Source organism: Canis lupus, chromosome 21 (assembly GCF_011100685.1).
Source record: "Canis lupus familiaris isolate Mischka breed German Shepherd chromosome 21, alternate assembly UU_Cfam_GSD_1.0, whole genome shotgun sequence".
Classification (NCBI taxonomy): Eukaryota; Metazoa; Chordata; class Mammalia; order Carnivora; family Canidae; genus Canis; species Canis lupus.
Genome location: NC_049242.1, coordinates 41977482 through 43065669, shown reverse-complemented (window position 1 = coordinate 43065669; position 1088188 = coordinate 41977482). Strand labels below are relative to the sequence as shown.

At 47.5% G+C, this 1088188-nt stretch overlaps 4 protein-coding genes, 4 long non-coding RNA genes, 3 other non-coding genes and 2 pseudogenes across 29 annotated transcripts; 7 read left to right on the top strand and 6 right to left on the bottom strand.

Annotated features, from left to right (window-relative positions):
• Positions 1–53203: 53203 nt before the first annotated feature.
• LOC119865095 lies at positions 53204–53297 on the bottom strand (annotated as a pseudogene).
• Positions 53298–172890: 119593 nt separating this feature from the next.
• On the top strand, positions 172891–176839 carry DBX1 (developing brain homeobox 1). Its single transcript, XM_038568192.1, has 4 exons — positions 172891–173257; positions 173887–173988; positions 175922–176124; positions 176480–176839. Exons 1-4 carry the CDS (start codon positions 172891–172893, stop codon positions 176837–176839), a joined length of 1032 nt encoding a protein of 343 aa, XP_038424120.1.
• Positions 176840–204029: 27190 nt separating this feature from the next.
• Positions 204030–928110, bottom strand: NAV2 (neuron navigator 2). Of its 9 annotated transcripts, none has more exons than XM_038569252.1 (40): positions 927483–928110; positions 483007–483124; positions 472098–472150; positions 449136–449208; positions 436543–436801; positions 432114–432182; positions 423556–423722; positions 381314–382415; positions 375721–375833; positions 369969–370077; positions 367674–368063; positions 333958–334080; positions 283808–283946; positions 276294–276585; positions 274853–275555; positions 271068–271535; positions 270348–270413; positions 268900–268944; positions 266051–266211; positions 264049–264237; positions 257380–257432; positions 252088–252111; positions 251899–251973; positions 246990–247073; positions 246314–246425; positions 244642–244787; positions 241956–241964; positions 241368–241540; positions 232984–233137; positions 231695–231857; positions 230865–230965; positions 228451–228546; positions 226498–226666; positions 222294–222529; positions 219817–219971; positions 219530–219601; positions 217914–218110; positions 216669–216787; positions 210859–211062; positions 204030–207565 (listed from the first exon to the last, which is right to left on the bottom strand). In XM_038569252.1, exons 1-40 carry the CDS (start codon positions 927555–927557, stop codon positions 207440–207442), a joined length of 7182 nt encoding a protein of 2393 aa, XP_038425180.1. In that variant the 5' UTR covers positions 927558–928110; the 3' UTR covers positions 204030–207439. The 9 variants fall into 9 exon arrangements, with proteins under 9 accessions (XP_038425180.1, XP_038425173.1, XP_038425174.1 ...); XM_038569245.1 differs by lacking the exon at positions 927483–928110 and adding an exon at positions 602938–603313; XM_038569246.1 differs by lacking the exons at positions 241956–241964; positions 927483–928110 and adding an exon at positions 602938–603313.
• On the top strand, positions 292978–331518 carry LOC106560184. The gene is made up of 3 exons (XR_005375835.1): positions 292978–293322; positions 311971–312185; positions 330339–331518. It is a non-coding gene; the product is annotated as an uncharacterized LOC106560184 (long non-coding RNA).
• On the bottom strand, positions 554191–554262 carry LOC119865041. Its single transcript, XR_005375909.1, has one exon. It is a non-coding gene; the product is annotated as a small nucleolar RNA SNORD45 (small nucleolar RNA).
• LOC100686118 lies at positions 662202–662973 on the bottom strand (annotated as a pseudogene).
• On the top strand, positions 682021–688588 carry LOC119865031. The gene is made up of 4 exons (XR_005375836.1): positions 682021–682459; positions 683402–683841; positions 684502–684635; positions 688396–688588. It is a non-coding gene; the product is annotated as an uncharacterized LOC119865031 (long non-coding RNA).
• Positions 708266–708400, top strand: LOC119865049. The gene has a single exon (XR_005375917.1). It is a non-coding gene; the product is annotated as a small nucleolar RNA SNORA1 (small nucleolar RNA).
• LOC119865065 lies at positions 894326–894477 on the top strand. Its single transcript, XR_005375928.1, has one exon. It is a non-coding gene; the product is annotated as a U12 minor spliceosomal RNA (small nuclear RNA).
• Positions 928111–981437: 53327 nt separating the features above from the next.
• On the bottom strand, positions 981438–986832 carry LOC111091578. The gene is made up of 3 exons (XR_005375378.1): positions 986710–986832; positions 985872–985990; positions 981438–981847 (listed from the first exon to the last, which is right to left on the bottom strand). It is a non-coding gene; the product is annotated as an uncharacterized LOC111091578 (long non-coding RNA).
• A 1984-nt stretch (positions 986833–988816) lies between these two features.
• Positions 988817–1028341, bottom strand: LOC102152187. 9 transcript variants are annotated; one of them, XR_005375832.1, is made up of 8 exons: positions 1027627–1027823; positions 1022498–1022803; positions 1020732–1020885; positions 1014074–1014162; positions 1005559–1005886; positions 996274–996439; positions 993566–993700; positions 988817–989132 (listed from the first exon to the last, which is right to left on the bottom strand). It is a non-coding gene; the product is annotated as an uncharacterized LOC102152187 (long non-coding RNA). The 9 variants fall into 9 exon arrangements; XR_005375834.1 differs by lacking the exons at positions 988817–989132; positions 993566–993700; positions 996274–996439; positions 1005559–1005886 and adding exons at positions 1013355–1013536; positions 1020210–1020356 and having other exon boundaries at positions 1014092–1014162; XR_005375831.1 differs by lacking the exons at positions 988817–989132; positions 993566–993700; positions 996274–996439 and having other exon boundaries at positions 1005269–1005886.
• E2F8 (E2F transcription factor 8) lies at positions 1027448–1045005 on the top strand. 3 transcript variants are annotated; one of them, XM_038569243.1, is made up of 13 exons: positions 1027448–1027721; positions 1029471–1029600; positions 1031362–1031640; positions 1032031–1032187; positions 1034327–1034641; positions 1034866–1035027; positions 1036653–1036790; positions 1038551–1038754; positions 1039070–1039157; positions 1039414–1039945; positions 1043355–1043487; positions 1043605–1043993; positions 1044303–1045005. In XM_038569243.1, exons 2-13 carry the CDS (start codon positions 1029586–1029588, stop codon positions 1044483–1044485), a joined length of 2595 nt encoding a protein of 864 aa, XP_038425171.1. In that variant the 5' UTR covers positions 1027448–1027721; positions 1029471–1029585; the 3' UTR covers positions 1044486–1045005. The 3 variants fall into 3 exon arrangements, with proteins under 3 accessions (XP_038425171.1, XP_038425170.1, XP_038425172.1); XM_038569242.1 differs by lacking the exon at positions 1027448–1027721 and adding an exon at positions 1028123–1028285; XM_038569244.1 differs by lacking the exon at positions 1027448–1027721 and adding an exon at positions 1028124–1028273.
• A 21645-nt stretch (positions 1045006–1066650) lies between these two features.
• CSRP3 (cysteine and glycine rich protein 3) lies at positions 1066651–1085203 on the top strand. Its single transcript, XM_038569241.1, has 6 exons — positions 1066651–1066809; positions 1075287–1075426; positions 1080184–1080352; positions 1081998–1082130; positions 1083280–1083373; positions 1084877–1085203. Exons 2-6 carry the CDS (start codon positions 1075315–1075317, stop codon positions 1084951–1084953), a joined length of 585 nt encoding a protein of 194 aa, XP_038425169.1. The 5' UTR covers positions 1066651–1066809; positions 1075287–1075314; the 3' UTR covers positions 1084954–1085203.
• The last annotated feature ends 2985 nt before the right edge of the window (positions 1085204–1088188 follow it).

Here is a 1088188-nt window from a genome sequence, read left to right as displayed (position 1 = left end):
TCTAGAAGCCAAGTGAAATGTTTGTTCCTTCACCCAACTTCTTGGGAATTGTTATATGCAGGTGAGACCTGGGCTCAGCTCATCAGACACTGCTGTCCAGATTTTTTTACTTTTGGATGAGTAATAGGGTGGAAGCCTGAGATAGGGTTGGGCTGGGTGGGGCAAAGGCATACCATAAGGGCATCCCCGATCTGTCAGCCAACTGATGGTGTGATCATTTCTGTATGACCTCCTTAATTCCTGCCTGTTTTCAGAACCTATTCTTTATAGTTTCTGTTATTCTTCCAAAAATTTCGTTTTCTGTTTAACCAGAGCTACTTTCTCTTGCTTACAATAAAAGCCTTGAATGATACAGGGTGATTCATTCCCTGCAGTGGGGAATGAATGCCTAGACCCTTCCCTTTGAGTCCCTAAATCTCTTCTACTAAAATGCAACTTAATATCTTGCCAGCTTAATATCTTGCCAGCTGTCTCAAGAATTCATTCATCAAATCTCTTGCAGAGATTAACTTTCCTGTAGTGCCCTTTCTTCCTTTTTTCTTAGTTATAATTGCTACACAATTTAGTTATAATTGCGACACAATAAGACGCACAGGTCCTAACATTTCAGTTCCATGATTTTAGACAATTGTGTATACACATAGGTAACTTACCTAAAACAAGATACAGAACATTTCTGTCATCCTGCAATCATACCTTCATTCCTCATTCTAGGCAATCCCTCTCCAACCCGGAAGCAACCATTTCTGATCTCTATTAATACAGATTAGGTTTGTCTGTGACAGAACTTCATTAAATAAAATCATACAGCACATACTCTTTCATGCCTCAAGTTTTTCTGCTCAACACAATGCTTTAAAGACTCATCAGTATTATTTGTAGGGCTACATTATGACCTTCACGAACCCTAGTGACTTCATGGACCCCCTCCTTTTTTTTTTGAAAGATTTTATTTATTTATTCATGAGAGACACACACAGAGAGGCAGAGACATAGGCAGAGGGAGGAGAAATAGACTCCCTCCAGGGAGCCCGATGCAGGACTCGATCCCCAGACTCAGGATCATGCCCTGAGCCGAAGGCAGATGCTCAACTGCTGAGCCACCCAAGCATCCCATGGGCCCCTTTATTAATTAAAAAAAAAAGACTTTATATCATATAACCGTGTTACTATAACAGCAAATATATTTGTAATATATATTAGTAACACGTTTTTTTCTTCAGCCTAAAAGTTCTTTTTTTTTTCCTCCTGATTTTAAAGAAATTAGAGTATTGTCATGGGCCTGGGCACTATGCCTGCTGTGCCCAATGGGTAAGCCAGCCCTGGTTGTTTCAGGTATCAGTACTTTGTTCCTCTGTATTGCTGAGGGCATTCCATTGTATGAGTATCCTACAACATGTTTCATCATTCTCCTGTTGATGGACACTTGGTTTGTTTCTTGGTTTTGGCTATTATGAATAAGGCTCCTGTGAAAATTTCTGTACAGTCTTTTTGTGGATACATGTTTTCATTACTCTTAGGTAAATATCTAGGAGAGGAATGACCAAAAAGCTCACTTGGGTGAACGTACCATTTTATTTTCCTGCGTAGTCATTTGGCGAACATTTAATGATCAAATGGCTCCTCGTCTTTCTTTTAGCAATAAAATCCTAAGTTATATCTGACCACATGGCTGTCCATTTAGATTCTATATTTCCCTGTATCACTTGCAGGTCAGTGTGACCGTGTGACAATGTTTTAGTCAATGAGCGACAAGCAGAAATATGTGCTCATTTGAATCATGTTTTATTTTATCTATTTTTGCCTTTATTTTTTAAAGATTTATTTATTAATTTGAGAGAAAAAGAGCATAAGTAGGCAAAAGGAAAGAGAGAGAAAGAAGCCTCAAGCAGACTCCCTGCTGAATGCCAAGCCAATCACAAGTCTCGATCCCATGACTCTGAGATCATGACCTAAGCTGAAATTAAAAGTTGGAGGCCTGGGATGCCTGGGTGGCTCAGCCAGGTAAGTGTCTGCCTTTGGCTCAGGTCATGATCTCTGGGCCCTGGGATTGAGCCCCACATCAGGCTCCCTGCTCAGCGGGGAGTCTGCTTCTTCCTCTCTGTCTGCCCCTGCTTGTGTTTTTTTTTTTCTCTCTCTCTCTCTCAAATAAATAAAATCTTAAAAAAAAAAAAAAAAGTTGGAGGCCTAACCGCCTGAGCAACCCAGGCACCCCTTGAGTCATATTATAATAAGGAAGTTACCTGCTTTCCCTTCACTTTCCCTTTCCTCCTATCATTAGGGCAGAATGTGATTGTGATACACTCTAAGCCAGTGAGCCAGCTAGTGAGCCAGTTATGATTATGGGAACAAAAATACCCTAGAAGATAGCAGAGCAAGAAGTTAGAACCTGAGTCCCTGGATGACTCCCTAGAACAGATACTTACTCTGAACTGCCTGCAATCCTGTGGGCACTGGGAGAGAAATAAACTTCAATCATGTTGGAGCCACCTTAATTTTGTTCCAGCAGCTTAGCCAGCATTTGCCTAATATGAAAGCCTTTTAGTCAATCTTGTCAGTGGATACTTACTGATTTTTTAATGTGAGCTAAATACTGTGCTAGGCACAATAGATTTTTCAAAGATGAATCAGATGCCAGATAAATTTACTCTCGTCTGAAAAGGCAAGTTATGAATACTTGAGGAGCTCAATAAAAGTACATGTTAATATTATTAAGCATCCTCAGGACCTTCATAGGGTTTTGCACATGCTAAATGCCAAGTGAGTATACAGGCAAGAGATGGAAACTCAGAGAAAGACAAACCCATGACTTTCCTTCTCTGACAGTTGGCAAGCATCAAGGCCTTGAGATAATGTGACATGTTCTAGACTACCAGGGCAACAGGGCCACAGGAGTCCATGGCAGATGGGAAGAGAAAAGCATAAGGGAGGGGGGTAAAGGGAACATAGAAATGTCCTGGGCCAGAAGACCTAACTGCCAAGTCCAGGTTTACTTAAACAAAGTTTGTTCATTTATCTCGGCATCCATTTTGTTATCTGTAAAATGGGAACTGTTTTATTATGTTCATTTTGCTCCAAGGAGCAGAGACTCACCCATGCTAACTTGAATAAAGATGGTGAATATGGGGACGTCTGGGTGGCTCATGGGTTGAGCATCTGCCTTAGGCTCACAGCATGATCCCAGAGTTCCGGGATCGAGTCCCGCATCAGGCTCCCTGAGGGGGGCCTGCTTCTCCCTCTGCCTGTGTCTCTTCCCCATTCTCTGTGTCACTCATGAATAAATAAATAAAATCTTTTTTAAAATGGTGAATATTATAAGTATACACATATTGTGTAAGGGAGATAGAATCTTATAAAAACATGAAAATACCATCTACTATAGGATCAGGCCTCAGGGAGACAGAACTGGAAGGTAGTTCTGTGTTTAGGTCAAATGGAGATTCTTTAGGATGGGGGACCCATGCATCTTCACTTTACAGCTGTATTTTTAGTTATACCTTAATTAAGAGTCATTCTGTTTGATGCAACTGAAACACCAACTTAAGATGTTTGGAGCGAAAAAGAAAATAAAGTGGCTTACACAACTGAAAAACTAGTGTATGTGACAGTCTCAGCCATAACCTAAAGTCAGGTCTCAGCCAAAAAGGGCAGGACTTGGTCCCTTTGGCTCCCTTGACTCTGGTCTCCTTCACGTTCATATTCTCTCAGACTCCACAAGATAACCTGAAGGCTGTGAGCAGCTCCAGCCCTTACCCTCTTTTAGCCAGGGTCAAAGATAGGAAAGATAATGGCACTCCAAGTAGCCAGTCTAGGGTAAGTGCACTAAATGGACGGAGTTAAAAAGATCAAAGGTGGGAGAAGGGATAAGTCGCCAAAACTTAGAGAGGACTATCTCACAGGAGCTGTGATCTTCAGTGGAGGAGACCCTAACTGAGAAGTCAGGGGAATAATACTCCAACCTTCCTCTTCTCCCTCCCTGTGGTCTCCTGTTGGTACTCGTAACTGAATGGATTCTACTAAAAGTCAGGGGGAACTTACTGTGCAGATCAGGTTTCTTCAGGGCATAGAGCAGGGGGCAGAAATGAGGAGCATGGATCATTCAAGATATCAAGTTCATCCTCCCAGATTCAAGTCTAGCAGAAAAGGGCACAATTGGAAGCAAAGGTCCCCAGCTGTGTCTCCTGATTCTGATTACTTCGTGACATCACTGGCCAATGGAATGAAGCCTGGATGGGGCCAACTCCTCCCACACATCTGAGAGGAGGTGAAGAGGTAAAGCCCCCAAGGAAAGTAGACATCATCCGAAGTGCCATCCCTCTCCATGTGTTATCCCATTTGTCCATAAATATCTACACTGGATCTTTCTTTCTTTCTTCCTTTCTTTCTTTCTTTCTTTCTTTCTTTCTTTCTTTCTTTCTTTCTTTCTTTCTTTCTTTCTTTCTTTCTTTCTGCTAAGGAGAGCTATAAATAAATGTAGCATGACTGAGACATCCAGTTGGTCATAGAGAGTTTGGATTTGGTGGAGGTATGTTTTTGGAAGAAATTTTGCAATATTCCCATCACAGAACAAATGCAACCAAGAATTGCATTCAACGATCTAGGCAGCTGATTTAGTACATCTATTATGTTCTTGGCAGTAATTATTTTCCCTTTTGAAAGTTGTGGGGGGGGAGAGCTGCTGGCATATGTGCCCACGTTTCCTTCCCTGCCTCCATGAGAAACTGAGTCACGTATCTGCTAAATATTTGATCTAAGACCATAGACTTAAACTTTGGTGTCAGGACAAGAACCTAGTTATCCAGATCAATGACAAAACCTTTAGTGGTACTACTGCAATTCTAGGATCTTTCTCATGAAAGCATAGTTCTTGTTTTTAACCAATTGTTCTATATTTGTTGTGTTACTCAGGTTCCCTGGCATTTTGGATTGTAGTCTGTCAGTGATCTATGTTGAGGGTATGTGATAGGTGGGAGTGTGGCTGAAGTGGAGGGATGAAAGCATGCAGCAGGGGTGGGGCAGAGGCCACTGGAGAGGCAGGTGGGGTCTAGACTATACAGGACCTCATAAGATAAATTAGTATTTATTTTTGAAAGCTTACTGAACTTAAAAAAAAAACAAAAATTAAAAACATTTTTAAAAAGCTTACTAAACTTGATTTCTTTCCAGTGTGTTTTCAATAGTTTTCTTCAATTTAAGGTAGTTGGCATTTACTTTAATTACTATTAGTACATTTATTAATACTCATTACTATCAATACATTTAATACAGTAAGAATGGGAAAATTTTAAAAATTTATTAAATATCTTTTAAATATTAAGAACAAGTGAGTGTGTAGTACATGTGGGATATGATGAATTCACGAAGATAGTATTTAAATGAGTAATATTTGAAAAGCACTGGTGTGCTGGGCATTTTTCATTTGTCCCCTCAGATCTACTTTTCACTGCTGCATCCTTTTCTGTGACACCAGACCTACCTCTAAGGCATGCACCATCTGACCTCCCTTATCCTCTGACTTCTGGTGGAATTTGGCCAGTGGAAAGCATGGGCAGGAGATGGAAAGGAAAGAAGTGTGAAATTAGGGTCTTTATCCTCCCAAATCTCTTCTTAAGGGTTGCTGTGGGTTGGCTCTCTACCAGAGGGCATAACTCCTGCCTGCCCACCCTCCTTGCAGGCACAGGTACTCTCCCAGGTTTTGCTAACCACTTCCTGATGTCACATATTCAGACCCAGGCAAAACCTCCCTGTTGGTGCTGGCATTGGGACACAGCGCCAACCCTTGTTTGGTTTTTCTTAACCTTGTCTACACCCTTGTAAACTTTCTCTTATTAAACTCTCCTCAGTTATACCATTTGAGTACACTATCATCTACTGCCAAAACTATGACTAAGGCACCAGTTATGGTGGAAATCCTGAACTTTGAAGTCAGACAGAAGTAAATCTGAATCCTGGACAGCCTGTCAATAGCTATGTGGCCTTACTCAAGTCCAAGTGGGCAAGCACAGTATCTACCAACCCAAGAAGAGTCTACCCTATGAGGTAAGGCACCACATCTATCTTACCACTATAGCCCCAGCTCTTGGGGCAATGTTTAGCACTTAGTAGGTGCTCGAGAAAACTTCTGGCGTACATAGATTTTACTATACTTATATAGGTGACTTAGGAGAGAAAGAGGTCAACTTGTCTAATACTCTTCTATTACAGATGATGCCCAAGGACCAGGCATGACTTATGTAAGCAGTAAGCTTCAGGTGTACTCTTTAATAGTGACAACACAGGGAAGGGTAAAAAGAGGAGAAAATATGACAAGGAACAAAAATATGGACAAAGGGGCCCTGCCCACACCACCCCATGTCCTTGTAGAGCTGGTCTCCTTCCCTGCATCACACTGCCTCAAAAGACGATTCCCCTCTGAGGGGGAATTCAGTTGGGATAGCATATCTGCTTACCAGTAAATAGGAAGCAACATGGAAGCATTAAGGATCTGAGGGTCCCATACAGAAGGCCATGAAGGAGCATCAGCCTGGAGCAGAGGATTTATTTGAGACATAGGGTTGGATGAGTGAAAAGCCACAGATGTCTCAAGATCTAAAAGTCAAGAAGCGAAGAGATGGCGCACTAGGGTTCTAAGGCTGCCATAACAAATTACCACAAACCGGGTGGCCTGCAACAACAGAAATTTACTCTCTCCCAAATCTGGAGGCCAGAAGTCATTCAAGGTATTAGTAGGGCCATGTTCAGGCTGGAGGATCTAGGGGACAATTGTTCCTTGCTTTCTCCAGCCTCTGGTGGCTCCAGGCATTCTGTGGCTGTGGCTCCAGTATTCTCACTCTGTACATGGCTTTCTCCTGTGTCTGTGTCTTTTCTGTCTTACAAGGATACTTGTCACTGGAATTATGATTACAGCCTGCCCAGATAATCCAAGATGATCTCATCTGGAGATCTTTAACTTAATTATATGTGTAAAGGTCCTTTTTCCAAACAAAGTGACACTGTGAAGGTCCTTTTTCCAAACAAGGTGACATTCACAGGGATTAGGATGTGGACATATCTTTTTGGGGGGCCACCATTCAACCCACTACAGGTGTAAACAGAAAAATGTTAGTCAAATTTAAGCAAGAGTTGCTCAATGAGCTCCACATTTAGTGGTTGAAGATGAAGATGGGTATGTAGACAAGGGATAAAGACAGAAGAGGGCTTGTGGTTGAAGTCCTCCCCAGAGTAACCCATGGGATGAAGGTGTGGACCGAGAATCACTGCAGGAAAGAGGAAGAAATAATGCATATGCGAGGCTTTCTAAAATAACTAATCCTTGGTTATTTAAAGTTCTGTGCAACATAGAAAGAGCATAGGATTTTAAGTTATAAGCCCCTGCTTATACACTGACTAGCTGTACATTTGGTCAAATCTTTACTTATAGTCTCCTCATCTATTAATGGGGGGGGGGCATGGCAAAACCAGCTTACTGCACAGATTTAGGGCAAAGTTCCAGTTAGGTGGAACATGGGAAGGCAATATAGGCTAGTAGTTAAGTGTACATGCCATGGCATCAGCGTACCTGGTTTAAAGTCCCGGCTCTGTCACCAGTTAGCTAAGTGACTTTCAGCAAGTTCCTTAGACTTCATATTCTCTGGTTTTTCCATCTGCAAAGTGTGAATGAGAATATTATCTAACTCATGGAGGTCTTAAATGAGATGATCCAAATAGAGCACTTAGTAAATAGCATATAGCAGGCACTGAATAAATGTCTTATTACAAGGAAGAACTTTGTAAACCTAGTTAAAAAAAAAAAAAAAAAAAAAACCTAAGTGCTATGACAGTGACTTACCATTCTGACTACACTGAAGCACCTCTTAAAGCTTCAGAAAAATGAAGATGAAGATGACTGGGCCTTGCCCTAGACCTACTGAATCAAGAGCCATGGTTTTTAAAGCTTCTCAGGTCACTCTCCTACACAGAGAAATACACCACAGCAGAAAATGTTATTAGGATCCACTTCATAATATCCACAAGGAGAAAAAACAGTCTTTACTTTAAGGAGACCACATAAGTGACCTGAAGCATCCTGAGCTTAACTCCTTCTATTAAAAAAGTGTAGTACTTATTATATGTTAAGTACCTTTACTCACTTTATATGTATTGGCTTATTTAATACCCACAAGATCCTTATGGAGCAGGAATTTTTGGTATTATGGATAAGGAAACTGAGGCACGGAAATGTTAAGCAGGAAACCAGAAGTCACAGTTAGAAAGTGGTAGATAGCACCAGCACTGGAACAACAGTCTTCTGGCTCAAACAATGACACCAAGTGGATTCTCTCAAAACTGTAGTGTCTCTCAAGCATGTAACCTCTCTAAATCTCAGTTTCCCTATTTGCAAAATGAGAATTATAACATGACTTACTTCACAGGGGACTTGTGAAAATTAAGTGAGATGCTGTTTGCAGGTTACTCAGCAATGTATTTAGAACCTACTAGGCACCAAATGAAAGTCAGACATTCTTATTCCTAATTTTAATATATTTTCACTAATTATGTGGTTACGTGGAACTATAATGCAGGTTCCAGCTCAAGTCTAAGAATCTTGTATCTTCCAGCTGTGGGGGCAGGATATCTGGTTCAAGGCAGGGTGGGATCTGTCACTTGCATTTACCTCCTGAGCCAGTTTGTTCCCAGCACTCACATGGGAGGGGCCTATGGTGCTCCTTGACTTGAAGAGCTAAAGGTTCTTTCATTAGCAAAGAAGCACAAACCCTGAAGACCCTGAAGGACAAGCTCCTTTAAGTAAAAAGAAAGAAAGAAAGAAAGAAAGAAAGAAAGAAAGAAAGAAAGAAAGGAAGGAAGGAAGGAAGGAAGGAAGGAAGGAAGGAAAGAAAGAAAGAAAGAAAGAAAGAAAGAAAGAAAGAAAGAAAGAAAGAAAGAAAGAAAGAAAGAAAGAAAGAAAGGGAGAAAGAGAAAGAAAAAGAAAAAAAGAATGGAGGACAGGTGTCTTTGTCCAAAGAGAGATTCCTGCAGCTTCAACTTATCAGGGAATCCAGAGCCTCGGCCTAAGGAAGAGGGAGTGACAGAGAGGCCAGTGAGTGCAATCTTGCCAGATAACACCCATGACACACATTCCCATAAATGCCTTTTACTGGCCTCGTGAATCTCTAGGAAGAGGAGCCGAAGGAAAGTCAAAGTGATGGAGTAGGTCACAGCTTAGGGGGACTAGGGAAGCCCAGGTCACATAGTATTTTACACTTCCTGACACAGGGACTGGTTAGGGCAGCGTGCAGAGAGAGAAAACAAAAGTGTGACCTGTAAGGGAGTGTGTGCACTGTGTAGGAATCAAATGCAGATGCACTTTCGGGCCTCTCAGCTCCCACCAGCATCAGCACCCTTGATTAGTTTCCATCACGAAGCACCAGGGGATGCCAGAGAAGGTGGAACCTTGTTTCCCCGGGACCATCACACGCCCCCCCCCCCCCCACCCGCCCCTGCAGTGTTGGAAAATCCTCTCTGATCTTTATGTAGTATGAGGCTTACTATTAGCTCTTTTATTTTTTTTTTCAATGAAATGACCATGTGCATGAATTTATGGGCTCATACTTTTGGGTGTGAGGTGGGTAGTTCACAAATGAAAAAACTAAGATAATTAAGCAATGTTGGAGAATGCAGAAGTAAAGGAGATTGTTAGCGATGAGTTAATTCATTTGTCAAACACCCATCAGCCGCTGTGTGCCTGCTGGCTACATGCTGTCTGTGCCACGATCAGTGAACACACGATTTTCCACTGAACTCATTAGTAAGTCACAAGTCAAATTGTTCATAATGCTATTTGGAAGTCTCCTTATCCTCTTCCTCTATTCACCATGAACGTCTACTGAGGAAGTCTGTGGAAGGGATAAGCACAAGCACAAGGCCTTGGAGTAAGACAGCTGGGTTCGATTCCTGGTTCTGCCACTTTCTGGCAACTAACCTCCCTGTGCCCCACTTTCCTCCCTTGTAAACCGGGGTGGCTACAGTACCTACCTCGTTGTGTGTTGTGAAGATTCACTGAGATCATTCACACAAAGTGCTTGGAACTGTGTCATATTTAAGAGCTCAGTGTCTATTCATTCTTGTTCAGATGCTACCCATCCTTGGGAGTCCAGCTGAAATCATAGACAGAGAGACTGGGTCCTACGGCATTGTTTCATATAATCATGCAGGCCAATAACTTCTCTTTTGGTTCAATCACTTGCAACTGAAAGAATCCTGACTGATACGGCAGCTATGTTTATTAATTTTTAAGTTTGTGTCAGTTACTGTGCAAAGGACCTTCCGTATCTTTTCTGTTTTATCTTTTAATCTTCATAATAGCTCAATGAGGTAGAGATGAGATAGGTACTGATTCTCCTTGTATAGATGAGAAAACCAGAGTAAAAATCATTAAGCAGCCCATCTAAGGTCACACAACTTATAAATGGAAGAATCAAGATCTGAAACCATTTCTGGTCCTACTCATACTACAAAACAGGTATTCCCAGAAATGATAAAAATATGCACTAGTGTAACATGTTAAGGAAGTATGACCTCACTCATTTGAAGCTCCATGTAACAGACACACTTGGACATCACTAGAACCTTCACTGACTTTTCCTTTCCTTGAGTATTGGTCAAGGTCACTATCAGAGCCCCCAACTTTATCCCTCGATTACCTACTATGCTCTCCTATTTACTGTCTTATTAGAATGAACTGTCCATTACGCTAGGACGTTATGTTGTTCACTGTTACATCCCCAACACCTAGGATGATGCCTGACACAACATAGAAACCAAAGAAACATTTTTTTGGGGGGGGGTGAGTGAATGAACAAATGTGGATTAGCTTCCCTTGACCACAATGGAAAACTTTGGAGACCAGATTACTTGAGAACATTATGCATTTGACAACATTGGTCAGAAATCCCTTTTTGTTTCTTTCTCCCATATCATCACATCGTAGGAGCTAAATGCACACACACACACACACACACACACACACACATTTCCTGATAGATATTTCAACTTTGTCTTTAAAAGGAGCTCCTCTAAAATGGAATATTCCTCAGCCATTAGAAAGGATGAATACAGGGATCCCTGGGTGGCCCAGTGGTTTCACGCCTGCCTGCCTTTGGCCCAGGGTGAGATCCTGGAGTCCCGAGATCGGGTCCTGCATCGGGCTCCGGGCATGGAGCCTGCTTCTCTCTCTGCCTCTGTCTCTCTCTGTGTCTATCATAAATAAATAAAAATAAATCTTAAAAAAAAAAAGAATGAATGAATACCTACTATTTGCTTTGATGGAACTGGAGGGTCTTATGCTGAGTGAAGTAAAGTCAATTGGAGAAGGACAATCATCATATGGTTGCACTCATATGGGGAATATAAAAAATAGTGAAAGGGATTTTAAGGGAAAGGAGGGAAAATGAGTGGAAAAAATTAGAGAGGGTAACAAAACATGAGAGACTCCTAACTCTGGGAAATGAACAAGGGGTAATGGAAGGGGAGGTGGGTGGGGGGATGGGGTGACTGGGTGACAGGCACTGATGAGATGAGCACTGGGTGTTATACTAGATGTTGGCAAATCGAACTTCAATTAAAATAAATAAAATAAATAAAAATAGTCCAAAAAAAAAAAAAAAAAAGAAAAGAAAGGAGCTCCTCTCCTTCAGATTCCACAGCAGAGTGCTTGATTAGTACACTGCTATTGAATGTGAATGGTCCCAACTCTGTTCTAGGCTCCATCCCAAAGAACAAAGCATTTACATTCTTGTCACTGTTGTGATGGAACTGGCCACAGCATAGAGCCTAAAAGATCTGGGGTCTCATCCAAGCCTTGCCACTAATCCTTTAGCCTCACTGAACCTCCATTTGCTCGGGTGTAAGATAGGAATGAACTCTCAGCTTTTTGTGGGGATCAAATTATATGCTTATGAAAAGTCTGAAAAACCAAGAAAGATATACAAAGGAAGACATAAATGTAATACATACATACCATTTCTAAGTAAAAGAGGCTTGAAAAAATCTCATTTTGATGACGGAATTTCTTTCTTTCTTTCTTTCTTTCTTTCTTTCTTTCTTTCTTTCTTTCTTTCTTTCTTTCTTTTTTAAGATTTATTTATTTATTTATTTATTTATTTATTTATTTATTCATGAGAGACTGAGAGAGAAAGGCAAAGACACAGGCAGAGGGAGAAGCAGGTTCCATGCAAGGAGCCCGATGTGGAACTCGATCCTGGGACTTCAGGATCACATCCTGGGCCAAAGGCAGGCGCTAAACTGCTGAGCCAACCAGGGATCCCCGATGACTGAATTTCTTGATTGGCTTGTGAGGGTAACATAGGATTTGGCCAAATGAAAATTGGAAATAATTTAGCCACATATGATTTGGAAGAAAACAATTTGGCTGAAATTAAGTTGGTTCCTAGGACAATTTAGTCAAAACAATGGTTCGGTGAGCAAATTAATTTTTCTCATTTATTAATTTTACATAAATTAGGGTTTTTTTTGGTTTACTTTGGGGAGAGAGGGCTTTGTGTTTTGTTTTGTTTTTAACATCTTTTTTTGTCATTTTGAAGACTTTCTATTTCTTTTCCCATTAAGCCATTTTAAGTATGCTTTTGAGTTGGGGTTTTCATCAGTTTGGCTCTTTGTCAAATGTGTTTCCTCTCAGGAGATCCATTTAATATCGATTAGTTATTTATAATGGGAATTCATAATAGAGTAATTATAAAAATGAATTGTCAGAACACAGTCGACTTAGCTTGATAACTATTGCAGTTTCTCTGTCAAACATCTGAGCTCTTATAAACTGGCTGGTTTGGGGTATTTTTTACCACTTTTCTGCAATTTACTGTTAAGAGAGCAACGAAGGGGAGAAAATGTTGAGTGCAAAGGAAGAAGCATTCAGGATTCCAGTGTGGACAAAGACACCATTATTTACAAAGAGCCTTCGAAAACCTCAATTTGTTTTTTTTGTTTGTTTGTTTTTTGTTTTTTTTTTTTATTTATTTACTTATGATAGTCACAGAGAGAGAGAGAGGCAGAGACACAGGCAGAGGGAGAAGCAGGCTCCATGCACCGGGAGCCCGACGTGGGATTCGATCCCGGGTCTCCAGGATCGCGCCCTGGGCCAAAGGCAGGCGCCAAACCGCTGCGCCACCCAGGGATCCCAGAAAACCTCAATTTGAATGTAAAACTAGCAGGCAACCTCAACTGTTGAAGTGGCAAAGGAAAGACTGGGTGGGAGAAAGGCAGTGAGGGGATTTTACTCATCTAGATGTTGTAAACTCAGAGGAAAGCACAAGAGGGCAGTGCAGTGCTAAGTATCTCCACGCTGACTTTGCAATGACTTGCAGACAAACACGCCATCAGGGAAGGAAAAAAAGTCAAACTCCTAAAAACAGAGAGTGGGATGGCATTTGTCAGGGGCTGGGAGGTAGGGGAAGTGGGGGGAAGTTGGTAAAAGGGTACAAACTTTCTGTAGAATGGATGCCTTGAGACACCGGATTCCTGAGAGGATTAAAGGACAATGCACGGGAAGCGCTGGGGACAAAATAGCTGCGGCATAATGGATTACTCTTATTGCCAAATTCTATTTTCACAACGCTTCCCATTTCTGAACAAGACAAGTGATACACAATCTGATTACAACAGCAGACAGTTCATTTTCCTCCTCATCCTGAGTGAAAAGTGTAATTAGTTTAGGCCTGCCACATTCATTCTCATGTGGCAAAACCATTTAATGACTATGGAGATCAGTATAATATAACTCATTTGAATATAGAAATTAGAGTTCTTGCAGAGACACAGCAGATTAAAGTATCCTATTATAGGTTAAAATGTTAAAGTTTACGAGGGGCACCTGGCTGGCTCAGTCGGTGGAGTGTGTGGGGTTGTGAGTTTGAGCCCCACCTTGGGTGTAGAGATTACTTAAAGATAAAACCTTGACAACAACAACAACAAAGAAAAATTTATGAGTGCAGCTCGGCAAGCCAAGACTTCATAATCCCATTTTTCTCGTCAAATCCCAATATCTGATCTAGTAACAGTAGTAATGATAATAATGTAGTCCTTATTTTTCCAACATAAAAGCTTTAATTGGTGAACAGAATTCACCTGGGCATACAACAGCCACCCTGTCATAATGACAAGCACAGTAAATCACTGTACTATGGATAAATCAGTCAGCAAATAAATGTTGGCTGGTGAGAGCTTAAAGAAAAGGGTACCAAGGACCAGAAGGGGTCACTGAAGCTCCCAGTCCCTACAGATTGTTGCATGGGAGTCTGACATTTAATAGCAGTAACTATTCTGCAGGTTCAGAAAGATTCCTACCATCACTACTGGCCTGGACACATTCGGGTTGAATTAAAGAATTCATTTGGGAATGGAAAAGTAGAAAGATTTGAGTTAATTTCAAATTGTCCAAAAACAAAAAGATGAGTGTAAAGTCAGCTGCTAGTATTTTGGGTTTTTGTTCATTTGAAACAGTCTCTATATACATATTTTTAAAATCTTACTTTTTAACTAAAATGTAGCATCCTGCCTTATATCCTTTTTGGTACAAATCTGGCTTCAAGTAAATGACTGGAATAAATGCAAACATAGTAATTCAATTTTAAGATAAACATGTGCTTGTTATGTTAAAATAATTTTAGATGCTTATTAAGATAAAACATCCAAAAAATAAGCATTTATTTGAAGATAGTTTTGGCAATAGTCTGGTTGTGTTAATCCAACAAAAAATAACCCCCACACATTCATGTTATACTGGAGATGATTCACCACCCTCCTCTGTAACTTCAAAAGCATCTGCTTTAATTCGCTCTACTTATTACAAAATCATCATTCAGTGTTCTAATATTCTACAAAATGGCCATGAAAATTACAATTTTAAATGTATTGTGCTTTTATAATGAAATGTGCACTGAAACTATCTGAGTTGCAAGGACTAGATGTATACAGGAGTATTTGATGAAAACCAAAAAATATATTCTTTGTAGGAAAACCAGCGATTTAAATCAAGAGAGTAATAGTCAGCAACTTGGATAACTATGGTTAGTGGCCACATGAATGACTTCATCTGCCCTTGCATGGCCCTTTCCCTTGGAATTGCGTGGAGGAGATCACACACTTCCGACAGGGCCAACATGAATTCATGTGGTTGGCATTACTCTTGCCCTCGGATAAGAGGGACTGCCAGAGAACATTAGCTCATTCTGCGGTCATGGTTCAAAAGTGAACCTAATTGTTAGTCAAACATGCTAATTGTCAGAAACAGATGCTTTAATACGGGTAGGTCATTCTTGACAATGTAATCAAAGCTCTTGGAATGATGATCTGCCCTTGAAATATGGATCCCAGAATTTCAGGATTTAAGAGTTGGAGGAGTTTTTAAGTCAGTTAGCTCTTCCTGCAGCCTCTGTTGGGATTAAGGTTGGAGACTCTTCTGACCTTGTAAAACTCCCCAAGATCCTATTCCTATCTTACTAATTGATTCTATGCGCTTACTAACACAAATGTTTAAGTCCTTTCCTGGAGTCCAGAGTGAATCTGATATGCTTTGAGAATGAATATTGAATTTGGAATCAAAAGATCTGAACTTGACACTTTCTATTTGACCTTCGGCAAGTCCTTTATCTTTTCTGGGGTTCAGTTTCCTCATCTGTAAAATAAAACTAATAATCCTTGCCTACCTCAAAAGAGATTGTGAGAATCAAATGAGCCAAGGGGTGTGAAAACATGCAATAATTATAAAGCTGCAGACATTTAGGAAGTTTATAAAGAAATAAAGATTTAGAGTTTGGATCTTAAATAATTATGCTACTAGGAATTTTGGTTATGATTATTCTCAGTCTACACTAGACATACCACTCACTAGGGATATGACACCTTGGACTAAATTCTACAGAATTTCCACATCCATCCTTTGCTCTTAGGCTTTTTAAGCAGTTTGTGAACTGCCAGTCATTACACAAATTAAGCTGTTACCAAAATGACTAGTACTAGTATTCTAAGAGCCACTGAGCCACCTGTTTCAGAAAAGCCTGAGGCTAAGTTGTCTAATAAGGCTTGGGCAGAGGAATTTCATCTTGGAACCTATAAAGCATATCCTTTATGAATAAATCTAGCTTCCAATGAATGTGACCATCCAGAGAATCACACAATCCTACCATGCTACTAAACATCCCCAAAGCCAAAGGCCCATAGTAACAAGCAAAGTAGCAGGGAAAGTACCTGCTATTTGCATAGGGCTTTCCAGTTTTCTACACATTTCCATATGCTACAAATCAAATGTGTATACGACTCTCATTATGGGAGCTCTGTCAGTAATTTGAGAAGTGGCAACAAAAAGGAAGGAGGGAAATAGCATGAGTTAAGCCACTTAAATATCTTAAAGCAAAACTGTAAAACAGATTAAATACACAGATGTATACCAAATTGAGCTATGATACTAATATCAGTCAAAATAAAAAGCTGCTTGTATACAAGGGAGTAAAGATTTGTGTCCACTCAGAATTTATCCCCTCTTCCCAGCCCCCAATTTCCTAACTTTCCCTTAGGGAAATGTTACTCATTTTCTAGGATCTATGTACTTTTGGTAGTATTGACCTCATCCTTTGGTCTTGGGGTTGGCCCTGATTGCTCTTTGCCAATCTTCATAATCCTGACCTCTGTCATTATTCAGGAGTACTCCAATCACAAGAAAACTTAGAACTTTTGCTTGATGGCTATGTGAAGGATTTTTTATTCCATAAAAATAAAGAAAGTCCAGAAAGTCCATAGCCCAGCCTACTGCTGGCAGCAATTGTAAAACTAAGAATGAAACCAACCTAATAATAAATACACCTACACAGAAGAGCAGAGGTGTATACAGAAAAGAGATGGAGCCTTAACCATCTCAGGGCTAAATATTCAGTTATGAAAGCCAATACCTTCTCTCTGTATTTAAGCTACTTTGAAATTTCTGTTGCTGCTGCACAAATCATCTGAAATGTTATATTTAATAAAGTACTTTTGCATCATATATTGCATAATTGCACCTTCACAATGACTCAGTGGAGTGGGTTTTAGCGTCATCTCCATTTTACAGAAGAGGGAAGAAGTCTCAGGTTTGTGACCTGCCTCTAGTCCATCCACACCATGTAGGTGTTAGAGCTGGAAACGGAACCAGGTGTGCTAGTCTAAAACAATTGCTTTCTAGTCTACCAGGCCACATTGAAATGCCAAGTTAAGGGCAGATTTTTGAACTTTTATGACTTAGGCAACATATAAGATTTTGTAATTATAATATTACTAACACACAGTAGGCACATATAAAATCTAGAATCTCAGTCTTTGATTCTTAGCAGTGTTGGATTCCTTAAGTTTCTAATTTTTTTGCCATATGGGGCCTACCCTGTGGTCTGAGTATGCTGTAATTTTTATTGAGTGTAATGCATGCAGCACTTGCTGTGTACTGTACAACAAAGCAGAAATACTGATCTTAAATTATGTGAAAGTCGAATTATAAACATCTCATGATTAGTGTTCCTGGCACTGATGCTAAGAGCATCCCATGGAATCTTCAGATTGCTCAAACTCAAAGCATTTGTCAAAGTCAAAGCATTATTCTTTGAAGACAAGATAAGACCCTCTATTAACCTACTGTTTGTTTTTCAGTGTTTGGCTAAAAAGCCCATTCTCCAATGTCATGGACATGGAGTATCATTATAACAGAAAGGCTCAATTGATATTCATTCCTTCATTCAGCAAAAATTTATTAAGGACAAACTATGTGTGAGAAACTACTGGAACTCAGTTACACATTTGAATAAACCAGTTTATTTTACCCTGTGGGTTTACCTGTCCTTTTGTTATAATTCAGTCAGCCAATAATTAGCAATCTTCTAGGTCAGGCATCCTCTAGGGAATGTGAAGGATTCAAGATGTGGTCTTTGTCTTTGAGAAACTTACAATAGAGTTGGAGAAAAAAAGGGAAATACTGAAACATAAAACTATGGAAGAAAAACTAAATTATATGTCTGTGGCAATGAATCTGTTCCAACTGGTAGCCACATAATATCAGACCGGGCCCAATTTTCAGAAAAGACTGCAGGAAGGTAGTAGAATACAAAATCAGTATCAATATGGGCAAAAGTTCTATTTTCCTTAGTAGAGGGTCACTATGCCTCAAGAAGACCTAACTTCATGCATCTGGCTCTAAATTATGCTCAATCTAAGCAAAGATTCCAGCTTTTTAAACTGCTTTCATCATCTGATAATAGCAATAAAACTAAAACCTTCTTCATGGGTGGTTGTGATTAGCCAATCATATGTATGAGATAAAAATATTTCCATACTAGTTAAGATGATTTCAGCTGTAAGTAACAGAAAACCATTTTAATTTTGGCTTAAATAATACAAGCAACGTAGGGGTGCCTGTTAAGCTTCCAACTCTTGATTTCAGCTCAGGTCATATCACAGGGTTGTGAGATCAAGCCCCATGGCAGGCTCTGTGCTCAGCTCCCCTCCCTTCTGCTCCTCCCCCTACTTGTGCTCCCTTTCTCTAAAAAAAATAAATAAAATCTTAAAAATAATACAAGGAATGTATTCTTTCTTAACTCTATATATAGGTGGATTGAGCTTTAGGCACAGCTTGAATAGGGCTCTACCATTGTTTCTGAGTTTCTCTAATTTTTCCTTCTTTGTGTAATGGCTTCATCTTTAGGCTGGCTTCCTGTGTTTTTCAGAGTATAATCCTGAGAGCAGCCTTATCGGAATCTCCTATTGTAGTAGAATCTTGGGATATAGGGTAGGGAGAGGATGTCCAGGATGTTTATATTTGAACAATATTTCAAGTAACTCTTAGGCACACAGAAGATTGGGAACCTTTGGATAGCCCTGAAGGAGGAAGGTTAAAAAGACATAGTCTATTCCAGATTTTCCTATCACAGTTTACAAGGACCATAGGGCTTTAGCTAACTACTTGGTAAAGCACAAGTCCATTTATTCTTATTCTAAAGGTACTCGGAGAGAAACCGAGGTCTGAGACTCTGTAAACATGATATTTAGCTCAGGTTGCTTGCCTGTATCCTTCCCTTTGGACATTGAACGCATATATCATTTACTTCATGTGGGAATCTATAGAGAGAGAGGCAGATGGAAAGTGAACTTACAGACAGTGTCACTGGTATTTTTTATTGCAGCAATGAAAACAGACTCTGGCTATATTAGGGAGAAAAGGAAAGAAGTCCATTAGGTAAACACTAGGTGCTCACAGAACTGACCTTCATCGTGGTGATGGTACCATGGGTATATGCATACATCTAAACTCATCAAATTATATATATTAAATATGTGCAGTTTTTTGTGTATGAATTATATCTCAATAAAGGCATTTTAAAAAGGTAGTGGGACTAATTGCTGGGCAGCCAAATAATGGCAATTGTTCACTACAGGGGTTTCTGCACTAAAGCATTTACAAAGAAAACTGAGCCTGCTATCTGGAAAAGACTCCCCTGGGTTTGAAAGGCAGCATGATTTGGGCAGCCAGACAACACCACTAACGAGCACCAGGAAGGGACCAAATGAAGTTCCAAATTCTCCTTCATCCCATTTATGTGACATGCAGGGTACCTCTGCAGTTCAGGAAAGGTCCAGTGGGGAGGGCTGTTTCTCCTTCCCTATAGTATTTATTTCTGGGATTCACATTTCTTTCCAGTGACACTTAAATTCAGAACTTGGGAGTTTTCATAGGATCCTAGAAACTCCAACCTGTAAAAACCATTAGATTATCAAATAGCACATTGATTTGAAAATAGTTTTGCTTCAGACGCCCTTCTTCAAAGCCTGGTATGTAAAGTAGATAAAAGTATGGCTGCTGTGGTTGGAGTGGGGTGCAGTCCTGAGCCACCTAGGTAGCTTCCCCCACTTCATCCACACACTCCCTACCCACCCCCCTCACCCCCATCCCCGCCAGACAAGCCCCTCGAGGCACCTGTGCCACACTATGTTGATCATCGCTCGCTGTGATAAAACTGCATAATAAACCACTCCCTAAACTCCAGGTTTTGTAACAAAGGGCATTTATTTTATCTTACACTTCTGCAGAATGCATGGGTTCTTGCATGGATTGAGTGAAGAGCGGGTAAGTAATTGTTTAAGAGTTTAAGGGAAGTTTAAGCTGCCTTAGGATATGTTGCAAATCCTTCCATTGATGATACCTTCCTTTGGATCCCCTTCCTCCGCTCCTATTTCAATCAAATTCTACAAATTTATGGGCTGTCTACTCAGTGCTCAGTCCTACACTGGGCACTTGAGAAACAGAATTCAACATATGGTATGAGCTCTTGTCACTAATTTACACTAAAGTATGAATGATTTTTGGTCTGTTCTCCTTATAACTAGTAGGACTTCTAAGCACAGAGAGCACAGATGTCCAGGTGAATGAAGGCAGTAGGGCCCTTTTGGGCAGAAGGGCAGGACACAGAGTTGCTGAGGGCCCCCTTAGCCGACTTTGCAAAGATCTATATCGAATACTTTTTTAAAAACATATTTCCCCAACACAGAGCTGTATATTCAATTCAGTCCATGATCAGTAAATACTTCATTAATTTGTTCATTTGATGAATGAACCTTCGTGCACCTTCTGTGTCCACTAGTTTTAAAAAGGAACAGCATGGCCTGGCCCCGAATGAGATGTGAGACAAGCAGGTTAAAAGAGTTAAAAGAATAACGACCAAAATAAGCTGCTGAAAACAACCCGACAGACGCAAGTCAGAAGACAGGTGATGGAGAGCAGCACCCAGAAGAGGTGACCTAATTCCAAAAACAGGCAGAGACTAGGCTGTTGCTCTACTTACTGAGAAAAGGGGTAAAAAGTATGTAAAATTTTACCCCTGTGCACACAATCACCTAAAAATAAAAACCGCTTCAGCAGAGGGAAAGTAGTTAAAAACTGGCTGTTTGCAGAAAAGGAAAATGACCATTTCCTATCCTGTGCGAAGTGGGCAGCCTGAAAACGGTCTCCCCAAAGCCAGCTGAGCGTGTGCGTGGAGGGCTGGACCGGCCGGCAGTGGCAGGTAGTTTCCTGTCCCTCTACTGAGCCTTTGGCCCAGAGCAATTTTCCAGTGGGAAATTGCCTTTGGTGGGTGATTCCTATTTGTCACTAGCATGGGCTCCCCCAAGAAGTCTTTTTCAGCTGTTTTGCAAGAGATCAGTTGGAACAGATTCCCAGGGAAGGTGACAAGGCCGTCCTATTTCTGCTTGCTAGGGCAGACTCCCCGAAAGTTCCATCCCTTGAAATGTTTGCATCCCAGGCAGCTGCACAGGACCTGCTTTTCAGATAGAGTCCTGGGACCGTCACTTCTCCCAGGGGGATTTGCCCTTTAAGCTGCAGAGCGACAGGCATCAAATGATACCCATCCTGACGCGGGGGAGCCGGGGGAGAATTTTTGCGTTTCACAGCTGAACCAAACTTCACAATGCGCAGGGGGGAAGGATTGGTAAAAGGTTGAGCTAGAGCGACGGTCTTCAAATTGGAATACTAATGATGACCTTTAATGAAGCCTGACAGTACAATCTGTTTCTCATTGTTGCTTAAGTGCCAGCTCCCGAGCACACCCTGGGTTTCAAGGAAGGGACAGACTGGGATAAATGGAGCCTGCTGGTGAGCAGGCCTGAGCACAGCTGATCTTTCAGCCGGGATTAAATTAATTAAAGTGATTCTCTCAGCCAAAGAATTAGTCTTTTTATCTGTCATTATTGTATTGTTTATTAATCTCCAATGGGGGCTAATTGGTATCTGAGCTTTTGGGGACAAGGGATCTTGGAGTGATAGGGATGAAATTGTTCTCGTTTGGAATGGGGAGAACAGGAAGGGTTGTCTTAGTTCTAGATGTGGAATGAGCTTGTTAATTTAAGACCTTCATCAAAAGACTACAACAGCCCAAGGCAAGAACAGTAAGGCAAAATGAACCTATATGGAGAAAGGTTTAGCTGTGTTGGCTTTGCCCCAGATTAGTAATCAATGGAATAGTCACTAAGAAACCTACTGCAACCGTGGCACTGTGCCAGGGAATTAGAGGGACCCATTCATATGCCATGGCTCCTTAAATAGGGTGCACTTTAGTTAATGAGATGCCTGAGTCTCATGCCCCAGAGGAATCTGGGAAAAAAAAACTTTAATACCCATCTAGTTCAAACTCCCAATTTGACAGATAGCAAGGAAATTGCAGTCAGTAGTGACGAAGTTCCTCAAAGCTGGGGTATTTCTTAAAGTGGGGAAAAATGTATCAGGCCAGGTTTGAACATTCAGATGTCAGCTGGGTCCAAAGAGAATATGGTTCGTCCTCCTTCTCTGCTTTCTGTTCTAATCTCAGGGCTGGGATGAACTTGGAGGGACGACCCCAGAGGATATCTTGGGCCTGGGAAGATACGGGAGGGGTATATGCATCTTGAGACATCATAGCCAGGAAAAGAGAGAAACAAACGTCTGTTTGTATTAGTAAAGGCTAAGTTTGCAAGTGATAGAAGCTCTATTGTCCTTTGCCTCATGGCTGCTGCAGGGAGGTATATTCTGGGGGAATTGCTGTTCTGAAGGCTGCACAGCTTCAGCAGTTCTCTCCTAGTATTTTGAGCTCTGGCATCAAGGGGTTGCAAAAGAAGCCAATCCACTTCACGACATTATTGTGCCAGCTTGCAATCTCTCTCTGGCAATGACAAACCTTAAAACCATGGTAGGCTGCTAGACTGTTAGTATTCTGTTAGGGACAGCGGTTGAAGGCCCAAAGCCAAAAATCCTGTTCATGATCCCTGAAGTAGACACTGCCCTTGTGGTTTCTGTCTTTTAGCTACAATATTGCTACTCTATTCCCACTCTGATCACTAGGTGCCGCAGTGGCCTCTGCAAGCAAAATAATAATATTATTTTCTATTCGGTATTCTCCTTCCTTTCTTTGTACTAACCAGAGCGCTGGTAAAGGGTTCAGCTTTTTCAACTCAAGCAGACACAACCATCTTGAATTACTGGCCACAGCAGACAGCGTATCTCAGTAATGACCCTGGTGCTCACTTGGTATATGTTGGAAACTCACAAGGGCTCAGCTCTGTGCTGGGCACCTCTAACCACGCCAGTGGAGCTCACCTGGAAAAGGGGGGGATATTTCAGAAGCTTAACACTCTTTTTTTTTTTTTTTTGGAAGCTTAACACTCTAAGGGGCACTTCCACTGCTGCTGCTGTCACTGAAGAGGAGGGGGGACCTGCTGCTTCCTTGCCGGCTCTCATTCAGAGGAGAAAAGTTAAAAGACTTGTATCCCACCGGACCCCTCCTTCTAGGTCCTCTGGTGACAAAGCATGGGCTTTTCTTAAAGCCTTTCCTCTCTGCCCCTATTTGTAGTTCTAGGTTTTAAGTTGCCCTAGAGCTTTGTGCAGTGGCAGTATCGTAGCCTATGAAGTTTATCCGAGGCATGATTATTCTTAATCAAGGCTGCCCTAGAGCCCAAGACAGGATATCTAGGAGGGGAAAGAGAAGCAATCTAGGAGGTTCACTGTGGGTTGTCCCTCAAACACTAGGTTCCCTGCACAGTCCCCTGCTCCACCTCCCTCCCAGAATCCTCTGATAGTTGCTTTATGCATTCTGTCCAGGGTCTTAGCTGTAGTCAGTGGGAGCAGTGGAGTGAAGTATGCTTGTTCCATATTGATCAAAACCAGAACTCTTCTGTGTCTTTTCAACATGTCTCCCTTATTCTTTGAACACACTCTTGCTTTCTGATTCAACAAGATACTCTGGGCTCATCTTATATCTTCCTTGCACCAGCCCTTGAATTAGTCATTTCTTAAAAGGAGCTCTGGTTCCTTTTAGTAGAGAACAGTATGGAGAAGCCAAGACCTGGGCACTAGATTGTTACTGCTTTTGGGTTTTGATTCTTCCAGGCATTTTCCTGCTCCCAGGTTCTCTCGGTGGTCAGACCTTAAAAGAAGCAGCCATGGAACCACAGATAATAGTACTACCTGGCTATTTAAATGTTACGTCAAAATAAGTAAAATTAGAAATTCAATACTCTAGTTGCACTAAACACATTTTAAGTGCTCAGGAGCTACATGTGGACAGTGACAACCAGATAGAATATTGCTGATAAGGAACATTTCTGTCATTGTAATGCTGATCTAGGTAATTTCAGCAAAAACCATCTGCCTTACCTATACTGATTGTGAAAATAAAGCATAATGTCTATGTCAATGTTTTCATAATATCTAATTATTAGATTAAATACACAACATCACCAAGGGCTGCCTGAGTGGCTCAGTGGTTGAGCATCTGCCTTTGGCTCAGGTCGTGATCCCGGGGTCCTGGGATCATGTCCCACATCAGGTTCCTCACAGGGAGCCTGCTTCTCTCTCTGCCTATGTCTCTGTCTCTCTCTCTGTGCCTCTCATGAATAAATAAATAAAATCTTAAGTTGCTTTTGAGGCTAGCAGTTTATCCATTTAAGTCTTGTTTAGCACTCAAAGAAGACCAGGGATTATAACTGAGCATCTTCTTGAGAATTCAGTCCAACCACTTTCTTACACCAGACACAAAAATAAACTTGAAATGGATTAAAGACCTAAATGTGAGACATGAAACCATGAAGCTCCTAGCAGAAAACACAGTAATTTCTTTGACATTAGCAACATTCTTCCAGATATGTCTCCTCAGGCAAGGGAAATAAATGCAAAAATAAACTATTGGGACTATGTCAAATTAAAGGTTTTGCACAACAAAGCAAACCACCAGCAATACAAAAAGGTAATGTACTGAAGAGGAGAAAATATTCACAAATGATACACCTGATAATGGGTTAATATCCAAAATATATAATGAACCTGTACAACTCATCACCAAAAGACCCAAATAATCTGATTAAAAATGGGTGGAGGACCTGAATAGATATTTGTCAAAATAAGACATACAAATGGCAAAGAGACACATGGAAAGATGGTCAACATCACTAGCCATCAGGGAAATGCAAATCAAAACCACAATAAACTATCACCTTACACATGTCAGAATGGCTAAAATCAGAAAGACAAGATATAATGTGTTGGTGAGGATGTGGAGAAAAAGGAGCCCTCATGCACTGTTAGTGGGAATGTAAATTGGTACAGTCACTGTGGAAAATAATATATAGGTTCTTCAAAAAACTAAAATATAAATACGACACGAGCCAGTAATTTCATTACTGGGTGTTTACTCAAAGAAAATGAGAACACTAATTTGAACACCTATATGCATCCCTATGTTTATTGCAGCATTATTTATAACAGCCAAGATACGGAAGCAGCCCAAGTGTCCAATGATGGGTGGATGGATAAATAAGATGTGATGTATAGATACATGTATTGGAATATTACTCAGCCATAAAAGGAGGAGACCTTGCCACTGGTGACTATATGGACCTAGAGGGCATTATACTAGATGAAATAAGTCAGACAAAGACAAATACCATATAATTTCATTTGTATGCAGAATTTAAAAAACAAAACAAATGAACAAACAAGCAAACAAGCAGAAACAGACCCATAAATACAGAGAACAACCTGGTGGTTGCCGGAGGGAACAGGGATGAGAGGATGGACCAAATGGGTGAAAGGGAGTGGGAGGTACAGGCTTCTAGTTATGGAATGAATAAATCACATGGATAAAATGTACAGCATAGAAAATATAGCTAATGATGTTGTAATGGAGTTGTCTGGTGACAGATGGTAGCTACGCTTGTGAGCAGAGCATAAGGTATGGACTTGTTGAATCACTATGTTGTACACTGGAAACTAATGTAACACTGTGTGTCAACTATGCATTAATAACAAATAATAAAAAAAGGGATCAGTCCAAGATGTATTAGCACTTAAAATGAGACTTTCTTTATTTTCATTCCCCTTGTGCGTATTTTTTTCTACCGTGCCAGTAACTAAGCACAATGCTAACTATGGAAAGCAAGACTTAGCAGTACAGAGTATGATGTTCCTCCTCTCTGAGCACCATAGGATGGGGACTTTGATGTCTTGACGAAAACTGTTGAAGAAACTGACACAGGTCTCACTTTTTCAGCATTCTTACTAAAGTGTCGTAAGTCCAGGCCAGCTGACAGTGATTGGAGAAAAAGAGAAGAAAAAATGATCTAAAAACTGTGTCATAGAATAAAATATGAGATAAATATACCAGATATATATATAAAATCATTATTAAATGAGATAATGCACATACAGAGCTTAGTATAAGACTTGGCACAAATAGCAAGTTCTCATTACATTTTAGCTGTTCTTTTAATTCCTTTTTTTTTAAAATAGAAGTTTAGTTTCTTTTTTAAGATTTATTTATTTGTTTTAGAGAGAGAGCATGAGCAGGGGGAGGAGCAAAGGAAGAGGGTAAGAATCTCAAGCAGACTCCATGTGGGGCGTGGAGCCCCACGCAGGACTCAATCCCAGGGCCCTGAGATCATGACCTGAGCCCAAATCAAGAGCTGGGCACTCAACCAACCTAGCCACCCATGCATTCCTGGAAGTTTAGCTTCTGAGTGCAAGTGTATTTCTCTTCTTTCTCTCATGCTGATGGATAGTAATTCCACAATTATATGGAGCTCTTTTGGTAAGCTTTCTGCACATATTATCTCATTTCAGCCTCAAACAACTCAGTGAGGTAGGTACCATTATTATACCAAGCTCCAGTTATATTAAATAACTTGCCCAGGATAACATAGCTTGCAAGTGGTAGAGGAGAGATTTTGTGCCTGTAGTCTGGCCAAGAGCCAGGACTCCTAATCTCTGTGTAAGAAACTCAAAATGAGTTGCAAAATCCTTTCACATCAATTTATTTTGTGAAAAGGTTCAGAAAATATCGATCCCAAACTATAAAGCCTTGCACATCATAAGACACCCCTTGCACTCTAGTACCTAGTGAAAAGAGAGGTTGAGGACGTAGATTCAGAAACAATATTGTTGGTCAATGATGATGATGATGATAACAAACTCAAATAGTACTTATTTTGTATCAGACACTGTTCCAAGCACTTTGTATATACTAACTCATTCAATTTTCACAATAACACTATAAGATACATACTATTATTATAAATATTTTTTCAGAAGAGGAAATGAAGCAAGGAGGTTTAGTGACTTACCCAAAGCTCCACACAACCAGTAAGTTTTGAATCTAAGATTTGAAATCAGGTTGTCTCCAGACACCACACTCCTGCCCATCATATTATATTGTCCCAAATGTTGCTATCACATAGCTGGTGATGTCTGTTACTGAAGAAATCATCCAACCACAGCTACCACTGCCATGACAAACTTAAAAGTTCCTCAAAATTGAGACTACAAAGTCTGTGGCCTTGTCTGAAGAAAAGCGTACAAACAGAAAATTTAAAAGAGCAAATCCAGTTGCTGTGGGTATTCTGTTCCCATAGGCTACTGGAATTCTTATTCTCTACCACTCCCTCCCACATTTGCTTATTATTTCTTTATCATTCACATAAACACACACACACAGCTCCTTTAGAAAAACTCAACTATTATGTTTGTCTTTCTGAATTATTCTGACTCTTCGCACTTGAGACCTGTAGCTCCTTGAGTTGCAATATGCCTGAAACAAAAGAGGAGATCAGTTGAAAAACATGAGTGGATTTTCTTAGAAAATTGCATGCTTCCATCACAGGGCTGTTGTGAGGATCAAAGTGGGAATGTGCGTGATCTCGCTTTGAAAATTCTGAAGGCCTTCAGAAATGTAAGGGATCGTTATTGTCACCATACTAAAAACAAAACCGCAAGCTCTCGTCCCAAAACAATTCCCCAAACACAGCATCAATGGGAAGGCAGAGTTGTGGTTCACAGTCTTTCTTTTTATTGTGTTGGACTTTAGAGTTTTTGTGGTTTTTTTCATAGCCATTAATATTTGTTTCCCTGGAGTTGCACAAGGCTTGCACAAGCTCATGGAGACTGTGCAGTAAGACTCGTTTATGAATTGGCCAACAGATGACACATCTTTTTTCAAGGAAATTTGCATTTGTCATTGCAATAATTGAATTCAGTGCTCAACACATGAATAAATTCCTCAAAGAAGTCTTTGTGTTGTGCTTGGGATTAAGAGTACTTCTTTTTGTCAAAGCAAGGCAAATTCTGCCTGAAATGAGTTTCTTTTTGCAGCACAAAAAAAGTAAGTTGGTGAAAAGATGTTAAGACGATCCTTTGCATATGATGACCTCAGTTGAACCAACTTGCCCTATGACCCGAGTAAAGTCAGAACATTTTTCTGGACCTTAATTTTCCTAGCTACAGAATGGGGAGGGTGGCCTAGGATTTTGTGATCCCTTCAGACTCTAATATTTTATGATCCTGTGAATCTGAGGTGCCCAAAAGAGTCAGTGTGGCGCACCTAGCTCTAACAATGGAAAAACCTTAATGCTCCAGAAGGAAATGTGAGACTTTGTCCTACCTTCATTACAATCAAAAATATGTACCACTAACTTTATAGTTCACGGAGTGTTTTCACATATATTATTTCATTTGATCCCTACCATAAATCTTCGAAGCAGCGATTTTTATTCCATTTTACAGATGACGAAATTGAAACTCAGACTGAGCTGTTAAAAGTCTCTTCCAAAATTCCACACTTAATAAATGGTGAGTCCAGGACTCAAAATGTAGGTCTGGAGTAGTATAATTTCACCTCCATGATGCCTGACAACTTATTATAGGAGGAGATTTTTATTCCTTCCTTATGGATTGCAGATGTTAGTATTGAAAGTTATGCCAGTGACGCATATATTCTTGCATGAAATGATGATAAGAAACTGGCTGAGCAAGAAAGTTGAAATCTTATTGAACCTATTTCATAAGCATCGTAAAGGCAAAAGTCTCACAAGCAAACTAAATGCTGGATCTCAAGGTTCACTCACTCCTTCATTCATTCATGAATTCAGCACAGATTTTGTAAGCACTTCCTATTGCAAGGCATGGTGCTAGGAGACATAGTACTCAATGAGGCAATGTATAAAATGTATAACATAACAGGAAAAACAGACAAATAGGAATTATTATGAATCTTATGCTAGGAAATATTTAGGGTGCTTTAGGAGCATCGAGAGCAAGCATGTGACTATCTGCAGCCTTCCCAAAGGACATGGTGTTCAAAATGAGAACTGAAGGAAGAGCAGACCACGGCTAACAAAACAAGAGGGAGATGTTCTATGTAGAAATAAGAGCATGTGCAAAGGCAATCCTTGCTTTTACTTTTAAAAAGTTACTGCCTCTCTTAAAAATATGTTTCTAATAAGAGTTTTAAAGTACAAAAATGAGTGTGTGGTGTCAAAGGAAATGATATAAAGGTCTATAAAGAATAAGTTAATATTCTAGCTCCATCCTCATCCCATTTCTACTCAACCAGTGGGAATTGTTCTTGTGTGAACACTCCACCTCCTCCCCATAATGCTGTTAGGATGTAGCTAATTTGTTTCAAAACGCTTGAACCCAGAAAATGGGATATTAGTGTGTGTTAGTCGGTTTAAGTCACAAGCCAAGAAAAGTCAGTTGCCCTAATTCAGATGTGGCCACTATAACTGCATCAGTAATCTTCATTTCTGATCAACACAAAGACATTTTGTTGATTAGTAGAGTCAATGTCAGAAGTGGGTTTTTCAGAGGTGAAATTAGAAGCTTGTTAGCATGACAGACGTTTAAGACGGGTTCATATTGGTGAAATTGGTGATATTCGATTATATAGGACTTATCTAAACTCTTTAAGAGACACTCCACTTTTTTCATGGATAGGGTTTAAAAGTCAAGCAAAGTCTGTAGGCTGCTCCCTTAGGGATGGTGTCTAAGACTTAATCCTAGAGAGTACTGGTTCAGTTTGTTTGGGAGGATTTCTGATGGCCTGATATAGACCATAAGGAGAATAGAATGCTGCCCCTGCCAAATTGTCACATCTGGTTCTGGGAACCTGTCATGCAAGACAGTGAGTAAAACAACTAAAGGATGAGCTGGATTGAGCTTCCAGAACTAGCGATGTGACCTGTGTGTGCTTGGTTGTTATAAATGTTCATATATGTGGTAGGATTGAGTCTCAGACTTGCTAACTAAACCTGCCTAAAAATTTCTTTTTTATTTTTTTAATTATTTTTTTAATTTTTATTTATTTATGATAGTCACAGAGAGAGAGAGAGAGAGAAAAAGAGAGAGAGAGAGAGGCAGAGACATAGGCAGAGGGAGAAGCAGGCTCCATGCACCAGGAGCCCCACGTGGGACTCGATCCCGGGTCTCCAGGATCGCGCCCTGGGCCAAAGGCAGGCTCTAAACCGCTGCGCCACCCAGGGATCCCAAAATTTCTTTTTTAAAAGATATTTTATTTATGTATTTGAGAGAGGGCATGCTTGCTTGAGTGCGGAGGGACTAAGGGGGAGGAACAGGGGGAGGAGCAAGAATCTGAAGCAGATTCTGCACTGTGTACAGAGCCCAGCTGTGGGGCTCCATCCCACGACCAGGAGATCCTGACCTGAGCCAAAACCAAGAGTTGGATTCTTAACCAACTGAGACACCCAAGTGCCCCAAACCTACCTAACATTTTTAAGAGGTTAATATTTACTACTGTGACGCTAGTCATATTTAGTGCATGACTAATTTGGCTTAGAGAAGTTCATAGTACACACAAATAGATTCACATGCGTGCATGTGCACGCGCACACACTTGTAAAATGTTGTAAAGTAAAAATGTATCATACCAGATTCATTTCTCTCTCTCTTTTTTCATTTAATAAATACACGAGATCCATCTAGGTTAAGAGATAAAGATATAATGTAATTTAAGGACTAAAAAATATTCTATAGAGCAGATATACTCATTTATTTTTTCATTTATCAGATACCACTATTAATGAATACTTTGTTTTATTTTTGTTTCTATCATCATAAAAATTGCTAAAATAAGCACCTGTGAACTTAGAAACTTATTTTAATGTTTTTATTTCTATGGAATATATATATTTTTTTGGAATATATTTTTTTTAAGCAGGATTGCTACAGCTAGTGAAAGTTTAATACATTAAAATGAAATACATTTTAATATATATTGCCAGATTACTTTCTGAAAAGCTTGTAGGAATAGACAAATTCCCACATTCCATTGATTTATGGGAATAGCAGTTTTCTAGCATCCTCTCCAATTCACAATGGTATTGCTCTTTCTATGTTTTGCCAATTTGATGAGTCAAAATGTTACCATATTTGCCACCTCCCTGATTGCTGAGATTAAGTCTTTTGTTTTATGTTTCAGAATTTTTGGATTTCCTCTTATGCGAATTTTCTGTTTATATTATTCACCCAATTCTAATGTTTGCCTTTTAAGATTTATGGGAGCATAAAGTATAGTAAAAATATTGTTTTGTTTGCCTTGCATTTCATATATTTTTCTAGGCTACCACTGCTTTTTAATTTTGTCATGGTATATTTGTCACATTAAAAAACATCTTGCTACCATCATGGCTTCAGGGTTTCCTGTGAACAGGAAGGTTTCCTTCATAATAGGTTTCTACATATATTTTTCCAAGTTTTCTAAAATGTTAATTTTATTTTAAAACATTGAAATATTTAATCCATCTGTAATTTTTCAATAAGGTATGAGTTAAGGGGTCTTTCTCTTCCAGGAAGGTAGTCAATACCATTTATAAAATGAAACATCTATTCTTCCTGAAATAGAATGCCACATCTCAAATCTTTTCTTTTTTAAGTAAGCAACATACCCAGCATGTGTTGGAGCCCAACACGGGGCTTGAACTCATGACCCTGAGCTCAAGACCTGAGCAAAGATCCAGAGTCAGATGCTCAACTGACTGAGCCACCCAAGTGTACCACCCATCTCATATCTTAAGTTCTTAAATGCACTAGATCTTTTTTAAAAATATATTTTCCATTTGGCTCTGATGCTTTTTTTTTCCTTTCATTTTTCTACGCTCTTGCCAATCTTACACTGTGAGAACAGTAGACTTAGGGTAAGTCCTACTTTCCTTGGCTGGTTGTTATTTATTAAGAAAAATGAGTGAGTCATGTGAAACAGCAAGTTATTTAAATTTTAAAAGTTTATTATTCAAATGAGAAAGGAAATGGAAAATAGTCAATAAGTCAGGTATACCTAACTAAGTGACTTTGGAAATATCCTTTATTTCCCTCACCATTAGTTTGCTCGTCTGTAAACTTGGCATTTATAACTGCCACTTACTCCACAGGTTTTTTGTGAGTAGGTAAGGAAGTTAGACGTCAAAAATAATTTGTAAATTCTAAATGGTGTTACAAGTGTCAGTTATTGTCCACATATGCTGCAATATGTAGGATAATTTCTTCAGGGACTATGTTTGGATCTGTAAGCATGACGACATCTTATAAAGTGTCATGAGTCTGCTCTCATTTCCCCGGGTCAGAACAGAGGCATGATCTACAAGGCATTAAAATCACATGCGTTTTCAAAGCCCTGGCCAACTAATTGGGAGGAACTATAGAAAACAAATGGCAATGATGAACAATGCAGGGTGGAAAAGCTGCCTCCCCAAATCCCCAGGTTAAATAGACTTAAGAATACCGTGTTGTGGCCTTGCCTGGGGAGGATTCTAAGAGGATCATTCCCTCATGGCAGCCCGGGTAAAGGGTGAAAGGTTAACAGGCCAATCCCAGGACAAGGTGTTGGCCCAAATTAGGTGTTTAGAACATTTGCTGAAGGACTTAAGTCTGCTGAGTTCTTTATTTCCAACAGCAAAAGTATTTAGAGAACAAAAAAAGACTTTTGTAAGGAAGAATTCAAGAAATCTAGTTGGGTCCTCCCTTCTCCGGGGGAACTGAAAATGTTAAAAACCACCCCCCTATTTCAAGGAGATGATTACAAATTAAAAAAAAAAAAAACAATAAAGCTTGTTTTGTGTTCTGAGAATGAACATCAGTTGGTATGGCTCCCTGTTCAACAACTTTCATTTGGAATTACTCTTCCACCAAGACCAAGTAGAACCACCAAGAAGTACCCACGATCGCCTGATACTCTGGCCTCTAAATACTTTCAATATCCTTCCTGCATTTTAGGACAACGAATTCTACAGTGAAATCCAGTTTGGGAGCAAGGGCAGGAAGAAAGAGACAATTTAAGAGCTGGAGGAAAGGAGTGTAATTGGACACCTGCCCCCATCCCAAAACCCCACACACTCCAAAGGCCGGAAAAATTTTCTACAGCCATCCTGCAAAGTATTTAAGCACTGGCTTTGGCTATGTTGTTATTCAAAGATGGAATTCTATAGCAATGAGATCATGTGCCTGCAAAATGACATTTTTGAAGGGAGAGAAAAGTATTTCTTCAGGCATTTGTACCACATACTCTGAAAAGGCGCCTGGCCAATTTCATCCAGCACCGGAACTCTCATATCACCTCTCTGAACTCTGAAGATGTTGGCACAGATAAAACACAAAGAATCACATTAGCAAATTCATGAAACTGGCACCAATCGAATAAGAGTTTACCTCGATTTTGCAACGACAGGCCAGAAAAATGTAAAAAACAAAGTTTTTGTACATGACACTCGCTCCAAACTATATAAATTACAAAATTTAGAAAATTCAGTGTAAAGGGACGCCTGGGTGGCTCAGCAGTTGAGCATCTGGCTTTGGCTCAGGGTGTGATCCCAGAGTCCTGGGATTGAGTCCTGCATCAGGCTCCCTGCATGGAGCCTGCTTCTCCATCTGCCTATGACTCTGCCTCTCTCTCGGTGTCTCTCATGAATAAAAAAATAAAATCTTAAAATAAAAAGAAAATTTAGTGTATAGATCCAAATAAAAGGTAAATGGCAGAGGGGTGGTGGTGGTAGCGATTATTTAGTTTACAGAAGGAACGGTGAATAGAATTCTTTCAGACTGCAAGATGCCTTAATGGATTTAAATATGGTATATAGGGAACAAAAATGTGAATTATGCCCTTCTGTGTAAGACAAAATAAAATGCCTCAAAGGCAAACGACAAGCCTGAAAACCCAACCCTTAGCAACACGAAATCCTTCTCATCTCTGGCCTCTTGTAACCAAGTACACATTTTCAAAAGATGGCTGGTGGAGGTAGAAGATGGAACAAAGCCACCTTTCCTGGAGAGCCATCCCAGATGCTTTCTCCCTTTGTTGCTGCCTACAGTGACCTGCACAGAACACTTCCCTCCCGGGATCCTGCCTTCCTACCCCCAGGGTGGTTTTTGGTCTTTGTTTCCCGGAACCTAGTTGGTCAAGGGCCCGGTACATACTAGTTTTGAAGTACAGAGCTGAAGGGACTCCCCTTTTAGGAAAGTTCCATCTCTGCTGTTTTTCTGCTAGGCCCCATTTACTCATGTTCCATATTTTGCCTCTGAACAAGCCACAGAAGCTATGTTCCCACTTCAAGCAGGAAGCGAGAAAGTTAATCATTCTCTGAGTTTTGTCCTAAGCCCCAAACACCTGGTAACACCTAAGAAGAGGTCAGATCCCAAACATGTACCAAGACTCTAGCTTCAAACAAACCTTAGCTGACACTGACACCAACACCCCTACCTTCAGCAATTTATGAAATAACACCTCACCTTTGATGGGACGCTACCCTAAATCCCCAAAAGGACACATACCCTAGACCCTTTTCCAATATAAATCCCTAACCCCAAACAATAATGAGACTCATTCTTCTCTCCTTTCCCAGTCTCCCACACACCTCGTGCTATTCCCTATCACTCATGCTGTTCAATACACTGCTTCCACTTTCTCTGGCTTGTATTTGATTTCTATCCTGTGTGAAGCCAAGGACCCTGTTGGCTGGTTCTGGGAGACCCTCCCCTGGGTCCTCGGACTGCCCTGCCTGCATCAGTTTGATTAAATTTTGTTAAACAAAGTAAACAAGGAGGAGGAGGCCCTCATTAGCCCTAAAATCTTCAGGAGGCCTGGGAAAGTGGGGGTGCAGGGGCTGCACTTATTCAACAAATATTGGTTAAAGACCTATGACCTGCCAGACACCGCGCTAGGTTCCAGGAATAAAGACGAGTAAAGCACGGTTTCTGCCTTCAGGCAGTTTATAATCCACTAGATTACAGTGAAGCCAACACCAGTTACAGTGGAGATAATGGAGCAATGCAAAGAAGGGGAAGTGCAGCCAGAGAAAGGAGGTTCGAATCCTTCCTCTGTCATTCACAAGCTGGTTAACTTGTTAACCAATTAGTATTAGCGTAGCCTCTACTTATGTCAGGTGATCTCCGTGTCAAAGCCTGACTAATACCCACTTTAACAAGTACCTGTAAGCACCCATAAGAGAAAGGATGCTACAACCTCTAGCAATCTCTGGCGCCCCGCAGGCACTTCGCTAGGTTCATTTTTCTCTTTGCCTTCACGAAAAGTAAGGATAGAATATAAAATTATCTCCATGCTGTGATGACAGCTATGTAATAATCATGCATGCTTTTGGGCCAACATTGAGAGAGACCATAAAAAAATAAGAAGAACTGTGCATAGGGGGATTAGAGGTAATTTTTCTTCCTTTTCTTCTCTCCCCGCCCCCGTTAGGGTTTTTATTAAGTCCCACTGAACCCTGGAAAGTAAAAAAGAGTTACGATTTTTAAAAGTATAACTTAATGTAGGATGAGGAGAATAAGAGATATCCCTTATGATAACAGGCATGTAAATTTACTATTTTCCCAGAAGAGTTTGGAGAAAATCAAATCATAACAGGTAAAGGTCTTTCTTCACTAAGAGAAAATGAGAGAAATCTTAAAGACATCTAAAAATCTCCCAGCCTGATTTCGCTCTTTACACAAACCCTCCTTTTCTTTTGCTGGCAATTCAAAAGCCCTCAGGCCAAAGAGAACCCTTGCAAAGGAGAGGTTCCCAGTTTTGCCCAGTCAAGAGCGTACCTGTGGTTAAGGACCTCACCATCTGCCCTTTGGGGGTGTTCTCAGGTTTACCCCGTCCTCAGGACTAGGAAGATCACAAACATGGGAGTGGGGCAGGGGAGTGTGAGACCACAGGGAAGTGGGGGGAACACTCCAGCTGTCAAATCCTAAACTTTCAAAACGCAGTGCCAGCTAAAGAAAATTTCTGAGGTTGGGCTCTCACTCATCAGCCTTTGGCCCCTGGATAAAATGCCTGGAGCCAGAGTGATCTTTTTAAGTTGTAGATCAGGTCATGGCCCTGCTTAAAGGCTTCCTGTGGTTCCTGGAGGCCACAAAATATGGAGGTTGGGGACAAGGCTCCCACATACTCCTGCAGCTGTGCTTGCCCCATATCTCAAGTCCAGCCATGCTGAATCTTCTATGGAAGCCCAAGTACATTCCTTCTTGGCCTTACACTACACATCTTATCGACCTCTCCCTCCTATCATCTCCATCAAGCAAACTCTGACTCATTCTTCAAGACAAAAAGTAATGTTGCACTAGACTATTGGTTCTCTTTTTTTTTTTTTTTAAGATTTTATTTATTTATTTGAGAGAGAGAGAGAGAGAGAGAGTGGGCAAGCTGGGGGAGTGGCAGAGGGAGACGGAGAAGCAGACTCCCCGCTGAGCAAGGAGTCCAACATGGGGCTCTATCCCAGGACCCCGGGATCACGACCTGAGCTGAGGGCAGACACTTAAGCAACTGAGCCACTCAGGCGCCCCAGACCATTGGTTCTTAAACTTTTGGTCTCGGGATCCCTGTACACTCTTAAAAATTATTGAGACTCCCAAAGGTTCTTGTTTGTAAGGGTTACATCTCTTGATAGGTGCAGCATTAAAAGTTAAAACTGAAAAGTTTTAAAATGTTTATTCATTAAAAAAATATAACACATCCATGGCAAATCATCTTCAATCTCCTATATAATAAAGACTATAAAGAAGTTCATGAAGACGAAGATGCTAAAGAAAATGAGGGTACCCTAAACATATCTTGTTTCTGCACTGACCTCAGTTGACAGTGAGCATCTATGTGGTTTCATAAATGTGTCCACAGTGTCCACAGGCAGAAACTGGCAGTTGGTAGTGTTTTATCCATATTAAAAAAATCATTTTCCTCTTCTGAATGTAAAACTAACCAAATTTGAATGCTAAAACGTTTACAAAAAATAAAAAATAAAGAAAAATAAAACACTTACAAATGGAAATGTGGCAATAAATAATTTTAAAACTGAAGTTTCGGGTTTATTTTTGTATCTCACAAGGTTGTTCCATGATGGTGATATTTGGCTTGAGCCAAATATTGATGTTACACTAGACCTTTTAGTATTTTATATTTGGTTTACCCCATATATTGCTCATCTTTGCTCATAACTGAACTTTCTATAAACATGTATGTTCTTCTGGGCTTGCTTTATTCACTCAACATTATATCTGAGAGTCGTTTGCTTTGCTGTATCGTATTTTATGTATATGCTTCAATTTATCCATTCTGTCAGTAGACATTGGAGTTGTTTTATTTTTTACTATTGTTAATAAAGCTTTTCTGAATATTAAAAATGTAAATAAGAACAACATAAATAGCAAGTTTTTATGAAAAGCAACTCTTTTTCAAAACAAAGCATATTTGGTAAAGAGAGTGACTGAGTTTCACATTTTTGCAAATCCCAATAGTGCCTGGCTTTAGTAGAAGACAGCTGAATTCTTCTATCTACCTCTACACTCAATCTGTTGGGTTATTTTGGTTGAAGTATATGAAGCATATCTGGCCTCACAGATATTAAAATGAGATTTTAATAACCATTTCTGGACAACTGAACTTTATTCTTTAACATATTTAAACTAAACAACTAGTGATTTCTTTTTATTTATTTATTTACTTATTTATTTATTCCTGAGAGACACAGAGAGAGAGGCAGAGACATAGGCAGAGGGAGAAAGAAGCAGGGTCCCTGAGGGGAGCCCGATGTGGGACTCAATTCCAGGACCCTGGGATCATGACCTGAGCCAAAGGCAGACCTCAACCGCTGAGCCACCCAGGCGTCCCAACAACTAGTGATTTCTTAAAGGTTAGTTGCAACATGGAATTCAAAACTATTTTAATGGATTTTCATACTCTGCTACGGTAAAACTCATTGGTCTATCTGGCACTCTGTTTGGATTTTTTTTTTTTTTTTATCCATGCCTGATTTTGTATCATGCACTGGTCGTGTGGAAAATATTGGTTCATACTAGTTATGCAAATCTTCCAAATGTTCACACATTTCATTATATGACATTAAAATACCACTTCCATTAATATCACCACTATTCTCACTGAAAAAGTCTTTATATTGGGATGTGTCAAATTCACAATGTGGGGATACAGCTTTCTAAAGGTCTAATTTTGGCTTAAAATCTCAAATTTTACCATTAGCAACAGATACTGTGAGTTGTTTTTCTTGAAATTACAGGCCCATCTCATTCCTTTGCAAGAAACCGTCTGTCAAATACCCAAGTCTGAATAAACATAGTTTGTTGCTCTTTCAAGTGAAAATGACATTTCATGCAAAAGTTGCTAGTTCAGCTCAGAACTTGAGCAACAACCACACAGTGCTTGTAACCATTATGTTTTTGGTATGAAATGTGCTCCACGTACACTTCCCAGGCCATCTCACAGAATATTAAAAGGACATGTATTCAAGGGTCAGGATTTGATAGAATTAATGATTTTTACTCTTCATTCTTAAGAGAGGCTGGAATTTTTTGGTTTTCCCGTGAGTGGTGCTAAAGAACACACAGATTGTTCTAGCCATGCTGTGTGTTGCTTTGTGCTAAGCCTCCAGTTTTACCACCACTGTTTTTGCACCATCGGGGCAAATGTCAACCTGGGAAAAAAGCTGAACAGCATCTTAGCATAAAGTAAAAATAGTTTTGACCTCACAGACTCACTTCGAATGACTGTGCTAGACTGTGGGTAACATGAGGGCAACACCTGTGTCTGGTGGTTCACCGGAGCCAGCTCATACTGGCTTGCAAGAGCTGATGGTCAATTTTTTTGGAGAATTTTTGCAAGAGGCTTGATGTCACATAAGCTATCTGCCATGATCCATGGTACACGCGTTTACCCCACGGAAATCAGTGGACTTACATATCAGGGTCTTTTTTGTCTTCCAGAGAGCTGATTGTCAAAGGTCTATCAGGGCATCACTGTCTAGGTTCCTATTTCTTTGTGAATCAGGGTAAGCGGTGAAGGATGTTGAGCAAAACTCCCTCTCACTGCTCCCCGGCAGTTTCTCAGGCCCTTCCTCCTGTGGGGAAAGAAGAAAGCCCCTACCGGAGGCCGCTCTCATGTCAGTGTGTATGCCTAAACACCCAATGGCCGGATTTATTAACTTCATATCTTTAGCAAAGAGTTCATGTCAGACCTACCACAGGCCTAAAGATGGCTCCTGCTGGGCCCCCAGGACGAGGACAAATGTTGGGGCTAAGAGTGCCAGCGCAGCATGAATGGGTCTAAATTAGGCCGGGCCTAATAACCCGTTTACTAACACCTGTATTAGTCCTCTACCACTGGGGGTGAACTGCTGTCGGACAAGCCATAATCCCATAAGCTTTTCATTTGCATATCCCTCATTAGCTGATTAAAACCTGAAGAAGGCAGGTTTCTGCAGCTGGTGGGCCCATTCCTTCACACTGGCTGCCTGGGTGGTTTGGGTAATGAAGTCATGTGGGTGGATGTGAGGTTTATATGTATGGAAGGGATTAAGAGCATTAGGATTTGTGTGAGCTGATGTTGCCATATTCTCTCTACTGGAACCCAGTAATTGGATGGGAGGAGAAATGGCAGACCCATTAGTTTTGTCTGTTTACTCAGGAGCAGGGTGCTAGAGATTCAATTTTGCTTTCTTTGGCTCCCTCGCCTTTGTGCGGCGGGCCTGCTTTGTCTCCTCCGGCCCTGAGCACCTCCCAACCCAGCCCGGCTAAGGCGATTCAGCCACAAAGGACAGACGTGGTGGTGCCCAGGGGCCCGAGGACGAGAAAATGCAGCCCGGACTCAAGTACTACTTGAAGGCAGTCCCATCCTGCTAGTCCAATCCTGGGATACAGAGCAAGAGATAATTGAAATTTATCAACACTTCTGGGGCCCTTTTTTGATTATTTTATTAGTTCTCCTCGTTTGGGATTAACAATCCTCAGCATCAAACGCACCGCAGGCTCTTACTTGGGAAATGAATGGTTAGACATTTCGGGAGTCTTAACAAAGCAATTGTTGTATTTGCCGGGTTTGCATAATTTTAATAGACGAAAAATAACACCAAGAAAAAATCCATTTCCTGTGCTGTTTGTACAGCTGGAGACAGAGCTCCTTGTACTTGATGATGTAAGAGATGCGCCATTGTGTCGCCCCTAACCCCAACAATGCGGTCCCACTAATGTCGTTAACAAAACCGGACCGGGCAATTCTGAAAACTTTGAAGCTCAACATTGTCTCCAAAGTGTATGGGGCGCCACAGACAGAACCATGTTTATTCATCAGCAGTGCCGGGGTTTGCAAAGCCAGGAGATGACTTGCACCAGCAAAGAGTGAAGAAGGGAAATGTGGGCGGATCACAAGGCCAGAGTTTGAAGCCAGGGAATCTAGGAGGGAAATGTGGATGAGGAATTTCATTTGTCTTCCGCAGAAATATCGGAGAATATAAGAGAATATTTCAACTTACTTAGATTCTATGAAGGGTTATTTTATATTTTTAGTTTTCTTCATTAAAAGCTACAGCCAAAAAATAAAAAAAATAGCTACAGCCCCTACACAGAGCCCCCCCACCCCACTCCGCCCCCAAATCCTGATGTGAAACTTGCAGTGCAAATACTTTTATCAATTGCTGAAATACCCCATTTCAATTGGGTTTATGCTATTATATGCCTTTACTGAAGGGACACATTAAAATATCCACCAAATGCAAGTCTGAGTGTCTGAGGTGGGTCCCTAACAGGGTTTTTAGTGATAAACTGTTCAGCAAGAGTAAGGGATTCAAATGAGACCCCCATAAGCAACAGAGAATCAGCAATACCAGTCATTATAAAAAGTTTCCCATAGTAAAATCAAACCTTTAAAAACAAGACAGACAGAAAAACAAATAGGTGACTAAAAACACATAATCATCTTATGGGCACGTTTTTTGTGTGTTTTACCAATCTGCAAAACAAGACTCTCCATTTCTATCTCCCTCTGCCTTTATTATTTTAATTATTCTGTCCATTCCTGGTAACATTGTTAGTAAAAGCAGTTGGATGTTCTGGGCTACACGCTCAATTCGAGTTTAAGTTAGAGTTAGCAACACACTCACTCTGGGGCGTCTGGGTGACTCAGTCAGTTAAGCATCTTCCTTTGGCTCAGGTCATGATCTCAGGGTCCTGGGACTGAGCCTTGAGCCCTGTGTCAGCTCTCTGCTCAGCCAGGACTCTGCTTCTCCCTCTTTCCCTACCCCCAACTCATGTTCTCTCTTTTTCTTGTTTGCTCTCTCTATGTCAAATATATAAATGAAATCTCCAAAAAAGAAGAAGGAGGAGGAGAAGGAAGAGGAGGAGGAGGAAAAGGAGGAAGAAAGAAGGAGGAAGGAAGGAGGAAGGGGAGGAGTAGGAGAAGAAGGAGGAGAAGCGCACTCACTCAACAAAGCATGCTACAATCAGGATTACCAGTGTGTCTTCAAGGAAATGTAGTTAGAAAGAGAGTTAAAGAGAAGAGGAAAAAGTTTTAACCTGGCTCAGATGATCCTTGATGCCAGAGATTCATCGAATCTCAAGGAAGAATGAATTTTAAAGGTCCTCAAATCCAACCATGCAACCAACACTAAATCCCCTCTTAGCAAAAATTCAATATACCCCCTTACTTGTTCCAAGCACTTGTGTCCTATTATGTCCTTGCATTTTTGTAATTTTGTAATCCTGACCTACAAATTAATCTTCAAGCCACTTTGCGTCCCACTAAAGCTTATCTTGCATAATATATGTTTCACGGGGAAAATTTTAACATTTTTTGAGCTTCTATTTACCATACAGCATGCCAACATGCACTCTCCTGTGAAGTGGGAACAATCATCTCACTTGTAAATAGTGAAACTGAGGTCAGCGAGGCTAAACAGCCTACCCAAGGACACACACCCTCTAAGCAGATCAACTTCCCGTTATGTAATGAACCACTTCAAACTTCATGTTTTAAAACAACAGCCATTTTATTATTTCTCATGATTCTGTGGTTTGGCTGGGAGGTTATGCTGCTCTGGGCCGGGGTGGCTGGGGCTAGATGGTCTAGGATGGCCTCACTTACAGGTCTGGGCCTCAACTGGAATGACGAGGATATCTGGTCCTCTCTCCACATCACCCTTAAGGAGGCTAATGCTAATTTGTTCAGATGGTGGCAGCCTCTCAAGACAGTGAGAACAGAAGCTCCAAGCTCCTAGACCTCCTGAGGTCTAGACCCAGAACTCAGTTACCTCCCTGTATTCTGTTGATCAAAGCAAGTCACAAAGCCAGTCCAGGCTCAATGGGGGGTGGGGGTGGGGGAATAGATTCTATCTCTTGAGGGGAAGAGCTGTAAGGGATTGTTGGCCATTTGCAATCAAACACAGGGTCTGCGATCTGTGCTCTTAACCCTAGAGCCAGAGAGTCTATGTCTACGTCTTGGCTTTGCTAGGTGTTAGCCTGATGCCTTGGGAAACGTAACTGATCTCTTCCTGTCTGTTTCCTCCTCTGTAAAATGAGGATAATAATAATAGGACTCTCCTAGAAGGGTAGTTACAAGCATTACGTGAGTGGATGTATATATATATATATATATACATATATATATATGTATATATATATAAAGTGCTTAGAATACTGCCTAATACAGAGTCTGTACAAATATTGTTGATGATAATTGTTGTTGTTAATAATCCGCATGTTGTACAGCCTATCTCAATATTTGCTTATGTTCAGTATGTGCTAAGAGCTGGGGACACAAAACAAAGGAGTTGAGTGGGAGAGATTTACTATTTATTTCCCATTTAATATTCATTTCCCACATTGGGTGCTTTACAGAAAGTTTTTCATTTAATCCTGGTAAGAATCTGGTCATTTAAGTGTTATTCTCTCTGGTGTGATGGGTAAACTAAGGTGAATAAGACATGATCTCTTTTCTTAAAAAGCTGAGATTCTAGAGTGAAAATCACTATCAAAAAATGACATTTGCTTGGTTATTTCACAAGACACTGCTGTGCATTACTAACTCCCTGGGGCTCAACAACATTTTGTCACCCCCAGTAAGTAGCTGAAGACACTGGTGTACAGAGAAGTTAAGCCTCAGAGAGGTCCACAGCTAGCACAGAGAGGAGCCTGCACGAGGACTGGTGTTTCTGGCACTCCATTATAAGCTCTTCCACGACATCCCAATGTCTCACTTACTTAGATAAGTAATTGTCATGTGGGGGAAGAAAAAGATGCCCAGAAATTGCTAAGAAAAATTTGGCTAGTTGAAGGGAGAACAACCAAATGAAGCATAGGATGGCTGCCTCTGGTGCCTTCCACTCCCTGGCATAACACGTGCAGTTGTTTGCTGAGATCATGTTTGGAGATGGTACATCTACTGAGCAGATATGACAACATTAATGTGCGCACAAAAGGTGGAAAAAGTTGAGTGCACTCACCACGCGTGAAACCCTCCGGATGGGGTCCTGGGGGTTTCTCGGATCCCGGACGAGCCCCCAAATGTTGTCCCCAAGATAGTGAATCCGAGAAACCACCGAGGAGCCGACACTGATGCAAACACACGAGGGTTTATTTACAAGCTCGAGCTTGGGTCCTAGTATACCCGACACAGCAGAGCAGGGACTTGGACCATGACAACATTAATGGATCATAGCCTTTTCAGGACTAGTCATGGAGCCCAGTTCATAAAGGGAAACAGTTCCATGGCCAGCTTGGTCTGTAATCAGCTCGCAGATGCAAAGCAAATCAAAGACTAGGTTAGTCATAACTAGAACAGCTTTCGAAAAACTGGGGATCGTCCATTTAATTGAGGGTTGCCATAGCTTCTAGTCCAGGACTGGCTGGCACACGTGGGCTCCTTTGCACATTGGAGGGGACCAACACATGCCATCAGAAAGAGCAGGGTTGGAGTCAGACAGACCTGGATTTTGATCTTGGTGGCGTGGCCATGCACCAGGCAAGTCCTTCACCCTGTGAATCTTGATTTCCTCATCAGCAGTAAGAGCACCTGTAGATGGCTGATGTGTGGCGTGTGCGAAGTCCTGCACATAAAGTGCTGAGCATGGTGCCTGGCACATGGTAAACTCTTCTTATTGGTAAAGGAAGAATTGATAATATCAGAATGAGGAACCTAGGCATCACCAATCCTGCCCTGCAATCTCCTTTCCTTCGGAGGGAGCTAACCACATAAGGAACAAAAGCAGATGGAAATCAAAGTGCCCGTTTGGCCTTACCTGCTGGCACACCCTTGTTCTGAGTTCTAGAAAAGCTCTGGTGGAGCACATAGTTTCAGAGGGTGAGAATGAGAGACTTTGCACTCTCCTCTCCTCCCAATCTCAGACTCATCTACCTTCTGGGGGGGTTAAAAGAAAAGGAAGTCAAAAGAAGAGAAAGAAAAAGTTGCCCAGGTTTGGAAAAAAGAGAGGGGGAAACAAAGAAGAGAGAAAGAAAGAGAAAGAAGCAGCAGAGGGAGGATGAGGGGGCAGGGAGAAGAAGAAAAATGGAAGACAGTGAGTGGAGGTAGGCATTGAGGACAAGGTTTGAGACTCACCTACCCTATGGCACCCAGCACACTATAACTATAATCAGCGGTTGCCATTGTTGCATTCCTGTGCTCTAGTGTCCCCACTACCAGGGGAAAAGAAATTAAATTGTAAGGACTAAGGTTCCTTTCAGCTCTGAATTAATTATAGCAATATTTCAGAAAAACTGTAGATAAATAAAAACCTATATAAATCAAAATTCATTTTCTAGGGATACATTGAGAGCTATCATGACAAAAATATCCTACATGGGCATATAATTTAGTCTCTCTGAATCTTAGTCTCCCCATCTTTAAATAAGAATTAATGTTAACTGTCTCTCAAATTTGGGAGAATTAATGAGCTAATGCAGAATAAAGTTTTATAGGTGACCAAGATTCAGACATGGCACTTCATTGTTATTATCAAATATATGGTATAAGAATTTATCATCAATTCATACCTTCATTATGCTATTCAATGTACTCCTATTTTTCATCTTTAGGTTTATCATTCCTTACCCACCACCACCCCATGTCCAAGTGGAGCACTACAGTAGAAGTAGCAACTAACTTAGATTCAGTAAGAACTAGAATTGGACCTGGGCTCTGCAGTTTTAAGGTTTTGTGATTTGGAACAAATCATCTACTTTCTCTGAATTGCTTTCTCACCTAGATGATAATTGTGTGGCAAAACTTCTAGTTGCCAACCCCAGGATCCATACTCTTCCTTTTTATCTGAGTGTATTGCTGCCTGATTAGAAGACTACATTTCCCAGCTTCCTCTGCAGCTGTGTTCACATGACTGAATTTGGGCCATTGATATCTAATTAGAAGTGTTCCAGGCCCTTTAATTTTTCCTATTTCTTAGAACAAAGGCGTGATGGCTGGAACTCAACAACTTCTTGGCCCCTGAGGGTGATTGAACAGAGCTAGAAGAGCCTAAATCCTGAGACAGTGTGGCACCCATGACTACCTCTAAATATCCTTATGACTAATTAAAAATAATCTACCTGTTTAAGCTAATTTTATTTTGAGTTTTCTGTCAACTGTGGCCAAACATACATAAGATAATGAATGTTAAAGTGCTTGGCACATTGTAGGCCCTTGATAATTTTAGTTTCCTTCTCTTATCTTTCCATCAAGTTCATTCCTCTTACAAAAGCTAGAAAGCCTTTCTTAAATTCAAATATTAAACAACAAATTCCACAGATATGCTCATTTCAAAGTCTTTGATGGGGTCATGATGAAGGTCAGATGAAATACTTTTGTAAAAGTACTTTGTACATTGTAAAACTCCATCTAAACAGGAGGCATGGAGACCCTTCTCACTATGGCAGCATCCCCTCCAACCAGCCTTGTTCCTGCTCTCTTCTCCTGTCCATCCTAACCTCTCATTTCAGACATCTCATATTCTAGTTATACCAAACTGAACATCTCATGCATAAGTCTCAACTTTTTCTACTTATGGCAGAGAAGAATAAGCACAAACCCCAGGAATATCTGGGGACAAATCCTGAAGACACCTTATAGAAAAGCCCAGAATTTCTTGGAAGCGTTAGATTTTATCTCAAAAAATTAGTTTGAATTTTTGTTCTCCTTTACTATATACTCATGTTTATGTTAATAAAACTATACAATTTAAATTACTTACCCTTGAATAACCTGTGGTTTTGAGAACTCAGATCCAGATCTGAGAAGGAAGGCCTCATTTGTCATATCTCTGTGTTTTCTGTGCTATTTCTTCTGCCAGAAATGTTTTTCCTTGAACTTTCTCCTTCATAACCTCCTCAGTAAACATGTTCTTGATTTCTTCAAGCAGACTGAGTCACTCTCTGGCATGCTGTACATCCCTCCAGTATAATACTTTAAAGATTATGTCTAAACTGGTTTGGGGGTGGGGTGTTGGGAGTGGGACAGCTGTATCTCTCATTAGTTTATAACATTCTCCAGGGAAATGACTGCAATTTGGCACCATCATCATCATTACAACCATCATACACCCATACCCAATGTGGCCTAGCACTATGCCTAGCATCCGGAATAGATGCTTGTTCAAGAGTAGATGCAATGAAGAAATTGGTGAATGTTCAACAAATAAGTCCAAAGAAGAGGCATCTTTGTGGACATTTGACTTCAAATTTCAACCCCATGCACTATCTAGTTTGGCTTAGATCAAAGCCAGCTGTGACCTCCTCCATGTATATGGCTTAGTACACTTCTAAAACGGACCCTGAACCCTTCCACATGTACAATGGAAAGATAAAGGCAACCATCTCCAACTCAAGTCAGCCCAGTCAGGAAAATCCACTGCCAATGTCCCAGTGGTCTCCGAAATGTCAATACTATGAAGGTTGACGCTAAGCTCCACACACCCCCACATTATCAAATGCCCGTTTGCTTCATGTTTTGTCTGGTCTGTCAGCACCATTTACTGCTGAGCAGGTCCCTTATCTTTATTGATCACTTAATTTATCTTTTCTTAACTTCCCTTGCACCGTCTGGTGCCGTGTGTCCGTCTGTTGAGGCTGTCATGACTGGTTTGCTCTTGAAATAATAGGGGCAGCAGGTGGTGTGACTAAGTCGACCCTTCGCAGAATGGGGGACCATTCCCAGTCCCTGTCTCAACCTGCCAGTGCGTCTACACCCTCCCAGCTGTTCCACATTAAAGCAGTCAACTGTGACTTTACAGTCCGAGTTTTACACAACTGTTTTACAAACCGGGAAGAAGGTCTTTTGTCACAAGTCCTTTGTCAGGCAGTAGAATGGGGGGAGAGAAAGCCAGTTCTGAGACTTGGTGCATTTTAATGACTATGCAGATAGATGCATACTCCTTTGCTTTGGTTAAAGGGGTGTGGGTTGGGGGTGGGAGGCTGGCCGGGAGGAGAGAGCAAACTGACTCCTTGCTCTTGGGACAATTTAGTAAGAGGAGCAACTGCTCTTTCAACATGAGTTTCAACTTCAAACACTACTCCATGAAAACCTTCGTTCCTCTTGTAAAGTGAAAATAAGGGCAATTAGAGCCCTATGTCCCAGGGTCAGTACTCTGGGGGCAAGTGTTTGCAATTGAGAAAACAGCAAGAAAATTATGCCTTTGGGACATGAAAGCCAAGTGCCTTTATGACTTGGGCTTGTAATCACATGTGAGAAGCAATGAGACAAACTGAAAAGAGCACAGAATTTTGAGTCAGACAGATCCCAGCTCCAGAATTCAGTGACTTTAACATATATCACTGTTGACAATATGTCATATTCAAATTCCTACTTCTTAATACAGAAATCTTTGATATGACATTTATCTCTATTAACCAGACGTTGATTAATCCTAACCTTTAAATAATGAAAATCCATGTCTCACTCTTTCTCTCTCTTTGCACACAAGTGCACGTGTACACACATACACGCACACACACACACATACACACACACCTTCACTTTGATTATAAGCTAAAAGGCAAGGGAAAGAGAATCTAAACTTACCACTGCAGGAAGAATATATTAGGTTAAGAGTCAGGAAATCTTTCATTCTCTCTTGTTAACACTGACAAGCTGGTTGAGTTTATGCATGGATAGCACTTAAGCTCTGTGAGTTTAGTTAGGAAACTAACAAATGTAGTTTATGTCTAAGATGAGTGAATCAAGAAAATGGATGGTAATGGGAAAGCGATAAAGAGAGTAGAAACATTGTCTTTCTTTCTCTTTATTTATCTAAGTTTGTAGAACCAGAATTTCTATTTTCTTCTGGATGTTAGAACAACAGTTAGCCCTTCTTTCTAATGACTACTCCCTAAGGTGGAAGAGGGCTTGAGTCTGATTCCTTGCAGCCACTTCTCTCTGTTGGGTGGTATCCAGCATTAAAAGTTGCTGTTTTCACAAGGCCTGTCCTTTTCTCTTTTTGGTTGACTGGCCCACAGGTCACAGGTACTATACTCTTCTTCCAGCCCTCACCTCTGAATCCTTGTGGTGAGCAAACCTGGGTTAGAACCCAGGTCCCATCATCTAAAGCAGAGATATGCAAATGTGACCTGCTGACCAAAATGTTTATGACCAATCCATGATAAGAAATGCAGACACTGTCTAAGCATTTAGAAATCTATAAATTTAGCCTAAGCATGAAGCAAGTCCATTTTTTCACATTAAAAACTAAATATCGATGTTGCCAAGAGGAAAATCTACAGCATTAAATGTTTATACTGGAAACCAAGTAAATTCTTTAATCAATAATCTAAGATTCCATTTATGTAATTTAAAAGAAGAGGTCAAATTAAAACCAAAGCAAGCAAAGGGAAGGACATAGTAAAGGGCAGGAATCAATAAAATTTAAAAAAATAGAGACAAATCAATAAAGTTAAAAGTTATCCTTTGAAAAGATCAATAAAATTGATAAACTTTCTAGCCATGTGGATCAAGAAAAAACAAAGAAGGAAGACATTAATTACCAATATTAATGTAAAAGAGAACATCAAAATAGACCCTACAGAAACTAAGAGGATAATAAGATAATATTATAAACATTTTTATGCCAATGAATTGATAGCTTAGAAGAAGAAATAAACAAAAATCCTTGAAAGATATAAATTACTCAAGAAGAAATAGTCTTAATTGTCCTTTATTACTTTCTGAAAATTCAGGCACAAAACTATCCAGCTTATAGCAAACCTTACATTATATTCTTGGTGTCTCCCACAGCTCTACAATGTCTTAATTATGGAAGGCACTTAGTTATCTATTTAGTAAGTGCCATTTAAAAATTTTTAATTAATTATTTATCTATTTTTCTTAAGTAGACATCATGACTCAGATGGGGCTTGAACTCACAACCTTGAGATCAAGAGTCACATGCTCTACTGACTGATCCAGCCAGGCACCCATCTTTTATTGATTAAAGCTACTGAATTTGTTATCCAAACTTTGCCATAAACAAGACTTCAGGCCTTCATGGGTTCACTGGCAAATTCTACCAAATATTTAAGGAAGAAATGTACCAATTTCATGCAAACACTTACATAAAACAGAAGAGGAGAAAAATTTCCTGAGTCATGTTATGAGGCCAGCATTATCCTGAAAGCAAACCCAGAAAAAGACATTATAGGAAAAGAATCTCATACTAATACAGAAATCCTTAACAAAATTTTGTCAAATTGAATCCATCAATATATAAAAGATTATACATCATGATCAAATAGAGTTTATCCCCAAAATGCAAAGTGATTCAATATCTGAAAGTTAACCAATCATGTCAGCAAATTAAAAACTAAATGCTCTGTACTCATATCAATAGATGCAAAAAAAAAAAAAAAGTATTTGACAAAATCCAACAACCGTTAATGATACGATAACATTTTCAGCAAACTAGGAATAGAAAAGCACTTCCTTAATCTTATAAAAGTTATCCACGAAAACCTATAGCTAACATATTTTGTGGTAAGAAATGGAATGTTCTTCTCACTAAAATCAAGGAAGCAAGGATATTTGTTCTTACTACTCTTATTTGACTTTATACTGGAGATTGTAATCAGTGCAAAGATGCAAAAAAAGAAATAAAACAATGGAAAGGAAGAAATACAACTCTTTATTTGCAGACAACATGATCATCTAAGTAGAAAAGTAGAAAATCCACATAATCTATTTTTAATGGTATTAGAAGTAATGCGAGTTTAGCAATATTGCAATATGCAAGTCAATATGCAAAAATCAATATATAAAATGCAGGGAACAATCAGAAATTAGATTTTTAATGCCATTTGTAATAGCATCAAAAAACATGAAAAAAATAAATCTAACCAAATATGTACAAGATTTATGTGCTGAAAACTATAAAACACTGTTGAGAGAAATTAAATACCTACATAAGTAGATATACCATATTCATGGATTATAAGACTCAATATTGGGAAGATGTTAACTCCCCTCAAATCGATCTATATATTTAATTCAATCTCAATAAAAATCACAGTAGGATATTTTTATCCTTTTTATTTTAGGATACTAAATTATAAATTAAAAGCTTATTCTAGAATTAATATAGAAAACCTTATACCTAAAATAGCCAAAACAACTTTGAAAAAGTAGAATATCAACTGATTTCAAGGAACCCTCATGCACGGTTTGTAGGAATGTAAATTGGTATAGCCACTGTAAAAAAGAGTATTTTTAAATATTAAGAATAGAAATATCATATGACCATAGATATAATAGACCATAGACCATAATTCCACTATTGGATATTCACACAAAGAAAATGAAAACACTAATTTGAAAAGATAAATGCACCTATTTATTTATTTAAAAGATTTTATTTATTCATGAGAGATACAGAGATAGAGAGAGAGAGAGGCAGAGACACAGGCAGAGGGAGAAGCAGGCTCCCTGCAGGGAGCCTGACGTGGGACTCGATCCCAGGTCTCCAGGATTAGGCCCTGGGCTGAAGGTGGGGCTAAACTGCTAAGCCACCCAGGCTGCCCCACTCCTATATTTATTGCAGCATTATTTACAATAGCCAAGATATGGAAGCAACCTAAGTGTCCATCAACAGACAAATGGAAAAGGAAAGCATGGTATATATAAACAATGGCAATGGAATATTATGCAACCATAAAGAGGATGAGACCGAGCCATTTGAAACACCATGGATGGACCTAAAGAGTATTATGCTAAGTGAAATAAGACTGAGAAAGATAAAAACCAAATGATTCCATTCATAAGTGGGATCTAAAAACAATTAAACAAACGAATAAAGAAACAAAAAAAGGCAGAATCAGACCTATAAATACAGAGAACAATCTGATGGTCACCAGAGGTAAAGAGAAGTGGGAGAGTGGGCAAAATAGGGGAAGGATGAGGAAGATATAGCCTTCGTGTAAGGGAATAAATAAGTCACAGGAATACAAGGCACAGTAGAAGGAATACAGTCAATGATATTCTAATAGGGTGTGATGGGACAGATGGTAGCTACATTTAAGATGAATATAACATATGAACTTCTTAAATCTGAAAACTAATGTAACACTGTATGTCAATTATACTTTAAAAAACTTATTATAATGCTACAGTAATAAAGACAGTGAGATAGCCAAGCAAATATAGACATACAGATCAATAAAACAGAATAGAGGGGACGCCTGGATGGCTCAGTGGTTGAGTGGCTGCCTTTGGCTCAGGGTGTGGTCCCAGGTCTGAGGATTGAGTCCCACATCAGACTTCCTGCGTGGAGCCTGCTTCTCCCTCTGCCTGTGTCTCTCCCCGCCCCCCCCATGTCTCTCATGAATAAATAAATGAAATCTTTAAAAAACAAAACAACAACAAAACAGAATAGAGGATCTACATATTTGCCACAGATATAGTCAACTGATTTTTGATAAATCTATCCAGATAATTCAGTGGACAAAGTGCAGTACTTTAAGTAAATGGTACTGGAAAAATGGAGCTTTTATATGCCAATAAAATTAAAATTAAATAAAATCTCAATTTTTATTCACCATATAAACAAAATTTAACCCAAAATGGTCATAGACCCAAATGTAAAGCCTAAGACTACAAAATTCCTAGAATAAACAAGGGAAAATATCTTTATGATTCTGTATTAAGCAAATATTTCTTAAATTTAAGATGCAAAAACCATGAATCACAACAGAAGAAATTGGTTGAATAGGCTTAAAAAAATTTAAGGTTCTATTCTCTAAAAGACATTACTAAGAAAAATTTTAAAAATCAAGGCACAGAGAGAAAATATTTGCAAAAAAATTGATAAAGGACTTACATTCAGAATGTCTAAAGAACTCTTTAAAACTCAATAATAAGAAAAAACAATAATTAGCAAAAAATTTGAACATTCACATCGGCAAAGAAGAGATTTGGATGACTAATAAGCACATGTAAACATATTAACATCATCAGTTACCAAGGAAATGCAAATTAAAACAACAAAGAGATGCTACTTATTGGAATGGCTAAAAGAAAACAATGCTGACAATAGGAAGTGCAAGTGAGGATATGGAGCAAATGGAACTCTCATACATTGCTGGTGAATACATGCAACAGTGCAGTCACTTTGGAAAGCAACTGGACAGCTCATATACAGTTAAAAATGTGTGTATCACATGACCCAGCAATTCCATTCCTAGCTATTACCCAAACGGAAGGAAACCATTCATTCATATAAAACCTATAAGTGACTGTTGCTGCCAACTTCATTCATAGTCATTAAAAGTTAGAAATAACCCATATGTTTATCAACTGGTGAATAGATAACAAAGTTTGTTAAATCCAACCACTCAACAATGAAAAATACTACTCAGCAATGAGAATAAATGAATTACTGATACATGTAACAACCTGATGAATCTCAAAAGCAACATGCTGAGTCAAAGAAATCAGACACAAAGGGCTACATGCTGTATAGGTCCATGTATATGACATTCTATTACTTGTTTCATCATTGTTTCTGTAGATTTTTCTCTATCTCTTTCCTGTCTCTGCCACTTTTGGTCTTTCCTTTCCACTCAGAAAGTCCCCTTTAATATTTACATAACTTTAAAAAAAATAGGAAATGCTTTGCAAATTTCTGTGTCATCCAAGCTAATCTTTCCTGTATCATTCCAATTTTAATATATGTGCTATCAAAACAAGCATTACATGGTATTTTTTAAAAGGTAAAATTATAAGCAACAGGGTCAGAGTTGCCAGGGCCTAGCAGAAGGTAACACTTTGGGAATAATTGGACTATTTTATATCTTGAGTGGTTGGTGGTTATGTGATTGCACATATCACACAATTCATCTAAAAAGGGTGAATTTTAAAAAGAATGTGGGATGCCTGGGTAGCTCAGTGGTTGAGCATCTGCCTCCAGCTCAGGGTGTGATCCCGGGATCCTGGGATCAAGTCCTGCATCAGGCTCCCTATAGGGAGCCTGCTTCTCCCTCTGTCCGTGTCTTTGCCTCTCTCTGTGTGTCTCTCATGAATAAATAAATAAAATCTTTTAAAAATTAAAATTAAAATGTTTGAATGTACACACAATTGTACAATTGCATCCTTTGTAACTGTTAAAATGACATTGTAGAAAAAAAGTATTTTTTTTTTTTTAAAGAGGGAATGGTAGAGGACAGAGGAAGAGGGAGAGAGAGAATCTTAAGCAGCCTCCATACCCAGTATGGAGCCTGACACCAGGCTTGATATCACAACCCTGAGATCACAACCTGAGCTGAAATCAAGTTGGATGCTTAACTGACTGAGACACCCAGGTGCCCTTATTTGAGAATATTTTCAAAAAATGATGTAACATACCTAAATAGGGTTTATTTTTAAATTTCAAAAATGCTTCAACATAATCTGTTAACATACATTCCTGATTTTTAAAAATCTCAATAACAAAAAAAAGCAATAATGTAACTTACTATGCTAATAAAACATAACATTATGAGGAATTATCTGAAATGCTCAGCCAAGAGTCTTCTAAATAATAAAATACCAGAAGAAGAAATAAAATAAAAAATCAGAAGAGAAAGTTATAATTATTTATAGATTATATAATTAGCCATATGGAAAACTCAAGAAAATAAAGTTGAGAAAATCCTGTTACATGTGACAGCACAGATGAACATTGAGAACATTATGCTAAGTGAAATAAGCTGGTTATGAAAAGATAAAAACTGTGTTCTCCCATTTAACGAAGCATCTAAAGTAGTCAAACCAATAAAAAGAGAAATTACTGGGACACCTGGGTGGCTCAGCAGTTGAATATCTGCCTTCAGCTCAGGGCATGATCCTGGGGTCCCAGAATCGAGTCCCACATTGAGCCCCTGCAGGGAAGCTGCTTCTCCCTCTGCCTGTGTCTCTGCCTTTCTCTCTGTGTCTCTCATGAATAAATAAAAAAAATCTTTAAAAAAGAGAAATTACAAGCAAGTAGCTGGGAAGGGGGAAATGGAATTATTACTCAATGGATGTAGAGTTTTAGCTTTGCAAAGTGAGAAAATACTATAAATCTTCTTGCACAACAATATGCATATATTGTTATGAAACAAGCGTAAATATACTGCTGTACTATACATTTAAAATGCTTAAAATTGTACATTTTATCTTATGTGGCTTTTAAAAAAGATTTTATTTTTATTTTATTTTATTTCAGAACCTATTTAAACTAACTATAATTTTCTAGGTATGTCTAGCAACATTTTTCTAGATATGTATCCTTAGGCAAGGGAAAGAAAAACAAAAATAAACTATTGGGACCATATCAAAATAAAAAGCTTCTGTACAATGAAGGAAATGACCAACAAAACTAAAAGGCAGGGATCCCTGAGTGGCGCAGCGGTTTAGCGTCTGCCTTTGGCCCAGGGCGCGATCCTGGAGACCTGGGATCAAATCTCACGTCGGGCTCCCGGTGCATGGAGCCTGCTTCTCCCTCTGCCTATGTCTCTGCCTCTCTCTCTCTCTCTTTCTCTCTGACTATCATAAACAAATAAAAATTAAAAAAACATTGAAAAAAAACTAAAAGGCAATTATGGAATGGGAGACGATATTTGCAAATGACATACTCTTTCTTTTAAAAAGATTTTACTTATTTATTCATGAGAGACACACAGAGAGAGACACAGACACAGGCAGAGAGAGAAGCAGGCTCCCCACAGGGAGCCTAATGTGGGACTTAATCTCAGTACCTGGGATCATGACTTGAGCCAAAGGCAGACGCTCAACCACTGAACCACCCAGGCTTCCTGCAAATGATATATTCAATAAAGGATTAGTATACACAATATATAAAGAGTTTATACAAAACAACACCTAAACGAACAGACATTTTTCCAAAGACATCTGGATGGCCAACAGACAGTGGAAAGTGGCTCAACATCACTCATCATATCACTTCAAACCTGTCAGAATGGCTAAAATCAACAACACAAGAAACACATGTTGGTGAGGATGTGGAGCAAAAGGAACCCTCTTGCACTGCTGGTGGGAATGCAAACTGGTGCAGCCACTGGGGAAAACAGTATGGAGATTCCTCAAAAAGTTAAGCACAGAACTATCCTATGATCTAGTAATTGTGCTATGGGGTATTTATCCAAAAAATACAAAAGCATTAATTCAGAGGCATACACGGACTTCTACGTTTATTGCAGCATAGCCAAATTATGGAAGAGCCCAAGTGTCCATCGATAGATTAATGGATAAAGAAGATGTAGTTACACACACACACACACACACACACACACACACACACACCACGGAATATTACTCAGCCATAAAAAAGAATAAACTCAAGTCATATGCAATGACATGAATGGAACTAGAGAGTACAATGCTAAGTGAAATAACTCAGTCAGAGAAAGATCAAATACCATGTGATTTTACTCATTTGTGTAATTTAAGAAACAACAAATGAGCAGAAAGGAACAAACTCCTAACTATAGAGAACAAACTGATGGTTACTAAGGGGAGGATGGCACAGGGATGGGTTAAATAGGTGATGAGGATTAAGGAGGGCATTTGTGATGAGCACCAGATGTTGTATGTAAATGATGAATCACTAAATTCTACACCTGAGACTAATATAACACTCTATGTTAACTATATGGAAATCAAAACAAAATTAAAAAATTAAATAACTATAAAACTTTACTGAAGAACATAAATAAAAACTTGAATAAATGGTGAGACCCATTCATTTGGGGAATATAAAAAATAGTGAAAGGGAATAAAGGGGAAAGGAGGAAAGATGAATGGGAAATATCAGAAAGGGAGACAGAACATGAGAGACTCCTAACTCTGGGAAACGAACAAGGGGTAGTAGAAAGGGAGGTGGGCGGGGGGTGGGGGTGACTGGGTGACAGGCACTGAGGGGGGCACTTGATGGGATGAGCACTGGGTGTTATTCTGTATGTTGGCAAATTGAACACCAATAAAAATAAATTAAAAAAAATAAAAGAATACCACAAAAAAAAAATAAATAAATAGTGAGACCTGGCATGTCCTTCTGAGATAAGGCTGATTACTATAAAGATGCAAATTCTTCTCAGACTAATCTATAAATTTAATGAAATTTCAATAAAAGTTCCAATTAGATATTTTAAAACTCAAATATAATTTTAAGACATCCAGAACATGAAGGTCTGAGAATAGTCTAGAACATATTTTAGAAGTATTATAAACAGTGCACAGGATACAGAGGTTGTTGTTCTACATGTTAGGTATTAGAACATATTATAAAACTATAGTAATTTTAACAATGTGGCACTGTGCATTTTCATTTTCAGAAAAGACAGGAAATTTTTTGACACGGAATGAAAGTTCAGGAACTTACTTAAGCATATAACAAACTTGATATATGATTCAAGATGCTGAGGAAAAGATCTAAGGTCCATTATCAATAATTTGAGCTGAGACAACTCGCTTATCTTTTGGGGAAAAAGTTAAATCCTTATTCTTTATGACATATCCAAATAAATTCCAAATGCTCCATGTATTTAAGTGTATAAAACAAATATTCAACTACTCATAGAATGGAAGAGGACTTCACAAGGTTGAATTCTGATACAGCTCTATAAGGAAAGGTTGACAAGTTAATATAAAATTAAAACTACGATGAAGAAAACATTAGGAACTTAATGAAAAGAAGCAAATGACAAGAGAAAACACATTTACATTACAATAGATCACCAAAAGGGAAAAAAAACCCTTCTTACAAATAAATGAAATGAACATTTACATAAGGAGAAATTCATAATATAATTCATAGAAATAGAAAATACACATCAGAAAAGATATTCAACTTCACTAGTAACTAAATAAATGCAACTTAAAATCAGAATTTGGGAGCCCCTGGGTGGCTTAATTGGTTAAGTGGTTAAGTATCCAACTCTTGGTTTTGGTTCAGGTCATCATCTCAGGGCCATAAGATGGAGCCCAATAATGGGCTCTGTGGTTAGCATGGAGTCTGCTTGAGAGTCTCTCCTCATCCCTCTGTGCCCCTCCCACTCATGCTCTCTCTCTAAAATTAGTACATCTTTAAAAAAAATCTTACAAAAAATAAAATTGGAATTTGTTTAAATCTTAAAAGCATTATCCACAGTATTCACCTTTGTTATGTTGACGGTAGATATGAATTCATACAACTTTAACAGGAAATCTGATAACACCCACTAAAACATCAGAAATATTTATATCTTTTGACTCAGAAATTTCCATCCAAAAAACTTACCTTAAAGAAAACATTGTTTGGGGATCCCTGGGTGGCTCAGTGGTTTGGCACCTGCCTTCAGCCCAGGGTGTGATCCTGGGGTCCTGGGATCGAGTCCCACATCGGGCTCCCTGCATGGAGCTTGCTTCTCCCTCTGCCTCTCTGTCTCTCATGAATAAATAAATAAAACCTTAAAAAAATAAAGAAAACATTGTTCAAGTGTGCAATCTGCAAGGATGTTCAATAGAGCATCATTTATAATTACAAAAACTTGGAAGCAGCTGAAATATTACATTGGTTTTAAAAATGTTTGAATGTACACACAATTTCATCCTTAGCAACCATTAAAATGACAGTGTAGGAAAGTATTTAATACCATAGAAAGCTGTTTATTTATTTATTTATTTATTTATTTATTTATTTATTATTTTTTAGAAAGCTGTTTAAGGAGAAAAGTAGATGTACTATGTTACCATTTGGAAAAATTAACAAAAAATACAAAGAATGGAAATATACAAGTCAAAATGTTAATAGTGACTTTTTTATATCTGTATTATCTAAATTCTCAAACGTGAAAATTTTCATTTAAAAATGATCTAACTGCATTGCTTACCTTGCCTATGTTGTTCTTATGTTACAGAGTAAATCTAATTATCTTCATGCATATGTGATTTTGTATGTCAAGCTTGGGCTATTTTTCTCATAGTGTATTCCAATTATTTATCTAAATATCTATATCCAGTAGACCATGATGGCCTGCAGACTTATTTATTTTCAGTATGTAATACAATATTCCTTATATGTGATGAATAAATACTTAAATTTGAAAAAAAATGATGCTTCACCAAATAAGAGATGAGGGTGACAAATAAACATGTCAAGATGCTCACTTTCAATAGTTATTTAAAGAAATACAAATTAAAACTAGAATGATATACCGTTTCATAGCTACTAGAATAACTGAAGATTTCTAAAATGACAAAACAGAGTTCTAGTACGATATATGAGAGATCTATGAGAGCTCATTGCTGTCTCATATGTCACTGGTAGGAATGCAAAATGGGAAGCCAGTTCAGAAAACTTTGGCAGTTTCTTATAGGGTTAAATACACAATGCCCATAAGATACAGGTATTTATTCAAGAGATGTGAAAATACGTGTCTGCACAAAGACATGTATGCAAATGTTTATAGCAATTTTATCCATTGTCGACCAAAACTAGAGGTTAGCTCAGATGTCCATCCACTTGTGCATAAATAAGTTGTACTATGCCCCACACAATGGAACATTGCTCAACAATGAAAAGGAATAAATAATAGATACATGCAACAATATGGCTGAATCTCAAAAGCATGTTAAATGATGGAAGATAGACGTATGTTGGCTACATCATATATGGTTCTATCCATATGTCACTTTGGAAAAGTGAAAAATCATAGTATCAGAAATCAGGTCACTGGTTGCCAAGGACTAGAAATAGTGAAAAGGATTTAACTTCAAGAGCACTTTCTGGGATGATGAAATATTCTAGATCTTGTTTGGCCACATAATTGTACATCTTTATTCTTACCAGATGTGTGGCTACAAAAGGGTGAATTCTGCTGTGTGTAAATTATACTTTAATAAACTTGACTTATAAAAACTTGACATACACAAGGTGCACTCGACGTGTGCATATAGGCATTAAATGTGAGGAATTGCTACTTTACTCATTTTTTAATTTTGTTATGATTTAGGAGAGGCAAAAAGTCATGAGTGTAATAGCAATTCTGTATACCAATTGCGTGTAGGCACCCTTTCCATGAACTATATATACAGCTTTGTAATTCTTTTCTTTTACATATGTTGTTTAATTATATTAATAGAAACGTAATTTTATACCTAATAAACATTTCAATTTGTGTTTTACATGTCTTTGCTTTCTTCGTTTCATTTGCCTAGTACTTCATTGTTACTGCATTTGATATATTTATAGGTCTGTTATAGATTGAGAATAAAACAGAAAAACTGGTTCTTCACAGACACTTCTAGAAGCACCATTCTGGAAGCAGGTGTAGAGCCCCATCTGTGTCTGTGTGTGTTGATTCTCTTGCAACTGGCTTGGATCGCTGTCCATCCTGTAGACTCAATCTCCTCTTCATAAGCAGGTAATAATTCTAGAAATTCCACTGCGTCTCAAGCACAAGATTATTTTCCAGTCCAGCTCCACTGGCAATCTCTGACTAATTCTCAACTCTTTCTGAAATTAGTGTTTGTGGGAAGAAGTGGGAATGACTGGACACATCAAACTTTAACATGAAGATCCTTCCAGTGTTGAAACCCTCAGATTTTACCAAGGATTTGTTTAAAACAAACAAAAATAATGCTCAGGGTGTTTGCCAGAGTCAATACACAGAGAAATCTCCTTACCCTAGTCCTTTTCACCAATCCTAGACACTTCCTTCAATCTAGCCAAGAGTTATAGATACTTATTCTTTATTGGGTCCCTGCTCATGTAATAAGTTTATAATAGGGAAGATGAAGAAGGCAAAATCTGTGTCCTCTAAGAATGTAAATTTATGATAAGAATTGTTCTTCAAAACGGTGATTTCAAAGCCAGTAAGATCAATAATTATCAGGAAACATTCAGTTGGGTTTTCTTCCTTAGGCAACAAGCAATTAGATAATTGTTTATTATTTCCCTCCTAATGAAGTCAAGGATGACTTACTAGGTTTCTGGGGGAAAAATTTTTTTTTTAAACAAAAATAAAAAAACTTCACAAACAACTAAAACCAGGTAGTGGGGAATTCTATTCCCCATGAAAATCTTAATGTAAAAATTTGAAAATAGCCTTTAAGAAAAGTTCAAAATAATATTCAAAGTATTTGGGCAACATGAATAATGATCAACATGTTTTCGTAAGGACAGCATAAAAAATTTTAACCAAAACCAAAATCTGGGTTTCAGATTTACCATGGAATACAAGCTTCATTAAAGATGATCCTATTTCCAATATCTCTTATACCCCCTGCAATAGTAACAAAACAATGTGAGCAAGCAACTGAAATGCCTGCCATCACACTCTGAAAGTTGGGCTTTTTCTAAACATCTTCATTTAAAAGTTCTCCAGTTGGTGTTATTTACTGTGGTCAGGCGATCAAATAGCAGGGTCTCTCACCTCGGGGACCCAGGGTGTAAATTAGAGAGAAAGCACAAGTGAACGGAGTTTGGTGGTCACTTGAGACCCTGATGGACATTTGTCTACCTCACAAAAGCCTCCGTACAATTGGGCTCAATTTGTCACAACTGACAGTTTCTGCTCTAAAGAGGCCCAGATCTGGAGTGGCACAGATGTTATAGTTTTTCTCATTCCTCCATTTGGAACATGGATGAAACTCACCCAGCAGAGCTAATCCTTCCAAGAAATCTGCACAACCCCATACAGGCACTTTTTCTATCTCTTTTCTTCCCATCTTCCCTGTGTTCAGATCAGTTTCCTTAGGGAGAGAGAAGCCCCTCCTGCCACTGCCACATCTGAGCAGCAGGAGACCAACAGGACACAATCAGCTCAGGAACCATTAGAAGGGGCTAAAAAATGCAAGCTGAGGAAACATCCCCACAGAAGTCTCTGAGCCGCTGGGAGGCAGACCCCAGCCTATCCATTGCTGTATCCCCTACCACAGTGCCCAACGTGGTTGATCTCAGAATAGGCCCTCCATAAATGTGACTTGGAATTGACAGAGGAGCTTGACATGTCACCTTATATGTCAATGAACCCATCTCATTCAAGTCCCCCTTACCCTAGTTTCAAAGAAAACCCAATTTGTAATCAGATATCTACATCAGGGCCATAAGAAGGTACAAGTGCAATTGTTTCTTGTGGCAAAACTCATCAAACTCCTGTGCTTTTTGTTCCCAGAAAAATGACCAAAGAAAACAAAAATTGTTGTGTAGGCACCTTGCAGTGAGTACAGTTTCCATATAATTGTCTTAAGAGTAATTGAATCTGTCCTTTAACAACTCACAAATTATCTCCTGACAACTTGAAATAATAGACCTTTTTGTTAAAAGGAGAAAGCTTGTGGAGACCAAAGGTTAAACAGGTCTTTTCATCATGATAAATCACTGGTTAATGAGGTCACTATTGTTGGGTATTATGACCATTCCCTTTAATGCCATTACCTCCTGGTTGTAAAGCTGACACTACTAATGGTCTGCTTTCTTTGAACTTCTCCACAATATTGACTGGCTTCTCAGAGCAGATGTTCCTCAGATGAGATGGCAAGACGGACTACAATTCTTAGTCATGGAAAGAGTTTCAACCAAGCTTATGGAATCCAGACGGTCCAGGCATTTGCAGAAGGGCAGTAAGATGTAGCAGAAAAAAAAAAAAAAAAAAAAAGGACACAGCTTTAACTTGGTGATAATAACATCAATTTGCCATGAGGACCCGAGGCGATGTAATGTGAACAACTAGTACCAAGAGCTTAATGGTCATTAATTAGAAGTAAGGTGATAGGAGCAATGAATATTTGTATTACTCCTTACACATCACAGTAGCATACACCATCTCCCTTATCCTTATGAAAACCCTGTACGTTGCATACGCTATTATCACTTTTAGATAAAGAGGCTGAAACTATCTTCCTAGGTCCTGCAGATACCAAATGATAAGGAAACACCGACTTCACACTTCTTGCTCTCCCATAGGGCCGTTGCCACCAGGAGAAGAAACTAACCCGTTGTGCGCCAGACAATGTAGTATTAACATCCACTTCCGAGAGTTCCTTTCCAAATGCCAGTTCCACAATAGAGTAGTTCCTCCTTTGCATTTGATGACTGAACAGAAACACAACCATCTAATTTTCACAATTGAAAGATTTTAGGGATTAATGACATAGGGAACAGAGGCACACAGGCAGGCAACATAGCCACACTTGCAGCCAGGTGACAATGAATGCATCATCAATGTCAAATTTGCAGCAGCGTTCTCAGAGCAGAATGGCCTCCACACTTTTTTGCACTTTTGCACTTTTTGCACTTTTTGAATAGCAAAGTCTCCCTTCCTCTTTGTTGTTGTTGTTGTGTGGTTTTGTTTTGCTTTGTTTACCTGGGTCAAAAAATGAATTAGTAATCCAGATATCTTGTCAAAATGAAGTCAAATACGTGTGATAGCTTCCAAAGACACACGTGATTAGTATTATGTAGGCAAGATGTACAGGTATTTCGGCATCAATTATACATCCTATTCAACACCTACTGTCCACCGCCTTGTGAGAGAAAACAACGGAGCAATGCAATTGCCGCCACCCAAGTGCTAGTAGGCACTCAATAAACAGGAGTGGAGTTAAACTGAAAAATATTTGTATGAATTTATACCATTTTTGTTTCATAAAAACTCGAACCATTGAAATAATTTAAATGTTTTACTCTTTGAGTTGCTAAGAAAGAACTTTTTTTCCCAGGGGAATGAATATGGAATCACCAATGCTTGCTGCTTTTTCTCCTCTAGAAAGTAATTACATTACATCCACCACTTTAGCTGACCTTTATTTCTTCAACCTTGAGTCCAGCCAAAACAGTGTGGGTTTGTGTTGCTTTTGAGAGGACACTGAAGATTCAGAAAGGAAAAAAAAGTGATTAAAAAGAAAGAAGAGGGATGCCTGGGTGGCTCAGTGGTTAAGTGTCTGCCTTTGGCCCAAGGCATGATCCTGGAGTCCTGAGATCGAGTCCTGCATTGGGCTCCCGGCATGGAGCCTCCTTCTCCTCTCTCTGCCTGTGTCTCTGCCTCTCTCTCTGTGTGTCTCTCATGAATAAATAAATAAAATCTTTAAAAAAGAAAAAAAAAAGAATTAAAAAACAAAAGAAAAAGAAAAAGAAAGAAGAGGCAACAGAACCATCTGCATCTAGCATACTGGACTCTCCCTAAAGACAAGAACTATATTTTATTCACTTTTCTACCCAGCAGATAGAAGAAATTCAATACATGTCTGGTGAATTAATTAACACATAAAGACACAAATGCATGAATGAAAACTTCACATACACACTATAGATAATAGCTTAATTACTTTAGACTTTCTTCTCTAAAGTGGGCTCACTTCAAGTGCTTAATATCCATGGGTCAGTAAGGTGGGGAATCATCTTGTCTATTTTGACAGATAAAGAAACAGATCCACAGAGTAGGGAACAAATGACACAAGAGTGAAATGTTCACTTCAACAAGATTTTGTTCTATTTTTTTAAATTGTGAAAGGGAGACCGTTCAAAGTAAAATCGATCAAGTTAATGCAAGAGGCAGTTTCGGTTGTGTGTATTCCCGCAAAGAGGAAAGGGGATTCTGTTCTTGGAAAAAGAGTCAAAATCTTCCCTTTTGCACAACAAAGAATGGAACGTGGTATTGAAACATTAAGTTAATCTCCCAAATGCTTTGTCTCTGCACCACCAAAGACACTGAAATAGGGGAAAACTCTGGATGTCTGGACTCCTATATCAAAGCCCTAATAATTAGCTCTTTTTCACTTTTTTTTTTCCACAACCCTGGAACCACAGGGGGGATTAGGCAAATGTTAATTAGTAGGGCTTAATGTCCAAACCAAAGCTCAGACCAGGCCTTTTCAGCATTCAGATGAAATCCGAAAAAAAGTCAGGAACACTTTGCAATGCTTTGAAATATATGAATATTAAGTCCTGTATTGGTAAAATGGATATTCTGCTTGATTTCATTTTTTCACCACATTTAGGTATCACAGAGAGTCTAAACTGGAGATTACATCCCAGTAATCTTACTTTCACGGTTTGTAGAGCCTCAGTCTCTAATTAAACAAGTGATTCCAAGAAGCTTGGGATGAGTCAGTAGACAGTGATATGCTGGCAGGATGACGATTTACATTTCATTTGAACTCAACAACATTCTTGCATGGTGTTAGATCTGGCTGGTATAGTTATTCCTCTTTTAGATGAAGAAATTGAGGCTCAGAGGTAAAATGAGACTAGGACATACAACTACTAAAGAAAGACCCTCGCCTCTCTGCTTCAATGATTATGCAACTTTTCCAGTCCACAGCTCCATTTGGTGGTCAGCAGAATGGGAATTCCAATGTCTGCTGCCCCTTAAAATACCTCCATCTACTCTGTGTGACAGTATGGAGGGGCCAGATAGCTTCAACTGTAACTCCAAGGATGATCAGCTCATGGGGTATCAAGAATGCACTACCCACGAGTGGTCAGCTAATGCTATCTCAGAAAAGATATACTCCAGGAAAGGCCAAGTCATTCTTTTTTTTTTTTTTTTAGGTCAAGTCATTCTTGATTGATAATTCATACATTGCTACTTGGTATAGGGGGAATCAAACAGGGGGATATTATCAGTGGAATACATATCCTGTTAAATAGTGTCATAAATGTTAGGAAACAGGTTCTCATTGGCACAGTGAGAGGCATTCAAGTTTCAGGGATGGGCTAAAATAGATTAGGGTCCCTCCCCATCCTTCTGTGTACAAAGTATAAGAATCTACTGAGGTTATATCCTGAATCCGTAAGGAATGGTAATCATGGCTTGCCTTCTCCTCACATGATCTATGCTCCCGGGGGCCTCACACACTCAGAGAGGTATTCACACCTGCAGCAGCATCGAGATCCAAGATCCCCATGACACTATTTTCATGTCATGATCTTAAGCACTACTTCTTGCTGCTTAATCCTTTTTCTGAATCTGGTCCCCCCAACTTGCCATCAATTTGTTGAACTACCTTGTTCTTTAAAGCATGTTCCTCTTTGGATTAAGTTTTCCAGAGATCATTTCCTGTGGCTTACAGCCAAGAGCCTAGAATGATTTACCAAACTAAGGCCTTATTTACCAATAAGGGCATCCCTGATGGCCCAGGAACAGAGCAAAATGGAAGAGATCCAAATACCCTGAGAAGCTTGCCTTTGAGGAGGTGTAGAAGACAGGTTTATAATCCATCAGACTTGGTGGCTCACCGCTGTGGTCACCTAGTGCTTACCTTTGGCCATAACATTGCCTCTGTCAACAGGATAAATTCTGATCTTCAAATTCACGGTATTCCCAGCATTTAGCATAGGGCTTGGCAGGGAGGTGGGTTCAATATGTGTTTGCTGAAGAAGTGAATGAGTAAATGAAAGAATATAACACAATGTGTCACTGGGGGGTCAGTCTTCCCTGATATTTCCATGCTGATCTGATCAGAAAAGGCAGGATTGATGCTTTATTCTATCTCTTTATTTATCAGTTTTTAAACTAATGAGTTGGTTCTTCCAAAGATCACAGATGAAGTTTTATTTTTGGAATTTTTTTAAAGGATTTATTTATTTACTCATGAGAAAGATGGAGAGAGAGGCAGAGACATAGAAAGATGGAGAAGCAGGGAACCCTGGGTGGCGCAGCGGTTTAGTGCCTGCCTTTGGCCCAGGGCGCGATCCTGGAGACCTGGGATTGAATCCCACGTCGGGCTCCGGTGCATGGAGCCTGCTTCTCCCTCTGCCTATGTCTCTGCCTCTCTCTCTCTGTGTGACTATCATAAATAAATAAAAAATTAAAAAAAAAAAAAAGAAAGATGGAGAAGCAGGCTCCTCCCAGGGAGCCTGATGTGGGACTCAATCCCCTGACCCGGGATCATGATGTGAGCCTAAGGCAGACGCTCAATCGCTGAGCTACCCAGACATCCCTGTTTTGGAACCTTTTGATTAACATTTTGAATTATGAATTTAATTATATTTAATGTGTTCAACCCATTGCTGTTATTAGTCTTACTGATCCTCAAATCATGTCAGCGTTGGCCAGTAGAACTCTTCAAGACTCTTAGCCTAATTAAGCAACTGCAGACAATTTAAGAATGCATTTGATTGTCAAGGTAAGTTGAGTTTGAGAGTCAGATCAGCAATTGTTTAAAACTTCTTTTTGGTCTTCTGTATTTTTCAACATTAAAGATGCTCTTTTTTCATTTTAAGAAAGTCATAAAAACTGCTCTGTGTTTAGGCTGGTGAATGGTACTCGTAAGTGTCTATATCTGTGTCTACTTTGGCCTAGAGATGAAGGAGGTGCAGACCAGAGCGCCCTCCTCCTGGTGTTTCCAGTTGGAAGTCTGGCTGATGCTGGGTCCCTGGGTTTTTGTGTCACCTGGCCTGCTGCACTCAGGACAGGAAGGGAGAGGGACAGTCTCACCGGCCAGGAGTTTCAGCGTTGTTGTCCTCCTCAGCAGCTGAGACAAAGGAGCAATTTTTTATGCTAATCGGCGTACATGAAATGAGCACTTTTTACAAATTTGACCCTCGCCTAGTAGAGGGTCTTTCCAACACAGTCCTTTGCAGGCCATGGCAACCTGCAAATATTGGGCAGTTCCAAAGCTATATCCATGAAATGACACAAATGACAATCACACAGACACAATGAGACCCTAAGGGAGTGCCACTGAGGTTGAAGGATGGTTAAATTAATTAAACAAGGAGACCATTAGACTCTGGTAGACTCTAATGCTGTGGCAACCTATGCAAGCAAACCAGAACCTAACTCTAAGCCTATAGACGCCTCAGGGTTGTGGCATCAAAACCTAAGGATAACTAATCAGAAACAGTCAACTAGGCTTTGAACTATAGCCAATCAAACAATTTCCTTGCTTTGCTTGCGCCTCCTCCCTGAAAGTCCTTCCTTGGCTCCTGTTGGTGGAGCACTCCTTTTTTAAAATTTAGTTATTATTTTTTATTATTTTTTATTTTTTGGTGAAGCACTCCTAACCACTTCTGGTTTGATGTAGCCCAACTGGAATCACTGTTTTCTCAGATAAACTCTTAACATTTTTATTATGCCTCAGTTTATCTTTGAACAGGAAGGAAAGATCACATCCCTTTCGATAAGGGGGAAATCAGGAAAATCTGGATGGGGGTGGGGGTGGGGGGGACAGTTGACTCAGAACATGAAGCAAATGCGTAAGATTGTGACAGATGATGTAAATAAGGCAGATGAACAAAGGCCACCACAGTGGTAGGGGAGCAACACGGGCAAGGGCAAAGCAGGGAATCTGGTGAGCCCACAGCCTGCTCGGCAGAAGCGTGAGCGCCTGGAAGGCTGGGAGGGGATCTAGGAATTGGTGACACATTGTGAAGGACAGAGAGTACCCACCAGAGTCTGGGTGAGTATTTTGCCTTTTCAAAGGACTTGCCTTATGCTGGAAGCCTTCCCCACATAGTTGTCTCGTGTAGCTCTGGTTAACGTGGGCTCTCTGCCTCTGATTTTGGAGACAACTCCCCTCTACTCCAATATGGATCATTCTCTCCTCAGAAAGGTGAGTGTATTAGTTTCATTCCCACAAAGACAGGGCCTGCTCACAAATGCATAGAGCCCCGAGATGTTGAAGAAGCAACTGAAGAGATCGCCAGGCCAGGTGGGTTTTATCAAGTCCTCCAGCACCTGCACGCAGTTTGGACCAAGGCCCCACCAGCTGGGTGCCTCTACTGAAGAATGTGGCTGTACAGGCTCTGCTCACGTATGGGGTTTCCAAGTGAAAGAAGTAAAATTTGTAAAAAAAAATGCTCATTTCAAGAACGCTGATTAGCATAAAATTGTTCCTTTGTCTCAGCTGCTGAGAAGGACAACAACGCTGAAACTCCTGGCCGGTGAGACTGTCCTTCTCCCTTCCTGTCCTGAGTGCAGCAGGCCAGGTGACACAAAGACCCCAGGGACTCAGCATCAGCCAGACTTCCAACTGGAAACACCAGGAGGAGGGCGCTCTGGTCTGCACCTCCTTCATCTCTAGGTGAAAGTAGAAAACAGGGCCTGGACACCTGGACAAAACAGAAAATACTCCTCCCCAGAGTGCAGCTTCTGCTCTCATTTAGGAGTTGAAGGTTAAGACATCAGATGCTTCATTTACTCATTTTTTCTTTCATTATTTATGCATTGGCTTCTGTGCCCTAGACACTTGCTGAGTGCTGATTTGTCCAGGCTCTTGAGAAAGAGATGGGAAATCACGAATCAAGTCAATGGTTTTTCCAAGAAGAACTTGGAAAAATCCACCAGCCCCATGATGCCAACACCTAAGTACACATATGTGATTCCAAAATGCACAATTTTCCCACATTTTAGTATCACTCAAATAGGGGTAAGTCCTATAACTAGTCACACCTGAAAATAATACATGGCAGGAATTTTTCTTTCTTGGTGGTATATAAAATAATGATGTGTATAGCAATTGAGAGTGTCTTGGATTAGGGGGAAAAAAACCTCACAGTGAAAGTTAATGACAAAACATTTGAAATGGATACACAAAGAAAAAAAAACCTGATGTTGGCAAACTCTGCCCATCTTAAAAGAATCTCTCTCCCCATCTTAACCCACCAAAGAAATATTTTCCAGAAGACAGAAGTTCTTTTTGTCCATCTGAATATGAGACTGTATTTAAAATTCCCTAAGAGCACCTGGATCTAGCAAAACAGCAGGGAAACAGAATCAACTTTGGGCAGACAGACTTGGTACTGAGTTGTATTTCTGATACCTACTATTTGTTTTCCGTTTAGAAGCCCTCTTTCCTGATCTGTTAAAGGTAGATGACAACGTTTCCTTCCCAGAAGTTGTGGGGTTAAGTGAGATAAAGCATGGTACATAGGAGATGCTCAATAAATGCTACTTTTCTTTTTATATAGGATCATTTTTTATACTGGACATACGGCTCAAAAAAAAAACAAAAACAAAAAACACCTCATTCAATCTGCAAACGATGCCCATCAGGTAAGAAACTGGTAACTTGAACAAGGTCACACACCTGGTCAAAGAGACTTGGCCGAGTTTCCAAACAGCCTAGTGCCCTATTTTCCAGGCAGCAGCCAACTCCATCAAAACCCTCATCACAGGCCCCAAGCCCCACACACTCTGGTTCCTGAAGAGCCACAACCTATTCAAAAGACGAAGCTCAGAATAAACAGATCCAAAGAATGACATTAAAATGGCTAGGCTATTTATAAGACATTGATTGATTCTAGTGAACATCTGTGGGAGTTATTGTGTCAAAGATGCTGGGGTCATAATTAGCTCTGATATGATCCCATGCCTGTGACCCTCTTCCTCTGACATCCTCTGGGGGCCACCAGTCCTGGCCCGACACAGCTGCTCTGCAACCCCAGTTTGCAGCTATATTGACACAGCCATTTTCATGGTAGGCCTGTTGTAAATTTGTTGCTACATGGTGCGTCTGCCCCAAATTGCACGGTGTACGTAAATTTTTGTGTGTGTGGCGGGCCTGGCACGGGGGTTGGGGGGGTACCGGGGCTGAATGGAGCGTGTGATGGGGCAACCCGCAGGAGACCTAACCCTGATAAATTGTTTACTTGTTAGCGATGGGGCTCAAGAGTGGGCCGGGGGCTGCAGGCTCAGCGGGACAGACGTAGAAGGTGGACCCACGCCAATTACCAGCCATTGTGGCGTCCCACCCCATGATTGACACCAATGTCTCCCCTCTCACCATGGGTCCTTTTACTATCCCGGACCCAACACAAGCCCCACTGTGCTAATACCATGGTGTCTTCAATTTCCTCTGCTGCCAGCAAAAATTAACCTAGGCCTCCGGTCTGTAGAAAACCTGAGGCCTTTATTTTATCATGCATTTTCCCCCAGTTTTTCAAGGATGAGTTAAAAAATAGAGGTTGCTAAGGCCAGTTGGGCAACAAAGGAAGCAAAGGGACAAACATTATCTTTGGATGACTGACTTCAAAGTTAATGATCTTCCCCACTGAATCGCGCCCTCCTCTCCTCAATGAGGTCTATGCCATCAGATAAAGAAGCGCTTCTTTAATCCACTAACACTTCTTTGTCCCTTTGTGGCAAAATGATCATTTCATCAGTTTCGGGTACTCTCTGCCCGGAGAGTTTTTAGCCTGAGTGATTCAGAGCAGGAGAGACAGAGAAGGGTATTTCTCTACTTCATTTTTCCTCAAGTGACGGCTGAATAACTATGCAAAAAAATTAAGGCATAATGACCCAGCAACAGTGACAAAACCTAATTAGTCACGGAGGCCACTGGGTAATGAGCCGCAAAACCCGGCTCTTGAGTGTGTAATAACTGTATTTTTCTCCATTTCTTCCCCTTTAGTCACAGCCTTGTGTGGCATTTTTAACAAACTAAAATGGCACCAGATGCAACAGGGTTCAGACATTTTAACTTGAATTAAGAAACCATATGTTCCGATAAGTCATGGTCTCTTCTTTCCCACAGACTAGGTCCTCCATCTGTGAGGTAACACTCCGGTGGCGAGGGAACGATGGCCATTGGGATGATAACCCCACGAAGATGACTGGGTCTTGGGGTTGGGAGTGGGGCCTCCAGAACCCTCTCTAGACAGAGGTTCTGGCTCCTGCAGGCGGCCTGCACATTCCAGACGTGGGGCAGACACAGCCCGGAGCACAGTTAGACTGAGAAGCTTAAGTAGGAAGAGAAGGTGGGAAGGAGCAGAGGTGGGAAGGACCCTGTGTCCAAACAGCAGAGCCCGGAAGGCTGAGCATTGCCTACAACCATTTATGACAACATTATCCACTTTCGAGTGGTTTAAGGCAAACATAAACCACGTCTGAGACTCCTAAGAACCCTGGGGTGTAGGACAGGCCTTATCACTTCCATCTTTTTGAGGTGAGGCAACCAAGGATCAGTGACATTCGCAAATGGCCTTAACATCCGGTTAGAAATGAAGACCTCAAGATAGGAAGCCACATCCATAGTCATTATCCCAGTATGTTTCCTATGTTTGCTGTCATTATTGTATTATTGTATTGTATTGTATTATTGTCATAATAATTTCCTCTTAAAATCAGAAAATGTTTAAAGGGTAGAAAGTTCACATATCTCAGAGTGTGGCATGATATCTCTCTTTGCCCCACCCCCCATGCCCCTAGATCCAAAGTCACCTAGATAAAATGTCATTAATACATAATCTTAATTTTGAGCAGGGCATCATCCAGGGTGTGCCCCTGGCCCCACTCTGGGTTTAGTACAGGAGCCTTCCAATCCCAGTCCAGCGAGACACTGCTCCACAGTGTCAATATGTGTTTCTCCTTGGCTTTCTGCAAATGTCATCTTATTTCTGGCTGTCACCAACTATGGCACTGCAATTGGGCTTATGAAACAGCAGGTATTATGATCTTTGTTCTCTGAGAGACAGGAAGGCTGACTTTTCTTTTGTCACTCTCCATATCTAGCGGACCAAGAAAAAGTCTCCCGAGAATGAAGCCAACTCCTCCTAGACGTCAGGAAGGACCTCATTTCCTCCGGAACCTCTGACCAGGGAGTCACATGAGAGCATCTTGAATGCGGAATCCCATGTGGAATATGGGGTATAGAATTAACCAGAGAGTGCAGACACAGGTTTGAACAAAGACCACTACTTCTTTGGGGTATTTTAAAACAGCATGCATTAAAAAAGAAAATCCAGCATCAGTTTTCTCCCTATAACAGGAAGAACACATAAAATGAACAAAACAAACACAAACAAAACAAAACAAAAATTCCAGGACTGGCTATACCAGTCATGGATTTATAAAATATAAATTATACTTTTAACTCCCCATATAATTCTGACACAGCAAGGCCTGGTGTCTGGGACTGTGTAATGTGACAACTCTTGGTCTCTTTAATCTGGGACCAGCTGTATAATTCGCTAGGCCCAGGGCAAGATAAAAATGTGGGGTCCCCTGTTCAAATATTCTGAATTTCAAGTTGGCTAGAGCAGGGCATTCAACCAAGTGCAGGGCCCTTTCGAGCACAGGGTCCTGTGTGACTGCACGGGGCACACACCCTTTAAGCCGGCCCCGCAGAGAGCTGATGCGTAGGGATCATGTAGGAAAGGCATACATTCGACCACCGTGAACAGAGAAGGCCGCCCAGCATTATTCCAACTTCTCACTCATAACTGCTCAAAGTTGACTCTTTCTTCTCTAAACTTTGAACTTGAGAAAGTCTACTTTGGCATCTCAGAAGTACTGTATGGAAAACGGGGGGTCTCACCATGCAGACAATGCCATTTCTTCTTGACTCTTCTCCAAACTTTCATCTATTCTCGTCCCGGCAAGCTTGGCTGCTCTGTTCATTGGGCCTTTTCCTGCACTCAAGTCAAGTCATTATCCTCTTTTTATATACTGCACTTCGTGCCCTTGTGAACCTGTTGAAAAATACTGAAAGAGAGTTGAAAAGTACCACTGGCTCCTAAAAATAGTGCTGACTAGGAGGCAGAAAGGGGGAACTCCGGTTTTATTCAGTGCTAAAGATAACACCACCAGAATGATAGACTCCTCCGAATTGTTTGTCCCCACTGGCCATTGTCCCCTGAGCACTGAATGAGCCTCTTAGCAGCTCATGAGGGCCTGTCACAGGTAGGCACCCAACAGGGATAATTCCCAGCCTATGCTTGACTGCCCCTTTATAGACACTCACTCATGGTTCTGAAAGGGCTCAGACACTGTTGAATAAACTCCTACTCGCTTCCATAAACTTTTTCTCCCACTGAATTTTCCGGGGATGTGAGCAGCTTCCCAGCCTCGCCGGAGGATGCTTCTGAATGCACTCCTGTTCTGAATCAAAGCCTGACAGCCAAGCCTCTTTCCAAAACCAGAGAAAAAAACGGGGCCGTCCATCCCCAGCACGAATCTGTGCTTTCTTCTGCAGGTGAAGGCCAACTCCTGGCGCCTCAGGCCTTCTTCCTCTTCTTCTTATGGGTTTATTTATTTGGGTTGGAGGAGACTCTTTTTTGCTCTCTGGGGGGAAAAAGCCTCTGTTTGTTGTCTGAGCCCTGTCTCTTTTGGTTTTGAAAAAGAAGGGCATCCCTACAGGGCATAGAGACCCGGAGGCATGTTTGTCTTCAGAATGTCCTAGAACAGCATGAGCTTTAGAGCTGTATGAAGCTGGATCTGAGTCCAAGCTCTACCTCCTACTAACACGTGGGGCCTTGGGCACGTCACTTGCCTTTCTGAGCCACAGTTTTCTCAACTATAACACACAGCTAATAATCGGCTATCTCACAGGCTCTTTTCTTTCAAAGGCTAAAACAGATCATGTATGTATTTAGTAAGATGCTCAGTAGGAAACAGAGGTCAATAGAAAGATAGATTTTATTATGATATTATTCCTCTGTTTTTCTTATGGTGTTCTTCAGATTTACCAGACTCTTGGGAGCCCTTTTAAGCCAGACACTGGATTCTGAAGGACATTCACCCACCTGCCGTTCAGAGCCCTCTAAATTGACTTCTAATTAAAGGAGATAATACTTCTTTCTTAATACTTATAACCCAACTCCTTAAAGTGTCCTAGATAGATGCATGTTGTTATATTTCTGTCTTAAAGTCACTAAGGAAACAGGCAGGAGAATACTTGGAAAGGAAATCATATGAGACTTTTATTTTTATTCTTTTGATTCTGTAGTCCTTGCTCATCTTCTATTTCATTGGGTGAAATAAACAAAGTGAATGCTTTGCCCTCCTCTTCCAAAAAGATAGAGAGATTCTTTTAGTTAGAAAGAGGAAGATGAGCCCAAGAGTAATGGAAGCATCCTCGTCCTTCCCTTCCCCCAGCATTTCCCTAGAACATCACTGATAGACAATATGCAAACTTCAAGGAGATCAATCTCTGAGATCTCAGTGTTTAAATACTAAGCACTTCCTTGATTAAACCAGAGGGGGTTTAATCTACATGCTGATTGGTGTGTGGATCTTCAAAAATCAGTAGGGTTGGGAGCGAGAGAGGGGGCTGCCCCACTGGGCCCATTAGCATTCTTTTTCTAATAAGAATAAACACATTTGTGCAGGATTCTCCCTGGGGCAAAGTACTACCTGGATTTCTGGGAAGTCAAACCAGCATGAAACTTGGTCCTTGTCCTCCCAGGGGTCACAGCCCTGCTTCTCGGTTGTCTTCTCTCACAACGCTATAATGTTAACATCCCCTTTATTTTGAAATATAGGTATTATCATACATGATAAAATCTACCTACATATATAATTTTTAAAAAATAATGATGCCCTATCAGTAATATAAAGGAGAAATAAAAATAAAATAATTTGTAATAAAACAACATATATTTTAATATGTGAATACTAAAGGTATGTTATGCTACTGCCTAAGAGAGGTTAGAAGTTTTCATCTACATATAGAATCATCATAGATGTAATTGGTATAAAAGCTGACTGTAATGTAATAGCTGCATTTGTTGGAGACTCCAATACCATAAGCAACACTGCCATCAGTAGATGTAATTTTCCGAAATGTTGAAAAGTTCTTGGCCAAAGACCAGGCTAAACAAAGCATAATCATCTTTTTCTTCCCCTTGTTAAACAATGGTCATTGTACTCCTGGAAAATTCTCCACATGTTAAAACTGTGCAGAGATCGCTACATGTCTATATTTAAAGCAGAGTTAGGTTTGAACCTTATGGATAATTATAAACAAGTGTTTAACTTTCGATGTCTACCGGAACATAGAAGAGTCTTGTGGGTTATGGGGTAATTTTTCATTGCCTGGAACTGTTTGTGCATTGCCCCTGCACAGGAAATAACGGTAATTCTCTTCAATCAATGTGATGATGATCAATCTCCACATGCATAAGTTTCCAAAATGCCTCCTAGGGACAGAGCCACACCCACTGAAAACTGTTAGCTTAGAGTTCAGTTGAGGGGGGAAGTTCACACCCCAAAAAACGATCAGTAGTATAAGTAAGCATCTGTTAAGTGTCAAATTAGTCATTCAGAATAGACATCAGGTACCATTCAAAGGAGGGCAAGAAATCCATGGGTTCAAGTCATCAGGAAATCCTTTACAACCAAGCATGGTTTCAGAAAAAGTATAGATTTTGAAGTCAGTCGCCCTGGGTTCAGAATCCCAACTTTGACATTTACTCCCTGGGCGAATATGAGTTGGTAATTTAATTTCTCCTGTAATTTAACTTCTTCTCCTACTGTAATAACTACAATAATTTAACTGTAGAATGAGAGTAATAATACCTCCTTTGAAATATACGGAGAAAGAATTAAATAAGATTGTATATATATGTAAAGTATCCAGGAGACTACCTAGTTCATGGCTGATGCCAAAAAAATATTAGCTGTCATTGGTATAAAGAAAGAGTCACTTCAGCTGTTGTCTGAAGGATGGTAGGAGTGAGGGAAAGGCAAGGTAGGCACAGCATGAGAAAGGCCTGGAATTTGTAGGATGGGTTTTGCAGCAAAGTAAATACTTTAGTCAGGCTGGCAAAGACAGTGAGAGTGGGAGGCAAGATTGGCAAGGTGGACACAATTAAGAGTGTGAAGCCTTGAATGCTTGGCTAAAGAGGTTGTCATTTGTTCTTGTTGGCTGAGAGAGCCAGTAAATGTGGACCAGGCTGAGACACAACTGGGGTGACAGCCAATAGCAGACAAGCCCAGCAAGAGCCACAGCCCCTCTGCTCTAAACAGGCCTATTCTGTACCACATACTCTACATGAACTGACATGAACTAAGGTGGATTTGGACTTGAGGGCAGCCTGTCCGTGACCATGGACCATGGACCATGACTTATGCTGTAAAAGTCTGCTAGTGAAATTGAGTTGAGCTCATCAGATTCTTCTTGAATCTTCCCAGTCCCTGAAGACTGGGAATTTGAAAAGAAAACAGGAGCAGAGAAATCTCAAAGCACACCTGAGGCCGGGGTATCCACCCGGACCATTGGCAGACTGAAGTCAGAAGGAAGCCAGGTGACAGACAGCTAGGAGACTGGCTCAGATATAAACAGAAGAGGCAACGTCATTACGAGAAGCCACATGGCCCGTAAGAGAGATGCAGAGAACAGATACCTGTGCTACAGGTAGTTTTCCGGTTCTAATTTCAGTTTAGGTGCATCCTTACAAAAATTCCCCTTTCCTTAAGATTAGTCCAGTGGGTTTATGATCCTAGATGCCCAAACTTCTCTAAGCACAGTAGTATTTATTTCTTCTGGAGGTTCCTGGAAAAATTGATTCCAATCCCTTTAAAAGTCTTATGCACATTAATACCTCAACTTTGGATGCAGTCCAGTTGTAGAGGGATATGCCAGGGTATAATCTATGACACCATAGAAAGAAAAAGAATGGATTCTGACCAAAGAACATGATAGTAAGCCTTAAGTTTAACTTCCGCTTTTGCAACAAAAATTTACTAAAATTATCAAAGAAAATCAACTGTTATGAGGAAAAATCCATTTTCTCAGTGGAAACTAGGGAGTGGGGCTGTTCATGTGTCAACAACTTTAAGGAATTTCTTCAGATTCCTCCATATTTCTGGAGGGACCAATGATACGCCATGTGGGAAAAAAAAGACTGTCAGAGTTGTAAAGGAAGAGACCTCCTCTATGGAGCCCAGATAACAATCCCGAGCATGCAGCATTTCTTGCAGAAGTCAAAAAAGGGACAAGTTTTGAGTTTTTTTAAAGCTATAAAAGAGCAGAGTGCTATAATCCAAAAGGGATCAGGATCCTTCCATAAGAGACCATACCTGATATGGATGGATGGTCTCTTGAAACACACAGAAGAGTCTGTTAAAGGTAGTTCTTGTAAGTAAGAGAAAAAAATGTGATGAGGTTCATTTAGACAACTCCATCCAAGGAAGAAACAACTCACACACAAAAGTAAATATCCCTGCTTTGTTTGGCACCTCTGGTGGCTGTGTCCTTCTGCTCCATGAGGTGATCAGTGAAGACAGAGATTATGGGTTGCCCTTCATAGCCATTCTCCTCCTCTTCCTAGGTAGTGAAATGTTTAGTAGGGTTTATTGCTGCTTAGAATAAAAATAGAATTTCTAGCCTTCCTTCAGTTAGGATTCAGTCATGTGATTAAGTTCTGGCCAATGGGATATAAGTAGAAGTATCACACGGCAGCTTCCATAAACCACCTTTAGTGTCTTTTATCACCTTTCCTCCCTTTTGCTACTGGGAATGTAGGTGTGATGGCTACAACTCTACAGTGGGCCATGGAAATAAGGAATACACCTTTATAGTGACAAAGCTACAAGGAGCCTGTGTCCCTGAAGCCTTTCCAGTCTTAGACTGGTTATATCCAGATTTTTACATAAGACAGAAACAAATTTCTGTCTCATTTAAAATACTGTTATTTCATGTGTTTGACTCCGACAAACCTAATTCTAACTGATTCAAAGAGTAAAACTATGTAAGTCAGGACTGTGAGCTTTCTCCTTCATCTGAGCTTAAAGAGCTATTATAAAGGTTACACATAATTAATCAGGGAACTTTCAGTACTGGACACAACTTTCCACTATAAAGGTGAGCAAAAGAAGAGAGCTCCTTGCATTCACAGGAATATTCAGCAGTTCAAAAGAAAGAATCAGGGGATCCCTGGGTGGCTCAGTGGTTTAGCATCTGCCTCCGGCTCAGGTCGTGATCCTGGAGTTCCAGGATCGAGTCCCGTGTCGGGCTCTCTGCATGGAGCCTGCTTCTCCCTCTGCCTGTGTCTCTGCCTCTCTCTCTGTGTCTCTTAAGAATAAGTAAATAAAATCTTAAAAAAAAGAAAGAAAGAGCCAGTAAAAAGGAATGAGAAAATATGGAGGACCAAGAAACAAAGGAGAACTACAGGAACGACTCCAACCTGTACTGTCAATAAGCTCTAGAAGCTCTTGCATCTATAAGACAGGACAAAATCCACAAAAAAAGAAAAAGAATCTACATGGAGGAAAGTTCTCTTAAATGAAAGTATCACTAATGGATTTTAGAACATGTGGAAGGCAATAAACCACAGGTTTGGAACTGCAGAAACCTGGGTGTGCCTGTGTTGTACATCCTAAGCTTTTAATTCTTCAGGTTTCCACAGGCATCCCACTCTTCCCAGCATCTGACTTCACCTATTTCATGAAGAATATTAAATCTATTAGGTGTGAAATCTCTCCAGCTTTTCTCTACACACCTACACCCAATTCCTATCTACCTGTACTCTCACCTAAAAACCCTCAAATCTGAGAGGAAAGTGAGCAGGAACCTTCCTGCTTCAGGGCCAGTCTTTCATCTCTACCCCCTTCTCTGATTTCTCTAAGATTACAACCTTGCTCTTCCTCTGTCTTCTACCTCATTACCCTTTCATTCTTTGCCAAGTCCTTCTGTGCAGACTGTGGTAAGGTTCAAATCATCCATCTTTTTCATAATCCTGCAATTCTTCTTTTTCTTTTTTTTTTAAGTAATCTCTCCACCCAATGTGGGGTTTGAACTCATGACCCTGAGATCATGTGACTCTTGATTATGTGAATCTACTGACTGAGCCAACCAGATGTCCCCCAAATCCTGCAATTTTTCATCCTCTACTAGTATCATCTATCACCTCCTAGCCCAGACATGGTCCCCAAAGGAATAGGTGACACTGCTTCTATTTTCTCACTTCCTAAGCACTGTTCCCTAAATAAGTTGTTAAATAAATTGGTTTTCCCTGTTATGAAATATGTTAATTATAGAAAATTTGAAAAATGTAGAATGATACATTAAATAAAAATCATCCATTGATTTGTGACTCAACAATTACTGTGGCTATTTTGGAGATTTTTCTATGCATCCAGTCTTTATATAGTAGAATATTAAATCAGATCCTTCCTGTAATTACAGTTTTGTAGGCCTTTTCTCACTTTATGTAATACTTTGTAATTTTTCCATGCCATCTAATTTTCTACAAAAATATATTCACTTAAAGACTTGTACAAACATGTTCATAGCAGCACTATTCACCACAGCCTAAAAAAGATAAATAACTCAAATATTCATCAACTGATGAAAGGATAAACAAAATGTGTTCTAGCCATACAATGGAATATTCTTCATCCATAAAAGGGAATGACATACTGATGATATATGACACAACACGGATAAATCTTGAAAACATTACATTAAGTGAAAGAAACCAGGCACAAATAGCTCCACATATTATATGATTCTAAATACATGAAATGCCCAGAATAGGAAATCCAAGACAGAAAGTAGGTTTCTGGTTGCCAGGGGCTGGAGGGAATAGGGATGGGGAGTAATGTTTAATGGAGTAGAGAGTTTTCTTTTGGGATAATGAAAATATTCTGGAACTGGATGATGGTAATGATGGCACAACATTGTGAATGTAATAAATTCCATTGAATTATACATCTCAAAATGGCCTTAAAATAGTCCATTTTTGGATGCCTGGATGGCTCAGTGGTTGAGCATCTGCCTTCGGCTTAGGGCATGATCCTGGAGTCCCAGGATCGAGTCCCACATCAGGCTCCCCTCGAGGAGCCTGCTTCTCCCTCTGCCTGTGTCTCTGCCTCTCTCTGTGTCTCCCATGAACAAATAAATAAATGAATAAATCTTTAAAAAAAATAAAATAGTCCATTTTAAGGTAATATGTATTTTACCAAAATTTTAAAAATGATACTCGATGGCTACAAATGATTACCTTGCATGGCCACACCATAATTTATTTAACGATTCTTTTATTGTAAACTATTTAAGTTTTGCTTTTAACTCAATATTACACTAAAGTTATTCTATCATTAATCTGACTCAGAATGTTATAAATGACAGCTGGCTGGATATGCATTTTTAAAATTAGGTTACAGAAGTGTTAATCTACTCCTAGTATTCCAGGCATTTTAATCAGAAATAAGTCCTCAGTTTATCAAGTATCTTTTTGACCTTCAGTGACTTAGATTATCATACTTTTTTCTTGTTTGGCCGTAATATATTTTACTTATGTATTTTCTTATAGCAGACTATTCTTGCATTCCTGTTATACAGCTTACTGGGCCAAAAGGTGCAGTTGAATTCTGTGTACTAGCATTTTCAAAAAAATTATTCCACCCATATTCATAAATGAGGAGGTCCACAGCAGTGTTTCCACGCTGGTGTCTTAGAGTATCTGCAGAACATCAAACACATTTGGAAAACATTTGGGGAAATGCCTTCAACAGGGTCTGTTTATAGCAGAGAGCCTCAGAACCTTTAATATGCAAACATGCATTGTGAATCTCCCAGGGAAAGATATGAGAATTTCCCACATTTATCTGACTACAGGACACATTTTTCAGCTTGTACGTATTACTAGAACTGTGTTCCATAATGTGGAAGTGTGTTGCATGCAATACCGTTGGGAAATTCCAGCTGTATTTTTCTTGAGGGCTAAATTTGAGCATATTAATACTTTGTTTACTTCATAAAGTTGGGCACCGCTTTATCTTTTCCTGTGCTTTGAAACATATGTATTCTCACTCTGTCTCTCTCTCAATCTGACTTTACAAAGGCTTGTCTTTTTTATTGATTTTATCCAAGAACAGTTACTGCTTGATAACTGTAAATTCAGTCTCTGTCTTCTCTGATCCGGTGACTTGTGTTTTCATCTGCATTATTTCCTCCTATATCATCTAGTAGCCTACCCGGAAAATAGAAACCACAACAGTTTATGCAAACAGAGAGAATGTATCATAAGGAATCTGTAAAATAAGGATGCAAAGACTCACAGGGCAGGGGGTGGCCTCTGGGATGGCACAGTGCCGGGAAGTACAAACACAGCTGCCAGGCCCGGAGAGCAGAGGTGGACTTCGAGGTTTTAGAAGCTGGCACCCTAGAGGACGCAGCTCTGGGAAATTAGGGCCTAGTCTCTGAGGAGGGGCTGCTCAGAGGATCTTGGAGGGGGTATGATGATGTGGGCTCTGGGAGTAAGGATGGAAGCAGGAAACCGGCCACAACACAGCTGCCCGGTGTAGGACCTCGGTGAGGTGACAGGGAGAGAAGCAGCGAGCAACAGGGGACGCACATCACTCCCTCCTCCTCCTCCAGCTTTCCAATCTCCCCCCAAGTCCTCCTTATAGGCGCCCACTAGCAAAAGGGGAATGTGGTTTCCAAAATCCAGGTCCAGCATCACAAAGCAGGGCATAGAAGGATGAGCGTGGAGCAGAGACGGGACCTTAATGGCCAGTGCCCCTTCCTTTGCTCCCCTGTCTGAAAGCTGTCTCTTCTCCTCCTCTTCCTTCCTTGCATATTTTGTTATTAAGATATAGTTCACACGCCATATAATTCACTGCCCTCTTTTCCCACCCACCTTCCCTCTGGCAACCGCCAGTGCATTGCATTCTCTGTATTTAAGAGTCTATTTTCTTTGGTCTCTCTTTGGCTTATTCATTTGGTTTCTTTCTCAAATTCCACATATAACTGAAATCATATGGTATTTGTCTTTCTCTGACTGGCTGACTTCACTTAGCACTATCCCCTCTGGGTCCATCCATGTTGCAAATAGCAAGATCTCATTCTTTTTTTATGGCTTAGTAATATTCCATTATCTATCATCTATCTATCTATCTATCTATCTATCTATCTATCTATCTATCTATCTATATCTATCTACCTACCTACCTACCTAACTCACATCTTCTTTATCTGTTCATCTATTGATGGATACTCGGGTTGCTTCCATGTCAGAGACAAATATCTCCTAAAGGAAAGGGAGATGGAAAGACAGCTATCTGATCAATTCCCAGTTTCTATGGAGCTTAGTTGTACTTTCTATATTTTGTTACTGTGAGATTTCCTTGCCTCCTTTTTATAAACTTCCTTTAACTTTCATTAGTTTTGGTGGCCTTCTGTTTCTTGGATGAGCTCTGATTAAAATGGGGCCCAGAATAGATGCATATTTATCTGTAGCAGAATGGATTTTCCAAAGAGGGAATGGCAATATCTCCTATACCATACACTCTTCTGGAACCTTGCTATTCTCAGTTAAAGGCTGAAATCTATGTCCTCTCCCACTCAGTATGGGTGGGTCTTGGTGACTGCTTCAACCAGTACTATGCTATGGAAGTGACACTACGTGAATTCCAAGGTTAGGTCGTAAAAATGTCTTGTCTTCTTGAAACCCAATTCCACACTGTAAAGAAGCTGAAGCAATTAGCAGAGAGGCCCATGGAGAGGAAAGCTGAAGGCCCCAGGCCACAGCCCCAGCTGCACTCCCCCCTGACAATCAGCATCAACTGACCAGCCAAGTGAAAGAGTCATTTTGAAAGTGGATCTTCCAGTCCTGAGTGAAGTTGCTCCAGCTGATACTTGAAGCATAGACGGAGCTGTTCCTACTAAGACTTGCCCTAATTGAAGATTCTTGAGAAAATAAATGATCATTGTTAAGCCAAAAAGTATGGGGCTTTTTCCTCCCCTTACGAATAGATAAGTGACACAAATAACACATTAGACCATAGTTATTCATTATTGCATAGTTACTCCTTAGCAGGGACCTAACAAACTGGACATGGAGAAAGAGGCTGTAGGATGAGAAGGCAGAGAACAAACAAAGAGACAAAAAGCCGCGTTATGGTTGTCCAGAGAGTGCATTTTGACACCTAAAAGGCAGTTTAACAAATAAATGGATGGAAAGGGGATAAAGATTAGAAAAGAGGAGGACTGTGGTTTACTTCCCTACGTTCATCAGCAGACATCCATGAGTGGCTTGGAGGAGATGAAGGAGGTGGTGATGGGAAGTACGAGACACTGGCTTGAACTATAAACCCCTACAGAGTATGCCCCCTGCCTTTTTCATACATTATTGTATCCACAGAGAATGGCACAATGTCACTGACATAGAGGTGTTCAATAAATGTTTTAAATTAAATTTACAAAAAGGAAATTTCTTAGTGCCCTAGTCATAATACTTGCTTGTAAAGAACAGAGATCTCACCAAATTAATTTAAGTCTAGGTGAGTTCAGTGTGAGGATAAAGGGGGGATAAATTGCTATAATCAAATTGCAGACATACAGCAGGGTCTCATGAAAACAGAAAAAAATATCCGCTGTTTCCCCATTATCTGGAGCCATGCGGATCTCTCACCTTGGCTTCTCTGTCCATATCTCATCTACTCTTCTATAAATTACTTTCCTCTGTCAAGCTTTTAGTTTCTATTCTTCCCAAATACCACTTGCATGAGGTTTTGAATAGTCATATAGGCTCCCTGACACGCCTACAGCTCCAACGACCAACAATGAAGACTGGCTCAATCTCTGCCTAAATTTCAACTCCCAGGAGAGAGACTCTAAACAGGTAATCTTGGGCCAGGTGTCTAAGCAGTTGTGACCAGACTGGATTTATGCAGTTCTTTGGGCTTCCTCTTCTAAACTGTGAGTGAGCCAGATTTCCTAAGGTGGGGTATTGGTGGAGGGGAAACGGTGATGCTGTGACATGGATAAGCACAGAATTAAGGGGATTGCTTTTCACCCTTCAAAGCTTTGGGCCACAGTCCATAGTCCTATGAAAATGGGTTTAGTATCTAAAACCAAAATATCCATAGAAATACCATCAGTAAGCTTCTATTAATTGGCATCACCTCTACACTACCCATTGTCACTCCCAGACTATTAGGGCCTACAGTCAGACAATGATCAAGATTGAAGTCTCTCTCTGATGGAGAAGTGCAATTAGCAATCCCCTTTCTGAACTTTCCAGGACTCCAACCTTCTAACAACATGCATAGAAGGACATAGGAACCAGTGTGTTAATTTGGATTACTCTGCCTTGTTGAAGAAGAAAAGAGAAGAGTAGCTTTCTGCAGCGTACTCATCTAAGGCTCATGGTCTGGAAGGGGCTTCAGACTCTGCACGGGTCCCCTAGTGGCCTGAAGGGAGCAAAGCTACCTCTCATGCCCCATCTTATTCTTGAAGACTAGCTCACAACAAAGAAAATCTGGTTAATTATTTTTTACTATTTGAGCCACAAGTGAAAGAACACATAAGTTACAAAGTTAGATCCAGAAAAAGAATGACCTAAAAATAATATATTTTAATCGTCGCTTACATATATTGTTCTGATGAAGGGTGATCAACAGTCAAGTTGAATAGTTTTTAAAGATCGTACTTCTTTCATTCTGGTATTCTGTTGTGTGTTTTAATTAGTGTGATGATAAAAACCTCAAAAGCCATAATGTGGACTAAATTTACAAAATGATTTATTAGTGAAAGCTCCTGAATGCCAAATTTATATCAGATAGTTTTCAAAAATGTCTATAGCTAATGTATCATTTTTTTCTTAAAAAACAAAACCAAAAAAAAAAAAAAAAAAAAAAAACCACCAGAAACTCCGGTTCTTGCATCAAAATACTTTTAAAAAAATCTTTTTTAAATCTTTAAAGATCCAGGCTGTTGGTTAACTGAGAGAGTGCCTGGGTTGATTGACAGTATCTGTCAGAGGCAATGAACTCCACTTCAACGTTGCCTTTATGCTGGTGTGTCAAGTTGTTCAACTGTGACCCTTCCATCTGTTCCAGCTAATCTGAAAGTCATTTAGACCCGCTTCCCCATTCATTTGAAACACAGCACATTCTCCTGTTAACACACATATGCAAAGTTGTCTGCTGTCAGCAACCTATGGGTTTTTTTGAAAAGTCTCACTTACAACATCTGTATAAACATTTACACAACAGAAAATCCATTTATTGACTATTACTGCCTCCCTAACTTAATTTTTTCAGACATTTCTAAGTATAGGGTCATTCGGAACAGACATTTAGGAGTTTACTTCCTCAATTTACTTTTTAAGCAGGAATGATCACTTGCCTTTGACATGTCAAAAAAAATGTTTCTGTGTTATATCTTAAGACTTCTTAAGAATTCATAGTCTTATTTGAAACGGAAAATGCTTGCATATTCTCTGTTTTTAAACAAGTTTGGAAGGATGTAGTGAAGTTCATCTGGTCTACTGAATAGGAATCTCTGGGGTGGGGCTCTGGGAATCTGTATATTCAAAAAGTCCTCCAAGTGATTTTGAGAATCAACAGGTCTGGTTAGAATCAACACTTTACTAAGATGCCTTATACTGCATGATTCTGCTTTCTTATTTGTATGACTCATGATCCTATTAAATAAAGTACTTAATGGAAGGTAAAAAAAAAAAAAACAAAGAAAACAGAAAAGCTTATTGATTTACATGGATGTTTCTTCGCATTATTTGTAAATTGGAACTGCATTTAGATGCGACACAACAGGAATACTCATGTTATGCTAAATGAATTGAGACTTCCTTTGGTCCAGAACTTTAAATTTGCTTTGCTTTGCTTTAAACTGGCTTCTCTGTCCAGATCTCTACTGTATTTTTCAGGTCTGGCCTCTACCGTGACATTGAATCTCTATGTGACCTTGAATAAGTTAGCCCTGAGATGCAGTTTGTATGCAGTTAAAGATAATCTCTGAAGTCCCTTCCAGCTCTGGCATTCTCTAGGCATCTTAAACAAGTTCTATAAATCCTTTTCCTTTCTGACAAAATCACCTCCAGCCCAGAATATTCATTATCTCCAACCATACGCAATGGGAGCCCACAAAGATACAAGCTGATTAGGGTATTTTTGGAAAGTACTTCTGAGGTATAATTGCTTAAAGAACCACTGTTGATGAAATAGTCCTAAGATTTATTTTTTATTATTTTTTATTTTTTAAATAAGATTCATTTGTTTACTTTGAGGGGGGAGGGACAGAGAGAGAGAGAAAAAGAGGGAATGGGAGAGAAGCAGACTCCCCTGCGGAGCACAGGGCCCCAACATGGGACTCAATCTCAGGACCCTGAGATCACGACCTGAGCCGAAATCAAGAGTCAGATACTTAACTGACTAAGCCACCTACACGCCCCTTTCTAAATTTTAAAAAATAAGATTTTTTTATTTTTAAAGAGAGAGAGGGCACCTGGGTGGCTCAGTCAGGCCATGATTCTGGGGACCTAGGATTGACTCCCACATCAGGCTTCCTGCAGGGAGCCTGCTTCTCCCTCTGCCTATGTCTCTGTCTCTCTCTGTGCCTTTCATGAAGAAATATATAAAATCTTTAAAAGAGAGAGAGAGAGAAAGAGAATGAGAATGTTCCTAGAATTTAAATTTATACCTCTAGCTCTAATAGTTTTTTTTTAATTGATCTACACACAAAATATTCCATTGTCTCCTCTGAGGTTGTAGTTCCAATTTTCAAAGGTCATTTTTATTACATTCATTGTCTTTGTCCATTTCACCATCTCTTGTTTATTTTTGTATTTTCTTAAAGATTTATTTATTTATTCATGATAGACAGAGAGAGAGAGAGAGAGAGAGGCAGAGACACAGGAGGAGGGAGAAGCAGGCTCCATGCCGGGAGCCCGACGCGAGACTCGACCCCAAGACACCAGGATCGCGCCCTGGGCCAAAAGCAGGCGCTAAACCGCTGAGCCACCCAGGGATCCCTCTTGTTTATTTTTTTATTTTCAAATTCTGTTATTGAGATCTATTGACAAATATCATTATATTGGTTTCAGGTGTACAACATACTGCATATATCATGAAATGGCCATAATAAGTCTAGTTGACTCCATCACTACACATAGATATTGACAAATTTTTGTTTTATGATGAGAACTTTCAAAATTTACTCTCCTGTTCATTTTTGTATCTGATCCTCTTGCTGTAGTTAAAGATCATGTAAGCCTTCTGATGAGTTACATGATCTTGAACAAATCACTTAATCTTCTCCAGCTTTAGGTTTTTCATTTGTAAAACTGAAATCACATCTGCTTGAGTAGAAAAGGAAATAAGTTTCAAGAACAAAAGGAGGTGAGGCATGACTTTTAGTTGTAGAGATGCCATTACTACTGTCTTTGTCATAATTATTAACACTGCTGCTGCTCACAAGTTTGTCCTTTTCTGTATCACTTTCATAAATAAAATACCCATCTAATAAATTACTGTTTGGGACACCTATGAAGAAAAATGAAAGGGTATTGTAGACATGTGTATCAATAGCTTCAAAAACAACTTTTGGCACAATAATTTTACTTTTTTTTTTTTTTTTAGATAGAGTATCTGCACATAAGCTGGAGGGGAGAGAGGTAGAGGGAGAAGGAGGAAGAGAATCTCAAGCAAAACCCTAGCATGGAGCTCCACATGGGGCTCGATATCATGACCTAAGCTGAAATCAAGAGTCAGACTCTCAACCAACTGAGGCACCTAGGCAACCCACAATAATTTTTCCTCTAAGAATGTATCAAAATACACATCCTATATGTTGTAGAAGGGTGTCCATCAAAGCACTGTTTGTAACAGTCTATATTAAAACCAATCCAATGCCCATGAGAATCCAATGCCACAGTTATTTTCTAGTCATCACTGAAATACTTTGTAGCCAATCAAAAATGGTGTTTTGGCAAAGTATTTAATGACTTAGAAAATGCTCATATACTACACAGGAGCAAAAATAAGGTAAGATGCAGACTTGCATTACAGTACGATTTTAGTGTTATGGCAAAACACATTGTCTAAACAGATCTCAAAGAAAAGATATATTGATGTATTTACAGCATTTGTCAAAATTGGGAGCATAGATAACTTACATTTTCTACTTGTCTTTGTTTTCTAAGCTTTCTTTTTTAAAATGCATTATTTTTGCAAAACTAGAGTACATCCTCCCCTCCCAAGTTTCAAATTATGTATTCAATCACCCATCAAACACCTATTGAGTATCTCCTGTGTGTCTTTGCCTTCTGTTGGACATTATGGAGACAAGAAAGTATATAGCGTGGTCATAGGCTTTAAGGAGCTTATAGTCTAGAAGGAGAAATTGTTTCTTATACAGAGAAAGGCAGTAATGAGAAATGGGTCTTTAGAATAGCACAAGTGAATTGCTATAGAAATGAAGAGAAGTTTCTCTGCAGATATAACAGATAAACTTTAATAAGTCCTGCAAGGACTGTTATTGAGGTAATAAGCAGGTCACAGGAATATTTTGATCTGATTAGAGTCTCACAGACTATATCTTCCCAAGGAAACGGAATATTTTAGTTTAGTTTTTAACTACTCTAATGCTCTTGTCAAATTAAGTCCCAGCCCATTTTGCCTAAATAATAGATAAAATTTAATTCATCAGCTATCCATTGTTTGTTGGTGAGATACCCAGGAAAGAATGTGAAAAATCTTCAAATAGCATGAGGCCACCAAAACCATATGAGGGCATCTGGAGTCATCTAGTTACTCTTACTGAGTCCCCTAAACTCAGGAGTACAACTCCAAATAGAAAGGAGCTAATGTGAGGAGAAAAAGAACATTTTTTTATCCAGTCCAGTATCCTCTACCTAAGGGGGACAATAAATAAAATATAGTTGGAGCCTGTAACATTGGATCTATAATAGAAATACAAATAAAATTGTTCAGAGCTGTCTACCTTCTATCTTCCACAGCATCATCTTCTTATGATTAGACTGGGGCTAGAATATTCCATTTGGATGAGCATGTCTAAGTTTAAAGCATAAGGGTGATGAACTTCAGTTCCTTACAGAGGCCAAGCAGGTCATGTAGATATGTGGACTGGACAGACACAAGACACTAATGTGGAGATGCCCCAATAAATTGGAGAGTATGTGTCTCACCTAAAGGTATACAATTGAATATAAAAGGCACCATGCCGGCCCAATAATTTTACATCTGTAGGCTAGATTTATCTCCTTATCCTGCAGCTAGTTTGTCCCCTGCATAGAAGGGCCCATGGAGAAGCACATCCATTAGCCCATTATTCATGGTTCTAGATAGGGGCTATTGTTTTCCCACCAATTCCAGTTTCAGTTTTTGGAAATGATTCCTCCTCAGTGAGGAGCCTGGAATAAAGAGAAGCTGAGAGAGAGCCCCATGTTACCAGAGAGTCAGACAGGGCATAAGCCTTCATCAAGGAATATAAATAATGAGGGAAATCACACCAAACCATCAAAGGACTGAGCAGGAGTCATTGGTCTCTTTCTGGTGTCTCCAGATCATGAGACAAATTGCTCCATGCCACTGGCTCTGACTTGGGACAACTGTGCCCCCAGGGGCCATTGGGCAATGTCTAGAGACATTTTTGATGGTCACAACCTTGGATGAGGGCTGGGCGTGGCATGTGACTGGCATCTAGTCAGTAGAGACCAGGGATGCTGCTAAACATCACACAGTGCACAGGACAGTCCCCTACAACAACAACAAAAAATGTTAGCAGTGTGGAATATAAAGTGAGGGGCCTCTTTAAAGTGAGTGGTCAGGAAAGATATCTGAGGAGGTTACATTTGGGGTGAAATCTGATCCAGAAGAATAATCTTCCCCAGAAAGATCTGGGGGCAGAGTAGACAAGCAAGGGAAGCAGTAGGAGCAAAGATGCTAGGTGGGAACAAGCTCAGTATAGTTGAGGACAGAAATCCAACTGTTTCCCCTTGCCTTGTTTGCCATGGAATTTGCTGGACATAAAAATTAACTGAAACACAAATTTTAAATTCTTAATAGTATCTTAGCAATCATTTTATAAATGGAGAAACTGAGGCTCAGAGCATCAAAGTAAGGTCACAGAACAAATCAGTGGCAGAGAACATAGATCTGACTTCCATTTTTGCATCCTTCCGGGGCATGGTGGTTTCAACCATCCCCGATTTTGTTTTCTCTCCTCTTTCTACATAACATTTCTCTAAATAAAACTTAATATGCAAGTACTTTATGTATTCTTTTAAAAATGTGCTATCTTATAAAAGTGTACTGAAGTCTCTAATCATCACCATGATGCCCTAAAAGAGATATGAGTATCCCTGTTTTTACAGATGGTAACTTGGAGATTCAGAGAAGTGAGCATCTAGTCCAAGAGGACAGAGTTCATGAGCAGAAACAAGATGTAACCCAAATCTGGCTGGCTTTGAGTTCCTCTCCTGTGCAATAGGACATCTTGCAAATGTCAGCCAAGTGGTTAGCCAGGGAAGATCTTCTGGAACTGTGGGCAGAAGAAAGGGGACTCACAGCTGACCATCAGGAGCACTCCATGATGCCATGTAGAAAGAAACTGTTTTTCAAAGGTTAAGTAGCCAGGGCCTCATGGGGTGTGATCCCCATCCCTCAGGTTTATTGAGGTATAGCTGACAAAATTGAATATATCAAATATATACAACATGATTTAATATACGTATACATTGTGAAATGATTTCCACAACCAAGTTATTTAACACATCCATGACCTCTCATAGTACTGTGTGTGTGTGTGTGTGTGTGTGTGTGTGTGTCTGTGTGGTGGGAACATTTAAGATTACCCTCTGAGCAATACACTATTACTTACTGTGGTCACCATGTTGTATGTTGGATTCCCAGAACTTACACATCTTATAACTGGAAGTTTATATCCTCGGACTAACATCTCTCCACTTCCCCTACCATCCAGCCCTTGGCAACTACCATTCCATCCTCTGGTTTTGAGTTCAATTTTTTAGATTCTTCACATAACTGAGGCCAGACAACATTTCTCTTTCTCTATTTGGCTTATTTCACTCAGCACACTGTCCTCCAGTTTCATCCGTATTCCCCAAATGGCAGGATTTCCTTCCTTTTATGACTGAATAATATTCCATTGTGTATATATCACATTTTCTTTATGCATGTATCTGTTGACACTTAGGTTATTTCCATATTTAGCTATTGTGAATGATGCTGTAATGAATATGGAAATGCAGATACCTCTTCGTGAAACTGATTTCATCTCCTCTGGATATATAACCAGGAATGAAACTGCTAGATCACATGGTAATTCTATTTTTAACTTCTTATATTTCTCCACACTGTTTTCCATAATTGCTATACCAACTTGTCTCCCGACCAACAGTGTACAAGAGTTCCTTTTCTCCATATCTTCATTAATACTTGATAGATATCTCTTGTCTTCTTGATAATAGTCGACCTAACCAGTATGAAATGATATCTCATTGTGGTTTTGATTTGCATTTTCCTGATAATTAGTGATGTTGAGGATTTATTTTTAAAGATTTTACTTATTTATTCATGAGAGACACAGAGAGAAAGAGAGGCAGAGACACAAGCAGAGGGAGAAGCAGGCTCCATGCAGGGAGCCTGATGTGGGACTCGATCCCAGGTCTCCAGGGTCATGCCCTGGGCCAAAGGCAGGGGCTAAACCGCTGAGCCACCTAGGGATCCTGATATTGAGGATCTTTTCATGAACCTGTTAGCCATCTGTATTTCTTCTTTTAGAAAAATGTCTGTTCAAGCCCTTTGCCTACTTTTTAATTGAGTTGTTTGTTTTTGGCTATTGAATTATATGAGTTTGTTATATATTTTATATGTTAACCTCTTATCAGATATATAGTTTACAAATATTTTCTCCTAGTTTGTAGGTTGCCTTCTATTTTGTCGATTAGTTCTTTTGCTATACAGAAGCTTTTTGATTTAATGTAGTCCCATTTGTTTATTTTTGCTTTTGTTGCCTGTGCTTTTGGTGTCATATCCAAAAAAATCATTGTTAAGATTGATGTCAAGGAGCTTTCCCCCTATGTTTTCTTCTAGGAGTTTTATTGTTTCAGGTATTACATTTAAGTCTTTAATTCTTCTCAAGTTAATTCTTGTGTATGGTGTAAGATAAGGGTCCAATTTCATTCATTTGCATGTGGATCTCTGGGAATGCAAGGATAGTTTAACATATGCAAGCCAACAAATGTGATACATCATATTAACAGAATGGAGGATAAAAACCATATGATTATCTCAATTGATGCAGAAAAAGCATTTGACAAAATTCAACATCCCTTCATAATAAAACTCTCAACAAATTAAGTATAGAAGAAACATACCTCCATATAATAAAGGCCGTATATACAAGTTCACAGCTAATATCATTTTCAATAGCAAAAAGCTGAAACCTTTTCTTCTAAGATCAGGAACAAGACAAGGGTGCGCACTTTTATCAATTCTATTCAACGTTGTACTAGCAGTCCTAGCCAGAGCAATTAGGCAAGAAAAAGAGGTAAAAGGCATAATATTTGGAAAGGAAGTTAAATTGTCTTCGTTTGCAGATGAAGTGATCTAACATTTGGAAAATCCTAAAGATCCCACTAAAAATTTGTTAGAACTAACAAACAAATTAGGTAAAGTTACAGAACACAAACTCAACATATAAAATCAGCTGTATTTCTAGACACTAACAACAAACTAACTGAAAAAGAGATTAAGAAAAAATATCCCACTAATGGCTATATCAAAAACAATAAAATAGGGCAGCCCGGGTGGCTCAGTGGTTTAGCGCTACCTTCAGCCCAGGGTGTGATCCTGGAGACCCAGGATTGAGTCCCACGTCGGGCTCCCTGCATGGAGCCTGCTTCTCCCTCTGCCTGTGTCTCTGCCTCTCTCTCTCTGTCTCTCATGAATAAATAAATAAAATCTTAAAAAAAAAAACCCACCACAACAATAAAATAGTTAGGAATTAATTGAGCCAGAGTTCACAAAAGATATATACATTGAAAACAGTGTAAAGACTTTGATGAAAGAAATTGAAGAAGACACAAATAAGTGAAAAGGCTCTGTATTCCCAGATTAGAATAATTAATATTATTCAAATGTCCACACTACTCAAAGTGATCTACAGATCCAATATAATCCCTATCAAAACTCCCACAGCATTTTTCACAGAAATAGAAAAAAACTACCCTAAAATTCATATGGACCCAGAAAGACCTCAAAAGCCAAAGCAATCTTGAGAAAGAAAAACAAAGATGGAGTCATCACACTTCCTAATTCCAAACTATATTAAAAAGCTATAGTAATCCACACATCATGGTACTGGCACAAAACTGGACACACAGACCAATGGAACAGAACAGAGAGCCCAGAAATAAACCCACACCTATATGGTCAACTAATATTTGACAAGGGTTCCAAGAACACTCATTGGTGAAAGTATGGTCCCTAATAAATGACTGGGGAAACTGAGGTGTGATCTTAAGGGCCAGGGAAGGACTCATCACATCCATCTCAAACTCACCACACCCGTGTACGCACTCATACTTTGAATTCCTTAGCTTGAACCAGAGTCAGGTATTCTAGAACAAAAGAGTCAGCTTTAAATCTATGTCTCTGAGAGACTTAACCATAGAGGTTTTTCATTCTAATGCTGAAGAACAAGATAGACGGGTACACTTCTGCCAGCAGACAGGGTTTGATGAGCTAAGGAAAGAGAGAGTATGGAGCTGCTAATGCTGACATGGACACCGGGATGCCTGGGGGGCTCAGCAGTTGTGCATCTGCCTTTGGCTCAGGGCATGATCCTGGGATCCAGGATCGAGTCCCGCATTGGGCTCCTTGTGGGGAGCCTGCTTCTCCCTCCGCCTGTGTCTCTGCCCTTCTGTCTCTCATGAATGAATAAATAAAATCTAAAAAAAAAAAGCTGGCATGGACATCAAATTCATCCCACTTCACCTCCCTGCCCCAGAGCCAGCACAGTAAAGGCTCTATCAACACTGGCTGAGCTGAGTGGAATTGCATTGGATTTACTCACCAAAAGATAATTACACGTCAGAGAGTTACTGGGACAGGCCTGACTTATGCCTGTTGTCCCGGCATAATTATTCATAGCAGCCCCTTTACGCTCACACTGTCCCAAGTAGGATAATACATCATATGCTCAGGAGGCTCTAGGGCCTGTGTCACACAGGAGCAGGGCAGCCCAGGGAATGTGAAGGGTGGCATCTGACTCAGTCTCAGCCTCTCTCCACCTAGACTCTGCCTATGGGGCAGTGAGCCAGCCAGAAAAACAGAACAGCAGTCAGCCAGGCGGAAGAAAGTTCTACTCATTATTTCCCACCATGTCCCTAATATAGCCATTGGGGACATTTATTGCTTTTCTCTTTCATTCCCACACCTTCTGGGAATGCTCCTTGACTGTGCTTAGGAAACCCCACTCCCATCACTATGAAGCCATGGGGACTCAGGCATGAACATGTGACCCAGGCTGGTCAATCATAGCATTTCAAATCCTCCATCACAGTGTTTGGTTCAAGAATAGGACTGGAAAAAAAAAAAAAAAAAAAAAGAATAGGACTGAAACCCAAGCCTGGCCAATTACAGTTCAACGCTGGATTGCTCACATTGGAAAAAAAAATTATCAGCTACAGGATGCCAGATAACCCCAAAAAAGCAGAAGCTGGTCTGACTGCTGAGAAGTTAAGTGAGAGCCTGGTGTCACTGGCAACAAAATTTCCATCGCCAGAGGAAATCCTGCCCAAGAATGGGGTCAACACAGGTGAAAGGCGGAACAGAGCACAGGAGAGAAAGAGATGAACTGTTAAGACAGTTTTTTAATTCCAGCATCCAGTGGGGCCCAAAGCTAGCATTACCCTAAGTTTCTTTCTTTCTTTTTTTTTAATTTAAAGATTTTATTTATTCATTCATGAGAGACACAGAGAGAGGCAGAAACACAGGCAGAGGGAGAAGCAGGAAGCCCAGTGTGGGACTCGATCCCAGGACTCCAGGATCATTCCCTGAGCCACCCAGGCATCCTGCCCTAAGTTTCTTAGGAGTGGTAAACTAGTAATTTCTTCCCCACCCCCCTTAATCCAATATAAACTGGATTTCTATCTCATGGAAAACAACGACAATCCTGGCTAATATCAATGCACCTTTATGACTTAAGAAACTTGAGAACAGATGCCAAGCAAGAGGAGTCACAGATTCCCAGCCTTGAGACATGATCGTAGCAGTTCATTCTGAGCTGAGCAATGGGCTCACTCCTGACCAGAGCTGCCCACGCTGCTTGAACTCTTCCTGTGATGCGAAACTCGCTTCCTGAAGCGCCCTCATCCGTGGCTGGCGGACTCAAGACACTCCACCTGAGCTGAAATCTTTCCCCCTGCACCTTCTACAAACAGCTTCTGAGTCAGTCCACTGCAGCCACCGAACACGCCTGCTTGCTTTTCCTTATGCAATGCTTCGGATATCTGAAGACAGATCTCTTGTTCCCCAGAGACAGCCACTCCCACAAGCCATGGTTCCAGAGCCTCCATCAGGTGTTTGGACTCCTTGGAGGTCTCAGAGAATGCACTCCCACCCTATAATCATAACCATTATCGTAAGAGCCAAGATAGATTAAGCATGTATTATTAGCCAGGCATTGTGCTCAATTTTTGCCACAAGCTTTATCTCAGTTAATGCTCACAACCACCCTAGAAAATGGAACCTAGGAGAACTGAATTCAGACTACACTCACCACGACACAACACGGCTTTTATGACCTGTGGCAAGGGGCCTTATGTTGCACATAGGAACTTGGGTAATGACTCTGCATCGTATTGCATGTGTACAGATAGCTATGTAATGCCAATACAGTATCTATGGGAAAACACCTAATACTGCTTTAAAGCCACCAAATTCGTGGCAATTTGTTATAGTGGCCACAGGAAGCTCACACAACTGCTAAGTAGTTTTGGATACTAATTGATTAAACCAATGATTAAACTGTATCACCCAATATTTGGCTGTAATATTAAAAAAATGTAAAAAAAAAAAAAAGCCCCAAAACACACCCTCTGCATGTAACCTCTAACATGTAGACCAAACACAGGATTCATCTATGTCATTGTCAGAGCGGGACTCTGGTTTCACAATAGCTATTACCAGACAAAGGGCTCCGTGGTTCAGTAAGGAAGTTTGGGAAATTGTGAGTTGAAAATATTTTTTAAAGCTTTTCTACCACAGGACTTCTCAGAACCTTTAACACGCTAATGGACACTGTGAGTGTCCAAGTAGGATGTGGTCTTTATCAAGCTTAGTTGATTATAATCATTCCAACCCTCAGGAACACACTTCTGAGGACGAGTGTTGAAAAGACCACAGTTAGAAGGAAAATGTGTAGCCCGACCACCTCATGGCCCTGATTATAACACTGAAGTCCAGGGCAGTTGCTTTGCCAAAGTCCTACTGCAGGTAGAGGCACCTGCAGAGCTCTAACCCAGGCCGCCTAACGTCCTGCCCAGTATTCCTCCTACAAAACATGCTGAACGTCTGAAAAGGAAGTGCTAAATGTTATCTTTAAAATAAAGGGAGGAGGGTTCTCCAAAGACGACTCTATTGAAAGGGACATTTTCTGCAATGAGTTAGCAGCTTATAGAATGCAGCAATGAGATATGAGGAAAGGTGGATTTTTTCCTGTCTTTTGTTATTGGCATTGACCCTGAAGGCCCTTAGTCCTCCCCAGAAGCTTAAGGGGCTTAGATCAAGGGCAGATTTTGAAATTGAATTTATTCAGATTAAGCAAAACCACCAGTGAGAGGATTTACTCCCCACAAGCTGTTGCCAAGTTGGGGCTGGTGGGGCCAGGCCCATTTTCCTGAGCCACAGTCGACTCATTCCCAGGTTGCTGGCAGCCAGTTTCCTGGGACATTAAACATTCAGTTTCCTCGGGCTCCTGGGTCCTTCTCCGTTTCTCTGATATTTTCAAGCAGGGTTCTGGTAGGCTGCAGATTTTCTAACAATTGTACAAGGAGCTGATCCCAGGGAACACAGCCAGAGACTCAGAGTCTAGAACAATACTCCTTCCTTATCGGTTAGCATCTGACAAATCACAGTGAGCTCGTTCCTGGCGGGGACGTTTTGCCATAACACTCAGTCCCGGACACAGGGGAGCAGTCAGGAGCCCTGGGTTATAAGAAGCTGTTTGGGGGTTTTCTTTTAATGTCTCACACCTCTAGTTTGCCAGATGCTCCTTTTACTCCCCAAATCTGAGAAATTGTCACTGATTTTGAGACATGGATGTGGCTGGGCTAACAGCTGCAAGGCTACCTCTCGAAGTGGGGGTTCTACTCCCAGGACTCAGCATGATCCCCCCCTCTGTGTGCTCTGCCCTGGACACTGAGTTTCTCTCAGCATTGGGGAGGCCTCAAGTCTCAACTTCTCTTTTGTGTCTGTGTTGTTAAAAATAGCTTTTATGGGGTTTTTTCCTTCTAAAAAGTAATATATGTATTTTTAGAAATGTGAACATACAGGAAAAACATAAAGAAGAAAATAAAAATCCCCTATAGTCTCATCACTAAGAGATAGAGGGCATTAACATTTTAGGCTTCAAGTCCTTTTTTTTTTATTTTTTTAAGATTTTATTTATTTATTCATGAGAGACACAGAGAGAATTTCACTTCTCTATATGCTCTACATCCTCAGCAGGACTTGGATTTGATTGTGATTTTTGAGAGTTTTTTAATTTTTTAAAATTTTATTTATTTATTCATGAGAGAGACAGAGAAAGAGGCAGAGACACAGGCAGAGGGAGAAGCAGGCTCCCTGCAGGGAGCCCAGTACGGGACTCGATCCCAGGACCCCAGGATCACGCCCTGAGCCGAAAGGAGACCGTCAACCACTGAGCCCCCCAGGCGTCCATTAAACTTCTTGACAGGGTGTTGGTGAGTACAAATGTTGAGGTTAGTCCCTCTAATCCCCGAAAGATGGAAGGCAGCCTGTACGGTTCAGGGCTGCATCAAGTACAAAGAGAACTGACAACAGTGTATTGAGCTACTATTTCCAGAAAAATCTTTGTCAATCTGGATAGGGTCTGAGAACCCCACGGAACAGGTGAGAAAACTGAGTGCTGGAGGGTAACCGCCTTCCCCATAACACCCGGCATCCCACAGGGAACGTGGGGACCAAGAAAACCATCTTCTGCTTCTCAATTTAGTGCTTTCTCCCCTCACTGTAACAGTTGTCTCACTATCGAAGGAATTATAGTAATAAAATTCAATTTGAGTAAGAACATTTGGCTACGCCGAAAACTCAAAGCATGAGGAATTTTTATGTAGTAATTATTTGGCATTATGGACAAAGGGTCACATAAATAAAAATTTCCAAACTACTAACAGCCAGCTTTTTAGGCACAGAGACTTTGAGCTTAATTTTAACCAATTTCAATGGAAATTATTCTCAATATGCCATTTTAAAGACAGGCACATTTAATAACACTTAATCTCCTCTTGATTCGAAGTCATAATTATGAGCATCGGTTTCTAGTCTATGCTGTAATACAGTGAGACCTTCTGGGGTTGATAAATTGTAAAACCCTGAATGGCTCCAGACCGCTAAGCTTTCATCGTTTTATGTTTGCTTTATATGGATTTTCTGTCTCCCCCTTCACAATCAAGCTGTCAGCTATTATTTCTTGCTGTTCCCAATATGTCTGAGACCCTCTCTTCATTTGTTTCCCATCTGCTATGCTGCTTTTAATCTCTCATGTGCTGGGTAGCAGACACCCGTGTTTGTTAGCAGTATTTGTAATATAAGAGTAAATAGGCTCTGAGTGAGTAGTGAAGGGCTCTCAGTCATGAAGTTAGTGAGCAGACTTAGGGACATATATTTTGATTGCTCGGAAGCCTTTTTAAGTTTGCTTTCTCTTTAGATTGGCAAATAAATCATGATACAGTACAGCACTTAAAAAAAATAGAAACAGATGTGAGGAATTCGGATACCTTTTGCTTATTCTACGCACATCGGTCTCTGCACCTAAATCTCTAAGCAATAGAGTGGGTTCTGGGTTCTTACGTTATTTCTTTCATTTCTTTTAAACTCCTAAAATCACTTTCCAATATAAAATTGGTCTTTTCTAAACTCCGGTGGAGAGCAAATGGGAATACAGCCGTGAGGGCCTGGCAAGTAGCGAGGACAAGGCCTGGGTCAGGGCTGCTTCTCCCCAGCAGCTGCAGTCCTCAACGAACCTTGCCAACACTGTCGCTTCTTCACTTGTCGCTTGCGTGTTTTGGGGAGGATTAAAACAAATTTCCAAAAAAACACAAAAATTTCCCCTTTTCCAAACTTTTACCATTCTTTTACACACTCAAGAAGGAGGATTTTTCCTCCTCTGTCACAATGTTTTCTTCCAGATTCTAGATTTCTAAGAATACGCTCACCAAGACTAGACAATTACGTGAGGCCGACTAGTAAACAGCCAACATCCAAGCCCACGGGATTCTGAAATCATTTTTTAAAGCCCCCATTAGAAATGGTGCTGTGGGAGCAGCAAGGGCTGGAAAAGCCAAGCGATTTGCAAACTTATGCCAAGATGGGGCATTTCTCAATGCCAACACCTGCTACGGAGCGATTATCAAATTATCCACAGCGTAACTATGACCCTGCGAGTTGACTTTCCTTTTCCCCCCACTCCACGGTCGTTTGTATTTACCAGTAAACACCCGCAAGCCCCACACGCTGGTAAACCAAAAGGCCACATTGAGCAACTCACACGGGAGCTAATGAGGGGCTGTAATGAGACCACCAGGCCGGCAACGTTGGAAGGGGGCATGACCACCTGCGCGGGACCTCCACACACAGGATCTCGCCTGTGGCTGGAAATCACTGCACAGGAAGGCTGTTCCCTGGGAGAGGGGCCCTACCAATGAGTTTTCCCCCCAAATGTGTGACACTATCAAATAAAAAGTGAGGTTCAACTATAGGCCTAAAGTTCCCTTCCATTTCATCCCACCTTCCCCCCCCCCCCCCCCCCGCCACCACCTTTCTTTCCAGCTGTCAGTTTTTAAAGTGTATGTTTTAATTTTCCACGGTTGACCACATCCAAAGCTGTTTTAAGGGGCATGGGATTCTATTCTTCTCTAAAATCTATATGCAGCCGTGGATTACCACAGCTGGCTCTGGTAACATTTGCAAATTCTAACTTACTATCTAAGACTATTTCTAAGGCTATTGTGAATGACATTAGGCCCGCTTCTGGCAAGAAATCCTCTAGTTGTAATGTATACCATCTTAAATGGTCTTTTTGTGATCATGGTCTCTACCCTTAAACAAATGCGGGGCATATTTTCCCTGATGGGTGTCCCAAGGAGAGCTTGGGAAGAAATGATCATTATCAAGGCGGTTCACCCAGACACACAGACTTGCTTGTTACCGTATTTAAAGAAGTGGCCACAAAGAAATAGTCATTGGATTTACAATAGGGGAAACCTAGTATGCATTTCCAAGGAATCACATTTTGGGGAGAATTACAGAATAATTACACATATGCTTAGATCACGAGCATTCAATGAAGCGGACAGTATTTTGAGGATTTAAGATGTTGGTGTTGTGGTCGTCTCTAAGAAACCGGGATAATTCAGACATTCAAATGCAAAACCGCACCATTTGGAGAGTGTAATGCGGTCTGTTCTGGTCACTGTTACAAATTCGGAAAGGATTCCCTGGCTGCAGACATTAGAGGCACTTAATACTTAAATCTGTTTCCAAATGTAAAGCATAGAACAAAAGTGCTGGGCATTAATGAAACGTATCCTAACACTGGTGTGCTGACACATTTCATTAAAGTGTCACTTTGGGAGAGTAAAAAATAATGACAAGAGCTTTGCTGTGTGCAACTCGATAAGGTCCTCAGATAAAATATCATTAACTAATAACACATTAAACATCCATTTTAACACTATCAGGGTTTTCAGATCGGGCATGAATGAATTTCATGCCTAGGATGTTGACTATAACCAATTACTAGAAATGAATCTCTTTTATGGGCCTAAATACTAATTGTTTATTCATGTTAGTTTTATTTTGACTGCCGGGAAATTGGGTATTATTGGAAATTATTGCAATTATCTTAAGAAAAATACTTTAAAATATCAAATGTCCTGTTTACATTTCAGAACAGCCATTGGTTATTTTCTGAAGGAGTATCTTGCATTTTAAAAAATACAGACTTTTCCCATTTTTTTGAATGACTGGCAAAATACTTGTCCACTAAACTCTAAAAAGTTCTAAGTGTTCTTCTAAGCTCCAAACAGTTTCTCTTCTTTAGACAAAAAAAGGTAGATAAAAGTAAGATTTCAACAAATTCAGACCAAAACTCAATATTTCATCATGTTGTCTAACAAAAAGACCTGCAATTTGATGTTCCAGTTTTAAAGCTAAGTAGTTTTCCATTCAGGAAAATTTTCCATGTGTAAATATATGTAATTCGTATTTTCAGTAAATTTTTGAAACTTCCCCCTCAAAGACCTTGTGTTCAAGGTATCAAAATAATAAGAACTTTGCTATTTTGGTTAACTACGTCAATACTCTTAACTGACAGATTTCTGTTGGATGCTTTCCAACATTTATAGATTTGTTTGATTTTGTGCACAAGAGTCATTCTATAAAATGTAGCAAGGCAAGAAATTCTCTCAAGCTGGGCCTCTGCAGCCAAGAATCGAGTTGCAAAATAACACAAAACAGAAGAGATGAAATAGAGAAATTAATCTAAAGCAAAACAAGAGAACTGCCCAAGAAACTTGGAGCTGGCAATCTCGCAATGTGAAAGGTTAATCACAAGATTTAAAATCTAATCTTGCTTTCAAAGGCAGCTCATGTAATTGCATACATTGTAAAGGGACATGAGAACAGTGGGAACAGAAAAAAAAAATTTAAACAAGCAGGCTTGATATAAGCCGTAAATTTAATATGGAGAAAAGCAGAAAATTAGCAAGAGCAGGCGCAGACCTCAGTAAAGGGTCAGCCAGGGAACTGGGACGGTAGGAATGGCCCCCACTAGACACGTCTAAAGAAAAGGGAACTTTAGTTTTGGATAAGTATGTATTTGAATGGAATACTCTCTAAAGATGTTTTAGATTAAATTGCACTCGTTCATGTTGTCCAACAAGTATTTATAGGGGGCCTGTCCCGTGCTGATACTGTAGGAATGCAAAAATAAATTGGACACCAGAGGAAGAAAGTCATAGATAGCTCCCTGGAACACAAAGCAGAAAGTACTAAGTGAGAGTTGAGAGGTGGGAGATGTCACTCCGTAAAGAGGATGCCATGTAAACGCTATCTGGAAGGATGGGCAGAGCTTGGCCATATGCAGGTGGGAAAGCGTGGAGGATGTGCAGGGGCCAGAAATGGTTCAGGCTGACTGGTAGCAAGGTCTACTACGCACAGGAGCACGGTGTGCTGGAAAGGGACGTGTGGTAGAAGGCAGAGGACCTGGAGGTCCTGATGACTTCTCCGGAAAGTGAGAAACTTTTTAAAGTTGTTGAATCCCAGGAAAAGTGAGATGCTAACGGTGTTGGAGAAGGTTAACCTGGAGGAGGTTGGGGTGGGGGGAATCTAAAGGAGGAAGGAGAAAATGTAATCTCAGCAGGATATATTTCAGGACAGCAAAAATGAGAAGTTTGTATTCTTGGGCTAGAAAGTGTGGAAAGGATATGAGTTAGGTGTTTCTAAATTTCAAGACTGTCATTTCTCGCTAATTGGAAAAGCACTGAGGGATATACAGTTTATCAAAGAACCGTGGAAGCCCCTGGCTGGTGCGTATTCCTCAGGCCAAATCTGCTGGTTTCCCCAGAGAGAGAGGCAAGATCTGGGGTGCACGTCAAATGCCAGGGACTGAACAGATAATATACCCCCAAGGGTATATGTAATTCCTTATCAGATCAGAAATTAGGGTGAATCTCAGGCCCAACCATAACATACAACTGCTAGCCAATGTATAAGCAGCCTGCATGTGGAAGTGTGCTAACCAGGACAGAAACTTCATGAACACCAGGAAAGGGAAGCAGGCCTCACCACGTCAGCAAACATACTGAAAAGCTTTCAATTATAACCCTGTGGTGTTGGAGTTGAGGAGAGACATTACTAAAGCAGATAGTGTACCAGTGAGCAAAAAAAAAAAAAAAAAAAAGGTTTTTTTGGTTTTCATAGGGGCATTTGAAAAAAGTCTGTTATGTATTTCTTTATACTTTTCAAACTGACTTTTAAAGTATCATTTAAAATGATACTATTTCATTTCCCCTCAATAACCCCATTATTTTCATTTTACAGAAAGAGTTACAGAAACCCTGAGAGGTTGTGTGGTTTTCCCACAGACCTCACAACCACTCAGTAAAGGAGTGAACACCCAGGACACAGGTCTCTTGAATCTCCCTCCACTTCAACACCTGGCCCCCTCCTAATTACAATCAACAGACGTTTATTGGGCATCTATTCCACAGAAGCCATGCTTCTAAGTCTGAGGAAAGCCTCATGGTTTCCCGAGAGTTTCAACAGAAAAATCCTAGCAAGGTTTTGGGTGCTGAATGAAAACCTGGCTCTCTTCCCAGCATTAGGGCCCCCTGGTGGCAGGTAAAATAAGAGTTACAAGTTAGTATGTCTTGAGAAGCTTTTGGAACTAGACATTTTGAGAAGTTTTTAGGCTATGACTTTACGGAAGGATAAGAACACTGAAATATAGAAAATAATTTTTAGGACTTGTCTAATCCTGTCTCTCACATGACATATTAAAAAAATGATGTCCAGAGAGATTGAGCAATGTGTTCATGGCAGCACAGTAACCTAAGCTAGCGCTTCTTTCCAGTAAGAAAGGCACCCCTTGGCATCTTCCTTATTCACATTTCTCTTGGGGATTAACATTCATGTTACAGAAGAAACACTCTCCTTAGGAAGTACGACACAAAAAGTATAAGCTCCTGCTATTTGCCCAAATAATTATACAGATGGACACCTCCTGGCTCCTGCTTTTAATAGTTGCATGATCCATATGACTTCAACCTCCTCATGCCACTCTGAGCCTCAGTTTCCTCATTTGTAAAGTAGGAGTAGAGATAGTTCCCAGCAGATAGGATTGGTTTAAGGATTAAATGAAATAATGCAAGTGACACACTTAGCCCAAGCCTGGCATATAGTAAAGCTTTGATATACAGTTATTATTATTATTATTATTATTATTATTATTATTGTTACTATTGATTTAATTAAGATGAACTCTAATTTATATGTATATAAGAAAAGAATATCAATAGTTATCAATAGAATGCTTACTTGTACATTTGATGTTTAATTTATAAATGATAATAGCTGCTTTTTTTGAATGCCTCGATATTTTGCAAATATTATGAAATTAACTGACAAGAAACTAATAGGTCACTATTTACAGATGAAGCCTTTGAAGTTGAAGTAGGTACCATAACTTACTGACAGCCTTATTTCAAATCACTGGCAAAACCTAGTTCTTCAAGTTAAATCCAGCATTCTTTTCACTGTGTGACTAATAACTATGTCATTAAGAGATTTTTGTTTGTCTTTATGTCTTTTGGGATTGTTATATGGAACAATCCCGAATTTCACATGTGAAAAATTGAACATAACATCACCTGATGGGCACTTCACTTAGCCCGTAACTTTATATCCCTTCTGAGTCTCACATTTTTTGAAATACAGTAGGAAAAATAAGATCCTTCCCAAATAAAACTATTGGAAGTTTTCAAGATTCTTTAGAGAATTCAATCAAAGAAACGTGGTGGATATATGTTTTTCTAATAAATGCCTTGGCCCTGAATTTCTGTTCTATATCCAGAAGCTACATTAACTGATCTTGACAGAGGCATTTAAAAGAATGTTTGCTGTATCCACGTTCACAGTCTCAGGAGCCTATGGAACCTACAACAGAATGTGAACCTCTTACGTCCATGTAATTAATTATTAAGAGCACTCTCTTTTACTCTCAAAAGGTTGAAGGTTTAGACAGTAAATTATACAGCCATCCTACCAATAAAGCATTGAGTAAAGACAATTTCCTATCTTCTTTGAAATTAAAAAATGTAAGGAGAGGGGCATCTGGGTGGCACAGTCAGTTAAGTGTTTGCCTTCAGCTCAGGTTGTAATCTGGAGTCCCAGGATCAAGTCCCAGGATTGAGTTTTGGGATCAATTCCCCTGCTTGGCAGGGAGTCTACTACTCCCTCTGCCCCTGCCCCACTTGTGCTTGCTCTCTCTCTCTCTCAAATAAGTAAATAAAATTGTTTTTTAAAAAAGAACATTTAAAAACGAAATAAATGGAAGGAGAATTTGGACTAGCCCTTTTATCATAAACTATCATGAAAACTGGACAAAATATATGAAACAAGTACTTTCAGACATTGAACAACAGTCAGCTCAGGATTATGAGGTAAGCACTACGATTGTCCCAGATTTCTTCCCATAGGCATTTTCTAAACTTCAGTGCAGATACAGAGAATCAAAGCAGAGCACAATAGTCTCACTGAACAAAGGGGACAGAGGCCAGATTTCAGATAGGCTGAGACAACCAGAATTTGAGGGGGAAAAGTATGGGAAAGAAGCAAGGTACATAGTAGAAGATCCCTATAAATCTGTATGAGGTCCCATGGAGCTCTGACTCAATATTAAACTGCACATACATAGGGCAAGACACCACAGTCCAAGCAAAGAACAACTGCTGGAGTGCTGTAAGCTGAACAATACAGCACAGGGTTGAGAGTTGAGTTCTCCAGAGTGGTGAGACCTGATAGAACACCAAGGACATTACAGAGAGATTCCAAAAAGATCACTACTTAAAAGTAGGATTAAATTAATCTATAGGTAAAGGTTTTTCTAGTCTCACCCTAATAAAGCCTCACTTAAAAAAAGAAAAAAAAAGATCTTTACAGAATAAATCTGATCTTCCAGAAAAATAAGTACCTGAAAGAATAAAATTGAACATGCTTTAAAGGAAGACCACAAGATCCAGAATCTCAAAGATGTAGCATCCACAATGTCTAGAATATAATTTTAAAATTACTAGCCTATGCAGAGTCAGGAAAATACAATACATAACCTGTTAAAAAGTAAATCATTTAAACAGACTCAGAAATAAGAGAAAAGATGGAAGAAGTAGAAAAAGATCTTCAAACATCTATTGCAAACAAGTTCAAGAACTTAAAGGAAAACATCAACACAATGAGGAGGCGGATGGAAACTATAAAAGTGAAGTAAAAGGAAACTCTAGACTTTAAAAAGGTAATTTCTGAAATGAAAAAAAAAATTCACTGGATAGACTTACTAGAAGATTAGATACTGCAGAAGAAAATACTAGTGAATTTATCATGGCATCCTAAATTATCAAAACTACTGCAATAGAGAAAAAAGGCTTAGAAATTTAACAGTGCTTCAGTGAACTGTGAAACATCAAGCAGTAATTGAATTTCCAGAAGGAGAGAAGATGGAGTGGTGGAAAAGGATAAAATTTGATGAATTGTGGCTGGAAATGTTCAAGGTTTAATTAAAATATATTAATCTACACACCCATAAAGCACAATGAATTCCAAAAAGAACACAAAAACACACAAGGCATATCTTAATCAAATTGCTGAAAAATAATTATAAAAAGACTACCTTAAGAGCAGTTGTGGGAGAGGGGAAAGACAATGCATATACAAGAATGAAGAGAAGGATAATCATTGATTTCACAATATAAACTATGCAAACCAAAAGATAATGGAATGACATTTTTTTAAATGCTGAAAGGAAAGGAAAAATGATGTTAAATCTGTATTACTAATATCACAAAAGCATCAAAAATATGAAAACCCAGGGATAAGTTTAACACAAAGGATCAATCAGCACAGTAAAAACAAAAAACCTCCGAATAATGGTAAAAATTAAAGAAGCCCCAAATGTTTATGGATCGGTAGACTCAGTATTACTAAAATGTCCATTTTTCATAGATCTATATATTCAAAGCAAATCAAATGAGCAGGTTTTTTTTTTAAGAAACTGAAAAGCTGATTCAAAAATGTATGTGGAAATGCAAAATAACAAGAACAATTATGACAATTTTAAAAAAGAAGAGTTAGAGGGCTTTAGTACCTGACTTTGACTCATAAAATTACAGCAATCAAGACGGTGTGCTAGTTGAGTAAGGATTGACATAAACAGAGAAGAAGAAAGAGGGTTCACCTGATTTTCAAAAATGGTATCAATAATATAATTCAATGGAAAAGAAAGGAATTCATTTCAACTAATGATTAATGGTGCTGGTACAACCGGATACCCCCAAGAAAATGAACTTTAACCACTACCTCTTACCTATACAAAAACAAACTCAAAATGGATTATAGGTTTAAATGTAAAAACTGAAACTATAAAATATCTAAAAGAAACAGAAGAAAATCTTCACCTTCTTGTGATAGGCAAAGATTTCTTTAACACAATACAAAACCACTAGCAATAAGAGAAAAATATTAACAAGTTGGATTTCACCAAAATTTAAAAGTCCGATTTTCCAAAAACACAAAAAAGAAATATCAGTCTTCATACTAGGGAAAAAATATCCATGATACATTTTTTGACAAAGGACTTGTGTCCAGAAAAAATACGAAGAACAGTTACAACTCAATAAGAAGAAAACCTACTTTAAAATTGGCAAACGAGAGACACCTGGGTGGCTCAGTGGTTGAGTGTCTGCCTTTGGCTCAGGTCATGATCCCAGGGTCCTGGGATCAAGTTCTGCATCGGGCTCCCTATAGGAAGCCTGCTTCTCTCTCTGCCTGTGTCTCTGCCTCTTTCTCTGTCTCTCTCATGAATAAATAAATAAAATTTTTAAAAAATTTAAAAACCTCAAAAATCACAATCAAATCTGAGTCCTGTTGAGGATGTAGAGCAAGTGAAACTCTCATACATTGTGAGTGGTACAACCACTCTGGAAAATAATTTGGCAGGATATTATAAAGTTGAACATACACTCTACATATAACACAACAATTTCACTCTTAGATGTTTCCTCAAGAGAAAAGAAAACATGTCCAGAAAAAAATTTACATATGCATGTCCATGGCAGCTTCATTCATAAAATTCATAATATCAACAAAGTGGAAATAACCCAAATGTTGTCAAAATCCAAATAATGTTATTATCAGATAAATGGATAAACCAATTCTGGTATATTCATATCGCAGAACACTGCTCAACCATAAAAAGGAGCATAGATCTCAAAAATATGACATTGAGCAAAAGTACTCAGCTGTACTCAGTATGATCCTAATATATGGCATTCTAGAACAGGAAAACTGAATCTAAAGTTATAGAAATTAGATTAGTGGTTGCTTGGAGGGGGATGGGGTGAGATGAGTAATTGACTTGGATACTTATGAGGGAATTTCCGGAGGTAATAAAAATGTTCTTAGCCTTGATTGGTGGGTTAATCAAAACTCAATGAATAGCACATTTTTAAATGAGTGCATTTTATTATACCTTAATTATGATACAATAGTCATTTTTTTTATAAAGGGGAAGGAAAGAGGGGGAAAAGCTATGGAACATTATGCAGCTATTAGAAAATATGGTATATAAATATTTTGGAATGTAAAGATATAATATTAAGTGAAAAATGAAAGTTGTTGGATAGTACCATCGATCACTGACCATTGATTTTGTGTGTTTATATTGTATATATCACATTTTGTTTATCCATTCATGCATCCATGGGCACTTGGCTTCCTTCCATCCTTTGGCCATTGTGAATATGCCACTATGAACACTGTTGTACAAACATCTGGCCAAATTGCTGTTTTCTATTCTTTTGGGCATATACCTACAAGTAGAATGCTGACTCATGTGGATCATATAATTCTATGTTTAATTTTTCCCCCTCTTCTGTAAAATAGGTATGATAATCTCTGTTCTGTCCAAACCCTTGGGCTACTGGAACCAAATATAAAACCCCTTTATAAGTTGTTAAACATCAAATTCATGTAAGAGATTATGAGAAAGTACTTATGAGGAAGAGTACAACCCTAAAAATATGTGTCATATTTTTAATAAAAATTAAGAATAACTGTCATATTTTTAATAAAAATTAAGAATAACATTTTACTAAATAAATGTTAATAAATTAACATTTATTGAGTGCTTACATGTGCCAAGCACTGATCTAACCATTTTACAGGTCTTAGAAAACTTAAACCTCATAATAATCTTTTGAAGCAGGCATTCCTTTTATCATTTAAGATGTGAGAAAACCAAGGCACAGAAAAGCTACAATAACTTGCCCAGAGTCATACATACAGCTGATAAGTAGAAGACTGAGAAACAACTTCAAGGAGCAACGAATTTTCCCCACATGTCCGAGTTCTTTCAATATTCAGTAGGTTTTATCATACTTTACAATGACAAATTTTAAACTTTTTTTTAAAATAAATTTTTATTTATTTATGATAGTCACACAGGGAGAGAGAGACAGAGCAGAGACACAGGCAGAGGGAGAAGCAGGCTCCATGCACCAGGAGCCCAATGTGGGATTCGATCCCGGGTCTCCCGGATCGCACCCTGGGCCAAAGGCAGGCGCCAAACCACTGCGCCACCCAGGGATCCCAAATTTTAAAAGAATAAGTGCATTTATCTCATCCCAAAGCCACATGAGTAGTCTAGGAAATGCAGAGATAAATAAATCCGTTATTATAAATGCTACTTAAGTTTCCCCATCCATGGCTTCAACTTCGATTCTGGAAGGAAAGAAGAATCCAGATTTTTGAAGCTGACATTGTAGGGCAAAAAAAAAAAAAAAAAAAAAGGCTTTGGAGAAGATTTCAGCTTCCTTGTTACCTGAGGAGAGTGGGCCAGGGGAATGGGTGGGTGGAGCGTGGAAGGTGGGGGGTAAGTCTGTCCCTGACATCAACACAAAAGAAAGAAAGCAAAGGGAAGTCTACACCCAGAGGCATGTTCAGGCCAACAGGAGACACACCATATTTCTGATGAGGTCTTCGCGCCTTACTTGTCTTCAAGTGAAAACTGGAGCCATGAAATCCCCGTTTTGTTAACACGAAGATATGGTAATGCCAAGCATTCATGACCATAAGCATGGAAAATTGATGAAATTACAGTCTGTTCGGGGAAGTAATATGGGGATGAGAGAGAAATCCTTGCCTGTGTCAGAATCCTCATGGCAGCTTTTTTTAAAACAGGTGAACATTTTCTTCCTCCCTCTCTGCTGGAAAACATCCCTTTGTACAATATGCCAAGTGGCTGCTCATGGAAAAAGGCCAAAGGAAAAAAGAAAATGACACAAATAATTGAGATATTTTTACGGGCATGTAAGTCAGTGAGCATTTCATTAGTATCTTTGCAGCAATTTTCTGCTCTCAAAGAAGTAGCCAAATTGAAATTCTAGCCTACTACTTACTTAATGAGCAAAAGAATGTGATTATGTTGCCATAACATTAAGATTCGAGACGGTCATGTGACAGGCATGAAGAAAGTCAGGGTTAAAGAATCGAAGTAAAATTAACCCGGCCTTTTCCCATGAACGCTTCTCAACAGAATTCGTCAAAAAGTCATCAGTTTTTCATGAGCTACTAACAGCCAGCCACAAAGCAATGTTCAGAGCAACGCATTTCTAGCATATGCTGTACTGAAGTCTCAAGCAATTGAAAAGTGTTGCTATAGGTAATCACAGAGCACTCTGCTTCCATCTTAGGTATTATTTCTCAAGGTTCAAGGCTACCTCAAGGCTAGTTATGGCTGTTTACTAAGTCAACCCCAAATTGTGTAGCTTAAACAATTTTAGTTCTCATGAGTTACATTGCTGTGGATGAGATGTGGCTGATCTCAGGTTCACTCATAATGTCCATTGTGGGTTGACTGGTCTACCTACAATGCCTTTGGCCGGTCTGGTAGGACTTTGCCCCGCCCTTACATAGTGAGACATCCTCCAACTGGCTAGGCCAAGCTTTTGTTTAAGGCAATGGCAAAGTTCTGAGAAATAAGAATAAAAGCAAACAAGGCTTCTTGACATGTAGCCTCAGAACTGACACAAGGTCAGTTTACCACCCTCTATTGGCCCCAAATAAGACATAGGCCAGATTCAAAATGTAGAGAAACAGAGTCCATCTCTGGATGTGAGAAACTGCAAAATAACATTGCCAAGGGGAAGAATAGAAGCCACTATAATAATCCACTTGGAGGGGTGCCTGAGTGGCTCAGTGGGTTAAGTGACCAACTCTTGATTTGGCTCAGGTCATGATCTCAAGGTTGTGAGATACAGCCCTGCCTTGGGCTCCATGCTTGGCATGGACCCTGTTTGAGATTTTCTCTCTCCTTCTCCCTCTCTGACCCAGGTGTATGTGCTCACCCTCTCTCTCTCTCGTTTTCTCTCTCTCTAAAAAACAAACAAAAATAAAAACTATTTGGGAAAGGGTTGCCACAAATTGATAAATAGATTGGAATCCAGAAGTACACTGATACTCTATTATTTGACCCTTGGGATGCATATCCCTGAGATAACAAATGCTGAGTTAGGTTCCCAAGTTAATCAACAAGTCTACTATTACGTAAGGCTGAAGAAACAACTATGCATTGTCAATGTAATCTAAAAATAGATAATGTAGTTGGTAGTAAAATCTTTCACAAAGATGAAATTAGCATGAAATCAGAAATTGCATTTTATTTCTTGGATAAAGGTGCCTTAGGAGAGCAAGTTGTGTTAGAGGAGGATGACTATACAGATATTTGGAACCACTGAGATAGTAAGTGACCTCTGAGAAAATTAGGAGTGTCTTGTCTCCAATCCTTTCTTCACCATCTACTACCCTCACCGTTCTGTACCCAACAGACAGAAGTAGTTGGGTCCTAAGCCCCCATCCCACTCCAATCTCATTTTTGTACTTAACTCCTGAGAAATGCAGGTAACTGGAATAATGCTTAGGCTGGAAGCCTTGAGCCCAATGAAAATTTTTTGTGATGATTCCGAGGAGAACTTCTATTCACTTTCAAGTGATCAGAACTTAATGTCGCTTATTCCTTTCTTAAAATTTATTTATGTTTCAAACATAGGGAAAAATACAGAGAATCCCATAATAAACACTCCCATATCTACTGTCCAGCTCTACACAATCCTAAAATTGTTGTCATGCTTGCTTTATATTTCTTTTGAAGAAATAAAGCATTACTGACACAGTTGTCCCTGTGTTTCCCTCCCTGATCACAGTCCTCCCTCCTTCCTCTCTCTCCCTTCTTCCTCAGAAGTAACCAGTAACTTGAATTTTTTTTATCATTTATCAATCCAATGAATATTTTATACTTCTCCCTCTCTGTGTATTCATAAATACTAGTATATAGCTTTGTCTTATAAGTTTTAAGCTTATAGTTGCTATCATATTGTACCTATAGATCTATATCTTGCTTTATTCACTCAACATTTTTATTTTTCTTATTTTTTTATTTAAGTAATCTCTACACCCAACATGCAGCTCCAACTCATGACCTGGAGATCAAGAGTCACATGTTCTTCCAACTGAGCCAGCCAGGCGCCCCTCACGCAACATTTTTACTTTTATTTGTATTTATTTATTTGTCTTTAGAGAGAGAAAGAAAGGAGGAGGACAGGCAGAGAGACAGGAAGAGAGAGAATCTTAAGCAAGCTCCACACCCAGCACAGAGCCTGACACTGGGCTCAATCTCGCAACCCTGAGATCATGACCTGAGCTAAAATTAAGAGTCAGACGCTTAACTAACTGAGCCACCCAGGTGCCCCTTAACATTTTTAAAGGACTTTCCCATGTTGATGAACAACACTCGTTTACTAATTTTCAATGTTGAAGAGTTTTCAATTGCATGGGCTATGCCAGATGTGTTTTTCCATTCTCCTACTGACGGACATTAGGTTGCCTGCCATTTTCTCTGCTATAAACAATATTTTAATTAATATTCTTGTGCAGAATTTTGTATAATATGTACAAGAATTTATCTGGCATATATGCCTAGAAGTGGAACTTCTATATCTTAGTGTGGATCTTCAGCTCTATTAAACATTACCAAATTACTACCACCAGCCGTGTTTGGGAGTTCTTGCTAACTCAGGTCTAGGATTGTAGAATTGACAGTTTTTCATGTTTTGCAACTTGATGAGTATGGTACTGTATCTCAGTTTCTGAATTTTCCTCATTACTATGGAGATGAAATTTTTTTATGTTTATTGAACTCCTTATTCGTGAATCACCTGTTCATATCTCTTGTCCATTTGTTATTGTGTCATTTTTTCCCCTGTGGCTTTGTAATCCTTTCAATGTGAATATCATTAACCATTTGTCACATATTTAACCATTTGTCACATAAATTGCAAATACTTTTTCCTTCTCTCACATTTAGCCTTTAACCAAGTTTATGGTGTTTTTGTTTTACAGAAACCTTTGTATTCCAGTGCACCAAAGTCTTCCCTAATGTTAATCAAGTGCCATTTTCCTTCCCGTCCCTTCCATCTTCACTACTCAAAATGTGCTCCACAGACCAGCAGCATCAATATCATCTGAGAATCACTGCTTGAGTAGCACCGTTCCAGTTCTCTCCCCTCTGACCCCCTCCAGGATGATACTCCTTCAGTTATTCCCTCTTTCTCTTGCATCATCTGGATCTTTGTCTCTATCTTTCCTGTTAGGATACAAGTATGCTCCAGTATACGCAGTCTCACACATTCCTTGTTCCAAATTCTCCTCCAGCTGCTGCTTCATTTTTTTGCTCCCTTTTTGGCAAAGCTTTTCCTACCAGCTGTCCAGATGCACGGTCCCCCCTTGATCAGATCTTGATCTCTCTCTAGCTACTTCTATCTGGCTTCTGCCTCCATCACTCCACTGAAACTGACTGTCAAAGTCAACAGCAAGATCCCAACTGAAGAATCCAAAGGTCATTTTTCAATCACCTTAGATGATCTTTGAGCAGCAGTGGACCCCACTCTGCTTAAAAAATATTTCTCTCTTTGCTTCTGTGAAACCAGACTCCTGATTTTCCTCCTACTTCACTGGCTGTTCTTTCTATGCTTCCTTTTCTGGTTTATCTTACTTTCCCTAACTCCTTACATGTCAGAATGTGGCAAGGTTTGGTCCTAGTCCTTTTTCTCCAGATGCATGTTCCTCCAAGGTTGCTTCAGCCATTCCCATGGCTTAAAATTGGAGGCATAACCAGGACAAGGCAGTAGGTGCTGCTCCTCTCTGGTACAAGCAATAAGAGAATGCATGGTCTATAGAGATTTTCAAAACAATATGCCAATTATGCATGGGTCTGATTTTTAGTATCACCAATTCCAGATAGCATCAGTCATAAAATACTCCTTTTTTGAGGGAATGCTGTCTTTTATTGATGTATGTTCTAAACACTGGTTTAATTACTGTTGAGTTTTGATAAAAATATGAAACTTCAAATATTTGCATTACTTTTCTTTAGCAACTAGGTATTCTCCATGGAGTTTGGGGGAAAAAAAAACATTTATATAGTCAGCCCTTCTCTTCTCCCATAGAATACCTGCAGACTCAGTTGCGTGAATTCATATCAAGAGAGGTTCATAATACTTTGAAGTTATTCAATCTTTTGTCAGATACAGTTCATGTCTCTTACCCCTGGAGTATCACAGGAATATGTGGTAGGGAGTAGATTCAAAATAAGCAATGACAGCAAAGTGACTATAAAAATGACAAAATCAAATCAGTTATTTCATCTGTCATTGTATGTGAACATTCAGAATATTTGTCTTCCAAATTTAAAACATTAAAACTGAGTGTGAACTACAAAGTGTAATACTTTTGTTGGTAAGTGTAAAATAAAATTCATAAATATTTTACTGACTTTGGAGAATATCTTTAACATGAAAATGCAGTCTTGTCATTTTAATTGTTAACTTTTTATCTTAAAGCTAAAGACAAATCAAGAAAATGTGAGTATCGCCCATTATTATAGGATTATTGTGAAAAAATATTTTTGTCATATAAAGGAGGGAGTGTTAAAAAATGATCCACTCTGGGTATCAAGCAAATTATGTGTGCCACCACTTGACATACTGATCTATGCAAGCATTCCAAATTTCTGTGTCTAGCCTAGATGACTCCTAACAGCTCCAAATTAATGTATCCAAGTGACTGCCTAATAACTCTATCTGGATATTCTACAGACATTTCAAAATTAGTCCTCTAAATGGACCTGTTAGATTTTATTCCCATCCCATCACCCCAGCCTGTACCCCCTTCCAGGCTTTACAGTAAATGATACCACAATGACCTACCCAATTATTAAAGCCAAATTCCAGAGGACATTGTTGATTCTTCCCTTTCCCTCATATCCAAGTAATCCCCAAGGGAATTATACCAGTATCATCAGAGTTCTACAGATCTTCCTCAACTTACATTCCAATAAACCTACTGCAGGTTGAAAATATCATAAGTTGAATATGAATCTAACATAACTAACCTACTGAACAAAAGAGTTTAATCGTGCCTACCTTAAACGTGCTCAAAACACTTACATTAGGGATCCCTGGGTGGCGCAGTGGTTTGGCGCCTGCCTTTGGCCCAGGGCGCGATCCTGGAGACCCGGGATCGAATCCCACGTCGGGCTCCCGGTGCATGGAGCCTGCTTCTCCCTCTGCCTTTGTCTCTGCCTCTCTCTCTCTCTCTGTGACTATCATAAATAAATAAAAAAATTAAAAAAAAAAAAAAAGACCAACACATTTAAAAAAAAAAAAAAAAAAAAAACACTTACATTAGGCCACAGTTGGGCCAAATCATCTAACGTAAAGCCTATTTTGTAGTAAAGCAGTGAATGTCTGACATAATTTATTGAATACTGTACTGAAAGTGGAAGACAGAATGGAAGGAAGTATATGGGTGTCTAGCCATGTGACTGCAGGGATGACCAGAGCTGTGGCTCGCTGCCACTGCCCAGCATTATGGGGGAGGATCCTACTGCATATCACTAGCCCACAGAAAGATCAAAATCCACACTTCGAAAATACAGTTTCTATGGAATGCACATTGCTTTCACACCATCGTAGAGCTGGGAAATTGTAAGTTGAACCATCGTTAATTGTGGACCATCTGTAAGCCCAAAGCTCCCAGACCCTCAACTTTGGCACCTACCTGTCCAATCCATGCCTCCCATACAACCCCTGGACCTGGTGATGCTGATGCCTCTCAAAACTTTCAGTGACCTCCCATTGCTGAGTGTCATTACTGTGTCCTGCGAGCATTTCCTGTCCGCTTTCACCCTCACTCACTCTGTCACTCAAAGGGCTTGCCTTGGATTCCCAGACACCCCAATCCTTCCCCCACAAGTCAGAGCCTTTGCACTTGATCTCTCCTGGTCCCAGAGAAGCCTGGGATGATTTTATTCTACTCTTACAAGGGCTCATTCATTGTCATCCTTCACTTGTAGTTTTGTTTTTTTTTTTTAAGATTTTATTTCTATATTCATGAGAGACACAGAGAGAGAGGCAGAGACATAGGCAGAGGGAGACGGCAGACTCCATGCAGGGAGCCTGATGCAGGACTTGTTCCTGGGACTCGGGGATCATGCCCTGAGCCAAAGGCAGATGCCCAACCACTGAGCCACCTAGGTGTCCCTTTACTTGTAGTTTAAATGCCACTTCTTCAGAAGCAGCTTTCTTCCACCTTATATATACCCATTATCAACTTAATACTGCTTATATGAAGCCAAAATATGAAAAGACCCCATATGTCCATCGACAAATGAATGGCTAAAGAAGATGTGGTGTATATTACTCACCCATCAAAAAGATTTAAATCTTGCCATTTGGAATGATGTGGACGGAACTAAAGTGCATTATGCTAAGAGAAATAAGTCAGAGAAAGACAAATATATGATTTCACTCATATGTGGAATTTTGAAACAAAACAGGTGAACATAGGGAAAGAGAAAGAAAAATAAGATGGTAACAGAGAGAGGGAAAAGCCTACAGTTCTTTCAACTCAGTGATAAAACTTTCTTACTATTGGGGATCCCTGGGCAGCTCAGCGATTTAGCGCCTGCCTTTGGCCCAGGGCAGGATTCTGGAGTCCCGGGATCGAGTCCCATATCAGGCTTCTGCATGGAGCCTGCTTCTCCCTCTGCCTGTGTCTCTGCCTCTGTGTGTGTGTGTGTGTGTGTGTCTCATGAATAAATAAAATCTTAAAAAAAAAAACTTTCCTATTGTCAACAGAAGTCCTGATTGACAGTTACTCTTTGATGAACTAAACCACAAGAGAACTTAATGAAATGAAAAAAAATGAAAAAAAACACAAGAGACTCTTAACTCTAGGAAATAAATGGAGGCTTGTTGGAGGGGAGGTGGAAGGGGGGATGGCATAGCTGGGTCACAGGCATTAACGGGGCACATGATGGAATGAGCACTGGGTGCTATATGCAAATGAGTCACTAAATTCTATCCCTGAAGCTAAGAATACACTATGTGTTAAATAAGTTGAATTTAAATTTTAAAATTACTGTTTATTTGGCTCCTAGTGAGTGGTTTCTCTCCGTCATTATAATACAAGCTTCAAGAGTGCAGGTCTGCTTGTTCACCACCATCTCTCCAGTGTCTAGCACAATGTGGACACACATTTGGCACAGGGTACACCCTTGTAAGAGCCAATTAATGAGCCCTCCTTCCTACTTACATCTATATGATTGTTGCAGAAGTTGCCATGCTTTTATGTGATTTTCCCCACTGGTCCAGGACGGACTATCTGGCTCCCACTGAAACACTGAATCTCTGCCTCAGGAATTTTGAAAATGGGATTGTAAGAGTCTTTCAATCCCTCTCAGGTAGATAAAGTTGCACCACAAAAACCCAGGGCCTCTCAATGGCTTTTTTTTTTTTCACTGTGTAAGCCAGAAAAACAAAGGCAACAAACTGGCAGAGAAATTAGTAAAGCAGATACGCATAGAACAGGAAATGCAAAAGACAGAGAGTGTCCTAATGCCATTCGTGTGCCTGGTCCTAGGTACTCTGAGGCTGCTGCAGCCCTGTCCTTGGCATCCACTAGATATAGCAGAAGCTACACACTAAAGACCCCTTTGCTTATGTTTGTTCAGATTGCGTTGCTCTCACTTGGAACCTTAAGAATACCATAAAAGCATACATTTTTCATCAAGAAGTCACATGGATAAATGATGGCTATAAATTGCTGTGCTCATCAAGTGAGCAAGTCGAGAAGGTAAGGTTAAGTAGGTGGACATAAGTCAATGTCATTCTGAAAAAAAGGCATTAGCGATCTGACTGGCATTTACCAGCCAAAACAGACAGCAAGAAAATAAATGATCAAAGGACGCACTGGGAAGAGTCTGGTCTAATGGGCAGGAGGATGATGGCAGCAAGTAAGAAGGCATCCTCAGGAAGGAGCCAACGGCGGGGGGTGGGTGGTGATTACAGCACATGCCCTTTGGTAGACTTGGTGTAACAATGATGAAACTAGGTGATCTCACATCCTAGAGGACATTCATCCATCAGATATTCATCCATTAGATATTCACCCAGTCTCTCCTGTATGCAGAGTATTAGTAGGTCTGCATAGCTGGTTTGGAATGCAGTCTGCAGTGAACAAAAAGTGGGTAGGAGTGGTGATCCAAAATCCAGGCCGCAGCTTTCCAACTGTGAGCTTGTAGGAGCTGCCCAGAGGGGCCCCTGTTTAAAGTTCACACAAAGAACAGTAGAGGCCCTGAGGCCCAAAACTTCTTGAGAATGATCAAGGACAGGTCTCGCCTTTAGAGCACTCTTGCACTAAATCCATATGTTTTATATTGCAAAAGTCTTCCCCAGTAAGGGTCCTTTGGGCTAAATCTTGAACTATTTCAGGAAGCCAGGCAAGAGGGCTATGCATTTTGAGCAAGGGGACATCATGTATAAAAAACCATGACACGGGATGGTTTGTGTCAGGTTCTACAATCAAGTCAGAAAAGCTAGAGAAGTGGGTGCAGAGAAGAAATGGACAGGAACGATGCTAGAAAGGAAAGAATCCATCAGGAAGGGCCTTGTGTTCAATACTAAGGAGTCTGGTCTTTATCTTCTAGTCCACAGAGGCACGGAGGGGATGTAAGCCAGAAAGTGACCCGGATGGGGATGGTGGATGAATTAGAGAAGACTAGGCCTGGAAGCTGGGAGAGTAGGCTGGTATAACAGTCCAGGTCAGGGCTGATGGGGGCCAAACCAAAGCAGCGGCAAAGGCAACTGAAGGAGGAAACTGGCTGAGTGACATTTAAGGAGCATAATGGAGATAATTTGGATACCTTAGGTTCCCAGTTTGCCTAAGAAGTTTCAATTTATCTGTTGTCCTGGCCTAATTATTAACAGTACTCCCTTAGATTTACAAAAGTGTTTTGATTTGCGGGTTAAATTACATGCTTTCCCTAGGTATAGGACACAAAGGAGAGAGAGGAGAGTCTAGGCTGCCCATTGGGATCTGTCCTAGACAGCCCTGACCTTCATCATTCTAGTTAGTATTGTGGGGAATTGAAAAAAGAGCAAGTTTGGGCCAGAAAATACAAGATGATCATATACGGGCTTTAAGACGCTAGTAAGACACCCTGGGTGGCTCAGCAGTTTGGTGCCTGCCTTCAGCCCAGGGTGTGATCCTAGAGCCCCAGGATCGAGTCCCATGTCAGGCTTCTTGCATGGAGCCTGCTTCTCCCTCTGCCTGTGTCTCTGCCTCTCTCTCTCTCTGTCTCTCATGAGTAAATAAATAAAATCTTTAAAAAATTTTAAAAAAAGAAAGAGAAACTAAGGTTTCTCTTACATACATACATACATAATGTTTCCTCCCAAATACCAAGTAAATAGCTTTAAGTGTACTAAAATATAGTCTATAGAATGCCGTAACTCGGAAGACCGAAAGAGACTGAGACCATCTGTCTTGGTTACGCAATTCTTTCCCCTTAAATCTTCCTCTAATCCTCAAATGTATGAAGTCCTACATCAGAAATCAAAATCAAAATCACTGGTGAAAGTTGAGGGTACACCCACAACACACGGAGAGCAAAACCAATGGATTTCACCAATGGATACTGACAAAGAAATTCGGTTTCTCCTACCAAATCTTTTCCCAGTGGAAACCTTCCTACCTTGGATAGAAACGTTTTATAGAAATGTCAGTGTGCCCAAGCTCCCAGAGAAGGGATTTAAATTATATACCATAAGTCAATAAAGAAACTTTTCATGGAGTCATTTGAAGCTAAAACATAAAGGTGAAATGTTCACAGACTGCAATTAAAAAGTACTTTCCGCATTCTGGATTAAAATAAAATGAGGGCAGCCTGGGTGGCTCAGCGGTTTAGCGCCACCTTCAGCACAGGGCATGATCCTGGAGACCTGGGATCGAGTCCCACATCAGGCTCCCTGCATGGAGCCTGCTTCTCCCTCTGCCTGTGTCTCTGCCTCTATCTCTCTCTCTGTCTCTCATGAATAAATAAATAAATAATCTTTAAAATAAAATAAAATGAGAGGACTAACATAAGATAAGCTAAGAACTGGTTCCTTTTATGACCTTCACCACACACTCTACGGCTTCCTAAAATTTAGCACACTTCCTTAAGCAATCCCCACTCCCCCAAATACACACACACACACACCACTGATATGTGGGATGAACTTCAGGATAGAAACAATTTGTCACAGCACCAGCTAAAACTGGAAGTGTCAGCAAATTGATTAGACTCATTACTACAGGCTCCAGCACCCATCAGAACCATGATGACTGTGCCTTCTTACAACATGGACTGGGGAGCAATAACCAGGAGAACCGGGGATCCCTGGGTGGCGCAGCGGTTTAGCGCCTGCCTTTGGCCCAGGGCGCGATCCTGGAGACCCGGGATCGAATCCCACGTCGGGCTCCCGGTGCATGGAGCCTGCTTCTCCCTCTGCCTGTGTCTCTGCCTCTCTCTCTCTCTCTCTGTGTGTGACTATCATAAATAAATAAAAATTTAAAAAAAAAAAATAACCAGGAGAACCTGAAGGCCATGCAGGCCGACAGCCCTCACTCATGGCTGGACCACTGGATACGGCCCAGCCCAGCCCCCACCAACCTCTTCTTCTGACATGACCACTCTGCCCATCTTGCCCTCCCTATTACCCGCCTCATCAGACTCTATTTGCACCTGTACAATCCAAACCTTACACAGCAGTACCATCATGATCAATGAAGGAGAGTAGAGAGTACCAGAGAGTAGTTTTGCTCAATGAAATGCTTTTGAATTCCAGTGGTATATCTCCAACAAGGAGGGCAGAGAGTCCTAGATGTGCCCACTTCTCTCTTGCCTTTAATTAGTTATGGTTTAGAGAGGAAAGAAATTAGGGGCGGAGGATGAGAAGAGGGACTGAAAGATAATCTGGTTGAGCCCCTCAACTGACAAATGAGGAGATGCTAGCAAGAAAAATTGGTATAAACAGGTTTGGGAATAAACAAGTCACTCTCCGAAAGCATACAGCTCACGTGATGAGGGTAGAGTGCTCGGCAGGCCAAGAGTGTTCATGGGGCTGTATATTTAATAAAGAGAATGGAAGAGAGAATAAAGAGAGTGTTTTTTCAGAATTAGAGAAGTGATAGTAGTTTAAGAGTGCTTCTGTAGGGGCCCTTTCCAGCAACATCATTCTACCATCCTCTTCCGCCTTGACCTTCAAAACTGATTTTTCAATGAAGGCAATGTCCACACATAGACCAGATTATTTAAGAAAGAGAAAATAAGGGATCCCTGGGTGGCTCAGTGGTTTGGCGCCTGCCTTCAGCCCAGGGTGTGATCCTGGAGTCCCAGATTCGAGTCCCACGTTGAGGTCCTTCTTCTCCCTTTGCCTGTGTCTCTGCCTCTCTCTCTCTCTCTCTCTCTCTGTCTCTCATGAATAAATAAATAAAATCTTTAAAAAATTAAAAAAAAAAGAGAAACTAAGGTCATACATAATGTTTCCTCCCAAATTCCAGGGGATTAGAGATCCTGAATCAAAAGTGAGGCTCAGAGGTTGGGGGCCTCTCAGTGTCGGTAATGGTTAGTTTTATGTGCCACCTTAGCTAGGTATCACACTGAGTTATTTAATCAAATGCCAATCTAGGTGTTGCTGTGAAGGTGTTCTGAAGAAGTGGCTAACGCCTAAATCAGCTTTCCTTAAGGAAAAGGAGATGACACTTGACAATGTGGGTGGGTATCATTTAACCAGTTGAAAGTTCTAAGAGAAAAAATGGGGGTTTTTCTGAAAAAGGAATTGTATCTCCAAATTGCAGCATCAATTTTTGCATGAGTTTCTAGCCTGCCAGCCTGTCCTATGACTGCAGATTTGTTAGGTGCCAAGATTCTCTACTATATATAGTATATATAGTAGAATATATATGTATAGAATATATAGACATATAGAATATATGTCTATTCATGTATATATAAATATATGTACACACACGCATATATACATAAATGTGTGTATATTTGCACGTGTGTGTGTGTGTGTATGTGTGTGTATCCTATGGGTCTGTTTTCCTGGAAACCCGTGGTGCATAAGAGGTTAGCAGGGAATAGGAGGAAGTTGATAATGTCCATTCTCGTTACAGGCTTAGTTTCTATCTCAGAAAGTAGCAAAAAAAGTAGACCAGGGGCTTTGACTTTAAAATTCTGTAGGGTTTAGGGCAGCCTGGGTGGCTCAGTGTTTTAGCGCCGCCTTTGGCCCAGGGTGTGATCCTGGAGTCCGGGGATCAAGTCCCATGTCAGGCTCCCTGCATGGAGCCTGATTCTCCCTCAACCTGTGTCTCTGCCTCTCTCTGTGTCTCTTATGAATGAATAAATAAATAAGATCTTTAAGAAAAAATTTAAAATTATGTAGGGTTTAAATTCTCTGCAACATCCTCAAGTTGGCTACTTTTGTTATTTCCTGCCTGCTTTCCACATTATCAGTCATAAAATAGGTCGGTGCCAAAATGTCACAGCTAGTTTCAGATGTGGCATACAAGGGCAGGAGGCACCCTGCCTCCAAAAGCAGGAGGCACCCTGGTCTCTAGCTGCACTTATCAAGGAGAGAATTGCAACGGAGGAGAGTTCAGGGGGAGCACCTCAAGTCACAAGAGCAGGGGGGAGAAAACCATGACAAGGGGGAGCAAAGCATACAGGAAGGCAAACCGATGCCAGGTTCTAAGGCTTAGTGGCAGAGAGGCCCCGGATGTCTCCCCTTCCTCAAGAGTCCACGATCTCCAGCACTGGTGAGGGGGCGTATAGACATCATCTGAATGTCTTACTCTATCTCAAGTTTCTGTGCTGACTTACTGCACTGACTTGTAGGATATTAAGCATCTTGCAGCAAAAATCTACAAACGAGGCTGACAGGTGCGCCCACAACAAATTTAAGCTTTCTCAGGCATTCAGGCTAAGAAAGCATTTATGTGTTGGGGCCAAAGGGACATCTTCAGCTGGTGACCCTTTCATTTTCTACTAATTCAATTTGTGTAGAAATAAGCATAGCTCATTGACTAAATCTGCCTTTCTTTTGGAGAGGAACTTGATATGGCTTGAAATTGCTAATTTAATTCTCATCTCCTCTTACAATCAGGAAGCTATATTTTTACTTGATTAAAATGAAGAAATCTGAGATCTGGAAAGGACTGTAGAATACATCAAGTTTAGCCTCTCCATTAATGGGGAGGCTCTGGAAGAGCGCAGAGGAACACCCGCAGAAGACATGGCAGGGAACGAGTGGCGGGATCAGAACCTATAGAGCGAGAGCAATCTAAGGTGCCCTGATGGACTGTCTATGCTGTGCAGGGTCAGGTGAAGGTGAAGATGGATGTTGGGGGTGACAGGGTGGATGCCCCATCTGCCAGCAGGAATGGCCCTCTGGTGGTCAGGTGCACGCTCTCCTGGGAAGCCCTTAGCACTCTCTCCAGCCTCTGCTTAAATACTTCTGGTTGATGGGGGGGGGGGGGGGGGGGTCTCACCATTTTGTTAGGCAGATCCCAAACAAAAGTTTGTTTTTGTCTTTCCCAGGTAGAATTGAATCTGTTTCCTTGAAATGTCATACCCGTTCCCTCAGTGGTTCTCACCTGGGCTGACATTTAGGCTTACCTGCAGAACTTCTTAAAAAATTTCGGCTACACACGAGGCCAGTCAAATCAGAATTCCTGAGGGTTGAACCCAGGCTAATGGCTATTACCTACAGCTCCTCAGAGGGTCCCATCTGGAAGCCAACTTTGAAAACCTCTGCATATGGCCCAGTTCCTATGTCTGACTGCTAGGGCTGCCATCACCAAATGCTGTAGACTCCATGGCTTAACCAATAGAAATTAATTTTCTCACAAGTACAGAGGCTGGAAGTCTAAGATCAAGGTGGGGGCCTCCCTCGTTGGCTTATAGATGGCTGTCTTCTCACTGTGTCCTCATGTGGCCTCACATGGCCTTTCCTCTATGTGTATCCCCGATGTCTGTCTCTCTCTCTTCCAACCATGCCCACCCTATTATCTCATTTAACCTTAATCACCCCCATAAAGACCCTGCCTCCAAGCACAAGTCATGTTGGAGGGCAGGGCTTCGCAAATGAATGTAGGGGGATGGAGGACACAATTCTGTCCATAACAGTTTTGCTCGCTGACCAGAACTAAGTGAGAGCACTTACACAGTGCCACAGCACCCCAGTGTGCCATGTCAGCATGTGGGGTGGCCAGTTGGATTCTGGGGCCATCAAGGGCACTGTGCAGCACCCATGCATCCTCTGAAAGAAGCACCACTGAGCAGGGCCAGATGCCATGACCAGCAGTCTCATGAACCCCCAAACCAGTCAACAAAATGAGCTGGTTTGGTCCTTGGATTGAGCCAAGACTCTCTCCCTTGGCAGAAGAGCACCTACAGAGTTCCAGGTGACCAAAGAGCATAGAACACAGGACAAAGCAGGGACAGAGGCCACATAGGTGTGGTTCCAGGTGGTGGCTTCTACCCTCAACCTTCACATATATCAGAGGACATATTGTGACAGACGAGCTAGTGGCAGACAAGCAGATTCTGCAAATTAGAGCTTCATTGTTATTTTGAAATACTAGCTATTTAGGTGCCTAGAACAGTACCTGCCCTTAGCAAGCCTCAATAAATAGTTGTTCAATGAACAAACAGATAAATGGAAATATTCTATTGGATTTTATCATTTTTTTAAAGATTTTATTTATTTATTCATGAGAGACACAGAGAAAGAGACAGAGACACAGGCAGAGGGAGAAGCAGGCTCCATGCAGGGAGCCTAATGTGGGACTCGATCCCAGGACTCCAGGATCACACCCTGGGCTGAAGGCAGAGATTAACCACTGAGCCACCCAGGGATTCCCTCTATTGGATTTAAATCCACTAGAAATACTATAAGAGATTTCAATAAAGACCTTAAAAGCCCTTAAGTTTCATTTTAACTCTGAAAATGTTTGAATGGTTTGGAAAATATTTCTAGTTTTATCTCCTTTGTGAAAAGGTTTTATTGTCGTAATTCTTAAGAATTTGAAGAGCCTGTCATTAAAGTCTTTAAAAAAAATTTTATTTATTTATTTATTTATTTATTTATTTATTTATTTATTTGGGAGAGGGAGTGAGTGAGACAGAGAGAGAGAGAGACAGAGCACAAGCTGGGGGAGAGGCAGAGGGAGAGGGGTAAGCCAACTCCCCGTTGAGTGGGGAGACCGACGTGGGGCTCGATCCCAGGACCTTGGGATCATGACCTGAGCCAAAGAAAAATGCTTAACCAATTGATCCACTCAGGCACCCTTCATTAAACAATCTTGATCAGAAATGTGTATAGCTACTTCAAGTTTAAAACCTGATACAAAAAAAAAGTCATGTTCACTGAGGTGACATAGCTCATTGTTTCCAAGTAGTGTTCTTTTTTTTTTTTTTTAGATTTTATTTATTTATTCATGAGAGAGAGAGAGAGAGAGACAGGCAGAGAGAGAAGCAGGCTCCATAGGGAGCCCAACGTGGGACTCCATCCCGGGACCCCAGGATCACACCCTGGGCCAAAGGCAGGTGCTAAACTGCTGAGCCACCCAGGGATCCCCATCCAAGTCGTGTTCTAAAGCAAATTCCTCATTATATTTTTTAAAAAGAATTTATTGGAGAGGTATTTTTAAACATATTTGCTATATCCTCCTTAATACTTTGTATTTTATTTTTCTTACCATAATTACATGATATAAAAGAAATATAATGAAAAATTTCACTAAACTTCACATAGACATCGGCAAATCTCCTCTAGTTTTCTCACTGTATCTTACAAATGTTATTTTTTACGTGTTATAACATGAGGAAAAGTAAGGAGCCACTGCCTTTTACTTCTACTAGGAAATGATACCGCCATCGAAATTACTAATCTTAACTGGGAGTTACCTGATTTCTCTTTTTCCTTCATGTTCTAACTCAAATCCTCCAGCGAGGCCAGTTTTGGCTACTTTTAAAACTGTCCCTTCTTTATCCACTTCTGTCTCCAAGGCTTCTACTTGGACTAGGCCACCATCATTTCTTGTCTGGATTTATTGCAAAAGATTTTTTTAAAGATTTATTTATTTATTTGAAGGGGGTGGAGGCACAAAGGGAGGAGAGAGAAACTCAAGCAGACTCTGAGCTGAGCGTGGAGCCCACCACAGGGCTCGATCTCATGACCCTGAGATCATGACCTGAGCTGAAACCAAAAATCAGATGCTTAACCGACTGTGCCACCCAGGCGCCCCTGGATTATTGTAAAAGATTATTTTTAAAAAAAATTATTTATTTATTCATGAGAGACAGAGAGGCAGAGACACAGGCAGATGGAGAAGCAGGCTCCACGCAGGAAGCCCAACGTGGGACTCGATCCCGGGTCTCCAGGATCACACCCTGGGCTGAAGGCGGCACTAAACTGCTGAGCCACCCAGGCTGCTCATTGTAAAAGATTCTTAACTGAGCTTCCATTTTCTGTATTTCTCGCCTTTCTCCAATTCCTTCTCCACATGGCAGCTAGAGTGTTCTTTTAATGTCTTAGTTAGATCAGATAGACTAGACTCCTTCCCATGCCCTAAAGGCCCTCAAGATCTGGCCTTTGCCTTCCTCTCCAACCTTGTCTTTAGAGGCCTCCCACTCTTGCATGATTTGCTCCAACCACACTGGCCTTCTTTCTGATATGTAGGGAGAGAACATTCTGGGCTAAAAGGTCAAGGCCAAGGGAAGATACTAAGCAAGCAATTAGATGGATGAAGAATCTAGAGTTCTGGGAACATCTGAGCTGGAGCTATAACTTTGGGAGTCTCATAGGAAGCCACAAGGTAGAGGAGACCACCAAGGAAGTGAGTTTAGAAAGAGAGAGTACTAAAGACTGGTCCATGTCCACAGCAGTCAGACAACAAAAAGGAATAAAAGGCATCCAACTGGGTAAGGAAGAAGTAAGACTTTGCACTTTTTTCGCAAATGACATACTATATATAGAATATCCAAAAGACTCCACCAAAGAAATTACCAGAACTGATAAATGAATTCAGTAAAGTCACAGGATACAAAATCATCATACAGACATCTGTTGCATTTCTCTACACCGATAGTGAAGTGGCAGAAAGAGAAATAAGAAAATAATCCCATTTACAACTGCACCAAAAATAAGATAAGAATAAACCTAACCAAAGAGGTGAATGATCTTGCACTCTGAAAACTATAAAACACTGATGAAAGAAGTTCAAGACGACACAAAAACATGGAAACACATTCCATGCTCATGGGTTGGAAGAACAAATATTGTCAAACTGTCTGTACTACCCAAAGCAATCTACACATTCAATGCAATCCCTATCAAAACACCAACAGCAATTTTTGAAAGAACTAGAACAATCTGCATGGAACCACAAAAAACCCCAAATAGCCACAGCAACCTTGAAAAAGAAAAGCAAAGCTGGAGGCATCACAATTCCAGACTTCCAAGTTGTATCACAAAGCTGCAGTAATGAAAACAGTACTAGTACAAAAACAGACACATCGATCAATAGAACAGAATAGAAAACTCACAAGTGAGTTTTATTATGGTCAACTATATATGGTCACAATTATATGGTCAACTAATCTTCGACAAAGCAAGAAAGAACATCCAGTGGGAAAAAGTCTCTTCAACAAACGGTGTTGGGAAACCAGAAAGTGACATGCCAAAGAATGAAACTGCACCACTTTCTGACACCATACACAAAAATAAATTCAAAATGGACTAAAGAGCTAAATGTGAGACCTGAAACCATAAAAATCCTAGAAGAGAGCCCACACAGTAACTTCTTTGGAGTTAGATGTAGCAATTTTTTTCTAGGGCCCCTGAGGCAAGGGAAACAAAAGTAAAAATCAACTATTGGGAATACATCAAAATACAAAGTTTCTGCACAGCGAAGGAAATAATGAACAAAACTAAAAGGCAACCCATGGAAAGGAAGAAGATATCTGAAATGACATATCCAGTAAAGGCTTAGTATCCAAAATATAAAAAGAGCTTATAAAACCCAATGGCCCAAACCAAATAATCCAAATTTTAAAATGTCCATGTCCCAATCCACGAACATTTCTCCAAAGAAGACATACAGAAAAAAAAAAAAGAAGAAGAAGAAGACATACAGATAACCAACAGACACATGAGAAGACGCTCCTTACCACCTACCATCAGGGAAATGCCAATCAAAGCTACAATGAGGCATCACCTCACACCTGTCAGAATGGCTAAAGTCAACAATACAAGAAACAGCAACTGTTGGTGAGGATGTGCCAGCAATCGAACCCTCCTGTGCTGTTGGTAGGAATGCAAGCTGGTGCAGCCTCTGTGGAAAACTGCACGAAGGATCCTCAAACAGTTAAACATACAACTACCCTATGATTACCCCAGTAATCACACTACTTGGTATTTACCCAAAGAATAAGAAAACACTAATTCAAAGGGGTACATGTTTATAGCAACATTATTTACAATAGCCAAATTATGGAAGGAGCCCAAGTGTCCACTGGTCGGAATAGATCAAGAAGAGGTGGTGTATGTGCATGTGTGTGGGGGGAGTGTTATTCAGCTATAAAAAAGAATGAAATCTTGCCATTAGCAATGACATGCATGGACTTAAAGAGCATAATGCTAAGTAAAATAAGTCCGACAATTCCACTCATGTGGAATTTCAAAAACAAACAAGCCAAGGGGAAAAAAAGAAAGACAAATCAAGAAACAGACTCTTCACTATAGAGAACAAACTGGTGGTCACCAGAGGGGAAGGGGGGGGGCGATGGGGGAAATAGGTGATGGGGATGAAGGAGTGCGCTTGCTGTGATGAGCACTGGCTGATGTATGGAGGTGCGGAGTCACTCTGCTGTACATCTGAGACTTATGTAAGACTGTTAACTAACTGGGATTAAAATAAATCTTTAAAAAAAAAAAAAAAAAGGGAAGACTGAGCCACGGTGTTTTCTCATCCTTTAAAGGTAAGGGAGAGGGATCCCTGGGTGGTTCAGCGGTTTAGCGCCACCTTCAGCCCAGGGTGTGATCCTGGAGACACGGGATCAAGTCCCACGTCGGGCTCCTGCATGGAGCCTGCTTCTCCCTCTGCCTGTGTCTCTGCCTCTCTTTCTCATGAATAAATAAAAATAAATAAATAAAAGTCAGGGAGAGGGAAAGGAACCTGCGAGAGAGAGAGAGAGAGAGAGAGAGAGAGAGAGAGAGAGAGAGAAAGAGAGAGAGAAGTAGTAACTCGGGGCCTAGGGGGAAACCCAGGAGCCTTGGGAGCTCTCTGAGAAGCCTGTTAGATATATGCATTTTCAGAAATATCCATTAGAGTTTTCAGTACAAAGATGGACACCCAAAGTCTGGGTTTTTTGTTTTGTTTTAAAGCAAGCACTCCCAGTCTTGCTCCCATCAGAGAAGCCTAGGAAGCGCTGCCCCAGAGCCTGGCCCAATGGGAAGAATCACCTTGGGGGGGCGGGGGGGGGGCGGGTACGCTTTTCAAGCATTTACCTTTCAGGGACCTCACCCCCAAATACAAGGAATCTGAATCTCCAAGGGACTTAGAATTTGGAAGTTCATCATCCGAACGTTTTAATTTCTTCCTGGGACCTGCTCTAAAACAACCCACACAGCTTGGCTTTTGAAGCAAGGAATCGGTAGTTCTCTCTCTTCATTTACAAGGACTGATGTACCATCCGCACCCCCTCCTGCGCGGGAGATGCGCTCCCTAAGCCACGTGGAACGAGCCCGGCCTACGGCGTAGGTTCAGGGCCTGGCAAGGCCTCAGGGGCTTGAGCTGGAATTAAAGCCAACAACCAAACAAGTGGGAATCCCCGCCGGCCGAGCCAACTACCAGGGTAGCTCTCCACTCAAATTTCCGGGCTGGCTTGGCTCGGGGCAGCGCACAGCTCACGCCCTGCAGCTTCTGGAGCTTCTGGAGCGTTCTGGGGCTGGCCGGGCCGCGGTGGGTCTCGCACCACCCGGGCCCCGGTGTCTGCAGCCCAACCTGCTCCACGTGGCTTTCGGAATTCCGTGAGCAGAGGCTCTTCCTCAATGTCCCTCCTCGGTTAAAGACCCTCCCCGACCACTTGATCGAAATGGGAACTTTCTGCCCTCCCCGACTGAAAGCATCGGTGTCGGCCACCTGATGGGTCCTGGGGGTTAATTAGAAAATCCCCATCAGGGGTTCAGAGGCCACTATCAGCTGTCAAAGTCCCGCATTCCGGGCTCTCCCCTCTTTCAAGTGCAAAACAACCTGCGTCTGAAGATGCGCCGGGATGAAAGGGCGCGCGGGGCGCGGGCTCCGGCGGCCCCAGGCGCGGCCCCAGGCGCCCCCCGGCTCCGCCCCGCCGCCCTGAATGCGGCCGAGCCCCACATGAAAGTCCTAATCTCCCCACCGCATTCAGCCTAAAGAGAAAAGGGCTTCCTTTTAACCTCCCCCCCCCTTTGTGTTAGGACGATCCTGAGAGCCGCGGAGGCTCCCCTCGCGCCCGGGAGGCCTCGACGGCACAGCGAGCGGCTGCGGGGGCGCCTCGGGCCTGGGCGCGGGAAGGAGCCTCGCGGCCCCTCGGCTTCCACCCCAGACCGGAGCGCGGTGCTCCCCGCCCCTCTGCGGGCACCTCGGCCGGCGTCCCCGGGGGGTGGGGGCTCCGGGCCGCGGCTCCAGGCCGGGCGCAGGCTCGGGCCCCGGCGCGCGTCTCCGGCGACCCCTGCGCGTGGGAAACCCGCGGCCCAGCCCCTCCACTCCTCTAGGGGGAAAGTCTAACAGGCACGACCGCCCCTTGTGTATTTCCTCCAAAGGGCCGCCCCGGAGGTCCGCGGTGAGCACCCGCGGCCCCTCCAAGGGCGCAGTTCGGAGCCCCACGCGCTGGGGGCCTGGGGTCGGCGCCTCGGTCTGGGGCCGCCCTCGCCCACGGGTTTCCGTCCGGCGGCAGGAGCTCCACGGGGCCTCGGGGCGCAGGGGGGAGGGGGGGAGCGGGGGAGCGGGGGAGAGGGGGCTGGAGGGAGGCGCGCACGGAGAAGGGGGAGGCGCATGGGGGGAGGGGGGAGGCTCACTCGGGGAGGGGAGGCGCGTGGGCGTGGGGGGTGTATGAGGGAGGCGAGGGTGGGTGGAGGAAGGCACGTGCAGAGGAGAGGGAAGGGGGAGGCAGGGGGCAGGGGTAGGGTCACGCGGGGAGGAGAGGCGTGCGGGGGCGGGGGGGGGGAGTATGGGGAGACGAGGGGGGAGGCGCCCGGGGGGATGGGGGAGGCGGGGGGGGGGAGGCAGGGGGGAGGCTCACGCGGGGAGGGGAAGCGCGGGGGAGCGGTGGGGGGAGGCTCACTCGGGGATGGAAGGTGGGGGGGCGCGGGGGGATGGGGAGGCGAGGGGCGGTGGAGGGAGGCACTTGCAGGGGGAAGGGGAGGCTGGGGGGAGCAGGGGGAGGCTCACGCGGGGAGGGGAGGCGTGGGGGGGGGTGATGGGGAGACGGGAGGGGCGGGAGGCGCGCAGGGGGGCCCCCGAGCTGCGCCTGCGGTGCCTGGTGCCTGGTCCCTGGTCCCTGCGGGGTCCCGGCCGCCTGTCCCGCCCCCTCCCCGACGCTGGTCCGCCCAGCCTGGCAGAGACATGTCCCTGTCCGCGGCAAAACGGGCTTTCCTGTGACGTGTCTCTTTCACAGACCTGCCTGTACACCGCCTCCTTCGCTCGCGGACTAGTCCTTCCTGCGGTGGGGTGGTCCCCAGGACGGGGACAGGCGGGGTGGGGGTTTACAAAGGGGTCTCAAATTGGTAAGTCTGAAAACACAGCCTCCAGCAGGGGTGGGGTGGAGGCGAGCAAAGGCCACATAGCACTTAAAATTATCACACGGACTCTGGTTGAGTGGCCTGCAGTAAGATGAGAAGCACATCCAGCGACTGGAAGCTTCCTTCCTTCTCATTTGCCGCTGGCAGAAGGCAGGTGTGGAGAAGGCTCCCCGCATCCGGTTCAGGCTGCGCAGGTACCGGCGCTGAGGGAGAGCGGGCTCCGCTGAAAATGCGGATGAGCCTTCCCCATCTGCATCCTAACCACGGTCCATATTAAAGAACGGAATGGATACGTGCCTCATTGAAGGTCTCTAAATTCTTTTCCAGTTCTAATCTACAAATAACGTTATTATGTCATTTTCCTAGTAATTCAAGTGAAACTATCTTTTTTAATAATCATAACTATCTGGATAAGTACACGAATGCAATAAAATTTGAGTACCAAGTTTAACACTTCTGAAAAGTTCTGTTTGTGCAAAATCACACTGCAAACGCACAAAAAAAATGCTGCATTTAAAAGAACGCTAGTGCACATTATTCTATAAAGTGAATAAGATCTTTCTAAAGGGAATGAATGCCCCCCCCATTGATCTGTTTTGTATGTCTGATTTTTCATACATCAGAGTTTTTTGAAAACCAAACATAGATTTCTCATACACAAATGTGGCTAAATTCATAAAATACTCAAATTAACAGTTTTTCAGAACCAAAGACAAACTGAATAGGTTGGTTGGCATTTCTTTTTTTGTAAGCAAGAACAAGGGGAGTCTAAATGTCATTTTTCTGATTCTGTCATAAATTTTAAATCATGTTGGTTTTAAAGACACTTGACATTTTCTCTCATTAAGGAAAATGACAAGAAATATAAAACCTAAGGATCTCTCTCCCGCCACTCCTTCCCCAGGATATATCTTGAGCAATGAAAGAAAAGTCACTCAGCAAAAATAAAGCTCTTTTGAACTCCTTCACAAAATATGTGTCAAATTTACATCTTCATGAGGAGGAAATAATCAAATTTAAGTATCCTATATTGTAGCTGAACTACGAGTAATATACCTTTTACATAGGTCGACTTAATGCGGCTCTTTGAGGAAAAGTTTTCATTTGATTTTGATGCTTTCTCCAGAAGTTTTAGAAAAGGGATAAAGGAAAAATAACAAATGCAGTTGCCTCTAAATTTCAATTAAAGCAAGGTGCAAGAAGAACAAAGTCGCAGGATATGCTGATATCCAAGCTTTGTCAGAATGATATCAGAACTCAGCAATTTGAAAATTAATTTGTGAATCTTGTCACAAATTGGAATGGTATTCCTCATCTAAACATTTTCTGCTTAAGAGAAAATGTGACCTGGTATAAGTCACCTGTTGTGCTACCTACCCAAGTCCAATTAGGCAAGTCTTTGGCCTTTGTGGGAATAATTATCCACATGAGTCATTAGTTTCAACTAACCGAATCTGAAAACCTCAGTCAGAGTGGTCTTTTCATGCTCACAGAGTCAGCAGGCATCTTGCCTCTCATAAAGCCTAAAATCTAGTAAGCACATGCAGAATAATTCACATCACTGCCCCCGAAACCCTTTGAAGCAAATAAACAGAAAAGAAAAGAAAAAGAAAAAGATTAAGATTTGATCTCAATTTAAACATGTTAACAGCAACCCTATATTATTCCAGATTTTACCCAGCTGTTTTGGATCTTTAGTGAATTTGAACAAGAGAGCCAACCTGTTTTAAGGATTAGAGGACATAAAGGTTCAAAAAGAGTCGAACCCTTTTCTGAACTACACGTCTCCTACCCTGCCTTCTCGCTTGGCAGACTTTTAGGATTCAGCATCATTGATTTGTTTCTCACTTTCTTTTGCTGCCATATAATTACTTCCCAAACCAGATCTCCCATATTCTTAAAAACCATAAACATTATGGGTCACACAGGGTGGCCTCGAAATCATTTGTCTCACGGGCACTGGGATTTATCTCTGAAGGCATTCATAATCATCTATGTCAAGTGCAATGAAAGAGAGCTTAGTTAGTTTTACTCCTTTTTTAGGAGTAAAACATGAGAAAGAAAAAAACTAAATATGACCACATTTGGGATAAAGTTGCAACCACTTGTCAACTAATCACTTCCCTAAAAAGAATGAATTTACTTAGTTTTCCCAGAAGTGTAGCAAAAAAGACATTCTCATGTACAAGAAAAGTTAATGTTTCGTAGAAGCTGATTCTGCAGATTGGGTTCACATGGAAAGCAAAAGGCAACTAAGTGTAACAGCAGGTAAAGAAGTTTGAAGATGAGTGACTGGAAGGGAACTCTTTGTATGAAGGATCAATCACTGTAACTTTGCTGATCAGAAGGGAGTTTGTCATTCCAAATGGATTAATCAAACTCCATAAAAGATACTTCAGGAGCTCCAGTGAAGGGTCATTCTCAAGCGTCCTTAATTTTGGGGTGAGAGATGAAGTGCCTGGCTAGATACACTTCATTAGTTTGGGAAAGGGAGAAATAAGGGTTTGGGGATAGAAGTGTACAGAAATATTTATTGAAGAATCCTACTATGCAGGTGATCATTACAAGAATTTTCTCTGACCCCTGTTTTTACACATGAGTAAAATGAGTTTGGAAAGTCTAAGTTGTGTTTTTTTTTTTTAAGATTTATCTATTTATTTATGATAGACATAGAGACAGAGGCAGAGACACAGGAGGAGGGAGAAGCAGGCTCCATGCCAGGAGCCCGACATGGGACTCCATCCCGGGACTCCAGGATCCTGCCCTGGGCCAAAGGCAGGCGCTAAACCGCTGAGCCACCCATGGATCCCCAAAGTCTAAGTTTTTTGAACAAGGAGGATAGCGCCTACTTGGTGAGGCTGAAATTCTGACTCGGGGCTACTCTTTCCAAAATACCATGCTGCCGAAAAATATAAATAAATTACCATGCTGCCACTCTAATCAAGAATAAGGAGACACATATTAAGTGTTCATGGAAAGTAGTATATAGGATGCCTGGATGGCTCAGTCAATGAAGAGTCTGCCTTTGGCTCAGGTCATGACCCCTGGGTCCTGGGATTGAGCCCCACATCGGGCTCCCTGCTTAGTGGGGAGTCTGCTTCTCCCTCTACCTCTGCTCCTCCCCTGCTTGTGCTCTCTCTCACTCACTCTCTGAAATAAATTATATATATAATAATAATAATACTATATTACTACTACTACTATACTACTACTCCTACTATATATATAGTAGTATATAGAGAATTAGGTATTGCAGCTTCTTTTTCTGTTACCTGTTCTTGCATCATGCATTTCAGCAAGTTAATAAATATTCATTAAGCATCTTTTACTTTCCACTACTCCCAAAAGATATTTGGTAAAGGCTATATGCCTTGCCCACAGGTTCACAGAACCCAGGCAGTCAAACTAGAGTCCAAGCCCTTAATTAAGCATCATTCTTGACTGCTACTGTCGTAATCTTGCAAAATAAGTGATCTAGCCAAAGAAGGGGAGAACCTTGCACCAAGTGGAAATGATAAGAGGATGTGTACTTCCTAACTCAATGGGAAAGATGCCATTTGGGCAGGATTCTAGAGTGGCAAGAATAAATAATTGATAATAGCAAGGACGATGGAGACATCCAGGAAAACGGGATTGATTTCCTACAAAGCAAAAACAATAACATTAGTACTTCCCGGTTAGATTAAGAATAAGTGGAAAACTATGACACATGCAAAGAAACAAATAACATTTGGAAAATTTAGAAAATATAGAAAAATTGTAAGTTGAAAAGAAAAATAATCCATAGTCCTGTCACTCAGATTTTTGGTAACATACATATATATCTAGATATGTAGTCTACATGTATAGGTGCATTTTTTTATTTTTTTTAAGATTTTATTTATTTATTCACGAGAGACACAGAGAGAGAGAGAGAAAGAGAGGCAGAGACACAGGCAGAGGGAGGAGCAGGCTCCATACAGGGAGCCCGACGTGGGACTCAATCCCGGGACTCCAGGACCACACCCTGAGCCGAAGGCAGGCGCTCAACCGCTGAGCCACCCTATAGGTGCATTTTAAATGGAATATCTTATACACAATCTTAAAATTGACTTTTTCATCACTAATAATTATGTCAGATGCATTCTCTCATCCCATTGAAAAGCCTTTGGAAACATTCTTCTTTTAAAAAAAAAAGATTTATTTACTTATTTGAGAGAAACAGAGAGCACATGAGCGGGAGCGGCAGAGGGGGAGAGAACCTCAAGCAGACTCCGGGGTGAGGGCTGAGTGTGGAACCTCATGCAGGGCTCCATCACACGATGCCAAGATCAGGACCTGCGCCAAAACCAAGTGTCAGTCACTCAACCAACTGTGCCACCCAGGCACCCCTAGAAAAATTACATGTCATAATTTATCAAACCAGAATTCCTAGGTGTATAGTTGGACACCTAGTAACTCTATTTTTTGCTACTCTAAGTTGTTTCATGTTGCACCAGTGTTTTGTATCTTTGTGGATATCTCTGATGATTTCATCAAGACTAAATAACACTTTTCAGGCTCCTGATACATACTGTCATAGTGTCTTCTAAAATGGTTGAGTCCATTTACCCTCCATGAACAAGATACAAGAACAATTTTTTTCAGTACTAGGGAATGATATATTTCTTTAAAAAATATTTTATTTATTTGTTCATGAGGGACACAGAGAGAGAAAGAGGCAGAGACACAGGCAGAGGGAGAAGTAGGCTCCCTGCGGGGAGCCTGAAGCCGGACTCGATCCCAGGACTCCGGGATCACGCCTTGAGCCAAAGGCAGATTCTCAACCGCTGAGCCACCCAGGAATCCCAGAAATGATATATTTCTTAAAATGTTTACAAACTGAATGGAGAAGAGAGAACATGTTATTACTTGAAGTTCCTTCATTATTAGGTTGAATATTTTAACTGGTTTCTTGATATTTTTGTCTTTTATGCATAATCTTTAGGTCCTTTGCCTTTTCTCTAATTGGAATATTTGACTTGTTGATTTTAAAGAGCTCTTTGCATATTAGGAATATTAAATAATTACCAAAAAAAGAATGTTAAATAATTGCATAGAACTACATTCTGACCTGTTTTTCAAGGCCCAGACCAAATTATGCATGTTTCATTGTGCCTTTCCGGACTCCTTCAACCCTAACTCCAATCTCCTGCTGCTGAAATCCCCATACAATATTCAATACCAAATTATACACTATTTACAATCCTTTAGAGCTTTTGCCTTTGTCCTCCATAAGAACCTTCCAGAGGAGAGTTTGTCTTCTAATAACTACAAAGATGACCAACTTGACATCTCTGAGTTCTCAGTGTCATTAGCTATGACACTTGTAATTTAACAGAAGGTGGAACTGCAGGTTAGCTCATACCATCAGCTACTACATGGTTATCCTAAGTATTTGACCAGACGTTCTGATTCTTCCTGCAGTGCGCCTCCCAATTTTCACGTTAGGATGTTTAAATTGAGATAAAAACCTAACCTTATTTTGGGGCACTTGGGTGGCTCAGTCAGTTAAGTGTCTGCCTTTGGCTCAGGTCATGATCTCAGGGTCCTGGGATTGAGCCCTGAGTAGGGCTCCCTGCTCCGTAGCAAGTCTGCTTCTCCCTCTCCCTATGCTTCTCCCGTAAGTTTTTGCCCTCTCTCTCTTGCTCACTCTCTCTCTCAAATAAATAAATAAAATCTTTTTAAAAATCCAAACCTTGGGCAGCCCGGGTGGCTCAGCGGTTTAGCGCCGCCTTCAGCCCAGGGCATGATCCTGGGGTCCCGAGATCCAGTCCCACGTCAGGCTCCCCACATGGAGCCTGCTTCTCTCTCTGCCTGTGTCTCTGCCTCTCTCTGTGTGTCTCGCATGAATAAATAAATAATAAAAATCATTCTCTCTGTATTTACAATAGCCAAATTATGGAAGGAGCCCAAGTGCCCATCAATCGATAGATAAAGTCAATGTGGTATATATGTATAATGGATTATTACTCAATCTTTAAAAAGAATGAAATCTTATCATTTGCAACAACATGGATGGAGCTAGAGTATAATGCTAAGTGAAATAAGACAAAGACAAATACCGTATGATTTCACGCATATGTGGAACTTAAGAAACAAAACAAATGAATGAAGGGGAAGGGGGAAAGAGAGTGAGATAAACCAAGAAACAGACTCTTAACTATAGAGAACACACTGATGGTTACCAGAGGGGAGGTGGTGGTGGGATGGGTGAAATAGGTGAAGGGGATTAAGAACTACATTTATCATGATGGGCACTGAGTAATATATAGAATTGTTGAATCACTGTATTGTACACTTTTCACGAATATTACACTGGATGTTAACTACACTGGAATTAAAATTCTTTTTAAATAAGAATTTTTTTAAATAAATAAAATAAAAATCACTCTCTCTGAAGTGGAGAAGACTCCAAGGATGGCTTAGAATCTAGAGAGGAATCTGAAAAGTCATTTCTTACTGTATGTGGTGGGGAGGTGGGGAGATAAAGAGGATCATACTCCATTTATGCACAAGGTATTATTTTCATGTAATCCAACGTGACCTAGCTAGGGAGAAAATGAATAAGGAGAAAGAAAAGGCCATTAGAAAAGATGAAATTCATGCCTCCTTTCTGGCGTTGGGCAGGTACGTGTTTTAGAAAGGCCTCCAAGGTTCTTCTAGAGAAAAGGCCTGATTTGAATGTTATTAACATGGCTGGACTTCCAGGCCTTCTAAAATGGTCTTTCATTTCCATGTGAATATTGGAAAATGCCCTTCTTGGGAGTGGGGAGTGTGGGCAGGGGGGACCAGACCTCTTTGCCTACATCTTGGCTAATTTACATGCTCTCCAATGGAGGTCATATCCATATGAGACCCAACCTCTGTCAGTTTTGCGGGTCCCTTAACGTGAGAGCCTTGAAGCCCATTGAGAGCTATTCATACTTGGCAGATTGATTTCTTTAGTCATTTTGTCATAGTAACTGACAATTCACTGCCATCCAAGTGTATCTGGGAGCACAATGCCCACATAAATATTGTTGGCAATTCTCAGCATATCCCTTTGTGGAAATAGTAGGTTAATTTACTTCTGCTGCTCGACTTTCTATAGCCATGTGTCAGAAGATCATTTCCTCTGCAACCATATAGCTGACAGACCTAGTAGGGTTGTTTCAAAGAAGTAGAGAGTTCAGAATCCTCCATCAGTGACTAATAAAATGAACCAAAACTCCCAACCCAGGTTAATCAGGAAGAGGAGACAGGAGGTCAACAAGAACACAAAACCTTTGATGAGAATCAGGTGCAGCCCAAGTCCTAAAGCTATTCTGGAGCATTTAGAGAACAGAAATACTAAACAGGAAAATATCTTTACTTAAAAAAAAATTGCTTGAAAGACAAAGGGTTGTGCATCCTTAATCACACCAGCTGATTTGAAAAGTGTGTTCTGGACTCTGCTGACGCTCAGGGCAGGTGGGACACTTCCCGAGAGCAGTGCAAAGAGCTCCAGGGTGGTCTTGGTCTACAGAGGATTTTCTTATTGCTGCCCTCGCTGTTAACCCAACCATCTCTGAACGGAGAGGTGGCTGCAGGTATGACACGGCAGAAAGAGCAAGGGTTTTGGCAGTAGACATTCCTGGATTTGATACCTGGCTCCACTGCTTAGCCAAGGAGACCTAAGTCCCTTAACCTTTCTGAACCCAGTTTCACCACCTGCAAAATGGGACTACAAAGGTACCCACTTGATGAGGTGGTCATAGGATTAAATGAGAAAGATTATTCGCTTGATAAATCTTTCCTGAGTTCCTTCTCTGCGTTAGGACTGGGAATTGAAAATATTGGAGTGGGCTGGCCTCTTTCTTTGATTTTAGTGCATCCAATCAGAATGGAAAATAAAACTGCTTCAACATAAGAATTGACTTTCAGGGTTGTCTTGGAAAAGTCAGGGAGGACTTCTCAGAGAAGACAGCTCTGGAGATTTGAAAGTAGAGAAGTCTGCCAAGGAGACTGGCAGAAAGGAGACACCACAGGCAGACATGAGGGCGATACCGCTCTTATTGTTGCTGGAGTATCATGTGCAAGAAGCATGTGACAAAAGACAAGGCTGGGCAGGGAGAGGACCAAATCATAAAAAGCTTGTGTGCCCAATGCAGAAAAGTTCAGGGTTTTTTTTTTTTTAAGATTTTATTTATTTATTCATGAAAGACAGAGAGAGAGAGGCAGAGACACAGGCAGAGGGAGAAGCAGGCTCCCTGCGGCGAACCCAATGCGGACTCGATCCCAGGACCTCAAGATCATGACCTGAGCTAAAGATAGATGCTCAACCCCTGAGCCACCCTGGCACCCGGCGAAGTTCAGTTTTTATCCTGCAGTCACAAGGAGCCTTGGAAACACGCCTGCCCCGTTGAGCACTGACACTGTCCCATGTGCGGTGCTCAATCACTGCGATACTCCTTGTCCTTGTCAAAGCTGAGGTCACCATGGGAGTGGATTTTTCCACTTAGTTCCTGGCGATGAAAATAGTGAACCAAGTTCATGTGCGGATGTGTGGGAAGGAGGGTGGCAGATAAACCCTTTGAAAACTTCTAAGAGGCGTGGCTCCACGTCCAGCTGCTTTCTTTACCTCTCTGAACCTTTCTCTGTCTCTGCTATGTAACACCTGCCAAGCTTCAGTGTAGACCTTTTACAGCGTAAGGGATTGCCTGCACCTTGAAAAATTAAATGCTACCTAAGGCTACAATCTGCTCCAATTTTCTCCTTCCTGTCTCCGGACTGTGTGACCAGGACACTTGAGTATCTGAAGAAGCCCAAGCTCTAAGAGAAGGGAGCCCCAAGCCTCCCAAGCCCAATCAAGCAGGATGTAAAATTCCCCAGAGAGAGATGGTTGCAGCCCCTAGTTCTGAGGCCCATGTAAGGAGATTCAGGACTCTTTGGGTACAAGGAAGACAAATCCCAGAAATCCAGACCTTGGCAAAGTCACATAACCACTGGCAGCTCCCGCTTCCTGACCTCAAACAAGGGCATCAGTGCTAATATTCGCCCGCTTGCTGCACATCACACATCACAAGGTGTGTGATGACCGGGTGTCCGCGTTATCTACTGCTGCAGGACAATCACTCCGAAACATGAGGTCTTTAAACCACAGATTATTTTTTTCCCACCTATCTGCAGCCTGGACAGGGCTCAGTGGAGACCACTTATCTCTGCTCCACGTGGCTGTGCCTCTAGGGCCACTGCATGGCTGGGGCTGGGATCTCAGGGGGTCACAGGCTCAGTGCGGACCGTCGTCTGTCCCAGTGCTACCTCGTGGTAGCAGGTTAGAGGACGAGTGTCTGCGACCGGAGGAGCACCCGGCCCAGCACACCGTCCTAGGATCTGGCCTCTGGTCAAGTAGCATCGCTTGCTGCCATGTTGCATTAGTCACGACAGTCACAAGTCCCGCTGGGGTTCAAGGAGACGGGCACAGGCCCCACCTCTCCACAGGGGGAGTGCCGGGGACACTGCAGGCCTGGGATACAAGAGATGTTTGGAAAATACCATCTGCCAGGCTGTATAGAGGAACCAGCTTCGTTAAGGATAAAGCAGCATATGGATGGGGTTGCTGATACTCAAGCCTTCCCCTCCAGGGCTGTTTCACATATTTAACAAGTACTATTATTATTAGACTCTTTGTCTAATATCTATTGATATCTACTAAATGCAGGCACTGTCGAAAATGCTTTCAGGGGCACCTGGGTGGCTCAGTGGCTGACCATCTGTCTTTGGCTCAGGGCATGATCCCAGGGTCCTGGGATCGAGTCTCGCGTCGGGCTCCCTGCATGGAGCCTGCTTCTCCCTCTGCCTGTGTCTCTGCCTCTCTGTGTCTCTCATGAATAAATCAATAAAATCTTTAAAAAAAAAAGATGCTTTCAGGTGTGGGGCTTTGTTTCACCCACATGACAAGCATGAGAAGTAGGATTCATGATCTCTATTTTAGAGTATAGTGGGACTCAGGGCGTTTAAGTGACAGCTTTCATTTGTTCACTCAGTAAACAGGTATTAAACATCTACTTTCTGTCAAGCAACATGCTTAGAGGGAAATAACAGTAAACAAAAGAGACATGATCTCTGCCTCATCTAATGGAGGAAAAAAAAATACAAAACCAAATAATCGTAAAATAAGTTGACTCTCATTGTGATCAACACTATAGTGGCGAGACACCCATGTAGACTGGAATTCAGGGAAAGCTTCCCTAAAAAATAACATTTTAAAAGACACCTGAAGAATGAATGAAATGAGATAGGCGTGGGGGTGTAGGAGAGCTTTCCAGATAGGGGGAGCAGGCCATGCAAGGGCCCTGTGGTAGAGATAAAGAGATACAGCTCGAGTAGAGACATGAGAATGAGCTTGCTTTAAGATGCAACCAGATGGATAAACAGACAAAACAAAACAAACAAAAAGCCACAACAGGGAGCACCTGGGTGACTCAGTCGGTTAAGCATCTGCCTTCAGCTCTGGTCATGATCCCAGGGTCCTGGGATGGACCCCACGTTGGGCTCCCTGCTCAATGGGGAGTCTGCTTCTCCCTGTGCCCCTACCCACCGCCCTCCTCCCCCCCGCTCATGCTTGTGTGCACTCTCTCTCCTCTCCTCTGAAATAAATAAAATCTTAAAAAATAAAAAAATAAAAAAAGCCACAACAGCATGCTGAGCCTTGTCCAGTCATATGCCAAAATCTGCAGACTCGGGTCCTGATCCTAGGGCTTCTGAGCACCCACGAAAGGGCTACCTCTAACCAGGACAACTGCCCGAATTGCATTAGGCAGAGAGCCACCATCCTGCCATCTCTAACAGATTATTATCCAGGTTGGGATAAGCCACATGTTTTCTCACTCAGGTGATAGGTGTTGAAGGGCTACATGTTCTTCCCCTGTGATCAGTCTCTGTATAGTACTGAAGCGTGGAGACTCAACAGACAATAAGTGCTTATTACTCAGCTAATTATTCCCAGCATGATAACGAATGATGCAAACCCCCTCATAGCAAACCCCCCAAAAGGCAGATACCCAGGGACTGATCTAAGAACAAGGAGGCTCCCTAGAATCTGGATGGCACCTTGGGGGGTGGGAATGAGAAAGAAGAATCTTTTCAAAGCCTCAATTTTACCTTTTGTGAAATGTGGGGGATTTTACTCAATTACTTCCTGTCTGGTTTATTAAAAATTAATTGCCCTGAATCTAATACAATTAGCTGAGTGCTGCATCCCCATGCAGGGACAACAGTCTGCTGTTTTTGTAGAAGAACCAGTAGGGTGAGGAGGGTAGCTCGGCAGGACTCCAGGGAGAGAGAGTCTCAGTGCAGAGTTGGACAGTCAGAACAGGATGTTTGCAGATTAAAACAGTACATATATATTTTTACAAAATATATTTTATATATTTTATTTTATATATTTTTACATGCTTCCCGTCAGCCTTCTGGCTCTCCTGCCCAGAGGCTAGAATTGTTTCCAAAAAGTTCTGTTTAGGCTTTTGAAAGAAAACAGCCTGGTTTCTCCTGGCAGCTGTTTAGGCTACTAGCGGCTTAGAAGTAAAAAAAAAAAATTTCTCCTTCTTTCTTTAGCAGAAGATAGGTGACTGGGTACTCAGCTACTACGAGAAAAATGTTTTTTGGCTTTTTTGTTTGGAGATGGGCACTATGTACAAAGCATTCTGATTCACACTATCATTCATAATTATCAGGTTGGTTTTACTGTGGTTTCAAGTAATAGAATGATTAAACTATGATCCTCTATATAAATCTCTCCCCATGTGTTTATTCATAATTTAAAAAACCCAACTCAAATGACAGGCTTAGAATTACTCACTGAAGCCTGATAAAGCGAGCTTTACAGAGTTAAACAGAAAGGCCACCGCTTCCCGGATCGATTTCAGCAAACGGCTGAAAGTTTCATATAGTAACTGGGTCATTCTTCTGGGAACGAGCCCATAACTGTTTTCATCTTAAGCAGCTATTATTGACAAGCTACACCTGGAACTGCCAGGCACTCATAAGGATATTGTCATAACCTCACCACAAATTGCTCATCTGAGATAAAATCTGGTGAAATGATCCCCAACTCCCAAACCATCCAAATCGCCCCAGAGATGAAAGTAGGCTAGAAATAAGAAGGCAGTCAGGAAAAGAGATGCTATTTGGGCAAAATATCCTCACTGTGGTCTTCCCTTTAGTGATCCTTTCACTGCACGGGGGACCTTGAACCCAGAAGCACCTGCTGATGTACTTCTGTCTACGACATTTCACACCACAGCCACCTAGCTTTTCTGGACATGCATCTGAATTCCCTATCAAGCTTAAGCACCAAAGTAGGTTATGCTTAAGTGTCATAAGGTGCTAATAAACTATCGTGAAAGGCTTAAAAAAGAAAGTGCATAAACAGATCTGATGCAGTGGTTAACTTGCTGTTTATAACTGAAAATACCAGAGAATGTAATTATGTTACATTGTTACCAGCATATTGAAATTTCCTGATATTTTCAGACTAACCTGTGTAACAGCTGTCGAACCAATCAATCAACACGCTGTTGACCCGATCTTCTAACTGGGAATTATAAATCACACATGTGGCAGCCCCGGCTGAGGTACGAACTTTATGGGAAATAGGGGGGAAATCCAGTGAAGGCCAGATGATCCCGGAGAGACTTCCATTAGCTGGTCCTAAGCAAAGGGCCTAAAAACCCTGTAGTCTATGGCCCTTGCTGTTTCGGAGACTACCTCTGACCATAAGCCAATCCTGTGATTACATTTTAACCAGCCCTCAGGGGCACCTGGGTGGCTCAGTCGGCTAAGCAATTGCCTTCAGCTCAGGTCATGATCCCAAGGTCCTAGGATCGAGCTCCGTGTAGGGCTCCTTGCTCAATGGGAAGTCTGCTTCTCCCTCTCCCTCTGCCCCCTGGCTCCTGCTCTCTCTGTCTCTCACTCTCTATCTAAATTAATAAATAAAATCTTACAAAAATAACCCAACCTTCACTTGGTTACAAATGAATAAATAATTACAATGTGAAAAAGTCATATGTCATAAAAATAATTATTTCCCATGGGGATGTAAATAAGAACTTAAGTATTATACTCATGGGACTAACATCTATACTTGGGCAAAACATCCATTCACCTATTTATTCTACCGTGACTTATCAGCCACAGGCTTGGGCTCTGGAGAGAAAGTAATAATCAAGATAGACACCATCACTGCCTCCATCATGGAACTAGATCCTGGGAGGAATGAATTCAGTGCACTTGTAAATTTAAGTGTGATATGTATTCTGAAAGAGAAATGCTGGATGCCATAGGACCAAATTTTTCTAGTGAGTGCAATTAGGTAAGGTTTCCTAGGAGAAATGGCATTGAAGCATCTGATGTTACCAAGAGGAGGTGGGGTAGTAGCGGGTCCCAGGCAGAGAGACCAGCATATATAACAGCCCCATGCGGAGAAAATGCCTTCTAAAACTGTTGGGAGAAACTGAAGGTGGTAGATGATATCCCACACTGCAAGAGTGTTGGGGGTAGGGAGGAGATGAAAGATGAATCTGGAGAAATTACCAGCCCCCCCCCAAAAAAAACGTGCAAAATTGCAGGCCAGGTAAAGGCATTTGGATTTTGTCCTAATTTCAATGGGAAGTCATTGAGTGTTTTTAAATAGAAGAGTGACAAGAGCAGATCTGCATTTCTATTCACTTTAAAGATTTTATTATTTTTAAATAACCTCTATGCCCAACATGGGGCTCAAACTCACAACCTCGAGATCAAGAGTCATATGCTCTACCAACTGAGCCAGCCAGGGACCTCCAACAGATCTGCATTTTTAAAAGACCCCTCTGTCTACTGAAGAATGGAAAAGGGTTGGATCTGGGCCAGAGAGGATGGGGAGTAACCCTACAGAGGCTGTAGGGATAGCACAGGTAAGAGACAATGCTGATATAGACTAGGGCAGTGGCATTTGTTCTATTTATTTCTCCAGACTAATATAAACCACAATCTTCATGTTTTTATCTCATTATATAGCTTAATCAAACTATAGTAGACAAGTTTGACTAAATATTTTCATAGAATTCAATCCAACTATATTAAATGGATACAAACCAAGTGCTAAAATATCTAGATTTATAGAGACTTCTATGAAAATGGAGAAAAAACATTTAGAGAACTAGGGGTATATTACCTTGGTTCAATTATATCTACTCCTGAATCTAAAATTGTATGTATTCTAAATAGTAATGAATGAGAACACCTTCTGTAGCCTTTCTTTTCTTCCTTTTTCTTTCTTTTTTTTTTAACCCTATTACTGCCTTAGTAATGCTTGTTACTCACATGACATCCCAAGCTTGGGTGGAGCCAAAAGTCTTTACCTTCAAAAAAAGCCAGTGTAGGGTTCTCTGGATCTGATTCAATCGGTGAAGATTAAAAAAGTAATTAAAAAAAAAACAAAAAACAGGAGACAGGATTACAAGAGAAAGCTTCTCTAAACCCACCACTGGGCAAATGATTCAGAAGTAGTCCAAATAGCTAAAAGAATTGATGCTGGATTTAAGGTAGGGCACTAAGAGTATCATGTTTCCTATCAGATTGTGTTTAAATGTTGTATATGTTCAAATGGACTATTTCCTATTAAAACCCTAAACAAGAACAGTCATCAAACTACCTTCGTTCAGTCAAAATACTCACTATCTACCATGCACACGACAAGTTTTTACAGGAGTGATGATGTGAAATCCATTATTCTACATATTAACATCTATAACAGATTACAAAGTAAAAGGAATCTTAAAAGAGATTTTAAAGAAACGGGCTTCTTAAATCACAGCTATGATGAAGCTCAGCAGTTTTGAATACTAGGAATGGACAAAAAAGAGCTGAAAATTTAAAAAGTCATAACTCAATACTTCTTATTAAAATTTGGGAGTGTTGATAACCAAAGATGATTCTAGAAATACTTACACGAAATTAAATATGTACTTTAAGGGAAAGGCTTGGAAAGTGTATGCAACATTATTAGGGAAATAAAAATATAGGCCAATATATCAAATTTAGTGTTAATTCAGAATGTTAACTTTCATACAAAATAGATCACCTCAGCAAACCAAATAGAATCTATAAAAATATAAATATTGCACCCTGTGGCCTAATTTCAAAATAACCTTTGTGGACTATAAACTTCTCAAGGGCAAAGTTGAGGTCTTATTTATACTTTTGTCTCTAGATTCGGGAAAAACCTTGGGTAAATTACTAAATCTTTAAAAGGTTGAAATACACCTAGTCTGGGAGTTCATTTATACTTAGCTATACCTATTACTTAAAACGATTGTTATGAAAGTTAGGAATGAGGAAAAAGCATAAATATATTTTCAAGATGAAAATGTCTTAAGAACCATTCAATCTTCAGAGCTCAAATGATAAAAAGTACTTTGAATTCCTGACCAAGTCCAGATCATCTGGTCTCAACATTCAAGGGTATTGATTCTTTGTTTTTTTTTGTTGGATACACAGTCTTCTTCCTAGAACATCTAAATCATATAATTTAAGGTCTGACTATCCAATTTGTAAATGATCAAAATCCATTTCCTGTCCTCATCTCTCCCCCACCCCCCGCCTCGTCGCCACTTTTCTGTACCTTTGTTTATCTATCTTCTTTTCTCCAGACTGGCATAGTAAAGGAAATTCAACTCAGTCAGCCATTCTCCTTCTACCTCTTGCTTTCTCTCTCTTTTCCTCTCCTTTTACCATTTTTGTTCATGTTTATTTATATCAAAGTAGTATGTGCACAAAACTGTAAGCATTCAACGGTACTACACAGCTTACATAATAATCCTCAGCCCCCTCCCATCCCATTCACTCTCCACCCTCTTTACTTACTCCCTAGATAGAACTATTTCCATATATTTTTAAGCAATTTCTTTTGGTATTTGCCTCCATGTGTCTAGACAGTTCACTTCTAGTTCTATTAATTGATTTGCACATTTTAGACATCATCTGTTGGATTTCTGTAATGGACGATGAAGGTTCACCCTTCTTGCTCAATGCTTCCCACCCATTCTCCTACAATAATTATGTCACTATTTTTGGTGCAATCACCATTACATGTTTGCTTTACTACAAGTGTGCAAATAGTGTGCATTGTTGAGCTAGTATTAGACTATAGTTAATTGCCTTTATTGTGCAACTTTTTATTTTTCCTATAGCTAATAATTTATTCTTTCTACTTTATATAGTTCTCTGAGCTATCAGTATGCTCTTCTAAAACTCTCCCTCCAAATTACAAAACACCTCTAAATACTGTCCTCTTGTTCACAGAGTCCAATGAATCAGATGATCATCAGTTCCCTGACTTCTCCTGGGCCCTTGCACCCACATGCTTCTCTCTATATCCTAGTCCTGCTGCCCCAGACCTCTCTTTGTTTCTCTCCTTGGTTGGATCCTTTATTTCTAGGACCCTATATCTTCTTCCTTGGTTTATCCCCCTTTGATAAAGCATCTTCTTCTGAAGCTTCCAGAGAAAAATCAAAAGGAAAGTCTTCTCACTGTTAAGAATCCCACTTCTCATTTCTGAGAATCTTGCTCCGTCGCAAGCTCCTTTAAGGCAGAGACCACGTGCTATTTTTCTTCTTCTTCTTTTTTTATTTTTGTTTTTTTTTTTTTCTATTTTTCTTTTTAATCTCCCAGGTGGTACGCTATCTTTCCCCTTCTGTCATTACTCATCACTGGACCCTGAATTATCTTGGTCATTTATCTTTTTACTAATTTATCATTGTTCTGCCTTGTGTTCCTTATTTAACCAATGTGTCCTTAGTTCATGGTATCTGCCCACCCCATTCATACATAAATGAATAAAAATGTGCAGAAAGGGCATGAGTTTGAGAGTTGGACAGACTTGTACTCAAATATTAGCTTTGTACCTTAGTTCCGAGACTCAGAAATTTACTTGACATTTCCATTTTCTCATTTGTCAAATAAAAGTAACTACTTCTCATTTGTCAAATCAGTGATGATGCTAATGTATTTAGGGTTGAAATATGATAATATAACTTCCTTTCAAATGGTTCAGCTTCCTCCTCCCCAAGTACATGTATATACACAGAACAGATGGGACAAAATGGTAAAAATTAGGGAACACAGGTAAAGACTACACATTGTACTTTCAACTTTTCTCTAGGTTTTACATTTTTCAAAATACAAAGTTAAGAGGAGAAAAAAAAGCACAGATATCTCAGAGGGGCTTTATTAGAATTAAATAAATCTGATAATAAAGCACTTAGCACTGTGCCTGGCACTACCAGATGCCCAATAAATGTTAATGTGCTTTATTCTCTGGAACTAATCCTGACCACCTACAGTGGGCCTCCTTTGACTTCACAACCCAACTCCAGAAACTTCTCACTCAACTTCAGTCCAAATTGGTAAGCTGAAAAATGTGCCTCCCCACCATGTATCTGTTAAATACTTGGAGACTGTGAATGTTACTTCATTTGATAAAAGGCTCTTTATAGATGTACTTAAGTTATAAACCTTGAGATGAGATCATTTTGGATTATCTGAGTGGACTTTAAATCCAGTGACAAGTCTCCTTACAAGAGATACACTCAGGAAAAAAAGAAGAGAAGGGGGCAATATGAAGACAGAGGCAGAGATTGGAGGGATGTAGCCACAAGCCATGAAGCCAAGGGATGCTGACAACCACTGGTAGCTGGAAGAGGCAAAGAACGTGTCTTTCCCTTAGAGTCTCTAGAGAGAGCGTAGCTGTCCAGCACCATGGGCTTGGACCTGTGGGCCCCAGAACTATGAGAGAAGACATTTCTGTTATTTTAAGCCACCACCTTTTTGGTAATCTGTGATGGCAGCCCTAGGAAATGCATACACTCTCCCTGACCAAGTTCTCAACATGTGTTCCTATTCAGGCAGCCAGGCTCCTTTGTTTCTCTTCTGCTCCCCTGACAGCACCTCTGTCAGCTGTTGGCTGCAAGATCTCTCTGATGCCAGCTACCTGCTTGTCTCTCTTTGCATGGGACTTAGCCTTCTCTCAAGCCTCATTCTGTGAGGTCTAGTTCCGTGGCCCCTGGGGTCTAATCATCTCTGATCTAATTAACTCTATCAACTACCATGCCCCAGATTTGACATCTTTAATATTCAAAAATAATGAGCATAATAATCTATGGTGAAAAAAATGAAACAGTGGTTGCCTTTGAGGTGGGAATGCAAAGTAAGGAGGGAAGGGGTACAAGAGAACTTATCAAGGGTTATAGAAATAGTACAGATATTGATAAGAATCTGGGTTACATGGATGCTGGCATTTGCCAAAAGTGATCAAACTCTAACACTTAAGATCTGCATATTTCACTACCTGCAAATTATTCCTCAACAAAAAATAAAAAATTAAAAAGAAAAAGAACAAACCTGGAGTACCTGTGTGGCTCAGTTGGTTAAGTGGCTGCCTTTGGCTCAGGTCACGATCTCAGGGTCCTGAGACTGAGCCCCGCATCAGGCTCTCTGCTCCGTGGGGGTGTTTGCTTCTCCTTTTCCCTCTGCCTCCTCCCTGCTGCTCATGCTCTGTCTCTGTCTCTCTCAAATAAATAAATAATAGACTTAGAAGAAAATGAGGGTCATTAGTTTAGTTCAGGGTTCCTCACCTTTGGCACTACTGACATTCTGGGTTAGACAATGCTTTGCGGATGGGTCCTACGCACCAAATAGCAATATCCCTGGCCTCTCCTACTAGTTGCCAACAGCATTCTCCTGAGATCTACCCCCACAAGATTTGCAGCAACTAAACATGTCTCCAGGTCTTGCAAATGTCCCCTGGACATTGAGAATCACTGGGTCAGTTAATATGTCATATGTGACCGCAGCCATTCCATGCAGAGTGACTTGTGTCCAATATGATAAACTTGGGAGGGCCAAGTGAGTGACCTGCCGAAGAGTCTTTCCCTGAAAGGAAAAAAAAAATTGGTTGCCAAGGATGTGAGCATGATCTGATATTTCTGTGCTTTTCAGTTCTGGTTGTAAAAAGTAGAAAGATGACTATAGAATAAGAATAACCAAAATGGTAGTACAGCACCAGTTATTTTAGTAATTGTCGTGGGGGTGGTGACATAAAACCAACGATAACTAATATTTACATGTAGTATATGTTTTTAACTCCTAAGCAATTTATGTTTTAAAAGGTCACTGTCCCTGCTAGGTTGAGACTAGGTGGATTGGAGAGGGAACAATTAGAAAAGTCCTATTTATTTTCAGCCAAATATGGATGCCTCTACTGGCCCCAGTTCTACTTGCTTGGGGCCAGGTGGAATGGGCCTGGGTTCCTTCTGCGGGATTTTGCAGTCTTCAGAACCCCTCTCCACTTTCTTCTGTGCCTCTCCCATGCAGTTATCCAGGACTGAGTGCAGTGTCACAGCTGAGACCCACCCACAACAAAACCACAGTGTTCCAGGTTCCATGCCTGAAGCCTGAGATCCATTCCTAAGCCTGAGCAGCAGCTAGGATGAGCCTCTGCATGCTGCTGCTGCTCACAGGGCTTCATGCCCTGTCCAGCCTCAGGGACTTCTCCTTATCCCATCAGTTTCACCAAGCGAGCCCCACAACCATTTTGGGTCCCCCAGTCATAAGAGCTTCCCAGTAATGCTCAACCGGTCAGAATACAAGGATATGGGTGGGAATGCATTCCTTTTGTTTCCCTGATATGTAAGAAGATGTTGAAGGGAATGAGAATTGGTTCACTTCTCTCTCTGTGTAGCAAGTATAATTTTATATGTAGAAATTTACCAAAAATAAATAAATAAATAAATAAATAAATAAATAAGAAATTTACCAAGCGGCAGCTGGGTGGCTCAGTTGGTTAAACGTCTGACTCTTGGTTTTGGCTCAGTTCATGACCTCAGGATGCTCACCCTGGAACCTGCTTGAGGGTTCTCTCGCTCTCTCTGCCCCTACCCCCATGCCCTTGCTCTCTTTCTCCCAAATAAATAATATTTTTTAAAAAACTTACCAATACTTCTCTTTCAGAAGTAAGTATATCTTTTGACTTGTATCAGGGAAATGCAGATTAAAACAACAAGATACAACTACATACCTATTAGAATGAACAAAATCTGGAATCTTGACAACACCAAACACTGCTAAGAATCTGGCACAGGGCAGCTCCGGTGGCGCAGTGGTTTGGCGCCGCCTGCAGCCTGGGGTGTGATCCTGGAGACCCAGGATCGAGTCCCATGTTGGGCTCCCGGCATGGAACCTGCTTCTTCCTCTGCCTGTCTCTCTCTCTCTCTCAATAAATAAATAAAATCTTTAAAAAAAAATAAGAATCGGGCACAATAGGAACTCTCATACATTGCTGGTGGGAATATAAAATGATACAAGCCCTTAGGAAGACATTTTGGCGGTTTCTTACAAAACTAAACATATTCTTACAATACAATCCAGCAACTGTATTCCTTATAACTTACCCCAAAGGAGTTGAACACTTGTGTTCATAAAAACTTACACACAGATGTTTATAGCAGATTTATTCATAATTGTCCAAATTTGGAAACAATCAAGAGGTCCTTCTGTAGGGAAATGGATAAACTGTGGTACATCCAGACAATGGAATATTATTCAGTACCAAAAAGAGATGAGCTATCAAGCCATGAAAAGACATGGAGGAACTTTAAATGCATGTTACTTACTAAGTGAAAGAAACCAATCTATATGATTTCAACCACATGGCATTCTAGAAAAGGCAAAATTTACAGAGACAGTAAGAAGATCAATGGTTGCCAGGGATGGGTGGAGAAAGAGATAAATAGGGAGAGGATTTTTAGGGTAGTGAAAATATTCTGGGTGATATTATGATGATGGATATATGTCATCATACATTTGTCCAAGCCCATAGAATGTGCATCACCAACAACAGTGAACCCTAAGGCAAACTGTAGCTCTTGGGTAACTGTGATGTGTCAGTGTAGGTTTATCCCTGGAAAAAATGTATAATTCTGAAAAATAATGTTGGTAATGGGGGAGACTATGCATATGTGGGAACAGGGATATATGGGAAATCTCTGTACTTTCTTCTCAATTTTGTTGTAAATCTAGGATTGCTCTAAAAAAAAAAAGTCTCTTTTTTTAAAGAGGTTCACCCAGGGTGAGCTCAGTTAACTGAACATCCAACTCTTGATTTCAGGTCAGGTCATGATCTCAAGGTTGTGAGATTGAGCCCTGTGTTGGGCTCCATATTCATTGGGGAATCTGCTTGAGATGCCCCCCTCTTTCTCTCTGCCGCTGTCCTCCTTCATGCACACTTTCTAAATAAACGAATTAAATATTTTTTTTAAAAAGAGGCTCACCATTGTTAATAGGAAATGGTGGATTAAAAATCCTAAAGAAAGGGGGTCCTATGCGGGGTGGAATTGTGTGAAACAGCCTTTCCCTCTTTGTTATATTAAGCTCTTGTTCCTTGATATTCCTATGTAACAAAAGCATTTGCTAATTGTCATCCTGGATGTATTTAAATAAAGACAAAGTGAAAGAAATATTTGTTGAGCATCTCACCATCGGCATTTCTTTTAGAGCATGAGGTTTTTATGATAAAATTTGGAATTAATCATGCAATCAATTAGAGAAAATAAGATTTGCCGTGCTAGTGTTTTTAAAGTATCTACATCTGGAACTTGTAGAAATAGAAGCATTTTGAGCCAACATGGCAGCTTCATTTGAATGGCTTTGGTGCTTTATTTGTCACAACAATAGATGATGAGGGAATAAAGGTAGTAAGAATGAGTAAGAAATACTAGAGATAGTATCTGTAGTCCTATGAAAAGAAAGCTCTTTATTCTTGAGCAAAGGCTGGAAGTGATCAAAGCTGGATTTGCAAAGTAATGTTTATAGCAATATTTAAAATTTCTTTCCTATTACTGAAATGTCTGGAGGAAAAATAACTTTGATATTGAAAATGTGAAACTCATGAATCCTTAGCCTCCTTTCTTCCATTCTGTTTTTATAATGTAGTTTCCTAAAATAATAGCACTGATCCCATTGGCACACCCACCATCACATACTGAGCCGGGCTGTGCTAAGCAGGTACTTACTAAACAAATGTACCGAGTCAAAATAGGTCATGAGTGGCCTGACTTTTATAAACCAAATTACTTTGTTTCTCTCTGGGATGGCAAATAGGCCTGAAATTCTTTTCAGAAATACCAGTGAAACTGAGTAAGTCAAAACTGAACCTGTCTGTATGTTTTCTGAAACTATGTCCTTCCTTCGACCAGAACCTGAACCCATGGGATATTTCACTCGGGGCAGACTGCCTCTTCCCCCCTCTGAACCTGATACTCCCATATGGGCCTAGAGCCAAGTCCCCCAAAACAAGTACCAGAAAAGGGCCTCAGAAGGAGGTGCTTCATCCTGGGAAGAGTTAAACTTCTTGCACGAATGGGCCTTGCTTCGACTCCAGAACACAGCTCTGGGAGCCCCAGAGGGGGCTTTTGCTGCTCTGACTTCTCACACACTCTTCTTTCAAATGAATTTAAACCTTTTCTTGTCCAAATCCCTACAGAAGAAAAAAAAAAAAAAAGTAACGACTCTGCAGTTTTTCTACTATTATGCAAATAAATTAATCAGGCAATGCTCCTGTGAGAATTAATTTATATTTGAATCCAATGAGGCCTGGATGCTTGCTAACTGAACCCCCAGGCCAAAGCCTCAGCTAGGTAGCACCTCATATTATTCCTTTGACGAAATGTGAACTGACATAAATACTATGGCCCCCTTTCAATCCGATTACCCCGTTACTTCACATCAATGCTACCCCAGCCATCAGATTCTGGCGTCTTTCCTTTCACCGGCTCCAGGAACAACAGACAACCCCTCCTTGATAAACAAGCACCCACGCTGCCACCTCGTACCCCCACTCTTAACCCATCATCCTCACTCAATGGGCTCTATTCGACAAGGTATTTTATTTTGTTTGTAGGAATCAAGGACTGAAAAACAGTTCAAAATCAGGCCTGGCTGAGGCTGTTCATTCAAAGCTGCCCTTTCACACAATCACTAAGAGCCTGTGGAAATAACACCCCTGAAGTATCCACCCTTTAATGGACGTCATTCCCTTGGGACGCTCCCCCCTCACACCCAACGGACTTCATCTCCCTCCATTACGTCTTATGGGCTCTTTTTAAAACACACAAAAAACAAACAGCAGCACAGGTTTCCCTTGGCTTGCGTGACCTGAAGCTCAGTCAAAATGAACCTACATTTTAAACCATACCTTTGTACTAAACTCATGTTGACAACCACTAAATTCTTTCCGTTGCTCTGCATAGAAACATAAAAAAAAAAAAAAAAGATTCATTTCGCTCCCCACCCACCCCCCTAAATCTGCCCATTTAAAAAGCTTGGCTAAGTAATCCACCAGGTGGGGGGAAAGCTTTTCTATGGGGGCAGCTCAGTTTCTGGAGCCCCTACCTTGGTAATTAGATTAACAGGCAAATGTGAACAGCGGCAACCAAACACAGTCCCCACTCTTCATTCTTTATGCCATTTATTGCATGTAACTGATAGCAAAATATCTTGAATGGTGGCAGAAAAAAATATGGATTTGTGAACTGCTCTGTGCTGAAAGTGGAAAAGAAAGAAAGAATACAAAGCAAGCTTTATTTAAAAAAAAAAAAAAAACTTAAAGTAATTGTGATACTTGGTTTTTTTGTTTTTGTTTTTGTTTTGAGAAAAGGGCAGAAGTCATAAACTCCCCAGCTCATAAGCTACAGCTGTTGGTATGTTTGTTAGCTTGGCAGTTAATTAGTTTAAATATTTCGGTGCCTCCCTCTAGCACAGTCTGACATAGAGGACAGTGACCCCAGAGGCAAGACTGGTCTTTGGCCAACTACCTTCTGTAAGCACAATCCTTCGGCAGGCTCGGGATTTGAGAAACCCTTTAAAACATATTCTTTTTTTTTTTTCTTTAAAACATATTCTAACTAAATGTGTATACTAAGAAGCCATTCACTTTTTAGAAATAAGACAAAGCAAAATAAGTAAAAGAATTGAAACATATGAACACTCACTCAGCAACCTACACAGAAAGTTATGGTTTTACCAAATGCCTTTCATATTTTTTTCAAAGCAACTTGCTTTCTGCTGTGTGAGGGGAGAACGTCTCTGTTTTCATACAGAGTAGACTTCTCTTCAAAAGAAAAGGAGGCACTGTGTGAATTTATTAGATTTGGTGATGAATTGTCACTAAAAGTGACACTCTCTTTTCCTTTCCCCCTAGCCCTGGTGCCTTTGCCCGAACATCTAAAATTTGCTGCCTGGGATCTGCCAAGTACAGGTTTAGAGGCTACTCAAGGATATACTCAAGAATATATACCATACTCTTACTCAAAAATAAGTGCAGCTGCTTTCTTCCCTTCCCTTGGCCTGGCCGTTCACTATTCGTTCAACAAACACTCCTTCCGTATCTCCTGATTGCTAGATGTAGCCACGGCGGCAGGCTCTCTTGCACTTAGGATGCTCAGGGTGGTAAAATCCTCACTCCACATCCTTCCTTTACCTACAATTTGGGGCTCCAGGAGTCTTCTGCTGCAAGCTCAGCCCTACTCAGTCCAGTCCCTTAACAGGAAACATCTAGAAGACCTAACTCATGAGCTTAGGGGATTCAGCATTTAGTCACCCTCCTTGTTGTTGCCTTCTTCATGTAACAGATGTCCCCAGACTACCGATATTGACCCCTTGCCCCCCTACGTGCCTGTACCGACCCTTTGTCTTCTTGTTCTTCAGTCCTTGCCCAGATCACCTACCTGTCCAGAATCAGAATCATTGCAGATACAGGGCCTGCCCTCCTCTAACTCCGTGGTCCTCAACCAGGCCCACTTCAGACTCCATGGAGGCATTTGGTTGTCATGACTCAGGGGGTGGCCCTAGCATCTCGTGGGGAGAGGTCACTGCTAAACATCCTACAGTGACCACATGGCACCCCAAACAAAAACTGAAGTTGAGAAACCTTGCTATCATCAGTCCCCTCCCCAATCTCATAGGCAGTGAAGGCTACTGAGTAGGAACGTGAACACGGAGTCAAATCTGCCTCTGCCACAACACTAACTACATGATGCCCGGCAGGCTACTGTCTGAGTCTCAAGTTCCTTTGTCTGTAAAATGGACTTGTTATGAGGAGACAAAGAAATTATACATCTATGAAGCACTAGCACAGCACTCACTAAATAGAAGCCATAATTATTGTTGAAACTATATTATCATCCCTAGAAATGTACCCCAAGATCCAATCCCCTGAGTCCTGTTACCTCCTATGAGCTTTCTCCCCACTGCCGACAGCTCTCACAGATGCTCTCTGGAGGCATGGATCTACCACTCTTGGCTCCACAGTCCTGGAGGCATTGTTAATTAGTAGCAGAATATTTTTCCACAAAACCCAGAATTGGTTTTAGAATCCTTCACTACACAGTACTTTATTTTTTATTTTTATTTTTTAGAGGCAGGGAAGGGCAGAGGGAGAGAGAATTTTAAGCAGGCTCTATACTCAGTACAGAGCCTGACAAGGGGCTCGATCTCACGACCCTGAGATTATGACCTGAGCTGAAATCAAGCTTAACCGACTGAGCCACTGAGTCCCCTCTATGTAGTGCGTTAGATGCAACTGCCATCTGTGAGATTTGGCACATGAACTGAAGTTTATTTGCCATTCTTAATTCATATGTTATCTCTTACTAATTAGAGGATATCTCTTGCTAGAAATACAGTGTACCCTATCACTGAAAGTGCTTCAGTAAGGCTACACGAAAGGGATTTCATTTTTAATATACATGGGATTTCATGGATATTAGGATAACCATCTTGGCAGCATGAGACATACATATCTGCAATCCATATGTTCACAATACAAGGTATGAGGGAGATGATTTTGATGAGCACATTAGTCAAGACAGGATAAATTCTCTGATAACCCCAAAATATTATAATAAAAACTTCTTTCTTATCTACGTCACAGTCCAATACAAGATAGATGGTTCCCCTCCAAGCCATGACTCAGGGATCTGCATTCATTATGCACTGTACCTCTCCCACTCCAATGTGGGACCTCCATGTCCCAACGGAAGAAAAGAGAAAAAGAATTGTATATTAATTGTGTATGAGATTTCATATGCCAAGCCTGGAAATAATGCACATTACTTCTGTCCACACTCCATTGCCCAGAACTGAATCTATGGCTCCATCTAAGTATGAGGAAATCTAGGGAATGCTGTCTGTATGTCCATAATGAGGAGACAAATGGGTATCGGTGAGCATTAGCAGTATCTGCAATAATCATTAAAAATGTTTATATAACAAGGGTGCCTGAGTGGCTCAGTTAGTTAAACATTCAGCTCTTCCCTCTCTCTCTCTCTTTCTCTCTCAATCTCTCTCAAAAAAAGGGGGGGGGTGAGGTGCCTGGGTGGCACAGGCAGCTGAGCTTCTGACTCTTGGTTTCTGCTCACATCATGATCTCAGGGTCCTGAGATCAAGCCCCGAGTTGGGCTCCTCACTCAGCACAGAGTCTGCTTGAGACTTTCTTTCCCTCTCCCTCTGCTCCTCCCTGCTGTACTCTCTCTTTCTCTCTCTCTCAAATAAATAAATAAACCTTTAAAAATATTATGAAACAGGAGTCAGACAGTAGTAAAGAGCAGCTACTAGGACTCAGTCATGAGTCTAACTTTGGGTAAGGCATATTTCATGCACTATGCTTCAACATATAGTAATAGACACTATTGCACAGCTAAAGTCACATCCCTTTACCTTTGCTATTAGGGATCTTTTCTGATCAGAAACCCAATACTGGGATGTCTGGGTGGCTCAATGGTTGAGTGTCTGCCTTTGGCTCAGGTCGTGATCCCGGGGTCCTGGGGTTGAGTGCCGCACTAGGGTCCCTGAGGGGAGCCTACTTCTCCCTCCACCTATGTCTCTGCCTCTCTCTGTGCCTCTCATGAATAAATAAATAAATAATCTTAAAAAAAAGAAACCCAATACCTATATAATCTCCAAAAAAAAAAAAAAAAAAAAAGAAACCCAATACCTATATAATCTCCCCCCCCCAAAAAAAAGAAACCCAGTACCTATATAATCTCCAGGAAACTGACACTTTATTTATTTAATTACAAATGGCAATTCCATTTTCCTTACCAACAAATGGCTTAGACATGAGCAACTGGCACTATTCTGGCCAATGAGACAGGAGTAGACATCTTCCAGGCAGGCTTCTGGAGAAGACTTTTTCTCTGCTAATAAAAAGGAGAGAGAAGACAATTCACCGACTCTCCTTCTACTGAATGTTATCATTTGCATGTGATGCCTGGAGCTGGGGCAGCCATTAGAGACCACAAGGGAGCCTGCCGCAGAGGACAAGTCAACATATTAAGGATAGCAGAGCAGGGAGACAGAAGGAAACTTGATTTTTAAAAAGAATGTATTTTGAGAGAGAGAGCAGGAGTAGGGAGAGGAACAGAGGGAGAGGGAGAAGTAGACTACCCACTGAGCAGGGAGCCTGACGTGGGGATCAATCCTAGGACCCTGAGATCGTGACCTGAGATCGTGACCTGTGCTGAAGGCAGACATTTGACCAACTGAGCCACCCGGGTGCCCCCAAGAACCCTGGTTTTTGATACCAGCAAGACAATGAAATAACGAACTCTGGTCCTGTTGTGCTTCTGGAATTCTTGCTTCTCGTTGTAGTTTCCTCTATTTTTGAATAGGTGTTTTGCTAATGCAGCCAGAAGTATCCCGGCTGACAGATATGCGTGAGACACATTAGATATAAGCTCTCCAAAATGGAGCCAACCCGGACCATTTATATATAAATGGTTCATATATATCTACCTCAGAGCAGGGATAAGAGCTCCCCTAACTCTGGGCCCCTTGCCCCCACAAAGTTCACTCTTTAAAAATCTAATACCTAATAAAGTAGGTGTTTGAAATACTGCTTCTATTTCTTAAGATTATTGTGAAGATCAAATGACTTGATAGAGAAGCACTTAGAACAGCACCTGAAATTCAGTAAAGGCTAATATATACTCATATCATTATTACTAGTCGTAGTAGAAGTAGAATTTTTGATTTTTATAAACTAAGGTAAATTGTATCAGTTGCTGAATGCCCTTTCATCGTCAGTTTGGCCTATGAGCAAAATGACTTCTTAATCCCCACAGTACTTCAAAACAGAAGAAGAGGGCTCCAGACCTAGACTTTAAAGAACAGATTAGTTTCTTCAATCTGCAAAATCCCAACACTTTCTTCAGAGGTCGGTTCTGAGTCTGTACAGAATAAGGGCTATGAACATAGGTCCTTGGGTCAGATCGAGTTCCAAGCCTCGGCTCTGGTATTAACCGTGCGTCAGGATCTAATCAAAGAAGCAGAACCAGTAAGCACTCTAGCATATATATCAGATATGTATCAAGAGCAGGCTGGGATCCACAAACACAAGCTGGAACCCCACAAGAACAGGCTGGAATCTACGTCAGTCCCTGCTGCGTCTGACCCTGTGGGTGTGGATGTCCTGCAAAAGCCAGTGCCCTTCTCCAGGGGGGTTAACACACACACCTGGCTCAGGAGTCCAACAATCCAGAGAAGGTGGAGCACCTGCTGCCCCGCTGCTGCCTCACACCAATGAGGTGAGCCAGCGGGATGGCTACTGCTCTCCATCCACCCTCCAGACTGCTCAAGACTGTTTTGTGGCCCGTCCTGACTGGGACCATGTGGGAAAGGGAACTCTGAAAACTGGATTTCCGCCTAGTCAGGGTGACACGATGCAAAGCCCACACAGTTACGTGATTAAATTTTTCCAAGCTTCTGTGTCTTCTCTTGTAGATCCATGAGGATGATAATAGGATTCACCTCATAAGGCAGTTTTGAAGATTATTTTAAATAATGCACGGAAAATACTTAATACAGTACTAGGCATATTGTAAGTTCTCAAGAAAGCAAACTATGACTGTCATTATCATTATGCTGCTGTCATTGTTGTTTGGTGAAATGTCCTTCACTGACATTTAAGAGAAAATCAGGCACAGGATTAGGATATATAGTTTCCTGAGAGGAAAGGGCACTAAATTCCTTATGTATATAAATATTGGCCAGTCACTGTTCTAAGCGACATTTTAGAGAAGTATTATTATATCCATTTTAGATGAGGCAGTTGAAAAAAACTGAAGAATAAAAGAATAAAAAGGTTAGGTAACCAGGCCCAAGCTAGCAAAGTGATAATGGATGCGCTCTCACTCTCTCTCTCTCTTTCTCTCTCTCTCACGCCAAGAAGAAAAAATGGTCAGGTAATCAAAACTGAGGGATGAGAAAGTAGCATTTAAACTGCAATCTGAAAAAATAAAAATAAAAAAAATAAACTGCAATCTGGGGGATGCCTGGGTGGCTCTGCAGTTGGGCGTCTGCCTTCAGCTCAGGGTATGATCCTGGAGTCCTGAGATTGAGTCCCGTTGTCGGGCTCCTTGCATGGAGCCTGCTTCTCCCTCTGCCTCTCTCTCTGTGTCTCTCATGAATAAATAAATAAAATTTAAAAAAAAAACAAAACAAGTTTTGCAATCTGAAGGATGAGCAGGGGTTAACCAAATGAATCAAGCAGAGAGAAAAATACATGCAAAGGTACACTGATAAGAAAGAGTCTGGCATCTTAGAGGAGGGAAGAGAAGGGGGAGGCAAAACTGTGGTAGAGGAAGGGAGGGGAGGGGAGAGTCCCCTTCCTACTTCATCCTAAGTGGAATGGGAAGATTCGGGATGGCACCAGCTGTGTCTGTCTTGTTCACTCCAGTATTTCCAAACCTCGAATCATGCCTGCTGGTACACAGTGGAATTTCAGTAAATGTTTGTTGATTGAAGGAGAGGATGGGGTGATAGATATGATTTATACGTTAAAATCTCTAGTTGCTGTAAAGCATGCACCCTCCCTCTCTCTGGTTCCTTCTAGTAACACAAACTGGCTACTTATTTTCTTTCTCTTGGCAGCCCTTCAAATACTTGAATATGGCAGTCATATCCCTGGAGTCTCCATTCCCCCGAGCCAACAGCCTCAGCTTCTTGACATCAGTTTCCCATATTCAGGAGCTCTAGTCACTGCTGTCCAAAGAACTTGTGCAATGATGGAAATATTCTATTTATCGGTGCCATCCAATATGGTAGCCACTAGTCACAAGTGGCTACCGAGCATGTGAATGGTGGCTAATGTGACCAGGGAACTATACGCTAAATTTTATTTATTTTTAAGCTTTTAACTTATATTATTTAATTTTTGTTTATTTAACTAATTTCTATTTGAATAGTCCCATGTGGCTAATGGCTACTGAATTGGACAGCACAGCTTTAGCTCTACACTCTGACTCTTTTTCTGATAATAAGATGGACATCTCTATATTTTCTCTGAGCTTCCCATTTTCTTTACCTTCCTTTCTACCAGAATTAGCCAATTCTGATACCCCATGCCCTATAATGGGCTTCTGACTCATGTCAGCTGGTTTAGTACCCAAGGCCCAAAGATAAGCTGGAACCCCCTTTTTTGGGGAGGGGGGGAACACCAGTTATCGGAGTAGCAACTGTTTGCTTTCTGGGTCACATAATTTCTCTTAGTGAAGAGTTCATTAAGATACATGTTTATACATATAGTTTCTGTCTAAGAACTTAAGTGGGGGTTGGGTAGGGGTCTACCAGTAGATTAATTCATTACACCATAAAAATTGAGCATTTTTTTCATCTAACGCTGTGAGACCAGTAGTTAGTATATATGTGTTACCCTGCGTGTGGTTCCTATGCTATGGAATTAGCTCTCTACTAAACATATTTGATCAACTAAGCATATTCATTGGGAATATCCACTAATGGCCAACAATACCAACTGAAATCATCACCTAATCATTCAAATCAGCAAAGAGGACCTAGGAGATACGAGTGAAAATCAGTCTTTTGGTAAGATCTGGAGCTTCCTAACTACCATTCAAAGAACCAAACAGTATAAAATGAAGAGCTATGAATGATAAGACCTTAGAAGAGGTTAGAAGAGGGATCAGTGAATACACTACACTGAACTTTGGAGCAGGAAAGGTCCTTTTAGGTGAGACAAGACAGACTGTTCCCAGAACTCGAAGGATTCATCACTCTGTATATATTCTCTGAATGCACGTCAGATACCAGGCACTTGGACACAGAGTCAAAGGATACAGTGTCCATCCTCAATGAGTCTATGGTCTACAGGGAGAAACAAATATGTAAATTATTCCAATAGGTACAGTTGCCAGATTTAGCAAATAAAAATACAGAATATCCTGTTAAATTTAAATTTCTGACAAATAATACATAGCTTTTTTTGGTATAGGTTTATCCCACATAATTTTGGGACATACTTACATGAAAAATAATATTTATTTGTTTGAAATTCAAATGTAACTGTGCATTCAATATTTCATCTGGCAACTCTAAATACAAGGTAATAGATGCAATGATTAAAGGGGGTACTAGGTACTTACTACAAGAAAATATCCAAGGGGTGCAGACCTCAGAGTACATGTAAGAGGAAGGTTACAGAGAAAGTAAGTCTTAAATCAAATCTTTTCCAACCAGCAGAAGTTAGCCAGGCAAAGAGAGTACAGAAGAAGTAATGTGCACAAAGGCATGGGAGTTTGAGAGAGCAGGGCACACTTGGGAAAGAGTAAGTAGCTCAACAGGGATAGAATAAATAATGGGTTATAATCTCAATTAACTAGAACAAAAGCCAAAGTCAGAATCCCGAAGAATTTCACAAGCTAAGGAATAAACAGAGAAAAGAGAGTTCATGAAGATAGCGAGAAGCATTCTAAGAAGGAAAAAGAAAACCGTGAGGCCAAGAAAGAGAGAGAAGTGCAGTGACAAATGCTACAGGCAGGCCAAGTAAGATTCGTTCATTGACTATGCCAACAGGGATGCCATCAGTGACACTGACAAAAGCCATTTCAGTGGGAGGTGATGGTGGCAGGTTGAGAAAGGTCATGGAGGTGGTTTGAATAAGAGAAGCCATGGTAGATGTTGTATTGAAAAGGTCTGACTGAAAAGAGTACCAGGCTTAAACATGGACAAGCAAGGAAGCTGTCTGGGCCTTGAACTTTAAAGAGGGCCCAGTCTGTCTCCTCTTCGGGTCCAGCTATGTTCACATGGCTGAGGGGACATGCTCACCTAGAGCCTGTTCACTCCCTTTTAGGCCTTGGATTTCTTACTCAAATGCAACCAAGTCTGTTATCAAAGACTACAAAAACCTCTTCCTAGGTCTCTCTTTCCAAGAGTCAGTCATGGCCCTAACATGTTCATCCTTAAAACTGAGGCACAGATCAGGGGCTACTATTAGGCATGGAAGGATATGGAGGGATCTTGGACATGTGCATTAAATGTCCACACTCACGGATGCATGATCATTTGTGATATAGGATGGAGTGAGCATGGGAAGTGAAGTAGAGTGTGTTACAGGCTTCTACCTTCCATCTTATCTCAGGCCTTACAGAAGTTAGAGGAAACATGTATGAAGGACTTGTTAGTGATGGACATAAGGCCAAGAGAGCATGCTTTGGGAAATGAGCACTGTTTGATGTTTTGTTTTGTTTAAAGTAAACTCTATGGCCAATGTGGGGCTTGAACTCACGACCCTGAGATCCAGTCACATGCTCTACCAACTGAGCCAGGCAGGTGATCCCAAAATGAGCACTATTTGAAGGAATCTGTGGTAAAGGAGATACAGAAGCTATAGATAGAATAATGAAAAACAAGGTCCTTGCATCAGTGAGAAGTTCAGCAGCAAATGTTTCCAAGAAAGAAACCAATGACAGAAGTGTGAACAGGGTTAAGGGACTAAAGGAAGAGATGTTAATGCACCCAAAGACTAGCAACTGTGAGACACCATTATGTCCCCTTATATCTCTAGGCCTGAAAGGGCAATAGATTGGCAAGATAATATTGCCAGAGCCTAGGCAGCTTGGGAGCTGTGGCTATAGTCACCTGTAGAAATTCAGTAAAGCAAGAAGAAAACAAGAGCAATACATACCCAACCTTTCTCTCCTTGGTGGCCATTGCCTCCCATGGACTGAAACCAACCAGAAGAAATCAGCCGGCAACGTATCCTGGGGTCAATGCATTCCCTAGAGGCCAGCTTCTTAATGCAAAAGCAGGTGGAGAAGGAAGTAGATTAGGAAGGGCAAATAAATAACTAATATTGTCCCGAAGGAGGCAGGAGAGCCCGAACTGAGTGGAAACGTGAATAGAATGGAGAGCAGGTTGGCAGGAAGGAAATGGTAGGCATTTCTGTCGAATAACCATCTCTTTTTCTCTCTGCAGTTAGAGAGGATGAGGGTAGGCAGGCAAGGGAATATTTGGGATCAACTCTCACAGATGGCAGTTGGCTTAAGGCCTTTGGGTACGACAGGTAATACCCTAAGGCTTTTTGCCCATCCTTTCTCAGTGTGAGAGGGATGTCATTCTCCTATGCCTTCCTCTCCTTCCCCTACACGAAGCAGAGTCACAGAGCAGATAAAGTCATGGGGGATTTTTTCCTTCTCTCTTTCCTGAAATAACCCCTAGCACCACCTCACCCTGGGGACCACAGACCTCCAGCAACCTAGAAGCCCACACGCTTCAGAACACTTCCTTCTCAAACTGTGATTCATGATTCAAAACTGCCTTCCTGTCCAATAGGATTCTCCTCTGACCAACAAGACTCCCTATCTGTTAGAAGAAAAATAGTGTTTAAAACTAATTTTCATCACGTTGTAAACAACTAGTAGTCTTACCTCTAATCCTCCCATGGGTATCTATCTGGATTTGAAAAATACTTCTTTGTCCCCAAAGAGCAATCTCTAAATTTCAAACAGAAAAAATGAGCTGAAGAATTTGGGATGTTTAGAAACAAGGATATTTCTCTTTCTACCCTCTCCAACCCACTGTCCGTAAAGCTCCAAGTGACTCCTCATCTGTGTTTCAATACACACCATCTGGGGCACCTGGGTGGCTCAGTGGAGCATCCGCTTCTGCTCAGGTAATGATCCCAGGGTCCTGGAATGGAGTCCCCCATCGGGCTCCCTGCATGGAGCCTGCTTCTCCCTCTGCCTAAGTCTCTGTCTCTGTGTGTCTCTCATGAATAAATAAGCAAAATCTTTAAAAATAATAATAATAAAACACACTTTTTTAACATATAGAAAGGAAAAGGAGAAGGTGAAGAAAGATTCTGTTTCTGAGATTCTGAGAAGGGTGTCTCCGGGCGTAGGCAAACATCTTTATTCCCTTGCAGGCTCTTAAATGTTGGACAAGATGGGGATTAATAGCAAGACAACACGCCCAGGGTGGATGGGGAGGGGGGGCAGCTTGAAGATTGATATAAACCTGGCAACATCACTTCTCACACCCGCTCACAGTAAACTAGACCAGTGTTCCCGGGAGCCCCCTGCCCCTGAAGCTGTGGGTGGCAGTGGGGGCTCCGGGATCTGTCACCCGGACCGCCCAGTCCCCGCACCCCGCACCCCGGGGGCCACCTGCACCCCAGCACAGAGCCAGCCTCGCTGGGAGGAGTCTGCTCCCCATCCCGGAGTCCTTGGGGCATGGAAAGAAGAGACATGCAAACTGTCTCTCCCGCCTCGACAGAAGGGGCCCTTTCAGGCGCGGACAAGGGTCCTGGGTGCCCCACCCAGCGCCCCACCCAGCCTCACCTCCATCCAAGCGTCTTTACGCAGAAGGACCCCGGGCCGGGAGTCCACAGCTTCAGCTTGAGGCGAGGGCAAGGGCGTTGGGGCGGCGGCGAGGAAGGGGTTCAAGGAGGAGCCCCTGGGAGGCGCCGCCCAGGACCAGGGAGCGAGTCGGGGAGGATCACCTGTTGGACACCTGGCGGCCAGCCACACCTGGCGGCGGGCCCTGCGCGGAGAGGAGCGCGCTGGCGGGGCGCTGCGGGGCTGGCCCCAGCCCCGGTGGCCCCAGGCCTCTGCTCTCGGCACCTAGTGGATCCCGGGACCAGGCGCAGTCCTCCGGGGCTGGCCGCTCCCTCCCTCCCCTGGCCGCGTGCGCCCCGGGCACCCAGACAGGGCCTTTCCAGGGGTCTGATGGGGCCAGTCGCTGGGAGCAGTGGGGCCCGCGGTGGGGCGGCAGAGAGCGGAGCCTTCAAACTTCAGAAGGTCAGCTCTGAAAGGGCCTCCGGAGAGCTCGCCGGGGCGATCGCTCTTTCCACTCAGAGACCCAGGAGACAAGGACTGTCTCTAAGGACACCCAGTAAAACGAAATGGATCCACATGTGAGTTCAAAGGATATTGAACCCCGAAGGCTGAGGAGAACTGGTCCAGCCAGGAGAAGCGAAGGCAATCTAGTTGTAAGGCGAGAGAGTGGGAAACATTAACTTTGCAAAGAAACAATACAAAATTGATTTTCCAGACAAGGGGGTGAAGGGGTGGTGGGGAGCTGATGGAGAAGAAAAGTGCTCAAGGCCCGGCTCATCTCAATTTAATTTTGGTGGTTTTGAATAGGCCGGGGTGGCCTGGGCCGCCGCCTCACCGGGTTGGTATCGCTGGGCCGCGGTGTCCAAGGCCAGAGTTAAACTCCCGCCAGGCGGCCACTGCTCGGAGCTGCTCTACAGAGATCCTCTTTCTTCGGGTTAAAAAAGAAGAAGAAGAAAAAGAAAACACAAAAAACCCACAAAAAAACACAACACACAGTTAACCACCTGTCAGGGCTGAGGATACAATGAGGCTCCTCGAAAAAGAGCTTTTCATGCATGCGTAATATATTTGTTCAGCTATTCACTTAATGAAGCTGATAAATGTGATGCAAGACAATAGTCAAGTTAATCTATTTAGTAAAATGTTTTGAGACTTTCAGGCTACGTTAAGGAGGGGAGCGTTTGGCGACATTTTCATTTAAATGCGCTCATCTCCTCTCTTAGGCTGCACAAGGGGGTTCAGGCAATCTATGTGAATATAATTTCTTATAAATGTGTCTTTAATGGGTTTAATTCACCCTTGCCAGCTGTTTTGGGGGCTATTTTGTAAGAGCAAAACAAACGTTTCAGGCTTGGAAAGCTAGTTAAAATTAGTTTCGGTCAGCGAGGCCAAGCTATATTTCCTGCAAACCATCTGCTTGATTGGCACAATAGACGGATTTTCAAGGAAGGGGGGGCTGGTGAGTGTGAAAGGAATGAGGGGTGGGGGAGATGCTAGAAAGGGCTGGGGAGGCCGGTAGTTCCTTGTGGTCTATTCTGAAGGTGAACCCCTTAGAGGTGTCTTAATAGAGCGGCTTGCCCGGAGGGCTGGGGCGGCTAGAAGGCTCTTTCAGCCCACACCTCGTCGCACTCCTCCTGCGCCCCGCCGGTCAGCTCCCCCTTTTTCCGCAGGACCCAAGCAGCCAGGCGCCCGTTCCTCCTGCCGGGGCTGCCCCGCGTCCTGCCAAACCTTCGGGCGAGGCGAGCTCCACCCGGTGGGCAGCTCCAGCCCAGAGCGCCGCGGCTGGGGGGTTTGAACCCTTGCAAAGTGCCACCTAGGGGTCCCAATGTCCCCGAACCTAACGCTTCTTAACTTTTTGGAAGGCCCGAAGTCCTAAGCCACACTCTCTAGGAGAGCTTGGCGCGTGGGCCTGGGGCTGGGGGACAGGGGAGGGGGGGATGACAGTAATGAAGGACCCAGCTTCTATTGAACCTGATACCTTTAAGTGACATGTTGGATACTTGCATCTAAAGGGAACCTGGAAGACTGCCTATATCTCTTTCATAGTGACTTTCATCACCAAAGTTCCCAAAATCTGTGCACAAGTTCCCAAAACAACAATGTGCCTTTAGAAAAAAAAAAAATCTTCAGGCCTTCTCTGCCTCAGGTACTGTTGTAGGCACTTGGGTGGACACAGACAGTAGATAGGAAACATAAACACATAAATGACACTGTTCTACAATTTTTAATTATTTCAAGCTCCCAAAATGATGCCAACCAGTTCACAAAAACTCCTTGGACTTTCACATCAGCTTGCCTTGTCCGAGCTGGCTCTGGCACATCAGGACATGAGGAACGAGGCAAGAATGATACGGACGGCACAGAGGAAAGGAGGCAAGAATGATGCGGATAGCACAAGGGCACAATTCATATTGTGAATCTCATGGACAGGATGTGGGATGTGGGACAGGGAGAAATCCAGGATGACTCCAAGGTGGATGGTCCACATAAGCAGAAGTGGAATAAAGAAGTCTATCATGGAACACTGGGGTGGAGGGGAATCATTATGTTTCCGTAAGTTAGATTTGAGATGTCCATCAGACACAGAAGTGAAAAGACAACACCGAAGGGTTGAGCGGTCCGAGAGCGCACCCTGCGGCCCCAGGGAGGCTCTGAGGCTGCGGCCTCCTAGGCCCCCCGAGTCCGGGCGGTTTCAGCCCGGGCTCCCCCTGCGAGCAGCAGGGCCGGGGGCGCAGGCGAGGACCTTGACGCCGGCCCGGGCCTCGGGCTCGCACTTTTCCACCCGCGTTGTTTCCCTTGAAAGAGAAAATAGGCAACCCGGCTCTGGGAGAGAGGACGTGAGTGACTCCTTTGAAATACACTTGAAGATAACGACATTACCATGAATGGCAGGACGCACAAAACCCCATGGGCTCAGGTCAAACGGCATTAGTCACAGGTCTTAGCCGCAGCCGCGCGCCGCGCAGCCCCTTAGGCTATCGAGGGGTTTGAACAGACGCGTCCAAGGAGATCACTTAGAGTAAGATCCTTTCGTCCGATTTCTTGCTTCCTTAGGATTTATTTTGCCTTTTCACGGGGCGGCCAAGCCCTCGCCCCCGCCCTCACTTGTCCTCTCTGCGCCTTAGGAATGCTTCAGGGGGCTCAGCGGACAGACCGCTGGAGGCAGGGTCCACGTGGTTCGCAGCAAGGGGTTGCTTCCAAAAAGTCAGGGCCCCCTTTTTAAAAGCAGAGGAGTTAGCAGCAGTTAGTCTCTAGTAAGGCAGAACGAAGGGGAGGGAGGGAGGGAGGGAGGGAGGGAGGGAGAGAGGGGGGTGTGCGCGCCGTAGTGGTGGGGGGGGCACGGAGCGTGTCGGTGGGCAGGATAACAACTAAAAACTACACCCAGAGAAATGCCCCAGGAGGAGAAGAGGCCTAGGGAAGAGGATGGCGCTAGGAGGGCTCCAGGCTGGCTTTGCGTTCTTAGCGCTCCTCCTTTCCCCTGCAAAAAAAGCCAGCAGACGGAGGCGCTACTCCGATCCTCCGGAAGACTGGGCCGGAGCTTCCTTGGTGGGTAATTCAACACCTGTTGTCACCACCTTCTGCTCCCGGTGGGAGCAGGAAAGAGGGAGGGAGAGAACGTAGCGGGAGGAGGAGGAGAATCGGAGATGAGAAGAGATGGAGGGAGAGAGTGCAAAAACCAGAGCCAGTCTTCCAGCTTCCAGAAGGCAGTCGGGGACAGGGCTAGTGGGGAACTGATTGCGATGGAAAACTTTGTCTTGTGGCAAGATTAGAATGCAGGTGTTCAAACAGTTGAGACTTTGCTCCCCTGTTTTATTGCAAAACTTCAAAAAGAGAAACTTTCTCGAAGCTCTCCACAGAGGTCCCTCGGTGGTTTCTGGGGACTCCAATTAACCCGAGCAATGCATTTCGCATATTTAAAATAGCCGCTTATTTAAAAGTTGTTCCTTTCCTTAGAGGTTTTCCACCGCCTGCCGCCCCATGCGCCTCCATAAGCGTCTTGGGCTCAGAAACTCCATACTTGCGTCATCTTTGAGCATTATAATTCGGCTCCAGAGCCCGGCCCTAAATAACTTTTTAATTTGAATCAAGGGAGAGCTTTAGCGGGCTCCGTTTCTGGTTTAATGTGATATAAATCGCAGATGCACTTTTATTGAATGGTTAAAGCAGCGACATGGAGATCATCAACACAAAACGCCCCGAACAAAACCATCGAGAGAAATAAAGCTGGTTAATAAGATTTTTGAGAAAGCTTTGTGTTAAAAAGCAAAAAGGAAAACCAGCTGAAGGTGACAGTTAGTTCATGGTTAATAGGATCAGGGCGGCCTGGCGGGGCTGCACACTTCTCTTTGGGGAGGTTCAGCCACACCAAAGAAATGAATGGGACGTTTAACACATCTGTTATCTCGCCGAACAGAGAAACGGGGGAATCGAGGCTCAGCGCCACCCCAGCCCCAACCCAGAGTAAAGCGCAGCACCGTCTCCAGGAAGAGTCTTGTTTGAGGCCCCAGATTAAGCATAGGCGCTCCCGTGGGCCAGCATCCTTGGGAACGGCGGTCTCCGTGCTGCTTCCCCGCGCTCGTAGGCTGCATGCAGTTCATTAAGAGGCTGCAAAACTTTGGCCGAGTTCAGCGCCCCGCATCGGGCAGAAGCTCAACTTTCGCGGCTGTGGTTTGAAAGTCCAGGCTGTAAGTTTCAAAGGCAACTGCTGAAGGCTCCTGGAGGTTGGAAGGGGGCCAGCGTAGCGTCCCGGCGTTCAGGTGGCCTGGCCCGAGGCTGCTTCCCGCAGGAGTAAACCCCCGGGGGAGTGGGATACCACCGCCCAGCCCCGGTGCCTTGTAGCTCTCCGATCCTCCACCACGCGAGCTCCCCAGTGCTCCTTGGCGACACTTCTAGAGAAACGTCGCTGAAAATCGTTCTCCAGGTTGCTGGGAGTTTGCAGAAGGAGACGCCTTCTTATCCTTCAGGTACCTACCAACTCTCTCAAACTCCATTAGTTCCCCCGACACGAAATAAAGCCAAGACTTCCCCCTCCATCCTGATGGACCCACATCCAATAATCCCAAAGCATGAATTCCAGGCTCCCAGTGTTGCTCGAATGGCACCCCACAAACTCTGATTTTCCCCACCCCTCACATCTGCTTTATGCCTCAGCTGGAGTAACAGAGCGTATAGGGCTAGAGACCCAAGAAGGGAGTATATTTTCGTGTTCACTGACTTCAAATTTTCCATTGCCCACCCCACAAGGGGGAGGGTTATTTTACTGATTGCCTGGAGATGAATTTCTATGAATATTTATTGATTTATTTTCCAGGCTCAGCAGGGGAGCTGCAAATAAATTTAGTGCGTTCTTTAAATAATTCCTTTTCTATGAGGCAAGATGTCATCTGAAACTTCTAAATAGGCATTTAATTAGCTCGGGTGTTGCTTCGGAACAAAAACTCCCGGCGAGAGCTTTGGGGGCACACTGTATTGCAAAGAGGCGGTCGATATGCAGAATTGATGCGCGCCAGCCTTTGTTGCCGGCCCATTGTGCGGGCCATGCTTATGAAGACTAATCCAATCATAAATTGCACCCCTGCGCCAATCAGAGCGCCCAGAGCCTCCGGCGAATGAAGCTCGAGTGGAGAACTTTGTTGAACTTCATTGTCAGAGCTGTCACTTTTCAAAGCGCTTTAACGGGCGCGCCACTATAAAACCATCACCTCGACGGGAGGACCACGGAGGACTCGCAGACGCCCAAGTGGGATCTTTACTTGGAGACGTTTGCCCAAGAGAGAGGGCACCGCGGGGGCGGGAGGGGCGGGAAGCGAGGCATTTACCCTCCGGCCACTGGAAGAAGGGTTATTCTGCCCGCCCCGCGCCTAACATGATGTTCCCCGGCCTCCTCGCACCCCCCGCCGGGTACCCCAGCCTCCTTCGTCCCACGCCCACCTTAACGCTGCCCCAGTCCCTGCAGTCGGCGTTTTCTGGCCACTCGAGCTTCCTGGTGGAGGACCTGATCCGCATCAGCCGGCCTCCCTCTTACCTGCCTCGCAGCTTACCCACGGCCAGCATGTCACCCCCTAGGCAGGGGGCCCCCGCGACTCTCACAGACACCGGGACCTCAGACCTGGGCTCCCCGGGTGCGGGAAGCCGACCGGATGGTTCACCGCAGACAGCCGCCTCCCCTGCCACCGAGCCCACGTTTCTGAAGTTTGGGGTGAATGCCATCCTCTCCTCTGCGCCCAGAACCGGTAAGTGAGCGCAGAGCGCCGACGGGTGGTCCAGGTGCGAGTCCTTCTGGCTTCGGGCACCCACTCACACATGGGCGCACACCCCTCCGCAAGATCCCCGAAGCCCCACGTCGTGCAGTAGGAGACTTAGGTCCAGCCAATTCCCGGGAAGGAAAGCTCCAGGTTCGCGCCACCCTCATAATGAACTTGAGCACCTGTAGTGGGAGAGAGCGCCCGCCCCTAGGTGTCTGTGTTTCTGCCCTCCAACTTCTGGAAGCCAGTTTTTAAAACCCAAGACAATATATTTACTAGCTTAGCTAGCATTACGGACCTGCAGTTCTTTTCTTCCCCGCCCCAATACCATCTATCTTGTTAGTGCCCAGGATGAGATTGGGAACAGGGGGCCCGGGACTCTGAGATGGGTGGGGGGAGTGGGGTGACGGGGGCGATGAGTGGAAGGATTTCCACAGATGGCGCAGTGTTAGGAAAAGATGTCTTTTACTCTGCCAAAACACTGAGGAAGATGCCTATGAAGGCCGCTGAAGGGTTAATCATATCATGTTTCCAATGTTCTGTACAATAATCAAGTACCTAATCAAATTCCCTTTCTGCTTCCCTCCTCTTTTCCTTCCTCCTTTATTCTCTGCCAGAAACATCCCCCGCCTTGCTCCAGAGCGTTCCTCCCAAGACCTTCGCCTTTCCCTACTTTGAAGGCTCCTTCCAGCCTTTCATCAGATCTTCTTATTTCCCAGGTAGGTCTCGACCCCCTTCCTGGGGGGCGGCGCCCCAGCCCCAGCCCGTCGCTCTCCCTGCTCCGAAGCCATATTTCTCCGTCCACCCCTCGGGGTTATGCTCTGGTTCAGAGGTTGCGAGGCGTACAACATTCACGAATCCGTCGCGCCAATTTGATGCCCTATTTAGCACAAGCAGTGACTGCTTGACACTTTGCACCAATTCCCTGCTCTACAAATTAGCAGGAATTGTCATGGTCCCAATTTGAGGCGGTTCCCTTCCCGGCGAGGAGCTGTTGGCATCCCTTCACGCCGCCGTTTTCCCACAGAGTCAGTGCACTTGGCCACGATTCCCCACAAAGGTTTCAGCACCATGACCAATTGGTCAGCTCCTCCGGGCAGCCACACACAGATCGGCCCTCGCCCCTCCAGCCGCCCAGAGACACCTACCAGCCGGGGCTAATTTCTCTTTAAGACCCATTCAGGGCTTCGGGCTTTTCACAAGACCACATGGGGTGCCCTCTTGTGTGGGATGCCTGGGGTCGCCCAGGGGGAGGGGGACTAGATCCTCCCACAACCCCAACCTTCTACTTCCAACTTGATTTCCCAACCTCTTCTCTGATACCCTTCCCCCACCGCCTTATCTTTTCAAAGACCTTGAGCTCGCAAAAAAACGAGAAGTCTGAGGGAAGGCCCTGTAACCGGGTCCCAGTCTAAAGGAGAAACACCTTAAACAGTGTACTGTAGGTTTCCATGCTGGGATCCCAGTGGTGGCGACTCAAAACTATTGCTCAAAGACTCTGCAACCGGTCAAGACTCGGGAGGCAGAGGAGAGCCTATAAAGAGAAGAGAGACTGGGCATGGGTGGTGGGGGATGGGTAAAACCACAACTCTCCCAAAAATCAGCAAAAGAAACAAGCAATTGATTTTTAAAAGGTGGAGAGTGAATTCACCAACAGCCCCCCACCACCATTCATGCTGCTGCTGATAATGGAATTTGCTCCCTTTCTCCCTCATCTCAATGCTCTAACAAAAACAACCCGAGCTTTATAAATAGCTTTTCATGTCCATTTAATGAAAATGATTCCGGGAAGAGAAGCCTCTGCCATCAGTATTCTCCCAATGGTCTTGGCCTGCAGTTGTGTTTAGTTTGAAAGTGTAAATCTCTTTTGTCCCAGTAATATATGGCTTTCGCTGCTTGTCCTCAGTCTTTTTCTGTTAGTTCATTACTACACAATTACCATTCACGCTTCATTAGAGTCTCTGTTTCTTTTTGGGTTTTTTCTTTCCCTCCCTTAAAGCAAAACTCTCCCCCTTTTTATCATGCCAATACCCATTGGGGAGCGGTCAATGTGCTAATTAGCTGCCACTTTTCATGTATTCTGGCCGAATTCTTTACGTTTTGTGGGGGAGGGGAGGAAAGATTAATATGAAAAAGATGAATGCTGATTGGATTTTTCAAAAAAAAAAAAATCCAAAGCGGATTTTCTTCTGTCAAATCAGTAAAGCACCTCATTTTCATCTACAGAATGTAAACGCCTCCAAGGTGATAAAAGCTGAAGGGGGAACCCCAGCGGCCTCAGCTGTACATTTTATTTTTATTTTTAATTTTTTGTAATTTATGTTTTTCTGTTGCTATTTTAGCCGATTTACGCAGCTGAGACTGTCCTCCTGAGCCCGTTGAATGGAAAAAAACGAAACAGGCTATTGTGGGGGCTGTTTTCTGTGTTTCCGTGGTTTTACCTAATCCGGGTTTGCTTGGTTGAAAGGCAAAGTTATTTGGGCGGAAAGCGCCTTTCACTCTCGCAGGTTTGTAGGTTCCTGGCCTATTCTCCAAGGGGAGAAAGAGGGGAGCTTTAAAGAGATGAAGGGATCAGAGAGAAAAACCGAGGGAGGCCCCTAGGGAGGGGCAGAGGCTGCGGCCCACTCACCCCCCCCCCCCCGCCCCCCGCAGCATCCTCCAGCGTCGTGCCCATCCCGGGGACCTTCTCCTGGCCGCTGGCGGCCCGCGGCAAGCCTCGCCGGGGCATGCTGCGCCGGGCCGTGTTCTCCGACGTGCAGCGCAAGGCGCTCGAGAAGATGTTCCAGAAGCAGAAGTACATCAGCAAGCCCGACCGCAAGAAGCTGGCGGCCAAGCTGGGCTTGAAAGACTCACAAGTGAGGGCGATGTCCCCCCCCCCCCACAGCCCCAGTCCCCACGCTTCACCCCTCCGCCGCGCACCTACACCTGCGGGGGTGGGGGTGGGGGGTGGCTTCTGAAACCGGCTAGGTCCCATTGTGCGGATGGGGAAAAGTGAGGTCTAGAGAGGGAATGCGTGCACCTGCCGGCTTCCTCGGGGCCCCGGGTCCGCCCCCTGCACCCCCTGCACCCCCCTGCACCCCCCACCCCGCGGCCCTGCGGGTCAGGTGCAGGAGGAGCGGCGGGGGGGTGTCGGGGGGTGCCTTAGGCGCTCTGCCTGCGCTCGCCTCACCTCTGCTTGCCTCCTTCCCCCCCCCCCCCCCCCCGCCCCAGGTGAAAATCTGGTTCCAGAACCGACGCATGAAGTGGCGGAACTCCAAGGAGCGCGAGCTCCTGTCCAGCGGGGGCTGCCGCGAGCAGACCCTTCCCACCAAGCTGAACCCGCACCCGGACCTGAGCGACGTGGGCCAGAAGGGCGCGGGCGAGGACGAGGAGGCCGAGCGCCCCCGCAGCCCCCGCCGCCCCGCGCCCCCCGCGCCCCCCGCGGCGCCCCCGCCGCCCCTGCGCGCCCCGCGGCTGGACCGGCCGCCGCCCGCCTCGCCCGCGCCCTCGGGCAGCCCCGGCAAACCCTCGGACTTCTCGGACTCCGAGGACGAGGAGGAGGGCGAGGACGAGGAGATCACCGTGTCCTAGGAGCCCCCGCGCCCCGCTACTGCCGAGAAGCGCTCGGGGCCGACAGCGGGGGCCCGCCCAGCCCCCCTGCAGGGCCGGGCCGGGGCGGGGGCGCCCCCGTGGCCTTCCTGTCCCCCACACCTCCGCCCACAGCTCTGTGGTCCTCGCAAGGCAAGTCTAGCTCCTGGTCTCGGCCTTCGCTTTGCACCCGAGCGCAGGCCTGTCTGGCTGGTTGCAGGCTAGTCCAGACCCAGTGGGGTGTTCCCCGGCGAGCCAGGCCCCGGAGGGCTTTAGCAGCGAGCACGCAGCAAGGGAGGAAACCCTTCACCGCAGGGGAAACGCAGTTAGGAGTCACGACATCAAATACGGGAGCTGTGAGCTCGGAGGCCGCTGACTTCCTCGGTGGCTCCACCTCCCTGTCCTAGGTGGGAGGGCCTCCTCTCCAGGGGCTCCGGTAACCCAGTCTTTCCTAGGCGGCTCCCTCAGGAATGTCAAGTATGTTTTAAAAATTTACACACACACACACACACACACACACACACACACACACACACACACAAACACCTCTTCGGGTCTAAGGCACAACACGAATATTGAATCCTTTCTGTCATATTCCAAATGCTCCCTGGGCCAAGAAGGGAGTTGCTGAGGGAAGAGGCTGTCTCTGTTTCTGTATGCATGTCCTAAAGCTTTTCCTTAATAATTTCCATATCCATAGTATATGCACCAAGCACTCTACCTTGTGCCCTTTTATTATTTCTGGGGAGATTTCACTGACCTGCAAGGCTCTTGAGCACTGGACATGATGTGTGCAGAGAGAGAGAGAACCCACAAGCCTCTTTGATTTTGTTTTGTTTTGTTTGTTTTGTTTTGTTTTGTTTTACTGAACTTTGCTGTCTTTGCACAGCTTTTACGAACTGTACACTGTTTTGTACACATGTGTTGTATGGATATTTTATACCAATGTTATTGTGAATGACTATAAAGGACTTGACTAGACTTTCTCTCTCTCTCTCTCTCTGCAATGGCTTTTAAACTTTAAAAAGGTAGCTGTTTAATTGCATAACTTATAAAGAAATACCTATTTTGTATTTTACCTTGTACAGATTTTTATATATGTATATATGTATCAAATGAACAAATGCCAAATAAAAAGTAGAATGGACACAGTGGTCAAGTGATCTCATTAATTCACAGAATGTCAGAGCTCAAAGGGATAGAGCTTCTAGTCCAAGTGCTACTGGAATTTATGGAAGGTAAGCTGATATTCAAGAGGGGTTGACACATGTCTAAAGCCACCCAGCTGCTTCGTGGCCAAGCTGGAACTAGAACCCATCTCTGACTCTCAGGCCAGTGCCTTTTCCGCTTGCCTGTACCATAAATAACCATATTTGCTATGGTTACAAGTAAATAGCTCCAGTAAAGTGGTACTAAGTTGAGTCTGCAGTAATCCTTCTCCTCTTCTCTAAGGACTGAAATGATGGACTAAAAGAAATCAGCAAAAGGCAGTTCAAGCGGTTCAAGTTATAATACTTTTCCTTTCCCTCCTTAAAGGCTGTAGAGTTCCAGGAAAGCTCAAAGTTGCTCCTGACTTTTGTGTATAAACTGATTTTCTTAGGAATGTCATCTATAGCCATGACTTGGGAGCCCAGGTACAGACTCTGGGGTGCTCATGTGAAACTAAATTCCTTTAAAAACTGGCTTTCAACAGAAACCATTCATTTAACCAGCAACTGAGGAGTAAGGAACATCAAGTAGAACCCTGGTAAGGGTTTCTGTGTGCTTTAAGAGATTGGTCTCTTATTAGCCACAGAGACTCACATTTCTTTATTATCCTAACCCATACCCCAACAGTCGGGGGGGGCGGGGAAGTTAAGCTTAAATTTCAGTAGTTCATATCATCTTTGAGGTTTGAATTTTTCTATTCTCAGTGTAATTCTCTTTCCAAAGAACGCAAGGCCTCCCTCCACATAAGGGTTCTGCTGTGTTCCCCTGGCGGGCCTGTTCCTGACACTGGTGATCACTGTTTTCATTATTGTTTACACATGATCTTGGGAACTTGGAAAAAAAAATCTCCTCATTGTCGTAATTACCTTAATCCAGGAAATATTCCATGTTTTTTCCCCAATACATATGAAAGTACCTAGCATGACATTCTGTGCATGGTAGGCATATAACATTTTAGACAAGAAACTCTCTACTCTGAGTAATTCGGGAGGTTTTCTCCTTCCCCCCTGCTCTTGCCTGGACTTCCAGAGATGGGATTCTGACCAGAAGTGGCCCACTTTTAACCTCCCTTCTAGCTCAAGCCCACATTTCTTATTTACAGTCAAGAACTATTTTCAGGCATGGGGATGGATTAGTGTCTACATTTGGAGTCAAAGTACTTTGGAGGCACGCTCATGTTCATTGCAGCATTATTCACAATAGCCAAGAGGTATTCACATTCACGTCATTCACATTATGCACAATAGCTTCTGTAACCCAAATGTCCATCGATGGATGAGTGAATAAAGAAAATGTGGTATATACACACAATGGATTATTATTCAGCTTTACGGAAAGAAATCTTGTCACATGCTCAACGTGAATGAAACTTGAGGGCATTATGCTAAGTGAAATAAGCTAATAATAAAAAGACAAATACTATATGATTCCACTTATATTAGGTATCTAACACAGTCAAATTTATATAAACAGAAAGTAGAATTGTGGTTGCCAAGGCCTGGGGTGAGGGGGAAATGGAATTGTGCAGTGGGTACAGAGTTTCAGTTTTACAAGATGAAAAAGTTCTAGGAATTTGTTGTGCAACGATGTGAATATGGCTAATATTATTAACTTTAAATTAAAAATGATTAAGGTGGAAAATCTTTATATGTGTTTTTAAATATCAATCAAAAAATATATATATATATTTTTAATTTAAGTACATTGGAAAATGTACTTAATCTTTATATGTGTTTTTAAATATCAATCAAAAAATATATATATATTTTTAATTTAAGTACATTGGAAAAACAACTCACATGTTAGAAGAGTTAAAAATCCAGCAATGGGGATCCCTGGGTGGCGCAGCGGTTTAGCGCCTGCCTTTGGCCCAGGGCGCGATCCTGGAGACCCGGGATCGAATCCCACGTCGGGCTCCCGGTGCATGGAGCCTGCTTCTCCCTCTGCCTATGTCTCTGCCTCTCTCTCTCTCTGTGACTACCATAAATAAATAAAAAAATTAAAAAAAAACAATAATTAAAAAAATATCCAGCAATGGTCAAAATTAGGACCAAATGAAAAAAATTGTGATAAATAATATTATCATAATACAATGTTGAATTCAAGGCAAGAAGCATTCTATGATGTAAATAAAGTTTTTCTATATTAAGAAAAGTTAATGGGGGACCTGGCTGGCTCAGTCAGTAGAGCATGCAACTCTTGGTCTCCAGGTGGTGAGTTCAGGCCCTGTGTTGGGGGTAGAGTTTGTGTGAAAAAAAAAAAGAAAGAGAGAACTTCCTCTTTTCCACAGCTGGCATCATGGAGGGTACAGAAGAGAAGAAAATAGGTTCCTGCTGTGAGAAAACCCTTAAAAATAAAAGCAAAGGGATTTCACAGAATTGAAGATAAAGTATCTGAGAAAGAAGTTTGCCCAAAAGATGCTTCAAATGGCAGGGAGGGGGCTTATCTATAAATCAGCTAAGCATTACCACAAGGAATTTAAGCAGAGTCTCAGAACTGAGATTCAAATGGGTAAGATGGCAAGAAAAGCTGGCAACTTCTACGTACCTGAAGAACCCAGACTGGCATTTGTCATCAGGAACAGAGCCAAAAGGTTTGAAAGGTGTTGCAGCTTCTTCATCTTTGCCAAATCATCAATTTTTTGTTGTTGTTGTTGTTAGGTTCTCCAAGGTGTCGATTAAGGATTGTGGAACCATATAGAGCATGAGGGGACCCAAACCTGAAGTTGGTGAATGAATTGATCTACAAGCTTGGTTATGGAAAAATCAACAAGAAGCAGATCGCCCTGTAAGAGAACGCATTGATTGCTCCATCTCTTGGCAAATACAGCATCATCTGCATGAAGGATCTGATACCTGAGATCTATTCGGTTGAAAAACATGTCAAAGAAGCAAATAACTTCTTATGGCCTTTCAGTGATCTTCTCCACAAGGAGGCATGAAGAAAAACATCATCCATTTTGTAGGAGTTGGAGATGCTGGAAAGAGGGAAAACCAGATCAGTGGGCTTATTAGAAGGATGAGGAAGGTATCCATCATGATTACTTTTTAAAGTCTGGTTAATAAACAACTACTTTCCGGTAGCCCGGGTGGCTCAGTGGTTTAGCTTCGCCTTCAGCCCAGGGCATGATCCTGGAGACCCTGGAATGAGTCCCATGTCAGGCTCCCTGCTTGGAGCCTGCTTCTGTCTCTGTCTCTGTCTCTGTCTCTGTCTCTCTCTCTCCCTCCCTCCCCCACCCTGTATCTCTCATGAATAAATAAATAAAATATAAAAAAAATAAATAACTACTTTCAAATTGGGAAAAAAAAGAAAGAGGGGGGGTAAGAGAGGTTAGAAAAACTCAGAAAAGGCAAAGCTACTCTGTAGGTTTTTTTTTAAAAAAGTGTATGTTACTCCCTGATATCCACAAAGCTTTACGTCTTGAGAACTACCTGTGCCACATTTCGGCTCATTATAGTGTCTCTTTTAGCTGAGTGTCACAAGTATGAGGACCATGTCCATTTTGGATACTCTTTCCCTAGTGGCATGCATAGTCACTAATGCATACTGGGTGGTTGATTTGTGTTGAGTAAATAAGTAAATTAAAAGGAGAGACAGAGACACTCTAGAGTCTAGACCATAGTCTGGGGATTACAGATCTTTCAGATGAGTTGAAGGATAACTTAGGTCAATGATTAAGAAAAAGAGACCAAATAAACTAGTCAAATGTGTTTTTCCACGTCAAACCAATTACTTTAGTCCCAAAGACTTAAACAGTTGTTATCTATCACCTGAAGAATAATAAATCAATACTAAACCATGTGGCAGGCAGGCAGTCTGCTGGGTAGGAATCTCACCAAAATGCCGACCATGATTCAGAGCTCTGATGTGCAGCATTGCTAACCGCCTGTTGGTTCATGGAACATACTTTAAGTAGCAAAGACTCACATGAATTGTAGTCTTACAGGAACCTGTCTAAGGTAGATGCTATTATCCCCACATACAGATGCCAAAACTAAGGCTGGGAGTTTGGGTGATTTCGCATGGTTACCTCAGCCGGAATTCAAATTCAGGTTCATCTAACTCTACTACGCCATCCTGCTCCCTTGACTAAACCCGCAAAAACTCACTTAACTAAGCCCCAAACGATAAGAACTCTTTCTCATAGAGCTTTATGCTTTTTGATATTCTGAAGTTACAAGAAAATAAAAAATCAATGGCTCTTTAAAACTATTATTATGCTCTTAAGTCTCCCACTCTACCACCGGCCTTTCTCTCTGTGGCCTAAACCAGTGATCCTCGAACTGTTATTAAAATCGCTTTATACGCTCAAACATCTAAAAGACTTTTTGTAACTATGGGTTTTATCTATCGATATATTCCGTATAAGAGATTGAGGCTGAGAAAAATAAAATATTTGTCACTTCATCTGAAAATAATTTAATCAAATAACAATATAAATGCCATGCTTTAAGAAAAGTATATATCACGAAATAAAAAAGAAATAAAAGAGTACCATTTGTTTTACATTTTGGCTAATCTCTATAATGGTTGGTTTAAGAAAAGACAGCTGGATTCTTTTATCTATTTCTTCCATCTGTTGTGATATGAAGGAAATTTGTCTTCATATAGATATGCAATTGGAGAGGGAGGAGTATTTGTACAGCTTTCTTTGGTAAGTGCGGCTATTCTTTGATGCAACAGCAAAACGTGACAAGCGATAGTTTTTTGTTTTTTGGGGTTTTTTTATGCGATAGTTTTTTTAAAGAATAGTTGCAAATTGGAATCTAAAATCCTATCGATGAACTTTCCAACTCTGATACACTACAATTTATCGGTCTATCTTGCATTTTGTTTGTTTTTTGTTTTTTGTTTTCTATCTTGCATTTTGAATGGCTGTTTTGCCCATGTATGATTTTATAACATCATGCATTGGCCATTTGGAAAATATTGGTTCACTGAGTTATGCAAATATTCTAACTGTTGACACTTTCATGTATTATCAAATAGCACATTTGTTCATTTTGCCTCCCGTCTCCTCATCAAAGTCTTTTAGTATTGAGAAGCTGTCATGTTCATGCTGGTAGATACGAAGTTTCCAACATTTAAATTTTTATCTGAAAGCCCAACTTTTATTTTTGAGCAACAGTGGTTTTTTTTTCATATGAAAGTCTCACTTCATTAATTTTTGAGAAAATACCTATGAGATATTATTGTCAGTCACTCTTTCAAGTAAAAATGGAGTTCTGTGAAAAATGCGGCTAGTTCAAACAATTGCACAAGTGCTAGTCCTTGAAAAAATCATCACACTTCAGCATGCTGCAGAAGTGCTTTATGCACACTTCTCATTTCATCATGCATATTAAAAAATCATATATCTTATACCTATTGAAATTTAATGACAATAATTTTTACTGCCCCAACCTTATTCTTAAAACTGGCCCTCAATGGGGGGAGGGCAGTAGAGAATGTAGTGGCCACTAGAATAGTTTAGCACCATTTCCTTGATTTATGCTAAGGTGTCAGCAGTTTTACTGACAACTGCTTTTGCACAATCAATAAAATGTCAGTATAGTTGTTCCAGGATAAAGCAAGAGATTCAGAAAGGCATTCCACACTTTAAATATTTCAGGAACACTTATGTTTGCTGTCAAGAATTCATGTAACTTCACTGATTATTTGTTGTTGTGGATACTAGACAAAGATAAGCAGAAAAGAAAGTCCAGGCACTTCTGAAGATTTGTCCCTTTCCTAAGCAAAAGTACAATTTTGCAGATCATTTGTTAACTCAGTCTCAGATGAGTTACTCTGTCACTGGAATGTGGCACTGTCATCATTTCTTTAACTGACTTTTCACCCAGCAGTGTCAAGTGTACAGGGTTTTAATTAGTCTCCCAGCTACTGAGTGTATACTTCCTTAGATAATGCAACATGCGAACTTACTCTGTAAGGTGCTTCAGTGGCCTTTTTGCTGTAACAAACAATTTCTAGTTCTCTCTCTCTCTCTCTCTTTTTTAAAGATTTTATTTATTTATTCATGAGAGACACAGAGAGAGGCAGAGACATAGGCAGAGGGAGAAGCAGGCTCCCTCAGGTCCTCCCAGGACCTGAGGATCATGACCTGAGTCAAAGGTGGACGCTCAACCACTGAGCCACCCAGGGACCCCTTTAGTCCATGTCTTAAAAATTCAATTCTTTTCTTTAAACTCTGAATGGTTGGTTTTGAAATGATAGTGTGATTTCATTGGAACCATGATACTATCCCAAAATGGTCTCTTGTGTAAGACAATAAAAGTAAATTACTGACATCCATAAAGCTGAGAGGAAGAATAACTTTTGATATATTTTCTTTCTTATTTACAGTTGCATCCATTTTGGGGGGATTTCTTTGGGGGTATTTTCTCCTTTCTGTGAGTTAGGGAAACCCCTGATATGTCACTGTCATCTGTTTTATGTCTTTGGAAGTAGACAGTGCAGCTGTAGGTTGAGAAAGGGAGTCAGTCTTCTAGTCTCCCTTTCAAAAGCCAACAATTCAACCTTAAGCATAAGAAAAATATATGACAAACACATTTTCTTTTACTTTAAAATGAAATATAAAACTCTAAAACAACAGTGGTTTTTAGTAAAATCTTGCAGTGTAGGACATTTTCAAAAAAATTAAAATAATTATTGCTAAACAAGACAACAAAGTGTGCTCACTTCTTGTGTTTTGGCATAAACTCAAATGAAACTTGGGGTTTCAAGACAACAGTAACTGGAAGATAGTGAGGTTACTGATGCGACAGCAGGTATAACTGAAGAGGGTAAGCAAGAGCATAGTAGAAGTACTGAGGAAAAAACAGTTAATCACTAAAAATGCACATCAGGGGCACCCGGGTGGCTCAGTGGTTTAGCGCCGCCTTCAGCCCAGGGCATGATCCTGGAGACCCTGGATTGAGTCCCACCTTGGACTCCCTGTGTGGAGCCTGCTTCTCCCTCTGCCTGTGTCTCTGCCTCTCTCTCTCTCTTTCTCTGTGTCTCTCATGAATAAATAAATAAAATATTTAAAAAAAATAAAAAATAAAAATGCACATCAACCTAAATCCATCTTAGAAAATTCTCAGATACACGGAATCTACAAGCACATGTTCCCTCAGCCACCAGAAGGAGACACCACGGCACGCGTAACCTCTGGAAAGTCCCAGTGTACAGCTACGGGAGGGTCCTGGGGACTCCCGAGGTTCCCCAGATCACACTCTGAGAACCACTTCCTCAAACAGACAAAGTGCTTAGTGAGGAGGGAGGGCAGAAAAAGATGAGGTCCCTACCGCCCCATGTAGGAGCTCATCTCTAGCCACACCCAGGCTTTCCACACATCCTCATTTCACCCCGTCCTCTGTCAGCACTTCTTCCTGAAGGAACCCCTTCTCCATTGGCGTTCAGCCCATCTTTCTCATTGGCACCTTTCTATAAGCACTTAAAGATTTATTTATCTGTTTTAGAGAAAGAGCATGTGAGTGTGGGGAGGGGCAGAGGGCTGGGGAGAAGCCCAAGCAGACTGCCAGCTGAGTGAGGAGCCCACGGGGGGGGGGGGGGGGGCTTCTCATGACCCTGAGACAAAACCAAGAGTCAGATGCTTAACCAACTGAGCCACTCAGGTGCCCCTCTACGAGCATTTAAACATGACCAAGCCTATACCTTCCCCCAAACATACTCTAAAACCTCTCTTTGCCCCATTTCCCTCTCACCACTGCCAGATGTCTCTCAGCCCCTGGAGCGAGCCCGCGGAGCCTCATTCTGGGACTCTTCACCTCTGCATTTCCCTGAACTGTCGATGTTCCTCAAAAGTTCTACCCTTAGCCCTTGCTGCTTCTACCTGTACAAGCGATGCTGGTGATCTTCTCTCCCCTCTGGATCCAGCAGACCTCTGTCTGACGATGAGTCCCAGTCTCAAAGATCTCTCTCCTCAGCTCCAGACCTAGATAGTCAACAAAGTTTGGTTACCTGGCCTTCCCAAGGACTTGTTTGATTCTACATGCCCAGGACTAAGCGCTGTGTCTTCTAGTTGCAACACTCCATTCAAACAAAGCAAAGCCAAACAAAACACTCTTGCCCCCAACTCCATGGACGCCTTCATCTCTCTTGCTCAAAAAACTTGCTGGAAAACCCAAGTGCTGTTCCTGATACCTCCTTTCTTGTCCACTCCATACAAAGAATCAACCACTAAGGCCCGTCCCTTAAGTCTTTAATAGATTTTCTACTCTTCTTTTCATTGTTAATGGTATTATCTAAAAGAAAAGCTATTTTATTTTTATTTTTATGTGCTAGATGCAGATTGGCATTTTATATATATAAAGTTCCTTTAATCTACACTATGACTTTTTAATCCCATCTTGCAGATGAGGAACCAGACTCAGAGATCTTCCTTATTACCCCCTTTCTCCAGTGCTGAGAGCATCCAGAGAGGCTTCATGGAGAAATTTGACCAGAGCCTTGAGGGATGGTATGTTTTTTTATGGGATAGGAAGAGAAAACCGCATGCCATACCGGTTCAAGAAGGATTTATAAGAAAAAGCAGAGGGAGGAATGTTTCTGGAATGTGTTTGCAGACATGCATGTTGTAAGGAGATAGTTCTACTTAAAGGCAATGAGTTAAAACAAGCAGCTGTGAAGCAAAACATTTCCAAAATGCCTCTTTGCCTTTCTTTTATTTATTTATTTATTTATTTATTTATTTATTTATTTATTTATTTATTTATGATAGTCACACAGAGAGAGAGGCAGAGACACAGGCAGAGGGAGAAGCAGGCTCCATGCACCAGGAGCCCGACGTGGGACTCGATCCCGGGTGTCCAGGATCTGCCCTGGGCCAAAGGCAGGCGCCAAACTGCTGCGCCACCCAGGGATCCCATGCCTTTTTTAATATAAAAGACTAACAACAATTAGGCTATCAAGTCCTAGCGTGCTGGGCATAACGCTAAAGCTTTCATTTACTTTGCATGTAACCTTTTCTACTATCTTTGCTACTGCCTGCTTGGGAGTATCAATATCTTCATGTGACAGAATGGGAAACTGAGGCTGAGTTACTTCCCGGCAGCTATCCAGATGGCAGAGATTCAAGCACGTTTCCCTTAGTGAAAACTAAGGGCAGAGGCATCATAGAACCCAAATCCCCACCCCTTCCCCCACCAAGGCCTGCCTCTACCTGGGGCCCTTTCGGTAAATATTTACTCCTTTTCCTTTAAAAAGGTGTCTTTAGTTGGAGCCTCAAGATCCGAATTTGGAAAGACAGTAATAACTAGCACTGGAAATGGTTTTCCTGGCAAAGCCTGACATAAAGTCTGCGACTTTACACTCTTCAGAAAGAAAAACGTGTCCCTGATTTTAAGTTGATGGCTTAACTTGAAAAGAAAAAAAAAAGACTTAAAAAAAAAAAAAAAAAGAAAAAAGAAAAAAAAGACTTTTTGGTGTTGGTGCAAAAACAAGCCCAGTTAAATGCAGCATGGTGTCCCAGTTGGATGCCGGAACAGAAAAAAGACGTTGGGTAAAAACTAAGGTCATTGGAATAAAGCACTGACGTTAGTTAATAATAATGTATCGATATTGGTCATGAATTGTGACAAACACGCCCCAGAAAGGTAAAGTGTCAGCACTAGGGAAAATGAGTGTCCAGCATAGGGGAACTCTCTGTACCATTTGTGCAGCTTTTTCTGTAAATCTAAAATTATCCCCAAGTAACATTTGTAAAAAAAAAAAATCTAAATCTGTTTGCATAGATGTGTTGATAAGGAGAAAACATGGCCACATTCTACATAGTTTAAACGGCAAAAATACTGTCTGAATCCAATGCTCATAAAAAGGAAAAGTGGAGTTTCCATTCATTCTTTGGTAATCCAAAGCAACAAAAGTGTGCACTCCACCCCCTGCCTGAACTCCGTGGGGCTGATGATTCTATTATTTAACCCACTCATCCTTACTCACCCCCCCACACACCCCCCACCACCAGGATAATGCCTCCTGGAATTCTTTTTGGCACAAACATCTTGTTTTAGTACCATGTTTAGACTGTGATGGAAAGAGGATTATTTACACCACGTAGGCATCCCCAACGTGAAAGGACAGGCCACCCCCTACACTTTACTCAACTTTTCTGTAAATACCACACCCCAGCAATCACTAACAAACTAAGCAAAACAGATCAAGGGGTGAGAAAGCTGAGTTTTTTTTTTATCGTTCTTAGCCAAAAGTTTCATTTCAGCTAACAGCTGTCACTAAACTCCTCATTCTCAAGTCAAAAGGACTTTTTTTTTACTGGGATTGATGATTAAGTGGTGCTAAGGTTTGTATTGCAAGAAAACTCGCCGTTTAAAGCTGTAGTGATGGGAGGGGGGGAGGTGACCAGGAAGGAACAATGATTATTGACAAGGCCTTGGACAGACTAATTTACAGAGGCCTGTTTTATGTACAAGTATTTGAGAAAGTAGGTTCTCATACAAAGTTCTCACTCAAGATTTCCTTGCCCCAATAGTAAACTACCCCGCACGTTTGTTCAGAGCTTTAAAATTTTACCTCACATCATCTCATTTGATTTTTACAATAAAAAGTTGTAAAAATCTTACGAGATAATCAGGACAGGATTTATTCCCCCCATGTTCCATAGAGGCTCAGAATGGTTGACTGATTTCCCCAAGATGGCACAGCCTTTATATAATAAGGATGGTACTTGAACCAAGATTTCTGAACTGTCAGTCAGGGCTCCTTCATTTCACAAGTATTTATCTATTGATCTATTGATTGCCTCCTCTGTGTCTAGATGTCTGGTTGTTCCTGAGGATAGAGCAGTACTCAAAGTAAACACGGATCTTGGTCTCCGCACGCTCACAGTCCAGTGGAAGAGGAAGAGAATAACAAGTCAGTGAACAGTTGCGTATATAATGACAGATTGTGATAAAGGCCACCAAGAAAATAGGGGGCAACGCTAACCAGAGAACGTCTCTTTAAAGAGGTGGCACTTAAAAAAATAAAAAAGTAAAGAGGTGGCACTTTAGCCGAGACCACAAGGAACCAGTGGGGTGTGTATGGCAGAAAGAATGTTCCAGACTTCTGGTTACAAAGGCTGCAAAAGGCTTGACGAGGTGGAAAATGCTTGCAAGGAGCTAAGAAATGGGATGTGGTTAAAGAGAAAGATGGCATGGACCGAAATGGAGGTGGGGAAATGGGCAAAGAGGGAAGCCCGCAGAGCTTTATGGGCCCATGAAGGGGCTTAAATTTCATTCTACTTGGGTCAAGAAAGTACAGAGGGTTTTAAGTTTGGATTGACATGACTGTATGTGTGTATGTGTGTGTGTGTGTGTGTGTTTTAAGTCATCGGTGGGCAGCCCGGGTGGCTCAGCGGTTTAGCGCCTGCCTTCAGCCCAGGGCCTGATCCTGGAGACCCAGGATGGAGTCCCACGTCGGGCTCCCTGCATGGAGCCTGCTTCTCCCTCTGCCTGTGTCTCTACCTCTCTCTCTCTCTCTGTGTCTCTCATGAATAAATAAAATCTTTAAAAAAAAAATTGTCCTGAATACTAGGTGAAGAAAGGATTGAAGACTGATCTAGTTCTATCTATAGGCAAGAGTAGAAGAAAAAGGATCAGTTGGCATTAGTTAGGAATTAGGGTGGCCTGGACTAGGGGAGTGCAGAGAGGGTGGAGAGAGACTGGAGGCTAAAAGGAGAACCAACAGACTTTAGGAGTGGATTAAATGCAGGAGGGGAGGGAGCCAGAGGAATGTATTATTCAGAAAAAAAGCCAGCCACAGACCATACACGGATTCATTTATGAAAAAGAAAAGATGTATTTGTCAACAAAGATCCTAAAGAATATATAGCCTGAGTTCATAAGTCAGTTTTAAGTGTAAGAAAGAGACAAATCCCAAATGATAATGGTTTACAAAAATATGCGTATTTCTCTTCTATATACAAATATAGCGCTGGAATGGTGGCTCCAAGCTCATCAGCGTCTCAGGCCTTCTGGATCTTTCCGCCTTCCTCAATACCCAGTTCCCACCTTGGGGTCTGTGATATTGTGATTTATAATAAGAAATATGTATTTGGTTTTCAGCCCAGAACTCCTAAAATCCTTGCAATTTCCTAAGTGATTAGGACGGTAAAGGTCTTTACACTAATGAGGTGACTTTTGGAAAGCAACTAAAGATGAGAGCTGGTTGTCCAGGATGCCAACCATGTGATTAGAGGTTTGGAATGTTCAGTCCCACCTCATATCTGGGGGAGGGGTGAGAGGCCAGAGACTGAGTTTAATTTCCCATGATTTAATCAGTTGTGTTTACATAATGAAGCCTCCATAAAACCCCAGAAGGATGGGGTTTGGAGAGTTATGGGTTGGCGAGCATGTGGAGATTTGGGAGAGGGGTGAACTCAGAGACAGCACCCCCCACACACATACCTTGCCCTATGCACCTCTTCCACCTGGCTCTTCCTGAGTTATATCCTTTTGTAACACACTAGTAATGCAGCAAGTAAACTGGTCTCCTGAGTTCTGTGAGCCACTCTAACACGTTAATGGAGGGGGCTGGGGGAAGCTCCAACTTAGAGCCAATCAGTCAGAAGCACAGGTCACAGTGTAGACCTGCAGTTGGTATCTGAAGTAGGCATAGTCTCACAGGACTGAGCCCTTTACCTGTGGGATGTGACGCTGTCTCCAGATAGTATGAGAATTGAGTTGAATCGTAGGGTACCCAACTAGTGTCATGGAGAAGCTCCCCCCATATTGGAGGGGCCCAGTGGCTGCTCTGACTCTGGCCATCAAGCTGTTGAAGGGAGGGGCGCCTGTGTGGCTCAGTCCATTAGTGGCCTGGCCAACTTGCGATTTCAGCTCAGGTCATGATCTCATGGGTTGTGGGATTGAGCCCCACAGGGGGCTCCGTGCTCAGGGGGGAGTCTGCTTGGGATTCTCTCTCTCCCTCTCCTTCTGCCCCTCTCCTTATTCTCATATGCGCATACTCCTCTCTCTCTCTCTCTCTCTCTCTCTCTCTCTCAAATAAATAAATACATCTTTTTAAAAAGTGGAAGGGAGAGGGGCCCCTGGGTGGCCCAGCGGTTGAGTGTCCGCCTTTGGCCCAGGGCATGATCCTGGAGTCCCGAGAACGAGTGCCACACTGGGCTTCCCGCAGGGTGCCTGCTTCTCCCTCTGCCTATGTCTCTGCCTCTCCCTATGTGTGTCTCTCATGAATAAATAAATAAAATCCTTTTTTAAAAAAAGTAGAAGTGAGGAAGGAGAAAGGCATGTCCTTTCCCTCAAAGAAGAGTCCCTGCATTTGTACCCACCAATCCCACTTCTCCACCGGGAGCCAGAACTCACTCACAGAACTGCATAGAGCTGCAAGGGGTGGATGTATAATCCAGCTTCGAGGTGGTTCTGTGACAGAAGATGAAGGGGAGATTAGGTATTGGGGCAACTCTCATTCTCTGCTCCACATACCCAACTGTCTACAGTGCCTCTGTTCAGAAAGCAGGTGGTGGACGGGGATGGAAGGAGATTTCATGTTTCCCCTTATGGCTAGGCCTTGCTTCATTTGTCCACTTTGTGTTATTTGTGCACTTTGTTTTTTTTAAAGCCAAAGAAGGGCTGGAGAAGGATAAGGGGCAAGGCACCTGGCTGGCTCATTGGTTGAGCATCTGCCTTTGGCTCAGGTCGTGATCCCGGGGTCCTGGGATCGAGTCCCGCATCGGGCTCCCTGCATGGAGCCTGCTTCTCCCTCTGCCTGTGTCTCTGCCTCTCTCTCTCTCTCTCTGTGTCTCTCATGAATAAATAAATAAAATCTTTTTTTAAAAAAAGGAGAAGAAGCTTGTGCCAGCACCAGGTAAAATAGAAGGCACCAGCAAAGGAGATGGAAAGGAGGCAGCCCTCTAGCTGGGAAGGAGATATGTTGTCAGAGAGGCAAAAGGGAGAGAGGTTTCAAGTAGGGGCCTGCCAATTCTCCTGAAATTTCTGAAACAGCAACAAAGATGAGAATAGAAAGTGCTAGACTAGATAGAAATCATCAGAGATCCTGAGAGCAGAACCAGGTTTGCTTGACACATGGGGGTGTAAGCCAAGTGGAAGGGACTTGAGTAAGAGATGACCCAGAAATAGCCAAATGTACATGAAACCTTGCTGTTTGATAGAAAAGGTGTTTCAGATCCACGAAGAGAAGATGTGCACCTCCTTAAAGTGTGTTGGGATGACTGGCTCTCCAAAATGGTGCATATTTCTGACCCTTTGCATTCTATGCAGAAATTCACTCCAAAAGAATAAAAAACCTGAAAACTCAAAGGTGAAATGCAAAATGTTCAAATGATTGGGAAAATACATCTATTGTGGGTGCACATGGATTTAGTAAAAGTCTAAGACCACAGCCAGGATATGTATATACCCAGTTCTTGCCTCAAAAGCAGCAGGAAGAGAAATGAAACAAAACAGAGAGCAGATAGGAGACGTGAATTTTGTCTTTTTTTTTTAAGATCTGAAGGACATTTGACAGTGTTGACATTGTGAATTCTAAATGGTGACAACAAGGTTTATCATACTTTTCTCAGACCAGTGTTTTAAGACACGGAGACATTTCCTAATTCTGAAAAATTCAGTAAGAGAAGAGGAAGTGGGATAAAATTATAGGCCAGTGTCTTAGTTTGTTCAGATGGTTGCATCAAAAATACCATAGATGGGGGAGGGCTTATGAAGAACAGGCATGCAGTTCTCGAGTTCTGGAGGCTGCAAGTCCGAGGTCAGGGTGCTAGGGGTTGTCAGGTGAAGCCCACTGCCTGGTGCAGAAACAGCTGTTTTCTCAATCAGGAAGACAGCTTCCTCACAGGGAGGAGGCAGCAAGGGAACTTTCTGAGGCTCCTGTCAGAAGGGCACTAATCCCATTCACGAGAGCTTCACCCTCATGACACGATCACCCCACAAAGGCCCCACCTCCAAATATCATCACGCTGGGGTTTAGTTCTCAACCTATGAATTTGTTGAGGGCAGGGAAGCTGGACACCTCGTCCATAGCCTACAGACATGCAGTTGATAGCAGCCGGGTTCTTAAAAAATAAAACAGCAGAACACAGCATAGAACGGGATCGAGAATCTCAGTGTAAATCTCAACGAGCAATGCTTTATGAAATGCTTGTTTCAGATGCATAGTGTGTGTGTGTGTGTGTGTGTGTGTGTGTGTGTGTGTGACTCCGTGCCCGCAGGTACATGTGCGTGACGGGTGTGCTTACCCAGTAAGGGTGTGCGTGGCTTCGTTGAACAGATTTCTTTGGGTTATAGTCAAAGGAATCTGAACGCCCCTGTGATGAGTGTAGACAAGTTTTCAAGCAGAGCAATGGAACAGCAGCTGAAAGGTGTTGTTCAACAGGGGAGGTTTTTGTTTTTGTTTTTTTCCTCTATATCTTAAGTCTGTAGATTCTGGAGCATATTTGTGAGTTGATGAGAGAGAAGTCAGTAGAGAAGCAGCGTTTGGGAATCAGGTTGGGGTGGTGGGTGGGAGTGAGGAGGAGAGTGGGGTGTGTGGTTGGACAGTGAGAGGTGTACACCCAGCAGCTCTGCTGGGCACTGCCCACACACACGGGGGAGTGTGTGTGTGTGTGTGTGCGAGGATGCAGAGAAAGACGGACACATTCCCATGCCCTGTAGCCCATGCCGTGGCTGACAGTCTGTGATGAGGCAAAGCAGCCGCACAGAGCAGGCTGGCCGGTAGGCAGGACAGAGCTCTGATGGCAGGTGCTTCGGGGGTTTAGGAAAGGCGAGAGATGAAAGTGACCTAGGAGGTGAGCCTTCTCAGGGGCTGTGGACCTTGGGGTAGACTCAGGGATAGATGCTGAATAGGGCAGGAAGCAAAGGGGCATTGGGGAAATGGGATTTCCTGCAGAGGGAAGTGGGGAGAAAAAGGAAGTGCGTTGCTTTGGCAAAGGAGAACAGAGGAGAGACAGGCACAGGGCTTTAAATTCCAGTGTGGAGGTGGGGACCGGGACCTGGCACCTGGCACTCTCCTACTCAAGGTCAAGTTACAGGTAGACAGGGACGCCTGGGTGGCTCAGCGGTTGAGCGTCTGCCTCTGGCTCAGGTCGTGACCCCGGGATCCTGGGATAGAGTCCCACGTCGGGCTCCCTGCAGGGAGCCTGCTTCTCCCTCTGCCTGTGTCTCTGGCCCTCTCTCTCTCTGTGTCTCTCATGAATAAATAAATAAAATCTTTAAAAAAAAAGTTATAGGTAGACAGGGTAATAACATCTACATGCCTCTTATTGCCTAGTAGGTACTAGTCTACCAATCATACATTTGTTTCTTATTCATCTGAACAACCCTAAGTGGTAGGTTTTAGTTAAAAAAAATTGTTTTACATTTACAGGTAGTGAAACTGAGGTGCAAAGTGTTAAGAAGCTTGCTGGAGGTCACACAACTAGCAAGCGGTAAAGCGGAGCTTCAGGTCTAAGCAATCCTGCCCCAGAGGCCATGTTCTTAACCATCACCAGTCTATACCCGCCTCCGACAGTTAGCTGCTCTGGGGCAGATGGCACATAGTTATTAGGGACACGACTGGATCACAGAAGGAAAGGCATCATTTGGAAAATAACAGAAGAGTCCCTTCCCCCATCTTTGTCCTATTGTGCCTCAAACGTTTGTTATTTGGCCTAAACTACACCCACAGGTCATTTGTTGAGCACGCGCTGTGTGCTGGGCACGCTATGGAAACTGGCTAGGGCATTGCCCGTGAACCCCGTGTTAAGCACGCTCGTATTTCCTGATTGGGAAGCAGAGCAAGACTTCCTTGATCTTGGACTAATTTTTAAGCTAAGATGTATCCTCAAAGAGGCAATACGTTACATGAGTGAGAAGACAGAGATCTTGGTTCACATCTCATCTCTGCCGTTTATTGCTGTGTGTACCTTGGCTAAGATACTCATTTTTTTTAGACCTCAGGGTTTCCATAATTAACATGGAAGATTATTGGCAGGGGCCCAGGAAAAAGAAAGAGAGAAAAAAGATCAGCTTGCTTAATTGGCTCTAAATGGTCTTATTTTGAACCATCAATTAGCATTGAGTAGGATTACACATTTCTGTTGAAGTAAGAAATGAATACAAACCAACAAGTCACCGGGCAGCTCACCTAGGATGGAAAGGCCTGTGGTCAATGCCGTGGTTCTTCATCAGGTGACCACGCCTGAAACCTGAGTCCGCTGGCGTGGTGTCCATGCTCTGCAGGTAGATGATTGCATACTAATAACTATTTCATACTCTCTTACCACTTTGCATCATCAACCTCTCTCATATTTTAAGGTTCCCTATCATTGGGAAAAAGGAGGTTTTCCTCCTAAATTCTTTCCAGCGGTCTGCATGGCAGTGGAACTACTATGGCCCTCCTACCACTGCAGCTGGTCATCACTCATTTCTTGGCTCACGGCCACTTAGGACTCTTGGACTCCTCTTCTCAGTAAGACACCCCCACCTCTCCATGGGCGCCGACGGAGGAGCACAGTGGACCGTGCTTCCGTGACTGCCCTGTCCCTGGGTACTGCACACCCCGACACCTGGAGTCAGTACAGGGGAAGGCATCCAGCTGTACAGCAACCAGGATGCCCCCTTGTCCACGGGAAAAGCAGCTGTACTAGCTAGGAGTGCTTTGGGATGCAAATCTCACTAACAGTGGCTTCAGTGGTAGGAACACTTATTATTGCCACACAAGAAAATCAGATACAGGGTGTGTTTGTGTTGAGTCAAGGCCCATCTTCTGTTTTGCCTCCTACTCAACCTTCCTCAGCATGTTGGCTTTTGAGGTATCTTTTTTTAAAATTGAAAAGTAGTTGACATATTAAGTTTCAGGGGTACATCATCGTGACTCATCAACGGTACACATTATGCAGTGCTCACCACGGTAAGTGCGGTTACCACCTGTCACCCTACAAAGTTGTTTCAAGATCGACCATGTGCCTTAAGCTGTTCTCTTCATCCCCAGGACTTATTTATAACTTATTTCATAGCTGGAAATTTGTACCTTTTAATCCCCTTCACCTATGTCACCCATCCCGTACCCACTTCCCCTTTGACAACCACTTGTTTGTTCTCTATGATTCTCTTTTGTTATTGTTGTTTGTTTTTTAGGTTTCATATATAAGTGAAGTCACGAGCTATCTGTGTTTCTCTGACTTACTTCACTTAGTATAATACCCTCTAGGCCCATCCATGTGGTCATGAATAATGGCAAGATCTCATTCTTTTTATGGCTGAGTAATATTCCATTGTGTGTGTGCGTTTCACATTTTCTTTATCCAATCATCTGTTGATGGACACTTGGTTGCTTCCGTATCTTGGCTGTTGTAAATAACGCCACAATAAACATATGGGTGTATATGTCTTTCTGAATTGGTGTTTTTGTTTTCTTCTGAAAAATACCCAGTGGAATAACTGGATCATATAGTATTTCAGCTTTTAGTTCTTTTCCATACTGTTTTCCATAGTGGTTGTACCAATTTGCATTTCCACCAGTAGTGCACATGGGTTCCTTTCTCTTCACATCCTCACCAACACTTATTATTTATCTTTTTGGTACTTTTTGGTACCATTGACTAGTGTGAGGCAATAGCTCATTGTGGTTTTGACATGCATTTCTTTGATAATTAGTGATGTTGAGCACCTTTTCATCTATCTGTCAGCCACCTGTATGTCTTCTTTTGGAAAAATGAAATGTCTATTCAGGTCCTCTGCCCATTTTTTAAGCAGGTTTTTAATGTTTTGTTTTTGTTTTGTGTGTGTGTGTGTGTGTGTGTGTGTGTTGAGTTGTATAAATTCTTTTATGTATTTTGGATTCTAATCCCTTATCAGATATTTCATCTGCAAATATTTTCTTCCAGTCAGTAGGTTGTCTTTTTGTTTTGTTGGTTTCCTTTGCTGTGCAGGAGCTTTTTATTTTGGTATAGTCCTGATTGCTTAATTTTGCTTTTGTTTCTTTTGCCTCAGGGGACATATCTAGAAAGACATTGCTAAGGCCGATCCTAAGAGATTATTGCCTGTGTTTTCCTTTCAGGAATTTTATAGTCTCAGGACTTACATTTAGGTTTTAATCCATTTGGAGTCTATTTCTGGGTATGGTGTCTACCCAAACCCAAAGAAAGAAAGAAAGTGGTCAGTTTTATTCTGTTGCATGTAGCTGCCCAGTTTTCCCAGCACCATTTGTTGAGGAGACTTTCCCTGTTGTTTGTTCTTGTCTTGTTTCTCACAGAGGAGCTGACCATGTAAGCATGGGCTTGAATTTTTTTTTTTTTTTAATGGTGGGAATGTGTTTGTTGCAGCTCCAAGCATCGCTTCACACAACAGCTTTCATAATAGAAAACAAGAGGGACTATGGCCAAGAGAACTTTTTTCCGCTCACACGAATCTCTTTTACCTCAGTGGAAGGTCCATCCCAGAATCCTCCAGAGAACATCTTATGACCCGCTGGACAGAACTGGACCGTGTCCACGCCTACCTCGTCCACACCATGCCCATCACAGGCACAGGAGCTGCCAGCATGGCTTTGGCCACTTGGGATCACTGTCTCTGGTTGAGCACATTGTTCCTGAATGAAACCGGGGTTCTGTTAGTCAGAAGGGTAGGGTAACTATCGGGTTGACAACCACCAGGCTCTTCTGCAGCATTGAAGAACTTAACTCCTTCTCTCTGCTCTTAACCTTGCCCCTAACTCTACCTCATTATTATATTAGGTCTCTCCTCACAAAGCCTCCCTCTAGGAGCCCCTGGGTGGCTCCGTGGGTTAAGCATCCAACGCTTTGACTCTTTGCTTTGGCTCAGGTCAGGATCTCAGGGTTGTGAGATGGAGCCCGGCATCTGCATCTGCTCGACTCAGTGCAGAGTCTGCTTGAGATTCTTTCCCCCTCCCTCCCCCATCCCCTCTGCTCCCCACCCACCTCTGCGGGTGTGCACGTACTCTCTCTTAAATAAATAACATCTTTAAAAAAAAAAAAAGCCTCTCTCTTCACACATGGATCAGAAAGCTTCTTTTGAATTTTTGCAAAATTACTCCTTACCCTTAGGGAATGTTCTTCACTTCTAGGGGCTTCTCCAGTTTTATAGGACAATCCCCTCCCATCACCTGGAAGGAGGTAGAGAAGAGGCATCTGCCTGACAAATTGGGGAGGGGTGACTGGCCACTCCAGGTCCCTGAAGGGGGGGTTGCGGGGGAGAGAACTTTGATGCTCTCGATTTTTCTGTGACGTCCAGGAAGAGTCCCTCCAAATGTAGTTTCTGCAAGTGGGAGCTCACCTCTTCATTTTCTCAATTCTGTTAAGAAATGTTGAATCCACTACTGTCGCTCACACACACACATGTGTCTCCTAAAGACGGACACCACCTCTCAGGGGCGGTGACAGACATCAGGGCAGGGGGGCTGGGCTGCGGGGGACTGCGGGGGGCTGGGGACTGCAGCACCCATTGAGCGGGCTCCAGCTCATGGTTCCCACGTGGACTTGCAGCTCAGACTGCCTGCCTCATAAGAGAACCTGGGAATCTAGTATTTAAGTGCAATTTCCTAGTTGAAAAAAAAATGCTTAGCAAACATATCTGTAGGCTATTGCAGGATTGTAAGCCACTGGTCGTGGAAGCCTTGTCCAGTTCACAGGAAGGAAGAGAAATTATCTTCTCATCTGGCCACTCATCCTGCCTCTGTGGAGTCTCTACTTCGTGACACTGTAGAACTGTACGCTTCCTCTCCTTTTCCGCAGCTTCTTTGAAATGGTCCCTTTCATGCTCATCTGGCAAAAAGAAAGGCCTAGGGCTGAGCCCTACGCGTCCGAGCATCATGCCCCTAGCCTTCTGGGATCTAAAGGGACTCCCAGACGCCGGTTTCATTCAGTCATGTCATAGTTCATCGCCACTGGCATTTCTCCTGGGGCTCCGTTTTCTCCCATTACCAGCAGGAGCTCCTTGGAGGCAGCTCTAGTGTCCCTTCGCTAGGTGTCCAGGGGCCGGAGCCCTCCTGGGCTTCCCCGCACAGCGCATCAGGGCTCACCTTGTCCTTTTTCTGCCCTCCGCCTGGGATCAGCCACTTTTCCAGGTTTATTTTTTCTGAGTGGAGAATCGTATTTAGAAATAAAAGATCTGGCTGCCAAGTCAGCCTCGTTGTACTATAACATCATCACTTCTGAAGGCAGAGGGAGAGTTTTGCCAAGAGAAGTGGGGCCAGGTGAAGGACTGGCATTGCGTGGGCTTGGCTGCCCTCTCGTGGCCACCGTGGGGCATGAGAGGCGGCCCACGCGGAGGAAGGGCTGGAAGGAGGGAGGTGGGTCCCCCAGACCTCAGGGGAAGCCCGGGGCAGTTTTTGTCATGCTTTCTGGGCTGGCGGTGATGAGCCACACTGGAAGGCCGCTGAGCTGCTCCAACCTTTCATTAGACAAATGGGAACACCGTGGCCCTGAGAGTAGGCCACAGGACATCTCAAAGGCGGGCGGTCACTCAGGTCCCCAGACTCCAACACTCTTTCCACCGTGTCCTGCCTGAAGCAGCCCCACCAGGCAAGCTCGACTCCAGACACTACCTGGACTCACCTGCCAACCCGGGGAGGGGATCCCTCTGCTGCTACTGTATCAGGTGGTCCTCCCGCCTTCGCTTGGACTCCCACCCGGTTCCATCCTCTGAGGTCCCCCCAGCTCCAGCTTCTGCTGCAGCAGACCTTGCACGGCCCAGAGAAGCCGAAGCTGGGAGGACAAGGACAGTGGAGGAAGCACGTCCCTGGATCTGTGAGGCCGGTGTTAGCCCCATTTCACTCGAGGCGGCTTGAGGCACAGGGAGGCGGCCTTAACGTGTCCAGGCCCACACATCAGTAAATGTCGGGGTGCGTGGAAACCGTGCCTTTGATTTACAGGTTGAGGAATCGACTTCTGAGAATTCAAACCAGGAGCTAGTGGTGGGATCAGGGTCAAAACCTTAATCTGGGGCAGCCCCTGTGGCTCAGCAGTTTAGCACTACCTTCAGCCCAGGGCGTGATCCTGGGGTCCTGGGATCGAGTCCCACGTTGGGCTCCCTGCATGGAGCCTGCTTCCCCCTCTGCCTGTGTCTCTGCCTCTCTCTCTCATGAATAAATAAATAAAATATTTAAAAAAACCCCACAAAACCTTAATCTGTTCGTTTTCAAGAACTGCATTCACAGGATGCAGTGGCCAGGAGGGCAGCCTGGGCTAGCGTCTACTTTCTCTAAACCTTATTATGAAGCACAACTTAGAAGAAAGTGCCCCAAAAGCAAAGGCACATGCAGCTCAATGATCTCTTACAAAGCAAGTGCTTGTGTGATCACCATCCAAGTCATCAAATAGGATGATGTTGACAACCCAGGGCCCTTTAATTCTCCTGACCGCTGCCCCTGCTCCATAGCTTACCGTCTATGCAGACACCCACCCCGGGTGGTGTAGCGTGCACTTTGTAATCATACTTTTGGCAGCCTTTCCTGTCTGTCTGGTCCTCTCAACATGCACCCAATATCTACCCACAGGTCTTTTTCTGCTGTGTGACACTGACCTATCACAATCTTATTTGTCCTTCCACGGTCGGCAGATGTGTGGGTTGTCTTTTGTTATAATGAACACAAGAACTGCTACGAACCACCGTGTACCTATTTCTTGGTAGGTGAGAACTTCAGCATATCCTTTTAGGGGGACACAATTCGATCCATAATAATAATTAAGAGTGGAATTGCTGAGTTGTCTTATCAGGTCCTGAGAAAGGACTTGAGTGTGGCCGGCTAATCTGTGCTGTGGTGTCAGGAAGCACGACTGAGGGCAGCACTGGGACCAGGGCGAGGTAAGTGAGGTGTCAGGGGTACAAAATTTAAGGCAGACTCACTCTCGGGGGTGTGTCCTCACAGCAGCTCTGAGGGCAGGAGTAGACGAGATGTGACAAGGAAGGGAGAAAGCTGATAAAGAGCTTCTTAATTGTCATGATGGGCGATCGGGGCTCAGTCCCATTGGGAGCCTCTGAAGAGCCCTGTCGCCCGCTTGTCCCACAGAGGAATGGGAATGCCGGGCACTCTTCCACTGACTCCTGGGCCTTCCTGGTCATAGATCATCCCTCAGGGCACTAAAACTCCTGTGGGCTGCTGTGCCCTGGGGCTGAGGGAGCTTCAGGGGCGCCGGGGAAAGGTCTCAGGCAGGGCAGCAGGACACACGGGGGCTCGCAGTGGCATGCTGTCAGCACGCCAGGTGCCCACGGCAGGCTCAGATGGATCGAGGCATCAACAGCATCTGCTACAGCCCACACCTTGCAACGCTCAGGCCGCTCATTTGGTGCATCGAGTCCATCGTGCTACAGACCTACGTGCCCCTGCACCCATTGTGCAGCCCGATGCGGGGCTGGATCCCAGGACCCTGAGATCATGACCTGAGCCGAGGATAGATGCTTAACTGACGGAGCCACCCAGGTGCCCAGGTGCCCCTGTATTAAGTCTTGATATCTGGTAGAGAAATCCCTCTTGGCTTTCTTCTTCATTGGCTATGCTTCGCCATTTGCATTTCTAAATAGATTTAAAGCCATCTTGTCAATTCCATAAAACTGTGTTGGTCTTTTGAGTGGGATTGCATCAAATCTATAGTTCGTTTTGGAAAAACTGATATCTTTCTAACATTGACTCTTCTAATCCACAAACATAATCTCCCCTTTTCTTTGGGTTTTCCTCAATTTCTTCCCAACTTTTTATATATTTCTGTATAGAAGGCTTGCGCATCTTACATTTCATTTATTCCCAAGTATTAGATATTTTTGACGCTCTTAAGTACCTTTTAAATTCTTAAACTTGGGGATCACTGGGTGGCTCAGCGGTTTAGCGCCTGCCTTCAGCCCAGGGCCTGATCCTGGAGACCCGGGATCAAGTCCCACGTCAGGCTCCCTGCATGGAGCCTGCTTCTCCCTCTGCCTGTCTCTCTCTCTCTCTCTCTCATGAATAAATAAAATCTTAATAAATAAATAAATTCTTAAACTTATGGCTGCATATAGATGTTGATTATTTTAATTTTTTTTTCAAGTAGGCTCTACCTCTAATGTGGTGCTTGAACTCACAACCCTGAGACCAAGAGTCACGTGCTCTACTGACTGAGCCAGTCAGGTGCCCCAGTTCAGCTGGTTTTCATGCATTGATTTTGTAGCCCACTAAAGTACTCAACTCATTATTTCTAATTATCTATCTGTGAATTCTTTTGGATTCTCTAAGTACATAATGTTACAACAATCTGTGAATAAAAAGTTTAATTTTTCCTTTCCAATCCTCTTGCTTCACTCCACTGGTTAAGGGTCTCTTACTGTGATGCTAAGTGGTGACAGGTGTCATCTTTACCTGCCTCCTAACCTAAATAAAGAATATTTTACATTTTATCATAAAATATGAGGCTTTCTGGGGAGCCTGCAACTCTTGGTCTCGGGGTTGTGAGTTTGAGCCCCACACACTGGTGTAGAGATTACTTAATAAAATAAAAGATGCTCTCTATAGTTCCTACTTCTATATATTCCTTGTAAATATTTAAGACCTGCTGATTGCAGCCTTGTGAGAAACTCCAAGTCAGACGACCCAGCTAAACCACATCCAGGCTACTGCTTCACACGAACTGAGAGAAAACGTTTGTTGTTTTAAACTAAACTTGGAGAGTTACACGGCAGTAGGTAATGGGTGCATAGACCTCCCCTCCCACCTAAGGAGACTGCAGCATCATGTGGCAGAAGGGGCGTGGGTTTTAGAACCCAATACAATGGTTTTGAAGTCATCGTACCCTTTACATATGCTGATCCTATTACCTAGAAAACATCAGAACAGATTGTGTAGCAATGGGTGGAATATTTGACATGGGAAATCTTAGAAATTCAGGATATCTGGTTGCTGAACCATTGTACCAGCAACCCTTCATTTTTTTTTTTTAAAAGATTTTATGTACTTGTGAGTAAGAGAGAACAGGAATGAGGTGGGCAGAGGTACAGAGGGAGAAGCAGACTCCCCATTAAGGGGAGGACTCGACCCCAGGACCCTCAGGTCATGACCTGAGCTGAAGGCAGGCACTTAACCGACTGAGTCACCCAGGTGCCCCTTCCCCTTCATTTTTTTTTTTTTTTTTTGGCAGGCACTAAAAACTGCCTGTGTTGAACATCTGGATTCTCTCTCTCCCAGTGGTTGGGCCACTGCGGTGCATTATGGGGGTTGTACCTTATGAGTTCGACCTCTCACGTCACCGGCAGTTGAGTTAGCTGTGGAGAAATTATTTCCCATCGAGCCCACAGGCCTCACTTCAAGCCTTTAAAATCTTTGTGGCTGCTGTTAAAAGCAACTGCTAAGAGGTGATATCATCTCCCACCGCCTATGCCCTGCAACGGATGCCAGCTGCTCTGTGGAACGGGGCCCCTAAGATTAGAGGCAGCCCGGTGAGGCAGGATTTGGATTTGGAAGATGGGGCTGGAACTCCACCTCCTCTCCCTCTTAGCTGACAAGTGGTTTTCTCTGGGCCTGTTTTGTTCACTTGTAAGATGGAAGTAAGAATATTTATCTCCTTGGGGTCCTTTTGCAGATTATACTGGAGCATTTGGGAAAGCAATTTGGCTATTAATAGATATTCAATATTTTTTTTTTTTAAAAACACCTTTCATGTGCCAAAGCTGGACACTGATACAGCTTGCTGCTCCCAGCGTGGGTCATGTAGGGCCCAGAGCACGGGCATTGCCTGCACGTTGGTGAGACATCAAGACTCTGGCCACACCCTGGACCAATCAAGTCAGAATCTGCATTTCCGTAATATCCCCAGTGATTCATAAACTTGGAGAGGAATCCAAAGTTGTGCATTTCCAGGAAGCTCCACACAAGTAGCCACAAGTCAGATGAGAAGAAGGAGGAGGGATACAGATGGTCTAGTGACAAAGACAGGTTTGCTAGGGTTTGGGCCTCTCCCTGTTTACTGTATCCAAGGAAGAACGGCTCGCTGTTGGCGTGAAACTCAACTCCCACAAAGACTTGCTCTAGCACAGAAAAGCCAAACCACTAATCTGAATAAATAAGCATCAATTTTATTGAATCATGAATAATTTAAGACTGGTACAATCATCAGCTTTATTCTCTATGACGTGGGGCATGATCTCCAGTAGATCGATGGCAGATCCAAAAACCTCATGACAAATGAAAATTAAATAGGGAGGACGGGAGGGAAGGAGGAAGGAAACATACCGTACACAAAATACTCAATTCCTAGTTTTCTCTTTAAAAATGGCTAGAAAAAATTCATCAAAATGCAGCACTTTAATCGATTATTTACAATTTCTATGTTACAGTGAAAAAATGTACATCTTATAGGACATATTTCATAAACTGCTCCACTGGAAACAACTAGATTAAAACAGCAAACCTTCCATTTAATATCCACAAAGTTGGATTGTTTTTTTTTTTTCCTTTTGAAGTAGATTTACCACCATCAGATCTGAGTACACGGAATTCCGAAGTTGAAGCATCAACAGTAAAATAAAAAATGTCCCCAAGACACAACAAAGGTCTAGGCAAGTCTCGTTCCTTGTCCCACCCCTACCCCACCCCCAAACTTAAATTAAAAGATATTCCCATCTCATTTATGGCCTGTATAATTCTTGGCAGTTTGGGAAGAAGACTTTTGGCTTCCACTGGTAACTCAACGTAAGTGTTGCATAGAATTTCATATATTTTCAGAAAGTAGCCTAACTGTAGAAAAAGGCAAAATGGAAGCATTTCGGAACAGAGCCCTAAATGAGCACAAAGTCACTTTGTCAAAGGTGAGCGACACTAACGTAAAATATGACCGAAAGAAGAAATGTGCGTATCAGACAACCCTGCTTCCCGAAACTTGAGGAAGGACACGGAGTTGTGAATCACACGAGGGCTACGCGACTTCAAATCAACTGGTCACTAGTCAGGCAGCAGCAGAGACAAGAGGTCTCGGTTCTGAGCCTGGACCTGGTGGGAGGGAAGTCTGTAGGATAGGAGAGGGGAGGAGACAGAGAAGGTGTCCTAAAAACAAAAACAACAAAACAAAACAAAAAAAGGGTTTCAAATGATATTGGCAGGTGTCTACTCACAAGGTGACTGGGAAAACTGCCCCCAAGGAGAGGTCTATTTTACCTCCTCCCAAATTCACAGTATGAGCGTGTAAGGTCATCGCTGGGAAACAGATTGAGAAGGACCACTCTGTAGGTTTACCAGAAGGCTCAGGCTGTGGCCCGTGGTCACAGGCTAAATCCATGGTTGAAAATTTTTTTATGGAAAAAACAAAACAAAACAGGACAAGACACACTCACACACCCAGATGGCTAATGAAGGCTGCACGCGATAGCGTCTGAGTTTATGGAGATTAAATGAGCAAGGACAGCACGGAGAGGTCGTCCGTTCACCAGCTAGTGGGGTACATCCTCCTTTTTCCTTTGAGGAGGAAGAAAATGGGTGTCATCCAACGTCATGCGAGCAGTTTCAGGTCAAGTTCTCGTGGTGAGAAAAATGAGACAAAGTGTACAGAGATGGACCTTCAGGAATAGAAATGTGGAAGTTGGAATAATAAAAAACCCTGATCGTGAACAGAGACACCCCCACTGGGGTCCAGTAGATTCTCCCTGTAAAGCAGAAACAAACCAACTTACAGATTTACCACTACTCTCTGTAAAGAAACTACCAGTATGTTGAAGACACGTGCTAGCAGGGTATGTATCAGCAAGGTCATGCGGACTTGTAGGAACTTTTGCCTTTTTCTGCATCAGACAGATCGCTGTCCAGTCAGAGTGTTAGCTGGAGACCGATAAGAACCTAAAAAAAAAATTCATCTTTTTTTTTTTTTCCTTTTTCTTTTACCCTTGGTCACGCATCCACACAAATGAGTCTTTCGGATGAGAAAAGTCACCGCAACTTGAGTTCGCCTAACGAGTAGATGACTTTTTTTTAGCCCTGTTTGCTCTGATGGGGAAAACAAAAGAAAACAAAACAAAACAAAACAAAACAAAAAAAATCATGGACCCCAGGCAGGCACAACACTCATAAATGAACACGGTTAGTACAAAACCAGTAAGGCATCGCTTTGGGAAGGTCAGCACCGAAGAGGTCAGGCAAGACTCGTCCGGACGGAGGCCGGGGCTTCTGGAAGGGAGCGGCCTCCGGCCCCTCGTGGAGTTGCGTCACGTTGGTTCTGAGGAAAAGTGCAAGTCTTGTGCGAGGGGACCTCAGCACCCCACCTGAGGTTGGGGCTCGCACGCCTGAGGTGTCGATGTGCGTTCTGAAGCCTCGAGGACGAGAAGGCAAGGCCAGGTCCCGGCTCACCCGCGCGTGCAGGGTGGGGTCCTGGTCCACGAGAGGGGCCACGGCCACCCCCGGCCCCAGCAGGCCGTGGCGAGGGGCACAGCCGTGAGCGTGGACGCCCGGACAACCAGGACTCGGCAGGACCAAACCGAGACTCAACTCCTGCGGTTCTTTCTTTCACCAAAGGACTGATTCTGACCAAAGGTGGGGTGGGGGGCAGGGGGGTGGAGGGGGGGCGGTCTTCCAAATCAAAGAGTCAGGAAAGGGAGAAACTCCCCCTCATCTGCAAGGGGGTAAACCAGTTCTCCGAACAGACCAGCTCCCGCTGTCCGCGGTGCTCGGGGGAGAAACACCTGCTCGGCCGCTCGCGCACCCCACTCACGCTCAGCTCAGCAACCGGCTGGAGGCCGACGGCCCCGAAAGGTGCGGCCGAGCTGGAACAGGTGAGGATACCTCTCGGGCAAGGAGAGCACCATTTAGAAGGCAAACCCGACCGGCGAGCGTGCTGGGTGTTGCCCTAAGGGTCGCCCCGCGCGCGGGCAGCTCTGGGGTCTGGCGGGGGTGACCGAGCGGCGCCCCAAGTTAGCACCAGCTCGCCCGGGGGGCCGGCTGGGTGGCAGAGGGGGCGTGGGGGGCGCTGGCGGCGAGACCGGCCTGGAGGGTCGGTGCCGAGGGGCGGCTGGGAGGCCCGCCGGTGGGCTTGGTGGGCTCCGGCCTCCTCCGCTCCGGGAGGCTCACGGCAGGATGCGCTTTGCTTTCAGGGCTTCACGTGGCTTCTTGGGGTGGTTTTGTTTTTTGTCTGCTTGTTTGTGTTCTTTGTCCCCTTTTCATCTCAACGGTGATGATGCTTCCCCGAGAAGTGTTCTTCAGTGTCTTAGGGAGGTCACAGCAACAAGGCAAACGATAAGGGAAATGAACAGAAGGTAGTGCAGGTTCTCACTGTGGAAGGAAGTGGGGCCGAGGCGGCGGCCTGGGAGGCCCGCACCCAGGTCGAGGCTGGCGGGTGAGGGGTTCCGGGGAGCCCTGCGGCTCTCGTCGAGCTGCGGCCGGGGGCTGGCTCAGGAGGGCATCGTTGGGATGGGGCAGGGCACGCAGGTGGAGCAGGGCCAGGGGTGGGGGGAGGCGGGCCGGCGCCACGGCTGGCCCCTGTCACAGAGTAGACTCCAGGGACGAGTCCAGGATGTCGTCATGATGGCTGTTGCTGTTGGAGTCGCTGTCATAGCTCTGGGGGCTGGAGTAGTTGGCGGCCTCCTGCAGCCTCATCAGCATGTTCATCTGGGGACAGGGAGAGAGGGGGAGAGGGAGAGCGTGAGCGGCCTCCAGGCTGCCAGCCCTCCACCTTGGGCCTTCTCCAAGCTCGCGCTCCATCCTCCGGACTCCCCCTGGGTTGCAGCCCACAACGGAGGCCGTGGACACAACACCCGTGGCCTCTGGGCCCGGCTTCCAGGGTCCAAATCCTGCCTCTGCCATGTATGAGCCGTCTAACCTTGGGGAAGTTACTTTTTCTTTTTTCTTTTAATATTGTCTTTATTTATTCATGAGAGACACAGCGAGAGAAGCGGAGACACAGGCAGAGGGAGAAGCAGGCTCCCCACGGAGGAGCCTGATGCAGGACTCGATCCCAGGACCCGGGGATCAGGCCCCGAGCTGAAGGCAGACGCTCAACCACTGAGCCACCCAGGCGTCCCCAAATGCCCTCCTTGGGTAAGTTACTTAATCTTTTTGTGCCTTAGCTTCTTTGTTGGCCACGTGTGAATAATTGTACTTGTCCTACGACGTGGTGGGGGTGGACTGAATTAACATACGCAGAGCACAGAACACAAAATAGGAAGTCTTCTGTGAATACAATATTTATTTTTTATTTGGAAACAACACACTCTACCCAAGTGCGGCCCTCAAATGGGGTAAAGATGCCCCGAGCGTCCCTGCTGCTGGAACAGGTGCATTTAGTGCTGCTGCCATGGAGGCACATGGCTCCCCCTTTGGGGTACACCCAACCCGTGGGTACTTCTGGCTCTGGCCAGAGGGCGGCCTGGAGCCGGCTAGGCAGGGCCACCACGGGGGAGGCAAAGGACGGCACCAGTCACAAGCAGAGCCTCCAGGCACACAGAGGCCTAGATTTCAAGGAGGGAAACTCCGGGCCAATGACCTACGATCTCTGAGCCCCCAGACCCTCATCTGCAGAGCACCTGGATCTCCCAGGGCTGAAGTAGGGAATGAAATGACAGGATGCGCCTCAGAGCCTCAGCATAGGGCCTGGCGTGTCGCGTAGTAAGTGCTCAATAAATGAGATCTGCTGTTGTCCTCACCGTTGGACTTAAAGAGTTTAAAGAGTGTTCTTAAACCTTCCCTGTCTACAGTCTGTTGGTTATTTGCAAGTGAAAGGGGGGAACGAGGAACTAATTTTATTTGCAACGGTAAATTGTGTATTTTATGTGGCAAGGAAGCTAGAAAGTAGAGTCTCTCTGAGCGAAGGCCATGGAATCCAGCTGCTTCCTAGCCAGCTGCCCCTCAGATGCTGTGCGGTCTCCTGGGTGAGCCAAGGCACAGAACCACCATCGGGGGTGCCTACCTGCACCGCCACGACCGGGGGAGAGGTGGAGCCAGAGTACAGCGGGCGATCCTTTGCGGCTGCGATCGTTCACTCATCAAACGGCCCCAGTGTCCTTACGTACGTGTTCTCGAACAAGAACGAGTCAGTCCTATTTTCCTGGAGGCCTCAGTCTCATGAGCGAGAGAGAGGCCAGTAACCAAGAGAGCTATTCTAACAGAGGGACTTCTGGCCCTGGGCAGGGACAAACCCCAAGTATCTATTTGATAAGTGGCACAGCTCGCTTCTGGGGACCTGGGGTTGGAGGGCGAGTTCTGTGTGACTATCTCAAGAGCTTCAGGTTTTACCTAAACGCCCTTAAGTTGGGTCAGTGACACAAATACTCCTGAGTAAGAAAAGAAGGCCTGGGGATGAGGGAGTCCTTCTTCCCTCTAGGTATCTCCTAAATTTTATTTCTATGTAAGGAAAGAGCTCTTGAGCTTGCGGCCATAAGAATGTCTCCAGGACTCTGGTTTTAGCCATAATTAATGTTAGACATGGGCTTTTTAAAGTCTGATCCTTTTTATCTGCAAAACCATTGCCGTAAATACTATGCATTAGGTTGTGCGTAGTAACACATAACAACTCCCATTTGAAATATAGTCCCTGTTTGGGACGCCTGGGTGGCTGGCTCAGTGGTTGGGTGCCCGCCTTCAGCCCGGGGCGTGATCTTGGAGACCCGAGATCGAGTCCCACGTCGGGTTCCCTGCATGGAGCCTGCTTCTCCCTCTGCCTGTGTCTCTGCACCTCCCTCCCCACCTCTCTCTCATGAATAAATAAATAAAATCTTTTTTAAAAATGTAAGATACTTGGGCAGCCAGGTGGCTCAGCAGTTAAGTGCTTGCCTTTGGCCCAGGGCATGATCCTGGAGTCCCAGGATTGAGCCCTGCATTGGGCTCCCTGCATGGAGCCTGCTTCTCCCACTGCCTGTGTCTCTGCTTCTCTCTGTGTATGTCTCTCATGAATGAATAAATAAAATCTTTAAAAATAAATTAAGTTAAACATTGTTCCTGTTTAAAAAAAGAAATCTCCACAGGACCACAGCTCCTGCCTGCCACTCAGGAGGATGGCAGACAAGCCAAAGCAGTGATGATGATGATGATGATGATGATGATGACTATTATTATCTAGCAAATCAATTAGTCATTAAGGACAGAACAAGTCAGCTCTCTTTGCATCCTGCTGCATCCCTTATGAATACGTTCTTTCATCAAGTAATGCCAAGTTAACATTTTCTGCTGTGTTTTTCCTCTTGCCTTGGCTGCCAAGGGAGCTCAAGGGTAACGTGAAGGCATGATAATGGTCACTTATGTAAGGGAGGCTCTGGGAGTTGTGCTTCCACCTTCTTTAATAGAGCTTTTGATTTATTAGGCTTAATTTTGCAGTATGACCGTGTGTGGGTCTCAGGCAGGTGGAGAAGGCCGTAATGACGGTGTCACCGTCCCTAGTCCAGATTCTCCTCAGAGGGCCTCTACCTGCTTTCACCGCCACGGTGGGGTAAACAGCAAGCTCAGGCAGTGTGCAAGGCTTTACTCCCGTCAAGGACCTGGGGACCCGTACTCAGGCTTCCCTGTCCTCGAACCTCTCCTGGCCTGTGCCCCCCGTCAGCTGGCTTGGGCTTCTGCTCCGCAGCCATCGCAGCCTCTGCTTTTACCAGTGGGAGAGATCAGTGGGGCAGGACAGTGCCTGACAGGGGTGGCACTCAAAGCAGACGGGACGTTTAGGTCGGGGAAAAACCCGCATCTGTGACCTTTCACCTTATACGATAACAAGCTTCAGAGGGTCAGAGGCTGGAGCAAAAAACCGACACCATGGACGATACTACTGGCCGAAATGTGACTACCCTGGGGATGGGCCCCGCCTTCCAAAGCATGACCCTGGCTCAGTCCCATCTGTACTCCCAGCATGCCTTGTGTCATGACCAATATATAGTAAGTGCTCAGTGAATGCTGAGCTGCCCTGGGGGCTGAGGACTCACCAGCGGGTCCCCTTCAGCATCGCTGGGTGGCATCTGCTTGCTTGCAGACCCTTCCCGAGGCATGGAGTAGCCGTCGAAGCCGACATCCTCAGGCCGGAGCTGCAGCAGGGGAGGCCACTCGTGCTGCTGTGGGCTGGCGGCCCAGGGGTAGGTGTCCATCACCCACTTGGCGGGATCCTCCCAGGGGGCCCGCCTTCCATAGAGCTGAAAACAGGCAAAGAAGGAATAGTCGGGGAGTGGCCCGACACCTCTTCCGCAGCCCCGGCTTTGCAGCTTTCTGAGGAACTCCACAAGCCCAGCATCACGCCTTCTGTGACGGGAGGAAATCCACTCCCAGAATTCCAAGGAAGGAAGTCACCCAAGCTACACACCGCTTGGCGTGCTAAGACTGAAGCCGACACGCCCGAGGGGTCACAGGTGCTGGCTTGGAGTGAGGCTGACCTGGGCCCGCATCTTAGCCCTGCCACTGCCCCGCCGTGTCACTCTCAACTCTCAGCGTTGCTGACCCAACCTGAAAAGTGGCCTCCACGGGGCGGGGTGGGGGGACCCCGTGTGATTCGAGGCGGTTGCCAACTCCTGTGGTGTAAATACTCCTACTATGGCCAAACTACCCGTGTGGAATCGCTGGACTTGGAGCTGGAAGGGGGTGCTGACTGCGAAGACGACCTCCCACACAGGCGGAGCGCTGGGCATCCACACCGCAGCGGTTACCAGCGGCCCCGGTGCGACGAGAGCCCATTTCTGGAAGCAGCTCGGACTCTCAGGGCCCCTCCAGCAGCTCTGGGCACTTTGAAAGCAGCGCACTGTTCAGAGGGTATGCGCGGGTGTCGGAATTTTAAGTCTCTCCCTCTCTCTAGTATTATCCTTCAAAACTGGCCATGACAACTAACAGAAAACTACTTTATCACTTAATTTAAGGCCTTTTCTTAAGCCTTAAATATTTAATGACGAAATTATTCCAGTGACTTTTACTATCAATGCCAGGAAACCCGTACCCTCTTTCGGGGACAGAAACCCCGGCTGCAGCACCTCCCCAGGCGGGGCTCTGTAGGAGACAGCCAGGCGTGTCTTCGTCCTCTCCCTCTCCGAATGCCACCACTGCACCCACATCTTAGAGCTGACGGGGTGTCTGCAGGGCTTTACAAATATCACGTCTACCTACCAGCTGACTCCAAGGGGAAGTACTACTACCCGAGTCCCCCAGGTGAGGGGACAGGCCCAGGGAGGAAAGGCTGCAGAACGGGAATCCGAGTCTGTCCCGCTCCTCGCGCCACTGAGTCTGAGACGTGGGAGGTGTGCTGGCTGTGGCTCTGGGAGGCACCCCCTCTACAGGGCGCCGCGGGGTATAAAGAGCAAAGACTCCCAGACCACAATGTCGGCTCCTTCTGCCCTCCCACGACTCCTACAGGTGAGAGACGAGAGGGGACTTGCTGAGAGAACACAGCTGAGCTCTGACTGTCCGGACAAACCACACCTATCCAGGTCAGAGGCTGCCCCAGCTGGAAGGAACTGGGGTCACCTGGCCTCACCTACCAGGTGGGGTTGTCAGGGCCTAAGCAGAAGCGCCAGGCATGAAAGGTTATGGAGAAGAGCTGGATTCAAACCCAGGACCTCAGCTTCCTTCTCTGGGCCTTTCTTTCCCGCTCCACCCCTCCTGACCGAGTCCACTTGGTATCTGCAAGAGCCTCACGACTCCGCCAAAACCAGAGCCGGGAGATGCAGACCAGGCTGTCCACCAGGTAAGGATGTGTCAACGTGGCTGACTCACGATCGCCCACGGCACCTCTGACCTTTATGTATGATTTGTTGGGGAAGCCTCCCACCCTGGCGGCCTGGCACACGGGCTTACCCACCGCTCCCCCATTAGCGACCGGCTCCTGCTGCACTCAAGACGCACGCAGCCTATGACCTCACTGCTTTCTCAGACACTTGCACCCCTCCCGTCTAGCACCCCGGCCCTGTCTGCCACTAAATCTTCCTTATCCTGGGGCAGTGGTGAGCTTCAGGCCTGAGAATTCAGTCTGGTGTTCTAAAGGCAATTCACAGTCTGGGCGAGAATGGATGACGTGAAGGTGTGCGTGTGTGCACATGTGGCTGTGCCAGGAGGGAGAGGACACACAAGCACTAGGGGGAGATTCAGAACGGAGGAAGGCTGTCCTCGATTAGAAATATTTTTGCAGTTTTAGAAGTTTCTCTCTCCAAAGGGAGGATTGGGCCACTTTTCCCAGGCCAGATCTCACGTGTGAGGCTGAACCAGGGTCTGACTTCTGGAGCCAGTCTGGAGGAGGAGAGGCTCAGGGCTGCAGAGCAAGAGGCTGAGACGTGGAGCTCGTCAAGTCCTTAGACATAATATGGCCCATCATATTTTTAAATACTGTCTCTTCCCCTGACCCTACCACTGAGTAGCCGGAGGACCTTCGGGGCTCCGCAGAAGCCAGCCGGAGAAAACACTCTTCTAGTCTAAGCTTTTCAGATCACAGGGAACCTGAGGCCTGTAGACAGGAGACCTGCCCAGGGTCTCAGGTCGGGTCATCTGATTCATGGCCCAATGCTCTCTCCTTCCAGCAGGGGAACACAGGTCTCTGGAGTTGCTCCAGACTTTAGACACTTTAGACTAAATGTTTATAGTGATAGCTCCAAGGGGGAGCAGGACTGGAAACTGAGTCATAAGACAAATGTACGTCAGGCACACGTGAACATCATCTGCAAGAACAGAAAATATTTTTACAAGCCTCCACACTTGCCACTCGACATGTTCGAGACTGGGTGATGAATGGCTGGGTAAGTACCGTGGCAAGCAGAGGAATGATCATAAAAGCTCCCCCGCCCCATCGCGGAGCCCTGAGGCAGCTCTGCGGAGCACCGGAGACAGCTGGACAGAGACAGACAGATGGGACATTCACTTTCCCCTAGGCAGGGAGGGGCCTGGCATGCCCACTGACTCAGGGCTCAGACAATGAGAACTAAAACCTGGGCCTCTGTGAGCCTTCTGACTCCACAGAATGTACGGAGCTGCCAGGGGGACATGCCTACCGGCCCTGAGCCACAGTGCGTGGTCCTCATGGGCCCTGCACGCACATGTCAGGAGTCAAGGACCCTGCACATAATGAGCATGGACTCAGAGTAACCCAGGAGCAGTGGGGAATCAGACATTTTTTTTTTTTTTTTTTAAAAGAGGAATCCTTTTGTTAAATGAAATCTGATGTGGAGAACCACTCTACAGAATACAATACTTTGTTCCCTGAGCTACCTGAGGCTTCTGGGAGTGATGGGGTTCCTCGGGGCAGCCTGAAAATCACAGAAGTAATGGAGTAGTCACCAGACCTGGCTCCAACGATGGCTCATCACACCCCACTGAGTGAACTTGGATAATCACCGAAAACTCTCATGAGCCTGGTCTTCTCATCTATGAGCCACTGAGTACTCACTGGGCCGTTAGAACTAAATGAGATCAAGCACATCGCAGCGTCCAGCAAGTAGCAGGCCCTCGGTAAGTGCCAGCAGACGTTCCTTCAAAGCCAGCGGCCTGAAGAACTCACCAGGTTTCCTCAGGAATCAGTAGATTCTGGGGTTTTCCTGGGCTTCTCGGGATCGTGAGGTCACAGGTTAGGGCAAGGTGGCTCACCTTTGAGCAACGTGGTACAGCGCTAACTCTGGCTGCCTCCCCTGCTTGATCCCACACTCTTGAAAGATGGTCTTTCAAAGGACCTCACAGCAAAGGGAAGCAATGACTTCTTGCCTCACGTTGAACTGGTAAGTCCCATGAGATGTGGCAGGTCTCTGTTCCCTGCCCCCAATGGCCTGTTCTACAGCCATCCCCAAATCCTGTCAACCTGTTGCCTCCTCCCTCTTGGTGGGAAAGAGGCCCAATGCTCCTTTGCCGTGAACTCCAGGAAGGGCAGCTTAGACTCCACCTTTATAGCCGTGCCCCGAAGGCCGCCTTTGAAATTCAGGCCCAAAGGAGCAGGGTCTTGGCGCGTCCATCCTTGGTGAGGACCAACAAGGGGCCAGTTGATGCGTAGTTCAAGGCTGGAGCACAGTCCGTCTCCACTCCCGGCTTGTGCCTCACTGTGCATGGGAGGCCCTTGTGCAACAGAGCCCACGGCTTCTTCCAGGCACACCCTGAGGTCACTCCCTATCCCTCATCACAAGATAAATTCGGAGCAAAGCAGCAGCAGATGAACAAATGAAAGGTAAGGCAGAAATAAGAGGAAATGGAGGAAATGGTGCGCTTCCACCCCTAATTCCCTCTAATTGCGAGCCGTGTGGGGGTCTCCCGGGGAAGCCGGGCACACCGCAGCCCCTGGAAGTCAGTAATAGAGAGGAGAGGGGCTTCTGAAATGAAACAGACTTCCAGAATCCAGCATGTGGGAGATGCTTTCAGTGGCCTAAGAAGAGGAGTGACTGCATGGCTGCTGAGGTTTGTGGCCTCACAGATCATCTGACTAAAGACTAACTTGGGGTCTGTCGACCCAGGTCCCTGAATTTACCCACCCAGGGAGGTTCAAAGATCTGAAACCCCTCAGACCTCTCTTCATGAAAGCTACATGACGCAGGAGAAATGCTACCATCAGTGAATGAGCTTCACACACGGCTAACCAAGGACTTGGGGCTGACCAAGTGACCGCCTAATTTCTTGCTACGTCGCCTTCACTACGCACTTCTACTTCTACACAGTGGCCTGCATTTGCAGGACCCGTGCTCCCATTCAATGAAACAGCAGTCACAGAAAGCAGAGTACGTTCTTTGCCCAGGTCTTCACGTCCCGAGCGCCTCTGAAACCATCGGCGCGGCTGCCTGTCACGTAGCAGTTGCATATTCACCAGGCTTGGCCGGACGTACACAAATGACGAATAGAGACTGCAGCCATTCCCGGGCTCCACCCTACACGCATGTAGGTGTGCCCCCTCCTGTGTCCCGCACCGGCCCACGGCAGCCTCTTGTCTCTCCAACTGCCCAGGAGCCCCTGGGAACCGGGCTGCTTCCTGGATTCTTCAGCTGCGCCCATCGCCTGCTCCAGCTGCCTGAAGGCTCCACAGCGACACTGTCGCAAGCTCCAATTTAGTGCTAAGCCTCTGTCATTCAACGCTGGGCTGAATGAGAAATGAAGGATGCTGCCCTTCCAGTTGCAGGGCAGGGACATGCAGCCTCGTGGGCCCCAGGGGCATATGGGTGGGGGAGAGGTGGGGTGGGCACGGGTGTCCTGGTGGCAAGTGCTGAGTGCAATGGGGCTGAGGCCTCAGAACCTGGAATCCAAGCTAGAGGCCCGGACTCAAATCCCAGATTCCTTAAAGTGTCACTTTTATGACCTTGGGCGAGTCACTTACTCTCTTGGAGTCTTAATTTTCCCCTCCTGAAAAATGGAGGAAAAAAAAAAAAATCTCTGCTCAAGACCCAGGATTGATGCAGGGCTTGAGCTGACCTGCAGACAGGAGAGTATTTTGCAAACTGTACGCTTCCATTTCTTGGGCACTCACTGTGCTGAGCACTGCGTGGCCGGGCCTGCATCTAACCCTCGCAATCACGCCTCGCGGTGGAGACCGCTGGCCTCCTCTCCCAGCAGCGAGGGCGCCGCGCACAGAGAGGCTGAACCGCTTGCCTGCGGTCACACGTAACAGTGGCAGAGCCAGGATTTGCATCTGTCCTACTCTGTGCTAGCCTGATGGCCTCCCCGCGGAGGGGTAGTCACGCCATGTCGGTCAGAAGTCTGCAGGAGAAGGTAACGGCAGCTCCTCTGGTCCCCAGGACAGTCCCGGCCCCCCACCCGGCCTCCCAATTTTGAGGAGGCTGCTAGCAAGTGTGCTGCTCACCTGGAGTCCTTCTCTGACGGCTTCCAGGAGATAGGGGATAATGGAGTAGTTCCACAAATCAGTGAACCATACCCTCGAGCCATCCACATCGATGGGGCACGACAGGAAGAGCCGGGGGCCTGGGGACCACAGGGAAAATCAGTCAGAGCCGAAGTTGGGGGTTAAGAGAAGCCATGGTCCGAACAGACCCCGCAGGAGGGACCCCATGATTTTCCAGATGATGGCACAAGTACCAGCTGCCGGGTGGTGGGCACAGGGCAGGACACCTGGAACCCGTCACCCCACCCTCGGATCTCTCTCCCCCAGAAAGTCATCCAAAAGAGAGGAGGGGCTTTATGGAGGAAGGTGTTCACCGCAACAGGATTAACCCTGACCGCTGGCAAGAGAAGCGCACTCCGTGTCCGAGAGAAGAGAAACGGTTTACGCAAATGGTGTACAGCCCCATTCGATTATCCTGCAGCCTTTGAGAGGGACTGTGAAAACGGAGCAGCAGCACAGTTGCTCAGGAGACAACGTGAGATAAAAAAGAGCATCCTGGGCAGCCCGGGGGGTGCAGCGGTTTAGTGCTGCCTTCGGCCCAGGGCCTGATCCTGGAGACCCAGGATCGAGTCCCACATCGGGTTCCCTGCATGGAGCCTGCTTCTCCCTCTGCCTGTGTCTCTGCCTCTCTGTGTCTCTCATGAATAAATAAATAAAATCTTCCAAAAAAAAAAAAAAAAAAAGGCATCTTGTGTGCATGCTATGTTTGCCACCACACAAAGCATATGCTTCTGGACGAGGGCAGAGAACAGAAGCTCAAATTAAAGCTAAGATGGTGGGATGATCGTCGTCTTTCCTTCTCTGAACCCTAAGCTTCAGGAATGTTGATAGCATTTTATTTTTAAAGTGGAGCCAATGTCGCCGGGTGGTTTGCGCTCGGGGGAGCCTCGTGGTGGGGGCTCCTCGCCCAGCCGGCAGTGTTTACATCAGCCCGGGCGGGATGCGGGTCTGTGCTGCTGATGAGCCCCGGTGCACTGGGCAAAGAGGGGGACAGAGACACAGCACCCAGGGTAGACGACCGGCAGTCCGGGGTCTGCCTCGGGCTGTGATCCTCCCTCTGTCCCCTTCTCATCCATGGCGACAGTGCGGCCTCTGGCTGACTTGCACCTGCCAGTGCTGTCCTGGCCAGGGCCCCGAGGACACTCATCTGAGGTGGCCGGAGTGCCAGGAGCAGTGCCTGTCCCCCCACCCCAGCCTCCCACCTACCTATGGTGACATCTGAGGAGCTGTGAGCCTCCAGGAAGCGGTTGAGGTGATGCCAGACCTTGGGAATCCAGTCGATGATTTTCACCAGCTCCATGTTCCGCACCCGCCCACTGATCTCTGTTTCCATGAGCTTCCGCCTCAGGAACCGGCCTAGGAAGCCCTTCACGGGCTCCGTGTGGTTGGCACAAAGCACCCACCTGCAGGAGAGTCAGCAATGCTTTTCAATGATGAGGACTGACAAAAACGATCCCAGCCTCCCCAAAGCTCAGCTCCTCAGATCCGGAAGGCGTCTATGTTACTAGGACAGGCTTTACTGTGCACCCAACACTGCTCTGAAGGCTGCACACACAGCGGCCCTGTGATGGAGCTGTGACCGCCATCCCCCTTTCACAGACGGAGATGCTGAGGCACAGACAGGTTGCACCACTTATCCAGGACCAAAGGGCTACTTAATAGAAGGGCTAAGATCAGAACCAAGATGGTGCAGCTCCAGAGTCGGAGCTCTAACCACTGAGCCTGCTGCCTCTCGTGCTGGAAGTCAGGCCCTGGGCTGGCCTCTGGAGCTGCAACAAAGACTAAGACACAGTCCGGTTCCCCAGAAGCACACGGTCTAGTGGAGGAAGTAGATAAAGCAAACAGAGGAAGGAAACGTGGCAAAACCGGGCAATCAGAGAAGACTCTCAGAGGAGGGGAGGTCTGAGACCAGAGGGGTTTGGGGTGGGGGCAGAGACCATGCTGTGGCATCTGCACAGGCGCATGGGTATTTGGGGAAACTTCCAGAGAGTCAGCGTGACCAGTGTCATTCAGTGTTCAGACTTGACCCGCCAACCTAAGGAGTCTGATTCCATTTTGGAGGCAATAGGGAGCCACTGAAGGGCCTCAAGCATGAGGGTTTTACGATCAGATTTGAATTCTAGAATGCTCACTCAGCTGCCGCTGGCACAGCAGATGGCCTGGAGGGAGCCAAGTGCGGGCAGGCGTGGGGGTTACCCCAACAGCCTGCTGGGAGCTGTGGCGGTGGGGCGGGAGGAGAAAGCATGACGAGACAGGCCAGCCTGGATGCAGAGGTGGCCATGATCTCAGGCCTGGGGGAGTCGACGTTTCTAATGATCACAATTCAGGTCCACTTTCAATAGATTTCCCTGAGAGATGCCTGCAGAGTGGCCAGGGGCCTACCACAGAGCGGCTTCTCAGCCGCATCCAAGGGCCCAGGCAGGAGAGGGGGGTGGTGCGGTCACCTGGGAGTCGGTGCAGGGCGTCCAGCCACAGCAAAGCAAATGGCAACGCGACTTTGTACCACGGAGCTGGACAGTCCTTCCCCATCCCCGCAGGAGGGCAGCCCGGCAGAGAGCTGGGCCACAGACCCAGCTCTGAGGGGACATTCATAAGTGACGGCCTCCACTGCTCTGACCCCCTGGGGCGGAGAGTCAGGGACACCTGGGCTCCAGTCTCAGCTCTCCACTGACCCTCCCACGTGAGTCAATTCTCTCAGCCTGCCTGTCCCCATTTGCAAAATAAATCTAACTGCTTGCGGCTGTCCAGGGAATTAAAGGAGCTGGCTGGGGAAAATGCTCAGCACGCTGCCCATCGCCGGCGCTCGAAAAGCAGTCCCTTACCTGAAGTTGTGATGAAGCTGCAGGTTGGGAGTAGAAGAGGTAGCCTGGTTCATTGTGCCAATTATGTAAGGGCTGTGGGGACACGGAGGACAAGAAGGCTCTGTGAGTCAAAGGCAAGCCAGACAAGGTGCTCACGGAAGCCCACGACACCCGCATGTCCACGCAGATAGCTGTTTGCCTCCCCCGCCCCCCACGCTGACCCCGGGCTGCACGTGCACCGTGCCCGCACCCCCACATCACATGGCTGCCGTCCTCTGGGGGCCATGAGGTCCGGAGCTGCCCTTTACCATTTATGGTCCTTGCAGTTAAGCAGCCCGTTGAAGATCTCGCCCAGGGAGCTGACGTGATGCAGGTTGTCCAGGATGATGACGAGGGGCATGTCCGCAGCATTGTTCTCACTGGTGCACTGGTCAGCAAGGTTGGACAGGTACTGGCGCAATTCCTGTGAACGAATAAAGTGGGTGAATGCACCCCAATAAAGATGTACATGCTCAGAGCCTTCACTTGGCGGGTCCCACAGCTGCGGAGGCCCTGCAGGAGGCCGTGTGGTGAACGTGTGCTGAGTGCCCCTCTGCTATGCAGCATCTATCTGGGGGCTCAGGAGACGTGGGGTGGGCAGGGGGTGAGGAAGGCCTGGGTCCTGCCTCCTGGAATTCACTAGGTAATAGAAAACCTGCCTTGGGCAAGAGCGCGGTGGGGTGCCCAGGCATGGTTTTGTATTCCTGCTCTATCGCTTCTCCAGAACTGTTCTTTCTTTTTGGGGGGAAGATTTTACTGATTTATTTGAGAGAGAGAGCAAGGGTGCACATGTGCTTGCACAAAGTGATAGGGGAGGGGCTGGGGGAGAAGCAGGCTCGATCCCCCTCGATCCTGAGATCATGACCTGAGCTGAAGGCAGATGCTTAACCGACTAAGCCACGCAGGTGCCCCAAGAAGGGTCATTTTTCTTGATTTTGCTTATGATGCGCACCTTCCAGTAAGCTCCCAAGGGCAGGTGCCTCATACGCTTCTGTACTTCCCCTGCACCTTCCTGAGAGCCAGAAGCCGTTGGTGGATCAATACAGCAAAGGACCCCTCCCCACTCACAGGCAAGCACTGCTGATTAGTGCCATCACAGACGGACAACCAACAGTGCAGGGGAGAGGGTCTACATGCAGAGGGGGCTCTGGAAGGTCTGGGTCAAAGGGTAAGCTCCGGGCTGCACTGTGGAGAAGAGGTAGGGGATTGGCTGGAGTTGGATGCAGCCCAGCACGGCTGGGGCGAGGGGTGTGTGTCAGAAGAGAAAGGGAAGGAAGATAGTGCAAAAGGAGAAAGGCTGAAATGGCGAGCGGAGGACCGGCCAGGGACCAGCATGCCTGCCTGCTAGTATGACCGTCACAGCAATAGCGCCCAGGGACTTGGAGCCTCACGTACAGAATTTCCGTAGCCCCACAGTGAGCTTCTTGGGTGGGCCCTGGGATTATCTCCATTTTACCAATGAGGAGGCTTGGGCACATCAAAATCAGGTGCCGGCCTGAGGTTGCACACACCGAGGGGAAGCAGCAGGGCTGGCTCCAGACTCAGGGCTTGCCTCCATGTGTGCCTCCCTTCTAAGTCAAAATGTGGCTTGCTAGCATCGGAAAAAGCCCCACTATTTATGCTACTAGTAATTTCTTCCTTTAGCCTCCTTTCCACAGAGGGCTCCTGGCTTCGGGCCCCTGACAAGCACAGAGCTTCCAGAGCTTTCCTTCCCCTACTCAGGCTCGTGGGGTACGGTTGGTGAGCTGGACTCTGCAGAGGGTGCTGGTCAAGGGGCAGGTGAGAGGGGGCTGAAGTCTAGCCTGGGCTCGACCCCCAGCCACGTGCCTGGGGTCCTCCTCTCACTGGCCCCAGGAGGGGGTGCCTTCCCTTAGCAGAATCCCACAGAGACTCTGGGGACCGGTACTCCGACAACTTCTCTCTATCCTACCCCTCCGTCAAAATCACCCAGCAATCCTGTGAACGGCACAGATTCCCAGCTCACCCGGGAAAAGCGATCATCTGGGAATGAGGTCTAGGAATCTGTCTCTTCGGGCACGCCAGGTGATTCGGAGGGCGGGAGAGTCATCTCCCAATCACCTTTGGCTCACCGGTCCCCTTGCTGGGGGCCAGCCAGAGCGCATGGTCCATCACCTCCCCACGTGTGAACAGTGAACGGGCTGAGAAAGCACTTGAGGATCTCGGCCCGGGACGTAGGACCAAACGTCTCTGCTGGTCCCCGTGAAGCAGGAGTGAATCTCTGTGCTGCCTCTGGAGTCCACCGCTCTGGACCACGTGAGCGGTCCTAGGCACGTGGCCACCTGCCTCGAGCCCAGGTCCCTCTTCTGTGACATGAGGGTAGCAACACCCTCTCCCTTGAGGCTGTCAGGAGGCCGTGCGCTGGTCATGGGCAAGCGGGTCTGTGAGGCGGGCTAGGATCATTAGTGTCATTGCTGTTCCTCAAGAGCATGTTTCATTTGGGAGAAACAACAGCACCAGGTAGGCACATGACAAATTCTTGGTAAACGGATACGGGTGCTTCTGGGGCGATCCTAAGCGTCAGAGCCAGCTCGTAGCGGGCAAGTGAGAAATGAACGAGCTCGCCTTACAGAGGGCACTCGGCGCGGGAAGTTGTGGGCTAGAGCCTTCCCTCCGCCACCCCACCCTGACGTCCTTCACCAGGCTCTCACGACCCCAAGGGAGAGCACGTGGGCAAGGCTGCTCTCCCATTGGGGCGCCGGTGGCATCCTCCGGACGACCCCCTCACCTTGCTGGACTTGTGGTCCACGTTGAAGGTGGCGATGACACCGTCTGTCAGCTCCCGCCCCTCCCGAAGCACCAAGTACTCGGACAGCCGGTTGGCCAGGTAGGTTTTCCCGGTGCCGCTGGGGCCGGAGAGGATGATCCGCCGGTGCTCCACCAGCAGGGAGACATAGCGCTGCAGGATGGGCTTGGGGATCAGAGACTCGAACACCAGGGAGTCCAGGCTGTTCTCCGCGAGCCCTGCATTGGAGAGGGACAGGAAGGGTTTGGAGCCACCTCTGTGCGTGCCACCCGGGACTGCCTGTCTCTTTCCATGGTGGCCACTCCTCTGAGACTGCTGCCCACCCAGGTATATGGGAGGCTGGGCGCTCGGCTCACGGGCACCGTGTGGGCTAGCACCTGGCTAGGCCGCCGAGGCTGACTTGCCCAGACTCAGACTCAACTTCAACACCCAGGCCCTCGGGCGCTGTCTGTTTTCTGCAGAATTCCTAAGACTCTGGGCTCTGCTTGCCTGTCTGGATTCACCAGGCTGCTGGGGTCTGCCCAAACCAGACCTGAGCCTCCCGTGTCTGCCAAGACCCTGGGGTCGCCCTGTCACCCTGTTCTCTCTTGTGGGCCACGGACCACTGCTGCCCACGCTCAGATATGCCATGAAGGTAGCAACACTTTCATCTTTATTTTATTTTTTTATAAGATTTTATTTATTTATTCATGAGACACACAGAGGCAGAGGGAGAAGCAGGCTCCCTGCAGGGAGCCCGATGCAGGACTCAATCCTGGGACTATAGGATCATGCCCTGGGCTGAAGGCAGAGGCTCAACTGCTAAGCCACCCAGGTGTCCCCACTTTCATCTTTAAAACAAAGAAATGTAATTGATCTCAGGGATATGAGGACTATAGGTGAAGGCTGAGATGCCACCCACCAAGGGCTCAGAGCCTCAACAATGTCAAGAGGAAATGTAGCTTTCCCCTTTCCTACCTGAGACAACTCCACCAGTCAGGGCTGCTGGCTTTTTTATTTTAATTTTTTAACATTTGTTTAGTCATTTTTAATGAGACAATGTGCACACGTGCATGTGGGGGTAAGGCCAGAGGGAGACGGAGAGAAAGAGAACCTCTCCTTTTCTGCTGAGTGCTGGGCTGGACCCCACAACCTGAGATCATGACCTGAGCCGAAATCAAGAGTCAGGATGCTTAACTGAGCCACCCAGGTGCCCTGGCTGTTGGCTTTTTTATAAGAATTATTTTCTTGACATCATTCTCAAGAGAAGATCCATCCAAGGTTACTTGTCTGAAACCTAAGATAATTCTGTTAAAACTCACCTTAAGAAAACTAGTATATGTAGGTAAAAAAATAAAAAGCACTTATTCTATTTTTTTTAAAGATTTCATTTTTAAGTAATCTCTATAACCAACACGGGGCCTGAACTTACATGCCCGGGATCAAGAGTCTCATGCTCCACTGAGTGAGCCAGCCAGGTGCCCCTATTTATTCTGCTTTATAAGGGCGTATTATAATTTGACATAATTACTCACTTTGACTAATTATTCACTGCAAACAACCCCTCAAATGCATTTATATGCTTGTATCTAATCCTCCCCCCACCCCCACCAAGAATGGCCACTATATGCGAGAGAGTATTCCAGAATGACCATGATGAAGGTTTCTAAATGACTTATCTTCTGGGTACAGGCCTCTCCTGGCACTGAGCTAAGTGTAGCTTACACTGGTTGAAACTTGATGCAAAGTACGTAAGGCAGGGTCTCTTGTCTAAACCTAATAATAAGAGAGGGGAAAACCCACAAAAACATCCCTCTCTACATATGTGCTGCTTTTTTAGCCTTTTGCCCTAAAACCCCCTGGGAGTGACTGCGCTGCTGATGAACTCACTTCAGGGCATGCCCAGTCACACCCCCGCCCCAACCCCGGGGGACCCTGGAGGGGACCATCCACAGCCCATGGATCTCTCAGCTCAAACTCTTGCATTGTTTACAGTGTCCTGAAGGCCTAAGTTTCAAGCACTGCCAGAAAATAGAAGTCAGGTGTTGCTTAAAAATAAACCTGAGCTGATCCCTCGAGATGCCGCACCACCTGACATGCTGACGGTTGCAGATCGGGCTCTGGGGGAGCGGGGAGGGTGGCACATTCCCCCTTGACAGACCACCTTGTCACGGTTCCTACAGAGGTCTGGTGTCTGCAACAGAGGGCTCCTTTCACCCCTCAGGATCTGCAGCTGCACCTACAAGTGACAATGCATGCTCCCCGGCGTGGACCAAATGCAGTCTGAACCTGTGACGTGTTCAGGCTTTCCCTGAAGGGTTCTTGTAGTGCAGCCCTGTTTTGGTGTGCCTGGTACCCCTTCCTCCTGCCCCTCATAGTCTGACTCTTCCTTCTTAAGGGGAGGTTATCCCAGGTGGTTCAAGAGGCGCTGACCCAGCACCTGCAGCCACCCAAGGTGCGGGCTTGCAGCCAGGCTTGGGCCAAACCCTCTCCCTACTCGTAATGACCGGGTCAGTGACGGCCATTTGTCTCAGGTGGGCCCAGAATCATCTTGAAGAACTTTCTGTCACACTTTTCCAGAAGGACTTTCTCTCTCTTTTAGTTGCCAAGCCAGAAGGATAAAGCAGGGCTACCAGGGCTGTTTCGGCAGCCGTGTGCAAAGAGCTCAGAAAATACACAAGGCGGAGGCAGGCCTGGTTCTCACGTACTGTCGGGATGCCCGGATCCAGCAGTGTTTGAAGTGTATTCCTGCATTTTCCAGGTGCATTTAGAATTTCCGCTAAAGTTAATTTGGGGTAGGTGCCTGTCCCCTGCAGCCTGAGGCCACAGCTGTGCAATTTCACAGAAGGCTGTGCGTGAGGCTCGACTGGTAACATTAGACTTGTCACTGGCAGAGCCGGGTGGAAACTGCTGCTCCTAAAGAATGGTGGGGTGCTTCTGGAAAACCTTGCAACCAGGAAACAAGGTTTGCATCAAACAACCCCAATAGCACGCTGTTAAAACTCTAGTCCAGAGCTGCGCCTTATGGGGAAGTAAGAAACGGGACAACCTGAAGGTTGAGCTTCGTGCAGTGTTTATTAATCTATATTTTTGCAGGGGAGTTCATAAAATATAGGGGAAAAAGGAGTTCTGCAGTCAAATACATTTATGTCAGATTAAACAGCCTTCTTTTTTTTTTTTTTTTTAAGATTTTATTTGGGCGGCCTGGGTGGCTCAGTGGTTTAGTGCCGCCATCAGCCCAGAGTGTGATCCTGGAGACCTGGGATTGAGTCCCACGTCGGGCTCCCTGCATGGAGCCTGCTTCTCCCTCTGCCTGTGTCTCTGCCTCTCTCTCTCAATCTGTGTCTCTCATGAATAAATAAATAAAATCTTAAAAAAAGGAGATTTTATTTATTTATTTGATAGAGAGCCAGAGAGCAGACGTGGAGGGAATGGCAGAGGGAGAGGGAGAAGAAGGTTCCCTGTCAAGCGGCGGCCTGATGCGGGGCTCGATTGCCTGATCCCGGGATCATGACCTGAGCTGAAGGCAGACACCCAACTGATTGAGCCACCCAGGTGCCCCTTAAACAGCCTTCTTAATGGCAGGAGTTGGCATATCTGGGGACGGAGTTGGTGCATCAATACACTCCTGTCTTCCTGTCCCCTACACACAGTTGGGTCTAATGATGTAGTTTTCTAGACTTATTTGGCCAGGAAACTTTTTCTCACCCCCTATCCCCCCACCCCCCCAAGATACGTTGTGGGCCTTGAGTTCTTTGGAACACACTTTGGCCTGGGGCCTCACATCCCTGCGTGATGAGGCAATCGGAAGCACCAGCAGCACGGTGCGTGGGCAAGAGAAGCTCCCACCTGTAGGACGCAAGCACATCCAAGGCCGGTTGGCAAGAATAACCCACTGGTCTCCGTGGAGCCCTGTTTCATCAGAGTTATTAGGATTCCAACATCTCAGAGTCATAAGGCTAATGGGACCTTTTGTTATATAATTTCAGCAATAAACTAAACCTGTTTGCTTCCGGTGGTGGTTGAAAAAGCTAAAGACCGTTGAACTTGCTTAGGTAAGAATGACTGTGGTTGCAGGGGGGAGAGAAACCAACCCACGCACATGTGGGCAAACAAAACTGTGGCCACGGTTTGCTACGCCAAGTCACAAAACAAAAACTGCAATTCCTGAAAACTCCGACCGACCTCCGCCATCCGCCGGATTTACCTTTGACGGTCACGGAGATGGTCGTGTTCTCGCCCACCAGATAGCCACAGGGCAGAAGCTCGGGGGTCTCGGAGGTGTTGCTGCGCTGGATCTCCCCGATGCTGTAGCCCAGAACACTGTCTGAGTTCAGCCCCAGCTGACTCACGGGGTCGACGTGGATGATGTATTCCTGGGAAGAGTAAAATCAAGACCCCATCAAAGACGTGGCTAGAAATCCGCCCGTGACTCATGTTTTCTTTGGGTGATTTATGACCATCTTCTTTCCCAGTTGATGCCTGGGTTGAAACCTGTGGAACGAGGGGAGGGAGGAGCTGACTTTCTACGGGGAGGATGCCCGAGGATTGCAGGCCTCTTCAAGTACAGATTTATTTGGTTAGTGACGTGGAGGGGAGCCCTGACACAATCGTGGACGTTTAGTCTGGATGAACCAGGCACGGAGAAGTGAGGCTGCTTTTCCTGAGTTCAGCTGAAGTCCTGAAGACACCAGGGCCTGTGACCAGTGCTCGAAAACTCACGAGAAAGTAATTCTGACGCCAAATCTCTCCACCAGCCCCTTCTCTTGGCCCAGAGCAAAGACCACGTTGATGACGACAAAGGGAGCAAACCCCAGGGAAAAAAAAAGGAGTTCTGCAGTCAGATACATTTATGTATTTGACTCCAGGACTGCACGAAAGAAGCAGCAGGAAAAATTGTGTTTAATTTGGAAAGTGTGCCCTCTGAGGTGAGTGACCAAAAGGTTTTAGGGGTCAGTGACCTTGGACCGAAGGTCTGTGGGCAGGAGGTGGCTGGAAGATGATGACGTGGAATATTGGTTAACAGCCTCTCTCCCTTTAATGGTCTCACTTCCTCACATGTGACGCCCCACAGGCTGTCTCCAGCCCAAACTGTTGTCTTTTTAAGCCAAGGATGTCCCGACTGCCCATCAGCAGACTCGAGGTTTTGGGTCCAGGCAGCGGGATTGGTCTGCCCTCAGCCATTCCCATCTCTTGCCCGGTCACATTTCCACAGCCCTCCAAGATGGGGAATGACCTTTGGCCAGAGAACAGGGCTTCCCGCGTGTGAAGCCACCAGCATCGAGATGCTAGAGATTGCACTTGTTAACTCGGGTTTTAAAGTCAGACCAATAGAACTAGACCAGCAGGGCTGAGTTCTGGCTCTGTGACCTTGGGCAAGTGACCTGCTCTGAGTCCTGCTTTTCCTCTAAATGTGAAAATAATAGGGCCTTCCTCACAGGCTTGGAGATAAACTGGGATCACGTTAGCAGGGTCTCTGGCACCAAAAATGCAGGGTACGAATACTGCTCAGGAGACATGATTAGCGAGCACTTATGACTGTAGACTCACTTAGGGACAGCAGAAAAGAAAGGTACGAAAAGCTTCTTCCCGAACACCTTGCGCTTGCAGGTTCATCTCCGTACTCCTTAGTTATTCCTCCTGTGATCAACACCCACCCACTCCGGTGATGTGATTAGAACAAATGCAAGAATAACTTCAGTACCATCTTGGACTCTGGCCCCTGAACAGATGTTACTGTCGTGTGAAGCACAAATCACAGGCTCTGTGAGGTGTTGGCCAAGTTGGATCAAATGAAGAATGGAAATTTGCGGTCTTCGCCCTGCTCACAGGGCACTCACTCCAAAGCATATTCAATAGGACACAACTCTAAGGTGAGGGGAGGATTTGGACATGAGCAGCTCACCACGCGAGGCTCAAATAATTGCTCAGGGCCAGGGAAACGGCTCTCACTGGCTGGCCCATCACTGGTCTGTACTCACCAACCTCCTGTTACCTAAGTGGCCTGGGGACAAGTCCCAGCAACGCGAGGACAGGGGTGGGGAGCAGGCCCAAGGAGAGGCCCCGGTCAGGACACAAACTGCCCCCCCCCTCCCTCCCTCCCTTCCGCCCCAGGCCCCACTTTGGGCAGACCACTGCAGCCAGCCTCTCAGACACTTACTTTGAACAGTCGTCTAACCACCCCATCGAGCACATCCCACTTCGTCTTGCCACTAACTCCAATGCAGCCAATAAGAAAGAGGTGTGGTCTGGAATCCTAAAGGTAAGGAAATGCATGCAGGTGAAAACCAGGCGGATCCTTTCTGACACAGGTTAGCAAGGACTCAGATTGCCTTAGAACTCCACCAATGGTTTGAGAGGGGAATAAAAGTTCTATTTGTTACAACACCAGATACAACGTAGCTGGAATACAATAGTCTTTAAAAAAAAAACAAAAACAAAACTTTCCCTGCTGTCTTGGAAAAACAGCAATCCGTGGGTCAGGAAGAGAGGACCTCCTCTCTGGAATCTAGAAGCGTCTACTAGAGGTGTACCTTGGAGAGTGCACAGATCACATCGCTTGCCTGGAATGCTTCTCCCCTCTCCTGCCATCTCTCCTTTTCCAAACCTTGCTTGCAGGCTCACCTCTTCCAGGAAGCCTTCAGTGATTAACCCACCAGGCTCACGGTGCCCACTGCTTCACTGGTTCTACATATAACCTATCAACGTATTCTGTACTTGTTTACTTTTAGGTATTTAGGTCTATCTGTAAACCAAGTTTATCTCCTTGCTAGATCTTAAACTCCTTCAGGAGAGAATACATTCCTTTTTTTTTTTTCCTTAAACAACGCTGATTGCTTTTCTGCTAATTAAAGGTTAAATCATACTCAATTTAGAAAACAAGTAAAACTCTGAGAAGTTCACAATAAAGTATCTTTTTCCTACTTCTTTTCAACTTCGCCCAATAGGGCTCTCTGCACAAGGGGGGCAGGGGAGGAGATAACTAATCACAATGATTAAAGAAAAACTAATAGAACATTCCATCTTGTTGGATTTTAAAATCTCAGATCTGATGTGCTCATAAGGATACGGAATTGGAAGGGTGGGTGCAGGGAGTGCGGGCGGGGGTGTATGTGGCAGGTAAGTAAAAGCAGCCGAGAAAAGAGCACCAGTCTTGCCATCAGAAGACCCGGCCTCACCAGTTGCCCTGTCACCTGGGCGCCAGGTTCCTCAGTTACAAAACAGAGGTAACCTGGTCTGCTGGACCGATTCCTCTGGATGCTGTGGTGATCCAGAACAACACAATTTTTAAAAGGGACTCAAACTTTTATAAAACGTGACATCTATCTGTTCCTATTGAGGATCCCTAGAACAATGCACATCCCCAGGAACCCCCACCTGAATTTTTTATAAGGATGTTCTAAGGATGAATTTTTCCCCTTGATAGTCTTATCACTCCACTAGGTAAAGCTCTGAAAATGGATCTCTTGGGACGTCTGGGTGGCTCTTGAATGTCTGCCTTCAGCCCAGGGCGTGATCCCAGGGTCCCAGGATCGAGTCCCACGTCGGGCTCCCTGCATGGAGCCTGCTTCTCCTTCTGCCTGTGTCTCTGCCTCTCTGTGTGTGTGTCTCTCATGAATAAATAAATAAAATCTTTAAAAAAAAGAAAATGAATCTCTTCATATTTATTTTTATATATAAAAAAATATATATATTTTTAGGCTAGATGAGGAGGAAATCATGGGCGGCTCCAAAACCTGGGTCTACCCCCTTCGACAAGAAGAGAGAGCCAGCCCTACTGTGGAATCCTCCTGCCAAGAGTCTGGCTGTAGATGCTCCGTTGCGGTGGGCACTGCGGGTCCCCCCAGGACTCCTAGACCACAGGCAGCGGGTCGGCACGGATGCTGGGAAACAACAAACAAGAGACTGAAGGGGACTTGAAGTAACGACTCGGGAAGTCTTTCCCCGCTTCTCTGAGAGAGGGTCACTACAGCATCAGGTGGATTTAATCAATGACTAAAGATTGTGCCAACCCCCTACCCCAAAAAAGCCCCTGGGGTGGGTGTGGCGTGACCTTCCTAGACCCCAGCAGGGAACAGGAACGACACAGAAAACTCAAGATTCCTCAGTCTCGGGGAGTCAGGAAGCCCCGCCAGGATGCTTCCCCTTAGCCACCCGCGGGGCCTGGTCCCCTCGGCCTCCCACCTCGTCGGCGGCCTCTGAACACTGGACAAAACTGGTGCTCCTGGTCGGCTGAATTGGGGCAGCTTGCTTCTGTGCGAAGTGCTTTTGCAACACGTTAGATTCAGAAAAGCCATTCCTGACGGAGGTTAGCGCTTAGTTCCGCGAAAGCGCGGCACGGGGATATTTTTAGTACTTTATTAGACTTTCCAAATGCAAGAGGGAGGGAGGGTCATCTGGTCACTCTCGTCGTGTCAAACGCTGCCGGGGATGACGGGGAGTTAAGGGAAGCGTTAGGAGAACCCCCGAATCACCTCGGGCGCTCAGGTGACTCGGTCTGATGATGACATCGCTACGCTAGGCAGTTCTACCTGCAGAGGGGACACGCAGAGCAGGGAAAGGCATCCAACTAACCTCCTTCCACTTCATTTCCTCCTGAAAGCTGACAACTATCTTAACATGCCTGCCTCCTTCCTTCCGAGCCGAGCATTCACCAGTGTCATCCAGCAACATGTCTGCGAATGGAAAACATCAACAGCCTTAGGCACATGGGGACAGCAAAGCCGGCTTCCTGACACCCCCGCTGCTTGCTGGCACAGCAGCGGGACAAACCAGGTGTCGGGGTGCGGGGGGGGCGGGTAGGGGAAGGGCAGAGGGCAGAATGGAGAATGCAACCACAGAAACCGATGGTGGACCGACCAAGAACCAGCAGGCTGACGATGTCCCTTGCCAAATGGAAGTGCGAGGCAGAGGCTCAACCAAAACGACAGCAACGCGGCATCATGGATAAGAAATCAAAGCGTCGGCCTCGATATGCTTACAAAGAAAACCTAGACCGTGTTCGCTCATTACTGTGCTGGCCTGGACTCTGTCCCGAAGGCAGGAAGACCACAGAGCGAGCCACCGCCCCAACTGGGACCCGCTGCTGTGGGGTTTCTATGCAGCATTCAGCTTGCAGGTCAGCCTCTTAAAAATGGACCAAACAGAACTCAGCAAGGTGGACAAGAGGATCCAAGCTCATGGCCCGGAGAAGTGGGGGCACTGGAGCAAAGCATGACAGCAGTCTAACGGCTGAGCTCATGTCGGTAGCAGACGCACACCCAGACACACACGCACCCCACGTGCACGCACGCCTGTTGCCTCTCCGTTTGATCTGTTCATCTGCTTATCTCGGGGCTCGTGCTTGGAGACTGGAGAGCCCGCTGCAGGCCCTGACCTGCGCCCAGCCCGGTGATGCCACTCACCCAGGCTGGTTGACTCGGTGAGGTTCAAGCTGTGCTGCGAGAGGCCCATGGACTGCCTAGGGGAGGCAGAGAGGGACACCTGGGAGGGTGCCCGGCTGCAGCCACTGCCTTGAGACTCTGACTTCAGCCGGTCATTCTCGGCTTTCAGCTTCTCTATTTCACTCTGCAAAGAGGAAGGGAGAGGCTCCCTTACTAGGTGGATGTAACGCGAACAGGTGTTTACCGCAGGAGGGACCAGAGAGCCCCCCACCGCCATCAAGTTGGGTATCCCAGCCGAGGCCCGGTCAGTCACACCATCGGAGAGCTTTGGCCGTGCTTGCTGCTCTTGGGTGCATACGAGACCTGTCCGGCAGGGCGAGGGCCATCGTTTTGGAGAGCTGGCCTTCGGAAAGACCTCAGCAATGTTTCCCACAGCCTGCTGCCTGAGTCTTAGCTGAAAAAGAGCCTTAGCATTCAAGGAGTTTGAGAGACTCTGGGCTTGACGGGTTTCATTCCTGCAAGACTTAGAGCCCTTAAGAACTGCTCTGCCTTGTGGGCCTTGCAGGGGGCACAGAGTGCAGAGCCTTCCTAAACAGTGGTGATCCAGGAGCTCTCCCTCCACAGAGCCTCTCGTGGAACATGTGTTCTGTGGCACCTCCTTTGGGAAATGCTGGTTCTCCAGCGAGGACCCATTTGGCAGGGCCCACAGGGCTCTTTCATCCTTACAGATATTTAGGGAAGACCTACCATGTGCAAAGCCCTGGGACTACCTCCAGAGAAAGGGATGCAAAAAAAAAAAAAAAAAGAAAAAGAAAAATGAAAAATGAAAAAAGAAAGAAATAGCCAGAAGATGCAGATGCCTTCCAATCCAGGGTGGAAGGTGAGGGGCTGTGAGAACACATCTAGAGGAATTCAGTTGAGAGCACTAACTCTTCCAGAGGCGGGATCTGGAAAAGCTTTGCAGAAGGTGAGGCTAACCCTGGGGGAAGGGTCTGATTCGGCTGGGCAGGTCATCCCCTCGGAGGGAACGTTAGGAAACAGAAATTCCTGGTGCAAAGGGAGCAGTGAGGGGCTCCCTCTGACTGATGAGTCTGGGAGGTGAAACTGGGAGGCCTCAAGGGCCAGGCGAAGGAGACTGCTGCTCGCAGGAGGCGATGGCAGGGCCCCGGGAAGTCAGAGGCGGAGAGGCTTGGGCAATACCTGGGAGGGCACGGAAAGAGAAGGAGCCTTGCTCCTTTTGGAAAAGCAAGAGGAAAACGAAGGACCAGAGGAGAGCGGGGAGCTGTGAGCAAGGGGGGGCCCGGGCTCACCTGCATCCTGTTCATGGCCTCCCGCAGCTGGTCGAGCTGGTGCGCGGAGCTGAGCGCTTCCAGGCGGATGTCGGTCAGCTTCATCTCCTTGTCCCTCAGCTCGTTCCGGAGCTGCATGACCGTCTCGGCCTCACTGTCGATGCACTCGGAGATGCTGCGGGGAGAGGCGCTGCTGAGGAGAGCAGCTCGGAGCTCGCGGCTTCAGGCCTCCCTGGCCGCCAGCCTGTGTCCCCCGCGTTCCCTGGCAGGTTTGTGCGCCCGTCACCCTGTCTGAGCAGCCGGCCAGCGCCTCCCGGGGCGCCAATGCCAAGGCCCCCGAAATCCAGACTGTGTTGCTTCTCTATGCTCTTTGCAGCGCGCTGGCAATCAGGGTGGCTTTGGCGTGCCCCTCAGCCAAATTCCAATAATCTGGGATAAACAGGAGCCGGCAAAAGACAGCGGGAACCTTCCGGGTTTAAAACCGCCCCTTCGGTCCCAATGTGTACACAGCTGGGCCTCTATGGGGACACCGCATGGCCCTTGAGAGCTAAACCCACTCAGGGAAGGAAGGTCAACTGTCTGTTTTAAAGATTAGACACTCTAAGGTCAGACAGCTGAGGGGTGATTTTTATTTGCCCTAAAGTGAAAGTAACTGAAAGATTTGGGTGGAAGAGGTTATTTATTTTTGGTCACATTCTAAAGCCTTATCATTTCTTTTCTTTCTGATGGAGGTAGGGGGGAGGGAGGTAGGAGTGGGGAGGGAGGAGGGGGGAAGGAAGGAGAGCGGAAGGAGGGAAGGAAGGAAGGAAGGAGGAAGGACGGAAGGAGGGAACGTGAGAGGCGGGAGGTATGGGTAGGGTATGAGTTCTCGTGGTGAATGAAGTCTTGCGACGTACTGAATGCAGTGCTTCCGTCTTCTTTACTGTCCTTCTCTTCTTTCTTTTCTTTCTTTCTTTCTTTTTGTCTTCTTTCTTTCTTTCTTTCTTTCTTTCTTTCTTTCTTTCTTTCTTTCTTTCTTTCTTTCTTTCTTTCTTTCTTTCTTTCTTGATTTTATTTATTGGGTGCCTGGGTGGCTCAGTGGTTGAGCATCTGCCTTCGGCTCAGATTGTGATGCCTGGGTCCTGGGATCGAGTCCTGCAGGGAACCTGCTTCTCTCTCTGCCATGTCTCTACCTTTCTCTCTGCGTCTCTCATGAAAAAACAAAATCTTAAAAAAAAAAAATTATTTATTTGAGAGAGAGAGCATGAGCTGAGGGTGGGGAGGGTCAGAGGTAGAGGGAGAAGCAGACTTCCTGCTGAACAGGGAGCCCCATGTGAGGTTCGATCCCAGGACCTCGGGATCATGACCCGAGCTGAAGGCAGATGCTTAACTGACTGAGTCACCCAGGCTACCCCTATAACTCTATCTTTTAAAAGTGTCTTAAAAAAGCAACATTCTTTCCTTCCCCTACCTGCCCACACTGCTTAATAAGCTCACAGCAAGAAAGAGAAACATGTCAGATCATAAGAGAGCAGACAGGGTGATATGACAAAGTCACAGATTTATGTGAAAATTGTACAACAGGGTGGCTCAGTGTCTACCTCTCCAGCCGCATGTCAGATCTTTGTCTTAAGAGGTGGCCCCTCTAGGCTGGGTTCCTTAGGTGATCAGTTAGTTTTGATGTTCAGATACCTGGCGAGTCAGCACTAAGTGGAAGATCATCAAAGTCATGATGAATTGCCATGTTAGACAAGAGGACTTTCTTAAAAAAAAAAAAAAAAGTCTGTTGATTTCAAAGATCATTGGATCTGGTGTCAGGGGTGATCCAGAATAAGCAGGTTTGACATTTCTTGGACTGAAGATAGAAAAAATGAAAAAGAAAAAAAAAACCCACGTTCATAAAGTTACAAAGCTGAAGCTGATTATCTCCGAACGACATGGTGAGCACGTGGTCTCTGCAGAAATAATCGCGCAGCCCACTCTTCCAACACCAAGCCCTAGATTTGAGGCCAAGAAAAGCCTGACCTGTAAAACTGGTTGAGGGTGTGGAAATGTTCACTGCCAGAGGGAAACCATTTATAATTGTTAAAAGAGATGTAATTGTATTTTGGGGGCAGAAAGGACTAGAAGAAAAATTTAACACCCGAGTGGCCAAATCGTTTCGTTGTGATTTTCTCGACCTGCCCCTGAATGGCTTCAAGAGATGCACAGAGTAGAAAGCTACTCCATTTTTTAAAAGTTGTTGGCAGCCAAGGAAATGTCTCAGCTACAAAATCTTCCAAAACCCTTTAACAAATTCCTGAAAATCTTCTGGGTATCTCCACTCTATGCCTAGGGCAAACTGAGGCTAACAGATCTGGGATAAGAGGCTAGAAAATGTCTTGAGAATTCAGATCCTCCTCCCTTGGCCCTCCTCTCTCTGTGCTTTGACTAGCCTATGGTTTGTAGGGTTTAGCTACCTGGTCATGCCTTTTCTGGTCTGCAAGGTTTGCAGTGGGGGCTCGCAAACACTGGTTTCTTTTTGAGAGAGGAGTATGGTTTCCTGGCTTAAGTGGAGTGTAAAGTCTGAACAAAATTCCATCGTGACACTCCAGTCTTTGCTAAACCATGCCCTGCACAGACCTCGAAGGCTCCAATTCATTGCAGGGACTAGTTAGCTTGGATTCACACCATCAGTCTGCTGTATCGGGCCCTCTGGGGCAGACGTTTTGCCCCAGTCACCTTCACATGGTCTGCACCTTTTCCCCAGAGAGCTTTCGCAATCAAAGAGACACAAGACTTCCTGAGCACCTACTTTGTGGGATATATCACACGGGTGACTTTGCAGAGCTTGGCCAGTGACTTTACATAGAGAAGCAAACTAATAAAGTCTGTGTTGAGAATAAGTCCTCCAGGAGTACTGTGCTCCCCCCAAAATAGCCCTGTTCTCAGGAACACACAACCGCAAGGTCACACAGGAGGGATGTCCTACCCAATACAGAGATGACGTTGAAAATCAGGTTAAGATTTAATTTTTCAGCAATCTTGACACCCAGTGTGGGGCTTGAACCCACAACCCCAAGATCAAGAGCCACATGCTCCACTGACTGAGCCAGCCAGGTTTCCCGAAAATCAAGTTCCTCTGCAGCAGGCCCGGCTAAGTTTTAGTCTCTATTCCTAGTGCCCAAGGCAGCACCTTTCCCTTGGTCCCTTCTGCACTAGGGTTCGGTTGTCTTCTTCAGGTCTCCTGCATGGCTGCCGGCTGCTCCGGGACCCGGGTTCTCTGCATCATTTCTGGAGCCTGATCACACTGATCGGCACATAACAGGTGCTCAGCAAATGCTGACTGCCTACACGGACGACTGCGCCAGGCATCTGAACCTTACTAGTAATTTACTCCATCCACTACTAACTCCACGGAGATGTGATGTAATTATCTCCTTTTAAAAGGGGGGAGGCTGGGCAGCCCCGGTGGTGCAGTGGTTTGGCACCGCCTGTAGCCCAGGGCGTGATCCTGGGGACCCTGGATCGAGTCCCACGTCAGGCTCTCTGTATGATGCCTGCTTCTCCCTCTGCCTGTGTCTCTGCCTCTCTCTGTGTCTCTCATGAATGAATAAATAAAATCTTTAAAAAAAATTAAAAAAATAAAAAATAAAAGGGGGGAGGCTGAGTCCAACAGAGATGAACATGCCCATCATTAAAAAAAAGAAAGAAAGAAAATAATAAGGACAGAACCCGGGGGGGGGGGGGGTGTACTTAACTCTAGAGCTCATGCACCTGAACTGTATCCAGCAGGCACTCAATACGTGCTCATCCGCTTCGTGGGCTACTTATTGAGGCAACCTGATGGAGGTTTTCTGCTACTCAGTCCCTAACGTGTTACTCCCCAATTTCCACTGTCTGGGCTGGTGGCATACCTAATTTCAAACGTCTCGAGGGTGGGAAACACTGCCTTCCCACACCACCATTCCTTTCGCCCACAGGGTAGGAACTTTTCTGGGCCCCCGACTCCTCTGCCTTGGGTTACTTCTTTGAACTTCCTCTCACATCTAGATTTGCACATTCTTACAAACCCTTCAAGGTTGGAAAGAAGCATTTGCCCTCTGCCCACCCTCTGGAAAGCCAGACCCAAAACAAACATCTCCAGTGTGCACAGATGCTGTGGAATGTCAGAGAAGGGCAGCGGAGCCCAGAGTCGGCCCCACCCGATCCCTACGGGGAGAGCGGTTTGGAGGGAGCGTTCTCGCAATGGCCGCTGGGAATGCTGCTCAGCCAAGTGCCTCATCCACTCTCCCTCATCCTCCCCGGCTGCCCTGCAGCACTTGGCCCAGCTACCACCCCCCTCCCAGCAGTTTCTTTTCTCTGCTCCCAATTTCCTCCCACCTCCTCCCATCTCACTGGCTGCTCCTCCTTTCTCTTCAGAGCTCCCGGAGCTCAGCCCTTGGCCCTCTGGCTCCTCTCCATCTCTCTTCAACCCTGCGGAGAATCCTCTAGTTTCCCATATCCCAGTACCATCTGTGAGCCCACGTCTCCTGGATCTCTGTCTCTAGGAGTCCCAGGCTGGTTGGCATCTCCACAGGGATGTCTCCTGAGAAACTGGGCCTTAACATAGTCCAGCCAGAGCTCCTGATGTCCACCGTGCCCTGCAGATCTCAGCTGGCATGTCACCTCCTTTCCTGACCACCCGGTCCCTCCCACCCATTCCAGAAGCAATGCTTCCATATACTCAGGTACTCAAGTTGCAAATCTAGGAATATTCAAGGATTACTCTTCCCTTTCCCTCACACTTTATATCACCTTGTGCTGTCAGCGTGCTTCTAGAACACATCTTAAATCCATCCAGGGCTCACTACGACCATAAGTCACCATTTGTTTCACCTAGTATTTGAATGTCTGCAAATCCAGCAGTATCTACCTCCATGTAGCTTATCCTGCATGTTTTTTTGGGGTGGGGGTGGGGGGTCGGAGAACAAATAACTTGAGGAAATCTGCATGTCAGGTGGTGATGTGTGCCATGGTGAAAAATAAAACAGCGGAAAGGGGGATGATGGGGAGTGCGGGCTGTGGTGGGGGTGTTATTTTATGCAAAGTGCACAGGCAAGGCATTAGTGAGAACTAGAGCAGGGACTTGAAGGAAGAGCACATCTGAGGGAAGGTGCACCGGACAGAGGGCACAGAAAGGGCAAAGGCCTGGGGGTGTGTGAATAGAGTGTTCAAAGGACAGGAAACAGGCCAGAGTGGGGTGGACGGCGCTGCGGGAGGTACTCTTAGCTTCTTGTGTGGTTGCCTTACTTCCATTCCTGTTCCCCTGAGTGCCTTATCTGCAGAAAGGAGACTGATCTTTGTGAAACAGGAGTTCAGATGATCTTCTATTCCTGCCTAAAACTCTCCAAGGATGGGGCACCTGGCTGGCTCAGTCAGTAGCGCATGTGGCTCTTGATCCTCAGGTCATGAGTTTGAGCCCCACATCAGGTGCAAAGATTACTTAAATAAATCAAGCTAAAAGCAAAACACCTCTCTCCATGGGGTACCTGAGGGGCTCAGTCAGTTAGGCGTCCAACTCTTGATGTTGGTTCAAGTGAGATGGAGACTGAGCTCCGCGTCAGGCTCTGCACTCAGCAGGGGAGTCTGCTCAAGATTCTCTCTCTCCCTCTCCCCCTCCACCCCTATCCTGCACTGTCTGTCTCTAAAACAAAGAAATCTTAAAGACAAAACAAAAACAAAACCCTCTCCCATCACGCATAGAAACAGATGCAAATTTATTTTGACTTCAAAGATGCCCATGTTCTGGGCCTTACCTCCATGGCCTCCTTTCCTGCCACTTTCCTACTTCCCATCATGTGGCAGCCATGCTGGCCACATGCTGGCCATCCCTCCTTCCCAGACGCCCCCAGCCTGTCTGTTCCCCACAGTCTATTTCCTTTCCCTCCTGGTGCAGACGTGTCACTTATTCCCTTGTGGGTGGGACGGCCCCACTTGGCGGACTGTCTCCTCCAGGCCTGACCCATAAAACTCTCCTGCACTCTCTCCCCTCTCCCCCCGCCCCACCTGCTGGCTAGACACAGAGTACTCAGCAGAGGAGTCAGGACCTGTGGGATGGCTGGCGCACAAGGTGGAAGGAGCCTTTCACGGCAGGCCACCTGCTGATTGATGGACAAGGAATATCTGTGTCGAGTTCAGTGTGAACCAGAGATAAACAGTCATATGTCAACCCGCTGAGCTCTGGGACTGCATATGTTATAGCAGCCAGTGTTACCAACCAGAACTAACCAGTGGTCTCTCTTAGCATGCAGATCTCAGCTGGCATGTCACCTTTCCTGGCCACCCCGTCCACGGTGGCGACTCTGTATCCCAACACACTATTTTAATTCCGAGCATTAACCCTTAGCTGATCGTTTTCTAGTTTATTTGGATTTGTTTAATGTCTGCCTTTCGCCGGGGCATACAGGGTCTACCAGAATAGGAACCTCATCCGTACACGGTTGTAACCAGGGCCTGGCATGGAGCAGGAGCAGGAGCTCAGAAGTGAAATGAGCTATACTATGTTGTGTTCCCACTGATTCCTAATCCTAAGGGGTGGGACACTGCTTAACATCGACTTTGGTCTCTACAGAACACGGGTTGTGACAGCCAATGTTTAAATCCACAAATAATCAGTGAGGAGTCCCTTTTTCTCCTGGTCAGAGGAACTGAGATGTTGTGGGATGGCATGTTGTGAGTCATAGGCCACCTTTCCCCTATTTACCTCTTAGGCACCCAGCAGGTCAAATAGGGCTCACACTTTAGGGGATTTACCTAATTCTTTACACAAGAACACAGACCTGGGGCAGGCATCGCAGGGACGCACTGCAAGCCCATCCTCCACAGCATTCCACCCACCCTGGTTTGCACCTCGCTCACACAGGAAGCACACATCCCCCACGGCCACCCTCTCACCAGTGCTCCTAGAGAGAAGAGGAGCTATTAAACTAATGAAGTAAAATAGCGGCCCCCAGCAGAGCCATGCTTCACGGGTTGCTGAGAAGTTGAGGTTCTGTGCTGTTTCCTGGCTTCCACTTCCTGTCCCCTGTGCTGTCCAGGCAGCTGCTGGGCTGCAAAGACCCAGCCAAGCTCCTTGCCCACACTGCCCGCACCCGTCTGGCAAGCCAGCCTTGGGACATGTGTATGGCTGCTGTCTTCAGCAGGATGGCCTGCTGGCTAAGTGGACTTAGGGACAGCTCCATACACTTGGCCTCCTGAGACTGAAGGAGGAAGAGAGGAAGGAGGTCCTTCATGCACAGTATCTGAGAGGGACCTCACAAGTATCCAGGGAAGTAGATGTAATTAATCTCATTTTCACCAGTGACAAAACTGAGGTGTTTACAACCACCTTCTGTCTTGTCCAACTCCAGCCACACTGGCTCTCTTCTGGGCACCATCCCATCTCACTAACTGTCCCACCTGAGCTCCAGTTCTTGTTTCACTCTTGGCCTGGTATACGGTGGTCTCCAAGGGAATTCAGTCCTATGGGGGCAGGGGCAATCTTTCTCACTGCTACAGGGAGCTAGCCGTGCCATCCTCTAGCTGACGCCTGGGTCCCCACCTGTCCATCTCAAGCCATTCCTGAGGTGCTCCTGCCTCTACAGTCTGGGCTTTCTGTTCTTTAGATGAGGCACATGACTGTCTCCCTACACCCCTGATGATGCAATGATCAGTGGGGGGCTCACAGAAATCATGGGAGGTTGGCTGGGCAAGAGAAGATGACTCTTTCCATCTACGTACTTAGTTGCCAAGGAGAAGAGCACCTAAGCCAATGTCACATGAGCAAACACCTGTCTGACTTAACAGAAGCAGCTGTGTTCCTGAAGAGCTCTTTACAAATTGACTCCTTTAAAATTTACTAGAGGAGCCCCTGGTGATGAATCATTTTACCAAATACAGAACCCTTCGATAAAGAGAATTATCAGAGTCTTCTCCATTTTTTAAACTTCCGGTTGCTGAGTGCTGACCTTGGAGAAAGAGTCAACATCAAATTCTGATCAGAGAATAGTGTAATCCCTAAGTCTTGTCACGAAAATGAACTGGAATGTCAGCAAAAACTGTTAACACTCATCATGCTATCCTCTCCCAGCAAGATGGTTGTAGCTCTTTCCCATCCATTTATCTCATCCGATCCTCAGGATAGGATAAGTAGCCAACACCCAATTTGACAAGTAAAAAAATGGAAACAGAGAGGTTAAGCACTTGCCCATGGCCACCCACAGTGATGTTCCAGAACAACAGTGGAAGATTCCTCTCTTTCAACCTCTCTAGTCCTAAAACATTGGAAGAACGTGCCCAATCCCATGAAAGCAAGATGAACAAAACCCCAGGGAGCAGATGTATACTAACAGGACACCTAGCCTGGAGGGTTCCTAGGGGCCAAAGGCATCGTCTGGCCAGTGAGCATCCCACACAGACAGACTTACAGGGAGTTGGAGTGGGAGCCCCTCAGCAGTGGAGTGGAACCCGTGGAACCGTTGTGTGGTAACTTTGGTGAGGAAGGCAGTGAAGAATCTGTCATCTCCTCGATGTCGGAATGAGAGGATGCAGACTTGGGGGACTTCTTCTTCCCAAAGGCTTGCTTGAAGGAGCTGCGTAACTGAACACATGACACTGTCAGCCTGGCCAGGGCTGCAACCGACCCTCAGGCCTTGGCAAAACAGAGACATGCAGACAAAAGAGCAATTAATTCTCCCCCCCACCAACCCCCCGTCCCCCCACCAACGACAAAGGTTCCCAACAGCTCTCTGGAATCAGTGCAGTAAGGGAAGAAGAGTTATCTGGTGCTGACAGCTCAAAGGACTGGACCTGTGGGTGACATTCCATGCCTACTCCTGCTTCGAGGCTAGATGCCAACAGCAAGACAGAGCCTGGCTCAGCGGATGGATGTCGAGAGGGTGAGGTTATGCAGCAACAAAGCAGGGTGCTCAGACACGGTGACGGATGCAGAGGGGATTAGTCAGATCAATGGATGGGTTAGCTTGGTATCTGACATTAGCGTTGGTCTTGCTTACCTCATTGACCTGCCAGGGAAAACGCAAGCAAAAAAATGGGGAAGGGGAAGGAAAAAAGACAATTTTTAACAGAGAAAGCCAGTGACAGGGAAAGCCTCGGACTTTTCAGACACGACATGGCTCATATATAAACACCACACACAGAGGAGTTTTCCAGGAGGAACACGAATCTTCCAGAGCGTTAGAAGCATCTTCCTTCAATTAGGAAAGGAAAGGAATAGTGCTTCTGGAAGTCCCTAGGATCCGAGTTCTTCCAGCTTCTTTGGCTGGCTGAAATGACTGCCCCCAACCTTCCTGTGCTTCTCACCCTTGTGTCTCTTATCAGCCATCTCTCTGTCCCTTAACTTTTTTTGGGGGGGAGGGGGGTATGTATGTGTCTTCTATTCGCAGCAAAAATAGCTTCACTGCTGCACTAGTCCCAACACGGCCGTACAGCCCTCTGATAGATCTACTTAGGAGTTCCTGCTGTACTTGCCTACACCCAAGATGATAGAATAAGCAGGGAATTAGTCACCTCACTTGTGACTCAAAAAGTAAGCGCTGGTAAGAAATTCATTAACTATATCGGGAAAACGGAATTGGAATATGACAAATTCCCCAAATCATGGGACAGATCTACAAACGCTAATGAGGAAAGAAGGAATTAAAGTGCAGGGTCTTCTCTGAAAGCCGTGATAAGCACATATTTTTCTAGACCAAAAAAATTAAGTTTTGTCTTGAGATAAGGTCTTTTAAAAAGTGATTTCCCGGGGGATCCCTGGGTGGCTCAGCGGTTTGGCACCTGCCTTCGGCCCAGGGCGTGATCCTGGAGACCCGGGATCGAGTCCCGCATCGAGTCCGCATCGGGATCCCCGCATGGAGCCTGCTTCTCCCTCTGCCTGTGTTCTCTGCTTCTTTCTCTCACTCTGTGTGTGTCTCATGAATAAATAAATAAAATCTTTTAAAAAAAGAAGTGATTTCTTTTTTTTGTAAAAATCTTTCTTTCCTTCTGAAAACATCCTGGGGGTTTTCTTAGCCATTAAGAAATTTTGAAACAGGCCACTCTGACATAATTAATGGGATTTTTTTTTTTTTTTTTTAACCATCAGTATTACATCTATAAGGAATGGCATGTCCAACATGTGGTTGATTGATTGAGATCCCATTTCCTACTTTTCATCCTATTTCCACTTCCAGAAACAGAAGGACCTGGCACATAAACCATCAACCTAAATCCTTGCACCTACCTCTGGTACAGGGCCAGGTAGAAGAGGAGATTACAAAGATTAGATAGAAGTAAGCTTTGGGATCGTCTGAGAATGCCAATTATCCATCTTCCCCAATTCTACCGATAACCAAGATCTGTCTTCATGCAAGTAAGTTTTATTTCTTGAATTGGAGAAAATGGGTAAGCACTGTTTTTCATACAAAATAATTCTCTCTCATCACTTTGATAATCAAGTCAGACCATATTTTGCCAACAGTATATTAGAATCAGCAACATATGTTAATGCTCTTTAAGGCATAGCCAATGAGTTGACTGCAAGTCATTAGCAACAAAGGAAAAACTTGGTCAGAATAATGAGAGGGCCACACTGAACTGGCCTACGGTCTTCCAGTGCAAGTCATCAGGAACCGGAATTACTCCAACCTCAACTGCTCTATTGCTAGACCTCGCCACCCATCCAAGATAACACAAAATGAGGGAGAAGGGTATGGAATGGATGAGGACATTGAAGCTACTATGAAAACACGATGTCGTCAGCACTGATGGATGGGGCCCTTTGAGCACTAGCCCACTTCAGATCAACCTGGGATATCCCTGCACTGAACACAGGGAGCAGCAAATGTCAATCCTCAGCCCAAAGTGAACTAAAAATAAGTTCGAGGGAGAGGGTGGGTGGTGGTGGTGCCGGGGAGCGGGTCCTGGCTGGCTCAGTCGGCACAGCACGCCACTCTTGATCTCGGGGTTGTGAGTTCAAGTCCCACATTGGGCACAGAACCTACTTGAAAAAGACTTGGGTGGGTGGGTGTAATATCCCCAGGAAAATAGGAAAAAAAACTGCTCAAGACACCACTGTACAGAAATTCAAGAGGCTCACTGGGATTATGGAAATGTGGAGAAACAATGCATTGGAGACTGGGTCTATTAAATTTGCCATTTTGAAGTACAACGCCCCAGTTTAACACCTTTCACTAACACCTAATATCTACATGATGAAACTTTTACTTATAGGACACGGTCAAAAAGTGTTCAAAGAAAATTGGTTTCATGCTATCATTGGCAACTGTGTAAATAAACAGATAAGGGTCATGGATAACGATGGGATAACTAGTAATACCCACTCCCCCCCCCCCCCAAATAACTAAGAAGAAACCACTCAAGAGTAACTTGGCTCTATTACCTGGCACTTTGTGGCTGACATATGAGGAGGACGAAATGACACATATATGAAATGAAAGAGGAGTATGTCACATAAAGTCTCATGAAACAGAAAAGCTATCAGGTGGTGGTAATTTCCTAGGTCCTGGTGTTTGGCTGAGCACAACACTGAATTTGGTAGAAAAAGATCCACAAGCTTCTTTGGATCCACTCGCAAAGCTCTATGCTCTGGAGTTAAGAGCTGGCCTGGGGGCTCCTTCTGGGCTGGGGAGAGGGGGACTCAGGCCTGTTAGCACCCACCAAAGTCTTTGGATGTACACTCACCCAATTCTTTCTCTTCTTTTTCTTGGAATCACTCTCGATGTTGCTGCCCACACTGGAGTGGCTGGTGGCACTGTTGATGCTGGAGACGCTGTCAGAGGAGTGCTGTCTGCGGATGCGGAGGTCTGCAGACTGGGAGGTACCGTTTCCTGGGGACCCAGGCCAGGACATCAGCAGCTGTGGCCTTGAGCCCGTTCCTCTGTCCCCGGGAATGACTCTTACACCTGGATCCAACACACCTGAGGACTCCTAGGCCTTTCTTATTGGACAGCACCTTCTGCTCTCAGCTGCTGGTTTTATGATCCTGGAGCAGGTGCACGGTATGCTCTTTTTACTTAATTAAATGAGGGCCCATTTTACCCACTTCACCAAACAGAAGTCAGAAGAAGCTCTGAGAAAGAGAACTCCCCTCCCTGACCTCCTCCTACACCCTGACACCAGCTCTCTTAAGCCTAAGATAGGCACCCGATTATGTTTTAGGGGGACTGTGGCACAGTCACCTGTGTTGTCTGGCTGCCCCTGCCCCAGTCCTCTCTACTCTCCTGCCTCACGAGCCTTTCTTGGCCCCTTGGAAATGCCGAGCCCATCTCATCTCAGAGCCTTAACGTGTTAATGTGCATTAGTCCCTCTTCCTTGAACGCTCTCTTCGCTTACTCAGGCTGGCCAGCTCTTGCTCATCCCTCCCATTTCAACTCGGTCATCACTTTTCAGAGGGCCTGGTATCCGAAGTAATGGTGATGCCAAATAAAGGTTGCGGCCGGTTTTCCACACAAAGGCGCAGCCTACTCTTTAAGAGCACGGGGTTTAGGGCAGCCCGGGTGGTTCAGTGGTTTGGTGCCACCTTCAGCTCAGGGTGTGATCCCAGGGTCCTGGGATTGAGTCCCATGTCAGGCTCCCTGCATGGAGCCTGCTTCTCCCTCTGCCTGTGTCTCTGCCTCTCTCTCTGTGTCTCTCATGAATAAATAAATAAAATTAAAAAAAAAAAAAAAAAGCATGGGTTCCAGAGAGACCCACGGCTAGTCCCACTTCTGCATCTTACTAATCTGCATCCTCTGGACGGGAATCTCCTCCCTGCAACTCAGGGTTCTCATCAGTGCACTGTGGAGAGGACCAGCACCACACTCAGGAGGTTGTCATGGGAGGAAAATGAGATCATGAACAACCGACAACATTGAGCAGCGTGCTTACAACACAATGAGTGTTCCACAAACGCTAGCTGTCACTGGGCCTTCTACCATTACCGTTAATATCGCTACAGCGGGAGGGAACTCGTCCTCACGGTTCCATTCCCGCCCCAGGTTAGGACGCATGAGCACAAAGCAATTTACTCAGAAGTTCCTCCCTGGACAAACATGGGATGCTCACTCCAGCTCAGCCCATGTCCACGTATCAGAGCGTAATAAGGGCACAAGTGAAGTGAAGTGAAACACTTTTGATACTTTGCCAATAGAAACAGATTTTCGTCCATTTTTGAGATACATCAGGGAAGAGGCTGAGCCAGGAGAGCGGTCTTCCCAGAGGCCTGGAGTTAAGGATTAAAAGTGTTTGCCTCCCAGGCCCTGTGTGACTGCCACACACACACGCACCCCTGGGCAGGGAGGCTGCACTGCATGTTGTTGGGGGACGGCTCTAAGGGCAGGAAGGTCATTGGTCTGGAGGCTGCTCCTTCCTTTACCTTTGCAATTGAGCTCCGGCGTGTTAATGACCCCATTAATGGCAGCCTGGGCAGCTGCATTCTGTTTCTTCAGCAGCTCGATGGTTTTTCTTAACTCATTCAGTTCTGAATCCTGAGGAACAGAAAGAAATACTGGTTATCCTACAATCATTCTGTACAGAATTCAAATGAAGGACAATTCAGTTTCAGCCCAGGAGCTTAGGGCACGAAGTAGTTCCACAAACCCTGTCCCATACATTAGGGTGGATCAATTTTCAATGGGCACAGAAGCACATCAAAGCAGCAGAAATGGGGGGGGGGGGCGTCTGGGTGGTGCAGTTGGTTAAGCATCTGTCTTAGGCTCAAGTCATGATCTCAGGGTCTTGGGATCGAGCCCTGCATCAGGCTCCCTGCTCAGTGGGGAGCCTGCTTCTCCCTCTGCTCTGTGCTCGTTCTCTCTCTCAAATAAATAAAATCTTAAATGTAAAAAAAAGTAGGAAATAGGATTGCGAGGTTTGTCACTGGTGCTGCTGCGATCTGGGTCATATCTGCACTCAGAAGAGTACAACTCTTTATGATTTGATTCCAATAGCTCATACACACCAAAATCTATACCATTCTCTAGAACAAAAGAGAGTATTATTTTGAGGTTATTCATTCCAAGCAGGGAGGAGAAAAGCATCCTTTCTCGCTTTACCTTTTGCTCAGCTGTCATGGTCAAACTCTGGAGCCTGATTGTCATGTTTCCAAGACTCTGCTCAAAGGCTGCCACCAGGTGAGCCTGGGGGAGGAAAGACACAGTCTTAGTGACATGACCTTGCAAGGGAAGAGGGCCGGATGGGCGCTGGGTCTTAAAGGCTAAAACCCTCATGGGGGCCAAGTGAGCGAGCAGCCATCTAATTCTTCAGCCCCGGAGCCCCACTCCCCACCTCTCGTTGGGATCCAGTCATTCCAGCTTATCATGTCCTTAAAGATCCTGTGCTTCTTCCCACTTTACACATGCTTTTCCCTCTGCCTGGAATGCTCTTCCCCACCCCCACGTCCTTGTCTGATTCTACACATCCTTCTCAAGAGATCTCGGCTTGGGGCACCTGGGTGGCTCAGTGGTTGAGCATCTGCCTTTGCTCAGGGTGTGATCCCGGGGTCTTGGGACCGAGTCCCACATCAGGCTTCCCAGAGGGAGCCTGCTTCTCCCTCTGCTGTGTCTCTACCTCTCTCTGCATCTCTTATAAATAAATAAAATCTAAAAAAAAATATAGAGATCTCGGCTCACGTCTTCATGACACCCCCAGACAGGTTGGTTCCCTCATGGTCACTCTCAAAAGGACGTGGACTGCTGGTCTACGTGCACTCTGGTATCACACTTAGAGACACATGTGCTCTCACAACTGCTGCTTCACGTCTGTCTCCTCTGCTCCACTGTGCTTTGTTCACCAAGTGCCAAGCTCACAGCAGAGGCTCATATTGAGCGTGTTTGTAGAACGGATGAACAAAGTGGTTGGCATATTTTGCTTGTTATAATCCTGGTTAATAAAAAGCCACTGAAAGGCCCATCTGCTACCTCCTTGGAGAAACCTTCCCCTGTTCCTCCAGGGAGTTAGGACTTTCCCCCAAGGCCGCTCTCTACTTTTATATACCTCTCTTAGAACACGACATCAGACGCACCATTATTTTATACAGCACGAAGACATCCTGAGAAATGCTGCCAATTACAATCAAAATATGCATCCCACTTTCAGAAATGTTTAAAATGTAGGGGAAAAAAAAAACGTGTATCTTAGAATTGAGCAATGCGATGTTTTCCTGTCTGCCCCTTTCTCTGCAACCCTCTTGGAGGACAAGATGCAACCTGTGTCCTAACATGAAGCCTCCCCCTTCCTCCACAGAGCAGCAGGTGCTATATTGGTTGGTTGACTGAGGATGTTGATAATATGGTTGAAACCAAGACAAAGAAGGGGCAAGTGAGCTAATCCTCCTGACTGCAGTTTCTCCATCTATAAAATGGGTGCAATATCCATTTTCCTCCCAGGGTTATTGTGAGCAGTAAGTGAAACAGTATTGGTGAATGCAGGTCTATGAACACAGGAGTGAACGGACACTTTGGGGACGGGGGGAAGGAAAGGAAGAGGTTTGGAATTGGGAAAGTGACGAAAGATAGGATGAGAACACAGATGGGGAGAGACCAGGAGAGGGTTCTAGGAACAGGGTGGGCAGGTATAGGAGAAGAGCTGGCAAAGGAAATGTCTTGGGAGAATGGAGAAGTGAGATCTGATCATATGGTATGAACATTTTAGAGGAAAAGAGGACTGACGATGTACTCCGTGAAGAATCAAAAGTGAGGTAACGGCCAGCGTATGGGTGGGACATCGGCCTGGGTCGTGAGGAGGGTCAGCAGACATTTCAATTTAAAGAGGAGAGCTCAGAGAAGTGAGTCCGAGGCCCCTGTCACTAGACTTCATCAAACAGGAACAGTTGAGGATACAACAGGTCTAGCATTCACCATTGGGCCTTTTTTTCCGACAGCGGCAGGAGTCAGCAGAGCAGGACTGCTTGTAACAGAAATGTGAAGTGGGCTGGCCAGTTTCTTTCTAATGGAGTGCCCTCTCCCTATTAAAAATTGAGAAAATGCTGTTGCATTTTAAAATTAAGAGATGGGGGCACCTGGGTGGCTCAGTGGTGGAGCAATTGCCTTTGGCTCCGGTCATATTCCCAGAGTCCTGGGATCGAGTCCCACATCGGCCTCCCCAGAGGGAGCCTGCTTTTCCCTCTGCCTGGGTCTCTGCCTCTCTCTGTGTCTCTCATGAATAAATAAATAAAATCTTTAAAAAATAATAAAATCAAGAGATATGCTTTAGTTTAGCTTGCCCGGGAGACTATGACAGAACAAAAGCTAAACAATTCAAGACAGTTTACACAGTCCATGAAGGATACAAGGTCAGGGCAGGAGGATGCTGAGAATTACTGCTAACCTTGCATTTCAAAGGAACGCCAAGGTCAAATCTAAATGGCCAAATTTTCATTTTCTTCAATTGTTTGATTGCCACCCCGAATTCTCTTTGTGGGGACTCATGCTTTCTATTCACTTAAAAACAAAAGCCTGACCCCAAGAAGACTGCTACTGGGGAAGTGTGTTTGCAAACTCAAGAAGCCATGTTTTCTCTGAAACAAAACAAAACAAAAAAACAGAGGTTCACATTTTGCTGTCGAGAGAAAGGACAGACTCTGGGTCACGAGCAACTGTGAAAACACGGGCCGAGAGGCAGTCGGGAGCCTCGTTCGGAGCCACACAACAGACTCCTTACCGAGTGCCATTCTCACATTCCCAGGAAAACAAACACGGATGGTATAAAAACACCCAGAGAAGGTGGCTTTGAGTAGTTTGTCCTAGAAAAACAAACACAGCTTGGCCTGTGAGAAAGATGGCAGACAATAAAACACGTTAGCACTGCCTGCGGTGTGTGGTGAGACTAAATATTTACTTTAAAACAATACTGGATTCAGTGGCTTTTGTGAGGAGCAAAACACACTTTTGGAATAATAATAATGTAAGGGAATCTCACTCTGACTCTTCTGGAACAGGGGGTAGAGTTCCACACGGCCCCCTGTAAGGTCTTTGGGGCAGCACGAGTTCACTGGAGGAACTAACCCAAGTTTTTTGACTATTTTTTTGAGCACTGAGCAGTAAGGGACACCAGCTGACAGCAGTAATTCTTAAGAGGGGGTGGAGTAGCTCTAAATCACCTGGGACAGGGGCTGCTGTCAACCTCACATTTGGATTATATCCAGATTGGCCCATTGGGTCTGGGGTTGGTCTTGGATTCGAATGGTACCCAGATGAAGGCTACTTACTGAAGAATTCCTCTGGATTTGCTTTTTTTTTTTTTTTTAAATAAGAACTAAGCTTCAAAATTCAGATCTCACATCAAGTTTTGATGTTCTTTGATAGCATCACTGACGGCAGAAGAAGCAAAGAGAATTAAAAAGGATAATGAAACATACAGAGGCCTGATGTGTGAGGGTGTGGAAAAAATTCAAAGACTCCCAGAAATGTGAGAGAACTCAGGAGAATGAATCGCAGTGAGAGAAGTTACGACGAGTTACTGAGCTTGTAATTAAGGTCAAGTGCTGCACGGGGCACTCCGTGTGCGGACTTTAGAGAGAAACGGTTTCCTTGGGTGGACTCGGGCTTAAGCCAGGAATTACCTGGGCAAAACCCCCAGGTAAATGATTAAGTCGAGCACTGACTCAGCTTCCTGGCCCCGGGAAGACAACCTTTTGAAGTTGCCTTTCATCTGAACAGCACGCTAAGGGGGTAGTGCGGGCTGCTTTCGGACAGGCTCGCACGCAAGTGTCTGTGGTCTCAGCCCGGCGTGCGCTCCCGGCAGGAGGCCTTGCTTCAGGGGCATCTCCACACCTTCTGCAAATCTCAGGCTCTGCCTTCGGAGCCTCAGCCCTCACCGGCTCACAGCTCTGCCGCAGGTCTCCTTTGCAGACCAGGAGTCTCCACCTCCATGCTGACCCCCTAATCATCTAACCACACCATGGTCAGGTCAGGAAGCTTCGGGAAGAGCAAACCGAACCGCCTCTCCTCTGCTTCAAAGGCACTGATGGGGCTCCACTACCTTCAGTGGGAAGCCCAAACTCTCCCCTTAAGAGCCGAGAGCCTCCGTGATGTGAGCATGATGTGACCTGCCCCTCGTTCTTCTTCGATGCCTCTCTTCCCCTCTAACCTGGCCTCTTCCCCCCATCCAAGCCGGAGATTCTAATTACATGGAGCTACTTACAGTTCCTAAAGGCACCAAGATCTGCACCCTGGGCTTTTGCACAAAAACACGTTTTTGCACAGTGGTTAGAATGCTGCCCTTCTCATGCATCCTCCCCTACGCAGCATCCCTCAGATGTCACCTCCTCCCCCAGAAGGCCTTTCCTGACCTCTCCCCCACACCACAAGACTGACTGAGGTGCTCCTCCTTACATATTCCCACAACCTTCTCCCTTTATCCCTCTCTTAACGGTCACCATGTCATAGCAAAACTGTTTTGTCTCTCTGCTGTGCCAGAGAAAGAACACTAAGATGACAGGGACTGGGCTTGCTTTGCTGTTGAACCCACAGTGCCCGGGGCAGAGCTGGCACTCAAACAGTTGTTGAATTGAATGCTGGTTGGCAGCACTTCCTTAACACGTAATTGTGTATATTATAATTATAGAACAGTCAGCTATTTATTCGGAGCCTTAGATTTCTTTTGCCTCGCTCCCCCCCACTCCCAACCTCTAAGATGAAAAGTTTCAGAAAGAGGAAGAAAAGGGAAATGAACAGTGCTGAGCACTTAACATGTTCCAGTACTGACCACATGACAACCCAGAGAGCTAAGCGTTACCATCCACCGTCGTACAGATGAGCGAATGCAGGCTCGGAGGTTAGGGAATTTTCCCCGAAGCACAGGGCCGAGAAGTGCCAGGGCTGACGCTCATGCTCACGATGCTAAAGCCATGCTCGCGGAGGGGGACAGGCAGCCGTGACATAACGACTGTCAAAGGCAGCAGAGGCTGCCCCCCACGACCCCCCCCCCCATGGCTACACCCCCCCCCCCCATATCTGTACTCACATTTGCGGTCAGCTGCGTGGTCAAAGCTGAAACCTTTTCCTGGGAGGCATCCAGCTCCCGCCGCAGTTTGCGAATCTAAAGATGGCAAGGGACAGAGTTACTTGCTCTAAGAGCCCATCCTCAGGTTGAGCGGGGTAAAGTGAGTGATGACAGGGAAGGAGGAAATCCACCCAGCAAACTGTTCCTTACCTCTGACTGGCATTTTTCTTCTGGCTGTAAAGAAATCATAAGGGAAATTAGACCAGTTGAGGAACAGAGAACGGTGCAGATGTAGCCTGTGGGGGACACCAGAGATTTGAATGCTTACAGCAGACCTGAAGACTCATTAGTTTCTTTCCGGGTGTATTTTTTCTGGATAAACTGGTTCAGTGAATTTGACCAATGAGAAAGGCCAAATACGAACAGCATATTATTATGAGAAATTAGGAGGAATGAGAACGATACTCCAATTATTTTGGCTGTGAGGAGCCCCCCCCCCCCCTTCCCTGCTCCCTTGTGGAGATGCTAAGGTCAGGTGTGCTCAGAAGGTGTGATGAGGAGGGATGAGCCAGGGTCGGGACGCCCAAATGTAGCAAATAAAAATACAGGTTTAAGTACATCCCATAGGTACAAGGCACTGGGCACAACTTATACTAAACAATTATGAGTCGTTTGTGTGAATTTTGTTATTTGACTACTGGGTGTTCTGTAGTAAATCTGGCGATGCCAGCTGGGGGCAGGGAGGGCTGCCCATGGGTTAACCACCCGTTGTATCCCTCCTTATCTTCTCTCAGAAGCGCCACCCCAGGAGCAGCGGCAGGGCAGGAAGGCCTCCAAGGTGGGGGAGGCGGGGAGCCCCGTCAGCCAGCCTGGCGACTCCCCAGGCTCTGAGCACCTTCCTGCTGCCCCACCTCAAGGCCTGCAGTTACCTGTGACTCTGGGAAGGAAGGGTAAGGCCTGGGAGGGTCTTCCAGACTGGGCCCTGTGTCTGTGGATGGCCCAGCTATGTGCCAGCCAGAGACCTCAGGGCCACCCCACCCCGACCCCTCCTCTCCCACAAGGGGAAATCACAGTGGAGGGACCCTTTTGTTCTCCGTAGGTTCTCATGGCGGGTGGTCCATAAAACACAGTCCACATTCTGGGCAATGGTTGGAAGTGTTCCTACCTTCTGTCCACCCCATCATTTGCTCTTCCCTGGGGGTGGGGCAGTGACTGGGGAGCCAGGAAGGCAAGTGGAAATCAGTAAAGACTCTGTTTTGTCCTTGAGTCCTAGATGCATGTCCCATCTAATTCTACTAGTGATAAACCTGCCATTTAAAAAAAATCAGCAGAAAAAAAAATAAAAATAAAATAAAAAAATCAGCAGGATGCCTGGGTGGCTCAGTGGTTGGGCATCTGCCTTTGGCTCAGGGTGTGATCCCAGTTGGGGATCAAGTCCCACATCGGGCTCCCTGTTAAGGACCCTGCTTCTCACTGCCTGTGTCTGCCTCTCTGTGTGTCTCTCATGAATAAATAAATAAAATTTAAAAAAAAAATCAGCATCTGACTCTGACTCTGGTGTCTACTTCTCTGTTAGCTCAGAATGCAGAGCGGTATGATTGGTTAGACCCTGCAGACCCTACGTCCATCAGCCGTGGTAGGTGGGGAGCTGGTTCCTGTCTGATGTCTCTTGGCCCCCTGCTCCCGACCCCACTGCCCTGACTCCTAATCCTGCCCAGGAGGGCCCTCCCTCCAGCTGGCTTCTAACAATGGCAACTGGTTTTTAGGACTATTGGGGCCAAACCATTTAATCCTTGCAATAAGCCAACAAAGTAGGTCTGTATTCCTTTTGAGACACAGAGAGGTTATAGCTTGCCTAAAGTCACAAGCTGGACAATCTCCTCATCTAAGGAATGCTTTCAGGGGATGCCTAGGTGGGTCACTGGTTGAGCATCTGCCTTTGGCTCAGGGTGTGATCCCAGAGTCCTGGGACTGAGTCCACTTCAGGCTCCCGATAGGGAGCCTGCTTCTCCCTCTGCCTATGTCTCTGCCTCTCAGTGTCCTCCATGAATAAATAGATAAAATCTTGAAAAAAAAAAAAAAAGAAGAAATGTTTTCAGGAGGACACTGGGAGATGTCTTCAGGGCTTACTCTTCCTTCTCTGAGACTATTCACCCTCTTTGTCTATCTGTTCATCCACTCAGGCCCACTACCACCACCTATCACACAATTATAGATTTCCTACCATGTGCCAGGCACAGTTTTAAGAACGTGGGTTACAGCTGTGAACATGACCACCGAGCCCCTCACCTCATGTTGCTTACCTTCCGGTAATAAGTGACTAAGCCCTTTCCACTCATTATTCATTGACTTCTCATAACACCCCCTTGAGTAGGTACTAATACTATTCACGTGTATTTTCCAAATGAGGAAACTGAGGCCCAGGGAGGTTGCCTAATTTGCCCATGGTCACAGCTGTTAAAAGGTGGAGCTGGGAGTGGACCCAAGGTAGTCTGGCTCTAGAGTTGATGATCTTAATGGGCACATTCTCCTGCTCTTTTACTACAGCCCCAATCTCATGGAGGCCTTCCAGAAATAAGGCCCCTGACTTCTGAGTCTGATCCAAAGAAGAAAGTTAATGGTGAGAATGTCACAGCTATCTAACATCTGGGAGGCTACTGGAGGTCTGTCAGCAGGCTGAACCACCCATATAGGAGGAGCCCTACTCCTCAGCACTTCTGTCCACGAGCCTCCTATTCCTTCCCCATCCCTGGGCCGCTGTCACTCAGCCCACCTGTCTTTAGGCTTGGGCTCCAGTTTTCAACCGCAGCCTGAAAAAAAATCTGGTGCTTTGCATCTTACTCCCCAGCTGCTGCTCTTCTGTGTACCTGGGAACTCTAAGCGAGGCTGGGAGCCTCTCTCCATTTAGCAGTTCCCCTGGGAACTCAACTGCTGCCCCCCTACCATCCAAGAAAGCCAGCCTAATGCCAAATGCAGCCTCTTGGAGTTTCTCTATCCAAGGGCTGGCAGTGACTTCTCCATGGCAGTTGCTTACCATCATGTTGCCTTTTCTTTCCTTTGTAACTAAAATTACAGGCAATTTTTAGCCAGAATGAGAATTCTTGAATATCCATGAATTACAGAGATTTCAGGGGATAAAACCCATGAACATTGAACAAGAGCCTTTAAGACACTCAGCCTTTAAACAGGCTCTTTGGTCTGGGTTGGTAGCAACGTAGGAAATCCCAACAATCTCCTTTTAGACAACAAATAGGAACTTGTTCACCTTAACATTTACAGAAGTGTCTGAGTTTCAGAATTCTACTATTTCCAAGTGGCCAATAATAGATAAAGGACCACACATTCATGCTTGATGTGATGCCAGATACAATCTGGAATTAGCAGACTACTCAAGCACAAAAACATTTAAATGTTAGGAGCACCTGAGTGGCTCAATTGGTTAAGCATCTGCTTTTGACTCAGGTCATGATCCCAGGGGCCTGGGATCGAGCCCTGCACTTGGCTCCCTGCTCAGCAGAGAGTCCACTTCTCCCTCTGCCCCTCCCCTTGCTCGTGCTTTCTCTCCCTCTTAAATAACAAAACTTAAAAAAAAAAATTAAAAAACCATTCAAATGTTAGACTATTTTTTTTTTATAAGAGTCTGCAAAAAGTAACCTATATGTTCAGAGAAGGCACAGATAAAGGACAGTAAAGGAGAGCCTTCGACATGGTCAGTGTCAGAAGTTGTGGGCACCCCGAGACCACCCGGCTCCCTGATTGCAAGGACAAAACTGACAGGTACCTGGAATAATGAGGTCATTTGTACAAAGTCATACAGTGAGAAAAAACGAAGATAGGTTGTGGGTCTCTTGCTATCTAGTTAAACATGGAATTAAGGATCATTCTTAGGTCCTTGGTAATGAGCATACTGCTATCAACTCAGAAAGAATAATTTGAAATTTCCTGTCCACACACCCAGAACGAGAGCTACTGAGAGACCCCTGACTAGGTGATCTTGCTCGAAGACAGCGGAGCCAGGAAACGCGAGGGACGTTCCTACACCTGAACTCTCATGGTGGGAGAAGCTCATGGTCTTTCCCTCCAAGGCTGGCCGATGCAGCCCAGCCCCTGTTTTTCACTCTTCCAAAAAGAATCTAATCTACCCTCTCTGTGTTAACAGGAAACTTTGGCATTTCCACCAGGCACGGTGATGTCTGCAGTAGCTACTCTGCACCAACCCGGGGAAAGCGGAGTCCCCCCAACCCTGGGTGTCCTTGGTGCCTCTGGTTTTCTCCTTCAGCTGCAGGCTCCTCTCTCTACCTACATCCTGTCCTTGGGGCTTAGCCCAGAGCCTGACAAATGCATAGGACCAGGAAATCTTGTTGGAGAAGTAAATCTAGGTTTCAAAGTATCATCTTGGCACCCATGGCACAGATTTTCCCTCTTGAGGAAAGGACTTAATGTATGTACTAGTTGACAAAATGTCCTCTCTATGCTTTCTCAGTAGACAAAGGCTTTAATACTTCCCCTCTCTAAAGTCACTATATGCAAAGCCTTTAAAATGAAAAACAGGGTTCTGTGATGACATTTCAGACAAGATGACTGGCCAAAGAATGAGGTGTTTTGGAGGTGGGGGGGGGCAAGGTGGGTAGGAGCAGAAGGGATCATTTCAAGGTCCTTCAAATCAGACCACGTCAACAATCACTAAGGTCTATGTGCTCGCCATAGGCCTAAGAAAGAACAGTCAGGCCCTGGTCTCTTTCACTCGATTCCAGGGTGGCCTTTAACCTATAAGGGCCATACACAGTTTGTCCTGCTCCATATATGTAGCCCAGGAACCGGGCATTGCCAAAAAGTGAATTACCAAAACATCTGTCCTCCACAGATTTAAAGGGTTAAAGGATTTCCAATTCTCAATTAATAAAATTACTTTTTCTTATAGGAATTCCCAAAGTTTTTAAGATCAACAATATTACACACATAGCTATAAAAAAGCAAGCACCCCTGAACAAATCCAGAACCATATCTGATTACATGTGGCTTTTGTTCAATAGACCACTCATTGATGATAGCCAACACTTGTGAGCTTGCTCTGTGCACTATATTCAATCCTACGTGCATTTTCTTATCTCATTCGAGCCTATTTTTTGAGCACCTACTATGTGCTAGGCTTTGTTCTAAGCGCCAGGAATAAAAACAGAAAAAGTCCTTGTCCTCAAAGGGCTTATATTGTAGTGAAATGTCATCTTCCTAACACTGGATCCTTATTATAGCTCCACAAGGTAGTGGCTGCTCTTCTCTCTACTTCACAGATAAAGAGTCAGTTCCTGATTTACTGGTTGATACATTATAATCAATAGCTGTTTGCGAATTTCAAATCTTGTTCCCTAATTAATCGAGCTCCTTCCATCAGAGATACTTTCTCTAGGAGAAGCGATTTTTTTTTTATCTTATTCTCAACCCTCTTGATAAAGGAGCCCCAGTTCTCATGCTCACAGCCACACAGCACTGATTTATACTCACTGTAGAATAAATTGATGACGTGCTGGAAACCAAGGAGAGCGAGGATCCGTGAACTATTAAAACAAAACAAAAAGAAGGTGAATTGCAGAGCTAGCTTCGATGGAGCCAAAAAGGGAGAGAGGAGGAGAAAGTCAGCGTTATAGGACACGACCAGGCAATTTAATCTCACCTTGACCCAACTTTTCCTGGTCTGGCAATAGGTCAGGGTCAAATACGGAATAATTTGCTAAGGGAATCTCTTTTCCTTTACCCCACACCCTCACTTTGCTCCCCTGCAAACTCTAAATCCCTTTTTCCCCCTGTGAAAATAATACATGATTACTAAATACAAGTTTTCAAGTACAGAGACGTGTTAAGAAAACATACTCCCTGCCACAACCTACACAGCTCAGAATTCTATTACCCACAGGCAACCTGTTACCCGCTCCATTCCAGCACATTTTACTCCCTTCTTTGTTTCTAGTGTATTCCTTTAGGCTTGAGACTGTGTTGCATAGATGTCGTATACCCTGCTAGCATCCGCCACTCGTGTATGCACAAAGATGAGCCGATTATTATGAACACAGGAGGCTGGCTGTGGGCCACAGTGCACTAAACTCATTCTAGATGATCACTTGGTTAGAAAACATTATCTACCGAAATAGAGATTTTTTTTCTTTTGGTTTCTACACAAACAAGCAGTGTCCTCTTTCCTGTGTCTGACTGGGACTTTTGACTTAGAACCACAACCACCGTCATACCCTCTTCACGCCCCTTCCTGCCCCCAGCCCAGTGGAGACATTCCACTGTCTTTATATAATTTTAAGTCACGGTCTTTTCCAGGACTAAGTATATTCTAACTGACTTCTCTTTCTGGAAACCAGATTCTTTAATGATCTTTTCCCTTAGTAATCTCTCAACAACTTTTTGAAAGACAAGAATATGCCCGTGGAGACATCAGAGACGTTTAATTGGGCACAGCTTTCCTGACCACGAGTGGAATGCTCTACCCCCCACACTTAGCCATCCCCGGTGGACCAGCTATCCCCTGTGGTCTGAGACTGGGAGGCTTGGGAGTAACATTCCCCGAGTGCTAAACGGCTTGCACTTACCACCCAAGAAGTGAACTCAACTTGGATCAGCATTCGGCAGAAGCTACCTGCCCACAAGATACCCGACAAACAGCTCAGCCCACGCCCCGCCCCACCCACGGTCCCAGGGGCCTCCGTGCTGTCTCCCTATAAACCTCCTGACCTGCTCCTCCTTTCTGTGCTCCTATCATGTTCGGAATCCTGCACTTCTCTCCCGAGCAGGCCCTGCATAGCACTTGGCTGCCTCGGAGTCTCCGCCTGTACAGTGCTGTTGGTTTAGGATGCTTCTCATTTCAGCTCGTTCTTGACCTGCCTGTCTGGCCCTCTTCTCTCTTACTTAGAAGATGCCTGCTTTTCTGAGGCGATCCCTACGCCATTACTCACATCCACCTTCCTTAGCAATGCCAAGGGTTCTAGATCTCTTCCTCCATTCTGCCATCCATGACTTCTCTGGCCCATGCACCATAAGGAATCAGTTTATGGTGTCAATGGCCAATAATGGCTTTCAGTGTTAACATGTAGACACATTAGCAGCCGCCGCTCATGCCCCAACCTAGTGGCCTGATATTCTAAAGCGGTTAATTTATGTTAGCCCATGAGACGGGCAAGTAGGGGCTACTTTGGATTATATTGGAGGCCCATGGGGGAAGAGACGGGGTAACACGTAGCCACCCTTAAGCTACACCTTTCCATCACACCACCTGCTCAGCTGGCACAGGCTGCCACATAGAACTAGGCTGCCCAAAGATGGAAGTTTGTCTCTTCTATCTGTCCAGCCCGTACACACACACTTACGGACGCTGCCTTCAGCAAAATCCTGATGCAAGCCCCGGGCTGCAGGCAAACGGTGTATCTGGCAGGCTTCAGTGGAGGTAATTATTTTTCTCTGTAATTAACTCCTCTCACTTGGTAAATAGCAAGAGCAAGGCTGTGGTCCAAAGAAAGATTCCTTGATTTCCAGAGTCAACACTACACTGAATGTGGCTTGCCCAAACCATGGCAGTTGGCCTTGCTCCAGCTGAGCTGAACCAAATCAGAGCCCGAGTTACGTGGCTTGGATACTCTTGGACAGCAAAATGCACGTGAGACTTACAAAGACAGAACAGCAAAAGCACACCATGTCTTTTTGCCCTATACCTGTGCCTCTAAAATTCTGAAGCCAAGAGGAACACAGAGACTTGTCTAGGCCATCTCTGCCCCTGAGGAATTTGAAATCCAGAGAGGTCGGGTAGCCCAGGTGGCTCAGCGGTTTAGCACCGCCTTCAGGCCAGGGCGTCTCCCTCTGCCTGTGTCTCTGCCTCTGTGTCTCTCATGAATAAATAAATAAAATAAAAAAAAAAAAAAATCCAGAGAGGTCAAACGGCCTATTTAAGGTCACACAGCATTCAGAAACAGGATCTGCTGACCAGAAGTCTGCAGACTGGGGGGGATCCCTGGGTGGCTCAGTGGTTTGGCACCTGCCTTCAGCCCAGGGTGTGATCCTGGAGTCCCGGGATCAAGTCCCACATCGGGCTTCTTGCATGGAGCCTGCTTCTCTCTCTGCCTGTGTCTCTACCTCTCTCTCTCTCTCTGTGTCTCTCATGAATAAATAAAATCTTAAAAAAAAAAAAAGAAGTCTGCAGACCGTTTTGCCCTTAAGAGACCTGATTTATGGGTTTCTGAAAGGTGGTTGTTGTTGCTTTTTATTTTTTTGGTAAAGGCTTTTGGTGTGTTTTAGAATGGTTTCCCCAGCCCCTCATCCAATCTACACAGATATAAACTCGGACCAAATGAGCAAGAAACACATGTCTGAGAAAATCATGATTTCACCCCTGCCTAGAGCACAGGTGATTACACGTCCACTCTGAAGACAGAACAAAACAACTGGGCATAGCATAGCCAGTAAAGCAATCAAATGCCCCTGATGCCACACTTGGTATCTCACATGTATCTTCAGCTTCATACCAATCAAAGCACTTTCTCATTTATAACTATTGCTTGAAGCGACCCTCAATATCAGAGAATTTGTAGGTAATATTCCCAGACAGGGCAGGAGTTTCTATCACTAATACACAAGTGATGTGGCCCAGCACACACAGCTAGTTAGGAGCGGAGTCTGCGCATCTAGCCACTGTATCCTTGTTCTTGCTCCACTGCTGGTACTATCAGTATGACCAGGGAGAAGTAGACACAGTTCTGATGCTAACAGGCCACCCCCTGAACCAGCAAAGGAAACCAAACTAAAATCTGAAAACACGCTGATGAAGGATCAGAGTCCACCTCACACCGGTAAGAAAGCCCAGCTGTGACCAAGGCAGAGCCAAAGGTAAGGTAAGACTGAACAGGAGAACAGAGGGCTGAAAATCAAGAGTTTAGGACCTAGTCCTGGTGACACAAAGTCCCCAAAGCACTTCTTCTGGCTTCAATTTTGCCAGAAACAAAGCAGAGATGTAATGGCCCTTGGGGAGAAGGATAAAACAAAACACGACAATTATAACAATGGGTACCATTGACTGAGCCCTTACTGTAAACCTCTTTCCAAGTCGTTTTGCATTAGATGCTTTCCGGGATTTATCTCACCTAATCTTCACTTCAAATCCTCTAAAGCAGGCTCAATTATTTTCTGCCGTTTAGTGAAAAGGAAATAGGCTGAACAGAGTCAAGTCCCTTTCCCAAAGTCTCTTTGCTAGCAGTAGACATGTCAGGATTTCAATCACAAGTAGAACTCTGGGGCTGGAATCCCAAGTGAGTTGCAAAAAAAAGAGATTTATTTATTAATAAGCTCCTCTGTTCCTATGGATTCCATATGAACTGCTTTATTTATTTATCTATCAATCAATCAATCAATCAATCATCCATATGAACTGCTTTAGATTACACTAGCAATTAGGGATGATTAGTAAAGTCCCTGGGCAAAGACCTCCATTTTAAAAATGCCTCAAGCATCTCCCTGAATGTATACTATTAAAGTTGACTTTAAGATTGCATAATGCATCTGATGGAAATTAATTTACCTGAAATAACTTTGAAAGGGTGCATGTGGGCCATGCCTGTATCTAATCTACATATTTATGACTCCCACTTCCTTCAAAATGGAAAGTGCTAATTAAATCCCACAAAAACCTCACACAAGTACTTGTGCTAATTCTTCTTAAATTTCTATCCTGCTTTCTGGCATATGATATACCCAACTGACTCTTACAAGGAGGTTCTGTTTGGTCCAAACAGTAGATGTAAAATTTTCCCCCAACTGTCTCTACAACACTGGGGTTTATAAATTCAAAAGGTGGGAGGAGCCTTTACCCAATGGAATTAAAAACACCTAATTGCACAAGCTCGATTTTGTTTTCATAACGTAATACCCCTGGAAGAAATAAAATCAATTTGATGCACAATTTCCCAAAAGATAAAAATGTTACGTGTTCCTAGCATATTGACAGCGGTTCCTACCTCCTAACCCCTCAATTTGATTTCCACCTCTGCCCTTCAGTTCCACGTCACCATGAATCATTAGGGTTTACAAAAGTCTAGACACTGCTTGTGGGCAAGCATTTTTTATCAATGTCACTTTGACATCCCAGATATTCCACAGTTGTGCTGCCTGACAGCTTGATTCCAGATGGAATAAATAAAAGCTCTCTGATGATGATACTGTAATGGTCCTGGATCTTTATGAGGCGAAGTGTGCTTGTTTGGACAAGTTTCAGTACTGAACACGGTTCACTCAGGTACACACTCCATATGTGAGTTGTCACCAGGAGGGCTGGGGAATGCTCTGTGGCCATGCTTGGCTAGCACACTAACTAGACGAAAGTTCAAGGCAGACCTGCCTACGCCTTCACCTTGGGGTCCCTGTGCCCACCACCATGACTGCCCTGGGTGGTTACAGCACTCATTCCTAGCTCTTAAACCCAGTAAGGGACGCCTGGGTGGCTCAGCGGTTGAGCATCTGCCTTTGGCCCAGGGTGTGGTTCTGGAGACCCAGGATTGAGTCCCGCATCACGCTCCGTGCATGGATCCTGCTTCTCTCTGCCTGTGTGTCTGTCTGTCTGTCTCTGTCTCTCATGAATAAATAAATAAAATCTTAAAAAAAAAAAATCAACCCAGTAAGACCCTGTCAAAGGACCTCGGGCCCCAGCCCTCCGAAATCCTCTGTCCCAGCAGGTTCCCATATATGGATTTGCAGACTTGCTTGCTGTCGCTCACTGGATGTCTCTGGATGCAAGTGACATAAATCAGGGTGAAGGGGTGAAGTGGCTAGGAAGATGAACCAGGGGGCAAGCGCCCTGTCACTAAACTCTTCACAATTTTTGTGAACAAGTATGCTGGGCAAAAGCAGAAGGCTTTATTCTGTGTTTCTGTCCCTCTCAACTTGTTTAGGGATTTCTTAAACAAGACAAGCTTGTTCTCTCCTCTCAGGAGGATGCTGGGCTTATATTTTTCTCCCAGGGGCTGAGAGCAGAGGGAAGCACTCAGGGCTCCCTTCTCTCCCACCTTCTCTTCTGTTACTGGCAAAAAAAAAAAAAAAAAAAGGCACTGGTTGTGGGCTAAGGGCTATGGCCTTAGCCTGGACTCCAATTGCTCTGAGAGTACCCATCCCCTATCTGGGGAGCCCCAGGTGCCAGGACATCACTGCTGACGCAGAGTCTACAGGCTAGGACATGTTATAACATTTTCAGGTTAACATTCATACCTATCGTTGAATTCTCCTAATTCCATGAGCTGGGTACTAGTATCATTCTCATTTTGTCAGTAAGAACACAGAAGCACAGAGAGGTGAAGTCGTCCAAGATCACATACCAAAGAAATGGGTGAGCTGGAATTCAAACCCTGGTAGCCTTGCTCCACATTTTTTAACCACCACTCAATGAGTACTGACACCAATCTTTGGGAAGCTTTTCGGGGGTGTGGGGCTGTCCCCCCATAGCATTATGACTGCTTGCTTCCCTAACTCACACCTTGAGTAAAGGAACAAGGGGAAAGAGAGATGAACTAAGTGAGGAAGATGGCTGGGAAAGATGTCCACAGCTACTTTCTCTCAAAATTCTGATTAAAATAAACAAAGCACAAAAATCCAATCCAAAATATTCACAGTTAGTGAGCAAAGAAGGAAAAAGGGCATACATGAAGGGAAAGGGTATAACCCAATAAATTAAAAAAAAAAAATTGGTGTGCTTGAGAAATAGAAAATTCTGGAGTAAAAAGAAAAAAAAAAAAGAAAATTCTGGAGTGCAATGGAGAGGCTGGCTGCCCACAGTCCTCAGAGCCACATGGGTACGTTAGCACAGGGAAATGAACTAACTCTCTCTGCCAGGATGGTGAGCCAGCAGCCGAACCTCAAGATGGAGGCCCATGCCAAGAAGTTGTGGCCCAAGTCCAAGACGGAGAAGCTGAGAGTGAGGCTCGGTCAGCGCCAAGTTCACTCATGTTTCTTTAGCAAGCTTACCTTTAGTCCTGAGAGGTGAATGAAGAGCCAGACCCTGCTATCCAGAGTTCCCCAGCCCCAACCCCCAGAGCGAGAGAGCTAGAAACACGGACAGGTGGGCTCCCGGGTCGTGAGCTCGGTAGGCAGGGCCACCGACACCGAGGGTGACCTGAGATGGTAAACCTCCCTGCTTACCTTCTTCAAATCCATCCCGGAAGGAGCCTGAGCGGCTCATGGTTCTGCTCTTCTCATCCAGTGACATGGAGCTATTCCGGAATCGGCTATCGGTGTAGGGGTCATACTGCCCGTCGGCATTGGAGAGGCTGTGAGTCCTCAGCATGGTTGGGTTGGACAAGCTCATCTGGGTGACAGTGGTGGGACTCGCTGGAAAGAAAGGAAGGGAATTGAAAGGTTGGAAAAATTCATGCCTCTGTTCAAATCCCGGATGGGGACGACAAGGGGACTGCTTAGTATCGGCCATATCAGTTCCCGCCAACTTCCCTCCCTTGTCTGTTTGCAAGAAGGTTGTCACATCAGCATCTGAATAACACGCTGAGAGCTAAAAATAAGGGAGGAAAGGTGGGTCACTTCCAAAGCAAGGCTCTCAGCCTCAGCTTTCCAACTTGGCACGTTCTGACAAGCTGGTGTCACCTTCCAGGCATGAGCTAATTACTCCCTGGGCTCATCTGGGACAACTCCCTCTAAAGGCAAAGCCTAAAATAGTCCAACGGGGCTTTTGATCAAATGGGAAGCATTTGTGCATGACAAGAAACTCCTGCCTCAAAGAGCTACGGCTGGGAAAGAACAATGTGAACACAGGTCGCACGGCCTCCAATGGTTCATGCTTGGTGACAGTGCCTAAAGAGGTCCAGCGCCAAGGGGCACGTCCGCCGTGGCCCGAATAGGCTTTTTAATGACAACCTTGTCCATTTCAGTAACATACAGTATTCCCAACAGTATCCACTGAGTTAATTAAAAAGGCAAAGTTAAGCCTTGATTACAAGTCACACCTGTCCTTACAGATCTCCTGTTCAGGGGCACCTGGGTGGCTCAGTGGTTGAGAGTCTGCCTTTGGCTCAGATCATGATCCCGAGGTCTTGGGATCGAGTCCCCCATTGGGCTCCCTGCTGGGAGCCTGGCTCTCCCTCTGCCTGTGTCTCTGCCTCTCTCTCTGTGTCTCTCATGAGTAAATAAATAAGTAAATCTTAAAAAAAAATTAAAAAAAGACCTCCCGCTTATTATTGACAATATTCAGAAAAGGCTGCCCCTCTAAAGAGAAAGATGAGAGTGAGCACGGTTTTGTTCCCCTGCATTAGTCTTTGGAGGCGCAGTGCCCATCCTTCCCGGTGATGCTAGCCAGGAACGAGCTTTCCTTTTTCCAAATACATAGAGTACTCAGTACCTGACTGTTGTCGGTTTTTAACGTGGTTTCATATAAAGCTTTGGATTGTTCTCGCTCACCCTGTTTATGAGTCTGTGTGGGTGTGTTTGTGTCTCTGAAAGAGAATCCATTAACATGTCAGCAGCAGCTGTGTTACAAACTCTTTTCCTTTCCCCACTGTGCCAGCCAAAGCATCATGTCAGTAGGAGGCATTTCCAAGAATACTTGTTCACTCACAACCTGATCTCTGTTTTCCAGCTTAATGGAGCAATGCGGGTGACCAGACATGGGATATGCTACTACTCTGTCAGATGTGAACCTACGTCTTCAGAGGTCCTAGAAACAGAATACATTCCTCTCAAAAATGGAGTGGTTTAGGGACGCCTGGGTGGCTCAGCGGTTGAGCGTCTGCCTTCAGCCCAGGGTGTGATCCTGGGGTCCAGGGATCGAGTCCTGCATCAGATTCCCCGCAGGGAGCCTGCTTCTCCCTCTGCCTGTATCTCTGCCTCTCTCTGTGTGCCTCTCATGAATAAATAAAAAAGATCTTAAAGGAAAAAAAAAATGGAGTGGTTGGCTCTTCGCAGTAACCCTACCTGTATCAACCACGTACATAAATTACTGATTAGAGTACCAAAATCTTTTCTACTTTCTCTCTTTCCTTTGCTGTCAATCTCCTATAATTATATTACATTGCTAAGGGCTGATCAGATCCTGAGTGACGGGACCACATGTGGATGGCCAAAGGCCTCCTTCAGGTTAACCTCTGCCTGTGGAGCTGATGCACACAGCTATAGCTAACGATCGGTGGCTACTCACCAAGCTGGGAAAAGTTGAATCTTGTTCCGGAGGGAGACGTCACGCTGGAGCCAGAGGAAAAGGGGGAATTGGCGGCGGTGTCCTGCAAGCCTCCCGCGGAGTGGGACCGTAACCATTCTTTTGCGTCTTCTTGTGTGCGAAGCTGGGAGGTGGGCGCATACCTGCACGGGCAGAAATGACGCTGGGATTAACTATGCACAGCGCGTATGAAAATGAACTCCGTGGAGCTGATGATCAATAGACAAAAAAATATATGTATATAATACAGATCCAAAGATGATGTTAAAAAATAATAATAATAATCACATCACTACACATCCTGAAACTTAGGAAGTTTCTCCAAACCCTTGTTTTGCTACTTGGGCCGCCTTTGGGGAAAACTGCAATTGCTTTCAGTTTGGAAGGAATACATAAAGGGAGCAAGATCGGTAAATGCTCAAAGGAGCCGTCCCTGGGCGTTTCTGGAACATGTTGATTCATGACAGTGTCATTTCAAAGCCCCCATCTTGACAGGACTGAAGCAACAAAGGAGCTGCTGTCAGAGCTTTGAGGAAGTTTTCATTAGATAGCTCAGGGCATCTGCATCCTCGAGCGCAACTAAGTGGCCGTGGGTATCCCAGCATATCAGAAACCAGATGTGACCAAAGGCGTGAGGACACCGATGCCTACAGTGTTTGCTGTAATGTTAGCATCAGTAAGTCTCCACAAAAAGAGCCCTGCATCTGGGCGCCACAGAAGTCACGGGGCCCACCTCCTCACTGAGTGTGTAACATGTCTGGTAATGATGTACTGAATGTCTCCAATGTGCTGGGTGCCTTCCCAGACCTCTCGCCAACACCTCCCACCCCCCCAGCAACGCAGAGGCTGTTATTCCCATTTTCCATAAAGAAGGGGAGGGTCTGCCTCAAATCACGTGCTGAGATTTCAACCCGTTTTGTGTCAGATTCCAAAATCCATGCTCTTCTCATCGCGCCCGCAGGCAGCATCTCAAATTTCCCAAGTGTGCAGTGGCCAGAGTGCCCTTGGACTTATACACAGATCACCGTGGGGCGACTACTGATTATGGAGACAGAGGGATTCTTTTGACTCAAGAAAGAGCTGTTGGCGTCGTGGCATAGGACCTGAATGTGTCGGGGAGCTAGAAGGGAGAGGCAGAGGGAGGGGGGCAAAAAAATTTGGCTACAGGTGATGGACAGACAACTTTCTAGGCCACATCAGTTGCATAAAGATAGCCTAGCATGTATCTCTATTCTGAAATTTCAAAAAACAATTTTAAAACGCCAGAGCTATGGGATGCCTGGGTGGCTCAGCGGTTGAACGTCTGCCTTTGACTCAGGGTGTGGTCCCAGTCCAGGGATCGAGTCCCACATCCGGCTCCCTATGAGGAGCCTGCTTCTCCCTCTATGTCTCTGCCGCTCTCTCTGTGTGTCTCTTTGAATAAATAAATAAATAAATAAATAAAATCTTAAAAAAGAAAGAAAAGCCAGGGCTACATCATTTTGATAGAACAGATCTACTGCAAAAATTAAATATGTGTGTGTGTGTGTGTGTATATACATACATATATATGAAATTGCAAAATGTTACTATTTAGAGGGGTTAGTTAACTTCCTCTCAGGAAGCAGGGCGGCAGTGTCAAACTCATCGTGAGAGTGGCCATGATCTAAGGATTAGCATGGGTGCTGACAAGAAGCCGTCACAGGCATGAAGAAAACTGTTAGCACAAAAGGCCTTGCCAACTCCCCCCTTCTATGGCCACAGTACTGAACTTCCTCCCATAGGACGTCTTGTTGGGGGATTTCAATACTTTTATTCTTAGATTCTCAGAATTGGCTTTACTCGAGTTCCTACTGAAAGGCAGCATTGATACCTACCTCGCATTACGGTTCAAAACACTCTCAGCCTTAAGAGCTGCAAATTATTAACTACAGACACACATGACAGCAATGATACATTTCATTCCAAGTTTTTGTTTTGTTTTGGTTTGGTTTTTTTTTTGCAAAAGCACTTAATGCTCGGTGCAGGGTGAAGCAAATGCTACAAAGAACGAGGTGTCTCAAGAGCAGGAGAAATGACAGCTGCAGCCTTCATACAGTAGGACCATGGGGCAGGCGTTAGAACCGGAGTGCCTCTGGTTGGCAAAGTGAAGGAGATGGCATGAGCAATGGTCACTTACAGCATCTTGTTTAACCAGGACTTGCACCGAAAAAAAAAAATGAGCCATGACTTAACGAGGATGAATGGAAGGACCTTCCTTCCTGGTGGTCTTTTCTTCCTTTACACCAAAGCCAATCACACCCATGTCTTGTCAGCCACCTAAAACCGACGTGGTTTTCGATGAGAGTATTTAGGACGTGCAAAGCATCTGCCTTTAGCAATTTTCAGTGGCCCGAAAAGTTAAACATTTCCCAATTTGGGGGAAATATTTCTCCCCTTTGCCCTTGTCCTGGCTAACCAACATGCTGTAGGTCATGTCCTTTCTTTAGAAGACAGCCATGAACAGGATGGTCATAGTGAAGTGAAGAGCTCATCGATTAAAGCCGCTGGCCCCAGGAGTAGCAGTAACCGCTCGCTGGGCTTGCCCAGGGGTATTCTTCATGAGATGGTTTTCACCACAGTAAGCCTGAGAAAGCACAGCCTCTGCTCAAGCAAAAAAGCCAACAGATGGAGCAATGAGAATGAGAGGGTGCCGGGGGCGGGGGGAGCCATCGTTCAGAGGGTCCTGCTGCGGTGGCCAAAGCGGGGACCCCAGCCCAGCCCAGCCCGAACCCCCACCAGCCATGAGAGTCACGCAGCCAAGCCCCAAAGCCACACCAGATGGCACGGATGGAAGGAGGAAACGCAGATACCTGAGTCCTTTTTTAGGCAAAGTGTTCCTATCAAGGTGCGGGTCACTGTAGGAAAGTCAAAACAAAAATGAGAACTTGAGAGAAGCACAGGGAAAGCAGGCAAGGTAAGGCGGGAAAGGCTGAGGGGCCGGAGACCTGGAGCAAGAGACTCACTGCACCAGGGAGTGCGCCCCTACCCAGCTGCGCATGCAACACATCCATATCCACGGAAAACAGGAGGGACCTGATCCTGGGCCTGGCTGGCGCCAGTGCCTACCTTAGCCCGAGTACCAGGAGGCCTCAGCCATCCACTGGGCCCCAACTCTTCCTCCTCCCTTGCCACGGGGGCAAAGGAAAAACTCAGGGGCTGCCCCAGGTCAAAGCAGAGCCCACACCTTCTGCTGCCCGGCCACCCACCCTCGTACCAACACCGCTGCTCCTCGGAGAGGGCGAGGCCAGGTTCCCTGCACCCCCAACTCTGGCCTATCCCCAAATGCCACTGACGATGACTTCAAGTGAGAGAAGGGACTTGTTGGAGGGTTTCAAGAGGCCAGCACCCTGCATATTTGGAATTCATCTGTAACAAAGCGAATTCCAGGTCCCTTAGTTTGGTGTAGCCAGGAGCTGAGCCCTGGGCCCGAGTCGGGGCACGTTACAACTTGCTGGCTGATAAAGTCAAGGCATCTGGATTTCCAAAGAACAAGGGTTGAAAGGGTTGGTCTGTGAATCTGACAAAACCAGAGTTTTTGCTGTTGACGGGGTGAAGAGGATTTTCATTAATTTTTTTTTTTTCTTAGCATGAGACAACATCTGGTTATTATGTTTGGCCAAGCTGTGGCTCCCCGACCAACTGAAGGTCAGGCTCCATCTCTGAGGCCCACCTACAGGGCAGCTAGGGGCAAGCAAGACTCTTAATCTCTGAAGCCTCAACACTCCACATAACCTTTTCCATTAGCGTTACAGGAAATGGGCACATGGAACACAACAGCCCGCAAGACGCAACAGCCAAACTGCAGGAAAGGACTCTGGATGGGAAAAGAGCCAGCTGCGTGGGGAGCAGGGGTGGGGGAGACAAAGGTGAGGGCCAGGCACCGCACAGTGGGTGGCAGGTGGGTTCTGGGCCGGGAGGGAGAGGGGAGAGATGGGGGGGAGCGGTGGGAAGCCGGGGAGCAGGAGCATGCCACAGGAAGGCAGAGATGCAAGTGAGGGCCCCCGCATCCCAGTGCAAGCGGCTGAGCTTCCTTCCCACGCTGGGGAGGGCGAGGCCGGCCCGACGCCACCGCTCCCAGGGCTTCAGCGGACAGTGGCACAAGACCCTCACTGGCATGTCTGGGGTCACAGGGTACACCAGAGCCACGAACACAAGCAGAAGCCTCAGGCCGACAGCCTCACACAAGACGTCTGGCTCGACACGGATGGGCAGAGGAACCCAGAGGCTCGGTGGGGTCCCCGGCCTGCGACGTCATTACCTGTCCTGTTTCCTGGGCAGAGTACTTCTGCAGAACTTAGGGCTAGCAGCAGGGGAAGAGAGAGGGCTAGAAGTCCAGGCAGGTAGGAAATAAGAAAAGGAACATTAAATGGGAAGCAAGGGGAGGTGTCGTCACACACAACGATTAGAACATTTTGCTCATTCCCAGTGCGGATCCCGGCGTTCTCGCCTACGTGGAGAAACTAGACACGGACCACGCTGCGGTGAAATCGGAGGCTGCTTTCGGTTCCTCGATGTCCCATCACTCTGGCTGGCGGCCCTTCCGTAGGAGGGGGTCTGCCCTGGTGACCACCGAGTCTACCTGGCTTTCTAAAAGCTCTCCTGCCTCCCCCTCCGGGGCCCCGGCCGGCCACCTACTCTGCCCGCACCGTGACGGGGGGAAGGGAAGCAAGCAGCTGGTGAGCCAACAGGATAAAACGGAAGGACCTCAGAGGAGGAAGGCCAGTTCCGATGGAAGGATTGCATCCGCCCCCCCAGGAGACCTCCAGCAGCTCCAAGCGCGAGAATAACCACACTGGAAGAGGTCAACGGGGAGGAGAGCCGAGCCGGATCCCACCCCAAACTGGCTTCCCCGCGGAAAGAGGCCAGAGAGAGCGAGCCATCTCCCAGGCAGAGGTGGATGAACACCTGGGACGCCTAACGTGACCCTCGGCCTTCTGGAAGGCGGCCTCTCTGGGAGGTCCAAGCGCGCGGCACCAACCTTTCCGACAGTGTGGTCTTCACGCTGTTGGTCCTGACGAAGGGAGTCAGGGAGTCGTCTTTAGAGGAGGTGATGAGGCCCGTGGAGGAATTGTGGCTCAGCCCCCCTCCGCTGCTGAGGGAGATGTCAATGGACTCGCAGCTGGTGTGCAGGCTGCTGACGGACTGGAAGCCCAAGCCGTCCTTGCTGACGGCGGACGAGCTGCTGGCGTTGGTGCCCCACGTGAGGCTGTTGGAAGGGCCCGAGTGGGCGGAGCTGGGGCTGGAGGCTAGAGGAGACTGGTTCATCTCCACATTCTTACTGTAGAGAGGGCTGCTGCTCCCGCTGCTCAGGACGCCGCTGCCCGAGGGGGACTCTAGGTTACCTTGCTGGGTCGAGGCGGCGTGCGGATTGGAGATCACCACGGAGTTTTTCATGCTTTCTGCTGTGGCAATGGGCACTTGCTTGTTAGGCTTCCCACCAAAGAGTCTGTGAAGAGACAAAGGGTTGGGCAAGTTGAACGGCCGGCGATGAGACGTGTGGAGCTGTTACAGTATCGGGGGGGGGGGGGGGCAGGTACAGGTGCGCTGGGAATCCTGGGGACGGGGCATGTAATGGGGCTCCACTGGGGACGGCCGCCAGGCAGGGGCCCGCACAGCGGCGTATCACAAGGCTCCAGCGCCAAGTTCTAGGCTGCAGCCGAGACCCCGGGGGCAGCGCGGATTAATTTTCTATAGGCCTAGCCATGGTGGTCCCAGATCTTGCCTCCCTTTATTTCCATAAATAGAGTAACCAGAAAATTGACCCGGCCTGGGAAACATCTAGAGGAAGAAAGAGCTATCTTAATCATCTTTGTATCTGAAACCCCGGGGCGTGAAGCAGTTTATGACAGTTCAATCCCAAGGGTTTTGGCTGCTTTGGTCCCTAAGGAGGACATGAACAATCGAGAACATGAGTCTAGGTCTGGATGGGGCCTGGGAAAAGTTAGCGTTCACAGATTTCTCCTCCAGTGAATGCCCACCTACCTGAAAGATGGGAGGCTAGTGCTAATCGAGGATCTACACAGAAATCCTGCTGGGGTCACAAGACGTTAAGAGTAGACACCTTGCGGGACTACTCAGTGGTTGAGCATCTGCCTTCGGCTCAGGGAGTGATCCTGGGGTCCTGGGATCGAGTCTCACCTCGGGCTCCCCCAGGGAGCCTGCTTCTCCCTCTGCCTGTGTCTCTGCCTCTGTCTCTCTGTGTCTCTCATGAATAAATAAATAAAATCTTAAAAAAAAATAGAGTCCTTGGGTCTTGGGAACAGAAATGTCATTCCATGTCATCGCCCCCTGCCGATGACCAAAACCAGATGATGTCAAAAATCAGAGAATGACCCACGTGTCTCTCTCTTCCTTTGGCCACAGGGCTCTCTAGAACAGCAGAATGGTCTAAAAGTCAAAGGGCGGGTACACGCTCTCGTAATGCAAGTGATCCCCTCCACCAAGGCCTCGTGGAACGTCTATCTCTGCAGTGATGAAATGACTACATATTATGGCAGGCAGGCTGCCTTGCACCAGCTACTTGACGGCATGGTTTTCTCTGGAGGGTCCTTACGAATCCCAATATCGTAAGAACGAACACACACATGATCAATCCTCACTACAATATCTGGTGAGAGATTAGAAAACGTTTTTTGCCTGATGACAACCAGAGAATGAGATATCCCCTCGTATACTCTTGGCTCTGGCATGCTTGCATACTTCCAGTAACAGGAACCTCACCACTTGTGAGGGCGACTTACTCCATCATCAAGCACTTCCAATCATTGGGAAACCAAAATCTGATCTCCCCTCTTCATTTTTACTCGTCCCCCCTAATTCTCTTTCGTGTAATTACACAGAAAAAAGACCAATGTTTTGTCTACTGGTCCTTCAAATCATTTGAGGAGAGCTATCCCTTCCTCTAATGTTTCTCTTCTCTGTACTAATGCAGAGAGAAGATTGAGAAAACCTCTTAATGATTTAGGAAAAATGTAATTAACAGGAATTGGCCAAAAGTTTGCTCAATGTCGAGCCTAAGAATCTGCATGCATTTTCAAGTATCCTATTATAGTAGCCTGAGGGTCTAGTAAAATACCTTTGTAGTTACTAAAGGAAATCTATAATACCAAAGAGAGAATATTACATATCATACTCGAGGCAAGAAGCAGAGAAAATGTTCATTTACAAGGCAATCTGTTAAAATAACAAAGAGCAGCCCAAGAGGACCTTTCCCTGAAAAAATAATCATTACTGAAATTCTAATAATCAAGTCTAGACAAAGAACAGTGAACCGCTTCATTACACCTTTCACATGGCATGCTTCTTCTGAAGTTTTTTCAGACATTCCTATTCACCCCCAAATATGTACGTGTGCACATAATTTTTATTTTTCACTACTTAATTTTCTATCCAGGACTTACATTCTTTCCTAAGATAAGATATTTCCTGGGGGCACCTGGGTGGCTCTGTGGTTGACCGTCTGCCTTTGGCTCAGGTAGTGATCCCAGAGTCCTGGGATCGAGTCTCCCTCTGCCTGTGTCTCTACCTCTCTCTCTGTGTCTCTCATGAATAAATAAATAAAATCTTAAAAAAAAAAAAAAAAAAGACACTTCCTGGGAAGGTAAGATAAGCTCTGTCCTATGCAGCTGGAAGTTTGAGGATGGTCCAGCAGATATTATAATGAGATAGGAGGAACAAGCAAAACTCATGCACATTTAAAAAGGAACTGTTTAAAAAATTATAATATTTTCACATACAAATTTCCATTCAGTGTGGAAGTGTGGGAAAGTGCCTTTTTACAGAATAAGAAATTAATTTCTCTTTTTTCAGAAACACTTCTGCTTTAAAAGGTATGTGTGTGGGGGGGTAAAAGAAGCTAAAATTTCAGAAACAAACTTGGAATTAAACATGTAATATTGGACACCTGGGTGGCTCAGTGGTTGAGCGTCTGCCTTCGGCTCAGGTCGTGATCCTGGGATTCGAGATCGAGTCCCACATTGGGCTCCCTGCGAAGAGCCTGCTTCTCCCTCTGTCTCTGCTTCTCTCTCTGTGTCTCTCATGAATAAATAAATAAATCTTTATAAAAAAAAAAAAGCCAAAACCATGTAATATAAAGAAGTATGTGGGAGTATAGTGGGCCAAGTTCCCTGGCTGGCATAATGATAAAGAATCTCAGCCACAGGGATCCCCAGGTGGCTCAGCAGTTTAGTACCTGCCTTCAGCCCAGGGCATGATCCCAGGGTTTTGGGATCGAGTTCCGCATCAGCCTCCCTGCATGGAGCCTGTTTCTCCCTCTGCTTGTGTCTCTGCCTCTCTCTCTGTGTCTCTCATGAATTAATAAATAAAATCTTAAAAAAAATAAAAAATAAAAAAAAAGAATCTCAGCCACAGAACTAATAAGATAAGGAGGGGAAAAAAAATCCTGTCTTCCCCTCATATACCCACCCGGGTCTAGGGGTATATTAACATCTCATCTTGGATGGTAGCTAACTTAGATGAGCACCTGCTACGGGTCAGATATGGAAACCGAAACAGAATTGTTAAGAAAGATACACGGCGGCTAATTAAGGTGGACCCAGGATTCGAACTCAGGGTGACTGATTCAGACACTTAGGTTTCTCATCCCAACTTGGGAAGAGAATCAGCTGACTACAAAATTGCTGGCAGGGTCTGACCAAACAGAAGTGGAGAGAAACAGAGGCTGTTTTCACCAAGGAGCAAAAATTTAGCTCAGGATGTCATTCCACGTACGCCAGTTGTGCTCGGCACCATCTACGCACTCACCTGCGGAGCGTGGGAGAGGCCACATCGGGGTACTTAGCCCCTGGCTGCAGAGTAGCTTGGGCCGCACTGGACATGGGCTGGGCAGCCGGGTTCACCTTCACAGAGTTACAGGAAGCCACGCTCTCGTTGTCGGAAGAGATGCCTTTCTCCTTATCCGTCTGGTTGACCAGACCAGGCAGAGAGCTGCCCAGGGCCGTCTTGGAAGGCTCCCTCAGCTTGGGCACCGGCAGGCCCGCCGACTTACTGCTGATGTTGGAATCTATGCTGCTGGTACTCGATCTGTTCCCAGCCCCGTTCCGGCTGGTGGACTTACTGGGCCTTGGCAAACTCCGGTACTGCAGGTTTGTCCGGGAGCTGAGAGCCAGATACCCATCATCCTGATTCTGAGCCCCGTCCATGCTCGTCTTCCGGCCAGTAGACCGACCGACCAGCGCAGATGACTTTGGGATTTTGCCCAGCGTGGCTGACCTGCTGGTGACAGTGGCCCCACTGGCTGTGATCATGGCCAGCCCAGCGGCCGAGCCACTCTGCTTCTTGAACCCAAAACTGTTGGCATTGGCAGAGGGTGTCCTGGAACTGCTGGAGAGGGGCTTTTTGGACTCGTCGCCACTGCTGCGGCCTGCGTCTGACGGGGAGCGCTTCACCTGGGAGGCTTTGGGAGACAGCCTTCCTTTCTCAGACACCTTTGCATCATCTGTTTTTCCTGAGAGAGAAAGCAGCAAGGTTAGCCTGCAAACCAAGAAGCCAGCTCGTACAGCTCCATCTGCTTAAAATCCTCCCCTCCTCCAAAGAGGTGGTTCACTTTTTATCCTTGGGGAAAGCAGTAGCTCTGGGAGGCAAAGGAGAGAGCTTTTTATAAAGATAATCCCGTCTACTACTGTCACCGTGAGCCTTCTAGGAGATGTCAGTGATTCCACTTACTCATTTGCAAAGCAGTCTCAATTTACCCAGAACAAAGCAAAGCCAGCCAATCACGGAAAAGTTTGGAAAAGAGATCCTGCCTTTTACTGCCCTTTTTTCCTCCTCTGTCCACTAAAAAGCTGTCCTTAACATTTTCAGGGGGCACCCCTGCCTTCCTGCAAAAACGCTACCCTTGCTCACACGCATCCCTAAATCGTGGACCACGTTAACTCGACATAAAGGCAGCTTGTAAACTCGTGTCCTTAAAACGCCTGCACGCAGGTGCGCTGGCTCTTCCTCAGCCCACGGTCAAAGCAACGCAGGTCCTCGGCCCCTGAACCATCCTCAAATCCGAGGTCTGCACCCTCATTCCCGGCTGGGAAAAGGTAGGGAGGGGAGCCTTTCCGAAAGCTAGTTAGGAGCAGAGTGCAAACTCCAAGTAGAGAGGTATCTGAGGGGACTTAAGGGGACTTAAGTCCCTGTGGGTTTTGGTCTGCAGACCGACAAATGCGGACGCGAGGCGGCGCAGCCTCTTACTCACCGGTTCCTGGGGTCTTGAGTGCACCTGCTGGGGCAGCCGCCTTGGTCCTCGGCATGGTGATGCCCACCTGAGCTGTCATGCCTCGCCGCCACGAGCCCGTCTGCGAGATGACCGAATTCTTCTTGCCCGACGTGCTTTTGTCAGACTCGTCGGACACGTCCGAGGGATTCCGTCTCCACTTAGACCCTGGCTCCATCTTTATGCCGCTGTCTGAGCCTCCGTCTGACTTCTTGACGTCATCGCCCGACCACAGGGAACCCCTCTCCACCTGTGAGTGCTTCTCAGCGTCGGTCTGCGGATGAGACTCTGGATTAGTCCTTTCGGAGTCCCAGGCCCGGGGCCCCGCAGCCCAGGCCGGGAACGCCGATTCGATGACAGGTAACTACTCGCAAAACGTCTGGGCCTCTACGGGCTGCTGATCTTGCAAGAAAGCCGGAGTTTTCTGGTTCAAGGCAAGTACAGAGTATAAGCGGGTCCTGGAAGGGAGGGAGGGTGGGGTGGGAGAGAGCAGGAGGGGCCAGGGCACAAAGGGGGACAGAGCCCCTGGGTGGGCGGGGTGGGGAGAAACGTGAGCAGAGGTGGCAAGAATTCAGCCACCAGCTCTCCGCCACTTGGCCACAAGCGTCTCTAACTCCGGAGACCTGTCTTCATCCAGCCTCCAGCCTCCTGGCCTGTTCCCCTTTGTTCTGCTGTCTTCCTATCACTCCACCCGCAGCAAGATCTTTGAATATAGCACAGCGCCCCAGTCTAACACACCGACCGACCCACCGAGCAAGCAAGCGAGGGTGGCTGCTAGTTCCACGGTGATCAGGGAGGGAGGGAGGACGGGAGGGAGGGAGGGAAGGAGAAAGAGAGAGAGGCTGGCAGGAAACAAATCCTCAAAAGCCACGTCCCCCCCAGGGCTAAAGCCAGAGGTGCCTGCTTCCACCCCGCTCCATTTATATGCCACTGCATTCGTTGCTCCTCTTGTGGGATTTTGTTCAGACAAGGGATATAATTAGCTAGCTTTCTTTGGAAGAGCCCTGACCTGCAGGCCGTGGAACCCAGGAGGGGACAGAAGCATGATGTTAATGATTCACTGCAGTGAAAAGGCACAAAGCTAACCAGAATGCTTTGGGGGCCTCCCCAGGGGGTTGGGGCCCCATGTGAGGGGATGCCAATTGTGTGAGGGGATGCCAATCGGGAGAACCGGTGCAGTGAGTGTGGTGGGTGGGAGTCAGCAACACTTTAGGGCGGCCACGCGGAGTTTCAAGTCCTGTATTTGCTGACCTAACTACCAACAGCGGGCAATGCCAGCAGGGCAAGAAACCAGAGTGATTACCGGGCAAGAATGGAGCCTGATGCCTTTCACCCAAGAGTTAGCAGGACCTATGCCTTCCTCTGTGGGTATACCGCCGAATGGGACAAAGCTGAACGCAGACAAGCAGCCCCAGTGGAATAACCTGTCGCCACCATGGCCTCTCTCTCCTTCTAAATTCCACTCTTCCATCGCAGCCCCCTAATGGGTGACTTCGCTTGTGTGGTCATTCAAACACAGAGTTCCCTCGGGGGATGAGGCACCAGAAATAGGATGGGGACAAAGCACTCCCCGACTGGGGGAAGCTCCCCCATTCAGGTCTGGCAAGGGACACAGGCAGGGTGTCCCCCCCCATCTGAACACAGAGCAGGAGCCCCCTCAAGGCTTGATGCGTAAAGGAGGGAACCAATGAACACATGCCTTTCAAGCTACAGCGCGCTTCAGCAAGATGATCTCTGATCCTGACCACTCTGGTCAAGGAGCCTAACGACAATCTCGGGTTCACAGATGAGCTGAGGCTAGTTAGCCACTCCCTGTCCCAACCAGAATCTCCTCGAAGCCCCCTGTCTGCCAGGCGCCATGCTGGAAGGTCTCAGGATCTGCAGGTGAGATGAAGTCCCATCCCTTTTGGGGTTTACGATCCGGTGAAAGAGGCAGAGGTTGGATAAATAAATACAAATAAATGCATAATTGTGAATTATGAAGAATTCTTGAAGAATAAGGATAAGGGGTAGGAGAAAGAAATACATTGATGTAATTTAGCTGATGAGGAGGAGGATGGGGGACGGTGGTCAGGTAAGGAAGGCCTTTTTGAGGAAGTGCCCTGAAGAGTGAGAAGAAACTTAGTGTGGAGAGTTTAGGGAAGAGCATATGCAAAGGCCCTGAAGCAGGAAAGAGATCGGCTTTATTTACTGGGTGCTCCTATATGCCAGGCAGACTTATGGGGGGGCTGGGAATACTATAATGAATAGGAACAAGTACAAGTCACTACCTTCCTGGAGCTTATGTTCAAGCACATTCTGACACATTCCAACACACTCCAGGAGTACGGGAAACTTAGCACGCCACCACATTCCGGGTTCCTGTATTAGCTATTCTTCGCATGTTCCCATACCTTATTTTCCCTAATCAAACTGTAGTGATGCTAAGAGTAGTGGCAATGACAACTAGCGTTACTAAGCACTTACTATGTGCTAGGTACTGGGCCAAAGGAAGTGCTTTTCACGGATCCTTTAATCCTCACCAAAAATCCATGAGGAAGTTAGAGTTCATAGACTCCATTTTACATAAGAAAACTGAGGCACAGAATATATTAAACAGGGAATGCCTGGGTGGCTGAGCAGTTGAGCATCTTCCTTCAGCTCAGGGTGTGATCCCAGGGTCCCGGGATCGAGTCCCACATTGGGCTCCGTGAATGGAGCCTGCTTCTCCCTCTGCCTGTGTCTCTGCCTCTCTCTCTGTGTCTCTCATGAATAAATCAAATCTTTGAAAAAAAAATAGAAGCCAGGACACTGCCCTCTTCGTGCCCACATGCCCTGCAGATCAAGAAGCTAAACTGGCTCAAGTGTCAACTGCAGTCATCACAGAAGTGACTATCGGCATCAGCATCATCACCTGCCACTTCTCTTGCTAGGGAGGCGCCGTGTCCTGCACACATTACTGGATCATCTAACCCTCTGAGCTTGTACTATAATCCATACTTTAGAGACCAGGAAAGTACAGGGGTGAAGAAGGAAAGTAAGTTGCCTAATGTCACAAGCAGCAGCACCGGACGGAGCAGGTGAGCAGAAGGGGCGCCCCTCCCTGCCCGCAGCCAAACCCTAACCCTGCATCAGCCCAATATCCAGGGAACATCTAGAGAGCTCCAGGCTCCCCCGAGGCCACACAGGACGGGAATCCTTGCCACAGGATTCAGAAATTTGCTTGAGTAAGCAAAAATTAAACTCACATGGAATGTGCGTTTCTCACTCCTCCCCCTGTATATTATAAACTTCACAGGCAGTGAAAATGAAAGGAATTTTGATATATGCTTCTCTGTACCTTGGCACCTGGAATGGAATCTTCCACAGACTAAAAGGAAATACTGAATGACCAAGGACATGAATGGATAGATGATGACGTGGGGGAGAGAGAGGTGTTTAAGTCCTCTGGCACTAACACACTGCCCTAGAAATAAAATGCTGCAAAATATAAAATGAGCTGCAAAATACATTAAGAACAGTCAAGCCTTGGTTACTGACATGAATGGAGGAAGGAGGCAGAGGGACTGGTAATCCAGAGGGAGGGAGGGAGGGAGGGAGGGAGGAAGGGAGGGAGGGAGGAAGAGAGAAAAAAAGAAACTTGTGAGCACCTACTGGGAATGAGACACTGTGAGAGCACATTCAGGTAATGTGTTTCCACGTCACTACCACACTCATCCTTCCAGACACCTCTAATTCCCATGATTTTACGGACTAGGAGGCAGAAGCTTGAAGAGGCTGATTGGCTTATCCAAGGATGCCACAGAACCAGGAGCTCAACCCCAACCTCATTTTTTTTTTAAAGATTTTATTTATTTATTCACTAGACACAGAGAGAGAGGCAGAGACACAGGCAGAGGGAGAAACAGGCTCCCTGCGGGGAGACTGATGCAGGACTCGATCCCGGGACCCCGGGGTCAAGACCTGAGCCAAAGGCAGGTGCTCAACCGCTGAGCCCCCCAGGGATCCCCTCCACCCCGACTTCATTCAGAGTCTTCACCTTCTCCCTGCCTCCCTGCCTCCCTGGCGTGGCCGCCCAACTCCCAGTCCCCAAGGGGGGTCCGGCAAGGGGCCATCGCACCTCCTGCAGGGACATCCTCTGCCCAGCGGAGGAGCAGTGATCGGAGGCCAGATGCCAGAGCCCTGGGCACGGGTGTCCCCCCGGAGGGCACCCTCAGCGCCCCTCAACACCCTGGGGGAGGACAGTCACTCACAGACAAAGGGGACTTTCACCCCTGGAGGACCGCTCCTCTGCCAGCCGCTCGGCTCACCAGGCTGCTCCTTAGGCTTCGGGACCACAACCCCCCGGTCCTTGGAGGGGTTTCCTCTTAGCTGATCCTCAGCAGCTTTTCCAGAACGCCAACCTGGCCAGGCTACCTGTCCTCAACTGCTCTCAGGGCAGCTGCGCCAGGCCAGGTGCTCTGGTCTGGGACGTGCCACCTGCCACCCAGCGGATCAGGGGAAACCAGTGTGACAGAAACGTGAACGAGCCTTGGGGAATGATGGCAGAGCACATCTTCCCGTTGCCTGGTGCTGCTCCTGCTCCGAGAGGAGTAATGGCCCTTAGCCTTCCTCGGAGTGGTAGGAGGGGAGGGGAGGGAGGGAGGGGGGAGGAGGGGAGGAGGCTGCCATTTACACGGATTCAAATATTTGGAGATACTCCCTGGACAGGAACAAAGGGATGCCCGAGAAACCACCTCCCTAGGAAACTCAGTTAACTATTGGTGCGAGTCTGCATTTATCTTATTCCAAGACCTACTTGCTTAGTTTTTATTTAACTATTTTCAACTCAGGTGGTTTTATAGCAAAAAAAATAAATAAATGCACCAAAAAATAAACCACAACCCAATGAATATTAAACTCCTTACATGCCTTGAAATTAACCTCCTGAACCTGATCAAAAGACATGTTTGTGGAGCCTTCTTGAACCTTTTCTGACGTGCCATTTTCTAGATGAAAGCAAAGAGCTGGTCAAGGAGGAAGGGGTTCTGGCGTTGACCCAATCTGAGTATATCAGATAGGAAGTCATCTGTAAATCCCAGATGCTTGCTCTGTATCAATGTGGAGAACAGATGCCAGTTCCAGCTTTGTGGGAGGGAAAGAAAGACAAGGAGATTTTCTAACACTGTGTTGTTGGCTCAACCTGCTTTGAGAAAAAAAAAAAAAATCGAGAGGCTTCCTACCTCGAAAGTAAACAAAAGAGAAACCTAAAGATTTACTCCTCTCTCCCTCCCTCCCCACCTTCTTCCTCCCTCTCTCTCCACCCCTCTCCAACCCTGTCTATGGGTCTCTCTCCTGCCTTCCCTCCCCACCTTAGTATCTAAGGAGAGTCTAAAAGTTTGGTGGTTATTAGTCTTAGAAATTAGAAAGACTCTCAGAAAAAAAAAAAAAAAAAAAAAAGATTCATGTCCACAGACGATAGGAAGGCTGGTGACTCTCCTGACAGTTGGCGGGGGGGGGGGGGGGGGGGGGGGGGGGGGGGGCAGGTGGCAGGGACACAGGCCGGCTGGCCATTTCTAACTGGAGTCTCATCATGGGTCCAGCAGTGATCACTCTCAGGTCACGTGGCTTAGGTGATTTTCTTTCTGTCTTAAACACCCTTGCATTTACTTATTTTTTAATCTAATGTATATGTTTATTTATATGGTGGCATGCATGTATGCTTCCTCATAATTGGGTTAACTCCTTAATTAAATCGATAATCATGTTTCCTTTTCCTCCTTATAGTCCCTAGCAGCTGGTAAAATATTATGCGGTAGCTCTTAAAAACATCTTTTTTTTTTTTTTTCTTGGCTTAATCACCCTTTTAAGTTGAGGTATAGCATTCATATGCTATGTGCACAACCTTCAGTATGTTTTCTAAAATTAATACCCTTCCATAACTATCACTCAGATCAAGATACAGAAAGTCATCAGCACCCCCAAAGTCTTGCGCCTCCTTCTTTCGGGTAGTGTTTTTTCTTCCACCACCAGCATCAGCACCACAATTCGACTCTCCCTCAACAACAGTTAAAAATTCTGGCGAAAGGGCAGCTCGGGTGGCTCAGCGGTTTAGCGCCGCCTTCGGCCCAGAATGTGATCCTGGAGTCCCAGGTTCGAGTCCCACGTTGGGCTCCCTGCATGGAGCCTGCTTCTCCCTCTGCCTGTGTCTCTGCCTCTCTCTTTGTGTCTCTCATGAATAAATAAAATCTTAAAAAAAAAATTCCGGCGAAAGCACAAATTTTCAAGAAGTCACAGGCAATCCCAGAGGTGACACCCAACGTATTTCCTCAGGCAGCCAGATGCCCACATTTCTGGTGGGACACGAGTACTCCCACACTCTGACGCATTCTTTATTTAGCTCTGTCCTCAAACAACAAACAACGGCAAAAGATACCTTGGAAAGCACAGAAATTTCCAAAGACTGCTCCTCTCTTCGCAGAGAAACAACTGAGAAAGGAAGCGGGTGTGGAAAAGATCCCATGCCACAGGAGCCAGCGCCACCACGGCTGACCAGTCCTCGGGCCCGCCGGTCCCAGCCTGGGGCCTGCCTAGGCGGGTGGCACCTCCCTCTTCCACTAGTGAAGTGGGCTTGCTAGAACCAGCCCCTCTGGCCACCCAGGAACGCTGTGAGGGGGAGCGAAAGCACCCACATGAAATGACTTCAGAAGCAAAGAGAAAGTAGCACGGTATCCGGACAGGAGATCTCAAGAGTGTTGAACACTCAAACCCCTCGGGGGCTGGCAGGTACGCGGAGGGTGCAGCTGGCCAGGAGCAGCGGTGGCACTCTGGGGCAAGGGCTCCCTGTCTGAAGGGGACAGACACTTGGATACGTGGTGGCTGTGGCCACGTGGAGAATGTAGGCTCGAGAGAGCAATATATTCTGATTTTTTTAGGGGAACCACAATCTCATTTTCATGTGAAATAATGTGATTTTTAAATTTGACCAAGGAATCTGGTCTGAAAAAAGAATGCTGCCATAAGCCAAAGGACAAATATCAGCACGAGGACGCGAGATTCAGACCAACAGTTCCCAACCTCCGGTCAGGACATGCTGGTCTCCCGGGCAGGGTTCTCAAGGTGTGCTCCCACCCCATCACTCTGGAGAGATCGGCATGTGCCCTGGACAGCAGTGTCTCGCTGTGGCTAGGAGGGGACACACACTCCAGGCGAAGAATGACCGAGTCCAGCCTCCTCTTTAAAACAAAACAATCCCCAAAACCAAAAAACAGATTCTGAAGCTGAGGTCCAGCAAGGAAATAGGGCTTTATCAAGGCCTTCACAGAGACAACGAGCACTCCCCATCCCCATCTCCAGGGCCCCATTGCCTGACCGCCCCCCTTCCTCAGCAGGCAGAGGTCGGGGCTAGTGAGATAAGAGCACAGGCCTCACTCATCTCGTGTACCTGGGGATGTTCCTCTCCCCTAAGGGGCCCCCTTGGTCCACCAGGCCAAGGCTCCCTGCTGGCAGGGGCACCGCGGGAGGAGCCCATCGCTTACCTGCACATCCAGGTTTTTGCGAGAGGAAGCAGGGGTGTTGGCATAGGAACTGATGGAGGAGCTGGTGTTGATGTCATCGGTGCTGAGGTTGTCTATGGTGTCGCTGATCCCGCTGCTGACGGAGCTGCTGTCATCCCAGCTGCCGAGACAAACACACCCTGAGCACTGGAACCACACGCTGGGTCAGCTCAAGCCAACAATACGGACCAGTGCATGCCATCCCCGAAGGCACCTTGTGTCACAAAGCCCCAGCCGGGGCCCTTTTGCCCCCAGTGTGACTCATCTCAAGGGCACCATCCATCCTTGTTCTGGACTGGCAGCTGGATGAAGAGGCTGAGACCCACATTACCCTCTAACAGAGGGTGCTCTCTTGAGCAGAGGGGGCTGCAGACTCTACGTACCTCCTACCCCATCCTCAATGCCATCCTGGGAACTCTGTGGAAGCCAAGGGCTATTTCCCAGACCTAGTGGCACAGTGGTGGGTGTGGGGACTACGGCTGGAAGCACTGCGGAGCCTCAAGAGCAGCACGCTCCCCGGGGGCACGGGAAAGATGAGCTGCTGGATGAAATTCTCAGGACTCCACTCCTGGAGTGGAATGCCAAGGGAAGGAAAGCTACCCAAGCCGGCAGAAACCTGTCAAGGCCCTTAGCACTTCTAACTCGCAGAGCACCCCAGGGTACACCTAAAATAGAGTTTATGTCCCTACCCACAAATCCAGAGACCACCCCTGCCCCTCAACTCAAATCTCCAAGCAATGGTTTTTCTTCTTTCTCTTCCTCGTCTCCCACCACCACCAAGTCCTTCAACCCATCACCTGGTCCTAAGCACCTCTACCTGAAAAATGTACCCCCCCCCCCATGCACTGGCCACCACCTCTGCTGGTGCCCCGTGCTTCCAGCTGCTCCCAGGTCTGCCTGGGTTACTGCAAAGAGGCCACTGGGCTCCAAGCCCACTTCTCCCTACCAATCCATTCTCCTCACAGCAGCCAGGACCATCTTACTGAAACACGAATCACATCCTATAGCTCCACTGCTTAATACCCTCCAGGGGCTTGGCAGACACTTAAAGCCCAAGCTCCTGACTCTGGCACTTAAGACCCTCTGATCTAGCCTCCCTCCTCAGTCCTGCCTCCTGCCCACCTCTTCATCGCCGGCTGGCTCTAGTCGCATGGGCTCCTGCTCCTTCTATGCCAGCAGGGTTATTGTGTTCAAGACTCTACAGCCGGTGTCCCTCTTCCTGGACACTTGCCCTTGGCTCCTACTCAAGTGTCACCAGCTCAGAAAGGCCTCCCCTGGTCCCAGTATCTACAAGCCCAACCTCCCCATCCCAACCAAACCTGCTACATTTTCTCATTTGTTTGGCTGCAGGGTGGCAGGTATATAGCAGGTGCTCAGAAGATACTTGTGCATTTAAACTCAGGGAGCGAGGGGCACCTGGCTGCATCAGTCAGTTGGGCGTCTGCCTTCAGCTCAAGTCATGATCTGGGGGGATTGAGCCTCACAACAGGTTCCCTGCCATGTGGGAAGTCTGCTTCTCCCTCTGCCCTTCCCCTGCACGTGCTCCCTCCTCCCCTCTTTCTCAAAGATAAATTAAAAAACCTTTTTAAAAAAACCTCAAGGGAGTGAATAATTGAGTACAGTACAAAGTAAGCTTCCAACATAAATGTAACTTGATCTACTGGATCCAGTGGGGAAAAAAGTAAGTATTCTCGCTTATCTATTGTACAGGTGGAAATGCTAAGGCTTAGAAAAGTAGGAAAGGCAGGGTGCCTGGGTAGCTCGGTTGGTTGGGCGCCCGACTCTTAGTTCCAGCTCAGGCCGTGGTCTTGGGTCGTGGGATCGAGCCAGGGTCATCTGTGTACTGAGTGCCTGAGATTCTTCTCCCCTCCCTCTCCCTCTGCTCCCCCCACCCCCACGTGTGTGTACTATCTCTCTCTCTCTAAAATTAAAAAAAAAAAAAAAAAAAAAAAAAGGTTAGAAAGGCAAAGTTGCACTAGACCAGACAGCCAGTAAAAGGTGGAATAGGACCGGGATCCAGCCGTTCTGACCCCAGAGCCACCTTCTTTACTGTGATGCCAAACAGCTTTCCATTATGTCAACTTCCAGAACAGACATGGCTCACTTTCTCAGGAGGAAGCCGAGGTTTGGAGGGCCTCCCCACAACGGCCAACTGCACATTCCTGTCTCCTGCTGCACAGTGATGCTGCAGCAGTGTCGACCTCACTTTGTGGGCCATGTCCCCTCCACTTTCAGGCACACAGTGCATGCTTATTAGACTCCTCTGGACCGAACTCATGTGGAGAGGAAAGACAGGTGACAGACAAAAAGTCACCCCCAGCTGTGGGCTCTGAGCTCAGCCCCCTCCCCCAGCTCATTCTTGGACAAGTCTCAACATCTATACCTCAGCTTCTTCGTAGGTGACGTGTGGATCATACCCCTAGGCTGGGAATCGTGTAAAGCTCAGAGAGCATGACCCAACAGATGGAAAAGGACCCAAATCTGTTCTCACGATTACCAAGAAGAAAAAAAAAAAGTCACAGGAGTCTTTAATTGCATCTGCTCTCTGGGGTTAGCAATTTAATACATCTAAAATGTCCTATAATCCAGGGAAGAAGAAAGGGGATTGAAGAGAGGAGTGTGGCTGGCAGGGAGGAAGGCGGGAAGTTAGCAACAGATGCCCATGAATCCAAGCCCTAGAGTTTTTGCTTTGAAATTGTACCCGTTCCTCCCGTATGGCCTTTCAACACCAAGCTGTTATTGCAGAGGGGCATGTGGCACTTATTGTACACACGATTCTTCTCACATCGGTGCCCGGAGCATCTTGGGGCTGCCCTGACTGAGCAGGCCCAGACGGGGAGAAGCCAGTGATTGACGCCATGGAAGGTGGGAGTGGGGACGCCAGTGATGAGGACGGAGGGGCAGTGACACCGAGGTGGCCCCGGCTGAGCAAGAGCTGTCTCTGTGCCAGACACCAGCTGTCCCCGCATTCGGAGAACCAGCCATGTCTCCCTCATTTCTGCATCTCTTGGGATACTGGCAAGTCCATTTAGATATAAAAATCGGTTACTCCGAACTTGTCCTTTCCCCCACATTTGGGGTGTAAGTACTTTTCTACGGAGCACTTAGTACTGAAAGTACTTCAGGAGATGCTCTGGGATAACAATGCTGCCCTCACAAGGGAATGTGGGCCAGATGCTGGCTCTTCTGTGCCCCTCTTAGACAGTTGTCCATAAACCTCTTCACAGCTGTCAAGGGCTGGAATAATCTCTAACTTGGCCTCAAATTATATTCCCTCAACCTGTGTGACCACACAGGAGAGCTGAGAAGAATAAAGTGCAACTCTGGAAGAGATGCGGATGGGGCTTGAACCTCCAGGGGCCACTTCATCCTCACGTGCCTGGGAAGGCAGCTAGTACAGAGAGAAGCAGAGTCAAGAGGAATGATGTCATGTGAGCACCCATATCCAGCCGTACCTGAGGCCCTGGGAAGCCAGAAGCACCTCTCGGAGGCTAAAAGTGAGAATCAATAAATTCCTTTCTTTTGCTCAAAACTAGTTTGCTTCGGTTTCTGTCACTTGGTATACTGGTGCTACTAAGGGGGAACTGCCATTTGTCTGTAAAATGACTCCAGACAAGTGGCTGAAAAGTCAGCCGGGAGAAATGTAGAAAGTATGCAGAATTCATTCAGGCAGTAAGAACATTAGTGCATCCAATCAAGTGGCAAAGGAAGTTAGGTACAACCTGCACCCGGGGTACCAAAGTCCAATGACCCAGGTCCGGGTGAGCAATGTCGAAAAGGGTTACAGACATGGATTACAAGGGAAATGCGAAAGGAACACAGAGGATCTGTGTTTGCTGTGTGGTGAAACGAGATTCCAGCCAAGAGGCTCCAGGGACCCGGGTGACGCAGCAGAAAGAACTACAGTGTATTCAGCTACGGCTCTGGAACCATCATTCTGGAATACGACGTGACCATCCTTGCATCTTGCTCTTGAATCCAAATGAGAAACACCGTATGATGATAAGCCTATTCCCTTTCGTTGGGATCAAATGGCTTTAAATCCTCGGGAAGTTTTTAAAAAGAGGAAAGGAGATGAGGAAGTAAATCATAACATGAATACTTAAGTACAGGATGAAATCTCTGTGATCACTAGGATAAATCTCTGTATATTTATAATACTTAGAAGAATATGGGGCATATTAAAGAAGCTAAATAAAAACAGTCCTCTGATTTCAATTGTAAATGAGTCCTGATTTCTGATCTGAGATTTTTAAGATGAAAGGTTTAAGGATTGGGAGAGAGCCTGTAAAAAAGAATTACAGTGTTTGAGAAAACTTAATTTATGACATTTTAACTTTAGTTTATTTGATTTGCCAGAGTTAAGTGCTTACAAAGATTTTGCTTGTTAGGCTGGTAAGTCCACCCTGTCAGATGTTTGAAGAGCTTGAGGAAACCAAGCATGTTAAACTTATGAATGCACTCTAAAATATTTAAGGAAACTTAATTACCCAAGTTTCCAAACAGCACTAATTGTCAAAATTCAATTTGTTCAATCTAAATTAACAAAGTACTAATCAAACAACAAGTGGAAATCATCTTAATTGTTTTACAAAAATACTTGATTTATAGATGAGATGTGTAAGGAAACCTAGGTTTAAAAATCAAAGCTTTAGGGACACCTGGGTGGCTCAGTGGTTGAGCATCTGCCTTCGGCCCAGAGTGTGATCCTGGAGTCCCGGGATCGAGTCCCACATTGGGCTTCCTGCAGGGAGCCTGCTTCTCCCTCTGCCTGTGTCTCTGTCTTTCATGAATTAAAAAAAAAAAAAAAAAAAATCAAAGCTTTAATAAATGGAATAGTAAAACCTAATGAATTCTAAGATGTTCTTTTGAGGCACAAAAGCACTCCTTAGACATTTAGAAAACTATTAGAGGAGGGGCACCTGGGTGGCTCAGTTGGTTAAGCATCTGCCTTTGGCTCAGGTCATGATCTGGGGGTCCTGGGATGGAGCCCATGGGCTCCCTGCTCATTGGGGAGCCTGTTTTTCCCTCTACCTCTGCCCCTTCCCCTGCTCATGCTTTTCTCTTTCTGTCTCTCTCAAATAAACACATAAAATCTTAAAAAAAAAAAAAAAAGCTATTAGAGATTTCCTTTTGAGAATGAATTAATGATTTTTATAAGATTGACCAGAAGAATAAGTGAGCCCAAGAGAGCACACCTCCTCTCTTTACTAATTTTTCCCACTCATGTTCACCTTTGCTCTACATTGCAAGACTTCTAAAGCTACTCCAAAGCTGCTCCCAAAATCTCAGGGGGAACACTGTATTCGACATCCTTGGGAGATGAGCAGAGCCCAGCAGAAGCTCAGGCTCTCCTCCTGCCTCACAGGCTATATGGTAGGAAATTGAGAGGAACATGGGATATAGACCTTGGATGGTCCCCCCCCCCCTTTTTTTTTTTAAATTTCAAGACAGCATATTATGTTTATGTCCTATAAATTTTTTGGCAGAGACAGCTAGAAGATGCCTCCACTGATTCCTCAGAACCATCAATGCAAACACACTGCTTCCCTGCCAGATGAGGCACGCCCCTTTTTCTGTACTCCATGAAATGCCCCCATCGGTGCAGTCATACAATGACACAACTGAAGTTACAAGTGATCAGATATGAAAACCTTCACCTACTTGGAGCCAGTGGGTGGGTGGAAGGATGCCATCAAACATTTGCCATTGTCCTTCAAGACTCTTCAACTCAGTATTTTTGGATTCTGAGCCAGGGACCTTGGATTCATTTGTTCATCTTACCCAGTCGGCCAGTACCTCTATGTGTCGGGCATCATGTGAGGCACCGTAGGGTACAGCGATGACACCCAGTTGTCCCCACCCCTGACAGCGAGGGCAGTGGATGTGACACACACACAGACACAAGCCCAAACACAAATGTAAATGTAAAGCAGGGAGAAGAGCAAAGGGTACAACTAGAAACTGCGCAGGTTCCACACATTTCTACAGCCTCTGATATCTCCTCAAGCCCCCAGCCAGGTGCCAGCACAGGCAATAGGAACAGTCTGCAGCGTGCTGGATCCCAGGCCCACCAACGCTCTCTGCTACGCCACAATCTCTTCAAGGCACGGAAGTGGCAAGAGCAAGGGACCAGGGGAGCCAGGCCCTGACCGCAGCCCTCCCCAGAACTACTACAGAGTTTGGGTACCTCATTTTCTCTGTAGGCCCCAGACTTCCATATAATGAGGGAGCTGGGTGCAGCCATCCCAAAGGTCACTTTCTAACTGACATCCTAAGAGTTTAAGCTCAGAGAAAAAGTTAGTACGGTGGCAAATGGGCACATGGAAGGTGCCTATGGTGGGGCGCCTGGGTGGCTCAGGTGATTGAGCATCTGCCTTCAGTTCAGGTCATGATCCCAGAGTCTTAGGATCAGGGTTCCCCCCACTACATTGGGCTCCCCACGGGGGGCCTGCTTCTCCCTCTGTCTCTACCTCTCTCATGAATAAATAAATAAAATATTAAAAAAAAAAAAAAAGAAATCGCCTGCTAGCCAACCTAATCACAAAAGAATCTCCACCAGCTGACAGCAATCAGGTGCATCAAGAAGAGACCCTATTTTGGCCAAAACCAAGGCCTCAACTGTTTGCCACTTCTAAAAATTCGGATGTGAAAAGAGCCTTGAACAGCAACCAGAAAATCCATTCAAAAATGGAAAGATCCCTAAAGCCAGGAGGCTCCTGTTTCAGTCTTACAAGACATGCTGACATCACCTTGTCAGGAATTCAAATGCCACTCAAAAGGCTTAAAGCACAATTTTAACAACCAAACACAAGCTATCTGCTATGAAGAACGCAGGTGAAAGCATCATAAATTATTTTAGCTCCTCACACTCCCTGTTCTCCTCCCTGTCGTGGGGAGTGCACATTCCACAGAACCAAGGAGAGAAACCTGCCTCCTCCAGTGCACCCCCTCCCTGAAAAACCACCTCTAAATCTGGACCCATTTGTAATAACAAGCTCTTCCGGGCAGTATCCAAACTGCAGCAGGAATTTGTAATGGTCCTGAATTACTGTGATTTCATAACTTCATCTCCCATGAAGCAAAAAAGCAAAAACGGAATCCCAGGGTTAGAGGGATGATTGAACGGATTTTTCCACTAGGATTTACACACCCATGCGTGAGGAATCCTGGGTTTCAGCAAAAGACTCCAACTCTGAGGAATTACCGAAGGTTCTGGAGGGTCATTACACTCCTCGAACGGACGCCCTGTGAGATAATGTTGTTGACTCAAGGGAAAGACATGCTAACCAATGTGGTAAAAGAAAAGAAAAGGAAAAATCAATCCCGTTGCAGATACAGAGGTGTTCTCTGCTCACTGATAAACCACAGCAGGTTAGCAGAGAGGAAGTACTGGCACTGTGGTTCTCAAAAGCAGTCTTCACAAGCAGCAGCTCCTAACAACCCTACCCCCAAGCCCCAAGACTGGGTCCACTTCCAGAAGGCCCCCAGCGCCCTGAGGCGCAGTCTGGGCCAGCCCCTGCCCCCCCTTCCAGCCTCTCTCCCGGGGGCTGAACGCACGCTGCAGAGCCACCTTGCAGCAGTGTCCCGGCCTTACCTGCTTACTTTTCAAGTTCTGCCCCAGAATCACAGCAGAGCTCCTTTCCCGGCCCCGTGCCCCCCGCCAGACAGCTGTATTCAGTTGCAAAAGCCCAGACTGGTGGAACTCGTTTTCTGGCTATTGTTCAAGGCAATTGTTCCCGTGAAACCCCAGGGCCCAAGCGGAATGAGATCCTTTGGTGTGGATGAGTGAGCAAGCCCAACTGGAGGCTTAGTAGTAACCCCTGGGGAAGGGAAAGGTTTTGGCTACCTTCATTTCCCACTAGACAGGTATGTTAACTATTTCCTTCCCGGGAGGTATTCTCAAGAGCATCACCTCCTCCGGCCACTGCAGGAGGGCCTACTAAGAAAATCCACCTTCAAAGAATGCAAAGAGCACTCCTGCGGAACCCCGCCTTTCTTTGCCAATCTGGGAATGATAATAAGAGAAGCAGCAACTTGGAAGTTCAAAGTTGTGCCAGACCTCATGCTAATTACATGCATTATTTCACTTAATCCTCACAACTCCGTGATACAAATAACACTCACTGATGGCTTGTTTATGTGCCAGGCCCTGTTACTTACATTTTCTCTGGGTACTAACACTATACCCATTTTAGAGATGAGACTATTGAGGCTTGGAAAGAAAGGCCCAAAGGTCATAAACTGCGAATGTTTACAGATCCAAGAGTGCGCAACCACCTTGTTCATTTATTCATCTGACTCACTTTACTCCACACCCATCAGGTGTACTGTAATGACTTCAATGTTTTCCACAAAAACGTTGCAAAAGCCCAGACTGTATCCCCAAAAAAAGGGATACAGTTACTCGAAAAAAGCCACAAGCAAGCCTCTTCTCTCTAGATTTCACCTTCTGAAATCAGCCTACAATGGTTTGCAAAATGGCCCAGAACTTGAGTTTGAATGAGAGTACGGGTAGAAACAAATCCCAGTAAATTTAGTCTCCTCTAGCAGCGGGACAGGGGCCACGAAGCCCTGGAGGCTCCCAAGGGAGGCAGCACAGCTCTAGAGAGAAAAGAAAGCAGATTTATTTGAACCTTGGCTCTACCATTTAGTTGGTCGGAGCACCCTCCCCCCCTCCCCCCCCCCCCCCCCACTCTCGCTTCTGCTCCTCAGGAAACCCAGGCTGCCTTCTGTGTGATCCGGTGCTAACACCAGGCCTCATGAGCTTCTTGTGGGGACCAAATCAGATCTGCAGGCACTCAGGAGATAACCAGCTCATGTCAGCTGCAGCACAGAAGCTGGGGAGCCTGAAAAGAGCCGCAGGAAGGAGATACAGGCCCAGGTTACGAAATCGATGATAAAGTACTAGGGCAAGAACTTGCTGTGGCCACTGTGTCCCAGGGGAGAGAAGCAAGCTTCTACAGACGGTGCCAGGTGCAAGGCCAATCATTTGGGGGGGAGAAAGAGAGAGAGAAACAAGAGCCCCATAAAGAGGGCTGTGAGGGGATTTAGCAGCATTCAGAATGCCAGGGGTTGAGTTTCACCCCACAGCACCTTTGTCCCGTTTTGGTAACTCATTCCCCCGGAGCAAGTAGGTGGTCCCCTGAGTAAGCGTGAAATTCCTCCCTTTGGCTCCAGGGGCTGGTGGGGCTGGAAACCCCAGAGGGATGCCTTATGGCCTCATTGTTACAATAGGCACCGGCGTGTCTGCTGACCTCAGCTACACAAAGCCCTCTCTCCTCCAAGGCTCCTCCAGAGAGGGCTGCTGACGCTTGGTCCACTGCCGGCCAGCTTTTGCCAAGAGACCGCAGCAAACCCATCCTGGTGTTCTCTTTACCAGAAGATGTGTGCTCCCCAAACACGAACAGACTTCAGCACGGGAGATATAGCTAAGGCAAATCATAGCCAACACTTACACAGAGTGACAACTCCCATCGTGGGATCTGGGCACCTCGGTAAGTACTCTACACACACTATTCACGCGCTCCTCTCTCTTACCCTATGAGGCACAAACTAGGAATGTTCCCTTTTCGTAAGTGTGGAAACTGAGGATTCTAGAGGCTAGGCAATCTGCCCAAGGTGCCAGAGCTAATAAATGCAGCTGGACGGCAACTTAGATCTGCCTGACTCTAAAACTCAAGCTCTTCATAACCACATTAATTCGACCAAAGAGCAGAGGGAAGGATACTTTAAAGTGGATCCCAGTCCTATAAGAATTTACAACTCCCACGTGGTACCCAAAAAGCCCAGGACACTTTTTAATGCAATCACATTATTATTAAAACATCTCCAAGAAGGCAAAGAAAAGGAGGAAGAGGCAAATCCCAGACAGGGCATTGGCTGGCTGCCTTAGGTCTGAAGTCGGTGGAGAGGGAAGTGGAATCCCACCATTCCCATTTCCTACCCCACCACACACACTCACACACACACACACACACACACACACACACACACACACAATGCTTAGTTCCCTACACATCTTAAGAGGTCTGGGAACCTGAATGCACAAAACAACTATAACCACCTTGGGGCGGCTGAGAGAGGCGGCTGGCCCCCAGAACCAATCCAGCCTCATTTTGCAGTTTGTCAGGGGCCTCTTCTGGGGTAATGGGGAAGGGAAGAGAAACACTTCCCACTCGGGGCGCCTGGCTGGTTCAGTCTGAAGAGCATGCGACTCTTGATTTCAGGGTCGTGAGTTTGAACCCTATACTGGGTGTAGAAATTATGGAAAATACAAACTAAAAACTAAAAAAAAAAAAAAAAAAAAAAAAAAAACCGAACCAGAAATAACCACTCAAAATCAGCTTTGCAACCCAAAAGCAGTTCAGACCTAGCTAATTAGCCAAGCCCAGCACACATGTGAGCTGCTAGTGCCAAGCTTGGGTCAGCATTAACATGCCGGGTGAACAACTCTCCCTCCAGGACTCAATAAATCCAGCCTCTCGGGAGGCAGTCGGAGTTCCAGGGCACAGTCCCAGCAGCCCAAGGCCAGCTCCGAGGCCATCAGCTGTCCCAGATTTGACTTCTACTTGGGCTCCTGCCTTGCTGACCCAGGTACAAGCACAAATCCAGTCACAGGTCCATCCACCAGCCCAGAAGCCTCAAAGAGATCAGAGAACTCCCAGGTGGGTCCTGCTGCAAAGCAGAGCTGCTTCTTAAAATACCCCCCACACCCTCTCAGAAACAAGCAGAATCTGAAAAGCTCAGGAAGGCCACGCTTGCCAGGATCATGTACACTTTGGTGAGTCCTCTGCAACAAAAAGTGCCCTTCATTCAGCTGAACCCACGTTTAAACTTGTAGATTAAGCCATGCTGAGCCATCTGCCAAGCCCAACAAGGAAGGCAGAGTGGTGGGTAAACCTAGGTTCCCATGCCAGCTTCGCCTCTTATTAGCTGGGTGACCTTGAGCGAGTTATTTAACCTCTCTTAGCTCCCACTGCCATGCCTCAAAATCGAAGTAATATCGCTGGCTTTGCAAAGAAAATTAAATGAGACCATGTCTGTGAGATGCTTGGCTAGCACTAGGCGATAATGAACATTGTTTTCTCTTCCCCTTGTCTGGCTTAAAAATAGAAACGTTTCTCTTTGGGCAGCTTTTATAGCAGCCCTAGCGAACAAGAAAAGTACTCATACTTAAATCTCCCATGCTCTCTCTCCTGGAGCCCAGTTTCCAGAAAAAAACCCACCCAGTAATTTGCAGTATTAGTAAACACAACCGCAAGTTCACCCGGCTTCTTAGATTCCAAACAAAACCTCCAACTGCTAGGCATTTTCATCAGGGCCCTCCGAACCACCGCAGCCCTTGCCGGGGCCCACACCGCCTCTCTCCAGCTCTGCCTCCGCCCTAACTGAAAGGTCTCCCTCCAAAAGCCTGGAGTAAGGATTTAAGGCAGCTGGGTGATCACCAACCGGTTTTTCAGTCTCAACAGCCTAAGATTTGATAAGACGGTCTGGAAAAGATTGACATTACTCAAACGTCCAGGTGGACCAAGGACATTTATTTGGGTTAATGCTCTGGGCTGCCCCAGAGCTATCAAGGCTAGAATGAAAGGAGCCGTGGTGGCTGAGAAAAGGATGCTGGATGCTGGATTCCTGGCCTGTGGCTCCCCCACCACAGAGCAACCCACTCCGCACCACCCCCCCCCCCCCAGGATTTTGGCAGCTACACCACTGGTTGCCCTGCTGGGTTTCCAGTATCATCCAAGGAACGGTAAGGCTGGACACACAGCACAACCCGCCCCAGGCCCCAGAAATTTTAGGAAATCATCCTACCTGGTCAGGTTCCCAGGCCAGAGCATTTCACTACATTGTGGTCCTTAGAGAAAGCGGACAAAGAAGCCGAATGAATCCCCCGGTGGCAACTCAACCCGCCAGCCAGCAGCCAGCAGCCAGCAGCCCGCCAGCCCACGTTGGGCCAGGGAATCCCGGGCACCCAGCAACTCCGCTACGAAAGGACCAGTCAGACAGGGATCACTGTTCCCCAGCCCGGGAAAGAAATCCGATCCACCAACAAAATTAACCCCTTAAGTGCCGAAGGAGCGAGAGGTCAGGCCCCAGCGCTGGTATCAAGTCAGCTGTGAAAAGTTTCAGCGAAGCAAAAGCTAACACCGAACTCCGAAACCATTACCGTAAAGCACCTAGTGGGAGGGCCTTCGCCGTGGTCCCTGGGGAATCTGCAACAATGGGTCAAGCTGAGTAACATCTAAATGTGAAAAAAAAATTTTTTTTTTAAATCCCCGTGGACTGTGCCAAAACGTTGGGGAGAAAAATTTTTTTTCAGCCAAAAGTGCTACTATCAACAATGACACAAAATCACTGATAACACTTCTTAGCTTATTCCACTGACAATTGAAAGGGAAGCATTTGATTGAAATGATCAGCCTACGAAGATAACTTCTGAACCTGAAAGGGAAAAGATACCTATCTGTACAGTAAGGGATGACGTATATAATTCCCGGAGATGTCAATTTTGATGCAGTGCCAACAAAAATACGCATTAATTCCTGATGCTACTTTTATTTTCAAAGGAAGCTCCGTCTATGCATCGCTGCTTTAAACATTACGGTACGAAGGCTGAGGGGAGGTGGGATGGGAGAGAGTCCCAGTTCTGGGATGGGAAGGGGTTGCACCGACTAATCCCTATTAAAACCTGTAATCAAGGAATTCAGAAGGAACTAAGTAAACAGATGCCGTGAACAATGAACAACTGTTTTACTCTTGAAAATTCAAAAGCGAAATTATGTTATATCCACAAGCTTTTATTTTAAAATGAAGAAGGATTAAGATGCTCTCCAAAACTCCAACTCCCTCTCCAAAAATCCTACCAGTTGGCTCCTGGCAGCTTTCAAAGACTTTCACGAAGAAAGGCTCCCTTCCCACCCCCACCCCTTGGCTTGGGCAGCCTCTCCAGAAGGATGGGGGCGTAGAGGACTGTGTGTGTGCGCGCGCCTGTGTGTGTGCACGCGCACTGGGGGGGCCGGGTAGTAATAATAGTGGCTCCAAGCAGGGTCTTGTGTGGTTAGAGTTTGCTCAGCAAACAGAAGCCTTTCAAAGGGGAACGAAGAGCCATTCCTCCCCCAACCAAGAGGGAGGGAATAAAGGGTCAGCTTGGAGAGGAAACAGGGTCTAGTGGGGCTTCCCAGGTGAATGCAAAGGCAAACGTGTCCAGGAGCATAGATTGTAATCTCGAAGGGGTCCCAACTGAAGTTAATCATTCACATCTCATCTCTCAGGGTCCTCCCCCGCTTGGAAAAAATGTTGCCAGCATCTGCAGTGGGGAGTGGGAGGCAGAGGCGAAGGGGTGGGGGAAGGATGAATTTGGGAGGCGGTGTGGTTCAGATTTATTGAGACAAAAAGTGAGGATGGATCCAAGCTCTGGCTGACAAAGATGTTTTAAACCATTTCGCGTATCTTCTGCATCGTCCCTGGAACTGGATGTATCTTCGTAACATGGCTTGAGAATCTGGCTGACCAATGTGTTAATTTGGGTGGAATGGGATGCTGACTATATACGTGGAGACCAATATATATGTATATATACGTACACATACAAAAGATTTCCACTGTTAGCTGTACTTGTTCCTTGTCCTTATTTTGGGCAAATATATGTAAAAATCCAGATTAACCACCAACACCAACATAAATTAAGGGCAGCCTATCCATTCAGTCATTCATTCAACTAACAGATATTTATTGAGCATGTGGTATATGCCAAATCACTGTTCTAACTGCTGAGGATACCATAGTCAAAAAATATATATAGACAAAAAATTCCCTATATTAATGGAACTTACCTTTTATTTTTATTTATTTATTTTTAAAAGATTTTATTTATTTATTCATGAGAAACAGAGAGGCAGAGACACAGACAGAGGGAGAAGCAGGCTCCATGCAGGGAACCCGGACATGGGACTCGATCCTGGTCTCCAGGATCACGCCTTAGGCTGAAGGCAGGCGCTAAACCGCTGAGCCACCTGGGCTTCCCTGGAACTTAACCTTTTAGTGGTAGAACTATAAATGAGAGAAAATATAAATTACACAGTATATTAGTGATAAATGCTAAGAAGAAAAAGTAATATAAGGAAGATGATGTGATTTGGGCGGGGGGGTGTTGTCTGAAATTTATCATAGGATAGTAAGGGAAAGCCTGCGGGGGGAGGGGGGGATGATTGTTACTACAGACCTGAATGAAGTATGTTAGTTGGTTATGTGAGTATCTGGGGGTAGCCCTTCCAAGAGAGGAAATGGTCAGTGCAAAGGTCCTGAGACAAGATACAACTTGCACATTCATTCCAAGAACCCAGAGCCAGGTGTGGCTAGAGCAGAGAGGAGAGTGAAGCAAGGGGAACCTAGGAGATCAGGTCAGAGGGGCCAAGCGAGAGGGAGATAGACACGAAGAGAAAAGGATGCTTAAGGAGAGCCTGGTGAGTTGCTGTAAGCATCTTGGCTTTTCCACTCACAGAGGAAAAAAAATTTTTTTAAGAAATCTTTTTTTTTTTTTTAAGATTTTATTTATTTATTCATGAGAGAGACAGAGAGAGAGGCAGAGGGAGAAGCAGGCTCCTGGCAGGGAACTCCCAGGCCCCAGGATCAAGACCTGAGCCGAAGGCAGACGCTCAGCCACTGAGCCACCCAGATGTCCCATCACAGAGGAAACTTTTTACAAGGTCAAGTTTATCACACAAGATGATGTACTGGGTGTGTGTGGGGTCATTTCTCAGTCCTCTTTCTGTGGTTAAAAGATTCACATCTTCAACACCAAACCCTCTAAATTCTTTGTAGCTAGAGGTTCAAATTTAGCCAGGGCTTTCCCAGGCTATGAGAGATACTAATCAGTGAGGTTAAGAGATCCAACCACAGAGGGAGGGGGAAAATCAGAAGGTGGGTCATCCACCTCCTTGAGAGCGGATGCCCTTTGGCGCTTTTCAAAGAGCCAATCCTCCTGTCACTTCTGACCCTGACTTCTAAACAGGGCAAATCCCAAAGACCTTCAAGAACTCACAGCCTTTTTCTCCACAGAAACAATGTTATCAATGCAGCCAAGGTTCCCAGGTTAATTCATAGGGCCATGTTGTAAACCAAAAAGGCGCTGATAAACCCTGCCCAGGTACTGGAGAGTAGAAGGAAATATTATGTAATGAGAGAAAACAAAACCACTGAAGTAAATCTAAAAAGCCGCTCACTTAGGTCTAACGAGTATTTTATTAAAGCAACAGTAAATCAGGGTACCTTGCTCATCTCCTCAACATCATCAGTTTTGCCCTTATTAGCTCTCTCCCACTGGCCGACTCACCAAACCAAACACAAATCCGCTTCAACCCCATGTCCCAGGGACGCCAGGGTGACTCAGTGGTTGAGCGTCTGCCTTCGGCTCAGGACGTGGTCCCAGAGTTTCAGGATCGAGTCCTGCATCGGGCTCCTGCAGGGAACCTGCTTCTCCCTCTGCCTGTGTCTCTGCCTCTTTCTGTGTGTCGCTCATGAATAAATTCTTTAAAATCTTAAAAAATAATAATAATAACCCCATGTCCCAATTCTCCTCCTGGACCACACCAGTCTTTGCTCCATGTTCCAACAAAACACGCTGTCGGTACTCCGGCTCCTGTGGCCTGTTCCCCCTCCAGTCACACTCGGTCCCCACCACTGCAATGGAAAAATGTTTTCTTTCTCCCGAGCGCCGATTGCTTCATTCCTGCCAAAGCCCGCGGCCTACACCCTGCTGGAGTTTTCAGAAGCACGTAGCGTAGTGGGCAGCTTGCTCCTCCTTGACTGGGTGCCCTGGGGGCTCCCCCGCCTGCATGGGCACCTGGTTTCTTTCTCCCTCACTGCCTGTGCCTCGGTCTCCTTTGCTCACCTCTTCTCCTCTCCAGATCTCGAGGGTTCTGGCCCTCGGCCCCTCTCTTCTCTACCCGGTTTTTTCCTAGGGGATCTCACCAAGGGCTTCACATTCTAGACACAGACGGGCAAGTCCCAAGTTTGATTCTCCAGCCTGGCCCTCTTGGGGTACGTGATGCATCTCTAATCTATCGCCCCTTGTACAAAACTCTTGCTTCCAAATGCCAGCTTGTCCGCACTCCCTCTCCCAGAGTCCTCCCGTCTCAGCCAACGTACAATTGTCCTTAGCCATCCTCAGTTCTCTCTTCCCTTACTGCCTTCTATATAATCCATTAACAAGTCCTTTTGGCTCAATTCCTCCCCAGTACCCCATGAACCTGGTCATTAGTCAGTATCTACGGGAAGAAAGCTGTGGTCCACGCCACCTCCCTGATCACTCAGCCTTCCCTCCTGCCCTGCTGGGCTCCATCCTCCACACAGCAGCAACGGGCACGTTCTTCAAGTGTACATCATGTTGGGTCGCCTTCTGCTCAAAGCCCTCCAGTAGTTTCCCAGGGAACTTGGAATAAAATCCAAATTCACTTAAAAGGTTCTACATAATCTGGCTCCTGTCTGCTCCCTCTGCCTCTCTGCCCCTCTCCTTCATTATGTGCAAATAATACAGGGCCTGGGCCTTCCAATGTACCACCTTCTTCCCATTTTAGAGGCCCTGCGCTGGGGCTCCTTCCTCCTGGAACGCCCTCCTCGTCCTCTCCGCAGGGCTGCCTCCTTCTTGTGGTTCAGGTCTTGATTGGGGGGTCTCTTCCTCAGGGATATCTCCCTAGACTCTGGCCCAGTTACTTTCTACCCCATGATACTTCCTGGGGCTTACCAGTTAGCACATTATCTTCTTTGTTGAGGAGGGATGTTTGTATTTTTTCAAAAGTAAGCTCCTCGAGGACAGGAGTGAGGCCTGCTTTTGTTCTGAGGGATCTCCTCCCGGTGCCAGTGGAACCACTGATGTGGTCTTGGACCAACTGGGTACAGGAGGATTAAACAGGGCACTGAACACTCTGTGCGGTCTCCTGGGGACTCCTGGTATTTTCAAGGACTTTAGCTTCATGGTTCTTAATGTTTTATTTGGCCAAAGACCCCATTTAAGAATATGATAGAGGAGGGGCACCTGGGTGGCTCAGTGGTTGAGCATCTGCCTTTGTCTCAGGTCTTGATCCCGGGGTCCTGGGGTCAAGTCCTGCATCAGGCCCCCTGCAGGGAGCCTGCTACTCTCTCTGCCTGTGCCTCTGCCTTTCTGTGTCCCTGGTGAACGAATAAATAAAATCTTAAAAAAAAAAAAAAGAATCTGATAGAGGGGTACGGGAGGGGTGCAGCAGTTGCTTAAGCATCTGACTGTTGGTTTCAGCTCAGGGGTCATGGGATTGAGCCCCATGTTGGGCTCTGCACTCAGTGTGGAGCCTGCTTGATTTTCTCATTCTGCCCCTTCCCTGCTCTAAAATGAATAAATAAATCTTAAAGAAAAAGAATCTGATAGAAGCAGTCTCTATCCTGTTACAGGTCAGCCTCTCTGTAACAAAAATGCATACAGACGTCCCTTTGCACTTAATTTCAGGGGATTCACTGACCCCCTGAGGCCTGTCCATAAACCCCAGGTTAAGAGCAACTGCTTCTGAGTTTTATGGCACTGACTTCACACAAGGTCCAGTCCCACTTTTATCCTATGCTTGTTTCCTTCTTTCAGGAGCTAGTCTTAGACTCACTTGTGTCACTTTCCACTGGCTTGCTAATAACAAAACAAAAAGAGAAGGCAGGCAGGCTCTCCTGGGTGGATGAAAAGAAGGGGAAGAGGTTAAAAGATCCATGCACACAAGAAGCATCTCATTCCTGCTGTGGAATTTTACGGAGTGTGATGGGCCCTAGATGATGGGAAGCGGAGAAATACTCTGGGGGGCTTTAGCCTTCAAAGCACAGGAGTTAAATTGGGAGTTTATGATTTTAACAAAAGTCATAAGAAACTAGGTAGCTTTGGGATAGAAAAAGAACAGCATTCAACAAATAGCCACCGAGTATCTAACCTGCACCAGACCAGACTTTAGGAAAAAGAGGGCAAGTGAAAGAAAATGTGGCAGCTCTGATGGGGCCACAGACTCAGAGGAGACAGACCAGGAAAATCATTCTGGATGTTATGGTAAAAGCGATGAAGGAAAGAAACAGGGTGCTGGGAGACGGAGCCACAGGAGGCGGCTCCTGGAAACAGAGCGGTCAGGAAGGCATCTCAGGAAGTGATATTTAAGCTAAGATGTGAAAGATGAGGGGGAGCCAGCCAGCCAGCCATGCCGAGGAGGGAAGCCAGGTGTTCCAGGAGGAGGGGACGTCAAGTGCGAAGGCCAGCGAAGGCCAGCAGGAGGGAAGAACTGTGTGTCTGAGGGACCGAAGGGCGGCTAGCATGTTTAGAGCATGGGTGGGGAGGTGTTAATGGACAAGCAAGGTCAGCCCCTGCAGAACTCCAAACCCATTAGTAACAAGTGATCCCAGCGAGGCATCAACAGAGAACTTTGGAGATGTGGTCAGTGTGCCGCTGCCCCTCCAGCCTTCTTTCTCCACTTCCTCAGTTCCTTTCTGGGGTGCAGAATCTGCAGCATAACTAAGAAATCTGCCTTTCCCGTGGAGGTGCTTGTGCAGACTCTCTGCTTCCCCTTGTTCCTGGGCCCAGCGGACTCTTTGCACATACGTGCAGTAGGGTCCTGCCCTATTTCTCCAGTGGGGAGCTGATACTGCCCTCCAGTCTCATTACGGAGGGAGTGAGCTGCATTTCAGCTGCAAATCTTTCATCTTGTGGACTTGGAGTTTCTGTCACCTTCCACTGGTTAATTCTTGAGATTGTCTAGAGCCCACACTTGTGGGTCCTCACATGTAAAAGTAAACATACTCCTCGTCTTTAAACAAAAGGCTTGGGCAGCACCAATGGCCCAGCGGTTTAGCGCCGCCTTCAGCCCAGGGTGTGATCCTGAAGACCCGGGATCGAGTCCCACGTCGGGCTCCCTGCATGGAGCCTGCTTCCCTCTCTGCCTCTCTCTCTCTCTCTCTCTCTCTCTCTCATGAATAAATAAAAATCTTAAAAAATAAATAAACAAAAGGCTTTATTCATCAGGAAGAGTAAGTATCCAGTCTGTTCTTCCTGTTTACTCCCCTCCCATTCCAAATCTGAAACCCAAGGCTTGTTAACAAATCTTGGACAGGGAGGCCTGGGGGATGTGAACATTGGTTTCTCCATCTTTGGCCTAAAATCGAAATGCAGACATGCCATCCTCCATCCTCCATCCGAGGTGCCTTTTCTGACAAGATGTCTGTTGGTCAACTACAAATCAATTCCAAAATGATGGCTTTTCCAACAGAGGACACGAGGCCCAAGTTATTTTCAGTGACAACAATAATTCAAATGTATAGACTTTACCACCTACAGATCTCCCCTCATTTAATTCTCACAGCTATGCTAACATGTATCATTATCCACAAATCAGAGAAAAACAGACTGGAACTCAGAAAATTGACTCATAGTCATACAACTGCTAAGAGACAGATTGAAGACCATATCTTCAGATGCTTCGAATCTTGTTTGGCCGCCAGGACACCACATTGCTTAGGGTAGTGAACATTTCCAACAGATCCCACTAACACATTTAGTCGGCCAGGGCCACTGACAGGTTATCCCAAAGTCCTTCAGCCGCTTCTAAACACTCTTGGGCTTGGTCTGATTTAGATCTACTCTTACCAAATTCCATGATATCATGGCTTCTGCTGTATTTGAGGGGGCCATTCTCTTTAAGATACTGGCTGGATGTTGACTTTTATGTGCCAGGCATTGTGCCGGGTTAAGAGGGGTATGCAAAAGAGAGGAGGCCTGTCTCCTTGTCCTCATGAAGCTTATAGTCTGGTATGGGTGGGAGTGTCAGGCAGCCAAGTAAAAAACATACACATTTCACTGCAAACCATGAGGTATGCCATGAAAGAAGAGTAAAGCTGTGAGAGCATCTGACGGGAAAAGAGATTACTGTCTGTAAAGTCAGAAAAAATGTGTGCCTAGGCTGCCTGTAGAGGAATGCTGGAAGTTGACTCTCTGTGAAAATGTCCACATTTGTGCCTAGATAGCGCTTTCTATCCGGTAAAAATCCAGATTATCTCATAAAACCCCATCCAAACACCGCTGGCAACCAACAGCGGCCACAAAGATTCCTGTATCATTGTGCCCGTGGCTGATAGGAATAAGAGCAGGTTAGAAAGTTAGTTCCTCTAGTGTTTAGGAAACAGTTCAGAGCTAAGGCTTTCCTGTAACTTTGGTAATAAATGTGGTTATTTAGAAAAAAACATGAAAAAAACAGAAGCCCAAAGGGGCAAATCCATGCAGCAATTTGTTCTTTTAATAAACAGAAAAATTAAAGGAAATTTAAAATCATGTCATTGGCTATAAGGAACTATATTTCTATAATGGTGTTATAGGTACATAGGGAAAATCCCAAGACTTCAAATACTTATTTTTGCAGCTGCAAGATTCTCTCTATTAGAATGGATGGGTAATGAATACAATATTTGTAAAGTCACCTTTTGGCTTTTTCTAACGTGGCTCCAGCTACAAGGACATCCTTGAATGTGTCTGTGGCAGGGGGAGATAATGAGGGAGAGGGGTAGGCGGGACTGGGAAGGAGACTGGAAAGGAAACGTGGAGGGTAATGATCACGGGCAGCCTTGAGCAGACTGTGATGTAAGCCCCCCCGCCCTTGACCGTGGCAGCCCTCACATGTGGAGGGGACCGCAGAGCAGTGGAGAAAACACCACACAGGGGCTGGGTTTGACCAAATCACTTCCTGATGGTAGCCCTCAGACTGCTTGCCGGTTCAATGAGCTGGCTGTCCTCCCGAGGCCACCCCGAGGTTCTGGAAGATCCCTCCCCAAGCACCCACATTCTGCAAGTCTATATCCCTAGTCTCCCACTGGAATTCCTTTTCAAAAGAAAGTTCTTTTGCCTCGTGGATTTGAAGGACTGACCTCCCATCTGTCCCCTGCTGGGGACAACCGCCCTTGAACTTACTGCAGACCTTCTGGGTGTCAGGTGTTGCATCAAATGATAAAAACCTCATCCCACAGAACCCTTCCGACAACACCATTAGGTAGTCCCTCCCTTGTAAGAAAACCTGTTCTAGACTTTAGCTTTGGTATTTCATTGTTTCCTTTGTGAGTTTATAGGGGCTATAAAATAAGTTCACAAAACCTTTCACGATCTCTAAACCACAATCTTGTCTAAATCAAAGGGGGAAAAAAAAGTGAGTTTGGCAAAGAGCCCAGCTCATTCTAGGTATTTGCCTAGTCGTGACACTGGCTGAAAAGTTACAGACTGCTTAAGAATTAAACTCCTTCTGTTTGACCACGAGTTTCTGAGAGAAAAACTGTCCCGAGTGAGGGAAATAAAATAAAACAGAGTGACCAGCACATAGTAACTGCTTACAAATTTTGCTATGGGTACTGAAAACCAGCTGTGTGCCAGGGATTATACAGTGCTGATACTAAAAACTCACAATACCCCAGTAAGATAGATTTTATTATCTCTGATGATCCACAACTCTGAGAGCTGAGGTATGTTGTTCAAAGTCATGCAGCTAGGGACACCTGGGTGGCTCAGTGGTTGAGCAACTCCCTTCGGCTCAGGAAGGGTCCCGGATCGAGTCCCACATCGGGCTCCTTGCAGGGAGCCTGCTTCTCCCTCTGCCTGTGTCTCTGCCTCTCTCTCTTTGTGTCTCTCATGAATAGATAAATAAAATCTTAAAAAAAAAAAAAGGTCACGTAGCTAAGAAGGGCTAAAGAACAAGTCTATCTGATTCATAAATCCGTATCCTTTAGGATTTTATTTTGAGCTCTCGTTTTCATTGAGTTCTTATTACGGAGGTTACTGTGTTAAATTCTCTGGTCTTGTTTAATCCTTCTACCATTCCCTATGGAGTAGGTATTACCATCACCAGTCTACATGAGGAGATGAAGAAGCAGTGGGCTAGATAACTTACCCCAGGCCCCACTGCTGGTAAGAACCCACTAAGCAGAGTCCATCACTGAGACACCCCCCCCCCCCCCCCATTATCTCTGAATTGTTGCCTTGCACCAGGTATTTGGCACACTGGAGACAATTTTCATGATCTCACCAAAGCCACTTTGCTGGTGGAGCATTAAGAATGCATCGACAACCTTTACCCCTTGGTGCCCTCCCCTTCCTCGGTCTCTACGGAAGTAGGTGACTCCATGGGTAGGTAGCATCACAGTCCTAGTTCCCGACTTTCATTAAGTTCAGAGAAAAAGATAAAAACTCTCATTCAGTTCAGAGCCCAGTGCCAACTGATGCTACATTTGTAGGTTCAGCTGCGGGCAGCTAGCTGGCCTTAAACAGAAACTCCATTCTCCAGGCAACCTTCTCTCTCAAACATGGTACCAGGAACAATGGAGTATGGATACAAAAAGCGTGTGAATGGTTCAGGGCAGCCCTGTCACTAGTAGCCAGAACATACTTGAGCCTATGTTCTCCTACAATGCCTCAAGAGCCTCATCTGCACACACAAATGTCAGAATTATTAGGAAAATATAGAATACAGGCTTTATTTGCAGCCCAAGCTAGTGTGCATCCATTTAGTCCCAAGAATGGTCTTTGCATTGTTATTTATCTGAACAAAAGGAGTGGAACGTTATGAACATCTATCAGGAGGGAAAGAGTTAATCCAACTGTGGCTCCTTTAGAGAACAGAATGCTGTGGGGCCATTAAAAATGATATTGATAATCCTGATATAAAAAGATGTCCACGCTGTAGTGTCAAATTATAAAAGTAGATTATGAAACACTTCTCCTCTTTCAGAGGTTGTGTGGTGCAACTATTACAATTAAAGACTACAGAGGCATGCTTCCTGGCTCTGCACTCCTGGCTGGCTGACTCTGGACATGTTCCTTAAGCAGCGTCCATATCTGTTTCATCATCTGTACAATGGGTTCTTACTCCTAGAGTTACTGGAAAAATGGAATCAATATATGTAAAGAGCTTAGGACAGTGTCTGGCTCATAGCAATTGCCTGGCTCATAGCAAGTACTAAAGAGATTTTTTTTGATTCTTTAAAAAAAATAAAATGATGGGCAGCCCCGGTGGCTCAGTGGTGCAGCGCCGCCGTCAGCCCAGGGTGTGATCCTGGAGACCCGGGATCGAGTCTGTCAGGCTCCCTGCATGGAGCCTGCTTCTCCCTCTACCTGTGTCTCTGCCTCTCTCTCTCTGTGTCTCTCATGAAAAAATAAAATCTTTTTTTTTTAAAAATAAATAAATAGAATAGAATAGAATAGAATAAAATAAAATAAAATAAAATAAAATAAAATAAAATAAAATAAAATAAAATAAAATAAAATAAAATAAAATAAAATGTGTAAGTGCTAACACGAAGAGAAAATTGTCTGGGAGGCACTAAGGTGCTAACAGTGGTCACAGCATATCACTTCATCATATGATATTATGACCTTGTATATTTCCCCCCTGTTTGCATATCTCTATTTTCTATTTTCCCATAATAAAACAGAAGCTCATTTTTTTTCTAATAAGAAAGAAAATCACATTTAAATTTTTTTTTTAATCCTAAGCTTTCATGAGAAACAGAAACTTCACACAAACTTGTGTTTTAGAAAAGCCGTGGGTCAGGCTGGGTAATGCAAGACCTGGAGTCTTTGCAAAACTGCATGGTGTTTCCTGGTCCTTTCTAATTTGGTGCCCTAATAGCAAGAAAGAATTTGCACCCTAGCACCTTGGGCCTGAATATGCACAGGCGGGGCTGGGGAGAGGAAGAGAGCAGAGAGAGCAGAGACCGGGAAAGCCCGATTTCATTTAAAGCAATCCACTTAGTTTAAAATGTCAGGAAGTTTAGTGGATTAAGGGTATTACGGCCGCTATTCATGAAGGTGTTTTGTTAGAACTTCCAAATAGCAATCTGATGAAATAAGACTTGCACAGCCTTAAAATGAAAGCCTGTTACAGTACTTAAAGTTTCCTAGAGAAGAAAAAAAGAGAAGAAAAAAGACCCCCAGGTATTAATTTACCTAAAGAGCAGCTGCCTGGAAGATACTGTAATGTATCCTATGCAGCCAAGCTATAAAAGAGGTTATCCGTCACAGAACTAGGAGGTGGGAGCCCAGATCACCCAGTGGTGGAACCGCAATTAACAGTAATGAGAGGTACGTCTGCACTCTGATAAGAGCCGCAGCTGTACACATATTACTGGGTCCCTTAGAAAATCCAAGGACATTTAAAGCTGCTGGAATCCAAGAGGCAGAAAGTGTGCTTGGTTTCAAAATTCAGTTTTTGTTTTTTAAAAAGTGGCCCACACACTTATCTCACGAGTGCAACTGGGATGGGAATGTGGTGGCAAATTCTAGGGATAAAATAAAAAGAGACTCACTTACTGAGCCCCCATCACACGGCGCGCCCCGCTAAGTCAATGGGCTAAGTCCTCCGTCTCACATACATGGGGCAAACAGTCTTGTCCACAGGGCTCTGAATCACATGATAGAAAAATTCTGTTTTTCCCCACTGTTTCTTATGAGATCACACGAGGTACCAAGGGACAAGGCTCCGTCACAATCGGGGGAAGGTCAGGTGAAGGTAAGAGCTTTTAAAGAGCATAGGAAATATAGGAAACGGGGGAGGGAGGTTGGAGATATGCAGACTTGGGGGTGCATTCTGGCTCTGCAGACAAACAGTGGTGTGAATGAGCTCCTCTACCTGTCTGAGCAGTTTCCCCATATAGCCTGAGTATTGAGAATACATTGGTGATAGGACAGGTCCTTGCTCTCAAGATGCTTCAAGTATAGACGAAGTGGCAGGGGAGCAGCAGACATTAATAATATGTGTTTGGCGCTATGATGAAGAAGAATTCAGGAGACTACAAAAGCAAAGAGGAGGGGTGCCCGGGTGGCTCAGTTAGTTAAGCATCTGCCTTCAGCTCAGGATCTCCAGGTCCTGGGATCCAGGCCTGTATGGGGCTTTCTGCTCAGCAGGGAGTCTGCTTCTCTTTCTCCCTCTCTCTCTGCCCCTCCCTACCACTCATTCTCTCTCAAATAAATAACTAAAATCTTAAAAAAAAAAAAGCAAGAGGAGGTCACCCAACCTGGTCTTGGGGATTGGGGTGGTTAGGGAAGACTTCCTAGAGGAGATAACATTTAATGTGAGCACTGAAGGATAAGAGCCACGCTGTGGGTGAGATGGGGTAAAGGTGGAGAAAATATTTTATGTAGAGGGAACAGCTTCCGCAAAGGCTGTGAATGGAGACAGAGGACACTATTTTGGGAAACGGCAAGTAGTTCAGGGTGGTTGGAGAGAGGAGAAGAAGGGCTAAGAAGAAATAATGGGGCCAGATATCACAGTAAGCCTCGTAAGGGAGTTTAAACTTCATCCTGAGGGAGACCTGGGGAGCTAGGATGCATTCATTGCTTCTGGAAAAGCCTGGAGAAGCAGGGATGCAAGTATACAAAGGAAAATCACCCCACCTCTGTTTCCCAGGTCAGAAATCTCCCTCTACTGCTCGCATCTTGTTCTTTTGGCAACCTCAGCATTTTTCAACTACATCCACCCCATGGAAAGCTCCAAGTCACAGCACTATCTCAGAGCTCATTTGCTGTAGAATCTCGAGTCTGCATTCTTGATCTCAACAAGCACCCACCTCCATGCAATTTATTTTCAATCATCAGATCTCAAATCTTAAGCAGGGATGGATATCTGGTAACTTGAGGTGACCCTAGAAGTTCAGATCTGAAGGGAAAATGTAGGAGCCACTGGGCTCTACTCCTGCATTTCATGAGTGAGAGCAAGTACCTTGCATGAGGTCACAGAGTTTAGTGGTAGATCCAAAGTCAGACCTCAGATTTCCAAGCCCTGACTCATGCTTTACTCACCTCCCACTTCTCGCTCCGTTTAGACCAGAGACGCCAAATTCCCATCCCAAAGTCAGAGAGGTCTCACGCACACCTGTGCAGCCAGGCGGGGACATGAAATCCCATTTGCCAGTAAACACCCGGGAAGGAACGGAAAAGATGGTTGAACAGGATGGAAATGATAAGAAGGGAAGCTGGTTAGAGTGATCTTATCCACTAAAAAAAAAAAAAGGAAACAGTAACATCACAGCAGTTGAGGAAAAGAATCAATTCCATTTACGCCGAGCGCTTTAAGGTAATGAAAAGTGCTTCCAGCATTACCCTATTTCAAGACATTTATCAGATGCCAGGGAAATTAAGCATGTGCAGGCATACACACCATTCTGTGCAAACGGTTTATCTAGCAAAATAACCAGGGGGAAGAATAGATCTGAGGAACTTCAATTTTCAAAGGCCAAGTGGATCAAAGCAGCAGAAAAAGAAATACTAAATTTAGTCATCCCCCACGCCGGGTAATTTCTTTTCCAGGTCTGAGTTGGCTGCTGCACGGACACAGCCATGGTGTGAATGATCATCTGAGCCCCTCTTTATCTTTGCCTGAGCAGAGTCCAAAGGGTCAAGCTGGAGGTGCTGATTGCAAGCAAGCTTTGCTTGTGCCCCTGAAATCTCTGTTGGCTATTGGGTGGGGGCGTGTTGGGGGGAAGGCGAGAAAGCTCTGGAAGTTTTTGGACCTCAAGAAGTAGCTGAGGAAAGGATAATAAAGGTGAGAGAGAAAAAGCGAATAGACAGATGCAGACAGACACACACACACCCATTTTAGTGAAGCTGAACATTCACTATGAGAGAACATTAGAAATGTTAATACAAATTTAAGTAAAAAAAAAAAAAAGAAAGAAAGAAAGGGGGGGTGGGTGACAGGCACTGAGGGGGGCACTTGATGGGATGAGCACTGGGTGTTATTCTGTATGTTGGCAAATTGAACACCAATAAAAAATAAATGTATTTAAAAACAAACAAACAAACAAGAACAAGACGAAAGAAAAGAAAGAAAAGAAAGAAAAGAAAGAAAAAGAAAGAAAGAAAGAAAGAAAAGAAAGAAAGAAAGAAAGAAAGAAAGAAAGAAAGAAAGAAAGAAAGAAAGAAAGAAAGAAAGAGAAAGAACGGGGCGCCTGGGTGGCTCCGTGGTTGAGCGTCTGCCTTTGCAGGGCGTGATCCCGGGATCTGGGATCAAGTCCCACATCGGGCTCCCTGCATGGAGCCTGCTTTTTCCTCTGCCTGGGTCTCTGCCTCTCTCTCTCTCTCTGTCTCTCTATGTCTCTCATGAATAAATAAATAAATGTTTTTTTTTCTAAAGATTTTATTTATTTATTTAACGAGACACAAAGAGAGAGAGGTAGAGACCCAGGCAGAGGGAGAAGCAGGCTCCATGTAGAGGGAGCCCAATGTGGGACTCGATCCTGGGTCTCTAGGATCAGGCCCTGGGCTGAAGGCAGCGCTATACTGCTGAGTCACCCGGGCTGCCCCAATAAATAAATCTTAAAAAAAAAAAAAAAAAAAGAAAAGAAAAGAAAGAAAAAGATCTAGTAATGGAAAAGCAGAGTGACTGATTCAAGCTGAGATCCTGGAACACTTGGGTTCTGCTCCCCTGCCTGCACAAGACACGGCTCCTGCGTTGGACGGTCTCGTAGGACATGCACAAGGTGTAAAGCACAACGACCTTCTCCCATTCTGTGGACATAAAATCGTTTGACGAATTCTAAACAGCACCGTAAAACGAAGAACCCCAGGTGCGCAGCGGGGTGCAGGGGTTCTGCTGCTGGCTGACCTTGGGGGAGGCTCACAGCAGAGGTGCCGGCCAGTGACGGTTCTGCCTCCGGGTGGCCGGCACCCTGCGCACCTGCTGCGGCGGCCACCGCGCCAGGCTCCACGGAGAGACGGCCTGGCCTGCCTTTCAGAGGAGAACCGCTTTCTCTTCCAGGACTGGCTTTTGTCCTCCAGCCAACCTGTCAAACCTATCTTTCTCCTGGTGACCACGGATACACCGCGCTAAATTTAGACTCTGAGAACATTTTCAAACCTATCATCTCACTCCAGAGAAGCGCAGATCAGTTTCTTTCCTGGAAATAATACAGCCACCCAACCAGTGGGGGGTGGGGGGGGGGGGGGGGGGGGGGGAGGCGAGGCCCCAGGGCGGCCCCGGCGTCCTCTCATCTTCACCCTACACCTCCAGAAGAAATTCCTTCCATGCATCCTGGGTATATGGACAGTGAGCTTCATTTTGAAGATTTCTGGGACAGGAAGTGCCGCCATTTTACTTAACAACTGAATTCTTCTGTTTCAGAAACCTCATGGCTACCAAGTCCTTACTAATGCTTTCTGGGAGACAACAAGAAAGTGATCTTTGGAGACCGGGGTACCAGCCTCAGCCGCACCTCTAGCTGTGTGCAAATGATTTCACCTCTTTGTCCCTCAGTCCTTCATGTGTAAAATGAGCCTATCTCACCGGGTTGTCAAGAGGATTAAACGAGCAGATTTGGGGGAAGTGCCCGGCTCGTGGTAAGTACCATGTTGACGTCGTTGGTTGCCGTTACCACCGCTCTGACCACCGCCACTGCTGTTGCTGTGGCGTCAGGCAAGCTCACCTCTCAGAGCCTCGCCTTCGTTTCCTGACTTGAAAAGTGAAGGTTGCATGGAGTTCGCAGGAAGGGGCCTTGCAGGATGAGAGGAGGTAAAGTCCTCGGAGCGTTTCGCCCACTTCCAGGCACAGGGAGTGCTCAAAAATGTCGGTGGTCTTTGCCTGTGAAAACCTCTCTTGTTCCAGGTGGGAACATTTCCTCCTGTCATGTTGTTAAATAATGATTCCAAAATAAGCAGAACCACTTGGGATTGAACCTATTCACATTTACTGGGTTTCTAGTATGTGATGCTTTGAAAGTGTTTGGACAGCCAGCCAGGGTCTCTATTGCCAGAGGGCTTAGCATCTGGTGAGAATAAATCAGGAGACACTTCTGTTCCTGCCCTACCCCGGAGCTGAATCTTCCTTTAGAATAATAGCTACCATTTATTGGGTTTATCACAGGTAGGGCTCACACCTACCCCACCAAGAGGGACCTCTATTATCTGCATTCACTACCTCTAAGTCATTGAGTGAGTAAGTTGCTGAGCTGAGATTTGGTTATCCCAACCAAATTACTGGGGTAGGGCCTCAAGGTCTTGCATCAAAAAAGCATGAAAAGAAAAAGAAAGGCAGATGAAAAACTCAGACTCTGACAGCCCGGGTGGCTCAGCGGTTTAGCACCGCCTTCGGCCCAGGGAGTGATCCTGGGGACCCAGGATCGAGTCCTGCATTGGCTCCCTGCATGGAGCCTGCTTCTCCCTCTGCCTGTGTCTCTGCCTCTCTCTCTCTCTCTCTCTCTCTCTCTCTCTCCCTGCCTCTCGAATGAATAAATAAAATCTTAAAAAAAACAAAAACAAAAAAACCCTGACTCCCCAAAGCCCATCTGGTAGCTTCTGGAACAAGGGTCACCACCAGTACCAGCTGGGACTGGGGCTAATGCTTGGAATTTGAAAAGCAACTCAGCGGATCCAGCAGCTACCTTCCTTCAGCACCCCATCACGTTGCACGGAGAGGGAATTTGGGAGAACAGCAAGGCCTAGCTTGTCAGGGAAGGAGGTTCTGAAAGAATTAACTGTAACCTGATTAGAACATCAAAACGGCCCAGCATTGAAGCCCAGGGCTCTGTGTTCCATTACGTCTCACCATTTCCTCAGGGGCAGGAGGGTGGTCTGGCCAGGACCCTGCATTTGCAATGCTGCCTGTCTCCTAGGGGTACAGCAAGCTTCATGGGAGGGGAAAGGCCAGGACTTCTGTGCCCATTTCACAGAAGGAGAAACTAAAGCACCAAAAAGGTGTGAATTACACTAGAAACACAGATTCTGAAACTCAAGGTACTTCTTCAGAACATTTCAGCCTGGTAGGCTCCCCCTTTGACACGTAACACAGAGGGTACTAATTCAGCCTTTCCAGGTGCCATGGAGGAGACTGTAGGGCCAGCGCGGGAACAAGAGCAACTGGGAATTCCAGGTGAGCTTCTGGATGGCCAACAGGTGTCTCCACCATTGCACTTCAAAGAGCCCTGGTGTTTCAGAACCAAGTCTCAAGGATTCCTGGGGTTTGCCAACAAGCAAAGTTGCCAACTCACTTACACTAGATAGAATTCCAGGTGCTTTTTTTTTTTTTTTTAATTTTAAAAGATTTTATTTATTCATGAGACACACACACACACACACAGAGGCAGAGACACAGGCAGAGGGAGAAGCAGGCTCCATGCAGGGAGCCCAATGTGGGACACGATCCCAGGACCCCAGGATCACACCCTGAGCTGAAGGCAGGTGCTCAACTGCTGAGCCACCCAGGGATCCCAAGATTTTATTTATTTTAGAGAGAGAGAGAGACTACACGAGCAGGGGGAGGGGCAGAAGAGGAGTAGAAGCAAACTCCCTGCTGAGTGCAGAGCCCAACATGGAGCCAAATCCCAGGACCCTGAGATCACAGCCTGAGCTGAAACCAAGAGTCAGATGCTCAACCAACTGAGCCACCCAGGAGCCCCAGGTCTAGCCCTTCTAAGCCATCAGGAAAAGAAATGGGCGGGTAGGTAGACATGAACCCCTCACCTTTCCTACCTGTAGGGCCTGGTGGCCTCCTTCTTGGAGGCAGCAGGCAGAAGCAGGTGTGATTCTTCTACCAGTTGGACTTAAGTGCAGTTAGCTTAAAGACGGAGGAAGTGGTTATAGATAGAGTAGGAAAGGGATCCCTGGGTGGCACAGTGGTTTAGCGCCTGCCTTTGGCCCAGAGCGCGATCCTGGAGACCGGGGATCGATTCCCACGTCGGGCTCCCGGTGCATGGAGCCTGCTTCTCCCTCTGCCTGTGTCTCTGCCTCTCTCTCTCTCTCTCTCTCTCTCTCTCTCTGTGACTATCATAAAAAAAAAAAAAAAAAAAAAAAAAAAAAAAGATAGAGTAGGAAAGACAATGTCCCACATCTTGTACTTGGAGTCGCCTGACCCTGGGGATGGCCCAGGGCAAAGAGGAATCATTGGAGACAATGCAGAAGCTTCTGTTAGGGGGTCAGACAACTGGGTCCTAGTCCTGCTTACTGTGGGACTCCAGACAAATGACGTAGTCTGAATCAGTTACATCATCTAACTTGAGGATGGTGGTGACAGCTTTCCCCTCATAGATGGGTATGCAGATGAAATGGAGCAGCAATACAGATCTTGTTTGAATCGAGGCCCATCAATTACTAGTTCTATTTACCCAACTATAAGCTCAAATCTACCAGGCTCTGGTGGATACTAAGGCACTGCATATTTCAAGCACCTGGCATAGGGGATGGGAGGAAGGCAGTCGTTTTTTTCCACTCTCTATGACCTCAGAACCCCAACTCTTTCCTCCCTGACCTCCCTCCTAGTTGCATAAAGGTCTGGATCTGTTCTTTCGGTGCCTGCTAGAGGATTTGTTGCTTAGGGCAGAAAGCATTTCTCCACCCTCACTTCCTCCCAGCTCACAGGACAGCTGCTCCCACCCTGGTTTACGACCCATTTATGGTGGGACACCCTGGTCCTTGGGTGTTTGTGTAGTGTTTAATCATTAGGAGGTGGCCAGCTCTGACACCGTGAGCCGCAGAACATCTACAAATAAGTCAGCTATTTGCTTCAGTCCCTCAGTATCTGTTTTCAGGAGGCTTCTCTTGAAGGACACAGGCATGACCCCTGATGCAGCCGGGAGCTGGGGGAGGTACTCCGGAAGGGTGCAGTGGGACACGACTACCAGGCCTTTAAGTGTCAGACTGAAGCACCCGCCAGCCTGGGAAAACAGTCAGCTTTCAGAGATGGGACTTCGTCTCCCAGAGATGAAATTCCTAGGCATTCCTCCTTCTCCGTGTCCCACTTCTCTCCCTGCCAAACCTGGATTGCTCTTTCTCCTCAACACTCACAAAGCCCAGCTGTTTTCCAAGATGCACCTAGAAGTTCCCTCCTCCAGGAATCCTTTTCCGTCTGCCCTTTGCTGTAGTGCTCTCGTTCTGAACTCTGAACCAAAAAGCACCGATATTCCACTGTTGGCACTACACACTCCCTCAGCTGCCCATGACCTGGTCTTTGAGACAAGGGAAAAGGTTGGTATCTTTAAAGAAGGCTCTGCTCCAGATCTCGGTGTCCCTACAGCACTAGCACAGCACCCCATACACAGTTTTTGGCAAGTGCCGTGCCAGCTGGGCAGGCCAGCCACACCCAAGTCGTCTTGTCAGACTTGCGTCTGATCCTCATGAAGATCTCTGTGCCAACCAGTGCTAAGATGAGAAATACAAGGGTGTTCGTAATGAAAAAGCTGGGGAAACATGGCTCATCTGGTCAAAACTGGGGTTCAGCTCAACAAGTATTGACCATGGACTACTACATGCTGGACATTGTATTATCAGGTCCTAAAACCCAGAGATAAATAAGATAATCCCTGCTTTCAAGCTTACTGTAGAGAAAAATAGAAAAAAAAAAAAGTCAAGATTTTGTTAGAAGTTAAAGGATTGCATGAGGTCCTTTGGGAGCACCAAGGAAGGAAACTTATTAAGTCTGAGAGGCCCAGCTGGGGGTCTTCAGAAGTGAATGCAGATAGAAGCCTATGTGTCAGTCTGGCAAAGTAGGGTCAGGAGAGGGCATTCCATGGGCAGAGACTCAAAACACCATGGAGTATGCTGGCGAGCGCTAAGAGTCTGGTGCTGTGGATTATGACGTGGGCAGTGAGGCTGGGGTGGCAGCAAGGGCCAAGGCTGGGTGGATCTCTGGAGGCTGGCACTCTGTCCTGTCTGTGATGTGGGGCCACAGAGGATTTTAAGCAGCCAAGTGATGCACACAGTCAGATCGCTGTGTCTATGCTGGGGACGATGTGCCAAGTAAGAGGACAGTGGCCCAGAGCAGATGGACCGTGCCAGGATTCACAGCACATGAGAAGATGCCAGGAAATGTGTGTGTGTGTGGTGGGGGGAGGTTTGGTGATGAGGGACAGAGAAAGAGTCCCAGCACTCTGGCTTCCACTTTGGTGGAGTTCAAATCTGCAATCTGGAAGCTGACCTCAGTGGCACCAGAGTGGCTGAGTCATTAGCATGACAAGTGCTGCTTGTGGACACAGGAGCTCTGCTACAGACTTCCTGCCGGGACATTCAAGGCCAGGGCTGCATTAGCCCCACCAGCTTGCTGGCTGTGCTCTCTACCCCTTTATTCCAGATCATTAAGAGCACAGCCCTCTGGGAGGCTACCTCGGGCCTCTGTTTAAAGTGAGAAGCAAGGGCATTTAATTGCCACGGCTAGACACCCTACTTGACTCTCTTCCCCCCTCCCCAACATACCCCCTGCCCAGCTCAGTACCCCAGACCCTCCCACAACAGCTTCATCATCCCACAGCATGTGTCTTGAAACATAATCAGAGCAGGATCCAAGGCCCTCCTCAAATTATGGCTCTGATCTTTACTTCCAAAAGCGAGCGGGAATTATAGCTTGGCTCAGAGAGATGTTCAAATCCACAGGGTCATAAATCCTTTCATGTTCTGTTTCAAGAGCTTTGCTGGGGATTTTTACAGGTTTGCACCTCTGATGTTGTTACATGGTGGTTAGTCTGCTGGTTCCAAAGACTGGGACTTCCTGCCAGGATGCGGTGTGCTACTTTGGCTCCTGCCACGTACCCATTGGGGTCTCAGGCCTTAGATGGCATCTTCTGCTTTTTCTCCTGACAGAGCATCCCAAGTACAGGAGAAGCAGGGGGACCAGAGCTGAATGAGCAGAATCATAAAGACAAGGGTACACTGAGGGATAGAGGGGCTGATGGCCGTGGTGCTGGACCTGGGGCTGCAAGGATTCCTACTTCCATCCTGGCTCCCCAATTTAGGCACGTGTACCTTTCTGTGACTCCCTTTCCTCACCTGAGCAACTGGCGTTCGAATTCCTTGCTACATAAAGCTTGCTGTCATCCATCGAGGGTGCGGACTGGGCCCAGCCACTATGTGACACTGTCCCTGCATTACCCCCATTCATGCTTCAACAGTTCCATGAAGTGGGCTCATTATTTTTTATTTTTCAGATGAGGTCACAGAGGCTTAGGATGGCTGAGTTAACTAACCTCTCATGTAGCTGAGAAGTCACGCAGCTGAGATGTGGAAAAGCTGGAATCTAAACATGTCAGGGGGTCAAAGGTTTGAGATCATTTTTCCTAAAAAGGTAGTAGACCAGGTCAAACCATTCAGTCTTCCGCAGGAGAAGCTGCTGGATACCAACAAACCCAGTTTTTGAAGGCTGGCTGGGGCCACAGTTAACTTATTCTGAGGCCTGGATGAGGACTCAGTGGGAGGGTTCACCATAAGCCAGAGAGCCCCAAGGCTAATTTTGTGCCATCATGAGTTGTTTGCTACTGCTAAGGCCTGATTGGCCAGTGCCTTGGTCTGGTTGGTCAGTCAGTGCCTTATTCTGGTTAGAGGATGCCTGTATCACATGGTTTTAAATATCTTGCATATTAGCCTGAGAGCTGGACAGTCATTCGCCCACTCATACATAGCACATGTAATGAGCAGCCCTCTGAGCCAGGCACCGTGCTAGGAAGGAGATGCCCTTGCCAAAAGAAGTTTGTTTTACTAATGCTTATGGTCATATGGGGAGTCATAATATACAAATAAAAATACGGGATGTGAAACACACTGAATGCCCTAAAAGACACTAACAGCGGAGACCTTTGTGAGATCGAGTGGTCAGGGACAGCACCTCTGTAAGGAGGGTGATGTGTGAGTTGAGACCTGAAGGATCCGATGATGAGTCAGCCTTAGTAGAGGCGAAGGAAGAGGGGTGGGAAGCACAGGCCAGAGGGAGGGAACCGCCTATGCAAAGGGTTTGGCAAATTCAAGGAACTGGATGGAGGTATGAATGAGGGAGGGGAAAGTGGGAGCAGGTGAGGCCAGAGAGATGGGCAGGAGCTAGAACATGTCCTATTTGGAGGCCATAGTAAGGAGTCTGGGTGTTTTTTTTTTTTTTTTTAAGATTTTATTTATTTATTCATGAGAGACACAGAGCACTAGAGGCAGAGACACAGGCAGAGGGAGAAGCAGGCTCCATGCAGGGAGCCTGACATGGGACTTGATCCTGGGTCTCCAGGATCAGGCCCTGGGCTGAAGGCAGGTGCTAAACCGCTGAGCCACCCAGGCTGCCCAGGAGTCTGGGTTTTATTCTCTGTGCAGTAGGAGTCCACTGAGGCTAAGTTTTAGGGAGGGGGCAGAGGGGATCTGACATATGTGTTAAGAAGATCCCAGTGGCTAGAGAATGTACTACATGGAGGCCACAGAGAAGACAACAAACCCAGTCAAGAGGCCACGGTGGGAGCTCAATGAGAGATAAGGGCAGCCTGGACCCATGGGATAGTAGATGGGTGGGGGGGATGGAGAGGGAGAGAAGGAGAGGGAGAGAAAGAGAGGGAGAAAGGGAGAGAGAGAGAGATTTGAGAGCATTTGGAGGGACTATGCCCAAGATTTGCCAATGGATGAGATGGAAAAGGAGAAGGCGTTTAAATATTCAGTAAGTCTTATTAATGATCCTTAGGATAATTTTTTAAAAAAAATATTTTATTTATTTATTCATGAGAGACACACAGAGAGAGGCAGAGACACAGGTAGAGGGAGAAGCAGGCTCCTCACAGGGAACCCAATGCAGGATTCCGTCCTAGGGCCCCAGGATCACACCCTGAGCCGAAGGTAGATGTTCAACTGCTGAGCCACGCAGGTGCCCCTGGTTCCTCTCTCTTAATTTGGCAGGGGAAACCACACTCCACAAAGCATATATTTTTTAAGTAAGCTCTATACCCACCATGGGGCTCGACCCCAAGATCAAGAGTCACATGCTCTACTGACTGAGCCAGCCAGGTGCCCCAGGGGAGACCACATTGCAAAGGCATGTTTCATGCTACTAGAGGTGAGGGGGAGAACCCAAGGGTATGAGAGACACCCAAAGGGACCTGTTTGGGGTGATGGGAGGAGGGGAGACGGCAGCCCAGGGAAGGTTGGAGCCAGTCTTGGAGCATGAGTGGAGGTTAATTGTGTAGAAACCTGGAGGTTATTCTTTCTCTTTTTCTTTCTTTCTTTTTTTTTTTTTTAAGAGGAGGAGGAGGGGAAGGTAGAAGGGGAGAGGGAGAGGGAGAGGGAGGGGTGGAGGGAGAGAATCTTAAGCACGCTCCATGCCCAGCATAGAGCCTGACATGGGGCTCGATCTCACAACCTTAGATCATGACCTAAGGTGAAATCTAGAGTTAGATGCTTAACCAGCTGAGCCACCAGGCCAGCCCTCAGAGGTTATTCCTGATTATTCCAAGAGAGAGCTATATTCTTGGACTAATTGTCATTGGCACGCCCCCACACCCACCTCATTTTAGAGACAGACATCATGATGCCCTGGAGAGAATATTGGCTTTGAAGTCAGACAGGCCTGGGTTGGAATTCAAGACTGCCTGTGTGCCCCTGGGCAAGTCACGTATGCTCGCTGACCCAGACTCCTCAGCTGTGAAATAAGGATGACTCCTGTCCTGTTGGGTCCCTTGGGATGTTAAAGCAAATACAGAAACCATCTGAGAGAAAACCTGGAACACAGCAGGTGCTCGGTGAGTGGGGGCTGTTGCTGCTAATGAGACTCAGAGCACAGACTGCAAACTGCGCAGACTCCCAAGGAACCTCCCTCCCAGGTATACCCAGAGCTCCTGTGGGTTGTTTCCATGCTGACTGTGGAGAAATGGATCCCTTCTCCCCACAGCAACTCCTACAGTACAAGTCCACCCTCCTCTGCCCCCACGGCACTCAGGCAGCGGAGCCAGCTCTGGCAGACCGGAGGACACCAGAGGGGCCCCAGTACTGGCCCCTAGTCCACTTGAGCACCCTGCAAAAGGCAACACAACAGACCCATTGCAACCCACATGCCCTGTGGCCCTGCTGCACGTCTTCATCTATTGCTTGCTCATCTACAGCAAGCACGTCATGAGAGCCCAAAGCAGAGGCCAGAGGGGACTGTTTTTCAAGCCCCAAGTCGCCACTGAGTCACACTCAGGGTAAGCTGAAGGAAAGACGGGGGTCCATGCCCACCGAGCCATGCAACCACCTCATTTCCCTCAGCCCCCTTTAATCTCCTCCGCGCAATCTTGCAACATCCCTCAAAATGTCAGTCTCCCTTCAGATCTCCTGTCAGGCAATTTTACAGTGCCGAGCATCACAGATTAATTAGGGAGATAAATCAAAGCGCACAGTGGACAAGGGCTGCCTCGGAGCAGACAAAGCCGGCCTCCTCTCCCCGCAGTAGAGACACAACAAAGCCACAGGGGTCTGCGGCTCAAGGCAGACCCTGCAGGTCCAGGTGTGATCGCTGTGACAAAGGCAACTCTGAGGGCTCTGCTGGACGTTTTGGCATCCCTAAAATCCTCCCAAGCAAGGGACAGAGCTCCCTCAGCAGTTGCAGAGCCTGGCCTGACGCCGAGCTGCACTCTGGGTGTTCCTCTTGCTGCGCTGTCCGATGGGGGAAAACAAGACCTGGGAAAAAGATGGTCTTTCAGGTCAGCAGCCCAGAGGCTGCCACCTGTGCAAGTACCTGGACTGGTGCTAGGCACCGAGAAGATGCCCAGCGATTGCTCATGTAGCTCCAAGGGAGGTTCACCTCTGGAGGGCTGGAAACCCGGCCTTTGAACAGAGGAAGAGGCAAACACGATGACTGAAAGCAAAGGCTTTGTGCCCGGAGAGACCTGAATTCAGATCCCAAAGTTGCCCCTAATAGCCCTGGGACTATGGCGAAGGAATGTCACCTTTTGGAGCCTGTTCCCTTATGTAAAACCCAGTTTTCTCGTGGGAACCCACTCCAAGTGCTGCTCGGCTCTCTGGGACTCTGGCGTACATCGCGGAGCCTGCCAACTGGATGAACAATCACAGTACAGGGAAGTCACTCCAAGTCCCCGACACCGCCCGATCCCAAGGCTGACTGCCCCCACTCTGGACGGGCAGCTCCCACTCTTTGTGCTGATTTAGGGAACAACGTACATCCAAGACAAATTAAATCCTAAGTCAAAACACCCACCCAACCAAATACAATTCACTACTTAATCAGTCACTTGGGATTTTATCTCAAAGAAAATAAGACCACAATCCCCTAAGCTTCAACTCCTAATATGATTTTGGGGATGCTCCAAGTTAGAGCAAAATCCATTGCAGCGTACGACAGCAGAATTCCTCCAAAGTGCCAGAAAGGTCCACGGCCCCACAACTCTCATCCACAGCTCTGGCCACCCCATACTCCCCCCCCCCCCCGCCCCCTCTGGAAGATTTCATTCTGGCCATCAACTTTGGGCATTCCTCTGTATCTGCCATCGGCAACAACCACCCTCCTCTCTCATTCCTCGAAGTAAAGTGCGTGGCAGCTTAGTAGAGGCTTAGCTTTGAAGTGTGGTGAAGACAGACGCCTTGAGGCTTTCTCTTCTCTGGAAGAGGTCTGCTAGCAGAAGTGGGGGCGGAGGGGTGGCCCACAGCCCACTGGGTCTGCACACACCAGAGGCCTCAGGCAAGAGCCACACTCTTCATTGACATACCACCACACGATGACACCTGTCATCATGACTACCCGAGATGAAAAGTTCCTGGGGTCCCTGCCTGTGCAGATGAGCTACACTCATGAGTCATTCTGTTAACCCTGCCCTTCAAGTGATAAACATGAACAGTGACTCACAGGAGCCTGGGGACCTTAGGATCAGCCGGTCTGAAGGCACACAAAGAACCATGGGTGCGTAGGAGAAGCATCTTGCGCAAGATGTTCAGAGGTGGCAGAGCCACATCTAGGATGAGGTCTTCTGGTTCCTAGAGCACTCCTTCCCTTCCTGCATGGGCTCCGTTCATCAACATCATCAAACAGATAATGTGCTTTCAGTAGAGTTACTCTCCAGTTCATCCTTCCCAAACTCCCACTGAGATGAACCTGTTCCCTAAAGCTTGGAGGACAGAGTGGTCACTGGGTCACTAACGATTTCCCTGAGCCTCAGTTTCCTCTGGCAAAGGAAGAGGATTACAAATGGGGACTCTGACGGTCTCCTCCCTCCCGCCCCCCAACTTTGCTCTGTAAGATCTACTCAACTAGGCCTGGCTTGGGAGAGGCAGCCTGGAAAAAACACATTTACATGCAAGGTAACCTTGGGTAAAAATTCTGAGCTGGCACAGCCGTCCAGCGTGACCAGAGTAAAGTTCACATCATAATCAGGGACATTTCACAAGTGAATGTAAGGACAGCCTATCCACAGGGCTTATTGAAATCAGCTCTTGCATTTCAGTAACAGAAGTCAAGGCTAGGTTGCTCTTCAAAAATGACAAGGGACATTAAAGGAAACAAGCCAAAAAAGAAATCTCAAACAGATGATGAGATAAGCGGGCCTCTCTTGACACTTAGGATCTTCCAAATCAACACCAGCAAGAAAAGAAACCTCCTCCAGTGTTTTATTATGATAACAAGTTTAGGATGACGTGTAGCCCCCAGGAATATTCCTGGTCCTTCCTGCTCCCATACTGCTGGCACTTGGCACAGTTAGCTGTGATGGCTTATTTGGCTTCTTTTTCTTTTTTTTTTTTAGATTTTATTTATTTATTCATGAGAGAGGGGGGAGGGTGCACAGAGACATAGGCAGAGAGACATAGGCAGGGAGACATAGGCAGGGAGAAACAGGCTCCATGCAGGGAGCCTGATGTGGGACTCGATCTCAGGTCTCCAGGATCACGCCCTGGGCTAAAGGCGTTGCTAAACCGCTAAGCCACCCAGGCTGCCCTTTTTTGGCTTCTCACCCCTCTACTTGATCACAAGCTTCTTGAGGGCAGAGAGCGGTAGACCATGTCCTACTCATCTTGAACCCCCAGGGCCTGGTACACAGTAGGTGCTCAGTTAATATTAAATAATCACTGGCATTCTCTATAAGCTGTCACATATCAAAACACAGTCCAAATACTCTGTTGAGATGCAACTGAGTCCTCACTATGGCAGCACATATCCTAAAACTGGAAATGCAACTGACCCATAGCATTGGTTGCCTTAACCAGCTCCATCATCATACACCTCATCTACGTGCTCACTCTTCCCAGAGAGGAGCTACTGAATGCCATGGGTAGTACTGGGTGGCACACTGCCTGGCAATGCATAGGTATAAAATATATCATGAGGGGATCCCTGGGTGGCTCAGCGGTTTAGCGCCTGCCTTTGACCCAGGGTGTGGTCCTGGAGTTATGGGATAGAGTCCCGCATCAGGCTTCTGGCATGGAGCCTGCTTCTCCCTCTGCCTGTGTCTCTGCCTCTCTCTCTATGTCTATCATGAATAAATAAATAAATAAAATCTTAAAAAACATATATATATAATGAACTGCATGATACAGAACTGGTTAAATAATGAGGAGGGGGTAGTACTGAGCTAGGACTGTTACTTACATGTAATAAAACAATGATAGTCACCAGTACCATTCACCATATGTCTTCTGTTCTCATAAGCACATAGTAGAATTGTGCTTTTATCCACCTTTTTTTTAATAAATTTATTTTTTATTGGTGTTCAATTTACCAACATACAGAATAACACCCAGTGCTCATCCCGTCAAGTGCCCCCCTCAGTGCCTGTCACCCATTCACCCCACCCCCCCACCCCCCTCCCCTTCCACCACCCCTAGTTCATTTCCCAGAGTTAGGAGTCTTTATGTTCTGTCTCCCTTTCTGATATTTCCCACACATTTCTTCTCCCTTCCCTTATATTCCCTTTCACTATTATTTATATTCCCCAAATGAATGAGAACATACACTGTTTGTCCTTCTTTGATTGACTTACTTCACTCAGCTTTTATCCACCTCTGAATTTAAGTGTAGCCTTGTGACATCTGGGGCCAACAACAAACCAGTGCAAGTTACCACAGGCCATTTCTGGGCAGAAGCTTTAAGAGATAGTGTATGGCTCACCACACTCTCCTTCTTGCCATGGTTTGCCAGTGCTTGAAATGATTAGTGCTCTGGCACCCTGGGCCCCAGAGTGACAGTCATGTACAACATCGCCTCCTACTGAGCAGCAATGACCAGACTGGAGTTGCTTGTTACACAGCACAAACGATCCTAGGCTGACTAAGGCACAGACTTGCTCAAGTACCTGGATTAAAACACACGATGCCATTTTCTGTTGCAGGGCACAGATGTAGCCAGATTCTGACTTAGGGATGTGGGCCTAAGCTCTGGGTTGCTAAGGGAGTAAGCACAGTAGAAGGTGCCCCATTTTGGCTTTTCTCTTTGACTTCCCATTCTTGCTTTCCTATGCTTCTAGAGGTCTTCTCATACTTGGAACGACCACCAGGTCTACAGATTACCTGTAAACAAATACTGAAAAGGTACCAGTTTGGGGAAACATACTTGGGGAGAATGGCCATGCTCCCCACCCCAACGCACACACATGCACAGTCAGTGTGCTTCTGCCCAGTGTAACCTGGAACATGCTTACAAAGTTGGACAACGCTGGGAGTAAAGAGTAAACAATTCTCATGGGGCCACTATACTGCCCTTTTTTTTTTTTTTTAAGTGAAAACACCGCATGTATGTGAAATGCTACCCCACAGACTATTCATTCTCTTCTCTGTACAATCCCTCTGGGAGAATTCCTTTGTGGCTTAAAGTGCAGATGGTTTGCTTCCTGTCAGCACCACCCTTCTGCTCAGCACAGGTGGCCCCTGCCCACCCATTCCACAAGCAGCAGCTCTTACTTAAAAAGGAAGCCAGTGGCACCAGCAGCAAAGAGGCCTTTGGGAAAAGCCAATGCAGTAATTACTACCCTGTTACCACGGAAATAGAGATTTGCCTCTAAGGCTCCTTTTATGAGCTTTAAAATGAATGGGACTCTCACTCTCTCCTACTTTGTCTCCCTTCGCTGTCCACAGCAGGAGAGAATGGGAAGAGGGATACAAAGGAGATGCAGAGAGGATCATGGATGTTGGGTGCTGTGCTAGAGGCACTGTCTTGTCCCCAGAAGAGGAGCAGAAGCCTTAAATGCAGACCTAACACAATGCTCAGGGGCTCTAGTAGGTGTAACAGGCTGTCAAAAGAGGGAAGGAAAGATAGGAAAGACAGAGGAAGAGATGGAGGAGAGTGAGAGACCAGCTGGTCAACCCAAGCAAGGAAAGAAAGATCAAGGCAAAACAGTCTGGGCAAAGTCAGAAGGGAAGGGGAAGCAAGAGAGAGTTCACTCCACTTAGGCTGCTAGGAAGCTTGGTGCTAACTACCACTAGAATGTGCAACCACCTAGGACCTTATGGTGAATTTATCTGTATTCTCAGTTCTCTCCTCCCTCCCCTGCATGTCCTATTCTAACTCACCTCCCCACCCCACGCCCCACATCCCAACTCCATTCCCTAGTGCATCACTGCTTGAATCTACAATTGCACTTCTAGTATATGTGGTTACTCTATGTTGTCAGCAAAGAAGAGGGCTTAATTTTTTTTAGAAGAGGGCTTAATTACTAGTTAATTAATTAATAAAGAGAAAAGAGAGATGTGCCTGGGTGGCTCAGTCAGCTAAGCATCTGACTCCTTTTTTTTTTTTTTTTAAGATTTTATTTACTTATTCATGAGAGACACACAGAGAGGCAGAGACACAGGCAGAGGGAGAAGCAGGTTCCCTGCGGGGAGCCCAATGTGGGACTTGATCCTGGAATCCCAGGGTCATGTCCTGGGCTGAAGGCAGATGCCCAACCACTGAGCCACCCAGGCATCCCAGCATCTGACTCTTGATTTCAGCTCACGTCATGATCTCAGGGTTTTATGATCAAGCCTGCGTTGGGCTCCACACTCAGCACAAAGTCTGCTTGGGATTCCCTTTCTCCCTCTGCCCCTCCCCCGACTCACACTCAAATTAATTAATTAATTAATTCTTTAAAAAAAAAAGAGAGAGAGAGAGTTGCACAGAGATAGTCCAGCTTGCTGAGTGGTTTGCAGGACGGAGGAATCCTCAAGAGTATCTATCTTTGCTTGGTACTTTACCACCACTTCCGCCACCTTCACCTCGTGTATTCCTCACAACCGTCCTGGGGGACCCCTGTGAGTACCGTCTTTATGTTATAGAGACAAACCCCCAAACCTCAGAGAGCTAAGGGACTTGTGTGGGAGTGAGGATGGGAACAAGGGTCTCCTTTCAGCCAACCCCGCCTCTTCCCTTCACTCCAGGGCTGCCACAACAGGGTGGTTTCTATAAAGTGCTGTCAAAAGCACCTTCTACAATGATGGAGATGTCCTGTCTACACTGCCTGGTGGGGTAGCCACGAACCACATGGGGCTTGAGAGCACTTGAAATGTGTGACTAGTGTGACTAAGAAACCCTGCTTTTAATTTTTGTTCATTTTACATTTCAATGGCCACATTTCATTGGTGGCTCTTATATTGGGCAGTGCTGATCTACATTCTCTCACTCCCAGCACATGACTGTAGGGGAAATGGAGTTCAAACGCAGACACCTTGAGATGGCATGAAGTGGGATTAAGAGTAAAAGAAGGAAAAATTCCCCCTTGCCTTACTGGTGAGGCATTAGGAACTCACAGTGCGGGGCAGACACAGAGGGGAGACAGTGAGTAGGGAGGGAGGAAGAACTGGGGGGACTTCTTAAATTATGGCCTAGCCATGGAAGCCTGTCAACCCCCAAGCTCTGGGTAGAGGAACTCCAGCAATGCCTCAGGGACCACAGAGTGGTTAGCCAGGACCAGGAAAGGGAACTTTTCAATGACTGCAGAATCCCTGCAGATGCTGGGGACCCCTGGATTTCTTGGATCACTAAAGGGAGGTCCTTACCCAGGGTCTTGAAACTGTGGGTTCCTCCCCTGGCCAACAACACAAGTTTATAGGAGATCAGAATTTAAGAAATGAACACCTCTGGTCCAAACCCTCAAGGAGGCCACGATAAACTGGCTCAGTTCTGCATAAGAAAAGGCCTTTTTCCTTGAGGTCTGAGACCAGTGATGGGAAAAACTGTGAGAGCAAGCCCACCTGCAGTGTCTAGGTGCCAAAAGTCTGGGATGAGGGGAGAGGAGTCATAAAATATCCCCCATTTCTCTCTTTCTCTCTTTTTATTTTTATTTATTTTTAAAGATTTTATTTATTTATTCATAGACACAGAGAGAGAGAGAGAGAGGCAGAGACACAGGCAGAGGGAGAACCAGGCTCCATGCAGGGAGCCCGATGTGGGACTCGATCCCAGGTCTCCAGGATCACAGCCCAGGCTGCAGGCGGCACCAAACCGCTGCGCCACTGGGGCTGCCCTCTCTCTCTTTTTAAAGCTTTTACTTATTTATTTGAACTAGAGAGAGGGAGAGAGAGAAAGAGAGTGCATACATTGGGGGAGGAGCAGACTCCCTGCTGAGCAGAGATCCTGACACAGGGCTCCATCCCAGGTCCCTGAGATCTTGACCTGAGCCAAAGTCAGATGTGTAATTAATGGACTGAGCCACCCAGGTGCTCCCCTTCCTCTCTTTATGAAAATTGTTTTGCATGGTTCCCCAAGGTTCTAGTCCTTGCATTTTTATTTTTAAAAAAGATTTGAGAGGCTCACAGAAAGAGAGTGCATGTATGCACACAGGCTTGAGCAGGGGGGAGGAGCAGAGGGAGAGAAGTAGACTCCCCGCTGAGCGCTGAGCTGAACTCCAGGCTGTATCTCAGGACCCTGACATCAGGACCCAAGTTGAAATCAAGAGTGGGACACTCAACTGACTGAGCCACCCAGGCATCCCATGTGCTTGCATTTTTAATGACTAGAGGCTCATTTAAAAAGATGACACCAGGATAAGGGCCCAGAGCCAGGGATAGAAAAACCTCTGTCCTGAGGACTCCCTTAAGAGGCAGTTGTGTGAAGTGGTTAGAACATCTGGGAGGGCCTGGTGGGCCTGGGGTCAAATCCAGGTGGACACCTGCCAGGTATGTATGTGACCTTCAGCATGTCTACTGACCAGACCTGCCCAGAGCACCACTGCTTCAAGCCTATGAAGCCAGGATGATACCTCGTCTCATAGCAGTAGGGTTAGGAGGAAACGACATTATATTTGTAAGGTTCTTGGCACAGTTCCTAGCAGACAGGGGTCCATCAGGAAATGGTGACTATTTTGGTTTTTATAATTTTCTGGTCTGTAGTAGTTTCCTATTGCTGCTGTAACAAATTACTATAAATGTGGTAACAGAAACAATAAAAATGCACTATCAGTTCTGAGGGGCAGAAATCCAAGCTGAGGGGTGCCTGGGTGGCTCAGTGGTTGAGCGTCTGCCTTTGGCTCAGGGTGTGATCCCGGGGTCCTGGGATCGAGTTCCCCCACTAGGTTCCCCGCAGGGAGCCTGCTTCTCCCTCTGCCTATGTCTCTGCCTTTCTCTGTATAAAATCTTTAAAAAAAAAAAAAAAAGAAAAGAAAGAAATCCGAGCTGAGTCTCATGGACTACGAGCACAGGTGTTGGCAGGACTGTGCTCACTTCGGTGGCTCTAAAAAGTCTGTTCACCTGCCTTTTCCCCCTTTATTTTTTATTATTATTTTTTTCCTTTTCTCCTTTAGAGAGGCCATGTGCACCCTTTGGCTGGGGCCCCTACCTGTCTCCAGAGCCAGCAACTGGCAAGTGGAGTCCTTCTTAACAGCTCATGGCTCTGCTTCCTCCCCCACCCACCTCTTTTACTTTTAAGGACCTTGTGATCACACTGGGCCCACCAAGATAATCCAGGCTAATCTATGCAAACATTGGCTGATAAGCAACCATAATTCCTCCTGTCCACGTGGTATAACATATCCACAGGCTCTGGGGATTACGCTGTGGGCACTGTGGGGCCATCACCCTGCCTTCCATGGGCTTGGAAGGGAGGGCAAGGGAGTCGTTGCCATTTCTGCTTCCTGTCATCTGCACAAAGCAGGGGTTTTGTCTAAGAAACACCTGGGTTGGGGACCTACCACCACCTGGTAAGGGCTCCCACCAATTTCATCTGCTGGCCGGGGACCCCTGGCTGGATTCAACTCCTCTCTGCAAGTCAGGCCTGAATCTGTGAATACACTGCTTGGTGCCAGGAGGCTGCCTTGTTGCACACAAATCACAGAGCCCAGCGGTGCCCGGGGCTCTTGCGGGGAGCTTGTGACCTTCCCGGTGAGGAGGAGGACTGGGCTTGGCAGGCTGGTGAAATACCAGGTTGCATAGTTACATCCTCACACTGTGGGACTCTCAATTCAAGCTGAAACTGGGGCAGCTCCGAGCACCGCGGTCACGGCCCCAGCGGCAAACGGTGAAGTTTGTGCGGTGACCCCGAATCCTAATTGAAAGTGCAATCTCGATACCTAAAACATTCAGAGTTTGGAGGGCAATGAAAACCCTGCAACCAGAAGGAACAGAAACAGTTGCTTTTTCCTGCTTGGTTTCTTGGCATGACATCAGAGGGCAACTGTCATTTTGTTCAAGTCTCAGGTTGACATTTTACGGCCCAGCACTCGTGTTGTGCTATTTTTTTATTACTGCTTCAGTTAATAAGGGCCAGTGGGGCCCCATAAATATTCTAATGGTTTAGAAGAAAATTACCAAGTCATTCTGAAGCCCTCCTGCCGACCTAAAGGTGCACAAGGAGCCTGATTTCTGTCCTCTCGCCCTCAGGGACACTGGCACGAGCGGGGGACACCACTTAGAAGCACGGCCTGGTGGGGAGGCCAGCAAGGGCCCGAGCGGCACAGCGATGCTTCGGAGGGACGCCGAACGGTTCTTGGGAGTGGAAACTGCCAGGGCTAAGCTTGAAGCTCTGAAAGCACTCAGCTCTCGGGAGTTCAAGAACTTTTGATGGGTTCCAAGGGGACAGCACACGGGAGCTGGCAGGAGCTCCACAAACCATCTGATGGTCTGTGAGGCCGCTGCCCTGGCTCCCCGGGTCCTATTTCTTCTTCCCCCCAGGCTGCCAGCTCAGGGACCTCCATCCAACTCCTCTTTATTTGCCTGTTATCGGGGGCCCGTGACTTGAAACAAGCCACCTCTGTGTGTCCCCTTTGATCCTGCCCCCTCGGCCGGCGGGCTCTAGTTTGCTGAAGTGGCCACTGATGACTATCAGGTAAAAGCTGAAGTCCCAGGAGTGGCACCCCCACAGAGCGACAGGAGCTCAAGGGCAGACTTGGCATCGTGGACTCACTATCATCCTTTCTGACTCCTCCGACCCTGGCTGGTGACACACAAGACTCCCAAACAGACACGGTCCCTATCTCCCAGGCTCCGAAGGTACATATTCCTAATCAGTTACTTTTAATAGCCTTGAAGATACCCCAGCCACATCCTGTTGCAAACAGCCACGGGGTGTCTGGGAGGTCAGCGGCCTCCCGCCCGCTCCGAGCTGCTCTGCTGTGCTCTGGATGCTTCTCCTGCGGGCGCCGTGAGGCGAGGGGCCCTCCTTACACGCCTCTCCTCTCGGCTGCCGTCTAACCAGGCCTCGTCCCTCAGTACTTTTCCTCTTTCCTTCGTAGAAGTCATGCAGTCTGCTTCCGCTGCCTGTGTGCGAACCCTTCAGGACTGGGCTGTCTTTTTATAAAGAGTTTCCTAGAAATATCTCAGCTCTGGGACCTTCTTTTTTCAGGTTAAAAGGGAAGAATTCTGGAAAGGTGGTGTATTTTTTTTTTTTTTGGTCCATATTCTTTCACTTGTCTAATTTAAATAACTTAAAGAACATATTTCTCATTATAGGGATAAGAATACAATTACCTTGACCACAGCCATTTGCTTGCTTGCTTTTTTTTTTTTTAAAAAGAAAACAAACATAACCTGCACACCATCTGTGATATTATTCCTTGATATTTCACGTTAAATTGTCTAATGCCGACATTCATCTTTACCCTAAACAGTACTTGCAAAATCTTGGGTTTGATGTATTAGTTATAAATTTTTTTAATAACACAGTTAAAACGTAAAAGAAATATTTCCCTATCTACTGTCTAAAATTATTTCCCATACCACTGATGTTAGTTAGCCTCCCACTTTGGGAAACACTCATCTAGAATATAGTTTTTGGAAGAGATTTACCTGAAGAATTTAGAGCAACAAATGTGCTACTACTTCAACTTAGCCAAAGATGAAGCAATTCTACGGTCTATTTACAGTAACTTTAAAGATGAATGAAATTTCACATATTCTAGAATAATGTAAAAATATCTCACTGCCTACAGGTCAAAACTTACATGAAATAGGAGATTCGTAAGCATTATTAGATCCCACTTAAAAAAAAAAAAAGCCACTTGAATTCTATCTCTAAAAGCTGGTCAGTTATCCTTTCAGTCTTAAATGATCACATCTGAGCATTCCAGTCTGGGGAGAACCAGAAGACACTGTGTTATCCAGTTGGTCCCATCAAAGAGGCTGAGCTGGACAGGATACCATACACTCTCTATCTTTCCAGATCCCACCCCAATCCTCCATTTCCCAAAGCAGGAACAAGCTCAGCTGTGATCTATAATAATTTCATTAACCCTGCAATGAAGCATTAAATTAAACTGCCTAGTGCACATTCTTCTTTTGCTACAAGGGAAATTGTACCTTGTAAATACTGAATTTCATGCTAATAGATTTACTAACCAGCTACATGTTTACAGGAGACTACAAATAAGCAAAATAACTAGGCAAATTGTGAAATCTCCAGTGGGGGTGTTACAACAACAGATTTTCTCCCTGATAATATGTCCTTTAAAGAGTTTAGTTATGGAGCGTTTTAGCCTTCAGAAGAACAGTTCTCTAGGGCACCTGGGTGGCTCAGTTGGCGAAGTGTCTGTCTCTCAGGTCATGATCTCAGAGTTGTGAAGTTGAGCCCCGTGTCAGGCTCCGTACTGGGCGTGGAGCCTGCCTGAGATTCTCTCTCTCCCTCTCCCTCTAACCCTCCCTGTCCTCCCTCCCTAAAAACAAAAAAATAAAAAACAAATTAAAAAGAAAAAAAAGAAGAGCAGTATTTAAAAAAAGAAAGAGCAGTTCTCAAAGGGTTCACCTTTCTATGGAATTTCCAAACCAATACTTTTAAACAAATTAATTACAGGAAGAAAGCTGACTTGAGTTGGCACTGTGGTGAAGAGCCTTTGTTATCCCTGGCATAAATCACCACCCTGGACACTGGGAGACTCTCAGAAGGGCATATTCAAGTTAGTGGCAGAGCCTGGGCCAGATCCCAAGTTCCTGACAACTGATTCAGTGTTCTCTACACCAGCCCAGGCTTCTCAGCCTTCCTGGACAGAAGGATCCTCTTGAGCAAATCCCATTCCTGGGGGTGACTTCAGCGTCTTTCTCCTTAGTGTACTGCCCTATTTCTCTTAAGCCACAGAACCGCAGACATCACTTAGCTCTTAGTAAAAAGTATATCCAGCTAAGAGGCCAGGAAGAAGCTGGGTTTGTGCTACAAGTGTGTGTGTTTCTGGTATACAAGGATGAACACCCCAAAATGTATGGCGACTTCAAACACCTGCATCTAAATTCCACGTTTTGTCTCATCAACACACATGGGGAAAGAGGTCAAGTAAGCCAGTAAAAATCCTTTGTGATCAGGTCATTAAAGGGTATCGAAATCTAGAAATACAGCATGTCAGAGCTGGAAGGGATCCTGGAGATCATCCAGTCCAAACCCTTTCTTTGATAGATTGCTCAAAGCCATAGAATCTGTTGTGTGTCAGAGTAAGGATTACCAAATAGTCTTCCGAAGCTCTTTTCTTGTCTGATGGTGGCTGCAGCCAAGACCAGTCAAGGGCTGTAGTGTCAGCTCCTCGGCATGTGGTGCATATACTACACCCTTGACCTTTGCTGCCTATTTCCAGGCCACAGGAGACTCACAGTGAAGCCAGCTCAGCCAAGGCCAGGAGTGCTCCCTCCTGCACACAGGCCTTCTGTGTGTCACCAGGGACTCTGTTCCAAGGTACAGTACCTCGAAAGCTGGCTAACAGGGAGTAAAGCAGGTCCCTGGGGCCTGAGAAACCGACAAAGATGCAATAGCAACAGTCAAAACAACCCAAACCACCTGAGCCTGAGCTCCCTCTATTCTTCCTGTGAGAAGCAACTTAACCAGAAGCAGGACCTGAGAAGACTTCGGCAGTGCTCTCCTACCTGCTGCACCAGCTCCTCACCCCAGGAACGCTTTCAAAGGCTCCCAACCCCTTCATGGGGCACGGCAGGTGCCTGTCTGCTCTCAGTAGCACACCCTTGCTTCTCAGGACACTCTGGAATGATCTCTGCACCTGGACAGTCCCAAGTGGAGCAAACTCACCTGTCGGCATCTCCAAGGCCCAGGGAGGTATTTCTTTGCAGGGTCTCCCGCACCACAGCCATCCCATCAGGGAGCCGGTTCAGGCGACGAGTGTAGAGGCCAAGTCCACCATCAGTCATGTACCTTTAACAGAAGCAGAGGATGATGCAGAGATATGGTCAAGGGCAATTCAGGCACAGTCTTGTTCACATCCAGAATCATTGCATGGCCATCCTGTGCTCAAAGGGGGAAGGAACTGAAGCTTTCTCGATGCTCTGTCACTGATCACAGCCCAGGAATAACTCAGCTGTTGATTCAACTCAAAGGATCACCCACTTGCTAGCAAAAATAGAGCTCGACTTAATTAACCCAAACTCATAGGAACCTATGAAGCAGAAGGGAACTAGTGAATAAAATTAACTGTCAGATGTATTCATGACCTCTTTTTTAATTTGGCAATTATACAAGCAGGTGTTTCACCTAAGTAATGTGAACAGAACTGATAATCGTTAGCAAATCATATGGAAAAAATATTACAGTACGGTACAGTGGAGAAAGTAGGCAAGCTTTTAAAAGAGATGGAAAGAAAACAGAGGACAGATGAGCCACCTTTGCCGTCATGGGCAAGTTGCTTCTCTGGGACTCTCATCTGAACTATGGGAATATCACAGCCTTCCTACATCCCAAGGCAGACATGAGAATTAGCCAGATAAGGCATAAGAAAGTGCTCTGCAATTCGTGTAACACCATATACATGGGGTTGTCATCATCTTGAGGCATCTACAAAGGTGAATTTCACCTTTGATATCGATGCCTTAAGAGTGTTGTCACAACTCTCCAAACAACACTCATACTAATTAAGTCTTCCAGTTTTCTCGGTGAGTCCATAAAGCTATCTTCTGACGGAGTCAGTACTATCAGAGGAGGGGGGTCCCCGGGATTTCTTCTGTATAGATAGCCATCTGCTACCCAGACCAGGTCCTGAGAGCTTAGCCACCAGTAGGAGGCAGCGCGGGTACAAAGCAGCTTTACTTCATCTACCCTGCCTCCTTCACAACATCCCATAAGGGATATTGCTTGTGCCATCACCCCCATCTTCAGAGGAGAACAGGAAGGCAAAACAAAACCTGGGCAGAGCAAGAAACTAAACCCAGATCCCTTTAATTCCTCCATGGGCCCCATCAGATAGACCTGTAAGCTGTCTGAAAATGTAGGTGTCTTACATTTCAAGTGAAATGACATGTATTAAGAAGATCACCAAGTGGTGATTTTCCTGAAATGGTGAACTGAGCTACATCACAGAATGTTTCACTGCATTTGGTCTTTTAGCTTTAGAATACATGAGGCATGAGGTAAATCCTAAGGGTTGTCAACTCTTGACTTTCTTCTACTTCTAGTTTGGGATCTTTTGCGGATATATTCTTAGAAAAGTGGAATTACAGGATGCTGTGGAGGTTGCCCACCACCAGTAAGTTTTAGTTAGGGGCAGAGAAAAAAGTTCTCACTGGAGCATAGTGGGGTAAAAAGCTTCCATAAGAGTTAAAAGAATTCTCCCTTAGGGCAGCTTCCAGGACACCAGGGCTAAGTGGAACTTCTCTGACCTCCTCCCCCCCATCCCTGCTTTATGACACTGATGATCACAAACAATGCAATGCCAATGTAATGTAAAGTTTGAGTTGTCAAGGCAATTGTTTGTGGTTGTGCCAACAAAATGACAACAGATTAGACTGAATTGTTCACTCTACTGTGTCATCTGAAAAAACAAACAAAAATTCTGTGAAAATACGAAAAACCACTCCATTATACACTTTTATTTATTTTTTATTTTATTTTAAATATTTTATTTATTTACTCATGAGAGACACACAGAGAGAGGCAGAGACACAGGCAGAGGGAGAAGCAGGCTCCATGCAGGGAGCCCAACATGGGATTCCATCTGGGGTCTCGAGGATTACGCCCTGGGCGGAAGGCAGACCTAAACTGCTGAGCCACCAGGGCTGCTCCATTATACACTTTTAAAAGGGTGGATTTTATGAATCGTATCTCAATAAAACAAAAAACCTAGAGATTACAGCTTATAGTTAAATAATTATTTGTATAATTACCTTTTAGTGCTTATTTCCTACACTAGACAGTAAATTCCTTGAAGGCAGGCACTATTTTTACTATATCCCATGTGCCTAACACATATTAGGTGCTTACCACAAATTGTTTTTGTTGAATGAAGACCAAAGACACAGCCATAGGATGGGATTTAGCAAAATCTTTTCAGGAGGACACCAATTACAGGTTTGCTTTCTGCTTTTTATATTATTTGATTTTTTAAGATTTGATTTTTTAAAATAATATCTACACCCAATGTGAGGGTAGAACTCATGACCCAAGATAAAGAGTCACATGCTCCACCAAATGAGCCATTCAGGTGCCACTTCCTCTTTTTTTTTCCCAAAAATAAAGCAATTCTTTTTTTCTTTTGAACATTTGGTTTTTGTTTTTGTTTTTTTTTTGGTTTTGTTTTTTTTAGTAATCTCTACCCCAAACATGGGGCTCACAATCATGACCCCAAGATCAAGAGTTACATGCTCCAGTGACTGAGCCAGCCAGGCGCCCCACCCAGCTTTTCCTTCCTCTTAAATGTCACCAAACATGAACCTAAGATATATGGAAAGGCAAATTAAACTTTATCTGCTGGTTTACCCATCCATCTGTCCATCCAACCACCCACCCATTCAAGGTGACCCAGAGTCCAGTGGTAGGCACCGTGTACACATCCTAAGCCAGCACAAGGAGAAAAAACCCATTTACATCAAGATGCAGTGACTTTGCCAGAGGCTAAGACTTTCTATTTCAAATGTCCTTTCGAGGAGAATTCAGGGGAAGCTCTTCAAAACACAGTCTGTTGCACCATTAAGTAAGGCAGTTAATTTTGATTTCAGCAAAGCCCATCCAGCCATATAAACTAAAACTTTTCAACTGCAGGGATCTTGTCAAAGGACAAACAAATTCATTTTAGCATTCATTTCCCTGCTGGATTCTTATTGCTAGTGAAACAACACACACAGTTAGGCAATTAGACGCACCCAGGCGTGTAGATGAGGCCCACATGTACACAGCCTTCGCTTTCTGTGGAGGCGCAGGGCAGGGCCTAGAGAGTATTCCACAGACGAATGCCCAGACGTGCCGCAGCCTCCAACCCTGTAATATCCCAGCACAATGTGGTTTTGTCAAAAATGAAAACCAACAGCGGTGGGAAGGCCCTGGAGAGATGGGACTGGATGTGTCACCCTGGCCTGCCAACTGCTGCAGGAAATTCTGATTTTGTTTAGGGCAAAGAGGAGGGAAAAGGCAAGGATAAATCAAATCCTCTGCCCTCCCAAATGCACAGAGAACTGAAGAGCCAGGTAGCTGAATGCTGCTAATCTGACCGTGATCAAGCTTCATTTCAATTATTTCATTCACTGTGTGTGAGAGCAGCTGGGGCATGGGTGGGGGGGTGGGGAGTGGGTAAAAATGGTGAGGAAATGGGGAATGTACATCTTTTCCCAGACATTTGTAAAAACACATATCCAATCATATATTTTAAAAATAATATTCTTAAAAATTAATTGTTTTATGCCCTCTCACTAGGAGACAGCATAGCATTGGAGATAGTTGTCACTACAGCAGGCTCACACTCAAGGATCTAATTTATTTATTTAAAAAGATTTTTTAATTTATTTATTCATGAGAGACAGAGAGAGAGAGAGAGGCAGAGACACAGGCAGAGGGAGAAGCAGGCTCCACGCAGGGAGCCCAATGTGGGACTCGATCCTGGGACTCCAGGATCGTGCCCTGGGCCAAAGGCAGGCGCTAAACCGCTGGGCCACCCAGGGATCCCCCTCAAGGATCTCAAGGATCTAATTTAAAATATTTATTTCTATGAGCAGCCCAGGTGGCTCAGCGGTTTAGTGCCGCCTTCAGCCCACGGTGTGATCTCCAGACCCAGGATCGAGTCCCACGCCAGGCTCCCTGCATGGAGCCTGCTTCTCTGTCTGCCTGTGTCTGTTCCTCTCTCTGTGTCTGTCTCTCATGAATAAATAAATAAAAATCTTTAAAAAAATAAATATTTATTTCTAAATTATTACCCACTGATTCCAATAGTCTCATTTACAAAAAGCTCCCTATATATTTTTATTTTTATTTTTATTTTATTTTTTTTTTTTTTTAATTTTTTTTTTTTTTTTTATTTATTTATGATAGGCACACAGTGAGAGAGAGAGAGAGGCAGAGACACAGGCAGAGGGAGAAGCAGGCTCCATACACCGGGAGCCTGACGTGGGATTTGATCCTGGGTCTCCAGGATCGCGCCCTGGGCCAAAGGCAGGCGCTAAACCGCTGCGCCACACAGGGATCCCTATATATTTTTAAATAAGCTTCTACGCTCAATGAAAAACAGAATTTTGGTTTGACCCACATTTGCGTAGAACGGGCTACTGACTACATTAACACAGACTGCCTTCATCAAGTCAATCCCTTACAAAAGCATCATTACAGGTGAAACAGTCACTGGTGTGTCCACCTGAGTCGCTGGCCCTCGTCCAGCAGTGATTAGAAGGCTTGTGCTCAGGACGGCAGGGGTGGAGGTGAGGAAGTGGTGGCCGCCTGCCATCTCTGGGAGCTTTAGCAAGGCTCACACTGGGTAGAGATGAAAGGACTTGCCTGAGGTCACAAGGAGAGGAAGCAACAGATCCAGGGACTGGATCTTCCAGCACCAACACTGTAAGGTTCCTTCTCCTTGTGGAAATAAATAATTGATGCTGGAGCCTAATGATGTGCTGGTCATATCCTAATGTTTGCCTAATGTTTGCCTCCTGGGGTCCTGACTAAGCCAACAAGCAAATCAACAATTTCTACATTATCCTCTCGAGTTCTGCAGTGATGGGTGCAGGGGCTCTGCCTCCAGCTTCCACGGCCTTCCTAGAGGCCCCGGATGGAGCCTGGGCTAATACATAAGTTGTGTGGAAAATGTTTCCTTTTCTAGGCTGGGGATCCCTGGGCTGGCCCAGGAGCATAGGAACAAGCAATAGGGCTCTCTTGTTACGGAGACCTGGGTTTGGGCGCTGGAGCGGCTCGGTTGGTTAAGCATCTGCCTTCAGCTCAGGTCATGATCTCAGGGTCCTGGAATCGAGCCCTGCATTGGGCTCCTTGCTCAGCAGAGTCTGCTGCTCCTTCTCTCTCTCTCCCTGCTTATGCTTGCGTGCTCTCTCTGTCAAATAAATAAAATCTAAAAAAATAAAAAATAAGAGAGCAAGCGATAGAGACCTGGGTTCAAATGTCTCCTCTGCCCCTGGCCAGCTGGGGGACCCTGTGTGCATCATTATTAATAAGAACTAATGATTATGGAGGCTGAGTACTGTGCTAAGTGCTTCCCATAAGTCATGACATGGTATCTTCAAGGCTCTCATCAAGTGTATTATCTGTTTTTCAGAAGAGGAAAATGAGATTGTGGTCAAGATCACAGTGCAGGTAGGTGGGTTCAAATTCCAGCTTTGTCACACTTCGTTGTGTAATTCGTTTGAGTTTCATTTCCTCAGCTACAAGATGGGTGAAAATATTGATTAACCTCATAGGGCTTCGGTGGGTTAAGGGCGCCAGTGCATACAAAGCCCAGTGCCTGGTGTGTCAGGAGCACTTCAAGCTTATTAGCTGCCGTGATTATCAACAGCAGCGACTGCCCGTATCACGGAGTAGTGACCGCACATCCCCTTCTTTTTTTTTTTTTTTTTTTTAAATATTTTATTTTATTTATTTATGATAGTCACAGAGAGAGAGACAGAGACACAGGCAGAGGGAGAAGCAGGCTCCATGCACCGGGAGCCCGACGTGGGATTCGATCCCAGGTCTCCAGGATCGCGCCCTGGGCCAAAGGCAGGCGCCAAACCGCTGCGCCACCCAGGGATCCCCCGCACATCCCCTTCTTACTTCTTAATTGCACAACTGTTAGGTACCAGGCTCTGTACCAGGCTTGGGGTTACAGAGGTGGAAAGACCTAGATCCTGCCCTTGGGGAAGCTCAAAATCTACAAGGGACTCTGACATTGAAAAGATAATTCTACTACTACATGGAGAGTGGTATTATGGATGGATATAGGATAGGCTCAGAGCACACCAGGGGAGGAATCACAGAGGAGCTATGTAAGCTGGCCCTTGAAGGGTGCATAGGCATTTGCCAGCCACAGGACAAGGATCCATCTGGGCACATGGGTATCTCGTACAGAAGCAGAGAGAAATGGAGAGGCGGGTTCAGTTAGGAGAATGGCAAGTAGGTCACTGTGGCTGGAGCATCAGGAATAGACCGGAGCCGGGCAGCATGTGAACTGGGGCTCAGTCAGGCTGCGTTGTGACCTGTGGCTTTGAGCCAAGGAAGCAATGAAGGTACTGAGCAGATGACTCGCAGGCTCTGGCTTCTGTGTCCCAGAGAACACGGGCTCTTCACAACTTCTACCATTCAATGCTCCAGTTTGGGTGAGCATTTTCTCATCAATATTCCCTTCTACAGACTTCTCAAAATGCTCCTCCTGTCTGAATCCTGTCTGTGTCATCGCAGACCTCTGGGGTAATGACCAGGCTTGCGGGGTAGACTCACCATCCCTCAGGCCAAAAGAGACCTGTGAACACCACATGCCTATTAGGAGGAACTTTCTAGACAAAGTAGGTGCAGTCTACGTAACTGACACTACCTACGAAAGCGCTTTGGAATCTAATAGAACCTGTTAGAACAAATACACCAGATCTTGAATCCAAAGTTTAGTCAACAGATCTCTTCCTGAAACATAACGAGACAACAACGTGGAAGAAGCGAAAGTGGCTTTGTGAATCACCTTCGGAAGGAGGGCACGGCTCCTCATTCCCCTAGTTCACAGTTCAACACAACCTGAATAAGTAACACAGACTGACTTCCACTAATCGTGAAAGAAATCACCTTCTGTCAAGGACTGGGGGAGGGCAGAGTGGACAGGAAGGGGAAGAAATATATACTGACCTGATCTGGCTCAGTGCATTTCTAACGGAGCATGGTGTGAAAAGGCAAAACAAAACTACAACAGAAATACTCCGATGTAAGAAATGAAAGTAGTACAAAATGGGGGGGAAGGGGGGAATCCAGCCTAGGTGATTATTTTTTCTTCAAAGACGTGTCAACGGGATCCCTGGGTGGCTCAGTGGTTTGGCTCCTGCCTTCGGCCCGGGGCGTGATCCTGGAGTCCCGGGATCGAGTCCCACATCAGGCTCCCTGCATGGGACCTGCTTCTCCCTCTGCCTGTATCTCTGCCTCTCTCTCTCTCTCTCTGTGTCTCTCATCAATAAATAAATAAAATCTTAAAAAAAAAAAAAAAAGACGTGTCAACCTGCCTATGTGTTTTGGATGCACTTTTAAGTGGAAATTGCAAAAAAATAAAAATAAAAAAATGGAAGATTGCAAAAAAAATGGAATAAAAGAAAAAAATATATATTCACATACATTTACAATTCCCTGCCAATACCAATAAAGCTATGTGAGCGTGTATGCAACACACACTTTGTTGCATACGGTTAAAGGAAAATGATGCGGGCTGATGTCAAGTCCCTGCAGATGAGCATCTCACCAGGGTCCAGGACCCCCAGAGCACAGGCTTTCACAGCGCCCCTCTGCTCCACAGCAATGCAGCACCACGTGTACTCTGGGGGTTTATTAGCATGTAAGTTGAGTTTCTGGACAAACCTGTAAAAGGATGCCTTTAGTTTAGGGCCTCCTAGAAGTCAGATGAATAAACCTCACTCGGGGTCACAGAAGGACAAACCAGTCTAACAGAGCTGCCCATGCCCTTTTGAAGAAAGCCGATCTCTAGGACAGAAAAAAAGCTGTTCCATTTGACTTAAGGGGAGAGGAGAATGCATTTGCAATGCAAAAATAGAATTTTTTTTTGGGGGGGGGGGGAGTGGGCTTAATTTTTTTCAGCGCTATTTTTAAAAACTGTAGTACTAAAATTTAAGCAGACTTAAGATTCTACTGAAGAAACATTCGGAAACCACTCTGCCCTCAAAGTTTTTAGACACCAAAGCTGAGTCAAATGTGGTTTACTTCATTTATCCACTACCACCCTACTGCCACCCTGCACCCCAAATGGCAACTACAGAGACATGTTGACTCTAACACCTTCCTCATGACATATCTTTAATATTTTATTTTTTCATTTTTTAAAGATTTTTGCATATTTAAGTCATCTCTACACCTAACGTGGGGCTCAAACTTACAACCCTGAGATCAAGAGTTGCATGCTCTACTGACCAAGCTAGCCAGGCACCCCATCTTTAATATTTTATTAAGATTTTATTTATTTGGCAGAGAGAAGAGAAGAGAGAGAGCACAAGCAGCGGCAGGCAGAGAGGGAGAAGCGCACTCCCCTTGGAGCAGGGAGCCTGACATGGGACCCTGGGACCATGACCCAAGCCCAGGGCAGATGATTAACCAACTGAGCCACCCAGATGCTCCTATCTTTAATATTTTAAAATCAAATAAGTGAGCTCTAATCAAAGCACATGGTGCAGCTTCTCTATCATGGGTCATCTTAAACCACGCACAAGGAAACAAAGCCAACAGCTGCCTCTGGAGAAAGTCTAAGGGTCTGCATGTCTTTCTCAGTTAGGGTTCCCTATAACGACAGAACTTTAGCTATAAACAATCTGGACTAGACAATGCAAGTAATCAAGAAGCATTTCTTTGGCTTTCATGGCTTTTGGGGAACCCCTCCAATGACTCTGTTAGCACAAGTAGAGGGGAGATGTGGGCCCAGGGAACGGTTTCCTACCTTTCTGCTGGATGCAGAGTCGGGGTTACCTTTTAGCACCATTCCCCACTGTGCTGCACACCTGCGGGCTCTTCAGGACATCACCAAGATGGTATATTGATCTTTTTAGGAGGATGTGGGAGTTCACTTCTCGTCTCTAGCACAATCTTCCCCTATTTCGTTCAAGCCTGGAGCAGCTACCCAAGGCCATAGCAAGAGCCACCTCAGCTCAGAGCACAGAACACGACCTGAGCCACCAACTGGGAATACCTGCAGCTCAATGGGCACTGGCCCCTTCCCTGGCTCATCTGCATTTCACTTCCATTGCACCCAGTCCTGGCTGTAAGGCGAGCCGGACGACAGTATTATACGCTGGCTGGTGAGGACTCTCCGATCCTGGTGCGGCAGGAAGTCCTGCCTGCTGCAGAAGTGAGTCGGGCTCCGGAGGAGGCTAGCCTAGTCACCAGAGCAGGCCTCTCTGGGGACCACTAGGGAGACGTTGCTAAGCTAGTCAGACAAGAACTCAGCTTCAGCAGGCTATGGGGACAGGGGCAGGAGCAGGAAAAGGCAGGCCTGAGCAAAGGAGGAGACAAAGGGTCCCAGGGGTCCCCTTGAAGCCTCACCAGGAAATATGGGTACCAGAGTCTTTATCTCCTAAAGCTAGGTGCTACGAAGCTGCGTGAAGGGAACAGAAGGCCCGCACTGTGGAGGCTCCTGCAACAAAACTCAACCCGTGCCTCACCCTACCTGCTGCTCCTAATAGGGGCCGTGGACCAGCAGCTTCAGAGTCACCCCAGCAACTTTTTAGAACTGCGGTATCCCAGACCTCCTGAATCAGACTCTAGTTCAGGAAGACGCTCGGGTGGCTCTAACGCACATTACAGAGGGGGAGCCCTGGTCTCAGGCAGCGGGCCCTGCGGTGAGGAACATAAGGCGACCCATATGAGCAAAAACTAAAGGGCTTCTATTTGTATGCATTCCTTATCGTGTCCCTCCTAATCCCTATGTTTTGTGCAGGTTTTATAGTGTATACAAGATTTCAGTGACGTGTTTCAATAAAAACAAGCACAAGGTCTCATGCAGGAAGAAGCTCTTCTTTTACACAATTAAGGACAATCTAGAGAACACTGTCTTGCTAAAGCAGAGATTCTGGGCAGCCCAGGTGGCTCAGCAGTTTAGTGCCGCCATCAGCCCAGGGCGTGATCCTGGAGACTCAGGATGGAGTCCCACGTCAGGCTCCCTGCATGGAGCCTGCTTCTCCCTCTGCCTGTGTCTTTGCCTCTCTCTCTGTCTCTCATGAATAAATAAAATTATTAAAAAAAAAATAAAGCAGAGATTCCTAAATCTTCTTACATCATGCATGCCATCTCACACCGTGTACCCAGTGGGGCCAGCTCAAATGTCCCTGCCAGGTCCCATGCAATCAGTCCCTTGGAGTCGGGGCAGAAGGGGACCCTGGCTGAGTCAGCCCCTTCAGCATATCCTGCAAGTGTTCACACAGCAAGACTTTTGCTTGTGCTCGCCATAAGTGGACTCAGCCGCAGCACATGGCATGGCTGTAATGCACACGTCACCCTGAATTTTAGCACACAGACTCGAGCTCACCACTGCATAGGGCTGGTGCTTGCTCTCACCAAACTCCTAGCAGGAGTGATCGATCAAGTGGGAAAATTCTTGCAGGATGAAGAAACATGCTGCCAAGATCCTTGCGTCTTCTGTAAAATGCAATGTGAATATTCACAAGTTTGACAAAATTACATCTCGTGTGCATTTTCAGAGTATTTTGGGTAGCTTACTTAGGATGCAAAAAAATCCATAATTTGCTAATAAAATACATTCGATCCCACAGCAAGCTGGGGATTTTAACGGTGGATTTGTCACCCATATGTAAAGTTTTCACTATAATCCCTCACTATGCTTGCTTAAAATGGGGGTTGGCAGGGCATCTTTCTGAAGAAAGGCTCCACACTTTGGAAATCTGACAGTCCCTGCCTGTGTCTGGAATCTGGTCTGGCCTGAGTTATCTTTATTGTGTGGTTCAAGTGTCAGGGTGGGATTGTAACAAGTATCTCTAGATTGGCAGGAAGCTTTTTGTCCACCTACTGAAAGATGACACACACTCTCACACACAGGACACAGTTCTCTAGACAAAGCCCCTTTAAGCTCTTTCTTGGAACGAAACAGATGGTGAGAGGAGACTGACTTATAATTCAGGAATTCTCCGACCTTAAAATCCACCTATATCACCTGGGGAACCAAAAATAGTGGAGATTCCAAGGCCTTAGCTTCACAAATGCAGGATGTCAATCCTGGGACTGAAACCTTGCATTTTTAAATAGACTTTTTTTTTTAAAAAAAAGAGCATTTTGGGATCCCTGGGTGGCGCAGCGGTTTGGCGCCTGCCTTTGGCCCAGGGCGCGATCCTGGAGACCCGGGATCGAATCCCACGTTGGGCTCCCGGTGCATGGAGCCTGCTTCTCCCTCTGCCTGTGTCTCTGCCCCCCCCCTCTTTCTCTCTCTCTGTGACTATCAAAAATAAATAAAAAATTAAAAAAAAATAAAAAATAAAAAAAAAAAAATAAAAAAAGAGCATTTTGTGGTTTACAGAGAACTTGCACAGAAAGCACAGTCCCCATATATCCCCTTTCCCTATTACTGACGCTCTGTATTAGTGTGGTCCGCTTGGTACAACTGAGGCACCAATACGGATGTACTATTATTAACCAAACTCCAGAGTTCACCTCAGGTCCACTCCATGTTGCATGGCTCTATAGGCTTTGGCAAGTGCGTAATTATCATGTTTCCTGCATTACAGTATCATACGGAATAGTGTTACTGCCTCCCAAGTGCTCTACGTTACCCCTATTCATCCCTCCCCCCAAGCCTGCATTTTTAACAGATATGTAAGTAATTCTCTAGCAGGTAGTCAGGGTCAGACAGTGAGAAATGCTGCCTTAAATCCTGAGGCTTGGAGGGAGGAGCTGTGAGCTAGACGGGCCTCAGTTTCCCTAAGAGAGCGTCGCCACAGTGTGACTACAATATAGTGATAACTTACATTTCAAATCCTCTTAATAACTAGTCTTGGCCCTCAGTACTAAGGGGACAGTGTCCATGTTCATAGCACCTGATCCCTGGTGCGCACTCCGTCTCAGATCAAAGCTAGGTAAGAGCTGTTAGAACTTGAACCTCTACTAAAGTACCAATTAACTCATGGCCTTGGACTTAGAGGTCTGCAGACCTCAGAATTTTGTAACTGTGGAAGCCCAGGCTAGGAGGGGATGGGAGGGGGAGGAAGGGGGTGGTGTCAGGCATGTGAGTACAGAGGACCACGGGCAATATGCAGGTGGCTCAGTGGAGGTGCCGTAATTCCATGTCTCTACCCTGGAAAAGCCTTCTGCTTTGCCTAGAGAATCCTTCCTCCCAGGCACTTCTTGTATGCTGGGGGCAGCATGTCTGTGAATCCTCTGGATGCTGCTACACCTTATCATCCTTATGATTTTTCTTTCTTTCTTTTTTTTTTTTTTAAAGATTTATTTATTTGAGAGAGAGAATGAGCACATGTGACCAGGGAAAGGGGCAGAGGGAGAGAATCTCAGGCAGACAGACCCCCAGCCGAGTGTGGAACCTGACATGGGGCTTGATCTCGCGACCCTGGGATCATGACCTGAGGTGAAATTAAAGAGCCAGATGCTCAACCGACTGAGCCACCTTGGTGCCCCATCATTCTTGGGATTTCCGATAGGACTCCCGAACCCCGAAGTGCTCTATGACACAAGCTCACCTTACACGTTAGGTCAGAGGAACTCATGTAGGCATTCAGGATGGCGGGACCCCTTCTGAAGAGGACTGGAACCCCAGGGTGGAATCAGACATCCAGTGTCTCTCTTCTGGTTTCACGAGTCAGCCCCAGGTAATAACCACAGTCATTACCAGACCAGGGAGAGGCCAGCTGGTGCTTTGGTTCAGGTTTGTGCAAGTTTTGCCCTGTCTTATTGAGACTACAGCTAAAAGCAACGTCAGGGTGTGTGAGAATAGATGGAGGAAGAAGGTGACCAACTTGCCAGTGGGAGGAAGACCCCTGCTGCAGCATGAGGCATGATGGAGCTCTGGGAAACGCCACCCAACATCTGCAAACAACCTGGATTCTGGAAGCACGTGAGGTTTGCAGGAAGCACTGCTGTCGAGTCACATGCAGGCTGTTGCTCTAGAGACGGCCCCCACTTTGAGGTGTGGCCATTTGTAAGACCCATTTACGCAGCCTCTACTGTGAGGCGGGCACTGGCCTGGGTGCGAGGGATGCAAGAATCAGACTTAGTCCTTGGACCGCAAAAGGCTTGGTGCAGATGTGCTAAGTTTGCATGGGGTTCAGCAAAGGCCAGACCTGGAGGGGGCTGAAAAGGCTTCTTAGAGCAAGAAATATGCAAGTGGCATCCCAAAGGATGAGAAGGGATTTGCCAGGCAGCCTTGAGTCAGGGCAAGGAAATTAGTTCACAGAGATACACATGTGCAAGTACAAAGGATCTAAAAAGGTACAGGGAATTCATTGTGCGGCTTAGATGTTAAAGTTCTATCAGGTAGCATTTTCATTAAAAAAAAAAAAAAAAAATCATTTGGGGCAGCCCGGGTAGCTCGGCAGTTTTACGCCACCTTCAGCTTAGGGCGTGATCCTCGAGACCCCAGATTGAGTCCGACGTCAGGCTCCCTGCAGGGAGCCTGCTTCTCCCTTTGCCTGTGTCTCTGCTTCTCCCTCTCCCTCTGTCTCTCATGAATAAGTAAATAAAGTCTTTAAAAAAAAAATCATTTGGGATGCCTGCACGGCTTAGTGGTTGAGTGTCTGCCTTTGGCTCAGGTTATGATCCTGGGGTCCTGGGATTGAGTCCTGCATTGGGCTCCATGCCTCTGCCTATGTCTCTCTGCCTTTCTATGTCTCTCATGAATAAATAAATGAAATCTTAAAAAAAAAAATCATTACTCTGGGAGCCCCTTGGTGGCTCAGTCGGTTAAGCATCTGACTATTGATTTCGGCTCAGGCCATGATCTCAAGGTCAAGAGATGGAGCCCCATGTCTGGCTCTACACTGAGTGTGGAGCCTGCTTACGAGTCTCTCTCTCTCCCCCTCTGCCTCTGGTCCTCCTTGCTCCTCTCTCTATCCCCCCCTCAAAAAAAAAAAAAAATCATCCGGGCACTCATTCTAGATGGGATTCAGTAAATGTATTCCCATTCAAAGAAACAGATATGCAGGGTCTCTGGCCTTCAAGGGTAGGGATTAAGCCCAAACTGGGTGACCGCAGGGTGCTCAAGTTACCTGCCACTAAATCCAGCGAGACCAGGAGACACAACAGCTGACACACAGATGCCTGGCCCCGTTCACTCTTCCATGTGCCCGCATGCCCTGGGTGACCTTCAGACACGGCACCCAGGCGTCCCGGAACCCTGTGGGAGCGGGTGCATCTCGGGGGCAGGGTGGGAGTTTGAAAGTGCATATTTAATGTTACAGATTCACCATTTTACATGAATAAAAACACCACTGTTTTTTTTTTTTTTAATTTTTGTTTTTGTTTTTTGTAATTTATTCTGTATGTAGGTAAAATTTGACAAAATCCCGGCGGGGGGGGGGGGAGGGGGGCGGTGTCAGTGGCTCAGTCGATTAAGTATCTCTCAGTTTCAGCTCAAATCTTGATCTAAGGGTCGTAAGATGGGGCCCCATGTTGGGCTCTGCCCTCAGCGGGGAGCCTGCACGTAATGGTCTTCCTTTCCCTCTGTGCCTCTCCCTGCACGTGCGGCCCCCTCTGTACTCTCTCTCTCTCAAATAAATAAATAAATCTTAAAAAAAAAATCCTGGTTGGTGTGGAGCTGTTAAAGATACATTGATTCTCAAAAGTCACACCTAGTCTTACACTTGCTACACCTCAAAAAAAAAAAAAATCAGTGTGAGGTCTTTATGCTACTCAGTAAGGGATTAAAGATTTTATTTATTTATTCAAGAGAGACACAGAGAGAGGGAGGCAGAGACACAGGCAGAGGGAGAAGCAGGCTCCATGCAGGGAGCCCAACGCGGGACTCGATCCCAGGTCCTCAGGATCAGGCCCTGGGCTGAAGGCGGCCCTAAACCGCTGAGCCACCCGGGCTGCCCCTCAATAAGGGATTAAAACAAACTTTCCAAGGTTTGGAAAACAGTGAGTTCAAATGTGTGAGCACGAGAACCAGCCATTTTCCCTCCTAGAGCTCAGACTTTGAACTAATACCTAAGCAGCAGGCCCCAGCCTACTAAGAGGCTCTCCAAAAACGTGTCGCACCTCCACGGATGGGGCACAGGCTCTCTTCCCGAGGAGGGCAGGGACTGTGGCTGGGAGTGCAGAGGGGCACACTCACGTCGGCCGATCTCACACCTGCCACGTTGGGGCCCCAACGCCCTCAAAGAGCTGCCCTGCATCATCCTGGTAAAATAAGCCATGGTAGAAATTCCAAAGATCTTAAAAATACAACAAAATCCTCAAGTGAAAAGGCATTCTACGCAAACCAGTGACCAGTAGAAAACAGCCCAGCCACAGGCTAGGCACATCCGGAGAAACGCCTGAGTTCTTAGGTGAACTGTAGAAAAAATCCCCTTTTTCTGCCAAGGCCGGTAAAAGTGTGTCCTACTCGAAGGAGTGCCTGTGGGGGCTGACGTGGTACAGACTCCTACTACACACAGGTGACGCGCTCCGCAGCGCCGGAGCATCGTGCCCACCTGCCCCGACGTGGGGCGTCCTCAGGCCCCGGGCTCTGTGTCACCACGCACGTTAGTGCCGAACCACAGAATGCCTCCGGAGACCACGTCCCCCACCCAGGATAAGGTCGTAGCTCTCAAACTTCACCTTCAGTGCAACTGGGCATTACACAAAACACCCACAATACGCAGGCTCCCGGGACGACAGAATATTGGTTCTGGGGGGAGATCCAATATTGGATCTCAAGATATTCTCAAAGATAAATGATTTGTCTGATGCAGGACTGAGATTCACGGAGTTTAAGGGATGTGCTCAGGGACACGCAGCTAGAGCGCAGACGCTGATGTGGTTTCATTCTAACGTGTTTTTGTGTTCAATCAATTCACCGGGCTCAACAGATCTATCTTTTATGATAAAATAGAAGTTTTGCTCCTTTATTTTACATTTTAGTATAACTGCTTATCCATCTCCTTGTGCTCCAGCCTCTCGCCCATCAAGTTCAATAATGGTAAGATCATTGTTGTTGTCATTATTATTTTAGGATCAGTACTTTTGCTTCGATATCCTAGTCCTTCGAGCTGTGCCCAGGACTTTTTTTTTTTTTTTTTGAGATTTTATTTATTTATTCATGAGAGACACAGAGAGAGAGACATAGGCAGAGGGAGAAGCAGGCTCCCTGCGGGGAGCCCGATGTGGGACTTGAGACCCGATGTGGGACCTGAGCCAAAGGCAGGCGCCAAACCGCTGAGTCCCCCAGGGATCCCCAGCACTCTTGAGATAGGTACCTGAGAACATGTTTTTGGTGGACTGAAAAAATAAATAACCACCAAGAATGTAATTGCTTTTACATCGAACATTCATGTTGAGCATCTGGGGGATGGAAAACTAAAACCTCCTCATGTCTGTTTAGAGATAAGCCAGACACTATTGACAATAGTGGGCTAGGTGACTCCAAAGGCTCCAAGGAAGACCCCTAGGAAGATGGGGGCCTTCCAGGCAGAGGAGGCGAGGAAGAAAAGACACAGAGGGAGGAGTCGCAGGTCCCATTCAAGGGACGGCACAGCTGGAGCCGAGTCTAGCACGCAGGGAGCGCTGTCAGCCGCCCTGGGTGGCATCTTGGGTGCCAGCCGATGGCAATCTCGTTGCCCGTGGCTGAAATCCTCCAGGTCCATGGTGTTTAAAGAGGGAGTGAGAATGAAAATCAGCGGGGCAGGGAGTTCAGTCTGAAAAGCAAAAACTGTTTCCCCCTAGAGTTCAACGTGTATGGGCCTGGATGGTGCCACAGGCATGTTCGTAGGAGGGACAGGTGTGGCGCACACCGTTGGCCAGCGTGACTCTGTGTGTAGCAAGGTGGCTGCTGGGGCTCTGCGGGTAACGGGGGGCATGACACCCCGCAGGCCAGCCTGCAGACCCGGAGCGGCCGGGAACCCCCCCAGAGGCAGCTGAAGCAGGAGGGAAGGCGGGCTATGAGCACACCCGCGTGCAGGGCAGTGACCTCCAGAGTAGGAATGAAGCAAGGCTGTTGCCTATAGGATTAGGATGCTCGGGTTACCTTCCATCACGCGGCCCAACAGCTGCCTGCTGTCACAAAGACAAAAGAACAGGGCCCCAGACTTTTTCTCCGTCTTCGTCTTATTCCAGTGCTTTCACAAGAACAGCAGACGGGTCAGCTGAAGCAGTTGCTCAAACGGGGCAGGGGCAAGGCCAAGTTCCCTAGACCTGCCAAGTCAGAGTGAGCATATCCAGTATTCTAACGCTCGTACGCTCTCAAGACCTGCAGGTTTCATGACACGAGTTATAGATGGCAACATTCACTAACATCTGAGCTAGGGTGCACATCCCTGGCTTATGGCGATTCCCAGCAGCCCGGGTCCTCTCCGTCTCCGATCCCCCACCCACGTCACCCAGATCAGAGCCTGGGGCGGGGGAAGGAGGCATGCACGGACTTGTGTGTTTATTAGAAGCAGGGTGAGGGGGAGAAATTTTTCAGAAAAAGCAACCTCAGTACTACTCCCCCCCCCCCACCCCCCACAGGCTGGGTGTGCAAACCCAGATGGCCAAAGAGACCTCTTCCTCTGCAACACAGCACCCAGCTGGGCTCCATCTATAATAGGTCCTCAGTTTCTCCTGTGGGGCCCTGGGCACCCTGGGCCTTAGGCCTGAAAGAACCTGTAAAGGTCTTCCCTCTCAGCTTCTCACCTCACACCAGAACCCCCTCTGCAACACGTGGACACGGTTTTCCACATCCTGCTTGATTACTCTCAGGAACAGGAGGCTCACGCCTTTGCAAAAGGGCCCACCCACTCTTTCGCAGGTCTCATGTTCAGCATGTTTTCTTTCCTAACACATGAATGGTTGCCATGGTGGGTAGAGAATGAAAATTAGAAGACCAACTTCCAACTACAGTGCAAGTATGGTCCTCTGGAACCTGCTGCTTTTTCTAAGTATTTCCCATGCCAAAAATATCTAGTTTCTACAAATATTTCTATTATGTTTTGGATTTTGAACTCTTAGCCTTCCTGGTTACCCTTTCCTAAACAAACCTCTGCCAGATTCTGAACCCTTTAAAGCCTACCACCGAGAACAAAGCAGGCACTGCCTACCTCACAGTTACTCTATTGCTTCCTACATGACCATTCTATCAATCCAGGTGAGGGTTAGGCTTATACGGAGCTCTCTAAAACGTGGGAAACTCTTGGGGTCTCAGAGCCTAAAGCCTAGCAGGTGGCAGCACCAAAAGGGAAGAGATCTGGATCTCGAAGGCTAAGGGCTCAAGCTTCCCCAAATTGGCTGTACTCTTTAGCAGCTGTATGGCCTAGGACAGGTGACTTCTCTCATTTCCACTGGGGAAACCTGGCTTGCCAAAGGCTGGACTCCCACTGACTTCTCTCTCAATTTGCACATCCATAAAATGGGGATAATAACATGTTATAGGCCCTCTAGGATTTCTCTAAGAATTCAAAGAGATAATACCTGAAAAGGGCCTGCGCCATGTGGAAAAACACTCTATGAATAATGGCTCCCATTAGTACTATTAATAATTACTATTACTGGGATGCCTGAGTGGCTCGGCGGTTAAGCCTTTGCTCAGGGTGTGATCCTGGAATTCCAGGATCACGTCCCACATCGGGCTCCCTGCATGGGACCTGCTTCTCCCTCTGTCTCTGCCTCTCTCTCTCCCTCTCTCTCTTTCCTCTCTGTGTATTCTCATGAATAAATAAAATTTTTTATTATTTTTTTGAATAAATAAAATCTTAAAAAAAAAAAAGAATGGATTCACGCAAAGGCACAGAGGTATAAGAGCTTGGGGCCATTCGGGGATCCCTGGGTGGCGCAGGGGTTTGGCGCCTGCCTTTGGCCCAGGGCACGATCCTGGAGACCCGGGATCGAGTCCCACGTCGGGCTCCCGGTGCATGGAGCCTGCTTCTCCCTCTGCCTGTGTGTCTGCCTCTCTCTCTCTCTGTGTGACTATCATAAATAAATCAAAATTTGAAAAAAAAAAAAAAAAAAAAAGAGCTTGGGGCCATGAGAAAATGCTCATGGTCCAGGACTAGTATGTAAATTAGGGAGAAGGGCGGGCAGTGAAGAGGAGATGAAAGGGAATGGGGCTGGGCAAGCAGATCCCTCATTAGCAGCCCAGATGTAAAGGAGGGCCTACTATGCACCATGCTGTGCTCGGAACAAGAGACCCACAGTAAGACAGACTAGGTCTGTGCCTCCACAACACTTACACTCCAGGGTGAGGACCACGGAGGGCCTTGTATGCCATGCTGGGCACTAGAGGGGGTAGGATGTGGCAGGCCATACTTTCCAGAAATGACCATAGCAACATCCCCGACCCCCACGGGCTCTTCTTCCTTGCCACCTTTCCACTGAGGGAGGACATCTATGTTCGCTTCTTTCCTCTTGAATCTGGAGGGCTAGGGCTGCTCTGACCAGTACAGTCTGGTAAAAGCGACTCCCAAGAGTAGTGCATAAAAGGTGATGCGGCTTTGCTTTGCTTCATCGTACCACCTGCCCTTGGAGCCTTAAATATCCAGGGGAAAAAGTCTGCCAATCATGTGAGGAAGCTACGCCACATGGAGAGGCCGTGTTTGTCCTAACCTTCCAGTCTCCCCAGCCCAAGTGTTAGATGTACGAGGGAATGGGCTTCGGAACAGCATGGATCCCCACTATCAATCGGCTCCAGCCCTGGAGGCCTTGCAGCTGAGACTCCAGACACCATGGAGCAGAGGCAAGCTATCCCACTGGCCCTTGCAGCAATTCCTCATGCAGAGACCCCACGAGCATCATAAAATAGTGGTTTCAGGCAGCTAGATTCTGGAGGCATTTGTCTTATAGCAACAGAAACTTACACACTAAATCTCCCCAGCAGGCAACCTGGGGCCACTGAGGAGTTCCAAGCAGGTGACAGTGTAGCCAGATATGGGCTCTAGAAAGATTTTTCTCACTCAAGTGTAGCATGGCTGTGTTGGATGGGCCTTGGGGTCAGAGGTAAGGAAAGCCACCAAGGGATGTGTGGGGGGACACGGGAGCCGTGAGCCTAGAGAGGACCACGGCATGGGATACTGCAGAGAGAATCCACCACGCTTAGCGACCGGTGTTCCAGAAATGAGGAACTGAAGAGCCTGAGATTCTTTGTGGGTTCTGGCTGTGGAAGGGAATGGATGTGGAAACACAGGAGGAGAAACAGGGTCGGGGGGAAGAAGAGGAGTCAGAGTTCCAACGTTTGCACGGCTCCTGTGAAAGGCCTGGAACACCGGGGCTGTGTTCCTGTTCTGTGGTCGGGCTGTGTGCCGCGGAGTCTGGGCTCCCGAATTCACCAGCTCTGTGACCTTGGGCGTGCTGCCGATGCCCTTTAAGGTCCCACCTCCTCATCGGGGGGATGGGAAGAAGAGCGCATGGACTAAAGAGAGGGTGAAATGAGGTAAAGCATACAAAGTGCTGCACACAGCACCTGGCATTCGGAAATGCTCCGTGAGTGGCAGTTGCTCTTGTTATCACAATGATCGTGATTATTTTCTTAAAATAGATTTTATTTACTTATTTGAGAGAGCATACGCAAGGGAGAAGCAGAGGGAAAAGGAGAAGCAGACTCCTTGCTGAGCAGGGAGCCAGACGCGGGACTCGATCCTAGGACCCTGGGATCATGATATGAGCCAAAGGCAGACCTGAGCCACGCCGGTGACCCGCAATGATCATGATTTTTTTTTTTTAAAGATTTTATTTATTTAATCATGAGAGACACAGACACACAGAGAGAGAAAGAGAGATGCAGAAACACAGGCAGAGGGAGAAGCAGGCTCCATGCAGGGAACTTGACGTGGGACTCGATCCCGGGTCTCCAGGATCAGGCCCTGAGCTGAAAGCGGCGCTAAACCACTGAGCCACCCGGGCTGCCCAATGATCATGGTTATTAACTGTTACGCGTACTTGGCCATTTTCTGCAGGGCAGTAAATGAAAGCTGTTCCCAGGGAACCTCATACACGTCTCTGGCGAGCGGTTTGTTCAACCGTCAAGTCCACGTCAACTTCTAAAATAGCTACACCGCCTGCCAAGGAGGAAAGCGTGTGAGCTGTCCCTCATCTCGGTCTCCCTTCCTCTTCCCAACTCAATGGTTGAGTGGTTTTAATTAACAACTCCCACAGAGTAAGGCAAAAGTCCCTCGATTAATAAAGCTCTACCTTGCCGTGCGTGGTTCTGAGGCCTCCGGGTGGTGTGGGCTTTGTAATCGTGTTTTGTTTGGGGTCACAGCAGGCGGGGGGGGGGGGGGGGGGGGGCTGCAGGAGGAGGATTTCCTTGGAGGAATTCAGGTATCACACTGACAAGGGCTGGAAACTGGAGGTGAGTGAAATGCCCATCTGTGCCCACACCTAAAAAGTCCGCTAAATCTTCCCGCAAAACCGACTCCAGGTCTGGACCTTCCTGCCTCTGCCCAGCTCCTTAGGTCTCCCTTTCCAGTGTGCACAGAACCAGTCTGCACAGGCACCTGGCAAATGTTGACACGAGTGTTTCCAATGCTTCAGTAGAGGCCTGAGACATTGAAAAGAAATGAAACTCGTAATAATGCTTCTGGAAGCAAAGAAAGGGATCTGCCTTTGCCCCTGCCCCAGCCAGCACCATGGTTCTCACTCCAGCACTCGCCAAGTATTTGCAAGTCCCCATGCAACTCGGCCCTCTGAGCCTGACCCTTCTTCTTCCTTTTTTAAAGATTTATTTATTTGACAGCGAGCGAGCATGCACAAACGGGGGGGTGGTGGTAGGTAGTGGGAGAGGAAGAACCAGGCTCCCCATGGAGCAGGGAGCCCAATGTGGGGCTCCATCCCAGGACCCTGAGATCATGACCTGAGCCGAAGGCAGGTGCTTAACCGACTGACCCACCCAGGCACCCCTGAGCCTGACCCTTCTGAACCCCATCTCCCATCTCTCTTTCTCGTTCCCTGAAATAGCGCAGGGTAGGTATTCGGGGCTTCCCCTGCCCCTGGGGCACCCATGCTCCTTTTTCGGTCTTGCTTCCCATCTGATCATCTGATCAGAGCGTGGGATCTAGCCACAACCAAAGCCATGCTGCAGGGTTCTTGGAACAAGGGCTTTGAATTCAGCCCTTTCAAATACCTGGTTCCAGGAGTTACTACCCATGCGATCTGTTCAAGAAATTTAACCTCCCTGAGCTTGGGCTCCGTCACTGTAGAAAGAGGATGAAAAACAGACCCTCTCTCTCAAAGAACTGATGTGAAGAATGAGTGAGACAATGCACGGAAAGAACTCAGCTCAGAGCCCAGCACATCAAAGAGCCGCAGAGCGAGTCCAGCTTCAGGAACTCGCGCACCGGCACCGCCGCTGCGGGACCAGCAGAAGGACTGGTGGTGGCAGGCCCCAGAGGCGACTCCTCTGGCCGCCGCCCCCTTCTCTGCAGAGCCAACACCACGTTTACTCTGTCCCATGCTGCTGACAACTTGAGTTGACTTTACCCAACTTCACTGTCCACGTATGTGAGATTTCTCATTTCAAAACAGAGGACTGGGCGGTCACGGGCTCCAAGCTCTGGGACCTGGGAGCGGGACGGGGTGAGGCAGCAGAGAACCAAGACGCCCTCTGTCCCTTGTCCGAAGATCGAGAAGTGAATGCGGGCTTGATTTAGGGCTGGAAGACTCTGGAGACACACCTGACCCTCTCCTTCATCTTGGAATTTTATTCTGCTTTGGTGGGGGGGGATGTCTCAAAAATTTTCAGCTCTCCAGAAGCATCCTTGCCAGGGCATCTGCCTCACTCCACAGTGATTTCAGGACTTTTTAAAGATTTTATTTATTTATTCATGAGAGACACAGAGAAAGAGGCAGAGGGAGGAGAAGCAGGCTCCATGCAGGGAGCCGGACCTGGGACCTGATCCTGGATCTCTAAGATCATGCCCCAGGCCAAAGGCGGTGCTAAACCACTGAGCCTCCCGGGCTGCCCTGATTTCAGGATTAAGAGGAAAGGTCAAGCCCTCCATTTCTCAGGGAGATTTTTTTTTCCAAGATTTTATTTATTTTTTTCATGAGAGACACACACACACACAGAGGCAGAGACACAGGCAGAAGGAGAAGCAGGCTCCATGCAGGGAGCCCGATGTGGGATTCGATCCTGGGAATCTGGGATCACACCCTGAGCCAAAGGCAGACGCTCAACCACTAAGCCACCCAGGCGTCCCTGGGATTTTTTTTTTTTTTTTTTTACCCTGGGGATTCCAGAAGGGATGCACTGATTCTTCCAAGGCATGCACAGACTCTTGATTTGTGGTCATACCCCAGGCAGGACGCGTTAGTCTCGAGTCCTCACAGATGTTTCTACAACTGATGTGTTGCTGTCTCTGGGCCACAGGTAGCTGCCTCCGGCCCCCAGATGACTCACCCCCACTGATCCTACAAGGGCTGCTTGCAGACCATGCTGCTTAGTTTCCACGTCAACCTGGACCATCATACCAGATATCGAGGCAAACACCAGACTAGACGTTGCTCTAAAGGTACTTTTTAGAGGAGGATTAACATGGAAACCAATATAGACTTCCAGGAAAGCAGATTACCCTCCATAGCAGTGGTGTGCTTCATCGAAGCAGTTGAAAAAAAGAGAGGAAAAAAAAAAAAAAAGGCTGATATTCCCCAAGAAGGAGGAATTTCTGCGTCTAGACATCCTGTGGACTTGAACTGCCACACCAACTTTTTTTTGTGGAGGACACTAATACACAGATCAACTCTGACACAGCAAGCTGAAATGTGATCACTGCTCTCAAGAATAAGAAACGAAAAAAAAGAAAAGGAAAGGCAGGAGATCATCTTAGCAAGAATATTCTCAGTAGGAGAAAAAAAATGAGTGAGGCAGATAAATGCAACTAGTCTGAGAAGACTATAGGGAACCACCATCCCGTGTGTCAAACATTTTACACACAGTCTCTCTCTTTCCTTCCCACCACACACCTAAATGGTAGGCTGCCACCTAACAGATGGGAAGAGGCGCAGAGAATGAAGCGACCGCCCTGAGGTCACACAACTGGCAAGCAAAGAACATGAAGTCAGGTCCTCGGAGTCCAAAGCCTGAAGTTTCTTCCATCATACCATGCCTCCAGAGCAGCAGGATGAGAGGATCGTGAATTCCCAAGAAAACTTCAGTTTCTTATCTTGATCTGAGTAAAGGCACATATGGCTTTTTTTTTTTTTTTTTTTTTTTTTGAGTCTTTCAACATGGGTTTACTGACTTAGGGCCAAAATACTCCCAACCTCTCATCCAAATGTTTCTTTTCATATTCACCTCAACTCGAACTTCGTATTCTCCAACCTCACCATCATAAATCTATTGAGCCACTCTGTAGCTGCTGGCCCCTGAAAACTAACTGGGAAGGGTATTTTCAGGGATCTATATGCTTATGATAAAAATAAACATGGACTGGGTTCTCTAGACCTAGAGAGCTGTACCAAAGCTTAACAGGAAAACTAGGGGACCTTGGGGTCTGTGACACCTCGATGCTCTCCATTCAAGGTACGTTAGGGGCTTACAGACCAGTGCACTTCGGCAAGGAGGGTGCATCATCCCGAAGGATGCAGGACCGAATAACCAACCACAGCAAAGCAACAAAGGTGCCAAAATCACTCTGAGATCCCAGCACACAGAGGGAAAGAAACAGTAAGATATGAGGCCATCTTTTTCATCTCTTCCATGGGCTTAAAACAATTAAGTAACAATATCCTCTTGTGTCTTCGTTTTCCTTAATTGTAAAATGAAAATATCATGTAAAGCCTGAGTCTGGGGGATAACGTAAGATACTCAGCATTCAGAGAGAGAGAGAGAGCAATACGTGTCAGCCCCTACCCTATCCCCTGTCATCTACTGAGAGCTTCGGAGTTGGAACACGTTTTTCCTGTAAGTACCCCTTGGTCCATGTGAGTTCATGGGTCCCAGGTTTACCCTGAGAAGGGCCTACAGTGATCAAAAGGGAGTCCCCCAAATACAGAGTACCCAATAGTCCAGGCCTGAGAACAAATCCTGCTGGGCATACGCCAGAGCACAGCCAGGGAAGGAGGTGGAACTTGCTCAAGATTTGTCAACTTGAGGGATCCGTGGGTGGCTCAGTGGTTTGGCGCCTGCCTTTGGCCCATGGCGCGATCCCGGAGTCCCAGGATCAATTCCCACATGGGGCTCCCTGCATGGAGCCTGCTTCTCCCTCTGCCTGTGTCTCTGCCCCCCCCCCCTTTCTCTCTGTGTGTGTCTCTCATGAACGAATAAATAAAATCTTAAAAAAAAAAAAAAAAGATTTGTCAACTTGAGAAAAATGCAGAGTCTCTTCATAGCGCTGATGAATGGACCCCAGGTGGAAGTTCCCTTGGTTAAGCACCTGGGGCCAATCTGAGTAATACCCAGAAGCTGCTGTAGGTTTTGTTGACGCTGCTTACCAACGAAGGGCCTTGTGAAGGGCGGGAAGTCTATTCCGACCAGACAGCAGATAGTCCAGGTGGTGGGAAGGAAAGGAAGGAGCACCTTGCTCGGCCTGATTCATCACAGCACAGTGCTCTAACCTGACACGCGGGCTGTCGGCTGGAGTGTTTAGGGGTAGTGACATTTCCCACATGAGCATCAGTTATGGTCCTGCCCCAAACCCCATGCATCAAGAGGTCTCCCTGGGATTTGAGGATACGGAAAGATGGAAGAGAATGAAACACAGTGAACACTTTTACCCTGCACCAGACACTGAACTAGGTATTATATGTACATCGTATCCCACTGAACCTCACCAACATCATCCCTAAGAGGATGATCCGGAAGGATTCACAATGCCCAGACACCATACCAGCATTCCTCGTGCGTTACCTCATTCGATCCATGGCAGGCAGCTCCTGGGCATGACTATTCTCATTTGCAGATGAGAAAAGCTGCCTTCCCCAAGGATAAGGACCCCTACAGGGCCTGCTCCATTCTCAGATCCTACTAGGAGCCCCCACACTTTGCTTCTCGATGCTAGCACAGATCACCACTTGCCTTGGGTTAGAATTAAGTGTTGACCAACGGGGCAACCTCCCCCACTGGGCCCTGAGCTATTTCAGGGCAAGGATTGGAAGGCTATGGGGTTGGAGTTTTCTTAAAACCCCTAGAGGTGCATTCTGTAGGCTGCCTTGTACTCTGCTTAAACACTCAGCCAGGGGCACCTGGGTGGTTCAGCGGTTGAACAACTGCCTTTGGCTCAGGGTGTGACCCTGGGGTCCTGGGATCGAGTCCCACATTGGGCTCCCTGCAGGGAGCCTGCTTCTCCCTTTGCCTGTGTCTCTGCCTCTGTGTATCTCACATAAAAAAAATTAATAAAATTTAAAAAAAATCATTTAAAACACTCAGCCAGCCCTGATTTGGAGCTGGCTTGGAGCTAGCTTGGAGCTGGCTTGGGGACTGATGCAATGTGAGGGCCCTGGGTGGGTGCCCACATGCAAGAGGGAATTCTGGGATGGAGGGTATTAAGGACAAATGTCAACTTTTTTCCCAGCCACTTCCAACACAGGCTCAAACCTAGAAGTCGCCCTGGCGCCTTCACACCCTTTGCCCAACCACATCAGGCTGATTTCAATGTGAAACTCTTGGGTCCTTCTGCACGTCTCTTGCCACAGCCTCGGCCGTACCCAGAGCCGTATCACTGCTCTCTGGACTCTCACAGCTTCTGACCAGAGCCCAGCAATTCCTGTCTTCAATCTCTAACCCATCATAAAAACACTTGGGGCATCTGGCTGGCTCAGCCATTAAGCATCTACCTTTGGCTCAGGTCATGATCCTGGGGTCCTGGGATTGAGCCCCACATCGGGCTCCCTGCTCAGTGAGGAGTCTGCTTCTCCTTCTCCCTGTACCCCTCCACCCCACTTGTGCTCTCAAATAAATAAAAAATATTTAAAAAAAAAAAAAAAAAAACACACCCATGCCCATATGTCTTCATGCCCTTGCTCTTGACTTTGGTCTGCTGCTTCTTTATCCTTTAAGACCCAGCTCACATGTCCTGAAGGTGCTGCAGCTGCTGGGTGCCATGGTAGTGAACGTCCCCTGGGTCCTCTGCTCGAGGACCCACATCTAAGGGTGCTGGAGCCAGGCACAGCATCCAGGCAGGACTGCACAGCCCACGCTCTGCCTGCCGCCCCTACCTCCCAGTCCTCTCTGCATCCCCCATGAGTGGTCCCCACAGAGCTCACTGCTTCCCTGCTGGGTCTCGAGGGCTCTCCATCTAATGACGTATGCACTTCCCTGTGCCATGAGCCTCTCTCTGTGACAGCAGGATCCAGGGGACTGGGTCTTGCTCATTTCTCTTGACCTCAGAGCCTTTAGCATAGTCTCTAATCCATAAACAAATCCAATAAACACATTTAAATAGAATTTTACTGTCTTTTACCTAGAGGCTCCTCGGAAGGCAGGCCTAAGGGGGCTTTCGTTTCCAACTTGACGAAAGCCCATGCTTTGGGACCCGTGCTGGTAAGAGTGACAGAGCAGGTGGTCAGAGCCCCTTCAAGGACCCTTCAAGGAGGCCTGAGGTATGGCTTTCTCCTCCCAAAGCACCCGGTTTTATTCCCTTTTCCCTCTCCTTTCCTGCAGAAAGGTGTAGGGAGGGGAGCGAGGGGAGTGAGGGGGAAGGTAGGAAGGGATTCAAATCCCAAAGCAAGCTAGGAAATTCTCAAGAAGTCAGGGCCTGGTTTCCTGAGAAGACAAGACATGCCCCCCCCCCTCCCCTCTCTTCCCCATAAATTATGAGGCCAACATTTGTTATTAGTTATGAGTGGAGGTCTCGGCTGCCCATGCCGAAGCTGGACCACACGTCATTTCATGGAGCTGTTCCCAGTAAATCTTTCTTAAATCCTGGTCTCTGCCCCCTCCATCTATCGTCACCCACAGTGGCTGAAGTAGGCTCAGGAATTCTGGGGACTTTCTCCACTTTCAGGCTGTTGTCGGCTCGACTGTTCTTTCTTCTCTGATAAAACTGCCTACCCAGCTGCCAATAAGGGCTGATAGATTTCCCACACTCAGTAAATCAAGAGGGTCGACCATGGATGGAAGGAGGACCCAGCTAAAGCCTCCCCGGCCCTCAGGGACAACTGATCTTGGTAGCCAGGGCCATCCATCCATCAAAGCGCCCACGTCAGATGACCTCACAACCAGGCAGGGGAAGCTGTCACTTGTTCTGCAACACTTGGGGAAATTAATCCTGCCCCCTGCACGACACTCTGTGCTCGCTTACTCTGAAGAGAGCTTCTTATGAAACAGGGGCCACTGTACTTGCCCGGGATATTTAACACCAGGGAAAATATCAGACAGGGCAAAGGGATTTATGGTTTCTGTGAATTCATACACCATTAAGACCTGTCAGCGAGGAAATGCTGAGGGAAGCAGAGAAGAATGAAAAGACCCCAACACTGGGACCTGGCCCAGCTCCGTCGACAGCCTACTGGGCTACTCTGGGCTTGTGGCTTCATGCTGGAGCTCCGCTGATGGTTTATAAGTGGGTGTGTGTCCGTGTGCATGTGGAGGCACGTGCACGTTAAGAGGATGGTGGTGCATGGGGAACAAGGGACTTGCCCAAGGTCTGTCTACGGAGCTGAGTCTACATTTCCAAGACAGCAAGACACTTTGAACCCCAGCAGAACCTGCCCAGGGGCTGACCGGCAACCTGGTCTTGCTGTGCCTTCTAAGGACCTTATGAATCGGCAAGATCGTTGCAGAGGGATCAACCCAGAGAAACAAGAGCCCGTCCTTTCCACATCCCAGAGGCGCCTGCCATACCCTGCGACGACCCAGGGCCTTTCAGGACAGCCTCACCTAAACTCATTTGTCTTGGCTCCAGGGTGCATTTTGGCTCCAAGGGGTATTTTGGCTTCCTCTCCTATCACTTTGCCAGGAACAACAGCCTAGCAAGGTCACTTCAGGTCTGGTCTGGACAGACCATGAGAACCATTTACCAGATAAGAAAGAGCCTTTCACGATACTGGTGCTGTCTTTTTGACTCATGGCCCCGTCTGCTGTGATCTACGCTGGCCTGGAGAGAAATATCTCCCACTTCTGTCCATGACGGTCATTGAGGAAGGAAGAGGAGAACAGGACCTCCACCTCCACAATCCCCCAGCGTGTGCCCTCGTGTGGTGGGCGGTCTCCTTTTCCTGTACCGTCAAGGTCCAGCTCACTGTGATGGAGGTGGCCAGAGGTGTGGAATGACAGCACAAGATAGGGCCAAGGAGAGGACAGATGCCAAGGCTGGGCCTGAAGCTCAAGGGGCTTTGATCTCAAGCCACTCCTCCAGGGCCATGGGACTGGGCTCACACTGCTGACGGCCCGGTGTAGCATTCACTCAACGAGCACTTACTGACTACTTACTATTGAACAGGCATCGTGCCGACTGATGAAGATACAGGAACATCTACGACAGATCTGACTTTCACCTTTAAGAGCTTGTAACAGGTATGGGTTCTGTACTTTCTTCACAATCGACACACTGAAACAGTCTAAAAAATACTTTGGGGGCGTCTGGGTAGTTCAGCCAGTGAAGCATCCGCCTTCGGCTCAGGTCATGACCCCAGGGTCCTGGGATCAAGTCCCACGTCGGGCTCCCTGTTCAGCAGGGAGTCTGCTTCTCCCTTTCCCTCTCCCTCTCCCCTCTGTGCTCCCTCGTGCTTGCTCGCTCACTCTCAAATAAATAAAATCTTTAAAAACATAAAAAAAAATAGAATAAAAAATATATTTTGTGTCTTGTTTGATTTGATACACATACACACATTTATAGTAATTCTGAGGTAGTATTGTCAGCTCTATTATGGATAAGTCAAGTTCAGAGGAAAGAACCACCACCTGAGCTTAGACAGGAATCATGGAAAGCTTCTGGGAAGAGGTGACGGGGCAGTAATGATGGAAAAAGCAATCTAAACGCAGGTGTTGCGTGTGCAAATGATGTATGCAAGCATGGAACCCCTGTTACAGATTACGCGTGTGGCTCTGTAACTCCTGCCAATTCATATGTTTGTATGTTGTTCACATGTTGGATTACGCCTGGGGGGTAAGTGGGTTTAATGAGGTCACGGAAAGGGTGGAGCCCTCAGGATGGGGTTTGTGTCCTTATAAGAGGAGGAGGACACTGCAAAGCCTCCTCTGCTGCCACGTGAGGACAGAGCGAGCCAGGAAGGGGGCTCACCAGAACCCACGCAGGCTGGCCCTCCGATCTGGGACTGAGAGCCTCCAGGGCTGTGAGAAATACATGTCTGTGGCTTAAGCCCCCGGCCTGTGGTGTTTTGCTCGAGCAGCCTGAACTAAGACACACTCTGATGTATTTATGGAGCTCTGAGCGATCCAGCAGGGGTGGGCGCCTCTCCTCCTGAAGCGAGAGCCCCAGCAGGTGCCAGTGCACAGGCACTATCTGTTGATGGAGAAATCCCTGACACCTAAACGGGGAAGACCGCGGCCGTCACGAAGCCAGCTCGGAGGACCACCCAGCTCACAGCCCCGCATTCTCTCCCACGCTGCACTCCAGGTCAAGCCACATTGGAAAGCAAACCAACTGCTACATGTGCCCCTTCCTCTGCCCCGGGGAACACCAGCCCTCAGTCCTGAGCCAACAGAAGACAAGAATTAAACAGCCCTCACAACCACAGCATCGCATCTCACGCTGGCCACTAGATGGGGCATGCATCACACTAAAAAGACACCAGGGGTGAAGCAGATTTTTCTCCAAGTTGTGTAGATAGAATCACTGAGTTTCACAGCTGGTGGGGGCAAGCTCCACAAGCCCCAGGTCCTGCGAGGGTGGTGGAGCACAGACATTCATCAAATACCTACTTGTAAGTCTCTGAGTTCAGAAAAGTAAGGGGCACTGCCTGCCTTCCAGGAGCTTCACCTTTGGGGGAGGACAGAGAGACAGGCACAGACTGCGAAACACACAGACAGAGGTAACTCTGGCTGGGGACTTCAGGAGCACATCACGGAGGAGGTGTTTCTTTTATTATTATGTTTTTGGAGGTGTTTATTTTTTCAGATCAGTCAGATGGGCTCGAGGGGAAAGGAACACCATCATGGAGAAAGAGCCACGTCCTGAAGCACCAAGCGTTACACATGCAGGACACAGCCTCTGGTACTGATCAGAGCAGTGATGAGCATGGGGCACGTGAGGTGGGATGTGGCCAGCGCTAAGGCAGGGCGGGCAGATGATGAAAAGACCATAAAGAGCCTCCCACGTTCAGTTGAGATCTGTTCCCACCAGAAATGGGAAGCCATCAAAGGTTCTTGGAAAAATTTCTGACATTAAATTTAAATGATCATTTTTTCCCCCCTAGGAAGGGATGTATGCTTTGGAACAGGATACAACTCAGTGCCTCCTTTGAAAAGAAAAAAAAAAAAATCATCTTTCCAAACATATGGATGCTAAGTCTGTCCCTTTAATTTTATTCTATACCATATGGCACTTTGAATTTTTAGAAGATCAGTAAATGGATTGACTTCACAGATCAAAACTTAGCAAGAGACATCTTCGTCTGTTATTTTAATTTCTTTTCCATTAAGTACAGCCAAAGCCCGATTTATCAGTCTAATAAAAGGAAGTGGTGAGGTCCGGCGACAACTTGTGAAGTACTCAGACATGCCTAGGGCATACCAAATGCAATGGAAGAGTTTAATAAATACCCACTCAAAAAGACAAAGGGCATTTGCTATTAGGTTCTTAGCAAAACTCAACAGAAATAAAGTAATTTCAGCCCCATCTTAGGGAGAACTGAACGATGCACACGGGTGCACTTGCACACGTAGCCAGTGGAGACAATGAACTAGAGACGGGGGGAAAAACAGCTGCTAAATACCAAGCTGGGGTCCAATGTATCATTTAAACTAAAAAAAAACAAAAACAAAAACAAAAAAACACCAAGGTCATAGGTTTTCAGAAACTAGAATTTAACTTCCACGTCAGGCACTCTAAATAAACTCACTGTAAACTTTCACAAAAACTTTCCTTAAAGTGTCCCCAAAGGGATTTATGTATTACTCATACATCAAGGCTGTTCCCACTAAGCCAAACAAGCATCTGGATGAAAACTTTAATCATCTCACTGTTTTCAAGTGTCTGGATGTTTGAGGTTGATAAGACATCTAGACCGTGTCTGAAACTCTGTGTCTTCATCAGATACCTGCCATTAATCAGATACAACCTCAGAGAGAAAGATCTAATTGTGGAAGGTTAAAGACCGTATTAATTGCAGCGCTGCAAGGCTCAGGGGCAGTGAAGTGATGCACCGAATGTCGCGGCGCTTGCAAGGGGCAGAGCAGGGCTCCAGCTTGGTTCGACGTCTCAGTCTGTTTTCTTTCCACCACATCAACTGCTTCAGGGGTAGGACTTAACTCAGCAGATCTCCCCAAGCACAGAAGAAGAGCCCAGTCCTTCAAGGACTACGTGTTGTCGTGTGTATAAGAGGAAGAAGAAATGAGCACGAAGGGCATTAAAGCTGCCCTGGACCCAGTATATGAAGGGAAACGGGTAACTTGGCCCCAAAGCAGAAACTCGCATGCATTTCCATGGAGTGTTCCAGAGTGTTACAACTCAACGGAGCATTCGATACCATCTGGGCTTCCGCCCTCCTCATCTTGAAGAAGTTCTTACATTAAAAGAAATGGGGAAGAAAAACCAGACCAGAGTTCTCCAATTTCAATAATTGGGTGGTTTGCTTACATTTCTGTACTTTTATCTACACTTGCTCTGAGCATATCTCACTTGCTAAAAGTGTACGGCTTCCCGAGGCAGGAACTGCAATGTAAACACTTGTGCTGTTTCCCTGGGATAAAGGCTCACCGTTGAGGCGCTAACTGGGACGTCCCGGGATGCCGCTAAGGTTCCGCGGACAGCGTTTCAACGTCTCCACCTTGTGGAAACTGTCAATACTGCATCAAGACCAGACCCCACCTATTAAGGGTTAAGACTGGCTTGACAATAAAATCAACTCTTACAAAAAAATTAAAAAATAAAATAAAAAAATAAAAATAAAGCAACTCTTACAGGATCACACACACACACACACACACACACACACCACACACACAAAATCTCAAAATAGCTCAAAAATACTTCGGGAGCATAGTACAGTGGGAATTGATGGTGATAATCTTGAGGCCATGCTGGATACCAAAAGTCTTCCAGATAATAATAAAAAGGTTAAAGTGCAATGCAGTTTGAGTTTAGTAACAGGTATATGTGATTATGGTTTGTGCTTATAGAAAACCAGAAACACAGGGACGCCTGGGTGGCTCAGCAGTTGAGCGTCTGCCTTCAGCTTAGGGCGTGATCCCGGGATCCTGGGATCGAGTCCCGCATCGGGCTCCCTGCATGGAGCCTGCTTCTCCCTCTGCCTGTGTCTCTGCCTCTCTGTCATTCATGAATAAATACATAAAATCTTAAAAAAAATAATAATAAATAAAATAAAGGACCAGCATCATAGATTTGTTTCCACAAGTCACTCTGGCTGCTGGTGGAGCCTTGCTAGGACCCCTCGGCTGGTCACCGGCGAAAGCCTGGCCTGCAGCCCGCGTCTGGTGACTCGCAGCCCAGAAGGGTCCCCTCCGCCCCACACGGCCTCTGACAGAGCAGAAAGTGAAGTAGACAGCTTGATCTCCGTCGGAGAACTTTAAACAAAGCCCTACAAAAGAGGAACCAGCTGCCGAGCCTCCGCGCGCCCCGCGGAAGAGAGCGCGGCCCAGCCCGGGTACTCACCCGCTTGTGATGTCGTCCGTGCGGATGTTCTTGCTCAGGACGTCCCCGTCACTCATGTAGCCGGGGGCGTCCATGCGGATGCCTTCCAGGTCCATCTCCTCGGCGGCCTTGTCGGACACGTCCACGTGGCACACGCTGCTTCCCCTGGAGGCCAGCTGCCTCCTCAGAGGGGCAGAGTACACGTAGCGGCCCGACTCGGTGTTGATGAACCGGCTGGCGTTGGCTCGAGGTGGGTACCCGTTGCCCATAGAGGGGGCGTCGCCCGCCTGGAGCCGAGGGCTGGACTGGCCGAGTCTCCAGGACAGCGGGGTGGGTCTGCCCGTCAAGCTGAGGATGCTGCGCCCGCTTATCTCCGTGGTGACGTTGGTGTCAAATGTGGTTTCCAACGTGCTGAAAACATAAAACCGGCCTTGGCTTAGACCCCCACGGGCTTCGTATCCTTTGCGGTTTACAGGCTCTTGAAATTCTTTTTGGAATTATGAACTATTTCCCATCTACAAAATAGGATCAAATAACAGCCACGCATGTACCACGCGGCGTGTGTCCTCTGTGAAAAACGCAAAGATGCTGGTGCACATCTGCGGAACACTGCCAAGGCCAGCAGAGACTTTCCCCCTCAGACATGGTACGAGATAACCCACTACCAGTTTCTTTGATTAAATGGTCTTAACTATTGGAGCCCAAGAAAGACAAGAGAAAATGATGAAACGACAACGAGAGGCCCTAAAGTCCCCAAGGGCGTGCATGTTCTCAGACACTGTGTCGCAGCTCCCGCTTCTACTCCGGAGCTCCCAGTGTCACCTGTCACACGCTCAGCTCCCTCTGGACCAAGCAGGTGGGAAGAACCCTGATTTCCTAACTCTAAGCAAAATTTCCTCCACTCTTTGGCTTCTCCCCCATTTTATCCTAAAGGACAAATACACTCTGAGGGTAAAAGGCTGGGAGAGTAGTCAATACCCCGGCTTGAGGTCCACTGAGGATGCCTGAATTACAAGCACCCGCATCTGCCAGGAGACTGAGCTCATCCCTGGCCCTTGGAAACCCTCCCGTACCCACTCTTTCCAGCCCTGCAGCTCTTGTGGTACAAGCACGCTGGTCGGTGTACCTCCAAAGAGCGTGCTGGGGTCTCCCGACTGAGCAGAGACGGTATTTCCTGCAGAAAAACCACTGAAGGTCCCCCCACTGTCATCATCACCATCCTAGCCCATCCCAAGAAAGCCATTGAACAGTCACATCCCCCAGCAAGTCACTTTTGGTGATTAGGGTGGAGAGAGGATGTTTCGTCCTCCAAAGAGGATCACAGAGGCACAGGGTCCAGTGGGTGGCTCCATGCCATCACATACCTAAAGGTTTGGTGGGGAGGGGCCACCACAGTACCACCCCCTAAGTGTACCATCCTCCGGAAGAACGAGTTTGGTGCCTCAACTGTTTTTGTTTCCCTTCGATCCTAGAAACGGCCTTCCTATCCTCCTACTTAGGGGACCCCCAAGGTTCAGGCCCGTCTTCTTTAAGACAGAACTCACAGTCCTTCATCCCGATTTGCCAAAGCTGCCGGGAGTGCGGAAGCCCTGCTGTCCCCTTGCTCTCTTCGTTTATCAAAGAGACTGAAATCGGAGACACACAGGAGACACCCTGGGAGTTCACTGGGATAACCAGGACTTCGCCTTCATTATCAAAGCCCAACACCAACCGTAAAGCTTGGTTCTGCCAAAATCCACCAAGGGGTGTCTGAGGGTTGCATCCTCTTCAGCTTCTTGCTCAACCATGAAAACAACCTGATGAATGTTTCCAATGTAATCCTAGATTTCATCCAACTAAATCATAGTTTAAACACAATCATAGGTTCTTATAAATATTTCCTTACGTGATCTACATGCGGGCATGACTAACAACATTACAGAGTGTTGTGTATCAGAGGACTCGGTAGGAATTTAAGTTATTTGCTTTATCACGCAGGTCAAATACAGTTCACCTGCTCATTTGAACAGCACACTACAGGCTTGGAAAATGCAAGGAAAGCGAAACTTAAATGGAACCGGTCTACAATATCCACCGTCGAGCGGATTAATCACCTTCTGCTTTGGGGAGGAACTAGTCTACACTAATTTTTGCTCCTGACAGTTCTCTTCTGCACGTCGTATGGCATTCTCTGTGAGTTCCAGCACATCTGGGGATCAAAGGTATCTACTCCATTATTAGCCAAACCGCCCTGCTAGTGGCATGCACACACACGGGAGAAGCTGCGTGAAAACCAGGCAGCCTGCAATTTGGCGAAGAAATTCACGCTTTCGGTACCTGTGCGTGACCTGAGTCCCCCGTAAACTAGACATGGTCTCCTCCAAATTCTGCCGCAGGTCAGCGATGTTCTTCACCGTTCGCAGACGCCGAGCCTCAGGATCTTCCCCTGGAAAGAGGAGGGTCAAGACTTTAAATTCTCTGATTGATCATGAGCTCCATGAAACGCAGTGTGTTCCAGGCTCAGGGCCTGGCTCACTGTGGGCGCTTAAGGATTTGAGAACGAATGGGAGGATGGACGACCAAGTGAGTTGTTAAATCTAAGAAGTCTTTCTTCTCCTTCCAGGTCTCTCCTGAAGTAGCTTCTAGCTAGTTACTTCTGAAGTAACGTCTAGCTTGTAGGAGAAGCAAGGCACCTAGTCTGGGGTACATTTTTGAACCATCTCCAATAAAGGAACACACGTAATTTAGGTCTAAGCACTCCCTGCAAATCATTTCCTGCCCATGCCAAAGTGTGGGTGAGGCATTTTATTTGCTCATCCATTGGTGATAACACACTGCTATCTACTAGCCCTACTTCATGACTGGGATGTGCACAGTGGCTGAAAGATCTTTATTTCCTAGTCACAAGTATTTCTACAGAGAGGCTTGCCTCTTCCTGTTAGATTTACTGTGTCACCTCAAATTCTGGTTCCTCTGAATCACTGGCTGTGTGATTGTGGGGAAGGTGCTGACCCTTTCCGTGCTTCAGATTCCATGGTACTAAAATGAGGACAGCAAGAGTACCCAGCTCATAGGGCAGCTGTGGGGACTCGGTGGGAGAGGGCCTGGGGAGCCCCTGAGCACAGCGCCCACCTCGAGCACCAACTCATACCAGCTGCTGCTGCGGAGCGGGAAGCCAGCAAGAAGGCCGAAGGCTTTTCTTCGGAGGGGACAAGAGACTTCCATTCTCTGGGCAAGATTTTCTGCAGGACACCTGGCCAGGTGGAGGTTGAGCTGGCCCAAGTGTTCCCAGCAGAAACAGGCCACACACAAGCTAGGAAACCACGTGCCCTCAAGAGCCACCTGCTCTGGGTTCACTGGCTCTTGTGCTTTGTTTGGGCTTAGATGGCGCAGAGGAGATGGGGAGTAAGTATAAGAATGATGAAAGGAAGCAGGTACCTTTCACTCGGAGTAATTCCAAGGAGGGCCAAGAAGACCACAGAACCATAGTCAATGCTCTTTAAAAGCCTGTGACTGGGAAGCCTACGTGGCTCAGCCGTTGAGCATCTGCCTTCGGCTCAGGGCGGGATCCAGGATCGAGTCCCACATCGGGCTTCTTGCAGGGAGCCTGCTTCTCCCTCTGCCTGTGTCTCTGCCCAACCCCCCATGAATAAATAAATAAAATCTTTAAAAAAAAAAAAAAAAAGCCCGTGACTATCTCAAGCGTCGAGCAACATTTTGAAAGAAATTTCCGCGTCAAACGCAGTACACAGGGGCAGTGGCGAGTGGGAGTTACATCAGATGCTAAGTAAAACTCCCAGCGGTTGTCATTAATAAGGCAACAGGCAGCTAAGAAACGTCATAGAACCGACTTCCTTCCTGAGACGGAACAGCTTCCATAGGGTTGTTCTCGACACGGTGGTGCCTGGAGGCTGGCTGATGGACCGAACAATACGTGTGTGATTTTATGGAGGAAATTTGTTCTAGCCAACTCTCTTGTCCTTGCAAATGCCAAGTGGTTTCAATTTTCTCCCCCTTTTGAACCAAGAGAAAGTTGCAAGGCATTTTTCTCTTATCTGGAAAGTGGTCCAGCTTGCATTTCCCACCCGATTATTTAGAAATACATCTACGTGTGTGTTTTGAAATGAAAGCAGGGATGAATGTCTACTTACCTTCCCCGTGTGGCCCTGGAAAAATGTACCTGTGTCCGTCTCCTGCGGCCATCAGGTAAGTATCGTTTGCTGACAGTTCGGCCGCATCCTAGCTATGGCCAAAGGCCGAAAAGGTATTGAGCCTTTGGACAGCTCTAGCCTCCGCAGCACACATGTATTTACCAAAGCTAAATCTAGGCACACGCTTTCAAATTAATGTGTTAACTTAATCACATACCAAAGTATCATAATTATACTTATTTCTCCAAGTCTCTCCTAATTGACATGTCTGCCCGCTAACTCTCCTTTAGACATTCAAAGATCTTCGAGATGGGATGGTATCTCACCCTTACTCTTAGTAACCGTCACACAAATCCATAGATGCCTGAGACGTATTTATTGTCTAAAAATGTGTGGTCAGCGCAGAGTCAAAGATAAAGCACAGACTCTCTGCATTTCAACAGATAAAGGCCTGAATCCTGGCACTGCTGCTGATTAGCCACTTGACTTTGAGTAAGTCACTTATCTTTCTGAATGCCATCTGTAAAATGGGAACAAAAACCTTCCCTGAAAGGGTCGGTTGGAGGATCAAATGAAGATGCATATGATATGCCTGGCACAAAATGATATACCTGGCTTGTTGGACTTGAGTTTCCTGTTTCCCTCGGGCCAGGGGTAGGGTGCGGGGGGTTCTGCTGGGAAATGTCTGCTCCCCTCAGAGCTCTACACACACCAGATTCCAAGAGCAAAGCAGATAAGGCAAACCAGTAACACACCTGCCTTGCTTAGGTGATGGCATCCTGTTGTCAATTGTGCCTCCTTAGACGATGTGAGACTCCCCTACCAACTCACAGCCTGAACAAAATAAAAACACAGCCGTGCTCCGATGGAAATAGAGGCCACTTCTGCTCATACACAGAGATCTGGAGCTATTCCGTGTCTCTCTGTGGCTCTCCCATATCTGCAAGGTCAGCCCTCCCTTAGGCCACTGGCCGTGATGGATACAACGCCCCATTCTAATCACGTAGGCCTGAATTTGGAGGATGTCAGGGTGTTATAAGATGAACCTGGGAGGAACCTGTCTGAAGGAAGAAGCCGTTGTATGACAAAAGATGGAAATTATCCATGGGCTACAGGAAGATGGCTTATATCCAGTGATTAGAAAGGAAGGAATAAAGAATTCTGTTACTAAAGTCAACAAAAAAGTGGAAGGGCTGCCTCATGAAGAAATAACCTCCTGTCACAAATATTCAGGCAGAGACTGAAAGACATTTTTCATCAGTGACGGACAGAAGGGATCCATGGACCAGATAATAAACAGGTGTGCGTGCTCCCTTCTAACCTCACGACCCAAGATGCAGGGCTCAGCTGTAACGCACAGCACCATGTAGATGACAGAGCACCATGGGGAAACATGGAAATCCATCTGATTCCCCACCTTAGGAGGGGAAGAACAGAGCAATTGGTCAAATAGTCTCCTAAATGTTCATTTCCTTTTTTTCCGTTTTCTTTTTTTGAGAGAGAATGTGAGTGGGGGCAGGGGAGAAGAAGGAGGAGAGAAAGACTATTAAGCAGGCTCCACGTGCTCAGCGCAGAGCCTAAAGCAGGGCTCGATCTCAGCACCATGAGACACGACCTGAGCCCAAATCAAGAGTCAGATGCTCAACCCACGGAGTCATCCAAACGCCCCCTGAATGTTTGCAAATAAACCTACTACTCATTGTCATTTCCAGGGATCAGCTGTGGATAAGTTAATTTAACCTTGTCCTACTATTCATGGTCTCCATAAAATAATTCCCAGTACAGTCACACATGTGATTTCTACTGCTTCAGTGCAGACAGGCTACTCTGATTCCGATCAGAAAAAGAGAGAGAGAGAGAGAGAGAAAGAAAGGAAAAAGGAAAAACAAAATTCCCAGCAGCAACCCATGCCACCAGACTTCATAGAAAGCAGAGTGCTTGATCAGGCAAGACTGGCTGCACAGATCTGTCCCCCAAACCAACTGCAGCACCTCAGGTTCTCTGTGCAACTCCTTGGCCGCACAGGCCTGTTGCAGAGGAGACACATGGAGAAAGAGAAAAACTGGTGAAAGATCACAGGCTGTAATCTGTCACTCTGAAATGTAAGTGTGATGTGGAATGTTCTCTGGCTGATGCTTCTGCTTTTCAAATGTGAATTTTGCCGAGCCTCAGCGTCTGACACGAATCCCCGCTACTCCGCGGGACACACATCTGATACATGCCGGGCTCTGGGAGCACTGGCCCAGCTCCTTTGATGTGTGCACATAAGAACACGGTCTGGAATGCGTGCGGAGACCTGAGCAGTCACCGAACGCCACGCCCTGCTCGTAGCGGGGCTTTTGCTGGAACTATTCATGTCCTCAGATGCAAGGGGGCTACAAAGCTTGGAGAGAAGGAAGTGCAAAATCAATCCCAAATGTGGGGCCCTGAGCCACTTGCAAGATGGATCACTTGTAAATGGCTTGCAAAGTTGGCCCCGTCACTGTGCCCGGCCGGCAGAACCAGAAGGAAACAGTTAAATCGCTCAGATCCTCTGAAATGAATACTCGGAGTTAATGGTGAGATGGGTATGATTCCATCACGTGGGCTGCAGACCAATTCCCCAGCTGTAATGTGGCTATTAAAATGGTGTGGTCATGGGTATTTAGTCTAATAAGTGGATTTTAAACATGGATTCAATTTTTAACCCAACTCTGGAAGTGGTAAGATATGCGAGGAATAACACAACCTCTGCTAAATATGTGGTTTACCACTTACTTCCCTGATTAGAAGTTGCTGGAACAGAGGGTACAGAGCTGGGGACCAGGGAAGACAGAGGAGGTGGTAACTCAAAATGTGCCACAGTAGGAATGAGGACATGTTAACTTTTCTCCTTTAAGACTGTGACAGTGTAAGGTTAATAAATCGATACCTGTGGAGGTCACTACATGATAACTGTGGAGTTTATGTTTTCCCATGATACCCCTAAAATCAGCATCATCTAGGTTATACTTAAGTAAAATTTAGATTTGCTTGTTTCTTTTTTTGGTAAAATAGGCATGCTGTATTCTTCTTTCCGATTAATGGAGGAAGCCAAGAATGCATTTTCAATCAGCGCTTCCACACGAGAAAGAAAAAAAAAAAAAAAAAGACAGTATTTTATAGTTCTAGATCCTGTTTGAAAGTGACTTTATCTGAGGAGTAAACAAGGAGGTTCAAGATCTTTAAAAAAAATTTTTTTTTTAAGATTTTATTTATTTATTTGAAAGAGAGAGAGACAGAGCACAAGCCAGGTGAGAGGCAGAAGGAGAAGCAGACTCCTGATGTGGGGCTCGATCCCGGGACCCTGGGATCATGACCCGAGCCAAAGGCAGATGCTTAGCCTACTGCACCACCCAGGCAAACAAGAAAACAAGAAAATTCAAGGTTAAGTGTCACAGCAGCCCAGATGCCCTATGCACATGAACAAAATAGAATAGATATTAGGGATCCCTGGGTGGCGCAGCGGTTTGGCGCCTGCCTTTGGCCCAGGGCGCGATCCTGGAGACCCCGGATCGAATCCCACGTCGGGCTCCCGGTGCATGGAGCCTGCTTCTCCCTCTGCCTGTGTCTCTGCCTCTCTCTCTCTCTCTCTGTGTGTGACTATCATAAATAAATAAAAATTAAAAAAAAATAGAATAGATATTAAAATAGGATTTTCTAATCAGTAAGAGACTTATTTGCAATTCTGGGGACAAGGGAGTGGATTGTGTGAGAGAGGATAGGGCAAAAAAGAAGAGAAGGAAAATAATAAAAAAAAAAAAAGAGAGAGAGAGAGAAAAAGAAAAGTTTGTTTGGCTCATCCATCAATGCAACAGTAAACGAACTTCGAATCAAGCTGGGTCCGTGCCCTCCAGCAGGTGGTCACACGGGAGGTCCCATCACCAGCAGACACAGACTTTCTGGGGCTCCATACTCACCAGTGAGTTCTTCCAAAGCAGGCTGTCCACTCTTGGTGTAGTGGCTGGGCTCCATGCTTACACCCGCGGAGCTGGATTCAGCAGTAACATTCCCTTCGGTGTCCGTCTGGGACCTTCACACATAAGCGAAAGCAGACACACTTGTCACGAGCAGTAGCTACCCCATCTGGACCACCGTGCTCTGACCACAGCACCCACCATCACTCCCTTCAACAAGAAGCTTTAGAACAGAGCAGACCAGCAGACTAACTCTAAATAATTCATCAGTGCACGTGGCGCTATGTCCCAGAAACAGAGAGAGCCACCGAACTGTAAAAGATGAAATATTCATTGCCCAAATGGAGGGTCTGCAATCCTTCACCGGGGATTGCTCCTCTGAATCCCCATCAGGGAGCCAGGTCTAGCCAGAAAAACGCTGGAGAGTACCGTGTGGTTTGGATCATTTAACCTCTGCCAAAGAGCAACTTCTAAGTACTCAGCAATGCCAGCAAGTCAAGCATAAAGATGACTCCATTAACAGCCCTGCGGCCCTCCCCAGATCTTCCTGACATGGCTCTCTCTGAAAAGGTGACTATAAAACCAGTCAGGAGTGGGTGCCAAGCAGGTGTGTTTGCCCTCTGCGTCTCCTGATTCAGGGCTCAGATCTTCTGAGATGAAAGGTCTCATTGATCATTATTTCAACACTTGACTGAAATCTGTACTTCCCCAGACCTTCTCCGTGCCCTTGTTTGTCGAGCAAATCAAGGCAACCGCCTCGTGCAATGCGTTCTTGCCACAACTACCTCTGCTGACTTGGGCACGGCATGCAAATGTGTGGTTACACTCAGATGCATGACCCTGGGTGAAGCATTATTAATTCATTAGCATCCTGCACTCATTCGGCCAGATTTCACTCTCTATGAAGAAAGCGTTTGCCAAGAATGTGAACTGTCTTAAATGTGGGGGATGTACTGAGAAACCTCAAGTCATCCATCCCGCCCCGCCTTACTGCCTTCCAAAGGAAGCCATGGGTTCCAAGTTCCTGCAGTCTCCACCTTTGAGGATTTCTGGACCCCCAACTGCTCCTCTTGACCCACCCCTGCTGCCCCGGCCAGAGTCCAGGCTCTCGCCACCTCCGCCCCGCAAGCACTGCATAAGCAGGTTCACTGCCTCCAGCCTGGAGGTGGCAAGTGGCAGCCGCGGTTTGGAACCAACCCACAGATTCCTCCTCTCAGTGTAGTATTTTAAGATGCTTTGAATTCATGTCCACATTTTAAAATGGGGAGATTTTGCAAGAAATATCTGGGCTTCTGCCTCTTTCTTTCTTTCTTTCTTTCTTTCTTTCTTTCTTTCTTTCTTTCTTTCTTTCTTTCCTTTCTTTCTTCTTAAAATTTATTTATGATAGACATAGAGGCAGAGACACAGGAGGAAGGAGAAGCAGGCTCCATGCTGGGAGCCCGACATGGGACTCGATCCTAGGACTCCAGGATCGTGCCCTGGGCCAAAGGCAGGCACCAAACCGCTGAGCCACCCAGGGATCCCCCTTTCTCTGCTTTCACTTTCAGGACAAACAAGAGTTTTTCCCAACGGACATTCTTGCAGGGTGACACCTGCTGGTTGGTGCCCAGTGATGGCTGCTTCCCCCAGAGAGCCCAGGGCTCCCTCTGCCAGCCCCTTTACCCCAAGCCGCTCATTTATACTACACCTTTTGGGTCTGAATCGGGCATCTGATCTGGGACCTCTACTCTAGACTGTTCGTAGGTCTGGTCTACTTCCCACACCATCCTCCACGGTCTACTTCCCACACCATCCTCCACGGATCTGATGATACTGATGTGATCACATATCTGATCAAAGGCCTCTCGGATAGTTTCCATGGCCTACAGAGGAAGCCCTTAAGTCCTTACTGTGGGGGACACTGTCCCACGTGGGCACGTCTTCATTCACCTCCAGCCCTGTCTCCTGCCACTCCTGCCCTTACGCAGAGCCCTGCCCTACGTTCCAACGGCGTCTTCTCTCTGTTGAGATCACATCATGCCCTGAGCAGGTTTGTCTTTGTAGTGATTGTGACCTGTGCCCGAAGGCTCTTTTTCCTCCTGCTCCCTCACTTTGCTCCTAATCTCCCTTGAACACGCGGTTCCCATGTCACAGAGGCCAGGAAGCCTCCCCGGACTGCGCTAGCTGGTTGCTCCACCTTGTGTTTCTACAGCGCTCGTACTCGCCTGCTGCGGATCTATCACAACGGGACCCAGCTGATACACCTTTCCTCGCCCAGAGAGCTCTCTGAAAGCAAAGACTGGCTTTTTCGATGTGTATGTACAAGAACTCGAGCTGATCAAGTTCACATGTAGAGCAGACACTTAGGCCGGCGTGGAAAACGGACAAATGAGAAATGTTTAAGTCTAGGGACGCCTGGGTGGCTCAGTGGTCGAGCGTCTGCCTTCGGCTCAGGGAGTGACCCTGGGGTCCTGGGATCGAGTCCCGCATCAGGCTCCTGCAGGCAGCCTGCTTCTCCCTCTGCCTGTGTCTCTGCCTCTGTCTCTCTCTGTCTCTCATGAATAAAGAAATAACATCTTAAAGAAAAATAAAAGGAATTTTTAAGTCTAGAAAGATGCTGGCTACAAGAAGGAGCCTTAGACTCGAAGCCCGAACCCTAAGAGCCATAGGAGTGTGGCTGGCTGTAGGGAGCCACGTAGGTCTGGGACGTCACCTCCCGCCTCTGCCCCGCAGGCCCCCATCTGTACAGCAGGGCTTACGACAGCGACCTTCTCTGGCTGCTGCAAGAATCACATGTGATAGATAGGACACAGAAGCATGCAGTCAAGCGGAAAGTGATCGATGTTACTTCTGAATTGATATATAGAACTCATCCAGAGTGACTTTACAAGATGATTTATCTTTCTTTTATGCCTTGATAACATCACTAATATGGACAGTTCTCAGGGGGTGGAGGGGAGAGCACTGCAAATTATCTGCAGTGAGCCATGAACTTGAGTGAATTTTAGAGCACAAGGGGAGGCTAAACCATTTAATTAAAAAAATTTTTTTTAAGATTTTATTTATTTATTCATGAGAGACACATACAGAGAGGCAGAGACATAGGCAGAGGGAGAAGCAGGCTCCATGCAGGGAGCCTGAAGAGGGACTCGATCCCAGGACCCTGGGATCACGCCCTGAGCCAAAGGCAGATACACTCAACCACTAAGCCACCCAGGCGCCCCGAGACTAACCCATTAAAAAAAAAAAATCCTCTCATTTCACCCAATCTCTGTACAGATTCGGACGAGGTTCAGAGAGATGCAGTGATTTAGAGTCAAGACTGTTTCGTGCTTAAGAACTTGGTCCCTCTCATTAGTCAGACTCAGGTTTAAACACAAGCTCTTCTCGCTATTAGCTCTGGACTTGGGTACAAGCTACCTAATTACTCTGAGCCTCAGAGTGCTTACCGGCAGGATGGGGATTTCAAAAGCAGCCAGCTCATGGAGTCTCGGGCATGATCACAGGGGCCAAGGCACGAGAAGCCCTTAGCTGGTCTCTGCATGGACCTGGCGCACATTCCACAGCTGACCCTGCAGGCAGGGCCCCCGACTACACGGCTTGGCACAAGCCAGTGAAAGGCCTCAGAGCCCAGGCACCCCGATTCCCATCCTGGCTCACCTCAGACAGGAAGGCCCGTCACAGGGGCCAGAAGGGCTTCGCATGGGTGAATGAGAACGTGGAAATGTAGCCTGACAGATACCATGACATTTTCTCATTCCTCCCGGATGTCAGACATTTGCGCTTTTGTTAAGAGTTTTCCTCTCACAGAAAAGCTTAAAATTTTAAGAGGTTAAATGTTTTACAATCTTTCAAATGATTATAGAAAAAGAGAAAGAGGGAGTGAAATGGATGGTGACCAAAGACTGTCATATATTTTAATTTCAAATATGCAAATCAAGGATCTGGGTGCAGCAGGCTTGAATATGCATGACCTCCGGACTATTAGCGTTATTGGAACGATAAAAATTTCATGGGGAGCAATTCAGTTGCCTCCATGGCTCAGAGAACAACTGTATTCCAAGCCGGGCATGGAGACGAGCGCTGAGTCATTATCCAAGCCCTGGCACCCTTCTCCAACGGTTAGCTGAGCTGATGACTTGATGGAATACAAAGAGGACCTTCCAACTAAGAAGTCTGGGCATGACCCCTGCTGAAGGGGGAGGGTGAGCCCAAGAGAAGGAAAGAGACAGGAGGAGAGGCCTGGCTTCCCCTCCCTGGCGGGACCTGCCTGGCTTTACTCTGAATCACTCAGGCCAGCGTCTCTCCGGCCGCTGTTGGCAGGAAGAGTAACAGGGCCTACCCGAGAGCAACCCAGGCAGGGGGAGAGGGGCTATCCAATTCTCAGAGGAACCACAGAAACACAGGGAGCTGAAAGTGTGGGCGTGCACCAGTCGACGCACCCGAACAGGGAAACATAAATACAAATGTGCGTATGCGCACTAGCATTTTATAAAGAAATGTGAACTTGTGTCCATACTTGTTGCTGGCAACGTATGTCCCTGCCTCTAGGTGTACAGGTGTGCGTGTCCAGAGTATGGGTGTACACACTCAGGGCAGAAGCTGTGCAGTAAGTGCCTAGAACATGGCCTTCAGTCTTCGGTCCCCTCTCGCTATGCAGGGGTATTGTTAACATTTAGCTGTGCAGAGTGGCCAAAGGTATGGCACGTCTCAAGGACAGGCCCGCTGAGCACTCTGCAAAGCTTCGGGATTCCCTTAAAAGTGGTGCTAGGGGAGCTTCCACCTGCTGGAGAGGACTCATCCACGTGTGTCAAGCACCACCCAGAGCCAGTGTCCTCCATTCCACAAAGGTGCATGGCACAGGCGGAGCAACCGGAGGCTCTCGCGGGCTACGGGCACACCTAGCAGGCAGCGTCCTATGGATGTGCCATTAGGGACAGAGAGGGACCCGGGGGACAGATAACGGAAGGACAGAGTCAGACAAGCAAATGTCTGGGCCTGTCTCAATCGAATCTGGTCCTCTTGTTCTTCCAGAACCGGTTCCTTCTCCTCCTTGTCCCACTGTCCTCTCAAAACAGTCTAGCACACAGCAAGGACTGAAAAAAAAAAATACTTCATACGTGTGATGGAGTAAGAAACTGTGAGCATCTGGAAGTTCAAGACCAACCCCTCCGAGAAGGGTCAGTTATTCAGCAAGGTGGCTTTTGCGTTTTTCACTTATGGAAGCACAATCAGGATCCTATAGGGCTACTGCTGGGGCCACTCCTGTTGAGCAATACCAAGGCACCTGACTCATGTCTGCTTGGGCTACGTCTGCTCCTGTAAATGCCCCTGGGTCCCCCCATGCCTGGCCAGCTCCTCCTCATCCTGGGGACCAATTTTGCCTCCTCTCTTTAGCCTTCTCTCACCACCCCCTCCGCCCCCCACCCGACCGTGTTGTATTTGCTGTGCCCTCACACACCCATGGGTAGCTCTACTAGGCACGGATCGAGGGGTACCCGGGCTGGTGGCTTTCACGCTCCTGGAAGGCAGGCCCGACTCCTGCCCTCAAAGACCTCGAAGCTACCAGAGCGGCTCTGGGGTCCGCGGCCCATGGCAGGCGGGCGGCCGCACCTACCTGTACAGGAAAGGCGCGACGGTGGCAGTGTTGGGGTGGTTATATTGCTGCTGGGGCTGAGGTAGCTGAACACTGACGGTATTGCTTCCCGTGGTCTGCGTGGTCCCGACGGACCCGCTGACGGTCTGGCTGCTGATGCTGTGGTTCAGGGTGGTCCCTCCGGGGCCTTTTCCCTCTGAGGACGCCAGGCTGGAGGAGGAGCTGGAGTGTCTGCCATCCAGCTGGGGCTTCTGCTGGGGGAGCCCCGAGCTCGGCTTCCCACCCCGGCTCCGCTCCACCTCCTTGGAAGGGGCAGGGGCACTTGGGGATTTTCCGGGCATGCTCTTCATTCCGGGTTTGGGGATCCCACTGTGGGAAGGGGCGGCAGCCTCTTTCTTGGCACTGTTGAGCTTCCCCCCTTTGGGGATGAAGCTGGCGATCTTGGAGGACTTTTTTGGCACCTCGGTCACCACCGCCACACTGGGGTCTTCTTTTGGCGCCTCTCTGAGCTCCGGCCTTTCTGTCACAGAGGCTCTCTTGGCGAGGTCCTTGCTTTTCTCCTTTTCCTTCTCCCGCTGTTGTTTCTCCTTCTCCTTGTCGCTGCCTTTTGGGGAACTCTTCTTGTTGGTCAGCGCCCGGCTGAAAGTTCTCTGGGCGATGCCCTTGAGCGCAATCTTGGGGCTGTTGGACGCAGGACCCGCCACGGACAGCGAGCGCCCAGTGGCCTCCATCTCCTCGCTCTCTTCGAAGGTGGGAAGGATCTCGAGCCGCTCACAGCTCGTGTCCCGCGACCCTGGGCCCTCGCCTGCCTTGGAAGCCCCTTTGCTGTTGAAAAGCTTTAGTTTTTCCAGCATGGACTTCTGATTGTTGGGGGCCGGCTTCATGGCTTCGGGGGTGGGCCTGGGGGTCTCGGGCACGGGCTGCTTGACGGAGAGCATGGACGACGTGGCGCTGTGCTTCACGCTGACCGACTTACTGCGCCAGGGCTTGGAGGCAGCGCCGGGCTGGGGGATGGCCGAGGAGGCGCTGCTGTTAGCGGGGGTGGAAGTGCCGCCACTCTCCAGAGGAGCAGGTGCATTTTCGCTCATTCCGGGGTGGGAGGATGCTGGGCTCGCCAATGGCTCTGCGGAGATGGGGAAGAGAAGGAAAGGCGAGTTATGCCCACGGACCTGCACCGAGGGGGAGGGAGAGGGAGGGCCCAGCACTCTCAACCCAGATGCCAGATGGCTCCGTCACCCGCCTCGTGCACTACCTGTGGTTAAGTTTTAAGTCCTACCTTCCTTCTGCTCTCCCATCACACACCGTTCACCTCCGCCGTCACATTCCGCGCAAGGCACACCGATCTTAACGTCAACGTGTGCAACGCACAATCAAGCATACGTTTATGGAAAAACCAACAGAAACCTGCATCAGCACTACGGGGTGGAGGGAAGTCGTAGGAAACGCCTACTGCCTTGAATCATTCAACCCACAACCCAAGTTCCCAGTTATGCGAAATAATTGGGAATTAGCCAACTTTATGAAAATGCAGGAGAGACATTAAAACAGGACAAAAGAAAGAGAGAAAGAGAGAAAGAGAGAGAGAGAGAGAGAGAGAGAGAAACCAAGCAAAATCTTTGAAGAATGATTACCCGAGGAAGTTGCTAGGTCCTATCAAAGCATAGATGTTTTTCCTATGCAGACACTTTGAAAGAGGTACAGACATGATTCAGGCAAGTCTTAAAAAAAGAAGAATTTTCAGCTCAAGAGTATCAACTGCACAAGGCTTCACCGTAGGCATGAAAACACACAGGTCATCTGAAAGTCAAGGCTTCCCCCTTGGCGCTCGGGGAGGCTTTCCCCAGCCAGACTCTTTTCTCAGAAAAGCCGCAAGCCATTTCCAAGCTAGGATCAGAACGCTGCCGAGCAGGCTGGGTTCCGAACCGGAGTTCGGCTCCCGACCAAGGCGGCCCGTGTTCCAGAACCGGGGCCCGCGACGGCCTCCTCGGGGGGCACGGAGACCCACGCAGCCCGTCGCCCACCTTGGGGCAGCTGCCCGCCGGCTGCACGGGGGCAGACAGGAGGCGCCGCTCCAGCCCCCCACGGGCACGTCCGCGTCTGCAAAGTCACCGTGACGGGACTTACCTAGCAGCGGCCACTTTCTCCCGCAACGGTTCCCCAGGAAAAATTCTCCAACCGGAGAGGCTGCTCTTCCAATTGTCACAAGTGTTTTCAGTTAAACTGCTCATGTTTCTAATTAACTTTTGTCATCCGCAACTGCTCCAGTGCCCAGAAGCCTGGCGGGATTAACGGCTGCTTCTTCTGCCTTTTTTTTTTTTTTTAATACCTAGGTTCCGCTGCCTTCTAGCAACAGAGTAAACTGTGTATAGAGCGGCTTTTTATGATTTAAAAGTCAACGGCCGCCAAAGCCGAGTGCAGGGAGCCCCCGCGTGGGACCCGCGCACCGAGCCCAGAGCGCTCCCGGCAGAGGAACCCTTCCCTCCTCTCGCTCCCAGCTGCTCCGGGAAGCCACAGCTCCAGGGTGATCCAAAGCAGACCTCCCAATGTTTTAAAACACATACATCTTCCTGACTTACTGGGGATTTGGGTTGGGAGCGGGGGGTGCTGCACAATCCTCCCTAACAAAACTCACGGGGCGTTGTTGGATCTTTTCCTGGGGAGAGCCGGAGACTGGCTTGGAAACAGGCTCATGAACCCACCCACACAGCCTGCCTGTCAGAGGGTCTCCACAGGCCTGACGCTGCCTCCGGAGGGCCTCCTGGTAACAGGAGGCGCGGTGCTAGGCACACAGCGAAGAGGGGTTCAGTGCCTCCCTCTTAGGAGTAAGGAAACTGAGGCTCAAAGGAAGGCTAACAGCTGCCCTGAAAACCCATAGCTGGACGTGGACACTGCTGGGACTTGAGCCCAAGTCTCCTGACACAGTGCTCTCGGGACTGCATCATCACACCTACCTCCTTTGATGAAGGACGTATTTCAACAAGGGCCCCTTGAGAGTGCTTTTTAGGTATCAACTTTCCCGCTGCTCAGGTACCTTCACGACAGCCTCGGCGGGGCACAAACCAGCCCAGCCCCTGGAAAGGAGGCACCTACCCTGCAGAGGCCGGCTCTCTGGAGGAAATACCAGTGATCTCCAATTCCGAGTTCCAGTTCTCTTAGGACAACAGGTCTTCCCCTTTACCTGGGCTCAGATCACTCGTGCCAACATTCATTCATTCAGTGCGTATGTCAGACACTGTTCTCGGTACTTGGGATAGATACATCAGTGCAAAACAACACGGCCCCTGCCTTCATGGAGTTTACGTTCCAGCAGAGAGGAACAGGTGATAATTTTTTTTAAAGATTTTATTTATTTATTCATGAGAGACGCAGAGAGAGAGGCAGAGACACAGGCAGACGGAGGAGGAGCAGGCTCCCTGCGGGGACCCTGATGTGTGACTCAATCCCGAGACCCCAGGATCACACCCTGAGCCACCCAGGTATCCAGGAACAGATGATAATTAACGTAGATAATACATTTTATCATTTGTTGGAAAATAAGTGCTAAACAAAAGGGGGCCTTCGGGGGGCAGGTTGTGACAATGTCCTCACAGGAACTACATCACACTCAGAGGTGCGCCCCTCTTCCCTGAAGAAGTCTTAGGCACGTTCCACTGAGCGTATGTACATGGATCAGTACGACTTCTCTGCTCCCACACATTCCTTGGAACTTCTATAAAGCCTACTTGAGATGGTTTTGACAAATGCCCCTACCTAGCATGTCTGTGTATTTGTAACACTAACATACACGGCTAGGAATTAACCTAGGACTCACTAGCTAACGACTGATCCAGATGTAAAGAGACACCTGGTTCCCCTACGTGATATGTACAGACCAAGCTGAAGGAAAGGGCTCACAGGCCGTAGGCATGACGAATACTCACACTGTCCCTTCTCAGGCTGTGCCACAACGGCCCCCCTGAAACTCCCACTTGTCTTTTAAACCCCTGCTCAAATGCCTTCTCTGTGACGGTGAGACCCTACAGCTGAATGAATCACTTGGTTTATATCACATGGCATTTTTCCCTACTCTTTATTTTCCTCAGACATTGTTCATACCTTCCCATAAATGGATTGTAGAGGTCCACCTATTTACACTAGGTTCTGGGAATACAGGGGGATAAAACACAGCTCCTGCCCTCAAGGAACTCACTGTCCAAAGAGGCAACAAGCCTCAAACACAGAACAGACAATACAAAGGACTGTAGACGGCTGTACGATGTACCACGAGGCCTAAGGGTCGGGATCCATCAATTCTCCCATTTGGGAAACCTTCATGGAGCCAAGGACCTCTGAATTGTCATACCGTATTTCTGCTCTAGGTTGGCTGGCTATCCCCCTGTGTCCACTCTCCCTGGCTCATCTTTGTGTGCTATAGCCTGTCAGAGCATAGGAAACACTCGTGACTTTGGGGTTTTTTTGTTTTTGTTTTTAAAGATTTTATTTATTTATTCATGAGAGACACACAGAGAGAGGCAGAGACATAGGCAGAGGGAGAAGCAGGCTCCATGCAGGGAGCCCGATGTGGGACTCGATCCCAGGACTCCGGGATCACAACCCAAGCAGGAGGCAGATGCTCAATCACTGAGCCACCCAGGCATCCCCATATGTGGCTTTTGAATTATAGGTTGGTAGTTTTGGCTTTTGCTATTCACATTTAAGGCAACAGAGACACAGCCTTAGAGTCATTAGAGTTTTATCATAACTTTTTAGCCTAAACTCCGGCAAAAACAAAAAACAAGATCAGGACTCAGAGCTTCAGGATTCCTACTTGGTATTTAGCTTGGGCTCCCCTGGTTATGGAATCATGGGGACATGTCAAGGCTACTCGTCATAGCTGGAAAAGGTAGAGATGATCTGAATTTGGTTTCTAGAACAGGAGTCTCCTGAGTAGGGCAACAGGACACCAGAGCACCTGAGGATAAGACCACCTACACTTTGCACTTAGGTCATGGCTAGAAATCCCCTTAATCCTGAGAGGATCTCCAGGTCATGAGTGGTCTTGACATGTTCCCATCATTCTGAAGGTATCACATCAGTGACGTTGGCTGAAGAGGCTGTTTGGGGGCTGTTCCTCTTTCTTTGGAAAGCAGCCATTTCTAATGCCAGGATTTTGTGATTCCTAGCACAAGACTGTCCCTACCATGCTTCTGAGATAGTGAAATAAATATGAGAGATGTGGGTAGGTGAGCCAAGCCTTAAGCCTTGTCACCAACCAACACTGTGACCCTAGCTGTGCCATTTTGCCCTTCTGGGCCTCAGTCGCCCCATTTGTAAGAAAGAGGATGAGCTATTTCTCTAGAGCCTTTTCAGCTCTGCTTCCATTTACATCTCAGTGAGTCTCCAAAGGCCCAGTGAGGCTGGGGCCAGAGAACGCAGCCCTCCCTAAGTTTTGTCATTACTCCGTGCTCTGACATAACAGGTGTTTCTTTACCTTCAAGCATTCCACCTCCATGGTTCTCTTAAGATGTTTACTAGTGAATGTTAGAGAAAACTGGCTGGGTCAAGGAAGAGTCAGCTTTGAATGAGGAGCTTGTGAATTCAGAAATGCTAGTATTCTATGAAAACAAGCCTGGGGGAGGGAATGTGGGGAGAGGTCTTTAAAATCAAGAGGACTTCTCTCCCTAATAAGGACCAGCTCTAGTTTCTGTTCTCATGTATACAAACCTTTGTTAGAGCAAAGGAATCTAAGAGGGAGAAAAGAGAGAAGCATAAAAGAATGTTCTGAATATCAGCATTTCTCCAGCAATGGTATGTGGGCCACGGAAAGTAGGGGAGACTATTTTCAATGGCACATGGATAAATATATTTTTTTAAATTTTGTATTTGAACTCATTTTAATTAACATATACTGTATTATTAGTTTCAGAGGCAGAGGAGTATTTTTTTGTTTTGTTTTCAAGAATTTTTTTTTAATAATAAATTTAATTTTTTTATTGGTGTTCAATTTGCCAACATACAGAATAACACCCAGTGCTCATCCCGTCAAGTGCCCCCAGAGGAGTATTTTTATATTATAAAAGCCGTACTTATTTTATTGCAGCATTAGAAGAAATAATTAGAGTTCATATATAAATTAACAGTTTCATGGATATTAGATGTAGATTTAAAATTTGAGTCGATTTAAGGAAAATATAAAACAAAAATATGAGCAGTTCACAAATTTGGCAAAACTCACTCAAGTTTGTGAAAGACTGAAGTTGGGGAAACACTTTTCCATTAAATCAAGAAATACTTATTTTATGTATACATATTTAATAAATATAAGTACCTCCTTATTTGAAATCCACTGTTTTTGGAAAATGTAATCAACAAACTAGAAATCAAATCAGAAGTCCCAAATTAGAACTAGTCAGGTTCAAACTAATCCGAAATGGTTACTTTTTAGAGTTTTATTTATTTGTATTTGTTTAGCACCCATTCTGCTGAGAATGGCAAACATGACCAGGCCTTGTTTAGCCAAAGAAAATTTAAAGAATAACGGCTTTAACAAGTTTTAACTACCAAACAGTTAAGAATGGCACATTATGGGACGCCCAGGGGACTCAGAGGTTAAGCGCCTGCCTTCCGCCCAGGGCATGATCCTGGGGTCCAGGATCGAGTCCCACATCGGGCACCCCGCCTGCTTCTCCCTCTACCTATGTCTCTGCCTCTCTGTGTCTCCCATGAATAAACAAATAAAATCTTAAAAAAAAAAAAAAAAGTGACACATTACATCACATCCAACAAACATTCAAACATGCACACGCAAAACTGAAAAATATCAAGACACACTCTTTTTACATGCAATAAACTCTAATATACTCTACCCTAATTCATTTTTTTAAATGCCTATCACAGAGCCCCTGAACAGATTTTATGAGCCTAGAGGGGATTGCTCCCTGCAGCCTGAACATCTCATTTCTAAAAGACCAGCTTCCAAGGTTCACCCACCACCAACTGACAAACCACCACAAGAAGGAAAAGTCTCATTTGAAACACTCCAGACAGGATGTCTTTGAAGAAGAGAAAAGGCTTTTTTTTTTTTTTTTTTTTTAAGGGTTTAGGGAGAACATTAATCCTCCTGTGGGGAGGGGGAAAGTTTGGTTTTTCTGGCATCCAGCCTTAACCTTCCCTGACAGTAACCAAAATACTTTCTAAATGAAAATACTGTCTAAGGCAGATAAATAAGCATTTCTTCCTCTCTCCCTCCAGGAGGGCCAACACTGGCCCCCAGTCCCTTCTGTCCCCAGCCTCCCAGTTAGGGAGACGTTGGTGGTCCGGTCCTGATGCCAGCAGGGGCACAGGGAATGTGTTCTAGGCAGGCTGATCCCAGCTCCTGTCACCCCCACTGTGATTTTAAACCTGCCCTGGGGACGTTTCCCGCCTAAATCCTCCCAATACTCTTCAAGAAAAGACCTGATAATTGGGTCTGGGAAAATGTTTGTAATTCCCTGTAATTTGTCAAGGTGTCAATCTTGAGCATTCAAATTTGTTAGAATAATTGAAACCAGTTTTTTCTGTTTTTTCTTTCTTTTTTTTTTTTTTTTTTTTTTGGAAAGTCCATGGACTCTAGCCACACAAGCTGGAGATGGTTTTCAATGTTGCTCAGTTCAATTTCTCTACAATTTTGTTAGTCAGTCACTAGACCACAGAGGGACACAGGAGCCTCGCTCAATCCATTAAGTGGTTCTGACCTTGAACCTGACCAGGGAGCATTCTCAGCAATGCTATGATCAATGTCTAATATTAAGGGGATGGGCTTAAATATAGTTTTCTGTTCAATCCTTCTTGCAGAGGATCATTGCAGATACAGAAAGAGAAAGGGGGCATGAGAACCACCAAGGAAAATGGGCAGGAAAATACCAGGATATAGAGTAAGAAGAAGCTAGCTTTGGGACCCAAACTCTAAGAACCTTCTTCTGTCTACAATTCCATAGACTCTGAGAACATCCAAGTTAGAATAAGGATGATGATCTACATAAATATTTTTAGAAAGTTGCACTATTAACGCAGTCCCTATCAACAATAATCTGATGGAAAAATGGGCAAATGGACATTTCTCCAAAGAAGATATACAAATGGCCAATTTGCACAGGGAAAGATGTTCAATATCACTAATCATCATGGAATACAAGTCAGAAATACACTAAGATAGCACTTCACACCCACTAGGGTGGCTATTATTAAAAAAAGAAAAAGAAAAGTCTTCGTAGAAGACATTGAGAAATTAGAACTCTTGCGTGCTACTGTGGGGATATAAGATGGGACGGCCACTGTGGAAAACAAAATGGCAGTTTCTCAAAAAAATAAACATGAAATACAACCCAGCAATTCCACTTCTAGGTATATACCCAAAAGAAGTGAAAGCAGGAGCTTAAACAGATATCTGTACACCTATGTTCACAGCAGCATTATTCATAATAGTCAAAAGGTAGAAGCGATCCAAGCATCCATCAGAGGTTAAACAATGGATAGCGTTTGGATAAATAAATGGATAAACTAAATATAGCATGGACACGCAATGAAATATTATTTCAGTCTTCAAAAGGAAGAATATTCTGACACACGGTACAACATAGATGAACCCTGAAGACATTATGCCAAGCAAAATCAACCAGTCACGAAAGGACAAACGCTGTATGAGTCCACTTGCAAGAAGTCCCTGGGGTGATCAAATTTCATAGATAGGAAAGTAGAAGGATGAGGGCCAGGAGCTGACAGGAGGAGGGAATAACGAGTATACAGTTTCAGTTGGGGAGGACGAAAAGTTCTGGAGATGGGGGTCGTGGTTGCACGACAGCGTGAATGTACTTAATGTCATGGAACTAAACATTTTAAAAATGTTCATGGAACTGAAAATCTTTTAAAAAGATTTATTTATTCACTTGAAATATAGAGAGAGTGAGCGAGCATGAGCCAGGGGAGAGGGAGAAGCAGGCTCCTCGCTGAGCAGAGAGCCCAATGCAGGACTCGATCCCAGGATCGAGATCATGACCTAATCTGAAGGCAGACACTGGAACTGTACATTTTTTAAATGGTTAAAATGATAAATATTATAGTAGGTGTATTTTAACCACAATGAAAACAATCAGACTGTTACTTGGCCGCAAGTGACACACTATTCTGGCCATCATGACCTAAACCTTATTCCCAGTTCTTAGCATGGGACTGGCACACACTGAAATCTCAATAAATGTTTGCTAAATTTCTTTTTAAAGATTTGCATTTATTTATTCATGAGAGACACAGAGAGAGAGAGGCAGAGACACAGGCAGAGGGAGAAGCAGGCTCCATGCAGGGAGCCCAACGTGGGACTCGATCCCGGGACCCTGGGATCATGCCCTGGGCCAAAGGCAGACGCTCAACCGCTGAGCCACCCAGGGGTCCCAATGTTCGCTAAATTAAAGAAAAAGCATCTCTGCTAGTTAACGAATCGCATGAGATTGTATAGTTTAGACTATTACTTCATTAGTATTCTTTTACCCTAGCTTGAAAACAATTTCTGCTTCAAAGGAATAAGGATCCTCTTTAATAGACTCTAGAAGGCAAGCAAATTACACCACTTGAATTCTTCTTCCTTAAACTGGCCATCACCAGCTCTGTGGTCAAGCTGTTTGCGACGAGGACTGGCATGCCTTGTCATCCTCGTCGCCCCCCTTGCCCCCAACACACCCACCCTCAGCCCCTGCTTTACCTTCCATACCTCCCATTCCAGGAAACCTCCAGAGTCCCCAAACCAGAGGCCATCGCTTTCTATTGGAAGAGCCTTACGACTCTGTTGAGGCTTCTCTGGGGTCCCTGGCACTGGCCTGCGGGCACTGTGGTGAGCAGCTGCACTTAGCTTACTTGGGAGAACGGCTGATGTGCTAGTGGGTGCCCAGAAATGGTCGCTGGAAAAACCAACAAACAAATAAAAACTCTTCCCCATGCTCAATCCCTCCATGTGGCTCAAAATTAAAAGCAGGTGCGCCTCGCTTTCGCCTCTTGGCTCATTATGCCAGTTTGTTCCCCTTAGAGCTAAGTGAACCGTAAAGATTAGAAACTTCGGTGATGCTTTTAGTGGTTTTTTGCTTCTACGTGTGGTGGAAATTTTGCTGCCACAGGTCACTGAAAAGGTCAGGTCCAAATACTCCAGTGTCCTGTGAGGGTGTGGCCAGAAAGAAATGTGCAGAATGCGGAAGTGTATTATCCTGCTAGACGGCAGCCAGCTCTTCCCCGTGAGCCACAGGCTTCCCGGTCCTCCTCGGTGACTTTTCCACCCCAGAGGAAGGGGAAGAAGGGGCTCTCAACAGCTGGAACAACTGCAGTTGCTTTTTTAATATATGACAAGGTCATTCTTTTCCTTCGGTGGCTTATTTTGGGTAAAACAGGTGTGAGACCATGGGTCACGAAATCAATTGTTTCTCTCCTGGTAGTGAAAAGGCCGCGGACGAAAATAACCGTGGTCCTACACAGCGTTCACTACGTTGTCTCCAGTTTTACAAGGTACTTCTCTTCCAATCACCCTTCATGCCATAAAGAGCTGGGAAAGCTAAACAAAGGTTAACCTCCTGGAAATACCACTATCCAGTTGCGCTTACATCTGACCTTGTAGTAAAGTCTTATGAGAGAATTCTTAAAAATCTCTCCCTCCCTCCCCCATATACTTGATATATCACAAGGTGTCCTGCACATATTTTTAAAAGCCTCCCATCTCGGCTGGATAAGGAGGCAAATCATTTTCTGACAGCTGAAGGAAGATACCTTTGAAAATAAACTGTTCCTCTTCTTTATCTTTGTTTTGTGAAGGCACATCACCCTCACAACACCCCCTTCCCCTCTCTTGAACTCTTTGCTCGAAATCCCAAGTAATAGGTTTCAGGAGAAAGCTTTTGTTTTAATTGGTCAAGCCATTTCTCTGTCTTGTACCATATATGGCTATGAGAAAGCACAAAACTGGACGCAGAAAACGGTCTCCCTTGTGTTAAGGGTGTATGAAATTTCAGAGAGATTATAAATAGTTTACAAGGGGCAAATCCTATTCTTGCAAGAGGTCACTGTCCACAGCTAACAGCTCTTTGGCAGAGCACGATGGTTGTATGCTATTGTAAATACATCCCTCTAAGAGTGAGTTAAGGAATTCTGCAGGCTTTCTCCCCTAAGATGCCAGCCCAATCTTCCTGCTTTCTCTTGGGGCAGAAGGTGGGCACTTAAAATAGGAGCCTTCAAACCAGTGTTAGGCCAGAAAGCTTTCCGATGAACAATGGAAACAGGCATTTATAGAGAGAAGGGGTTCCAAGGTCAGGTACGCTTGGAAAATGGAGGGCTCAGTAGTGGTCAGTTTCCTTGCATTGCAGGACTTTTTTTTTTTAATTAAAGATTTTATTCATCCATTAGAGAGAGAGAGAGAGAGAGAGAGAAAGACAGAAGGAGCAGAGGGAGGGGCAGATTCCCTGCTGTTCAGGGAGCCCAACATGGGGCTCGATCCCCCAATTCCAGGATCATGACCTGAGCTGAAGGCAGATGCCCAACTGACTGAGCCACCCGGGTGCTCCACCTTGCAGGACTTCTAAGATTCTTTACTAGGCTTACTTGCACTAGGCAAATCCAAAATGATAACACAATAGTTATCATTTCTTTTTTTTTTTTTTAAGATTTTATTTATTTATTCATGGACACACACACACAGAGAGGTGGAGACACAGGTAGAGGGAGAAGCAGGCTCCATGCAGGGAGCCCGACATGGGACTCGATCCTAGGTCTCTAGGATCATACCCCAGGCTGCAAGCGGCGCCAAATCGCTGCGCCACTGGGGCTGCCTTGGTTATGATTTCTGAATGTGTTTTGCCCTAAACTGATTTTATGGGATAGTTTAAGGTAATAGCATATCATGGCATGCATTTTGGTAAACACGGTGTTAATGGAGAGAGCCAAAAATGGGCACCCCACCTAAGTCAGTTAAGACAGCTGTCCAATAGGTAAGAGTCTAACCAGAAAAACTATACAAGGGAGAGGATGTACCCGCTTTCCCCCTGTGAAGTTACAATCTCGTAGATCTCAGAATACTTTCATGATACGCATTCTGAGCATTAACTACCCTTAATGTGTAATCTTCTCCCTTTTATTTCAAGAAGATTCATCTAAGGCTCTGCACTAACACCAAAAGACCGCATGAAAACGAAGCAGGCATAACAGCTGCACCGTGGCATGCCTGAAGATTTCTCTCAACAGTTAGGCTCACTGTAACGCAGTCCTACAACACGACCGCGACGGAAACGGATGCGATCTTGGCCTGTGTTAATACGAGAATGACATTCAGAACAAGAGAGGTGAGGATCTTGCCCTGTGGCACCCAGCTCAGACCAGGGCTAGAACGATGCAATCCTCAAAATGTTGGACCTGGGAAGAGATCCGCTACTTCAGTCATTCATTTCCCAGGAAGGGAACGGACCTCTGGGGGCAGGTAATGACTTCTCCAAGGTCTCACAGTTGGTCAGTGAACGACACAGCTGTGGATGAACTCAGGGCTCTGAAATAAAGTCGCTTGGCTGGCACTGCTCCCAAACCTGGTTATTCGGCATCCCTGGGGATGGACCCGAGCAGCTGGACCTTTAACTGGCTCCTCGGGTGACTGCCGTCCACATGAGCTTGGAAGACCACGTGCTAAAGAATGCGAACCTGGGCACCTGGGTGGCTCTGTGGTTGAGCATCTACCTTTGGCTCAGGGTGTGATCCTGGGGTCCTGGGATGGAGTCCCACACCGGGGTCCCCACAGGGAGCCTGCTTCTCCCTCTGCCTGTGTCTCTGCTTCTCTCATGAATGAATGGATGGGATCTTTAAAAAAAGAAAGACATTCTCTGAAGAATGTGAGCCTTACTACTTCACACCAAGGAACGGCAGCTCTCCCCACATAAGGGATAGAATCTGAGGACGACTGTAAACCACTTCCACAAGGAAAGGCTGAAAGTGACGGAGACACTCAATTTGGTCAAGAGAGGACTTAGAAGCAGGCAAGAGCAGAAGAGCTCTTACTAGCAAGGTGGCTGGCTTCTCCCTTTGACCTTCCTGCCCCCAACACTGAACAGCAGGAAAAAAAGGGTTAAAGCTACACCTGTCAGACAGGCCCATGACTCAGGTGGGCTCTGAACAAGAGTGTATGTGGTCTGCGAAAGGCCAAGGACCCTTTAGAGCACTGAGGGTGCAGAGCCCGAGGTCCACAGAGCAGCTCAGGGGGCGGCCAGGGGGTGAGAGGGGGGATGCTGAAAGCAATTATGGAAAGAGGGATTTGGGCCAACCTCCTTTTATATGTTCTCTGCTCTGCTCCTACCAGAGCAGCTCGCTTTACATGTAAGATTTTATTTGACAAAAGGTTTCTATGGAAAAAACCCCTCTAACAATATTAATAATCATATATTAATAACAGCCAACATCTACGGAGCTTACACTTTGATACCGTGCCAGAAAGCTTTTTTTTATTATACCTTCTCTTTTTTATTTGCAGGATAAATCCAATGAGGTAGGTAATAATGACTCCATTTCACCAATGAGGAAACTGAGGCACCGAGCTTGAGAAGGTCACCGAAGATCAAACACGTTACTGCCAAGCACCTTCTGTTTTTTGTTTTTTTTTTTATTTTTTAGAGATTTTACTTATTTATTCATGAGAGACATAGACATAGGCAGAGGGAGAAGCAGACTCCCCGTGGGGGAGCCTGATGCAGAACTCGGTCCCAGGACCCTGGGATCACGCCCTGAGCTGAAGGCAGACGCTCAACCACTGAGCCACGCAAGCATCCCACCAAGCACCTTTTATCTCGAGGTCCACATAGGTTAGCCACACGCCCAGTGACCCTACCCCAAGAAGAGACAATGAACTGACTCTCAAAGTACATGCTCCTTTCTTGGTACACGATATACAGTATTTTCATCAAGTCTCTGTCAACAGCTTGCAGAGACTCTACAGCAAAGTTCCCTGACCCTGTAACTTCTTTCCTGAGGAAAAAGAGCATTTTTCCCTCCAGGAAGGTTTTTTTTTTTTTTTTTTTTTTTTTTTTTTTTTTTAAATGGGACCGTCAAATGACTGAGCAATAATTTGAGTATGGTTCTTGTTCTTCAAAATTTAGGATGCTGGCAAAACGTAATCTTTCTGCTGTTATTTTTTCTGCCAATCAAAATCAGAAGCCAACCAAAGAACCAGCTTATTGTATTTCTCTGGGGGAAATCAGCGCAGAGGCCGAGAGCTGAATTGGACTATTATTCACCATCTATGACTGTATTATGCCAAATGTGCAGGAACAGAAGGAAAAAAAGCAGTCATTTATTCTGATTCTGCCAAATATGCAGACACGTGGTATCAGATAGATCAAATAATTTCAGGGCTTCACGGATGTCACTGATCCACACAGACTTCTGAGCCTTTTCGCCTGACGGTTGTCTCCTTAATGAAAAGACAGGATTTTTCTTCTGAAACAAATGAAATACGCTGAGGTAGAAAATGCCCCCAGAGACTGCTCACCGGCTTTACTCACCCAAATCAGGAAGCAATTTCCTCCAGGTGCCTCTGTTTTGTTTTATACAACAGCCTCGGCTGTGACAAGTTGGGGGTAGATTAAATTTTTGTAACCAGAGCGCTCATTCAGATGGATCCCAGTAACTCTTCTGTGAGGCTAAGGTATCATTTAAAAACAAAGATAATCCTGATGAGCTGGAAAAGAATGCCACGGTAGAGGTCTTATGCTGCTCTGTGCTCGTCGTCCCACCTGGAGAATTCTGGAATCACAGAACTCTGTGGATGGGTTCAAGTCCAACTTAATAGCTTGGTAACCTGGAGTTACTTGCTTAGCCTGCCTGAGCTTCAGGTTGTACTCAGAAGTAATAATAAAACCAACACCAATAACTACCATTTGCTGAGCACCAACCATGCACCCGGTACTGTACGAAGCAGTTTAAAAATTCCATCTAACCAATCCACTTCATGATTTCATGAGTTCATGCATAAGCATCTTATGAAGTGGATTTACTGCAGCTCCGAGATGTCATTATGGCTGGGAAATGGTAGAGCAAGAGTTTAAACGCTGAAGCCCATGTTCTCAATCCATGGACTCCAGTGAACGAAAATGGTGACCAAAGCTTGCTTTCTTTGCCAAGAGCAGCAAAGGCATAAAGACAGAAGAGCATCCTGCAAGAAGTTCTGCATACAGATTCATCATCTTCCCCCCTGCTAACACCGGGCTCAGAGCGAGGTACAGCTGTGCCAATTACGGTGCCACTTCCCTCGCTGGACTGGCACCGGCGGGTACCCCAGCAGCCCTATCTGACCTGGCTCTATGGAGAAGACAGAACTGCCCTTCTGAGGCCCCATGCGTTTGAAAGCTCCCACCTTTTGCAAATAGCTCCCTACGGCCCCACCCAGGCCAGCTGCAGGTTGTGGGAAGCTCCCCCTTTGTCTCTCTCCAAACCAGGGCCGGGTGCGAGGCAAGCTTTGGCCCGTGTGCCTCATCCACCTCACCAGGCTTGCTGGAGGCAGCCCAGTGAACACACAGCTCTCACTGTCTGGTGAGATGACTCAGACACTCCTGGCAACATCTGCTCTGTTTCTGTAAGACTCAGAGGGCTCTTCACATGAATGACGGTGAAAAGGGATCCAAGGAGCTTCTCACCCGTCTGCAGGGCTGTGAGATATAATGTGGAAACCAGGCCGCTCACGGACCAGCTTGGAGGTTTTAATGCACACTTATGCATGCCAAAGCTTATTAAATGTTGTTCCAGGGGATCTTTGTCATCTTGAATAATGAATTCTGGAGGTACAGTAACCAGGGATAGGATTGGGGCTCAAAGTTATTTGGCGATGTTTCTCCTTGGAATCCTGAAACCACCTCAACGTTGAGTGTTTGGTCCTCCATCGGTCCTATCTCATCCCATCATTCCAATATTTTTGACACTTCTGTTCCAGGTCCCTCCCCAGGTGTTGGAGGTATAGCTACACAGAGAACACAGGAGGTTTTCTATGCCTTTAAGAAGTTCTAAGTCTCGTAGCTGAGACTGATCATAAAGCAGAAGTAACAAGTATGAACTGTGTGATAAGGGAATGTTTATGGACCTGTGGATCACAAAGGGGGTCACCTAACCTAGAGCGGGAACAAGGTGGGGGATGAAGAAAGCCTTTCAAGCCAGGTTTTACCACCCCTGCATAAAGCTTTTAGAACATGATTCCTTACAAAGTATTAAAAGGAAAGAAGGATCTAGTGATTCAAATCAAGTGCACAAGGACAAAATTATATAGATTCTCTGCTTGATCGGGGTAATATCTGGTCAGCCAAATGCATTCGTGATCCTAATCATATCCTGGCATATCCATTGCACCCAGGCATAATGAAAAATGGGACATATAACTCAATCAGAATGTGATTCTTCCCTGCTCACCCCACACGCACATACTCTTCACTCAGTGCACGTACTGAATTTATTTCCACAGTGACGGATCCCTTACAAGCCACCTCCTGGAAAAAAAAAAAAACAGGCATGCAGACTCTTTTCTTTCACTCTTTTCTGAACCTTGATGACAAGCTGAAAGCAAAGCTGATGTTTTCAAATAATATAAATCAGAGCACTGATCTAGTCACTTTGCACTGTCAATCCAGACACCACAAGTTCAAGGCTAACCTTCCTCTATCAAGAGACATCTATCACAGTAATGAAAAAGTAAATGAGTGACAGAGACCCAGTTTTATATTCCCAATTTGGGACCTAACGGAGGAAATGGAGGCAGGAAAAGACAATCAGCATTAACCTCCACCAACTAGGATTCAGTGGGGCAGCCGGGTGCTCTTCCTGAATCTTTGAAAATACCCCCGAGGAGGGTGGCACCAAGCCCATGACTCAGGCTTAGGGAGGCTGAGTCACTGGCCTGATATCACACAGCTGGTGACTGCAAAGGTGAGACTGAAGCCAAGGTCTCTCCACCAGGTTATAGCTTGTGGCCTTAGCCTCATTCTCTGTAATAGACCTATGAGAGCAAAGCTGTAACCATGGGGGGTGGAGCAGGGAGGGGGAGGATTGTGGAATGAGAACAGGTAGCAAAATATTTGTGGAAGCCACTGTGTGTTAGGGTAATGAGAGGACCAGAGTTTCTGTTGGGATGGGAGAGAGGTCTCCAGTAGGACAACCACTTGATCCACTTGATCAACCACTTGGGCTGGAAGCTGAAGCCCTAGACAGCGCACCTGTGTTGCAGTACAAGGAGTAAATTGCCTGGTTACATCAAACAGAGAGAAAAGAGGTAAAGGAAGTGAGTGGGACAAGCAAGCCAGGGGCTGTGATATGCAGCATTTCTGTCCCTGTGACATCACAATAAACCATCACAAAAGTTACTGAACGATAGGAAACGCTGGCTTCTGGATCAGGATGCTGGGGTGGAATGGAGACAAGTTTCACAGAGATTGGCTGCGGGAAAGCAGCCTATGGGAACCCGCAGAAATCCAGAGGTAGGGTCTCGACCGGTCAGTAAGATCTCCCAGGAGCGGGAAGGTCTTTGCGAGTATCTGGCCTGGTTGGTGCAGCTCCAGGACCAGCGGAGATCTCTTAGCTACACCAGTTTCTGCAACAGGGGCCAACCCTGCAGCTCCTCCTCCTGGCCTTCGTTAGCTGTCCTCTGCCTCATACAGCACCGCCACTTCCCTAAGCTCTTCCCCCTGTGAGGGTCACGGCCCCACTCAGCCTCTTCTCATCAACCATCCTCTGTCCCTTACAGGTCTTAGCCCTTGGTGCTTACTGCTAGCCCGGTGCAGACTCAGCTCACTTTAAGTACTCCTCCTCTGGTAGAGAGGTCAGCAACTAGGGCCTGAAGGCCAAACGTGGCCTACCATCTACTTTCGTAAATAAAGTTTTATTGTAACAGTCATGCTCATTCATTGACATCGTGTCTATGGCTGCTTTCTCACTACAGTGGAAGAACTGAGTTACTGCGACAGAGACTCCATGGCCCGCAGAGCCTTAAATACCTACCATCTGGCCATATAAGGGAGAATTTGCTAAGCCTCACTCCTGAATATTAATTCCTTGATGCCAGGGGTTCTGTTTCATCTTATCTCCAGTACCTGATACCAGATAAATGCTGCTTGACTAAGTGGGCGAATGCCTGCAGGAGGGATAAACATCATGAAGTCAGGAGCCTAATAGAGTGGTTACCGCAAAGACGCTAATTAAAAATGCTTTAAACCACTAAAAAGAGATATTCTGGTTATCTGTACTTTCTAGTTAATAGCAACAAGATTTTTCATGTTTTACCATACATTGATTTGTTTTGTTTGTATGTTATTCCATTTCTCTTCCTTACTAAACGTGGGTTTAATTGAGAACCCTCTGTGACGGCACCAGGGTGCATTTCTGAGTATTAGTATCCACGACTGAAAAATCACAGACACAGGTCTAGATGTTATTTGGAAATAGGATAATTAAAAAGGAAATAAGATAATTAGTCTTCCAGTTAAATACTGGAAGTTACTGCTTTTTGGTACATACACCAAAAATATCAGCTTATCTCCTTATTTGCTCTTCTAATTTCAATCATTACATACGATTAATCATTAACAATAACTTACTGAGCACATACTGTGTAAAAGTCACTGTGCTAAGTGCTTTACTTGCGTTGCCTAATCTAACTCTTCACAACAACCCTGAGAAGTAAATATTTACACATCCCCATTTTACAGATGAGAAAACTGAAGCCTGGAAAGATTAAGTAGCTTGCTCCATATCAAATGACAGGTACATAGCTGCTGGCTCCCATGTCTGAGCTGCAAATAATTACTCTCTGGCTCATCCACACATTTATTCACTCTCCCGGCAAATATTTATCTTATGTCTCTGTATACCATGTTCTACGATGGAAATAGAGAATAAGGTTCAGTCCCGCATCTCAAGGAGCCAATCTGCCAGTGAAGTACTGGCAGGATAACCACAGATATGAGTGAGTTGCTGTGGGCTCTCGGAGAAGGGGTCTCAAACTCAGTCTCAGGAGTCAGGAAAGGCTTTCTGGAGGGAACAGAATCTAACCTGAAATATTCAAAAGATGTGGTGGGAAGGAGGAGGAATGAGGAGCGTGAGCATTTCCAACAGAGGGCAGCACTGGCGGACTGGATGGGAGAACCCCCCCTCCCACTGTTCTATGCACTCTGCAGGGAGCCGTGTGGGAAAGCAGCCAGCTCACAGGGGTTTCCTAGGCTATGGTGATGGGACTGCACCCTCCAAATGGTCCAGCGCAGAGCAGAAATGGTAACTCAGTGTTCCAAGGTTCACCTTCTACAGGGTCACTGGACTCTAAGATTCCCCCTTCTCAACAAATGTCATTCTCTTCTTTAGGAAAATCAGGTAACTTCTGACTGGGGATTCCACGCCCCCTCCCCATATCCCCCACCCTCCCCCAATACTAAGCCCCTGATGAACTCCATCACACATTCATGGCAGGTGGAAACTCACCACTCCATAAATGTGCGCCAAGTGAATGTGCTGGATTGGTGTGGCAAAGCTGTGTATCAACCTTGAGTTAAAATGAATTAACTGGAGGCAGGCAGCAACTGAGCTTTGGAGATGGGGGAATGAGAAAAAAAAAAAGATTTTACCAGCTGATAATCAGAGGTCCTCTTAGGAGCTGTAGTTAAGAAATGCCCTCGACAGCCCAGGTGGCTCAGCGATTTAGCGCCGCCTTTGACTCAAGGTGTGATCCTGGAGTCCCGGGATCAAGTCCCACGTTGGGCTCCCTGCATGGAGCCTGCTTCTCCCTCTGCCTGTGTCTCTGCCTCTCTCTCTCTCTGTCTCTCATGAATAAATAAATAAAATCTTAAAAAAAAAAAAAAAAAAAAGAACGGGAGAGGGTGAGAAGGGCAGCTGATCAACACAGGAGGCAGGAATCTTAAAGACAATATGGCCACTGAGAAATTCCCGGTGGCAGGGAAGCTGAAGGACTCTTAAGAATAGGAACATCCAATATTCAATGTTAAGCTGTTTGCATTGGAACACTGTAACCCCTCCATGGCCTTAAACTTTCAGGAAAAATCTATGCCCAAAGCTCCTCATCACTCTTTTGAGGAGAGAATGAGTTGGGGCAGTCGCAGTGGGTAAGAGGGGGATATTGCACATAGAAGGGTAAGATATTTGATCTACAAGCTCAAGTATTTCAGTTTTAAAAAATATTTTATTTATTCCTGAGAGACACAGAGAGAGAGGCAGAGACACAGGCAGAGGGAGGAGGCTCCCTGCGGGGAGCCCGATGTGGGACTCCATCTGGGACTCTGGGATCACGCCCTGAGCCTAAGGCAGATGCTCAACCACTCAGCCACCCAGGCATCTCAAGCTCAAGTATTTCAGCAAAACAGCAACAGGAAGAAATACTGACCCACAGTAATGTAACCCCATCCTCATCCCAGCAAAACAAAATACTCCCAGAAAGATCTGAAAGGACACTGAGTCTTCTTCCACCTGTTACAGTTGGCGGATCAACTTCATTTGCCTCTCAGTGGTAGGCTGGTGAGTGTCTAACAACTGATTCTCTAAAGAAAAACAAGAAAAGTTGTCCTTTATAGTTTGCTCAATTCTGTGGTGTAAATACTCCCACCAGGGAAGATTTCAAACTACCAACATGGATGGCATCAACAGTCTTGGGAAACTCCTAAACATTTCTAAATTGGCTCTCGTGAGCCAGCACAAGCTGGCGCAGCCTATGTTGGCTTGGCGAGTCCGCAGCTGGTATCTAGGTTAAAGGAAGTTTCCAAGGATTAAGTCCTTGTTTTGGCTTTGGCAAGAACAAGTTTCATCCAGAGTTACGTTAGCTTTTGGAGACTGGGCAATACCTATAGGAGAGTAAGGAAGGCAAAGGGCTGAGAAAGGCATAGAAATGGGCACCATGCATCAGGGAGCCATTGAGTGATCAATGTACATTAGAGCTGAAAGGAAACACGGTGGTGGGGGTGGGGTTGGGGGGGTAGTGCCTGGCTGCTTAACAGGTAGAGTGGACTTTTGATCTCAGGATCCTGAGTTGTGAGTTCAAGCCCCATGTTCGACGTGGAGCTTATTTCAAAATAAATAAATAAATAAATAAAAAGAACATTCAGGTCAGTCAGTGCGATGCCCCTTCTGAGAGAGAAGGAATCCGAGACCCAGAGAGCACGAATACTACTCAGGATCACTCCTTGAATTAGCAGCAGACCTAGAACTAGAGTGAGGGCTGCCAGCCAGAGAAAGGCAGGTGTGAGCGCCGCTTGAGCCTGGGTGGGGGCATGCACAGGCTTACCATTTGGAGAACTTCTGACTCTGTGAAGGGCAAGAGCACTGTCAGAGATCTGGGTGAGCTTAAGAAAACCAGCCAGAGACCCAGCAGACAGCAAGAGGGGCCCAAGTGGGGTGGGGTGGGGTGGGCCAGCAGCAAAGGAGTGAATGGACCAGCTTCTCCAAGAATTTCCAGTGGGTGGAAGCAGTGGGTTGAGGGGATATCCCTGATGGTGAAAGGGCCCCCCCCACTCCCACGCTGATTAGCAGGAACCAGGAGGGGCAGAAAAGGGAGGTCCTTGGATGTTCCTCATCAACCTCCACACACAAAATGTACCAGGCAATGCCTCCCTCTCAATGAAAAGATTCAAATGATTTCTGGCCTGGTTATGTTACAGAAAACAGGGCAGGGTGATTCAAACCTGCTGTCAATACAGAGTGCAGGGGAGAAAAAATGCCAGCTATTTTGCAGCTGTCCGGCCGGGGTCCTGGAGGAACGGCTTTCACGACCACTCTGATGCGCAGAAACAAGCCAACTTCCAGAGCAGGAGTTAAACCAAATAAACCTGAAGGATATCAGTTTAGAAGGAGAGTCTTAAAATAGCAGCCAGGAATGCATGGATTCCCTTGGACAACTCCGAATACATGCCCTGTCTCTGCCTTTAGTAAAACTGCACCCAAAGTGTCGGTCTCAATAGTTTCTCTCTCAGCTGGCAGTAAGTTTTCAGCCCACAGAAATCAGCGTGGAGGCAAACAGGCCGGGCGAGCAAATGTCTGACAAAGGGATCCTCCCTGGAAGGGTGCGTCGGGCACCGAGAGTGGGAAGGCCGGGTCCCCAGGAAACTTATTCAAGGGTTGGAAAGAGACACACCCCCAGGGCCATGTTCCCAAGGGTGAAGATCGCCAGTTGGACTAATGAGATGGTCCTTCGTGAAGGCGGGTGTGTGATGTGGACTCTGCAGGATGGATTCTTTCACTTAATGAGTGTCTACTCCACGCCACGTTATGAGGACCCAAAGATCAGTAGTCGCCAGTCTCGTGGGGTGGACAAGGAGTCAGGCATCCTAAAAAATTACATTTAAACACTTTTTCTTCTGTTTCCTTTATTTAACATTTTAGGAACCAGCAGCGCGGACGTTGAAGTCCAAATGTGTTTAAGTAGAAGATAAACATTTGCTCAAAGTTGCGGGTGTTTGAAAGCAAAGCAGCCTTGGTCAAGAAATGCAGGCTTTTTGGGGTACTTTTTCTACAAGTGAAGAAGCAAAAATGTCCTAGGGTCCAGATAAAAATTCCATTTCCACTTTTTACATTAGCTCCTCTTGCCTTTGACAGTTCATTAATTTTTATTTAATGAGGGAAAGTTAAAGAATTACCACCACAGACGTTTTGCTTAAAAATTAGAGCATAAGCACCAAAAGAAGTTACTCAGCGGAGACCGTTCCTAGCAGACGCTCAATGATGAATCCCCGCCACCTATCATCCCAGCAGTTAGAACGGCCGCCCTGGCTGTCCAGGTCACCACACACGCTCATGGGGGCAGGGCTGCCTTTTGCTAACAGACACTGAAACTTACTGGGATTTAAGTGGCCCAGGACTTCATCACCACAGAGATGTACGTCCACAAATAAACCTGCCACCAGATCTGATGTCCCTTCCTTTCTTACCGTAAGCCCACCAGGGCCACAAAGCCCCTTGCACAGAACTTTTGAGTTTCTCCATCCCTGCTGCAGCTCTGCCCCCGGGATTTCTTACTCTAGTGCTATGAAAATGGGCCATGACTGGCCTGTGTAAGCATACTAGGCCATTACAAGCATTCGGGGAGATGGTAGGGGTGGGAGAGGGAGGGTAGGGGTAGGTGGCATCCCCACATGCCCAAGCAATTCTCCTACACCAACTGGGTGTCCTCCAATTCCACTCAGTTCTGACATTATTTACCCAGATCTAGCATCAGATCCCATGGGTTAAGGGCTCAGTCCCATAACACTGTCCCCTCCCAACCCCCTGACACTTGAGACGCCAGTCGGAAAGCACAAGTTGACACCTGTGCTTCTGAACAACTGGCTATAGATTGGAGGTACCCAAGACCCCTCTTTGGGTTTGACTAATTTGCTAGAGCAGCTCACAGAACTCAGAGAAATGTTTTACTTACTAGATTACTGGACTATTAGGGCCAGATGTAACTCAGGAATAGCCAGACGGGACAAATGCATAGGGAAAGGCAGGAGGAAGGGCATGGCGCTTCCATGACACCACTCTCCCCACATTTCCATGTGTACACCAACCTAAGCTATCTAAATCCTGTCCTTTGGGTTTTTATGGAGACTTCATTACTTAGGCATGGCTGATGGCATCACTGGCCACTAGTGATTGAACTCAATCCCCAGCCCCTCACTTCTACCCTGAGGTTAAGGGGTGAGACTGTGGGTTTCAACCCTTCAGTCTCATGGCTGGCTCCACCGGCAAACCAGCTCCCATCCCCAGGTGTGGTGCCCAGCGCCTCATTAGCGTAAAGACAGACACCTTGATCGCACTCATCACTTAGGAAGTTCCAAGAGTTGTAGGAGCTCTGTGCTGGAAATGGGGAGGAAGACCAAAAACATACATTTTTTTTTATTATTATTATAAATCCCAATACTACAGGCATCCACTGTCCAAGGCCAACTCGCAATTGTCCAAGGGTTCCCTAAGTGATGTCACCGGCCAGAATGCTAAACAGATTCAGGAGACCTGGGTTCTAATCCCATGTTGGCTACCTTTCATTCTTTCAGCAAGCGTTTCTTGGACGTGACAGCTTGCTCCCTGCCCTCACAGAACTGTGCTAGCACTGATTTGTGGAGTGGAACTGAGGAAGTCATTTTGCCTGCTTCAGACAGACACGTACACACATTTCGTTTCCTTGATCATGCCATACTCTTCCCTTATCCCCTCGTCTCGGGGCACGCTATTCTGTCTAGAATATTCTTCCCTTCTTCTGTGTAGTTAATCCACCACTCATCTGGCCCTTACTGGTTTTGGTCATTGCTTGCACTGATTTGCAAATTAACTCCTGACACAAAAAGGAGCTCAATGATTAGTGAGTTTAGTCGAAGCTGGCTTGTGGGATCGTATGATGGTTAACAGCAAAATACCAGCTTCAGAATCATGCAGATCCTCGTTCAAATCTCAGCTCTGGCCTTATCAGCTGCACGATGGAGGCAACTGATTTAACCTTGAGCCTCAGTTTCTGCATCTGTAAAATGGAGAAGATACTACAGACACTCCTTGGTGTGAGGGATTAAATGAGGCCAGCATGCAAAGTACCTAAAGTAACTCTAGGCACAAACGAATACCTAGTAACCAGCAGGTACCACTGCCATCGTTTCATTGTCAGAGTGGCCCTTTCACAGCCCATCATCCCCTGACCTACATTAAGTAAGTAGGCCCTAAAGTTATTTATAAGGCAGGCATTTGTAACATCCCCGTGTCGACACACTACAGGCTTTGCGATAGCAAAGAAGAGGAGGACAACGATAATAGTAACAATTACTTCCTCCAATGTCACTGATTTGTGACCCTTTGACGGGCCTTTGTTTTCGAAAGCCCCTATGAGGAGTGGGAGAGGAAACAGACCAGCTCAAGCCTGCTCCTGAAGAATGTACTTCCCAGAAATTCCACAGGATCCCCTAAACCACAAACTGTGAAAAACTGGAAGACATTTTATAACCAGGAATCTCCTCCTTGCCCCCTGGGAATCTGCTTGCGGAGGGTATGGAAAGCCATTTCTGTGCATTCGATCAATTGACAGCGCAAAGCTACAAATCTTTTTATCTGGATCAAAGGCAAAAAGATAAATATCTTAGCTGTTACCTAAAATTCCTAGACCAGCACCAAAGGCTCTTTGCACCATGGTTCCGGAGGGAATGGACAGAGCAGAGCGGTCTGCTCACTCCCTGCTCAAAGCTCTGTCTGCTGCCTGGGGCTCTCCTGGAACCGGGTTCCCAGAAAAATGGGGTGCATTCTCTATCCCCAGGACCATACAACCTGACCTGGGCTAAAGTTAAAATGATGCAAGGAAAGGAAGACCACAAGTTTTCTTCTTTGCTACCACCCTTGAGGCAAAGGGAATATTTTATCTAAGGGAATATTATCTTATCTAAGGGAAACCGAGGCCCAGGGAAGGGTAGGTACTTAGCCACACACACTACCAGGTAGGAACAGAGCTAGAGTCAGAACATCTACTTGGATATGGCAGGAAAGCAGACTATTAAAAAAAAAAAAACAACAACCAAAAATCCTGAGATAGAATTCACATACTGTAACACTTGTCCATGTTAAGCGTGTGACTCAATTCTTTCTAGTATTTTAGTGAAGTTGTGCCACCATCGCCACAATCTAATTTTAAAAGACTTTATTACGGCCAAAAGAAACTCTATAGCCATTAGCAGTCACCCCCTCTGCAGCCCACCCTGACCCCCAGCCCTGGCAACCACTACTCAACCTTCCATCACTAGAGATTGGCCTAGTCTGGAGATTTCATATAAATGGAATCAAGCAATATTTGGTCTTTCCTGTTGAGGAAGCCATTTTTAAATGGCCTTTTTTTTTTTTTTTTTTTTAAAGTAGGCTCCACACCCAGCATGGTACCCAATATGGGGCTTGAACTCATGATCCTGAGATCAAGAGTCAGATGCTTCACTGAATGAGCCAACCAGGGGCCCCTAAATGACAGACTTTATTCAGAGATACTGTCAAATACTGTAGCCACTAGCCACATGTGACTATCTAGATGAATTAAAATTGAATACATTAAAAATTTGGTCCTGCGTTCTCACCAGCCACATTTCAAGTGTCTTATGGCCCTGTGTAGCTGGTGGCTAGCCTACCAGCACAGATACAGAGTATTAGCATCACTGAAGAAAGGTCTGTTGGACAGTCTGGCCTAAAGCATACAGAGGCATTTGTCATTGACCCAGACTCGCTCTCTGGGAAACGTCTGCTCTTCCTGGTGTTGGGAAGTTACCCCCTCAGATGGGAGAGTGACAGCAAGAACAGCTTCAAGGAGGAGAAAGAGGGGCACCTGGATGTCTCAGCTGGCAAAGCGTCTGCCTTCCACTCAGGTCATGATCCTGGGGTTCTGGGATCGAGCCCCCAGTCGGCCTGCTGCTCAGCAAGGAGTCTGCTTCTCCCTCTCCCTCTGCTCATTCTCTCTCTCTCTCTCTCTCTCTCTCAAATAAATACAGTCTTTAAAAAAAAAAAAAAAAAAGGAAGAGAAGGGAGGGAGTCAGCAGTGGGCCAGGAAGAGCCAACTCCCTCTTCCCACCCTTCCTCCGGCCTCCTCACTGTGAGTCCCAGGGCCCGGGGTGTTCCTGCCACTCAGACACCAGACCTGAAAAGCTCTCCGTTTAGTTAGGCTCATCCAAATGGCAGCTATGCCAAAGCCTTTGGAAGCACTTCAAGGAATCCAGCTTCAACCTCAGCTGTTTGATGGTTTCTGGAGCGTTTCATGCCAGGAGGTGATCTGAGGGGCGCCTTAACGAAACTGAACAGTCCTGGTCAGCTTCCGGCCAGCAGGGGCTACTCTGGTTGCCCAGCCGTGACCGCAAAGGCTGACCAGCACCCCAAGGCCAGAGCCACGGCATCCTCGTACGCTCAGGCATGGCCGCACTCAGGGCTGGCACCCCAACCTCTTCCTTGGACCGTTCATTAGCTCAGCTACACTGTCTCTCCTTTCATTGCCCAAAGATGCTCCAGTCGCCACTCCCAGGAGTGGGGCAGCAGGTTATTTTCAACTGTGGGTTTGGATGCATTAAGAAGATCAGAGAACGTGGACTGAAGGATGATGGACAAACAGAAGGAAAAACAGAATCACATTCTGGGGGGAGGGAAAAAAAAAAAAACCCTTTACTAATCAAAGGGGCCTTTGTTCCAAAATACTGTGCAAAAACCATCAATCATGACCTTTAACGTTGCTTTAGGAGTATAATCAAGTTGGCTAATATCCTTTTGTTTAAAAATATCCTTTTGTTCAAAACCCTGCTGAAAGATGTGTCTTCTTTCTTCCACTCCAGTGGCCAATTTATGAAAAATAAAAACGGCAACCTAACAAATGCTTCTTCCATTATGTTAGCCTGTCTAAATCAATACTTTTATCCTGAATCCCCCTCCCTCAATGAGTGGCTATTGGGGGGGGATTTTGAAAATCAATAGGTTACTCACTTCTAAGATAACCAAGCTATGGCAAGTGTTCATTTGCTAAGAAGCTGCTTTTTCAGTGAAAGTCACTCTGGGTTTCTTGGTCCCTTTGTTTTTTGTTTTTTTTTTTTTGTTTTTTTTGTAATTTTAAAGATTTTATTTATTTATTCATGAGACACATAGGCAGAGGGAGAAGCAGGCTCCATGCAGGGAGTCCCATGCAGGACTCGATCCCGGGACCCTGGGATCACACCCTGGGCTGAAGGCAGACACTCAATCACTGAGCCACCCAGGCGTCCCCTCTTAGGTTTTCAAAAGCAGCCTTCACCATAGTTTATCCACGAGAGACATAGCTTGGCAAGATGTGGTGATCTGGGCACTTTAGACTTTTGATCTGAAGCAAAAGACAAGGAGTAGAGAACTGGCTGGAGGAGAGTCCAGCTGCTGCGGTTACTCTGCCCGTAAGAAGCCATTTTAGACTGTGCACACTCATGATTTAATTCATGCATATGACATACAAAATTCAGACTTTTCCCCCATGTTTCATCTCATGTAATCCTCGTGTTGACTTTATGAGGTTGGTGCTCTTCTCACTTCCATTTTAGAGCCAAGGAATTGGAAGCTCAGAGATTATAAAGACCTACCATCAAAGTCACATGGTCATCAAGTGGAATTGCTAGGAAGAGACCCCTGGTGTCCCAAACCCCAGTATGGCACCTGGACCTTCATCATACAACTTGTACCAGTTAGTACAGAAAAGAGAAAGCAGAGGAGCATGGGTATCTGAAGACCAAGGACCCCAGAGACCCGAGAACAGGCTGACACGGGGCCAGTCAGGTTCTGCAGGGTGCCACTGTGGCTCTGCAGCTCCTCCCTCACTTGGTACAGGAGGATTCCCAACCCCATGTACTTGGCCGGGCTGTGTGACTTGCTCTGGCCAACAGAATGCAGCAGAAAGAGAACCAATATCCCTTTCTGGAGCACAGGCTTCAATGGGCTGTGCACTTTGGGCTTGGAACTCGTCCACCATGAGGATGGCCTTGGACTGGCCTGCTGGAGGATCAAAGATAGAAAAGGGAAGCAGGGGCATCTCTGCTGAGAGCCAGCATCCAGCCAACACCCAGAGGACCACAATGCGTGAGCCAACCCACATCACTCGAGCCTGGCACAGCTCCACTGAACTGTCCTGTCAATCTGTAGGCTTGTGTCTACATGGCTATTATTTGAAGCCATAATTTCTAGGGCCTGGGGAGATGGGGATCAAGAAGTCACAACCTGCTGGACCAACTCTCTCAAGGCTAGAGGATCCAGAAAAAGGTTCACTCCCACAAGTTTCACTATCATTTACGATTTCCTGGGCAATAACAGGTTTGGAGCAGTTCTGGGGGAAATAGTCACTATTTCTTTTCTTTTTTTTTAAGATTTTATTTACTTATTCATGAGAGACACACAGAGAGAAGCAGAGACATAGGCAAAGGGAGAAGCAGGCTCCCTGCGGGGAGTCCGATGCAGGACTCGATCTCAGGACCCCAGGGTCACCCCCTGAGCCTAAGGCAGATGCTCCACTGAGCCACCCAGGCGTCCCAGAGTCACTATTTCTGACTGGAGGGTGAGTAGACTGCAATGGCTCAGAACATGGCTAAAGACCACAAGCTGGGTGTTGGATGATCTGGGAAGGAATCTGCACCTTGGCACATACATCCCATGTGGAAAAGTCACTCTCCCTCACAGATGCTCACTGGTATAGACTCCACACAAGAAAAATTACGTATGAGGCAAGGGGATCCTGGGCCCCTAAGGAGTGTTATCACCAAAGAGCCAGAAGCTCATCCATTTATATGAATAACAGAACAGAACAAGCACCTCTGGTGCACAGAGATCTTTACAAACAGGGCCAAGTTTCTTCCCTATAAGGTCTAAAAAATTCCTCTCTTCCAAGGGCCGTTCCCTGGCTTTCCCTAATGAATGCTGCCCCCTACAGCATGTATGTAAAATCGATTTTTAGAAATAATTCTGCCTGTAGGTATTTTTCTATCTGGCTCTTCTCAGGAGAGGACAAGGAAACGAATCCAAGCGTTAAATGATTGAAACCATCCATGAACAACTTCTCAGCCAGGAGCCACGACTTCTTTTACACAGCAGAAATCCTTGCCTGTGGCCTCCCTGATGGCTTCAGAGTAGCAGCAAGTCCTAAGACAACTTACCTGAAGTTACGGGAGACATCTTCCCCAACTACGTGAATGGAAGAAGATAAGTCATCACAAACTGTACCCAGGCCATTATCTACATAAAATGCAACTTTTTTGTTCAGTACAGAAGTAAATCCTGGAATGGAAGCAGCACCATCTGGAATAAGGTGCATTTCTGCAATGAAAGAATACCTTCAAAGGAACCAATCCAATGGTAAGCCTTTGGGAACTCGGGTCAACTATGAGGGATATGTGTCATCATCAGGCCTTTCCAGAACCCAATAAAATCCTACCAACTCTACCCTTAGCCAAGGATAATCAAATACTCTATCTGCAAGGGATTTTAGAGAATATCCAACCCAGTCTACTTTGCTAATATAGGAAACCCCACCTTTAGTGACCTCCACGAGTGACGACCTAGCTTCTGTTTCTGTTGCTGTGAGGTCAGGAAACCCCCTACTCCCGTGAGGCCCCGTTCAACTGTGGGAAGGCAAATGTGAATACATTCTTTTTTTTTTAATAGGCAGGGAAAGTTTGAGTCCCTGTAATTTTTTAGTTCTCTTGTGATCAGAGAGGAGGGGAAAAAAAAAAAAAAAGCTAGCCCAGGATACAGATTTTCATTTCCAAAGGAAACTGATCTCTCTCTACAAAACGGTTTCCTAAAACATCCTTTGTTTCTGGCCACTATGGGACAGAGTGAGTGTTCTGTGCAAAACGGTCTCCTGAAGACTTTGTCTCTGGGTCTCACGCCGATGAGCATCTACCTAACCCACGGAACTGGTTCCATCTCTCGTTTATGCTCCCTCATAGCACCTAATATTCTTCTTGAAAGCAGTTAACACAAAAGGTCATGAGATTATCTGTGGTTTAATATCAGTGTCTTCCACTAGACTTTAAGTTCCTCGAGGGCAAAGATCATTATCGATTTTTTCACTTTTGAGTACTTAGTGTGACTCGCATGATGCCAGAAATATAGAAGGCACCCGATAACGTGCTAAATAGATGAAAGACTGAGTTCCAAGCACATGCATGCATAATAAGAAGGGAGACGCACGTACTCCATACTGTACAGTCTGGTTGGAATGATTAAAAATAAAGCCAAATCTAGCAGAACTTTTCTTGTAGCAAAAAAAAAAAAAATCAACCAGTGCCTTCACAGATCCTTATTCTTAGGACTAAACCAGATTCTTCAATCCACCAGCTGGTGGCTGCTGAAGGGAGGGGGTGGACGGCCCTGCAGAGATGATTCTAGCTCAGGCCTGCTGTCAGACCTTCACCATGCCACATGAACCCCGTCATACCCACAATGTGGATTTTCTTCCATCCACATGCAATTCTCTCAAGCCGAGGAAACAAATGTGGGGAGACTCTGGAAGAAAACACTGGGACAATCTCAAGTCATTATCCTCCCAAACTGAGTGCCCTGAGAGCGCCAGGTTAGAAACCAAGTCTACCCAGAGACCCAATATATAAAACCTGGGCAGTAGGGGGCAGCAGAGACTCAATGTCTGCACCATCCTGAGCCAGTCTTTTTTTTTTTTTTTTTTTAACTGCTTTACCCCTGGTGAGTTATTATAGGTCACTGATGCCCTGACTCCATTTCACATTTCATAAAATGCTTTGATTCTCTCATTTTGAAAAAAAAAACAAAGGGAGCATATTGAGGCACCTTCTTTACCTTTGCTCTTAGGACAGAAGTAGGCCAAGCCACAGATTTCCATCAGCAGCTTAGTCGCAGCTAGTACCTGTGGAACATCCGCAAAGTTCAGGGGGCCTTGTTAATCACCTGAATCAGCATGACTGCAGCCAAGGATTCATGACAGGAGCTCCTAGGACACTAAGAATGTAAACTGTGATCCTAGTGCCTTGGCACAAACCACTCGGCGGCATGACCGTCAACTCGGCCCAACGCCTGCCAACAGCCCATGCATCAGTCTTACCATGATGTGGTTGTCTTGTGACCGTTATCTTGGAAACACATGTTCTCCGTGGGACCCCCTCATTTTTCATTATCATCAGGAGAAGACAGATTCCCTGGCACAGGCGTTATGTGCTGGTATCCTAACCAAGTACACACTGACAGAGTGGTCAAGGCACACAGTGGAGAAACAGGCATTTTCTCCATTAGGGTCAGGTAAGCCTGAGAATGCCCAGTCTTCAACACAGAGAGGAGCCACGCGTGCATGCACAAGCAACTCCCTGTCGAGTTGCTGCAGCTACACTCGCTGTCGGGTTTTATTGCTCAGGAGCTCTCCCCTTGTTCTGACCAGCATTCTCTTCTTGTCCATTTGAACAAAACGGTGTTCGTTCCGTGCATTGTCATTATGGGCCATACGTGCTCAGAGAAAAGGTAATTGCATTTTATCCCAAAATGTATTTATCTTCTGTGCTAATAAACTGTCAAATACTTAAAGGAAAAAAAAAAAACACATTTAGATGAATGACAACTAATCCTTGACTGCAGATGACACCTGGATAAAAATGATGAAAGCATCCAGAAACATAAATACTTTCCCCTACCAATGATCCTTGAAATTAGATTGAATTCATGTACATGTGACCCTTTCCACATAGCAGATGGAAGCAAAAGAAATGGTGAGATTTATCCCCTGAAGATGGGGTGAACAGCAAACAAGGCATTTTCTATTCCTGACACAAACTAATCAAATAGGTCTTTTACCTTCTGAAATGATTTATTTTCTCTCTACTTTTCTCTATTCATTCTTCTTCTTACAAAAAGCCAGGTTTATCGTATTTTAGAAACAGGATACACAGCAGAATCATAAGCTCACCCGCTGGCTTTGAAACACATACATATGTAGAGGAAAGTAAACATGGTTATATCCTTCTTATTTCTGTGAAAAAGGATGTCCTTAGCATTAAAGGCTGTTTCCCACACAAGAAGGACTGACCCATCTCCTTCTCTGAAGGCTCTTCTGAATTACAGAGTAGATCAAGCAAATGGCTTCCAAAGGTGGCCAGAGGGACTATATCAGATAGGATTCCTTTCACCTTCATGACTGACTTTAATTTAATGCTACAGGTTAAGGACACAACAGCTAAGATGGAGTACGGCTAGGAAGCTTTATGAGGGATCATCCGTCCTCCAAAAAAGATAGCGCTCTGATAAAGTAACGTCAAGCTCTTCAAGTGCCAAGCAGAGAGAGTCATCTTCGAGATGATTTTCCAATCAGAGAAAGGTAGCTGACTTTTCCCTTCAAGCACCTCCTTGCACCACATTACCTTTGCTACGGTATCTAGACCCTACAAGCGATGCTATCTTTTTCATACTTCCAGGCTAAGTATGAGATCAGAGTCCTTTTCCCTGCTTTCTATTAGCTCAATTGAAATGAGGTAATATTGGGACGCCTGGGTGGCTCAGCCGTTGAGTGTCTGCCTTTGGCTCAGGGCGTGATCTTGGAGTCTTGTCTTTCGTGAATAAATAAATAAAATCTTTAAAAATAAAGGAAATGAGGTAATATTGAAATTTTAAAGAAATCACAATAAGAAGGGCTCAGTTGGTTAAGCATCTGACTCTTGATTTCAGCGCAGGTCATGATCTCAGGGTCATGAGATCAAGACCCATGTCAGGCTCGGTGCTGGGCATGGAGCCTGCTTAAAATTCTCCATCTCTCTCTGCCCCTCCCTGGCCTCTCTTTAAAAAAAAAAAAAGAAGAAAGAAGAAAGAAGAAAGAAGAAAGAAGAAAGAAGAAAGAAGAAAGAAGAAAGAAGAAAGAAGAAAGAAGAAGAAAGAAGAAGAAAGAAGAAAGAAGAAGAAGAAAAAAAGAAGTTACAATAAGAATTTCACTGAAGATTAGAGAGACAACAGAATGGAGCCAAAATAAAATACGAAGATCTACACAAATATGGAAGTCTACCCAGTATAAGTTACTGGCTCTGAGAAGAATTTTAAATATATGTACAACAAAATGTATATGCAAATTTAAATGGTTTCCCATTTACTGAGCTCCTGCTGTATGCCAGGCATTAGTCTGGGTGTCTTAACGACATTATCTCCGTTCCCCATAATGACACACTAACAAAGTGGTTGCTGCAAATGGAAGGGCAACCAGAAGGCAGCATGCTCTTTCAAAGGTGACCCAGAAGTCCTTCTAGGAGAGATCTCAGACTTCAGTGGTCTAAGCATATCAGGGGTGCAAACTGTAGATTTCCAGGTTCTCATTCAGAAGGACTCACTTAGAAGGACTAGGTCTACAAAGTCTCGGGATTTGTGTTTCTAGCAATTACTGCAAAGGATGCTGGTAGCCATGGTCTATTACTCATACCTTGAGAAACAACAGTCTAGAGTTTTGAGTCTACTGTCCCACCAGAGCATGGGACTTGAGCTGTATGCTCTAGGCTTAATAGAGACTCACCAGGCTGCCCTTTCTTGGAATGTTCGTGGGCAACCTGCATACACTGTGCCTGAGTGGAACAATGTTAATGGCTTGAGGCATTATTTGAGAGACCTGAAACCATGTGTTTTAGGACTATCTTTTCATTTAGATCGTGTCAAAACGTTGTTTAGAACAAAAGGAAACTGGTGTAAAATGAAAACGGAGAAAATGAAACTTGCCTTTACTGCAGAAGCTGTTAACCTCCACCTGCCCACTTGTGAAAGGGCACCATGAACAGAGAGCAAATGAGCTGACTGTACAATATTTTGAAAAATCAGAACTTGGCAATTTTTTTCACCCCGTGCAAATGAAACCCACGCTGTCAATGAGCTCCAGCTATCAGGAAACAAGAAGTCATAATATTCCATAGTGATATCCACACTCAGTAGAAGCAACAAGGACAGAACATATGAATTGTGCTACAGAAAAAAATATTAGAGACAGTGCTTCTCATCTGACTTGCCACCATCATTTGGGCTAGGGCAGCCTGATGCCACTTCACAGATAAATACACTGAATCTCTGAGCGGTGAGCTGACCTACTGTTGGAAAAGGATTAACAAAATCTTTTCCCTTTCTGCATGAGAATTTAGCCTTTGGTTAACCTTGTGACTGTGTTCCCCTGGAAACTTGATAAAGATAGAATGTCAGCTATGTTACCAAGCAACATTGCTCATGGTAAAAATGACCCTTGATAGTTAAACCACATCTGGACTGGAAGAGCTATAAATGAAGTATTGTCCCTCTTGGGGGACACCATCATTTTGGGTTTCTCCAAGTACTGTGACTACTAATCAGACCTAATCCTTGTGGGAACCCTAGGAGTTATGCATTTGGAGCTTTTGCAAGAGATATTGACTCCCACAGGATAGGTGCTTTTAAGCTAGAGTGACTCTTGCACCTGCCTTGTGTGAGTCTTACATCCTCACACCTGAGTGGTCCCTTAGGTGGGAGGGGGCAGTGACAGCACCTGGATGACCATGTGGACTGCTATAACCACTGCTACAGGACCATGCCCATGGAAGAGAAACACTTTCACTGCCCTGCCAGCCACCTGCAGTGCCAAATGTGGCTTATGATGGTCCTCTGAGGGTGACCCTGAGCAGATGCCCTGGTGAGCACTGCACTTGCCCCAAAGGCCACACTTCTGGGAAGCGGCAAGGCCAGAACTCTAATGCAGTTGCCTGCTTGAGTGTAAACACTTTCTCTTTAATTGTAGGGCCCTCAACATTTCTTCCCCAGGTAACTATATTCTGGTCCAAGAAACCACTGCAACTTCTCAAACGCTTGCTAGGCTGTTTTTTTTTTCTTTCTAGTGCCATGTGTGACATCTCTAAGTTTGGTAGCTTTTAATTCATCCTGCCTATCTAGCTTCAAAGGCTGACCTAATAGTTCACTGAACTTCATTTCTAGATGATCCCCCAAAGACTCCTTTAATTTTTTTTTATTTTTATTTATTTATTTATTTATTTTTTATTTTATTTTTTGGCAGGTGAGACACAAGAATCTGTGTTTTTTGTTTTTTAAGATTTTATTTGTTCATGAGAGACACAGAGAGAGAAGCAGAGACACAGGCAGAGGAAGAAGCAGCCTCCATGCAGGGAGCCTAACGTGGGACTTGATCCTGGGTCTCCAGGATCAGGCCCTGGGCCAAAGACAGTGCTAAACCACTGAGCCACCCAGGCTGCCCTCCTTTAATTTTTTTAAAAAGATTTTATTTATTTATTTGAGAGAGAGAGAGACAGAGCATGAGCAGGAGGGAGGAGACAGAGGGGAAGGGAGAAGCAGCCTCCCCACTGAGCAGGAAACCTTATGTGGGCTCAGGACCCTGAGATCACAACCTGAGCCAAAAGCAGATGTTTAAGTGACTTAGCCACCCAGGCGTCCCTCCCAGACAGTCCTTTAAAACCAGTGATGCCTCCTTGGTTCAAATCCTTAAGCTGGCTTTTTAAGCTCGCAGACATTTATGGCTTCTGCTTGGAGGCTCAAGGCAACTTCACAGCCGATTCTCTAACAGAGATGATTACCACCTACCCAGCACGGACAACAAGCACCTGAGCTGTCGGCCCAGGATAACAGCTCTGGAATGGCAGGGGTCTCCTTATGGCCAAGGGAGGCTCTACCCAACCTCTTAAATGATCTTGTACAAGTTTCCCCTCTACAGGTCCTCCATAGGACATGAGTGTCTTAACACAGAGACCGCAGCAGATATCCTGTCAGATTCACACCTGGACCCAAACAGCAGGATGAGTCAATCCTTTCCAGCCTTCCCTTCTCTCTCTCCACAAAAATATGGAGCTGAAAACCACTGCAAATGCTGTCACTCCTCTCAAGTCCCCTCTGGAGTCTTCCTGGCTAAGTCTATCTTTTTTGTCACGACTTTGAGCATTTCTCTCTCATAAGACTTGTGAGCATCGCCCCTCCCCTGAGGCTGACAGCCCCAGAAAGCAGAGTCTGTGTGTCTCAGTCTCAAAATGGACAAATAAGAGAAACAACTTGAAACAGAGGCACCCAACCGTATTCTTTTCTGTGTGACTTGGACCACTGAGTTAATCCCATCTGATCTATAATTTTATGTCAGGATCCTGGTTAATGGTGGGCCATGGGCAACTTCTTCACAGTCAGCTCTCCCAATCATTAACTCAGATAAATAACTTGCTTCACCAACCATAAAGTGACAAGTTTACAGAGATTCTAAATCAATGGCTCTAATGTTGCTCAGACAGGACATGGCGCTGAAGGCTGTAAAACTCTGTCTCCACCCACGTCTGGCTCTTCTTTTTTACCCAGGATGGGCTGGAGTGAACAAGAGGAAGTAAATGACACAGGATGAAGACCAGGCGGGGAGCCTATCAGAAAGCGCTCATGGGGCTCCCATCAGACAAGACCAAAGGGCCAGGGAAAATAAGCATTCACGCCTCACAGTGGCTTGGTGACGGACGACCTCAGAATGACTTTACAGAAGGGGAAACTGAGGCCCAGAGAAATTAAGTGTCTTGAGTGAGATCACGCCAGCTGGCAGACTGCTTGCTCTCAAGCCCAAGTGCTTTGTGTGCCATGCCAAAGCCACTAGCTGTAACTCATAGCAAAGCATCAGTAAAAAGTGCCAATTTTTAGCAAATGATCTTGTTATTTCAGCTTCTTAAAATAATTTGCCTCATTTCAAAGACAGGGTATTTTTTTGCCCAGGAGAGTAAAAACAGAAGTGGTGTCAAGGGTGTAGGGAAACTAGCCTCTCACACATTGTTGATGGGAACAGACATAGGTATAAGCCTTCTGGAAGCAAAATTTGGCAATGTTAAAACGGCCATAAAATGTGTATACCCTATAACGTAGCAATTCCACTGAAATGGTGTATACATGCAAAAAAGATACGAGCGTGTTAATTTTAACACTAACAATAAAAAAAAAAAAACAGAAGCAACCAAAAAGAAAGTCATTAAAAATATTAAGGTAAATTCATGCAATGGAGTACTCTGCATCTATTAGAGAGAAAAACCTATAAAAAGGCTGGCCATGATCTGTTGATTTTATTTATAAGTTTTTTTTTTAGTTTTTTTTTATTCATTTATGATAGTCACACAAAGAGAGAGAGAGAGAGAGAGGCAGAGACACAGGCAGAGGGAGAAGCAGGCTCCATGCACCGGGAGCCCGACGTGGGATTCGATCCTGGGTCTCCAGGATCGTGCTCTGGGCCAAAGGCAGGTGCCAAACCGCTGCGCCACCCAGGGATCCCTATTTATAAGTTTTTAAGTCCCATACAATGTGTGTGCGTGTACGTGGGAGTGGGTATGTACAGAGCTCCTGTGAGAATTATTACTTATAAAACCCGTAGAACAGTGCTTGACAAACACTAAACATTAGGAAAAATTTATCAAAATATGATAGTATAAAAAATATGGTAGTATAGGCATAAAGAAAATGCAGAAGAATACAAACTAAGTGATAAACTTAATGAGAGGTGAGGTTACATAGGGCTCCTTTTCTTTCAATACATTTGTGTTTGACATTTTTTTACAGGATGATTTTTATCATGTATAATAAAGATACGCTTTCTCCCAAGTGAAGAAAACCCAATTATTCATGAGAGAACATCTTTCATTTGCATAGAATGTAGGGTAGGAATACTAAACATTTCAAAGTCATATATGATGGACCAAACACTTTAGAAATGTAGGAGATTTCTGGCAGGGCTAACCCATTCAGAGGATGGAAGTAAAGGGATGGAAGGAAAAGATAATGTCACAAATGTTGAATATGACAGCTATTTCCTCTCCCTTGAAAATCTGTGATTCTGGTCTGGAGCCTGAGGGCCACTCAGAGCCAACAGAGGAAGTGAGGGGCCGTCGGGCTTCCAGGCCATCCCTTGACAGACAGATGTTTTGCGGAGGATCCTGCTCACAACATCCCGCAGGCCTTAAGGTAAGGAGGCACCTGACTGCTGCCCACAGGAGTGAGAGGATGAAGCCAAAGTCAAACCCGACCACGCTAGTGACAACTACACAGCAATTAGCAGGTTTTCCTAAAGGCGAAGGATCTGTAGCTTTTCTCTAAACCTCACAGGCAAAAATCTGAGACGTGAGTCTTTAGGGAAATTAAAATAGGTTATGTTGCTGTACAGGGATATTCTTGAGTTTTATAAGTCAACCATGTACTTGGTCACCTCACTGAAAGGAGCTAGTAAATTGTGTGTGTGTGTGTGTCCCCGTCCCTAGGCTTTTTCTGTGACCTATTTCATATATCTATTACTTTTCTTCTGTTTCACATCTCAGTTCAGTGTGATCAGAACTAAATTCAGTCATGGCAGGAGGGCATGATTGGACGTGATTTTAAGAGGAATCTTTTAGTATTTCCTCACAAGGAATTAAGTGCTCTGGAGCTTTGGAAAAGTTACCTTTTATAAAATTTCCTTTTACTCCTCTTTATCCTTTTGGAAAAAAAAAAAAATCAGGGCTCGGTGTTGAAATACTTTTGTCATTTATGGAGAGAATACTGAACTTCTCATCCCCCTTACTGGTGGGATCAGTTCCTAAAAGGAGAATTCCTGGCCCAGGGGGTCACATACACAAGCCTATGGATTGGTTTACCTGAGAGTGAAATGCCAGCACGTGATACTACCGGGGCCTGGCTGACTTGCAAGAAAGCTTCGAGAAGGACAGGTCATGGGATTATATCATGGACTTTAACTCATCTGAAAGCAGTCTTTACCTCAACCATAGCACCAACCTCGCTGAGCTACAATTTCTCTGCTCGCTGGCTTGCATCTCTCCAAGACTTCTCAAGGTGTGGGGGATGCCATCTTAGACACCCAGGAATCTGCTGTGCCTCCCACATGGCCAGGTGGTGGAGCTACTTCTCTCCCTGCATACTGGCCGTTGGGTGGATCTGGCTACCTCACAGGGGCAATCAGCAGGGAACACAGGGACAGTGAGCAAGGAGGAGGACATACCAAAGCCTCTGAAGGTAAAATTGCAATGTCCCTTTACCTCAGGAGGGTGGGAAAGTATTAGTATAAAAAATAGCCAGGTCCAGGGATACCTGGGTGGCTCAGTGGTTGAGGATCTGCCTTCAGCCCAGGCCGTGATCCTGGGGTCCTGGGATCGAGTCCCACATCGGGCTCTCGCAGGGAGCCTGCTTCTCCCTCTGCCCGTGTCTCTGCCTCTCTCTCGGTGTCTCTCATGAATAAATAAAATCTTAAAAAAAAAAAAAAATACCCCAGTCTGCCTCAAGTCTGCTTTACCGAAGCTCTCCAGGATTGGAGAAGAAAAATCAATGCACTCCCCTTCCATGCACCTGGAACCGGGCTCGGTTATTTTTTATCATTCTAAAAGCGAATCCTTAGTGGATTTTATGAGAGTCAGAGCTCACAAAACATTCTCACACTACCTCACTTGATCCTCGCTGCAGACCTCCCAGGGACAGGACAGAGCCAGAGTTCAAATCCAGGAGTCAAACCTTGATAGGAATTCCAGTGCTCAATTACCAGGGCAGGCAAGTGACTAAGTCTCAATTAGCCTCACTTATCTGTAAAACTGGGTTAATAATATTTACCATACAGAACATTTGTGAAGATCAAGTAACACAGAGTAAATCAAAGCCTCTGGCAAATAATATCTGCTCAGTAAATAAGCAGGACTTCTCTTTCTTCTGATCCCACAGTCCTTCCCTGGGGCGATGACTGTTAGAACTCAAGCCACCGTCCTTTCACAGGACTGTGGCTCTCGAGCTGCTCTGTGTGCACATGGCAGCCCCTGCCCAGGACAGGGGCAGACTGGTGACTGTCCTAGCACCCAGGGGGCTGCCCGAGGGGCTCTGCATCTGGGGTGGGCTCTGGGACGAGGTTCCAGCTGCCAACGCTTCATCCTCCCCTATCTGTTCTACCCATGGGCAACTTTTCTTTCCTTCCTCAATCTTTTGGATATAGGTCTCACATCCATCCTTCAGACTTTTTGTTGACAGCTCCTCCCCAGATGACCATGGGACAAGGGCAGGCTGGCCCAGCAGAGGGCCATGCACAGGTTGCCCCCCCAGGTCTTCTTAGCTCCTCTTGCTCGACTTGCACGTCTCCAGACTTCAATGGGCCAGGATCTGAGAATTTTTTTTTCCACTTGCTGGAAAAGCACAGTATTAACCATGCTGGAACCAAGGTACCTGGGTTTAGATCCAACTCCACCTCTCACCATCTCTGCTGTGGACTCAGCAAGGGTTTAACCTCCCTTTGCCTTAATCTCATGCCTTGTAAGATGGGGATAACAACATAGCTTGTGGGGGGATTCAATGAGGCACATAGTAGGTACTCAATAAAATGTAGCTTTTATTTATATAAAAACCACCTTTCTATATATACTGTGCATGTGTGAGTGTGTGTAAAAGTACTGTGAAATTAGTTCCAGAAGAATATACATAGGATGGTTTATATTAGTATCCTTCGGGGAGCATGCAAAGGAGAACTTTTATTTGACATGTACTTATACTATTTTACAAGCATATGTTATTTTTGCAGTTAAAACACTTTTAAAAAGAATACACTTTGGAAAAGAACACACTTTTGAAAAGACCACATTTGGGTATGGTTGAAGAAAAGAAAAAAGGAGGAGAGGGGAGGGGGGAGGAGAAAAGAAGATGAAGAAAAAGGAGTTTAAGGCACAAGCCAAGGGCTGGATCACAAAGAATCCTGACTGGTGGACACATCCTATGCCAGTTGCAGAGTTTCTAATGCCCTGTAGGCAAAACCCTCTGCCATATATACGTCAGCCATATAAAAATTTCCTCCATGTTTTTTCAAGTATTCTAGGTGGGAGTAGGGAAGAAACCCAGCTCCACTGAACCAGGTCATCCTGGACTGCAGGGGTAGGCTGGGGAGGCTCTGATCTCGTTCACAGTGGGAGGACTGTCCAGGCTCCTGGACCACTGTAGGGAGTGGGAGGGCAGCTCTCCTGGGTCTGGGGGAAGTTGAGGGACACATCTAGGGCAAATCCTACCAAACAGAAAATGCTTCCAAGAGATCTGAGCATGTTCTTCCCACTCCCCACCAAGAAGTCTAAACCACTGAGTCTGGGAGGAATAAAGGAGGGCTCATCCTCTTACTGTAGAATCTTCTAAGCTGACTCAGACTGAAGCAAGCAAAGGTTTGTTTCACTACCTTCTGTGCAATAACCCCCATAAGGTTATTTACCATTTCCCCCATCCTAAAATCTCAGGGCTATGTATAGCAAAAAATCATATCCTCTTTTGGTGAAAGTTACATCATCAAAACACCAAGATTAATGTTGCATATTCCTTACATGTATCCAAGATATTCATCTGGCCAACCCTCATGTCTTTTACAAAGGGTGAAAAACCCCTTGTTTTTAACTCCCCTCATAGCCCTTCTGATGGGTAAGAACCTTATCAGTTCACACAATGCACACTCCAAGAAGCTTGCATTTCTGAAAACCATCTACTATACAGAACATGTTCTATGAAAGTTTATTTTCAAATTGTAAATGTTATATTGCTTCTCTCTGTAGTCAGGCGTCTTCTGGACCCCCACTGAAACAAACACAGGTATCCCTGCCAGCAACCATTAACATATTTCCCCCACTTTATTAATGCCTCTGATAACAAAGTTCCTGCCAGCCAAGTATGTCCTGTGGCCCATGCCCACCATCCTATTAGCACCCTGCTCCCAACCCTGACCACACTCACCCAAAGGAACTGGATCTGCTATAAAGAAGATACCAAAAAGGACCCTCAAGAAGTCGACTTACCTTTCTCATGGCTGCTTGGTGGTGGTGGTGGAAGTGGGGAGGTGACTGGTTTGGACTTGTCATAGTTGTTAAAGCTCTGGCTGCGTCGGTTGTTAGCAGTGGCTGACCCTCCACGTGTTTTGGCTTCGCTGCCTGCAGCGGATACCCTTGCAGTAGGACCTGGAAGCCTAAAATGCAAAAGCAACAGAATAATGGATTCGGTCTAAGGAGAATAGCAGTGTCTCAGAAGAAGGAACTGCAACCATGCAGGAGGTAAAGGAAACCATTCAAGACATTGGGTCTGTGGACGTTTGCCAATCAAAAGATTTAGTGGAACACTACAAACGTCTAGGCTACTAATGACCCCTGCGAAGTCCAACAGCAAAATCTGAGTTTGCCTTTGAGCAAAGAGAAATTCTGAAGGAAGAGTAAACCAATATGTTTGCTGAGTGCAGCCTGGTGGCTCAGCGGTTTAGTGCCACCTTCGGCCCAGGGCATGATCCTGGAGACCCGGGATCGAGTCCCACGTCGGGCTCCCTACCTGAAGTCTGCTTCTCCCTCCACTTGTGCCTCTGCCTCTCTGTGTCTCTCATGAATAAATAAATAAATCTTAAAAAAAATTCTAAACTTTTTTTACCTTATTATGTGTGTACTCTTCTGGCAGGTATTAATATGGTGTTTGTCATAATTCAGGATTGCAGAATCAAGAAAATTATGTAATTATCATGGTCAGAAAGAGAACTGCTAGCACTCAGAACCCAATACATCTACAATGAAAAAACTTATGGCCTGGATGAAAACACGTGTTCAGATATGCATTTTCCTTCAACACCTGACAACTTGTCTCCATAGGCATTACTTAGAGGCTGAAGCCCAGTTTCTCTGCACAGTAGATGGATAAAATCAGATGTTCTTTCTGTAGAACCATCAGGAAACTATTAACCTAAAGACAAACATACACTTTCTCTTTAAATAAAGTACCTCATTTGGGGTGGTTTGGGAAATAAAGTTAGCAGACATCTTTGTAATATGTCTAAAGATATTATGGCCTCCTCCCCAAAGAGTTAAGGCTAAGACTCCCCAGATCAGAATTTTGGTTCAAACACTACTAAGCAGGCTGTTTCTAATCATTAAAAGTTGAAAGATGAATAAATAATGAAATAGTTATAACTTTCAGCTAAAACCCACTTAACTGTGTTTAAAAGCCACTGGAACCTCTGCTGACTAGCATTAGATCTAGTGATAAGCCTGAACTTTCAACTCATAAAGCTTTCAACTTTCTCTTTCCACACAAATCTGTAAGCACCAAAGAAGTCTGCAGTCTGGAAGCATTTTAGATATAAGCAGGCAATCACTTTAAACTTTTTCTTGCTGGCTGAGCAAGAAAGATGGTTGTAGAGTAAACAGAACATGAGCTGGTGTGAGAGGACTGTAAAATTTATACAGCTAAGAAGAAGGTGGCCCAATTCCCTGAGTAGGAACTAGGAGAGAAGGAAGGGGTTGAGTTCTCCCCCACCAAGGTGACAGAGGGTAGTACACTTCCCAGTGCACTAGGAGGATTTGTCCCTTGTTAATTTACCCCATCTTGTTTGGAGAAAATATTCACCCCACAAGGACAGACACAGAGTAGGGTATAAAACCAGAAGTGCCAGGGTCTATATATGGGTATCAGACACGGTCACCACAACTGAATATGCAGGTCCAGCAATGGGATGTGGTACCTCTTGGTTCTGCTTTGCAAACAAACAGCATCTAGTATGTCCTCCAAAGTCAGTTTTAGCAGAGTATGCACAGCCAATGGTAGAGCTTCTGCAGGTGCAGACATGGGGTCCTTTGGGCCGGACTCCTTTAACCCAGCTATAGTTTACAGGAGTCTTATTCCAAGATGATGTCACAGCAATGGTGTAAAGTGGTATAGGGTAAAAGGCCACAGCATTCTACTTCGGTAGGGAATTTTGTAAGGAGGAGGGAAGCAAAAAGCAACAAGAAGAAAAAACATACATTCCTTCCAGAGATGCTGAGGAGCCTCCACTGCCCTGACCCAGGGATGGACCACAGATTTTTCAGGGCAGTCAGGGCCTTTACAGAAAGATGATCAAAGCATGGGATGGGATGAGTACAATCTTGAACTGGGTAGGCAAATCTAGTCCTCTGTGAGGCAGTGTGGGATAATGGATAAAATATGGCCTTTTCCATACACATGACACTGGACCAGTATTATGAGCTAAGATTCATGTTCCAGATCAGTTAACTTTGGAATAATAATAAACTCTCCAATAGGACAGTTATTTGTTTGGAATGGGGCTTAATGTCTGGCCTATTGTATGAACTCAATGCATGTTAATTCCCCTTCCTATCCTCTCTGCTGAGCATAAATTCATAAATGAATTTGGCATTATAATAAAGGAAACATGCTTTGGTACAAAAAGGAATCAAATAATAAAGCAAATCAATGAATCTAGATGAAATTATCAGAAGAGAACAGACAAAAATCAACACAGAAGAGTCTGAGATCTACATTTTCAAAGAGGCAAGCCAGGCTTTGGCAGATGGTCCTCATTTCCCTAAGAAACATTCCAGAAGAGAAATAGCTTCATCCAAGTATCTGTGACTGAGACCTTATACTGAGGGTACCTCGGAGCCATCTGTAGGCTCCGATCCCCACAGTGAAACATTCCTGTTCTTGGAGCAACTAAGACAATTCTGGTTTCCTATGGGTGGTCATCATCAGATTCTCTGCACTAAGTCAGGATCTAGAGGAAGTGGCATAGCCTTCAAGTGGCTACAGGGTTGTGTCTTTCTAAGAAATTTAGAAGAAATGGAGAAGGAATTCTTGAAGGCCTTGAGGGCAGCTGACATGAAAAAAAAATGGTTGGCACATATTTAGGCACCAAAAGCCACCCCAAAGCTCAAGGCAATTCATGTCACCTTCTACCCCCATCACTGTTAACACCCTAGTCAGGACTGCTCCTTCAACTTGACCAAATGGGAAGACTAGGTGGAGACCAAATAATTGCCTTCAAGTTTCAGAGGGTGTCTAGGACAACTCAAGGCCTTAAAACTTGGGTTTTGTTGTGAATGAGCTTGAATAGTTGCTTGCTCCAAAGCCAGCCCTCCTCTATCCCTCTGAAATTTTCAGCAAAGTCTACCTCACATACAAAGGACATGAATGAATATGTGGTGGGTAGGAAGTAAGGAAAAAGGCTTGTTTGGATCTACCCGTGAGGGAACCCAAACATTCTTTGGGATAATCAGTTCACCTGAATTAATTCAAAGCGAATTAGAAGATTTCAAATGTAGTATTTCAAAGACAAAGGTGACCCTGAGGACCTAAGGTACATGAGCAACCATGGGGAAGGCACTGGACTTTCTGCAAATTAAAGAGTTTTCTATGGTGTGAATGTTTCTGACCCCACCTCAAATTCATATGTGGGAATCCAATTGCTCGGTATGATGGCATTAGGAGGTGGGGCCTTTGGGGGGTGATTAGGCCATTACACAGAACCCTCATGAATGACATTAATGTCCTAATAAAAGACGATGTAGAATGCTAGCTGGCCCCTGCCACCATGTGAGGACAGAGTGAGAAAGCCATCAGCAGCCTAGAAGGCAGTGCTCACGAGAACCCAACAAGGCTGGCATCCCGATCTTGGACTTCTAGCTTCAAGAAATGTGAGCAATAAAGGTCTGCTGTTTACCAGCCATTGAGTTTGTGGTATTTTACTATGGCAGCCCTAACAGACTAAGACAGGGCTCTAATTCAATCTCATCTAGATCTTTAGGGGCGGATTTATTTCAGATGACACTTAAATTATACACATATTGATAAAAAAAAAAATATGCAAAGGCCAGAAGTCCTTGAAAGAAGGAAAATGATAACCTTAGAGGTTGACAGGATGGTCAGGGAGGGTTCCAAATAGATGTGACGATCCCAGAGCAAGATGTAGCACGTGGAACGGAAATGTGAGTGGAGGGTAAGAGAGTATGGAGTCATGGTGAGAGGGAGAGGTCTTTTGCAGAGGAAGGGAGGAAGGGCTGGTGTGTGCGGAGGAGTGGGGGACAGGCTGGGAGGAAATAGAGCTGGAGAATCAGGCAGGGCCAGAGTAGAGAGGGCCTCGGATGCCACAGTATGAATCTGGACTTTGTCCTGCCCTCCAGCTATGAGGCATTCTTTAGGGAGGCTGAGAGCAGGGCTAGAGTGGAAAAGCAGAGTATCCTCTAGTTCACAGCAACACAGACCCTCGGCCTCCAGCTCACATTCTCATTACTATTAACATCGTCGTGCATCACAAGAACTTCTATCAAGTCCCAGTCTGGAAACAGTCACTGCCTGAACATCAGCATCCCTCTCCACAGAAGAATGAATGGGGTCTTGCTCACGTGGAACAGCCATGGGTACCACGACAGATGCTGCCCAAGGTGCCTGCCTCACTGAAGAAAAGCAGGGAGAGGGGCGCACATCAAGTCAACACTGGGTCATTTATGGTGCCAGAAAGTTCCAAGGACTCCTCTGCAAGAACAACTCTACTTCTTGAGATCGTGCCAGGTTCCAAAACAGAGTTACAAAAGGACAGAGGGCACAGATGGGTTCTTTGAAACACACACGTTGCCTTTTTTTGTTTTTTTAAATAAGTTTAAAGGAAGTGGTGTAAAAAAAGAGGTAGACAAGAACTTCTCCTGCTGTTGGAGCCATTGGTCAATGTCTTCACCACGCGCAGAGCCAAGCAGGCAGGGTGGTAAACTGTCATTCCTTCCTGGCATATAACCCGTGAGCACATCCCGGCTCCAAGCGCTCTGCGTGCTGATGGGAAGAAAGCAGTATTCCCTGCCACCCTCCCCCCCTTCCCCGCCCCCCCCCTCCCCCCGGCAAAGCCACTTCAAAGGTGGGGAGAAGATGACCCTTCCAGGAAGGATGACAGCTGTGTGCACATGCTTGGGACCTCAGATGGCAGGTGTTGTGATCGGAGAGGCTTTTAGCCAGAGATCATTAAATGCTAAGTCTCTCACACCTCTCACCTCCATGGCCTCTGCTTTCCAGCAGCTGGACAAAGAGAATAGAAGTATTAGCCCTACCGCTTCCCCTCCACAAGATGGTCGTGTAGATCAACTCCGTCGGGCTTTGCGAGTGCTGGCCTGGTGGCCCTAGCTGGCCCAGATCAACCCCCAACACCAACATCACTGTATAGGCTGGTTACGGTGCACTCATTATAGACCAGATATTAAAGGACTGGAAATGACTTTATTTGACCCACATAACACTGGGAATGAGGCAGTGCTACCCCATTTTGCCAGTGAGGAAACACAGGCTTCTAGAGAATAATCTGCCCAGGTGACATGGTTAAGTGGTAAACATGGGCTTTCACTAGGTTTGACCAGCTGCACTCAGAGCCGCCGTGCTTCCTTGCCTCCGCAGATGGAGCACGCCTACATACCCGGGGCCTACCGGGGTTGCCAAGGGACGATCATTGTAGTCAGAGGCAGAAATTCATGGAAATCCTTCGTCCCTGTGCTGCTTCCCTCTCTAAGCCTCTTCTCTGCATCCAGACTCACGAGTGAGGCTTCCCACCCTGTTCGACATCCCTGGTACCTATCAAGGTGTTTGACTCTGGCCGATGTTCAAGGTTTGCAGTTGAGTAAAAGACCTATTTCCAGGGCTCTGGGAGGGGTGTCTGGCTCCGTCAGCAGGGGTAAGGCTATTTCTTTTGGCAGCTAACTTTACTGCTACATCTGGTGATGCCTGGATCAGCTAAAATGCTTATCAGAATTGTGCTCAAGGCTGGGGGTGGGAAATGCAGGGGGGTTAGGGACCACAAGGAGGAGCATTAGGCAAATAATGAAACAAAGAACATCCTTTTCACTGGCCTCAGCAGAGACAAAAATGTATCCAAAAGAAACTCGAGGTGAGAGATGTGGCCCTGAACGGAAGCCAGACCTTGACTTTCAATCAGCTTGGAATTCTGTACCCGGCACACCCTGGGGGCCAGGGGCAGACATGGCCTCACCCTCCAGCCCTTCCTTTCTTCCCACTGCCTCCCAGCCACAGCCTCCTTCCATCATCGGGGACTGATAACAAACCGCGCTCGGGATGGGCATGGGCCTCCAAGTAGATATTTTCCCAGCTAGCTCCTGTTTGCTTTATCTTCTAGAACCAAGCACATCGTGGGAACAAACGCTGGATTTCGGGTTCCCTCCAAGCTTACTCCCCTCCTTTCCTTTCATCTGTGAAAGAATTTCAATCTACAACAGACCTGGAGAGGAGGAAATGGAGGATCTCATGCCCGTGTCCTCAGAAGAACAGCACTTAAGAACGGAGAGTCTGATTTCCCATAAATGTCTGACTTACAGAATATAGAAACTTATCAAAAAAAAAAAAAAAAAAAAAAAAGAAACTTATCTCCTGACCAGTGAATATCTGCCAAGAATCCCTCTCCAGCCTCAAACTGAAGAACTTACTGCTTGGACTCTGGGGGCACTTGCCCCTCTTGCACTCCAGGTGCATCAATACAGCACACCCCAAGCCCTCAAAAGACTCACTTGTTTCTTGCTCTGGCATGCATTTCTCAAACTGCACTTCCTCTGCTATTTCCAAATAAACTCAATTTGAGTCTGGCAATTTGAGCTCACCTCCATTTACCTCCTTATTTAGGTTGACACCTAAATCTGCACAACATTGGAAGATCTGGGAACCCCGTGTGCCCTGCAGTGAGTATCCAAGTCGGACCCCATGTTATTTTTCAGGGGAAGCAGGTGCTCTCTCGCATAGTGTTATGAATTGTGTATTTATGTCCCACCTGCCCCTGCCCCTATTCAGGTGTCATAACCCTAATCCCTAGGGACAGTATCTGGAAATGGGGCTTATGGGAGGCACTTAGGTCATGAGGTTAAAGATCTCATAATGGGATTAGTGCCTCATAAGAAGAAAATGGAGAGGGCTTGCTTCCTCTCTCGCTGCTTGCCATGGGAGGACATAGCAGGAACACGGCCATCTGGAAACCAGGAACAGGGCTCTCCTTAGAACCCCACTGTGCTGGCATCTCAGACTTCCCAGCTTCCAGAACCATAAGGAAAACATTTCTGTGGTTTAAATCACTCCGTTTATGGTGATCTGTTCTAGCAGCCCAAACCGACAAAGACACAGGATTCTGAGAACCGCTGATACACGTGGGTGCCCTCCTGTTCCCCAAAATCAAGTCTGGGCAACATATGGACTTGTTCTACAGAGAAGCAACTGCCCTGTGCCTTCTCCCCATCAGCCAGGTAGACTCCGAGTTGGGTCTATGTGTAGCCTTTTAGAAAAGAAAAAGGGAACACTGGCTAGCAAAGGCACCTAGAGCTTGACAGCGTAGGGCAACAGGCAGACATGCAGTATGGATTTTCGTCACACGGATACAGATACAAATGTAGTGTGGGTATCCCGTTAGAATTCAATGAAAATGAAGAGATTCCACCCCAGCATCAGGTTCTGGGGTGCTGGGATGGTGCACAGGGCAGGGTGAGGCAAAAGACTGAGAGTAAGGGCTGAAATCTAAGAGTTTTAAAAGCAGCCTCAACAATCCCATAAGGACGAGATTTCAAGGGGAAGGAAGAGGAGAGTAACACAGCTGTTAAGGTGAGGGGCCTGGAGTCAGATCACCTGGGCTCAAATCCTGATTTTTTTCCCCCCACTTTTTTGGGTAACTTACCTAACTTCCTGGATTTTAGTTCTCTCATCTGTAAAATGGGGGTAATGAGGTCACCTGCTGCATGAAGACTGCCGGGAGGATTAAATTAGGATAATGCATTCCAATTGGTACATTATGAGCATTCAGTGAATATTAGCTATTGCCACTTTCACAGTAACAGTAGATCCCAAAGATATGACTGGCATTTTCCATACCCTGGAATGGGTTCTCATAGGAGGCAGTAGATGCCAAACTCTATGTCAAGTTAGTGAGCAAGGCTAATTTGTATTTTTAGGTAACCGAGGCAATCTCTCCAAGGTACAAAAAAGCATCCAGAAACGAAAATGAGACATAGCTGCCTTGCTGCTTTGTCTCCTCGGACCAATTGGATTCATGCTTTAGGTCTTTATCATTCAAAAGAAAACTAATCCCACATTAGTAATTTTAGCAATAACAGCAACAATAAGAAGCACCACACACACACACACACACACACACACACACACAAGGAGATGCAGGTGAGGCGGGAGGATCAGGGCCAGGCCAGAGCAGGGAGCCAAACTCATCATAAAACCACTACAAAATCTACCTAGAAACTTACCTCTCCCTAAATCAAAACAGGATTCTGATGGCCGAGCAACCAAAACCCAAATCAGTGAAATGCAGAAGCAGTATGTACACCCTCATGTCACGTACACTCTGACACACACATAAACACTCCTTTTCAGTGAAGCTCCTCCCCCTCCTCCCCACACTCTCAAAACTCTCCAACATTGGATCATTAGCCAAAGCATGTTTGGTTTTCTCAAACTGCAAACATGAAATGAGGAAAGGGACCCAAAGGAAACTTAGCCAGGACAGAGGGATCAATGAGTTGGGTTGAAACCATGCTTTGCAGGACACAGAGAAAAGTCTAACCTAGAGATCTTTTTCTGACCCAGAGTGAAGCGGATGATTTTGCTTTGAGATGAGTCCTTGGATGATGCACTGCATGACGGGAAAGAAAAAAAAGTGGAAGAGATGAGTGAGGGGAGAGAAGATATGTTAGATGCACGCATGACTAACAGGCGTCTATGACAAGGGGGATGCGCCTGGTTGGCCCTCTGCCCACATTTCCTACAATACACAGTCTTCCTTCCAGGTCTAACTTTTCTGACATGACAAAATTCCAATACAAAGAAATTGCTATCAAGATTATCTAAGAACTTTCATTATTTTTTTTTAATCACCTAAGAGTATCTAGATACTTCTATTTGCTTATTCTACTAGGGTGCTTTTCAGAGAAAGGTGCCATAAAATGCTGACCCAAAACAAGGGTATAGAGGTTGGCAAGTTTCGCTGGTGTTGGGAATACTTGCTCTCAATGGTATAGAGATGCTCATTTAAGGGGCACCTGGGTGGCAGTCAGTTAAGCATCTGACTCTTGGTTCGGCTCAAGTTGTGATCTCAGGATGGTGGGATCAAGACTCACATCAGGGTCCATGCTCCGCTCAGAGTCTGCTTAAGATTCTCTCTCTCTCCCTCTCTTTCCATCCCTTCCCCCCAGCCCCTGAGCTTGCTCTCTTTCTTGCTCTCTCTCAAATAAATTAACCTTTTTTTTTTTTTTAAAGAAATGTTCAATTAAAGTCTTCTGAACTTCCTAAATTCTAGGTTTTGGATGAAAAATTTGTACATGTGAAGAATCTTGATTGGGCTTAATTGAAAGGTAAACTTGTTTACTGCCTTATAAAAAGGTAGAACTATTTACCTTTCTCGTATCCATACACCCTACACCCTGTTGATCCTGTGCCAACATGTGTTTCTCAACATGCGTTGTTTGGAACCCTATGCAGTGATCTGAGGTGGGAAAGACAATGCTGGAAGTGAAGGAGGAGACAGGAGAGAACGCAGAAGAAAAAAAATGAAGCAATTGTCTGAATTTTTCCTCAACAGCCAAATATTGATAGTATGTAAGGTAGACACAGATGGAGAAGAAAGGGAGTCTTGGGGACTGTGCTCCTCTCCTGGACTCTGCACTGGTGAGGGATTTCATGAGGCAAAATATGGAGCCAGTTCTTAGCCTCACAGAAATTAATAAGAGCTGAAGTGAAGAGGTAAACGTGAGTCTCCACTGGGCCATCATGGAGGAGTCGCTCTGATTAACTCATGCCGGCTGCGCAAATTTCCTTTGCCAGCTTCCATGACTCCTTTCTTAACAAATTTCATGGAAAAGCTGCCAGGTTTTAGTGTTTCCTACCCCAACAGGTACAGTGTTCAGGCATTTCTGTATCTGGCAAAGTTGTAACAGAGGACTAAGATACCCAGCATCCAGGGCTTGGCTTGCGTCAACACTCAACACTGATGATCAAGGTCCAAGCCATGACCCTTGGGACTCTGGTTATCAAAGCCAAAATGCGGGGTAGAAATACAATGGGACTAAGCCAGTGATGCCATTTTAACTAGACTTATATTTACAGCCAGAGTGTAAGCATGGGATAGCAGATCCCTAAAACTTTGAGAATAAGATTGCCTTCTGGAAATAGAATTAGAAAGAATCAGTATAAAATGTGTGAAACCAGTCATCTGCAGAAGTAACCCAATCTGGGCCAGATAAAGGACAAGAGAGGACATAGAGCAACTCCAAAGGCCACTCCATGGCACCGCAGCACAGAGTCAGGGGGCCTTGATGGCAGGAATCTCTCTGGAATAAATGGTTATAAAAACCTGGCTCAAGTAAGTTTGGCTCTTCTTTAGGTAAAGCATTTATTAATAGTAGGATGTTTTTCCTTACTGGGAGATGGGTGTCCTGACTGGAACATCTGGTTCTTGTAAGAAAACAAACGCCTTCCATGGAAATGGGTGCCTCGGGCTAGCATAGCTTAGTGACACAAGCCCAGGGTTGCTCAACACATGTTCCTTGCAATCCTATGTGCAGTGAGATGCTCTACGAAGGAAGTTCTGTGGCGAAGTTTGAGGAATGCTTTCTGCGTCCTCTTCAGAAGACTCCATGCACCCGTGTTCCTCTCCCAGGTGCCCTCATCTCAACGACTGGCACCATTTACCACTGCTCAGGCCAGAAATCTGAACTTTATCTGGAATTCTCTCCCTCACTCCAGATAGTCCATCTATTCATAGTCCTGTTGGCGTGTAAAGTGGCCCATCAACAGGTCTGCTCTACCTTGGTCCAAGCCACTGTCACCTGGAGGACTCCAAACGCCTCTTACCTGGGGTCCTGCCTTTCATCTCTACCACCCCAGAGAAGCCAAGATTTTTTTTTTAAACTAAATCAAATCAAGTTTCTCTCTTGATCAAGAAGACCCCCCTCCCCCCCAGTGGCTTCCTGTTACCTATAAAATGAAATGCAAACTCTTTACCCAGTTTAGCTAGTGCTCTGTGACTGGACCTCAGGGCCGCAGGACCATGCAACCCCAGGGACCACCGGTCATACTGTCTTGCATGTAAACGGAGGCTTTGCTTACAGGTACCTTACTTTATCATTTTCCAACTCCCCTCACCCACTGAGCTCCAGCCACACCAGCCCTCTTTCTGGTCCTCCAACCTGCCAGGCTTACTCTTACACCACAGGACCTTTGTACCAGCTGCTCTCACTGGCTGATCTATTCTACGCCTAAACTTTGCCCGGCCTGCTCCATGTCCTTCCTCTCTCCACTCTGGTGTCCTGTCCCCAGAGAGAATTTCTTATCAACCCAACCTATCAACCTAACCCTTCTGAATCCCCTCATCTTATTGTACTCTGAGCGTTATCTTCCTACTTGCCTGCCTCCTCCAGGAAAATGCAAAGAATGAGCACACTGGGGGTCTCATTCATCTGTGAACTCCAAGTGCCTAGAACAGTGCCTGGCACATGGAAGGCATTCAAGCTACATAACTACATTTTGGCAGATTCGAGGATGAGTAAGAACAGTTTTAACAACTCAACCCAGATTTACCAACTTTCCCCACTATAGAACCCTTCCCTTGCCAGTTACCATCCAGGAAATAAGCTCTCTATAGAATACAGTAGGAAATGATATCCTGGTCATTCAATCATCCAGGGCTGCCAGGGACCTCCGATCAGAGGATGGCTCTCACTCAGGTGGTTCTTCAGGTCAGGGTACAGAAGCTCGCTGCCTGTTCCCCATTACTAGTCCGGGCATTTCGGCTAGCCTACATATTTCCATAATGTAAGTTGGATATAATTAGATAATTAATTAGGGATCTGATTTACAGCACATCCATCACTGCAGGATTTTAACACCATCACAAACGGGAAGTAGCACTTCTCATGGGAAGGAAAAAGCTGTAACCGTCTATAAGGCACCTGTTGTGTCTGGATTGATTTGTGCTTTGTCCAACTACACCGGGCTGCTGAAGGCATGAACGTGAGCGAGAAGCCCAGCCCTATGATTATTAATGCTGATGCTTTTGGGGAACCAGAAAAGCCATTACTCTTTGGCAAACATTAAATGAAATCTAGCAATTTAATTAGTGACATTCAGAGGATTTGATAATTAAGGGTTTATAGCTTTAAGCAACAATTATTGTGGACTTTTCTCTAGAATTTTACCATGAGTCAAAAACTTCCTAGCTCCTAATCCCCTTCCCTTTCCCTCTCTTTGCCATTAAAATTAATGTTTTACAAGGTGATCTTCTGCAGAGTCGTTTAAGAATGCCAACTACTCCCATAGTGACACAGTAGATGGTAACTGCCCTGGAGCTCTGAGTGCACATCATTCTATGGCCATGATGGGGCCATCATTCCCACTGGCACCATCAGTCCCTCTGGGAGCATCAGCAAGATCTAAGCCCTAATCCCACACAACAGAGGACCACGGCTGGGGCCGCTACCAACTCCCCAAGGTTAACAAAACCTAGCCTGTGGTCCCCTCAGGGAAAGTGGCCGCCCCCTTCCTTGCTAAGGATTTCCCATCTTTCTTCTGCACTCTGGATATTTCTCTTCTGCTAAAGCAGAGGCATCTACAGCATAACTTTAGCCTACAGTAAGTAAAATGACTCACACATATAACACTGAACACTCAGCTCCTAGGCAAACATGCCAAACAAGTCTGGGGTCTATTTTTGGGGCTGTTTATGGCAAAGGAGCATGTGCATAATAGGCCAGCGCTAAGGCAAGAGCAGCTAATTAGCTTTGGCTGCTGGCCATCATGACCCATAAAAGTACACATCTCCGCCAGGCACAGGAGGCAGCCCCTCTGCATCCACTTCAAGGTCATGCTAATCCCCCACTAGCAGTGGTTCTCGCACTGAAGAGGCCCAAGCGACAACACGCTCGGCCCAGGCTACCGTTTGGCCCGTGTGGAGGATGCCCCACGAAACACAGGATTATCACTCGGCAAGGAGTCCCCACCTGGACTGCATTTCAGCTTGTGCTTTTGACTGCTGATGCGGCGCCGGCTGGAGAGGCTGGCCCGGGGCTTGGGGAGTGGCTGGCACCTGTTGCTGAGGAGTGCCAGCCTGGCACTGGGGGGGCGCCCCGGCCGCCTGGGCCACGGCAGGCGGCGGCGGTGCAGAAAGGTGCTGCTTCTGGGGCTGCTGCTGCTGCTGCTTGTAGCGGGAGAGGCTGAAGAAGAGGCCTAGGATGGCCTTGAGGTTACCATTCCTGATTTCTGCAAGACAATAAAGAGATTCTTTTAGAGGAGGAGGCCCGCCTTGGGAGCCCTTTCTTGCTCAGGAGCTTCATTTCTCTAGGACAGGCCAGACTTCCCCAACACGTGGTTGGAATCACACCGTCAATTAAAGTCAGGCCTCAGCCGCAGAGAAGCGAGCTGATCCTCCCCCGTGGGGATGCGAGCGGATCCGTGAGGCAAGTTGCGACTGGATGTCTGGCAAGTGCCGGGAGGAAATTCTCAGCAAGGACACAACCAGAAAAAGTCAGGCTCCTGAGCAAGACCGTGCTTGTCCTCAGGCAGAGCAGCCAATCCGGGACAGAGGTGCTCTCGGGCGCCGGGGGGGAAACCCCGCTCTCCGCTTCCAGCCACTTCGTGCATGCCAAGTGGCCCCCACCCCACTCCCAAGTCCTCACCTTGCTCTATCCCACCAGCCTTCCCTCAAACACATGGCTCTGTGTCTCCCTTGCCTACTAAATCACTAACTTTAATTTGGGATGGGTGTGGGGACAAGCCATAGGACTCGCTTTCATAAAGAACTCACACAAAAATTCTGTATTAAAAAAAAAATGCGAACAGAGTTGAGAGATTCAAAACAATCTCTTAGACGTTAAAATGCATTTGCCAAAAAATAAAAATAAAAAATAAAATAAAATGCATTTGCCTCGAGGCATGCATAAAAAGCTGCAGAGAAAGAATAAAATATTGATGCATAGGCCGAGGCTATGGATCGAGGGTGTTTCTCCCTGGGGAATCCTTCCTTGTATGTTCTCAACACCAGACGCGAAGGCCTGGGCCTGCGCTGACCCCAAGGGTGAAGTACTACGGCCACCCAGCTTGAAGGACAGGAAGATGGAATTTTGGGGGCTCCCTCTGCTTTGCTTCCACCTGAGGCTGGATTTCCTTCTCTGAACTGGCAAGGGGAGCATCTCCTGTGTGGAGAACGTCCACGTCCAGGTTAGCCCCGGGCCGGGAAGAGACTGCTCATAGAGGAGCCAGAGCTTCCTCCAGGACCAGTCGCAGCGCAGAGGCTATGAATGGGGTCCTTTCAGAGACAAGCCCCATTCCCTGAACGCCTGCCAGTGTCCTGGGCGTGATCTGACAAGGCCGGGCTGAGTGACTGCCAGCCCTGAAGAAACGGAGATGACAATACAGACAGGGGTTCCTGTCTGTACTCCGGCAGGTGCTAGCTGTGCAACTCCAGGCAAGTCACTTGATCTCTCCGGGCCTCGCTGGCAATATTGACTCAGTTTCCCCATCACACAAGGTTGTTTCTGCTGGTCCAGTAAAAGCATACCTGTGAAAGCACAGCGTGAATGGGGCTGTACTCCCCAGGCTCGGCTATTCATCACCGTAGCCCCCAGAATCCTGTAGGAGATTCCCATACAGGTCCAGGTTCGTGCCTTAGAAACAGTTTTTATTGTGGTCAGCGTAGGACTTCTCTTGCAAACCGTGATACTTCTGAGCGTGAAAGCGGGGAGCTTTTAATGATGCCAGGTGGACAGGTGTAAACGAGGACAGGCCCAGACAAAGGAAGATGCTTATAAACCATTCTGGGCAACACGAGGAGCAAAGAAAGCCGCCCAGAGCTGGCTGAGGCCCCCCGTTTCTGGCTCTAGCCCTGCATCTCTGCTTCCTTCTCCATCCTACGGAAACCAAAAGGGCAGCACACGCACTCCTGTGGTTTTGTTCCATTTCTGCTTCTAAATGTTCTTACAGGCACATCAGAGTCACAGATTGTAAGGTTGGGATGGAGGAGTGTCAGCTGGCTCTGGAGCGTGAAGGGACGCACCCGTGGTCACCCAGCTGGGCCCCGCAGGCATTTGGGACAGAATCAAAAGCTGGCATGCTGGGCACCTGTTAAGGAACTCGGGAAACCACGCCCCCTCAAAATTGACTTCACCGGAGGGAGAAAGTAGAGCTAATCATGTGGACTGGTGAAATCTATGTAAGATTTATTTTTTCGTGCCTTTTATAGCTATCGGGTTATATGGTTTACAAGAACAGGGACTACTACTAATTAGTATGTATCAGGTTAAGCTCTTAATGAGCATGATCTCATTCAGTCCCTACAACTTTGGAAGTGAGTATTAATGTCTCTCTTTTAAAGAAAAACAGCAGCTCAGAATGGTTTTATGACCTCTCCAAGAGAGTACGTGATGGAGTTGGGATTTGGGATTTCAACTTAGGTTTGTCCAGCTCCAAGCCGGGTCTCCCAACCCGGTGTAACTCGGGTTACTTGTATACCCATCATGTGTGGCAAATTTAAAAGCACACCAAATGAGGTTTTATTTATTAAGCTAGCTGGTGGGCATATATGTATTCTTTAGTCTTCTCGAAGTATTCTATTATTATGGAATGTTGGCACATTCCATGCTACATTTTTTTTTTTTTTTTTGGAACCACGTAAGAAAAACAAAAAAGGGAGGAACTAAAAATTTGGCATACCCAAGGGCGGACTGGTTGTCCACAGCAAGAGGCAGGCATGTCTGCTTCAGCACCTCGTGGCAGCCCAAGCCAGGGCAAACAGAGACAGCTTTGTCATATGCTCTACCCACCGTGGTTGCTAAGTCACTTACTGTTCATGACTCAGCATCGGTCCCTAAGGCATCATTTTCTCTGTCCAGGAGCACAGTCTTCTCAAAAACATACTTCTTAAGCAGGTAGTATTTTTATTATAAAGATCACAGATTCTTTGAGCCAGAAAGACCTGGGTTTGAATCTCTACAGTTCGTCCTGGATAGACTGGGTTTTCAGAAGACTCCATCTCTCTAGGCCTCTGTTTTCCTTCTTAAAATGGGCATATGCCCCACTGCAGCTTCCCTACAGGCTTGTTACGAGAATTCAGTGAAGGTTGAATAGAAAATGAGGGCAAAACACCCAGGACACTGCCTGACTCTACTTCCAATTTTGGTTCAGAAAATATGGCCACGCCCCCTCCAGCCTCCTCAGACCTCCCACCAAGGGCTCTGCACCTAAAGGAAACCTAAGAAGCTCCCATTCTCCATCCTCCTTCCCACTTTTGCCCCAGTCACAGGCATCAAGAAGGAAACGAATGACAAATGATCTCAAATTAGACAAATGTCAATGGTGAGCTTCTGGGTTTTTGTGTTTGAGAGAGAGCGCATGCGTGAGTGAGCAGGCTGGGGGCCAAGGGGCAGAGGGAGAAGGAGAGAGAATCTCAAGCAGACACCACACCCAGCACAGAGCCTGACGTGGGAATCGATCTCATGACCCTGGGATCACAACCCGAGCTGCAATCAAGAGTCAGATGCTAAACTGACTGTACTACCCAGGCGGCCCCCGCCCCCCGCCATCCGCAAAATTTCTTTTTTAAACAGCTTTTCCCCAAGTGTAATTTGCATCCAGAAAATTCAGTGCACAATGATTTTCAGTAAATTCTAATCTTACACCATTTCCATCACCCTAAAAAGAGTCCTCACGCTCACTGGCAGTCATCCCCAAACCCGTTCCCAGGCAATGTTGAATCTGCTTTCTGTTTCTACAATGTCTGTCTCTGCTGGACACCTCCTCTAAGTGGAGCCATGGAATATGTGGCCTTTTGCATGTAGCTTCTTTCACTAAGCATGTTTTTAAGGCTGACCCACTTTAGAGCATGTATCATTCGTCTGTGTCTCCCTATTGCTGAGTAACAGCCCATTGTATGGATATACCACATCTTGTTTACCCACCCACCAGTTGGCGGGGGTCTGGGCTGCTTCATTTTCTTTTCAGAGCACAGAAACTAGAGAGTGGCAGATGCTCTGTTTGGGGTTGGAAGCCACACAGTTTCTGCCATGGGTGGTCCATAACAGACAGTATCCAAAATAGCTAGAACTGTATTCTTTCCACATTTCCAAGTGGCATGTGTCTGTGTTCCATGAGGCTTGGTAAGCCGGCGGCACCAACGGGCTAGAAACAAAATCCATCAGCCCACAAAAATGTTACCCTCATGACATTTCCCAAGGTTTGGAAAAAGAGCATCGTTTAGTGTCTAATCAACTATCCTCACTCTCTTGATTTCTAGACAAAGAAGATGAAGAAAACACATAGACCTCGCTAGAATGGACACTAGCTAGCTGGCACCTAAACCTGCAGGAGACCCGGACTGCCCTTCTCTACCTGTGCCCACACCCATGAATAATGAACAAAGTACCGAGGCCAATTTTTCAATTTCCATTAGAATTCAGTATTGCCAGGGCACCTGGATGGCTCAGTTGGTTAAGCATCTGCCTCCAGCTTAGGGCATGATCTCAGGGTCCTCAGCTCAGCAGGGAGTCTGTTCCTCCCCTTACCCCTCTGCCCCCTCCCTACTCCTGTTCTCTCTCTCATGCACGCGCTCTCTCTCTCCTTCCTCTCAAATAAATAAATCTTAAAAAAAAGAAAAAAAAAGAATTCAGTATTGCCTTGACTCTTAATTCCCTTGGATTCTGATTTCTTTGCTCCCACTGGCTGGTATGAATCTGCACAGATGCTGTACAGGATGTTGGGCATGAAGGTTAGGAAAAACAGTTCTTTTCTTTCAGCATTATTTCAGAGAAACCTCAGGCCTGGTTTACAAAGGCACAAACACTGGAACAATCTAATGCAAAGAAAGCTGCTTCGTAGGGAAGAAGGGACGGGGCGGGGGGTGAGGCACAGAGGGAGGGCTAGCCCAGATCAGACCGCAGAGTCAGAATTCCTAGGCGGTTCCCTTAGCCCAGGGCACCATACAGCTCACCCAGCTGACTCGGGACTGTGGATTCCAGAGCACTGTGCCTCCAGATGGGCCATCTACATAACCTACATTCACCACATAACTTCCCACCCCATTCCTGCAGCCCTTCTAGGTCCTGCTCATCAAAACAGTCAATGACTGTACCCACAGGGGACATGGGACAGATGAGGGGTGTGAGAGCCTACAGGGCCCCTTTTGGTAACAGAATCAGGTCCACACTGCCAAAGAGGTGATGTGGGTAGGAGGAAATGGAAACAATCCGCCTGCTGCTTTTCTTCTAATGGTCTGCTCTCTGGCTTAGAATAAAAGGGGAAGAAGCTCAGCATCTAGGTTTCTGGCCAAGCCAGGTCTGAGCTCATCAAGTCGGCAACCAACTTCATTCCTTCCTGGAGGCACCTGGAAGGCTCTTCCTGCCTCTGTCCCTCTAATCCTCAAGGTTGACAAAGACATAGTCTTTGCTCCTGTCATATTATCTATATGCCTCGTCTTTGGTCTAGATTTCCCACGGCCTCCCTTTCCTGTTTGGTGAATGCCTGATTTACCCTGTCAAACCCAGGGGAAACATCACTGCCTCCAGAAAGCCCCCAACTGCCCAGGCAAAGCCAGTCACTGCCTTTCTTTGGCCACCACTGCGTACATACCACTAGTACAGCTCTTTTACTAACTGAAATTAAACCTAATTTTGCATGACTGATATACTATGCCTGGTATACAGGATGTGCCCAGGAAATGTTTGCTGAATTAAAATAGGATATGCCTCACCCCCTAGACTTGCACTTCTCCATGACAGGAGGATGGGCTCAGGGCTAGGTGTTCTCAGAACTCCCAAGGATACAGGCCATCCTTCCTCACAGGACAGGTGTACAGATGGTCGAGACAGGTGGAGTGTGTCAGGGAGGGGTTGAAGGGACCTTGAAAATCACCCAGGCTGGGGTGAGGCCCAAGCTCACTTGACAATGGATAGGTCCAACCTTCTGGAACACAGAGGGGACGGGAAGACCTAGTCCAGGGGAAGTGCCCCAAACCAGTAGCGTCTGCATGGGGCTCATCTGGGCCTGCAGCCTCTACCCTGGAACAAAGGCTCTCTGTGGTCCTCTGGCAGGCAGGTTGGGGCAGGGCACGATCTGCTGCAATGTTTCAAAGACAGGTGCATACACCCTCCTGGGGTTCCAAACCCTGCTTTAGTCATTGAAAAAGGCAGACAAGTACCTGTGGGGCTTTCCAACCACTGATGTTTTTCATCAGAGGAGAAGCCTCGGGGCACTCAATCATCTTCAAAAGGAAAACAAAAAGCATTAAAACTACATTATTTCTTTAAACACAATAATGCTTTTCTAGTAATTAGGCAGGTGGTTAGAAGTGTAAACGGTGGGGAGAGACAGAAAATACCAGGCCTCTGAAACAGGCATGAGTAGCTTAGCCACAGCAGATCTTGTAGACCTCCCATGTGGGACTTAATCTCTCTGGGCCTTAGTTTCCTCATCTGTATGATGAGGATAATATGAATACTGGTCTCAAAAGGTTGCTGGGGCGGGGGGGGGGACGGACACCTGGGTGGCTCAGCAGATGGGCGTCTGTCTGCCTTTGGCTCGGGGCGTGATCCTGGGTCCGGGCATCAAGTCCCACATTGGGCTCCCTAAGGGGAGCCTGGTTCTCTCTTTGCCTATGTCTCTCTCTCTCATGAATAAATTAATTAAAAAACAAACAAAAAAAACAAAAAAAAATTTTTAAAAGGTTGCTGAGGGGGGGATTAAATAAGATATAAAACACATACAGCCCTTAGGTGGCAGGCACTGAGCTAGGTTCTCCAAAAATGGCTCCTATCCTACAATTTAAACAGTATGCCAAGTGAGAGGGCTCTTGTAACCCTGAAATTGAATAAAGTGAATAAAGCCTATTTGAGTATAAAAGTCTCTATGTACTTTTCCTCTGTAAGTTCTGGGAGTTGACAAAACTCAGGGCCAGGCACCTTCCCACAAGACTGCACTAGTCCAGAACCAGTCTTACTATATCAAACACCATCATCACCCCCTACCCCAAAAAGTCAAGGTAAGAAGATCTAGAGGACTCTTTCTGCCATCTTTCCGTGCCACTGTAATGTGATTTCCCATGAACTCCACATTAACGTCCTGAAAGATGCTCCAAGAGCTTTAACAAGGCCGAAAAGAGAGGCAAACACCAGGCTCTTATTCAGCCATGCTCCAAAGTTATCCTTCAGTTTCTATATGTGACAATGAAGCACAGTTACATCGGCAATTTGAAATCCCTGATGAACACAGAGCTGGGAAAATCGTTGTGAACCTCATGGGCAGGTTAAACAAGTATGGAGGGATCAGCCCCAGACTGGATATACAACTCAAAGATTAAGAAAAATGGCAGGATAATCTGCTCCTGTCCCACCAGTTTGGTTTCATTGTACGGACAACCTCAGCTGGCACCACGGACCATGACGATGCAAGGTGAAAACACACAGGAGGGAAAATCCTGGGATTCCTTTTCTCGGGATGTAATACATACTTGCAAATAAAATGCCTCAATGGATGAAAGACAACAACAAACCAACGAAAACAAAGAACACAGAACATCCAGGTGAAAAAGTGTCACAGAGCAGGGAGCGTGGTCATGTCTGACGATCACAGAGTCTGCATATTTTGCCCCCTCACCAAGGAAAAGAAGGTGGAGTCCTTGCGCTCCTCGAAGATAAAAGAGTAGAGGCGCCAAGAGAATCACTCCAAGTCGGGTGCTGGCATTCCAGGCCCTGGATGGATATCTACTCAGCTCAGACTTGGCAGGTCTGCCTCTTGGCCACCTATGTCGGGGAGGGACAAGCTGGAGAGAAGCTGTGTGGAGGGGGCTTCCAGGTGACAGAAGATGGAGCCCACACATTCCTGCCAGTTCTGTAGCGGATAATGCAGGGATGAGCAGACGAAAGTCTGCTAGGACCACCTTACGTGGGGACCACGAGGGCCCCGAGTCAGGGAGTGCCTGATATAAATGCTACCCACTGAGGGAGAGCCAGGATTGCTGGACAATGTCTCGAAAGACTACAAATGTCCTGGGAGCATCATGGGAGGAAGTCCATGGGCAGTGGGGCAGGCAGAGACTCCCGCTCGGGGACAGCAGCCATTCTGGCCACCTAAGAGGCCAGCAACATCACTAGCAGTAGCATTATGCTTGCTGTATCTGCCCCAGGCCTAGGGGCTCTGGCAAAGGGAGGGGGGTGGGCAGAGGTCATTAGGCCCCATCTCTCTTCAATCTCCTTCCTTTTTTCCTTCTATTTTTTTAAATCAATTTTTCTTTTGAAAGAGGGGAAAAGAGAGGAGAGAGAGAGAGAGAGAGTGCATGGGTGCATGCATGAGCTGGGAAGGGGCGGGGAAGAGAAATGCAAGGCTTGATCCAGGACCTTGAGATCATGACCTGAGCCGAGACAGAGTTGGATGCTTAACCGACTGAGCCACCCAGCTCCACCACCTTCAATCTTCTAAAGCCATTTGCTCTGGGGCATATGGGTGAAAAAGAGCTCTTTGAGCAGCATTTGAAAGTGAAGTTTAAAAACAAGACCAAAACTAAAAGGCAACCAACCTACAGAATGGGAGAATATATTTGCAAATGTCTAATCAGATAAAGGGCTAGCATTCAAAATCTATAAAGGACTGATCAAACTCAACACCCAAAAAAACAATCCAGTCAAGAAATGGGCAGAAGACATGAACAGACACTACTCCAGAGAAGACATACACATGGCCAAACAGACATAAAAAAAAATGCTCCACATCACTCGGCATCAGGGAAATACCAACCAAAACCACAACGAGATACCACCTCACACTAGTCAGAGTGACTAAAATTAACAACTCAGGAAACAACCAATGTTGGTGAGGATGTAGAGGAAGGAGAGCCCTTTTGCACTGCTGGTGGGAATGCAAGCTGGTGCAGCCACTCTGGAAAACAGTGTGGAGGTTGCTCAAAAACTTAAAAATAGAGCCACCCTATGACCCAGCAATTGCACCACTATGGTATATTTATTCAAAGGATACAAACATAGTGATTCGAAAGGGCACCTGCATCTCATGTAATAGCAGCAATGTCCACAGTAGCCAAACTATGGAAAGAGCCCAGATGTCCATTGACAGATGAATGGATAAAGAAGATATGTGGTGGATGTGTGTGTATGGTATATGTAAAAATTTTTGTATATGTGTGTATATATATGGCATACATACACACACACACACACACACACACAATGGAATACTACTCAGCCATCAGAAAGAATGAAATCTTGCCATTTGCAATGATGTGGATGGAACTAGGGGGTATTATGTTAAGCAAAATAAGTCAGAGAAAAACAAATACCATATGATCTCACTCATATGTGGAATTTAAGAAACCAGACAGATGAACATAGGGGAAAGGAAGGAAAAATAAAGCAAGACAGAAACAGGGTGAACAAACCACAAGAGATTCTAACTGTAGGAAACAAACTGAGGGTTGCTGGAGCGGAGGTGGGTGGGGGGATGGGGTAACTGGGTGATGGCCACGAAGGAGGGCACTTGATGTGATGAGCATTGGGTGTTACATGCAACTGATGAATCACTAAATTCTACCCCTGAAACTAATAATACGCTATGTGTTAATTAAATTGAATTTAAAGAAAAAATTAAAAAACAAAACTGTTGTAAACATTAGCATAAAACTGTTCTAATCACTGACCACGACTGACGAGTTATGCATTCTGGCCAAGACATCAATCAGGAAGTGAGTCTCTACTCAGCAGGGAAGATGGGTGGGTTCAACAACATGGGGCAAGGTGGGAGGCCAGTTACTGAAACAGCATGAAGCCTCTTCACAGTTGTGCCCCATGATGGATACCTCACTGGTTCAGTGCCCCCTCCAGGGCCACATCCTAATCTTCTGTGCACAGAGACCCTTCAAGGCCACATCCTAACATGGATGAGGCTGGGGCTGAGCGTCTGCACGATATGCCTCTGTGGGCTGCACGACATCCTCTGAGACAGTGTTCCAGCCAACAGAGTTCTAAATCGTTTCTGGTTTCTTTCACCTGTACGTGACACACCTCGATTTCATCCACCTGCTGTCCCAAAAGACACCACAAATACAAGTTCTGAAATCACAGAGGCCTGGGTTCAGCTCTGGCTCTGCTGCTCACTAGGTACAGGCTTTGAGGAGGTCACTCATAACCTCTTGAAGCCAAGCTTTTCTCCTCTGTAAACTCAAGCTATTATAAATTCCCACCTCAGTTGTGAATGCTGGAGCTGCTACACATAAAAACCTTTTTAAAAAGCACAGGTGGAAAAAAAATTAAAAAAGTAAAAATAAAATAAAATAAAAAGCACAGGTTGGGGGAATCCCTGGGTGGCTCAGCGGTTTAGCGCCTGCCTTCAGCCCAGGGCATGACCCTGGATCAAATCTTCCTGGGATCAAATCCTGCATCAGGCTCCCTGCGTGGAGCCTGCTTCTCTCTCTCTCTCTCTCTCTCTCTCTCTCATTAAAAAAGAAAAAAAAAAAAAAGCGCAGGTGGTTTATTCAAAAGTATTTACTGGGATCCCTGGATGGCGCAGCGGTTTGGCACCTGCCTTTGGCCCAGGGCGCGATCCTGGAGACCCGGGATCAAATCCCACATCGGGCTCCCGGTGCATGGAGCCTGCTTCTCCCTCTGCCTATGTCTCTGCCTCTCTCTCTCTCTCTCTGTGTGACTATCATAAAAATTAAAAAAAAAAAAAAATGTTAAAAAAAAGTATTTACTGAAAAACCTATGCCTTAAGGTATAAAGAGTTGGGGGAGGGATGGCGCCTGGGTGGCTCAGTTTGTTAAATGTCTGCCTTCAGCTCAGATCATGATTCTGGGGTGCTGGGATCGAGCCCCACATTGGGCTCCCTGCTCAGTGGGGAGTCTGCTTCTCCCTCTGCCTGCCGCTCTCCCTGCTTGTGCTGTTAAACACATAGAATCTCAAAAAAAAAAAAAAGATGGGGTAGGTGTAGGGGAGCAAGGCAGAAGGCAAGAGAACGCTTAGATAGATGGCAGTGTGGCCAGGTGTCACCTCCAGGCCACATGGGGTGAAGCTGACCTACACAGAGTCCACATTCCCCAGAGTCCTTTGTGCTGAGCAGGACTCTGTGAAAGTCCCTACTGATGGCCTGCCAGGGTGCACAGGCCTGGGGCCTGACGACTTCCCAGAAACCCGAGGCGTGTGTGCCTGTCACCCACCAGCCAGCGCAGGAACTCCGCCAGAAGGAAATGATGCTCCTCGAATGGGAATTTGCACCTCCCTACCTATGTGTGGAAACACCACACCAACCCCCCCACCCCCCCCCCCCCACCCCAGCAATGTGCGTTCCATATGTCATTCAGCCCAGATCTCAGCTCCACAGTGGAGGGCCCCTCCCCAAGGGCAAAGGATTCCTCAAAGGACCTCCCCTCCCAGAGCGGGACTATCCAGCAACAGCCAAGGAAACCTCTGGAAGCGGTGTGTCCAGCCCCGACCTGGGACAGGCCCGGCACCTGAGAGGTCACCGCATTCAGACGTGACACGCCTACGAGGCACCAACGGTAGCCACCCGCCCCCAGTACCGTCCACACAGCCAGGAACACCAAGCTTTCGCCCCATAGCAGGGCAGCGGCGAGGAACGGGCCCCAGGCGGGCCGCACTGGCCCACTTACCTGTTCCGCTGGGCTGTTTCCTCCCTCACTGGCCCCCCGGCCCCCCTGACCACCTGAGTCGCTACTAATAGGCATCTTTTCAACAAGCAGCCTCGCTAGGGAAAGGTGGTGTCATGTGAGGCCCAAACTGCTTTACCTGTTCTGGGACAACTGGAGGCAGGTGCAGCCTAATGAGCCTGGGAGGATGCCGAGGCCTGTGGCAGCTCCTGAGCTGGCAGCTGCTGGTATTTACAAACAGGAGAGAGCACAGAAGATTCCAGGGCGAGATGTTGCCTGAGGCGGCTGAGAATTCGGACCAGCCATCTCCAGACCAATACTTAATTGAATAGCAAACCACCAGCACACGCTAATGTGCTAATTAGCCACCCAATTGGAGTTAATTAAAAACTAATCAGGATGTCAAAACGTAGCCTCTCATTAATATATCACGTGTTTTCTTTCTTTTTATTTATTTTTTTTTTCTTTTTGAGCTAGGAGAAGTGCTGCTTCTTCTAATAAAAGTAAGAGATAAGGATTCGGCATTTTTCCCTGGGAACTGTACAACTTAAATATGTGCTGTGGCTAAGCGTTCTCTCTCCCACAGATAAGGCCTGGCTTGATAATTAACTGAATTGCTAGCCGGGTGAATCGAATCAGCATTGTTTGATTAAGGTCTCCTCCAGAGCAGCAGCTCCATTTCCAGGACTCTCTCCCTCAGTCTCTCGCAGACATGGCCAGCATGGTTGAACCTACATTCCTGGAGTGATTCTTTAGGTGTCAGAAAGTTGGCATCCTCGAGTCTAGACAGGCCTCGAGCAGCCTTAAAACCAGGAAGAAAACAAAACCAGAAGAGCCCACCAGCACCCCTGGGCTTAACTGTATTAAAGGCATCAGTAAGGAACAGGTGGGCATTTCTAACGATGAAAAGGCAGCTTTATGACAAGTGTTCTGACTCACCTTCTGCAGACAGCCCCTGGATGTTTATTCCCTTAGCTGCCAGGAAATTCAAGCAGGCATCTATGTTTTCAATCTAGGAAAAGAAAAAAAAAACAACAACAACAACAACATACACTCAATCAATGTTCAGCCTTCTCCAGAGCCACCTTTTATCAGGAACAAAGGGCGATGTCAGAGAGAGGGTTCATTGTGCATTTGCTAAGGTTCCCAACGACGAAAAAGGACGTGTGAACGGCAGATGGATGGATGGATGGGTGCAGGTCAGGACTCTTTGTCTGTACTTGCACAGGAAAAAGTTACCTAATATCCCAACCACACAGCTCCAGAAGTCAAGGCCCTGGCTTGCTCATGGCTGCCAAAAATAACCAGAGTGGAATGAGAGAGCCTATGTGCACCACTGTCACTAGAACTATCCTGAAAATTTGAGCAGCTGCCAGAAAAATGGAGGTGGGGACGAAGGGGACAGTAGACCCACCCGACCACTGGCAGCTGGGAGAAATTTCCAGTACCAAGGAGGCACGCCATCAAACGTGAGACAGCGAACGGGGGTTTCAGCAGGGCTCTGGGCCGCATTTTCTCACAAAATTCTCAGGAAGGCAGGCACTGCAGATGACGAGGGAGGGCTGTGGCCTCAACGAGCCCCTCTGCCCTTTTTGTTTTCTGCGACAACAAGGAACCCACCTGCCAGAGTCTGGGAGGCCTCCGGGCTTGCCAGGGCTGATGCCACGGCCAAGGGCAAGCAAATGTCCAGCCCTCGGGAAAGAACAATTAGGTCATTCCCAAAGGTCTGATTTGACTTCACTTGTCAGGACTAATGATTTTTTGGTCTACAGGAAGATGTTCAGGCTCGATTAATGTCAACGGTGACCATAAATAAAAGAAACTGCTTTTGACCTGGCACAAGGATCTTTGAAGTTCACACGGTTTGCATTTCACAGGGGAGACCCCCCTCCACCGCCCACCTGCCTTCCTAGGCTCTAGTCAGCATTCTTAGAAACTCAGACTGTGTTTAACCCTGAGACCACGCTCCGTCCCTCTCCCCAGGGGATATTCCGAAGAAGGCTACTTCCCAGCCACAGAGCAAAGCATCTACTGTGTGAGACCTCTAATTTGAGTCCAGTCTGGCTCCGAAGCAGGCTTCCCGAAATGCATGTCCTCCTCCCCCATGTCGGGCATTCGCCTTCCCTGCTCCCAGTCTTCAGACCTCCCAAACACGAAGTTAGGCTGTGGGACACCCGAATAAAACTGGTCTCCTATTATAAGACCCTCCTCCACGCTGAGCCTGAGGTTGCTCCATCCTTGCAGCTTTCAGCACAGGTTCCCGCCTCTCTCCCAGCCTCCAGCTCACCCTCAAAGATGGGCATCCGGGAGACGTCTCCCCCCATCTCTAGGAAAAGGGGCAAAATGCAATTTCCTGCAAACTAAAGAAATGCTGATGTTATGAGTTATGCCTGCCACCATCGCAGAAAATCATTTCTTATAAAAAGGGAGGCAAGGGGCACCTGGGTGGCTCAGTGGTTGAGTATCTGCCTTTGTCCCAGGTCATGATCCCAGGTTCCCAGGATCAAGCTCCCCGCAGGGAGCCTGCTTCTCCCTCTGCCTGTGTCTCTGCCTCTCTCTCTCTCTAATAAATAAGTAAAATCTTAAAAAAAAAAGGGGGGGGGGCAATCTTGTTTTGCTCCTCCCATCCCCACTTTTTTTTTTTTTTTTTTTTTTTTAAGATTTTACTTATTTATTCCTGAGAGACACAGAGAGGCAGAGACACAGGCAGAGGAAGAAGCAGGCGCCACACAGGGAGCCCGACATGGGACTCGATCCTGGGACTCCAGGATCACGCCCTGCACCGAAGGCAGGCTCCAAACCGCTGAGCCATCCAGGCTGCCCACAAGATTGCTTTTTAAGTCTTCCTTCCTTCCAAGCCAGAATGACTGACAGGGACAATCAGGTGCCACCAACATGGAAGGAAGGGGGAGGGGAAAGGAGGAAGAGAATGGCAGGAAGGGCCCCCCACACACACTTCGTGGAAAGTGTTGCAAAGCAATCTGCTTACATTTGTAAGTAATCAAAATTACATCTCTAAATACTATTTCCCCCTGTTACAAAATCCCGCTTTGGAGAAAGAGAACTTTGAGTCCTGATTTCCTCTACTGTACACAACGGCAATGTACCCAAACCACACAAAAGCTTTGTTGCCTCCACAAAGAGGCACTGATACTTAAATCATGATAAAATTATAAAAATCTTCTACCCACCCCCCCTTTTTTTTTCTTTGAATAGTCCTATCCTGCTTCTTCAGTAGATCTTGCACATGGCTGATAAGGGAGGTTTCGGCAATTACATCCCCGTGGGAATTGAGATAAAAAGCTGACCGCCCGGAATCTGTTAATGTAAAATCAAAAATAGTACACTTGGTATCTATCCTGGCAAGCGTCATGGAGGTGTGCTGACGTGGGTAGGTTAAGTTTTTTTCAACAGTGCAGCAGAGGGACATGGATTAAAAAAGAAAAAAAAAAAAGACATCCACCAACATATTTAAGAAAAGCTCTGCTTCTACTACAACATTGTAATTCTATAGAGATTCCTTCCAAGAAGCATAGTGCACATTCACTTGGCACATTCATGGGACATTCAATGCATATAGTATCATTTAAAGAACATGGTCATTTCTTCCTGCAAGGCCAGCCCTTGGTTCCTTTCAATTTGGTCATCTACTGGGTTTTCTTTTAATGTTAAATTCTATTAAAGGAATAATTATAAATAGGTTGCCTAGACTACTTCTTCCTCCTGTTGCTTTTTTAAATCCCTATCATTCTTTCAAAGAATTTCATAATTTAGATCAGTTCTCCACAGGGCAGGGAGGGTGGGAGAGAAGGGGTAATGATCTTGCCACCCCAGGGGACACCTGGCTGGTGACATTCTGTGTTATCACAATGTTGGGAGGGCGTGCTACTGGCATCTAGCAGCTAGAGAGGCCAAGGATGATGCTGAACATCCTATGATGCACAGGACTGCCCTCCCCCTGCCCCAATAACAACGAAAAATCCTACCCAAAAGGTCAATAGTGCCAAGGTTGAGAAACCTGCGATTCTTTTCACCAATCAATATAACTGTGGAGATGTCAGCTCTGTTCCAGGCACCGTGCTTGATTCTTCTGACCGTGCTGGTGCAGAGTCCTCCTTCCTGTCCAGGAGCCCACATTTATATAACCCTTCTCCTTAGGGTCCACAGAGCCAACTGACACGCACACCAATCCCCAGGCATTTCAGGGAGAATCAGAGCATTAAGCAAAGAAACATCAGGATATTCCTTCATTAAGTGAAGAGAGAAGGCCTAAGGGCACCAAGAATGCTTTCTCCTAAAGAGGAGATGAAACAGGGAGCAGTATCTGGATGGTCAGATTGCACTCCTGGAATATGTTAAAACCAAAAATAAGACCTTGGGTCATCATTTAAGAGACGATTCATAAGCCCATCAAGCGCCTTGAATTTTTTTCCTCTACTATGATTTCTCTGCTCACAGAAGGAGTTCAAAAAACATTCCTCAAGTCTCAAATCCACTCTTTAATAATGTTCCATTAAGGTTAAAAATCACTCCTGACAAGGCTGCTGAGACCCACGCTCTTTTCATCTGCACCCCGGGAAGAGAGCAGGGCTGGGAAGCAGAATAGGGTCAGATGTGGATTCCAACCTCCTGGCTTCACTTGGAATGAGATCAGAAGGGGAGAATGTTTCTTTGATCCAGCCTCTCTTGTGATCGAAATTCACCTTAAGGTTTTCTTCTAAGTACCATACAGGTGAACAATCAATCCGTCCCCCTGCACTGCTAAAACTGCCAACTGCCACCACGCCCGGTGAGGGGAATGGCCGGGCCCCCATTACAGCACAAGAGTGTCCTCATGTCCATCTTTAATGAGGCCCATGGCTCATGTGCTATCCAGACACACAGTGCGAGAGGCGGATCTGATTAAAGCTGGGAATGCAGAGTGATGGGAAAGGCTCTTAACCAGCAAAGTATGTAAATACGACCAAAGTTGTTCATTAACACATAGCAGCCAATATAAACTACTTTCCAAAATTAGCCGAAAAAAATCTGTGCAAAGCCTGACATTCCAGTGTTGCCGAGGGGTGGTGGGAGCTGTACTTTGAGCTGGGGGAGAAAGCTGTTCCAGTAGTTGCTGCCACAGAAATGGGTCCAAGAGCTTGGAGGGAGTTCTCGGAGTTTCAGCTGGGCGGGGTGGGGGGAAGCCCAGAGGTGGGACCACCATGTGGCATGGCTTGGGGTCCCTGGGAGCAGAACGGGGCTGCATGAAGGCATGGGTGGAGTAAGGGGACCAACCAAGATCAAGGCGCACTTCCGTCGTCTTCCCTTGGTTTGGGGCCACGTGTGGCTTCCACCGTGCACAGTCAGTGATGATCCAGGAGGAAAAGGCAACAGTGAAGGCTCTCTCCCAGTCTCAGCTGAGATCTCCATCCCAAAGTTGGATGGTTTCTCAACAATCTCTGAACTTGAGACTAGGAGGGCAACTTCCACCAACTGTGTGTGTTGTAGTCTTTGCTTCCCACATCCAAGAGCACATCTCCACCCCAGGACAACCAGAAAGCAAGGAAAATCAAAACAAACGCCAAACAACTGGAAAGAGAATGGGAGGGATGGGAGGCAAATGGAAAACTTCACATTTCAACCACGATTAAGGCTGGACTGGGTCGCATGATAAAGTAAAATATGCAAACCTCGGAAGAACGGCTGTATATCTCCTCTGTAGCTTAGAGACTGATCAAATACCATCTGTTGTGGCAGTTGTCATGGCAGCATTTTTCTCTGAATACCAGTGTAGCTGAGTGCAAAGCACACAAAAATGATTAATACAAATTAAGGCCACCTCTATGGGCGGTACCTGGGCCAAGGGGAAGATGGGGCTCCAGGCAAGCAGGTAAATGGGGTGCTAGTTTTCATGAGTTAAGACTTTCTCACCAAGTCCCTTGGAGATCTCCATCCCGGGAGGAAAGGCAAACAGTCGCTGCAGTAAAGTCAGGCACAGCTACAACCTTTTTTTTTTTTAAATGATACCTAAAGAGATACCTAAAGCCTCAGCAATGGTGGACCCAGACCCCGGACAAGGCTGACCAAGAACGTGCGAGTTCTGCGCACTGTAAAAGCACAGTGCAGCTTCTTCGTGAGCCTCATACATCAGTTCAAACAACTTCCATCCAGGAGTGTGACCCTCATGCCTGATACTGCTACTTGTCAACAAAAATCATCATTCATTCATTCTTTTACCCATTCCTTGACCCATATCAACTGAGCACCTGCTGGGTACACGGTGGTGTTTAATCCCTAACCTCACAGAAGGGGACAGTTTAACACTGGGGACTGGGCATAAGTCAATAATGCACAAGGGAGGACAGACAACATCTGTCAGGTACTAGTCCTGATCTAGCCAGGGGATTGCAGGAGGAGGGGGTTGGATAAATGTGGTTTTTTAAAAAAAGATTTTATTTATTTATTTATGAGAGACACAGAGAGAGAGGCAGAGACATAGGCAGAGGGAGAAGCAGGCTCCATGCAGGGAGCCTGATGTGGGACTCGATCCCAGGACCCCGGGGTCATGCCCTGAGCTGAAGGCAGACGCTCAACCGCTGAGCCACCCAGGCTTCCCCCCACCCCCCATTTTATTTTTTAAGGATGGATAAAAATTTCTTAAGGAAGAGAGAGCATGCTGGTTCAAAGAGGCAGGGCTTTTGGTTCACCTATTCACTGATATAGCCCCAGCTATGTACTCCTCACTGGACACTCAACATTTGTTGCCTGAAGGGGAATTTGAGCTGAGACCTAAGAGTTAGCTGGATACTGAAAGTGGGGAGAAAAAAGTACACCCAACCTAGTAAACCTAAAGCATAAAAGATTCCACGCAGCATGTAGCATACAACGTTCTGGCAACCAAGAGAGAGTCAAAAAGGTGGGAGGACAGCAGGCAGAGAAGACGTGCTAGGAGATAGGATGCTGAGCAAGAGCAGAGGGCTGGCCACACCAGGCCACATCCAAGAGCTCACAGCAGAGAAAAGGCAGCGGTCCTTCCAGCTCTTATGGAGGAACAGTACTACCTCCCCAACCATCACCAGGACGACCGTAGTCAGGCCAAACCCTTCCAAGCTGAAAGCTTGAGGACAGGCTATTTTGTGTCAGGGATGGCTCAAGAGGGGTCCTTGAAGTGGGGGCTTCAATGACCACTGGGCTGGGCATGGAGACAGGGAGGGATGGGAAGGGGAAGTCAGCATCGGTGGTCACATGCACTAGGAACATCTGCTTGCTAACCAACAGGCCTCCATGCCTTTCTTACTCCTTCCTCTGCCCCTTTCCAAAAATAAAAATAGAAAAGGGGGGGGGGGGGGGTCGGAGAGGAGGGGAAGAAGTCCAATCATGAAACCAAACCAAAAAGCAAAATGAACTCTGGAGAAATGCCCTCCTAAATGCCTGTCTCATCTGTGTTGTCTCTTTCCTCTGCGTTCCTAGGCCATGACCTGGTGCAGGATTTGTCCAGCTGACTATTTTTTTTGGACACCTCTATCAGTGTTGGAGTCCAGTATCATCTCATGATCCCATGGCTCATGGGCCACAGCGTGGTTCTGGAGACACAGTCCCATGGAACTAAGCTGGTGGGGCCTGGCCATCATCTTAGGATACTCCAGAAACAAGGGATGCCTGGGTGGCTCAGTGGTTGAACATCTGTCTTTCGCTCAGGTCATGATCCTGGAATCCCAGGATTGAGTCCTGCATTGGGCTCCCTGGAGGGAGGTTGCTTCTCCTCCCTCTGCCTATGTCTCTGCCTCTCTCTCTGTGTCTCTCATGAATAAATAAATAACATCTAAAAAAAAAAAAAAAACCCCACCCCAGAAGATACTCCAGAAACGAGGGAAATCTATATGGTGGCACATCAACTTCTCTTAGGTGGGGAGTTATTTAAGAGCATCTCTCCCTGTGAACCCTGTAAGTTGCCGCTTGCTTGGTTGATGCACGATGCCCTCCTAGCCCAGTAGCACAAGGGGTTCCAGACCCTCTGTCCCATCTTTGGCCCTTCAGCACATCAGCTTTAGCTTTCGTGGCAGCTGTGAAACAGAAAGCTGAAGAATGTAGAACTCAGGGGCTGCATGGGGCTTCGGTCCCTGTGTCTGTTTCTCTTGCTGCTTCAACGCCTTGCCCCGCCTCTTCTTTTGATTTGGCAACTTTATCCACCTTATTGTATATGATATTTATAACTTCAGCTTTCCAAGATGTTGTCAAGTGTTCTAAAAAAAAAAAAAAACTTTATAGGAGTCTCTCTGCTGCTATAGCAATTGGGTAAGTCCATATGGATTAAAAAAAAAAAAAAAAAAAACTCTTGCTGGAGGAGAAAAAAAATTGAAAACAAGAATCTCAAATTCCTCCAGTGACTATGTTTTTCCACTTTGCTTCCAAATGCTTAGAATATTTCATTTCCCTATTATATTCTGACTTCTCAATTTTTCCCTCGAGACAAAGAGAAATCTGGAAAGAGAGGGGTAGCTAAAGTTCTAGAAATCAGTCCTTACTCTGGAGGCTCCCATAATGGACCCTTCACAGTTGAGCTCTGTGGAGTATCCCCTTTGAGAGAGGATGGGGAAGTTCTACTGTGGATCTGCAAGGTCAGAAAGGCCCAGCGGATGCCCCTGTGCGCATCCCTTCAGCATGCCGTCGCTAACATCATTTCCCCACTACAGTTTCAGAGTCATGCTGCCTAGCTTCCCAGTGCTCCCCACAAAGGGTCTGTTCCAAGTTGAGGCCTCCAAGTTAGGAGCTGGATACAAGTGCTACAGGGGAACAGATTAGGGCTAAGGAGTGGCATTCAGGGACAAACACAGGCTTTGGAGTCAGACAAATCCGGGTTCCAATCCTGATTCTGCCGTTGACTAAATTATGATCTGCATTAGGTTACCTCAGGGGCCTGACCTGTGGAACGGGCACTGCACCACCTATCACACAGGGTGGTGGTGGTCATTACGTGAGAGGATGCTTTATGTGTGGTGCTTCGCAAGTGCCCAATAACTGGCAGTGTTTGTTCCCGTGTTGCCATTTTTGACATGACGTCCCTGGGCTATACTTCTGAGGCCACGACATGCCCAAAGCTACGTCTGGAGTTGGCCCCTGGCAAAGAGTTTGACGAGCTTACCTGGGCCGCCTTGCATTTGCTCCTGGCTTTCCCCTCAAGCCCGGCTATCCAGGGCTCTGGGTGCTCTTCATCCCCTAACGTCGGGCCTATGTCTCAGCAGGCCCGCTCTTGAAGAGATGGCAGTACACTAAATCACACCAGGGCAGAAGGACCACTACTGGCTTCCCAAGGGTCACCTCTCCCACGGGTACCTATATTCTATCACAATTATTGGGCGACAGTTATCTGTCAAAAGAATATGGGCTCTGGACTCCTCTCCATTGGATTCTGGTTCCCACAGACTACCCATAAGACCCAAGCAAAATTAGTAACCGCTTCGAGCCTCCAATTCATCTGGAACATAGGGATGTGGATACCTATCTCAACAGAGATACTGAGGCATAGATGGGTTGACCTGGGTCAAGAGTCTGGAACTTCACGTGGCCAGAATTTTAAAAGACTCCTTCTTCATATAATTCCGTAAACCGCAGAATAAGAGCGATCACCGGCCTCTCCTGCAAGTGAGGGATCATGTTGGAGTTGTGAGACACTCTGAGGCTCGCTGCATTACACGACACTAGCACGGCCTCTCTATGAATGGGTTCCTTAGAGCTAGAATTAATTCACTTCAACTCTGCTAGAATCAGCACTTTCTGTCCCAAAAGATTTCTGGTCAAAATCTCTTTTACTTAGTTACATAAAAAAAAACCCGAAGAAAACAGACAGTTTCTTAAGAAGGAGCAAGGGTCTTCTGCAGAAAACCCTGGCTTTTCCTACAGAGAAGGCTACTGACTCGGATGCCAACTTCAACAAGGAAGCCCTGCCTTCTGGACCGCAAATGTGTGGCTGCCTCTTGAACCAACAGAGGAGAGCAGTGCCGTGGACACTTGCTAGAGAATTTCACCCAAGGAACTAACTACAACTTGGTAGCCCCAACCATTCTTTGATGAATAATGACCAATTACTCTCGTGCAGTCTTTCTCTGCTCTAGGGGAAGGGGAAAGCGAGGTGGGAAGCCAGCATGGTCCTTCCTCACGCGGCACACAGCCTCTTACACAAAAGCAGACTTGAAGCAAGTATCTCCCCACTCGACACAGGTCACAAACGTGGTAAGGGTTAACTCACACCTCTCACTATTTTTAATCTAGTTCTTTTTTGCATCTTTGCCATATCTACATCCTTAAACCCATAAACCAACCACAAAGTCTTCAAGAGGCAGAACAGAAACATAATACGAAACAAACCAGCAGATCCTTCATATACTTCTTGAATGCAGCAAATCCTCAGTTTTGGAAATGCCACTAGAATAGATCATTTTACCTGCAAAGCAAGTACATGTAAACAAATAGGGAAACGGGATCATTTGCAGACGAAGGGCAAGAGCCACACTTGTCCACCAGTGCGGGGGCCGGTTCCCTTGTACCAGCCTGTGAAGGCAGCTCTGCGGTGCAGCCAGTTCCCCGCGATCTGTAGCTAGGGTTCTTCTGGGTTGCTCGTGAGCAGTCAGTCGGTGGGTTTCGACCCTGCAACTCCAAGGATAGCCTGCACGCAAGTGCAAGACACACCCTGGCAGCACCACCAGCCAAGAAAGCAAAGCCAAGCACAGTGCCTTACTACTCAGTTCAGAATCCTGCAAGACTTTGCCCTCCCGCCAGTGAAGGCTGCGATGAAGGCATCTGCTCTGTCGTCCTGTGCCTGCATCTATCACCCTGTAGTGCTCTTTTCTGCGGGAGATGTAATTCAAAACTTGCCCTTCCCTGTCCACTCCAAGTCCAGATGCTGCTAGCAATTAGTGGGTTATTATTATATATATATTATATATATATAATATTATATGCCAGGCACACTACTATATAGCACCTTTTGTATGTATACATTACCTCAATCTATTTCTTTTTTTTTTTTTTTAATTTTAAAAAGCTATTAGGTATGGCTACAGATGGAGCCTGAACTCTAGACTGCCCTGGTGATGATTAACACATAATTTGGGAGCTTTTGCAAGTGGTACACAAAATATACCAAGAACCTAGATTTGATTAATAGTTACAGATTCTAAAATTTGTGACCTAAGCAAAGTGCCACATGCCAACCTACCAGAAATCATGTTATCCAAAATTACAAATGCTATGAATAATTAAAATAATTCTCAACTCTGTTCACTGCCATAGGCAGAATGTCAGAGACGCAAAGCCCACCGGAAGAAGAGAACAGACTAGACAAGGAAGGTCTCTATTACAGGATATCCTTGAGCTTTCCAAGGCTACAAGATATCTAATGCACCTGGGAAGAAACAGTGGACAATTTTTAACTTGTCATATAATGCTAATCTCTGTTACTATTTCTGTCCTTGTCAAGTATTCCATTGAACCGGATAGGATTGCAATTTTTGGAGGTAAAAGAAAAGGTTAAATATTGGGCCTTTCAAACAATTCTATCTATATTATTAGGAAAATACACTCCCCCTGAAGGTTAAAATTAAACTGTTGGGTGACTATAAAAATAGAGCACTTTAGAGCTAGTCATAAATAAAGTACCAGTACATCTGAAGCTCAGAATAAAATCTCCACAAGTCTCTCTGAAAGGAGTCGCACAAGACAGGGGGGTAAACATCAAGTCAAAAGAAACACGCCAGCTGCAGGCTAACCCTTAAAAGGCACTTTGCTTTAGAGCTTCTTCCGCTGCAGGATCCCCTTTGAGAAGCAGAACAGGGCCCGGGAAAGGCTTTAATTCCCATTTGATTTCTCTCAAAATCTCCCAGGAAAGGGAGCTAGTTACCCTTCACAACAGGGAAGGGAATCCAGGCTGCATGTCCTCCTCCTCTCGTATTCCTCCTCCTTCAGAGGAAATGTGTGAGACAGAGGAGGTTTTTGCCACCAGCTTCCATCTTCTCCTGCAGATAAAGCTCATGTCAAAGTGTTGTCATCTGCATCGTGACTGGAGCCATTACTAAGAGGAGATTTTACCCTCCCAGAGAGAGGGATTAGGGATGGCACAGAACCAGAGGGGAAGCCTGTGGATTTCTCAGCTCCTTGGCTCTCCCAGGGTAAGGCCCTTGACTTCCCTAAGCTTCAGTTTTCCTTTCAGAGAAATAGGGATAATTATCCCTTTCCCAAAAGCCTGACAGAGTACCTTCCAAGAAACCGATACCTACATGTTTAGAAAACGTGAAACACTGGGATAAATTCTTTGGCAGACATTATTATTTCAGTTCATTTTCACCAGTAGGTGAGGTAAACACTATCACTGTTTTCCAAACGGGGAAATGGAGGCACAGGGTACTAAAGTGACCTCCGAAAACTGTAGTTACTAAATAAATGGTAGAGGTGGAATTGGAACAACTTAATGGAAAGAGGTTTAAAGCTGTGAAGCCCTCTACAAACATGGAAGTTAACCACCAAATGGCAAGAGCTTCACTATTGTTCTGGACCACTCTGTTTGGTCACCTCCCCTACCCTGGGGGCTTAGGCTGACCCTGTGACCATGTGACCAGGCGAATAATGGGTCCCTCCAAACCAAATCCCATCTTCCTATCAGAAGGACAAAGGGGGGATCCCTGGGTGGCGCAGGGGTTTGGCGCCTGCCTTTGGCCCAGGGCGCGATCCTGGAGACCCGGGATCGAATCCCACGTCGGGCTCCCGGTGCATGGAGTCTGCTTCTCGCTCTGCTTCTCTCTCTCTCTCTCTCTCTGTGACTCTCATGAATAAATAAATAAAATCTTTAAAAAAAAAAAAAAAGGACAAAGGGCACTTCATAGAGGAAGGAGCTGGCTTTTCCCACTTTCTCCTGTACATGTTTTGTGAGAGATATTTATGCCCTTTTCTAGTGTTTGAAATCTTCAGGAGCAGAAATGATTCATATAAACATTGATGGGCATTATTTTGAAGTCAAAATGCTCCCCCAACAAGGATCTTTCAAAGCCCCCTAGGCCAGTGCTTAGGATCCCTGAGGAAGTTCATGACAATCATAAGAATACAATAGTTGGAGGATCACAAACCTCAAATGCGTGTAATGAATGAATAACAAAAGCTGCGTGTAAGACTAGAGGGAATGGTGAGGAATAGGACAAATGCAGCCCACACCCACCTCGAGGGGGCGGCTGCTGGCTGTTTTAGCCAATTGTGGCCTGAGGAGTGCCAACCCAGCACTAACAGATCATCAGGTCTTTTCTGAAAGGAAGGAAGGCAGAAAGGAAGAAAGAGAGAGTGAGGGAGAGAGGAAGAAGAAAGAAGAAAGACTAAAGGAAAGACAAAGAAAGAACGAAAGAAAGAAAGAAATAAAGAAAGAAAGAAAAGAAAGAAAGAAAAGAAGAAAGACAGCCACGAAAAAAGAAAGCAAGAACTCCTCTCCACACGCCCCCGTACTCCCAACCACCCCTCCCGCCGCAACCACTCCTCCCCCCCCCTCCCTAAAAAGAAAAAAAAGAAAAAAGCTGGAAGATCAGTTTTTATGAAGTACATTGATTTTCATCTATTGGCATTGACTCAGTTTTTATTCTAGTTTTAAAAGGTCTTCTGGGACCTGACCTGAGCTTGTTGGCAAGCGACCTCCTCCCCTTGCTGGGGTTGAGCACACTGGCATGCACCTACTGACCAGTCCCCAACTCGAGGCTGACCGGGCTTTAACCAAGTACAGAGAGGGAGTCCTTGCTCTGTTCTGCTTCTGGGGAAAAAACAACAACAACAACAAACAAACACACATACAAAAACACCCCTTTGATGCTAGGCTGAAACATAAGAACCGCATGAAGACATATGCAAGGAGGTGGATCCAAGCATGAGGCCCAGATGGCTGTTCCATAAACCACAATCTACATGGTTATAAATCACCATCCGATTTCTCTTTTAGCTCAGGAAGATGTGTAGCTATTCTCCCTCCGCTTATGCTCACGTTTGCTAAGTTCCTTAACCTTACTGAGCACCGCCAGTGCCTCGCTCCCAAGGCAGGTGTGCTGAGCGCTTCTTTAGTGAATACGCACGGAGCATCTACCAGGTGCCAGGCCATATGGGCACAGCGACAGATGCAACATCGCCCTCAAAGACGTTAATGTCTACTGAGATACAGGCAGCGAAGGACAATGTGCTAAAGGATTATCGCTTCAATTTTTCAATAGAGGAACACACGGGTCACACAGGTTAAGTGAGCTAGAAGGGACACAGAACACATTAGCAGACTCCAAGACCATGGCCATGTGCACGATTCAGATCTTATCCACTCAGAGCTCACTACAGTTCTCGGGCAGGAGGATGTCTAAAGCATCTTAACCTTCCCAAAAAGGCAAACCGACTCATTCAAAATCCTTAAATTTAAATAAACCCTTCAGAGATCCTGTTAATTTTTAAAATTTTAAACAACTTTGCCAGCTAATTTATGTTTACCTGCCTGTTTTCACAGGCAGAGCCTGAAAGAGGCTTTTTGTACTTGGCTTGAAGACAACCTTTGACAGAGTGTGGTCACCAGACCAGCAGCATCGGCATCCCCACCCAAGATTTGCTCGTGAAAAATGCAAATACTCCAGCTCCACCCCAGGCCTACTGAATCAGCAGCTCTGGAAGTGGGGCCCAGCACTGTTGGGACAAGCTCTCCAGGTGACTCCCCTGTGCACTCAGAAGCGAGCAGCACTGCCCTGGGAGGCCTTGCCAAACCAAACACTGCTTCCTTCATCAAATAAAAATAACCTGCTATAAGGGGGTCTTTTCGACATGCCTTTGTAACTCAGTTAAAATATAAAATAGTGAGAGAAGATTCGAGAGAATTTCTTGGCTGAGGACCACTCTAGTTTCTTTATAGCGTTGAAAAATACAAAAGACATATCCCATATGTGACATATTAAAATTTGAGGGGTAACATCACCCTCACTCTCTGGGAAAGCTCCTGACCAGTTGGGCCATTAATTGTTTAGCTCATCCATCTAAGAAACATGAGCCGAGGGATCCCTGGGTGGCGCAGTGGTTTGGCGCCTGCCTTTGGCCCAGGGCGCGATCCTGGAGACCCGGGATCGAGTCCCACGTCGGGCTCCCGGTGCATGGAGCCTGCTCTCCCTCTGCCTGTGTCTCTGCCTCTCTCTCTCTCTCTGTGTGACTATCATAAATAAATAAAAATTAAAAAAAAAAAAAAAAGAAAAGAAACATGAGCCGAGCACTTCCAATGTACCTAGCACCATGCCAGGTGCTGGGAACACGGAGATTTTTATTGAACCCAAAAGTGAAACACACACTATACATATTACAAAGCTTTGATGTTAATAAAATATGATAAATATCTCAATATTTGTTTAAACATATTAGTAACAAGACAGACACGCATCAGTTGGGGAACGCAGTCCCTACTCATCAGTGTATGTTCACGAAGAGGTCAGGAATACCTGGAGCCCAACTTGTGATTGGCACCTGTGGCTCCCGAGACAACTTAGTGCCTGAAGTGACCCGTGATATGGCTGCACGGTGCTGGAAACTTACTGTGGGGCTCCCTTCTCCCCCTACCTCCCTACAGTAGTCTGCTTCGAATTTAGCACAAACTTCATTCTCAAGTGTCCTAATGATGGAAGCAACTTCCGGTCAACTCCGAAATCCAAGGGGCTTGTAGGAGCAGCATGAGCCTCCGCTAGAAACTACAACAGCTTAATGCAGCAGGAATTATTTTGGTTGAATCCCAGAGAGTATTAGTTTCCTACTTCGGCTGTCACAAGTGACCAAAATGTAGTGGCTTAAAGCAATCTGAAATTATCTTGTAGTTCCAGAGGAAAATCAGTCTCGGGGAGCTACAATAAATGAGTTGGCCAGCTGTACCCATTCTGGAGGCTCTAGGGAAGAATCGGTTTCCTTCTCTTTTCTAGCTTGTAGAGGCCACCTGCGTGCCTTGGTTCACGGCCCCTTCTAACATCTTCAGAGCCAGAGAACAACATCTTCCAATCTCTTGCCTCCCACTCCCGCAGTCACATGTCCTCAACTCACCTTGTCGCCCTTAGAAGGATTCTGGTGATCCCACTGGGCCTGCCCAGATAATCCAGGATAAGCTTCCTATCTCAAAACCCTTAATTTAGTCACACCTGCACAGGCCCTTTTGTTACATAAGATAACATACTCACACAAGTTTGTAAGATTAGTATGTGGACACCTTTGGTGGGTCCACTGCTCAGCCTACCACACTGGGTGCCTACTTTGAGTATGAAAAAAACCTTTCGATGCACAATAGTTAGGATATACATGACTCATAAACAGAGAAGGGAATGAACAGCTAATGTGCTATGAGCCAGTATGATACCAGGTGCTTATTATGCCATAGCTCACCGATCCCCGGCAGGGACCCTGGGAGGCAGCTTCCAGTATAATCTCCCTCTCACAACTGAGGGAAGGCTCAGATTGAGTAACCTGCCCAACACACATGGCCCGGGGTCGGGAGACCCAGGTCTGGCCGATTCTAGTCGTCATCTTCTTCCTCAAACCAAATCTCCTTCCCAGGAAGGAAGGCCTCATCCCCAAGCTCCACCCACAGTGTAGAAGGGCCAGTATTACAGATATAATGCTTGTACCTCCAGGTCACAGTCCATCTCTTCTCTTCTTTAGTTTCCTTATACATAGAGGAGCCTAGCAGTTAAGGGAATAGACTCCAGAGCCAGACTTCATATCCCAGCTTGTCGCTTATTAGTTGTCTGACCTCATGCTCATTACTAAACCTCTGTTTCCTCATCTGTGAAATGGAAATAAAGGTAACTGCTCTCCCAGGATTTTATGAAGATAAAAATCTGTCATTGCAGGTGTCTAAAGCATCACCCGGTTATAAGTCTATGAGATATGTGCTTGCTATTCTTCCGTAAGACTGAGTCTGAGACAAAGGCAATAACCCCAGGCTCTACAGCGTGAGGGGAAGAGGAGAGATTCTCTAACATGACTTATATTTAGCCCCTAGCAGAGCGCAGCAAATGGCATCAGGCTCTAAGGTCTCCATACCATTCATTCAATGGAATGAACAAGATCTACTTCTCTTTCTATGAGAATAAAAGGAGTTAAAACTTGTAAAGCACTTTTTTTTTTTTTTAGATTTTTATTTATGGATTTACTTAGAGAGAGACAGAGAGAGAGACCTTGAGCAGGGGGTTAAAGCAGAGGGAGAGGGAGAAGCAGACTCCCTGCTGAACAGCTAACCTGATGCGGGGCTCAATCCCAGGACCCCAAGATCTTGACCTGACCCCAATGTGGACACTTAACTGACCAAGCCATCCAGGTGCCCCAAGCACTTAACCATTTTTACTATCAATGTCAGTAATCTCTGGTGGTTGTAAGGATGCTTAAAAATGCTTATCTCAAGCAACATTAAAGAACTCAGTAAACTAAAAATCAACTACACTGACTAGGGTTCTCTGGATAAACCAAGAAAAAAAGGAATTAAGAGAAGGAAAGATACTCCTAGGAAAATGCTAAGGAACTTCCAGTACCCAATCACAGACATAGATAAGATGTGACAATGTATACTACAGTCCTGTAGTCACATAGATAAGTCCAGGCCAGCTCCCTTCTTGGTCCTTCTTGGTCCTTCCAGCCATCCGTCTGCCCATCCATCCCACATTTATTAAACACCTACTAGGTGCCAGTCATCTAAGTATACCCTATGTTAGGATACTCAGGTGAAAGACATGGCATCTCCCTCAAGAAGACAGTTGAGCAGACAACCACAAGGGAGTGCTATGAGAAACGCAAACACAGAATATCAGGGGAAACAGAAGACAACAGGTACCTAATTATCTCAACCACTTGAGATGACAATTGACCTGAAGATGAAAGGTCACATTATCCAGGTGGGACAATCATCAGCTCTTCCAGGCAGCCTGGACAGCATGTAGCTAAGTACAGAGACAGGAGTGCACAGCCTCTTTGGGGGTCCCCCATGTTCCAGTATGCCTGGGGTATAGAGTGGCCCAGCGGCCAAGAAATGATGGTAACTGGGTTGTGAAGGACCTTTGAGTGAGTGTTCAAGAGTATGGAAAGGGAAGTGTATAGCCCACAACAGTTTAAACAGGGGTGTGACCAAAGAGGCAGAGAGATAGACATGGGTGTTGCCTCCGTGTTGAAAGAGGCTATGGGCCCAACCATAAGCAGTGACAGGGGATGTGGCCCTGAGAGGGAAGTAGTGGATGCTTCCTGCTGATCTCGGCTCTGGACTCTTTCCACTTTGCTTTAAATTCTAAGTGGCCTGTGGACTTTTTCCTCATTCCTTCTTGGTTCTGTAACATGTGTGTGCCCTTAGGGTGGTATAAAAATAGGCCCAGGGGCCTAGGGAAGAGGCTACTCAGCTGCCCAAGGATCTCAGGCACTCCCGAGGCATGTGGCCTGCTCTCTCTCAGCTGTTGGGAGGGCTCAAGGTCACTGGGCCTGGAAACCTGATTCTGTTGCAGATGGCCTTTCCTTGGCCCAGGAAGCTCTGTGGAGAACACAGTGGGAGGTACCTGGCACCAGGGCTGTCCAGGGCCATCTCAAGAGGCTGCCTCTCACTAGGGGCCTCCCGCTCCTTTTTCAGCTCTTGAGGTTCCATCAACAGGTCAACTCAGGCCCTTTCCAGAAATACTCAGTCTCCTCCCTTCTGCAGATTCTGCTATATCCACAAAGGAAAAACAAGAGCAGGGGTTGGGGAGGTAGAGACTATTTTTATTACACCCCTTCTCTGTCACAGAAGTGAACACCACAGGCTCTTAAACTAGACAGGCCTGGGTTCGAGCTGCACGTCTGCTTCCTACGTTGAGTAATCTGGGACAAAAAAAGAGACGTTGTAAAGCCTCAGTCCCCGTGTGCAATTTTTTAGGGCAGGGAAAAAAGGGATTCTGCTCATAGAATGTAAGTGTGAAAATCACTGCTCAGCCCTTCTCGTCTACAAGCAAACTCCTATTGTTTGGGGAACTCAGGAGCTCCCACGTCCCTGGGGACTCCTGGAAGGGCAGGGTAGGGGGCAGAGCTGTGCCCTAAGCAGCAGGGGTGCTGAACTTTGGGTCTCTGAAGCCCCAGGGGACTCATAACCTAGTCAGGCTGTGTGCAAAATTCTGGGTGTGCATGATCTGGGGAGGAAAGGAAGGGCTGGGCTGCACTTAGCCTGGCACCTGGCACAACACAAACACTCGACAGGCCCTAGCTGTACTTTACCATTGTAATCAGTACTATCCATTCTTATCCCTTTCGTTGGCTCATTAGTACTACAAAAACTTTATGAGCTATGTATTATCAACCCCACTCTATAGAACAGGAAATAGAGCCCTCACAAAGTTAAATAACCAGCTCACAGCCACAGAATAGCAGAAAACGAAATTGAACTTAGCCTACATGGTTCCCAAGCCCAGCTGGCCCTCAATCTAGAAGCACTGCAGGAAGGGGGCACCTGGGTGGCTCAGTAGGTTGAGCATCCGACTCTTGGTTTCAGTTCAGGCCATGGTCTCAGGGTCGTGAGATCGAGCTCCACCTTGGGCTCCACGCTCAGCTGGGAGTCTGCTTGAGGTTCTCCCCCTCCCCACTCCACCCCCTGTTCTCTTGCTCTCTAAAAATAAATAAATAAAATCTTTAATATAAAAAATAAAAGATAAAAAAAATAGAAGCACAAGGGAAGAGGGCAGGGCGCTCGGAGAGCTCAGAAGTGGCTGTGCGCTGGGAGGCCTCAGATGACCCCGGGCCTGAGACCAGGGACCAGAGGGATAAACAGGCCCGGGGCTTTCCACTGAAAGGGCCAGCAGGCCTTGCTAACTTTGCACCTTCCTAACGGCCACCAGAAAGCCAAGCCGTGTAAAATAACAATGATCAAAAAAGAAAACCAGCCCCTGCAGCAGCCATTCATCAGCTCCAAAGTGAGGCAACGTCTCGGAGCCCAGGGGTTCAGAGGAGAGGCAGTGCCCTCGGGCCAGGCCCCGGGCTAGGTTTCTCCTTCCAAACCAATGCACAACTCTGCTGAACACAGCACTTGAAAGCCAGAAAGATGCCCCTGGGTTGCCATGGCAATGCCTAACAGACAAAACATCTGAACCAGCTCTAACGCACACACACAAACTCATTTAAAGGGCCAGATGGACGGATGGTGGGTGAGAGGGGGCGGGAGCGTTTCTATGCCCCTTCTCCAAGGCCAGGGACCCAAAAGTGTCTAGGGCAGCCTGAAGCTGGCCAAAGGACTCCTTCAACTGAGGCCAGCTCGCTAGGGAAAGGAAAGTCGCTGCCATGCCTCTCTGCCTCGTGCTCATGGTCACAGTCCGGTCCTAGGGCCACCAGGGGGTCACAGTATATGCTAATGGTTCTGCTCCACCTCTCCCTGGGACCACCCTCCACCACCTGGCACTTGCTTGGGGAAAGAGGGACGGGTTATGCGGGCCCACAGCAGCATCAGGAGGATGGGATATGCCCCTAAGTATGAAGGGGCTCACAAACCTTGCGGCACCGAGCAGAGATAAGTCAGACCTAATAATAAAATCACCATCATTTCTTACTATGTGGCCTCAGTTCCCAGATCCCATGACTGAACTTCCCTCTACAGGGCTGGATGACCATGGGTATTTTCCTTTAAAAAAAACAAACAAACAAACACTTCCACTCCAGGGCCCAGTAGGGGGTCGCTCTCCAAAATGTGGCAACCTGGGTAGTGATGAAGAATGCAGAAGACTTGTCCCAGACCTGAAGACCCCCGTGCCTATGGGGTCTGTTGTACTGTGGGCTCTTCATGCCCCACTCCTTATCGCAGAAGAGGAGTCTCAGCAGATACAGCTCATGGCACTTCGGGAAGATCCTAAGCAAATGCTGCAAAACCTGCCTTTGCAGAGTCCAGGACTAGCTGCAGTAAAGAGATGCTCCAGGAATGTGAATCCTTTTCCACCCATCACTCCCCTATGGCAAACCCTCTTGCCTTTCAGACTCACCCTTAGGAATTACTCTTAAATCTCCCTTGTTCTCAGGTGGAATGAGCCCCCACTGCACTACGCACAGATGTTTGTGTAACCGCTGTGCTATTCTTCTCTGGTCTCCTGCCCGCTCATCACAGAGTTCCTGGAGGGCAGGGATCACATCTTGTTCACCTGAGCATTCACCTGGCCCACCCCAGTGCCCGGCATTAGTGAGCACTCTGCAAATGTTTGCCGATCGCACTGTGCATCAGTGCCCTTGGGATTTTCTAGTGCCTGTGCCAGAGCTAACTGCTCTCACTTCCCCATCCTCCTGGGAAAGAACATTTGAAGCAGAGCCCGGAGTGCAGGGATTTGAGACCTGAGCCACTGGGCAGCCTGGTGGGTCAGGAGAAGTGAGGGGGCTGTGCCTCCCCCTCCCCCACAAAAATCAAAGCTCTTGGCCCTACTCACAGATTAGCTGATGGACTGAACTTACCCCTTGAAAACCAGAACAGCACCCATTCCTCCTTCTCTAAAACAGGATTGCTTTACTCTGGCTCCTTCATTCAAGGCTCCCAAAGGGGTTCTGTTACTCTAGGGAGCGAGGACATCAACTCTGCTGGTTATTTTCAAGGGATAGACAGTTATCCTCTGAACAGGTGCACTCCCCAAGTTCTTGCCTCATTGCGTGTCATCCTCCTCTTACCAACATGGTGCTCCCCGCATGCCTTCCCCTCTGTCCCCTCCAACTAGGCAATTTTTAGCAAACAGCAGCAAATCTCTATCATGGACTACCCTCGGTAAAGCCTAATTGGGAGTCTGACCTTCTAGGAATCTATGTGCCACCCACTGTGCCATATTCCCAAAGTATGCTTCCTAGGAGTAGAAATGCATTAACCATGTATATGCTCGTACAGGTGCATGTCGGTGCACCCGCACACACGCGCTCAGGGGTCCTAGTAGATGGGACAATGTCTGTGCTTGTCTAAGAAGCACTTCCTGTGTGCTCTGGGTAAGGTTCTGTCTTATGGATTTGTCACAGTTTGTGATGTAGGGCTAACAACAATGGCCCTGTTGTCTTTATCATCCTTCTCATTTCCTACAGAATGGAATGGCTGTGGCAGAGGTTTTCACATTTTCCTAGACTCACATCCTGTATGCTGAACTATTCTCTGCTACGTTTGCCACCAGACCGTGTCTGCCTCCCCGCCCCTAAGCTGGAACTAATTATCACAGACAATTATAGGATTTCATATTCCTGTGTTCTAAAAAAAAAAAAAAAAAAAACACCCACAGGCCACGAAAAGAAAAAAAAGAAAACAATACTTTCACAGCTGAAAGAGTTAGAGAAACCACAAAATTGCATTGGTGCCATTGGTAGCATTTATAAATAACATTTGGCATATTGAACTAAATTTGCACCAAAGAATCTGAGGTGACATTATTATTTCACAATCTTGAAAGTGGACTTTGACACCTCCAACAGAAAGTGCAGAAAATACAAAACTGCCAAATAGAATAAAAGGTTCATTACCTTCAAATGTCAGGTCTACATACGCATTATAATGGGCTGGGACAAATGCATCGGTATCTTTCCCAAGGGGAAGTCCTGCATCTCTTTCATGTAAAGATATGACTGCATGTGTAAAATGCTTGCACTAAATTAAGTCTTCTATCTTCCAAATTTTCTCAATTATTAATACACTAGACAGCTGCAGTAGCTCGAGCAAAAATAGCAGCCAAGCTTTCCCAAAAGTCAAAGCAGCCATGAGATGTCTGCATGGGGACTTTCCTATGTAAGGAGTGATTGCTTTCTAGATCAAACAAAAAGAAACAAAAATCTCCAGTGAAATGACAAAAAAAGAGAAACTTGTTTCAGAATGTAAACTGAAGGACTCCCTACCACACACACACACTCCTCTTTAAAATAAAAAATGTGTTTTTATGCATGAAAAGTAAACTTGACCGAAGAGGTTATCTGTCCAAATCATTAGGATAACAAACACTTGGGAAAATTAAAAGGGAAAACCAAGGAATGCCAATCGCTTTGATATGTTCTGGAATGACACTGTCAAATTGTGTCAACTCAAAAGGAGTAGGGGAAGGTCAGAGAAAAACAGATTATGCCTTTTTCTTAGGTTTCTGAAAGCAAATTAACAACCTGCAAAAATAAAAAGTTGTCACCTTCGTATTTAAACAGGTAGTATTTTAAACAGTCTGATATATACATACTTGGTGTAAAGATTGCTTGAAAAGCATGTTGAAGGGAAAAACCAGGTACTTAGGGCATCACAATTGAATGTTTTCTGAACTCGATAGTGATCGTGAATTTTAATTCAAAGATTATGCACAGGACATATAAAAAGAACAGATGTTAAAAGATTTGTTTTTGGTTTTTTTTTTTTTTTAAAAGCTCAAGTATCAGAGCTTAAGCGTTATCACACCAGGGAGACTACCGCTTGCGAAGGTTAAGAATGGTTTGGATACGATTATACATTTCACGTCTCCTGTCACCATTGTGATTTCGCATCATTCTAACCTTTAAAGGCAATCAGACCACATGCCCCGATTTCTGAGTAAGATACCATGACCTCATCTGTGCCTCAGCGCCACACACAAACAGAGATCGTCGTGTGTCTTTGAGAAAGCGGAATGAGTCACAATGGTCCAAATTCTCAACAAGTGCATGTTTGCACCAGGTCTGCATAATTTGTTTCTGAAAGAAAGGGCAGTATTCCATATTCCCTGTCTCGCCATCTACGTAAAAATCACGGCCACGTTTCAGTAAATGCCAACAAATGTCAGAGAAGCCGACCACGGCTACTTGGAAATAGCTGTTAGTTTATTACTACGATCCCCTAGAGGAAAGCCTATGGTGTGAATGTTTTCAGGATGGTCAGTACCATTGAGAGGCAGGACGTACTTCCACCACGCAAACCCTCGCCAGCCGTGTACCACTTACCATTTGCGATCTGTTCTTCGGACAGCCATTAATGTCTTCAATCTTCTCGTTTGCTGAAAAAGGAAACACGAGTCAGAAAAAAAAATTCACCCCCAGACACTTTGAGTAGTGATGCTCAGGACCCTTGAGGCCAACCAAGTCCTAAGGCCCATCCTGGGGTCCGTCCAATCAGCGCAGCCCCGCGAAATGCCGAGACGCAGCTAGCAAGCTTCAGGACTTACTCATCGAGCCGCCGTCCTCCAGGGACAGCTGGGGCAAGGTCATCGGCATCTAAAGCAGAGACAACTGCACTGACGACAGTCCCGGAGTGATGGGGCATCATAGAAACGTGCGGAGACTGAGAAATAGACTGAGCTGTGACTCTGCTTGAGGCTCCTCTTAGGAAGGCAATTAGGACCCCCACTCCCCCAAATACACACACACACACACACACACACAAGATGGGATGGTTCAGAATGGATCGGTCCAGCCACAGTTCCACTCCTGGGGATGGAAGGCATAGATGGTAGCATCTCACCTCGTCTTTTTCTTTTTGTTAATTTTTTTTAAAAAAAATTTTAATTCCAGTGTAGTTAATGTACAGTGTGATGTTAGTTTCAGGGGTACAATATAGCAATTCAACAGTTCTATACATGACTCAGCGCTCATCACAAGTACAGTCCTCAATCCCCATCACCTATTTCCCCCGTCCCCCATCCATCTTCCCTCTAGTCACCATCAGTTTGTTCTCTGGAGTTTAGAGTCCAGTTTTTCATCTGTCTCTTGTGTTTCCCTTTGTTTGCTTTGTTTCTGAAATTCCACAAGTGAAGTCATCCGGTATTTGTCTTTCTCTGATTTATTTCACCTAGTAGTATATTCTCTAGCTCCATCCATATTGTTGCAAATGGCGAGACTTCATTCTTTTTTATGGCTGGATAATATTACACACACACACACACACACACACACACACACCTTCTTTATCCATTCATGTATCGATAAAGACTTGGGCTGCTTCCATAGTTTGGCTATTGTATATAATGATGCCATAAACAGGTGCCTGTATCCCTTTGAGTTAGTGGTTTTTGTATTCTTTGGGTAAATATCCAGTAATGGAATTACTGGATCATATGGTAATCCTATTTTTAACTTTTTGAGGAACCTGTTTTCCATAGTGGCTGCACCAGTTTGCATTCCCACCAACAGTGCACAAGGATTCCTTCTTCTCCACGTCCTCGCCAACACTTGTTTCTGGTGTTTTTGATATTAGCTAGTCCAACAGGTGTGAAGTGATTTCACTGTGGTTTTGATTTGCATTTCCCTGATGAGTAGAGCACCACTTCATGTGTCTGTTGGCCATCTCACCTCATCTTTAGCCAGAAATGCTAATATTGCTTAATGCCAATAGGATGAATAATAATCCTATTCCCAAAGTGGCAGCACACAGAGAAAATAAGAGAGTGAGGTTTTTTTTAAGATTTTATTTATTCACAAGAGACACACAGAGAGAGGCAGAGACACAGGCAGAGGGAGAAGCAGGCTCCCTGCAGGGACCCCAATGTGGGACTCCATCCCGGGTCTCCAGGGTCATGCCCTGAGCTGAAGGCAGACACTCAACCACTGAGCCCCCCAGGCATCCCGAAAGAGTGAGATTTAAAAATGGCTTATCCAAAGCCACAGAGTAAGTCCAAGTTAGCTCTGAAACACACTCTTGGGAGTCATAATCTCACCTAGCTCCTTAGAGAGGTGGGAAAAAAAGGTTTTGTTGAATTAACTAGAAATCAATACCAGTGACAAGGGGCAAAGGTTCTCACGGTAAAGTATCGGGGAATCCCTGTAAGATAACAGCCTAAGTTATCTCTGGGGGGTGGAGGGGTTGAGTTTGCCACAGCAGCACCACAAAAAGGCAATATATGTAGAGGTCAGGGCACTGCCTTTGGAGGCAAAGACACCCCAGTTTGAATCTCAGCTCTACAGCTTCTTAGCTGTGTGATCTTCACCGTGTCACTCAACCTCTCTGGGCTACAGTTTCTTCATCTACAAGGTGGAGCTAATACTACCTGGGATCACACCCTGGGCTGCAGGCAGACGCTCAACCACGAAGCCACCCAGGTGTCCCACTCTGTGAAGCCTTCATAACTTCCTTCCCTGTCTGCTGTCCTTCCACCCCCCCACCCCCACTGACCCAGGTGGAGAAACACCTGCAGGTCTCTCTTCACTCAGCACAGGTGTACCTATCTCTGCTTTGCTCTTAATCATCTAAGGTGAAAAGAAAAAAAAAATCATCTAAGGTGTAACTCCTTTTCTCATCTCCCCCACCTATGCTGTTCACGGCCTGGCAGACATGGAGATTTTGGTTTTCACATCTGTGTCCTCAGGGCTCAAGAAATGCTTATAAACCTGAATTAAAAAAAAAAAAAAAAACTATTACACCAGATTTTAACAAATACGATGCCAAAAACTTCCATGAAAAGATATTAAAAACTATCTGAAAAGGATAACAGAATCAAAGTGTCCAAGCCTCCATTTTATAACACCTGACTCTACATATAGCTCACCATTACCTCAATGGGGCTTCTTTTTTCTCTAGCGTTTCTACCTTGAGAGAGAAGGGAGAAATAAGACAGCAAGCTAGGGGTAAGAAAATCTTTAAAATCACCACTATATGTTGGCAAATTGAACTTAATTTTTTTTATGTAAAAATAAATAAATAAATAAATAAATAAATAAATAAATAAATAAATAAATAAATAAATCTAATCACCATGAGTCAGTCCAGTTAGTATATAGTCAGTCTAACCTACACCTTTAGAATTTGTGCAGAATAATAGATACTGAGTCTTATGCTCCACCTCTGAAGATACCAATCTTCAGAGATTCGACTCTTAAGCACACTAGGACAGACATTTGAGGAAGCTTTTTCCACCTGCTTCCCTTACTCCCAAAAGAGGTACCATAGAGCCTTTAAAAAACATGTTAAGAAATGTCCCATGGATGGGATGACTCTCAGATATTTGTTCTTTAGTTCGCTAGAGAATGCCAAAATTACGATCACCCGGAACAGATCACTAGTGCGTAAACTCCAGCAGAACACGTTCTATCACTTGCTCTTTCCCACTGTAACCCCAGAGCTGGTGATAGCGCCTCACACACAGTAGCCACTCAAATATTTTTTGAGAGGAACTAAGGAATGAGTATTCTGAACATTTCAAAGAATCAAAGTTTTATGTCTATTTTGAGGCAGTTGTCCTTTCACTTGTCAATATACACATACATACTTAAGTTGGAGAAAAAAAAAAGATCCTTGACAAATGGCACTTCTTCAAGGGAAATTATATCAGGCCTGCACTCAGACCTTGGGTTTTGATATAGAACACTGGAGAATAAATATGTGGCTTTTGAGAATTCAGGCCATTCAAGGTATCTTCCAACTGGATACTCATGATGGCCAAAGTCATAAGTCATCAGATTTCAATCAATACCCAATTCAGCATTAGGTCATTAATGCTCATTAAAGTGAAGGATGGAACTGTGATCCTAAGAAATCATTTTAAAGATTCTTTATATACCATCTGGATAAAAAAAAAACCCAAAGGGCTTGGACTAATTACTAATACTAATTACTAATTACTACTCTACTTCCTTTTCACGGTCAGTCACCTAAACTACAGTCAGGTACCACCTGAATTCAAATATCTCAGCTCCTATAAGCTTCATGCCATTTTACAACATTCAAAATAAGCCAATGGAGTGGAGCCTATGGATGACTACCCTAAAGATATACAGGAAGAGATAAATCAAATGCTCAAACCCAAACTCACATGCTTAATAAAAATGCAAAACAAATCTTGAACCTCCTAGTTTCCAGTTTCATGTAACTTAAATACTTCTCCTTTGCTTAAATTCTCAAGAATTTCTATGGCTGTCATAAATACTTAGAGCAGTAACAGCAGCTCTGATTCTGTTGATAAGAAGGAAGAAGAGCTTGGTCTTCTGAACCGAATTTATTAACTTGTCGTAGGGGGTCTTTGGCTGCAACCCAAAAGCAGATAACCGAAGAAGCAGAGGCATTTGTCCCTGAAGTCCTCAACTATGATTAAAACTGGCATCCCTAAGTGCCAGGGCTAATTTATTTATTCCAGCATGCTCAAGACATTCTCAGCACACGAATACAGTAACCTGCCTGCACACAAGGTGACAAGTTAGTAATCGGAAAGCTTTTTAAGTAAGAAGAGTGGCACCAAGCTCACTGCTTTCCAAAGGAAAGGGTTGAGAGCATTTCACCAGCCCATGCATCTATGCCTGGGGCAGTCGGCAGCCCTGCCAACAGGAAGAGAGAGAAACTGGATGCCCAGAAGGGCAGAGGACTTACCCAAAGGTGCACAATGGTAGTAGGTCATCAATGGAAAAGGGCACAGTCCTGGGTCTGAATTCCCGGCTGATCAGAGGCAGCCCACATGGTGGTGGAAAAGGAGCTGTTATCAGCTCTCTTCACTTCTAATAGGAAAGCTCTTCCCCTATCTTCTGTCCTTGCTCCTCCTCAATCCTCTTTTGTTCATTCTGTTTCCCTCCTTTCTCTCTCTATCCTTTCCTCCCTGCCTCCCACCCCTTCTCTCCCTCCAACCCCTTCTGGCACTCTCCCTGAGTGACAGCAATGTAAGCAGGAGGAGGGAGGCCTGTCTCTCCCTCTTGATTCATGCTGTTTATCCTGGCCTCGTAAACCTTTCTAATAACTCATGGCAATGGCACTGTGATGGGCTGGCAGGCAACTGCCGGCTTCGGGCAGCTCATGACTCAGGGAGATAATCACACTAATAAGAGGTTCGATGGAGACCGGACCCTCGGTCATGAAAGGCAAGAGGTCCGTTTCTGCCTCACAGGCAGAAGGCAATGGTAGAAGAGTGTGGGCCCCACAACATGCCACCATCTGAGAAGCCCAAATCCTGGGACAGACAGATGGACTCTAGAATTGATCTATCTCGGGTAGCTGAAGACTCAGGATCAGTGTCTGTGCTCTAACCACTGAAGGCTTGCCTTCAAGCCACACATCTGATCATGGCACTGCCCGACGTGAAAAGTCAACTCTTCAGCCACTAGCCTTCACGCTTAGGCAAAGCCCATAATCCACTGCCCTGTGTCTGGTAGCCTGGTCTCATGTTGCCTTGTTGACCCTTTGGCTCTCTAGCCTCCCAGCCTCTCTGCACGCTATTTTCTCTGCCAGGAATGCCCTCCTGACTGCTTCACCTAGCCAACTGCAAGTTTCAGGTCTTGGCTTGAAGGTAAATACATTCCTCGAGGAGCCCTTCCTTGATTCTACCTCCTAGAATCAGGCTTTTATGGTCTCACAGCACCACTGGTCCTCAATCAGGATGTGCTACATTTCTCCCAGGACTCAAAAGGAATGGTCCCCTCAAAAGGGACAATCTCCCTGACTGCAAGTTTCAAGGGTCCTTCATTTAGATATGTTAACTACTTTGAAATAACTTCATACGGGGGTGCCTGAGTGGCTTAGTCAGTTAGGCACCCGACTCTTGATTTTGGCTCAGGTCCTGATCTCGGAGTCATGAGATCGGGCCCCATGTCAGGCTCCGTGCTTGGTGAGGAGTCTGCTTGAGACTCTGTCTCTCCCTCTACCCTTCTCCTGGGCTCACATGCTCACTCTCCCTAAAATATATAAATAAAACCTTAAAAAAAAAAAAAAACCTTCAAATGGACAGAAAAGCCCCAGGAATAATACAGAGGATTCCCACACACTATCCTTTCTCTTTTTCTCCCCCCATCTCTGTACAGGTATACAGATTTTTTTTTTCTGAATCATTTTCATGTGGACTACATAGATCACGTCCTTTATCCCTTAGATTTAGTATGCATTTATGAAGAACAAGAAAATTATCCCCTGGTTACAATTATAAAATTCAAAAAAACTTAACATTGATATAATCCCAATTTTGGCAATAGACTCAAAAATGTCCTTTGCAGCATTTTATTCCCTGACATAGGATCCAGTCCAGGATCTTGTAGTACATTTAGTTGTCACATCTCTTTAATCTCCTCTATTCTGGAACAATTTCTCAGCCTTGGTCTTTCAGAGAGCTGACATTTTTGAACAATACAGGCCAGTTGTTTTTTTTTTTTTTTCTTTTGTTTTTGTTTTTAAATAGAATGTTCCACGATTTGAATTTGTCTATAATTCTTCATGATTAGTTTCAGGTTTTCGTTCCCTGCCTGGAATTCAGCATAAGCGATGTTATGTTCTTCTCGGGTATCACACATCAGCAAGCACGATACCCATTTACCCCTTGCCAGTGACAGAATTTTGATCTCCTGGTCATGACATGATTCTCCCTCATGCAGATACACTTCCCCCCTTGCAACTAATAAGCAATCAGTGAAGAGACACTTTGAGGCCATGCAAATAGCTTGCTCCTCAAACTCTCTCCTCCAGATGTCAGCATCCATTGCTTCTCGCCTTAACTGATCTTCACCGTCATGGTTGCAACTCCCTCTCCATTTGTCAGTCTGTGTTCTCCAATACAGTGGAGTTCTTTCTTCTCCACTGAGGGATGTAGCTGTCGGTGCAGACTTGTAGATTCCTATTTTATTCCAGAGTTATGATCTACAACTTTCCTCAATTTTGAAGCTCTTGTGGTCTCAGATTATGGTCATTCTTTGTCGCCACGGAGGGCAGAAGGAGTACTCATCGGGAGATACTACCAAGGAGGTAGGGGCAGATTTTTGACCTAGTGAAAGGAAAGCTTCGGGAGGATTCCAACTCCCCATCATTAGAAATAGCTAACTAGAGAAGCAGTAAGCTGCCCATCACGGGAAGTATTTAACAGTCTATTGACTACTCTTCATAAAAGAAATGCATGCATCAGGTTGGGGCTTTTAGAGGTCCTTTCCAAACCTTTGAGTTGAGACCTGCAACAGAATCCTGGAAAGGAGGAGAGTGTGGCATCCAGTTTAGATGCATGTTCAGGAAATACTAACTGCTGAGAAGGGGAAAATCCAGTAGGCCACCTGTCGGAAACAATCCAACCAGGCTTGCAGATTTTTCTCGAACATCATTGCTCACCAACCACCATGCTAAGTGTTATATGCCAAAAAAGAAAGACAACTCAGCCCCAGGGTTCATACAGAAGCCAGTGGAATGACAGAGGAGGGTCCCTCCAGCGCTGCAGTGGGGGGAGCTAGGAAAGATGTGGTCTTTTCCAGATGAATGGGGGCTCGTCAGCCAAAGAACAATTGCAACACTAAAATTCTGTCCCGCACATGGTGGACTCCAATTCTTGGAAAATTTTAGATAGACCAATAGAGGCACATACACATGTATATGTATATGTCAAACACATGTACACATACAAATGTATCTTTTTAGGTTTTATTTTAAAGGACACGTGTGGGAGAAAGCACGGGCTTCAAAGCAAAACGTACAATCGGTCAATAGTTCAACAGCTTGGTCAGAAAATGCTGCTCTCTCTCCCTCACCAAGAGATGTGTCTTCACAAGATACTCTAAATGCTCTGAATGGGCTGAGAAACAATCTAGAGAAGTAGTTGTGCAGGATTCCTACGTGTCGCTACCTTTTCAGCCCTCATTTTCTGGGTCTCTTTTCTCCACAGCCAGAGCAGAGGGTGTGAGCCCAGCACAGTCAAGGACAGAGACAGGTGCTAACATCTGGTCTTATTCTTTTTTTTTTTTTTAATTCTTTTTTTTTTAATTTTTTAAAATTTATTTATGATAGTCACACAGAGAGAGAGAGAGAGAGAGAGAGGCAGAGACATAGGCAGAGGGAGAAGCAGGCTCCATGCACTGGGAGCCCAACGTGGGACTCGATCCTGGGTCTCCAGGATCGTGCCCTGGGCCAAAGGCAGGCGCTAAACCGCTGCACCACCCAGGGATCCCTGGTCTTATTCTATTACTAGATTCCCCAGCCTCTCTCAGAGGGCTAAGGGAGAGCAAGCTGGGGCCTCAGGCACTGGCACTGGTAGCCAGGCACTGGTTCTAACTTGAGGCCCTGAGATCAGTCCAGTAGCTCAGGCCCAGCAAGGCCACTGTCATCTAGGGAGGTTCATGTCATCCAAACAGATTCAGGATAACATCATCCTGAGCAAGGATAAAAACTGTGCTGGCTACATTCTGTAGCACTGTGCATAGTAAATTCATGGCATACATGCAAAGTTCATTTATTTTGAGCCCATGACAGACATAATGAATCTATCATGATACCCCCTAACATGGATATCAAGGCCCTGTCATCCTCGTACTCGTACCTTTCTAGGAGGTGGCTACCAAGTGCTATCTGAGAACACTTTAGATTCCAAATACATGTCATGTTTGCTACCTACCTTCCATTTCCTAAGACTGCCACAAATACCAGGCTGTGCCCATTTTAAAGACAGAGAAACAGGGGGAGCAGAGGAAAAGGACTCTGAGGTCCCACGGTTGGGAACAATGAAGCAGGGATGAGAGCAAGGCCTCTCGGTTCCATCCTTTCCCACTTTCTCTCTTGTCCCTGGTGCTGAAACCTGAGAAGGTCCTGGTAGAAATACTGCACAGCCCCAAGATTCAGTGATAGTAGTACCTAACGTGACACTGCTGATGTGGAGATCAAAACTCAGCCCAAGTGCAAGTCCTCTCTTCTATGAAGACCTCACTAAGAAGATGCTACTCCTTCGTCCAAGGTCACAGGCCTTGCACACTTATCTCTTTATTCCTAGCTTGGAGCACAATGCTGGCACATAGTCAGTGCTCCACAAATGGCTACTGAACTAAAGTGACGGGGGGCAGATCCTTGTACTGAGTTCCGTGACTCTGGTTTGAGAGGGGGTATAATAAAGCAGGGCAAAGAACAGAGGCTTTAGAAGCAAACTAACCCAGGTCAGAATCCCCTTGCAGACTAATTGTGTGATATTGAGCTACTGAGATTCGCTGAACCTCAGCTTCTATGGGTATAAAATGGGGCAAGTGTCACCTACTTCATAGGGATGTTGAGGAAATGGAGAGAAATTTGCAGAAGACTGGTGAGAGTGATAAAGAGTAGGAGGAAGAGAAATAGGTTCTAGTCCAAGATGTCTACGTAGGAAGAGGAAGGGGGTAGGGGGGAGTAGGCAAAATGGGTGAAAGGGAGTGGGAGACACAGGCTTCCAGTTTCAGAATGGTTAAGTCATGGAGATGAAAGGCACAGCACAGGGAGTTAAGCCAATGATGCTGTAATAGCGCTTCATGGTGACAGATGGCAGCTATACTTGTAGTGAGCAAAGCATCGTGGATAGAAATGGTGCATCACTATGTTGTACACCTGAAACCAATGTAACATTGGGTGTCAGCCATGGTTTCTAGAACCATGAAAGTTCTAAAAACTTCCATCCTGAGAAGAGCTGGAGAAAAAAAAAAAAGTAGAAAGAGGAAGAGGAGGAAAAGGAAGTATAGCAGACAGACTTCTAGGTCACCCCCAACGATCCTCCTGGTTGATTCTAAGCCCTTGTACCACCACCACCACCCCCAGCCCCGTTGAGTATGATGGATCCAAGGATTTGCTTGTAACCAACAACATGTGGCAAAGGCGATGGGATGGTACCCCCCCAGTCATGTTACACAGCAGAAGATGACAACTTGCTAGCCGATTCGTTCTAGAAACTTTCTCCCTTGCTGCTCAATCAAAGCAACTACACTGGAAGATCCACATGGCAAGGAGCAGAGAGGGGCTTCTAAGAGCTAAGACCTCCAGCCAATAGTCAGTGAGAAGTCAGGGCTCACCACCTCCTACAATAGCAAGGAAATGAATCTGCCAACGCAGAGTGAACCCGGCCCCTTCCCCAGTCAAGCCTCCACGTGAGGACTCAGCCGAGCCAACATCCTAACTGCAGCCTTGCAGAGACACCAGCTAAGCCATGCCTGCACGTCGGACACCCAGAAGCTATGAGATAATACGTACATGCTAAGTCTGTGGCAATGACTTATACAGCAACAGACAACTAACACAGGGTGGAAAGAAAGACAAAGAAGGGGAGCCAGCACAAGCCCGTCTTCAGAAATCAATCTTAGGACAGCAGGGATACCTGGATCTGAGTGGCAGCGGCAGTCCAAAAGTTTCCAGCTAAGGCCAACTCAACTTGCCTGTGTTTTCAGGTACAATCTCCACAGATGTGAGCGAGGCTACAACTCTAAAAAGCCACTTTTTTCCGACTTGAAAGATAAATAACTTTCCCACAATAACGCACACCCAAGGGGCTGGGGCTTCTGTCCTTGTGCCTTTTCCTTTGGCGTGAGGCCGCCACCATAGCTGCCAGCGACAACAATCAGCCTAATGCCATCTAATTGACCTCCTGCCTCCTCTGTCTGAGCTCTCGGGCAGGGCTGCGGGGGACGCTTCCCTTAAGTCTTAAGGCTCAAGGCAGAGCTGTGTCCAGCCTGTGCCCACCTGCCTTCCCGGGATGAACCCACTCTTCCCGGCACACGGCCCCCAAATCCCTTCCCCCAGTGTTAAAACCAGAGCCGACCCTCTGTGAAGTTTGATCCTTTGATTTCTCGGACCCAGTTAGAGTTGGCAGGACTAAACCACTCCTGTGGTACATTTTTTTGGTTTGTTTTTGGTAAATATTTCCAAAGTAATCCACAAAAAAAATGTAACATCAGACGGGGGAAAGGAGAGCCAGAAAGACAGGAGGCAAGAAAGGGGCAGAGAGCCCTCCTCAGACTTCCCTCTAACCCTTCTGCTGAGAGCATCAAGAGGGTCCTCTTACCAGGAAAAGCAAGCTGGTACCCATGCTCCCCAAGCACGGGACATTATCAAATAAACCGTCATCACATGCAACAGAAACGCTGTATCCTCCTGGGAGATTTCGGGGTTCCAGGCCCTGTGTCCAGCCCCGTCCCCTTCTGGGTCTCCACTGTAACTCCTCGATCCCAGAGTCAAACCCACTCTTACCCACAACCTGGATAATCTGAGCCAGGAGGACGCCGTCCGTCACATCTTGCTGGAGGTCCTTGATGAGGCGTTTGTGGCCTGATTTGGCTAAATAATGATTGGCCCAGTCCGTGTAGATCTGCAAAAGAAAAGCAAACAGGCAACTTTAGGAACAGACTCAGACCCTGGCTCTGTGTCGGAGGCAGCCGCGGGGGGCTGTGCAGTCACCCCCGTCCCGCCAGCGCACTGTCCTGGGCCAGCCAGTGCCATTAACATGCAGAGCCCGGTGCAGAGGGACCATTCAGCTCCCCAGGCTGGGCTTTTGCCTATTGAGAGATCTGCCATCAAGACGCAGGGAAAAGCTAAAGAAAGCTTCAAAGCATGCAAAGGCCTGAATGGGACGGGGACACAGAACTAAACAGCCTGCTCCAGACGGCTTTGAGAGGCTGTGGCTCGAAATGCAAGAGGAGCCTCCCCCAGCCCGCTGCTGCCACCACCCCACCCCTTCCCATCTTTTTCTCTTTATTGAGAAAACGTATGGGGAGGTTACCACCCAACAGGCCTCTTTTAATGGGCCGTTTCAGGGTAAGGAGGGCTATTGAGCTAGCGGAGCTCTCAGGGGCCTGGGTCCCTTGTAAAGAAGCCAAGTTCACCAACACAGAGCCCTTCAATTACTCGTGTGTGAGTGGCGTTATTGATGACCTCGCAATCAGCTCAAATGTAATCTGTTTAATTTAAAAGCATCATTTTCACTGTTGGGATTCTAGGACTATTAAGAATTTTAAAAACCCGGCAAATTCCAACATATTTAAACACAGCATGGGGGGCACCTGTGTGGCTCAGTGGGCTCGGGGCGTGATCCCGGGGTCCTGGGATCGAGTCCCACAACAGGTTCCCTGAAAGGAGCCTGCTTCTCCCTCTGCCCATGTCTCTGCCTCTCCCTCTGTGCCTCTCATGAATAAATAAATAAAAATCTTAAAACAAAACAAAAACACAGCATGGGTGTGGACAGCAGCCTGAAAGGCAGAGGCTGGGCCACCTGTGGGATCAGGAGAGCAGATCCCTTTAGGGGACACGGGATGTGCTCCTCTGTCACAGACCTGCTCCTCTCTGTCCGCACAAGAGGATCTTTTACTTTCAAAACAGGCCTATAGTGATGCACAAGAAAACTCACCTGGAAACTTTCTCCCTAACTGAAATAAGCCAAAACACAAACAGAATTAGAAGCCTCATCGACTGTGAGTGCTAGGTTCTAGGACAGGTTTGTGAGTCTGCGGAGGGACGTGCAGGCCCTACACGTCAGCACCTCTCCCCACCCCTACAGTGATAGGAACAAATGACGGCTCTAAGGGAACATGCCACCTCGACTCTCCACAAACTAGTAGCAAGAAGTTCATATACTAACGCATACGATGTCTCCACCAAAATGATGGAGGTGATCGTTTCTCTCCAGCAGGCCTGCTCTGAGACCTTGTGTGTGACTCCCAGAGCAGTGGGAGGCCTACCCTCATCAGGGCCCTCCTCCACTCTGTCCTTCCGACAAGCCCAGAGTAATCTCACACAAGGGGCGCTACCCCCCACCCCCACCCGCCGCCAGGGATCACAGAATGGGGACAGCAGGCCAGGGGCTGGCCTCGCGGAGTAGGACCCTTCTGGGAGGCAGCACCCCTGGCTATTCCACCTGGGATGGCGAGAGCCTCATCGGGTCAAGGTGGGCTGCACTTTCCACTTCATCAAGAGCTGAGAATAGACACTGCCCCCCGTCCCGGAGGCTTCATCCACACCTCATTCTCGGTCTTCCACTGTAGAGACCCACTGCCGAAGAGGCACACCGCAGGATGGGTCTATTTCCCAGCTGAGTCCAAGGTATCTAATCCTGAAATCCATGTTACTTTCCTTCCCTAGGATTCCCAAGTTGTCAGAGATCAAAAGTCTAGCAAAGCACCATCATTTTCAATTTTGTAAGCACTGAGAAAGCTGAGGAAGTGGGGCACCATTTTGGTCATTAAATGGCCAATCCTAAATGGCAATGATTATTGAATTGTTATAAAAGGAAGAGAAAAAAAAAACATTAAAAGGAAAAAAGGCAGACTTGGGTTCAAGTCCCAGTTCTGGAGGTTCCACGGGGTAGGGATTTAGACCTGTTTTGTTCTGTGATGTATCCAAGGTGCCTACAGCATTAACACATTAGTCCGCGATACGTATCTGTGGATGAGTGGATGTAGGACCTCGGCCAAGCTATTTAACTTTGCTGAGGCTAGGTTTTCTTATCTGTGAAATTGGGATCAATAACATCTACTTGTCCCTTATTATGAGGACTGAGTGATGAAACATTTGGAAAAGAAAAGGGGACCTGGGTGGCTCAGTCGGTTGATCATCTGACTCTTGATTTCAGCTCACATCAAGATCTCAGGGTTGTGGGTATCAAGGCCCACATGAAGGTAGGGCTCCGCATTCAGCACAGAGTCTGCTTCCCCCTACTCTTCCCCCGCCACCATCTCTCCTCAAATAAATAAAATCTTTAAAAAAATTTTTTTGGAAAAAAGGGCCTTATACAGAGTAGAAACTTAATATCCAACATAGAGTGCCTACTACGTGCCAGACACTGGTATAAACATTTCACATGTATTCATTTAATCCTCATTCTATGAGGTAGATACTACTAGCGTGTCTGTTTTTCAGAGGAGAAATTTGAAATGTAGAGAGGTAAAGCCACTTGTCCAAGACCATAAGTAAGTGGCAGAGCCAGGATTTGAACTCGGGCTGACTCTAGAATCCCTCAGATGTCCCACTCTGCTGCTTCTCTGAATACAAATACCAATGTTACTCAAATCAGTTACTTTCTCCAGGACACCCTCCTATCCTAGGCTCATTCTTCTATTCAGTTATGTTCTTACTGAAAGAATTTAAAAATAAGTAAAAACCCAAAACCTAGTTCTATCCCTTGCTGCCTCAATGCCCTTGGGCAAATTACATAACTTTTCTGAGTTTCACTTTATTCAGCTGTAAAATGGGCATAATAAGGCCTACTTCAAAAGGTGGTTGGGAAGACTTAGAAGCCCCGAGCCTAACCCACAATGGGGGTTAGGAGGTGGAGACAGTGGAGTGAGATGGTAAAGAAGGGAGCTTTGGAATCAACACACTTGCTTTAAATCTTAGCTGTCATGATGCCATTTACCTCTGTACTTTTTGGCCCAGTGTTTTTGTTTGTACGATGTGGATAATACTACCTACATCATCGGGCTATTATGAAAATAAAATGAGCTCATATATATAAAGAACACAGAATGCACCACATGCTAAGTGTTCAGTAAATAAAATAATTACAGATTTGTAATGATTATACTATGCATTATAAAATGGGGCATAACAAAACCAGCCCAGCCTCTACCTTGGACCTCCAGGACATAAATGACTCAAGGACTCACTCTCTTTCTCCTTCACAAGGTATAATTTCAGGAGTCAAGCACCCGCCTTTTGGAATCACAAACTATGGTAGACAAAGAAAGGCAGGTCAGAAACTTGCCAGGCTGGTTCAAAGAGCAAGGTTTCCTTTCCTTGCTAGGAGAGGCACCCACAATGCCCTCAAGCCCTGCAGGGATCCCACAAGCTATGTCTCAGGGACTGTGAAAACATTCCAAAGCTTACAGCCACCTGCTCCAAGACCATCAGCTGAGGGGAGAAGGGGATCATGGATAAGGACACTACTGAGTGGAAGGAGATGCTGGTACCCCTGCTCATTGTCCTCCTGGAGGTTAAAGGTATTTCAAAATAGATCTACTCTCTAAAACCAGTCCTCTCTGTGTCCACACAATCCAAAGGAAACGAACGTTAAGCAACCTTCTTTCAATAAATACTCGTACGTACACGCACGGACACACATACACACACCTTGGAGCCATGGTAAGGCCCTGTGGGCATCTGTTTAAAGTTCTACTGGGGTCAGAAATGGCTTCGCCAAAGAACTGAACTTCCCTACTCCAAACTATTGATTTTTATTTATTTATTTATTTATTTAACTCCAAACTATTTAAAAAAAGAGCCCTTCCTTCAACTTCAGCCTACCTACACACGACTGCCAACTTAGTCTCCCCAGAGCACAGCTCTAATCCTATCACTTGCTCAAAAAATCATCAACGGCTCCACACTTTCCACTGAATTAAAGTCAGACTTTTTGCACTGCGATTCACGGCAGTCTAATCCACCCACTCTTCCCCAGACCGTGTCCAACCCTCATGGGGGAAGATAGTGTACGTGGAGGCTAAGAGGATGGGCTTTGGAAACGACCATGTCAAGTTGGCTCTCGGCTCTGGACAAGCAAGTTTCTATGAACCTTTCTGTATCTCAGTCTTACCTTCCATAAAATGGGGATTATATCAAATGCATAATAAAACAGACTGGTAACCCGTGACCCAGGCCCAATCCGTTGACCATATGTTTTTGTAAACGAAGCTCTGTTGGAACACAGCCACACTCACTTGTCATCTTTAGCTGCTTTCCTGCCACAGGAGCACAGCTGAGTAGTTGTGACAGAGAGCTTTTGGCCCACAAAGCTCCAAATATTTACTATCCGGCTCTTTACAGAAAAGACCTGCCAGTCTGTTGGGAGGACGGAATGAGATAACAGGCCTACCGTACCAAATGCTCAGGAGCAATAATCGAGATTGCCTTCAGGAAGACTCAACCTTGCACTTGCCCACCTCTGAATTCATGCCACCTTGCCTGCCTGAGTCCCTCCACCTGGGGTCACTCACCAAGGCTCCACTCCTAGATCAGTCCCTCCACCAAGTCACTCTGGATTTCCCAAGTGTATCCTGAGCTGCCCGTGATGCAGAGATTGCAGATACCGTGCACACTGCCACCACCTTCCCACTCTTCCCACCAGATGTGGGTGGAGACCAGGTCCCACCCGTCCTTGCTGCTCAGTAGCACCTCCCCAGGTAGGGACACTGGGCCACAGGGAAGGATGCAGTTGCCAGGTTGAGCTGAACAGAGAGCAAGAGGGCAAATCTCTGGGAAACTGATAACATTTGAGATAAATAATAATGGAGGCTGTCAGCAAATCCTCACACTGGAATCTCAAATCTCCTTATTGATTCAAAGAGGAAGGGACAGAGAAAATAAATCACTCCATGGCCCAAGCTCATTAATCAGGACCCATCCAACGAGAATCATTAACTATCTGGAGTTTCCCCTCCCCTCTCCTCTCGACTTCTTAAAGAAGTCACGAGAAAACACCTGCATTTATTGGGAGGATCTGTTTTCAGAGGCTATGCTAAGCCTGGGCATAATTCAGCCCCATCTTTCTCACTTGCTCTTTCAGTGGCTCATGCAGTGAGTGCCAATCTTTCGGGAGGCATCCTTGGAAAATCAACTCACAATATCTGTAATCAGGGACTCCATCAGAGCAGGCAACTTGCAAAAATGCAGCAGTGTGCATTTCCAAGATTCTAAGCAAGGGCTAAAGCATGCAGATCTTCCTGTCCAGTTTTCTGGTTTCTAGAATCCATTGCTCCAGAGCCTCACCATCCCCCCCAAGTTCTTGAGGCTTGAGGTTGCTGATGCTCCTACCCTGACACCCACTGATCCTTGTTCTGAGCTTCTTAGTAGCAACAGACAAGAAAAAGAACTCCAGGCGCCTGGAGGGCTCAGTGGTTGAGAGTCTGCCTTTTGCTCAGGACCCTGCGTGATCCCAGGGTCCTGGGATCGAGTCCCGTATTGGGCTCCCCGCATGGAGCCTGCTTCTCCCTCTGCCTGTGTCTCTGCCACTCTCTCTCTCTCTCTGTGTGTGTCTCTCATGAATAAATAAAATCTTAAAAAAAAAAAAAAAGGAAAGGAAAGATAAAGAATTGCACAGTAGGAAAGAATACAACGACCAGTCTCACCTCCAGGGCCAAAGTTCTAGAATAACTTCACACCAGTATCTGAGGAGCCTTTTCCGCTCTGCTTCCTTCATCTCACTGTCTGCCCCCCCCAAACCCCCTGCAACAGGGGAGCCAGCACTCCAAAAGCTGCTGTCAGAGGCCTGAAGAGATAAAAGGGGGAAGGAAGGCAGTGACAGCTGATGAGCAAATTCGTTTTGATTCACTTATTACCCCTGACAGATTTTCAAGGGCTGCGTCATTTGTTTGCTTAGAACTCCACATCACTCTGTATCGCAGAGGCTGGAATCAAAGAGGGAGACTTTTGACAGATCAATTGAAGTAAAAAAAAAACCTGATTATTAGCTGTAACAAGAAAACCAATAATAATTGCACTGTGTTACATCAACGGGAAGAAGACTGTTGCTAAATTTATACTGCAATTAGCCCTCAGTGAAGGGGTGGGGGAAGCCCTCTAGGAAACCCAAGAACAACTTCAGAGAGCAACACACCAAAAGTCGGTACCATTAGCCACGGAGCTGTAGACCCAGACCAACCTGCCGGACAGCCTGATGGCCCCCGAAGGCGGCGGATGGCACGAGGGTAGCCTTTCCAGGAGGAAGAGAATAAAATGTATCCCTTGGACACGGAAGTGCCAGCGTGGAGGTTAGAGCACACCAGTCATGCAGCATCAGAGGCAGTGTGTAGTCCATCAGAAAGGAACCACCGTCGGGCCTCCACCCAGGGGGTCTGGCTCCAGACGTCGGCCGCAGTATTTCCACGACTAGGCGGTATGTGGTGACGCACGCGACTTAGTTCTGATGGCTCTGAAGTCTAACATGATACTGGGGCAGCCCCGGTGGCACAGCGGTTTAGCACCTGCCTTCAGCCCAGGGCGTGATCCTGGAGACCCGGGAATGAGTCCCCCGTCGGGCTCCCTGCATGGAGCCTGCTTCTCCCTCTGCCTGTGTCTCTGCCTCTCTGTGTGTGTCTCTCATGAATAAATAAATAAAATCTTAAAAAATAAAAATAATAAAATAATAAACATGATACTGCACCAGATGGAACGTCCCTCAGTACCTGAATACCGCAAGGAAGGACTGTTCGATTACTAGCAATTTGAAGAAAACCAAAATGCACCAAGGGCAAAGCTGGAAACAGTCACTGCACATCTCCAGCATCTTGCAAGGAGCACGGCACCAACTCCACAGGTGTAGCCACAGGTCCACGGAACCCTTTGGCCGCTTGGGATGGGTCATGGGCTTTGTCAAAGTAGCTGCCGGCTTTTCCCCCCACTTCCCCTCTCTCAATGTAGATGCCTGCTTTCATTTAAAACCACTGCCTTGGGATCCCTGGGTGGCACAGTGGTTTAGCACCTCCCTTTGGCCCAGGGCGCGATCCTGGAGACCCGGGATCGAATCCCACGTCGGGCTCCCGGTGCATGGAGCCTGCTTCTCCCTCTGCCTATGTCTCTGCCTCTCTCTCTCTGTGTGTGTGTGACCATCATAAATAAATAAAAATTTAAAAAAAATAAAAAATAAAAAAATAAATAAAACCACTGCCTAGAAAAGCTCCAATGGGTGAAATGGACCCATTTCAAATGGTCCCTACACATTAGAGAAAGGGGTGGAGCACAGAGAACTCAATCTTTTTTTCTCAAGATCACACAGCAGAGCAGGGGCCCAGCCAGGCCACCAGCCCCGCTCCCTGGTTTTCCTGCAGAAGAGTCCAGGTCTGCTCAGCGTCCTTGGTGCCCACCAGATGCCCACCCTGAAGGGCAAGGACTCTCCTTCCACCCCCATCTTTGCCATCTGATGCATTACACAGGTCATTTGTGGATTTTCCATCAACTGCAGTCATCACAAGGGCAGTGTGTCTACAGTCCCAGGAGCTGGCACGGACCAGGGCAGGGATCTGGCTCTGCCTCTTACCAGCTGGGTGGCCTTGGTGAGTCATGCCCCCGCCGAGCATCCGTGTCCCTCACTTGTGCAGCCGTGATGTACGGGGTTGCTTTATGAACTAAATGAGAGCACGTATGTAAGTGGTTAGCCCAGTGTCTGGCACATGGAATGAAATAAGGGGTGGTTATTAGTATTCAAATTAATGAACACTTGGCCAAGTTTGAGGGGAATAAGTCATTCTAGATTGCTGAGAGTTTATATTTCGGAAAGCCATACATATTTAGCTATTCCATTGGGAATTTTTCCCACATGGGTTATTATGATCCGTGCTTTTTAAATTAATCTAATTTTACTTCTTCTTGAAGGCCCACAGAATTACTATGAATAATAGTGTTTTGATGCATATAAGGATGCCTTCAGGGCCTATTGAACCTTCCTTAAAAGATCCAGAATCCTTTAAAATGGAATATAAAGTTACTGTTCATGCAAGAATCCCAAAGAGACTTCTCCGACAGATACACAGGAGTAGAAGGATTCTGTGGCACACCTGTGAGCTGCTCCAAGGTTCAGAAGGGAAGGCTTTTTGGCCAGTCTCCAGACCAGTAAGGATGCTTTAAAAAAAAAGCTGGGTTCTGGGAGCACTGAGTGAGACGTGCCTGGGTTTTCCATTCCCTACCCGAGCACATTGCAGAATGGTCCTGCCAGCTCAACTCTCAACATACCTCTTGTAACGTGGGTCACATGAACTTATTTATATGCATCCCTCTCCAGAGCCAGAAGATAGGAGCGTTGGGAGGGAGGAGCCCAGTGCTGGATTTCATCACTCAGGATTTCCACCTTCCTTCATATCCTGGCACCATCTTTACTCCTACTTGAGCTCTGACTAGCAAGTCAAGCTCAGTTGCTTAGGAGCCACGTGCACCCCTGGACGCATTAAGCCAACACTGTCTGAGCACCCACCTGCACTGGGTTCTGCTCATGCTGTAGTCTTGTGTAGGACAGCAACTCCCATCAGTCAAATGTCTACGACGAATCAAGTAAAAGAACAACTTCTAGGGTCAACCTGCCTTAGTTCCAGCCACGCCTTGACCACTTCCCAGCAGAATAATCCTAGGCAAGTGACTTAAACTATCTGAGCTAAATTTCCTCCTTTGTAAAATGGATCAACCACCTATTCAGGTTATTCTGAGATGGAAATGAGAGGGTCTAACAATGCCTGGCACATCGTAAGAGTGCTGGCCAGGATCCCAATTACCCTGAAGACCATCACCCACAACGTGAGCACTTTGCAAACAATGGACTCCTGTAGTGCCCCACTGGCTTGTGAGCAAGATATAATTTCCCCCACTCCACAGGTGAAAAAGTTGAGGCTAGGCGAGCTGAAATGACTCTTCCAATGTCACCCGAAATATATGCAGGGTTTAAAAGCAGTGACTCTGGCTCCTAGGAATGCTAGACCTCTGCTGCTACAGAGAGGTCCACACAGGAACCACAATTCACAGAAGGTCAACGGTCCTGGCAGTGTGGGAAAAGCAGCAAGAGGGCAAGGCTGATTGCATCATGGCCATTACAGTGTCACCGTCTCCTGCCCCTGGAAACAGAGCTGGCCGCTTCTCACTCAGGACTCGCAGCTCTAAGGGGGAGCTGACACCTCCCCATGTCACCCAAGCACAAAGCAAACATGATTTCACAGCAGCATCACTACGGTAAAAACTGAAATGCCAATAGAACACGAGTTACCACTGCATGGCTGTCTGTGCATCGGGCAATGCTCAGGAGGTTAGGTGCCCCAGTTCTTCTGGTCTGGAGCCGGGCAAGGTTGGCCCGGGACTCTGCGCAGCAGATCCAAGGGCTAGGCCTGGGAACAGGCCCACAGCCATACAACGGTGGCATTGTCTGTCAGAAGCACCGGCCAGCCACAGGTGGGCGTGCACAGCAACACCAGAGGTTTTGAAACTGTGCCTTCAGAAAAATAAACCAGGCTGGTGGTGAACAAGCTGGGATGGACTGGTGAGATCTCAAGGATGAGCACACAGGTTCCTGCTTATCCCACTCCATGGAGGAATGCCTACAGCCCCCTTCCTTGCCCCTCTGTTCTCCTGGACCAGGCGATGTTCCGCACCACACTTCTCGGGACACACAGCACTGTCCCCTTCACTTCCTCCTATCCAGAGGGGGTGTGTGTTTGTGTTGAGGGCCTGCTGGGTGCCAAGTGTCTCATCCCTGTGATCTCATCTACAATCTCTCCCCACTGGAGTGGGAGATCCCAGAGGACAGGAATTCTTATCTGTTCTCCTCACCTCATTTCCCCGAACATCTAGCGGAGTGTCTAGCACATAGTAGGTGCTTCCTAAGTATATTTATTGAATAAATGAATGACCATCTCCACATCACACACTGGAAAACACAAGCTCTACAAGGTTAAGTCACACAGCTAATAGAAGGGGACACTCCACTCGACCCAGGAGGCCCAGCCCCACAGCACCTCTCACAACAGCAAAATGTGTATCCGAGTCTCCCTCTGTCCTCCCTGGAAAGTCAAGCAAGGCCACCTAAGGATCGGGGCTGGAATGCTTCCTGGGTGCTTCAGAACCAAAGTGGGCACCCCCCTGCAATACTTCCTCTCACCCACTGCAGACTTCGGAGCAGGACCAGAACCACATTCAACCACAGGTCTGGTGGCCCCAAGAAAACCAAAGGTCTGAGCCCACCTGAAAGTTCTCGAGTATTTTCTCTCCCTATGTGCGTTAGCTACTAACTACATGTGTGCTTCCGCTATGGCTAGGAGGGGAATCAGGCCCTTCCCGGAGGCAGGGGCCACTGACACAAACACCCTTTTTGACACCAAACATCCCAAAACTCCACGAGAGCTTTTCAGCGATGCCTGGCACGGCAGCTACACCTAAGGCACGGACGACAACCTGAGTGACAATTCGGGCCTCTCTCCAGGCTGTTGGTAAACACACCTTTCACATAGTAGCCTCCATCCGCCTCCAAACCTCTGCAGCACCCCCTTCACTCTGCAGACTGCGGGTAAAGGGGTACCAGTGATGGTGTTTCCCAGCCACCCCATCCAGACCAAAGGCCTCAGCTCAGCTCAATAGGTGCAGCACCCCCATCCCACCCCCACTCCCCCAGGAGTTTCGGCCCCACCAGGCCCAAGACCTCGGAGTCCTGCGTGATCTCTGACACCTCCGTTTCCTCTTCACAGGGTCGAGTGGATAGAAGACCTCAAAAATGTTTAGACACAGAGCACACCAGGGCTCTGTGACCATGGGCAAACCACTTCTCTCCGAGCCTCAGCTTCAACTTCTGGAAAATGGGCTATTCATCTGTTATCTACTGAAAGGACTATTGTACCTATTGTGAGAACTGACCTGTTTCTAACGTGCTTAGCACAGTGCCTGGCACACACATGGTACCTTTAAAATGTTTCTTTCTTTCCTGCCTTGTCTGCATGCCCCCAACTACAGATCCCCTGGTCCATGGCTCACACTACAGGCTCCGTGCTGTATTAACCTTCAGTCCCCACTGGTGGGTTAGGTTTCACTGTTCTGACGTGTCCTCCCTCATCCCCTCCACTTGGGAGGATGTCCCCTTCTCCCAGAAACCAAACCCGATCACCAGCCTTCTCTCCCTTTTCGGAAATCCTGGGGTCCTCACACTTCCCACATCCTGTGTGCTGGCTCCCCGAGCCCTATACCCTTGCGCACAGTCTTCTCTGCTAGCAGTGCCACCACTACCCCACTGCCTGGGGTGGTGTCTTAAAACCCGGCCCAAGGGTCAACCCCTATAAGGCCATTCCCAACCCACTTTTCACCCCTAACACAGAGTTACTGCTTCCTTCTTCTTGGATCCAAAAGCACTTTGCATCCGATTTTTATCGTGGCTACTCTAAAAGAACAAATTTTTTAACATCTTTGAAACACTAGCACAATGCCTGGTGCACAGCAGGGGCTTCATAAACAAATACGCATTGACTTAATGAGGGTAAATGGGTGGGTGAGTGGAAGCAAAATAAAGGAACAGACGGGTGAATGTTCAGATGGGTGGACATATGGATGGGTAGGTGGGAGAAAGGATAGGTGAATGATTACATGGGGAGAGGAGTGGACAGATGGGTAGAAGCAATGGGTGAATAAATCTGTTCCCCTTCACTGCCTAGATTATAAAGTCCATGAAATCACCATGGTGTTTCCTCTATCTTTCAGACCAGTCAGAGCACAAGGTACAGAATGAGAACTGGTAGGGGACATTCTGCTGAGACAATTTCCAGGAGCGTAGAAGCAGGACCCACTTGATGGTGGGTGTTTAAGTGCTATTTCCCAAGATACAAACATACACACACAAAATACACAATGGTCCCCTACAGTAGGCTCGTACTGCCTCAGGAGAGTTGATGGCTCATTTTTAGGGGACTCTGCAACCTGGTTGTTAAAGGTAGCCCTTACTTGTAAGGAAAACAATGCCATTTACCATTGCATCAAAAAGAACAAAATACTTGGGGATAAACATAACCACCAAGGTAAAAAGACCTGTATACTGAAAACTACAAGACATTAGTGAAAGAAGTTGAAAGAGAGAGGCGCCCGGGTGGCTCAGTCAGTTAAGCATCTGACTCCTGGTTTGGGCTCAGGTCATGATCTCGGGGTTGTGGGACCCAGCTCGCATCAAGGTTCCCTGCTGGGCATGGAGTCCACTTGAGATTCTTTTGCCCTTCCTCTTCCTCCCCCTCTGCTCTTCCTCTGCCCCTAGTGCTCTTTCTAAATAAATAAAATGTTAAGAAATTGAAAGAGACACAAATGGAAAGATATTCCATGCTCATGGATTGGAAAGACACCATTAAGACGTCCATACTACCCAATACGCATTCAATGCCATCACTGTCAAAATTGCAATGATGTTTTTCACTTTAGAAAGAGAACAATGTTGAAATTTGTATGGAGCCACACAAGAACCTGAATAGCCAAGGCAGTCTTGAGAAAGAACAAAGCTGGAGGCATCACTCAGTCTGATTTCAAACTGTATCACAAAGCTAGAGTAATCAAAACAGTATGGTATCCGCGTAAAAACATTTGACATTTGACAGCCGCATGCGAACGAATGAAACTGGACCACTGCACAGCATACCCAAAAAGTACCTCAAAATGGATTAAAGACTTGAATGTAAGACCTGAAACCATAAAAGTCTTAGAAGAAAACAAGGAGGTCAGCTCCCTGCCACAGGTCTTGGCAATGATCTATAGAATCAGACACCAAAAGCAATGGCAAAAAAAAAAGCAAAAACAAACGATTGGTGGTTGCCAGAGGTAAAGGGGGAAGAGGGTGAACAGGTGAAGGAGGATCAAGAAATACAAACTTCCACTTAAAGAAGTCAGGAGGGGTAAGGTACAGCATGAGGGATACAGTCAGTAATAGCGTATTAACTTTGCGTGCTGTTGTATCCCCGGGCTTACTGTGGTGACGGTTTTGCAATGTACACAAATACTGAATCACTGTCTGTCGTCCACCCGAAACTAATATTGTACGTGAATTACACCTCGATTAAAAAAATAAACAAGTGGACTGCATTAAACTAAAAGGCTTCTGCACAAAGAAAATCATCAACAAAAAAAAAGGCAACTCCCTGAATGGGAGAAAATTTTTGCTTACAAATCATGTATCTCATTAAGGGGCTAATATCCACAATCTATTAGGAACTCCTACAACTCAATAACAAAAAAGTGAATCTGATTAAACACTAGGCAGGAGGTCTGAACAGACGTTTTTCCAAAGACAGCATACAGATGGCCAACAGGTACTCGAAAAGGTCCTCATCATCATGAAGCGTCAGGGGAATGCAAATCAAAACCACCATGAGAGTTCACCTCACACCTGTGAGAACTTTTATCAAAACATAAGAAATAACAAGGATTTGGGAGGATGTGGAGAAAAGGGAACCCTCATGCTCTGTTGGTGGGAATGTAAATCGGTGCAGCCCCTATGGAAAGCCGTGTGGAGGTGCCTCGAAAAATTAAAAATAGAATGACCCTATGGTCCAGCAATTCCACATCTGGGGATTTATCTGAACAAAACAAAAACACTAACTTGAAATGATATCTGAGCCCTCATGTCCACTGCAGCATTATTTACAATAGCCAAGATATGGAAGCGAACTAAGGGTTCATCACTGGATAAATGGATAAAGAAACAGATACACACATAGGAGTATTATTCAGCAACTGAAAGGAATGAAATCTTGCCATTTGTTATAACATGGATGGGCCTGGAGGGAATATGCTTAAGTAAAATAAGTCAGAGAAAGACAAATACCAGATCATCTCTCCTATATGTGGAATCTTAAATAAGCTCATAGAAAGAATGGATTGGTGGGGATGGGGGGAATGGGTGAACTAGTTTTGTTTAAATAAAGAATAAAATATTAGACAAAGACTGGGTTTTCATCGTTGAGCGGTTTTTCAGTTGTTCAACTTCGCATTACCAAATTGACCTAAAATCATTCAAAATAGTCTCTGAAAGGAGTAATATGATCTGTGTGAGTAGATATTCCTAATCTCCCTCCAGTGTTCTTTTATGGGGTGATCCTGAATCCCTAAAGACCACTTTATCCACAATTACAGAATCGGTGATAAAAGAACCTGTGGTGATCTGATACAATTCTAAATTTATAGTGGAAATGAGGCCAATAGAAATGGAATTATTTTTATATTATCTCCAACCCTAAATATACAGCAATGTGTGTTCCTAAAAATAAATATGCAGGCAAATAATTCATCCCTTTGCAGCACCTAATGGGGGATTTGCCATGTATTTTAAAAATGCATGAAGCCAAAATGTAGCTCTTATGTACCTTTAAGCTTAACTTAGAAAGATGAACAGTCTGAAAAACATTTAAAATTGTTTAATTAAAATTCCTTTTCCATGTTTACTGAGATTTAATTGACGTACCACAACCTGCATATATTTGAAATGCACAAGTGGATGAGTTCTAACCTACATACACCCATAAAACCATCACCGCAGTCAAGGTGAGAGGCATTTCTCCCAAGCCCAAGAACTTTCTTGAAGCCTTTTATAATCTATCCCTCACTTTACTGCAGTTGCAAAGCCCACTGATCTGCTCTGTGTCATTCAGGCTTTCTAAAATTGTATATGTTTCTGAAAGATTATATAAAACAAATTTTCTAAAGGTGATACTACTCAAAACTCATCGCTTATTCCATGACATTTTGCTGTTGTTTATGATCCTGAGGTTATTTTTACCTATTAGCTCTGTATGAAGGAAACAGGATATAATGGGGTACTATAGTACCTCTCTCCCCAACTCTATTCAGAAAGGTCATGTTGGTAGATTAAAGTCAGCCTTGGTAGAAGGAATTACCCCCGAAGTCCCAAGGGCTAAGCATCAGGATTTTTTTCCTTGAAAAATCAATTGTTAAATGCCACTGGGTATACACAGGTGAGACTTGGGAAAAATTATGTTACTTACTCCCACACCCCCTCCCCCAAGGAGGTTTCTTTGTTATGCAGAATGACCAGCCAGATGATGCAAACGTAGGGGAGTGGAGACAGAGCTGAAATGCTTTGCATGAGAAAAAGGGAATTCAAGAAGAGGAAGAGGAGGTCTGGAACCTGGGAGCTCGGGAAGTAAGAGATGCTGTGGAGTGGGAGGAGAAAGAAGCCCTGGAGGCAAAATCTGGAGGCATTTAAGGAAGCTGTACACAATCTGAACGCTCCCCTCTGAAATCTTCAATAAAATCTATGCTCTTACCCGTGCTTTCTAGGGCGAGTGGAATCCTTCCGAGGAAGGCCAAGAGATGCCAAGTCCTGCCTCCCAGTGGGTGAAGGGACGGGACAGAGTGAGCCACAGCCAAGGTTAGGTTACTCCAGGTAAAGGGAGTGAGGTTTATCCACAGGGCCAAGTGGGTAAGTGGTGAGTTCATGGTGTCCCACTACAGCACCTAATGGGGAACTTGTCATGGGGCACTTGCTCAAGGAATACTGGCTGAAAGGTTCTCTTGGCTGCCTCATCCCTCCTCCCACACAGGCCTCTTGGGTTTTTGGCGAAGGTTTCCCTAACATTTATGGTGCACAGCTGCCTGGCTCTTCCTGGCTCCCCACACTGACTCCACCTCCCTACCCCCGCTGCCGAAGATGTCCCAACCGGCCAGCCCTGCTCACCCTTCCCAGACTTCAGGCCTGACCCATCTCAGCCTGACCCAGGTGCCCAAAACTCACCTTCCTCACTCACTCTCCTTCCGCTCCATCAGGCTTGCTAGGTCCCAGGCAGGCAGCACTGCCAGGGACCGCCTGGTGAGAGTCACTGTTCCCAGCTAACATTTACATCTCCAGTGGAATCCTGATGCTTTAAAGGCCAGAGACAGGTGAGTTAATGTAATCACTCTGGCAAGCTAGCAAGAGAGTTTTGATTTTTTTTTTTTTTTAATGCTAAAAAGGTCTGTTGTTTTGGTTGGGGTTTCTTAGGGCCAATCCTGGACCACTGCGGGTGAGTGGCTATGTAACCTGTAGATTGCTTATTACAATTTACAACTCCCGATACAAACCATGTGCATGCTTGTTGATGATTTGAGGATACTCCCTTGCCCAGGAAGCCTGAGTAGTGGGTGATAGTTTAAGGATTAACCCTGGGTCAGGTTTCTTGAGAAGATTATAGAGCAGCCTGATTTACCTGGGAGAAGCCACCCAGAGAGGACCCCAAGCATTGGGTGCGGACAGTCCCCTTTCCTGCAGGAGGGGCTGTGATCGAAGGCAAAGCAAAAAAAGCAAGGTGGTGGGGTCCTCCTGTAGTTTCACTTAGAAAGAGGGAGGTGGAAGACCTTAGGAAGGGGTCCTGGGAAGTAAATGGAGCAGCAGGTCTCCTTATCCTCCCACCGCCAAGCAGGTTTATGGTTGGCACATCAAGGATAACTTCCATAAACGTCTCTGTATTCTGTGACAAGGAAAAAATGTTGTCCAGTGGTTGCAAGCGTGAAGTCAGATCAAACCCGTGTTGAAAACAAGACAATGGGCCCCCAAACGGAGTCACTTATGCTAAGCCCCACATCACCAAACTGAGACTTAATTACAGTTTTGCCTCTCCCAGAAAGGCATCTTAAACCAGCCAGTCAGGAATCACCTGGTGAGTACTAGTTAGTAACCTGCCTGATAAACTCCCTTGACCGCACTCCCTTCTGCCTATAAAAGTCTTTCATTTTGTAAAGCTCCCGTGGAACCCTTTCCATCGGCTAGATTGGACACAGTCCGATTCTAAGATGTTTAAAAGGCCTCAGTTGATCTTTTAATACCCTGGCTTCTCCTTTTAAGGTATACAGGTCCAGGTAAATCACTTAGACTCAAGCTTGGTATTCTTCATCTGCAAAATGGAGATAATAGAACCTCACCCACACGTCTACTCATCAAAGGAGGAAAAAATGTGAAGCACTGTGAGCATGCACAGGTACTCAATGAAGGCTAAAGGCGGCCTAGGCACTCAAAGCCACCAGGCCCAGGGGTGCTGTAGAAGGTCTGACATCCTCATAAATGGTCAGAGAGCTACAGCCCAATGGGTAGAGTGCAGGCCACAGACTCTGCTGTGCCACTGGTGGTTAAGAAATACAGGCTTTAGTTAAAAATAGATCTGCCCTACGACCCAGCAATTGCACTGCTGGGGATTTACCCCAAAGATACAGATGCAGTGAAATGCCGGGACACCTGCACCCCGATGTTTATAGCAGCAATGTCCACAATAGCCAGACTGTGGAAGGAGCCTCGGTGTCCACCGACAGATGATGGATAAAGAAGCTGTGGTCTATGTATGCAATGAAATATTCCTCAGCCATTAGAAACGACAAATACCCACCATTTGCTTCGACGTGGATGGAACTGGAGGGTATTATGCTGAGTGAAGTAAGTCAATCGGAAAAGGACAAACATTATATGGTCTCATTCATTTGGGGAATATAAAAATTAGTGAAAAGGAATAAAGGGAAAGGAGAGAAAATGAGTGAAAGTATCAATGAGGGTGACAAAACATGAGACTCCTAACTCTGGGAAATGAACAAGGGGTAATGGAAGGGGAGGTGGTGGAGGGATGGGGTGACAGGGTGATGGGCACTTGGCGGGATGAGCACTGGGTGTTATGCTATATGTTGGCAAATTGAACTCCAATTAAAAAAAAGAAATAAAGAAAGAAAAGAAATACAGGCTTTAAAATATCTGGAGGGCCGGCAGTTCCCAGCAGTGGCTGGCATTGCCCTGCCCTAGGAAACGCTGCCCTGCTCCTTCCCTACTCAGCAACTTTATGGCCAAGAGACTTGGCCACAGTAGAAATGGCCGTTGTGCCTCGGGCCCTTCTCCAAGCCCAGAAGTCAGAGCTCTCAGGCCTGGGGCATGTCAGGTTTCTTGTGTTTTGTATTTTTATAATAGGCCTTCACTAGCAGGACTCCCAGATACCAAGCTGGCACCCAGGAAAGAAGGGGCGTCTCCCCTACCCCGGGGGACAACCTGGCCCAGAGCACAAAGATACTATTTATTCTATAAGGTCCTGGAAGAAAGCCCGATTGATTCATCTCAAGAATAATAAAGTTCTAACAACAGAAGGGCCTCAGCCTGCCATCTGCAGTCAGTGCTTACAACTGGAATGGCTCTTTCATGAACACAACATAATCTGAGCCACACGTTCTTCCCATTTTACAGATGGAGAAAGGGAGACCTCAGCTGGATACAATTTTAGCATCAGCACTTGCAGCCCAGCTACTCAAACTCAGTCCGGCCATCTCGGGCAGGAGGGCTGGGGTCACACAGCAGTTATAAAAACCAGGGCAGGGCGCTGGACAGCCAGGATAGTGGGGGAGTTCTAGGATGTAACTGGAGAGTCTTCTCTTCCAGAGAAAATAGAAACTGGAGGTCGGTGTCTATCCAGGTTCAGCAGGAGACGGAAATCCCCGTGCAGTCTGTGAGATGTGTTCATCAAAGCTCGGAACAACATACCGTAGCTCCCTCCTAGGAGATGTCTATTTTTAACACCTTACCTCAAAAGGAATCTCTTCTGCAGGGCAGTGAGTCTAGATCCTGGAGCGAAAAAAATAATAACCATCCAAGACATCCCCATTAATCGTGCCTCGCCTGGGTAGTGTTAGCCACACCAGTGTCCAGTATCCCAGCAGCCTTCCACCTTCTATGAGCCAACAAGGTGGAGGAGGGAGGCCACAAGGCGATGGAAATACTTAGCTCAGCAGAGTGGTTCACCTGGGAAATGGCCTCAAAAACGCGTCAAAAGGTAGCTTTCTGCAGTGAGTTTTCCTGTGTCGTTCCGACCAACACCATTCAGATACACGGAATATCTGCTCACCTAAGCAAATGCTTTGGGGGCTTAGATGTTTTATAGTGACCCATTCTAAAGTCAGTTACACAGCAATCACTGAGCCAATCGGAGAAGCGCACTGTACCCCAGAAACTAAGCCCTTACTGAGCCTCATAACGTGAATGTCACCTAGGACTTTGGATTAGGTGTGGGGGGAAGAGGGACAAACTACCTCGTTTCTGCAAACCACACCAAAGTGACCAGTCTGGTGATCAAGCCAGAGTGCCACTCCACCACAAGCAGCAGGACTATGGTTAGCCCCAGGATTACGTGAACCCCAGGGCTGAAGGGCAAGGAGGCGTAAAAGAAATCCTGCCTTTGGGCCGAGTACTGCAAGCTCTCACACCGATCCCCGCCCCGAGTGGCAAGCCACGGAGGCAGCGACTAGCTGGCTTGAAAGAGGCCCCGGCCTGGGTGCGGGGGGCAGCAGCGCCCCTCCTGGGCCCCGCAGAATGAGAGGTCGCTTCCAGTTGCCCCGGAACACACCCCCTACAGCAGAGGCCTCCAGAATACACCCCTCTGTCCCCAAGCCCCTACCAGAGGTCAGTCGCTCACCCCATTTGCACCTGCCCAGGCCCACAGGTGACGAAACACACCCCACCTGTCGGCCTCTGCGATTGTATTTAAGGCCGTCGACAACTTCCGGACAAACCCCTCGACCTGCTCTGAAAATGCACCCCCGCACCCCCGCCCCCCCCCCCCAGGGCAGCTGGCTGGGCGAAGGGGCGTCCGGACAAGGGCAAGGCTCCAGGCCGGGAGCTGCCAGCTGGGCAGGGCCCTTTCGCTCGGTAACGGTCGCGGGAGCCCCGCGCTGGCCCCGCGGGCGGAGGCAATGGGCACGGCCGACCCGCAGCCGCAGCCCGCAGCGTGGCCCGGCGCCTAGTTCCGTGGAGGCGCGTGCGGCCCGGGGTTAGGTTTAGCTGAAGTCCCCTCCCGCGGGTCGGATTCCCTGCCCCGGGCACCCCCCCAAGAGCAGCCGCTTCTGGTCCCCGGCCCGCCGGCGGCCCTCAGCCCCGACAAGAGGGCCACGCTCCCCCCAGGTCCCCTCCAAAATAACCGGACTCTCCGTGCTTACATTTTCATGACACACTCGAGGGAAAGGAGTCACGGTTCCTTTGGCTGGGCCGGGCAAGCAGACCCAAGCGGACCGGGGGTGGCTCCCCGCGCCCAGGCTTGGCAGAGGCCGAGCAAGGCGGCACGGCCGGCGGGGGCCACACAGGAGCGAACCCCGGGCGCCTTCGCCTCCTGCCGCGGGGCTCCGACCACCCCTGCCTGGGCCTGGCGCCCACGCGGTCTCCCAGAGAGGCGCACAGCCGCGCCTGTCCTTGGGTTCCCGGAGAGGCTGATGGAGGGGAGGAATCTGCATGTTGCCACCCAAAGGTCTCACTCCTGCAAAGCTCAAAGAGAGTGTGAGCCCCCGCGTGACCTTGCAGAGGTTTGGAAAAGGCTATCCGGGCACCCCCACGGCCGTGGGTTCCAGATCTTAGTGGGTGGACGAGTGTAGACAGCGTATACGGGAAGAAGGTCAACAGGAGCAGCCGGTTTCAGACCCTGTGTCCTGCCAAGCTCGGTGATCGGGACCTGGCAACTTAGCGACCAGCCTAGGTGCTCAAGGGTTGGCTGCCTGCCTGAGGGATTTCTGATCTGCCCTGGGGATGGCCTTTTCCCATGCGGACAGGACCACGGGAAGGCTATGCAACAATTAAACAAATCCAAAGTGATGGGTTTGTTAAACACACCTGTGCCAGGACCCGTGTCTTGAGGTTGATTTAGATGCTCATTTGGGGCCTGGGCATCTGTATTTTAGTAAGCTAGATAGACTGAATATCTATTTGTTGTGATCTCCCAACAAATCGCACAGCTTCTACCCTTGCAAGCAAAGCGCCGGTGTGCAGTGTTTGCCGTAGGTGTTACGGCCACACCCAGAAACCGCTCCGTGTAGGATGCAGTGGAATGTCTTTACCCCACCTGAGGTCTACCTGTTTCACTCCCATGGCCTCCTTCGTCTCTCCTCTGTAACACTCCTTATGCTTGTGAGGACTTCATTTATTCAAGTACTTACTGAGTGTGTACTCTGTAGCAGGTACTTTTCTAGACTAAGAGGGAAAGTGCTCTCCTGTACCTTTAATTCTATTGAGGATGAGAGGTGGGAGAGAGAGACGGAATGGCAATAAGCTGACAAGCCAGCTAATACCAGAGACTGTTAAATACTATGAAGAAAATGCGATAGAGACTGCATGGCAAAGGGTGGAGGGATATGATGTAGGGAAATCAAGAATGGCCTCTAAGGAGGGGACATGTAGAGATCTAACTGGTAAGAGGAGGGAAACCACGCAAAGACAAAGGGCAGTGGTTCTCCCAGAGCAGTGTCAGCATCACAGGAACCGGTTAGACATGCAGATTCCCAGGATTCAGTCCAGACCTCCTGAATCCCAAACTCTGAGAGCCGGCCCCGGCAGTCTGGGTTTGAACAAACTCTCTGGATGATTCTTATACACACTACAGTTTGGGACCCACTGATGTCAGGGAAGAACATTCCAGGTGGAGGACTCTATGCACAACAGGGATCTATGGTTTTGCTCACCGCTAGAATCCCCAGCCACATGTCCTACCACATGGCAGGAAGCCAATATATAATTCTGCTTGCTCTTAGAAATAATTCCCAGCCCCTAGAACCCAGATAAAAATCACAGAAAGATATAAATTGCAAAAATGTTATGTTCAGGGGCACCTGGGTGGCACAGTTGGTTAAGTGTCTGACTCTTGGTTTCGGCTCAGGTCGTGATCTCAGGGTCGTGAGATGGAGCCCCATGTTGCAGAGTCTGCTTGAGATTCTTTCTCTCTCTCCCTCTGCCCCTCCTGCTCCCTCTCAAATAAATTTAAAAAAATCTTTTCTTAAAATGTTATATTCCTCAAACTTCAGCAAAAGCACCCACCAAGGAAGTGAGGAAGGTCATTTTGAATCCAGGTGGCCAGAACTTCTCAGAAAGTGAGAAGCTTTCTGTAGTGCCTGAAAACTGCCAGCCGCTAACACTGACTTTTCCCAATCTAATAAAACTTGGCATCACAAAGTTGGCAATTAGATTTCCTGTAAAAGGCTAAATGCGGTGGCCTTCTGCTTCCTGATTCTGAAACTCAGTAAGAAAGGCATTAGTGTGTGGCAGCTGGGATAATCATTTAATTGATCTTTTCCACCCATAGAAGCCTCCCTTCTCTGCTCCAACCCACTGAATTGTAAATCAATGTCACCTTCATTGTGAGCATGAAAAGGAAGGAAAAAACACAGCTCTCCCCAAACCAAATTGGAGTCAATTTCCTAATGGGGCCTCGGTAAGACTCTAAATGGGTGCTGCCATTTCTCCCCCTCTGGCCTCCTCCTGGGCCACCCACACAGCTCCATCAGGGCCAGTGGCAGTTCCAGTGACATGCAAAGCAGGAAACGGGGCTTCCTATGGTAGGATCTCCATAACAGAAAGGGCCTGGATTCTGTTGTCAGCCAGGCAGGATTCAAATCCCCAAACTGGACAGTATTTCGAAAGCATCTAGAAAGGTGTTGGGAAATGTAGGAAGGGGTCTATAAATCATGTTTCTTCTCCTTTCCCTCATTATTGCTGTATATAATTTCATTCACGGGTCTAACAAATATTTACAGTGCCTGTGCACTATGGGCCCTCACTGGGGGATACAGAGTGATGAGCGTCACAGACATGGAGCTTACTGTCTTGAGGGAGTGACAGACATTAATCATATAAGGATGTCAAATAAAGACATAAAAAGATGTCAGAGGGCAATTGTGACAAAAAGCTGTAAAGATGAGTACCTGGCACCGTGAGCCTATAATGGGGTTATTCAATCTATCTAGTTTATTAAAATACAGATGCCCAGGCCCCAAATGAGCATCTAAATCAACCTCAAGACATGGGCCCTGGCACAGGTGTGTTTAACAAACTTCACAGACGTTTCTCACTGTTGGGAGTTGGGGTTACAGGCAAGTGGCAGGCAGGGTTGGGGCAGAATGATCCATGTGGTAAGTGATGGAGTTGGAAACACTATATAAATTATAAGCTAAGTTTATAAACTAAACGATGATATAGTTTAGCGGTATAGACTATATACTAGTTTATCTTGATATAATATTTGTAGATATGGGTATATACATCGATTAGTATGCACACCTTTATCTCTTCATTTTGCCAACTGTAAAGATCTAAAAACAATGACACCCACTAGGAACAAGCACATTCAGTGGCCGTATCTTGGTTTCTAATACCAATCTCCAATATAAGGAACCAGGGATCCTCAGAGAAACGGATTCTTGGACTGAGATGGGAAATATTCAAAATGAGTCTGGAGCACTTATGGTGCCAGAGAGTAAAGATGTGTGCCCATGCCCAACATTGATGGCAGTATGTCAAGGAAACACAGGAGCTATCTGAAAGAGCTCCCAATGGCCAAAGCTAGAACAATTTAGGCAACAAAGTGGTATTGGATTAAAACCCCAAATCTGAAACAGATATTCATGAGTTCATACTGGTACAGGTTAAGTGACTGACTGAGTGAATGAATGGATGAATAGATAAATAAATAGAATTAAAAGATTTCCAAATAATTTATGTAGATATTCTGTTCTTAAGGAAGTAGAGTATGAACTGCCACTCTTTGAGTGTGGGCTGCCCAGAGAACAGTATGGGAAGGCGGCAAAGGGTAACTTTGTAGGAGTGAAACCGGACAAATCCCATGTCAGCCAGATGGGTCCAGATGAACCTCACCATAGATAAGTCATGTGGATGGCATGCGCCCCTGATAAGGTGCATTTTGCGTCTGTGGTTCTTCCCTCCAAAACCCACAGTCCCAGTCTACTCACGAGAAAAGCACGAGACAAATCTCAGGGCGGGGAGCGGGGGTTGGCATTCTACAAAATACCTGACCAATACTCCTCAAAACTGTCCCAAAGCATCAAAACAAGGGATGTTTGAGAGACTATCACAGCCAAGAGGAACCTAAGGAGATAGAACAACTAAACCTAACGTGGCATCCTGGATGAGATCCTGGAACAAAGTTCCTTAGATTAGAAAAGACTAAGGGGATCTAAGTAAACCATACACTTCAGTTCATGATAATTTTTAAATTTTGGTTCATTAATTGTGGCGAAAGTACCACAGTAAAAGAAGTTAACAGGAAGAGAAACTGGATGTGGGATGAACGGGAGCTTTCTGTACTATCTTCACAACGTCTCCGTAAATTTAAATCTATTGTAAAGTTGCAAGTCTACTTGAGATGACCAAATGCAAAGCTCCTCAATTGAGGAGTACCGGGTCTGAACTCTTAAATGCCCCGCAGGTAGCACGTAGATTTGGCCATTCCGAGGGGAGAATGTCTTGCCTGAAGTTAGATTTGAGATCACAAGACTCCAGAAACAGCATTCACTTGTATACACACACACACAACACACATGGACATATGCATAACGTTTATACTCTAGTTACATGCACCCGAAGCTCTTCCAGCTTGGGTGAATTTGCTGGAATGCTCATTAGTAACTGTGAAGGATAAAAGGACTTAACAAAAGAGAAGCCATTCAAAACTCCAGGTTTTGCTTTGATCCTTTCAAAAGAGCCATGAAAAGAACTATTTGTGACCAAAGAGTAAGTGTCCGGAATCTCCCAGTTAACAACCTCCGGAGCCCTATCTCAAAAGATCCTATTTGTTTCTAAGGATTTTGCTTTTGATTCTTCCTCACCTTTAAGAGAAGGAATCAAAATGCCCGAGGCTCCCCCAAATGAACCAGATCAAAGGTGATGGGAGACACTGTAATTAACAAGGTAAGTTAGAAAACACCAGATTCCAAGAACTTTAGTGGAGTAAAAACGTCTCCAAAATGAATTTAATACTCAATGGCCCACGGTCTGAAGATGTTTTTTCAGGAAAATTTCAAAGATCCTCCATGTGCTTGGAAACCTAAGCCAGCTTTTACCAGCAATAGGTGGCAGCATTTCTGTTCTCTTGGCCACATTCTACATAATTTACTATTAATAGACAATTAGAATACAAAGGTTTTTCAAGGTCCTAGCACCTCTCTTGCTTTCCATTAAAGGAGAAATTTTCTCTACAAATTGCTTTTACCAGAGACAAAATCACATCTTTTAAGAAAAAAAAAAAAAAAAAAAGAACAAAAAATAAAGTGACAAATTAATTTCCCCAAACGTAATAAAACTAATTTCATCATCTTGTCCCAGCCATCTGCTTCGTAGACGCAAATCTATGCCTGATAACGTGCTTAATTCAGTTAGTTAGCTCCTGTGACCCTGCTTTTGTGAACAGTCCTCCAGGAGACCTTCCCCTGGTGACTTCTACGTAAGGAACCGGCTGAGCCAGAAGAGTGTTGCTCCGTGGAGCTGCGGCGACGCAGCCCCTGTCCAGCTGGCTGTCCACCCGTGAGTGAAGTTTTAACGAAGCCAGCTATGATGTCTAGAGCCTTAGCTGGGCTGGGTTGGGGAATGGGTACCATGGATCACCTCCTGGGTGTCAGGCACAAAGCCCTTTATGGGCACCTGTCGCATTGAACCCTCACAACCTCAGATTTAGTTTCCCTGACTGGTCCCATGGTACTCCTGAGAAATCAGAGGTCCACACAGGTTAAACCGCTTGCTTAAGGTTCTCCAAACCAACCCCATCTGACCCAGCAGTCTCAGCCTTTGGCCCCTATTCAGGTAACAGTGAAGACAGAGCGAGCCGCTTCTAAGCCTGGGCTTCAACAGAAGCACCAAGGTAAGTGTGAGACAAATGTGCAAAATGCAGGATTTCAAGGGAATATCAGAAAGCCGGTTTCAAGACATTTCCTGCTCTATCAGATGGAGGCTATAAAGAGAGGAAAGTGTGGTGAGAGAGGATTCTTTGAGGAGGAGAACTCCGTGCTGTAAGCCACTCCTCTACCCACCTGCCCAAACCTGGTACTTCAGGGGGGTCATAGTGGGGCTTGAGATGAACACTCCTGTCCTGGTGCAGGAGGCTGTGGTCCTGGATCTGCCTCCTGCCCAGGGAATCTTGAGGGGGAGAGAGGGCATGGCTGCTGGTTCCAGGGGTGGAGCCAGAGACCATTATAGGATGGGATTGGTCTGTAGCCTCCACTGTTGGGGCAAGAAAATTGAGTGTTTCCTTGGAGAGATGGCACCTGGCAGTTCATCTCAGGTTCTAGAAAAGAGCCCTTGAGGTGCCCCACAAAAGAAAACCAGAGCTTCCAAGAGAGCAGGAAACCAGCTTAGGTACCACCCCAACAGGCATCTTTCTGGGTGCATAGCTCCCTGGGAGTAGAAGGGGAAGGCCGACTACTTTTACTCTCCCTCTACAGGGTCCTGATCAGAATTCAAATTCTGGGCTTTGATTAGTATTATAGGGAAAGATATTCTAATTCCTCATTTGAGACTACCTTTGCAAATTATTGTGACCACAGGGCTTTCTATGAATGAGCAGAAAGGCCATGGGCTTGGACAACCTTAGTCTCGTGGCAGGGAAAAAAACCCAAGAGGCTTTGTCCACAATCCACACATCATACTTGCCTAATTTGCTGGTTATCCTAGTCTCAAATCTCGCTGCCTGTCAGATTCCCCTGGGGAGCTTTTACAAAACATAGATGTCAAAGAAAAAAAAATAGATGTCTAGGCCCCACCTTTGAAGAATAATTCAGTAGGTCTGAATGACCCACACGTCTGCCCTTTCTCTCTCCCTCTCTTTCTCTCCTCTCTCTCTCTTTTCAAAGTTGTCTAGAGAATTCTGAAGCCCAGGCAGGGTTAAGAATGATCATCTCGGGGATCCCTGGGTGGCTCAGCAGTTTAGTGCCTGCCTATAGCCTGGGACGTGACCCTGGGGTCCCGGGATCGAGTCCCATGTCAGGCTCCCTGCATGGAGCCTGCTTCTCCCTCTGCCTGTGTCTCTGCCTCTCTGTGTGTGTGTGTGTGTGTGTGTGTCTCTCTCATGAATAAATAAACACGATCTTTAAAAAAAAAAAAGAAGAAGAAGAAGTACACTGAAAATTCAGCCACCTACAAAATACATTAGACTATCAAGCCTGAAGGGATCTTGTCTGACATCTTAGGGCTTTGTTTATTTTCCTGGAAGGTTGTGGGCAAGAAGCTGTGTAAGGATGGCGCACTGTGACCACTGAGGCAAATCCAGGATGAATGAGCTTCTAAAAAAAACGCACGTGCAATCGACTACTGAGCTCCGGGTGAACGAGACGTGAGGGGACAAAATAAATAAATAAAACCCTCTGTAGTGACATTCCAGGTGCAGAAATCAGACACGCATGGTTTCGTGAAAATTACCCCGGCTTTGATTCCAGATGGTAGTCGGTTTGAACTCTGGCTCTGTCACTTACCAACTGACCCGGTGACTCTGAGTAAGCCATTTAGCCTTTGGAAAATCCCCGCAGCCAGGACACAGGAGTCCCTCAAGATGTCATTGCTCATCTTTTTTAAGAACCTCGACCAACCTGGTTACATATTTCAAACAAATGGAAAGAGACAGCCCGATAAGGCAAGGCAGCTTCACTGCACATGAAAATTTAACGTCAGTGACAGCTCAGGTTTGGCCCTAGTCAATAGGAAGCATAAATAGCTGTCACCTAATGGCCAGGTCCTCTTGAAAACGGGTTATTCATCTAAGCCCATCTCCCAGGGGACAGCTGCAAATACCATCAATAGTGGCACTAAGCAACGGCCTTATTTATAGCCAAGGAACAGATTCCAAAGATAGAAGAGGTCATGGAGGCCGAAGCCCCTTCTCCAAACTCCCAGATTCCTAGCCGGTTAAGAAGGGAGGCGGGAAAACAGGTCTTACAGGATTGTCTGAAGACAGTGGGAAAACTGTGGATAAAAGTGAGACAAACTGAAAAGGAGAGGTGTGAAAAGAAAGAAGCCACGAGAGGAGGAGACGTAGGTGGTGTTCTATCTGCTGCTGCTGCTGCATCGGGCACCACCCCGCAGTGAGACTAACCCATCTTTCAGCGAATACCTAATCTCTGTGAAGTAGAAGGCTCCTCAAAATCTTTCAGCAGGCATTCAGGTTCAAGTGAGGGCCCCCCAGGTTCCTTGGCCACACCTGCCAGGTAGGCATTCTCTGATGCCTACAGAATCAAGTCCCAGATCCTTAACTTGACTTGCAAGAGCTGCTGCTGCCATAGATGCCCCTAACGGCCCACTCTTCCCCTCGCTTCAGCCCAGTGTGCTACTGGCGATTCCTCATACAGAACTGCCTCTTGCCAGCCCTCAAGGCCTTCACTCCCACTGTAAGAAGGCACAGTCTTCACAAACGGGGATCCTGCCTATTTCTCAAAGAGCAGTGGTTCAAATACCACTCTTTGCTCTCCCACCAACCTCAAATTTTTTCCTTGAGTTTCTTCATCCAGGTACTTAAGTGTCTTGATTTCTATTTTTCATTTTAAGGTCTCTAGGGACAGGATCTAGGATCATTACCTCCATACCCCTTGCAGGGTAGTGCCAACTCAAGTGCCAAGAGGTGTTTGTTGGATAGATGGATGGATGGATGGAAAGAAGGACAGGAAGAATGGATGGATTGGATGGATTATAAAGAAACCAGCAGGGAACACATTATTCACCTTGTCACTGCCATCCTATAAAGCCAGCAAATAGGGCAGCCTGGATAGCTCAGCGGTTTAGCAGGGTGTGATCCTGGAGACTCAGGATCCAGTCCCACGTTGGGTTCCCTGCTGGAGCCTGCTTCTCCCTCTGCCTGTCTCTCTCTCTCTCTCTCTCTCTCTGTGTCTCTCATGAATAAATAAATAAATCTTAAAAAAAAAAAAAAGCCAGCAAATGGAAGGTCCCGGTTATCACAATATCCTGATGAATCCGGTGCTCCTTCCACAACACCATTCACAGACTAGACCACTGGTAACTATCCCATGACTGGAATAAAATCTACCTTACACTTCAAATGGAAGAAACAAGACTGTCTTTGGTTGACGATTCCCAAAGCACTTGGATATCTTCCAAGACTCAGGGTGGGGGTTCTCACAATTGCTGCCGTACTGTGGCGTGCGAGAGGGATGGTTTGCAGAACACTCATTAAAAGCATCATAGGTAACTAGACATAAGGCTGGTGAAAACACAACTGAAAGTACATACTTTCTCTATATTCCCTTCTTCAGTGGAGTCTTAGAAAACTCGGATGAACATTATATAAACTTTTAACTAGATGACACTACAAATCAGCAGAGGCACGGGACACACACACACACACACACACACACACACACACACCCCAAACGGCAGGCGGTCTGGCTCTTCCCACTCCGACCCAATCAGCAGACCTGAATTCACAACGTCAAGAGTAGAGGTCATTAAGCACACTGGCCAGAGATCACATTATAACATCCCTCTCCTGTCTCCTCCTTAATCCCAGACCTCTCCTGCCTTCAAGCTCCTCTCACCCCGGTCAAATGTCCCTACACCCAGCCCAGGACCACTTCCCAAAGCTACCAGCCACAGATGGGGTGAGGTGGAGGCAACACACATCCAAGTCAGGCCGCTGTTATTTTTAACGTTGCTCCTTTGTGCTCAATGGGTAGAACCAGTTCTGTTGGACACAGCTTCTCTGTCACCGAAGCAGGGAGATGAGCGAGGGCCTCCCTGGCTTGTACCTTATCCTCCACGCCAAGGTTCCCAGCAGCTCCCTACCCTAAGCACGCTCCTGTGTCACAGCACTCTGCTTTCTCTCAATCAGAGATGGCATCTCAATGAATCGGCACATCTTCTGAGGCAGGGACTGCTACCCCCTCATACAGAGGAGAGAACTGACACTCGAGAGATAAGTGACTCACCTCAGCTGCACGGGATTTGAACCCCCATCTGCCCTCACCATTAAGCTAGGCTCCCACATCTCAGCAGGTAACGCGGAAGGATACAGCATTCCAGGCTGCTACGTGCTCTCGTCCTCTGCCCCTGTCCCCAACTGAGTAGCCGTGACAGCCTCTGTAGCTAGAGAGGGACGTGAAAGGTGAGCTGAACTCACCGGAGGAAGTGTCCCCTGGCCTGATTCCCAGGGCAAAGCTGACACACTGGCTACAATCAGAGGCTCCGTCCGAGTTAAACAGATGCGCTGGTGGTGATTCCCCTGTATGGTTTTGATACATGGCCCCAAGCACAATATGCCCACCTGGGAGCTTTTCGGTGCCAAGAACAAACAGAAGGGAATGCATTGCAGAAATATTAACCTTGGCAGTCTCCTGCCACAGTAAACCGCTGGTTGAGCTTTAATGAAATCTTGCACAAGAGCAGAAACATCTGTATCGCTGGTAAAAATAAACCCCAGTCGGGAACACATGACCTTCTTTGCACAGGGACGTGACAAACCTGGAGAGGAATGGAAGGGAAGGAAGCCTTTCTCTGTGAACAGAATGATTGTTTATAACAAACAGAGAGGACAGGGCTCCTCCCCTCTACCTGTGTCCTCTGGTTAGGCCCGCGGGCTCCTGTCCTCATGAAGACACATCCTAAGTTTGTGCAACTCAGGCTTTCCTAGCCACCTTCTTGGTATGAGAGAGCAGAAGTCCTGCAAACTGTCAGTCCCCACTGACTTGTTCTTGTCCCCACAAAACCATTCACCAGGATGAATAAACACGGACATACTACTTTGAGCCTGGCCCACAATGAGGGCTAACTGCTTGAAGTATCCTGAATTAATCATTCAGCCAAGCCAAGCATAAGAGCAGGGACACTGTCCCCTGTAAAAGATGTAACAAGGAGAAGCCAGTTCTCAGACCACAGGTGGTCAGGGCAAGGCCAAATAATCACATAGTCAACATCACTGTATAAGCAGGGAGTGTGGCACCTTCAGCTAAGTGGCTTTCCCTAAAAAACAAACAGTGTGCAGACTCCAGAGAGTCCCCTTAACCTCTCTCCCTCCTCCTTGATGCACAAATCCCCTATACAAGCCCCATGCCAAGTTTCCCAAAAATCCCAAAATGATTTGCTCCTAAGGGAGCCATCTCACACTACCTTAAAAAGCTCTTCCTTCCACTAAGTTAAATTTTGGTCTTGGTTTGGTGCGAAGAAGCCCAGAGCTGAACCCTTCCAGCCCTTCAGCATCATGTCTCCTCCATGACTCTTCATATGATAAAAGTGTTGCACTTTCCTGTGAATACTCTTCATAGGACAAGGCTTTGGTCCTCTCACTCCCTGGCTGTTTTTCACCAAACAGGGTGACGATGAATAATGATGACAACGATGATGATGAAAATAAAAACAAGGATATTAGCTCTTCTTCATTAGGCACGTACTCTACGGCATACGCTACACTCAGCATTTTATAGGCATTTCTAATGCAATACTCACAGCAACCCTGGCAGTTCACAACTATCATTCTGGTCATGTTACTTACACTTTGGAGAAATGGAAGCTTATATGCAACATAACTTGCCCAGGGTCCCAGAGTTAGTAAGTGATGGTGTTGGCAATGGAACTGAGACTCACTCTGGAGACTGCCCTCGTCACCGCCCTGCCGGAACAAGGGCCTCTTCCAACTCAGCCACATCCTGCTAAAATGGTCCTTGAAATGGCCAGCCCACTTCATATACGCAGCACTGCCAATGTCCATGTACTTAACACCATACCAGCTCTGGGGGACCCCCAAACTGCCTTCCTCTTACTGGGAAGACACAGATCTTGCACAACCACGGTGGCGCTCTTCGTCTCGATAGAAGCAAACGTGAAAGAGGGTCCAGCAAACAAAAGCGGAAGACAGATTGTCTATCGTTTGACGGTCTGGAGAGAAGCTGGGCCTGCAGAAGACACAGCGAAGGTAGAGGTGTCCGTGCGTGCAGAAAGGCGCATCCCTGTGGCAGGAGGGGGCTGGCCAAGGAAGCTGCTTCGCGGGAGCCCCAGCGGGGGGCGTGGGGAGAGGGGGTGGTCACGGGCTGGCTGACTCCGTGCCCACCAGTCTCCACTCCCCACGCTGGGACGGGCCCCTGCTGTTGCCAAACTGGTTGGACTAAGTCACAGACAGTAAAAATGACCTGTCTGGCTGCCATATCCCTGATCAAAGCGGACTCGTTTCAAAGGCGAACTGTCAGCGACCAGGGAGATTGCAATCAGACAAGGAAAAATAAACGATAAGGTTACCTCAGGGGTTAAAAAAAAGAAAAAAGAAAAAGAAAAAGAAACTCCCTGAAAAAATAAAGTTCCCCTTTGTGCTTCTGAAATTCTCAGTCCTCGTAACTCCGTGAGGAAACACAGACACTAATTATGGGATATGTGTGGGTGCTGGGTGAGACTCTAATGTTCACTTGGCCCCGTGCTTTGTCTAAGGCGGGGAAATTTTCTGAAGCCGAGAGCTTAAATAGCCCCTACCCAACACGAGACATCAGCCTGGGATGCCAGCTGTGTGGACAGCCCAGCTTTTCTCCCACACACCCTCTTGTGCTCCTTGCCGTACAGTGAATGCACAAAAGATTCCCAAGGACACGTACACACACACGAATGCACGTATACACACACGCACGCAGACACACACAGACATCTGTTCTCCTTCCTTTTCACCCTCTTACGTAAGACAAGGAACCTCCAAGCCACCAAGCTAGAGTCACACTAAACTTACACCCCAGGATAGCTGGGTTTCAGATCAGGTCAGGGCCCGGACTTTCAGAGTAAAACAATTTGGTCAGGAAAGGACTTGACTGGGCCGGTCTCAGGGTGTCTCTGTAGAAATGGGAAGAAGAGCTACTTTACATGTGATTCGGGACTTCATCTTGAGGGCAATGGGATGCCTTGATACACGTGTGTGTCTACGTGCATTCGTGTGTGGGTATGTGTTTTCACAGGAGAGTGACATGAATCCACTTTAGCAGTTATTCATGGCCTGCTCAGTGGCAGAGAGGTGCTAGTCCCCGTCCCCTTCCTGGTGGTGGATTGAAAGCATTCTTATGCACACGGGAACTCTCAGAGAGTCCACTGTTAGGCCGTGAGCTTAGTGTGTGCAGAAAGGCTCATCCTTTCTGGGGGAGGTAGAAAATGGAAACTTCTCTTGCTTCTCAAGCCCTGGGGACTTGCTAACACCTATAAAACCTACAGGTGTGCCCAGCAAGGGGGCAGCTTTGCCTGGAAACCAACTGCAGTCTTCTTTTTCCCTTGCGGAGCTGTGGGCACCCCCAAGTGCTGAGACATCCAGAGGACACACACAGCCCAGGCTTATCGCAAGTGGGCCCAGCACCACACTCTGTACAGAACTGCCAGTGAGGACAGTACACCTGATTCTGGGGCGGGGGGGGGGGGGGACTTCAGTCTCGCTGTGGGGAGGACGGAGGTGCAGCAGGGGTGATGGTGGTGGTTGGGGGGGAAGCACTATAAAACCATCGCTAAGGTCACATCTGCAATAATGAAACAAAGTGTGTCAGTTTAGCAAAAGATGAGGGGCTCCCCTGGGCTCCGGGAAGCTGCCAAGATATGCTCTTTTATCCAAGTTTGAGGCTCTGGGCTGAAACCCAGGGGCAGGCAGTGAAAACAATTTCTCCATCAAATTACTCTCCTGAAAAGGAGCATGTTCCGGCCTCCTCTTGGCTGCTGAAAGTCACATGGGTCCGCACAAAGTAGAGTCTCTCGGGGCTCTGGTGCTCTCGCCAATATATGTGGAATAAAGCATGGAGAAGGCAAAGGAAGGGGCCTGAACAGCACCCACACACCTGCCCTCTCTCCTTGCTGCTGGCGCTGCTGCAGTGTCTGGGACTCCAGTCCCTTCGCAGTTTGCAGAAGCTCTGTAGGAGAACAAGCAAATGCTGGGCTGTCCTGGCAGAGGCAGGCCATAGGCTTTCTGAAGCTCAAGGGATTCCCCTAGCCCCCCGCTCCCCACACCAGTACAGCAGATGTCCTGGCCAGCTGCTGCCCAGCACGCAAGGTGGCCAGTCTTGGCAGGCACCAGATTCACTGCAAAGGGCCACTGATTCCAAATCGCACACTGCCCACACTGAGACCCACTGGCTGGTTCGCTCCAACCGCCTGGGGTTGCTGCTTCATGGCAGGGTTTTGGGGACAGGGACACAGCAGTCTGGGTATTTACAGAACGGATTCAGTGAAGATCTGTAATCTGGAATGTCCTCTGTACTCTTCGTCACCTTTCTAGATGCCATAAAAATATTCCATACTGGCAGGTTCCCCCCACCAGGGGGCTTAGGATCCCTGGGGTCCTTGCAGGCCTAACAGTGGACTCTCTGAGAGTTCCCATGTGCATAAGAATGCTTTCAGTGGTGATGACCAGGAAGGGGACAGGGACTAGCACCTCTCTGCCACTGAGCAGGCCATGAATAACTGCTAAAGTGGATTCATGTCACTTTCCTGTGAAAACACATACCCAGACATGAATGCACGTAGACACACACGTGTATCAAGGCATCCCATTGCCCTCAAGGCATCCCATTGCCCTCAAGATGAAGTCCCAACTACTCCTAAGCCCTTGGCAAAGTCAAGGCCCAGGTTGTGCTCACCCCTCCTGCCTTAACCTCTATCCACCCAGGTAGTCCCCATGTTCCAGATCTATGGATTTGGGGGTTTTGCTTCCGTAAATTAATGGGAGGCAGACAGGTATACTGGAAAATCCCCTCTCCACCTCCCATTCGGTAATCTCAGGCAAGTCACTTAAAAGATCTGAACCTCAGCGTTTCTCTCCCTAGACAATGGGTGTCATGGGAAGGGAACGGAGGGATAACGTAGGTAAAGCACCCACCACAGTGCTTGGCACAGTGCGAGTCTGCGATCCCAAAGCCCCGGCGGGGGCTTCCAAAGCAGAGTTACCCTAAAGCAGGGCTTGATCCGCAGTCAGAAACAAGTGCCACCTGGCCATGCACAGCCTCCCTCCCAGCAGGCCCCGTGCACTCTCGGGTCATCCCCACACACGCACAAACCGGCCTCTCCCTGTGTCTCTTTCAAGCCATTTTCCCACAGCAGATGAGACTGGCAGTGATGATTTCAAACCAGATTTATGAAAACCCATAACTGGAAGATTAAAATTCCGAATGTCATCTGGCTAAGGCAGGCCAGATGCTTGGAGAACTGCAAAAGCCTCAAGCTCTTTGCACTGGCAGAGAGGTGGGAGTGGTCAAGGAGCTCCCGGCCCAAGGTTTCGCTCAACTGAGAAGGGAGAGCACATTGTCTATGACAGGAAATAAGAGACACATTGTAAGTGGGCCGAGTGGATACGGTGCACCTGCTAGATGAACTCAAACACCATTGACTGGCGTTTGCTGTGGGCTCCTATTCACCGGGAGGTAGCAATGTTGCAGGGTTGGCTCACCAGCCCTTCTCCTGGGTGGGTCTGGAACATATCTGTCTACCCTAGGGCCTGTGCCAGGACCCGATGAAGGGAATCAGGGCAGGACCACTAAATAGGAGAGGAAAGCCCTAGCGGCTAAATCATTAGGACCAGGTTCACACCAACTGGCTTTCAGCTGGTCAGAACCACCTCCCACAAGTCCCAGAAAGCTGAAAGGGAAGGTGACAACTATTTCCAGAACTCTACCATATCCAAGCCCACACATGGCCTCACCTGACAACAACCAGGTGAGGGTCAGCACTGTTATCCTGACTCCGCACAGGAGCAGACAGGTGCTCAGAGAAGCTCAGCAAGTCTCCCAAATACCATAAGCACCAAACACAAAGTAGCAGAGTAGGCATCTGAACCAGGTATTTTTTTTTAAGATTTACTTATTTGAGTGGGAGAAGGAGAAAGCATATGAGTGGGAGGAGCAGAGGGAGAGGAAGAGATCTCAAGCAGACCCCACACTGAGTGTGGAGCCTGACGTGGGGCTCGATCTCACAACCCTGAGATCATGCCCTGAGCTGAAGCCAGGAGTCGGACATAGGACTATGGTGTAAGAATGATGATGTTTGAGTGACACAGACTTAAATCTTACAAAATATATTTCCCAGGGAATTTCAAATATCTAATCTACTTGGCTTATCAGGATAGTATGAGAAAGCTCGGAGAATGTTTGCAATTCATTTTAAATACTGTTCTGTCCCACTTCTCTTTGGGAGCTCTTAGAGGAAGACGGTTGGATGAAGTGAGGAATTTCGATAGCCATTTGCAGACGGAGGGGCAGGTGAGTGAACCTCATTTGCTTCACCCCGTGCCCAGGGAAAGGCAGCCAGTGAACCTGCCTGCTTCCTCCACAGGGTACTGAGGAGGGCAGATGGAAGCACGACACCATCTAAATTAAATCATTCATTTTTTTTTCTTTTTTTTTTTTTTTTTTAATTTATGATAGTCACATACAGAGAGAGAGAGAGAGGCAGAGACACAGGCAGAGGGAGAAGCAGGCTCCATGCACCGGGAGCCCAAAGTGGGATTTGATCCCGGGTCTCCAGGATCGCGCCCTGGGCCAAAGGCAGGCGCTAAACCGCTGCGCCACCCAGGGATCCCTAAATCATTCATTTCAATGGTTGTTTTTAGTTGAACTTACTTCTCTAAATGCAGTGTGTGTGTGTGTGTGTGTGTGTTTTCCTAGAGTTGGGGGGAGGAAAAAGATATGCAATAAATTATTTGAATGGGACACCTGGGTGGCTCAGTGGTTGAGCGTCTGCCCTTGGCCCAGGGCATGATCCCGGAGTCCCAGGATCGAGTCCCGCATTGGGCTCCCTGCGGGGAGCCTGACTCTCCCTCTGCCTGTGTCTCTGCCTCTCTCTCTGTCTAATGAATAAATAAATAGAATCTTTAAAAAAATAAAATAAATTATTCGAATAAATGAATGTTAACAGTGAAACATGGGTATCTGGATATACTCTTTTTAGAAATACCTACACCTAAAAAAATAAATAAAAAATAAAAAATAAAAATACCTACACCTGTTGGAGTCCTTATGAATAATCATAAACATAAATGACACTGAGGCTGAAACATACAGCCTCCTGCCTTTCCTTCTAGTATAGAGAGGGGGATCAGAAGTTTCTGGGCAATTCTCTGACTCATGGGCTTCTCCAGTTCCTACCAGATGTGACAAAACGAAGGAGAGATACACACACACATACACACACACTAAAGCTGAAATGGGGGTGCCCATCGTGGAATGCAAATGGACTAGCTCTCTTTTTAGGATGTGGCTTCCAAAGAAGTCAGGAAACAATAGCTGTGTTAGCATGTGGTTGGCACTAAACAGAAGTAGTACTAGGCGATGGCCGACTTCCTTAGCCACAGTTATGGCTGTGGAGCTAAGGGAGCTCCAGGATGCAGATTCACAATCATAAAAGGGAAAGGAAGTGGGTGACTTTCCCTGCATGGGAAGCCATGCCATGAAGATGCTACTGGCAACTAGGGTCCCCCCCAATTCAGCATAAGAGGGAATAAGAGAAAACGCTAGAAACAATGCCAAGGAAGTGACTCACCACCAACAGCGCAGGATAAGACCAAATTCCTTGTGGGTCTACCACAGTCATTTTTAGCAGAGATGTCACAAATCACATCCTAGAATATGTTTGGATCAGGGAAAATGTCTTCCGGAGAAATAGCTGCTATCCTCCCTATAAATAACACCTTGGCTCACCATGAATTTTTGGAGGGCAGGGCCACACCTGCTACAGACAGCAACTGAGTTGGGCTCTTCAGCAGCCACAAAGCCTATCCACAAAACTAGGACCTCAGAAAGCACGCGAGAAACACAATATCAGAAAGATACCGCAACCCAATATAACCAACGTAACCACAGTATACCTGGTGTAGGATCCTAACAGTCGGTAGGGGGAGGAAGCCTTGCTGGCTTGGGGGAGGTAAGAAGGAAGCCTCCTTCAACTCCAAACACAGGTGTTCCATTTCAGAAGACCCTGCTCAAGTAGTTTGCCTGCTTGTTCAGTTATTTGACAAATATTTTGGGGCCCCACCTCTGGACCAGATATCGCACTAGGTACCAGGAATTCAGGAGGAAATCAGACATGTCCCTCAAGTCATGGAACTTACCTACAAGTTGTGTGAGATGGATGATCAACAGGCTAAGGCCTTTATAAAAGACCATTTCAGTGTACATGGAGTGTTATGAGGGAAGGACAGAGAGTGATATGAGGTAGTGGATGAGTGATTAGGGGGTCAGGGAGACTTTTCTGAAGATAAGATGAGAAGGAAGCATCATGTGAAGAGCTAGGTGAGAATATTCAGGGCAAGGGAACAGCCAAGGGAAAGGCTTGGAGGTAGCAAAGAGCCAGGAATTGTGAAAATTCCTGGAAAGGAAAGGAAAGGAAAGGAAAGGAAAGGAAAGGAAAGGAAAAAAGAGAAGAAGAAAAAAAAAAAAAAAAGAAGAACAGAAAGGAATCCCCGGTGCCTGCCCACAAAGAAAAAAAGGTAAGATGGGACAACATCAGGTGGCAGGTAGGGGCTAGATGACGTGGGCCCTCCCAAGCCGTGATGGTGCGGTTGGAGTTTGGTCTACATGCAATGGGCAGTCCCGGGAAGGTTTAAACAGGGAGCAACCATGATCTAAGTTTTCAAAAGGTCACTCTGGCCACCCGTGGGAAGACTGGATGGAGGGTTGGGGTCAGGACTGGATGCAGGCAGCCCAGGTACTTGGCTAGTGGAACAGTCCAGGTGCAAGAGGACTTGGGCCAGGTGATGGTAGTGGAGACCACAGAAAGTGAGAAAAAACAACCAGGAAAGACTGGGCACACTTGCGCATGGAATCAAAGCTTCCTGAAAGAATAAATTAGGACTCCGCTGAGTTGGTCGCCTTTCCTAAACTCAATCATCGTGAGAGGGAAATGGAATAGACATACAGCCACTAATTCTGGAAGCAGAGATGAACAACATACGCCTTCACGTGTAGCAATCACCGATTGGCATATAAGACATGCATTCGGACAAGCTCAAGGCAGCATCTCCATCCTTATCCAAGAAAAACGGCTCACTCAGAAATAAGCACCCTGTCTTCCTCTGCCTCCCCCCCCACCATAACCTGAGCCCAGTCCAACTCTGTGGTTTCAAAGTCAAGAGCCTGAAACCTCCCCAGAACAAACTGTAACTTCCAGGGAGGAATGTGCTCTGGCATTATGCTTCAGTAAACCCAGAAGGCGTGCTGAGATAAGAGTATTAAAGGTACCTATTAATGAGGCCGGAAGTCCTGAATAAAGAAGAGATGTCCCAAAGGGAGACATAAACCAGAGCCCGCATCCCGACAGAGGCTGAGTTCCATAGCAGCTGGCAAGCTTGCAGAGAAGGCCTTTGCTTCCCAGCTTCCTCAGAGAGCAGCAGAGGGGTGGCAGCAAGGAGGAGCGGAGGCTTTATTTACTCCATCCTTCCTGACGCCTGGCGTGCATGCCAGACGGTAGAGCTTGAGTCTTTGGTGGTCCTAGAAAAGGGACCACTGTTCTTATTTAAAAGGAGTGCTGTTGGGATGCCTGGGTGGCTCAGCAGTTGAGCATCTGCCTTGGGCCCAGGGCATAACCCCGGGGTCCTGGGATCAAGTCCCACATCAGGCTCCCTGCATGGAGCATGCTTCTCCCTCTGCCTCTGTCTCTGCCTCTCTCTGTGTGTCTTTCATGAATGAATAAATAAAATATTTAAAATAAATCATAAATAAATAAATATAAACGGACTGCTGCCCCCTGCAGCAGACCACAGGATTGGGCTTGGCACCAAGATGGAACCATGCCCTCCATGGCTTCAAACCAAATCCCCCCGGGAGCAAGGGCTTGGACTTCCAGAGGAAAGGAGAGAGGCTGAGGGCAGACAGAAGTGTCAGGACTTAGGTGTTCCTCAAGCCTGAGACCTGGACCTAAGTATGTGTGTGTTAGGGAGACCGGCAGGAAAGGAGGCTCTCCCTTCATTCTCTGAATTGAATCACCTCCTGCCACCATTTAGGTCTACGAATTAGCCATGTGTACATGTGAAAAACAGGTCCCCCCACCCCATGCCCATGGTGGTCCTTCCCTCATGGGGGCCCAGCAGCAGGGCTATACAGAGAAGGCAGGAGAGGACGAACACCTGCAAAGCATCTCCTATGGGCTCAGCACCGTGTTAGCATCTCTGCTCACATAAGGCCTTTCCAGAACTCCACGAGAAATCATAGGTGGGAAGGACTGGCCATCTCCATTCTAGAGGAGAGGGAATGAGGCCCAGATCCAGGTAATCGGCGCACAGCAGAGATGAAACGTGGAGTCGATCCCATTTCCCATATGCTTGCCACACCTACCAAGCACCGCCACAGCTCTGCTCTTCCCAGCCCTACTCTCCTCCAGGAGGCCTGGGGGCCTGCTCTCTGGATGGACGCAGCCCCAGCTTCTATCCCAACCACTTGGCTTGCCCCCAAACACTTACCGAGCTTAAGAAAGGTGACGAGTCACGGATGTTCTCACTCAGAAACTCTTTCTAAGGGAAAGAAAGAACTCTACAGCATCCCCAACTCTGCTACTGTGTGCATTCACCAACCGCAAAGGGATGGGGTCTCTCTGCAGATTAAGGTGGTCCTTTGAGAGGCTCCAGGCACCGCTTCCTGCTGCCTAGTGCGGGGTGTGGAGACCTGCCATGCCAACATCGGCTTCCCACGAGCTCTGCACCTGGCCAGGAAGGGAACTTGGCGGGCTTGACACGCTCACAGGCTGCAGCAGATTGGTGCACGCAGTGTGTGGGGTGGGGTGGGAAGGCAAGGGGAGGGGTTCCTTTGCCATGCCCTCTTCATCTGGCAGCCGGTGAGGTGGTAATGGTTAACCCGGGAGGGGTGCTCCATCCTCCTCTGGTGTCGTTGGTATGAGTACCGTCAACCCCTGCAGGCCTCATCTGCCACCAGGGCCTGGCACGGTTCCTAGCAGTGAGTGGTGAAGGGTACAGATTTTTCAGTCCAGATTGATCCGGGGTCAATCATTGTGGCTCCCCTTCTCACTAGGGATGGGACTCAGGGTAAGTCACTATCTTTGGGGATTCAGTATCTTTATGTATACAGTGTGGATAACAACAGCACTGATGTCACTGAGCTGTCGTGCAGAGTAAATGAGATGATGCATGTAAAGGAACAGTTAACAGGACTTGCCGCCTCGCAAGTGCTCAGAGCCTGTTCACTCATAGAAAATAGAAGTACTTTTTAAACAAATGTCACTGAAGTCAAAGGGCTTCCTTGGAAGCAGCAGCAGATCCAACTCTAATAGCCCCTCTCTTTCACAAACAGAAAAAGGAGCAATTTAGGCACCCACCCGGTGGCAGACGCTGTGAGGACCACCCACAAGCTCAGCATCCTCACCCCTAGGGAAGCAGTAAGAGATCCGGCCCTTGATCAGCACCTCCTATACGGGCCGGTGCCTTCATATGTGCGACCTCAAATCTACTGACCAATCCTGCGGAGCCAGAATTATTCCTACGGAGGGGGAATCTGAGCCTCTTGAGATGTCAGATAACTTGCCCAGGGTCACACAGTCAGCGTGCGGCTGGGATTCACACGGTGACAAGAATATTTTGTGGCCCTTACACTGTGCCAAGTGTTTTTCTGAGACCTTAGGTATATTAATCCATTTACTCCTCAGCACACGGGGCAGTACACAATATCACAATTATCCCTATTTCACAGAGGAGAATGACTGAGGTCCAGATGGGTTACGCAAGGTCACATGGTCAACAGCTAGGCTGGAACAGGAGCCAAGGCAGGCCTTGCTTTAACCATTGCCCAAAGTGCCCTAATTACCTCCCAAAAGACAAAACAAAACAAAACAAAACAAAAAAAACAAAAAAGAAAAACCAACCCTTGTTCTGCTCACTACACCATCCTGCCCCTAAGAATGAAACTCGTGGGTGCTGAGAACACTTTTCTAATAAGAGACAACTGTGTTGGAATCAAAAACGCACTGGGCTGGAAGTCAGGAGACTTTGGGCTGTGACCTTAGGCAAATCACTTTTCCTCTCTGGATTTCAGTTGGCCCAAGTATAAAGGATTGGTTTGGATTAGAACTTTGCCCTGAAGACTTACAGCTTTAACAGTATATGGTTCTCTGGAATGGGCCTTCCCCCCTTCCTGAGGAAGACCATGAGGTCCATGGAAATGTGGGCTGAGGTTGCTGACAGGCCCTTCCCAGAGCAGCCAAAGCACGTCTGATGGAAGGAGCCGGCAAGCGGCCGCGTGTATGAGGGCCGGCCCACAAGTGAGCATCTGAGGCTGGGAGATCCTGGGCAATTTACCAGACTCTTGGTTTTTCCCCTTTGGCAAAGACAGGGAAATAACTTGCCTTAGTGGGTTGCTTTGAGGTCATAAAAATGGCCATAAAGCATTTTCCCAGATTCAAAGTCCGGGTTTGCAAAATGCTCTTGAACTCAGCCATGAGAAGAGTAATCAGAGAAGAAGTCGGGACTTTGCAGGATTCCCAGAAAGCAGTCTGAGAATGTAAAGAATCTTCATTACTTCTCCATGCTTCTTACGGCTGAGAGTCTGGTCCAGAAAGAAGAGAAAAAAGCCCTAATACTAATTCAAAGCAACTCAGAAGATACTCAAAATAGTACTTTGCTGCTTAGTAGATGTATATGCTATCCTGTTCTCCAAAGTCTGCATCTCTCTCCCCTTGGATAGTAAACTCTCAGGGATATGAAATTTGCCTGGCTCTCATCAAGACCTGCTGAGTTCCTGATTTGTTTCCAAGGCAAGACATAAGTACGCCTCCCTATATAAAAACTCACCTAATTCTCTTCTCTTTTTCGTCAGTGCCTCGATGATTCAACTCAAGTCAACAAACACGCATTGATCATGTACTAGGGGCCAGGTAGTATGCCATTTGTACACTCTGGCTGAATAATGCCTGAAAATAGCCTCAGTGCCTTAGACTTGCAGCTAGGCATGAGGATGGGGGATCAAACCTTCCCTATAGAGGTCTGAGAAGGTCGAAGAATGACCTTGGGGTTTCGACTACTTGCTTAAAGTCTGTTTATGTTCATCATTACGTATTCACGTGACATTTATTACATAAATGCTTCATGTAAGAATGAGTGATTGATTCACTTATTCAAAGATTATTTCTTTGGCAGTTACTCTTTATCAGGCATTTGCTGACAGTCCTGAGAGGTTCCAAGAAGAAAACTGGCATATTACTTATTTTATCAGAAGTCTAATTCCAGAGATGTGCTGTTACCAATTTTAAACTAGATTAATGGCATCTCTGGACGCCTGGGTGGCTCAGTGGATGAACATCTGCCTTCGGCTCAGGGCGTGATCCCGGGGTCCTGGGATCCAGGCTGCACTGGGTTCCCCACAGGGAGCCTGCTTCTCCCCCTGCTTCTGTCTCTGCCTCTCTCTGTGTGTCTCTCGTGAATAATTTTTTTATAAGATCAATGGCATCTCTCTTTCTTAATTCGTTTATTTAGTCAGCACATATTGGGCACCTATCTTGTGCCTGGTAGTGGAGACATGTTCAAAAGCAGTTAAGCAGGATTCTTGCCTTCATGGGGGCCAGCAATCTGATGAAGGAGAGATGTTTGAAGGAAAAAACAAGGGACTGAGATTTTGGAGAAGACACTCCTACATGAGACAGCTGGACAAGCCAGGGAGGGTCTCTATGAAGGAGCTCCACTAGGTTGGGTTCTAACGGATGGGAAAGAGCCAGTCATATGAAAAGTGGGAAGAGCACTCAGGCCAAGGTGATAGTCTAGGTGCACTCCTAGGAGGGAAGGGAAAGATTTGGTGAGTTCAAGGCAAGACGGTGCAGCTGGAGGCTGGCGAGCAAGCTAAGAGGATACAGAAGAGAGAGGAGAAGAGGCAAAGGAGATAGTATAGGGTCTTCTAACCCACGGCGAAGAGTTAGGGTTTTATTCTTTGTGGAAAGTGAAGCCACTGAAATGTACTTGAAGCAGGAACGCCAAGTGGCGCCTTTTCTATTTTTGTCACCCCTCGGGTACTCCACAGACATTGGACTAAAAGCAGACAATAGTGAGACTATGAGGACTTGTTAGGAGACCACCGAAGCTCTCTGAGGTTGAAGATGATGGTGTCCTGTCCCAGAGAAAACGAGAAGTGGTCCAGCTTGAGACCCGCTGGGGAGGTGCAAACAGAAGTACCACCTACTGGAACGAAGGTGTGTAGGAAAAGGAGGAATCGAGGAGTCCAGGGAGAGACGCAGCTCTGGCTTGAGCAGCTGGGAAATGGCAAGGCTCGTTGCTGCAGTGGTTCTAACATGCAGTGATTTTGCCCCCTAAGGGGACATCCGGAAACTCAGGGAATCACTTCTGATCATCCCCACTAGAGGCCTACTAAATATTCTATAATATTCTATAATATTCTGTAATATTTAGTAGGGATGAAGAAGCCAGGGATGCTGCTAAACATCCCACAATGCCCAGAACAGCCCCCAATGACAAATACTTACTGGGCCCCACATGTGCACGGCGCGGAGGCTGAGAACGCCTGGCTTACAGAAGTGCAAAGAGCGAGGTACGGAGATGGTCGGAGGGGCTTACTCAGCCCCACATCTGGGACATATTAAATTTGAAATATTCGTGTTAAATCGTCCTTGGAACCGCACTGCTCAGAATGGAGAAGGTAAAAAAGCGAGACCAGTATCCTGGGTCCTTTGAGGAGAAGACAGCAAGGACTCTATCTCTGAGCTCAGAGAACCAGGTGGTCTTATTCATAATCCTCTCTCCTGCTAACTTGTGAGAGAAATTTCATAAAATCAAGAAAATGTGAGTCTTTACACTTGCCACTCACCCTATTGGCAACCCTTCCTTTCTCCTGCTCCAAATCCTGCTCATTCTGCAAGCCCAGCACCAGGTCCGAGATGTGCGAGGCTCCCCTAAGGACGCCCACCCTGGCCGTGTCTGAAGTCAGGGAAGTCCGACTTTTCCAGCACTTGCTACGTGCCAGCCCTTCTGTAGGTATGCCGTCATGTTATCACACACATAGCTCTTTAAGATTTCTGACATTCTTGGCAAGAAAAGATTCCACCAACCTTCCAGACACAGAAACTGAAGCCTAGGCGAGTCAAGTAATGATCTGGACCAAGTTCTTTTGGTTTCCAGAATCCAGGCACGATCCAGGCTGTCTCCCTCTGATCTCCTGGAGCACTTCATCTACACCCTCTGGAGGATCACTAGGTCCCGCCTCAGACCACAGCTCCCCGGAACACAGCCTCCCTGTGCATGCGAGTAGCTGGCACACAGCTCTGGCTCGATGATTTGTACAAGTGTTCCCCCTGTGTCAGTCCGGCCTCCCCGGCTGGTCTGTTAAGAACTTGAAGGCAGGGAGCCTGTTGAGGACCTTCTCCATCTTCCCTCTTTCCCAAGACCCCTCTTGGATTCCCCGAAGAAGGAAGCACCCTCTGTGTTTCTGGCTTCCCTCTCCACCCGCCATGGGAGATGCGGCATCTAATCTGACCTGGCAAAGATCAGTACTCTTAAGCGGGGTTCAAAGGCAGGAATTAGAGCAAAGGCTCCTTGCAGTCTCCTTCACTTCTGGAGCGTAGGTACCCCCGGCCCTCTTTTCTTCTCTGTTTAGCACGTCCACCTGGGAGCCCAGGTGGCAGGTGACATTAGCTCGACCTTGTGACCCATGCGTGGGAGAGAAGGCAGGAAGCCTTCCTTTGGACTCGGACCTGAGTCATATTCTCTAAAATTTATCACAAGTGCTGGAGTTGGGGAGTTATAAGGTGCTTCATGAGGTGAATAAAGGCCACTTGTCTCTGTCCCCAGGAAAGAGAAGGGATGAGGGCTCAGTTTTGATTTATGTCGCATTCCCATCCTCCTGCATGGGTTGGACCACAGTTTAGATGAGCATTCAGTAAAACCTGAAAAATGATATAAATAAGTTCTAGCATGGTCCTGCCAAACCAACCCGTAATGTCTCAATCCCCTGTCTTTCCAACCTGGTCCTCCTGGCTCTCTGGCTCCTCTCAGTGACACTGCCGCAGTCCAAATTCCCCAGGCTAGGGGAATCTCCGGAAGCTTTAAACCCCACTCCTTGTTTGTGACCATCAGTGGGCCAGCCCTGTCGACTCTGCCTCCACAAGACTCCTGCCCAAAGAATGCCTCTCCCATGCCAACACCTTAGCTTTGACTTACTCTATCGAGAGAAGCCCACCAAAGCATAAACCCTAGGAGGAAAGCTAGGACATCTCCATCATCTCTGCATTCCTCAGAACTGAACCCAGCACCTAGGACACACCAAAAGCTGACAACCTGGAGCAACTGTGAAACCACCACTCCAACAGTCTCAGGCCATGAAATTGAAACAGGGACAGGTGGAATGGGCTGCAGTGTTTCTTCTTCCTAATGCAACATTAACTATCAGAATCAATCAGACCCCCACACTCCTCTGCTGCCAAAGCACAGCTATACCTCACATATAGTACCTCACCTTCAATCAGTAACTACGAGCCGGGGACACACAGTAAAAGCCAGAGATAGTTGACAGTAGCTTGACTTCATGATAGCTTGACTTCCAATATTAAAGGCCTGGTTATTTGCTCCAGACCTCAGTCCAGAACCCCAGTTTCTGATGACAGTAAGTCAAGATCTTGTGTTATGTGCATGTGTGTGTCTGTGTGTGTGCATCATAAAGGAGGGTGGAGGGGAAGGAAGGGGAGACAGGGAAACGACCACTCTCTCCTCCTTGGAAGGTACAAGGCGGATCTCCACATCCCTTGTATTTCCCGGGCCCAATCTACCTGGGGAGCCACCCAGGAGCCAGCACAGCGGGGAAACTCCTAGAATAACTGCCACTGCCTTAGACATCCCAAGCAGCTACAAACGCAGAAACACTCAACCAACACTGGATCTGGAGTGGACCTCTACTGCCAGGGAGCCAGACTGCACCTTGAACCAACACCGAGAGACCCCTGCCAGTGACTGCTCAGACCCACTCGAGTTATTTCATTAACCTTACAACAAACAACCCAGCATTTTAGGTGATTCAACTTTCCATTATGTTGACACATCAGAATGGTGAGATTAGAACTGCCCCATTCGCTGAACACACAATGTGTGCCAGGTGCTGTGGTGGGGATGATGGAGAGTCAATTGCTGTCCCTCCACCACCATCCTCCCACCTGCCAACCAGGGCTTATGCTTTAATGGGTGTCTGCAGAGAGTCAAGGTAGGCTGAAAGCAAGGGGGTAGCATGGAAAGTGGGATTGTTTATCCACAGCAGCTACTGTGAAGACAAAATCAATAGGGCTTAGCTCCTGAAACATCCTGGAACTGCACCATAGATGGTCTCCTTAGTGTTCTCCAACAGCCTCCTTGAAGAAGCCTATTTGACTCATAAATCAATCTCCATAGTCTTATAATACTGGAAACTTCCAGGAATTAAGTGAAAGGATAATGCACCAAACTCCAAATTCCTAACATTATCTAATTATACTCATGCTCTTTTTCTTTTCTTGACCAACTTGCTGTCCAAGAGTGTCCATGGATGAGAACTTTTCTCCTCCTTACCTGGCGTAAGGCAGGAAGGCAGCCATCCTTTACAGAGTCATAAGCATCTTGGGAAGGCAGGAGAGAAGAGAGAACATGGCACGTACTCAAGAAGTACAACGGGAAACAAACCTACTTGGTCCCCAAATTGTCCTGGGTCCAGAAATCAATTAATTCAGAAGGGGTCCTCCTTGAACCATAATGTGGCTCAATTTGCAAGAGGGCGTAACAAGGGAGGCAGTGAGGCAACCTCTAAAAACTGAAGGCTACTGTGTCTACAGCTCCCCGCTCCTCCCCATACAGCAGCCAGACATTACTTGGCAGAGAGAACACTTACTATGGCAGTTAGCATTTAAAAATAAAATTAAAAAAAAAAAAAAAAAAGCCAACCGATGCAATAAACTCAGTTCATTTAATTTCAAAACATGAACTCACTGCTATCTCAGGAAATATCACCTTACTCTTTGGATGAAAAGTTAGCCCAAGTCTAGGAGGCATTCAACAGTGAGAAAGTAACGTACTTTAGTTGGCTTCCCCAGGCTTAAGTTTCACCAAAACAAGTTTCGTACCAAGATTAGCCGAGTACCGGGTAATGGGATACGGCAAGGTTACGTCATCTGTGGCCCATTTCCAGAGAAACATGGCTTTTCCAGGTGGAATTCTAAGTGCTCCCCTCTTGCTCTGTACAATCTTGGCTACAGCCGTTTGCAGGGTGGGTAATGGCAGACGCATTAAAACCGGTTACAGGCGAGGAGACCTTGGGCAGGTCATTTCATCTCTCTGGGTCCCTGTTTCCTCCATTGTGAAGTGGATTGTTGGGGGCCACTGGTCGTGGGCCCCTTCCTGAAGTAACTTCCCAAGATTGTTAGTCCTGGATTGGACAGACTGTCTAATTCTTCCCGTGGCTGCCCCCGCATGCTGTCCCCTATCTGAGCTTGGAGTCAAACACCCAAGCGCTTGTGAGTCTTACTTTCTACGAGTATGGATGGAAGCAACTATTTGGCAGGTCAAGTCAGCTCACCTCCCAAGGGCACTGCTTAGCTGAATTTCCAACCCCTGCGTTAATGAATCCACCTTGCACATCCCTAACCCCTTCCCAGGCACAGCAAAAGGTACGAGGAAGAACAATTTTTGCCCTTGGGGATGACAATGATGGTAGTGAATTTTTATTGACAGCCTGTGAGGTGTCAGGTCCTACACTGAATGCTTTACTTGCATTCCCTCATTTAATTCTCACTAAAACCCTATTACATATGCATAACAGATGAGGGAACCGACATGTAAAGAGATGAAAGGAGTCACCCAAGACCTCACAGCTAGAATGTAGCGGAGCCCAGGATGTGAATCTAGGTCTGTCTGACACCACACGATCTTTTAAGTCAATCTCTATATTTGGAATAAGGAAGTTTACGTACCAAGGCATCTCACTTTGCCCAGGACAGGCCCAGTTTACACCCATATCCCACTGCAATTATTGATAGCGCCCCCTTCCACTCAGAGAAGTATCCTGGCTTGGATAATCAATTATACGGGCACATACTTACAACATCTCCCTGAGGAGTAATAGTAATGATTACAGTCACGTCACAATTGCAGCAAATCCCTCCTTGACTACACTATGTAAAATAGTGACCGCCCCCAGACTCCCTACCCTCTTACCCTGATGTATTTTTCTCCATAGCACTTAGCACCGTAGAAAAGGAATATATATTTTATCATTTGATTCTTTCACTAAAATACAGATATTTTAAAATACTTCTAGGGAGTTCCTATTATGCCACCTTACTGTTATGAAACACCTACATTGATACTTGTTTTCACCAACCAAAACAACATGAGAAGGGGATCTTCATTTTTACAAAAAAAAAAAAAAAAGGGGGGAAAAACTGAAAATAGCATTCTGCATTTGTTTTGCAGGAAGCCCTGACAGAGGCGGTGCCTCTCCCGAGGAGCGAGTGGTGCCACCGAGCTCCCTACCCGGGAACTAAGCGTTTCAGCATCAAGCCCACAGCTCTGAACTGTGTCTGTGAGCATCTGTGCTCTCTCTCGATTTATTTTGTGTCTCTATTAGCAAGATAGATGTCCTCAGGTATCAGAAAAGCCTAAGAGAACGCTGTCTTTTGGATCTGGGAATACTCAAAAAATTTCCATACAAATTAATGATAATTGCTTCTTCGCTTTTTTCTTTTTTCTTTTTTGTCTTACGAAAGGTTTCATAGGAATACTCTACTTTCAGATAGAGCGGGGAGCCTGTATAAATGCCAGGCAGGCAAAAATTTCTTTTTGTTTAGCAGCATCTCCCCTGGTATGCAGTAAATGTTTCATCATTAATTATATCAATGCTTGCTGGCTGAATGAATGAATGTAGCAGCAGCATCATAACAAAAGCTGACATTTATTGAGCATTTACTATGTGCTGGGTGCTGCTCAAAAGACCTATTTTATCAAGCAACCCCCAACAGGCCCAAGTTTGGAACAGTTATCACCATCGCAAAGAAAAAGCCTCAGAGAAATGAGGAAGTAGCCCGCTCAAGGGCCCAGTGCGGGAGGTGGTGGAGCTGGGAGGAGACTGAGGCTGGCTGCTTATACTCCTAACCTGGCTCTGGCAGCACAGCTCGGGAGTTAGGGCCCTGTGCGACGGAACGCGGGCCAGCAGTGCTGCCGGCCAGGGGGTGGGGTGGTCAGGCAGGGCTTCCCGGAGGGCAGGGGACTTGATCTGAGCTTCGGAAGATAGGATGGTACATGGACGAGTGGAAGAAGCATTCAGTCCCAGGGAGCGGTGAAGGCGCGAAGTCCCAGGGCCCACCACGCTGATTGCACTGAACAACCTCCACCTGGAGGCCCGGCGCGGTAAGATTCAGGGCGCTGCTGTCACCTCGAGGGCCCCGTATCCCTGGAGGGGTCAGACTTCATCCACTAGTGAGCAGGATTCCACAAAAGCTTTCTGACCCGGAACAAGTTAGTCTGCAGTCTGAATTCTGGAAACTTCCTAACAATGCCAGAGAAGCTGCCAGGAGCTGCGGCTGAGGACCAAGCCCCAGCCCCGGACCGGCTGCAGACAGGGCACACACTGGAGCTGGCAAGAATCCCCATAAGAAGCACCTGCCTATGGATTCAGGTGTGTTTAGGATCCTGCCCTGGTCCCCGTGAGCACGCAGTCCTTCTCTCCGTGACCAAGACCCCGTCTCACGCAGGGGCTAGCTCCTGTCCCACGCCACAGCATCACAACCACAGGCCATTTGCATCTTCGGTGGCAAGGACAACCGTCTCCTACAGCCCAGGCTTCCCAACTCTCTCCACCACTTTCTTGTTTCCCTGGTTAATCAGCCCCTGTCGACTCATTCTAACCCCTCACCTCGTTTCACGGCCTCTCCGTCTCCCTGGCTGCATCTCCTAGAACGTCACATCTGCCACACCTGAGTCAAAAAGAACCACCCCTGGGAACAGCCCATGTGGCACCAGCCAGGAGCATCAGGCAGTCTGGTCCCCACGTCCTGGACAACCCAACAAGCCGAGAGACCTAAGGCTTAGCCACACACGCCTTCTGGGTGGTTGGCAATATATGACAGAAGCCAGAAACAAAACCGAGGAAAGGAAAAAGAGAAATTTTCTTTCTGAGTCCACGCAAGACAGCTGCGTCACCAGAGAAACCAATTATAAACCTCTGTGTCTCCATTAACACCAAAATGAAGGAAAATGATCCCTCAAAATGCCATCTAAAGGAAGCCACTTACTACTTTCAGGGTTTTTCTTTCTTCCCTTCCCAATATTTAAGTCCTTATTTTCCCAGTAATTAACCAGACCCAAACCTTCCTTATATGCTTTGGTTTCAATTCCAAAAAGTGTATCAAGGTTATGATGGCTCATTACCCACCGCAGAAATACACGTGGAAACATTCCTGTGTATTTTAACCTGGTTTCTCCAGGAAAGAACAGAATTTCTTCTCTTGAGACTTTTTTTGCAATTAACAGAAAATGGACATGATTTCAGTACCTGGGAGATGGATAAAACCTACGCCAGTCATAATTAATGGAAAGCAGGAGAAAGTTCTCCAAGTCCCTGAGAGTACAAACGACCGATATTTTCCAGCAGAAGAGGGGAGCACCTCCAGATGAGAGGTAAACGAGCTTTATGCAGAAAAAAACCTAGAAGTTGTTAAGAGAATCAGTTTCTGCACAGAAAGATGAGGAAGAGCTGTAAGACCACTGATGTTAAACACGGACCCGGGAGCCCAGGACCCGCAGAGTCCATGGCATCCTTGCCTTTGGGAGGGAGCAATGTAACTGCAGAAAGGCAGCCAGGGCCCTTTAACCCACTGACCTCTTTTAATCTGCTTGTTAGCCTGGCTTCGGGACAGGCCCAGGGGGTCTTTGACCAACCTCAGGGGGGAAAGGTCAAAGGTCAGAGGCACATTCCCTGATCATCATTATTCTCAATTATTCTTCATTCTGAGCCACTCTCTCCTTCATTTTGAGGAAGGGCCCCATTAAGTGTTTTCCAGGACACTGAGGGGCAATGATCCAACCCAGGTCTGCTCACTGCATTCCCTTTTCCTTTCCACTTCAATCACAGCATCTCCCTGGGCAAAGAGGGGACACAGGGGGTAGCAACTGATAGAGGCACCCAGCCCTGTACAGCATAGGCATACTCATATCTCATATACAGAGCTCAGCAGAAGCCCCAGCCGCTCTCCAGGATGTACCCAGGCTATTACAATAGAAGAATTCGAAGCACAGACTTTGCCATCAGACAACGCAGAGGTTCTACAAGTTTCTGTTCCTGGAAATTTAGGCAACTCACTTAACTCTCTGAGCCTTAACGTCCTCATCTGAATAATGGGGTTAATAATAGCTTCTACTTCACAGGATTATGGTGACGATGAAGTGGAATAAAGCTTAAAGTAAAGGCTCAGCATATGTTAGCTATTAATAGGATTATTTTTAGCAGTAACATTTTTTATCTTTCCTTGATAAATACAATGTATGGTTATTGGCTAAATCTGGAAAATGAGGAAAAGTATGGGCCAAAAAAAAAAAAAAATCCCTGGTAATCTCCCCCAAGAGTTCAGCACTGTTAATTAACACCGGGAGTATTTCTGTTGTGTCTTTAATCCATGGAGACGTGCAACACTACTTGGCCATCTTTCAATCCTGAGAGTGACCATGCACCGCCTGTCAAATACACTTCTTCCCAATTCTCACAGTAGGAGGCTATGCAACTGGCCCAGTCACAGGATAGCACTTCCTGAGCAGAGCTGTGACTGCAGGTCTCTCTGGCTGGAACACTTAGCTCTGTTCCCAGGGCAGGTAAGGCTGCTAGGGTGGCCGCTCTCAGGGCCTGTTCTCTCCCCATTCTTTGGCTCTGCTGCTTCTCAGATATAAGCTGTTCCAGAAGGGGCCTCACTGCTTCTCCTTGCCCCTCCCAAGCTGGAAGGATCTAAAAGAAAGGGACCTGAAAAGGATGTCAGAACCACCCATGTCATGCTCTGGGGGTATGCCCCGAGCTTACCCCTCCCAGTGGGTGTTTTAGGTCTGAGCAGTCAGCCCCTCTCATTTCTGTCAAAGGCCCAGTTGACCCTGTCAGGTGGGATTTGGGCAGATGTAAGATCTGCTGGCTACTGCCTTCTACGCTAGGTGGGCAGGTGCATTTCTGACATTCCCCTGCAGAGATAAGACACCAAGATTCAAGTTTTGCCTCTAATTACTCTTGGCCTTATTTTGATCCAATTAGCCTTAAAATAGAAGATAAAGCAAAACCTTTGGTTCCATTATTCAATCAGAATGGTGAATTTTCTCAAGCTGTGGGTTAACTGACTTCATGTTTACTGAACTGCAGCAGTGATAAAAGTTCAGACACTCACCTCTGGCCCCCGGCTGCATTCTGGGACGCTTATTCACACACAATTGACTTCCAAGATGTTCCCAAAAAGCTCCTTCCTACTGAGGGCCACTCATGATTCAAAGGTAAGAAAGGTTTCTTTTCCCCAAGCTCATTAGAAGACCAAACCATTCACCCAACAGCACAATGGAGGGAAAATAATAATAATAAGCAAACAACAGCTGTTCCCAGTACAGACACCCCTGTCTCAACAGACTCTGCTGGATCCTGTTTCTGTATTCTCATTTCATCTTTTCACAACCTGGGAAAGAGGAAAACTGATTCAAAGATTAGTAAGTGACCAGACTGGAATTCGAACCAAGGATCATCGGAGAGCGAAGCCTTCCCCCACCCGCCCCCAGGAGCACAGCTTCCCAGCACCGCCGGGCTCTGCGCACAGTAAGTACATGAATTACAGATTATTGGCAAATCGTCCAGCCAGTCAGTGACCAAACGAGAGGCAAACTAACCATGTGTCATCTAATGGTGTGGCCATGCTCTCCAGGATTCTGCAGAAAAGCAGAGGCCTCAGCGTGAGGCTCTGTGAATGCAGAGACGCAGCCATCACCTTTCCTGCCTGGGGGCTGGGGACACCAGGACAGTACGGGCTGCCCTACCAGAGCTTCCTGGTACAACTTGGAGTGGGCCCCTCCCCCACGGGCTAGAGGAGTAGTCTGGTGGACCTCGACTACCCTTGGGTGGTCCTCACAGTTAATTTGAAAAGTGAGACTCAGGTCTAAAGACCCAGACAGACCCAATAAAGGCTGACCTTTGACCCACACTGGGGAAAGCTCCCTCCATAGGGTAAAAAGGAGGCTATATTGAAGCAATGAGGACACATCCCGGCCCTTGCCACAGCCACCTGCCACCAAGCTCTGTCCCCCGGGCTGCTCCACATTTCCCCTGCCTGCCAAGTCATTCTTCTCTTCCTCAGAAGCATCTGGATCTGGCAGCCCAAGGCTAGCTAGTCCACCCTGGGCCCCACCTTTCCCCTTGCTACCGTCTAGAGTAGCATCTCAGGTGTGGCTCGGAGAGAAAATGCGTAAAACTCTGGGTTCTCCCACAACAGTCTGGTTGGAAAAAGATTCCAGGAAAGGATTAGGCAACTGGAGTCCTGACATAGTGCAGCAAAGGTGCATAACGTCTGCTAATGTTACAGCACATTAAAAGAAGCTGTAAAATAGTAGCTTTAAGTTAGGCAGGCCAAACATAACACAAGAAGTATGAAAAGCAAGGTGCCATTTTTCCAACAAATAAGTTCATTATACGAAAAACCAGCTGAGCTTGTTTTTGCATCTTGATATTCAATGTAGCGGCTTGTGACTTTTTTGGTAGCATCATTAAAGAGCACAATCAGTATGAATTCCAGCTTATTAATGATAACCTATTCCTTACTGAGCTCTCATTACGTGCCAGGAAAATTTCAAATACGGTTTCTTATCCTCACACCCGCGGCAATACAAGGTGAGAACGTGCCCCATTTTCCTCAGGAGGAAGCCGACATCCGAGTGGGTAGCTAACTTGGCCGGAGCACTGGCGGACTTCAATGGGGAATTAGGGTCCTCTTGAGACCATCAGATTAAAAAAAAAAAATCACAAAAGCAAAACCCAGAGAAGAGCCTTCTGATTACATTTGGGCTGGAGAAACAAGTCAGGCTTCCTGGAGCAGAGAGAGGAAGGCTGCTCTCCTAAGCCCTCCCAGGAGCGGTGAGCGGTTATTTTTGAAAACGGAGGAGGGAAAAGTACCTGCAGCCTGATGGTTCTTGCACGCTGGAGAGAAAACTAAGCCATTGTGAGAGGCGGGAGAACAGGACTCAGATGCTTATTCAAGCTGGGCTCCCGGGTTCCACCCCCCCCCCCCAAACCCCAAACAAGCCAGAGGGCAAGAGGCATCAACACCGGCCTGCATCCCCAAGTATCCCACACAATGGGGCCCGGGACGGGTGGGGATGGCGCAGACCTCCTCGCAGGACGCCCTCCCCGAGCGCAGCCCAGGGCACCCCCGGGGATCTGGAGGTGGAAGGGACCCGGGAAACTGCACCCGTCCCCACCCCCCACCCCCCCCCACACACACACACACATGCACACATCGACTTTCCCGGTTTAAAAAAAAGCCTCAAATCCAGCTTCCAAACAATAAGGGAAGCAACAAGCACGAAATGCATTTCAGGGGCTTTCCACGGTGGGAGGCAGTTCCCGGGGTGGGGGGGGGGGGGAACCAGTGTCCCCCGGGGCGAGGGGTCTGCAGTGCACCTTACCAGCTTCATGGTGGTGTTATTCTGCTCCCAGCGCCACAGCATCACGCTCATCTTACTTCAGGGCGAGGAGGGAGGGGGAAGCAGGAGGGCACGGGAGGGCGGCGAAGCACCTGCCCGCGCGCCCCGCAGGTCCGGCCGGCCCGTCCGCGCAGGTCCCCGCGCGCCCGGCCGCGCATCCCCGCCCGCCCCGGCGGCCGAGCGCGCTGCGGATGGGGCCCCGCGCCCCGGCCCCGGCCCCGGCCCCCCGCCCCGGCCCCCGCCCCGGCCCCCGCCCCGCCTCCGCCAAATCCAACAACTCCCCCTGCGGCCGAGCGCCCGCGCCTCGCCGCGCGGAGGCCAATGGGGCCGCGCCGGGGCGGGGGCCGGGGCGGGGGCGGGGCGGGGGCGGGAGTCGCGGCCCCGGGCTCCCCGCCCCCTCGCCGGCCCGCGGGCCGCCCGCCGAGGCCCCCGGCGCAGCGCTGGGGCGGGGAGGGCCCGAGGGCTGCAGGGGAGCCGCTTAACTCTTTCGGGGACGCGCGCGCCCAGGGTCCCCGGGGTCCGTGCGCGGCCGGGGGTGCGCGCTCCGCGGCTGCCGGGTCCGCAGCCCGCGCCTCTCCCCGCGCGCCCCGCCGCGCCCGCCCAACTCCCCCAAGCTGCGTGGCAGGAGCCGCTCGGGGACCCCCCCCGGCCCCCCACCCCCGCACCTGCCCCGGCCCGGCCCCCTTCCTGCTACGTGAAGGATGGGGCTCGAGTGTTCTCCAACACACCTGGCCGCTGCCACGGGGAGGACATCCGTGGCCCTCGGGGAGGAGGGGGGCAGGTGATGACAGGGGAGGCAGCCAGGGGAAGAGGCTGTGTGGCCTTTGTTTCCTCTTCTGCGCGCCCCACCTGCTGCACGCTCTTTCTCCGAGGGGGGGCTGCCCCTGTACCCCTGTGGCTTCCTCTGAGACTGTAGGGGCCCCTCACCTTCCAGTCCAACCCTTGGCAGGGGGGAGGGGGTCCCCCACCCCCACCCCCACCCCCACCCCGGCCACTTTCAGGATGGTGAAGAGGCTCAGGAATCAAGGCAAGATGGCACAGGCTGCCCAGACCTGAGTGCTGGTGTCTGACTTGGGCAACCGTGACATTTTAGGATGGGCACCTGCTGTCCCCCAATGGAGAGCAATGATGAGAATTCACGGAATTGCTTTATTTCACATTCATTCCAGTATTCGAAACCGTTCCAGGTGAGGGGAGGTGGTAAAATGGGTCCTGACCCTTTGAAAGTGATCTTCCAAACATGCCAACTAGATCGAAATGTTGCTCTGCCTAAAGCTGTCAGGATTTGGTTTCCCTTCATAGATGAAAAATCCCATCCGTGTTTTATGACCTACAACTTCATCCCCCACCCTCTTCCCTTAGCCTATAGTGCTCTAACCACAGTGGCTGTCTTTCTTCTTCTCTAACATTCCACTGAAATCCTTCCCACCTCAGGACCTTTGCACCTGACAGTGCCTCTCCCTGGAGCGCTGATCCCCCTAGACCTGCCTATGGTCTCATTTCTCATGTCACCTCCTCAAAGGGACTTTTGACTTTTAATGGAGTGACCTTCTCCTTCCCACACTCTTCTATTACTGCTTTCCTTTGTCCTGTTCACTGTGTGACCATAGTTTACTTGTATTCTTTTCTTTTTTTTTCTTTTTTTGAGATTTTATTTATTTATTCATGGGCGATGCAGAGACGCAGGCGGAGGGAGAAGCAGGCTCCCTGTGGGGAGCTCGCTTTGGGACTCAATCCTGAGATCCCAGGATCACCACATGAGCCTAAGGCAGGTGCTCAACCACTGAGCCCCCCAGGTGTCCCACTAACTTGTATTCTTGTTTATTTTCTGCCTTGTCCCAGTGGACTATAAATTCCAGGAGAGCAGGGGCCTTGTCTCTTTTGCTCCCACATGGTATCTCCAAGTGCCTGGAACAGTGTAGCACATAGTGGGAGCTCAGTAGAATGTTTCCCAAATGAAAGTCTGTTGACAACGTCCTAAATTCCTGCAGCTTCCTCTGCAACAGGACAGAGCCAGACCAGGGCAGCACATCCCACATCCTGCCTGGGCCCTGACCTATACTGACTGACTGCAAAAGACCCTGTTATGTCCATCTCCCCACATATTTCTGGAGAGGGAAACATGGGCAGGGATATATGCTACTTAAACAGACGGGGCACATCCTAGGGAAACGCAGAAGGGGGACAGCATATGTCATGTGAGAAAGCGTATTCCGTAGTGAAGTATACCTATGGCTTTGGAAAACGATATTTTAAAATAACCATTTTTTTTCCTCTGAAAATAAAGCTGGACAAAATCTTGTTGGCGAAGAGAGCAAAACATGAGTTATCTCTCACAGCTGTGTTAAGCCAGGGGCTCTTGGAGCTGGGTGGGAGGATGTGCAGTCCAGGAACCTTTTCATTGTAGGAAAATGCTAGGACACTGGGCATTTATGCTTTCTGAGGAAGCATCTATAGGTGTAGCATGTTCTCTAGGATGCCCCAAAAACTTCAAAAAATGACACATCCCCAGAAAAAAAAGTCATTGAATGAGCAGTTAGTTCCCGATCAAAATCTTTGCTGGTCAGAGGTGGAAAACACTACTCATGGTACAAGGAAGCAGCAGGGGGTGGAGGTAGAGAGGGTAATGAGCTCTAATGAAAAAGAATGAATCCTGTGGCCTTGCCTTTCAGATCTCATAGACCATAGGTATCCTGACTCATTTGGCAAACATTCCTTGAACATCTACCATATGCGTGTACCCAGCTCTGTGCTGGGTATTGAGAATCAGAGGGGAGTCCCTACTACACACACACATGGTCTATTGAACGATGGACACACACACCGACGGTTGCAGGGCCATGTGGCAGGTGCGACGAAGGGGGCTGTATGCCTGTATGCCAGACAAATGGGCCATAAAAAAAAAGGTATAAACAAGACTGGGGAGCATAGAATAACTTCACAGACATGACACTGACCTGCATCTGAAAGGATGCAGGAAGGTTCAACAAGAGGAAAGCATCCCAGGAAGGTGGAGCAGCACGTGTAAGGGTAGAAAGTGGTGAAAAAGTGTGGCAGGTGCTGTGTGATCAGGAGGAGAAGATCAAGGGGCAGGAAATGGGGCTATTTGTAAGGCTGGAGCAGGTTAGGTCCCTGTAAAGGAGATCCTACCCTTCCTCCTTATAAACCAGAGGAATGATTTGACTGGTTTCCCATTTTAGGAGACACCTCTCTAGTAGCAGCAAGAAGGTAAGTTTGGAAAGTTTGAGGCTGGAGGGAGGGAGACCGGTTAGAAGGCTGTTGAAATCACACAGGGGATAGAGAATGAGGACCTGGGTAAGGAGTGGTGTAGAGAAAATGCCACTGACAGCACCAGCAATCTGCTGATGCAGCGGGTGGCTCCAAGGGGTCTCATGGCTTTGAGTTCACCCAAGCAGGTGTCAGGACCCTGCAGATTTTCAGAATACAAGCAGCCCCTTAAAACCTCCTACACCTTGGAGAGCTTTTCATCCTGCCCCACGCTGCCTCTCCCAGCACCCTTCTTCTCCTTCCTCCTATTTCTGTGATCTTCCACCAAGTCCTTTGATGTGAATTAAGGGAAAGAGATCAGCCCGTGCTGACCACATGGGCCAAAGCCAGGGGAACAATGCTTGTGAAGGTCTACCCTGAATGTGTGGTCTTGTCCCTCTGAATGGTTGGCCTCTTTTTTCAGCTCATGGCTTTCAGATCCATTTCTTGGACCTGACTGTTCAGTGCTGACACTTGCAGGCAGTGACCCCTAGCTGAGCCCAGATCCCTGATGGTGACCTCTCTTGTACTCTCATGGTAGCCACAAGGTAGAGCCCTAGGTCCCAGTACTGCACAACCCTTGGTGGTAGTCACCCCCCAGAGGCCGGATCTGCCCTTTGCTGACAGTATCCTGTTCCAGACCTTCCCTTCCCCAGCATCCAAGGGATGTGCCCCACATGGCCCAGCACTTGCTTACTTCCGCGTCTGTCTTGCCCACTCTCACATTTCTCTGAATTCTCGGCGCCTCCTCAGCTAGGGGAGGCATGTGACAGGTATCTCCTGAATGAAAGCTGGAGGGTCTATCTTGTTCCTCAAGGCAGAAGGAAGAGGGGAAGAGATTCAGGCCAGAAGGTGAAGTTTGGGGCCAGGCATCCACCAAACCTGCTCATTCCCAGACCTCCTTTCCCTCACCTCTAAAACGATGATCTGTAAAGTTCCTTTTCCCTCCTACATTCTGCAAGCCCAGCCCCCGTCTGATAAACTAATTTGTGTCCAGCTGTTAATGGCTTAATGTGTTTCCCAGATAACGTATTCCAGTTTAACAGGGGTCTTCCACTCTTTGAGCCAAAGCAGTGACGAATGGGGAAAGTTCAGACGCTGCGGGGGCCAGCCCCGGGGAACATCAGACGGAATGGGCTCTCTAGAATGCCCCAAACGAACGTGGGCTGATCCCTTTCCGCCCACACAAGAGGCTCACTGTGGACAGTTGTCTGCTTTTACATGGCACAAGGATGACAAAGGAAAGACCAGGAACAGTGTGCCACCTCAGGGGGAGGGAATACTCTAATAGCTTACCATAGGGAGCCCATGATATTTTTTTCCCCAAATAACTGGGCATGAGTAGTAAAATAGCACAGAAGAGTTTAGCATCCTCTGTCAAGGGAAAATCCTAGCCCTATTAGCGGCTATTTATCAAGCAGCGCACAGGGCACCTTTCACTTACTCATCACCGCAATGCTAAGAGAAGTGATTTTTCTCATTTTGCAGACACAGGCTCAGAGAAGGAGAGTGACTGGCTCTGTTCAGTCAGCTCCAAAACCGCCAAACAGGAGCATCCCTGGGGGGGAGGGGGGAGGCCTGCCCACCCCCCAGCTCTGCAGTGTCCACATTATTGTCATACTATACACAGGAAAGGAAGTCTCAGAAATGCCATCCCCGGGAGGATGAAGACAATCTGCAAACAGACATTTTGGCAAATGGCTTTCAGGCTTATTTTAAGTCTCCTTCCCTTTCTGGGAGGGCCTGGAGCGGTTGGATATGGAGGAAGATATATAAAAGTGCAAATAAAAGACTCCTGGACGTACACAGCTGGCAGGCCTTTTAGGAATTGGGAGTCAGATTTAAGCAAAGCACTAATCCTTCCTGGAGAAGAAAGCTGGGACAAGGAGGGTGAGCCCGGGAGGTGCCATCTCCCCTCTGGCAGCCTTGGAGGCGAGTGAGCCTCCCCGGCCAAAAGGTCACTGGGAACACTGGGGTCTGCAGGGGGTCCCAGGCGATTGGAGAGTTTGAAAGTAAGATGTATGGCTCTCTGGAGGGCAGACACAATGTCACACTGACAAGCCCGCAAATGAATGAATCCGCCCCTAGAAAGGGCTGGGCTGGGCTGGCAAAGGATTTCTCTCCCTCCCCCACCCGTTTTCTTTTTTCCTTTGGATAAAGAATTATGTAAAGGCATCTCGCCTCCAGTGTGTTCCCTGGACGGGGTTGAATGTGTTGCTTTCTGGCTCCCCCCTCCCCAATGCACTTTCTTCCCTCCAGTGATGGGGGTCAGTGTCTGAGGGGCACAGGGTCTCCCGTCCCTGTGGGCTGCTCACTCTCCCTTGCACACCTTTGTTCAGACTGTTCCCCGTGCATGGAAGTGCTCTTCCCTCCATTCTCTACTAAATGATATTGTGCAGGTCTGTCGGGTCCAAAGCAAAATTAACTTAGTTGGTGAACTTGTCTTGGATCCCTCCCCTTTGAGAACTCCCCCTCACCTCTAGGGTTTCCAGCTCTTTGTTTCTCGCCTTCTTGCCAGCCTTTGTAATCCTCCTGCGGGGGGTGGGGTGGGGGGGTATCATCGGCTGTTAGATGCGTTAGTATTGATAGGAGTATTATTACTACTGAATTACAAATCGCTTAGGAACAGGCACTCTGTCTTATTCATCCTTGTACACTCAGAATAGTGTTTGGCTTAGTGTTGGTATTATCAACCGGAGTGAATATATTCAGATGGTCAGGACTATAGGGGGCTTAACGTTCATCCAATCCTGCCTCCAACCCCCCATTATTGTCCAGAAAAATCCAGGTCCCCTCTATGGAACGCCTTCCACTGTACTGTGTGAAATGCACTGAAAAGAAACCCGACGGAACTGGGAAGCTGGAGACAGGGCAGGATGGCATCTCGGGGAGGCTCTCAGAAATCCACGGTGACCCTGCCAGGCTAAAGATTCACTTGCTCGCTGGGCATCTGGAGACCGCACATTTCCTTCTAAGCATTACCAGAAGAAGAGCTTTTGGAGAGTGAGGATTAGGCCTTATTTTTCTCCATAGCCTCCCAAACACTGCTGAACACAGAAGGAGCTCAGGGTAAAAAATAAGTTTCAGGAAGAATGAATGCTTAAAGACCAACTTTAAAGCTCTGGAGTAAGAGGCTTTCGACTTATACAAAGCAGCGGGACTGGTCCCAAGCAGCCTAGGACACGGTTTGGAAGAGCGGTTTGGAAGAGCAGCCGTGCTTCTCCCTCCCCAGATCCCAGGGTTGCCAGGTGCCCCTGGTATTTATTTGCTCTATTCAACATCCTAGGCCCAGGGGCTCCTCCTCCAGCCCCCTCCACTCCTGCTACTTCAGTGAAGCAGATAAGGGTGGAAATTGTGCAATCTCTGGGTGACCTCTGACCCCCCTTTGAAGGGCCTCCCTGCTGCCAGGCCTCCCTCCTCCCTCATCCTCCTACCCTCTGAGCCCAGCTCCTGCTCTGACCCACTGCTCTGACCCACGAGGTGTGTTTTGGAGGTTGCCTAAAGACCTATTTAGGCTTCTCCAGGCCTCTCAGTTAGGCCAGGGGTTCACATGAGGTGAAGTAAAACTGTTCAAAGCAATAATAATAATAATAATAATAATAATAATAATAGTAAAATAACAAATGTTTTCAAAGATTCCACCACCGAACTATGGGCACAGAGACATGGGGAGCTTTTGTCAAAACACTTAAGAAAGATAAATGGCTTCTAATTTTTGTCTTCTGTTCTGGTTTTGCGACCGAATGATTCAGAGATGGGGTCTGGAAGGGAGTCGTCCTCAAACTCTCCCCGGGCTGCGCGTTGGTTTGTTTTGTTTTCAGTGGTTGTGGTTTGGTGGGGGAGAGGGTGGTGTGGTTTTGTTTATTTTATTGTCCCTGTGGGATCAGCCCTTTCATCCTGGGCCAGTCCTGGTCACCAGGGATGACGGTTAGCTTAGCCGAGTAAGAGGCAGCATCTTTCCCCAGGGGCTGCGCTCTCCGCTTCCCGGGCACCGTGGAGGAACTCAGCGCCTCCCTCATAAACCTGTAGGAAAGGCCACTGCTTTCTTTTATGTGTGTTTGTGTGTGTGTGTGTGTGTGTGTGTGTGTGTGTGTTTAAGGCCACTGCTTTCATGACTGAGAGATGAAAGGAACACACATGCCCTCGAAGTGGGTTAAATATTATTCCCCGATGGGGGCTCTGGAGGCCAGCTTTTCCCTTGGAACAAAAGCCGCAGGTAAATTGATTCCGCTTTTGTTAGGCATCCTGATCTCACAGGAGATTGCCACACACACACACACACACACACACACACACACCCCTCTGAGGGCCTCCTCCCTCTCCCCCACACCCCCCACAACCCCGGGCCCAGGACAGGGCACCCTGATGATTGCCCCTGGGGAGGTGAGGGAGGCTCAGGGCTGGCCCTGGGGGTCTGGCACACAGGGCAGGAGATGAGGGTAAACAGGAGGAAACAGATGCCTGAGATGCACCGGCCCAGACAGTGTGTGCAGACAACCCCCCTCTATTCCAAAGTCAACAAGGACAACCCGGGAAATCCCAGAATGAGGGCACCATTGTTTAGCAAAGGAAAACTCTCAGCACTGCTAATGACTGGCTTCTGGCTCCCGAGCAGGCCCATGACACTGCCAGCCTTGATCACTGGGCCTCGGCACTTCTGGGCACCTCCCAGACCCCAGAGCACCACCCTGAGAGCGGTGCTTCCTCCCTGCGCAGCTCCAGTCGCTCGGGGACGCGGGGGACTCAGGGTGGCCTAGGTTTATGTCTATCAAAGGGCTTCCACAGCACCCGTCCAGGTGGTTATTCTTAGAACCATTCTGTGAGTGGGGCTAGTTGGCTGGCGTGATCCCATTTTCCGAGGCACACACTGAGGCACAGAGAGGCTTAGTGAGCAGGCCAAGGTGAGTCTCAGGCCTACGGGCTCCGACGTAAACACCCGTGGGTTCTCAAGACAAGTGGGCTTCACGTAGTATTCTTATCATTAACCAAAGTAACAGCAGCAACAATAGCGGATACTTGCAGAAGCGAGTCTTCTGCGTCGGGTGCCATTCTGAGACGTCTGCGTGTGGCATCTCATTGGATCATCATAGAAACCTTATGACACAGGTGTGAAGATCACATTTCACAGAGGGGAAACCAGGCCCAGAAAAGTTCAATCACTTGCCCAAGGTCACAGAGTCAGCAGGTGACACTGCTTGGATTCAGATTCAAACACCGTCTAGCGAAGAATCTACGTTCTTAACCTGTGTTGTCCCGTCTCTCTGTGTAGTGACATCGTAACCATAAGGTGGGCCCAAGGTCAAAAGTAAAATAAATACACTTCACTGAAAGGGTTAATAGGTGCCATGCCCAGTTAGTGGGTTTTTGGGGAAGGGGGGAGGTTGGTTTTTTTTTTTTTTTTTTTTTTTGCTTATTTTTTAGTTTTGTTTGGTTTTAATGATTGTGGCCACTACAAATAAACTTCCATCATATGGAGGAATTCTTTACCAGATCATGCAATTGTAGAGGGTATTTTACACAGCCCTGTGACCCGGGGCAGGTTGTAAACCTCTCTGCATCTCAGCCTCCTCTTTGTAAAATAGGCATGGTCATACTTACCTCTTAGGATTATTTTGAAAATCAGGTGAGATATTATACATGAAGTCCCCTGAAAAATCATAAATTCCTAGAACTGGTTTCCCCAAATTAATTGATGGGAAACAAACTTGAGGATGTTCAACAGCCTTACTGTTGCTGTGTCTTATCTGGAGGACATTCGGGAAGCTTCCTTAGGCTAGTGAGCACTCTGGAGCTCTAAGCAGGCAGTTGGAAATGGAGTACTTCCCAAGTTTATTTGACTGCAGAACCCTTTGGGTAGAGCACTTCTCAAGCTATTACTCCAAGGAACCCACTTCAGGGGCAGCACCCTACAAGGCTGAACCTGGCATGAATTTTCCCTGCAGGTCTCCCTCTTTGGCAACATTCAAAGCAGCCTGAGTCCATCTGAAGCCACCCCTAGATTTGCTCACTTAATTTTGAGACCCTGCAAGCAGGAGACTCAAGCCCGCACTCCTGTCATTACAACTATCAGGCCAAAGACCACAGGATATGAGTGATGAGACAATGGGGGCCTTGGGGCTCCAACAGAAACATGACAAGAGAACTCAGATGACCCCACCCCTGTGTCCTACACACAATCTGGTTTCTATCAGGCAGGCTTTATGCAGAGTCACACTGAAAGCCAGTCATTCAGAATGTGTGGCTGGCCCCTGACACAAAACCGAGATTTGAAGGATGGCCTTAGTGATAATGAATCCTCATCCTTGCAGCATGGAGCAGATGGTAAGGAATAACAATGGGATGGGCCCTACACCGGGGGCACAGTGGGAGGAGGATGTGTGCCTTTGCTCCGTCACCACTGTCCTACAGAGGTAGACGTAGAGTGTCTGAAATAGCCATCATCTTATTCTGATAATAAGAATTGCTGATATTTATTGAGTATTTGGATACTCGGCATGACCCAGACACTAAGCTATGTATATAAATCACCATCATCAATCCTCACAACAGACCTCTGCAAGTAGTACCATCACCAGTATCCAGAGCAGGTAACAGAAGCACAGAGATGTTAGGGAAATTACCTATGGTCGCACAGCTCATAAATGGTGGGATTCCAACAGGGGTCGTCTGAATCCATAGCCTTGTACCCATGGTCATGGGCCTTAGAGATCTTCTGGAGCGGTGGCTCTCAAAGTGTGGAACCCGGACCTACAGCATCAGTGACACCTGGGAACTTGTTACATAGGCAAATTCTTGGGCACCACCACAGAACTACTGAAGGAGACTCTGGTAGGACCCAGCAGTCTGTGCTTTGTTGCTGTTGTTTCATTAGGCCTGTAGCTCATTCTGATGCCCACTAAAGATTGAGAACCACTGCTCCAGGAGAAACAGCCTTGTACCCAGGCCGAGGCATCGCGTCACTTGAGAAAGCCCCAGAATGAGTCACCTGGCCCACTCTCCAGGAGCGTCACCCAGCAACAAGCAGGGCACAGAAGGGCAGGGTGTGGGGCCAGTAGTTATCCTAGGAGGAAAAAGTAATAGTGAGGCCTGGCAGTCGCAGGGCAGGAGGGCCGACACAGAACCAGGAGGGAGAGCGGAGGTCCAGTGAGAAGGTGGGAGAGGCCAGCCTGACGCACGTCTGCACTGCATATGCCAGGCCGTTCCCATCCCACGTCCCCTGCCCCTTTTCAGGGCCACAGGTTTATAGAGGGCTGGGCAGGCCTCTCCCTACCAGTGCACACACCCCTACTTTAGCAAGGCCCCTGCCAAGAGGGTCTCCTGCCTCTGCCTGAACCCCTGCAGTGACCGAGAGCTCAGCGGCCCCAGGGCAGTTCTTTTTCCTTCTGTGGGGATTTCTGGTTCTTTCAATAATTCCTCTTCTACCTGTTTTCATGTCCTTTCACAGTCCCAGTCCATCTGAAAAGGCTCCCGAGGTATTCTCAGGGAGGGATGCCCAGAAGCCCCTATGGACCACTCTCCCTTGGCCGGACTCCACAAAGTCCAAGGAACAGCATGACATCAGGCAAGCTGAGCAAACGGCCCTGGGCCGCCCGCCTGGCCACACTGTCTGGAACGAGGGGCCCGGGGAAGGGGACGCTGACTGCCTTTCCTTCTCTTCTTCCTGCTGAGGGCATGGAAAGCACCAGCTGTCCTTCAGAGATTTCCTAGAGGAAGCAGAGGCAGGGAGGCAATGTTTCTCCAAGACCCACTCACTGTGCAGCGAGGGAGGCCTATCCTGGACGGAGAAGTAGTCCCCCCACGCACCTCCTCAGCAGAATCCAGGGGAGCCCCTGCTCCCTGGCATCTGCCCCTCCTCCTCCCGAGGATTGGCAGGGCTCCACCATTTCCACTGGAACCCTTGGCTCTTGGAAGGGGTAAACATCAGGACCCGCACTCTCTCCGCGGTTGGCAGGGATTGACCTCTCTGCAAGGAAGAGATAGTGATGGGTCTATTTTCCCTGGACGGACTTGTGGTTATCTTCCTGGAGGAAGCCAAGAGGGGGGTGGGGGGTGGGGGTGGGCTGCTGGGTTGGGAGCCCGGAGATCTGGGTTACAGGCCCTCAAGGTTCTGGTGCACACTCCCAGGGTGTCCTCCAGAGACCAGCTGCTTAAATTCAGAGTCTCGTCCCCCTGGTTCGTGGTGTGACCTGGGGCAGGTTATTTAACTTCTTCGAATCTGAGGACCTCATCTCTTCATGGAAATGATAACAGTGCCAGTGTCTCAACAGCGAGGCCCATGTGACACATGCATGTGGTAGCTGGCACCTGGTCCATGCTCATTGGATGTTAGTTGCTGCTCTTGGCATACCGCTCTCTACACTTGGTTAGGGATCAAGTTATACATGACTAGAGCCTTTCTAGCTTCACAAAGACTTTATTCTCTTGTTTGATTCCAATAACTCATGAGATGGCAACGTCAAGTTGTACCATTACCACTGTGTACCTGAAAATACTGAAGCCCAGAAAGGTCAAGTGACTAGTCCAAGGTCATACAGCAGACCCATCGACAGATCCCAGACCATCGGACCTTCTGCCTTGGGCTCCTGAGACGTGGCTAGACAGTTTGATTTATCCTACCAGTGTGTTTCCGCTCATATTATACAGCTGTCTTATTTTCTAAATCAAGGGTTAGACTTGTGGTCTTGGACATAAAACCCCCCATCTGAACAGTACACAGGCTCCCCTGTCCTGCGCCTCCCACTTTCTATCCTAAAGGGTGTCCAAGGAAGACATTCCTCTGTCTCTTCACCCCCAGACCCAGCTCCTGGGCCAGGACTCTCTAGGCCCTGCCTATGTAAGTTTACAGCCAGGCACACTGCCCAATCTGAGGCTCACTGACCGTGCGCTAGACCTTGAAGGTGCACACCACCAAGCCCTCTGGAGACCTCCACAGGATGCCCCATGCAGTGCACCTCCTGAGCAGCCTCCTGCAATGCCCCCAGGATGGGGCCCAGACTCACTTTTGCAATGACACCCATCCAAGCCCATTTCTCCTAAGGTTTCTACGCTGGAGCACAGCGGCGGGGGGTGGGGTGGGTGGGTATAGAAGAAGAGTATACCCTTCTGGCTGCTCCAGATGCACCCCTCTAGCTTGCCAATCCCACAGCCCCGAGAAGGAGATTCTGGGAGATTTGTGCCTAGGGCTGGGAGTCGCCAGGTTCTCTTCAGTGGCTCCAGAAATACCAGATTTTTTCCACCATGTCCCATCTGGGCCCAACAAGCACCATCCCTTCCGTGTTTCCACTAAGTGGTTTGCAGACTGTCTTGGTGGTGTGTCCCTGGGAAGGACAATTTATCTCCATGCTCTTCCTCTGATTCTATGAGATGCTTCTCTCCCTCAAGAGAAATCAGGCATGGGCTCCACGGAGCACTTATCACCCAGGGACGCTCCATCGACATCAGTTGCTGCGAGCTGGGCAGTTCCCCTCACCTTGGAGCCTGGCTTTGCTCCCCTTCCTCCCCCCTGCGCCTCCCCACACCCATGTTCACACTTGGATTCATCCTGCAGACCCCGACGGCACATGGAAGTGGGTTCTCATGGTCCCCACTGTCACTCAGAGCACAGCGTGGTGCTGTTACCAGACAGCCAACGGGGCTGAGAATTTATATAGAGGTCCGCCTCGTTGCAGATGAGTGGTATTGCAGGGGCTGAAAATGAGCCCCAGGACGGAATTGTTCTTACATTTATTAATGCATGCAGCAAATATTTCTTGAGCGGCCACTAAGTGCCCCATTCTTTTCTGGGCGTCGGGGAGACAGAGTGTTGAACAGGACAGAGGAGATTACACACAAGGGCCTCAAAAGTGACAGGCAAGTAACATACAGTAAGTACTTCCAGAAGAATAGCCAGGTGAGGGACAGCATGTGCCTGGGGTTGGGGTGGGGGATGAGAGCTGTAGAAAGTCAGCTCAGAGAGGCTTCCCCAGGAGGCACCTACCAGCAGAGATGCAAACGAAGGAAGGGAGTCCGTGGCAGACCTGAGCCACAGCATCAGGGCAGAGGGACAGGAGGGCAGGCCCCCCAGGGAGAACGCAGCAGGTGCTCAGGGACAGCAGGAAGGCCCCTGAGGCTGGAGCACAGCGAGCAGGGCAGAGGCCGAGGGCAGGCGAGCTGGAGAGGAGTCGCCGGCAGTGCACGAAGCTCAAGAGTCCGCAAACCAGGGCCCGGGCGCGCTCCGCAGCCCCTGAGCTAGCAACAGTGTCTGCGTTTTGAAAGGGTCAGAAGAAGAAGGAAACAGATGGAGACGGAAATGAAGACAAAGAAGGAGAAGATGATGGCGGTGCGACAGACTTCTAGGTGGCCTGCGAGACCTGAACCGCTTACGGCCTGGCCCTTTCCAGAAGAGGTCGGCTTATGCCCCAGACAGAGCCCCAAGGACAGTGAACCACCGGGCTCTTCCTGAGCAAGGAGGTGGCACAGCCCGAGGGGCGCATGTCAGCGCTCACTTGGGCTCCCCCGTGGAGAGCTGGCCAGGGGATCGGGGTGCCGGGTGCAGTAGGTAGTGAGAGGCCGGTGGCTTTGTCTGGCATGGGGGGCAGTGGCTGTCAAAAGAAGGGGCTGGTGGGGACTCCTGGGTGGCTCGGCGGTTTGGCACCTGCCTTCAGCCCAGGGTGTGATCCTGGAGACCCAGGATTGATTCCCGCATCAGGCTCCCTGCATGGAGCTGCTTCTCCTCCCTCTGCCTGTGTCTCTGTCTCTGTCTCTCTCTCTGTCTCTCATCCAGAAATAAATACAATCTTTAAGAAAAAAACAAACAAACCAGAGAAGAGGCTAATTTTGAGACCGATCAGCATTGTTGTCACACTGGGTATAGGTCATGATGGAAAGAGGAGCAAAGGAGGACTCTCAGGATTTGAGGATTGAGGTGGAACCCCTAGGGGAGCGTTGGCCCCATTTACCCAAGTGCAGGACACTAGGGGAGGAGTGGCTGGCGGGATGGGTTTGCGGAATCAAGAGCTCTCCTTTGGCCACAATCGGGTTGAGATGATGATTCGACATCAAAGTGCAGACATTTGCATATACATTTATATATACACGCACGTGCAAAAGGCACGCACATATACCGTAAAGGATGACGACGTCACTGATGCTATTGGGAATACAAAGAAGATAAGAATGCGTGGAAGACTTACTGTGACGTGTGAAGGATTTGGTACTCATTCCCACAACTATCTGTAAGGAAAAGTCTCTCCACTTGTCTCTCCCACTTTACTGATGAGAAACCTGGGGCTGGAATAGGTTGAGCAATGTTCCCAAAGTTGCACAGGGAGCTGGGTAGTGGGGGTGCTGGGAGATGCAGCCAGGAGTCCCCATTCCTAACCCCACATCTACCAAACAGAACAGCACATCCGAGCCCACTCAGGGGTGCAGCCTTCCTTTCTTGGTGCCTGTGTTTAGGCATTTTTATTATGGACAAATTGAGCTCTCCCAGTTTCCCAGAACGGACTCTACAGACCAGACATAATAAAATGTGCTTGTTTCCTACCTCTGAATTTAGCAAAATGGAATAAACACATTTTTATTACAATATTTTTTCTTATTTGGCCATTTTTGTTTGTTTTTAAAAAGATTTTATTTATTTATTCACGAGAGGCACACAGAGAGAGGCAGAGACACAGACAGAGGGAGAAGCAGGCTCCCTGCGGGGAACCCAGTGTAGGACTCGATCCCAGGACCCCGGGATCACGACCTGAGCTGAAGGCAGATGCTCAACCACTGAGCCACCCAGGGGTCCCATTATTCGGTCCTTTTTAAATGATGAAGTGACACATGCTTATTAATTGAAATTAAAAATATGGAAAAATTGGAAGGGAGGAAATTAGTAATATCCCCAATCCTTAAATAAAGCCATGATTGAATATTCCTGGGGCTTCTTAGAGGCTGCACTTGACCACTATATAGTTAGCAAGTTAGTTTCTGGGGTTCAGGACTGTGGGCTCAGAAAAAGAAGAGGACCCTGAAGGAACCAACACACTATAGGGCAGGGGAGCCAGGTAAGAATAAAAATGCCTGCCTTTTATGAAAACAACAGGTAGGTGTGTGCCAAGAATTGTGCCACGTGCTCTAACTGCATGACCTCCTTTAATTCTCACACCCCATTTTACAGTTGAAGACACTGAGGCTTTTGTCACCCCCAAGCAGCAGACTTGAGAGGTTAACCTCGGGTTCATGAATCCCAGAGCAGGAGCTCTTCAATCTCGTGTCATTCTACGTCTAGACAACAAGACGTAGAAGGCTAAGATGAATCTTGCTTTTTTTTTTTCCACCCAAGGTTTTCGTGTAATTTTAGAATTTACATCAACTTTGGATTCAGCTAACACAGGCCATCACATTGCTGACCTCGACAAATATCTTGAACAACAACAATAAAAACCCCTAAAATCTGATTAAATCCAGAACAAAATGAAGAAGAGGAAGACAGAGTGAAGCGGGGCAACCCAGAACAGACTAATTGATTCAACCATTCAATGAGTATTTATTGAGTATCTACTATGGGTCAAGCACTGAGCTAGACACTGGGGACCAGTGGTGGACACAGACAGACTAAAATCCTGGCCTCGTGGTGGGTTGTAGTGGATGGATCACCAGGGTTGGTGGCTCAGTGGGTGAAGCATTTGCCTTTGGCTCGGGTCATGATCCTGGGGTCCTAGGATCGAGCCCCACGTCGGGCTCCCTGCTCAGTGGGGAGCCTGCTTCTCCCTCTCCCTCTGCCTCCCACCCTTGCTCCCCTCTTGTGCTCTCTCTCAAATAAATAAATAAAATCTTTTAAAAATCAATCAATCAATTTGGGGAAGTACTCAGAGCGGCTTCCCCTCGGCGCCCAGAGGTCTGCCTTATTTGACTCTGGTGCAACTGGTCGCCCTGTGCCAACCACATTGTTCTACAAAGCAAAGACCTTCAGGAACACAAAATCCTAATTACAGAGTGCCTCCATTGTATTCCTTAGACCAGACGTCGTCTACCTTGTGCTCCCATGTCATCTCTGCCTAGCTTATTTCTGCTTGACTTCCAACCGGACCCACTCACTGGAATTTGTAACCCGAGGCTACGGCGCTCTGGGGGTCTCAGTGGACGAGAGGACATTATACGGATATGTATTTTGCAGAGGGTCAAGGGGCACGAACCATGAACGGGAGCAAGGGTCTGATGCCACTGTCAGATTTTCAAAGGGGCACATAACCTCAAAAACGTAAAAATCCATGGCTCTCCTCTTTTTCCACGTCAGTGGTATTTCCCATAGTCTGCAAATGTTGACTCCTTTTCCCTGCAGCTCTCCTAGAGCTGAGACTGAGTGGCATTTGGGGTTTGCTTACAGAAACGAGGCGAGTGCAGCGCTGGTATTTTTCCAGGCACGGCATAAAACGGAACTTAATTCATTCACTTCCACATTGACACAAGGGGGAATGTTCCAATTCCTCAGCCGCTGAGAAAGGCAATGTCCCCCACCAGGCTTCACACAACCCTCTTCCACTTGATTATTATTTGAGTCTCACCCCTGGCCCCGGCTCCACACTGCGGGTCTACACCGTTTCCCTGAGTACACAGAGTCTTCGACTCCTTTGGGCCAAAGAAAATAACACTGTTCTGATAGTCGAAGGCAAGAACAGGCTTCCTAAGCAGGTTGTCCATCTGCCAGAGTTCCTGCTTGCTATGCTTATTCTCGAACTCCAGATATCAATCACCATCTCTATAGGGTAGAGAAATGGAACAGAAAATACAGACGGTCTCCTGTTATTTCACTTCATTGAAAGCAAGTAGCACTTGCAAGCGGGACACGTGAGAGTCGAGGTCTTTGGGAGCACTCATTCCTTCACTGCTTCCGCAAATACGTATCAGGTGTCTACAGAACGGCAGACACTTTCCAAGTGCTGAGGACCCAGGAATGGACAGGCCAGGCGTGGTTCCCGCCCTCCTGGAGCTCATGGACTGGTGCAGGGAAGAGGCATCACAAATAAACAGCAGCGTGTTGAGAGCCGTGACAATAAACATGACGTGCTACTGGGAACACGCAACCAAAGACCCTCCGTAGTATCGCAGCATGGACGAACAAGGAAGACAGCCCTGCTGAAAGTAACAGATATGCCGAGGCCTGAGCAGGAGCTGCTGAGGCCAGGGTGTATGGATGGAGAAGACAAGAAGAGCCCCTGAGGTCTGTGCAAAGGCCCTGAGGCCAAAACCAGTACAGCCTATTGAAGGAACTGAAGAAAGCCTATGTAGCCAGAGCACAAAGTAGAGCCACAGTGGCTGGAAACAAGAAGAAACAAGGGTTCTGTATACATAGGGCCCTGCATTTCATTGTGGGGGTTTGGGTCCTAATCCTGACAGCCATGGGGGAGTCATGGAAAAGTATGGAGGAGGTGTGCAGGACATGATTAGAGCTGAGGTTTTATTTTGTTTCAAAGCTTTTCTTTTCAAGTAATCTCCATACCCACCGGGTATGTGGGGCCTGAACTCATGCCCTCAGAGATCAAGAGTCACATGCTCCCCCGACTGAGCTTGCCAGGCACCCCTAGATCTGAGGTTTTAAGTGATCATTCTGACCACAGTGTGGAGAACAGACCAGGGATGGGCAAGACCATGCATGAGGAGCCAGTTTCAGAGGCTTTTCCAGCAGACCTGGGGAGAGATGCCAGTGGTTTGAACCAGGGTGAAGGCGGTGGACATGAAGAGAAAGGGACTTCCTAAGAGAAAACAGGGAGCATGAGCCCACAGACTTGATGGTGGGCTCGATGTGGAGGTGAGGAGGATGGAATCAATCATTCCTCTAATCAATCGTTTTTCCTTGTCTCCAAAGCAGCTCGAGACACTCCTTCCTACCCTGCCTCCAGGAGGTGGCTCTCTGAGTGGACTCTGCAGTTGGGGTGACAGCACGCCAGGGGTGAATCTGGAAGGAGCCACAAATTCATGAGGCTCCAGAGACACTGGCCATTGTTGTGTGCGTTGAAAGAACCACAGCTGGGCAGCCCGGGTGGCTCAGGGGTTTAGCGCCGCCTTCAGCCCAGGGTGTGACCTGGAGACCCGGGATGGAGTCCCTCATCAGGCTCCCTACATGGAGCCTGCTTCTCCCTCTGCCTGTGTCTCTGCCTCTCTCTCTCTCTCTCTCTCTCTCTCTGTGTGTGTCTCTCGTGAATAGATAAATAAAATCTTAAAAAAAAAAAAAAAAAGAGCAAGCCACAGCTGTCCCCAGCCACAGCCCTTGTGTTGGTGAGTCCACCCCATGGATCAGGCTCGCCTGGTCTTCCCACAGCTGGTGCTTCAGACCTAACGTGGTCTAACATCACCCCCAGTCGCTCTTGAACACATTGCCCTGCTCTACTGTCTCCACAGCACTTGCTACTCTTTGAAAGAAACTTCTTAATTTGCTTCCCTGTGTTTTGTCTGTATCTCCCCACAAGACGGTGAGTTCCACGACGACAGAAACCCTGCTCTTCTGGTTCACGTGCCTAGAACAGTGCCTGGTACACAGCAGGTGCTCAGTACCAAGAAGACAGAGGAGTAAACAACTCCCCAAAGGCCAAAGACCTTCCCTCCTCCCACACCAAGTGCCCTCTCCCTGGGCCATGTGGACCTCCTTGGCTCCGGGCCGTGCCACAGACTGAGCAGCCCTTGTGCTCAGATGCCCCACGAGTCCTGGGCACACTCACTCTGAGCCTTCATCTGGGCCTAGGGCTCCAGGTGAGTAACGGTTTTCCAAGAAACAGCGCTCTCATGGGAATTTCCTTCGCTTTATTCCCCCAAGCAGAAGAACTGCCAGGGCTGGTATTTTTCCAAATTCCACACCTTGGGGCATGAAACAAACTCCGCAGGACCCCGGGACAGAATTATGTATTCACGCACACGACTAAAAGAGCTCACAAGCAAACATCGCTGGTGCTGCTGATTCATTACTATTTCTTTTTCTAGTTTTCCCTACAGATCTCAGGGCCAAAGTCAACTGCATTTGTACTTGGGAGCTGGTTCTTTTTAACCCAGGATATTAGACAGGATTTGGTTCTCCTAGCTAAATTCCTTCTTGGAAAGGGTTCTTCATTCTTCTTACTCTTCTAATTTTATTTAAAATTAAAAAAAAATGCTTCCTAACATGAAGATGGGAACTGCATTCAGCAGAGGGGAAAGAAACAGGACATGGTGAGGCCCGGCCAGGCTCCTGCAGAGCCCACCAAAGGGACGAGTCAACGCTGAGTCACCATGAATGGTCAGTTCTCGGAGCCTGAGTCAGTGGCTGCTGGGCATAGGGCTTCTGATCCCTTCCACGTGCCTACAGTCTCCTCCCAGGCCAGGAGGGAAATGACTAATAACACCTCATGGTCCAGTGATGCTTTCACCTGATATCATAACAGGATACCTGTGGGATAGGGTGAGCTGTCATCTTACAAATGTTCCATATTGCCCTGACATTGGGTTGAGGTGGGACAAAGGATGGGGTCCTACTACTGTGGGTGAGGCCAGGTACTGTTCTCCAACCTGCCCCTCACGGCAGCGGTGTCTAGGCTCACACATTGGCAGAGGTACTGGGGCTGCAGGCAAAATCAAGTCAAAACTCAGTTGTAAAACTCTAATTCACACACCAGAAGTCTCACCAACTAGGGAATATTTTCTCTTAGAAATTGCCTTTTAGGAAACAGAGGCAAATGGTAAGATCAACTTTGGTGGTGGTGGGCGGGGGGGGGCATTAATAAAAATCAACTCTGAGGAATGTTATGGAGGCTTGAGCTCAAGAGAACAGCAGCGCCATGTGTAGGCCAGCCTGCCATTCCCCAGCATTTATTTTTTAAAGATTTTTATTTATTTATTCATGAGAGACACAGAGAGAGAGGAAGAAACACAGGCAGAGGGAGAAGCAGGCTCCCTGTGGGGAGCCCAATGTGGGACTCGATCCTAGGACCCCAGGATCACGCCTGGAGCTGAAGGCAGATGCTCAATTGCTGAGCCAGCCAGGCAGCCCTCCTCTTTAGAATATATGCCAGCAATTCTCTATAGAGAGTGGGATTCCTACAAAATCCCCAGAGGAGATTATTAATAAGATGGACACTCTCCCTGGCAGGAGAGTGTAAGAAGGTGGGCAGTAGAAGCTGCCCTGCCTTCCTGGGAAGATCTTGCTCCCACTTTGGCAGCCAGCTGGGTCCAGTCATGGGGTGATGACCAGCCGTGCCAATTCCTGGATGGGTGACTAGCCCGTGTGTGTGTGGAGGGAAGCCCCCTGGCCAGCCACCTGCTTGCCCTGCAGCAAAGCAGCGAGGGTTCCACAGGCTCCAAGCTGGAGCCCACCCGCCAAGCCAAGGACACTACTCACCAGCCCACGTTGCCCTGCCCGGGCCTGGGCCTTGCCCGGGCCATCAGCCCTCACCGGGCACGTGGCTGACAACACGGCAACACAGGTACTCCGAGGAATTGGTGTCAGCGAGAGAGGGTCCTGGGCCTCACTGCCTCTTGTAAGAGTCACCTCTTATTCAGAAGACCCCCTAGCACATATTGCGTCCTCCGCAAATGTAAGCTATTAACCACGTACCAGACCGAGGGGTCGCATTTTCTGTTACACCCTCCCGCTGCACACCCTGCACCTGCAAAGCACTTTCACAGAAACCCTCTCACTCGTGCTTCTGAAACCCGCGGAGGGCCGGGAATTACCCACTCTATCTCCCAGGCTCAGAGCAGCTTGCCTGAGATCGCACAGCTCAGGAGCAGAGGACAGAAAGCCTCCGATGGAGGAGTCCCAACTCTCTTCTTGTCACCACGCTACCTACGCTTGCTTCTTCGCCCAACCTGCAGCCCCAGACAGCATCTGAAGACGTGGTTAGGCCCAGTATGGAGACACCCTGCCATGCGGCTTGGGTGTCCCTGCTCAGAACAGATGGAAGCCCCGGGCCTCTGCACACTCCGGGGGCCAACCGTGCCTCTTCCAAGCCCGCTCTCGTAGGCCAGTTGAGGGTTTGGCAAGGCCACCAAGGCGAGGGAGCCTGTGGCTTCCGCCACTAGAGCAGGCCCAGAGTGCTAGGGCTCTCCCAGCATCAAGGCACATCAAAATAGCCCGGGGCTCCTGGGGGTAGGAGTGGGTCAGGGCGGGACACTGAAGAGGTCACCCGAGGCTTTTTCAGCTGCTTCCAGCTGGCATGGGGTATTCTCTGAACATGGGGCCTTTCCTGCGAATCAGCCAGCCTCGCCACCCCTCCTGCTCTGACCCCCTGGCCTGCCTTAGCCCCTGGCCGTGTCCTCGGAAAGGTTTTCAGGGGTGCCCTGCCTTGCCCTTGGCCACTCCGCCCGCATCAGGGACAACTCAGGAAAGGGACTTGAGGCCTGAGGTCCAAGGAATCTAAAAGACTCCGTGCAAATGACGTGAGGGGCAAAACAAACTTCGCTTACAGAAAAGAAGCTGGCGCCCTGTTCAGTCTTTTCAACTCCCAGTGGGAGCAGGTTTGTTGTGACTAATGCATCAGGCTTGAAATCGCTTCAAGCAGCATACTGATTAGCCCAAGGCACAACAGAGGCAAGTGCAAAGTACCTCCCAAAGTGCAATGGTTCCAACAGAAAGAAAAGGCTGCCACTCTCAGGAAACAACTCACCTGCTAGCAGACCCCACCCTCCCCACCCCCCCACCCCCGCCCACTACTCAGTTTGATTCCTTAGCAAAGCACCAAGGCCTAAGGAGCTCTGGTGGGCAGCAACTCAGACAGAGCCAGATTTGAGGGGAGGGATTTTTGGCTGGATCCTGCCATCCTCCTCCCCCTCCTCCTTCTCCTCCTCCTCCTCCTCCTCCTCCTCCTCCTCCTAAACCTTCATGATTTTTCCCTGCCCACAGCCTACACTACTCAGCATTACTCTCTAGGACCCTTATGAACTGGCCCTTATGAACGCTGGGTTGAATGGTGTCGCATCAAAACTCTCTATCCTCCTGGAACCTCAGAGTGTGACCTTAATTGGAAGTAGGGTTTTGGCAGATGTAATCAGTTAAAATGAGCTCATAAGGGATGAGGATGGGCCCGAAATCCAATGGCCGGTATCCTCATAACAAGGCCGTGTCTTCGAAGACACAGAGACACACAGAGAGAAGAACGCCGGCTGAAAACGAGGACAGAGTTCTGAGCACCGCATCTACATGCCAAGAATCGCCAGCAACCGCCAGCAGGTAAGAAAGAGGCATGAAGCAGATTCTCCCTCAAAAGGAAGGCTCCTGGAGAAACCCTCCAGAAGGAACCAACCTCACTCATGCCCTGATTTTGGACTCCTAGCCTCCAAAACTATGAGAGAATACATTTCTATTGTTTGAAGCCACTCTGTTGTGGTATTTTCTTTTTTTTTTTTTTTTTTATGGCAGCCCCAGGAACCTAACACAGGTCCCAATGCACTTGTCTAGCCCTATCCTATCAAAGTCATCCTCCTCACATCCCCTGTGTAAGAGGTGGCTGTTATACATTTAAAACAAGTAATAGAGTTCAGGTCTCATCTTTGCCTTGTTGGCCGCCGTGTGACTTTGGGCAAACCAATTCACTTCTCTTATTTTCAGTTGTCTAATCTATACCATGAAGATAATAGAAGGGCAGTTGTGGGAGTTGGAAAGAGAAAATATGTGTGTAACAAGAGGGAGACTAGATCAGCCACAGAATTTCTCTTGGGGGAGGCATTACACTGGTTCAGAAAATAGAGCCAAATAAACCTCCTCGCAGGAGGGTGGATCCCAAGGGCTAAGATCAAGAAATTGGGGGGCCCTGTTGACTAACATGATGTATTGGTATAAGTTGGGTGGTAGTTGGCTAAAGAATGAGAAAGGTAAAGTTCACAGGGAAGAATCCAGGAGACATAAAGGGCCAATAAGAGCGAAACTGAGGGAAGGAGGGAGCGAGACCTCTCCACACCCCCGTGTGGCTAGGGAGTTTGGGGGGGTGGGGTGTGGATAGAAACATCTGATGGATATTTCTAGTTGTTCATGGTGAAGCATACAAGATAAGCCCAGACCTCCATCTCTTCTACAAAATATGCAGTGAACTCTAAATTGGGTTCTAACATTTTTATGATCACAGATTCTTTGCATTTGATTTTGGAGGCTGGGTTGTCATGGGGGTACAGTGAAGAGAGCCCACACCGACACATGAGCTGGAGAACCAGGGGGGCCTGGGGGCATCTGGTTTACCAAGTGGGCAGCACTTTATGAACATTATGCATAAATGTTTGCCTCGGCCTCATTCCTCACCTTCCTGACCATCACTTGCTCCTGCCTGAGCTGGCGATGACTTCTCCCCTTCCTCTACCACTTCTCCAGCTATCCGAATCCTACCCACCCTTCCAGCATCAGCTGCCTCCTGCGTGAAGCTTTCACCACCTTCCCAGCTGGAGGGACGATCGTCCAGCTCTCAGCTCTGTGCAGTGGGTATTCCCATGGAACAGGTACCATCTTCCTTCTGGAGTTAGAGCAGAGCAGTAAAAAACAAGACAAAAAGTCCTGCAGAGGCAGATAAGGGAAGGTGAACACAGAACAAAGAGAAAGACCCAGAAGGGAGTGGGGGGAGGGGAGAAGGTGGGAGGAGGAAACTCTAAAAAGCTCTCCCGGCCCAATTCACTCCCAGTCACTGTATCAGGGCGGGGTTGCAGGGCCACTGGGAAATGTGATATCTCCAGCAGGCCCTTTTGTAAAGCTGAAATTCAAGCATTTCCCCTGAGTCTTGAGTGTCATTGTGAGGCACCCTGAATACAACTGCTACGATGGTAACTGGTTTCTTGCAAGCTCTCTATAGCCATGAAGGCATGAATTATCCCAACTTCCGCCTGCTAAGCTTTCTCCCCACCCTCCCTCAGAGCAAATAAATATACCCACCTGGATGGGCATTAACCTCAAAGGGTGGGCAGGTGAAATGCTCCGACCTACACACAAAGGGCTCCCCATGGCCTGGAACGAGGAAATAACTCCATTTACCCATTCAGTGGGGAAGGAAGCAATCACCTACCCCTTGCCCTCCGCACCTAACCTGGAGCCCAGGCTACTGAGCCTCTGGGAGCTGGTTATATAGGAACAAAAAATACATGTTTGCTGTTCTCAGGAAGGTCCTTGTCCAGAGGGAGACAAATGAGCCAGCAAGTGCCATGCAGTGTGAGGGCTGCAAGGAGAAGGTGGCCCAAGGGTTACAATAACTCAGGAATTACTATCTGGGCTCTACTGTGCTTTAAAGGGTGAAAAAAGAATTATGTCTACAACTCTACAACTACTACCACAAATCCACACATTGGCTGTTAGATTCATCACCTTTCTAAATATTAAAATGTAAGGAAATGTATGACTTAGGACAACAGGAAGAACCTATGATAATCAGACTAAGAAGCCTAGAAAGGGTCATTCCCAAGGAGAGGGAATATGCAAAGGTCCAGAGGTATAAAGTCATGGTTGCCATATAGACACCATTCTAGTAACTATTTGTGGAAGATTCAGTGAAGTAGCTATTCTAACAATGCCCAGAGGCTGGATGGCTTAGACAACAGACATTTATTTCTCACAGTTCTGGAGGCTGCGTGCCAACGTGGTGGGGTTCTTGGTGAGGGCTCTCTTCTTGGTTGATGGATGGCTGTTTTCTCACTGTATCTTCAATGGTGGAGAGAGCAAGCTCAGGTCCCTTTATCTCCTTATAAGGAGATACAACTAACGCCATCATGGGGCTCCACTCTCATGACCTTATCTAAATCTAATTATCTCCAAAGGGCCCACTTCCTAATACCAATATGTTGGGGATCAAGACTTCAACACATGCACTCGGGGTAGGAGGCGGCACAAACATCCAGTCCATAGACTGAGTTTGCAGTAATTAACATCAATGGACTATGAGAATAATCACTATTTGTCCAAGACGTACCAACTTGAAATTCTATCCCAGTATTAATAATGTAGAGTTGGAAACAACATAAGTGCCCAACGGTTAGGGATGCATGAAATAAATTACTTGCATACAACTAAATATGCTACAGCTAGTAAAAGCAGCTGGGTAGAAACATACTAATCACATGGAAAGATGTCCATGATGTATGATGTTTTTAAAAATGTAGGTCAGAAAATATATAGATGTTAATCAATAGGGAAAATAAGACTGGGAAAGAAAAACTGACCTGGGATGCCTGGGTGGCTCAGTGCTTGAGCATCTGCCTTGGCTCAGAGCGTGATCCCAGTCCTGGGATCCAGTTCTGCATCAGGCTCCCCGTGGGGAGCCTGCTTCTCCCTCTGTCTGTGTCTCTGCCTCTCTCTCTGTGTCTCTCATGAATAAATAAAATCTTAAAAAAAATAAAACTGACCCAAATATTCACAACTCATCTAGAGGTGAGATTTACAAGCAGTTTTTAACTGTTCTTTTACCCTGGTTGTATATTCTAAAATTTCTACAATAAATATGCAAGATGTTCGTGTGTGAGAGTGATTGTGTATTTACTGCCAGACATGACCCAGGAAATGGGAGAAAGGGCATCAGTATCACCCTGCAGGTCAGAGTGAGTGCATACACCCAGCCCAGAATCCCTGCAGCCACTCCCATTGTGGACTATTACCTGAATCCCTTCACATTTTCTTCTCAAAGGTCACCTCAATCAGCCCCAACCATCCTCTTGGTCAGTTTCCATGGCATAGCCACATGTACCTTCCAAGATAGAAATGTAATTAGCTCTTGGAGTCAAAAGACTGGGTGGCCTGGGTGGCTCAGACAGTTGGGCATCTGCTTCGGCATGGGCCAGGATCTCAGGGTTCCGGGATCGAGCCCCATGTCGTTGGGCATCGTGCCCAGAAGGGAGTCTGCTGGAGATTCTCCGCGTCTCCCTCTGCCCTTCTCCCCCTCTCTCTCTCTAAAAAAAAAAGTTTAATAATTATTTATCAGCAAATACACATTGACAGATGTGAATGTTGGCCTATTTTGGGGAGTGGGGTGGGAATAAGAAAGAAGCAGCTCCAAGGTAGATGGAAAGTGGTTGTAGATTTTGAAGAGCCCATGAGGTCAGAGGGCCAAAGAGAAAGCCCTTTGCCTTTATAAGTGAATAGCTAAGCTAGTAGTTGACCACCTAAGGCATAGCTAAGAAAGACAAGTGGAAGAGAGTAACAGCTGAGATTTATTATTTCATCCATCCCATCCCACCCTTTTCTACACTCTGACACTATACTGTGAGCACAACACAGTTCTAACCCTCGTGGAGCTTGCATGCCACCAGAGAGAAAGATGGAAAGGAAAGGCATCGTGCTGTGAAGACAGGCAGCGATAAGTACTATGAACATAAACTACAGGAAGTGAACAAAGACCGCGGCGGTGCTATTTTAGATGGGTTGGTCAAGGAAGAGCACGGCCAAGGAGGACGTGAGGGGGCAAGCTCTGCGTTTACCTGTGGAAAGGCATTAGGGCCGTGGGAACAGCAAAAGAGGTCCTGAGTTGCAAGTGTGATTGGAAAACTTAAAAACAGGAAGGAAGCCTGTGCATTGGAGCAGAGTGAGGTCTGGGAAATGCAACCAGGTGTGCTCCCTCTGGATACGGGTATCTCTGCTACCATCCTAGGTTTCAGACCCAAAGAAGCTGCTTCTATCCCACCGCCTCCAGTCACAGGGGGACTGAGTCTCTGAAAACCTGGCTTAGTTGACTCACAGTATAGGGAGATGGTTAAGAGCTCAGGCTTTGAAGTCAGACACCTGTGGGTGAAGGTCCCAGCTCCTTCCCATCCCTGCTGTGTGTCCCCACGCAAGCTGCTTTGCTGATACGAAGCCCAGGGGTGTGCTGGTAAGTCGGATCTCCTGGGGTAGAGGGTGCAGGACATGGAGAAAAGCCTCAGTTTGTAGCATTTGCCAATTTCTGTGGTAGAAATACATCCACTGCGGCCAATTTCAGCTAGCAACACGGAATCGCCGAACACAGAATTAGGAAGAGACACACACACACACACACAACGGGCTCTCAAGAGCCAGGACCAACCAGCTCCAGCACATCATCAGCTCAGTTTCTTTCATCTGTGAAAACAGATTTCGCCTCATGCAGTACTTGGTGAGAATTACATGAGGTGTATATAAAAAGCACTTAGCATAATGCATGGTGTGTAGCTAATGCTCCATAAGTGAGAGCTGTGATTCTTGCTCATTAAGGACGTGGGATTCTGGTCTGGCACTTGCACGCAGAAATGAATTCTCAAAGGACAGAGCAAAGGGTCACCGGGAGGGCTGGGGCCTTATTCTGACTCTGTCTCTGCCTCCTGTGTGACTCGGGGCAAGTTGCTTTCCCTCTCTGGGCTTCCGTTACTCTATCCGAAGTGAGGCACAGAACGAGTTACAGAGTTCCTTCCAGACTGGACATTCTGCAACTTCCTACTTTGGGGACTGTTCTGGAAGCCCCCATGGAAAGAATGGGTGGGTACAGGTTACCAAGGCATCATTAGGGGTGAGATGGAGTTCCCTGGATTCTTGCCAATCTTAAAAGCTACCTGGACAGATGTGTGCAGAGTCTAGGACAGAAAGCCTGAGTGAGTTCTCTCCTGGCAAAGACCACAGAACTGTTCAAAAAATCAAGAGAGGGGAATCCCTGGGTGGCTCAGCGGTTTAGCTCCTGCCTTTGGCCCAGGACGCAATCCTGGAGTCGCGGGATTGAGTCCCACGTCAGGCTCCCGGTGCATGGAGCCTGCTTCTCCTTCTGCCTGTGTCTCTGCCTCTCTCTCTCTCTCTCTATGTCTATCATAAATAAATAAATAAACAAATCTTAAAAAAAAAAATCAAGAGAAAAACACCTAAACGAGAGGGAAGGGGGTAGGGGGGACACTGGGTGGCTCAGCAGTTGAGCATCTGCCTTTGGCTCAGGGCGTGACCCTGGGGTCCTGGGATCAAGTTCCGCATCGGGCTTCCTTGAGGAGCCTGCTTCTCCCTCTGCCTGTGTCTCTGCCTCTCTCTGTGTGTCTCTTGTGAATAAATAAATAAAATCTAAAAAAAAAAAAGAGAGAGAGAGAGAGGCATATACATGACAGTGGGGAGAGAAAAAAGAGATCTAAGGGAGTAGTTTGAGGATTAATAGGTTCTCAGAAAATGTCTTCAATACACATTTTAGGAAGGAAGGCCCTGTGTGCCAAAGCTTTCATGTAAAGGGAGAAAGGAGCCATAGACATAATGTGGGGTGAGATGAGCGTAGCAGAGGCAAAGGGGGGGGACCACAGGTGAGGATGACCAGGCCCTGTGACAGGGGAGCAAGCGGCGGGCTGGAGAGGCCAGGCCATGCCAGCTTCTCGGGATGGCAGCCGGGATCTGCACAGCCCAGTTCCTTGTGCCTCCAACGTCCTCATTAGAATCCCTTTGAAGTACATCAGACTATAATTTTCAGGAGTCAAGAGCAAAGCTCCCTGTAGCCTTTGGCTCGCTCGGACCGTCAGCGGGAGGGAGCGCAGTGTCTGACGCAGCCCCCTCAAGGCCACAGACGCGAGGCAGGCCTGCCCGCAGAGGACAGGCGGCCCCAAAGATTTTGCGGACTTTGCACGTTTGGCAGTCAGCGTCTCTGGACTGGCCCACATCCCTTCTCGGGGGACGAATGGGGCCCCAGCCCCGGGGCCCCCAGCGCCGCAATCGCCTCCCTGGCTGGCAGCTCCGTTTTCCTCCCCGGGAAGTACTTTGCTCGAGCAGCCCGGGCACTCTGGGCGCTGCCTCGGTCGCGACAAGTGGGTGACTTCACTGAATGACCATCTCGGTCGTCCCCGATCCATTTTTGGGTCACCTATTGTTCCCCTAAGGAGCTTAGTTCCGACGCCTCGACACCCAGGGACATGAAAGGCGCTGGTTGGAGCGCACGTTTCCCTGCAACTGGAGCTAAACCCTGACAGGTGAGCTTAATTACTGGCTGCCTCCAGCTCCTCGGCAGCCGGCTTGGACGGAAAGAAGAAAGTCATAGTAAAAACGTCATGACATTCTAGTCAAGCCGGGGACCACGGCCCCACAGCCGGTGACTTGCGGTGGCACAGCCGAGGCCCAAGAGAGGTGGGGACGAGCCTGGGCCAGGGGCGCCCCGCCCATGCCCACCTCTTAACGAGGACACCCGGAGTCCCAGGCCCGGGTCGGGAGCCGCAAAGGCGGCGTTGATTCCGCCCATAAACGATGATCAACCACAGCCTTTAAGCTTATTAAAAATAAGCCGAGCAAGGACTCAATCATCATCAAATGCTCAGTGTGAGGTTGCTTCTAAAAATAAGAGTCCATCTGAAATTCTAACAGCATCTTACGGTGGATGGCTACACAATCTGTTGGCAAAATGCAAACGAGCAAAAGAAACCTCAGAATCGCCCAGAAATGACACTCTGGGAGCTGGGGGGGCCCCGGGTTCCAATCCCGCCTTTCGCCGTCCGCTGTGCCCTGCCATCCCCTTGACCTCGTTTGCCCGTGGAAGATCCACCAGCCTCGGACGCCAGCCCAGGGCCGCCCTGGCTGCCCATGCAGGTGGCACCGGCCCCCCGTGCTCCCCACGGGCCCCCAACCGCGTGTTTTCCCCGCGCGCCGCCGCTGGTGCTCACGGCCACGCTCCGTCCTTTCCCCGGCGTTCAGTGCCACGGGCGCGGCGGCAGGCGGGACACCGGGCAGGCCCGGGGAGCGGTGTGACCATATGCCCACTGTCCAGGGTAGGGCACCGAGGCCCAGGAAAGGCCGAAGAGCGGGAAGCGGCAGAGCTGGGATGCGAAGGCCCGGCTCCCTCTGCCTGAGCACGTGAGAAAGATGCTGGCTGAACTGACTCCTCCCGCCTTGGGCCCCTGGTGTCAAATGCGGGCGAGGAGGGGGGCTGGGCGGGGGCAGCTATGTGATGCGAGGTGCTGTGCTCCTGTGCTCCGTGGGAAATGCACCCCCAGCTCACGCTGCTGCTCAGCTCTGCCCCCCGGGCGACCCGGGCACAGTCCTCCCCGCAAAGCTCCCGGCAGGTCCTGCCCTCCCTGGCCCGTGGATCCTGCAGGTGCCACCGCCCTGGGGCCAGCCACGCCCTCCCTGTCGCCAGCCAGCGGGGCTCGCCTGAGCAGTGAGTTCCCGGTCCCCAGATGGGCTCCCGGGTCCTTCCTGGGGGAGATCAGTGCTGAGGGAAAGCAATCTGTGAACAGTCCACACCAACTCCACCTTGATTTGCAGTTTTAAAAGAGCAGACGACCGAGATCAGATCAATACGACTGCCTGGAGGCGGTCAGGGGGAAGCGAAGAGGGCCGGGCACTGGACAAAGTTGACTGGCCTCCCTCCAAGGGCAGCTCGGGCACCGGATGGCCCAAGCACGGAGGTTCGGCGCTTGCCCTAGGTCCCGTCCGCTCCTGGTCGTTTAGTTGGGCTTGCCTTATGGAGCCCTTTCTTTTTTTTTTTCTTTTTTTAAGATTTTATTTATTTATTCATGAGAGAGGCAGAGACACAGGCAGAGGGAGAAGCAGGCTCCATGCAGGGAGCCCGATGTGGAACTCGATCCTGGGACTCCAGGATCAGGCCCGGGGCCAAAGGCGCCGCTATAAGCAGCCCTTTCTGACTGCTGGCCTGTCTGAGAATGGCACAGTGTGATGGAAGGGGATTAGTTTGAGTCCTCTATCTGTGCTGTGTGACTTCAAACCACTGACTCGACCTCTCGGAGCCTCAAGTTTCACACCTATCAACTGGGTATAATTATTCCTGCCCCAACGTGTTATTGGAAGGTAAAATAATACGAGTGATGACACGGTAAGTGTTCAATACAAGGCGGACAATAATGGTAATAATCACAATGGCTTTTTTAAGAGGGGAAGACACGGTGAGAGCCTCGCCTTAGCAACCTTAACCTGCGGTCACCCTCAGTCTCGTGAATGCAGATTGTGGGGAGCATCCCAGAGGTGGATATGACTGACACTGTGCACAGGACAACAGGAGAGAATGGAAGCAGGATTCCTAGGAGACACACGGAGGGGGCAGGTGGCAAAGGGGATAGATAAATCAGGAGAATGCGGAAATGAGGTGAACTATGAATAAAAAAGAAACCCACTTCTAATTTTGCTATCCACAATGACTTATTAAATCCACCTTCTTTTGATTAATTGTCCTTCCACGTCCTTCCAGCATCCTCCTCGTTAACAACAGCAAACGCATTCCATAAATAAAACCACAGTCGAGAGGTAATTAATGCTGAGCCATCTAATTCCGAATTTCAAATCATGCTCTACTTACATTAAAATAAGATTGCAGGCATGTGTGACAATCAATTTTACTCTAATTTAAAAAAAAAAAAAACATACACACACAAACTGAAGTCAGTTATTTAGGGAGAGACTTGGGAAGCATGGCTGCAATTGGCTTCCATATGTCGCCCAAATATGTGGAGCTGAGCTTGGGCGCCTGTCGGGACGTGGCACTGTCACTGCCTTGTCTTCTGCAAAGTCACACACGTGACCAGGTTCAAAGGACATGTATCCTGGTACCTGGGTTGAGCCAGGCCAGCAGCAGAGAGCTGGCCGGGCAGGAGGGTGTGAAGCGGGCCAAGGCTGCAGTTTCTAGAACTCTATTTCTTAACTGACTCTATGTCTTGGACAAGACACCTCCCTTTTCTCTATCTCACTGTCCCCACTTCCTAATCTGTAAAACGGGCGTAATATTTTAAGATAGCCGCGTGGGCGAGATACTCTGGAAACTGCAATTTTCTGCTGCTGTGAGTGGTTATTATCAGCCCTGACCTGGTCCAAATGTTACTCTGTGCTTTCTGGATGGCCAGTTATAGTCAAGTGGCCTGAATTTCATGTCTTTCCAGTGTCAAAGCCAAGGCGAAGGAAGAAGACAACAGGTCAACAGGTAGGGAAGCAGGTGCGTGGAGGGCTAACCCGGGGAACAAGTTAAGGGCTACGTGATCCATTAGGCACAGTGCTTAGGGCCTATGATATTTGTAGAATGCATGGAAATGTTTTAATTTCTCTTTTTTGTAACCAGAAGGAACAATGAATACAATTCAGCCTGGATTATGCTTGTTTTATACCAAGGCAGTCATTAAATAAACTTTTCAATCTCTCTCTCTCTCTCTCTCTCTCTCTCTCTCTCTCTCTCTCTTTTTAATGGAGGAAGAGGTCTACAAAGCCAGAAATTCCAAGGGCTCATGAAAATCATGGCCCTGACCAAGCCCACTGCTTACGAATGCAGCAGGCTTTCCTTGCTACCCTTCCCAGAGCCCAGATCAGTTCCTCTGGAGCTGAGATGTCTCCTCCTAGACATCTGAGCCCTCTGGAGACAATACCAGGAGGTAATGCCAATTCCAGGTCAAGGAGTGGGTAAGAGTTCCTGACAGCATGGCAGGCCAGAAGGGAAGAGTCTTGAAGAGGGTAGGGGGAGTGGTTCCTGGGTACCCCTGGAATCATGCCTTCTACACCAGTGTCCAAACTCACTACTGGACTGACTCATCTTCCAGGTGGAGATACTTACTCCTCCCGCTATCGGTGGGAGTACAACCTGGTACACACTTGCCAGAGAGCCATTTGGCGGTGTTTAGCAACATCTGAAAGTATGGACTTTGACCCAACAATTCTGCTTCCAGGAATGCATCTCATAGTTCTTCCTGTGAGATGGTACAAAGATAAAGGTATAATGATGTTCATGATGGTAAAAACCCAGGATGGCCAAAACGTCCGCCAGGAGGGCAACAGCCAATAAATTGCGTAGAGCCAACAGCCATACAAGAGTCTGTAATGGAGAAGTTAAACAGAGGGCATCTGATCTGTGTGTCAAGAGATGGTGAAGAGTGAAGAAAGACCTCTGTGAGCATGGAGAGATTCCAACTGGGGGAGGAGAGATGTATGCTGGTTTTTGTGCAAAAATTTCTGGAATGATGCACAAGCAACTATTCTCAGAAGTGATTGCTAGGATAGTGGGAATGAGGTTGGTTGGGAGGGCAGGCCCTTGCCCGGGTGAGGGTGGCAGGGGTGCATTTCAGGCAGTCTCTGGCAAAGTACGTCGTCATCGGGATCCTCTCCTCTACTCAGTGAAGCCTGGGACTCACCCCTAGTTTAGGCCTTCATTCTAGTTCTCGTTCTGGAAGGTCTTTGCATTCTTAGATGGCATCAAGACAAGCAAGCAAAAAGTTTGAGCTGAAAACCCAGCTCCCACTTTACTAACTGCATGGCAATCTCTGGAAGCCTCAGTTTCTTCCTCTGTAGCAGATGAACTACCTTAAGGAAGAAATGAGACAGTATTTGTGGTAATATTCAACACAACGTCTAGCACATATTAGATACTCAATAAACACTGATTGCCCCTGAAGCCAGTGGAAGGGAGGGGGATGCAATGTGCAGGGGAGCACATCAACCAGAAGAGGACCCTGATGGCCTGAGGATGGGGATGGCCCTAGCCTGACCCAAACCCTCCACGGCTAATGGGGCAACCAGACAGTCCAGGCTTCCCAGGCTGGTTCAGTCCAGACAGCTGCCGCAGCAGGACAGCAAGCAACTTCTGGGATGACTGGCTGACCGGGGGGCCCTGTGTCCTTCAGCAGGAAGGGATGAGCTGGTACTTCGTGATCAGGTCCAGATACCACCTCATTCCCAGTGCTGAGTCCAGCCCACCTCGGCCTCATTCCGGAGTGCTGTGTCTTATCCCTCATTCAGACTCAGATTTTGTCCTTGGGGGAAACCCAGCCACAAACTCGATTCCTAGAACTGAGAACTGCAGGCTCTAGGCATTCTCCACCTGTAGCTGCCTCTAGGTGAGGAGGCCACAGGCAAGGCCCAGGAGGGGAAAAGGCCTGGTGCACATGGCCAGGGTGAAAGACGTCAGTGTGTCCCCTGCCCCTAAAGTTATGCTGGGCCAGCAAAGAGGGAGGGCCCACATCCAGTCCTGCTCCTGTCTAACCACTCAGCTGGGGTGGTCCGTGGTCCCTCCCAACTGGGTTGAGGGAGATGTTCGGCCTGAAGCCCGACTCCCAAGCTCAGGAGCAGTGACATGGCTTTGCAGCAGCAACCTCAGAACCACCACCTTCCCTACTTCTCCCCCTTGCAAAGTGCTTTGAAGTGTACGGAGTCCTTCACAGGGGCCTCACAACGCCCTTGTGGGGAGATGTGGATTTTCACCACGTTTTAGGTAAGAAACAGACTCCTACCAGTTCAGTCGTTTGTCCGAAATCCCACTTAGGGGAGTTGGGATGTGAACCTAGGGCGCACGACCCCTCCCGCAGAACTCCTTCTCCTGAACCTCTGGCCCTCTGGATCCCAGCTTTGTCCTCGTCCTGTGAACAGACTGAAGTGGGTCTTTACTGTCCAGGCTGCCCTGAGCTCCGGGCCCTGGAAGGAGACTGCCCACGTCCCTGTGCATGTGATGCTGCGACACACCACCAGGTGGCAACAGCAGCCAGGGCTTCCCGGGCGGCGGCCGAGGCAGCGGGGAGCGCGGGTTGGTGCGAGGCCCACAAGGTTCGGGCCCTAGAGCTGCAGCTTCTACTGCACACCGGGCGGCTTCTTGCCTCCCTGCCTGTCTGGGCACCGAGACCACAGGAAGGCTGCTCCCACTATCTAGACACTGGCAGGGCTGACCCCAGGCCAGGCCCCAGGAGGGGCGCGAACCAGCAGTAGTAAGCCTCCTGGCACCGGGGCCCCATCTATGTGCACAGGCACCCCGCGGAGCAAGGGCGCATCAGCTGTCAGCGTCTGGCCCGGCCTGGAGCACCGCACATGGAGGAGAGCCCTCAGTTCACCAGCCCTGGCTCAGACCACACCCCACTCTTGCCAGTCCCGCACCTACGCGATGGCCGCTTGTGGAATGATTTCTGTGCGCCACAGTCCGACATCCCTCGTGCTGCTGTTGGAAAGAGCACTGGACCGAGGTTAGGAGCACGGGCCCTGGGCCAGACCGCCGGTCTCACTAGCTAGCTGAGCCTGGATGGGACCCTGAGCTCTTTGCGTCGGCTTACTCATCTTCAGACGTGACAACAAGTGTCCACCCCATATGCGCTTGCTGAGGATCAGAGGAGGTGATATATGTGTAACGTGCTTTTAACCTCCCCCGGGTATATAGTAAGTGCTCCATAAACGCTTGCTACTATCAATGAAGGGCCTACCAAAGCAAGTATCGTCTGCTGCTTGCTTCTCTGGTCGTGCTCCACCCTTCCATATCTTCCAGAACATCAGTGACTCCCCTTCCCTGAATGCCTCGCATGATTTCTGACCTCTGTGCCTCGGCGCGTCATATTCTCTCTACCTGGAAAGCCCCTTACCCTACCTCTTTTGAACACACCCCTCCAAATTTCAGGCCCACCACAAATTAGTAGTCTGCCTTGAATTAGTTCTTTATGAGTTTTATTGTCCCTAGATGCATGCAGGGATCCCTCCCAGAATTCCACACAGTACTTCGTTCATAGGAGGTGCCCCCAAAAGCGTACAGTACAAATAACACCTTGCCAAAGGCTGGAAGGCTACAAGGTGTGCCTGCTTGGAGCACTGACATATATATGGGAGAACTTTTCTTTTCCTCTCCAAGGACAGGATAAAGCATTTCCCCCTGCACTGTCCTCTTCAGATATACTATGAAACTTGAATTCACGACAGCTGACTTTTGAGCATAAAAGTAAACCTAAGGCCTCAGGTGTTCCTCAACACTCTCAAGTCTGGGACAGCTAGCAGCCCTTCTCCCCTCTTAACAGGGAAAAAGAGAGCGTTCTCTTCCAAGGACACTTGTCAATCCCCGACTCAAGCAAGAGAAAGGTTTGGCCAACTGTTCATTCAAATTCCTAAAGGGGCAAGCAGCTGACTAGGCATAAGACAACGGGGAGTGGTGCGGCCTGTGGCAAATAGAAAACACAACCTAAGGTCATCCCTCAAATTTTTAAACCACCGTACCAAATGAACAAATGCATCCACAGACATCAGTTAGCCTGAGGGATGTCAGCTTGCCAACTTTACCTTAAACATCTGCCACTGACCCTCCAAATAGGGGGCTCCAGGGAACTCGGCGTAAGCTCTGAATAATGAAAGGGGACAAGACCTGAGAGTGAATCCCTGCTCTGTCGCTTCCTAGCTGTGTGACCTTGGACATCATACCTTCTCTTTGCCCATTTTCTCATCATTAAAGTAGGTATAAAAGGAGAACCTACCTCGTGGGGTTGCCCCAGTGATTAAATGAAAACATAAGTAGACTAACAGAGAACCTGATGTATGTGAAGGTCAATAAATGACTTTAAATTTTCCTGACCAAGTGGGAGGATTATAAGTGAAGGGGGTAAGATCTGTGTGTTTCTAAGCACACTGCACCTGCTGGTACTAGCTGTGTGCTCTCCCAGCTACTGCCTCTCCTCCCGACAGGTGCCACCGTGCGGCCCAGGGGACGGGCCCTAACTGGCCAAGCTCCAGCATACAGCTCTGCACTGCTCTAGGCAGCCAGGCATTGCGGCAGCAGAAGCCTTCCACCTGCAGGAGTAAAATGCCTTCAAAGGGCTGTCGTAGAGCCCACACACTCAAAGCTATGTGACCTCTGCTACGGGGGAGAGTCTCATCACAGTAGCCAGGAATGTCCTCCCTGGTCTCCCCGAACCAACAAGCTCCATCTGCCAACTTCACCCACCACGTCAAGGGGTAGCATATCAGGTTTAGGTGTCTACGTTAGCTGTGAACACCTTCTCTCCACTTGAAAACTCGGCCACAAGTTTCCCACTAGGAAAGGCCACCATCCACTTATCGTGGTCTCCGTACTTTCTCCAGAACCAAACAGACAGAGTTGTCTTTTCATCTCCCGGATGGGCCTCTCCCACATCTGTCACCCACATTTAAGATCTACATCTCTAAAACTGGAGATCCGGCCCAGACAAGGCTGACAGGCTCCGGATGGCTCCTCCGCAGACCTACGTCTAAGGGCTCCTATTCTCTGCGTTGGGCCCGGACCACAGGGCGTGGAAAGCATAACTGGTACCGAAACCTTTATTTTTATTTATTTATTTATTTATAATTTATGATAGTCACACAGAGAGAGAGAGAGAGAGAGAGAGAGAGAGAGAGGCAGAGACACAGGCAGAGGGAGAAGCAGGCTCCGTGCACCGGGAGCCTGACGTGGGATTCGATCCCAGGTCTCCAGGATGGCACCCTGGGTGAAAGGCAGGCGCCAAACCACTGCGCCACCCAGGGATCCCCCGAAACCTTTATCTTAGCGTTCTATATTATACATTCTCATCTTCCCAAACATCAGAGTGCATTGAACGGAAGTTTACCTCTTCTTCATGACCCAGGAAGCATCAAAACCATCATCAATCGCTCCAAGGACGACTGATAAGACTGTGGATTTTTTGGTCCCCTCTTCCTTTGCTGTCAAGCTGTCAGCGGTTTCACTGTGTGCTGTTGACTGGGCTGTCAGAGCACCTACTTATCCCAACCCTTCTAATCAGCTGCTTTGGACCTGCTTGGGTCCTGAGACATCAGAGGATGACTAGTAAAAGCCACCATTCACTGGGCGCTGCATGTGTGACAGACTTCCTGCTAAATGCTTTCCAAGAGCAACTTCACTGGACAACCCCCAAGCACCCGGGGAAGTGGAAATCTTATCCTCGTCTTTCAGATGAGGAAACTAAGCTTTGAGTTGAATAGAAAGGAGCAAAGACGGTTCCTGAATCCAGTCTCTTTGACCCCAAAGGCTGTGATCATAATATACCGCCTTCCACCATGTTACCCCGCTTTGGAATTGCCTATTGGGACAGTCGGGCCCCCTTCCTCCCTCCCCATCTCCTTGGGATGATGTGATTCCCACAGCAGGCTGTAAGGCCCATGAAAGCCTGAATTCTATCCTTCTTGTCTACCCTGCACCACCCTCTCCCTCCCCATGCTGCCAAACACTGGACCAGGCACACAGAAGAGGTCTAATACATAGCATCACTCCCTTCTTCCTTTCTTTCCCTCATATTTTCTTACTCACGACTATCCTTAAAACCAGGCTCTGGATTGCCTTACTAGAACTTTTCAGTCTCCTTCCGGGGGCTGGGAGTGGCTACGGTACCCCAACTCTAACCTGAAATCGTCGGGGGGCCTGTCCCCAGTTCTCCCATCAGGACCCCCTCTGAACATCCATCCATTCATGGTGCCACGCAGAGGCCCCAAAGAGCTCCAGCAATGACCCCAATGGCATTGCCTTGGGCTCCATGGCTGGGCCTTGATTCCAGAAGACCAAGAATATGCTCCTTTTGGCTGGCACTCAAGTTCTTTCATGGGACTATGCGAGGTCGGCCTGTCTAAATGATTGCTGGCACAGAGTTTTCACAAAAAAACTGCTTTGTCATAGGTAGGGAATCCCTCAACAATATTTGTCAGGGGCCCTAAATATCCTAGGAGGAGCTGTTTCCCTGCTAGCCCTAAAGGAAGACCCCACCGATATGTTTATAGTGATGAGATCTGTGTGAAGAGACACCCAGGGCAGCTGGAATCAGCCTCCAGAACAGCAGAGCTGGGGGAGGTGTCCTGCAAGTCTGGACTTCAGAGAAAGCAGATGTGAGTTCCAATCCCAGCTCTGCCATTTGCCAGCTGAGTGGACCCTGGACCAGTCCCTTCCCACCTGCCTGTGGACTCAAGCACTTTGGTGTAGGAGCTTTATGATAGCTTTTTTTTCAAGTCCCAAATCTTGGGGTGCTTGGGTGGCTCAGCTGGTCAAGCGTCTGCCTTCAGCTCAGGTCACCATCACAGGGTCCTGGGATCCAGCCCTGGGTCAGGCTCCCTGCTCCGTGGGGAGCCTGCTTTTCCCTCTGCCTCCACTGCTCCTCACCCCTCTTGTACTCTCTCTTTCTCTCACTAAAATAAATAAAATCTTTTAAAAAAAGGTCCCAAATCTTTCCAAATTACAGTTGACCTTGGACATGGTTTTGAACTGCATGACTTCACTTATATGTGGACTTTTTTTGATAAATACGATATTGTAAATGTGTTTTTTCTCCCTTATGATTTTCTTAATAACATTTTCTTTCATCTGGTTTACTCGAAGCCAGCATATAATATATATACACAGTACATGTTAATCAACTGTTTATGTTATCGGTGAGGCTTCTGGGCAACAGTAGGCTATTAGTTAAGTTTGGGGGGAGTCACAGTTATACATGGGTTTTCAACTCTTCAGAGGGCTGGTGCCCCTAACTCCCACGTTGTCCACTGGGCTCACATTTCCAGATGGCTGAGGAGAGCAAGCTGGCAAAGCGATGATGAGTGTGGACACCTGGTCCAAATCCCAGCTCTTCCACCAGCTAGTTCTCCGATCCTTAGCAAGTCAATTATAAAAAGTAACTCTCGGTTATCCCTTCTGCAAAATGGACATTATTTCCTTATAAGCTAATTAGGAGCATGACATGAGAAACCTTATATATTAAAAAAAAAAAAAAAAAAAAAAAACCACAAACCTCAGCCCATGATAAGCATTTGAAAAATTATGGTTATTAAATTTGAACCTGACCTTCGAGTCAATCAAGATTTTATTTAGCACGTACCTAACACAGATGCTAGGTGCCCCAGGAAACCCAAGCCTAAAGACCAGATACTCCCTGAGAAGGATTAGAATGTTTCCCTGAATGTTTAATGCTGAAAACTATTCTCACGGAAGCTCAGCAGATCAAGTTCTATTAAATATGCCGGGTAAGGCTTTGCTCTTGTCCTTTGACCTTCCGCTTCGGCGAAGCTCCAGAGCCTGGGATAGCCAGGGAGGTCCTCCTAATTGTCCCCTGTGCCCACCAGTCCTGGAATCCAGTGAGAGGTGGCCCAGAAGGCAGAATGACAGTGAGTAGCTCCAGTTTTCCTAAAAGGAAGCTATTTTTAATCCTCACGGCAATGGAAACTGCATATATTAACATAATCTCAACCCCACCAACTACTTCCAGTCTTTCATTTTTTTAAAACAGGCTTCGTGATCAAAAAAGCCATGCCCAGTTTGTGTCTGGAGCTGGTTGATATAAGGACAGAGGCGGATATGGTCACTGCTGCACGCTATGAACGGACAACAGGTTTGGAAGCGGCACCCCGCCCCGCCCCCCCACCTCCTCCCATGGACCTCTCTCTGCCCCTGGAGCTGCCTTGGGCCTAAGGCTCTTTGGAAGAGCCTCTGTTCCTGAAGGCTGGTGCTGGGGGCTGGACAAGTGCCGGCAGGTCAGGCTGATGTTGCCCTCGAGTTGGGCAGATGGCAGCAGACGGGCAGGTGGCCACCCCCCACACTCAAGCTCCTTCCTCCCCACAATGTCAGCCTCCCCGCAAGCTCCATTTGTTCTCCCATCCTGGAAGGTTATTTTTACCACGGGGGAAAAAAAAGTGATGCTATTTCTCTGCATTCTACCCTGAAACAAGTCACACCAGCTCCCTCAAAAAAAGCACCCAACAGATGGCTCTGGTCCCCTGTGCTCAGAGAAACAGCAAACCTCCTGGGCTGTTGGCAGGTTATTAAAATCTCATGCATCGTGCAGAAGTAATGGCTTGAAACTCCTCGGCCCGGAACAGCATAGAGGTTAGGAGTTTGAGTCCTACCTCTGGTTTTGGCTATCCGACTCCAAGCACTAGCAAGTGACTGAGCCGCGCTGTGCCTCTGTTTCCTCCTGTGTAAAATGGGAATCACAAGAATGTTTATTTTACAGAATGGTTGTGAGGACTGAATTAATCAGTCCAGTGCCAGGCACCCAGGAGCTGCTCTATGAGTAACGGCTAGAAGTACTATGACCTCTGGTGTAAATCTTCATGGGGCTAGAAGAGGCAACATTGACCCCCCAGGACTCCACGTATAGTCACAGAGAGAGCCACGGAGAACAGGCCCAGGCTGAGCTCACGGCTGCCCTGCAACCAGTGGCACTGAGCTGCCAGGTACCCGGCTTAGTGACAACGCCCATGGAGAAGTCGTAGATCTTCTAGAGAGGTTCCAAGCGGGTGCAGGCAACAGGGCAGCTTACACTTAGTGAACACTTAGTAGGTGCAGGGCCTGGGATCAGCACACTATAGGGCTTCTCTGGTCTCATCCTCTCAACACCATAAGGAAAGTACGATCATTATCCCCATTTTGCAAATGAGACAACTAAGGTCACCCAGGAAGTAAGCACACGAGGCCAGGACCCAACTCTGGCCCAGCTGACTGGAGAGCCCACGCTTGCAATGACTACATCCCACCCGGGTGGGACTGGAGGGTGAGGGCTGCTTTCTACGCCAGCCTGAAAGGGGGATCATGGGCCTGGCCCCACCTTCCATGGCTGAGTGTGCGGTGCATGACTTTACTGGGGATCTGGATTCCAGGCACCGCTGGTGTGAAGCACACGCAGAGACTCCAGCTCTCTCACTCTCCAGTATTTAGGGGAGTGGCAGGGAGGGAATGCGTAAATCTCTCCTCCCCCTGCCCCTGCCCAGCTCACAGCGATTGCTCCCATCACAGCCTCCATCAGCCAAACTTCTGAAAGTCTGTTAAGATGCCAACGTGCGACCTGGGAGGAGGGATTACTAACCCCGCGTTGGCTGTAAACGCTTGAGCGTGAGTTGCTTTGCGTCAGGCTGAGTGTGAGTGGGAAGGAAGGGCAAGAGGGTCAAGAGAAAGGGACCCAAGGCAGTCAGGTGTTGAGGTGGCACGCCCTCCTGGAAGACGCTGGCTGGCACAAGTCTTCTCAAAAGTGACCCCCCTGGAGTCCCCTTGTCGTAAGCTGTCCTCCCTCTACTGAAGCTGAAGATCTTACTCATGTTGAGGTGTCTGTGTCGGCCGCTGATTTATTATAGTCTCCCTTTTGAATATCTCATTTACCTTTTAACACAGGCGTTAAGGAAATTGCTACCTTGCCTCTCTGCCGGCCAGGTGGTAACTTCACCAATAACTACCGCCAGCATATGGGCACCTATAAAAATGCAAGAGCTTACTGTAGGAGTCACTACAGGGCACCACGTCCTGCACTCATCCTCCCTTTGATGGTCTTAGATCTACTTGTTCCCCTTCAGCCTCACTGCCCACCCCTATTCTGGGCCTTTACTGTCGGTGGGTGCCACGGTCACTTCATCTATAGAAAGGTGCTGATAGTTCCTTCCTTTTAAGACTATTGCAATGATTAAATACGTGAACACACGTAGAATTCTTAAAATAGCACCCAGCACAGAGTAAACACTCATCAAACGTTGGCCGTCACCACCATCATCAGTAGTAGTCCCGGGATTACCGATGATCCCCGCTCAGGCCTGCCTCCAGGATCCATCCTGTTCAGTGTCCTGAGGCGAATCCCTTATATACTATTTTCAGCCTGCCTTTCCCTATTTGGAATCCCATCAGGGTTCCCACTTTCTGGGATTGAGACCAGATGTCCCTGACTGTCTCCAAGGCCCTCATTCTCCAGCGTCCAGCCTGCCTTGCGCCATCACTTTCCCGTACCGACGCAGTCAGAGCAGGTCTCCTCATATCATCCCTCGCTGCACGATGCTCCCTGTCCTCAGAAATCCTTCTCTTCTCCCTCCACGTATTCAAAATCTTTTATCCTCTTTAAGAAAAGAGGGGAGATCAGAATGCAGCCCTTGTCCTGTCTCTCCCTGTCTTCCGTTCTGAAGCTGGGTACCATTGGTGCCAGGTGGCCCCACACCCATCGTGTGGCAGGTGGGGCACCTTATGTCCTTAGCGGAAACCTTGCAGGTGAGCTGGGGGCATGGGTGCACGGGTGATAGCAAAGCAGGGACTCCCCAGCCACCCCTGATCTCAAAAGCTGGGGCTCCCATTTACCAGCCAATTGACTTGGATCAAACCAACCAGCCTCTCTAGTTCATGTTACTTATCTGCAAACTGGATCGAAGGCCTAACCCCGGAGGGTAGTTGGGGCACCTAGTCAGACGCTGTAGAAGCCCCACCACAGTGCTGCTCGCAGTGAGTGCTCAGTAAAGGGCAGCTCGCTTCTCCTTCCCTTCAAGGAACAATCAGGAACATTAATGGGTTGTTGATTATCATTCTATTAGAAACCAGAGCACCGCCCAAAGGAGCAGTTTAATGCACCTGCTCCCACGGGGGGGGGGGGGGGGGGGGGGGGGGGGGGGGGGGACGTGGTCGGCGGAAGTTTGCCTTCTGCCCTGAGAGGCCCACATCCAGCCTCTCCCCAGAAATGCCCCCTCTTCTCAAAGCTGCTTTTGTGCTCAAGACAATAAAACTAGCATCCATGCCAACAACATAATTGTGCGGGCATCAGTTAACAAAAAGGTTTAAGAGGGTAATAAAAACGCCCACAGCTCAGACTTCAAGCCCAGCAAAGGAAGAATGGATATGTGAGGGCATAAATCCTCAGATTCCTAAAGGATGCTCTTTCTCCCCGCCTCCCAGGAGGCTGGACAGGGCGAGGCTTAACACAAATGGGCGTGCCAGGATCTCCAGAAGACACCCAGAGCACCACCGGGTGAGGGAGCCTGAGGGTGGCCAGACCCTGGAAGGGCCAGGGTCTGAGAGCTGGAGGCACAGTCTCCTGAACACTAGCTAACTAAAGGCCTCCTCCGAAGCCCGGGGTTTATTCTCTCCACAGCCACCCCTTCTGGCTGTGCCTCTCTGGGCTGGTTACCTAACCTCTCTGAGCTTCGTTCGCCACCTGACAATTACAATATCTCGCAAGGTTGTTATCATAAAAAAAAAAAAAAAAAAAAAAAAAAAAAAAAAAAAAAAAAAAAAAACCTCTTAACAGTTTGCTCACTTCTGGGGCATTTGCTTCGTGCCGGGGTCCAGGCTAAGCACTTTATGTGAATGATTTCTTTTCATCCTCTCAACCATGCCATGAGGCTCCATTTTACAGACGAGCGAACCAAGGCACCGAGGTTAACTAAGGTTAAGTCCTTACCTGAGGTCACAGAGTAGAGACAGGGTTTGAACCCAGGCCTGTGTGCATCCCCAACCATGCTCTTAAACACTGTGCTTTGCCAACAATAAAACACTGTGTAAACCCCTGGTATCACTGTTATTCACCTGAGACGGACGGAAAATGTTACACAAGGCTGACAATAAGGCCCAGAGACGTAAGTAGAGGCACAGAACTCGCGTCCTGAGGGGGATGGTATGCAGAGGCATGGGGCAGGCATGGGACCCAAGCGTTCCTACCCACCCCTACACCCCTGTTCCTACCTACCCTCCTCAACTCCTACCTCCATTCACCGACACGCACGCATGTTCCATCCAGAACCACACTGTGGGCAGTACAAGTTCACATTCATCACAATACTTGGAACCTCACAGTGGTCCCTGGAGGCAAGGCATAGTGTTTCCACCTTATAAATGAGGAAGACGTTGAATGACATGCCCAGGGCCACACAGGTCAGCCCTGTGACCTAGCCCAGCATGTCAGCTTGGATCTTCTACTTGAAGGCCCATTCTCTGTGCTAGTCCAGCCCTGCAGGTGTGGGTGAGATGTCCTTCTGGGATTTCAGAGCCCCTCTGGGACTCCCTCCTCCCACCCACCCACAGTGTTTAAGGTTTGCCGAATTCATGGCTGCTTTTCGTTCACTGCTGTCTCCCCTACTGGCCTGTAAGCTCTTTTCAGAGCAGAGACCAGGTGTGGCGCGCCCACCGTTAAGTCAACAGGGTTTAGCCAATGTGAAATCGGAGGCTCAATACAGAATCACCAACTGGAAACACACTTCAAAGCTTCCCTTCTCACCACGGGAGTTGGGGGAAAGAGATCCGGCTCCTGGAAGTGGGGGGTGGAAAACAAGGGGACAATAGTGTCCTGAAAGGTGATGCATTTTATGTCTGGGAAGTAGGACGTGGGTATCGGGGCCGGGAGAGGCTTCTTCTCCCATGCCCAGCTCGGAGGCATCCCAGAAAAACTCGCTGAGTCCTAGTGACCCCACATATATGCCCATATGGCTCCTTTTGGCTCGGGTTATCAGATTTAGCAACTGAAAATAGAGGATACCCAGTTCAATTGAAATTTCAGATAAACAACCAATAATTCTTTGTTGTTGTTGTTTTCAGATTTTATTTTATTTATTCATGAGAGACAGAGACAGAGAGAGAGAGAGAGAGAGAGGCAGAGACACAGGCAGAGAGAGAAGCAGGCTCCATGCAGGGAGTCTGCTGTGGGACTCAATCCCAGGACCCCAGGATCACAACCTGAGCCAAAGGCAGATGCTCAACCACTAAGCCACCCAGGTGCCCCAACAACCAATAATTCTTTGTGTCCCATGACACACCAAATGGACCTGTATCTTGGTTCAGCTTTTATCATTCATTAATATTTGTTACAAATGGAAACATTATTATTTATCTGACATCCAGATTGAACTGCATTTTATCTTGCAACCCCAGCTGAGGGTGCCCTGAGTTGTTGGAAGGGATGTTATTTCTCCAAAGGAGCTGAGAAAGATGCCCCTGAGAACCACAGGGACACTGGGAAGGGCCAACCTCAGGCCCCAGGATCAAAGAAGCAGGGCCCATCCCAGAGGGAGGTGAGCAGGGAAAAAGCTGAGGCCCGGCCATGGCCTAGGGAACGGGGTTCACGCGGTCTTCCTGGCATGGGGAGGAATGTGGAGCCCGCCCCAGCTGCTCCCCATTAAGCAGAGCTGGCATTTCAGAGCACGTCAGAGGCGCTGGCTCACAGCCCTGGAAGTCAGCATCTGGCCTCTGAGCCAGCGCTGCCTGGCCAGCCCCAGCCCTCTCACCTCAGTGGACCCTGACTGAGGGCCCCAACAGGCCCATTGTCATCCTGTCCAGCCTCAATGGGGCCATTCAGGGGCTCTGCAACCGGCCCCTCTGGAGGCCACTTCCTCCTCCTTCTAGAGTGCCCTTGGCCACAGCCTTCGCCTGTGTGGGTGGGGGGCCTGGCTGTGGTGAGAGCAGCCGGCAGCCAGGGCAATAGTACTGAGGACTGGATTGTTGACAGAGGGCACGGAACAGAGTCCCCACATGTCACGGGACTCCAGGGCACTCTGCCCACACTGTAGCCCTCCCCCAGCTGAGGCCGCCGGGCTCCCCGGGGGCCGGCACCTGCAGACGGGGCAGCAGGGCCTCCCCTGCACATGCACTGAGAAGCTGAGGGGATTCGCTGGAGCCACATATAGCAAGGCCAAGCCCAGGCTTTGCCAAGTCCTAGATGCGCAGCTCAGGCAAGTTGCTTCACCTCTCTGGGCCTTTCCTTCTCATCTATAAAGTGAGACTGACAATACCTACCGCCTAAGGTGGACGTGGGAGGAGACCTAAGTGTGGAGCCTGGAGCCTGGCACCTTCCCCTCTATGCCTTCTTAACTCTAGCTCTTTTTGATCTACCGAAGACCCCAGAAAATGTGCTCTCCCACGACTGGCAGATCCAAAGGCCACTGATGGGGGGTATCTTGATTCAGACTTTATCAAGGGGACACTGGCCCTTTGTAGACCTGGGACTCCAGCCGAGGCCCCTCGCAGCTCAAGGAGCCCTGGCATCCAAACGCCATCTCCTCCTCTCCTCCCTGCTGCTCCTTCGGCCTCCCCTCTCTGGCGGCCTGAGTATCTCATATCCACTTCATGCTTCCAGATCTCCTGCCCCAGGTTTCTCGCACGCTCTGATTGCTGAATGAGCACACAGAGCAACAGATGCTGAAATCTCTGGGCACTGCCAAGCAACTTAAAGAGAGCCGGCTTGGGCCTTAAACAGAGGACAAAGGGACATACACTCTGGGTTTGTCACCCCTCCCCAGGCGTCCTGGCTAACCCTGCCCAGTGGCTGCCATCCTAGTGTGCCACCCGCCCCACATGGCAATGCTAGCCGCTGGTGGCAGGGACAAGAGCCAGAGCTCCATGTTCACCAGAGCCCTCTGCCATCTGCTCACCACACCAAGTCCAAAATACGCTACCCTGTTGTCTCCAAATCCTGCATGTGTGCACTCAATCCTCAGCTCCTCTCACTTCGTCTAGGACCCCATTCTTGCCTGGCCACTCCAACCCAGCTCCCCCTTCTCTTAGTCACCCAATGTGATCTCTTACTCAGGACCAGCCTTTGTCAGAGCAGGGGCTGCAGACCGTCTCCTGCACATTCGCGTGGTCTGACCTGTCAAAAATACAAATTCACGGGCCTTGCCCAGATCTGCAAAATCGGAGGCTCTGAGGCCAGGGGCAGGGCTCAGGTTTGTGCCTATTTAACAAGTAGCCAGGCAATACGGATGCACAGTGAAGTTTAAGAATCACTATCGTGAGGGATCCCTGGGTGGCGCAGCAGTTTGGCGCCTGCCTTTGGCCCAGGGCGCGATCCTGGAGACCCGGGATCGAATCCCACATCGGGCTCCCGGTGCATGGAGCCTGCTTCTCCCTCTGCCTGTGTCTCTGCCTCTCTCTCTCTCTGTGTGTGTGACTATCATAAATAAATAAAAATTAAAAAAAAAAAAAAGAATCACTATCGTGGAGCAAGAGAGGCACACTTGGCCGCTCCCTCTGGCCCCATTTGACCTTTCTTTGTACCCTCCCTTGCCTATTAGTAACTATGACAAGGAATGCATGCACTGGTTTCCTTATTGCCAAATTACACAAATATAACTGAACACTGCCATCTCGTTTCCCTACTGCATTCCACCTTGGACTTATTGGAGCATCTTCCATCCATATATTAGGGTACAGCGAAAAATACACAACACACACACACACACACACACACACACACACCTGAGACCTAACATTTATGGAGCTTGCTACATGCTTCATATATTTTGTGGCATTTAATGCTCAGAGCCCTGTGAGGTCACTAATCTCATGCCCCTAGAGCAGATGAGGAAGCAGGGGCAAATCTAGCAACTCACCTAAGGCTGTATCCTATGTGGACAGGGCCAGGATCCAAACCCTGGTCTGTGTGGCCATGACCACCTGCTCTTATTCACTTAATTCTCTTGTCTTCTCTGAGGGAGCTGGTCTCAAAGCCAGGAAATCTTACCCCAAAGTGTGCCTTGGGGTCTGCTGCAGAACCCTAAGAAATACAGATGCTGAAGCCTCCCCCCAGGCCTGCATCTGCAAGGGAGACGTCTGGACATGTGTACTATTGTAATAACTCCACATGCTCCTGGCAAAGAACCAATGGACATGTGTCTGGGTCATGCAGCTTGTTAAAGGAAGGTCTAGAAAGAGAACTCCAGTTTCTTGACTCCAAGCACAGTGCTCTTTCAGCCGCCCCACACTGCCTCACTGCTATGGTGCTGCCAGGGGTTAAAATAGATATCCTACAGCCTCTCAAAGAGCATCTGGACACACACATGCACACACATGCACACATGCCTGTGCACACACACACAGCAAATGTGCCTTTGCACACACGTCTGCATGCACACACAAGCACTCACACGCATATATGCACCTATGCATGCACACACAAACACTTATTCGGTATCAGGTTCATCATCTTTCAGGCATAGGGCAGTTTCCCTGTCCCCACCCAGGGCCAGGTATGGACTTGAGAGTGGCTGGAGATGCCCTCCTCCACGTGGCTGGGATGGGGTTATGTAAGAGTCTAGGGGAGCTGGGGATGGGGAGAAAGCCCCCTTTGATTCCCTCCGCCACCTTCCTTCCTCCTGCAGACTGCCAAGAGGTGACCAAGCTTCTTCCTCCTGCAGTGGTCCTGCAGTGGTCCACGCCTGCAGTGGTCCACGCCTGACTGAGACGAGTGTGCACAAAGACCACGTGACCAGTGACTCTATGAGCAGCTTTCAAATAGTCCCGATTTACACAGAATGCAGCAAAAAAGCTCCAACATCAGCATTACACAATAATTTCACCATGATTCAGAGGCTGAGTTAATCTGCTCTTATCAATGGGCTTTCCCCAAATCAATACACAGCCGCAGCATGATTGAAAGAAATGCCTCAGCAGGTAGGCGGACTGCAGACTGAGAAGGCTTCCCTCCGCAGAGTGGGAGGACTGGGAAGACGCAGCGCGCCACTGCAGCAGGCCCCTCCCCTTGGTGCTCAGAGGATGCATTCTGCTCCTTCCCCACCACATGCTGCAGTCCTGCAATGCAATTCCCAACTGCAATTCAAGGAGAATGGGAAGGAGATTTCCAAGCAGCAAGGGACTGTGGGAGCTGGGCTCTGTTCAGCCGTGGGAATGGCTGTCTCCCTTTGCTGAAGAGTCTAGAAAGGATCTCACAGCCCATCTGTGAGAAGGGCTGGGAGGGAACTGCCTCCAGCTCCTGGGAGATGCCATCTCAGTCAGCCCAGAGCACACTCAGCAGGGTGGAGAGCTGGGGCCCTCAAATTCTGAGCTCCCATGTAAAGGCCAGAACTCCCCTCCTTCTGCAGTTACCAGACAGATTACAGTCTCCTTTCATGTTGACCAAACATTAGCTGCAAAGTCCAATGCACAGGTAAGACAGAGCAATGTAAGAAACGGAGCCGGGACGGATTCTAGAAGTCTCTTTAATGATACCTTCTTCCTCTAGGGCTGTCCTGTCTATCCCTCCCATCGCTATTCATGGCATAAAATAATTAGAGGTGAGGGGGCCTGTACCTCTAGACAGAGGTGGCAACTGAATACTTTAAATAAGAGGGCTTTTCTTAAGTGCTGTTCCTCTCCTTCTTAAACTTTAATTTATCTGTGATCTGGAGGTCTTGCTAAAGTGCAAATCTAATTAAGAAGGCTGGGTCTAGGCCCAAGATTCCTCATTTCTACCAAGCTTCCAGTGATGCCATTGCTGCTGGCCCACAGTCCATACTGTTACTAACAGAGATTAAAGCACAATAAGAGGAAGGAAGGAAGGAAGGAAGGAAGGAAGGAAGGAGGGAGGGAGGGAGGGAGGGAGGGAGGGAGGGAGGGAGGGAGGGAGGGAGGGAAGGAAGGAAGGAAGGAAGGAAGGAAGGAAGGAAGGAAGGAAAGAAGGGAAACTGAAGACAAAATGGAACCAGTGCATGTTGGCAAACCCAATTCTTACTCCCACATTCTACTGTGGGCATCTCAGAGCCAGCCCTAAACTTGGATAAAGTAAGAATCTGCTCACAGGGTAAGGATTCCCCAACCTGGCAAACATATTACCCTTTCCTGGCCAACCTAACTCACCTCATCCTTATGTTAAGACATTGACTTTTGTGCTAAGACACTCGCCCACCCTTTGAACTAAGAGGCCCCGTGAAAGAAGCAAAACTGCCCAAAGGATGATATTTAGACCTATTAGCATCTTAAGGGACACACCGTAGATTTCTTAGTGGGGTCTGAAGAAATAGCGTAAGAGCCCTAGGCTGGGAGTCATACCTGGATGCTAGTCTTCACTAAAAGACTGAAATCTTGCATGAGTCCCTGCCACTTATTCACTAAATATTTAGTAAGCACTTAGCCTGTGCTGAGGATACAGCTGTGAACAAGCTGAACAAATCCCTTGTTCCCATGGAGCTGAAAGTCTAGTAGAGGAAAGCACATGATAAACACGAAACACGTCAGAAGACTGCTCGGGTTCTGGAGAAAAATAAAGCAAGGCAAGGCGACATAAGAGGACAGATTGCTATTTTATATAGGGTGGTCAGAAAAGGTACCTTTGATAAAGTGACTTCTGAGCAGAGACCAAAGGTAAAGGAGTGAGTCATGTCCATATCTGGGAAGACATTTCAGGCAGAAAGAACAGCAAGTGCAAAGGCCCTGAGGTTCAGCTTTCTCATCTACAAAATCAAGGGCTAAGAAAACAGGGTCTTTGTGATATAGCTCTAGGGTTCCCAAGTCTGCCCATCAGGAGCAGGAGAGGCTTTGATGGTTGGGGAAAAGACCTACTCTGTGTGCGAGAGTCAGGGTGGTAAAACCAAGAGGACATCTCCCCAGTCTCTCCTTTTTTTTTTTTTTTTTAATAGTCCTATACATTTCTATTTCCAGCTCTGTTTCGAGGAGCAAACTACCAGTTGTTTTTAAGAAACAAAAATAATCTGCCCTGTTAAGGGCGAGATATTTTAAAATCACTGAATGGATTTTTCCTTCCCCGTTTTTTTTTTTTTATTATTATTATTGATACATCTCCTCTCCTTCCAGTTCTAAAATAAGCACCCTGTCTGCCCATACACGAGTCCAAAGGCAACACACCACAGATGGCGTGGGCCTGGGGAGAGCCAGATGGAGGTCGCCTGGAAGGCACTAGACCTGGAGAATACACCGAGGCAGCCTGGCCAGGCTGGCCTCACCCATGGCCTGCTTCCTCTGAATCCAGGTGACGAGACGCTCTTAAAAACAGCAGTGGAATGTGGTGAGAGTTGGCATTTGCAAATGACAAATTTCTGACCGAATTCCAGTTCTTTGGAATGGAAAACCAGCAGCTTCCTGTTACAAAATGTACCAACAGTTCATGCCTAATACATGGGTGTGGGCAATTCATATATTTCGAATCTAAGTTTGGCTAAAAATATCACAAAGCCGGCATATTTTTAGCCAGGTAAACATTTCTAGGGACTAGGTCAAATTTATATTGGTTTCTGCTCTGCAATCCAGAGAAGGAATGATTCCAAATGAGTGAGAAGCAGGGGCCCAAGGGGAAAGTCACACAGTCCACCAGGCAGTTGGGAGTACTGATTCTTGGTGACGGCGTCTGGTCTGGGACAGCTTCCTGGGGCAAAATCGTTTGTCCCTTCCCCTTAGAGAGGCAGCGCCTTTTAAAGAACTAAGGCCCACGCTACTGTAGAAGGCAAGTCTTTCTTGGGTTTTATTACTTTTCACCCCGGAGAGCCTTAGGCAAGTCACTTCCCCTGCATGTGCCCTCAGTTGCCCGAGTCTCTCTTCCCCAGCCTCAGCTAGATGCGAGCTTAGTGAGAAGCAGCACAGAGGGAGGACCATGCAATGGCTGAAGATTCAGGCTCTGCAGGTTCTGCTTGAGTTTCAGGCCTGGCCCTTCCACTTTAGGTGGGGGACCCTGGGCAAGTAGCTGAGGCTGTAATGCCTATAATTCATCTATAAAGCGGAGACGATCACTAAAGTGCCTACCTCAGAGGTTATTGCTTTGGTGATGATGAAGCTGCAAAATCCACAGAAAATGCTTAGAAGACTGCCCAGCACATAGTAAGTGCTCAGTAAATACCAGCATCTACCCCACACCAGGCATTTTTACGCATGCTAATTGCTTTAATCCGAGTGACCCACTGAAATGCTGCACTTGCCCTGGGGAAACTCAGGCGAGGTGGAAGTGCCTTGTCTAAGCTGCGGTTCGACAACTATTTATCAGGCCTACGGTGTCCCAGGCCCCACGCTAACACTGGGGAAGTTGGCCGCCTGGGCGATAAATGGGGAGGCAAGATTTTTAACCCAGGTCTCTCTGACTTCTAGCTTCGGAGGAGACGGGGGCTCTAAGAGGGTGGACAGAAAGAGTAGGGACACAAATCAGAGTGCTTAAGTAAGATGATGTATATAAAGTGTCTGGCCCACGGGAGGTGTTCAGTGGTGGTGTCCTGATACAGTGACACCATCCACATAGAGGTCCTGGCTTTCTGATCCATTGAGTCAAATGCAAAAGCTTTCTGATAGGAAGGGATTAAGAGTACTTTACCACTTGGTAAAAGGAGGAGGAAAAAACAGAGTTTAGGGCTGGATCCACTTCTTTAAACCACCAGGTCATTCATTCAGAGTGGACCCTCTGGCCGCCAAGAGTGGGGTGGAAAGGATACTGGGGCCAGAAGATGGGAGGCCTAGGTTCCAGTTTTGCTCTGGCCTTGTTGCCTGGCTGTGGGCAAGTCACACCCCTCTCTGGGCCATGGTTTCCCCATCCGTACAGTGGAGCTGTGAGAATAGGTGGCCTCCAAGGGCTACACTGGCTCAGATGTCTCAAGTGTCTAGTCCGGAGAGGCACAGATCACTAAGCAGACATCCTAAGTAAGCCTGGTTATTTTAAAGCTGGTTTTGTCACCTAAATCGTGCTTTCCACCCCCCAGAGCTATCTTCTTCTGTCCAGAGGCAGCTAACAACCAAAGTTTCCACACCGGAAGGTCTAACAGCTCTGGAATACTTGTGGCTCACACATTCTGACGTAAACATGCGTCACTCCCAGGTCTGAAAAGAATCAAAGCAAATCAGCATGAAATGGGGACTGTCTGCAGAGCTGCGCCAAGCGGCCTATGGCAGGAGGACAGGAAGGGAAGTCCTGCCAGCTGTTAAGCACATGGACCCCGCTGGGCCCTGCAACACAGGGGTGACCTGGGGGGGGGGTAGAGGGGGAGGCAGCCACGGCAGTGAGAGAACAAAATCGTGCCCAGATTGCAGCAGTGTGTGGGCAAAAGCCAAAGGGGCCCCTCACTCGATAAACACGGAGCCTCCAGAGACAGGCTGGGACAGGCACAGGAGGCCAAGGCCAGGGAGGTGGGGAACAGGCTCCCAGGAGAAGAGGGTTTGGACATTTGGTTGTCTAAAGCTACATCTCAGCACGGGACTCAGGCCTCCTCCGGTTACTGGCAGAAGAAGGCAGTGGTTAAGAGGTTTTGAGCTTAAGAGACACCCAAGTTTGAATCCTGTCACCGTCCATAGCAGTCGTGCGGCTTGAGGAAGTTCCAGGACCCCTCTCCGGCTGGTCTCCCTAGTGACTCCTCATGCATCTCCTTGCTGGTAAAACAGGATCAATACTGAGTCAGAAGGTTTGTGTGAGGACTGAATGAGATTACATATGGAAATGGCACGTAAACGATTGCTGTCCTCATTACTCCTGGCAGGCTGTCCCATCCTGGGACTCTCTGAGCCCTCCCCTTTTCTTCACCAGCTAAAATCCTTCAGAACCCATGTCAGGTCCCCCTTCCTGTGTGTGTGCGTGCATGCGTGCATGCATGTGTAGGCCAAAGCCCTCCAAAGCCCCTGGTGTTCTCTCCCCCTCAACCCCTCCAGCCGATCGTACAGTCACTGTCACATCCTGATAGATCTTCCACTGGAGCAGCAGACCATTGGGACGTTATAAACAGCCTTGCATAAGGGACTCGGCCTCCTCCTTCTATCCAGCCAGCCCACGCGTGCTTCCCTAAGAGCCCGGGTCGCAGAGCTTTGAGGCTGGCCTTAGCCAAGGTTCAGGTCGTCCCGTGTCTCCGACACTTGGCCACCCACCGTCACGTGATCTGCACAGTTCACATGCCAGGAGGGAGTTCTGCAGAACACATGGCTTCATGAACACAGCTGGTGTTCCATATCTACTTACTCCTGTTTTTCAATTCCTTCTTTCATCTTCCCCCTCCCATCCCTCTTTTTGTCTGCAAATATCAACCAGGAACCTACTATGTGCTGACCCTGTCTCAGCAGAGATAAAAAAAGACACATCCCTGACCACATGGAAGCCATGGTCTGGCTAAGTAAGCAATCCCAGGCCAAGCCATGGGGGCTCTACGGCAGGCTGGGAGCATCTAGTAGAGACGCTACCCTGGTGATGGCGGAAGGCGTATTGGAAGAGGTCACATTAGGCCTGAGCTTGAATGGGTAGGATGGGGAGGATTTAGGCAGGCAAAGGAGCCCGAAGCAGTGGGTAAGGAAAAAGCGTTGAAGCAGAGAAAGGAGCTTGCTTCCACCCATGCTCCTCACCTTCTCACTGCCTAGATGAGGAGGACTCAACCAGGGGTTTTAATATTTTTAAATTTTTCCTCATTAAAAGCAATTTCTTTTATATCTTCGACTTTGGAAACATCCTAGATTTTTACAAGAGATGCTCAAATCAACTCGGATCTTGTGATTGCACCAAAATGTCAGCAACGATTCTCATGAAAGAATAGGAATTAAGCCAAGATTCTCACACTACACCAGAAAGGAGATAAGGACTCCAGATCCGAAACCCAGGGAAATAAACTTGGCCAGGCTATTTATTGTCAGTACACACACACACAAACACACACACACACACACACACTCCTATCTCATTTATGTTCTCGTGGGTGTACTCTAGATGTCAAGGGGAACTGCTAACCTATACTCGTTAGCCAGGGTTTGGTATTGTTTCTCAACATTTTATTTTGGAAAATTTCAAACAGAAACATTGAAAGAATTGCACACGTATCTTTACCTGATTTACCAGTTGTTAACGTTTTGTGACATTTACTTTCTCCTCTCTGCAGACATACTAACCTTTCCCCCTCGAACTCTTTAAGTTAGTTGCTGACACCAATACACTTTATCTCTAAATATCTCCGCATGTATCTCCCAAAGAAAAAGGACATTTTCTTACATAACCCCAATACTGTAAACATCAATAGAATAATACTATCTAATACACCATCTGAATTCAAATCTCTCTAATCGTCCCCAAAAGGAACTTTTCAGAATTTGTAGTTTTGCTTATCCAGGTTCCAGTCAAGGATCGCTCCCTGGATTTGGTCATCATAGCTCTTCGGTCTATTTTTCTCCATCTACCTTTTAAAACGTTTTGTCTTTCTTGACATTGTCAGTTTTGAAGATACCAGGACTATTGTCTTAAAGATTGATCCATAATCTGAATTTATCTGATTGTTTCCTCATGCCAACAAAGGATTCAAAACAAATCCCCCATTTTTTTCAGATTTAATTTTTCATTTATTTATTTATAGCAAGCACATGCACAGAGGGAGAGGTAAAGGAAGAGGGAGGGGAGAGAATCTAAAGCAGACTCTTCACTGAGTGCTGAGTGCAGAGCCCAGTGTGGGGCTGGATCTCACAACCCTGAGATCATGACCTGAGTCAAAACCAAGAGTCAGTCACCTAACTGACTGAGCCACCAAAACTCCCCTCAAATTCCCCATTTTTCCCTTCTTCTCTCCAGGATCAGCCCTGCCAGCTACACAGTGATGACATTTAGTGGACCTTGCGGCCTCAGAGCACTTGGAATTTTACAAATCCCAGAGAAGTTTAACTGCTATTATTGAGCAACTAATATTTATTTAATATCTAAAGAATATTTTCAATGTCTCCAAACCTTTGGGGCAAAAGGGAGGAGTCAAACATCATATGTAACAACCCAAAGGAAATTTTATAGCAATTTACAATTTACTTTGATTTGTATTAACAATGTCTTTTCAGATTTTTTTTTTTCAAAGTGCTTTTACACGTGCTATTTAAAAACTTTGACTTTGGGTTAAGGGGTACCCAGCCGGCTCAATTAGTAAAGTGTGCAACTCTTGATCTCGGGATTGTAACTGTAAGCCCCTTGTTGGGTGCAGATTACCTAAAAATAAAATCTTTGGGAAAAGAAAAGAATTTTGACTTCAGAGTCAATCAGATATGGGCTCTAAGTCTAGGTCTACCACTTACTAGCCGTGTTACTTGGAAAAGTAGCTAACCTCTCTCAGCCTTGGTTTCCTTAAAGGGTATTTATGGTGTAAGGCGCCTCAACCACTGTCTCCGTCCTAATAATTGCTTCTGTTGAGCTTCACAAGAACCCTTCAAAAAAGAGAGAGCAAGAATTATCCTCTCCATTTTATAGGTCAGGTAACTGAGGCTTGAAAGACAATGTGATTTGTTGAAGATCATGCAGCAAAGCATCCAAAGAGACAGAACTAGAACCGAAGTTGCTGACTCTCAGAGCTGTCCCTTCCATTTCTCTTCCTCAGGGGATGTCGTGAGGATTAAATGACATGATACGTGTCTGGTGCCATGCACTATACAGGTATGGAGGCTTTGCCCAGTCAGTGTCAGAGAGTCTCAGCATCATTATTTTTCCTTTGTCACACCTCTGTGAGTAACTGATTTTGTTCAGAGGCCCTAAAAGAACTCTGGGAGCCAGGCTCATAATTATCTTGACTCCTACCACGACGGGAAAGGGGTTGGAACAACCTAAAATTCACTGAAGGTACTAGTGTTTCACTTGGAAGGAAAGACAAAATATTCTGAGGCTATGGGGCCAGTGTTTGCAAAACATAAGAGAGGGTCTGTTTTCCTTGGGAAAGAGACACTAAATCATGAGTCATTCTTTAGGTTCTGTGTGGGTGACTTGAGGTTCCTGAGAAAACTTCTGTGTCACTCACTATTGTGAGTGTGGACTGAAACACAAAAAGCCTGACCCAGTTTTATTCCTCAAATCACATGACCCATTCTGCCCAAGACATTCTAGGAACACATTGTCCATCTCCTTGAACAATGCGACCAAGAGACAGAGCAGCCATTGAAATTGGCTCTGAGGCAATTAGTAAAACACCGTTGGGCAGCTGGCCATGCCTTGGGGCACCTCAATGACCAAACTGATCACAAGGCCCGGCTCCCACCATAATCATGCCAGCCTAATGGAAGAGGGCTTTCCTTCTGCCCTCAAAACAATAAGTAGCCATTCAGAAGCCCAACCAATGGGACTGTCCCTTCGTCATAATGGCAAGGCCATTATATTGTCCAGTGACTACAGTGCTAGCTCAGACGAGGTCTTACCAAGAAGGCTTCCCATAAGTTTGGTTTGCAATGGATCCCTTGGCTTGGTTGGTGCTATAGGGATGACACGTCTGGAACCAAAATGTGGGGGTTTCATTTCACAACTCTGGATATGACTCATTTAGTGGACATTATTCTTAATTTACCCTTGCTCCCCATTCAATCTAACCAAAGTCCTGCTATGTTTTCTGCTTTCATGATGCTATTCATCTGCTGTTCCATGTAATCAACCGTGCACCTGGGAGGCAATTGGGAGAGGGGCAGGGTGGAAAGAACATGAGCTTGTTATGAGGCAGATCTGGTTTCCAAACTTGGCTCTGATCTTGTGGAATAAAAATAGGCAATATCACATATTCCTTGCTTATGACATGCCAGACACCATGCCCAGTAACCTACCTGTATACCAACTTCTACTTTACTGGTGAAGATGCAATATTGGGAGATATTAAGTGACTTGCCTGAAGCTTGGATTCAAACTCTGGTCTATCTCTCAGTGAAGCCTGACCTACCTACTGTGTAAAACTGCCTCCAAGTGCAAACTCCCTTTGCTCTCAGCTTCCTCATATAAAATGCATAGACTGCTTTACATTTTACCCACTTCTTGTGTCTCAAATTATACATAAATAAATATATATACCAATATATAAAACAAATATGTATATCAAGTCATATATATATGTACACACAAAACATATATATATGTGTATATTTTATACATATATAGCAGCAGAGACTACCTGGCACATAGCAGATGCTCCATAGATGTTCCCTTCCCCGCTGTTTAAGCAGATTCTAAGAAAGAAGAATCTCTCTGACCTCAAGCCAAAATCTCCCTGGGTGGTTCGGCTTTTTCAGACTAGCTGCAGGGGATTCACTAAGTCTTAATTAAAACACCTCCCTCAGGGTGCCTGGGTGGCTCAGTGAGTTAGGCATCTGCCTTCTCAGCTCTCTGGTCGGGATCCCAAGATTCTGGACCTTGTGCTCAGTGGGGAGTCTGCTTCCCCCCGCCCCCCGCCTGTCTCTCTCTCTCTCTCTCTCTCACTCTCTCAAATAAATAAATAAATGAAATCTTAAAAATAAATAAAACCCCTCTCTCAAGGCCACATCTCTTCTGTCTTCTAAGTAGGTAACACGGACACCAAGATTTAGTGCTTTGGTCTTGGTCACAGAGGAAGCGAGTGTGAGAAGTGGGAAGCACGTCGAGCTATTCTGAAGGCTGGAAGTTGGGCTGTAATTCCGCCAGCCTTGGCCTTTGATGTGTGTGCGCTTACATGTGCTCATTACTTTAAGCTGTTCCATGTGTATATATTTGTATATGTGTGTGCGTGTGTATGCGTGTATATACACACACCCTGAAGTAGATGGCTTTATATACATACATATATACACACCCGTAATGATATCCTAAATAAGCCACCCGTCCCACCTTTCAAGTGTCTTCAGAAAATTAACCCGTGGAATAAGCAATAATATGCGAAATATAAACATTCTTGCATGTTGGCGGATAACCATGCTATACATTCCCCTCTAAGAACGGAGAAAGAGAAGAGAGGCAATAACACAATAGCAGAAAAATGCACTAATCAAATCCATAATCAACTCTGATGATGGAGCAAGGATTCTAATCAAAACACAATGGGGCAAAGTTGCAACAGGTTGTAAGCTTAGAGCTGCACTCTCTTCCCAAGGGCCTCGCCTGCTCTTTCTTTTTAAACATCTAAAACACCCACAGAGGATTTCAATCACTTCTAATTACTTTTTTAAAGAAATGAGTTGCAAGTTGAACACCAGGCTCCTAAAAACAGGAAATATCAAAGTATTATATATATAATTTTTTTTTTCCTGCAGCTGCTTCTTAAAAATAAGCTAACCTCTCCTCAAATAGCTCATGCGCATTCCTTATCTGAAGGTCGACTGGCCAGGGTTTCTGAACTAACGCAGAGCATGCCTCTGAAACAATTCTTTGCATATGGTCATAATTTATACACCACGTTAACAGAGCAGATGCTATAAATGTTCACTCTTGGGGGAAGGCCCAGGTATCCCAGCACGAGGAAGGGAATTCGGGAGGGATGTGCTGCTGCAGAGCACAGCAAACCCCACCCCCACCCCGCCCCCCCAGTTAGGGTAGAGCCCAGCTGTAGGTTTGTGGGAGAGGTTCAAGGTGAGGGGCCGGGGGAGTTGACAGTGGGCCTAAGCTTTTTTGACCTAAAGCTTTTTTGCTGGCTACCTTAGGTCTTTTCACACTTGATGGACATGGAGAACAGGCTTGGGGGGACAGGGCTGGACTGGCTGAACACAGCTGCTGCATAATAAAAGAAGCCGTGAGAACCACCTCCCTTCCCCTGTAACTACCATGTTGAATATTCTCAACCTCAAGCTAATAACAATAATGACTGTCATTTTCCCAAGGGTCTGTTATGAACCAGGTCTTTATGGACACCACTTCCCACCTTCTCCTAAGAAGCCTGCATGCCCAGAATTCTTATCCACCAGCCAGCAGGCAGAGCCAAGCCTTCAACTGCGAGATGCTTTTGTTCGGCTCCCTGCCTTTTAAAAGGAAGATGCTATTTTTTAATATTTATATTTATATTTATATTAAAAATAAATAAATATAAAAAAAGGAAATAAAGGGGAAAGGAGAAAAAATGAGTGGGAAATATCAGAAAAGGAGACAGAACATGAGAGACTCCTAACTCTGGGAAACAAACTAGGGGTGGTGGGAAGGGGAGGTGGGCGGGGGGTGGGGGTGACTGGGTGACAGGCACTGAGCGGGGCACTTGATGGGATGAGCACTGGGTGTTATTCTGTATGTTGGCAAGTTGAACACCAATAAAAAATAGATTTATTAAAATAAAAAAATAAAAGGAAGATGCTAGATACAGAGCAATTACCCGTTGCGTGAAAGTGCAGCTTCCCTGTGGTGACATCATCTTCTGCTTTGTACCACAGCATGGCCTGCTCCTCATCCTTCCCTCTCATGCTCTTCTCACCTCCTCTTCTCCCCACAAAGCCAGTCCTGCCCATTTCTGAAGCCCAGCCTCCTCCAGGAGGCTGTCTGGTTTTCTCCAGCCATGGTGGCCCTTCCCTTCCTTTGGACCCCAAGCATACCTTTCAGCCCTCTCTGTATTGTGTCCTGTTGCCCTTGGTACATCAGTGAAACCTCCCAACTAGACTATACAATCCCCAAGGGCCCAGGCCATGTCTTATTTACCCCATGCTCCTGCCAGGGTAAATGATGGAGGGAGGCAGCTATGAAGGCTGTGAAGACCACCAGCCTTGAAGCTAGACCAACCTGAGCTGGACTCTGTTCCATCACACTGAAGCAGGATGACCTGGAGCAAGTTACTCTACCTTGTTGAACCTCACTTCACTCTTCCAGCTCAATGGTTAGAGCAGGGGTCTTACCAGGGCAAGTAAGCCAGAAGCCTCTGTGGTTATCTCTGTAGAGCCCAGCAGTTGAGGGCATGGAATCCAGAGCCAGACTGTCCAAGTTCTAAGTCTACTTCAGCTACTCACAAGCTTACCAACCCAGTCTTTGCCTCAGTTTCCTCATGTGCAAAGTGGGAATAATAACACGTATATCATATGGTTTGTCAGATAAATCAAATGAGGTTTTTTACATATAGTCTTTAGAACAATTCCTGGCATGTAGGAAGTGATTTTATATTTGATTTGCCATTATTATATTATTCATTTGTCATTATTATATTATTTAACTTGCCATTATTATATTATTTGATTGCCATTATTATATTATTATAGAAAATTATTGCTATAGAAATTGTTGTCATGTCTGCTTTTAAGTGGTACTGTGAGGACGAAATAATGTCAAATGTAAAGAGCCAGGCACTAAACAAGTGGCTGTGCCCTTCATCTTCTGGCCATGCCTGGTACTGATTGATGCTCTATAAATTCTTTTTTTCTTTAAGATTTTATTTATTTATTCATGATCGACAGCGAGCGAGAGAGAGAGAGAGAGAGGCAGAGACACAGGCAGAGGGAGAAGCAGGCTCCATGCCAGGAGCCTGATGTGGGACTCGATCCCGGGACTCCAGGATCGCGCCCTAGGCCAAAGGCAGGCGCCAAACCGCTGAGCCACCCAGGGTTCCCCTGATGCTCTATAAATTCTTATAAACCGATTAATACCTTTTCAAGGGCTAGAGAGATAACCTATGCCTTTTCTCACTTAGAGGCTAGTAGATCCAGGTTCTACATGCCTTATCTCTTGGTTCAGCAATATAAATAGCTGATTATATTAAGTGTTCCTTATTTGCCAGATACTGGGTTAAACACCTCACATGTTATTCTTCTTAATCCTTACAATTTCTGTGGTTGTTTATGCCCATTTTTACAGAGGGAAACACTGAGGCCCAGAAAAGTTAATTGACTAGGTCATCCACCTAGGCAGAGACTTCAAAACCTCTGCTAGTGACCACTGCACAGCCCAGCCCTCCACCAAAAACTCCTTGAATAAAAGGGAGTCAGAGGCCCCAAGATATCATCTGCCATGTAACTCATCCTTTCCAGACTATCTTCTTTTTTTTTTTTTTAAAGATTTTATTTATTCATTCATGACAGAGAGAGAGAGGCAGAGACACAGGCAGAGGGAGAAGCAGGCTCCATGCAGGGAGCCTGACGCAGGACTCGATCCCGGGTCTCCAGGATCATACCCCGGGCTGAAGGCAGCGCTAAACCGCTGGGCCACCAGGGCTGCCCACCTGACTATCTTCTAGTGATAAACAGCAGGTTTTGGATTAGGGACTACAGACATCAAGCCAGACAGTTCTCAAGCCATCATAGAGAGGCTTTCCTGGATGGTGAATGGGCACCATGTTAGGTAGAATGAAGGGAAGCCCTGTCCAAAGAAGGGAAAACTGCCTTTGCCAAGGTCACTTTGATGCCAAGGTGGGCCAGTGAGAACAAGAATCTGCCACCTGCCACAGAGAAGAACCCTCAGGATGCCCCAACACGGACAAGGAAAGAGCAGGCTGGTAAAACATAGGAGAGCCCATCAGGAAGTAGCCAATGTCCTTAGCAGTCCATCCAAACCATCCTCTGATTAGCACACAAGGCCCCACCGAGGGTAAGTCAGGTGCAGTGGGGGCATCCTGGGGATGTGGGCCAAGAGTAAGAAAGGAAAGCAAAGCTTTGAGGGACTAGGACCCTGCCAGCTGGAAAACATTTCTTTTTTAGAAAAGAGGGTGATGAATCACCTTTCCAGAACCTGCTCACGGCAAGTCCTCAACAATGTGTGTTAAATATAGGGTCAAATGGACAAAGGCCAGAAACAATCTCAGTGTCTACTTTCCCTCTCATTCCTCAGGTCCTCCTCATCAGGCTGGAAGGTGTGTGTCACAGCCCAGAGTCACTGCTCTGGCCTCCCACATACCACCCACCATACCTCATAAACCTCAGCTCCAAGGATGGATAGGAAAACCTCACCAGAATGTACCCTTGAGCCCATTCCCATTTCGGAGCCCACTGGACAAATCCCGTGGCTAATGACAGAAAAAACGAGAACAGAACACAAAACCGTAGCAGAGACAGCCCCCCCCCCCAACCAGGGGGAAATCTTGCCTTCCTCCCACACGCCATCACTCAAATCTGTCAGCTTCCAAAAATGTTTAGCAAGTGCAGCAGCAAGGGGCATGCTTATCAGCCTGGTGTGGGAGCTTAATCTGCTTGGAGGGCCTTCTCCAGCCCAGAGTTCCAAAAGTCTGCTTACGATTAGCTCCCAGCTCCAGTTCCTCCATCGGAAAGGCTAGCAACGTGTTGAGTTCTAGCCTCTGATCAGAGAAAGCTCCAGGAGAAGGTGGAGACAGTGTCAGCAGAGAAGAAAGTGCCAAAAAGGTCAGCTGGTCTGTTGCCACTTCCCTGACACCAGCCCCAAACCACCTCCCCCTCTGGCTTCCCGCCTCTCCTGACTGGGACAGTCACATCCGTCAGGTCAGCCTGTCCCCAAAAGTCCCTGCTGACCGACTGCCAAGGAAAAAAAAAAAAAAGAAAAACCAGCATGCCCCGGCTCCCTCCTAGCAGATGGGGGTGGGGGGGAGGAGCAGGGAAGGCAGGAAGCCAAGAGAACCTGATTGGCCCTTGCTGATTTCCTTAAAAGAGATTGCAGGGCCGGGGCCTGTCACCCAGCCCAACTGGGTGATGCGGACTGTCTGGAAAGGTAAAAGTCCCCAGTTCTCTTCAAGCCCAAGGCATCCCCCATCCCCAGACCCAGTCACTCGGGCTAGTAGCGCCGGGATCTACTACCAGGGAAGGAGGGGCTTCGTTTGGAGGCAGCCACCCCACCGCCACCGCCACCGCCACCGCCACCCCCACCCCCGCCGCAACAGGCAGCCAGGACGCCAGGAGTCTCAGCTGGTGCACCGGGCGGTCCTATGGGGGTCCTAGCACAGTGCCTGGCGTCCTTGGGGCCGAGGGACCGGCAGGGGCAGGCCGTCGTCAAGCCGACGGGAGCCGGTGGATTGCAACTCCCGGACCCCCTTTCCCGAGGTCCTGCGGCCAGCCCGGGGGCATCGCGCCCAGGGAGGCCTCAGGCCCTTCCTTGGCAGAGACAGATCTCTGCACACCCGACAAACGGCCGGCCGTCGCAGCAGACCCTGCCTTCCCGAGGCCGAGCTCTCAGCAGGCAGGACCTGCCATTTCCAGGGCTGCTGCACGGTCTTCGCGCCTTGGTGGCCGCGCCCCCCCTGCCCCGGGTCTCGGCGGCTCCCTAAGGCCTCGGGCGCCGGCCACACCCACCCGGGCCGGCCCCCTCTCCTCGCGCAGCTCAGACCTGCCAGCCCGAGCGGGCCGGCCCTTCCCCCTCCAGCCGTCCACCTGCCCCCCGGCAACCGGGCGCCCGCCCTCCCGACAGTGCCCCGCCGCACGCCGCCTCTCACCTGGGTATCGAACCCGTTTTCCACGGAGCCGCTCTTCCGCAGCGGGAGCCCCTCCCCCGCCGGCTCCTGCAGCGCCTGGGACTTCAGGGGGATCTGGCTGGGGTAGGTGGTCTTGCTCACCTCCACCTTGCTTCCTAACTTGAGGTAGCAGGGCTGGGGGCCGGCCCGGGCCGGGGGCACGTGCAGGATGGGCGCGGCGCTGTGCACGGGTTTGGGCAGCCCCGACTTCATTTTGGAGGCGACCAGGATGGCCGGCATCTTCTCCCGGGGCTTCGGCTTTCCCAGCACGTCCCTGGCAGAGGCGGCGGCGGCAACCGCTAACGGCAGCGCGGGGAGCAGAGCAGGCGCCGGGCCTCGGCCCGCAGGCGCCCACCACCAGCAGAGGGGGGGAAAAAAAGAAGAAGAAGAAGAAGGAAAAAAAAAAATTCCCGGGGTCGGGGAGCCCGCGGCAGCCCGGGGTGCGGGGTGGAGCGAGGCGGGTCGCGGCGCTCCGCGGCGCCCACCTGGACGGATGCTGCAGGCGCCTTCACGCCCCCCCGGGCGGCCTGCTCAGGGGACCTGGGCGTTCAGGGGCTGCTCCCTCCTCGGCGTCTCCTCCTGGGAACCCGAGGCGTGCACGCCCATAGTCACTTGTCACTGCATCTCCGGAGTGAGGAGGCCCCTCTGCAGGAGGAACGGCGGGGACCGCGGCTCCGGCTCGGCTCCGGCTCGGCTCCGGCTGGGCTCCGGGGGCTGCGGCTGTGCGCCGGCGAGGGAAGGAGCGAGCCGCGGGGGGGCGGGGGGCAGGAGCGGGCGGAGCAGGAGGGAGGGCGAGGACGCCCGCACCGACGGAGCCGCTGCCCCGATGGCGAGCACCGCAGTGCCCCCCGCGACGCACAGGCGCGGCCACAGCCCCCGCGAGGGCCCTGCAGGCGTGACAGTCGGCGCCGCTCCCAGGCCCCCCGGGCAGGCAGCTCCGCGCCGGCAGGTCTGCACGCGCTCCGTGAGCTCCCGCGCAGCGAGGCCGTGGCGTGGGGCGCGGGCGCCCGGACGCGCGGCGGGCGGGCTGGGCAGGGCTGGCTCGCGAGCGGCGGCCGCTTCCCGGGCAGGCGGCGCGGGCTGCGGGGCTCCGGGCAGGGGAGGACGCGGCGGCCGGCGCGGCTGCGGCTGCGGCGCGCGCTGACAGCCCGGGCCGCCCCGGCGCGCCCATTGGTCCGCGGCCGGCCAATCAGCGCCCGCCGTTCTCCTGCAAAGGGGGCGTGGCCTCGAGGCCCTGGGCCGCGGCGCTCGGTCCCGGGGTCCCCAGGCGGCCGGCGGCGGCTCCGCGCTGCAGCGGGCCCCGCGCGCTCCCCGTCCCCGCCCGGGCCGCCCGCGCCGCCGAGACGCGCTTTTGAAAAATGCCCTTTCGAATGCAAAGCCCGCCTCGGGGCCCCGCGGGCCAGGCCGGGGGGCGGGCGCGGGGGCGCGGAGGGGCTGGGGAGGGAGTTCGTTTCCTTTTTCAAATTGCTCTGGTCACCTTAACGGTTTGAATCTTCCGGAATCGCGCCCGCCGCCCCGCGGCCCCCATCTGGACTGGGCAGGGCTCTTCCTCGGCTCCGGCGCTAAGGCCCCGCCAGCCATTTCCCCGCCTTTCTGCCCGCACGTCCAGGCGGGCCGGGGTGGGGGCCTCCCAGGAGCTTCCTCTCCGGCTTTCAAAGGCTGCACTTTTCACTGGACTATTTGAAGGGTTTGCAGGCAAACGCACGCACCCCGGGAGGCCTCCCTTCCCGGGCCCCCCTTCCCCCACCCCGGCCACCCAGCACGGACCCCGCCGTTAGCAGCGGGGGGCGGGGGGAGCCGGGAGGGGCCCCGCTGCGATTCAAGGAGCAGCCCCTCCCTGTCCGCCCTCGGACGCGCTGGCCTCGCAGGTTCCTCGACTTTGATGCGCGCGAGGATCCCTCTCCTCTCTGTTGCTCCTGGGGTTCCTCGCTGACGCACAGTGTATGAGAAGTGCAAAGCATGATCCAGGCAGGCCCAAAGCCTCGCGGTGCGCGGACGAGGAGCCCCCGCGCTGGACAACTGCCTGGATCTGAGCTGGGCGAGTTAGTTCTAGAATCGTACCTGCACCCTTACAGAGCCGCGGTGTGCCCGTGGAGTCGGGAGGAGGCCTGACCACAGGGGTATCATGCGCCCTTGTCTGGGTTAAATGAGATAGCGCATGACAGTTGTTAAGCATGAGTACCTGTCAGTGTAAGGGGTCATAGAAGTTGGGCATTATTATCCTTATTATCAAATTACTGCTACTTCCCCCCCCCCTCCTTCATCTCTGCTTATAAGCTGCTTGTCTTTTTTCTGTGTCTCTAAGATAACAGGCTTTCCCTGTATGTCCACCCTGGAGCATGATTTACAACGCTGATATAGTACTGATTTATCATGATCCAGACCAAAGGAAAACTGAAAGTTTTAAAACAACCCCTGAAAGCAGCATTAAGAAAAGAGAAGGTGCCTTCTTACCCTGGCCTGCTTCCTCCCCCACCTTATCTTCCACAGGCTCTCTGATAGACTTTCTACACTGGCTAGGCTGAAACACATAGTCTTATATATATAATTCCAGGTAGTTTCCCTCTCTCTGAAATTATTATTATTTTTTAAAGATTTTATTTTATTTATTCATGAGAGACACACAGAGAAAGAGAGAGATATAGGCAGAGGGAGAAGCAGGCTCCATGCAAGGAGCCCGATGTGGGGCTTGATCCTGGGACTCAAGGATCACGCCCTGGGCAGAAGACAGGCACTAAACTGCTGAGCGACCCAGGAATCCCCCCTTCTCTCTGAAATTAAATCATACATGGTCTGTGCCACTTACTTAGCACTCAGCCCTTTGCCATCTGATGCTACCTTGTTATTTATCATTCTGTGTTTATTTTCTTCTTAGAAGATAAGCCTCATGAAATTAGGAACTGCAGTTTTAACTTCCATTTGAGTTTCTCGGCAGCAAGTATAATGCTGTGGACAGAACAGCTACCCAGATGGTCACTGCATAAATGAGTGAATGACGTTAGTAGGGATCCTCCAGGAGGAGAACCTTTTAGAGTCAAGTACATAGTGTCATAAGGAATGTTATACTATATTAAGCCTTAGGACTCCCTTACCCAGAACCCTTGTTCATACAGATACACCAAGAGTCATGGAGAGATATTTGCAGTCTTCGACTTTAAAGTTCACAGAGCTACTCCGAAGCAGTTCCATGGCAGTGGTTCTCAAAGTATGGTTCCCAGACCAGTAGCAGCAGCAGCAGCACCTGAACACTTGTTTGAAAACCCCACCCCGACCAACTCAACCAGAAGCTCTGGAGGTGGGGCCCAGCAATCTAGGTTGAACAAGTGCTTAAGTCAGGGATTCTGATGCAGGCTGAAGTTTGAGAGCTTCCACCCTAATGAATACTGTCCTGCACTTACTGCTCTTCCAGGGCCTCCTAAACCTTAATGTGCATAGGAATTACTGGAGATTTGGCTAAAATGCAGATTCTGATTCAGTAGGTCTGGAAGAGGCCTGAGATTCTGCTTTCAGAATAAGCAGCTCCATGATGCCTGTGCTGGTTGGTGGTTTGGAGATCACACTTTGAGAAGTAAGGCTGAACCATAGGTAACAAAAGGCTCTCATTGCAAGGGTCATCTGGAAGTAAGTGATTTTCTGTCACACTGTGCATCCATCTAGTTTAGTTGAAAACAGCAACCTAATCAATTAGTAATGTCTGTTATGGGCACAGAAAAGAAATAGTGATAGTCATGCTAAGTATTTGCCATCTTTGATCTCCTGTTTAAATCGTATTTGCTGCCCGGGTCATTTTTGGGGTTCTTGGACCCTCAACTATGTGCAAATATGAAAAACAGTCCATTCTTTTTGAACCTCTTACCTAATCCTCTAGATTTGGTAAACATACGAGCATCCACCTTAACCCTTTCTGAGTTTTATGACTAAAGACTGCTAATTTGTCATCTGCCTTGATGGAAGATGAGTGACCCTTTTAGTCTATTTTCAATTTCTTTTCCTCATCCTTTAATAATGTTATGTGCTCTTTCCAGGAACATTTTTTTATCTTCCTTTATATCTTTCCTGTTATCCCTCATTTTCCTTATTTAAAGCAAAACAATTTATCTTCAGAACCAGACAAGGAGGGGAAAGCTTTCCCCCCCCCCCCCCGGGGCAAAAGAAGTAATTGCAAGATTCCTCCTTAAGTAGGATCATCTCAAATTATAAAAATGCCCTCTAAAGTTACTCCTTCCATATGTATGCTGTTAACATGAAAGAAATCACTTTAAATCAATATGTTTGGCAAGCCCTGGTAGCTAAAGTAGTTACTGGTTCAGATAATGGCAAACTGCTTTGGAAAGAACAAACCGCCTGGGTTTCAAAAAAAAATTTTTTTTTTAAATTGGATGCATTGTGGACAGCCCACCATTTAAAATCTTAACGTTGACAGCCCTCCTCTCTTCTTCTTTTGTCTAACTTTAAACTTTCAAACTCACCCACATGTCAGTGATGGGCCAATTTGAAACTTATTACCGAAGTGCTCAGGATCACTGGATCATCCTGAGTTCAGAGTTCCCTGGTTCTAAGAGCCATCCTCACATCAGAATGGGCCAGCTGCTTTGCTTTCTGATCCTTCACATCAGCCACCAGTGATTAGTTGAGTGCGAATTGGGCTTCAGAGCTGACCTGCCAGTGACCAGCCCCATCAACCCATCCTTCAACTGAGTGAAAGACCCCTGACTGTGCCTGACCTCCCAAGAAGACAGTCCTGTGAAGAACCTGAAACATCTAAACTCGAGCCTATCACAAAAAAAAAAATAAAATAAAATAAAAAAAAGGAAGGATCTTAAGAAAAAGTCAGCAGCCTCTTGGAAACCCTTGACTAGAAACGATGAAGGGAAATGTTGCAAGTCTCTGGAATAATATGAAAAGCATTCATGAGTTTATTTGGGCGTAAAAAAAAAAAATCACACTAGTTTATTTTCAAAAACACACTTCTTGTTAGTTTTCTATGACATGGGTTGATAACCTATGACACATATCTCAGAGATGGCACAAATGCCCATGTTTTGGTAACAGCCGAATAGAGAGCCTATCCATCTCAGACTGCAGAGAAGCCAGGGTACAAACCTCAGCAGAGCTCTTTAGAGAGACTGCTCACTCTGCCCCCCACTCACTTCTAACCTACCTTCCAGACGGCTCTGTGTGCAGATCAATACGCACAATGATAAAACTGTGGGCTCTCCCCCCTGCACATGCTGGAGTTTGAGAAGCATGTGTGAATGAATATGTGTGTGTGCGTGCATGCACACATCAGCCAAATAGGGAGTGGCTCAATCATTAATTCCATGAATAAATTGTTGAAAGCCATTTATGTGCCAGGCTTTGGGCATTATGACAGCAAATAAGAATAAATTCTTGTTCCGTGCTCTCAAGGTTCAAAGAATGATGCACCTGCTGTTTCCCAGCCAGAGCATCACCCTTTATCACAACTGAAAAACTGAAAGAACTCACACAGGGAAATAAATGACAAGTTGTAAAACGAATAATAGAAGTGGGGCAAAATATAGTGCAATAAATGAGGCACCAAAGGAGAATCAACTATCCATGAGGTTAGCAGCTGCTTTGATTAACGCAACTTTCTTTTTTCCAATGAATTGTATTCTTTGTTATTAAGGGTGGTGGAAACAAAATATACACAGCCAATTCCTCACCATTTGTTACTCCTTACACTTAAAAGTAAATTTTCTGTTAAAAAAATAATAGATTATCAATCTCCCCTGAAGGATTTCAGAAAACCTTCATATTAAAAAGGCATTGATCTGCTAAAGAAGGAATTTTTTTTTTCTGTAGCTTTAATGAAACTACAGAAAACTTTCTAACCAAAAAAAAAAAAAAAAAAAAAAAAACAGAAGGAGAGTGGAAAGAAATCTCCTCCTCAATGGTTAGTGTTGAAACTCTAGGACATATTGGTCCATTCTCCCATCTTTGTAAGTGAAGTCTAGAAAATATTCTTTTGTTGACATCTTGCCTCATTCCACAAAGAATTTGAGGAAAACCCACATTCGGTGAAATAATGACTAAATAAGAATAAATGTGATAGAAGAAAAACATTCTTATTTAAAACCTGACTGTGATGGCTTTTGCCTTTGGTAGGTAGGGGGAGGATGTGTAAATAAACCATAGCAGTGGGAATATAAATTGCACATCACTGCCAAATTGAGGCAATATATTCAATAGGCAAATCTGAAATCCCCAAAGCAGCCAGTTCCCGGGCTACTCAAGAAAGAGCCTCCGACCATGTGGTCTGAGAGATGACATTAGTGATCACTTGAATATGCAAAGGCCAGCACAGAGCCCAGGAGTCAAGCTATATGATTGTCCATGGAGAGAGAGATTCAGTTTCCTGGGAGAGGTTTTGGGTGAAGGACCCCCCAAAAACCAGTAGCCAGAGCACTGGGAAGAGACTCCTGACAGAACAGAAAAAGCAGAGCAGAGAGGCATAAGAAAACCCTTTATTTTCCCCAAAATAGCAAGCAATAAAGCCCACTATGCTACCAAATGCTTGAGTGCTGAGATTTTTCTTTTGAAGGGGGGAGAATTATTCTTAAAAAAGAGCTGAGTTTTGAATCTGGGTTCTTTTTGAAGCAGAAGAGAGAGAATAGAGGGAAGAGTGAGATTCTGAGTTTAATGGAAGCAGAAATTCAGAGTCAGGAATACCATGAGAATGAGAACTGCCTCCCTGGCCATCTTTACCCTGCTCCCCAACTCAGTGATTTGCAGAACTCTGGGGAGGATTGTCAAACACATTTCAATAAGAATATCTCCGACTTGGGGAGCCTGAGGTGTTCCATCAGTTAGGCCTCTGACTCTTGATTTCAGCTCAGCTCATGATCTCAGGGTCCTGAGATCGAGCCCCACATTGAGTCCCGTCCCTCACCGGGCTCCACACTGAGCATGGAGCCTGTTTTGGATTCTCTCTCTCCCTCTCCCTCTGCCCTTCCCTTGCTCTCTCTCTCCCTCCAAAATTAAAGAAAAGAAAAGAATGTCTCCTGGCAAAGAGATGGTACCAGGGGAAATGTAAATAAAAGATGAATATTGAGATTGTATGTGTGGGCAAAGAGGTAAAGTAGGAGAAGAGAATGAAAATGTCTGGATTCTCTAGTCCATGCCACTGGCTATAGCCACCTCAGTACTAGCGGCTTCGTTCAAATCTTCCTGTACTGTGGAGTGAGCACCACCGAGGACTAATACCTACAGGTAGTAAAGGTGAAGGGCACTGAGCTGAATATGTCTGGATTATAGCTGGATCCTACCTTTAAGCTTTTTGGTTTGCTTGTTACTTGTAATCGTCTTCATTTTTTCACTATCGCAGATTAAAAATACATAGTGATTGAAAGATCTGGTTAATCGAGTTTCAAGCTGACCTTTTAAAAAAATTATATTCCTCGTTTTGTATTACCCATTGTTCATCCCACAGATTAGACCAGACAGTCAGAGTTGACACAACAATAATGATGACGCTGATAAGAACTATAGTTCATGAGGTTATTCTTGCTATGTGCCAGGGACTACGATAAGCATTTACATACTTCAGCTCTGATTCTCGTAACCATCCCACGAGGTGGATCATTATTGTCATTTCCTTTATACAGAAGAGAAAACCAAGACCCAGAAAGAGGGCTCGGTATCTTATCTAAGTCCCCACAGTTAATTAAGCAAAAAAGTTGGATTTGAACCCAGGAACTCAAACTCAAGAGCCTGGACTCTGAACACCCAACAGTCTACTGTCCACAGACCACCTTCATAACACTAACAGTGGAGCATTCCTATATGGTGGCACAACTGCTCCATTTTGCAGCTGGGGAAACAGACGAAAGGTGTGGTAACCACCCAGGTTGTGAATGATGGTGGTCTTAGTATCCAGGCAAAGAATGAGCTCCGGGCCAGTTATGGGAGCCTGTTTGCATGATGCTCGGGTTCTGAGACAGAGCTGCCTGCTGGTGTCCACGGGGAGGCAAAGACAACGGGACCAGTGGTAATCACCAAGGGTGCCTGTTAAAAGGGCAGATCCCTAAACACCCCTTCCCTCCAAAAAGCCCCTAGAATGCCGAATCCATGAATTCACATTTTAAAGGTTGAGTCTGAATCAGCCAGTCCTCACTCTTTGCTTTGCAGCCCTGTCCGTCCTTGAAAGTCACCTGGGGAATTCATAAAGGAAGGCTGCCCAGGCCCCACCCCGGACCAGCTAAATCAGGCTCTCTGGGAATGGGGCCCAGACATTTGCATGTTAATAAAGCTCTGCAGGTGTAGGCAAATTGAAAAGCACTGCTTTAAGAAATGCTACAGAGGCTTTGTGCTCACAATGCTTTAGAGTGGAGGATTATTATTACGGCAATAACGTGGGTAGTTCTAATCAATAACAGCCAATCTGGAAAGACTCGAGCCCTTCTACTGCTTTCCGAGCTGGATTTTCTTTCTGAGAGACCCACTCGGCCAGGTCAGCTCCCTGTAACCCCAGTGCAGCTGGGCTAGGTGCCCAAATGCTGCCTGGAGTCAGCTCGCCAGCTGCTCGGTGTGGGCCTCGGGGCGCTGAGCTGCGCGCCTTCCCGCCGCTCCCTCTGCCGCATTTCCTCTTTTGGTGACTGCGATCACCCTGGGAGCCCTCGTGCCTACCCTCTGGCTCTGCCCCAGGCCCGGAGCCCGGTGAGCATCCGCTGGGAGGTTAGCAGAGGCGCTCCTGGCTGCTCTCGGGCCCAAGGCCGCGGGGCCCAGGGCCCAGGGCTCTCAGAGCAAGGCCTGGAGCACACTTAACTCTTGCAGGCCCGTGCTCCTAAAAGGGCGTGCTGGTGGGAAAAATCCTGGCAGTGGATAACTTAAAAAAGAAACCACTTAGAGCTTTGGTATGCACTTTGTGATTTTTTTTTTTAATTTAAAATGTATTCTCAGTGGGGGTATTTTATTTACATGTATGTTTCACTACTATTAAAGTTTACACATATATTTGTGTGTTTGCATTACAAATCCATAAATATGTTTATAAAGAAGGAAAAGGAAGGAATCCCATTAAACTGTCAAGAGAGGGACACCTGGGTGGCTCAGCGGTTGGGCGTCTCTGCCTTTGGCTCGGGGCATGGTTCTGGGGTCCCGGGATCCAGTCCCATGTCGGGCTCCTCGCAAGGAGCCTGCTTCTCCCTGTCTGTGTCTCTGCCTCTCTCTCTCTCTCATGAATAAATAAACAAAATTAAAAAAAAAAAAACTGTCAAGAGAAGTTATTTCTGAGGGGCAGTTTAGAGACCAGTAATTTCTTCTTATTGTATATCATTGTTTCAAAGGGTTGGAATTGGGACTCCCGGGTGGCTCAGTGGTTGAGCATCTGCCTTCGGCTCAGGGATGTCCCGGGGTCCTGCGATCGAGTCCCGCATCCGGCTCCCTGCATGGAGGCTGCTTCTCCCTCTGCCTGTGTCTCTGCCTCTCTCTCTGAGTCTCTCATAAATAAATAAATAGAATCTTAAAAAATAAAATAAAGGGTTGGAATTGTGATTTTTAGCATCCTTTTCCATGGCATTTTCTGTATGTTTGAATAAACATACTTGTTTTAACCTTTTATTTACTCAGGAAACACTTATTCACCTGTAGTGACCCAAGCGCTGTGCCAAACGTTCACAATAGGGAAGTTAGCTAGTGTATCTTCAACTCTGCCCTCTGCCTTTGCAGGCAAGTGAAGAGGACCCTTCTCCACAACAAACAAAAAAACCCCAAATGCTCTGTTAGCTGTCAAAGATTAAGAATCCAGGCTTAGGGCAGCCTGGGTGGCTCAGTGGTTTAGCGCTGCCTTCAGCCGAGGGTGTGATCATCAGACCTAGGATCGAGTCCCACGTCGGGCTCCCTGCATGGGGCCTGCTTCTCCCTCTGCCTGTGTCTCTGCCTCTTTCTGTCTGTATGTCTCTCATGAATAAATAAATGAAATCTTAAAAAAAAAAGAATCCAGGCTTAATGAAAAATTATCTATGTATGTATAACAAAGTCACTGAAAACAGGGTTCTCTCCTTCTAAGAAAACCAGGACCTGTTACCCCAGAGACCCCAAGTAGCCTCCCTTCCTTCCAAGGAAGCAGCTCCGCACAGAATCATCCTCTACAGAAGTGCCAAGACCACCCCCGAGCAGAGGGACTAAGAAACCGATTCCTTGCTGCCGCTCCTACCAAGCTACCTCTATAACCAGCAATGCTGAAGACAGAGTCCTGCTCCTGCACAAAGAGACCTGAGGAACCCGGGCCGGTATGGCTAAAACAAACTCAGCCAGGCACTTGTAAAAGGGAATTCTAGTTCACGCTACCCTTGGCTGAGCTTAAAGCTGGTCTAAAAACTGTCAACAAAGCAGAGACACCCATGAGGATCTTTTGCGCCCTGAGATCATTCGAAGCCACTAAACATAAACAGCTGTGTGGATTTCCGCTCATTCTCCAAACCCCAGGCAAATAAAACCTCAAAGCTCAAGATGGGTGGAAAACAGCAAAATACACAGGGATTTTCTTTTTATTTTTTTGGCTTAGGAATATGTTATTTTACAAACAGTGGGTCAAGACACCATTAAATCTCACACACAAAAAAAAAAAATTTTTTTTTTTTTTTTTTTTTGGCCTGGCAACTTTCTTGAAGCTCCATGTTATGCAAGAATTTTAGACATTCACTGATAAATATATCAGAATGTTCTCCTCAAGGCAGTCTGGACATGCTTCAAATGTGAATCTAACAAAGTTAGTCTCTCTAAAGACTGCATCTGAGATTGTCAAGCATGGTCTTCCTGGTTTCCACAAACACCATCTTCTCAAACTTCGGGATGTTGAATGAACTCCCATTCAGAATCATTTGCTTGTTAGGGTTTTATCCTTCCCGAAGGGGGAGGAGGGCATAAAGGGTTGGGTCTAGAGATGGAGAATCCAGCGTTCAAAGGCATCTGGCCTGCAAAGCTGACTTCCTGCTGAGTTATCAAAGACAGGTTTCTAGAACCCCCCTCCCATGGCCATTTTAGTTCTTTCCTTGCCTTTGATCCTTTATTCTTGACTTTCATTCCTGTCTGATCACCACAACCCCATTTTCTTCTGTTTTTTTACCCAGAGGAGGAAATTTGGCAGAGCCCCTTTATCACGATCCCTTGTTTCCAGTTTCCTTTTTGATAAAGAAAACAGAGGGGGTGGAGTCAGGCAGGCCTGGGTGTGAATCCTGACTTCACCTGGGATTGACTAAGCCAGGATCACTTCGCTTTTCCGACTCTGTTTAACAGTAAAATGGACATGACGATGACTATTTCACAGGGTTGTTGCAACGATTTGAGATAATGGAGGCAGAGGGCCTGGTGTGAGTCTAGGATCTTACAGGTGCTATACTCATTCATTCATTTAAATAGTATTTTAGTGCTACTGAATGCCAGACACCATGCTAATCGCTGGTGATATAATATTAGTAAGAACCAAAGTTCTTTTCTCATAGAGCTTATAATGCAATCAGGGAAATGGACAATAATTGCATAATCACATGAGTGAATTGTATAATTACCAAGTGAGGCAAGTGCTATGTTGTCAGATAAGGAACCCAGACCCCTTCAGACTGTCAAGGCCCCAAGGCTTCCCTGGAGAAGTGATGTTTGGGGTGAGGTGGGAATGAGTTCTGAATGGTAAAGAGGGTAGCCAGGCAAGAATGGGGGTTTTTATGCCTGCCTGCCAGTGTCACCAGCTAGACCTCAAGAGCTCATCTTTATTCCTCACCTGCTTGTACCCACAGAAACTTTGTCCCACATTGTCCTTTAAGCTCTTCTTCCCAGCTCATCTCTTCACTCAGGCAAAAGACCCGAGGGACCTCACATCCTGTGAGGCACCGAAACTACCCCTTCAGCAGTAATGACTGCCTGGACAGGAGCTGTGTCAGCCCAGGTGGCCCAGACCAGTTTGAGCTCAACCTCTGACTCACACCTGTGCAGATGGACCAGGGAGTGACCAATAGTTACCTGCACCTCATTACGATACTGAAATCTCCACCCAAGGAGCAGCACAAGCCTCCTTTACATAACATACAACGTACATATGAGCAGGTTTCCTTAGGGCGCACATGCAACCTTTGCCCACCTCTACATACCTCTATATGACAAGGCTCCCCTATCTAAATATGCATCCTGACTGTAAATAAAAGAAACCCATTCATCCTTGCTCGAGTAGTCACAGCTTTGGAAATTATTCCCCGTGATCTCCTTATTTGCTGCAAATAGGTCTCCCTTGTGCGACAGCTCACCTGGTGTAGCTCCTCTCTGTGGCTCACCAAGGAGCAAACTCACATTAGCTGGGTTACACCAGTGTGCTTGGGGTAAGAGGTTTGGACTGGGTCCAGCCACTCCCACCCCCATATTCTCCTCCCTTTTACCCTTGGAATAAGTAAGACTCAATGTCAAGGTTTCAGTTGCTCCTTTGGAAGCCCCTCAGTGAACTGGAAAGAGCCTGATAGATGTGCACAGACATTTAACTGGTTGTGTGATCTCGGCCGAGTCATTTAAACTCTCTGAGCCTCAGTTTCCCCACCTATGTCATTAGTGAGATATATCTCCTGAGACTTTGGGGGAAAATTAAATGTGAGGCAGTGAAGCAGGAGAGAGTGGTTAAAACGATGACAGCTTTGGAGTTTGCCTGAGTTTGACCACATGGTTTGGAGCTCTGCCAATTACTAGCAGTGAAACCTTGAACAAATGACTTAACCTCTCTGTAGCTCGGGTTTCTCACCTGTAAAATGGGGCTAATAACATTATCTCCCTCACAGGGTTGAAGGAAGGATTAAATGAATTAATATGTATAAAGCACTAAATCAGTGCTTGATACTTGGCCATTGCCAATGCCACCATGGTTATCATTGTTCCTGGCACACAGTAAGTGTTCAGGCCACAGCTCCTTTCCTACCCCATGACCCCTTGTTGTACGTATATCCACGTGTGGAAATCTCTGTTGCTAAGACATTGAGGGAAGATCCAGAACCTGAGGCTATGAGCCTAATGGGGAACGATGCCTCTCTGAGCAGAGCTGAGGCACCATCCAGCATCCTGGGGAAGGGATCTGTGTCCCCAGAACTGAGCATCCAGACTGGACCAGGCAGGGAAGAGAAGCTAGAGAGAGGGTGATGGAAGCTCTCTGTAAGCACTTCCCTTGCGATCCGCAGGCCACAAGAGGCACCACTTCTCTCATGGCAGTCTGGGCTCACACCTGGCCACTCCTCACCTGGCCTCCTGCCAGACTGAGTTAGTAAAGATGTACATGATCTGAGCATATCTGTTTCCTCTGAGACATTTCTTCAGGGTGCCATGCCTTTCTTCCTCCATGGGGTATCAAATGCAGGTGTCTCGCCATCATACCAATGGCCTGAGGTCATCATCCCCAGGGGATATGCCTCTGCTTGGGAGACAGGCTTGTTTTCAGCAACCACCCTCTTCATCCTGGCATTGTTGGACTTGTCCAAATCCACAATTACAATCAACACATCATGGCCCAGCCACCAAAGTAATCCAGTGCAGAAGGCCATTGGGATGGTGGCAAGGTTTGGGGTAGCAATGAAAACAGCTATGTTTCAGACTTCGTCTCACTTAATGTCTCCAAATAGTACCTGGGAGTAATATTTCTTCCTTTTACAGATGAAGAAACAGAGGCACAGACAGGCAAAGTAGGAATTTTGCTGTGACCACATAGCTAGGTAGCAGTAGGACTGGGATTTGAACCCTAAATTGTCTAATTCCACATCCACACTTTCTCCATGACACCTTATTTGACACCAGCAACTTGAGACTGAGTCCCTGACTCTGCTGCTTGGTTGCTCAAGTTGGGGCAAATCACTGCCCCTCAGCAGTGTGAAACTGATTTGCTGTGGGCCACAGAGTGGGGAGCCTGGGCCAGGCACCTTTGCTCACACCTTCCTCCAGCAGGTGGCTGCAAGTGGGACGCAGAGGACCTGCGGAGGAAGAGAGCATTTCTGTGTGCACCATAGTGCAGGGGGGGCTAAGCCACAGGGCACATGAGCTCAGTATGGAAATAGTCTCTGGAAAATCCAAAGTCTCCATGTGCTCTTTTCCCTACTCCTCCCTTTCCTTACTTCTCTCTCTCCCTCTCTCTCTCTCTCTCTCTCTCTCTCTCACACACACACACACACACACATATGCACGCACACACTGTCCTCATGCAACTTGCATCTGGCAGGGAGGCATGCCAACTGAGGTGTTGAAATCCGTGGAGAGTCATGATTTGGCACCTATGGAGTACTTTTCAGCACCCTGGAATGACAGCTTATTCGTCCACACAACCCTTCCAGAAAGGTCGTAGCTGTGCTGTCATGGAGGGGGAAATCAGAGCAAAGGCTGTCAGTGATTGCAGCCGAGCTGGAATGGAACTTCTCACCCCTTGCTCAGTGAGGCCTCCCACAGGTACTTCTTGCTCCTGGTTCTGCTGTTCAAATTGCAGGTGACCTTGGAAAAGCCACTGGTCCCTTTCAGGCCTCAGTTTTCTCAGCTGCAAATAAGGGGGTTGTTCAGTGGCTCTCAGTCTGAGCTGTTTGGACCCACAGGGCCTTCGGATGTGGCAATGGCACATTCATCAGGCATGATAACAGCTGCCATTGATGGAGGGCCCTAGACACGTCTATTAGGTATCTTATGACTGTCTCCAATTCTTAAAACAAACCTGCAAGGTAGGAATTGCCACCTCATTTTATAGATGAAAAAATTGATCTTCATAGAGATGAATGACTTGCCCAAAGTTGCACAGTGAGCAGTAGAGCTGGGATTTGAACCCAGACTTACTTGTGCAAATATTACCACCTAATGCTTCCCAGGGAGTAGCTTCTCTCCTGGCTTAGGTAATGGGCAAGGACGTGGGTTTCCAGCAGGGCCGCCTCCTCAGCACTCAGTCCTGTGCCCTGTGATGATCCGGCCCTGGACAATGACATGGAAGGCTCTGGTGGGCTTGATGAGCAGAGTGGGTATAGGCACTGGGTAGATAGCGTGGCTTCCAGGGAAGGAAGGCATGGAGCCAGCTGCCCTGGGGCTGCCCCCAGAGGTGCGAGTAACGTGTGGAAGCAAGAGTTCAGTGGGGCAAGGGGAGGGAGGCCTTTCTTGTATCCCTCCCTACTCAGCACGGAGCTCCTGTCAGAACCAATTGCCATCACAGAGTGCCTGTACCTCACAGCTCTCTTCCAAAGACACTGACCTACTTTTTGTTGTGTAGACATGCATCCCAAACCCCCCAGCTACTGCCTTCTTACTCTAGGTCAGAGCTATACTGATCATCCACTGGATAAAACCCCACCTTTGAGTCTGGGTTCCCAAAGCCCTTCCTGCCCTGCTCTTGTCCACATCTCCAGCTCCTTCTTCTAGTTTTTCCTGCCATGTTTGGACACCCTGCCTCACTCGTGCTGCCACTCATGAAGAGGCTGGATGCTTCAGAGCTACACTGAGCTCTCGGAAGGCAGATGGCCTGTGGTCTTGTTCTACTTCTGTGATGCTGTGTACCCGTGCCTCAGTTTCCTCCTCTACAAAATGAGTACAATAGCAGCATCTATTTTGTAGGATTATTGTGAGGATTAAAAGAAAATGCATGTAAAGAGTACTTTTTAAAAGCCCCACGGTGATTCCACTGTGCAGTCAGGGTGAGAGACCCTTTAGTATCAGAATAATCTTTAAGAGAGGAGAGAAGAAGGCAGCCTGTGTGGCTCAGCGGTTTAGCACTGCCTTCAGCCCAGGGCCTGATCCTGGAGTCCTGGGATCGAGTGCCACGTCGAGTTCCCTGCATGGAGCCTGCTTCTCTCTCTGCCTGTGTCCCTGCCTCTGTGTGTGTGTGTGTGTCTCTCATGAATAAATAAATAAAACCTTAAAAAAAAAAAAAAAAAGGAAAGGAAAGGAAAGTTAAAAAAAGAAGGGGGGGAGAAGACATCTCACTGTGTGTACTGCAAGGCCGACGTGCTTCAGGGCACAGTGCCTTGCACAAGACCAGCCTCCTAGAAATAGTTTTGTTTTGTTTTGTTTTTTAAGATTTATTTATTTATTTATTCATGAGAGACACAGAGAGAGACACAGAGACACAGGCAGAAGGAGAAGCAGGCTCCCTGCAGGTAGCCCGATGCGGGACTCGATCCTGAGACCCAAGGATCATGCCCTGAGCTAAAGGCAGATGCTCAACTACTGTGCCACCCAGGTGTCCCTAGAAACAGATTTTTGAATGAAATGGATGATTCTATTTATTTGGAAGATTGAAGAGTGACAATCTTTGCCCCAAAGTCGGATGTCCAATCACTACCGAAACCCAGTTTCAGCCTGAAACCAGCAGACCATGGTCTTGATCATGAAAAGGTCCTGCTGGTTGAGGGTGCTGCTATGTGAGATGCTCAGCTGACAGGGCCCCGTCCCAGGAAGTAAAGTAGATCTGCAAAACTGACACCTGGACACACTAAGGAGAACAAACTAAATGAGCTCCACATAACACACAAGAGAGAAGACTTTCCCCATGAGACCGGGTTTTGGTAAGCCACCACTTGGATGTTTAGGTTTCTTGTTTTTGTGTCAGGCTTCCAGGTTTTAGGGATCATGTCAGCTTCAGACTTGAAATGGACAAATGCATTTTCTGAATCCTCATACCTAATTCCAGATGGAAATACTGGGAAGTAAGTGGTTCTGACCAGCTTGGCTGCCGGTATAGAAGTTATTCTTAGCACAATGGTGTGGGTGGCAAAGGAGGTTTTTTTTTTTTTTCCTTATGTGACTGATGTTCAATTAGGCTGCTGAAAACTGGGGCAGCATTTCTATGTATGGGGGATAAGGGTGGAGTGGGGCATGACCCAGCATCTCAGTGTCATGTAGCATTTTGCTTTTTCTCTTGTGGTATGCTGTCCAAAAGGGCCTCGTGGGGAGCTATTAACATATGGAGTATAATGAAATTCAGTGAAGAAGGCCAGGTGCTAGCTTTGCATTAGTCAAGATCGATGGAAAAAAAAAAGCAGGCCATCCAGTGTTCTTTGATAGAACAGTAACCCAGAAAGGACAAAACCTTTCAAAACACAGGACAATAAAGGACACACTTCTCTAGCTTGTACCCTGCACCCAATTAAGACCAGGGCTGCTAGGCTGTATTAAATGCATATAGTAACCCAAAGTTAAGACAGATGATGTGACAGGAAACAATGCCCACATAGCCTAGAAAAAAGAAAAAAAAAAAAAAGCCTGGGACCAAACATTGCTAATGCCCACTCTGTGGTAGGCACTTACAGATAACATCTCATTTCATCTTTGCAGGGTAGAGTACTGTCATTTCCTGTTTAGATAACAGAATTGACATATGAAGAAATGAAATAACCACTTTAGTTAGTACGTGACCATGAACTTGGATCCCAGCCTCTGGAGTCTATATCCTTCCTTCTTGAGCAGAAGGTTCTGACTCAGCTCCCTCAGGAAGGCCATCTTTGGCTGCCAAATAAGGCAGGTGGCTGCACCTGGCTGGGGGAGTGCAGCAGCGGGTGGTGATCCTCTCACCAGGTGTCCTGGTGTCAGTGTGTCCCTTGGCCTTGTTCAGCTGGGAGTGAGCTCCTCACCCAAGAGCAAGAAGCCTCTCAGGCATTGGCATTGGAGGGCTCTTTGGCCACAGCCATGGAGAGTAGAAGGTCATACTTGCCTGTGCCGAGGGGCACTTGAGTGGGAGGACAAGCTCCAGGGATAGTGGGGGAACATATCAGTAGATCTCACAGAGCTGGGGACAGGAAAGGGCCCCTTCCTAACCTAAAGAGGTATAAGGGAGAGCTTAGACAAGCTATGGTTGCTGGGGTGGCCCCTCCAAATTCATCGGCATGAGCGAAGTGGGCTCTAAAATCTCATTCTAAGGGAAGGAGGAGCCAGGTACGACCAGCTTGACTCCAGAGACCAAGGACATTGGAGGTGACACTGAGAATATATGTTAGTGGCCAATTCAGGATAACAGAGCTCTGGTTCTACTTCTTTGTGATCAGTGCGGAATTACCTTGACTCTTCTGAATCTCAGTTGCTTCATGTGCAAAAATGGTGATAAAACTAACATCTGTCTCCAGTGGACTCCCAAGATGCTCTGTCAAGGCCCATGGCCATCTCTTAGCATTTCCATGGGCCTCCTTCCCACAGCTGCTATGTGCTTGGCCCCTAGTGGACAGCACTGTAGTCTTGCTCAGAGGCCTGCCTTCAGGCTCCTAGAGTCTTCACCCAGGCATGCGAAGAGCTGCATGATCTGAGTGTCTACGCCCTGGGGGAGGTTCATGGCCAGTGAAGGACTGCAGGCTCATGAGAGCCCGGCTTGATGTCTTGAGGTGGGACAAATGCCGAGGTGTAACTGAAGCTCCAGAGATCCCGGCAGGATGAGGCTGAGACTGAGACCTTGCCTGATGGTCTCCCTCCCTTGGCTTCGTCCCTATCTCTGTCTTGCTCTTGTCCTAGGAGCAAGTCTCTAATAAATCACGAATCCTCATCTTAGAATCTACTTTCAGGGACTGAGCCTAAGATGCCACTCCGCTGGGTTCCTGTGGACACTGAACAATAGAATTCCTGTAAAGCGCTTAGCTCAATGCCTGCTACACAGCCAGTGATCAATAAATGGTAATTGCTCTTTATTTTTAGATGGATACCAGATGAAATTGCCAATACTGTTTTTGATTAAAAAATGATAATTCTATGGATCAACCTAATGATATTTTATAGTCCTGTCTCCTAGCATTCTCCCGTCAGCTACAATGAGAATGTTTTTCTAACGAGGACTGTAGCCAGTCCTGGTGGATTCCCAACTCAGTGCATTTTGGCTCTGTTCTATTCTCCCTAGAATAGAGCTGGCCTCAAATATCTCCCTCGTTGCTAGCATTTGGGCTTTACTGGGCTGGGGCTGGGCCCAGATGCACTTGTTATTTCACCAGACAACCATGTGAATTGGAGCCCCACCCAATTCACCCAAAACAGGAGAAAGGGCAGGGGTGTGGGTAGGGGAGAGTAATCAATATTTGTGAAGCAGAAAAGAGCAGATCATAAATAGGAAAAATGTTTTCAACTTCCCCTAAGAGTAATATTTTGTAAATATATTTTTATTTTATTTTCCTGAAAAGATGACTTTGGTGGCTAGCCACTGTAGACCAAAGCTTTGAACGGCCATGGTGTACTGGTGGTACATTTTAACTTCAAACCCTGGACAAATGAGGACTGTGTTCACGTCAGCATGGCACTCCTGGCTGACAGAGACATAAAAAGTGCATGGAAAATTGTTGTTTATATTTCCTCTAGCTATCGCTGCTCCAACCTCATGACGCTAGGGAAAGTTTACGGCACAAACAACCCCTCTGCTATCTCACCCCAAACACAGCATCCCCTCCCTTCCCATCATGAGAGGACTCTGTGGAGGTGAGAGTCACCCACAGTCATGGCTTCAAACACAGGAAACTAAGGGCTGGGCAGAGACAGGCTGGTGGCAAGTAAGTGAAAGAGGGACATGAATCTGAAAACATGGGGGGAGGAGGACACCAAATGACCTGCTTAATTGGCAAGTCCCAGCCACTGGTAAACAGGGAGCTCTTGGGCATGGAAAGAAGGTCTTGGGCAGGCAGCGAAACCTGCCTTGGTGGTGGTGGTGGAGGAGGGGGCGGGGGATGTGCAGTCTGTTGTCTGGGAACCTTGTCTGTTCCGTGACCTCAGTTCGGAGTCCGCCAAGCGTATGCGGTGCACAGTATACTTTCCACCTGGTATAATCTGTGCACTACTCGCCTGTTAATTGTCCATCCCTGTCCCTCCCCTCACAGCGACACATATGAGCACATTTGGAGATATGCCCCAGAAGGGCAGAGATGTTTTCCTGATGCACCCCCAGAGCCTAGACCAACATCTGGCACATGACGGGCACTCAGTACGTATCTGTTGATTGAATGAATGAAATATGATTGCCTGTAGGGTCAATACACAAAAATGACTGTGGAGGGAACTGATGATACTGAAGCAACAGACAACATCTTGCTCATTATACTCTGCTTCCTAAGGCAGGAAAAACTCAATCCAAGTTTAGAAGGACTTGCAACAATAAGAAGTGAAGCAGGAACAGTTTTTGCCTTACCAGAAAATGCCATTAACGAGAACATCCCTATGTGGATGTTTTGTCTGTAGAGCACAGCGTATTTAGATGTTTCCAGATATTCATATGTTTAGCATTAGGTAGCACCAGGCTAAGAGTTTTCTCAAACAAAAGCAAGCAAAAGCAAACATTTGGTTGAGGAGCCAAACGACCAGTTTCTCAGACGTGGGTTTCCAGGGGGTACGAGTGAACGGAAGTGCCTGCTGAGTTACCTGCAGGTCACAGATTGGGGAAGAAGCTTGTAGTTTTGCTTCTGGCTTAGACAAGACAAGCCCCCGAGCCCCCACAGTGAGACCCTGAGCAGGTGTGGGGATTTCTCCCAGTGAGTCTGTGAGCGCGGCTAGAGCTGTCGATGGTCCCACTGACGTCCCTCTGGCAGGAGAGCTTCACCCGAAGTCACAGAGGGCCAACAGATGTCACGCTGGCACCCTGCCATGGAATCACGGCCTATGTCTCTGGCCATCATGGTTGGCCCCATACAAAACCCTTCAAGCTACCAGGCCAGTCAGTGGCAGGGCCTGAGCCATGTGGAAAGTATTCTCAGTCCCCCTTCCCTAATTGAGAGCAGAGTGCACAGGCTTTCAAGCATTTGATGGTATATTCCAACTCCACGGTGCCAGTCAGACAGAAGCCTTTTGGCTCAGATAAACCAAGGGTTACCCAGAAATAAAGGACGGAAGGTGGGTTTGGGCCTTCCTTGCCCTTATCTCTATCCAGGCTATTGCATTCCCAGGAAGCTGGGGTCGAGTGGGAGTCAGGGCTGCTGTTGTTCCTCATGGCTTAGGGCTGGAGTAGACCTCACCCATGACTGGGGCACAAGAGTAGGCTAGGTAGGTCTGCCACGGTGGGAAAAGCCAGAGGAAGACCAAGAAGATTGTCTCATGTGGCTGGTGTAGAGGATGGGGGAAGGGGGCTGGAGTCCCCTGAGTGGGTGCCAGACCTGCCCTAGAGCCACTAGCCACATGTGGCAACTTCATAATTGAATGTGGCAAGTCCAAATGGAGATGCCCTCTAAGTGTTAAATGCATATGGGATTTTGAAGAGTTTCGTATGAAAAAAAAAAAGAATGTCAAGTATCTCGATAATTTTTATGTTAATTATATGTTGAAATGAGAATATTTTGGATATGTTAGATGACATGAAATATATTAAAGTGACTGTCATCTGTTTCTTCTTTCATGTTGCTACTACAAAATTTAACTACAGATGTGGCTCATATGCTATTTCTATTGGACAGCACTGGCCTAGAGCCTTGTTATTCTTTTTTTTTGTTTTGTTTTGGTTTTGTTTTGTTTAAGATTTTTTTAAAAATGTAATCTCTACATCCAACATAGGGCTTGAACCTCAAGCCCCAAGATCAAGAGTCACATGCATTACGGACTGAGCCAGCCACATGTGCCCCCAGAGCCTTGTTATTCTAAGTGTGACTCTCCGGGAGCGGTAGCAGTTTCCCCTGGGAGCTTGTCAGAAATGCAGATTCTCAGGCTCCACCCTAGAGCTATTGAAAGAGAATTTACATTTTTAACGATGATTGATTGATTGATTGATTGATTGATTTAGAGCGCAGGCAGGCACAGGGGGAAATGGAGAAGTAGACTCCTTGGTGAGCAGGGAGCCTGACGCGGGGCTTGATCCCAGAACCCAGAAATCATGACCTGAGCCAAAGGCAGATAGATGCTGAATCAACTGAGCTACCCAGGCACCCTTGGAATTTACATTTTTAACAAAACGATCCAGGTGATGTGTTTGCACAGTGAAGTTCAAGAAGCTCTAGCTTAGGTCATTCCTTGGGATTCTTGACTTAGTCACCATGGGTGGTTGGGACAGCTTTGAGGACCAGGGCAGAACAGACCCCAAGAGAGCAACTTCTGGTCTGTGCAGTATTATGGCCGTCGTTCGAAGTCATGGATCTCGGTTCTATTCCTGGCTCTGCCTTGAGATTGCTATATGACTTTGGGTGAGTCACTGCCCCTGTGGGGCCAGTTCCTCATTCTGCAAATGTAGAACCTGGAGTAGAAGAAGACCTTCAAAGCTCCTGCAAGAGTTTCCCCTCGCACCAGCTGGTGTGACTGGAACGCCCTCCTTTTACCAAGGTTCCAAGACAAATCCCTGGCAGGGTTTTGATTTCACCTTGGCTTTTGTATCCATCCCGGTCAGAATGGTCACATACAATGGGGAACTGATACGTATGTTCTAGGAAGTCCTTCTTTGGGTCTTGAGAACTTTATTGTAATTAATTAATATTTTTGTTACAATATGTTGAGCAGATGCTATGTGCTGGGACTGATTCTAAATGCTTTACATGTGTTATCTCTCTTTTTAAAGATTTTATTTATTTTTTTGAGAGACAGAGACAGATCCTGAGCAAAGGGGAGGAAATAAGAGCGCGCTCTCTCTCTCTTTAGATTTTATTTATTTGACACAGAGAGAAAGAGTAAGCAAGAATAAGCAGGGAGACAGTGAGAGGGAGAAGCAAACTCCCCACTGGACAGGGAGCCTGTTATGGGGTTTGATCCCAGGACCCTGGGATCATGACCTGACTCAAAGGCAGATGCTTAACCGGCTGAGCCACCCAGGCGCCCCGTGTTATCTCTTTTAATACCTTGCAATGACCTCAAGAGATAGGGTTCTGTATAACTTCTTTATGTATGAGTCAAAGAACAAAGAGGTCATTTACGTTGCCCAAGATCATACAGCTGGTAGGTATGTCAAATCCAGATTTTATTCCAGGTAAGCCCAACACTTCATTCTTGACCAAAACAATAGACTCTCTTTGGGCTATTCTGAAACTCCTCGGACGTGTTTTCAGCCCCCAGCCTGCCAGGGATGCCTATTCTCAACTTGCCCCATTTGCTTCTAGTTTCCAGGCTCCAAAATCTAGCCCCCTCCCCCCTCCCCCGCGACATCACTGACATCAACGCCCCAGAGGACATCATCCTCGTTAGTTGTCCCCTCAACCTCCCGGCCCCCATCTGAATGAGATGAGCCTCCCGGCCCCCATCTCACTGTGTCCCGGGAGCAAGCCCTCCACCCAGTGTTGATCGCTGACCAGGGCTCCCAGCCTCGAGCCATGTGGTCATGACTGGCGAGGCGAGGAGCAGCCTGAGACTGTGGGGTGGCAAAAAGAGGAATGAGAAAAGGAAGCATTAAAATAGATGTCCGTGAATCCAGCCCGGGCACAAGAGCAAGGTCGCCCGGTTCCTTCTGCAGCACTGGCTCAATCCTCAGCGAGGGCCAACACCGTGCACCTGGCAACCCTGGCGATGTCCCTATTTCAACCTGGTGCCCCCAGCACAGAAGCCTCACGGGAAAGACACTGCCCGGCGGCTGCTGTGACACCCGGTACCCACACTCTGGCAAGCTTCGTTCCAATACATGGGCCGGGCTGATTAACTTGTCCCCAAGGAAATGATCTGAAAAGGGTGCAGGCTAAAATAGCCCCTTCCTTTTTTAAGATCCCTGTCTTCTCTCATGAATAATTTTTTTTTCTATAAAAATAACTACATGTAAGTTCATCACAGCGACGCACCGAAGCCAGAAGCCGAGGGGCACTCGGGTTGGCCGAGTGTGACTGGGCTCGATGCCTACGCCCCAGCCAGGCCGCACCTCCTCACGCCAGCCCTCAGCCGCTGGGACTGTCCCAGCCCTGGCCAGCTCCGCCTGAGCCCTGCTGCCCACACCCTGCTGCCCCCACCTCAGACCACGCTTCCCACCCTGGTCCCCCCACTCCTGGCTGCGGGTTTCTGGTCTCATCTGGCGAGGTCTTGGTACTCATCTCTTGGAACGGACACATCATTTTGATTTTGGAATGCCAGCCTCACCGACTACACTGTGCCTTGTTCCCGGGAACCATCCCTCCCTGGCTGCTCAGGGACTGGCCCTGGCTGACTGTCCCAGCATTGTCACATGCCCTTTAGCCAGAGCAAGTTTGCCTTGACCAAGGGGGCCCAGAAGGGACCACTGAGAGTGACCATATCAGGACTCTTCCTCCTTCTAGATCCCCAAAGTCTCCAGGAGCTCTTCCAGGGCTGGGGCACACAGGGCTCTCCCTTGATTTATTTTTTTTTTAAAGATTTTACTTATTTATTCATGAGACACACACGCACACACACACACAGAGGCAGAGACACAGGCAGAGGGAGACACAGGCTCCCTGTGGGGACCCTGATGCGGGACTCAATCCTGGGACTCTGGGATCACACCCAGGACCAAAGGTAGACGCTCAACCGCTGAGCCACCCAGGCATCCCAAGGCCCTCCCTTTACTGAGTTACTTCCAGCCAGATACTGTGCTTCCAGGCCTCCTCCTCTGGTCTTCCTGGGTTTTCATAGCTAAAAAGACCATATGATTTTTCATTCGAATTGGGCTCTTTTGGCAGTAGAAGAAGATGCTATTAATAATGATGTCTGGGCAACAGGCACAAACAGGGACCGTCCCAGGCTAACTGGAGTGTAAAGTACCCTTACTCACAGCTCAACTTTCTTCTCAGCCATAAAGCCTGAGAATAACTATATCCCTCTGCTGTGTAATACATAGCGATTACTTCTCTGTCTAGTATCACTCAGACTGGTTCACAAAAGTACCCTTTTAGCAGAGGAGAGCTCCCATGTATTCCCTCTGGGCGACAGGTCCATAGTACGAAGGGACCACCAAAAGCCTCTCGACAGCACAGCTTTTCTCTGAAGTCTCAAAAGGGCATACGAATTTTGTGATTCTACTTTACTAATATATTCCTGTTTCCTCTCTTTAAAAAATCATATATATATATATGTACACAAATATACTATATATAAATATATTATAAATATTATAATATTTATATATAAATATTATATATATTATAAATATAAATTTATATATATATTTGTCTCAGAATTTAAAGTGAAATTGATGTCCAGGAAGAGGCCTGCCCCATGGTTTTGTGTACCTTCTGGTCTACACTGCCATCTGGAAAACAAAGAACATGACATGACAATAGCCGCTCACTCAGTGGCGGTGGGTAAGCGGGCAGGGCACAGCTCACACTCCGCACATCTGAAGCATTTGTTGGAATGAATGAGAATTCCACAGATCAAGGTGTAGCTCAGAGTCTACGCTTGTCTGAGCACAGACTTTCCCCTCTACTGAGTCCTTCTGTTCTGCTATGTACAGCACATATAAGGCCAATAAACCCCCTTTGAGAGTCTTAAGAGGCTTCCTGATACACTCAAGGCCCGAGATGGGCTTCTTCGTCCTTCATGTAGAGATCCTTGAGCTTGCCAACAGGCCAACTCTGTAGGAGACCCTCTCCAAAAGGGAGGTGATTGTGTGGGCCCCGTTTCTTCTTCCATCCTGTTCCATAGTTTCTGGAGAAACCCAAGGACAGCTCCCCCCACAGGCATACCTGCTGGAATCTGCAACCCTTTCATCGGGATGGAGGACGGGGGCCAGGCTGGGGCACAGAGGCACTGGGTCAAATCTAGACTCAGCCAAGCATGGCCTTCCTAGTGAGACCTGACCTTGCTCTGTAGATAGGGTGAAGCACTCATCTTCTGTGACACCACAGTCTCCCTGTGCACCCCTCCTACCTAGCAATGTCCTACACCGCACGCACACACACGCGCACGCACACAGGGTCTGGTCCAAGAACGTCAAGTCTCTCCTCCTTTTTTCTGGCACCTGCAGCCCTTTGCCATATCTGAGGGTTTAGTACAGCTTAGGTTGAGTTCCTCCCCTCCTCCACCTCATTCCTACAGACTTACAAGTCCCCCTGGAGATGAAAGGATAATTTGAAAATTAACTTCTTATTTTCAGCCTTTCTCCACAGCTCCAGGGAATAGTCTCAGATCAAAACGCACAGGGGCTGGAAGGTAATGATTAGGAGGGGGCACGATGGAGGCTCTGGGTTGCCGGTAATGTTCTGTGCCTTGACCTGGGTGGTGGCTACACGGGTGTGTTCATTTCGAGACGATTTGTTCAGCTGTGTATATATACTATGTGCTCTTTTCTGAATGCATGTGCTACGCAATGAAAATTGAAATCGAAAAACAAGGACAGAAAGACGAAAAGAAAGAAAAAGAAAAGAAAGGAAAAGAAAAACAAGGACAGGGCCTAGTCGTAGCTGAAAGGGAAGGCCGTAACCTGGAGACCTGCTATCTGGGTAGGAGATATTTCTAGCTCTATTCTGTTTCTCCCGTGTGAACGCAGCCCGCAGCTGCTGGAGTCCTTCCAGGGCCGCCAGAGCTCCAACGTTCCTTCAGGCCTGCACTGTCTCCCTGCTTCCAGGGAGGAAGCTGCATGAGGAGCGTACTGGTCTTAGGCCTCACACGGCCCCTTCTGAGGCTCTGGGCCGATTCACACTCCTAAGATAATGAGTCAGGAGGTCCTTAGAGGCGAGGCAAAATGGTTAAGAGCTGAGCATCTGGAGTCAAGCAGATGAAACTGTGTCCAAACCCTGGTTCTACCACTTTCTAGCCATGTGACCTTGGGAAAGTTCTATAAGCTTTCTAATCTTCAGCTTTCCCATCTGTAAAATGGGGCTAATAACAGTGCCTGCCCCATATGGTCGCGGTGGGAGTTACTTGTACTGCACATAAAGACGTTAGCCCAGGGCCTGGCAAAAATGTAAGTGCTCATTAAAGACTCAATGTTATAATTGAGAGCAACCCCCTCACTTTATATGAGGAAACCAAGCCCCTGAGAAGGGAGCATCTGCTGAAGGTCCCAGAGCCAGGATGGGACAATGACAAGGACCAGTGTGTTGCCTTTTGCCCACACTGGGGGACCCGAGCAGGACCCTGCTGCCATACTGGACTCGGGAGGCACTGTGGTTTCCCCTGCAGGACACGCAACTTGTAGACAGGGGCCTGGGGTGAGAGCAGTTTTGCTGGTGGGCAGACCCCCAGGATGAGGAGAGCTGGGGGGTTGGTGAGCACCACGACAGGAGGGCTTCGCTGTGAGCCACAGCCTGACACTAAGCAGCAGGAGAGTTCAGGGGGCCAGCGAGCCTCGTCTAGTAAACGTGGAGGGTCTGCATGGTGGCCAGACCAGGTGCTGGGGATGACATGCAGGGCAAGAAGGGCCCTGCCTTCCTGGAGCTCACGGTCTGGAAGGGGGTGGGCAGACAGACGGGGATGCCAAGAGATGGGTTAGTTACTCAAAGGAAAACCAAAGGAACATATCACACGGGTGGGGTGCCTAAGAGAAATGAAGAGGGCAGAGAAGAACCTGCGGGAAGCCACTGGGGCAGGGCGGGTGTGGGCATGAAGAATTGGAGAATAAAGGGCTGGCGTTGCATGAGCACGGGGGGCCAGGGAGAGTGTGTGAGACCTCCTGAGCCATGCCGGGAATTCTGGACTTTATCCTACGGGATGTGAAAAGCCGCCACAGGGTTTTAAGTTGGGAAGTGACCTGAAGAGAGCTGCCTTTCAGAAAATCCCTGAGCCCTGAGAGTCAGCCCCGTCCAAAGGCACCAGCTGGTGCAGTTCCCAGGGTCACAGCAGCAGGGACGTGTAGGGACTGATGCGTTTGCCTTTGACAGAAGGGGAAACTGAGGACCAGAGTGACTTATCTAGGGTCACTCAGCAACTGAGAGGCAGGACAGGTGTAGTTCCCAGGTCTCCAGGCGCAGTCCCTGTTGCACTTGAAGCCAGGCCCCTGCCTTGCATGGCTGCTCCCTCGCTAGATTGTGTGGAAGGCTTGCAACTCCAGATGGACCGACAGGCTCCATTAAGGAGCAGGGGCATTTCCTTCCATTTAGAGGCACTAAACACATCTCTGCAGAATGAAGGAATTTAAGTGCATGACCTTTGATGTGGACCCGGGATCTTCTCCCCTTCCCTCCATTCTTCCTTCCTCCTCTTCTTTACAGTATCCTGGGGCCTGCAGAGCCTGATGCCCCAGCCTGGCCACACCTGCAGGCCTGTCCAAGTAGAGACTGGGAAGAGTGTGGCCATGGGGCCGGTTCCAGCGGCGCTGCCTGAAGCCTGATTCCCTCCACCCCACTGCTGGCATCTGGAAATTCCCAAGGCTTTTGGTCCCCACTGACAGATGATATCATGGACCTTTGAAATAAGAGGAAACCTCCCACTAGGCTGGAAATTAAGGTGATGTAAAGCCAGATGGCAGAGCTTCTGAACAGAGAGGGCAGGACAAGTCATCCAAACATCCCAAGCTGAGAGGCCGGCTGGGCTTTCTGGAAGGAAGGTGTTGGGGTTGTGGTGGAGGCAGGGCCGGGGCCTGGGGGTGGGGGTGGGGGTGGGGGAGGAGCTTCATGGGCCTCCTCTCAGGGTCAGGACCAGGGTCAGCATTTGCACCTTGCTCCCATCCCGCCCCAAACCCACGTTAACCACAGGTAGACTCTGGCTTTTCCTGAGGGAGATTCCCCGGTCCATCCCAGGCCTACCTGAACCTGTGCTCTCACGGAGTGAAGGACTCCCAACGGGAAGAGGGGAAAGCAAGACTCGCCAGCATCTTCGATGTGCCAGGCACTGTGCTGAGGAGCCCTGGGTGACAATGACCTCAATAGCGGCCCTCTGGCCACAGGGACAAGATCAGCCCTAAACGTAGGGGAGGGCTCTCCCCTGGGAAGGAGTGGTGCTCCCATAGTTGTCCTTCCTGGAAGGAGCAGGAAATGCGAGGAGCCCTTAGGCCCAGGGGAGGGAGACCTGTACTCCTCCCTGGGGCACCTGTGGGACCTGCAGGCTACGTGCAATTTGTCCAGGGCCCCGGGCAGCACCTTGCTGCCGCCGTGCACCCTGGTGGGAGCAGCAGCAGCTCAAAGAAGCGGCACATTTTGGTGATAATCAGCATTTAGGCAACACTCCAGGGGCGTGTCTGTGTGCCTGCCCCTCTTCTGGGTGGAGAGAGCTACCGGGACTGACCCTTGGATGGCCTCCGGGGCCTCAGAGACAGCCAGGGCGGTGACACCTGGGCCAGCCAAGTGGTGACCTCACACGGGCATTGAAAACCTGACGGTGGTGTAGGGACAAGAGGGACACCATGGAACAGAAAGGCCTCAAGGGACACCTGGGTGGCTCAGTGGCTGAGCGTCTGCCTTCGACTCAGGGCATGATCCTGGGGTCCCGGGATCGAGTCCCGCATCAGGGTCCCTGCATGGAGCCTGCTTCTCCCTCTGCCTATGTCTCTGTCTCTCTCTGTGTGTCTCGCATGAATAAATAAATAAAATCAAAAGAAAGAAGAAGAAAGAAAGAAAGAAAGAAAGAAAGAAAGAAAGAAAGAAAGAAAGAAAGAAAGAAAGAGAAAGAAAGAAAAGAAAGAAAGAAAGAAAGAAAGAAAGAAAAGAAAAGAAAAGAAAAGAAAAGAAAAGAAAAGAAAAGAAAAGAAAGAAAAGAAAAGAAAAGAAAGAAAAGAAAAGAAAGAAATGAAAGAAAGACCATCCTCAGGGCTGTCTCTGGAGCACACGTGAGCCAATGAAACTGAGAGAACTCTCAGAAATGGAGGGAGAGGGGGACATGGTGACAAGGCTGTCATAGTTGGCATGAAAAGGAAATATACTTCTACTGAGCTCAGGAACATAGATTACATAGTACCTCACTTTTTTTTTAAGATTTTATTTATTTATTTGAGAGAGAGAACAAGCAAGAGGAGGGAGAGGGAGAAGCAGACTCTCCGCTGAGCAGGGAGGCCAACATGGGGCTGGACCCCACCACCCCAGGTCATGACCCGAGCCGAAGGCAGACGCTTAACTGACTGAGCCGCCCAGGCGCCCCTTACCTCACTTATCAAGGGAAATGGCACTAATTATTATTCCCAACTTGCAGATGAAGAAACTAGTATTCGGGGAAGCTATGTCAGGGATTTCCAGTTTTTAGAGTTCACAAATAAGCAGGTTAAAAAACATCAGGGAGGAGACGTAGGTTGGTAACTTTAATTTTTCTCAGAAATGAGAAAACCCCACTCCGCTACGTTTATGTTTGCCATCACTTTTTGGTAAAAGAAAAGGTGTTTTCATGTCAAAAACCTAGAGGCCGGGATCCCTGGGTGATGCAGCGGTTTAGCACCTGCCTTTGGCCCAGGGCGTGATCCTGGAGTCCCAGGATCGAGTCCCACGTCGGGCTCCCCGCATGGAGCCTGCTTCTCCCTCTGCCTGTGTCTCTGCCTCTCTCTCTCTCTCTCTCTGTCTCTCATGAATAAATAAATAAAATCTTAAAAAAAAAAAAAACCTAGAGGCCATCAATCCAAATAAAGGTTGATCATTTAATAAACTTATATTGTTGAAGGCTCAATGGAATGTCCTTATTTTTCTCACCACCCTGGGGACCCACAAGGCGTGGCCTTGCCCTTGTGCTGGTTTGTGGAGGTTGGGACCCCAAGCGCTGAGTGACTTGCCCCACCGGAAAGGGGCAGAGCTAGGTCATGCCAGACCTGACTCAGCCGGGCCCTTCCGGGTGCCCCACAAGCTGAGCTCCGCTGTGCCAGGGCGAGGAGCCCCACGGCCCACCCAGGTGCTCTCCAGGGTGCTGCAGGAGCGTCTGCGACGTGTCTGTCCTGCCCACAGGCCTCTTCAGTGGGCTCAGCCAGCCATTCGGAATCACCTAGTAGCCACAGAGGACTTGACTGAACGCATGGTTTCCACCGCATCAAATAGCAGCCCACAGAAATTCAGCCCTCGCCGGGACACAAGCAGCCACAGAGGAAGACAGTCCGACTCACCCTTTCCTCTTCTAGGAAAACACGTCCCTGAACCTGCATTCCCAAGCTGCTGCCATGAGGCTTTCTGCTTCCCGGACAACCTGCCTGGAGGTTTGAAACACAAAACTGTGCTTTCTCCCCGGCCTTCCCACGTCCAACGGGCATAGAAGGGTCCCAGAACCAGGAGTGTTTCCAAACTCCAGGTCATTCTTGCTTCCTCAGAGGATCACACGCTATTAGCACCGCAAGGAGCCTGAAGGATTATTTAATCCACACCCGCATTTTATACTCGAGGCAAAGCTGCCATGAAAACCCAGGCCTTCCAGCATCTAGCCAGAGCCAGGGTGGCCGAGCTGGCAATCCACGGAGAAATTTAGGTCTGAGACTAGGTGTCCCTCATCCTAGCTGTGTGGCCTGGGACAAACCTTCGCTCCTCCGAACCTCAGGGTTTCCATCTGGAAGGTAGACAGGATAAGTACCGGCCTCCCAGGGTTCTCACGGGGCTTGGTTAGGCCACGCATGGCTGGGCATGTTGTCCACACCGCCATCAGTCCATGTTTCCTGCTGGGCATGTTACTAACATCTCTAAGGCTCAATACCCCTGCCTGTTAAGTGGGGATGATGATTGGATTACAGGACCTAATGAACGTGTGTAAAAGGGTTAGCCCCGTGCTCAGCGCATAACAGGCCCGTGGGAGCAATTATTATTAGCTTTATTATCACCAGCAGCTCCTCTTCTCCTTCCCCCTCTCGAGTCTCCCAGTCCTGGATGCAGAGAGGTGAAAAAGGCACCAAGTAAGATGTACCAAGAGTAAGTACATCGTAGGGTGGGGTCAGGGGTCAAGGGGAGTGGGCTGACTGGTCGGCCTGAGGCTCTGGCGGGGGCAGCAGCCCTGGAGTCCCCCAGGGTGAACTCCCCAGGCTCGCACGTCCCGAATCCTGTGTGAGGCTGTCGGCCACCTGACACATCCCATCTCCACAGGAATTCCACTCAGATGTGCTGTGGGGTCTCTCGGCAGCATCCCGAAGCGGCTTCCTGACCATCTGGTCTGGAGGAAATGCTCCCTAGACACTGGTGAGAGGCTCTGGACACTGCAGACACCTCCTGTGCAAAGGGGATTGCAGGGCTCCAAACCGTCCCTCTCTGGGGGCTGGTCAGATCCTCCGGGAGCCCACAGACCATTGGCCTGGAGACCCCAGCGGGGAGCTGTTGCTGGAGCCCATCGGACTGGTCTCTTGTCTGGGCGCGGGGGCGGGGGGAGCTGTAGGCAGGCCAGGGGGTCATTAGGGACGAGCAGTCGCTTCAGCCAGCTTCCAAAGCACGACACCAACCTGCTGCCAGCCCAAGTCACTCATTTCACCCAGACTGTGAGGCCCGCTTGGGTTCGAGCGCCGACTCCGCCACTGAGTGACTCTGTTTCCTCCCTGCTCAAAACCTCAACTTCTCATCGGTAAAGTGAAGGCCATCAAAACCGTCTTTACGAAGTGCCGTGGATGGTTGAACGGAAAGGTGGGGGTGCTCAGGACGGTGCCTGCCACACTGTGGGTATGTGACGATGATCCACTTAGGCCCGGCACGTCCCCGCGAGGCTCCTGCTGCCGTGCGTGACTCTGTCTCCCGAAGGCAGATCGTCTCTAGTCAAACCCTGGCTCTGCCTCTCTGTCTAGCAGGCCGGTTTCTGGGCCTCAGTTTCTCTGTATGGCAATGCGGATGATAAAAATGCCTGCTTTCACAGGGGCTTATGATGATTACTTTCTCAATGCAAGAAGCTTCGGCCAGCACCTGGCACACGGGAAGCGCTTGGTGATGTTGCTGTCCCCACCGGAACCCCACGAGTGGCCGGCGACCTGAAGTAAACTCCCCCGGCAGCAGCCTCCGGCAGCCCATTATTGTTCTGCCTTTCTGAAAAGGCAGGTGGGCAGAAGCCCGAGACCCACGCCTGCCTGAGCTCCTTCCTCAGCAGAGGAGCTCACCTTTTTGACCATTAGTACCATTCCTAGGGCGCCTGCCACGAGCCCCTTGGCCTTACAGGCTGCCTCCAATCCTCCTCATAGCCCCCGAGACCGGCGTCCTTAGCCCTATTTTACAGATAAGGAGGGTAGCCCTGGTGGCGCAGCGGTTTAGCGCCGCCTGCAGCCCGGGGTCTGATCCTGGAGACCTGGGATCGAGTCCCACATCGGGCTCCCTGCGTGGAGCCTGCTTCTCCCTCTGTCGCTCTCTCTGAATGAATAAATGAATAAATCTTAAAAAAAAATAAATAAATACAGATAAGGAGGCCGAGGTGCAGAGAGCCCGATGTGGGACTCAACCTCAGGACCTCAGGATCATGACCTGAGCCAAAGGCAGATGCTCAGCCACTGAGCCACCCAGGCATTCTGATGTTTGGGGTTTTTTTGAAATGTATCTGAAAGAAATGTATCTGTCTATACAGATAGAAATTCACAGAGAGGCTCACCTGGGTGGCTCAGTCAGTTGAGTGTCCAACTCTTGATTTTGGCTCAGGTCATGATCTCAGGGTTGTGGGATCAAGCCCCATGAGTCAGCGTGAGATTCTCTCTTCCTCTGCCTCTCTCTCTGACTCGCATGCACTTGCTCTCTCTCTCTCTCTCTCTCTCTCATAAATAAATAAATAAATAAATAAATAAATAAATAAATAAATCTTTTTTTAAAAAAAGAAGAAATACAAAGAGAAAGAAGGAATCAATCCATAATTTTAATAAGATTTAGGGGGCTATTATTTTGCTTTGTTTTTTCTTCCCTTTTCTCCTTTTTTGTACAATAAACAGAGGGGCGAAGCGACTGGCTCCAGGGAGCCCAGCGGGCAGGGGTGGACGCGGGCTTCAGACCCCAGCTTCACCTGGCTCCGTCGGCCGGGCGCCCCGCTTCCCCGAACACAACGGGGCTCCGTGGCCCGCATGTGTGTGGGTGTGTCCCGCAGCTCTGCTGGCCCGGCTGAGGCGGTTGATATTTAAAAACTGGACGGTAGGGGAAAAAAAACCCCAAAAACAATAAACGGTGATTCAGACTGAGTCTTTACTCAGGCAGTTACGGGAAGCCGGCGGGAAGTGACAGCCTTAGTCACTGAGGAATGGCTGAGCCCCTGAGTCATGGGCAGCAGGTCACGCTGCTCGGGACAGAAGCCAGCAGCGCACTCAGTGCCAAGGAGGCAGGAATAAGGCGGGGGGAGGGGGGGGATTGGATGGAATGATGACCTGGGCCAGAGCGGCTTCTACAAGTGAGGGGCCAGGCTTTCCCTGGTTCCAGAAACAAGGTCCAGCTCCCATGTTTGCTGGCCTGGCCTGTCCGTAGCTGCCCTCGCCTCTTTCGACCAGTATCTCTCTGTTCTCATCCAAACAGACGGGACACTCCACCGTGCCAGGGATGCACCCTGGCTCCCTTTCCCTCCTGGAATGTCCTTACCCCTTGTTCCAGGTGTCTCACCCCCCGCTCTTGGGCCGGCTGTGTGTGCGGCCTCCACTGGGCCCCCGCCTGCCTTCAGCTTGGAATTTGGTCCCCCCATTCCTCAAATATTCAATGGAGCACATCCCATGAGTTAAGTTCTGTGGTAGCTGCTGGAAGTACTAAGGTGGGGACAGTGTCTAGTATACCTAGATAACTGGACAATAACCTCCCCCAAGAAGGGCTCTGATGGAGGGAGCATAGAGCACTCCAGGGGTGGGGGGCGGGGGTGCTCTGACTCACTCTGGGAACTGGGGAGTTTCCCTGGAGGAGGTGATGTTTGGGTTGAATCTTGAAGAGTGGGATTTTGGAGATGGTGGATTGGGGAAGAATACAATCACTCTCAAAAAAAAAAAAAAAAGGACTTAGGCAAATAATAGAAGTTTATTGTACAAAAAAGGAGAAAAGGGAAGAAAAAACAAAGCAAAATAATAGCCCCCTAAATCTTATTAAAATTATGGATTGATTCCTTCTTTCTCTTTGTATTTCTTCTTTTTTTTAAAAAAAGATTTATTACCACAATGAGATACCACCTCACACCAGTGAGAATGGGGAAAATTAACAAGGCAGGAAACAACAAATGTTGGAGAGGATGTGGAGAAAAGGGAACCCTCTTACACTGTTGGTGGGAATGTGAACTGGTGCAGCCACTCTGGAAAACTGTGTGGAGGTTCCTCAAACAGTTAAAAATAGACCTGCCCTACGACCCAGCAATTGCACTGTTGGGGATTTACCCCAAAGATACAAATGCAATGAAACGCCGGGACACCTGCACCCCGATGTTTCTAGCAGCAATGGCCACGATAGCCAAACTGTGGAAGGAGCCTCGGTGTCCAACGAAAGATGAATGGATAAAGAAGATGTGGTTTATGTATACAATGGAATATTACTCAGCTATTAGAAATGACAAATACCCACCATTTGCTTCAACGTGGATGGAACTGGAGGGTATTATGCTGAGTGAAGTAAGTCAGTCGGAGAAGGACAAACATTATATGTTCTCATTCATTTGGGGAATATAAATAATAGTGAAAGGGAAAATAAGGGAAGGGAGAAGAAATGTGTGGGAAATATCAGAAAGGGAGACAGAACGTAAAGACTGCTAACTCTGGGAAACGAACTAGGGGTGGTAGAAGGGGAGGAGGGCGGGGGGTGGGAGTGAATGGGTGACGGGCACTGGGTGTTATTCTGTATGTTAGTAAATTGAACACCAATAAAAAAAAAAAAGATTTATTTATTTATTTATTTATTTGAGAGAGAGAGAGAGAGAGAGAGAGCAAGTGCATGCGAGTCAGAGAGAGAGGCAGAGGAAGAGAGAATCTCACGCTGACTCATGGGGCTTGATCCCACAACCCTGAGATCATGACCTGAGCCAAAATCAAGAGTTGGACACTCAACTGACTGAGCCACCCAGGTGAGCCTCTCTGTGAATTTCTATCTGTATAGACAGATACATTTCTTTCAGATACATTTCAAAAAAACCCCAAACATCAGAATGCCTGGGTGGCTCAGTAGCTGAGCATCTGCCTTTGGCTCAGGTCATGATCCTGAGGTCCTGAGGTTGAGTCCCACATCGGGCTCCCTGCATGGAGCCTGCTTCTCCCTCTGCCTGATTCTCTGTCTCTCTGTCTCTCTCTCTGTCTCTCATGAATAAATAAATAAAATCTTAAAAAATAACCCATGATGATGTGACTGTTTTTTTACAATATATTATGGACTCCTTCCATGTCAGTAAATAATAGTCACAGCTTATCTGGCCCGAGAGGAGTTTCGATTGGCCCTTGGGGGTGCTGGAAAATCCTGCATGTGAACATCTAGCACTGGAGAACGTGCTAGCCAGTTCTCCGCAGACCCCACCTTCCCTTGCTGTCTTACACAAACGAGACCTGCTTCTTTGTTGACAACACCTGCCTGGCTGATCCAGGCACTGGCCTCCTGGCCCCTGATCCCAAACACTTAAGTGGCTCTTTGGTATTCCAGAACACGACACACCTTGATTTTCCTGACCGCCTACTCGTGCTTCTCTTTTGACACGGCCAGTTTCTACTACAGATCGTGATTAATCATCCACAAGTCACATTCGATTATCCCAGGCACCCAGGGACAACTCCTCTGCTGAGTGCAAGGTGGCAGGTAGGCTGGGTGTGGTGTCACCCAGTTTGTCTTGGAGGCTCCAGGGAAGTGGAGCTTCCCCCTCTACGAGGCCAACCTGAGCGCCCGGCCTCGCAGCCTGTACTGTGCCCCTCAGAGGCACTGCCCTCACTCCCGGCATGGTTCACATGCACGCACCCTCACACACACACGCACATGACCACAGGACATTCTTGTGGTCTTTACGTCTTATGTTTCAAAGATCTAAGAAGAGTCAGGAAGCTCTCCAGACCCAACCAAATGCTGCTTTTATCCCCATTAAAAAAAAAAAAAAAAAAAAAGAAGGCCAGCTGCTCTGGCCTGACCCACAGTGAAGCCGGCCTTTAGAAGATGAATAGAGTCACTGGTGGGGAACCAAGCATCCTTGTGGCCTGACCACTAAGGGACAGGCTTGGGGTAGCCTCAGTGCACTGGGAGCCCAGGTGCCAATGACAACGATACCAGCATCAGCCTGGGCAGTTGTACCCAGCAGATGCCTCCACCCCACAGAATGCATGACTCCCATATCTTCCCTGGGGTATTGGAATAACAAAGGCTGTGTCCCAGCACTATTGTACAGCCCGGGAAGGCCGGAAACCAAGCTGCAGGAAACTGGTTGCTATGGTTTCCTTCAGTGTAATGCCATAGAAATTGCTTTCTTAAAAAAAAAAAAATTTTTTTTTAAAGATTTCTGTTGCTTTTTTTCAGGGAGAGGTGGGGAGGGAAACGTTTATTTCAGTATTTACTATAAGCCAAGCGTTGAGATAGGTTCTAAGTCCTCATAGCAAACCACTATGCTTAGTGATATTATCTCCACCGTGCAAATAAAAATCTAGAAGCCCAGAGAGGCTGAGACACCTGCTCACAGACACACAGCTAGAAGGTGCCAGAGCCAGTTTTGAACTCCATGTTGTCATACTCCACCGCCTGCTTTTTTTCTAATCCATATACCAGGGTTCGGGAGATCCTGCAACCCAGATTAGTCCTATCATGAGGCGAGGGCCTGGAGCAGGGAGTGGGATAGAGGAGCAAGGGCCCAGGGAAGGAGCTCAATAGGAAATGAGAGAGCAGAGGAATGAGGACCCTGCTAGCTTCTGATGTACCAGTGCCAGGTTCTCAGGGTAGATGGAAAGATCACAGGATTTGGCACCAAAGGGCCCGAGGATGAGGTCCGTTTTCCCTGTTCCCGGTCTAGGTCTCAGTTCCCCCTTCTATAAAGTGGTGTGACAGCCCTATCTGCCTCGTGGAGTCGTAAGTATTAAGGGAAACCATACACGTCGAACGTCTGGCACGGAGCAAGCACTCTGCAGATGTTAGCATTCCGACCACTGTTACCATGAATGTTTGTGAAAACTTGTAAATTCCGAATTGCTGGGCAAACAGCAAACATCAATTAATTTAAGAGGGTCTTGGGCAACTTTGGGGAGGGACTCCGGGACTAGCCACGCTGGGGGTATGCTGACCACCCAGAGTGGCCCCAGTCTATCGGAGGACATGAGGAAGCTCCCCAGCACGCGTCCCCCAAGAACAGCGAGGACAGCGAGGCATGCACCAGTCCCACAGGCTTTTACTGAGCATCTAGCAGGTGCCGTGTCCTGTGCCAGGAGGAATCCAGGGAGAGGGCACGGCCCCTCTCCAGAGCTCAAGGCTGTGAAGGAGACAGAAGAGGCGCACACGCTGGCTGTTCATTCAGGGTGATGCCTCATATGGGGGTCTGGGGGGGCACACCCTACAGGGAGTGTGTGTGTGTGCGTGTGTGTGCATGTGTGTAACGGTGGGCAGGGAAGGCTCATCTGAGAAGGGGGCATTTACATTAGGCCTTGCAAGATACAGAAGGGTTTATTAAGTGAGAAGCGGGAGAGAGCTGACCAGGAGCAAGGCACCTACAAGGACAGTGGGGCACTATGGGAACAAGAGATGAGTTTCCAGAGCATGGACATGGCGGAGAGTTGGAGAAGCTGGAGGAACAGGGAGGGTGAGAGATGAAATGCTGAAGAGGGCCAGGGCCGAGTGGCGTAGGCCCCTTACACTGGGCTGTTGAGACAAGAGAAGGAGGCAGTGATGGGGAAGGGACTGGCCAGGCTCTGGGGGGGTTGGCGTCAGAGCCTGAGGCTAAGGGAAGAGCCACCCTAGTTCTGGGGCCCTGATTCTCTGCGGGGCACCCTGCTGAGCTCTTTCCAAGGACTCCCTCCTTTCATCCTTGCCTCAACTCCACTACGTGGTCCAACTATTCTCGCATTTTGCAGATGAGGAAACAGGCTTGGCAAGGGCCTACCCCAGATCTGAACCTAGGCCGGCTGGCTCTTTCCCCCCAATCCTGGCTTCTGAGTTCTCCTGCAGATGGGGAGCACATTCCCAAGAGGCCGGGAGAGAAGCATGGTGTCTGAAGGAGGGCAGCAGGCCTGGGGGCAGGGGGACTGAGGGTGGAAAGCCTGACCCTCCAGGCAGAGAAGGGAAGACATAACAGTGAGCCTGACGCTCAGGAAAGCCTGCCTGTCCATGTGACCTCAGTTGCAGAAACTTCTAGCTGTCACCACATATCCCCTGAGATTCCTTCCTGGGCCTGCGCCCACTTTTCCCTGGGAGAAGGTAAGCTGGGCCTGGGACAACGTCTCTGAGAACAACCCTGCAGCTCCAGAGCTGCAGGAAGGGAGCAGGGAATTCAACTTTCCCCGCTGGTTGCTTGTGATGTGCCATTGAGGAAAATCGCTGGCTGGGAGCTGCAGCCATTCCTGCCTGTCAGGGTGGCTCTTGGGCCCAAGGACGGCACCCAGAAGGGTTGTCTTCCTGGGCAATAAGATGCATGCATATGCTCCCCCCCCCCCCCCCCGAGCTGGTCCTCACATCCCTCTTATGCAAAAGTCACCACAGAGTGGACATGGTAGGAACATCTGGGGTCTGGTGGTCCTCGGGCCAGGCTCGGGAGGTTTCTAGGTAGCTCAGGGAAGAAGTGGCTTCACATGTTCCCGATGAGAGGGGACAGGGAAGGTGAGCCAGGAGCTGCAGGAGAGAGGGCCGAGGAAGAGCTTGACACCGAGCCAGGAGCTCCCTTCACAGCCCCGGCCAGAGGCACTTGGCTCTGTGGCCCAGGCCTGATGACGACCAGAGCTGCTCTCCAAGTGCCCCTGCGCTGCTGTTACTTAATTAGCTCCATGGCCATAAAAGGCTGGCTCAGCTCAGAGGAGGCACCCAGGGCCCGAGAGGCAGCAAACTGAAGTGTCATAAAAACACAGGCCCAAGAAGGGGAAAGGGCCGGGCCGGGTCGTAGATTCAAATCATCCCAGGTATGTTGTTGCAAACAGTTGCTGCCCACCCCGGCCTGAAAGGATGCTGGGTCCTGGCCCCTGAGCCCCGCTGTGCCCAGGCTGAGCTCGTCCCGAAAGGAAGGTGACAGGTCCCCGGGGGTGAAAGACATGGGCCAAGGGCTTCGGTCCATGTGTCTTTTATCAAAACCAAAGACAATGAACAAAAACTTTCACCCTCCATCTAAAACCAATTCTAAGCTTTCTGGAAAATTGCCTACCATGTCATTCAATGTCCCCTTCTCCCCCTAGTTAAGACTCCACGTGAGAAATTTCTTACAGAATTTAGCTGTTCTCAGAGAAGTTGCTTTCACAAGGTGGTGAAAGAGGAGGTTTAGAAGCAAACTCTTCTGGGTCTGAATCTCGCCGTGAGCACCTACTAGCTGTGTGATGCTGAGGAAATCACTTCACCTCTCTGATCTTCATTGGTTTCCTCATCTGTTAAATGAGGAAACAATAAATATAACATCTATTTCTGAGAATGGTGAAAAGAATGAACATTCTGTGTGTGAGACGTCCAGCACGCTGCCGGCCACATGGTGGATACTCAATAGACACAGGCACCCAGGAGTATATTTTTAAAGCACCACGTAGCCTCTCTCACTTCTTGGTCCTAAAGATGGAAACAGTAATACTGATCATCATGGGACTGCCGCATGCAAATGCCCTCCGGGACAGTGGTGCTCACATATTCTCAGCATTAGCTCCTGTTCTTTCCCTTGCCTCTGCTTATGCCTCAGCTGCTCAGAGATCCTGAGCTAAATCCAATGTTTAATCCAGCTCCTGGGCGATGGCTGGTCCTCCCTTCTCCGGCCGTCACACCGTATGCATGTCGTTTGTGGCAACCTGTCTCAGATTCCTTTTTGGGAAGGGCCAGGAGCAAATAAACATACAAACACTCACAAATCTACATTCTGCACCATAAGCACATTTTCTGTCCCTCTGTCTGCCTCTCTAGGACAAATCCTTTTGCTTGGAAGGTGCCACAGCTGCTGGCAGGGAGCTGCACAGGCCCCTGGTCCCTGCAGGGCCCTGAGGCAGAGGGCACTCTGCCTTGTGTGCAGGCCCATCCTGATCCTGGCTGGCGCGGGATGTGTCAGCTCTCTGCTTCTCTTAGGCATCTTCCCCATGCGTGCCCTCTGCCGCCGGATCTGTGCATCCCTCTTGCCCGAATGCTGGTCACCATTTGCAACTAACTCCTCAAAGCATGTCCAAGCGGCAGGCCTCATCATCATGCCCACCTGCAGGTAGAAAGTTAACACTTCAGAGCCAGAATAACTTGTTCAGTCGAGGTCAGTTTAGTGAAGAGCTAGGAATAGAACCCAGGGCCAACGGTGCCCCTCTGGGTTGCACTGATACCCAGGTGGACCTGCCTCACAGCTTAGGATCAGATGGAGACTCAGGCTCTGCGCCTTTATGAAAATAAAAGAAACTGCGAAGAAAAACAAGCACACACCAGGCTCAGGACTGGTGTTGAGCTGGAGACTGATGGGGGCCGCTCAGTGCAGCGCCCGTTCTTTGAGCACTTACTGTGTGCCAGCTTCTGTGCTTAGCACCCTCCACCTGGAGTTCCCAGGACACGCAGTGCTGGTTCAAGCCTCCATGCCCTTGCTCTGCTCTTCCCTCTGCCTTGTTTTCATTCCTCCTCCTTTCCATTTCATTCCAAGATGATCAGTCTCACTCAACAATCTCCCCAGACAGTCTGCATTCCCACACTCATCTTGTGGCACCCATCACGCCGTGGCCTATTGATGGATGTCTCTCCTTCCAGGCAGCGTCTTCCCTGTGGACACGGGTTGTGCTTGGTACATCCTTGTATTTCTCACACACAGAATCATGCTAAGCACACAGCAGCGGTGCCTACAGGTTTGTTTACCTAAATCAGGAGTTGGCAAACTGTGCCCCATGGGCCAAATCTAGCCTTTTGGCCTGGTTTTGTATGACCCCTGAGCTAAGAATGAGTTTTATATTTTCACAAAGTCGTAAACAAACAAAAACGAAAATATGCAACAGAGACCATATGAGGCCCTGCAAAAACCCCAAATATTTACTATCTGGCCCTTTACAGAAAAAAAATTACCAATCCCTGCTCTAAACTGTTGAAATTCAATCTCGAGGGGCAAGTGGAACAGTGGAGCTACTGGGATGAGTGGGTTCAGTCTGACCCTCCAGGAGTTTATCTGACTGCGGGAGAGGACAGGAGGCAGAAGGAACAGGGGACGGAGTGAATAATGTCAGCACGCAGCCGGAGCAGGCAGTGTCCGAGAGAGATTTCACGTAGCAAGCTGAGTTCAAAGGGTGAATACTATTTCCAAAATCACCATGAATAAGAGGTATTCCCAGCGGAAGGATAGGACATAAAAGCAAAAGGAAATAAGAGGCCCTGTATAAAGAAGATGATACCCAGGCAATCACACCATATCCATGGAGGGATGTATCTATGAAGGTGTGTACACGTGTGTTAGAGACTGTTCAGTACGTGTAATGAGTTTTTAGAGCACATGCAAGTTGTTGGTGGGACAAGAACAGAGCAAAAAATCCAAAACAAGGCGGATCACAAGAACTAGATCAGAGATACAGAGCAAAGGGCATTCACTGTCCACCACCCTCTTTTATAATAGGCTTACATGCTTCTCACCCCAAGCTCCAGCCCCCTCGGCCCATTTGGAGTTGAGGCATGAGACGTAACCTACTTGGCGTCCCCAGACTCGTCACAGCAAGGGCTTTGAGGATAGGAGTCAAGAGGGCTGACCTAGCCAGGGTGACACGAGGGCGGAGGGGAGCTGGACGGACGCGCAGGGCTCCTCCATTAGCTGCCCTGGCACTCCAAGGGGGCCGGATGAACCAGATTGTGGCTAGAAAGTGCTTAGGCCAGGCTGTCAGGGAAGACAGGGTGTCATTATTTATCCACACAAAGTGCTCCGCGGTTGTTATTTCTTTATTAATAATTTCCTGTGGGCTCAGAGGTGCCCATGGCCATGGCATCACCTCATTGGCTGCTCCCACCCCCTCCGTGGCCCAGCTGCAGCTTCAAAGGCTGGGCCTTTCTTTGGGTGTGGAGGGACCAGGCAATTAGCACCCGCCTCCTCCCTCCTCTGCTCAGTGAGTCAGAGAGATGCTTGGTCAGCAGCCCCTTTCTGCTGGCCTGGCCCCTGAGGACTCCATACATCCTCAGTGCGGAGCTGTGGACAGCCTGGGGTGAGGAGCCATAGCGCAGCTGTAGCGTCTCCTTGGAATGCCATGGAAGAGCGCACACTGTCCCCTCTCTGCAGAGCTCCTGAAGCAATGCAAAGGCAGGCACCTCATCCCATGGGTACTCACTGAGCCCACCCTGTATAGAGTCACAGCAGAGACATCAGGGACACGGCAATGAAGAGGAAAGGCCTGTGCCTTTCCTCCTGGAGCTCACTGGGAATCCAGCAAGCCCGAGACTTACCCAGTGAGTTCAGGATTAGGCAAGGAGGCAGCACACTCAGACTTTGGGGGTTGAGACTTGCTGGAGGAGGTGAGGCCCAACCAGAGACATAATGCAGCAAGGGAAGTTACTGGAGGTGAATTTGGGGATGTGGGTGTACGGTACTCAAGGCAGAGGGAGTGTGTGTATAAGCGGGGGTCAGACAAAGCGTGCGTCCCCTGAGGGACTGAGGTTCAGAGAGACTAGGTCATAGAGTGCAAGGTGGGCATGATAAGGAAGAGCTGGAGTCCCTAATCTATGTGGGCAGGAACTAAATCACATGGGACTGTGTGACTAGCCGAAAGCATTAGGACTTTTTCCTGAGTTTATCAGCGGTCAAATGCAGGGAAGTGGTGTGATTAGATTAGCACTTTAGAGAAACTTAAAATCTGGATGCCAAGTAGGATTCCATGTCTGACCTACAAGGCATCACCCAACACAAGAGAGGAAGGAGTCTCACTCACTGTGAGCCATCATGGACACCCGAAAGTCAACTTGTGAGTACCTGGACTTAACAGTATGTTGAATGACATGGAATTTATTAAAAGAAAAGGGAATAGGATAGGGTAGGATCCTCTAATCAAGCTCTAAACCCTCAGCCAGGTTGAGGAACAACAAGGATAGGTTAATTAAATCAGGAGCTGGTTGCTTAAAAAAGATAAACAAAATTGACGATCTTTAGGCAGACTCATCAAGAAAAAAGAGAGAGTAGGCAAATAAATAAAATCAGAAGTAAAGGAGGAGAAATAACAACCAACACCACGAAAATATAAAGGATTCTAAGAGGATATTATGAAAAATGATATGTCAACAATGGAACCACCATTGGTTATAGAAGAAATATATACCTTTCAAAACGGAATCAGGAAGAAACAGAAAATCTGAGCAGACCAATCTGAACACTAATAGAATTGAATCAGTAACCAAAAAAAACTCCCAACAGAGGTCCAGGGTTAGATGGCTTCACAACTGAATTCTACCAAACATTTAAAGAGGACTTAATACCTAGTCTTCTCAAACTATGTAGTATCAAAGACACTACAAAAATCAGCAAACAAACAAACAAACAAATAAAACTACAGGCCAATATTTTTGATGAGCATAGATGCAAAAATCCTCAACAAAATATTAGCAAACCAAATCCAACAATACATTTAAAAGTATCATTCACCACGATCAAGCGGCATTTATTCCAGGGATGCAAGAGTAGTTCAAAATTTCCAAGTCAATCCACATGATGTATCACATTAACAAGAGAAAGGAAAAACCACATCCATTTATGATAAAATCCTCAACAAAGTAGCTATAGAGGAAAAATACCCCAACATAATTAAGCTCATATATGAAAAACCAAGAGCCAACATCATACTCAATGGTAAATAATTGAGAGCCTTCCCCTAAGATCAGGAAAAAGACAAGGATGTTCACTCTCACTATTTTCATTCAACATAATACTAGAAGTCCTTGCTACAGCAGTCAGACAAGAAAAAGATATAAAACCACCCAAATTGGTAAGAGAGAAGTAAAACTTTCACTATTTGCAGATGAAAAGCTACTATATATAGAAAATCCTAGAAATCCCACCAAAGAAACCTACTAGAACTGGTAGATAAATTCAGTAAAGTCACAGGATACAAAATAATATGCAAAAATCTGTTGCACCTTTATACATTAACAGTGAAGTAGCAGAAAGAGAAATTAAGAAAACAATCCCATTTTGGGTCCCATTTTTAGTCAGTTGAGCGTCCTGCTCTTGATTTTGGCTCAGGTCATGATCTCAGGGTGGTGGGACTGAGACCTATGTTGGGCTTCGTGCTCAGTGGGGAGTCTGCTTGAGGATTCTCTCCCTCTGCCCCTCACCCACTTGCTCTCTCTCTCTCTCTCTCTCAAATAAATTTAAAAAAATTTAAAAGAATCCCATTTACAATTGTACCAAAAAGAATAAAATACTTAGGAATAAACTTAATCAAGAAGATGAAAGCCCTGTACTCTAAAAACTGTAAAACGCTGATGAAAGAAATTGAAGATGACACAAGCAAATGGAAAGATAGTCCATGCTCATGGATTGGAGGAAACAATATTGTTAAAATGTCTATACTACCCAATGAAATCTACAGATTTAATGCAATCTCTAAAAAGTACCAACAACATTTTTCACAGAAGTAGAACAAATTGTCCTAAAATGTGTATGGAACCACAAAAAAGACCCTGAATAGCCAAAGCAATCTTGAGAAAGATTGCATCACAATCCCAGATTTCAAGACATACTCTAGAGCTGTAGTAATGAAAACAGTGTGGTACTGGTACAAAAATAGACACATAGATCAATAGAACAGACTAGAGAATCCAGAAATAAACCCATGCATATATGGTCAATTAATCTATAACAAAGGAGGCAAGAATATACAATGGGAAAAAGCCTCTTCAATGAATGGTGCTAGGAAAACTGGACAGTTGCATGCACAAGAATGGAAGTGAACCTTTTTCTTATACCATACATGGAAATAAACTCAAAATGGATTAAGACCTAAATGTGAGATCTGAAGCCATAAAATCGCTAGAAGAAAGCATAGGCAGTAATTTCTTTGACATCAGCTGTAGAAAAATTTTTCTAGATGTGTCTCCTCAGGCAAAGGAAATAAAAACAAAATCAAACTATTAGGACTACATCAAAATAAGTGCAAAAACTTGCACAGTGAAGAAAACTATCAACAAAATTTAAAAAGACAACCTACTGAATGGGACAAGATATTCACTAATCATATATCTGCCCAGGGGCTAATATAAAAAATATATAAAAACTTATACAACTCAATACCAAAACAATGAATAATCTAATTAAAAATGGGCAGGAGGAAAAAAAGTGGTATGCAACCATAGAAAATTTACTATTATAAGGGGCTCCTGGCTTGTTTAGTTGGTAGAGCATGTGGCTCTCAATCTTGGGGTCGTGAGCTCAAGCCCCACATTGGGCATAGAGCCTACTTTAAAAAAAATGGACAGAGGACCTAAATAGACATTTTTTTCCAAAGAAGACCTACACATGGCCAACAGACACATGAAAAGATGCTCAACAACACTAATCAGGGAAATGGCAATCAAAACCACAATCACCTTACACCTGTCGGAAGGGCTAAAGTCAAAAACACAAGAAATAACAAGTGTTGGCAAGGATATAGAGAAAAGGGAGCCCCCATGCCCTGTTGGTGGGAATGCAAACTGGTACAACCGCTGTGGAAAGCAGGATGGAGCTCCCTCAAAAATTAAGAATAGAACTACCATCTGCTCCAGTAACTCCACTCCTGGGTATTTACCCAAAGAAAACAAAAACATTAATTTGAAAAGATCGACACATCCCTATGTTTATTGGAGCATTGTTTACAATAGCCAAGATATGGAAGCCGCCCAAGTGTCCATCCAAAGATGGATGGATAAAGATGTGATGTGTATGTGTTTTACGGGATATTACTCAGCCATAAAAATGAAGGAGATCTTGCCATTTGCAACAACATGGATGCACCTAGAAGGTATAATGCTAAGTGAAATAAGAAAAATAAAAGGAGGGGGTGTTGAATGACCTGCAGTTTGCTAAGAGAAAAGGGAACAGGATAGGGTAGGACCCTGTGACCCAGCTCAAACCCCTCAGCCAGACACCCCTGGCTCAAAGCCACAAGTACTGAACTACATCACAGGCAGGAAATCACCAGTGAAGGAAGAGGAGGAAGGCTGGGAACCACACGGCGCCCAATTCCTGGCACTTAGTAGGTGCTCTATCCAGGCAGCACTTACACGGAACACACTGTGCGCCATGCATTGTGCTTTACATATACTAACTCATTCTATCCCCCCAAGTCGCTATGAGAGAGGTGCTATTGTTATCCACATTTTACGGGTGGTGACAGTGAGGCCCACAGAGGATAAGTAGTTTGTCCAAAGCTGTACAATCCACCACTTACTACATAACCAAGTAAGTGGAGAAACCATTTTAAATGAAAAAAAGTGAAAGAAGGAAGAAAGGAACAAGAAAGGTCGTTGGGGGCTGAGGAATAGGAAAGCGAGATGAAGAGCCAAGAAGATGGCAGTGCGTGGAGGCTCTGGCGTGTCTGGAGCTGTGGGGACATGGACCGCGGAGCCCACCGGCGATGTCTTGTGCAACTCAACGGCCTTTCCTCGAATGGCCCCGTGCAGCTTCTGACACCACGGAGCAGCTCACTACATCTTGGCCGCTGGCTGCACCTGTCTTTGCAGCAGGTGCATCGGCTGGAGCTACTCGCCTCTCTAGCTGCTGTGCGTGCTGGTCACCTGTCCATCTCTCCGTTCGCCCACCTGTCCACCGGCTCGTCCTTCATTTTACCAGTCCCCCAAGAGGAGGCACCATAGATAAAACCCCAAGGTTTCCTAATTGTCTCCCATGGGCCTCAAGTGTAGAGGGAATCCCTGATGAGGATTCTGCTCGGCTACAAGAGTTCTGCCTCCCCAGGAGCCCATGTAATACCCCAGGGAGGGAGTCCGGGAGCCGGCAAGTGTCCCCTCTGATCCAGGGAGCAGATGAGTTGACAGGAAAGAGCCTGAGTTCTGGGCAGCTGGGTGAGGTGGCTCAGTGCCCCTCTCCTCTTCTCAGCCTCAAAACAGGGCTAAATCAAGGCCTGAAAGAGGAGGGAGGGAAAGAGGGGGATCACACCCTGGCCTGAAATGATGTGAGCACCCACAGAACTGCGGACATACTTCAGATCTCTGGATTTGAGAAGACAAGGTTACTTTTTGAGGCGACTGATGGAAATAGTGGTTCACATGGGAGGCGCAAGCCTTATTTACAGGTGATAAAAACGTTCCCCTTCCTTCTCTGCTGCTCAGATGCCCTCCTGCCTCTGTCCTCTCTCCTCCTGGGTGGTGTCCTCTGGATGCGGGAGGACAGGGAGAGGGGGGACGATCAGGGGGCCCGGGGGCCCAGGCTGGGGGACTGGGCAGGCTCTGGCTACGACGGGCTCCAAGGGCTCTGAGAGGGACGAGGGCCGTGGATGGGAGTGTTGAGATCAGCCGACAGGCACCTCCGCGGGTTTTACGTCTCTTCCGCCGTGTTTGGGAGATACAAACCAAGGACCTGAGTAATGTTGAAGTTTCTTTTGGCTTCTGAAATGTTCTTTCCATCATGACACTGCTCCAGGCCTGAAGGCCGTGGGTCACTGTTTTACAAACTGCGTTCTTTTAACTAAATCTCACGGCAAAGAAATCTAAAAAACACACCTTGACACGTGCCCAGTAGAGCTCTCCTGTTCCTGAGACTAGACCTGCCTCATTCTATCATGTATGCATCAATTTGCTCAACAAGCTCTCCTCAGGCACCCAGCAAGTTCCTCCCCCGGCCCCCTGCTCCTCCCCTGCTCTAGTCCCGGGCCCCATAACTCACCAACTGGGCTGCCTCCTCATTTTTACTCTCCTTCCCCACGTCCGGGTACCCTCAAGGCACAACCACAGGTGTCCTGACTGGGTCCTCAGGCCTGAAGGCAGCGCCCACCCTCCATCTGTGCCTCTGGTCAGATGCTGCATCATAGTAACTTGTTCACACGTCTGTCTTCCCTGCCTGACTTGGAACATCTCAAGGTCAAGGGCCATGTTGTACTCAGCCTTACATCCCTAGAGCCCAGCACAGGATCTGGCACCGAGCAGCCATCAGTGAGGAGCTGTAGAATTTCAGAATATCTGTTTGGTCCCATTCCATCGGCTAGTCAATCAGAACAGGGACATCCTTAGGTACATACACGGCACACACAGTCCCTCTGCCCAAGAGCTAACAGCTTCTGGGGACACTGACTGGCTTCTAGTCTGTGGGTGGGGGTGTCGAGGTAGCCTTGGAGGTACACTGAGGAAGGGCTTCTGCAGGAGGTGACATTTGAATCCAGTGGAACTCACTAGAATCAGCAATTTCCAATACTAGTTGCATGTAAAAAAACCAAACCCTGAAGACCAACATAAAAATACTGGTGACAGGGCCTCACTCCCAGAAATTCTAATTCAGTTGGTCTAGAGTGAGGCCTGAACATCATCTTTTTTGTTTTGTTATAGTTAATTAATTAAAATTTTAAGTCCCCCTAACTATTCTAATGTGGAGGCCAGGGTGGAGCCTCATTAAGCGCCATGAAGGGGGAGTGGAGGTAGCTGCGTGCAGTGAGCAAGAAGAACCTTCTAGGGCAGCATCTGTGAGGGTCCTGAGCTGAAAAAAGAGCTCGGCATAGTCCAGGAAGGCAAAGAAGCATGGTGAGGAGGCGGTGAAGACCAAGAGGGAGGCAACATCTCAGACCAGGGCCCACATCAGGATGCCAGAAATTCTGCAAGCTGCCTGGGAGGCTGCAGGGGAAAAGCACACTTTCTGGGCTGTAGCCTCCCAGGTGCAAGGCCGTCACCCCAGATCGCTCTTGATGATAGCCATGATAGCCATACTCAGTGGTGGCTATTTTCTGCTGCATACAGGCTGCTGGCGAAGGCATTGTGAAGGACACCTGGCCAGGTGGGGGCTGTGCCAAGGCCATCAGCGGTGACCAGGGCAGGTGGGGGCTGTGCCGAGGCCACGAGCAGCAACCAGCAGTTTCTGCAAAGGTTTAAGGTGGCCTTTCTACAACGTCCCGGGTACTGCTGGAAGGGACCCTGGCTTCTATTGTATGTGTTGGGCCCCAACCCAGACCCCCTGAATCAGAAACCCTGCTGGTGGGGCCGGTGAAAAACACACACAAAATACTGGAAGCCGGCTGATACAGTAGGGAAAGCATGTGCTTTTAGAATCAGAGAGAACGAGGTTTAAATTCTAGCCCCGAGACTTTGCCATTTGAAGTTACACGGTTATGTAACGTCTCAAAGAAGACCCAGTTTTCTTTGAGTTGCAAAAGGAAAGGAGATTGACGGTCTTCACTTGTAGGCACGTGGGGGATTTGAGAATAACAACGCGGAGGGTCCAATTCCTTAGATGGAAGATTGTCATAGTGGTGATGGTGATGGTGACGATGACGGAGGTGATGCTGTTTCATTCTTTGAAATTATGTTGTGATTCATAACCGTGGAGTGAAGTAATCTTCAATTATGCTGTAATTGATTATAAATATCATATTCACATTTCACACTTAGGCTGATTAAAAAAAGCTCTTTATATGAAAAGTGATAAGAACACTCTGCCAAATGTTTCATTATTAAATCGATTCTTTCATGCTTTTCTGCTCTTCCCAGAGAAGATGATAAGTATTTTTGATGGTGAGAAGTCTGAGATATATTTATCCCCAAATCTATATCTTAATGAATCAGAAATCAAGAGATAATAACAGTTTAAAGGCGATGGAGTGTCTGTAATCTCCTAAGGCTTTTACATATATTGATTTTTATATAAGCAACAACCTTTCCAGGTAAATTTTAATACCTCCATTTTATAAAAGGGTCAGTTCCTTAGAATGAATAAGCCACAACACAAGCCTCTCCCTGGGCTAGGCTTCTGGAACGGAGCGACCGTGAGGACAACGAGAGTCTAGAGAGCTCTGAGCAGGGGTCTTAGGCAGCCGGCCCCTAGATCTTGCCCCATCTGCTTCATGCATCCACCCCCTTCTCATCCCCATCCAGCCTTAGAAACAGCATCTGCTCCAGAGGCCCAAAGGGCTGCTGGGTCATCATGAGCTGGGGAAGAAAGGGGACCCCTGCTGGTCATTTGCAGCCCAGGGAGCTCTGGGAGCTGCTGTCCCTGGAGTGGAAAACAAGCGTGCCTCTTGTTTTCCTGGGTTTGAGCGGTCATTGCTGTTCTTCTTAGTGCTGGTCTCCACAATGGCTTTCTCTGTGCTCAGTTCTTTAGCTCAGCCTCTCCGGCCTGGGGCTGCCTCTCCCCGGGAGACCCCACAGGAAATAGAGGTGATAAGCTCCTCAACTGGCTTTCGACTTTCCCAGTGCATTCACGAGGATCTAAATTCCAGGTCTGCTACTCACCAGCTGGGTGGCTTGTGCAAATTACTTACTTTCTCTGAGTCCTAGGTTTTTCTTCTGTGAGGGGAGAGACCATCAATCCCTCATGCAACTATTCTGAGGTTTGAACGTGAGAATGGATATAAATATGTCTTGCATATTACAAGCACATCGTTGGTGCTCAATAAATGTTCATCCATACCCCTTCCTTCTTTGGGCAGGTGGAGGTCAACATTCTCCTCCACGGCAAGAGCTTCCCTTGAAGCCCTTAGGATGCAGCTACTGGTTCAAACACAAGCAAGCTGAAGCTCAAGAATTGGGTGATGTCTGGATCTCGGTTTCTGCTGAGATTCAGAGTTCTAAAATTCACCCCATTTTCAGAGCTTGCCAACAGCTCTAAGGATGGCAGACCCAGTCTCCTCCGGGAGACTCACTTCTCTGGTCAACACTGTCACCATCCCATTGACTTGGGGAAGGGGGTGCTTCTCTAAATGGTTCTCAATTAAGCTTGGACTCGTGACCATCAATGTCTTGCCAATCAGTCATAACCGACACGCAACATGACTGCTACAGGTTCAGACGTAGCAACAGGGAGACGAGGCAGTGCTAAGAAATCGGCAAATCTGGCTTGTCTCCAGCTTGGAGTCCTCAACAGCTGCCTCCAGGCCCAGCTGTGAGACCCGCATCCATGTGACAAGGAGTCAACCTTCTTTTCTCACTCAAGAGAGCCTTTGACCCAAACAGATGAGGCTGAAGAGAGAGGCCAGAGAAAGGATGTGAGGGCCAGTAGAAGGCCCATCTTTTAAGTCTGGTCTCCTCCAGTCACTGAGGTTGGGTTTCACCTTTCCCTTCAAAGGGCGGTCTGGTCTCATTTCTGTAGAGTCATGGCTTCACCCGATGGGAGGGAAGGAAGGAAGAAGGTTTCATTTCATCAACTGGCCAGATGGGTTGGCAGTGGCTTTCTTTCTTTCTGGTGCTCCGTGCTGTGGATACTGAAGCTGCGTGGGCTCCGCAGAAAGGAGTGCTGTCATTAATTAGTCCTGTCTGCCACGGGTACAGGAGCGGGGAGTGGCAGCCACATGCCACACACTTGTCATCCCAAGGAGTGCTGTCATTAATTAGTTATATCTGCCACGGGTATGGGAGCGGGGAGTGGCAGCCACATGCCACACACTTGTGTATTGTAAGATGAGTCCACACCCCTAACCTCAAAGGTGTGTGGATGTGATTATACATGAGGCCATCTGTTCTGCCGAGAACTCTGATGGAATCCGAGTTAGAAGAGGAGGTTGGGAGCAAAGGGCTGGGGAGGCTAGAATTGTTCTGAACGATAGAAGGAGAAAATATTGGAGTTTCCACACTCATCCAGAAGGAAGGAGATGAGCATAAGGATTGAGGATGGGGAGAGAAGAGAATCAGAATCTGTAACTAGACTGGTGTAGGGCTGGGGGGCTACATGGCCAAGCAGACAGTGAAAGATCCAAGCCAGTCAAGGTGGGAGGCTAGGGACCACAGGAGTAGTTGGGGGACAGGCTTGGAGCCAGACTGCCTGAGTTCAACCTCTCAGCCCTGCTACGTCCCAGCTGTGTAACCTTGAACAAGTTTCTTATCCCCTCTAAGCCTCCGTTTCATTCGTAAATGAGACATAACAATAGTGTCTAATTCGTAGGGTCATGGGGACAATCAAATCAGATAATGTAAATATAGTGCGCAGCACAATGCCTACTATATAATAAGCACCCCGTAAACACCAGCTTTGGTTCTTTTTATTTATCACACACACGGTACTAATATTCAGTCGGAAATTAATCCATTTCTGAAATACATACCCCCTCTTTGTCTCACCCGCAAATCTTTAGTATGCTCTACACATAAACACGTGGTTTTACGCAAAGGGGATGGGGTTTTCCAACCCGGGAAATGTGATGCAGAATCAACACGGGCACCTGCGAAAAGGACCATCCAGCTAAGGAGGCAACAGTGTGGGACATGAGCAGACTGTGCCAATGGCTTTCTTACCAGGACCCCAGCCAGGAATTGATGGAAATTGTGAAGAGCTTTGGATTTCCATGGGGGCATGGAATGTGGGCTCAAGCTAATGGTGCGTGGGCCTGTGAATCAGGAGGGCTCTGGCCGGCTTCAGGTCACATATCCACAAAAATCAGGTAGCAGTGCAGCAAGAGGTGGGCACACCAGGCCAGGGAAGATACAAAATGCATAGGGCACTTGCCACTGGGCCTGGGGTCTGAGTGTCTCAGGCACGGCTGTGCCGCTGCAGGAACCTCCTGTGAACCAATGGCACAGCTTCAGCACCAGAAAGTGGCTGCATGGGAAGGAGGCTCAAAGGCAGGCCTGTGTGGAGCCACTAGGGTGCCAAGGGTGCAGGGTCACACAACGTCCTTCAGCTACTTGGCTCCTTGGTGGTTAGCAGGAAGGACACACAGGGGATGAGGCCCACTTGAAATCTGAAAGGTTGAAAGGCAGGTGGAAGGAAAATCGGCATTCTTTCCCCAAGAACACAGGAATCTGCTCTTAAATGCAATGGATCTTGCCCGTCAGTCTCTATCATGATCCCACTGCCTGGCTCTGGGGCCATCCTTGAAGTGTGGGCAGGACGTGAGGCCTCCTTGGGAAGGCTGCCTCTTTACTCGGAAGCCCAGAGGCGCTCTGACAACAGCAAGTACCCTTTCTGGTGTGGGATCCGCCGCCAGTCATAATATTGTTTTTAGAAGCTTTGGACAAGAACCTTCTGGTCTTTGATGGTAGGCAACTAGAAATCTAACATTTACGTAATCATTTTTCTCTATTATCTTTGCAATAAACATGTTTCTAAAAACACGCGGCAGAGGTTCCTTCTTTTCAAAAGTTTGAAGGACAATCCTTTCTAAAATACTGTACACCGTAATCTAGGCCCGGGGTAGCAGATACGTATGGGGCTGCCAGGTCCCTCTGTCCCGTTCCCATACCCGGGGCAGCCATTGCTAATCAAGCACAACACTCTTCCACCGCATTCCAGGCAGCCCCTGGCAAGCGCTTGGGGTTTGGCATATAGTGTGCTTTGCTTCCTGATTATCCCTTATCTGAAAAACAGGAGAACTGGGTTCTAATCTGACCGTGGCCATTAATTAACTGAGTGTTTTAGTTTCCTTACCCATGATTATTATTTTTTTTAACTATTTTTATTTTTTATTTATTCATGAGAGACACAGAGAGAGAGAGAGGCAGAGACACAGGCCGAGGGACAAGCAGGCTCCATGCCCGGAGCCTGACGTGGGACTCGATCCTGGGACCCCAGGACCGCGCCCTGGGCCAAAGGCAGGCGCCAAACCGCTGAGCCACCCAGGGATCCCCTAAAAAAAGCTGATACTGTTTAAAATCTCCATTTCCCCTCAGTTGTTAGAAATTTGCACAGAAATAGCGATTATTATTACTACTATTGTCATCAGAAGGCAGTTCTTCGTTCTCAACTGGGGCCACGCCACCTTCACGCTCATGTTCATGATCAATTTAGAATTGTAGAGTAGATACATATTCAATATTGTAGTTTGTTTATTACAGAGAGAGAGAGAGAGAGAGAGAGAGAGAGAGGTGAAGTGGGGAGGGAGAGAGAGAATCCCAGGCAGGCTCCACACCCAGCGTGGAGCCTGACACCAGCCTTGATTTCACAACCCTGAGATCATGAGCTGAAACCAAGAGTCGGACGCTTAACCGACTGTACCACCCAGGTGCCCCTCAGTACTGCGGTTTTATGTTTAGAAAGCAAACAGAGTTACCTAGTCCTTGTGTAATATGCCCATTCCGAATCTCCCAGGCCGCTGGGCCATAGGGCCAGAGGGCTGAGAAACCTTGAGTCAAGACGTCGGAAGCTGGAGGCGGCTGGGAATCTCAGCTTCTGTTAGGATCTGCTGTCCCTTCCCATTCTTTCCTTTCTCTCCACCCCAGGGTCCTGCAGACCTCCAATTACTCCTGACATAGCCTAGTATTACTGTCCCCCACTGCCCACTGGGTTGCTTTCTTCACGACCCCACCTCTTGTGGCTGCCTGGATGTCAAGTTCAAGAGCCTGTGAATCATAATGTCCAGGCTAGGAAGTGGTGAGTGATAGTGGTGACTCACCCCACGCCACACCAGAAAAGGGACCAGACAGCCCAGGTGATGAGGTTGCAGACAGAGGCCCCACCTGCCGGGGTGGTCCACCCTGCTGGGGCAGCCCCTGGGACGCAGTGACCTGGCAAGGTCAGCACAAAGCGAACCTGTTTCCTCCTGTCCAGCAGGGGTGTGTGTCTGGCCTTTGCTGTGCTGCCTAACCTGATATTTTCTGGGGCACTGGACCTGTGTTTATTTTGAACAGCTTCGCCTGCCAAACTCATGCAGGGGAAGGGAACACAAACAGAGGACGCCTGCGGTATTCCCTCCAGAACATTTTCTTTCCAAACAAGAGTTGTTTGCCTTCAAAGACTCAATCTCTTGATGGCAGACAGAGAAATCATCAATAGACTAATCAAAATGGCAAGCGTTCCTTTTTTTTGGTTTGGTGCTCACTAAATGCAGGTATTATACTAAGCACTTGATACAAAAGAACTCGTTGAAACATCACAGCAACCCCGTGCAGAAGAACTCTATCTTACTGTTGGGGAAACAGAGGCCCGTGGAGGTTGAGTCACTTGCCGGGGCTACAGGGCTGGTAAGGGGTATGTTCTCTCCATTTGAACTCAGGGAGTCGGGTTCAGGCCTCTCGTCTTCAAGGTCTCAAGGAAACTGAGCCCTAGATGAGGGATACATCCTTCGTCCTCCCCTCTCTCTTGCCTTAAAGGCCGCATTAACCTGTCAGCTTGTTCTATTGACTCTACTCCTAAAATAGATCTCAAATGTGTCTCCCTCTAGTCCAGGCCACCATCATCTCTGGCCTGAATTCCCCCAATTCCCTCTTAAGAGATCTCTCTGCTTCTGCTCTGACCACTCTCCTGCCAGTTCACGTTCCATGCCCATGCCAAAGTCACCTTTCATTATCAGAGGTCGAAACATGTTTCCACCCCCGACCCCGCTAACTCCCATGTGAAACCATCTCCAAAAGCTTCCCGCTGCACCACACCCCTTCCCATGGCCCACAGGACCTCATCTACTCACATCTTGTGCTCCTTTGCTCCCTTGCCCACCACCCACTGCACCTGAACTGGCCTCCAATGTTTGCCACGCTTCTTCCCAGCACTTGACCTTCACATGCCTTCTTCCATCTCCTGGGTCTTGCTGGCTTCTTTTCATCCCGAAGATCTCTGGTTTAAAGGTCCACCCCTTACAGTCTATCTTCCTTACCTCCTTATACAATTAGATTCTCCTCTGTCTCCTTCATAATGTCACAACTTGAAAATGCACAAACACACACACACATTTACATATATATGTTTTTGTTATCTATCTTACCCACTGGACTGTAAGGCTCACAAGATCATAGATAAGTCTACTAAAGTCACTGATAGGGGCGCCTGAGCGGCTCAGTCCATTGAGTGTCTGCCTTCAGCTCAGGTCATGATCCTGAGGTCCTAAGATCAAGCCCCACATCAGGCTCCCTGTTCAGCAGAGAGTCTGCTTCCCCCTCTGCCCCTCCCATGCTTGTGCTCTTTCTAGCTTGTGTGCTCATTCTCTCTCTCTCTCTCTCTTTCTCTCTAGTAAATAAATAAAATCTTTAAAGAAATAAATAAGGGGCACTGGGTGGCTCAGACAGTTAGGTGTCTGCCTTTCAGCTCAGGTCATGATCCCAGGGTCCTGGGATCGAGCCCCATGTTGGGCTCCGTGCTCAGCAGGGAGTCGCTTCTCCCTCTCCCTCTGCTCCTCCCCCTGCTTGTGCTCTCTCTCTGCCTCACTATCTCTCTCTCAAATAAACAAAATACCCTTAATCTGGGGTACTTTAAAAGAAAGAAATAAAAATACAGTTACTGATACATTTCCAGGGCCTAATCCCATGACAGTAGGGCATACTTGAGCTGCTAAGCATGCATTTGCAGAATGTCTTTGCTGATTTCCATCTCCCCAAGGCCCGTGGAGAGATGTACCTGGTTTTCTGATTCCACAACCTTCCTCTGGCGCCAACAGAGTGCACTTGATTGCAAATGTCAGCTCGAGTCTAATCAGTGGTATTCTGGTACCCGAGAAAAAAAATAATCCCTGATTTGTAGCACTTGCTGATTTCCATGGTGTGATCACTCCCACTGTAGCTAATTTCAAGCAACCAACGTGATGTCAGTGAAAGCAGAGCTGGAAAGAATGTGTGCAGGATTAGCTCTCGGGAGCCAACGAGCCTGGTTCTGCACAGCGCTGGGCTCCTCGGGTTTCGGGCCCATCTGACTCTCAGTAAGGGATTCAAGGACTTTGACCTCCGCACTCAAAGGGCTCAGTGTGAAGCCCCCCCCTTGCCAGCTCCACCGTTGGCCACGTGGCACGGATCTGGTGCCACAGCTGGTGGTTCAACGTTTGGACGTCGGTATCTGTAATCCAGCTCCCCTGCCTCCCAGCTACTTGGCCTCAAACGGGTCACACAGCCTCTCCTAAGATGCACTTTCCTCCTATGTCAAGTGGAGATAGTAATGGTACCTACGTGGTTGCCATGACGATGGAGTGAGTTTCTATGTGTCAAGGGCTTACTACAGAGTAGGGATTAAAAGCCTAAAATCCAGAGCCAGACAGCCTAGGTTCAAATCCTGGTTCTGCCTCTCATTAGCTGTGTGACCTTGGGCAGGTTAAACTTTGTGTCTCAGGTTCTGAGGTTGTAAAATGGAATAATAATAGTACCTGCCTCATAGACTCGTGAAGATTGAGTTCGTAAATGTATAATGTCTAGTAGAGTAAAAGCTACCGTTGTTGGGGACTACATGTCATAGTCCATATGCGAGTCCTCAGCACAGTACCTGGCACACAGGAAGTGCTTGATAAAGAGGAGGAGCTTTCATGATTAATAACGCCTGATGTCGGGCCGTGTCCCCAACCCAAGTCCTCAGCTGCGCCCCAGATCTAATACGGGTCACTCAGAGCTTCTGTCTTCATCCAATGATGTGTCCACAAAAGCTGCTCTCATCTGTCACCCCCGGCTTCTCTTCCTGGGGCGGTCTCATTGCTTGGAAACTGCTGTTTGTCCAGACCTCGCGGGACACCCAGCTCCCTGTCTCACTTCCCGCCTGCATAGGGCCCTGGAGCCCCAGGGCAGCAGATGAGCCTCGCTTGGGTGGTGAGCGACACGAGCACAGTCCTTCACCCAAGGTCCTCCCCATCTGGTCCAACCTGTCTGCTGTCACTAACTCATGTCTTCCTGGCCTTCTCAGGATGTAGGGTGGGAGTGCTTTCAAAGAGCTTAAGGAAGTAGGCAGCACAGGATGTGGAAAATGGGCAACATTTCAGACATAGGCACATTTCTCTAATATACAGAATCGACTAGAAGATCAGCCGCGGGTGGGGCATAATCCAAAGAACACAGACATTGAAAGTTGACCTGAGTTCAAATCTTCGGCACCATTCCTACCCTCTCTGAACCACAGACTTTTTCTGTACTTTTTTGGGGTATATTAGATATGTAAAACATCTAATAGGGCTGCTGCTCAGTTGTATTCAGAAGTACAGACAAATCAAAATCACACTTACGTACCTGCCATAGGTTATATGTTCAAATAGGAGTAGCCATGATGGGAGCCTTCCTAGGCTACCCTAGACTCTCCTGCTTTCTCCGACTCTAAATAGTGGAAGGCCAGGTTGAGCTCGTGGCCTTACTCTATTCCACTCACACTAGTTAGAATTTCCCGTGGATTTTTATTGTCAGGTTTATATCCCCAGCCCTGACCCTTGCCCTCAACTCTGAATCTGTAGAGCCAATGGCACCACTTGAAAGTCTAGAGGGCATCTCAAACGTATCACAATCAAGACGCAACTCAGGTGTCCCCCTCCTCGCCATGGGCCTTCCCTCCAGGCCTTCTCCATCTTGAGTAAATAACTGATGCCTCCATTCACCTAGTGGTTTAGGCTGAAATGGGCTTTTGACCTAGGGGTGAGAGCCTTTGATTCTTTTGTCAGACACCCCCACACCCAAATTATTAGCAAACATTGTCAGCTCTACCTTTATTTTATTTTTTTTAGTAGTCCCGCAGCACAATTTTAATAGTTTTACTGGTAACTGAACAATTTATTCAATATGGCAGGGATATGACAAGCATGGTTGTAAAGTAGCTGGTCTTATAGGTCAGGAGCTATGATCCTGGACCCACTGCTCAATCCACTTCAGTATCTGTGATGTTATCTTCTAGATCTTTTGGTTTATTGCTGGGCAACTGATGTACTATTTCTTCTTTGTAAGATGCTAATGCTTCCTCATAAAGAATTTGAAAAATTTCACACTGAATATTGTCTTTTGGTTTCTTCTCATTATAACCCCTTGTTTCGAGTCTTTTGTACAATACACTGTTATCTGCTTGCAGCACAAAAACTATATGGAACCAGCGTTCCGGGAAGAAATCACAACCATGGTAATCAACAATAACTCCACCTTCACTCATTTGGTTTTCTAATTCATCAACTACTCTGTCTTCATCTAAAATGGGGCAATCATACTCTTCATCGTAGCCATCATATAATTGCCTTTCTTGAGCTAAATCACCCACATTAATGTATTTCAGTCCTGATCTCGATGCATGTTCTTTGCCCTAGTGTGGTTTTTCCAACCCCCGGGGTACCGGTGAGCAGGATGTTCAGAAGCAACATGGTCCTCGGCACACTGGCTCCCAGCTCTACCCTTAAAATATATCCTGAATCTGACCACTTCTTAGCCTCCCCACCATCCCCAACTTAGTCCAGGGACCATCACCTCTCTTGAGAGTGGTTCTTCTTGAAGGGATCACCTGAGGATGTAGATTCTGAGTCAGTGGGTCTGGGTGAAGCCTGAGGGTCCGCATTTCTAGCACATTCCCAGGTGATGTGGGAGCCACAGTGAGAAGCACTGATGCCTCTGACAAGCCACCCCGCTTCCACTCTTGCCCGCTTCCTCCTGGGCAGCCAGCAGCATAATATTAAAATGTGAAGCAGATAATATCGATCCCCCTTACCCAACCCCTCTCCCAACTAATTTCTTCCCTTCCAACTTGGAGGGAAATCCCAACCCGCAAGTCTCAGCACAGTCTGGCTCCAGGCTCCCCTCTCCAACCTCCTGTCTGCTACCTCTCCCTTGCTCACAGCACTTTAGCCTCCTTTCTATTCCTCAAGCACAGCAAGCTGCCTCCAGTCTCAGGGGCCTTTTCTGGTCCTTCCGCTAGACTAATGCTGAGCTGGAGAGCCCGGTATGGTGCAAAGATCTATGAAAACAGGTGAAATGGACTTATTCCTGAGATGGGGATGGGCCTCTGCCCCCAGAGAGCTGATCCTACAGCTCCTGCAGCCTTTCTCCCCAGAAATGCGAAATGTGTCGCCTCCTCACAATCCCTCTGTGCTCTGCATTTTGTCATTTGGTTGCTATTTAGAGAGAAACTTAGCTGGAAGCCGTGATGTGAGATAACCACAGCGCAGCAAGGCCGCTGACTCGCTGAGCCCCTACTCAGAACATTCTCAAGGCAAACCCTCTGTGCCCCCCATCAGACTCCTGGCTCCTTGGAAACCAAGAGAGCAGCTGGACAATCTTCCTTCTCCAACCAGTGGCCCAGAGGAGTGCGAAGCTGGGTGATCTTTGCAGTCACCCCTAAGGTTCTGTCCCGTAGGGTTATCCAGGCAAGAAGCAAGAAGGTACAGTGGCTCTGCCTAGGGGGCCTGGGCTAGCCTGCTTGGGGTCGAGTCCCAGCTCTGCAGCTAGGACTGCGTTACCACAGGCCAGTTACAAGAGATCTCCAAGCCTGTGCTCCTTGTCTGTAAAGTGGGCGTAACAGGGGTTCCCTCCTCACCTGCTCATAACCGTGTTCATATGTCTTGTGAGCTTGGCACCCAGTGAGAGCCCAGTAAGTGCCAGCTATTATCCTCAGGCTTCATTATCCCCCATGTCTTCCAATAACGCAGCAACTGGGGCGGCGGAGTCAATGGGAAGAGCATGAGTTTTTGATGCCAGGCACGTCTGGCTGTGAAGCCCAGCCCTGCCGGTCTGCACGTCCCTGGGTGGGTGGCCGACCTCAGTCTGGTCATCTGCAGAATGAGGAGACCACGGCAACGTCCTGAGTGCACATGGGGGCATTAATCGCAAACATCTGGCACTTAGTGGGGGCCTCATAAATGTTCCTGCTCCCCCCTTGCCCCCCTTTACCTCCCTCTGCAGCTCGCCTCTGCATTCACAGTACTTCCCCCTTTTACTGTCACACTGAAGAAGTGAATACATGAGGTCAGCGCCAGCAGGTGCTCGAAGAATCCAGGCTGGTGCATTTCCCAGGTCGCACCGCCATCCGTCACGAAACACTATCAAGAGCCAGGAAGTGGCTCAAAGAGACACAGCGGGACTCCTCGTGGCCCTTCCGTTCTTGTGCCCAGTGTCACAGGTCAGTAGGCCGAGGGCCCGAGAGGCTGGGTGAGGGGGAGCCCGAAGCAGAGCACGGAAACAGGATGATGGCCGAGAAGCTCCCCGTGGGGCGAGCTAGGGTTCCATGCCGGGCAGCCTCCCGCCCTCTCTCGAGCTTTGCAAGTAAAAACCAACGCTTTGTAGTCTCAAAAAAAGGTGGCAACGGCATAAATACTCATCAGCAGGAAGCCAGTTAAAGAAATTATAGTCCATGCAAAGTATGAAATGCTTTGCCTCCATTAGAAGGGAAGAAGTGAATTTATAGGGGCTGCCGTGGAAAGCTGCCAAGCGAAAAGGCAAGGCGGAGAATGCTCGGTACGGGATGGTTCCACTTATGCTAACAAAGCTCTAGAGTGGGGTATGGACATAAACGCATGTAAATGCATGAGCTGCGCACCAAACCGTTCACTGTGGTTACCTCCAGGCAGGGGGAAGGGCACTCCGGGCAAGCATGAAGGTGGAAGCCCTGCTCTTGCTTTATGCCACCTACACTTCCGTGCTACTGGTTGCTGTACACATGCAGGACTTGGGGAGTTCAGGAAGAAAAAGAAAAAAAGAAAGGAGAGGAAAGCCGATCATTCTCTGTCCACAAATCCAAGCGCGTCCAGGGGAGGATGCTGAGCGTCTGTGGGAAGCCTTGGCCTCTCACTCGAGTCATGGCTGATTCAGAGCAATGTCCAGGCAACCACATCCCTCGCTGCCGATCCTGGGCCTGCTTCTTCGGCGCCTCTTACAGAGGGGCTGGGGTTGGGGCTGCCTTGACCCAGGGCTCTACCCGAAACCCATCCTGTGGCTCAGCCGTGCCCGCTCAGGCCAGAGCAGCCCTAGGAGGAAGCTGGTCCTAAGGGTGCTGGTGCTAAGCCAAGATCCCTCTGCGCACTCCTGCCCAGAGCCCCCAGCTCTGATATAGACTCCAGGTGACGGCTCCTGTGAGCTATGCTCATAGGGACACAGACTGTATTTTTCCCAGTAAGATTGATTTAATTGGTTAATATCCTAGATTCATCTTCGTCAGGTCACGCTTTGCTCCAGGATGTTCTCTGGTCCTCGATTACAACACAGGACGTGGAACACAGCACGAACTCCTTACCCTGGCACTCAAGGTCCCCCAGGGTCTGGCCCAACGAGATACTCATCCTTCTAGGTCAGAAAGAAGGCATATCCTGTTACGCTTTGTGACTCATCTTGCCAGAAATGGTTTTCAGAAACAGATGCCACCTGTCAAAGCTGCCATCTGCCCTGTCTTTGCTCTGAAGTCTAAGGTGGATAACCACCGGGCCTACCCACCTCACTTTTTCACTTGAATCATCCGCAGACTCTTAAATGAAGCAGGATGGGTAAGAATAATTCAAATGATAAAACAAGCTCCCACACATCGAGCTTTTACCTTGTGCTCCGACGCGCTAAGCGCTTCATGTATATGATTGCGCTTCTTTCTCAGCAAAATTTCAAAGCAATATCATGCGCTCCTTTTACAGATGATGAAACTGAGGCCCAGCAAGCATCAGGTGAAAGGGGTTCTTGACCACTCAGCAGTACTGCCTCTCAGCAGTACTCTTCAGCGGGAGCTCACGGATACGTGGGCACCTCTGCAGTCACGGTGGCCTGCTGAGGTGTGCAGAGGAGGATATTCCACGGAGCACGGCCCGCGGACTTGCCACGCCGCGTGTCCCACTGTGCAGTACACGTCCCGGCGTTCCCGCCCCTCTGTCCCACGGGGAAGTGCACCTGGGCCTCTCTTCCCCGCGCGGGGCCTGGCAGGTTGAAAATGCTTGAGTCAAGCTCTTACTTAATCTCTGTGCTCTTACAGGACCCTTGAGAGAAGACATCCTCCCTGATGAGCTGTGAAGAATGCCTTCCAGGGAAAAGCTCTTCAAGTGTGTCAAGAGGGTCTGCGTAGCACACCTAAGGGCTTTGCACGGCAACCCCGGTGGGATGGTTTTTTTCCTCCCAAGAGCTGTCTTGAACTGAGACTCAGATAATGGCACTCACATTCTTTCTTGGCCATCAGAACTGTGTGACCCTGGGCAAACAGCTCTCCCATTTCAGGCCAACTTTATTGAGAAATAGCTTACGTACAGAGAATAAAATGCGCCCACTTGAAGTGTTCAGTTCAATGAGTTTTTTAAATGTGACATTGTAACCACCACCCCACTCAGGATAGAGCCATTTCCATCACTAAAAGCTCCACCTTCTGCTTTTGGTCATTAGGGATTAAATGTGTCTTTTCCAGTATTTCACATGGATGGAATTATTCTCTACGGCGTCTTTCTGTTTGGCTTCTATCATCCTGCATGTTTCTGAGGTTGGTTCATGTTGGCACACGCACTGGTAGTTCGTTCCTTTTAATTGGTGGCTAGTGTTCTATTGTATGGCTGTAACACAATTTGCATATCCATCACTTGTTGGCTATTTGGACTGTTTCTAGTTTGGAGCTATTACGAATAAAGCTGCTACGCTCATATGTAGAGAAGTCTTTTGTGTGACTCCGTATTTTCATTTCTCTTAGTTAAATACCTAGGCAGGGAAGTTCTGGGTCACATGTGTATCTACTTTCCTAGGACTGTCGAATAAAGTACCACCAACTGGGTGGCTTAAAACAACAGAAATCTATTGTCTCGCGGTGCTGTAGGTTGGAAATCCGAAATCCAGGTGTTGGCAAGGCCCTGCTCCCTAAGGACCCTCTGGAAGAGAGTCATTCTTGCCTCATCCAGTTTCTGGCAGCCTCAGCTCCAGTCCCTGGCTTGTGGCAGCAAAACTCCAGCCTCTGCCTGTTTTCACGGGGCCACCTTCCCTCTTTGTCTGTGTCTTCACTTCGCATGCTCTTCTGTGCGTCTGTGTCTACGTTTCGCTTCCTATAGAAGGACCCTTGGGATTAGGGCCACCCTAATGACCTCATCTTAACTGGAGGATGTCTGAAAAGAGCCTGTTTCCAAATAAGGTCCCATTCACAGGTGCCAGGGGTTAGGACTTCAACATAGTTTTTTGTTGTTGTTGTTTTTGTTTTGTTTTGTTTTGCTTTTTAGGGGGTGGATACAATTCAACCCATAACACACGATGAATATATGTTTAACTCGGCAAGAACTGCTAAACTATTTTGGAGAGTGGTGGCATCATTTCACATTCCTACCAGCAACAGAAAAAAGTTCTAGTTGCTTCACATCCTTGCCAGTATTCATCATGCTGTTGTGGTTTAGTGTTCCAATGGGTATGTAGAGGTAGCTCGTTATGGTTTTATTTTGCATTTCCCTGGTTATCAGTGGTGTTGAGTGTCCTTTTAGGTGCTTATTTGCCACTCAAACATCTTCTTTGGTCAAGTGTCTGTTCAAATCCTTTGTTCAATTTTTAACTATTGTTTATCTTCTTATTATTGAGCTATAGATGTTCTTTTAAAAATTATCATATAGTATATTATTAGTTTCAGAGTGGAGGTCAGTGAATCATCGTTTGCATACAACACCCAGTGCTCATTGCATCACGTGCCTTCCTTAATACCCATCACCCAGTTACCCCATCCCCTGACCCACCTCCCATCCAGCAACCCTCAGTTTCTTTCCTAGAGCTAACCCTCTCTAATGGTTTGTCTCCTAAACCATCTAATTTCGTCCTATTTTATTTTTCCTTCCCTTCCCCTGAGTTCATCTGTTTTGTTTCTTAGAGTTATTAAGTGTCCATTACAATCTATTCTCTCCAGACCATAAAAACAGGAGTGATAGTCTCATTCTAAAATTTTTTAGACTGCTTTGTTTCAATCTCAGATTAAGTGGTGGAAGTAGAGGGAACATTTAACCCACTGACCAGATGCAGATATGGAAGTGTATTATACCCTTGAACACAGCAATCTTACTCTAGAGAATTTATCCAGAGGAAACAGACTAGGATTCATTGGAAGAATATTCCTTTCTGGCACGGAAAAACAGGAATAAACCTAACTGCTCCAAAATAGGAGGCATCCATAGTCTATATGATAGAACACTATACGGCCACTGAAATAAAAAAAAAATTAACATGAGAAGATGCTTCTAATGTTGAATGAAGAAAAGGCCAGTTACAAAACTTATGGATAATATTATCCTTCAAGAGGGTTCACAAACAAGGTAGGAAGATAGGTAGGTGATCATTCCTAGACGGTGGAAATTTGGGTAATTCTTACTTCCTTTTGACTTATCTGTACTCTCTGACTTCCCTACTCTTAGTAATTGTACAAGTGTTGACTTGTGTTGCTGCCAGGGTGTGATAGTCAGAGGTCAAAGGTGTGACATGGCCTTGTTACCCTAAAGGCCGACCGGAGCGGAGTGGAAAGAGCACGGCCTGGTGCTGTCTCAGGGGTCCCCATCAGCGGGCACTCTCCAGGACTGGTCCCGCCGAGCACATCTTTGCTCCACCGGCAGCGACAGTGAGACAGAGCTCGCTGCCCAGCCAGGCGAAGGGCCGTCCTCCCTGGGGACTGAGCTACCAGACTCATGACCCTGGGCCCCTTTCCCCCGGATTACCGGGCTGTCCTGAAACATGCCACAGTCGAGGCCTATCAGGCAAGACTGTGCAGATAAATGTTAAACAGCTGGCTGTCCAGGAAAAAGAAAACCAGCCCTGATTTGGAGTGTCTGCTTCTTTCTGTGGTATAAATACCCACACATGGCCCATTTCCAGCTACCGATGGGACATCTTTGAATGTGGCGTTGGGAAGGGATGTGCGGAACTAGCCATCATAGAGAACGTTTTAAATAGCATCTCCATCACCGTGAAACAGCAGATGTAAATAACCGCAAGTGCAAACAGGGGATTAAAGTTATTAAGAAAGTGATGAAAGTGATGGGTTTTGAGTTATCGCCTTCGTTTTTAATACAGTGCACTTCACTGTCAGGTTATATAATTTAATTTTTAATCACGACCGTCTTGAACACAGAGCTCACAAAATTCCTGAGACTTTAGCCACTGCTCAGGTGCGCAGGCACCGGCCAGCCCTCGCAGACACGCTCTGCCCCACGCGCGCTCCGGAAGCTCGTAAACTGCCTCAGCCGCTCAGTGTCCTCATTTTTCTGTAAGAGAGACTAATACTCTAACTCGTGGCCATGGGGTGGGGTGGGGTGGAGTGGGGGGGATTAACGTGAAAGTCCTACACTGTGTCTGGCACACAATAGATGTTCCGTGACCATTCCTTCCCAGGCATTCCCTGAAGCAGGTGCGGGATGCAGAGCTCGCCCCAGCTCTGCCCCCCCAGGACCCACCTCCTCTGTCCCCTTCTGCTCCCCCACTTCAGGAAAGGGTGTGTCGGGCGGCCTGACTCTGCATCCATTCCACCTTAGTCAGGGGTCAGGGCACAGCCCCTAAGAGGGACTGGCCACAGGGACAGAAAGGTGTGGAGGGGGCATCTGGGGTTGAGAGCTGGAACATCTGGATGCAGGTGCTGGTGCTGCCACTTGCTTGTTGCAGACACGAGTTATCTAACTTTCCCGAGCCTCAGTTTCCTTGTCTGTGGAAGGGGCTGTGTCTGTGTGAGGCTGCCTGCCTCACAGTCAGAATGACGATGGAGGATGGTTCCAGAGCTGCTGGTGAGGGCGGAGACCAACTGCCCAGCAGATGCTCATTTCGTATTGAAGTTAGGTTTCTGAATTTCCAGGCTTGGTGGGGATCAAGGGGGCAGGGGCATTTCAACGAGCAGAGGGTATCTTTGGCCCTAGGTCTGACCCGAGGACTGTTCTGCACGCTTCCAGGGAGGCACCAACTGATGCACGGTGCCCGCATCTCCATGACTGCTGGGAGCCCAACGACAGAGCCCAACCGGAATCTGCAACAGTGGACAGACACACACGTGTGCAGGCATGTGTATGCTCAGCCCCAGCCCCAGCCCCATCAGGGCTGTGGTTTTTCCATGTGCTGGGGGGCAGTTTGCTGCAGGAGCTGTATCGGGGCCGTCCAGACCACAGACCAGGGGGAGACAGCTACAGCAGTTCAAGCCAGAGAGACCTGGAGGGAAAGCAGCACCTCCTACCCTGCCTCTGCTTTGTGCAGAAGAGGCTGGCAATGCCTGGCCCCCTGGCCCCTGCCTGCCGTGGAACCTTTAGAAATTCTTGAGGCTCGGGCTTGAAGGGGTCAGTGTTCTCCTGCAATACTTGAGGAGACGTGGCTATAGAGTAAGTCACAGCTTAGCTCAAGTCCTGGCTTTGCCACATTCAAGCTGTGTGATTTTGTACAAGCTACTTGACCTTTCTGGGCCTCCTGTTCCATATCTGTAAACCGGGGAAATGGATAATACATACCTGATGGTGTTGTTGCTAGGATTCATGACTTTATATATAAAGCACCTAGCATAGTGCCTAGGTCTCTGAAAATTGCTGTATGATTCCTTCTAAATATTGGTCCTGTCACAGTTGCCCCTGGCCAGCACCCTGGCCCTAAAATACATTCCAGCATGACCTGACCCTTGTAAGCTCCCCAGGCCCTGCACCCTCCTGACCCTGAGCCCACCCTCCCTTCTGCCCTCTGCCCTCTGGCCAGTCTGGGGGTACATGGCACATACCACCTGCTCAGATGGGGCCATACAGCCACATCCCTGCCTGCCACGGGTGACCGTCCAGCACTGCACAAAAGACAAAAAGCAGGAGGAAGCCAGCCTGCTTGCCTCTTCTGCTCCATTTCGAACAGTTCTGATGCACTGATTAGAATATTTGTATTAAAAACAAAACAAAAAAGCAACCAGAGCTCCCACTCCACACCTCCATTTTTTTCTCAGCCAGCTTCACTCCACAGCCCCTCAAGGTCGGTAATAAAGACATTTGGAACGCAAACCACGTTCAGGCAAAGTCACACTCAGAGATGCTGGGTGTGCACTTCCTGACATTTGCAAGGGAGGCCATTAGCATTTCTGCTGATAGGGCCGAAGCCCCCAGCCCTGGCCTCTCACTCAACCCCACTTGCCAAGCTGGGGGATAATCTGCAAGGTGGGCACGGCTCCAGAGAAGAGCTCCGTGTCAGGCAGTGTCATCGATCCAGGGCAGCTCCACTGCCTGTGCAGCCAGCTCCATTCTAAAGGAGATTGTGGCCCCAGCAGAAGCTGCTCCATCCTCTGCCTCGGCCAGGGTGCAAAGGTTTTGCATTTCTCCCTTGTCATTTGCCAGCTGGGTGACGTTGGGTGAGCCACATGACCTCCCTGGCCTTTGGTTTTCTCTGCTGTAAAATACTAGTTACCTGTTCATCCAAAGAGTTGTGATGCTAACGAATGGGACATGCCTCTGAGTCACATAGCAGGTGCCTGGTGTAGAGTGAAGGCTCGATAAATGTCAGTCCCTTTTTTCTCCTGTCTCCTGCCTTACCCCACCTGCCTGTCAATGTCCCTTATCCAACTCTACCTGTAACCAGGTACCAGATCAGGGATGGGGAGTGCCTGGTATTCGTATCCCCCCAAACTCCTATGAGGGCCCTGGCAGACATTACTAATCTGTCCCTACTGTAGTAGGCAGGATTGTGGCCCCTCAACGATGTCCAGACAGTAACCTCTGAGCTCTGTGACTGCTGTAGGTGCCACGGCAAGAGGAAATCTGCAGATGTGACTATTATCAGGATCTCGAGATAGATGATACGGATGACCTGGGTGGGCCCAACATAATCACAAAGGTCCTCGTACGTGCGAGAGGGAGATAGGAGAGCTGCTATCGGGGAGATGCGGCATGAGCAAACCCAACTGGCCAGTGAAGACGGAGGAAGGGGCCACAGGCCGAGAAATATGACCAGCGGCTAGAATCTGAAACGGGCAAGGAGACAGTCGGCCCCCACCCCACCCCACCCCACCAGGGCCTCCAGAAGGAATGCGGCCCTCCTGACACCTTGATCTTACCGCAGTGAGACCTATGTTGGACTTCTGACTTTCAGAATTGGAAGAGACCACATTTGCGTGTTACAAGCCACCAGATTTCTGTCATTGGTTATAGGAGGAACAGGAAACTGATCTACCCATCCTCATCCTTCCTTGGCCTGAGAGTTCTTCTTCTCAATATAGCGCTCCAGGAAAGTACCACTGAGAAATAGCAGGTGTGACCCTCAGCCAACCCCCCTCCCCCCACCCCCACACGCCCGCTCCGGGCACACATAATGCCACTAACTGGTTCATCTTGCAGTGCTCTGATTATAGTCCTCCCTGGCCTGATGGCGCATCTGTCGGATTTGGGACCTTTTCAGGTCCTCCCTCTGGTACCTACTCTCCCCTTAGCTTAAAACCCAACCACTCCAACCATCTCTGGACCTCTTCCTAGAAGCTCAGAACCCCTTTAGGGCCCTAGAAAAAAAGACTACTCCCTCCCAGGGCTTTATTCTCTAGTTCTAGTGAAGGTCTAGCCTCCACGGCTCCTGTGACCCAGAGCTGGGGGATCCTCTGAGCAAAGGAACGCACACGAATGGCTGGATCCTAAGGAATGTTAGACCACAGCCTGCCTCCCAGCTCCCACATCTCTCGGCATCAGTACAAAAGCCTTAAGCACAAGGGGTTATATTAGATGCATAAATTCATATCCATTGGCCTGTGGCCACCATAGGAACAAAGGCTTCTTGGAGCAACACCCAGCTCGCACAGAGGAATGCTTCCTATGGAGGAACAAAGGGTCTCCAAGAGAGATGGGTATTTTTTCCACTTATGAATGCGGAGGAGCTATAGACGAGGGCCAAGCTCCCAGGGGATGGGCACCGAAGGGAAGACAATAATAACTTACAGTTCAAAATGCCCTGACATCAGACACCTTTTTCCCCAGTGTTCATTTCTGGATTTCACCCCTTGCAAATGTAACGCACGTGCATTCTCCTGTTGGTGCATATACCAGCCCCCTCCAGGATCCCAACCCAGCAGAAGACAGCCAGTGTACACGTGCATGTGTGCACACCACCCAACGTGCCAACCCATGGATACCTGTGTGCACGCACACAGCCCCAAGCATTGACGGGCTCATCCCTGTGATGAGAGAGCACGCACGAAGGCATCGCAGCGCGTAAATACAGGGTGGCTGCATGTAGGCACATCGCTAAACACATAGTTTAACACGTAGTTAAACATCTATGTGTTTATGCAGAAGTGGTTGAATCCCAACTTTGCGGGAAGCCTGTGCCCAAATACGTCACGGCACTTAGACACCTAGACCCATCCATGCTGGGGCCCTCACGCAACTGCAGGTGGGATCGGTACCTCAAAACCATGGTGATTCCCACTCCATGCACAAACCCGAGGCCCACACCAGATGGACGGACATGCAGAATGCAACCTGGCACACAGTCTCCAAATGTCTTAGTGAAAACAAGTGAAAGCCAAGTAAATAGAAGCAAAGGCCTTTGATGTTTTTGTTTCTCCAACAGAACTGCCTCTTGATTCGAGGCGCTGACTGCTGCAGGCTGCCCACCCGCTCTCAGCAGGCAGCCGCCGCGAGCACAGAGCTGGTGCACACTGGTGGCATGGTAATCGTCTCCCGGGGGCCTTGGGTGCCCATATTAACAGGGGTGTGTGCTCGTGCACACACACACACACACACACACACACACACACACACACCCCTGACTGTTTGCAGCTGCCTTGCCTTTTCTTTTTAAATCTCTCATATAATGCACTTTGCAATCCAGCCCCCCTCCTGCTCGGCTGGGCTAAACTATTTTGGGAATTGGCGCAGATGCTGAGAGCAAAGATATTATTCCGAGATGCTCAACAGAGATCAAAGCTGCTTAATCAAAGCCGTCAACTCCGTGCACAGCGCCTTGGCGCATCCAGGGCCCAGGTGGAGAGGAAGCAGTCGGAGCGACCGGTTAGGAGTCAGGGAGAGCCCAGCAGCGCAGCTCCAGGTCTGACACCTGAGGTCATCTACGTCTCTAAGCTCCTCTCGCTTGCCATCTCCAGACAGAAGTCCGCTCCACACAGCCCCAGAAGGATGAGAGTCTCTCTGCTTAAAAGGCCCTCCAGGAAGGAAGATTTCCTAACCCTGTGCTGAGCAATTCTCACACGAGGAAAGGGCTCTGTGTCTCGGCGCAGGGCTGATGAAACAGTCCAGAACTTTCGAGGACCAGCCCTCTCCGGGGAGTGCTGCTGGGTGGGGCTGGATGACACTGGAAGGCGGTGGCGGGAATGGGAAAGCCACCACCAAGGGTGCAGCTCCTGTGGGAAAGTGGGCACAGAGGGGGCTCCAGGGGATTCCTCGGGGCCTTCTATTTGCCACCACACTGCTCTCTCTGAGAATACAGCACAAACAAAGCAAAGTCTCTGCCTCTAGGGAGCTCACATTTTAGATGGAAACCGGAGGGAGGGATGGGGGAGACAGGTCAGGCTGTAAGTAAACAGAACTTGTATTTTAGATTGTTTTAAGTGGTAGGAAGGAAACAAAGTGCTCTGAAAAACAGAGAGAGCAGCTGCATGCTGTGGGGATGGAAGGCTGTGTTCCCCTAGAGAGGGTGACGTGTGAGCCCAAACCTGAAGGGTGAGAAGGACCAGCCACCAGCCACGTGAGGAGCACAGGGAGCTGTGTCTCACACAGCAGGTGCACACGCCGGCAGGGGGTGGGAGCCTGCTGCTGTGTCTGCTCGGGGAAGGCTTTGTGGGTCACGGGGAGGACTGTGCCCTTCTTCCAAGAGGCTGAAGTCCCTGATTGTTGTGAGGCACAGTTTAAAAGAAGACAAGAGGGGATCCCTGGGTGGCTCAGCGGTTTAGCACCTGTCTTTGGCCCAGGGCGCGATCCTGGGGTCCCGGGATGGAGTCCAATGTTGGGCTCCCGGCATGGAGCTTGCTTCTCCCTCCTCCTGTGTCTCTGCCTCTCTCTCTCTATGTCTATCATGAATAAATAAATAAATCTTTAAAAAAATAAATAAAAAAAATTAAAGAGGACAAGAGTTGAAGCAGACAGACCAGCTCAGAGGTCCCTGCAGTGCTCCAGACAGAAGATGACGGCCACCTGGACTAGCACAGCACCAGGAGAGGTAGATCCATAAGGGTGGGTTGGAGAGTCACCTGTAGGTAGAAATGAGGGGCTTGCCGATGGGTTGAATGTTAGCAGGTAAGGGGACCGGGGAATGTTGCTGCCGGTCAATTTTACAGAGTTGAACCACCGATACTCAGAAGTCCCGGGGCTGGGGGCACCTGGGTGGCTCAGTGGTTGAGGGTCCTGGGATGGAGACCCGCACTGGGCTCCCTGCAGGGAGCCTGCTTCTCCCTCTGCCTGTGTCTCTGCCTCTCTCTGTCTCTCATGAATAAATAAATAACATCTTAAAAAAAAAAAAAAAAAAGACATCCCAGGGCTGGGAGAGACTTTGGAGATCACTTCTCACTCAGAGTTTAAACAGCCCCCCGGCCCCCCAGGAGGACATCAGCCCCTGCTTGCACAGGATGGTGAGCTGACCAGCTAGAGGGCCCATCTATCTACCTGATAGACAGCAGGGATCCCGGGAGAGCTGTCCCTCGGGTGTGCTGAACTCCGTTGGTGCCACAAGATCCCTTTACAAGAGCAGCACCTGGCTGTGGGTGTCAGACTTCAGCACAACCAGGTTTTAGAGAATCCCTAAAGGGCCCAAAGCCGGTACGTCATCTTTCTGGAGCCCTACATTTGTATCCCTTAGCTCACAACCCAGCCACTTGGCCCAGAAAACTGGGCTGGCTAAAGCCCGTCCCTATTCTCTTAGGCCTTGGAGATGGGGTGACACCATCTGAAACTGTTTCCTAAAGTAGGCCCTGAAACGATGGTCCCATAAGATACTGCATAGCAGGAGATCCTCGGGTGAATAGGTCTGGGCAATGCTGTGTATTATGGACAGTATCATACATAGGTTATTTGTATTTATATATATATACGTATACCGCAAACTTCTCTTAGGGTTTCACAATGCACATGCGCAGGCTCTGACAAGTCCCGCAGTAAAGATACCCACTCAACTCTGTTGACTCGTACGTTACCCAAACTTATTGACCAAAGCCACGTCTCTTCCCAGAACACCTACTATTAATAGCTCCGCTTCGGGAAATACCATTCCAGATGACCGAGCTATGAGATGGAATTTGTTAAATGGGTAACTTCAGCCCCAAGTCGCACTTTGCTCTGAACCATTTAGATGTTTTAAAGCCCAAATGGTGTTTTCGAAGTCAATAACCTGCTGCGTGGGTTCTGTCTTTTTTGTTGGCACCTGTAGACCCGGCTTCATTTACACATACACACTGATTTTGATGAACAAGCAGGAGGCTATTAGTTGCCTTTCCTCCTTCCTCTCAGCCCCGCTGAATTCAAATACGCCATCCCATGGCTGACAACCAAGTTTTAGATAGAACTGATTGTCTACACTCTGTTGCCCATTCCTAGGAGGGGATCCAGGGGTTGGGCCCTTTCTCCACGCTTCCCCACTTCCTACTCCACCTTCCTGAGCACACACAAGGCTGGCCTGTCAGCGCAGGGTCCTGTGGCTTCACCACTGTGCCCGGCCCTGCCACCAGGCCTCATTCCACCCTGGGCCGCCCGTGAGACACCCAGAAAATCTCTTTCCTCTGGGCCACCATTTCCTCCTCTGAGAAGGAAGCAGGAGACCATGAAGGCCTCCACCAGCAACAGGCTTCTTTCTGCTACTCGACACCAGTGGGCCTGTGGTGCTCAGTTTCCCAGAAAAGCAACCTAAAAATACAGCAGCGGAAAGTGTCCTCCCCACGCACAACCTTATTAAAAACTGGAAAACCTCTTGAAATAAATACTTCCTCTGTTGATAAAATATCTAGAAATACTTTGCCATTCTCCATAGGATGCCAGTCCTAGAGTACAATTATCAGAGGAGTAAAAATAGTCATGGTGGTGGCGGTGGAAGGGCTCCAGGGGCCTCTGCTTGCAGGCTGTGCCCTCCCTATGGGGCCGGTCACAGAAGGTCTCTTCTGTAGGCGCTGCTGGTGGCTAAACCCTCCCCAAGCAGTGAATCGAATTCATCCTCTCCTTCATGCAACAAAGCCGCAGTAGAGATGGGTCAGGAGTCCTCAAGCAAAAGCCATGTTGTTTGCACAAATGTTTTAGGCATGGTGAACCACCTTTCCCTTATCAAGGAATAGAGGGGTCCCTCCAGGAATCCACCAGACAAAGGCCAACGTTCAGAAGGTCAGCAGTCTCAGCCTGCTGTGCTAACTCTTCTCTGCACCAGGGCCAGTACTCTCCCTATTTCCAGGTGGGTAGGTTAAGGCTTAAGAGATGCATCTGACCGCCTGTGTACATTCAGGCACGTCAACTCTGCTGGGCCTTTGCGTCCTTGTGGGTAAAAGTGTCCTTGTGGGATAACGGAAACTACCTTCTGTCCTTAAGAGGACAAATGCAGAGTGCATATAAGTCCACGTTTGGAGGAATGCCTGGTAGGTAGCAAGGACTTAATAAGTGTTCGATAATATGAGTGTTAATAGTATCAGTCCAAGCCACACGGTTAGTCACTGGCAAAGCAAAGCTCCAAAGCCCGGTCTGTCTCACATCTATCTTACTCTACCACATTATTGCTTCCAGAAAGTTCTGTTTTCTCAAGCCCAAGGCTTGTTTTTTTGGTTCATGCAGTAGAAAGCATGGCTATGGAAGGTCCCTGTGTTTCACTCATTACTGTCCAGACACTGAGAGAGAGACTGATCTCCTCTCAGTCCCAGTACCAAACTTCCCAGGGAAGGGAACAACTGGCTCTGCCTTTTTCCACTGCTCACTCTGGGATCACTCATGTGGGCGCAAGGGGTGGGTCACACAGAAACCAGGTAGTTCCTGCTGAAACCATACAGATTTGCAGAAGGAGCTTCCAGAAAAGGGGGCTTGAAGCACACAATCCTTTAAGTGTCCCTTATAAGCCGGGTAACGATATGTACCCCCCCAGGATTACCGTGAGGGCTTGATAGGATGACATGTGTAGCGTGTTTAGCATCACCCCGTAAGTGTTCAATAAATGATAACTACAGCTATTCTTATTTTGCCACAAATTTGTAACTGAAATAAAAGTAATTCACTAGCCTGGCTTAAGAAGTCTCCTGGAAATGAAGAGAACAAAACCCTCACTAGTTGCAAAGGACCCCAGATCACCTTACAGGTGTCGGCATTGACAGGCAGGTTGGGAAAGGGAACAGCGTCAGGGGTCATGAGCACAGAGGTAAGCTGGGACTAGTGCAGAGTCTGAAGGCAGACACAAGGCCGGTAGCCAGGGAATACAGAAGCTAGAAGTCATGGCCCTTCATGTCGCCAGGAGAACAAACCCCAACTCCTGAATGGACAGAAACAAGAAGGTTTAGAAGTCCTTTCACCTGTACCTCCAAGAAGCCATACTTTCGAACCGATGAGCTGTACTAGGACCACATTTGACCCATTTGAATATTTTCAGCTCCCAGCGCTGAAGCTCCCTTTTCTCGAGAGGAAACTCATGATCGCATTTCACAAGGTATGAGTCTATACCAAGTGGCTCTGGACCGACCAGGTCTTTTATCTTAACCTGGAAAGTGTGGACAACCTGAAGTTTCAGCATCCTTCAGGGTGAGTAAAAGACTCAAAGATTTCAAGAAAAAAACTACTTGCAGGGACTTGGATCTCTTCTTTCTTCCAGCATGAAGCAAGTGGCCCAGCCTCCCAGACTCAAGAACTGTGGGCAACAGGGCCCCTTCTTGGTGAGTGTCCCTGAGTTAGAGGGAGCCTTCTGGAGAATAGAGAGCCATGGACCCAGAACCCTTTCCAAGGGCAAGCAAACCTCCATCTTCCTACAGATACTCAGAGGCAAGTCCTTGCTTCTCTAGGGGGAGACAAAGGTATTGAGAAACTGACCTAGAGAACAGAGCATGACCCAGAAAGAAAGACACAGATGTTCAGAGAACAACACAAACATGTCTGATGCCTTCAAAAGCTAGCAAATGTGTTGTCCAAATCTATTGACCGCATCCCTAACAGATGAGATTCAGGCTGGTGGAAACAGCACTCAAACAAGCTGCTCTGTATTGACTATAATTTCATGAGCATGAGGTTCAATTAGCCATTGAACTAGATACGGACCTGAAAGCTATTTGAAGCTTTGCCCCGATGCAGATGCCAATCGATGACCCAGACTGCCTCCTAGGATGACTTCCAATCCCCGCGCTTCTTTGCAACCCCCATCTGCCCGCTATCCTTATGGCAGGACGGCCTGGATCACCAGAGTACCTATCTCACTGGTTCCACTCCCCCCAGTCTCTCTCCTCCACACTGCAGCTGGAGTAATTAGTCTAAAAAGCAAAATCTGATGTGTCACTCCCTGCTTAAAAATTTCTGGTGACTCTGCACTACTCTCAGGATAAAATCCAGACTCCTCAGCTTGGCTTATCTCACCTGCACGCTCTGGTCTTCCTCCTAAGTACAACTGCATCTCTCGCCACTCTGTTGCGTAACTTCTTCCAACTTTCCCCAGCTCCTGGAAATTTTTCACATGGGCTGATGGATACGACTCTGTACTCACTAAAAGGCCCTTCATTTTCTTCCTGGGGACATGGCTAGCAGTGGTAGATTCTGAGGCTCTAAAGGATAGCAGAGTCATGGACAGGAGGTGCCTGGGTCCCTGGATCATTGTTTGGAAGAGAGCATCTAGAACCACCCAGTTAACTGGGAACACCAGTACTGGACCTTTCCCATGAGCGAGAAACATAGTTTTATTGTATGACATCACTTGGGGACATTTGTTATGGTAGGTGGCAAATTCTAACTAGTACATATGCACATGTTCTTGGGAGCCCAAAGGCCTTTGTATGTTCTCTTTAGAAAGTACCTGGTTATCCCTTAATACTCTGGCAGCACCTCTTCTGGGAAGCCTACCTTGGTTCTCCAGGGTGAGTGTGGAGCCTCATCTCTGAAGTATTCCATAAATCTGTACTTCTCCCAATGTACCTCACCCAGGAATCTTCTCTCTTCACGCGTCCATCTGCTCCAGCAACTAGATTCTGGGCAGAGACTGTGTCTTGTTCATGTCTGCATTCCTGGGATCCCTTCCCAGGGTAAAAGTGAGTAAATGTTTTATGAACGAATGGATGGACGCATGGAGTAGGCCAATACGTAGATTTGTTATTGGGCTGCTTCCTGATAAGAGCCTGTGTGTTCACATAATGCCGCCTCCCTCACTTGTGTGTGCTGAGGACAATGCGGGGGCAATCAGGTGCAGCAGGCCAGACTGTAGGGAAGCCTACGTAGCAAACTTGCTGTACCGTGGCTGGTTTAGAAGCAGGAGCTCTGGGTTCTCTGCACCCTGTGGACACAAGTGAGAGGCAAGAGAAAGTCTGGAAACCTTGGTGTGATGGGCAAGGAGAAAGGAATGTACCTTTATTGAGCATCTACTATGTGCTAGGCAATTTGAACACATTATTTCACCCTGTAAGTTTGCTATTATTAACACCATTTGGCAAATAAGGACACAGGCTCAGAGAAGTTAAGTGACTCACCCCAGGCCACACCACTGGTAAGTGTCAGCTGGAATCCAAGCCAGGCCTGTCTGTCTTCTGAGCAGGGGCTCTTCCCAATGCATCTCAACAGACAAAGGTGGAAACCAGACATGCTTAGCTTCTCCGTGACACCCAGGGCTTGGGCCCCGCATAGGTATGAGGCCCGTGCATCAGTCCTGGTCCCAGCAAAAACACACAGAAGGCTTCCCGTGTCAGCAGCCTGTTGAACATGGACTGGAGGCGAGGGTAAAGAACAGGCCGCTTTTCCCTGGGCCCAGGCCCTGTCAGGCAGGCCTGATTTGTATGGCTGCTCCAGACACTGCAGAAACAAACACGAGGCTGTTGGGTCAGGTTCCGTTGTTTCTCAGATGAAGGAGCCAGACTGGAGCCAGCACATTTCTCAACCCCCAGGCAACCAGCGACCAGGCCTCCTGGGCTCTGTCTCCACTGGCAGCTGTGAGTGGCGCAGCCTCTTGGCGGGCTGAGCGGCCCCCGGCCCTGCTGGCAGGTAAGGCCAGGGTCCTGCCTGCCAGGGACCTCCCCCTCTGTCTGGGAAGACGGATCCAGGAGCTCGGCCAGGAGCCCCAGGCCCCGGTCAAGACTTCGCTTGCCTCAACAACCTGGCAGCTGAGCAGAGGCCCCTGAATTTCTGGCAGGCGGATCAGGAAGGCAGAGGTCCTTCTGGGATGTGACTAGGAGGGGAGGCTAGCGCGGAGAGACTGGGAGGAGTCTGGGCCCCAGAATGCGCTATCTCAGTGGTCAGCGTCTGAGGAGGGGGCTTCTGCTGGGCACTAGGGTGAAAAGAGCTGGCTCCTGCCCCCGAGGAGCTCAGACCTGGAAGGGGAGGTGGACGCAGGGCAGACAACCTCAGTACAGTGTCAAAGGGACGCAGCTTCTTCAGGCTTGCACAGCTCACCAGCTCTGTGGCCTTGGGCAAGTGACAAACTCTCTGGGCCTCAGTTTTCTCAGGTGTGAAGTAGGACTAATAATATCCACTTAAAAGCATGTGAGCCTAAGTGCTCTGCTCCCAGAATGGTGCTTGCTATGGGGTCTCTGCCCTCCTGATCCGATGGATTCTGTGGACGTCCGGGACCTGAGCTTCTATTTCTTTTACAGCACCCCCGGTCTCTTACTTATTTTCCCAAGTAAGTCAGAGGTTGAATGAGTATCCCAAAGGGAGAGAAACAACCGCCATCAATGATAACCTCAGGGTGCAAGTCTATCCCTACTGGGCTTGCTCCAGGGAATCAGCCTCTTTGAACTGACCAAGATGAAAACCACAAAACAGGCCACAGCAGGCAGGAAGGGGTTGGCCGGTCTAATAATCTCATAATAATGAGTCTGCACAATCCAAACTTGATAAAACCTTGAATAATTGAGGACAGACTGCAATTATGAGAATTACTCCTATCTGGACAGCACTTCCAGTCTGCAGAGCTCTACCATGGGCATCATTTCATCTGGGGGACCCGGTAAATATGTGTTGAAGGACCGACCTTGCAACAGTCTCTTGGATCCTGGTTTACCTGCTGAGGAAGCCGAGGCTCCGAGAGGTGAATGAAATTGCTAGACAAAGGTGGGTCCTGTTCGATGCCAAACTTAGTGCCCTTCACACCACACCACACCTTCCCTACAACCAGATGGTACAAGGGGGTAATGCAGTCCCTGGCCCTCCCCTGAGCCAGACGGGAGCTCCAACCAATACAGCAGCTCTCAGCGTGCTGGTCTTGGAGATGGGTCTTTGAAGCAACATGTCAAAGTTATCCCCTGCACCCTCACCCTGCCTGCCAGCAGGCAAGTTCCCTGGTGGGTGGGAACCGTGGGAAGACGAGAAGGGGGCAATTGGCACAGCTGGAATGCAAACAAACAATGAGGCTGGTGAAAGATTGGCCCGGGTCTTTTTTGCTGATGGAGGGTGTATAAAATATGGAAATAAAAATTACACAACTGAGCTGTCTCCTGGGAAGACGATGGCTAATTAGATGTCTCACAGCACACTGGTTCCTAATCATGGAGCAATCTTTACCTCCGGGTTGCAAACCCCAGCCACGAGCCAGGCGTGATGCCCAGGGAGGCTCCTGGGGCTGCAGTGGTCGCCGAAGCCACCGCTCAGAGCACACTTTCCGGGTGCCATGCTCTGTGCTGGGGATTTGCATCACTCACTGAATACAAGTCTCCTTAAAAACCCCAAGAGTGGAAAAAAAAAAACAAACCAAAACAAAACCCCAAGAGTGAAGTGCTCAAGCATCCTCATTTGGAGATGAGGAAGTCCAGGCAAGGGGAGGTTAGAGGACCCCCCTAGTCTTGGTGGGGGGGGGGTGTGTGAAAGGTGACTGACTTTCAGAAACAAAAGGAAAGATATCCCTAAATCCATAAAGAAAGAATTATTTTTGTTTTCTCTTTGCATGGGCATCTTATGGGGTGACCCAGATGACAAATCCTGGCTTGTCAGGGCTGGAAAGGCCCTCTCAAAGCATGTAGGCCAGGGTTTTACAAAGTTTTCTTTTTCCTTTTTTAGCAGCAGGACCCTTTGTCAGAAGGTAATCCTGTGTGGAACCGCAGTTGATAAAACCGAGCAAGGAGGAGCTGCCCTCGCAGCAGAGGGCCCCACCCAGCAGCCATCACCTCTTCCCTTCTCGCCTTTGCTCTCTCCGTCATCTCTTTCTGCAACCCTACGGTTCCTCAGAATCCAGTTTGAAAAACCACTGTCCTTGTTCAACTCCTGTCTCTCCTTATTCCACGTGAAAAAACAGAGATCTGGAGAAGCTAAGTGATGTGTCCAGTGTCAAAAAAGCCAACGAGTGATAGAGGCAGAACCAAGAATCAGGCTTCCTGTTGTGCAGGTCAAGGACTTTGGCTGGGCCAGGGCAGCCCTCCCTGCTCTGAACTATACTCTGCAGATGGTCTGCAGATGATGTAGATATTATCACGTACAGATCCAGAGAAATGAAGATAAAGGTACATAATTTATTGAGTGTTCCTTGTGCCAGGCTATGAGGGGGCCCGAGGTTGGGGGAACACAGGCCTTATTCCTCAGGAGCTGCCCCTCAAACTGGAAGGTGGAGGAAATCTTACCCAAAGTGCCCATAACCGCCCATGCGGGGTGCCGAGAGGGAGAGAGTCCTTCTGGACTGACACAGGGGTGAGGGCTTTCGAAAAGCGGGTACTTGGACCAGCAGAGTTGGGAGCATTGATGGGACCATAACAGGGAGGGGTGCCGAGAGCAAAGGCAGGAGAGTGCCAGGCGTGATGGCCGATCCACTGGCACCGTCCAGAACAGACCAGCTCAGCCTCCGCCCTGTCCCCTTGGCTAACAGGATTTGTCCTTCCCACCCGAGCCCACCTTGCCTTTCTGGGATCTGTGTGCACCCTCTTCCCTTCCAGCAACTGTCCTGAGGATGGGAGGGAGAAGAGGGGGAGAGCAAGAAAAGAGAAAATTAATTCTCCAAGACGGCTGTGTGAGTGTGAGTGTGAGTGTAGGTAAGAAAAAACGCCAGTGACAGCCAACACCCCCTGAAGCTACTTCTCCCTGCTTTCAGACAGAGGCACAATCACCTTTGGGGGAGTTGCTCCAACATGGCTCAATTATCAACATTACTGTTCTTCTTCTTCTTCTAGGAAAATGCCGTGACGGCCCCTCTGGTCCCCCTGGCCTGGCAGGGGAAGGAGAAACACCGGAGAAGGGTACATCGCTCTGCCTAGGAGGACGTTTGAGCTCTGCTCCCCGGAACCCCGCGCCCGAGGGAGGCTGGGTGGGTGCGGGCTGGGCAGTGGGGCTGGGCGCCGGGGCTCAGAGGAGGAGGGAGAGAGGAGGGCGACAAGGGAAAGGGACACGGAGCCCCAAACCAGAGCAGGAGGCACGTACGGAAAGGGAGACAGGGAAGGCCCACCCTGTTTCCGAGAAGGTAGAGCTGGTTTTGCCTACTCCTGTATTTCCAGCGGACGTCTGGTGGGAATAGAGGCCATGTCACGTTGGGGGCACAGGTGAGGAGGGTGCTGAGAGCCAGGTCAGGAGACCGATGCCCCCGGGATGGAGCAGAAGAACGCCTGGGAGTGCTGGGGGGACAGGGCGTGTGCTGTGTTATCTGGAGACTATAGCGATGGATGCTTCCAGAAGGCTAACCGGTGAGGGGGTTTGGTGTACCTGGTTATGTGGGTGTGTGTGCATGGGATGCAGATTTATGTAAGTGTGCTCGTGAGTGCCCGTCCCCGTGTGGGGACCCGTGAGTCGGGGTAAGCACACGGGGATGGAGAAATGCCCCCCGTGTGTGTGAGTATGTGCATAGGGCCCCACCGCTCCCCCCCCTCGGCTTCGGACGTGCGAGGGACGTGGGTGCAAACGAATACAGATGAAGCCTGGCCATGTGCGTGTGGGTGTGGGTGTGAGTGCAGATTTGTGTCACCGCGTGTGTTGGACCATGGGGACATGTGCAAATGCGGGAGGCCCACACCCCGTGTGCGCAGGGCCCCCTCTCTGGCCAGCGGGGAAGGGCCGAGACGGCGGGCCGCTTGCCCCACTTGCCCCGCAGCCCTGCTCCCTGCCCGGGAACATCCCCACTCCCATTCCTGGGAAGGAACATAATGTCCACTGGCTCGGCTCCTGCCTGACGAGTCCAACTCCCTTGTCTTGGGCGGCGAGGCGCTTCCTGACCAGGACAGGGAGCATCCAGGGAGCCAAACCCCGGGGGCAGCGTGGGCGGGAGACGCACCGGCTCCCGGGGTGTCAGCAACGGGAGATCTTCCCGGGGAGATTAAGGTCGCGCGGCATTTACTGGGCCTTTGCCATGCGCCAGCCCCGCGTGCAGCGTTTCGCGTGAATCGGCTCACCTAAGCCTCCCCCCAGCCGTGGTTGCTGGGGGCTCCCGCGACCTCCTGTTGGCAGATGAGGACACTGAGGCTCAGGTTAGGGAACTCGTACAATGTGGTACAGGCAAGAGCTGGGATGGGGCCCAAGCTCTCGATCCTGCAGGCAGGACCAGGACCTCCCGTCCAGCGGCACCCCCTGCTCCGAATGCTCAGCCGGGGGTCACCAGGGGCTGCCTCCCTCTCTGGGCTGTCCTCCAGGAGGTCCTGGACACGGATGGGCTGGCACCGCCGCAGGGAGCCTTGGAGACCCCACCTTGGAGGGTGATCAACCTCCCCAGGCGGGAAGGGCCACATGTGAGAGTCCAGGGCTCCCCTTTGCTGGGAGGGCGCAGGTGCGAAGTGTGCGCTCCCACAGCCAGCACGGCCCCCCAGCCCCGGCCCAGCACAGCAGGCACCGAGCTTGTGGCCCCAACCGATCCTACACGCCTCAGCCAGCCTCACCTTTTCCAAATGTCCTCTTGGCCCCTGCAGGCCCCTGAGGGCCAGGCCACGGGCTGAGCCCTTTCATAGCATAAACGACACATACTACACTCTCCCCGGTTGTCTCATCTCATCTTCCGGACCTGTACTATAAGGCGGATGCGATTCCCATTGACCATGAAAGAAGCCGAGGAACAGAGAGGTCACGTCACTTTCCCAAGGATACACAGCTTGTAAAAGCCGGACCCAGAATTTTGAACTTGAGCCTGACTCCAAAGCCTGTTGTTGTTGTTTTTTTTTAAACAATTAGATTGTTGCATTTCAGCCCTACGATACACTCATGAAGGAGGGAATATTCGGCCCAAGCTCAGAGACAGGGCACAGAACCGTTAGGTAACTTGCTCAAGGATACATACTGAGTAAGGAGCAGAGACAGGACAGGAACCCAGGCCTGTGGGAACAGCAATGCTCTCCTGTAGCCAGACATCTGAGACTGCATTAGAAGAACGTGGTCAGGTGTGGGGGGTGGGGGTGGGGGTGGGGGTGGGGATCTTTCCATCCTCTTCCTGCCACTCCGGCCCCTCAGCTCTAGCCAAGATGGATCTCTCTCCTCTGGGTCCCAGGGAGCCCATCCTCCTCCTCACTGTGCTCGTCTCTGTCCCTCTCGCACCCCTAACTCTCTCCCCTTCTCACATTTCTCATGGTCCTCAGACCACGTAACTCCCCTCGGAGCCCTGTTCTCTTCAACCCGACGCAAGTTTTTTCAGCTGGTTTTTCTTTGTCCTATCCCATCTCTGTGTCAGATCTGATGGGTGTCCCCATCACCATAGCTTAGCATAGGGCTAGGCCCATGGTAGAGACTCAGACGGTACTCACTGCTTCTCCTGATGACAAAGGTGAGCCTTGAGTTACCAGGGACCCATCTCTCCAACCATCCATCCATCCATCAATCCATCCAACAAATATTTATTAAATAACTACTATACCCCAGGTGCAGTCCTAGGTACTTGTTAACATCAAAGAATAAAACAAAAATAAGACCAAAAAACCCCCACCCTTATGGGCCTTATAGGAGGGAGAGAACGACAAATGATAAATAAGTAAAGAGTACGTTGGAAGATGATGACTATGGGAAAAAAATAGCACAGGGTAAGGGAGGATCCAGAGCCCATGGAGAAGGAGATCTTTAAGGAAGACTTCACAGAGGGAGTGAGTTAGCCACGTGCTATCCATGAGAATATGCTCTGGGTAGAATGGACTGCAAGTGCAAAGGCCCTGAGGTAGGTGTGTGCCAGGATGGCTGGAGTGGCATGACTGGGGGAAAGTCATAGAGAAGCAAGTCAGAGGGTGCAGGGACTTGACAGCCACTGTGAGGACTTGGCCCTGACTCTGAAGAAGAGGAGGGCTTTAGAAGCTCCCCCTCCCCAGATCTTCGTTTTGCTGTCTTTTTATCATTCAGGTTGCACCAAAGCTATCGCCTCAGGACCTGTCCTAGGACCACCTTATCCAAGTGGAACCCCGCATCTCACCACTCACTCTTCACCAACAACCACCATATTTAGTCTTTTTCATAGCACTCGCTGTTCTGGAAACTAGCCAATGTGGATTTTCTTGGTTCCTGTGTTTATCTCGTGTCTTCATCCACCAGGGTGCCAGGGTCTGGAGGGCAGGGCTTACACCTGTCTTGTTACTGGGAAGGCCCACGGCCTAGAACAGCTCCTCCCAGCACCAGAGTGCTGCACGGCGACGCACCAAGTCGCCTGTCACCCCGGCTCCCAGTGCATGAACTCGCGTGACGTTCCCCAGGGGGGCTGGTTACCAGCTCATCAACCTGGCTCCTGTTGGGAAGGCAGGTGCATGCCTTCTGCAGGAACTCCATCCTGCCCCTCCTCCAGCTGCCACCTTCCTCCTAAAATGCCCTCCCAACACCCACTAAAATCCAATGTCAGAGTTTAAACTCAAGTTACAGTAAGTCCAAAGAAGCCATTTGCAAAGCTGAGCCTCCCTTCTCTGCCCCTCAACTAGGTCATCAGAAATAAACAGCTCTCTTCCTAGAGATCCACGGCATTGCCCTGCTGGTCCAGTCATAAAGCTGTTACCCCGAGAATTCCACAACAAAAGGGGGGGCAAGAAGTCATAGAGAACCTACTAAGTGCTTTCCATAGAGTTCATCACGTAGGCTCCTGAACGAGTCTGAGATGTGGTATGTTTACACCTATTTTCCAGATAAGGAAATCGAGGCTCAGACCTTTAGCAACTGTCCCTGTCCCAAGATCATGGGTCCATTAACAACAGAACCAGCTTTCAGTCTTAGCTCCGCCAAACACCTGCCGCCTTCAGTACATGCTGACGCCAGCCCAGCTTCAATTCTGCCCAGAAATCTATTCTTCAGAGGACTAAAAAGAACCAAGAAAAGGAAAAGAAGGAAGGTAAGGCACCTGTCTCAACGGGAGCGGGGTTGGCTCGGAGCCGGCCCGGTACTCATGCCAGGGGAGCTGCCCTGAGCCCAGCCCGGCCCAGGCAGGAGGTCCCGTGCCTCGGGGAGCCCCGTCTCCCCCATGGTCCAGGGCCCTGGGAGCAGCCCTGGGCCGCGCGCCCTCCTGGGTCCTCCACAGGGAGTCTCGGCTGCGGCCTGCCTGCCAGACTAAACATTCCTCTCCCAGCCACCCCGCCCCGCCGGCCCGAGTGTCCTGGGACAGGGCGACAGCAGAAGAGAGGGATAGTTTACACGTGTCTGTGGACACCCTTGGGAGAGAGGTGGGCATGCACCCAGCCTTCCAAACACACACGCACGGGGATGAGTGTGCCCTTGGACACTGCTGGAGGAGGCAGGCCGGCCCACAGACCCACAGTGACCACACACACACACACACACACACACACACACACACAGAGGCAGAAATGGTTATCTCTGAATACTGATAAAGAGAGGTGGGCACTAAACACACACACGTAAATACCCAGACGCCACGTGCTCCGGGCCTCTGGCCCCCCAGCGGGGGCGTGCAAGACTAAATGTGGACACATACACAGTGTACAGGGCTATATTTTGGAAAATAGGGGAAAGGACCCTGCCAATGTTTCCACTGTGTGCCGCTTATAAAAATTCTGCAGCCAGGGGAGATGCCCCCAGAGCTGTGCAGCTACGTGTGGACTGTCAGATAAAGTGGGGATCATGCAAACAAACGGCTCCGAGGGCACGTGGGGTGGGGGCAGGACGGCACTTTGCTGACAGGGTTGGGGCAAGGGCTGCATGACAGCAGGGTCCCCCCAGTGGCTGATACAGAGGCAGCTGGAGCCTCCAGCTGAAAGGCTTATGGCTTCAATTTCCTGAAAGGAAAAAAAAAACAAAAACAAAAAAAACACAAAAACCCACAAGCCTTCCCTGATGGTTGCTTTGGGAAGAGTCACTGGAATCACCTTTGAGGCACTGCGCCCAGCACATTATAGGCCCTGCATACATGAAAGCTGTGAGTGTGATGAAGCTCACAATCCCACAGGTGATAAGGACATGGATCATTCCACTGTCACCTTTGATGCTGTCCCTTTTTGAGCAGATTCCTTATAGCTTTGTATGTCTCAGAAGTATTTTATATAACGGTTATGTGTATGAGATGCATTTCTAATAGCAAATCCGTACAAAACCGACCACCAATATGTACTGAATAGTCACTCAGTGCCAGGCATTGTCCTGAGCGCTTTCTATGTGCTCTCATGTTTGACTTTCACAACAACCACAGGAGGAGGTACTATTTTATACCCATTTTACAGATGAGGAAATTTTCCCAAGAGGAGTTTGAATATGAATGTAAATCCACCTAAGTGCTGAAACTCTGTGTGTGTGTGCATGTGTGTGCATGTCGAGGACATACTCATGGTCCAGGAGGTCAACCAGAACAATCAAGTGAGCACTGACAATCCCAGCCTCTCAGGCAATGAATTCTGAGCTTTCCTCAGTTTAGGGACATGCAGCCCTTCTGGTGACTCTATTACAGTTCTCTTTTGGATGTGATTTCGAGCACGAAGACATGGTACAGGAGGCAGTCCAGAAGTCATGAAGGAGAGGACCATGCTGGATGTTAAAAATGAGAACTTTGTGGTGGCCAGAGGGGTCTTTAAGGAAAACTTCCAAAAAACAGAGGGCACACTGGGAATGGGGAAAGTTCTGATCCTAATTCTCACTGTGGCCTGGAGAGCTTGGCCATCCGTCATATAAAAGGAGCCAAGGGAAATTCCAGACAGAGGCTCTGAGAACAGGACAGCCATAGGCACCTCTACTTAGCATGACCTCTGCCTTCTGGCCCACAGGGCTGGGGGCCTAGGGCCCCTAGCGTTCAGACATGTACCCACTATACCAATGGGATGTATGTTTAAAGGCAATGGGGTACCAAGACTGAACCCTAATGGAAATGATGCACTTTCGGTGATAATGCACCACGCTGGTGCAGAAAGTTGATAGCATGGAAGGCTGCCTATATGTGGGGACACGGGTATATGGGAGCATATGGGAACACTCTGTACTTCCTCTCATTTTTGCTATAAAAGTAAAGCTGCTCTAAAAATAGACTTTATTAATTAAGAAAGGAGAGAGAGGAAATGAAAGAGAGAGAGAGAGAGAGATGTCTGTGGAGCCCAAAGAAAGACATAAGCCACGCCAGGTCCAAGGGTTTCAACCGGGTTCTAAGTAGCCAAGGGGTTTCTGGGCCCCAGGGCTGGGGATGGAGCAGAGAGCAACAGCGCCAGCAGGGGAGCAGGATGCAGCCCCTTGCTATGTCTCCCTCCTACCCAAGCAGCCAGAGCTGCCCTATTTTTGTTTGTTTATTCAACTGGAGTTCTGCATAAACTCCAATGGAAGAAGGGTTGTGCTGCTGGTGGAGTTTTCAAGAGCTCTGCTTCAGAGGCTCCAATGCGGGTGAGACCACACCCCTTCCTCTGATCTGTACAACCTGACATCTGCAAAGCCCTCTACCAGATGGCCCCAAAGGCAGGCAGCTCACCTCTAGGACCTCGGGCCAGGTAGGGGCACATAGAAAGTGTTCAATAATTATTTATTGCATGAATGAATGGCTCATTTGAGTTTTACAGCAAATTTAAGAGGTGGGCAAGGCAATTTGGGGCACTTTTTTTTTTTTTACCCATCTTATGTCACATTTATTGAGTTGCTGACATTAGGCCAGGCACTGTGTTGATCGCTCCACATCAATTAATTCATTTAATCCTCATTACCAACCTGTGAGGTAAGATTATTATTGGTAAAACAAGGGCACAGCAAAGTTCACTGATTTGCCAAAGGTCACACAGCCAGTAAACTGCAGGGATTCCAACTCCGGCAGCTTGGCTCTTAACTACCACGAAAAGTTGTTTTTCAACCCAGCAAAACCTGGGCTGGGAGAGTGGTAGTGGACCCGCAGGTCCAAGTGAAGGTTATTGGTGAGGCCCAGGCTTGGATCCCGAGAACAGTTCAGATGTCCTCTCACCACAACATGACGCTGTGGCTACAGCCCGGGCAGGGCAGGGGATGGCCAGCTCCCCACCACCTAGTAAACAACAGGACACGCCAAGCCTGGGAGGCCACGGGCGGCGCTTTCCAGGAGATCCACCCATACCCAAGGCCTGTCTGATGCAGCAACAAGCTGGGAAAAGAAACAGGAAGACATATTCAGAACAATAATAAAAGAAGAAAAATTAAAAACACATCTCTTTTCCTAAAGCTTCCCATCCCATCCACAGCCTCAGCTCAGACACTGGGTGGACCTCAGTCACTTGTGGGATTTGCTGGGTAGGTCCCTCTGATCTGGGAGGGGGCTGATCTGAGCCCAGAGGGAGATGAGGTGGTCTTAACGTCCAGGCACGTAGGCAGGGAGACCTAGGCTCCTACACTGCATCCATCCATCCGTCTGTCCATCCATCCATCCATCCATCCATCCACCCATTCAGCTGATGGAACTACAGATGTAAGTGCCAATGTCTGTTCTTAAGCTGGTTGATCTCTGGGCCTCCTCTCTAAGACCATAGGCCGCCATTTGAGAACTGGATGTAGCCAGGCTATGACAAAGCTCTCCACAGGATGCGGCATTTTACCTGTGTGAGGTTATGTTATGTACATTTTATAAAGCAATAGGAGGAGGTTTCTGGAACTTTGAAGGGAGTTTATCTTATGGAAAGCTCAGAGCCACAATTAGAGCCCACATCCATGCAGCATGGTTGAGCCTATGAGCACTCATTGCCTTGGAAACAATTTCCTGATTTCCTCTCTCTTTATTTTCCTCCAATACTCTGACTTTCTTGACTGCATATAGGTTATTACCATGCCTTAAGCTTATATATTTTAAGCTTCCTCCCATCCCTTTTGGAATAAAGTTGAATCATGAAAGAGAGAAAATGACTGAATTAAATTCATGCAGATGGAATAAAGAAGGGATTTATTTCAAGAAGTGAGATGCGCTCCCCGGCAAAAACCCCCAAATGGAGATTTCAACATTCCCTGTTACCCTTGTAACTTGTGTCCCTGAGGACATAACTGCTGTCACATGAAGGATGGCCTCTTGCTGGCCAAGGGATGGCAGCCTGTCAAAAGCAACAGTCAGAGACGTGACTGCGGGCATCTGAGGAGGAGGCCCCTGCCTCAGTGGTCTCACTGTGAAATGGGGATTCTAGTAGTTGCCGGCCCACAGGACTGCTGGGAAGAAGAAGTGGCAAGAGCTGTGTAAGGGCTAATTGTTATAGCCGGTGGGTTTCAGCTGACCATGACCCTTTAAGCCAAGTATAAATCTTTGCACCAGAGCCCATGTGTACAGTCTGAGCATCGCCTTCTCCCTTCCACTCGGGCTTTGAAAGTAGAGCAGGAGTAGAATCTTTGAGAGCTCAGAGGCTCACATGGGCAAGAACCAATTGTTCAATCAGTCCTAGATAGTGAATGGTAACAGCTTCCCTGGCAAAGGCTGGAGGAGGCTTGCAGGGGTCGGGCTGCCTGCTAAGCCCTCGGGGGCACACAGAAGTCAAGACATGGTCCCTGCTCTCAAAGAGCTCAGTGTCTGCAGAGGGAGACCAACCTGCAAACCACCAGCCCCAGCCCCAGGAGGACCGAGCTGTCTGGGGGGCTCCACTTGGCCTTTAGGCCTTTGCCCCATGCGTCCCCTCCACTTCTAACACCGTCCCTCTACTCTCCCTTCAAATCTCTCTCCTCTGCAAGTCTTCCTTAACTTGTGCTTCTACACACCTGTTCTTGATGTACTGTGCGATGCTTTCCTCTTTCTCCTCTCCTTTCCGTTCTGCCAACTATTTGTCCCAATTTTATATTTGGAATTGGTTACTGTCCTTTTGGTGGTCACGCAAATGGCTAAAACACGCCTGCATTTTATGAATTCATTGATCCGTCTCATGTGTTATCTGCTTGTACAAAAGCCTATGCTGGTGTGGGAGGCAAAAGCAACGGCCCTCTGAGGTCCCCACGACCTGCTTCCCTGAACCTGGGAAGATGTTATTTTATAGGACAAAAGAAATTTTGCAGATGTGATTAAGGATCTTGATATAGGGAGAAAATCCTGGATTATCCAGGTGGACCCAGTGTAATCACAAGGGTCCTCGAAGATGGAAGAGAGAGGTGGGAGGAGCCGTGACAACACAGGTCCCCCTGATAGGCTGGATTGCAGGCCGAGGACCCCTGAAGAGGGATGTGGGGAGCCTCAGGACTCTGGGAAAGGCGAGGAAAGAGTCTCCCCTACAGCCTCCCAAAGCCCTGTTGACGTCTTGATTTTAGACTCTGACATCTAGAATAAATTCGTGTCGCTTTAAGCCACAAAGTTAGTGGTGGTTCGTCACAGTAGCCGTCGGAAACCCATACAGCTGCTTCAGAAGAGAGATGAAGACTGTTTCTCACAGGACAGTTCATACGTCCTAGTGTCAGTACAACCAGGCTGTGTGCATGTGCGTTGTGTGATGGGACTTGCCCATGTGGCATAAGGACATCTTTTCTCCCCCAGATCGCGGGTGACACAATACAGGTTTCCTCAAAATAAAGGGAAGCTCTCATCTCAATCGAACCTTTGTGTGCGAGGGGCTCACACGCTGAAGTGGATTTGGCCTGCACACCCCTTCCCCTGAAAAACGTCAAGGGCATCATTGTGTTCACGCACTAATAAGCACTGCCGGGCAGTTGGCTTTGCTCGTCTTGTGCTTTCTTTTCGCAGTGACATCTGCGGGTCTTCAGCTGGCATCCCGGGAACCGTGCAAGAGAGGGCATGAGGGTGGGCGCGGTGGGGGCCCGAGGAGAGGCAGCGGTCCCAGTGGCATTTTACCCATTCCTAAACGTACCTGCATTTTCACTGCTAAAACCCGCCTTCCACAAGAAGGACCCCAGATCTCTTATTTGATAAGTGGAATTCTGAAAAGTCCTAAAATAGCCCATTTTCTTTGTTGGGATGCAGAATGTAGTAGAGCATGGTGATGCAGAAGGGTGCCAACAGCTGGATTTGAATACTGGCTCCTACTCGCCGTGGCCCCTGGGGTTGTCCCTGTTCTTTCCTCACCTGTGCAATGTGAGAACAGGGTGGTAGGGGGCACACAAGGACAAGCTGCTGCATTTATGTGGATAGCGCAGCCCGCCTCCCGCCGGGTGAAATAGCTCAGTACATGGTGCCTCCCGCACTTGGTCCCCTGATCTGGTGTCAAAATGAAGGATGGTAAAGAAGTAAGACGAGGGTTCTCTGGGCAGGTATCCTGGTGGAGCAATCTCTGCTGAAAGGCTTCCGAAAGGCAGGAAATATTTTTTCCTTGGTTCCTTCTAGGCATGAAGTATCTCTTCCATGCTGTGATTAGAAGCCTGTAATCGGAGCTTCCCATCCTGCATCCTGCTCAGTGGGCCTGTTTTCTCTCTCACCCCCCAACAGTGTTCTCAGGCCAGCTGTACCCCTCCATCAGAGGCTCTGAGGCCCATAAGGGAAAGGGCTGAGCCATGAGTGGAGAAGTCAGCCTGCAAGAAGTAGCCACTTCCTCTTGCCTTTGGAGCAAGAAGTACAATCTGCCACCCGCCGGGGCAGGAAACCTTTCGGGATGAGGTCAAGTAGTGGCAGAAATATTTAAATGCAGTGTCCTTCATCCCTGGGCCGCAACCTCAAATGGCAGCTGTCCCAGCTCTGCCTAGAAAGGCAACGAAGGCCTCTGCGCTCACCAGGTGGAGCTGCCTTGCAGAACTGGTCCCCGTGCCTCGCTCAGAGGCAGCAGGAAAGCTGAGAAGAATCATCCTGTTTCTGCTCTGGGCCAGGAAGGCTCCTGGATCCAAGGCCGGACAAGAGGGAGATCTGTGAAAGAAGTCAGGATTAGGGGTCATGCTCATCCCCAGGGGCCCCTCTGAGCAAAAGCTAAAGGGCTGTGAGGCTGGGGTCATGCCCCCACTGTGCCCTCACCAGATGCCAAGGGTCACAAAACAAGTGAGGGCCTCTAACCTGCAAGGAGGGGAATAGAGCCTAGCTGTGGGCCAAGCTCTGCTCCCTCCCCTGGTCTGGGGCTGACCGCATGTGGATGCGAAGGCAGTAAGTACACCAGCTAGAGCAGCTCCCCTCTAGCTGCAGGGCGTATGCTCTGAATCACTCAGGGTCTTGCTAAAATGCAGATTCTTTCTAAGTGGATCCCCGCAGAGGTAATTTAGAGGGCTCTCACTTCTCCTGGCCTTTGGGGCTCCCGATATGTTATTCTAGAGAGAGAGGAGGGCCAGGGCAGTGCTCAGGGATTTGGATTTGGATTTGACTCACATCAGGTACCTGCTGGGAGCAGCTCCAGGGGCAGAGACGGGGGCTGGGAGGGTGGTGGTGGGAGGGAGAAAAGAGAGAGAAAGGTGCAAAGGACAGAGGTGCTACGGTGGGGTCACGGAGGAACACTGGGGTCTGACCCTCAGCAGCTGTGACCCCTGGGGTAGGCTGACTCTCTGAGCCTCAGTTTCCTCATCTTTATGAGTGAATCATAAAGACTTAGACTTCAGGATTAGAACAAGGATTAAATAAAGCAACAAATGTGAAAGTAGCCAGCGAATTGCCTGGCCCATAATAGTATCCAATATCCAATACATTGTGAAATAAAAAGCAAATAAGCCCATGCAGGATCTTGACAGCCAAACAAAGGAGCTTGGCTTGTGCTGCCAAGAAGGCAGTCACAAATTATTCCCAACTCTTCAATAAAGCTAGCCAGCCCCCCTCCTTCATCCCTGCTGAACTGCCTCTGAGCAATTATGAGTACTTAAATGGAACTCAAACAGATAAAATTATAGAATTCAAAACCAGTCCTGAATGCAGACCTCTCGCTAATTCTCATTAATCTTTTGCTTTGGTCTGTCTGCCTTGGTGTGATTTCCACAGACCCCGATTTCCTGGAACAATCGGCCAGCCCTCTCAGCTAACAGCCTCCCAGATGAGCAGCGGGTTGCAGGAGATGGCACAGGAACAGGGCATCCTGGGGACAGAGCACAGCCTGGGCCCTGGGCCTTGAATCTGAAATCCGAGGAAGCTAAAGAAAGAAATGACCCATTTTGCAGGGTCCTCAGAAAAAGGCAGCCTCCAGAATGCACCCCTTTCCAGTCAAACACATAAAGCAAAGGAGGCAGCGCTGCCAGGAAGGAGGTTGTCTCGAGGCCTCCTCTCTGCTCTCCCAGCCTCAGCCGCTCGGTTGCTCAGGCCTCCCGAGCTAGGCAGAGGGTCAGCCACTTTTCATTATTCTTTTCTTTTTTAAAAATAATATTTAGAAAGGGCTTTGGACCCGGAAACTTAAACATTTCCACCGAGTCATTTTTCCCGCCCCTGCGGTGTATTTTTTTTTTTTTTAAAGTAGAGAGAAACAAAGCCAGCATTTCACAAACAGAATACGAGGGAATGATGATAAATACACTTAAAATCAGCACAGAGGAATGCTCCTTTACCCTCCTTGTGAGAGAATCTTAGATGGGGCTGGGATGCAGGGTCAGGAGTTTCTCCCGAAGATGGAAAGATCTAGATGAGAACCGGGGGGCGGGGGATGCAGGGAGGCTGGGTGTAGGCCTATCAGCACCTCCTCCTCAGGCCGTGTTTCTGCCAAATATCCCTTGCCCTGGACAGCCCCGGTGGCTCCGCGGTTTAGCGCCTGCCTTCGGCCCAGGGCGTGATCCTGGAGACCCGGGATCAAGTCCCACATCGGGCTGCCTGCGTGGAGCCTGCTTCTCCCTCTGCCTGTGTCTCTGCCTCTGTGTGTGTGTCTCTCATGCATAAACAAATAAAATCTTAAAAAAGAAAATTATCCCTTGCCCTCCCTCCTCCCCTGGGCCTCTCAAAAAAAAAAAACAGTGGCAGCCCTGTGTAGTGGTCGGGAACTTCTCTGGGCTCACTTCTCTGTGCCCCAGTGTCCTCACCAGTAAGTGGGGGCATCTTGCTGGAGGAGGCATGGAACTGCCACCTCCCCAGAACCTTCATGGGGGGCAGGACCCTGCCAACACCTTGATTTTGGACTTCTGGCCTCCACAACTGTGAGAGGCTAGGCTGTCATTTTAAGGCACCAAGTTTGTGGTCATCTGCTATGACAGCCCCAGGAAATTAATATACTCCCTTTCCAAACCGTTGTAGAGATGCAGTCCTTGCCTCCCAGCCCAGCAGGGTTTGAGGTGACACTTTTGTACTTAGGTGCCCCTGCCTCCCGGGCCAAAGCTGCTAGACCGAGGATGGACAGGTGGCCCAGGCTGGGCTGGTCAGTGTCACCAGCATTGGGAACCGTGCGGTGAGGCCCCAGGGTGCTGGTGAGTGAGGGACGGTCATACAGGCTCAGAGCGGGGCCACGTGGGGTCGTGCGGGGGAAAGGGAGCCGAGCAGAGAAGAGCAGGATGGACACACAGCAGAGGAAGCCAAGGGTCCTGACCGCTCTCTGGCTCCCACAGAGCAAGTCCTGCTCTTTGCTTCCAGAAGATTCCCTTGTATTTCTCCAATAGCCATTCTCCCTCTGCCCTACTTTTCCTTGACCTGGCTTTGCCTTGAGAAGCCTGCTTTTCCTTGCAGCCAAATCCACCCTGAAGGAACAGCTGAGCTCCAGTGTCACCTCTGTGAAGGCTTCCCTGACTCCACCACATGGGGACAGAGGCCTAGACTCCTGCACCCTCAGCTCTGTGTCCCCACCGACACTCACTGTCATGGTTAGTGATGTCTCCCTGCCATTCTCCCTGCAGGCTGGGCTCCTCTGGTCAGGGAATGATCTTATTGTGTGTGTCCCAATTTCCCAATTAATTACCCAACAGGGTACAGTGGTTGGTACCGCAATGGATGGACAGACAAACAAAGGAATGAATGCTACTCAGCTCTGTCCCCAAACTTGGGCTGAGGGTGGGGAGTGAGCAGGGCCTGGGGGGCATGTGATGGGGTACACATGGGAGTGGGGGTGGGAGCAAGTTGAGGGACGCTCTGAGCCCAGAGGGTGGTCGGGGCAGGGTGGGCGGTCAGTGCTGGGGGTCACAAGGGAAAGGAGAAACTGTGGGGGCGATGGCATGGGTGACAATGGCCACTGGAGGGGCCAGAAGGCAGTGGGGAGCAGGGAGGACTTCTGACGGCGGGGGGGTGGCAGGGGGCAGAAGGATCTGGGAGGAGGGAGAGGCAGCACTGGAGGCAAGTGGCAGAGAGGGCCTGACTTGAGCAGAAGTCCTAAGGTGGGAGCTCTGACGGGGGCGGGGGTGGGGTGTCAGGGAGGCCCATCCTGGGGCCTCCAGCAACCCATCCACTTAGCTGGCGTCCAGCCAGGCTCTGTGCCCAGTGCCAGCTATGGAGCGGTGACAAAAAGCAGAATTCAAACACCAGACTGGAGCTCTTAAGAGAACAAGACTGTATCTGCTGTTACAAGGACCAGGACATAGCACACAACCAAAGCCTTTGTGGAGCACTTTACAGTTTATAAAGTGCTTTCCCACATTATTAATGAATACGTCACAGTGGCGCAGTGGAAAAGTGGTGCCTGTTGCTGCAGAGAGCCCGAGGTAAGGTCTTGCGTCCACCATTTGGTGGCTGTGGAGGCTTCAGCGTACGATAGCCCACTGGAGCTTCCCTTTCCTAGTCTGTAGACTGCCACCAACGGCTAGCATTTATTGAACACCTAATGTATGCCGGCTACTGTTGTAAGTGCGTTTTTGTGCACCAGCTAACTTTATCTTTATCTTTTTTTTTTTTTTTTTTTGCACCAGCTATCTTGATCATCAAAACAACCTATAAAATCTAGGGACTATTGTTACCTCCATTTTGCAGGTGTCAACCCTGAGGCCCCAAGAGGCTAAGTAACTTGCCTGAGTCACACAGCTGCTCAGCCAAAGAGATTTGAGCCCATTTATTCCGCTTCCAGAATCGGTGTCCTCAGCTGCAGTGCTACACAGCCCTACCTCCAAGGCTTTGGGGGATCGGTCAGATTAATGCACTCAGAACTAGTTAGAGGTTAGACCTAACTACTGGCCATGGTTGTTCTTTCATCCCATGTGCGTGGTGGCATCAGACCCTTTGGTTGCTTGAGCAGACACCCTGACCCCTGGCATCACTGACCCAACGCCTAGGCCCGCAGTCACTCGCTCGGGGCATTCCTGGAACTCTGGGACATGAGCATAGAATGGGCATCAAATACGCACAAATAAGCTCTGCATGTGTAAGTAAACTGAGGCCCGGCTTCATGTGGATGTTTTCTTTTCTCCCCACCCACCCACACTCCTCCGCTCAAAGGCCACGCTTGTTTGCTTACATCCTTAATCCCAAACCCTCTGCACCTTCAAAGGGCCCCTTTGTGCCTGGGATGAAGCGGAGCATTCCTGCCTTGCCTACGTGGTTTTCCAAATGAACTTCCAAACACAGAAGAGCCCAGATTATTAACAATAGGCTTGCACCAGGATCCGGGCTGGTGGATTAAACGAACAGGAGGCAAGAGGAGGCATTTTCAGCAGGTTCCTCCAGAGGAACAGTTTGCACTTTCACTGGAAAGGATGCTCAGGAGGAAAGAGACCAAAGGGCATGGTGGGGAGGAAAGCAAACTACTGGCTCAGCAATGTGGCTTCTTCCCTTGACAAGATGGTCGTGAGGGAACAGGGATGGGACACATTGAAGGGGGCTGAGAGCTGGCCAGCATGACGGGGAAGGCGACTGTCACCCCACAGTGAAGGCGGCTTGAGTCCCAGCCCCTGGGCTAAATCCAAAAGGTTCATCACTGAAGCTGCAGAAACACTGGGAACAGAGGGTATCCGGCTGGAACATCCCTGCAAGGTCCACATGGGGAGAAGCTTTCAGAGAACATAGCTGGAGTGAAAAAATCAGCACAAGAATTAAAAAAAGAAGAAAGAAAGAAAGAAAGAAAGAAAGAAAGAAAGAAAGAAAGAAAGAAAGAAAGGAAGGAAGGAAGGAAGGAAGGAAGGAAGGAAGGAAGGAAGGAAGGAAGGAAGGAAGAAAATCTGGCCATGAAAGAAAATATTTTTTTTTGAAAGAAAATATTATTCAGAACTGACCAAAAAGTGAGATCCCCGGGTGGCTCAGCGGGTTTAACGTCTGCCTTCGGCCCAGGGCGTGATCCTAGAAACCCGGGATCGAGTCCTGCATGGGGCTCCCTGCATGGAGCCTGCTTCTCCCTCTGCCTGTGTCTCCGCCTCTTGCTCTCTCTGTGTGTCTCTCATGAATGAATAAATAAAATCTTAAAAAAAAAAAAAGAACTGACCAAAGAAAACTCAGGGTGAGGATATTACCCCTTCCCCAGTGGCTCCCATTCTTCCAATAGGAGGCAGGATTACCTAGTGGGCAGGAGCTTGGCTGTGGGGTCAAACCGCCTGGAAAGGAGTCCCCAGCTGTGCCACTGATGTGCTAGGTGACCTTGGGCAAATGCCTGACTTTTCTGTGTGTTTTCGTTTCTGTATTTGCAAATCGGGGCTGATGATCATAAATGTACTTACTCCAGAGAGTTACCTGTGAGGATTCAATGAGCGAGTCTGCCAAAAGCCCCGCCACAAGGAGCGGACAGACGAGAAGCACCTGCTGCGGGCTAGCTGTCACTACCACCCGGTCCCGGTAGACGGTGGCCCCTGGGCCCCACAGTACTCTCACACGTGCAACAGAATAAAAGTCTCAAAAAGGCAAAGCGGCACTAGAGCAGGTCAGACCAAAGCAGGATTCCGGGAAGCTAGAGACAAAGCCGCAGACGACGGCCTTACCTGCTCGCAACCCCGAGGGAGCACGGGCGGCGGGTCCCTATGCAGGCTGCGGGTGCAAGGGGGGCTGGGAGGGCTCCCCGGCATTTCTAAGTTCTCGCGGCGGCAGAAAGGCCGAGTCAGGCTGCAGATCGGGAGTGTGGCCCGGCCCGGGGCTCTGTCCCCGCAGCGGACACTGTCCTCCTTGCCCGGGACGGCAGCTCTGCCATCGGGCTGTGCTGTCGCTGTTAGCATCCCGGGCCCGGGGGCGGCAGAGGGGCAGGGCGCAGGCACGGTTCCCAGCCGGAGGCCAGCAGCTCCCTGGTCTCCCTGCGTGGCCGGTGACCTGGCTCGGGCCCGGGCGCCCCTGGAGCAAACCCCGGCTCCATCCTTCGCGGAGATCAAGCCCCCGGGCTCTTCCCCGCGGGGCGACCTTCAGGGGCGATGAGTGGCCGTTGCAGACAGACGCGCGCACCCCAGCTAAAGCCACGGTTCTGTGCAATCATTCCTCACGCCCCCCCCGAACCCCAATTCTTTTCATCGAGCCTGATGTAGCTTGAGAACGAAGCTGGAATTGAACAAAGACCAAGGGCCACGACCAGTAATTATGTCTGAAGTAACGAGCAACTAATTGGGACTCACTGTCATTAAAACCCTATACTGCGGGCGGTAATTACACTGCGGCTCACGGGGGGCTCCGCACCGGCTCCGCGGCCACCGCCCCGCTGCCCTCGGCTCCGGCGCAGGGGTCTGTAGTTAGAGGACAGATGAATGGCCTCTTCATAGTCCTCCACGAGATTTGAGTCATCCCAGGGATTTCTGCCGGGGGAGTCAGCGTGGCCGGGCAGCGGGTGGGACTGAAGCAGGGGTGAGAAGCCTAGGAGCACACGGAGGCTTGTAGCTGGGCTGTCATCCCTCTCAGGATGATGACATCATGCCTTTGGGAGATGGCTGCAGGGTCCTATCAAGTCAGTGGGAAAAGAGCCGAATTGGCCCTTTTATAAATAGATTTATTGAGCACCTCTAACGGATCAGGAGCTCCAAGAGCTGCATTTATACACATCAATTCATTCGCTCCCCTAACTGCCTTAGGAAGGAGGTGCCTCTAGGAACTGCTTCATAGGTGAGGGCACTTGGCTCAGAGAGGCGATGTCACCTGGCCGCGACACAGAGGGAAGCCAGGGTTGGAACCCAGAAGGAAGGGGAACACGGCGGTGTGAGGCAGGTGTAGAGTGAGTGGGGACAGCTGGCTGTGACCACTTTCTCGTCGAGCCACCCAAACATTCCATGCCTTAGTCTCTGCATCTGCAGAGCGGGGATAATCGTGCCTCTCTAGGGGGTTTGCGGTAAAGACCACACAACATGCTGCATATAATGCATTCAGCACAGTGCTTAGTGCAGGATAAGTGTTCAATAAACGTCAGCTGTATTATAGGTGCTGCTCAGAATCTCTCCAAAGCAGCACTGAGCGCTGGATGAAACGCATCCTCTGAGCGTGGCGGAGCTTTTGCACTAGTGGAGGCCACGGAGGTCCTAGTAGAGTGTCTGTCTGCCTCTGTCTCTTGGGAAGGGGGCAGACAAACCCAGAGGGCTGGCTCTGCTCTGAGGCCACTGCCCTGGTGTTCGGGGCAGCGGGAAGCTGGCCAAGCTCCCAGACAGCCTGTCTCGGGCCGGGAGCACAGAGCCGTTGCCTCACCAGCTTGTAATGAGCTGCGTCTCCATCCTGATTAGGGGAACAATCTTCACTCAGAAAGACTCAGGGGAAGGAAGTGACAGCGTCGTGGGGACAGGGCATAACCTTGCCTCCCAAGGAGGGCTTGGCTTCTGGAAAGCTGGTGACTTGAAGGTCACAGCCCAGGACGGTGCCCATCTCCAGGGAGGGGGCTGCGCAGACCCCACCGGAGCAAGCCTGGGTCAGAGCGGGAGACACACTGGGGCCAACACTGGGGCCAGCCCAAGCCTCTGTCTGCAAGCCTGGGAGGCAGCTGCTCGCAAGCTCTGGTGTGCCAGGAAGGCAAGCAAGGAAACCAACATTCTCTGGGCACCTTCTGGGCACCAGGCCCGATGCCAGCCTTATGACATCACCACTGCCATCAACATTGTCCTCGTAAATAGAACGTTAGGGCACCGTCTTTTCCAACACTGTGGATTGCAGCCCATTACTGGGTTATGAAAACAGTTTAGTGGGTGACAAATAGCATTTTAAAAATAACATGATAAAAAAGAAACGGGGGGAAAAAAAGCCCAGGAAATTTCAGAGTGCACTGCACAGAGTGAGGATTAGTATTTTCCTGCAGAAGCTGCATTTCTTTAGTGGGTGTGTGTTTGGGGACTGTGTTGTAATGGGGATGGAAATCATGCCCATTTCATAGAATTGTGGTAGGGGCTGAACGAGTTAATGCTCTAAGTGGTTGAAGCAGTGGAGTGGAGGCTGCACCGTCCGTGTCCCCCTGGAGACAGTCCAGTTTCCCCGTGCGCACCAACAGCATCCTGAGTCTCTCTCTTTCTCTCTCGAAGGTGCTCTCTGGCTGTGGGATACACTCAGCCCAAGCACGGGGCAGGTAAAAGTGTGGTGGAGTAGATACCCCAGGAGCAGCTCTCAGCCTCTGAGGACGGGGAGATGGTGGATGAACACCTCCCCCTGCACTGATTCTGAGCGTCCCCCTCCCAGTCTCTTAGAGGGTGTGCAGTGGGGCTGAGTCCCCGTGGCCCACAGGAGCACTCCCTTCCTTGTCTCCCTGCCCCTCACTCACTCTGCTTCCTGGGGTCCCCTCCCAAATCCATTTCTTACATCTATATCCTTGTCTGGTGAGTAATCTTATCTTGGATGAACCTAACTTAAGACAAGCAGATCTGGTACAAAGCAAGTGCTCAAAAAAAAAAAATTAGTTTGTATGAATCCTGCTCATCTTGTGATAGGATCTGTGTAAATATTTGATAGGCATCATCTCATCTTGAACCCTATAAGGTAGAAACTGTGATTGTCCCCATTTTCCAGATAAGGAAACTGAGGCTTAGAAAACTTAGGCTCCTTGATCAAGGTTACATAGAAACCTTCCAGAGGAATCCACAGAAAGAGGAGAGCTCCATTCCGAACTCATGAGTGTTACCAAAGCCCTCGTTCTCAACCTCTGCCCTCCATTTAATCTGCACAACCAGGCTGCCAGTTAATGCCATTGCTTCTCCCATTTGACAGATGTGCAGGTGTGAAGTCCAGGGAAGAGAAGCAGTTGGTTCCCACACTAGTCACTGCCAGGCCGGGGCCAGCGCTGGGCATTCTGACCCTTGGCCCTGTGCTTCCCATGACAGCAGGCTGCCTCCCAGCACCCTGGGAAGGGCAGGCTTGGGAGAAATCCCCTTCCTTATAAACAGGACCTGAGGTGGAAACTGGCCAGCTGTCCATTAAACCTGCAGTTCAGGAGAGAGGTAGGGTGCAGATGAAAAGAAAAATCTTAGCAGGTTTACTGGGATTTCCAGACAGATTTCCAGAGAAGCCTGTTCTAATGCTCATACCTCAATGTTTCAGCCTGATCCGTGGGGCTCATGGGCAGGTATCATGGCCTCCACTCACTGCTGGCTTCTACTTGCATCTTCTTATCCTTATCTCCAGCAGCCCCACCACTTCCACCAAAGTACCAGGAGTGTATGTGCCTTCGGTGTGGCTCCACCCGCGTAAAGCTCCCCATGATTATTTGCTAGACATCTGCTGTGTGCTGGGCATCATGCTAACCTCTCAGTGCCTCAACTGCCTCTTCTAGTAAATTGAAATAACCTTAGTAACCTCTTCATGAGAATGTTATGAGGTCTACCTGAGCAGATTGTGCAAACCACATCTGTAGCAGAGGACTCCTATCGAGTACATATAAGGACTTCCAAAATTCTGCACTAAAAGAACCAACAATTCATTAGAATGTGAGCAAATGACATCAAAGACGAAGCGGATTTTACCAAAGAGGAAGTATAGTGGAAAATAAGCACACAAAAAGGTATGCAGCATCACTAGCTATTGGGGAAATGCAAAATAAGACCATGGTGAGATGCTACTAGTAGAACCAGCTGAAATTTAAAAAAAAAAAAATAGTGATAACACCAAATGCTGGTGAAGATGTGAGGAAACTCAATCAGTCACACAGTGCTGGTGGAAATGTAAAATGGCACAGCCACTCTGGGAACCATTTGACTGTTTCTCAGAAACTAAACATACACTCACCAAAAAAACCCAAGAACTGTACTCCTGGGCATTTATCCTTGAGAAATGAAGACTTATGTTCAAGTAACACCTAGATATGAATGTTTATAGCAGCTTTATTTGTAATAGCCCCACACTGGAAACAACCCAGATGTCTTTCAGTGGTTGAACTGTGGTACATCCATATACCACAGAATATTACTCAGCGACAACCCAAGAATGAACCATTGATCTACACACAACAACTTGGCTAGATGATGCTGAGTGGGAAAAGTCCAATCTTACAAGGTCACATAGGGCGTCATTCCATTCAGATAACACTGTGGAAATGAGAAAAGTCTAGGATGGAGAATCTACTAACGGTTGCCAGGCGTTAAGGATGGTAGAGGGGAGACGGCTGAGTATTTCTATCAAGGGGTAGCACACGGGAGGTCTTTTTTTTTTTTAATTTTTATTTATTTACTTATGATAGTCACAGAGAGAGAGAGAGGCAGAGACACAGGCAGAGGGAGAAGCAGGCTCCATGCACTGGGAGTCCGACATGGGATTCGATCCCGGGTCTCCAGGATCGCGCCCTGGGCCAAAGGCAGGCGCCAAACCGCTGCGCCACCCAGGGATCCCCACGGGAGGTCTTTATCAAGATAAAATAGATCTGCATCTTGATGTGGTGGTGGTGACACGAGTCTACACAAGGGAGGAAACCACACATAACTACACGCACACGTCATCATCACACATCAGTTTCCTAGTTTTGATACTGAGCTACAAAGATAAGATGTAACCATCGCAGAAAACTGCTGAAGGGATGAGGGATGTCTCTGCATGATTTTGCCATGTCCTGCAAATCTATGATTTTTTTTAAATGTTTTTTAAAAAATAGATTTTGTTTATTTATCTGAGAGAAAGAGAGAGAGTGAGAAAGGGCACAAGCAGGGGCAGGGGAGTGGCAGAGGGAGAAACAGACTCCCTGCCAAGCAGAGAGCCTGACACGGGGCTCAATCTCAGGACCCCCAGATTGTGACTCGAGCCGAAGGCAGGTGCCCAACCAACTGAGCCACCCGAGTGCCCTGCAAATCTATGTTTTAAGTGAGTAGTAAAGAGTTTAGATCAGTGCCTAAGTGAGTACTTAATCAATATTAGCTTTCTCGGGCAGCCCCAGTGGCTCAGTGGTTTAGCGCCGCCTTCAGCCCAGGACGTGATCCTGGAGACCCGGGATCGAGTCCCATGTCAGGCTCCCTGCATGGAGCCTGCTTCTCCCTCTGCCTGTGTCTCTGCCTCTCTCTTTCTCTCTCTATGTCTATCATAAATAATAAATAAAAAAATATTTAGAAAACTTGTTCAAGTTCACATACCCAGAAAGACCTGGAAATTAAAGCTGAAATCCACAGACTTCCCATATACATATGGGTCCAAAGGCCAGTAAGATAAAAATCTTTGCTCTAGTCAAGCTTATAATACAGGACTGACATAAGAGATATAATTCAAACCCAAGCAGAATGTCATACAGTCTGTGTGAGTTCTGTGGGAGGATAGGAGGTGGAGGAGAGAAAAAAAATCCAAGAAGAGATCTAGGAAGGCTACCTGAAGGAGGCGGCATATGGGATTGTTTTGAAAAATGAGTAGGAGCTCAGTAGGTGTGGAAGGGAGTGGTGGTGCAGGAACAGTCATGTCAAGCAGAAAGAACCCGATCGTTAAGGCGTGGGAGTGCTTGGAGAAGAGCAACAAGCCCAAGGTAGCTAAGGCAGCTGGCATGTGACCAGCGTCAGATGCAGATTAAGGAAATGCAGGGAGGAGTCGACGAAAATGACCTCTGAATGATAGGCGGGGGACTGGGCTTGTTTTCCCAGCTCTGGTTCACTGTAAGCTCCAAAGTCTGCAGTGGACATTGAAGAGGCATTTATTTTATTTTATTATTTTTAAAGATTTTATTTATCTATTCATGAGAGACACAGAGAGAGAGAGAGAGAGAGAGAGAGAGGCAGAGACACAGGCAGAGGGAGAAGCAGGCTCCATGCAGGGAGCCCAATGTGGGACTCGATCCCGGGTCTCCAGGATCACGCCCTGGGCCAAAGGCAGGAGCTCAACCGCTGAGCGATCCAGGCGTCCCAAGAAAGAAGCGTTTAATGTGCAGTTAAAACAATGTACACAACACGGGGCCAGGCTTCTGGTTGTGTTGAAACAGTCAGGCCGAGCTACACAAGGGGTTCTGGGCTCCCAGGAAGCAAGGGGGTCCTTCAGATCTATTTAAGGACCTCAGGATAAAGTTTTCCCAGGTCCCTCCGAGGCCCGGCCCCAGTAGATCCTGATGACAACCTCTGCATCTTGTGTGTCCTGGGGCCCCACGACAGTTACCCTGGGCTTGGGAATTTCATTTCTTAACCGTAAGTTAGGAACCCTATCCCACTTGGACTCATTTATCTTTCTTCTCTGGCAGTAACTTCTGTGCGGTCAGGATCCGAGACTATCTGTGTCGTCGTTGAGCCCCGCTTGGAGTTGACTGCCTAGCGGTGTCCAGATTCGATTCCATTCAATTGATCCAGCGTTGATTTATCAGGCACCTGCTAAACGCAGAGACTGCGCTAGGGATTGGAGTCAAAGAACAAAACGCAGTCCCTTGGCGGAGAAGAGACAACTGTGGTGCACCACGCACTGGGCCGTGTCAGTGCCAGTGGTCTAGTGGCAAAGGGACAGGAAACTATCCAAACTGTGACCAGGGAAGACAGTCACATCTGCACAACTTATCTTTTAAAATGTGGAGGTGAAGCCTCATTTTCCACGAGAATGGGCACTTCTGGTTGCGTGTCACGGAATTCCTAATGTGGCTAAACTGAGACCATAGACCATGTTTCCAGCTCAGGAAATGTACTGCAAGGGTGACGATGAGACCTGTAATTTTTTTTTTTTTTGCTCAGGTTGTGAGTGAAATTTGGAAGTAACATGACCTCCATATTAGAAACGTGTGAAGGAACAATGCATTTTAGATCATTAGCCAAAATAGCGATACTTCCTGCAATCCGGCTTCCAGAGCTCTAAGGTGAGTCATTTGAAGAAACTGGAGTTCAAAGACTCTAGGTGGGAAACTGATGAAGTTGTCGTCACTATGTCCACATTCAAGTGGAGAGAAAAGAAGCTCAGCTAAGAGAACCGTGACAAGGCTGCCTGACAATGTCGGGGGAAGCACGAGCTCTTTCGGAAAGGCCTACCTTGAAGACAAGTTGACTCAGCCTTTGCAGGAGCTAAGGTGACTTTGATGGGTAATGGAATGAATCATAACATGTACGAATAAGAATAATTTTTAAATAAAAATGTACTGAGTTAAAAAATAACTCAATGGAGTGGAGCTGGTACCTGGTTGTCTGTGGGTGTTTGCAGGCAGGATTGTTGTCCGAATGTCCACTTTGCTCTGCCTTTACTGGACTATTCCTGGGGCCCGGCTCAGCTGATGCTTTTGGAAAATAATTTTGAGCTGTATGGATAGCTTTTCCCGATGCACACTCAAGCTACAGAAGGAAGAATTAAATTAAAAAGGAGCAGCTGACAGGGACCTCAAAGATCCCCCAGGACAACTGCTTTCGACCTTGGTTTTCTGGAGCCTCAGGGTTCCAGGTGGGCTGGGAGCTCTGGGCAAGGGGATGCTGAGGGCCTGGGCTCAGGGTCTCCTGCCTCAACCCAAACAGCTCAGTGTAACCTTTTTTGCACATTGACGTTCCAAATAGGTTGAAAGAAAGGTTCCGTGGTTTAAGGTTCAAACCCCACTAAGTTAGTCCTGCACAACCACCACCACCATCATTACCATCACCACCATGTCTGCCAATAGCGGATTTGGGGCATGCCATGTGTGCCAGATGCCATTAAAAGTGCTTCGCATGCCTTATCTATAACCCTCACAGCAACTCTAAAAGGTAGGTACCACTATTACCGCATTCTACATAGAAGACTTAGCCTGGAGGGTATGGGATTTGGCCAAAGGACACAAATCATAAGCAATGGAGCCCAGCTCTGAACCCATGCAACTTGCTCCTGCACCCCCACGGTTTTCCTCTACCCGGTATGAGGAACGTGGGGTCCAGACAGAGGCAGGGACTTGTCCCAAACCCCACAGTGTGCTCAGCGGGGGCAGAGCCATTCCCACTCAGAGCTTCTTCCCCCTGACATGCTCCTTCTCTGTCTCCCTTTTCATCCTCAGGGCGCCTTCTAGAACTAACTCACAAGTGGCTTTAAATAGACCATCTCCTGGTTGCCATGCATCTGTGCTCCCATTCTGGGAGCGGCTGACGGAGAGGAGCTGCGATGGCTGGTCTGCTTCAGGGAACAGGGCTGGGGCTTTCTCCCTCTTGGCCTGTGGCTTCATTTCTCACCCTCTGCTCTAAATGAAGTAGGCTTCGGGCATGGCCTTCCAGGCACTTCACAAGCTGCTTTGTCCATCCTCACCTCTGCTTGCTCTTCTACACACACTGTAGCCATTGCAGTTAAGTCTATACCCTGCCCCTTTGCCGGTGCTATTCCCTCTGCTGAGAATACCCTCCCTGACTTGTTGGCCTGGTGTACTCCTTCTCAGATGTCCCCTCTCTAGTGTCCTGACCTCCCGCGAAGGCGGAAACAATCACAACCCCCCAATGCCCTCCCTGTAACAGCACACGCCACCTGGCATTCTAACCATGGACTGACTCCACGTCCTTGATTCAAAGACATGCAGGTGATCTCATTTTTACTTTACTAAAATCAGGAAGGCTCTGACAATCCATGCTTCTCATTAATTTGGGGGTGTTTATTGCCTCCTGAACACCATGGTTGAATCGATAATGTATTTTGGAATCAGTGCCATCTTAGGATCTGGGGAACACAGGGCTTCTCTTTCTCCCTCCAGACTGAGCTCACCTGGGTTGGGGTCATAACCCTTGTGTTTCTGGATCCCCCCCAGCAGGCAGCACAGGGAGGGACAGAGGAGGGAGCGTTGGTGGTGAGGTGTGGTGACTTTGTGTCTAGGTCACCATGGGATGCCTGCAGGGCTTTAAACTCCAGCCATTTGCCCATTGCCCATTGAGTTCACGCAACTCCCTTGTGGTACATGCCCTAGCGAGAAAGACAGGCAAGAACAGCAGACTTCATTTCCCCGTTGTGTTAGCTTGCTAGGGCTGCCATAACAAAGTACCACAGACTTGGTGGCTTGAACAACAGAAGCTTCTTTTCTCACAATTCTGGAGGCTGGAAATCTAAGACTGAGGTGTCAACAGAGTTAGTCTCTTCTGAGGCGTCTTTCCTTGGCTTGTAGATGGCCGTCTACTCCTTGCATCTTCACGTGGTCTTCCCTCTGTTCCTTCATCTGCGTCCTAATCTCCTCTTCGTGTAAGGACACTAGGCATATTAGACTAGACTCCACTCCAATGACCTCATTTTAACTTAATTACCTCTTCAAAGACCCTATCTCAGAACACAGTCATGTTCTAAGGTACTGGATGCTAGGACTTCAACATATGAATTTGAGGGATACAGTTTGGACCGTAACAGCCCCCCTAAGGTTGATCAAGCTCAGTAGGAAGCCTGTCAGCCGCAAGATCCAAACTATGCCTCACCCTGTGCTCTGCCTCCACTTTTCTCTCTCAGAAGTAGCCACCATAGACCAGTCCCTCACCCTTGGCTCCCCTAAATTTCCAAGAGGACTTTCCAACATACCTTCTTCTGATCTCTGTTATCATCTATTTAGTTCCTGGCTCTAATTACCTCCTCATCCAGGCTTTCAGATGGAAATCTCCAAAGGCAGCTGCCCACCATTTCTCCTCTTGAGCCTCCCCCCTATATATAAATTATGGAGATCTTAGGCTTGATAGGACTTCTCAAAAATTTAGCTTTCCATTGGCCTTCCCCTTGCCTGTAGTACATATCACTAGTCAATCCCAGCATATTTTCCTGCAGAATCTAATGTCAGGCAGCCACTGCCAAGTGCGTTAGCTTGTGAGTTGGGTCATATCTGCAGTTATAGGTCTAGATGTCCTTGAAGGGATCTTCTAATCAGAAATCCTGTGGATCCTTGGGTAGACCATCCATACACTAGATCTTGTAGGATAGTCCCAAATGTATATGATTTTTACTCTCCTCAGTAAAAGCACCTTATAGAGTATTGAATAAGTAACTGTAAGTGTCTGGGTTCTTTGGGGGGCAATATTTGGCCAACCCTTACACTCCAGGCCCAATAGGTACACCCTCAATGGATCCAGTTGACCAGGAATCTGACCTTTCTATTAGATGGCCCAAGCTAGGTAACAAAGGAATAGAATTGGTAGGACATTCATCTACTCACTTATTCCTTTCACAGACATTTACTGAGCATCTACGACCTGCTTGGCACTGCTCTAAGGGATGGGGATTCACAAAGATAGTTATGGTCTTCACTGTTGGCCAGGTGCTAGACCCGATGGCATCCTATCTATATTTGATCTTTTATGGCCTCAATTTTGATACATTTCCTTTCTATAGCAAACATTGCTCAGTGTCCACTAAAATTCATGTACTCTGTTCCATTGCACATATTTGTCCATGTGAAGGGGTTTCCCAGCAAGCAACATCAGGCTCCGGCCCCCTTGGCATCTAGGTGTAGCCACGTCCTTCACTGATGGAATATAAGATGTGACGAGAGTCACTTTTCGGCTGAGGTTTATATGAAGGGGGTGATCCTGTCCCGAGTTCATTTTCACCTTCCATTGGCTAGATGCAGATTACTTCAAGGCTCTAGAGAGGATGGTGAGGCCATAAGGTAAAAGGAGCCAGGATTCCTAAATCACTGGGTGGATGAAAGCCACCCACTGTGATCAGATATATCAGTCTTGGACTATGATCTGAACAAGAAATCAATTTCTATTGCATTTGAGCCTTTATATATTTTGGAATCTTTTTGTTATAGAAACTTATGTTACCCTAACCAACACAACTGTTAAGTGAAGTCAGTCTCACTGCTACACCAACTGAGACATATTTTTATAGCTCCATTGACTACCTTCAAAAGAGCTCTTGGATGCAGGCACCCAAGGAAACGTCCCTCAGCCAGGAATCAGCTTTTGACGCAGACTATGAGTGTTTTCTATGCAAGGGGCTTAAGCAGCTTGAGGAAAAACAAGCTTTCAAAATTTAAGAGTGAACTGTAAAGCTTCCCTGAGAAATTCCCAAGCACCATATTCCTTTGCCTGGGAAATCAGTCTGGAGCCTGGACAATTTTTTAAGCAGCCAGAAACCCGTTCCTGGGTCTCCGGACCCACTGGCTGTGGCTCACTGAGGGAGCAGGCAAAGGAAGGACCACCTGGCAGAGAGGAAGGAGCGAGTAATGGAAGCCCAGCCCCGCCACTGAATCAACAGCATGAGTCAGAGTGCTACAGAAATAAAGAAATCCCATTCATAAATTTTCTCTCACCCCAGCTTAAGAGCTTTCGAAGTCATAAAGTCTACATAAAGCCAGAAGACCTACAATTGTCCAATTAGAGGTTTTATCCAGGAAAAGACACATTTTAAAGTCACTATTTGGTCCCCATGTCAGGAGTGTAGTGGGCTGCTTTGGCGTGCGGTGCCTCTGGGTTTTATAGAACTTTCCACTTCAGTGAGACAACACAGAGGACTTCTCAGAGAGACTCTCACCCCCGAGGTGTCATCCACCAGGGGCCTAGAGACACCCACAGCCACCATTCTTGGGAGAACTGGGGAAAAGCTGGACCCGACTTGAAGCAGCTCACCTGGGAGCAGAGGAACAAGTGAGGGCCGACTGTTAGCTATTCTGGCGTGCCAGGTCCTCTCCTGAATACACGGCACACATTACTGCATCTAATCTTTATTACTACCCTGCAAGGAAGGGTCTGTTTTCCCCTCCACCTTTCAGGTAAAGAAAGTGAGGCTCGGAAAGGTCAACCAACACGCTGAAGGTCATGTGGCTCAGTGAGTAACAAGGCCAAGATCTGAACTACTGCTTCTAAAGCACTTCAACCCCGACGTCCTGTTGCCACTCCCGATCCCAGGACCCTTACTCTCTCTGTCCCCATGCAAGCTGCACAGGAAGGACATTCAGACAGAGGCCAGGGTACAGCATGTCATTACCAGTGAGAGCTCCACTGAAAAGTGTGACCAATGAGAGGAGCCAGGACTGGAGAGGGAGAGCTCCCAATATTTGTCGGGCACTGTCCTGGCATTTTACTTAGATTAAATGCTAAACCCTCGTCACGGTCCTACAAAAGAAATATTATTACACCCATGTCAAACTGATGCTCAGAAAAGTGAAGTGCTTTCCTGGAGCCACATGGCTAGGGCATGGTACAGGGTCTACCTGAATAGAGACCTTGCTCAGGGCCGTTATGCTGCACACTGAGTTTACCCACCTCTGCATCAAATGGCTTTTATTCTTGGGAGGGATTTCTCTCTTAGCAAATTCCAACTCTACCTGTGCACATTTCATTGAGAAGACCCCTGAAGGTCCAAGATATTGAGGCACATTCATTTTTACCTTTAGGCCACTTCCCGGCTGAGTAATCTTGAAAGTGTTCCTAAACCTTTCGTGGGATTCACCAGATAGACCAAAGGTTGGTAGCTTTTTCCTTTAAAGAGCCAAAGAGTCAATATTTTAGGTTTTAGGGTCCAGCCAACCTCTGCGTGGCCACTGCTTAGCTCTGCCACTGAATTGTGAGCCACAAACCCTACAGAAATAGATGCATAGTTGGCTGGGCCAACTCTGGCCATGATCTACATGGCCAAAGGATCCCACAAATAAGCGCTAAATTCCCACTGTGTAAGTGCTCCAGAGAAGAGGGAGCACTGAGCTCTGAGAGCTTCTTCTCCGGGAGCCCGTCTCAGGGTGGGATGAGGTTGGATGAGGGCACTCTGTGAGTGCACCCAGGGCTAAGACAGGGGTCCAGGGGTCCTGCTCTTCCCTTGGGACTCCCCCTGGCGCCCGTGGCCTCCCTGGCCATCGGGGAGTCTCCTCTGGAAGCTGAGGCCCGGCCTGCAAGTCCCTGCCGGGGGCAGGGGGGTGGCAGGCTCCCCGGAGAGCAGCTAGGGATCTCTGCAAAGGCTGGCATAGCCTGGGCCCAGGGGCAAACTGCCGCCTCATTTCCCTCCGGCGGGCCCGGCCCTCCCGGAACCTTCTGGATTGCTGTCACAGCAGCTGCAGCAGGCTCGCCCTGGTGCTAATTTAAGAAAAGCCGGGCCTGGAAAGCCGGGCGCAGGGCGCAGGGCGCAGGGCGCAGGAGCGGAGGATGGAGGAGGAGGCCGGGCTGGCCGCCCAGGCTCAAGGCCCTTCGCCCCTCCCGCAGCCGCAGCCGCAGCCGCAGCCGCAGGAGCAAGTGCTGGCGAGGACTCCGAGAGGCGGTGGTCGGTGGGGGCCGCCGCCGGAGTCAATGGCGAGAATCCGAGTCGTTTGTCTTATTGTAAAAAAGATGTGTGTTTGGACGCAGAGACGCTCTGGATCCCTTCTTTCCCCTCCAGGCATGAGAAGCTGCAGAGAACAAAGCGCTGCTGGCCCCGAGGCTATTTCGGGCGCCTGTCGCTGGTCGCCCGCTCCGAGGCCCTGGCACACGCCGCCGTCTCGGAGGACGGTTTTCGACCAGCTGCAACGGGGCCTGAACGAGCAGCTTGCCGCCCCCCGCCCCCCGGGCCGCGCCCCAGGTGCCCGCCGCCGGCCTCCTGCCCGCGCCCAGCCTGCAGGCGCCGAGCTGCGCCGCCCAGCCCGTGCCAGGGAGCTGGTGACCCAAGGAAATAGCTCTGATAAGGCCGTAAAAATAGCCCGCGGCGCTGGAAAACCTTCTGTGGAGAGGTCTGTTGACAAGAGGGGAAACGGAGCTGCGAAAAAGATAGGCGGGAAGGACGCGGGCGGGACGCGGAGCCCACGGCGCCGGCCGGGCACCCGGGAGCGGCAGGGACCGAGCCCCACGACCGCACGGCCGCTGGCGGCCCGACTGCGCTGGCCCTCGGTGGCCCCCGGCCTGTGCCGTGTCACCCGGCCTCCGGGCCATTCTGCTCACGGAGGACGGCCGGCGGAGGCCGCGGGTCCCAAGTGCAGCCCCACGGGGACGCAGGTAGAGAACGGGGGCCGGGCTAAACCCCACTGACCCACGCGGGGACCGTGGGCCTCAGTCCCCTGCTGTGATAAACACAGTGTTCGACCCGGGTCACGGGGCCGTGCCGCCCTTACCTGCGTTCTAAGTGCCAGGGCTGCAGCCCTGGGATCATTTAGACTCTCACAAACGTGGACTGGGGACATCCTGTGTGCCGGGCACGGTGCTGCGAGCCGGGGACACTTCGATGCGGAAGATAAAGCCCCACTGTGAGGTATTTCAGTTCCTTAGGGGACACAGCAGAGAACAGAGAGCCCTCCTTTGGAATATAGAACCAGCACTGCTTGCCCTGAAACAGCTGAAATGAAGAGCCCCAGAACACCGTTTTGGGGCCACAGAGACATTCCTTCCAACTCTACATATGCATTATGTCCTGGAGAAAGAATAACAGAAAGTCTCGGTTTGTCCTTTTAAAACAGCAGGTGAACAGATACATGTCATTGGGCACAAAAAGGGCCATAAGAGAGTTAAGTTTAAGAAAGCACTGTGAACACTGGGAGCAGCAGGGAAGGCCTCACGGAGGAGGTGACATGGGCCAACTCTTGAAGGACGTGCAGGAGCTGGCCAGGCAGAAAGGAGAGGAAAGCATTCCCATGAGAAGGAACAGACAGCATAGTGTTTCTGAGAACAGTGTCTGTAGCTGGAGATGGCTGGTGTGCACGATACAAGGACTGGCGATACTCAAAACATTCTCAAATTGCCATGGCAAGGGACCAACCAGGCAACAGGTGCTGGCCACAGTGCTGGAGAACACGGTCCTAGAGCCCGTCCGTGTGCGCGGACCAGCCCCACTGGCTGCTGGACTGCTGAGAGGTCTAGGGCGCTGTGGCAGGGGCTGGGTGGTTGGAGGCTATTGAGCAGGAAGGCAGGTAGAGGGCTCAGGACAGAAGATGCCACCAACTGGTTGGGATGTGTTATACCGATGTGTGCCAGCCAAGTGTCTGCCCCCAAATGGAGGAAGAAGTAGAGGGAGAGGAACCCTAAGGATGGGTACAGGGTCTCCTGAACCCACTGGGAGATAATGGGGCAGAGATTTGGGACCCCCCACTATGACTTTTGCCAAAACAAAATATAAACCTTGACAGAGAACCTGTTTATAGGTGGATCTCCCATTCCAGATTTCACCTAGAGGAAGCATTTTGATGTTAAAAAGATGACTCGTGCAACATAGATTCTGTTCTTTGTTGAGCATATTGGACATCTGAATGGCCTCCCGCAGCCTTTGCCACCATGCCGTGGAAGGGTGTATCTCAAAAGGCTCTAAAGTCATTCTTTCTTCTTCATTCCCACGGCAACTGCCCCAGTTCAGGCCTCGTCAGCTCTTCTCTGGACCAGCACAATTATTTTCTCCTTGCGGTGAGCCTTCCTCTTCCCTGTCCTGCCTCCTTCAATCCATGCTCCAAGCGATGGCCAAAGTGATCTTCCAAAAATATGCATCTGATTGCACCGCTGCCCCCCAAGAGTTCCCCTGGCTTTCAGAAGAAAATACAACTTCCTTAGTCTGACATCCAAGGTTCTTCATGGCCAAGTGTCACTTTAAAGTGTATCCCATGTCAACCATCCCTGCCGGGTTGAGGCGGGATGGCCTCATCAAGGCAAGACTTGTGTCTGGGTCAGTTACAGCACGCGGACTCTGTCCATCCAAGAGGGGCTAGGGGTTGTTATGGGCTGGATTATGTCCCCCCAGAAACTCATTAACCTGAATCCTGTCCTTCTAAGAAGAGGAAATGAGGACACACAGGGAGACATCAGGGGGCATGATGTGAAGAGGCAGGGAGAGGTCAGCCATCTACGCGCCAAGGAGAGGGGACTCGGGGGAAACCAAGTGTGCCAGCACCTTCATCTTAGACTTCCAGCCTCCAGAATGGAGACAACACAAACTTTTATTGGCTAAGCCATTCTATTTCTGGTGTATTGTTATGGCAGCCCTTGAAAATTAATACAAGCGACAATAAAAGCCTAAAGGAAGAGTAGCGAGCTTGTCACCTTGTCAGACTGCCTTAGCCCGATTCCATTAAGAATTTTGGGTTTAGAATTCCTATGGTCTGATTCCACGCCCAGCCAGCAGCCTTCTGATTATATTTAGCTTCCCACACTGCTGTTCTATGCGGCGTGAATTCACTGATGAAGCCAAGCTCCAAAGGGAGCTTTCCAGACCCTGCAATGGTTACATTTCTCCCTGTGTGACAGACACAGAGATGCATGGCTCAAATCCTCCTGCAAAAAAGGACCTGATGGCCAGCGGCAGGGAGTGTGGTGTGATTTCGGGCGTGCTTTCCTCTGGGCAGCCCTGACCAGTCCCTGAGCAAGGCGAAACCGGGGCCCAGCTACTGTTGTCCAATGTGGGACCCCTGTGGTGGCAACCTCTGCTGGGGCACTTGCTTTGTCCCGGGCTGTCAGAGGCTTTGTCCCATCTGCAGCACAATCCAGGCTCCCCCTGCACAAGCATGCTTTCTGTCCTTTCCTTTTCAACGTGTCACACCCTGGGACACCATTTACACCTCCTATCCCATCTCAATCTGCAGAATCCAGCATGCAACACCCTGCAGATCAATGTCTGCAGTATCGACTGGTTTGTGGGAGGTGGTTGGTATGAGTCACTTCTGAGCCCTACGAGCTGAGGGTCAGGCCAAGGCTGCCGTAATCGTGACAAGAGATCTATTTTGGGAGGCCTTGTGGCCGGCAGCCAATAATGGGTATCTCCTGGGGACTCCACAACCTCAGATCCTATTTCTTTCTTTCAACTGCTGTGACTGGTAGAGCTCTTAGCTAGCTGATCTTCTGCGGCCCTTCCCCTCCTCTGAACGTTGAGGTCTCGCAGCAACCAGAGAAGCATCCGGAATATAGGGATAAGCCCACTCCCTGTGAGTCTTCCAGGGGCTGGTCTAGGGTTTGGTCCATCAGAGGGCTTGATAAAGAAATGATGGTGGCACCCAGTGGATGGCCATTCAGTCATCCCTGCTTGGCCATCTCTAAGGGCAACATGGGTGTTCTCTCTGAGGCTTCTGATAAGGCCACAGAGACTGTGATAGGGAGAAAGAACATACACCCTGAAAGCAGGCCGACTAGGAGTTCAGTCCCAGGCCCAGTCCATCCTAGCTCCATGCTCTTGGTCACAGGGCTTACTGGTCTTGCCTCATTGATTTTATTTTATTTTTTCTTTTTGAAATCTGTAAAATGGAAATAAGAACAATAATCCTCTGATGGGTCACCATCAGGATAAGTGAGAGAGCGTCTGTTTTATCACATGGGTTTTGGTCTTGCCTTGTCAGTATGACGAGTGTTAGTTACAGCCGGGCACACAGTAGCTGTGCAATCTGAGCCAGTTCTTTCCCTCTTTCTTTCTTTGAGATTTCCAGGCACTAGAGTGTGCAAATCTTTACAAGCTAAATATAAAAGTCCATCATATTCATGTATTTGCATAAATTAAGAAGCAGGAATTATGTATTGTAGCAACTTCTATATAAAATCCCAAAATAACTATCTCAATACACCAATACATTAACAATGGTTATTTCGAGATAGTGAAATTATGGGCAATTTGTCTTTTCTCCCCAAATTTTCTACAATTAGTATGCATTATTTTGAAATAAGGGGGGAAAAAAAAAGCAATAACCGCGAGTAAGAATAAAGCTGTCCCACAATCCCCTGTGGTGGGAAATCTGTTCGCTGGCCTTGGATTCTGCTGACAGTCTCTGTGACTCCAAGGACCTGGTGAGTCATCAAGAGTTTGAAGTAGCTTGGAAATAGAAGATTTTGCAGTGGAATGTGGCAAGGCTGCCCAGGCTTTGGGCAAGTGGGCCCAATACTTTCCCATATTACTCTGTGGAGCAAGAGCAGATAGGAGTGTGCTAACTTGGAGGTGTACAGAGGAGGGGAGCCCACTGGGGTCCCGATGTAGGCCCATGGGTGCTAGTCATCACTTGCTCTGAGAAGCCTTCCCGGGCACCCCTTACAAGAGCATGCACCCTGATGTGCTCAGGCCTCTGTGTTACAACGGTCTCCTAGTGGCCTGTCCCTGGTTCTAGGCTTGGAACAGCTGAAGAACAAGGGGCATGCTCTGCCCCCGGCTGTTTCCCCTCCGCCTCTCGTGGTGCCTGGTACAGAGTAAACCCTCAGTAAGCATTTGCAGAACGAATGACTGAATGACCCGTGAGCCTGTGCATGGCCCAGGACCAGCAGAGATGCACACCTAGAGACCCCGCCCTCGAGGCGCTCACACTGTAAGTGGAACTCAGTCTCCCCCACTCGACTGACACTATGGCCAATGCCCCACTCAATTGATACTATGGCTAATGTCTTAGGGGCATATGAGAAACTAGGAGAATTTGAGCAGAGCCCAGAAAAATGAGTAGACCCTCCCCTGTGAGGACAGAAGGCAAAGTAGGCAAAGGCACCGAGCCAGGGAGGAGGGTGCACACAGAGAGGAAGGATCAGGGGCAAGGTGGGGGCCAAGCACACAGTGCCTCGGATGGGAGGCCGGCTTTCCGGCTGCAGCAGGGAGCCCGACTGGCTTAGCAGGGGGAGGTTGATGGGGTCTGACTTGCTTCTCCCTGGACTGGCAGGACCAGGCATCGCTCACCTGCACTAGATGATGCCAGGCTCGGCCAGCATTCTTTCACCTGCCCATTACGAAGGCTCGGAAACAGGACCAGTTTGGAATCCAGTCTTGAACAAACAATCCCTCTAATTTAAACCAGCATCTGTGAGAAGGGCGGGCCTTGGCACAGGCCCCGAGAAACGTGAACATGATTAACCTCTGCCAGTTGCAGCAAATTAGCTGCAGAAAGGACATCCTGGGAGCAGGATCTTAAGTGTGGCCAACACTTAAAGATGAAGCCCGCCTGCCTTGCCTGAGCTGGAGGAGCAGGGTTGCAGCTGCATTTTGGGCCCACCGTTCCCACTCAAAAAGCACATCCCTCCCCAGGGCCTTTGTGCGTGCTGCTCCTGCAGCCTGAAACCCCTCCTCCCAATGTTGAGCATGGTTGGCTTATCTGATCTTTCAGGTCTTGGTTCAAATATTGCTCCCTTAGTGATCCCTTTCCTGGTTCCCCACTTAAAGGAGGTTTACTATCCCCTCTTCATCAGCTGCTAGTATATGCTTCTATTTTCTGCTTTCATAATGCTTATTTTTATTTTCTTGTACATTTATTTACTTTTTTCCCCCTTATCGGATCCCAAGTAGACTTAAGTTCCATGATAGCAGGGATCTTGTCTTGCTCACAGCACCTAGCACAGTGCCTGACACTTAGTAGGTACTCAGTAAAAAAAATGATTTGAGAAGAAGGAAGAAAGGGGGGGGGGGGAAGGAGGGGAGAGAGAAAAGAAGGAAGAAGGAGGGGGCTTCTAACACAATAGTCCTAAAATACCCATCCCAGCTCCCAGCCACACTGCTCTGAGGAGATGGCCCATCAACCACGAGCCCACAGAACACCTCCAGCAGGGCCAGGGGTGTCACATCTCCAGGGGAAATATAGGTCTGGAACTTGGTGCTGAAGGACAGGAAGGGGAAGACGAAGGGGATTGACTTTTATTTAGCACCTACTGTGTGCCGGGCCTATTCTGCTGAACAAAACCTTTCATTTTACGTTTTACGGGTAAGGAGGCGGCAGCTTGCAACAAATAAACACAAAATAGCTACCATTTATTTTGCATAGGTAAGCCTGCTACCTGTATGGTCTCATGGATCATCCCCACAAGCTTGGGAGGTACACACGGACTCCTGCTGAGACCGTATGAGTTGGGGGTGGGGAGATGCAGGGATAGTCAGTCAACGTAGTCAGTTTTACACAACTAGTCAGTGGCAGAGCCAAGATCAGAACCCAGATCTTTCTAACTCTTGTCTAATATCTTCCTTTGGCAGAAAACACCCTTCATGCTCTCGTGCTGCCTGTCCTGGCCTGGCCTGGCCTGGCCATGGTTCTCAGCAGACTTTTCAGACAATCCCCAGTGCATCCACCGGCTGCTCCTGGAGCTGATAATTAGCCTGCCACCTCCAACTGCTGAAAGCTGCTTGGGCCACCTGACTCCGCGCACATGCCAAAAGCGCCTACGCATACAGACAGGTGAGGAGGGATGGGCCTTCTGGCCCGGCAAAGCAGCCAGCTCAGAAACCACCCAGGGAGGCCTCCCCCACAAGCTGGGGTGCAGGGAAGGGCCAAGGCATTGCTTTCTGCCCAGGATGGAAGGGCACAGTCCTTCGGCTCTGTTGCTCAGTGACAGATAAGTTTCTTAATCTCTCCAAGCCCCAACCTTCTGCTGCATAAGGCTAATGTGAAGATGGAATGAACTGACATATGTCAAGCACTGCCCAAGGCTGGCCCGGAGAGACAGCTCAGCAAAGATTGGTTTTCTCTATTAAGCATAGACCCACACCAGGTGAGTTCTAAATTCAGGACCTGCCAATAAATCCTCCTTCCCAGCTGTACGCTCAAACACGTAACAAACATGCACGGAACCCATGCTCTGTGCCTGGCATGTTCTGGGCACTGGAGAAAAGGCAAAGAGCAAAGTGGCAAAAAAAGTCCTTGACTTCAAAGCCCTTACCATGTAGTTCGGGGGCTGAAGAAGGAGAGGGGACAATCAACAAGATAAAGAAATAGATAATACGGTGTGTCAGATAATGTGCCGAGAAGGAAAAAGCACAGCTGAGAGGGTGGATAGGAAGCAGAGCGGAGGCAGCTGGAATTTCAGCGAGGGTACTCAGGGATGACCCCCTGAGAAGGTGACTCCTGGGAAGAGAAGTAGAGGCAGTGATGAAGGCGGTCTCAGACTTCAGTGTGGAGGGGGAGTGGGGGTACTTTCCAGAGAGTGGAGGCAGCAGGTGCACACCTGAAGGAAAGGGGATTGTCTCCTGAGCCCAAGCGCCAAGGCATTGTCCTCACTGGGTTTCAAAGACCAGGCGTTGCCCAAACAAACAAACAAACAAACAAAAAAAATCAAGGAGAAAATTAGATTTTGCAAAATGCGATTTGTGGCCGGCTCTTCAAAAGGAATAATGTTGTCCCCTGTTGCTTCGGTGGTTTGCTGTTTCTGGGAGGGAAACTGTTCTTGGCAAGCCTCGGCATGTTCGTGTAGGCTTCCCCAGGTGGTTACACTAATTAAGATCATGGCGAGACTTTTAACGGAATCACTGTCATTTATTAAGGCCTTAGCACGTGCCAGGCATGGTGCGGGAAGCTTTGGTGTGCGCCATTACCACCTCCCCTTTATAGATGAGGAAACTGAGGCACAGAGAGACGAGCCCTTTAACCAGACACACACTGATTGTTAGGCGTGAAGCATGGGGGTGGGTGCGTCAGGCCGAGGAACCACGGGGGCAAATGAGTACAGAGACTTACTCCCTCGCTTGCTCACTCACACCGTCGTCCACTCAGTGTTTGCTGAGCACCTCCTAGGGGTCCGGCCCTGCGTCCGTGCTGGGGTTGCGGCTGTAAGGAAGGCCCTGCCCTCAGAGAGCTCACAGGGGGGATCAGAAAAGGAAATAAGAACTCACATTAAGTGTGATCAGAGGTAGGATGAGGAGCAGGGTTTGTGCAGGAGTGAGACAGAGGGCAGGGTATGTGTACAAGGGGGGCAGGTGGATCAGTGCTAGGAGACCCCTCAAAGTCAGGCCCTTTAAGCTGAGCATGACTGCAAGAAGGTTCCATGAAGACTTTTTTTTTTTTTTTTTTTTCAGAGAGGATACCACGAAAAAGAGAATCCCAGGCTACAGGAGCAGCCTGTGCAAGATCTAAAGACAAGGAAGAGTGTTTGTTGGAGGGACCGACAAACAGCATGGCCAGAGCAGAGAGGGCCACAGGGAGAAGCCCAAGGATGAGCCCTGGGACAAGGGCAGGCACAGCTCACCAAGGGCCTTAGGATTATAGAGCAGTGGCAAGGCCATCCCTTGGGGGAGGGGGTGGCAGAAAGGCAGAGCTCCCCAGTTGTGTGGCCTTGGGCAAGCCAGTCAACCTTCCGAGAGGTGCTGATGAGGCAGGAGAGAAGGGAACGGAGGGCGGCACCTTATAGTAGTAAGTGTGCAAGCCGACGCCGGAGGACCGTGTGCCTTGACCCCCCAGCGTGGCTCTCGGGCAGCTGAGCCTTCTTCCCCCAGGATTCCCACGGGGGACCAACCTGATGCCTCCCCAGGGCTGGACCCGGTGGGGTCACCCATTGCCCTTTCTTCCTTGGGCTGCAAGAAGTCCACAGTCAAAAGCGAAAAGAGCCAGTTGTGCCTGGCCATGCTGTGGCCGGCAAAGGCGAAATGCTCGGGAGGAAAGAAAAAAGCAGTATCTGTGAAGCTGTCAACTGGGAAATTCTGGACTGATGGAGACAGAAATATTTACTTTGCAGGGATAAATATTTCAGAAACAACCTTCCGTCGTCCAGTCTCTGGTCTGACGTAGCTTTCCCTCCCCAGGAGGGCGTTCCCGCTGCCTGCAGGAATGACGGCAACAGAAGCCTGGGACCCTTTCCATAGAACAAATGGAGACACCTCTGGGATACTTGGCAAATTCCATCTCACGGGCGGTAGTGAAAAATGCATGGATTGGAGTTAGACCTACCTCGGTTTGCTCCTGGAACCTTCCTGGGCTACTCAGGTGCCCACAGACTCATAACTGTGCCTCCGTAGGCCTCAGTTTCCCTGCATCTGATATGTAGATGGAGCTTATACAAATGTCTTCAGGATGTGACTATAAGGATGGGGCGCCCAGAATAACGTCTGGAGTAAGTCCTCTTCCTCTGCTCTTCTTCCTCTCTGCCACATGAACTTCCTATGTGACCCTGGGCACTACCAAGGCTGGGCCATTTGCCACCAGCGGCCGGGGCTCCCGGTCTCTCCGGCACAGGGGTGGCTGTCACGATGAGAGGAAGAATCTTGTAACCGAGCCAGATGGTGTTCCCAGAACTCGAGTTTACAGATAAACTTGCCCCAGACCCCTGTGGATTCACAGAGGTCATTCATTACAGACCAGAGTCTGTGTTCCCGCCGGTAACACCTGCAAATGATAATGACCACCTTGGGGAGCCCTCGGAGGGGACGAGGGCACCGCCTCCGTGGACCAACGTCAGGGCTCACCAGCGTGAACTGGAGCAAGCCCAGCAGCCCAGGAGGGGAAACCAAGGCCCCGAGCCCCTTCCCTCCAGCTGCCATCACACATCAGGCCACAGCTGGCGTCGCCGGTGGATGGAGACCACCGGGAGGAAAACTGAAAACGTCTGGTGGCTACCTCGCTGCCGCCCCTGCAAAAAACACATCTCGGGGGCAGCTCGCAAAGGCAAGCACGTCTGCTCGCGACGCAGGCTGTCTGGGTGGAGCGTTCACGGCAGCGGGCGCCGGGCGGTCCTGCGCTGCAGGAACTACTGCGAAACTAGGAGGACTGTCAACCGATCACCGTAGTCACTCCCGCTGGAGCCCACGCCAGAGAGCCAGGAGACGGGGGCACCAGGAAACGGGCTTCTCGGGCCATAAAGTAGCCCCTTCTCAAGATGCTCTGACTTGTGGGCTTCGGGGGGCAGAGCTGAGCAAGGAATTGGCACTTTCAAGACTAGGGATTTCAGGCAAAGCGAACACTGGGAATAGGATGAGGCCCCATTGCCACTCTCACCAACGTACTCTTGGGTAAGAGAGAAGAGGGGACTTTAAATTGTGGGACAAATGGGGATTTTAGTAATTTGAAAGACTGGAGACTTGGGAGTCCATTGAAGGGTTTCAAGGCAGTGTGGAGTCGAGGCCAGAACAGGGGCTTTAGGGTTCACAGACACCGGGGTTTGCAAATGTGGCTGTTGCAGGACTGGACGTATGTGATGTGACTGCCACCAAGCCCCCAATCTGTGAGTCTCTCTAGACCCTCACACGCCCACCCCACTCTTCACCCCCGCTCTGAGGTGCAGGAAGGTTGCTAAGTATGGTGAGCCACCCCACACGCTTGCGCTCCTTCAGATGGAAAAAAGAACCCGAGGCCCAGATCACTGCTCTGCCAAGAGTCTCCTTAGAGAGGCGCCGCGGCCAGCACTCTGCGGCGGGCCTGCCAGGGCCAGACTGGGTGGTGAAAATAAAATCAACAGCTAAGGAGGTGCTTTCTGAAGCCTCGGGGGAGAGACCCAGCATCAAGCCAGCTTGAGATCTCACTGTCCCAGCAGCAAGAGGAAAAGCAGCACCTGGTCTTGCGAATAGTCCTCTCTGCAGTGGGAGGAAGATTCTAGAAAACACACTGGTCCCAGCTTCAGCCCGTTCCCCTCAGGGATTCCCGCCGGCGGAGCGCTGAAATGTGGGTGTGTGGCTCCCCCTGCAGGTGTCCATTGTCACTGCACCCACCAAGACCCTGGCCACAGAGTTGGGTGCTGGGTGGGCAGTGGGGGGCGGGGGGGGGGTGTTTTCAAGACTTCTTGCACTAGCACATCTCCCCTGAGAGGGGTGGAGTAGGATAGAGTGAAGGACTGGCTCTTGAGACCCCCAGGACCCCCATGTGGCCTCCAGATGGACAGCTGAAAACAGGGACTAGTTTAATAAGTGCCAGTAGCAGCTAGTACTTATTAAGCACGTTCTAGACGCCAAGCACTTGATCTGCTTTACCTCCCTGAACTCTCTCAATAAGCCCATGTGGTAATCAGGATTACTATCCCCTCATGTTACAGGTGAGGATCCCAAAGCTCACGGGGTGCTGAGGCCACACATTTGGTAATTGACAGAGCTGGGGTTAGAACCCAGGGACGCTGGACTCCAGGGCTTGTGTCCCATCACAGTGATGATTCTCCAACTTTGGGGCGGAAGCAGATCACTTAAGGTGCGTGTCAAAATGCCAGTTCCAGGGTCTCATCCCCATAGATCAGGATTCAGAGGGTCTTGGGGGGAAAATCCAAGAGTTTGCATTTTTTAATGAGCACATTGGTGAATTCCGGGCGGGGGGGCGGGGATTCATAGACCCTACTTCAAGGTCTACTGCAGGGCGTGGGGCTCCCTCACTGTCCCAGGGCTTGACCAGCAACCAAGGTGGTTATTTTATTATTTTATTTTATTTTATTTTATTTTATTTTATTTTATTTTATTTTATTTTATTTTGATTGATTGATTGATTTATGATAGACATAGAGAGAGAGAGAGAGACACAGGAGGAGGGAGAAGCAGGCTCCATGCCGGGAGCACAACGTGGGACTCGATTCCAGGACTCCAGGATCGCACCCTGGGCCAAAGGCAGGCGCCAAACTGCTGAGCCACCCAGGGATCCCCGGTTATTTTAATTTATGGTTGTTACGGGCAGAGAAATGGACTGTGGTCTCTAAAGGTCCCTCGGTGTCAGAAGGGGACAATGAGTAAATTCCACCTTCGGCCTCCATGTCTATCTATAGAATCTACCCAGACTGTGCTGGGACTCTGCTGCTAGAGTCCTGCCCACCCCCTCCACCCCACTCAGTGATCCACCAGGAAGGCAGCCCCTGAGGGGCGAGACTGAGAAAGTAATAGAGAGCAGCCCCCACAACCGGGTAGTTGTGGAAAAGGCACTTCTCCTCCTGGTCTTGGTTTATCCATCTAAGCAATAAGAGGATTTGAGATCTCTAGGTTTTGAAAATTCTATATGCCCACATTCCAAGCCTTTGCATTTCTTTTGGCATCCTGCCAGTTCTTGGAGCAATCACAGTTAGCTGTCCAATGTCTCAGTTTCTGCTTCCTGATGGGTCCAGATGCTAAGTTAATTAGGGCTTTGCCGTTAATACCTTCGCTGGGTAGGTAAGGCATCTTAGCAGGACCCACGCCAAGTTTTAAGGGTGATGTTATTTCAGAATCCAGGGTGAACTCATTGGATTAGATCAGTGGTCAAGGGAGTGGAAGGATGGCCAGTGACTCCTTGATATCCCACCAATCGCACCACCAACCATACGGTTGGCTTTGAGTGGAAACGGGATTACGAAGCGGCCTTGTCTTCTGGCTCTGAGTGAAGCAGGTGGATATACCAGGAGATAGACAACCTGAGCTCCCGCCCAGAACTACTGCTGTGGTGCTGGGTGAACCTCCACCGAGTTAGGCCTTCCTTTCCCTTCTTTGTAAATGAGGCACTGGGCTTTGTTTCACATGGTCCCTTCCTTCCTTCCTGGGTTCTGAGATTACATTGGCTAGCTCTACGCAGACCTAATCCCTATTCAAACATCTTAGAATCCTCTCCTGTTGCTGATTTAGTGCCCCACCCCCATTCAGCTCCAGGGCCACCAAAACCTGAAATGGAAAAAAGGGAAGGTGGGGGACAACTCCAAACCAACAAGGGTCAAAGAGGTTAAGTGAAGACTTAGCCCATGTCTCAAAGAGGATGGTTATTGTAAAGGTTTGGGTTTCCCTAAAGGACACCTGATACCCCCCCCCCCCCCCCCGAGATGTCCCAAAAGCTTGTATGGAACCATCGGGGGTTACTCTGATTGTCCACAAGGCTTGCTGCCCTCCAGGAAGAGATCTGGCCCCAAAGTGTTGGGAGTTGGGCCTAACTTGGTCACTGTCATGCTAAATCTGCTCACTAGGAAGTGCTGTGTTTCCTGTAAAGGGGCAGGAGGAGAAATGAGACAATATAGATTAACACTCGGTACACAAGTCAGAGCGCCCTAAACGTCAGCTGTGGCGGTATTTTTGTTATTTTTACTAGTTAAACTGTTTGATGGTAATAATAATGGCATCCTCTGCTTTTCGAAAGTTTGCATTACACCGCTTTGCTTTCACAAAAGACTTCCATTAGTACCTCTTCGGGCTAACTGAAAGAAATCTGAGGTGGGTTTTTGCTTTTACGAAAAAAGACGGAAAGCGAAAACAGCATTCAGCATCTCCTTTGCAGGCAGCCCTCACAGAGGCATTGAACGCTGCCGCCAGCAAGAGCTGCGCCACCAGGCCCCTTCCCCGGGAACTCGGCGCCGCATCTCGGCATCCAGCCCCAGAGCTCTGAACTGTGTCCTCAAGCATCTGTGCTCTCTCTCTCGATTTATTTCGTGCAGCCATTACCAAGCTGTGCCCTAAGCTATCAGAAAAGCCTAAGAGAGGTGATTTGGGGGTCTGGGAATGCTGAGAAATGTTTCTTTATAAATTATGTTTATATATATATATATAAATTATATATGTTTATATATATATAAATTATATATGTTTCCTTATAAATTAATGCTAATCGCTTCTTTGCTTTGCCCCATTTTGGCTCGGGGAGGGTCTCCCAGGAGCGCTTTACTTTGGGATTGCAGGGGCCACCTGTATTACCACTGCCAGGGTAATGGCTGGGATATTAAACGAAACAAAGTATGAAGGCACGAGGTTATCCCCTTCGGGGAGGCTCGATGCCTGCATCTCTGGATGGGGAGCACCCCGGCCCAGGTGAGGGCAGAAGGGAAGGGAAGAATGGAGTGGAGCCGTGTCAGAGACCTGAGCTCACATCTCCAGGAGCCTCCCCCAGGGATGGCGGCCTGGGGTGGTGGAGAAGCCTCTCAGGTTAGGCCCGGCTCGGCGCCAAAGCTGACTCAGCCTGACCTACCTACGGGCTGTGGGATCTCAGCCAAGTCTCAGACCCAAGGAGGTTAAAAGAGGGTTCAGGGCAGAGGTCCCACTCCACCCAGTGTCCAAGAGGTATAAGAAGCAGAAATCTTGGGAAGGCCATTAGCTGCGTGTAGGCTATGGAATTTGAGGTTCAGAGCAATTTAACTGAGATCCCAGGGACTCCCCCACCATATATCTGAATTCAACAAGCTGATGAAAGCGATGAAGTAACTTTGGGATGCCTAGTAATAGTGGGTGCTTATAAGTTGTTCACTGATTTACTTTTCCTCTTTGACTCAAGGGGAGACACTGAGTCAAAGCATTAGTGCAATAAAAGCAAAAGTCAGCCTCAAATGGCCTTTGGCGCAGGCCTCGGATTTCTGAACCCCACCCTTGTTGTGCCAACGTTGAGCCCAGCACCTACTAAGCTCAGGTGATTGCTGGATTTCCCTGAAGAACAGATGGGCCCCAGCACCCTGCCCCCATCCTGGCCTCCCACCCGACTCCCCCCATGACTGTCTCCGATGGAAGCTCAGTTGGGATCATCTCCAGCCAGACATGTCTTCACCGATAGCTGGCCACACCAAGCTCTCCTGTCATATGAGTAGCATTAGTCGTAATTTTGGTGAAAATCAACACTAAGAGGGAAAAACCCACACTTCCTGCCATTTATCATCTAGGAGAAATTCCTCTTTCTGGCCATACAGACCCAAGCAAAATCGAGGGCTGGCCAAACGTCAGAATTGGAAGGGATGGTTGAGATGAGGCGGGGAACTTGCCGGATGCATTCAGTAGAACTCTAGTCTTGGTGGGAAAAGGGGTCTGCGGTCAGAGAAGCCTGGAAAACACTACACACATCTGCTCTCCTTCCGTTAGTCACTGCGCAGGCGAGATTTCCAAGGTTTAGAGGAGTCCTATAGAGATACCTGTTCTGGGACGCCTGGGTGGCTCAGCAGTGGAGCACCTGGGGCTCAGGGCATGATCCTGGGGTCCTGGGATCGAGTCCTGCATCAGGGTCCCTGCATGGAGCCTGCTTCTCCCTCTGCCTGTGTCTCTGCCTCTCTCTGTGGGTCTCTCATGAACAAATAAGATAAAATCTAATTTAAAAAAAGATACCTGTTCAATTTTGTTTACTTCAGAGTTTCCCAAACTTAGTTGACTTTGGAACTTTTTCTCCTATGTGCCCCCCCCCTTTTTAAATAGTAATATCTATTAACATAACATTTCTTCTACTGGCTGCACTTTACTCACTTCTAGAACTTCCCTGCCTGTCAAAGGCAACTGAGTTGGCGACCCGTTATCTAGCCCAGATATCTGGAAAGCTAAAGTGAGCTACCCAAGGCCATGCAGCTAATTATTCTTAATAGTAATAAAAACCAGTGTTTGCATAGTGCTTTCGAGTTTCCCCTGCACTCATACCACTTTTTCACGGTATTTCATTTTATCCTCAGAATGTAATAAGAGTTGTCAGTGTTGAGGGCGTTCTCCGGGGCAGGGCTTTTACAGGTAGGACCTCTGTCGAGCTACACAGCGGACCTCGGAAGTATGTGCTTATCTTTCTCATTGTAAAGATGAAGGCACTGAGGCCCAGAGAATCTGATTGATGTGCCCGAGATCACACAGCTAGGAGAGAGCAGAGCCAAGGTTTGAACCCAGAAGGTCTGTAAAGCCCAACCCCCAGGGTCCCCCACCCCAGCCCAGCCCAAGGAGAGGTTGTTGTCCTGTGTGCAGGAAGCAGATGTCTGCACTGCTGATAACCTGGGAATACCAGGGTTTTTCCAAAGCTGTGATGAGTTATCAGATGTCTCAGGAAGCATATCCTTGCTCTTTTATTCTTTTCAAATGGGGGCAATAATCAAAGGAGGCCAAATCATCAAGAAAGCAGGGGCTATTTTACCACTGATTCTGAGTGAAGCAACGAAAAACAGCTTCAGCGAAGAGCTAATTAGGAAGTCCTAGCTTGGAAAACCACCAAATGCAATTTTGATGAGGATGAAATTTAATAAAAGCACAGCTTCTGGTTCCTGCAGCTACCACAGAGCGGGCACGTGAGGTGCATGGCTAACACAGAGGCCATTCAAGACCTGGAGACTCCAGGTAGACCGGGCAAGGCTGGAGGGCCACTCGTCTGTCCGCCCTCCAAAGAGCAGAAGGGCCCGGGGCACAGGGTCGGCTGACAAGGAGGCTCTGGAGACTCACCAGGCGAGATGCTACAAAAACCAGACTGGCCTTGGGAAAGAGAAAAGGCCAGAGGCTTCACAGGAAAGCAACTTCCTGTCTCCAGACTCATCTTCCATATCAAGAGGTTCTTGAGAACTTCCTAACCAAACAGATCCGAGCCACCGGTAATTACATTCGTGTCAACGGCTGCCTCCCAAAGGCTTGGGGATGCCCACTGCTCGTGCACTAAGCAGCGTACCCCACCACTGCCGTCCACCCTCACTCACCCCGGTTTCACTGCTCCTGTCAAGGAAGGTCAACATGAATCCAGATCCTACCAGCAAGAGACAAATTCGGATGTATGAGGTTCAGAGGAAAATCTTAAAATAACACAGGCCCCTGCAGTGCTTCAGAGCGCATCAGGTGCTTTCTTGAGCGTGCCTTGCTTTAGTCTTTACGATAGTTTTAGGAGGTGGCTGTCTTTACTATATCCAGCTGACATCACATGAAGAAAAAGCGGCTCAGAGAGGTTAAGTGACTTGGCCAAAGGCACAGAGCTTGTATGCATGATGTGGTTAAGTGAATGTGCTTTGGATTCAGAAAGGCCTGGGTTTAAATTCCAGTTCTACCCTTCCCAGCTGTGTGACCTTGGGAAAAATCTCTGAAGTGTCCCTCAGCCTTGGCCTGCTCAGCGGCAACAGCGGCCACTGTCTATGGCGCGCTGCCTCTGTGCCAGGCACTGTTCTAAGTACCTGTGCTGGATTGTTTGTGGAGATGGCCACCAAGATTTCTTCCCGTCGCTGAAGTGTAAGTCACTACTCCCAGCAAGCAACGGAGCCCCTGTCTCTTCTCCTTGAATCTGGGCTGGTCTCGTAACTTGCTTGACTTACAGAATCTGGTGCAAGTGCCTCTGGGCTGGCTCCTCGTCTAGGCCTTAGGAGGGTGGCAGCTTTCGTACTCCTACCGCTGGAGTCCTGAGGCATCACGTAAACACACACCCTGCTGGAAAGAGAGGCCCCCAAGGCCCTAGCTGAGGTGCCATAGTTTGAGGAAGGCCTCTTGCCTCATCCAGCCCCGCTGGAGCTGTCCCCGCCAACCCTGTGTGGCAATGACGGTGGTGCCCCACAGACCTCTGCCCTGGTTGCAGAACCGTGAGCACATAAATAGTTGCTGTTTCACGTGGTTTGTTTGCAAAAGTAGACAAATAAAACAGTGCCTAATTTGTAATATTCCTCTCATCTTCATAGCTACCCTATGGAGAAACTGAGGCACAGAAAGTCTGAGTAACTTGCCTAGAGCTACACACCCAATAGATGGCAGAGCTGTGTTTAAACCCAGGCAGGTTAACTCCACCGTCCACGTGTGTGAGCACAGCTTCCTATGCCTCTTTGTAGAAAGGACAGGGCAATATACACGTTTAATGCAATCCCTATCAAAATACCATGGACTTTCTTCAGAGAGTTAGAACAAATTATTTTAAGATTTGTGTGGAATCAGAAAAGACCCCGAATAGCCCGGGGAATTTTAAAAAAGAAAACCATATCTGGGGGCATCACAATGCCAGATTTCAGGTTGTACTACAAAGCTGTGGTCATCAAGACAGTGTGGTACTGGCACAAAAACAGACACATAGATCAGTGGAACAGAATAGAGAATCCAGAAGTGGACCCTCAACTTTATGGTCAACTAATATTCGACAAAGGAGGAAAGACTATCCATTGGAAGAAAGACAGTCTCTTCAATAAATGGTGCTGGGAAAATTGGACATCCACATGCAGAAGAATGAAACTAGACCACTCTCTTTCACCAGACACAAAGATAAACTCAAAATGGATGAAAGATCTAAATGTGAGACAAGATTCCATCAAAATCCTAGAGAAGAACACAGGCAACACCCTTTTTGAACTCGGCCACAGTAACTTCTTGCAAGATACATCCACGAAGGCAAAAGAAACAAAAGCAAAAATGAACTATTGGGACTTCATCAAGATAAGAAGCTTTTGCACAGCAAAGGATACAGTCAACAAAACTCAAAGACAACCTACAGAATGGGAGAAGATATTTGCAAATGACATATCAGATAAAGGGCTAGTTTCCAAGATCTATAAAGAACTTATTAAACTCAACACCAAAGAAACAAACAATCCAATCATGAAATGGGCAAAAGACATGAACAGAAATCTCACAGAGGAAGACATAGACATGGCCAACATGCATATGAGAAAATGCTCTGCATCACTTGCCATCAGGGAAATACAAATCAAAACTACAATGAGATACCACCTCACACCAGTGAGAATGGGGAAAATTAACAAGGCAGGAAACAACAAATGTTGGAGAGGATGAGGAGAAAGGGGAACCCTCTTACACTGTTGGTGGGAATGTGAACTGGTGCAGCCACTCTGGAAAACTGTGTGGAGGTTCCTCAAACAGTTAAAAATAGACCTGCCCTACGACCCAGCAATTGCACTGTTGGGGATTTACCCCAAAGATACAAATGCAATGAAACGCCGGGACACCTGCACCCCGATGTTTCTAGCAGCAATGGCCACGATAGCCAAACTGTGGAAGGAGCCTCGGTGTCCAACGAAAGATGAATGGATAAAGAAGATGTGGTTTATGTATACAATGGAATATTACTCAGCTATTAGAAATGACAAATACCCACCATTTGCTTCAACGTGGATGGAACTGGAGGGTCTTATGCTGAGTGAAGTAAGTCAGTCGGAGAAGGACAAACATTATATGTTCTCATTCATTTGGGGAATATAAATAATAGTGAAAGGGAAAACAAGGGAAGGGAGAAGAAATGTGTGGGAAATATCAGAAAGGGAGACAGAACGTAAAGACTGCTAACTCTGGGAAACGAACTAGGGGTGGTAGAAGGGGAGGAGGGCGGGGGGTGGGAGTGAATGGGTGACGGGCACTGGGTGTTATTCTGTATGTTAGTAAATTGAACACCAATTAAAAAAAAAAAAAAAAAAAAAAAAAAAAAAGGACAAACCTTACAGAGGCATTAAAGACTGTCCGTCCCCAGGGTGGCCCCAGGGGCGTCCCCGCCTCCCAGAGGAAGCTCCCCACGAGCTCCTGGGTTAACCAGGCCGAGAGCGCCCCGATTCCCGACTCGATGCTGCCCTCCAGTGGCCCCGCGAGCTAAAGAAGGCAGTTTCAAGAATCCGTCATTCTTTCTGGAACCCGCTTGACCCCACCCCATCCTTTCCAACTGGAGCTGCAGCTCCCTTCTGTTCTGTTTGGATCTTGCTTTAGCCACGGCTTGTCATGTTCACTGCTCAGAAGAAAGCATCGCACCTGAAGCTCAAGCCAAGGTGCCTCTGGACTCCTTCCTACGGGAGGTCTGATAGAGCCTTTGAGGCACGAGAATGCCCCCTACTCAACTCATCAGCAGTTTGAAGCCCCCTTAGTTTTCTTATTCCAAACCCAGAGTACCATCAGCTGTCCAGGAATTGCAGAGACAACTTTCGATCAAAGGGAGCTGTGTGTACACGGGAGACGTTCACGTTGAAATCATCGGCTACGATAAGTCAAACACAAATGCAGCATTCAACTTGCTCATCATTAGCTGCGACTGTAAGATTCAGTAGATTCTCACAGCTAAAAGTCTGGACTCTTGGAAGACAGACGGGGGTTCAAGTTCTGGTTCCATCATCTGGTTGTGCGACCTTGGACAAGTCCCTCAACCTCCCTTGGCTTCGAAGTCTTCATCCGCCAAATGGCTATATGGATGGCATCGCTCTCACAGAGCAAATCGGGGAGTAGATGATATGACACCTGAGAACACAAGTGACTGAGAGGTCTGGACCATATTTGCTTTGTTCATTTGCTTATTTAGTTCTAATTTTCCCCCGAATATTTTACATTATAGAAGTAATGCATGTTTATTACATAAAATTTGGAAAATGAAAGAGAGAGGGAGGGGGAGAGAGAGAGAGAGGAAGAGAGGGGGAAAGGAAAGAAGGAAGGAAGGAAGGAAGGCAATGCCGGAAGGCAGGACTTCGTCCATCACCCTACCTCCCGCATCACCGCAACCTCGTCTCGCTCAGCCTCCCTCCCGTCCTCCCCTCCATCCGCCCTCCTCCCTCCCTCCTCCCTACCTCCCTACCTCCTCACACCTACTCCCTCCCCATCCCCCCCTAAATCCCTCAATAACCAGAAAGAAAGAAAGAAAGAAAGAAAGAGAGAGGAAGGAAAGACTCCATTGGATGGGTTTGAAAATCAGGATCCATTCAGAGGCACGTGAACGAGGATGGGAAAAGTGACATAGGTATTTCATCAGGCTCTAACTCGAATGCAGCCTTTCCATCCATTATGAATACAGGCATCAGATCACAGTGAGTCTTAGCTATACGAGCTGCACTGTCTTTGATAGAAATCTCAGGCATTTTTATGCCACATTTTCATCTTTGCAGGTACCTGAAATCCTATTTGCCTTCCTCAGCTCCTTCATCCCTGTGGTAGTTATTTGACCTCCTGCTAGATAATCCTTATTATTCAAGGTAGCAAAAAGAAGTGCACACATTACTAAACTGCAAGTTTGTTTTAATATTTTGATACTCGTCTTTCAATATCATTGGTGTCCTTCAGATTCTCTGTTTTATATTTCATGCATTTAAAAACATGCTGAGGGACGCCAGGGTGGCTCAATGGTTGAGCATCTGTCTTTGGCTCGGGGTGTGATCCTGGTCCTGGGATCGAGTCCCACATCGGGCTCCCTGCAGGGAGCCTACTTCTCCCTCTGCCTCTCTCTCTGCCTCTCTCTGTGTTTCTCATGAATAAATAAATAAAATCTTAAAAATAAGATAAGATAAATAATAAAATAAAATAAAGTAAAATAAATAAAAAAATAAAATAAAATAAAATAAATAAAATAATGCTGAGAGGGACCCACAGGCTCACCAAGCAGCCAAAAGGACTTTTTGTGGCATAGAGAGTTAAGACCCACCTGCTATGGTGCCTCCACCCAAGCCCATGAAGAGTTTAGGTTCACCTCCCAGTCTTTAACTGTTACTTATTTCATATTGTTGTGATCTGGTTGTGTAATACAATTCTGCAGCCTGCATTGTTAACCACAAATATGTTTTCATGATATTTCTTGCCATATAATTTTTAATAGTCTAATAGTCCATTTTGTTGATGCACCATAACACACCATTCCCCTATAGTTTGCTGCCATCAGGATGGTTTGAGTCTGTCACTTATAAATGATCGGAATGAGCATCTTCCTGCATAAAGGATCTTCCATTTTTTAGATTGTTTCCCTCGGCAAGTTTTCCAGTAGTGGCAAAGTAACATTTTCAAAGCCTTGACATTCTCCCTGGATCCCAGGGAGCCGAACGCACAGACATTCAGGAGGAAGGGAGATGAGAGAAGGCTTTGAAAGGTAGAGGAAAGGGAGGCCAGGGCTGCATGGACAGGTGTGCAGCCTGTGCCCTGATCAAGGGTGTCTGATCCAAGTGATAAGCATGGGCTGAGCTCCACTCGGTCTCCGCTACAAGCTATGTAATGGGGCTGGGGCTGGCAGCCCAGAGGAAGGCACATTTTCCCAAAGACATCATGGGAACAGAAGCAGACCTACTGGAGGAATCCACCATTGCTCCCTGGTGGTGGCATCTCCTTAGGCTTTCTGGTTTATCAAAACCACATCCTCAGAGAATGCTAGAAAGGAGGAATCATATTTCCAGCCTGGGGTCCTTGGGCCTATCGTATCTGGGAAAGCAAAAATGTGGGCTCATGAGCATGTTTTACTTCCAAAGCATCGAATAAAAATTAATTAAATTAGGCCTTATGTGTACATCTTCTATAGGTTATAGGTCATGCTGCCTCTTGCTGCTTAGGAACATACAGTTGTAGTGGATCTTACACTGTGCTGCCCAGAGCCCGACCCAGGACAGAGGTGCTCATGTCCCCAGCTCCACTGATGGCCCAAATCTCCCCAGGAATTGTGGCGGCCTGAAGGGACCTGTCTTACCCAAGCTTGCGACCCTTGCCTGATTGATGTTGGGTCCACAGGCCTGACGCCTCACCCAGCGGAGGCAGCTCTGCAGCCCCTCAGCTCAACACTGCATGCGGATGGGCTGAGGCCTTCATTTTATTTATTTATTTTTAAGATGTTATTTATTTGTTCATGAGAGACACACAGGGGGGCAGAGACACAGGCAGAGGGAGAAGCAGGCTCCATGCAGGGAGCCCGACGTGGGACTCGATCCCAGATCCTGGGATCACGGCCTGGGCCAAAGGCAGGCGCTCAACCGCTGAGTCACCCAGGCATCCCTGGGGTCTTTGTTTTAAGCGTGTCTCATCCGACTCTTGGGCCCTCTCCCACTGCCGTCCCTTACTCCCTCATGGATGGATGGCTTGCCAGGGCCAGCCCCAAATTCCTGTGTTCTCTGCAAACCCCATCTAAGACAGTTACAGATCTTTATTTAATTAAAATGAGAGAAGGAATAAATTATTACAACACATATTGGTAGAGAAGATTTTTTTTTCAAAACATGGTGTCCATGAAGTAGAGAATCTTTTTTTTTTTTTTTTTTTTTTTTTTAAGAAATGCAATGGGTGGGGTGTGCAGAGGAAGAAAAGATCTCAAGCAGACTGTACTAAGCATAGAGCTCAATGCAGGGCTTAATCCCACAACCCTGAGATCATGACCTGAGCCAAAATCAAAGTCAGATGCTTAACTGATTGAACCACCCAGGTGCCCCAAAGTAGAAAATCATTTTTAGAAAGGTCCTTGCTGGTTAAAACAACAGTATCTTATTCCAGGCCTCACCCAGTCCCTCATTTATAGATAAAAAAACAGAATGCCAGAAGACAAGGGACTCGAAGGTCACGTGGCCTATACACATCAGAGCTAGGACTCAAAGCCAGGCTGGCGGTGCTTCTGTCCCACAAGGCTGCCTCTCACTCGCTTTGTTCAAAATAACCCATTATCTAGACAGAAGTTTATTCCATCAGTGGGGAGAAGCAGGGCCCTGCAGCCTTGTGTCTCCCCGAAAGGATGTAGCATCTCCCCTGCCCTCACCCCAACATCCAGAGAGAAATACTATCCTGTAAGGTGGTCCTCGTGTGGGCATTGGTATCAGACACTCTGACCTCAGCCCTGCTCTGCTCCTTGCTAGCTGGGTGTCTTCAGGACAGTTTAGTTACTTCACTGAGCCAAACGTTACAATAAAATCCTCTATGCAGGTTTTTCAGAACTTCCAGACGCTCAGAGGGCACGACCCAGCCTTAGTTTCCTTGGGCGCCCCCCTCCCCATCTTGCATGACCTCCTAGGCACGGAGCAAAAGGAGGGAACACTCGCAGCCTCTCAGGAGGCAGTTAGAGCAAATGCTCTGGCCCCTCTCTCGTTTCTGGGGGAAGGCAGCCTCCCTGTATTGGGAGGGCAAGGCCCGCGGAGCCCAGGAGGGGCAGTGACTTAGCTCAGACTCGCCAGCAGAGGGCACCCCCACTCTGCCGAAAGCCCAGAGGAGTTGCCACCCCTGCCTCCACCATCTGATTGCATCCCAGACTCCCACAGAGAGCTTGGGTCAGCCCCGAACCCCTCGTTCCGCGGAGCCGAGCCGCTATGTGGCGTGTCTCCAGCAGCCGAGGCTGGATTTGACCTGCCAGGCCAAAGTGTGCCTGAGTGTGCCCTTCCGTTAAACACATCCGTTTGTTACGGACAGTGCAGCCCGGCCGTGGAGATCCAAAGCCGACTGAGGCCACCAGCAGCCCCAGCTCAGGCCTTCCTGGGCATCTGGCATCCTGGCGGTCAATGGCTTTGCTCAGCCATCCTAGGGGCGGGGGGTGAGGGAGTGACAAAGTGTGTGTGCGTGTGAGTGCACGCTTTGTCTTCATGTGAGCATACCGATGCGGGGCAGGCCATGAGCCCCGAGTGGAAGGCACCAGGAGGGAGCAGGGCGTGAAGCAGGCGCGCCCCCCAACCCTTTCTTCCTCCTTCCACAGGGAATTTGGACAAACTCTGCAGCAGAGCCCTCACATTCCCCGAAGAGAGGAGAGTCCTGCTCAGGTCGGTGCAATTAATAAGTGAGAAGCCCCGAGCTGGGGAGGGAGGGCATGGTGACTTCCTGTAGCTCAGGTTCTAGGGGTGGCGGGAAGGTTTGGGGGACCTTCTAGGAAGAGGCTCTGGCTGAGGGGCCTTTTGGGCTGGGCCAGGGCCAAGCAACCCAGAGTGCTGCCCCCCTCGAGAATCCATGTGAGCAGGGCTCTTTCAAGGGACAGGGCCAGCCTCCCCCTCACCCTGTGACATTGTCCTGTACCGTGTGTCCATGGAGAGCATCTCATACGGCCTTGCAGAGGGCAGAGGCAGGGCTGCCAAAATGTGCCTTCTTTTTCACTCCACTGATGCGGCGGACAGGAAGAATTTCTGCTTACACATTAATTTTGCCATCCCGAGTAGAACACACACACTCTCTCTCTCTCTCTCTCACACACACACACACACACACGCACAGGCACACGCACACCCACAATCCACAATGCAACATTAACGCTAAAGGAGTAAGCAAATTCTTCCTTGGGTGGAACTGCTGCCCAGGAAACAGCTCCTCGGAGAAAGCTACTTTCAGGCAGAAAATCCTCGCAGCACGCTGGCCAATGAATGCGGTTCGGCTCTTTCAGACTACAGTGCTGAAATCATCTTTTTTCCCCCCACTTTCTCTCCAAAATGCTGATAATACCCGCAGGACTGAATAATTGACGGTTCTGCTTGTCCTTCATGCCACAAAGTGGTTCCAGGTCATGTTGTTCCACGGCCTTGTGACACATGGAGCCTCCTCTTGGTTCTTTGACCCAAGTGGGAATCTGGCTGCGGAGGCCGAGGCCCCGCTGTGGCCGGGGGGGGGGGGGGGGGGGGGGGGGGGGGGGGGGAGCAGGGGGGGGGGAAGCAGGGGGGGGGGCTGGGGAGCTGGGGGGGCTGGGGAGCTGGGGCTCACACCTCCTGAGCGCCGCAGCCCAAGGCCCGGGAAGGCAGGCCCCCGCTTCCAGAACCGCCTAGCCCTGACGGTGCAGCCCCTGGGTTTCTAAGAATCGGCTCAGGGAAGCAGAAGTGGGGTGCAGTGAGCACGCTGACACTCCGTGGCTGTAAACGGTGGATTCCTCATAGATGCATCCCGTACCCCCTGCCCTCCCCCGGCTCCCTCATCCCTGGATGCCCAGTTACCCCAGGTGACCCAACCAGAAAACCATGGGTGACGACCACTTTCCCCCTGGCCAGCCCCTGCCATACGCACCCCGCGGGCTCCCCAGCTCCAGGGGCCTGGGCCTCCACACTGCGGAGCCTCATCAATTATTCACCAGCCTCCCCTCTGCTCCTCAGACAAAGAGAAGGGGAATCTGCAGGCCTGCGAAGGCCCTGGAACCCGGGGTGGTGGAGTCAGGAGGCCCAAGTCCTCTCCAAGGGAGGGGAGAGGTGGGGAGAGCCAGGAGAGAGAGAGAGAGAGAGAGAGAGAGAGAGAGAGAGAGAGAGAGAGAGAGAGAGAGAGGGTGCGGGGGAGGGGGTGCAGGGAGGAGGAAGGAAGGGTGAGGAAGGGCAGGCAAGGCCACCGACCCGGAATAGGGTTCCGGGAACGTACCCTCCCCAGGGACCAAAGCACATTTCCCCCCACTGCTGTTTTCCCCCAGAAACGAGAGGAAGCAGGACACGGCTGGGTTTCACAGACTATTTCTTCACAGTTTCTTATTCTGTTTTGACAGGACATCTGCTCCAGCTACTAGTCGGAGCCCGCGCAGCGAGCCGCGCCAGCCCTGCCAAGTCCAATGTGGTGCAGCCGAGCGCAGGGCAGCTGACGGCGGGCACACCTGGCGGCTGCCCGGGGGAGGGGGGCCACCCGGGGGGCTGCCCGGGTCCTCAGCTGCGCAGGGGGGACACCCCACTGACGGGGGCGGGGAGGGCAGGTCCTGCAACCTGTCAGGCTCAGCCTGGCCTCCCACCCTCCTGGGGGTGACAGTAAGGGGTCCCGGCGTCAGGGGGCACGTGCTCTGTGCACCCCCCCCCCCGCAGCACGAAGAGCCCGGATCACAAGCACGAATGAGCCTGCCACCCGCATGGCCTTGTGCAAGTTGCAGAAAGGAGGACACGGGAGCTGCTCCGAGTGCCCACCGGGCCGCTCTAAGCACCTACCTGCCGAGCACCCACGAGAAGTCAGAGCAGTGAGCGCGCCTACGGAGCTCCTGCCTGTGTGGGGGGCCAGTCCCGTGGACCTGCCCTCAGGAGAGTCGCCCGACCCCTAGGGCTCTGTCTCCTTATCTATGAAACAGAGGTTGTGAATTGTGAAGCCCAAACCCGTGGGACTGTTGGGAGGATGGGGGGGGGGGGTGTTGTAGGACCAGGGTTCTAGCATTTAGTGCCTGCATTCAGTAAGTGGTTAATGGATGTGCATCCTCTGCTCCTCACTCCTATTACAAGGAAGAGGTCTTGAGGGGCTGTGGAAGGACGTACAGAGCCTCTCATTGATGGCCTTCATGTGGCCCGTTATTAAACGAAGCAGGAAGAGCTTTATCCTTCTCTCCCTTCAGATATTGCCCTGTCCAATTTCCCTTCCTCGTCACCGACAGTATCTCAAGCAGGTCCCACGGTTTTTCTGGTCACCTCTGGGTATTTGAACAATCTCATTTTCAGGTAATAAAAAGTCTAGTGCAAGCTAAATCAAAACGTGGCTCCTTTCCCCACTCTGGGTGTCCTCCGTCCCCAGCTGAGGTGTCAGCTGTGGATCCAGACAGCAGAAGAAGGCAGAAGAGGGGTCTACTGCTCTGCTTTCCGAGTCCCATCTCCCCTCCGCTTGCCTTCCTGGTTCTGCCCCCCCCCCCCCCCCAGGGCTGGGGGCGAGGGGATGGGAGACCATGGGGAAGGGCAGATTCTGACACTGTCATCTGGCTCAGGGAGCCCTGAGATGACCTAGCGCTCACGGGGTGAGGTGGGGGGGGTGGGGGGGCTCCCCTGGGGCCTCCACATCCTGTGCGGTGGCCTCTCACGCCCCCTGGGAGCCTGCCCTCAGCACTCCCCGGAAATGCTACTCCTAGAGCCTCCTCTCCCCCCATGGGCAGCCCTCCCTCCAGGGCAGGGTCCTGAAATATGACTCAGCCTGGCTACCACTCGCTGTCCACCTGCCACAGGATTAAGGAAAGATCACACTCACTCATATTTCCTGTCCCCCCAGCTCTGGAGGCAGGGGCATCTCTTCTTGTCAAGGTGAACCTCCAAGCTCTTGAGGACATTTGACCTTCAATCCCAAGAGACAGCACAAGGTGGAGATTTGACACTGAGTATCCATGAGGCCTGGCCGTCATCTGGCTGGGAATAAGATGCCAGTCTCTCTTCTTGAAGGCAACCTCCACCTCTCTGAGTGGTTCCAGAGGACCTCCCTTATTACTCACCCCAGGCTGCCTTTATTCACCCTGGGGTAGAAGCTCCATGGGTGGCACTAGTCCCCTTTAAGCCAGTCCAGTGAGGACAGCTCAGTCCCTGCTTTACGAAGTGTAGACACCTGGCCTCAGCTCAGGAGCCTCAGACAAGACTCCAAGAGAATAAGAAACATCCTTCTTAATATCCCTTCATGTTCACAAAGAGAAGAATGACTTTGGGTCCCAAAAGCTGAGACATTCACCTGCGTGGGGGCCCAGAAGGCCTCTGAACCCTCCTTGCTTGGGGCACCGGTCATTTTGAGAGAGAGGCCGTCTCACCTCTCTGGTCTGTCACCCTGGCTCAGACCAGAAGGGGGTATGAAGACAGTCACCTCTACTTAACACAAAGGATCTCATCTTCGAGGAGCTTACACATGTTTCAACACTCTCCTTTAGAATGTTTTTGAATTTTCTATTACTCACGGTTGGCAGCTAATTGGCGAAGGGCACCCTCTTTGGTTACAAGGGCAAACTGTAGCCCGAGACAATATGAGTCCGTGAAGCCCCACTCTTCCACTGTCAGCGTGGCCTTGGGACAATGACTCGACATCTCTCTCCCTCCGCTAGCACATCTGCAAGACGGAGAAGAAAACGGGTCCCACCTCCTGGGGCAGAGGAGGCCACATCACTCAGAATTAGACCTGGCACCCCGGATGCACTGCAAGGGGGGGGTTGCTGGTGGGAGCAAAGGGCAGCAACTGAATTTCCCCTTCATCTGCCTTCCCTTTGATTGCTCACGTTTGCGGGTTCAGGGTTTCACTGTATTGTTATGCCCTTTGCTTAAGTTTCTTTCCTTTTTCTTCCTGGGGAACAGCTCCTCCAGATCCTCCTTACAGCCAGCCACGGGATCGTCAAGTACAGACGGCAGGGCTAACGCCACCCTGTGAACACAGGACCTGGGGGAGGACCGATGGCAGCCAGACCTGGCACCCCAGATCTCAGACGTTTCTTACGGACCCACCAAGTTGCAGACACTGAAAGGTTACTCTCCAGGCTCCCTTGCTTGTTTTAATCAGCAATGGATCGGAGGCCAGAAACATCTCGGCCAGCCCAGTCCTGCCGTGAAAGTGAGTTCTCACGCCCTTTGCTATTCCTTTACCATCATCATCATCATCATCATCATCACCATCCTGGCTAGCCCGAAAGCAAGGATGGGCAAGCCTTGGAGCCAGGGAGAACGTGCGGGGTGGGGTCCTCCTTCTCCCTCCTGCCTCTCAGCCCCCACCATTTCCTTATAAAGGGCCCCAAAGGAAGGCAAGAAGAAAGAAAAACCTGGGAAGCCACAGAAGAGGGAGAGAAGACGGGAACTGCCCATGCCTGACTGCCCGGCCTGCAAAGCGAGAACACCCTACAGCCACGGCCCCCAAGGGGGACACTGGGAGAGCCCTGGTGGGAGAGGGACACAGGCAGGGAAACCAGCTCCGAGCACTCATCCAGAGTCCGCAGTCAGAAGAAGCAGAAGGAAGCTCTTTTCATGTCAGAGTAGTGTGTTTCATGGTGAAGTGCCGCTTTGATTTGGCGTTACATGGGAGGTGGGCCAGGGGGCTCAAGTGTTTCCAGCCTCTTTTGAGCCTCCCATCTGCCGGGCCTCCTTCTGGCCCTCCCTGGGCTCCACAGATGGCTTCACGGGCCTCGCCTACCTTTAATTATCAACGGCTCCCCAACCTGAGGGTTGGCCTCCAAAGTCACAGTAGGATCACCAGCCCCCAGGGCAGCATGCAGGATACAGTCTCGGTGCACCCACCCCTGATTCTTTACAGTCCATTCAGAAGGAAGGTACAAAGGCTAAGCTAAGCTTCTAGAATCCAGGTATCAACTATGGCCCACATTTCAACTGATTTCCCAGACCCTGACCTAAAAATGAGTCAGAGGTTGTATGGCTAGAGGGGACCCAGAGGCTGCTCATTGTATAGATGGGGAGAAGTTTGCACCTGGGGGTTAGAAAGTGAGATGTGTTAGGACTAGAGCTTCCCGTTGCAAGGAGAAAAATGGAGAAAAAATGAGTTTACATGGTCACATTTACTTTGGGGGAACTTGAGAGAGAGAGAGAGAGAGGAGATTGCTCAAAACCTGGGAAATAAGAGCTTTTCTACATTCCCCAAGGCTATTTAAATTATAGAAAACACCTCCAAATAGCCCAGGGTAATTAACACTGGAGTTTGGACAACAGAGGGTGGTTACCATGGGAACCAACCCCTCCTTTGGTGCATCCCCCTCCCCCCATTCTCGCAAAGTCAGCCCACCCTGCAGGTGGCTTTGGAGAGCCTGGGATTCTGAGCAGAGGCAGTCGGGCAGGCTCCACTCCCCAGCTGCCAGGCTGTCCTCCTACCTGCCCCCAGCGGCTCAGCCTTCGCCACCCAGGCCCCATACCCAGGGCCCCCAGCATGGGCCACCACAGGGCTTGCATTAGTCACGGCAGCCGGACCCCCACCGGTAGCCAGGCTGTCCCGCCCTCAGTATGGCCTCAGTTATAAAACAGCCCAGCTTGAAAGAGGAGGAAGTGGCTGAGCTGGGGCTCAGCCTCCTCTGTCATCTGCTCTTCAGAAACCCGTCGGGCCTTGTTAGAGACTCCAAATTAAGACCAAATGGGGATGAGATTTCTTTTCAAGAAAACGTCTATTTGTTTCCATGCCTGCTTGAACACAGTTTGGTGTGGCTGCGTGGAGAAGGACTTTCATTGGTTTTGAAACAGAGCTCCATGGAATTCTAGGTTTCTCTGGAAGCACCTGTTGGGAACTTCTCAGCGGAGGGGAGATGCCCAACCCACCTGGAGCTGCTCTGCCTTCAGTTGCGGCACAGATTTGTACACCGTGACGACTGCATACCATTTTATTTGGGGACAAACAACAGAAGGCTTCTTCTGCTTAAAAAGGGTAACAACTATTAGATCATTTCCACCAAATGTTTAGTACCTTCAAGGGGAAAAAAAAATGGCACTTTGGCCTATTCATTCTAAGCTAAACTGACAAGGAACTGACTCCTGGCTCTTCACTGCCGCCCCTCCTGGTCCAGGCAGGAGCTCCACTGCGAAGGTGACACCACTGCCAGGACCTTCTTCCTTGGACCATCCACATGGTGGTGCAGGTGTCCTGTAGGAAGGAACTCTGTCCCTGGAGGCCACACCCAGCACAAAGGTCAGTCGTTACAGCAAACAAGAGTCTCCGAGGGAGGGAAAGAGATTAAGATAAAGCACACCTGCAGCAAATAATTCCGCAGGCTGCCATGCCCAAACCGAGGTCCCCGGAGGCAGTGTTGAGACACCCATTTGCCCACCTTATGACACCTTACGACAGCTGCCAGTTAGGGCCGGGCAGCAGCTTGGCCCCCTGGGAGCTCCCAATAATAAATGCCCACCTTAGCTGAGAGGGCCAGGCATCAGGGCTCTCTAAGCCCTCGAGAAAATAAACGATGGATGAGAACCATCAGAGCAGCTTCACTTGGAGGAAAGGGTCTGAACATGGTGACTTCTCCAGCCTGAATTGGCTTCGCAGCCTCCTGTGCTGAAAGCAGGGTGGAGAGGTGGAGAACCTAGCATTGACTACCGTCTAGGCATGTGCTAGGTGCTCTGCACATGTGGACACGAGTCGTCCTTGCAAACTTTTGATGAGGCAGGCATTAGGATTTCCATTCCCGTCCCTTTACTTTGAGTCATTTGCAAGGCATTAAGGCTGAGGGAGAGGTTGGAAGATTTGCCTGTGGTCTTGCAGCTAGCAGGTGGCAAAGCCAGGCTCCCTGTAGCTCTGCCTGGCTCCAAAGCCAGGGCTCACCCTGCTGCACTCAATTCCCCGCTCTGGCTTCCCATGCTTTGTTGTCTCCAGGAAGATAAAGTGGCCAGGTAAGTGGTACCTCCCATAAGACACGGCCCACCCAACTCCTGACCGGCTTCGACTTCCCATGTGTGGAATGGTGACTCCCGGGAGACAGAACCCAGCCAAAGCCTCAATGGTCACTCGAAACATTCGGTTTCCAACACAGCCTAACTAGGGCCCCAGAACCCGTGAGCACTGGGGATGACAGATTTGAACCTGGCCTTTATGGTGACCTCTGTCTACACTGTCACCCTTGAAACCTGTGGCTGGCTTACATCATGGATCCCATTCTGCTCACATTGGAAACTCACAGTAGAAAGAAGTCAAGAGTTAGAGGGTCTAAAACCAAAGTCTTTCTCCTTGTCACATCCCTTAAGTCACCTAGGTTAGATGGCAGCCGGCTCTGCCCATGTCACTGCTACCTTGAAGAAGCAGTAATGCATTCATTCACTTATTCAGCAAGCACTTACTATATACCAGGCAGGTACCAATCACTACACACCTCCAAGATACTCAAGAAATATGATCTGAATTGATCTGAATGCACAGTGCAAATCATATTGCTATACCAATGTACTTAATTCACAAGAGTTGGCCTGGAAGGACAAAAGAAGTGGTTTACATTGGACCCATACTTTTTTATAAGACTATAAAGTACACTGGTGTCCAATATAACACTTGATAGATTATTCTTCAGCTCAAACTGAGAGTGTAAGCCTGGAAACACAAGAGGAAGCGCAGGTGACAAATGGTATTTCATGCCACTGCGAGGTCAGCCCCAGAGTTAGCCAAAGTAAGAGGGCAGAGGGTGAGGAATAGAAAGAGAAATAATGTTTTGCTACTACTTTAAATATGTCTTTAACCCTGAATGACTCTCGTTTGGGGAGGCAGGCCCAGCCAGGCTAACTGACTTGTATGACATCATACACCCCAAGATGGCAAAAACACTTGACTCCAAGGCCCGTAGATTTTAACTCCTACAGTTAAAGGGCCGAGCCTTTCATAAAAGAGGAGGCCTTAGGCAAACCCCTGAATTTCCCGAGTCTCGGTTTCTAGAAGAGCAGCACTATAGCTTTTGACAGTGGCTCTGCTGGTGACCTTGGTTGAATCACAGTCTCTGGGCACTTCAGTCCTTATTTCTAAAACGGGTGTGCTACGGACTACCTGACAGCCTGTTACAATGAAAGGGGACCGTATGGAGGGAATACCTCAACACACGACCTGCCTCCTAGCACACGCTCGGTGCCCATCCGCTCTTCTTACCCAAGGCTGAAAGCAAAGTGTGTAAGAGCCCTGGGACGATCCTTCCTGAATTTACCAGCCCCATCACGTACTGCCTGAGGGACCCTGAACAACTTCCTTAACCCTCTGTGACTTGTTTTACTCACTCTTCAAAATGGGGATAATGAGAGTATCTGCCCTAGAGGGTTATTATGAAGATTAAATAAGACATGCATATGAATTGCCTAGCATAGTCTGGTAGGTGGTGAGTGTTCCTTAAAGAGCACAATGATTAACTCCAATGGGGTCAAAGTTACTGAGAAGTTGGCCAACAGCAGGTAGGTCTGCACAGTGAGGGAGTGAGCTCCCTGTCGGTGGTGGTGCTCAGCCAGGGGCTAAAGACCATCTGCCGAGGGTTAGGTGGAAGGGATTCCCATACGAGGTCAACGGCGGGCCTCGCTGACCTCTGAAACCCTGCCTGTCGCTCCCATGCTGTGACTCTCAGTTTGAATTAATAGAGAAGACACCGACCCATCAGTCCAACAAATCCGAAGTGGAGAAATCACTTCCTGGCTTAGTTTTAAAAATCAAAGCCCCCTTTTCAGCCAAAGGCAATTACAGAGTGATCCACAGTAAGGGAGAAGCATATTTCAATTGAAAAATGGCATCTTCCTAGCTGTTGCCATATGGAGTCAGGACACCAGGTGGCCCAGGGCTGAGACCAATCACAGGGTCCAATTGGAACTAAATAAAATGACCCCCTGGAGGAAATGGCTCCAGCGAGGCCCACAAATCCCCATGACATGTCATCTTGGCATGTCCCACGTCAGCCCGGACCTCGTGCTCTGCCTGACGCCGGAGGCTCCGTCCCTTCCCTCCGGTGGGACAAAGAGATGCGGGGCCTCAGCTGTGAGTGCCTCCCAGTGTAGAGGGGGAGCCCCCGGGCACAGCGGAGGAGCCCCGGCCTCAGCCTGCTGCTGTCAAGAGCCCAGGGACAGCCGGGCCCACCTGGGACTCCGCTGTGGGCCACCAGCCCAGAGGGGGACCACAGGACCCAACGCTGTCATCTGCAGGACAACTCTGGCCCCGGTGAATTTTAGCTCCTTCTCAGGGACGTGAAGTCTCGGGACAACCTCTATCTCTCCGCCCTTGTATTCTGGAACAATTTGCCTCTGCTCCGTTATGGGAAAGCAGGTCACGTGTTGGGTGTACAGGGTGGGACAGTAGATGCTGGAAGGAGGAGCTTTGTGCACTCCCAGAGCGTCGTGAGGGGACGTGGCTGTGCTGCCCTCGTCAGCCCCACAAACCCAAAGCATCAGGCGGCAGCTCTGCCTCCATTGCTGGCTTAGGAAGGCTCTGAGGGCAAGAGCGGGACCCAGCTAGAACTTCCTCTGGCTGGCCTCCCTGCATGAAGACAGTGTGGGCCAGCGCTTGACCAAGGGTGATCGGGGTTGTGCAAAAAAAGGGATATGTACCTGGTATATGATGAGTTCAGCAAGCTCACAGGTTTCCTTCTTGCAGGACTTCCAGAACTTTTAAGAAACGAAAGTGCACTGGGAATCTCCAAGAAAGCGACTGGGGCACAGCGAGCAGGTCTCTTGCAGAGCCTTTCTCAAACTTTGTCTCAGAGTGTCTTGAGGGAAACACTAGCAGAATGCGGAGTAGCATTTGGACACTGAGTGGCCCTGGGGGTTTGAAACAGTCCGACAACCTACCAGATACCTGGCTTACCTGCGGCTCTGTTCTACCTTGTGTAATGGGAACAACTGTATTTACCCTGCAGATTACCAGGAGCATTTGTAGCTAAATGCGTCAATGTATATAAAACGCTTAGTGCCCGGGCTAATAATAAGTGCTCAATAAATGGTTGCGATTCCTATTGTTGATACTGGTAGGATTTCATTGTGAAAGCAAACTAAAAAAGGGTCTTTGGTTTTGTCTTTAGAAAGAGTGAGAAGCAAGGAGGACAGGGGGTGGGAGGACTTCCTGCAACTAGTCTTGGCTGTAACTTCTGGAGATGCCCCAGAGACAGGTGGCCCCTGGAGGTGAGGGGTGGCAGCCTCTGAAGAAGGCAGGCCACGTCCTCCATCCTTCAGCTCTGCAGCCTAACAAAGAAAGGGCTTTGGGGGCTAAGCCGGGCCCTTCATGGATGGTGGCTGGGAATAGCCAATCGTGTTTACCCTCTCAGTTGCTGGGAACAATTGTCCCTCTCAGACGGCCTATTGTCTCCAGTAACACAAGCACATAACTCCCATTGGCGCTGATGGGATTATGCGTTCCTATCGGGCAAGAAACAGAGCCCAGGCTTGGATAAGGGATGGGGGTGCAGTGGGTCCCCCCTGCGACCTATCTCAATGTAGCCATTCGTTTGATTATCAGCTGAACACAGTGAGGCCTCTTTCAAGAGAACTATTCAACCCTGAGCATTTGTAGCCTGGCTGCTTCTTGATAACTTCTCAGGGAGTAGACTAATTGCATCAAATTTGGGATGCAGTAAAAATGCTTCAAAATGCCAATGACATTAAATCTCGAATCAAAATGGCAGCTGATAATGGCTTTCCAAATGGCTGTGTTGTGTCAGTAGTCTTCAATCTTTTTGCTCCCGTTCCCCATACAAGAATGTTGAAAAAAAAAAGTGTGAATTATTAGACTGATTATCTAAAAGTTGTCATCATTCATGTACACAGGTTTACTTTGTGTGAATAGGAAGGAGAAAATAGTATGTGTTTTATAAGATGAAAACAGAAGTAGGTATAATTGGAATAAGTATTTCGGGTTGTGACAAAAAAAAGTAAGTTTGAATAACCCTAACAGAATAAAGCACATCAAATAGGAAAGAGATCACGTATACTTTTATCCATGGATTTTACCATTATAGCTTAAAAGAAAATGGTAGTCTTGAAAAACATCCAAGCACCTGGAGAAGATCAATACTACCAACCTGTACTGCTTTGTGTGTTCTGGATTCAAAGCATCTCAACACAAGCTCAAAGACCTCTATTTCCAGCACTATGCTTTGCCTACAACAGGAATGTGCACAGTTCAGGGAAAGACAGGAAGCTCTGATTAACTAATATTAAGTATTGGTATTACTAATACTAATACTTAACTGTGTATTAACACACTTAACTGTGTATTAACTACTTAGTATTAGTATTACCAATGGTTTGAAATCCAAGGGCAAAACATCCTAGTAAGATTTGGGACGAGAGAGGTCTACTTTTTGTCAAGCGGGAGAAGAGCCTCCATGAACCCTTCTTGGTAGGTCTCCTTCTTGGGCAGATCAGTCTCGGAAGAGTAGAAAAAACAAGCTGAGTACCTGGCAGTTGATGCCCTTCAAGCGATCTGTGCATACTTACCCCTGGAAAAATCTTTACCCCAGCCTGAAGACTAACTATCACAATGAGACTCAGCACACAGAACTTAGAGAAACTTGTGACTTTTCAGAGGTAAGGCTGCCTGGGTATCACAGAGGAGACACTTAAAGACTGAGGGGAGAGAAGGAACAGATGAAGAATGACACAGGGCTCTTGCGTTACATTTTTAAATTCATATAGTTAGTTAGCAAACGTTTACTAATACCCTTCTGCATGTCAGGCACGGTTCCAGATGTTGAGAATATTGTTCTGAACAAGTCAAAATCACTGATGCAATGGCCTTATTTGCTAAGGGAAAGAAAATTTTTAAAAGATTTATTTGGGAGAGCGAGCGTGCACAAGCAGAAGGGGCAGAGGGAGAGGGACAGACTCTCCTCTATGCGGGGCTCAATCTCAAGACACGGAGATCATGACCTGAGCTGAAAACCAAGAGTCAGATGCTTAACCAACTGCATCACCCAGGTGCCCCAGAAAGATATTCTTTTTTTAAAAAAAAATACGCAATGTCAGCATCTTAGTTTTGATTTTACACTACAATTTTGCATGTTTTGAGCATTGGGGGACGCTGGATAAAGGGCAAAGAGGACCTCTCTGCATTATTTCTTAGAGCAGCATGTGAATTATTTCAAAATAACAAGTTTAAAAAAGATAGACATTAAATAAATAAAACGTTATGACATGAAGCATAAAAGTATAAATAAGAAAGCTGTAATTGGAAAATAAAACAGAGGCCTGTATTAGGATGGGAACAGTGAGCTTCCAAAGATTGATTAGCCAGAGGAGACCTCTCAGGAAAGGTCACAGTTAAGCTGAAAGATAGATGAGAGCCATCCAGGCCAGGCCACTCTCAAGAAGTCGCAGCTTGGCTGGGTCACTGGACCTCACCTGGGCCCTTCCAATGTCAATGATATTTAAAGACAATGGGAACGAAAAAGCAAAGCAGGATTCTCCAACCGGCTGAGCTGCTTTCTGTATGGCATTTTCACATCAAACCCACAGCGGAGCACAAGTGTTACAGAAGGTGCTATAAGGTAAGGGCCCCAGGTCCGGGCTCTGGCCCCTCCTCTGAGGAGCCTCATAACCTTGCCAAGTTGCTCCTTTCTCTGGAACTCATGTGCTTTCCCAGCAAAATGCAAACCCCAGGCCAATTCTTTCACATATTTTACCTCTCAATCCTCATAGCACCCCTGAGGGAGGTGCTCTCATTATTTCCATACTTCCATAGACAGAGAAGTAACTCGCTGAGGCCACACCAAAAAATGGCAAAGCCAGGACTTGAACTCAGGTTGATTTGACTTGAAAAAGGCACCTGCGGACTAGATCTGATACAGCTGTGAGTTTGTCCAGAACTCGAGAAAGTCAACCTGGAAATGGATAGTAAAGGTGACCACATCCAGAATTCACATAAGAGCGGGAGGGAAAAGACAGAGTCTGCTCGGTGGCTGCTGGCACATGGCCAATTCTAAAGCCCCAATCCTGAAACACTGAAATGTGACTGTCAGCCTCAATGGCATGGCCAACAGAAGCCAAGCGGCAGGAGGGGCAGGGTGCTGTGGAAACAAAGGACACTTGGAGCCCGCCTGGGGGGCTCAGCAGTTAAGAAGGAAGGAAGGAAGGAAGGAAGGAAGGAAGGAAGGAAGGAAGGAAGGAAGGACGGACACTTGGGAGAAGTGTGTGAGTCGGGGCTCCACTATTTATCAGGTCAGGTGCCTTGGGCAAGTCACTTACTCTCCCTGAGTCCCCCTTTCCTCAGCTGTAAAATGGGGGTGATAAACAGACCTAATTACAGACCTTCCTCATAAAGTTTTAGGAAGCTGGCTTAGAACATCAGCTGCCCAGAATGGGCAGTTTCCTCATGTTGGATGCTATTATTACTATTAATATTACATGTTGCTGTTATTACAGGGTCGGTGAGAATTAAATAAATACTGCATGTGGCAGCACCCATACCAGCATTCTCCTGTGGTTCTGTGGGCTTTCTTTTTTTTTTAACTTGAAATTTCTCATTTTATTTTTCTAGCCTTATTGAGCTAAAATGGACAAACACCATTATATAAGTTTAAAGTGTATGATGTAATTATTTGATATCCATATGTATTGCAACATGATTACCGGGATAGGTCTAGTTAGCATATCCATCATCTCAGGTAGTTATATTTTGCATGTGTGTGGTGGGAGCTTTTAAGATCTACTGTCTTAGCAGCTGTCTACTATACGATATACCACATGGTTAACTGTGGTCACCACCCTGTCCATTACATCCCCAGGACTTATTCATCTTAGAACTAGAAGTTTGTACCCTTTGATCACCTTCACTCACTCCCTCCCTCCCTCCATCCCCCATTTCCCACTCCCTACGTCTGCTAACTACCAGTCTGTTCTCTATGTGTTTGATTTCTTCAGATCCCACACATAAGTGAGATCATATAGCATTTGTCTTTGTCTGATTTATTTTACATAATATAATGCTCTCAAGATCCATCCACAGTGTTACAAATGGCAGATTCCCTTCTCTTTTATGGCCAAATAATATTCCAGTGTGTGTTTGTGTCTGTGTGTGTGTGTGTGTGTGTGTGTGTCTTTATCCACTCATCCATCAATAAGCATTTGGTTGTATATTGTAAATAGTGCTGTAGTGAATATGGGAGTGCAGATATCTTTTCACGTCAATGTCTTCTATTCCCTTTGAATAAATATCCAGGAGTGGAATCACTCAATCATATGTTAGTTCTAGTTCCAACTTTTCGAGGAACTTCCATACTGTTTTCTATAGTGGCCATACCAGTTGACATCCCCATCAATAGTGCACAAGGGTTCCCTATTCTCCACATGCTTCCCGGTGCTTGTTATCTCTTGTCTTTTTGATAATAGCCATTTTAACAGATGTGACATAATACCTCATTGTGGCTTTGATTTGCATTTGGCCTGATGGTTAGTGAAGTTGGTCCACTGGCTTTCTTCTTCAACACAAATGAGAAGTTGTTACTAGACCCCTAGAGACTCCTTTTATAAAAATCTCCTTCCCACTATGAACCTTGCAATTTGAAAGCCATTGTCTCCTATAACAAGTCAATTTTTGGAAGGTAATTAACTAATATTTCCATTTTTCATTAATCAAGGATATACGATGGCCAATTCAAACTCCTGCTCTCCAGGGAATAACCTGTTTCCATGCTGGCCAGTTATAATTCTTGCCAAAAGCAAAGACATTTATCGCCCAAGTTTATGTCCCTACAATCTGACTAGGATAAAGTAGAAGATACCAGTTGGGCTTTGGGGAATGCCAGAGATGGTTTCAAGTAGCCACTGCCTTCATCCTGAAGCCCAAGGACACCAACCTAAAAATATGGGATAATCTTAGACCTTAACTTCTAGAATCCAGTTCAGGGCCAAGGTTAGGGACCACATCTGGATTCTGACACTAACTGCATCAAAGACCTGGGAGAGGTCGCCTAACTTTTCCATGTTTGTTCAGCTGGAATAACACTGACCTTGGAAGGCTCATGAGGGTTTAGTAGTAGGTACCAAACAAATATCAAATCTCCAATTTGTTTCCCAAACTTTAGTGAATATTGGAACTACCTGAGGATCTTGTAAAATGCAGATTCTTTACATGTTTGGGTTGGGGACAGAGATTCTGCATTTGTAACATGAACCCAAGTGAGCTGATGGCACTGGTCCCTGGGCCACAGCTTTGGTAGCAAGGGTCCCATATACTTCCAGATAGGGTCTTAAAAGACAGGTCAGTGGGGTTCAATCCAGGAGATCCTGGTTCTAATTCAGACAGCATAGTGCAGTCAACAGAGAGAGAGGTCTTTGAGATTGGACAGACCTTGATTTTAATACCAGTAGAACTCTTGCCAGTTGGGTAACATTAGGGAAGTTGGTTAATTTCACCAAGACTTGGTTTTCTCTCTTGGAGACTGGAGACAAAACTATCTACACCTCATTAGATGGCTTGGAAGAGTCCCAGGGACCATGTACATAAAGCCCTTAACATAGGACTTGGCACATAGTAGATGCCCAAGGAAATGTTAGTCTCTATTGAATCCCTAACCTTCGACTCCCTGCATTTGCAACCTGAATCAGGTTACTTAACCTTTCTTGGCCTGGGGTTGAAGCCTGTGAGCTATGCCACAGCTTCTCTGCTTCTCTGCTTCTCTGCTTCTGTTTTCCTAGCTATGGTCCTGGGTCCTAATACACCTATGGCTACAGCCTCAGGCCTATCTCCCTAATTTAGGTACTTCCTCAAAAGGTCTGCCCCGAAGGAGCCCACGCTCTTGACCTCAGAGGCACATATGCCCTATGCTCACCTGGGGCCCTACTGGGCAGCAAGAAGATGGATCTCTGCGTTGTTGGGAGCTGAGTTGAGAACCCTAATTTTCAAACCCCTAGTTTGGGCCTGTTACACCCTAAATGTCAACATGGAATGGAGTTCAGCTCAGAAATGATGAGACTCTGTGATCAAAGGAGGTGGATGAAACTACTGACATATAATTTATTAATAAGAGATAAAGAGAATGCTAATTAGGGCAGAGCTTGCAAGAAGGCGAATTCCCACAGTAAAACTTTAAGGAATGCTCAAATGATTACCATTTTAATTAAAAGTATATCACCCATGCAAACGGCAAGCCACCCCTTCTCCGGTGAGAACTGTCTGAAGTGCAGGGCTGGCTGCGTCTTCCAGGCACGCAGAGGCCATCAGCTGCCCACATCGGGCCGAGCAGCAGTCCCCACCTGGTCCTCACCGAGGTGTCCATTAAACTGAGGTCAGAAGTGGGGGCTCCTCCTCTACCCTGCGCCCTTCCTTTGAGGGGCAAAGTATGGCCATACCTCATGCCCCAGTAGATATTCCAGGTCCTAAGGGGCCCCATGCCCCCTCCCCAGCCTCCCTTTCCATTCCAGCAAGCTCCTAACTGTTCTCCCCGCTTCCATCTCACCTGCTGTTCCCGTGGCTGCCTGAGCGATCTTGCTAACGTGCTAATCTAGCACATCTCTCGTCTGTCTGGAAAACCTCTAGTATCTCCTTGTTAACCACACCGGTAGGAATAGCAATGAGTTCCTGAGTACTCTGTATGAGCCAGGCACTGTACTAAGCACTCATTTCATATTCACAACAACCTAACAAGATAAATGTTAATCCCATTTCAAAAATGAGAAAATTGAGGTTAAAAGGTGTGACATTTCTGGGACAGTCACGCAGTTCGGTAGTGTCAGAGTAAGGACTTGAACCAAGATCTGAAATGAACTTCAAAGCCTACCTTCTTAACCATTAGCCTATGCTGTCTCTGTGGCTGCTTTTTGCTATGGGGTAAAGTCACAGTTTCCTCATATGCGAGTCCAGGCCTCTCACAGTTGGCCTCACATGCTCCACACCCTCACCTCCTGTGGGTCAGACATTGCCTGGTGCTCCTGCAGCACAGAGCTGTGGGCTATGCTCCTGCCCTGTGGCCTCGGTGTCATCCATGACCCCCCATATCTCCAGGACTGTGCAGATGCTCTGCATTCCCACTTTCCCCCTAACTTCCTCCCCAGAGATCTTTCCTCACCTTCCAGGCAGGTTTACCCTTTCCCTTTCCATGCTCCTATACTACCCTACCCTCACTCCCTGCACAGCTCTCCCTCCACAAGGCGCAGAGTTCCCAGGAGGCAGGGACTGTGCTATGCACCTTGGCATTCTCGGCCCCTAGCCCAGTGCCCGGTACCGAGTAGGTGCTCTGTAAGTGTTCACCAAAATCGTTCAACCAACAATTAGCCATGCACTGCAGCTGGCACTGTGGATACAGCAAGGAACGGACTAGACCAGGTCTCTGTCCTTGGGCAGCTTACCAGACAGTGGGAGGAGGAATGCAAGAGACAAATAAGCAGATTAATGAACAAGATGATACCAGAGGATGGAAAATGCTCTGTAGGAGGTCAAGCAGAGAAATACAATAAATTGTAACCAGAATAATAACCAAGAAGGGACCACAAGATGGTGCAATGTAAGTAAGAGACCTGAACGATGAGAAGGAGACACACAGCAGGGGGGGGATCTACAAGTGCAAACGTCCTGGGGTGGGAACACATTTGGTGGGCCTGAGGATAAGAAGAAGGTACCTGATAGGGATAGAGAAGAGGGAGAGAAAGCACCTGTCCCAGAGAAGGTTCCACTGTGAGCTGGTTCCAGGGAACAATTATCAAGAGGATAGAGAGAACCTGGTTATATTGAAGTCCAGCTTTCTCTCAGCCCTGTGGTCACATGCCACACGGAGAATTCCCAGTAAGTCCCCGGGACATGCAAGGAAGCGGTTAGCTGATGACCTTCTTAGGAAGGTGAGGAAATTGTTCACACCAATGGTTCTCAAGCCTGGGGAAGGGGTTGGTTCCTCAGGGAACACTTGGCAATGTCTCGAGATATTTTTTTGTTCTCTCACCTGGGTTTGTGGGTAAAGTGCAGAGATGCTGCTAAACATCCTACAATGTACAGGACAGTCCCCAGTGCCAAGAGTTACACTACAGCCTTAACTCACTGAAGGGCTCACAGCAACGGACTCTGGTCAGCTCTGTGACTAGGCCTGGGCCAATAGCCAGCTCTGTCCCATCACTCAAACTCCCTCAAATTCACTTTTTCCTCCCACCTCCTGCTCAAGAAGTCTTCTCATGGTAACAGAGAAGACCAGACAACCTTTGCCAGCCCCTCTCTGATCAAGGGAACTCCATTTAGCACCACTCTGGGTGGACACCAGCCCTTGACATGCAAAAATGTGGTCTAAGAGATCACTGGACTCTGAGTCCACAGGATTGGGTATGAGTTACCTCCACACCCAATGTCAGAGGTCTCTCTTCCTATTGACCTATCCAGGGGCCACTCCATTTCCCATAAGAGCATAGGAGACCCTGAAACAAATTATCTTCCTCATTTATGAAGGGCAACATGATTCGTCATATTATGGGAAGGGGTTGCCCTGGTGCTCTTGAGTTCAAGAAGTTGCCTGCAGTGCTACTACTAAGTTTAGTTCAAGAATTACACATCAGGGCAGCCCTGGTGGCTCAGGGGTTTAGCACCGCCTTCAGCCCAGGGCAGGATCCTGGAGACCCGGGATCGAGTCCCATGTCGGGCTCCCTGCACGGAGCCTGCTTCTCCCTCTGCCTGTGTCTTTGCCTCTCTCTCTAGGTCTATCATGAATAAATAAATAAATCTTAAAAAAAAAAAAAAGAATTACACATCAGTGCTAGCAGGGAGGCAGGGGGTTTGGAATCCAGAGCTCTTGCCTTTATTTTTTTTTTTAAGATTTTATTTATTTATTTGAGAGAGAGAGAGAGAGAGAGAGAAGCAGACCCCCCACTGAGAGGGGGAGCCCTACCTGGGGCTCCATCTCAAGACCCCGGGATTATGACCTGAGCCCAAGGCAGAGGCTAAACCAACTGAGCCACCAGGTGCCTCTGGAGCCCCGGGCTTGAGATAGCTTGCTTTGCAACCTGGTGCTTCTCAACCTCAGCTACTTCATTTGTGAAATGAGACTAATAATATATCCTGAATGCCCCCCTCCCTTTTTTTTTAGTGTAAAAGAGTAAAACATTTTTATTGTATTTTTTTTTCCTCTGAGAAAAACAGATGTGTGATAAAGGCTGTGTGTGGCAAAGTCTTGAAGGGATCAAAACTGGGCAGGGTTTTTCCAAGCCAGCATGCTCCAGTTTTGTAGAACAGCTTGAGAACAGCAGCCACCCTTGAAGATTGCATTAATACCCACCAGACAGATTGCAGCCAGCATTGCACACCTGGATCGTAGCATTTCAGGCCTTCCAGCCCTGAGAGGGAGCCTCGGAGGGAGGGAGCCAGTGCATCTGGACATGCAGCGAAGCAGGATAGGGGAAAGTGGGAGGAGAGAGAGCAAGTGCTAACTCTGATGGGGACACAGGGTAAGGGGGGCCCACGCATCGTCGGGGCTACTCAGGCGGAGTGCAGGCACTTGTAGGCTCATATGCTGCCCGGCAATGAACTGAGTGTTCATCTGTTTCTCTCAAAGGAAAAAAAAATACAATAAAAATGTTTTACTCTTTCACTCTGTCCAACAGCTTCATTTTGTTGGTGCAGGAATGGAGGCCCAGAAAAAGAAGAAACGGGCTTGTTTTCTGGGTTTGAGGAGGGTAGGGCAGATGTTATATGCATGTAGCACGGGTAAGGAAACCGAGGCCAAGCCTGACCCCAGGGGAGCCTTCCTGGATGACACCACGTCGTAGCAGGTGCCAGGTGATGTCGTGCGTGGTACCGCGGGCCCTGACCCTGAGCTCCACATTCTGGGGCTGAAACCTCTCTCAGGGAGGGATGCAATGGGATCTGCCTGTGAAGAGGAGCTTTAGCTGCCCAACTTGGCCTTTGGCTGGAAGGGGGCCACGCTCACGCCGGCTTGGAACGTGGCTGTCCAGTGGGCGGAGCCTTCATATTTCCATTTCTGGTCTCTCTGGGCTCCATCCCTCCCTTGGTGACTCCATTCCCTCCCACCACCTTTAGTTCCACCTCTATACTGGAAACTCCCAAACTGACTATATCCTGTTGATTCTGAGACACATTCTAATATCTTTGAAGTTGGGATGTGCCTCAGTTCAACTAGCAGTGCTCTTTCATAGGAGTCCGTAACATACTGGTGGTCCCACAGTCAGCGGCGTCTTATATGTGATGAAATGTGGTGCATATTGACTGCAGATCGCCGTCTGCACTCCAGACTCATAAATCACGGTGGCTTTTCAACATCTCCCCTTGCATGGGGAATAAACACCTCAAACACAAATAATAAGATTGAATTCCTGACCTGCTGGCCTTGCCCATCTCAACAACCGGTAATTCCATCCCTACAGTCATTCAGGCCAAAATCTGGGAGTCACCCTTGACCTCTCACTTTCTTTCCCAATCTACCTCCAATCCATCAACGAGTCTTACTGAGTCACTTCAAAATAAATCCTGAATCCGCCCACCTCTCACCGATTCACCTCCGACCGCCCTGATCAAGCCACGCCCGTCCCTTACCTGGATTCTGGCAATCGCCTCTGTCCGGGACCATGTCCAGTCTCCACTCAGTGAGCAACCAGAGGGGGCCTACAGTTAAGACAGCGCCCCCCACCCCACAACCTCCCCAGCTCTGTGCCACCTTCACCCCTGTCTCGTTACTCTGTGTAATTTTTAACATCATTAGCTGAGATTGCACAAAGTCATTGTTTTTTGCATTTACTATTTTTTCCATCAGAATGTGAGCTCCACAAAGATGAGGATTTTGTCTCCCTTGTTTAGTGCCTAATCTCTACCCTCTGAAACAGTGCCTGGCATGTAGCAGGTGTTCTATAAAGATTGCTTGAATGAACTGTTTCTCACAGGATGATGCTTTCGAGGGAGCACTGAAGTCAGACCAACCCGGGTTCAAATTCTGAACCTACCGCTCTGTGACTGTGGGACTTGGGCGATTCATTCGGACTCTGAGCCTGTTTCTCACCTGCATGACGGGGATGAGAATACGGACCTCTCAGGGCCGACGTGAGGATTAACTGAGTTAATGTTCACAAAGCATCTGCACAGGGCCTGACGCTCAGCAGGCACCCCCTTGTCATTTATTACCAGTATTACTATTGTTATTCCAACCTCTAGAGCTGGAGCACTGGGGCTTGTCACCAAACCAGGGCACATCTTAGGGGGAGGTGAGCCCGGAGGTGTGCGTGCCCTGAGTGGGAGGGAGGGAGGGCAGGCTGGGATTCGGGTCCCCACGATGTCATACATCAGCAGCGTGACCTCGGGGGAGCTGTCTCGCCCCTCTGAGCTTCGGTGTTCTCACGCATGAAGAGGAGATAATGACCGCATCTATTTTCTCCGATTGTTACGAGCATCGCTGGTGCACGCACGCAGCACATGGCAAATTCTAAGCAAACATTTACTCACATTATTACCATCTAACCAGCTTCTCCCACAAACACAGAGCCCGCTCCCTGGAACCTGATGCCCAGGGCGGGGCTCTGACCTCCCCGTCAGCCTGCCTTCCTGGACCTCCCACGGTAGAAGGAGCCTGCGGTCACTTTTCTGTAGCTACAGCAATCCCCCGAGAGACAACCTCCCCGGCCCCAGGCCCCCCCCATACAGAGGCAGCCCCCACACCTGCCTCCTTGCCAGGGTGGCAGGGATGCGAATACTGGGCTCTGGTCCTCCTGCCTGCGACCTCCCCCACCATTTCCGGCAGCAGCCTGGTGAGGGTGGTCCCCCTGCTGCCACCAGCGTGCTTCGCTGGGCTCCCCGACTTCCTCCGGAGGAAGGGCAGTGGGGAGCCTCTGAGTTTTCCATTCTAAATTATTCCCCATGACCTTCCAGCAACCTCTACACCCTCAGCAAAGGAGCTAAATGGCAGAAAGCAGATCCCCCCCACCCCTTCATCTAAAGAAACACTATTGTTCCAAATTATTTTCCTCACTGGAACTCCAATGACTCAGAAACCAAGTCAGACATTTAAAGGAGAGTGTCTCCCAACCTCCTCACCTGACCACTGGGTGATTGGAGGAGGTTGTGCACAGTGTGAGACCCAGGGGACTGGAGCCCTGCATCCCAAGCCGTGCCCCAACCCCAGGATCCCACCCTCCCCCAACCACCCTAGGGGAGCCTCCCCCTTGGAGCCCCCCCCCCTTCCTCTGCAAGGGAGCTCCAGCGGTGAGTCAGGCAAGAAAGATTCGTGCACTCCTGGGGCTTACATTCTAGAGAGCAGGGATGGGCCACAAAGGAAGACACAAAGACATAAACAAAGAAATGTCCACGAAGGCAAGAGCTCTGATGAAAAACAACAAAGGTGACATGTTAGAGAATGACTGGGAATGGTGAGGGGTGAGGGGCTCAGCTGCCACTCTGCGTGGGGGGGTCTGGGAGGGCCTCCCTAAGGAGGTGACATTTCCATATCCGTCACTTAAGTGCGCACTCCCTCGAGGTCAGGGAGCCAGGTGTGTCCCCGCGCCGGCCCAGGGCCCAGCGAGAACCAGGCAGTCCACGCCCGCATGTTAAACATTGACGTCAGTAAATTGAGCGAGAAGCAGCTGTTTGCAAACCTGACTACACTTAACCTAGTGACGAATGTAGCAACTCCAGCTCGTGCTTTCCAAGCTTTAATCCAAGAACAGGCTCCAGGGAAGTCTTAACGTGTCGCCAACAAAATGAGAAAAGTAAGGACAGTGGTGGGAGTTCTCACACAAAAACCTAAATTCTACTTAGCGTAAAGGGCTGTTGTTTGCTCTGAGACTAGGTTCCTTCCTCCTTGGTGTCCGAGCGTGTGTGTGCATGTGTACGTGTGTGTGTTCTAAGATGCCCTTTCTTATATGAAATGATGGTGCTAGGAAATGGTCATTTTTAAGGCTTCTTTTTTCTTCGATGTCCTTGGTTGGCAAAATAAGTTTCCTTCCCGTTCTTAAAAAAATTTATGGGTCTGTGAAATCCAAAGACAGGGGAACCCCCGCCCTCCTAGCCCTTCTCCTTGGCAGCCTCAAGGTTAGAGGAAACAGGCTCCATTCTGGACGGCGACGGTGAAGGCTCCTGGATGCCTCTGCGCACCTGCCAGATTTGTCCCTGGCTTGGGGCCGGGCCGCTGGGGCTGCAGGCCTGTGACGGCAGCCGGTGCACGTGAGAGGTACAGTCCTCTGCGGGCTGAGCAAAACACTCCTCATCGTTCCCCAGCACGGGGCAGGGTGACACGCCGAGTCCCCCAGGCAGATTTATAGGGGGCTCATGCCAAAGGTCTTCCTCTAAAGCACCCCCTTCTTGTTTTCTCGTTCTGTCATTGCTTTATCACTCCCTTTGCCGCTCCCTGGCCCCCTCCTAGATCAGAAAAGTGCAGCTGGGGGTGTGGGGGGGCAGGCAGTAGAGCGTGCTGCGTGCTGTTTCCTTGATGCCAAAGTTCCTGACCCTTCAGGGCTGCCACCGTGCCACGGAGCAGCGAGTGGCCACGGTTCGCTTTCACCGAGCTCCTGCAGACATGCCCCATCCGTGCGCCAACCATCTGTGAAGAGCAACAACTGTGGCCCGATCCTCAGGACGATGCCCAGGACAGGGACGTGGGGGTCGTCTCCTGTGCCCCGGCTGCTCAGCCTCCTCTCCCCTCAGAGGAGACTTCAGGGAGCCTGAGGAGGTCTCCACTGTGGGCGTTCTGGTCCCACCGGCCCAGCCCAGGGACTGGGGGCACACTTCAGCCAAGACCCCAAGACAGACGAAAAGACAGCATGTATTTTGCGCAGTGCGGTGAAGGCCAAGATGCAGACGTTCGTGGTCAGCGTCTGAGGACTTCCAGAGGGTCCTGGATTCGGGGAGAGCTGCGGGGCAGGCGGAGGGCGCCCTGGCCTCACGCTTGGGGAAAGCAGCTGGAATGTGCTGGAGAGCCCGCAGTGTGTCCAGCCAGTGGGGACTGGAGGCTCACGGGGCTGGTGCCTGATGCAGGCCGTTCGAGAGAACTGAAGGCAAGGGGGCAGGGTTGTCAGCAGAGACAGACAGACAGACAGAGATGCTGCTGCTGCATGCAGCGAAACCCAACTGTCCGTCCCGCAGCGGTCAAGGAGGCACGAACCTCAGGGACCAGCTAGACCGAGGGGGAGTCCCTGCAGCTCTCCTCCCACGGTGGGTGGGTACAAACCCGGCTGCGACCTCAGCAGAAAGGAGGCTTCAGGCTTGCCGTCGGGCGCCGGGCCAGCAGGGACCTCGGGGTCAGTGCAGGCCGCCTGGGCCAGGAGCACTGGAGCAGGAGCAACCCCGGGGGCAGTGAGAGCCAGCAGGCGCCCCCCGGCTGGTGGGGGCTCAAGTGTGGGCCCGCGGAGGAGCCGGAGCCGCTGCCACCCACAGCAGCTTGCCTGCTTGCTTGCTTGTTTGCTCATTTATTCATTCATTCATTCATCAGAGGCACAGAGAGAGGCAGAGAAACAGGCCGAGGGAGAAGCAGGCTCCCTGCAGGGAGCCCAGCTCAGGACTCGGTCCCAGGACCCCGGGGTCACGCCCTGGGCCCAAGGCAGCCGTTCAACCGCTGAGCCCCCCAGGTACCCCCAGCCCTCGGCAGTTTAGCGAGAACTTTCCCTGCTCCTGCCCCTCCTGGAGCTGGCGGTCAGTAGACCGAGGCCAAAGGAAGAAGAGAGAGAAATGTGACCTCCCCACGGCCCACGACGAGGCTGCGCCGGGGGAAGGCGACGCCTACCTGGACCCCGGGGCCGCGTGCCCCCAACGCACGGCTATTCTTTGTGACACTCGAGGGAAGGAGAAAGGCGGGGTCGAGACAAAAATGAAGCTGCTCCGTTCATCCCAAGGGCTGTGCTTGAGGAGGAGCGTCCCGCCGGCTGTCCCGCGGCGGCCGTGACAGTGGCCCGGCCCAGGCTGCCCTTGCGAGGTGGTCGTGCAAACCGCTACGATCGGGGACCCTGTGGGAGCCCCGGCAGGCACCTGGCAGGGCCTGGCCACCCCCTGGCTCTCCCCTGCCTGCCCTCCCCAAGCCTGGCAGGTCCACGGGCTCCCTCAAATCCTATCAATGAATTCATTTCCTTATCGCGGCAGGAGCACTTTCTGTGTCTTGTTGTCGGGAACCCTGACCAGCGTGCCCTTCCTCCCCAGCTCCTCTACACCTGCCCCCGGAGCCGGTCTCAAGTCCTCCTCCAGCACCCCCAGCCATCTGTCTTGCTTTCCTCCAGCTGGAGACCCCAGATCTCACCTTTACCCAGGCTGGAGCTTTGCTTAGGCGACTCTGGCCCGGATCCCACCTCTGGCCCTTCCTGTCCCGGTGACCATGTCACACAAAGACAATGAGGCAAGAACTCTTCCCCATCTGTACAGTGGGCACACCAATCCTCCAAAGGATAATGTCAGGACTAGAAGGAAGTACGACATTTCAAGCACAGAGCACACGGCCTGGCACACAGCATAGGCAATGAATGCGAGCGAGGAATAGCAGCAGTCGCCGTGGCAGAGCGGTGCAGTAGTGGTGGTGGTTGTAAAGGGAGACATCTCTGGGCTCTCACATCAAAGAAAACTCAACTTCTGTTCTGTTTAAACCACTGGTTTTAGGGTTTCTTTGTTAAACAAAGTAACAAAAGCTTGTTCTGAGCCCTGATAGAGCATGCAAGTGAATTTTCTAAATTTTAAAGATACAAAAAGGTTATATTTCTATTACAGTTAGAATTATGTGAAATATATATGCCCACGAAAGACAAGAAGGACAAACTGTTACGATAAGATGGCAGGCGGGGTTATAGGAGAAATATTTTTCCCATTGAAATTTCCTCCTGTTACCTATATATTTTGATTAAAAAACTGTCTGCAAAGAAGAAAAAAAAAAAAAAAAAAAGAAAGTGTCCCTGAGACTGGATACATTTTGATCACGTTCCCTAAGAGGGAAACATGTGTCTGAACCCTCCTTCTACTGCAGCACCCTGGGACAAATTTTTAAGAAGAAAAAGACCAAAAAAATTAAATTAAATTAAATACAGAAAGACCAAGAGAGGGGCATCTGGCTGGCTCATTTGGTAGGGCATGTGACTCTTGATCTTGGGGTTGTGAGTTCAAGCCCCATGCTGAGTATAGAGATGACTTAAAAAAATTTTTTTAGGTTAAGAAAAATAAAATAAAAAATAAAAAGACAAAAATAGGAAGGACAGGTGTGTCCCGGTGACAACTGGAAATGGGGCCGTGGACACTCTTAGCATGAGTGAGAGAATGAACTCTTCTTTCCAGGCCAACATTCTACAATGCCCACCTAAGCCTTGGCATCCTCTGACAGGCAGGTGGGCAACATTAGCAGGAGAGGTGGGACCTGTCCATGGGTCACCGAGACCACGTGGACCTTAGCTCTCAGACATTCATCGCAGGAATCCCTTCTTCTCTGCCCTGGTGACCAGTTACACGTAAGCCTCAAGATGCAGGAGGACCAAGATTCCTGCTCACAGTGACCTCAGCAGGTCATCACATAAACACCTCGGATTACAGATCAACGAGGGAGGAAGGTGAGACCTCCTACAGAGCACAGGAAGCGTAGGAAGGTTCTCTCTGCGGAGCCGGTCCGCTGGGTAAGAAGAGGCAGGTCAAGGGCAGGTTATTACACCATGTGTATTTCTCCTCCTGGCACTGAGGGGAACCAGGCCCCCATCTGCCTGCAGGCCCCCACCCAAGAGAAGTGCCAAACTGCCAAGGCTTCCCACCAGGGGACTTCTCAACCTTAGCTCACATTCTTCTCCAGCGGGGCTCCTTGTCAACACTTCTCAAAACAAGATGTGGGGTTTCTGCATGGCTAATAACAGACCACAGCCTGCCTCAGTCTACACCCTCCCCTCTTTCACTCACACTCAGTTTGTTGACGGACCATGAAGGAAGCATAGCCTGTACCTGTTCAAGAATTTCTGCTAGAGTGGTTTGGGGTTGGCACATGGCAAAGCTTGACAGCATTTCTGATGATCTGGAACATGGTGTAGGGAAGAGGTTCCAGCTGGCCACTAGCTTGCTGGGTGCTCCTGGACAAATGAATGGACCTGTCTGGGTCCTAGTTTCCCCGTGTGTGGGGTTTGGACAAGAAGATTTTTCTAGCTCTATATCTTGGGATAGCAGGATAACACTGAGATGGATTCCAGTTCTGTGAAATCTACTCTGGTTTAGGACATTGCACTCGGGCTTGAATTTACGACCAAGACAGCCATTTGAATGCCAATTTGATATTTCTTTCATGGAGAAATGAATATCATTTACAAGGTAATAACCCCTGAGCCAATTCAAAGCAGGGATTAACAGGAAGAAAAAAATTCTCTCCCCATAGCCGCTTAAATATAATTGTGTTTACACAAACACAGGCCTTACACGATTCTGAAACACTAAATTCTAAGTGTCTGTTACTTAAGCCAAGGGGCCTGGTCATTACAATTCTACATAATAATTGTAGAAAGCCCAGAAGCTTCTAAGGAATAGGAAAGGGACACCAACATCTGGAGAATTTCCTAGAGCTACGTGGCTTAAGAAAATTTAGGGGTGCTGTGCGAGGGCTTCCAAATATGAAATTCAGATCTTAAAAAAATAAGTCCTAGGATTAGAATGGAAGCAGGACACCCTCCCTAACCTTTCCAAGTGCTAGTTCCAAGGCCTGGCCCTTTTAGGCCCAGCCCCCACCAATGCCGAGGCTGACGTCAGCTCCCTGTCTCCACAGCCGGCAGCCCTGGGAGCTCAGACTTGCTAGATCAATGAAAACATCAACCTTGCCAGACGTGTCTGCCCCACTCCAAGCCCACCGTGCAGCCAGGGGTTCAGGCACGCAGCCGGACCATCTGTCATTAGGCACTGCTGTTAATTGCCGTGCTAATGAACAAGGTTTGAATTGGAAGCACGAAATGCACATGCAGATTTAGACACAGTTCCACAGTTCTGGGTCCTGTCCCCTAACAGCCTGGCACAGTCTCCAGGATGCAAAGGCAAAAGTGGCCGAGTCACATCATAGGCACAGACGCTGTATAACTCAGTCAGCACATACTTCAAAGAGCAAGTGTTGAGAATTTTTGAGCCCGGCACTTATCCGACCATTCATCCATCTATCCACTCAACAACCACTGGCTTTATGGTGAACACTGCATCAAATGCATAGTTCTGTGACCTAGTCCCTGCCCCCAGGGGATATAGCCTAGCAGTCAAGATAGACCACTGGACAAATACAGGAAATGCGTTGTGACAAAGCTAGGAGAGGTCAGCAGAGGAGCTAGGGGAATATGGAAGAGGGGTCTCTAACCAGCCTGGAATAGCAGGGAAGACTTCCTGGAGGAGGAGAGAAAGTCTGAGCCAAATCTCAAAGGAGGAGCAAAAGTTACCCAGGAAAAGGAGAGAGGAGGTTAATACAGACAGAAGGAGTAGGAGGTAGGAGAGAACACTGATGTCTGAGGAAGCACAGGCAGTTGGCCATGGTGGGGCACAGGTGTGCGATGGGGGAGTGCAGGGTGAAGACACCGGGGGTGCAGAGTGAGAGTGCTGAGGGAGAGAAGGCATAGGTGGCAAAGAACCCCGAAGAGCAATCACTCCACAAATCCTGAGCTTGAGAATAGAATTAGGTCAATGTTGTCCTCTGCCTTCGAGGGAGAGGATGAGCAAGGGACAGGGTGTTGGCACAGAGTGGGGTGGAAGAGGAAATGTCAACAGACAGCATTACGGTGAAGTTCTCAGGGTAGTGGATGCCAGAACCAGGCATCCAGCGCTAGGCAGAACTTGGACAGGGGGGGTCAGTGTCACCATCCAGATGCTTTGCGAAAGTTGACTCATGGAATCAAGGAGGTCATGCCATGCTCCCATTTTCCAGGTGGAGAAACTCAGGTCCAGGGAGCTGAAATAGTTGGGAGCTGGGAAGCGGTATGGCCAGAATCCCAGTCCGTGGTGTGCCTGACTCTAGAGCCTGTGCCCTGCCCGTTACACCATGCTGCTTCCCAAGGACTTCCTGGTAGAGGAACAGCATGAGCTGGCTTGAGGGAAGCTGGCGGAAGGCACACGGGAGACCACGGGAGTCAAGAGAAGGAAGAAAAGATTGGGGCCGTGGATGTAGGGGTGATGGTCACGCAGAGTGACCCAGGCTTGAGCTCTGGAGTCCAACAGCCTCTGGACTTGGCCTCCCTTGGCCTCAGTCTCCTCACTGGAGAATGGGGACCTAACCTCTACTTCCTGTGGTTGACCTTAGCATTCAGTGAGGTAACACAAGTAAAGCACTTCGGAGGTTGCCTCTAGCCCCGTGAGTCCTCAAACGTGGACGATTATGTCAATCAACAGTCACCATTATTCCCCATAATAATAATAACTGGCAGCACAACCTCAGAGGTAGGTCGGGGTACGTGGGGAATATTGAGTGCCAGCGCCGGCACGTGGTCTTGATCCTGTTGATGTGGGGGGACCGCGGGGGAAGGTCTTTAGCACAGACATGAAACCACAAGGGTACTAGCACATTTTCTCCTCTCCTGCAGGATGACACAGCAATCCCTGCTTCAGAAGTTCATGATTTTTCTCCAACGTGGAAAGATTGCGCTGCAGTGAAGAAAGGCCCTTTTGATACCTGCAAACGCAGGCCATATGGTGCCAGCGGAGGGTTGGTGGCTGTCTGGGTGCATACCACAGGGAGCACGAGAAGGGCTGGGGGGGGCTCCTGTGGGGGTTGGGGGCTCGGGTGCCCCCAACTGGTGATAAAGGGAAGGAGGAGGCATCTCCATGTCCCTTGGCCAACTGGCCCACTCTGTGAGCCTCGTAAGGGTGTCAGGCACCCTCCCCTTGGCCACTCATCACCAAATCAGAAGCCTCCAGAGGCCTCGCTCCTGTAACCATAGAAACAGGTGCTCTCTGGACCACCCCTCTCTCTATTAAAAAGGGTAAGATGCTGTGTCCTCGGAATGGAGATGGTTGATGAAGGGCAGGCCTTTGTGAGGGGCCCTCTCTGGCTTCATGTCCAGTCTGCCCCCAGCCCTCCTCATGGCCTGCAGAGGCGGCTCTGTGGAGAACTCCAAGCTGCACAGCTGCCCCTGAGGAAAAGCTGGCATCTCTCCGGGCCCTAGCACATCTTTGAATTCTTCTGCTCCCTTGTGACCTCTCTGTGAGGCAGACCTTATCTTCATTTTACAAATAGGGAAGTGTGATCCAAAGAGGGCAAATGACTGTCTGAGCCATGTAGCTAGGAAGAGCTGGGCTGGATCCAAGCCCCCAGCTGTCTGAACTCCAAAGCCCTGGTTTAACTCCTGCTGCATTCCACCTATCAGAGCAGGGGGTGGACAGATAACGTTGGCTAGAGCTCTTCAGAAAAAGAACCAGATGATAGTGGCCCAAGAGTAAGGAAGGATCCAGCTGACCTCTGGTTCCAAGCCGGGCAGAGGGACAGTCCCAGGTTTGCACCTTCCTGAGTGACCTTGGACAGGTTACTTACCCTCCCTGATTCCTGGATCCTCATCTGGAAAATGGATCTCAGAGGACCTACCTGCAGGGTGTTGGCAATGATCAGAGGTATGTTCTGTAAGCTCTGGCCTTCAAAAAGTGCTCCCTAATGGCAGCTCTGACAAATGGTTAGTAGTGCGGAGCTGCAGATAGGATGGGGGCTCCTCAAACAGCCTCACTAACATGCAACACAAGCCAAGAATGGAACTGTGAGCTGAGCAGGGCGGGAGAACCTTCTCCCCCCCACACACAACGGGCTCTTGGAAGCCATCCTTTATTGCTAAGCACCTAGGCACATTATGGAATTTCATCTTCCCCACAACCCAGGGAGGCAAGGATTACTCTCATGTTACAAATGACGAAACTGAGATTTGGAGATGAAGTGACCTGTCACTCAAAGCTACCTGCTCCTGCTTGTCAGGCTCCTGAGCCTGTGCTCCTCCGAGCCCCACTGCCTGCTGCTGTGGCTCCCCGTGGCCACCCAGCACCTGGGGACTGGCCTCTGGGCCCATGGTCTCCAGAAGGGAAGTCCCTTCTCTGCCCTCGGTCCTACACTCTCCTCTGGATGGTTAGCTCAGCAGCCACACGTGACCCAACCATTCTTCTGAGCCCAGTAGGAACCACTGACCGCCCGATGTGAATGATCCAAGCTGCCGATTTCACTAAGACGTGGGAGAAGCACGATTTGACCTGGAATCTGTGGGTCCCCACCCTCCCTGCCTCATCACCAAATGGTTACAGGACCCAGACTCAGGCCTGCAGGACCCAAATGAACCAGCCAGGCAGACACATGGGCATCTTGAAGGGATTCCCAGGCCGGCCTTCCTTCCCCCCCCCCCCCATCAAAGCACTGCCACGGCTCCCAATGAGGGCCGGGGGAGCTGTAAAATCCCCATTTGCCACAATTAGCAGATGAGTAATGAAATGGCAGTGGCAGCTGGCAGTGGCCTCTGCTCTCCCGAGGCCCACAGCCCTGCCTCCTGTGAATGCCAGATCGTGACAGAAAGCAGCAGAATGTCTGGTACCCAGAGATACCTAGACACACACCACTGGGCCATCCTGCTCTTCCTCCTGGAAATCCAGACCATGTTTCACGGGGAACTCCTGTTCTTTGCAAGAGGCCTGCACTCAGGATCACCAAAGACAGAGTGAAAGAGGGGAGGGGAGCCCCAAAGGAGGAGAAAGGAGGAAGCAAGGAGGTGGAAGGAACAGTGTTTGCAAGGACCCTGGGCCAGAAGGGAGCCGGCATGAGAACAGAATGCATGCAGTGTGGGTGGAGCTCCGGTTACCCTCCGGTAGGAGGATGGGGAAAGGGCTGGCTGTGTGGGGGAGGCAGTCGGGGAGCCCACGGGCCACGGGGAGCATTTTGCCATGCCACAGGCGTCCCGTGGCTTGTTCCTTTCTGCCCCAGCAAGTCCTTTAATGCTTTTCTAGGTTTCAGCAACATTTTTAACTTATAGCAACATTTTAACTTAACATCTATAGATGGCCATGCTTGCCTGAAAACAGCATGCATGGCGTTGGCTTCTGGGCCATCGTCCGGTAAAATTGCCATGTGTGTTCATTTACAGGCGCGTGGCACATAGAGAGGTTAGAGGCATCCGTCACCCCAGTGGTCCCTAAAGCCAAGGGCTGCCTGAGCGGCAGGAGGGCCCAGCTCCAGGTGCCCCGCCAGAAACCCTCTGCCTTCTCAGGTCCAGGAAAGAAAGGACCTCAGGGCCCTCAGGCCCAAAGAGAGTTAAAGGAAGTCTCAGCCAGAGAGAAAGAGCTATTTCCTCAAACTGCTCCTGTCCAGCTCAGTTCATCAAATCTCCTTTATGTAGCACAAAATAAACACAACCCTAATTAGCAGGTTTGTGTTGCAGCTGAATTTTCAAAAGTGCATCCAGCTTCCAGCCTCAGCATCCCCAGAGAAGGCGCAGCGGCTCCCCAAGAGGCTGGCCGGTGTTTGTGGAATCATCAGTCTTCTGGCGTTCACACAGTTTGCCTCATTTCCTCCAAAGAGTTATTAGCTGAAAGGCATCTCCTCCAGGTCTGAGCTCAATGAACTCCCAGGCCCTGGCCACGTCTGGTTAGACAGGAGGAATAATACGGGGCGTCAACGTGCTGAGCTGGATCACTAGCAAGTGCAGGTAGAGGCAGGGAAAGCCCTGAAGGCCAGAACTGGAAAGGGGCATCCTTGCGTTCCCTCCTTCATTGAGCAAATATTTATGGAGTGGCCACGATCTTTTAGGTGGTGGGAGGCAGCAGGGTGTACAATCACTGCTGGCGTTTCTAGAGCTACATGGTCAGAGTTCAAATCCTAATTCTATCACCCACTTATAACCAAATTACTTTCTCCCCTGGACCCTAATTGGTTTCCTCACCTGTGAAAGGTACTGGGCATACCAGGGTGGGGGCCATGGAACCCCGATTGAGAACTACTCCTTTAGCCACTTCACCTGTTAGGTATGTCTTTGGGTCCCGTGCTACTTCTGGATAAGCCTGGTCAAGAGCCTCATCCAGCTCTGTGGCTTGACCTGGAATTTGGAATGACTCCCAGGCCTTTGGTGCTCAACCACCCCCTCCTTGTAGGTTTAAAAATAGTCACTGGCAGGCAAGATAGACGTGAGTTTGGAGTGCATGATACCAAACTGAACACCAGGCACTGATGAGCCATTCGTGGGCACCGTTTTATTTCCCTCTTCTAGACACTGAGACTGGAAGAGATTTGGTGATTTGCCCAAGGACATGCGAGTGCCCAGGATCAGAACCAGGAAGTGTGGAATGAAGGAAGAGATCCTACAGAAGAGCCCCCACCAAAGACATGCTCACAGCCAGGGCCCCTCCGGGCTAGCGCTCGGGTGGCCGTGCATTTCTGCAAGATGCAAGTCTGAGATGACCATCCAACAACCGAGAAAGTGGCCTGTGGGGCCAAAGGAAAGGAATGAGCAATTATTCCTTCTGTCCCTTTCTCACCAACCCAAATTCATTCTGCTGGGTGCCAGACACTGTGCAACGTGCCTTCTAAATATGCTCACATTTATTCTTCACACTAGCGGTCCCAGGTTTGGTGTAACTTGCCCCACTGCCACTGTGCAATTTGCCCAGAAGCACAGGGCTGGTCATGCTCAGAGCTGGTGGTCAAGCCCCAAAGTCCACGCACTTCACTGCTATTTTCTTACTCCACGAAGTCAGGAGTTTAGTGGCAGTGGAGAACCTAAGTTCCCAAGCTCCCCACTCAGCTTGTCCCATTTTAAAACAGAAGGTGGGTATGCTCGGAGGCCCCTCAACTCTTGTTTTCCGGGCCTGGCCTCAGCCTGTCACACAGCCGGGGCCAGCCGGGGCCTGCCCAGGCCACACCGCCCGCTCTGATCCGGCTCCTGAGTCCAGAGCTTCTCCTCATAAAAGCAGCAGCTGCTACAAGGAAGGCTTCCAGAGAGCATGGAGCTCTGCTGAGGATGGCCAACCAGCCAACCGGCCTGGGAGGCAGAGTTCGCCCCAGGCAGCCCTACCTGCTACCCAGAATCCTCTCTTCAGTGATTCTGTCCCAGGCGGTGAATGCATAGTTGATTTAGGGAGCGTCTCCTAGGGTTAGATGTCGAGTACACCTTCAAATCAAACATCAGCTGCTCTCTCTGAGATGAGGAAAAAGTGGACTCTGGTCCCATCAGCAGCTTCTAGGCTACGTGGGAGGGAGCCACACCTGAGGGACTCATGTGGCCTGATGGAGAGAACTGGGTGGGGGGGGACAAAGAATTTCACCTAAAATGTCTTTTAAAAAAGTAAGGTTAACAGCCTGCTTCTCCCTCTGCCTTGTGTCTCTGCCTCTCTCTCTGGGTCTCTTATGAATAAATAAATAAAATCTTAAAAAAAAAACAGCAATGTTAAGGCATCGTCTAGCTGATGAAAGAAGGTAAGTTAAACCCTGGGGGACCTGAATTGTCCTAGTTCTGAGGACAACAGTCCCACCTTGGAGCTTGAAGTTGAGCAAATTAACATTTCCCTGCTCCAGGCACCCACGAAACCAGCACAGCGGGGACCGGCGCAGAGCGCAGAGCACCACAAAACCATCTTGAGAAAGAATGGCCCGCAGGCCTGGGGGCCCGGATGCTGACCTCAGTGCAGGTATTAGAATTTTTAAAGAAAAAATACAGGTCAGGCTGCAAGGGTGGGGTCGTGGTGGGAGCCTGCGTATTAGTGTTCGGGGCCACTGTAACAAGGTATACTACCTGGGTGGCTTCCAGCAACGTTTATTGTCTTAACAGCTCTGGAGGCCAGAAATCCCAAAGCAAGGCGTCGGCAGGCGGTGCTCCCTCTGGGACTCTGGGTGGAATCCTCCCTTGTCTGATCCCGGCTTCTGGCGGTGGCCAGCAGCCCTGACATTCCTTGGCTGGCAGCCGCACCACTCCGACGTCTGCCTCCAACGTCACATGGCAGTCTGCTCCCCGTGTGTCTCTCCTCTTCTTATAAGGGCACAAGTCATACTGGATCAAGGGCCCATTCTTTTTTTTTTTTTTTTTAAGATTTTATTTATTTATTCTTGAGAGACACAGAGAGGCAGAGACACAGGCAGAGGGAGACGCAGGCTCCCCACGAAGGAGCCCGATGCGGAACTCGATCCTAGGACCAAAGGCAGACAGATGCTCACCGCTGAGCCACCCAAGTGCCCCAAGGGCCCATCCTATTCCAATATGACCTCATGTGAATGAATTCCATCTTGCAATGACCCTACATCCCAAGCAGGTTGCATTCTGAGGTCGTGAGAGTTAGGACTTCAACCTATCTTTGGGGGGATGTAATTCAACCCATAATAAGTGGCCACCGAAGAAATAAAATAATGGGAGCCTGAGGGCAGGGCATGTGTACAACGTGCATCGCGGTGCCCTGGCCCGTCCGCCGGAGCCCCGGTCTGCAGCCTGGCCCAGGAATGTCTGGCCGCCCCCCTTCACAGAGACACCCCCTTGCTGCTGCTCAATGACGGGAGCGTGTGGCAGCCACCTCTCACCCTCCCTAGGGGACCCTGGCCCTCACCACATAGTTTTCCATACAAACAGCTGACTTGAGATGATTAGGGTCTTCCTTCCATTTGCTCTTTGATGCTGCTGGGTCCCAACTTTTTGGGGTTGAGAATAACGCCCCTTCAAATACAAAAGCTGTGGATGACACACTCCTTGTAAGGGAGAGAAAGATGTGAAGCATCGTCAGCTGAGCTGGTGATAATTGCATGGATGCTGCTGCAACACAACCAAGTCTCCCCCTTCCTGTAGAGGTGCCCCGTCATCCCCCTTGTCACGCAGGGGCTGTCACGCAGCCTGACTCGCCGTGGCGGAGAGGAGTCCTTTGGTGCCCTTTCCGTGCTCTCCTCCGGAGGAGTGTCCAAGCCAAGTTCTCGCATCGCTCTCAAGTCACTCGTGACCACTAACTTTCCACTTCTTACTCACAGCAGGTCGCACCCCCCCCTTCTTTGTAGCAAGGCCCAAACCAGTGGGAACTGGTCCATGGGTCCCCTTATTGCAAACATCAGCTTCCCTTGTGGATCTGATCTACATGCGGTGGACACGCCTGCGAAGGGATGTGTAGGGCCGGACACGGAGACACGCTGCTGGAAAGCCACGCAAGGCCGACAAGCAGGAGATGAGGAGAACCCCTAAACTCTTTTCCAGCAAAGCTTGAACACGGAGAAATAGTTTCTGCCTGAGTTAGCTAGCAATTCAAATGAGCCGTTCTGCCCCGTCCTGAGGAGCCGAGCCTCTACTGCGAGGCCTGCGGTCCGATGTGAGCTGTGCAGGCTGCAGCTACCCTGGGATGCGAGCCCAGCATCCGCGGAGGGGACTCGCTCTTTCCCTCTGCCCTCCGCTCCTGGCTCCCCAGACACTGGACCACTTGGCAGTTGGCCCCTCCGACCACTTCGCATAGCTCCCTCCCCTCTCAGCCTTCCCTCCTACCTGCATCTCTAATTAAGTCCCAGCGCCTGTGCTCCGGCTGCCCAGGAGAGGAAGCTGCCAGCTATGGGTTTCAGTTACAACGAATGAAAGAGCCTATTTTCCCCAGAGACAAAGTCAGAGGAGTCTGCAAAGGACCACCCAGCCCCTTCTCCGCGGCCTCCAGCTCTCAGCGTTGGCCGGACACCCCCACCTCCCCCCCATCCTCAGAGGAAGATGCACCTAAGGGTCCCAGCAGAACCTCCTGGGTGGAGCGCTCCCCAGGGAATGGGGTGATTTCCTGATGGGAATCCAGAAAATAGAGTTTGTCTATTTCCCTTGGAATCTGTCCAGGCCGAGCAATGTCAAAGCCTGGGCTGGGGTACAAAAGGCATTAGGCAGGGCCCCCAGAGGACGGCGTGCAGAATTCTGGCCATCAGACACCAGAATGTGTTGTTACTGGCTACATCCACTCCTACTTGGCAAATGCAGTTTTTGGATAGGACTTTGTTTTTCAGTCTGGGTTGGATGTGCAAAGTGCCCTGGGTCAGAAGGGAAAGGCTGGGCCAGATGGCAAGGCCTGAGGCCAGGGACAGGCTATCGGGCTCTCCGGGGCCCCAGGCAAGGGCACAGGCCCCATGGGGTGGTCCCAGGGCACTAGGCCTGGGTGATGAGGGCAGCGATCCCCTCCAGCATCACCTCCCGGGCCTGAGCAGAAGGGTGATGGAGACTGGCAGAGAAACAGCAATTGTTCGACGAGAAGTCCACAGTGTCTGCTTCTGGAGGCTTTATGGACCCGAAAGGCTGCAGGCCAATCCCACTCTCAGCCTGGCACTGCTCACCTACCTGCCCTCCTGCTCCACACCCCCAAATGCCTTCCTCGTGTTTGTTTAGATAACAGCAGCTCTACTGATAGCATCACGCTCATGCAATTCATCCAATGAAGGTGTACAACTCAGTGGTTTTTAGTACATTCAGAGTTGTGTAACCATCGCCATGACCAATTTTAGAACATTTTCACCCCCTGTAAGGAAAAAACAAAAGAAAATAAAAAAAACCCACATCCCCTAGCAGTTACTCCTGTCCCCGCCCATTCTTCCCCAACTCTGGGCCACCATGAACCTACTTTCTGTTTCTATACTTGCTTGCTCTGGGTGTTTCATGGAAGTGGAATCTGACTTCCCTCACTTTTTAAGGCCCCCCCCCCCGCCCCCCGGGACTTGGTTCAAGCATCCTGGAGCCAGGGCCTGACAAGACCCACAGACCTGGAGCCAGGAAATATGGGTGCAGGGACATTGCCATTTCCTGACTGTGAGACCCTGATAAAGCCTCCTGGACCTGCCTCTCGGCAGCAAACTAAGATCAATAAATAAATGCCCCACAGCCTCGCCGTGAGGACACACCAAGACGTGGTGTGTGAACACACACATCGTACATGATAAAGCACATCACGTCCAAATAAATGCAGCACAATCCCAGCTCCTTTTGAGTTTATAAACAAAGTAAAGAGCTGGTCTTCCTACCCCGATAATTCTAAGTCCTCTCCGCCAGCGCCCACCTTTATTCTTCTGTGTTCTTTGCTCTGTGTGCCTAGGACACAGCTGCCAAGGAAAACTCGAGAGAGGAAAAGAAGAAGCCCACTTCTCAGTGCTCTTTGGTGAGAAAACAAAAGGATTAGTCCTCGCTGGGCAGGGGGTCACACAGAAGGTGCTGTGTGGTGACCAAGAGCAGGATAGTACTGGCCCTTAGGGCTGGGTCTGTTCTATCACCTGTGGCAGCCCAATTAATCTCCTCTCACCTGTCCCCTCACCTGTACAATCTGGAATAAAAATAGGTTCATCTGGGGCAGCCCAGGTGGCTCAGAGGTTTAGCTCCGCCTTCGGCCCAAGGCGTGATCCTGGAGACCCCGGGATCGAGTCCTGCATCGGGCTCCCGGTCCATGGAGCCTGCTTCTCCCTCTGCCTGTGTCTCTGCCTCTCTCTCTCTCTGTCTCTCTCTCTCTGTCTCTCATGAATAAATAAATAAAATCTTTAACAAAACATAGGTTCATCCTCCTGGGGTGTGTGCTAGGATTCCCTGAGATAGGACTTAGCCCAGAGCAGGGCTCATGGTCAACAGTAAATTGTGGCCACCACTGTCAGTACCATCATGGTCGTACTCACCACTGCCATTATCAGAGGGTAAATCTAGCTATCTGGTGAAGAGCGCTGGCTCCTACCTCTTTTTGCCTCAGTTTCCTCATGTTTAAAATGGACACATACAGTATCAAACTCATAGTGTAACTGTGAGGGTCGGCGGGCTCATCCACACAGTGTGCTTGGAGCAGTGCCTGGCATACTGCGCTATGGGGGATTAGTTACTTACTATTACTTCCTAAAAAGGTTTTCCTCGTTCCCTCACAGGCCAACAACAACTCCTGGGTATCCTTCTCACACTTTCTCCCTGTACCCCTTTCTCTAAAGTGTCCTTCCAGTATTTTCCCAACTTGTAAAATAGCCTCTGTTTTTCCAGTGTAACGGTCTGTTTGCACGACTGAAGTCAAGGAACTAAACTCACTAGATAGCTCCTCCTGGAAAATGCTAATGCCCAGAGGAAAAAACACCCCCAGAAAGGAGAAAAGGCCCTCTGACCCATTCCCTGGGATGTAAGGTCTGTAAGATCTAGCTCATTACATTTCTGGCTGAATGTTCTGGGCCAGATTAAAGCAATTCCAGCAAATATCAAGGGTTTAATAGTCCAGCCTCCAGAATAAAATTCCATTTCTTCCTTGGAGTTCTAGGGGCAGCAAATCAGTGGCTCACAGAGGTAAACACTGATGAAATCCAGAGAACCAGCAAAAAAAAAAAAAAAAAAAAAAAAAGGTGGGACAACTGAGTCTCTTCCCATCTTGCCTCTGCTGATTGCATTATCATTTATCACAGCTCAGCAGGAAAAAGCTAGGAAAAGCATCTGATGATCTTGGGTTGGCTAAATATTCCAACTATCAGGCCTGGGAATACAAGCCTGATTCAGCCAAATCTTAAATGCATTTGCCTCTCATCCCTTTAGCATCCTTCCCATGGCGTGGTATAAAAGCTGGACAAGACACTCCAGCCTTCCCAGGCTGCACAGGACATGGACACTCCCACCCGAACCTTGGGACATCATTATCCAAGGCTGGGTGCTCCTCTGGGAGCTTGCAGCCCCGGCACTCATGCCAGACAGTGTTCCTGTCCCAGATGATTCTGTGTCCTTACACCCTCACGCACGTACACAGATCCACATCAGGGGACTAAACCTCAGTCGGAGGAGGACCGAGTTGGAAGGGATCTTTAGGGCTGCCTCAGCCACCTATCCCCCCTTCATGCTACAGGATGGGACACTGGGCTCCAGAGTAAGGATTGACGTGCCCTAATTCATGCTGTGTTCTCTCTTCTGTTTCCTCATTTGCCAAACGCAGATCATTTCCCTATATCGCCCGGGTTACAAGGCCTAAATTAGAAATGCAATCGATGCTTAGTAATTTTACCTTTCCCTTCCTTCCCACAACTGACCTGCTACGTGATGGATTTTGTTTTATTTGTTTCCTCTTGAACACTTAGAAGGACCATAGTCAACCTACCAGATACTGAGGAAGCTGGGAGAGCGACGACGACGTTCCCACTTCACAAGGCACAAGCTTCCCTGCCGCCGCACCCCCCCCCCCCGCAGTGCAGCTAGTGGGGCTTTGGACATTATTATCCATTCATCTATTTATTCAGCAAATTCAGAGCCAGCCATTGTTATAAGCATTCAGGGATACAATAGTAATAAAAGATTTATTGAGAAAGACAGATCTTAATCAAATCATTATACTCATAATTAATTAAACTTAGGATAAATGCTACAAAAGGCAGACAGGTGGCTGTAGTAGTGTGACAAGAGGACTTAACAGAGCCTGGGGTGGGGGTAGTCAGGGAAGGCTTCCCTGAGGAAGTAACGTTTCCCTCAGATATGAAGGATGGTTAGGAATTTGTGGAACAATGAGTGGGGCTAGGAGGGAAGGCTGAGGGGAGCAGCTCAAGAAGCAAGAGCAACGTGTGTAAAGGTGTTGGGGAGAGTACCTGCCATATTTGGGGAAGCAGGGTTACAGAGAAGTCCGAGAGGCTGGTTTTGTGCTTGAATATTTATTTGTTTGGAGGAAGACGAAGATCAGCAGCCCCAGAGCCCTGGGGTGGGGTGGGGGGCAGGCGGGGAAGGACCATTAGAGGGGGAAGACAGTGAGTCAGCCCACGGATCCTAACTCTGATCCTAACCCGTAATTAGGACCAGGGTAGGAGTTGCTGCAACTCCAGAGGAACAGGTGCGACGGTCCTAGGAAGAGATGTTTGAACCCCTGGGACCGAGCAAGGCTGGTGCACAGAGCAGCCCCCACCAGTAGACGCCTATTCAAGCACCCTCCTCCCCCACTCTTGCATCACCATTGCCTTTGCCATAGAAAGAGATGTATTCCCTGGTTCCCTATTTCCTTAAGAACCAATCTTCCAGAAGCAACTTGAAATCTAGAAGACTGTTTATCTTTCAGCATTTTGGGGGGTTTCATGTCTTTACTAGTCCCCGTCCCAGGGGCACTGTGTTTAGCACTTAAGAGATTGGGCTCTGTAGTTAGACTGCAGGGGTTTGAATCCTGACATTGTCATTTACCAGCTGTGTGACTTCAGGCAAGTCTCTTAACCTCTCTGTATCCTCATCTATAAAATGAAGATAACAATTTACTTACTTATAGGGTTGCTATAAAAATTAAATGAAATAGAGGGACTCCTGGGTGGCTCAGTGTTTAAGCATCTGCCTCTGGCTCAGGGCGTGACCCTGGAGTCCTGGGATCGAGTCCCACATCAGGTTCCCCTTGAAAAGCCTGCTTCTCTCTCTCTGCCTGTGTCTCTGCCTCTCTCTCTGTCTCTCATGAGTAAATAAATAAAATCTTTTTAAAAAATTAAATGAAATAAAGATTAAATGAAATAATGCAGATATTCATTGGGATACATTGGTGGAAATACTCAGGAAATGGAAACTTTATTATTATTATTATTAATCATTTCATTAATATCACCACCATAGCAACTATATAATACGTGTCCACAATATTCCAGAAACTGAACGAAGTATTTCATATACTTTATTTTGAATGCTCCCATAGTTTTTGGTATAACGATCCTGATTTTCTAAATGGGGAACTGAGGCTCAGAGGAAGCTGAGAATAGCTGAAGAATAGCTGAGCCACTCGCCTATTAAGTGACAAGTGAGGATTCAGAGCCAGGCTCCCAAAGCAGCCCACTCTCTACGTTGCTATCCCAAATTGGTCACTTCTCCTCAACACGCTGTACGATCCTGTTAATTACAACTAATGAGAATGAGGTTCTATGCACTACCTGTTCGTTGATTTGCAGATTTTTAATATCATTCCTTGCCCCAGGAGGACTCTCCAGGGGACCATCATTACCATACAATTCTTTGGGGGAAATGAAACAACAGCTGGCCCTGCCAATCACCATGGCAACACTCCTGTAAGTACATAGAATGGCATCAACAGAATAAAAATGTCTATATGTGTCTATGTTCTATATTCGCCCTTTAATGCTCTATGTTATACATTGACTTGCTGACGACAGCATCAGGGACTCAGGTGGAGGCATTTTCAATCAGCTCCAAAATCTCTCCCCCTCCTGGGATGTTTCCAAGACCCCATCAAGCTGACCCAGGCGGGGAGCGAGGTTGCTAGGGAAAAGAGCTCACTGCCAAGCTCTGGCCCAGCAGCACATGCTTCACCCTGACAGTGTGGAAATGCGGGGACAGGGCTGGTGTCGCGGACGTGTGACCTACGTAGTGGGATAGGGCTCTGCACTCAGAAGGGCCCCACAATTGCTTTAATGCTCTGCTCGTGCCATCTTCAAAATCTTAACACTTCTTTAAACAAGGGGCCCCGCGTTGTCCATTTTGCAGTGATCCCCACGAATCATGTGGCAGGTCCCATGCGAGGAATGAGCAATAGGCAGATACTTTATGAATTTCCTTTCCGGCTGGCATTTTCTCCCTCTTTTTGCCTCTCTCTCTCAGACCTGCCGATCCGCCCGATATTCTAGCTCAAGAGGTTATCAAAATTCATGGGAATGCAGCCATGTGAATGTGACCAGAACTGAGCAATTCCTGACCCTACAAATAATGGTTGCTCTCTATTTCGGGCTGGCTGGGTGCCAGGCACCCAGGGGGAACTGATACGACTTCTGATCTGGAAGATGGGTGGGTGCTATCAAACCCATTTTGCAGTTGAGGACACGGAGGCTCCGAGAAGTGCAGGGACTTCCCAAAGTCACACAGCACCTGGGACATAGGTCTTATGAACGCACCCAAAGGTCTCCTTGGGGGCTGCTCCCCCTGCCTCGGCTGCTTCGGCGCCTGGTGTGGGCCCGGGCCGTTGGGCCGTGGGCGGCCCACCCCTCATCAGTCCTAGGAGCGTGGCCCGGCCCGGCCACACGCACTCTCCTCCCTCCCCCATCCAAGGACGGCTTCACGACGGCCTCTCCTGGCCACCAGTCCACGAGGTCCCTTGTGGGAGCCACGAGATCTCGTGTGGTGACCTGTGGTGTTTCTCCGTGGCTCTCTGTGAGGCAGTAGCCATCAAGCTAACATGCCACTGAGCATCCTTTCACGTCCTCTCACCTCATTTCCCTTTTGTCTGACCTTTGCCACCTGGGTGTGTGACCACTCCCCCCTCCAAAGGAAGCATCTAAGGCTGAATCCTTGCCTCAGGCTCTGTATTCTGGAAAGCTGGTCTAAAACACACTTGTAGGCAGATTGCCTTCTCACTCAGCCTACGGGGTTGAACTTGGAAGTGAGATGTGATCTGTGGCTCTGTGGTCCTGCCCTGAGCCATGGGAATGGCCCCCCCGCTAAGAGATCCAGGTGCTCATCTTCCTTCTTGTCCCCCTGCCCACTCCATCCTACTCGTACAGGGACCCTCCTGCCCACCCCCAAGCCATGGTTAATCGGTCCCCTGGGGACACCTGATCCAAGCCAAACCAACAAATACCTCCCTTCCTTGGGATTTTTTTTTAAGCTTGGGACTAAGTGATTCTGTCTTTCTTTACACCCACTCTCCAAAACTCACACCTCCATTGTCTACAGCTGGACGTAAAAAGTCTTGGGAATGGTTAGTGGCCATGCTTTCTGCCACCTAGATAAGGTCGGTCCTCAGCATGAAAGAATTTCACCAACATACAGGGAGATACCAAGGCAGGAGCTACACAAAGAGCCCTACTGGCTGTCCCAGGCATGGCTTCCTTCCTGTGTTTCTTTAGCTCCACTGCCCTTTTATTTCCCTTGGGGTTTACTTGCTCTACGTGCTTCTCTAGTACCTTCCACCTAATGCCCCTTGTTGCCTGATGCCATCCTGAGTTTCTGTCATGTGTCACCAAAGGAAGCCCAGTTAGCACAGTATACTCCCACTGAGGGGAATGGAACACAGAAGTGGGAAGAGGCTGAGTTTTGGAACCCTATAAGCCTGGGTATGAATCTTGAACTCCATTGCAAGTAATTTAATCTCTCTGTGCCTCAGTTTCCTCCTCTAAGAAATCAGGAGAACAATACCATCTTCCTACCAAGGCAGGTGTGAGAGCTTAATCATACTTAACACAGCTCCCATTCCCCAATATCTGCTCAAAATGCTGATTCCCTTTTCCTGTCTTCCTTGTTGGTGGTGGGGACTATCTGTGGAGGCAGGTTTTGCTTCAGTCCCCAGCCCCATTGGGTATAGTTACAAAGCCCTGTGAGTCATTCCAAACTGTCCTCATTCCTAGCACTCTGGACTGAGAAAACAAGACCTAGAGGCGTTCCCCAGAAATCAAAGATTCATAAACATTTCCAAAGTATGCCCCACAGGTCACATAGCTTCACCTTTCACATTGGCCCACTTTGAACATCTTTAAGGAGTGATCGTTTAGCTTAGACCTGAATATCTTTAGTGATGGGACCCTCACTCCCTCACAAAGGTAGACATTCCTTTTTTACATAGCTCTGGCGTGAACAAAACATTTAGCTTGCCTCCTCCGTCAGGCTTACAATCGTTGACAGGTTGGAAGCTCCAGATTTCTATAACACAGTGGGATCCAAGCCCGGAAGCTCCTATATCTATGTTACCATCATGAGCCTAGATGAGATCTTTGAAAAAGACAACAGATAGCTCACTTCAACAAGCACCATGTTACACAGTACTTTGTATCCACACACCATGATCCTAAGGCCAGAATCGGATTAAAGGTTGCAAACTTTTTGACAAACCTCTCATCCAGAGGTGAAGTCTATGTCCTAATCCCTTGAATCTGGGTGGGCTTCTATTTTCACTCTGACCAACAGAATGATACAGAAGTGACACTGCACTGGTTCCCAAAGCCAGAATTTAGGAAGGTGACAGCTCCCATCCTCTGTCATTTGGAACACTGTCTCTGGAGCATCGAACTTCAAACCCTAAAGCTACCACATTGATGCAATGACATATAAGTGCTCCAGCTGAGAGGTCCACCCAGCCCAGCTGCCGGGGCAGCTCTCCAGCCAGGCACCATACATGGGAGTGAAACCACCTGTACTCCCCAGATGAGCTCATCACTGGTTAAATTCCACAAGTGACCTTAGTCCACATGATGCCACGTGCAAGCAAAGGATCACTCACCAGAGCCCTGTCCGGATTCCTGACCCAAAAAGTTGTAACTTATAATAAAATGGTTGTCATTTTAAGGTACTAAATTTGGGGGTGATTTGTGTTTTATGTATATATTAATATAACTGGAACAATCATTATCCCATCTGACAGATGAGGAAACAGAGGCAGAGGTAGGTAAATGAATTATCTAGACATTTGGGCAAGACTGAAATCCAAGACTTCTCATTTGTAGTCTTATTTTTCTACTTTATCTTGATGACACTGTGAATACCAAAACCATCATCAGCAAAGAGCACTCACCATTCATTATAATCTTAGCTAAAGTAACTTTCTCTGGCACTTTCATAGCCTGTGTCAGTAGAGCTCTTTGGCTTGGTTCCATATGCTGTATTCCCATTTACTCATTTAATCGTCACAACAACCCTATGAGGTGTTATTATAATCTCTAATCTGTAGATGGGGAAACTGAGGCACAGAATGACTAAGTGACTTGCCGAAGGTCATGTGGCCAGAGAAGAACAGAGGAGGGATTTGAACACAGATACTCGGCTCCTGAGACCCATGTTCCTAACTAACCACTGAAAACACTGTCATTCAAAAGAGCCAGGCCATCTTAGGTCAAGTCAGAGGTGATCTGAACTCATGGCCGTGATATGTGGCTCAATGCCATATTGACTTCCACCCCAAGCTCTCAATCCTAAAAGGTTTTCAGAAGCTTTTAGACTTGAGACCCACCCATTGTTCACTTACAATATGGAGCAAAGCTATTAAGGACATGGATGTTTTATATCCAGTTGGGTGAAGGGAAGCATCTTTGTGTCTGCCTGAAACCCTGACAGAGAAGCCGGGGCCACCCAATGAATGCCACAATTAATTTCCCAGTGCGCATTATTGCCTGTGGGGAGAGGAGGCACCGGTTCATTTCTTATTCATGAAGTCACACTGCCAAGCTTCATTTGCATGAAGTAATTTCTGCTGCTGCTACCCCGCCATAAAATAAATCCGTTTCTCCTACAGGATCTGGTCTCTTTACACCAAGAGAGATGAGTAAGCAATAAATGCTGAAGGAACACACCCTTTGGATCATTTTAATCAGAAACATGTCTGCAGCTAACAATAAGTGATTTTATAGGAATATAAAATACCTTGGACTCAAAGTACTTGAATGCAACTCTGCCTCAAGATCTGTTTTGGGGAAAGTGTTTAGCATTTTTGTCTGCTTGGCCAAACACTGAGATTTTATAACCAGTAGAGATGAGGGACTATGGTTGTCCAGGAAAAAAAAAAAAAAGAAAGAAAGAAAGAAAGAAAGAAAAGAAAAGAAAAGAAAAGAAAAGAAAAGAAAAGAAAAGAAAAGAAAAGAAAAGAAGAAGAAGAAGAAGAAGAAGAAGAAGAAGAAGAAGAAGAAGAAGAAGAAAGGGAGAGAGGTTGATAACCTGCCAAAACCTGAGGAGATGAGAGACTGGAAATGACCCTTTGTATGGCAGGCAAAACAGAGGTCCTGCAAAGGTGTCCACCTCCTAGCTTCTGGCATCTGTGAGTCTCTTACTTCACCTGCAGGCAAGACTTTGCAAAATGGAAGACCTTGACACGGGGAGAGAATTCTGGATTACCAGGTGAGCCCAATGTAGTCACATGAATCCTTAAAAGTGGAGGAACTTTCTTGACTGTCGTCAGAGAAATATGACCACAGATGAATGGTCAGAGAAGTGCAACATTGCTGGCTTTGATGACGGAGGAAGGGAACCAGGAACCAAGGAACGTGGGCCAGAAAAATCAAGGGAACAGATTTACTCTTGGATCCTCCAGAAAACAAACAAACAAACACATAGCCTTCCAGAAATCTTGATTTCAAGACCTTTTCAGACTTCTAGCCTAAAGAATAGTAAAATAATAAATTTGTGTTCTTTTAAACCTCTGTTTGTGACAATTTGTTACAGCAGCCATAGAAAGCGAATAGAGAACTCTTGTAATCCTACTCATTGGCTGTATGACTCTGCCCTGGGTCACCTCGCCTAACAGAAATAGGGAAAGTTTTATATGGCTTCAAGTGCATTGTGGAGGTAAGATTTTTAATATCATTAATATTATTATTCCAGCTGACTACCCTCTATGCAATAGACAGCCCTACAGGGATGTCTGGGACTTCCTAATTAAAAATCATTTAAGCAATTAATGCCAGCTTTCTCCTGACCAAATATTTTACCAGGCGTGATTTTTAAAAATGACAAGAAGTGTTTCATTATTTCTCCTGGCCACTTTTGAAGATCCATCTCAGATATTAATTAGGGAGGCTTGTATCCCGCTATCTATTGCCACAATAATGCTATGTAATAAAATACCTGAGAAGTCTGCTGCTGAAAATGGGAAGCATTTATTTCCTTTATGAGCCTGTGGGTCTGTGATTTAGGCTGGGCTTGGCTGGGCAGTGGCTTAGCTCATGCCCGTGACTGGTGGTCAGATGGCTGTTGGATGACCCAGTTCTTCTCTTCATGCCTCTCACCCTCCACCAGGCTACCATGAGCATCTTCTTGTGGCAACAGAATTGGAGCAAGAGAAGAGAGGTGCCAATGTCTCCTCAAGCCTCTGCATCTGTCACATTCTCACTGTAACTTCTCATTGGCCAAAGCATGTCACATGTCCAGTCTTAGAGCCAAGTAAGTGGTTCTTTATTGAAAGAAAACGCAGACACATAGCAAAGGGCATGGATATAGTGGTGTGTGTGTATGTGTGTGTGTGAGTGTGTGTATGCATGCACACGCGTGTGAAGAATTGGAGCCATTGATACAGTTAACCTACCACAGAGAAGAAAGGCAAAGAGAACTGGTTCATCTTTTTTTAAAAAAATATTTTATTTATTCATGAGAGACACACACAGAGAGAAAGAGAGAGAGAGGCAGAGACACAGGCAGAGGGAGAAGCAGGCTCCATGCAGGGAGCCTGACGTGGGACTCGATCCTGGGTCTCCAAGATCATACCCTGGGCTGAAGGTGGCACTAAACAGATGAGCCACCGGGGCTGCCCAAGAGCTGGCTCATCTTATTTGAGATTAAGCACCTACTATAAGCCAGAAACTCATCTAAAAGACACAGAGGTAAACAAAACCTATTCTGTGGAGGGCACTTACATTCCCATGGGCTAAGATGAGTGCTTCAGTAGCAAAAGGTCAGGCCAAGGGACGCCTGGGTGGCTCAGTGGTTGAGCAGCTGCCTTCAGCTCAGAATGTGATCCTGGGATCTGGGATCGAGTCCCACATCGGGCTCCCTGTGAGGAGCCTGCTTCTCCCTCTGTCTGTGTCTCTGCCTCTCTCTCTCTGTCTCTCACGAATATATAAAAAAAACCTTAAAAAAAAAAAAAGGCCAGGCCAATCACTGGGGACACAGCTGTGAACATTATGTTATCTCACTGACTCTACACAGTAGCTCTGAAAGGTGCTCACTATGCTCATTCCTATGAGGCATAGGCAGGGAAGTCAAAGCTGAGCAAGGTAAAGCTGTGTATATACCCAAGTTCAAGATACTGAGCTTCATCTACTTCATTCTGAAACCCAGATTCATGCTACTCTACTCTGAAAAGCATTCTTTCTTTGGCTCAAAAGGTATTCATTTTTCTTTAAAGATTTTATTTATTTACTCATGAGAGACACAGAGAGAGAGAGGCAGAGACAGGCAGAGGGAGAAGCAGGCTCCATGCAGGGAGCCCGACGTGGGACTCGATCCCGGGTCTCCAGGATGAGGCCCTGGGCCAAAGGCAGGCACTACACCGCTGAGCCAACCAGGCTGCCCTCAACAGATATTTAAATGCCAAGTACTGTTTATATCTCCTTAGAAAAAAAAAAAAGAAATGACTCAGGACCCTTTTCCCTCCCAGCATCTACCAGACATCACCAACTGCAAAGAGAATCCCTACCTTCTCTCATCTTTACCCTGATGTGGGGTCATCATGGTTGAGAGATGCTAACTACCTCCTTTAACACACACACACACACACACACACACACACACACACACCAATAAAAACCTTCTAGGAGAAACAATTCATCATCATTACCGCAACCTCTGGTTCACTTCAATCTTAGGTTCCCCGCCTTTTATTTATAGTGCCTTCAAAGAGGTTCCACGTCATTAATTGCTCACCATTTAGACCAATTAGATGAGGTGAGCACTGCTAGAGAAATCACACTACCCAGGTGGCAAAGGCAGCTGTGCCTGCCTGGGGTGTTGGCTCTGCCCTCTAGGAAATATATATATAACAGCCCAGAGGTGGTCTGAGCACGTTGGCTGGACCGCATGGTTCAAACAAAATGAATGAGCTATAGACAAACGTCGACTGTGGATTTATTTCAACAACACAGATTTGAACATGATGAGAGGTTAAACTAATGGTTTAACCATAGTACCTTGCTACTAAGTGAGGAAAAACCTTGGGGAAAAGCTACTTTAATAACAGAGCTGTCAACCTAGTGAATTAAACCTGACTGAGCAAGGCTTTGTACATCTGATCGTGATGCGACACTCAACAGCACATGCCGAGCCCAGATTAGGAACTGCTTGAGAACAAGGACCTTCGTCTTCCCATCTTTGGAAGACAGCAGACGGTAAGAGCTACATCAGTATTTGAGTGAATGAATGTGCAGATGGGCAAATGGGTGGACAGGAGGAGGATGGCCAGGCAGATGGATGGATGAATGAATGTAACAGGATAAATCTGGGCATCAACGGGTAGCAGTAAATGTTTACGGAATAAATCAATGGGTTTTGATTTTTTTTTAAGCAGAGCTCCACAATATTTATGGGGTTGGGTGGGAACAAGAAGAAAACATTTACTGAGTACCTTGTGTGTATCAACATGATATATATTTTTTTCTCATTCAGTTCTAACTGCACATATGCCCCCCCACCCCCCTCCACCCTGCTCCCCGTAGATAGCTTAATAATCCTCTGTATATAGAAAAGGACACTGAGGCTCAGAAAGGTGACTCAGGGACCTGGCCAAAGAAGCCAGGGTTCAAACCTAAGTCTGCCAATTCCTACATCCTGTGCCCTGCTCACCGGGAGTTGGGAGGACATTGAGGGATCTGGTTTTGTAGTTGAGGAAACTGAGGCAGGGGGAGGCACAACAATTTGACCACAGCCACCAGCAGGCCAGCATCTAATAAGAACCAGGGAACTGCCTGGGTCTGATGTCCTCTTCTCCAGAGGAGCCATATGGTGCATGGGGACAGCCCGGAGAGACTGGAGCCACCAGGGTAGCATATAGAGAGCCTGGAGTCTGGGCTCTGGAGTCAGGCTGCCTGTGTTTGAATCCCAGCTCTCTCTCTTCCCAAGTGTGTGTTCTTATGCAAGCTACTGAACTTCTTGCTGCCTCAGTTTCCTTATCTGTAAAATTAAGACAATGATAAAATGACCTCAGGATGACTATGAACACTAAAACGAGCCCTGATAGTATCTGGCTGAGACTAAACAAGCCACGGACATGAGCGACTTCTCTCAGAGTCAGCTGCTCCCACCCTGACAACCCCCAGCTCGATATTTGAGCAGAAAGGGCCTTGTGGGGGAATCTTCTGCTAGTTGATGGTTAGGAGCAAGACATTCTGAAAGGGAACTGCATTTTCTCTCTGTGGCTTTCAGGTCACAAGTTCATGTGATGGGCTCACCTCCTGGTTAGCAAAATTCATTCACTCCCACCCCATGATTAATGACTCCTGGATGCTCAGAGCCATGTGGACCCTGGGGCCTGGGCTTGCAGCTGTTTGTCTAACTGTGGAAAAATAAGGATGAAATTTTAAACTAGGAAGAGAGCCTGGAAAATGTGAGGCTGTGAAAAGCCAAGGAATAGCAAACATGTTAGACCACTGCAAGGAGGCTCCCATCTCATATAATAAAGATGCCCACTCAACCAGGAGAATGAACCTTTTTTTTTTTTCCTAGTATGTTCTGGTAGCTTCACAGGGCAAAAGTCTAGATGGAGGGGAGAGAGTTACCCATTATTAAACACCTACTATACACAAAGACTATTTTCTTTCACAAATACTCATATAGCACTTAGGACGTGTCAGACACAGTGCTAGGCACTTCATAAAAATGCTCATTCAATCCTCCTAACAATCCCATAAAGCAGAGACTATGATTATTGCCATTTTACAGAAGTGGAGAGGCAAAAAGAAGCTTTCTCAGAGTCAAATGGCCCATATCTGCTACCCACCAGGATTCCACCCTTTACCTTCTACACACGGGGATGGGTATTGCTCCCTGTTAGTCCTAAGAGCAACCAGGAAAGTGGCTATTATTACTCTCCCTTTGGATAAAGTGAGGGATCCAAGGCACAGGAAGATTAAGTAATATGTCCATGCACCACAAGTGAAATTCTGAATTAACCCTAAATTTGGATGAACTCAAAGCCTGTCCCCCCTCTTTTGTCATTAGGAGCCCACATGTTCTGAAGCAATAATAGTTAAGCAGAATGAGATTTTAGGGTTTTTTTTTTTTTTTGGATGACTTATCAGAAATTTCCTAGAATAATACTAATTTCATGTCATTTTAAAAACATATTTTTCTTAGTTGCCCATTTTGGGAGCCAGTCTCCAAGACAGCCCCCAGGGAGCCTTGTCTCCTGGTAGTCACACCCTTCTGTAGCTTTCTCCCACACTGAACAGGACTGAGCTGTGTAATAAATACTATGCTATAGATCTGACGTTCCATGGCTTCTGAGGCTAGATCACAAAATACATGAGGGTTTCTGTCTTGTTCCTTCTTGAGTCACTTGCTTTGGACAAAGTCAATCGCCATGTTGTCAGGACATTCAAGCAGCCCTTTGGAGAGGTCCACCTGACACGGACCTTCTCCAACCATCACCACCAACATGTCAGGCATGTGGCTGAATCATCTTAGAGGGGGAGCCTCTGGCCCCGGTCGAGCCTTCAGATCAACACAGCCCTGTCCAACATCTCTGCTGCAACTTCCCGAGAGTTGCTCCGTTACAACCACCCAGCCAGGCAGCTCCCAGATTCCTGGCCCTCAGAAACTGTGAGATAACAAATGTTTATAGTTTTAAGTCACTAAATTTTTGAGTAATTTATTGCACAGGAACAGACTACTAAGCACATATTTAAACATGGGTTTTTAACCCTTTGAAAAGCGCTTTTTTTTAATCAGAAATTTTCTGATTAACATATCAATATTTTATTTGGAAAAAAAAAATCACATCGTGACTCTGATTTTCACCCAATGCCATAGCCCCCAGTCTTTCTCTATCCCTGATCTGGGGAGAAGCTCCCTCTTCATTTTTTCTATTCCTAAAGCACCCCCCTTTGGGTCTGAGCTGTACCCACTGTGTTAGATGAGAAGTGGGGACAACGTAATCTCTAAATCCAATAGTAGACCAGCCCCCTTCATTCTCTCTCCTCTCTCTCCTCTTCTCCTCTCTGTCTCAGTGGCCCTCCCTCACCCCTGCTTAAATATCACCTTATCAGAGAAGCCTTGACAGCAATGTCTACCACTGCCCCTCCCCCAGCACTGCCTATTCTCCTTCCTAGGTTTACCTTTTTTTCTATAAGTCTGATTACCATCACACACACACACACACACACACACACACACACACACACATTATTTAAATGTATCATATCCCTGCATTTAAGCTTTGAGGACAGAGACACAGCTATGCCTAAAATAGTTCCTGGAACATGTGGGTTCACGTGGGTTCACCTCCTGGTTAGCAAAATTCATTCACTCCCACTCCATGATTAATGACTCCCTTTGCAAATGTTTGCAGAATGAATAAAAGGCAGCTTGTTTATGTTTAAGTACTCCTATATGTTCTGCAATATAGATGTTATTCGGTATACCTAACAAGCTGCACGTCACTAGCCAGTGGCACCTCCTCCAGGCAGCTTCCCCTTTGCCAGTCTTAATTGCAACCCCCACCCCCACCCCCGTGTTCTTATATTTGCTTCCATTTCTCATAGCAGAAAACACAGCAGACCACATAGTGGTCTGTTTATAGTCCGTCATGCCCATTTGAGTCTGTGCATCGGGACTCTGCTTCATTTCTGGCTGCTTTAAGGGACGGCCTGGTGCTCCCTTGCTAAATGAAGAAGACAGGCAAAGTGAGATAAGAAAAGAACAAACAGAGAACAAGAGAATTCAGCTGTCACGGGCTGAGCAGACAGCTGGGTTCACATTGTGACCTGGGACTGACGAGTGTTCCCCTCCCAACTCCCCAGCCACAGGGTTACCCCCAGGTCCCCGGGAGACCAGGGCCCCAGAAAGTCAGCATGAATTTCCCTGCCAGGCAGCCCAGATCCATTCCCACAACTCTCCTCTAAGGGACAAAGATGAGACTCAGCAGAAGCAGGGGGAAAATGGGGTGCAGTGGTCCTGATTAGCAGCCCCAGCACCAGTTAGCCCAGCGGTCAGCCGGGGCCTGCAGGAGGCTAACCAGGAGTGGGGAGAGAAGGACTTGGAAAGGGGATGGCAGGGCCCTGAGCACCAGCTCAGCTACGTACTCCACAGTCACCATGGTCTCTTATGCTCAGGGCCCCAGCCTCTGTAGGATCGAGTGGACTGAGCCATGCAGGGCAGAGCCACTCAGGGTTCTGGGGCTCCCTGGTGACCATCAGCCAGGCTGCACATTACATCATGTGCAAGACAGTGATTCAGGAAACCGGGGATGGGGCCCTGCACTCTCTATAATTAACAAGCTCCTCGGGTGACTCCGACGTGTGACCCAGGCTGAGCCCTCCACATTTTGAGCACAAGCTTTGCTCAAACCCTGGTTCGGCTACTAATGATCTGTGCAGTATTAACTCTCTGAGCCTTACTTTCCTCATCTGGCAAATGGGGACAACTTGCAAACAACCTACATTTGCAAACAAGCCAACGTAGGTTGCATCCAATGTAGGAAGATATGAGGAGTAAATGACATATTGACATTGCCTGGTAAAGAGCACGGATTTATTAAGTGTACGGTAAGTACCAGGACATGGTAACTCAAGGAAAAATGGTTTGGGAAAAAGAGGAACCTATAAGCCAAACTGCTGCCACCTATGAGCCAGAAGATCCCAGATCCTAGAGGGCCTAGCCTGAGTCCCTGGGCAATTAAAGTGAATAACAACTTTAACAACAGGAGGCCCCCAGTCGGTGGGTGCTCCTGCCCACAGCGGCCCAGCTGGGCCCCTCCGCTGCCCTGCTTCTATCTCACTCAGCTGTGCTGTCTTCTGTTCTCCAAGGCAGTCAAACTAGGGACTTAAACACCATGGCACCTGGGTCAGCTGCTCATCTGCCAGGGGCCCATGGCCCAAAGGCCATTCCTCGGTGGCTTTCGGCTGGGTCTGCAGGGGCCAGGCCAGCATCTGCCAGCACCGCAGCTGCAGACCCAGCCAGAGGGGAGATAAAACAATTCCCTACTAAGAGGATTTGCAAAATACCCAGCACATTAACTTAAGCATATGTAGTTAGTGGGCTAACGTCCTGCTTTCTTTCCTGCCTTTTTCTTTTTCTTTTCTTTTTTTTTTCTTTTTTTGGCAAATAACTTTTCTTCCTCATAGAGAACAGAGAATTGAACTCCACTCTCTGGCTGGCATTCAGTAGGTGCAGGAGCCCTTCCTCCAGGTCAGAGAAGAGGCTGGAAGGGAATGCTCAGAAAGGATGATAGGGAAAGTAGCAGTTTTCCCTGGCAGCTGTACCTAGAGACCTGTCCCTCCAAGCCCTCCTGCCACCTGCCCTACCATGAAGGCTCCATCTGGCCCGAGAGGACCAGTCAGCCACCTGGGGGCTTCCTACGCACCAGCCCCCTACAGAACCAGCTCCTCTAAGGCTTGGGATGGCCAGGGATGCCTGGCTTTTTAATTTATTATTATTCTTCTTTAAAGATTTTATTTATTTATTTATTCATGAGCGATACACAGAGAGAGGCAAAGACACAGGCAGAGGGAGAAGCAGGCTCCATGCAGGGAGCCTGATGTGGGACTTGATCCCAGGACCTCAGGATCTCGCCCTGAGCCTAAGGCAGATGCTTGATCACTTGAGCCACCCAGGTGTCCTTCCTGGCTTTTTTTTTTTAATAATAGGGAAATAATAAGTTATGTTTAATGATAAATCGTGCCAATATTTCATCTCCATTGTCATAATGTAGACATTACAGAGAGCCTGAAAGAACAAGGGAAAATCACTAAAATCCACATCTTAGAGATGAGCACTGTGGGTGTTTCCTTCCAGACTTTTCTACAGATACATACACACTTCTAGAATCATGCTGTACAAGTATGTGTGCAATGTGCTTTCTAATTTCCAGTAAAATATCTTTTGATCATCTTTACTGTGTTAGTAGAAGTGGTGGTGGTGTAACTACCAGGATCATACCCCACTGGGGGAGAAGGGAAATGGAGGAGGAGAATAGAGGGGAGGGAGAGGAGAGAAGGACTGCTGGCTTTTACCCAATGATTACACCAAGTTAGGCGCTATGCTAATGCTCTACATTATTTTATTTTATCCTTCTGACAACATTGTAGACCCACCCTCTTATTATCAGCCTGCATCATAAATCAGCAAAAAACTCACAGAGGTGAAGTAGAAGTGGCTCCAGTCACAGAGCCTGTAAGGGGCCGGGGTGAGGATCAGACCCAGGTCTCTAACCCCTTAACTCTCAGCCCCTGCTCTATTATGTACCGTGTTCCCGCTAACCTCTCCTCTACCGGTGGAAATATAGGTTGCATCCATTCCTTTTGTAATAATAAAAAAAATAATTATACTGAGTATCCTTTTCCACATGGCTTTAAGCATTGTCTCATTATGCCTTTTGGATAAATTCCTGGAAGACAAGGACTTTAACCCTTTTGGAAAACAGAGCTTTTCTATCTGTATCTATCTTGGGATGAGGTTTTTTGCTACATATAACAGAGAAGTAAACATAGAAGTGGTTTAAGTGAAGCAGGGGTTTATTCTTACATAAAGAAGTCTGAAGATAGACATTGTATGCTGGCACATGAGGGAGTCAGGCTCCTTCCACCCCACCATCTGCCCACCCGCACCCCCCACCCTGGGTATGAATTTTATCCTCATCGTCCAAAATGGCTGTGAGAGCTGCAGCCATCACATCCAAATTCCAGGCAGCTGGATGACATGCCAAGAAGAGTGTGGCCCATATCTTTAAACATCTACTGGTATATAACTTAGTAAACCTAGTAACATGTCCATGTTTTGCTGCAGAGGAAGCTGAGAAGTATAGTGTTTCCCAGGGTGGGAATATGAGCCCAGATAAATATTAAGAGTTCTGGGACTGTGGGAGGAAAAAGAATGTCTTTTCCAGCGTTCCTGCAGATCGCATGGCGGTGTCCTTCTCAGGAGACAGTGGGAAAATCGTGGACCTAGAAGTCAGGCATGAATTGGGGGAAGAAAGCTATCTTCCTAAGAAACATCATAACCGTGATAGTTAGCACTTACCCAGAACCTAGATACGTCCCAACACTCCCCAAGAGACAGTTCTCACATCATTTCTGATTTCCCAGGACACAGCTGAGAATCAGGCTCAGTGCTTCTCCATCATTCACGGAGCACCTACTCTGTGCATCTCATTTTAACTCCTGACATCCAGGCTGCTGCTTTGCCTCTCAGCGTGTCCTCCTGCCAGCCTGGGACTGGACTCCCGTTCACGGATGGAGACTGGAGATGCAGAGACGTAAAGGTTCCCCAGACAGCCTGCGGCTGCTGAAGCTAGGATTAAACACCACGGTGCTGGAAACCAGAATCTCTGACTTTTCCAGTAATGCAGAGTATTGCTTTCTTTTCAAAGAAACATATGATTAGACGTGACAGCAGAGGAAGAAAGCACCACGATTTTCAGACTACAGAATACCTTCCTTCCCCGCCCGCCCCTCCTGGGGCTTAAGACTGTCGGGTCCTTGGAGTTCAGGTGATTTGCAGGTGGCGTTTCACCTCGGGTATGGATCTCTGGGGAAGGGATGGGAGCCTTGGATCTTCCCAGCCCTAGAGAGACCACCCACCACCCTCCTCAGCTGAGACAGTTCACCCCCTCTGCTGGGGCTGGGGACACCTCTGGACAGGACCCAGGGAGAAACAGATCCTTGGAGGGCAGAAGAGATGCAGGATCCTGGGCCCAGGAAACACTTGTGCGACAGACTCCTGAGAGCATGTCCCATAGAGGGTGGCCTGTCCAAGTGACCCAAAGCCTTCCAGAAAACTGTCTGCTTTACCCCCAAATAGAGGAGGACCAGCAGGGCCACCCTCCAGACTGGAAGTCCTATAGGGTGGCATCTGAGATACTACACCAAGAGTTTGGCCCCAGGCCTTGCACGTAGTAAACACTCAATAAATTGCTGCTATTTGTACATTAGTATGTCAATAATGATGCAAAGATAAATGCTCGTTGTTTGAGTCATTACCAGCACTATCCAGCTGCTAACTTCGTTCTGTGTATTACCTAATTTAATTCTTATCGCAACACTGGATGGTGAGTGTTAATGATCCCCACTTCAGAGAGGATGAAGTGGCACATGGCCGAGAAGGAGCAGACCTGGGAATGTGAACCCCAGGCCGACAGCACTGTCCTCACCCTCACCTTCACTTTGCCACCTGTATACTTGTGCCATTGAGTCCCAAATGGCCTGACTTCGTTGTTCTCAACAAGAACACCCTCCAGCCTTCGTCATTCCCTGCCCAGCAACGCCTACAGGTTGAATCAGTAAAAGGGATGACAGATCCTCAAATATTTGGAAGTGCTGTTGTGACTAATAATGCTGGTCAGCAGCACTGCGGGATTTAGAGCAGCGTCTTGTCATTTTTTGGTCATCTTTTCCATCAATGGAAATGGGAAGCAAAGTTATTAAGGTGGAGGAAGGCGAAGTTCCCTGAAATGTTGAAGTTGTGTTTCACCAAGATCATCGTGCTAACCCACCCCCGTCTTTTACACATGGAGAAACTGAGGCAGGAAAGGGGCAGTGCCATGTCTGAGATCACTTAGTGACACCATATGATGTTCTCTTGACTTCTCTGAAGTTGGAGAAGGAACTTCCTAATTTTTAGGCTCTCTCGGTTTTAGGGCTTCCACCCATGGCTCCCTAAAACTCTGGGAGCATGTATTAGTTATCTATCCTGTAACAAATTATCCCCAAACTTAAGTGGCTTGAAACAATTTCCACGGGTCAGTAATCCATGCACAAATTAACAGGGTCCTCTACTGTGGTGTCTCCTACAGGCTTCAAGCCAGGGGCCAGCTGAGTGGCTGCCATGTCAGAGGTCAACTGGGGAAGGATGTACTTAGAAGTTCCCTCACACGGCTGTTGGCATGATTAGTTCCTGGAACACGATTGAACTAAGAGCCTTAGCTTCTCACTGGCAGTTGGCCAGAGGCTGCCCCCAGTTCTTGCCACTTGGGCCTTTCCAATATGGTGGTTTGCTCCACCAAAGCAAGAACGCTGCGAAACCAAATAAGGGAATCCAGCAAGACAGAGGTCACAGGTTTTTGTAACCTGATATGAATGTGGTATCTCTACATCATTGTCATCTTCTACTTTCTAGAAGCAAGTCACAAGGGAGGGGAACCACAACAGGCAGTGAATCCCAGAAGGCAGGGGTCACCGGGAACATGTTGGAAGCTACCCAGAGCAGAGCACCACCGGCGATCCCCATTTTGTGAAGCTGTTTCTTTTCCTTAGGAGGAAGATCTTAAACGGGGATGCCTCTCTGCATTGAATCAACGGCATCGCTTCTGGTGTCCAATCAAACGGCACCTGGCAGGTGTCAAATCTTTGCATTTTAAAACCACTATGTCAGCCTCTCCCCTGCTTTAGGATGCAGGCTCCAGGAGCAGCACAGCTGGAAGGGGTCCCAACGTCCTCTAGGCATTTTCTAGATAAAGGCACCCAGAAGGGGAAGCAATTTACCCAGGGAATGTGCCTAAGCCCTATCCTTGGGTCTTTGAGCCCAGGACCACTCTGAGTAGGGTGCGTCCACCCTAATCCTGATCACCCTCTCAGGTCCAGGAGAGAACTTGCAGCTTGCAACTAATTGATTGCAATTTTCCCTAGGCATCCTGTGGGGCCTCCAGGAGCTCTCTGAGGCTGCAGGATCCTAGAAAGTGCTTTGTTAGATTGAGGATCATTCTAGATCTGAGGAACTATGCACATTCATTCCTTCACTCACTCACTGGCAGGAGGCTTCAGAGAGAAGAGCCTGAGCTGAGTCTCGCAGGATGAGAGGCAGGGAAGGCCACTGAGACAGAAGAACTTGTACGACCTCAGGCCTAAGGATTGAGAGAATGGTGGGGAAGCCCATTAGCGGCAGCTTCGGAGACATGGGGTCCCAGGGGGAGCTCCTTTCCCCGGCCCTGCAGCCTGGCTCAGGCCTGCCGTGCACAGCGCAGTTCCACAGGGCCTACTGTTGGCACAATTAGGAACCGGAGCATCTCCACGCTACAGCATTGCCCCTGCACACTCTGCGCCTTAACACTCAAACCATCCCCTGACCCCACAAAATGAGAGCAGGCAGTTAGGACGCACGACAGGACGGACAGGGGGAAAGCAAGAGGAGAGGGAGGGGGGGGGGGGGGGGGAGGCGTGAGGGAGGAGGGGGAGGGAGGGAGGGATGGAGGAGGGAGGTCGGGAGGTGCGGCGGAGGGGGATGCGTTGTGCTGATGTGATGGAGGTAGGGATGGTCTTTGACTTTCTTTCTTCTGCTTCTCCTGTCTTCTGTCCTTTCCTTTCCTTTCCTTTCCTTTCCTTTCCTTTCCTTTCCTTTCTTTCTTCTCCTTCTTTCCTTCTCTCTCTCTCTTCCATAACAGGATAAGAATAAAATTAATTCCACCCATGTAGTCCTTCAAGAGTCTGCTGCAAAAAAAAAAAAAAAAAAAAAGTCTGCTTCACAGGAAACAAATTCAATCTGTTGGTAGTTAATGAGTGGGAGTGAGTTTATTCAACTCACTTCCCAAGTACCATATTTAAATGTTGGCAGGTGATTCTGGATACCACATGTCCCCCAAAGAGTGACCGTAGTTGTTGAATTAACTGGGGTGGAGGAGATACTGGAGGTGGATGGGCCTTTCGACGTCTCCCAAATCAAGCCCAGTATGGCGGTAGCATTCCAGTAGTCTGATCCCAGGCAGAAGGGAGGGCAGAGACAGATGAAGTGGCCTTATTTTCCTCTACTCTCTCACTTCCCACTTAAACTTGATCCCCAGGGGAAATCTCGAGTCGGTGAGTTCTGGCAATAAAAAGCCAGGACCAGAAAAAGCCTTGGATACCCACCTGGCCTCAAGACTCGTCCAGAAGCCCACACATGCCCTTGGTGGATGGGAAGATCAGTACCCAAGCCGGGGAAGTGACTTGCCTAAGGTCACATAGCAAGTGTGTAGCAAAGCGAGGATCCTGGGACTCTGGAATCCCAGGCCTGTGCCTCGTCCAATGCACCATGCTGATTTCCAGAGGGGCCCATGGGAGGTGCCTGTGAGAAATTCTAAGGCAGAGCTGAAGTGGGATATCAGACAACTGGGTTTGCAGACCAGGCCTCCAGTACACAGGAAGGACTGAAGGCATCCTAAGAAGCAGGGATTTCTCCTGGCCTTGGGCGCAGAGCCGTCTCATCACCCCATATGCAGGTCCCCTCCCAGCCCTGTCTGGATGGGTGCTGGGTGGGGCAGGAACGTGGGCAGGAGAGCAGACAGATGAAAGCCGGGCCCCCGGGCAGCTGCCGGAGACTCAACAGTGAGCGGTCTTCCTCGCACCTGCTGGCTCATCCATCAGCCCTTTGCCTGCCTGACCCCAGCAGCCGGCAGCTGTGGAGCTGGCGAGGGTGTGGGCTGCAGGGTCGATGGCTCCGGCGCTGGCAGGCCCATGAGGGAGGAGTTGGGGTCAGGATGGACAAAGCCTATTGCCGCCTCCTTCCAGAAAAGAAAAAAGACCAGAAGCTGGAACTTCCCCCAAGGGGGCCCACCTTTGGGAACAGGGAACAATCACAGCCCAAGGTCTGAAAGAATAGACACTTCAGGTTCTGAAAGAATAGACACTTCAGGCTCCAAGCAAAGGCTTCTCAGGGTCAAGAGCTAGAGTGTCCCTTCCTCTTCACAGAAAAACGCCAGTGGGCTGAACTGCTCATCTGGGCCAAGGTTTTCCAGGGGACTGTGATGGTTCCCTAGGGAGAGATGCCTTCTAACAGCCAGGGCTTTGCAACAGTGGAAGCAGCAGGGACCTCCCCGTCATCAGAGGGGTACAGAAGTAGTTGGAGCAGTATCTGAGGATCCTGAGGAGGTAACCAACCGCAAAGTACCCCTAATGTCTCGAAGCAAGGGGTCTACACAGCGTGCAAGGGAAAGAGCCAGCCTTTACCTAATATATTCATTCTTCAAGGGAGTGTGTGTGTGTGTGTGTGTGTGTGTGTGTGTGTGTGTGTACATGAAGAGCAGTCACAAATCCAAGGTCATGCAGGGCAGGGAGGGGAGAGAGAACAGCATAACTAGACTCAGAGGCAAAAGAGGCAGTACTTTATTTAGCAACAAGGTGCTTGAAGCCCACCTCACAGTGGCCTACTGTCACCCAGACAGGTGGGACCCCGTGGATAAGAGCTGCTGAGTACGAAGCCTGGGCTTCAGAATCAGGAGACTTCGGTGTGAATTCTGGCCCTCCTACTTCTTGGGCAAGTTGCTTCCACCTTTTCTTCTGAAAACCAATTCGGATCACAGTATCGACTCACCTCCAACAGGTGGCTCAGGGGCTGGTTGGATGAGAGGCGGCCTCAAAGGCTTGCACAATGCCCGGCACACAGTCAGCTGGGCTCAGTAAATGGAAGCAGGGTGTTTATGCGAGGGCATGGGTGCGGGGCCTAGCAGGGGCGCACGGTAGCAAAGAGAGGCATGGCGGGGAACATTAGCTGCTACCCCTGCACCAGCCCCTCCCCAAGAAAACCCAAACACACAGGCACTCGTGCACACATACTCACACTCACGCATGTGTGCACACATGACTCCCCGGAACACTTAGGGAGAGGCTGACGTTTATCCCACATGCCTGAAAGACGATACTCAGTAGCCCTGTGATGAACAGCAGTAAGATATGCTGGGTGCTGCTCAGCTGGTCCTGGCCGGGATTCCAGGTCCCCAGCCGCCTGGCCAGCCCAGGCTGACCCCCGAGCCTCTCAGGGCCTTGCCCGGCCTATGCCAACAGCCCTGGCTTACAAAGGAGAGGACTGTGCTGAGTGGTCACAGTGGCTCACGTCATCTAAGGGTCAATGACCCTTCCTGGTCACCGACATCAACACACCAGCTCCATTCAGAGTGAGTTTACACACGCCTGTGAGTACTGCTTCACCCATGGCCTGACTCATGGAAAACTGCCTCCTTATCCCACAGGCAGCAATAACCCAGGGGTCCTGAGGGCCTTCCATCCTGGTCCAGACCGTTGAGTTTAGATGGGGACGGCTCCGTTAACAGGTTACTAACTCAGCAGCACATTCTCATGACTGGAGGCTTCATACAGAATCGAGAGGCTAACCACGGAGCAGCAGAGAACGTGTAGAGGAAATTCATCTTGGAGTTGATTGTGGAGCCGATGTCATCCTCTTTCCAGTGACCACGTAGATGGCCTTTAGTTTCATCATCCGTAAAATGGGGATGATAATGGCACTTGCCTTCTGGGGCTATTGTGACATATCCTTCGATTACAGTGAAGTTCTGGGCAGAGTGCTCATACAGAGCAGGTTTTCAATAAATGAAAAATAAATTTCAAATTACAAAGGTGACATATTTTTCTTTTTCAATGATCTGTCTCTACGGAAAGCATTAAGAATTTTCCCCCTGGGCCAGATCTTTTGATTATTTTGCCCAGGATTCTTTCTTTGAAAGCAACAGAGGGACATGCTATCAGTGATACTATGAAAGCCACCTATCATTGACCACTGACTCTTAAAGTGACCGGTGTTCAGTCAGTGCCCCTCCCCACCTTTGTGGGATGCCCCTGAGACCCACTATTGATATTCAATAGCCTTCCAGCGCTTCAGTAGACATGCCATATTAATATAATCTACCACAGGTTGCGTCTTAAGGCATACCTGGCATAGAATAAAAAATTTATCATTAAGAGCAGCCTCAATGTATTGACCATTTACTTTGTGCCAGGCACTGTTCTAGATGCTTCACATGTATTATTTCATTTAACTTTCCAAATAAGTTCATGGACAAGGCTGTTACTATGACCCCATTTCATAGATGGTAAAGCAGAGGTTTCAAGGGGTTAAGTAACTTGCCCGAGGTCACCCAATTATTAATTGGAAAAGATAGAACTTGAACCCAGGTCCTTCTGCCTTCAGAACTCCATCTCTTAACCACTCTTAACCACAGCTCTTAACCACCCTTCAGGTATTTAGCAAGAAATAGCTACAAGACAAAAATGAGGCTTCAGGACTCTACAGATCGGTGGTACAGATCCACACTTGAGGTCTCACCAAGCTGTCAGAAACAGCTCTTGCAAGAACTTCCTCTTTTCCATGGAGCCTTGAACTGGTTTTCAAGCTAGAGTTCATAGGTCCAGCCCAGGGGCCAGGTCCCCATCTCACTCCTGGCTCTTCTACCGGTCAGAAGCCACTGCTGCCCTTATCTATCCAGTACAGATGCCAGGAGCTAGAGATTTTCCAGGACCCCTTGGGGAATATTTGAGAGTGTAGCTCTCTTGAGGATACGGGAGGTCCGATTCAGTAGTGGACCAACGATTGCAAACGGCCCTATGGTCCATCTCTACAAACCATCCACTGGTCACCAGTCTGCACTGCAGGAGCTGGAGACCCCCATGGCTGAGGTCTCAAGACTTGACTTCCAGGCCGCCTATCTGTTCACCCCCACACCACTGTCCCTTTTGGGTAGGCTCCATCTGCGGAGGGCATGGCTGACCAGTGAGCAGCTCCAAAGAGGATTCTAGAGAGGGAAAGCGTGAGTGGGAAAAGAAAGACAGACAGACAAAGAGCTCAGCGGCAGCTGGTCGGGGAGGCTGGATTCGCACCTCTAATCTGCTTCTGCAGATTATGCTTCATGCAGTCAATAGGGGAGAAATGCCACGATTTACATGACAAGAACCAAAGGAGAGAATTATAGCAAATCAATTCTGCATGAGGAGATAAAGCCCCATATTTAATGTATGCAGTGAAAGGTAGAAATTCAATTCTCATAATGTCAGATGATACTGATTAAACCTGACATTCATTATTAGTAGGATGATTTTTCCTTCTCTTCTTGGGCTTGAAGAACAAACAGGCCACATAAAGACAGGGTTGTAGAACATCATTGTAATCGAACAGCTGAATGAGGAAGAGGCTGCTCCGGCCACCACCGCGGACGACCCCCTCAGGAGAAGGAGCCCCTGGAACTGCACCAATCACTCTGACCGAAGCTGCCAAAGGGCGAACGGTACAGCACAGCCTTGGGAAACTCTTGGGATGGAAATCAGGTCCTGGCGCAGACACCCACAAGTTGCATGCCTTTGGGCCACTTCTTCTCTCCGAGCCCCTCTTTTCCTTGACCAAATGACAGATCAGTCTCCAGCAACGTTTCCCAAAGCTCAAGGATGCCTCATGGAAAGGGGGTCCTCTAGTCAAATAGGTCAGGACTTGCTACATCCTGTGTAGTATATGGCCTTCTCTCGGACCTTCGCAACGCCTGATGGGTCGTGCAACAAAGAAACCTATTTAATTTTGCATCGCCCTGGGTTCCTCGCATCAGGGTAGACAAACTTTTTGTGAACAGGGTCAGACAGTAAATGTTTTAGGCTCGGCAGGCCATCCCGACTGTAATAACTCTTCAACTCTGCTGTTACAGTGGGAAGCAGCCATAGACAATACGTAAACAGAAAGGTGTGCCCGCGTTCCAATAAAACTTTATTTAAAATACAGCTGGTGGGTCGGTCTGCTAATCTTTGCCCTAGAACATGAACTACCCCAGCCCCAGCCTTCTTTTCTAGGCAAGACCTACTAGAAGGTCAAATAACACAGCAGGTGAGAGTTTAGGTCCAAACCCCAGTTTCTGCCAGTTAGTGATTCTGAATCTCTGGTGAATGACTTAGGTCTGTGACAGCTCCGGGCGTACAGATGGGGAGTCAACATGACAGTTTATTGAAAGACTATAAAGCACTTGGCATAGCCACTGGCACGTAAGCGCTCACTGATTTATTCATGTCGTTGGTGACAGCTTTAGTTGTTATTATTAATATTATTGCCCAGCAGTGGAGTGTTCTTTGAAACACCCAGAAGAAACAATCTCCAAAGAGGCCCCCTGGGTGCTCGCATTCTGTTAGAAGGTGAGGAGCGGGGAGGACTAGCTACCGGTATGCCACCAGAACCGTGGACGCAAAGCCCTCTCGTGGAGTTTCCAGACTCTCATCATTAATTTCCCATCAGAGTTCATCCTTTTCTGACCTCCCTGTCAGAGAAGTTTCTTTAGCCTCCTTTCAGCTCAGTTAATTATACCCTGACACAGTGACCCGGCCACCAAATGAACTACGGCTTGCCTCACAGCTGCCCTCTAGACTCAGCCCCACCCAGTTGGCTGGGACAACCTGGTGAAAAAGCCCACCCACCTCTGGAGGCCCAGTCCAGACTGCCAACGTCACGGGCCACCTCCGGAAGCTGGGAACTATGCTACAAATGTACACCTGTCTCAGGTGATGGAAAACAGTTCCTCGGGTGCCTGGCAAAGCCTCCTTTTTAATTATCCCATTATGGGATAAGCCTTGTTTCCTTAGTAGACATTGTATGTGCATCAGAATTTCAGACCTGACAAGTAAGGGGCCTTGCCTTGGGGCAGAGGAGGGATGCCCGGTAATGTTTCTGGAAGCCAGCAGGAACAGGAGATGGAGATGTGTGTGCAATGTGCACGCGTGAGTGTGATCGTGCACATGTGCGTGCGTAGAGCAGAGGGGCCAGGGCACAGGCAAGACCACGGCTCTCCTCTTGGGCGGTGGGGGCGTGCATTGGGCCCTGTCATCTTGTACCATTATCTCAGTCCTGGCAGCAGTAAATACCAAGCCTGACACACAGTAGGTGCTTAATAAATTTTTGTTGACTGATTGACTGAAATATTTGATTATTAATTAGTTAATAAGCCCCTCTTTTTCTCTTCTACTTTGGTCTGCGAGGCCCTGGCTGTTCTCCTCCTCAGTGAACTCCCAACCTGTCTGCTCTTCCATCGCCTTGACATTGACTCCTGCAAACCCCCACCCATTCCTCTCCCATCCCCTCGCACTGAAAGCTCTCCATCAGCGGTTCTTGCAGGCACCTGGCTCCGGATGTGGCTGTCCAGTCACCCTGAATGACCCAGACTCCCCTCTGCTTTGCTGATGCAGAGCTTTGTTCTCATGGTTTCCTCTGTCCTTCCCCCCTGCTGCGCCCCCATGTGAACCCCACCTCCCAGAGGGGGCTCTCGCTCCTGTGCCTACCCTCTCCCCGCCCCTGACACGCACACACCCTCTCTAGTTGATCTTGACCACTTTCTACCTGATAAAACTCTTTGTAATGGACACAGGTTATTATCCCTACAAAGGCTATTCGAGGTCAGGGCTCTAGGACGCCTTTCTAGGAAAGATCCTTGCTCATAGCAATACATGCGGAGTCTGGCACGACAACAGTACACCAGCCTGTGTGCTAAATGGTGTTTGCATCTGGCAAAGCACTGTCACACGGCAGCGGGTGCTGTGCTAGAGGCCACCCAGAATGTAGAATAGAAGGTCTGAACTTTAAATCTTGGTTTCCCACTATCCTCTTGGCTGAGAAACCTCTGGCAAGGACTTAGACCTCTCTGAGCTTCCATTTCCTCATTTGTAAAACACAGATGGTCCCGATCCTGGCCTCACCTACCTCAGGGAGAATGCAGTAAGATGATGTACATGAAAGAAGCCTCTAGCAAACCTTCAGCCATCACGACAACCGCAATCTCCTCTAGCCTGCTACGTGCCAGGCTCTGTGCTGGGAATCCTCGCGAAGGCTGTGACGGTGCCAGTCGGATCCCCCATTTGACAGATGCGAAAACTGAGGCTCAGAGAGAAGTGATGGGATGGGACTCTGATTGCAGGGTCTGCAGCTTCCACCCTGCCAGGCGGTGGGCATTTTGCTATTTGTGACTCGAAGGTGGGAGCCTACACCTGAGGGGCCAGCCACCCCACTCAACACATCCTTCTTGATTAGCTGTTTGAATGCACAGGCTATCATAAATAATGCAAATAAAATCAATGCAGCTCCCTGCCCTCCAGGACTTCTGGTGTATCGCAAGCAGCCAACACGGTAGGAGACAGAGAACAGCAGAGTCCGACAGAAAGGGCCACAAACAAGACGAGTTTTACACGCTTTGCAATTTTTTCTTACCAATGCCCTCACCAGTGTTCATCTGCCAACATCAGTGAAGGGCCGTGTGAGCGCCCGATTCACCTTGGGAAACGTCTAAATAGCCTTATCCAAGAGGGTCGTCCAGCTTCACCCAAGACTGTCCACTTTTATCCTACTGTGGCGCAGAGTGGGAGCGAAGGCCCCTGAGGAACGCGGCTTGATGGGAGGGTGAGGATTTCTACCTTCCAGACTCCCTGATGGCCACTGGGAAACCGGGAGCAGGACGATGGAAGCTACGCGGCCTGCTGGTCCCGGGCAGGGTGCCCTGATGTTGGCCGAGGCCCGGGCGAGCCAAACCCGGGCACCGAGCCTCCCTGCCCGGCAGGCCCTTGGCCATCCTCCTTCCCATGGCTAGGCTCCAAGCCGCAGAACTCTCGTGACCCAGGGTGCTCCAAGCACCCAAGGGTGCTTCCGAGGTCAGTTCATTTGGGAAACTGATGCACATCACGGCGTTCAGAGCTCTGGAAAGGCCCGTGTCTGGGGACTCACCGAACTTACTTTGTCTAACAGCACTTCCCAGTACACTGGGTCACGGAACCCTATTTATGTCCCACAGAGCTAATGCTACTTGGAAGGCAGTTCCATCCAGTTTGGGATGCTCTTTCTTTTTACATACGGGGACACTGGAACCCAAAGTGGGGGAGCAGAGAGGCTGCTTGCCTGCGATCAGCTGGTGAAGAACTTAGCCCGATGTCCAGGCCTAGCGGCTTCCGCAGTAGCTCAGTACCCCTCGGGCAACGCAAGCACCCGTGGGGTAAAGCGGGCTATGAGACAAAGGCCTCCGGACGGTCTAACTCACACCACCTCACATTTTAGCATGCCATGGGCTTGCCTAAATAAATATTTGAGGCAACAATGATAAATCACAGCACAAGAGTGATATGCTCGGAATGGCAGCTGGCATTCACCTGAGGGCTGGGGAGTAAAGGGGAGTGGTAGAGACTGCGGCTAACACGAATGCCCTGGCCTCAGGTACAGCCACGCTTGGGCTCCTGTGATACGGCCACGCGAGAGCGTGGGTCAACTGTTGGTGCTGTCCTGATTTCTCAAGAGAACCAGGATAGACAGACTTACACGGTATGATTTCCTTTGCAGGCTGATTTTTTTTTTTTTTTTTTTTTTTTTTGCCCATCGGTCCCCAGTTTGTCTGAGCTGGAGCCTTCTCCTCCCGTCTCCGTCCCTGTCGCCGCGCAGACAGCACTAGACATCTCTAGCACTCGGGCAGCGTGGGCAGAGCCAGGCGGGTCAGCAGGAGGCAAGGGTTTCCCTTGCCAGCTTGCTTTGCTTGGAGGGATTCCCCACGGAGATAAACGGGGACAACAGTACTCGGCAAGCAGCAGTTTTCAACATAAATATTGCCAGGTTTGAGCTAATGTAATATCGGCCCGGCCTGTAATCCAAACAAAATAGATCATTGTCCTGTGATTATTTTTCCTGGGGACAAAAGGCTCTGAGCACTTGGTTTCCCATTTTGTAACCTCTGTATTTATGGGCCATGTTAATTTAATTCAGCAGCTCCGCCTTCAACACGGTTCAAAAGCAGCCAGAATTTGCATTTCATGATTTCAAAGCCTTTCTGGTCTGCTGGGCTTCGCTGAGAGGGAGGCTTTGTCCTCTTCGTTCTGAGAAAGAAGAGCACAGAAAAACCACCCGAACCCTTTGACATAATACAAAATACATCCTCGGCAGCTACACAAGCCGCTGCTCATACCCCAGAAACCGAGGCCCAGTCCCAGAACACCTGGAGCGTTCTGGAACAGTCTGTGGCGGCTGCGAGCAGGGAAGGCAGCCCTCCCGGTACCCGTGGCTGCTGCCCCAGGGCCCAGCGGAACGTCGTCTACGCCGCTGGCCACTGGCCACTCGGGCTGGGCCAGCCCGTTGTGCATTTGGCCAGCCTGATCCTCTGTCAAGAACGGCCAGGCTGCTCTCTCCAGACGCAGGGCGCTCCCTGCTTGAAGTCTGTTGGCTCCTTCTTCACGGTGTGCACTAACGGCTTCCTAAATACCACCTTCCTCGACCTTGCAACCTAGGAGAGGAGGCTTGTGGCTGCCGTTTCACAGATGGGGAAACTGAGGCTACAGAGGTACAGTGATTTAGCCCACCGTCTCAAGGCCTCTTGAAATGAAAATAAAGGATTTTCTTTGGAAAGCAAAGCTGGCTTTTTCTCATCAGTCCTCAGGAGATGACTTGGACTGTGATCCTCATGACTGAGGATGGATTTCTTTTTATTTTTTTATATATGAATTTCTTTCTTTTTAATTTTTTAAAGATTTTATTTATTTATTCATGAGAGACACACAGAGAGAGGCAGAGGCACAGGCAGAGGGAGAAGCAGGCTCCATGCAGGGAGCCCGACGTGGGACTCGATCCTAGGTCTCCAGGATCACGCCCTGGGCTAAAGGCAGACACTCAACTGCTGAGCCACCCAGGTGCCCCTAAATATGAATTTCTAACAAAACCGGGACACCTGGGTGGCTCAGATGGCTTTGGCTCAGATCATGACCCCGGGGTCCTGGGATCGAGCCCTGCATCGGGCTCCCAGCTCAGCAGGCAGTCAGCTTGGCCCTCTCCCGCTGCCCACCCCCCTTCACTTGTGCTCTCTCACTCGCTATCTTTCTCTCAAATAAACAGAATCTTTAAAATATTCTAATGAAATAAATAAGCCATGTATGTATGCTAATGTATTCTTTTTACAAAACACGACAGATAAAGCTTAAAGCTCCTTACGTCACCCTACTCCATCTCCTCACCCCGCCCCTACACTCACACACGCGACTCTCTCCTCTCCTTCCCAAAGTCAACCACTCCGAGAAGCTTCTACGGTAATCTTCCACTGTTTTTCTGAACATTTATAATTCCATGGCTACGCATTTGTGTAGTGTGTGTCATTTTTTTAATAAAATGATAATCATATTGTGTGTATATATTTCCACAATTTACTTCTTATACTCAATAAACTCTTGGGGAATATAGAATGCAGCAAATCTAGAACTTTCTCAGTCTCCTTAACACGCTCCATAGTACAGCTATGCCGGGATTCGTTAGCTGTTCACTGATTTTGCTCTCACCAACCACACTGTGTTGCTTCCTGGGGCTCATTTGCAAGTATTTTTTTTTCAGAGCTGATGTGAGAAGTGGGATTGTAGCAGGTGACAAGGACTACTTGCTGCTGACATCCTTCCACCTCTCATATGGTTTAAAACACAGATTTCTTAATTTGGGTTCCCTGAAACTGTCTCTGGTGTAGGTTACTGCCCTGGGATGTGCTCTAGGGAGGGCCATCTGTAGGAAGTGAGGAGGGTGAGACTGGGCCTGCGGTGCCCTTTCAACTGGGCCCCTGTGGACCCCGACAGGTCCTCTGGAGCTGGAAGGAAGGACCCTCCAGAGTTATCAAGGAGGCCAGAACCTTTTATGCCTGCATAATCAAATTATTGGCAAAATAGCCTCCCTTTTTCGAAGGGGTAAAATCTTGGGCAAGATGGTTCCCTGCAACTCTGGGCAATGACCAGAGAGACACCACTGGGTACCATCAGTCCCCGACACTCGCAGCAGCTGGGGAAGGCTATGTCAGCCCTGGCAAGGGGACCCGGGCCATAGAGCCTCCACCGTGTCCACTTCTAGAACAGCAATTCCATTTCTCAGGTCTGAGCACAGCTAAGTGCAAGCGACCAGGTTTTGGCCAACAGGACCCAGCAGGTCCACCCATAAAGGGATCATTTCAGACTTTTGTAGGAAAGAAAAGTGAACATGAGTGCTATTTAGATCCATTTTATTTGAAGTTTCTCTGAAAAACAGCTTAAAGTATATATTAAGGTACAAAGTCATTGGGTAGGCACTTTTAAACAAGTTTAAAATAAGTTTAATAGCTATAGTACTATTTGGCCGCACCCCCTTCACCCATGCCTGTGCCAATTTATACACCTCTCTGCAGAGTATGAGCATGTCCACTTCACAGAAATGACTTTCAACTGAGCTCTCTGTACCCTCCAACCTGGGCCCATTTCTGACCTATCTGCAAGAATTCTAGCAATGGTTAAAGATTCGGTCAGATGCATAAACAAAGCAAGCCTAACTTGGCAGGAAATAGACCCACCAAGCCACATTAGCTTGCAGATTCAGCTGGCTCTGATCTCAAAAAACATAGCCCGGAGAATCAGGACCAAAGATGCAAATATGGGTCTGAGCCAGAACACCAAACTCTGAAAGCTTGGCTCCAATCCCAGCTAGGATGCTCCCTCGGGAGCCCTGGGAAGATTTCCATGAGTCCTAGGTCTTCTCATCTGGAAAATGGAGGCTACTGCCCTGCAGCACAAAGGGCGGGCCCTGCACCCAGACCTGGAAAGCCTCCGGTTATCTGTGGTGCTTGTGTGAGCCACACAGCCGAGCTGCTGGGGGGCCCCACATCAGGGGGCCCCAGGCTCGGCTGCCTCAAGGATAGTTTCACCATTGAAACTTCAGGCAGAGCTTCAACTGCCCTGCAGGAACCACTGAGTTTATGAACACCACAGCCTCAGCTGACTGAGAAGCAAGGGCCTTGGAGAAAGCGTCATGGGAGGGAGGTGGCAGTACTGACTGAAGCCCTATTATGAGCCAGACACTCACAAATAACATCCTATTTACTCTTCCTGACACTCTGTGAGACCTAGGTCTGACCATGGATAGGGATATCGGGTTCCAGAGTGATTGATGAGTTTGCTGGGGCTGACCGAGTGAGGCTCCAGGTCAGTCCTATGTGGCCCTGGACTCAATAATAACAGTGGTATTACGATTACTAACATCAATAGCTCACACTTACATGCTGCATCTATGTTAGGTATTATATTAAGCACTTTGCATATATCAGCTACTGAATTTTCAGGATGACACTATAAGGTAAATGTTCCAATTACCCCCCACTTTACAGATAAGGAAACTAAGCACTGAGAGCACAGAGCAAGTACAGTTGGAGCTGAGATCTGACTCAAAAGCCTGGCTTTGGAATCCGTGTGCTTATCTACTATGCCATCTGGCCTCACTGCCTCCCATTTCTCATCCACACTCTCAGCTTGCCATAGAATGTTGGAGCTGAAGGGGCTAGCACAGAACATAGGCCAATGCCCCCATTCTATAGACAGACAAATCGAGAACCAGAGATGAAAAGAGACTTGCCCACCACACACGGATGAGAACCACGCCGGGAGCAGAGCCAAGATCTAGGAAAGGGGGAGGAATTCAAGATTAAGTTTAAAAGCAAAGCACTCTTTACCCCTTGAACTTCATTTTTTATTTCAACAGATACGGGAATCTGGCAGGTCTAACTGGTATTCAGTGAAGGTACCTGTAGGAGGGAGGATCTGAGGACAGCACCTATGGGAAGAGAAGCAGAATGAAGGTGGCAGTGGAAAAGCTTCTAGTAACTCTGGAAGCCAGATAGATGGGTACCAGGGCAGCCCCCACCAGGCACAGCAAAGGCTATAATACTACCAGGTTCACTCACTGAGCTTAGCAATGCCCTCCTCATGCTAACTGTTTGCTAATTGAAAAATCAAAGGTGAATACCTAGTGAGGATGAGGATGGTTATGTATTCACTATTGAGAAGCAGCAGAGGGTAAGGGTTTTTGTTTTGTTTTGTTTTGTTTTTTAAATTCATGAGAAACATCGAGAGAGGCAGAGAAGTAGGCAGAGGGAGAAGCAGGTGAGCCTGATGCAAGACTCAATCCCAGGACCCTGGGATCATGACCTGAGCTGAAGGCAGACACTCAACCACTGCGCTACCCAGGCGCCCTCAGGGTAAGGGTTATAAGAATAAAGTCCTGAGGTCAGCTTTCTCATTTCCTCTCAGCATGACTACGGACAGCTGCTTAATCTCTACCCCTCACGTCCTGCATGGATAAAGTCGTGATGGAAAGAGGCCCTCGTCCACCAGAGAGAACTCAATCCACAGATGGTCCTCAAGTCCATAGCATATGCCCAGTACAGAGTAAGTGCTCAAGAAATAGTTGTTGCTGTTGCCAACTATTAATGCTGCTACTTGACGGGCACTGACCACATGCCAGGCACTGGCTGAGGGCATTATAAACATTTCCTCATCCCAACCACCTGCAGCGGAAGGTAGCACTATCTCCAATCTACAGACAAACGGCGACTTGGAAAGGTTAAGTGACTTGCACAGAGGAACCAACTGACTCCTTGGTGTGAGTGCTTTGCACGGAGCCCTATCGCTCCCATAGAGCAGTGTTCAAAAGGACACTGATATCACGAGGAGGCAGCCATGGGTGCTAGGAAAGTCATCCAGAGAAAGGCCAAGGGGAAAGAGAGATACGAGGCAAGTTTCAAAGCAAGGGCAAATGACATTCATTAAAACCAGAGACTTTGGGGTGAGGGGTGGTGGCTGATTTTCTCCTTTGCCCCGCCACCCCCACCCGATCCAGTCTGCACCTGCCTAGTTTGGTGGTTCAGGAGACTGCAGACTGCCTTACCCAGTCTCCCTCGCCCTCTAGGTCAGTGAGAAGCACCGACTAACATGAGAAGAGGGAGAGAAGAGACCAAGGAGTTATTCCCCAGCTCCCTCCTTGCCGAGCTGTCTCCTACTCCTGCCCAAGGCTAGGGATGCTCTGGGGCAGCCCCTGCCCAGGGCTAGAGATCTCTCCCCTCAATTCCCTCCTAGAGGCTAGAATAGCTCCTGCTTTTTTGGTTCCTGTTGGTTCCCTTATCCCTACCCAGGCCTTTGTAAACAGCCCCTCAGTTAAGCCCCCTCCAATCACTCCTTCCCAGTGTGCCGCCCCCTTCCTACAGGAACCCTCATTGACGCTTCCAAGACTGCAGGGAGTTTATAGCACAGAAACATCACTGGAGTCATTCTGACTTTCCTGGAGGCTGTCTAGGGAACAGTCCAGAAACCTCCAGGAGGTCATCACAGCAACCAACAGCTCTTGGAAGCCCCATGGCTCGGCCAACACTGATTCATTGGCCCCTCTGGGTCTGTCACCCCTACCTCCACTCAAGGGGGACAGGAAATGTCTGCAGAAACAAACCCCCATAAACCCCTGTAAGGGCTGCCTGGTATGGCCTGGGCTGACCCTCTAGCCAGAGGCAAGCTCAGTGTCAAGCTACCTCGAGGTCATCTGGCAACCCTCCTCTCTTAGCGTTAATAAAGATACTGAGGTGACAGACAAGGCACAGGGCCTGCCTTATTTTGCATTCGTGCCTCCTTCTAAAAAGACAGAGAACCAAAGTAAGAGCCTCTCAGAGGGCTTTAGCACAGCTGGCCAGAGTTGCCTAGTCGGAAAAATTCAATATGGCAAGAAAAAAAATATAACTAAAAGTGGTCTCATAAGAAGGTATAGAACAGGTTGAATGCAGGACAGCCAGAAACAAATGTGGCCGGATCAGGAAAATAGCTTTTGGATCTCCACGGTTTTCTTCCTTTTTTCACCTATTCTTTCTAGTGCCTGCCAAGTGTGCCAAAAAAAGGCCGGCCAGGATCCTGCAAGCAGGTGGCAGTCCACCCGGTAAGGTGAGATGAGAGGTGCTGGAGATGAGAGAACACAGGAACCAACACCACTGGCCACATGAGGTTGACCAGATGGCTTTATTAGCAGGGTCAGTGGAACTGGGCCCTAGGAATGGTGGGTCTTTCCTGCCCAGTCTGGAAGAGATAGCAGCGAACACTCAGTCCTCTGGAAGCCAGAGGCCAATCTTTTAAGCCCTGTGCTATCTTTCACCCCACCCTCATGAAGTTGATAGAAAAGGCCCTAGACCATATTCTGAAGAGAAGGCCTCCCCACCTCTTTTGCCTCATCCTGGATATGGAGGGGCCTGCCTCAGCTTTTTCTGGACTCACATTCACACACAGGCATCCTTGGGACCAAAACCAGAACCAGAGCCAGGGGAACAGTCACCAATTTTGGGGATGCAGTGGGTTCCCTGGAAAGGGTGAAAGTTGGACATTGCACTTGTCTGGGGTGTGTGGTCCCAGCTCTGCCACTTGAACAAAATGACTACCAGCTTTTGAGTACTTTCCACATGCCAGGGACTATGCTAGGAGCATTACGTGAAGTTCTCTCATTTGAGCCTCAGGGGAACTCATGACCAGCCTACAGTCAAGTTTGATCATCCCTGTTATGCTGCTCCAAGGTCACTGACATCGTATGTGAACATTCAAACTGCAGCTCTTTGCCTCCTCAATCTCTGCATCCAACCATTACAGGATCTGTATCTCACATCACCTCTTTGCACCTCAATTTCCTCTTCAAAAAAGGGGGGACAAATAGCTACCCCAAAATGCAATAACAACAGAGATAGGCCTAGCTACACGGCAACAGGAATCACAGCTTCCAATGATGGCTTCCAATTTTTTCGCTTTACTGCAGCCTGCCACTGGACTATGAGTTTTATGTCAACTCAGTCCTCCTAACCAACCTGTAATGGGTTAAATTGTGTCCCCAAAAAAGACGTGCTGAGGAGAGAATATAGGACTTCTGTGTTAAACCTCTAGAAGTGAGCACTTTTCCATTAAATATATTATGAAAGGTGTTCCTCTACTTATTTTGGATAATAGGTAGAGAATCCCAAACACAGAAAACACCTGTCATTGCTAAAATACCATGAGGTCCTAAACCCCAGTATCTCAGAATATGACCTTATTTGGAAATAGGGTCATTGTAGCTATAATCAGTTAAGATGTGGGTATTTTGGAGGTGGATGTGCCCTCAGTGGATGGTGGCTTTCTAAGAAGAGGAGAGAGAGATCCAGAGAGGAAAGGGACACGTGAAGACACAGGGACGTCCAGAGAGAGGGCAGAGGCAGATCGAAGTTATGCTGTCACAGGCCATGAAGGGCCTGGAATCCCAGAAACTGGAAGAGGGAAGGAAAGATCCTCCCTGAGAGGCTTCAGAGGGAGCATGGCCCTACCAACTCCTTGATGTGGGACCTCTAGTCTCCAGAATGAATTTCCATTGTTTTGAGTCGCCGAGCTAATTGTTATAGCAGTCCTGGGAAACTAATGTACAACCCTAGGCAACTTTCTTCCCCTATTTTTTAGAAAAGATTTTATTTATTTATTCATGAAAGACACACAGAGAGAGGCAGAGACACAGGCAGAGGGAGAAGCAGGCTCCCTGTGGGGATCCTGGTGCGGGACTCGATCCCGGGATCACGCCCTGAGCCAAAGGCAGATGCTCAACCACTGAGCCACCCAGGCGCCCCCTTTCCCCCCCCTATTTTTATAGATAAGAAACATGAGGAGGCTCAGAGGAGTTAACTAACTTGTCCAAGATCACACAGAGAGTGAGTAGTGGAGTGGAGGTTCTGGAGGCTGCTCCACCACCAAGCCCACAGCCCATCTGTAGGAGGAGCTCAGCACCTGCTAACTCCCTTCCATGCACCTCTGCCCTCACAGTTCCTGCAGCCCACCCCAAGGTGCCTTTGCTCCATGGCCCACCTCCTCTTGGAAGGCCTCCCTGTTGACTCTTGCCCCCCGCTGGCCTCTTCCTGCTTGGAGTTCCCATGCCTCCACCAAGCATGCATGGCCATGTGGCACCTTTCTTTATGCCATCCTCATCGGCAGGCCCTCTTCAGTTTGGGGCGAGCCTGAGCTCCATCATTAGACCAAAAGCTCTTTTGGGCGAGGACCAGGGGAGATCTGCTGCTGCTCTGCCCAGAGCTAAGGGCAAGGAGTTCAGGCTCACCCAGCACTTGCCCATCCAGGGGCAGGTGCCGAGTCTGGAGGCAAGAAGTCATTCTGATCCACTCAAAGATCTGAGAGATTTGCAGATGCTCATGAGAAACAAAATATTTCCCATGTGTCTTGGGCAACTGGACGTCAGGTCTCTCCCTTCAACTTACTCTAAATTCAACGCTGTTTCTTCAGGAAAAAATCTGTGTCCCTCTTGGGTACAATGAAACAAGTTCGTTGACCCTAAAGGAAATGTAAATTGGTACGAATTTCCTGGAAAGCAAGTCAGCCACGAGTATCACAAGTGGCTTTTTTTCTTTCTTTGAAGTTCATAGTTTTTACCCACTTCTAAAAATCTTCCCTAAGAACATGATCAGAAATGCCAACTGAGATTTGTGTTCAAAGATGCTTACTGAAACACTATTATTTTGAAAACAGCCTAAATGTCTGACAAAAGGGAATGGTTTAAACTGTGGTATATTCATAGAATATTACGCCTTTCTGATTTAAAAAATTCTTAACAATTAAGCCTCCAACCTGGCATATTAAAATTGTGAGTGCTGAAGACAATGCAATATCATGGGATAATATGGATGCTGTATGGCTAAGTGAAAATATTAAGCTACCAAGTTGTACATACAATATGACCCCAATTTGGGCTATAGGAAGGAAAGAAAGAGAAAGAAAGAAAAACAAATAGATGGGGGATAAGAGGGGTGAAGGACAGAGAGACTTTCTCAGATGTACAAAGGAAATACATTGAAAAAAATCCTTTTGAGTAGCGGACTAGAAGTGAATGTCTTCTCCTCTCTGTAATTTTCTGCATTTTCTAAGCTCTGTACAATGTTTTATAACTGGAGGGGAAGCAGCGAAGTGGCATCTCTGCCCAGTGCAATGTCTCCAGATAACCAGCCTTTGCCCTCCCTGCTCTAACTGGCGGATTACGCGGGGCTCCACCCATGGCTCATTCAGAGCCACGTGGAGCTTAGGCTAAGCAAACGCCAATGCATTCAAGAGTCAAAGAGTGGGCATAGTGAATGGACAATTTTCCGGTGAATCTCTCTGTACCACACGAACAATTCATCAGCTGGGACGATTTCCAAGAAAAGGCTCATCTGCTCTGAGCAGCAGCTGGCTCCGGCACCTGCACACCTCTTACCTTGTTCTCAGACATAAAGAAACAAAAGCTAGGAGGGACTGCGGGCAAGCCCATTCACCCCCGAACTGGTAACCGGCCCTCCCAAGTGTGTCACCACCAGCCACGCATCTCAGGGACGAGCACCATAGAGGCACTTGGTGGGAGAAACAAGGGATTGTAGACGAGTGCAAATGCATTTTCCCCAGCGAGGTCACAGGAGGAGAAATCCCACCAATACAGACAAAATGAATCATCTAACTCATTGCTTTGGCCTATCACCCAGGGCAGCAACGAGGCTTTTATGAATGCTGCCTGTCTTCCCATCTGGCACGTTGCTATAAAAATTTAAATCAAATGCCAAACACACATAGCACCAATATTATCATCATCATCACTCTCTCATGGAAACAAGAAATTCAACTAAATGAACTCTCCACTGTGAACTACATTTTAATGATGCTCACATTCACGTGCATCCCCGGACCTCTGGGTTTCTCCAGGAAGCACCACACATCACAGGGACCAGTTGGTGCTCTTCCAACAAGGGCATTGACTGTTTAATTTTCCCTCTACTGATTACCTTCTGGGTTCATTCCTTAGGACAAAGCCCATTTCTAATTCTAAAATACTAGAAAGAGTCAAGGAATCGGGCAGCCAGGTTGGAATTGCAGCTCCACCACGAATGAGCTAAACCTCAATTTCCCCAACTATAAAACACCTACATCACAGGGTGGCTCTGAGGAGAAAATGAAATAATAAGTGTAAATTGTGGCTGGCCCACAGCACATCCTCAAATGAGTATGTTTTACGCTCTACCACCTTCTATCCTTCGAGTTTGGTCACTTTCTCAAAAGCCCTACACATGGGACTTTCTCTCAAGTTCCTCTTCTCACAGCTTTCCAACACATAAAAAGTCCAGAGTTCCTTTCTTAGTCTTTTATTACAAATCTGAAATTTTCATTCATCTAATAACAATTAAAATCTTTTGGAAAGATAATGGGTATTTAATAGAAAAAAAAAGCTCTTTTATTTTTTGAAACAATTACCATCTTTGATTCTACTCTGCCTGTAGGTACAGACAAATCTTGAAATAGAAATGTTGGCTTTTGGGCAGCCCGGGTGGCTCAGCGGTTTAGTGCCGCCTTCAGCCCAGGGCGTGATCCTGGAGACCCAGGATCGAGTCCCACGTCGGGCTCCCCCATGCAGCCTGCTTCTCCCTCTGCCTCTCTCTCTCTTTCATAAATAAATAAATAAAATCTTTTTAAAAAAAAAATAGAAATGTTGGCTTTTGTGGCTACCACAGCAGGCCAGTCCTCCCTCCAACAGGGAGCTCCCTTCTCTTTGGGCAATGAGAAGCACTCAAACCTTGTCACCACAGTTGACATGTCTGTAGGAGAAAATATATAGGCCCTACACACACACACACACACACACACACACTCCCCCACCCCTATGTCCTCTTACCCCAAGGGAAGTAGAAAATGCTATTTTATAGATGCTTTCCTGGGCCTGCCTATAAGATGGTTTCATTCCCAAGCCAGCCTGTCAAAATCAACACTATTCCAAACCCATCCAAAGAAACGGACTAGTCCATAGACGCCCCATCAAAACAGTACTATTCCAGGCTAGTTATGAAAGAGCCTGGCTCCAGGCTACTCCACAGAAATGGTTTTATTATCAGCTTAGTCACATAAAACTAATATTATGTTATTATGTTAGTTCCACTAAAGGCTAAAGAGGGGTTTGAGTGTGTTTCTTTCCTTTCTTTTCTTTATTTCTTTATTTTTTTTTTTTTTTTGGTAGGTTGGCCAAGAAAGTTACCTCCAAGTTGAATATTCCCTGGAAAGTGCATTCTGAGTTTGACCTAAGAGACCCAAACACCGACTGTAGGAGCACAGCGCACGTTTCGGCCGGGACCTGCCAGCAGTGGCTAACCTTCTCGCACCACACAGTTTGCTTGTGATCACAGCAGCAGATGTGGGCTGAGGCGAGCTCGCTGTATGCATCCCTCTGTCTGATGGATGAGGACCGACAGAGCCTGGAAACTTTGCTGACCAAACTCCCTATGAACCAAATCTCCCAGGCAATTGCTGTCTAAACGAGGAACATTATAGACAGCAGGAAACATAGACAGTACGATTGCAACTTCTCTGTCCTGCAGGTGGAAAACTGAGGCCCAGGGAAGGGAGGGGTCTTGCTCAGGGTCCGGCAGGCGTGAGTCCGAATGCCAGACGGAGAGGAGTGCTGTCTCTTTGCATCACTCTGCTCTAGCCAGCGGATATCTCCCTACATCCACTCACTTCCTTTCTACTCCCTCAACCCTAAAAAGCTTATTAACCAGAAAGCTCTGCAGCCAAAATTCAAAGGCAATCACCCCCAAGGGTGGGCCTTGAATATTTTTTCCAGCCCTGTCCCCTCACAGTAGCAACAGAGCTTTTGGGCTCCATGAGAATGACATTCTTTTCCAGCAGGGATGGTATTTTTTTTTTTTTAAACAAACAATCCCATTAGAGTGTAGCCTGCAGTCAGCTCGTGATGGAAACGGGTGCTCTGGGCTGCTTTGGCCCAGCACTAATCAGGTTCCATGCTTGATCCGGAGGGACCTGGATTACTACCATATGAAATAGAGAAATGCCTCCATTATCCCTTAAATCTTCTCACTGGATTCAGGGGTTTTCACACAGAGCAGGAATATTTCTAGCCTGTTGGCTTCTTTTCTGCAGGTTAATCCGCATCGGTTCAGCTTGCTCCCCTAACGCAGCATAGCCGGGGCCACTGGGCAGCCTCGCGGGGAGCTGGGGACACTCACCAGCTGGCGTCCAGGGGCACAGAGGTGGTCCACAGGTGGCCCCTCCTTGCTGCCCCCATCTTAAGAGCACTCTCTCCTCCCTCTCCATCCTTTCCGGTCCCCAAACGCTTGCCTCCAAGAACTGTTTGTTCTTCTTGTTCCTGCTTGCCTCCAGAACGAGGATGTGGAATAGGGAGATAGGTATCTGCCTGCCTGTCTGTCTGTTTTGTGTGTAGAAATGAGCGAGTGCTGTCCTCCCTTCTCTCTGACTACCACCCCTCCTTCAAACCTCATAAGCTCCTATTTGTCCTTCCAGACTTCAGTCCTTCTGGAAGCCTTGCACATCATGCTCCCCCCGGGGGAATTAAGCAACCATCACCCAGCTCCTGGAGAACCTCTGTACTCTCCCAGTGACATTTTCACACATCCCATAAATTGTCCACTTCTAGGTCTCACTCACTAATCTAAGGAAGGCAGAGAAAGCGCTGGCTTATGCCCACTCCATCTGCTGGGTAGCACTGCCCAAACTGTCGTGTCGAGACTGATGCTAAGGCTGCACGTGGAGCTGTGACAGGATACAACAATCAGTTAACCCACGGGCCCAGGGTTCAGAGACTGGAGCCAGATGTGCCAGGTGACATTACCCTGGGAGCTGCCTAAAGGCAGGGGTAGGGCCATGTTCAGCTTTGTGGCTTTGGCACACATAGGACGGTGTGTGAAACGGAGTAGGTGCTCAAGAAACATTTGCCAGTGGTCTAAGACCATCTGCTATACCAATTCACTCCCCCATTCTGGGTATTAAGGCGCTCATCTAAATGATGAGGGGGTTGGGCTTGCAAATGCCATGTTTGTTCTATCTTAGGCTATTTATATGGGACTTAGAAAATGCAAACGCACACAAAATATACGGAGAGGAATTCTTGCCAGATCCTAATCACTGAAGACGGATTATTTCCAAACCCAAAGTAAGGACAGCACGGTTTACCGTTTTGGGGTCCTGCAGATTGGGTCTGCATCCTAGCTCTTAACTGTACCAACTGTGGACCATGGTGGGTGACTGACTTTCTCTGAATTTCAGCCTCCTCTCTCACCTTACGAGATGGGGATAATTAGGCCAGTAACTTGGCATGAGCAGCAGAGCAGCACCTGAAAACATGTTAACAAATTTTTAGGCCCCACTCAGGCCTATTTAATCAGAAATGATAGGGATAGGATGGAGCATGCCGCTTTAGCAGGCCCCCAGGAGATTCTGACGTACACGAAAGCTTGAGAAGCACTAGAATAGGCCCATTACGTTCACACTTTTCTCACCCAGCCCCCAGTAAAAAATGTATTTGCCGTCATAACCTAGTACTCGAACACGCACACGTTATATTCATAACTGAGACACAAGTTTCACGTAACATTCTTCCCCTTGCTACTTGCAATGCTTTCTGATATTTGCCCTTCTGCTTCCTATCATTTTGCTCCATTTCATTTTTTAAATTGCTGGTTCCAGTCCTTTAGATTGATTTCATGACCCATGAGTGGATCTCCAGCTACGGTTTGAAAAGAAACAATGATCCAAGCAGTCCCTTCCAAGCTGTGCTGCTCAGAAGAGATGTTTGTGAAATACCCGCCACATTGCCTGTTGCACGGGTTCTCCTTTACTGGTAGCTCTCCTCCTCCTCCTCATCATCATCATTAACAAAGTGCACCAGGTAGACAATTACGAACTATTTTATGCGAAGTGAAATTCATGTTCGCGTCTAAAACCACATAAAATGCTCAAATCCCAAACCTCTTCCTTCATATGTGCTTATGCATAAATCTGAGTGCATCTTTTCCTAGGAAATCCCTCCGAAAGTTATAATTACTCTGCTTCCTGGCAATAAAATAATCATAGCGCTAGAAAATCCCCACGCAGGGGTGTTGGCGATGGACCAGGGAGGGGGGAGGCCAGGTCGGAGATGATCATTCTGTGGGGGCTAAGAAAGGCAATCTCCTGGCGCCCTGAGCTCTGACGGGTGAATTTCGACTTTCCCGTGGCATTTACTCAGCACGGTAGTTGCCAACAAAACAGATCTCCACTAAAGGGACCAGATGGCTGCGAGGGAGCCAAATGGGAAGGTGCTGGTTACAAATTAAAATCACAGCACCTGAACTCTGCAGACGGAAGCCGCTGCAGTTGCTAATCGCCCCCTCCTGGAAAATCAGACCCGAATTTAATTCTAAGGACCCGAAATTATGAATCCCATCCGAAGAACGCTGCAAGTCTCAAATCCCTCTGTTGCACGTGGAAGGAAATGAAGAGCGTCAAGAACTCCGCCCGTCGAACAACCGGGAGTCTCTCCGGTAGGGCGGCCAGGTGGGATGCTCACATTCCTAGTAAGCTCATCTTTGCTCTCCCTGCCCAGCAATTGTTTTAAAAGATGATTTCTAACCACTGCTATCTGGGGGTCACCCACTACGTGCCAGGCAGGCAGCACGCTGAGCTCTCTTTGTTGTGAATTAAGTTTCCAGATGAGGACAGAGGCTCAGAGAGGTCGACCCATTGGCCGCGGCCCCACAGCTGGTAAACAGGGAGGCTGCTGACCTAAACAGGTCCAGGCCGCTGGCTTCGAAGCCCAAGCGTACACTCTAGGTCGGTACCTGCTTCCTCAAACTCCTCGGCCTAATCGATCACAGGAAGAGGAAGAGGGGAGAGAAAAGAAACCAGTATTTGCTGCATGCTGGCGGCGTGCAGTGCTCCGTGCCAGGTGCTTGCAGAAATTTGGCAAATCACGATATTCTGTTCAGATCGAGGTTTTATCTCATTTTCCAGGTAAGAAAACTGAAGGAAAGGAAGGGTGAGCATTTGGCCCAGGGTCACACAGCTTAAAAGTGGAGGAGCCAGACTTTAATCCCACTCTCTGAGCCTTCTCTTGCTTTCTCTACTACACCACCCGGATCAGAATGTTGGAAGGTCTTCCCCTTCCCACTTCCAACCCGCCCTCTAGGTTATGTGGTTTTCATCATTCTAAAGCACAAGTCAGGCTATCGCCCTCTCTTGCTCAAAAGCATTCTATGGCTCCCGAGCACTTAGAGAATGATGCCTAAAAACCTCAGCCTGGCTTCAGGCTCTCCTCAGCCTAGACGCAAACAGTATTTCCAACATTCATACCCAACAGGGCTCTCAAGCACAAGAAGATTCCCACCCGCCCCGCCCGGCCCCGCCATCTCCCTGCCCCGGCCCATTTTCATGCCACCATCAAAGCGATCTTTCTAAAATATTTCTTGATTTCACCACTCGTTTGCTTGAACAAGGCTGTCTGGAGACATCTGTTGTATTTGCTGCCGTCATTTGTCCTTCTCCTGGTAATAGAGGTGGCTGTCCTGCCCCCTCGGGGTGAGCCTGTGACCGGGCCTGGCCAACCAGAGCACCACACCCCGCAAGCCACAGCGACAGGTTCAGGTATGGGCGAGTTACCTAAACCACGCCAATCCCAGCCCCAGAGCTAACCCAGGACCGGGCTCAGGCAAAAGCCTTCTCTGTTCTTGGTAATTTTAAGGACAGGGCCATTGACAGTTCCCTTGTCACCCCAGGGGAGACTGTGTAAGACAGTGCAGCCTGCGGAGAGGAAGATGCACACTCTTGATGACACGGTGTGTCACCTCTGGATCTAGCCTGGCCTGAAACTCCTTTATCCCTGGATATTTCTCCTTATGCTGAAGCTAGTTTGGGTTGGACTTTCTCATAACTGATAACTGGAAGCCTCCTTAGAAACTGGGAGCTAAGATTGACGTGGCTCTTCTCTGCCTTTAGCATGAAATTCCATCTCAGAGGGACCCTGAAGACGGAATGAAGGGAGCCCGGCCTACCTTTCCAGGCTCTTTGCCTATGGCTCCCCGTCCCCCCTGTGGCACCAGTGTCATCACCTGTATTCACACACTCCAGCCTCTCCCTGCCAAAGGCCAAGCTGCCCTCTGCCCGAGTAACCTGCCCCTCCCCTCACCCCGGCACCCCGCTAGCGAGGCACCCCCCTAGGGAGGCTAGGTCAGGACTTGAATCTGCACTCCTGCATCTCGGCATCTGAATGCATAAAACCACCCACTGTGTGGAAGATTGCCTTTCAGAGGTGGGAGATGTGACTGGAAGGTGGCATGAGGGACCAAGGAGCACAGAGTAGCACCAAGAGAGGACTCTGGGCTCTATTCTTCATTTGCTGTGCATAGAGAACTAGTGTAGCTAGTGTACATGGGGGCTCGGGCGCAGACTTCTTGGGTTTAAATCCTGACTCTGCCTCTTAGTAGCTGTGGGACTTAAACATCTTAACCACTCTGTGCCTTGGTTTCCTGTTCTATAAATCAGTGGTGACAACAGATTCTACTTTAAAGGCTCGTTGTAAGGATTAAATAAGTTAACAGACACAAGCACTTAGCACAATGCTTGATACATACCAAGTGCAATCTATGTCTCGTCTGCAGGACACAGGGAGCCATGAAATGTTCCCGGGCAGGTTTCAGGGGCATGCGCAGGTACAGGAAGGCTTTGGTGAATTCTGTGCACAAGTGGAGGCCCCCCACCATTCGGACCTGACTTCCACAGGAAGGGGCCTTGAGAGCAGCCACAGCTGCTGGTCACCTGCACGTCCCCTCGACTCCTCAGCATAAACACCCTCTGCTCCCAGCTGCATGCTTTAGGAGCAGGGCATGAGCCACTCCTTGGATGACAGCCACAGGCACCAGGCCCGAAGGCCACCGCAGGGCCTCCTCTTCCTCCCGGGTGCTCTCATCTGGCTGGGCTTGCAGACTGGACGAGAGCAGGATGCCTGGCACGCAGGTGCCATACCTGTCACCAAACCATCAGGGAGACAGGAGACCAGACAGGAGCTGTGGGGCCAGAAAGGAGCAGAGAGGAGGCAAGTGGGCCTGGAAGGGAAGACTCCCTGCCTGCCTGCCTGCCTGCCTGCCTTCCTTCTCTAATTCCTCACTCACCTGTGGACTATTTATTCCATGCTCCCCACCACCCACTCCTGCGTTTCCTTCTCTTCAATTCTGTATCATTATTTCATGGGGATAAAACACAAGTTGCAACTGGTCTGTACGGTCCTTTAGGGCAGGAGCCTCATCACACCCTTCTCTGTTCCCCCCACTGCCCAGTACACTCCTGCCCTAGAAGTTATCATAAAATCCGTCTTCTCTCCACATTGCCTGTTGTACCCTGGCTGGGGGCATCTCCTGCAGGGATGACTGGCCTTCCTGCCCCCACCCACACCCCCACCCCCTATAATTTCTCCTTCCTGTGGTAGCCCAAGTGACCTTTTAAAAATGCAAATCAGAGGGTGTCATTCGCTGCTTTTAAATCTCTCAAATGGCCTCCAATCCTAATTAAAATGAAACCCAAACTCACCAGAGCCAACAAGGCCTTCCAGGAGCTGGCTCTGTCCATCTCCTCCCTCACTCTTCCCAGTGATATGACTACTGCTTCCGGCCTCCTACTCAGCCAGCCTCAGAGCATCGACCCTTGCTCCTCCTCTGCCTGGCACCTAGGTCTTCACAGTACTGGCTGCTTCTTGCCTCCTAGAGACAGGCTTCCCCTCCACCCAGTCCCAGGCAGCCCCCACCCCACACAGCCTTTCCTATCATGTCCTCTGACTTTGGTTTCTCCCCGGGGTTTAGCATTACTCCCCAGAACGATGGGGGCGGGGGGACAGCACTGTTTTCCTTCTCTTCCATCTTATTCACCTTTTGCTTATACTCCTCCCGTATAGGAACATGAATTCTATGAGAGCTGAGATGTTATCTGTTTCATGTCCCCCTCTAATCCCCAGAGCTTTGAACAGGGTCTAGCACATAGTAGAAGCTCCACAACTATTTTTGATAAATGAAAGGACCTAATAAGTCTCCTGAGCAACCCCTGCCTTGATCACATTTTACAGAAGAGCTGAGTCCTGGAGAAGCGACAAGAGAAAGGGCACATCAGAGGACAGGACGACAGGCACTTTGGTCTGAAAGGTCTTGAGTTCATCTCTGACTCTCCTCCCGTCTCTGGCCTGGAGAGATCACGGAAGCAGGCCGGCCAAGCCATCCCAGAAGACTGCCCGGAGGGGAGGGCTTGGGGTGGAGCAGGGAGCGGCGCTCTGTTGCGGGGCAGAGCAGGTCTCTCTCCGATACTTCCACCTGAGAGGCCAGGTAGGCTCCTCCTCTGCTCTCCAGCCCCAGGAACCTTGTCTGCGGTGTAACAGCTACTTTACAAGTTGTTGCGCACAATCGATGTTACTTATTTATAATCATTATTAGTACCTCTCAAAGGTATTGGAGGATGAAATAGTGCCAGTAGACCCACTGTGGCACCTGGGACACGGTAGGTGCTCTTAACTAGCTGATGTGACTTGTGATCCCATTAGGGAATAGCCCAGCAACACCCGGGATGTCACATGTATCCTTGAAATGCATGTTGTTTTACTTTCCTTTTTCTTCCTACAGCAGCAGACCTTCTGATTGTGATCTCCAGAGCTGGGCCCTCACCTGGTTGGGAGGAGCTGACAGGAGCATCCAGGTTGCTCAAATCACCCCAGCACACTTCTGAGTACTCCAGCCCTGGCCATCAGGAGCTGCTGGCACTGCTGCCTGTCTGGGCCTCCTCCCTTCCCCCTCTGCAGGGCCGGCCCCACCATGAATATGCACACTCAGGCCTCAGCCGCAGCCCCGAGGATGCCTCTGCCTTCAATAGGTCAAACACCATGGCAACCCGGCAGGCCCCCAAATATCCCGGCCTTTTGATGTTGTGGCTCTGGTGCAGTTGCTGGAAGCTGAGAACCGTTCTCAGAGGACTGTTTTCACCCGCACAGACATTACCCTGGAATTCTACTGGTGATTGTTCTGAAGCGGCACAAAGGTAAAAGGACAAAGGAGGGAGGAGTTAACATAGTCCTGAAGAGCTTGGCTTCAGAATCGAGCCTACGCCTCGGGCTCTGGGAGGAAGACAACTTACTTACCCTTTATAATGTTTCACCTCTTGCAAAATGGGAATAATATTAGGGCCCGTTCATAGTGATGCTGCGGTGACATTCGCTTACTCATTTGACAAATATTCCTCTGTGCCTGGTACCGGTTCTGGCCTTGTAGAAACCACAGCAGAGCAGCAGAGACATACCAACAATTATGCACAAAGTCACTCACTTCCAAATGTGGCAAATGCTCAGAATGGAACTACAGGATGCCCTGCGAGGAGTAGCAGTCTACACCGTGATCATTCCGTCAATAAAGATTTCCTAAACATCTATCCACATTGCCTGTTGTGGAAAGGCAATGTTCTAGGTGCTAGGGATAGTGGTCAACGGCCTCCTGCCCGGTCTCCCATCTCCCCTTGTCTGCACCCCCTACCCCTCCATCACTTCCCCACACAGCAGCCAGAGGAATTGAAAATTAAAGATCACATCGTGTGGTCCGAGTGCTGAAGATCCTTCGGGGACTCTCTAGAACTTAACAGCTAAAGGTGCTGTGGTCCCTCCCCTGGCCGTCCCAGAGGTCACTGCTCACTACGCCCCAGCCCAGTGGGCTCCTGACCCTGACGTGTGTCACGGTCACCCAGAGGGCTGGCTGGGCCCCACCCCCTGACTCGGTGGGCCTGAGAATCTGCATTTCTAGCCTGTTCTCTGGCGATACTGATGCTGCGGGTCTACGGGTCCACTGAGAGCTGCTGCTGCAGCCGCCAGCCTTCATCGTATTCCTTGAATAAAGGTCTGTTGCATCCCAGGCCCTGCTCGCGCTCCCCGCTCAGTCTGGCCCCCCACCCCCAGCTCTCCCTCCCTGGCCGCCCCTTCTCATGAGGTGCCCCCTCCCCAGAAGTGTCCTCTCCAGCCATCGGCCTCCCTCACTGCTTCCAGCTCTGCGGCCGGTAGCTCCTGGTCCGGCCTGTTCCCGAGCCGTTCCCTTGGGTTACCCCAAGCGGCCCTATGGGCCTCGCCCCGCCGCAAGGGGCTCAGTGAGGGCACAAGGGTGACGGGAAGGCGACGGCGGCTCCGACGGGCTCCCGCTGCCCCCGTCCACAGAGCTGCCTCTGGCCTTGAGCACGAGACAAAACCTTAGAGGAGTCATTTTTTAAAAAAGAAAGGGTTTCTCCGTGAGAGGCTTAGGCTCCCGGCTGGCAGGAGGAGGTGGAGGAGAGGGCAGCCGAGGGGTGGGGGCCCCGCTCTGAGGCCCAGGGGTGCGGGAGGCCCCGGCGGCCCCGGCCAGCTCCGCCACAGGCTCTGCGCAGCCCCTCGGCCACCACTGTGAGCTGTTTTCAGAGCAAGTTCTTTAGCCGGGGAGGGGACAGGTCCAGAGGCAGCTGGAGCCCTCGGGGTGCCGGGAGGAGGGCCCTTCGGGGAAGGAAGGGCCTCCCGGATGGGGCCACAGAGCTCAGCAGCAGGTGGCCATGTGCCTGGGCCTGGCTGTGGCATCCGCTGCGCAGCCTCCAGGCCACGCCGAAAAGCCGTCGAGAGGACATGCAGCCCGTGGGGGTCTCCAGAGCCCGTCTGGAGGACACATCCACACGCCAAAAAATGTTAGTAAGGTCAAGGATCCTCCAAGTACCCCTCTAATATCCAGATTAAGACTAATTATCGGGGCTCAGGGGTCGAGCATCTGCCTTCGGCTCAGGGTGTGATCCCGGGGACCCAGGATCGAGTCCCGCATCGGGCTCCCTGCATGGAGCCTGCTTCTCCCTCTGCCCGTGTCTCTGCCTCTCTGTGTCTCTCATGAATGAATAAAATCTTTTTAAAAAATGCTATTTTCCTGAACTAATCTAAATCTCTCCGGCCAGCAGAACTTTGTCAAGTCTCGACCACAGTCCTCCTTAGGGACCTCCTCAGGGGCCTCCCAGCCCGAGAGGTTTGCTGTCCTTTGGGGCCCCAGATCTGTTGACCAGGATCTTACTTTGCCTTTATCTGCAATCGGCAAGTCTCTGCATGTTTATTTTAAACACTTGTGACGCACCAGGTACCACACCAAGTGCTGGGGATCTAGAGGAACAAAGTAGACGTGGTGTCTAATGTCAACATACAGAAGGGAATTCAGAGCAGGAAACAGTTGAATACAGGCAATGCGCTGTCACAGTTACGTCCCGCCTCTGGACTCAGACTGTCTGGGGTCAAACCCCAGCTCTGACACTCGCCAGCCATACGACTTTGGGTTCATATGAAACAGACCAAATTGCTTCATGTCTCTGTGCCTCAGTTTCAACATCTATAAAATGGGGATGACAAGTGCCTTTGTCACGGGGTTGTTCTGAGGGCTGAGTTAATACATGAAAACCCCGTACCATCCGGGAACCACTGCGTAAGCGCTTGTTAACTCGTTGCTACTGTCCAAGTGGAAACACACAGGACTGTGGAAGAGGGAGCATTTGGCATCCAGACAGCTTAGAGGAGGGGACTGGGGAAAGAACATGTTCTGGGGCAGCGGGTAACATTTTTGGAAGAGAGGGAGGGACACCCTGACTTCTGTTGTGGTCATTTGTTCGTGGTCCTTTCCCCTCCCTGTGTGCTGTGTCCTCATCATTGGTCTCCATATCTCAGGGCCCGGCGTGGCCTGGAGTGTGGCAGGTGCTCAGTAACTATTTAGCATCTTATGTGAGTTTTTAGAAAGGATTTCTTTAAATTTGCCTTTGGTTGGGCTGATTTTTGGAGGGTTATCCACTCAGATGGAAGGAATAGAAAGGAAATGAGAAGGGGATCTTTGGCTTCACACACATACACAGTTTTAACCTAACAGCACTGACCAGGCACTCTTGCATATCACAGGACAGCGGAACCATGTAATGAGGACGGAGGCTGATACCACAGTTACGGGGATACGTTATGGGAAGATACTTCCTTTCTCAACCCTCTCCAGTGACCCCTCTCTTTTAGGATAAAGACCCCTGCCCTCGGTCTGGCCTGCAGGGTTGTGCTACTCTGGTCCTTGCCAACCTCGGCAGCTGTTGCCCATCCCTCAGCCTCCAGGCTCCAGCCAAGTCCTGACTTGGCTTACCTCCTTCCTGCCTCAAGGACTTGGAACAAGCTGGAAAGCTATTCCTTTCTTTGGAGCTTTGTTCCTCTCCCCTTTCTTCCATCCAGGAAACTCCAGCCTATCCTCCACCTTAGCAGGAATATCCTCAGGGCAGGGAAAACTCAGATTCCCCAGCCAGCATCACTGACACTGGTGGCTCTGGCATCCTGCGCCTCTCCACAGCAGTCATGTCACCTGTAAGGTTCACGTGGGCACGTTGGCTGTGTTACCTCCCTCTCCACCCCAGAGTATGGGCTCCACTGCTGTGTTCTTATAGCCCAGTGCAGAGCAGACCAGTAGCAGGTACTCACTAGATAAACTGTAGGAAGGAAGGAAGGAAGGAAGGAAGGAAGGAAGGAAGGAAGGAAGGAAGGAAGGAAGGAAGGAAGGAAGGAAGGAAGGAAGGAAGGAAGGAAGGAAGGAAGGAAGGAAGGAAGGAAGGAAGGAAGGAAGGAAGGAAGGAAAAACATGTATCATTTAGAGAGAGGTGTAGACAGACAATGAGTCCATCAGAAAAGGATATGCTTTCCCTTCTGGGGTGTCACGCTTCTGCGCTGCTAGGGGGACAGTGGTAGATCTCTAGGAATACCTGGGAGTTAAAGAAAGGAAGAGTTGGGGAGGGCCAGGGAACGGAGAAGAGAGGGAGACAGTACACAGCAGCCTTGGGACTCCATTCTGGAGCAAGAGGAAGAAGGCCGCAGACACAATTAAGGGCCAGACAAAGCTACTAGATCTCTTTGTCCTATCAGCTCCTTCCATGCTTCCAGATGGAGTTGATTTGGGGTGAGCTAAAGCTTCTGTCCCTGTGTATTCTGGGAGAGTAACTGGAGGAGTCCCTACTACGTGATTATTTACTAGGTGGCCACTCCTATCAGAGGCCTCCAAGTTGTTCTCTCTGACCTTAAGCCCAAACCTTATTCAGAAATTGCTATAAAACTCTACCCCACCCAGCAGGCCCAAATAATCCCCTGCCAGCTGGCACCCACAGTGCTCGGGTGGCCCAGACTAGGGAGCTCACATACACTGAGTACAGCCAGTCCACACATGATGACCTTGATCCTGAGAAAAAAGAATCGATGCTACTTGGTGGAAACTGTGCTTGGCCACGTTCCTACCTCAAACAAAACCGATGAAGCCAATCTAGCTGTAGGATTTTGCCACGAACGATGAAGTTGCATAAGTGACTTGGACAAATCTTATTCACTCAACACTCAGGAGACCAGACCTTCAATTCAAAAGTCAAAAGGAGACTACGGATGTGACAGTTTCTGATATTTTTATTAATAGGGCATTTCTGTCAGCTGGGAAACAGCACAAGTTTTTATTTATGTGCTGCTTGGAGTAAGCTATTAACAGATTAGGAGAGAGTTTTGTTTTGATTTATGGGGTGTTGTTTGGTTTGGTTTTGCTATGTATGCAAATGGACAGAGCAAATGTCTTCAGGGTTTAGAACCAATGATTCGCCTGGGCCGGCTTTGGCCAAAAAAATGACAGACTAAGCCATTTTTCTGCAACCGGAGGGGTTTCCTCTAGTGCTTCGTAACTCAGAGGAGCTGGTCTGTGGACACTGACTGATAAAGCAGGAAATGAAAGGGGAAAGAAATCAGGGGATCCTGCAGCTCTGAATGCTGCTGATTGCAAGTGACCATCTGCCATCAAGGGGTTGAATCACTGGCTGCTACGCAGGGAAATTGCCTGCTGCTTGACTTCCGATGTGCCTCAGAAGGGGATTTTTGAAAATCCATATATACCAGGCCTGCTCACTCCGGCACCTCCTCTGTATGGCACTAAATGGACTTCTAAGTTGCTTGGCCAGATCCTCACTGTCACCATTGAAGGTCTTCTTTTCCCCATTCCAAACACTTAGGCAGTTCATTTTTTTTTAATGAAGTCCCAGTGGTGAGTTGAAAATGATATGATTTTCAGGTCAGCAGCCCTTCCTGTCATGCCTTTCCTCAGAAAAGCAAATAAGGCTCTTTGCTGCTCTCTGCTCTGGATGTCTGGTTAGTTCTCACCATAACAGGATGAAGCCACAAGTCTTCAAGGTTGAGGGCAGGATGCAAGAGAAGATTGCAGAAGGAAGAGGGGCCACTGGAGCCCACAATTGTTTTCTTAACACCACCATTGACTTGCTCTGGGCCAGACCCTGCGCCGGGTCTCAGGGATGTGGAAGACACTGCTATGGTCCAGCCCTGCCCTCAAGGACCACACAGCCTGGCAGGGGAGGCAGACAGGGAAACAGACTAATGGTAAAAGCGCACCCCACCGCATGTTCTTACCTCTGCCCACCCACACACACATTCCACATTAGCTTCCCCTTTGTCCTCAGTGAAGAGGGAGGAGGATCAGCTGGGAGAGGTGGAAAAGATGGAAGCAGTATCCATAGGCAGCGAAGTGCATCCCCTGAGCTCACGGCCCTCCCTGCAGGGCTGGCACCCATACAGTCTGCATGATGGTTACTTCTCAACTCCCACATTTCAAACCAGCCCTCCATGCTCCTCAGAAGACTCCCTTAGGGAGTGTTTCAAGAGTTCCCCCCACCCCCACATACACCACCATGGACAAAGCCATGTGTGTGTCCTTCCTCAGCACAGAGCCCACCTAGCTGGGTCCAGCTCCCCACACTGGAGCCAAAGCCCAGGATGGCTTATCAGATGCAGGGGCTGAGGCTAGGGCTGGGAAGGAGGGGGTAGGGAGAGGTAAAAATAATCACTCAGTTTCAGGCTTGCTCCAGGCTAAGTGAATTTAATAATCCATAGATCATGTTATACAAATTGCATTTCACAGTTTGAAAAAAAAATAATCCCATACTGTGTACAATCCTGGGTGGTTTATTTTACAAATAAATAACTGCACTCTAAACAGCTCTATTTCCTTAGCTATCACTCTTAGCAGATTGACTCTCTGGCTCCCCTCTCTCTCGCCTTCACAGACTCTAATTTCATTGCCAAAGAGGCTTTATTTATACAACTAATCATTACATGAACAAAACAGAAAACAGACAGTTCCTGTGGAGTGCTCACTATATGCTAGGTAACATGCAGCACGTGTACATGCATTATTACATTTAATGCTCTTAATACGAAGTAAGGATTTTTGTCTCATTTTACAGATCAAGAAAGTGAGGATCACCAAGGTCAGGCAACTTACTCAAGTTTACATAATCAATACTCATAGCCCAGAGCACAAAACACAATGTCCCCGTGCAAAATTGTCCAGATAAATAGCAAATGGCCTTCTCCAGGAGAATCATGTACCAGGATCCAGCATAAAATGGACTTGCAGTGGGGTAAGGATCCAGAACTCCAAGGGTGTCCCGGCCCCAGGCGCCCTTGCCATCTTGCTCTCTGGGGAAAAGGGACATGACCACCACCTCTGAGTATATTGCTTATCTTCCAATCCATGCAATGAGACACCCAAGCCTGGGGAGGGCAGGGGGGTACTAAGGAGCACCCAGGCCACATTGATCACCTTCAACCATTTCCCATCACTTGTGATGGGCAAATAGTTCAGGCTAAACCAGGGTGCAGGAATGTTTGGTCCAAAGAAAGGGAAAGAAGGTGGGATGGTGTGGATTCATGTGTTCTGAATTGTACCTCACCTTTCATGCCTCCCTGCAAGAGCCCAGCAGGACTGGCTCATTGAACATCAAGGATAAGAAGACAGAAGTCCTTCTGGGACATCTTCACAAATCAACCCAAGTTCCTACTTGGTCCAGAAATTGACCTCCTGTGACTTTCTCTAAGTGAAAGGAGATAGGTTGTCTGGCCATGAGGCAAGCTTGTATTTGAAGTCAAGGATACATGCTATTTCTCTTAATAACTCATAGATTATTACCTCATAGTTCATAGTAGTGTAAGAATTATTTATAGTGATAATAACAGCAGCGAAGTAGATGCTAAACCCCGAGCTTAATGCTTTAAAGGCATCCTCTCATTTCATCTTCCCCCAAACCCCTGTGAGATAGGAATTACTATCTCCACGGTGCCGATCAGGAAGCCAAGGCTGAGCACATGGGTCCTGGTGTCTCGGCCAGGAAGTGGGGGAGCTGGGCTGGACCCACCCCGTCAGATTCCAGAGCCCAGGCTCTGACCCTCCTCCCTGCACACACTGCTCCAACGAGGATAAGTGAGAGTGCTTTGAAAACCATGAAGCAAGATACGAATGCCACCGGTCACTCGGGTCTCCACAGGACAGTCTGCTGGAAAATCTACCAGCTACGCTTTGAAAAGAGCCAACCCACTCAGCTTCAGGGAAGCCACGAGTGAGCGAAAAAGAGACTGCCAGTGTCTTGTTTGCAACTGGTTTGTCCATCTGGAAAAGGCTTTCAGGTTAGGATCAGAAGGGAGAGAACCCTCTCTGACCTCAGGGTACTCCGAGGTACCTGAGTGGATCTTGGTACCTCAAATTGTACGACGAGTGGGTGCAAACCCACCTAGGTTCTGAGAAGAGAATGCACAGAACTCCCTTCTGGCCCAACTGGCAGCAGCATAACCTCACTGGCTCACACTGTGCTCTTTTTCTCACTATTGATTTCCTCTCTTTGGTGAGAAATTGAATCACACTTGCCTGAAGGACTCTTAGGACATTTGAGGGCCTGGGCTGACACTGGTTGTCTTGCTCCACTGGGCCCAGGATATATCAACATGTGTTCCACACAGATCCATGTCTGGAAGCCGTGGGACCCCAGTCTGTAGATGCAGATGGCCATATTCCATGGGTACCCTTCCAATGCCCCAGTTCTCTCTCTCGTTTCCATGCACCCAAGAGCCCTGAGCAGCTCAGCAGTTCAGCTGCTTGTATTAATGATGACTCGGGCGGGCGGGTGGCACACTGTGAGATGCGGTCCCCACTCTTGTTATCAAATCCCCTAAAGCGATCGCTGACACCCTGCTATCACCTGGCAGCCCCAAGCAGCTCATTAAGAGGCAGAAAACTTCCTGCTCAAGTCCAAAAACTCCATTCCCTGGAGATCTGTCCGCTGAAGCAGACACATCCCCAAGTTGCATCTACTTTCTCTTAAATCCGAACAACTCCTGGTCCTGTTCTCTGTGCTCGGTGGGCCTTGGTCAATGACACAAAACACACACAGTAGAAGATGAGGGTTGGGTGGTAGTGGAAGGGCATGAATTAGCAATGAAATTGAAATTCTGAGTCCCCATCCTTAAAGAAATAGAGGAAGCTCAGTGCCCACAGCTAGGATGCGGGCAGGGCAGCAGCAGGAAGAGAGGGGTTCGCAGCCAGAAGAACCAAGACCCCTGGCCCTGTGCTTCAAATGGGGCTACTTGGCTCTGCTTCCATGATCTTAGGCTTATTCAAGTTTCTGGTTTCCTTGAAGTTCTGCAAAAAGAAGACTGAGTCAATTAAAAGCTGAAGTCTTGAAGTCACGCAATGTTGGGCGGGGGGTGGGGGGGTGGGGGGGCACAATAACCTGGGACTTCCGGCCACCAAAACATTGTTGACACACATGCCGAGGAGGTTGGCTATGCCACAGGGGTTTGGGAAGTGACTTAATCTCTCTTTGGGTCTCAGTTTTCCATCAACATCACCTACCTTGTAAATGTTGGAAGGATAATGGGTTAGTTATGTCCTCAAAGAAACCAGTGTGGCACCTGACACATGTGGCTTCTCTTCATAGCTTTTTCCCTCTTATTAAAAAAAAAATGCATCAGAGACAATAAAGTGACTTGTTAAATGCCACAGTGTCAGCTACTGGTAAAGATAAAGCAAGTACGTGGCTACCGACATTCCTTGCCTTTCCCCAGCAACCTTCTGAAATTCTGCTGGATTTGCTTTGGCAAATGGATGTGCTCAAGAGACTAGTACAGTCTCTACCCAGTTAAGATTCAAATCTCAACTCCACAATTTACCATGTGATTCTGGGCAAGTCCCATGGAGGCCTGTGCATCAGCTTCCTCATTCGCAAAATGGGCATCTTAGCTACTTCATGAGGTTTGGTGGAGTAACCACACCCAGTCCCAGGCCCGGTGTACTCTGGGTGCTTGGAGTCCTCCTTCACGCCTTCCTCTTCTCCTCCGCATCTCCCACAGTGCCCAGAGCCGTGCTCCATCCACAGCAGGCTCTCAGAAGACGCTTATCGCCCAGTAGGACTAATACCTCTTCCAGAAGACCGTGGCCTGCTCCTCACCAAATTGTGAAGTGGGCCCTGTCTGTCTTCAGAACTGTATCACCTCATCTTCCCGCTGCTCCACGGCCTTTCTCAAAGTTTTGAATCTTCATGCCCCTCTTCAACCCGAGGGCCAGACTATGGACCCATTTACTCAGCCCCCAATCCACTGGCAAGTGACAACGGTGGTGGTGGCGAGGATGGTGACGATGTTAACTTTTATTGAAGTCATTCTCTGCCAGAAACTGTCCTATTCGTCATATAGGTTTCCTTATCCAATTCTCACAACACCCTACGACCCACCTTATAAAGCAATTTGGCTCAGAAGTAGCACAGCAAGGAGAGTGATGAAGCTGGAGCTCACCTGCAGGCGTTCTAATGCTAGAGACCACATCCCTGATCACGAGGAAGGCCTTTAGAGCCTCCTAGAGAAGGGGGAGAAAGCCTTACTCTGTATAATAACAAATGACAGCCACAGCGGCAACAACAGTGTAATTAGAGTGACTCTATCCGCTACAACAGATAAGATCCAAAACCTGGTAGCTCAACACAAAAGGAATTCATTTCTTGCTCAGCAAAGCCCAACGGCGGAGGGGTGAACAGGAGGGCCCCGCTCTGCAGCCATTCGGGGCTCCGGGTGATGGATACTCTGCTGACTTCAGCACATGGTTCAACCGTAGCAAGAAAGAACATTTTATGGGCCAGGCCTGGGTGAGGCATTACATCACCTCGCCCCACATTCCACTGACTAGAACTCAGGAACGTGGCTTTCCTGAGATTCAAGGAAGGCTGAAGAATGACATCCCTGATTGGACAGGGCTTCTGAGCAGTAACTCTTCATTGTGGAAGGGGTCTTTGGGGGACAGCTAGCCATTTCTGTTACCAACAACAACAATGGCAATAATGAAGACAATAAAAGAAGCCGTCTTGAATTGAGCGCTCACTATGCATACACACCAGGCTCTGTGCAAAGCCCTTATATACATTACAGCTACTTTTCACACTCTAAAAGGTAGAGGGTATTATCCCTATTCTGTAGCAAAGAAAATTGACAATGTAGGAGATTGGGAGATCTCAAATCTCACCCCATGAGAGAACATCTTTCTCCCCACAGTGGAAGGAGCAGCTGAAATCACAATATTAGGAACACAGGTCAGTCTACCTGTGAAGCTTCTTTGGTCAAGGGAAATGAGCCACCCACCTGAAAATGGTGGTTGAGAGTGACAGGGTGATCCTTTTGATGTAGCCCATTGTCACGCCCATCTTAAAGACTGGAACTCTGAGACCAGGGGCAGCAAAAGGGCATCTTGTCCAAGTTCATGCAGCCAATTGGTGGCAGGGTGGAACCAGAGCTCTGGGCCTTTTCTATGATGCCACCATCTCCCGAACTCTGTGGGCTTCTGCAGACCACCACTGCCCTGACCCTAACTTCGGCCAGCCCTACAACGCCCGGACTCCCCAAGCAGGAGCAGAGAATGGTCATCTCCCCACATTGAGAAATGTACCTCCTTTCATACACAACTTACCACAGGATATGAGTCATTTTCTTTGGGGAAAGCCCTCCTCTGAGGTGAAATACCTTTGGTTTTGAGGGATTCCAAACCCACATACATAATTATCCCTGTTGATCAGCTGGCCTAATCCCAAAAAGGCAGCAGCTTGTCCATGCTGCCCACAAAACGCAGATAGGAGCGAAGGGCCTGCTTTGAAGACAAGAAGCAAGAAAGGAGAAACAAGAGTGGCAGCCCAGCCTCCCACGTGAGCCCCCTTCCCTCAACCCATTAGCGTTCCCTGGAGGGCCTCTGGGGAGACCAGGAGCAGGGGGCACCCAGATGGGGTTGGCTGCGGTTTCCCCACAACAGCGCCCTGGCCCTCGGAGCTCCACTCCATTTCAGCTGTGACAGTCCCTGTTTGTGAAACTGGAGCTTTCTTAAGAGAAGGGAAGGCAGGCCCAAATGGGTAGTTGCGAGCTGCCGCTCCCCCTGCCAGGCCATTAGGAGGCGGATTGAGATGATGGGGCGTCGGGGCCGCCACAATTAGGCCAGCACATCACTATCTCTGCAAATGGCATGAGCAGTGTGATTTAACAGCTCATTATTAACGGGAAAAATGAGATAAGGACCAGGTTCGGTGTCCAAGGGGAGCTCCTCTACCAAATTGAATACGTGCTAATGCTCACTCTCTAGCCAACGCTGACACGGGGGTGAATTCCACTGCTGTCCAACTTTTACACCCCCAGCCCGGGCCCTCCCCGCACACCAAGGGAGGAAATGGGCCCTGATAAGAGCACATTATCTGCTGTGACCCACAAGGTCTCCCTGAGAGTAACAACTGCATGGGGAGTGCGGTCTCCCTCGGTTCACGGAATTGGTTAAAAACTAAATAGCAAGTAGCAGCCCTCTTTCCAGGGGCAGCTTCAATGCAGGATGAGGAGCTGGGTCACTTCAGAAAGACCACAAAGAAGAAATGTGGAGATTTCAGGCCCCTGTTCACCAGAGCTCCGGCTGGGGCCCCTACGGCTCGCTGTACTCGAGTCCGTCAGACAGGCTGGAGGCTGTGTGTGTGTGCATATGTGTGTGCGTGGTGATGAGCGTGTGAAAGGGAGTGCGTCCGTGTGTGCACTTATGAGTGTGTGAGAGTGAGGTGCGTGAATGCGTCTGAGTGTCCTTCCTGGCTCCCCTCCAATCTGATTGCCACACAGCAGCCAGTGTCACTGATCACGTCTCTCCCCTAAACCTCCCAAGTGGTTCCCAGTTCTCTTAGGCCAAGGATCAAAATCTCTAACCTGGCTGAGCTTCCGCCTCGGGTTCCAGCCCATCCCCACCCTGGGTCCAGCGACACCGGCCTTGCGTCGTGTCCTTGAACACGCTCTGCTCTTCCCTGTCTTGGAGACCTTGCATCCACTCCTCCTTCTGCCTGAGACATTCTTCCCACCTTGATTTGCCCCCTCAGAGTCTCAAGCAAACAGCAATTTCTAAGAAAGCTTTTCTTGGCCCTTTTATGGACCTTTACATCATCCCGTACATCTTCTTTGTATCGTGTGTCACCATTTTAATTACATAATTATTTGTGTGCCTGGTTATTTAATGCCCATCTTCCTCCTTCCACTGTGAGCTCCATGGCAGCAAGGTCAAACTGCATTTTCTCTGTGCTGATTTCCAGAATGCTCTATGGGAGGATTGGCCTACATGGCGATGAGGTAGAGGTGTTTCCAGATGTGTATGCAGCACAGACTAACGGGAACAGCTCGAATAGCTACTGAGTAAAGAGAGTTGAACCATTTTCCCCCATTCCCTCATTTGTTAAGTCACCACATGCTCACCAAATGCCCACTTGGCGCCAGGGGATGTTGCGTGCTGTGCCCTCAGCGTCCATCGGCTAACAACATAGGCAAGGACCACGCGCAAGGCACAGTTCATATGTCCTGTCCTCTCCAGAGTCATTCTTGAGACTTTTACCTCCCAAGTTGAATTATGGCTCCTTCCTTAATGATCTCTCTATGATCTGTGCCCGTCTCTTACCCCTACCATGTTTGACTACACCAACATGACTCTGTTCCCCACTGAGTGTGGGAATCCTCCAGCCATCCTGGTGCCAAATAAATGGCCAATGAAACAATGTAAGGATGAATGACTAGAGCCCCACAAGCCTCTCTTAGAGAGTCAGGAGCATGACCTGGCCCTTCTTCTCTACCCTTTCTCAATCCCCCTGGAACTCCCATTCTCTGTTCTGACCACCCTGACCCCAGCACTCTGGACAACCCTAGGTGCACTCTTGCACAGGCTGTGTCTCACACATAGAAAATCTTACTTTTTGGGATCCCTGGGTGGCGCAGTGGTTTGGCGCCTGCCTTTGGCTCAGGGCGTGATCCTGGAGACCCGGGATCGAATCCCACGTCGGGCTCCCGGTGCATGGAGCCTGCTTCTCCCTCTGCCTATGTCTCTGCCTCTCTCTCTCTCTCTCTCTCTCTCTCTCTCTCTCTCTCTCTGGGTGACTATCATAAATAAATAAAAATTAAAAAAAAAAAGAAAATCTTACTTTTGTCTGGCTCCAACTCATCCTGAAGCTCACTTCACCTAAGCATCACTTCCTGCAGAATGCCATCCCTGTCCTGATCATCACCACCTTCACGCTTGCCAGTCACCAAGCCCAGACTAGGTAGGAACTCCTGACATGGCTTCCCATAGTTCCCAGAACATCTCCTACCAATCGTCTGTCTTCCCCTCTTCATGAAGACAGCAACCACATCTATGCATCTCATCACCATCCCATTGCCTGACACATAGTAGGCTCTGAATGAATGATTGTACAAATACATGAGTAGCAATTACATATAAAACATGCTTCTAATATCTTGCCTTCAATGATATAACTGCAAATATACAGGCATTTTGCTGAAGGTCTTAAAGTTCACATTTGGAATTAATTTTTTTTTAACCAATTTGCATGTTATTCTCAATATCCTACATCATTCTTGGCTATACCTGCAGGCCTCGGTAATGAGGACTGATGTTCAGAATGAATCAAAGATTAAATCATGCTCACTGCATGTAAGAAAAATGGGTTCTGACATTTTCTAAGTATTTTTAACAAGGGTTGGAACAAAAGAGGATTTCTAATTAACCCTCAGTTACCTAGGAAATTATATCCATCATGGCGTTCATTCACAAAACTATATTTCTTGATCATGTACTGTGTGAATGATTAAAGGCCAAATATGTGAGTGAGCATATGTGGGGGCAGGAAGTAAACATGGCAGTATGTTGAGCCTGTTACATAAATTACCCCACCTAAACCTCACAACCTCTCTGTGAGGTCAATTATTATTGCCATCACTTCTAAACTAGGGAAACCGACGCAGAAAAATTGAATAATTCTCCCAGGATCACACAGCCAATAAAGGCTGGAGACAGGATTTTAATTTAGGTCCGTGTGAATTCAGACCTGAGCTCTTCCTAACCCTCTGACTTTGCACACGTCATGGCTGAGGTCATGTCAACAAGGTCATGTCAGCAATCCTAACACAGCACAGAGGGTATAAGCAGGCAGGCAAACACGGTTCAAACCCTGACCCATCACTAACTGTGATTCAGACACATGAACCTCTGGAAGGCTCAGTTTCTACAACTGTAAACTGGGATGATGAAGGCACCGTTCTCAAAGGGTTGCTGTAAGGATCAACGAGATCAGCCACGTAGGGAGTGGTGTACGGTAAAGCCAATGATGATGCCTCAGCAAAGGACTCTTTTAACCCCACAAATCAAATGCTTAGGAGATAAAGGATGGGGAGAATCAGAAGTAAGTGAAGCAGGAGTCAAAAGTAGACTCACTCTACATAATTGCCAAGGCAGCAGAAAGGCCCGGCACCGATGGGTTTTCATTTTAAGAATTCGTTTCAGAAAAAAAAAAAAAAGAATTCGTTTCAGAAACATGAAACCACCAGTGCTTATGTTGACATTGCCAGAGAACGATATTCTGTGGGAAAACACACATATGGATTACTCAAAAAGTAATTCGGAAATCTCAGGCTCTAATTGGAGACATTTTTGGAATCTCATACTCAATTTATCTTGCCTATGTCTTTTTTATGTGAGCACGGGAGCGATATGATAGAAAGCTATGTCTAATTAAATATAAGAGAACTCTCTCAGTAAGTAGAAACATTCTAAGTGATGAGAATGCATCGTGTCATGGTTTAATTGGCAGTCAATTTTTTTCTGAGTGGCACATAAAACTGCTGTGAATTCTACAACCAATGGTGTTTGAGATTTGATGAAACTCAATAACTCAGAGACATTTGGTATATGACCCATTTGCAAGGTTTAGCTGCCAGAAAAATGGGAATTCACCCTAAAGTATAAAGGACTGCTCTCCTTTATGTCTCCAATACTCCCCATAGTTAATTTGGCTGGAAAAGGAGGGAGCTATAAAGATGAAAGAAGGAAAGGGATAGAAAAGAAAGATGAGCAGCAGAGTGTACGGTGGTGTCAGAGGCAAATGTTGTATAATTATCACCTGTATACAGGGCCAAACCTAACAGGAATCAATATTTAGAAGACTGACCCCAAGATACTGAAATTCTCAGTTTTCAAGCAAAGATTCTATCACATTTACCACATATGTTTGGAAAAGAAAGTGGATTTAGAGTTACTGACAAGCTTGCAAGGACTGGAAGCAAGACTTTTCTTGTTAGCCTCAGATACCCAGAAATATATGAATCTTGGGCATTCCAGTTAAATGAGAGTTGAGGATGGTAGTAGCTTCAGCTCATGAGTGGTCCCTGTCTCCTTTGTGACAGACCACATGTTCTAGAACACCCTGCTGTCCCTTCTGCACTCCACTTGCCTCATTCTCCCACTGACAGGTTGGCACCTTCAAGATTTAAGAGAACCGGGGTCAGTTGAAAAGTCAAAACAGATTTGGGGAGCATGAAGAACTTGTTACCTTCTCTGGAAAGAACCTTGGCAAAAGTCCCCCACAGGCTTTTGTTTCTTTCCTGTGCTTCGTTTGACCATAGAAGTATGAGAGATTAGGGGCACCTGGCTGGCTCAGTCAGTTAAGCTCCCGACTTGATTTTGGTGCAGGTCGTGATCTCAGGGTCATGAGTTCAAGCCCTGAGTTGGGTTCTGCGCTGGGTGTGGAGCCTGCTTATGATTCTTTCCTCCCTCTCTCTTTGCCCCTCCCTACTCTCTCTCTCCCCCTCTTAGAAAAAAAAAATAAGGTATGAGAGATTCAAATTACGATATTTCCATGTATATGTCAATGAACATATTTTTTGATATTTGAAGGCTCATTTATAACAAAGCCAAGGTGCTAGCTTCCACCTCCCAGCCTAGAATAATTTGATTGCAGAAGACAGGAAAATACCTTGAGACCTGTTAAAGACAGTACTTTAACCTCCTGAAGAAGCTAAAGAAGAAATATGTAATAAGAGTCCTTGTGGTTTTAGAACAGGTGATAAAATGCACATAGAACTTACACACAAATGAGTACAGGTTTAGGAGGAGGAGGAGGGAAAAGAAGAAATGAGCTCCAAACACGGGGATTAACCACTGTGGATCCACTCATGGCAACTCCATGCAAAGCCCAGGAAGGCAGCTGCTCACTCAGTTATGGATTCCATGCTTCCACTGGGGCCTGAGCTCCTTCCTGCTTCCCAAGGCTGCACTGCAAAACTACCCTCCCTCCCTTCCTTCTCTCCTGGTTCTTAATTCCTCTTTTTCTAATTATTGATAATAAAACATTGGCCATTCTGACATATTATTTCTTCTCTGAAAAGTGCTTCATTCCTTCATCACTACATTGTACAGAAACGACCCTCAATACCACTTCCTCCCTTCAGAGACCAAGATGGCGCACAATCTTTAATGTCCACATCATCAACAGCCACCGATCACCGACCCTGTGTAAAATCAGATGCTTGGCTCCAGTTTCACTGATAAATCTGTAACATCCATCTCTTGAGTCATATCCTCTGTTTCTTATGAGAGACTGCTGGTATTTACCAAAATTCATGTTATCCTTTCTTCTTTGGCCTATTTCCCAGGCCCCTTTTTTCAAGTGAGGCCATGTGATTATTTTGCACAAGTGGAGCATGGGCAAAGGGACTAACACCACTTCCAGCCTGGTACCTAAACCTCCTGCATAATCATTACGCTTTCTCTTCTGTAGCCTATTGGCCAGATGCTAAAGATCTAGTAGATTATCCTGGAGAGGGATCAGTAAGGTCAACAATAGTTTCGTGGCATGGAGGGTGCTAACAGGCCCTGGGTGATGTATGTGGTAGGTGAGCGCTGGGTTGGAAGAATGTTCCTTGAATGTTCCTATGGAGCACAGCCCCTTACTGATCTACTTGAAACCATGGCGTGAATGAGAAATATACCTTTATTTTGTTAAGGTATTGAGATTGTTAAGGTTTATCTGTTATAGCAGCTAACACTATTTACTCTAACATAATTCTATTTTTTTTGAGAACTCTTTTCTAACGTAGATTTTGTGTGTTTTATTTGTGCTTAAACATTTCAATTGGATTTGAGGTTTGTTGTTATTGTTGTTGTTGTTTTGAAAAGCAATGATCTGCCTTCGAGTTGGGGGAAATGCAATTTGCCAACGGCGGTCACACTAGCAAGGAGTTAATATAAAGCTCCCAACTAGATTCTGGAGCCTAATCAGGCAGTCCCTGGGTAGCTAACATCCTTCAACAGGCAACTGTGCTGCCAGTTCATAGAACGCTTGGTCCATACCACTGCCTTTCACTTGAGCAGATGGGGGTTTTGATATAAATTGTGCTGGCATTTGCTGCTCTGAAAATAGATCTGGTTGTGCCTGCTTCCGAACTCAGTTTTAAAAAGCAACAGTCAACACGTCCCATTCCCTCCCTCAAGGCAGGTCAGCAGGATTAGACCTGTTTTCTATTAAAAAGCACAGGAATAAAGAATCTAAGCATCTCAGACTTGTGAGGACTCTTGGGCTTCATCTTATTGCCCAATCAATGCAGAAATGCCCTCTCGAGCATTTCAGATGGAGCACCCAACCTGTGTTTGCTTTCCCTCACTGATGGGGAGCTCACCACGCAGTGAGGAAGCACGCTCTAGCACTGAAGACCACTGCAACTGGAAAGCTGAAGTGGCCACCACAGTTTCATTCTTCAGTCCCATATCTGCCCTTTAGAGGTATACCCCCTCAAAAAAATGCAATGCCAGCTCTACAACTTGGCCATATTAACTCTTCATGCATGTGAAGACAGAATTGAGCACTGAACACTTATCTTTTTCTTATCTCTGTCCCCAAGTCCTCTCTTCTCCATACAGCACAATGTCTAGGACCCTTCCTCAGAACATACTCCAGCTCTTCAATATCCTGTGAGAACAGGTGCCAGCAAGAGCCACGAGGCTGACAGATATGGAGAGGTATGGGGGTGTCATCCAAGGTGTTCCAAACACCATGGTTCTGAGTGAGGCAGCTCTTCTGATTGAGTATGAACGGCATCAATGCACAGCAAGACTCTCCTCAGCAGTAAAGTCCACTGGGAAGATAAAAATGAAGATGAAGAAGCAAGAGCTTGGAGCTCATGGAAACCCTGGAATGGATTAGCACCAGGATATGCTTTGAAAGTACAGGGTAACTCGGAATGATGCCTTCTTACTGCACAGATGCCTGAGGGGCTCCTCAGGGGCCCCAGCCCCAGCCTGTCCCACCTGCCTGCTGCTCCTGAACCCGTCCACCAACTCCTTCACCCTCCACTTCTCAGGTCTGCTCCCATCTGCTTACTCCTGGCTGACACCCGCTCACGCCCATGATGGCTCTTAGCTTCTCCCGCCCGCCTCTTCTGTGTGTGGGTGGCCTGTGGTCTTTCCCAACATGTTCTCTGTGACTTAAAACTTCCACAGGGAGAGAACTTGATATTTTCACTTAATCACCATCAACCCAGTCGTGCCCAGTTTTAGCAGCAGGCCGCCCTATCACCTGCCAACCGGCCTCAAATACTCTCCTCTAACCCACCAATGTAGAGAGGGGCGGGTGACTTTTATACAAGGAACTCCGTGAGGGTCTTAGCAAAATGGACCTAACCTGGCTCACCCTGCCATATACCACGTTCATGAATCCAGGCGGATCAACACTCTGGACAGCCCCGGTGCCCTCTAAGCCTCCCAGAAAACCCTGCAGTTATGCCTTTACCAGCTGCTGCTAAGCCACGATTCTTCACCCTGCACCTATGTGTGCAAATCTTACAATTTGCCTTCATAGATTCTGCTCAAGATCCCAGGCCTGCAAGTTCTCTCTTCCTCTGGACTCTGTCTTGACACTGGGCTTTTTATCTCTGTCCCATAAACCCCAAAGGCTCCCAAGAGCCATGAAGGAACCATGAAGGAAGGAGACAGAATGAGAGGGCTGGAGTCGGCACCCAGCCCCACCCCTACATTGGCCAGAAATACTGTTGATCACAATTAAATTCCAGCTAAGAGTTTGTAGGAACGGTGGTGTCTGAAATAAAAACAAAACTTGAAAACCACGCAGGCCAGGCCCCTCCTGGGCTTCTGTGCTCGGTGGCTGGTGTCATTTTTCAGCGCACGCACAATCCTCCAGGCCCCCTCCTGGGCAAGCTGAAGCCAGCGGGGACACTCCATCTCCCTGTTGCAGCTCCAGCAGTCATTACATGCAGCAAAGAGTTGGAAAAATGACTGCTGCCCTGCGTGCTCCAGGAAGCAGGGCCCGCTGCGCTGCTTCGCACTCTAGGCCTTAACCAGCACCGACCCAGCCCAGCTCGAACAGAGGAGCCTTCATATCCGGCACCATCGGACTACCAGGGGCAGAGGGCCAGCAGGTGAAACTGGCTGTTGGCAACTCCCAGGTGGGAGATGAGATGCCTCTCTGCCTGCACTTCCACATTGCCTTTCATCAAGCTAAAAATAAGCCAGGTACCCATTGTAAAGGCTTCACAGGCTATAGAAGGGGGCTTTTTCCTGTTGTGTCCAAATCTTGGTTAAAGCCTCAAACTAAAGGTGATGTTCTAGAGAGCTGCTTGATACACCTCAGCAGCACTTACTGAGAGATGGCAAAGCTAGCTCTGAGGTCCCTTCTCCACTCAGGCTGTGTGAGAGGAGGCTGGAGATTCAGTGAGGAGCAGATCTTTCTATTTATCTATCTATAAATAGAATCTATCTATCTACAAATTATCTATCTATAAATCTCTCTGAGAGAGAGAGCAAGAGAGCGTGCACGCACACACACACAAGTGTGAGGTAGGGGGAGAAGCAGAGGGAGAGGGAGAAAGAGAAACTCAAGCAGATTCCATGCTGAGCATGGAGCCGGATGCAGGGCTCTGGATCTCACGACCCTGAGATCACAACCTGAGCCAACACCCAAGAGCTGGATACTTCACTGACTGCACCATCCAGGCACTCTGGGAGCAGAGGCTGGAGGACACTTGTAGAGGAGTGGGAAGGGAGAGAACGGTGGTGCTTCCTACCCTCACCCCTCATTGGCCAGCTGAGGGAGGCCCAGAAGAGCCATACGGAGATGGAGGATCCACGCAGGAGGGGGAGAATGGCTTCTCCCCTCCTTAAATGGATGTGTGCTGAAACTTGTGAAAACAAATCCTGGGCGTTAATGGAGCGGACAGACGTAATAAAGTATCTGGGAACTCAGCAAGCCGGCAGGAGTCTGGAAGTGTGCATAAAGTGAAAGCTGCTGCCACGGGCTGAGCTTGAGGCTGCCGTGACGGCAGGGCAAGGGCACCAGCGGGTAGGCTGCTCATTCACTTTTCAGCCCAGCAAGGATGCGCTGTGCCCATGGGACAGAGAACACTGGTGAAGGCCATCTGGGCTTGAATTGTCTCAGAATCTCCTGCCCCAAAGCCAATCTTTTTTCTACTAAGCCCTTGGACATTTCCATAATAGCTCAGTGAAGATCTATTGATTTATTAATTGACTGAGTGATTGAAAAGTAACCAGAGGCCTGACCCCCTTGGCAGGGCCACCAGCTGCCGAATAAATGAATGCACTGGTGCAAGTTTTTGATCACCCAGCAAACCTTTACCAAGCACCAGCCCTGTGCCAGGAACTGTGAGTGGGGCTGATACGAATCTGGAAACCACTGTCTCTATTCTAATTGAGCTCCCAACGCCACTGATGGAGGCAGAAGACTCTCAGTATACCTGGGGGATTCTAGAAAGTCTTCACAGAGGGGTTCGTGAGCTTGTGCGATGGACAGAAAAGAAGAGAGTTCCATTCAGGATCTTCCCTGGTCCCCTCCTCCCCAGGACACCTCTCTTTCAGGGAATCCAATTTTGGTTTCACCAGCTCCATGATCAGACAGGCAGAAAGTCCTCTCTCCTCTTACTTTTGCTTCCACATACCTTAAGGCCCTGCACAGAAGTCAAGGTTCTTAAGCAAGAGCTTTCTTGATTCAGATGAAGGGAGAATCACATGGGAAAGTGTTTGCCAACAATTAGTTTGTACATCTCCACTCATTTCATACCTTAACAGCCCTCCTAAGCAGCCCTTCTCTTCTTAGCCTGATTCCCTGCTTATAAATTTTACAACAGGAGATGACTGAGTGGTGGTGAGAAAAGGTGACTGTAAGACCCGGGACTTCCCTGAAGAAGGCAAAGAGAATAGAGCCGAAGGTTTAGTTCCTGGTCAGGGTATTGAACTTCACGTTTGAATAGCACCATTTGCCCAGTGATCTCAAAGCTTAGGGGAAAGGGGAATCAGGTCATCCAAACCTGAATTCAGGGTCCACATAAGTAATACCAGTGATAATCACTTACTTCTCTGGGTGCAAAACCAATGACATAGAGCCAAGGCAGTACAGTGGCTGCATGTGTCAAGGAGATAATTCCCAGCGATGCCTAATCGGATTAGCCCCTATCTGCAGCTGGCAAAACTTTCAGTGGCTGTCACAGCTCAATACTGGCCAGTAGACAAACCCTCTAAGCCAAAGGCACTGTAGACAGACCAAAGGCTTCCATACAAATTGGGAAATGACCAGAAAGACACCGTGGAAATGAAGATGTACTTTAGCAATAGCACACCTAGAGGTGCCCAGTTATTTGACATTTTCCAGCAGGATGACAGTCTGGTCTCAAACCAGAGACTACAGATCTGGGGTCCATAGGCCAAATCCAGCCCATGTATATGTTTTGTTAGGCCAATATAACATGTGTATATGTTATTCGAGTTAAGTTGCCAATATTAACAACAAGAATATTTAACCAAAAAAATCTGACTTCTGGGGTTAATTAAAAACTTGGAAGAACTCAAGGATTTGAAAGTATAAAAGGAAACCATTATAATATAATAAGAAATCATTGGAGAATTCTATTGTAACCTCGAGATAAAGAAGGCTTTCCTAAGGAAAGTTTCTAGAAGTAATAAAAAAATGATTGATAAATTTGACTACATAAGAATCAAAACCACCATAAACAAAGTCAAAAAGACAACAGATTAGGGGAAAACTGCAGCTCGTATTCCACAGGTAGACCTCTCTAATACCAAATGCTTCAAGAAATCGATAAGTAAAAGATCAACAACCCAGTAAGAAATAAGTAAATGATATAAACTGACACTTCACAGATAATGATATACTAGTGGCTCTTAAATGTAAAAACGATGTTCAGCTCCACTCATAATTTAAAGAAAAAAAGTTAAATTACATTAAGATGCCACTTTTCACATTTTCGAATGGCAAATATCCAAATCTTTGATATTACCCACTGCTGGCAGGGGTGTGGGAGACTCAACTCCTCCTCCCGACAATTAAACGACACAACTATTTTGTGCCACAGTCCAGAAACCATCTGACTTTTAATCGTGTGAGCCAATGATGAGATGCCCTTCAGAGTTTCCTAGCTGCATTCTGAAGACGGAAACAAGAACTTTGTCTGGATCCTATTTGGCATTTAATTTTCACATGCCGCTCTCCTATAATAAGCAAGGTTCTGGTTTAAAATAAAAGAGTTCCTGTAGCATTATTTATAACAGCCAAGATACGGAAGCAACCTAAGTGTCCATGGATAGATGAATGGATCAAGAAGACGTGGTACATACACACCACGTATGTAATATTACACAGCCACAAAAAAGGATGGGATCTTGCTATTTGCCACAACATGGATGGACCTAGAGGGTATTATGCTAAGTAAAATAAGTCAGATTGAGAAAGACAACTACCATATGATTTCATTCACATGGGATCTAAAAAAGAAAAAAAACAAAATTAATTACTAAACAAACAAAAAAGCAGAATCAGACCTTAAATCACAGAGAACAAAATGATGGTTGTTAGAGGGACGGGGGTTGGCAGAGGATGAACAAAATGGGTGAAGGGGAGTAGGAGATCGACGTTTCCAGTTACGGCACGAGTAAGTCATGGAGATAAAAGGTACAGCATAGGGCATACAATTAATGATATTGTAATCGCAGTGTCTGGTGACAGATGGTAGCTACACTTGTGGTGAACACAGCACAACATTTACAGAAGCTGAATCACTATGTGGTGCACCTGAAACTAATGTCACGTTGTGTGTCAACTACACTCAAATACCCAAATTTAAAAAACAATAATAAAAATAAATAAATAAGTTTCCTCAATAATCCTAGCTGCACGTGCTCTTCCATTTCTTATTAAAATGGGAGCAAGAAAGGGAGAAGCAGCAGGAGGGCAGGAGGTCTAGCACCGTTGCAAGCTCACTGTACACCAGGAGCCACGCAGAGCTTCGTGTGCATGATCTCTTTTTATCCCCAGCCACAACCCCAAGCGCATCGTCATCCTCTTTTTATAGGGGAGGACACAGATTCAGAGCAGCCATGTGACTTGACCTTCTTTGGCAGATGTGTATAGGGAGTTGCTGAACAAGGGAGCCACAGCTTGGGTCCATGTGGAGGAGAAGCTTACTTTCATATGGGTCGTTTCGGTTGAATGAGTGAAAGGAAATCCGGAAGCTAAGAGTGTCCTTGACAGCTGCTGAGATGTCTCAGTCACACTGTCACAGGGTGCCATGCCAGGGATTTAATTTGTGCTTTTCTTTAATCCCCTTCTTCAGTGAGAGAGGTGCCAAGACCAGTCTTAGATGGCTGCTCTGGGTAACAGAAATAGCAGGAGTGAACCCCCTCAAACCCCATTGCTTCCTCTGGTTAGAAGCAGAAAGCATGACCGACCCTATGCACCGCATAAATCATCAGGCTTCTGGACAATGTGGTGGGGTGGGCAGTCAGGTCCCACGGCAAGAGGGACACGAATTTCCTACTATAATAGAGCACCTGGGGGAGGAGGATTCAATCAATTTGTTGGAAAACAAAAAAGTATATCACTTTGCACTTTGGGATCGTGAAGAGGGTCTCACTGGTTACAGCCTATTTAGCTTCCGTCTTCCCATGGCTCGAATCATATTCCTCTCTTGGCAAGTTGGCCATGAGAGACACCAGGATTCCCGCTGACCTGTCCCTCCTCATTAATGGAACATTTACGGGCAGACGTTGTTATCCTTGGCAAGAGAATATCTTTGGAAACCAGCTTCTAGAGTGGAAAGGCCAATATTTTTTCTGTGACCAAGGAGCATCCCTGATTTATTTCTTCATGGGGTCCTTCGTGGAGTATCGGGTTGTGATGGCAAAAATTCCCAGAGAAGAGTGATGGGGAAGAAGCCACTCGGTGGCCCTGGGAAAGCGGGTTCCTTCTGAGAGTGCCAGCAGCACTTCTCTGAGACACCTCCCTTGTGACCCAGCCCAGCTCCCCTTTGGGGGAAGAGACAGCTCTTTGCATCTAGAGCTGTGATGCAAATTGCTTTGTGGAATGCTCTGAACATGATTGAAAGAAACCACAGAGTAAGGGAGAGGGTAGGCAGGAAGCTGTCAAATTTTGCAGAAAACCACATTCCCAGAGTCTCTCCAAACCCAAACTCGTGTTTCCTCTCACCATTACTCAAAATCACTGAGCCGGAGTTGTCCAAATAGCGCATTTCTCTGAAATAGTACAACTTCAGTTAATCAAACCTTGCTATATCAGAGCCCTCAGTAACTCAGAAGCTGTATCTACTTCCCTCTTTACCTCTGTCATGAAAACAAAAAGGCAAAAAGAGAAGAAAACCGTCTAACCTCAGGGCTCCGCACAATCACTTTTAGAAGCTATCTTGGGCTTGGCGTCAACAATAAAGAGCCGTAAGAACTGATGCTCAGAATTATTAGGCCTGGGGTCCTTTAACATCTTTAATCACCCTCCCCCCAAAAGGGCAGGGGATTTGATATGAGCCTTATACTCTATCTACTAGAGTATGAAAAAGAACTCAGAACTAACAAGGCTTGAGACCAAAAGGGTTTTCTGGATAAGCATCTATCATCCAGAGCCATTCCTGTCTGCAAGTTTAGCAATTAATACAAGTGGCGCCGTAACTTCCCATGACTGGAGGCATGCTTCTTGGCCCTTATTCTGTGACGTAATGGATCAGAACTATATAAAATGCACAGAAGACTAATCCACAAAGCCTATAACCAACTAATTAAATGCCGTCATAACTCTCTGGCTCTTAGCTTCCCTACCTGGTGTAAGACAAGCCAGTTGAATTAGCACAGGCTGAACTTGGATGGGAGGAAAGAAGGATCAGAAGGGCAAGGGGACCTACCCGGTTGCAAGAAGGAAAAGGCTTTCTTGAAGAAGGGAAGAGCATGATTAAAGACTTGTCAGTGGTAAAGAGTGTTGCTATTTTCCTTGGATCTGGTGACCCTATCTTCACTCTTCTTGGATATGGATTGGCTGTCCCTTCTCCAAGAATACTATTTCTTTCTTTTTGCACATGACTACATTCTAGGCAACCTTAAAGGTCCAGTTGAAAAGTCATGTCCGTACTCTCTCTTCTACAAATAACCTCTTTACTAAACTGTTCCAGCACTGATTTGCCTCAATTATGATATTATCACTTTGCCTTATATTAAAATATTCTATACTGAACTGTAGTCTTCTGGACACAAGGCTGGATTTCATATTTGCGTACCTGATACCGCCTAATCATAATGCTCTGTGCTTAACAGGTTCTCAAATTACTGTAGAATGACTGAATGAATGGAAGAATAGAATCCCATAATGTCTGGACGTAGCAAAATTACTCCACTTTAACTTACATACTTGAAATAAACATTTTTAGTTTGGAATTCTGGCTTAAGTCTTCTTGTAAAAATACTGGAATAATCCCATTCCAAATTCTATGGCTTAGTTATGGGTCCCCCATCTGACCACTTCCTAGAGCATAGAAGACCTTTTAATTTCTGACAGTGAAATCTTTGATGAGCGCCCTGCATAGTGCTCTTCTCGTTGCTCTCAAATAAACGTCCATGACAACATTTCAGCTCAAGCCTGCTGGGAAAATTTAATTCCTCTCTTGCAGCCTCACCTCCCAAGAACCAGAAAATAATACTTAGAGAACCAGTAATCTTTGTTCAACACAAATAGGGAGGAAAACAATACCCAAGGCTCCTTAAAGCTGTGTATTAGCCACACTGCAGAAAGTATCTCATTGATATTAATGTGCTTACAGCTTATTACATAAAAATTAATTAAAAATGAATAAGGCCAGAGCTTAAAATTTTGCATGTCTAATTTCCCTGCCAAGGAGCTCAGACAATGAATAGCTAAAATTCTAAGAGCATTAGTTTATCGCAGAGCAGCATACAACTTCCATTACAGATCACCCCTTTCACAGGAAATAGGGGCTCTGGGGCTTTACAGGTCCTCCATTAACGTGGCATCTTTACACAGGGGGGTTAGATCTAAATGGACTTGATGCTATTTTATGATTCCAACCTCATGCTTTAACCCCTAAGGAGATGCCCCATTATTTCTGAACCACAAATAGCCCATCCCAGGCCAGATGGAAAAACCTGCCAGAAGTCTCCCCTGACCCCAGATATCTCTGCAGACTCATGAGTAACTCAGAGGAAGGAAACCCATAGCAAGTTCGATCATGCTGACCCCTACATTCAGGCCCTTGGTCACTCCTACCCTCCACCTCTGCTCCCCGGGAAAAGAGAGGAGCCGTGTGAAGTAAGGAGATCCTGAACACTGGACATGGACAGACATTAGCAAGCAGCCTGGGTCTCTGAACTGCAGGTCCTCACATAATACCTACCTCATAGGCTTGTGTCTGAGCTAAATGGGATAGTGTGTATGTTGTGCCCCAGCACAGAGGAGATGCTCAATAAATACTCTTCCCACTTCAGACAAAACCCACAGTTTCAGTCCAGCAATTTGGCAGCTTCAGCTTCATTTAGTTTCTTCCTCACAATATAAAATATTCACAAGCCTCTTGCCTGTTGAGTCTACTAGACAGCAAATTCTTAAAGAGCCAAGTCTCATTCATCTTTGTGTTTTCAGCACCTTGCATAGAGCCTGGCACAGCTGTCGGCTGAGAAATGTCTACAGAATGAACGAACGAACGAATGAATGAATGAATGGAAAAGAACAGCCAGAAGTTATTGCATGCTTACCACCACACATTAGCTCATTTGATCCACATAGTAACTCCCTGAGGTAGATACTCTCTGTTTTGCACTTGAGGATACAAAAGCTCAAAGAGATTTGGCATGACAACATCACAGGGGCTACATAAGTAATAGAGAAATCATATGAAATTACCTATATTCCACCTTTAAAAAACTACAAGTGAGTATTTACTATGTATCAGGCACTGAGCTAAAGACCCCGCACGCATTATAATTTAAGCGTTACAACCTTGTGAGACAAATTACAGACGGGGAAACTGAGGCCCAGAAGGGTTAAGCAACCTGCCTATGCCAGAACTCCACACAGGTAGCCACCTCCATTGGGGCTGGCATCACAGGGGCATTGCTTCCCTTTGAGGCGACCCTAAACGCCTCCCCACAGCAGTGGGGGCCGCCCCCTCCAGCTAGAACCCCATGTGGCTGGTCAGACCCAGCTCACTATTCCAAGGTTCACTCATGAAGCCTCCTTAAAATAACTGATGCTCTCACCACTGGCAGTGGGGCCAGCCCGGCAGAGATCAAGGTAAACCACACTGCTGCTCTCCTCCTGGCTGGCAGTGGGCCACCAAAGCAAGGACTTGCAGAATTGGGGCCAGGAGGGTGGCTCCTCAGAGCAGAGAACGCTGGGTTCCAGGTCTGGCTCTGCCTCTCAACACTGCCTTATTAGAATCCCTCCTCTCTCCAGCAACAGAGACGGACCAGCTGTGGGCCTGGCACTTGATCATCTCTTTTAAGCCTTACGATAACACCATGATGCCCATAGAAGGTTTTCCATGACAGATAAGGAACCTGCAGCCCCGGGAGGTTAAGTAACATGTACCATGAAACCAGGGAGTTGGGATGTGACTCCAGATTGATCTGGCTTTGAAGCCTACGTTCTCATCACTGCCCCATCCTCTGATGGACTCTGCTCTCTTGTTTGTGGTAAAGGATGATGGTCATTATCCTAACCTCTAGTACTGGGGCAAATCTATCTTTTAAGAAAAGATGGGTGGCTCAACTGGTTAAACTGGTTAAACGTCTGCCTTTGGCTCAGGTCATGATCCTTGGGTCCTGGGATCAAGCCTCATGTCAGGCTTCCTGTTCACCAGGGAGTCTGCTTCTCTCTCTCTCTCTCTCTCTCTCTCTCTCTCTCTCCCTCCATCCCCTCCCTCTACCCCCCTACCCCCCCATCCACTGCTTGTTCTCTCCCTCTCTCTCCCTCTCTCTCTCTCTCTCTCTCTGTAATAAATAAAATCTGGAAAAGAAGGGAAGAAGGGAGGATGGAAGGAAGGAGACAAACCTTTCTCTCAAGGCACGTACTGGGCACCAAGTGCAGGATCGATGTTAGAAGTCAGAATCATTATGTTGTTCCTCCCATCTCAGGCCTCGGTTTCCCCATTATAAACTGAGGAAATTCAATTAGGGTTTCCCAAACCTCCACCTTCATGACTTTCACCATATCCTTATACCACATTTACTAATGTTTAATGTTGTCTTTAAATCAAATTTAAATCAAGTATTTTAACATTTTTAGCATCATCCTAAGCAATAATATATATGAATCAAGATTGTAAAGTACTTAAAAAAAAAAAAAAGACTGCAGGGGCATCTGAGTGGCTCAGTGGTTGAGCATCTGCCTTCAGCTCAGGGCGTAATCCTGGGGTCCTGGGATCAAGTCCCACATCAGGCTTCCCATGAGGGGCCTGCTTCTCTTTCTGCCTGTGTTTCTGCCTCTCTCTGTGTGTCTCTCATGAATAAATAAATAAATAAATAAAATCTTTTAAAAAAACTACTGTAATGCACTGATTATATTCTTTCCTAATACACAATAAAATAATAATTACATTACAACTCCAGGTAACACTTAGAGAAGCATCCGTCAGAGGCAAGTGAGCCTTGTTTAGGGAAAATGACCTAAACTCAGTGACCTCTGAGCTTCCATCCAGCTCCTGCTCTGAGTTTGCCCCTCTCCACCAGTATGGGTGTGTGTGTGTGTGTGTGTGTGTGTGTATGTGACTTAGATCTGTGTCATTACTTTTTTTTTTTTAAGGTTTTATTTATTTGAGAGAAAGAGAAAATGAACAGGTGGGAGGAACAGAGGGAGAAGGAGAAGCAGACTCCTCGCCAAGGAGGGAGCACCACATGGGGCTCGGTCCCAGGACCCCAGGATCATGACCTGAGCTGAAGGCAGATGCTTAACCAACTGAGCCACCCAGGTGCCCCTGGATCTGTGTCATTTCCCAGTCATGTGGTCTGGTCCTCTATGGTGGATGCCCAGCTGGCATGGGGGCAGCTATGTGCTGGGAACAGGGGCTGCAGCGGACAGGCGAAGGAGGCAGGAATTGATCTCTGAGAACCTGAGCAGAGCATTGTTTCCAGCTGGGATACAGCCAGAGGGGGCTGCAGGAGCTGGCCTGGGGTAGGTGATCGGTGAGCATGAAGGGGTGGAGAACAGGAGAGGGGCAGGGTCCCCAGCCACACATCAAACCCGAATCTGGCTTCCCACAGTGTGAGGCTAAGGTGAGCAACTGGCCAGTGCTTTCAGGGATCTAATTATGGCAGGAGGTGGGGCATGGGGGGGTGAGAGGAGGCACCACAAGTGCCCTGTCACACACTGTGGAATGCACCCTTTAGTTGCATGTAGCTTAAGCCTGTTTGTTCTCATTGATAGATAATAGCCCATTATGTATATATACACATCTACTACGGTCCATTCATTCTGTGCTCACTGGGTATTTATATAGTACTCAGATTTTGGCTGTTATCATGTTGCTCTGAACATTCTAGCACAACATTTGCCTTCAGTCCTCTTGGGTATATGCACTGGAATGGACTAGCTCACTCATGGTGTGTGTACGAGTACAGGCGTAGTGGTTGCTGATGCTTTTCCCAAGTGGTTGCACCAAGTTCCAGTCCCACCAGTAGTATGTGAGCATTTTAGGTGTTCCACATCCTTACCAACACTTGGCATTTCTTATCCTTTTAATTTCAGCCATTCTGGTAGGTTTACAAATCATCCATATTTCAATTCTGTCCAAACTGCAGAGCAAGCCCATTGGTCGATGTCATTTCTCAGAAGCACTGCGGTCTAGCAGAGTGCTGAGACCCTGACTCGGAAGACCCAGCCTTACTGTCTGCTCTCCAGCTACCAGCTTGATGCCATTAGAAACAACTGCCAAAAAAAAAAAAAAAAAGAGAGAGAAAGAAAGAAAAGAAAAGAAACAACTGCCACTGGTCTTTGCAAAGTCCCTACTCAAGCCTTTGCTCATTCATCTGACCCTCCCTCCCAACAAACTGATGCAGGCAGGCTAAACGCTTATAGAACCTGTGAAGTGAGTAACGGACACAAAATTCAGGCCTGTTTTCTTCTGATTCCAGTCCAATGTCCTTTCACTGAGCTTACACTGATTCAATTCACTAATTCCCCATTTCTAAGAAGAAAGTAGTGAACTATGTGATCCCTGATGTTCTTTCCAGTTTAAATATGGGCTTATTTAGGTCCATAAGCACTCTCTGAAATACCATCGCACCTCAAATACCATCAAGCACTGCATCCTACAATCTGTCTCTGGAATCCACCCGCTGCTTTGATACCTTACTGCCGCCACCTGGGGCCAGCCCACCATCCTCCTCCTACCTCCCACAGCAGCCTCCTAAGGGGTCTCCTTGCCTCCACCCTACCCCTTCAGCCGCATTCTAGATGTGAATCTGATCACATTACCCTGCTGCCATGAACCCTCCAATGGCTCTGAACGGCCTTTAGAAAAACGTTCCCAATCCTTTTGATCTGGCTGCTGCCTCCCTTTCCAGCCTCATCTCAGTCTCTTCCCTTGACTTATTTTGCACTAGACCCACAGTGTTTCAGTTCCCTAATATGCTCTCCTCTCTCCTACCGGCAGACCTTCACATATGCTGGTCTCTGCTTGAAAGGTCTTTTCTCTGTCCATCATCTCCTAAGTCACCAGTATTCATTTTTTAAATATAGATTTCTTTTTTTAGATTTTATTTATTTATTCATGAGAGACACACAGAGAGAGGCAGAGACACAGGCAGAGGGAGAAGCAGGCTCCCTGCAAGGAGCATGATGCAGGGCTCCATCCCAGGACCCTGGGATCACGACCGAGCCCAAGGCAGATGTTTAACCACTGAGGCACCCAGGTGCCCCACCAGTATTCATTCTTGAGTAAGAGTTTCAGCTTGGACACTAGTTTGTCAGTAAGTTCTTACCAGAGCCCAAAGTGAGGGGTGAGCCCTGTGCCATAAGCCTCATAGCAGCCTCCTGTCCCCCCCCTCAGCAGTACTCATCCTGTTGGCTCTTCTTCTTGTGCTCGGCCTCCCTCCTAGGATGCAGGCTCCCCGAAAGCTGGCACCATGTAGATCTTCCCCACTGCTGACCCACGGTTCCTAACAGGCAGGCTCCCAGATAGGAGGCTCTCAATAAACACTGATGAGTTGAGAGCTTTGAGTGATCGACTGATGGACTACAAGCGCTCAGATTGATGTCAGAGTCAAAACAAGGCTTTAGAATCTTGTTCTAAAGACACTGGGGGTTCTTTCCAAACTCTGGCCTATACACAAGCCATGTTACCTTGGGCAGATGATTTCACCTTGCTGAACCTTAATTTCTTCATCTTTACATTTAAAGTAGCAATACCTGCCCTTTCTGCCTCATGGATGCTGTGCCAAGAAATGGGATAGCAGCTGTGAAGATGCTTCACACAAAGAAGACACCCAAACAGGGCAGATCCAGCAGCAGGGCTGCGCTCCAGAATAAGTGTGATATCTCTGGTCTTCTTCTCGCCAGATGGAAAGGAATGGTCCCCATGTCACCTCTCCCCATACCCCATCCCTTAGTTCATCCCCAGGGCACCTTGGGATTGGGCTAAAAGCCTCTTAATAAATAATAAATAGGACACAATGAGAAGGAGGAAAGCCAGATGAGATTGCCAGGAGACAAAGACACCCTAGCCACACACCCACACCCACACGCTCCTGGTCGTCCATGTCTCTGGGGTTTTATAATGAAGGAGAAAGACTCTAGATACATTTGGAAAGGGGAAGGAAATGCTATTGATGGCATGTGGGTAGAAAATGTATTCTGGTTACTAGAAAGTCCTTTAAACATCACATAACCGAAGGGCTTTCGATTGCCTCAGGAGTTCAAATGGGTTCACAGGGTGGCCTGGAATGGAAGCACCTTTTGCTGCTGACACAGTGGTGTTCAAAGTGCAGATCCCAAAGCAGCAGCAGCAGCAGCCTTGGGAAACTTGTTAAAATTCAGATTCTCAGGACTCACTTCGCCTTAATAAATCAGAAACTCGGGGAGTGGCACCTGAAGTGCCTGAAAACCCTCCAGGTGACTCTGCTACACACCCAGAAGAACATGAAAGATCTGGAGATGCCATGGAGGGTCCCACAGGTGTGGGAATATGCCCTCCAGCACCACCAACACCTGGTTCCCCTGTATCGCAGACTACCTAAGGCAGATCTGGAAGTTAGTTGCTCTGTGCACACATCCTTGACTCTCTTCATTGTAAAAAAAAAAAAAAAAAAAAAAAATCCTGGAACTCAACCAGAGCCATGAATATAGGGGCTCAATAAGCAAGCAGATAAGCATGCCTCCTGCCCTTCTTCCTCCCCATTACCTCAGGAAACACAGGCTACAAGGGATGAACTGCCCAATGCCTACTCAGTCTAGAGGGTCTCACAATGGAGAGGACTGGAGCCTAGGAGTGATGCGACAAAAACTGGTTGACTCTAAGTGTTTTGGTGTTTATATTTACCTTCACCTCATTAAGAACCCTGCATTGCCATCTTGGTTTTCCTGCTTCCTTCTCTTAAAAAAAATAGATTTTTACTTGCTAGGGAAAAAACTACATCCATAGACAAGGAATAGAGAACACACAGAGGGAAGAAAGAGAAAATTCTTGCACATCGTGTGTTATGAGATTTGGGGTTTGAGGCAGGGAGAGGGGTTGGCTCTAACCGGAGAGGAGAGAAAAGGGAATTTTGCCAAAGATTGCGGTAGATGATGATGAGTATCGCTGGTGTCTCCAGGACATGTAAGTAAAGTAAATTTTAGTTACTTTATAATTTGAATTTAATTACTTTAAAATTTTAATTTTGATTGTTAATCCTTGGGTACAACAATGCTCCAGAGCTGGAGCATGTGCTTGCTTAGTCTTACTAGGGTTACTCGGATAACTCTGCCAAGCCCAGCACTCCTACACCGCTATAGGGACAACACGCTGTGCACAGAGCACTCTGCCCAGGCCAGGCAGGGAGGGTTTCTCTATAGAGGAGACAGCAACCCCAGGTCTGGAAGAATGAACAGAGGTCAGTCGGGTAATGAAGGGCAACTGATCAAATGATAGAGGACCTGTATTTCTAAGGAGCAATTTGGCAGAAAAAAAAAAAAAAAAAAGGACCAACAGCTCTCAACAAGAGAGAGAGCTACCACTCTAAATATTGTGGGTGACAAAAAGCACAGCTAGGTCCTCCTTGGGCAAATGGCATCTGCCTCAATTGTGTTGGGAGAATTTATGACTAGCCAAGCAGACATCTCCAGATGCCTGGGACCACTATTAAGTGGAGCCCGCCAGTGCTGAGGCACCTCTTCTTACCCTTTGCCACACCACTTAAGAATATAACCCTTGGCTAGAAATCTGGCCTTGTGCTCCTGCCATCTGGGTCTTTGGAAAATTATCATGTTCCATCAGTGTTCATTTCTTTTTTTTTTTTTTAAGATTTTATTTATTTATTCATGAGAGACACAGAGAGAGAGAGGCAGAGACACAGGCAGAGGGAGAAGCAGGCTCCATGCAGGGAGCCCCATGTGGGACTTGATCCCAGGACCCCGGGACCAAGGCCCTGAGCCGAAGGCAGAGGCTCAACCGCTGAGCCACCCAGGGGTCCCATCATCAGTGTTCATTTCTAATGGCAGCAGCTGCATTCGATTCTCAGTTACTGAGAGCTGGGCCTGTTTTAAAAGAACACTGAGAGCTAGATAATAATGTAATGTTATTCCCACTTTACAGATGAAAAAACTGAGGCACCGTTGGTTTGCAGTGGAGCCAGACTGAATCAAGATAAAGATGGTGCCAAAGCCTGGTCACTTACCCACCAAGCTCTACTGACCCTCCACCCCAAGCCTTAACATGCACGGTCCCTTCATCTGCCCCCTACACTCTGTTATGACATTCCTAAGTGAAGAGGTTTCATTTCAGTCCTCACCACCCAACACAGTGCCTGGTATATACTAGGTGCTCGGGAAACATCTGTTCAGTGATTAATTAAAGGAAAGAGTCCTTCCTGTGTCAAAGAAGCCTGGCCCTAAGGGAGGTCAGGCCTCCTCACTGAGTCTGAAGTGTCATGTGAAGAACATGGGCACGCAGCCCTGCTTCCAAACATCGGCCCTACTATGCAACAGTCCATTCATGAAACCTTCATTATTCAGGCCCGGAAGTATTTTTCAATTTTTCAATTTTTCTTTGGAACGAAAATATCCCATGAGAGAGTTGTCAGGAGCATCAGCACAGTGTTGTAGTCAGGAGGAGTCCAGAGGCTGGAGCCATATCCTTCAGGCTCAAATTCCAGCTTAGCCATGTCCCGACTGTGTTGTCTTGCAGAAGTTCATTAACCTCTCCACGCCTCAGTTTCCTTATTTGCAAAATAGAGATAATAATATTTATTTAGGAGGTGTCTGGATGGCACAGCTGGTTAAGTGTCTGATTCTTGGTTTCAGCTCAGGTCGTGATCTCAGGGGCGTGAAATCGAACCCTGCACGGGGCTCTGTGCTCAGTGCAGAGTCTGCTTAAGACTCTCTCTCTCCTCTCCCGCTGTCCCTCCCCACTCTCTAAAATAAATAAAGAAAGAATTTTAAAAATAATATCTACTTAGTCGAGTAGCTATGGAGATTAAATGAGTTGGTGTTTGTAAAGTGCTTAGGATAATACCCAGCACACTTAACACTATTTAAGTGTGTGTGGAATACATAAATCAGCAGGGATGAGGGGATCCCTGCGTGGCTCAGTGGTTTAGTGCCTGCCTTCAGCAGGGATGAGATGAAAACCAGAGGAAAGTCAAAATAAAGTTCTATATGATAGATGAAATGGAGGGAAGGGCTCCAGTAAAAGGATGTAGGAGTTGTGTGATACAAAAAATTTGCCACCTTTATAAGACGTCCTATAACACGGCACTGCCCAACCTGTTCCCAATCTCTCGGGAAGGTCCCCCTTCCGTCGGTGTGCCCTAAAGCTGGGCAGGTGGAGAAGCAGCTCCACAGAGGACGCTGGGGCACAGCAATGCTGTGCTATCCTGGGTTCTCTCTGTAGGGTCCAATCTCCTTGGGCCCCACTCCTGGACCCCAGTCTGGCCCCAGGGCTCTCACCACCGGCCCCTCCCCCCCGCCAGAATCCTGACTCCTGGCCCAGCCCAGAACATGCAGTCATCTCTCTCCAACTCCAAGTCAAGTCAAGATCCCAAACTTGGGAACCAATTAGATTTGGTTCAAGTCCCAAGTCTGCAACAGATTATGTGTGTGACCTTGAGTAACTTAACTACTCTCCCGGAGTCTCTTTCTTCAACTTTAGAAGTGAGGTGGGGTAATAAAGTCGACCTTCAAGGGTTTTTGAGAAAACTAAATTAAATAGCCACGGTAGATCCTGGGGCACGGAGCCTGGAGTGTCCTAGGGGTTCTATGAGGATTTGCTGAATGAATGAAAGAATGAATGATCGGTCACACAGATCAGACTCTCAGACGCTGGCTCATGGCCTGCACTTCATGTAGCGAGGAGGAGACCCTAGCACCAAATCATTTCTCCTTTCATCCTTGCTAACGTCCCTCCAGGCAGCCCAGGCCCATTTAAACCTAGCGAGGGGAGGAGGAGGAGAGCTTCCAGATGCCACCCACTACCTAAGAATGTGGCTGAGAGCTTAGGGGACAACCAGCAGTGGCTCGTAGTTTGGAAGAAAACCAAGTTCTGTTAATGAAAGATTAGAAAAGGCAACATCCAAATGAGTCTCCATGCTTTGTTGAATCTGGAAGTCACATTTAGTAAAACACCAGGGGACTCTTCCTTACTTTTCCTTTCTTAAACCCTCAAACACCATTCAGCTTTTTTACTTGCAGAGTACACCATGTTTCTAGCTTCCCGGAGGCCCCAGCTGACACGGGGATGGCCAATGATTTGCTCACCAAGGGACGCTGATTTTCCCAAAGGGGGAAAATAAGGAGTGTGATTTACATGGCTTAATATACTCATTAAAGGTTTAATTGGAGTCACTTTGCCACTGATCCTCCAACAGCCCCCTTTCTTCCCCATTTAATTAACAGAGTAACCTTTAGCTTCACAACTCATAAAGAAAGCCAAGTATAAAAGAGGGAGCTCCATCCACTTCTCCATCCTGATCCTACCAGGCAGCTTAAAACCCCAGTGAGACTCAAGTTCGGCGGGGGTGGGGGGGGTGGGGGTGCCTGTCTCCAGTCTGGAGTATTAACATCTTCAGAAAAAAGGAGGCTGAAGACTGAGTCAGCCAGGCCCAGGTTCAAATCCTAGCTCTGTCATTCATTAGCTGTGATCTGGGCGAGATACTTAAATATCTTTGGCCTCAGTTCCCTCATCTGTAAAATAGGGATAATAATTAAACAGATAATCCACGGAGTCATGAGGTTCAAATGAGTGTAACATTTGTGGTGACTTAGCACAGGGCCTGGCATGTGGTAAAAATGTCCAAAAAAGGTTGGCAGTTTGCTCTTATCGCTGAAGTCACAACTATGGAGTGCGATGAATTCTGGGGTTGCAGGAACTGGACTGACAGGGGACTTTCCACAGAATGATAAATTCTTATTTGGCCTTATGGGGTCACCAAACAGTTTCTGAGAAACCACGTAAAAAATGTCTAGCAAAAATTATTTGGAATACTGCACGCGATTACTCGTCCTCAATCAAGTTTAGAATATTTTAGCCGCTTGGTATGGTCCCAACTGGTCGGCCGTCCCTCTCCCAACCTCCCCCCTTCCTGCCCTTTCTCTGCCCGCTTGCAACATGAAGTATAAATAATTAATGCTATCCAATTACCTAAGCCAAAAATAAATAAAGCTTCAAGGGTGTATTGGATTTCCATGCGAACCCACCATTAGGAAGATGATGCATTCTACGTGCAGGTGTCTGCATCCCGAAAGCCATTTGTGATGGGGCCGCTCAGTGGGTACCAGGGTTAGTTAAAGCTCGCTTCATTATGGTGGCATCGGGGCAGATGGGAACTGGCGGCGCTGGCTTGTTTTCATAGGGAAATGTGCACCAAGTCCCAGGTCAGAGCGGTGATAAATGGGCTTGCCGACAATTTGCTGGGAGCATGCATCTTGGGGGACTCCGGAGGTCATGAAATGTCTGCTGTTAAGCTACACAATTTTCTTTACTTATCAGTCCCAACCACATCGCAGACACATATTTGAACAATGAAACAAAGGAGGACACGCATTATCAGGCCCCAGCCAGGGAACGGAGCGGCACTAAGCCAGCCGGTGCTGATTGGACAAAGCCTGGGACACACTAAACGCCAAGTGTGGAAGGGAAGGAAGGCTGGCATCTCGTTTTGAAGTAGCAAGTTGGAAGGGGGGGCGGTGCCGGGGGGCTGTGGGGTGGGGGCATTCTCTAAAGAGCGTAAGTTCCAAGGGCTGAGGTCATCTATCACCACCACAGCCTGGGCGCTGGCTCCATCACCACCCCGCAGCATCAGGGACCGCTCCAGAATGCAAATCTGTTGTTTCCAACCATCCCGTGGCTCCCCATTGTTCACAGGAGAAAGTCCAAACTGTTTTTCTCACGTCTACACACCCTTCCGTGTTCTGGACCCTGCTTGCACCACTTGCATCCCTCCACCCTCAGCCAGGCTCCTGCCACACTTCACTCGCTTAGATGCCTGCGGTGGGTCCCTGCAACACTCTTTTCTCCATTCTTTCGTGGGGCTAACTCCTAGTCGTCCTTTATGTCCCATCCGTGATGGGCTTCCTCCGGGAAGTCTTCCCTGACCACCATTACATTGGGATTTGGTGCTCCCCGTTGGCCTCTCACAGCACCTCGCAGTTTGGCTGTCGTCGAAGCCTCATTACTTTTCCCTAGACTGTCCGCTCCACTGGGCCGGGGACTGCCTTATTTGTCACATTTCCAGTACCCTACCCCATGCCAGGCACAGAGTAAATGCTTGAAACTGTCCATAAAATGAATGAGTAAATATGCAGAGAAAGAGCCCTCAATGCCGGCAGGATGCAGGAGCCCTAGGTGGGCCACGCGTCCTGCCAAGGTAAGGCCAGGATCCCCACCTCCTCCTCCGCCCTCATCCAAATGAGGTTCCATCTGGCACTGGAAGGCAGAGACCAAATGAGTTAACAAAGCTGAAAGCCATACAGGACACCAGACACAAAACCTCTAGGGGGGAGCTTGGACGTTACCCTAAAATAGGGGAGCAGAGGTAGATACGGTATTTGGCATGTGAAGCAGAAGTGTGGGGCCAGAGAGATAAGAGATGGTGCCGGAGAATTAGGAGCAGATGGAGAAGAAGGGGATTCCAGGGAATTTCCCAAAACAGTCATGAACACATGCTGCCTTTACGAATGTGTTTTAAAAGCCGGGAGCAAATTAGACCTTCTTGGCCGGAGGGTGCTCAGGCAGTGAGGCCCACAGTCCCTACGAGGCGATGGTGACAGTAGGGACGCCAAGAGGAAAAGGAGCTTGGTTGATTGCAAGAAAGAAGTCTGGGTGAGGGGAAATAGGAAGACTCCCAGGGCCATGAGCTCACCCTAAGGGAACGAGCAGGTCCAGGGAGACACCCAGACGAGTGCCAGGATGCCTCTGAGCAGGCCAGCCTCAAGAACAGAGCCGCGGCTTTCAGCAAGCGGCCGACCGGCTCTGGGATCCCTCTTGCTTTTCTGGAAAACATCCCCCTCCATGGCATTCTTTTTTAAAGATTTTATTTATTAAAAATAAATAAAATAAAGATTTTATTTATTTATTCATGAGAGACAGAGAGAGACAGAGAGAGAGAGAGAGAGAGAGAGAGAGAGGCAGAGGCACAGGCAGAGGGAGAAGCAGGCCCCACGCAGGGACCCCGACATGGGACTCGAACCTGGGACTCCAGGATCACGCCCTGGGCCGAAAGCAGGTGCTGAACCACTGAGCCACCCAGGGATCCCCGTCCCTCCATGGTTTTTGCTTAGCACCTTGTCACTCTTCAGGGGCCCTTCCTCGTTGATACCTTTTACTCTTCCCACACGCTAGGTTCATAAGTCCCTCTTCCACCAGATGAGGAATCAGGATCAGAGGTTCACCCAGCAAACCAGTGGCCACACTCGGTCCAAACCCCCCACGATGTCGAGCCTGGCAGGCTGCCGGGTGAGCACACAGGAGCCAGGCCAGCCACCCGAAGTCGGCAAAACTGCTCCACCTCATAGATGCCCAAGAGCTCTTCCCAGATATTTGTTTCTTTGTACCCAGCAGCAAACTGCATATCCCCCCAATCTCACACACTCATACACACTCACACACACACAATGCCTTGCTTCTCCTGCTCTCACCACAGCCCAGTCTTGTCTATGTAATAAGGAACCCACACACGGGTGACTATGGGTGACAGCATCATATAGCATCGCTCCTAAATAACCCTTTTGCAGTGTTACGGGCTCTCTTTGGAGACCCAACACCTTCCCCCGAAGACCTAACGAAAATAGAGAAAAGGAGAACAACCAGTATTCTCTGAGAGGCCCAGCCCTACCCTGTCCTAGGCACGCAGACGGATATTATAAAGCAAGTACTGCCAATCCCATCTGACAGATGAGGACACTGAGTTCTGGAAAAATTCAATAACTCGTCTAGTGGCACAGCTAGGAAGTAGCAGAGTGACACTTCCAACCTAGGCCTGTATGAACCTCAAATGTGGCTTATTCCACTGTGTCAAGCTGCCTTTCAGTGGGAGTGGTGTTTTGAAGTACCTGTGGGTATGTGGGGGACGGGGTTTAAGGGTGGTTCACTGGCAGTGCGCAGAGGGAGGGGCTTTCAGGACAGACAAACCTTTGGAAAGCTTCCACGTCAGTCCTTCATGCAAGCGGAAAAACAGCCCTGACTGCAGAAAGAACTCAGTGGAGAACAGAAGCAACCACTGCAGAAAGGAAGGGAGCATTTATCATGGAGGGGTTGGGGGATGGAGACCCAGGTGGGAAAAGAGAAGGGGAGGGAGTCAGCCCAGTGTCAAAATTTGGGTGAAAAACTATCAATTTCCTGGCAGGCCCCTCCCAAACATCTGCTTCCCTATCTGTTTGGGAGGACCTGGCGGTCTAAAGCCAGCAGCCCTCAGCAATCATGTCAATGAATATTTCTCCTCTTATTCATGGACGTTCAGAGGCATCGGGATCCTGAGCTCTCCTAGGATGGTTAAAACCAACTCTTCTCTTCCAGGCACTCACGACAAATTATCTAGGATGGGCAGGTCAGCCCCTTTTGCCTCTGTCCTTGCTCCACACCCCCTGTACCCTGCCTTGTGTGGCTGGCAATCCAGGTGGATGATGCAGACGGAATAGAGAAGGCAGGTGCTCAGCAATGGGGTTTTGAGGACCAGACAGACAGCACTTCTAAATTAAAACTTAAAAATAGAAAAAGGAGGGAAAAAAAGTCATCTTACCCTGTGTTCTGTGATCCCCTGCTGAATAGGAGTGTGGGTTTAAAATTTAATCATGAATTTATGCGAAGGAAAGAAATCATGAAGTAAGTGTTTAAGGTGCAAAATCACTGAGCTCTTGGGTTGTGATCACTCAACTTAGAATAAAAATTAAGAATGTTTTCCAAGAACAGAGAAAAAGGCGCATTTAAAAAAATTTTAATGACAGATGACATTTTTTTTTTTTTTTAAATAACAATCTGACTTGTGACACAGCATGTGGCATAAAAATGACTCCGTATTACAAACCCGGGCTTGGAGCTGCAGAAATTGTACCCCTGAGAGCATCACAGAGAGCCGCAAGGTGCTTTCTCACTATTGGCCTCTTGGGCTTCCGCAACTGAATTCTGGCCTTTGTCACCCACAATTCAGTTCGGGAGGCAAGGCTTACCCCAAGTGACGTGCTGGCCAGGCCTTGGAGGGAAGGGAACTTGCCAAGAGTGAAGGGGACAGATGCAGGTGAAATGGGCTCTGCTCCCCAGCCCCCTGCCGAGTTCAGGCCTCCCTCCTCTCTCAACTCCGCGGCCCCACGAGCCCCTCACTTGACTCCCATCCCCTCCGATGAACTCTCAATGCAGCGTTATCATTGTCAAACGCAGCATCATCCCATTGCTCACGATTAAAATCTTTCCATGGTTCCCTGGCCCTCGGGAGGGAAATCCAGCCATGTGGCATTGCTCATACCAGGGCCCCAAGCAATCGGAACCCCCAGGCGCTCCGTCGTCCTTCCTGCTCTGTGTTCAAGGGTTCCACCTGTCATCCCAAGGCCCAACAGCATCCGGCCATGCCTTGGCCTGACCGCCTCCTACTCTGCCCTCTTGCACCCCCCAGACTGGCTTCTTAGGCGTCTCCCCAACTGTCTCCTCAGACCAGTGTCCACTTGGAGAGTCACATGGCTCTCTCCTTCGCTTAGTTCAGGTTCTGTACAAATGTCACTTCTCGAAGAGGCCTTCCCTACCACCCCCATCTAAAATAAGAGCCCTTCCCCTAACCACACGCCCTATTATCCCTTACTGTGCTTTATCTTCCCCCCCAGAGTGTCCGTGGCTACCTGACACAGGGTACCCACGCCAGTTTACTGTCTGTCTCCCCCGTGCAAGAATAGAGGCGTCACGACACCAGGGACTTAGCCCATTTTGTTCTCTGCTCTATCCTCAGTGCGCACACATTGTTGGTGCTCAGTGAATATTGACAGAATGAATTAAAGGGATGAATGGCATCCCGTTCTGTCTGCTGTTCCCAAGCAGAGTGTGAATGCCTCCCTATCTGAACACGTTCCTTTATGGGGAATGCCCTTCCTCCCATTTCCATTACTAGGCTAACCTCAGCTTTTCTTCAACGCCCTTCCCCACCCTTTCCTGTGCCTCAGACCCAGGCCTGGCGAGGGTGCCAGCCCTATCCCCAGGCTGATTCTATTACACCAGAGTAGAGCTGGGATGTGCTTCTCTATCTCTCCTAGGAGATGCTGACCTCCCCATGGGGGGAGTGTATTGTTTGTTCTGTGTATTGTGAGCACCGAGCAAGGGCCTGGCAGATAGTAAATACTCTATAAATGTTTGCTGGATTAGCAAATACATGATAATTACGGCTGTCGTCTATTGAGCATGTACTCTTTGCCTGCCAGTGCTCTAAGCACTTTGCAGAGGTTAACTCCCCATCCTTCCAACAACCCTATAAAGTAGGTGTTAATATAATCCCATATTTCAGATAGGTAAATAGGGCATAGAGAGCTTAAGTTAGTGCCCCAAATTCACACAGTGTAAGTGGCTGAAATGGGGCTTGACCCCAGCTTTGTATTCTTGGCTCTTCACCAACACCCCCTAATTGCCTTTGGAATGAATGAACAGGTAAGTGTCACAAATGTTGGACCTTAAATATTATCCTTTCTCCTCTTCCCTCTTCTCTCTGTGCTCCCTGTTATTCTTAGTCTCTCCTTTCTCCATATAAGCATTTGTACATCCAATTAACATGCACTTATTGAGAACCCCCGATGTGCCAGGCACAGTGCTGAGGGATAGAGAGAACTCCTGTGATATTCTCATGAAGCTTCCTGTGTAGGAGAGAGACAGATGCTATTTAATCATATGAGTACACAGGGACAGATTATAATAAGGGCTGGCCATTCATTCATTCATTCATTCATTCCTGCAGTAAATGTCTGTTGATGGCTTACCATGTGCCAGGAGCCATTCTAAGTATTGGGGATGAAGCAGTATCTGTTTACACTGAAATAGACCAAAGTAATTAAGCAAACAAACATACAGTCAGGATAATTTCAAAGATATATCAATTACATTATAGGCGTAATGAAGGAGAAAAAAAACAGACTGAGAAGAAAATACACAAAGAACTATGAAAGCACATAGCAGGGGGTCTTGATCTAGACACACAATGACAGAAGCCAATATATCCAAAGTACTTCCTATGTGTCAAGTACCAAACTCTCCATTTGTCAGTCCCTTTATTATTCACACCAACAAGTCTGTGTGGGTGCTATTGTTATCCTCATTTTTACACATGAGGAAATTTCAGGTATAGAAGGATAAAGTGCTTGCTCAAGGTCAAACCGCCAATAAGTAGCAAACGGACATATGAACCAAAGCGGTCTTGCTCCAGAGGCTACACTCCCCTATGCTAAGTGAACACTTTCTTCTACCATCTGGAAAGGTGGTATTGGGCGAAGGTCCCAGGAGCTCTGTGACCATGGGCAGGCCACCACTTCTTTATGCTTCAGCATTCTGGAGTGAAAGAGAAGACTGCTGGACTAGATCAGAGCCAAAAGTCCTCTGTAGGGGATGAAGGACCCTCTGAAATCAAGTAAAGAATTTTGTACGCATATAAATATGATCACATTTCTTAAGTGTGGCACCATGGTTTAAATTTTCCCAGCACTCTGTAGACCCCTAAAAAGTGCAGTAAATTATTCCTTCCAGAACGTAGTGTTCCGTGGAATATTCCAAGAAACAACCTTTGTGTATTTTTCTATAGATCCTACCATGCCTACTCACAGAAAAACCCAAGTGTCTACAGTACTTTCTGTCTGGAAGGTGAATTCTGACTCCAGCTTAAACAGTTTGCCCTGCATCTTCCAGGTTGTTCTGGTTCTCTTTGATCTGTAATCACTCCTCCTTTGACTGCAACGTTCTGTACATTGAAGATCCAGACACAACCCTCCCCGGCCCTAGTATCATTAAGGCCAAATAAAGCTGAGCTGTAGAGTTGTGATTTCATAAACATGTCCAGTAAATCCAACAGTGAAACACTCTATTAGGTGGGAAGCATCATACATAAGTTATTTATTTGCCCATCCAAATGCAAATAAAACAACTTCATGGTACCAGGGTATAGCCGCATTCCACAGCTGTCGACTCATGGCTGACAGCATGGTTCGCGAGCTTTGGCTTTGTCTCTATATTTTACATTTATATCACACAGAAAAATACGTTTGGTCCTTCAATGTTCGGGTAGGTCTTAAGACACTTAACATTATAAGCACCTTTCAATAATGCATTAACATATAAAATATATTCTTAAAGACAAACAGAGAGAATTAATATTTTATGGGCTACAACCCACAAATGTCTTTAGAAGCATTGATTGCTTCCTAAATCCATTAGGTTCTATTTTGATCTCCAACGGCTGGAGACAGTCTGCTCTGTGGTAGGAGTTATTTTGGCAGCCCAATAATTTAGAGATGGCCAACGTTGTGATGACCTTCAGTTTTTGACATTGAGTGTTAAAGGAGTTCTAATAAGAAGGCACAGCTCCTGCCTGTCACATCCCTGCCTGTTGCCATGATTATATATTAGCTGGTCAGGGGAAAAATGTTCTTCTGTGATGAAATTAGATTAATCAGGCATCAGGTTGATCCAACTAACCCACTAAAAGGTCAGGCTGGAGCTATTTTCCACCAAGGTGATAATAATAATTACAGTAGTGGCAGCTATCATTTACCATATAGATAATGTGTTATCATCCTACATAACCAGAAGGAACACCATGTACATCATAGGCCAGAAGATGACAATAAAGTGTTGTGAGGAAGGGATATCTTTCCCTCATTCTAACTCCTATAAAGGCACTCTAAAGCTAGTCATCCTCCAGTGACATACAAGTTAGTGACCATTATTCCCATTCTCCACCTGGGGAAATGGACTTAGGCAACCCCACAGTTGGCCAAGATTGATGCTGAGATTCAAATTCAGTCCCCCGGGCTTCAAATCCTGTCTACGTTGTTTCCCCTGCACCACTCTGGACAGCATACAAGCTGACCAGAAGGAGGGACCAATGTAACTCCAGGAGACTGAGGGAAGATACCAGCTGGAACAGATGGGAATGCCAGGGCCTTGCTTCCTCACGATTCAGATAGCTAGCTGGAGCCAGCAAAGCCCCTCACCAGAGCCTCCATCTGGAACATGATGAGGATATCTACATGAAGACAACTCATCTCTTTCTTCTTGACTCATGATCTAGCAGATTCTCCAAAATTAAACTCTGGCTTATCAGGTTTGTCTCTACTATGAGAAGCTTCTCTTCAGTGCTGCCACAGCCCCTTTGCCCATCCTATCAGAGAACACACCACATCTCAAACACCCTCCAGGCCTGGAGTGGTTGAGGACAAAAATTTCTTGTTATTTTTCTCTGCCATAGTTCCCAACAATTTTCTGTTGAATGAATGAACAGGTTCAAATTAAGTGGATTTTCAGTGAACTGTCTCACCTCTAGACAATCCAGAACTAAATGTAGAGGTGCCATCTCTCTCCAAGTTACCCATCCATACTCTCTGCCCATCCTTTTTGGCTCAGCCCAGATCACAGGCCATGCCTGAAACCTCCCCTCTCCCCTCAGACTATCTCCCACCACAGGAATCTTTTAGTATGCTCCCATGCAAGCAGCTTTGTGTCTCCAAATGGATTGAAGAGTCCTTGTGAGAGAGGACTATTTTCAGAGTCAGAGGTACATATAATATGCCTGCAATATATGCCATTTAACTTTCCTAAAAAGCCCCAGAGGAAAGCAAACAAAATCAACGGACTCTCCTGGAACTAATATTACACTATATGTTAACTAACTGGAATTTAAATAAAAATACAGTGACAAATACACGTTTTTCCCTTAACTGGTTTTAAAAGCAACTGCATAAAAATCAAATCAAATCAAATCAACTGACCCTAACTAAGTCCCACAGCTAACAAGCCACTCTGCACACATTAAATTCTTTAAATGTCTCTGCAAGTAGGGGGAAATTACACCCATTTTATAGATGAAAAAACTGAGATCCGAGTTCTTAAGTAGTCAAGACAGATGACTAACGAGGAGCACATCTGGAATTTGAACCAAGATTGGGGCTCTTATTCTTTCCAAGACACCAGGCTACATTCTGATGGAAGTAATATAATAGTGTCTTCTTTCCAATACTTTCTACTGAAGTCCCAGCAGTTCAGTACGTGAAAGGTAGTCCTGATTCCTCCCGGCCAAAAGACCAATGGATCTCCCTAGAAACTCACTCAGTACATATGACAGGATGCGGACTCTGCATCTCTGAGTCTGCTGTGATACAGTCTTACGTAAGCCCTGTTACATCTGCAGGAGAAGCTCAAAGTTAGAGACCCGAAATGCATAGAAGAAGCAGAGAACGTCAAGGAATCATATTTTTCTGATGTGGGTTACAATGGGACACATCTCTTGCTTTTCTTCCCATTTCACTAGTTGTTCCTTCTCTTTCCTGCACTGTTGCTCTTCATCTTCTTGACATTTTAATGTTGGCATGAGCACCCAGAAATCAGTCTTCAGATCTCTTTTCTAACTATACTTATTCCCAGTGTCATGGTTTTAACACGACTTACACAGACTTGATGACTTCCAAATGTATATATCGGGACTGGACTCCTCTGAACCTCAGACTCCTAACCCAACTGCCTACTCAACACCTCCACTTGGAGATCTAGTAGACATTCCACCCTTAGTGTGTCCAGACCTTAACCTTCTGCATTTTCTTCTCCCCACATCTGCTTCTTCAACTGGATTCCCAGGTTCGTTAAATAACAGCTCCATTTTTCCACCGGCTCAGGCCAAAAATTTCAGTCTTCCCTAACTTCTTGCTTTCTCTCATCCAGAACTAATCTACCAACAAGTATGATTTGTCATATATTCAAAACATATCCAGAATCGGTCTGCTTCTCTACCTCCATGGCTACAACCACAGTTCAGGTCACCCTTACCACTCACAGCGATCACCGTGACCATCTTCTCCTAACTACTCTCCTTATGCCCTCTTCCCCCTTCCAGCCACTGTCCACACCACAGTTCCAATGAATCCTTGAAAACGTAAGCCAGATGTTGTGTTTCCCCTGCTCAGAACCCTCTACTAGGTTTTCATTTCATCTCAGTGTAAAAGCAAAGTCCTTATCATTGCCTACAAAGAAGGCCCCAAGCACCCACTGATGTCCCCTAGATCCTGCTCTGCTCCAGCCACACTTGGCTCCCTGTTCATCCTTGAGACACCAAACACATTCTCACTGCAAGGCCTTTGTGTTTGCTAGTCTCTCCTCCCTAGACACCCTCATGCCTCACTCTGTCACCTCAGTACTCCATGGCCATGTCCATGAGGCCTTCTCTGACCAGACTGTGTAACATGCCACCAGCAATCTGTCACCACATTTCTAATCTTTGTTCCTGACTTCATTTTTGTTCACAGAGCTTAAGACCATCTAACACATTATATATTTTATTCACTTTATCTTGATTATTCATTATCTCCAGTCCTCCTTGAGTATAAGCCCAGAAGGACAGGACCCATCTATTTTTGTCCACCAGTGCATCCCCAGTACCTAGGACAGTGCCCAGTACACAAGAGAAGTGCAGGGAGTCATTTTCTAATGAATAAAAGAATGATAGGAAAATGTTCAGATCCCAGGAAACTAACCAAAAATATCCCCCCAGTCCAAAATAGTCCTCAGAGTTTAGAAATGCCCAACATGCCATATTCATGGCCCAGTCCATGCTGTGCCTTCCCCCAGTGATGAGTAGGAAGGATCTGGCATCTTCCCTAGAGGTTGTCCTTAGTAGAGTATTTACCCAGAAGACTCTCTAGTCTTATTACAGAACTCTTACCCAGAGTTATCTTTGCAAAGGGGTGAAATGCTACAGTGGTGGATCTTTGAGGGATACTTGTGCCCATGAAAGATGACCCCAGAGGCACAAAAATTTAGTTAGTAGCAAATAGGGGAGGAAATAACCTCTTCTCCCCACTTCTCTGTCATTCCCCATTGAGAAAGCCCACCATACCAAAGAGTAAATCAGTGTTGGGGGCACCATCTCCAGGTGGGTGCTGGCATCCCTGTTTACCGCAGGGGTAGAGGGGAAGAAACACAGGGAAGTGAGTCTGGCATAGGAATATGGGAAGAGGTGGCTCTTTGGGATACCTCCCCATCCTCCTGAATCCACAGCCGTCCCTGGACTCACCCTAGTACCCACTGCAATTATCTCTAAGCACACCCGTTGAATAACAGGCGCAAACCCTTTTTTGCCCTAGCCTTGAAAAGCTGCCTCAAGGCCAACTGGTCTCTCAGATCCACGTGCAAGAGTCTGTCATTTGACAGCACTAACCTGCTACTGAGAACCATTCATGGGATGCTTACTGAAGTGGAAATGGCATTCAGGGAGGTTGGCTGCACAAACTAAAGATGCTTTTCTATCACCTAGCACCTGGGCCTGGGGCTTCTCTGGGTGCTGAGGGGGCAGTACCATATGTGGGGTAATGAGCTAGCTGACTACAGAGGCAGGCGGATCTGATTCCAGCCTCAGCTCCACCACTGGCCCTGGGCATGTGAACCTCTCTTTGGCTCAGTTTCCTCAGCCTATATGCAGTTGCTCATAGTACCTAGAGCTTAGGATGTTAGAGAGAATGCACATAGACTACTTAGCACGGCGCCCCCATCTATCCCAGCAGCACAGAGGGAAGAAGGGGGCTCTGACCACATCTCCCTATATCTTCATCTCCCCACTGGAGGCCTGCAGGCTCTGAGGTCAGGAGCCCTGTCATGTTCCTCTGTGTCTATTCACAACGTGCCTGGCACAGAGCAAGGCCACCAACAAGGACTTGCTGAACAGCACAGAATTGAAAATACCCAGGCTGAGCGGTAGACAATCTTGGAGGCTTGTAGGAGAGAAGAGAGGCGCCCGTGTTACTACCCAGAGAAATTACCATTCTGGTAATGTCGGGGCTGAAATAAAGAGCTGCTGACGGGCTTTCCAGGTTGGAATCTGACTTCTGAAGGTGGCAGGGAGTGCAGCGCGGGAGAGAGAGTTCTGATTTTTTTTTTTTTTTTCCTTGCAAAATTCATCACAGACACTCAGCCTAAGACACAGGGGAAAACAGAACTGTGTTTTGACTTCTAATTTATCTTCTTAATATCCACTTCCCCGTGTCCTGGACCAGAGCCAATAAGTCTCAAAGATCACATTTCACCAGCGACCTTGAAAGTGTGATTCAACATCTCTTTTTGCAGTAATAAGATCTTTTAACCAAAAGTGACCATTTTATGAGGCTGATACATTACAAAGGAGCCAATAGGCAAACTGAAGCTCAGGGTTATTAAGGCCCTGGGAGAAATCAATGCGCTCTGAAGTCAGCATCCAGCTGTGTCTCAAGCAATAGTGACCTGGGGTTCAGGAAAGGTGTTTGCCAGGGGCCGAGGCTGTGTCCAAAAGCTGCTCACCCACCAACTATGCACATGTCCATGGGTGAAGGAAAGGGCCCAAATCTTCCTCCCCTGCAGGGGTGGGGCTGTCAGAGGGGGATAGGGCAGGCTGCTGCTCAGGAGGGGCCACTTCACGGGGCTGAGACTAGCAGGGCACCTCTTAGTCCCCAGTTGGGGGTCCATCCAGGATCCAGAGGCTGAGCAGAGCTGAGAGTCCAAAGGGAAAGTAGGTTTCAGTGGCAAGGGAAGGGCCTCCAGGTAGATGGGAGAATGGAAGCAGGGGTGAGAGGTTCAGGGATAGGAGAGCAGAGGGCTGGGTGGAGCACCGAGGGCAGTCAGGAAGGACAAGCCAGAGCGTAGCTAAGGCTGGCAGCTCTGCTTCCCCGGGGCGGGGAAGGGGGTGCCAGGGTGGGCGCGGAGCAGAAGCATGATGCACAGGAAAGCCAGCTGTGTTTAAAGAGACAGAGCCGGGGATCCCTGGGTGGCTCAGTGGTTTAGTGCCTGCCTTTGGCCCAGGTTGTGATCCTGGAGACCCGGGATTGAGTCCTACATGGGGCTCCCAGCATGGAGCCTGCTTCTCCCTCTGTCTGTGTCTCTGCTCCTCCCTCCCTCCCTCCCTCCCTCTCTCTCTCTCTCTCTCTCATGAATAAATAAAATCTTTAAAAAATAAATAAATAAAAATAAAGAACAGAGCCTGGCCAACAAAAGTGGAAGCCAGCAGTGCCATCTCTGAGGCCGGCTTCTCCAAAAGCCAGCTCTCCAGGCATCACGGAGTTTCCGGGACACTGATGCGGTGCCAGCACTTGCCACACATCTCCCAGACCGGGGGCACTCAGGGAATGGAGCAGTCCTGACAAGGTGCACGCAGTTCAAGGACACATGTTCCTTTGCTTCCCCAGCCCCATGATACAGAGATACTGGTGTTGCCCTTTCTCCTTTTGTACCCCCCAGCCCCTGCAGCCAACCTGCACATCAGAGCTCTAGAGCCCATGCTTAGCATACACAGCCCCATCCCCCTTCTACAGATGGGCAAACTGAGCCCAGAGGGGAATTGTACCCTGCCCGGTCACAGGGAGAGGATGAAGCGAGGCTGAGGCCAGACCCCAGGTCTCCTGACTTGTAATCCACCAATCTTTCTTCCGTGACGTGGAATTCAAAGGCAACCTTAATTCAGGGTGGAATTTTATTCTATTTTTTATTATAAAATCAATGCTTGCTCATCATAACAAATTCAACTTAAATATGCATAAATAAAAATATCGAGAAGATGTACTCCCCCGCTCACCCACACACCATCAGTAACCACTACAACAGTTTGGAACGTCAGGGGTCAGGAGTCTATAGCCCCCTTTCAGGAGGCAGGAACAAGGACAGCGTCCTCAACACCACACACACACACACACACACACACACACACACACACACCTCAGAGAACCCAACCTTCTCTACAACTGCCCTGCCAAGTGGTTGCTCAGCCTTAACAGTCTTAACTTGTGTACCCCCAGGACTAAGAGAGATCATGGCTTCTGGAAGTATCCTGCCTACTGGTCGATAACTCTGATAATCAGAGAGGTCGTCTTTTAGCTGAACAGAAAACCTTGTCCACCTATAGCCCTAGTGCAGCCCTTTTAGCAACCCCACACACACTGTTCCTCTGTTTAAGGGGGCCCTCAAGCATCTAAGAATAATAATACCGGAAGCCCTCTAAGTCTTCTCCTCACAGGCCAACCATCACTGGTTCTGTCCGTGGTCACCTGCAGGATGTGGTCAGAATCACCTGTCATCGCAAACATCACCCGAGCACAGAAAACCGCAGGGTGACATGCACATCTCTTACTCCCTCATCCCTCAATGTTCCCCTTAAAACAAGGCAGCCGTCTCCACTGAAGACCCACGGGACCCACTGTAGGAGGACCCAGTGTCCCTAAATCCAAATGTAACGGCCTAACCACCCCGGAAGGAGGATTCGCTTGGATGGCTCGAGTTCTTTTGGAAAGTGAAGACCCGCCCTAACAGAGCGCCCCGCTGCATCACCCGGCCACACGCCACAGAGGGTCCCACTCCACACACGAACTGCAGGCCCCACGGGCCACCCCTTAGCCTAACGTCAGCCAAACCTCCTCACCCGGGAATACCTGGGAAGGGGGGCGCTGGCAGAGAGCCTGAGAGCTGGCACACAGCGGAGACTCCCTGTCCAGGTGAGGTGCCCCGGGAGGGAAGGAGCACAAGGCTCCTTCTGGAACCCCTACGGACTTCGCGGTCTCACAATGTGGCCCTGGCCGTGAGAATGACGGCGACAGCGCATTCTGGATAACGCGGAAAGTCTTCCAGCGCGTAGATGTCCTCGCAGGTTGTGTGGTAGCGGTCGTACATCACACAGCGACGCACAGACCTCCCTGGGGCCGAGGCCTGGGGCCGTGCACCCCTCTGCCCACACCTCAGGCCATTGCCCAAGTCTGAGTAACTGTCTCCACGCCTCCGCACCGCGTGATCTGGGTTAACATACAAGGTGCTCAGCGTCAGCGAGTGGTCGTAGCAGGGACTTAAGCCGCAGAGGTTCCGCTCACCAGAAGCCACTCGCTCACCTGTATCCTCAGAGCTGCCGACACTGGTTCTTCCTAATGACATTGTCACTTATTAGGGATTGATTCGAGCATGCCAGCCGGGGCTCTGGGCCCTATCCGTTCATCATCTCAGCTAATCCTCACAAGACCCCAGCAAGTGGGCATTTGTGCCCACGTACAGATGAGGACGCTCTCCATTCCTGCGAGGCCGATGGAGAAAGCGCCCCACTTAAGCCTTTGTGGGGAGCTGTGAGGCGGGGACCAGTCTGCCGGGGCTGGGGCCGATTAGGAAATAAGACTCAGGGGTGATTACAGGAACGCTCTGGGGTGAAGGGACAGGGCAGGGGCAGAAATAAAAACAGACACCGAGAGGAGAAGAGTGCGGGGAGGGACAGTGCACTGGGTTGGCCTCCAAATGACGCCCAGAACCCCGGGTGGGCTCAGCCCCTCCCCTCCCCGGCCCCCTCCTGCCCCGAGCACAGGGTGGACTGTCACAGGAGGCACCGGGAGGCACAGGGTCCTTGGCACTCCTACAAAGCTGGTGCCTCCCTGGCCAGCACGCGGGCAGACGCAGCGGCCTGTGAGCAAAGGCTTGGCTGGGGGCAGCTCCTCGGGGCCTGAGCCCCGCCTGGACGGCCTCCTGGGGCAGGGCTGTCAGAGGGGAGGCCCTCGCTGAATGAATGCACGCTGAATGAATGAAGGACGGTGACGCGAGCGCTGTCCAAGGTAGCGGAAGGTGTACCTACGAGGGGGCTTCCTCTCCCCTTTCCAGAAACATCTTTGTGTCAACAATCAGGCACATCCCCATGGGGGGGCGGGGGCCGGCGCGGACTCACAGACACCCGGACACCTGCCCATGGGCCTCATTCTTCCTCCCTGAGCCCGGGCACAGCCCCAGAAGATTCCAAAATACTGTGTGAAGCCAAGGGCAGGGCAGCTGCGCGCCCAAAAGTCACGGGAGCCGCTTGCTTTCCGGCTGCTGACAAGAGGGGCCTGGAAGCTCCCGCCCCTGCGATCTGGCCACTCCAGGGTCCCCCACCACCCCTCCCTCACCTGCAGGTGGCACAGGCCCCTCGCTGAGTCCTCAGGCAAAGACCTAACCTTCCCCACCGGCTGCAGCGCTCCCGGGTGTCCCTGCCACCTCTCCTCCTTCCCGCACAAGGGCTCCATCCCCACCGCATCCAGCCTTCCTCGGGCCTCAAGCCTCCGCTTCCTCTTGACACTGGGCTTTTCGCCCCACGCTCTTCCTTCTGCGGGGCACCCCTCTCCCCTTGCACTCCTACCTCCTCTCCTGCCTGCACGGTTCAGCTCAGGGGAGCCTTATCTCCCCCTTCCCACCTGGGTCAGATCCCCCCTTCCTACTCTCCAATGGCACCCACATCCCTGGGTGTTCCCTTCCTGTGAGCTCCTCGGATTACTGCTGTCACCCCCACACATTCTAAACTCCGTAAGGGCAGGGGCCACAGCTCCTTATGTCCGCAGAGTCTAGCACAGTGCCTGAAACATAGGAGGTACCTCAGAAAATACTGGCTGAAGGGATAAATGAATAGTTGCCCAATGACCCCAGAAACAGTCACTACAAGCAGTAATCCTTCAGGTGTTGTGGTTTCGTTTTTAAATCAATGGTTTTTTAAAAATAAAAAATAAACAGGGGATCCCCGGGTGGCTCATTGGTTTGGCACCTGCCTTTGGCCCAGGGCGCGATCCTGGAGTCCCGGGATCAAGTCCCGTATCAGGCTCCCTGCATGGAGCCTGCTTCTCCTCCTGTGTCTCTGCCTCTCTCTCTCTCTATCATAAATAAATAAAATCTTTAAAAAATAAAAAAATAAAAAAATAAATCAAAGGTTTTCTTTCCCCTAATAAAAGCAGTAGCTACACCATAAAGAAAAATAGAAAGTGGAAAATACTCTCTTTCTCGATACCCCAAGTTGTTCACCAAACAATAAATCCTGAGGTGTCACTGCACAAAGTACCCAGAAGGCAAAGAGGACCCAACGACTTCCCTGGCTGTGATGTGGCCACTGGGAGGGGAATCACACAGGGGAGTTTGGGTTTTATTTTCCAGGAGAGACCTAGGATGTGTCCCTCCTCCTCACACTTCACGTCCCTCGTCCCATAAAGCAGGTCTCCAGCATTGCTGCCTCTGGAAAAGCTAAGGGTTCACGGCCCAAATGGAAAGAGAAGTTCCTGATACAAGAATCTACGTGAGCTTCACACTTTCACCAGTGAGATGTGACTTCAAAAAACACCTTAAGTCACAAATTCCCCCCTTTAAACACAACTAATAATTTGGAGCAAAACAGCTCTGAGGTCAGTACATTTTAAATTTAAAACAAGCAAATTGCTACTGGGAGAGAAAAATAACCAGACACGTAGGGGAGAGGAAAAGGAAGACAATCAAAATGAAAAAGCCGCCGATAGTGGCCCAAATCACATGGTCTTCTTTCTCAGGTTTGTCTACAAAGGGTACTTTTCATTTCAAGGAGGAAGAATAAATTTTAACCTGACAGCTGATATGATTCCCATTGTAAAATTAAAACACATTTTGTCGATTTTTTTTCCAAAAAAAAATATTTTATTGACACATATAATTTCACGCTGCAGACATAGCTCCTATTTTACAAGCCCTGTAAACAGACAAAGGGATCCACACCCTCCCTCTAAATCAACGGAGCACAGCGAGTGGAGTGGGGCGGAAATGTTTTAAAGACACAGATCAGCCCAACTGAGTTAAGGGTGAATGTGGAAAACAGGAGCTTCTAGGGCAAGCCAACAGACTGTAGAAGCGTCTCGAGGTACAAGGGGGTACTGGGCACCGTGGGGGGATGGACATACAGGCCTGTCTGGCCCCTTCAGCCAATGCCTGCTGGACAGCAGCCTGAGAAACTTGGGACTCACCGTCTCATTGTGGCCTTCCCTCAGCAGGGCGCACGGGGCAAAACCAAAATAGTGCAACCCCTACCTGATCAACAGGGCCCTTTGCAAAGAAGACAGAAGGATGGACACTCTGGGAAAGGGGGGCAAAGGACCTCAGGCTGCAGAGTTTAGCTCATACTATGACAGATCCTCTCCCTGTACAGGGACAGCATATCTCAACACGACCCCACGTGCAAACATGCTCAGTGACGTCCGTGTGGCTTGCTGGCCTGTCTGGTGGAGAGACCAGTGCAGAGACCAGTCTCCGCGCTGGCGCTCACTGGGAACCTGGGCTGGCCATTAAACCCTTAGAGCCCCAGTTTCATCAGCTGCAAGCTGCAAGTGGGACGAACTGCATAAAGCTGTTGTTACACCCTTGTGCCAGACACTGTGCTTGCCTTTACTGCCCGCTGACATCCAGATCCTCACGACAGCCCCAACGAGGTAGGAACTCTGTGGGTTTTAAGCAGGGCTTCCAAGTATTTTCCTCCCCTAGCAAAAGGTGGAATCCAATTCCCACCGCCACCACCACCGCCACCGCCACCACCACCCCTCCTTGTACAGGCCAGACTTCTTCTAATGAATAGACTGTAGACTCCCTTCTGATGAATAGAATGTAGCAGACATGATGTGGGGTGAATTCCGAGGTAGGCCACTAAAGGCAGTCCATCTGCTGTCTACCACCCCCCCCCCCCCGAGTCTTTGGGCTCCAGTCACCATGTGGCGAGGTAGCCCAGGCCACACAGAGGCCACACGGAGGCCCAGCTAGACCCCTAGCTCACAGCCACCACCAACTACCTGATATATGAGTGAGCAAATGAACCTTTGGATGATCCCAGCTTCCATCCCAGCTGATGCTGACTGGAGCAAAGAAAACTATCCCGCCAAATGTGGCCCAAATCACAGATTGTGAGCAAGATAAAGGCTGTCATTGCTCTAAATCATCGTTGGGATGGTTCTTTACATAGCAACAGATTCCTGGAACAAATTATTACACCCATTTTACAGATGGGAAGGCTGAGGCTTAGAGAGATGCCCCTGCCTCACACAGCCAGCAATTGGCACTGTCAGGACTTGAACCCAGCTGGCCAACTTATGCCCATATATCCACGACACAGGGCCTTCTCGGCCTGCTTCTCCATCATCCAGTCATAGGCTTAACCAGAGAGAGTCTGATCAATTCTCAGTTTTCAGAAAACATTAACCTGGACTCTCCATTCCCTGGGCATTCTGGTCACGACTTTAATGCGCTCCCTCCTTTGCCATCGTTTGTTAATCATTACTGCATTTTTAGCTTTATTTAAATATTGTTTTCTTCCAGGAGAGCAACTTTAAAATAAACACAGATTCAGGAGACCTGGTTAAGCTGCTGTGGGCTAAGCTTCAGGGGGTGGGGAGGGTGTTAGGAAAGAACGAACATTTTATTAGCACCTTCTGTGTGCACAGCACTGGGCTAAGTAGCTGTCCTTCATTATCCTAAATTCATAAAATAGATTAAAAAGTTACAGTTAAGACTGAACTCCAGAGGTAGTTTCAACACACATATAAACCCCCCTTCTGTACCCGTCCCTGCTCCTCCCCCACTGCCCCGAGCCCCACTGATAGGTGTTAAAATCCCCATTACTCTCTTACTGTGATGCCATTAGCAACACCCAAATTCAAAATCATCACCCACTGTTTCTGCTACTTATCTTTTTTAAAATTTTATTTATTTATTCATGAGAGACACAGAGAGAGAGAGAGAGAGGCAGAGACACAGGCAGAGGGAGAAGCAGGCTCCACACAGGGAGCCCGACGTGGGACTCCATCCGGGGTCTCCAGGATCACACCGTGGGCTGAAGGCAGCGCTAAACCGCTGCGCCACCAGGGCTGCCCTGTTTCTGCTACCTAAGGCACAGGACTCTTTCCAGGATGCTTGTTAACAGTGAATATCTTGCTCACTCCTGTGTCCTCCTCACATTCAAGGGGGTCCTCCTTAACGTCCTTCACTAATAAGGCTTAAAATACCTGAGGTCCTCTGAAGCTCAGAGCATCCAAACTCACTAAAGGTTTGACTCAAGGGTGATGAGGAAGTCATGGACAGGACGATTCTTCTGGCAAAGGTGAGTGAACAGGACAGGTAGAAACCAGGCTGAGGGGACACCTGGGTGGCCCAGTGGTTGAGCATCTGCCTTTGGCTCAGGGCGTGATCCTGGTCCCGGGATCAAGTCCCACATCAGTCTCCCTGCATGGAGCCTGCTTCTCCCTCTGCCTGTGTCTCTGCCTCTCTCTCTCTCACTCTCTCTCTCTCTGTATGCCTCATGCATAAATAAAATCTTAAAACAAAAGAAACCAGGCTGAGGGCTTTGGGAACAGGTGAAATGCAACCAGGAAGGAAGAGAGGTGAAACGTGGGAAAGGAACCAACTCAGTGCTGGGCGCAAGGCAGTGGGGACAGGCCAGAAGGGGCATGGGGGGCGGGCTCTGATAGGGGAAGGGGTGATAGACGGGGGTGCCTCCTTGGAGGCAAGCATAGTAAAGACGGGAGGTGCAGTTTCATCCAAAAGGAGGCAGTGTGGGGCACTGAGCACCAGAAGACAAAGGCCACGGAGAACCCGGTAAAGTGCCGGACCTACCACTCACTTGGGCGTGGGAGGCCTGGGGACAAGTTACTTAGTCCCCCCACCTCCGAGCTTCTTCATCCTTAAAGCGGGAGTGAGACCAGAGTCTCTCCCATGTGTTGAGTCCCTGGAAGGGTCAATGTTATTAATTTATTCATAGGATGGATTAGGAACCACACACAGAGCCTGGCACTTACTTACTGCACCATAAATAGTTGCTGTTCTCAAACCCACCGCACTCACTCCCACCTCGGCACTTCTTGTCTCTGCTGCTCCTTTGCCCCCAAGATCTTCTGGCTCCGGAGCAGGAGGGTCTACTGGGAGGTCCAGTCCCTGGAGGAGCCTTCCCTCACCACATCCTGGCGCCCCCTGCCAAGCTCTCACCGGCTTTACTTTCCCCAGGGCAGGCAAACCAGAGGCCTCACTCATTTGTTCCCAGTTACGAGACAGGCCATCAACCCCGCGTCTCCCCTCTCTGACCATCTGGTCTGATGTTCCCTTTCCAGCCCCCACTGGACTGAAACTTTATGATTTATTTCTTTATTTTACTTGTTTATTATATCAGGGCTTCATCTATTGTAGTCGCCCTGAACCCCCAGGACTAGCACATAGTAGGTGTTGAGTGAATGCTTGCAGAAGGGTGGAATTCATACTGATTACCGTTTGGCAGGCAGGGAAGCGGGATGGGGGCATTCAGGGCAGCTCGGAGAGTCCTCCACCAAAGATGGAAAGCGGAGGCAGAAAGCTGTGGGTCGGGGACCAGCCATCATGAGAGGCCACAGAGGGGTTGAGGGAAAGTCAGGAGAGCCAAAGCAGAATCACTGCAGCTTCAGGCTGCTGGGACCCACACAGCGGGGCCCGGGGGAAACAGAGAGCCACAGGGAGGACTCTGGAACGGGCCCCAAGCCCTGGAAGATTATCATTTAATTGGGCTCCATATGTAAACTGTCCTCCAAATTTATGAGCCTGCACAAACAATTGTTTCCTGGAATGTTTGTACAAATGGTGCAGATTACAAAATTCTGGCCGAAGGATAAAAATATCACATGTGGCCAGGGACACAGAGCAGCCTGGGCCACTGAAGAGAAGATGGGGTCCTACCTTGGCCTGCAGGCCACAGTTTACCTGGTCTGACCAGCTCCCAGGTCAGAGGTGCTGTAGGAACACGGCCAGTCCCACCACTGCTTCCAGCTTAGGCCTATGGGCTGGGCTGAAGGCTTCCCGGGAAGTTCCAAAGGCTTGGGCCAACCTGCCTCACCCCCAGAAGCTCAGATGAGATGTTTGGGAAGAGCAAAGCTTTGAAAACAGTAAAGACTAAGTACTCGGGAATCCTTACACATTTTAAAGCAAGTACTGTGGGGATCCCTGGGTGGCGCAGCGGTTTGGCGCCTGCCTTTGGTCCAGGGCGCGATCCTGGAGACCCGGGATCGAATCCCACGTCGGGCTCCCGGTGCATGGAGCCTGCTTCTCCCTCTGCCTGTGTCTCTGCCTCTCTCTCTCTCTGTGACTATCATGAATAAATAAATAAAATCTTTAAAAAAAAAAAAATAAAGCAAGTACTGTGTGCCCTGCGTTGTGTTGGCTCCTTCACGTCCATCATGGCATTTGACCCTCACAACTGCTCCGTGAGATGCCTTGTCCTTGGTTCTTCATGATCCACACGAGGAACCTGAGACTCAGGGACGAAAGTGGGTCTGTTCAGCATCACAAAGCTGGTGTATGCAGGAGCGAGACTCAAATCCAGACATCCTGAGCCCAGACTCTGTGCCCTTTCTGCTATGCTGCAGCAGCCTCTGAAACGGAAGACACTTTGCAAAGGCACACGGTGCTGCCGAGATGCTAGTCCGTGTGTGCAGGTGCGTGGGGGATGTATCCAGTTCCCCAGCTCCATAAGACCAAAGACCCCGTCTTAATAACTCCTCCCTCTCTCTGGGGCCGAGAGCCCTGCCTCGTGCACGGTAGCTATCTACCCAATGTCGGTGGAATCAGCTGGCCGGTAGGTTGACCTGTTACCGAATGGGATGGACGGCAGGCCACGTCACTGTTCAACCTCTACCTGCCTGTAGATGAACACGTTTATGAGACTTGCTCCCACTCATTGAGAAAGAAAGCTGGTGGGCCCTGTGGCACGCGCTGCCAAAAATGAGCCCGACTCACAATGGACAGCTGAGGGCAGAGTAAAGAGAGCATCGCTCCGGGGTCAAAAGGGCCTGGATTCAAATGCCGGCATCCCTGCTATGGCTTTAGACAGGGCATTTAATTGTTCTGAACCTTGGCTTCCTCACCTCCAAATGGGGATAATGCCACCTGCCTTGTGCAATTGTTGTAGATAATGTATGGAAAGTCTGCAACACAGACTAGGTGTTTGCTACACCGTAGCTATTATGAATTTTAGGAATGATACCAATGACAGAGCCTGATTTCGCAGGCTTTGTTTTGTGCAGCGTGCCCACACTGTTAATGCTTATCTTATGATCAATCACTACAAACACAGCCATTCTCCAAATCCACCACCACCACCACCACCACCACCACCACCACCACCCACTCTCCCTCAGACTTCCTCCCAGCAGCAAAGCCTCCTCTCATCTATAATTCAATCTTTCTGTACAGATTACATTACAGGACGTTTAGAAAAACAGATTCTCAGATGGAATATATGTTACACGGGTGTTTTTAATACCCAGCAATTAAAATCCTCAAAACGAGAAAAAGGATCAGCAGGCAAGCTTTCAACATCTCCAGTGAGGCTCGACCTCGAAGAAGCCAGACTTGGGACATCGGATGTTAAAGCTGGTTTTTCTGGGATTGGGAACAGCTGGAGAAAGCCATCGCCTTGCAAGGTCTGTCAGAGATGAGCGATGTGCCTGCAAGGGGAGTCACACATGTCCTATTATCCTGAGAAACTCCAACATGCAATTTATAATCTGCTGTCCTATAAAGTATTCCAAAACAAAGATTTACACATTGTTCTAAAATCCTGTAACTCCCTTTCCTTCCATTCCAAAGTGTGAGGTTTCTAGCACGGCGATCTCAAGGTCCCACCTTCTGGAAGGCTGGCCTTGCCTTCTATTACTATCTATTTTTTTCATGCCCATCATCTGCATTCAAATCACCTGAGGCTGGGACGTCTGGGTGGCTCAGTGGTTGAGCATCTGTCTGCCTTCGACTCAGGGCGTGACCCCGGGGGCCCGGGATCGAGTTCCGCATCGGGCTCCCTGCACGGAGGCTGCTTCTCCCTCTGCCTGTGTCTCTGCTTCTCTCTCTCTGTGCTCTCATGAATAAATAAAATCTTAAAATAAAAAAAAGAATGGCGCTCTTAAGGGAGGCCTGAAAATTTAAGAACTCTAAGTCAAATTACAACAAAGAGCAAGATTTAAAGAAAATTGATGACTTGTCCACGGTCGTTACTCTGAACCAGATTCCATTTTCATTGACATTAGAAAGTCCCCTGTCCTCTATTCACAGTGTCTAGGACTCTCTGGGTCAGGTGTCCTAAAGTCCACTGTTCCCTGGACAGCCAGGGCCCCTGTGCTTCATGCCACTTGGCAGCCTCACTCAACAGCCAGCACCTACCCAGTCCTGCCCTGGCACTCCAACAGAGGAAGAAAATACCTTTCTGTTCCACTTGGTTGGCAAAACTGGGAAGAGAAAGAAAATGTCCCATGGAGGAAAAGATGTGTGAGGTTCGGCAGCATCTCTGCTTCACCCCCCATGTCCCACCTCACAGTCTGTGCTCCTGCCTCAGCCACAGGAAGTTTCTTCAATGTTCTATGCTTCTCCATCCCCAGGCCACCCCACCTGCTGTTCCTCCTCCTGGAAATGCCTTTCCACCCTGAGAACTCCCTTTCTTTATGCAGCCTGGTGCTGGTGCCCTCACCCAGCCTTAGGCTGAGCTCAGGGAAGCTCTTGGTACCCTGGGTCTCAGCCTGTGCCTTCCCTATTGCTACTCCTCCCTTCCAGTTCAGCAGGAAGTCTGCTTGAGATTCTCTCTCTCCCATTCCCTCTGCCCTTCCCCTACCCCTCTAAAAAAAATGAATAAATAAAAGCTGGGCCATCCCAATCTTGAACTTCGTAATACAGGTTCTGCACTGTCCCCTGTTGTCTCTGAGAATCTGTTCAAGCACATCTTGGGTCTCTATTGAGGTTCAGATTCAACATGCATTCCTGGAGCATCCATCACATGGTGGGTTTTTTTTTTTTCACAGGATCCATTAAATCAACCATATGAGATAGGTAGTATTATACTCATTCCACCCAGGAGAAAACAGAGGCTCAGATAATTAAGATGACTCACCCAAGATCACGTAGCTAAGACTGTGCAGGGCCATGCTTCAGCCCACATCCCTAACTTCAGAGCTCTTCTCATTATAAATTTATATCACTTTCTCATATCAGAGCTGTTCCTTCTATGTCACCCCACAGCGCCCAGCTCAACGCTGGGAACAAAAGAAATTTTATTGAGTGGTTTAACTTTTGTCTTGTATCCAGGCTTTTGGCAAGTAAATAAAGCCCTGCCAACTTATGGCTTAAGACTGTATCAATCTAAGATAATTTTCTTAGATTGAGAGGTCAAAATGCAGCTATATTTAAGAAGAGACTTGGCGGGAAGAGGGGGAGCATGAACAGATGGAACAATATCATCATTAATACCACGCACTCCCATGCACTTCTTTTCAAAACATTTAAACGTGTAGGCAAAGTGCAAAAAGGTAAAAATTGTCTGTTTCCTGAGGAAGCCAGGCCCAAGTGTGAAAAAATGACATGCAGACAAAGACGCCTGGAGACTCTTATTTTTGGTACAAAAAAACATTTCTTTTCAGTTATTAGATTAATTTTGAAATTGCTTATACACTAGTACATATATCTGAGAATCAAGAAAATATGGGTAATAACACTAGCTATGTGGTGGCTGACTTAACGAGGCTTCACTTTGCAAAGTATCTATATATGGTCCTTGAAGACATGAACTCTGTTTCATCCATCATGAACTCCACGCAATCGTCGTATCAGTGCATGAATAAATAAACATATTTATCCAGAAACTACCTTATCACATGAATCAAATGATTTTGAACAGAATACATATGAACGAAAATTTAAATTGATTCCAAACAGCAATGAACTGAGATCTTAGTTGCACTGTAACCTTACCAACTTTGGGAATCATCATACTTTTTTTGTTTTGTTAAGCCATTCTAACGGGTATGAAATCGTATTTCATTGTGGCTTTAAATTGCATTTTCCTGTTTCCTAATGCTGAGGAACTCCTTTTATGTGCTTATTAGTCATTCCTGTATGTTCTTCTCAGAAGTGCTTATTCAAGTTTTTACCCCCTTTTTATTGAGTTGCCTTTTTATTGTCAATTTGTAGGAAATCTTTATATATACCAGATGGGAGTCCTTTTGCCAGATGTAGGCATTGAAAATATTTTCTCCCAATCTGTGGTTCACTTATTTCTGCAAAAGCGTGTTTTTGACAAGCTTGAAACACACTCCTATATATCCATCGGTCCCCGGCTCAGGGCAGAGGGGGGTGGGGTTGGGGGTGTAAGAAAGCCAGTGGTGAGTGTGTATCAAGCCCAGGGAAGGCTGCTGCACCACGTGCTTCCGAGCCAGATGCCTTGTTATATTAAGGCTGGGAGTTTCCATTCTTCATCTTGCGGTCCTTAGTCTGTCCCAAGGAGCTCATGTCCACTGGGTACCTGGAGAGTGTCTCAGGGTACACAGACATTAGGGTCAAGGACAAGGTTTACACCAGCAGCAGCACTCTCTGGGCAAAGGGAGGAGTAGAAAGTTCCATGTGCGCATGTGTCCCACATGCACATGATACCCATGATATTAGACATCCAACAACCAGCACCCAACTAAACCACAAATGACAGCAATACAACCCCATTCTAGATATTTCCAGAGATACCCTGTGTCAATTCACATTTGTTTTTGTCTCTCACATAGTCCAAGAACAGTCACACACAGTGATAAGGCCTGTCATGGCTAATGCAGACAAGGCCAAAAAAAAAAAAAAAAAAAGAGTTTGTATAACTTAGTTTTTTTTTTCTTTTTATCAAAATAATGCCTCTGTAGAATAGGAAACCTAGAAAGTACAAATAAGCAAAGGAGAGAAAAAACTCAAAACTCACAACCGCACTCCCCAAAGATTAACTCTTTAATATTTTAGGGTATAAACTTTTAGTCTCTTCTTTTGTATATATGTATCTATGCTTTTGTTTTTGTTTTTGAAAAATGGGTTCATGGAATATACACTATTTTGTAATTTGGTTGCTCCACATTCTTACTGTGAATATTTTTTTCATATCATTGCATGTCCTTCTATTCCATAATGTTTAATGGCTGGGTGGTTCTCAATTGAATAGATGCGCCACAGTTTAACCAATTTCCTACTGCTGAAAATTTAGCTTGCTTCCAATTTTTCACTTAAATGCAACACTGAGATAAACATTTTAATAGCTAAATCTTTGAGCATCCAAGATTATTTTCTTAGAATAAATTCCCAGAAGTAGAATTGCTTGGTTAATAGCCATGCAAACAATTTTGGGTTTTGACACATATCGGACAACTGCTGTTTTACTAAAGGGAAAAATCTTTAACATTTATGAAGCTAGTATGCACCGGGTGCACCGTGCTAGAGGCTTTAGCTGCATTATGTCTCGCTCACAACAACCCAGCTGAGGCACAGGGCTGCTGAGGCACAAGCCGGGATCAGAACTCACTTGTGTCCCACCTAAAGCCTGTGCTGTTTCGAAACCCCACTCTCTCGGCCTCTATTTAATGTGGTACACAAGTGGGCTAAGGCCCTTCTGGGGACACTTGGGTGGCTTAGCAGTTGGGCATCTGCCTTTGGCTCAGGGCTTGATCCTGGAGTCCTGGGATCCCACATCGGGCTCCCTGCAGGGAGCCTGCTTCTCCCTCTGCCTGTGTCCCTACCTCTCTCTCTGTGTGTCTCTCATGAATAAATAAATAAAATTTAAAACAAACAAACAAAAAAGGCCCTTCTTAAGGGCTTTTATAAAAGCTCTATGTTATTGGTGGAGGAGAAGCTGACCACTATAGTAGTATATCTCAGTGACTTAACCCAATAGAGACGGCCCCATGTTTTCATCATAAGGCCAGCAAGGTGGGCAGGGGGGAGGTCATGGCAGGAGGTGTTCCATGCAGTCATTCAGGCTCCCAGGCTCCTACCACCTGTGACTCTCCTTTAAGTCTTCTAGGATCACAGACCGGAGGATTATTTTGGGCTGGAAGCAAGTATGTGGTACGCATCCCTTCTGCTCCTATTCTGTTGGCTAGCATTCATTGGCATGGCCCCACTTCCCTGCAAAGGAGGCAGGGACGTGCAATGGGGCTGTGAGCCCAGAAAGAAAACACAGATACGACCAGGCTCTAACAGGATCTGCCACTGTGTTGACGGCAACTGGCTGTTCTTACTAACCCCCAGTTAATTGGCAAAATCCACAAATCCCTCCCTCAGCCTAATAAAGACATTCAGTGCACTCCCAAGCTGTGTGCTTTGGGGGCATGGGGAGCTGATAACAGTAACAGAAGCTAATGGTTATGTAGTGTGCTCTGTATACAAGGGAGTATCCTAAATGGGTGAGCACTCTAACTTTGGAGTCAGCCTACCTAGGTTCGAAATCTGGCTGTTAACTTACTAGCTGTGTGGCCTTGGGCAAGCTCCTTAACCCTCGGCTTCAGGTTCCTCATCTGGAAAATGGGGCGAATAATGGCACCCATATCACAGGTGGTTGTAAGGATTATATGTGCCATATCTTTAAAGTACTTGGGACGGGGGCACCTGGGTGGCTCAGTGGTTGAGCGTCTGCCTTCAGCTCAAGTTGTGATCCTGGAGACGCGGGATCGAGTCCCACATCAGGCTCCCTGCATGGAGACTGCTTCTCCTTCTGCCTGTTATTAGGGATAACATAAGGGATGCCTATTTATTTATGAATAAATAAATAAAATCTTTAAAAATAATCATAATAAAGTACTTGGCACAATGGCTGGCACAGATCAAACCTCATCTGAAATTTAGCTACTGTGGCTGGGATGCCTTGCCAGGCGTCACGCTAAGTGCTCTGAAGTTATCAGACTTCTCTGGGCCACGGTGGTCTCCTCTATAAAGTGGGAGTGATCATTTCTTGCCACTGGGCTCTTGTTGCAACATAGTGAAGTCATTCACGTACAGCACAGCCCAGCGTCTGGCCAGAGCGAGCCGCTCGGTGGACGGCAGGCCTGCTTGATGCCCCCGACATGTTCTGATTCATCGGGGGCGGCACAGTCGCCTCACCCACCCTGTGTTGCCGTCGAAGGTCACTGCCGACAATTCCAGGCTCTCATTCACTATTGGCTGAGGGGAAAAGAATTCTATAACCAAAGCCATCTCCTGCACTCAGCCCCTGTCCCATTGTGCACGGCGAGCATGGTGCTGCAAGCACATTATTCCACTCCTGAGGACGCCGTGCCCTTCCCCCTCGGGCTCCTATTCAGCTTAGATTAAAAAGGCACTGCCTTTCCCAGCTGCCTTTCTGAAATATTCATCCTGCACACAGAATTCCAGTGCACAAGGCAGCCCCTTCAGAAGCCTGGGAGACTTCTTTTTCCAGCAGCGTGCCCACCAGGAGGCCAGGTGGTGACGGGCCCACTGAGCAGCCTGTGGACTAGTCCTGGCCACCACCCAGCTGGCGCAGGACATGCTGCCCACACCAGCCTTCATCCTCTTAGGTCCTGCTTGGTGGCCTCACAGCTCCACTCTGCCCTTAGACACCCAGACAGGGCCTCTCTAAAAGGAATCTCATAAGTTCTGTGTCCTGGTCACCTTCCTAGATCTCCTACCTCCCTCTCTGTCTCTCCCCCAACCCAACCCCTATTTGGGCAGACATCCTAGATAAGCATATCTCTTTGGCCCCAAAGAGCCAAATCACCAATAACCGTCCATCTGCCCTGATGTTATATTTGGTTCACTTATGCCCGGGATATCCTCTCTCTCTCCCCATCCCAGCTCCCGGGACACCAGCATGCGTCAGAGCCTCAGACTGCCAACACTCTCATTCAATATCCTCTCCCCAGCCCCAGTCCCATTTTCCCTGGACAGTATGTTTGGTGGCCCTAAGCCACCTTGTCCCTCAAAAGACTCAGGGCCTCCCTATCTCCCATGAACTGCTCCACATGCTTGTCGGTAGAATGCCAGTGCACAGTTTTGCAAGTCCACCGATGCCTGAACTGTATTTAAATTCATCCATTCATGCCTTAAACTTACAAGTAAGGAAAATAACGATTCGGGGTGACACCCGAATCCTCACTGCTAATGTGAGACAAATTTTTGAGCGGGTAAAGGTCGCCCCTAAAGTGACCCACCTACTTTGTGGGATGCCTGGGAACCAAACGATCTACCCAGATTTAAAAAAAAAAAAAAAATTCATCCATTCACTCAAATATTTAAAGAGTTAAGAAAAATCTTTTAATTAATCATTTAAGGAATGCCTATGTCCAGTCACTGTGCTAGGTGCCAGGAGTACCGAGTCTAATAGGTCATATTCCTGCCTCCACCAAGCTCCCAGTCCAGTGGTGGAGAGAGACCAGGAAATAGATAATGAAGGGATAGCCCGACAGCTGTGAGGATGAGGACATGCTCAGACAGGAGAAATGCCCCAGCTTACAGGGTCAGCAACGGCTTCCCAGATGAGGCTATCCCTAGCTGAGTCTTAAACGAAGAGGAAAATCAGGCCCACAGGGTTGCTGGGGCAGCCTTCCAGGCAGCCAAGAGAGCAAGGGTGTAGGCAAAGAGGCAGGAAACAGCAAGGAACCATTACAACCCAGTTTGAACCACTAGATGGAGAGGTGTAGGAATTGGGGCTGCAGAGGGGTGAGCCTAGGTTGTGGTTACAGGGAGGGCCCACTCAGCCAATTTGCCCTGACTTTCCTTTTTCAGCACTGAGAGTCCCACATCCTAGGAATCCCATCCCCGCCCCCCCCCGCCCCAGTGTCAAGCAAAGTGGGGCAGCTAGTCACCCTCATCGAAGAGCTCTTTGTTGAGTTGAAGGGCTTGGACATTTTGTAGAGGTGACCAGGAGCCCACGGAGGATCACAAGCAGGCAAGACACGATCAGATTTGTATTTACAACCTACGCAGAAGACCTGCTCCAACTGCTTCCGCAGCTGGGCCCAGTGGGCACATCAACCACGGCGTCATAACCTTAGAGCACACCGACCACCGATACTTTGCCCTGAAATCGAAGGCTCCGTCACTTGCTGCTGGCCTGCAGTCACAGAGGACACCACGGAGGGTCGCTGGAGATGGAAGCTCCTCCTCCTTGCACACCCACGCGGCTCACGGTAACCTCCTCCGAAGCACTCCACTTCCTGAGCGTTAGATGACAAAACATAGAAATTCCGGAGACAGTCCAAGCATGTCGTGGTCCAGCACGACTTCCAGCTAGTGCCAGACTTTCAGAGCCCCGGGGATAATATATCTAATGCAAGGGGACACCAGTTGCCTAAGGAAATCCGATATGGAGAGAATCCCACTGTCACAGGCTTGATGGATATCAATATTGCTGTGTAGGTTCAGATCTCATTGAGGCCAACTAGATTGTTTCCAGAGCAAAGAAAAGACGTACTCTATTATTTATTAATTTTATTTGTTTGCATAAAAAGATTCCGCTTACATGGCTAATTGCAAGTAATACAACAACCAGGGGGTGAGGAGGATCAGAACAAAAGGGATGTCGGGAAGGTAAAAACCATCCCGGCAGTATTTATCCCTTCCGCAACTATAGTTCAGGATATTAATTATATAACGTTATTATAAATGTCTATAATTATAGACATTATAGCTACCCAAAATATTCATTAAATCTGTCCTTTGAGATGTTCTGTGGGTGCTGCGGAGGGGCCTGTTAAGCTCCCGGTGCTGGTGGAGGCAGGAAGTGCTCCCTGGGGAGGCTCGGTGGGCAGGTGAGCGGGGCCGCCGGGTCCCACGCAGACAGCAGAGGCAGGAGGAAGGCACGCGGGTCTCGGGGGTCCCTGGCAACGCAGGCCGTCTGGAGGGAGGCGGAGAAACCCCCCTGAGAAGTACCCACGGGCATGCGGTCAGCACCCCAGGGACACGGCCGGTCGGGCGATGCTAGGGGAGAGAAGAACCAGGGCGGCGGAGGGGGCCAGGCCCAGCAGGCGTCGGGGCCAAGGCGACTGCCACTGTCCCGTCCCTACCCCTCCCTCCATAGCGGCCCCTCAGGCGTCTGCTTCAGAACATAACCAGCAAACGGAAAGGAGACGGACATTTCCTAGTGACCGAGTGTCAGGCCTGGGCACACACTTCTTCCAGAGGTCACTTGGAATTTCTCCGGTCACTGTCACGGCTTCGTGGCTCCCCACCCGACTGCCATCCTCCTGTCGGGTAACGGGCCTTGCGCTTACTCTCTCTCCAACCCTCCCGGCTTCTGCACCCTGTCCCCGGCCGTGGGCGACCCGCTCCCTGACCCCCTCCACGTGGCCTGCCTGACCCTGACCCACGGGGCAAGCCCGCCGGCCTCCCTAGCGGCTACATGAGCCCAGGGAGCTGACCTCCCCTGCACGCCGTGCAGCTCCGCTGCCGCCGCCGCCTCCGTTAGGACGCAGTCTGGGGGCAGCCTGGGGGGCTCAGCGGTTTAGCGCTGCCTTCGGCCCAGGGCGTGATCCTGGAGACCCGGGATCGAGTCCCACATCGGGCTCCCTGCGTGGAGCCTGCTTCTCCCTCTGCCTGTGTCTCTGCCTCTCTCTCTCTCTCTCTCTCTCTGTCTCTCTCTCATGAATGAATAAATTAAAAAAAAAAAAAAAGACTCCGTTTGGGCAGCAGCATCCCCAGGAAACCTCTCTGGGCCGGTCCCGGCACGCGCTGGGAGAGGAAATCAGGAGAGGGCAAGCGGCTTGCCTGACCACACCAACACGGAGCGGGCAGGGCTGGCCCCAGGCCCACGAGCACCCGCAGAGCCACGTGCCTGACGCGAGCCCGGAGCCCAGGGTTGCGGACCCCAGAACTACAACAGACGCCCCGTCCCCAGGGTGCTCAGCGGCTGGCCCGGCCCACTTCTTGCCAGAACCCCCTCACAGGGCCCGGAATGTGCGTACGGATCATCCATTCTCTCCGGGCAGAAAGACACAACCAAAGGTAGCGCCCAACCTGTTCTGGGCCGGGCACCTGGAGGCTCCGGGGGACAAAGTCGGCCTCTGCGACAGGGAGCGCTTTCCGGGCCAGCGGCTCCCCCCGGGCTCCCCCGGGCACCCCACCCCGCGCTCCACAGGCCATTCCCGTGGCGATCGGAGCAGCATTTGTCCCCAGCTTTGCACTAGGCCAGCTATCAGGGACCCAGTGCACACACGGCGCCGCCACCCCGCGCCTGCCAGGGCGCTGATAAGGTGCCCTCGCGGGGTCTGGACCAGCAGCAGCAGCCCGGGAAGCGCGGGGGCCCCCGTGGAGCCAGAGGCACGCTGCCAAGGCATCAGGTCAGGGGTAGAGCAACAAAGAACGAAATAACACCCCAAAGCACCGAGGGCTGCACACAAGAATGAAGCAGGCCCCCCCAGCAGCCCGCCCCACCCTGTTTTCCGATGGCTTCAAAGGGTCCCCTGCAACTTGGAAGCGGGAATCCAGATGCCAGGTGTGCAGGGGCCCGGTCCGTGACAGCCAAGGCAGGGGGAGAGGTGTGTGTGCAGTACACACCACTTCACGGCGCTGGGAGCTGGTCTCCCACACGCTCCGGGAAACCCTCTCGGCCCTCCCCAGAGAGGAGCTGTTAGTTCCAGGCCCAGGCAGCTCCGCCCCGTCAAATGCTGCCGCTGCCCCCCTCATCTTCCACCTGCCTCCCCCAGCCCCACCGTCTTAATCTATTCAAAAGGCTGTTACCCAAATGAATCTTCACTCGCTTCCCATCCTTCTCCGCAAGCTGTTAGACCCTGGCTCCTGACTCCTTCAGCTTTCCCAGAGAAAACGCCTCCTCTAGTCTCCCAAAGGAGTGAGACGAGGTGGAAATCCTGGGGGTCTTGGTGGGATGGCCCAAGCTTCGCACTAGGAAGCAGAGACCCGGCTGGCCATTGTCAGTAAATCCCCTAACCTCTCTGGGCTTTGAGAGTTTTGTCTGTACGTTAGGTACGAAAGTACTTTATTCTGAATACCCAAGTCATGTTTGGAAACTTCTTCCAACTCAAAGGTCTATGATCAAACCCAAGTCCACGGTCCACCACCTTTCATCCATACATTCTATGTGCGAGGAACACAGAGGGAAGAGGGGTGGTCCCACCCCCACAGAGCCCATGCCTAATGGAGAGTCAAGCATGCAACTATCCAAACACGGTAAGAGGCACAGGCACGTTGTAGCCCAGGGCTCTGTGGGAGCTGAGAAGAGCCTCCATATCTGCCTGGAAATGGGCAGAACAGAGCAGGGGATGAACTAGAGGTTAATGGATGGGCAAGATGGGCAAAGGCTCTCCAGGCTGAAGGAAGAGCCAGTGCAAAGGCATGAGGCTACTGGAGAGCTGGGGCAGCACCCCACCAAGCTCCTGGACCACATCCCTATGTCCCCTGTTCTTATTACCTGCTTGAGACAGCACAGTCAATACTTTTCAGCTTTTTACAGGCCCAGACCCTTTGTGCTACTAACAAGAAAGTAAGATCTGGAAAAAAAGATAGGATCAGAACCATGTCCTTCTTGTCTGGTGCCCTTTGCCCACCTCATGCGTTCACAGACTTCTCTGGGCCACCTTATCACTTAAAGTTCGAGAACACTGGGAATGTTATTCCTTCTGGAACTATCTCCACCCCACTACTTTCTGGACAACTGAGCTCAACATAGAGTGCCATAATGGGAGGGCAGAAAAGTGGTGCATAGGAAACATACCACTCAGGGAAATAAATGCTTATTAAATACACAAACATGTCAAACCTCTGCTTTAGCATCACTTCCTCCTTGAAGCTTTCCCTGACTACTGATTCAGGCCAGGTGTCCCTCCTTTATTTTCCCAGAGCCCGGATGCTAATGCCTGAGCACCTGTCATACTTTTCTATAACTATCCCTCTATTCACTCACTATCTTCCCTGCCAAACTGGGCATTCTAGACATTGTCTGGTATACAGTAGGTCCTCAATGAATGGTTTTGGATGCATGGATGGATAGATGGGCAGAAAAACAAGCCTATTTCCTTGTGAGACAGTGTGAAATTGTAGGAAGAACTTGAAACCCAAAGGGAAGACTTAGATTCAAGTGCAGGTCCACCACCATTGGCAATATGGCTCTGGATGGCTTTCCCATCCCTCAGAACCTCCGGCCCCTCTTCTGTGCTAAGGGAATCTGAATGTACCTACAACCTGGTCATGAGATTTGAATGTGATCACCCCTGTGAAGGTGCTTTGTAACCTACCGAGTGTTGGGTACATGGTACCTGTATTTACCAATTAGGATGCTTCCAACAGCAAACAAAAGAAAACCCATTTTAACTTAGCTTAAACAAGGAAATGTCTTGGCCCGCCTGACCAGATATGCATGACTAGGAAACATTTTGAGCAGGAATTATAGAAAGTAGAAAACATGAATTTTCCTAAAACAATCTCCGTAAACTTGCCTTTTCCTCCGTGGCATGTCTGGCTTTAAAACAGCAAGCTTTTAGCAGTCACACCCAACCTGAATGAGAACTAGAGGCCACCTATAAGAAAAAAGTCTGTGGCTGTATTGTAGCTGTTTGTTTAAGCAACAGGTTACGCCTAGAGACATTCAATTCTTTTGCCTCGTCTCTCCCGAAATCCTCTTTAGCCACCCTGCCTAGATATTTACAGTGATATTTGTGTTTTTAATAAAAATGAATCTTGGGAGGAAAGGCTAATAAAATAATCATAAGCACGTACCCACCTACCATCAGCACCAGAAGATAAAAAAATAAAGAGCTACAGGAATGCCAAGAGACAATAACATGGGATTCTTTTGTTGAGACCTTCCAGGGGACCTTAGTGTTTTGTTAGGTAAGGGTGACGGGACCTGAACACCTGCACAGATGAAAGCACGAGGCTCTCATGTAATTCTGTAGATACATCCAGATGCATGCAAGCCACAGCACCCAGCAGGTCATGCACAGAGACTGCCAACTGTACTCCCCAGAACAGCGTCAGCTGTTGGAAACTTCTAGTACCTAATTTAATAGGAGGGCAAGGCTTGGAGAACAGGAAATTCAGACTGATGCAGAACAAGAGCTGAGCTTGAAGGGGAGGGGGTAGTAATTAAAATGCAAGCCCTAGGAAAAGAACAGCCCAGAAGCATTCTGCTGGAATGGAAGGAAAGGGAGCAGCAATGCAGTCATTGCCTTGCTTTCTCAATGCGTGGTCTCTGGTCTATACCCACCTTCCTCCAGGGTGAATTTAGACATGTCTGATTTTGAGCAGCTGCAGCGAGAAAATGGTGCTCCTGTAGGCATCTCCTGCCATAACTTCATGAAGAATCTTTACCCAGATGTGTAGAGGGGATTGTGGAAAGGCACAACTGGTTGCCACCAACCAAGAAGTTGGACAAATGTCCAAGAAGTTGGACAAGAAGTAGGGAGTGGCTCCAGGTAGCCTGCCTTGGGCTAAAATTTGCAAGTGTCATCGTCCAGGAGCAGCTGTCGATGTGGCCAGAGAGGCGGACGTCAGGGTCCTAGTCCCCATCCAAAGGCTGGGTGAGCCAGGCAGCATCCAACCGAAAGCGTCAGATACAATCAAAGTCCGTCTTTGTGTACCAGAAGGACCGCCAGTCAGAAGGGAGGTGGGGCAAGGTCCTGATAAAGGCACAGGGATAAGCATCAAATCCAAAGAGAAGAAAAACCCTTGTAGGGGGATTAAGCGATATCAAGGACGCCAAAGTGCCAGGTAGGACAAACAGCGGGGGGACAAGGTGAGGGGAAGGTTACATATTCTGAATATCCAGATTCTGAACTGTCCTGGATTCATGATATTTCCAGAGTTCAGCCTTCTTAAGATCAAAAGGAGAGACGGTTAAAATAAAAAGAAAGAAGGAAAGGAGTTGACCCAGCTCAGCAGCTTCTGATTGGATTCTCTTGCTGTTTCTTCCTATTGTGCAGGGTAAGAATGGATACATAAAATATGCTTAGATAATTGCAACATAAAAGCTCAAAATAACCGGCTTCTGCAGAAGCACAGGGAGTGACTGGGGATCCCTCAACTCTGTGCCACGCGAGGATACACCATGGTGCCCCAGGACCATCCAATTGACCCTAGGTCACCCCCATTATCCTGCACCAGGCACTGTGACAAATCATCCTTAGGCGAGGACAGTGACGAGGGGTTTTGTATAAACAGATCATTATTTTTAAAGACCTTTTAAGAAAAATTATCTTTGAATGCATCGGGTATTTAGATTCCTAGATAAATGGTCATCTATTGGAGCTGACAAAGAGTTACAAGTGCCAATTACTGTACACATAATAAATAAGACAACGAGATTATTTGTGAAGTCAGAAAAGTGCATGTTTCAGGGGTAAAAACAGATTGGTCATACGTGTGGTAAATTATGGTCATAATACACTACCTGCATTGCTATGAAATGCACATACTGAGTTTTGCTGTCTGGGCAGCCAAGAGAGATCTATCCGTGTTTAAGGATTTGATAATACATTTGATATGATCATAATTAATTTGATAATATAAATTATTATCAGAATAACTCAATGTAGTGTTATCATGTAGGTGATCTTGATTAAAACCATTATACCTTTTCTGAGGGGGGAAAAAGCCTGTGGTTTGGGGTTTATCACCTCCTTCAGCCTCCACTTGCTCACCTATAAAACTGGGTACCTTACTGCTCTTCTGATTCTTTCATTCGACATCTAACAAACATTCATCAGCCCCTGACCACGTGCAGCCACATCCCAGGTACAGAGGTGAACAGGATAATGCATTCGCCTTTGTGGATTTTACATGGGTGGGTGGGGGGAGACCATCAGCAAACAAGTATACAAATCAGCATGCGATGCCACGGTAGATAGGGTAAGTGCTCTGACCAAAAAACAAGGGCAGGGTACAGGCACAGAGTGGAAGTAGGGGTCCTGCAGGAGGAGCTGGTTTGGATGACGTATCCAGTCCACATCTTTCAGGGGAGGTGCCCTGAAGGGAGGGCAAGGCAGCCATGCGAACACTGGGGGAAGCGTTTCCAGGCATGGGGAATGGCAGGTGCAAAGACTTTAAGGTATGGAAGTCACAGACAGGTTCAAGGAATGGCCCAAAGGTCACTGTGCCTCATGGTAAGTGAAAAGAGGGTGAAGAGGCAGGCAGAAGCAAAGCTTTCTTTTAGACTTCCAGGTGGGGTGTATGAGCCCGGGGCACAGGTGTACACTTGGGTCTGGAGGCATACACAGATGTTAACACAGCAAGCATGGAAGGTAAAGCCTAAGGGCTGGACAAGCTCACCTATGAAGTCCTCGAGAAGAGAAAAAAAGGACTGAGGACTGAGCCTAGGGGCACGTGACATTCAGAGAAAGAGCCAATGAAAGAGGCTGAACGTTATTAGTTCAGGTGAAACTGGACTAATGAGGTGAAACCATTAGTACGGCAGAAAAAGCAAGAGAATGTGAATATTGCAAGGAGAGGGAGCGATCTGGTTTTGCAGGAATGATACAGGGTAACATAGGTTAAAGTTTTAGCACAGTGTCCAGCAAAGAGAGGACTCTCGAAAATGTTACCTGCCTCCTCTAGTTTCAGAGAGAATCCGGTAGCACAGGATTTCAGATGAGGGGGAAATCAGCAGAGACTGGAGAAAGAACCAGTATTCCCCACCCCAGTTTAAAAAAAAAAAAAAAAAAAAAAGACTGGTTAGGGTTAACACGAATTTCTCCTAGAAACCCCAACAGCCCAAATGGCCAAATGTTGTGAAATGTTTATGATACGCTGCTGCCGCAGCAGGGAGGCCCTGAAACCTGGTATCTGCAGCCACTTCTCAGCATTACTTATTACCCAAACCTCACAGGCCTGGCCTTTCCACCAGCTCGGGCGGCGGGCTGGGATTCTGAGGCAGGGTTCAGGCTCACTCAGCATGGAGCCATTCTTTTTTGTGCACCATCCTTCAAGCTCGGGGACATGGGGACCTGGTGCTGGAGGCCCCCCCGCTCCCCTCTGCAGGCATTCACAGACATCCGGAGGAAGCAATGGCAGCCCAGCTCTGTTGTCCCTCTGAGCAGCTAGAAAAGGTCTCGCTGACAACCATTTAAGATCCAGGCCACGCTCCATCCGAAGAAAATACAAACCCAGCTGTCATCTAACTCACAACAAATGTGGGCCCTCCAGTGGTGATCTGAATGGATGGAGCACCAGAGAAAGCTGCCAGACTTCAAAGGATAAAGGGACCTAATGGAAAGAACCAAAATAATCCCTCGTTGAGCACTTTTCAGCTGGGGAAGCACATGCACATTCATGGTTTCATAAGATCTGTGGCCATAAATAGGATGCTACCCCGCTTTTACAAACAAGGAAACTGAGACAGAGGGGAACTGGTTTACCTGAAAGCACATGATGCATTTAATAGCAAAGCTAGGATTATATGCAGGTTTCCTGGCTCCTTGCCTGCAGGGCTACCACGAGGATTGAGTGAGATATGGAAATGGGTGTGTGTAGGATGCTGAGATGCCAGGCCTCACAAACCAGAATTAGGAGAACTGAATTTTGGAGCTGAAATCCCGACTAACTAATCACCAGACAAGTTACCCTTAACCTCCCCAGCCTTCAAGTACCTCACCTGATGGTACCTCCCTCCTTTTCGAACCATGGTAAAAATCAAATGAGAAAATGGAAAGCACACTCTCTGGTACACCCTAAGCGCTCAATAGGTATTTTCAATAGCAATAACAATTATTTTCCACTATTTGAGTGGCCTTGGGCAAGTTGCTTCTCTTTGTTTTTTTTGGGAGTTAGAGGTGTCCTTACCTAGAAAACGAGGGGAAGCTAAACTAGGCTCAGTCAGAAGGTGGTAAGAACATGGTGATTCGGAATGAAGACTGGCATCAGGTGGTGAGGTTTGGGTGCAGGCTCCTCTGAAAGTTACTGTCTCAAAACCACATTGCCCCATCAGTAAAGTGAAGATGAGAAACAGTACCTACCAGCTGAGGTTTTTCTGAAGATTACATGAAATAACGCACATGGAATTTTTAGTACGGAGTAACACATGATAATAATAAGTGCACAATAAAACTTGGTTAATGAAGTTGTTTCCACTTTTCTGCAGTTCTTTTCCAACAATGGCAAGATCATACAAGACAATGTGCTTAAGGACCACCACCCCCCACCCCAGTCTTCCATCTGTAAAATGGGGGCTTGGTCTATAGGGTCTCAAAGATCCTCCACCACTGACATTCTCTGGGGTTATGGGTATCTCAAGGCAATGCCTCTTCCCAAGGAGCTGCAGAGTCTACCCAAAACTCAGAGTTGGAGAGCCCAGCTGACTGCTGTTACACAGCTTGGAAGCCACTTCTCCTGGCACATGTCCCCTTAGCGTTAACTGTCAGCAAACCCAGCCTTTGAAGCAACTGCAAATGATGTATCTGTGCAGGATGGAGAGTCAGCAAGTGCCGGCGCCATGTCCTCCTCCATGCTTACCCAACTCCATCCTCTGACTTAGCACATTCCTGGGTCATTTCAGGACACAAAGTTTCAGAGGAAAGAGAGGACGGTTCTCCCCCTTCCTTCCTAAATATATACTCGACTCCCTGTTGTAATTACTCTCCTTTCGGTCCAAAATATTTAGCAGAAACATTTGAGAAGCGGGCGAGCACCTGCCACCAAGCGATGTCACATGAGGCCTCTACTGCTCAGAGTCCCCTGATATCAGATGACATACTCTCTCCTGCACAAAAGCTGCATCTGGGTAATTAGAATCAGACTCTGCAGCAGAGTTTGAGCAAAACTTGCTGAACAAAATGTTATCATGCAGCTCCCTCGCTTCCCCCATCTCCCAAGACCAACTCAATGAAAAGACTTGTCCAATAAGAAGACTTAACCATTTCCTCATTAGCCATTCTTTCACCCATTCAGGCCAAATTGGTATTTGATGCAACAGGGAAATGTGTCGAGTACATTATTAATCAAGTTCAGCAAAGGAAAGGTCAGGGGGGTTACGGGCACAATTACGGGATATGGGCAACAGGCCAATGAGAGAGCGCGTCGGGGAGGAGGGGGAATCTATGGCAATGAAATTATGGAGGGTTATGAATAGTTGGAGGCAACTGAAGGGCTGATATTCTGCCCAAGCTGGACACGTGCGAGGCTTCTCTCAACTGTTTTCAACTGTTTATTATTATTATGGGGAAAACGTCTTGGCTCCAAGGCAACCAGTACAGAGAAGTGAACCCAGAAGGCCTCAACCTGGTCTTGGGAACAAGAATCACTCGCTGCCAAAAATTCAATTGGAAATGTATCAGACTGGTTAGAGCTCCAACGAGGAAAAAGATGTCAAGGTGCCCACCGAAGGAAACTAGGCTTGTTACCTTTCGATTTTCTGATGCAGGTGCTCGATATTCTCAACAGCCCCGGGGGGTGGAGGGGTGGGGCATGGGTCTCCAAAAGACTTTTCCAGATAAAGTATGCTGGGGTCTGGAAATGGCCCCCGAACTGCCTTAACTGGGCATTGATTCTTTAGAATCGATGTGCATTTAATTCTACACACACACACACAAATGGTAGCAAAACCATCAAGAAGGTCTCCCAAGGGCACAGCACAAAGAAAATCTCTGAGGAAGTCCCCAAAGTTTGCAAAGGATGTTGCACCAGAAGTCAACCACACAGCGTTAAAACCCTCAATCCCTGTAAACAGGCGTGGCTATGGAAAAAGGGCTCACGTTAAACTATAGCACAGAGAGGATGATCCATCTAGTTTATCAAACACAGAGAACACCAGGCAGAAACGAAGTTGCGGTCATTTTATAAAGGTTATTAGATTATTAATCTGAATCGTCAATGAAAGCTTTCATTAAGTTGCACCCTAGGAATTGATTTGCAATGGGTCGCTCCAATGTGCTATGCAAACTTGCTGTAGAAAATTAGTCATCCTAGACTCCCTAAAGAATACAGACATGACATCCGGGCATCTGTTAAGTTTGCTCAAAAACATATGCGAGCCTTTTTTTAAAGAACCATAATTACATCCTGCTGAAACCTCCAAGGACCCCGCTAACTGCCTTTGTATTACAACATCCATTTCCCACTTAGGCAGGCTCGGCTCTGCTATTTAGATGTGCGTTGCAATCTGCTTGCTCCTCCAGCACACTTTCTTGGCTTGAGGCTACAAACGGTCAGGTCCTTCATGCTCAAGACACCGGACTTAGAAGAAGCAAGAGTCACAGGGTGGTGTGCGCATGCACCCTTTGTTAAAATGAAAGCAGGAATGTAAAGCCAAAAGGGAATTTTAGCACTAATCTAGACCAAGTCTCTCATTTCAGATGCTACTCTCAAGACCAGAGAGGCAAGTGGAAGGCCCAATGTCACACAGCTTAAACATGAAATGGCAGAGCAATGAAAAGATTAGGCTCTGGTAAGACAAACAACAAATCCATGTGCTATTATTTATTTGCTGTGTGGCTTTGAGCAAAGCACTTCACTTCCCCGAGTCTCAGGTCTTTCATTTATAAATGGAAACAGTGTCTGGGATTAAAGAAGCACCCAAGGAACATGAGCTGTCAGTCTCCTTTTCACTGTCACAAGCATGACCTATTTCGTCCTCCAAACAATGTTACAAGGGGCGGGGGGGGACTGGAATTACCTAGCCTCGTCATACAGACGAGAAAGCAGGGGCTCACAGTAGCAGAATGACTCTTCCAAGGTCACACATCCCCAGGTCCAGCTTCTCACAAACCTGCTGAAGTGGGGAGGGGGGAGCTGAGCCCCATTCTGTGTCCTACCGGTTTGCTTGACTTTACCCAAAGATGAACAAGCAGGTTTGGCTTGGAAGGAGGAAGCCTGCTTATTTGTGTCTGTAGGAGAGCAGAATTATCATGGCCACCATTCTCAGGGCTTCAAATCCTGCAGGGCCTCTGGGTCTGGCTGGCTGTTCCCTGCCCCGGGGAAGGGAAGAGAAGAGTTGCATCCCCGAACCTGCTACTGGAGGTTGGGAGCATGTGTATGGCCGGGGGCGGGGGGGAGGGGGGGGGACATATTACTTCCTCAGGACTCTCCTGCATGTTTTAAAGCTGACATCAGAGTACTTGTCAATGCTCCATCAGCCTGCCCTCCTGACCCCTAAATCTGGCCTTTGGGAAAAATCTAATTGCCTACTCTGAGTGACACCAGAGCCACGTGAGAGATAAAGTTATATACAGTCATTTTGTGATTATGTTTCCTAATGGGAGGAGAAATGCATTGAACGCATTGAATGAATGCATGAGTGAATGAATGAATGCACACCAGGATTATTTATGCTAAGCTCTGGAGTGCAATAGAATGATGTCTCCATTACTGTGTCTTCTGGGAACTCAGCCCCTGTAAGGCCGTTAGTCAAGGACGGAGCCACGAGGAAGCCGCTGGGGCTGTCTTTAATACAGACCCTAAATATCAGGCCTCTCTAAGCTTCACTTTGGGAAGGTTTCCAGTCCTTAGGCCCACAAGGATGGAAACACAGCTCAGGCAGGATGGGTTACTAGGGGGGATACCATCCCACAGGGAGGCAGAGAAGCCTCCAAGGGCAGATGGGCTAGAGGTATGTCATCTTATTTAATAGAGCCTATCGGAGGCTTTCTGAAAAAGCTACCACCATAGGCAATACCCTATATCCTTGCATTTGTCCATTTAGTGATTCATTCACTGCATGAAAAGTTCTTAGAGAACCTACAATGTGCCAGATATGAGGCCAGAAATACACGAACAAGTAAGACTTGGCCTGAATCTTTGAAAAGCTCATTCCTAAGTAGGAGAGACAGACAAGGAAACAGCTGTCCACAATGAAGTGTGAGAAGTCCACCACAGGGGTCAGCTCTAGGGGCCCTGGAAGTACAGGGGAGGGGCCCCCAACCCAGCCAGGAAGAAGGTGGCCAGAGAAGGCTTCCCAGAAGTGACTCCTGATCTGAATCTTCAAGGAGGACAAAAAGATCTAGCATGGTCAGTAGGTGGTTGCTGAGGGAACAGCAAATACAAATTACAGATGGTGCTGTGTGACAAGGATTGAGGGCCTGGTCCTGGGTTCCTCTGGGCATGACAATTCTGGGCCTCAGGGTCCTTGTGTACACAACAATGACTCTAGATTTAAAGCCCCAAATATCAAAGCGGGGAAACCAACCAGACCTAAGAAACCTGCCCTCAATGGTGCCCCCCCAAAAAAGTGCATAGCTGACACAAGCCATGGTTGGAACAGTCTAGCAGCTACTAAACTATAGCTATTTATTAAACCCTAGCTAGTTGTCTGTTTAATATTTGGGAGTAGTGGGATAGAGTCAGGCGTAGCAAGGAGCTGCTATGTATCAAGCTCTCACTATGCCTTAGACGGTCTCAGTGTTCTCTGAGAAGCATTTTTCTCCCCATTTTACAGATGAAGAAACAGGCCCAGAGCCGAGAAGCAATTTGGATAGGGTCCTAGCCCAGGGGTCTGTTGGGTTGTGGATCCAGCTCTTCCCAGGACATCCGTCTGCCTCCCACCCACCAATGGCCACTGGAGCAAGCCCATCCCAGGGACCCGAAGCCTTTCCTCAACTCAACACCCACGTTCTTGTCCAGGTAGGAGCTCCTGGCTCCCCTCTGCAAACCGGCCTCACAGGGAAAGCTGCAGAAACGCAACTCTCCTAGGCGAACTGAGCAGAGAGAGCAGCCCTGGCCCCCCTACAAGTGAGGGGCGCCCCTCGACAGCCCTCCCTCTGACCTCCCAGAGCTGCAGACCTAGAAGAGCCCCATGGGGCATGTACAGCCCTCAGGCGCCACTGCTGCCTCTCTGCACCACCAGCCCTGAGCTCCAGGGAGCCACAGTCTCCTGACATCATGCCTCCTGGTAACCCGACCCCTGATGACCGCTCCCTCCTCAGCCCTTTTGGGCCCATTGTAAGGGCACAGGGGAGAGAGGTCAGCCCCCAAGGGGAAGGAGCCAGGTGGGGATCTTGTGAGTGGCCGCTGAAATGAGAGATAATTTTGGTTATTGGCATCTCCCACAGGACTTCCCCATTCTCAGAGCTGCTTCTAATTCTCTGGCTGCTTGGAGAACAAGACCTGCTTCAGTTCACACTAAAAGAGCAAGGGTGGCTCTCCCTCTGGGCTTACCCTCTGCATTAGCTGGCCAAGCGCAGAAGCAGGTTTAGTCAGGTGCTTTTTTACTCTAAGAAGATAAACACTTGTGAATAGACCCTTTATTTAATCACTGACACGTGCCCTCTGTAGGGTCTAAGTACCGGGCAAACATTAAATTTATTTAAATACAATTCTAATTCAGCAGACATAAGGGAAAGCTTGAAATTTATAACTTCTTTAAGTCCCCCGGGTATTTATGGAGCACTGCTGTAAGCGCGGCCTATGACCAACTCTGGAGGATAAAAACAAAAACGAGACTCAGTCGCTGCTCTCCAGCATCTTACACTCTAGCTGGGAATCCAACTCCCATCACTACCACCGTCTCTGCTCCTGTCAGCATTTCCTGGATAGTTACCATCTACCGGGTACCCGCTAAACATTTGTATTATCTCATTTGATCCTAATAGGGTCAGGATATGGCCGCTATTGTTTTTCCCACTGAACAGAGAAGTAAGGTGAGGCAGAGAGATGAAGTCCCTTTGTGAAGGCCACGGAGCAGAGATTTTCATCGTTCGACTCCATCATTCAACTCCAAGCTCATGGTCTTAACCCACATGCGACTCAATGAAATAAAGGCCCAGGTAGGAAAAAGAAAGAGACAGTTGAATAGAGTCGGAGAAGAAAGAACAAGAGAGGAGGGCCTGGGTGGGTCATGATCTCAGGGTCCTGGGCCTGAGCCCCACATTGGGCTCTGTGCTTATGTGGAGTCTGCTGAAGCCTGTCTCCGTCTCCCTCTGCCCCTTTCTCTCCCATTCCCCCCCAAATAAATAAATAAAATCTTTTTAAAAAGAAAAGAACAAGAGAGAAGAGATAGGGACGGTTTCAAGTGGAGGCAAATCTTGGAGAGTGGCTAGGGGTGGCTGGTTGGAGAAAAGGGGGCGATATGGTACAAGTGGACAGATACCACCTCTGTTTCCCTGAGGAAACCAGTCCTGTCCACAACAGCCCAAACACAAGCTCTGCCTCTACGTACTACGTCATCCATATCCTTGGAAACTGTGCTCTAGACACACCTGAAAAAACACCTCAGGTAGAATCATTTCTAGTTCATTCTTTCCAAAAGAAGGAGAGAGGTGAAGTTCTTGCCCTCAAAAGGAATCTCAGGTGTGCTTAATGATAAGACTTTGCCCAGAGATCTTCCTATGAAAGGCGATAAAAAGTCAAAAAACGTTGTAGGGTAAACCTCGCTTTGCATATTGAAGAAATTCATCCAAAGTAACAAGAGACCACAATTTTCTAAAGTTCTGAGTGAAAGAGCTCTACAGTGGCATCTGTAAAGGAGGCCATGATTTTCTACAATGGAAAACAGGTCCTTAACTCCCGTACCTTGGAAAGCAAGTTGCCTGTGGACGAGGCTTTGTTAGCATTCATGCTTACTGCTATGGGAGCATCTACCTGGCTCAGGTCACTGGGCCCACACGTGTCGACTGCCCACTACGTGCAGGGGCTCCAGGAGTCTGGGTGCATACTGTGGGGGATGCAAAGATGCTGTGGTCACAACAGATGAACTGTAGCGGAAGACCTACGCACACACAACTAGAACCAAAGTTGGAAGACAGGGATAGACAGGGTGCCCCTGGCTGCTTTCAGAAAACTAGGTGAGGAGGTTCAGTCGGCCCGAGAGGATGAGGTCTGGCCATGTGTCTGAGAAATAAGTGGGTAGGCATCGCTCTTTTGGGAAGCAGGGCTTCCCTTCATGGCGAGGCAGTAATGGCAGATGGTAGAGTAAATTAAAACAAAACAGCTAAGGCTTCTATGACACTGTGATATAATAAGAAATACATATTTGGCCCTGATCCCCAGCTCCTGGCACAGAGCTTCAAAAACCCTTGGAATTTCCTGAGAGGGATGTGGTATACCTGGGTATCAGCTAATCAGGTGCTAATGAGATGACTCTTGGGGGGTGGGGGGGCAGGTAGCTTTAGGATGGGGCTGGTTACCAGAGAAACCAACCGTGTGATTAGAGGGTTGGAACTTTTAACCCCCTGCCCCTCAACCTCCAGGAAGGGAAGAGAGGTTGGAGACTGACTTACTCTCCAATGGTCAGTGGTTTAATCAATTGCGCCTATGCAATGGAACCTCCATAAAAATCCCTGAGCAATGGGGTTTGGGGAGCCTCAAAGTTGGTGTACGCATTGAGGTGATGGGAGGGTGGCACACCCAGAAAAGGCATGGAAGCTCCACACCCCTTTCACACACCTTGCCCTATGCACCTCTTCCATTTGGTGGTTGTATCCTTCATAATAAGCTGACGATAGTAATATCGTTCTCCCGAGTTTTGTAAGCCATTCCCATGAATTATCGAACCCAAGGAGAGGATCACAGGAACCCACAATCTAACGCTGGTTGGTCAGACGTACGGGTGGTCTGGACTTATAATTGGCATCCGAAGCAGGGGCAGTCTTGTGGGACCCAGCCCTAAACTTGTGAGGTCTGACACTAACTCCAGGTAGGTAGTGTCAGAATTCAACTGAATTGAAGGATACCCAGCTGGTGTCAGAGAATTGGTCAGTGTGGGGGAAAATAAAATAAAAACCTGGCGTCAAAAAAAAAAAAAAATCCCACAACCCACATTTGGGGTCAGAAGAAGTGTTCTGTGGGTAGCAGAGCTTTAAATATACCTGGGCTTGATTTTCAGCTTCCTCACATCTGAGCTGTGGGAAACTGGGGGAAATTACACCCGCTAAGTTTCCCTATCTGTAAAATGAAGAGGGCAGCAATAGTAATACCCACATCATTGGGATTGCTGAGAAGATTATACCAGAATGGTCTCTGATGTTCAAATATTAGCTGTCGAATATATGGATGATTGGATAAATGAATGAATAATCGCTAATACTTCACGGCATTCAGTTAAGCGCAAGGCACTCTTCTAAGTGTTATTAACCTACTGGGTTCTCAAAACAGCTCTAGAAGGTTGTTACCATCCCCGTTGCACAGATGAGGAAACTGAGGTACAGAGGAGCTAACTAGGTCACTGAAAGTCCCACAGCAAGGAAGTGGCAGGTTTGAGTTTCAAACCCAGGGCTGACCACAGAGCCTGTGTTCTACTCCGCTAGGATAGGCTGCGTTTGCACAGTGTTTGGCACATGGTAAGTGTTCAACACTTGGGAGCTGCTACTGTTGTTACATTGTTATTTATGTACAGGACACTGTTTCCCAAACTGAGGTTCCTTTTTAAAAATGTAGTGGCCATGGGGCCCCTGGGTGGCTCAGTTGGTTGAGCATCCAACTCTGGGTTTCAACATCTGGCTCTTGGTTTTGGCTCAGGTCATGATCTCAGGGTGGTGAGGCCGGTGTCTGCTTGAGTTTCTCTCTCCCTCTCCCTATGCTCCTCCCCAATACACACTCTCCCTCGCTCTTTCTCTTTCTCTCTCAAATTAATACATAAATCTTTAAAAATTGTAAAATGAAAAAAAATTAAAATGTCAGGGCCATGGTTTTATGATAATGGATATTAGAAAGAAGAAATAAGTAGCCCATCAAATCCAGGATTTCACTTACGTTATCCTGTGACAAGCTACATTTTTTTTTTAAGTGAGTCAATTTAAAGACAGATATGGGATAATAATCACATGGCAGAAATCAGGTCAGTGGTATATTAACATCCGAGAATCAATGGTGTTTGATGGAAAGGGGCACAGGCTTTGAAGCCATGCAGACAGAGCTGGCTTTAACACCCAGTCTACCGCTCTCAGCTGTTGAACCAAGAGAAAGATACCTAGCTTCTCTGAGCCTTTATTTTCCTATCTGTAAAATGGGTACAATGGTGCCCCCTCTCGTGTCCTATTGAAATAAGGATTCAAGTTAAAGTGTCCTAAAAGCACCTGTACCCCAAGGCCTCAGAGGCAATGGCCTCTCCAGTCCACTCCTACTTTCCCATCTGCATTGACCTCACTCGGGTCCCCTGTACCTCTACCCCATTCTCCTTAATCTAGCCGAGATCCACCATCCGTTGTTGGGCACCATCCTGCGGGCCCAGGATTCTCCTTACACCTCGACTCCAGGGGGTGAATCCCTTCTGCCTCCTCAGTTGTGTTCATAGTAAGATCTGGAGACTCCATAGGAATCCAAATGGAAAGATACTCCAGGGACATGGACAGAAAATAGATTTTTTTTTCAATTACCATAGCAAAGCACTTCATGTTGTTCTAGTAACGCAAACTGCTTATTTGCCAGTTCCCTCTTTACAGTCCTACCCTGGCCCTGCCGGTGACTGACGGCCATGAGAAAGGGCAGCGTGTGCATCCAGAGCTCCCATTTTCAAGCACCCTTGATCTCAATCAGCAAAGTGAGCTGGTTCCCTGGGTGTAGGGTAATGGCCTCAGGATCATGGAAGGTGGTCGGGGACGGAGACGCTCTACAGCCGGGACCTTTCCTCACCTTATGAGCAGAAGGATCCCCCCAAAGTGACCCACATACCAGATGCCAGCAAAAGGCTGGACCAGCGAGTCAAAGAATTTCCCACACAAGTGCAATAGAAACAGAGGCCCAGGGAGAGGCAAGACTCGCCCAGTCATAACCGTCACTCCAAGCGATGGACCAGGATTAGCATCCAAGACTTCTCAAAAGTGTGGCTCTTCTCCAGACTTCTGTAGACAAGGAACGGTGGTCCCAAAGCAGACCCCTAAGACCTCAATAATGAAGTGCAACTTCTCATGGCTTAGCACGAACTCAGAGACGGGTAAAGGAGAATTCACTTTTGGTCAGCACCAGTGCAAATAAATGCCAGGTGCTATGTACACATTATCTCATGTAATATACCCTATAAGGTAGAAACCAGTAGTATCCACTTTCTCTGAGTGGGGCTCAGAGATGTTAAAAAAAACTGGCCCAAGATCAAGAAGCCAGTACTTCCTGAGGCGGAGACTGAACCCCGGATTGTTCTAATTGCACTTTCCTAATTGCTGTCTGGCTTCCCGCTTTCCACTGTGGCAAGCTCCACCTTCCCTGATATATCCCATTTGTCAATTTTAGGACCCAAGTAGAGATTTGCTTCACTATTCATTTAATGCCTGGTTACTCTGTTGGGCTCTGAGCGTCGTGAAGTCAAGGACAATCCAGTGAGAAAGACCAACATTCAACAGATGATTCCATCACTGCCCTGACTGTCCACCCCTTCTCCCCTCCAGCCTCCTCTACCAAATTCTATCCAATGGTGAAGGGATGTGAACCACTACTTTCTGTGCATGCCTCCTCTTGGAGGACTCTACCCTCCATGGCTATGTACCTTGTGACCTGTGTCACCAAAGCCATAGCTGATTGGCCCAGGAACAGACATAGAACTCATGAGTAGCCAATCTAGAGGCTGACCCCCATCTCTGGGCTCGCTTCTACACTGGACAAGTTGAGATGGGCTGATTAGATTATCTCATGGCTCTGAACAAAGAAACACAGAGGGAAGTTCTTGGTGGACAGGGATATTGAGAGAGATAGGTGGCAATGGTGGGTAGAGGTGATAAAGGTCAGCCTTGAAGCTAAGAGGGAAGCGAGAGAAGCTATGGAGAGCAATGGAGGAAAGGTGTCAGGAAGAAGAGAAAAGAATGGATGTTCCAACAGAGGCAGAGAGGTGACATGACAGCCAAGAAGGAAAGAATGGCCAGGACCTAGAGTTGCCTTATTTCCTGTCCTTTCTGAAGACTGGTTCTTAAAATTTCTGTGGATTCCTAAGCACATGTGTCTTTCTACTATCAAAAAACAATAAACTTTTTTTTTTCCCTAAGAGAACTTAAGTGAAAGCTCGTGCAATTACATAAAAATGCTTTTCCTCCAACCCATTCCTGCAGACTCTGATTTTGGTGTTAATGGAAGTGGTCACAGGTTTTAATCCATTTGTGAAAGCAGTTCTTGAACTTCAGTGCACATTAGAATCACCGAATGCATTTTTAAATGCAGCTTCCCAGACATTCTAATTTGGTGGGTATGGATCAGAACTGCTTTTTTTCAGGTAATTCTGATGCAAATGCTGTAGGACCAAACAGTAACAACCCTTGCATCTAATGATTTTTTTTTTCTTGTCCATTGTATTATTGTATTTTGTCAATTGAGGTAACTATTAACCATCACACATAACAACACGCTTTGCCCAATAAAGGTCTCTGTGATTCCAGGGTGTTATTAGTCAGCATTTGCGGCTACATACCAACCAGCCAAAACAAAACAAAAAAAAATCTCAACAATGTACAAAAACAAGCACTTATTTCTCACTCACAGGTCTACATGTTTGACGGGGCAGCTCCGCCTCAGGTCTGTTCCTGTGTTTCTGAGGCTCAGGATGGAATGGCAGCAGCTAGCTGGCACATGTTCTTCTCACAAAGAAGTCAGAAGCTCCCAGAAGGGCAAGTGGAAACAAGTTATGCCTCTCAAGGCCAATGCTTGGAGCTAGCACACTGAGTTTCTATCCACACTCCACTAGTCAAGCGGGTCACTGGCCAAGTCCAATGCCAGCGGGGCAGGAAAGTACCCTCCTTTCACAGGAGTTTGGCAAGAGAGAAATGACTATTAGTAGAATAATAATCTAATTCACAGCATGGGGCATGCAGTCTACTGTGGCACTTTGATCAGTGAGGTCATTGGGTCATACTAGGATCAAACCACCTTGGCTAACATTCAAAGGACCAACCTCAGCCAGTGCCTCTTGCACAAAACTCCTCCCTTTGAATGCCATCCCATTGCTCTGCAAGAATCACCAAGAAGAATGGCACCATAAACCTACCAGTATACACCCTCTCTTCTGGACAAACAGGGCCCAGGTAGGACCAGGTATTTCTAATCAATGGCTCTGTCATTAGTCTCCATTTTAGAACATTCCACAGGCTTCAACAGGATACTGTCTCCATCCTTAACTCATTACTCGCTCTCATAATTTGTCCCATGGTGCTGCAATATGTAAGGGCATATTTTGTGCTTATTTATTCAGTACATGCCCTTTTGGGTGCATCTGAACCACTGTCCCTGCCTCTAATCTCACCTCTAAATGATCAACTCACACAGACATCAATGAAGTGACCTTCCAGGTCACCTGTCACCATGGACCCACGGAAACTCAAAGAAAAAAGGCACATCTCTGCTGGGAGCGGAGGTGGGGGCAGATAATAGATTCATCGTAATAAAACTAGGTCTTCGCAGTTAAGAGACCCCATACACAAAGACACACAAATGCAAGATATTTACCTCTAAGCAATCCTTCCAGACACTCTTTCTCGCATGACAAAACCAAAGACAATTAAAGCCTGCTCCTTTCTAACATGCTATGCTCTATGTCACCGAGTCCAGCAGAGTGTCAGGAGACAGCTGTAACTTTCCCTTTCTACCTGGCCCCCAACCCATTCAGGACGTTGACTCCCATTCATTCATTCATTCCGCAAATATTTACTGATCCCCTCCCAAGTGCCAAACAATGCAGTATTGCTAAGATTATAAAAATAAACGTGAAACTGAGTGGCTTGGGAAGAAGAAAGACTTTATGCAATTGATGAAACACAGGTTTACAGGAGTGAGATGCACAAGATGTAAGAACGACAATTGTTTGTGATACTTTTTGCCTTTCATTAAGATTTTCCCATGTCATTGAGGATTTCTGCTTATTACATCTTTAATTATATCAGTGAAAAAGAGAGAGAGAAATATTTTAACTTAAACTAAGAATCACTTACTCCAGGGGAGCCTCTCATCTACAGTCTACCCTTTGGTGGACATGGCGGGGGAGGGGGTGGCACTGGAGGGAACTCACTCACCTAAGAAACTAGCAAAAACCTAGAGTCTGAGCCTAATGGCACTATGTTCCCAGATGTCCAGAGTGGTACTTCCGTAAGAACTGCACAAGAGATGAGAGATGTAGGACCCTGCCAGTTGTAATTGAGAGGTTGATTCCTGTCCCTGAAGTCCCACTGTGACCCCAGAGGTTCAAGGGAATGTGGATGTAGGAAATGGATAAGGCTTTGACTAACTCTGTCTGTACTTACTCAGCTTAACCAAGGGAGAAATCCCCACATACACCCAAATATACTTCTCGACCTCCCTCTCCAATACAGTTACACAGCTCGGTTCATTCCCCAAATGACCCCATGTCAGGAGCCACCGTGCTCTGTCCCCATCAGCCACCTTGCCCCCATCCTGATCCTTGCCTCTGCTTCCCCCCCCCCCCCCCGCCACACACACACACACAAACTGGGAATGTACACACAAAGCTTCAGTTGCTCCCTCCCCTCCTTGGAAGAGGCTGCATTATACAAACATTCACTCTTGCTCTGCCATCCGCCATCTCATCCCCTTTCTCTTCCCAGCCCCCACATCTCCCTCTCTCTCTCTCCCTCTCTCTCTCTCTAATTATCCCAAAGAGAAGTAAGATTAAAAATTAATGCCCTGAGGATGGGAGTCAGAGATGTCATTACTGTGATTCAAACTGCAGGCATGGAAAAGAATCTGATCTAAGCTTTAGGAGCAAAGTCAACTAGGACGGGATATAGAAAACCTTGATTAATTGGAACTCACCTCTACATAACCAGATTTTTTTCCCCTGGTGCTGAGGTTTTAGAGGATGCCACAACGCATAATAAATGAAATGTGTAAAACATATTCAAGTAAAAATGCAATTTGCAGGGGGGTTGTTTTGGAATCACACAAAAGGTTTAGCCAATTCCCATACGCCAGATTCCTATAAACTGTAATTTAGTGTGTGGAACGATGAGGTCAAGGTAGTTCCTACAGGATTGCTACACAAAGGAAGATTTCACTGTTTTCACTGCACTCTAAAGCAGAAAAGCAGACTTTCTTTTAGAAAGATGTGCAGTAACAAAAGTTTAAACTAGAAGGAATGTTATGTGACCTTCCGTTAAGCAAAAAAAGTAAACTCAAACGAACTAGCAGCAGTCACCCATCCTCCCTCATCCCCTGTTTTATTCCCCAAATATGCCACTTAACGGATTTTGCCAAATGAGCAAAGAGAAACATAGGAGAAGAGTTATAATAGCTATCATTTAATACTTAAATGTGTGCTAAGTACTGTGTTAAATACTTCAAGTGTATTATATCCCATAATCCTCACCAAAGGTTTTATTATCATCACTCTAATTTTCATGATGAAGAAGCACAGGCTAAAAGGGTAAGTCCATTACCCAATGTAACAAGGTCTCAAGGTTGTGTTATTAACAAATACCAAACAACCTAGGCGATATTGCCACTTTTTCCCTCCTGTTTAAAACCATACCTAAGACAGCTGAAGAAAGGAATGAGTGGGATATAGTATAGACCAACAGGAAAAAGTGAAGTTTAAAGAGATCGGTTAAATAAAAGAGCTTTCACAAATATGCCAATCCTAGATACTCACAGAGGATACCGGCCAGAAAGCTGGCTACCCGAATCTATCAAATAAATGGAGGTGCCTGCATTATCGTTCACTTTCTAGCATCTAAAGTTCCAAAAAATAACCTAACCTTTCCAGCATCTTTGAGTCCAAAAAATGTCATCTTTTTTCCCATTGAAAATTAAGCAATAATAATAATGATAATAACAAAACATCAGCATTCATTTCTGCTGATTGAAGAAGGCAATTTTACTCCCTGGAAAGTGACCCTAAATTGGAGAAGTAGACCCTAAGTTGGAAGAGAAGAGCACAAGAGATCTTCGCCCTTAGCTGGTGTGTGACATTGGGCAGGTCACTGTGCCTATTCATGCCTCACTTACCTCAGCTGCCAAATGGGGATGGCATCACCTGCTGCGTTAGGAGGTGCAGGAGATCACAGCGCATCCAGGGCGCATTAGGGAGCCGTGATCCAAAGAGCCACTGGGCTATTGGACACCATCCACCAGACACAGAAGGGAGGCTCTAAACCTTGGGCTCCACATCACCAGGACAGGAATCAACCATCCACAGGTGCTGGCCCAGTTCTACTCCTCCAATTCTATCCCTTCGTATCTGGGCTCATCTTCCCCTTCCCTCTGTCTCCGCCCCGGAGTGGAAGTTATCACCGAGTGTCTGCCCGCATCACTACCCGGCCTCCTAACTGGTCCCCTTGACCCCAGCCTCTCCCACCTACACTGCTACCCTCACTCCTTCTGATCTGCCCCACTTTATTAGGAAATCTTCCCGAGTCCCACTTTCACCCAGTCCCGAATTCTGACGCCCGCAGTGATTTCTCAATGCCTACAGGATAAAATCCCAAATGTTCACATGGGCTGTCCCACTTCTCCATTCTTCTCCTTCATTCTTTCCACTCCTGCCTTTGCTCACTAAACAAATATTTACAAAACACACAGCAAGCATCAGGCAGTGTGTTAGATACTAGGGCACAGATTTAGTCAGGGTTGTTGTAGACAAAAGAGCTTTAGCCGCCTCTCTCTCTCCCACCGTGCACCCCGGTATTTGTCTGCTAGGGCAACCCTAACAAAATACCACTAACGAGGTAGCTTAAACAGAAACGTATTTTCTCAGAGTGCTGGAGGCTGGAAGTCCAAGATCTAGGTATCAGCCGGTTTAGCTTCTCCTGGGGCCTCTCTGCTTGGCTTGCAGACAGTGCCTCGTTGCTCTGTCCTCATATGGCCTTTCCTCCGTGCACACACTTCGCTGGTGGGTCTTCTTCTTATAAGGATGCCAGTCAGAGTAGATTAGGGCCCCACCCTCATGACCTCACTTAACCTTAATTACCTCATTAAAATGCCCTGTCCCCCAAACACAGTCGCACTGGGGGTTAGAGCCTCAATATGAAAGGGGGGGGCCACAATTCAGCACACCCTGGGAGCTCTGGTCTGCTTCTCACGAGGCCTTGCAGAGACAGAGCTCAATCCCCACCACCACCACCACCACCTCTAGGGAAGCCTCCCCTGACCTCATGTCACCACGCTGCTGGCTGGACTGACTCCTCCAAGACACCAAAAGGGCCCAGAGATTGGGGACTATGTCCTAGCTCATCATTATAACCCTGGTGCCCATGCGTGTGTCTGACTGGCATACAGTAGGTACTCAGTAAATAATAATTCATGCGGGATGAATGAATGAATGAGACTGATCTTGTACTGTCTCACATTCTCTCCATTGAAATGAAGGCAGGGCATTGGCCTGGCCCCTTTCCTATTCCTTCTCCTGCACCTGAAGAGGGCCTCCCAACTGACTGAACGGAGTTCCCTCTGGCTGCAGTCTCTTCCCACCCTCTTCAATGACATGTGAAATGTGCTGTGGTCGGTCTTCAGCATCCGTCCTCTGAGCACTTGGTTACTACCCCCCCTCCACTCAGGCCAGGGAAGACACGCAGGCCAACCAGCAGGGCGCTGGCAGGAGGCAGATCAGCTTGTAACAGCTGCTACCTCAGACTCCAAAGGGGGGCTGGCAGCACACAGGCCCCTGGCCCAAGAGTCAGCTTTCAGCTCAGCAGGAAAGCCACTCAGGGAGCTGGGCCTGGAGCTGCATCCTCACCTGACAGGTGAGCATCCATCCGTCCAGAGCCCCGTCCACAGGATCAGCACCTCAGAGCTCAGATCACCAGGGCGGAGACCTCCCCTGCTGGGGCTCAGCGTCACTACAGCCTGTGGCTGCCCTTGGGTGGGGAGTGGCTTGTAGTGCTGATGTGATGAATAATACGGACCCGGTTCCCAAGTGAACAAACACCTGTAAGATATCACAAAGGCCAGTCCTGCTGTGGTGTATGCGTGTGTGCATGTCCGTGCATGCACATGTGTATGGCCGGAAGGAAAAAATGACTTTTCAAGCAAAATCTGATTTAAAAATTTTAGAGATATGGGACACCTGGGTGGCTCAGTGGTTGAGCATCTGCCTTTGGCCCAGGGTATGATCCCAGGGTCCTAGGATCGAGTCCGGCATCGGGCTCCCCTCAAGAAGTCTGCTTTTCCCTCTGCCCGTGTCTCAGCCTCTCTGTGTGTCTCTCATGAATAAATAAATAAAATATTTTTTTAAAAATTTAGAGATATAATCCTAGTGGCAAGGTGAAATGAGAGTGAAGTGTTGGAGTCTAGCAGACAAAACAAGCCGTGGATCCTTGGAGAAGGACCCCTCATCCTAGCTCTTGTATCTGTAAAATGGATTGGTTATATCTATATCAATATCTAAATGAGATCAAAGGGGTGCCCAGTACACTCTCTGGCACAAAGCGGTTGTTCAACATGTTGCTTTCTCTTTCTTTAGCAACGAATCTCTAGTTAGTTAGAATCTAATTTCTTAATTAGATCTAATTTCTTAATCCTTTCTGAAAAATTCACTAAATCTAGTCATGTGTGCCTGGGAAAACGACCTTAAAATATGCATGTGTTGACTTCCTTATTGGTCTGAAAATAAACAACTGCTCGCTCCTACTGGTGCAAACCAAGTGAAGAGCACTCCTGCCAAGATAAGCAATCAGAAGGTGTCATGACTTCAAACCCCCTCGGAGACCCTCCAGCCACCAAGATACTAAAGCTCAGTACCATCTTAGACTCAGCCCTCTCCGCCAGTCTGGTGACTACTCTAGCCAGGAACCCGAGCTCTCTTCCTTCTTACTTTAAAACATTGCTCCAATAAACCTGCTTTTTTTTCTATTCCACTCACCGGGCCCAATCTAGCCTCCCTTAATCAAACATATCAATCACTGCACAGACCTCCCAAGCATCTCCTTGAATCTTATTTCTCCCCCTTCTTTCTAGAACAGTGGATATATTAAACCAGTCACTTGAGAAGAGTAGATTCGGCTCCAGGACCACAGGAAAAGAGGAATCTCAAAGCGACAATATTCAACTGGTATTTTATGGGAGCCTGCAGTGTGCCAGCGGATAAAGAGGGGGATGAGGCTGTCTCCAGGGAGCTGACAGTCTGGTGCAGGGGCATGATGTGTGAAAGGACATGTGGGCCACGAAGAAACATGGTGAACTACGACCCTGGCAGCGTTTGAGAAAGGCAAGGGAACGTGAGGATGATCCACTCTTCACAGAGGACGGCGAGGGGCCTCAAGGGAGCAACCTCCAGGTGGACACAAGGTGTAAGCAAAGACTCAGGGTTTGGGGGGGTGGAAATGTACTGGTTGTTCGTGCAACAGCAATCAGAGTTTGGCAAGAAGACGGGGTGAGAGACAACGGGAGACTATGACAGTCAGGGCAGTCCCCACTTCTGCTTCCTCACTCCATGCCAGGCCCGGTGCTCAGCACCCTACAACCTATGAGTAAATACCACTGGGGAACACAGCCCAGGGAGGCTACAGAACTTCTCCAGGCTTGAAGCTGAGGTCAACAAGCCTCCCATGAGATTCAGGCTCTTCTTACCCGTGACACCCCAGAGGTTGGGGGCTGCGGCATGAAGTGCCAGGAGCTAGGAACAGCATCTTCTGAGGACACAGTAGGGAAATCCTTAACGAGGTGGTAACAACTGGGTTCTGGGAAGAGTCATCTGGCTAGGAGGGGAGGATGGACCAAAGGAGAAATGGAAACAAAAGAGCCAGCCAGGAAGCGATGCCACCAACCAGGCAAGAATTCCTGAGCCTCAGACTCGACAGTGAGATCAGAGAGGAGACAGCTGCCAGATATATAGCAGCATGGAGCAAGTGCAGCTGATGCCCGCATGGCAATGTCGTGGGCGGGGGTGGGGGGAGAGGGCAGGGGAGGGGGGAGCAGAAGGCCAAATGATCCCGAGCTCAACCACAGGTGACAGGGAAGTTGGGGGTGCCGTTAATAAAAAATGAAGAGGAGAAGCCGATAGGGCAGTAGGATACAACACTCCCCTTTGCAGGGCAGGAGTTGGCAATCCACAGCGGTTCAGCCAACCTTGGAGATTTTAATTACACTAAGCCTCAGTTCACCCTCTCCAAAGTCATTTTTTTAAAAAACTGTCTCCAGGAGGCTTTCATGCTGCGAAGCTGACAGCCAGGAGAATTCACACTAAACCATCTTTGTCACCACTCAGTCATCAAGCATCTTAAAAAACCCTGAACAATTCTTATTTTACAGTGTTCATCCTCTGTGGGAAAGCTCCATCTGTGAAGGACAAACTTCTAAGGAGGAGTAGAGAAAAATCAATCACAGAGTCATTCCCCTGACTGATCAATAGGTGTCTGTCAGGGAAATTCTACTTCTCCCATCTATGCTAGTTAAGTGGGTTCTTGCAGCACTGAACAATACTTACCGCACTGAATTTCTCTCCATGGCAATTTGCAGCCCTGGGCCTCTCTAGATTTTTCCCTGACTTCAGCACAGAATTTAAATTTGACAAGTGCTGGGCATGCATGAGACCCACTGTCCATAAGTGGTGCCAAGATAAGTCACCCCAGGGGAAGTTCTGAGGGGCACCCCCCTGAAAGGCAGGGCGAGAGCGGGCGTGCTCACATCTAAAATCTGCTGTCTGATCTTCCCGTGGCCAGCTGCTTCTTATCAGTGAGGTCCCCACTCAGAGACGCGCCCTCAGGGAGGCATCCCCTAGGCTCAGCTAGCTCGGCCCTCGTGGGAGCCAGGAATTGCCTCCCTCTCAATCTGCAGGGTAGCTGCACAGGTGTATAAGAGGCATAAAAGTCCACCAAGCTGTAAACGTAAGCAGCATGCATTTTACTGGATGTAAGTCATCTCTCTATTAAAAAGGAAATTGAAATGATTATAAATATGAAAGGCACCCCTCCCCTCACCCGTTACACCACTATGCCCTATTTATTTTCCTTAGAGCATAAACTGTTGTCCACAAATAAATGACGTTGTTACTTGCCTATGGCTCACTGTGCAGGGAGGCACTCACTCCCCAGCACAGTAGCCGCTAGTCACATGTGTTTATTTCAGTTTAAATAAACTAAATGAGATTTAAAATTAAGGTCCTCAGTCACACTAGCCACATCTCAATTGCTCCGTGGCCCGCTATGGCTAGAGGCTACTATTTTGTTCGGTGCAGGAACAGAACATTTCCATCACTGCAGAAAGTTATATGGGACAGTGCTGGTCTAAAATGTGAGCTTCAGGACAGAGGCCTTGTCTGTCTAGTTTATGCCAGGCTCCTAGGAGAGCAGTAGGCACATGGAAGGCACTTAGTATAAATACTTGTTGAAAGGACGAATAAAGGAATTTTGTTATACTAAAAAAAAAAAAATTGCGGAGCAAAAACAAAAACCTGGAAACCTCCTAAATGTGCATCTCTAAGGGATTAATTAAATAAATTTTGGCACATTCTATACTGGGACTCTATTCAGTCGTGGAAAGGCACAGAGAAGGCGTGTATATAATGACTCAGATATCTACGCTATATTAAGTGAAAGAGCAAGTTTCTTAAAAATATGTACAGCGCGATTCCGTTTTTTATTAAGAAACACAAACCCAAACTAGTCACGAGCGACACATACCCAACTGTTAAAAGCAGTCGGTGCTGGGTAGAATTAGAGAGGAGAGGCATCTGCATTCTATGTTCTTCTGTAATGTCTGAACGTGTAATGAGTATGTATTACTTGAGGGTTCTTTTTGAGATTTAAAACAAAATTACATGCAGCCCTCTAAGAACAAAAAGAGGGAAAAAAAACCCACATTGCAAACTGTCCCTAGAATATACAGAACATTTCTTACATAATTACCAAGTGCCAAATTCCTTACCAGCTTTATTTCATTTAATCTTAACAACCCTGTAATTAAATACCATCATCATCCGTTAAAAATGTAAATCTAAAGATCAGACAGGTTAAGTAGCTTTCCCGGGGTTGCACAGCCAGCACGCAACACAACTGGCATTGAACCCAACTCTCTGGGCACTCTTCACCACAGAAAGCACAGGCAAATACCACCCAGAAAAGCCCAGAACTAGCCACTCCAACTATATGAAACTCCAAACAAGGGCCAAGTTACATTGAGTTGCAGGAAACCAACCAACCGAACCCTGGAGAAGGCGGCGTGTGCTGCTCAGGACAGTCGGAAATAGAGCAAAATTGAGGCCAGCCACTCTCCCTCCGCCTTGTCTCCCGAGCTCCCCACAATTGTCCTCGGTGCACACACACACACAAACACAGACACACGCATGCACACATGCATGCACGCACAGACTGCCAGCAACGCCACAAGGATCTGGTGCCAATGCACGCCTGGTAACTTAAGCATGCTGGTGGAGACGTCCCAGCTCCCCAGCAGATGCCTTGATTGTGCCTTTGTTGGATTTTCAGCCAATCCCCCCTAAAGAGGAGTTTTCAGCTCACCCGAGATATCTGAGCCAAAACACCGCAGAGTCGCCTTTCAGCTCGGTGGACAAGGCATTCCAGGCTGCAAGCCGGGAGGCTTGTTTAGCTTCACACTTGACGCAAATGGGGTGTGTGTTTACCCACAAACACACACATGCACACACCAACAGAAGCTGCCGCCGCCAACAGAAGCTGCTGCAAGAGGCAGTATTTCTAGAAGCCCAGGAACTGTACTCGAGTAAAACTGTACTTGAGCAACACAGAACTGGATCACGACGCCTATCAGGAAAAACGATCTCACTCCTCCTGAGCAAAGTTTCAACCACAGCCTGGAAAATTCAGTAGGAGATGAAATGTAATACTCTATTAAGCCTTATTTTGCCAGCACAAGTGAGAGCTCACTCAAGCATGGAGAGTCATTAAAATGGATCTTACATATATCATTATAAATTTAATAATCGCCATGACGGCTAGAGTTCAAGTTAAAATGAATGTCAGCTGAGCATGACCAATTGATGTTACCCCAGCTGCCACAGAGCCTCACTTGGGGTTATATTCCACTTCTAGAGGCTCCATAGTACATGTGGACCCAACACAGCCAGAGCCAAGAACAGATGGGAAATGCAGACATCTACACCTAGCCAAGGAGAGGCCGTCATAATTGCATATTATCTCGGTGTACCAGCCCAATTAAAATTTTCTACAGTGTCAGAGGTCCCAAATGTTCCTCCACTAAGTGTCTGGATACCAAACTTGGCTGACACTTAGCAAAATGCAGTCAATCCCAGGAGCTGTTCACAACAGTTATCAATTTTCCTCCTATCTCTCAGAAAGCTCCTGCAGAAATCCTGGTAGGTTATACACTGAGTAAGTCAAACACCACAAAACAAATTTACTTATCTAGGCGCCTAAGATCGTGGGCATTCTTCCTACGTCCTGGGAAGGGTAGTTTCAGGAGTGGAATCTTTTTCTTTAGGAATGGAGTCAGTATCTAGGTTTATAAGATGAAATTTGTTTCCGTTTATTTTTATCCCTTGAAGGCAGAGCGAAACCTCATACAAAACCCTACTCACTCACACACACGCGTAGAGCCATCTAAAATCTAGGGGAAAGTTCCAAGGCTACTTTTCCCCTCCGCGTGGATTTCATACTGGGAAGAAATGGGTTTTGAGACACAGAAGGAGAGGGAATACTCCACACAGGAAACACCACAAGTTTTTCTACCATCCGCAATATCTTCCGAGGAAATATCAGAAATTATTTTCAGATTAACACAGGTTCTGGCTCTGCTTGAGCTGTGTTTAACCCTTGCCGCTCCTGGCCCTAGCAACTCCCCTGGGAGTGGGGAGACACAGCTCCAGCTCTCCTTCTAGACAGCCGGCCACTCGATGCTCTTCCTGAACATCTGGCTTTTTAAAGACAAGTTGAACTTTAACTGGTACACAGGTCCTGGGTGGCTGCAGCTTTCACACCGATGACAGCAAATGACCTACACTCAACAGGCCTTTTTAAACGGCTGTGACATTCTCACAGATGGGGCCAAAGACCGGAGTCCGATAGGTTTTTGATCCATCAACACAAGAGCCAGCAGACCACACGGAGAAAACCTCAAACGAAACCACGGCTTGTCAGGAGCCCCATTTCCAAAAGGTGCTAAGAGTGCGTGAATCCCAAAGGGGGCCTCAGTGCAAGGAAGCCCAGATTCGACGGAGAGGACGCACGACACTTTTGGTTTGTTAACTCCCGGGGTTGTGAAAGCATACGAATCCTTGACTTTCTGGCTCCCGGGATCAAATGCTGTCCCCCGCCCTTCTCCTCTTCCTCTTGTCCCCTTGCCCACCTCAAGCCCAGCACCCGGACCTGCCAGAGCGGGAGCCGCCACCCCACCTGCTCAACCGGGAGAGACGCAGCAGCAAGCACAACGGGGACAACCAGGTCCTGCCCCGACACGGGCACCCGGGCTCTCGGCATCGTGCTGAGCAACTCCAGCGCCGGAGGCCAAGCGACGCAGTTGTGGCACTTACCCTCTTTTGATCTTCCAGCCCATGGGTCACCAGCTTTCTCTTCTGCTGTTGGCCGGGCTCAGAAACCGGTTCCATTTCCCAGGAGTAAAATCCCTCTCTCCTTCAGCGATGCTTCCAAATCCACGGAGGAAGAGAATAAGGCAGGCCGAAGGGCTGCATGCGCGCCGCCCGACTCGGCCCTCTCCGGCCCAGGCAGCCCACGCGACCTCTTCAAAGGTCTTCCCGGCTTCTGGAAATCCACTCGGGGACCTCGCTCGCCATCACTGCCCGAGCCATGAGGGCGGCTGCCGCCGGCATGGTGAGAGCTGGGGACCGGGGCTCGACTTCAGTTCCACGACTGGCTTCCCGAGAGCCCGGGGCACAGATCTGGGCAAAGGCGAGTCCATGTCCTGGGGCCCGGGCCACATTACTGCCCCTGAAGTCCCTTCCCTCGCTGTCTCCTTGGCACCGGGAATTTATATGTCAATAACACCGTGAATGGGCATTTAATCCCCCGCGCCGCCAGCATCCACATCCCTCTCCGGCAGCCCCTGGCTCCCATAAATCACCGCAGAGGCTGCGCGGAAAGCCGCCCCCCACGGCTCCTGCGGGCGTTCATCACAGAGGCTGCTGTCGTCTTTCCTCACCGACTGACACCCATACCTGCGGAGACAGTGGTCAACAGTCAGATGTGTGTCTCGGGGAGAGCTCAGGGGTGAGCTGTCCTGCCCACCGGCTGGAGCCCCAACCACGCAGCAGCCAGCGATCCTCCTCCGAGCCTCTCAGTCCCCCCAGCACGTCCATGGACAGGCGACCGGGTGGGGGCCTCATGGGCCCCCCGCTGCTCCCGATGGGAGGCACACAGAGGACCCTGTTCTTGAAATAGGCCCACCAGGGCCCGAAAGGGGGTCTTTCAAACCCATGTGGGGCGCACCAGCAGCAGCAGCAGCATCACAGGAAGAAGGCACCCAGGTACGATGAGACAGGGAAGCAATGGGCTGTGAAGCAAAAAAGCATCAACATTTCCCCCTCAATTACAGCTGCGGAGGCAGCGGAGGCAGCGTGCGGCAGGCGAGACGCCGGGGGCCGCCGGGGACGTGGAAAAGAGCAGCGTGGATCAGCTGCGGCTGGAAAGGGAAAGGCGGGGTGTGCTACAGAGCTGCATTCCCTGCCTCGGAACCTGCAGGCTGAGCAGACACCCAGTCACCTCCCAGCTGACGTCACAGCAGCTGAAGGGGCCGGGAGGGGGGAAAGGGGAGGGACCTCCCCACCCAGGACAGCAGTTCGCTCGGGGTGTGCCCCTCCTGGCCCGCACCTGAGAGGTGGGAACCCATTTGAGAATTGCCTCGAAGATGCACCACCCAGTAAATGCGAATGCGTCTCCCCCGACACAGAACCAGCAGCCCCAGGAAAGAAAGAGAAGAGGGGAAAAAGCCCTTCAGTAAGAAGGCACTAGCTTCTTGCCAGCGTTTCTAATCAACTCACTGGCCACCCTACAATTCAGGCCGCGCCAGCCTCCGGGAGAGCCGTGGGCAGATCCGGCCGCAGCGGGCACGAGACAGAGGCCCTCAGACCGTCCCTTGCAGCTGTCCTGACTGGTGGCCACTTTGGAATGAGGCCGAAGCCATCGTCTATCACAAAGGGCTTCCGCAGCACGGCTCAGTGCCAAAGCAGGTTAAAAGGGGGACAAGAGACTCAGCCACAAAGGGCTTGTGAGGAGGAAGACGGGAAATGCTTCTCTTAGGGAGAGGAGTCGCAGAAAGGTTGAAGGCTTATCCTAACCCACAGAAAACCCTCCGCCGGGGCAGATTTTGGCAAGTGAGTTCCCAAGTCACAAATGTTCTGAATTTGGCAAGAATGGATGAGAGCAGAATGTCCAGAAGAGGGGCACCTCTTCTAGCCCAGGGCACTGACATGAAAGGCAGCTTGAAGGGCGCCTGGGTGGCTCCGTCAGTTAAAGCATCCAACTCTTGATATCAGCTCAGGTCACGATCTCAGGGGCGTGGGATCCAGCCCTGTGACAGGCTCTGTGTGCAGTATGGTGTCCGCTTGTCCCTCTTCCTCTGTTCCTCCCCCCCTTTCACTCTCCTCTCTCTCAAATAAATAAAATCTTAAAAAAAAAAAAAAAAAAAAAAAAAAGACAGCATGAGTGAAGCCCTCTGCTAGCCCAGGAAATAGCTGAGCTTCCAGAGAAGTAGGCACGTCTGGTTGCCAACTACCACCGCCATCTCCAAAGCCCCTTCATGGGATCCCTGGCAAAAGTGAGACCTCAGATCCATTCTTTTATTATTCTAGATCCCAACGCAAATAAACTCTGGCCAAGTGGCTTTCAATAGTACCCTTTTCTGAATCTAACCTGAGATTTCAAACTAGGAGGCTCAGACGGATCTGAATCTTTGCAGCTTAATTCATTCCAGGTGTCGCCTGGAGCAAGTAACTTACCCTCTCCGAGCCTCAGTGTTCTCATCTGTAAAGCGGGGGTAATAACACACAAGCGTGGAAAGATGGATCACCTACTGACCAGAGTAGGTGTCGGAACGTCAGTAGCTGCTAGCCAGACACTGTCTGCTGTTCGACACATTCATCCAACAAATCTCTATCCAGTCATCTTTCTTCAGTTGGGATTCTCAGCCTAGCGTTACAGATGAGACAACTGACGATAAGGAAGGTCAAGGAAGTTGCCTGAAGTCACACAGTCCGTAAACTGCAGGGCTGAAATTTGAACCCAGGTCTGACTTCACATCCTTGCTCATATCCGTGCCTCTCTGGCCGGATCACTGCTCTGTGGCTTTTCACCAGCAGCCTGAATCCAGAGTCCACACTTTTTACAGCTCCTGGCTCTCCGCATGAATAATAATTAAAGAAAAAGACAGGTGCCAAAGGGTCCTCTACTTGGAAGGGCCTTCTCCAGAGGGACTGCTCCATTCACAGCTCTGGGCTCCTTCCATCTAGGAGGACAGCTCTGCACTCTGCACCAGGCACTACCTCTCTCCCGGGTGAGACCCTGTCACATCCCATCATGCCAGCCGGTGCACACGCCCCAAGCATACATGGGGACAGACGTTCTCACCGCAGAAGTCCCTCCCCATCGGTGGGGAGCGAGAGGATGTTCAACACCTCTTGGGAGCTTTTTCTTTTTTCTGGGAGCCAGTCTCCTCCAGTTCTGGGGCTATTATTATTCTGGTGCTGGGCATGGTGGTAGTAGAGGGGGGAGTATACAGGGGACCCAAGAAAGGGGAGAAGCAAGGATGCTGCTGTCACTAGCTGCGGTATCCAATCTGTCTCTTGATTGAGGAGGGCAGGCTTCATTGGAGCAAGTCCTGATGTAAAAGCTCTCATTTCTCTCTGCCCAGAGAAATCTCAGGTAGTCAAAACACACTTGAACTTAAAAACAAACAAACCTGACTGGGTTTGGGCGGGACTAAGAGAACGTTTACCCAGATTGTTGAAAAGGCAGCATGTTTGCTGAAATGGCCCCTAAATGCAACAACTCGTCACTAGCTTCTCTGTGCACAAGTCTGCCAGGAGCCGCTGTTAAGAGAAGGGGGAACAAGGCGAAGGCTGGACCCAACTGCACTGTAAGATGGGGGATGGGACATTTAGGGCAAGTCCCTGCCTGCCCCCTAAAGTCCAGAAGACAAATCTAGTCATATTGAAGACATTCTGAACACACCACCAGGGCTTCCTCCTGCCTGGACCAAACACAGTCTCCAAAATCCCTTCAGTTTCCATTCCACATCTGCTCAAACCCTTCCTGCTGTCTGGGTCATCCCCAAGTGAAAAAAGCTATAAAGACTGCCTTGGAGGTCGAGTCCAGAATATGGGGATCCAGAAAAAGGATCTAGTCTCAGACGTAGAGGCATCCTTCCAAGAAGGCCCACAGAGGCTCCTTCCTGTAATAAAACGCTATTCCTTGATAAATGCCAGTTGGGGGGTTCCAGGTGCTAGACAAGTCACAGGCCAGGCCAGGTGGAGTGCACTCCTTCCTTCCACCCTAGGTGTTGGAATCCAGAGCCCATATTACATGTTTTTGTAAAACGTCCTTCTCAAATCCCCCAAAGTTTTTTAAAATTTGGCAAAGCCCCTTTGGTCTTCTCATCACCTCTCTCCCCGTCTCTAGCTACTCCTGCCCCACCAAACCTCCCTCCCCCAGGTGGCTCTAAGACTGGGGAAACTGGTTTTAAACCTGGATTCAAGGCCTGGTGGGGAAGGGGGTTCGGGGTGACGGTGAGAAGGGAAGCCTGACCTGTTTCATCTCATAACTAGAGTTCAGCTTCCTAAACCGGGGTGCATCCGTCTTTCCAATGGTCTAATTAACACTCATCACCAACACAGCGTTTTTAATTAGTCTTCGGTGCCAATAGGGGAAACGAGGAGCTTCTTGGAAGCGTAGCCTTTCATTAATCAATCAATCAATAAGTTACATAAGATGGAAGAAAGAGAGCCAAGGAGGTGTGGGGGGTTTCCAGGCCGGGATTTTAACGCGGGGGCTTTCTTGCTGCCCCAGGGGAGTCGGCCGAGCCCGCTTCTGCTCCAGCCGGGAGGGAGGAGGGCTGACCCAGCCAGCAACCCCCGCCTTTATTTGCGCACGGCCAGCGAGCGGAGCGTGCTCCCGCCTCTTCCCCGAAGAAAAGAAAGGATCACACACAAAAATAAGTCACTAGGGCCCCAGCTGGGCGGGCGGGCTGCCGCCGTCGCCCGGGTCCCTTTGCCCGCAAGAAAGGAGCCGCCTCGGCGGAGCGCGCACCCCACGCCCGGGAGGCGCCCGGCGCCCCTCCCGCCCCTCCCGGCCCTCCCCGGGCCTCCGCCTGCAGCTACCCCGCGCCAGCGTGGGAGGGACCCACGGGGAACCGCGAGGCGCCGGGCTCGAGTCCACCCACACACGGGCACGGACCCCGTGGAGAGCCTCAGACGGACACGGGCGTAGTGGGCACTCGCGGAGATCCAGGCACACACCCCCACGCGCACCCCGATACCTACAGAAGCTGGGGCCACGCACCGAGATGCACGTCCGCGCGGGGAGGGCCCCACGCAAACAGGCTCCAGACCCGCATTCGCGGACAGAGGTGGGCAGGGAGAGAGACAGAGACGGAAAACACGCGCGCACCCGCGCACTCACACACACACGCACACGCCCCGAAAATACATGGAAACGCCGGCAGAAGGCTCGACAGATCGGCAGACGCAGGCACCCGAGAGGGGCGTTCACAGACACCCGCGCCGGCAGCAAACGCAGGGGGGGCCCAGGCGCGAGGGTCCCCGGGGACGCGGTCACGCGGGGCGGAACGCGCGCACACACGCGAGGCGCCCCGAGGCGCAGGCACCCGCGCCAGGAGATCCACCCAGCCGCGGGCATGCACGCCGGGAGGGATGCGCACCCACTCGGGCTGGGGGGGGGGGCGGCGCCCGGCCGGGGAAAGTGCGCCCCGAGCCCGCAGCCCCGCCCCGCGCGCCCAGCCCGCAGCTGCCGGGGAGACCCCGCCGGCCGGTCTCGGAACAAGGCGGCCGCCGAGCGCACGGCCGCAGGGTCCCCGAGGCGCGGCCGCGCGGGCTGGGGTCGGGGAGGGGGGGCCTCCGCCGGGGTCCCGGAGCCGAGGAGCGACCCCAGCCCCGCAGCGCATCCCCAGCCCCGCAGCGCATCCCCAGCCCCGCGGCGCATCCCCAGCCCCGCAGCCCCAGCCCCGCGGCGCATCCCCAGCCCCCTCCGCGCCCGTCCCGCGGCGCCGCAAACTTTCCCGGCCGCTCCCCGCGCGGGGCGGGGCGCCCCAAGCCCGGGCCTGCGAGGGCGCGCGGGGCGGCGGGGGCTCCTACCTGCGCCCACGCGGCCCCGCCGAGCCGCAGCCTCCAGCCGGTCTCGCCGCGCTCGGGCCGGCGCTCCCCAGCCCGGGCCGCCGCCGCCGCGCCTGCCCCTCCGTTACCCGGGAAACCGCCTCCTCCTCCCCCCGCCGGCCAACCAGCGGCGTTCACATGGCGCCTGGCAGCCAATGCGCGACCTCGCCATCCCGGTCCCCTGGCAGGGTCCCGAGCCCTTTCCCAGGCTAGGGGACCGAAGAGAGGCCGGCTCTCCGCGCTGCTGCTACTCTAAGGGGGGCCCGGGGAGGAGGGAGGAGGGGGCTGGGGGCCGGGGGCCGGGGCAGGCGTCTGGGCCTATCTGGCGTCCTATCTGGCGTCCTTCTTCCGGACCTGACACTTTAAGGGAGACCTGCATCGCTGGAGAACCTGAGTTGAAAGCACATCAGGGCACCTAGCGCAGTTTTCCCCTAAATCCAGAAATGTAATGGGGTAGCTTGCCATCAGGGCGCCGTGCAGCCTGCGGACACCCCCCGGGGGGGGCGCTCACAATCCCGCCCCCCAAGGCAATGCTTACTTAGGAACCCCCCCCCCCCTTGTAGAGCTCTGACTGGGGGCAAGTGCTCTTCAACACGGAACTGCAGGCCGCCTCCGTGCCAAGATCCCTTTCTGTTCTCTTGGACACACAGAACAAGTTTTCTTGGCCAGCTAACAGGACGTCAGAAACTAGAAGGCAGTGCGAAGGCAGTGCATCCTAGTCCCTGGTGACCCTTTTTTTTTTAAATTTTCTTTTAATGTAGTGAATTTTTTAAAGATTTTATTTATTTATTCATGAGACAGAGAGAGAGAGAGAGAGAGAGGCAGAGACACAGGCAGAGGGAGAAGCAGGCTCCATGCAGGGCGCCTGACGTGGGACTCGATCCTGCGTCCCTAGGATCATGCCCTAGGCGGTGCTAAACCTGGGCGGTGCTAAACCGATGAGCCACCCGGGTTGCCCCCCCTCCCCCGTGACCCTTCTTCAGAAAGTTCTCATTCATCTCTGTCTTCCATCAGGTCCGTTTCAAAACAAGAGAGGTTTGTGTTCCATTGTGTCCCTCTGTCCCTCTTCTATGAGGTGGTCTAGTTATATAAATGCCTGGAAGGGAGGAATCTCAGGATCCAAGCAGTATTTGCAAATAAGATCTGGACTGGGGGAGGAAAAAAATCTCCACCTCTCCAAAAGGAGAGGTGCTAGGGTGAACACCTTGGTCTCTGAAGACTTCATGTTTCCCTATTTTCTCCTCCAATCAAAACTTGCTCCATCACACGGGGTATCCAAGGGGAGAAGGCAAGGAGTCTTACTGGTCCTGGCAAGACAGTGGTCTGCCCTTTCCAAAGCCTACAGATGCCACCAAGCTGCAGGGTCTGTCCACCAGCTCCCCAGAACAGGAGCTCAGGACAGAGACCAAAACGGAAGGCCAGTTCTGCTGCTGACTGGGGCGTGGGAGGAGATTCAAGCTCAGAAAGAAGGGTGGGCTCATCTGCCATCAGAGCAGGAGGGATTGACGAGGTCCACACAGTACTCAGCCAGACGTGCACCAGCTCCAATTACTACTCCCCAGGTCTGGTAGTAGGAAAGGTGCAGAAGCCTTCTTATTTTGGGGGGCGGGGTGCTCATGCCCACTCAAACACATACTCAGGTGTGTGATACACCTGAGTCGTGTCCAGTTCATTTAGAACTGGAAAATAGTCTACAGCCCTACCACCCTGAACACACCCAATCTCATCTGATCTCAGAAGCTAAGCGGGGTGAGGCCTGCTTAGTACTTGAGTGGGAGAACTGAGAAATGAAAACCATGCCACTTTTCTTAGCCAATTCCTGCAAGTGTCTCTGAGGTCATGCAAGCCAAAAGACCAGCAGGGGAATGGTAGGGAGTAACATCATGTTCCCAGTTGTAGGGAGTGTGATATAGTGAGAAGAATACATAACTAAATCAAACAGCTTAGGCCGGAATCCCCTCTCTGTCATTTATCAGTCTTACATTCTTATCGCTGAACCTCAGTTTCCTCATCTGTAAAAGAGGGAAGGTACTAGTCCTCCTGACAGAGCTGTCCTGAAGATCAGATGTGACCACGAATGCTTTGTAAGCAATAATGTACCTTGCAGAGGAGGGCTTTTGCCAACAGACCCAGTTTGCCCCTGTGATGGTTAATTTTGTGTGTCAACTTGGCTAGGCTGTGGTACTAAGGTTTTGGTCAAATACCAGGCTAGATGTCACTGTGAAGGTAATTTTTAAAGGTGATCAACGCTTAAATCAGTAGACTGAGTAAAATAAATTACCCTCCGTAATGTTGATGGTCCTCATCTAGTTAGTCAAACCCTGATGAGAAAAGACTGAGATCCCTCAAGAAAGAAGAAATTCTTCCTCCGTACTTGTCTTTGGACTCAAGACTGCAACATCAACTCTTCCACATTCCAGTTTTTTTTTTTTTTACTTGAGTTACAAAGAGAGCTTCTCAATTGAGGGACCATCTCTTAGTTCTCTTCCTCTCCCCTCACCTAGGAAGGAATCAAGCACATTGAATGCTGATGATGGATGGATGGATGGATGGATGGATGGATGGATGAATCCTTTACAAACACCTTACTCAGATTAGCCTGAGGGAAAAAATCCTATGGAGCTAGCAGGGAGAGAGGAGTATCCACTCCTCCTCTTTTCTATATCCTTGTATGATACCAACTTTATCATCACCACCATCTTTCCCTTCTTTTAAGACTTAGCTCATTTTGTCTCTTCCAACATACCTCAATTTAATCTAAAATACCTCAAATTAGTTTTGCTCTCTGCCCTCTCACTTCATCCTTTCATAGTTATATTACACCTGTGTGATTATATTTTCTTGCTCCTTCATTTAGTTGATAGATTTTATTGAGTGCCTATATATGCCAAGAACTTTCATGTCTGTGCAGTATGATCTCACTGCTGAGAACACATGAAGAATCAGAAAATCACTGAGGAGTCAAAAAAGAGGATACAGGGGGATCCCTGGGTGGCTCAGTGGTTGAGCACCTGCCTTCGGCCCAGGGCGTGATCCTGGGGACCCGGGATCAAGTCCCACATCAGGCTGCCTTCATGGAACCTGCTTCTCCCTCTGCCTATGTCTCTGCCTCAGTCTCTCTCTCTGTCTCTCATGAATAAATAAATAAAATCTTAAAAAAAAAAAAGAAAGAAAAGGGATACAAAGGTTTGCAATAAAAGATATAGCCTTTCGGATCCTCATTCAAAGCCTGTATGCTCTTGGTTTACTCACACTTTTAATGGGGCTGGTTTTTTAGTTTCCAAAACCACAGCAAATCAGAGGAAGGCATTTATCCCTAGCAGTTGGCAGACTGACAACTCTAAGAAGTCAGAGAGGACAATCTGTCAGCAAGAGAGGAGGCCAATAAACCTGCGAAAAACAAAACAAAAGGTGCAGGCAATCTGGGACCATTTAGTGAATAGGCAATCAATCTTCCACATCTCATCCATTCATTAAACTGCATGGACCCATCATAATGCTGACTCAATTCAACGGAGGTCTTACAAGACAGGGTAGATTTTAGTATCTTAGAAAGCTTTTCATACAAATTGACTAAATGGAACTTAGTGGCTACTAGGAAAGTTCAACTGCCAAAAATGGTTCAAATTCTGGACAGCCAATATTTTATGCTGATGGAATTATTAATTATAATTTATTAAGCAAGTCTAAGACATGCCTGTTGCTTTAAATACTTGATTGCACTCAAGCCCCACAATAACCCTGTGAAGGGGATACTGTTATTATCCTTCTTTTCTGAAGGGAGAAAGGGAAGGAAATAAGCTCAGAGGGGTTGAGTAACTTACCTTTGGTCACAAAGCTGGTTAGTAGATCCTTTATGACCAAATCAAAAGATGGAAAAAGTAAACAATATCTCTTTTTTTTTTTTTATTCCTCTTAAGGCTTAACATAGATCTGGGCCTATGATACGTACTCAAAGTAAGGTCTCAGGTTTCATCCACCCAATAAATTTGTCCCAGGAATTGTGCTAGTATCTGGAGATACACTGGAGAGTAAGCCAGGCACAGACCATGTCCTCTGGATAGTGCCACACCTTTGTGGCAGATGGATAAATCCCTTTGTGGCAGATGGGGGTGGGGGGTGGAAGGGTATCAATTTGCTGTGATCATAGTAAATAAGACTCTTATTCTGAGTTTTTGGGAAGCAGCTGAAGTTTCATTCTTGTAAAACCTAAGTTCAGATAACCCTAGTTAGAGGTGTGCATGTGAAGAAAAGCCACCCCCCCCACCTCTACTGTCCCCATTTCTCAGGCAGCCGGTGCCCCTCATGCCATGCTGCCCCCCTCTGCAACTTCACTGAAGAGTGACTCAATGCAAGCCCCTTCAGCATCCTCATCTGCAGAATGGTTTCGGCGGTGGTGGCAGGGCGGGGAGAGATGGATGAGCTGGGACATTCTGGTCCTCTCTCCTCTCCTGGCTCTGGCAGGTTCTTCTCAAACTTCTCACTCACCGTCCTTTCCTCAGCACCACCACAGCTGTGAGTAGCTAGAGTAGATGTGGGGAGACTGTTTACCCGACTGTGATGGTTGGAGACAATGCCACATTGTCTAAAATAGACAGTGGCTGGGAGGGAGTTTATTGTCAGCTGGCAAGGGGTGGAAGCGGGGGGTGGACCAGTTCTGGTTTCCCAGCCCCAGCACTTCTACAAGCATGGGAGGATGCTATAAAAACAAGCCTGCTGAGAACCTCCCACGGGTGACATGAGCACATCAGTTGAGAGCTCTGGAGGAGTCAAGTGTAGAGAAAGGGGCTCGGAGTGCTAGCAAGGTTGAAATGGGTAAGAAAATCCAAGCTATTCGTTAATTTTAGTAGGTTCGTTTGATTTCAAGATACCTATAAGAAAAGAGGGGACAGGGATCCCTGGGTGGCGCAGCGGTTTGGCGCCTGCCTTTGGCCCAGGGCGCGATCCTGGAGACCCGGGATCGAATCCCACGTCGGGCTCCCGGTGCATGGAGCCTGCTTCTCCCTCTGCCTATGTCTCTACCTCTCTCTCTCTCTCTCTCTCTCTCTCTCTCTCTCACTGTGTGCCTATCATGAATAAATAAAATAAAATAAAAAAAGAAAAGAGGGGACATATGTGGGCAAGAAACGGTGTGAAAACTGTAATTTAAAACAAATTCAGTGATTTATTGAGTGCCTACTATATGCTCTGTTTTCCAGTGCTACTGTCACTGCTGGAAATACCATAGTGAACATGACAGGTAAATTTCTTCCCCTTAAGGAATTTATATCCTAGCAGTGGAACCAGTCATTAAACAGAAAAGCAAATAAATAACCTAGATAATTTTTAAAAGGACCAACTTTGACAAAGGAAGTAGAACAGGGTGGTGTGATAAACAATGACTGAGGTGACAGAGAGCAGTATTTCATAGGGTAACCAGGGAGGGCCTGGTCTAATTCCAATTAGACCAGAGGGAACCAGCCAAATGCAGGTCCTGAGGGGGGGGGAGGTCCCTGGGTGGCTCAGGGGTTGGGCGCCTGCCTTCAGCCCGGGGTGTGATCCTGGACACCCGGGATCGAGTCCCACGTCGGGCTCCCTGCATGGAGCCTGCTTCTCCCTCTGCCTGTGTCTCTCATGAGTGAATAAGTATTTTAAAACAACAAATGCAGGTCCTGAGGATGTACCTCACAGACAGAGCAAATAGCAAGTTCAGAGGCCCTGAGACCACCATGAGTTTGAGACATTCAGGAAACCAACGTGGCTAGAGAGTGGGGAATGACCAGGGGAGAGCTACGAAATTAGGCCAGAGATGTCCATTCTCAGTGCAATGGGAAGGTTTTAAGGGAGCATGTTTTCAGAAGGCTACTTTGGCTGTACTACTGGGACTGGATTGAAAGGGATAAGAGAGGGACCAGTTAGAAGGCCACCAAAGTCACCAGATAAGACACAGCAGTGGCCTAGAGTGGAGATGAACATAAGAGGACAGATTTAGAATATATTTTGGAAAGAGTGGCATCAAGGGGGGTAGGGGTGGGCAGGAAAGTCAGCAGGAGCCTGGCAGCTTTAGGGAGGAACCACCCACACTAGCACTGAATAAGCCTCTCTCGGCTCCACCTTCCTTTTTGCCCAGTGAGATTCCTCTATTTACACACTGAGTTCCCTGGGACCTCAGTTTACCTGCTGTTCACCTAGACCCAGAGCTTCCCTCCAGCCTCACTTCACACTGACACTGGATGAGTCTAGCTCAGGTGCCAGGAGGAGGATCTGATCAACCCAGCTTGTCTGCTCACACCAGGACATCCTACAAGCTACCTCCTCTCTGAGTCGGGTGCTCACCTCTAGGGCAGGTTGGGGAGGCAGGGCCACCGCAGTGCCATAGCCAGAGGCTGTGGTGGGTCCGTCTCTCTTGAAAGGTGCTGCGTACTGCAGGCCACCCGTAGGAGGTCCAGCAGGAATCTCAGCTAGCACCTCCATATCACTCATCATTCCAGGCACTGTTCTAAGTTTTATAATAATAACTAATTTAATCTTTATAACTATACTATGAAATAAAAACTATTATTATCTTCATTTGCAGACAAGGAAACAGGCACAGAGAGGCAGGGTGACCTTTCTAACATCACACAGTTCATAAGGGGCAGGGTTGTGATTCAAGCACAAGTAGTCTGGCTGTAGAGGTCTTGATCTTAGGCCTCTGCCGAAATCATTTCTAAGCTTTAGATCAGACTTTACCGAGAAGGGATCTTGAACATGGATGTTGAAAAATATGGGATTGTTTTGTTGCCACAGCTGCTGAGGCTGCTAATGATAATGTCTTATCTAGTGAAGCCAAGAGGAGACTTATTGCGCTGCCTGATTTCAGCTCCAGGTCTTCCATTTACTATTTCCATGATCTGGGTAAAGAATGGTAACTTCCTGGAACCCCAAATTTCTCATCTAAAAAAAAATAGTTAATAACATCTATCCTAGTTGTTTCACGACCATTGTTTGTAAAACAGTCATTGTGATGCAATGGGAAAGGTGCATTGATGACTGAAGAGGTTTGGGGGAAGCAAAGAGGAAGAACAAATTAGAGGAAGAAGAAATCTGGGGGGTCCAGCACAGGAAACTCTGCATCCAAAGGCCTGGGAACTGAGCCAGCAGCCTCAAGTGCCATGCTTCCTCCTAAAGGCCATAGGGAGCCACTGAAGGATTTTCAGCAGGAGGAGGAGTGATGTGGTCAGATGGGCTGTTTAAAAAGAGATCTCTGGTGGCCAGTGTGGAGAACGGACCAGAGCAGGGAAGACTGCAGACGCAGAGACAGGAGTGGGGGACAGCAGTGCAAGCGAGAGAGGGGGAGGATATGGACTCAAGCGATGGGAGAAATATTTAGGCATGTCACCAAGAGAATGTGGCAGTCCAGGAGCCCACTACTTCCAAATCTAGAGCAAGCCTATTGTATGGAGGAGAACGGCTGTGTCCCCTCCTATTTTGAATAAAAGTTTCACAGTTACTTCCTATCTGAATAGTATTTGTTTCCTGGGAGTGTGACTCTCCACTGATACTTTGTTTCTCTAAATCCTTCAAAGGGAAGGCTCTTTGCTTTGATGGCAGGGCCCACCCTGGCTTCCTGGGTGTGGATCCATGGCAGCCTTTCCTGGGAAGGCAGGTGTGGGGCCTCTGGCTTGGCTACTTTGCATAGCACATTGGAAGTATTTGCATTTCTAGAATTTGTTTCTCCATTAAAAAGGGCCCCATTCAATTTATTTATTTATTTTATTTTATTAAATATTTTATTTATTTATTCATGAGAGACACAGGCAGAGAGAGAAGCAGGCTCCCCCAAGGAGCCTGATGTGGGACTCGATCCCAAAGTCCCGGGATCACAACCTGAGCCCAAGGCAGACACTCAACTACTGAGCCACCCAGGCGTCCCTATTTTATATTTTATTTTATTTTATTTTATTTTTATTTTATTTTATTTTATTTTTTTGGTCCTGTAGCATCAAATGAACATGGCCTGGAAATCAAAGAAAAAGGGGGATGGGGAACCAAACCTCTTCTTTCTGGGTCAATAAATTAGCTTTGTGGGGGAAAAACAAAAACAAAAACAAAAAAACCCCAAAGATGTAGCCTTCATGGTAAAGTATATCCACGAAGTGCTGCTGCATGAATCTCATTGTCTTCCTTTACCTGTAGAATTCACCCATGGGGATGGGGTGCTAGGCTCTACGTGAGTGTAAGCAGGTTCAGGTCATAGCTCCACTTCAGGGAATCTCTGAAACCACAGATCCCAGTTTTATAAGAGCTTATTCCTGACTAGCTTTAGTTTTGAGAATGGTTTTTAAATATTTAGGGCCAACTCCAGCAGGCTTATTAAGCATTAGGGAATAGAAGGTGAGATGAGTTTAAATGTGGGAACTGTTATATTTGCCATCAAACAGGGAAAAAAATTTTTTTAAGTCATAGCACTATTGGTGAGGGCATAGGGAAACAAATTCAATTAATATTTATTAAGAACCTACTCTGTGCTGGGCATTGCTCTAGGCCACAGTCACTGTGGTATCGTACATAATGGACAAAATCCTTGCTTCCTGAAATGTACGTTCTGATACAGCTCGTTGTGCTAGAAATGCACACACCTCCTGGAACACAGAATGCATCAAAGCCTTAAAAAGCATGTAAACATGTAACACCTGGATGGCCCAGTGGTTGAGTATCTGCCTTGGGCTCAGGTCACAATCCCGAGGTCCTGGGATCGAGTCCCACATCGGGGGGCGGGGGGCTGCCTCTCCCTCTGCCTCTCTCTGTGTCTCTCATGAATAAATAAATACAGTCTTTTAAAAAAACATGTAAATGTACCTTTTAGGTGGACAGTTGTGCATCCATATATGTACAAGACTAAAGTTGTTTAGAAGAATAAGAAGGTTAAGGGAAAAAACCCTAAATGTATAACATTAAGAAACTAATGAAATTAATTACAGTCCACTCTTACAATTGAATACCCTACCGCTATGAAAATAATGTTGAAGAATATGTATTGATTTGGGAAAACATTAATGATGTATTACTACACCAAAAAAGTAGGTTACAAAACAATAGGTAGAGTGTGATTCTGTGTACTAAATGGATTGGAAAAAATTAAGTGAAAGGTTATTAATTTAGCAGTATCTACTGAGTACTTACAATGTGCTGGGGCCCTGGAGTTACAGAAGAGGACAAAATTAGCAGAGTCCTTTCTCCTGTGGAATTCATGGTGGTTGTCTCTGAATGGTAGACTTTGGGGTAACTTTAATTTTCCCATTTCTTTTTCTGTGTCTTCCATGTCTTCTAAGCTGACCACATATTCCTTTTAAAATTACTCTAAAATTGGGATGCCTGCCTGGCTCAGTCCAAGGAGCGTGAGACTCTTGATCTTGGGGTCATGAGTTTGAGTCCCAGGTTGGGTGTAGAGATTATGTAAATTAAAAAAAAAACAAACTTAAAAATAAATTATTTTAAAATTAAACCTATTTTTTAAGGATTTATTTATTTATTTATTTATTTATTTACTTATTTATTTATTTATAGAGATAAAGAGAGAATACAAGCCATGGGGAGGGGCCGAGGGAGAGAGAGAATTCTCAAGAAGAGTCTCCACTGAGCACAGAGCCCAGATGTGAGGCTCCATCCAGGCCTGAGATCGCAACCTGAGCCAAAATCAAAAGTGGGACGCTTAACCAAGTGAGCCACCCAGGTGCCCTCAAAACATAAATTTAAAAATAAACTTTAGAGGTAATAACCTTGGGGTTGGGGTTAGAACATGGACCTTAGGAATTAAAGCCCACCTTGTCTGCCCTTCCTCCTTCTGGGGAAGTAACCCAAAATGTCCAAGAGCGGTATAACCAGAGAACAAGAACCAAAAAGACAGTGTGAGACAGGGCCAGCATTGAAAAAAGGTCACATCCTTAGCCAGGATCTGGTGTGAAGCAGAGACTAGGACTGAGGGGTAGGGAGAGTGAGCACAAAATGGAAGCCAAGGAGCAAAAGTCTCACCTTTTTGCCACGAGCAGGGCTCAAGTGCCCCAGGCTCCTCTTTGTACTGGCTTTAAGGTGCAGGAGGTGGGGGAAGGCAGCGGGAGGTAAAGGCACAGGGTCAGGTGGGCATCTTCGGCCACCTTTATAAACACACACCCACTAGTAAAACACTGAAAACCACCCAAACACCCAATAAGGCAATGGTTAAGTAAGTTAAGGCTCCTTTAATACGTATCCATACAAAAACAGCCCAATAAAAATTTGAGGTGTTACCTAATTTTTTTTTTCCTTAATGTTCCTTAGGGCCTTGGAAATGAAGTGACAGTGTTAGGTATTGGTGGGTATCCTGAGACAGAAGTCCCATGCCCTCACCCCCACCATCCTTCCTCTGCTTCCACCCCCAAGGTCAAGCCCTGGAAGGAGTAGAAACAATTTTTTAAAATAGGGTTGGGGCAATTTGAGAGGCAAGGACATCCATGCCTCACTACCTTAGGGAAGCTCAGGGAGATTGTCCCCACCATTCCTGCCCTAGCAGGTTTTCACACAGTGGGATCGCCATGGTGGCAGGACAGAATTAGAGCAAGCCTGGGGTGGTCCCTTAAGTCTCCTGTGACATCCTCCCCCACTCCAGAACATGATGAATTATCCAAAATTTGCCATAACCTCCAAGATGAGTGTACAAGGCTGGAAAGGGGTCCAATGGATTTGAAAGGGTCTTAGAGAGGGAACAAGGAAATAAAGAGTCTGTAGGCCAATAACTAGAGGCCACTACTGGCCCATGGACATCTCAGTGGAGGCCAGCATAAATGGATGCCAGCCATCAAAGATCAGAAAGGGAGGTGGGGGTGGGGGGAAATGCCTGGGTGGCTCAGTGGTTGAGCGTCTGCCTTCGGCTCAGGTCATGATCCTGGGGTCCTGGGATCAAGTCTTGTGTCGGGCTCCCTCAGGGAGCCTGCTTCTCCCTCTGCCTGTATCTCTGCCTCTCTCTGTGTGTCTCTCAGGAATAAATAAGTAAAATATTTTTATAAAAAGATCAGAGAGGGCCTGGTTCTTCCTCAACAGACGTCAGCATAGGTCAATGACATCAGGCTTGCTCATTGGTCTAGTCTCACATCCACTTCCTGCTGCCTTCTGTTTCTGCTATTACAGGAAATACAATTCCCAGGCTCCTTTGCCAACTGGCTTGGACAATGAGAAGCACTGGGGGGAAGGCTGAAGTGATGGAGCAGTCTGTCTGCCCACCTCAGGTGAAACCCTAGCTCCTCTGGTGGCTGTCTCTTTTGATTCTAGCTCCTGCCAAATGGCCCCTCGTATGCAGGTCCTTGCAGCCTCTGCCATGGTTCTAGTCTCCGGGCTCCCTAACACCACCATCTTACTACTGCATCCCTCCAACGCTAATGGTGACGGGAGCTTCCCTGCAGCTAATCTCTTTCTCCGTTTGGCTTCTCAGTGCTTCCATAATTGATGCATCCCATTTTCTGTATTATGTTTGGCTCCTTTTTCCTAACTGTACTTTGACTAATGAGGATCAAAAGCTTCCGTCACCTTCAACTGAAGTCTTAATGCCATGGGAGACCCCTGGGAATTTATCACAGTCTCAGAGGGAAGGATGGAGGTAGAGGATTCTAAATCAACTGAATCATACCTGAAAGAGGCCTAAGAAAACTTTGGATGATTTTCTATAGAATTGATTAAATTTGGTAAGTTTTTATGTGTGTACATCTTTGTTTTTGTCACCAGGCGTAAAGGAAATTCAAAATAGAGATTTAAGTTATAGAAAAAAAAGAGATCCCTGGGTAGCTCAGAGGTTGAGCATCTGCCTTTGGCGCAGGTCATGATCCTGGGGGTCCCAGGATCGGGTTCCACATCAGGCTCCCTGCAGGGAGCCTGCTTCTTCCTCTGCCTGTGTCTCTGCCTCTGTGTCTCTCATGAATAAATAAAATCTTTAAAAAATAAAATAAAAAAGTCATAGAAAAAAGAAAATAACCAACTTTGCACACTTAAACATATAGCTTCTGAAATTCTTACTCACTGCATTAGGTGTAAATGTCAAATGAATGTAGGCCATCACCATGACTAAGTAAAATTTATATACATGTGGACAAAGACAAGGGAGGAAATAGAACAAATGAATTCCTTGTAATGAAGTGGGAAGATGATATGTGATTTTTTTTAAAGATTTTATTTAAAGAGAGAGAGAGAAAAAATACATGTGTACATGAGCAAGGGGAGGGCCAGAGGGAAAGGAAGAGAGAGAGAATCTCAAACAGACTCCATGCTGAGCACAGAGCTCAACATGGGGCTCGATCTCACGACCATGAGATCATGACCGGAGCCAAAATCAAGAGTCTGATGCTCAAACCAGCCAGGTGTCCCAAATACGTGATTTTTTTAAAAATCTATATTATCCATTTAAAAGGATATTTTTTCTTTTTCTTTTTCTTTTTTTTTTTTTTAAGGATTTTAATTATTTATTCATGAGAGACACAGAGAGAGAGGCAGAGACACAGGCAGAGGGAGAAGCAGGCTCCATGCCAGGAGCCCAATGTGGGACTCGAGCCCTGGACTACAGGATCATGCCCTGAGCTGAAGTCGGATGCTCAACTGCTGGGCCACCCAGGCGTCCCTAAAATGATATGTTTTCAAAGAAAACTTTAGGGTCACCTGGAGTCTTCATAAAACAGACCTCTCCATCCCAGAGTCAACATCTTTGGAAAGTGGTAAATATTCTTCCTCTGGAGCAGCACCAGGTGACGGGGCATTTCAGCTCTTTGGAAAAGCTGAGAGAACCTGAAGTGTTAAGTTAAAAATACAGGCAAGCAGCAAGGAATAGCAGAGGTGTTAATACACAAGCATCAGGAGCAAGTGTTAGAACCTTCCTAAAGTCACTTCATAATGCAAGTAGGGCACATGGAAGGCGTTGACAACACAAGACTGATGAGGGGTGCAGAGCCAAGGCATCCCCAGAAAATGGAGGCAGTTTTGTCCAACTCGGGGTCACCTCCCTGCAGAGATTAGAGGCATGGCTCTGGAAGCTAACAAACCCGCCCTCGGTACTCCCTTGACAGACACAGTCTTGGGCTGCAGCAGCTGACCTGTATGTCCTCCACGACCTCACAGCCAAAGGATAGATGAATGGTCTCTGTAGAAAATTTTGAAAAGGACACACCTAAGACGTAATGGCCCACTAGGAGACAGTCCAGCACAGTGGTCCTGACTGTGGATCTGGAGCCCGGCAGACCCGGCCTCGATCCCAGCTAACTCCATGCGGCAGATGGGACCCCAAAATAGTCTTCAACCTCACCATAGCCTTAGGCTCTCCATCCTTAGGATGGAGATAAGAATAGGACCTACTCCTCGAGGAGGAGTAAATGAGATAAGACTGGTAAAAAGGTTGGTACAGGGCAGCCCAGGTGGCTCAGCAGTTAGTGCCGCCTTCAGCCCAAGGTGTGATCCTGGAGACCCAGGATCGAGTCCCACGTCAGGCTCCCTGCATGGGGCCTGCTTCTCCCTCTGCCTGTCTTTCTCTCTCTCTCTCTCTCTCATGAATAAATAAAATCTTAAAAAAAAAAAAAAAAAAGCTTAGTACAGAAGAGCTCGATTAACATTTTCTCCCATAATTATTTTAGAAACAGAATCTCTAAATTAGGTGTCTCTGAATAAACGAAGGTGTCAAATGCGATAAATACTGAGCCACAGACCCTATACCAGTCACAATGGAAGGCTCTGAAACTCCTGTTAAACCTCTTTCTCCGTTCACTGTTGACTGGAGACTGGGAGGCTCACAAGGGGGGCAAGAAACCATAAAACCCAATCAGAAAACCTGAAGACCCAAAAGAAGGCCAAGCTGCAGGTGATAAGGGTTTTGACTACCAGGGAACTGGGCGTACTGAGAGGTCCTCATCTATTTTATTATTTTATTTTATTTTATTTTATTTTATTTTATTTTATTATTTTATTTTATTTTATTTTATTTTTTTTCCTCATCTATTTTATAAGCAGCTCTTCCCTCAGAGTTGAGATAAAAAGGATTTTCAGGCCACTCAGAGCAGAGCAAAGAGTCTGGGTCCTTGGCTCTGCCACTCAGTGTAAGAGAAGCTTGGGTAGACCTGCCCAAGTCAACTTGCTCCTGTGCTCCCTCACCCAGGGCTCCTTCGTGGACTTGGGCAGAGAGGCTTTGGATAGGTAGGGAGGACGGGCCACTGGGAAATTGGCTTTTTTAGGCCACACCGACAATCTTAAGACATTAAATTCCAGATCCAGGGACACCTGGGTGGCTCAGCAGTGGGGCGTCTCCCTTTGGCTCAGGGCGTGATCCCAGAGTCCTGGGATCGAGTCCCGCATTGGGCTACCAGCATGGACCCTGCTTCTCCCTCTGCCTGTGTCTCTGCCTCTCTCTCTCTCTCTCTCCCTGGGTCTCTCATGAATAAATAAATAAAATTTTTTTATTAAAATAAATAAAATTCCAGATCCAAACCTAATGCTTCCCGAGCCTGTGATTCTTAGCATTTTGAAATGTCAATACTCCTGAAAACCTGACGAAGACTTTGGATCCCTCCCCAGAAAAATACACACATGCAGATACGTATACTATTTTACACATTATTTCAGAATATCTATGAAGTCTAAAGCCTAGAGGTATGCAGACATATAGTCCATGGCAAGACTTTTTAATCCTTGAGCAGAAAAACCCAAGTGTCGTCTACTTAGGATAGGTGACAGTGTAAACACACACGTAACACACGCACGATACACAAAGTGCGTCGTGTCTGTAGCAAAGACCAGCTGCTCTCCCTACCAGAGTTTTTGTGGGACCCTTACAAATTTCAGAGACTCGTGCGGTGAAGCCCAATCTCCGCTCACATTCCAAAATCCAACCCGTCCCTCACGGGATGGACTTCCCTCCGAATGTTTGCCGTCCTGTGACATCCCCAAGGCACACCCCAGTGGTCCCCTCCTAACCAGCTGGGCAGTCAAAGCCAGCCTCATTGCGGAACTGTCAAGGCAAAGGCAAGAGGTTACATCATTCCAATTAGCAGAAGCCCCACCGCTTCTCAACAGCTCCTACCACTTCATCATCTCTCCCCTCCAAGGAAATAATCACAATTGCCACCAACATCCTGGAAACAAAAGGCGACAGAATAAACATGGTGCTCGCCCGGCAGACCCCAGGATTAAAATGTAATCTCAAAATAAAGTCTAATAACTTTCTCTCTTTTGAACACACTTGGAATAAAATTAGCATATAAATCAAAGCTTAATTAGGACATTGTAACAATGAACAGCACCGGCTGGTGTTAAGGGTTTCAGGCCCAATATGATGCATCGAATAAACACCGTAATTACAGAACAAAATCAGAGGGTCTCCTGGTAATCAATCACCCAGCTAGGTTCAAGCCTTCCAACTCGAGGGTCACCCCTGTTTTTTGTCTTGCGAATCTTGCCTTCCAGCTAGTCTCTCCCCAAGAGACCTCAGGCACCTCCCGGGCCGCTGGCACATCTCTAGCTCCTGGCGCTCCGAGGGGCGCCCTGGCCCTGACCAGGAACAGGAGAGGCTTGCGGGTTGCTCAGAACAAAGCCTGTGGGCCTCCAGGATGACGCGTGTACCTGCTCTCCGAGCTGGACCAGACTCCTCAGCGGCTGTCTTCAGCCAACCCACACGAATATCTTTCTGTTCATTTTTTAAAAATATTTTATTTATTTATTCAGGAGAGACAGAGAGAGAGAGAGAGAGGCGCAGAGACACAGGCAGAGGGAGAAGCAGGCCCCATGCAGGGAGCCCAATGTGGGACTTGAACCCAGGACCCCGGGATCACACCCTGAGCCACCCAGGCGTCCCCCATCCAGCTCTTTCTACTAAAACGTCACTTCATCAGAGAGCTCTTCCTCATCCCTCCTCTCACCCTGGAACGCTCTTCGCTGGAAAGTGGGAGGGGCCCCTCGGTAGCACCCTTCACCCCACATTAATTCTGATTCAACAGCAAAACAAGGTGGGGAAAAGCAAGGTGGAGGAGAAAACCAAATTTCACCTTCCTTTCCGACAGAATGACGTCAGAAAATGGGGCTTCTCCGTGTGGGCAAGCAGGCCCCGGGGTACCGCCCGGCAGCCTGGTACCGCTGGGCTGGGCAGCAGAGGCACCCCGGAGGGAAGGCGGGAGGAGCGGGGGCGCCGGGGCTCGCAGGGGCAGCTCTGCACCCAGCAGCGTGGGAAGGAGCAGCGCAGAACCCATTCTTGATGGCACATCCCAGGAGTGGACCACCCGGCCTCCCCGGAGGAATGTTCCACAGGGCCAGGCGCTCCCACGGCAGAGCGGGGAGACGAGGAGGGGAAGATGTGGCCCCTACGGCCGTGCCCCCTCTATTTTTCTTCATAGCTCTTATCACCACCCTGGGGTGTAGGTCAGTATTTGCCTATTTGCTATCTTCCCACGCTACCTGCAAACGTCAGGAGGGGGATGCTTTGCCACAGGTGCACCCGGAGACCTCCCCGGGGCCTAGAACCATGTGCCTGGTAAACAGCAGGGCTTTCGGGAAATCTCTATGGAACCAAGGATAGGTGAGGGAGGCTTTACTAGCATCTTTGAAGAAACACTGCGTTCTGGGGCTGCCAAGTGCCTGGGCTGTGGCTCCTCCAATCCTGTCACCACCAGGACTTGTTCTTAAGAGTCATTGCTGAAGGACCAGAGCTTTTCCTATGATCTCCTTGACCAGTGTGACCTGATTTCTTACTGGGTTCAGCTTTCCTGGCCTCTGATCCTGTAGCTGAAGCTCCCTGAACACAAGGCGCTGTCTGTCCTGCTCGCTGCTGTGTCCCCTGCACCGCACGTGGTATCTGGCGCAGTAAAATGTGCCAGCAGGAGGGAAGGTGGGAAGGAGGAAGGAAAGATGGAAAGAAAGATGGATCCCCTTTCTTCTAAGCCCCCTTCCCCAGGGCTGGTCCTCCCCTCTAAAGAGAGCAGGGGACCCAGCCTGCTGCACTGAGAGAAGACGTCATCACCATCATATAACAGAAGAAGCCAGAAGCCCAGAGACGGTGAGCCCCTGCCCCAGGCCACAGAGTAGAGGGGTGGGGGGGGGGGACTAGGACCCAAACCTTCTGACTCCAGGGACAGTGCTTATCATGTGACACCTGCTGTCTTAGGATCATGGGCCACGAGTGCCTAGGTCATGCAAATGTCGCTCTGGAGAGGCCCCGATGAGGGCACTTCAGTGTCCAGTGAGAGAGGAGCCCTTGGGGCCTGAAACTGGGCTTGGGCCCCCAGTCACCTGGGGCTGGGTCCTCGGTCTGAGGTGGTGCTGGAGCTCGAGTAGAGGCTGTTTCATCCTATCTGCCTCCCCCCACCTCCTCCTCCACGTGTCTTCTGGCCCCAGCCCACCAGAGCCCTGCATGGAAGCAGAGACTCCTGCCCAAGTCACATTACCAGAGCAGCTATCTGGGCTCCATCCAGGCTCTGACGCTGCTAGGGCTCTGCAGTGTCACATCTGAAGTGTCACAGCCCATGCCCAGAGGGGATCCAGCCTAGTGAGGGAGGCAGAGGCATAGACAACTATCCTGGGTCTGCAGACCTCCCTTTTTTTGCGTTAGACTGACCGACTGGTGGTGCTGTCTCTGAGTATCCACCAGGGGCCAAACATCCATCAGCTCCATCCATCCATGCTCTGAAGCAGGTGCTATTACTGTCCCATTTCACAGATGAGGAAACTGAGACCGGGAAAGGTAAATTAGTTGTTGAAAGACCCGCAGGTGGTGAGTAGTGAGGTCAGGCTGCAAGTCCAGGTCTAACTCCAAAGCTGAAGCTCTTCCTGCCTGTCATGTCATCTCCTGGGTCTGTCTTTCCTCGGGCTGCCTCTCCCCGTGCCCACTGAGAACAAGGGATGAATGAGCAGAAACCCTTCAGGGCGGCAGCACCCCAGCCTCCAGCCCCTTCCACATATATGGTTTTCCAAACACTCAATGCTCCACACCTTTGCTCATGCCTCACCTCTGCATGGAAACCCCCTTCCCCCTCCTACAAGACCCTGCCTGTCCTTCAGGACCCACTTCAAATGTCCCCGCCAGTGTGACCACTCTCCCCGAGTCTAATCCAATCACGCTGCCTCCCCCTACCCTAGAACACGCCTCTATCCCAGTGACTCTCCAGCTACAGTCCTGAGACCAGGAGGGCCCACTGTACCTAGGACTTGTTAGAAATGCCAGTTCTAGAGATGCCACTGGATCAGAAACTCTGGGACTAGGGCCAGCAATCTGTGCCTTAACAAATGTGCAGCTCAGCCCGATACATCCAAAAGTTAGAAAACCACTGCCCTGTTCTAACACATGAGGACCGCTGGCATGTGTTTGCAGAAATTACTAGGGCTGTGAGGGGCTGCCGGGCCGGACTGGATGGTGTGCAAGGGCTCGTCCCACAGCAGGTGCACTGCTGACTTTGAGAGGGCTTCCTTGCCCGGCGCTCTCCGGGCCTCTGACTTAGTGACAGCAAGGACAGGCTCTCGGGCAGGCCGGAGCGTGGAGGCATTTCGTCCAGGGGGCCTTCCTGTGTTCTCCGCAGCGGGCCTCCTCCCTCAGTACCACACCTGTTGTTGGAGAAAAGCCCTGCACCTCCTCATTCATTCCTTTGACATAAATGCGTTGAGAGCCCACCAGAGGCCAGACACCCCAGGCTATCAGGGACATAACGATGAGTGAGATACAGACTCTGTGTCTCATCCCCACGGAGCTTAAGAGCTAGTGGAGGAGACACACATCCATCAAACAACTATAGCGAACTTCAAGCGGCATTCACGTTTATTGAATTATTAAATTCTCACAACTACTGTTCTCATCCTTTTCTACAGACGGGGAAGTGAATATCGAAAGGCACAATACCTTGCCCAGGTTCATACCGCTTGTAGAGGGCAGAATGGGTATCACAATCACAACCCAATGCTGTCCCCAAGTCCTTACAGAATAATATCTTAAACTGTGATCATCACCGTGGAGAAAAAAGCACGCAAGGATGCCCGAAAGGGAAAAGTGATTATCATGGTGGGGGGAAGTGAAAGTCACCAAAACTTCCTGGAAGAAGTCACAGCTGAGCCGGGGCCCAAAGGGTAAGTGAGAGTTAATAAGACCAATCAGTGAGGTGAGGGTGGGATCCAGGCGAGACCTTTCCATGCAGAAGACCACCACTTACAAAGGCCTTGAGGAGGAGATCTAGCAGAAACCAGCAGGGACCCCAGCACCGGCCGTGGGGAGCGGGGCTGGCGAGGATGGAGGCATGGGCAGCGCCAGTCAGGCCGGCACCTATGGGCCATGTCAACCGTCCTTATGTGTGGTCCACTTTTCCAAAGAAATGTTGTCACACCGAAGGTAACCAAGTGAACGAACGTGTGAAATTAGTTAAGGTGGAAATCCAGAAGTCTCATCATTCACATTTCATTCATCTGGACACATTGGCTGAGTGCCCGCCATGACCCCCACACACCTTATTGTAGGTGTTGGGGACACGGCCCCATCCTCCCGGAGCGCATCCAATGTGTGGCCACGGAGAGAGAACTCTCTGGACTGCCATTTGCACTCCTTCACCAGCACTGAGCAGGGACTGGGGGCCGGGCACTGCGTAGGGTGTTCTACTGAAGGCTCTGGTTCACCTTTTAATGACCAATCAAAGCCATGCTCCAAAATCCGGGCTAGAGCCCCTAGTCACCCAATGGACATCTCTTAACAATTCCGTTAGCCGCTTACAGTTCATGGGATTTGAAACATTTCTTAAGAAGCCACCATAGGATAAATCAGGTTGGGCTGCTCCACAAGGCGAATTTTGCTAATAGAATCTATTTCTATTGAAATGAGCGTCTACAGACCTGTAATTCATTCTGCATAACATTTACACACTCTATGCCGCTGAAAGGACTTATTATAGGACTTTAGTCAGCAGAGCTCAGCGTAAAGAGGAGGTGGAGAGCTAATACGGATTGGTTCAAAAAGGCCTTCAGAGTATTTTCAAAAATCTGTCTGCATCGCCACTAGATTATTCTACGTTTCTATGGAATGAGACGGGTGGTATCGTGTGACATCTCAGTTTCTCATCGCTTGCGGGATAAAAACCAACTCCTCTGCTTTTTCTTTAAGGCCTTGTGCAACTGGGCCAACCCCCATTTGCGATACTCCAACTTTCCCCTCGCTCACTTCTCCAAACCAGGCTTCTTTGTGCAACTCAAGTAAGCCAAGCTCATTCCCGCCTCAGAGCCTCTTCTTGCTGTTCCTCCTCCCCCAAGTGCTTTTCCCTCAGATACTCACATGGGTGACCCCCGATCTTCACTAACGTCACAACTCAAATGTCACCTCCTCCTCAGAGAGGCGCTCGCTGATTACCTCAGGTCCCCCCCTTTGGCACTTGCCCCTCTTGGAAATTACGTTGCTTTTAAAATGTACCCGTCTCTTCTTCGGTCTATCTCCCCCTACTGACATAAAAGCATCATTTTGAGCAAAGACCTTGACTTATCACCAGTGGAGCATGTTGACCTTGAAAGCTTCCCCGGGCGGGAGAGCTGCTGCGTAATTATAAACAATCATTTCAGATTTCACATGAGATTAGGGAGTTACCTGTTACATTAGCAAGCATTCCTTAACTAATGCAATACTTTTGGGCCATTTTTCATCAGACCATTTGCACTTTTCCAATTGATGGCTAAGAATCTTTTATATCCTGGACAGAAATCCTTTCTCGGTCATACAACTTCTATTTTTCTCCTGGTCTGGCCACCTTTGTCTATGGTATCTTTTGTTGTTCAGATAGTCAATGTTTTTACCTGTCAGTCTTTTGTATCATAGTAGGGACCCCAGTATATTTTAAGAAAAGCTTCCTGCGTATCAAGATGATTAAAAAAAAAAAAATACTCTCCAATAGTTCCTTTGGGTTCTGCTTAGATTATCTTCTAAGTGGCTAGAGTTCATTGTCCTAATGATATTTAAATCGCCTATTCTTGTCACCGCTGACTTGAACTTCGGGAATTTGCTGATTTCCTATAGATTGCCTATTCTGTTCCACTAGCCTAGCTCTGCCGACACCAGCATCGTACTGTTTGAATCACTGGAGATTTATACTTTTGTGCTAGTATTTGGGAATGAAAGTGTGTTTTTTTCACCTCAGTTTCTCAGCTGTTCATATTTATTCTTTCAAATTCTAGAATAAAATTCTGACTTCACCAAAAATGTCCCACTGCGTTCTTTATATGAAGTTAAACTCACGCACTCATTTAAGAATTATCATCTTTACAATGTTGAGCCTTCCCACACAGAAATATGGTGTGTTTTGCTATTTGTTTCAAGCCTTCTCTTGCATACAAAGAAGTCTTAGGATTTTCTTCATACTGGTCTTAAAAATTTCCAGGCACAATTACTCCCATGTATTCTATAGATAATACTGTTGTGAGAGCTTTTTCCCTGTTGTGCCACCTAGCTAAACATCACTAATATGTACAAAGGTCATGTTGTTTTTATGTTTCCCTTGTACCCAGCACCTCAAGTAAGAAATTTCTCAGATAAAAGGTTTATAAATTTTTTATTGAAGTATAATTGACATATAAATGTCCTTTCATTTCAGGTGTACATCCTAGTGATTCAATATTTTCATACATTATGAAATGATCCCCATAAGACCGGTTAGCACCTGTCACCAAAGTTATCACCACTAAAAATTCCTAGTAGTTGATCTTAGATAGTTCAGCCATACAATCTTAGTTTGGCCATACAAATACGTAGTTCAAATAATTATGATTTTGTCTCTTTCCTCCAATATTTGTACCTCGCATTTCTTTCTCTTATCCCATTTCTTTGGCTAGGACTCTGGTACCCTCCTGACTAATCCCAGAGACAGTAGTAGGTCCCTTAGACTATCCTTGTCTTTACGAGAGAAGCCTCTATTATTGTGCCACTAAATGTGATGTTTGAAAAAATAAATAAAAATAAATGGGGATTCCCTGGGTGGCGCAGCGGTTTGGCGCCTGCCTTTGGCCCAGGGCGCGATCCTGGAGACCCGGGATCGAATCCCACATCAGGCTCCCGGTGCATGGAGCCTGCTTCTCCCTCTGCCTGTGTCTCTGCCTCTCTCTCTCTGTGACTATCATAAATAAAAATTAAAAAAAAAACATTAAAAATAAATGATGTTTGCTGCGCACTTATGCTCCATTTTAAAACGTTGCTCCTCCTCAGAACTTAAGTTTTGATTAAGAAAAGATATTTCCTAATGTTGAGCCATATTGTCATCCCTGGAACAAAATTTTACTCTATCGTGGTTATATTTTCAATATTTTCCCGGATTGCATTTGCTAACATTCTACAGAGAAGGATTTGCATCTACATTCATAATCATAGGTAGCCATTTGGGGCCCATCCTCTTGAATGCTATAAAAATATCCTACAGAAGATAGGGAAATTTCTAATTTTCCTAATCACCTAACCTTTCCTAATATTCCTAATAACCATCCTTATGAATTCGGTGGTTTTTTAAAAAGATACACGGAGAGAGTAACAACACTTGTAGGCATATTTGAGACTGGTGGTCAACCTATCTTGCCAAGCCAGTCTACTCTCTCACGTTAGAGGTGTTGCCCTGACCTGCTGAACCTCTGGACTGGAAGAGAGGTCTGGAAACACGTGAGAAATTTGAGTTTTGATGAATTTCGAAGGTGAAGAGGTATTCGATCATTTCAATAAAAGCTAATACAGGATAATGTGACCAAAGAAGAAACCCAGATGGTATCCACTTACCCAAGCCATCCTTCTCTGGCTGAGAATGGGCAGGGAAAAAAAAATTGCAGAGAAGGAAATTATGGACACTTTTCCTTTGGGATTGTATATGCAAAAGGAATTTCGTTTTGAAATGTAATGTCTCGATGGAATCTTAAAAGGGAAGAGAGCTCATGTTCGAACTTGGAATGTCTCATATTAACTCGGTTCATTGTATATTTTTCTGCACTAGAGTAGATGACATGGCTGGGCACGATTTGAGATGAGAAATGAAGGAGCAAATTTTTAGGTAATGTACACTTACAACTTGACATATTCCCAAGAGTGACCCCAAGTTAAAGAATGCTCAACTTTGATCCATTTTAGAGGCTGCACTGCCCACCTGGTCCCAGGAGGACAGACAAAACAGCAGATTTCAGGTGAGCAGCTGCACAGAGGGGAGGCCCTCCTGGTGAGGAGAGCCCTGGCTGCTAAGAACTGTGAATTAAGACAGAACAAAAAGAGAGGAATGCAGAGGGAGGAGAAGCTTTGACCCCCAGTGCCCATGAATCCAAACTCTGTGCACTCCCTTGTCAGCTTCACTACTGACTACTAAAGGGGCTGTCAATGGGTGACTTGATGGGGCCGAGCCCAGAATCTTCGGTGGGAAATTTTTGGATGCAGTAATTACTTTTCTTTAAAGGTCAATAGCTATTTACAGGGTTCTCTCCTCCATGTCTCACTTCCAACTGGGCCTTCCTATCCTTGGGAAAATCTGACCATGGCCCTTTTCTGTTATCTCTGCACCAGCAAAAACAATTAAGATGGAGTCCATTCCACAGGCTGCTAGTCTGTTCAATCTATCTTTTTTTTCCCCCTCCCTCCACCCTCCACTATGATCTATCCATCCATCCCTCCCTCCACACAATTCAACTTTGGCCACAAGGCCTATCTGTAAACACCTGTACGAATATTGATAAGGTTATGCTTGGATTCTCATTCCTGTTTCTGGGTAGTACACATGTCCTCAGTTGCATAAAAAGAAGTCAGGGTCTAGCTATTATCTGACCTTCCAATCATCACAAGGACCAAACATCTCCAACTGCAACAGGACAAGAGCCCACCTATCTTCCACCAGGGTGCACTCTCTCAATGGCTGCATTAGACCACAGCCAAGCTTTGCGAGCTCCATTGCTCAACGTCACGGTTTCTTGTGTACTGGTCTTCCTCCTGGTTGAGTGTCTTGTACTAATTCTTTTTTCAGTTGGCTCGAGAGCTTCTGTAAGGAATTATCTTTTAAAGGTTTTGTGGGTGGCAAGCATACTGAGTCTTGTACACTTTTTTGCTTATGCCTTCACATAAGTAGAATTTGAGCAGTTATATCGAGGGTCCTTATATTCCCCCTCTAACTCCTAGTCTAGCATTTAATGTTACAGATGAGAAATCCAATACTAGTGTGACCTTTCCTCCTTTGTAGCTGATTTACTTTTCCTGTTTAAAAGATTATAGGATTTTTCTCTTGGTTAGAATTCCAAAACTTCAGATAGACACCAGTGTGTGCCTTGATAAAATTGAGACTTTTCCATCTAGATTCATGCATTTCTTCTATTAGGAAAACTTTTTCCCCCCTTGATTTACTGTTTTCTACTTCAGTATTCTCATTTTGTAGATCTTGGACCTGCTAGCTTTATTTTATAGGTTTCTCACCCTTTATCATCATAACTCCCATCTCTTGGTCTTTCGTGCTCTGCGTTCTGGAAAATTTCTCCAAGTTGTCTTTGAATTGAACTAATCCTATTTTCAGCTGTAGCCCCTTTCTACTAGTCAATATTGACTTCTGGTTTTATTTTTTTCTTAGAACACTTGTGTTGGCGGATTTCCTCTCTTTTTCAACAGCCTTTTCTTTATTGATTTGGTATCTTTTAAAATACCTCTGAGGATAGTTATTAGACACATTTTTTTTCTTCCGTTTCCTACATTCATTCTGTTTCAGTCAGAAATATTTGCTCTGAATATTCAGCTTGATCTCCTCTTTGGAATTGCTGATTCTCCTTGTTGTTCTGATACAGCTCTTGGTCTTTTCTGTAATTATAAATGAAGACCTATAATGGTCAGGACTGGTCGCAACTGTAGAGCTCACTATTTGAGTTCCTCTCCAAAGCCAGTTGGGCTGAGTTAGCAGGAATGGGTTTTGAGATGGGCCTCTTTTTGGGTCCACAGGACAAGGGCAGGCGAGTGGACAGATGACCCCCTAGGGGCCCATGAATGACATCAGAGGCTCCCACCAAGCCCCTACCACAAACAGTGTTCACACCCATGCAGCCTGGGGATGAAGGCTGTGGTCAGTTTCTCTGTGTGAGGCTGGCACAAACCCCCCAAATTCTCCAGCCTGATCCCTACTTCTGCACAATGACACCTTTGCTTCCCACTCCCTGCACCTAATGCTCACCCTGAATTTCACAGTGACCCCACATCCACCCTCGATGGCTGTGAGCCAGTCAGCATGAACGACCCATCTGCATCATTTGGCAACTGCCAGGCTTGGGAGGGAGCAGGAAGGCCACAGGGGAATGCACAGCCTTCCTGTCCAGATAATGGGTGTGTCCCCCGAGAGACCGCAGGCCAGCGGGGAGCAGACACGGGGTCTTCCATCCCTCCGCTGTCTTTTACCTTGCACAGTGCCCCCACATGCTTGGTAAGGGACGCTGAATGAAGGACGTGCATTCATTCCCAAGCCCACGGGCTTTTGTTCCAATTTTGCTGTGGTTTGGCGTGTCCTTCCCACCCCCACTGTTACTCTCACATCCAGGCTCAACCATCTTTGGCTCAGACTTCAAGGTTCAGCTCAAATAACACCTCAAAAGGAAGACTTCTCTGCCCCTTCCCCTGGGCCTCCACAGCTTCCATCACTGCACCTGTCATACTCTGTGCATTTGTGCACAACTATTCAGGCTCGTGGTAGATGCAAAACAAACGTGTAAGGGAACAAATGTGCAAATAAATCAATCCTCAGTAAGCTGGGAGCCCAAGGCGGGGATCACATCTCATTCAAGTTCACATCACTGGTGAGAGTGGCACCTGGGACAGAACAGCCAAATATCATGTAATGGAACTGAATAATACACAGGGGATGATCATCCTCAAATTGGGTATTTCCTAGAGTCTGAAAATCCTATGGAGGTTAAAAATTCCTAATGGTAGAATCTCAGGCAGAAAAGGGAAGAAAGGAAATTTGTCATTGAGCAACTTAATATATGCCCGGCACTGTACCAGGTGCTCTCATCATCACAAGACAGGACCTACTTTTAACTGAGTATTCACTTATGCCAAACAATATTTTGGGTATTTTACATATGACGTGTTAGGAGAGAGATGTTAATATGGTCTCTGCTTTCCAATAGAGTTCACTCAAACCAGGAGGCAGTTAACTTGCTCAAAAGTGCAGAGCTAGCAAGTGGCAGAGCTTGGATTTAAACGCAGGCAGTCTGGTCCTAGAATCTGGCTGGGTTCCTGATCACTACGGTACATCGGTTCATTCATTTAGTGTCCACACCAGCCCTGATAAGTACTACCTCCCTGACGTATTACAGGCTAGGGGACTGAGGCTCACATGACATCCCAATGACATTTACTGAGGTCTGACTCTGGCACAGGGTGGGAAGCCGGGTCTGCCTGACTTCTAAACGGACACCACCTCCAATCCCAGCCTCCCTGGAATGGGGGCACAGAGGGCAGCCTCCTGGCTGAGCATCACACCACAATCCCCACATGCTATTTGTGGGATGGTGCCAAGGAAGTCAGGGTGCCAATGGCATCCCTGAATCCTTGGCTGTCCTGAGCAGATGGGGGCCTGGGCACACGGACATTTAGAAAAACCAGTGAGCTGAAGACTTGGCATTAAAAATCACTTCCATTTCCTGAGGGCTGGCTATGGGCCTGAGACATTATTTACATTTGGCATCTCTTCATTCTCCCCACAATCTGCTGAGACAGGTAGGATACCACAACCACCACCACCACCACCACCACCACCCCCCCCATTTTACAGCTAAAACTAGGGCTAGAAAAGAGGAAGCGTGTGCCCAAGTTCAGTTGGCCAGTCAGGTCAACTTGGTAGATCTTGATTCCAGGTGTGTCTGCTGCCAGAGAGTCAGTGATCCTGACCTTAGGAAGAGCAGCCTGATTTTCACCTAGACATTTCCCCGTGTACCTGCAGGTCCTGGTCCAGAGCTGCTGTCAAGGCTGTGAAAGTCGATGGGAAGAACAGGGAAGTGGTTCAGATTTGGGTCAGGAGTGAAAAGGACAAGAAGCAAGAAATGACAGGGCACAGGGAGAAGGGCTGGGAGAGGCACAGAGTCCACGGAGGACGGTACGCATGTGGGGTCCTCCCGGGGCCACCTGCCTGAGGGCCATGGGCAAGGGGGCCGGGCCGAGGAGCCCCGATCTGGCGTCTGGCGTGCCCGGGGAGGGCCTGCTGCTGGGTGCATGTGGGGCCAAGGCGGGGGCACCTTCCTGCTCTGTGCAGGAGGACCCTCGGCCTCGGGCTCACGGGCAGAAGCCTCGGCAGGTGTGCCCACTTCCAGCTCACCCAGAGCACCTGCCACTAGGCCCCGGCCTGGCCCAAGGCTCCCTCCCAGGGACTGCAGTGCAGGCCCTGTTGGTGGGGAGCCCCTGCTGGCTCTGGGGCCCCTCGGCCTGGGCATCACACACGGTCCCAAGCCTCCTGGCCTCCAGCCTAATCAGCCTGGGCCCCTGGGGCCTAGGAAACCAGAGGCCTGCTCCTGGCAAAGGCAGGCGCTGGTGAGAAGTTCCTCTTCCACCCCCTCCCTAGGGCCGACTCAGGCCCAGTGTGGCCATCTCGGCCCGGGCACCTCCTCCCCAGCCCTTACCTGGCCTACGGTGTATCTCAAGTCACCACAGAGCCGTTCGGGAAGCTGAAATGCCCGGCATTGTGCAGCCTGCAGCTGAGAGCAGGAGCGGTTGAGGCCTCAGCCCTGCCCTCGAGGAATTAAACCCACAACAGCAACAATAGAAACAGTTGCCATCCAGTCAGCGCCCGTCCACCACACGTTAGCACGCATTTTAATCATTAACAAAATTATAGCAGAGACAGTCCCCTGCACTTCATGCCTCAGTGTCCCCGTCTGTGACAGGACTGCAAGACGTGTTCGACTGCTATTAGAGTCACAAAGTAATGAAGCATCCAGTCACCAAGTGCCCTACAATCAAGAGGGGATAATCTGATCGCAGCCAAAACACTAAAAAATGAAAATCAAAATTTAAAAGTTAAGAACACCTGAAAGCCCCATCTCACCTTTATCAAGGTGAATCAGAAACCAAAGGTTAGAGAAGGTGAGCAGTATGTTAGCAAGCAAATGCCTGCATGGGTGCCTGGGTGGCTCAGTCAGTGACGTGTCTGCCCTCCGCTCAGGTCATGACCTCGGGGTCCTGGGATTGAGCCCCACGTCGGGCTCCTGCTCCAAGGGGAGCCTACTTCTCCCTCTCTCTCCCACTCTCCCTGCTTGTGTGCTTTCTCTCAAATAGATAAAATCTTTAATAAAAATTTAAAAAAAAGAAATGCCTGCATGAGACTCACGTCACAGCTGGGTGGCCCATTGCATGCCCAGGACTCAAGATCTCGGAGATCGGCTGGGAAAAGCACACTGCACCCATGAGCTCTGGAAAATCATGAAGGAAGCGGAGAATGTCAGGGGCTGATCTGTGACAATCCGGTGGGAGTACCTGGCGCCCGAAGCCCTGCCAGTGTAGACCACCTGTGTGTGACCCGTGCTGGGCTTCAGTGTTCTCCTCTATAAAACAAAGGAACTAGACAACACCAGCAGTTCTTTAACCACTGGGAGTGTATGGATCCTTCTGGTAACCTGAAAGTTACGGATGTATCTCAAGTCACCACAGAGCCGTTCGGGAATTGCTTCTCAGGAATAAAATACATATATACTTGGCATAAAATACCAGGGATGTTTCTGGCACCATCCCCCCTACCCCAGGAGCCCAGGTAACAACCGCTGGGTTAGGAGATCCCTAATGATACTTGAGGTCTAGACTAAGTTGCGGTTCTACAGAGAGGAACCTGCCAGGCTCAGGCAGTAGTAAGCCATGGAAGGTAATAGCCAGGGGATGATGCGCTGACCCAGAACACCTGGGGTGCTCAGCAGGCTGAGCTCCTGCCTTTGGCTCAGGGAGTGATCCCGGGGTCCTGGGATCGAGTTCCGCCTCAGGCTCCCTGCATGGAGCCTGCTTCTCCCTCTGCCTGTGTCTCTGCCTTTCTCTCTGTGTCTCTCATGAATAAAGAAATAAAATCTTTAAAAAAAAAAAAAAAGTCTCCACAGATCCAAGTTCTTCACTAGGGACCCAGGACCAAGCAAGTTTCATGTGCAACCGGCAGCAGACTTATGGAGGCCTGTTTGCTATGGAAGCTAGAGGAATTCTTTGCTGTTGATCCCAAGTGACCCAATGGCCTGAATTCCCCAGAAGAATTGCATCTTTCTGACCCCGCAACAGCAGGTAAATAACTCCGTCTCATAGCGCTCACCAGCAAACGTGGGCATCCTGCCCTTTAGACGCAAGATGCTCCTTGGTTCTCTGGGCAGCTTGTGGCTGCATATGCTTACCTGGCTGTCCTGCTCAGGAGACATCTGTCGCTCACCCCAGTCCAGGCTGCCAGTTGGCCTTGAGGGTTGGAACAGAAAACCAGGACCCCACTGACATCATGAATTAGGTTTTCCACTTCCTGCTTAAGATGTCAGGCCAGAACTAAAGTCTTGTCTTCGTGGAAACTTATCTCTTTTTGGGGGGATCATGAGGGAAAGGGGCCTGTGGGCTTTGAGAGCACATTGCAAGAAAAACCCATGTGAGGCGGGAGGAGACCTCAGCCCACGGTTCTTAACCCCCCTGGCTGCACAGTAGCGTCACCTGGGGAGCTTGCCAACTATACTGATGCTGACCCACGTGGCCAGGTGAGGCGAAGGTTCCTCAGGTGAGTCGAATCTGCAGCCGAGGCTGAGAACCACCGTCGTAGGCAATCCCAGCATGGAATAAAGAGCCCTGATGAGAAGCAATCCGGGGGGAGTAGCAGGAGCTCCATGGGGTGCCCGGGAAAAAGTTCAGTTCCCACCTGAGAAGGGTTCTCAAAAGGTTGGAAGCCAGGTGTGTCCACAGGCAGATAAGGAAGGGAGGGCACTGCAAGGATCCAAGGTTGGGGGAGACGACTGGAAATCGAGGTCCTGTGCTCTTCTGGGTCTTGTCTCACCAAATAAGCTCTAAAATGCCTTGTATCACAAGCCTGGCCCCACGGCTCCTGCATTCTTTGAGGCAGAGCGTTCCCGCTTCTGTGCTTGATTCTTTGTTCTTGTAAAGGACTGTTCTGGAATAGAAACTGGAGGTGAAGGAGGATGGGGTGGTGGATTTTGGAGTAATTGTAAAAGCTTTTTCACACTGATTTTGTTCTTCATTCACTCCTGGGAAATCCTTGGGACGTGGGCAAGAAAACTGTCACCAGCATGATGACAAAAGAGGACACGAGCAAAGGTCAGGTCCCCTGCTGAAGGCCACGCAGGTGGCTGCCATAAGAGGAAGTTCTAGAGGGCGCCTGGGTGGTTCAGTCGGTTTAAGGGTCCGACTCTTGGTTTCAGCTGAGATCATGATCTCAGGGTCCTGAGATTGAGCCCTACATTGGGTTCCACGCTGGTGTGGAACCTGCTTAATATCCTCTCTCTCCCTCTTTTCCCACTCCCCCTCCCCCCATCCATATGCTCTCTAAGTAAATAAATAAAATAAAATTATGCTTTTGAAGAATACTTGTTGACATTGGCAAATGCTCCCTCTATCATGGTAAATAAAAGTAGATCTAAGTGCATGGCACTATGAGTTAAATCCACTCATTCTACAAATGTGCCAGGCACTGTTCTGGGCACAAATGAATTAGCAGTGAACAAAACCATGGGAGTCCCTCCGTCTGTCAAGCTTCTTTTCTGGAAAGGGAGACAGACAATAACCACATAAACAACGAAAAGATAGGGGGCATCAGACAGTAGTAAGTGCAATCATGAAAGATGAATCAAGAAGGGGGGGGTGATGGGATTTTTTTTCCTTGTGCTTTAATATATTTTCTAACAAATATTGTAGTTATGATGAGAAAAATACTTTAAGGGAAAGCAACACCCACACAGTGATTGAGTTAGGAGCTGAAGTTAGCTCACAACTTGGACCCCAGCTGGGAATCAGCCACGTGTCTCTGTTGGTAGACTGCTGGGTGGGGGAGACAGACAGACATCAGCTGGCCAAAGACGGCAGGTACTTGGTCTGCGGGGACCCAGGGGACAAGGCAGTTACTGGGGCAGCAGCCCAGTTCACAGAGCCAGTCTCGGATTCAGGAATGTGGCATTAGTAGAGTTCTCAGAACTGGGGGCAGTGCTGATAGTAAGGTGTCCCTGGTGCCAACGCCCCCAAGCCCACCCCCCAAAATTTCAAATGTGCATGCATAGTGACCCCTAAGTGAGGCCAGCTTGATTTCTGAGCCCAGGTGGTGCTGAGCCTGCAGGGGGTGAGGTGGGTTCTAATCCCTCTCCTGCCCCTGTCCTTCCAAGGTGACATAACTACCCCCCAGGTGGGTGATGAAATCACCAGCCTCGCTGGTGAGCACTTGAAAGCTCCATCCAAGTTGCCACAGTCTTTCTTCCTACCTCTTTCTGGGACTGTCCTTTGCCACGGCTCCAGGCCACACACAGCAGATTCACTATTTAGGTCACTGAATACAAAATAAATAGATGCACAGAATGAGGGACACAGAAGAACAAATCAGAGCTTTAAATGGGGCAGAGGTAGGAAGGGGCTTCTAAGAGTGGGTCGCTCGGGGCCAGGTGTTCTCGGTTCTACCACAGGCTGGTACTCTGCTCCCTCACTCCCCCAGCCGGAGGGCTTCTCGGGTAGACATGCCATGAGATGCCATCTCACTGAGAGATTCCACCCCATCCACATCACTCATGGGCACCTTCACCATGGTCCAGGTTCCCACCCTGGCCCTGCCTGGAATGGTGAATGGATCCCACAAGCCAATGAGGTGGCTAAATATGAGGCATCCATGGCCCGCAGGAGAGAAGAGACCTCACCAGGAAGGCTGTTTGCCTTTTCTGGGGCCCAAAGAACTCCCCCAGGACAGCCAAACACCACGGGCAGCTTCCTGCCTCCTTCCTGGAAGGGCATCATACGTAACTCAGAGGTCTGAGCAGATGAGAGTCCAACTTTTAGCTCAACCCCTGCTTAGCCGTGTGGTCTTGGGCAAGTTACTTAACCACTCCTGGCCCCTGTTTGCTCATCTGTAACCTAGAGGTTCACCTACCTTGAGTAGCCTTTGAAAAAGTGAATGCAAAGAGCAGTCACAGAGGGCCTGACACCTTATAGGTGCTCGGTAAATAGTATCTGTCACTCATTCTTTCTTATTCTTTCTCCTCCCTCCTACTCTCACAGCAGCTTGGTATCTAACAGCAGCTTTTCTCCACCTGAACCATGAAGAAAGCCTCCCTCCCTCTGGCCTTTCTTGCTGTGCCCTTGGATCACACCACTGGATGCGAGTCCACAAGGATGCTCTTTCCAAGGAAGTAGAAGACTGGATGGTTCTCTTGGGGCCTGGGCAGCCCAAGCCAGCCAGGCTCTTCTCTGCTGTCTGCTGCCCCCTGTTGGTTCAGAGCCTGAAGAGCCAGTTGCCCACTTTGGGGGTGGGGGAGTTCTTTATACCTTTCACCGAGGTGATCATAGAAAGACAACTCCAAGCAGGTAAAAAAAAAAAAAAAATTGACAAAAAAAACTCTCAGAGTTTGTAGACACGAGTCTCAGAGCCAGTCCTGCCCAGTCATGCCTGGCTGCTTTGGGGTACTAACTGCTCAGGTACCCCTGTGACCCGAGGCTTTGACATAAAGGGGAAACCACTTTGCTTTACCACCTGGGCATCTGTACCTTGTCTGCCCCCACCCATGACCCAGGTCCCAGGGCAGGACAGGTGGGGCATCTGAGAGCAGAGACCACAAGACTCACTCCGGGCAGGTGACAAGTCTGGCTGTTTTCCCTCCCAGAACCAAGCAGGGAAGGGAAAATTAAGTAGGAATGGTTGCAATAAATAGAACCTTCTGTGTTTTTCTACACTAGAGTGACACAAACCTAATCTCAGTGAAATTTCATTCACTCTGGCATATTTTCTTTTTCTTTTTAACTCTTCTCTTTTCCTTTTAAATTTTATTTATTTATTCATGAGAGACATAGAGAGAGAGGCAGAGACACAGGCAGAGAGAGAAGCAGGCTCCATGCAGGGAGCCCGACTTGGGACTCGATCCCGGGTCTCCAGGATCATGGCCTGGGCTGAAGATGGTGCTAAACCACTGAGCCACCCGGGCTGCGCTTTAGCTCTTCTCTTTAATGTTGTTTATTTTGTTTGGGGATACCAAAGCACGGGGGAAAGAGGTGTCTGCAGTCATCACCTGGCCCACCGTCATCCACTAGGATGCTCTTGGGCCCATTTGGTCTCTGGATGTCAGTTCACATAAATGGCTACCCCCGTGGCCTTGGCCCAAGGCCTGCGGAGTCTCCGTGTCCTGCTGCGTTCTACTGCTTTCCGTGCTTTGTGTGAGCGTGTGAGGACCCCAAGAGGCTGTGACCACTTGCCCCGAACACACACAGTGTGACCTTAGGTAACTCCCCACACCTCAGTTCCCTCGTCTATAGAACGGGGTTCACAAGAGCCTGTACCTCATAGAGTTGCTGTGACAACTAAATGAACGGGCACAGTTTAAGTGTCCACAGCCCTACAAACGTGTCCATTCACAGGACTCCTTGCTACTCACACCAAAGGGGTTGGTGTTGGAAAGGCTCCCTATGCAAATACCAAATATGTAATATTTATCACAGGCATTCTGATGTGTTTCCTGGGTGGGAGAGAAAGTCTGAGGCTGGGCCAGGGCTCTAGCAATAGCACACCACACAACGCTGGAAAGTGCTGGTATTCCAAGGCGGACCCAGCAGATCTGTCCCACAGTCTGCCTCTGCTCCAGGCATGGCTTTCGGTTGCTGGATGGAGACGTGAGGGAGGTCCTGGTGTGAAGGGCAGGTGGCCACAGCAGTAGGAGCGGAAGAAGAAGTGGAGGCCTCCAGGGCCTCTTGGATCAACCAAGGTTAGACCCGTTCACTCTTGCAGCCAGCACGGCCTTTCCCATGTGAGCCATCTGGCTCGCTGCCCTGGCCCCAGGCACACCCACAGGGATGTCCTGTGCATCTGAGGCCGTTGTCATGAGGCTGGACCCACCAGTGAGAGCAGGAGAAGCAGGGGCTGGTTACACTGCCCCTCGGCTGGCCGCTCAGTCAAGGTACCAGGTAAAGAGAGGGCACAGGCTTGAGTCCAGCTGGCACCAGATGTCAGCCTGACCGAACACCCTGGAGTCAACTTAGCAGCCCTCTTAGTGCAAGACCCGCACCCAGTTGGCATAAATTGGAAATGGGGCTTGTCCTGGACCAGGTGGCCACCCCTGTGGCTCTCAGATTCCGCACTCCTCAAACCCTCCCCTCGGCCTAATGCCCAAGGTGCTTCTCTGGCCGAGTCTTACCTTCTGCACTTTGGTTTCCATTTGCAACTGCCCCTTGGGTCGCATCAGCCTCTGGAGGAATGCCCCAGGCCAAAGATGGTAAGTAGGTCTTATTTTTTTGTGCCAACTTACATTTGCTGATAGTACGTGCCTGGGATTTAGTGCTTGGACAGTGGCCACCTCGGGGAGTCAGGATCACTTAGCACTGAGTGCCCCAGGGCCAGGGCACAAAAGAGGCAGCAGGCGTGTGGTATGCTGGTCATCTCTGCCCCAGGCCCAGCTTTCCGAGGGAGGATTCTTCACCCCCTGTGGGAGAGAACAGGACACATGGATAAAGAAAAGGGAAAAGGAGAGGGACAAAATTGGGCTCTGAGGGGCCCAAGTTATTGCCAGAGGTGGGTTCACCCAAATCCAGATACAATGAGCAGAGCCTTTGCAATGAGCAAATCTACCAGGTCGTGGCCTGGGACTGCCTGTCTGGCCCGAGTCCTGAAAGGTGGGTTGACCGACCACCCCACTTAGCCCAGGACTGTCTGATTTGCACACTGAAAGTCTCACACGCCAGGAAACCCTTCAGTCCGGGGCCACAGGGACAGGAGGTATAAAAGCTTTACCTGCACGGGCCCCAGGCCGATCCTGTAGCTTAGCAACCAGGAGCACACAGTCCTCTTTAGAAAGAGAGATGTGCCAGGTGCCCTCCAAGAGCTCATCCCTGGACGCACGCAGTGGCTCTTACATGAAATGTTTATGTAAGAGCCTAAGGACTTTCAATCTCCCCTGATGCTTCCTGTGAATGAAGATGAAGTACGGGGGGCCTTGGGAAGACAGCCATTTGAAGCCAGTGTGCTCAGTGGCTCTCACTTTTTCCAGGGAATAAGACCCAAGACACTCATGCACACACACCAGGCGCTCTGGCCCCAGGCTTGAGCAAGCCTCTCTCCCCTGCAGAGGGACACGAGTCTCGCTCTGCCGCTCCTCCTTTCCCCGGCCCTGCTGAGCACAAGGAGACCTTCCCTTTAAGTTCCCAACTGCTGGCACCCATAAGCCGGCAGCCCCTAACAAGAATGCCTTTCAGGTGCTCAAAAGACCTCGTTCTGTGGCATCCAGGAAAGAGGAAAACATTCCTTCTTGCTTGTCTCCAAAAATGTACTTTTCAAAGCCAATAAAGGGGAAAGAGGGAGAAGAGAGGGGCGAGATCAGGGCCCAGAGTAAAATCATTTGCATTGGTCAAATGTTCAGAATTAGCTCTCCAAAGGAAAGGAGGGAATCTGAAAAGTAACCAAGGCTCCCTGGTTTGTTGTGTCCTTCCCACCCGCAACTTGCTGAGAAGAATCTGCACTTGCACCAGGCTATGTCTGCTCAGGGGGACACCTGTCAACCTGGGAGTTTAATTGTCGGCAAGAGTACTTCCCTGTTACTCAGGCACCACACAAATAGCATAAATATGACTTAACCACCCTTGCCAGAAATCACAAATTTGCAGCGTGCACGCTGAACGCTGAGACTGATTAGCACAAAATTTAATTTTCGCTAATATCAGCCCGAGACAAGTAGAGCATGAAATTAACCTGATGTGTTAATATCGAGCTTCGCGGTCCCAAGCGCCTCGCCTCGTGGAGCTGCTCGCGCTGGAGACAGGTGCTCAGGGAAGAGCTCCCGCCGTGGGCACTGTCTGCGGGGCGCAGAGCTGGCCCGGGGGTGCGTGTCCTGCTGCCGCAGGCGCTCAGGGGACACACGGGGTGACCACGCAGGGAAGCGCTGAGGGCAGGTGGATGTTACGGTGGGAACTAATGACTAGGAGCCCCAGTGGTCCTTTTGGATCCTGGAGCTCTGGGGATTTTAAATCTTGGGAGAGCTTCCGTATGTCGGTTGTTAGTACTTAAGACAAGGGTGGACAAACGGCAGCCTGCGGACTAAATCCAGCCCCGTTGCCTTGTTTGCACAGCCCATGAGCTAAAAATTATTTTTATGTATTTAAATAGCTGGGAGGAAAATCAAAAGATGTCATCATGGTGTGAAAATTCTATGAAAGTCAAAGTTTGGTGTCCGTTCAGATGGCGGCTACACGCGTGGTGGGCTCAGCGCAGCCTGCAGAGAAGGGAATGGCCGTGCTGCACCCCTGAAGCTAATGGAACAGCCCATGTCGACTATATGGAAACGAACGGAAAACTTTTTAAACACAAAGTCCAGTGTCCACAAATTAAGTTTGTTTAGAACTCAGCCATGCCATTCGTTTTCCTATGGTTTATGGTTTTCCTATGGTTTATGGTTTATAGCTACTTCGGGGCCCTAAGGGCAGAGCCCAGTAGCTGCTACAGCGACCAGAGGAACTGGAAAGCTCTAAGTATTTACTCTCTGGCTCATACTGCGAAAGTTTGCCAACTCCTGATCTGCGACAACAATAATTTTCAAACAGGCTCTTTGGAGAATGGATCAAGGGCATCAAGGAGACATGGAGCTCCGGGCTTTAGCTCTTTATCGGTTATACCCAACATGCTTTTGTTTGAAGAAAAGGATTACAGCTAAAAATGGTTCAGGATACATATGAGAGTTCAAAATGTTTTCCCTTTGGAAAGGCACATCGTGGGCTGTGATCTATGGGCTGTAAGTGGCCCCAAATCTCCAAAAGATCCCAGACTAGACCAAAGTTGTGTGTGTATATGTGTGTGCATGCTGGCGTGTGTGTACATGTGCATGAATGCATGTGTTCCTCCAACCAAGGAGTTTGGGGTCAGGGCCAAATATACCATGAAATATATTATAATCCTCATGAAGCACATTCCAGGGTTTTCCTGTATATGTAGACTTCCCTTTCCCTGTGCCTAGCAAACACCTACTTAGCAATTTTTAAGAAACTGATCCATATTATTAATTTCTTTTTTTAAGATTTTATTTATTTATTCATGAGAGACACACACAGAGAGAGAGGCAGAGACAGAGGCAGAAGGAGAAGCAGGCTCCATGAGTCCCAATGTGGGACTCGATCCCAGGACCCCAGGATCACACCCTGGGCTGAAGGCGGCGCTAAACCACTAAGCCACCGGGGTTGCTCAATATTATTAATTTCAATTAGACCATTTGTGGTAGGCAAATGTCTACATCAGATCCCTGGGACCTGTGAATGTTGCCTATTTTGGAAAAAGGGTCTTTGCTGATATAATTAAGAATTTTGAGATAAGGAGAGAGTCCTGAATTATCCAGGTGGGCCCTAACGGCCATCCCAAGTATCCTTATAAAAGAGAAACACAGAGGAGGCAAAGTGACAACAGGTGCAGAAACTGGAATGTTGTGGCCACAAGCCCAGGAATGCCAAGGCAGCGACTGGAAGCTGCATTTTTTTTTTTTCAAGAACCTGCTGGATTTCAGACTTCTTAGAGAATAAATCTGTGTTGCATTAAACCACCGAGTTTGTGTTAATTTGCTACAGCAGCCCCTGGAAACTAATACACCGTCACAAAAGTGCTTTATTATAACTAGTCCCGTGATCCTGAAATCATTATTTTCATTACTTTGCTTTGAGTACCCACATGTCACTCAAAGCTCTCCTGTCTCATAAATTATGATATGGGAAGAGAAAGCAGGACCAAATGAGGTAACCTATTTAAAGCACTTGGCACATACTAGACGCCCTGTACATGCGAATTCTCCTCTTTCTGTTCCCAGCAGAATCAGTTGCCCCTTCCTCTGAGGTCCCACAGCACTTCACACATATACTTTTTAATGGAAGTATGGTTGACATGCTATATCAGTTCCAGGTGTACAACATAGTGATTTGACAATTACATACAATACAAAATGCTCAGCACAGTAAATGTAGTTACGACCCGTCACCCTACAACATTATTACGATATTATTGACTGTATTTCCTATGCTGTACTTTTCATCTCTGTGGCTTAATTTATTTTATTACTGGAAATTTGTACCTTTGAATCCCTTTTACATATTGCATCCATCCCCCACCTGCCTGCCCCCTGGCAACCACCAGTTCTCTGTATGGATAAGTCTGTTTGGATTTCTTGTATATTTGTTTTGTTCTTTAGATTCTACAAGTAAGTGAAATCATATGGTATTTATCTTGGACTTATTTCACTTAGCATAATGCCTTCTAAGTGCATCCATGCTGTCATGAATGGAGATTTCATTTTTTTTATGAGTAACAGTCCAGTGTGTGTGTGTGTGTGTGTGTGTGTGTGTGTGTATCCCCACATCTTTATCCATTCATCTGTGGATGGGCCCTTTATATATATTTTTATTAGCATTTATCCTTCTTAACTATACTTCTGTGGATTTTTATAAATTTAAGGCTCCGGGCTGGGCATGAAGCCCAACACAGGTTTGAACTCCGGGACTGACTGACTCCGGGATCAAGACCTGAGCTGAAATCAAGAGCCGGATGCTTATCTGACGGAGCCACCCAGGTGCCCCTGTACTTCTGTGTGTTTAATGTCAGCCACCTCCCTTCCCCCTCCTGGTGGGCTAGGAACTTCTTAGAAGCAATGATCATGTTTCATTCTTTCTAATTTTCTTTGATTTACTCTTCACTGAGGTTTAACATACATACAGTAAAGAGCCTATATCTTCAGTGTATAGTCCCAAGATCATTTAGAAATGTTTACGCCTGGGTAGCTACCACCCAGATCAAGAGAGAAAACACTGCTAGTACTACCAGGCCCCTCCCAATCAACACCTCCCAGAAGAGGCGGTGTTATTCTGACATCTTTGACCATAGATTGGTTTTGCCTATTCTTGAACATCATATAAATGAAATCATACAGTACCTATTCTTTTGAATAGGGCCTCTCTCACACAGCGTAATGTTTTTGAGATGCATCCACACGGTTACAGGTAGCAATCATATTCTTCTCTGTTGCACGAAATTACCACAACTTACCGATTCGCTGTATTGTGAATGGATGCTGGGGACTTGCCAGTGTGACTGTAACCAGCAGTGCCACCAAGGAGATTCCTTTGCATGTCCTGTCATGGAAACAAGTATTCATTTCTGTTGGGTATGAGCATGAGTAGAACTCATGGATCGCAGGGTAAGTCTATGACCAACTTTAGTAGATGCTGCTGAATCGTGTTTCCTAACTGGTTGTGCAGATTTTCATTTAACTCCAGCGATGTATGAAATCGGAGCACTGCACCAAACCCTCACCAACCTTTGTTGGTCTTTTTGATTTGAGTCATTCTTTTTGTTTTTTTAATTCATTGGAGACACACAGAGAGAGGCAGAGACATAGGCAGAGGCAGAAGCAGGTGAGCCTGATGTGAGACTCAATCCCAGGACCCTGGGATCACGGCCTGAGCCGAAGGCAGACGCTCAACCACTAAGCCACCCAGGTGGCTCAATTTTAGTCAATTTTAGTCAATCTGGTAGTAGCCACTTCATCTTTTTGTTTATAATTTTACTGAGGTATAACTGATATTCACAATGGTGAGATATTGAGTGTGCATCATTGTGACTTGATTTACGTATACAGTGTGAAAGCCTTAACCCATCTGGTTAATTAAAACATCCCATAACCTTATATATTCATCTTTTTGTGAGTGCGAACATTTAAGTTCTACTCTGTTAACAAATTTCAGTTATAAAATACAGTGTTTTCAACTATGGTCACGTTATACATTGGATCCTCAAACCTTATTCATCTAATAGCTGAAAGTTTGCACCCCTTTACCAACCTCTCTCTAGCCCCCCTTCCACTTCCCAGTCCCTGCCAACCACTTTTCTATTCTCTAAGAGTCTTTTTTTTTTCTTTCTTTCCTTTTTTATTCCACATATAAGTGATACCACGCACTTTTTAGCTTTCTTTGCCTGGCCTATTTCACTTTAGCTAATTCACCTTTATATCCTTCATGTACCAGGCCAAAATTTGTACTGTGTGACCCAGACTTCCTCCGTGGCCAAGAGTGGCCAGACACAAACATTTGGCCAAAAGCCCAGTAAATCATCAGCCAAGTACCAACCAATACCACCTCCTATGAAAAAATGAGCTGGGTCGATTAGATCCCCTCTTCCAGAAATTAAAGCAACAAGTCTTCAACAGGAGCAAGTAATGAAAAGCTGGAATGGCTATGATGGATCAATACAAGCCAAGAATAGGGAAAATTATAAGGAAGCAGAAGCAATGGCAAAGAGATGAAGGAGTGGGAGCCAGCCAAGGCCAGGACAGAAGGAAGCAGGTATGGTGAGAACAGCACCAGAGCATAGAGCCCAGGCCAAGTTCTGGGGTCACTGAGCAGCCTTAGATCCAGAACCACCCTCCAGCCCCCAGCTCTATAACGCCCTGGGATAGGACCTATTCTACAATCTCCAGGGGGGCACCTAGTGGCTCAGTGGTTGAGCATCCAATGACTTAGGATTTCGGCTCAGGTTGTGATCTCGTGGGTCATAGGATCCAGCCTGAGGAGTGGGGAGTCTACTTGAAATTCCCTCTGCTCACCCCCAACTCATGCTCACACATGCATGTGAGATCTCTCTCACTCTCTCAAATAAATAAATAAATCTTAAAAAAGAAAGAATCTGCAGGATAATCTACCTTCCTTTTCTCACAGTAAATATCCTTAGCATAAACCCCTCCTCACTGTAGTTGAACTAACAGGAGTGAGTGCCTGCTTCTTACAACCAAGACCATCCAACTGCCACACCTGGTACGCATTGTCGGTGGTGTGCTGGGATGTTTAACAACCAACGCTCCAGGATGAAAGCCCTGATTTGAAATGCTTGCTGATATCTATGGTATAAATACTCCTTCTGTGACCGATTTCAAGCTACCAACACGACACCACTGAAAACAGACGGAAGAGATGGGAAATAGCACACCATCGCACAGTATTTTCACCACACAGATACAACTAATGTAAATGACCTCAAAAGCACATAGAGTCATAAATAATCAGTTGAGTATTTATATTCAGCATGAATATCGTTTGTTACCTTTGTTTTTAATATAATTCATTGTTATAAGTCTACATAAATTTTCATAATGGCTGCATTTAATAACTGGCTTGCAAAGTTCCTGAAAATTTGACAGTTGAGGCAGCTCTAGCACATCACTGAAGTAGATGCTCAGTCAATGTCTGAATCTTTTCCTGCCTTCTGTGCAAAATGCATTCTAGAAGACTCCTCACTGTGTAGGGTTCAGCCACCTGGCTCCTGAGCCGGTGGCATATCCAAACATGAGTAAAACGAATCATGTGACAAAAGTGTTGTACTCAATTTTCCACTGTAGATTTCCACGGGTGATATTCTAAACCATGGAAATAGACATGTCATGGCTATATTTACGCAGATAAAAGCGTCACAGCTTTTTGGTTTGGGAATCTGGTTTGTTTTTGTTTTGCCTAACAGCAGAACACAAGAAAGCATGTACTGTAGTATGTTAAACAGTCACAGGAACTTTTGACTCACCGAAATGGTCCCCGGATCAAACATTCAGCAACTATCCAAGCTTCTTCTATAAGCCTACCGTGGTGCTGGCCATCACAGGTCATGTCAGGGAAGTAAGAGCTGTAGTTTCGCTCTTAAAGGGCTTTTAACGATAATGATGGGGATGATGAGAATTGACATTTATTAAGTACCCACTGTATAACAAGAGTCCTTGAAATCTTACCATTTGCAATGACACGGATGGAACTAGAAGGTATCATGCTAAGCGAAATCAGTCAGAGAAAGACAAGTACCATATGAATTTAAGAAATTTAAGAAACAAAACAGGTGACATAGCGGAAGGGAGGGAAAAATAAAAGATGAAATCAGAGAAGACAAACTAAAAGAGACTCTTAACTACAGGAAACAAACTGAGGGTTGCTGTAGGGAAGGGGTGGGGGGTTGGAGTATCTGGGTGATGGACTTTAAGGAGGGCACATGATGTAATGAGCATTGGGTGTCGTATGCAACTGATAAATCAACAAACTCTACCTCTGAAACTAATAATACACTATATGTTAACTGATTTTTTTTAAGATTTTATTTCTTTATTCATGATAGACATTGAGAGAGAGAGAGAGAGGCAGAGACACAGGCAGAGGGAGACGCAGGCTCCATGACGGAGCGTGACACGGGACTTGATCCCAGGACTCCAGGATCACACCCTGGGCCAAAGGCAGGCGCTAAACAACTGAGCCACCGAGGGATCCCCTAAATAATTGATTTTTAAATAAAAAGAAATAAGAATTCTTTTCTAAGTGCTCTATGTGGATAAATCCAATTAATCCTCACAACAACCCTTTGTGGAAGATATATTATTTCCCCAATCTTACAAATGAGGAGTATGAGGCACAGAGACGTTAAGTGGAAGCCTGAGGTTAATATATGAACCCAAGTATACAACTCCAGAGCACCTGCTGCTAACCACTGGGCCACCTTATCTTAGGATAATAAGATACAAATGTTGTACGAGTAAACAGAAAAGACTTCAAGAGGCTATATATAAGTACATTAGTATCAGGGGAGGTGGCAGGTGTACGCTGGATTCTTCTCAAAGAATAACTTTACTATTTTTTATGAGATTCATACAGATAATTGTTTTAAAGATTTTATTTATTTATTTGACAGACAGAGAGAGAGCACAGGTAGGGGGAGCCACAGGCAGAAGGGAGAAGCAGACTCCCTGCTGAGCAGAAGGCCCAACTTTGCTCAATCCCAGGACCCTGGGATCATGACCTGAGCCAAAGGCAGACCTGAGCCACCCAGGCGCCCCCAAAGAATAACTTTAAAAGTCCCATTAGCCGTTTGGGGAGTTAAACGAGGCACTTGAGAGAGGGGCAGGATTTGGGCAGACCCAAAGGACGAGGCCGGTAGCTTTGGGAGAGGAGAAGTTAAGAGTAGCAACAAGCACCAGGTGCCAGGGCGGCTGAGGGGATCTGCAAGTGTGCCCAGGGCAGTGGGAGGGGAGGTTGAGGAAAGGAGGGAGGCCAAATGACAGAAGGGAAGGACTGTGAGGACTGTGAGGACACTTTCAGGGTGGCAGCTATGTGCCCAATCTTGATCATGGTGATGATATCACAAATGTATACCTACATCAACACTTATCAAATTATATATCTTAAATACATACAGTACATTAGATGTCAATTATACCTCAATAACACTGCTTTTATTTTTATTTTTTTAAGATTTATTTATTTATTCATGAGAGACAGAGACACAGAGAGGCAGAGACACAGGCAGAGGGAGAAGCAGGCTCCATGCGGGGAGCCCGATGCGAGACTCGATCCTAGGACCCCGGGATCACGCCCTGGGCCCGAGGCAGGCGCTCAACCACTGAGCCACCCAGGTCAATAACACTGCTTTTAAAACTGAAAAAGTAAGGTTCCATGCCATATGATTTGATTTATATGACATTCTGGAAAAGGCAAAATAGAGGCAAAACACAGACGATAGTTGCCAGGGGCTAGAGTTGGGGAAGAGGATCAGGGCTGAAGAAGCAGGAGGGACTTCGGAGGAGGAAGGCTTAATAGATGGGATGAGAGGGTCACTTCACCTCAGTTGTCTTCCTCCCCAAAACCCATAACCCCCAGTCTAAGCATCAGGCAAACCCAAACTAAGGAACATTCTATTAAGTACCCATACTCCCCAAACCCATCGAAGTGGTCAAAAACAAAAGAGACTGAGAAACAGCCGCAGACCGGAGGAGACTAAGGAGACACCATGCTTGCATGTAATATGGTATCCTAGATGAAATTCTGGAACAGGAAAAGCACATAAATGGGCAAATTAATGAAATCGGAATAAAGACTTAAAATGCTAGTAATATGCCAGTGTTGGCACCTGACTTCCAAGGAAGGCCGTAGGGCGTTACAGCAATAGGAACACAGGGGACAGGAGCCTGCCAGAGCGCTGTGGACTCTCCTTGCAACTTTTAGATCACTGAACACTGACAGTCTTCCAAATCCACTGAAACTATATGAAAATAAAAAAGTGTATTTAAAAACATCTTCAGGGGGCAGCCCTGATGGCTCAGCAGGTTTAGAGCCACCTTCGGCCCAGGGCGTGATCCTGGGGTCCCGGGATCGAGTCCCGCATCAGGCTCCCTGCATGGAGCCTGCTTCTCCCTCTGCCTGTGTCTCTGCCTCTCTCTCTGTGTGTGTCTCTCATGAATAAATAAATAAAATCTTTAAAAATAAATAAATAAATAAATAAATAAATAAATAAATAAATAAATAAATAAAATCAGACATCTTCAGTGGAGGCACTTTTGTTCTTCTTGGATCTTCCCCCCCAGAAGTCAAGAACATAGTTTATTTTTCAGCCCGGAATGAATTTCCAAGCCAAAGGCAGGAGCTTCTCTGCTTTGATTCATAAAGCCCTACAGCGGGCAGCCTGGTGGGGGGTTATGGGGGGCTGTTTCCCACCTCCTCCCCCACCGGGGCCCCTCTGCCTTCTCCTCCATCAGCAGCCCCAGCAGCAGTTTGAACACAACAAAGGCATCCTGGTCACACAGGGATCCAGACAGCCGAGGGGCAGGGGGCAGTGGTGCCTCCATCCTGCTCTCTTGAAGTCCCACTGGTCAGATCTGTGCTGGGTGGGACCCCTGCTGGGGGAGGAGGGGAGGGGAGGGGAGAGGGGGTCCCAGCAGAGGCTGAGGAATTTCCAGCACTCCCTGTGTGTGTGTGTGAGACAGACAGACAGACAGAGGAACAGAGCACCGACTGAGGATGTTAGGGCGAGTGACCTGAACCAAGCTCCTGGAAATAATCTCTCAGTGGGGAAGCAGCGAGTCCTTTTGGAAACCACTGAAGCAAGAAAGTGGTGTTGACCAGCCTATTGTGCGGGCCTTTTTTATTATGTGTAAGTAAATGAAAGGCTGACACTGTCCTAATAATCTTCCTGATGCCCCGCCTCTCCCCACCCCCAGCCCCTGCAGCCAGCGGTGACCAGTCCCTACCCCGGCCTTCTGCAATACCTCCTCCCCAGAAACTGTCCCTTTGGACCCTCCTCTCTCCACAGACTTTCCTCTCTTCCTCTTCCTTCTCCTCTCCGCCCCGTCCTCAAGGGTGATTCTGCTCCCCCAGTGTGGCCCTGCCTGCCCCCTGGAGCAGCCCTAGCCCTGGGAGCACACTCAGGGGCCAGGTGGTCTCCCCCCAGCTGCTTCTGGGGAGTCTACATGGGGCATCGGGATGGAGAGCAGACTCCCAGCGTCCTTTGTCCTGGGTAGCGCTGACATCTTCGCCCATAACATGAAGGTGTCCCTCTCAAGTTGCTCATTTAGGAAAAGCAGAGTGTGCGTGTAGTATTGGACAGGGTATAGAAAAAAAAGAAAGAAAAAAGAAGAGAAGGACAGAAAGAAAGAGAAGAAAGAAAGAAAGAAAGAAAGAAAGAAAGAAAGAAAGAAAGAAAGAAAGAAAGAAAGAGGGATCCCTGTGTGACGCAGCGGTTTGGCGCCTGCCTTTGGCCCAGGGTGCGATCTTGGAGACCTGGGATCGAATCCCACATCGGGCTCCCGGTGCATGGAGCCTGCTTCTCCCTCTGCCTGTGCCTCTGCCTCTCTCTCTCTCTCTCTCTCTCTCTCTGTGACTATCATAAATAAATAAAAATGTTTAAAAAAATTTTTAAAAAAAGAAAGAAAGAAAGAAAGAAGAAAGAAAGAAAGAAAGAAAGAAAGAAAGAAAGAAAGAAAGAAAGAAGAAAAAAGAAAAATTCATAATATTAATAGAGATAATCTGTGCACAGCTTATTGTGGTGATGACTGTAGAACATATCCATGTATGAAACCATTACATTGTACTTTATTTTTTTTCATTGTACACTTTAGACCTAGACAATGTTGTACGTCGATAATCTCCAGAGAAAACTGGGGCGGTGGGAGGTGGGGGTGGAGAGTTATTCCATTCACCAGGAATTAGAACATTGAGACAGCAAAGAGAGGACACTGAAATGTCTCCAAACTGACTGCAGGAAGGAGCTCTAACTCCGGCTGCCGAGGCTGGAGAAGCTAAGGCACGAGGCTGGGGCTCTAGGGCCCAGGAGCACGGAGGAGGCCCCCCAGAGATGGAACCCAAACCTCTGAGGAAGGCCTGCCAACAGGCTGGGGCTAGGGTCTCCAAGGAGGGACAAGGAGACGAGTTTTGAGATTGTGAGACTAAGAACTGAAACCAGGGTCAGCCGCCAGTACTGAAGTCAATTGCCGCCAAGGTGAGTGGGGCGATGCCTGGCAGGAACTGGGAGCACCAGGAGGGAATACATCGCTCTTCCCTCCTCCTGCCTTCCAGTCCCCATCTAACACCCCCTGCTGGCAGAGCCTGATATGGATCCTGCTGGCCAAGGAGCTCCGGGTTTACCGGTCACAGCCCCAGCATCACAAAGCTGCTATACAAAGTATAAGAAGTAGCATTGAGACTCAATGGCATTATAAGAGAACCAGAAGGAAGAAGAGGTATAAGCTGGCACTTTATCAGGTGCCTGTTCCACAGATCCACACGTGAATGTACAAGCATGTGTGAGTGTAGGGGTATAAGGAGCACCTCTGATTACGAGCATCGTATTGGATGGCAGCTCCCTATTTCTAATAATAGTATCTAATTTTTACTAAGAGGTTGCCAGGTACGAGGCAAGTGCTAACCTCTTCACATCAGTGATCTAATTTAGCACTCACGAGAACCTAAGGAGGTCGATACCAAAAGAATTTTAATTTTACAGACGTGAAAAATTAAGATGTAGAGAGGTTAAGTAGCTTCCTCATAAAGATCAGAAAGCAGCAGGTCCAAGACCCGGTTCCATAAAGTTCACGTGACCTCCCTGCTTCACCTCTTACCCATGGGGCACCTTCTACCCTCGCCTCTCCCTTCCCCTGACATGGGCAGGAGCTCTGGCAGCAAAGGGGGTAACAGACTCCTCAGTTCTCTTTGCTCAGATGCACTCTACAACTCCAACTCCCTGGTGCACGAAACACAGGATTAGAGCACGTGCAACCTTGAAGCATACACGCCACCACCAAACCAGAAGAACGGCGGAAGAGCGGAAAGAGGGCTCACATCCCAGTACGATAGTATGACATGCAGACGGTAAAATTGTGGGGTCGACAAGCACATATTGACATGGGAGGGTAACCATTGCCAATATTTAATGAGAGATTCCCATGTTCTGGGCACTGTGTCATGGGCTTTTTTGTATGAACACATTTAATCCTCACGACTAGATGCAGTGGATCCCATCATTATCATGTCCATCTTACAGATGAGGAAATTGAGGCACTAGAGAGGTTATATAACTTGCCCAAGGGCATGTAGCTTGTCATTGATAAAAGTCAGTATCTGAAACAAGACAGTCAAGCTTTAGAGCTCACGATGTTGACACCACACTAGTCTGACTCCAGCAGAGTGTAAAACTGACGTGACCAACCATTCGGCTAAAAAGAAAACAGACAACAGACTAGTGTATTATAGTACTTTGCCATGTCTGTTTCAAATATACACATAGGAAATTTTTATATATATGAATTACTATGGTCTGTCTCACCAACTTAACTCTGCTATTGTAGGGCACAAACAGCCACAGATAATCCAGAACGGAATGAGCATGGCCTGTTCTAAGAAAAATGTATTCATAAAAGCAGATGGCGTGCTATATACATATATATTTATTAATATACATATTAAATATATATATTTATTTAATTTTAGTCCATAAAGGAAAGTCTGGAAGGGTTTATTTTATTTTTTTTGGAAGGGTTTATAATAAAATATGAACAATGGTTATCTCGGAGTGGTAGTTTGATTTTTTGCTTTCTTATTTTTAAATAACTGTATGCTCTGATTTTTCTACAATACACATATTCGTTTTTGTAATAAAGTTCTCTTTTTTTTTTAAGAAATGAGGGTAATTTCAGGGAAAATGATCTGGCAATGTGAACAGCTTCCTAATATTTTGGGTGGATAAGAAAAGGAACCTTCTGCTCCCACTACACAACTGTAATAGAAAAGAGATTCAAAAGCATCTACTTCATCCTGGCAAGGAAATAAAATGCTCCCTGGCAATCATCCCATACCTGAATAGTCCCAGGAACCAAGTCCCGTGCATTGTTTTAAGCATGTTCCCTTCTCCCCTGCCCTATATGGAGGGCTCGCAAATTTATGGAACATGGGCACTATTATTCCACTTTGAAACTCCAGCCTCCTAGATCCTAATCAAGATGACAGGGTCCCTCTGAACATCCGACATTTGTACGCAGGATAGCATTGTTGTGGTAGCTGTGATGTTATCCTTTTGCATCGAGAGTATTCTCTCCAATTTCCCCCAAGCCATGTGTTGCCTTGGAAACATCATGATTCTTATAGAGATCTAAGCAAAGGGAAATAATAAAAATAATAAAATCTTACAGTTGAAGTCTATCTTTCATGCCACCAAGCCGCACTGCTAAACCCTTCCCCTAGATAAAAAGACAGGCAAGCAGAATGGCTCATACCATGTGTCATCCTGATAATTAACAATTAGAGAAAACACGTTGATCTCTGTTCTCCAGATATTTCAGGTCAAAGTGGTTTTCCACCTGAATTAAGCAGATTGTCAAGGCCAACAGTTTTATGAACGGGAAGATTTCATCCCATCTCCAAAGATGCTGGCATGTAAGAGGTCTCTGGGCTGGGAAGCAACAAAGCCTCTTGGCATCGTGGCATCAACTCACGTGAATGAAAGGTCTGAAGTAATGTGGACAATCTTCCCTTTAGAGCAGCAGTTGGTGAACTTTTCTGTGAAGGCCCAGCTAGTAAAAATGTTCAGCTCTGTAGGCTCTATTGTCTGTCTCACCACTTAACTCTGCTATTGTGCAAACAGCCACAGATAATCCAGAACAGAATGAGCATGGTCATGTTCTAAGAAAAATGTGTTCATAAAAGCACATGGCGTGCTAGATGGGACTCTGAGGCCATCATGTTGCACACCTGTTACTCTACAGTGTAGATGGGGGATCCTCAAGGTGTGTCTGCAATAGTCAAGGGTTCCCCTCAGGAGAAGTGCAAAGTTGACAAAGTTATTTCTCATTTGTTTCCTCAATGACGTGGATTACATTCCTTCAGTGAGCCACGGTTGGGCTTAAGTATTGCAAGTCAGAAGTAGAAAAGCAAGTAAAGTCCCTAGAGTTTCCATCTGACAGAGGAAAACATACTAACCCAGTAAACAAGCAAATGAGAACATTTTTAGTATTGATGGGTTCTAGAAATATGATAAATAAAAGTAATAGTGAGAGACGGGGAGCCCGGTTTGGCCAGAGTGGTCAGGGAAGGCCTCCTGAGGAAGGTGTTTAGTAGCTCGCATCAGAGTGGAGAGAAGTTGCTCACATGCAAAGATCTGGACAAGAAACGGACTGTCAAGAGCAGAAATGCCAGGAGCCCGGTGGCAGGAACAGGGTTAGTGGGTCTGAGGAACAGAAAGGCCTGCCAGAAAGTAACAAGAGCATGGAGAGCATGGTTTGGGGAGCATGGAGAGCATGATTTGAGGATGAGGCTAAGAGGCAGTCAAGGGTCATGGCAGACATAGCCTTCTGAGCCCTTTAGAGCCATAGGGCCTGGCGTGGACCTCACCTTGCCCTTGTCCAGCATTCCTGGCTCTCACTGTCACCTCACCTGGACACCTTGCTCAGGCCCACTGCATTCATCAGGTGTGGCAAGTCTAGAAGTATTCTAAAAATCATGTGAGCAGGCTCCCCTACTGAGGAAAACACACCTATTTTCACTGGCAACAATAGCAGACAGATTAAAATAAATTTGTGCTTAAGTAAGATATTAGGCACCTGATCAAGTGACTTCTTAGCTTCCCCGTTTCTTAAACATCAATGTTCAAACCAGGAAGAATAAGGAGGTGACTGGCCGAGTGTATCAGGGCATGCTCACAGATGGAGAAAAAAAAAAAAAGCCTTAATTCCTTTAGCCCTAATAGAATATACACACTTAGGAAGCCACTGAACATAAGGTAGAGAGAACTGGTAAGACAGTCTTCAGCTATTTTAAATGAGCTGGATGCACCAAGCCCGCACCCATGAACCCACAGTGAGCCTTAGGTAGGGAGGCATCTCCAGTTTCAGTGGTATAATGTCCTGGGATCTGTGAGGCCAGGTGAGGAGCCAGAAAAGAAAAGGTTGTTCTTTTCAGAATAAGTAAAGAGGCATATTCCAAAAGCTACAACCCATGAGTTGAATATCCATCCCTACAAAAATCCTGTAAGGAATGATGAAATAACATTTCATGAGCAAGAGGGAAGCGGTGAGCACTACAACCAATGTGGGTTGCTGGGAACAAATCTCATGGGATCATTCTCATTTCTTCCTTTGAGAGGATGGCTACACTCAACAAATGTGCATCATGCAACATCTAAGTTCTTACACACGGGCTGCTGTGTGAACGAGACAGATGCAGTGCCTCTCTACATCAGCGGAGGTCTTTAGAAATATGCCACTGGGCTTTCTCCTGGATCCTATCTTGTTCAACATTCTTATCAATTAGTTGGATGAAGACATGGGAGACACGACACAGTGGAGTCCAAAATGGGTTAAACCTAATGAGAAATGAATGAATATCCAATCTCGTTCAAGTTAATTCTAGGGGTGCCTGGGTTGCTCAGTCAGTGAAGTGTCGGCCTTCAGCTCAGGTCATGATCCCAAAGTCCAGGGGGGTGGAGCCCCACATCAGGCTCCCTGCTCAGTAGGAGCCTGCTTCTCCCTCTCCCGCTCCCCCAGCTTGTGTTCTCTCTCTCTCTCTCTTTCTCTCAAATAAATAAATAAATAAAATCTTTTTAAAAAATGATCTGTTGATCACAAACATTTAGCTGCTTTCACTCCTAGGCAAGGAGAACGGGACAGTGGATGAGAGATCTCATTAACTTTTTGACAGGGGAGAAGTTATCGGAAGAGTGGTGAATGATGTAGCAGGGCAGAGAAAGACACAAATTAAAACGTTTGCAGAAGAGGCTAAGGGAGAAGATCTCCAGTTTGCCTCACAGAATCCTAGAGAAGCTCTAAATTTGATTAAAACTGCCACCGAGAGGGGCAGGGGCAGTGCAGAGCTACAGACCTTCTGTATCTGAACACTGGAACCCCTAGTCCTTCTTTCCTACCAGATATGCAGGACGCCAGCAGCTAGACATGCACACCACCCTCCCCCGGGGGTAGAGATCAGGAAATTCTTCTCTGGAAAATCGGAACAGTCCCAAAGAAACAGACTGTTGTTAGGGTTTCCCCCAGTGCCAGCCTCCCACCCAATCACCCACAGTGAAGTCTGCCAATTGACAAACCCCTATATCCACACTCATATACAGAGCCGTCCATCAGCTTTTTAATGCCTTACAATTAGATAGGAATGACAACCAAGATCTTTGACAATGTGAAGAGAGGCTAAAGTCAATCCATTAGAGAAAAGGAAACTGAAGGAAACGAATTTAATACAGGAAACAAAGACTTAGAGAAAAAAAAAAGTACATCTGGTCAGTTCCCTCAAAATAACTGATTATTGCATATCAAAAAGCCAAGATGAGAATATTATGAAAAAGAGGCAATCAGAAAACTAAGAATGAGCTTTTGGTTTGTTTGTTTGTTTGTTTGTTTTTTAAAGATTTTTATTAATTTATTTGAGAGACAGTGAGAGTGAGAGAGATCACAGAGTTAAAGGAAGAAGCAGACTCACCACTGAACAAGGGGCCGATGCGGAACTAGATCCCAGGACCTTGAGATCACGACCTGAGCCAAAGGCAGACACGCAAGGGACTGAGCCACCCAGGCACCCCAAGAATGAGCTTTTGAAATTAAAATGATGACAGTATAGGGGCATCTGGCTGGCTCAGTCTATGGAGTGTGTGACTCTTGATCTTGGGGATGTGGGGTTGATTCCCACTTTGCGGGTAGAGATCACTTAAAAATAGAATCTTAAAAAAAAAGATTATATATATATATATATATATATATATATATATATATATATATAATAAATGATAGCCTAAATAAATAAATGAAAGCATTGGAAGACAAAGTTGAAGACTCTTACAAGAAGTAAAACAAAAAGAAGAAGAGATTGAAAATATTGGGACAAATTAAAAATCCAGCATATGAAGCAGGAGGCCCAACATCCAACTAACAAGAACTCCAGAAAAACAGAGTAAGGAGAGAGAGAAAAAGTTCCTATGTATATATGAATGAATGAGTGAGTGAGTGAGTGAGTGAGTGAGTGAGTGAATGAGTCTCCAGGTTAAAGGACCCAATGGGCGCCCAGCACAATGAATGACGAAAGGCCCCCCGCTAAGATTTCTCATAGTGAAATTCTGACCCTTAGGGAGAAGGAGGAGACCCTGAAAGCTGCAGAGCAAAAAACTCACTACTCACAAAATACCGAGACCAGACTGCCAACAGGACTTCTCCAGAACAACGGATGCTAGACCAGTGCTCTCAAACCACGAGCCCGAGACTCGGCGTTGCTGTCAATCCGTCACTGACCACAACTTCTATAAAGTAGAGTAGAAACAATTACTAGGCAAAAATTCACAAATTAAAAGCCAAATTAAAATGTTATCATCAGCTTCAAGAGACATAAAACGACACAGTCAAATTAGTCTAAGTTCTGAAAAGCTTACTCTGAATTTCTGTGCTTATCTCATCACAGCTGGATGGCGGTTTGCAGACTGACACTGGTGCGTGGACCAGACCGTGAGTAGCAATGCGGGACAAGAAATTATCTTTACGATTCTAGTTCTCAGCCCCGAATTATATGCCCAAACCGTATCACCCGTGAGAGAACGGACAATGGGATGCGAGGCTGGCCAAAATGAAGGCCATTCATCCTCTTGGACCCTTTTGTATAAAACGTTCGAGCAAAATGAAGGAATAAATGCAGAAAGTGTAAGACACGTCCAGTCAGGGGAGCCAAGGGTGGAGTCCCATCCATGCCCACCTGGGCCGCTGGTGGGTGACACCCTCCCTGCTCCCACCCACCCGGAGCCCCCCTCTCCTACAGTCTCCCGAGTCTAAACCCACAGGTGCGACCTGTGATGGGGTGGAGGTATTTGCACACTCATCAGAGAGAAACTGTGACAACCAGCCCAGGAAAGTGCCAGAGAAACAAGGGCCTCGACTTCACCTGTGCCTTTGCAGGGCCTTTCTGACCTCCGAGCCCGCCCAGTGGCGCCAGTGGGCTGTAGCCCTCCCGCTACACCCAGTCTCAAACCTGGAGGTTGCTTCTTCTGGAGACGGTCGGTCAGAAGGGCAGGCATGGAAAGGGGGTGCGAGCTCCCCACTCGGTGCCTGCTGTCTCCTAATCTCTGCTGGTGCTTATTTCACTCTCTCCCTTCCACTCTGACGGTCCTGGGGAACAAAAAAAAAAAAAAAAAAAAAAAAAAAAAACTAAAATATTTGCATTCCATCCGAGTTAATACCACATTTTCTGTAATTATCCCCACTGCTAAAATCATTTTCTCGTGTGCTTTTTGAGCAAGAAGGGAGGGGCTGGGGGGGGGAGCAAATTAATTCCTTGGCAACAAAAATCTAATTAATCACAAACGGTTCTGAGTCACTCAGAGCTTCTCTGGTCCAGGAAAACAGCAGCCAAAGGGGAGCAGGAACACCTAGGTTAGCAGGAAGGAAAAAAAAATCGGCACTTCTTCAGGTAGCAGTGTTTGTGAATGTGCAAGGGAGAGGCAAGGTAATGAGAATAAGAGCAGGGGCTTTGAGGTCAGTCGAAGTTGGGGTGGAATCCCAGGTGCATCATTTCCTGCTGCGTCACCCCCGAGTGAGTTACCTTGTCCCGTGGGGCCTCAGTGCTCCCATCTGTAAAGTGGGGATAACCACACTGTCTTATAAAGCCAGTGGGGGAACTGAGATGCTGTCTGTAAAGCCCTTACAATGGTCGGCACACGGGAAACACTAAGGGTCGGTGATGCTCTGTTAGCATCCTCGAGCACCAGTGCTGTGCTATCAGTTACAAACCTTCAGGAGACATTTTTTCCAGTTTTTTCAAAAGCTGTTTTTAAGTAGCTTCCACGAGGTGTATTATATTTTCATGAATACATACTAAAGAAATAGTGAGAGAAGTACAAAGACGTTTCGTTGTAGGAATGCCCATCACGCTGATCACTCTAATAGAAAAAAAGAAAACTATCAAAATGTCCTAAAACGGGAATTGGTAAAATAAATCAGGGTACATCCATGGAATGAATAATCGCTCTTAAAGTGGGTATCAAAAGGGAATGCTTGGGACGCCCGGGTGGCTCAGCGGTTGAGCGTCTGCCTTTGGCTCAGAGTGTGATCCCAGGGGTCCTGGGATCGAGTCCCGCATCGGGCTCCCCCAGAGGGAGCCTGCTTCTCCCTCTGCCTACGTCTCTGCCTCTCTCTGTGTGCCTCTGATGAGCAAATAAAAAAAATATTTAAAAACAACAACAGCAAAAAAAGGGAATGCTTACTGATGGAAACGTCGGGGTTTGGCGGTAGGAAGTAGTGTAGAAAGCAAATTACCAGCTGGTAAAGTATAAACCATATTTCCTTGCGTCAAAACACTTTCTACCTGTGGGTATATATGTGCAGAGAAAAATTTCTGAAAGTATGATGAAGGCTTTTTTTTTTTTGGAGTATTTGCTCTCTTCTTTTAGCCATTTGTATTTTTCCATTTCTTTATCATGAGCATACTCTTTATAATCTAAAAATTTTGAACTTTTAACTAAAGTGAGAAAAAAATAACCAAAGAAATAAAAATGTTGAACTTTTACTTTTTATAGAGAACCATAGATTTCCTAATTCTACCCACAACCTCAGAGCTCTCTGGACGCGACCCCTGAATGATTTAAAGAGCACCTGGAGGCTCTGCAAACACAGGGGCCGCACAGTTATCTGGGCCCCAGGGGTCAGCCTGGCTGCCCGCGCTGTGGCTCCCCGGTTGATAGGCAATAGCCCCTGTGAAAGAAACAGTCTCACACTGACGTTAAGGGGAGTCCCCAGTGGAGCATGGGGTTTATTTGCTGAGCCATACCTGCTGGTTTACCCTCTTTGGGGAGGAGGAGGAGGGGACCCAGTCTGCCTGCCCCTGGCTTCCCCTTTACTCCCCTGGGGAAGGTGTCAGCTCTAAGCAGGACTGGGCTGCCAGGCCCCCTCTCTGCTTCTCTGCAGCCCTCAGCTGCCACCTGCCCGCACGAACCCAGTGCCACCAGAGGACTATGACCCCCTCCTCCTCCTCAGCCGGGGCCCCATGCTCTGCTGAGGAACCAGCCTTTTCCTGCCCCTCTTCCCACAAAAAACCCCACCCGTTCCTACCTGCAGGGGGAAGACAGCTGTGGTGTCCATCAACTGCAGTCTCAGGGCAGCAACTGGAGAGGCACAGGGCTAAGTACCAGCAGCTCTCAAATGTCTCAAGACAGGCCCCAAGGCTTTGGTTTCAGGTCCCCTGTCACCTCCGTGCACAGTCTGCAGAATGCACAAAGAGGGAAAAAAATCCCCAAGCTTTGAGCTTGGCTGGGCAAAGCAGAAAGGTGATGTTGTCCTAAGAGTTGAAGGCTCTGACGGAAGTTCGATGACATGCCTTCGGGGCTTCTAAGAGCTTCCCCCCAGAGGTTCCCCAGGGCATGAAGCAGGTGCCCACGATGAAATGGCATCATTGAATCTCTGATGGAAGAAACAAACCTTGAGGCAAAGCAATGAAGCAGAACAGGTTGGCTGCAGAAGTTAAAGAGAAAATAGCGAGTGGAAAATTGGGAGAAGAATAATAAAACCCTCAAAACAGCTGGAGTTGGATTGATTTGTTTTTAATCAGTCGACTCCACAAACACTGTGTGTGTCCCCGCGGGTTGGGCCTGCAAGCATTACAGATATTAGGCCCAAGTCGCCCTGGTGAGCTCCCCGCACCTCCTGGGTGCGTTCCTTCGGGTTCCTTCAGGTGGCCGGTTGTGTTTTCTGGAAACAGGCAGCTGAAGCAGTGTTTCTGCTCAGACATTTCCTTCCCAAACCCTGCTACCCCTCCATCAAAATGCAGAGCCTGTTCCACTCCCCAGGGGCTCACACAGTCCCCTGGGACGGCCCCTGGGACGGCCTTGACAAGTAAGAAGCGTCACAGGACAGAAGGGACACTGCCCTCCTTCTGCGGCTGGGTCATAAAAGCAGGGATGACGTCTGCCTGCTTCTCGCTCTCCTCTCTGGACCCTCAAATGCAGATGCCACCATGTCGGGAGGAAGCCCAAACTAGTCTGCGCTCAGACGAGCTGGGGGCCCCAGCTGCAGGTCAGCCTCGGGCGGCAGCGTAGGAATAAGTGAGCCTGCGGCCGGGCACGGCGTCCAGCCTTTGAGTCCTCCAGCTGAGCTCCAGACACCGTGCAGCGGAAGCAAGGCCTCCCTGCTGTGCCCTCTCTGCGTTTAGACGTGAGCCCAACAGACGGTTGTCTTATGCCCCTCAACTTGGGAGAAATTTGTTCCTCCGTCATAGTGACCAGAACATCTTGGTTTCGTGAACAGAACTTGGGTTTTCAGAGCCATGCAGACTCGTTTTTAAATCCCAGCCCTGCCGTGCCCCAGTTAAGGGATGCAGGCAAAGTCACTTAATCCGTCTGAGCCTCACCTTGCCCCTCTGCAAAATGGGAAGAACATCCGCCTCCCTTGGAATAAGTGCCACGGCGAGCATGGAGCAGCTAGCCCAGTGCTGTGGACACAGGGGCGGCTGCGAGCAGCCTGGGCGGAGTGGTCGTCCACACGGCCAGAGCCACGAGGCGAGCATCCTTCAGAGAGGCGAGATGAGCACAGGCTTGAAGAGTCTGGGCAGGAGAGGAGGTGCAAGGCTTCCCGATGGAAACTCTCCCCGGGGCGCCCCCTCCATAGCCAGCTCTGGATGGGCCTGCCTGGCTGCCTGCCCCTGGGGCCCTGTAGTCTCTGATCCAGCGGCTACTTGACAGTCACCTGGAGCTTCCCCTTTGCTCTGGAAACAATTCTGGCCTAAACCAGGGGGATGGCAATTTAGATGCCCCACTTTCTGCCCAGCCTCCCCAGCAGACAGCTAATAAAGACGGCTGCCCGGAAGCCAGAACACCTCCTGGCGACCGTGCAGGGCCTCCCCATGTCTCTGAGGCCCCACTCGCTTCTGACCTGAGCTTTGTCTCACTTTCATTCCTGCACCTGTTCTTTGCATTTGAAGAGGGATCTTGGCTCCTTCACATCCTCTGGTTCTTTCAGCATGACCCCAACCTCAACACCAGCCTCGCCTTAATGATAAAGACTAGCCACCATTTATTGACCTTGTAAACCTCCAATCATCTTCTGAAGTTGGTACCGTGGGTCCCTTTTAAGATGAGGGAATACATACCTACTCAGAGACGTTCAATCATTACCCCAAAGACACCAACAAGCCAGTGGCAAAGGCTCTGGGACCCCCAAGATCCACACGTCATTACCCCTGATAGTGCATTACCGGACTCGGCCTATGTGACAAGCCACACCCACCCCACAGCCCGCAGGTGCTTCAGATCATTTCCTGCTGGTTCCCTCCCTCCTTCTGGCCTGGAATCCTCCCTGGCATCCAACAAGTAGCTGTCTGGACACGGACACTCCAATGTTGCCTGTTCATCTTGCTTTTCCACTCAGTATCAAGGATCCTCCTGCTCCAATGGCCAGGCCATCTGGGATGATGCAGGTGCCAGCAGTGGGTCAGCTACAGGTGATGCGAACAAGGTGGGCTGAGATAAGGGAACTCAGAGCATCCAAAGAACTTGGAGGCAGGCAGTCCCCGAGGGTGGCTTCCCCAGGCCTGGCCGCTCCCAGGACATCACTATGAGGCATTTGGTAGTCACTCAGACCTGTGGATAAGGCTCCAGCCCCGAAACCTTCAGAACCCTGTTTCTTAGGTAGAGAATGAAAGTATGTCTTTCTCATTTGTCAATTATCAAAGCAACTATCAAGCTGTTTATTGAAAACGGCCCCCACCTCGAACAACTAAGGTGGAAAGAGTTTACTCCAACCATCATAAATCTTGGTCAAGGGGCACCTGGGTGGCTCAGTGGTTGAGCATCTGCCTTTGGCTCAGATCAGGGTCCTGGGATCGAGTTCCCTACAGGGAACCTGCTTCTCCCCCTGCTTATGTCTCTGCCTCTCTCTGTGTGTCTCTCATGAATAAACAAACACATAAAATCTTTTAAAAAAGAGAAAGAAAGAAAGAAAGAAGAAAGAAAGAAAGAAAGAAAGAAAAAAAGAAAGAAAGAAAGAAAGAAAGAAAGAAAGAAAGAAAGAAAGAAAGAAAGAAAGAAAGAAAGAAAGAAAGAAATCTTGGTCAACTAGACAAAGTCAACATAGTAGGTGCTCACTAAATACTTGAATTAATGGATGGAAGCACACACTAAACTGTAAGCTCCATGAGGAGAGATACCAGGTCTGCTTTGCCCATCACTGCACTCCCAATGCCAGCACTGTCCCATGTAATAACGCCTTTTGGGGACAGGGGTTATTGTAGGCCAGGGGTGGGCTGATGAGGACCTGGGCCTCAGGGTGGCAGAAGGCAGGCACAGATGAGAGAGGCTGTGGAAAAGAAAAAACTGGCAGACAGGATGATAAATTTAGCACACGGGAAAGAGCAGACTCTCAGATACCCCTGAGTTCAGTGGGAGGGGGAGAAGGCACAGGACAGTCTGGCCCATCAGGTGGTGAAGAGAGGGCATGCTGACAGGAAGGGGCGCTGGCCCAGGGTGAGCGCTCGGTGGAGAGTTGGTGGAGGACAGGAAGGAGAGCAGGCTGAGCTCTAGAGCCTGGAAGGATGTCACCAGAACATGTCCTCGGGTGGCTGGCCAGACAAGGGCGAACTTCTAGGGAGTCATCTGCAGAAGCATTATTTGAGGCTGGTGGAGAATCGAGGAGGGAAGGAAGTCACTGGGGACAGAGTGGGGTGCCAAGGGGGGCTTGTTTAGGGAGGAGATGAACCACCTTGAGGTCGCAGAAGGACTTTCATGTGAGTGAGGGGTCCTGGCAGGAGGCATCTAGGGAAGGGGCAGTCGGCCAACCCTAGGATTTCAGAACTTCTACCTAAAGCAGCAGGGCATCGAGCTCTCCTTCCTCTACCTCTTAGGTCTCTGTCCAATCTGTGTGAGATCCAAGAGGTAGAGGAAGGAGAGTTCAAAAGCATCAAACCATAAAGCTCAAAGTGATATCAAAACAAATGAGGCCAGGAGTCTGGAAGAAAGGGGAGGCTGCTCAGGGAATAGAGAGCAAACAAGAAAGGGCTGGACAACGGTCAGGGAGAGGGGCTCAAAACACCAGAGCGGGCATGTGGCCGCAAGAGGAACAGGACCAGGGAGATGAAACCACAGGGATGCAGATTCCAGCTCAGCAGCAAATATTTTTCGCACCCAAAGATGGGCCAGAGTAATTGGGAAGATGTGTACCTCCCATCAGTAGGGGAATTTGGCCCAAGGCAGGATGCCCTTGAACTAGACATGCAGAGGGCAGCCCGGGTGGCTCAGCGGTTTAAGTGACGCCTTCAGCCCAGGGCCTGATCCTGGAGACCCGGGATCGAGTCCCACATCGGGCTCCCTGCATGGAGCCTGTTTCTCCCTCTGCCTGTGTCTCTGCCTCTCTCTCTCTCTCTCTCTCTAATGAATAAATAAATAAATAAGTATTAAAAAAAAAAAAAAGAAAAGAACTAGACATGCAGAGCACCAGGCTCTTCACCTGAAGCACTGGAACCCAGGAATTTTAGAGTCTGGCCCATCCCGAGACCCCAACTGTCACCAGCCACCCTGCCATCTTCAGAATGCTGCCCTGTGTTAATGCTCGGCACTGCCCTGTCCCTAGGTGATAGTTTCCTTCTGCATTTACATCCGTCCTATTCTATTCATCTGTATTTATAGTTTATAATCCCCTCCCCCTACTATTATCATTGATGACATATCGAATTGTCCCACAGTTTAGTGGCCTACAACCTTTACTATCTCACAGTTACTGTGGGTCAGGAATCCAGGGTGGCTGGGTCCTCTGGCTTTGGGTTTCACACTCCGTCATGGTGTTGAGTGGCCCACAGGCCCCTCAAGGCTGAGCTGGGGGGAGGGCTTCCTGGCTCACTCACGTACTCATTGACAAGATTCAGTTCCTTGTGGTGTTGGACTGAGGCCTCAGTTTCTCAGGAGCTATTAGTCAGAGGAGGCCACCTTTGGTTCTTTGCCAGGTAGGTCTCTCCATGGAGCATCTCACAGCATGGCAGCTTGCTGCGACAAAGGGAGGGAGATGGGGGGCAGAGGGAGAGGAGAGAGAGAGAGAGGGAGAGAGAGAGGGCACTAATGAGATGAAAGTCACAATCTTTGTAATCTAATCCGAAGGGTCACCCCATGACTGTGGCTATACTCTATTTCTTAGAAGTAAATCACTGGGTCCAGCCTACACTCAAGAGTTGGGAATTAGGCAGAGCTTTTTTCCAAAAGTCATGGCTTCACCCAGGCCTCCCAAAGTTCCATGAGAGCAGGAACCTCACGCACCCACCGTTTTCGTCTCCCTATGCCAGCACCTGAAACATAGATGTTCAATGTATATTTTTATTTTATTTTAATGGTTTTTCAATGTATATTTTTAAATGAATGAACAAGGTAAACCGCAAGCTCCGTGAGCTCTGAGTGCTGCACTGCGGAATACACGCTTATTGAATGAATCAGGGAATGAATGAATGAGTGGATGAATAAGCTAAATATCCCTTAGTAAACACTTGACACAGTCCCTAAATCACTATTAAAAAATAAATTTAGGAGACTGAGTGGCTTAGTAGGTACCGTAAAAAAAAAAAAAAAAAAAAGGAGCTTTCAGGCCTAATTACCCATGATGTCCTCTTTCCAAACCGTGCGTTCCATGAGGCCATTTTGAAGATGCGTAGATAAGTTAGGGAGCCCCCAGAAGCCATGTGGCAAGAAGGCCTGCTGCCTCTAGGGAATAGGATGGGAGGCAGACCTTTATCCTCTTGCCAGGTCATGGCAGAGGCTCCAGAGAATTTAAATTTGCATAATTGTTTCCCCCTGACTGGCTCCCCTCCCTGCTAAGGCTAATGTCCTGGAGATGCCTTTCCAAGTGACAAGTATATTGTCAACGCAGAGCAGATCCGTGCACTAGGCCCGCTGATTGGCAGGCCTATCAAATCACAAAGGAGGCCCCAAATAAGCAACTTTGGGGACCCGCAGGAAGAGGCTGGTGAGAACATGTTCTCCCCACCCTCACCCCACCCCTACTATGGCTGTTAATTGAGAAGGGGAGCCTCAATAAATTATATTGAAAACAGATAAACAACTCAAGCTGTGTTTATTAAAGAAATAGCAAGTGGCACGATGCCAGCACGAATGAGCTTCGCTGTAATCAGTGTATTTATTTCACCGAAAAAAAGCCTGTCTGGGCTTCTTTTAAGCCTGATAAATTCATTATGCTAAGTTTCAACCTCCATAGAACTGAGGCTTTTCTATATGTTAATTCATTTTAGTAAATAATTATTCTGTTTGGCTGAGGGAATGCATGTCTCTGTAATTTAATAATTGGGAGGGTTATTACATGTGATTAATAGGAATCATAAGCAAATACTGAGAGTATAATAAAGGAGGTCAGTGGGGAGGTGGGGAAGAGTCTCCATTCCCTGCTCTCACTCCTTCTCCCTTTGCAGAGTTAGGGATTCGGTATTTGGAATAGAGATTGCCTTCCTTACTCATCTGAGAGCCATTTCGGATACTTGGCACACTTCTCTTTGGAGCTTTGAAATGTGCCTCTGCGTGTCTGTATATAAGAGGTGAGAAAGGAGAAGAGAGAAGACCTGGAGAAGGAGAGAGAGAGAGGCAGGACCTTGAGTGACTCCAGGCCAGAGGCTCCCAGATGCCCATCAGAGCCCCAATCTGTCCCTTCAGTGCCAACCAGAGGTGTTTTCAACCATCCTCAGTGAAATGAGAACAATAAAAACCATGCAATGGCTTTTCCAGAGTCAAAACGTCCCCAATTTTTCCTTTTAATTCTGGGATCATCCCTCACCCAACTGGAGTATTAAAAAATGTCCTTTTGTGAAATAAGGATCATTAGTAATGTCGCTCTCTATCTCCTTACTTGGAAAAATGAAAAGCTGGCAACTTTTGGCCTCTTTCCTCCGGTGTGTTTTGGCATTTTTAATTAAGAAATGTGCCAGTCTGGGATGGCTGCGTGGCTCTGCCTCAGGGCGTGATCTTGGGGTCCCAGGATTGAGTCCCACATTGGACTCCTCACGGAGCCCTGCTTCTCCCTCTGCCTATGTCTCTGCCTCTCTCTCTGTGTCTCTCATGAATAAATAAAATCTTTTTTTTTAATTTTTATTTATTTATGATAGTCACACAGAGGGGGGGTGGGGCAGAGACACAGGCAGAGGGAGAAGCAGGCTCCATGCACCGGGAGCCCAACGTGGGATTCGATCCCAGATGTCCAGGATCACGCCCTGGGCCAAAGGCAGGCGCCAAACTGCTGCGCCACCCAGGGATCCCCTAAATAAAATCTTTAAAAAAAAAAAAAAGAATTGTGTCAGTCTGTGAAACCCCAAACTCTTATAACCTTTGCTTTAGACCAGAGCCTTCTGGCCCCAAGAGTGAGACCATCCTGGGACCAGACTTCCATACCTGATTTTCCTAGAATTGCTCCTTGTTTATTAAATGGAGAAACTGATGAACGTATACATTAGCCCAATAATTCAAAAATATTGAGCATCTACTATGTGACAAGCACTGTTCTTAGCACTGATGATAAAGCACCTGATACATTTTTTAAACCATCAATTTCATTGAAGAAATATTACCCCGTAAGTGTAGAGATTTGCTGTACGTGACCACGGGGACAAGGGCAATGAGCGGCTCTTGGTGAAGGATCCATAGTGTTTGTTGACTACACGAATGAATAGTTGATGGGACAATAGATATAAAAGCTCTTCGCATATTTCAATATTTTTGTTGTTGTCCTCATTCCTGCCAAAAAAGGAAATGGACCTTTTGGGCTCAGCCAGGGCCAGCTGGGAAGCCCTAAGGGATCAACGCTGACACCCCCATTATCATTCCAGACATGGCCACCATGCAGCCTTGCCAGTTGGCCCCCCCCACAGCCTGCTTCCCCTCCCGACCTACACACAAGACCTGCTCTCTGACTCCTGCTGTCCTGATCCCGACCCCAGCCTTTCCAGGCCCTGCCCACCCTCACCTGGCCCTGGGTCCATGTCCAGCCTCAGGATGCTTCCCCCACTGCTTCCCAGACTGGAACACGACGGTTTGGGTGGAGGTCTCTGGGGCTGGGGCTGCTTCTTGCCAAACATGCCTCCTCTATCCAAGGGACCAATGAACCTAACAAAGTACAAGTCCTGATGCCTTGTAGGTATCGGCAAGGTAGGCCAGGACGAGGGTTCTTATGACGTGGCTCATAGCAGTTGTACAGTGGCAAAAGCTTCAAAACGTATTAATTCCTTCAAGAAATAGATTCAACGTGTACCAAATATATACCAGTCACTGTGCAAGGTGCTGAGCAGACAGCCATGAGCAAACAGGCAAAAGTCCCTGCCCCCAGGATGCTTAATTTTTAGCAAACAGATACAAATATGTATGATAGAATTCCAGAGAGGGATCAATGTTACGAAGAAAAACAAAACAGGAGAATGGGATAAGGTGGCAGAAAGGGTCTCTTTGAGGAGGTGACATTTGATTGCGTATCATCTAGGAGAAAGGCATTTCAGGCAGAGGGAAGTGCAAAGGCCCTGAGGCCTAAGCATGCTGGAATGTTTCAGAGATGGCAAAGAAGGTCAATACAGTAAGACCTGGAGGTGTTGCAGACCGACAGGAGGGAGGATAATGGGCAGTCACTTCGTGTGGCACTGAGATGACAATTGTGAGGACTCTGGATTTATTCTAAGTATTTAAGAAACTAATTAAAAATTTTCTGATAAATCGAAAGTAAGGGGATGCTCAAGCCAAGGCCTGGCCTGGCCAACTGCATAGCTGTTCAAAAGGATTCCTGTCTTCAAGGAACTCATTCTAGCCTCTTATTCCTCCTATACCCTCCAGCCCCACCTGACACCCTTCTTACCACCTGCCCCCCCCCCCCCCCCCCCCCGCCAGATCTTTTGTCGTCTCTCATTCGCAGTACTCATTTTGGTCACTGACTCGTCAGCAAACAATCCTGAAGGTGGACGATGGCCACCATGTGCTGAGCACCACGCCATACCAGGGTCGGTTGTCCCCAGAAGACAGCCTGGTTTGATAGACAGTCCCCGACATGGGATCAGAGCCGTTGGTTCTAGTCCAGCTTTGCCATTTAACAGCTGGGTGACCTTGCACACGTCGCTTAACCTCTCTGGCCGTCTTTGTCCGTAAGTGGCAATTGTAACAACTGCTCTGCTAACCTGTGGTGGTGAGGACCCAGAGTGACAGTGCCTCAGGTAAAGTGTCTGCAACCGGATTCTAACCGCCAAAACCTAAGCCTGCCTCTTCGCTCTGGCCCTCATGCCTGAATGGCCTTCCAGCACCATCCTTCCTGACCTCCCTGGGTCCCAGACCCCAGAGCCATCTCATCTCCACTCCTTCCTTCAAACTAATATGAGTCACCGCTTCTCGACACTCAGAAACACTGACTCTTGAGATCTCGAAGGGCACAGAAAACACGTATGACGCGTGCAGGGCTGGGCTGGGCTCTCCTCCAGCTGCCTACCTAGCAGCCTTACGCATAGACAGACATGTGCGCATACACACACACACACACACACACACACACACACACGCCAAGAGGGCCCTTGATCACACTCCTGTCGGGGAGGATGGGAGATCCTTTGTTTGTTCATTTATTCAGTCAGGCAGTCGGGCAGGCAGGCATCAAACCCGTGTTTAGAGGCTTCTCTGGTCCAGGCTCCGTGCTAGGCCCAGAGGCCTCACAGTGAGCTAGGCGGGCCTGACCCGGGCCTGAGGGGAGCTCAGCCAAAGCTATGGTCAGTTTACCAGCACCCAGGGATCGGGGGGCGGGGGGGGACTGCACCCATCCGAGGGCTCAGGGTGGCTCAGGATGGGCTTGGGCTCCTCCGGGGACATGTCTGTCACCTCTCCAAAAACCACGCTCACCATCTTGTGGAGCGATGCATGGCACCGGAGCTTCTCCACAAGAGCGGCCACCCCTGCAGCCCGGCAGTGACCGGGGATTCCATTCTGGCTCCATCAGGCCTCTGACACGTCCCTTCTGCTCTCTGTCCCAGGAAGAGCTACAGCAGCCAAGACCTCAGGGGTCCTGGAACCCTTCTGACAGCTGTCCCGTACACCCCTGCCACCTCCAGTTCACTCCTCTTTATTTAACACTTACTGAGACAGCCCTTAGCATGAGCTGGGAAATGTACGAGCTTTATGTGTGGCCACTTAACTGTCTGAACACCTCTATGAAGCGGCTCCTGTTTTACAGACAAGGAAACTGGAGCACAGCAAAGTACCTGCCGTCCTCCCACAGCTCGTGACCGTGGAGTGGGAAGGCCACTCAGGCGAGATGGCATCGGAGCTCGTTCCCTTCACCGCTACGGTACGCTACGGCTCTCAATATTTTTCTTTCAGCCAATTCACTTTTTAATGCCGATTTCTTTTTCAAAGGCTTGTATATCATGTCCATCTAGTGGAAAGCTATGTGACGTGTCATAAATAGAACAGACACATTAAAATGCATGACTATTAAATCTAAAATCAGTATCTCTCCGTGCGGCTCCTAAGATCATCTCTCAGACCACAGGGGGACACTCAGGGGACCCCTCCCCTGGAGGGGACATGCTGATGGCCTTTCCAGGCCCATTAACTGTGACTTTCTGTCACTTCCAGGCACCTGCGGGCTTCCCGGGGCAGGAGCCTGGGGGGCAGACAGCCTTATACCTCTATGGCCCTCCTCTCCTGCCCACGAGATTGCCGCTCAGCCACGCACACTGTGGGGGCTTCCAGAGGATTCGGCGGCTGCCAGCCTGGGGCTTCGATGACTCACCTACCTCCTCCCTTGTGGGTAAAGCGCCCACACGGGGGCTAGCGAGGCCCCCGCTGAGGTTCCCTTTGTGCTTTGCTTTCTCGAAAGACAACCCACTGGAGGTGTGTTCAACCTCCTGCCAGAGTAATAGACAGTTTCCATTGCCCTGGGTTCACGGGGCTGAAACTGCAGGTGCAGGGGCAGGGGGCGGGGGTTCGGGGCAGGGGTGCAGGCCTCGCTGCCAGGACCCCTGCGGGACAGGGATTTGCAGGGTAACAGGCATTAATCACACCTCTTTCTTGGGAGTATAAATTCACTTAGCACTGAGGGGAACCAAACCCCGCAAATGCCAACGCCCAGCCGGCTGGCTGCCACAGTGCCCAGCTAGCTACCACTCAGTGCGCACAGCTGATTCACAGAGAGAGGAAACTGATTGTAAACCCCCCCCCCCCACACACACACACACCCGAGGTTGAATCCTGTCTCTACCACTCTAGCAAGCGCGACTGTGAACTTGGGCAAGTCATTTATTCTCTTTTGGCTGCCACCTCATCTTCAAGACGGGGATAACATCCGGGGGCCTGTCCAGCTCGAGGAGACATTGTTGGGACAGATGAGAGGTGGCTCTGAATGTGTCGTGCAAGCAGTGAAACCCCCTGCGCATGGGGGAGTATGACATGGTGAGATGTTAACCGCCATCACCCGGTGATACCACACCTGGTGCCGGGGGCAAGCTGGTTTCAGATTTGCCCTCTGAAAATGAGGGCACGGTCCTACCCACCTCTGTGGCTATAGCAATTTGTCCAATGAGGCATCATTTAACCCATTAGACAGCCAGCCTCTCAGGAGGGCAGGATGCTAACGAAACGAAGTCTTGACTTAAGCAGGGTTGAAAATATTTTCAGACTCCTTATTTTGTCCTAGAATGAAATAAAGGTTTGGTTCTCATTGCATCTAGCATTCCAAGTAAAATTGGCTTAGGCAGGAGGGAACAACTTTGGAAATTCCAAGAGATGGCAGATAGTTGGGGTTCACTTTGGGTTCCAAGCAGGAGGGCTGTTTGCCCCCGTTGGGGTTTAGAGTCTGTTGCATCTGGGTCCTCCGGCCCCTTGTAACGGGGTCTGGCTGAGCAAGTGACGTTCACATGCTGTGCTTTTCCAGCACATTTGCAAGTTGGAATCCATTTGAGAGACGACACACAGCCTTGGCTGTCCCTACTAGAACACGCTGGCATAGTGGCTTACCCAGGCAGATGGAGCATCCACCCACTGCTCTATTCACTCAATCACTCATACATTCATTCAACAAACATGTATTAAACTCCTCCTGTGCCAGGCCCTCTCCACAATGCTGGGAAAATAAAGATAGGACTTAGCCCCTGATCTCAAGAAGCCCACAGTGAGGCGAGAAACAGGCTCATAGAGAACTATATTACAATGCAGCGTGTCAAGAGCTATGGTCTGTAGCACAGAACACAGAACAGGACAAGGACAGAGACTCAAAGCAGGAGTGTGGGCCAGGTGAGCCTTCCGGGATAAGGTGGCCCCTGGGCTGGACTTGGAAGATGAGTAGTTCACCAGCTACGTGACATTTACCGCATTCTGATGTATATTTACGTTCATGGATGTGTTCATTTCTGCACAAGTGCACACACACACACACACACACACACCCCACTAGAACATCAGCACCGAGAAGGCAGGGTCTTGTTTCCTGCTACCTCCCCAGCACCTAGACAATGCATGGCATGTATTTGTTAAGTGAGTAATAGGTAGGAGGTATTCCAGTCAAAGAGTGAACAAAGCATTGTTCAAAGTAGATATTAAGAGGAACCGAGTAAAAGGGACAGAGAAGGGGCGCCTGTGTGGCTCAGTCGGTTAAGCCTCGGCCTTCAGCTCAGGTCATGATCCTGGGATTGAGCCCCACACTCTGGCTCCCTGCTCAGCCAGGAGGCTGCCTCTTCCTCTCCCCCTGCCTGCCGCTCCCTGGCTTGTGCTCCTGCACTCTCCGTCAAATAAATAAATAAAATATTTTTAAAAATAATTAAAAACGGGGATCCCTCAGTGGCTCAGTGGTTTAGCGCCTGCCTTTGGCCTAGGGCGTGATCCTGGAGACCCCGGATTGAGTCCCTCATTGCGGGTGGGAGCCTCCTTCTGCCTCCGCCTGTGTCTCTGCCTCTCTCTCGGTCTCTGTCTCTCATGAATAAATAAATAAAGTCTTTAAAAAATAAAAATAATAAAAATAAAAAGGATAAGGAAGACAATTTCCACTGATGGTGGAAGAGGAAACCGGTGGACTGCTCAGGGACAGGCCGCTGCTCAAATGTTCCACCGCGGCAGCGCATCTGCAAAGGAAGGAGCTACCTGACAAAGAGAGGTGGTTGCTGAGGCTTTCCAAGTCGCTCTGCTTTTTAGAGGGGTTCAGGTTCCCTACCATCACCCCCCACCCTCCCACCCACACACACATTCACTTCTGCACTAAATTTGCAGGAAATAGGCAGCTGGAGAAGGTTGGCACCAGCCTGGGGGCAAGAGCATCAAGCAGTAAAAATAAAAGGCAAAAAAGGATTGTTGGTCCTCACAGGATCCTTCCTCCCCGGACAAGCCGAAGCCCTGGGAGGGGCTAAGGTGACAGCCCCCCAGCAAGGAGGCCGCGCCCACCGCACTCGCCATGGCAGCAGGGGGGCCGATACGGGTCACCTCCCAGCAGCCGGGGCCTGGAGGGAGAGCGGTCTACACCCGGAGGCGCCCTGACCGCTTCCAGCGAGGTCACCAGGCCTCCGGCAGCAGGGCCCCGCCGCAAACCAGGGGGGCCCCGCGCATAGGGGCGGGTCACGTCGGGAGAACAAGGGGCCCGGGGGCTGGCGTGCCCGGGGTGCGAGGGCGGGGGGCGTGGGGGGCGCTCCTGGTCCTCCAGGCGGACCCGCTGGTGGAGGCCCGCGCGGCCGGGCAGGGCAGGGCAGGGCAGGGCAGCCCGGCTCCCCAGGAGGGCCGCGGCCGCGGGGAGGAGCGCACACGGGCGGCGCAAAGCCCTGGAGCCGGGAGGGGCTCCCGCGGGGCGTGAGCACGGGGCGCCCACCGTCACCCGCGCCCGGGAAACCACGGCAGGGGCACTGCGCGAGGCCCAGGCGTCCGGCCGCGGAGTCAGGACCGGGGCCTTCAGCCCGCCACCCCGTGTCCGCCCCGCACCCGCCCCGCGCCCGCCCCGCGCGCCCACCCCGCACAGCCCGCAAACCCATCCCGCCCCTCGCCCATCCTGCGCCCCCACCCCGCACACCCGCCCACCCCGCACCCATCCCGCGCCCGCCCCGCGCCCCCACCCCACGCGCCCGCCCACCTCGCGCCCATCCCGCGCGCCCCCCGCGCCCCCCCCGCGCCCGCCCCGCGCCCATCCCTCGCCCCCTCCCCACGCGCCCTCCGAGCCCGCCCCGCGCCCATCCCGCGCGCCCCCCACGCGCCCCCACCCCGCACCCCCACCCCACGCTCCCCCCGCGCCCGCCCCGAGCCCGCCCCGCGCCCCCGCCCCGCGCCCATCCCGCGCTCCCACCCCGCGCGCCCCCTGCGCCCGCCCCGCGCCCCCACCTCACGCGCCCGCCCCGCGCCCATCCGGCGCCCCCCACCCCGCGCGCCCCCCGCGCTCCCACCCCGCCCCCCACCCCACGCGCCCGCCCCGCGCCCCCCACCCCGCGCGACCCCCGCGCCCGCCCCGCGCCCATCCGGCGCCCCTACCCCGCACCCCCACCCCACGCTCCCTCCGCACCCGCCCTGCGCCCATCCCGCGCCCCCACCCCGCACCCCCACCCCACGCGCCCCCCGCGCCCGCCCCGCGCCCATCCCGCGCCCCTACCCCGCGCGCCCCCGCGCCCGCCCTGCGCCCATCCGGCGCCCCCACCCCGCACCCCCACCCCGCACCCCCACCCCACGCGCCCCCCGCGCCCGCCCCGCGCCCATCTCGCGCCCACCCCGCGCGCCCACGAGGCAGGGAGGCAGGGGGGCCCCGGGGCACACGCCTCTTTAGGAGAAGCACCGCGCTGCGAGTCCTCGGCTGGAAGCTGCAGTGGGACGTCCAGGCATGGCCCCTGGGTGCTGCGACGCCCACACAGCAGATGCGAGGTCGCCTGGACAGCGCAGGCGTCTTCCCGTATTTCCAACAGGTGAGGGCGCTGGGGGTCCCCGAAGTGAGGACCTTGAAGCCCAAGAAATCAGCAGATGGGAAGCAAAACTACAATTCCTGTGCTAAAGGACAGCAACTCGGGGCACCTGGGGGGCTCGGGGTGTGACCCCGGGGTCCCCGGATCGAGTCCCACGTCGGGGCCCCTGCAGGGAGCCCGCTTCTCCCTCTACCTGTGTCTCTGCCTCTCTGTGTGGCTCTCATGAATAAATAAATAGAATCTTTAAAAATAAATAAAAAATAAAAAAGAACAGAAATTCAACTTAGGTAAATTTGAAGATCTGGCTCTATGAAGCGGTTCATAAACCGGGTATCATCTTCCCATCTAGCAAGTAGGAGGAGCTCGGAAAGAGCCGTAGACAATGGGGGGTTTGGTTTGGTTTCTTTGGGTTTTGTTTGTTTGTTTGTTTGTTTGTTTACAGGAATGAGGGTAGAGCAAGGAGTTACTCGTAAAAGAAAAGCAAGGATCTTTTTCAGGCAAGTTCACCTTCCCTTATGGGGTCTTATTAGGTGGATTACATCATCTTTTCTTGGAGGATGGAGAGGGCCCATTGGGACAGATGACCTCATTGATGCTCATCAGAAAATTCCTGACTGACCAGCTAAAACTACATTTCAGGGCGGAAACTGAAACTACAATGAGGTTAAGCATTAAGTCCTGGCTTTGCAGCTTGGCCTAAGCGATACCACGTTAGGCCTGTGACGTTCTTTTTAACGCCTTACTTCGCACTCGGTGCTCTTTCTCCTAAGCCATGCCTACCAACACGTAAAGGCCTTGTGATTATTTCATAGGTCCACAGCCTGTCCCCTCGGTAAGTTTCCCTGCCACGAGGATTATGGGCTCTACATGGTTCTCGATACTTAGCAACAGCACCCAACACGTGCGGAGTCATTACAGTGCGTTAGGCTTTAGCCTAAGTGATTTTCCTGCCCTAACTCATCTTATCCACACATCAGATCGATGAGGTGAAGTATTCTCGTCATCTCCAGCATTACAGAGGAGGAAGCTGCACACAGGTTAAGAAACCAGCCCGAGATCACCCAGCCAGTAGGTTGGTGAGATTTCCTGACTCACCAAGGCAGTCTGACTAGGAGCAGAAGCACTGGTGTCACACAGAGTTGGCTGTGTCCCCGGGGGAAGCCTGGCACAGCGTTTGTGCATGCCAGGGACACCATCAATTGTGCTTTCCCTTGACCTGAAGAAAATCTTGTGATAAAATAATTTGCCATGTGCCACCCTGGTGCTGGCTTCCTGCTACCGGGATGTCCGGGAGGTGCCTCCCTCCTTCCTTCCTCTCACAAATGACACGAGGAGATTTGTACTGAAATGTGACAGTCACAAAGGGATGTTAGCAAGTAGGGAGAAACCTTCAACCTTACTGAGAGTAAAATAAATAAATAAGTAAGTAAGTAAATAAATAAGTAAATAAATAAATAAATAAATAAATAAATAAAATAGATTTAGGTGCTCTTTTCACCCATCAAATTAGAAAAGTTTTTTTTTTAAGATTTTTATTTATTCATTTGACAGAGAGAGCACAAGCAGGAGGAGGGTCAGAGAGAGAGGGAGGGAAGCAAGCTCCCCGCTAAGCAGGGAAGCCAATGCAGGACTCGATCCCAGGGTCCCAGGATCATGACCTGAGTCAAAAGCAGATGCTTAACCCACTGAGCCACCTGGGCACTCCGGAAAAGAATTTTTTTTTTAAATTTTTTTTTTTTTTTAATGATAGACTCTAATGCTGCCAGATGAGGAGTAAAGCACGCATTCTTACACCCTGCTAGTAGCAGAGCACATCGATTGTACTTCTCCGGAAAGTTATATTTTGTAAAGTCACCACAAAAAGTGAATTAGCAGGTCCTGAACCACTGTCCCTAGAGGGAAGGACAAGGTTAGACTACGGTGAGCCTCTCTCCCAGCAGTTTCGTCCACCCATCAATACACACGTACCTCGTTTTACATGTGTTTGTTTAAAGCCACTCTACCGAATAGACTGTATATTGTTGATCCGTTGACATTGGACTCGCAGCCAACAGCACGACACCCCGGGCATGAGCAAAGCTTATCAAACACGGGTATTTTCTCCGTAAGGCACATCACAGCGTTCCTGAGCTTAGAAACACTAGCCAGCACTTCAGTACTATGCTTGGGGCACATGTTGTGCTGCTGTTGTGTTGCTTGGCCCTCCTGTGCTCGCCAGAAGACATATTTTCAGTACTGCTCACTTTGATTGACATCAGTGGAAGATTTGGGGAGGCTTCTCGTTTTTCTCTAGAACCTAAAAAAATATATATATTTTATTGAAATATCATCAACATATAACAACGTATTGGTTTCTGGTGTGCACGTTCCAAAATTTGTGTACACTGCAAAATGGTCACCGTGGTACACACTGCGAAGTGAGAAGTCAAATTAACAACCATCAGCACACATCGCTACAATTTTTTTTCTCTTGACGAGAACTTTTAAGATACTGTCTTAGCAACTTTCAAATATACAACACGGTATTCCTACCTATAGTCACCATGAGGGTGGTTTTAACACAGAAACTATGATACTTTCTATTTTTTTTATACTATTTGAAAACTATTTCTCTTGTTAACTCTAATTTAAAAAAAAATACATTAGGAAAATGAGAAATGCTTCAACATTTTGTATTGGTTGCATCTCTACTTTTCTTCCCACCCACTGCTATGCTTTTGTAAGGCCCATCCTCAAAGGGTTTTCAGTGTAATGGGGATAAGGCTATGGGCACTTTTCAGGGTCTACCCTCTGCAGTAGTCCTTGGTTTCTGAAAAAGCACAAGGTGAGGGGGGCCAGGGGGATTAAGCTGCTGAGATTAGTAGACCGGATTCGTTGGCTCAACAGAACCTTCAACTTTAAAACTTCAGGAAATAAATGAAGGATTTTAAACTGAGTCAATAATTTGATCATATTTATCCCTTAGAAATATAACTCAGAAATCACAAAGGAAGGATTAGTGAGAGAAGACTGATGGTTGAGAAATCAATTTTTAATATTTGCATCTTTTTGAAGAACTGCTGTTTCAATATAAGGTAGTCTCTGTTCTCTAATTATATTATGTAAAAGAGATACAATTTTTGTTTTCTTTCCACCTTCTGACCCCCTTTTCCCACCCACTCTGGCAACCACAGTCTGTTCTCTATGTCTATGAGCCTGGTTTGGGAGTTGCTGGGTTTTTGTTTTTGTTTTGTTTTGTTTCAGATTCCACATATAAGGGATCACATGGCATTCGTCTCCTTCTGTCTGATTGATTCCCTTAGCCTAGAGCCCTCGAGGTCCATGCACATTGCTGCAAATGGCAAGATTTCATTCTTTTTACGGTTGAGTGATACACTGTGTACATATACACAATTTCTTTATCTATTCATCCATAGATAGACAGTTTGTCTTCATATCTTGGCTATTGTAAATAATGCTGCAATAAACGTGGGGGTACACATATATTTTTTGGTGTTTTCATTTTCTTTGAATAAATACCCAGAAGTGGAATTTCTGCATCAGAGGGTAGATGTATTTTTATTTTGAGGAACTTCCATACTGTTTCCCCCAGTGGCTGCACCAGTTTACGTTCCCACCAACAGGGCTCAAGGGTTACTTACCTTTTCTCCACATCCTCGCCAGCACTTGTTATTTCTTGTCTTTTTGATGCTACCCATCTGGCAGGTGAGGTGATGCCCAATTTGCATTTTCCTGATGATTGGTGGTGTCGATCATCTCTTCACGTACCTGTTGGCCATCTGCATGTCTTCTTTGGAAAGATGTCTATTCAGATCCTCTGTCCATTTTTTAATGAGATTGTTTTGGGGTTTCTTTGCCATTGAGTTGGAGTTCTTTATCTATTTTGAATATTTGCCCCTTACCAGATATATGATTTTCAAATATCTTTTCCCATTTAGGAGGTTGCTTTTTCATTTGGTGGATGGTTTCCTGTACTGTGTAGAAGCTTTTTAGTATGACACAGTTCCAGTGATTTATTTATGCATTTGGTGCTTCTCCTTTTGGTGTCAGATTCAAAAAATCTTTCACCAAGACCAATGTCAATGAGGTTACCACCTATATTTTGTTCAAGGAGTTTTATGGTTTCACATCTCATATTCAGGTCTTTATCCATTTTGAGTTCATTTTCGTGTAGGTGAAAGAAAGGGGTCTAGTTTCATTCTTTTGCATGTGGCTGTCCAGTTTTCCCGACACCATTTATTGAAGACACATTTTAAGCAGCAAAATCACCAACAAAAAAGCACAAAAACGAAAAAAGCAGAGCCATAAGTAGACTGCAAAAGGCTAATTGTTTACTGCATACCTGAAACAGCAAAACAGAGCGTCACTTTGTTCCACGACACTGGGAATACACGTGATGCGCACCTCAAACTTCTCCACTGTGCCTGTTAGCGAGTGACCGTGAAAGCCCAGCGAGTAGTGATTTGGAAGTTACAATTAATTTCAGCAAGTAGGTGAGTCCGCAAATATAGAATAGAATAAGGACTGACTATATCTGTTAAGAACCTAAAAAGGTGGGCAGCCCAGGTGGTTCAGTGGTTTTGCGCCGCCTTCGGCCCAGGGTGTGATCCTGGAGAGCCGGGATCGAGTCCCACGTCGGGCTCCCTGCATGGAGCCTGCTTCTCCCTCTGCCTGTGTCTCTGCCTCTCTCTCTCTGTGTCTCTCATGAATAAATAAATAAAATCTTAAAAAAAAAAAAAAGAACCTAAAAAGTTCACCCATGTTGAAAGGGAATAGGTAACACAGATCCAAACCTATTTCACCAATGTCCTTTGCCCTGGTCCTATTTCAGGTGAAAAAGATCCATCTGAGGGGCTGGGGTGGAAAAAGCCGCTGTGCATCCCACGCTGCGCACTGCAGCAAGGAGAGTTAAAGGTCCGCCTGTTGGATTTGAGGGCAGGGAGCATCGTAAAGCCAAGCACAGGCTCCCCTGCTCCTCACAGACTCAAAGCTCTATCCTCGTGGAGCAACTGCCCACCAAGGATCAAGCTCTTCTCAAGTGTGTGCTGAACCTGTAGTTCTGCCAATGGCTCAGAGGTCAAAGCCCCTTCTCCTGTTCTGGCTTATCTCCTGCCCCCTCCCCGCCCCGCCCCTTCTCTAAATTGTTTCTGTCACACTGGCCTCTTTGCTGTCCCTTGAACATACCAGGCAGGGGATGACCCCCACCTCAGGGCCTTTGCACGTGCTGTCTGTACAGATTAAGACTCTCTGTCTCCAGATACTTAGTTGCCCCTCTCCCTTACCTCTTTCCATTCAGCTCAGTGAGGCGTCTCTGCCTGTCGCTATCCATTCCTCCTCTCCTCTCCCCTGTTTTGTCTCCATAGCCATTCCTTTAACTTGTTCATTTATGGTTCTCTCTCCCCACAACATCTAGGAGGAAGGGATTTTTTATCTTTTTTATTTTAATCCCCCATTCCTAGCAGGCCTACCACATACTAGGCACTAACTAAATACCTGTTGATCAACTGAATATATGTAAGATACCATTAGTAGTACGATGGGAGTTAATATTTTTCCACCACTCACTCACTGTACTGGGTGCTTTATATATGTTACGTCATTGATGGTGCAAAATCTTAACAGGTGGGCCATGTTATGCCTTTTTTTTTAAGATTGGTTTTATTTATTTGAGAGAAAGAGAGAACAAGCAGGGAAAGGGACAAAGGGAGAAGTAGGCTCTCCACTGAGCAGGGAGCCTGACTAGGGGCTTGCTCCCAGCACCTCGGGATCATGACCTGAGCCAAAGGCAGATGCTTAACCTACTGAGCCACTCAGGTGGCCCTATGCCCATCTTATTTTATTATTTTTTCCTTGATTTATTTTTTTCGGATAGATTATACAGTTACAGAGTTCTAAACTCAGAAGATACTAAAGAATGTAATAGTAAAAAGTCTCCTCAGCACATATTCCCTTCTCCCATTCCCTACCCGGGAGGGTCCCTGGTACATGGGTTCTTGGGAGGTCTTCCAGAGAGATTCTCTGCTGTGTGTGCCTCCACATTTCCCTAGCCTCCATCCTGCACACAATTTGTAACACATGTTATACTCAAACTGCAGCCTGCTGCCCATTTTTGTAAATAAATTTGACTGACCCCATGCCTCATCCAAACTTGCCATTCATTGTTTTTATGGCCACTTTGTATCTACAATGGTAGAAACGAGACCCTTCCACAGAGGGTATATATGGTCTGCAAAACCTAAAATATTTACCTATGGAAAATAATATTTATGGAAATAATATTACCTTTCCAGAAAGAGTTTGCTGACCTCTATACTGAACTTTGCATTTACTTTTTTCTTAATAGAGTTTGGTGATTTTACCAGTTAAATACATAAAGACTTTACTCATTCTTTTCTTTTTAGATTTATATTTATTTTAAAGAGAGAGAGAGAGCACGTGAGCACAGTGGGGAGGGGCAGAGGGAGAGAGAATCTCAAGCAGACTCCCAGTGGCGGGAGGAACCCTACACAAGGCTCGATGTCACACCCCTGAGATCATGACCTGAGTCAAACCAAGAGTCAGATGTTTAATCAACTGTGCCATGCAGGTGCCCCATTTTAAAAAATGTTTATTTAAATTTAATTTAGATAACATATAGTGTATTTTTAGTTTCAGGGGTAGAATTTAGTGATTCATCAGTTGCATATAATACCCAATGCTCATTACAAGTGCCCTCCTTAATGCCCATCACTTAATTACCCCATCCCCCCAACCACCCCCCTCCAGCAACCCTGGTTGTCCCCCATAGTTAAGAATCTCTTATGGCTTGCCTCCCTCTCTGTTTTTATTTATTTTATTTTTCCTTCCCTTCCCCTATGTTTATCTGTTTTGTTTCTTAAATTCCACTTGAGTGAAATCATGTGGCATTTGTCTTTCTCTGACTGACTTGCTTAGCATAATAGTCTCTAGTTCCATCTACGTCATTGCAAGTGGCAAGGTTTCATTCTGTTTGATGGTTGAGTAAAGCAACCTCTTTGACCTCAGTCACAAGAACTTCTTGCTAGATACATCTCCAAAGGCAAGGGAAACAAGCAAAAACGAACTATTGGGGCTTCATCAGGATAAAAAGCTTTTGCACAGCAAAGAAAACAGTCAACAAAACTAAAAGGCAACCTACAGAATGGGAGAAAATATTCGCAAATGACATACCAGATAAAGGGCTAGTATCCAAAATCTCTAAAGAACTTATCAAACTCAACACCCAAAGAACAATCCAGTCATGAAATGAGCAGAGGACATGAACAGACATTTCTCCAAAGAAGATCTACAAATGGCTAATAGACATACGAGAATATGCTCAACATCACTCAGCATCAGAGAAATACAAATCAAAACCACAATAAGATGCCAGCTCACCAGGCCTGAACGGCTAAAATTAGCAACTCAGAAACAACAGACATTGGTGAGGATGCAGAGAAAGGGGAACCCTCCTGCACCATTGGTGGGAATGCAAACTGGTGCAGCCACTCTGGAAAACAGTATAGAGCCTCCTCAAAAAGTTAAAAATAGAGCCACCCTATGACCCATCAATTGCACTCCTATGTTCATCCAAAGGATAAAAAACAGTGATTTGAAGGGGCACCTGCACCCCAATGTTTATAGCAGCAATGTCCATAACACCCAAAATATGGAAGAAACCCAGATGTCCATTGGCAGATGAATGGATAAAGATGGTGTGTTATGCCCATTTTATTGGTGAAGACACCAAGACACAGGGAGATTATACAATTTAATTAAAGACAATCAGCTAGAAAGATTGAGCTACAATAAATCACAGATTTTCCTGATTCTATAGCTTCTGTGCCAATGCTTCTTAAGCTACCTGGTGAAGGACCGGTTGGGCGATAAAAGTGAAATGGGGAAAAAAAATTTTAAATACCATTATGTGATTGGATGTCATGACAATATCATTTTTTTTAAACACCAGTAGTGTCTGTACTCTACGTCACACAGCGTAGTAGAAACACTTTGGTCCAGACTGGATTCTTGAGTAGCTCTGTACTACCAATTCTTCTGAATTGGATATTCTTGAGTTTCCAGGTGGTCTGGGACTGGGGTTGAAGCTCCATGAGAAAAGTTCAGAATCTCTTTTACCTGCAGGGAACTTGATAATTTCACAAATGAACTTTCCTTCATTTGACACCTTACAGTTCTGGGTTTTCTCCCCCCACACCCCTACCCTGTCCTCAGATAAGAAACCTTGCTTTTTTCCCTCTGGCCAGGACACCCCTTCCCAGGTTGACTCTTCATCGGCCTTGGGGTCTCTGCTCGGCATCACGTCCTTGGAGTAGTCTTCCCCAACCGCCTCCTCCAGAGAGCACCTCTGACCCTTCCCGTCACCATGCCCTGTTTCACTCCATCACCATCAGAAATTGTCTATTTGTTTACCGGCCTATTTTCTCTCTTCCTTTTTTATAAGACAAAGTTCAAAAGGGCAGAAACCTCTCAGCTCATGGGGTTTCTCCATGGTACAGGCAGAGCGAGGCTCCCTGAAGGATTTGTTGAATGAATTCAGTAAGGACACAGAACCGCAGAGCGGTAAAATACGGCGTACCTAAGGTCAAAATAAGTAAGTGCAGGACCTGGAAATCAAACCCATTCGGTGATTCTCCAGACAATGTTTATGTGTCTCCTTCTCAGAGTTGGGCATCAAGCTGGGCCCTGGGATGGGGGTGGGCAAGAGAAGCAAGCTCCCTGTCCTGCTGGGGCGGACAGACGCAGTTCCAAACCTAGGAGTCCTCCTTTCTGCCTTTCTGGCTCTTTCTGGTTTCTTTCATCTGTACATACTCTTCTGCCAACGATGAGCACTTTCTCACAAACAACTGTGTTATCTCGTAAGCAGGGATTATTACTACATCCCTTTTTTAGGGTTGCCAGTTGAAATACAGTGATGCTTGAATTGCAAATGAACAATGAGCAATTCTTTAGGATAAGTGTGTCCCATGCAATCCTCAGGAAATACTAAGAAATATTTCATTGTTATCTGAAATTCAAATTTAACTAGATGTTCTGGGTTTTGTTTTGTTTTTTCTTTTTTGTCTTTTCAATCTGGTAATGCTACATTTTGACAGAAAAGGAGTCAGGGGCTTAGTGAAAGCAAGCTGACTTAGAAGGCTTGCCCCGAGGGCACCCAATCCATGGGAGAGCTCCCACCAGCCTATCCAAAATTAGCTAACTCCTCATTCTCTCTCAAAAACTCTGCTTCTGGGCCCAAGCCAATTCCTGCTGTCTCCATCCATGTACTCTGAGGATTATCTTGCAGTTCAAATATCTCCTTTACCTCCAGCAAAAAAGTTGTTTTCATGTCTATATTTAATTACTTTTTAAAATCTTTTCTGATTATAGAAATGTGTACCTGCAAAACCTTCATTATGATGGAATACTACACATCTGTGTAAAGGGACAGGTTTCTGCTACACACAACAACCAGATTAGTGAGTTTTTGTGTATTTATACACATCAACTTAGAGAAATGATATTGAACCAGATTCCAGATACAAAAGAGGAGGTCCTGTATAATTCCATGTATATGAAGTTCCAAAATAGTGAAAAATGATTCCTGGGGGGATGGAGTAGTCTGACTACAAAGGGAAGGTGAGGGAACTTTTTGGGGTTTTGATAATGTATATCTTAATTTGGCTGAAGGTTACATACGTATATAAATAAATAAATCCAAGCTGTTTTTTTAAAAAGATTTTATTTATTTATCCATGAGAGATACACAGAGAAAGAGGCAGAGACACAGGCAGAGGGAGAAGAAGCAGGCTCCTTGCAGGGAGTCTGACCCCGGGATCACACCTTGAGCCTAAGGCAGATGCGCAACTGCTGAGCCACCCAGGCGTCCCAATCCAAGCTGTTTGGTTGAGATTTGCACACTTTTCTTTGTAGATTATACTTCGATGAAAAACTAAAATAATAATAATAATACACGCCCACCGTTGAAAACGAATGAAGTACAGACAAATGTAAAAGAAAATAAGAAGTCTGTGTTCTCATGCCTGGGAGACTGCACAAGCAACATCCTACAGTGTATCCTTCCAGATATTTTCCCCAGCAGCATTAACTTTTCATGAGCATTTCCTACGAAAGGACTTCGGGAGCTAGTACCAATCACTAGACATACTAATTTATTTAGGAATCTAAATTTCTGGGCAAGTCTTTCACTTACCCAGAAAGCCCTGACACAACTAGATTTAATTTGACCATTTTTAGAAGAGCATGGAACAATTAACATCAAATAAATGGAATTAAAATCAAATTGAACACAATCTTTCAATGATACGACTTAGAATTTGATTTTAAGTACAGTAATGAATATAAAATGAAAGCGTGAAGGCTGAAAAGAGCTCCGGGGGCCTCCTGGGACCCAGAGTGCCACCTGCTGGTCCCGGTCCTCAATGACACCCCGCCGCCCCATCAGGTAAAGCAGGGCCTCCCCACTTACAGGCCCCAAATGTGATACCTCCTTTCTTCGCATATACGTTTGTGTCTCTCCCAGAAGTCTCGATGCTTCCCTCATGTACTGCACAGTTCCTAAATAAATATTAATAAATATCTGTTAAAGAATGAATGAAAGGATCGATGAAGGATGGACAGACCAAAGGACAGAGGGGCATTCTTGTGCATCACTATGAAACAAGGAAGTAATCTCTGCCCTACTCATCTCTTTGTTTTTATTTTTATTTTTTAAAAAGATTTTATTTATTCATGAAAGACACAGAGAGAGAGACAGAGACACAGGCAGAGGAAGAAGCAGGCTGCCTGCAGGGAGCCCGATGTAGGACTTGATCCTGGGACTCCTGGATCACGCCCTGAGCCAAAGGCAGATGCTCAACCGCTGAGCCAGCCAGGCGTCCCCTCTTTGTTTCTAACCAAAATGATGATTTGATATACACATATGTACTAGAGATGATTACTGGCCAAACTAGTATATCTCTTCACGTAGTTACCGTTTTGTGGTGAGAGCACTTACGTTCTACTGTGAACATATTTCCAGTATTTAACAGTCCTATTAAGGAGAGCCATCATGCTGCCCATAGTCATCCTGCATTACTGCAACTCTGTGCTCTTTGACCAACATTTCCCCCACCTCCCCGCCCCTGTTAACCATGGTTCAACAATGCTGCTTCTATATATTTGACTTCTGCACATTCCACATTTAAGTGAGCATGCAGGGTTTTCTTCTTTCTTCGTGGGCTTTTTTCGGGAAAGCAGATAACCCATGGGGGAGACCAGACGAATGTGAGGGATTATGATGACAACCCAACAGCAGAGGGTAGAGGAGTCAAACAGTGACCAGGGTGAGCAGCGAGGCTGCAGAAACAGGCAGTGCGTTAAAAACAGGAAAGAAATATATGTGAAACGTCTTGAGCCAGACACTTAATAGGCATCTTTTCCCTTTCCTCTTCCTCCTTTGCGGTCCAGCTCACAAGTCCTTTCCACAGGCCCCGGCAAGCTAGACACAGAGATGTGTCCTTTCCTGGGCCCACTCAGAGTGGGGTGATGTTCGATGTTTGGTACCAGTTCTGAAGAGGCCAGGGTCACCGCGCCTGCTGGTGTGAGCTGGCCTGTCAAAGCCCTCCTGAGTTAGGGAAGGTGGTTTCTGAGACATCGCTGTCGGGCTGTCTGATAGCGAGGTGCCCATCTGAGCGTGTCCACTGTTGACAGCAGTTGACGAGCGTCACGCTGGTCTTGCTTTTAGATGCTGCACAGTGGGGCTCTGGCCTGCATAAAGGCGGTGCGATGCAGCGGAAAGAGTGCGGACAAGGGGTCGGGAAGGCTGGGCTCACTAGCTAGGTGACCTTGAGCAAGTCAGCTTGCCCTTGCTGGTATACAAACCATCTCATTAGGACGGTGTAATGAGATAATGCTTGGGAAAACACTATGTGAACCAAAGCACTAGACCTCGGTTAAGGTGTAGCTGTTAACAAAACCCCAAATGAACATTAGACCCCAGATGTGACCTGAGTGAGCTCCAAAACTACAGGGAGTGTCGCCTGCGTTGGCCTGGACCCAGCTTTTACTTATGGAATCGAATCCCATTTTAGCAGCTATATCACCATCTTATTCACATGGAGCTTATGGCCCACCAAGACCCACCTCCTGCTGGCTTCTTAAAATATGGGCTGCGCCCCAAAAACCACTCTTTCTTTGGGCAATCGACCTTTTGAAACTACGTGTAGACTTTGTGTTACATTTGCACTAGGTAAAGTTAATCTTATTGCTCTGGCCCTCTATAGAGGCTATTAAAATTTTTAATTTTAATTACTTTGGCAATTCCATATGCTCTCTCTCCCTGCCAACCTGATGACAGCCCCCCATTTCAACAGTGTACAATCCATGCATTCGTTCATTCAATGCATTTGCTGAGCACCTCCCATTGCCTAGACAGTGATAGGAGTCAGGAAATACAGAGGATCTATCTGATAGAGGGTGGCAAGTGCCATAGCAGTGGTCACAGTGCCGTGGCTGCTAGAGGCTCAGAGAGCAGGGCATTGCTTTTGCTGCCAGCAGCAGTGGGAAGGTTTTCCAGTTCAGAAGATTTGGCAGTGGTCAGAGGCCCTTCTCCTCTTCTTTCTGAGCACACCCTCAACTATATTTTCCAGCCCTGATGATTCTTGGTGTTTCCATATTAATCACCAGGTCTTTCTTCCTGGGCAGGTGAAGAGATAAAGTCCATTGTGACAAGCCTCTCATGATTTCCTCTGCCTTCCAAGCCAAGAAACTGCAGGTAGCAATAGCTAGCCTCCTCTTACCTTTCTACTTCCTCCCATCCTCATCCCCTGGCCAGTGCACACACTCTTTCTGCAAATATCAGCAGAATTCCTGCTGTATTGGGCTTCACTGCGTCCTCCTAAATCCTCTCTGAGTCCAGAATCTCCACAATGGGGAGCAGGTGCCTTCTCCACTGGGGGGACCCTCTCCCCTAGCCCTTTCATCTCAGCCCAAATGAAGATCTGAGCCTCAGCATCCCTATAGCCCTGGCTTAGCACTCCCAGGCATGACGTAAAGGTGCTGAGGGAGGGAGGAAAGTGTGAGATGTCGACATGCCTTGTCCTCTGTGTCCCTTCCTTAGAAGAATGCTGTGATGAGAAAAGCCCAAATTCTGAGTAAAGAGACACAGGCTTGAGTCCCAGGTCTGCCACCAACCAATGCTGTGCCTGTAGATACCACCTGCAGAGCAAGCTCTAGACCAGATCTTCGGGTCCCCATTCAGCTCTAATATTCTGACTCCTTCTATGCTAATCCCTAATTCCTGGATGGATCCTCCACCCTCTTCTTGTCTAACTTTATAGAGGAATAAAAAAAATCTTACAAAAAAGAGGCAGAAGGAAGGGAAAAGAGGTTAGCCAGCCTCCCTTCCAATGCAGCACATGCTGGCAGTGAGCCCCCCTGACGCTGAGGACCAACTGCTGAGGGCTATAACTTCAGGATCGCCTAAGATTCCTCCTCACCAGAAACTTGATTTCTTTTAGGCCTGGCCTCATCTTGTCCAGACTCAAGTTCCATGCTAATTGTCAAGACTGGCTTGAATTATACATGGGATTTCTACACGGGAATGGTTTGGGGGATACTCTTTGCAGATGTATTCATCCTTACAGGCCTTCAGCACTTCTCCGGACTGAGCCATCTGGATAGGAGTCCCTTCATTTTCTCGGGCCTTGTTTCCTCACCTGTAAACAAGAAAGGCTGTTCCTCCCAACTCTCCAGCGCTGTGGTTCTGCCGTGGTGGGAGCCTCAGCCTGTGATTCCACATGCGGCTCGCAACCAGCAGCAAGCCAGGGAGACACACACGCACACACATACACACACACGTACGCAAAAAGGATGCCATCTGACGATGAAATGCAAAAGGAATTATGCAATTAGCAAAGGATGTTGATCACACAACATGTGAGCCTAATTGCAGCACATGCACATGTTTGTTAAATTAGATAAATACGGGTTTGCAGTCACTCTGGCACACAGATTGAGCTGTAAAGTTAAGGAAAATATAGAAGCTGATTACGAGACAGGAGCGATAAACACAGGGTATGTGCGCTAGGCCGATTAGGATTATTAACCAAGTCATCACCTCGCACCTAACGTGGAGTGTTCTAGGAGCCCCAGGCCCGTAGTCTGACTGCAAAGTCACCATGTTTCCTAGAACACGAAACACACCCTTCACTTTTACACTGCACTTCGTCACCTGGGGAACTCCAGCGCCTGGGACTGGTTATACTGGCTCACCAACCCACCCAGTGCACGCTGCTGAGGCAGGCAAGGCTTCGCGTACTGACATAGACAAGAAAGCCTGGATCCTCACCATTCTCAGGCTCTCCTGAACCTGTTATGAATGATAAATCTTGGGCAGCCCCGGTGGCACAGTGGTTTAGTGCCGCCTGCAGCCCGGAGTGTGATCCTGGAGACCCGGGATCGAGTCCCATGTCGGGCTCCCTACATGGAGCCTGCTTCTCCCTCTGCCTGTGTCTCTGCCTCCCTCTCTCTCTCTCTCTCTGAATAAATAAATAAATCTTAAGAAAACAAAAACAAACAAACAAAAAAAAACGAATGATAAATCTTTCAGCCCAGGAAGTAGCTCTTATGTGAGTGAACCTATCAGGCTCAGGACCATCCGTGGAGAGGTAGCCATAGTGACAACCTAGCTTCTGGAGACAGCCCATGTGAATTTGAATCCTGGGTCCATCATTGATTCTTTGATAACTTAGGTCAACTCGTGGTACCCTGGTTTCCTCACTTCTGTCCTGGGGACAATAGTATCACCTATCTTGTGGGGTAGATACAAGGGTTAAAGGAATTATTAGCTGAGAAAGTACTAAGAACACTGTCTGGCATGTAGTAAACGCCCAAAAAGTAGATTATTTCTTCCCATTTAGTTTCCCCTCTTCATCAGCTCATTTGTTCAACCAAGTAAGGGCCCACTATGTACAAGGCACCACGCTAATGACAATGAGCATAGCAGGGACCTGTGCATGCATGCACGCACACATATAGGGGTTCCATCGTCACACTGGGATTAGAGAGGAAGCACTGGCACACAGGTAAGTGCAGTGAAGTTACGTGTGACGTGTACTATTTACGTGTTACAAAATGCGCCGGGGGCGTCATTTCTGCAAAGCCACCGGAAAAGGATTCACGGAAGACAGGCCAGGATGAGATTTTAAGAGAGGAGACTGAGTAGAAGGATGTGTAACATTCTAGGCAGAAGGTGCAGCAGCACAGGTAAAGATGCTGAGTCAGAAGACCCAAGGCAGGCGGCGCCTGGGTGGTGTAGTGGGCTAGCTGCCGGACTCTTGGTTTCGGCTCACATCGTGATCTCAGGGTCATGAGATCGAGCCTTGCATCGGTTTCACACTCAGCACAGGGTCTACTTGGGATTCCCTCTCCCTCTCCCTCTGCCTCTCCCACTCATGCTCTCTCTCTCTAACATAAATAAATCTCAAAAATAAAAAAAATAACATTCAAGGAAAAAAAAAAGATCCAAGGCAACATCAAGTTATTGCCAGAAGTGATGGGTGAGGCCAGAAAGCAACTTTGAGGTCCTCTGTGGCTGGGAGTGGGGATCTGGGGTGGGAGGTGGTCTCAATTTCAAGCCGTGAGTATTAACTTTATCCTGTGAGCCACAGAAAGTCCCTGGAACATTTTAAATGACACATTTTAGGACAAAGCAGTGGTAAAGGAAGATGAATCTGGCAGGGTGAGCAGGAAGGATAGAAAAGGAGAAGACTGGTGACAACGGGAGCTAGGAGGATACTGCAGCAGTCCAAGCATGAAGTCACAGGGGTAAGAATGAAATGTCAGGGACACTGAGGAGGGCAAACTGGCAGGACTCAGTGACCAAGAAGATGTGCTAAGCAAGGATAAAGAGGAGAAAGAGGCGACTGTATGGTTCTGAATGTGAGTAACACGGACAGAAAAGGAGGCTTGATGGTCAGCGAAAGATTCTGATTCCCAGTGGCATAGAGTAGAAGTTCTGAACAGGGGCTTGAGGGTGGAACAGTTAGGGATTACCTGCTATGCTATTTGCTAGCTGCATCACTCTCAGCCAGTTTTAACCTCCCAGAGCTTTTCTCATTTGCAGAATAGGAATAAAAACAACATACTTCTTAAGGATGTGAAGACTAAGATAATAATGTGATGATAATGTAAAGCACTTGCAAAGTACCTGCCCAAAGAGAGCGTGAAGTACATGCCCAACAAAAAAATACCAGGTATTTTGTATACCCCAAATAGACGATACAAAAATACTTAATGATACACTGCACTCAAATTCTCCTGAACAGATATTCACACTTTGATGATTCATAAGCTCCTTCCAGATCTTGCAGAACCACCAACATCACAACATACTGTCACTATGTGAAAGCCCCAAAAAAGCACTGGTTAGCACATACTCGATTCAGGTTAAAAATAAACCGGCTCACTGTAGGGCTTTAGAGACAGAAGGAGAAAGAGCAGTGAGGAACAATCCCTGCTAATGGAAGTGGACTGTGAATTCGGGTAAATTCCTCCCGTATTCTCATCAAAGACCCCATCATTTTCCTCTTCGCGCCTCTTGGGCAACACCGGCTTCCACATACCTTTTCCTGATTTCCTGTGACAAACGTGGTGAAGATGATGCCGACCAGTCAGCTGGGGAGTGTGAACTTCAAAGGCCTATTGACACAGCTGCAGGCCACTGGCCAGGGGCCAGGGGGGCAGGCCTGTCTGCAATGCTTGAGCCACACCTTGAGAGCAGCAAAATGGCAAAGGGACCAATAAACCATCCCAGTTCTTGGAAGGAGCACTGTTATCTAGGCCACAAAAATTCAACGTGCCAAAGCAAACTGGTTCTATCCAATGGGCCTCCAGAGTTTGGAAATTACAGACCTAAATCATGGTCTAATCCATTTTCTGTTACTGCAGAGCTCGGCTCACAGCTGATGTCCTGTTACAGGCAACACCGCCCTTGAGCCAAACTGCTGTGAAGTTTTCAAAAATACCCGGAACCCTCTGAGACAATCCTCTAAGGGTCCAAAAAAACAAAAAGCAAGCTATGAAGCAGCCCATCAGTCTGCCAGACTTCAAAGCCTGTGCCTTTCCAGTTTTCAAGGGGAACTCACCATCAGCATTGAAATCAATCATACACTGTTAGAAGATTCGGGCAATGAGTCTGCTCCCCTCCATATCGCAGGAGAAGTGTCTGCAGCTCAGGAGCTGGGCGGCGTGTCTAAGATCACACAGCGCGTGGCCGTTCCCGTGGTGGAAATCAATAAGCTATTGGATCATATTAAAAAGATGATTTCCTTATAATCAAATGACGATTAATGTTTTCAAACACTCTTTTTTTTTTTTTAACGTTTGTTGCCTCAGTTGGTCCCCATCATCAATGAAGTCTTTACATCACTGACATTTCCAGCCCCTTTCACAGAAAAGGAATCTGAGGTTCAGAGAGGTACATGGCTTACCCTAGGCCACAGAGCTAGCTAGCGGGTACCACAGCCAGGGCTAGAGCCAGAGTCCTTGGCTTCTAAGCCGGTTGGCCAGTACTAACCAAATCCAATTCGATGCCCCGGGCCGCGCCTAGAGTAATTAGGTTGTTCATGTGCTGGGAAAAGAGATACAGAAGAGCAGAGAGCAGAAGAGGCCATATGTACGAATAGAGCCCACAAATTAGATGAGAAACCTTAAATTGTGATGCACTTACTAATTCTACTAGGAGATAAGAGTATGTTATTTTAGAGTAATTTTTCTTGTTCAATGTATCTTTCTCAAGCATTTCTGTAAATTAAGTGTCCCCCTCACCCAAAAAAAGATGATAAAGCTAGTGGTAGGTTTCCAAAGGCCTGGCCCACAATGGAGCACTGAGCACAGCTGTACCGTCGCAGGGATGGAGGGAGGTAGCACAAGAAGGCAGAGGATGCAGTTGGTCAGGAGGAATAATTTCCTGGCCAAACAGTCTGGCTCCTGGGAACCTCTTTCCCCAGAGTGATTACAACCAGAAAAAAATAAAAACAAAAGCAAATACTGATTTGTCTGATTATAATAGTGTACGATAACTATTACTTGCTGCTTACCCTAACGTGCCAATGTTGTGCTAAGTCCTTTACGCCCATTATCCCATCTCACCCCCAGGGCAACCCTACAAGGTGGGTACTTTGATCCCCATTTACACTGAGGAGGAGAATGTAGGGCTCAGAGAGGTTAAGTAATTTACCTAAGGTCACACAGATGTAATGATGAGGGGACTTTGAACCAAGTTATATTTCCCTCCAAAGTCCTGACTTGTATCCACATCCTAACCTCGTGCAAAGAAGTGATCGTACTAGATGCCTCTCCCTTCTCTAAACCCTGAGTTTTCCTAAGAGGGGACCATCTAGGACATGACACAGATAGGACATTATCACAATGACGCCAAGACAGTGAGCATCTAAAAATTTTGGTTAACCAGCATCTTTCCCTTTTTTAATAATAATTTTAAAAAGTATCATTTTGTATTATTCAAACCAACTTAAAAACAACTCTAGATTCTTACTTCAAAGACGGAACTTGGAACAAAGCTTAGCACTATTTAAAAAGCACATGTAAAAGTCTCCATTTTGTGGGCAGATCCGAATGCAATTACTGCAACCGATTTCTATACTGCCAAATGCTGAGAGTTTTTATTGAGCATTTGCAGTTAAAGCTGAGAGGGGAGCTATCTGCTTCTTTTCCGAGGATCCTGAGTGTTTTGCCAACAAAATGAATTATGTAGGTCCTGGTCAATCTCTGTTCCATATGATAAAGCAGCACAGCGAACAGCTGATTTCTACCAAATTATATCTGGGTATTGTTGAGATATATTAGGTCAGACTAGATCCTGGAAACCATGAATTTATGGGGAACTCACCAGTGCCAAGGCGGGAGAAGACGCCTGCCGGAGGAAGAAGGGGGGTGTCGGAGGGCTCGGTGACAGCCTGTAACGCTGTGGGGGGATGCCCCCCAGCCTACCTTGGCTGACCAGGAACCTGTTCTGTCTTCCTGGCTCCCCACTCCAGGACACAACTGCGAGCCGGCCAAGGTTTAACTAACTCATGTAGGCTGACTTCAGTGATCATTCCAGGAGAAACCAGGCCTCTTCCAGGGGCTCTGAAAGCAGTGGTTTGAAAAGGCTCAGAAGGAAAGCAAACGATTTCTCCAAATGAAGGCCATGTCCCTGGAAAAGAAAGAGAGAAAGAAGAGTGGTAAGTGAAAAGTTGGCTTTGTTGCCGTAATCCCAGGGCAGCCACTGTGCCCTGTGGCTGGTGCCAGCACAGTCCCTAGGCTCAGAGCAAGTGACACATGCATGTGGCTGAAAGGAGGAAAGAAGAGAACTTGGGTTCCTAGGGAAGAAAAATACCCACAGAAAATTAAATAAGTAACTACAATAGAGGAAGAACATGGAAAAAATGTCATGTTAGGGGCACCTGGGTGGCTCAGTAGTTGAGCCTCTGACTTCGGCTCAGGTCCTGATCCCAGGGTCTTAGGATTGAGTCCCACATGAGGCTCCCCAAAGGGAGCCTGCTTCTCCCTCTGCCTATGTCTCTACCTCTCTTTCTCTGCATCTCTCATGAATAAATAAAATCTTTAAAAAAAGTCACGTTCGCTAAATTGAGGAGTGACAAACAGGTCTCACATTTGCAGAAGAAAAGCAAAATAATGGGATGCCTGGGTGGCTCAGCAGTTTAGCGCCTGCCTTCAGCCCAAGGTGTGATCCTGGAGTCCCAGGATGGAGTCCCACATGGGGCTCCCACCATGGAGCCTGCTCCTCCCTCTGCCTGTGTCTCTGCCTCTGTGTGTCTCTCTCAGGAATAAATAAACAAAATCTTTTTTAAAAAAAAGCAAAATAATAGTGATAATAATAGTAGTTACCACTTGCTGTTCTACTGCTTGATCTGGCAACACAGTAGGCATTCAGGTTACTATGCTCAAGTAAATGAATAGTAAAACAGAGTTTTACAGAGTTAAAACAGAGTTGTGAGTATGGGAGGGGAGTGGAAATAGTATTTAGCTAAAGTGAAAAAAAAATTTAAATGGATGGTAATTACAAGTTCATTTTCTCCAACACTGAGAACCAAGCAGGTGTGAGGCATTGAACTTGGCGCTGATCATAAAGAGGTTAGAAGACAGGGTGTCTTCTGGGCTTGGTGAGATGGCACTCAAAACTAGAGCGTTATTAGGGGGATCCCTGGGTGGCTCAGCGGTTCAACGCCTGCCTTTGGCCCCAGGGCAAAAGGTGTGATCCTAGAGTCCCAGGATCGAGTCCCAAGTCGGGCTCCCTGCATGGAGCCTGCTTTTCCCACTGCCTGTGTCTGCCTCTCTCTGTGTGTGTCTCTCATGAATAAATAAATAAAATCTTAAAAAAAAAAAAAAACTAGAGCATTATTCAATGAACCAACATTTATCAAGTCCCTGCTCTGGGCCAGGCACCCAGCTGGGCACTGGGGGGAGAGAGAGATAAGGAAGTCCCTCTCCCTGCCCTGCAGGAGCCCACAGTGGTAATAGGAGGGGTGTCTGTAACAGAGATGGATGTACAGGGCTGTGATCAAGACAGGGAGAGAGGAACCTGTCTCAAGGGGATCACGACAGTCACCCTTCCTCACCAGACTTCAAACAAAGGGTTATAATTGCTGGTCAGGAAGGTTATGGGATTCCTCCACTGATTGGGACATTTTCTTTTTTTTTAAGATTTTATTTATTTACTCATGAGAAACACACACAGAGAAAGAGAGAGGCAGAGACACAGGCAGAGGGAGAAGCAGGCTCCCTGCAGGGAGCCTGACGTGGGACTCGATCCGGGGTCTCCCGGATCAGGCCCTGGGCCAAAGGTGGAGCTAAACCGCTGAGCCCAATTGGGACATTTTCATGTGATAAATTCCTGCCCGCCCCCCACTCCCAGGAATCTGTGTGTGTGTGTGTGTGTGTGTGTGTGTGTGTGTGTACAGGTATATATACATTTTAATGCTCTAGAACCTGGAAAAAAGTGGGTTCCTCCAACCTACAAATAAGCACTAAGACTACATGATCCTCAGCTCCGTGACGATTTTAAGATCAGATGATACAATAATACAATGAGGGCAGAACTCAGACTCCAATTCTGTAGAAGGGTCGTCAGTATTTTGTGTTCAATCATCCCCCAAAGCATTTAAAAAATTTAGATGTGGTAATTGCTCGATATGTGGCAGCAACTGTTGCTGCTGCAGCTGAGTCCAGGGCTGCAAGCATCCATCCAGGGCTCATCAGTTGAGAGGTCTCCCCAAAGGAGGTCAAGGAGAGCTGAGGGGGACGTCCTCTTACACAGCTCAGCTGCCTGCCGCTGCCAGCGGCTCCGACCAAACCTAGCTCCGCGGTGGGCACAAGCCAGCCCCAGGCTGTCCCACCTCCTGCGTCCCTTATATCCACCCGCTTTAAACCCTGCCCAGGTTGGACCCACCACAATTCTTTTGGGGACAGAGTAACTAGTTAAAAGAACCCCGGGGGGGGAGTGGGATCTGTGATCTAACCCAGCACACGGGGATCTGTGCCATTTAAAGCTCTAGGCAGCTGTTTTGTGGCGGCCGTGCCAACCCAAGCTGCCGAAATAGCACAACCCTGAGTTGCCCCACGGGGCCAAACGTGGGAGGTGTGGCAGCAAGACAAAAAAGTCTGGGAGCCCCCCAGTTAGAGCACCTCCCTCGCTAGCCCTGGGCCTGCCTGGCTGGGGGTGGGGTGCTGCTCTTCTCACCTCCCGCCACCCGCCACCTGGATGAGGCTCTGGTGATGATGGAAACACCCTAATTCCCAAATCCTGAGCGTTACCTTGGAATCTAGACACGTCGGGTGACACTCATCTTTCCCCCTTTACGTCTTTTCTCCTTTTTGAGTGCTTGACACATTACACAACACGTCTCCCTCCGAGTTGTGCAAACCATAAGGGTAGCAGCAGAGAGTGGAAAAACTGGTCTAACTTCAGTGAGACACACATTACACAACATGGTGAGCGAAAGACCAGAAACAAATGAACAAATATTCCCTTGGATTTGATAAACTAATGAACGGAAAACACATCTGGTGGGAAAGTCACACACAAAAAAAAGATTTCAGCCTGTCCTTCTCCTCCGCCTTCCTTCTCGGCTCTGCAGTGACCGTGGAAGTCTTCAGCAGTCCTGCCGCTTCCCTTCGCATTCTTGCTGAGCTGCACATCGGCACACGATATGGGGTTGAGGGGAAATGCTTCAGCTTTTTTTTTTTTTTTTCATTACCTTCACAGAAAAGACCTGGTAAGACTTTAAAACTATCTCATTTCACTCTTACTAGACCTACTTCTCATCAGTCAGTGACTTGGATTTTAATTTCACATGCTTCAGTAGGAGACAATTGTCATTAAAACAAGATTTACTAACACAAATTATTATTTTGTTGCGCTGGGGGCACGGGGAGGGACAGGTGCTTAAAGACGGGTCTCAGGTGCCGCGGACGTTGTTTTCACAGGAACTTTTCGGAGGCAGTGAAACTGGATATATGAACTGGGAGCAAGCAGCCCTGGATCCCAGTTCTGACTCGACAGCTAACCTGCAGCCACTCACTTACCCCTGTTCTGTGACGCGGGGCACAACTGTCCCGTGGAGTAAGTGAGGGTGCCACCAGCCCAGCGGAGATCACGGCTTCCCGTGGAAAGCCCTTAGCAGTAACAGACTAGGCTTCAAATCCCAGCCCTGTCCCTTAGGGCCGGTTACCGAAAAACGCTCTACTTCGCTTTCCCAGCCCATGCTTAACACTGGGGCGGGGCGTTACATGACATGCCCCCTGTGCAGTGTCACCAGAGGGGGCTGCTCCTTGCACTGTTTGCCTTATAGGTCCTTGGCACTCAGACACCTGTGGCATCGATGGCCAGGTAGGTCAGATAGGAACCCATTAGTTACTGCCTCTGAACACAGGGGAGCAGGAGCACTATCAGTGCTGGGGATGAGGGAGCAATGGGGGGGGGGGGGGGGACAATCTGTGAAACCGTGGCCAAAGCAGAAACACCACCTGGCCCCCTTTTCCTGATGTAAAAGCACACCTTGCTCCGGAAAAGGTGGACCCGGGCTCAGTAAGAACCAGCTGCTTAGTGCCGTCGGGGGTGAGAGCTCTGCCCGGTGACCCCCGCTTTGGTTTAAATCGGAGACCTTCTGCACAGCACCCCGGAAGGCGGGCTCCCAGGTGGAAGGGCCCCGGCAGCATCTGCCTCGGGTCGATGTGGGAGGGGAGGACGCGGGTGCCGCGGCCCTAACCGTCGGGACGGCCACCCCGCGCAGCCCAGGGTCGCTCTCCGCGGGGAAGGGAGCCCCGGCCCTGGGTGGGTCGCTGCAGCCCCGCCCTGCTCTGCGGTGGGGACTGTGAGCGCGTCCCGCGCTGCAGGGCTGCACTGGAGATTCGCGGGCACGTGAGTGGCCTGGGAGATCGTGGACGGGGGCCTTGCTGGAGCTTAGAGACGCGAGACTGCAGGGGGAAGGGCTCCAGCCAAACCGTCGGTAGATGGGCGCCCTGAGCTCCGCGCTTGGGCAACACGGGCCGCGCCGCGGCTCCCGCGCGGGTCCCCCCGAGAAAAGGGGAAACGCTCCGCGGCGGGGGCGGCGCGGCAGGCGGACACGCGCGCGCACGGCCCGGGCACCCGCCAGGCAGCCCGGCCGCCCCGGGCCTCGGTTTCCCCGTCTGCGCAAACGAGGGCTTTGCACCAGAGCGCCTCCCAATCCTGCTGGCCGTCTAGAACTCCCCGATATTCCACGCCCAAGCTGTCCGAGGCTCGGAGACCGGAAAAAGAGGGGAAAGAGAGGAAAGACGACAAGGCGGAGGAAAGGGAGGAGCGGGTGGGAGACCACGAGAGGGAAGCCGGCCGGAGGGCGCCCGGCACAGGCTTGGCGGGTTTTCGACCTTCCTCCTCCTCCTCCTCCTCCCCACACCTGAGCTCTCGCGTCTCGGCCAGGACCCCCGCGCCCATCGAGCGTGCGCACCAGTGGTCAAGCGTCGCCCTCTACACACCAGTTTCTGGGAGCCGTGGGGCAGGTGGTGGGCAGCGCGGTAGTGCACGCGGGAGATGCAAGGGGCAGTGGTCCCGGCCCGGGTCCCCGGGGCAGGTGAGTGCATCCGAGCCGGGCGGCAGCGCAGGCGCCCGGGTCTCAGCCCGCGTGCCCCGGGAGGGCCAAACCTCATTCCCCAACTGCAGCCAGGGGAGGGGGTGTTCGGGGCCGAGGGGGGGGGGAAGGAAAAAAAAAAAGTTGCTGAACTTTTCCCCCAACTCCGCGGCGGAGGCGGGCCCCGAGGGCGGTGCCTGCAGCCTGATTCGCCGGCGGCTCGGGCCTGGAGGCTCCGATTGGCGCGCGGGGCCGGGGCCGGGACGGGCGGCGTGGGGGAGGGGAGCGGCCCTCCCAGCCCGCGGGATCGCCTCGCGCCGGGAGCGGGTTAATTTCAAATCGGGGGCTCGGCTGCTCCGGGACGGTCACGCTCCCTCCGCCCGCCCGCCGGCCCCCCCAGTCCCGGTCCCGGCGTTGCCCTCCGCGGCACCCACCTCGGCGCGGCGAGAGGACCGACTGACGGCCGGACGCGCGGGCTCCCGGACCCGGGAGGGGAAGGGGCGCCGGGGGGGTCCCCGCTCGCTCAGCCCCCCCCCCGCCAGCTCCAACCGTGAGGTGAACTGACAGGTCAGCGGGACGCACCGGGACGCGGCGCCCAGCCGGCCCGGCCCCGGGAGCGGGCTCGGCAGGGCCGCGGCCGCGACGGCCGTTTCCCGCCTCTCGCTCCGCCGGGGGCCGTGGAGGGAGGAGCTGAGCTCCCGCGCAGAGGGGAGGGGGCGGGCGAGGGGGAGGGGCGGGGACACCGTGGTTCCGGGCGCGGGTTTGCCCGCGCTCAGGCCCCGCGCAGCCGAGGGGCGGCGCCGGCCACGGCCCGGCTTTCCGCGCCAAATTTTTAAATCGAAGGCGCAAGGTCCGGCCCCGCCCCCGGCGGCCGCCGCCAATCACAGCCCGGCGCCCCGCTCCCTGATTGGTCGGGAGTCGTTGCCTGGTAACGGCGGCGAAGCCGTCCGGGAACTGCAGGGCCGGCGGCGCGCGGGCCGCGCGGGGGGAGGGGCAGGCGGCGGGGCGGAGGGGGAAGTGCGCGGGGCGCGGGCCGGCCGCGGGGCGCCTACCTGGTGGCTTTGCTGCACCGACGCGTCCTCGGGGAGGGGGGCGGGGGGATCCAGCAGCGTGGCGCGAACTGGCCACCCGACACTGAGCACACGGCGCTTTGCATCTTTAAGGATGTCTTAAAAAAAAGAGAGAGAGAAAGTCTTAAGCATCCGGCGCTCTTTAAATACCCGGAGGACTTTTTGGAGCTTGAAGGACTGAATTTGGAAGCTCCCTATCAAGCTGTTTCCCAAGACTTTGCAGCTGACCCTGTGCACGTGTGTGTGTCAAGGGCAAAAATTCAGGCATCTAGATGCAGACGTTGATCCAGATGCTTGGGGTCGTGTCCGCTCAGCCGGAGGCGGGCTCGGGGCCGGGGCGCTGACCTGGGAACAGGTGGGTGCTCGTGCTAGCTGCGGTCCCCGCGGTGAGGGCCGGGAATGGCGCGCCTTCTGTGAAGGTGGGAGACCACTGTCACTGGGAGCTTTGTGGTTTGCTTTAAGTCTCACGACAGCGGATCGGTTTGCTGGAGTTTACAGGCGTTTGATGGAGGTTCTCGGCCCGGCGGGGCTTAAGCTCTGGGACGGAATAAAATGTACATGTAATTTGTCATTTTTCGTTAGTCTTTGTTTAAGTGGCCTAGCGGTGTCCATGAAGGAATATTCAACGGAGCTCCTGGTTTTATTTTTCTTTTAACTGTATCTGTTTCCTTTTCTTTTTAAGGAAAATAAACTTTTTAATAGAATTGATTGGACTACTTAAACCATCTCAGGGTGTTGGGAGAAACTCCAGATTTTTCATTTTTAAAGAGACTCTAAATGTATGAGAAATTTACAGAATGGAGAATGAAAAGGTACCTTTCTAACTTTGGTATTCCTCCTTGCAGTTTGAAATACGATATCACCCTGATTTCACCCCATCATTTTTCCACATCCAATATCGTATTAATGCCACATCCCTTTTTAGTTAGCTTCTGTAAAAACCCCGAAGGAAGGGAAATTTAATTTTTAAAGAGGGGAAGAGTTTGGCCAGAGGTAAAGTAATCCAAAGTTTTTAACGGTTTGATTCCAAACGGAAGTCCCAAAGAGATAAGCAGAGAGAAAAGGCATTTTTAAGAATAATAAAATTGGTTGGCTGCATTGTGATATTTCTCAGAATTCTTGGACAGTTAGAATTCAGAGAGGGCATTTGACAAGATTTGAGATCGGATTTCTTTTAAGGTAATTTCCTATCAAATCGGCAGCTTCTTAAACTTGAGGTAGACATTTTGCAAAATAACAACAGATTTTTCAGTAGGGGTATCTTGACTGGTGTCCAACTACTGATAGATTAAAAAAATGAAAAAACATGCAAGTTCCTCAAGTAAGAGAATTGCTATAGTTTCTGATAGTCTGAGGCAGAGAACTTTAGAGAAATGCCTTTAGAGAAACGCCATTCTAGGTTAGCACCTCTCAGGTGCACATGCTTGGGAGGGTCCTCTGTTGTGCCCATCAGGCTGATTTCCTTGTAAGAACACTATAGTTGGATTGAGGATATTCCGGTTTAAAGCCTGTGCAACCTCTCTCAGCCAGGGTCTCCTCTTCTGCAGAATGGGACTACAGGATTTGGTGAAAATACAAATGGAAAAGCTCTTGACAAATCCCAAGGAGTCAGAGACGTGTTAAACAGCCTCATTAATCTTTGTTCCTAAAGTCACTGAGGAACCAGAGTCTCTGTGTTCTTTCATGTATTGCCATTCCAAGCATTTTCTCTAAAATAGCCACAGATAGTAAGAATGTATGGAGTCCCCAGTGGCGGAAAGTAAAAGAAACATAATCTCCATTCATCCTATTTGTAAACTGCTATTAATTTACCCTCATGCTTCAGTGGCAGTCCTACCTCTGCTAGGAACTAGCTTTGTGACTTTGAATAACTAATTTTATTTCTCTGGGCCCCATTTTTCCTTTTATAAAGTGAGAGGGGTAAATATTCAAAGAGCAGACTTTTCTTTGCTCTGGATTTTGCTCCCTACTAGGTTTTGCCTACCAGTATGACCATGGTGTGACCTCACCCTTGTCCCCTTGGCTTTCTGCCTCTTCCACATCAATGGCATTTTACCTCTTTAGCCTTCGGTGCATGTAGCCACTGTGTCAGATGGACACACAGAGGAATGGGACACGGTTTCTGCCGTGTAGGCCTTGACTTATTGCAGTGTCCTGTGTAAAAGTCACTCCTAGGAGGTTTGGGTCGCTTACAATCATCAGTCCTATTAGGGAAAGCTGAGTGAAGGGTATATAGGAACACTCTATACTACCTGCAACACTCTTCTAAATCAAAAATTATGTCAAAAAGGCTGTAAAATTAGGCTTTGAAGGGTTTTTCGTTTTTTGATTCTTGGAACATAAGAAAAATTTAAGTCTGTGCTTTACTGCAAGATTAAAATGGCAGTTTAGCTAGCAAAAAGACCATAAGCGTCAAGTGATCATTGGAATACAGTTACTAATTTAAGTGACTCTCCAACCTCATTAGGCAATTTTTTCCTTAGCAATATTCTATTTATTGTACAATTTCTAAACTCAAAAGCTATCTGATCCTGTTTTATAGTGGATTTAATTTTTAACTTGTTTTAAACCAGGAAAATCTCTTTTTTGAGCCACATAAAAGAGGACTAATGAAAACACCCCTGAAAGAATCCACTGCAGCAAATATAGTGTTGCCAGACATCCAGCCCGACTTGGGCCCTTTGACCACACCCACCAAACCCAAGGAAATCTCCCAGGGAGAACCGTGGACACCAACAGCCAACCTGAAAATGCTCATCAGTGCCGTGAGCCCCGAGATACGAAACAGAGATCAGAAAAGGGGGTTGTTTGACAGCAGAAATGGATTACCTGAGGCCAAAGATTGTTTACACGTAGGTTTGCAGAAAACTGGGTGGAGACTGGTGGGCACCGACAGGCCCGTGGGTGTGTGTGTGTGCGTGTGTGTGTGTAGGGGAGGAAGGAGGTGCTATTACAAAAGTACCAGCAATTTAAGCATCTCCACCTACAGACTGTTACTAGCTGCCTTCAGAGCACAGGAAACGTTTTGACTCCCTCAAATACAACACTAGAAATTTTGAGCCTTTGACTTATTTTCAGTTCAAGCTTCCTTTTTAGATCTGTCAAGCAGTTTATCTTGGCTCACACCTCCCCCCACTCCAAAATTTTGCAGCTAAGCGTGTTAGCCATCGAGTGCAGGCGACCTTAATAAACCTGTCAAGCTTTATTTCTGGTTCAGACATTACTGACCTCTTCTTTTGTAGGAACACTTATCCGGAGATGAATATGAGAAATCCCAACCAAGTCGAAAAGAGAAGAGTTTAGGATTGTTGTGTCATAAGTTCTTAGCACGATATCCTAACTATCCCAACCCCGCTGTGAATAATGACATCTGCCTTGACGAAGTCGCCGAGGAACTTAGTAAGTGTGCAGAGAGCTCACTGAGACGGTTAATAATTAAAAGTGACTTCATGGACTTGCTCCTTCAGACCCATGCTCATCTAGCCAGTGTTTGTCATGACGCAGCGATGCCACGTAGGAATGATAAATCTCTAAAGCCCTGTCAATCTAAGAATAAAGGCATAGAGTTTCCACTTTGAGTAAGTCTTCAAACAGAAGTAAAAAAATCACAATGGAGATTGCTTCTGATTGCATTTCGAAAGCTCTGAGGCTGTAAGGGAAAGCAACATTGTTTTATGACTTGTTTCATAAACAGCTGCAACTTTGAACTTCTGTCTCGGTTCTCGCCCTGAAGAGCTGGGCTGAGGAATGGTCTCTTCACAGTTTATGATGAGGATGTGCTGCTGTGAGTGGAAGCAGGGCTTTAGCGCTCCCTGCACTCTGCTCTCCTGAGGACCAGTACATTTCTGTGTTTGGTAAAAGTTACTGTGTTCCTCCTACCCCTTTACTCCCTGAATCTAGTTACAGCTAAAAAGGGGTCTGTGTCAAATGTGGGATATCTTTGGAGTTGTGACAATACTATAATCTGGCACTAAAGAGATGATGCAGGAGATTTTTTTTTAAAGGCTTTATTCCTTTGAGAGCGAGCGAGAGAGAGAGATACAGAGACAGTAAGAGAAAGCAGACGCAGGGAAGAGAGGGAGAAGCAGGCTCCCCACTAGGCAGGGAGCCTGACACAGGGCTCCATCCCAGGACCCCGAGATCATGACCTGAGCTGAAGGCAAATGCCTAACCAGCTGAGCCACCCAGGAGCCCCAGTGCAGGAGATTTTAATATATAGCTATCATTCCACGAAGAAAGTTTTACTTTCCAGATACATGTTTATAAATATCAACTTGATTTCACATTTTAAGAATATGCCATTTTGGGCAGCCCGGGTGGCTCAGTGGTTTAGTGCCACCTTCGGCCCAGGGCGTGATCCTGGGGACCCGGGATCGAGTCCCACATCGGGCTCCCTGCATGGAGTCTGCTTCTCCCTCTACCTGTGTCTCTGCCTCTCTCTCTCTCTCTCTCTCTGTCTCTCTGTCTCTCATGAGTGAATAAAATCTTTAAAAAAAAAAAAAAGAATATGCCATTTAGATTCATCAGTTGACATATGCTTTATCATTTCCATGTAGGCTATACCTTTAATTCAGCAGGTAGCTGTTGACCACCTACTGTGTGCCAGGCAATGTTGTAGGAGCTTCAGATGACATCAGTGAATGAAAAGAATAAAATCTTTCCTCCTCTGGAACCTACTTTCTAGTGGGGTCCAATAGAGAGGTACACAAAGGACAGATAGTAAGGAGAGCTAATGATAGGTATTATACGAAGCACATAGTAAGCAAGTGGTAATAATGTATGTTAGAAGGTAGCACATGCTGTGGGAAAAATAAAATGTAGAACAGGGTAAAGGGGAACCAGGAGTGCTGGGTGTGTGCTTAAATTAGGTGGTCAGGTCAGGCCTCATTGAGAAGGTAACATCTAGGCAAGAACTTGAAAGAGTGGAGGTGGGGAGCAATGAAGGCATCTGGAACAGGAATTACAGGCAGAGGAGCCTACTACAAAGGCCTTCAGACAGGGGCATATCTGGCAGGGTCCAGGAACAGCAAGAAATCACAGTGCTTTGTACCTATCATCTGACAGCTGTGTGTGTCTGTGTGACACACGCATGTGCATGCATGCCCACATGCCCACGCAAGCTTTGAAGAGTAATAGAAAAAACAGGTCATGATATGTGGAATTTAGAGCATTAAAGACTTGTGTTTGCCACTTACTGGCTCTGTACCTTGGGGTGAGCTGCGTCACCAACCTAAGCTTCTATTTCCTCGTCAGTAAAATGTGAATAGTAACACCCGCCTCACCAGTTTATTGTAAACGTTTCCTAAAGCTGTATGGCACACAGTAGGCCCTTAATGAAGGTTACCTGTCTAATTCATATTCTTTGTACACTATGAGAGCAGAAACATGTCTTTCTCACCTTCACACTCTCTATTGAGTGTAAATAAAGTTATATCATCCAGACCCCGCTGGTCAATAGATCAGGGTCGAAAAAGTTACTCCGTTCTATACACATTACAAAATCTGATCCTAGTACGTACAATTGCTCGTTCTTTGCAGATGTTGAGCGGCGACGCATTTACGATATTGTGAACGTCCTAGAGAGCTTACACATGGTGAGCCGCCTCGCCAAAAACAGGTACACCTGGCACGGGCGACATAACCTCAACAAAACCCTGGGGACTCTGAAAAGCGTCGGGGAGGAGAACAAGTATGCGGAGCAGATTATGATGATCAAAAAGAAAGAATATGAACAAGAGTTTGACTTTAGTAAGACTTACAGTATAGAGGATCATATCATCAAATCAAACACTGGCCAGAATGGACACCCAGACATGTGTTTTGTCGAACTCCCTGGAGTGGAATTTCGGGCAGGTGAGCAATGGTTCGAAGAGCTGGGCTACATAGCGCTTCTCAGAGGCCTAAGGGAAAAGGTTCCTTACAGAACACTATTCTAAAGCTGCTGCTGCCTTTCAACATGTTAAAATGCTGCAGTTGTCAACTGTCTGATGAGGTTGTGGTATTTTTAGCCTTGTTACTTTAGAAGTCACTTGTCCCTTCATGAATTTTAATTCTCTAATCCTCATCCTTCTCCAAAGCTTCTGTAAACAGCCGCAAAGATAAGTCTTTAAGAGTGATGAGCCAGAAATTTGTGATGCTGTTTTTGGTGTCAACGCCTCAGATAGTAAGCCTAGAAATCGCTGCCAAGATTTTAATTGGGGAAGACCACGTGGAAGATCTGGATAGAAGCAAGTTTAAAAGTAAGTGTGGTGACTGTCATGGGCTTTTGGACCTCATCTTAGACTGTAAAATCTTACTTCTCAACTGATTTCCAAATACATTTCCTAGCCTGACATCTTCTCTAATTATGCTTTTGTACCTTCACTTTTCCCCAGAAGCCACGATTATACTGATTATACCGGTTTTTGCTAACATGCAGGATTCAAAGATACATATATAACGAGTCTTATTTGTCCAGCACTTTGGCTTATAAACAGTTCCTTAAAAGTTACCTCCTTCGATACTGTAACACCGTCCCCATTTTGCACACGTGGGCCCTGTGGGTGCCTGAAGTCTAAATGAGCAGTAAATTGTAAAGTGGGTCTGGAACCCAGATCTCTGCTCTCATATATATGGGTAGAAATAAGTAACTCTTCTAAGATTGTTCCTAGAAGTGACCTACCTGCAGCACAGTTGGTTGGCCATTTTGAAAACAATGGTCTTAGCCAGGCCTGCTCAAAGTAGGAAAGGGGCCTGCACTGGGTTCCTGACGCAGAGCTCAGCCCGCACCTCAGTGACAGGCTTTGCAGGAGGCTCCAGGAAGAGATGCATGCAGAAAGAAGTACTTAGCAGATGGGAAGGACCTGCTGCATGCCTACCTCTCCCCACAAGGCACGAGGCTAGCCTCAACAGGGGACCCGCTGCAGGGAGGGGGGGCCAGGAGTTGTCACCCAGACTCCTTTCCCATCCCTGTAAACCACCCTAGTCCTGAGAAAGTAAATTCAGATATCTCCAGGTTGATAGTGTCTCTATAAGACAAAATTAAGTCGAGGGTAAAGGCAATAATACTGGCAATTGCCTTGGGAGACGATGGGATTTCAGAAAACACGTCCCGGGACTCTTGATGGGCTGCCTGTTTTTTCTGACTCCCCAGACAGTTTTCAGCCCTCCATTTCACTGGTTAGTCACAGCGCTGGAAACCATTCCAGGAACTGCAGATGTATAACTTGCTGAATCCCCAGGGAATTCAGAACTTTCTGGCATGGCTGTGAAGAAGGGGCCCAATTTCTAATTTTGTACTATCAAGCTGGAAGTAAAGGCAGGCTTCTTGTAACAAACTTTTTTAAGATATGTAAGATTTGTAGAATTAACTAATCTCTGCATTGCCTCTCACGTAAGGACAATGATAAAACTATACAAATTTTGATGGGGTATAGAATCCTCTATGCTTATGATAGTGAATAAGTCTCATTGTTATAAACTCTCCCAAGTGGGAAAGCGATACATTTATCATCAGTGCTTTATTTCGATTCCTAGAACTCTTCTGAATCCTCATTAGAAGATTCCCAGCAGTGGGAACTTTGTATTCAAAAATCTGTAACGTAGTTCCCAATAGGGTGATCTCATGAAGTCATTTTTTCCTTTTTCAACCTTTGTCATTTCAAAATTCGGTACCCGCAGCAACTGAAGTCTTTTCAATATTTAAACCTGTTTTTTTGTGTGAGTTAAAGCAGTAGCACCAGAATAACTTGAAAGGGTCCCATTTTCCTCTGTTTGACGTTGATGGCTAGGATAGCTCTTTGAATATACGTGACGTCCTTAGGAAGCAGAGTCCTTTGATCTTTCGTTATTCCATTAAGTGGTATATATACCTTTTATTTTCCAGCAAAAATTAGGAGGTTGTATGATATAGCTAATGTTCTGAGTAGCCTGAATCTTATCAAGAAAGTTCATGTTACAGAAGAAAGAGGCCGAAAACCAGCTTTTAAATGGACAGGCCCAGAGATCAGTCCAAGTCCCAGTGGTATGTATTTGCTTCCCTTCATTCTTCGCTTCATTGTTCTGAATTAATGCACATTGGGAGATAGTCTCCCTTTCTCTCCCCACCCACACTCCCACGTGGCAAGACTGTAAGTTGCTGGAGAGACAGAGACGAGCGCCAATATGGAAAGCGCGGCGGCTGGTTCCATCAGCGACCCCAAGATCCAAAACGCCTCTTACCCTGTACCCAACAGGCAGAGCCTGTGTGAAAGGATCTGAAAAAGTTGAAAATCTCAGAAAATCCATAAGAAACTATTGCTTAATGATTATCCTGTTCAGCGACCATAAAGGAACCCACACACACTGAGAATATGAAATGAATTCATTCCAGTATCGATACTCTGGTCTCCATCTCAATTCTGGGGTTCTGACATTTTGCATTCCACCAAAGATCCCAAGCCGAGGTGTTTGGTGGCAAGAACACAAGGCCACGGAGGTGGAGGGAAGCTCATTAGCTGTGTGGCCTGGAGCAAGTGATAGGTCCAAGGCTGTTTCCTCCCCGTGCAATGGGAAGAACAGTGGTTTGTTTCCAAGGTTATTATGATTTTCAATATATGTTGACTCTTGAACAACACAGGCATTAGGGGTGTAATCAAAAACCTGCATATGACTTTAGAATCCCCCAAAACTTAACTACTAAAATAGCCTATAGCATTGACCAGAAGACTTAGCAATACCATAAAGTCAACACATACTTTGTATGTTATATGTATCCTATACTATATTCTTACAATGAAGTAAGCTAGAAAATGTTACTAAGAAATCATGAGGAAAAGAAAACACATTTACAGTACTGCAGTGAAAAAAAAAAAAAATCTGTGTATACGTGGACTTCTACAGTTCAAGAGTGGGCTGGGACCTCAGAGAGAGGTCCTTTGGTGCAGGGATGCAGAGTGTAGGCTCTAGGGCCAGACTGGCTGGTTCATATCCCAGACTCACGTTCTACTAGCTGAGAGACCAAGGTGAGTGGCTGAGTGTCTCTGAGGTGGGGCTGCATTTCCCAAGAATTACCTACCTCATGGAGTTGTTGACAGTGTCTTAGTCTGGTTCAGGCTGCTGTAACCAAATACCTTAGACTGGGTGGCTTACAAGCAACAGAAGTTTATTTCTCACGGTTCTGGAGGCCGGGAAGTCCGAGATTGTGGCACCAACATATCCAGAGCCTGCTTTGTAGACGGCCGTCTTTTTGTCATGACCTCACAAGGCAGAAGGGAGTAGAGAGCACGGTGGGGCCTCTTTTATAGGAGCCTGAATCCTGTTCAGGAGGGCTCCGCCCTCCTGACCTAAGCACCTCCCAAGGCCCCACCTCCTAACACCATCGCCTTGGGGGTTAGGATCTCAACCTGTGAACTTGAGGGGCCCAAATATTCAGCCCACGGCAGTGAGGTTTGCCATCTGTCATCGGGTTAGGACTCCACGGATTAGAAGATGCACAATTTTGTGTCTGTATCCGTAAGAAAGAGAAACCACTAATGATTACACTCTACTACACTACTGGTTGGTTGTAGGATGCAGTGGGTTTCAGAGATGTTAAAGCTTGAAATCTTACCTCAGAATTCAGTTAAAATAAGATGAACAAGGTCTGTGCGTAAGGCACATCAGACAGGGTCTGGCCCCAGGTCAGTGCTTTATACCTGTGGACGCTTTCATTCCTAACATCGATCTCGGACTACACTTGGACTTCATCTTCCACAGGGAGGCCGAGCCAGCCGGGTTTTGACCTCCTGCCCTTCTCTCTTTCAGGCCGGGGCCCAGTCCTCCCTCTCCCCTGCTCCGATCTGGAGGCGAAGCATCCTTCGAAAGACAACTGTGCCAAAAACCTCTTCTCCACGCGTGGGAAACCGAACTTCACTCGACACCCATCTCTTATTAAACTGGTAAAGAGCATCGAAAGTGACCGGAGAAAGATCAATTCTGCCCCCAGCAGCCCCATCAAGACCAACAAAGGTATGTTTTCATTAAGGTTTTGGGCTCCGCTCAGAAGAATTCCTTTTTATCGGCTTCTTTAGCTTAGTTGATCCCTACGGTACTCGTTAGAGAACTGTTTTCAATACCCTTCTATCCAGACCCACTTGAAGCCTAACTCCTGTATGAATGAAAGGATCAAAAGGAATTGGTGGGCTTTATCGTTTAATTGCTGTGTGATTTGGGGGGGAGGTGCAGGTTTTCTGTTCCTTTGTCTTCAGTGACGTTTCATCTGTGTGAGCATTCAGTTTTTTGCTTTGACCAACGCTCTTCCCCCACCCTTTTCTGTTTTACCAGCTGAGAGTTCTCAGAATTCAGCACCCTTCCCAAGTAAAATGGCTCAACTCGCAGCTATTTGCAAAATGCAGTTAGAAGAGCAATCAAGGTAGGTGGTAATACTCTTTAGTGGCAGGATGAATTAGTTTTACGTCGCATCATTAGGATTACTTATTTTATATAAAACTCCTCGCTAGCCTGGGAAACTGGTGAGATAATCTTTTCTATAACTCTTAGGCAGTCATTACAGACGCGAGCTGCTAGTTTCATGAATGCATGGCTTCAATCTAGGCCAATCTAAAGTGGTGGAACATTCTAGAGAAAAAGTGTTTCCAGTGTGTCATGTTGGAAATCTTGTCTTTTAGTGAACCCAGAAAGAAAGTGAAAGTCCAGCTGGCAAGATCTGGGCACTGCAAACCTGTGGCCCCTCTGGACACCCCAGCAAATGCTGAGCTGGAACTGACGGCACCGTCCCTCATCCAGCCCCTGGGGGTGGTCCCCCTCCTCCCCAGCCCCTTGTCACCTGCGGTGCCGGTGATCCTACCTCAGGCCCCTTCAGGCCCGTCCTATGCCATCTACCTGCAGCCTGCCCAAGCCCAGACCATGACGTCACCCCAAGGCCTGAGCCCCACAGTCTGCCCCACTCCCTCTTCTAAAGCTACACGATCAAAAGATGCCACAGATGCCACCACCGAGAAGGCAGCGAGTGATGCCGCCAAGGCCAGTGCGTCCACCAGGCCCGGAAGCTTGCTGCCAGTGCCGGAGAGACCAGGTGCCAAGACCCGAGACAAGGAGCCGGCTGGAGAAAGAGGCTCAAAGAGGGCAAGCACGCTTGAGGACGGTGGTTCCAAAAAGAAATTTAAAGAGGACCTAAAAGGACTTGAAAATGTCTCCGCGGTAAGTACAGCCTTGAACTGTGTCAGGCTTTAGAAACTCCGCAGTTGGTCAGAGGAGAATTCAGTAGCTCGTGAAATTTATCAGAGCAAAGGGCAGTTTCTCAGAAGATGAGGAACCGTTCCTTAGCATCCCATAATCCAAACAAAGCCCCAGACAGCTAATCCCCTGACGGGGATGACGACAGGGACATTTTTAACCTTTGGAGGAAGGGATTATTTGTTCGCTTTTTAAAGCACCACGGGTGGTTGTCCTTAAGTCCATTTCTCTGTCACATACTGGAATGCAAACACCTGTCATGAAAGTCTTAAATAATTTACAAGCAGACGTAACCCCAGATGAATGGATTGGATGCATAGGGTTCCTCTAACTCCTGCTTTCTGAGTCATTACCTAATGTTTGTTTGATGTCACTTACCTGGCATCTGTCGCCTGGCAGACAAACTGTACCCTCTGTTTTTCCTTCCCACCTCAAAATTTAAACCAAAATTTCTGTTTTGTGTAATAGAATAGTCAAGCTTATCTTGGCCGATGGTAGGTAGATTCGATGCGCCGGCTCCCAGGGATTTCCGTGTTCCAGATCATTTTTTTCCTGGGTGGGGTTAAGTTTAGGAAGGAATGGACATTTGTTAGCTGCCTACCAGTAGGCACTCTTATACACCTCATCTCCTTTTTTCTCCCTCAAGACAATTATATATGGAAGGATGTTATCACCAAATAAACAGAGGCAGAAGTTAGTCCCTCATTTTGTCCCTGTTATTAACTTATTTTACTTCTCTACATCTTTTTTTTGCACATCCGTGAAGAATTTATCCTACCAGTGTTTTCCTGATCATCGCCTGGGTATAAAAGCACTGTGGTCTGGAGCAAATCAGACCCAGCACCTGCCTTTGGTGACTGTTGCTTTTGAATACTTGCCCCAGGGCCATGTTGCAGTTTTTGTGAGGTTAAGTGAATTTATTACATGATAATATACATAAAGGGGCCTGTGATCCTTTTAAGGCGCTGTATAAGCTAAAGGGTATTATCCCTAACTGTTGTTATTAAAGAGGCTTTAGAGTTTGTCAAATCTTCCCTGAGGATGGCCTCATGGTAACCATTCAAAACATCTATTATCTTCTCTAGTATCATTTTGCATTTAATGTACATGCGAAGGGGAAAATCACAAGGCTCTGGCTTGATTCAATTTTCTGGGAGGTCCATAATCTCTTTGGGCCAATGGATATGATTTAATAATGGTCCCCTGTTGCCCACTTAGTCATTCAGGATTAGGATTCTCAGTAGATAGATTTTCCACGTCCCTTTGCTTCTTTTTTCGTCTCTGTGACTTCATGTTGACCATTTCTTTTCAGCATGGACTGAGCGGAACAAAGAAAATCAGAGATTCCTGTGTTAATTCATTCAGCAAACATTACTGAGAATCTGTACACTTCTACGGGTGGAGAGAAGACAGTGTACAAATAAACAGAAATATGTTAGGTAGTGAATGACAAGAAATAGTAAAAAAATAAAACAGGCTGATGGAACAGGAGAAAGGGGAAAGAGGGCTGATGTAGCCTAGATGACAAACATGCAAGCTGAAATATACCAAATTCATTCATCCTGCTAATTAATTAATAGCTCTGGTTTAAAAAAAAAAAAGAAAAGGAATTGACATTATATAGGTTAAAAGATTTTTTTGAAGAATGCAGCTTGTAGAAAATTGAAAAATAATTATTAGTAGAGGTTTTGCTGAAGATTTGAAAGAATTAAACCAGCAACCAGAGTAACTTGTACCTTGAGAGAGTATGATTAACGGTGGCAAAGAACAGCTATTTGTAAAATGCCTAAATCCACCCCATTAAAAGTTTCTATTCCTGCAGCTTTCGAGGAACCAGCCAGTAAAGCTGTGGAATGGTACCAGACATTTAAGAAGCAAAATTGATAAAGAAACAACAGTGTCTTGGGGGCACTGTGAGCGAGGATTGCAGGCTCTGCATTCACTGGTTCCCAAGGAAAAGATGGGACCTATTAACAGCTAGATCAAAGTGCAGGGTGTTGTTTTGACAATGGCGAGAAGAAATATCTGGAGGAAGATAAAAGGAGGGCCCCCCAGGTTACAAGAGCTGCTTTTAGCTTTTGCCAGGCCCGCTCATGGTAAGGCGGAAACAGACGTCTCAGGCAGTAGCCCCCCAGGCAGGCAGGCTGTTTGGAGAAGTGCAGCGACCAAGCAGGCTTGCTGAGGGGATACACACAGCCCAACACTGGCCATTTCTGTTTAGAATGTGACTTAATTGCCTAAAGCTTTTGCTCCGTGACTTGTGGGTCTCCAGTATGAACCATCCAGTTCTCTTTTTCTTGTTATCTGTAGGTTCTGAACTCTGGGGCCCTGCCCTGTAGTTGTACGTTATCAAGAGCATTTGCTTGGTATCCGCTGGGACCTAAGGTCCTGGGGAAAAACCCACAGTTGTATAACTACTTAGTTCTTAATGAGGGGTCAGCACATTTTTTCTGGGAAGGGCCAGCTACTAAAGATTTTTGGCTTTGCAGGCCATATGGTCTCGGTGCTGCCTATGCACTTCTGCTGTTATTAGAAATGTAAGAAAGCAGCTATAGCCAGAGCATAAATAAATGGACGTAGCTGTGTTCTAGTAAAACTTTATTTCTAAAAGTAGCCCAGAAGCCGCATTTTGGCCTATGATTTTGGCAGCCAGCCCCCTTCTCTAAATCACCATTTCCTAAAATGTTTCCCTTGAATACCAACACTACCAAAAATGTAGCTGCCAAGTTGCCCAGGAAATGCTGTATGCTGGATGCCCCCCTGGAGATTTATAATGCGTTCCATCATTACAGCCCCTCAGAAATTCTCTAATAAAGTCACCATTTTTTTTTCCTTTGTTCAACCCAGTATTTCCAAGACCCATTCGACCATGATTCAAGTAGGGCTAACTTGCATCCCATGGAACCAGGGTTCCCTAGAACACTCTCTGGGAAATGACCGTCCTGCATAATTCAAGAACAATCCTATAACAAATACAGCAGCACCACCATGGTGCCCCGCTGCATTAAATGTAATTCTGACATTTAGCGCCACTTCATACCAAAAAGTCTGATAGCGGGACTTAGGATGTCAGTGTGAGGGGGTGTGTTGGGCACATCCTACCTCTAAGCAGGCTCACTGCTAGCTTTAGGACCCTTCCGGAGACCACAGACAGCAATGGAGAAACACATGGCTTTTAACAGGACGGGTATTGGAATGGGAGGGAGCGAAATCGTCTTCCAGTAGCTGCATAGGTGGCCTGCCCGTAGCCCATACCACTGGATGCTTTGGTCTGATAAGACAAACAACCGCTAAGGGATATGAGTCCTGGCACAGGTACCTGTCCATTTTCCTTCCATATTCATATGTAAAATAAATCCTCCTTGTTTTCTAGACCCTGTTTCCATCAGGATACCTAATCCCTCTCACCCAGTGCTCGTCCCTGGGGGCAGAATCCATTCTGTCTAGTAAAGAAAACTCCAGTACACTTTCCCCAAACCACAGGATCTACAGCTCCCCCATCACAGGTGAGTGTCTCTAAAACACTATGCAAACGTGGGTCAGGCCCAAGTTCACTTAAGCCTTATAAGCCTCTCCGACAAATGCCTGTGCTTTTAAGATATTTTCCCCCCTTGTCTTTCCAGGTGTTATTCCAGTGACGTCATCCGAACTCACTGCTGTTAATTTTCCCTCTTTTCATGTAACACCTTTGAAGTTAATGGTCTCACCAACTTCGGTGGCAGCCGTGCCTGTCGGGAACAGCCCGGCTCTCGCTGCGAGCCACCCTGTTCCCGGTCAGACCCCAAGCTCAGCCATTGTAAACTTCACACTGCAGCACTTGGGACTCCTCTCCCCCAGTATGCAGGTGTCCGCCAGCCCTGGAGCTGTTCCCGTGTCTCCAAGACTAGAGGGCATTAGTGTCGTGCCGGAAAGTGCAGGCACTCAGCAAGGAAGGGCCACCAGGTACGACTCGCCAGTGCCAGGCCAGAACCAACCAAATGGACAATCAGTTGCTGTGACGGGTTCACAACAGGTGAGAGCATTTCCATCCAACGGGTTTTTTTTTTTTCCTTTGGGTCACTGAGGCCCAACTATCATCAGTATCACAGAAGACTCACTTTTGCTTCCCTTCCTTGAAGAAGGAAAGGATGGGAGGGGGAGACTGAAGGCCTAGCTGCCTTCCAAACCCAGCAAGAGTACCCAAGGAGTCCACCGAGCCATTTGTAAAATCTGCTGGGCTCCCACCGTGTGCCACACCCTTCCGGCCCGGCCCTGTGAGGCTATCAAAGCCATGCCTCCCTGTGCAGGTTTGACTTGTCTTTCCTGTTCTCTTTCCCATTAGCCGGTTCCGATGACACCCAAAGGGTCACAGTCAGTGGCCGAAAGTTTCTTCCGGACCCCGGGTGGACCAGTGAAGCCGACAGGCCCATCCTGCATGGATTTCGATGGTGCTAAGAAAACCTCTGTAGGAGCTCTCTTTGTCCCACAGAGAAAACTGGAAGTCTCAACAGAGGATGTCCATTAATTGACAAATTGGGCTTCATTTAATTTTCTAAAAAGTTGTTTAATAGAGAAAAAGTAATCAGACTGATTTGGAGAACACAGTCTCTGAAAATACTGTAAATATGTTGGGACTTTACTTAATTTCAAAGCAGATACTTGTTTTCCTTCTTATACACACACACACACACACACACACATCTATCTATATATATATATGTTTGTACTAAGCTAATTTCAACTATCAGACCTACCAGATAAAAGCAAAATGTTGAACTAAGGTGTATTAACTTTCTGGGAGAAAGGATTTATTCTCTGAGCTGTGCCTATGCTATTATGCCAAGTAACCGTATTAAAGTTTACTTCCCTCTGACTGAATATGTGACATGCGCGGTGCCGCATTCTCATCACCTTTGCACAATGGAAACGCTGTGATGTGGAATGTTGTATTTTTAAATGGGATGGCTGTAGCTCTGTTTTTTGTAATTCCTTTAATCTGTTCTTGTTGCCGTGTGTCCTTTTGTAAAGTTTGCAATGATCCTCAATCAAGTCTATGGAAAAATTATTTATAAAGTGTATTTTTAATCATAAGTTGTTCAAATTAAAACTTTTCTAAATGTATTTCACATTTTCATTTGGCCGGTTAGAGCGCTGCTGGGAGAAAAGGAAACGCTCACTAACCGGGGAGGCGGATGCTTGGTAAGGACAGTGCCTTCGGGGTTCCTTTAGATGTGCCACGTTTATGAAATGTTCCTACCATCTTCCCTGTGGCTTGACTTTTCAGCGGTGAAAATGGCTTTGGAGAGGCTGTTGTGTGGCTACAGACACCCAGCAGAGTCTCCCATGCTTTCCACCATGCCCTGGGAGATTAGAAAATGAAAGGTGTAAGGGTGCTGCTCCCTACACTGGCCTGGCACTTCCAGCTCCGGCCCCGTCTCCTGCCGTCTGCAGGCTCCAGTCCTCCCACCACACTTCCAAGCAGGGGATAGGAAAGTAGCAGTAAGGATTCTAATTTGCTCAAGGAGCTACCGCAATAAAGTCCCATGAGCTCCAAGAGAAGGAACGAGCTGCACGGGGGTTAAGCATGCATTTCCTTGACCCCCGTGTTATGGGATGAACTGCACTTTCACAATGACCCGGGCTTTCCCCGGTCAGGGTCTTAAAGGATCATCATGATAGCTATTTCCTGTATATTTACTACATGCTAGTAGGTACTGTGCTATACATTTTTAAAGCATTAGCTCCAGAAGCTAAAAGGATGAGGTCACTGAGGCTCACTGGGATTAAAGCGAGAAGCCCAGATTCACTCTGCTAGAATACGTAATGACTCACGGGTACCGGTCTCTATCTGTTCCCCATCCACTAACACGTGAGCCCAGCTGCTGCGGTAGGAGCCAGGCACACTCAGGGTAATGGGAGCATTGGTAAGGTCATCCCTTTCAAATATACGTGTTTTGTTTGCACAGCCGAGTACAGCGAAGAGCAGATTTTCACACTGATCTGCAGACTCCCCTTCCTTCACGCTAGAGAACCAATCTGAGCTATTAATTCCAAAGGACCTCTCTGCCTTTGCTGTTACGCTACCTCGGGGTCCTGTGAACAGTTCCTGATAGAACAAATGGCTCCTGCCTTTAAGGTACTTACAGTTGAGGAAGACAGGATGTATGTGTGAATAAGTGGAGAAGCATTTCCACGCAGGAAAGAGGTGGTAACTTGCCAAATGGTAAAGACAAGCAAAGGATGCCAGTCAGTGGAGGCCACTAGGTTCAACTACACGCAGACCACTGAGAAACCCACCCGGTCGTGGTAGCTCTGAGGCGCTGAAGCCCCTTGCATCCCCTCGCCCTCCCCTAAAGCTGGGTTCGAGAGACGAGGCCGAGACTTTGTTCTGCCCCCTTACCGGTTCCTTCTCAGGATGCAGGTTTGGGGAAATCAGATGCACAGAAAGAAGGAGCTGTGTTCGACTCCAAGACAGCTCGAGATCGTCCCACTCAGTTCTTCCACTGGACATTCATAAGTTTGCCCCCAAGCCCCACTTCCTGGTGTGCATGCCTTCATGGGATCCTCTCCCATTGAGTGTGGGTGAGCCCTATGTCTTCCTTCAAACTAATAGGATACGGCAAAGGGGATGGAGCGTGCATGATTACATGTACGTGGTTATGAGCTTACATTACGTAAGATTGTAGTGTCACCCAATTAGGGAAGCCCGGCACAGCCTTGGAGCTGAGGGGAGCCTGCAGCTAACACCTAACAAGGAACCAAAATCCTCCATCCTAACCTAGAACCACAAGGCACTGAATTCTTCTAGCCACCTGAGTGAGCTCACAAACTGCTCAGTTTACCTGCTTAAGTTCATTTAACTTAATGTAAGCTTAACTTAGGTTGCAAGATGAGCTTGCAAATGGATCTTTCCCCAGTCGGGCCTCAGATGAGACTGCAACTCAAGAATGACACTTTGATCGCAGCCCTGGGAGACCCCAGGCAGAGAACCCAGACAAGCTGCTCCCGGGCTCCCGACCCACATAAACTGTGGCATGGTAAAGCTGTGCTGTTTTAAGATGCCAAGTTTGTGGTAATATGCCGTGCAGCAACCGATAACTGATACAACCACTATTACACAGCGATGAATTCATCGGCAGTGGGACAACTGGTAACCCATCGGTTCTCCTAATTGTCATCTTCCAGTTTGTCTTATGGTTCGTTGGTTTTATAGACATTCATAGGAGCACAGAGCACTGGGACATGGTAACCTGGAAGGCTTTCATGGGAGAAGCAGTGTCCAATCATTTTAAAGCAGGAATCAGGGCAGCCCCGGTGGCGCAGCGGTTTGGCGCCGCCTGCAGCCTGGGGTGTGATCCTGGAGACCCGGGATCGAGTCCCATGTCGGGCTCCCTGCGTGAAGCCTGCTTCTCCCTCTGCCTGTGTCTCTGCCTCTCAGTCTCTCTCTCTGAATAAAATAAATAAATCTTTAAAAAAAAAAAAAAAGCAGGAATCAACTTTAAAGATGCAAGCAACAGCATAGTAGCGGACAAAGTTATCTGTCCAGAGTGCCATTTCTCTTCCTAAGCTGCTTCCTAATTTCCTCTTAGGGAATTACTAGGTGGAGCCCACAGACTGTAACTGGGGGCCCTACCCACATCTAGTAAGAGTAGGCATATCACCCAGCCTCAGTCAACCTCCCTGGGATTTGATGTTCCATTTCACCCTAGCAGGGACTCTCACTGCATGCCATTCTGGCTGCCAGGCTGGGGATCCTGCATCCCAGCTTCTAGAAAGGCCATGGTACCTCCTCCTGTGCAAGCCTAATTTTCAGCCATCCACTGACTCTGCGAGGCTTTGGCGTCCTTCCAATAAGTTTCCTTGGCTTAAAGTTGCCAATCATTTCCACTCTTGGTAACTAAAGGGCTCTTACCAAACCATGGAGGGAACCCCATAGCCAAGGCCTCCCAATTCCCTGGGCAGATCATTCCCTGTTCCCTGGACCTGATGGAATCCAGCCAAGGATCGAATAGATAAGGTCTTAGGGAATGCTTATCTCACCAGCAATGCAAGCAACTCACCTAAGTTCAAATGAACGCCAAGTGCCATTTAAAACACCTGAAAGAAGAGATGCAGGGACCCCAGGAAACCGATAGAATTTGATACAAGAAAATTCTTTTAGTCTTGGCTTTAAAACAACTTCCCTTAGCCCTGTCCTTTTCAAGCGATTAGTGTTCCTGCAGATAAAGGATAAAGAGATTTTCAGAACTTAAGCAGATAAGCTGTCTGAGCAATCCTATTAATTATATAGAAGAGTGTGGGGTGACTGCAGAATCCCTACAGTGTGTATCACCAACTGGTAGTTTTCAAATCTTGAGGGCCTAAAATAAGAGATAAGTTGGAAGGAAAAGTGTCATCATTTTGTTTTTGTTTTTGTTTAAAAAAAAAACTATCAATTTTTAAATCAACTTTTAAAGAAGTGATTTTACACCTCAGTGTCCTATTTGAGTACATTCAGGTCAATTATTTGCTGGATCGGATCAGTAACTAAATGAGGATGTGTCATAAGGGCCAACATTTTGTAGGAAAATACAGGTAAGGAGTATATTATCAGTGTCCCCTGACAGTCAAGTGATAAATTGCAGTTTTGATAGGCTGCAAGAGAATCTTCCATATTCCATGAGTAAGGCTCAGTCTGATTTGCCCTGTATAAACCGAATTTTACTTAAAAAACTCTTTTTTTTTTTTTTTTTTTTTTTAGCTTTTACCACTTGCTTAGCACTGTGTTATGCAAGATAGGGCCTATTGTCCTACTTTGGATAAGAAGAGATCCTCTGTGTGCAAATCTTCTAGAAGTTTATCCTGAATAAAAACTTCCAGTTACTGGGGCACCTGTGTGGCTCAGTGGTTGAGCATCGGCCTTTGGCTCCTAATGTGATACCAGGATCCGGGATCGTGTCCCACATCGGACTCCTTGCACGGAGCCTGCTTCTCCCTCTGCCTATGTCTCTGCCTCTTGTGTCTTTCATGAATAAGTAAATTAAAAATCTAAAAAAAAAAAAAAAAATACCCGCAAGATTTCTAGTTACTAATGACTAAAATCTTTCTAAAATAATAATATAGCCCCCAGATTATTTCATTTTTAATTTATCTTTTTTAAAGATTTTTATTTATTTATTCATGAGAGACACACAGAGAGAGAGAGGCAGAGACACAGGCAGAGGGAGAAGCGGGCTCCATGCAGGGAGCCTGATGTGGGACTCGATCCCGGGTCTCCAGGTTCACACCCTGAGCCAAAGGCAGACACCCAACTGCTGAGCCACCCAGGCATCTCAAACCCCCAGATTCCTAAGTAGAGTACTTGGAATCAAATTTTTCTTCATGTGCCAGAAACTCATGAGCACTATTGTTTTAATTTCAAAGTCAACCAACAATGGAGACCATCTATGATACAGTAATACCCTTGGGGGCTATTTGACATGTAGGTCTGTATGCTCCTAAAATAACTGGCTCCAGAGTACTATGCCTTTCAAGCTCTATTTTTATGGTCTTTGTTTCCAACGTTGATAGCAGCTTCCGCTTGCCTCTTCTGCTCTACCCTCATGAAAGAATCTCTCTTCTAACCCAGAAAAACTGGAGGATTCCAAGGAACTGAGGTCACCACACTTGCTTTTATGAAGCATTCCAAGTTGATAGATTTCAAACTACTTAGGGAATGTTCTATCTTTCCCTTTGGGGTTGGGGGGTGGTGAAGGCCATGAGCTTCATCTCAGGTGTTCCCCTTGCCAATCCATGGTCTTTCACAGTGTCCACATGAATCCAAACTTGTTCGTACTGAGAATCTGGGACCGTGGTTGAAGGCCAGGAACATAAAATATAAATTATATACCTATATTCATTATCAAAATCCATCACTTAGGCAATAAGGGCTTTTCCATATGAAGATATTCTATGAAATAGGACATGTCCTAGGTGTACTGGGGGAAAGAGTGTACTCAAGAGTTAAAAGGAATCATTTTTATTGAGTGTCTATTATTAAACCAACTTCAGAACAATGTTATAAGGTGGTTACTACTGGCCCCGTTTTACAAATGAGGAAGCTAATCTCAGAAAGCTGGAAGAAGGTCCCAGTCACCACCTAAGGAGGCAGAGCCAGCATGACGTCCAGGTCTGCCTGGCAACAACACCGCATCAATTCCAGAATACCACACTCCCGAGTGCCACCGTGCTAAAGCCGTCACACATTTCCAGATTGTAGTAAGACAGGCTGGTTCCAGATTTTTCACTGGCAAATGAGAACAGAGCTCCAAGAGCATTACTCCTGAGGTGTCTCTGATTTTCAGTGTTCCACCCGTAATGATTTATACCGCACGGAGTTATGTAAGCCAGAACAACACTCCGCAAAAACCCCTTCATGTTATTATGGTTGTGCTTTTGAGTGGGCCCACAGAGGAATGCTTGGTTTTTCAGATTGAGTGGTTGGTGACTGCTCCGATTCTCCAACCCTCCCTTTTAGGACTTTACTTCCCCAGCTCTTCCTACAATTGTGCGTGGTCTAGTTCCTATAAGACAGCCCTTCTATCATAACTCATCATGGTTCTGCTTCCCTGATTAAACTCTGACCATGCATGCGGCACTCTGGGGAGGACATGGGATGGGGGATGTTCCAGAGGTGGTCAGGGGCTGGCTCCTTCCCAGTGCCCAGAGAATAGGCTATGCCGGCAAGTCGGCACTTTACAAGTGGTGGATCGTTTTGGTTGCCAATATTTTCCCCACCACAAATCTAGGCGCTAAAGCATTTTTAGGTCATAGTGCCCTTTACAAATGCATTGCATGGAACTCAGCCACTGCCCAGCGCAGCTGTCTGACTCAGCTCAGTTATGATGCCAGGACACTCTGCATCCAAAGACTCACCTGACTCACTCAGCTCAGACAGAAAGTGCATGGCTGAGAAGCCAAAGTTAGGCTTCGAGTCCCAGCTCTGACCCCCCGAACAAAACACTTCACTTCTCAGGTCTGGTTTCTTTTTCCATAGACATGAGCTCAAGGAAATACCTTCTGAGATCCCTTAGAAATAAATTTTCATGAAAAGCAAATTTAAACTCACCGGTGATTCCTAGCACATAGGAAGATATAACCCTCAGCCAAAAGAATTTCGTCAAATATATGGGAAAGGATTAGTCCTAGGGAGGAAAGGAGGCTCCAAATGAAACCACTAATCCTCAGACTTTAGTATAACCCATATTCCTCCTGGCTAACACTAAATAAAGCAGACTTCGAATTTATTGCTGCTATTATTCCAAGAAGTTGTAATTTCCACAAAACTAATCTTACAGGTTGGGAGTCCATTTGGTTTATTGGTTTTAATATCTTGACTTTGTCTATTAGTTCTATTTTTTTTCCTGCTCTGTGACGTTATTTGAGATGTCCTGTGTCATCTACAGCTTGAGGGAAGTGAGTGGACTGGCAACTCACTTAAGAAGCTTTATGAATGCATATTCTGAATGTAGAGCTTGGGCACCTCAGCGTTGGATAGAAATTTGGAGATCATCTCATCCAGGGGTTTCCAAATTTCCAGTATGGACTCCCACATTGGGCCCTTGAAACCAGTGCCAAGCTGGCTATATCAGAAACCCGGAAGCATTTTCTACAGATTCTTGGGTTCCTATCCTCAGAGATGAGTCTGAGGTAGGGCCCTGGAATCGTTGGGGTTTTTTGTAAGTTTCCCCGATTAATTCAAAGTGGTTGCTAGGTTTGAGAATAACAGTCTGGAGGAACCTTCATCTGGTATTTAAATTGTCATTATAGAACCTCTGGTCCTATTCAAGGCAGAGTAAGTCCATTACAACCTATCTCTCCCATTGATTATAAGTAAAACCTCTGGACAGAATACAAAAGCAATTAGCTGAGGACTCTGAAAAGTAAACAGTAGCAAATAGATTGAAAGGGGAAGTCAAAACTTGGAGAACAGCTGCTATGGCAGTGAACTTAACCTGGTTTTTCTTTCCTTCTTTAGTTCTTGGCTTTAGTTAGACGGTGGGCAGAGGCCTGGAGCTGAGCCACAGTATGACAGCAAAAAATCCCAAGGGAACCCCCTGTTCTAGCCGGAGGATCAGGAAAAGGGGCCCTTTAAGCAAAAGATGGAGAGAATCGCTTTAATTTTCCTATTTTTATTCTTTTCTTTTCTTTTCCTCCTTCGGGGTCCTCCTAGCCCGGAAGTGGCACTGTCATGGCGGCAGCAGCAGCACTGGCATGGGTCCCTAAAACTCTAAGACAACCATCCCTCAGTGCCCAGGGACTGGAAAAAGGAATCTCAAGGGTCCAGAGAGTATGGGATTCCAATTACTTTCTTCTCTTCTTTCTCTTCAGGTTGCCCTGAGGCACCCCTGGTGCTCAGAATTTGTGTCCAAGTGCATAGGCTAAAATCTGAGAGAAATACTGGCTTTCTAGTCAGAAGGCTAGGAAACAGGACCCCTGAGAGTCAGAGTGTCAGGGAAATTCCAAGGATGAGAAAGTTAGAGAAGAAAATCCCTTAATTTTGTATATGAACTGCCACTAGTCTTAGATTCACCCCTAAATTATGCATGCACAGAACAGACCCAAACAAGAATAGGGAAGGCTTTGAGAACCAAATGATAGCAATCACTACCCAACTAACAGATTAACTCCTGAATGGGGTATATGTTGGGCAGACACACACAGCACAGCAAAAATTTTGAAAACTAAACTGACTTTGGGACCACCGCTCTCAGAAGGCAAGACACAATTCGAGCTATGAACCAAACCAGGTATACTGCCCGCTAAAATAAACCATGTAAAAATTAATGTCCTCCAGAGGATTTTATAATAGGACCCAGAGTCTCACAACATAATATTCAAAATTCCAGGATACAATTCAAAATTACTTGACTTACAAAGAAACACAGAAAAGAGAAAAATCTGCTCAGTTTTCAAAGGAAAAGACAATTGACAGACCTGAAACCCAAGATGATCTGGGTATTAGAATCACAAAGATTTTAGAGTGGCTATTGTAACCATGCTCCATGCAGTACACAGATGCTCTTGAACTGAACAGAAATAGAGATGTTCTGATTAGAAAAATAGAAACTGTAAAAAAAGAACAAAGTGGAAACTTTAGATCTTAAAAATACTATTTCTGAAATAAAAAGAAATTCATTGGATGGACTCAATAGTACCAACAAAAATGAACATTCTCCAGAGATTTTGTTTTTCTCCAGAGATTTTAGCAAGACTGAGAATCAATAGAGTCCAGAAATAGACCTATGCAAATACAGTCAATTGATTTTTTTTAACAAAGTGCAAAGGGACTTAAATGGAAAAAGAATAGTTATTTCAACAAATAGTGTCAACATAGTTGGACACCCATACCCACAAAAAAGTAAACATCATCATACACTTCATACCTTATACAAAAATAAACTCAACATGGACAGTATGCCTGAATGTAAAATATAAACCTATCAAACATTTAAAAGAAAACATAGGAGAAAACCTGTGTTGCTTTCAGTTAGGCAAAAAGTTCATGGATATAACCCTGAAAGCATGATTCATGAAAGATACATTTTTATTCATTTTTTTAAAGTAATCTCTACACCCAGCATAGGGCTCAAACTCACAAACCCAAGATCAAGAGTCACATTCACATGCTCCACCAACTGAGCTAACCAGGTGCCCCAAAGGACAAATTATTAAATAGGACTATCAAAAAGAAAAATGTGTACCCAAAGAAAAGCTTTAAAAATATTTTTTAAATGAAAAGACCAGTCACAGGCTTGGCAAAAATATTTGCAAATTACCTGACAAAGCACTTGTATGCTAGATATAAAAGGAATTCTCAAAAATCAATGATACAATTTGGTTCTTTTTTTTTTTTTTTTAGCTTCTTTTAAGTGTTTATTTCTTTTTTAAAGTAATCTCTGCACCCAACATGGGGGTTAAACTCATGATCCTGAGATCAAGAATTGCATGTTACACTGACTGAGCCAGTGGGCACCCCAGAATGATCTGATTTTTTAAGTAAGCGAAAGATTTGAAATGTCGGCTTGCTATAGAAAATAGATGGATGGCACACAAGAAGATTCTCTACATCATTGTTCATTGAAGAAATGCAAATTTAAACTACATTAAAATACCACTATTAGAATGGTTCAAATACTAAAAACAGGAGATCCCTGGGTGGCTCGGTGGTTTAGCACCGCCTTCCGCCCAAGGCGTGATCCTGGAGACTCGGCATGGAGTCCCACGTCGGGCTCCCTGCATGGAGCCTGCTTCTCCCTCTGCCTGTGTCTCTGCCTCTCTCTCTCTCTCTCTCTCTCTCTCTCATGAATAAATAAATAAAATTTAAAAAAATACTAAAAACAAAAAGTTGATCATGCCAAAGGCTGATGCGAATGCAGAGCAACTGGAACTCTCATTCATTGCTGATGGGAATGCAAAATGATACACATGCTTTGGAAAATGAAGTGATAGTTTCTTATAAAGTTAAACATGGACTTACCTTATGACTCACAATTTACAGTCTGAGGTATTTACTTTAAAAAATGAAGATTTATGTTCACACAAAACCTTTATATTAAATGTTTGTAGCATATTTATTCCTATTCACTCAAAAAATAAAAAATAAACAACCCATATATTCTTGGCATTTATCCTTTGTGGTGTTCTCTGGGCTACCTAGATCTGTGGTTTGGTGTCTGACATTAATTTGAGGGAAATTCTGTTTTAATCCTTTCACGTATTTCTTCTGTTCCTTTCTCTCTTCTCCACACATTCTCATCATGCATATGCTACAGTTTTTGTAGTTGTCCCACGGCTCTTGAGTATTCTGTTCCACTTTCTTCAGTTGTTTCCTCCTTTGCTTTTCAATTTTGGAAACTTCTATTGACATATCCTCATGCTCATTGATTCTTTCCTCAGTTGTGTCCAGTTTACTAATGAACCCACCAAAGTTATTCATTCTTTACAGTATTTTGGATTTCTAGCATTTCTTCATTCTTTCTTAGAATTTCCATCTCTCAAGGGAAACCTTTTTACTCTGTTGGTGGGAATGCAAGCTGGTACAGCCACTCTAGAAAACAGTATGGAAGTTCCTCAAAGAGTTGAAAATAGAGCTACCCTAAGACCCAGAGATTACACTATTTTATGTTTACCCCAAAGATACAAATGCAGTGATCCCAAGGGGCACCTGTACCCCAATGTTTATAGCAGCAATGTCCACAAGAGCCAATCTATGGAAAGAGCCCAGATGTCCTTTGACAGATAAGTAGATAAAGAAGATGTGGTATATATCTATATCTATATATTACTCAGTTATCAAAAAAAAACCAACAATTCACCATTTGCAACAACATGGATAGAACTAGAGGGTATTAGGCTAAGCAAAATAAGTCAATCAGAGAAAGATAATTACCATATGAGTTTACTCATATGTGGAATTTAAGAAACAAAACAGAGGAGCATAGGAGAAGGGAGGAAAAAATAAAATAAGATGAAATCAGGGTGGGAGACAAACCATAAGAGACTCTTAATCACAGGAACAAACTGAGGGTTGCTGAGGGTGGGGGATGGGGTAACTGGGTGTTGAATATTAAGGAGGAGGATACTAAGGATATTACACGTGATGTGACAAGCACTGGGCGTTACATAAGACTGATAAATCACTGAACTCTACCTCTGAAACTAATATTCTTTTTTTTTTTTATGATAGTCACACAGAGAGAGAGAGAGAGAGAGGCAGAGACATAGGCAGAGGGAAAAGCAGGCTCCATGCACTGGGAGCCCGACGTGGGATTTGATCCCGGGTCTCCAGGATCGCACCCTGGGCCAAAGGCAGGCACCAAACCGCTGCGCCACCCAGGGATCCCTGAAACTAATATTCTATATGTTAATTAATTAAATTTAAATTTAAAAAGTGAAAAAATTTTTTATCTCTCTTCTTACATTACCTATCTGTTCTTGCACATTGTTTACTTTTTCCATTAAAGCTCTTATTTACCATAGTTATTTCAAATTTCTGGACAGATAATTGCAACACCTTTACCATATCTGACCCTTCAAACTCTCTTTTTTGCCTATTGATACATCTTCTAATTGTTGTTAAGAGTTGGACATGATATAACGGGTAAAGGAAACCTCGTACTTGTTTACATGGATGTTTCTTTTTTTTTAAGATTTTTTAAATTTATTCCTGAGAGACACAGAGAAAGAGGTAGAGACATAGGCAGAGGGAGAAGCAGACTCCCTGTGGGGAACCTGATGTGGGACTCAATCCCAGGACCCTAGGATCATGACCTGAGCTGAAGGCAGACACTCAAACATCGAACCACCCAGGTGCCCCTACATGGATGTTTCCCTTCTAGTAAATTGTGATTCTCTGTATCCACCTGACTTCCTCTCCAGTTTGGGGGGCAGCAGTTTGTCCCGTGATCTGCATTCTCTAACGGATCTAAGAAAAGTTGTTGATTTTCAGTTTGTTAAGCTTTTTACTTGCTGACGACTTCTAAACTCCTTACATTCTGTACTAGAAACCAGAAGTCCCTCAAATATTCTTCAACTGGTGAATGGATGGACATGATGGTAGATCTATACAATGGAATATTATTCAGGAATAAAAAAGAAAAAACCATGGATAAGTTAACAACATGGATAAATCTCAAATACAGTCTTCAAAGTGAAAGAAACTCAACTTAAAAAGCTGCATACTATGTAATTCCATTTATATAACATACTCAAAAAGGCAAAACTATAGAGATAGAGAACAGACAAGTGGTTGCCAGTGGTTAGGGATGGAGGTGGATTTGACTATAAAGGGGAAGTACAAAAGAATTGGGTGGGGGGCGGAATTATTCAGTATTATTATTGTTATGTGAGTCTATGCATTTTTCAGAATTCATAAAACCATACAATAAAAAGTCTATGAATTTTAAAGAATTTTTAAAAATTGCCATTACAACACTCCATCTGAGTTGTTTCCTAACTCTACTTGAAGATTTCCTGTGATGGGGAATTTACTCTTTTCAGAGACCATTGATGCTATCATTACAGAGCCTCCTAATCACTATGCTGTGAATGGGTTACTAAGACATTAAATATCTCAGTCCTCAGCCATGTAGGAGTCATTGGACTACTCTTATCCATCCACAGTGGGCCGTAAAATTCTTCCATTTTCTATTATTTCCATAAAATGAAAAAGGATCCACTATGTTATTAGATAATTCAGATTTTCTTATGCTTTGAAACAATATCAGCCTCTCTTCAAGGTGTACCCTTATTGGTCCTAGTTTTTCTCTTTCTTGGGACAAATTTATTCCTTCCTTATATATGTGACAATTTATCATACACTTGAAGATTTGCTGTTCATTTTCATATTCCCACTATCACCAACTCTTCTCTGAGTAAATGTGTCAGGTTCTTTGAGCTGCTCCTCACATGGCAGATGTTTTAAAATTCATGTCCCCTGAAACATGATCTTTATGTTCAATATTTCTTCCCAGTCTCCAGAATAGACCATGATATTTAATTTTCAGCTTTCATAGGATCTACAAAGAAAAAAATTTTATTGAAAATGGTCCCATGATTTCTGCCTTCACACATCCAACAGAGAATATATAATGCAATCTTTCTTTGAAGACTGAAAATATTACAGGGTCTCATGCTCCTCAAGTTCTGTGGTCTAACTGAACTGCCTCTATATCCTCTGAGAGTTCTTGGAGCACTTTCAAATTCTAGTTTGGGGACAACCTAATAGAAGGAACTCATAGACTTAAAATATCACCAAACAAGTCAACAATAACTACAACACAACCACCAGCACCATATCTCAGCATCTATAAAAGGATCCACATCTATAAAAAGATCCACAGTTGTCACACCATATACTTAGCCCCCTCCAGCACTATGTCATTCTGTGACTAGAGGTCTTTATTGCCCTGACCACATTCTCTCAAATACTCACGAGGCCAAGTCCTCCCATCTTCCAGGAAATAGGAGACCTTTCTTATTCTCCAGCAAATCTCAGGAAATTGTTTCTCACTTACAAGGCATCTCACCCTCTACTTTCAGGGGACAGACATTGCTATAACAGTATGTATAGTCAGTAAGAAATGTTATCTCCTGTGGGTTTATAGAACGTTAGTTGAAATCTTTTGGTTAATGATCCCAGAAGCGAAAAAAAACTGGTTTAAGAAATTGTGTTGAAGTCAGCTAACCCCAAGACATCCCTCAATGGATGTTTGAAACACATATTGCAAATTTGACCACAGATGGTTTTTCTAAATTCTATTTCTATTAATTTCTAAGTCAAGGAAATATAAGTAAAACAAAGCCTATTTCCATAGGCTAGAAAGAAATTTCTAGTTAAGCGATATTTCTGCTAAAACAACTTAAATGTAGAATTTTGTTTGAGTGCGTCTATGAGCAATGAGAATAACAGCTTTGTGAAAGACACTGATAAGAGAATGAGAAGACAAACCACAGACTGGGAGAAAATATTTGCAAGACACTGTTATCCAAAATATAAAAAGAACTCATGAATCAATAAGAAAATGAATAATCCAATTAATATTGTTAGGTGTTCAAAGGAATGAGCTATCAGGCTATGAAAAGAAATGGAGGAAACCTAACTGTATCTTACTCAGTGAAAGATGCTAATCATGAAAGGCTACATATGATTCCAACTATATGACTTTCCGGAAAAGGCAAAACCATGAAGACAGTAAGAGGGTACCTGGATGGTTCAGTCAGTTAAACAACTGATTTTGGCTCAGCTCATCTCAGGATCCTGGGATAGCACCCTGCCCAGTGGGAAAAGTCTGCTTGTCCCTCTGCCCCTCCCTCTGCTCATCTTCTTTCTCTTTCTCTCTCAAATAAATAAATAAAATCTAAAAACAAACTATGAAGACGATAAAAAGATCAGTGGCTTCCAGAGGTTAGGGGACAAAAGGAGATGAATATAGGCAGAGCACAGAGAATTTTTAGGGCACTGAACCTATTCTGTGTGATACTTTGATGATGATACAAGTCATTATACATCTGCCAAAGCTCGGAGAATGTAAAACACCAACAGTGAACCCTGATGTAAACTCTGGAATTTGGGTGATAATGATGTGTCAGTGTAGGTTTGATTTTAACAAATGTAAGCCTCTGGTGCAGGATATTGATATTGGGGGAGGCTGTGCATGTGTAGAGGCAGGGGTGTATGGGAACTCTTTACCTTCTGCTCAATTTTTCTGTGAACCTAAAATTGATTTTTAAAAAATAAAGCTTATTTTTAAAAATGGGTAGAACAGCATTTCAAAATATTGGGGGACTTCAGGTTATACAAAGGGAAATTGTCACAGCATCTAGCAGGAACCAGCGACACAGCTGCACTCACTAGCTTGAAGCCTTCCCATTCGCTTTGTACCTGTGACATATTATAGAATGCTTTCCCTGAAGACCTGAGTTTAAAACTCAACATCCAAGTACCTTTCCCTTCCTCTGCAAACCATTTTCATGTATGACTTGACCACTATTCTCTCCTCTATCTTTATGAACCTAAGATTAGATCAACTCCTCTTCTGAGGTCTTTTAGCCTGATGCCTAGTCTTTCAAATTTAAAGGGGCAGAGCCCTGATGCTTTAGCAGCAAGGAGTATTTTATTTGTTGTTTTTGCTTTTTTTTTCTTTTAAGATTTATTTATTTATTTGGGAGACAGGGAGTGTGTAAGTGGGAGGAGGGGCAGGGGAGAGAATCTTCAAGCAGACACCCTGCTGAGCATGGAGGCTTGACCAATTGAGTCATCCAGGTGTCCCTATTTTGAATTATTTCTTAAAAAAAAAAAAAGATTTTATTTATTTATTCATGAGAGACACACAGCGAGAGGCAGAGACATAGGCAGAGGGAGAAGCAGGCTCCCCGCAGGGCACGATATCAGACTGGATCCCAGGACCCCGGGATCATGCCCTGAGCCAAAGGCAGATGCTCCACCACTGAGCCACCCTGGCACCCCTTGAATTATTTCTAATATCCCAATTTTATGTAATTGGGCCATGGTACAGTTAAGTGTTTTTATGACAATATAGAATGTCTCCTCTTACTGTTAAGGGACCATCACAGTCAAAGGGAAATAAAGACTTGGTTTTCCGAACTAGAAAATAAGAATCATCAACTTTTAGAATTAGAAGATAGCTTGAAAGTCATTTTGTTCAGCATGAACATTTGACAGATAAAGACATCAGAAAGGGGAACTGACTTGTCAAAGGGCACACAGCAGTTAAGAGCAGAGCTGAGGCTAGAAAGAAACTTCGTATGTGTCCATTACAACCCATTGCTATTTCCACTTTAGGCACAGCGTGAATGTTTTGGGGAAGTCAATAAAAAGCTTCCAGCTATTCTAAAAATGCCTCCAATCCTTATTTTTAAATTTTAGATGGCGTGGCTATTGCTTAAATAAGTAATTTCTTCTTGCTGAATTTGTGCTTTGTCTTTTGCTGCTTATTCCAGATCTGATAGAAATATAGCCCGTGTGAGATCTCTCAAAACTGCTCAGCTATATAAATAAATTCAACCAAAAACTTCAAATGCCTACTAGGTGCCAACACTGAGGACACAAACATAAATAAGATGCTCTCTGTTCCCCTAAGGAGTCCACTACCTAATGAGCCAAAAGGACACGTGAACAACCAGCCCAAGTTCCTTGTAATAAGAAGCATGAAGTGTTTGGGGGGAGCCCAGCACAGAGAGTGGAAAGGGGTGGGTGTGGAGGTCGGCACTGAAGAGACAGCATTTGATCTGCTTTTGAAAGGAGAAGGAAGATCCCACCAGAGGGGGCAGGTTAAGGAGGCGGAGGACATTCCAGGCACAGGACAGAACATGAGCAAAGCAGAGAGGCATGAAAGTGCTGGCTATTTTTGGAGACCAGTGATTAGATTGGAAAGGCTGGAAGATAGGATAAAGGGAAGTGAGGTGGTGGGAGAAAAAAGTGGAAGTTAATTGGGGCAAGATGAAGAAACCTGAACGCCACGTCGAAATTGTTTAACATGATCTCATAGTAACGGGAGGCTAACGGCAGCCTTGAGGCTAAAGGTGCCATCATCAGATGTGGTAACAGTGTGAGAGGTGGAAAAAAGGTGGAGAGATAGAGGCTTCTGAAAAAGTCTAGGCAGGACATCAGAACCCGGGCAGTAAGAGGAGCAGGGATAAATAGAAGGGCTGGATTCAAAAGGGTTGTTTAAATATCTGTTGCTGACACAGATGAGCAGTCATAGACTCTACTCAACCCATGGAAATATCTCCTAAGAAGAGAGTCCCGCTGATCCACTTCTGAACCTCTGCGAGTTGATTTGCACTTGTCCATTTGCTGGCCCTGTGATTCCCTTCAGGAGCTTGTACTGCTTCTGGCTTTGTACTTGCTAAGTAACAAGTGTAGGACAGCATCTACTAAACCCAAGGGACCGTTGATGGAAAGCCCTCCTGATCTCTCAGTGCAGGATGAAGTTGAGTTGGTAGTTGGGCTATGGAGGTTCTCAGACCTGGGGTGATTCTCAGACCTACAGTATCCTCTCTTCCAACTATATAGAGCCAATCGGCTTAGTTAAAATTTCCCACAGAGCACTGGCTCTAGCATAGAGAACCTGGTTCAGATCCTGACTTTGCCATATACTATCTGTGTGACTTAACCCCTCAAGCTGGACCCTTCATCTAGAAAGTGGGATAATAATACCTATATCTAAAAAATAATAATAATACCTATATCTTCCCACTGCTTGTGAGAGACACAGAAACAGAGAGAGAGAGGAACAGAAAGAGAGAAAGAAAGAGGAAAGATATCACACCCAAGAGAATCAAACATATGGCAATGCTTTTAAGCTGAAAAACATTATGTAGGGAACACTGTTACTACTATAATCAGCAAGTGATAAATGGCTATAAAAACAAGAAGACCAATAAAAAAATCTGGATGATGCAAGTAAATCAAGTGTTTGTTTCACCAAGTCTCACTTCATTTCAGTGACAATGATAATATTTGGGTTTTTTCTCTCTCTCTTGGGAAAAAAAGAAACATCTTGATGTGCTCAAGTGTTGCTTTGCCCATTTCTTTGCCTTTCATGATGGGACACATGGCCAGGAGCAGCCTTTGAATGGTAGTTTAAAATTAATTCTCTCTTTGAAATAAGAGTCAATGACAAATGTCAGACCACTGGTGCATAGAAATAGTGAAAAGCCCTAGTTACTCAAAGAATGTGGCTGACATTGAATACATTATGGTCCAATTATGTTTCTTTTCAAAGTAGTTTGGATGAGCAGATGAAAGCTGAGACTCCCAGGCCTATAATTTCTTCCACAGCGCATTCGCTCTGTGTGGCATGGTTCAGAGCAGTGGCCCCCAAAGTAGAAGACGGGCCAGGGAACACGTGAAATAATACTGGAGCATGAAAAAAAGAATCAGAACTTTTATTATGTGTATTATTTATTATCTTTTTTAGTGTGCGGTTTGGGATATGTTTCATAAGTAGAAATTATTAGACTAATATAGTTAATAATTTATAAATATATACATATACACACATACACTTATTTACTTACAAGTGTGTATGTGCATGTGTGTGTGTGTGTGTGTGTGTGTGTTGCTCAAACATGTTTACTGAGGGACCGTGATCAAATAAATTTGGGAACCGCTATTGTAGAAGGATTTTGGAGTTAGATCTGGATTTAAATTTCCCTGTCATCCTAGTGACCTGTGTTTACCCAAGGCTTACCAGGTTTTAGTTATTTTAGACTAAAGATGAGTAGGAAGCAGTAGATTCTAGTCCTGACATTGCCATTGACTCACTGTTGACACAACTGTGTGGCCTTGGAGGAGTTACTTAGCTTTCATGAGCTGCATTTACTTCATTCCTTATTCAGACAATGGGTAAAATAATACCTTCTTTACAAAGTTATTGAGAGTATTAAATACAATAACGTTTATTCCGATTTGGGGTATAAAGGTAGTGTTTTAAGGCATGGGTTTAAGATTGCCCCCATTGTCCCACCTCACTGTCCTGCCCAGTGTTCTTCATGTCCTATGTTTCACAATGGTGTGCTCATTTATGGTTATTCTGGGGCAACAATCGGGTGAGAACAGTGGATCTTAGTCCTAATACTACCATTCGTTTACTGCTGAGCTAACATTCAGCTAGTTTTGACTGAGCCCCCTGCTATGAGTCCAACACATGCTTAATATTATCTAATCTTCACAGAATCCAATAGAAGAGTGCTTCATTTTTCAGATGAAGAAAACTCTAGAGCACTGCTATCCAATAGAACTCCTTCAATGATGGAAACATGCTATATCTATAGTGTCAACGTATAGGCACCAGCCACATATGGATATTGAACACTCGGCACATGGTGACTGTGACTAAGGAACAACTCAACTGCTAATTTCATTTTAAATAATTTCAATTTAAATAGCCACATGTGACCATGGGCTACTATATTGTACAGTACAACTCTGAACTAGCATTCAAGTATAAGGCAAAATTAAGATTGTTATGGGATGAACTGTGTCCCCTCCAAATTCATATGTTCCCAATCTCCAGTATCACAGAATGTAGCTGTATTTGAAGGTAGAGTTTTTATGTCTTTTTTAATATTTATTTATTTATTTATTTATTTATTTATTTATTTATTTATTTAAAGATTTTATTTATTTGTTCATGAGAGACAGAGAGAGAGAGAGAGAGAGTGAGTGAGGCAGAGACAGAAACAAGCTCCATGCCAGGAACCCAATGTGGGACTTGATCCCAGGTCTCCAGCCCTGAGCCAAAGGCAGGCACTAAACCACTGAGCCACCCAGGGATCCCCGAAGGTAGAGTCTTTAAAAGTAGAAAGAGATTATATGAGTGGGCCCTAGTCGAATATGACTGGTGTCCTTACAAGAAGATGAGATTAGGACACAGACACACACAGGGGGACTATGGGTACATGTGGAGAAGATGACTATCTACAACCCAAAGAGAGACTTCAGAAGAAAGAAACCCTGCTGACACCTTAATCTTGGACTTCAAGCCTCCGGAACTATGAAAAAATAAATTTCTATTGTATAAGCCATCCAGTGTAGGGTACTTGTTAAAGCAGTCTATCAAGTCTACTAGAAAGGGCTTTTCAATTATGTGAGAATTCACTTCATTTACAATAGATTTCCTCAATGAATTCGTCAAGAACACATTCTATCCCACATACACTCACAGAATTAAAAATGGAAGATATAAAAATATACAAGAAACAGTATTGAATGAAAAAAGCAGTCATATTTATAATTAGGCTTAAACAACTAGTGATACATAATGAACAAAGCTGATCACAACCTGGAAGCAAAATCCCAAATGATTTACAAGCGGGATGTGGTGGGCAGGTGTCTAAGTACAAGGCCAATGTGAAGGGAGAGGGTGAGGTGGTGATAATGAGAGTGTGCTGAGGTTCTTATAAGTTTCCCATCTCATGGAAAAAACAGAATAGAGATACCAAATAAATCTAGATGTCAATAAAATATATATATTTATCGTGGCATTAGTTTTTTAAATTAGAGGGAGACTATCATTTCTAAATTATAAGAGAAAAACATGGCACAAAGAAAACTATTAAATTCAATAAAAGGCCAGAAGAAAGAAATATTATAAAAATAAAACATAAAATATGGGGCACCTGGGTGGCTCAGTCAGTTAAGCATCTGCCTTCGGCTAAGGTCATGATCCTAGGGTCCTGGGATTGAGTTCTGTGAACAGGCAGCCTGCTTCTCCCTCTCCTTCCCACCCATGCTCTCTCTTGCTATCTCTGTCTCTCTCAAATAAATAAATAAAATCTGAAAATAAAATAAAACATAAAATAAGATGAAGGGGATAAGTCTATATATATCCACAGTCACAATAAATGTGAATGGGCTAAAATCTCCTTTTAAAAGATGACTCAAATTAGGTAAAACTCAAAATACTGTCAGTTATTAACTCTAGGAAAAAGAGTGGGATTATTGGAAGGCACTTTTACATTTTACCCTAAATACATCCTTCTTGTTTAGTCTTTCACAGTAAAAATGCATTCCAGTGTTATTTATCTAATTAAAAAATATTTTATTTAAGGTCAGAAGTATTAGACTCAACCCCAGATTTTCTGGCTCTGTAAATAATTTGCAATATCCCTTTGAACAAGTGATATCCCTTCTTTGGACCTTAATATCTATATTTATAAAATGAAAGTGGTGGGCTACACCTGTGACTTTTAAACCTTGCCCAAAGAAGTATTTTATTTGTATTTGTTTATTTACTTATCTTATTTTTAAGTAATCTCTACACCCAATGTAGGTCTCAAACTCACAACTCCAAGATCAAGAATCTCATGCTCTACAGACTAAGCCAGCCAGGCATCCCACAAAGAAGTAGTTGAGAAGCCACTTTAGGGGATTCAGGAAAAGGCTAGGTGAATGTGACCCTGAGACCACCTACTTAATTCAAGCAGTGAAGTTTCTCTTTTATCTGCTTTATTATTGATGCTCCATTTAAGATTATCTATAGAAAAAAGGTATTATTCTTCTAAAAAAAAACCCAACCCACAAATGTTTGCAAGCTCCTCTCTTAGAAAACTTCTAAAGTCCCCTCTAACTTTAACATTCTAGAGCACTTGCCCTTTACCCATTTCTATGACAAATACTTTTGCAGGTAAATGTAGATCAAGGACATCCTATATGAGGTTGTGCTGTGTCCATATTTACGAAATTACCCCAACCTTCTTTACAGTGAAATATTCAATTACTCAACCAATTGCTTTTGTGGGCATGTAATGAAAGGCTAATATGGCTGCATTTCATAGACCTCTTGGTTGGGTACTACTTACACTTAACCTCAACATTCAGGTCAACGCGGGTGGTTAAGTGTCTTTGCTGGAGAGATGGATGACCTGAATTTCGATCCAGAACCTGCCAATCTGCCTGGAACCTGGCCCGAGCAAGGTAGGTGCCTCAGTTTCCTCGGTGGCAATATGAAAAATTGGTCTATGAAATCCCGAACTTCTTGTCACCTATCACATTCTATAATTCACATGTGTCCTTGATGTTTGATCAAAGCCAAAAATATGTACATATCAGGCAAAGGGAAATTAGGCCTCCAAAGAAAACATGGTTTCAGAGAGACTTATCAAGATTTGTCATAAATATGACATGCTGCCATGTTAAATTCTTAAGTAGAAAAAGAGGATGAACATAGTAATTCAAGACTTTTCTTCATAGGATGGCGGGCCATGAAGTGCCAGGACCCTGATGATTAGCTGACCTTTCTTTCCCCAAGTTTCTTTGAAGAGATTATCTAAGTATCATTTCAGACACCCATCACTCTTATTTTTAGCTCTGAGTTCTCTTCACGGGTGTTGTGACCTGTGTCTCAGAGTTCCAGAGGGCTCCCAGATATGGCTCATGATTCATTTGCAGGTAACTTGCATTGATTTCCAGGAAGGTCAGGGGAGTAGGAGCCTGGAAAAATGATTTTAGATGTAAAAATCCCTCTTCACTCTTGTTGGTGTTTCAACCACTTGATCAGAAGTTCATGCTCCACCAATCGATCCCCAAGGCCATGGGCAATTGGCAATTAAAACAGAACCCAAGCAATATCGTTCTCTCAGGGCCTCACAGCTGGCGTAGGGGGGAACAAAACTCAGGGCTTTGGTCACAGGCTATTTTCAGCCTCTGATAGCAGTTGTGTTACTCATGTCTCATTCACCCTCTCCCCTCGGCCTCCCTCCCGCCCTGCCCTCCACAGGCCAGTGCTGGGGACGGCCTCCATGTATTTAAAGAGGATGAGAGCCCCCGTACTCAGTTGAGCCGACAGAGACCACACAGGCAGGTACGTGGAGCGAAGCAGACATTGGGGTGGGGGGGCCGGGGTAGGCGTGGGAGGTGGGCTGGCTCGGTGGCCAGTTGGGACTCTGAAGGGTCCCATTGAGGAAGGGTGTGCGTCATGTCCCAGGTGCCAGTGGCCACTCTGGTTCTGTGTGAAGAGGCTCCAGTTGTGTGCGATTCTGGTGTGGACCTAGTTGCTTAAAAAACTCTTAAGGGTGGGATTCGCATTTGTGGGTTTGAGGGAACCTCACAGAGAAACGACTAAGGGATTATGTTGGACCTAAGACTATTCCCATGTTGGAGTGTTTCCCAAAGACGTGACACCAGTCCTAGAGCCACCACATAATGACTGGATGTGTGACTTCGGCAAACTTCCTGCCCTCGGGTCTCCTCTGGGAGGCTCAGGATGGAAGCCGGGATATATATTTTTTTCCAAACTATAAAGTACGGCACAGTTACAAAGAGGTTGTTAGAGATACGCTACAGCTGAAGCCAGCTTTCCCATGCTCAAAGCACAAGGAACTGTGCTCTCCAAAAGGTGTGGGTGAAGGACGGAGATTTCTGTAGTTCGCCACACGGTCTCGCACGTGGGAAATGCTCAGTGCAATTTGCTGGTTTAAAATAGATTTCAAAAAAAATAAATAAATAAAAATAAAATAAAATAGATTTCATATCCCAAGAATGTTCAGCAACAGGCTTGCTTCTAATAATTTAAAATTGATCAAAACCCTCAAAAAGGGACCCAAAAAAGACACAGTGACACTGAAAAATCCATTAAAAGCTCTCCTCAAGGGGAGGAAAATTCTCCGCGGAGGGTGAGGGGTGATTTCCAGAGTTTCCTCTGAGTTTTAGCCCAGCATTTGAATGACAGGCATGAGTGTGATGGAGAATGAGAAGTGGTTTTAAGCACTGGTCTGAGTGGAGATGCCGCCCCAAGATCAGAGCCGCCACCTCTAATTTCTGTTGCCGTCCCTGGGCCGGTGACATCCCCGAGGAGGAGCAGCTGGGTGACAGGCCTGAGGAACTCTGCCTCTCTGCAGCACAATTCAGCGCAACTGAGTGAGCGTGTGTTGACCATCGTCTGTGCTGGGGCTGCGGTGGGATGGGGGGCGAGGCAGCACTAATGCAGGGAAGGGGGAAACAGGGAGATCCCGTGTCCTCAGTTACTTTTGGGACCTAAATCTCAATGCTGCTTACATCCAACTCATTACAAAGTACATAAAATTGCTTTACTACCCAGAGAATGTAAAGGATTCCTTCTACCAGCTTTGGTTCCAGCTTCCGTTCCTTTCTGAACAAGTCAATCATTAGAATGAGCCCAAGTATTGGCAGGGAGTGGGGGGCCGGGGGTGCAGGGGAAGGGGAGACAGACAAGGAGGCAGAGATAGGGAGCAAGAGAAGGCAAGAGCGAGCAGGATCACTCAGCCAGCAAATAGCCAAAATCCTCTTGAAAGAGGTGGAGACAGAATCTTGAAAGAACACACACTCAGAAATCCTGGGGATCTGAAGAAGGAAATACAAGGAAAGGCATCTGTCATTGAGAAGGTTCAAAACCCCACTCTGGACGTCGCTGAACTTCTCTGAGCTTCCATTCTCTGAACAATGAAATGAGGCTAAGGCCCCCGTCCCAAAGGGATCTGTTAGCATCAGATGAGATAAAATATAGGAAGTACTCTGTGAAGCCACCTAAAAGTGTACCAGTGTGGGGGGCCTTCCAGAAAAGACCCCCGGGGCCCGGCCCTGCGGCCGGCGGGAGGGTTTCCTGCTAAGTACCAGTGTGATGAAGGAAGCCCAGAGGTCAGAGTGGATAACAAGGTGCCCAGGAGTTAGAAGGTGATTAAGTTGCTTCACAGGAGGAAAGACCGAGACAGGGAATCCAACACCGAGGAAACACAACTCCCGCGGCTGGCCGACTTCCAGTGATAGGCCTGCTGCTCAGACGTCTGGGAACACGGGAGCCAGGGTTGGGCCTCAGGCCTGAAGAGAAATGTGATGGCTTCAGGGGTGAAAAGCTGTAGTTATTCGTCACAGCGAAGGCAAAGCAGGAGGGGAGCAGGGACGGTCACGAGGGCCACCGGCTGTGAAGCCTTTTCTGAGCCTCAGCGTGCACCTCGTCGTGGGAAAGGATTGAGCGTGGTTTGTGGGTTGTTTACTGCCCTTGCAGGCGCGGAGCAGTAGTCACTTATTTGACTGCCACAAAAAGTCCTGTGAGGTCACTCTTCAGAGGAAGAAGCAAAAGTCCAAGGAAGCAAAGGAATTACCCAGGGTCACATGGTAGAGCCAGGTGATAAATCGGGGTGCAACATGGTCTTCAGAAACACGTTGCAAGGGCCAAAAGAGAACCAAGTAAAACTCGGCCACACTGTAGAGATAATTTCAGAAATGGTGTGATTTAATCCGTGTATCACAGCTATAGTGCAATGGGCAGGTGTCTCTACCCTGAGTCTTAAAGGGGGATGGGGTCAATACTCGGGCTTAGTACTGTGCTGGGAATAAGCAGCCTAGGCTTCCCGGACTTTGGGAAAGGGCCTCCAGATAGATAGGGGACTTCACACATCTGTTCAGAAGTTTAGGGCAAAGCCACTGACTGACCTTGAGTATCCTACATGGAGGAGCTGAAGGACATGGTCCCCCTGGGCCATGAGGACTCTGCTCAGGTTTGCTGCTTCCCTCCTCCGTCCCCATCGCCAGCGAGGTCAGCGGGTGTTAGGCACCAGGGCTGCCAAAGCGAGGAAGCAGCTGTCCTGGGGCACAGGCTTAGGACTTTGCCTGACATGTCACCTCTGGCCCCCACCCCCGGGGGAGCTCTCTCCCTGGCCTGGCTCCCTGCTGCCTCTGCTCCTCCGTGCAGCACACGCCAAAGACTGAGAAACAGAGTTGGTTCACCGTCTGAGCCAGGAGGGCCACAGAGAAGAAGCAAGGAAAGCTTTGCTTGTTTTAAGAAAATGGATTTAAAAGCTGAAGGTAAAATAATAATAGTAATAAGGAAAGCAACAAGATTATTAGACACCCTGCCATGTATTATGCATTTGTGTATACAGTGCCTTAGCTATTATGATTATCTTATCTAACCTGGAAACAACCTTTGAAGGCAGGCCTTCTCATCTGTCCTCCTGTGCATGAGGACAGGACGCGGGGCTCAGACATTTTGAGCATTTTGCCCAAGGTCCAAAAGAGCCTGGCCTGGTTCTTTCCATAGCCCGCACTGTTCCAGGATCCCACACTATCTCTTCTACCTGGATTAAGAGAGTAGAGAAAAGGCAGTGCTTGAGAGGGGATTGCCCCCGGAAAGCATTTCTGCAAGGTGAGGCTCCAGTCACTGTTCAGACACCGACATCTGTCTCCGGGCTCAAAGGATCCTTGAAGGGCCTTCACAACGTTGCAGTCACATGGACAACCATCCCCAGCTGAGCTCAAGTCAAGAGTGAAAGGGAACTCTCCAGCCTCAAAGGAGCTCTTTGCGTGTCTAAATGGCAATGATTCTTACAGAGGCTCTTATTTTACTGAATTAAATTCAGGCTCCCTGATACTCCCGCCCATGAGTACTCTCTGTCCCATGGAGAGACAACGGGGTCAGTCAGATCCCAGTTCTCATCAACTAGGAAGTTTGGCTAATGGAGGTGCTGACTCTCCTCCCCTCCCTGGCATGTTATAAATGGGGACGTGGAATACAGACCCAGCTTCACTTGGGTCTGAATTGCGGCTCTGCCACTTACTAGCTGTGTGATCTCAGGCAAGTCGCTCAAGTCCTCTGAGTCTCAGTTTTCTCATCTGCAAAATGGAGATGACAAGCTTTGCTCTGTGGGGCTGTTGTATTACAGATGGTACGTACAAAGCAACTAACACATAGTAAACCATAAATAGATAAATAGTACCTAATCTTAATATAAGAACACAGCTTTGGAGTCAAAGACCTAAAATCCAATCTAGCCACGTGAGCGTGGGCAACATAATTTCCCCAAGACTCCATTTCCCCAAAAGTTAACAAAAGGCAATGTTTGTGATAGTGCCTACCCTCAAGGTCTGTGAAGATGGAATGAGATAAAGCTCAGTGCCTGGCCCGAGGGACTCCACATGCTTCAGCTCCGATAATAACATTATTAGATTGGTAATGACTATACCTTGCATTCCAGATATATGCTGTTATGATACAAAATCTTGGCCTTGGCCAGTGTAGACAATTCAACTCGCTGTGTAGAAGCAGGCATCTAATAGGATGACCACACGAACCAACACTGAGTTGAAAATGGCATTGTCACTAATAGTCTCTGCACAACGTCTTGACGACCTAAGGTCAAGGCCACATTCTTTAATGAGCCCTACAAAGAAGAAACTGAGTCACTAAGTGCCCATTTTATCTCCCCCCACCCACTTTTGCCCTAAGGTGTCACCTCTCAGCTCCACAGTTGATAAGCAACAAAAAAAAACAGTGAGTGCTGGCATAGGAAGATGGTGGCAAGATGCACAGCACGGTTATTCTTTTAAAAGTTCAGATCGATATGTGACAGTTCATGGTTATTGCAGATCTGATTAGCTCTCACATTTTATAATACTCAACCGTTTACAAAGTGATTTGATGTACTTGAAGTGTTACAAGCCTCCCAGCTGTAGTGGAACAGATGAGACTCTTAAGCCCATTTTAGAGACTGTTTCCTGAAGTTCAGAGAGCTTTGCCGGTTTTCCCAGATCACACAGCTCTGAGGAGGCGAGACGGAACTAGAACTCGGGCCTCCTGCATCTGATCCAGAGCTTTCCCCAGTGCTCACTATGGCACATCCCCAATATAATCGTTTCTACAGCATTACTCGTGAAGAAAATTGATACAGACCATCTCTCTTTGGGATCTGGGTATCCAGAAGTGTGGGGTCCACTCTCCTCCCAGCTGATGTTGCGGAGCTTGCAATCTAGCTCATCTTCAGGAACCCCAAACTGTCCTCCGTTTCAGTCCTGAGCCTCAACTTCATCAGTGACAACACGGCCATCTCCGGGACCGGCCCCAGGGAGTAATGCCAGGTGATGTGATGGAGATTGTGACCAGGTGGCAGATGGGGCTGAGTGACGGGCAAGCCTATATTTGGCATCCTACCTTCAATGACCTTTGCCTGTGCCAGGCAACGCCGATAAACAAATGGCCCATCTGCTGGTATCTCGCCAGCATAAACTCCCATTCTGGGCCAGGAATTCCAAAGCAATGCGGGAGGCTGAAGAGGTTATGTACGCGAGCCAGGACTTAAATGCGCTTTCAAATCACAGTGACTTAATTGGCAGATTGGTGCTACTTGAATAACCTGAAGGAAAGTGGGTAACGAACGATGACTTGCCTTTGACTAGCTCCTCAATACTGCTTTACATTCCGTCATATTTCACCCGAAGGGCAAGGTCACAAGGACAAGATAAGAACCTGTGTCTTCCAATTCAGGATGCTTTAGATCACCCTCTGCCTTTTGGGCTTTGAGCATTGGAAGAAGAAATCAGAGATGCCTTCTGTGTTTAGCCTCCGCAGCTACATCTCCAACTTTAAAAATGGGACTCAGCACCTGTTTGATAAAATGCTTATGGATTTCTATTCTGGGTTTCCAGGCCTAATATATGTATGTCGGATATTTTATGATCACTTAAAAAATAACCTGTGCTAGGATCCATTACCTTGTGAAGAAGGTGTTATCTGTAATCTTATCCTCACTTTGAAAAGTATCATGTGTAGGCAATTGCTGAATGCACACACACACACACACACACACACACACAATCCTCCCCAGGGCCGTCTCTATCTACCATTAACTTGCAGGACATGCCAATGAGGTCTCCGCCAAAGACTTGAGATAAGAAATTTGACCTAGGCTTGTTTTCATTGAAAATTTCCATCTCATTAATTTCACAAGTGTCACTGTCTTATTCCCAGGTATATATTACATTTCTCATCTATTTTATATTATATTAAAATCCAGGATCCAAACGAACATGAACAAAATAATGTGATTCTACCCTTTTCCAGAGAATGTATCATCTTTAATCAAAGAAGGGTGAATCTTAGAAAAAGAAAATTAGCTAAGAAAATACTCCCAAATGTTTACTTCTTTTGCCTTAATTGTTCATAAATGAGGGGGTTGGTCAATCTTGAAAATCTGTTCCAACTGTAGAGACCTAAAAATTTTAATGGAATCAAAAATAAACAATTTGGGCTCTGTTAGGAGATAGTAAGATATTCCTTTCTGTATGATCTTTTCTCTGCCTGGAATGTCCTTCCCCTGTTTATCTCTCTGGTATACTCCTATTCACCATGCAAAAACCCTATTTGGATGTGACATCTGTAACCCTGCAACAGCTCACTGCTTTCACCTCCAGTCTAAATGTGGGTAGCCATACTCTCCTTTGAGTTTCCATGATACTCATAAAGCTGGTCTTTGCTACAGAGTATTCTGGTTCCTGCCTCTTCCTCATTAGAATGTGGACTTCTCATTCTAGGTCACATAAATCACTTATTGTTATAAGTTTTCCTCCCCTTGATCTGTCACCAAGTCCTTAGTACAGTGACTGACACATGATAGGTAGGTAGTAAATGTATGGTAAATGAATGATGTAGCCTTGTTCCCAAGGCTTTCATTTCAAAATCCACTATATTTCCCTCTATACTAAACAACCTGAACCATAGAAATAGAAGGACTAAATGTTTCCTTTATAAAAAAAGTTAAAATTGTATTTTCTAAAATTTTATTGAATAAAAAGAAGAGCCTGCTTCTTTGAGAGGAAGGATAAGATGTTCCTGGCTAATCTCACACTGTTTTTGTAAAGGGGAAAGCTCTTCACAGGAACATTTAGGTAGGGATGTTCCCTTTGGTCTTGGTATCAGGTTCAGTGGTCTGTTTGCTATTTACCTTCTGTTTCTTAGCAAAACCTGTCTTTGTTATGAGGCTGGAAGCACAATCCAGACCAGTTGACCCAGAAGGGCTTAATGTTAATCGCCAACTATTATAAGAAGGTGACTGGCTTCCCAGAAGGGAAAGAGAAGGTCAGAAGCAGCCACTTGGAATGGCCTGACAGTGGTTGGTGTCAATGACAAGATGACATACCAGGCTTCTTAGAAACCAAAGGATCTCAGAGAAAATTTGGCCCCCTGGGGCGGGCAGGATTTCAGGAATTTCACGGAGTATCGATGGCTGATTTTAGTTCTGCTCTGGGAAAACGGACAACTGGATTCATACTCACGCACAGACGCAGAAAGAAAGGGAAAGTTGTTTTTTGATGGCCCTGCTTGTCTGGTATCTCTTTCACAAATGTTCTGGTGAGGAGACAACGATGGCAATGGCGTGGCGCTGTGACTATCAGCCGCTGTTTGCAGTGGAATGTCCTGGAAGGGTGTGGGAGGGCACGCAGCCTCATCACCTGGCTCCTGTGATCACACCTGGCACTGTGCACTCCGCCAAGTACCTTCCTGCACGTCGTGTCAGTTAGTCCTCTATACAACACTGTGGGGCGGCAAGGGAAAGAATGACTCTCTTCATAGTACAGGCGGGAAGAGAGACGTAGGAGAAGCCCTGCAGCTCATCTCACTGCGCACGGCAAGGGGCGGTAGCCCTGAAGGCAGAAGGCAGGTTTCCAGACTACTCAGCTACTGTAGGTCCATGATAGCTTATTGCTTGGGTCTAAGGAATTGGAGGAATAAATCTGAATAGGAGATTTTATATATCATAGATTTTTATCAGCAAGATTGACTAAGGTTTCGCGACCCAAAGGGTGGTCCCCAACTAGTAGCTTCAGCATTGCCCGGAAACTGTTAGAAATGCAGAATTTCCTGTCTCTTCCACATCTACCAAACCAGCATCTGCATAGCAGCAAGAACTGATGTGATTTGAGAAGCACTGAGCTAGATAAAAAGATATGCCGTTTTCACAGATTATTTCCACTTCTGATGGAATGTTTAAAACCTTAGATACAAAAAATTATATTTAATATTTGCATATAATTTTATATATGGAAAATTAGCTCATCTCTTCCTTCCGAGAACTTTGTGAGGTACACAGGGACAGGTGTTACTGAAATTTAACAGAAGAGGAAACTGAGTCCTACATTGTGAAGTGACTTGCTCAGAGCCATCTGAGTGTGCGAGCCTATTCAATGATGGTGCTTGCAGTAACTATTTGCTGAATGAATGGATGAATGAATGAATGAATGAATGAACTATCAAATGCACTGGCGCTGGATCCTGGTGTTTTTTTTTTTTTAATTTATTCATGAGAGACACAGAAAGAAAGAGAGAGACAGAGACACAGGCAGAGGGAGGAGACACAGGCTTCATGCAGAGAGCCCCATGCAGGACTCGAACCGGGGTCTCCAGGATCACTCCCTGGGCTGAAAGTGGTGCTAAACCGCTGAACCACCCGGGCTGCCCCTGGATTCCGGTCTTAAGACCACAGTATTACTAGGCATTGGTTCACTCCTGAAGTTGCCTACATTTAGGGTATTTGTTTTATATCCTGTTAGACTTGACCTTGGTCAGAAGGTCTTCAAGATGCCAAACTGGGGCGGAGGAGCGAAATGTGGCGCCTGTGAAAAGACAGTCTACCACGCAGAAGAAATCCAGTGCAATGGAAGGAGTTTCCACAAGACCTGCTTCCACTGCAGTGAGTTGGGTGAACACCATGAGGGCCCCGCAGCATCCAGGGGGCATTTTCAAGTTCACATTTAGCTGCAGATACTGTATATTGGTGGTCCTCGGGGTCTGGTCCTGGGACCAGCAGCACCAGCATCACCTGGGAACTTAGAAATAGCACTTTGGGGGTGCCTGGGTGGCTCAGTCAGTTAAGCATCTGACTCTTGATCTCAGCTCAGGTCTTGATTTCAGGATCATGAGTTCAAGCCCCACATTGGGCTTGGGGCTTGGGGCCTACTTTAAAAAAAAACTAGAAATAACACTTCGGGGTCCCACATGAAAGGATGGTATTCTCCTGAGTAACCCTCTAGCCAACCACATGCTCAGCTCAAAGGCCATTTCCCCGCCACTCAAAGTCACAACAAGCTGACCTGCGGCTGCCATCGTGGTGAAAACCTTGACCCAGTGGCAACATTTACAAAGCGTGACTTGGCAGAGAAAGGAAGCCATCGCTTATCTGGAGCCAGGATGGATTTGGCTCTATGGTGTTCCCACTGGCCAATGTTACCGAAGCCAGCTGAGACTGGTCTTTTCAAAAGAACCTGTGTCAGGCGAGGGGCAATGGATGCCAATTCTGTAACAGCTGAAAAGGGAAGAGTTTGGGGCCTGGGCACCAGTAGCCTGATGAAGGGAATCTTTACCACCACTTGCTGGACATAGATGCACAAACATTGAAACTGGGGGGGAATACAAACCTTGGGGTCCACCTGGAAGCCTAGCTTTGTCTGACCCATGACTTTGGACAAATCATTTCTCATTTCTAAGCACCTGCAGCAGGGCCAGCAGTAGAACTTGTACCTTCAGACCCTCAGTCCAGTCCTTTCAACATGACTTCATTCTAGAGTTTCCCATGGCCAGTCCAGTTCTAGGAGAGCAGTCTCTTTTTTTGGCCACTTACCTTCCCTGTTTTGCTCCAGTAAATGTGGCTTAAGGGCTAGCTTTGCTGGACATTTGGCAGCCCTGCTCCCCATACCACCCTCATGATTTTGCCCAGTGGCTACAAGGCATTGCATCGCCCCAGTTTCAAACAGAACTTCAAGGATTGGACTCCATCTGTTAAAGCATGGAGGCACTTTGTCCTTAAGCCACCAGAAATAGTAACGGTTTACCTGCTGCAGGAGTTTCCATGATCTCTTACCTTCCATGGCAAACAGAATTCTCACCGAACAGCAGGAGGAAGCATGGCTCTGAGTGACTGGGTTGGCAATTTACTAAAGCCTTGGGTTCTAATTACGGGTAATTTTTTTTTAAGGGGAGGCAGAGGGAGAGACTGAATCCTAAGCTGGGCATGGAGCTTGATGTGGGGCTCAATCCTACAACCCTGAGATCATGCCCTGAGCCGAAATCAGGGGTTGGATACTTAATCAACTAAGCTAGCCTGATGCCCCAATGGGTAATTATTTTAAGTCCTCATACACATCCAATCAGGTTCATCATTATTATTACAATTATCTAGAAGCATTGCTCAAGGGTCCCTTCTGTAACCTTCTGGCTTTTGTCTCAAAACAGCTAATGCTCTTTAAAAAGACTAGGCATGAGGAATAACGGAAAAACCACTGGAATTAAAGTACAAATGACTAGGTTTGAGTCTAGACCCTGCCATGTAATAATGGTGTGACCTTGGGCAAGTGATTTCACCATCATGAGCCTCCATTATCCCATCTGTAAACTGGAAATGACAGTAGCCACCACACAGCTGGTCACAAGATGAAAACTGGGGTTCTGGATCAGGCCTCTAATTCTCCTCTGATCAACTTTATTATTATTTTTTAATAATAAATTTATTTTTTATTGGTGTTCAATTTGCCAACATACAGAATAACACCCAGTGCTCATCCCATCAAGTGCCCCCCTCTGATCAACTTTAATATCTGAGAACAGGATGTGGCAGGGAAGCTCTCCATGGTCAGGGGTGTCTCGTTTTCCCCAGGTAGCAGGAAGATGCCCTGTTCAACGGAGCCATGGTAGAAAGGATATGAGCATTTGCTGGTACATCTCTTTTAACACTTTCATATTTTCCTTAGAACTTGTGGGTGGGATGAGGATCTGAGCAGTACACATTTCTGTGGCAGGGAACAGAAGGATCATGGAGAGGAGCATGCTTTTCTTTCTTATCACCCCAGGACCTGCCTGTCTACAGGCCAACCAGTAGTTGTCCTAAATGGGCTTTAGGAAGGCACAGCCTACCTTAGTTTGTCCCTGGCCAGTGTTCCCAAACTTGTAGACAAATCTTAATCCTCCTTACCAGTGCTGTCCAAAAGAAATATAATGCAAGCCACATATATAAATTTAACTTTTCTACTTGGCATATTTTTAGAAAGGTTATGTAATGAGCACTGGGTGTTATATAAGACTGATGAATCACTGACCTCTACCTCTGAAACCAATAATACATTATAGGATAATTAACTGAATTTGAATTTAAAATAAATAAATAAATGCCAAAAAGAGAACGGTATAAAGAAATTATCCACATCACATACACGGTGGTGAGGAGCTACGGAGGTGGCCAGCACACTGCTACCACGCTTGTGTATGAAAGCTGGTCAGGAGCCAGGGGGTGGCTATAGAAAGGGCCCAGGCAGGATAGGGCATGCACAGTCCCAGAGCAATGGACTGGAGCAGGGGTCAGGGGACCTGAGGCCAGTCATGGCTCTGCAACTTACTGCTGTAGAATCCTGGACAAGTCACTGACCATCCATCATTCCCATGTGCATGCATGCATTCAACTACTTACTCATTCCTTCATTCAACAAACGTTTACAGAGGACTAACTCTGGGCCAGGCCCCATGCTATGTTCTGAGGATATTAAAATACAAGTGTTGCCCTCAAGGAACCCAGAGTCTAGAATATCAATGAACATTTGAGATGTTTTTCTGGAAGCAAAAGTAACAAGAAAGGTGGAGATAGGTGTATACGTTACATGCTCAAATGTAAGGCATTTTTCTCTCAAAAGTATTCCTCACAAAAAGGGTTTGGCTTGTGTTTAAAGCCTTATGAAGTATCTCATGCTAGAGGACAATCTCTGAATTTTTTTTTTACAGAGAATTTTTTTTAACACATACAATGCTGACATAATTGTTTAATGAATTTCCATACACTCCCTTCCCCATCCGCACAACCACCAACCCCTCATCCACAACCTTGTCTTCCCCCCACTATCATATTCAATTACTTTATGTTTTTAGATAAAATACTATTTCAGGAAGGCATATTACCCTGCAACAACTTCAATGCTAGATTGCTTATAAAGATCACCTGAACTGGTTAAAAACAAAAAAGGAAGCAAATAAACTGAGTGCACGCGCATTACTCGTTTTTGGGGCCACGACCTCACTGTTATAAGCAGTGAGTACCGCCATAAACAACTTTTGAGGATCCCTGCTAAAAAGCAATTTAGCAAATTATTAAGTTATGGAAATCCTTCATATTTTAAAAAATATTTTATTTGTTTATTTTGAGGGAAAGCACATGAGCAAGGATAGGGGCAGAGGGAGAGAGAGTATCTCAAGCGGACTGCATGCCAAGCATGGAGCCCAATCCAGGGCTCAATCCCACCTGAGATCATGACCTGAGCCGAAATCGATAGTCAAGGAGTTTAACCGACTGAACCATGCAGGAGCCCCCCCACTATGTATTTTTTAAAGCTGCCCAAATGTTATGCTAACAGGAGCTTCTGGTAGAGATACAAAATCCAGGTGACAGCCTCCTGCTCAGGTACAAACAGGGCCGACCCTCAAAGAGACAGATAGAAGTGAGGAGCAGGACAGCTGAGTCCGCTGCCTCAAAAAGACACCAGTGATAGGGAGATGCTGACGGTGAAGATGCAGATGAAGGACTTGGATACACGCATTTCCTGAATTTGTGTCAGGTTAGAAAAAGGAAACTCTCCAAATCAATATATTATTGATCTATATTATTAAATTAAATAATATAAGTGTTAAATACACTTTCATTTACATCTGTAAAAGTTTATTGTACTGAATGATGGTCAGTGACTTGTCCACGATTCTACTAAAAAAAAAAAAACCCAAACAACAAAAAACAACCCTTTCCTTTATATCTTCTTTTTGGAAAATGGAGGCTTGTCTTATATACTTGATATAATGGGGGACACTTTCTATTGGGTAGTATACAGTGACTGGGGGGCTTAAGCCAATATAAGCCTAAGGTCAACGAGACAGGTCCACCCCTTCACCACCTCCCGCTTCCAGAACTGGACCAAAGTAGCCTCAGTGGTAACTGTCTTCTTGCGGGTCGTAGTGCTCTTCGGAGGCCACGGTGAGTAGAGAAACTGCTCGGCCCTGATTCTGATATGATTAAGGATAAATAAACTCATCCCCAGCCCCAGCACCTTATCCCCTACACAGCCCCACACGCGCGGACACACACTCTCCTGATGTCACCGGGGCCGCTCAGGGATGCAGGTTGTTCGGATTCGGGGCCAATATTCTTAGCCGGTTCTCATCCTGGCCTCCCGCTCTTTCTAGCCGGGCTCCACAGAGCACATTATGTCCCTTTTCTGCTCCCCGGTTTCCTCACCCATGAAATCAGGGGTGCCGTGGAATCACGGCTCAGGGTGCTCTGGCCAGGAATCGAACCTGTGCTCTTGGCCAACGGCCCCTCCTGGGTCTCCTGGCCCTGAGCATGGGTGGCATCAAGGCTACAGGGAAGGGGGAGGGACCGTGGCCCCAGCCCCCTGACCCCCCGGCCCCCTTCCTTGGCAGTGGCCTGCAGGAAGGCTCTGGACAGCACCACGGTTGCCGCGCACGAGTCGGAGATCTACTGTAAGGTGTGCTACGGGCGCAGGTACGGCCCCAAGGGGATCGGGTACGGCCAAGGCGCCGGCTGCCTCAGCACGGACACAGGCGAGCATCTGGGCCTCCAGTTCCAACAGTGAGTCACTCCCCGCTCCTCCCGCCCCTAGAGCCCCGGCTATCAGGACAGGTCATCCCGTCCCCATAGCAACGTTTTCTGGAAGTGGGAGAACGGACTCCACTGTTCCTTGCCAACAATGCGGCCGCGCAGTCTGACCAAGGTCGAACAATGTGCCATCTCTCGGGAGACTCTCTTCAAATGACCCCCCTTTCTAAAGGGCAATTACTTTCAGGCCACGGCTCTTGGTTTGCATGTCAAGAGAAGACCCAGAAAGTACAGATTTTCCCATTGTTGACCTCTGCTAAACTGCACGGAGTCCCTTTCCTTCCCCTTTGAGCGTTTCTGTGTAAATCACGCAACCGTGGCAGGGAAGCGACGGCCGTTCTCTGTGGGCTGGTCACGCAAGGAGTCCTCCCTCAGGCTGTAAGAGGACGGATGTCCCCATCACCGGGGACAGGGCTGCGGGAGGCCGGGGTCGGGAGTAAGCAATCAATGCCACTCCCGAGCTGCCTGCCACGCCGCGGGCCCCGCCTTGTGGAGGGAAGCGGGCCAGGCCCTGCCACCTCCCGGGCCGACGTGGTCACGCGGACCTCCAGGCCGGCCCTGAGCTCACAGGCCGCAGCTGCTGTGTGGCCAGCTGGGATCCGGGCTCAGCTCTGCGGTGGGGCTGCCACCTGCCACGGTGGCCCAGGGAAGGCCTCCCCCAGGGAGCCGCAGTTAGGCCAGCCGAGGCGTCACCTGGCCCCTTGCAGAGAGAGCGGCCCATGGCCGGCGCTGGGCAAATAGTGCACGGAGGTACGATTAGCCATTTGGATTCTTCTCGTTACTCCATCCCAACCAGACACTGTTTAGCGAAGAAGGATGAAAGCAATCGTGTTCTCAGCCACGCATTACCCAGAGCCACGCATTACCCAGGGCCTTCTGGTGATGCCGCCCAGAGAGGAACAAGAGTCCACAGACCTGGGTTTCGTCCCAGCTCCACCACTTAGGACCTTGGGCAGTTGCCCGACCTTGGGCAGTTACCCCTCAACCCTTGCTCCCCTCCACCCAGCCCTGCCTATCTTAGAGGTGATGATGTGATGCCAGTGATAAGCATGCACGGAAACACCAAAAGGTATGGAGGTAATGGGGTGCTTTCCTGACCTCTATCGTGGACGTAGCTCACAGGGGGACAGGTGACCTTTCCGTGCAGGATGACAACCTGAACTGTGACAAGGAATGCATCAGTTTATTGGACTGTGGCTTTTTTACCATCAAGATCCCATCTTGCACTATATCTTCACAACTCACCCCATGAAGCAGACCAGTGAGCTTCAAGATGGTACAGAAAAATCTAAACACCAGCAGCAATAATAACACGACAACAACACAAGCTAACACACACGGAACACTTGCTGAATGCTTTAGGACAGAAAGGAAAGGTTTAAGCCAATTAGGGATAGGTTTGCCAACCCTTACTACGTGCCAGGTGACGGTCAGACTTCTAAGTGCTTTACTCACGTCCCCTCATCAACCCTGTTGAGGAAGGCACCATGATTAGCCCCATTTTCCAGATGAGGAGTCTGAAGCACAGAGAAGTTAAGTAACTCGCTCCAGGTCACACAGCTAAGTACTCTTTGCCAGCAAGGTCTGTAGGTTTCATTCATTGGTCTGTTCCCACCAGGTCCCCAAAGCCTGCACGCTCAGCCACCACCAGCAACCCTTCCAAGTTCACTGCGAAGTTTGGAGAGTCGGAGAAGTGCCCCCGATGCGGAAAGTCAGTCTATGCCGCCGAGAAGGTGATGGGAGGCGGTAAGGTAAGGACTGCTGTGCGGGCCAGATGGGACTTGCTCATCTGCACAGGAGCAGTCGGGAGGAATGAGAGAGGAAATGAGGAAGTGTGGGCAGGTGGGAGCCAGGCCCTTGATTCTCCTTTGCTCCCAGGAGCCACATTAGAGCCACCCAACCTCGTCCACTTTCCTGGGCTGTGACTGTCACTCTGCAGAGCCCTTGGAAACTAGAACTGGTACAATTCGATGCAACAAGTCTTAGTCCGCTAGGGGGAAGGTACCCAGCTGGGAGCTCTGGAGATACAAAGGTCCATAATCCTTCCAGAAAGGTATCAGCCCTGTGAGCCCATCACCACTGCATAGCTCGATCTGTAGCTGGCATCACCACTGATGGACAGAGCAGACACCTCACAGCAGGGAGAAGCATCCTTGCTCACAAGGCTTGGCAATCGGGGGGAGTCATCCAGTGCCGGAGACAGCACGGCACACTTGCTCTACAAGCTCTGGTTCCAGGGTACTCACCAAAGGGTTTGGGCCCAACGAAGGAAAAGAAAAACCTGATTATGCCCCAGTGGAGTGGGGGCGGGTGGAAATAAGGGTCATGGAGAGTGTCGGACTTCCAATATGACGGCGGCCGCCACCCGAGACCAGCTACTTGAAGGTGGATGAGAACCCCTAGGCCTGCCTGGTGGACCTGCAGGTGCGCAGAAGAGGCCATCTTCTGATGACCCAAGCCTCACAACTCTCCTCTGTGAGAAGGACACACAGTTCAAGCAAAGCTGAATTACCTGGCTAATCGCCCTCTTTCTTTACTTCTTCTCTTAACTTTATATCCAATGTAAATGAATGTATTCACTGCCCCGCATCTGAGTTCCTTTCTATTTATTCCTTGATCTTCTAGAAGGGGGAAGCCCTTTTCTATCTAGTCCATTCTGAAGGAATACATTTGGTGATTACTTTGATAAATTCATTTTTAGGGGTTCTGAGAATTGGGGGCCGAATCCGTAGCATCTCATTTTCTCCAAACCCCTGGAAAACTTACTCTGGGGTCAATTAGATATGTGCATGGGTAAGACACTGGCACTCCTGTATACGCGGCTGGTGAGATTTAACATGGAAACAGACTATGCTGCCGGCGGCCCTAAGGTAACTCTCCTGCTCTCCTGCGCCCCCCAGCCTTGGCACAAGACCTGTTTCCGCTGCGCCATCTGCGGGAAGAGTCTAGAGTCCACGAACGTCACTGACAAAGATGGGGAACTTTACTGCAAAGGTGAGTGGTTCTGGGGACCCTCTTGAGAGGTCTTCCCCAGGAGGAGCCTTGGAGGGTAAGCTGTGTCCAGCCAAGAGGCTTGTGTTTGCCAGGAGGCATGACTGCCCGGCCTGAGCACAGTTCGGGCTCTCAGGATGGAAAGAAAAACTGCCAAAGGGAAAGAATTCTCCCCAACCCAGCTCTGGCCCTCTCTGTTGGAGCATGTGGGGTGGGGGGACTGGATGCTTGCAGATGCTCAGTGGCTCAGGGCAGCTGGGCACCCTGGGCGGAGAGAGGGTGAGGAGGAAGCAGTGTCCTGCACCAGTCCTGGAAGAGGTCACAAGCCTTGATAAACAGCATCACGTCGCCTTCTGGAAGCCCAAATACCCTCTGTCTGCCTGAGTGGTAGGGGTGACTGGGGGAGGACGACCTCTCTTTGGTTTACCAAGACATATCTATATCCTTGCTCCCATCCCTCCTCTCTCCCTCCTTCCATCCCGACATTTCTGTCTCTCATGCTACATATCACTTAGTGATCGCAGGGACACAACTGAGTAACAGGTTTTCCTTCTGGTCCTCACAGCTCTACCCCCAGATGCCTCCACAACCCCCTGTCTTGTGGAGAAGCAGTAGAGCTTAGCTCCTTTCTGATGTTACAAAAAGGAAGGGATGCATTAGGGCCAAGATCACTGTCCTCAACCTGAGAGCATCTCCTGGGCCTATAGTTTCTCATTGGGGTCCTCCCACCTTTCCACGCAATGATGGTGTCTCCAGGCCTCCACGTGTGTGTGTTGGTATGGAGTGAGAAGAGGGATGGGAAGGGGGAAACGCCAAAGCTGTGCCCACGGTGAGACAGAATGTGAATAAGCACATGACCCAACAGGAGGTGCATCCTCCCGACAGTGGAGGAGACAGGGTCCTCAGCATTCACAGGGCCAACACCCCTAAACTGTCGCTGCAGCCAGCAGAGAGATCAACATGAAGACAAGTAACTAATGCCAAGGGGGGAAAGCTCCGCAGTACACAGTGCCCTAGCACACGAAGGGGCAAGTGACCAACTTGGGGTATTAGGGAAGTCTTCTTAGAAGACAAGCCTTGTCTGGGTCTGGAAGGGTGACTGCGGGCTTTGGTGGGGGACATTCCGGGAACGGGGAGCAGTGCGTGCCACGGCACCAAAGCCAGGCCATCGTGGTTCATTCCAGGGACTGAGAGTAGCTCCACATGCCCGGAGTGTCGGGGAAGGAGGCAGAGAGGCAGCAGGGGACGAGGCTGGGCAGGCACGCAGGGGCCAGATGATGCTGACTCAAACAAGAAAATGCCTGTGAACACTTACTGCTAAGTGGCCAGAAGTATGAACAATTCTTATCAGCAGATCCCAAGTCAATGAAGTTCAATATACTTAAAAGTTAACTTAGGAGTACATTTATCGCAAGGATGCCTCCCACGGGTGTCCAGAGGCAAGGAAGTGCAATCACCGTCTAACCAACCCATTCTCTCTCCCCCTTCCCCCCCTCTCGTTCACAGTTTGCTACGCCAAAAATTTTGGCCCTACAGGTATTGGGTTTGGAGGCCTAACACAACAAGTGGAGAAGAAAGAGTGAAGACCGTGCCACACTTCCACCAGCCTCAAGCATTGGCCACGTCATCCTGCCAGACGGAAACCCTTGCCCGAACATCCTCTCGTGGGGCGGTCGGGCACTATTTCTCTTCAGAAGTGCTCATAGTCTTTACCCAAAGTTAGAAAAACGCTTTTGGAAGAAAAGTATTAAAAGTTCAGCCTGTAACAAATGCGTCAGGATTTTTGATCCCTGGGGCGGAAGAGGCATTTAATAAATAAATGTTTTAGCGGCACCTGGTGCATCTCCAGATCTTTTCTTTAGAGGGAATTTTTTAAAAACTAGAGAGATGTTTCGAGAAACTCACTGCAGAGGAGGTGGTGGATCTTGGTGTGGCCTGGGGGAGGCAGGGGAAAGCAGGCTCCCAGGACCTGTCCGCTGAGCTTCCTTCTCGTTACTAACGGGGAAGGAAACGGGGTTCTGGAGGAAGCAGACAACAGGAGAGCAAATTCTGGAAGGAAAATCAAAACTAATGAAACTGCTGAAGACTCAGTCCTTTTGTCCTACGAGGGGCTTTGCAATCTTCACACATTTCATGAAAACCCAGAAACGGCAACAAAATGCAGAGTTTGCTTCTGTGCTGGGAACAACGGGAGGATGATTTTCTTTTATTCTGGGAAAATTCCCTAGGGTTTAGCAATTTTCTTAAAACCTCTCCTACGTCAAATTGCCAGCCTCACCGATGAAATGCAGCCAATTAAGGGTGTCTCGCTGCCTCCTCAGCAAGTTCTCAGCAGCCCAGGCGTGCGGATTTTCTTGGGGCTCCACTTTTAACAACCGCCGCATCTCTCCCGCCCCCACGCAATCCTGAATTATTGGAGGCGATGAAAGCAAGCGACTCTCGAGACCAAACCCCGGGCTCTTCTATGCTCCGCGTCTCAAAAAGGGTTTCTTTAAAACGAGCGCTTATTCGGGGTTGCTTACACGTGCTGTCAGGGACAAGGCCCCACACTGCCTTTATTATGTTTATCTACTAGTTTTTTGATGCTCAAAATGCAATTACATTTTATCATTTTTTCAACTTGATGGGCATTAGTAGAATGGCTCAGAGGAAAACAAAGAGCTTCAGAGGTTGTGGCCTGTTCCACTTTCCAAGAGACAACGGAGAAGTGTGCTTTATTTGTCCGGGGACCACTGCCGGAGTAATTGAGCCACAGAGCTCCACCAAAATGACCTGAGGGTCGAAATACTGTACATCTTGCATTCCCTGGGGAAGGTGGCATAGGGCAGTTATTTTCAATTTGTAGGCTTTTGGCCACAGCTGTATGGGATTCCATCAATGTCAATCAAACAATTAATAACACCAGTGATAACTGAATTAAGTCAATCGAGTCCCCTTTAACCTGCACGGATTTTAAAAGCAACATAGTACCTTGGCCTTCACTAGGAAGTCCCCTACCCTAGAGACTTCCAGGCTTGCAGAGGGGTAGGATACACACGTGACGGGACGCCTGGGTGGCTCAGTGGTTGAGCGTCTGCCTTTGGCTCAGGTTGTGATCCTGGAGTCCCAGGACTGAGTTCTGCATTGGGCTCCCCGCAGAGAACTTGTTTTTCCCTCTACCTGTGTCTCTGCCTCTCTCTCTCTCTCTCTCTCTCGAATAAATAAAATCTTAAAAAAAAGATACACACATGAAAAATTATCACTGGACAGTACAACCTTCTCCTGCTCTACCACATTTCCCAGTTACCAGCCCCACCATCCATCCACCCAGGAGACTCAGCTAAAAACCTGAGTCATCCTTAGCTTTACCCTGTCCCTCACCCTCCCTTGCCTCACTCCCCGAGCCTCCTTGATTCTGACTCCAACATGTCTCTAGAATACACCCCTTCCATTCCTCCCCCTTGGCATATGTATTAGTCAGCTAGGGCTTCCACAACGAAGGATCACGGACTGGGTGGCTCAAACAACAGAAATTACTTTGGCACACTTCCAGTGGCTAGAAGTCTGAGATTAAGGTGTCGGCAGAGTTGGTTCTTCTGAGGACTTCTCTCCTCAACTCGTAGATGGCCACCTTCTTCTCCCTGTGGCAACCCATGGCCTTCTCTCTGTGTGTCTGTGTCCTAATTTCCTCTTCCTATAAGGACACTAGTCTCATTGCATCAGGGACTTATTTTAACTTAATAACCTCTGTTAAGATCCTATCTTCAAATACATCACATTCTGAGGTTCTGGGGGTTAGGACTTCAACACAGAGATGTGGGGCCAAGGGGAGGGACAGAATTTGGTCCATAATAGTATGTCATATAAGGACTTTCACAAGTTGATCTTGGACTTAGCCTTCAACTTAGCTTTAGACCATCCCTTCAGGAGAGCTGCAGCTACACACACAGACTTGAAGCTTTCCAAACAGGCCAAGTATCCTCACCCATCATGCTTTTGCTGAAATTGCTTTTTGCCTAAAGCATCTAGAAGATGAAGCCCCCCACTCCGTCTTCAGCACCTAACCCAACTTCTCTGCCTGGCGAACTCCTGTAATCAAGTCATGGGTCAAATGCCATCTCCTCTGCAAAATCTTTCCTGAACTTCCAGAGCAGAATTAATCCACCTCCATGTTTCCATTGCCATTATATAAATGACATAGTACTGCTCTCTTTACCTTAAAATTCTGAATTCCCATCTGCTTCCTTGTTAGAATGTAACATATGTGTATTCATAGTGTCTAGGAACAGGTGGGCACTTTGTAAACATTTGTTGAGTGAGTGATGTGGGAGAGAGTGTAGGCTGTATTAAAAGCAAATTCTGCAAGAATGTAAAAGAAGAGATTATTATACATGGAGTGGAGGAGTTTGGAAATAAAAAAAACAAAAAACAAAGAAAGAAGCCTATTGTTGTTTTAGCAGTCTCTGCATTTCCCGACTTCCTGGACAACATTATCTCCATTTTCCAGGCTCACCTGTCACTGACTGGGACACAGGGCTGAGACTGGCCAATGGAGCCCTGGCCCCCAACACCTCCAAGACGGTCTCCATTCTCTTTACCCATCTGTGGATGCAGAAGGGCCACTGGGCACCCAGGCTCTAGGAAATGGAGGAAGCACCAGCCAGGAGGGAGGTAGCTTGGATCCCTGTGGGGGAGACTGTCTACAAACAGCTGAACAGACTGGAACAAGAGGGGGGAAATAAGCCTTATGTTGTGTTAAGCCAGTGAGATTTGGGGGGCGGTGATTACTGCCTTAACTGCTTGGGCTGAAATACTCCCAGCTGCAATACTGGATGTGCT

Coding starts and splice junctions, on each gene's coding strand:
- E2F8 (XM_038569243.1), top strand. Junction 1,031,641..1,032,030: donor AGGCCAAAGATTGTTTACAC/GTAGGTTTGCAG, acceptor CTTCTTTTGTAG/GAACACTTATCCGGAGATGA. Junction 1,043,994..1,044,302: donor CTGTGACGGGTTCACAACAG/GTGAGAGCATTT, acceptor CTTTCCCATTAG/CCGGTTCCGATGACACCCAA.
- DBX1 (XM_038568192.1), top strand. CDS start 172,891: ATGATGTTCCCCGGCCTCCTCGCACCCCCCGCCGGGTACCCCAGCCTC. Junction 173,989..175,921: donor CAGATCTTCTTATTTCCCAG/GTAGGTCTCGAC, acceptor CGCCCCCCGCAG/CATCCTCCAGCGTCGTGCCC. Junction 176,125..176,479: donor TGGGCTTGAAAGACTCACAA/GTGAGGGCGATG, acceptor CCCCCGCCCCAG/GTGAAAATCTGGTTCCAGAA.
- CSRP3 (XM_038569241.1), top strand. CDS start 1,075,315: ATGCCAAACTGGGGCGGAGGAGCGAAATGTGGCGCCTGTGAAAAGACA. Junction 1,080,353..1,081,997: donor CTGGGCCTCCAGTTCCAACA/GTGAGTCACTCC, acceptor TGTTCCCACCAG/GTCCCCAAAGCCTGCACGCT. Junction 1,082,131..1,083,279: donor AGGTGATGGGAGGCGGTAAG/GTAAGGACTGCT, acceptor TGCGCCCCCCAG/CCTTGGCACAAGACCTGTTT.
- NAV2 (XM_038569245.1), bottom strand. CDS start 603,195: ATGCCGGCCATCCTGGTCGCCTCCAAAATGAAGTCGGGGCTGCCCAAA. Junction 275,556..276,293: donor ACTCAAGACCCCAGGAACCG/GTGAGTAAGAGG, acceptor TTTCTCTCTCAG/GAAAAACAGATGATGCAAAG. Junction 264,238..266,050: donor ATTCAACTTTTCCCAGCTTG/GTGAGTAGCCAC, acceptor CTTTCTTTCCAG/CGAGTCCCACCACTGTCACC.